Source organism: Syngnathoides biaculeatus, chromosome 7 (assembly GCF_019802595.1).
Source record: "Syngnathoides biaculeatus isolate LvHL_M chromosome 7, ASM1980259v1, whole genome shotgun sequence".
Lineage (NCBI taxonomy): Eukaryota > Metazoa > Chordata > Actinopteri > Syngnathiformes > Syngnathidae > Syngnathoides > Syngnathoides biaculeatus.
Window position 1 is genome coordinate 6929781 of NC_084646.1, and position 1100408 is coordinate 8030188.

Here is a 1100408-nt window from a genome sequence, read left to right on the forward strand (position 1 = left end):
ATTAAACTGAAATAAAGGAAGAAATAATCCTGCAAATATTTACTGTGGTCCCTTGACATACGAGTGACAGCACTCACTATTTTTTCAATATAAGAGTCATAGTTCGGCCGGTTATTTGCTTTGCAGGACGTTGATGCTTTGAGATAAGTTTTAATTCGTACCATGACCATGATTGTAACTCAAAACGATTGGATCTCAAATAACATTTTCCCATTGAAATGAAGGGGAATGCCATTAATCCGTTCCACCACCCCCAAATGTGTAAATGTGTTTTTTTTTAATGACAAAATAGCGCTATTTTACTTCATAAGAACATAAAGTGATTGGTAGTAATAAAATAGAATTAAAGAGAATTGAATAATTTTTGTGACTTTTTTATCATTCAATTCAATGCACATGGCCGCACGGTGGATCAGCTGTTAAAGCGTTGGCCTCACAGTTCCGAGGACCCGGGTTCGATCTCGCCCCAGCCCGTGTGGAGTTTGCATGTTCTCACCGTCCCTGTGTGGGGTTTCTCCGAGCACTCCGGTTTCCTCCCACATCCCAAAAACATGCAACATTAATTGGACACTCTAAATTGCCCGTAGGTTTGATTGTGAGTGCGATTGGTTGTCTCCATGTGCCCTGCCATTGGCTGGCAACCAGTTCCAGGTGTACCCTGCCTCCTGCCCATTGACAGGTGGGATCGGCTCCAGCACTTCCCGTGACCCTCGTGAGGATAAGCGGCAAAGAAAATGGATGGATAAATTGCCCCTAGGTGTGATTGTGAATGCGACTGTTTGTGTCTATGTGCTCTGCTGTTGCCTGGCAACCAGTCCAGGGTATACCCTGCCTCCTGCCCGTTGACAGCTGGGATAGGCTCCAGCACTTCCCGCGACCCTCGTGAGGATAAGGGGCAAAGACAATGGATGGATGGATGAATAATTTTTGTGACTTTTTTTTTTTTACCATTCAATGCAATGCACATGGTGGTGCTCGTTCTGGTGTGCACAGCTTGGCCACCTGGGGGCAGTATGAGATACTTTGCAGGTGGAAATCGTATAAACCTCTCAATTATGACGTTCTTTACGAGAGGATAAAGAATATATGCCTGTGAGGATTGTTGTATACAGAGGTGGAAATTGGTTACCCCCTTCTCCATTGGGAAGATCTGCCACAAGCTTCTGTTGGATCAGATTGGAACTTTTATATATATTTCACTTTTATACATCCCATTGCGATATATATATATATATATATATATATATATATATATATATATATCCGTAGTATATATAATGATTAGGGAGTAGAGAACACACAGCCGGCAGCACTGTAACATGGATGACATTATCACACTCTGTATTCACCAAATCAATAGTATCCGGACAAAAGTCACGAGACACAGACACCAATCAATCCCGCGATCGATCAGAGCCATTAGTTGTCTTATCTTAATTCGAGACAATTGTGTGTTTCCAACTTGAACGGGGATACATTGGGGAGGGTCCAGCTCACAAGGGCAGGCCCATAAAAAGCTAAACTCGGATGAATTTGGGACAGAAGAAAAACTTCGGGGGGGGGCGAGCGAAGACGGTGGCCGACAACGCGGTAAGTGCAATTTCAAAGTGTCAAATACTTAAAAAGATTTTTAGAATATTATATAGAATTGAATTATCAAATAAAACATACATAGTGCTTGCAATATCAACAATTGTGCATATGTAAAAAGTTTAGTTTCAGCTACATATTGTAAAAAGTAATAAATTTTTAAATAAATAATACTGTCCTCTGATACATTCTTTACATACATTTATTTGTATCTTGAAATTCAACTTAACAATGGTTGGGTTTTTTTGCACTGTGGTAATATCTCAAGAAATAACAACAAAATGCTATCAGGATATTTATTTTACTTTCTATTATGTCATTTTCCACTAGCTATTTATATTTTTCAGTGAATTACAAATAAAGTAAATTGTTAATTTAAAAATAAAGTAAATAGTATATGAACAATAATTTTCAAGGACATTCAGGCATATGCAGGATTCACATTTAATAACAACAAATGCAATGTTATTTATATTGTAGAAATAATATATTAATTGAACTGTTTACCATTCTTTATTGTTATTATTAATATTACCCTTTTTCTGCCTTATGGAGGGGGTCAACTATTGATTTCTGCACAATGTCAAGTCAGCAGTCTTCCCCGTGATTCTGAAGCCTCAGCAAGACTGAGCCTACGATTCTAATTTTGTGAAATACTGGATTTTTTTTGTCATGACATGATCAATGAAGCAAATAGACTTGAAATATTCCACAAATATAAAATTTTCAGTTTTTGAAATAAATTATTGAAATAAATGAATTTGCCACAATTTTTTGGGGACAGAGCTGTATTTAGAGCTATTTTCTTTTCTTTTTATGCGAACTAAAAAGTTTTTTTTCATGAGTAAAACATTTCAATGGCGAAAAAATGTATGCAGGTACAGCAGCGGTATTTATTCTCACAAAGCAATTACAATGCCCTTGCACAGGGGGGCGCTGCTCGCTACCGATCCCATATATTCGCCTCTTGACTCGCGTTCAGGTTTTTGGAGTGTCGACAACTCGAATTAAATGAATTATTGAATTCACTGCAGATTTGTAAACATGACGAAAAGAGTAATTAAATAAACCCATAAACTATTGGGTGAAAACTCTCAACATTTGTCGTGAAACCTGTTGCATGTCACTGCGAACTTTAACCTAGTTTAAAACGTTACCGGGAGGAAAGATTTATTATTATTGACACGTTCCCGGTAATTTGCACGAGTCAAACTATAGGGGGAAAAAGCCTTTTTACAGAAATGAGGGACATTATTTGGATGCAGTTTAATCCCTGCTGGCCATCGCGGCTAATTTGAGTCGAGAGAGGGAGGGGATCAAAAATGTGGCTAGAGATCCAGACGCCACATTTCAACCAATCATGGCCCCGGATAGTGCGCCGCAGCCAATCACAAAGCGGCTTCGCGTGCACACTTACTTGGAAGACAGGCCTGGGGCCATGGACGGGACGGGTTGTGCCTTCGTTCGGATCTCAATTTTTTAGCTGTTTACTTTCGACACCGGCCCATACGGTAAGTGTCCTTTTCCTAAAAAAAAAAAACAACAAACAAATCTCATTTCTTCGTGTGTTGCCCTACGTTTACGTCACCGTTGTTAATCGCAAAGTTAGCTAAAAACTCGCAGTGTTCGAACCAAAAAAACAAAAAAAAAAAAACCCAACGCCACGTTAAACTGTTTTTTTTCTTGTTCGAATATGACATTTAACTCGTTTATATCAAAATGACCATCGTTAAGTGCAACGCAATGGGATGATTTCAGAATTCAACATTTGTGTATTTGTAACCTTCAGGTAGACAGTCATCTTTTAATTTTTTCCCCCACATTTTTTAAACTTAAAAATAGGCAACATTTAGAAAATGCTGTCCTGCGAGTTGTGTTGGGCTATTTAAACTCACCTATTTCATGCTTGTAAACGTTTAAAAGGCATGTAATTTACAACTAACTGAAAGATTGATGACATACATACAGGGAGCAACAGAGGCTGCATACTAATCATTTTAAAACACTGAGAAAACCTTCACTTTTCTTGGGGGGTTTCAAGTCCTAGCTTTAACATCTATAAAAATAATTATAGTGATGTTTGGCTAATTAATAGTTAAAACCCCAAATATATCCCAAACTATGAACACAAATGACTCAAAATACTAATTTGAAACTTATTTTACAACATTACTGTTAAAAATATGATGTAATATGAAGGAAAAAATACACCGGAGTGAAGGACACTGTTGTGTATGTTTGTGACCTATACAAGTACCTAGAACTACTTTCCTGTTAGTCCTTTTATTTCATTTTCGACTGTGATCCATACATACACTTTTCTGCCAACTGTAAAAAGCAAATCGATAAAAACTTGACATTGCTGACATTTTAACAACCAACCGTGTTTCCATAACTGTAGTGCCAAACAGCTCACTTATATGTAGGCTGTAACACAAGACATTTCAGTTATTTTGGTGTCTATCGGAACACTAGGGGGCCCTATGTAAAAGGACTGCAAAAATAAAAGACAAAGAAGAATGTACAGTCAGGAAGGATATAAAGATGTAGGAATATGGATGATATGCTGCAGGACAACCAAGGCCATTGCCTCATTCTCTTGAAGTGCTGTGCTACAGATTTCTGATGGAAATGCGGCACAAAGACGCTGGGCAGCCAAATCCATCGCAGCCTGAGCGGTGCATAATTTGCTGTTGGCTGTTTTCTTTTTTCTTTCCCAGTTTAGACTTTGGTGTCTCCCTTGGAATATTCTTAAAAACAACAGTTGTCAATATAAGTATTCAGTGCGGTACTACATAGTTGTCAGTCTGTGTACATTTTCAGACATAGAAAATGTGGCTAGACACAAAAGAATTCACTTTGTAGGGTCTTTGATCAATAAACATTTGAGATCCATTAACATTTAATGAACCGTCTCTTGGTCTTGGTCTTGGTCTGTCAAAGTCTCTTATGTGGACTTGTTTCCCTTCTTTTCTTCAAGGAGCTGCTCGCTCGGGCGCAGTCATGGGGGAAGTCGAGGGATCCTACCGAGTCCTGCAGACCCCGGGCACGAGACTGGGCGCCCAGTTCAATGCGGGCATCAGCACATTGGAGCCGGGCCAGAGCCTCAGCACCAACGTGGTGGTGGTCGGCAGCGGCGGTGGCGGCGTCCCTGGCCCCAAGGGTCCTGGTCGGGGGCTGCAGGTCCGCGTGCAGGGTCTGGATGAGTCCCAGGAGTTCTTCGATTTAGACGTGAGTGTTTGTTTTTGCCTTCCGCGCGCACTGGGATAAGTCTGCTGTTAGCCGTGCACAGCAGGTCCACGTTTGACCCGGTTTTGGCGTCGGCGACAGCTGCATCGTGGCTACGGTGCGGAAATCCCTTCCCCTCTGTCTTATGCCGTCTTATTTACCAAGTTCACGCTGCTGAGGTTGGAGGGAATGTCCTTTCAGTTTGATGTTTTTTCAACGTCTTGACTGAGGACATCAGCTTTTTTGATTGTGAAATAATTAGGAGCAGCCTTTGTTCCCTGAATCTGATGGTGATTAAAGCAGTATCTGTAGGACGAAATGGATTTTTGCCGTGTAGTGATTAGCTCTAACGTAATCAATGCTGAGTCATGTTTTTACCGCAATGGCCGATCACCTTTGAGACGCGTGTAGCTAGGTCTGGAGGATATGACCTTAAAATAAAATCAATGTTGTTGTTTTTTGTTTTTCACAAAAAAATCCTCTCTCCAATTTGTATTGATTCCCCCCCCCCCCCACTCCCCGGTCCCCCTTTTCACTGATTAAAAAGAGTAACCACCTCCCCAAAAGTAATGACATTGACGTTATTTAAATGGAATTTCAATTCCTCCTAATACGGTGTGAGCGTTTTCTAGGTCTTGCCTCAATTTCGTTACACTTAATGTGGTAGAAAATACTTTTGGGCCTTTTTAGGGGGGGGTCAAAGCATGAATGTAAACATGATCCTTTGGTAAATAAATGTTCACCCATGAATTGTCATAATGGACAATCCACATTTGTAAGAAACTGAAGTGTTCAAATGCAAAAGGAGCCAATCGTATTTTCATGAATTGAGTGGAAGAGCAAGAGGAAGACCAAAGAAAATGTTGATGGATGTTGTGAGGGAGGACATGAGGACAGTCGGTGTTAGAGAGGAGGATGCACGATATAGGCTTGACACGCTGTGGCGACCCTAACGGGACATGCTCAGTGATTATATTAAGCAAATTACACTGAAAATGGTTAATTGTTGTGCTTTTGAAATAAATATGTGCGTCTACTAATGCAATTGTTATGATATGCTGTATGGCAGAGGTGTCAAACTCAAGGCCCGGGGGCCAGATCCGGCCTGCCACATGGTTTTATATGTTCCCCACGAAGGCAAAGCATGTGTGTCAACTCCCATGATTCTTGTTAAAATATGTACAAAAAATTTTGACTTGTCATATCATAAATTACAAGATGGAGATATTGCAAGCATTTTTGTCTGACCAAACATTGACAACAGTTGAAAAACGCATTACCCTTGATTTCTGATTCCAAAACTAGTTAATAAATTTCAAGTCTAAATATGATGAGGTGATTAAAGGTTTTTATGGTTTCGGTCATAAACGGGAGGCCCTGTAGCTCAGTGGTTAGAGCACTGGTTTGGTAAACCAGGGGTTGTGGGTTTGTATCTTGAAAAATGAGTTTGACACTCTTGCTTTATGGGCTCCAGATTGGCTTTGGAACTGACGGTAGCTGCATCTAAATGCTGATGAAACTTGGGTGTTTCCGCACTTCAAACTTTATTTTCAACCAGTTTTATGAGCTTTTGTTTGTTTTTTCCAGGGTTAGCAAACGCACAATGAAGCGATGCTGTGATAGGCTGTCTGCTAGTAGGTGTGGCCCTATTTTTGCCTGAATGCTGCTTGCTAGTTCATTTGTTTCTTTTAGGGGCGCGGTGGTACCGTGAACTACCATGAACACTTTTCATTATTAAGTCACGCCCAGTTGTTGTTCATGTTTTTGTTGATTCCCAAGGAATATTGTTTGCAAGAGCTGAGAGGGGGAGGGGTTGGGCGGTGAGAAACCCGCTTTGATGCAAGCCCTGCAAGCGGCTGTTGTCATTTAATTAGTAATTCAATTGCGACTGTGATTGCTGCGATGCCGTGTTAAACTTCTCACCCTGTTCCCGGTTTGCTGGTATCCCCATTCACGTGACCTCATTTATGGCTCTGATAGTACCTCAGATTTTACCTTTGCGACTCCCACCACCGTTCTCTGTCCAACCCTTTCATACAGGCCAGCAACATGCGGGATGAGCCTGTTTTGGCAGGCAGCATGAAAGAAAAAAATATATATATATTGGCTATCCCAATGACATATTTTTGCGCCCAAAGTCATTTAATCTAGCTGAGCTGATACCTCCGCAATGCATTAAGATGAATGTGTATTTCATTTCTTAAGTTGGTGGGGAAGTGCGTGATTTCGCTCATATACGAGCAACACTATGGACTGCCTCCTCAAATGTGACCAAAAATCACACTTGTGAGACTTCTATACGAAGGCAAGCCGTGTCAATGAATCACATTTGTTAATCTGTTGCTCTTTGAACTCTGCCCATGCGGCCCAGCCCGTTGAGCTCTTTGGCTGTACGGTTCTGTTCCGCGGTTGTGCGGATTTCTTTGAGATTGTGGCGCCTTTTCATCTCGCCCTAAGCGTCGGCCATATAAGCAAATGTTTGCACATCCCACCCCGTGTGTCATTTTCCGTAACGAGCTGCGAAAAACACAAGCTTTGGGTACAAAGCTGCTGCCGGAAGACAAGGAGAGGCGTGTATCTGGTAAACAATTAACGTTCGTTCCATCATGTCGGAAGCTGTGAGAATGTTGCTCTTCAACACAATAGTTATGTGACTGCCGGACGCTCACAATGTCCCTTTGCTGCGTTCCGTATGAACGACAAAAGTGGACAAATGCTGGGTTAGTTTAGTATGACTCTAAAATGGAGATTTTGCAAGATCTTTGTGTGAAAGACGTTATTTATTCTGTTCAGAGTGACTGTACACCATTACTAGATACATTCAATTAACACAAGTTACTCCAAAGACAAAATTGGAAGTTCGTTCCTCTTTTTTGATGAAAATCACTTGAGAAGGAAGTCGCCAATGATGCGCTTTCCTGTCGGCCCGCTGTCAGACTGCCAACTTGCCGCGGGAGTCATTCACATAGGAAGCAATAAGGAAGCCAATGGAAATGAGGCTCTTTCCTGTCTTTGTAAGTCGGCCTGGTGTTAAATCGCTGGCGTGAAAGAAGCATTCAAGACTCGCTGATGACGTTGGGTAATTAAATACTGCGCCCTAATAAATCCTCACAGAGACTCTGCAGTCAGGATTCTGCGGTGCACTGCTGAGACGGGACATTTTATAATCTAAGGCGCCATATGTTGTCTCAAACCCCTTCACTAATGCAGTCAACTTTAATTTGTATGTAAGCGAGTCCATGCAGAGTTGAAAGGGGAAATAAAGGTAAGACATGATTGATTTAGAAGTGACTCCAGCTTGACCCGCAGGTTCTGCTCGTATTTTTACAAATATATATTTTCCCCTATTCCCTGGTGAGAAAACATCTGTTCATACGCAAAGAAACATTTGCCGTCAGGAGCGTGTTTCGGCCAATCACAAGGCTGCAAAAGTGACAGCTGACTTGGACAAAAGCTCTGTGAAGAAGTCTATAATGTTCAACAAATGCACAAGATTACATGTTGAACATGTTTCACAGACAAAGCCTCTTTTAAAGTGTCTTCCCGGCCAACTCGCTAATCAGAGGCGTAACGGTAGAGCCGGCGTTTATTTCCCCGTGCCTTCCATGCAGTGGTATGTTTCCACAGCTGTTGTGGCTTTAGGCATTTTCATGAGTAGATGCGCAGGGATGTCGGCAACAAGTACGTTCCACACGAAATGGGGCTGTAGGCAGAGGCGGGTGTTAAACTTCATATTTTGGTGCCTTGCTATTCTATTCGGCACCGTAAACAGACTCAGGCTGTTTTTGTCCTTTTTTTTTCCCCGCCCCTCCCAGCCCAACAAAGGATTTAAAATGTCAGACTATTTTACAAGATTTTCCTGTAAAATTATCCTTGAGGGTTCAAGGTACGCATTTGTTGTGATTTTATAGGTTCCGAAAGAGGTCAGTGACAACATTCTTAAATTTTGAATCGATTTGATATTTCCGACCAAAAATCTTTATGCGCAGGGAATGGGTGGGTTGCACGTGTCGTCACGCTTGTTCATTCGGGTACTTGACCGCCATTGTTGCAGACAAGCAGTCAGCTATTCACGGTCATCATGCCAGATTTTTGTTGCCTCTACAGATGTGGAAATGCTGGAGACATTGGGAAGCGATTTTTCCATGTTCCAAAGATTAGATTGCATGAAGGAGAAGATACAGTGGAGTTACTAAAAAAAAAAAAAAAAAAACGGCAACAAATGTGGCTTGCAAATATACAACGTGCAGATCTGAACGAAACTCGAGTACACGCTGCAAATGGTAATTTGAAAGTCTGTTCTGATCATTTTGTAAGCGGTAAGCATGTGGATTTCGAGTGTGCGGATATTCTATTCTTCTGGGCTAAAGTAAATATTTTAAGCAAAAAATAAATATATTTCTTAAATGATTTAATTTTATAAAGTATTTAAAGGATACATGTATTACTACTATGCAGTTTATTATCAGGAAGAGCTAAAAATATCGCGTAAAATTTTTTTGTTTTTTAGGGTTGGAACGCATGATTTCACTTTCCATTCAGTGTAATGGGAAAATGTGCTTTGGTTTTCGAACATTTTGGTTTTCAACCACCCTTCTGGAACGGATTGTTTTCGAGAACCAAGGCACCACTGTACATCATTGTGGAGAGTATACTGATCGATATCTTCACAGAGTTTGATCTTCTGTACATATCCAGCTTTGGCAACATCATCGAGTGAATTAAAGTAGGCAGAAAACATCCGTCGCTCGCCGCTTACACGTGGGTGTGTGGACGTTGCCATGGTGATGTCGTCTGCAACGCCTAGCTTGTCTGTAGAAATGGGGGCGATTATCACGTGATTGCAACCCAAGAATACTGACGTCTCCCAGAGTCATGACGCTGTGATTTGTGACATGGAACAGAAGGTAGCCAATCAGGAAGTCCCCTGGCTCGGAAACTCGGAAATGAATGGAAATCAGAACAAACAAGTCTTTCCCAATGTGTTTTTTTTTTTTTTTTGGACAAAAGAGAGTTTGTTCAGATGGTTAGAAGTATTTTCCAAAGGAATTCTTTATATATATATATCTATATATATATATATATACACACACACACACACACACATATATACAATTATTTTTAAATTGTCCTATTCCAAAGATTTGTCTTTGGTTTTGGGTGATCATCTGTGATCACTCGAGATTTCTGCTTTGGAAAACATGTTTTGAAATTGGTGGGGCTCCAGAAACATAACAGTGTTGAGCTTTTAAATTATTGCAACGCGCCACACACAACACCACCAAAACTGTTGAATGGCTAATTGCTTTTATTTTTTGAAATCTTTTTGTGGCATCTGTCATAGATTAAAAAAAAATAATAATTCAGATTTAAAAAATAATAATAATAACAATAAAACGTGTGTGCATACTGGTGGCGTTCCACTGCTAATACTAATTGGAAAGCCAGCAAGTTCTCAGTGTTACCAGAACCCCCACATCAGTACAGGGAGCCCTCGGTCGACGACTGAGATCTGTTCCTCCAGTTGCGACTTAACTCAAATTTCGACTTAAGTCGGATTCCACCATTAAAGCCAGATTTTACGTCAAAATACTTTGAACAAAAAAACAAGTACATTGAAATAAACAAGATGATGTACTTAGCTTTACTGCTAAGAGGTGGATGGAGAAGAAGAAGGGGAGGCTGTGGTTAGCTATTGCGAAGGAAGCCGGTCCTCAATGCTCTTCTTATCGACAAGACTCAAAGAACCTTGTTTTGAAATCGTCGTATCTGACATAGGACCAGAACCCTTCACTTGCGCTAAAATACGGGCTTTGTCTGTAAGAATTGTCACCACGGTCGAGCGACTGAAGCCTTGGCGGTGTTGGTGTCTCTCCTTTCTCCAATCTTTTTATGATCTTGAGCATCGTTTCCATGGTAATGGATTTTCTTTTGGCTGCAGAAGCATTGCTAAAAGACACAGCTTTCTTCTTTGGGCCGATAATGTCTAAAAAGGAGGGCGAGAAATGCGAAGATAATCCCGACGCACAAACACGGACAAGCATTAGCCAGACAAAATGGCTTTGTAAAGTGGAAATGTCTTCAGTCAAGACCGTCTTAACCGGAGGACTCCCTGTATTCTAAGCGCCGGAGAGCGAGCTGGAGAAAAACTTTGGTTTCGGTAGTAAAGAGAGCAGAGAAGTGGTAGTAAAACAGGCCAAACTGACCCAATTGTGAAAGCGCAAAGACTGCGGCATGTCCGTTGGGGTTCTGAAATTTCAGAGTTACTGGACATGTTTATATTCTCTCCTCTGGTACGCTTTAGCATAGTCCAGTAGAAGTAGCACCAGCTGCAGTTCTGCTCTTTCCAGTGAGATGACAGTCACTGGAAAATCTCGTCACATAAAATTGAGTTGGACGAGTTGCAATATGAAATTGTTCCAGCTCACATTGGCCAGTGTGTGAACAAATTGGCTATAATATTCTGTCTTCGCCTTTTCACACTACCTTTGTGACAAATCGTAACGATAAGCCACACATTTATTCACCCGTGCCTTTTAGCCAGCACTCAATAAAAAGTCACATCGCCGTGTCCATATTGTGGTTTCACGCACATGTTGGACAGCAGCAATTGCTTTCGACGCAAAGTGGCGCGGGCTGTGTCACACACTGCTTATGGCTTCCCGCTAACCCCTTACACACTGATACCGTACACATAGCAAACAGGGGAAAGGCCCGGGAAGTAGAATGCGGGCCTGTGACTCTGTCCAGCCGGCTGTGATCTGCCAAGAAAAAAGATGGCTTCGAAGTGCTTCTCTTCATTCAGTCTGTAGTGTTGTGGGCTTGTTTTGTCTTTTATTTTTGTACAGAAGCACTTTGGTCGATGTTTCTATGTTTGTTTGACTTCTACCAAAAGTTGTTCCAAATGTTAATTTCTTGATTCGAGGACAGCTGCAGTCCCCCCCCCCCTTTTTTTTTTTTAAGAATGTTTATTCCAAGTTTGTGCCCCTTTCTTGCACACTGTGTACCAGAATAGACAGCAAATTGCAGTGGTGAATGTTTGAAATGGTTGTGGCCTTTCAAGCGACCGCCCTCCCTCGCACGTTTCGTCGCACTCTGGCTCGCAGTCCGTGCAAACCGATGTGCTTGCCGCATTTGAAGCAGTGCAGACTTGCTTGCTGTGCGAATGCCGACAGTCGAACAATTGCCGTTATCGGGTCACTTTTCAAAAAACTGTGAAGTGGGAAATTTCAGACCTTAGACCGGGGGATAAAATTACTAATTTTTAGCTATTCGAAAAGGAATCATATCTGCCGAATATTCGGTTGGATGTTGTTGTTGTAGCCAAGTACAACAGTCGTTACTCCGTATCGGTGTCCAGAAAGTGAGCCACATCATCCGGAATGCTCCACAGGTGTTCCACCCTCAACGTGGTCGGTTTTTGAGTACAGTTGTGGGGAGCGACGTCACACAATGGGCATTTATCGACGATGTTGTTGTCGAGTCGATAATGATAGTTGTTGAGCTTGTGACACCATCCCGAACGGAGTTGCGATAGCGTTGATTTCTCACGGGCCGCGGGAGTTGTCTTTCAGATTCGGCTAATGGAGGCGGGTAGCAGCCCAACTCGATATTGTGTTTGTAGCTGGCGATCCCGTCTGCTACGGCGGTTCGATGGATCGCCGAGAGGCCGCCCCTGTTGACCTCTGCATCGACCGACGACCGAATGTTTCTCCAATCCAAAACAAAACATTCGGTTGGATCCCAGTTATTACTGTTTTCATTCATTCAGTCCCTATTACACCTACTTAGAATTTAGACCCCCAAGTTAACCTACTATGTATGTTTTTGGGATGTGGGAGGAAGCTGGAATAACTAGAGAAAACCCACACAGGCACGGGGAGAACATGCAAACTCCACACAGGAGAGGCCGGATTTGAACCCAGCTCTTCACAACTGTGAGGCAGATGTGCAAACCAGTTTCCCTTCATGCCACTATTGTTTTCATACCGTATTTTCCGCGCTATAAGCCGCACCGCATTATAAGGTGCACCTTGGCCTATTTTAAACCCTTTTTTCAGATATAAGGCGCACCGCATTATAAGGCGCATAGAATAGAGGCTGGGGTTATGTTACGCATCCATTAGATGGAGCTGCACTAAAGGCTCAATATTGATCCATATATAAGGCGCACTGTATTATAAGGCGCACCGTTGGCTTTTGAGAAAATTAAAAGTTTATAGGTGCCCTTTGTAGTGTAGAAAATACAGTAATTTCCAATATTTTAGTGCTATTTTTCTGATTAAAAGAAGTTTTTTTTCCAGAATGCATTCATTGCATTTCCATTCATTTGAAGGTGAATAAATAAAATTACAGTGAACTCGTATCTGAATCTGAAGGCACCACTGTTAGTTGGTTTATTTAAAAAAAAAATACTAATGATAATAATAATAGCTTAACCTACTGTATCGTTATGAACCATTTGAATGTTTAATTAAGTGGTTCTTTCACTTGAGGAAGGGTGTTGGGAATAAGAATCACTCTCATCAGCCGTAGTTCTTTTATCATTTACTTTTTTTTTTAAGAAGACATTTTCTCGTTTGGTGGTTCTTGCCCCGATGCCCCTCCCGCCGGCGGAGCTAGGAGAAAGCCGGGCCTTGTGGTCAGCGAAAACACAAGCTCCTTTGATGCGACGCATCGCCTTGCCCCTCCGCCGGGGCCTTTGCTCTCATGCGGAGCCTCGCCGCGTACAGACGGCGCTGCATTCATTAGATGTGGACGGGCTCAGCTTTTAGGCAAACACTCACATAAATAGCAAGGTTGACAACCGCGAGGGGTGCCACAAGGAAGAGCAGGAGGGAGTGAGCGCAAGGTTTGAGCTGGTCGGCGGCGGGGGAGGGCGGCGGAAGCAATGTTGGGGTCAGGCGTTTTAACCAGAGGGAGAGAGCGCCTTCCGGCTACGTTGTGGATGATGCAACTGGTTTAAGGTTAAAATAATAAGAAGAAGAATAATATATGCAACTGCTGGTTTGAAAGAGCTCATATCCGATTTGATGTCTCTCTTGGTTGAGTTTTTGTGCTGTTGCTTGCACACAAGTTGAAGTTTTTTTTGGAGTTTTTTCCTTCTTTTTTTTTCCCCTAAGGTATTTTTGTCAAATGTATCTATTTTTCTTTAAATCTTTTTTGTCCATTGCTTTATATTCTACCACTTTATATTTTTTTCCCAGATGTAAGTGCATTTCTGAAACAGTGGTTCTTTGAGATAGGGGTGACCTGAGTTTTTCAAGGTATGAACTCTCGTTTATACGGATTTTCATTGATTTGGAGGAGGAATGATTTGAAATATGCGTTTCATTTACGAGTGGGGTCGTGGAACAAATAAAACTCATATTCTTGCGATTATTTTGCAAATGTTTTTCATAGATGTACTCTTGCATTTTTTTTCTAGTTTATTTTTGTCATTTACAAAAATGTTTTATCAATACTTTGTTTTTACAAACAATTGTAGCTACCTTGTAATATTTTCCATTTTAATCTTAATCCATCGTAGACACTTCGACAACTGTGTTTTAGGCTTTGGAAAATGAATCAACCGGGCCCCTTATAACCTAGCAGAATATCTTTCATCAGAATTGCACCTACCCCAAGCGCATCTGAGGACCATTTACTTCGCAACGTTAATTTTTCCAAGCACACGCTACTGACAACCAGTATTGCTTGTGGGACAACATGGCGGCAGGGTCGCGTCCAGCCAGGGGTTAAGAAAATGCGGCTATCTTATTGGTTATTGTACGAGTGATTGACAGGTCGGAAAGGTCCATTGGAACACGGAAGAGGGAGCAAATGACTCTTACTTTGCCTTCCCTCCACTGGCAGCATTTGCACATTTTCTGACTTGAGACAGTGATTTGTTTTCAAATCAAAATCCAATTGAAGGTGCACCTGCGGCTGTCTATACTTACCCAGCTGATACAAAAAAATCCACGGTGCAAAATTAGATGTGTTCACGTTAAATGCGAAAACGGAACTGTACCTTTCACACGGGACAGCAACCCGGGAATAAACTGCTTTGGCGGGCATTGTGAAAGGGGCTAACTGTATTTAAACATCCAACTTTATCCCTCATGTCATGGAAAGGCAGAATCCGTTTACACATGGGCAGCGCCTGGAAATTCTTGGCTCTGCTTTGTACACATATTCTTTGTCACTACTTTACACACAGTGTTATACATCTTTGTTTTCATGAGAGAACAGGTCAGACATTGGTGTATTTCGTGACGTTGTCTCTCCGTGAAGTTTGCAGAATATTGTAACGAGAAAACTCCTCCAAACGTTCCTCCGGTTTACAGCACGTCTGGATTGTGAGTTGAGTTGTCAAAGGCGATCCGTGGAAAAGATTTGATAGATTTTTATTCGCCGCTTCGGGACCAACTAAAAGGAGACACGGAGGACTCACGGGAAATGAATTTTACAACACTCAACTGTTGTCAGATGTAATCATTTGCAGGGTTTTTTTTTTTTTTTTTTTTCCTTCAATGGGCGAGCTGCGATACTTCTTGCTTCCTCGCGCTTACGTGTGCTACTTTTACCATTGTGGCCCAGTTCTTTTTAAAAACCCTTCAAAAAATACTATCTTACATTACAACCAGATGTCTAAGGCTATAATTTTGCTTGCTGCATCTCCAAACCTCAAGTGACGTGCGCGCCGAGTACGTAGTAATTACTTAGGTGGCCCAGTGAAAATAAACCTCTGAAAAAGCCAGCCAGGAGCCACACTTGGGCACATTTCCTGCTCGCATTGATGGGAACCTGTGGTCGTTTGTCGTTGTTTACTTGCTTGTTGAAGTCAAGGAAAATAAAATGATGGGAACGGATGCATGGAACATTGAAAAATGCAGATGGCATGTATTTTCTTCTCTGGATATATTATGGAAAATTGACTGTTTTAATAGCTGCTGTACTTACAGTTGGGTCTCTGTCATGCCTGCCACCCATCATGTGTGAAATTACACAACCAAGTAAATATCCAAAAAGTCAGCGAGTGAGTCATTCAAGATTTTGATTATGACATCCATCCATCAATTTTCTGAGCTGCTTATCCTCACAAGGGCCGCAGGAGTGCTGGAGCCTATCCCAGCTATCATCGGGCAGGAGGTGGGGTTACACCCTGAACTGGTTGCCAGCCAATCGCAGGGCACAAAGACAGACAGCAGTGGCGCTCACAATCACACCTAGGAAAAATTTGGAGTGCATGTTTTTGGTATGTGGGATGAAACCGGACTGCCCGGGAAAAAAACCCATGGAGGCACGGCGAGAACATGCAAGCTCTATACAGGCGGGACTGGGATTTGAACCCCGGTCTTCAGAAACTGAGAGACCAACGCTCTAACCAGTTCCATTACTGTCCTGTGCTTGATATTTCACACAATCTTGATACCACACAGTTTCTGTGGTCATGACTTGGAAGATGGGTCAGGGGAAGATCCAGAGCCACTTTCAACGTCACACAAGAGGTCAGACCTCTGCTAAGGCCTGGCAGGAAATTATACACCCGGTGACAATCTTATGTGTATTCTCAGTCTACATTGACTTCATCACAGACGTGTTTGAGATTATGAGGGCTATTTTCTGCCCCCCACCCAACACACACACACACACTCCAAATCACCCGACACACTCAAATGGGTTTAGGCTCTATTTAGGCCATTCAGAAACACCGGATGTGCGCTCCTTACTCCAACAAACTTTCATCTATAGATCAGACATCTTGACGGTTTCTTTGTGCTGATGACAAAGGGATGAGATTATCCATCCATCCATTTTCTTTGCTGCTTATCCTCACGAGGGTCACGGGGAGTGCTGGAGTCTATCCCACCTGTCAACAGGCAGGAGGCGGGGTTACATCCCGAACTGGTTGCCAGCCAATCGCAGGGCACATCGAGACAAACAGCCACACTCACAATCACACCTAGGGGCAATTTAGAGTGTCCAATAAATGTTGCATGTTTTTGGAATGTGGGAAAACCCACGCAGGCACGGGGAGAACATGCAAACGCCACACAGGCGGGTCCGGGATTGAACCGGGGAACTCAGAACTGTGAAGCCAACACTTGACCAGCTGATCCGCTGGGATGTGATGAATAATAATACATTTTTTTTCTTTTTATGTGCTGCTTTCAGCCAAGATCTCTCGGGCAGGATCTCCTCTCTGAGGTGTTTCTGCGAGGGAACCTCATCGAGAACGATTACTTCGGGCTGGAGTTTCAGAACATGCAGATGAATTGGGTGTGTAGCTCTCTCAACACACGCGCGCCCACACACACTGTGAACAAACTGTCAAAGGCAAACGACATCTCCAAGGCTGAGAAGTTGACAGTTTGGTGACGACGAAAAGTCATGTGAAGCATTTCTGCTTCTAAAGTCTTTTTGGGATCTGTCCCAATACTTTTGCTTGAATAATTTTGTAACTCAGGCTGGTGGCCACCTAAAAAGTCATCTTTCTGTTTGTGTCAACTCAGCTTTGGCTGGAGCCCACTAAACTTATCGTGAAGCAAGTCAGAAGTAAGTTTGAATAACATTTAATATAGGTTTAATAACAGCAGAGAGAGAAAAAAAGTGAGTGTAATCTAATGTTTTGTTTTTGTTTTGTTTTTTCAGGACCAGCAAATTCTCTGTTTAGGTTGGCTGTGAAGTTCTTCCCCCCAGACCCTGGTCAACTGCAAGAGGAGTTCACCAGGTCCTACATCACAAACTCACAAATCACAACAATGAACAAGCCAAAATTTGACTTGACTTTGTATCGTACACACAATCTAATGCTGCTTGTTATGACACTAAACATGTGTTTTATTATTGCTTGGTGTGTATATATTTATTTTTTTTTGGGGGGGGGTAGGTACTTGTTCTCCTTGCAGATGAAAAGGGATCTGATGGAGGGACGCTTGATCTGCACAGAAAACACCGGAGCGCTCCTCGCCTCGCACCTCGTCCAGTGTATGCATTGAACACTTTTGGTTATTGTTAATGTAGTCATGAATATGTAATATAGTTAAAGAATGTCATGTCATGTCATTAACCAAGCTGCTTATCCTCAGAAGAGTTGCGGGGAAACCTGGAACCTAACCCACCTAGCTTCGGGTGAAAGGTGGACTACACCCTGAATTGGTCACCAGTCAGTCGCAGGGCAGATTTCTACACCATCACTGAGCGGGAATCGATCCCACGCCGCCTGCACCAAAGGCAGGCGTGTGTACCACTACACCATTAGTGACTTAGTTAAAGAGTGTTATTTCTGAAACAATATCGATGCCCTCAAGATGAACTGCAACGCTGTGAAATTGAATCGTTGGAAGAATTGAGACTTCAACTTGTAACGGTTTGAATGGCTTACAAAATGTGGAGGGAGGAGATAAATGTACAAGAAAAATCTTTAATCCAGGACATATTTTTGTAAAAATGTTAGAATTTTGGGAATGTGATAAATAGTTCTCTATACAAGTATGAGCTACATAAACAATTTTAAATTGGATTTGAATGGGTCAAGATTCAAGGAATGTGGGAGGAGGTGGTAAATGTGGAGAATTTATGCATTTTAGGCGACTGGTTAGAGCGTCTGCCTTACAGTTCTGAGGTCCAAGGTTCAAATCCCAGCCACGGCTGTGTAGAGTTTGCATGTTTTTCCCTTGCCTGTGTGGGTTTTCTCCGGGAACTCTGGTTTCCTGCCACATCCAAAAAATTATGCATGATAGGTTAATTGAAGACTCTAAATTATCCGTTGGTGTGAATGCAGGTGCAAATGTTTGATTATATGTGCCCTGCGAGTGGCTAGCGACCAGTTCAGGGTGTACCCCGTCTCCTGGCCGAAGATAGCTGGGATAAGCAGCTCAGAAAATGGATGGATGGACAAGTCACGGTGTGAACACCAATAAATGGAATAATATCATCTTTGGTCCCCAGCTGAGATCGGCGACTACGACGCAGCTGCTGATCGAGACTTCCTGATGAACAACAAGCTGCTGCCCTATCAAGAGAAAGTGCTGGAGGTCATCATGGACTTCCACCGCAGACACCTGTAAGTGTTTCACATCCCATTGTAAGCACACGTGGCAATGTTGAGGTTTTTGGCCGTATTGGTTTAAGCTTTGTGTTACTTTGCTGTGAAAGCCTGAATGTTGATGTTAGCGTTGCTCCTTGCCTTTTTTACGTTTTGTCTCTATTAATATTTTTAGAATATGCTATATAATATTTATGTAGTACATTAACCCATTCGTGCGCAGCGTCCCATTTTTGGGACATCATGATTTTCAGGCATTATATCCTTCAGGATATCAAAATATTTCAGTGTTTTTAAACTAAAGCCATAATTTGGTATCAGGAGAGGATAACTCATCTGTCAAAATTAGCACGGAGTTATTTCCCTTTTCTTCCAACATGGCTGCCTCAAGTTATCATATAACTTAACTATAAACAAAAAATAAGTTATTTCCTTGATTATGGCCTGTTAGGAGACTTTTTATCTCAATAAGGCAAAAAGTTGCCACCCTGCCCATAGGTTAAACATGCATTTTTATTTGTATTTCATTTTATAGATGATTAAATTGCATACTTTGTTTTTATTTGAATTTTCTTTTATTTGTTTTTCAAAGAGTGTATTTTCATAAATGTTGTGTCCGATATACTATATCATGTTAAGCAATTGAAAAAGTTATTTTTAATTTAAATAACTGTTGCACTTCGTTTTTATTTTTACATATTTGGATGTTTTTGATCATGTTTGGGATTTTTTGTGATATCAAAATTTTATTCGCGCTTCATAATAGATATTTTGTCTGTCATTTATTTTGTTTTTGGTTTGAATGACCATTTTTAACATTTTTAAACACTGCATAAGGTTAGTAAATTTATAATATATTTCAGAACACACAGTGTTTGTGTGCTTTAAAAAAAATATTGTTACTTTGAGTGACCATATTTGCTATCGTTGAAGAGTGGATTTAGCCGTTTTTCTGCTGCCATTCTTCTCAAACGGTGTCTTTTCAACGCTGTGTACTAGTTTGCTAATCTCTTCCCTCGCTTGCTAGAGTGGAATCACAAGCAACCTAATCCCCTTCCTCCTCCATCTCTCCCTCTGTCCTCGCTCTATTAGCCTTAAAGGCCACTGGGGCACCAGGGGAGGGCCTTAAGGAGATTTCAACGCTTAACAGATCAACCAAATTAGAATGTGTTTAGGACTGGAAGGATATGTCCTCCTGATATGCTATTTCCTTGCAGTCGCTTCTTTTTCACAAATTTTATGCCGCTCAACTCTTTGAAATTCAGATGTTCTTAGTTGATCAAAATTTGGTTGACAAGTAGGTCATGCAAGAAAAAAATCTCAATGACCCATATCCTATTTTAAGCGGGAAATCACCCAATTTGGTGTCACTGTCTATTATGGGTGGAGAATGGCTTCGTATTTGGATAAATTTGAGGATTCCTTGTGAAAGAAGTGGATGAAAGGCCATCTTGAGGAAAAAAAAAAAAAAAAAACCCCGACCCCTCTTTCGCTGATCACCACAAAGTTGGGTGGACGCATCTTTCATAACATAATGCACAAAAGTCTCAAGCACCCACACCTGAAATTCAACAGGAAGTTGGACATTTGGTTTAAAGTGTGAGCACGGTGTCACTGACATTGACTCAAAGTCTGAGCCTCGTGGCGCTCCATTTGTTATTGTGGATAAAGTCTTTGTTTGTTGATCCTTTTAGTGGGCAGACCCCCGCCGAATCAGACTTCCAAATCTTAGAGATTGCCCGCAAGCTGGAGATGTACGGCGTGCGCTTCCACCCGGCGGCCGACCGGGAGGGCACCAAGATAAACCTGGCCGTCGCTCACATGGGCCTTCAGGTCTTTCAGGTGCTCTTCCGCTCACTTTCTCTCTCACGTGTTGTCCGTTTGCATCTGTCTCAATGCGCCCAGGTTTGTTTTTCAGGGCCAAACCAAAATAAACACATTCAACTGGTCCAAGATTCGCAAGCTGAGCTTCAAGAGGAAACGCTTCCTGATCAAACTCCACCCGGAAGTCCATGTATGTATGGAAGCTCATAGGTTGACTGATCTCAGGTCAGATGTACTGGACGTGTTCGTTCATGTGGTTCCAGGGCCCCCATCAGGATACGCTTGAGTTCATGATGGGAAGCAGGGACCAGTGCAAGGTCTTCTGGAAGATCTGCGTGGAGTATCACTCCTTTTTCCGTCTCTTCGACCAACCTCAGCCAAAACCCAAGACCTTACTTTTCACCAGAGGTTCATCTTTCCGATACAGGTTTGCTTCGATTAGGATTTGAATGCTATCTTTTGCTAAGACCCGTTGAAGCTCAACCAGATAAATGTAGCGTAATTCCCGGCCTACAGAGCGCACCTGGTTATCAGCCTCACCCTGCACATTTTGTAAAGGAAATACTATTTGGTACGTACATACGCCGCAGCTGTGTAAAAGCCACAAGTGCCCACATTGAAACGAGATATTTACAAAGAAAGACAGTACGCAGAGAGTTTAACGCTAGCGCTGCTTTTAACGCTAATTCTAGCACCGCGCTAACTCTTAACACTAGTGCTGCGCTAAGAGGGCTGGTTAAAAAAAAACATACCGGTAAAAATCACTGACATACAGCAGTAACACGCTAGCACAGCGCTAACAGGGCCGGACCGGTAAAAGTCACATCCTCGGCGCTTACCTTTTTCACTCGAGTGCCCCCTTGTGGCCATCAGAAAAAAAAATGCACAAATTAGCCGCAGGGTTCAAAGCGTGTAAAGAAAGTCGCGACTTATAAGCCGGAAATGATGGTACTATAGGTCGACGTTAAAGCTATGTGGTCGTCCGCCATCCATCCCGTTTCTTCTTATGAACAAAATAACTAACATTATGCTAAAAGTGTAAGGTCTCATTACTGTCTGCATCACCTAGAACGCCACATGTAGCTAAGTAGCCTAACTACATGCTCTAGGGCGGTTGGAGGGAATTTGTTTTATTTTAATAGATTTCCAGATCGCAAACTAAACCAAGTAAATGCAAGTTCAAAGCAATGTTGAAATGCACGTAAATGATATGCTGTCAATGCATGAATTAACCAAAACACTGTGCTACCAACGTGAGCCCTTGCTACAATCTGTGGAGCTAACAAAGTTAGCAACATGCTCAAAAGAGGTTGGAGAGAAGTGTTTTTCGTTTTTCCCTTTCTTAAATTATTCCCGGTTAGAAGCACACCCTTGGTAAAGATACATGATTGGCCACATACTTAAAATTGGATTAGCCTTATAAGCGATTTAAGATAGCTACCTGGTCCAGAGGTTGGAGGGAAATGCTTCTTTTAATCAGTTTCTAAAACTCAAAACAAACGCAGATAAATGCAGGCTCCAGATAAAGCTGCGGTCGTCTGCGTAGTCCTACAAGGCACCGCTGTCGACGGTAGGTTACATAGCCAAGCTTCGCTCAACCAGGAAAACTAACAAGATTAGCTACATACTCCAGAGATGTTGGAGAGAATTCAATTTTTTTCCACCCATATAAGTGCAGGGTATGGCCAAAGCGTTGCGGTCATCCACATCGTCATTCGACTACTTTTAAAAAAAAGCTAGGAAATGCATTTGTAATATCTGTCAAATCATGCCATTATGTTGTTCTCTTGTGAACGAAAATGCAGACATTATGCTAACAACGTGAGTGTCTGTATCAAAATAATTTTGTCGCCCGTATATTTGAATGTTCGAAGTGAAAGGTCACATAAAACAATATTTTCACGTTATAAATCGCAGTTTGTTCCTTTCAGTGGGCGGACACAGAAGCAGCTCGTTGAGTACGTGAGGGAAAATGGAGCAAAGAGAACGCCATACCAGAGGTGCGTGTTTATTTGCAATTCATAAGTTGACTTTCCGGTCGGTTATCAAACGATGTCATTGACTTGACAACGCCGCTGACATTTTTCAGGAGGAACAGTAAAATTCAAACGTCCTCTCGCTCCCTCTCGATGGATGTGCCAAAACAGGTCAGTGACGCTTTGGTTCACATTTCAAACGACAAGATTTTTATAAAGGAATATTTAGCTGGAACATTCGGTACACCTACTCTTATGAAATGCATGACATTATCTGAAGTAAGATAATAAATTGATTAAATCAATTTGTGTATAGTGAAATTTTTTTCCAAGAACGTTTAGTTCTTGATACATACTATAAAATCGCTTTATTTGTTTACATTTTTTGCATTGCGGTGTCCATCGACATTCCAGCATTTATGGAAGAGTTATTGTTTTGAGATTTGTTATTAAGACTCCGAAATTGTCCGTGGGTGTGACTCTACTTGTGAATAGTTGTCTGTTTATATGTGCCCTACGACCCTTGTGTGGATGAGGGCTACAGAGAAGAGATGTTTTTGAGGTACTGAAAATGATTACCGTATTTTTCACACTATTAGGCGCACCGCACTATGAGGCGCACCTTCAATGAATGGCCTATTTTAAGACTTTTTTTCATATATATATATGGCGCACCACATTGTAATGCGCATAGAATAGATGGTACAGTAGAGGCTGGGGTTACATAATGCATCCGTTAAATGGCGCTGCACTAAAGGCTTAATATTGATCCATATAGATAAGGCGCACCGGATTATAAGGCACACCGTTTGCTTTTGAGAGAATTAAAGGCTTTTAGGTGCGCCTTATAGTGCAGAAAATACGGTAATTTAATGTCAATTCATTTCAATGGGTTTGATAATCACGGTAAATTGGCTTACAAGCTTGATCGCAGCACAAATTAAATTCACAAGTCTAAGTACCACCTTGTCGTCTACATTTATTTCTTGAGTAATTTCTCACTGCTGAAAGTAGACCTTGCAAAAGAGGGCGGTAGTACTTTTAAGAGCTCCATTATGTCAGCATTAGCTTAACACCCACCCACTCCCCTCATGTCCACCCTCTAAAGATTCATCAACCTCTTCTTTTGTCTTCCTCTCGTTCTTTTGCCTGGCAGCTCCTTCCTCAGCACCCTTCTACCAACATACTCACTCTCTCGCCTCTGAAAATGTCCAAACCATCTAAGACTGCTTTCTCAAACCTTGTCTCCAAAACATCCAACGTTGTCTGTCCCTCTAATCAGCTCATTTCTAACCCTATCCAACCTTTTCACTCCGAGCGAGAACCTCAACGTCTTCATTTCTGCTACCTTCAGTTCTGCTTCCTGTTGTCTCTTCAGTGCCACCATCTCTAATCCGTACATCATGGTCGGCCTCACCACCTTTTTATTAACTTTGCCCTTCTTCCTAGCGAAGACTCTTCTGTCACATAAAACGCCAGACACCTTCCGCCAACTGTTCCGTCTCGCTTGGACCCGTTTCTTCACTTCCTTACCACAATCTGCGTTGCTCTGCATTCTTGACCCCAAGTATTTGAAGTCGTCCACCCTCGCTACCTCTTCTCCCTTGAGCTCGAACACGAAGTTGAAAATTGGCTAAATTTAATACCTCTGAAAACTTAGCTTCATTAGCTTAAAGATAAAGGCAGACTTTTGCATTGGAAGAAATGCGATCGTGACCCTGCTGTATATATTTTTGTCGTCACGTTCTTGTGTTGTGGTTGCAGAGCTTGTCGTTCAACGAGCATCTCCGGACGCCGTGCTCCCCTCCGTCGTCCTCCGTGTCCTTCCACTCGCCGCACATCTCCATTGTCAGCCCACGAAAAGACCACCCGGCTCACAATCAGCAGCGGCCACCTTCACCCGGCGTGTCGCCCTCGCCGGCGTCCCCCCACCACCACCACCACCAGCAGCAGCCTCGTATCCCCCCGAAGGAAGAAGCCATGAACGGCACCAATCCCCCGTCTCACTACGCTTTCCCAGGTGCTCCCGCGACCGCTCGCTTCACCCCCGCGCTTGTGTGTGTAGAATGTTGCAACCCGCAGTTGCAGGTCCCCAAAAGTGAGGACACTAAGCGTGTTGGTAGACGGGTGGGCATGAAGGGGGTTCTCACACCTGAGGCTTTTGAGGCCGAGCTTTTGCGTACCAAACAAATGTTTTCGCCACTGCGCATCACCGAGGAGTTTATCGATGACGATCCCACGCAAATGTCCTTCTATGGGGGTGGGGTGGAGGCATACCCTTACGGGCGCAGCGACACTGTAGACCAGTTTGATTACGAACACGAGTCTGCCAAGAACGGGCTCTTCAGTGTGGGAATCGAAGACCTGAACGCCAGCGTCAACCCTTTCCCTGACAGCGTGGTGGGCCATTCCGAGACCAGCTCCTTGCTCAACAATCGCTCTGAGTGCAGCTCCCTGGACAACCTGGGGCTCAGTTCAGCAGGCGAGTCGATGTCTGCCGCCCCAGACTCGACTTCCTCGCTGCGTCTGCCGGGGTCAGACATCCAATCTGAGGCCAGCTCCATGGTCAACTTCCCAGCCTGCTCCGTGCGCTCTGAGAGCAGCTCGGCTGTGCAGTTCAGTGACCTGGTAGAACAGCTGGAGCAGCTCAGCTACCCTCCCACCGCCACCGAAGGCTCCGGCAACGGCAGCTCCGACTCCGACTCGGACTGGGGCTTAGACAGCGTCCTCCCGCCCGAGCAAAAGCTGTTTTACAGCAACCCACTCACCGGGAACGCTGGGATTGAGGGCTTCCTCCTTCAGTGCCATGACCTGCAATCCCTGGCTTTTCCAGATTCCCCTGGACCTGCACAAATTTAGTTGAAATCCTAACAAATCCATGTCGCTTTGACACAAAAACAGTTTTGGCGTATGCAAATATGTCTGAAAAGCCAGAAATTTCAAGAACTTTTAGTTCTTGGAACAATTGTAAACTAGTTTTGTTCAATCCAGCGCTTCAGAATTCCCACTTAGGTTCCTGGACTCCATGTAGAATGATCTTCTTTTGGGCACTGAAGTGAATTCAGACAAATTAGATTCCCAAAATGGTGTTGCTTTGTCCGTTAGTTTATACATAAATGCTGTTTTGGATCCTGAGAAATATAAAAATAGTTGTTCTAACGAATGTGCACTTGTATAATAGTTTCTGGAACTAAATTCAATCAATAGTTCTCCTTCCAATGGACCTTCTAAGGTTCCTGGATTCAGGGTAAAGTTGGACGAGGCACTCTCAGACCTGTCTGGACTTACACATAATTAGGGCCTCTTAGTTGAGAGACTAACAAAGACGGTGTCACTGGGGTTGGTGGTTTTCGCAGTGAAACACGGTTTTGGGACCTCAACTGTGTTTCCACCTAAAGTCCAAGACACTTGTATGGTAGTTCCTGGAACCTAAAAAGCTCTGTCAGCACACCCCAACCCCAAAGGTTCCCGAACTTCTGGAAAGTACTGGCCCACCTAGCAGGGGCTTCTTTCGGCCCTAGAACTAAAATCTCTTTGGTGTTGACACACAGTGGTTCTTCTAAAGTTCTTGATCCTCAGGTAGAGATCCTGCCGGCCCTGGGCCTTACTGAGCATGCCTGGGTGTGCTAATTTTATGCCCCCTTAGATGAAAACATGCTTGTTAAGTGTTGACCTTCCTGGGGGAGGATTTGTGACACTCCCATCTGTTGGCCTTTCATGCATATCAGGATATGATACAATGATGGTGTCTGTATGGAAAACTTTTTTTTTTTTTTTTAACTGCAGTAACATTTACATTGATACGCAAGAGCAGCACTTCCCTCCTTTTACTACCACGACATCCATGTACATAGCATCCTCTTATCGTTGCTGTTTGATGGACACTATCCATTACCAAAATCGCTACTTTTCAGGAAATTAGGTAAAAGCCATCTTGCTCAAGTTACCAAACACCTCATTGTTCATATGAGTATCATAACTTATATTGCTATCACCGTAATTCCCGGCCTACAGAGCACACCTGTTTACAAGCCTCACAGAGTACATTTGTAAAGGAAATACCGTTTGGTACATACGTACGCCGCAGCTGTGTAAAAGCCGCAAGTGCCCACATTGAAACACGAGATATTTACAAAGAAAGACGGTACAAGAAAGAGTTTAATGCTAGAGCTAGCGCCGTGCTAGTGTTAATGCTAACAGGGCTGGTTAAAATAAAAGTTACTGGTAAATATCACTGACACACGCCAGTAACACAGCAGCAACACGCTAGCACAGCGCTAACACTGGTGCAGCACTAAGAAGGCCAGTAAAAGTCACTTCCTCGGCACATATATTCCACGTCTCATTCCTACCTTTTCCGCTCGAGTGCCACCTTGCGACTGTTTAAAAAAAAAAAAAAAAAATCCACAAATCCCGGTTAAAATAAAACTTACCGGTAAATATCACTGAGACACAGCAGCAACACGTTAGCACAGCGCTAACGCTAGTTCAGCACTAACAGGGCTGGTAAAAGTCACTTCCTCTGCACATATAGTCCACCGGTCTCATTCTTACCTTTCCCGCTCGATTGCCCCCTTGCAGCCGTTAGAAAAAAATGCACAAATTAGCCGCGTCACCGCATAAACCGCAGGGTTGAAAGCGTGTGGGGGGGGGGGGGGAGTCTTGTGGGCCGTGAAATTACAGTATATCATTACACACTAATATAAACAATGATATTTGATAAGCCCCAAAAAGTCTTCGATTGGGACAAGCCATCAACATCAAAGTCTACAGTCACGCTGATTCCCCCGGCCGGACAGAATATTTGACAAAAGCAACCAAGTATCCATCCCATACGCTTTCTCAAAAGTTTTAGAGCCATGAGTGGTTCAATAAACAAAATGATGGGCTAAAGTAATCGGAGTAATGGGTGGAAATGAAACTGTCCATAACTTTGTGGTGGACAGCTTCCTTCTGCATCAAAATATTACACCAATCCATTTTTAACCAATTAGGCTTGTATAAATATATGTAACCAATCAAATCAGACAGTTGAAGCATTCAAGTGTTAGTAACTAATTTGTTTGGAAGTAATTTTCAACAATTTAAATTGGGTGCGTTAAAAGATGACACAAGGCGTAGAGACAGATTCATAGTTTCGATTTCTGAAAACTAAATAATGTGAGCGTGACTGTCTGTGCATACAGCGTTTCCGCCTGATAGCAATGAAATAGCCGTGGCAGCATAGGAATTGTACAGTTGCAAAGTAGTTGAAATTGAAGCTCTGAAGGAAAAATGTGGATTCCGTCCATATTTCAACACACGCAGGAAAAACACATTGGTTTTAAAAACACACTGGTAAATATTAGTACTTGTATTATTCTACTTCCGGTCTGTAAATCTAGGTCATAATTGATGGACTATGGCGTGTTGGTTGTCTTTGGCGCTGCTCCTTCCTGTTTGATTGTCAAGTGTTGGGTGTCGGTTGGAAGGAATTGCAGCGATCCTTCGCTGACACCTGCTGGCTAAAGAGTTTGCAATTGGAGTTCTGTTACAGTTGAAGCTGTACCACAGTTCGTTTCGGTGCCTTGAAGAATGTCTGCTGCCAGTGAACCGCTTTGTCCCCGGTGAATGTATCCACGTCGAAGGCTCATTGTCGACTTGCGGGTGTCCTTCATGTATACCGCTAGTGCGCCACAAGATGTGGACTTTAGGGCCGTTTGATGGTGTTTGCGTCTGTGTCTTCAAATAGCGGCTCATGATGGGCATCCCTCAAGAATTTCTTCTTGCTTAGTGAAATGTCTTTGGGGGGGCGAAATTTCCAAATTGTAGCATTTGTAGAGTTTAGGGATTTTATGGGGAATCGTCCAATTTCTTTGTTTGTCAATGAAGGACCAGTGAAAATCATCAAATGACCCGACAACGGGTGCAACGGATTTCTTTTTTTTTTTGCAATGACTTGTTGCGACCTCTTTGTGGTGCTTAATTTTTATTTTTATTTTTTTATTTTTTTTATTTTTCACAGAAAATACCTTGAATTTTGTTGAAAAAGAAACCACTACAGTTGTGCCTTGAGATATGTGTTTCATTTGTTCTCCGGACACGGTTGCAACTTAAATTTAATATAATTATCCATCCATTTTCTTAGCTGCTTATCCTCACAAGGGTCGCAGGAGTGCTGTCAACGGGCAGGAGGCAGGGTACACCCTGAACTGGTTGCCAGCCAATCACAGGACACGAATACAATTATACAATTGTAATTTATACAAACATATTAGAATAACATAATTATAAAATTATGTATTGAATTAAACAGTATGTGCATCATTGCTTAATGCTTCATTTCAATTAATTGTGCTGCTCCTGATGTACCTGCCCAGGACACTGGGGTGGCAGTATAAGAAAAGTCACACTCTGTGATTCAATAAACTGTGGCCCTATTAATAGTTTTTCACAGAGATTAAATTAAAAAAAAATGCCTACGAGTATTGTGGTATTCCCTATGTTGCCCCAGCATTTGTATTCAAATATTTGTCTCTTGAAGGTATTTTTTATTTTATTTTTTACATTGCATTTGGATGAAGTTAGCGATGGAATTTCTAAGACGAAGTTGCTTGGTTGAACTCCAAAACTTGCAGTTGTTTGTTGCTAAATTTAGGCGAGGAGTAAAAGATTGAAGCCTTTTTTTTTTTTTTTTTGAAGGACACTACCTGCATATCTGTTGCTTATTTTGAAGTGTTTAGTAGGTTTGCTGCCACCTTTAAGCACTCGCGTCTGAAATTTGCACTTGCAAGGCCAAGTAAATAAAAATCGGCCGAACAATGACTCATTTCTTGAAAAACTCAAGCAGGGTCACTTGTATCTCAAGGCGCTACTGTACAGTACAGTACACATCACTCTTCTTAATTAATGTGTAATGTGCAAATATGCCTCTCAAACTCTTAAAGAGCCTCTGTCACATAAGGAACACCAACCAGTGCTTGCAACCACTATTTGAGGAAAATGTTGACATCCTCTTTTGAGTAGATTTTCTTTGACCCAATGGTCAATTTACCTACCGGTATTTTTTTTTTTGTGTGTGTGTGCATGCGCAGCTCTTGTGTTTGTGTGCCTTTAAAGCACTTCTTGAGCTCAGGTGTACTTTTTTTGTTTTGTTTGTTTTTTTTGGGGGGCACTTTGTAGGGTGTTTACAGCTATAACGCGACTGTGACACAAACGTTATTTCTACTTGTAACACTAGGAGGGCGTACGCCTGTTTGTGTTCCGTCGGTGCATTGTTTTAAAGTTTTTATTCCGCTTGGTTCCCCTTTGCGCACATTGTTGAGTTGAAAGCTAAACCCTGGTAAAGTGAAGTACATCAGTGCGTCAACTTTTTCAGATTTTTAATGGCTCCACAAAAATTATAACCTGTATAAGGAAATTGAAAAAGAACTAAATGGATAAAGGGGGATTTTTAAGAAAGCATTGATTCACAAAAAAATTATTAGTGGGTTTCATTTTTTCCCCCTGCTACCTAAAATTTGTTTTAATTAAATAGATTTGCCTTTTTTTAATTGTATTATTTTTTTTTGCAGCTTCCTAAAATGCCTTTTTATATTAGTAGTGATTAATTAATAACCAGTGACTCACCGTTTCTTTACTATATTTTCTGCTACCCCCCTAAAAAAAATAAAAATAAAAGGATGAGAGTCACTGACAGTGTAGCGCTACATACGCCTAACTTTGGTGCGGGCAGTGTGGGTTCATTTCTCACTCCGTGATGGTGTTGATATTCACCCTGCGGCTGACTGGCAACCAGTTCAGGGTGTAGTCTGCCGTTTGCCCAAAGTTAGCCGGGAGCTCGGATCACTCCCGTGAAACTTATGAGGATAAGCGACTTGGAAATCGTATGGATTTTTTTCATTTTCTTTTTTTCCCCCCTACCTAAATTAGGTCATTCCTAATTTACAGTCTTATTTGAAAAATGTATCTTTAATAGTTGCCCGAAAGATAAATATTTTTGCTATTTTCTGCTAAATAAAATAGGTTAAAACATTTAAAGTTAAGATTTTACCTTTTGTGACTGAATTGTACTGGTTATAATTCACTTTTTTTTTGTTATTACTGTATTATTATTATTTTACAAATAATACCTTTATTGATTTTTATTGCACTCATTTGTTCGAAAACTTGACCGTTTAAGATCACTTTCCACACCCACTGGTATCTTCTCCGCGACGGGGGGACGACAGTCACGCACTTACTTCGACGTCCATTTATCAGCGCAACTGCCGACTAATCTCAAACTTGTATATTTTAAGTCCAAGTGTACCGTACTTTCAATGTTTTTGTATGTTTCTCTTCTCAAGAAGAATAAAGTCAAGTACCACACATGTCAGACTTAAATATTCTTTCTGGAGATGGAAAGCCGCTTTTTTGCACCACGAAAGGCTCTTTCCACCTTTTTGAAAATCCATTTTTGGGGGGATGGGGGGTAAATGGCTAAAAAAAACAGGCAGTTAACAAACAGGATGGACAAGATTGTAGTTTTGTAAGTGTACGTGAGTGTGTGCGTGGGCTAGCTGTAGTCATTCCAAAGAAAAGTTGCCCCTCCCTCGCATGTGGTGCAGGCCCGCTGAAGATAAACTATAAACAACTCCACGCCCTCCAGAAGGACCGCATTCCTGATTAGTTGCGAGCAATTGTTTCCGGGTCACGGAGAGACTTTTTTTTCTTTCTCTTCCCTTTCTCCTTCCTAGACTTCCACCCCCTTTTCAGTTTTTTTTTTTTTTTTTTTTTTATGTGTGTGTCGTATTAGACAAGTGGAAGAGCAGCTGTGTGGTGACCTAAGGAGGAGACAGGAGGACTTTTATGAGTGTTCCGATGTTGCTGTTTGATTTTGATTTGAGGTTTTCACTTGGCTAGCTGAAGCCTGCTCAAACAATAGCGTGGGGAGGGAATGTGGGAAACATTAGACGCTTTTCCACTGACCGCAGGAACTTAACCAGAAACTTTTGGAAGACCGTTTGCACCGCAGAAACAATTGTATACCCACGTGATCTGTGCTGCCCTCAGGCGCTTTTAAGATTAAATCCGGTGTTCTTGGCTCATGTCGGTGCCCTGATAACCGCCACCTTGCACAATCGAGATGAGCGAAACGACGATAAATAATCTACAGTCACGTCATGCACAAGCATGGGCAATTGTTGCATTTTATGTCTGATGTAATTGGTTCCTCGTGCTAACTGGCACTTTACACAATAGAAACAAACAAGAATGAGAAATAATCTGCTCCACATGCACAAGACGACGACAAGCAGCACTGGAGCACCTCTTGCGCAATAGAAATAAATGACTGCAAATTATCCACCGAGTCCATGATGCGCTTATTCGGGCACGGGGACAACCGACATGTTATACAATTACTGTAATGCGATCGCGCCTCACAGCAATTATTCAAGTATGACAGGCGCTTTGCACAATAGAAATAAGGTAGACAGTCTGAGAGAGGTCCGTGGCACGAGTTTAGCTGTCCACGGCATGTTTCTCAAAACAGGATCTGTTCTTTGGCAGACCACAAAGCAGAAGGGCTGCTACTACCGCCGCTGAGGAAAACGGCAAACTCCTAAAGCAGGCGTTGGCACTAAGCCAGGGAAAGTCTATCCGCGGGGGCGAAATTGGAGTCTAGCGTCAGAGAAAGTCCGATTCAGCAGATTCTTCGGAGAGTGGTCAAGCTTTAAATGTGCCCACTTCCAGCTGTTGACCATCATCATCTTCCACTTGAAGTATATGAGCTGTCAAATGCTGATGTTCTCACATCAGTTCGAATGATACCAAAAACAAAAGAAAAAATGAAGTCAATAGTATCATGTGCCCTTGATTCACCAGAATTAGTATTTGAACAATGTTCAAATTTTGACATCATGAGACTAAAGTGACAAACCATTGATTGTCCTTTGAGGCTTCAGACAGGAAGGGGCGACTGAGCTGAACGTAGGTCGACTAGAAGAGTGACAGAATGGTAGAGAAATGGATGTTGTTGCAAATTTTCATGGCAAAATGATCACTTATGGATATAAAGCAAAGAAATGTGCTGTGACTTTTATCTGAAAGTTTTTTTTTTTTTTTTAAATGCATTCCTCAATCACTCCATCTTTTCTCATGATCATGACGAACTCGTTCTCCGACCTACCACGGCACATGGTTTATACCATACATAGGTATTGGGGTAAATATTCCTTTAATCGAGTCAAGATTCACTGTGTGATCTTTCTCTTCGACTCAAAACCGGTTCTTAAATCCAAATCGATCCGCTGCTGCCATCTGCTCGGTTGTTTTACTCCTTATTGTGGTTTACAAAGCTGAATTTCACAGACAAGCTGGGCGAGGCCCTCTTCCACGCCTCCCGGTTGGGGAAAAACCCACTTGACGAATATTTCCGTTGGTGGCACTAAACGGTTGGATTCCACTTGAGCAATTTAAACGTCCACAGCTGTGACGTATAACACATTTTCCACCCAAAGAAATAGAACAAATGCATTTAACGAGAAATTGGATTTGGTTTTGAGACCGGTGTCCTTATCGCCAGTGTTCTTTGTGTGCAGATGTGGCACCGGACAGCCCCCAGCGGTCCCCCTTTGACGCCGCTGGCCCCTTCTGCCTGTCGCCCTCCTTCCAGATGTCCACGCTCAGTCTGCCGGGCCAGGCCGCCGCCGCCGCCGCCGCCTCGCCCCTGCAAAGCCCCGTCCTGAGCGAGGTGGGCAGCAATGCCAGACTGGAGGAGGAGGAGGAGGGCAGGAGGAAGGTACACGCTCCCTAACCCCCGACAAACCTCCCGCACCCCAATTTCTACCGTCTAAAGAAGGAGTAGACTAACTATGGGCTACTCTCCGTTCTTTAATGCAGCTCGCTGAGCATTTACTTCAAGAGTGCTGTAAAATGTAGTGCCTTTTTTTTCGTTCATGATTTTTTTTTCAATTTTTTCCATTGATTTATGTACATAAATTGGTTATTTTAGTCGTTGTAGATCATATAGAAATGTTGGTCAATTGGTCTAATTTTCTTGTCCTGTACAGTGGTGCCTTGAAATACAAGTGACCCAACTTTGACATTTTTTGAGTTGCGTTCAGCAGATTTATTGCATTGATTTGGGAGCAAAAAAATGAAAATTGAGCGCTGTCTGGTGGTAGTGAAATCGTCGCCACGACAAGCAACAGTTTGGCAGATCGTGAACAATTCTTCAAAAGAGAGGCTTTAAGTTGTTTGCCACTCCCAGTTGAGGTTTACTGTAAAACTAAAAATAGTTCAGAGAGAATTACACGTCTTAAAATCCACCACGCAGCTTTTAGGCCTTGGGACAGTTTGGTTAGCTTAATGCTAACAAACGATGCAAATGGCCTTAGATGATAGCTGACACACGGTATCACTCTCACAACAGTGTGAAATTGAAGAAACATATATAGCATATTCTTTATCCTTTGCCAAAAAAATGATATTATTGCAGCAAAGTTGTGACCAGCTCACTGTTGATAACCATGTCTGTACTATGCTGCCTCCAGGTGGGCACACCAGGAGCCACACAATCACAATGAATTCCAGTTGCATGAACTGATTCTTTATATTCTATTTGATTTATTAACGTTTTTTTTTTTAGCCATTCATTTTCCAAGCCACTTAACCACACAAGTTTGGTGCGAGTGATGCAGAACAAATTAAACTCTTATCTCAAGGCACTGTTGTACAAATATACATTTTTGGGTTAATGTGTTCATTGTTTGAAACGATGACCTGAACTTTGAACTAGTTGACGCGGGAATTGACCCCTCCGTACAGGGCACTTAACCACGCCTCCTGAAGTGACGTCACGCCACGTGCGCTCACGTAAGACAAACAGTAAAATTGGCAAATACAATACAATACATTCTGAACTGAGACAGACTCCATGCTTCTCATTTCATTCAAATCAACGATATATCATAGATTCTAAATACAATACATTCTTAACTGAGAGAGACGCCATGCTTCTGATTTCATTCAATCATTCACACGTAGCAATGTTATGCTAGCGGAGAACGTCTCATTCATTTATACGAGACGTGTATTAAAAATCAAATTTAGGGCATATCTTCGTGCAAACACAGTCTGGTTAAGCTTCGGCCGCGAGCCGGCAAGAAATCGATACATTTGTGCAGTCCGATCGTCGCTAAATATCGCTCAACACAGATCAAGTGTGGCAATCGTTCACACGCAGCAGTGTTATGCTAGCGGAGAACGTCTCATTTATTTATACGAGACATGTATTGAAAATCAAATATAGGGCATACCTTCGTGCAAACATATCTGTTCCGGTTGATATTAGATGGATTTAGTTGATGATGCGGTCTTCCACAAAGTTTGATCCATCGAAGGCATTTTTCGTACTGGGTCTTCGGTTTTGGAAAGGGTACGAATCGAGCTCCAAAAACTAGCCTTTCAGGATACCTGTCGTCACGATTACAAAGTCCGCGACTACACCTCTTAACCATATTTTTTGTTATATAACCCAAATACGCGATAAAACGCTAACAAAACCTAGACTGGACCATTCAATGTTGTCAGAGAAAATGGCGGGAGCAAAAACGGGCTTTGGTTTATGCAGATCTCTGGCCTCTGATTGGTCAGTGACGCGGACTGCGCAATATCCACGGAGGGGTCAATTGAACTTCCCCAACACTGCAGAAGTGTTGGGAATCGTCCTGTGATGTCTGAAACGTTGGATTCTTTGCCCCTCCCCCAGAGGTATCCCGCTGACAAGGCCTACTTCATTGCCAAAGAGATTTTGACCACCGAGAGAACCTACCTGAAGGACTTGGAAGTCATCACTGTGGTGAGTGGGTACAACATCATCCATCTGTCCATCCATCCGTTTTCTTAACCGCTTATCCTCACAAGGGTCGCGGGGAGTGCTGGAGCCTATCCCAGCTGTCAACGGGCGGGAGGCGGGGTACACCCAGCCAATCGCAGGGCACATAGAGACAAACAGCCGCACTCACAATCACACCTTGGGGCAATTTAGAGTGTCCAAATTAATGTTGCATGATTTTGGGATGTGAGAGGAAACCGGAGAGCCCGGAGAAAAGCCACGCAGGCACGGGGAGAACATGTAAACTCCACACATGCGGGTCCGGTATTGAACCCTGAACGTCAGAACTGTGAGGCCAACGCTTTACCAGCTGATCCACCGTGGGGCCTTACAACAACTTACGTTAGTTATAATAAAGACTACGATATTTTTCACAAAAATCAGTTTTTGTCTGTTTTTTCACAATTTTATTTTCAATTTTTTCCCTTTTTGTGAAAAGGTAAAACACAAAGGATGAAATGTCGCTCCCTGCTATTATTTCTAATTTTTTCTAAATTTTAAGTTTTTATTCCATTGTGCCCAAATGGAAAACGCTGAGATGACTTTACAGTACAAAATAGAAAAATGTGTACCGTAATTGATGTGCCTTGGCTCAGTAAAGGGTTGGAACCTTCATTGGTGTCGTCACGCTGTCCCCCCCCCCGCAGTGGTTCCGGAGTGCAGTGATCAAGGAGAACGCCATGCCTGACGGTCTGATGACGCTGCTCTTCTCCAACATTGACCCGATCTACGAGTTCCACCGCGGATTCCTCAAGGAGCTGGACCAGCGACTGGCTCTCTGGTGGGTGGGACACGCATAGATAGCCTCAAGTAGTCAACATTTTTTGCTCTCGTTTAATGGACATTGTGCTGCTCCTCCTTAGTAGTAGTATAATACAAACACAAATATACAGCAATCCATTTCTGTCTGGCGGTCCGCCGATTGGTGAATTCAGTGCACCGGTAATTTAAAAAGTTTTTTCTAATCATATCTCTGATAATTCGCCATATCACGGGCTAGTTTTGAGGAAATACAATAATTAATTGTCAGTAGCGCGTGTAGCTAGCATCGTAATTGTGGCTGCCTAAACTCATAAGCACCATAGAGAGCAGCACGTTGGTAGCATATTAAAATTTTAACTATGCGGATGACAAAATATTCTCTTACACAACCTGTATTTATCTGGGCGGTTATGGAATTTTTAAAAGCAGCAGTAGCATTGAGGAAATGGGACGTTTAATTCAGTGATTCCCAACCAATTGAACATGACACATTTGTTTACTGCGCAAAATGATCCAAATTCACTCAGTTTGAAGTTTATTTTTCATCACAATTAATCTCTTTCTGTTGGTCAGCTTTCTGTAGAACTAAAAAAAAAAAAAAAACACGTCACACTCGATTAAATAATAATCAGTATTTCATTATACACTCATTCCTTGTAGATTATATGGGCCAAGCCCGGCAGCAAACGGCTAAATTCTACGCCTTTTCCTAAAAAAAAAAAAAAAAAAAGTTTACACTGTACTTTCAAGTACAGTACCGAAAGAGGGCACATGTCGCTGGTAAATATCTACATTCATCTAAACGAAGCTCCTCAACTAACTGTGACTTTTGGGACTGTGGCTTAGTGAATTAAAGACTAAAGTGTTGTTTTTTTTTTCTTGCAGGGAGGGCCGCTCCAACGCTCACGCCAAAGGCGACTACCAAATGATCGGCGATGTGATGCTGAAAAATATGTCTGCTCTCAAGGTGAGAGTCCACCTTTTTAGTTCTCCCGGATTTCACAACCTGCACAGGGCCGATTTTAGCCAATAAAGAACATGGAGGCTTCTCTCCCTCAAAAAATGGATGATTAGAGATATCTTTTAAAGAGTGAAAGTACACATTGTATAAATAACTTTATTTTGCAAAGGTTTCTGAATGATTAAAAACAAAAGATCCCCAAATCTCGATGTCATAAAAAAATAATAATTCCAAAAACAAAAATGCCACTCTGATACAGTACAGTACAGTCTCGGTTCTCGAGCGTCCCCGTTCGCGCACAAATCGGTTTTCAAACGAATATTTCGAGATTTTTTTTGCCTCTGTTTTCGAACGAAAATCGGTACTCGAACGCCCCCAATAAAAATAAAAAATGGAAATAACGGAATACGCGTGCCCAGACCAGCTGACCCAGACGCAATTTGTTGTAAATTCCTACGCCGCCGAAAAAAACCTGGAAATATAACGCGCGCGACTCGACCAGCTGACCCACCCACGACGCGCTTTGTTATTGTGAATTCGAACGAACCCCTGAAAAAAACCCAGAAATAACATAACCCTCGCGGCGGTTGATTCAGTTTTCGAACAAATCGGTTCTCGAACCGCCTTCTGGAACAGATTGTGTTCGAGAACCGAGGTTGTACTTTACCATAGAAAAAGATACAGTCATGGAATAATGAAATACATTTATAAGAACAAAATCATTTTTACCAACTACCGACAGGGGCAGGATAATTTTGTGTGCGTGTGTATGTGCACACTATGGCCACTTTTCATAAGCCACAGTAGTAGTCATTGTTCTTCGCAGGGGATAAAGACTACACCCCAGTTACGTTAAATGTCTACATGTGTTGCTCCACAGTTCATCTATGCGTTGGGTATACCCGTGTCATTGATTTTATTCGTTAGCCTGTGTATGGCATTTTGCATTATTTAACAGTAAGCTAAATGGATTTTTACTAGGTCAAAGCTACGGCGTTTGTATACTGCAGTCACTCACATTTGACAAATGTACGGGTGTGGTCAGTCATGCCCGCAGATATAGTTACGGGTGTGGTCCACCTGTCATGCCCACAGATATATGGTTGCGGGAGTGTTCTGAGTCATGAGTGTACCCCTTTAAGAGCGGTGGGGGGCGGTGTCAGGTAAACTAGGAAGTAAGAGTAGGCTGACCAACCAGATCAACAGGGAAAAAAAAGATGTCAGGCTGTGGTTCACTGCGCTGGATCGGTTTTCATGTGCGCTGAGTGCGCGCGACAAGTGCGCAATTGCGCGGTGGCGCAGCTTTGAGGGAACATTGGTCAAGACTACACAAAATAACCGACGTCTTTCAATATCTATGCATTTCTACTTGCAACAAATTTTACTCGTGTGATTTTTCGTGCTCGACTTTTCAGATTTGCGAGTGCACTAGCGGGCGGGGCGCATACCTGCCTGTGAAATCACAGTGACTGATACTGTATCAAACTTTTGGCTGTCCAAACAACAGTTCACATTTTGAAATACTCCCAAGTCTTGTCGCTCGTATCACGAGGCATCACTAAAGCCAGAGTTTAAATTTTGAAAGTGTACATAATGTTTCCGTGTCTCACAACTGTAATAAATATACTTTGTATCATTTTTGATTGGGACTCAAGCCTAGTACAGTACAATATTTCATTGTTCATAATGCTGGCATTTAGAGAGGGAAGATTATTTTAAGTGGTACTTGGTGTGAAAGGTTTTGCGGGACCTTGACTGCCCCCCCCCCCTCCCTCTCCAGGGCTTCACCGGCTACCTCCAGAAGCACGACGAGGTCTTGACGGAGCTGGAGAAGGCCAGTAAGCGCCTGAAGAAGCTGGAGACGGTCTACAAGGAGTTTGAGTTGCAGAAGGTGTGCTACCTGCCGCTCAACACCTTCCTGCTCAAGCCCATCCAGCGCCTCATGCACTACAAGCTCATCCTGGAGCGCCTGTGCAAGCACTACGGGCCTGCCCACCGCCACCACACCGACTGCAAAGGTGACGAGTTTTATCGTTGCTCTACATGTTTTGCTACCACGTTTGAGTTCAGATAGCCGTTTGATTAAAGCGTAAAAGCACGGCCACAAATCTTAGTGCTCATGTTTGTGTCTTGAAGACTGTTGTGCCTCTACTGACGAAATTAATATGTTCCGGAAGGCTTTTCATAAGTCAAAGTGCTTATTACATGTAAATAGCCTAATCCGTTCCACCCTAAGTGTGCTGTGTGTTTATAATCCCGCGTGTCTGCGCATGTGCAGAGGCTCTCAAGGAGGTGGCGGAGATCGCGGCGCAGCTTCAGAGCAGCCTCATCCGACTGGAAAACTTCCAGAAGCTCACCGAGCTGCAGCGAGACCTCATCGGGATCGACAACTTGACGGCGCCGGGCAGGGTGAGTTGGGATTTTAAAACGGGGTTTTTCGTTAAGTTCGGGGTTTCAAGCTTTGGTTAAGGGTATTAAAGATGGGGCTTTAAAGCTCCACTGTCATGCCTATAAACATTCTAAAATATACATTGTAATGAAAAATACATGTAACTTTTTCACTTTGTCTATATGAAAAATAAATATGAGCAGAGAGCGTGTCATCCATGGGCAAAGTTGCTTAAGTCTCATTCGACATCGAAGTAGTCGCCCTATTGCCTGCGACGTCATCAGTAGATGTTACATCGGGACATTCGCCATTGAAAACACGTAGTGGCAACTTCCTATGGATCACGGAAGCTCTTTTCGAAGAAGAGAACATCTCACAGTCAAGTGAAATGACCTGGGCAATATTACCCTATCGTTTCGAGCCATATTTTGATGATACGCGGATCACTTCTAACTAACAACAGACTTCCCGACAGTATGTAGCGTCCTCAGGGGGAACCCATACCGGGTGTGGGGGTGGGCTCCTTTCTCCTCTCCCACGCGCCCAAATCACCTCTGCGTCGGGGCTAACGCGGAAGCCGTCACCGGCGAGCGAGCCGACGCGAAAGTGGGGTGCCCAGACACCGGTCGCCAGTGGGAAGACCCTAACCCAGCCAAACCACCTCCCCGCACGATTCACCTCAGTGTCGGGGCTAACGGCGTGGCTTTGTTGACAAGGCCGGCGGCGATCCACAAGGACTGTGGAGGCCGTCCGATGCGCACATCGACACATTTAGTACCCCCGACTTATGTACGCGGATCTTTTGTTACATTCTGAGAGGATTACGTCCCCCCCAATCTCCCCAAACTATTACTTTTTTTTAGTAGCTTTTATACACACCTACCTGTCATTTGTAACCCACAAAGCCCTCATCCCTTGCACCTGTGCAATCCATTTTTGACGACGAACCGGGTCTTTTGGAAAAGTACGAAGAGTAAATCCATCCTCACGAGTGTTTGGACAATATCCAGCAACACAACGAGACAGCATTTTGGCGAACACGAAGGGACAAAGAGCAGGTAAAACTAGTAGAAACAGACGAGACCGCTTAAGTGCGCTACTGCCCTCTACGTCACTTCCTCCTTCTTGTCAAAAACAAATCCCCTGAGATGATTTTCATGGCGGGAGTTACAAAAATCCATATACGTCAAAATCATGTTTTGTAGTGAAAAAACGGATGGGTCCATTCCGGCTGCCGTTTTTCCATTAATAACATACTAAAAATCATGCATTTCATGACAGTGGACCTTTTTAAATTAGCGTTTTACATTTCGGGGCTTCAAGTCAGTGTTAAGAGAGTACGTTGTCTCAAGGTGACAGCTCGAGAGCGCCAAGCAACGTCTTGTCATTTGTCTCCCTCCCCTTCTAAGGAGTTCATACGGGAGGGCTGCCTGTACAAGCTGACCAAGAAGGGGCTGCAGCAAAGAATGTTCTTCCTGGTGAGGAGAATCGTCAATAATCAACTCAACAAAAGTCTTAATAAGTGTTTGTTTCTGGAACCTGTCAGTTTTCAGACATGCTCCTGTACACCAGCAAAGGCGTCACGGCGACCAATCAGTTCAAAGTGCACGGACAGCTGCCTCTCCACGGCATGATCGTGAGTGTAATGTGCATGGGGGGGGTTCCACGGAAGAGCTGAAGGGCGGCCTCGCGCTAACTTTTCCATGTTTCTGCTTTTACTTGCTGGCCGCAGCTCATAATTCTGGACGCGCCGGTAAGTTCGATGAAATGTGGACGTGCTCACTTGGACACCCGATAGACCTCCTCTTCATTTTCTTCTTCGTTTTTCTCGTCGTCCTCTTATTTTTCATCGCTTAATAGCGGAGAGCGGACGCTCCTGACAATACAAATAAAGTCTCCTAAAAGTGTGTTATGGTTTCAAACGGCCTTGTTTTCAGAGTGAACCTTAAGATTTAAAATCAGGGTTTTCAGTCTGGGTCGTGGTTTGCGTGTGATTTTTATTGTTGTGTACGCCAACAGGTGGAGGAGAGCGAGCAGGAATGGGCGGTGCCTCACTGCTTCACCATCTACTCTGCACACAGGACCATCGTGGTGGCGGCCAGGTCAGTGACATCACTTCCTGTGTGTGTCTGTGACATCACTTCCCGTTTCTATATGCACGCGTCTGGTGTTTGTGTGGACGCAGCTCCAAAGTGGAGATGAGCAAGTGGATCGAGGATCTCAACGCGGCCGTCGACTTGGCCAAGAAGTCCCAGGAGAAGTCCGGCGTCTTCCTGGATGGGGGCCTCGCCGAGGACTCCAATCGTAAGAGACGGACCCAGTCATGTGACCTTGAAATGGGACACTTGATTAGGAACGCTGTTAGGACTTGCAAGGAGTACATCAAGACATTTGGGGGTTAAATGTGGGTTAGTGTTTCAAATCAGGGTTTGAAACTGTGGTTAAGTATTTGACATGGTTTTAAGAATTGGTTATGGTTAAAATGAGGGTTTTGTGTCAGGGTCACGGTTTGTTGGGGTTTCAAACCAAGGTTAGGGTTTTAAGACAAGACTCCATTTTTAAAGGGAAATTCCATTGGTTTGGATTAACAATGTATTCAATAGGCCATGTCATATCTACTGTATATTGAAAATATGATGTTAATCCTGTCTCATTTAACGGTGTTTTGAGAAGATTTTTATCGGCAATTACGAATTTCCATGGGCGCCGCCATTTTGCCGAGTCACATGACCGAACGCGGATGTGACATAATGGGCGTGCAAACCAAGGCTCGGTTACGATGGGACACAATTATGGCCAGCGCTGATTTCTCGGATTCATCCTCGTCTGATGAAGAAATAGCAGTATCAGTTTATCGGGAAGACGGAGGAGTACTTCCTTACAGATTTGAACCTCTGGCTGTAAATAATGTAGAATTTTCGGATGGTTCTCCGGACGAACAAAGGCACCCGGAGCTAGCTTGTCTCACTCTGCGTCATTCCCGTCCGAAGAACCATCCAAATATTCAACATCAACCGATACTGCTATTTCTTCGTCAGATAAATAAATCTGAGAAATCAGCATTGGCCATAATTGTCTCCAATCATGATCGAGCCTTTGTTTGCCCGCCTATGACGTCACATCCGCGCAAGTAGATCATGTGACTCGCCAAAATGCCTGTGAAAATTCGTACTTGCCGATAAAAATCTTCTCAAAACACCGTTAAATGAGAGAGGATTACCATCACATTTTCCAGATAGAGTACATATGACATGATCTATTGGATACATCGTTAATCCAAACCACTGGAATTCCAGCAAGGCTCGGTGTTTCAAGTTAGGAGTTAGGTTTTCAAATCACAGGTTCAAGCCAGGGTTTAGAGACATGAAGCCACATTTAAGGTTTTAGGACAGGGTTAGGTTTTCAAATTTAGGCTTTGATCCTGTCTTAGCGTTTCTAATAGGGGTAGATTTTGAAATTAGCATTATGATTTGAAGTCAGGATCAGGGTTAGGGTTTCAGTTTAAGGCTTCAAAACAAGGTTCAGGTTTCAAAATTGGGTATCAAGCCAGGATGGGGGTTTTAAATGACTGCTGCGCAAGAGTTGTACCTGATGAAGTGTCCGGCTAGCGCGTCAGTTTCCTTTCTTGCCTCACCCACCGCCTCGCTCCCCTCCTCCCTTCCGTCCTCGTTTCCTCATCTCTCACCCGGCATCCTAACACCCCCCCCCCCCCCCCCCCCCCAAGGCTCTTCAGATGAGGTTTCTCTGGAGCAGGAGTCCGAGGACGACATGAACTCGTCGCGCACTTCCCTGGACAAACAGACGCACCACCGCGCCAACACCACCATACACGTGTGCTGGCACCGCAACACCAGCGTGTCCATGTCAGACCACAGCCTGGCTGTGGAGGTACTAGCCGCCGGACCCCTACCGCCTCACGTCGGAGTCGCGCGCCCACCCACGCGTGGCGTTAATGCAGCGGGAAGTTATTTTATATCGCTTACAAGACAGGTCAATGTTCTGATCTCTTTTGATACCGTGTAACACAATTAATATTCCTCTCCAGTGGATCATAACGCTTCCTCTTCCTCGACCTACACGTGGAACACAAACTTTCATGTATAATACTCTTAACTCTTCAGCGTAACATTTTTAGGGATCATTTTCAAGTTGAACACGCTAACTCGAGTGGAACACGCAAACTTTCGTGTATATATGCCGACTCTGTAGTTTAACATGCTACCTTTCAAGAGAACATTTCCCAGTTTACATGCTAACTGTAGTGCAACACGCAAACATCCATGTATAATACGCTCACTCTCTAGTATAACCTGCTACTTTTCAAGTTTAACGTGCTAACTAGTGGAAGGCAGAAACTTTCGTGAAGTGTTATACACGAGCGCGTTTGTTAAGTTAGCGGACTTTCAAGTACAACGCGCTGACACTTCCTCCTCTCCAGGTTAGCCTGTCAATTCTCGACTATGACGTGTCCCCTCTTCCTGTCCAATGTGGAAGAAGGCTAACACTTTCTCTCCAGTGTAAAGTGCTTGAGCTTCCTCTCCTTTTCCTGCATAATCCACACTTCCTCTTCCTGTCCCATGTAACCAACAACCCCCCCCCCCCCCAAACTGTCCCTCCGTCTCTCCTGTGTAACACGCTAGCTGTGTTCTTCTCGGTTTTAACACACTGAACTCTTCCTCTCCTGTCTTCCTTCCCTTCTCCTGTCTCTTTCTCCGACCGTTACCGTTCAGTTTCTCCCGCCGGGTCCCCCGAGTTGCCTCCTCGCTACCTTCTGGGTCAGGGCCAGAGACCGAACACCATCACACACGTTTGCTGGTACCGCAACCAGAACCTCTCGCTCACTGATTACCTGCGCATGAACCAGGTACCTACACGGGATAAGACAGCGTTGTTGGTTATGTTGCGTGTCCAGCAGTGGCTACACAAAAACACGGTGCCCAAAATGGGTCGCGCTTGGCGTGTGGGCCTTTGTTCTATCGGACTGTAAGAATTTTAAACAGGTAAAATGTCACCACAGAGATGATAATATTAATTTAAGCTTCATGCACGTTTCCATTTATCGTTTCTTATTTGTATCAAAAAATGATATACAAGCTACCAAGCATGGAGAAAACACTTTTGCAGTTTGGGCTTCAAACCATCATGCCATCAACCCATAGTTGCGCTCGTTCGTGCAGCATACACAAAAAGTCGTGCCACTGTTTTTCGGATTTGGTTATGTGAAGTTCCGCGTGTAGCGGATTCACTACTACATAGTTCTTTGTCCTGTCATGTTTTGGACAGTTATCCTCAATCACGTATAGGTGCAACTTAATGAATTAAAAAAAATAATAATTACATTTAAAAAGTGAACCGGCAGCATGGTGGAACAGCTGGAAAGCGGTGGCCTCACAGTTCTGAGGTCCCGGGGTTCAATCGCGGCCCCGCCTGTGTGGAGTTTCCAAGTTCTCCGTGTGCCTGCGTGGGTTTCCTCCGGGCACTCCGGTTTCCTCCCGCATTCCAAAAACGTGCAACATCAATTGAACGCTTTAAATTGCCCATTGGTGTGATTGTGAGTGCAGCTGTTTGCCTCTATGTGCCCTGCGATTGACTGGCAACCAGTTCAGGGTGTACCCCGCCTCCTGCCCATTGACAGCTGGCGACCCTTGTGAGGATAAGCGGCTAAGAAAATGGATGAATGGCTGGATGGATAAAAAGTGAACCTGAGATATATTACACACACAGTGAAAATTTTAAATTTTGTTTTTTTGTTTTGGGGGGGTATGTATTTTACCATCTCTACAAACTAAATATTATTTCATAAATGATTTTTAATATAGAAACTTAGTAGCAACTTTCCCCCTGAAAAGTATTTTACTGTTTAATGACGCTACATAATGTATGCGTACTGAAATGGATGACCCTCTCTTGCATATTCTAATTAATTAACTGAATTAATGTACCTGTATATTTCATTTTGAAAAAAAAAATCTACATTAATTTTACAGGATCTTGCAGTAATAATTAGCTTTCAATTACAATAGATTTGTAGAGGTACAAATATGTAACTCACAAGTGGGCAATATATTTTTATGCGATCATGATAGTCGTTTGCTTCTATCAGCGCAGCGTTAAATTTCAAATTGTTGGCAATGTTCAAGTGGCGCCGTTTTGTGGTTGTGCAGAACCAGCTGTCGGGCTACCTCCTGAGGAAGTTCAAGAACAGCAACGGGTGGCAAAAACTTTGGGTGGTTTTCACCAACTTCTGCTTGTTCTTCTACAAAACGCACCAGGTACATAAATGCGCACACACGGTCACTATAAAAAATAGTTGAATGCTTTTTGCAAAAAAACTTGTATGCTACCTTTGACATTAGTTGTATTTCTCTTCAGGATTTTTCCATTGTAGACAATCTATATTTCCAGTCATCCTTGTATGATTGTAGCGTTTTTGTTGTATTTATTTAGCAGCTTTATTTTTATTTATTTATTTATTTATTTATTGGGGGGGGGGGTGCACGCACAGGACGACTTCCCGCTGGCGAGCCTGCCGCTTCTGGGCTACACGGTGAGCACGCCGGAGGAGGCGGACGCCATCCATAAGGATTACGTCTTCAAGCTGCAGTTCAAGTCGCATGTCTACTTTTTCCGGGCCGAGAGCGAGTACACGTTTGAGAGGTCAGCAGTCGTCTTTTTATTTTGTTTTTTTTTTTTTTTAAGTAAATGTGTGATGGATTGTTTTCCATTTACTTTGTCATTTCACCTAATTATTGTTTTTGGGGGGAAGAGTGTGATGTTTTTCATCATTTTTTTGTACAGTATTTTTGTAATTTCCAATGTTATTATTTGATATTTTGGGGTATTACCTAATTTGTTTAATGTTAATCTAATATTTCGTAAACAAAAAACAAAAAAGACTAAGTGAAGAAAACTAGTGGGACGTATTGGGACAATTTTAACATTTACATGATTTTATTTATTCTTTTTAGCTAATAAAACTATTTTTCATCTAATGTTTCTCATCAGTATAATTGTTTTATTTATTATATATTGGGTATTTTTAATCTTGGTTTTTGTAATTTAATTATATTAAATATATAATTTTGTATTCATTATATTTCAATGTAAAAAATATATTTTGCATCATTAGTTTCTACATTTAGAATGTTTTATCTTATTCTTTTTATTACAAATGTGATTTTGTATGGGTTTTACATCTAATTGTTAAAAAATATTTCTATATAATTTTTGTGGTTCCCTAGTTTTGTCATTTTAACTATTGAAGTTCTTTTTGCATCAAATATTTCACATCTCAAAAATTTGCGTCAAGACAAAATTACATGTTTGAACATTTTTGTACATTTTCTTCTACCTTATTCCAACCACATGATAGCTTTCATCTTTTTAGTGGTACTAATACTGTTATTTTGTTTGTGTTTTTGTTAATTTATTATAATTTGTTTTTGTATTTTCAAATATTTTACAAGTCTCATTTAAAACTAAATGTTAACATTAAGTTAAAAAAAGGCGCAATATATTGTCACATCATTTTGTACTTTTTTTTTTTTTCACCAATAATTTTATATCCTCTAGGAGTCCAAATTTGCGCCCTGCCCCCCGCCCTTTTTTTTTCCCCCTCCTCTGCCCTGTAATGCCAACTCTGTGTCGCTCTCTCAGGTGGATGGAGGTGATCAAGAGCGCGGCCAGCGCCACGGGCCGCGTGAGCCTGCTGGTGCCCGCCAAAGGAGGAGAGGGAGGCGGCCCCCTCCCCGAGATGAACGGACGCTGACACGTACGGGTCGGCTTCCGCGCGCCTCCCTCCATTAACCACATTAACTTTGATTTCTGCGCGGAGGCTCTTTCAAGTTCGACTGGACCAACGTAGCAAGAAAGGCGAAGCAGGTTCTTGCGTTGAAGGAGCAGAGACGTGACGAAGACGACGAATTACGAAGGTTCCGGAAAGTGCAAACGAGAGACTCGAGTGCGTCGGTGCTGCTGTTTGTGCTGGCCTGGAATCGGTACCCGGTATTTGTCATTAACCAAGGCTGGTCCCTACGAAGGTGGTTGCTCTTGAAGAAATCAGGTCTCGTAACAAGAAGCGAGGCCGTCTTTTCCATCGTTCTAGTCGTCTATTTATTGTGTGGCGCGTGCGTGCGTGCATGCGTGCGGTCTTCCCGTTGATTTCTTTTGAAATGCAGCCAAATAATAAAAAGATCATTGCAGACTACATGTTGGGCCTGCGTAACTCCTTTCACACAAACTTTGTGGCCATTTTTTATTTGAAAATAGTTAACAATATTTGAAATAATGTTTTAAAATTCAACGCTAAAATGAGAAGTATTCCATGATTTTATCTTTGAAAATGTCTTTTTTTTATTTTTTGGGGGGGAGGGGCACATTTCAGTGGCTTGATGACTTGGAAGGTTCCCTATGCCAGCAAGAATAATAAAACTAAAACCTTTTTAGCAATGGAAGTTCACCATGTAATACCACCTAAAAAAAAAAAAAATTGTAAAAACTCGTAGTACCACTACTTTGACCATTTATTAAAATACAAAAGCTAATATGTATTCTTCCAGAATGGGTTTTATTCACAAAAAGTACATTTTAGGCCGTTGTGATGTTCTGTTTTGAACATTTCCACAATAAAGGAAAGTCAAAGATTAAATTTCTGGTTTACTTTCTCTTTCTTAACCAAGTTCCAAAATAAAACTGCAACTTGAGTGGCTAAGTAAAATAGTTTTAAAAAATTAAATATCACTTTTGAACAATTTAAAATTCATTATGATGTAAAATGCCCTTTAAAAATTAAATGATTTTCAAATATTTGGTTGCAGACTTATAAAGATTTATTTTGAAAGTGTATTGTTTTTCCAGGCATTTAAAAATAAAATTAATGACATTTTTAATTAAAAAAAAGTATTTAAAAAAAAGGATTCCACTTTATTAAATTCTATCATTTTTTTTCAACCTTAAGTAGGATTTCGTCTGAGTTGTAGCGTATGCGCATGCGCAGGCGCCAAGAGGCGTGGCTACGTGCTCGAATAAAAAGTGTCCTTAGAAGGAAACTTTTATCAAATGCGCAAGTTTTTCCTTTTTTTTTCCCCATGACATAAATTAACATGAGAAGTCGAAAAGGCAGAATGACAATTTTGCACTTTTCTTAACACATGAACGCACATTTTTCCACCAAAGTTTTCCTCCAGGAGCCAGCGGAGGGAGAGCGGGGTGCGCGCACCGCCGTGGCCGCCCGACAGGCTCGCGAAGGCGGCTCGCCGAGCGGCGCGCTCCGGGACGTCGCCTAGGGAAAGGGGACATGGAGATGTTACGCCGCTCGTCCGTGTTCGCCGCCGAGGTGTTCGACCGCTCGCCCACCGACAAGGAGCTGGTGTCCCAGGCCAAAGCGCTGTGTCGGGACTACATCCAATCCAGGCTGAGCCGCGCCGGCGTCGGGTGGTCCAAGCCCGAGCACGTCGCCTCTTCGTGGGGGACCCACGGCGACGTATCGGCGGTGCTGTTGTGGTTAGGTGAGCGGCTGCAGAGGTTGGGGGGGGGGGGGGGGGGGCAATTGCCCCTCGGGGGGTTTCGGTTGGCTATTTGTCACAGTGAGTATTTTCACATGCTTGACTAGTAAACTCGTCTAAAACTATTTTACTAGTCAATCCAATCCATCGTTACGATGCGCTGCCGTCGATGACATAATTACGTTGTAATGACATTGTACTTACACATTCCAAATTCTTTTAATGGGACAAAAACGGCTCTGATTCGGTTTCATTTGTGGTTTTGTGTGTGTTCGAGGCGACGAGCTGGAGTATTTGCGTCCCAGCGTCTATCGCAACGTGGCCCGGCAGCTCAACATCACGGTGGCGTCGGAGAGCGCGGTGACGGACGCCTTCTTGGCGGTGGCGGCCGACATCTTCTCCACGGGTGAGTCCGCGCTCAGGGTCGCCGCAGCAGCGGTTCGCATGTCAGCGGCACGGCTCCGAGGTTCCGGGTTTGAACCCCGCCCCCACGTTCCAAAAACTTGTCTGTTTTTAGATGAGCGGGGTAAACAGTTTGATAAGTAAAGTTGCTTTGTCCATGTATGTTGTTGGATTTTTGCACGCAAGTTTCTCGTCAAAAATGTGATATGCACAATTTGACAGTTGCTGTTTCATCTCGGTTTATTTTGGCATTCCGAAAAACATTGCGGCTTTAGAGAACTGAATGTGACTATGAATGTATTTCTTTCAACGTGGGCCCCGTCACTCCAAAAAAGTCTGCCGCTATCTTGCTTACATTTTCCTAATCCTGATAATTGCCCGTCGAATATGGATGTCGCTTGACACTTTCTCAAGACTGAAAGATGGTTTTAGGGAAGTGGAGGTGACATTAAGAGGAACAACTCAGTCATAACTCATAAGGCGAATGACATCATCAATTTTTATCCTCCACGGTGGATGAAGCGTGAGAAACGTCGTTAACTCCACATTTTGTCGACGTATATTTACTCGAGATACGCCAAAGTCCATTAGAGGAGTCCGAAAAAACAAACAACAAATAAAAATAAAAACAATAAAACCTTTCTGACAAAACAAATACTCATACAGTTGTTTTTTTAAATTGCACAATTTATCAATTTGTGGGACTGCCACAAATGTTCTTGGTGATTCCGCACCATGCACACTCGAGGCAGATATCGTTCAAATCGGTCCCAGTATCAGTTCCGATCTTGAGATTTATCCTACGAATATCGCTACCAACATCATAGCAGCACTGACACACAAATTAATATCCACAATGATTGATATTAGTACCAATAGCAACTCACACCAATATTGCTGCAGATATCAACATTAATCGTGATATCATTACTGATACCGCTTGACAGCATAACTAATATTGATGCCATGATTAACACAGATATTGACATGATGCAGGTATCAATAACAACAATAATGACCGATATTGATACACATAGTGGTACAGCTATCAGGGCTAATACTAGATTGACACGACCACAATCCGTTCCAGAAAATGGTCCGAGGAGTGATTTGTTCGAAAACCAAATCGATGTTTCCTATTATAATGAATGGAAAAGAATTAATGTGTTCCAAGCCTAAAAAAATTGGGTTTATAAAGCTTTTTTTTTTTTTAGCTTTTTCTTGATAATAAACTGCATAGTAGAAATACATGTATAGTTCAAATACTTTATGTAAAAAATAATTTCAGAAACATATTTATTTTTTGCTTGAAATATATGCTTTAGTAGTTGAGTACGCTAGGCTGGGAGCGCATTACCATATCTGTAGCGACTCGGCCCCCAGGCTTGTAAACTTTTTTATGAACAAAAGTGCAGAATAACTTTAAACAAGCAACTTGCCTTCTTTGGAGCCATGATTTGGGGTTACTACGGTAGTCCTCGTTAAGAAGAAAAACAACAGTCCGGGTATTTTTTTCGGAGGGGGCGGGGGTTCAAATTGACAATAACAAACCGTGTCGTGGGTGGGTCAACTGCTTGCGCCGCCCGCAATATGTTATTTCCGGGTTTTTCGGCGGCGTGGGTATTCACAACAAAGCGAGTCGTGGGTCAGCTGGTCTAGACGCACGCAATATGTAATTTCCGGGTTTTGTCGGGGGCGTTCGAGTACCGACTTTCGTTCGAAAACAGAAGCAAAAAAATATCGAAATTTTCATCCGAAAACCGATTTGTTCGAAAACGGGGACCTTTGAGAACCGAGGCTCCACTGTATTGGTAATCAATACACATTGATATTGATAGACATCGACATTAAAATTGATATTGGTATTGTTATAGATGTCAATATTGACACCAACATTGATACAGATGTTAAAACCAAATAGTAGATGGGCAACACCATAATTTTCCCGATTGATACTGTGTCATGTAAAAATGGATTGGTATCACAGATATCGATAACAATATTGACCCATTTATTGATACCGAAATCAGCACTGATATTGGTACAAATATCAACATTAACATTGATTGTATCACTGCCAAGTACAGTTCAGTTGTATTTCACCTTTTCATACAATAGATTTGCATTTTGTATTGTAAAACTATTGTATTTTTTTTTTATTCTTAATATACCTATACTTAAAGGTCCACTGTCATGAAATGCATGATTTTTAGTATGTCATTAATGAAAAAAAGGGAGCCGGAATGGATGTAAGTAGCAGACGCCCACTCAAGCGGTCTCGTAAGTTTCTACTAGTTTTACCTGCTGGAAGGTAGCTCGTTGTTCCTTCATGCTAGCCAAAAGGCCTGCTCGTGAGGATGGATTCATTCTTCATACTTTTCAAAAAGACCCGGTTCGTCGTGAAAAATGGATTGCACGAGTACAATGGACGAGAGTTTTGTGGGTTCCAAATGACAGGTGGGTGTGTATAGAGAAACTAAAAAAAAAAAATAGTTTGGGGAGATTGGGGGTGGGTAATCCTCCCAGAATGTAACAAATGATCCACGCACGTAAGTCACGGGTGCTAAATGTGTCGATGTACCCGGCTCCGGACGAGGGGCACGGCTTCGGCCGGGCTGGCTCTTACATACTGTCTGGGAGTCTGTTGTTAGTTAGAAGTGATCCGCATATCATCTAAATATGGCTCGAAACGAAAGGGTACGTGGTACGGCATCTTTTCAATGGCGAATGTCTCGGCGTGATGTAATGAACAGACGATGCAGGGAATATGGCTACCACTTGGATGTCGAATGAGACTTCTGCAACTCTGCGCATGGATGACGCGCGCTCCGCTCATATTTATTTTTTCGTACCGACATTGAAGTGAATAATGTCATATGTATTTTTCATTACAATATCGATTTTAGAATGTTTATAGGCATGACACTTGACTTTTAAGCACCGTGTTTATGTTCAAAGTCTGCATAATGTTACAGTGGCGTACAAAATACTTTTTAGGGGTAAAACCTGTCTTGTTTTTAATGAGCACTCAGGCATACTAGAGACAGTATTTCAATAATTGTCATAATGGTGGTACTTCAAAAGCTAAGATTTTTTTGGTACTTGGTGTAGAAATAAACTGAAATATCTAAATGAGGTTATGAGGAATTAATTGTATGTCCGTGCTGGTGATAAAAAGCAAATTAAATGCAGTACTTTTATTTGGACTTCCCCCCTTTTAAAGGATTTGTTTCCATCTTAAAAAGCTGTCGGCAGAAAAGCAGGAAAGCGGCGTTGTCCTGCACTTTATCCTCACAGAGTCAAACGTGTTTACGGGAAGCGGCGAGCGACGGCAGGCCGACGTTGGGACGTCCAAGCGCTGCAAATATGCGCCGCAGAAGTTCGTGTCTCTGCTCTCGTTCTCAACGGGAGATTTTTTTAGCGCCGCTCATCCAGAAGCATTTTTTTTTTTTTCCGCGGTAGAAGAATCTCCTCCGCTGCCAACTCCGGCGTCGGAAGAGCGGAGGACCACTGCCAAGGCCCGGCTGCGGACAAAGACAAAACACCGTCGTCTTTGTGTTGGGAGAGGCGACTGACGGCCATTCGAGGGAGGACAAGGGCTAACAGTTCTGTTGTGACTCAAATGAGGGAAAAACAGAAAGCCGGCCGTGTTCTTTGCTGTGCGCTCGGATGCCGTTTAGCAGGCTTTTCCCCGCTTGACTGAAAATGACGTAAATCGCAGAATGGACCATTTTTTAATTCAGAGGGCAGAGGAGAACAGAACGGAACGAGAAAATATGATTTCACAAAAAGGAAGTGGGAGAAAATTTGTCTAGTGGCATATTTTTGATTGCATTTTCGTTTGTTTTTTCAAGCTAGCAGGCTACTTCCTGGTTCGTCGAGGTTGACGTAAGAAGAACAGGACTGAATCATTCTTTATTTGAGAACGGGGAACAATTACTTTCGGAATCACAAGGCAAATCAAAAAAACTTGTAGCCTGATTGTGTTTGTCTACAATTTAGATGCTATGCTAAGCTAGCTGGCTACTTCCTGGTTCGTCGAGGTTGACGTAAGAAGAACAGGACTGAATCATTCTTTATTTGAGAACGGGGAACAATTACTTTCGGAATCACAAGGCAAATCAAAAAAACTTGTAGCCTGATTGTGTTTGTCTACAATTTAGATGCTATGCTAAGCTAGCTGGCTACTTCCTGGTTGATTTAGACTGACATTTGACACCAGGATCGCATCCTTATTGACTCTGAAACAGGGGTAACGGGTTCCATTGTGACTAAAATCGAAAGTGAAAACAAAACGTCTCAAATACAAGAAGAAAAAAAAGGCGGAGTGATTTTCCAGTTAGCCAGCAGCTTAATTAGCGGAGACTCGCGAAAGGGTACTGCACCATTTTTTGAGTTCTAGAGCAGGGGGAATGGTTTCTAGGGTGACTGAAACGAAAAAAAAAAAAACCCCCAAAAAACAAATGAAATCAAGATGCGATTGCGTGTATGTGCAGGTGTGACATGGGGTAAGGTGGTGTCTCTGTACGCGGTGGCCGGCTCTCTCGCCGTGGACTGCGTCCGCCACGGCCACCCTGCCATGGTCCACACCATCGTGGACTGCGTGGGGGAGTTCGTCCGCAAGAGCCTGTCCGCGTGGCTGAAGCGCAAAGGAGGATGGGTGAGCGCACCTGCACGGCGTCCCACTTGGACTTTGACTTTCATAATTTTGACTTTGCTTTATTTGAAAGTAGGCTTTCAAAATAGCGATAAAAGTTTAGGTGAGGCCTTCCGAGTTTGGGGGGCTCGGGTTTCAAGATATTGTTTCAAGACTAGTCTAGACTGAGTTAACCAGGGCGAAGATTTCAAAATATTGTTACGTATTATGCCGTCATGGTTTTCTTGTTCTTTAGGCGGACCTGACTAAATGCGTGGTGAGCACCGAGGTCGGTTTGCATTCCCACTGGTTGGTGTTGTCGCTGCGCACCTTCGGACACTACATCCAGGCTGTGGTGCTTTACCTCCTCAGAGACAAGTGACGGACCCCCCCGGCTCATGAGGACACCCCCAACTCCCCCACACACACCCTCACTATCAGGATTACACACACAAAAAAAAAAAAAAAAAACTATTTCGGGTTAGACACGTTGCACAAGAGTTTGAAACGCCTTACAGAAATATACTTTACAATATAACTTGCACTTTCATTTCAATGTTGCTGGTTTGTTTTATTTCTTTTTAGTAAAAGAAAAAAAATTATGAGAGGTGATCAACTTGCCTCACGATTCGTTGAGAAGAATGACATAATGTACGTAGTTGTTTTTCAATCTCATGCAATTATGCAGCCGTCTGCTTTTAAAACGCCACCCGCCGTTATAAATATTTTATCTTGATTTCAGGTGCGACGCTGTTCCTTCCATTCCTTCATTTTAAGTTTTGTTGCTGGCTGGAGTTAAATAAGCTGCCCCCCCCCCCAAAAAAAAAAAAAAAAACTCCAGTAGTCTCCATTTTGCACATGGCTGCTGTGTCTTCCTGCAAAACTCGTGAGCATGAGGTGCCTGTGAGCAAAACGGTCATGCTGCCTGTATCTACAGCCACTTATTGGCTAATTGTCCTTGCATCGAGCCACATATATAGTGAATCAGCACCTTTAGACGGGGCCAGAGAGAGATTTTGTTTTTCAAAGATAATTTTATGATATCCTGCTGTCAGGTCATAGCTGTCAGCTTCAATATGCATGACGGTGTGTGTTTTTTTGTTTGTCTGTCTGTCTGTTTGTTTGTTTTTTTACTGCCAAATTTAAGCTTTCAGGACACCGGGCATCACTGTTTCTAGGATTTGGCGCATTTACCAACGCAGATGTCAAAGTTGTTAATTGGAATAATATCAAACAAACATTATTACATATATTATCTGTTGCTATTTTATTTTTCAAGGAAACAAACAATGGAGAAAATTTTGACGACAGGTGACCCGCTACAGTTTCTCCTTCCACACCATAAGCATTGGTTCTCTGTCATCACTTACTTTGTGATCATATACATTTTTTTTTGTGTGTGAAAAGAGACACTCAACAATCAAGCACGTTCTGTATTATGGAAATGAAAATAAAATATCTCAAGCAATACATTCTGCAGCAACTTAATTTTTTTTAATGTCAGACTTACTTAAAAGTAAGCGTAGAATTTAAATTTGATGAATAATTTAATTATAAAATTCACGTAATTGTAATTTTTTACATTACTGAGGGGGGAAATATGTAACGGAGTTACAGTTGCGTTTGGAAATTCAAATTGGATTCAAAATTGAGTTACATTACTTTGATAAAGTAATGAAATATTTATACTACTATTAATTTTTTAACAGGCCATTCTAAATTATTATTGTTACCAACTAAATTTTCGAAGTAATGTTCTCAACACTATTAATATAATATTTTCACAGCCACTACCATCTCTTGTTTACGTCTTCTGCGTTGCCCTGACCAATATGGCGGCGCCCCACTCCAAAAAAAAAAAAAATCACGGCACTTGTATTTGCAACGTCAATAGCTTACATTATTTCTATAGTAAACTATGATAAAACAGTGATGGAGATAAAAAAAAAAAACACGGCGTACAGAAATAAAAGATATTTTTTTACATTTAGCAGTTGGAACTAAGTCACGCTGTGATTCGTACGTCGCCCGTGTACGCGGAGTGACAGCGCCATCCTGCGTTTTACGGCAAAATCGGGACTCCACGTCGCCAGTTTTGGATTGGTCAGCACTGGCCGAATATCGATTTCTATTGGCTATACATGCCATCGTCGGCACTTCCGCACCAGTACTCTCTTACTATTGGTCGAGCCACGGCTAGCGAGGCTCGAGAACAACAAACAAGTCCAGCGCAGCTCGTCGGGATGGACGCAGGTAAGGCGAGATTTGGAAGTCAAAATAACGCAATAACTGTAACTGTTGTCAAAACAACACAAGACAACAACACGTACACAACAAATGCTCACTCCCGAAGACGATAGGCCTGGGGTTGCCATCTTAAGACGGAAGCGACATTCCTTTGGAGCTTCGTTGGCGTTAGCCTCGCTAAAGTGATAACCAAAGCTAACTGCTAATTTACGCTAGTCTGATTTTGATTTTTTTTTTTTTTTTTTTTTTTACCCCCAAAAATTCTGAAGGTAAAATCTTGATATCACTCGATGCCATGTGTAGTTTGTATACAAGAAGTCGTGATAAGTCCTTGGATTTTTTTTATGCTAATATTTTAGCGTTTGCCCAGTCATCATTACCAAAAGATGATTGACAACTCTGACATTGTATAAAAGTTGGCTGCTGAATCGCTTTCTTTATGGCGGGGGACTTGATAAATGACAGCCTATTGTGAATCATAAGGCATTAAATGTTAAGTCAGTGGGACAAAAGCTTAAAATAGGATCATTCCAAAAGTGTCTTTGGGGAGAGGGGTGTTCATCCATCCAGTTTTTTTCCATCCTTCCGTTCAGTTTTACGTACCAAATGGTATGGTCTTGTCAGGTATCATTAGTCAATTTGAAAGTAGTTCACTAGCTAAAATACAAACCATTAAAAATGTGTCTTAGGCAAGGGACGCTGAGTTTGTAGATCTCAATAGTCCAACTAGGTTCATAACCATTAGTATTTCTTTAATGTATTCACGACTCAAACCATTTTATAATTTATTGACCTATAGCTGACCCGTAGCCTGTGTAGAGATCTCTGCTCTCAACTCGAGCTGCAGCTTTTTAATGCGCTTCTGCGGGGTGTCTGAGTCCATTACAACAGTCGAGCTTGCTTGAGATAAAAGCATGGATTTGCTTCTCGTGATCTGCTCAAGACGCGGAACCCTTTGCTCGAGATATAATCTTCAGACGGTGGAAGGCTCTTTTCGTGATTAATATGGTGCGACTGCTTAAAGTCAGATCAGATTGTATCAGTACACCAAAGGGTGTGGATTTGGGATCTCTTTTTAAAGACAACGACATCAGGGATTTATGAATAGCAATCAATAATTAGCTGTTTTTTTTTGTGGTTTAACTGAAGCAAGTGTTGGTTATTTTGTTTTAAAAGGACACATAACAAAAGGTTAGCCTATCTTGAGTTTAACAGAAAGGGTCTAAGAATTGAACCTTGAGGAACCTCATATAGTTATTTGATGAGATTCAAAACTTCCAATGGTCACAAAATGACTCCTTTCTTTCAAGGACCTGAACCATCGAAGGAATGTTGCATATTGGATTTATTACATATACTATATATCACTTTTTTTGTTGTTGTAGCCAGGCAATCGCATTGTTCAGTGGACTTCTAGTTCCAGGAAGGCAGCCACTTCCTTCGGGCGTTTCCACAGGTCCATTACGGTCAGCGTAGGCTTATTCGTCGAACACGGTGTCGGTGGGGATGTCTTCGTCGATGTCTTGACTGTATTTATACATGCCGTGGCGAAGTAAGCGCGCTTGAGGTCGTTCGAGACCTGATGGTACTGGTGCGCGGGTAGCCGGCAGCGTGGCAGATTCTGCCGGGCGAGTATTTCGTTGTGTTGCTTTACCGGTAGAATTTTGGTCTCACGATGCACTTTTTTTTTTTTTTGTTAGTAAGTATAAGTGTCTTGTAAAATGGATGGATGAATTTATTTAGGACAAATACATGAGTCCTACAGACTTGAGAAAGTATTCCCCCCCCCAAAACTGCCTGATTTCAACTGGCCTGTTTTCTTAGGGTGAAAAGTGTGCTGTAATTCTTGATCTTTGGGTTGTTTTATTCTATTAAAACACCAGAGAACTGTATTAAATTCTGGTCCCAAAAATATTTGCTTTACTCGACAGCGACGCTGACGTACGACACACTTCGCTTCGGTGAGTTTGAAGATTTCCCCGAGACTTCGGACCCCGTTTGGATCTTAGGGAGGGAATACGATGCGCTCACAGGTAAGCGCCGTTTATTTTTTTGTCGGGATTTACACTGTAGCCCGCAGAGCTCAGTTGGAATGAATACAACCAATGGAAATAATCAAAACAGTCAAAAATGGAAAGTCCAAGGGAAGGGACACTTGGTCACATGCTTGCCAGATATTGATAACCACCCACCTTTCGCAACAGAAATCAACACGATGACGAGAAATAAGCCATGCGGTGGTGGCTTGAGATACGAAAAACTGGACTTTTGTCGTGGAATTATGCAGGGATGAGAATGAACAATGTCTTAACAGTTGTCAATTATATCATATTTGACAAATTTACGGCTAACTTACCTTTGTGTTTCCTGGTTTGGATATGTCCTAGATATTTTTTGCTCCTATCGGAACACAGAGTGCACAGCACTTTGCCGGGAACGTCCAATTTTTGTACATGTTCGGTTAGACACGTTGATACCGTTTTCGTTCCTATCTGCACGGTTACACTTTTTTCAATCTGAAACAGTTTTTTTACCCCGTGGGTTTTTATCAATTTCCCCGGCACGATCTTCATCTTTTCGCTCCAAGACTTTCGCCACACCGGCAAACACACCGACCGCTCGATAACGTATGCGTACGTATGTCTATAAGTTATATCTATGCTGTAGTAAACAAAATGTTTCTCTAAGAAATGCTAACATCGGAGTGAAAATACCGCCAAAATGCTGCCGGAAATTGGAATGTTGTCGTTATTATAAACACCAAATTTAATTTAAGCGGTAGCAATTGCGTTTTCCGCAATCACGGCTGGGAATAATTTCACGACGAGCGTTGCCAATAGATGGTGGCGGCCGGTCTTGATCGCAGCCTCGCCCCGCGTCAAGCCGCACCCAAAAAAATTTCTCAACGAATCTACACGTTTTCAGCTGAAAAAAGTCGTTAATTCCGCGACTCCGCAGAAAATTCTCATCCCCGATTATGCGATCACTCCTCTCAGCAGTGATTGCTAATAACCCCCCTCCGCGCGCCTTGAAATTAGCATCATGACTTGCTGTTTTTCAATTGTGTCGTTTCACAATAGAAAAAGATGACATTCTATCAGATGTCACCTCGAGACTTTGGTTCACGTACAGAAAAAACTTCCCACCCATAGGTGAGTGCCGTGGGCGGCGGGGTGTCCTTTGATTCATCTATTTATTTTTGTTGAATAAAATCCTGAGCATGAATTTACGTTTTCAGGCGGCACGGGGCCCACGTCGGACACGGGCTGGGGCTGCATGCTGCGGTGCGGGCAGATGATCCTGGGCGAGGCGCTGATGTGCCGGCACTTGGGCAGAGGTACCGTACTTCGCCGTAAGGCACGTGACCGGCGATTGGACGCGACCCGGTCGCTCGTCATCGTGTCCCCGCCTGCAGACTGGCGATGGTCGTCCGGGCACAAGCAGAGGCAAGAATACGTCAGCATCCTCAACGCCTTCATCGACAAGAAGGACAGCTACTATTCCATACATCAGATCGGTGAGTGGCTGCCGGCTGGTGGCGCGGCCGTCCCCGCTTCCTGCCGCTCGGCTTATTCTTTGGCTTTGCGGAATGTATCCGGCAGCCCAGATGGGAGTTGGCGAGGGCAAGCCCATAGGACAGTGGTACGGACCAAACACAGTTGCACAAGTTCTCAAGTGAGTCTCTTGTTTTTAGATAAACAAGTGAGTTCACCCCCGACAAGGTCTGTCGACTAGTCCGCTGTTTGTCGTCGTGCAGGAAGTTAGCGGTTTTCGACATGTGGAGCAGGCTGGTGGTGCACGTGGCCATGGACAACACGGTGGTCATCGAGGAGATCAGTGAGTTGCCGGCGATCGCTCGCGCGGAGACGGCAGAAGCCACGCCGACCGGTCGCGGTGTTTGCCGCAGAGCGCCTGTGCATGCCTTGGCTGGACGCGTGCGGCGATTCGGCGGCGACGAGCGAACTCAACGGCTGCGCGGAGGGCGCCTGCGCACTGGCCGGGGAGGATGTGGACTTTTGGAGGCCGCTCGTGCTGCTCATACCGCTCAGGCTGGGACTCAGCGATATCAACGACGCCTACATACAAACACTCAAGGTGATGGTCTCCTCTATGCTGCGATAGTCTATGACAAAGCTATGCATTGGTAGATGAACTACAGCGACCGCTGATCCCCCCCCCCCAAAAAAAAAAAAAAAAAAGACTAAAAGATTAGTTGCTCATTGGCCACCAAAACTGAAGTCGCTATCCGCCATCTTGGTACTCCCAAAACAAGCATGCCGACTTGCGTAAATCGCCAGTTTTGTGGCTGTGAGAAAACATTCCACAGCTAAGTTAGAAAGATTTACTTTGACACTGTTAAAGTTTGTTTGTAAAGGTTTTTTCTTTTGTATTTTCTGATGAGCTCAATTCACTTGAACAAAGTTTTGTTTACGGTTGTCGTTATTGACACACTTCTTCACCTTTATAGCCGGCAGTTTTTCGCGAAAAAGCGATATTAATATTTTCCAAAACTTCATTGGTGGATAAGCAAGAAAACACATTTTCTGTGAAATTTTTGGTGAATTTCATAATACACAACTCTGCAAATTGAATTATATTTTCAAATGCGAGGTAACAAGTTTCAATTTTCTGTGTGAAATAGGACGTGCATGCGTTTAGCATGTATTTTCCCATTGCGAGTCCTTATTTCCAAAAATATAGCGAACTGATTGACTTGAAATGTAATGTTTTTATGACAAAAATTGCTTTGTTTTTTTGCTATGTTATGATGATAGTGCTTCACAGCATATTTTGGGAAAAGTTAACACGTCACAGAAATCAGGCTGTAGGTAATATGCAAGGTTTCTTGGTAGTCCTGGTGTTCTATGTCTTTCCTTTGCAGTTTTTTGGCTCACCAAGTCGAATTAAAAATCCTTCATGTTACCGGAACTGAAAAATTGTCGAGCTCACACGACCAATTTTAAATCTACATGCAAAACTTTAAGGACACCCCCCCCCCCTTACCATAATCCAACCTGTAAACAATGTCTTCCACACGTTTTGGGAGTACCAAGATGGCGCCCGACCAATTGACACTACTCTCAGTGACGGCGACGCTAAACTAGGAAGGTCAAAGTCGGCAGCGCTTTCCATGCGCATCCACAGCAGGAAAAGCAAAACACCAAGTGTACACAGGTGTACTGCGTACGTTTGATTTTAAATTGTTGTATGTATCAACTGTGAATTTTCATTTTACGTGTACAAAATGTATCCCTTTGCATTGTCACGTTAGCATCCAATCAGCCGTTTACTTTTTTTCCCGCTTGCCTTCAAAATGTCAGCCCAACAGGCAGTGTTAAAGTACGATGATTATGAAGATTATTGCAATTTTGGCAAACAATAAGGTAGAATTTGGATAAAAGTTGTGGGACATCTACAGTAAACTGCAAGATGTGGGCAAAAGAATTAGGACGCTCAGGCAGGAAGTTGGAAAAAGTTTAGGATGCTGCCAGTAAATTGAAAAAAAATGTATCCTGATACTTGAGCCTGCATATTTTCAACATGGTGCGTGTTTCCAGAAACTTGAATCTTTGTAATGTAAGGTTAATAAACTGATAATAATAGCCAAAATGTTGTCGCGCCATCACAGCAATGCTTCATGCTGCCCCAGTCCCTGGGCGTCATCGGCGGCAAACCAAACAGCGCTCACTACTTCATCGGTTACGTCGGTACGTCTCTCCTCGTTTTGCTCCCCCCGTCGGGCGTCCGCCATCTTGTCAGCCTCTGGTTTGCTTTTCCGGCGCGTCAGGCGAGGAGCTGATCTACTTGGACCCGCACACCACGCAGCCCGCCGTGGAGCCCTGCGACGACGGCCGGGTGCCCGACGACACGTACCACTGCCAGCACCCGCCCTGCCGCATGCACATCTGCGAACTGGACCCGTCCATCGCCGCCGTAATGAGCCTCCCCAACCCGCCGGCGGCCGTTTTGCGCCGCGTCACCTTGCTAACAGAAGCCGTGTTCTCGTGTCCTCCAGGGTTTCTTCTGCAGAACGGAGGACGACTTCGACGACTGGTGCGTGCGCATAAGGAGGGTACGTACGCAATGCAGTCAAAATAATGGAGGCGAAATATTATTCTCTGTTTATTATAAACCTACAGGAAGTGAAAAGTTTGGACTAACTGGTATTCGTAACAGTTGGCAGCAGTGTGGGGAAACCGTAAGGAAGTGCAATGATTTGACCAAACATACCCACAGGAAGTTGAAATGCTTAGACAAAAGTATTGGGACACGTACAGGAAGTTGAAAAGCTAATACAAAAGTAATGGGACACCCAAAGTTACAGTAAAGCCTCGGTTCTCGGAACGTCCCCCTTTTGGAACAAATCGAGTGAAAATTTTTAGATTTTTTTATTAAATTTTTTTTTTTGCTTCTGTTTTCGAATGAAAATCGGTAGTTGGACGGCCCCCGAAACAACCCGGAAATAATATAATCCGCGAGGCTCAAGCAGCTGACACCCCCCCCCCCCCCACGACGCGTTTTGTTATTGTCTTTTTGAACACCCCCCCCCCAAAAAAAAAAAAAACAAAAAAACAAAAACGGAAATGAGATAACGCACGCTTTTATTATTCTGTATAACTCGGCCTCTGCACACCGACGTGTCCCGGTAGTGACCGTTGTTTTACTTCTTATCGAGGACGACTGTATTAAGCCGCAATCATGGCTACAAAGAAGCCAAATTGCTTGTTTAAAGTTATTCTTTTGTTAATAAAAAAAGTTTACAAGGCTGCCGCCGAAAAACCCGGAAATAACATATTGCGGGCGGCGCAAGCAGTTGACCCACCCACGATACGGTTTGTTATTGTCAATATGAACGCCCCGCCCCCTCCGAAAAAAATACCCGGACTGTTGTTTTTCTTCTTAACGAGGACTACCGTAGTAACTCCAAATCATGGCTCCAAAGAAGGCAAGTTGCTTGTTTAAAGTTATTCTGCACTTTTGTTCATAAAAAAGTTTACAAGGCTGGGGGCCGAGTCGCTACAGATAGGCCAATGGGCTCCCAGCCTAGCCTACTCTACTACTAAAGCATACATTTTAAGCAAAAAATAAATATATTTCTGAAATTGTTTTATTATATAAAGTATTTAAATTATACATGTATTTCTATTATGCAGTTTATTATCAGGAAAGGATAAAAAAAAAAAAGGCATTAACCAGGCACATTTTTTTTAGGCTTGGAGCGCATTATTTCTTTTTCCATTCATTGTAATGGAAATCATCAATTTGGTTTTCGAACAAATCACTTCCCTAACCGTTATCTGGAATGGATTGCGGTCGAGAACCGAGGCATCACCGTATTTGATAGCGTGAACAGAAGTATTGGGAAGAAGTCGAATGCGCAGAGGTTGGACGAATCCACAACTTTTGTGTCCGCATCACGAATCTCCCGTGTGTGTAGTTGTCGTGTAGCAGAGGAGGCTTGCCGATGTTTGAGCTGGTGGACAGTCAGCCGTCGCACATGGTCAGCGTGGACGCGCTCAACCTCACTCCCGGTAAAAACACTTCAAGAGTTACCTTTTCATTTTTTTGGAGAGAAGAATAAAATGTATATGTAATGTACTATTCATCTTGTATTATTATTGATGCCAATTGTTTACGTAATTAAATTCAATGAAGAAAATGCAAAAGGTTGTACTTTCAAGCTCCAGTTTTCCCCAAAGTTTTGTTATTTTAGGTTGTAATTAGGCGGTACGGTGGATCAGCTGGTAATGCGTCGGCCTCACAGTTCTGAGGTCCCGGGTTCGATCCCCCTGTGTGGAGTTTGCATGTTCTCCCCGTGCCTGCGTTGGTTTTTCTCCGGGCACTCCGGTGTCCTCCCACATCCCAAAAACACGCAACATTAATTGGACACTCTAAATTGCCCCAAGGTGTGATTGTGAGTGTGATTGGTTGTCTGTCTCCCATGTGCCTTGCGATTGGCTGGCAACCAGTTCCGAGTGTGCCCCGCCTCCTGCCCGTTGAGAGCTGGGATAGGCTCAAGCACTCCTGCGACCCTCGTGAGGATAAGCGGCTAAGAAAATGGATGAATGGCGGTTGTAATTAAGAAAAAAACTCATACGCTCGTGGCAATCAAGTATTGTGAGGAGAAAAGTTGGAATGTTTGTCAGTTATGAAGAAAAACGAAACATTTTTTTCACTAATTTTCTTACTTTTTCCCCTCTTACAACTTTATTCTCTTATAAAAAAAATCAATCTTTCCTCCAAATATTTTTCCCGTTTTGCAGATTTCTCGGACTCGGACCGGCTGGAGCGTTTCTTCGACTCCGAGGACGAAGAGTTTGAGATCCTTTCCTTGTGAGGGCGACGCCGGCGGCGGTCCCGACGCGCTCTGAGGCCTCAACAAACCGACAAAAGAAAAAAAAAGAAGATTCGCTCATCTTTCCCCGCACTGTGAGGGGGGGAAAAGCCGAGGTCGGGGTCGGGAACGTCCACCCCCCGCCCTGAAATGCAGGATGGGACTTCGTATGCGCATCCTCACCTCCAAATGTTTTTCCATGGGAGTCTTAACCGCATCACTGACTAATGTTAGTAAGGAGATCGGAACGGTGCCTTGCCCCCCCCCCCCCCGCCTAACGCTGCCCCCCACCCCCACTTGCTTCAGCTAATGCTATACATGACCACTCATTGCAAAAAGTATCCTTGCCCATCAGACATCAGATTATTTATTTACTCACCATCATACACTACTCTCAAAAGTTACATCTTTTGGAAGTAGAATATGTAAATATACACACACACACACACACAGATAAGAAGGAAGTGATAAATAAACTCGACTAAGATTTCATACGACGTCTCAAATCACTTTCAAATTTATGAGTAGCAATCCGAAGAAGAAAAAAAAAGAGTTCACGAGGAGTTCATTCAAACAGGAAGCCAGATATCACCAGAAAAGATGGAGAAAAAAAATTGGAAATGGACTGGTCGCAATCTTATTAGGAGAGGAAAAAGAAGGGAAAAGTCTAATTCAGTCAAAAACTAACTTGATAAAAAAACATCCTGCAAGGAAAATATTTGAGAAATTACCTATGATGTCATATCATTAGCAAAGCTGCTTATCCTCACAAGGATCAGGGGAAAGCTGGAGCCTATCCCAGCTAGCTTCAGGCAAAATGCAGACTACATCGTGAACTGGTCGCCGGTCATATATTGACACCAGTAGAGAGTGGGAATCGAACCCACGCTGCCCGCACCAAAGGTAGGCGTCTGTACCGCTACACCATCAAGGACTCTTCAAAGTAAAGTTGTTTTTTTTTGACAAGATAAGTGACAACTTTATTCATGTAAAACGCAAACTTTTTCCACTGGTGCCTTGACTTGAAGGTGCAAAGCATTTTTATTTTTGGACTTGAGATAAGAGTGAAAAGTTGAACCCCACGTGCGTCTTGGATCCCGAGATGCGAGATGGCGCCAGTCAACTTCAAAATATCAGGCCACCATCAATTCACATTGGTTTCCTTGGAGTGGAAAGACAGTATCACTTGGGGGGCGCTAATGAGCTACTTTGACAGTCACAAAGGACAATATATTTGCAACAGTTGTGAGCATGGGTTTTTGGTGGTGTGCGAATGTATCACTTTGTCTATAGAGTACAATACTCAAGTCCTTATGGAAAAATATTGAACATACATTTTTTTTAGATTGGGGAAAGTTTTTGACATTTTTCAAGTAAAATTGAGTTTTCAAATGATATTTTATTCATAAAATTACAGTAACACTTTTTTCCCCCCCTGATATAACTGTTCAAGTAAAATGGTGGGGTAATTCCTCATGATATTACGACTATTTTGAGTAAAATTGTCACTTCAATCATGGTGGGTTTTTTTCTGAAAAAAAAAAAAAAATTGCCTAAAAATGTGACATTTTTGCCATACGTTTACAACTATTGGGGTAAATTAACTTCTTTTTTTAAAACATTAAAACCATTTAGTAATATTAGATATTACAACCCTCTCCTACACTTGCCACTAAGTTGTCACGGGATAAAGATTTTTCCGTATTTTGCCATAATTTCCGGCCTACAGAGCGCACCTGGATCCAAGCCTCACCGAGTACATTTGTAAAGGAAATACCGTTTGGTACATACGTACGCCGCCGCCGTGTAAAAGCCACATGTGCCCACATGGAAACACGAGATATTTACAAAGAAAGAGGGTACACAGAAAGAGTTTAATGCTAGCGTGGCGCCAGGGTTGCACTAATACTAGCTAATGCTAGCACCGCGCTAAAGCTAACGCTAACAGGGCCTGTTAAAATAAAACGTACTGGTAAATATCACTGACACACGGCAGTAACATAGCAGCAACACGCTAGCACAGCGCTAACAAGCCCGGTAAAAGTCACTTCCTCGGGAAATATATTCCACCGGTCTCACTGTTACCTTTTCCGCCTGGGGGCCCCCTTGCGGCCGTTAGAAAAAATGCACAAATTAGCAGCAACGCCGCATAAACCGCAGGCTTGAAATCGTGTGAAAAAAATCGCGGCTTATAGGCCGGACATTACGGTACACTTAAACATTTTTCCTGATATAACTGTTCAAGTAAAATGGGGGGGGGGGTTCCTCATGAAATTACGACAATTTTGAGTAAAATTGTCACTTCAATCATGGTGTGCTTTTTAGTTGGAAAAAAAAATGGCTAAAAATGTGACATTTTGACCAAATGTTTTCAACTATTGGAGTAAATTAACTTTTTTTTTTTCCTACCTATGACAAGCCACCCCTACACTCGCCACACTAAGTTCTCATGGGATAAAGATTTTTCACATTACAAAGTTTTTCAAATTTCTCACAGTACAGTACTGTTAAAAGTACATTTTCTGATGAAGAATTTATTTAAGGGCGCTGGAACGAATGAATGGTGTTTCTATTCATTTCAGTGGGCAAAGATGTTTTGAGACGCACATAACGGACCTTGATACCATCAGAAAATGACAACTTTGCAGTGGTACCTCTACTTACAAAATTCATTCACTCCAGAAGTTATTCCACAATGTGAATTTTTCGTAAGTAGAAGCCCTTTTTACATGTAAATAACCTAATCCGTTCCAAGCCTCCTGTCCAATGGGATGCCAGGAAGACGCTCCGGGCCTGGCCAATGGGAGAGCAGCTCTTTCGCGCCACTTTCATACAAAGATGCGACACGTTTATGTTCGGTGGAATTTGGAGGCTGCCAATCCAGGCTAGTTTTTTTCTTTTCGTATCCTGAATTTTCCTTTGTAACTGGAGACGATATTTTTAACTACAACTAGAATTTTTCATTACTGGAGACGTTTGTGAGTCGAGGTACCACGCTATAATAATTTTCACTTTTGCGACACAGTCGTTTGAAATGACAAATTTTGAAATTTTTTTATTAAAGAAAGCGAAGTGAGCAGTAGTTCACTTCCAGAGTTCTCCGAGAGGTTGCGTCTGCGCCGCGCGGACGGCGTCCAGGCTTTTCTGGACGATGTCGCCGTGAACGTCGTCCACGCCGCCGGACGCGTCCACCACCTGCGCGGAACGGCGAGGCCACGTGAGGAAAGGAGACGACCGAGCGCCGAGAGAGCGAGGCCGGCCTGACGGCGTTCTCACCTTCCAGTTGACGGACGGGTCGTCCATGAGCTGCAAGAAGCGCTCGAGCACGGCGCCCTGGAAGGCGACGTCCTCGTAGCGCTCCTCGCCGTAGCGACCTCGCGAAGCCGCCTCGGCCGCGCTCAAGCGCAGGAACAGGACCATGTCCGGCTTGGGCAGACCCACGTCCGGCCTGGTGCACCAGTCCAGACTGAAACCCTAAATTGAAGACAAATTTCTCTCATAATCTTATAACTATCCATCCATCCATTTTCTTTGCCGCTTAACCTCATGAGGGTCGCGGGGAGTGGTGGAGCCAATCCCAGCTGTCAACGCGCAGGAGGCGGGGTACACCCGACTGGTCGCCAACAAATCGCAGGGCACATTGAGACAAACTAGAGGCAATTTAGAGTGTCCAATTAATAGTTCAGACTATTAATGCAAATTTGGGAGGTAGGTTACACCCTGGATTGGTCACCAGCCAATCACAGGGCACATTGAGACAAACTAGAGGCAATTTAAAGTGTCCAATTAATGGTTCAATTCAACGTTCAGACTATTGGTGTAAATTTGGGAGGTAGGTTACACCCTTGACTGGTCGCCAGCCAATCGCAGGGCACATGGAGACAAACTAAAGGGAATTTAGAGTGTCCAATTAATAGTTCAGACTATTAATGCAAATTTGGGAGGTAGGTTACACCCTGGATTGGTCGCCAGCCAATCACAGGGCACATTGAGACAAACTAGAGGCAATTTAAAGTGTCCAATTAATGGTTCAATTCAACGTTCAGACTATTGGTGTAAATTTGGGAGGTAGGTTACACCCTTGACTGGTCGCCAGCCAATCGCAGGGCACATGGAGACAAACTAGAGGCAATTTAGAGTGTCCAATTAATAGTTCAGACTATTAATGTAAATTTGGGAGGTAGGTTACACCCTGGATTGGTCGCCAGCCAATCGCAGGGCACATTGAGACAAACTAGAGGCAATTTAAAGTGTCCAATTAATGGTTCAATTCAACGTTCAGACTATTGGTGTAAATTTGGGAGGTAGGTTACACCCTTGACTGGTCGCCAGCCAATCGCAGGGCACATGGAGACAAACTAGAGGCAATTTAAAGTGTCCAATTAATGGTTCAATTCAACGTTCAGACTATTGATGTACATTTGGAAGGTAGGTTACACCCTGGACTGGTCGCCAGCCAATCGCAGGGCACATGGAGACATAACAGTCGCACTCACAATCAATCACACCTAGGGGCAATTTAGAGTGTCCAGTTAATGTTTCATGTTTTCGGGATGTGGGAGGAAACCGGAGTGCCCACCCGGAGAAAACCCACGCAGGCACGGGGAGAACATGCAAACTCCCCACAGGCGGGGCCAGGATTTGAACCTCGGTCCTCAGAACTGTGAGGCAGACGCTCTAACCAGTTCCCCCACTATTCCGCCAACTTTATCCTTGCAAAAAGTGAACCCTCGTTTTCATATCGCATTGCAACATTTGCGTTATTTCCGGGGTGTTCCACTGACTGAGTCGAGATCACCTTACCGGTTTTGCGCTGGTGAAGGCAGCCCCGGAGAAAGCGTATCGGTCCACCACGAGCGTGGTGCCTCGTTCCAGCTTTCTCTTCATCTCAGGCCTCGGGAGGGGGAAATATATACGAGAACCGAAGTAAACGACCACAGACGCAAACGGTGTGATTCCCGGCACCGCAAAGATCTTACACCAATTCCCAGCGGTTGGCGGAGAAGAGGAGGTGCACCGTGTGGTCCTCCAGCTCGCTCTTCTTCTCCAGGTAAGCGCTGATCAGCTTTCCGATTGTCGTGCTTCTGTCTGCCAACGAGCAAAAACAATTTCTCCAAAAAAAAAAAAAAATAGCTTAAAAAAAAAAAACGTAGGTCCCTGCCGAACTTTAAAATACATTTTAAGCCTCGCAACTGTAAATATTGTCATATTTCTGAAGTCCTCCACGAAAGCAGACTGATTGTCTTTGTGTTTAATCAAAATAAGACATGTGCAAACATCTGGTTGCTCGGTTGTTGGAGGGCAACGAAAGGAATAAAGAAAGTGAACGGTTGACATTTATCAAAAGTTGATCGACGTGTTCGACAAGGACTGTTGAAAGTTCAACTGGAATGCGGCGTCGTTGGAGCGGACTCCTCAAATGGCGCCGTAACGCGGTGGAGTTAGCCGCTACCACAGGGGCTAAGTGCATGCGTGGGACTTGGCTCGGGCGCTAGCAACCAGCTAACGCTAGCTCGCCAGGCCTGTGTACCGGACCACGAAGGAGAGGACAAGGGGCGCTAGCGTCGAGCCAACGCGGCTCGCGAGGCTGTGTTTGGACTTCAAGGAAGAAAAAGGGACGAGGACCGTGAGGACGCCGGACAGAGGAAAAGCCACCTTCACCTTTCTTCACTCCTGCCTTGGGAAGCACCGCAGTGACATCGGGGTTTGAATTTTGTTTGCTTGCCGGCTGTATTCATATTTCTTTGGGCCCCTCTTATTTGACTGTTGTGTATACATGTTGGATTTGTCCACCTTTTATTTTGTTATCAAATGTTCACACTTTTTGTTACATAACCAGCGTTATTATTTGCCTATCTGCAAGACAGTTAAAATAGTGGTGAGTTTACTTGGTCGCTTGATTATTTAAATGAGGATAATATTAAGTCATAAGGGGAAATATTATTTCAGAGACTGCTTGATAGAGAACTAAATACACAGGTAAAGAGTAAAATTGTAATAGACATTTAAAGGAATTAATGTCGAGTGAATTTATTAGTTTCGTACTTACCTCGTCGAAGTATTTTATACTCGAGAGGCGCTACATAAATTGGAGGCACCGCTGGGATTCTAGTGAAATTTATTTTGTGTAAATTTTGATAGCTTTCGTTGTAAAAATGTATACACAGACGGAAAACATTTGCAGCAGAACTCGGGTGGGTACCTCGTCCAAGTACTTTACACGAGAGAGGCGCGACACAAGTACCAAGAAACCGCTCTCGGGTCACTTCCGGACTCCTCCATCCCGTTTCTGAGGATGTCGAGTCGTGTTGTTGTCATGCAATCTACCACATGTGTGTTACAACGACGGGTCAGGGGAGAATGTCGACAAAGTTAAAAAGCGCAAATCTCGTGCGTGGGGAAGTTGGAAATGTGCTCACGGCCGAGCTCGGAAGAATCTCGGGAACTGTTTGCCACATTTTCACAAATTCCTCGTCAGTGGAAACGAGGCACGCGGAGGGGAGCCGAAGCCAGTGTGGACGGACCCTCACCGGGAAACCTCATCATCTCCGCCGGGTGTCCGCTCTGCTGCAGCGCCTCCACCAGTTTCTTGCACTGGGTGGTCTTGCCCGCTTTGTCCACCCCTTCCAGCACAATGAGGGCGCCTCGCTTAGCCGCCATATTGGTCGGCCGGAAGGGAGGGGCAGCTCTCGCCCGCTTGGATCACGTGCATCGCTGTAAACCAATGGCAGCGGTTATTTCATCTCGCCCGGAAGGGCGCTCAAAAATTGTCCATTTTCGATTAATTATAAACGAAAACGTTGTCCTCGCTCGGGGCTGCGACTAACCGGACGACACCTTCCCCCAGGGCTCTTAGCTTCCCGAAAGTTCAAATTGTATAGCGCGCGCGCGCGCTGAGGGTGAGTTTTCCGAGCATACCCAAAGTGCACGCAGCAACCGGAAACCGTCATATGTAAGCAGCCAAGAAGAAGGCGACGATGCACTTTACGCAGACGTCGAAAGAGAAGCAGTTGCGGTTGTCGCTCGTCGTGTTCGACAGACAGCGACAGCAGACAAGAATCATGAATCGATACGCGTCGCGACAAGTTTATATATCGTACTGACGAGTCAACTAGGCACGTGGCTCGTTGGTCTAGGGGTATGATTCTCGCTTCGGGTGCGAGAGGTCCCGGGTTCAAATCCCGGACGAGCCCAAACTTTTGAATTCTTCCCCGCGAGACGAGCTCATTCCCGATTGGTTGCCGTCGCGAATATTTCGTTCAACCGGCGGATTCGCTTCCCGCTTTCACACACAAATTTATGGCATTATCTTAAAAGGAATAAAAAGTCACTATTACAGGTCTTTGTATTTAATTTATATTATTTATATATTATATATCACATACAACCCTATATAAACTTTTTTTACTTAATCAAAAAGGAACCGAACCGCACACAGCATATATCAACTCTAATTTATAAAACAATGCGGATAACATCCTGTCAGATGGCTCGTTGGTCTAGGGGTATGATTCTCGCTTTGGGTGCGAGAGGTCCCGGGTTCAAATCCCGGACGAGCCCGCTTTTTTTTTGGGGGGGGGGGTAAAAATTACATCCACGAATATTGATTTCAAAATGTGGTCGGTAATCCCAACAACCCCCGCCCGACGTTCAAATCGACACAGTTAGCCACAGTTGCGTTGGGGGGGAGGCGGGGGGGGGGTTGGGACCAGCGACCCGCCCACACAATACACACGCACACACACACGCGCTAACAAAGAAAAGCTGTGCTGCTTTCTTTCATAAACTAAAACATATCTCAGCGCCAGGCACCCTCTCTCACGGATGATTATATTGAATTGAATTCTTCTCCACAAGCCTGCTGTGAGTATTTTATTTTATTATTTTTTTCCCAGTTTGAAATCAAGATAAAAGCAACTTTCCGTTGCCTTTGTAAAAACATCCATCACAAAGATAATCCTTTGCCTCCATCCATTTTTTTTTGGTTCCACGAGACCTTAATATTTAAAAAAAAAACACTTTAAATAATTGTAAACTTGTTCATAATTTGGAATAATTTTTAACATGTAAAAATCATTTACAAATATCATTATTAAAGTGTGTATACATTTTTATAGACACCCTATATATATAAATATATATAAAATGTTAACCACTGGATAGTTTTATCCAATGGTTCATGTCATGGTTCAAACTTTCCCCCCCACATATTTAACCTAAAATTATAAAAATGTACTTTATTTACATATTTTACACATTTTTTTTATTTGATAGATGCAATGAAGTTAGTTTGCATATTTTTATCATATACATTAGAAAAATAAAGTTAAATGAGTGTTTCAGACATCATTTACAGCAAGGGTGTCAAATTCATTTTTCTCGCGGACCACATCATGGTTTCGGTTTCCCTCACCGGGCCGTTATGACTGTCCAACAATACAAATATTTAATCGTCTCATCGTGTTTACAGCATCAATTTATGATCTACTTTTGGAATCAGAAATCAAGGGTCATGTATTTTTCAACTATTCGTGTTTGGTAACACAAAAATGCTTGTAATATCTCAACTTTTTATCATTTTTTTGAATTTTTTGGTACAAATTTTTACAAGATTAATTGAAATTGACACTCACAAAAATGCTTGTAATATTTCAACTTTATCATTTTTGATGAATGACAATTTGAAAATTTTCTACAAATTTTTACAATTGAAATTGACACTCAGACAAAAATGCTTGAAATATCTCAACTTGATCATTTATAATGCATGACAATTTAAAACTTTTATACAAATTTTTACAAGAATAATTGAAATTGACAAAAATGCTTGTAATATCTCAACTTGATCATTTATGACGCATGACAATTTGAAATTTTTGTTCAATTTTTTACAATTGACACAAAAATGCTTGTAAGATCTCAATTTTATAATTTATGATGCATGACAATTTGAACATTTTCTACCAATTTTTACAATAATTAAAATTGACTCACAAAAATGCTTGTAATATCTCAACTTTATCATTTTTGATGCATGACAATTCGAAATTTTCTACACATTTTTACAAGAATAATTCAAATTGACACTCACACAAAAATGCTTTAATATCTCCACTTTATTATTTATGATGCATGACAATTTCAAATTTTTGAACACATTTTTACAAGGACAACTGAAATTGACACTCTAGATTTGGCATCGCGGGTCACCGAGAATCATCATGTGGGGGGCCAGATCTGGACCCCGGGCCTTGAGTTTGACACCTGTGATTTACAGTATTAGGGAGTGCTCGTGGACTTAATGCCAACATCCTCCCTGGTCATAAAAGTGTCAAAATATGTAAATGACTGTACGAGTAAACAATAAAGAAGAAAATTAGACAGAGCACTTTGAAAGTATGAGAAATAAAAGATGAACTCGCACCCCAGGCAGAGGCGTGTCCAGGAGGGGGCCGGGGGTCCTCTCCATGGTGCTGTGCGGCGAGGGCGACTGCGGCGTTTGCCTGCTGGCCTTCTCCCGGACCGAGCGCGTCCCTCGGCTGCTGCACTGCCGCCACACCTTCTGCCAGGCCTGCCTGGAGTCCATGGCGGCGCCTCTGTCGGCCGGGGGCGTCGGGTCACCGCTGAGCGTGCGCTGCCCGCTGTGTCGCCGCGTCACGTGCCTGGGGCGGGGGCTCGGCCCGCGGGAGGCGCTGCGGGTGGACGGCGAGCGCTGGGAGCGCATCCCGAGCGACCGGGAAGATCAAGACCGAGTGGAGGCCTCGCCTCGAGCGGAACGGTACCGATTGGATGACCTCTTTGTAAAACGATGCATTGAATGCTGACAGATGATTTCGCAATGTTTGGAAAAAATTGGCGGTGGGAGGATGCTTCCACGTGATTGGCTACGTCGAACCTGAACTGAAAACCAGAAGCAAAACTAGTTTGGGGGGGGGGGGTGGCAGTTGCTTTTTTTTTTAATTTAAGGCGCAGGGTGTTGCTTTCAGTTGGAAAATTTTTACCGACAAGTCCAGTCACATCCTATTTATTTTGTTAGGGGAGTACCGTACTTGGCAGTCCGGCCCCATTAGTGCTGCGCTACCGTGTTACTGCCGTGTCTCAAGTGATTTTTACCGGTATGTTTATTTTTTGAACTGGCCCTGTTAGCGGCATTAGCACTAGCATGTCACTAGTGTTAGCGCGATGTTTAACGGGCGTGGTCACAAAACGCTCCAAAACAACCCTGAACACCTCTTGTGGTCTCTCAGCAATTCCTCCAGGAACAAGCTCAAGTTCCGCTCCTTCTTCCGCAAGTTTACGCTGACCAAGAGACCCCGAGAGAGGATCGTGACCACCAGCAACGTGTAAGTCGGAACCCGCCCGGACAAAATGGTTGGAAAGGAAAATACTGGATACATTTGAACTCTTTCGCATTTTAAGGGAGATGAAATCCTGGCGCAGGCTCTCCAGCCAAGAGACGTTATGAACCCCCACCGACGACATTTCTTCTGAGCTTGTTTCTCCCAGCTGCTGCTCGGGGATTTAGTCCGACTGGGACTAATAATACACACCGGGACCACCTCCAGAACAGATGGCCTCCCCCATTGTTGAAGGAACACTAAATAAACATCTTTTTCCATTAATGACGCCAAAGTAGCAGTAGAGAGTATTTACTTTTGTTCGATCTGTTCTGGTAGAATTAAACGCAGCGTTACAGGACAGGAACTGCGTTTAAGACATCAGACCTCCGTCGATCTGTGAATTCCCTGAACACTAAATAAATGATCCTTTTTGCTGCGAAAGCCACAAACGCCCCGTTTATGACGACCAAGGGAGTTTTGACAGTACTGAATCGTGCGTTTTGCCCGTACCATACGATGACGCGTTTGAGGAATGTCGCCGCTTCACGGCAAAGTGCCGACGTCACACGACAGAAGCGTGCGACAAAAGACCCGCTGAAGCATGAAAGGGGATTATGACGAGCTTTCATCCAGCAGCTGGCGACGAGTCGGCCTCGGGAGGATATGAAAATACCAGATTGTCACTTTCTTTAAAATGCAGACAAACAAGCACGAGATTAAAAAGACTGCCTGGAGAATCAAGTCTCGGTTTTTTGGGTCACAGTTGACGATGCAAATTTGGGCCACGCGAGTTTCCCGGCGGGGACAGCGCGAGAAATCCGTTTATTGGCAATCCGGTTTGGCGTGGACTTGTTGGAACAAGTCGGACCGTCAGCCTGCGAAATTCACACTGAGTAACTGTGACAGTTTGGCTTAAAAGGTTTTTTGTGTCAACTGACGCTAACGAATTTGGTTTCGACTACGATCGGCGCCAAAGTCAGGGCCAAGATTTGGATTCTGGACAGAGGGTTGGACTCTGGACAAAGACGTGGTTAGAAGTCGAGACCAAGAAAAAAAACTCGACTCCAGACCAAAGTCAGGGACAAATGATCTAGATAAAATCTGTTCCCAAGCGTGGACAAGTCTGGTTGAATATCTAGAATAAAGTCGGGACCGGGATCGGGACCAAAGTTCTAGTTCAGGTCTGCCTGAATGAGCACAGAGTCGTGTGATGTTTGGCAATAAGACATGTTTAATAGAGACATGCTCTGTACAGTTAGTGCGAGGAGAGCCGTGGTCCCGCCCCCTCGGTCGGTGCGCAAGCAGCACTACAATGCACACAAACGTTGACATATGGACACCGGGGTTCCGAGTCACCAGCAATAAATACAAAGAACCATCTGCAGAATCAAACAATTATAATAAATGAAAGTGCTCATCCAACAGTAAGGCTGTGTTGTGTCTTACATTCCTGTTGTAAAAGAAGGAATATGAAATGATAAGCAGCAAAGTGTCCGAAGGGTCCAGTGTCGAGGGGTCGCCCCCTGTCTTTCAAGTTTTAAATTGATAAAAACCTTTTAAAATAAAATTCAAACATTCCATTTTAAAACATTTTGCTCCCCCCCACCACAAAAAACAACAAAAAATATACAGCGGAACATCTAAGATAGTAAATTCTGGACCCTAAGACTGGACAAAAGTCTGAATAGGATCCGCTTAAGAGTCTGAACCGAGAATTGGAGCAATGTCAAGATCTGGACCAAAGGTTCGACCAAGGTGTGGACAAAAGTCTTGCAAAATGTCTGAATCAAGATCTGCTTAAAGGTCTGGACCGAGATATTGCTCAAAAGGTTCTACCTAGATCAGGACCATAACATGGAGCAACATCTGAAGTGATGCTCAGACAGAAATCTGGACCAAACTGGATAAGATCTGGCTCAGGGTCTGGAGCATTGCCTTGACACAAGTCTAGACCAAGATCTGGAGACAAAGGTCAAGATCTGGGTAAAAATCTGGACCGAGATTTTAAACAACTTGATCAAGATCATGTCTGGACATTGGTCGGATTTCAGGTTTTGTTTGGCAATAGTCTGGATCGGGATCTATACACAAGTCTGGATCCAGATCTGAAAAAAAAAAAAAAAATTAAAATGGAAAAAGATCTGAACTAAAGTCTGGACCAAACCCTAGATAAGATCTGGCTCAAGGTCTGGAGCATCGCCTTGACACAAGTCCAGACCAAGATCTGGAGACAAATGTCAAGATCTGGGTAAAAATCTGGACCGAGATTTTAAACAACTCAACCAAGATCTGAGATCATGTCTGGAAAAAGATCTGAACCAAAGTCTGGGCAAATGTCGGGTCCAAAGTTTGGCGCCAGCGGGCGCTAATTATTTTCTGCGTCACAAAAACACCAAAAGAACAGACAACCCCACGTTAATCATTTGCTACTCGCTCATCCGAGCCCCGTTGGAGTCTATTACAAGAGTTAGAATTCCAAAACCGCTTTGCCGTCAGCCTGTTAACGAGCATTTGGACCACATCCCTAATTGGACTCAAGAGGTTTCCCCACTGTAGACGCTTCCTTGCTGCGGTCCAAACACTTTACGAGGCGCATCTTGGCCTTCGCGTCGACACTCCTATTTACGCGCGTCCCAGAACGCATCAGTGACAACGCCCGAATGCCGCGTGGACACAAAGCACAAAGTGATACACACACGAGTTACGCATAAGAACAACGGCAAGTCCAACAATTGTGTGTGTGTGTGTGTGATGTTACCTGACGCATGCATTGACAGTCCGTAAGACGTTAAAAGGCTCTTAACGGGGACGTCTGTCTTAAAGTTAGGGGCTCCAAACATGGAGAGAGAGAGAGAGAGAGAGAGAGACAATTGTCCCCGAATATAAAAAAAAATACAAAAACAAAAGCATGGAGAGGACTTGATCATCGGGACAAAAAAAAAAAAAAAAAAAGCTCGTTTGTAAACTTGTGTTTTTTTTTGTTTTTTTTTTTTGGCAGCTTCAGTGTTGACATATTGCTCTCGGGAAGCACTGACCAGCAGCCGGGATGTTAACCGATAGGAAGCCACAACAATAATAAGCGTGTCGGAGGGTGGGGTCGGGGGTCAGGGCATGGGAGGTCAGAGGGGGGTGAGGGGGGCACGATGGCCGCCAGCTACTAATGCTAGCGGCTAACAGGAGCAGCCAGCCTCGCTCGTCTGCTGCTCCGGAGCTTTGTCCAGCTTGATGTCGATCACTGGAGGCCGTCGTCAAGGAAACTGAACTTTCATCATGGGGCAAACATCGTCAGTTCGATAATTATACCATCCATTTTCTTTGCCGCTTATCCTCACGAGGGACGTCGGGAGTTCTGGAGCCTATCCCAGCTGTTTACAGGCAGACGCCCTGCAATTGGCTGCCCGGCATAACGAGACAAGCAGCCGCACACACAATCACACCTTGGGGCAATTTAGAGCGTCCAATTAATGTTGCGTGTTTTTGGGATGTGGGAGGAAACCGGAAAACCCACGCAGACACGGGGAGAACATGCTAATTCCACACATGCCGGGCCGCGATCGAACCCGGGTCCTCAGAACTATGAGGCCAACACTTTTACCACCAGATCCACTGTGCCGCCATAACAATACCGGTTAAAAAAAAAAGAAAAAGTGGATTTATGCCAAGACAGGTTATCTGGTCAAATTAAGCTTTCACAAGTCAAGAAATGAGGGTTTCAATTTTGGGTTTCGAAACTGGATCTGGTTTGATTGAAATGAGGATCGCAACATATGGTCAGGGTCTCAAATTAGGCATTAGGATTATAAACCATGGTTTCAAATTCAAATTTATAATCACTGTTTCAAACATCATAGTATTTCCAAAGAGGTTTACGGATTTAAAGAAGGGTTGGGGCCTCAAATTAGGGTTAAGATTCAAGGGAGGCTGTGACATTAGGGTTTCAAAGTACCGTAATTCCCGGCCTACAGAGTGCACCTGGTTCTAAGAATCAAAGACGGTACACAGAGAGCTTAAGGCTAGCGCCGGTGTGCTAATGCTAATACTAACGCCGCGCTAACAGGAAAAAAAAACACTGGTAAAAATCGCTAAGACACGGCGGCAATGCGCCAGCAGGCCCGGGCCGGTAAAAGTCACTTCCTCGGCACATATATTCCACCGGTTTCACTCTTACCTTTTCAGCTTGAGTGCCCCCTTACAGCCATTAGGAAAAAAAAAAATGCACAAATTTGCCGCATCACCGCATAAACCGCAGGGTTGAAAGCGTGTGGAAAAAAAGTCACGGGTTATAGGCCCGAAAATACGGTACATTTTATAGTTTGCAAGTCAGGGTTTCAAGGTCATGGTTAGGGTTTTAAAGTTGGGGCCTCAAACAAGAAAAAAAAAAAAAAAAAAAAAAAAAAAAAAGGATACTGCCTTGTTTGCCGGGCTCCTGCGCGCTCTCGATGCCGGGGAGGGAGGAAGCCACGCGGCGGAACAGCTGCAAGAAAAAGCAGGCGTTCAAAACATTCGGTGTGATTCACCCAAATGATGAAAAACAACACTTTTTGCAATCAAGGACGCTTGAAATTCATTCAGATGCTTCGAATAAGACAGGTAATAGCACAGTACTGTGCTGTAGAAAAATACGCAGTAAAACATAGCCAGGTAAGTAGTAGACATCATAATAATAATAATAATCATCGTCTATAAACATTGAATTACGGCAACTTCTTAAGTCAGCACCTTTAACAACAAAAAACCCCAATTCATGCCGTTTAGAATTCCATCCACTCATTTTCTTTTGTCACTTATCCTCACAAGGGTCGCGGGGAGTGGTGGAGCCTATCCCAACTGTCAACGCACAAGAGGAGGCGGTGTACACCCTGAACTGGTCGCCAGTCAATTGCAGGGCACAGAGTGACAACCAGCCACAGTCACAAGCACAAGCACACCTAGGGGCAATTTAGAGTGTCCAATTAATGGATGTGGGTGCCCGGAGAAAACCCACGCACGCACGGGGAGAACATGCAAAGTCCACACAGGCAGGGCCCGGGATTGAACCCGGGACCTCAGGACTGCGAGGCAAACTCTTTACGTGCCGCCCTGTTTAGAATTGCACTGGAATTATTATTATTTTTGTTTAAATTTACATTGCACTGGGCTGGTATATTTCCCTGAACCCGGTTTTGGGATTGCTCCCGACAAGAGACAAAAATAAAAAAAAAAAAAAAAAAAAAAAGGGAATGTCTGCACGAGTGTATTATACTGCCTCCGGTGGCCAAGGCGAGCACAGTTTCCATTTTTCTTCCGACGACGAGGTCGCGTTTCACCTGTTTGACGTTGTGGCCGGTCTTGGCGCTGGTCTCGATGAACATGACGCTGAGCTCTTTAGCCCGCTGCTCGCCTTCCTCGATGCTGATTTGCCTGCGGGGTGGACACAGGAAGTGACAAAGTCCAAAGCGGGAACCGGGAAGAGACTCCGGTGTCAGGGCACAGCGCAACACTCTGATTCGCAACTGTGTCAAGATCCACTTTTTTATGTTTGACAAGTTTTCACGTCTTAAAAAGAATTTGAAAAATGATCTTCTTTGTAACACTTTCAAAAGTAGGGTTTTAAAACTATTTCAAATCAAGGCTTCGACCCAAGGTTGGGGTTTCAGGACAGGTTTGTGGTTTCTAATTAGCCTTCCAAAACAGGGTTAGGGTTCCAAGATAGGATTTCATCCGGGTCTTGGGATTTAGATCGGGATTTAAAAACTGGGTTGGGGTTTCAAAAGTATGGCAGTAAATGAGGGCTGGAAATGATGAGCGTGGGTTTCAAGCTTTGCTTCGGTCAAGGGTTAGGATTTCAAAATAAGGTTCGGTTTCAAGTTTGGATTCATGGTTTCCAGTTCGGGTTTTAAGGACTGCTTACGGTTTCAAATAAGCATTGCGAATGAGGTCTGCAAAGCGGGGTTCGGGTTTTAAGTTTTTAAATAAATAACAGCTGTGACAACGATGTCTTATTTCCTCTGGGAAACAACGATGAAATTCATATCTTTATGTAACGGCGGCACCTGAGCGTCGCGGCTTCAGCGTGCGGGCGCCGCAACTGAAGCGACGACAAGGCTCGCTCGTCGTCGCCGTCGTCGTCACAGATGAGATTGCGTAACACCGGTCCAAAAATACACGAGGTCCGTTTCCCCTCCCGGTCGGCAGCACGCACCTCTTGTCCGCCAGGTCCGTTTTGTTGCCCACCAGCATGATGATGACGTCGCTCCCCCTCTCCGTCCGCACGTCGTCGATCCATTTGGACGTCTGCTGGAAGGAATTCACGTCTGTCGAGAGAAGGCCACGCGTTAAGATCATACTTCATGTACGTACATAAATAGACAAACAAACCAAATTAAAAAAATAAAAAAAAAAAAAACATTCTGGAGTCGTTTTACTCCTCCCACAAACAATTTTTTTATGGGCCAGTCAGAATTTAGTCACGTTGCACCTCTTTAGTTTAGTACCGTGTTGTGCCACAACATGCCCCACTGACACGAAATGTAGGATTTTTCGTATGTTTTTAATTTTTAAAAAAGGCAGATGGAATGGACCCATCTGTTTTTTTTTTTTAACCACAAAACATGATTTTGACCTATATGGCTTTTTGTAACTCCCGCCGTGAAAATCCTCTCGAGGGATTTGTTTTCGAGAAGAACCAGGAAGTGACGTACAGGGCGGGAGTGCACTCAGGCGGCCGCGTCTGTTTCTATCAGTTTTACCTGCGGGAAGGTAGCTCCTTGTTCCTTCGTGTTAGCCAAAATGCCGGCTTGTTGCATTGCTGGATATTGCTCGAACACTTGTGAGGATGGATTCACCCTTCATAAGTTTCCAAGAGACCGGCTTCGTCGTGAAAAATGGATTGCACGGGTGCAAAGGACGAGAACTTCGTGGGTTCCAAATGACGGGTATAGCAGGTGTGTATAGACCTACCTAAAAAAAAAAATAATAGTTTGTGGTGGACCACGTAATCTTCCTCCGCGAGCGACCGTACGTGGCTGAGTACGCTACAAACTGTCATCCAAACTGTCGGGGACTCGGTTGTTAGTTAGAAGTGATCCGCATATCATCTAAATATGGCTCGAAACAACAGGGTAATATTGCTCCGGCACGACGCGGGTTGTTATTGTGAATTCGAACGGACCTCGAAAAAACCCGGAAATAACGAGTGCGGCCCGACCAGCTGATTCACGACGCCCGTTGTTATCGTTTATAACGCAGCCTCTGTACGCAGATGTGTCCTGATAGCTACATTTGTAATGGGAAATACTGATTCGGTTTTCGAACAAATCCCTTCTCTAACCACCTGCTGGAAAGGATTGTGGTCCAGAACCGAGGTTGTACCGTACAATGTTTAATAATCTTTTGTTCCATGTCAGTTTTAGAGTCAATTTCAGCTGGGAGTGAGAACTTCTTGAAGCAAGCACTCTTTTCCTCTATTTGGAAAACTGCAGGCGAGGGTCTTTTCATTTCCTAAATGATTGTTAAACAATACAATCAAATTATTTGACAGCGAAAGTGTCAACCAGTGCTCAAAAATACTTTAAGAAGTTTGTTTCCATAAGTTTAAGTGTGTGCCTGTAACCCATGTAGTCCCATTTTTACAACCCACAATGCTGTGCGTGTCCATATTTATATGTGAGGAAGTTACTTGTGATGTCGTAGACGACCACGGCCACCGTGGAGTCGCGTATGTAGCTCGGGATGAGGCTCCTGAAGCGCTCTTGGCCCGCGGTGTCCCACAGCTGCAGCCGCACCTGAAGGTTCGGGCGCCAACAAGACGTCCACGCCGAGCGGGTTTAATGCCACACAACGTCACAAAATGGGGACTTCGTGTCACCGACTTACCGTTCGGTCCTCCAGGTACATGGTTTTCGACAGGAAGTCAATTCCGATTGTTGCCTTGTTTAAAGGAGAGCAGAAAATCAGTATGAGAGCTCATTAGAAGGGTTACAAAATTTCAGTAATGTTCAAAATACAGTAAATTATGGAAATTCGTTGTGAATTTTTGAACGAGTTGGGTCACGGGAAGAAGTGATATTAAATATTTGTTTCCGATAAAAATGCATTTTTCAAACAAAATTTTAAAACTTGATAAAAAAGTTTCACTTTCGCTGTTAAATTATTATGCTTTTAAATTGAATTACCAGAATTCGCGGCCTACAGAGCGCACCAGGTTATAAGCCTCACCCAGTACATTTGTAAAGGAAATACCATTGGGTACATACAGAGGCCGCAGCCGTGTAAAAGCCGCAAGTGCCCACATTGAAACAGGAGACATTTACAAAGAAAGACGGTACACAGAGAGTTTAAGGCTAGTGCCGCTGCGCTAATGGTAACGCTAGCGACGCTGCGCTAATAGGGCCGGTTTAAAAAACAAACAAAAAAAAAAACCATACAGGTAAAAATCTCTGAGACACGGCAGTAACACGCTAGCGCAGCACTAACAGGACCGGACTGGTAAAAGTCACTTCCTCGGCACATATATTCCGCCGATCTCACTCTTACCTTTTCCGTAATTTCCGGCCTATGAGCCGCGACTTTTTTCACACGCTTTCAACACGGCCGCAAGGGGGCACTCAAGCGGGAAAGGTAAGTGTGAGACCGGTGGAATATATGTGCCGGGGAAGTGACTTTTACCGGTTCGGCCCTGTTACTGTTGTGTCTCAGTGATTTTTCCAGTATGTTTTATTTTATTTTTTTTTTTAAACCGGCCCTGTTAGCGCGGCGCTAGCGTTTAAACTCCCTGTGTACCATCTTTCTTGGTAAATATCTCGTGTTTCAATGTCGGTTTCAATGCGGGCACTTGCGGCTTTTACATGGCCGCGGCGCATGTATGTACCAAATGGTATTTTCTTTACAAATGTACTTGGTGAGGCTTATAACCAGGTACACTCTGTAGACCGGGAATTACGGTATACCCGCAAAAAAAGAAAAGACACAGGAAGTCATCCATTCTGGCCCGAAGTGGTCATTTTGGGCTCATGTTGGCCATTTCCAGGGCTCCTTCAAACACTAACTCGTCATAGTTTCAGTTTATGATTATTTTTTCGTGCAGTATCATTCTGCAGGAGCGCACTGTTCTGCGACGAGGCAGATGGCTTTGTGTTCCTTGTTGGCGGCGTGTTCACAGCGCGTTGCCAAGCGCGCGGCTTCCCCCTGCTATGATGTCCTCAGGTGATCTTGCCCAAAATAAAATGCCCATATTTACATTTTCAAATGAGAGTACTTAAAATCTGCTCAGCCTCAAACTGTCGCCAACATAACAGCTTTGTCACCCGTACAGGCCACTTTTTAATAAATTGCATTTTTGAAATTCTTTACTGTTAAAAAGGCAAGTATAAATGTAAGTGTAAATGCTGTATCTATTTGTGAATTTGAGTGCGTATGGCACAGGTGTCAAACTCAAGGCCCGGGGGCCAGGTCCGGCCCGCCGCATGATTTTATGTGGCCCGCGAAGGCAAATCATGTGTGTCAACTTCCATTATTTTTGTTCAAATCTGTAATCCTGTATTTCAAAGTGTCATATCAGAAATAACGTCGAGACACCCCTGGTTGCATGGCTTTCACCTGGACTGAGGATTGAAGTGGAAGTCAGCGAATGACTGTTGCGCTAGCTGTCGTGAGCTCAGGTTTGCGGGCTAATTCAGGGGTCGGGAACCTTTCGACAGAGAGCCATAAATGCCAAATATTTTAAAATGTAATTTCAAAAGAGCCATGCAATATTTTGAAAACTAAATACAGTTGTATTTGCGTATTTATGTAAGACCCACACTTTGAGTACAATAAAAAAGTGTCTGAATTCTTTTAAATCACATTGTTACGCAGTTGCTAACCAATAATGACAAAAGCTCTTCGTACCATCAATGCGACTTCCGATGCTTCATACGTCGTTAGTTTAAGCTTCACGCAGGCGTTGAGACTTCCATCCATTAATCGTGAACGTAATTCAAATTGATTTGCACAGTGGCGAATAGTTCTTGCCGACAAAGGCGTGTCTTTTATTCGTTTGATTATCTTGTCTTTATGCGAAGTTGTTGAAATGTTGACTGGCAACATCGAGTACGAATGCGTCGGCGTACTCCCCATCTGTGAATTTCGACACGCAGCAAAACAGACTCTCCATTCTTGTTCAAACCTTCACTGGTACTCGTATTTTTTTCTTTGAGCGACCTTTGTCAAATAAAAAACGTTTCCAAAATGAGTTGCTAACTGTTACTCGGCCTGGGCCTCGCTTGTGGAAAAATGTGTGTGAATGATTATTAGGTGTTTCTTTTGCTTGCATTTATTCAATAAAACGATTAAAAGTACACCGCCGGTGGTCTGCTATATTAAAATAGCTCACAATGATTCTGCTTCCTTGTGTTGGCGATCGTAGACGCCATGTCCCGTGAGTCAGTTCAGTTTTGCAGAAGACGCACTGCAATTTTTTTTGTTTTGTTTTTACATGTCAGAAATAGAAAGATGCACCTAAAATTCGGTGTGTAAAAAACAAAGATTTGAGGCAGAGATTTTGCTTTGTCTTTTTTTTGTAATAAAATTATTTGATTAAACGTTAGAGCCCTATTTTAAGGCTTTTTTTATTTTTCTTAAATTAAATTATTTGAATAAATGTTGGAGCCGTTTTAAGACTTAAAAAAAATTAAATTAAATAATTTGATTAAATGTTAGAGCCCTATTTTAAGTCTTTTTTTTTTTTTTTTTTAATTACTGCCATAGTTTGAAGGTGTGAAATATCAAGACGTCCAGTGAAGTAAATTGACATTTACTGAAATAACTTTTTTGGGCGCTCGGCTTCCAAAATTCGTTTGTTGCTGAAGGTTTTTGGGATGTTGTGTTGGTGGGTCTGCGGCGGTGCAGGCGGGCGCCCATTTGCAAAATCAGCAGCGCCGTCACGCGCTCGTTTCCTTGGCGATGCCGGCGACCGGCGCGGGCCGAACCGGGCGGGCCGGCCCGGTGACAAAAAGTCATTTGTACTCGGTTTTAATTTGCACAAATGGTTATTTCGATGCCGCGGGGGCCACTAAAATCGCCGCACGACAACGTAAATCACGTTTACACGAAAAGGAGCCATTTGACGGGAATATTTTGAGTCAAAGGGTTTTGGGTTCCTTTTGGCCCAGATGTTAAAAATAGAAATCACCACACAGACGGCTACATGAACACATTAGATGCTTGTAAATTTTTAACGATGCCTTTTTAAATGATTAACGAGGACGTGTCGTCAGGCAGGCTGGCTCCAGGCCCGTGGACAAAAGAACCACGCGCAGATTTCAACTATTGTTCCTCCATTTTGTCATTGAATTTGTAGATTTTACCTTGACGAGCGTTTGGAAAATCATTTTGTGCAAGTTAAGTCCGAATAATGCTCATAACATGAAAAGAGAGAATGTTGAGAATCACTTTGAAGGAAAAAAAATGTTTAAAGCGTAGCACTGCTTTATTTGTGATTAAGCAGGCAAAAATGTACCCCTCCCCCCAAGTAGACAGTGTATGCCAAAGCCATATCTAATCTTTGGTGCCATCTTGTGGCATCTTGGCAAAGGTACTTCCAAGGAATACCTTGTGCCGTATCGACCTCGTGCACGTGTCGTCACAATTTTCACGGCGCCATATTGCCGGTCAACCAGAGCTGCTTGACATTGAACCGGAGGAGAATATTTACAATACCCGAGAGCTGTTGTGCTGTTGGTTATCACGACAGACGAAACAGATATTCAAAGACGTCATTCACCTGAAAAGACCAGAAAATATCGATGGATTTCGGCAATTAAAACGTGATGGATGGCGCCCAACCAAAATACGCACAAGCCTGTGTAGGAATTATTCCTCTAAATCTCAAATTACCAAAAAGTATTTATAATGCCAAGTTGGCTCATTTGAGAACAATGCGTTTAAAAAAAACTGTTGCAGAGGTTTACGGAGGTTAATGTGTGGCCGCAATACGCTTCTGTGTACGGAGGGGACGACTCCCTGGCCTAAATTTTTTTCCCCCAATCATAGTTAATCAACGCGAGTTTGTGTAAAACCAGGGGTGCTTTTTTTTAAAATATTGGTATTTGTATTGAATACTAGCTGAATAGATCGATGGATTCCAGCAAAGGTTAACGTGTCGCCGAACAAACTTCTGCGTTTAGGTGTCGTCAAAACCGTCACTATGTGGGATTTATTCCCGACGAGAACAGATCCACCAACAAAGTATTTGTAAGCATTCAGACTTTTATACGCTTTCAAACTTTTCTGTGTAAATCTCAACGACTTACTCGCCGGATCCATGTGTCGATCCAGTTGTCCAAGACAAGCGGGAGCGAATTAATAGTCCAATTTCTTATCGGCGAAAACATTGATTTCGGCATTAAATACGGGTCCTCTATGTTGAGTTTGTTTAATTTTTTCTCGTTTATTTTCACCTTCTAAATGTCTGACGGTATCGGACAAGACTGTGGGCGTCGTGCTATAAGACATATTTGTGAGTCGTCTCCAACCGACTTGGCATTGAGCAATGCTTAGCTTGACCGGCAATATGGCGACGTAAACAAAAGTCACGTGATTTTATGACGTAGGTGCACGAGCGCTATACTTGACAAATGAGCGACAAAATGATAAATATTTAGCGTTTTCAATTACTGCATTTGAGCAGAACGTGGATTCCAACGTTGATGACTCGTTGTGACAATGTAACATTTATGAAAGCAGAGTTATCACTTTTTGGTCACTACTACTATTGGGAGTCAAGGTCCACATAAAGTCCCCAAAGCAGGTTTTGGACATTTCCAAAGGCCCTTCAAAAAAATGAATCTGACCTTGACATTTTGTCCCGATTCCTACCTCCTTTCCATCCACGTAAACAAGACAGAACGACTCAAACTTGCAAAACATTTGCGATAGCGTGCGGGCGCACTTGGGCAGCAAAATGACGACGGCCCCGCCTGAGTGCTGAGCTGCCGCAGTGCCTCGCTTCCTCCCCGCTGAGACTTTTTAGTTACAGAAGACGCCCGCCCGTGCCTCCGTTTTTCTCGGACTCGCCAAAGTCGAGTCCAGCAGCCCAGTGTGTCACGACTCATCTTTCTTCGATGCCTGGCCTCCAAATCTACCGCCGCTTTCCCTTTTAAGGAATCAAAGTGAAGCCTTCGCTAATCCTCCGACCGAGGACACATTTAGAACTGTTTTTATCAAAACTCCAAGGTCCTCAAATGTTTTGATGTCTGCTATTAAATTCATCACCTGCTGGTCTGCCGTTCAAGACCTTGTCCGAATAAAAACATGATGAAATACAGTAGAACCATTACAATAATTGTAATACTGACTGGAAATTTAATGGAAGCGAAAGAGGAATAAAGGCAAATTCAGATTCACATCCATGCATCCCCAAAATAGCTGCTGTACTTGTAGGGACTGTTGGGGATAATTCACCGGAGGAGTTTGGAGCCCACTTTATATTCCTTTAAAATTTGAATTATAAACAGGGGGATATCGGCGGCTCGCTTCACGAGTGTGCGGTGCAGCAGGCGCCATTACTCCTGCTTTCTGGCCATCTGGCACATGTGCAGAATGTATGAAATGGGAAATAAATAAAAATGTTCACTGAAGCTGAAGTGGGGCAAAAAAAGGACAAAAGTTTGTTCTATTTTAACGCTCTGAGTTTTTTTTCAAATGTCTAACAAAGTCCGGTAATTTCTAGCCTATAAACCGCGACTTTTTACACATGCTTTCATCCCTGCGGCTTATGCTGTGATGCGGCTAATTTGTGCATTTTTTTTTTAATGGCCGCTAGGGGGCACTCGAGGGGAAAAGGTAAAAATGAGTGAGAATTAATGCGGCGAGGAAGTGACTTTTACCGGTATGTTTTTTTTTTTTTTTTTTTAAGCCGACCCTGTTACCGCCTCGCTAGCGTTAGCACCGTGCTAGCATGTTGCTGCTGTGTTACTGCCGTGTCTCAGTGATTTAAATATGGTTTTTTTTAACCGGCCCTGTTAGTGCTGCGCTAGTGTTAGCGCTGTGCTAGCGTGTTGCTGCTGCGTTAGTGCCGTGTCTCCGGAATTTTTACCGGTATGTTTTTTTTTTTTTTTTTTTAACCGGCCCCGTTAGCGCCCCGCTAGCGTCTTGCTGCTGTTTAGCTGACATGCAGTTTTTTTTTTTTTTTAATATATAACCAGGTGTGCTCTGGAGGCCGGAAATTATGGAAATGTGAAAAATCTTTATCCCTTGAGAACTTAGTGGCAAGTGTAGGAGAAGGTTGTAATATCTAATATTACTAAATGGTTTTAATATGTGTAAAAAAAAAACAAAACGTTAATTTACTCCAATAGTTGTTAAACATATAGCAAAAATGTCACATTTTTAGCCATTTTTTTTTGTCCCCCAGAAAAAAAACACCATGATAATACTTTGGTTAAAAACATTCCCCTAAAAAAAATTTCTGGGGGGTCTTGAACAGATTAACTGCTATTTAATAGATAAAGTTGACCGAAGGAATGACTGATTAAATTCCTAATACCAGCTAACACAATACATGGAAATATAACATAAAAAAACAACATTTTTTAAAAAGTCATGAAGGTGTAAACTGACACTTTGATACTACACTGTGCCAAGTGTGACAGCATTCTATTTTGACCTTAATCCCAATTTGGTGCACCACAATAGTGACATTATTAAACAGAACGCTCTATGATGTGAAATTATTAAAACAGCAGATGCAATCGAGCCAGCATCCACTTGTCCTGCCCACCTAAAAGCACAAAAAGTGAGCAGGGTGAGGAATGAACTCCGTGACTTCACCATTTGCGGCATCACTTTCCCTTCACAATGACCGGTGACTCCATTATTTATCCAAAAGCATTCAGGTCAGCCGCAGACCAGAGGCTAACGTGCTCGTTCAGATGAAAGTCATGATTCCTAACATTTGAAAATATGTCCCGAAAACTGCACAATTGTCATGGAATGAAATCCTGTTGCTTCGTAATAGCCTGCATACGCCACGTGAACAACAAAACGAGGCTTTGTGAGGTTTATTTTTAACGCATTTTGAGGTGCGTAGAAGGTGTGAGTGGAAGTGAAGGTGGTTTTAAGTTTTTTTTTTTTTACCTGGTACGTGCTGTCAAAGCTGTCGTACATGAAGCGCGTGATCAGCGACGTCTTTCCCACTGCAAGAGAAGAAGTCATTAATAGCGAAGACTGTAAAGTTCTCATGTGAAAAATGTAAAACAGTTCTCAGGTGTCTTAACACCACACATTTCACCCGCTTTTTCTATCCTGGCTTTTTTTTTTTTTTTTTTTTTGGGGGGGGGTCCTCATTTGTCTCACACAAATGAGCCACTATAGATCCCGCACACTCTACCCCACAGGGAAATATGCGGCTGCACGGTTCGATGGCTAAAGATTCAGGAATCGTTATGTAGCTAATAATTAAAAAAAAGACACCGGAGCTCATTTAACGTCTGCTCGACGGCGCTTTGATCATCAAATAGCGGGCGGACCACAATCAACGGTTGCTTATGCATCCGTTTCCTTTCGCTTACCAGAGGACGGGTTGCAGGGGCAAAACTGAAAGGTCAAGTGTCATGCCTATAAACATTCTAAAATAGATATTGTAATGAAAAATACATATAACATTATTCACTTCAATGTCCATACGAAAAAATAAATATGAGCGGAGAGCGCGTCATCCATGCGCAAAGTTGCAGAAGTCTCATTTGACAACATCCAAGTGGTCGCCATATTTGCTGCATCTTCTGTCTGTGATGTCACACAGGGACATTTGCCATTGAAAACACGCTGTGCCACCTACTATGGCAGACGAACAACAGAGATATTCGGATTTTTCCCGACACCCCTTCAGACACGGAAGCTCTTTTCGAAGAAGAGAACATCTCACAACCGAGTGAAGTGACCGGGGCAATATTACTCTATCGTTTCGAGCCATATTTAGATGATATGCGGATGTCGGCCAAACCACCTCCTTGCCCGATCCACCTCCACGGCGGCAATGAACAGCTGCGCCCGCGGCTGCCAGCGATAACGCCGGCCGCGAGACCGCAGCCAAACAACCTCCCTGTCCAATCTACTTCCACGGCGGTGATAAACAATGCCGCCCGCGGCCGCGAGCGACGACGACACCCTGGCCAAAACGCCTCCCCATCCAATTCACCTCCGCGGCGGAGATGACCCTACACGACAACAATCCACCCCAACGGCGCGATTCCGCCGATCACAGCTTTGGCCGGGGTGCCAGATCAATACATTTACCACCCCTAATTTACAGATTACGTGATCCCCCCCTCCGACTATTACTTTTTTTTTTTTTTTTTAGTAGCTATATATACACACACCAACGTGTCATTTGGAACCCACGAAGCTCTCGTCCTTTGCAACCGTAAAATCAACTTTTCACGACGAACCGGCTATTTTGGAAAAGTATGAAGAGCGAATTCATCCTCCCGAGTGTTCGAGCAATATCCGGCAATGCAACGAGCCGGCATTTTGGCTAACACGAAGGAACAAAGAGCTACCTTCCCGCGGGTAAAACTAATAGAAACATACGAGCCTGCCGAGCGCGCTACTGCCCTGTACGTCACTTGCTGCTTCTTCTCAATAACTTAGCATTTCATGACAGTGGACCTTTCAGCAGAGAAGGAAAGTTTTGCTCTCCTTAGCCACTTCATGCAACTCCTGCAGAGCGGATAACTGCTTGGTCATTGTTAAATGGTCTGTATTCATGAGCAAATTCAGTATTCACTATGCATTCATGGCGCTATCATAAACTACCAGTTGCCATCATCTAATCCCCTGACACAAACGCTGCCCAAAGGGATCGCGTTTGCTCGACTTGCAAAGTCTTTTTAGGACTCATCACCACCATCATCATCAACCTCTAATGAGCTCCGTTGTGTACGCAAAGACTTTTAATCAAGGAGTCTAATTACGCCGCCGGCTGTGCATGTCTGCCAGGCGCAATGTGATTACATAGATAATGATCATTCTAATGATGCCGCGCTAATTTTTTTTTTCTTTTACATCAACGCCTCATCTGAGTTGACTTTAGATAACGCAGCAGCCAATCTGGCATGATTGCTTTCAGCGTTAGTAAGCAATGAAGCTCTGCCTAATGTTAGATTCGACTAGAAATTACGTACAGTATAAAAATACTAGACTTGCCCACACCATGGCAACTAAACCCTAACCTAACCTTAAAATGTAGCTAATATAGATGAGATTATCGGGTAATTTAGGAGCTTACTAAAGAACTATTGACAACATTACCCAGATAAACTAACTGAACACGTGAGAATCTCAGCTTCGGACTTCTGAGCTATCTGAAAACGGGAACGAGCAAGAAAATTAGCGAGCGAACTCGTAAAGGTTAACTTTCCAAATAAGTGACAAAAATAGTTGCGGAATTTCTGAGCTAAATTAGCAAATGACAAACGAGTCAGCTAACATCTGAGCGAAAAAAAAACAACTATTGACAACTGTGAGTCAAACAAAATTTTGTGACAAACTTGCCAGCAAACTGAACAAGTGAAAAACTACCATAATTTCCGGCCTACAAGCCGCGACTTTTTTCACATGCTGCGGTTTATGTGCCGATGCTAATTTGTGCATTTTTTCTGACGGCCGCAAGGGAGCACTCAAGTGGAAAAGGTAAGAATGAGATTGGTGGAATATATGTGCAGAGGAAGTGACTCTTACCAGCCCTTTTAGCGCTAGCGTTAGCGCTGTACTGGCGTGTTGCTGCTGTCTTAAGGGCGTGTCTCAGTGATATTTACTGGTAAATTTTATTTTTTGAACTGCCCCTGTTAGCATTAGCGTTAGGGCTAGCATTAGCGTGGCGCTAGCGCTTTGGAAATATCTTGTGTTTCAATGTGGGCACTTGCGGCTTTTACACAGCTGCAGCGTATGTATGTACCAAATGGTGTTTCCTTTACAAACACAAAAACAAATACACGGTGAGGCTTGTAACCAGGTGCGCTCTGTAGGCCGGGAATTACAGTACTCAGCTAACTGAAAGATTTACTAGTGAGTCAACTGAACACATGGGAAAATATCTCACCTTTGAGGTAACTGAACAATTGACTCGTGACATAATAGCCAGCTAACCTGTGAGATAACCAGCAACTAGTAAAAACGCAAGCTAGCTAACTGAAAAAGTATTGGGCCTCTGATGTTGCTACTATTTTACAGGATCTCTGTGTTGAGGAGTCTTGCTTGTGTGTCGCCATCCACAAGGAGTGAGTGAGGACAAAGTCATCCCGGTTATATAAAGCAGCCGCATCGCCGAAAGTCTTAAAGCAGACGTTTTCCCATTTATTCCACACGCCGGCAAACAAATGGCACCGTTTTCTCGCGCAAAATGGCCCTGAGGTCACGTCCACCGATGCACACCGGCCTCCCATAAGCGTTGACGTATGTTACAGATCTTAATAGGCGAGGATACCCGGGCAGCGAGCGCTCCGAGCTAATGAGGCGTCGGTGCGGCACAACCGGAGGGCCAATTAGCGGGGAAAAATCAAACACCTGCTGATACTGCTCCATGGGCTGCAATCTTAGCAGCAGCGGAACACCAACCGGGAAGATCGATTTTACGCAACGCATTTATGCAACACACGCAGGCTGTGGGATCATTTCCCCATTCCCGACTGCCTTATTGTTTTACTCAATAGAGATTCTTACAGATACAATAGATTTCATACACAAGTCAAATGGGAATTTATGTTTTAACCACTCCCCAGCTGTCACATATTTACATAGTACTGTTAACGTCAGCTGATTTACCTCAAATATTGAACAAATACATATTTTAACACCACTGCTTGAAGTATATTTTTACAAAATGAAATCTTTGTGCTATCTATACTTCACGTACAAGCTAGCCAGCTAGCCTGTGAGCTAACGTGCCAACGACCGAGGGACAAAATTCGCTGCCTAACCAGACTGTGAGCAAACCGAAAAAGTGACAAACAGACCAGCTAACTTTGGAGCTACTTGAAGGAGTAACTAGCAACAAAACTAGCCAGCAAAGTTCTGAGCTCACTGAATGAATGATGAACTACAAAACTGGAAAAAGTAGCCAGTGATAAAACTAATGGGCGGGCAAATTGGAAGCTAACTTGACAACTTTTGACAAATCTACCAGCTAACCTTTGAGCTAACTAAAAAAAAGTAAAATACCCAGCTAACTTGTAAAATAAGTACACTTCTACAAAATTAAATCTTTGTGCTATCTATACCACTCATGCGAATCCTACACATACAAACTAGCCAGCTAGCCAGTGAGCTAACGTGCCAACGACCATGGGATAAAACTTGCTGCCTAACAAGACTGTGAGCAAACCAAAAAAAGTGACAAACAGACCAGCTAACTTCTGAGCTACTTGAAGGAATTACAAGCAACAAAACTCGCCAGTGAACTTCTGAGCTCACTGAATGAATGATAAACTACCAAACTGGATAAAGTGGCCAGTGGTAAAACTAGTAAATTGGAAGCTAATTTGACCACTTTTGACAAACCTACCAGCTAACTTTTGAGCTCACTGGAAAAGTAACAAAATACCCAGCTAACATTTAATTGGTGACAAAAGTAGCTCGTTATCTTCTCAGCAAACTCATGGAGTGAGAACACCCCCCGCTGAGTTGTGTGCCAACTTGACAAGTAACTAGTGACAAACCCGATACCAGTGACAAAACAAGCCAGCTAAATAGCCAGCCAAAGCGAGACAAAAACTTGTCAGCTAACTGAGCAAGTGACAAACTTGCCAGACACCCTGAACAAGTAACTGGTTACAAAACTAGCCAGCTAACTAGGGGGAACGTCACTCGGCTAGCACATGCTCACAACAACACCTGTTCAAGGCAAACATTGACAAATTTACCAGTAGCTTCTGAATAATGGACTAACATGTTCCACTAAGGCAAACAAATCCATTTCAACTCCTTTGTGGGCTAATGGAGATTTGTAACTGTAGGCCAAAGATGAAAGAAACACAGAAACACACACACACACACGTGTGTGTACATATTGAGGTCACAATAACAAATGCAGCTAGGTGTGACCCCGTGCTAGCCTCATTGTGTTTGCCTCAGGAAAGCAGACAGGAGGTCGTTATGACAAAACACACTTTTTGTTATTATACAGACAATTAGATTCATCCTCCAGACAGACCGTAAGCACAAAATGTCTCCAAAAACCCATGCCTGGAAAAAAAATGAATTGAATGGCCAATGGTAGAAACATACATGGCGCATGAAGAGGAGCACAGCGTCCGGGCACCATCTTAGGTTGTTTCATAAAGAGCACAGAAAAACTGGAAACTAGCTAGCTAAATTGAGGTAACTGAACAATTAACTGGGAACTAAACCAGCACTTTAGCCTGTGAGCTAACTGAACTAGTGACTAAACTCGCCTGCTAACTTGTGAGCTATCTTAAGTCAGAAACTATGCAGCGAAATCCGAACAGTTGGGAGTTTTTCTTCTTCTGCTTTTTTAGGTATGTTCTACAGAATTTCGTGGGGGTAAGTGAGTTAGCGAATGGGTGGGCGACAGGGATAGCGAATTACCAAAAAAAAAAAAAAAAAAAGTTACTAATTGCCGAGAGATGTCACCAAAATGGTGACAAAGGCCATTTTATTATATGTACGGACTAAATGAAACATGGTGAGCAACAAGCTGACACAAGATGGCGCCAAATCAACACATTCAAATTAGACATGGCTTTGGCCCGAGCTGTCACATAATCCATCCGCCTCGCCTTGTTTTGAAAATCGTGCTGAATCACTGAAGCAATATGCAGCACTGCAAGGTCCGCTGGCTGCTCTCAGGCATCAATCAAAGAGTGTGCGTGCGTGCAGGAAGTGTGCCCTACTAACATTTCCTCACCGCACAAAACGATAACGCTAGGCTACGTGTTTAATAAGCATATTGAAAGCAGTTTGGGCATGTATTCCATATCTGTTATCCAATCTAAAAAAAAAAAATAAATAAAATCAACGTTACAGTACTCTCTTTGTCCCTAAAAGTTTTAAGTATTCAGCACAGTGGACAAAATTTCATGATTTCTAAGTGGGAGAACTTGCAATATAGCAGGGTGTTCAAATACTTGTTTTTGTCACTGTACATGAGCTCGTCGCTGGAGCGCCGTTAACCTTTCGCCCGGCATCAGGTCCTGATTTCCTAAGTGAGGAAGGCAGGGAGCGGAATATCTCGCCCACCCGTTGTGGTGATTCCGTTTAAAACTTAATGACCGGGCAAATCTCCTTTGACCTTTTAACTGATGGAGGCTGCTCCCCGGACACTTGCGACGTGATGAAAATTCCCAAATTATAAAATGCTAAAAAAATTAATCCTTTCCAAGTACTGGAGCATAGAAAAACTACAGACTACAAAAAATATACTTACAACATGCATGTGCAGAAGACAAACCACATTGAGTCAGCCAAGCAGTACTAGAGTAAGCTAGCAACAGTCAATCAGTTCATTTTCCGAGCCGCTTATTCTCACAAGTGTCGTGAGAGTGCTGGAGTCTATCCGTATGTTCGCAAACTTACCTTCAACGTGGCAAAAATTTAACGTGAAACCAGTGAGTGAAATTTGACGCTGGCCCCGTTGGCGCACTAGTTTAAATCCTGACCAGATGCAAATCATGCATGTAAAAACATTTAACTACATATTTAATCGAGATCCATCCATATATTTGGACATTTGATTTTTTTTTTTTCCATGCCTTTGTTGGGTGGTTGTCTTTTTAATACTTTTTCTTTAAATAGAGGACATCGAGGCGGCACGGTGGCTCAGCTGGAAAGCGTTGGCCTCCCAGTTCTGAGGTCTCAGCTTCAATCCCAGACCCACCTGTGTAGAGTTAGCATGTTCTCCCCATGCCTACGTGAGTTTCCTCCCATATCCCAAAAACATGTAACATTATTTGGACACTTTCAATTGCCCCTAGTTGTCTGCCTCGATGTGCCCTGCAATTGGCTGGCGACCAGTTCAGGGTGTACCCTGCCCCCTGCCCGTTGACAGCTGGGATAGGCTCCAGCTTTCCACACGACCCTTGTGAGGATAAGCAGCTAAGAAAATGGATGGATGGATAGAGGACATTTCGTAGCCTCGACTAATTCCCCCACGTTCCGGTCCGCCGGAGTGTTGGGATAAAATGATCCAGTCGGAAATGCCGGGATTCACCGGCTGCAATTTCAGCTCGCAAGCGCGTCAAGCTGGCGGCTGCCACACTTCAGCTTGGACAAATGGAGTCCGGTCAACCGCGTGGAAAAACACTTCAAATGTGCCTCGAGAGAAGTCCGGCTCAAACTAGTTCGCTACATTCATGAGTCACTAAGAAAAGTTAACATTTTATGACAAATTGTCAGAAATCAGAGCAATTTAAAGGGTTTGAGAGGTCCAAAAAATGGGGCTCATTTCAAATTATTCGATTAATCATCCATCCATCCATTTTCTTTGCTGCTTATCCTCACAAGGGTCTCAGAGACTGCTGGAGCCTATCCCAGCTCTCAACTGGCAGGAGACGGTGCACACCCTGAACTGGTTGCCAGCCAATCGCATGGCATATAGAGACAAACAGTCGCATTCACAATCACACCTCGGGGCAATTTAGAGTGTCCAATTAATGTTGCGTGTTTTTGGGACGTGGGAGGAAACCGGAGTCCCCGGAGAAAACCCACACAGGCACGGGGGAGAACATGCAAACTCCACACAGGCGGGGCCGGGATTGAACTGGGGACCTCAGAACTGTGAGGCCAAGTCTTTACCAACTGACTCAACGTGCCGCCACCTTAATATATATTTTACGATAATACAGCGGTAGTGCGTCGTCAGTAGATCCAAATCACAGTTCTGACGTTGCGGGCTTCGAAGTCGCGTGCCACATTAATAGAGCGCTGTCTCACACATCCCAGATACATCTTTAATAATTAATAGTTTTGTTTTTATAAACAATCTAGATTCCATCGGTGTGAATCTGAACATTTGGTGGTCGACCAGTCCAACCAGTACCAGTAAACTTGGTACTCATTGATAATTAGTATTTCCAATATTTGAAAAAATTAAAACGTTTGGGGGGGTGACCCGAGTCATCTTTAACAACCCCCCCCGTCCAAGTTTGTAACAAATAGTTTTTGGCTAGTGTAAATACTTTTGGGTGACGAGATGACGTCAGAGTGGGAAAGTTGGGAGGACGAAACAAGGACCTGAAGGAAGGAAGCTGCGTAACAGAGGGTCCATTTTGGATCCTGGCAAACAACCCCCATTTTTGTATGTAAACCCTTTTATTCGGGCGAACGTGACTTCTTCAACGCCGAACCAAAAACACCCCCGCCCCTCAAATTCTCCCACGGTGCGTCAGACAACTTCAGTCCGTCCACCGCGTCACACTTGACCTCCATTTTGGCTCGCCGACGAGTGAATGACAACTCTTGAAATGGTTCGTTTGCCTCAAAGAGTCGCCTTTAGTGTGTACTAAAGCAAAAAAATTAAAAATGGAAAAAAAAAAAATCACTGCATTTAAAGACTCGTTAACGACAACACACGCTTGAATTTCGATGTTAGCTTCGAAGAGACGAAATAGTAACTTGGTGACCGGGCAGGTACATCGGCATCACATGACACCCTCCCCCGCCCCCCCTTTCCAAAAAAATAAAAAAATAAATCCCGAACTTTCCCCACAAAACGCCAAAAAAAAAACGTTACATCTTACCGCTCTGCTCCCCGAGAAAGACGAGTTTGAATTTCCTTAAAGGGTTCCCGAAGTCGCCGGTCACGGACATGTTTGACGGCGGCCGGTGGACGCCGGAGGAAGGATTCTTCTCGGCGCTGCCGGACGCTGATGAAGATGCTTGAGGGAGGGGGGGGGGCAGCCCAAAAAAAAAAAAACCAAAACGAAAAAAAAAAAACCAAAGGCGGAGGTTGTCGCACAGACTCGCCACTTCCTCACTAACCTCTCGCTTTGGTTCTTTATGTCTCTCTTGCGCGCTCTCTTCGCTGACTTTGTGACGGGGACAAGTCGCCGCAAACTCGCCCCGGAACGAATGCTTGCCGGGTGCTGATGTTTGGTGGGATTGGGTGGGTGAGATTTGTGCGCATGCGCAGTCTCCGAAGTTTCCCGAAGGAGCTCAGAGCCGAAGGGGGGCGGAATGACGTCATAGCGAGTGGCGTCAATGTTACCAGTTGAGGTTTAAAAATCGATGATTCGGGACAACTGTATTTCATTTTAATACATTGTTAATCATGGCTTTATCTGATGTGCAAATTCTAGATACATTATATATAAACTCAAATGTTTCCTAGTACAAATCTTAAAATGTTTTGGTTTTTTTTTTTTATCCCAGATATATTGGGAAAGTTCCATTTCTAGGCAAACCAGGTCAAAGTTGAGTTTACAAATGTATTAAAAAAAATACCTCGGTTTATAGTTAAATTAAACTTTGAAAATTCTGTTCACCTAAACTTCATTTTCAACTTAATATGTTGCTATGGACAATTTCCCTCAGTCTGAAAAGAATAATGAAGGACTTATTGCTTGAATGGTCTTTGTTTTTAAACGAGAAATTAAAAAAAATACAGGAATATAATGTGCAAAAAAAACTGCTGAAAAGGATAAATCCATCAATTTCCTTTGCCGCTTATCCTCACGAGGGTCGCAGGATTTCTGGAGGCTATCCCAACTGTCAACAGGCAGGAGGCTGGGTACACCCTGAACTGGTCGCCAACCAATCGCAGGGCACACGTAGACAGACAACACACAATCTCACCTAGGGGCAATTTAGAGTGTCCAATTAATGTTGCATGTTTTTGGGATGTGGGAGTAAACCGGAGTGCCCGGAGGAAACCCACGCAGGCACGGGGGAGAACGTGGAAACTCCACACAGACGGGTCCGGGATTGAACCCGGGACCTCAGAACTGTGAGGCAAACGCTTTACCAGCAGATCCACCGCGCTGCCAAGAATAAATCCATAAACCTTCATTTATGTTGCACCGAGGGCTACTTCACAGACTGCAATACACACACAAAAAAAATCTTTGCACATGGTCATCTACAGCATGATTTATTAAAAAGCAGGCATAACGTGCGGTACGTAGCACCGAAAAATGTGTGACGAATACAACGAGTAAATAGAAATCAAAACGGAACAGCGTGCCGTTACACAGTATACAAAAATCACTTAAATATTAAGCTATACAATGACTGGGCTGTGCATAAGGTCCTACCTGACGGGCAGTCGTGAACATGTTATTTATACAAGTCCTGCGGAAGCTGTGAGGTATTATCACTGTTTGGTCTTTTTGAGCGCTCCCACCTTCAAAATGGGAAAAAAGGGAGGTGGCGGGTTCTATAGCAGGCCGTTGGGCCGCTTCTCCAGGCTGTACTCTTGCGTTCGGAGCACTTTCCAGCCCAGGATGGCCAGCAGCGCCACGCCCATCACCTTGTAGCCCACCAGCAAGCCCAGATACCTGCAAAAAAAAAAAAAAAAAAAAAAAAAAAAAAAAGGTGGGATTAATAACAGATTTTGAGTAGAAAATAAAGATTGGGCCTTTAGTTCAGGTCAAAGTCAAGCCAAGTCTCCTACAATGCCATATGGGGTCCCTCAAGGGTCACTTCTTCGACCCCTCCTGTTCAGCCTGTATGCTACTCTTGGATCACATTTTTTAGAAATTTAATTTTGAATAACGTAGCTATGCATATGACACACACACAAATATTTAAGAGTGTCTCCAGACGATTAAAGTTCAATTGTGGTGGTGGTCTCATTATGTAAAGCAGATAATTACAGTGATGCCTCTGTTCTCGACCACAATCCGTTCCAGAAAACGGTTCGAGAAGTGATTTGTTCGAAAACCGTATCGATGTTTCCCATTAAAATGAATAGAAAAAGAAATAATGCGTTCTAGGCCTAAAAAAATTTGGCTTTTTAAAGCATTTTTTTTTTAGCTTTTCCTGCTAATAAACTGCATAGTAGAAATACATGTATAGTCTAAATACTTTATATACTAAAATAATTTAAGAAATATATATTTATTTTTTTGCTTAAAATGTATGCTTTAGTAGTGGAGTAGGTTAGGCTGGGAGTTCATTGGGGGTCACTACCGGGACACATCTGTGTGCAGAGGCTGCGTGACACAGAATAACAAAAGTGCGCTGGTTGCGTCGCGTGCGTTATGTTATTTCAGTTTTTTTTTTTTCCGGGGGGCGTTCGAATTGACAATAACAAAACGCGTCGTGGGTGGGTCAACTTCTTGCGCATCACGTTATTGCCGTTTTTTTTCGGCGATGTGGGAATTCACAACGAAGTGCGTCGTGGGTCAGCCGGTCTGGCAGACCGCAATATGTTATTTCCGGGTTTTGTCGGGGGCCGTTCGTGTACCAATTTTCGCTTGAAAACAGAAGCAGAAAAAAATAACTTGAAATTTTGTTTCGAAAACCGATTTGTTCGAAAACAGGGACGTTCGAGAACCGAGGCTTTACTGAAATTGTTCTGAACAGAACATCCATCCATCCATTTTTCCAAGCCGCTTATCCTCACAAGGGTCGCAGAAGAGCCAAAGCCTACCCCAGCTAACATCAGGCGAAAGGCGGACTGCACCCTGAACTGGTCACCAGTCAGTCGCAGTGCACATATCGACACCCGACCCGAGCGGGAATTGATCCCACGCTGCCGGCACCAAAGTCAGGCGTGTGTACTAGTACAACATCAGTGACCGATTTCAGAGACTAGAACTCCAATTCTAACGTCTTTACACTGCCTTCCAGTCAGCTTTAGAAGAGATTTGAAAGGTCTCCCACTGGTCGAAAAATCACTAAATGGTTTGGGTCCTGAAAGTCAAATAGTGGAGCGCAGAGTCCAAAGCAAACGTGCCGAAGCGGCATTTTTTTTTTTTTTTTAGCCACAAACATGGCAACTTAAGTCCGACTGGAGTCAAGTCATATGCCTCGAGCATTTTCCTCTGGTCGGGCGGCGCTCACCTGCTTCTGAAGACGTCGTTGTCGTAGTAGCCGCAGCTGAACTTCTTGCCGCACACTCGCTTCCACCAGACGCACGACGTGTCGATGGCCACGCCGAACAGCGCCGGAGCCGGAAGCCACGCTGAGGCGGAGGGAGAATCGCAAAAAAAAAAAAAATATCACAATTGAACCGGGCCTAGCGCTATTGCGATACAGCATATTCTATTCCCCGACTTACCCAAAAGCCTCAAGAGGAGAAACTGAACCCCGATAGCAAAGGACTTCTCCTCCGACGGTACGCTCCTAAAGACGTCAACAAAAGGCCACGGGCGAGTCGGTCAGTCAGGAGCGAGCGCGCGCTGGAGACCGGGATTAGTTTTGGTGCGGAAGAACAGCAACCGCCACCGCCGCTGGACTGACCTGAGCAGCATCATGTACATGGGGTTGTGGGTGAGGCAGGCGAGGAGCGCCCCCGCCGACAGCACCAGGATGAAGGGCAGCAGGAAGTGGGGGCAGCGGTTGGCGCAGGGCGACGGCCGCGCGTGGCTCTGGCTGCCCGGGATGCATCTGCAGTTGGTGTACAGCTAAAAAGACACATACAGTGGGGAAAATAAGTATTTGAACACCCAGCTCCCACTGAGAAATCACAGAGGGGTGTGAAATTTTCATCGCAGGTGCCCGCATAAAGACACCTGTCCGCCCCGTACAATCAGTAAGACTCAAACTTGTAACATTGCCAAGACCAAAGAGCAGTCCAGAAGACACCAGAGACAAAATTGTTTAAACCAGCACATGTCAAGGCCCGTCTTAAGTTTGCCATTGACCATTTGGATGATACAGAGGAGTCATGGGAGAAGGTTTTGTGGTCCGATGAGACCAAAATGGAACTTTTTGGTCATAATTCCACTAACAGTGTTTGGAGGAAGTTGAATGAGGAGTTCCATGCCGAGAACACCGTCCCTACTGTGAAGCATGGGGGTGGTAGCGTCATGCTTTGGGGGTGTTTTTCTACACACGGGACAGGACGACTGGACTGTGTTAAAAAGAGGATGACCACGGCCGTGTATTGTGACCTCTTTGCCTCGGTCAGAGGATTGAAGATGGGTCGTCGCAGGGTCTTTCAACATGACAGTGACCGGAACCACACAGCCAGGAAAACCAAGGAGTGGCGCCGTAAGAAGCATATCAAGACCAAAACCCAATAGAAAATCTTTGGAGGGAGCTGAAACTTCGTGTTTCTCAGCGACAGCCCAGAAACCTGTTTGATCTAGAGAAGATCTGAGTGGAGGAGTGGGCCAAAATCCCTCCTGCAGTGTGCGCAAACCTGGTGAACAACTACAGGAAACGTTTGACCTCTGTGATTGCAAATAAAGGCTACTGTACCAAATATTAACATTGGTTTTTCTCAGGTGTTCAAAAACTTATTTGCAGCTATATCACACAAATAAATCGTTAAAAAAAAAATCATAGACTGTGATTTCCGGATTTTTCTCATGAGATGATCTCTCTCGCAGTGGACGTGCACCTACGATGAAAATTTCAGACCCCTCTGTGAACTTGCAATATAGCAGGGTGTTCAAATACTTATTTTCTTCACTGTATTTCATTTTCATAAATTTCGGTTTCAGTCGTTTTCTATTCTACACAAGGCTTATTACTGCTTGTTTGGGAAACACACAGAGGAGTAAGAAATGTGTCCTTGTGCTAATGCTAACGTATCGGGAGCACGACCACCCCGTACTCCCCCCCAAAAAAATGACATTTTCCATAACGTGGGGTCGAATGAGCGTGAGCTGTTAGTGCAACCTGAGGGCCTGCAAGACGGAGGAGAGATCGTTTCATTGGCATTGCAGTCACAGCCACGCGGGAAGACGGACGGCCGCCCTGCGTTTCTGCCTTGCAGACTGCAATCTTGTGTGCGTCCAAGTTTTGGTTTCCCAGTTTTTGGACCGTCACCAATTATGTGTTGCGCCCGTGTTGATGTCAGTCAACGTTGTGCGGGTGCATCCCCCCCCCCCCCCTAATTTTGTGATCGTCCAGGAATTGTTGCGCACGTACGTGTTGCGTATTTTAAGACTTACCTGGACGGCGTGCCCGTTGTCTGGGCTTCTGGTGAAATTGATGCAGCCGGCGTGACACGGCGAGATGTACTCGACGCCGTCGGAGCCGCACACCGGGTTGAAGGTGCCCGCAGGGCAAGAGCAGTTGGCGTAGCACGGGGACAGAGACCTGCAAAAAAAAACAAAGGCTTGACTAGAGACAAAGTTGCCTTTGATGTTTACAAAATATAAATACCGTAATTTCCGGCTTATAAGACGCAACGTTTTTCCACACGCTTTCACCCCTGCGGCTTATGCGGTGATGCGACTAATTCGTGCATTTTTTCTAACAGCCGCAAGGGGGCGCTCGAGCGGAAAAGCTAAGCGTGAGCCAGGTGGTATATATGTGCCGAGGAAGTGACTTTTACCGGTCCGCCCCGATTATGTGAATTTTTTTCTAACGGCCGCAAGGGGGCGCTCAAGCAGAAAAGGTAAGCGTGAGACCGGTGGAATATATGTGCCGAGCAAGTGACTTTTACCAGTCGGGCCCTGTTACCGCTGAGCTAGCGTGTTACTGGCGTGCTCAGTGATTTTTACCGCCATGTTTTTTTTTTTTTTTTTTTTTAGCTCTTTGCGTGGTGCTAGCGTCTTTGTAAATATCTCGTGTTTCAATGTGGGCACTTGCGGCTTTTACACAGCTACGGCGTATGAATGTACCAAATGGTATTTCCTTTACAAATGTACTGGGTTGAGGCTTGTAAGCAGGTGCGCTCTGTACGCCAGGAATCACGGTACATGTTAAGGGCAAGGTCCGTTTTTGAAGTGTGCAAAAAGATTTCATTTGGTACAAGTAGATTAATGATTAGAAGCTGTCTTTGATGTTTATTGAAAAAAAAAAAAAATGTATGTCCGGTTGAAAAAGGCTCAATTCTGTCTTTGATGATTACAGAAGACGCACGTTTGGTTAAACGAGTCGAATCGTCTCTGATGTTGAACCCGTCTTTGATGTTTAAACAAACATACGTGTCATAATTGGCTTTGTAGTTTCCAAAAAACGCATTGTTTTTGATTATTCACAAAAAAAACGCACGTTCGTTTAATCCGTCACCAATTGTCTTTGATGTTTAAAACGCACGTCTAGCTCGACAACATTCAAGACGTTTGCCAAACCGACAAGTTCACAAACATCAAATTCGCCTTTGACGTTGGAAAACGCGGACAAATTGGAAAATGTCTTAAGATGTTGAAAAAAAAATGAGTACGCCGGTTCAAAATTCTCTTGATGGTCACAAAAACACACAGACACGATGAGAGGAGCCTATCCATCCATCCATTTTCTTTGCCGCTTATCCTCACAAGGGTCACAGGGAGTGCTGGAGCCTATCGCAGCTGTCAACGGGCAGGAGGCGGGGCACACGCTGAACTGGTCGCCAGCCAGTCGCAGGGCACATGGAGACAAACACTCACAATCACACCTACGGGCAATTGAGTGTCCAATTATAATGTCGCATGTTTTTGGGATGTGGGAGGAAACAAAAGCAGGCACGGGGAAAACATGCAAACTCCACACAGGCGGGGGCGGGGATCGAACCCGGGTCCTCAGAACTGTGAGCCCAACGCTGAGAGAGGAGTCGAAAGGGGTGCAAGACAAGGACCGGACGGTGGCGAGCTCACCCGCGCTGTCCGATCTGGTAGTGATTGACCTGCGCCACCTTGTGCGTGGAGCAGCCCATGAAGAAGAGCGGCGCGCACATCAGCGTGGAGACGCTCAGCATGAGCACGGAGAAGCGAGGGATGTTCTTCAGGGACATTCCCGTCCGCTTCATGATGACGCCGCCCACCAGCATGCCCACCGCCACGGCCGGAAGATTCACCGCTCCTGCCGGTGGGAAAGGCGGCGAGGCGCAAACCGATTAGGGCGAGGATCCACGGTCGGAATGCAGCTATGCCGCTAATTTTTATGCGTAATGGAGAAGACGAGAAACCTTTTTTTTTTTTTTTTTTTTTTTTAAGTCACATGTTTTGCCTTTTAAGGGTGTTCATATAAATAAATGTGGATCAAACTGGGATTCGGCAACTTTCGTAAGATTGAAAGTACCGTAATTTACGGCCTACAAGCACGTTTTCAATGCTGCGGTTTATGCGGCTAATTTGTGCATTTTTTTTTTTTTTCTAACGGGGCACCCGAGTGGAAAAGGTAAGAATGGGACCTGTGGAATATATGGGCCGAGGAAGTGACTTTTACCAGCCCTGTTAGCGCTGTGCTAGCGTGTTGCTGCTGTGTTCCTCGCGTATCTCAGTGATATTTACGATTTATATGTTAGCATTAGCGCAGCACTAGTGTTAGCGCTAGCTTTAGCGTAGACCTAGCGTTAGCACTAACGGGTAACGGGGCGGTAGCATTAGCGCCACCCTAGCGTTAAACTCTTTCCGAAGACGGTACTTTGTGCGCTCTGTAGGCCGGGAATTACGGTAGTTTAACTGTGGAGCTTTCGTACGATTGATGGTTTTACCTGTGCGATTTTTGGTGAGGTAGTTTTATTTCACCTTTTGGGTTCTTTATAACAGTTTATAAAATATGTAAAATTATCATTTTAACCTGAAAAAAAAAGTGTTTTAGAAGCATTTAGCATTTTGGAAGGGATTTACAGTTGTTGCTTTTCTATTCAGGCAGTTTTAGTTACTTTCATTTTTTTAGTTTCACTTCAACCAGGTCTTTTTATTTTATTTTTTTTAAGAATAGTATTATTTTAACTGGCAAAGTACCCCCCCGGCCCCATGCCAGGCTTCAGAGGCAACACCCACCGACCAGCATGGTGCTATAGGCGGCCGAGGCGCTGTACTGGCGCTCCAGGAACTTGTTGAGGAAGGTGGAGAGGCCGGCGATCACCGAGGAGAAGCAGCATTGGGCCAGGATCAGGACCAGGAAGAGCGGACTCAGCAGCAGGTGAAAGAACCTCCTGGGGAACACTTGAGCACATAGACAAAAACGTCATACAGAGTCAACCCCGCACGCGTTCAGCGTTATTTAAGTTGTGCCGCGACATGTCGGAATGCGCTGAGCTCTACCGGATGCTGATGTGGCGTAATTGAGAGAAAAAACAGGAACATCCATGCTCATTTCTCTTAGCCCGTCTATGGCATTTCACATTATATGTTTGCATTAGGCTTGTGGACTTTCATCAAATGAATTTAGTTCCACTATACAGTGAACCCTGGCGTATTTGCAAATTCAGAAATTGGTGGATTTAATTTTGGACACTAGCCTCCGTTAGGCACTGAAAAACAAAAGAAAAGACACGTTTGTCGTTTTTGTACTCAAGGGAAAGAAATTTAAGTATTGCGCCATCTCGGTGCCAAGGAACTACGTCAATCGGGGGTGTTTGCACTTTTGCGTGATGCCTCCCGATGTTCCGTTTTGCCTCGTATTTGCAGAACTTTGCTAACGAGTTATCTCAAAGTCAAGCGTGTGAGAACAAGCACTACGGACGACTTTGAAAGTAGAAGGAAATTTTTTTTGTTTTGACGCGGTCTCGCTATATCGTAGATGTCCAACCTATTGGGTGTGAGTCTGGGACGCATCCCGATAAAACCAAAAGAGTTTCGGAATGAGGACTAAAATGAATAAAATAACATACTTTTTAAGAAGCCAGACAAAGAGACGCGAGGTTTCTTGAAGTCCACACAGGGTTCCCTTCCAATCATCTGGAAACACACATCCCAAAAACATGCAACATTAATTGGACACTCGAAATTGCCCCGAGGTGTGATTGTGAGTGCGCCTGTTTGTCTCTATGTGCTCTGCCCGAAGTTAGCTGGGATAGGCTGCTGCAGTCCCGCGACCCTTGTGAGGATAAGCGGCTCGGAAAATGTATAGAAGGCTGATATTGTATTTGACGAGGCAAGGTAATGCCACTCCCTCGGGGTGCAGTGAGGCGCTTCAGCCAGCAGATGGCGGCACACCCCGCCGGATGGACTCACCAGGCCCTCTGACGGCAGAGTGCGAGGGAAGAAGAAGTACGGCAGGGATGTGAGGGCCAGGCACGCCGACGTGAGGAGGAGGCCCATCCACCAGGCGCCGACCCAGCGAGGGTCGCCCGGACTCAGCGCTTGGTCCCAACTGATGTCTGCGGGCAAACGGACAAAAAAATGTAAACAAAATAAGCATCAAAATGAAATAATGTGCCAACAAAGGATCGGGAGGAGCGGCGGCGGTGAACCCGAACCGAGTTTGTCCACGTCCACGTAGATGCGGAGCATCACGGAGCACAACAGGAAGCCGAAGGCGGGCCCGAACACGGAAACGGCGAACAAGATGGCTGCGAAGGAAAAGGGGGGGGAAAAAAAACGTACGTGAGCTTTGTCGACGCGCAAAGAAAAATGCGTACATCAGCGTAAACGAGACCCCGGCGGGACAATTTTTTTTTAATGGTGGGGGTGGGGGTTGACACTAAATAAAATAAGCAAAGAATAAATAAATAAGAAGAAGAATTAAATATTAAATCATACATAAATAAGTAATGACACTAAATTGTACAGAGCACCGGAAGCACGGGTGTCAAACTCAAGCCCCGGGGGCCAGATCTGGCCCGCCACATGATTTTATGTGGCCCGCAAAGCCACATCGAGTGTCAATTTCCATGATTCTTGTAAAAATCTGTAACAAAATTGTCATATAAGTGATAAAGTTGAGATATTACGAGCATTTTTGTGTTATCAAAGTTGCAAAACACGTGACCCTTGATTTCTGATTCCAAAATTAGTTCATAAATTGATGATGTAAATATGATGAGATGATTAAATATCTTTGTTCCACGGTCATAACGGCCCTCTGAGGGAAACCGGAACAACGACGTGGCCCGCGGGAAAAACGAGTTTGATACCCCTGCCCTATAGGGGCAAGGGGGGGGGGGGGACACACACACAGAAAACTTGTTTCTCTTTGTAACGTGAAAGTATCAATCCATTTCATACTCAATTATCTTTTTAAAGCGAGCAAAACGCGAATGAATAACGCCAAGACGGAGCCCGGCCGCGGGGGGGCCGCTCACCTATGTAGAGCGGGGAGTTGCCCGGCGCCGCGAAGTCGTCGATGTAGGAGATGCCGAAGGGCTGCATTGGCACCGAGCCGACGCCGAACAGCAGCTGGGCGGCGGCCATCAGCGTCCACAGGGTGCGCGTGTCCGCCAGTCGCCTGCTGTCGTCGCGGCCGCACCACTCGGAGGCGCTGGAGTTCCTCTGCGCGTCGCAGATTTCCTGACGGTCTGGGAAAAAAAAAAAAAAAAAAATCAAAAAGTTCATTTCTGAGCGGGTTCTATTCTGTGACTCCGTTTTACTGGCGCTGGAAGAGTGACAGAAACGCACACAAGTGGATGCCCTTGGAAAGTTTCTCGGATCAAATAACTGTTGCCATTTTTTTTCCCCGTTCCGCTGTGCAAAAAAGTTGGGCGAGTGCGCTCCGAAGTGGACAAAAAGGTCAAATTGAGTTCGCGTTAAAAAATTGTCGTGCGTTTTAAATTCATCAGGAGATTTCACCCCGAAGTGAAAAGTGTCGTTTTCATTTCCTGAAGACCGGACGCTGACTTTCATGCTCGATGCAAAAACTTGAGTTGTGCCATTTTAGCTAGCGGTCCACCAAGATGACTCACACGGCATCGGGCGCCGTGTTTTTGCGCCGCTTCCAGCGTGGAGACTTTTATTAGATTACTGTTCATTTTTTAATTATGTCTGAAGGAAATGAGTTCCTGAACTCTTCCCCGGGTCCCCATTTGCAAGACTCAAACGGTCTCCAGCGTTTTGGGTTCAGTTCGTTTCACATTCGGGGCCTCCTTTGACCTGTTGAGCTTTTTGGCGGAACATTTTTGTTCATTTGATGTTTGCAAAAATGCCGACGTTAAAATCGTTCGGGCTCCAAACGCTCTTTGATATTTATTTAAAAAAAAAAAAAAAAAAGTGCTCGGTACAGGGCGGCACGGTGGATCAGCTGGAAAAGCGTTGGCCTCGTAGTTCTGAGGTCCAAGGTTAAATTCCGCACCCGCCTGTGTGGAGTTAGCATGTCTTCCCCGTGCCTGCGTGGGTTCTCTCCGGGCACTCCGGTTTCCTACCACATCCCAAAAACATCCATCCATCCATTTCTTGGCCGCTCATCCTCACAAGGGTCGCGGGGAGTGCCGGAGCCTGTCCCAGCTGTCAACGGGCAGGAGGCGGGGCACACCCTTGAACTGGTCACCAGCTAAACGCGGGGCACATGGAGACACTCGCAATTAATGTTGTATGTTTTTGGGATGTGGGCAGAAACCCACGCAGGCACGGGGAGAACATGCAAACTCCACACAGGCGGGTCCGGGATTGAACCCGAGACCTCAGAACTGTGAGGGGAATGCTTTATGAGCTGCGACCCTTGTGAGGATAAGCGGCTAAGAAAATGGATGGATGGATGAACTCTCTAGCCTCATCGAAAACTTCAAGTTGTCTACGTCATGTCATTATCCGAGCTGCTCATCCTCACAAGGGTTGCGGGAAAGCTGGAGCCTATCCCAGCTAGCTTCGGGCGAAAGACGGACTACACCCTAAACTGGTCGCCCTCAGTCACAGATATCGACACCATCACTCAGAGGAAATCGATCCCACCCTGCCCGCACCAAAGGCACCACCACACCGACAATAACTGGACACTCTAAATTGCCCATGGGTGTGATTGTGAGTGGGGCCGTTTGTCTCCATGTGCCCTGCCATTGGCTGGCGACCAGTTCAGGCTGTACCTCGCCTCCTGCCCGTTGACAGCTGGGATAGGCTCCAGCACTCCCCGCAACCCTGGTGAGGATAAGCAGCTAAGAAAATGGATGGATGGTCACTGTAGGTGTAAACTCTTGTTTTACGGAAACACGATTTGACGTGCGAGCTCGCGTTCCGGTTCTTACTCAGTAGAACCGAGTCGTACTCGTACGGCTGTGACAGGAAGTGCGGCAGGGCGAGCATCATGGCGCTGATGGACATCAGCAGCCCGCCGACGCCGATGACGCGGGGGCGGTGCACGCGATTCCCAAAGTAGCTCAAGAACACGATCAGCACGCAGTTGCTCACCTGGAAGGACAGACAAAAACCGAGTCAATTTATATCCTGGCACTGTCAAACCCGATTAACGTGGCTCACGTCGAAGTTATCCTTTCCATCAGAGGGCCGTTATGACTGTGAAATCATATACCGTCATTTCTTTCATTCTTGCCATATTCCAATATTATCTGGCCCTATGATCTACATCTATCAACCAGTTGACCGTCACATGCTGCTCACGCTATCAAGCAATTAATCAGCAGTATCTACCGTAATTTCCGGCCTACAAGCCGCAACTTTTTTCACACGCTTTCAACCCTGCGGTTTATGCGGTGATGCGGCTAATTTGTGCATTTTTTTTTTTTTCTAACGGCCAACCGCAAAAGGTAAGAGTGAGACCGGTGGAATATATGTGGCAAGGAAGTGAATTTTACCGGTATGTTTTTTATTTTTATACCAGCTGTTAGTGCTGCGCTAGCATTTCTGCTGTGCTAGCTTGTTGCTGCTGTTACTGCCGTGTCACGGTGATTTTTACCGGTATGTTTTTTTTTTAACCAGCCCTTTTAGCGTCGCGCTAGCGTAAGCGCTGTGCTAGCGTGTTTCTGCTGTGTTACTACAGCTTTTCAGTGTTTTTTTTTTTTTTAACTGTCTCTGTTAGTGCTATGCTAGCATGTAGCTGCCGCGGCTGTTTTTATTTGTTATTTTTTTTTACCAGCCCTGTTTGTGCTACTGTGTTTTTGCAATGTTAAGCTAAGCTAAGGTATTAAAACTGAAAACTCTTTCTGTGTACCGTCTTTCTTTGTCAATATCTCGTATTTCAACGTGGGCACTTGCAGCTTACACTATATACAGGTGCGGCTTGTGTATGTACCAAATGGTATTTCCTTTACAAATGTACTGGGTGAGGTTAATAATCCGGTGCGTTCCGTAGGCCGCAAATTACGGTATCTTTATCTCAGCGGTGCATTCGGATCCCAGTTGGGTGTGGGAATCCTGCCGCCTGACAGCAGACACACAATTAAAGAGTCAAGAATCCGCTTCAGCGGCCGAGAAATGCAACCCGGACCCCGCCGCTTGTGTGGCGTTTCCCCTTTTGTCACGAGCGCGTCCTTGAACGCGGGCCAGCGCTGTCGCCGCCGAGGTTCTCTCGTACCTCGTGCAGGGAGGACAGGGTTCCCGCCGAGTAGCTGCTGAGGCCGTAGCGCCGCTCCACGGTGCTCAGGGTGCTCTTGAAGTACGAGCTGTACAGCAGCTGGGAGAACTGCAGCAAACCGTGGCAGAGCACAAACGCCTAAAAAAAAAAGCCGGGAGGAGGGAAAATCAGGTCAAAATGCAGAAAAAAAAAAAAATGAACAATTCAAGGCTAAAAAAACAAAACAAAACAAAACATAAGAGAAAATCCAAGTACAGGGCTAGCTTGATCACAGGTGTCCAACTCAAGGCCCGGGGGCCAAATACGGCCCACCACGTGATTTTATGTGGCCCGCAACGTGTCAACCTCCATGATTTTTTTTTTTTTTTTTTTTTTAAATCTGTGCCAAAATTTCTAATTGTCATATGAATGATGACGTTGGGACATGGTTGTGTTACTAAACATCAACAATAGTTGAAAAACCCGTTCGGTTTGATTTCTGATTCCAAAACTGGTTGATATATTGATTGTGTCAATTAAATCTTTTTATGGTTTCACAGTCATAATGCCCCCCTGACAGAAACCGTTATTACAATGTGGCCCGTGATCAAAATGAGTTTGACACCCGTGGTTTAAGCGGTTAGCGGCACATTGGAAATATTTAGGGTCACATTTAGGGTAAATTAACAACCACAAATGACGACTTCGGGTTCCCGTCGTAAAAAACGGGGGCCCTCTTGTGTACACAAGTGCTCTATTGTTACCGACGTAGATTCAATCGGTTGCCGCGCTGACGGCGGGCCTAATTTTCCATTGGGATGATGCAGCCAGGCGGCAAAGCACTACTTGCCAGTAAACAAAAAGCACAAAAACAGACATTCGGCTCACTGGAGACTGGAAATTCTCTTTATTGTTTACAAAACACGACTCAGAATTGTCTACGATGTCTATGTTTTATGTTTTAGAACTTTTTTGATGTTCATGAAAGCATGTACGGGCGGCACGGTGGTCCTGCTGGAAAAGCGTTGGCCTCACAGTTCAGAGGACCCGGGTTCAATCCCCACCCTGCCGGTGTGGAATTTGCATTCTTCCCGTGCCTGCGTGGGTTTTCTCCAGGCTCTCCGGTTTCCTCCCGCATCCCCAAAACACTCAACATCAAAACGGACACTCTAAATTGCCCCTCGGTGTGACTGTGAGTGGGACTGTTTGTCTCCATGTGCCCGGCGATCAGGTGGCGACCAGTTCAGGGTGTACCCAGCCTCCGAGCTGGGATAGGCTCCAGCACTCCCGTGACCCTTGTGAGGATAAGCGGCTAAGAAAATGGATGGATGGAAGTTAAACTGTTTTTGTCACACTTTTTGCCTCAATTTATGGACATTGTGCTGCTCCTTCTGGTGTTTTGTCTGTTTTGACAGTACACGGAGAACAACAAGTTTCAAGGTTTCAAGGTTCAACAAGTCTCAAAAGTATAAAAATATGCATACTGGGCCAAAGGAGACAAATGATACTTGTAAAAACGCGTATGCTCGGTTCAACGAGGTTCCAAAGTGTCCGAAAACCATTCAACGAACGACAGTCAAGCGGCAAAGCACCGTTACGTCATTCTCCCGACCCGTTTTGTTGATTCTTTAAGCGTTATGACGAGCGGCGCGCGCGTCGTCTTTGTTCCGACATGCCGGCCGTCTTTCAAACCCGCTGCGACGGAAAGAATTGAGGGAAGTCTGCTCAAACGCTCTGGTTCCGAGCCCCGACGTCCGTCCGCGTTGTCCGCCTGGTCCGTCTTGTGATTATTTTTTTGTTTTGTCCTTTTCCTCTTTTAAGCTGACCTGTCGGGTCCAATGAAACGGAACCAAGGAAATCCACCAGAAATTCCCAAGGTAGATCACGGAATCAACTCCCCTCATTGTGAGGGCAACATGAAAGCGTTGCGCTACACAATACCTCCGACAGAAATCGTCGGGTGCCGTTCGTCTCACGCAAGTGGAAACGGACCGCTTGGCTTGCCGTCCAAAACCGTTACGCACGTCCTCCTCCGAGGTTCATCTGTTCCCCGTGAAATCCATTTATGCAATTAAATATTCACTCACTGATGGTGTAGTGGTGCACCCGCCCACCTTTGATGCGGGCAACGCGGGATCGATTCCCGCTAAGCGATGCTGTCGATATATCTGCCCTGCGACTGACTGGTGAACAGTTCAGGGCGTAGTTCGCCTGAAGCTAGCTGGGATAGGCAGAAGCTTTCCTGCAACCCTTGTGAGGATAAGCAGCTTGGATAATGACACGACAATTAAATATTCATCAAAAAGATGTTTGCCTGAATGATCCCGGTTGTCGAGACTGGAAAATGTTCTTGACGTTGACGAAAAGGAAACGTTCGCTGACGCTAAACTGTCTCCGATGCTTACGACTACTTTTGAGGTTCAGCAACTCAAAACCATTTTTGATTGTTTCGCAACATGTTTGTCTTATTACGGTCTTGAAAATGTTCTTTGTCTACAAAAAACAGTTTTCGACAGTCCTGGCACTTTTCTTTGACGTTTACAACAACAGTTTTCCACTGGACTCGAAAGGTGTCTTGTCGATCATGAAATAAAAACGAAGTTCACCGAGGGCTCGAGACTGCCTTTGATGCTTATGAAAATATGCAATTATGGACAAACCTGAAAATATTTTTATGGGGGGGGGGCTGTTTCTTGAAGAGGGAGCATGTACGGCACCCTCCATCCATCCATTTCACACATTATTCTTTACTGCAAAAATGCACTTTATTATTATCCATCCATTTTCTTAGCCGCTTAGCCTCACAAGGGTCGCAGGGAGTGCCGGAGCCTGTCCCAGCTGTCAACGGGCAGGAGGCGGGGTACACCCTGAACTGGTCGCCAGCCAATCGCAGGGCACATGGAGACAAAACGACCAATCGCACACCCAATCACACCTAGGGGCAATTTGGTATGCCATTAATGTTGCGTGTTTTTGGGATGTGGGAGGAAACCGGAGTGCCCGGAGGAAACCCACGCAGGCACGGGGAAAACATGCAAACTCCACACAGGCGGGGCCGGGATCGAACCCGGGTCCTCAGAACTGTGAGGCCGAACGCTTTAGCAGCCCACGTACGGCACCTCGGAATGGAAATCATTAAATGTTTGTACCTCATGTAGTATCTGCTGAGTGTATCGATATGAATCTGTCACTCCCTTTTGTATCCTACAATGGCGATGACGGAAATATCCTTGAAAGAATTTATGTTGCAATCCTACGCGCCGGTGTGTGCACGCACACGCGTTTGTGTGTGCGCGCAACCCGACGGAATTGAGCGAATAAAGGGTGCCGAATGAACGTTGTGTTCTTGAGCCAAGAAAAAAAAAAAATGGATTTATTATGAAGTGAAGGAGATTTAAAAAAAAAAAAAAAAAAAAAGAAGTGAGCAGAAGGCAACTCCCATTATCTAAACAACGGATCCTCGCTGCGTATGTGCAACCACATCGGGGAGGTCGTTGAGCACTGATTGTCAGACTTTTTTTTTTTTTTTGGACACAAAGTAGCCTTTCCCAAAACATTCTGAGCTCACCGAGTAGCAAAGTTAAAATACACGAACCGGCGGCCTTCGTCAAAAGCAGACGTTCCTGCAACGGTGACAACATTGTGAATGTAAATTCAATTAAGCATTGCCTATTAAAGTGGATTCAAAATGCTCCGACGTCAATGTTGGCAAAGATAGTTTTACGACGGTCATCGTGTACGTAATTATACTGCTGTAATCGATTTGTTACATCATGCAAAGTTTGAACGTGTAACTCGGCGACCGCACTTCTGAGAATCATTGAGCGGTCGCTTTTCGGGCATGTCGGGGAGATTAGAAATATGAAGCAACAATGGAATCATGTGATATTAATACATATATATATATATATATATATATTCACTGGTGCTTTGACATACGAGTGACTCATCTCGAGTTTTATGAGAAACAATCTTTTTTCACGTGCTCATGGGGGCAAGACAGACAAGACACCACAAGGAGCAGCACAATGTGTTATGAATTGAGGCAAAAAGTGTGACAAAAACAGTTCAATTAACTTCCATTTATCTATTTTCTTAGTTGCTTATCCTCACGACGGTCGCAGGGATTGCTGGAGCCTATCCCAGCTGTCAACGGGCAGGAGGCGGGGTAGACCCCGAATTGGTCGCCAGCCAATCGGAGGGCAGATGGAGACAAACAGCCGCACTCACAATCGCACCTACGGGCAATTTTAGAGTGTCCGATTAATGTTGCATGTTTTGGGGATGTGGGAGGAAACCGAAGCGCCTGGAGAGAACCTACGCAGGCACACTGGGAGAACATGCAAACTCCGCACAGGCGGGGCCGGGATCGAACCCGGGAACTCATTACTGAGGCCAACGCTTTACAAGCTGAATCCACCGTACCGCCGTTCAATTAAATTTTGTAATGCTATTTAATTATGCAACTCTTGCGTTTGTTCTCACATACAATATTATAGAGTGCTGTTTTTTCCCCATTTGAAAACTTTTGGGTTGTTTTTGTAGGAGGCTGGAACACATTAATATCATTTCCATTCATGTCCGGGGGGAAAGATTGGAGATATGTTTTAAATTAAAGAGTGAAAATTAATCTCATGTCATCTGTATAACGTAATGTGACAGGTATTCCATTCACAGTGCCACAATAGTTACCTTGTTGATTACCACAATAATGATTCTCACTATTTTACCACTAGTACATGAAGGAATGTCTTAGAACATCGATAAATTCATTTTCCAAGCCGCTTATCCTCACAAGGGAAGTGGGAGTATTGGAGCCTAACCCAGTCAAGTTTGGGCAAAAGGGTATTAGTATTGCACACCCTCAACTGGTCGCCAGTTCATTTGCATTTAATAGTGAAGAACTGTTTATAAACAACTTTTATTTATGTGCAATACATTTAAATTGAATAATTATCCTTCCTTATTTTTCTATATGTAAAAAGTTTCTTTCGGCTTGTCCCTTTCAGCGTGTCATCTCAGCACAAGCGTTAATGTTGCAGCGGCATATAATTCTATTGAACAGCTGGATACATATTTTTTTTTTTAAAAAAACAAAACCTTTTAATAAACACTCAGGAATACTAGCTACTGCGTTCTAATGGTTTTTGAGCGGCAAATATTGTTTAAAAGGTGATACTTATGTCGGTGGATGTCAAAAGTTACTTGTACTCCTGCACTATTAGCAAAATCATATTATTTTTTAAAACCTGGGAATCTTTTTATTCTTTATAATACTTATGATACACATTTACGGGAGCACGTAGCAAAGGGTAAAACATCGAAATTACTTTGATTCAAACCAGACTCGGTTGAAGAAATGTTTGACATTAGCATAGTTGGGAACTCGTTCACCTGTACACTCAATTACATCCTTCAAAAATTAGCAGGCATGTTCAAATGCGACGAACCATGTTGTTATTATTATTATTATTTTCAAAAACAAAACAGTTGGTAGTTCCTACCTTAATGCTGCGGAACTTCATTGTCCCCTTGTGAGTCTCTTCACGTCTTTGCTGGAATGAAGTCAAGTGAGCAGTGTTGTGTGCGCGTCTTGCTAGTGCGCATGCGCGTCTCTTTTTTTTTTCCCTTCCCTCCATGTGACGTCACGGTATCTCGTGCCTGCCCATTGGCTGAAACACACGTTTCAGGACCTGCCCACCGTACCGAGTTGCGATCGTTGCATTTCACTCCCCGCAGGTGGACCAGCACAAAGACCACTGAATTGAATCAAAAAAGGGGCAAAAAGCTTATTTACCAACTATTAAATTGTCATTACTTTTAGTTTTAATAAAGTAAACTTTTAAAGAGGGTTCATTTTCTTTTTAAAACTATTTAAAAAAAAAATCTGGGGTGGGGTAGGCTAGAACAGATTGTCATCCATTTCGTTGGCGAAAGATGATTAGAGATGTGTTTTGAGTTACAAACACATATTATGGAATTATTAAAACTTGTATCTCGAGGCCCCCACAGGTAGAGCATGTCTGTTACCACGCGGTTCTCCAAAAAGAGGTCACATGTGCTTGCTTCAAGTCATTCACAGTAGCCTGCTAGATTAACACGAACAGTGCGAAACAAACAGATGAAATCTACGTATATGGTAATTATAAACCTAAACATAAATGCTGTGTAACACAAGGAGGAGCATGACATAAAGGAGAAGTACCAAAACGTGTGAAATGAGGGAAGATATTTCATTTAGTCAGGCCATTGCTTGGTCTGAAGGAAAGGGGAAAAAAAAGTTTTGGAGCCAAATTATGACATGTCTAGTGAAGACTATATTAGTTTTATTGCACTTTCATTATTTGCTTAAATATGACCTTATACATTTAATCAACGGATAAAGTGTTGCCCATTTGCTAATCAGACAAGGATGTGTTGTGGAGCCGGTGGTTGTCCTTGATCTTTGGACGCAGAAAACCGGCTGGCGCCATCCTCCACTCGTGCGTTGCCGCTGTGTTACTGACGTGGCTCAGTGATTTAGGGATGTTTTGTTTTTTGCTGGCCCTTTTAGTGCTGTGCTACCGTGTAGCTGCCGCAGTTGTTGTTTTTTTTTTCTCTACCAGTATGTTTTTGTAACCGCCCCTGTTAGCGCTACTCTGTTGTTGCTATGTTACGCTAAGCTATTCATACTTGTGTCTTTCTTTGTAAATATCTTTTTTTCAACGTGGGCGCTTGCAGCTTTTACACACCTGCGGCTTATGTATGTATCAAACAGTATTTCCTTTACAAATGTACTGGGTGAGGCTTATAATCAGGTGCGCTCTGTAGGCCGGAAATTCCGGTGCAAACCTTTTCGGTTGGCGTCCGGTAAAAAAAAGAAAAAGATTTCCGCTATTCACGGCAGAGCTCATCAACTTCCGCGATTAGCGGTGCTCGTTGCGTTCACAAAAGCGTGCTAGCTTGATGCTACCATATGATGCAAATAGCCGTACATTGGCTAAAAAAAAAAAAATTGAGCATTGCGTTCACACCAATTGTAACCGCTATTTTAAACTATGTGAAGCAACAAGACACAAACAAATCCTACCACAATACTCACAGGGAGATATTCCATTCAAAGCATGTTCAATCATTCATAAAGAATAATTAATAACTAAACCTTGTGTATGTGTTTATATGTATATATAAAGTGAAAAGCGATGGTTTTACTGTATTACAAGAATTGCGATTATAAACTCGTCAATTATTAACATGTTCCCGCACACTAAGAGGACAAAAAAAAGCATAATTAGTGAAGTATTTGCTCATTAAGTTGTCACTTTGGTGACAGGCTAATTGGTGCTAATGACGGGAAGGCGCGCTCTACTGCAGTGAAGCTAGTGCTAATAAATACAGCTGGGAAGGAAGGGGGGGGGGGGGAGCCTGATTTCTAGGTTATTGTAATTTGCTAAGTCAGCAAAAGTCCTCACATTCTGTACTTTAAACCTTACACGATTTGGTTTTAGTGACACATTACAGAAACACTTTGAAATTTGATTACCTTTCCTGCTAAAAATGTGTCAACAGAGGCTGTTCAGGGGTCACATTTGTTCAGTTCCTAGAATGTTTTTTTTTTTTTTTTAAGATTTACCAGGGTGTGTTCAGTTCCGAAACTGTAAAGGAGTAAAACAGCACAAGAACGATCAGCCGTGAGCACATTAAACGAAGGAACAGAACTCGTAGGGGTGCGTTGACACAGGCGCGTACGGGACATGCATGTAAAAATATTTTCTTTTCACGGAAACAGCAGCTAACGATGAATCATCCATCTATTAATGTCGATAATGTACTTTGTATAGTAGCTTAAAAAAATAACTAGCTTAACTAGCTAGCCAATATAAAGATGGCTTACTGTGATTGATATGGATTTAGATTTAAATACTCAATAGCTAGTAACAGCTAACCAAGTAACTTGGATAATCAATGGCTTTGATCGTCAACTAATTATACTGCCAAATGTTGTAAATGTAAAAGTTATCTTGCTGGTTAAACCGAGACATAACTAGCCAGCCAAAGTAATGCTAACTTAGTTCGAAGCAAAGATGACAAGCTCGCTGGATGAACGCCATCTCGGAGAGGCAGATGACATTTGCTACATTTATTTCACCCTCGAAAAAGGAGAAAGCTAACATTAATTTGTGTAATTAATTGTGGCAGAGTTGAACTTCCATAACCAGCTGACAAACTGGCCAATTGCAAATTTCTTGAAATGGCGAATGAATCAAATTAGGCGTCAAAAAAACAGTGACACGTCCAAATGAGTCAACTTGTAGCCTGGGCGCTAACAGAAGGTTTTACTCCACTGAGGGACGTTGAAAAATTGCACTTTTTATCTCTTACGTGGCTCGTGTTTCTCTGGTGTTCCAAATACTCATGCGAAAGCCAGACAAACGTTTTAGGGCGGATTGGAAGTTCCTGACCGCTTCGTGACCTGCAAAATGGATTTTCACTTACGGCTCCTCGACTTCGACGGGGTTTTTCCTGAGTCAAATGGAGAAAGACGTGGTACTGACGATCTCGACCTTGGTTACATCATCGTTCCAAAGTCTTGTTCAAAAGTCAAAGAGACAAAAATTCACAAGGACAGGTCGGTCTTTGAAGAGAGCCTGAAAACTTAAACTAAAATGTCTCCGGTCTGCAGCAGTTCTTTCGCTCCGTCCACACACGCTGTGCATTTTGTTTGTCTTGAGGCAAAAGGAAGATAAAGATATTTAAAGATATTCCAAAGTAGTAATATTTAATAGTGAATGAATGCTCAGTCAGCCGGGTTAGACTCCAGCGTACCTGCAAGGATAAGGATAGGTGGTAAAGAATGGATGGACGCCACATCATTCAACGTGCGCTGAGCGGGAAAAACACCAAACCCCGTCCAAGCATGTTGACCGTTTACAGCAATGCCAATAAAAACAAATATTAATACATCCTGTGATGGGTGCTGTTAAATGGCGGTGGCTGGAAACCTGGAATATTGTAAATGTGCTGGTACACTTGACAGAGATGATGGAATTTCAAACATCTTTCACACAAAGATAATGACCCAAAAAAAAAAAAAAAAAAAAAAAAAAGTACACAGAACTTATCAAATTAATGCCGTCACATCCGCTGTGGCTCTGACTACTACCCCCGAAGGCGGAATATTGCTTGGTCAACCGTCACGGAACTGCGACATGGGGGAAAAAAATCCTAGCTTTTACCGGCAACGACCTCTTCCATGGAGACGTCCTGCCTAGTAACCCGCATCAGAGCCGTAACGGGAAATCCGGAATTTTTCTGCACGTTTTCACACAGAACCCTGCAAACTAAATGCACACAAACACACATTATTGTCCCACCATTGAGTAAAACCGTAATCTGTCTGTGAGGGCTCCGCTACTACCTCTGAAGGTGTACAATTATTTCGTCCCAGTGATTTTTTTTTTTCTTAAACAGTCAATGGGTTACATCCGAGGTGTCAAACTCAAGGCCCGGGGGGCGAGATCCGGCCCGCCGCATGATTTTATGTGGCCCGCGGGGGCAAATCACGTGTATCAACTTCCCAGATTTTTTTTTTTTTTTTGTTCAAGCCTGGACCAAAATCTCTAATTGTCCTATCATAAATGATAACGTTGAGATATTACAAACATTTTTTGTGTTACCAAACAATAGTTGGAAAAACCCGTTACCCTTGATTACTGATTCCAAAACTAGTTCATAAATTTCGTGTGTAAATATGATTGGGCGGTTAAAGATTTTTATCGTTTCACAGCCATAACGGCCCATTGAGGAAAACCGCAAGTACAATGCGGTGCACGACAAAACGAGTTTGACACCCCTGTGTTATATAAAACGCAGATTCTGGTAAAAAGTTTCAAGGTGTGTCCCAATATTTTTTAGAGAACCCAACAAACTAGTCGTGCAAATTTACGGCATCCCGTCCGTCACTGATGCAATCTCCAGAAAAGTGAAAATTCAGGTGACTCTTGTTGTCCCCATTCGATGTCAGAAAAACATTTTACATTTCAACGGCCTTCGTTTGACACTGCAGAAGGATCTTTTACACGGTTGGCGTCCCGCCTCTGTCACTACCTCCCGACACGGAAAAAGTCGAAATAATGCCGACTTTTATGTGGCTTTTTTTTTGGAACGGTCTTTCACAAAACTGCGGAATAACCGTGCAAACAGACGGTGCCTCGACACTAAACCCTGAGGGTCGCCGTGTTGAATTTGTCCCCGCCCCGAGTCCCCAGTGCGGCAGTCAGATGTTGAATGTTGATGACGGAAGCAGAAGAAAATTCGGCAAAGGTTTCTCGCTGTCGTACCGGCCTAGTTGCATCTTAACGGCGTTACAGTACTGTACATACACAAGTGAAGCTAACGCTGAAGTGCCTTTAAAACACGACACGTCAATGTCAGTGGAAAAAATTCCCCAACGGGAGAGTCCTCAAGTGGAAAAAAAAAAAAAAAACATTCTATGGAAAAATACTTGCTATGATGTAAAAAGCTAATAACTGTACAAAAATGAAAAAAAAAAAAGTCACAAGCCTCCGTTTGGTTTTCTTTGGTAAGGCACGAGTCGGATCGGCGAGGCTTTCACACGTAAGCCCCCAAGGCGGCGTGAAACTCGGTGAGGCACTGGACCAGCTGCTGGAACTTCGGTCTCTCCTCGGGGTCCAGAGCCCAGCAGCACGCCATGACGGCGAACCTGCAACACAAACACGGCGGAGGAGGGAAGACGGCAATTTGGGGGCGCGCGCAAAAGGAAGTGACGGCGGCGCGTTTCAGTCAGTGGTCTGGAATATTTTGGAACAGTCGCTTCATCACCTTTTGTACTTCGCAGGGGAAAAAACGCACCGCTTTCGTTTTAGTCAAAACACGCGAGCAGTGTCGGGATAAAGCGGAAAGCCCACCAAAAAAACATTTCCTGGAGAAAAATACCTGAAAAGGCAAAAAAAAAAAAAAAAAAATGGAGCCCTAGCAACGTTTTTGCCTTATAAGTAGAAATAAATAAATACATAAATAAACAATATATATATAAAACCAACATTGCAGAAAAAGATGCCTCAAAGTCTAAAAGTGAGAAGTTCAACACTTTCTGGTAAATCAAAAAGGGTGTAAAACAATTACTGTCATTTCCGGCCGATAAGCCGCGACTTTTTTCACGTGCTTGCGGCTAAAGTGGTGATGCGGCTAAGTTGTGCATTTTTTTTCTAACGGCTGCAACAGGGCACTCGAGTGAAATTGGTGGACTATAGAGGAAGTGACTTTTACCGCTTTTTTTTTTTTTTAATTAAACCGGCCCTGTTAGCACCGCGCTAGCGTGTTGCTGCTGTGTTACTACCGTGGCTCAGTGATTTTTACCAGTATGTTTTTTTTAACCGGCCCTGTTAGGGCTGCGCTACCGCGTTGCTACTTGGTAGCTGCCGTGGCTGTTCCCCCCCCCCCCACCAGTATGTTTTTTTTTTTCACCAGCCCTGTTAGCGCTGTGCTAACGTTAGCGCTGTGTTATTGCCGTGTCTCAGTGATTTTTACCAGTATGTTTTTTTTTTTTAACCGGCCCTGTTAGTGCTGCGCTACCGTGTTGCTACTTGGTAGCTGAAGCTAAATTTTTCTTAGTGTTGGATCATTTTACCAGGATCTTTTTTCTTTTTTTTTTTTTTACTGGTTTTTTTTTTGGTGTGTTTTTAACCAGCCCTGTTTGTGCTACCGTGTTGTTGCTATGTCAAGCTAAGCTAAGGCATTAAAACTTTGAAAACTTTCTGTGTACTGTCTTTGTAAATATCTCGTGTTTCACTGTGGGCACTTGCGGCTTATACACAGGTGTGGGTTAGGGTCAATTGGTATTTCCTTTACAAATGTACCGGGTGAGGCTTATAATCAGGCCGGAAATGACGGTATGTTGCCGTTGTTAAACATATTCGTATAACATACCTTAAAAGTAAAATAAATATATATATATATATATATATATATATATAATATATATATATATATTATATATATATATATTTTTTTTTAAATATATATATATATATATATATATATATCCTGGTAAAATTATCCAACACTAAGAAAAATTTAAAAAACTCCATTAACATTTTTTTGCCTGAGATTCCAGGGGGGGAAAAAAAAGTTCCCACGATTAGAGTTCAACACAAATTCCTGGCAACATTTTCAGGCAAAATACGAGTCAAGTAGAAAAGTAAATGGCGGTGACTATCCACATGTTCAAGTGAAAAAAAATGAAAGGCAGATTTCTTAAAAATGTTGAGAAAAGACCTCCCCTGGTGGCGTTTGTGTATTATCGGTACGTACAGTTCGTCGGGACAGTTGATCGGCTGCGCTATCCTGTATCCGTCCTTCAGGTAGGCCGACATCTCGAAGGGGTCGATGTCCACGTACGGCGTCTGGCCCAGAGTCATCAGCTCCCACAGCGTCACGCCGAAAGCCCACTGTGTGGAAAATATCGAAAGCATTTGTGGACATCTCAAATCAGACAGACTCAAACAAAAGAAAAAATACAAATTACATTTAAAAAAAGTTTTGTTATGTATAATGATTTTTATTAATATTTTTCTAATAGTCACGCCCCCTGCGCCTGTAAATGCTGACAAGTGGTCACAACATACATACAATGTTTTGAGCGTCTATTTCCATCTTCCGCGTAGCGACGCAACTTACCTGTTCCGTCCAGTCTGCCTAAATTCTTGCCGTATTGCTTCATTTTTCCAAAATAGCGCCTTGTGGGACTATTAATGGGATTAATATTTCTTCGTTCACAGTAGACTAACGTCGCTGCTCAACAATGTGAGCGTCCATGTTTTTGTTGTCTGAAGCTAGGAAACCTCTCGTTATTTCAACGGCACTGATTTATTTTCCTAGTCGTAGTTTCCATGCAGCCGTTGAACAACGTCGTATGCGAGCTCGTTTGTATTATGGGGGGTAAAATAATTTGTCTTGCCCAGCCTGCCTCATTTCATGTTGGTTTTTCTCCATGACAGGCAATTTCTCTTTTAAGAGACTGATGTGCGGTCGCTCCACAATGTGTGCAAATACTGTGCGTCCGTGTTAACTTTCTGAGTTACACCACGTACTTTGCCCCACCCAGTTGGTCTTGTTTCTTGATGTGGATTAACATTCCTCCATAAAAGCTAATTTTCCCCAAGAGAATCTGATGTGGGGTCACTCCACAACATTGTGTGCATCCATCTTTATGTTCCACAGAGCTATGCTTCGTCAAATTAGCTTTACGTCCTTCCGTTTTGGTGCATTTCTCCACGATGGTAATTTTTTTCCACAATTGACAAACATGTGGTCACTCCACAATGTTGTGTACGCTGGTACATTTCCAACCGGCGATGCCAAACACCTGTTAGTGAACTTTGGGTAACAGCCGGCGTGTAATTGGTATTATGAAACCGAGAGAGGCGAAGCGTGTGAGGACAAGCTGATGTGTGATTCACTGCCACCAGTGCGCACGATGACGCGGAATACATTTGGGCCCGTGAGCGAAACTACCTTTAGGAAACGTACAATCGCTGGTGAGTATTTGGATAGTCTCGCATCCTCTTGGCCCGTTCTAAGACGTCAATGAGGATTTAGGACAGGGATGATGCAAAGGAGCAACATGTTCATTAAAGGAAGGAAAGACCGGTGTGTTCCAGCACGAAATGACAAACAAATCAGGGTATGGAAAACATAAACGCGTCATGCCGTGTGCGTGTAATTTGGAGCGTCTCCTCGACTGGAGCTCAGCTGTTGGCTAAATAGCAGGCCTTGGCAGATGCCTGTTTTGAGCTTCCAGCAGGCGGCCTGACCATAAGAGGAATGTGTGGGGGTGGGTTTGGATTGACTTGAGCCGAAGGCGTGACTGCGGATTCCTGCACCTTGACCCAACATGACCTGAATTCACAGAACCTTCAAGGTGGAACGCGGGAAATAAACAAAGAATATTTCTAACATCGAAATGTTCAACTCAACCCAATCATTTGTCCTGAAAGTTTAACTAGCTTAGCGCTAACGTACAATGTAACGTGAAATGCCAGAGACGGGCTAATGTAAATCAGCAAAGATGTTCTGGTATTTCTCACACACACGCGGAGCAGCAACATATACAAACGGAATATACAAGATTATTTAAAGGCATCCTGAATATTCTCTCTGATCCATTAGTCCAGTTTTGGGCGCGTCTCTGCCGCTTCTTTTTGCTCTTAATCATGCTGCTTCTCTTTTTGTAGACCTCACAGCAGCACAGCATGTTTGTGGCACAACGTGGTACGGCGCGGAAGGCACGCAACTCAAAATTCAGATTAAAGTACACAGGGCGGGTTTGGCCCCGGTTAGTACTTGGATGGGAGACCACCCGGGAATACCAGGTGATGTAAGCTGCTCTCCCCAGCTAAAATGCAGAAGGGGTTGCGTCAGGAAGGGCATCCGGCGTAAAACTGTGCCAAACAAATGTGCCTTCATCTGACATGACACGCTGTGGCGACCCCTAACGGGACAAGCCGAAAGGAAAAGAAGAAGGTGATCGCTTTAAAATCAGCGACACAGGAATTTAACAGTACACAGTCAACTCCAAAGATAGAGTTGTGTGCCTTCGGCGCAGAACCACGCCGTGGGGCAACATCCCGAGCATCATCGAGGTCTTCTCGAAGAGATACTGTGTGATTAAGATAATACAGAATATACATTCGAGTATTGTCATACACTGTTAGCATGTGTTCCTGATCTTATTTGGAGATCTGTGTGAGAGAGACAGTGGCAGCAGGAGAGGTGTCACAAGTTTAAACGTGTGGAACGGCGTAAAAACTGTGCCAAACAAATACGAGCGTTCATCTGAGATGACACGCTGTGGCGACCCCCAACGGGACAAGCCGAAAGAAAGTTAAGTTTCTATATTGCAAATTGAAACTTATCGCAGGTGTGTTTGGTATGCAGCTCCTGTGAAAAATTGGGATTCATTTTTCGCAACAAAAACGCTAAATTAGCTGCTGTCACTATTTGCAGCCGTGCTGTTAGTGAAAGCAGTGCAGGTCAGTGGGGAAATCCGTGAGCACAAAAATGTTCTTACCACATCGCTGGCACTAGAAAAGTCGTTGTCGAGCAAGCTCTCCAGGGCCATCCAGCGCACGGGCCGGTTCTCGTTGTCCCCCAGGCAGTGGTAGTCCATGGGGAACAGATCGCGGGCCAGGGCGTTGTCCGTGATCTTCACCTGCATGTTGTCGTCGATGCTGTCGGCAGGCCCGAGCCGGGTTCAGGGGAAATCATTTACGGGAAGGTCGGTTTAGGGTGCGGCGGCGGCGGACACTTACACGCAGTTCCTGGCAGCGAGGTCTTTGTGGATGACCTCGCGGCGGGCCAGGTAGCTCATTCCGCACGCGATCTGGATGGCCATGTAGACCAGGTCTTGCTGTGAGATAGCCTGGCAGGAAGGGAAGGGCGGGTGCAGGACAACGCTTGAGAGCAGGAAACACACGGTAGCCGCTGACTGTGACTTTTGATGTCAGGTTGCCCTCGTTTCCTTTTTGGGTCAAAAATGGGAATGCATATTGCGGAACAGGGTCATCCGAGTGACTCCATTTTCAGCTGCCCGGCATTGTACTGCCGTGGTACCTTGACTTAAAAAAGATTGCCCCGATGTTCTCCTTTTTGAAGGTACGAGCCGTTGCTTTCTGTGTTCTGAGCCAAAATTTGTCTTACAAGTGAGCTTCCGACACAGAGTGCTCGAGTGACGGGAGAAAAATCAAAATCCACATTCGCTGATGCGCTTCCCCCAGTGTATTGAACGCAACAAGTTACCCAAAACACAAATGCAAAATGAAAACACTTGCAAGGAGCACGGGACGGACGTTAGCTGCGTGGAAAATAGCCAACTGGAACTTGAGTTCCAGCTCCTGACATCCCTCACTAAATCACACCGTCTTAAAAGAACACACCTACATACAGAGACATCACCGTACCCATGCGTGCGTACCATAATTATTGGCCTACAGAGCGCACCTGGTTACAAGCCTCACAGAGTACACTTGCAAAGGAAATACCCTTTGGTACATACACACGCCGCAGCTGTGTAAAAACCGGAAGTGCCCACATTGAAACACGAGATATTTACAAAAAAACACGGTGGAAAGAAAGAGTTTAACGCTAACGGTGCGCTAAAGCTAGCGCTAACGCTAACAGGGGCGGTTAAGATCAAACTTACCGGTAATTATCTCTGAGACACACAGCAGCAACATGCTAGCACAGCGCTAACGCTAGCGCTAACAGGGCCGGTAAAATTCACTTCCTTGGCACATATATTCTACCAGACCCGCATTGCAACGCAAGATATTTACAAAGAAAGAGAAAAAAAAAAGTACACAGAGAGTTTAACGCTAACGCTCGTGCTGTGCTAACAGGGCCAGACCGGTAAAAGTCACTTCCTCGACACATATATTCCGCCGCTCTCATTCTTACCTTTTCCGCTCGAGTGCCCCCCTTGGAAAAAATGCACAAATTGGCCACATACGGTACGGTCTATATATTAGTTGTGTGTTTTAGGTCTACTTTGACAGCAAACTTAAACTGGGGAGTTGCGTTTGCAGCCACCATGCACTTCTATCTCAAAGCTGAGTATTCTGCTGAACAACAGCTCATATTTAAAAAGAAAAAATCTCTAACCTCATCACTTTGTATCTTAAGGAACCACTATCCTGTAAATTTGACAACAAAAAACATTAATTTAATTTAATTAATTTATGTTGCTGTATTTGCTAAATCATTTCCACTGTGCTGATGTCTTGTGTGACAGCAGTTTGAACTACGGCATGTAAATCTATTGACACCCCCCCCCCCTGCCCCCACCCAACCGTTGCTTTGGGAAGAATTACTCATTTGTTTTTGTCCAAAACAGCTTCGCAATCTTACATGACGATCGAGCTCGACTCGGCGTGATGAAAAGCACTTATTAAAGGTTCGCAATAAATCTTGCACGCCGCGAGATCAGGTGCGAATCCGGCCGAAGAAGGCCCACCGTGTGTTCTGCGGTTCACGTTGCTTCGACTGTAGATGTGTGGCAGCTGATCAGGCGGCGTGGAGACAATCGGCCTTTTGTACGCGTTTCAACCCTGGCGGGCGGGGTTCCGTCAAACAGCTCCGTAGATGTCGTATTTGCAAGATGGAGCTTGCCGTCCTTATCAAAACTCTTTCGGGGCCGCTGAGATAAACAAGCTCGTTTGAAGGAGCTTCATTATTTTGAGCCTTTTGGCAGCGGTGGGAGAAACGGCGTCGCTGTTGCAATAAATGCTGCAGCTGAAAATCAGGCGGCAGCGCTGTTGGAGCTTTTTTTTTTTTTTTCATTTTTCAATATCCCTAATATCTAGCTTCATCTCAATGTACTAGTACGCTCTTTGTCCCCACTACTAGAAAACTCAGCACACTAGTCTTTCAAGTAATGTTTTTTTTTTTTCCACTGTCAGTGCCACTTTTGGCTGACAGTATGCAATCAAACCTTACGAATAAGCGACTGTGCTGCACTAGTAACACAGCTAGGCCCAACTAGTCGCCACGTGTTATGCACGTGTCATGCACGTGTCACCTCCTCATCTTTCCATAAAGCTGTTGGAGCATTTATCCGATGTCAAGCTTATGAACAATGTACTAATACACTCGTTACGCCCACGAGTAAACATATCACCGTGATGTCAGTGGTGATACTGTAGATCTTTATTCTACGATACTACCGTAATTTGCAGCCTATAAAGCGCGACTTTTTCCACACGCTTTCAACCCTGTGGCTTATGCGGTGATGCGGGTAATTTGTGCATTTTTTTCTAACAGCCCCATGGGGACACTCGAGCAGAAAAGGTAAGAATGAGACCGGTGGAATATATGTGCCGAGGGAGTGTCTTTTACCGGTATGTTTTTTTTTTTTTAACCGGCCCTCTTAGCGCGTGCTAGTATGTTGCTGCTGTGTTACTGCCACATCTCTTGATTTTTACCGGTATGTTTTTTTTTTCTAAACTGGCCCTGTTAGCGCTGTGCTAGCGTGTTGCTGCTGTGTTACTGCCGCATCTCAGTGACTTTTACCGTTATGGGTTTTTTTTTAACTGGCCCTGCTAGTTCTGTGCTAGCGTGTTGCTGCTGTGTTACTGCCGCATCGCAGTGATTTTTACTGGTATGTTTTTTTTTTTTTAAACTGGCCCTGTTAGCGCTGTGCTAGGGTGTTGGTGCTGTGTTATTGCCACGTCACAGGCACTGTTTGGAAAGAACAGTTAAGGTATATTATTAAAACTTTCAAAACTCTTTCTGTGTACTGTCTTTCTTTGTAAATATCTCATGTTTGAATGTGTGCAGATGCAGCTTTTAATCAGGTGCGGCTTGTGTATGTACAAAATGCTTTTTCCTTTAAAAATGTACTGCGTGAGGCTCATAATCTGGTTCGCTCTATAGTCCGGATATTACGGTATGTCCGCAGATACTAGCACGTCATAAACATCCCACAATATTATTTTCTTCCTGAGAGTGCGGTGTGCAGTTTTGGAGACAGGAAATATTTTTTCAAAAAGAGTCAACGTGTGCTTTCTATAGTCCAGGTGGCCTCACCTGCGGGTTGTTCGCCTCGGCGAGCTTGCACTGGCGCAGGAACAGCTTCAAGTTGCCCCAGGCCATGAAGGGCAGCAGCACCATCGGTTTCTCGCCCTCTTCCGTGCACACGTGGCTGATGGGTAGCAGGTTTCTGCGAGGAGAAGGGAAACACGTGTCACAACTACACGGTCGTTGGCCAATTCTTTAGGTAGAAGTTATGTTGGCAAGATTTGTTGCAAAACATCGTTAAACGGAGGGAAGGGGAAGAGGAAACCTCGGCATCATGTGGAGGAAAAGGTGCCGGCCAAAATGTGTCCAGTTACAGTTAACTCCTCCGGATAGTTTGAAGTAATATAAGCGAAATTCAAAATAGGTGTCTGGCACTACGGGAAGAGATCCCGGACATACCCCCACCTAGTAAACGTCTCTGTGGACTTGTTTCATGAGCTTTTAAAGCAGGAAAAATTTTTGTATTCTATTTATTTTTTTAAAGCACAACTCCAATACCAGGAATGACATTTTTCACTTTGCGCAACATGAACTCACTTCAATCTTATTTATATAGAGCCAAATACTTCAAATAGTGACCCTGGCAGCCCTCCAATCTGCCCTAAAACGAGCGACTTCTTGTTCACCTTCTGTCATGGGTCCGCAAAATCAGCTCACCTGTGATGGAGGCCACGAAGCTTGCAGCTTTCGGTCAACATCATGGTCACCTGGACCTCTGATGAGTGATCTGCAAACATGGCAGAACACGACACACTTCAATCGCTCACTTATTTAAAATAATGCTTGTTATGCATTTTTCATAGTTCCCACGTGTCTGAACTCAAAATGTCACCCTTCTTCTGTTGGCCTTTGACGATGTTATGCGCATCCATGTTTCATCCTGAACTTTTTCTAAGGAGTGCAGGTATTTTTTGCGACATTTTTTCCCGTGGCGTGTCTTGCGATTTTTTAATAGGAAATAACTGGTTTGGCTCAATAAATGTTGGGAAACATCGACTTATGTAACCTGTTTAGCATTTGCAGGCGTGGGTACCTTTCACAGTCTTCACAAAGACCGGCTTTTCCTTGGCGGGGTCCTTTTCGTCCAGCAGCACGCCGTGGAAGATGCGGCCAAAGGTCCCTGTCCCCCACAAAACAAAAAATCAGTGGCTTTAAGTTTAAATGTCACACCGGGCTAATTGCCGTGTCACGCCACTGATTAAAAACATTTTGTCGCCTTGGCCGCAGATCCTGCCAGAGCGCAAAAAGACATTTCAGCGTCTCGCACGGCGGGAGGAGATCCCGAGCGAGCGCATTCATCATTGCTGTCGTCTAAACTGTCAAGAGGAGCGCTCGAGGCAAGAACTCCAACGAGCTGGGAAACAGAGTGCAGACGTAAAGTTTAGAAAAACATCGAAGCCCTGAGGCCGGCCAGGCCCAACAACGGGGTTAGTGTTCAACCGCCTCCCCTCCCACCTGGAACGTGCGCGCTGGGCTTGTCCGCACCCGTTCGCAGCCCGCTAAGATTTCAAATTTCGACGCAATGTTAGTCTTCTTTTTGTTCGCGTGTTGTCATGCAAACCGGCAAAAAGTACACTATTATTTTGATTGCCAGCCATATAATTAGTCTTTGCACTGCAAGGCTCAGCTTTATTGCACAATTTCTGATTAAAAATCATTTCACTATTCACAGGGAATATGGACCAGGCCCAAGCACAAATAGAGAAAAATCTGCAGAAAATTTAATGTCTATTATGATTGCATTGAAAAAAAAAAAAAAAGCCGGCACAGCTGGTCAAGCGTTGGCCTCACATCCTGCCTGTGTGGAGTTTGCATGTTCTCCCCGTGCCTACGTGGGTTTTCTCCGAGCACTGCGTTTTCTTCCGACATCCCAAAAAACATGCAACATTAATTGGACACTCTAAATTGCCCCAAGGTGTGATTGTGAGTGCGGCTGTTTGTCTCCAAGTGAACTGCGATTGGCTGGCAACCAGTTCAGGGTGTACCCCGCCTCCTGCCCGTTGACAGCTGGGATAGGCTTCAGCATTCCCCGCGACCCTTGTGAGGACAAGCGGCTATGAAAATGGATGGATGAATGAAAAAAAAAAAAATAAGTGTGGAAATATCAAAAACAAGGATAAGCGGGTTTGGTTCCCTCTGACCAAAATAGGGGGAAAAAAATAGAAACGAAAAAAAAGTGTTAGTTTTATTTTGAAAATACACACATTTTCTGAACCGATCATCCTCACAAAGTGGTGAATCTACATGTGTTGAACCATGAATATTCAAGTCAATTTTGCAGGTAAGAATGGAAGAGGGTCTCAAAGCTTTTTGATCACATCCACAATAGGTAACTTTTTGTTTCATGCTTGGATTCCCCCCCCCCCCCAAAAAAAAAAAAAAAAAACAAAAACCTAAATTCAAGTGTACAAAAACTTTGGAATCTGGATGACCAGTAAGTCGATGTACCATCGTACTTGGAAATAAGTTCACATTTACAAATTACAACTAAAGGAGGGACTATGAAACTTCCAGGCAGTCGTCGCATCCACCACTTTGTGCACGCAGAGTTACGAGCTAACCTCCGTGTCCAGATACAGTGAGTTCATTCGGGATGACGCCAAAAAGTCAAGCGGGATTTACTAACGGCGCTTATCAAAAAACAGTAACATTAAAAATATTTACGTTGGGTTCGTGCGTTTCCAGACACAAGCTGCTGTGTTAGCATTCGGGAATCGCAAGAACACTAAATCCACCGAAGCGGGCCAAACTCCAGCAGACTGAAGTACAGTCTTGTTCGCTCCATGACAAAACTCAGCAGCCTCCAAAGCAGCCGGCCGGGACAACGGAGACGAAATGGAGGCAACGCAAAAGGTTGGCACAGTTGCAACGACAGGAGATCAACGCATTTCATCAATGAATGGAGAAAAGAGCAGAGAAAATTGCCATGAATTCTATGTCATTTTAAGATATTACACAGGAATATGGAATATAGTTCATAATGATAATCGATTTCATTCCCTCACCCAGTGAGAATCAATAAGCTATTGTCAGGAATTGTATTGCGAAACAGTTTCGATAAAGGAGTTGTATTCGTTTAATTCGTATTCAAGTCCCATCTCTAGTCATGTTGCCGTCTGAAGAGGGAAAAGTAAAAAAAAAAATAATAATAATAATAATAATAACAATAAAATCATGAAATACCTTCATGCAGGACATCCCGGAGTGTGACCCTCTCCCGCGAGATGGCGATGTCTTTGACTTTGGCCTTGGCCTCCATGAGGGTCACGCTCCTCAGGTCATTCTTCTCGATGCGTAGCGATGGGAAGCCTGAAAGGAAAAGAGGGAGGGGGGCGGGGGTGGAATCTATGTTTAAGGCTTGGGCTATTTACTGGAGGACCTTCCGCTGAGCGGGCTTTATTATGTAAGGTATGGTGTCACTACATATGTATTTTATCCTTTCTACCTGTTATTGCTATAGCTAGCTATCAAAGATGGCCGACCTGTTTCGCACGGGCGCCTCAGACAGTGTCAATCATTTGCAAATTTTTGCAAAACGTGACAGCGGTTTGTCCCCAATGACCGTGAATACCAGTCAAAAAATATAGATTTTTTTATGGGGGAGTTTTTTTTTTTTTTTTTTTTTAAACAATCAGTACCAACAAACTTGAATTTAAAGGGTTTAAAAATAAATATGAATAAAAAAAAACTGGAAATTCTTAAACATGACAGACTAGGTCTGGGTGTTGAAAAAATAGCCAAATTAAACAAATGTTACTTAAATCAAATAAGGCTTGAGGGCTAAAACATAAAAGAATGACCTCCGCAGTGTCTACACCAAATAATACACGTACTGTAACAAGGTAAACATGACCAAGTCGTAACCGTTCACAGGCACGCACCTGGAGTACACTTTGAGATACGGGCGCATAGAAAAAAAACAAACACAACATTGGGGGGCAATCCCGGTCAGCTGGATGTTTTCATCTTCTAATGTGTTATGAGATAAGATAAAGGAAGCCGTGGATGCATGCAGGTCGGGCAAGACGAGAGAGGCCTTGTGGGTCAATGCCGCCCCCTGGAGGCGAACCGTGCAGCGAAGTGGCGCACGAGAGGCTGGCAAGGGGACAAGGTCACTTACTTTTGGTTTCGTGAGGGGGGGCGCCGGTGTTTTGGAAGGAGGAGGTGGCGAGCTGGAGAATGGGTGCGGAACCGGGGTGGTTGTCTGATAGGAGGAGAAGGGAAGGATTCAATGGAGCGCTCGGACAAATGGGGAACACATTCACGAGCCACTTCATTAGGAACACCCCAACGATCCAATGGTTAGCATTTCTGTCACTCCTTGAAATAGAACCAATATACTATAATGAGCAATTCACATCAGAAATACGAGCTATTATTTACCTATGTCTAGCTATAAGGGCTAGACTGGGTACAAGTTTGTAATGTTTACTGAATTCAAGCTACTGGGATGCCGTCTGGTGTAAAAATAACCTCATTCTTTAAAGTGCGATAACGTGGGGGTGCGTATTATGTATGCACAGTATATTCAATAGTTTGGTGCTGGGACTTTTCAAGGTGGAGGTTTTCATGTTTGAAGATGAAGTGACACCTCTTGGGGTCAACACTGCAGTGCGTCGCCAGCCCACCCATTATGTTCAGCGATTCAACTGCTTTTATTTTAACAGTGACTGTGTGAACTCTCGTCCTGACAATTGACCTTTACGACCTGTCAATCACTCGTACAATAATAGCCAATCAGATAGCCGCATTGTCTTAATCCCTGGCTTGACACGCCCCTGGGGCCATGTTGTCCCACAAGCAACACTGGTTGTCAGTAGCGTGCGCTTGGAAAAGTTAACGTTACTAAGAAAATGGTCATCAGATGCGCTTGGGGAAGGTGCAATTCTGATGAAAAATATCCTGCGAGGTTACAGAGGGCCCGGTTGATTCATATTCCAAAGCCTAAAACACAGTTGACGAAGTGTCTACAACAGATTAAGGCTTGTGGAAGAGCGCACGTACAACTAAATGTGAACAATATCAACAAACACAAGGCTGTATGTTCGAAGGTAAGTGAGGCAGAAGTATCTTCTTTGAGTTTGATTGAATTCACTGTCAGTGAAGGACGACAACTTTCACTTTGTTAGGGTATCAGTGACCTGCTGAATGAAGTGCGTCATGTTTTATACCAAAGATTTGGGTTAGTCATAAGTAAATGCGCCAAGTCATGCAAGAGAAATGTCTATTTGCCTATTTGTATCACATGGGAATTTTAAGGCGAAGAGCTCGGTTCGATTACGAGCCAAGTCAAATGAATACACCCGCTCACTACAATGATGTTATGTGTGATCTTTCCAAGTAAAAAGTACTCACCCTGCTTTACATGCGCCGTACGATTCCACTATTTTACCCCGTTGGATTTTGTGAGGCATCAAACTTTTTAGCATCGATCGCCAACGTTTCGGTGTAACTCTGACATTGCGTCCTGCTCCGTCCAAAATCTCAATTCCGTGGACATATCCTTGCGTGAAATAGTTGAGACCTCTCCGTAGAACTCTCTTGGACAAGTCTGACGCATTTGGCAAAAAACATACCCCAATATTATCTGGAATACGTGACGGAGAATCGACTTCATACATGCTCTGGTCATTCGCCATTTTGGAAGCCTGTGGGAGATGGCTAAGGGGGCGGAGCTTAAGATCGTCATCGGAAAGGTCCATTTCAACATCACAACGACAACAGTCGTAAAAGGCGAAACCCTAACCCTACTCGGCTGCGTCCGATCCCCAATTTCGTTTTATTTGCGCCACAAAATGACAATAAAGATGCTCAATTCATGTTCGATCATTATGTACACCACTTTATGATAGCTGCAGATGTTTTCATAAGTGTTCTTCCACAGCTTTGAATTGAGAGTTGAGTGTGTCGAAGATTAAGTTGTGAAAGAGTAAGTACACATGCGTATCTGCGCATGCATATTGTATTATGAAACTGCAAACGGCTCATTAAATCATATAAGAGTCCTTTGATTGTTTTGCTGCCACTTGGCCCCCGTAGGAATTATAAAAATTAATCATTCGCTAACTTTACCTAATCGCAGACATACCCAATAAAGAGGATGGCAAGTGTTCAATAGATGTTTGTCGTCAGCTCATACACACAAAAAGTCAAGCATAAATGGGAGCACGTGTCTGGAAAATGGTGCAGCGGAGGATGAGAGTTACATCCACAAGAGGGCGATGATGACTTGGAAGATTCCCCCCCCCCCCCCCATGTCACCGTGTGGTTGGAAACATTTTGTAAGTGATCAAGCCTGAAAGACGGATTTCATGCAATAGCCCTGCAATTTGTCAAAATTATGTATATATAAAGAAAGTATAAAACATGTCAGCAAAATAACTTCATAGGTGCCGAATCCCGTAAGTGGACATTCAAAACTAAAAACAAACAAACAAATGTTTACACTGCAAGCCAATTGAAAGAAGCAAACCTAAACAAGTGGTGACACATCGTAGCTGCCCCGTGACAAGAGCGCAGCTAGTGACAGCATTCCCGCTCCCTAATTGCGTTTAGGCAAGGCTGCAAAATGGATGTGTCTTCATTTGCTGCTATGTTAGCACACCCACTGTTAGCATTTTTTTAAGCAATTCTCACTAGAAATACTCATGGAATCCAATCCATCCGCTGTCGTACTTTCTTTCTTCAGGTTGGAGTCTGAGCACATATAACAATTTGAGCAAATTTCCATTTGAAATCTCTTTGCTATTCCATCATCCGACATCCTAACTTTTTTGCAATTCTCACTTAAAGTAAGTTTCTTTCGGCTTGTCCCTTTCGGGGTCGCCACAGCGTGTCATCGCAGATGAACGCACATATGTTTGGCACAATTTTTACGCCGGATGCCCTTCCTGACGCAAGCCTTCTCAGGGAGTGGAGGCCCCAGTGGGATACGAACCCACAACCCCTGGTTTATCAAACCAGTGCTCTAACCACTGAGCTACAGGGCCTCCCATTTGCAATTCTCACTTAAATTACCATAATTTCTGTACTATAAGCTGCTACTTTTGTCACATGTTCAGTTGTTTTTCTGAAAGGTAGAATTGTTTTGGCTTTTGTTGATTTGTTTTCTGAAATGTGTTTCACAATTTTTATATTGTTTTGCACTTCCAGGTCTTCGCCTCCCTGGACAACAGTTACTGTAATTAATCAGTTAGTGTATAATAGTGAACTGGAAAAGTGTAAGTGTTCAAATTTAAGTACAAAATTGAAGTTACCGTAATTTCCGTCCTACAAGCCGCTACTTTTGTCACACGCTTTCAACCCTGCGGCTTATGAAATGATGCCAGGGGGTGCTTGAGCAGAAAAGGTAAGAGTCAGACAGGTAGAATTGTTTTGGCTTTTGTTGATTTGTTTTCTGAAATGTGTTTCACAATTTTTATATTGTTTTGCACTTCCAGGTCTTCGCCTCCCTGGACAACAGTTACTGTAATTAATCAGTTAGTGTATAATAGTGAACTGGAAAAGTGTAAGTGTTCAAATTTAAGTACAAAATTGAAGTTACCGTAATTTCCGTCCTACAAGCCGCTACTTTTGTCACACGCTTTCAACCCTGCGGCTTATGAAATGATGCCAGGGGGTGCTTGAGCAGAAAAGGTAAGAGTCAGACAGGTGGACTATACGTGTCGAGGAAGACGCAAGTTTAATGTAACTTTGGATGAATGTGAATCAGCATGAACAGAACAAGAAGAAATGCACATGACGCAGCTTTCACGTTAAAAGCAATCGAGCTGGCCGACAAAGAAGGAAACAAGAGCTGCTGCATGTAAACTTTGCATAAATGAATCGATGGTGTGACGCTCGAAACGGCAGCGGGAAGAACTGGAGCAATGTAAAAAGATGAAAAAAAGCTTTCAGAGGTAGTAAAAGCAGGTGGCCTGAACCGCGTTGCTACTACGTCTCAGTAAATTTTGGGTTTAAATTTGTTTTTTTTTTTTTTTTTAAACCAGCCCTGTAAGTGCTGTGTTACTCCCTCCCGTGTTGTGTTACTGCCGCGTCACAGGCACCGTTTGGAAATAAAAAGCTATAGTATATTATTAAAACTCTTTCTGTGTACAGTCTTTGTAAATATCTCATGTTTCAATGTGGGCACGTGCGGCTTATGTATGTACAAAATATTTTTTCCTTTAAAAATGTACTGGGTGAGGCTTATAATCAGGTGCGCCTTATAGTCCAGAAACTACGGCAGTAGCCTCATACAAAGCAAGGCGTAACATCCACATCCGTCTGCCTTAGCGCTTTCTCATTTCAGCAATTCCCATGACAAACAGTACCAGAGCGAGTACTGAATTGAATCCTTAATCTCCTTTAGCACTTCCAGTAGTTCCGTTGCCATCTTGCCATGGCAACTATTAGCCTTTTTCAATTTTCATTTCCAATTGTACCAGACTGAAAAGCCTTATTATGCGGAAAAAAAGCAGAGCACATTCAGTGCAAGGTATGTCGACATTCTATCAGTTTGGAAGAACAGATTAATTGAATTTCCAATATGTCACTGTATATCGATTGTGCAACATCTTGGGAAGTATCAATGAAGTTCTGCGTTATGCGTTGTCTATGTCAAACTTACTGGACACGGGGGCCACGTTGTTCGGTGTGTCAGCCCGAAGGTACTGCGTGGTCTGCGTGGAAGGCTGAGAAAGCCCCTGCGAGCTTCCACTGTCGCTCACGCTGGAAGAACAAAGGGCGGAAATAAACGCTAATAATCGACGGTATTCAAAGACGAAAGATGGATGAGACGTGATCCAAAGACCCCGACCTGTCCTCCACCTCCAATCTCTTCATGCTGTGCAGGTGCAGGATGGCCAGAATGATGGCCACCAGGAAGATGACGATGCAGCAGACGCTCACGCTGATGTAGAACACTTGGGTGGAGGTGGTGGGCGCAGTCACGCCGTCCACTGATGGACGCGCACAAAAAGCCGCATTGTTCGAATGAATTTCCATCAACTTGTCACCCGTCAGTACCATTATTGACCGCTGTCATTTTGTTTCCGCCATCACAAGCTCACCAAATTTTCAGCGGTACCGTTCGAAACGGTTTGCATTTTCCTACACTTGCTTTATAAAGTGATTATGGTTGTTTCGAGTAATTGGAGTTGACAGCTTGGTGGAAAAGTGGCAAAAATAGCCCGTGCGTCATGTAACCATCTCTCTTTTTGGGAGCCGTCCAAAGTGGAGCAAAGCAATACAGTTTGAGACCGTCAACATTTTTCGGGGGTTTTCCCATTGTAAAGTGCTGAGACTTTAACTTACTATGATGGAAGCTTAAGAATGCCTCAGGTTGTTCTGGCCTGCTGGAGCAGAAGTAACGCAACCCTCTAATGGTACTGCTAATGGTACTGAGGGGCGGTGTGCTCACAAAGGAGCCCAAACACTGCGTAAGATGCGTATCTGGACTATTGAGAGTAAAAAACATTCATGTTCATAGACATGGACTGTTCATAAACATCTGTGGACTATTATAGCATAACTGCTAGGTGGACTCTTTATACTGTATTGCTATCATACACCATTGGGCACAAAATATCAACACCGTCAATCAGTAAATTCCATCCATCCATTTTCTTTGCCGCTTATCCTCACAAGGAGTACTGGAGCCTATCCCAGCTGTCAACGGGCAGGAGGCAGGGGACATCCTGAACTGGTCGCCAGCCAATCGCCGGGCACATAGAGACAAACAACAGTCCCACTCCAAATCACACCTCGGGGCAATTTAGAGTGTCCAATTAATGTTGCATGTTTTTGGGATGTGGGAGGAAACCGGAGTGCTTGGAGAAAACCCACGCAGGCACGGGGACAACATGCAAACTCCACACAGGCAGGGCCGGGATCGAACCCGGGTCCTCAGAACTGTGAGGCCAAACGCTTTATTAGTTGATCCACTGTTCCGCCCAATCAGTAAATTAATACACAATACTATTACTAATTAATTACTATTCTGTTGTCGCCAGGGCCAGACATCCACTTAAAAGTCTGACAAAAATGTCTTCACAAAAGGAAGCGATTGAGGTTAAATTATCTTCCCAAAATTAAAATAAATCAATAAATAAATAATATTAGCCCTACAGAGCATGCAAGAAAGTATGTAAGTAAATATTTGCCACCAGGATTTGAATTTGAAATGGCTACAATTCGCTGTCTAAAATTCACAGTCTGTGCCACCAGGCTTAATCACGTGACGTCACATAGTAAGAAAGCGTAACTGCGATTGGCTGGCTGTTCGGTTCTGACCTGAAGTAACACTGCATGGTAGCACAGACGGTGAATTTCAGACAGCGAATTGTAGAGAGTTGAATTGTTAACATTGAAAAGTTACACTGAAATACAACTATTGAAAATGTGATCGCTTTACATTTCAAATTTAAATCAGTAGAATCAATCAATCAATCGAAAGCAAAAGGATGAGGAACTTGGCTTTGTGGCTCAATAGTACCTTCTGCAGAATTACTGTTACCCATTTTTAACAAAGCAGTCTTACTCAAAGGAATCCAAACAAACTATTTGCTCATTATAGTCTGGGAAAAAAAAAAAGAACAAAAATCTCACTCTAAATCTTGAGGCGACGCAACAGCAAAATGAAGAGGCGGAGTTTGATCACGATTGTCAGTCTTACAGCCAAAAACAAGGACAACAAAAAAGGGTAATGTCTATGAACGCATCAATGAAACAGCGTTAATTAATGGTATTTTTTTTTTGTCTATGTGAAAACCAATCAAGACGATGGAGCTGAAAGAGTCAGTCAATGCCAGTCTAGAAGCTCTGGAAGGAGCAAGAACCCAAAGATCACAAGGAGATACTCACAGTCGGGCTGCTGAGCCGTGTGGAGGGTGTGGTTGTTGAAAGGAAATGGAATGTTTGGGTCGGAATCTATTCCTGCCCAACAGAAAAAGGGCAAAGAGAATAACGTTAGAGGTTAAGCCAAAACATGTTCACGTAATGGCGCAAATTGATTTGGACAATATTTGCAAATAAACCTTTCGACTTTCCCCTACACAATCCCCCCCAAAGGTTTGACGAAGGCCTTTGTTTACTTTTGTAGCACATTTTCCTCCTCTTGAAGTTCAGCACTGTGTAGTTGTTGCCGTGCAAGGTCAAATTGAGCTGCACCGTCACGACGGCCTCGCCGTCCACCTTGCCCGAACAGAAAAGGTCCACTCGAAAAACTGTTGGCAACGCACAAAAAGAAAAAAAAAGTCAGTCAGTCACACCCTTATCCTCATAAGGGTCGGGGGGGGGGGGTGCTGGAGCCTATACCAGCTGTCAACGGGCATGAGGCGGGGCACAACCCTGAACTGGTTGCCAGCCAATCGCGGGGCACACAGAGACAAACAATCGCACTCCAAATCTCACCTAGGGGCAATTTAGAGTCTTCAATTAATGCAGATTTTTGGGATGTGGGAGGAAAACGGAGTGCCCGGAGGAAACCCACACAGGCACGGGGAGAACATGCAAACTCCACACAGGCGGGTCCGGGATCGAACCCGTGAACCCAGAACTGTGAGGCCAATGCTTCCCAGCTGCGCCACCGTGCCTTGAAATAAACAACAAAATGTAATTGATTTTTTTGGGCTGTGGGGGGGGGGGGCTGGGGAGGAGATATCTAGCAAATGAAAAATATGGAAAATGTATCTCTGGTGTTTGAAATTTATTTTTCATAATTTTGATCTCAAAAGTGGAAAAATAAAACACGCGACTGACACCCCCCCCCCCAAGTAGCCCATTTCACAAGATAAATTCAAATCCGTTTTGGTTTGTGACTGACAAACTTCACAATTATATCCATCCATTTTCTTTGCCGCTTATCCTCACGAGGGTCGCGGGGAGTGCCAGAGCCTATCCCGGCTGTCAACAGGCAGGAGGCGGGGTACACCCTGAACCGGTTGCCAGCCAATCGCAGGGGACATGGACACAGACAACCAGTCGCACTCACAATCACACCTAGGGGCAATTTAGAGTGTCCAATTAATGTTATTGTTATGTATTAACTATTAAAAAAAATTTGTAGTTAATGGATCCAAAAGGTATATTTAAAAAAAAAAAAAATTCAACAAACCGGAGGGAACGCGGGGAAGCTCGCCCTGGCTGGAGATGTTGCTCCGCGGTGTGTTCATGGCAGGAGGGTTCTCCACGTGGAACCCCAAGCGGTAGTCCACCTGGGAATCGAGAACAACGTGTCGTGACGATGACGTGGCGTCGAAAGCGATGTTGGCGTTTACCTTGGACTTGGAGTGCCAGGTGAAGTGGAGGCTGTTGGTTTCGCTGGGCACGGGCATGGTGAAGGACATGGCGTTGTGGTTCACCACGTCGTCACGGACGTAATAAAGCTCTGCGTCCAGACCTGTACGGAGAGAACGCATCGAGTCGGACCTTAAAGCCCAAGTGTCATCATTCTAAAATAGATATTGAAATGAAAAATACATATAACATTATTCACTTTAATGCCTATACGAAAAAATAAATATGAGCGGAGAGCGCATCATCCATGCGCAAAGTTGCGTTAGTATCATTCGACATTCAAGTGGTCGCCATATTGGCTGCATCCCCTGCCCGTGATGTCACCCAGGACATTCGCCATTGAAAACACGCCGTGGCCCCTACTATGGGACACGCCCCTTCTGACACCGAAGCTCTTTTCAAAGAAGAGAACATCTTACAACCAAGTGAAGTGTCTGGGCTATATTACCCTATTGTTTCGAGCCAAATTTAGACGATATGCGGATCACTTCTAACTAACAACAGACTCCCAGACGGTATGTATGAGCCAGCCCGGCCAAAGCTGTGCTCGTTTGCGAGGCACGGCTTGGCCGACGGCTCGTCCGCCCACCTACTATGGGACACGGAAGCTCGGCCGAAGCCATGATCGGTAGACACGGCACCGACGGGCACATCGACACATTTAGCGCCTCTGACTTACGGACGTGGATGTTTTGTTATGTTCTGTTTTTTTAGTCGCTCTATACACACCTACCGGTCATTTGGAACCCACGAAGGTCTCGTCCTTTGCACCCGTGCAATCCATTTTTCACGAAGAACCGGGTCTCTTGGAAACGTATTAGGCGTAAATCCATCCTCCCGAGTGTTCGAGCAATATCCAGCAATGCAACGAGCCGGCATTTTGGCTAACGCGAAGGAACACAGAGCTACCTTCCCGAAGGTAAAACTAATAGAAACCAACGAGTCCGCTTGAGTGCGCTACTGCCCTGCGTGTCACTTCCTGCTTCTTGTCGAAAACAAATTCCCTGAGATGATTTTCATGGCGGGAGTTACAAAAAGCCACATATGTCAAAATCATGTTTTGTGGTGACAAAACGGATGGGTCCATACCGGCTGCCGTTTTTTCATTAGTATACTAAAAATGGTCCATTTCTTGACAGTGGACCTTTAAGTAGGTATATGTGAAAAATGTATGGAAAATGAGCAAAAGTGGAAAGTTGACACTGATGGGAAATATGGGAAAATGAGCAAGGCAGTATTGATACTGACATTTTTTGTTTGGTCCTATGCCGTGAAATTCTGTGAGATAGAAAACAGGTGCTTTTGCTCAATCAAGCTTGAGAAACAAACAGAGCTTCTCACTTGGTCAAGCCCCCCTCCCAAAATGCCAGTTTGTCATGAACAGACAGCCAGAAAATATCCCCCTCGCCCCCGCCTAGATGAGAGGGATGGCCCGAGCACATCTGTTTGCACTTGCAACCTCGCAGCGCCCAAAGTGAAGAACTTCAAAACATTGAAGTGTGGATGAGCTGCGAAATGAGCGCAATTTTACCAAAGGGGTTAAGAGGATGCTTGACAGAGGCCACAATGTCAGACACACACACTAACATAAGATACAGCCCTACTGTGTTTATTTTGATAATGACACACACACACACACACACACCCAAAAAACAGCCTGGGGGTGAGCGGGTGCGGGTTCGACTCTCTGTCCTGACTTCGAGGATCTCGTTTAAAGGCAAGAATGTGCGCAGCGGCCTCGGGCTCTAACCACTTTCTCACATTGACTCAATTAAAAACACCTCCAGCATTTGGTGCCAGCTAGGGGAGGAGATGGGCGACATCTTAAAGGGGCAGCTACAAAGGCGCCGTGTGGGCGTTAACACTCAAACCTGCGGGGCTGATTTTCCCCGCAACTTATGAGCTCACATCAAAGCACGACACATGTGCTGCTATTACTACCATCAGTCGCAATGACTCTTTAAAGGAAGGAAAAGTGAGCGCATGACACACATAAACTTGTTATAACACTTTTTTTAAGCCGTCAAGAAATGTGAGATCATCGCATAACATCTTTTTTTTCCGGCTTGTCCCATTAGGGGTCGCCACAGTGGAGGTATGGAAGCAATTTGGTGAGGTGGCTGTAGAGTTTTTGACCAACTTATTCAATAGGATACTAGCGGGCGAGAAGATGCCAGAAGAATGGAGGAAAAGTGTGCTAGTTCTCATTTTTAAGAACAAAGGGGATGTCCAGAGTTGTAGAAACGATAGAGGAATAAAGTTAATGAGCCACGTGATGAAGTTGTGGGAAAGAGTAGTGGAGGCTAGACTCAGGACAGAAGTTAAGTATTTGCGAGCAACAGTATTGTTTTAAGCCTAGAAAGAGTACCACAGATGCATTATTTGTCTTGAGGATGCTCGTGGAAAAGTAGAGAAGGTCAGAACAAGCTACATTGTGTCTTTGTGGATCTGGAGAAAGCCTATGACAGAGTACCAAGGGAGGAACTGTGGTACTGCGTGTGCAAGTCTGGTGTGCCAGAGAAATATGACAGAAGAATTTAAGGTGGAGGTGGGACTGCATCAGGGATCCACTCTGAGCCCCTTCCCGTTTGCTGTAGTAATGGATAGGCTGAGAGACGAGGTTAGACTGGAATCCCCTTGGACCATGATGTTCGCGGGTGATATTTTGATCTGCAGTGAAAGCGAAGTAAAACAGAATATATGTGCATGAATGACAGGGGCGGAGGGGGAAGATTGATGATCCAGGGAGAAGCGATGGCGAGGGTGGATGACTTCAAATACTCGAATCAAAACAATACAGAGCAACGGTGAGTGTGGTAAGGAAGTGAAGAAACGGGTCCAAGCGGGGCGGAACAGTTGGCGGAGGGTGTCTGGTGTTCTATGTGACAGAAGAGTCTGCGCTAGGATGAAGGGCAAAGGTCACAAAACAGTTGTGAGGCCGGCCTTGATGTACGGATTGGAGACGGTGGCTCTGAAGAAACAACAGGAAGCAGAACTGGAGGTGGCAGAAATGAAGATGTTGAGGTTCTCGCAGGTTGGACAGGATTAGGGCTTAGATGGAAAAAGACCCCTAACGGGACAAGCCGAAAGGAAAAGAAGAAGAGTCAAAACAGTGGAACGTGCAGTCTGCCGGTCCAGTTTGTCAGCGTTGCGCGATGTGAGGTGGGCGTTACGCTTGTTTGCTGTTTTGGGAAAACACGTGAATACACCTTTTGAACAGAAACAGGTCGAAAATGGATGCGATTACGTGCCGTTCGGGGCTGTCGACGGCGAAAAGTGCAGCGTCGCAACAGTTTGCGCTTTGTCGCAGGACTGAGGACGTGTTGTGCCGGTGGCGGAGGATTAATAAACAGCTGGAACTGAACACACAACGAGCGGCCTAATGAGCCTCCCGCGAGAAAACGGCCGCGCCGCTGTGATAATTGCCTTTCTCTGGCTTGAACTCTGTGTGCCTCCCTTTTCTCGACGTGAGGCCGCGTTGCGCTTTGATAGCAATTAAAGCGGCGCAACCAGGCGTGGAAAAGAGTGACCAGACTGATTTGCTACATTTTGCAACCCGATTCCAGTAGCTCGCAAACCAAAGAATGCAAAATGTACCACGGTACCCGTTCTAATGATCGCCTGCGTAAAATACGACAAAAGCTCAGGCGGGCATGAAACATGAACGTCGTGGATCGCGTTACGCATCGAAAGGGAGGGGACAAAAAAGGCGGCGGCGAGCAGGTGCCGAGGTCCGGGTGGCATCTGACAAAGACCCTCCTGTGGGCCCACATTTGCGCCTTTATACCTCCTCCAAGCCACAACAAGACAGCGAGACAATTGGGAAAATGGACGGCCCGTGCGGGACAAGCTAATTACCGTAATTTCTGGCCTAGAAGCCGCGACTTCCCCCCCCCCCCCCACGCGCTTTCAACCCTGAGCTTTATGCGGTGATGCGGCTAATCTGTGCATTTTTTTCTAACGAAAAAGTTAAGAGTGACACCGGTGGCATATATGTGCCGAGGAAGTGACTTTTACCGGTATGTTGTTTTTGTTTTTTTAAACCGACCGTGTTAGCGCTGCCCTCGTCTGTTGCTGCTGTTTTATTGCCCTGTCTCAGTGATTTTTACCAGTATGTTTTTTTTAAACTGGCCCCGTTAGCACTGTGCTAGCGTTAGCGCTGTGCTAGCGAGTTGCTGCTGTGTTACTGCTGCGTCTCAGTGATTTAGCTTTTTTTTTTTTTTTTTTTTTTTAACCAGCCCAGTTCGTGCTACCGTGTTGTTGCTATGTTAAGCTAAGGTATTAAAACTTTGAAAAGTCTTTGTGTGTACCGTCTTTCTTTGGGCACGTGCGGCTTTTCCACAGGTGCGGCTTAGGTATGTACCAAATGGTATTTCCTTGACAAATGTGCTAGGTGAGGCTTATAATCAGGTGCGCTCCGTAGGCCAGAAATTACGGTAATTATACAGCGGAGAAAAGTGACGGTCATTTTTTATCTCATTCATCGCTTAATCGAAAACAATCATCAACGGATTCACCGATTACTATAATAATTAGTAATTAGTTGCAGCCGTACTTTGGACATTCTGCCTTTCATTGACTCGTTCCTCCTTTCTTGCCGACATCACGACAACGTATTTCAAAACGGAGGATTCCGTGCAACGTGCAGTTTTCTTTCACTTCAACAGGACCGTACATCAGCCGCTTGCTTTTATTCAAGCGATGGCCTCGAGGGTGCGTGGGGGTCCGGGGGGTGGTCTTCCCCCTTCATCCGGAATAATCATCACCTCGCTGCTGCTTGTTCGGGAGAAGGTGGGGATTGTTTGCGCCACAAATAAACAAACATCTGGTGGTCTGCTGAAGAAACGATGAAGTTGGGGGAAATATTTGGAGGTCTATTTTTAGACGTTAGGGAAGCCTCGCGACGCCGACTGCACCGGGACAAATATTTTGGGATGCTTAATTTAGCTAAACAAATTCTCCAGGAGGTTAACACGCTCGCGTCCGCAAAGCACGGAAAAAGGGTTAACATGCCGCTCGACGGACGCTCACGAGAACAAAAACTATATATATTTTTAAAAAAATAAAAGAAAACAAAAAGACGAAGGCTATAGTTTTGCAGATTTTTTTTCAATGAATACGTTTGTTTTACTGAAAAAAATTAGAAAAATGTCAAAATCGAATCCTCCCGCTCCCGTCACAGGGATATACGCACAAGCGCACCAACATGGCTGCCGCTAAGAGGGAAAGTTTTGTTCAAAAGAAAGGAACCGTATCGTCAGGGGTTTGGATCTGGTTTGGGTTTGCGGCAGGGTGGGGGGGACAAGTGACAGCCTGCTGCAAAGTTTGTCTAAAGCCCATTTGAACAAAACACATCGGCGGGAAAAAACAAACCTATTCCAGCATTTAAAACGGAGGCGGCCATTTCGGCGGGTGGGCGCAAGGCCAATGTTTACAAGGCGAACAAAACCGCTACAACCAACAAACTGCGGCTAAACAGTAATTCTTTATAGTTTTCCCATTTTTTTTATTTTTTTCATGCACATTTTTGTACTTTTCACCCATTTATTTTTGCCTGTTTGTATTCTTTTTTTTTAATTTACATTTTTATTTCTTTATTTTCCAAATATTTCTGCACTTATAATTTTTTTGTACTTTTTTTAAAAATTCATTTTTATATATTTTCCTTTACAGTTCCCTCATGGAACTTATATTTTGGTAATTTTATCTGTGAAAAATGTATTAACTGTTTAAATTTTTTTTCAAAAGAGTTATGGTGTTGTTGATTTTTTGTTTTGTTTTTTTGTATGAATATTACGTGTATTTTGTTTTTTTTAATTTTATTTATTTTTCTTAAAAATTCTACATTCATCTTATCAATTTCAAACATATTTCTATCGAACATTTTCCCCAATATTTACTTATTCATCCATTTTAGCAGCTTGATGTTTTATCGATTGTTTTTTTTACCTATGACGTTCTTCAATTTTTATTTTATTTTATTGCACCTTGCGGAGAAGCTCTCATCATTTCGTTGTATGCACAGCATATAATGACATTAAAGGCTTTTGATTGATTTTTGAATATTGTTGTACTTTTACCTTTTTTGCCTGATTATTGGTATTGTTCAATAACAATTTTTTTTTTAGATTTTTGTCCGCCGCTCCTGGAGTCCCCCCCCGCCCCCCACCCCCAAATAAATCTACATTTTTATCCCTTATTTTTCCAGTGTTGTCTATTTTCCCATCTAATATTTGGAGAAATATTTCTAGCAATGTGTACCTGATGTTTTGACTTTGCCACTGTCCGTCAGCCAATCGCTGATGCGGGATAAGTGCGTCATATATTATTTATGAAAGGCTGCATGGGATTGTAACCACAAAATACAGTAAATGGTCGTAGAGGACCACAAGTTATCCCACTGGACATGGTTTGCATTCCAATGCCTTTTTTTTTTTTTTGGGGGGGGGGGGGGGGGGGTTTGGGGGGAGACAACATATTCACATGCGAAAGCGATCTGGGACGACGGCCGCTCTTGGACCGCTGAGCGAGACGCGATGCGCACATCTGAGTCGGGCCCGAAGGGTTCGCTTGACGTCTGCGAGAGAAAATGGCTCATTTGGTAAAGTTATCAGCAACATTTCCATCTGTTGACCCAGCGAGACTTCACATGAGAGATGCTGCGCCGAGTAGACGCGGCGCAAAGAAAAGGAAATTGATGTAGTTCTTCAGCAGGTCACAGGAAATTGGGAACTTTCTTTTGACGCTTATCCTCACAAGGGTCGCGGGGAATGCCGGAGCCTATCCCAGCTGTCAACGGGCAAGAGGCGGGGTACACCCTGAACTGGTCGCCAGCCAATCGCAGGGCACATTTAGATAAACAGCTGCACTCACAATCACACCTACGGGCAATTTAGAGTGTCCAATTAATGTTGCATGTTTTTGGCAAGTGGGAGGAAACCGGAGTGCCCGGAGAAAAGCCACGCAGGCACGGGGAGAACATGCAAACTCCACACAGGCAGGTCCGGAATCGAACCCGGGACCTCAGAACTGCGAGGCCAACACTTTACCAGCTGCTCCACCGTGCCGCTTCAATTAGGATCTTACTCTTGAAAAAAAAATAATCATAATAATGATACAATTCCCACGAGATTACAACTTTGTTTTCCCTCAAATAAACGTGACCGTTCGCTAAACAAAATATGACTTAAAAAAAAAAAAGATACAAATTAATCCGTTTAAATTGCTTAAATTTCCCGGGAAAAACAAAAACAAAATGACTTAATTCCTGAAAAGTTAACTGGCTTTGGGGGAAGAAAATAATTATCTGGAAAAATAAAGTGAAAAAATAAAATGCCATTCTTTCAGAAAAACTTTTTTTTTAAATTCCCCTTCCATTTAAAAAAAAAAAAAATCTATTACGACTGAAAAACCGCAACCGTTTCTATAAAAAACGCAAGTCTGAATTTAGAATTGCGTGCCTTCAGTGTGGTACCACGCGGCACTGAGAACTATATGATGAGCTACATGCAGCATAAGAGCAAGAAAAATGGTCAGGGAAGGTCCCCTACTAAATAGTAGTAAGTTGTGGTTATAACAGTGTTATAAACCCTATTTGTATGGGTTGCTGCTCTGGGTGTGTTATAATCCCTGGAACATCACTGCTAATTTCTAAAACGACACAGTTGGGGAAAACATTTTGACCTTAAACTATACAATGTTCAATTGTTTTTGTTTTAGGTGTTAGTATTGCAGTAGACAACCATTATGAGTGACAAAGAGCCAGAAGCGAGCATGCACGACCTCTAATTCGGAGAACTGTGCAAGTTTATATTTCTTTGTCGACATTATACACGATAATCTTCCACTTCTCGTGAGAGAAAGCGAGCAGTCGGCGAAGCGTGGCTGTTAAATCTATGTTTTATATATATATATTTAATCGCGGATAATAATCTGTGCAGGTTGCTCTAAAGGCCAAAATTTAAGAGATTAAAATCTCATAGCAAAGCAAAATGTGGCACTGCGTGTGGTATGTTTGGCACCTGCGATGATATTGTGGGGATCACATTAGCCACAGTAACTACAAATCCATATTTGAACGTTTAGATCTTCCATCTGTTTCCGAATTACTTAGTATAACGTTTCTAAAATACTCATTTTTTTCTTTTTATTACTTACTAAAACGTTTCGAAAATACTTTTTATTTTATTTTCGTGTTTGTATTTTCAACTTTTTATTTTCCCCCCAAATATTCAGAAATATCATTTGTATCGTTTACTTTCAAGTGAGTTTATAAAAGACGGAGGAGTCCAAGTGATGGGTAACAATACCATTCAGCCCTTTTGCAATCCGATAAAACAAATTTCCTCACCCAGCAGCCTGTTGAGCTCGTCCACGCTCATGTATATGTTGACGCTGCGGTTGTTGCCGCCGCTGTCGCCGTCGAGCCCCGAAACGGCGAGGTCGAGGGCCGCTTCCAGCAGCAGCAGCAGCCTGAGGAAGGCGCTCCCGAGCGCCCGCCGCCGCGGCGGCACCGCCGAGCTCAGGCACCCCCGGTGCTCGGACGGGCCGCCGGAGCCGAGCAGCGGCAGCCACCCCAACATGGCAGCGGTCCCCTGGCTCGCAAGTAGTCGTCCGCGTTCCCGGGTCTCCTTCTTCTCATCCGTAGGTGAACTTCCGAATCCCGGGGCGCGACATTCCTCCTCACTCTCGGCCGCCTCGCTCGTTCCCCCCGGCGGGCCTGTTTTTGTCCTCGACGGGCTAATTTAGCCGACGCGAGCTAATTTGGCTAACTTTTCAGCCAGTCTGCGGGCTCCAACTTGGGATATTTCCGACTTTCCCACCCGCCGCGCATCACAGCAAACCTCTAGAACGGGCACATTTCGCCTTCCGCGGCCGGCGAAAGTCAATAAAAGTGTTCCGAATTGGGGCCGAGATGGTCCGTTTTCTCCCTCCACGGTCGTACCAACTCCCTCCCCGCCTCCGGTCCGCCACTAGCTCACTTTTCTCAGGCAGAGCGCGCAGGGAGCCGCGGGGGCGCGCACTGCTTTGGCTGTCCAAATGCCGTCTTCAGGGGCTGTGGTAAATCAGGAAACTTAACTAAAGAATCCTTGCGAAAACCTCCCTTTAAATTATTGACCCATACAGGTAAATATGTAAATTTTAACTGTGGTTTCAGTGCCAAATACTGTGTTCTATAAGGTGCCCGAGCCACACAATAGTCGTCTAAGCAGACATAACAGTAAAAATGTAACTATCACCAGAAATTACGATATTCGCGAAGGCCGCGTATTGTACTCGATCTAAATGCGGCTTTACGGGTTATGGTAAAAATTACTTGTCAACCCCCCCCCCCCCCCCCCAAAAAAAAAAAAAAAAAAAAAACGAGACTTCTCATGTAAAATTGCAACTTTTATTCCGTGTACATTATTTGTGGTTAAAAAAAAAAAAAAAAAAGCAACTGACGGTGGAACTTTGTTGAATGCATCATTTCAACCAGGGGTGTCAAACTAATTTTTGTCGCGGGCCACATTTTACTTACGGTTCGTTATGACTGTGAAACCACAAAAATCTTTAACCCCCTCATCAAATTTACATATGAAATTCATGAACTTGTTTTGGAATCAGAAATCGAGAGTAATGGGTTTTTCAACTATTGTTTGGAAACGCAAAAATGCTTGTAATATCTCAACTTTATCATTTATGATATGACAATTTGAAATTTTGGTACAGATTTGAACAAAAATCATGAAAGTCGATACATAGGATTTGCCTTCGTGGGCCGGATCTGGCCCCCGGGCCTTGAGTTTGACACCTATGATTTAAACGATCATCAACATGCCAAACAAGTGTAATAAAGCAAAAATATATTTTTTAAAAAATGTCTTTTGGCATTTATTTCTTAATTTTCAGACCATATATATATATATATATATTTGGTGTTATTGCATGAATAAAGAGCTCAAACGAAAAAGATGTCCCTATTTTTAACAAATTAATTTAGTAAAATTAGTTATTCCAATTTCTTATTTCACGTTGAAGTTTTTATTTAGAATAACTCCAAGATTTGCAAATAACTATGAAATGACAGTGATATGGTATAATAATTTGTGAGAAAAAAAATCAAATACCAGGTGAGTTAACTCGAATTTTATCCATACATAATGAGCATGCCGATTGGTATATTATCTTTTATGCGCGTTATTCTGTCAATCGAAGCATTTTGCAAACACGTTTCTAAAAAGTGCGACAAATTATTGCATGAAGAAAAGGCACAAAGCCACGGGACTTTTTTCACATTTTTATTATTAAAATATTCACCTACAAAAATGGCCTATGGACACTATTTACAGCATAACGAGCAGTGATGCCTGCTAATACATAACAATAATAATAATAATAAAAAATAAAACAAAGATATTTTACAAAGAAAACACTGCGCCATCATCAGAGAGGGAGGGAGAAATGACTTCCTGCGACTCGCGATGGGATTGTCGGACGTCCTGGAGCTTGAAATGTTCCAGTGTGTCCTGACGGGTTAGCGCAGCGTCAACGACGCCGGCGTAACCTCGCCTTGTCTTATCTTATCTTGTCTTATCTCATCTTACAACCGTGGTACTTCAAGTACATCGTAAACACCAACGTGGATGTTTCCCCTGCGCCGGCCTCAGAGTGCTCTGAAATATTAAAAACAGTACATGTTGAATAACATTTTGTGATTTCATGCTTCGATCCCCATTGACACTGTCCCGCAGTGTTGTACTTTCAAAATAAATACACGGAAAACGACGGTCTCTTCTCAGTAAAATTAGTAATATTTCGCAGAGGATAAAGAATATATGCCTGTAGGTATTCTTATATTGTCTGTCTACATGTGTTGCAGCACTTTATGTTCAAATGTTTTATTTTCTTAAAGTTAAATGCTATCTTTGTTAGCCAGTCCGGGCATTCAAGCGAGATGACTTTTTAAAGACAAAGTAATGTGTTATGATGCATAATTCGTTGCTCTATGTTTATTTTTCCAGTAAACATCAACTGGGAGTGGCAATAAACAAGTTACCTGTAAATTCACAATTTGTTGTGAAGTTTGCTGCTACCATCTTGTGGTGGAGTGCCTGAAGTTCATGTCTATGTCAAATATTTGCTCGCAAGGAGGCAAAGCAAAAATAATTGGGCACGTGGTACAACTTTATTCTTGCAAAATTTCCAATAGCCCCCCCAACTCGCCCCATTCCACCCCAAAAAACTTTTTTTTTGGGTGGGGTGGGGTGAGGGGGGGGGCAAGAGTACATAAAGATTGGATTACAGTGGAAGATCGGTGTTCGAACAACTCGAGGGTCGTCCAAATCGGACTAAATTAGACCCCCCCCCCCCCAAAAAAAAAGATCCTTATAAAAACTGCCTCTGGGTTCGCTTCTTACGATTTAAAAAAATAATAAATAATAATCTTTGCCATAGGCCCAATGAAAGACGGCGGTACCACCAGCAGCAAAGGGAAAAAAGAAAAGTGGAGCAAACCACAGTGGATTTACAGAAGGAGATAATCACTGAGTAGCAAACTGGAGTGCGTGCTTGTTCCGGCTCTTGCTACCTAGCGTCGTTTGGCTAAGTCGACTATTTCGACTACCCCAAAGAATAAAAACGTAATAATCAAAGCCTTACAAATCAAAGGCCACAGATAATAGAAGAAAAGTAGAAGCTACCGGAGAATTACGCAGCCAAATCATGGAGGGTGACTTCCACGTAATTCACATGTTTGAACTCCGAGGTTCCACTCGACTTTGTTTTTACGATTATTTTTGTCAGCAAGCCACTACGTGGTTAGCTTTATTTTAGCAGTTGACTTTACAGTGGACGCCGGCTGTTTTATCGAGCGTCATTCCCGGGCTACAGAGCGCACCTGGTTATAAGCCTCACCCAGAACATATGTAATGGAAATACCATTTGGTACATACATACATACGCTGCAGCTGTGTAAAAGCCGCAAGTGCCCACATTGAAACACGAGATATTTACAAAGAAAAACGGTACACAGAGAGTTTCACGCTAACGCTAACCCTAGCGCCGCGCTAAGAGGATCCGTTTAAGATAAAACTTACTGGTAAAAATCACTGAGACGCGGCAGTAACACGTTAGCGGAGTGCTAAAAGAACCAGACCGGTAAAAGTCACTTCCTCGGCACATATATTCCACCTCACTCTTACCTTTTCCGCTAGAGTGCCCCCTTGCGGCCGTTACAAAAAAAATGCACAAATTCGCCACATCACCGCATAAACCGCAGGGTTGAAAGCGTGTGAAAAAAGTCGCGGCTTATACACCGGAACTTACGCTACTTTCTTGTTTGAGCGTTTATTTTTCCATGAAAAGTTTTGTCAGTTTCCTCAATATTATATGATACTTTTTACCCATTCTGATTTGCGGATCATCGACAACATAATGCGACTAAATCAAACAAACCTTCACTGTTGTCTGGTTGTTCTTCTGACTGTTACTGGAGGCGTTAATAAGAAGGGGGGAAAAAAAGAGAAAAATGAGTAAATGGTTTTATTTTATGATTATTTTGACATCTGCTTGGAACTCACCTTGACTTTGCCTTGGAAGCGTCGAGTCGCAGACTTCTCGGTAGCAAACATCTTGCTGCACTTTATACATTCTTTTGTACCTGCAAGAACAAAAAAGAACAAAGAATTTGGAAAAAAATGTTAAGTATGAGATTAAAGTTGAAATCCAACAATATATTTTTTTTTTTTCACAAAAATGTTTTCTCTTTTAAAATGACTACATTTCCCAAAACCAAACAAACAAACAAAAGAAACTTTATCCTTGCATGATTACTGCTTCAGTTATGAAAGATTTTTTAACCCATTTAAAAATTGATTTTTCAAAAAAGTCTATCCTTGTAAGATTAGATCAGATAAGATTTTTTAATGAAAAAAATGTACTTTCATCACGTTTTAAAAAAATATTAATTTTGAAATGCATTTAGACTTTTTCCTCAAAACTCATTTGTATAAAAATGAGTTTATATCTGTAAGATACGGACTCATTTTTTAAAGGAAACAATTAAATAATAATAAAATATTAAATAAAAATATAATAACAATAATAATAAAAACCAAGTCAATCTCAAGAAGTGAGAAAAAAAATAAAAGTATACAACAATGCTTAAAACTTTTTTTTTCATGGCATAATGTACTACTTTAGGAAAAATGTTACTTTTTTTGACATTTAGTTTTTGCCACTACAATATATAAGATTGTTTTTTTAAGATTATGTACAGTAATTACTATGCATATTGAATCATAAAATATTTATATTACTCCTTACATTTCAACCTTTCTATTCGTACTCACTGTTCAAATATGCCTTTCAATGTATCATACTATCCATACTTTTTACTGAAGCATAATTAGTCTATTCAGTAACGGATTCCAACATACAACATTTTTATCCTTTAGGTTAGATTAAAATTTAATTTAATTGCTTTTCGAATGTTACGCTTGTATCAAATTTTCCTTTGTTGGTTGCTTTTATGCTATTGATAAGCAGGACAATTTAATCTAGCTACCAAAAAAAAATGTTTTTCAAAGAAAGATCGCCACTTTCTCCTGGTGGCATCTTTATTTTAGTAGAAGTCCTTTTTAAAAAGCTCTTCGAGTTTCTGAACAGAACAGAACTTTGTTCAGGGGCCAGCGACTTACACGTAATGGCAGACGTCGCCCTCCCACACGGGCACGCTCTTTGTCTCGGAGTAGAGGCGGGTGCACGGGTGAGGCACTCGCTGGCACGCTGTAACATACAATCGCACGAAATGTTCCCATCGTCAACGCTCTACGACTACAAACGGGCGCTCAGTGCGGTAAAACCAAACGGATCCGCGCGCGCGTCGGTAAACGTACACATTTGACACTGCGCGCCTTTGAAGCCCGCGGCGCAGTGGCAGACGCGCGAGTCGTTGCAAGTGCCGCCGTTGAGGCAGGGCGCGCTCAGGCAGTCCTGGGACGACTCTGGGGGGAAAAAAAAAAAAAAAAAAAAAACGCGTGATGAAGATAGGAGGGGAAAAAAAAAAGATCCGCAAGTTTCCAAGATAAGCAACTTCATTTTACAACAAATCGGCATAAAGGATTTTGTATCCTGCACAAACTGACGGCACTGCTGTGTGCTGGATGTAGCAAAGCAGCCCCAGGAAATAACCGAAGTTTCTCTGTGGGGGGGTGTTCATTCCATATCCTTCATATCAAGTTTGAGCTCCATGTCATAGTTATGCGCTTTGTCCTCACTAATGGGAGAACGTTGGCATACTAGTAGCACAGCTGCATCATGGAACTAGTGAGGCAAAGTTGACAAATTTCAGGAGAAGCTCTAGATCAGGGGTGTCAAACTCTTTTTTTTCTCGCGGGCCACAGTGTTGTTCCGGTTTCCCTCAGAGGGCCGTTATGACTGTGGAACAAAAATATTTAATTATGTCATCAAATTTAAATGGTCAATTTATGAACTAGTTTTGGAATCAGAAATCAACGGTAATGTGTTTTTCAACTATTCACATTTGGTAACACAAAAATGCTTGTAATATCTCAACGTTATCATTTGCGATATATGACAATTTGAAATTTTGGTACATACTTTTAGAAATAGAAATTGACACTCTAGATTTGGCTTCACGGGCCACATAAAATCATATGGTGGGCCAGATCTGGCCCCTGCGGGTTGAGTTTGACACCTGTGCTCTAGATCAGAGGTGTCGGACTCATTTTTGGTGCCGGTCACATTGCAGTTCCAGTTTCCTTCAGAGGGCCGTTATGACTGTGAAACCATAAACCATCTGTAATCGCCTCAAACTTACGCACAAAATTTCTGAAATAGTTTTGCAATCAGACTGCTAATGCTAATGTGTTTTTCAACCATTGTTCATGTCTGGTTACATAAAAATGTTAATAACATCTGAATGTAATCATTTACGATATGTGACTAAGTAATTTAGAACAGATTGTAACAAAAAATCATGGAAGATGATTGGCCTTCGTGGGCCACATAAAATTATGTCGCGGGGCAGATCTGGCCCCCAGGCCTTGAGTTTGACACCTGTGTTCTAGATGTTAACTCGTAAAATTTTATAATCTCACTAGTAGCATGTCAATGTCCACTAGCCACTTTATTTTTCAGAACGATCTTCCACTACTGAATGAGATTTTTGCACGGTAGTAGGACAATGTTGGCATGCTAGTAGGACAACAACATGTTATTAATGAAGAAAAACTTGCACTATTTGACATCTGCATGCCACGAGTGTAGACAGCCATTTGAAGATTTATTTGATAGTCTTGTTCGCCAGCTGAAGGCCCGGGTACTAGTCTGCCCTTTGTCCCCACTAGTAGTACAATTTAGTGCACTCGTAGACACTGACCAGCTTTTGCCCTGGACGCAGTCCCCTCTTGAATCTCCAGCGCCAGGCTGATTTTGTTTGTGGTCTCCTCCATCCTCTCCAGTCGAAGCGGCAATTGGGGTTCTGCCGGGTGAAAACGTACAGATTTTATAGCTAGTATACTACTACCCAAGATGGAAAATTCACACAGGTGTCAAATAACAATATGACAATAACAGAGTGCTATCTTTCTTATTTGGAACAAATTAACGGCATTTCCATTCATTTCAATACAGAAAGATGATTTGAGATTTTAAAAATATATTTATTCTTAAAAAAAAAGCAGACAATATTTATACTTTCCCATGAGAAGTACAACTTAAAAAAAAGAAAAATACAGCTTTCTGCGAGAAAATTGACCACTGCCGCTTGGAAAAAAAAAAATATATATATATATAATATATATATATATATATATAATATATATATATATATATATATATAATATATATATATATATACACTTTTTTTAAAGAAAATAATGTATTACTCTAGAAAAATTAACTTATGAGATTACCCCCCCCCCAAAAAAACATAAGATGAACATAAGTAAAATTTGTACAGTAACTTTGAACGTCTGAGCCACTGTTGAGCCGATGATGTCATCCGCAGCACGATTCAATTACCAAAGCAAAACAACAAATCTTAACATGTCAAAAGACAACAAAAACAACGCAAGAGATCCTTTTTGCCTAATCTAGGCACACATGGAACGACTTAAGCCAGAGATTTTTTAAGGCCTCCTCAACGTAAACAAATGTCACACAAATACGCAGATGTAGAAAAACTAGAGCCGGGGAACAAAAACCTGAAATGCGACTACCATATATAGCCCAAACTATATAAAAATGTAAATACTACCGAGGTAAAAGTAGCAAAATGCTGGCTTTTACACGCTGCGTACAAAAAAAAAAAAAGGGCTTGTGAAACTACATCTGAAGGCAGAAAATTGCCAGATCTATTTTGTCATGGGATTTCAGGTCAGTATTGAAAAAGAGAGAAAATCTTGCTTTCTAAAAACGACATCATTACATAGAATTAAAAACAATGAAACAGTTTTTGTCACACTTTGCACCAGCTGAACGGCCATCGCGCCACTGCTCATCTTGGCCACCGGAGGGTAGTATAACCCAGACCGACGGACACACTGTACTGTACTGTACATGAACGTGTGTACATTGTGGCCATCTCGCCGCTTCTCAGCTCTATGTAGAGGATAAAGAATATATAGCTGTGGATAAAGGATATGTGGCTGTGAGTAATGCTTTATTGAATTTCTAATTTTGTGTTGCTGCACTGTGTGTGTTCAAATATCAATTACTTGAAGCGTCCCTGTACATACTGTAGACCGGCGTATTTAGTATTGTCGTGTTTTTGCTTACTTGTCCGATGCCGGATGACTTTTCTCGGCAGGTTTGTGAACTTGGCTGTGATCTTTCCCCTCCTGTCGATCAGTTCAGTGTAGCTGCAGAGAACGTCCACATTAGTCCAAATATTTTTGATCATTGTGTTAAGGCTAAGGAGTGTTTCATATTTATTGTTCACTTTGATCTGATCATGTCGTACCTCTGTTCAGCACCCCCGCCCTGATCCTGAGGCTGAGACGGCCTTCGTCCTCCTTTGGTTGGTCGTTCTCTTCTTCCGGACCTGGCCTCCATTGGCACTGAGCCCAAGGAAACATAAATCGTAAGTGGGGTTTTTTTTTAGGGTGGGGTGGGGGTGTTAAGAGATCACATAAAGGGTGATTCCAAATTGGAGAGAAGGGATTTTTTTTTTATTGTCCATGAAAATTTTCATTAACTAGACCCAAAAAAAAAAAAAAAAAAAAAAAAAAAAAAAAAAGATTCAGAGACATAATAGAAGATCTAACTCTCTGCCTAGGACTTACATACATACTGAATACATAGAACACATCAAAGTTGGATATTTTATAGTTAGTATGAAACGAGTTTTGGATACTACCGCCACTGACGGAAGATTTATTGGGTGCCCCTATTACATATTTGTGATGTACAAAAGAAAGTCAGAAAATTTACAGGTGGCGTGAAAGGGGCTTCTGATACTACTGGAGAAACTGAAGCAGCAGCACTCACAAATATTGTGAATGAGGCTTTTAAAACTACCTCTGAAAATGGAAAAATTGCACGTCGACTTTGCCCCACCACTTCATGTTGTTGCTTTCTATCCAGAATACATGAGAATGTTCAATGTTCTACCACTGACGATGGAAAAATCCTGCGTTAACTTTGTCCCCCTATTCTATCAGTGCTGCTTGTACAACATAAAGTCCAAAAATTTCAGCATGCACAGGTAGTTGTAAAAGGGGCTTTTGAACATGTCAGCGTTTACAGGAAGTGTGAAATGGAGTTCAGGGACGATCTACGGAACCGCAAAATTCCCGGGTTGACTCCACGTTGGTGCAATTTATACAAAACGGCGAGACAGAAATACCAGCATTTTAAGCAAGTGTGAAAACGGCTTCGGCTACTACCACAGAAGGCAGAAAATTGTTTAGTATTTACAGGAAGTGTGAAATGGATTTCAGGGACTACCTACAATGCTGCAAAATTCCAGGTTTGACTCCATGTTGGTGCCATTTATACAAAACAGCGAGACAGAAATACCAGCATTTAAAGCAAGTGTGAAAAGGGCTTCTTCTACTACCACAGAAGGCGGAAAATTGTTTAGTATTTACAGGATGTGTGAAATGGATTTCAGGGACTACCTACAACAGCACAAAATTCCGGGTTGACTCCACTTTGGTGCTGTTTATACAAAACAGCAAGACAGAAATACCAGCTACTACCACAGACGGTGGAAAATTTTGGGGATGACTCGTGATACTCACAGGTGGTGAAGTCCAGATACTGAGGGTGGCTGTGGACCTGCTCCTGTCCCACTTTCTTGACGGAAGTGAGGGCAAGGCGGTAGAGCTGAGCAGGCGTCAGCTCCCGGAGGGTGTACGAGCCCAGCAGGCCGTTGGGCAGGAAGCGGCTCCTGGTGGTCAGCCCCCGCGTCACGTTCACCACGAAGCCGTCGGGTACGAGCCCGGGGTGGCGGGACCAGGTGATGGCGGCGGTGTTGGCGCTGACGCGGGCCAGGGAGAGGTTCTGCGGTGGGAGGGGCCCTGAAGGCAACGCAATAAAAGTCAAACTTGGATTTCGAAAATTATTCTGTTTCTCAAAAAATACACCTGCTTATCCGGATAAAATAAAATCAACATAAATTTTGAAAATCGTTGAGAAAAACAACTTTCTTGGAGTAAAAAACACTTTTTGTTCCTGAAGAAATACATCTTAATTCAAGATTAGCACATTTTCTCTTCAGTCGAGAACGTAACGTACTTGTCCAAAATTGCAAGGGTCCGGCAGAGTGGCTTGTGGAAGGGAAGTCATCGGGTTTGAGTCCACTTTGTGTCAACACGTCTACTGTATACATGTGGGCAGGAAGTAGAGAACTGAAAAGAAAATTACAGTAGATGTTACATTACGACATGGAGAGTTGTGAAACAGCCCTCCCTAGTGGTGAGAAAATGCACATGCTGGCCAAACAGAGCCTCTCGATACAAGGAACTCGACAGTACTGCATCAAAAATAGCAATAACTCCAGAGAAATACAATTTTAAAAGCTAATTTAGCTAGCTAGCGAAACTGTATTTAGCTAGTTTCTGTACCAAATGAAGGGTTCTGTGAATACTCTGTCTGACCTGAAGGTGTGCTCGCTAGTGCTGGCGTTGAGCAGGGCCGTCCGCGTGTCTCCGCCGTCTTCGGACGTCAGCGTGACTCGCACCCCGCTGACGGGCGCGTGGCGAGCCGTCTTGACGTTGAAGCTCCAGCTCAGCCGCACCTCAGACGACGACACGTTCGACACTTGGAGACGTTCCACGCGCCGAGGCCCTTGGTGGTGAACGCAAACAATTCAGTCGACGTGGGAACAATCGTTGGAGTGTTTCAAGAGGCCGTCAGGGACGTCATTCGCGCACACGCTTCAAAAATGCTCTCGCGCGAACAACTGAAGGGCTCTCACGGGGACAACTGAAGCTCTGACGCACACACAACTAAAACACAATACATGAGAGCGCAGGTAAAATGTCTGACAGGATTACCGTACACCACGAGAGCGCATTCCAATTGAAACTTTGAGTGCATTTAAAACATTCAACAAAAACTATTTTCAGTAGTGGGCTTGAGAGCATTTTAAAAGTGAATGTGAATTAAAAAGAATGTAGTAGTGCATCTCAATAGAGTATTTCAATTGTCAATAGAGAGTACAGTACTTCAATAGTATGAGAGCATTTCAGGAGCCACTGTGAGAAAAACGCGGAGTGTGTCTGTCACTGACTGGTGCGTATGAGGGCGGTGGCTGGCATGCTAACGTGGTCGCTGTTGGCGTTGCGCTTGATGGAGTAGGTCGAGATGTTGTAGAGGAGGCCGGGCACCAGGCCTCGCAGGACGTGCCGGCGCCTCTGGCGGTCCAGGAAGTCTACCTTGAGGGCGCCCCCGCGGCCGTGCGGCGCGTACGTCACCACGAAGCCGCTCAGCCAGGCCGCCGTCGACGCCTCCGGCTGGTCCCAGCGCAGCTCCATCTCGCTCTCCTCCACTCGCTGCACGTGCAGGCCGGAGGGGGGCAGCAGATCTGGTAACAGTTGCCAAGAACATGACGAGCAGCAAGGGTAACCGTTGAAACATTCACAATGTTTAGGAAGTTTCTGACATCCACACACGTAAAAAAAAAAATGATTAGCCACCCTTGTTTCTTCAGTGTTATGTAATCAGCTGTGTTTTGTCATGCTTATTGTATTCTTCAGGTAATACACTGGACTCTTAGTGCTAATACTATTTTCCACGACTCTTTATTTTTTTTTTCAGGTAATTAGTAAGTAAGTTCGTTAGTGAGTTAGCTAGTTAGGTAGGTACTAGAGCTAGGCAGGTAGGGAGTAAGGTAGTTTGCTAACTCATTTTCCAGGTTGGTAGCTAGCGTAATTTCTCAAAAATAATGCGCAAATTTTTCCCAAAATATTTTCAAAAAAGTTAATAGAGTGCATTATATTTAGGTATGGATGAAAAAAAAATGCAATCACATTGTATAGTTGTATACAGGAACATAGAGTGGTTAAAAAAAGGTATATATATACACATTTCGATATGATATTCGATGTCTTATGTTACACATTTATATTTATTATGGTAATGTGCGCCCCCAACCTCAACTCTATGACCTCCTCGGGGAGCTTGCATTTTACGATCGTTAGCGTAGCATGTTTGTTGCTGCTGCACCAAAGATCAGAAACGACGGCCCGTGAGTTTGTTTAAAAAAACGAACACAAAAAAAATGTCGACTAGTTGCGCAGCTGCTTTTAAAAGAAATGTGTCATCACTCGTGTGGATGACGCCGCCGTCCGAAACAATGATAGCTCGCCTCAATGGCTTCAGGTGGGTATAAAAACGTGAGGTCAAATTACGTAATATGAGCGTCATGGTGATGCTATTTGAAAAAGAATACAAGTAAAAATCTAACAAAATATAAATACAGATAATTCCCAATATTTTGAGCATATGGGTAGCAACAAATTGGTGGTGCGCATTGTACATTGGTTGAAGGGTTTTCCTGATGTTTTGGGTCAACTTTAGGGGTCCGCATTATACTTGAGAAATTACGGTAATTTATAAGTGGCTAAGAAGGTAATGTGATAAATAGCAGTTAGTTAGTTTAGGTAAATTGAATCTCCACATTGGTAGCTAAACTGAAGGAACGTAGGTCAGTGGTTAAGGGAGGGAGGCAGGTACAGTATGTGGTGATATGGACATAGGTCGTTATGTAGTTTAGTAACTTGGCGTAGGTTAATAATTTGGCAAGTAGCTAAAGAGCCTGCTAGGTACTGTAAGTATCTAGGGAGCTGGGTAGGTAGCAATAAAGATAGGTAAGCAACTACAGCATGTAGTTACTGTTGGGAGCCAGTTCAGTAGTTTGGTGGGTAAGGCAGCAAGGTAAGTAGGTAGGGAAGGAGGTAGCGAAAATGAAATTAGACATATTGTCTGAACAACATAACACAGCACAAGTACAGTATATTAATACAACGGAAACAAGAACATAAAGATCCATCCATCTATTTCCTTAGCCGCTTATCCTCACAAGGGTCACGGGGAGTGCTGGAGCCTATCCCTGCTGTCAACGGGCAGGAGGCAGGGTACACCCTCAACTGGTCGCCAGCCAATCGCAGGGCACATAGAGACGAACAGCCACACTCACAATCACACCTAGCGGCAATTTAGAGTGTCCAATTAATGTTGCATGTTTTTTTTTTTGGGGGGGGGGTAGTGGGAGGAAACCGGAGTGCCCTGAGAAAACCCACGCGGGCTGCGAGGCCAACGCTTTCCAGCTGAGCCACCGTGCCGCAGGACATGAACAAACAAAATAAAATAAGACAATAAAAGAAAAGACCAGATAAAACAAGATGTCAGACCTTTCTCACAGTCTTTCCCGGTGTGTCCGGCTTTGCACACGCAGTTGTAATTTCCTCTCCTGTCGCTCCTGCACTCGCCCCTGCTCCCGCACGGTTGTAGTATGCAGGGATCCTCCACTGGGGGGCGACACATGCAAACGCTTGCAAAAAGGCTGCTCCATAAAAGTATGAACTGGCTGAACTTGACTGAAGAGGAGGAGGAAGAGGAGAGATGGGGGGAGGGGGGGGAAGGCCACTTACACATCTGGCACTGGTCGCCGAAGAAGCCGTCTTTGCACACGCACGCGTACGTCGTCTTGTACCCGCGACACACGCCCCCGTTCAGACACGGGTTGGACTCGCAGCTGTCCTGCTCTGCGCACGCCCGCGCACACAACACACAACACACACACAATGTGATGATGACAACGTTTGAGGCCCGTGTTTTGTGACATTAACAACAGTCAACATGAGCACAACCACTCGAAAGAGTTCGATGCTATCAGGAACATCAATAAAGATGACGTCTCACACACAGTAATAAAATGCTTCCGCACAAATATTGGCAAACCTCTCTCACACACTACTGAAAATCACACACACTCACACGACTAAAACACATATTTCCTTATACATTTTACATAATACAGCTGTGCACATGCATGAAAGTATCCATCCATCCATTCTTCCATTATCTGAGCCACTTATCCTCATTAATCTATGTGTGAGAGGCTGCACGTTTATTTATGAGTGTATTGTGTGAGAGATTTTTCGTTTGTTAAATGAGAACATTTCATCATAATGTATGAGAGCTTTTCTATAGTTACATTGTTATACATTATAATTACAAATTTATTATATCACGGGAAAATTTCTGTATAATTTGGTGTGTGGCAGGTTTTGAGTGTAAAAAGTCTTTGTTCTGTTACTTTTTTGTGAGCGTGTTAGCTGTAGTGTATGTGAGTTTATGTGCATTTGTGGGGTTTTTGTTGCTTGTGAAATGTTTTTGAATGTGTGACAGTTTTTGGCGAGTGTGTGAGTTCTTTGGCAATTTTGCAAAGTAAGGTTCTGGTAAGTTAAAGTATCTTATTTTGCATGTGAGGGATTGTTGTTTTTTGGTGTTGGGTGAGGTTTTTCTCAAGTGTGAGAGGTAAGCTATTTTTAACAGTTTTTGTGGTGGACATCTTTTTTTACATACCGTAATTTCCGGCCTATAAGCCACGATTGTTTTCACGCGCTTTCAATTCTGCGGTTTATGCGGTGATGCAGCTAATTTGTGCATTTTTCTCACAGCCGCGAGGGGGCACCCGAGAGGAAAAGGTACGAATGAGACCGGTGGAATATATGTGCCGAGGAAGTGACTTTTACTGGCCCTGTTAGCACTGCGTTAGCGATAGCACTGTGCGCGCGTGTTGCTGCTGTGTTACTGGCGTGTCTCAGTGATATTTACTGGTAAGTTTTATTTTAACTGGCCCTGTTAGTGTTAGCACTAGCGCAGAGCGCGCGTCGGCACTAGCATTAGCACCGCGCTAGCGTTAAACTCTTTGTGTACCGTCTTTCTTTGTAGATATCTGGTGTTTGAATGTGGGTTTCAATGTGGGCACTTGCGGCTTTTACACATCTGCAGCGTACGTATGTACCAAATAGTATTTCCTTTACAAATGTACCAGGTGCGTAGGCCGGGAATTACGGTTATTTTGAATGCCAGCGAATCGCGTTGAAGGTGTACCTGTTTGGCAGTGTCGGCCTTTGAGGCCGGGTGGGCAGCGACACAAGTACGATCCCGGCTGGTTCTCGCAGGTTCCGCCGTTCTTGCACGGCTCCAACAAGCACTCGTTAACGTCTGACACAGTCCAGAGTAGAAATAAAATATAGTATAAGCAAGGTCAGCACAACACACTTGCTTATGTATGACGTAAAGGTGACTCCGGAAAGTATTCACAAGCTTTTATTTTTTGTACATTTATTTTTACCTGTTGTGTTTCACCTTTCCCACATTTTACGTTACAGCCTTTCTCTAAAATTGAATACATAATTCAATAATACAAAAATATTTGGATTTTTCCACTGTTATTAAAGTCCCTGTAAAGTGAACATATTCACAAACAAAAAAATGAAGCCATTGTCTCTGCTCTCAAATGCTGACCAGAGCTCTAATGACAAAAGGATGTCACTCTATCTAGCACCTCTTTTATCTCAACACAACCCCAACATTTTGGCCACAAAAATGCAAAAATGCGCACGACTAGCATGAACACTTTTTTATTATAAAGTTACACCCAGCATGTGCATTTAATTTTACTACCGAGCACACAAGCCCAAAACAGTCACTGAAATGACGTTAAATGAAATAATGAAAGGTGTTTAATTTGAGGTGAAAAACAAAAGTGTAGATTTTTGTTGATTCTTGGTGGCTTAATAAACTTGTCATTGTAATTTTTCAACTGTAAAAATGACCACCGATTATTGTGACCGAAGCCAATGAGTATTTATAGAAAAATTGTGTGTATGTACAGCCATGCTAATGCTATATCTCCCCTGCATAAATTTCCAGTCTTCATTTTCAGCAATGCTCTTTAAACAACACCTACGATGTATTTAGAAAACAACCTTTGGAAATACTTTGCATCCCTATTAAAAACAAAACCAAAAACTAAGCACTCACCTGTCTGACACTGTTTCCCACTGAAGCCGTGTTGACAGTTGCAGAGGTAAGAACCCCCGTGGCTGTGGCACTTCCCGCCGTTCACGCACGGCTCAGACGAGCATTCGTTGAGTTCTGGACAAACACGCATAGGACAAACTACAGTGATGCCTCGGTTCTCGACCACAATCCGTTCCAGAAAATGGTTCGAGAAGTGATTTGTTCGAAAACCGAATCGATGTTTCCCATTACAATGAATGGAAAAAGAAATAATGCGTTCCAAGCCTAAAAAATTTGGCTTTTTAAAGCATTTTTTTTAGCTTAAAATCATGTATAGTTTAAATACTTTATATAGTAAATAATTCAAGAAATATATTCATTTTTTTGCTTAAAAAGAATGCTTTAGTAGTAGAGTACGCTAGGTTGGGAGTGCATTGCTGTATCTGTCGCGACTCGGCCCCCAGGCTTGTAAACTTTTTTTATTAACAAAAGTGCAGAATAATTTTAAACAACCAACTTGCCTTTTTTGGAGCCATGATTGGGGATTAATATGGTAGTCCTCGATAGGAAGAAAAACAACAGTCACTACCAGGACACGTCTGTGTACAGAGGCTGCGTTATGCAGAATAACAAAAGTGCGATGGTTGCGCCGCGCGGGTTATGTCGTTTACGTTTTTTTTTTTTCGGGGGGCGTTCTAATAGACAATAACAAAAACGTGTCGTGGGGGGTCAGATGCTTGCGCCACGCGGATTATGTTGTTTCTGCGTTTTTTTGGGCGGTGTGGGAAATCACAACAAAGCATGTCGTGGGTCAGCTGTTCTGGCCGCGTGCAGTATGTTATTTCCGGGTCTTGTCGGGGGCGTTTGAGTAGCGATTTTAGTTTGAAAACAGAAGCAAAAGAATCTCGAAATTTTCGTGAAAACCGATTTGTTCGAAAACAGGAATCTCGAAATTTTCGTGAAAACCGATTTGTTCGAAAACAGGGACATTCGAGAACTGAGGCTTTACTGTTTCGACCATTTTTTTCCCATATCCTTGATATCCAGTTTAAGGTGCATGTACTAGTACACTGAGTGAACCATGGGAACATGACAGAGTGCAGTGAATAGCAAACAAAACAAAAAAAAAATACACTAGTACTTATAGCATCTGCCCAAAAGGTTTGAAATTGTCTACAGGTGCCATAAGATGGCAGTAGAGCAGTACTTCTGTCTAAATTAAACCCTTCAACTCACTTCAACATAGTAATATTACGCCTGAGTATAGTTTCTCAGCAGATAACATAGGATAGGTCCAACAAAAAAAAATGAAAAATCTGCCATTGTACTAGTAAATAGATATAAGCGGAATATGAAGGATATGGAATGAAAGCACAAATGACTTTCCATATTTGAGCGTTGTCGTGACGCACCTTCGCAAACGGGGGGCTGGCTCCAGTCGCCCTGGACGCCGCAGACGCTCTGCGTGGCTCTGGGCACTGCCACGTATCCCGCCTGGCACAGGTAGACGGCGACCGATCCCGCCAAGGTGGACGAGAACTGGACCTCGGCGTGCTTCACCTGCGGGGGTTGCCCGCAGTCCAAAACTGGAATGTCGACAGTGACGTGGCGTTTGTTAGCATGGACTCATCACAAAAATGTCACCCTAAAGAAACTTTTCACCTATATATTTATTTGACAAAAGTCACAATAATTAGGAGAATAATTTATAATAATAATAATAAAATAAGTCTTAATCTCACAAGAATAATGTACTTTCAATCATCTTACAACGTCATATTTTTTTTAAAAATAAATTACTTAAAAAACAGACCGCTTTATGATTAAAAAAAATCCTAGATTTATTTTTTCGACAAAGTTTTCACTAAAAATGACTTGTTTGAAAAATGTTATATTTTGCCCCAAAAAATATTTTGGAGTAAGTGTGGCAATATTACAAGAATATATTGTTGAACTTGATTGCAGAAAAAAATAAATCATAATATTGTCTTCCAAGAACAATAATGTAGTTATTCAAGAAAAAAATAATTACAAAAATAATGGAGGAATTTTTCAAGAAAAAAATCTATTCTTATGAAGATAATGTTATATTTTATATATTTTCCTATAATCTTGACATTGTTTTTCAATAATTAGCTTTTTGAAAATATTTTTTTTAGTAAACATTTTATTGTCCTGGGGTTGTAGGCCTTTTTCTTCTGGACTCAAACTGGAAAAAATAAAAGAAAACAGAAACTATTCGCCACAGAAAGTATGCAAAAAATTTAAAATGTCACTTGTTGACAGGCAGAATTCATGGGGCGGGATACCAACACCTCCATGGGCCAATAGATTTTCATTTTGTTCATTTATGTATTTTTATTTATTCAGCCCAACTGGGCTATTCGAATGACAGACCGCAGTCAGATTATTTTTTTCCCCACATGATTTAGCAATTAAATCACTGCTATTAAATATGAAAAAAAAAATGAGAGTATATTGTGAGATCGGGCCACCAGGACATCGTAATGGCAACAGAGACACAGGGAGGCTAAAGTGAGCTCCGGGTCAGCGCTCATGTGTCCTGGGTTCCCACTTGAAATAGCTTTGACGCGCTTCTATATCGGACCGCACTGCTGCGGGGCAGCAACCAATGCTAAGATTAGCTGGACATGAACACAGCCGGCCGGGCTCATCGGACCGCCTTCCCCGCGGAGTGTGATGGATTCAAAGTGGAATATTAACAGAATATTGCGCTATTTTGGGGCTGAGGGGGATGTAACACTACAAGACTTATGTCAAAATTTAGTGAGGATAAAACAAAAACATTTTTTTAAAAAGGAGCTGCTCCAATTTTGGTGTATTTTCTGAGAATTTTCTTTAATATTATGAAAATAATTATGTATTTGTAGGTAATAAATCAACATGTTTTTCTGGGAGTAATGTAGTTTTCTGAAATTAATTCTGTATTTCTTAAAAGAAGAAATAGTAATTTTCAACAAAAAAAGTTATACTTTTGAGGGAACAAAAGACATAATATTATGGAAATAATGTTTTGTTTTGTTTTTTTTAACCACAAAAAACTTTTTTTTAAACCTAATTTACCGATGAAAAAAACCCAAAAGGTATTATGAGAATCTTGTATTTTCTGAAATCTTGAAAAAAAAATCTTTATAATGCAAGAATAACTGAAATAAAAATGTGGAAAACAGGTGTTTTGTGTCAAGATGAAAAAAAAAATTAAAGGAAAAAAGTCAGAATATTATAGGTCATAACATGACAAGCAAATGTATTTTTTTTTAAGAAAAAAAAGGCAATATTGGAACAATAACGCCATATTATATGACAAAAATTCGACCATTCCATCTACTTTAATTTGGGAATTTCGGAAAAATGCTATGTACTTCTCTGAACAGATTAATATATTTGAATACAAATAATTGTGTTTTTTGGAGTCTTGCTGACCTTCGTGATGACTGGCAGTGGCCGTGCTGACCTCGCAGTGTCTTCCAGTGAACGAGTCCGTACACTCACACTTGTACTTCCCGATGTAGTGGAAGCATGTTCCTCCGTTCACGCACGGACTGGATGCGCACGGATCGGGCTTCCCTAAATGACAAATGACATGTTTTATTTTGTGTGCACTGATGCAAAATAAAATAAATGTACAAACAACATGAAGCGCTGTAAATAACATTTTCAGGAGTTTACTTTCTCCACATTGTGTTGTTACATCCTTATTCCAAAAAGCATTGAAAACACTTGCCCCTTCCCAACAGCCCATAACGACCAAAAAATGGTGAGATTTTTGTAATAAAAATAAAATAAAAAAAGTGTGCGAGGCCCCACTCACCCACTTCACAGTGTTTCCCGGTGAACCTGTACGGACACACACATCTGTAGTTGCCCGCTTCCTCCTTGCACGAGCCTCCGTTGCGACACGGACCGGACGCGCAGGTGTTGAGTCGCACTGCAAGCATACACGTGGAAAGCCATTGGGAAATCGGCAAGAGTTTAGCTTAGCGTAGCGTTGACGGCGTGTGAAAGCAAGTCTTTTAACGAGGGTCTTACGTCATCTGGACTAAGCCTCTGAGACGTTTCTTGCATCAAAACCAGATATCAGGAAAACGTTAGCTTAGCTTAGGTTAGCTCTCTTTTGCATGCAACAACAAGTCGTGTGTCTTTGTTTGGGGAAGGAATACTTTCGATGTTCAGTTGTCCACACTATTTTCATTCCTTCGTTATCCAAGCTGCTTATCCTCACAAGGGTCACAGCAGAGCTGGAGCCTAACCCGGCTAGCATGGGGCGAAAGGCGGACTACACCCTGAACTGGTCGCCAGTCAGTTGCAGGGGAGATATCGACACCATCACTGAGGGGGAATCGATCCCACTCTGCCCGCACCAAAGCCAGGCATGTGTAGCACGACACCATCAAGTTGTCCGCTGTATAGTACTAAATATTAGGACGTGCTTAGCTTAGCATAGGAACAGTGTTTTTGAAAAATACTTCTCTTAAGAGGATTTCGTCACTATCCTCCATATGCATCTTAAGGTCTATGTATTAGTATGATACGCTATTTGCTGTCAAAAGTGTCAAGAATGCTATCGGCTGCTCCTCGTGAGTGTTTTCATTTTGTCCTCGCGAGTTTGGATGCTTGTTCATCAGGATCTCTGGCGCTAGTTACCTTTCTCGCAATGCTTGCCCCAGTGTCCGTGGGAGCACTGGCACGTGTATCCGCCGTCGCGCTCGTAGCAGTAGCCGCCGTTGAGACACGGGGTGGAGTCGCAGACCGATCGGGGCTGTACTGGAAAACACAAAGCGACACTTGACTGTGTTCTTTCCGTCACGTTTCGTTTACATAGAATTTAACAGCAGCGTACGTAAAAAGAAATTGCTATAACATTAACCTTTTTCTTTCTGGAAAAATAGAACTTTATTTCAAAACATAGAACATCCATCCATTTTTAGAGCCACTTAACCACATAAGGGTCGTGGGAGTGCTAGAGACTATCATCGGGCAGGAGGCGGGGTGCACCCTGAACTGGATGCCGGCCAAACACATAGAACATTATTCTAAAAATATTAATCTTGAAAATACTCGCTCTCTTTAAAAAGCGAACACCAAGTCCGAAACCTTGATGTTCAGATGGATTCTGATCTGAACTTCAACAGTCGGATCAAATCAATCACTAAAACTACCTTTTAACATCTTAAGAACATATTTAGAGTGAAGGCTTACATGTATCAAGCAGACCAGAAGAAGCCCATCCATGCTTTTATCTCAAATAGACTTGACTATTGTAATGGTCTTCTGACTGGGCTCCCCCAAAAGAGCATTAAAAAGCTGCGGCTCGGGTTGTGATCAGAACAAAGCGTTCAGAGCGTATAACTAATCCTTACACTGGCGTCCAATCAGTTTTAGAATATAATATAAGAATATTCTGTATAACATATTAAACCCCGGCAACACGGTGGATCAACTGGTAAAGCGTTGGCCTCACAGTTCTGAGAACCCAGGTTCAATTCCGGCCCCACCTGTGTGGAGTTTGCATGTTCACTCCGTGCCTACGTGGGTTTTTTCCGGGCACTCCCGCATCCCAAAAACATGCAACATTAATTGGACACTCTAAATTGCCCCTCGGTGGGATTGTGAGCGCGGCATTTTGTCTCAATGTACCCTACGATTGGCTGGCAACCAGTTCAGGGTCTACCCTGCCGCCTGTTCACTGACAGCTGGGATTGGGTCCAGCACTCCCCGTGACCCTCGTGAGGATAAGCGGCAAAGAAAATGGACGGATGGATGAATATTAAACCCCGCATCTTAGTAGAAGTACATTTTTAAATGTCTTTGTGGCCACGGTTAAGCTCTTACCATAAGGGTAAATGTCCCTCTGGTCCAGTTCTCCGAGGCTGGTCTGACACGTGCACAGGTAGGCGCCCCTGTACTCCAAACACGGACCCCCGTCGGGACACGGACGATTGTTGCTGCACGGCATCTGCGTCACCTCTGAACACAAACCACAAGTAAACACGAGGATGGTACACTTTTGGCTTTCCAGATGTTGCGTCTTCATTGTAGTACCGAGCTGTGCCACAGAACACGCCAGCAAGCGCTGAGCTCTACTGGAAAAGTTGCAGTGAAGTACGTGATCCTGCTCTTTGTGATAATCTAGCAGTTTTTTGAAGGTTTATAATTACGGTAACATCCCCGCCAATTTCCGTATAGTCCGTCTTTGGTGTTTTATATTGCACGTTAGCGTTAAGATGCAGAACTTTGTTTGATGAAATGGTTCGGTTGAACATTTTGGTGTTTGAATACACAACATTTTTACTGTATTCTCTTTGCTTTCATGACTTCATGGCCTTATGAATGATAAATAGGCGTTTAAAAAAAAAGCTCCAGACTTACCAAACTGGCAGTAGAGTCCCGTATAGGAGGCGGGACATTGGCAGGTCCCGTTGCCGTCCACGCAGACGCCGCCATTTTGGCACAGGCATTCCTCTGCGCTCACGCACACACACACACACACACACACACACACGCACGGACGGCAAAAGTCAGCGAGTTGCTTTTTGGGTGCCGATCCAAATGTAAACAAAAGGCAGGCCGCAGGACCGGAATGGAGAATGAATGGCGACCATGTGTAGCGGATACCGAGCGCCTTTCATCTTGTTATTGATTAGCCGTCATGTGACCTATTATTCTGCGAACGCTGAAGAGCATTCACACACGTGTTAGTCTGCACCCCCCCCAAAAAAAACCCACTTATTATTTTGGCCATTTTCTTTTTACATTCTAGTGGTTGCATACTTTTCAAGTACATCAAACCATTCCAACTTCCCACTTTGGGACGTCCAGAAAAATTCTCCATTTTGCCATCCAAAGAATCCCATTGAAACGAACGGAGACGCGTTCCAAATCCAAGTCATCCTTCCACATTTGACAACGTGGTCAAGTGATTCCAAAACAGCACATCCTGGACTTCTTGTGAACTATTTTATCATTCTCCCCAATCCCACAGTTTCCATTTCCCATGACAGCATTCCTAACTTCATCCAGACTTTTGCCATAATAACCTCCTCCTCCCACATTTCTTCAATCATTCAAGCAGTTTGGTTTATTTGGGACATTAATTCTCCAAATTCCCACATTTTTACAATAAAATTCCCAAATTGAGAGATATTTTACACGTCTTTCTCCTTCTTCCGCAAACCGGCTCAAATTCAAAACGTTCAACTCATTCAAGACATCTTGAAAACTATTTATGACACCTCTAAATTTTTACTGTAAAACTCCCAAATGAAAACATTTTACTGTACATAGTTACTTCTTTCCACATCCATGCATCCATTTTCTTAGCCACCTATCCTCACAAAGGTCACGAGGAGTGCTGGAGCTATCAAAACAGGCAGGGGGTGGGGCACACCCTGAACTGGTCGCCAGCCAATCGCAGGGCACATCGAGACAAGCAGCCGCACTCACAATCACACCTAGGGGCAATTTAGAGTGTCCAATTAATGTTTCATGTTTTTGGGATCCATCCATCCATCTATCCATTGTCTGTGCCGCTTATCCTCACAAGGGTCGTGGCAAGTGCCAGAGCCTATCCCAGCTGTCAACAGGCAGGAGGCAGGGCACACCCTGAACTGGTTGCCAGCCAATCACAGGGCACATCGAGACATAACAGTCACACTCACTATCACACCTAGGGGCAATTTAGTGTTAAATTGAGTTTTTGGGATGTGGGAGGAAACCGGAGTGCCTGGAGAAAACCCACGCAGGCACGGGGAGAACATGCAAACTCCACACAGGCGGGTCCGGGATTGAACCCGGGACCTCAGAACTGTGAGGCCAACGCATTTCCACATTTCGTGACAAATTGTCATAGTTCCACTCAATCTTATCCGATTTCCCAAATTCCCACATTTTCCAATATTGCACATGATCTATTAAAACATTCCCAAATGAATCGAGAAATATGATACCTGTATATTGAACTCCTCCTTGCACATTTCGTGACCGATTCCAAGCATTCCCAGCATCAAACTGTCCAGCTCCTGATCGCGTTCCCCTCAATTCCCAGTAAAATTCCCAAACGAAGCCATATTTTGACACAACGACCTCTTCCTTCCACAATTCTCGACCGCCTACGACCATTCCGAGTCCGAGTCCCGTTTCTTACATTTCAACAACCGAGTGAATCCCGCCGCATTTCAGCGCCGGCTCGGCATTCACACGCAATTTCTCCATTCTGGAGTTATTACTACCAGTCACCCCAGGGCCAAAAGATGTTGTTTACCCTGCGCGTCCTAATTTGAGCGTCGAGGCGGAGGAAGCGGCCATATCACGCAAAAGAAAAATGCCTGGGCCTTTGAAGTGGAATTCCTCTCGTGATACGGAGCCGATGTGGCGAGGACCCTGGGGCCCATTAGCGGATGCTTCATTAGCACGACGTGCTCTTTCATTGGCTACCTTTGAAGCCATCAGGCACTCCCCGGTGTCCCGCTTGCTATTTTTTTTTTTTCCACTCGTCGTTCCAAGCAAAGCTTTGGGAAATATTTAGGAGACGCTTAGTTGAACTCGGGGGTGACTAGCTGCATGCTGTTTTGCTGGAGCTCCGACACTATAAAGAGCTTTCAAGAAATGAAATGCTGCTGCGTTTCCATTATTTTTTTTTCACCGCCACAAATCAACTCAGAAACACTTGATATTCATGTTTTTAACTAAAAGGTCAAAGGTCAAGGTTAGAGTAGAAATTTAAGTTCAGAGCACGGTCGAACGCACGCAATTACCACCCAATTTTCTTCAAAGTGGGTGAACTCATCGCTGATGTTTTATTTTCATTTTTCTGTTGGCAATTGACTTCGACCTGAAAGAGATTGCTCAAGGTCAAACTAAACCTGTATCAAGGTGGAAAAAAATATAATATTTTCATCAAACCACATTCAGGCATAGCTCAAATTAAAGAGATAAAACAAGAGCTTTACAGATCACGACTTTTGTCAATATGCAATTACATGATAGCACAATAGCCAAAAGACTACCTAAAGAGCAAAAATTTTAACCTGCGATTGGCTGGCAACAAGTTCAGGGTGTACCCCGCCTCCTGCCCCTTGACAGCTGGGATAGGCTCCGGCACTCCCCATGATAGACGTGAGGATAAGCAGCAAAGAAAATGGATGGATGGATGGATGGATGGAAATTTGGATTCAAACCACATGTGGCAAAACATATTTCATCATTTTGTCACCTAAATTTGCTTTGGAACCCGTGTTAACATTCCGCCACAGTATAAAACAGCCATCCATCCATTTTCTCTGCCGCTTATCCTCACGAGGGTCATAGGGAGTGTTGGAGCCTATCCCAGCTGTCAACGGGCCGGAGGCGGGGTACACCCTGAACTGGTCGCCAGCCAATCGCAGAGCACATCGAGACAAACAGCCGCAATCACAATCACACCTATGGGCAATTTAGTGTCCAATTAATGTTGCATGTTTTTGGGATGTGGGAGGAAACCGGGGTGGCCAGAGAAAACCCATGCAGGCACAGGGAGAACATGCAAACTCCCCACAGGTGGGGCGGGATCGAACCCACTTAGGATAAGGGTCAATGGGTCATATATAACTTCATAAACTAGAACTATGCTAACAAGTTTTTTTAAATACCATGTCATCTAAAAATATACAATGAATAACTTGAGACTCTTTAAAAAAAAATAAATAAATAAATAAATAAAATCATACTTAATTCTAGTCGTTGCTCTCATAACATGACGTCTTATGTCTAACAACGTTATTAAGTATTTGTTTTTCTGTTGACCAAAAAAAAAAAAATGCAACTTTGGTGCTGAGCGTGTCGTCCTGGCCGCGTTTCAGAGGATTAAGTAAGTAGCCGCATATTTCTGCGGTAGGAAGCAACGAGCTGAATACTTGCGTGCGGCATCTCCTCATAAAGAAACATTTGAGCGTCTAGACAAAGCGCTTCCTCTTTTGTTGGTAAACTCGTAAAAAATGCTCCATAAAACAAAATATTTACAGGACCTGAAATTCCCCCCCGGTTAGAATGAATGAAGAATAAACGTGAAGAGTAATATTTTCTTGTAGAATGATGCTTTGGAAAAACTGTTGTCTGACAAAAATCCCCCTTTATTGTTGTAATATTATGCCATTTTAGGATAAAAATATGACTTGATCCACCCCCAAAAAATCTGTTATATTAATATTTTTCTCAGCAATCTAACTTCATTTTTGAAAAAGTTGGCAATTTTCCTGAAATATAATTCACCACAATTTAACTAGTTCATTCATGAAAACTTTATTCTGTAAAATGAGATTATTTTTATGAATTTATTTGATAAATATACTAAATTTTATTCTTAAAAAATGCAAATCAAGTCTTAAAAAAATAAGACTTTATTGCTGTAGCCATTCAAATGTATTGTTTTTTCCCCCCTAAAAACAAATAAATACATAAAGATTTAATCTCTAAAAATATTTCCCTTTCATGAAAGAGGCCTTTTTTGATGTCATACATAATGGTTGTTTAGCCACACAAATTCCAGAAAAACGATATTGCTATTGTCTGGACACTGCATTTTTTTTGACTCCACATGACGAATACTGTACTACAAAATAGCTTTATTCTCATCATAGAAATTTTTTCTCGAAAAATGTAACTTTATTCTAGAAAAAAAACCCTACATCTTTATTCGCATAATGTGCCATATTTTTTTCTCTCCCCAAAAATTACTTTATTTTGGAAAAATATCTTTATTTTCATCATGCTAATCTTTTTTTTCCCAAAAAAAGAAAAAAAATATTCTCGAAAAAAATTTCATTTCATTATTCTCATGAAAAAATTTTTTCCCCTGATAACATTTTTTTTCATATCACTTTATCCCCATACTAATACACCCTTATGCTGTAAAAACTGTTGTTTTGGTGCAAATCATGTTGTCCTGGCTGTGTTCCAGAGGAACAAGTCGCTACATATTTCCACGGTATGCCCTCATAAAAAACATTTGGGTGTCAAGACAAAGCACTTCCTCTTTTGTTGGTAAACTCATAAAAGAGCGCTCCATAAAAAAAATATTTACAGGAACATCAAGCAGCCCCGCTAATCCCCAGGTTGGACTAAAACGTGTCTGCTTTGATAATTCCAATAATACATCAACACTCGAGCTCCTTCCAGGCAGGGATCCAAATTCCTGGGGCGGGAGCTACCGGTCCGGATGCAGACACACTTACCTTGGCACGTGTCGCCGTAGTAACCGGGCGCGCATGAGCAGCGGCGCGTTCCGGTCTCGGCGTCCGGTTGGCAGGTTCTGTTTTTGTCGCAGTCGCCGTGTTGGCACGGGCCTGCCGACGAAAAACAAAACACAGAAGTGACGACTAAAACAAAACACAAAACAAACGCGGCGGCTAAGCCTCGCACCTGTTTGGTTTTCCGACTGAGTGGAATTGAGCTGGAGCTCCATTAGCTCTGTGAGGAGGGAAGGAAAAAAAAATTATTATTCTATTGCAGTACAGACATCCATCCATTTTCCAGTTCTGTTTATTTTCACTAGAGTATTCACACATTATTCTTTACTGCAAAAAATGCACTTCATTATTATTATTATTATGCCCATTTTCCCATATTTCTCAACCAAGTCTAACCATTTTTCAACATTTTTCACAAATGAACATTCTACACCCAAACAGAATCTGACCAAGGGCAGGAACGTCTCTTGCTACCCAGGTAGGTTCAGTTCCAGTTCCGGAATATTTTTAAAGCAAAAACCTTCCTTTTGGCATTGATTTTTACTGATTTAAAAGTTATCAATTTGCAAAAACTGAGATTTGATTTGGGAAAGTTAGCATTTTTTAAAGAAAATGTTTATTTTAGTTAAAACATAAAATTTTGGGCATAAAGTTATCAAGTAAATATATTTTTTCATAAGAAAAACAATATTTTGCAGAAAAAATATGTTTTCCAGAAAATAGTAAAAAAAATGTAAAATTTTCACAATACTACAAAATTTAAATATTTTTGTGTCCAACCAAAAACAAAATAATTTTTATAAAGGATAATGTCCAATTTTTTATTTTTTTAAGAATAAAAAAAGAAAAGTGGCTAATTTCTTCCAAGAAAAAAAATTGAATAAAAACGTTTTTCAATTAAAAATAAACTAAACAATTGTAAAAAAATTCTGATCAGTTTTTTTCAAAGATAAAGTTCCTATTTTTTTTTGTGAGGATTTATTTTTCATTTTTCCCATTGCATTATTTTGTTTATTTTTAAATCGTAACTACAATGTGGCCCGCGACAAAAATGAGTTTGACACCCCGGCTGGAGGCATTTACTTTACCATTATGAGAACCGGCATGATGCTGCGTTACGCAAGGCTCGAAATAGGAAGATCAAAATACACTCAAGAGCAAAACTTGGAATAACCGATTGAGCGGCAAGTGGGGGACCTCCGGGAGAAATCTGCCAACTCCCCGGCGCCGAGGTCGACCGCGGGCCGACTCGCTTTAGCTCAGGAGGGGAGGTCCGAGCCCAAGGGGACGTGTGACACATTACTGGATCTAATAACTGCTGTTATTTGATTTCAAGCTTTCAATGTCTTGCTGCTTAGCCGTGCGGGCATGGCAAGTTCATCCCCGCACGGTGAGGGGAAACAAACTACCAACCTTCCTACCTACATATTCAGCTACCAACCAACATCTCTATCAACGACCTACCTGGTTTTTTTTTTCAAATAAAAATATTTCTTCACTGCAAAATACAATTTTCTTTTCCAAACAAGGCTCTTATTCTTATTATATTTAGCTTATATGTAAAAAAATGCATTTATACTTAAACAGTTTTACTCTCAAATTTTACTTTTTCTTGTAAAAAAAACCCTCACTATTTAAAAAAAAAAAAAAACACTTTCATGCTTTTGAGATGACTTCTGTTCTAAAAAAAAACCCGCAGCTTTACTCCTGTGATGTTTTACTCCCCCCACCCAAAAAAAACCTCTATTATTCTACAAAAATACAACTTTCTTCTTGTATTTTATGGCTTTTTCTTCTTTTGCTTGAATATTTGACCTGAATTTCACCTGACTCGCAGACGACTCCCGTGAACGGAGCGGGGCAAAGGCAGGTGAAGTTGCCGCCGTGACTGACGCACCGGCCTCCATTCAAGCAGGGCTGCGACTCGCACTTGTCCACGTCTGCAGCGTCACAACACAACACAAGCGCACACTTATTATGGAAATCAAAAATCCAGATAACACTGTTTGGATGTCCAGTGAGCTGTTCACCTGAAAACAATGCCATTCTCCAATTAGCCTATCTTATGGCGTTTAACAATAGATGATGTCACGAAGCTAATGGACTTTTGTTGGAAAATATATAAGGAATTAGATTGTTTGGTTGGACATTTTGGTGTTTAAATATCCAATGTTTCATTATTTTTTGTTGCTTGCCTTGTTTTTATATATGAATATATAAAAATATGTATATATATATATATATATTTTTTTTTTTTTTAAGGTTTATAATTACAGTAGGATTAATGGTAATTTTCTTTAGCCTGCCAAAGGCATTCCAGAGTTTGTTTTAGGTAGCTGACATTTTTTGACGAAATGATATGGTTTGGTGTTGGAATATAAAATATTTTTTGGTTTATGTATCAATTTTACAGTGAACCTCAATGGAAATTGACAAATTTTCCTCTTATATGGGAAACTGAAAGCTTCTCATTTCCTTCAAGTTATCGTCTCATTAGTTGAGTCAGAGTGAAAACAGATACTAAAGAGACCGTCTTAAAAACTATTTGTATAAGTTTAAGCAAGTTTTAGTACGTTTGAATGTGTTGAAGCTTAAAGCTACCCAAATTGTGGTATTTCTTTTTACTTATCAAAGGTGGTTCTGGAACATATCCTGAGCGACAAACAGGACACTCTACATCGGTAACTTGATTTACAGTTAACTTTTTCGGATATTGCCTTTTAATTTATTCTTTAAATTTTTTTTTTGAAACTTTTATTCTATAAAGAGGATAAAGCACGAGAGAGCCGTGTCCCACCTGTCTGGCACAGCTCGCCGGTGTAGCCTGGCGGGCACACACAGGTGAAATTGTCGGCGGTCTGCACGCACAGCGCGCCGTTGAGGCACAACCCGTCCCTGCACTCGTCCACATCTGCAACGGAATGTTACATCCATATTTCAATATTTACTCAGCCGATTGATATATCCGCCACACGGCTCCCCTCGTGCTGCAAGTATGCGCCGCTGGCCGTCAAAGTATCGCAAGAGGTCGGATACGTCTTCGCAGCATCCAGTTGTGGGAATGTTCACGAAAACACCATTGAATGTACTCTCTCGCTCTATCTGTCTACCTTTTGGATTTTTTTCTTTTTTATACATCCATCCAATCATTATCTGAGCCGCTTATCCCCACAAGGGTTGTGGGATTCTCTTATACAGCATTGGGGAAAAAAATTAAAGACCACCGCAAAGTTATTTATTTTTTCCTGATTTTGATTTTTAGAGTTCTATGTTTTGATACAGTTATCATTTTATAATAATATAATTTATAATGTAAAATATTCTGATTTGTCATTCATATTTTGTCCATAAGTGATGCCGGTACCTGTTTCACACAGAGATCCAGTGTATCCAGGCGGACACAGACAACGGAAACTGTTGATGTGGTCTTGGCACGTTCCTCCGTTTTGGCAGGGAAACGAAGCACACTCATCCACATCTGCAGAGAAAAGTAGGAGGCTTTTACACACAGCGTGAAAAGGGCGAATATAGGTGCACAAATTCAATGTCTATATGTGAAAGGTACAGATAAGGAATGGGCTGATTCGCCAAATTGCTGCAATGTCAAAGAAAACATCACTTAACAGGTGGAAAATATGTCAGACAGTGTGAGAGTTGCACAATCTGGGCCAGATCCAAATTCAGTGTTTTGTGTGTGAAAGGTAGCAAATCAGAATCAGCCAACTTGCTTATTTACTGACAATCCGTGTCAATGTCGTTGACACAGAATAGGACGCCAAAGAAGGCAGAAATATACCAGCTTTTACTGAAGAAGAAATCCAATTTCGGGGGGGGCTTCAAATTTGGCGTACTGTTTGAAAAGTACTTGTTCAAAATGAGAAGTTGAAGTGTGCTGGGAAAGTGTCTTTTTAGGTAAATTGCTCTGTAGGTAGGTCGCAAGTAAGGAAGTAACAGTCACTCACATTTGAAAAATGTACGGGTGTGGTCAGTCATGCCCGCAGATATAAAGTTACGGGTTTGAGTTCTGTTTGTAAATATGAGTGTATCCCATTAAGAGCAGAGGGGGGCGGTGTCAGGTAAACTAGGTAAAGAAGAAGTAGGCTGAGCAGCAAGTTGTTAGAGACCTTGTCCTTCAGTGTTAAAAAAAAAGACGTCAGGCTGTGGTTCACTGTGCTGGATCGGTTTTCATGTGCGCTGAGAGTGTGCGACAAGAGCACAATTGCGCAGTGGCGCAGCTTAGAGGGAACATTGGTCAAGACTACACAAAATAAGCGACGTCTTTCATTACCTATGTATTTCTACTTGTAACAAATTTTACGTACGTGATTTTTTGTGCTTGACTGTGCAGATTTGCGGTGGCGCGTGGGCGCCCGTCAAATCACAGTGTGTGAAGTAAGATGAGTTGCTAGGCTAGTTATGTAGGTGGGAATGTATAGGTAAGAAACTTGGAACATGTGGAAAATAGGAAGGCACAAAGGTAGGATGGTAAATTGAGTCCCAACTGACTGATGTGGCAGCGTCGTCCGGTGAAGCCTGACAAGCAAGAGCAGGTGAACGAAGGATTTCCAGTGATACAGTCGTCGATGCAGCGTCCTCCGTTAAGGCACGGTCTCAGGTGCGGGCACACCGACGCTAGGGGAACAAGTCACCGTTAAAGGAGTCCTAGGAAGGTGGGGGAAAGCGGGCGCTCTTACCTGAATTGTTGCAGCCGCCCACCTCGACGTTCGCGTGGTCGATGCGGAAGACCCAGCGTCCCGGGAAGCCTACGTTGGTGGTGGCTTCCACATTGGATACATCTTGGGTCCGTGAGCCAGGAATGTTGAAGTATCGTATCCCGTCGCCGGCGTTAAAGCCTGCCTGTGGGGAGGTGGGACCGGGGGAGCCAGTTAGAGCCTGCTAACTAGTTTGCTTGCAAATCAGAATGTAGCATGATTAAGAACACCCTGTGAAACCCGTCAGGCAATACCTGCCAGATTAATGTTATATAGCTACCTAGCTAGCGAGCAAGCACTAAACCTTCAATATACAAAGTTTATGCAACAAACATTTTATCTTATTCAGCACTAAGTCTGGCCTCGTTGCGCTAAACCCTAGCCTGCAAACTTTAAAAAAAAAAAAAAAACAGCATAAAATATGAACGGAGTGTTGTGTCGTAGTGGAGACGTAACTGAAGAAATATATTTTTTTTAATGAATTTGTACAACTGTTAAGAATGACCAAGAACAAGTGTTTTTTTTGTGTTGCATTCTGTGAAATCAGCTGTTATATTATATTAAGCTATTCAAATTGCACGATTTATTGAAAATACTGTACACAGATACAAGCTGGACATTTTCCTGGCACCAAATTTGCAACATGGGTTCCATGATTCTGATTGCAAGTGAGGCAACACGGTGGGGCAACTGGTTAGCGTGAAGCTATTTGGCTTCACAGTTTTGAGGACCAGGGGTTCAAATCTCAGCCTCACCTGTGTAGTTTGCATGTTCTCCCCATGCCTGTGTGGGTTTCCTCTGGGAACTGCGGTTTCCTCCCACATCCCAAAAACATCCATTCATTGGAGAATCTAAATTGCCCATAGGTGTGATTGTGAGTGTTGGTTGGCAACCAGTTCAGGGTGTACCCGCCTCCTACCCGATGACAGCTGCGATTGGCTCTAAGAGAGTTCTGAGGTAATTCTTTTGCAATAGAATGTTTGTTTTTCTTGTTTTGTTTTATACATTTAGTAGCGTTGTTAATGGTCAATGTTCTTGTAAATGCATTTCAATACTCGCCGTAATTGCTTGAAATGCCAAAACAAACATTCACAGAATTTAGAAAAATATCCACAGCATCAAGTTGAGGCTCTAAATTAAATCAATTAAAGGCAAAGACTTTCCAAGCAAATGTTTAGTCAACTCATCTAAGTCGGGTTAAGTGTGTACCTACTGACCTACACAGACTACATATTGTATTTACCAACCACCTAACCTTCTACTCATCAACCTATCCTTACATGGACCTTTCTGCCTCGTCATTCCTCTCCCTCCTTCCCTACCTACTTTGCTTACCTGTGCTGCGATGCCCCCCAGGCCGTTTGCATCCCCTCCGCTGCTGGCATGCCTCCCGGTCGTCCAAGTGATGTTATTGTACTGGAAGATGGTGAACGAGAGCTCCTCGTCCGTAATAAGCACCACTTGGAATGTATTCACCTGCATAAAAACAAGTCAGCACACTTGTTTCTATTGTTTTTTTTTTTTTAATGGGGTTTCAGTGAACGAGGCAGAAGTCCATACTGCCGTGGTAGAGCTGCCGCCATAGAAGGTGACTTGGTGCCAGGTGGAGATGAGCACCCAGGTGGCGTTAAAGTCGGGGAAGTCCGAGAAGTACATTTTGACGTCTCCCTCCGCCCGGCGTAGGATGTCCGGCTCACGACTCTGTCGGTAGAAGACGCGTCCCGCCCGCCGGTTGTCGACGTCGGCCCAGAAAGGCGCTACTACCCGGCGGTCCCCGGCGATGGGGAACGCCACCGGGGTGAACTGGGAAACCTCCCTGAGGAAGGACACCAGGCCGTTGTTGTTCACCTTTTGGAAGACAGAAGTAAATCATCGGTGACTCAGAGTCAGCCTAGTAGATGTTTGCACTTCATGAGTGGCAAACATGTGTTAGTTTTATTTATTCCAAGGAAGCACAGACAACAGCTGAGCAAACCAACAGATTCCGAAGTGGAAAGTCATTCAGACGAATGGACACATGGGAAAGTTGACACATTTGCAGCTTAGAAATCCAAACCCGTCACCATAAAGTATGAAAACCTACCTACCAGCCTGTCCAACTACATATATCACTACCTAGCTACAGACTGACTGTACCATGTGTAAGTAAGTTGGTAGATAGTTGATAGTTATCTTGGTAGGTAGATAGTATGTAGTTGGGTTGGTAGGTTAGTACCTAGGCAGAAAGGTTCATAGGTAGGAAAAGAAGGTAGATTTATAGGAACTTGGCAGGGTAGGTCGGTAGATAGCTGGTAGTCATTTTGGTAGGTAGGTAGATTTCAGTTAGTTTGGTAGATGGCAATGTATGGACAGTTAATTTGGAACACTAGGTAGGTAAGTTGGTTGGTATGTAAGTAGGTAGTTGGGTACATGGGAAGGAAGGAAGGAAGGAAGGAAGGAAGGTTGCAGAAGTAGCTAGATAAGTGGGAGGGTAGGTAAACAGTTGGTAGAGAGGTGAATGGGTCGATAGGAAGGTGGGTATGGTAGTTGGCTAGGGTAAATAGATAGGTAGTTGATAGTTATGTTGGCAGATACATAGGTACACAGGTTGGTAGGTGGGAAGGAGGTTGCGCTGCCAGGAAGGTGTATAGGTGGGTAGGTAGAAAGTTGGTACTAGTCATGTCGGTAAGTATATAGGTAGTTGAGTAAGTAGGCAATTAACTAGAAAGGATTGTGGGTTGCTTGGAAGGTGACGAGGTAACATATAGCCAGTGGCTCGGTAGACAGGTGGCAGTCACGTTAGTAGGTAGGTAGCCAGGTAGGAAAGAAGGTAGATTTACAGGAACTTGATTGGGTAGGTCGGTAGATAGTTGATTGTCATTTTGGTTAGGTAGGTAGATTGTAGTTTGGTAGATGGGAATGTATAGATTGGTAACATGAACACTAGGTTGGTAGGTAATTTGGTTGGTTGGTATGTAAGTAGGTAGTTGGGTACATGGGAACGAAGGAACGTTGCAGAAGTAGCTAGGTAAGTGGAATGGTAGGTAAACAGTTGGTAGTTGGGTTGGTAGATTGGTAGATAGGTCGATAGGAAGGTGGGTAAGGTAGGTAGTTGATAGTTATGTTGGCAGATAGATAGGTACACAGGTTGGTAGGTAGGAAGCAGGTTGCGCTGCCAGGAAGGTGGCTAGGTAGACAGTTGATACTAGTTATGTCGGTAAGTATGTAGGTAGTTGAGTAAGTAAGTAATTAACTAGATAGGTGGGTAGGTCGCTAGGAAGGTGACTAGGTAGTTAGTGGCTCGGTAGATAGGTGATTATGTTGGTGGTTAGGTAGGTAGAAAGGGAGGCAGGTAAATAAGTAGGGAGGTAGCAAGGTTTGTAGTTAGTTTCCCCTCAACGTGCAGGGATGAACTTTGCCTCCGTGCCCCCATGGCCAAGCAGCATGTGACAAAACAACAACACGAAGGGAGACTCGGTGGAAGGCTCCCGGCCAGCTTTGGCTTGGCGCCCCCAAAACATCATTTGGTGTAAAAACAGCCCAGGAAGTTTTGTTTGGCTACGAGGACGGAAGCTCAGTTAATGATCCCCACCGCAGCTTTCTTCCCCTTCGCATCAGCGGGACGCGGTGAAAACACGGACTCCTGTGTGTGTGTGTGCGTGTGTGTGTAGGTCAGCCCATCCGATAGCGGGAGTCGGTCATGATGAAAAGGACGCACGCTCGGGAGTTGCGAAGCTCACACACCCGCAGACTGATGCGTTAATAATATGTATGTGTGCAAAATGGCCTTCACATGACATTAGCTAAACTGTACATGAACACAGAGATACTATAAACACACATAAATGGATGCAGTGAGCATGCACGAAGCTAATACTCAAGCAATAACAAGTCGATCTATGCGCAATTAAGAGTGAAACAACAGCAGCGGATCGACAAGCATACATGAATCTGTGTACAGTATATTCGGAAGTGAATATGTACAGTGGGGAAAATAGTCCGCAGCTGCGAAAATAGTCAGCACCGTTGGTGGTACCAAACAGTAATAAATAGTTCATATATAAGCAGTTGCGGAGGAACCAGAGCAGTGGATTGACAACAATGCATGAATAAAGAGCTACAGATGTCAATGCTAACAGCTAACAGCAAGAATAGTCGGGAGCGTTGTATGTTGCAAATAGCAGTTGGAAAAAAATGCTATTGGGCATAGAGCAGGGATGTCAAAGTCATTTTTGTGGCGGGCCACATTGTCGTGAGGGTTTCCCCTCAGAGGGCCGTTTTGCCTGTGAAAGCATCAAAATCTTATGCCTAATCATCATATTAATGTATGAAATAGTTTTGGAATCTGAAACCAAAGGTAATAGGGTTTTTCAACTATTGCTGATGTTTGGTAGCACAAAAATGCTTGCAATATCTCAACATTATCGTATGGCAATTTGAAATTTTGGTACGGATTTGAAAGAAAGTCATGGAAGCTGTTACACATGATTTGCCTCCGCGGGCCACATAAAATCATACGGTGGGCCGGATCTGTCCCCCTGGGCCTTGAGTTTTCCACCCGTGGGATAGAGTAACAATGATGCATGCGTACATAACGATGAATCGAAAACAATGCGATACTACGTGCAGATTATGTTTTCGGAGTGAAGGTAGACAAAACCAGAAAGCATAGTCAGCAGCAATGCATGAAGCAACAAAGTACTGCCAACGAACCAAGAGAATGAATAAATAATATGGTACATAAAAATACTAAAAGTACTATACTGAGTGTGCTAACTAAGGGTGTGCAAACGGGTAAAAAAAAAAAAAAAGAGACAGACAACAGTCGCACTCACAATCACACCTACGGGCAATTTAGAGTCTCCAATGAATGAATGCCTTTGGGATCTGGGAGGAAACCCACGCAGGCACGGGGAGAACATGCAAACTCCACACAGGCGGGACCGGGGTTCAAATCCCGGCCCTCAAATTGCACATGCAGCAAAAAACTACAAGTGAAATTAGTTGTACATGAAACGGAATACTCTACTACAATGGGCATATTAAATTTGTGAATATGAATAAAAGCAAAAAGAGTCATCAGCAGCATTTTAAGTGGCGTCATTGATGGTGTAGTGGTACACACGCCTGCCTTTCTGCAGGCACCGTGGGATCGATTCCCGCTCAGCGATGGTGTCGACATCTGCCCTGCGACTGACTGGCGACCAGTTCAGAGTGTCGTCTACCTTTCGCCTGAAGCTAGCTGGGATAGGCTCCAGCCTTCCCGCCACCCTTGTGAGGATAAGCGCCTTGGATAATGACATAACATTATAAGTAGCAAAAACCTCTGAGCATAAGAGTGGCATTAACTAGACGAATACATAATTCATAAACATAATAGTATGCTATCATAAGCTTGCTGTATAATTGAATGTCAACACATGCAGCAAGAATAGTCGGCGATATTGTGTGCGACTGAATTTAAGAGCATTTTTTCTGAACTGAGAGCTTTTTGTTTGCTTCCCGAGTAAAAAAAAAAACAAAAAAAATGAGTTTGAGCAAGCGGCGGATGGTCTCAGCCTTCACACTTATGTGAGAGAGTGAACGAGTTCAAGTCCTGCCCGGCGTTGTGTCGAAACTGCGCCAAGGTCAGATTCACAGGAGAAACATCTCTGTGTCCATATTTCTTTTTTTTTTAAAACAAAAACATAAAAAATTAAGGAGGGCTGGGGGTTGGAGTGGCGGACATATCCAGGATTTAGCTTGGGTGCGTTTCTGCCGGCATCGGCGCTTTCATGGAGCACAACAAACTTTGATGTGGTTTTCGCCGGGCCAAAGCAAACCTGCCGGACAGAGAAGAAGGTGCCCGGGCGTCAACAGGAGGGGAAACACTGCTTCTTTCTTGTCAAAAGACGGACGTTTCCGCTACTCCAAAGGCTTTTCGGCTCATAAATCCGCTGCGGAACAACTTTATTACGCCGGCGACTCTGCGGGTAATTGCAAGTCTCCTTGTTTAATCAAGGAAACTAGTCAGTCTATGTCATGACAAATCTTGCCCGGTTCCAGCCAAACATAACAACGCACGCCGGGTGAGAACATCTCGCATCTCATTAAAAGGTCTTGTAAAAAAAAAAAATATATATATATATATTAGTTTTTTTCAGTACTTGTCATTAGAAAAATATATGTACTCATTCCTATTTTTTTTATAACTTTCAGTTCGAGTATTTTAAGCACTTTACGTAGGCTTCAAAACAACCACAGCAAATTCAGTTTATATATTCTCAGTAGGCGGCACGGTGGATCACCTGGAAAGGCGTTGGCCCTCACAGTTCTGAGGTCTCGGGTTCGATCCCGGACCTGCCTGTGCGGAGTTTGCATGTTCTACCCATGCCTGCGTGGGTCCCACATCCCAAAAACATGTAACATTAATTGGACACACTAAATTGCCCCTAGGTGTGATTTTTTTATTTGTCTCGATGTGCCCTGCGATTGGCTGGCAACCAGTCCAGGGTGTACCCTGCCTCCTGCCCGTTGAAAGCCGGGATAGGCTCAAGCACTCCCGGGACCCTCGTGAGGATAAGCGGCAAAGGAAATGGATGGATAGATATTCTCAGTAGAGTGGCGCCTTGAGATACGAGTCAGTAGCTCGAGTTTCTCGAGATATGAGGCGTCACTCTGCAGATTTTTTTTTTTTGTTGCCAGAACTTGTGAGCGCAGACATGAGATGCTACTGCTGTAAACTCAATTTACAATATTCAGCACAAATAGTGAACAGTTCGTCAAAAACAGATGTTTCAAACAATCCATTGTCACTCCCGTGTTATTGACCAACAAAACGGAACAACAACGCTGGAGCAACACATGGACACATACAGTAAAACTACACAGTAATTTCATCGATCCCCTTGGAAAATGGCTAATGTTAGTGGTCTACTGGTAAGCTCGCAGGAGTTCGAAAATCTCAGTGAACAGTGTCTGCCTGTCTTGTACTGCCGCTGGAGAAACCAGGAAGAGCAGGACTTTTAATTTTCCCTTCGGCTTGTCAATTAAACTCGTAACCCGAGGCCCAACTGTATTCTGTATTCAGAGAGCCCTGCTGCAAACAGGAAAATTATACAAGTAATTGATGCCCCAACACACACACACACACACACAAAATGCGTTTGAAATCTCCTATAGTTGATGTAAGATGGCAGCAAAGAACTACTTGTGTCCAAATTAAGGTCCTCAGATGATTAAATTCATCCATCCATTTTTGAGCCGCTTATCCTCACATGATATCGGGGAGGAGGCGGGGTACACCCTGAACTGGTTGCATGCCAATCGCAGGGCACATGGAAACAGACACTCACCATCACACCTTGGGGCAATTTAGAGTCTCCAATGTATACATGTATTTAGGATGTGGGAGGAAACTGGAGTGCCTGGCGAAAACCCACGCAGGGACGTGGAGAACATGCAAACTCCACACAGGGGGGGTCAGGATTTGAACCCAAGTCCTTGGAATTGTGAGGCCAACATTCTACAGAGACTCCACCGTGACGCCAACTCATTAATTTGTTTTGCAAAATGAGGCTTTGAGTTTTCTAGCAAATAAAGGAGCGTAGCACCCTCCACCCCCAAAAAAAAACAAAATCACAAGTTTCATTTTTCTACTCGCTTGCTATGTTAAATTACAGTAATTTTAGCAGGCTGCCATTTTAGCTCCCAGTCGCTATGCTATGCTAAGTGATCCACAGCCACCATGCTGCACGTTTTAGCTCCCAGTGGCTAAGCTAAGCTCAAACAAGCTAAAATAAGCCGAGGTAAACGTTACATAATCAAGTGACGAGTTTCGTCATCACGTTACAGAAGACAAAGGCTCCGCCGTGACTTTTGCGCTGTCTCTTTTAGCTCCGAATGGCAAATTTATTACTGGATGTGGGGCCTGCTCAGATGCTGAACGACGACAGACACAAAAAGGTACGGAACAGAACACAGGAAAAAAAAAATTAAAAAAAGCATCTTTGCAGATGAGCACTTGCAGATGTTGGCCAGATCTTCTGTAAACTTCTACGCATGCATCGTGTGCTTCACTCCCAGCAACGTCGTCTTCTTCTTCTCCTTCTCTCTACTACCCCCCCTCCCACTGTAATAAAACGCGGCGGATCGTAACTATCTCCCGCTCACATCTTCTTCCAAACATGTGCTGTCCTCCCTGACCTTCACGCTCCCGAACCCCCTGCGTTAAAAAGTACGGCGAAAAAAGAAACGGAAAAAAAGAAAAAAGAAAACGCGTTGGGGGGCTGGGCGGGCATTCGGATTTTTGGGAGCCGCGGCGCACAGGACCGACATCTGGGTTGCGTTAAGCTTTGATTGGTCATTTCTAAGATAAAGCAGCTGGACAGTTCCGTGGGGAAGACCCCTGCCATGTTTTCTGAGGTGTGGGGGTTGCAGTAGAGGGTTGGTGGGGTATTATGAGGTGGGTGGGGGGGGATCCCACGGCAACATGTGAAAACTCCCACACACAAAGCGCGACAACACGGTGACGAGCCTGCCTGGTAACTGAGGGGCCGAATTGTCAATCGCAGCCAAACAAAATACAGTAAAAGCGAGTACTCCCACTGCAAAAATGTACAAATACCTGATCTATCTATCAGGTACCTACCTAAAAGCTAGATATAAAAAAAAAATATTGAATACATGCTCAAACGACTTTCCACAGGCATAGGAGATTCAAATCAAAGTTGTTTAAATACACGGTTGCTATGCTAATGTTGGCTAAAAGCTCCAATAAGCTAGTCCGCAAACTTGCTACAACGCAGTGGACAACAGGTCACAAAATGCTTCTCGAGAATTATGATACTGATATTCTTCTGTGGCCGTTTGGATATATGCTTTGAAAATTGTTAAAAATGGTCAATAATTTGACAGAATATCGCGACTTGCCGCTTGTGTATTAATACTGTACCACAGAACGACACCGAGTGATATTGTCATGAGCAAGACTTGGCCACTGAGGGACAGTAATTAGACAGGTATTTAAGTTGGAGTTTTTGTCACTGGCATTTGCCAGTTCGTTGCCTTGAGTTAGTGAGTTGCGCCCACCAGCAGGAATCCCCACCACCGAGAGAAAGTGTAGTGTGAGGTATCCTCGTCACAACAATTCTTTAGTCCCGTGGCAGTTCGTGTTTCCAAGTTTGCCTCACTTGTCATCACACCTCGGTTCATGTATTGTATAGCATTGTATGACCTCAGCTTTGAATAAAACTACGCCTAACATCATGCCCTCGTCTCGGAGTCCTGCATTTGGGTTCACCCCCCCCGTACCGGAGGTTCGGGACAGATATTTAGAATTTTCATTGGAGGATAGTGTAGCCTAAAATAAAAGCATATATCCCATTGTCCAAATGTTTAATATATTCTAACATTATTTTGTCCCACACTTTCCAAATTCTTACTGTTGCACTTATCTAAATCGTTCATGTCCTAAAAAGAAAAACTGATGTTGTGCTTTCCGAAAGAAAATATTTAACCTTTTTATTTTAGCTTGTCTCATATTATGACATTTCATTTATATTGCTTACATTGTTGTTTATTTAATGATTTTCTTTATACAGTATATGTGTTTATTTTTAATTGAGTTTTTTTAAATATAAGATTTCTTTTTTCTGTATGTGGCCCTCATTGGAAAACTATTGGAGACCCCCTGGTTAGGATAATGTGAATATCCAACCGAAAGAGTAAACGATGTTTATTTTTTTGTTGTTGTTTACGTGTGAGCAATTAACTGCGATATTTCCCAGCGCACTTAAATGCACCAAAGGTGACTTCACTGCCTTTTGCCCATTGTTGCCATGGTTCCTCAGCCTCCCCTGGTGGCCATTTGTAGAGTGAGGAGGAAGAGGAGGAGGGGATGCGTAAGCGCACAACAGGTGGTGCTGATTTAAGGAACATCAAAGTGTGTGTGCGTGAAAAGCCGGCAAAAAAAGTTCACTTGAGTCGCGCGGGACGGTGAAAAAGTAGAACGGTGTCTACAGGGTGCATGCACACAGGTGATTTTTTTCAAGAATAAAGATCATTTTCTTTCATGAAAAAAAAGGGATTCCCCCCCCCCCATTAAGTTGCATCTGTCTGAGAATTTTCTTTTTGGCTAATATTTTTTTTAAGAACAAGAATATTTTTAAAGCAAAACTCTTCTCTGTGGCATTGATTTTACTGATTTAAAAGTCAACGATTTGCAAAAACTGAGATTTGATTTGGAAAATATAGCTTTTTTTTTCAAGAAAATGTCTATTTTAGATGAAACCATAAAATTTTGAGTCTAAAGTTATCAAGTAGATACATCATATTCTTTCATGAGGAAAACAATACTTATATAATATAATAAATATATATATATAATATAATAACTAATATATATATTTTCCAGGAATAAAGTAAAAAAAATAAAATTTTATTTTCGCGTCCAACAAAAACAAAATTCTTTTTTTAAGGATAATGTCCAATTTTTCCTTTTTTAAAGAATAAAAAAGTAAACGGGTTTCAAATTAGCTTCAGAACAAAAGTGACTAATTTCTTCCAAGAAAAAAAAAATTGAATGAAAAAGTTTTTGAATTAAAAGTAAACAAAACAATTGTGAAAATTCAGATTTGCTTAGGAAAAATTTTCAAGGCAAATTCTTATGACAATTTTCTTTCCCCAAGGATAAAGTTCCTATTTTTTTGTGAGGATTTACACAATACACATGCAGTGTAGCGCTATGTCGCAAGCCCCCCACCCCCACCGTGGCCCCATCTCATCCCCGTGGAGTCATGTCAAACTCTGTCACGCCAAGTTGACAACACAGAAGCGCGCACACAAAAAGAGATAAACGCACTTACATAGAGCCCTGTGTGCTTGTCTCCGAAGAAGGGGAACGCCACCGAGATCTCCAGCAGCCCCGAGCCCCCGTCGTCCTGGGCCACCGTCTGCGCGTCCCCCCACTCCGGGCCGAAGGGGTAGAAGTCCTCCAGGGGCACGGCCGCCTCCGCCCCTCCGGGCAGGAGCAGCAGTAGCAGGGCGCAGAGCAAGGAGGCCGGCAGCGTCGGCGGCATGGCCTCAGCCGCCCGAGTGGGGGAGCAGATGGAGGAGGCCCTGACTCGAACCCACCTCGGGGGTGGGAGGGGGCTGGGGGGACAAGTTGTCTCGGAGAGTCTCATGCCGGTTTTGCACCTCCGCAGCGTATGAGGAATATTGGGGATTCCTCACATTTTGCTCTGGGAATGAACACAGCAGCAGCCGAAGCCTTTTCTTTTTCTTTTTTTTGGGGGGGGGTAGGGGTGAGGGGGAGGGAGCAACGGGGTGTAAACAATCCTGCAATTTTTTTTTCTTTTTTCTTTAAGGGTCCCTGATGGCTGAGCTTGTGAGATATCCTCAATAAAAGCGCTCTATTCTAAGCCTGCTAAAGGACTTCTTTCACTGTTTGGACACGCCTACGCCCCCCCCCCCCACGTCGAGCGGGCACAGACTACCTTGCATAATTAGGCGGTGGCGGCCAATGGCAACGCGCGAGGGCGGGGATCTGGAGCGTGGCCGGGGAGTGGTGGGGGGGCTATGGTCATCAAAAGGGCCGCTTGAAGCCCTGCCCAGCCGCAAAGGGGGGGAGGGGGGAACGAGTGTGTGCGCACAAGGAGGTGCACACATGAAAAAGTGTGTGTGCGTGCATGTGTGTGTGTGTGCTGAAACACTACATGCACCCACACGCAAACATAGCAGATGAAGGAAAGCCATTTGAGCAATCATTTGATATCCTTGATATGCAGTTTAAGGTCACTGTACTAGTGCACTCTGTCATTGCTATTTAGACAATTCAGCTCACGGGTAGAACAACTAGTGGACTGACTGGTACTAGTACTAGTAATGTTCCATCCACTATTATTGTCACTTATGGGCGTCACGAGTAAACCGATTTTGGCACACTTGTTGGACAACTGCATGTTACTGGAGAGGCAAAACTTTATAAATTGATACCTGTGACATAAAATTATACTAGTGAACACCCCAGCACTACGCTGCTACTACTACTTAGGTTCTAAAATAGTGCCTGGGTGGCTACTCGTGTGTGACACATGCCTACTCATTACAACTACGTGGATTACAGCGCAGTTCAGTAGTTTACCACTAAAGTTTGTTTGCGTACCAGTTGCACAAAAGTGGTGTTTGCATTTCGAAACATTACTAATAAAATGGCTGTTTTGCTAGTACGGCTTCTGTGTTACTTGTGAGGATAAAGAGTGTACTAGTATACGGACCTTAGGTTGAATCGTAAGGATATAGAATAAGTGCTCAAACGGCTTCACACGAGCACTTTTGTGGTTTGTCAGCAGTTGATCGTGTCGCAGCCCCCGCAACACTTAATCCCATCCTTTTTTTTTTAATGAGTCAGCGTGTTGTGAAAGATTCTTCTGTCCCACTTGGAATCCCATCCCCATACATCCCCCCCCAAACCAAAAAAAAAAAAATAACTCCCCAAACCCCCACAAAGAACAATAAATGTGGTTGATGAGTCAGTAAAAATTGATTTAAAACAAAAAGGATGAAAATAAACACAAATTCCCTTTAATGTCCATTTGAAAGTTTGTCCAACCTGAGTGCAGAAAATGATTCGTGATGACTGATGATGATAATGTACAGTATAATATTCAATAATTAATAATCAATGTAATGGTGCAGGAGATAGGAGTTTGATTTGTTCCGTGACCACGCTTGTAACATCTCAAATTATCTTTCCCCCTTGAAACGCATAGAAAAGCCATGAATCTGTTCCAGCCTTCCCCCCCAAAAGTAACAATTTTGTAGTGTTTTTTTAAAGAAGAAAAAAACAATAATAATATTGTACTTTATAAAAAGCAGTTTTGCTTCAAATCAATGGACATTGTGCTGCTCCTTCTGCTGTGTGCACCATGGCCACCTGGGGGCAATGTAATACAAACATACAGCGATATGGAGACAGTCATACTTCCTCAGTAAGCTCCAGTAATATTAGTGGTTCTTTGCAGAGGATAGGTAATATTTACCAGTGCGTATTGATATATTATTTGTTGACTGCACGTGTTGCTCATCCGTTTGTGTTCCAATGGCTATCACTTAAAGCTCACCGAGAGGTCCTTCCTGGGTACTGGTTAAAACTAAGTGGTAATAATTTGGAATGTGCTCAAACTACCACAAATTATGTTACTAATATTAACTATTATTGACATCTAATGCGACCCTTGTGAGGATAAGCGGCAAAGAAAATGGATGGTTGGATGGATGGATGATATTCATTTACGGAGACATTAAGTCTAGGATTTGTCACAATAATTCAAAACAGATAAATATCCATTCAACCATCCATCCATCCATCCATCCATTTTCTTTGCCATTTATCCTCACGAGGGTCGCGGGGAATGCTGAAGCCTATCCCAGCTGTCAACAGCCAGGAGGCGGTGCACAACCTGAACTGGTCGCCAGCCAATCGCAGGGCACATAGAGACAAACAGCCACATTCACAATCACACCTATGGGCAATTTAGAGTGTCCGATTAACGTTGCATGTTTTTGGAATGTGGGAGGAAACCGGAGTGCCCGGAAAAAACCCACGCAGGCACAGGGTGAACATACAAACTCCACACAGGCAGCTCCGGGATTTAACCCTGGACCTCAGAACTGTGAGGCCAACGCTTTACCACCTGATCCACCGTGCCGGCCCAGATAAATATCAATATGCAAAATTGTATTTCTATAACTCTCTGCCAGTGTTTACATTTTCAAATGGTCACCGGACACCAGCTCAGTGACCCCTGCCTGAAAAGGTTTATAAAACCGCAACACTAACACTATTCATTTGCCCGTCTATGGCATTTTGCTGGATCACTCATACCTCAAAGCACTACCGTACGCAAAATTATATCATCAAACGTCTTTGGGTCCAAAAATGGGATTTCACAACATTTTTCACAGGGGAAACCATAGAAATTGGAAAAATGATCCATTCCGGAGTCCAGTCAGTCTAATGTCGTACGCAAAAGCTTATTTGTTGTAGTCCAGCATGTTGCAGGCGCTACATACTTGAGGGCACGCCCGGACGGAGCATCTTGCGGACGGAAGCCTCTCGCCTTCGCGTCTCCTCGTCTAGCTGCTGCTTGAGCGTGGACACCTGCGCACCAGGTATACCTTCAGTGAATGTGGTCTGCAGTCCACCCCCACTCATTCGCGCTTTCTTTCAAATTCCCTCTAAATATCAGTCAATACAACTGTCACCATTTCAAAGGCCTCCGATTAAAGTCCAAATCCATTTCAGATGTTCAAGTAACAATTTGATGACTCCGCCTTGTTTAAGGCTGCATCAACACACACCTGCCACCGTTTAAAATGTCTCTGATTAGTCCAAAATAAAATTCAGCTGTTTTAATGGGCTTTTCCTGACAATTGACTTACAGCACAGTCCTGAAGTTTTGGTGCTGACTGCTATTTGGAACAGTTCGTAATTCCTTTCAACTTAACAAAGGCCCGTGTTCCAGCTGAAGAAAAAGAAAAAAAAAAACAAAACAGGCGCAAAGCACGATCGGGCTTCACTGTTGGGATGGTGTTGATTCTTTTGGTGATGAGCAATGTTGTGTATACGCCTTATATTTTGGGAATAGGGCCACAAAGTTTGTTTATCCTATTGGACCATAACACATTTTCCCACATGTGTTTGGGAAATTCTGTTATGGTCCAAAGTAACCAAGGTTAAACTAACACAGCTGATAGCAAAATAATACCAAAAGAACCACGGAGAAGCATGGTAGCATCACTCATGCTTGGGGGGGGCTGGTTTTCTTCAGATTGAACCGGGTGGTCCGAGGAAAAAAAGGAGGTAATTATGAACAGTTCAAAATAGCTGAGAATGTTTGCACAAAATGTTCAGGGTTCAGCTAGAAGAGGCAAAAATGTCAGGAAAAGACTACAAGAACATCAAAATTATATTTGGGGACTCATATGTTAGCATTAAACTAGGAGAAATTTATCCTTGCAAATTTATTAGATGACATGACATTTTGGGAAAATATTTACAAAATTAAATGGACATTGGTTGCGGGAAAACTGGAATCTATCCCCAGCCAGCTTCGGGCGAAAGGCGGACTACACCCTGAACTGGTCGATAGTCAGTCGCAGGGCAGATATCGACACCATTGCTGAGCGGGAATCGATCCCACGCTGCCCGCGCCTAAGGCAGGCGTGTGTACCACTACAGCATCGGTGACTCAAATGTACAAAGAATTTTCTTTTTTTTCTTCTTTTTTCTTAAATGTATCAGTTTTACAACAAACTAACGCCAAATACGGTTTGATGTAATCACACTGCGATCCGGGGGTTTACTGCATTGATATAATCAATTTTATACAATCTTGGGGGGACCTCAATTAATCTAGCTTGACGGTACCTGATCCTCCAGACACTTGACCCGCTGGCGGTGGGCCTTCTCCCGGCTCTCCAGGGCCTGCTGGGCCTGCAGCTGTGCATCACGCAGCCGCTGCGTGGCGGCTTCCAGCTCTTGGTGGTGCCGTGTCGCCGCCTCCAGGAGGCGCTTTGCCTGTGCTTGCTCCAGCTGGCTCACGTGCGCCTGAACACGTTAGACAGGCGTGCACAAAAATACACACCAAATAATGTAAGTGCATGATGCAAAGCATCTTGTGTGCAACATCCACCGATCCATCATACGTCGATGTAAAGGGAAAAGCTCATGATGCCAAGCATGTCCATAATCCCAAGTAAAAGTAGTCCTGACCTGCAGTCCTGTCACCTGGTACTGCCTCTCCGCCAGCTGCCGCTCGAGGCAGAGCAGCATCTGATGCGTTTCCGTGGCGACCGCTTCCTTCGTCCTCAGCCTCTCCATCTCTGCCTGACCGCACATCAACGCACACGTAAAGGAAGAATACACACAATAATCCCACCGACAAAGCAAACGAGAACAATCAGTAAGATAAGAATGCATGCTGCGTGCTTACAATGCAGCTGACTTGTCCTGCTGCCCTTCCTCTTATCTCACCTTCTCCAGCGACTTCCTGAGAGCGCTTTTGTCCTTTCCGAGTCGCGCCATGGCTTTCTCCATGTCGGCCTTTTCTCGCTGTAGCTGCTCTAGCGTCACCTGTAGGCTTGTCACCTTACTTTCCAGATTTGTCACCTTGTCCTCCAGCAGCTCAGCGTTCTTCTGTGTCACCTCTTGCGCTGCTTGTTGCCGCTCCAGACTCTGTGGGCGTGGGGGCAAAAGCAATAACAATTCTACAGGTACGAGTTGCAACCTTAGGTACCCATAAGAAATATTTTGCCTTTACAAAACGTAAGGAAACAGAAAAGAATTGAACAAGGTTATTTAGTTAGTTGGCAACAATGGTGTCTTGTGCGTCCATGATTCTGACTAAAAAGACTTGGACCTCAAATCCTCTTTCCCCATTGAAATGAATGGAAATCCCATTAATCCGTTCCAGCCTCCCTCAAAAATGGTAATATATTTTTGAAATTTTAAATGAAAAAATCACCACTCAACAGTCTTGTACTTTATAAAAACAAACACTAATGACAAAATATATATTTATGATATATAATATATACATATATCTAAAGTTTTAAGGTTTGTAACCGTCTCCGTGAGATTTATACGAGTTTTGTTCGTCCATCTATGGCGTTTACCGTCATGTGTCAGCATAAGGATAGAATACTTGTGTAAGTTAGGTGCTTTCGTAAAGGTACCATTGTACCAAATAAAATGGCTCCTGCACTAACCTGCTGCAGGCTCTTGTTGTGTTTGTCCAGCTCACAGTTCTTCAGCTCAGAGTCCTTCCGGTCCCTCTGAAGGGTCTGAATGCGCTGCGTCAGAGAGTGGTTCAGCTTCTTGCTCTCGGCCAGGGCGTCTCTGGTTTCGTCCAGACGATCCTGAGATGTCAGTTTTTGGGACATCAGAGTCAAAGCTTGATTAGGATATGTTTGTTTTCGATTTTGGGTAAGGCATTACATTTCAGGTTAGAATTAAAAGTAATCTGTAGTTTTATTGGACAAAAACAATCAACCCAAGTGTAAAATGGTAAATGGAGGCAAGAGGGGACCTGCAGGAGTCGTCGTTCCGTCTCGCTGTCAGTCATGGCTCTCTGCAGTTGCTTCAGGTTCTCCTGCAGCGCCCCCTCGCTGCTGCGCTGTTCACTGAGCGCGCCGGTCAGCGCTCGCACCTGCTCTCCCAGCTGGCCCTGGCGGTGCTCGGCCCGAGCCAGCGCCACGCTCTGTCGCTCCTCGCTGGCCATCAGCGCCGCTTGACTCTCGGACAGTTTCCTCGCCACCTCGGCCGACCTCTGCCGCAACGTCGCCGCCTCCGCTTCCAGTTCGGATGCAGTTCGGCGGGCGAGCTGCAGCTCGTCCTCCAGTGAGTGGCGACTGAGCTCCAGGCGGACCGAGCAACTTTGGGCCTCCTCTAGAGCCTCCTTTAGTCTTGTAAGCTCCGCGTGTGCATCGGCCTGGGAACTCTCCAGCCTATCCTAAAGGATCATTTCAATTTTCAATCTAGAATGTTCACGTTCATAACTATGTATGATATTTATTGATCCACATGTAGTCTCTACATACAATGCTTACTGCCTTTTGCTTTCACATCTACATATCCAGTGCTTCACAAAAGGGAAATATTTGATTATATCTATTCACGGGACAACATAGAATAAATAATGCTTCATTACAATGTACACTAGTCAGTGTACAGTGAGTATAACCGTGTATATGGAGTATAGCTTCCTATAACTCAACACACAACCATTGATGTCAAAACCACTAGCAACAATTGTGAGTAAACACATGCAAACATATATAAATAGTGACCTAAGTGTTTTTCATATTTCCTGTCACCATTTTAAAAAATGTGAGCAGTGTACTAACTGCTGGGAGGTCCTGCACGCACCTACAAACCGATTAATCCTGCTGCCTGTTTTATGAATACATACCCTCAGCGACTTCGACTCAGCCTGGAAAGCGAGCAGACCAGACCGGAGCTGAGCCGCCTCCTCCTCCAGGTCCATCTTGTCTCGCTCGGCTGCCTCCTGGTGCCGGAAAAGCGAGGTCTGGTATTCGTGCAGTCGCTCTTCGATTTCCCGATTTCCTGTAAATAAGTATTACGTTGAATTTTTTCAGTCGTTCATGTTAATATGCATCCGCTGCCTACCTTCTTTGAACTGCTTCAGAGACATGTGCAGTTTGGTCACCTCAGTGGTCGACTTGTCCTGGAGTGCTGAGACCTGCTCGCGTAGAATCACTACCTGAGCCTTGGACTCATCCTTAAAAAAAATAAAAATAAAAAATAGAAATTTTCCTAGCCTAGGTACAGTTTCGCTGTATTTATTTAACTTGGAAGTTCAATACATTTGCATTTAAGACTTATTTTTTTCAACAGTGACAAAGGTGCTAGGGTTTATTTAACGTTTGTGTAAAATACTTTTGAATTGAATCATTATTTAAGTAGTTTCTTTTATCTTCCTTATAAACGCAGTGTCAGTGCTGTAAAATGGTAGACTCATAAAATGCAATGGAAATAAAATTGGAAATGAAATCTCTGTGTTTGTTTTTTGATGACACATGGTTTACAGCCGGGATTAGCGTTTAGGATAAGAGGAACTGGTAAGGAGTGAAGACATACTCTCTCTCTCTCTGTGTCCCTGAGCTCTCTCAGGAGTTCCTGCAGGCTGGCCTGGATGGAGTCCAAGTCCAGTTCTTCATCGTCAGCACAGGAAGTGGAGATGCCGGTCACGCCGCCTCCCGCCGAGTCTGCGGAGAACGCGTGTAAACCTCCTGACAGCCGCATGTAAACTAACAAGCAACAAGACAAACCTTGAAGAGGAAGTTTCCTCCTGGGAGACGTCAGGCGGAGACGGCGCAGGGTAGAACCCACTGCGGATATTTTACGGTCCAGCTCGCGCTGTCGGGCCTCGCTCGCCCCCAGCCGACGCTCCAAGTCCAAGCCGGCGGCCTCGGCGTGACCCACCCGGGCCCTCAGAGCTCCTGTCTGGAGACCGGCGTCCTCCAGGGCCCGCTGCAGCCGGGCGGCCTCGTCACGAAGCTTCTGGGCGGTCAGTTGCTGCTGCGCTTGTCGGACCCTCATGAGCTCTGAGCTCTGACGCTCGGCCTCCTCCAGCTCCAACACGCGCCTCTGGAGGGACGACACCTGATAGAGAATAACAGAGCTGCCGTTACACTTGCCGGTGAAGCGCAGTGATTCTCTAAGTGCCGTGCCCGTAAGAATCACAGCCTAAGGACAGTTCAGTTGCACTTAACTTTTAAATTCAATGGATTGGAATGGATTATCGAAAGAAAATATTTTATAACATTTAATGTATTTTTTAACCTTATCGATAAATGACCAAGCCCATCCTTCAGTTTCAAAAAACAAATGTAGCGCTTGACCACACGAGTTTCAAAGGTGGGCATTACCCGATTGTTGGCAGCCTCGCATTCCAACACTCTCTGCTTGAGGCCGAAGGCCAGCTGTCGCGCTTCCTCGTGTTGTTGCTCCTGCTGACAGAGTTGCGCCTGCAGCTGCTTCAGCTCCTGCTCCTGATGCTGCTTCTCACCCTCCATGACCTTTACCTGCGACAAACAAAAATAGTTTTACGGATTTTTCTCCTGCCACCTCCACCTTATCAACCTCTGTAATCGTCACTGTGATTCTCGCTTAGGATGTGAGAGTCAAAATTTCTGATCGTTTCTTGGATTTTCAGAGTAAACATCATTTCAGGATAAGGGAGACAAAGTGAATGTATTTACCGTAATTTTCTGGCCTGTAAGATGTGACTTTTTTTTCACACGCTTTCAACCCTGTGGTTTATGCGGTGATATGACTAATTTTAACGGCTGCAAAGGGGCACTGAAGCGGAAAAGGAAAGAGTGAGACCAGTGGAATATATGTGCCGAGGAAGTGACTTTTACCGGTACGGCACTGTTAGCGCTGCGCTAGCGTGTTACTGCTGTGTCTCTGTGATTTTTACAAGTATGTTTTTTTTTTTTTTTATCGGCCCTGTTAGTGCGTTAGCGTGGCGGTGCAGTCATTAGCATTAGCATTAGGGGCGCTAGTGTTAGCATTAGCGTTAGCACAACAGCGCTAGCATTAAACTCTGTGTACTGTCTTTCTTTACAAATATCTCATGTTTCAATGTCAGTTTCAATGTGGGCACTTGCGCCTTTTACACAGGTGTGGCGTATGTATGTACCAAATGGTATTTCCTTTACAAATGTACCGGGTGAGGCTTATAACCAGGTGCGTTCTGTAGGCCGGGAATTACGGTACTCAAGAAGGCATCGTTGGACTCAAAGATTTTAAGAACCTTAATGCGGAATAAAAAGATGACCTCATAAAATCATGAGCTAAAGGTCAGAATGTTGTCAAAATAAAGTTGTATTGATGAAATTTACTTCTGGATATGAATTTCCCCCGTAAAACTGAATGTATGATGTGACTTTATCCTGGAAAACTGTAACGTTTTAGTGTGTAACTGTGTGAATACTGCTGCTTTGACAGTTCAATGTCCCCCAAGGGATGAATAGAGTATCTGTTGAGATATCTGTTATGACTGATCTATTAACGTTGCACTGAGGCACTTTATTCATATTCCATTTCACGTTTCGCTTTCCGACCTGTCTGCGCTGCTCCTGGCTTCGTCGGCGCGCCTGCAGCCGTGACTTCTCAATTTCCCGCATGCTGCTCCTCAGCGCGGACGCCTCCCGCTGCATGGAGGCACTCCGCTCCTCCAAGACGGACACCTGCTGCTCACGCTCCTCCACTGCTTGCCGCAAACTGATGCCGGAAGTAGGAAAGAAGAGAAAATGTGAGTAATAAGTCCCCCCCCAACCTCTTTCTCCATAAGAAATAGTCTCTATTTCTTTGGTCAAGGGGGAAGATTCTATCAAGATGGGAGGGATGCTGATATTTACGCCCCCGTCAGTTTCTGTCTATTTTCACATATGTTACAAAAATTAGAGACTTTATGGCAGGTTGGTCAAGGGGTATGATTCTAACGAAGGGTGTGAGAGGTCGCAGGTTCAAATCCTGGATGAGATCAAATCTTAAACCCCTCCCCCATTGGTGTAGAGGTATGATTCTCGCGCTCACGTTAAAATTCCGGACGAGCTCCTATGTTAAGGCATTTTCTGGCAATTGTCGCATGGTTGCCAACAAATAGTGGTCTGTTCGTCTTGTGGCATGATTCTCAAAAAAAGATGTCAAAGAATTTCTGTGGCATGGTGGGCTATATGACAAAAAGAGATCAAGTGGCACAGTTGATTTTTTGCTTAGGGTGCAAGAGGTCCGGGGTTCAAATCCCAGATGAGCCTTGATGTTTTGGGACTATATTTCACCTTTTCTGGATATTGTCACCGTGGTGGGCCATGTGACAAAAAGGCCTCCACAAACAAACTGTGACTAATGGCATGATTCTCACTTTGGGTGTGATAAGTCCTGGGTTTAAATCCCGGATGAGCCTTTAATTTAGGGTGTTTTTCGGGCATTTGTCACATGGTAGCCCATGTCACTGGGTCAAAATCTTGACATTCCATTTTTAGGTCCTCCCCTCCATTTCTGCAGTTTCATTCCTCTTGATGTAGGGGTCTGCCTCTCACTGGGTGTGACAGGTTCTGGGATCATACCATAGATGAGTTCTTCCTTTAAACATCTATGGTTGTGATTGGACAATGGTTTGAAGATGGTGGCCCATGTGACAAGCGATTGGGATTGACCTCATTCAATGTTTTTTTTCCCAGATTCATATAAATTAAATATCAGAAAGAATGACATTCTCCACCTGCTGATGTCGCACTCCAATTGGTTGACGGAAGCTCTGAGCTCCTGATTGGAGGCCTGGATGGCCTCCTTTTCCTTCATCTTGTCCTCCAGTAGCTGTCGCAGGTTGAGGGCTTCCTCGCGCTGCTTCTCCAACTCCTGAACGCTGTCCTGAAGGGAGCGCCGGGCCTCAGCTAGCTCCCTCTTAGCTTCGGCCAGTCGCTCCTCCGTGTCCTGCAGCTGATCTTGAAGAACTTCCACCTTAAAGATGATGGACACATTACGAACAGCAGAAAGAAGACATACTCACAAATAACACTACTCACCATATTACAGTAATGTGAGTAATTGTTGTATGCTCTGTTTGTATGTTGCTGTTACTCTGTTTTTTTAAGTAAGAGTTGTTTGAACATTTATAGTTACGGTGACAGGTATTTTAATTTCTGTTAGCCAGTGTGAAGGTCTGAGCGGTCCCGGTGCTGAAATGTCTCCTTGTGATTAATGCCCATGCGCGTATATTAATTATTTTGTAAACTTCCGGCCAGTCTGGAACATCCCCATTCATGCTTCAACATGTGCCATTCGACAACTTGTCGCCGAGTGTTCATGTTCGCCATGGACGTCTCGGAAAGACAAACACAGCGAAGGTACACGTGCACATCTTTTTATCAACTTTTGTTTTAAGGTTAGGTCAGGGTTAGGTTATAACGTATGTTAGCTCCCTCTATGTAGAAGAAGGGGAACTATAAGACTGGGGGATTTTCCAGTAAGCGTTTACTACGTACCCAGAGTTCCCCTGTTAGTAACGGATGCGCATTAATCGCAAGGAGACTTTACAGCACTGGGGAGCGCTCAGACCGTCACACCAGTCTATTGAATTTGGCTGGTGTTAGAATGGAAGATGCAGGAGATAGGCTTGAATGTAAAAAGATGACACGATGTGGCAACCCCTCACGGTACAAGCCGAAAGGAAAAAAAGGTCAATTGTGTTTGGCTTCACATGTTAGCATTAAGCTAGCAGAGTTTCATTGGACATAAACATATGGCTACACTTGTATGGCACTTGAAAATGTTAGCGTGCCAGAAAACTGAATTGAATTTAATAATGAAAATAATGAGGTTCCACCGCTAAGATTCGTTTATTATTTGATTCAGTGAAATGACTCCCAAAATGTTAAAGCAGCCACTTAGGAGAGAGATGAGATTGGTGATGAAAAGTAAAAGAAAGAAGGAGATGAGTTCAAGTCCAAATGGGTGAATAACCTCTTGTAAACAAAGTAGATGACCTTTAGTAGTCTCTTTTTTTAATATTTATATTTGGCTCGGGGGAGGACGGGGCTTATCAGGGCCGCGGCTAAGAACCGTTTGGGCACAGAGCCAGCTTGTGTCTCCTCGCTGAGCTCACAGTGTCAAGAATCCACAGAGCAACGTGATAAACAGCAGCACACCCACCGAACCCCCCGAATGTGTGGGGGAGGCCGACAAGGCCTCACAGGACGATTCCTGCTGATAAAGTCGACAAATTGGACTTTGTTGGGGACACTGGAAAGCTCAGCTCCTGAAGCCAGTTTCGCTTGTCTACCATGGGACGACTTGCAAACGGTTGGAATTTTTGTCATGATGGCGACGCTTGGCACCAGAGTTGTAGGACTCATCATAAACCAAAAGAAACTTTAAAAAAAAAAGCCATAATTAAAAAAAAAAAATCTGCCTCTAAAGACACTTTCAATTACTAACATGAAATTTGATAGAAGTCTCTACTGTAGTAGATCCATAATAAAATCTCGAAAAGTCACGCCTGAAAACACAAAAAAAGTCAGGACATTTTTGTTGAAAGCAGCAATTTTGGGGTCATTCTGAGCATCTCCAGGGGTCCTTCAGAAAGAATTTGTCCTAGATATTTTGTTGGATTGCCACCAAACTCCACTTACTAGGACACTGACCGTAAATTGCGCAACATTTGAGTTTTCTTTATTGCGTGTATGGAGAGCTTGCAGGCAACCTGGATGACTCGCCACAAATCAGGAATCTCCACAAACGCCTCGTGTGTGATGAGGTTCCAACCCTGAAGAGAATTGTCGGCACTTTCAAGTGGCAGGAATGTATCCCACACCCATGAGACGTGAAGATGTGAGCGTCCGTTCATTGCTGCTTGCAGCCTCAGTTTTATATGACCCCCCTTGCCCCCCCCTCCCATCTTTCGGATGAGATGGTGCAGTGTTGTGTTATATGGACGAGAGAGGAGGCGAGAGGTGGGAGTGGAGTTGAGGGTCCCGGTGGAGCCAGCCTTTTGCTGTTACAGGGGGGGAGAAAATAAACATCCACCCGCCCCCCTTTTCTCCCGGCTTATTTACTCAAGGGGTTAACACAAACTTTGATTTCATAATACGGTACCAGGGATCCCCGATCCCACCGCTGTCCCAGCAGCCCTCCTCATACTGATGCTGTCCAGCTTCTCCTGCTCTACCACGTACACAAATGAGATCGAATACAATGGATGAAGGGCCTCTGTTTGGTTCATACTGAGTGTTTTTCTGGGGTGGATTTCATAATCAAATCATCAAAAAGACAAATGCATTTTTGGGTCATTACGTCACCATGTGAGCGCATATTGCCACAGCCGCTAGCGTCCAGCTTTCATCAAGGCTTTTCATTTGAGCTTTGACTCAACATAAAGTGAAAACAATGACGACGTTGACCAACAGAACCTATCAGGCATCCAACATTGTGGAGCAACCAGAAGTCAAAAGTCCACTGGGTAAAAAAGACGATTGAGCTCAACACAAACAACAAGACATGAGGCAGACCAGGTTGGAAAATAAGTCCCATAGCTTCCTGGAACCTAACATGGATGCACATGACAGTGTGGAGCGGTCACATATCAGGAATGAAAAGACTCTCTCGGAGAAATGAAACAAAATGTGGCACAACGGGAAGAACAATTAAGTGGCTTCGGTCAACAGAATCTAAACCTGGATCCACCCAAGACAGTAGAGGGACCACACGTCCAGAACCAGAAATGCCAAGAGTCACTGAAGAAGGTGTCCCCACAGAGCGTAAGATCACCTTTAAGACCGTGCATTAAGCATTTGTGGGAACAACTTCCAATGGTGTGGGTGTCCTATGTGTGTGTGGGGTTCTTCACTCACTTACTACAATTTGACAGCGTGAGGACAAAATACTCCCCACCCCTGAAAGCCAAATGTTGCCCGAAGATAAACATCTCCTGATTTTCCCGGGAGATTGTGCCTCTAAATCATGACACAGTGAGCCTTGTTTTGGCTTTATGAGGTGACAGTGAGCTCGCTGCTTTGCTAAATGGACCCGGCGACTTGTCGGCCCTCATACGTTTGTCCGCTGTGAGGAAGAATGAGGCGGCGAGAGCTCAGAGAGGGCGCAACATCCCCGCTTATTTGTTTTGGCGGTACAGAAATGTTGTGTTGTTCATAAAAGCTTTTAGAATGATCACACACATCTACAATAATTTAAAAAAACTGTCATCTGCATGCCAACAAGCAGTTGGTGATGGCAATTAAAAAATTAGCTTAGTAATTAGTCGTTGAGTTAGTCACTTAGTCAGTCAGTCAGTGGGCTAATCATTTAATCAGTCAGTTAGTCCATCAGTGATTTAGTCACTGAGTTAGCTGTCAGCTAGTGTCAATTTGTTTTCCAGTCAGTTTGTCTGAAGTCCTTCACTGGGTCACTGAAAAACTCAGTTGGTTAGTCAGTCAGTTCGCTAGTTGGTAGGTTGGTAAGTCAGTCTGTCAGTTAGTTGTTTCGTAAATCATTTGGTTGTTCATTGAGTAAGTTCATTTCTCAGTCACAGACTTAGTTTTCTGGTTACTCAGGATGTCAGTTAATCAGTTAGTCAGTTATTTTGTTTATTGGTCAGTTTGACTGTAAATCTGTTAGCACATGAGCTAGCCAGTTAGTCAGGTACTATGTTAGTCAGGCTGTTGGGCTGTCTGTTAGCCAGTCGATCAGTTACTCAGTTAGTTTATAGATGACTCAATCAGTCTGTCAGTTATTTGGTAAGAGAACGTTAACACTGTATGTGCTGTATAATCAAAGTTTGGTATAACCATCCGTTTCCAACCCACTGCCGACAGAATTTTCTGACCTGGTGCTGGGCGGCCAGCTGCTGCCGGCTCAGCTCACGCAGCTTCTCGCGTCCGCTCTGCTCAGCTGCCTCGTGCGAACTGATTGAGGCCTCAAAGTCGGCTCGCAGCTGCTGCGTCTCACGCCGCAGGACCATCACTTCATTCTGGAAAGCGACAATAATGTCATGACTGCATGGCAAATGAAACAAAAGAAGCTTCCAGGATTTAAGGCTGGTGATTGTGACCTTGTCCAGCTCCTGTGTGGCAAGCGCTTCCCTCCGAGCAATTTCCAGCTCACTGGTTACAGAGTTAAGATCCTTCTGGAGGCCAGCAAGCTTCTCCAAAAGGGACACCTTCTCTGCTTCCTTCTGGGACAAAGCCTGATGACCACAGATGTAACATCAGAACTGAGAAGTGCTTTTGTGGCTCATTGGTCTAGATTTATGATTCTTTTTTTTTTTTTAGGTGAAAGAGTTCCTGTGCGGGCCCTGATAATTGTCACAGGGTGGTCCATGTGAGTAAAAAGGAGGTCATTGAAATGGTATGAGACTCGCTTAGGGCGCAAAAAGTCCCACGGTAAAATCCCAGACAGGTTCTCCGTTAAAACATCTCTGGTGAAGAAGCCGTAGATACGGTAGATACAAACTTATCAAACTACGTTACTTCCTAGCTAGCTACCTGCTGTATCTCATTGTGGGCCTGCAGGATGCTTCTCTCACACTGCTGCTGAGCACTGAGCATCTCCTTCTTTGCCTTTAGCACCTCTTTCGTGCTACGCTCCGCCAACTCCTGGTTGAGTGAGCGCAGCTTCTCCTGCTGCCCCCTCATCTCTTCAAGCTGCTGCTCCTGTAGACCACCGCCAACACCTGATCTGAATCATCATCTTAATGTAGCGTCAACATCAACATCACTTTTATCACGGTCAAACCTTCTGTCTGCGTTCGTCCTCCATCTGCTCTCGGTGGAGCTCATCCTTGTTCTTCAGGCTCTGCAGGGCCTTCCTCTCTGCCTGGACCAAGTTCTCCTCTAGGGTGCTGCGCTCCTGGCTGAACTGAGTATCTTGACGCTCCGCATCAAGACGCACCAGAGTGACCTCGCCTGTGCAAAATTGTGACAAAATTCTAATTTTCACCTGAGAGAAATTGAGTTTTTAGGACTGAATTCAATTGAATTAACCCCTAGCAGAATCTTATTTTGGCCTTATTAAACACACAATGATCCACTAGAAATTATTAATTCTGAGGTAAAGGTTCCTGAACTTTTGAGTGTCTTGAATTGGGGCAAAAATAATATTTTTTTTAACTCCGGCGGCATGGTGATTCAGCTGGTAGAGCGTTGGCCTCACAGTTCTGAGGACCCAGGTTCAATCCCGGCCCCGCCTGTGTGGAGTTTGCATGTTCTCCCCGTGCCTGCGTGGGTTTTCTCCGGGTACTCCGGTTTCCTCCCACATCCCAAAAACATGCACCATTAATTGGACTCTCTAAATTGCCCCGAGGTGTGATTGTGAGTGTGGATGTTTGTCTCTATGTGCCCTGCGTTTAGCTAGCAACCAGTTCAGGGTGGACCCCGCCTCCTGACCGTTGACAGCTGGGATAGACACCTCGCGACCCTCTTGAGGATAAGTGGCAAAGAAAATGGATGGATGGATGGATGAATTAAGACCTTGCGGGGTCTTCTTTTGGCATAGCTAAATTCCCCAAGCACCAAATTTAGAGTCCGCACTCCAAACACAATCATCCTCAAAAAATGTATTGTTCCAGAGCAAAGTTCTGAATGTTCCTAGCCCTTTCGAGACTGTTGAATTGTCACCCTGGTACAAGTTCAGCTTTTTTTCTAAAATTAAATAAACCCCTTAGGAGGGTAAACGTTTGGGCTGTGTAAATTCCTCCAGAAGCAAATTTGGGGGCTGAAATCCAAACGGTTTCCTCCCAAGCAGGGTTTTCTTTCTGCTAAAATAAATAGCCCCAGAAGTAAATGAAGACCCTGCAGTCCAACCAAACAATAGTTCTTTAAATAACTGCGGTGGCATTAGAAATTAGAGCTTAGATCCAGCACGTGCAAGGTTCCTTTTGCACTGAATGGTCATGTTTTTGACATGATGAGATGGGATTGACGTGCTGGGAAAGTCATCCCCACACACGTGCAGCTGTTGAGGAGCTCATCTATAAAATATGGTGCTCTGGTGCGACTTTTAGAAAGGATCCACAGACAGAGTTGGTTGGCACATGGGTGAGGGTAGGTCAGGGGGTACGGTAGCGTCTGCTCACGCGTCAAGGCCTCGTTAGCCGACAGCATGCTGCGCCTCTCGGCCTCCAAGCGGCTGCACTCGGCCTCCAGGGACGAGGCCATCTCCTGGCTCTGGAACACGCTGGTCTCCAGGCACTGCTTCTCGGCTCTGGAAGTAAAAATGCAGTAAGAAGCCACAGCCTGACTTAGGGCTGGGTGACCTGGCCTTGAATTTTTTTTCCCCCATGATAAAAGTAAAAGCAAATGAGAATGGCCTTATGCAGAACATTTTAATTCAATGGTATTTGTATTTGCTGGAACTCAAAAGGTTCCAGTCAGACGTACAGTATTCAACACTTTATCGTCCTGAACCTTGCGATAGTACTAGCCCCCAAGCAGGGTTTTCTTTTCACTTTACCCTGGAACTAAATTTAGACAAATTACACTTGATACTTGCTTTTGTCAACACACACCTGAGCGCCAGCAGCTCCTGCGCAAGGTCGCAAGTCTTGCGTTCAGCCAAGCAGAGTCGGACCTCCAGGGCGGCTCTGTCCTTGGCAAGGTCATCCCTGTCTGCAGTGGCTCTCTTCAGGGCCGCCTCCTGCTCCTCCAGCCGCCTCCTGCTTTCATGGAGCTCCTCCGATGCGCTCTGCACCTGTCTACTCACCTGCATATGAGTACACACACAGAGGTACAGTACATACCTGCATATCTATCTGCCTACGTACCGTATTTTCCGCACTATAAGGCGCACCTAAAAGCCTTTAATTTTCTCAAAAGTCGACGGTGCGCCTTATAATCAGGTACACCTTATACATGGATCAATAGTGAGCCTTTAGTGCAACTCCATCGAATGGATACATAACATAACCCGGCCTCTACTGTAGCATCTATCCTATGAATCTTATAATGCAGTGCGCCTTATACATGGAAAATGTCTTAAAATAGGCCAATTATCGAAGGTGCGCGATATAATGCGGTAAATACGGTACTTATCTACCTATTTTACTGCCGTTCTACCTCCCCACCTGGGTACCTACAGTACCTTTTTATCTACTTACCTATCACCTGACTAACCCTTTCCAACCAACCAGTACCTGTGTATTTGAACTACAGAAAGAAAATGTGCAGTTCCTACTGTAGTTACTGATGGTGTAGTGGTTCACATGTCTGACTGTGGTGCAGGCAGTGTGGGATCGAATCCTGCTCAGTGATGGTGTCGATATGTTCCCTGTGACTGACTGTAGTCTCCCTTTTGGCCGACGTTAGCTGGGACAGGCTTCCGCAACCCTTGTGAGGCTAAGCAGCTCGGAAAACGGATGGATGGATAGTTCCAAGGACAAAAGATTATGAGGTTTTCCAGAAACCTTTGGCGGTGGGGTCTTCTCAAAAATTGAACATACAGTACTTAATTAGAAGAACTATTGCACAAGACCCAAGAACAAAAAAAAAATTTCAGGATCTTTCGGTGGAAATCGCACTTTTGCATTCTTCTTCTTTTCTTTTGCTGCAGGAACTTTACTTGGAGCTAAGAAAAGTTTTTACAAGGCTATTGTGAATTTGGACTCCAGGAACTACTATCCCAAATTAGTTCCAGGGCTGAAAAAAGGCTCATATAGTTGGAGTAGTACTTTCCAGAGGTCCATGAACCTCTGGGGTGAGATGTATGTATAAATCCATGAGAAAAAGGAGGCAGAATAAGTGCGCTTCCTTGGCGCCATAACGCAATAGCCGAGTTTATAACAGACCTCAGCACCCTTTCGTGTTTATTATACTTTTTTTCCAGTGGGGCGGAAGGTTTAAAAAAGCAACAATCAGCGTAATTTGATTTCCATCCAGGCTAAATTGAAGTCAAACTAAATATTAGCGCACCACGTCTCCTGACTCAGGCTGGATGACACCCAAGCTTTTTCACATTTATTTTCACAGCTCGCTTATCTCTAAGTGTTTGGATGGAATTTGTACATTCGTTTGATTTGTTAAAAACTACCTGAGCTCAAAGTCGGAGGTCCCATTTGAGTGATAATAAAGAAGGAGAGGATTCTTGTCATTCTTCAACGGGCAAAGAATGAGAAGACTTTGGCGGTGCAAATTTACGAGTCTCTCAACTTAGAAAAGTGAGCTGATGCTCCATTTATCTTTCTCGTATTTGTGCACTATTCTCTCTCCCCGCTGACTCATAAAATAATATTAATAGTGGTTCAGACTTAAGAAAATATCAATTTTAAGGAGACAGTAATGATACTGAAAGTTATTTACTGGCTTTGGTCTCTGCAGTAGCTTAAGTTGTTGGGCCAGAAATGCAAACCTTCACCTTCTTTTTAAGAGGCTTCACAAAAATATGACATTCAGGAATGACAAACATTTTTAGCATCTTCCATCTGTCAAGTATACATGGTTCAAATTTGTTTGCGAGTGCCCAAAATCAAGAAGTTTTTCTTGGAGATGGCCGAAATGAGCCCAAATTATCAGTTTCAAAGCGAGACAGCTGAATTTGCATCTTTTCTGGCAAGGCTTCTTGAGGCTTTTTTGTGGGTCGACACATCACAAACATGTCTACCAAATTTCATGTCATGAAAAATGAGGCTAGAAAAATTTTCAAAATTGTGGGGTTACTCCATGACTTATCGGTTTTCATGGCAAGTCATCAAAATTTGGGCAGCACGGTGGATCAGCTGGAAAGCATTGGCCTCACAGTTCTGAGGTCCCAGGTTCAATCCAGGACTTGCTTGTGTGGAGTTTGCATGTTCTCCGCGTGCCTGCGTGGGTTTTCTCTGGGTGGCCACTCCAGTTTCCCCCCACATCCCAAAAACACGTCTCTGTGTGTGCCCTGCAATTGGCTGGCAACCAGTTCTGGGTGTACCCCGTCTACTGCCCGTTGACAGCTAGGATCGGTTCCAGCACTCTCGCGACCTTTGTGAGGATGAGCGGCTAAGAAAATGGAGGGATGGATGAATGGGTTATCAAAATTTGCTGCCATGCTCCAACCTCGCTCAATGACAAAAACTCAAAACTTTGGGAATGTATCGTCACTCGTGTGTCTCGTAATAATCAGGGAAAAAATGACCCCATAAAAAATGGCTGCTCCAAACCAACATGGCAGACTTGCTCTCTCCTTTCAGGCATGGATTTTTGAGACGTTTTTGTGGGTCTGTTCATGGTGGACGTCGACCAAATTTCATGTTGCCATGTAACAGTGGCATCAGGAGCTGAATTTTGCTAAGTGTGGCGTTATTTGAGCTTTCTGTTTGGAGAGTCATCAAAATTTGTTACTGGAAAAAAAATGACAAAAACTAAAAATTTTCATAATATAGTGTCATCCACCATTAAAGTATTAAACATTTACATTTGGTAGAAAACTACATTTCCAGCACGAGTTTGGCTTTGAAAACACTGGAAATGCTTTAAACCAAGGGTCTCAAACTGCCGGCCCTCGGGCCATTTGCGGCCCCTAAGATGATATTTTGTGGCCCAAACCTGAAAATATCAAAATTTAATGTTACTGCGGCCCTGAACGTTTATATGAATGGAGCTTTTACAGTGTTGTGTGCAGAGCTGATGAACTTACCAATCACGGTGAGGTATATGGCTTTTGGGGGGGGGGGGGGGGGGTGACATCGACCAGGCTTGATCCAAGCAGAGAAACATTATTCATTGAGTGAAAGTTACAGCAGCGTTGCCACGGACAGTCTTATTAGTAGTTTTGCACACAATTTGTTTACACCTGCGTCCTCGTTTATCTTTTTCAAAAAATAAAGATGTTTCAGAAGATTGTATTTTTAAAAATTTGTAATTTAAATGGCGTCCCCTCAGCCGGACTCTGCCTTCAGTGGCCTCAAGGTAAATTGAGTTTTAGACCCCTGGATAAAATCAAATTCGGGGACTTCCTGTCTTTTCAGGTATGATTTCTGGAAACCTTTTGGTGGGTCTACTCATGATAGAGCCAATTTCCTATTGCTGGGTTGGAGCTGAATTTCCTGACTCCGGAATAAAACTACAGCCCTTACCTGCAAGTGCTGCTCCAGGTTGCGTGCATTCTCCTTCTGCAGGAGATCCAGGTCCTCCTCCAGCTTGAGCTGCATGTCCTGCAGGTGGCGCTGCGAGCTCTCCAGGGTTTCCTTCTCCGCTTCAGCCTTCGCCTTCTGCCACTGAAGCTGGGCCACCTCCTCCCGGGCCGCCGCCTGCACCGCTTTGGCTTCCCTACGGCGGTCGGCCAGTTCTGCCTTCTCCGCTTCGGACTGAAACCGGGACATGCGAGATGACACATTGAGCGTTAGATAATACGTTGGTCTCGGACAAAAAAAGGTCTCACAAGTGACAAAAAAATGTGGGTTTTTATATTAGTAAGGGTTTTTTTCCCCCCTGAAAGATGTTTTATGGGGTTTTGGGGTTTGAATGAGAGTTTCTAAAAGCGTGTAAAAGGTTTTTGTCTTGTGTGGGAGTTTTTTTTTTTTTTTGGTATGTGTTAGAGGTTTTGAAGTGACCTGGTGAGTTTTTGGGGGGAGAGTTTGGGTATTAATTAGGGTTCGTGGGAGGCAAATTGGAGTAATTTGGTTTGACAATTAGTTTGATTTTATGATGAATTTTTTGGTGTGAATGAGCATTTTATGAAGTGGTGCATTTCTTGGTCTGTGTTTTTTGGTACGTTTGAGTTTTTTTTTTTTTTTTTTTTTTAATGTAAAAGGTTTTGTTAGTTTGAATTGTTTTTGTGCCAGTCAGATGGGCATTCTGTTGTTTGCTTGTGTGTGTGTATGTGTGAATTTGCTTGGTGCAAATGAAACTATGTCGTTTTTGAGGGTTTTATTGGCATTTTTTTTTACTGTAAATGACTGTTTTTTGGTGTGTGTGTGTGTGTGTGGTGTGTGTGTGTGTGTGTAAGAGTTTGTCGTTTTTTGAGAAAGTCTTTTGGATGTAAATGAATTTTCTTGGCGGGTGTGTGTTTTATTGTCGCTTGAGAGTTTTTTGTGGGCATGATGTATGAGAGTTATTGTGATGTGAGTTTTCTGTGAGTTTACGGCATAAAGTTTTTTTTTGTTTTTTTTTTTAGGTGTGAGTGTTAGTTTTTGGGAACGTGAGAGAAGATTTTTGTCTCTTGACTGTGTTTGCGGTCAATAAAACTTGAATGTATTAAAGTTTTACTATCGTTTAAGACATCCAAGCCATTTTTTGTTTGGATGAATGAGTTTTTTGTGCGTGTGAGGGGAAAATGACAATTTGTTTATATGTCAACTCATAATGAACTGGTTACCCATCAATGCCAGTAATTTGAGTAACTTTCAGTCTAATTTTACTGTAATTAATATGGTTTTTCATTCTGTTTGAAGGGATGACTCCTCACCTGCAGCAGAAGGCGGTTGAGCTCCACCTTATCCTTGGCAAGGCCCTCGCTCAGGGCGACCATCTTGGCCAGGGAGTCCTTTAACCCCGCCTCCTGGTGGTGCAGCTTGGCCACAAGCGCTTCCTGCGCCACCCCACGGCACTCAGCCTACGGTGAGGTAGGGTATAGAACTGTCATTGTGTGTCAGATAGCGGACACAAATTCAGTTGTGGTGGTCTAACTTTGGTGAGAGCCAAAGCCAGGCTGGCCTTGTCCTCCTCCAGAACTTCCTTCTCCAGGCCTGACCGGCTCAGCTCCTCCCTCGCCGCAGCCAATTCCTGCCGGAGGTCCGAGTGCTTCCCCTCTAGCTCCTCCAGGGTCTGCTTGCTGGAACGCAAAGCATTCTCTCACACTGTTGTGTTATCGCGTGCAACAAAAAAAAAAAGCCCCCAAGCAACAATCCATCTGGCCTTGGAAAGTTGGAGAACCAAAGGCCACAAACACATGGGGGACCGAGTTGGATTGGATCCCCTTCTAGGATCCCGACAGCATTTTCATTTTGCTTTGCTTACAATATAAATTTAACATTTCGCGTCTTGAGTTGTAGTACCATGTTGTGCCACAACAGCGCTGCAATAATGGAAGAGATGCAACACGATCAAGAGAAAGAAATTATATATATATATATATATATATATATATATATATATATATATATATATAAATATATATCCCCAACAGTAGACAAAATTTGCATGAGTATTCTCATATACTGTTTTAACAGTGTGTTGCAGTTACTAAAAAGTATACAGTATATTTACTAAACCATTTACGCACATTTGTGTTAGTCCATCTATGGCACTTTGCATTACACAGTAGCCTCAAGCTAGAGGATTTAAGGATATGCTTTGGCTGAACATTTTGATATTTTGTCGTGTAAATCCATCATTAGATAATGGATACTCAGCGGTCGTTACACGACAATAAAAGAACCATCCATGTAAGAAGAACCAAGTAAATAGTGTGGTTGTCACCCTTGCTGGGTCTCAGAGCGCAGCCGTGCCAGCTGCAGCCTGGCGTCTTGGTACTTCTGCCTCAAGGCCTCCAGCTCGCTACCCTTGGAGTCGAGCTCCTGCCGCAGTCCTGCTAAAAGCTGCTCCATACCAGACTTCTCGCTGGGAACAGACATGACATCAAGAAGAGGACAATGAGAAATGGGTTTTCATCAGTCTGTGGCTCTTTGGTTTATGGGTATGATTCTCTTTTTGGGTTTGAGAAGTTCTTGACGAGTCCTCCTTTTAAATGCCCGCTTGGCTTTACGGTGGCCGATGTGACAAGTAATGCTGTTAACTGTGGTTCATGTGGCTAGTGGGTCCAGATGTAGGATACTTGCTTGAGCAAGCCCATCTAATAAAACATCTGCTGTGGATGAGTATCCTGCAAAGTTAAAATGTTGTCCTTTTATTTTTGGAGTCCATGTAACAAGTAAAGAGGACATTGAACATTCCTGTTTTGGTTGATGGGTATGATTCTTGATTCTGGTGCCAGCTAAATGATCAAGTGTATTTTAAGATCTGTGGTTTAGTGTTTCATTTAAAATATCCTCGTTATATGGTTGCTCGTGTGACGAGTTATGAAGTCATCTGCTCTAGCGCGGGTTGTTGGTGAGAGCCAAAGCCAGGCTGGCCTTGTCCTCCTCCAGAACTTCCTTCTCCAGGCCTGACCTGGCCTAGGGGTATAGTTTTCACGAAGAGCTAGACTGCAAGAGGTCCCGGGGTTGAAATTCCAGAAAATCTCTCTTTTGAAAGCTCAATGGCCAGGCCAGGAATCCTTCGCATTTGAACCTGTCACATAGTGGCCAGTGCGACAACGAATGGTATTTTTCATTTCTGTGTACCTTGTTGTTCTTGCGGTATGCTTCTCGATTAGCTGTGGGTGCTTCAAATTTCCAGAATCTCAGAGTGAACGAGGCTGATACAATTGTAAAACGCGAACCTGGACCTCTTTTCGCACTAGAACTGAGGCTATTCTAAAATGAGAAATTCTAGGTACTGTAAAACTTTTTGGGTAATCTGCCCGACTCACTTCTAACTGGTTTTATAGGGTTTGTTTTACTTTCTGAGCAAATGGGTACTGGGTCTGTGCCAGTGGTGTATGTGGTTTCTCGCGTTGGTCTAGGCAGAGGTATGATGGGTAAAATGGAATCTGGAATACTTTTTGGACCCACACATCTCTGAGTCTACTTTCCAAATCCCACAGGAGCTCTTTGTTTGAAGTCAACTCAACAAAATGTAGTACTGTATGGAGTGCTTCTCTACTCCACAAAACTCTTATGTTACTACTTGTCTTTGTAGTGAAGATGAACTTGGTACCTAGAAATGATGTCGAGCAAGGAGCAGTATCTGTCTTTTTCCTGGACAGTTTCCTCCAAAGCCTTTTTGGCCTCCTGACTTTCCTTCGTCAGTTCCCGGCTCCTCGCCTCCAGTTCCGTTCTGGACAACTCGCTCTGCTGCAGCCGAGTATGCAACGTGTCTGCTTGCTTCACGGAAGCCTCCAAGCGGGCACAAAAGTCCTGGAAGACTGAGTGTCATTTTGACCACAAAGTGGAACAATTTGTGATATCATGGGGGAAAGGAGGGCAGACCTGAATTTGTTCCCGGTGCTTGGTGAGGGCACTCTGCACAGCCATAAGGGTGGTGTGTCTCCATGGAGAAGAACCAAGAAGACCTTCAGACGTGCTGTTCTCGCTTTCGCTAGACACCAGCTGGAGATTCATTGTGGACATTGTCAGACTGCGGATATTTGTACACACTGAACACTTTATGTTCTGACCCGATGGACTTCGCTGAGCACTTTCTGAAGGGCTTCATTCTCAGCCTGAAGGATTTCCATCTGTCCTTTGTCCTTGCTCCTGCTCGTCTCCTGAGCAGGAGAAAATGCAGGGTTGAAAAAATAAACGGCATACTTCAGCCTGACAGATTCCAGACGACACCTGCTCAACACCAGCGTGTTGACCAAAGCTTTGAGACCAGACTTCAATTAAATTAACCCCCCCCCTTACCACCACCACCAAAGTCTCACCATCCTGTTCAGGTTAGCATCCTTCTCGCTGTTTTGGCTCCGGAGTTGCTTCACTGCATCCGTCAGCTCAATGATCCTGAATCAGATATTAATAAAAAATCCTAGGCAGAGGTGCTGGAGGACCTTTTCCTTTGTTAATGATAAACAGCCCTCGTGGCTTTACCTGGAGTTGAGTTCCACTTTTTCTGCATCCCAGCGCCCCTGAAACTGCATGGCCTCCTGTAGCTTGTCTTTCAGCTCCTGCTCCACCACCGACACCTCCTTGTCACCCAAAGTGTTCTCCTGTGTGGTTCGGACCTCCAGCTGGCGACAGGCCGCGCGAAATATCTGGTCTGCGGCGGCGCACTCGCCTCGCATGTCAGACAGTGTTCTGGAAGGCCACAACACAGGCATTAATGGTAGACGTAGTATTAATTCTATTCTTCTATGTGCTAATTTTTGGGAAACTCTATGAAAGGGAATAGCCACTATTGATGGTTTTTGTTAGCCTGTCCATGGGAGTTTGCATTGAGTGCTAGCAATGAAGTAGCATAAGCAAAGTTGTATCATTGTTTTCAATATACAAAGTGTAATCATCTTAATTTTGTTTAGTTTGAAAGTAAATTTTAACTGGGAGTGGCATTAATAGCTTGAAGCCTCATTTTTTGATGATTTGTTTACTATTTGCCAAAACTGATTCTTATTGTGGAGAGAATTGAGTTGAGTTCATCGCCACCATACAGAGCTCAGATCTCAAATTTGAACTCACAAGTCAAAGCTAAATAATTGGTCTAACGATGACTTGCATCTTAAAAAGCTTTCACACAGAGCACCAACAACTGAAAAAAAAAATCCTCCGTGTGATATGGATTTGTGAGGGGTTCTGGGTACTGTTTTTGTTTTACTGCGCACTCACCTGTCAGCGAAGTTCCTGAGTTGCGTGAAGGCGTTCCTCAGGGAAGCGGCCTGGCGCCACAAGCTTCTGACGCGAGCCTGCTCCCGAGTCAGGCGGGACGACGACGTCTGCGAAAGAGTGACCAGATGCGCATGTGTGCGTATGAAAGGGGTGGATAGATGTTAGTGAGAGATGGCACCTCTCATGTTATTGTGATTCCAAACAGACGCTGTCCTGGAAGTGCGCTGGCACACACACAAGTCATTGGATTTCCCTGAATAAACACACCTCCGACGTTTACGGCAACAAAGAGGGCCTCTTTCTCCCGCCCCTCGCCACTTGGAATGTTTTCACAGGAAAAAACATCGGGGGAGAAATAAAGCGAAAGTGAACGGTGGCTTGAGAAGTCCAAGGGACGTGTTGTAGTTTGTCCTATACTGAATTTCAAGTTTTGATTTTTACATTTATCACCCAGAAGGGTTACTTGTTTCCAATTCAAAGCATGCTGCAAAATTACTTCCCCCCCCCCCACTGTTTATTTTGCAAGAACTGCTATTGGTCCTCCTTCTTTAAAGTACACACTCTGCCCCGTGTTGTAAACTAATTCAATAATAAATTGTTCAAATGGTGAGGATGAGCAGGTTGGAAAATGGATGGATGGAAATTCACTTCTGTACTTTTTAAAAAATAAAATAAAATATGCAACTACAGCATGTAAACGTAATGGCCATTAAAGGATTACAGTTATATATATATATATATATATATATATATATACCCTGCGACTGACTGGCGACCAGTTCAGGGTGTAGTCCGCCTTTCGCCCGAAGTTAGCCGAGTTGGGCTCCGGTTCTCCCGTGACTATTGTGAGCATAAGCGCCTTGGATAATGACATGATATGATCCACTTTGCCGCTTATCCTCACGAGGGTCGCGGGGCGTGCTGGAGCCTATCCCAGCTGTCAACACGCAGGAGGCGAGGTACACCCTTTTTTTCCGGCTATTTTCAATAATATCCTGCTCACCTCTTGCTCGTGGCGCAGGCGCGTATCGCACAGCTCGGCGTCACGGCGCGCCTTCCGCAGGCTCTCTACCAGGCCCTGGTTGAGGGCGTCGGCATGCGCCAGCTGTTCGCGCAGCACACTGTTGACTTGGCCCAGGCTGCCGCATCTGGAAGTACGACAACACCGAATTAGAACATCTGCATCTGTTTAGCTTGAGTCACACTCATACAAACACAGACACACACGCGCGCACGCACACTGTAACATGCGCTGATGCTATCTGCGTGCGTACATGCTGGATATTACCTAAAGATATTTTTAGCCCCGCTCACCTCCTCTGTTCCTCGTCCAGCTGGGCAGCTTTGCTCCTGATGCATGTGTTGAGATCTTCCTCCTGACGCTGGGCCGAGTCCTTGTGGGCCTGCAGCTACAAACACGATTTTGGTTTTATGTGTACGCAAAACAAACACGTTGGGACATACCAACAGTCGCATGTTCTCCAAGTCGGAGGTCTTGTCCAGGACTTGGCCTTCCAGCTGCCCACACCTGCTCTTGTACTGGAGGACCTTGAAGGAGAAACCAAGTTCAGACTGAGGGGGATGTGGAAAAGCCGTGAAAGCATTTATTCCATATCCTCTCTATTTATTTTTCAATCCGCATCTATTTACACATGAAAACAAATTGCGTACCGGTGCATGGACCTTAATCTGGATATGAAGGATATAAACTCAAAGGGCTTTCCGTAAGAGACTTCTCAGCTCACCTTGTTCTGCAGCCTCTGGACCAGCTGGGCCTGCTTCTGTTGGGCCTCCTGGAAGAGCAGCAGCCTCCGCCTGTACGCTCGCTCCTGTTGCCATGGCGACACGGCGTCCCGGTCCGAGTCCGCCGGCGACGGCGTGGTCAGCCTCTGATCCAGCTGGACAGCGAGAGACTTTTGAGTTTCAATGATCCAACAAGTGGTTTTCCATTGGTCCATGGTCATTGGGGTGAGGGGATTAGGCTTCGATAGAGTTTTTACATATCATATTTTTATACTTATATTTAATATTTCATGTCAGTAGAGTGATTTCAGAAACAGCTGATATTGGCCACATTGTTGACACGTTGGTTTGAGAGCATTTCGTATGACCAGATTTAAAGGTCAAGATCAATATTCGACGCCCCAGCTAAATCAAACATGTTATACACAAGAAATGCTATTTACCTGCAATGTACGATCGTTTACAAACTCGCTGTGCAAGTGATACCTTGATTTAAAAGTTCTCTAGATTACTGTAAATTTTTCGAGTTGAGTGGCATCGCTTGGTTGTCTTTGCTTTGTTACGAGAAAAAGAATGGGCACATCAATGCACAAATGGACTACGATGTCTGTGATGTTTGGCTTAATTATACTTCATAAGGACCATCTTATGTCTTAACAATCTCTTTGAGGATGGTTGATTACTTTTTAATTTCTGTCAGAGAACAAACATTACATTCTTGCTGGCTCGCCTCAGGTCAAAATTCACCCGAAACAAACAAAAAAAAAACGTGTTTACATCAAACTCCATACATTTATATAGTCATCCATAAATTCATTTTCCGAGGTTGCGTGAGTGCTGGAGCCAATCCCAGTTGTCTTCGGCAGGAGGCGGGAACTGGGTGCCAACCAATCACAGGGGACATAGAGATAAAAAAACAGTCGCACTCACAATCACACCTAAGGGCAATTTAGAGTTTCCGATTAATATTGCATGTTTTGGGGATGTGGGAGGAAACCGGAGTACCCGGAGGGAAACCCACACAGGCACGGGGAGACCATACAAACTCCACACAGGCAAGTCTGGGATTGAACCCGGGACCTTAGAACTGTGAGGCCAATGCTTTCCAGCTGATCCACCGTTCCACCCAATAATTAATCAATCATTAGTCTTTTTTATTTATTTATTTTTAAACTATTTTTGTGCTGTGATTACTTCTTCTTGGAGAAAATATGGCTAACCCTAAAAATATTCAAACATTTTCTTTTTTTGTAATTTTAAGACTTAAAAAACATTTCATATAATGTATTTAATATTAATCAATATTTAATATTTCATCAATTAAACCTTTTTTCCTCTAAAATTTTTGGGGACATCTATCTTTTTTCCTTGATGACAATCTTTTTTTTTCCCTTAAAACAAAAGGTGTGTTTGTTACAACAATAAGTCAATAAATAACATTTCTCTCCCAAAAAAAAATAAAACTTTATAATTTTAATGATAACATGAATATTTTTTATTAGATAGAGCTTTCTGTTGAAAATATAACCATTCTCGCAAATGTCCTTCTTTTTCTCTCCCCGAGATACAACCTTATTCTTGTAATTTTATCTTTATTATTAAAAAAAATGTCCACGTTAAAGTTCACGTCTTCAAAGAATATGATAATATTTAAAATGTTCCAAGTTTTCTTGTTCAGGCAACCTTGAACTTGAGTTTGATTGTAAATATTAAACAGCAGGGTGTGGAACAAGCCGTTGGCATGTGTCAGTGTTGCTGCTGGTCCAGCAAACAAACCTCGATGAGATTTCGGGACTCCATCTGGTTGCCATGGTTGCCTTTGAAGCCCGCACCCTGGGCGTACGTCCGTGTTTCCACCGCCGTCTTCCCCTTCAGAAATGTGCTTTGAATTCTTTTTATTTTTTTTCTTGATACGTATGATTTGTGCCCCTCCTCGCTTTTGTCTCCTCAGATAAATAGTCGGAGCCTCTTTGATGCGGCTGCCAGCGAGCAAGTGGAGGCTCGCTTCGGAGGCCCCCGCGTTGCCTTTGGTGTCGGCGCCAAACCAAGATGGCCGAGGCTGCGTTTTCGTGACGCTTCTTGCGAGCAGCTGATCGAATCTCTCGGGCCGCATCTGCCACATCTGGCGGTCCGGCCCCGGCCCTGCCCGGCCGGCGTGCGATCGTTTAGCCCAGCTGTCGCCATTTTTTTTCCCCCGAGCCAAGGGGCTTAATAAAGGGAATTAATGGAGCGTGCTATCTGGAAGATTCCTAAACACAGCTGTGGCGGAAGTCCACGCTGGATTCACGCTGAGAGCCGGGACTAGGAAAGCTGGGAACAGTTTTCGGGTTGTTTCATCCAAGAGGAGACTGAGGGCGGGGAGTCACTGATGGTGTCGTGCAAAGGTTTCAAACTCATTTTTGTCACGGGCCACATTGTAGTTACGGTTTCCCTCAGAGGGCCGTTATGACTGAAATCATAAAAATCTCTGACTGTCTAATCACATTTACATGTGTATTTTATGAAGTAGTTTTGAAATCATAAATCAAGATAAGGGTTTTCACCGATTGTTGATATTTGGCAACACAAAAATTCTTGTAGTATCTCATTATTATCATTCAGGTTATGACATTGGAAATTTTGGTGCAGATTTTTGCAAAAACCGTGGAAGTTGTTACACATGATTCGCCTCGGCGGGCCACACAGAATCATGTGGCGGGCCAGATCTGGCCCCCAGACCTTGAATTTGACACCAGTAGTGTACTGGTACACACGCCTGACTTTGGTGCGGGCAGCGGAGGATCGATTCCCGCTCATTGATGGTGTCGGTATCTGTCCTGCAACTGACTGCGACCAGCTCAGGGTGTAGTCCGGCGTTCGCCCGAAGCTAGCTGGGTTAGGCTAAGGCTCTCTCATGACTCTTGTGAGGATAATGGATGGATGGAGATTGAGGGCACCCTCGCTAAAGTAGAGTGCAGAGTCTGTTCATGTACGACATGAGCAGCATATGGATTCACCTGATTGGCTGGGACTGGGTGATCAGTAAGTGCTTTGCTGAGACATCTATTATTTTGGTCGTCATTCCTGGATTTAGCCCAGACAGCCTGCGTTTGACTCCTGGTGTGGGAACATTCCCTGAATGCTTCCATTTTGGCCTGATCTTCTGACGAAAGATTCAAATATTTTGGACTTGAAAATACAGAACTTTGAAAAGACTAATTTGAGGCAAACCAGCTTGACCATGTGTTCCATGTGGTCTAGCTAGTCAAGGTAGCTGGTTTCCACTGGTCTACTATACTCCCAGTACGTATCCTGAATTACAGTACTTTGTTTTGCCCTGATCGTCATCGTGCTTGAAAGAAAGTACACAACACCCAGTCACACGATTACCGCATGGATCTGCAGCCGGGTCCGACCTAAGATCGCACTTGCTTGAGGAAACAGTTGACATTTTGGAAAGAAAAATCAAAAGGACTGTCCCACATGCGGTCAGGACTTGTTATTTTCACACAGCTGTCCTGGGTTTGACTCCTGGTATTGGGAATGTCCCCTGAATTCCAACATTTGGCCTTTGATCATCATGCAAAGAAAATTCCAATATTTTGCACTTGGAAAAAAAAATTCATACAGAATTTTGGAAAGAATAAGTGGTAGACACACAGCAACACGTGTCCTGTTTTCACTGGTCTCCAACTGTGTGGAATGTAACCAGAATTCTTTTGTTTTGGATTGATTGTCTTGTGAAAAACTTTGGGCTTGGAAGAATAAAAAAATAATAATAATAACAAAAATAACCTGAAGGCACATTATCACAAGTCTCACCTGGTATCTCACCTCACCTCACCTCACCTCGGCTGGTATGGCAACGTTAGCTGAGCTAGCAGTATTACGGCAGGGCACATCACCCAATAAGCCAGGTCAGAATTTTTTACCCAACATTTTAACAATTTGGCTTTAACATTCATACAGAAAACGTCCAGTCGAGCTTGGGGAAATGTTCAATATTTTGGGAGAAAGACAACGCAAAGGTGTTTTCCACATAAATAAGCGGTTAGGACTCCTGTTTTTCACCTATGAAGCCTGGTCTTGACTCCGGTCGGGTATGGGATCGTTCCCTATGTTCCACCATTTGGGCTCTCATCTTCATGCAGAAAATTTCCATTAGGCTTGAAAAAAAAAAACAACTGAATTTCAGAAAGAATAAGTTGCGCAGACACCAACATGTGTCCAATATCATCTGGAGGTCAGGATTCCTTTTGACTCCTGCGATGGGAATGTTCCTGGAATTTCACAATTTGGGGTTTGATTTTCATGCAGAATATATTTAGAGCTTGAAAAAAATATAGAATTTCCGAAGGAATAAATGGAAGAGAAATAGTCATGTGTACCACATGGTCTAGAGGTCAGAATTCCTTGTTTTCTCTGCGGGGACCTGCGTTCGACTGCCCAAATTTACTGGAATCTGACTACAGTATTTGGACTTTTGGAAAAAATAATATCAGGACAAGCCGAAAGGAAAAGAAGATTCTGATATGAACTACAACTTCAGAAAGAATAATTGGTTCAGACAAGAACACGTTTCTCGTGGTCAGGTCGTCATGATTACTGGTTTTCACTGGTCTTCAACTTCCGGTATGGGAATGCAATCCAATGTAAATTCTTTTGTTATGCCCTGATGGTCTTCCAAAAAAATTCAAATACTTTGGGCTTGAAAGAAAGTACAGAATTTTACTATTTCAGAAAGAATAATGGGAAGAGACAGAATGGAATTGTCCAATACAGTGAAGTGGTCAAGACTCCTCATTTTTCACCAAGGGTACCTGAGTTTGTCTCCCGGTGTCTTGGTATCAGATCTTTCCCTGAATTCTAACATTCAGACCATGTAGGGAAAAAAAAAAGTAAGGCGTGACAACCAAAGAAAAATGTCTGGTTGCTCATTGGGACTTAAACGTATTGCCCCCCAGAAGTAAACGTAAACACAAGTTTCAAGCCAATGAAGTGACTTTTATGGTACGGTCCGAGCAGACAGAATGAGCGCTGTGTTGTCGCAAATGGCGGCTTTGTGTGGCAGGTTAAAAAAAAAAAAGAAGCTTTTTTTTTTCTTCACCGTGACGACGTTAAGGGAGGGGGGACACGAAGGAGACGGCGGTCCTTACCAGTGTAGAGATCACAAGGGGTCCCTTCATGGACCACCACTTCTGGCACACCTCTATTTGCATTTGCACTCACAAATTGTGCCGGCGAGCTAGTTGTCAGCAAGATAACCGACACAGCAAACAACATGTGGCAGAAGGTCTCGGCTCATTCACGTGCGAGAAACCTCCTGCATATTCACGACAATCGGCCTATAGGTTGGGGGGGAACTCTTTCAAGTCTCAAAAGTACACTAAACCTTCAACACACTTGAGATGTTACAGTTACTGACTTTAAATTACAGATCATTACACCCAAATGCAATTTTATTAAAATCGGTCTTAACATTTTTGGGAAGGGAAAAAATACTACTTTATTCTTTAGGAGTTTTTTTTTCCTCTTGTAATTCTTGCAATGTTACGACTAACATCAAATTTAAATTTTTGTACTTTTTTTTATGTAACTTTTTCTTGTCTCTTTAGGGCTTTTTTTCTTTTAATAAAATATTATTCTTCAGAAATTCTGACTTAAAATAAAGATTTTTTTTTACCTTTAATCTGTAGGAATTTTCTTACAATTCAGGCTATTTGCCATCTTATTTTTGTACAAGCCATGATTTTTGTAATTATCAGAGGTTTTTCGAAAATACAAATGCTGGTCTTTTCGTGATAAAAATGATTTTGTTATAAGATTGCCATTTTTCCAATGTTTGTGTGTCCTAAGAGTTAAGTTTGAGTGAAAAAGTGCTGTTGACCACTGGTTACCTTCTCTGTGAAGCCGCAATTTTCGACTTGCTCCTTCTGGCCTGTCTGAGTCATAGAACCCGCTTCATTGACATTCTCCTCCATTTTGGTCACCTCCCCTGACAGAAAAACAGAAAGCCAATCACAAAAATTCACTTTTTTTTTTTTTTAAATTGGTGTTGAATTCTCTGGTTTGCCCACCATTGGGTGTCTCGGCCAGATTCCGGGTGATGATGCGGCGGATGCTGCTTGATACCGGTGCAGGGAGAACTCCAGAGTCCGGTTCATGGTCCTCAAAATCAAACAGAGACTCTTCCAGCTTCTTCAGGGCATTGATAACAAAAATATACATTTTAAAATGTATTTTTCATAATATAGCTAAGTTTGTTTTTGTTCAATGAACATAGCAGCTAACGTAGCAAGCATTACCATGGAGCAACCCTAGTACTGAAATTTGAGTCATACTAAAGTTAAATTAGTATTTAAAAGAAAATGTTACTTTCTTTCATTGTAAAGGAATTGTTTGGTATTTTTAAACTTATATTTTTCATGTCCGTAAGTATAAGTAACAAATTTGCGGAAAAACTACAAAGAGTTTTTGAGAACAATATAATAAATGGACAGTTTTTAAAAAATGGTGGTCCCTAAATTGTCCTCCAAATCAACGATATATAGTAAGACAAAAAGACAACGCTATTGTATGAAAAACACACAAAATTGACTTATATTGAACGAAAAAAAAAAATTCAATTACTGATTGACTTGATTCTTGCCGCCGTTCGAAAACCCGGAAGTGAAACTGGAACTCGTCGGACATATTTCCGCTGTCATCACACGCTCGAAAACTATTTTAAAACTGATCGAGTAAATCAATATTAAGGGGATTGTTTTTAATGAGTACTTCAAAAGTTGTTTCACTAAATATAAGACAAAAGACAATATTCAATTAGCGTTTTACATGCGCAAACATGATAGATAATAAATAGATAGACGAGCGGCAAAACATAGTAAATTTATAGACTCGGTCCACGATTATATTCAAATTTAAAACATTTCATCCCAACCACTCAACATTTAAAACAAAGTGAAACAATCTTACAGTAAAAAAAATGTTTACAAACCTGAATGACAAGGTCCAATGTAGGTGAAGGTGTGCCGTCCTCCTCCTGCGAGGAATTCATTCCAAATTAAACTCCCCAAAAAGTTGATTAAGAAATATTGTCAACAATAATTAAGTCGTGTGAAAAAATTGCTCTTCAAACTTTCCAGTCGGCAGCAGTGATTTTGGTCGTTCTCACGACCACTGGTCAGGCCAAGCAGTTGCCTTGGCGACCACACACAAGCCTTGGGTTGGGATCGTTGCCAGGGAAACCGAGTGTTGGTGAACTATGGCCGTGGCAGCCTCTGCAAGAAGTGGATTCCTCAAGGGTTAATGATCGCTGTGACTCGTGATCCCATTTTGTTTTATTCTCCAATCCAAAAAAACCCACCAAATTTTAAAAAGCATAAAAACTAACAAAGATGATGAGGAACACTGAGAATAAATCTCTAATTTACAACAGGAATAAACTAATTGTATAAGAATGAACGGGGTTGATCAAAAGTGTATTTATTTTTACAATTCATATGTAAGAAAAAAAGTCTTTTTGAAAGAGTAAAACTCATTTTTACAAGTACTAATTTTTTGTTTTGTTTTTAAGTCTTATTAATAATTACATTTCAAGGTTTTTCTCCAACCAAAATACACGACAATTATCTCATCTACCTTGCAATTTGCAACTTTTTTGCTGGAAAAAAAAACAACCACTCTGAAAACACACACACACACACACACACACACACACACACACACACACACAAAGAAAATAAATATTGTGACAAGATTTTTCTCCAAAACACGAAATTATGTCCAAAACAAAAAAAAGCACCATTGTTTGCCAAACATTCAGCTCCCACCTTAAAAAATATTTCATTCTTGTATGCTGACGACTTCATTCTCGTAGTATGATTTGTGCACCTCCCTCATAGACCTTGGCAAAACGGCACCAAAGATTCCTAACATCTTGAAAGTAAGGTACGGTGGTAATTTGTTCCATTACCAAGCTCGTAACTACCTTGACTAGCGCGTCAAATCGGTATTCCCTATTGAAATCAATTGAAATGCCACTAATCCGTTCCAGCGCTGCATTTCTCGGTGGGTTTTGCGTCATTAAGAAAGAAAGAAAAGAACAATATTGTATAAAAACATAAAGCAACATCAAAGAGAATATACAGAAATGAACTGGTTTAATAAAGTTTATCTACTGTACATTCAGAAAGTCGAAAGTCGCCACAAGTGTGTGTCACCCTCTAAAGGGCGTGGCCTAGCGAGTGACCTCAGACACTTTGCCGGTTCATCTTACTGTGAGCGCAGTTCCTTGCCAGGGTTCTCATTTTGTATTTGTGTGTATCGGCTAAACGGCTAAAAGTCCATCGGCCCCCCTCTTGTCCACACGCGAGTGGGGCGTCTAATCCCAAATTTGCATTTTTCCTCGCGACACAAAGCCAAAAAATGGACCCAGCAACGGCTTTTAACTCCTACGTTGCGGCACTTGGAAGTCCAGGCAATAAATAAACAGCCGCAAAGCTCTCGTCCCGCCGGCGATGACGCGACATCACCTATGTGGCGTCGGCGGGGAACAGGCGAGGCCAATTGGCGGGGTCGAGAAAGATTGTGGACACGCCGCTGTAGAACCAGAGTCTGGGCAGGTAGCCCTCCACCTCCCAGGTGTCGGAGGCCCGGTTGTACACCTCCACCTCCACGCCGTAGTCGCCCTCCATGCCCTTCCAGTGGCCGCCCGTAACGTAGAGTTTCCCGTCCAGGGACACCAGGCCGCCGTTCTCGTGTAGCATATGCAGCAGTTGGATCTAGCGAGGAAGAAGAAAAGCTGCTTGAGATTCTTATCCTCACGGAAGTCCACCTTCCAGTAAAAATGTTTATCGCAGGGATATGTTCTAGAGCCACCGACGATAGGTAAAAACCTCTGATGTAGACCATATTTTTTTAATTTTATAGCTCCCGCATGCTTGAAGCACCTTTAAATGTATTGAAACCTTCTTGAAGTCACTTTTTAAAGTATTCGTTGGTGCCTGTTCTGAGTCTCTGTGTTGTCTAACATCACTTAAGATATGTAAAGAAGACTCATTTGCACACAAAAAAGATGCAAGGCGTGCTTGCATCATATCATTTTCTCAAACATGTTCGGTAGCTTCATGCTAATAGCAGCAACAGGCTAACAGTAATTAGCATATATGTTAACATATGGAGAGGCAACGCATAGAAACAGAGCATATAACAACAAATAATGTAATATATTTTAATCACCAAAATGTTCAACCAAACCATGTAACTCTAATGAGAACGTGCTAGCTTAATGCTAACATGTAAAATGCCATAGATGGGCTAAGAAATATTTGCATAATATTATGGTAATTACAGTCACTGCGATTTGCCATCGCACTCGCAAATCTGCAGTCGAGCACGAAAAATCACGCGCATAAAATTTGTTACGAGTAGAAATACATAGCTGCGCAATTGCACACTTGTCGCACACTCTCAGCACACACGAAAACCGATCCAGCGCCGTGAACCACACCCTGAAGTCTTTTCTTTTTTTTTTAACATGGAAACACACGTTCTCTCACAACGACCTGCTCCTCAGTCTATTTCTACTTCCGAGTTTACCTGACACCGCCCCCCTCCGCTCTTAAAGGGGTACACTCGTAATTACAAACAGATCGCACAATATATCTGCGGGCTTGACTGACCACACCCGTACGTTTTTCTAAATGTGAGGTACTGTAATTATTAACCTTCCAAAAATGGCAACGTACAAACACAGCACACAACGTTTTTTCAAAGCGACGCATTATCTCTGTGGCAATCTTCGATAACGGCCATTACTGCAGTTCACAGTAGCAGGTGACCTTATTTAGCTCTCCTTCTGCGTGGCATCGTTTCCAGTCGAGCTCAGCGAATCGCGACATTTCGCAGCACAACGCGGTACTAAAGTGAAACGAAATTTTGACCTGCATGTCCGGTGAACTACCGATATTCATGGATGGTGGATAGATTTGCCAAACGCGGACCCGTGAATATGCAGGAGGTTTCTCGCACGTGAATGAGCCGAGACCTTCTGCCACATGTTGGCGTCGGGGTCGTAGGAGTAGACTTTCTTGGTGTTGTCGGCCAGCAGGTAGATGTTGCCGTCCATGCACACGGAGCGAGGAGACGACAGATATTTGGGGATGAACGGCGAGCAGATGCTCATCCAGCTGTCTGGGACAAAAATAAACGACAAAGACGACAACAACGAGCAAACAAACATCAACCACAAGTTGGGGGACAGAGGAAGTCAAGAAAATGAGCCGATTGCTAAGATTCAAACTTTTTCACCTGAGATCATCTGATTTTTGTTGACGAAAATCATTTAGATCAAGACAGAAGTCAAAATAAAATGAGAACGCAGTCAGAAAACATGCAAAGAAAAGGGTGATCATTTTGATTCTTGATAAAATATCACCTAACTTCGTTCTTGGAACATTACAACTTTCTTATCACAAGCAAAAAATACTACTTTATTCTCATAAGGTTCACCTTTTTTCTAAATACTACTTCGCAGATCACCTATGGCGGATTCAACGCATCTAATCCCCCCCCCCCCCCCACCACCACCACCACCCAAAAAAAATCCAGATCGCTACGTACTAATGCGCCATCCCTGGCATGACGACACGGACCAATAAAGGAAAATTATTAATTAATTAATTGATTACATTATTTTTTTTAAATGCCATTCACTCCTACTTTGCGGTTTTTCATTTTTCGCAGGTGGGTCTGGTACCAATTAACCGTGAAAAATGAGGGATTACCATAATATAACTTTTGTCTCCCTAAGGGAGATTTTTTTGTGTGAAACTTTTTTTTCCCTCAACAAAATCAAACTATTATTGTAATTTCACTTTTTTTTTATTTAAAGATGCCACACTCTTAAATTATTTTTTTAAGATTGCAACAAATTACTTTTCTCACATGGGGAGATATTTTGTCTTGAAATCGAAATATAATAATGTTTTGATAGTTACTTTTTTTTTGCTAAAAAATACTATTTTCTACTACTTCCTTATCCCCAAAAATGCACTTCCGAAAAAGAAAGTTTGTCATTACAATGAGTAACTTTCTCATTACAATGAGAAAGTTTGTCATTACAATGAGAAAAAAGTTTTTTTCTCTCCCAAATGTCCCTTTAGGGGCTCTGTAACTTTCCTTAAGATTGTAACTTTTTTTTCCTGAAAAAAAAGCATTCTTGTAAAATGTTTTAGGTTTCTTCGAATAAATACTTAAAAACAAGCCCAAATTATGACAATTGAAGAGCCTCAAATAAGAGAAAGCAGTATCGGTAAATCATGCAAAGCAGCCACACAGGACAGAAAGTACCCTGGACAAATCACTGACAGTATCTTAAATTGATGGGAAGTAGCCTGAAATGATGAAAAGTCCATTCATCCATACAATTTCTTAGCCGCTTATCCTCACGAGGGACGCAGGAGTGCTGGAGCCTATCCCAGCTGTCCACAGGCAGGAAGCGGGGTACACCCTGAAATGGTTGCCAGCCAATCACAGGGCCCATCGAGACTCACAATCACACCTATGGGCAATTTAGTGTCCAATTAATGTTGCATGTTTTTGGGATGTGGGAGGAAACCGGAGTGCCCGGAGAAAATCCGCGCAGGCACGGGGAGAACATGCAAACTCCACACAGGCGGGGCCGGGATTGAACCCGAGTCCTCAGAACTGTGAGGCCAACGCTTCAGCAGCTGAGCCACCGTGGCGCAAAGCGTCCGCGGATGACAGAAAGCGCCGCGCATCCTCACCTATGACGGGGTTGTAACACTGCATGGTCAACGCGTTGTACTTGACGGCGCAGGAGCCGACGACGTAGAGCTTTCCCTGGCACGCCGTGCAAGTGAAGTTGGTCACGTACTTGACGGCGGGACAGGCGGAGGTCCAGGTGTCGTGGTACGGGTCGTAACGCTCCACCTCCACGCGGGCCAACGTGGTACCTGAACACGAACGCGGGAAAAGCTCACCGTGGCCAGAAAAGTGCGTTGTTGCTTTGAATCGCTTACCGCCAATGACGTAAATCTCGCCGTTGAGCGTGGCGGACGAGTGGTTGGTGCGAGGTCGGAGCATGGGCGCCACCGTGACCCACCGGCCCTCCTTGGTGATGTACTTCCAGGTCTCCGTGGTGGACCAGGTGTTGGTGTTGGAGCCCCGCGAGCCTCCTGGTCGGGGCGGACATTCCCTCGGAGCGTTAAAATGTCCGACAGGCCGACGGAGGGACAGACGGACGCTCACCCGTGACATAGACGTCGTTATTCAGCGACACCATGGAGAAGCCCCACTTGTTTGGGTTGGGGAACTTTGGGAGCTCATGCCACTGCTCTACAAAACAAAAACAAAAACTTGGGTGAACGTAATTGGACACATAAAGAAGAAGAAGAAGAAGAAAAAAGTGAGCGTTTGTACTTGTCTTGGTGTTGTAGAAAGCGCAGTTTCCGGGCTGAGCTCGGCGCTCTCTCGCCCTCGCCCGCTCGCCGTAGCCGTCGTCGTCCGAATCGTCGTCCGAGTCGTCGTCCAGGGAGCGACCCCCCATGACAAAGAGCACCTCCTGCAAGTTGGGCTGCGGACTCGGCATCTCCACGGTGTCGGCGCATTTCGGGTCCGAGTGCAATTTCTGACCCCCCCAAAAAATATATGTCATTATAATAATTCAAAACCATGTACGTAAAGCATGCAGACAACATTGTAGCCACCAGACTTTGAATAATTTTGATTTCCAAAAAGGGAGTGCAAGAAAAAAAAAAGTTTGGGAATTACTGAATTGAAAGGTGTTAGCAACATTAGCATTAGCATTGTGGGTATAGCAACATTAGCACTAGCATTGTGGCTACAGATTGCGGAAAAAATTGTCAAAATGTGCTGAATGTTCCTGTGAAAATATATGAAGTGCTGAAATGGAGCTTACTAAAAACATAAATTGTTGAAAATTACAGTTAAAATGTTAACATTAAACATTTACGTTTAATAAAAAGGTGTGACGTTAGCAATGACACTAGCCACGTAGCATCTTGACCATAAAATGTGAACATTTTCTGTTAAATGTACATTGTTAGAAATGCTGATATGTTGCAAGTGGGACCTAACACCATGACAAAAGAAACTGTTTGCAAAACTAATATGTAAAAAAAAAATACATCAAAACATGAACAATTTCATTTTGTATTGTTGGCAAACGATATGTGAAAATGGTCCAATTTTGTGGTCATGGTGCTAGCCAACTAGCAGCAAATATGTCCAAACCTCCATGTGGACCTTCTCCACGGCCTCCCTGCAGCCGTCCGACGCCTGCACCAGAGGATCCTGCATCAGCGTGCCCCTCAGGTAGTCCGGGTCGAGCAGCTCCAGGCGGCAGAGGCCCAGCAGCTCCGGCATGTGGTCCAAGCGGGTCTCCCGCCGGTGGCCCACCCACCTGAGGACGGCCTCCACGCGGGCGCGCTCGCATCGGATCTGCAAGCCCTCGTGGCTCAGGCAGGAGACCAGGCGATCCCTCTCCTGGAGCAGGAACTCCTCGCTCAGCTGGACTGCCTCAAAGTTCTCCAAGAGGAAGGCCCGCGCCTTGGCCACCACCTCGGGGCACCCGTGGATCTCGCCAAACTCCAGGATGCCCAGGCAGTTGGTGGCGTCAATCTGGTGCTGGAGGTAGCGCGTGCACACGGCGCGCACCGTCTGGAACTGCAGCCGGCTGGAAGTGCGGATCAGACCTTCCACATTGCTCTGGTTAATGGTCAGCTTCCCCGTGTAGGCGAAGTCCAGCAGGCAGCTCAGAATATCCGGATCCACCTCCTGGAGCTCCACGCGGGCCGCGATGCTCTCGGCGAAGTCACCCGAGAACATGCAGCCGAAGTAGGCGCTGCAGAGGGCCAGGACCCCGCGGTGGCACGGGAAGTCGCGACCCCCGGCGCTCAGGGTCACGTCCACCATCTTGGGCTGAGAGCACAGAGAGCGCAGGCCCTCAAGGATGGTCTGCGAGTGCGACGGCAGGCAGAAGTCGAGGTCGTCCACGTTGCGCACCATCCTCGACGCCGTGTCAAGAAACAAAGAAGAAGAAGCTCTCGGCAAGAAAAAGTCATTCACCTGAAAGGGAAAATGAAATGAAAAACGGTGCAAAGAAAGTATTTATCTTACCAATCATACCTTTACGGTCATGTCCATTAGCGCTCTACGGCATTTCGCATCACAGGGAGTCCTCGGTCTACGACTGGGATCAGTTCCTACAGTCGCGACTTAACTCGGATTTCGACATAAGTTGGATTCCACCATTCAAGTCGGAATTTACATCAAAATACAGAAGAAGGGGAGGCAGTGCTTAGCTATTGCTAAGGAACCTGGTCCTCAATCCTCTCCATCTGGACAAGTATCAAAGAACCTTGTTTTGTGATCATTGTACCCGACATAGGAACAACGGAACTCTTCACTTGCGCTAAAATACGGGCTTTGTCTTTAAGAATTGTCACCACTGTCGACCGACTGAAGCCTTGGTGGTGTTGGTTTCTCTCCTTCCTCCGATCTTTTTATGATCTTGAGCTCTGTTTCCATGGTTATGGATTTTCTTTTGGTTGCAGAAGCATTGCTAAAAGACACAGGGTTAGCTTAGCCAGACAAAATGGCGGACGGGCGTTGTAAAGTCGAAACGTCTTAGGTCGAGACAGTCTTAACCTGAGGACTCCACGTATGTTTGCGTTAAGCTAGCAAACGTTTGTTCAAGTCAATGACGCGGTTTGGTTGAGCATTTTTGTTTAGATGAACAATTTTCCTCTTATTTGGAAAACTGTTTGAGCGAGAGAGTCTTTTTGGTTTCCTCTAAGTCAGTGGGGTCCACGGACCCCCAGGGGGTGGAAAAACGTCTTTCCAGGGGGTCCGTGACGTGAAGACGAAAAAACCAAAATCGTCTGGAAGCTAATCATGATGTGACAATTGCCCTTTCCAGTGTTGAACCAGGTTTTGATTTATTGTGCAAAAATAAAAGGCAAGAGCACGTCAGCCACTAAAATTGAGGATTTCTTTGTACCAGAATGGCATAGCTGCGTCCAGCACGACGTTATTGAGGTTGGGGGTCCGGGAGCTTTTTGAACGACTCACTGGGGGTCCGGGCCCAGGTTGACTTTGGGAACCACTGCTCTAAGTAAATGTCATTTCTTATGAAGGAGAGAGTGATAACGGGGGCAAAGGAATACTTCCAAAAAAGTCTTTTAATAAGATTGAGACGTGTTTGGAACGCGTGGGCGGGGGTAAAACTAAAAAGAAGCCATTACAGATTTTCACCTGTCACAAGTGGGTGTGAAACGTATCCCTGCGATAATCGGCTTCACGGTTAATGTCTCAACTGAACCCATTAGCGAGAGTTAGCGACACCGCTACCACAAGTCCCCAGGCCCCAAAGCCTGCTAAAAAATAAAAAATAAAACCAAGCTTTCCATCGTGAAATAGTAAACAGACTCACCGGGGCGACGCATCCTGCGACAGAACCGGCCTTTTTTTTTTTTTTTGTTTGGGGAATCGGCGAGAAAGGGGAACTTTTGTGCCCGGTAGCTGGGACGCTGGCAGCCTCGCGTAGTCTTGCCTTTGGTTTATTTTGGGCTGCCACTGACAAGTGACGCTCGGGGGCTGATGTCAGATTCCAAACAATGTGCAGCTGCTGCCACACACACACGGACACGTCGCGGGGCAGCTCGGATGACCGAAAAGGCGAACGACGCCACGGCTCGCACGTGGACATTTGTTGATTTATTGTCTCTCTGCATGAAAAACAAGCGGCTAAAATTAAGCGGAAGAACACTCGCTTCTAGATCAAGCGCAATAATAAAACCGCCCAATCTACACTTTACAAACCGAAAATCTTCAGCAAAGTATTACGGTGAACCCCCGTGTATTCGCAGGTCAACATTGGCAAATTTATTCTTCAGGCCAAAGCCGTGTTGAATATAAAAATGCTGCTTTGGCGCCGCCTGGTGGCAACTTGGTACCAAGAAACTATGTTGGACTGAGGGGAGGAGTCAAGTTTGTAGGTAGAGAAAAAAAGTATATTGCTGCCATCGTGTGGCATCAATAAGCAATTACTATCTTTGTTGGGATGGGAATGAATTAGCGTAATTCCCGGCCTACAGAGCGCACCGGGTTATAAGCCTCACCCAGTATATTTGTAAAGGAAATACCATTTGGTACATACCTAGGCCCCAGCCGAGTAAAAGCCGCAAGTGCCCACATGGAAACACGAGATATTTAAAAAGAAAGACAGTACACAGAGTTTAAAGCTCGCGCCGCAGCGCTAACACTAGCGGCCCCACGCTAATACTAATGGCGCCGCGCTAACACTAACGCTAGCACCGCCGTGCTAATGCTAACACTGCCCGGCTAACGGTAGCAGGGCCGGCTAAAGAAAACATACTAGTAAAAATCACTGAGACACGCCAGTAACACGATAGCGCAGCGCTAACAGGGCCAGACCGGTAAAAGTCACTTCCTCGGCACATATATTCCACCGGTCTCACTCTTACCTTTTCCGCTCGAGTGCCCCCTTGCGGCCGTTAGAGAAAAAACGCAGAAATTAACCCCAGGATTGAAAGCGCGTGAAAAAAGTCGCGGCTTATAGGACAGAAATTACGGTATTCGCAGCAGGGATTTTTTTCAAAGCTCAAATCTCTCCACCAACAAAACAAAACGAAAGCATCATTTTTGATGACATTTTTGTTTGGCGGCGTGTTTTGAGAAAAAACGCGAAAGTCGGCTCCTCAATCAACACCGAGAACGGTAAACAAACCCTCAGCACGACAAGACGAACGGCGTCCTCGTCGAGCTGCGCCGCCGTCTGTACTCGAGCCTGTGATGACCGCGGGAGTCGTAGCGCCGGCATTCGTGTGAGCGCCGGTGTTGATTCTGGATGGTTCCACATCAGATTAGCTCTCATGTTAATGACGATAGCATATTGTCCAGCGTTCGCATATTTACCAAAAATGTAATCACGATCTGCAGTCTGATTAGAGCTAAATCTCAGTTCCCTGATCCAAAAAGACAAATTGGCCAACTTTCTTATTTTTTTAATTGCTTTTTTTAATGTTCTTTTTGTTAAAAGCCAATTCCAGATATTCCCGTGGTCCGGTGTGAGGTCGGTTTGTAAGTGTTGCTGCTCTGTGTTAGGCCGTCGATTGCGTTTGCCGTCATATGTTAGCATGAAAAGAGGTGCTGAGGAATACTTTAAAAGTTGCCTGTGACAGAGTACCAAGAGAGGAACTGTAGTACTGCATGCGCAAGTCTGGTGTGGCGGAGAAATATGTTAGAATAGTACAGGACATGTATGACGGCAGCAGAACAGCGGTGAGGTGTGCCGTTGGTGTGTCTGACGAATTTAAGGTGGAGGTGGGACTGCATCGGGGATCCGCGCCGGGCCCCTTCCTGTTTGCGGCAGTAATGGATAAGGCTGACAGACGAGGTGAGACTGGAATCCCCTTGGACTATGATGTTCGCCGAGGACATGAGGGCAGCGGGTGTTAGAGAGGAGGACGCACGAGATAGGCTTACATGTAAAAAGGTGACACGCTGTGGCGACCCCTGACGGGACAAGCCGAAAGGAAAAGAAGAAGAAGTGTGATTTAAGAAGTTGAAATTTGTTTGAGAGGTAAAAGTTTGTCTCTGTGCATTGCGTAAAGCCCACGATAAACGGGGGTTCACTGTAATGTCAGTTTAGACGCGTTGTACGGTGTCCTCAAGTGGCCATAAAGGTGCACACAGCCTGGATAAACTACTCAAAATCAAAGATTTCCGCCTCTTTCTCTTTCCAAAAAGCAAAACTGCGGTCGATGTATTGGCAGATCTCCTCGTTGCTGAAACTGGAGATGTCGGTCCCGGCGTAGTCCGAGCCCTCGTCCGGCGTGGGCGTCTGCACGATGACTTTCGGCAGCGGTCGACTCCCCGGAAGCCGGCGCGCCTCCGCCTCCGGCTCGCCCTCCTCGGACGCGGCGGCCGCCCGGCTGAAGAACTTGAGCTTGAGGTCATCGAAGCCGTCCTTCCACTCGCGGTCGCCGGCCTCGATGTCGCGGACGACGGCCTTGTGGAAGTCGCGCACCAGCTCCCAGGGGAAACCGCCCACGCGGTCGAAGACTTCGAAGCACAGCAGGTGCCTCATCTTGCGCTCGTCCACCGGCAGGTCCTGCTCCAGGATGTGGAAGTAGCCCAGCATGAAGAGGTCCAGCGTCAGCTTGTCGTACTCCAGCGGCGCTCCGTCCACGCGGGGGAGGAACTGCTCCGGGGAGTAGAGGACTTGCTGCCTGTGGAGCCTAAAATGACGGAAAAATATGCAAACACGGTCACGGGGCAAGAAAAGGTCACCAATGGCGATACTTTTTGTTTTTTGACAATTGTGCTGATGAGGCCAAATCCGCAGTTACTCATCTTGTGAGGATAAGCGGTATACAAGATGGATGACTTGGTTACATACTGTCACAAAATGTATTAAATTAGGGTATGAGATTGAAAATAAAGAAAAAAATTGAGAAAAATTGTTTAAAGGGTGGGCGGCACGGTGGATCAGCTGGTAAAGTGTTGGCCTCACAGTTCTGACGACCTGGGTTCAATCCCGGGCCAACCGGTTTTTCCCCGGGTGGGCACTCCGGTTTCCTCCCACATCCCCAAAAACATGCGACATTCATTGGACACTCTCGGTGTGATTGCGAGTGCGGTTGTTTGTCTTTGCCCTGCGATTGGCCGGCGACTAGTTCAGGGTGTACCCTGCCTCTTGCCCGTTGACAGCTGGGACAAGCTCCAGTGCTCCCCGTGACCCTTGTGAGGATAAGTGGCAAACGAAAATGGATGGATGGACGGATATTTAAAGGGTGGACATCACTCGATCATTTTTTCACGTGATGACTTCATTTAAAAAAAAAAAACAGGAAATTAAGGGATGGATCATCACATTAATTTTTTCAAATGGAGAAAAGTCATCTTAGATGACAGACATGAACAGATTACTTTTGTAAAATAAATGATATGTAAAAATATGAAATTCTTGTAGATGGACCATCAGATGTTAAAAATTGTAAAAATTCCCCGGCAGAAGCATTCTTGTCTTGACTTGTCAAAAATCAAGAAACAAGAGAAAAAAAAAAAGAAATGCTGTCTCGGAGGACAGAAATGATCCCACTTGTGAGCATAAATTTCGCAAGCCTACCGTCGTATCTGTCGCGAAGGCACGCTGGAGATCATCCGCCTCCAGTTGCCCAGCATCTTGTTGACGGCGCTCCTCTGCTTGAAGAAGTGGCCCAGGGAGCCGCTCATCATCTCGGCCCGGCTCTTCTTCCTCTCGGCGGCGTCCTTGCTCTTGAGCGCGACGGCGTAGGCCGACTTCTTCCAGTGTCCCAGGAAGAGCACCACAATGCGCTCCTTCCGGAGGCTGGCGCCCGCCACCGTCTTCCCCTCCTCGGGTTCCGGAGCTGGAGTCGAGGCAGACGAGGATCCGTCTGCGTCCTCCGGCTCGTTTTGCGTCTCGAAATTGGACTTGAGCGTCCTCACCGACACGCCGAAGCGCCGGATCTCCTCTTCGATCCTCTGGCGGCGGCCCCGCGCGGAGGCCCGCCGCTCGGGCGCCTGCGAGAAGACGCCGGCCAGCTGCCCGTCGGCCATCTTGCAGTGCGCCTGCTCGGCCACGTCGCTCGTGAGCAGCGACATGCTCTTGACGATGCCCGAGATGCGGCCGCACCAGCCGGGCAGCAGCGGCGGGCGTCCGGCCGGGTCGGCGAAGCGGGCGCGGGCGCTGATGTTGACGATGGGCGCCGGCAGGATCTGGCGCAGCTCGTCGGCCAGCCGCGCCAGCTCCGCTTCGTAGCCCTCGCCGGCGTGGCGGCGCAGGGACACGCTGGCGATCTGCTCCTCCAGGTAGAGCAGGTCGTGCTCGGTCAGGAGCTCGCCCGACGGGCCCAGGATGGCGTTGTGGGCCTGCGAGTAGCGCCAGTTGACTTTGGACGGGCGCTGGCCGTTCTCCTGCAACGGACGGGGCAGAGTTGAGGAGGAAAAATGCACGTTGGGTCCAAACGTTCGAACCCGCGTATCAAACCGTTCAATGTTTCAGCACTTTTAGCACGACTTATTGTTCTGTAACAAGGTGCTGAATTGCAGAACTGTTTCTGTGACTCTTCCGATCTCTGTGCTGCCACCTTCTGGTGACACATGCAAGCTAGCTTCTTCTTCTTTTTCTTTCGGCTTGTCCCATTAGGGGTTGTCACAGTGTGTCCTCTTTTTCCATCTAAGCCTATCTCATGCATTTTCCTCTCTAACACCCACTTGTCTTCGTGTCCTCCCTCACAACATCCATCAACCTTTTCTTCGGTCTTCCTCTCGCTCTCTTCCCTGGTAGCTCCATCCTTACCATCCCTCCTACCAATTTCCTCACTCTCTCGCCTCTGGACATGTCCAAACCATCGAAGTCTGCTCTCTCTCGGACCTTGTCTCCAAAACATCCAACTTTGGCTGAGCTCATTTCTAATCCTATCCAACCTGCGAGAACCTCAACATCTTCATTACTGCTACCTCCAGTTCTGCTTCCTGTTGTCTCTTCAGAACCACCGTCTCTAATCTGTCCATCACGGCCGGCCTCACCACTGTTTTATAAATTTTTCCCTTCATCCTAGCGGAGACTCTTCTGTCACATAGAACACCAGACACCTTCCGCCAGCTGTTCCACCCCGCTTGGACCCGTTTCTTCACTTCCTTACCACACTCACCTCTTCTTCTTCTTCTTTTCCTTTCCGCTTGTCCCGTTAGGGGTCGCCACAGCGTGTCATCTTTTGCCATCTTAGCCTATCTCCTGCATCTTCCTCTCTAACCCCAACTGCCCTCATATCTTCCCTCACCACATCCATAAACCTTCTCTTTGGTCTTTTGCCAGGCAGCTCCAACCTCAGCATCCTTCTACCAATATACTCACTCTCTCGCCTCTGAACATGTCCAAATCATCGAAGTCTGCTCTCTCGAATCTTGTCTCCAAAACATCCAGCTTTGGCCGTCCCTCGAATGAGCTCATTTCTAATCCTAGCCAACCTGGTCACTCCGAGCGAGAACCTCAACATCTTCATTTCTGCCACCTCCAGTTCAGCTTCCAGTTGTTTCTTCAGTGCCACCGTCTCTAATCCGTACATCATGGCCGGCCTCACCACTGTTTTGTAAACTTTGCCCTTCATCCTAGCAGACACTCTTCTGTCACATAACACACCAGACACCTTTCGCCAGCTGTTCCAACCTGCTTGGACCCGTTTCTTCACTTCCTGACCACACTCTCCATTGCTCTGTATTGTTGACCCCAAGTATTTGAAGTCGTCGACCCTCGCTATCTCTTCTCCCTGTAGCCTCACTCTTCCCCCTCCACTTTTCTCATTCACGCACATATATTCTGTTTTACTTCGGCTAATCTTCATTCCTCTCCTTTCCAGTGCATGTCTCCATCTTTCCAATTGTTCCTCTGCATGCTCCCTGCTTTCACTGCATATGACAATATCATCTGCGAACATCATGGTCCAAGGGGATTCCAGTCTAACCTCATCTGTCAGCCTATCCATTACCACTGCAAACAGGAAGGGGCTCAGAGCTGATCCCTGATGCAGTCCCACCTCCACCTTAAATTCCTCTGTCACACCTAAGGCACACCTCACCATTGTTCTGCTGCCATCATACATGTCCTGTACTATTTTAACATACTTCTCTGCCACACCAGACTTACGCATGCAGTACCACAGTTCCTCTCTTGGTACTCTGTCATAGGCTTTCTCTAGATCCACAAAGACACAATGTAGCTCCTTCTGACCTTCTCTGTACTTTTCCACGAGCATCCTCAAGGCAAATAATGCATCTGTGGTACTCTTTCTAGGCATGAAACCATCCTGTTGCTCGCAGATACTTACTTCTGCCCTGAGTGTAGCCTCCACTACTCGTTCCCAAAACTTCATTTGTGTGGCTCATCATCTTTATTCCTCTGTAGTTTCCACAGCTCTGAACATCCCCTTTGTTCTTAAAAATGGGAACTAGAACACTTTTCCTCCATTCTTCAGGCATCTTTTCGCCCGCTAGTATTCTGTTGAATAAGTTGGTCAAAAACTCCACAGCCATCTCTCCAAATTGCTTCCATACCTCTACCGGTATGTCATCAGGACCAACTGCCTTTCCAGTTTTCATCCTTTGTAGTGCCTTTCTGACTTCCCCCTTAGTAATCATTTCCACTTCCTGGTCCTTCACTCTTGCCTCTTCAACTCTTCCTTCTCTCTCATTTTCTTCATTCATCAACTTCTCAAAGTATTCTTTCCATCTATTTAGTACACTACCGGCACCAGTCAACACATTTCCATCTCTATCCTTAATCACCCTTACCTGCTGCACATCCTTCCCATCTCTATCCCTCTGTCTGGCCAACCTGTAGAGATCCTTTTCTCCTTCTTTCGTGTCCAACCTGGTGTACATGTCTTCATATGCCTCTTGTTTAGCCTTTGCCACCTCTACCTTTGCCCTACGTCGCATCTCGATGTACTCCTTTCGCCTCTCCTCAGTCCTCTCAGTATCCCACTTCTTCTTTGCTAATCTCTTTCCTTGTATGACTCCTTGTATTTTGGGGTTCCACCACCAAGTCTCCTTCTCCCCTTTCCTAGCAAAAGACACTAAGTACTCTCCTGCCTGTCTCTCTGATTAGCTTGGCTGTCGTCGTCCAGTCTTCCGGGAGCTTCGGTTGTCCATCGAGAGCCTGTCTCACCTCTTTCCGGAAAGCCGCACGACATTCTTCCTTTCTCAGCTTCCACCACATGGTTCTCTGCTCTACCTTTGTCTTCTTAATCTTCCTACCCACCACCAGAATCATCCTACATACTACCATCCTATGCTGTCGAGCTACACTCTCCCCTACCACTACTTTACAGTCAGTAACCTCCTTCAGATTACATCGTCTGCACAAAATATAATCTACCTGCGTGGTTCTACCTCCGCTCTTGTAGGTCACTATATGCTCCTCCCTCTTCTGGAAATAAGTGTTCACTACAGCCATCTCCATCCTTTTTGCAAAGTCCACCACCATCTGCCCTTCAAAGTTCCTTTCCTGGATGCCGTACTTACCCATCACTTCTTCATCGCCCCTGTTTCCTTTACCAATATGTCCATTACAATCTGCACCAATCACAACTCTCTCGCTGTCTGGGATGCTCAGAACTACTTCATCTAGTTCCTTCCAGAATTTCTCTTTCAACTCTAGGTCACATCCTACCTGTGGTGCATAGCCGCTAACCACATTGTACATAACACCCTCAATTTCAAATTTTAGTCTCATCACTCGATCTGATACTCTTTTCACCTCCAAGACATTCTTAGCCAGCTCTTCCTTTAAAATAACCCCTACTCCATTTCTCTCCCATCTACTCGGTGGTAGAATAATTTAAACCCTGCTCCCAAACTTCTAGCCTTACTACCTTTCCACCTGCTCTCTTGGATGCACAGAATATCAACCTTTCTCCTAATCATCATGTCAACCAACTCCTGAGCTTTTCCTGTCATAGTCCCAACATTCAAAGTCCCTACACTCAGTTGTAGGCTCTGTGCATTCCTCTTTTTCTTCTGACGCTGGATCCGGTTTCCTCCTCTTCTTTGTCTTCAACCCACAGTAGCTGAATTTCCACCGACGCCCTGCAGGTTAGCAGTGCCGGGGGCGGGCGTTGTTAACCCGGGCCACGACCGATCCGGTATGGGATTCTTTAGATGAACGCTCATATTTGTTTGGCACAGTTTTTACGCCGGATGCCCTTCCTGACGCAACCCTCTGCATTTATCCGGGCTTGGGACCGGCCTACAGATTGCGCTGGTTTGTGCCCCCCATAGGGCTGCATTCCTTACCACACTCACCACTGCTCTTTATTGTCGACCCCAAGTGTTTGAAGTCATCCACCCTCACCATCTCTTCTCCCTGGAACTTCACTCTTCCCCCCTCCGCCTCGCTCATTCACTCTGTTTTACTTCGGCTGATCTTCATTCCTCCGCTTTCCAGTGCGTGCTTACTGTTCCTCCACCTGCTCCCTGCTTCACTGCAGATCACAACATCATCTGCGAACGTCATGGTCCAAGGGGATTCCAGTCTAACCTCGTCTGTCAGCCTACCCATCACTACCGCAAACAGGAGGGGGCTCAGCGCGGATCCCTGATGCACTCCCACCTCCACCTTTAATTCTTCTGTCACACCACTGTACTGCTACCCTCATACATGTCCTGTACTATTCTAACATATTTCTCCGCCACACCAGACTCGCACATGCAGTACCACAGTTCCTCTCTTGGTACACTCTTGGTCGTAGACTTTCTCTAGGTCTACAAAGCTAGCTACCGTCGGAAAACACAAAACAAACACGGTAATAGGTGGATTTGTGCAGTGTTTTGGCTCTGATCCGGCAATGAGGTAAAGTTGCCGACGTTACCCTCCACCTCTGGTCCTCCTCGTCCAGCAGTCGGGCCTGCAGCTGCCTCACCATCACCTGCCGCTTCCACTCGGCGATGGGCCGACCCTTCTCGTCGTGGCTGGGCACCAGATAGTCCATGTCCACCAGGTTGGCCTCCTCGCTGGGCAGCACCACAATTTTGCTCTGTGACGGGAAGTAAATATGGTGTTAATAAACAGTATTTCAAGTGAAATTATGACATAATTCTGAGCTTACGGCTTGTCCAGTGAAGACAATCGAAAGGGAGGACTGCTTCAGCGAGGCGATGGGCTTCATGTCCCCGAGGAGCTTCCTGTCGGCGAGGAGGTTGTTGGCGTCGGGCGGCGTCCTCTTTGGCGGTTGTAAACTTTTAATCACTAAACACGCAAAAAAAACCCATCAATGCCGTCTTGCGTCTTCATCCTCCAGTTCTGCAAACCTTCGGTAAACTCACCAGAAGCGGCGGTTTGGACTTTCTCGACGTGCGGGATGAGACTCTTGGGAGGTTGAGGGTACATGGCCGCCACCGCCGCTGCCGCCGTCTCCTCGCTCTCGGGTTGCTGATTGGGGAAGAAGAGGAGGAGGAGATGTTTGAAGTTGTTTTCGCGGGTTTCTCGGATGTCTGCCGATGACACGCACCTTTGGGGTGTCCATGACGTCGACGGTCCTCTTCTTGCCGTCTTTCTGCACTGATCCAATGGCGGCCATAAAAAAAAAAAGCAAAACATCCATCCGTCTATTTCTTGTACAGCTTTCTCAAATCACCACGTCAAGATGGCAAAATGAAGCACATTGACTAACTTCGACATAGTTCCTCGGCAACGAGATGCGACAAAACACTACTTCTGTCGAAGCGAAGCGCCACAAATCACTTCAACATAGTTTCTTACCATCAATATGCCATAAGATGGCAGCAAAGCACTCCATCCATCCATTTTCTTCACCGCTTATCCTCACCAGGGTCGCAGGGAGTGCTGGAGCCTATCCCAGCTGTCAACGGGTTGCCAGCCAATCGCAGGGCACATCGAGACAAACAGCCCAACTCACAATCACACCAAGGGGCACTTTAGAGTGTCCAATTAATGTTGCATGTTTTTGAGGCACGGGGAGAACATGCAAACTCCACACAGGCGGGGGCGGGATGGAACCCGGGTCCTCAGAACGGTGAGGCCAACGCTTAACCAGCTGATCCACCGTGCCGCAGCAGAGCACTCAATTTTCTCAAAATGAAGCGCCTCAACTCACGTCGACAGTGTCAAGTGAGTTTTTACAGAAAATAATGGAGGATAGTTGGCCTAACCCAAAAAAATCTGCAAATGAGTGAATCCGTGACAATGAATTCTGTTTCAAATTGATTCCAGTCAGAAAACTTCACGGACACTCTGCATTATGTAAAATTGACGTTTTGTTTGTATACAAATAGTTGGGTTCCTGGATCGCCCGCATCAAGATCCAGAAGAGGAGACTTTTCCTTTTGCCTGACCCGCTTTTTTTAATCTGGACCGGAAGGCTTTTTCCACTCATGGAACCAATCGTTTGATTCTTCTTCCCTGGCAACTTCCTGTTGCTTGTAAACCAGGACACGCAACACACGAAAACGCACGACGTCCGCGCCGGCCTCAAGTCGCCTTCGGGCTTTAACGCAGGTAGCGGCAAACTGCGCTCAAAACATACTGCGGTCCTCTAAAAATTCCTAATTCTTGTGGTCGAAATAAAAAAATGCGCTGCAGACAAAAGTTCCTGGACCTCTGAAAAGTACCAAGTCTTATTTCCCTCCCGGATAAATTTTATTTCATATTATTTTCACACATTTAGCACAAACAAAACCATTTATATGATGAATGAATGGAGAAAAAAAACCCCAGATGACAAACTAAAAAGGAGGCGGTACGGTGGAGCAGGTGGAAAGCGTTAGCCTCACAGTTCTGAGGTCCCTGGTTCGATCCCGGACCCGCCTATGTGGAGTTTGCATGTTCTCCCCCCGTGCCTGTGTGGGTCTTCTCCTCGGCACTCCGGTTTCCTCCCACATCCCAAAAACATGCAACATTAATTGGACACTCTAAATTGCCCCAAGGTGTGATTGTGAGTGTGGCTGTTTGTCTCTATGTGCCCTGCGATTGGCTGGCGACCAGTTCAGGTTGTGCACCGCCTCCTGCCCGTTGACAGCTGGGATAGGCTCCAGCACTCCCCGTGACCCTTGTGAGGATAAGCGGCTGAGAAAATGGATGGATGAAAAAATTGCCCCTAGATGTGATTGCGAGTGCGGTTGTTTGTCTCTGGCCTGCAATTGGCTGACGACCAGTTCAGGGTGTACCCTGCCTCCTGGCCGTTGACTGCTGGCATAGGCTCCAGCACTCCCCGCGACCCTCGTGAGGATAGGTGGCAAAGAAAATGGATGGATGGATAAATTGCCCCTAGGTGTGATTGGGAGTGCGGTTGTTTGTCTTTGCCCTGCGATCAGCTGACGACCAGTTCAGGGTGTACCCCGCCTCCTGCCTGTTGACAGCTGGGATAGGCTCCAACGCTCCCCGTGACCCTCGTGAGGATAAGCGGCTAAGAAAATGGACGGATAATTACAAATCTTTCGACAAAGCGACGCTCTCCTCATGCGCTTTGCAGACAACACGCCGTGTCGCATTCGGCCTCGTGAGCGCATCGCGAGTTCGCGTCAAAGTCCTCCAAAATCGTTGGGGTGGGGTGGGGGGGGCAGGTCTTCGCGTCGTCCTCTCACACGGCCTTACAGCTTCCCCGAAGTTGCGCAATCCCCAACAGATAAACAAGAAGAAAGAGAAAGAAGAAGAAGAAGAAGGGAGGAGAAGGAGGATGTACGAGTAGTTGCTTCCTGGGTGACCCTGATCGCAACAGTTCACCGTCCCTGTGCGTGCCTTTAATTGGACCCAGTGGCAGCCGCCAGCATTTGGTTTTCATCAACGCCACCTCTCAGCTGCCACACACACAAAATCAAAAGACCCCCGATCAAAACACATCAAGAGTTCGCGACCTCTTACTACACTCCAATTCGCTCCTGTCAGCGTTTGCAACAAACTTGGAATATTTCCATAACACCCCCCCCCCCCCCAGCTCCAGAGAGACGTGGGGGATGTACAAACACACACTGTACACGCACGCACACGAGGTTGCGGCGTAAGTACACATCCTCGCGCAAGTTCACACTCCCGGGCGTTTCCGGGCGCTTCATTTCCCTCAATGGATCCGCGATCGACCCCGCAGGGGCATTGAGTGCAAACACCACCTAGCTAAAAAAAAAAAACAAAACAACAACTCGGAAGTCGGGTCACTAGCATTCAAATGACGACAAAGCTCAAAGATGGAAGACGGTAAAAATGGACCGACCTGGTTCTCAGTGGTTCAGCATGGCTGCGCGTTGAGGACGTCGCCGGCGGACGAACAAAAACCCGACGCAGGGCGGCGTGAATAATTGAAGGGGAAAAGGATAGGTTGTTTGCTAGCGCGGCTAACGCCGACGGCGCGCTTGGCACGGGGGCAGGTATCGGCGGGAGCCTACGAAAAAAGATATCCCGTCGCATTCTACTGACTCCCCCCCCCCCCCCCCACGTTGAACGGAACGGACGCTCGCCAGGAGAGGACTCGTGAAAGGCGGGAGTGGAAAGACAAATGTGACACCGTCACGTCTGAGCAACGTTTCAACAACAACAGCGAGCCAACTTGTGGATTAAATTTTCACGTTGAGCCGGCAACGTCGTCGGGCCTGAAGCCATTGTGGCTTCTCGTGGTTGCTAACAATCTAGTTTGTCTCAATTGCGTCACGTCACGCGCTCGCTAGAGCAGCTAGCCGTTGCGGCAACAAACTCGTAGGCTCTGAAGCAAATGTGGCGTTTAGTGGTTGCTAGCAATCTATTTTGTCTCAATCGCGTCACGTCACGTACTCGCTACATCAGCTACCCGTTGAGGCAAGGAACTCGTCCGGCCTGAAGCAATTGGGGCTTCTACTGGTTGCTAGCAATCTATTTTGTCTCAATCGCATCACGTCACGTACTCGCTACATCAGCTACCCGTTGAGGCAAGGAACTCGTCGGCCTGAAGCAATTGTGGCTCCAACTAGTTGCTAACAATCTATTTTGTCTCAATCGCATCACTTCACGTACTCGCTACAGCAGCTACCCGCTGCGGCAAGAAACTCGTCGGGCCTGAAGCAATTGTGGCTTCAACTACTTGCTAACAATCTATTTTGTCTCAATCGCGTCACGTCACGTACTCGCTATAGCAGCTACCTGTTGAGGGAAGAAACTCGTCAGGCCTGAAGCAATTGTGGCTTCTCGTGGTTGCTTCGATCTATTTTGTCTCAATCGCGTCACATCACGTACTCGCTACAGCAGCTACTCGTAGAGGCAAGAAACTCGTTAGGCCTGAAAGAATCGTAGGTTTTACTCGTTCCTGCCAATCTATCAAACCTCCTTCAACTAGCTTGAACTTCCTGTTTTTACAGCTACCCGTTAAGGCACAAAGTCGCTACGTGACCGCCATTGTAGGTTACCGTGGCAGATTTTTGTTGCATCTACGGGTGTGGAAATTGCCCATGCCCCCTTTCACGCGGGGGAAATGCCCCGAATTCAACCTTCGCATCTGAAGACACCAGAAGAGATGTAATTAAAGCTCAGCTGATCTCCAGTAATCGGAAGATCCAGCTCAAGAGTCGTCCTTGAATCTTGCGCCTTAGTAGGCTTAAGTTGCCAGTTCCAGGCACGGGGACGGTGAAAACTGTGAAACTCGAGCCGGCGGATCTCGTTCCAGACCTCGGGCTCTTCCACCTGAGAGCCGAGGGGAAACCCGATAGGGGCTATCGGCCGGCGGGGGCTGCCAAGAGTCTGGGCCGATCATCCCGCCATTGTTCTTCGGGCGGCGAGGCGCGGATCACCAAAGCGCTCCGTGTGCGAACAAGCGCAGCTGCTCTTCTTCTTCCTGACTTATTGCCGGCTCCCGTTGGCCCGGTCGCCGGCGCGGGTGGTCCGCCGAGACACCTGGGAGGCTTTAAGGTCTGCCGGTGGACAGCATTCCCTGATTACCGCGCCGCCCTTTGATCGCGTGTTTGGGGTCGTAAATCAAGAAGACGCGGCGCAACCTGGACGAGCGTCTACATTTTTGAACATCTCATTAGAATTTTTGTGCTCTTTTATTTGTTTATTCAGTCAAGAACCTTCTAAAAAAGTCCATCAGAACCCCTGCAATCCCCGATTTGTCGTCACGGGATTACATATCTGTGGGTGGCGGTAGTAGACTAGTAGACAATTGTGAATTCATAACATTCCCCTAGCTCCTAAATTTGAACAATCGTGCCTAGAGATAAGACTTTCATTCGTTCTCTGACCAGACTAATCAAAATCATAACTCATAATTCAAATCATCTTTACCCATTGAAATGAATGGAAACGACATGAATCTGTGCAGCCGCCCCCACCCATCCCCAAAAAAGTCATCGGTTTTTGATAAGAAAAATAGCTCCCTATGATAACGTACTTAATCCATCCATCCATTTTCTTTTGCCGCTTATCCTCAAGAGGGTCGCGGGAGTGTTGGAGCCTATCCCACCTGTCAACGGGCAGGAGGCGGGGGGACACGCTGAACTGGTTGCCACCTAATCACAGGGCATCAGCCAATCACACTCTCAATCACACCTAGGGGCAATTTAGAGTGTCCAATTGATGATGCCTGTTTTTGGGATGTGGGAGGAAACCGGAGTGCCCGGAGAAAACTCCACACAGGTGGGTCCGGGTTTATACCCGGGACCTCGGAACTGTGAGGTCAACGCCTTACCAGCTGATCCACTGTGCCGCCATGTGCTTAATCATGCAGTGCAAACATAATTCAAGAGTATGCAAACAAATGAAACATTCTTTGCTTCAATTCAGTGGGCATTGTGCTGCGCCTTCTGACACGTACGTGGACCTGGAGGGAGTAAAATACAGACACAGAAACAGTGTATATGCCACTGGGATCTTATTAGTCCATACGCCTATGAGAAAGGTCTACATATGTTGCTCCACCACTTGTGTTCATACATGCGTCGTAACACGGCGACACCGGTGCTCTTCGTACGGCGGTTTCCATTGTTTGTTAGCATCAAGCTAATCAGACTTTGCTAAGGCAAAGATTTGCGGTTCTTTCGAATACACAATGTGTCGTTTTCTTTCATTTGATGTTTACTTTGACGGTAAACTTCAACCGGGGTGTGAGTCAACAATTTGAAGCCTCTTTTTTGGGAGAATGTGAGAAAAATTAATTCCTGTTGTGAAGTGAGTTGAGTTGAGGTCACTGGCAACATATCAAGCGCTCCTGTCTCAAAGTTTTGCTCCCAAGTCAAAGCACAAAGAACCCAAATGACTTGGAACTCGACAGAACTCCTAAGTCGGGTCACTCATATTTCAAGGCACCACCGTACATACATGTACTTATTATTTCCCAGGAGGAAACTCTCGCACAGCCAAAACGATGAAACCCAAAAGAGCTTTTCGCCGAAAAACAAAAGTTCCCTCGGTGCAAGTTCGAGGCACACCAGCGCTTTCATTTCCGAGCCAACAAAGCCGAGTGACCTCAGTGTCACAAATGGAGAAAATAATTGCGCGAGATGCTTCCAGATGTTTTGCTTTTACCCCCGGACCCCCCCCACCCACCCACCCACATCCACCACCTCCTCCGACCACGCCGAGAAGCAGATGGTCAGAGGCGCTCGCACGCTCGAGGACGCCAGCTCACATTGTTGTGCCGGGCTCGCAGGTATCTGGCGCACCGGCGGTGTCCGTTGTAGTGGGCCAGGTGGGCGGGGGTGAACCCGTCAGAGGGATCAGCCCGGCCGGCCAGCAGCCGTTCGCAGCACTGAAACATGCACATATGATTCACAGCTCCACTTATTGACTATTTTCATACTTCTTTTTTTTTTTTTTTAATGATAAACTCTTCTGCCCTTCTCAGGCATTTTTTGAGATTTTTTTTTTTTTTGGGAGGGGTGCGGGGATTATTTTGGCCGTGTTAAAAATCCATTGTGTTTTATTCAAAAATGTATTTTGCACTTTTTTCATCCATTTCGGAGTGAGAAACCTTCGTGATCAAAATTGTTCACACACTATTAAATCATTGTACATCCGTTTTTTATTTTTATTTTTTTCATAAATCACTCCAACACCTTCAGACTTGATTTTATAAATGTTAGATAACAGCTATGATAACTAAGTTTTCATTCCTTCCATGACCAAACTTGTACAGTAACTCAAAACATTATTAAAAAAAAAATAGTATGTAAGTTTCTTTCGGCTTGTCCCGTTAGGGGTCGCCACGGCGTGACATCTCAGATGAACGCACATATTTTTTTGCCATAGTTTTTACGCCGGATGCCCTTCCTGACGCAACCCCTCTCGGGGAGAACTCAAAACATTATCATAACTCATATTTCCCTATTGAAATTAATGTTAACGCATTCCAGTCCCTGCCAAAAGAAAGTCGTTTTAAAACTACTTTCTAAAATGACAGAGTAGTGACAATTAAAAACAATATAGACGTGGCTACACTATAAAACTGGCATTTACGGGGTTAAAAATGATAAAAGGTTCAATTACCGAGTCTGAAGTTGTTTAAATGATTCATGCAGTAAAAATAATGATGATGTATGATGATTTTATAGCAATTTTGGTTTGCTCATTTTGCTAGTAAACGTAAGGATGAAGATTTAAGAAGGCGACCTCCATCTCGAGCAGCCGCTCCAAGACACCGCAGTGCCCCCTGCTGGCGGCGAAATGCAGCGGCGTGGCACCGGCCCGGTCTCGGCAGGAGGGGTCCACGTCGCTGTGGGTCATCTGTCGGGAAAGATCGAGGGCAGAATGTCAGTCCTGGAGAATTTCTGTGGGAATGGCGAAGAGATGAATCTGAGGAATTATCGAAATGTCATGTCATGTCATTATCCAAGCCGCTTATCCTCACAAGGGTCGCAGGAGCTAATCCCTGCTGTCAACGAGCAGGAGGCGGGGTACACCCTGAACATCTGCCAATTCACGCACCTGAAATCGAGGTCCCAGTGAGGTTTTTGTTCTTGTTTCCAAGGTTGAGTCCTCTAAAATGGCCTTATTCAAAAAATGTGTTAAATTCATTTTAATCCCCTTAAAATTTAACACTAGACAATTACTGTAAAATAGATTTTTTTATAAAAATGTTTTAATGAATTAATTTTAAAAATGTTCCAAACTTGATTATATTTGATCAGTAATCACATTTCACTTTTTGATTATTATTTTTTTATCTTTAATGAATCTGGAAATTAAAATATATATATATATGTTATATTAGCGAGTGTTGTGTGCAGAATTTGGAAGAGAAATAAATGTGTTCAATTTTAGACTTATTTTATAGCAGAACAAAATGTGTAAAAAAACAGTTTTGGATTTGCTATATGGTCAATTTTTGGTGTTCTTTTAAAAAGTTGAAAATATTTTAAACTGTGATTAAGGGGTTTCATATATAAAATACCGAAAAGCAAAAAAAAATAATGGAGTCAATTTTGGAATAGGGCAATGCAACCAGATACAACGTAGGACCCCCCCCCCCAAAAAAAAAAAAAAAATCAGCATTGATTTTCTTTATTTTCAATAAATTTCCAAATACACTTTCTTTGCAGTGTTCTCCATAGAATTTATATTATTTTTTTAAATTAAATTAAAAAAACTTTCAATGCTATCCATAAGCGATCTATGTTGAATTTTACTTTAATTTTTTTTTTTAATTATGAATTTTCAGAAATAAGTCTGCACTAAGAAAAAATAAAATAAAATAAAATGTGGCATAAGTCCACCACTGTGAAGACTTTGCAAAACTGACTGCGGGCCGTGGCCGAGAAGCAGCTCCGCGCAAGCGAGGTCTCCGTTGAAGGCGGCGTAGTGAGCCGGTTTTGACTTGGTCCAACGCCGAGCCCCCGAAGGACAGCAGCCAGCGGACCGCCTCCACGCAACCGGAGCGAGCGGCGTCCCGGTCCTGCGCGCATGCACGAACGACACTCGCGTCGGACCTGACCTGAAGTGTTTTCATCAGGACAACTGCAGGTCTCATTGAACTTGAAGTTCGTTTGTTTTTTTAAAAGAACAACAAAGAAAATTTTCTCCATCCATTCAACTAAATACAGGCGTTTTCAAAAACAAATTTTAACTTTTCCAATTAATCACCGCCAGCCTTCTGAGTGAACGCAGATATTTGACTTCTCAAGCCGTCAATGGCAGCGAACGTGCTAACTTAATGAAATGTCATTTCACAAAAACAATGGAAGTCCTTTTCTGATCATCAAAGTCAATTATGACACTTCAAACGCCCTTCAACTTTTAAAACACATTTCGAGACTTGCTTGGCCTGGTCTCACTTACTCTGGCAGTCCGAAAAAAATCCGGAACGATCATAACGTCACTTTGGAGAAACAAAAACAAAGCTCGCGCGCACATTTCAGAGAGTCAAAGCGTGTTCGCTTCATGCAGCTTCTTTGTCACTCCCGGCTGCTGTTTACTGTAAAACTGACATCCATCCATCCATTTACTTCACCGCTTATCCTCACAAGGGTCACGGGGAGCGCTGGAGCCAAGGAAGCGGGCGGTATACACCCTGAACTGGTCGCTAGCCAATCGCAGGGCACATCGTGACAAACAGCCGCACTTCCAATCACACCTCGGGGCAATTGACCCCTCCGTACAGGGCACTTAACCACGCCTCCTGAAGTGACGTCACGCCACGTGCGCTCACGTAAGACAAACAGTAAAATGGCAAATACAATGCAATACATTCTCAACTGAGACAGACTGCTTCTGATTTCATTCAAATCAACGATATATTCTAGATTCTAAATACAATACATTCTTAACTGAGAGAGACGCCATGCTTCTGATTTCATTCAATCATTCACACGTAGCAACGTTATGCTAGCGGAGAACGTCTCATTCATTTATACGAGACGTGTATTAAAAATCAAATTTAGGGCATATCTTCGTGCAAACACAGTCTGGTTAAGCTTCGGCCGCGAGCCGGCAAGAAATCGATACATTTGTGCAGTCCGATCGTCGCTAAATATCGCTCAACACAGATCAAGTGTGGCAATCGTTCACACGCAGCAGTGTTATGCTAGCGGAGAACGTCTCATTTATTTATACGAGACATGTATTGAAAATCAAATATAGGGCATACCTTCGTGCAAACATATGTGTTCCGGTTGATATTAGATGGACTTAGTTGATGATGCGGTCTTCCACAAAGTTTGATCCATCGAAGGCATTTTTCGTACTGGGTCTTCGGTTTTGGAAAGGGTACGAATGGAACTCCACCAACTAGCCTTTCGGGATACCTGTCGTCACGATTACAAAGTCTGCGACTACACCTCTTAACCATATTTTTTGTTAAATAACCCAAATACGCGATAAAACGCTAACAAAACCTAGACTGGACCATTCAATGTTGTCAGAGAAAATGGCGGGAGCAAAAAGGGGCGTGGTTTATGCAGATCTCTGGCCTCTGATTGGTCAGTGACGCGGATTGCGCAATATCCACGGAGGGGTCAATTTAGATAGTCCAATGTTTTTGGAAGGTGGGAGTAAACTGGAGTACCCAGAGAAAACCCACACAGGTACGGGGAGAACATGCAAACTCCACATAAGCGGGACTCGGATTTGAACCCCGGTCCTGACATAAATATAATTAAACACTGTACTGTTAAACACCAAAATGTATAATAGCAAGTCTGCTAGCTTAATGCTAACACACAACAGCACAGACGTGACACAAACTAGCATAAACGGTGCGGTAATTTCAAACCGTAATAAACTCATACTTTAATACACAGTGCAGCAACATATAGGATAAAATTAAAGATGGTATTTAAAAAAAGAGCCCTTAAAAATCAGCTAAATATGAACCACAAAATAGCGGGCGGGGTTACTGCGCCTCGTCCAGCAGCCACCGAAGCTCCCTCAGGTGCCCCGTTGGCGGCCCGGGCGCTCACCGGGAAGGGGAGGCGGGCGGCGTGGTGCGCGGGTCCCGCGTCTTGAGCGTCCACGGCGGGTGAGAGGAGGCCGGAAGACGCCAGCTCCCGCAGGGCGCGGAGGTCGCCCGGATGGCCCGGTGGAGGACAATTATTATGGGAAGGGCCGGAGCTGTTCCGATGGGTAAACGTGTCGCCGTCTCCTCCTACCGTGCCGGGAAAGTGACACCTGAGAGGCCGCGGAGGAGGTGAGGAGGATCGGACACAGGCGGTCGCGGAGGTCACGAAGGCCTCCTCAGCAGCTTTTGTGCCCCGCTGACCCCACGTTGACCCGGCGCGTGGTGCCACTATGAATTTCATTTCTTCTCAAACGTAACTTCCCCATTGAAATGAATGGAAACCTTATCATTCCATTAAAAAAAATGAACGTAATTTCCCTCCTATAAGCTGCGACTTTTTTTTTTTTTTTTTTTTACACCCTTTCAACCCTGCGGCTTATGCGGTGATGCGGCCAATTTGTGCATTTATCATCAAAATATCATCATAAGGGCCGCAAAAGGCCCGCGGCCCGCCAGTTTGAGACCCCTGATCTAGAACAATTTTTACCTGGGTTGACTTTCTCTCCCGGATTTTCCTCCCTCGCATAATTTCTCAGACATCGAAAAAAATTGCAGGATCTTCTTGTTCCAGATGTGTTCATTTTCATTCCGGCAACAACAACAACAACAACAAAAAAATAGACTCCTGTAAACATCAAAGAAATTAAAAGTCTTGCTGAGCGTAACACGACAAAAGTACAACTTTTCAAAAACAAAGACGACTTATTGGCCCTTTTTGTTTCGTGCGGTATTTATTAAATAATTTTGCTTATCTCACTTCATTATGCACCGTCATAATTTTGTTGCTGTCGAACTGAGTCATCAGTAGTCCTAATTTTTCAGTCACGTTATGCAGTATAAAAGTGAAAAACAATATAAACAATATTCAGCAATAGAAAGCAAAAGAAATGTAAATTTGGTCCATCCAGATATTTTTTTTAAAAATGCAAAAAAAAAAAAAAAAAAAAAAACCAATTGTAAAATATTATAATATTTGAATTTTTGGCCTGCCTGCCTTTAGCGGCCTTGCTCCAGGAGCTTGACGGCCTCCTGGAGGTCTTCCACGGCCGCGTCCACGTCCGCTCTGCTGGTCTTGCGGCCCACGCTCAGCCTCAGGGCGTTGGACGCCACCTCGGGGGTCACCCCGCAGCTCAGCAGGATGGGGGAAGGCCTGACGGATGACAAAAGGACAACTATCCGTCCGTTCATTTTCTTTGCCGCTTATCCTCACGAGGGTCATGCTGGGAGCGCTGGAGCCTTTCCCAGCTGTCAACGGGCAGGAGGCGGGGTTACACCCTGAACTGGTCGCCAGCCAATCGCAGCGCACATAGAAACAAACAACCGCGCTCACAATCACACCTCGGGGCAATTTAGAGTGTCCAATTCATGTTGCGTGTTTCGGGCATGTGGGAGGAAACCGGAGTGTGCCAGGGACAACTATTGTTTTGTAATTGGAGTCAATCATATAATAATTGGAGTCAATTGTATGGCATATTAAACGGAGTATGTCATGTATTGAAATTGCCGTGAAAAGTATTGTGATGGGAGTCGTGTCATGTCGCTATCGTTGTAGGCGTGAACAATATCGCACGCTAACTGGCGTGAATCCTACAGTATTGTAATTGAACCTAACCTTATGGCATCATAATTGCAGTGATATTGTATCATAATTTGAGGTCTGTCGCCTCATAATTGGGAGTAATTTGTATTGTTTTAAAGTTGGAGTACTAGCATTGCTGTGAAATGTATCGTAGTTTGAGAGAAAAATAGCATAACTGGCAGATATTAATTTTGGTGGCTCGCGTTGTAATTGGAGTGTAACGAACATTTAACGTAGCACAGGTGTCAAAACACATGGCCCGGGGCCCAGATATGGCCCGACACATGATTTTATGAGGTCCGCGAGGGCAAATCATCTGTATCAATTTCCATTTTTGTCCAAATCCGTACCAAAATTTCAAATCATACATGATAACATTGAGATATTGCAAGAATTTTTTTTCTTTTTTTTTTTTTTTTAAATCAAACTCCAATAGTTGAAAAACGCATTACCCTTTATTCTGATTCCAAAACTAGTTCATAAATTTCCTGTGTAAATATCCACCCATCCATTTCCTTAGCCACTTATCCTCACGAGGGTCGCGGGGATTGCTGGAGCCTATCCCAGCTGTCAACGGGCAGGAGGCGGGCGGGGTACACCCTGAACTGGTCGCCAGCCAATCGCAGCGCACATTTAGATAAACAGCTGCACTCACAATCACACCTACGGGCAATTTAGGGTTAGAGTCTCCAATGAATGTTGCATGTCTTTGGGATGTGGGAGGAAACCTAAGTGCCCACCCGGAGAAAAGCCACGCAGGCACGGGGAGAACATGCAAACTCCACACAGGCGGGGCCGGGCTTGAACCCGGGACCTTAGAACTGTGAGGCCAACGGCTTTAGCAGCTGATCCACCGTGATGCCGCTGTGTAAATATGATGAGGCAATTTAAGAAGGGAAACCGTAATGACAATGTTGCCAAAAATGAGTTTGACACCCTTTGCCACGGTCTAAATTTCTTTCTGGAAATTTTTCCCAACTGGTCGACAGCGCATGCAGCCCCCCCCGACGCTCCGTCACCTGTCGCCGCGGTCCGAGTGGCAGGCGGCGCCCACGCTGGCCAGCAGCTTTTTGCAGCGGGACAAAACCCGCCACCCTGAGGCAAAAAGAATGAAACCCATCAACCGAATGATCCAAAAGCAGTACCGTGCGGGTCCGGAGGCTGTCGAGAGGGCACCTTGTAACCCTTGACCCAGGATGGACACGTTACAAGTGTTGGGCAGGCGATCGGAGCCCTGGAAATGGTTGTTAAAATGCAGCTTGTCTCCGAAGGCGGCCTGCAAGGGGAGCAAATAAAAATATCGCCCGTCGCTCTATTGACGCAAATCAATCGAGTTACTGCACCTACGTCACCGAAGTCACGTGACTGGCCGGAAGTGCCGGTCAAGCAAAGCATTGCTCGATGCTAAGTCGCTCGGAGACTTCTAGCACGTCGCCCAGAGTTTTGTCCGATACCGTCAGACATTTAGAAGGTGATAATAAATGAAGGTACGTGGAAAAATGAGAGACACTCGGCACAGGGGACCCATATTTAACGCCGAAGTCCATGTTTTCGCCGAGAAGAAATTGGACCGTTAATTCGCTTCTACACATGGATCTGGTGAGTAAGTCGTCAAGATTCACGCGGAAGAGTTTGAAAGTGTAGAAAAGTTTGGATGCACACAAATACTTCGTTGCTGGATCTGACGGCTTGTGAACGCAGAAGCGTACCCGGCTACACATTAACCTTTGCCGAAATCCATCAATCTTTTTCTTGTATTCAATACAAATACCAATATTTATATATATATATGACCCCTGGTTTTACTCAAACTCGCATTCATTAACTATGATTGAAAAAAAAAAAAAAAGAGTACAGGGAGTCGGCTCCTCCGTACACGGAAGCGTATTGCAGCCACACGCGCGCGCACACCTCTAAACCACTCTGCGAGAGACTGTTTTTGTTGTTTTTTTTTAAATACACATTGTTCTCAAATGAGTCAAATTGGCATTATAAATTCTTCATAATTTGATATTGAGAAGAATAATTCCTACCTGAAGTGATCGCTACACAAGCCTGTGCGTGTATTTTGATTAGGCACCATCAATCACGTTCAATCGCCGAAATCCATCGATATTTTCCGGTCTTGATATTTGTGAAAATGCAAAGATTAGCTTTGACGAGACAACGAAAATGTCTTTAATGTACTTTTAGTTGCGCAGGACTCAAAATGTTTTGAACCGCAAATAAAAATGCGACCTACAATGACCTTCAAGCGCCCACATTTTGTCAGCTCGTGACAAAAAGTACTGCTATCTGCTGTTTTGTGCTGACTTTTTTCCCCACTCAATTTTTGATGCCATATTTTTTTATTATTTATAATTATTATATTATTTTTATTTATTTATTATTATATAATTATTTTGCCATACTTCATTTTACAAACATTACATCCAAGAAAATGAATGCAAAGCAGTACGGGCGTGGAACTTTTACAATACTGAAGCGAGAGGAGTCGATAAAGGTTAAATGCATGAAATATATATATATATAAAATAAAAAGCAAAATTCCAGAAAGAAATAAAAGCGAAACATGCTAATGTCATCGTTATCTGCTTCTTCGATAAGTAATTCAAATCAGAAAGGGAATTCTGCTTCCTGAAGGGGGAAAAAAAAATATTAAATCTGAGATTTTATTTTGAAGCCTTATTCAAACAAACCTTGAGGCGTTCCTCCAGGTAGTCTCTTACGTCCAACATGTGACTCTCGTAGTCGGACAGGTGAGCCGTCACCAGTTCCGCGGCCTGGTAGATAGACACAAAAAAGTAATATCATAAAATCGTACGACACAATATATATATATATATAATATATATATATAAAAAAAAAAAAAAAAAAAAACGGGGGGGGGGGGGGCATTTAAGATGGAAGTCATCCGAACACGACTTCATTTTCGTGAAGATCGCAAGTGTGACGTCAGCAAAAATATAATAATCAACTATTTCTAATGCTCTATACATCAAACATTCAAATAAATAATGCCATGAATAAAATATAAAAACAAAGGTCTTTTGTTGGTGACGGTTTGGCAATCAGCTATTTAAAAGAAAGACCTAAACTGCCCAAAAATATATAAAAATTTCTTGAATAAAAAATAAAACACATGTCAGCATTGCGGGTAAAGGCACCTATGCAACTTCAATATTTTTTAATGATATAATTAATATTGATCTGGTGAATTCTGAGCCTAAAGTGTGGACACAGAGTTCATTTCAAACCATTTACAGCGGCTAAATTTGCTTGATTTACTTTTATTTTTTAAAGAAATTGCATTTTTTTTAAAGTGACATTGCTGAGCAGTATTTGAATTTTCATCTCTGTTTTACATTTGTCTATTTCACATTCAGAGAAAAAAAAAAATCCATTACAGTTTGTATGAGTTCTTTTTTTCATTATTTGGAGCACAACTTGGAAGTATGACTTGATTCCTATAATGTGTTTATATTCCGAGAGTAAAAGTAATATTGTTGTGAAGTAACAACTCTTGAATACTATCCCCCCCCCCCCCCCCCCCCCCCCCCCCAACGGAGCTGTAACTTTTTGGCTACTCATATAAACTCTCATGAGTGAATATTAGTGCAGTGAAATGTCCTTTATGGAATGCCTAAAGTGTCATCTATGAATTGCAAATATTATTATGATTACTCTTATTATGATCATACCTTTCCCAGTCCAGCAATCATCGGTGTGTTTTCTGTACTGCAATGTTAAAAACAAAGAGGAAAATGTTCGTTTATTCCTCGGTTGAGAAAGCGATGCCTTAAGAATGGAACAAATCAATCATCCATCCATCCATTTTCTTAGCCGCTTATCCTCACAAGGGTTGCAGGGATTGCTGGAGTCTATCCCAGCTGTCAACGGGCGGAGGCGGGCGGGGTACACGTCGCCAGCCAATCGCAGTGCACATTTAGATAAACAGCTGCACTCACAATCACACCTATGGACAATTTAGAGCGTCCAATTAATGTTGCATGTTTTTTGGGATGTGGGTGGAAACCGGAGTGCCCGGAGGAAACCAACGCAGGCACGGGGAGAACACGCAAACTCCACACAGGCGGAGCCGGGATTGAACCCCGGGTCCTCAGAACTGTGAGGCCAACACTTTCCAGCTGATCCACCGTGCCGCCTTCCACAGTTTTATTCATATAAAATATGTAAAGCTACAGCACGTTACCCGGGGCGATAGTTCTTCTCCTGCCCGCCGCCGATCAGCAGAGGATAGAGCGGCGTCTTCACGCCGGGGCCGTTCACGTACAGCGCGCTGATGCGTGGCCCGTAAAACTAAAAAAAGAAAATAAAAGACCGTGTCTGACACCGACGGCATTTCCAAACGTGCCTCGATTGTGGCTTGTCCAAAAAAAAAACACACACTGACGCCGCCCACCTTGTGGCCCACGATGGTGAGGTAATCCACAGCCAGCCGCTTGACGTCCACCGGGATCTTCCCCAGCGCCTGAGCGGCGTCCGTGTGGACGAGGACGCGGGCGCGCTCGTCCCGTTGCTTCAGTGACCGGACGCGCTCGGAGATCTCACGGATGGGCTGCCGGACGGAGCGAGGGATGGTTTCGAGAAACTTGGACAGACGACTAAAAAGGTGACATTTTTTACCAAAACGACATTACAGTAAAGCCTGGGTTCTCGGCCACGATCCGTTCCAGAAAACAGTTCGATAAGTGATTTGTTCGAAAACCAAAGCGATGTTTCCTATTACAATGAATGGAAAAAGAAATAATGCGTTCCGAGCCTAAATAATTAGGCTTTTAAACCATTTTTTTTAGCTTTTCCTGATAATAAACTGCATAGTAAAAATACATGTATACTTTCAATACTTTATATAATAAAATAATTATATATATTGTTGCTTAAAATGTATGCTTTAGTAGTAGAGTAGTTATTAAAAATCTTCAACCAATTTATTGCAAAAGTCGACATTTCCGGTGATAAGAAATTGGACAGTTAATTCGCTTCTGTCTCAAGGGTGTTGCGGCCCCACGTCAATCTTTGTTAAACCTGACCCTGACAGACGTTTTTTTTTTTTTTTTTAATATGCATTGTTCTCAAATGAGTCCAATGCGCATTTTAAAAAAAAAAAAATACACCGTCGGTCACACAGAGATTTACGTAGGTTAACGTGTGGCCGGAACACGCTTCCATGTACGGGGGCTGAAGTCTATCCCAGCGGTTTATTTTCATTTTTTAAATGTGTTGGACTCATTTGAGAACAATGCATATTTAAAAAAAAAAAAAAAAACAAAAACATCTGTCATGGAGAAGTTTACCGAAGATTAAAGTGTGGCCGCAACACGCTTCCGTGTACGGACGGAGGAGTCGACTCGCTGTCTTTGTTTTGTTTTTCCCCAATCATCGTTAATGAATGCGAGTTTGTGTAAAAGCAGGGGTCATTTATTGAAATATTCTCATTTGTATTGAAAAAATCTGAGTGGCTCCATCGCTATGTGGGATTTATTCAGATCCAGCAACAAAGTATTTGTATGCGTCCAGACTTTGCGACACTTTCAAACTCTTGCGTGTAAATCTCGACGACTACTCACCAGATCCATGTGGAGATCTAGTTGTGCAAGACAAGCGGAAGCGGGTTGATAGTCCAATTTTTTCATTGGCGAAAACATCGACTTCGGCATTAAATGTGGGCCCTCATTTTTCCACGTACCTTCGTTTATTATCACTTTCTAAATGTTTAACGGTATCGCACATAACTCGGGGAGACGTATTTTCGCGTCGTCTCCAACCGACTTTGTTTGAGCGACACTCGCGTCGGTGCACGATCTCGATTACCATGATGACGCCCGTCTCGTTGTTGGCCAGCATTATGGACACCAGGCAGGTCGTCGGGCGCACGGCGGCGATCACGTCGTCCGCCTCGACGCGGCCCGTCACTTTGGAAACAGCCACGAAGGTAAAATCTGCAAAAAAAAAAAAAAAAAAAAAAAAAAAACGTTCTCTGAATTGTCGCGAGGCAAGTGGACTCTTCTCGGTCGCGGTGAATCCAACTGGCCGCGGTTCGGTTTTACACTTCACCAAAGACAATTATAGTTCACCGCGGCCCGTCTCGTACCGGCTCTGCCGTCCTCCTTGAGGTGCTCGGCCACCTTCTTAACCGAGTCGTGCTCCACGTCGCAGGAGATGATGTGCGGGAGGCTGCCGTCGTCGGGGTGCTGCCGCCTGAAATGTTCGATGGCGCTGTGGAGCACCATGTTGTTGGACTACAAAAAGTCATGTTTTTTAAAAAATGATTCCCTTTTTTTAACGTGGTGGTTGGGTTAAAGTGACGACATTACCTCGGTTCCGCCCGAGGTGAAGAAGACGTCCTCGGGGTTGCCGCCGACCATTCTCGCCAAGCTCTCTCTCGACCGAGTGATGAGCGCCTTTGCTTTCGTGCCTTAAAAGAGCAAATTACAACACGAGATTGCAATATTCCCGAGCTGCTTATCCTCACGAGTCTTGCGGGAGCTCTGAAGCCACTGTCGGCTATCGTCGGGCAGGAGGCGGGGGGACGCCCCGGCCAATCGCAGGGCACATCGGAACACACGCGTGTGCGTAGAAATTTAAAAATACGGATTTATAGTACTGATATAACGAGAACTGCTAAAACCAGTGCAGTCAATGAGGATTTTATATTTTTTTTTTCGACATTATTTATGTACATATGTCAACATGTGTACAGTATATGGAGTAACCTCATGATGGAAACCAAATGAACTGAAGAATATGAAATCGGAGCGGCTTTATTCGGACATGCTCAGCAACAGTGAGCTCACCTTCAACGTAACTGCTACTCGGGTTTCCCCAGGCGTCCCGCAAGGCCTCGTAGGTGGCTTGGATCACTTCCGGCGCCACCGGCGTTGTGGCATTGTAGTCCATATAGATCCTACAAATTAAATCCGAACGGTTATTGGCGATTAGCGTTAGCCGTCGGGTCGGGACAGGAAGCGGTTTTGAACGGTCCCACCTGTCGCGGCTGTTTTCGGCGTGAAGGAACTCGTTTCCGTGTCCGGGGAATCCCTCGGCGTCGCGCGGATTGGCCATTTCCTGGTGAGAAAGGGATTTTGACTAGCAAATGCAATTCCTGTAGGGAGTGCGTATAAATGATGAAAACCTGTGGAGTAAATATTGTTGCGGAGAAATATGTAAGAATAGTACAGGACATGTATGAGGGCAGCAGGACAGCGATGAGATGTGGCGTAGGACTGACAGAAGAATTTAAGGTGGCGGTGGGACTGCACCAGGGATCTGCTCTGAGCCCCTTCCTGTTTGCTATAGTAATGGATAGGCTGACGGTTGAGGTTAGACTGGAATCCCATTGGACCGTGACGTTCGCAGATGATGTTGTGATCTGCAGTGAAAGCGGGGAGCAGGCGGAGGAACAATTGGAAAGATGGAGGCACGCACTGGAAAGGAGAGGAATGAAGATTAGCCGAAGTAAAATAGAATATGTGTGTGTGAATGAGAGGACGTGGAGGGGGTCGAGTGAGGCTACAGGGAGAAGAGATGGCGAGGGTGGATGACTTCAAACACCTGGGGTCGACAATAAAGAACAGTGGTGAGTGTGGTAAGGAAGTGATGAAACGGGTCCAAGCGGGTTGGAACACTTGGCGGAAGGTGTCTGGTGTTCTATGTGACAGAAGAGAAGAGAAAGAAGAGAGAGAGAGAAACCAGTGGCGAGGCCGGCCGCGATGGACGGATTAGAGACGGCGGCACTGAAGAAACAACAGGAAGCAGAACTGGAGGTGGCAGAAATGAAGATGTTGAGGTTCTCGCAGGTTGGATAGGGTTAGAAATGAGCTCAGCCAAAGTTGGATGTTTTGGAGACAGGGTTCGAGAGAGCAGACTCGGATGGTTTGGACGTGTCCAGAGGCGAGAGAGTCAGTATATCGGTAGAAGGATGCTGAGGAAGGAGCTGCCAGGAAAAAGAGATGCTTGATGGATGTTGTGAGGGAGGACGTGAGGACAGCGGCTGTTAGAGAGGAAGACGCATGAGACAGGCTTCGATGGAAAAAGATGACCCGCTGGGAACGTCGACCTCTCCAACATGGCGGTCCATTTGCACGTCTGCAAAGCGGACTGCTACAATAACTCTTAAAACTCGTGCTCCAATCCGCCTGCAGTAGAAGTGAGAACCAAATTGTGAAGTCGTCCGAGAGCGCCAGGTTCAATTTAAATTCACACTTCATCACTGATGCTTCAAACTATAAAGCAGCGTAAAACCTACGATTTTGACCTCACATTAAAAACGCTTTCATAACATAAATAAAACACTGTTTTGACATGTCCAAAGTGTTAATGATGACACATTGTGAAACTGAAAGTGAATTGAATGAAGACGACAAGCCCTCGGTTTGATTTAAAAGCGGCACGACTACTTAGTTCCTTGTGTTAATAAACGTCAGGCTCAAATGAGATGATTTAAACGAGTTTTACCGGTCGCTGAAGTTGCCTCCCAGTTGAACCTGCTAGCAAAATTACCACCGTTCAACAGTCACAAAATCATGTGTTCCACGTAGAAGCTCCAGCACACTTTGCCGTGTCCATCGTCGTCACTGACCTTGTCGAGAGATGTAAAGTCGTCCCGGAGAGTTTAGTTTTCCTGCGTGTCGTCAGGCTTTCGTCTTCCAGAGATTTGCTAGCAAAGCGAAAGCACACCAGATGATGTTCGACTCGGGTTGCCAGGTTTGACGCGTTCAGTCACGCACCACGTTCTGCTTTTGTCGCCACACGCCGATTATTTCGTTCTTCTTCTCTTTTTTTTTTTTTTTTAAAAATCTTTTTGGAGTATTAGTTTGAATACTATTCGAAATATACTCAGGCGCAGGATAACCTAATAATGGTAAAACACGGCTTCTCCTGATAACGATTTACAATCTGCAACCCGTCTCCTTTAAATATCCTGTTTATGTTGCAAAATCTGATGCATACAAATGGGCAAATAGTATTCGTTATATAAATGTGCACATGGTAGTTGGAAGAAGTTTTACCACCCCATTTAATTTAAATATTCTGTATGTTCTTTTTGAGTGGGGAAAAAAAACTCCGCTATTATTGTTTGGATTTGGCAACCCGTCTGCCTCCAACCGGGGTTGCCAGCTTGGATGGGACAAAATTGCTTTCGTTTTGAGCAGATTGCAATTTTGCTTCGACTACACTGATAAAAATAAATAAATAAATAATAAGAATAATAATAAAGGCTGGATAGCGCATACACACCGATTGGTTGAAACCAGGTGGCCGCCATCATGGTACTCCAAAAACGTGTGGCGAATATGGTTTACACAGGTCGGATTATGGCGAGGTTTTTCCTCAAAGTTTGGCATGTAGAATTAAAACTGGTCGTGTGAGTTTGACATTTTCCCAGTTTTGGTAACATGAAGGATTTTTAATTCAAGTTGGTGAGCCAAAAAAAAAAAAAAAGGCTAAGTGCAAAGGAAAGACATAGAACACAGTGACTACCGAGAAACCTTGCATATTACCTCCAGCCCCATTTCCATAATGTTAATTTTTCCCAAAATACCCTGTGAAGCGCTATCATCATGACATAGCAAAAAAAAAAAAAAAAAAAAACCTAAGCATTTTTTGTCATCAAAACATTAAATTTTAAGTCAATCACTTAGCTATATTTTGGGAAATAAGAGCTCGCAACGGGAAACAACATGCTGAACGCAATGTTCATTTGTTGTCTCTGCGACGTCCCATTTCAGACAGAAAATTTAAACTTGTTTCCTGGCAATTCAATTTGCAGAGTTCTGTAATGTGAAATTCATCAAAAATTTCACAGAAAATGTGTTTTCTTGCTTATCCACTGAGGAAGTTTGGCAAAATCTTGACATCGCTTTTTTGCGAAAAACCGTCGAGTGAACAACAACAACCGGAAACAAAACTTTGTTCAAGTGAATTAAGCTCATCAGAAAATAAAAAAAAAGTGTCAAAGTAAATCTTTCTAATTTACCTGTGGAATGTCTTCTCACAGCCACAAAATTAACGATTAACGCAGTCGGCATGCTTTTTTTGGGAGTACCAAGATGGCGGATGGCGACTTCAGTTTTGGTGGCCAATGAGCCATCCAGACTTTTTTTTTTTTTTTAGATCAGTGTTCAAATAGCAATTACTGTAACAATATGAACTCTGGAAATTACATGCCTATTGAAAACATAATTTGCCTCAAAGTCCCCTATCTTAATGCTAACAATTAAAAAAATAACATAGCTAGCCTAGCATCCATATAGCAGTTATATTTGAACACAAAGGGTAGAGCAACACATGTAGACAGATAATATAACAATACTCGTACTTCTCTTCTATGATAAATGACTAACATTACTGTATTGTACAAACGCACCTGTAGTAGCAGCACAAATTGGATCGGTAGCATCAAATCAGGACGCAAAAAGTGTTTAATTCTTTCATGAATCACGCTGAGTTTGTGTTGCATCACTGTAATTTTATTCCGATTCCATATATGACAATGTGTTTCAGTGCAAACACACACGCACAAATATCTGGACGCTTAACTCCGACACTCGAAAAAAGACACGGAACTCTACAGCCCAATTTACAGTCGGATCTCAGCCGTCGGATGATATGATACACAACCGTTCACAGCAAATCGTGTTTATTATATACAATGCAAGGTCGGGTTTCTTTTTTTTTTTTCCCCCCAGAGAAAGACAAAAAGTTGGAAGCACAAAAATTGCAATTTTTCATCCAAAGCAGAGGGCGATAGAAAATGGATGACAGCCAATGTGCGCGTATTGTAACAAACAACGGTGGTGCCGCACACACATTAACGCACGAATACATGTGAGGTCACGGGGGGGGGGGCACGCACACACACACACACAGAAGCACTTCAGTAGTTATAGTATATTAAAAATGTCGTTTGTACATTCAGTGTTTGGTGACTGCAACAACTTTGGTCGGATCCAATGCGACGCACAAGGTCGGGTGAAAACGGAACCGGATTGGTTGCAGCTGTGTTGACGAGGAACATGCAAAGTTGGCAAAATGTCATCACTTTCCAGATGAATTGCAAAATGGGGGCCAGGGGGGGCGAAGTGATTCTCAAAATGTGCTACGCATTCATTGACAAAGAGTGGAGTGGAGTGCATCTCCCCCCCCCCCAAAAAAAAAAAAAAAAAAACTTTTTGTTGTCTTTAACCGAAGTACGGTTTTAAAAAAGATTTGTAAAATTTTATCATTTGATGGGGAAGGCATTTAAATGTAGTCCTTATCGAAGTACATTTTCTGTATTTCATTTACAGTTGTACAAATGTTTAATTTTTAAGCACAGAATTCATATTCAAATAATGTTACAGTGTCTGAAACATTTTTTTTAATCCAGTACAGCATAATTTTTGATATTCATGATTTTTTTTTTTCAACTTTTCATGCATTGTAGTACTTTTTTTTGGTACAGTTCAGTTGTATTGAACTTTATACACAATACATTTGAAGCAAATCATAATTTATGTACCATTATTTAATTTTCCCATATTTAGGCGGGGGGTTAACTTTCAATTGATGCAATATTACATGTTCTTACATTTTTGTATTTTTTTTTTTTTTTTACAGTGGACCCCGCATACTTGGATTTTGGCACCCAGGAATTCACACATGTGCTGATTTTCATTTTATTTTTTTGTTTTTTTTCATAGGGAAGTAACCCCAAAAATGCTTCTTGTTAAGTTATCCGCAGTTATTCAAGATTTTTTTTTTTTTTGGTATTATAATGGGCATCAAATATGTGTCAATTTTTCCACCGGTCACAAAGTGGGGTGGGGGCGCGTGTACTTTTTTTTTTTTTTTTTAATCAAGTACAGCGCAGTTGTACCTAACGTTTACATGCATGATGCAAGAGGTGATCTATGTATCATTAAGAACAGTTTTGAATTTTTTTTTTTATATTTTCATACAGATTTAAATTGTTCATGATACATTAACTTCTTCCTTTTGTATTGAAGTTTATGACTCTTTAAGGACATTTTTGAAAATATTTTCCTATATTGAGGCACAGTTTATGTTTAAACTGCATATTGTTGCAGTAGATTTCCAATAATATTACAGATACTTTTTAGGAGTAAAACCTCTTCCTTGTTTTTTATGTTTTGATAAATTGTTTATTTTCGATGGTACTTGCTATAAAAAGTTTGAGAAGCAATGAGCTGGAATGTAATTTTTTTTTTTTTTATGTGTTATGCCGTCATGTTGGCTGACCTGAGGCATGCTCACATCATCTAAGAAATTGAAAAATTGATTAAATGTAAACTAATAATATTAATAATTAGAAAATAAAACAAAAATCTTATGTTCCATCCATCTATTTCCTGTCCCGCTCATCCTCACTGGGGCCGTGGGGGGCTTGGCTATCTCAGTTTAAATTTTGGGGGTGGGCTCAGTCGAGTACAGAAGAACCTCCGAAGTCCATTAAAAATGGAAATGTTCAGGGGGAAAAAAATCTGCTTTAAAATGTGCAGAAAAATTATTTTAATTTAGACTTTGCTTCAATGACCATCTCGGGTGCAGAATTAGCACATGTGTCATTTACATATTTGTCATTTCATTTTAAATATGTACCACCAATGAGGAGGATGCGAAATGCGGAAAGAATTGGAATTTGAGGAAAAATATTTGCTCCCAAAAATTGCACGAGAAAATTGTCTTGACATTTCAAATCTGATTCTCATTAAAATGTTTTTGAAATGTTGAATACAAAACATTTCATTTAATTTCAAAAATTCTCATTAGATCTCTACTTAAATGAAATGTTTGTAATAAAACACCTAATTACATTTTTTTTAATATAATTTAATTCAAATATACTCGTCGTACTTGCTTTTATTTATTTTTATTTAAATTGTAATGTATTTTTTTATTCATCCGTGCATTTTCTATACAGCCGATCCTGCTTTTACTTATTCATTTAATTTTAATTCTCGTGTTTTTTTTTTTTTTAATTAATCCGTGCATTTTTCCATACCGCCGATCCCGTTTCGGGATTTCCGACAAAAGGCGAAGTACAACCGGGGTAAAATGTTCTCAAATAAGTACATGAAATCATGGCATAAAATAAAAATGAAACTGAAGCGAGCCACTCGCTGTACGGTTGAATCTTTGAATCAATCTCCTGCTTTGAGGACGTACTTTCCTACAAATTAGTCAATCCAAAATTGTCAGATTGAGATTTTACTGATACTAAAAGTTTGTGTACATGATGACGACGACGACGATGATGATGGTGTAGGGATGAAAAGCACGATTCATAGCAGCGTGAAGGTTGTCCAATCGAAAGCAACCGTGAGGCACTACATGTCATCCATATGCACATTAATACATATACAGTACTCTATACTGTAGATATATATATATATATATATATATATGTATATACTTTTATACTACGTTCTACTGGCCTGACAACTTAAAGGGGTGGAAGGGATTCGTTCAAGTAAAAGTGTGGTTGTGTTATTATTATTTGAAAAAAGAATTAAAAAAAAAAAAAAAAACATGGGAGGGAGCGCCTTCCAAAGTGCCGCGTGCAGAAATTGCACCACTTTACAAATATAATGTAAACGTTTTTTTTTTCCCCCCTCAATAAATAAACGCGTGCAGACGGAAATAAATACATAAATAAAAAGTGATAGGTGATGAGGAGCGTGGCGTCGCTGTCGTATTCGTGCGAGTGCACGTGCGCCAACGTGGAGGCAGCGTGTGAGAACGTTTGTCGGCTAAATTAAAACAACTAAACGCATTTTTACCGTACGCATATGGAGAGACAAAAGTATTAGGACACACCTGTCAATGAAATCATAAATCGCGAATTCAAAGAAGGTCCTTCCTTTTCCAGCCAAGTCCAAAAAGGTCAACTGAAATAAATAAATAAATAAATACAGTAAATCCCAATCCGAGTGTCCCAATATATTTGCCCAAATTTGACATTTTCTTCAATTTTTCCATTCCCTATTAGTGTCCCGATACTATTGTCCAAACCGCCGAGTTTTTGAACTTCCTGGAAGTGTCCCAATACTTTTGTGCAGACTCCATATTTCAATACTTTTATCCAAATTCCAACTTTTTTACTTCTGAGTGTCCCAATTCTTTTGCAAACATTACTTTTTTTTTTTTTTTTGTGGTCATTTAAGACAGCCGTCCTCATTCCAATTTTGTTACTTCCTGTTTGTCCCATTACAAGTCCACACGCACACGCACACGCACGCGCACACACGCGTTATGTATTTTATGTATAAGGCCGAAAGCGCCACTGACACGACTACATGACATCACCACACACGGAATGGCGTCGGACTACGGGACTGATTAGAAAAGTCCGGACACGAGATGGCGTCCAGGAACGCGAGCGTGTGCAAGAAGGAAGATGGCGGCGGCGGCGGCGGCGGCGGTGGTGGTCTATGTACATGTGGAGTCTTTTTCCTCACATCCTCATCTGTCCCACCCGTCTTCTAGACAACTTGGATCTGTGGGGAAAAAAAAAAAATAACAGGCTAATATTGGAACTACAATATTAGTACCATAATTTCCGGCCTATAAGCCGCGACTTTTTCCACACGCTTTCAACCCTGCGCTTTATGCGTTGACGCGGTTAATTTGTGCATTTTTTTTTTTTTAATGGCTGCAAGGGGGCACTCGAGCGGAAAAGGTAAGAGTGACACCGGTGGAATATATGTGCCGAGGAAGTGACTTTTACCGGGATGTTTTTTGTTTTTTTTACCCAGCTCTGTTACCGCTGCGCTAGCGTGTTACTGAGTCTCAGTGATTTTTACCGGTATGTCCCCCCCCCCCCCCCAACTCTTAGCATATTCTACACGCGGGTGTCAAACTCAAGGCCGGGGGGCCAGATTTGGCCCATCACTTGATTTTACGTGGCCCGCAAAAGCAAATCTAGAGTGTCAATTTCCATGATTCTTGGAAAAATCTGTACCAAAATTTGTCATGTACATGATATATATTGTCGTATATCCATCCATCTGTCCATTTCCTTTGCCACTTATCCTCACGAGGGTCGCGGGGAGTGCTGGACCCTATCCCAGCTGTCAACGGGCAGGAGGTACATCCTGAACTGGTTGCCAGCCAATCGTAGGGCACAGGGAGACAGACAACAGGTGCACTCACAATCACACCTTGGGGCAATTTAGAGTGTCCAATTAATGTTGCATGTTTATGGGATGCGGAAGGAAACCGGAGTGAAACTCACGCAGGCACAGGGAGAACATGCCAACTCCACACAGGCAGGTCCGGGATCGAACCCGGGTCCTCAGAACTGTGAGGCCGACGCTTTACCAGCTTCTTCACCATGCCGCTTTATCATATATCATAAATGATAAAGTTGATATTTTACAAGCATTTTTGTGTTACCACACGTGAACAGTTGCAAAACACATTACCCTTGATTTCCGATTCCAAAACAAGTTCATAAATTGATGATGTGAATACTTTTGTTCCACAGTCATAACAGACCTCTGAGGGAAACCGGAACAACGCCGTGGCCCACTGGAAAAATGAGTTTTTCACACCCCCGTTCGAGCATATTAGCATTCCATAAATCCTCATTTGCAATCGACTCGACTACAGGCCGGGACGTCCAACCCTTATCAAGTCTTTGCACTTTGGTTACTCAGGTTACTATCTTGTACGCATGTTAGCATGTAAGCATTTTATCGCGCATATTAGCATTTCATCAATACTCAACTACAGGGCAGGGAGCAATGGCAACATCCTTTTTAATAGCCTTAGCGCATGCGCTACTCTTGTTCCTATCATGTTATATGTTAAGGATGTATCTCAAATGTTAGCATTTTATACATCCTCATTTTTAATAGTACTCAACTACAGAGAGTGACGATGTAAGATCTTTATTAATTTGTCTCCTCAGGTTGCTACATGCCAACTATGAGCAATTTCTCCAGAATGTTAGCATAGTAATAATCTTCAGTTGTAACAGTCGTACCCAACCACAGAGGGGGATGTCCGAAACCAGATGGATCCGGCTTAGCCCTTTTACTATCAGGTCTATTTTTTGCTGTATGACAGCATGCTAACTGTTAGCACATTAGCACTTGAAGCTAAAAGGTTAGCATCTGATTAATTGTCATTTGTTACAGTATTCAAGGAAAGACGTGGGATGTACGATCATTACTGATGTGCCTCCGTGCTTGCAACTTAGGTCACGCTTTTGCTCTCTGTTAGCAACACGCCAAATGTTAGCATGCTAGCATTTGACACATTACCTGATAGTCCCTGCCAGGAGAGGATTGAAGGCGTACAGCCAGTCGTGCATGTCTTTGTCACTCATGGCTTGAAGCAATATTCCGCGGTGTTCCGTACACACGGCAAACGTGTTTGGGGTCTGACGGAGATAAAAATAAAATAAAATATTGAAGTGATTGGAAGGCAGCTACGTGTCAATCGCTAGTTAATAGCGGATGACTAGCTCTACCTTGAGCATGGCCTGCTGGTCCTCGCTGTACTCCACCTGCGCCGAGGACAGGTTGAGGATGGCGCGCTCCACGGCGTCGCGCTCCGTGTTGTAGATGTAGACGTACGGCCGGCGGACCACCACGTAGCGCTTCACCCAGCCGTTGGTGTGCGGCTCCAGGAAGTGCAGGTAACCCTTCTTGGACACAATGGGACTGCGCGGGGGAGGAACAACCTCATTAACTCCTCAAGAGTGTGTCCGGACAAGATCATTTGGTTTGTTTTGTGATTTCGACACGCAAAAAGTTGCACATCTGTCGCTTGAGTTAAGCCTCAGTAACTACAGTGGAGCGCTATTCAAAAGCCATTTTCTTCTACACGCGTTAAATTGGAGTTTTTGTCAACCCGCCTTAGCCTAGCGTTTCTGTACCTCTGCCTTATCGAACTGCCACACCGTGTATGACCCAGTTTCCGGAATAAACCACATTGAACATTATGCCTCTGCCTCCAAGTCCTGCATTTGGGTCCGGCCCTGTACCAGAGGTTCTTGACACTTTCTCCTAGAGTATACTCATGATGTAAGCAGCGCACACATCCGCCTCACCTGACTCGGATCTCCTGGATGTCGGGGACAAATCTACGTATGCGAGGTTTCACTTCCGAGGCTGCGCCCGCGCACTTCTTGGCGTCGGCGTCGGGCTGCACTTCGGGAGTCGGGCTGACTGCTCGGGAGCGAGGAGCGGGAGGTCTGCAAAAACAGTGCCCAAATTTACATCATATTTATTGGATCCACTTTCAATGGACTATATTTATCCATCTATCCATTTTCTTAACCGCATATCCTCACGAGGGTTGCGGGAGTGCTGGAGCCTATCCCAGCTGTCAACGGGCAGGAGGCGGGCGGGGTACAACTTGAACTGGTTGCCAGCCAATCGCAGGGCACATGGAGACAAACAGCCGCACTCACAATCACACCTAGGGGCAATTTAGAGTGTCCAATTAACGTTGCATGTTTTTAGAATGTGCCTGGAGAAAACCCACGCAAGCACGGGGAGAACATGCAAACTCCACACAGGTAGGGCTGGGGTTTGACCCCATGACCTCAGAACTGTGAGGCCAACGCTTTCCAGTTGAGCCACCCTGCCGCCGTACTATATTTATATCATGTTTAACATCTATACACCTGTAATGTAGCATATTTACAATACACGACATTTATTGTCCCACCTGAGATCGGCGTTGCCATAGCGACCCTCCACCAGAGAAGGGCAGGTGGACGAGGGCGTGATGGTGTTGAGGGCTGAAATGGAGGCCGAGTCTCTCGGCGTGGTGACGGACATCTCCGAGATCTGCGACGCGCGCACACGCAGATTTGTGGGATGTGGTTTTGTCAACGTTACGGGAAGTGGTTGCGTTCGAAACAGGAAGTACCTTGCTCTCACTGGCGCTGACGCACACGTGAGTGTACTCTCTGTCGAAGGAGTGAGTGAGTAGCCGCAGACACTGTGTGCACAAAAATGATTTATGATACAGTCAAAGTCAACCTTTGCTCAATCATCTACTTTTTATCCAATCAAGAAAACCAAAACTATTTGCTGCAGGAGGGGGAAAAAAACACCTACTTGTAGATGCCCAAAAATATTTATTTTTGAATAATTTTCTCTACTTTCATTTTCTTATTCTAAATCTTGTTTTGTCAACTTTTTTTGTCTATTAATTTATTTTTGTTTAGCAATAATTGTTTAAGTGTTTTTCTATATTATGTTGTTAGCTTTTTTTAATTAGCATTTTGTATGTATTCAGTCTTTTGTTTTTTATTCTTCACATTATTATTAATTATATTATTTCTATTATTATTATATAGCTTATATTATATAATATTATATAGCTAATGTATAATATTCTATGTACATTTTGCAGTTTGAATTTATTTTTCAATTGTTTTTTTAGTCTGAGAACTAGCATTTAAGAAATATTTTTTTTGCATGTCAATTTGTTACCAGTTGCTTATTTTCCATTTTATATATTTATTCTTATTTTTACTTTTTTCTTATTTTTTGTTATATCTTGATCTTATTTTTTGTATTATTATTATTATTATAGTTTGTAATGTATTTTCAGTGTAATTTGTGTATGTATTGTGTGGAGTATATATATATATATATATATATATATATTATATATATATATATATATATTATACACACACACACAAATAAGAGGGACATTCGCAAAACTGCTTGTATGATATGTCGATATAGAATTGGAAAAAGTCAGTAAAGTCAGGATTTTTTTTTTTTTTTTTTTTTAAATAACAGAAACAGCGGTGCGACCTTGATGGCGAGCTCTCGCTGCCTCTCGGCGGTGAGGTCAGCGACGCCCGCCGAGGGGTCCTCGGGCTCGTCCTCCGCCCGGTGCTGAGCCCCCCGACCCGCCAGCAGCAGGGTAGACCCCAGCTTCTCCCGCAGCAGCAAGAAATGTTTGGTCTTCTCCACCTGATCGACAAAATCAAACAGAAAGTTGAATTTTCATACATTTGACATTTTCGCATTCGGTTCCACTTCACGTTCCCTTCCGTGCAGGCGTAACACAAAAACGACGTGAAGAAGAAATCCAAATAAATAGCAAAACAAAATCCTAAGAAAGAAAGAGCAAAAGCGCCTCACTTCCTGGAGCAGGCTGAGCTTGTCGAGCTCCCACTGGTGCTCCAAGATGAGGCTGTCGCTGCGAGGCCTCCACCCGGCCAGGTTCTCCTCGCCGCGGACGTACGCCACCGACGTGTCCAACACTCTCCGCCGGCGCCGCTGCATGCCCGGGCTCCCCGCGTCGGCCAGGTTGCACAGGCTCATCTCGTACACACCTGTCACGCGGTTTCTTACGGCGGAGGAAGAACAATTTGAAGATATGACATATACATCAAAAAATGTGTACGAAAAACTGCATTTTTGCTTTCACACACACGATTTCTGATTTTCACAATAACGCACTAAGGCCTCAGTTTGACAAAACTGGATGAATTTTAAGTGACTGGGTTATTGGCTGCATGTGACATGTTTTTTTTTTTGTGTGTGTGTGAAGGAGAGAGTGACAGAGCGAGAGAGAGAGAGAGGAGAGAGAGAGAGAGAGAGAGAGAGAGTTTTAAGTTAATGTGTTGAGTCCGAGGTTTTGTTGAGTGGGTTTTCTCCGGGCGCTACGGTTTTCTCCCACATCCCAAAAACAGGCAACATTAATCAGTCACTCTAATTTGCCCATAGGTGTGATTGTGAGAGCGACTGTTTGTCTTGATGTGCCCTGTGATTGGCTGGCAACCAGTTCAGGGTGTAACCCCGCCTCCTGCCCGTTGACAGCTGGGATAGGACCCAGCACTCCCCACGACCCTCGTGAGGATAAGCGGCGAAGAAAATGGATGGATGGATGGTATGCGTATGTGTGTGTGAGAGAAAAATATGAATGTGATTTTTTGGGGTTAGTTTTTGGGGGGGATTCTGAAATGGTTGTGTTGAGCGTGAATTTTTTTGGGGCGACTGAGTATTTTGTGAATGGGAGAAGTTTACTTTGTGCATGTGAGTTTTTGTGGGTGGGTGTGAGAATTTTCACAAACACACCTGGTTATAAGCCTCACCCAGTACATTTGTAAAGGAAATACCATTTGGTACATACATACGCTGCAGCTGTGTAAAAGCCGCAAGTGCCCACATTGAAACATGAGATATTTACAAAGAAAGATGGTACATAGAAAGAGTTAAACGCTAGCGCCGCCGTGCTAACGGTACCGCCGCCACCGGTAACACTACCGCCATGCTAACGCTGACGCCACGCTAACGCTACCGCTAGCCCTGCACTAACAGGGCCGGTTAAAAAAAAGAAAAACATACCAGTAAAAATCACTGAAACACGACAGTAACACGCTAGCGCAGCGCTAACAGGGCCGGACCGGTAAAAGTCACTTCCTCTGCACATATATTCCACCGGTCTCACTCTTACCTGTTCCGCTCGAGTGCCCCCTTGTGGCCGTTCGAAAAAAATGCGCAATTTAGCTCCATCACCTCTTAAGCCGCAGGGTTGAAAGCGTGTGAAAAAAGTCGCGGCTTATAGGCCGGAATTTACGGTAGTTGTTTGAAGTATGAGAAAGTTTTTGGTGTGCTTGAGTTTTTTGGTCAAGGTGCAAAGTTTTACAGTGTGTGTGAGTTTTGACATGGTTTTGGTCAGTGTTAGGTAGGGGCTTTTATGTTATGTGTGGTGTCACCTTTTTTTGTGAGAGTTTTTATAATCTGTGTGTGGGTGTGAGGGCAAGGCCCACGTTTACATAAAACTCACCCATCCGCCGCTCTGAGGCTCCCCGTGCCGAAAAGGTTGCGTATGGAACGCGGGGCGGACAGCTTGGTGTCGCGAGAGTAGAAGACCATGCAGACGTCTTTGGTCACCACTGCCGGCTGCGTGCATTTCTCCAGCTGAAACGCAAACGTCATCGCTACATTCACTGACTGCTTTTTCTTCCTATTGAGGACTATTAACACCCAATCATGGGTCCAAAGAAATGACACTACATACTGTAAATAACTTCAAGCGGGTGAGCCGCCCCCCCACCGAAGAGATGTGATCAGTTTGCATTTTTCTTGTGAACTTTAATAATGCTCTGTCCCATTAGTATTTCTGCATGTTTTGTTTGAAAGATTTCTTTAACTCGAGTTATGAGTTAATGTTTTTGTATGTTACTTTTTGTAAAAATATTTTTTTTGCTTTTTTTTTTTCCATCATTATTGCTTTTTTAAAGTCATTCTGCACTTTTGTTGATATCAAAAAAAAAAAAGTGTACAAGCCTGGGGGCCGAGTCGCTACAAATACAGCAATACACTCCCAGCCTGGCCTACTCTACTACTAAAGCATACATTTTATGCAAAAAATAAATACATTTCTTAAATTATTTCATTATATACAGTCTCTAAAGTATACATGTATTTCTACGATGCAGTTTATTCTCAAGAAAAGCTAAAAAAAAATTTCTTTAAAAAGCCAATTTTTTTTAAGGCTTGGAACGCATTATTTCTTGTTCCAATCATTGTAACGGGAAATATCGATTTGGACTTCTCGAAACGCCTTCCGGAACGGATTGTGTTCGATAACCGAGGTTGTACTGTATTGTTATTTTGGACGACGCACATTTGTCAGTAGCATTAACAATTGACGCGACGTGACGTCAAACTCCATCCACATGCGCGCGACGTCAACGTTACCTCCAAGTAGGCCGAGAGCGTCATGTAGATCTTCTCGCCGCAGGGCGTGACTCGGTTGAGGAGCAAGGAGTTGTGCATGGAGCTGTCCCACGCCGCCTCCAAGCGGTAGAACGTCCTGCGGGCGGTCAGTAGCGCTCAATCAATACAATTGACACGTACAGACAGCAAACGGTGACGTCTTCATGCTGATTGGCTGAGATAAAGCACAAATGAGGAAGATGAAGGGGACGGAAAGCAGCTTGAGCATTAAGTCCATATCCACCTAAAGGTCCACGTACTAGTAGACTGTTTGTTGTCAATTGTAAGGCAACTTTTGCATACCAGGAAGACAACTGCACAGTAAAAATGGTGCACGAGTTGACATCCGCGCGCTAGAAATACAAGTGAAGCACTCCATATTAACTAGTAAAATTTTAAGAAAAGGCACTAGTAGCACTATTAGAATGCAGTTGCCGAAAGCAGTAGTGCACAGTTTCGCCCTACGAATGTAGACGATATGAGATAAATGCTCGAACAGCTTTCTGAAAAGCCATTTGAACATTGATTCCACAAAATTAAGGTCCATGTACTAGTTCGCCATTTGTCTTCACCAGTATAATTATTAGTAACGTTGTCTCTAGTGACACTTTCTCTCTATTCGTACGCAATGAAAGCTCACTAGTAAACTACAGTGCTGCTCTAGTAACACTAGCAGGCCCAGCGAGTAGCCATGTGTTACGCACTAGTAGCCTCGTTATCAAACGGATTCTTATCAAAATTAAATTTTGATTTGATAAAATGCGATTCATTCCCATGATATCCAGTTTAAGGTCCATATACTAGCACACCACCGCAATTGGCAAAGGACAGTTGGCGGCCATTGCAGTTGCATTTTAACTCCGCTTATTCTGATTCGGGTCACAGGGCGCTGGAGCCTCTCCAATCAGATCATCCATCCATTTCCTTTGCCGCTTATCCTCACAAGGGTCACGGGAGCGCTGGAGCCTAGGAAGCGGGCGGTATACACCCTGAACTGGTCGCTAGCCAATCGCAGGGCACAAGGAGAGAAACAGGCGCACTCACAGTCACACCTACGGGCAATTTAGAGTGTCCAATTAACGTTGCATGTTTTTGGGATGTGGGAGGAAACCGGAGTGCCCGGAGAAAAGCCACGCAGGCACGGGGAGAACATGCAAACTCCACACTGTTGGGTCTTGGGATTGAACCCGGGACCCCAGAACTGTGAGGCTAATGCTTTCCAGCTGATCCACCGTGCCGCCTAGTCATCAAGCAGTGCAACGTTTTTACCCCACAAATAACATGCAGCGGTCCTACTACGAGTACGCCAAAGCTGCCGTACTCGTGAGGACAAAGAGGATACTCGTACAAGGAAGCTGGCGATTTTTTTTTATGGACTGGAGTAAATGCTCCAAGGGGCTTTTCTTCCTCGGGTGAGTGAGTGTGAAGCAGAGGATCAATACCTAGGATCAAGTCCCCGACGGGAGATGCTGTGAGGAAGGAGACACGACAGAGGAAGAAGAAGAGTGAGAGAGCAAGAGTGACAGAGGCAGGAAGTGTGCAGCGTCCACTTGTGGAGCCAAGAGTGATCGTCGGCTTTGCGCAAAAAAACAATATTCACGCTCTGGATCAATATCTTAATAACGTCAAATCGCTTTGATGGATTACTTTTTAACTCAATGCATGATTCCCCCCCCCCCCCTCAAAATATTACAACTTGTTTACAAAATCTTGTTGGTTTTTTTTTTTTCCTTCAAAATATTAAAGTCTTTCCCCACAAAATTGGGATTTTCATTGCAATGTTTTTGGCAAAATAGTCTCTATTTTAGTGAGTACTGTGATTTTGAACATAAAAAAAAAATCTTGACTGAGTACAACTCCTCCCTCACTATCAAACAACTTTCCTATTCATTTTTTATTTTTTTTGTCTACAAATATTAAGAGAAAATCTCAAAATATTACACCATTTATATATATATATATATATATATATATTATTTTTTTAAAGGAAAAATGTAACTTTTTCTCATAATGTGTGATTACTAAGATTTTTTTCTTTAAATATTTTTTTTCTGGAAATATAATGATTTATTAAATATTAAGTGTTAAATATTTATTCCTTGGAAAATTATGATTATTTTTAAAAAATCTTAAAAAACTTGTTAAAAATCTCTGATTAAAATGCATTTTTCCCTCCTAAATTGACTTCTAGTGGGAAAAATATTGTCGATTTTTCTTCATAAATGTTTTTGTAATCTTAAAATTTTAGGGAATTTTTCTTAAACATACATTTTTCTACATTTTTTCATGAAATAGAAAACAAATCTCAAAATATCACATTTTTAAAAATCGGGAAATACTACAACTTTTGTCTCATTTGTTGGTTTTCCTTTGAATATTATGTTTTCCTCTCAACACAACAAAATCTAGAAATAGTCCCAGTATGACTTTTCCACAAAATGTGAATTTTTCTCACCATAAACATTTCCACTTTTTTCTTGACATAGTTTGTCTTTTATCATTTTTGTGTGCTTCTAATATAGAAACTTTTCAAACCAAAAATGACGTCTTGGGATTTTAAGAATATATTCTCATAACCGAACATGTATTTAAAAAAAAAGGAAAAAAGTCAAAATGTTTTTTTCCCATCAAAATAATAAAACTTTTTTTTTCTCTTAGAATAATAGCATTTTTTTCTCGTAATATTACAATGGTATTCTTGTAACCGCACATCTTTTCCTCATAAAATAAGAATTCTTCAATCTTTTCGTAACGTTAGCATTTTCTCATAAAACTGCAAACATTCTATTATTGTTGAAAAATTCAAATTGTCAATAAAACAAACAAGACTTTTTGTCTAAATATTGTGATTATTATTATTATTTATTTTATTTTTTTTTACATAACTTTACTCTCATACACAATGCAAAAAAGAAACGAGAAAAATCAGTGTGGGCCTAAACCTGTCTGTCAATGTGTTCATGAGCTAAGAGCAACAAAAGCGACCCCCAACCGCGACCCCCTTGGCAAAGCCGGCCATGCAGACACACGTCAGGTATGAAGATGAAGAGCGGCAACAAACGGCGACAGTGTGACGGTGGAGCTGATGAAGAAATGACCATGAGGGCACGTCTGAAACGATGAGGCGGAAAATAAAATACAGTGAACCCCCGTTATTTCCTCGTTCATCTTTTGTGCCGCCGCTATATTGAAATTCTTCAATCATGTCAACCGACATCTGCCTCAACATCAATGCTAATTTCCGCTAACTCGTCAATGGGGTTTTGCGTTTTATGTTATTATACAACTCTGAGGGGAAACAAAAACAAAAAACAAATGCTAGAACTTCAGTATATTTATTTCTTTTTGCAGTACTTTGATCATTTTTCATATTCCGCAAGTAAATGCAGAAAATGACAATACCAATTATTATTGCAATTGGTTATAGAATAACACCAAAATCTTCCTTTTACTGAAACGTATGCTTATGAACAAGTAAATCAGAGAACCAGATATATATTTCTTAAATTATTTTATTATATAAAGTATTGAAACTATTCATGTATTCCTAGTATGCAGTTGAATATCAGGAAAAGCTAAAAAAAATATGACAATTTTTTTAGGCTTGGAACGCATTATTTCCTTTTCCGTTCTTTGTAATGGGAAATATCAATTTGGTTTACGAACAAATCACTGCTCGAACCGCCTTCTGGCACGGATTGTGGTCGAGAACCGAGGAGTTACTGTACTTTTAAAATACTGCAAAAAATTTCCGTATGGCTGTCAGTGGCGTTTCGCATCGTGTGTTAGCATTAAGCTAGCAGACTTTCCTTAAATGAAAATGTCCAGTTTGGTTGGATTTTTTTGGGGTGTGTGTAAATATGCAATGTTTATTTGTCTTTTGTTTTCTGTGTAAATTTTACTGTAAACCTCAATTGGGAGTGACAAATAACGGCTTGTCAAACTTTTGGCCTTATTTTGAAGAGAACTCCTGGGATAAACGAGGGTTCACTGCATATAAATATGTAATCAAATATACCTAGGCATGTCCGAATCAAGAAACTGTCTGCAAAAAGCAAATCAACCCCCCCCCACCAAAAAAAACAAAAACAAAAACATTGCATTAGTGGACTGGAGGGAGAGAAACGTTAGCAGCCATTCAAATATTTCATGTTAGTTCTTCAATGCACAGCAACGCAAAAGGACCAAATTCAGCAAAACGACGCAATCGGCCTAAAGGAACAAAAAATAAATAAATCATACATCGAAATGAGCTCGTATTCCTTAATGTGTACATGTCGTACTTGGATATGCTCTACCACAGATGTCAAAGGTGAAACATTCGCTTAATAGTTATTTTGGGGGGGTTAATGCTAAAGTTAGCATCCTAAGACCGTAATAAAAATCGGAATTATGCAAGATGGTAAATATGAACGTGCTGAATGTTGTGCTGCTTCCGGGCATTAAACTACTTGAAAAGTTATGTTAGTGTGATTTTTTTTTCCAATAATAATAGTAATAATATGGTGATAAAATGTGCTTTTTGATGCATGCTGCTTGAAATGTAAAAAAATAAACATGCACATGCCTAATAAAATGGTAATATATATCATAATTTTCTTAACTTTTTACGAACTATTTCTTTGCTTAGGATACTACGACTTTTTGTTTGCAATCTGACCACATTATTTTCATAATACTACAGCTATTTTGCTGAAAATTGCAATTTATTTCCAGAACAATTTTAAAATGTTACTGTTTTATTTTAATATTATGGCTTTCTGGCATAAAATATTAAGAATTCACTCTTTTAACTAACTTTTGTTTTTTTTCTTCCTCTAACTTCATAAATCAAAAAGTTATCAAAAATAACTTCTTTATCCCCCCAAATGTTTTTTCTATCGAACATAAATATTAGAACTGTTGACTACTTAAAAAAATACTTCCATTGTAAAAAAAAAAAAAAAAAAATTACATCTGAAATATAACTTTTCCCCCAAAATGTTAGATCTGCATTTTTTTAAAAAATGACAACTTTCTCTCAAATGAAAAAAAAAATAAAGTTTTTTAAAATCTTGGAATTTTTGGCCTTTTCCTTATTTATTTTCTCATGCTAATGCCAATTTTTGGGTGTATAAATAAATAAATAGACAAATGAAAAATAAATTGCAGATTTTTTTTTTTTCCAACCAATATTATGGTTCTATGCTCTTAACATTATGGATATTTCTCCAACTATTCCCTCCCACCCCACTTCATAAAATGATGTCATACAGCAAAGTAAGTATGAAGCAAATGAAGTGGGAAAAAAAAAAATTAAAAAGAATAATTGGATGTCCTTCCCAGTGTGCGGCCAGCAGGATGATTTTGCTTTTGATCTTGCGTGACGATGAACATGATGACGGACGACGGGCGAGACGACAGATGTGAAAGCAAAACGTCGGAAGCTCGCACAGCTCAGCTAGCGTCGCGTCGCGTCAATTCACGCTGACCGTTTCGCGCAGCGCCTGCTGTGAATTCAACGTGCACAGTGAAGCTGAAGCTAAAGCGGCTTGAGCTTGAATTCCATATCATCGCTATCCATATACTAGTATGCCCTATACAGCACGAGTAGAACGACTGCGACATCTGCGCGCTACTAGTATTACTAGTCAAGCGCTAAATAATAATGTAAAATTTTATAATGTGACTAAGAGTACTAGTATTGTTTCTAGTTCTACTAGTGAAGTGCTAAATAATAACCAATACAACTCTTATGTCACTAGTAGTACTCATAGCACACCATTAGTGAAGTGTTAGTACAAAACTAGTATAATTTTTACTTATATTATATATATATATATTTTTTTTTTCTTTAGTGCCCTCCGATTGGCTGGCAAACAGTTCAGGGTGTACCCTGGCCGCCTCATGCCCGTTGACAGCTTGGATAGGCTCCAGCATTCCCCGAGACCCTTGTGAGGACAAGCGGCTAAGAAAATGGATGGATGGGTATATTATTTTTAGTACTACTAGTATTTTTTTGGGGGGTACACACACCCTGAACTGCTCTCCAGCCAATCGCAGGGCCAATTTTTATAATGTCCTTTACAGTACTACCAGTGCTAATAACATTACTAGATAATAGCAAGTACAATTGGGTCATTGTCAATGTCATTACTAGTACCAGTAGCAGTACAAGTGCTACAAGTGCAATACTAGTACTGCTTCTGAAGCAAATAACTAGTAGAATATTAAAATGGCATTAGAATTACTCGTAGCATGGATTTGTACACTAATGCACAGTTTTGCCTCACTAGTGACATGTACTTGTCTTCCTAGTGCTGAGAAATCTCAAAATAGTCAAAACCAAGTTACTGTAATTTCCGGCCTGTAAGCCACGACTTTTTTTCCACACGCTTTCAACCCTGCGGTTTATGCGGAGATGCGGCTAATTTGTGCATTTTTTTCTAACGGCCGCAAGGGGACACGAGCGGAAAAGGTAAGCGTGAGACCGGTGGAATGTATGTGGCGAGGAAGTAACTTTTACTAATATGTTTTTGTTTTTTGTTTTTTTACCAGCCCTGTTAGCGCTACGCGAGTGTTGGCGTGCTGCTGCTGTGTTACTGCCGTGTCTCAGTGACTTTTACCGGAATGTTTTTTTTTTTTTTTAAATTACGGTACTAGTAAGGCAGTCGTTCTACGAGTGCTATGAATTTTCTTAATGGGGAACACAAAGAGAGTACAAACATGTGGATATCAAGGACATTTCTCAGTAGGTTGTGATTGTTATTTTAGGACGTGACGCGTGGGCGCGGACGCCAACCATGCAAACGTACCTGTCGTCGTGTAAGGGCCTGACGTAGCCTGCCGACAAGATGTTGAGGGACAGAATGTTGGGGTCCAGGATGCTCTCGTCAGATTCGGGCGTGTTGCGAAGTCGTCCTGATTTGACAGAACAAGCTCACCGATAAGAACCTAAAATGTACAGTAACCCCTTCGCCCCCCACCCTTTGTTATATTCCTTATCCAAAAATGTTTTTAAGGGATTCCTCCCCTTGGACCAAACGTTGCTAGAACTTCCGAACGCAAGAATGAACGTACCCACAACGAGCTCTCGCACGTCTCTCCACTCGACGTCGCCGCCGGACTCGTGCACGATGGTGACGGTGATTCTCCGCTGGAGGCCCTGAACAGACAAAACCAAATATTGCCATTTTTTTCTGTCATAAAATTAACAGAAAAAAATATCACAAATATCTTCTGGAAAAAAAAAATAACAATAATCTAAATAATATGACTTCTTATAACGTGACTTTTTTGGGTAATTCCACTTTTAGTGAAAATGCACTTTTTCTTGAAACACTTCCATGATTTTCTGTATCATCATATTTGGAAAATATTTGTAACATGTCAAGAAAAATTCTTATTTGTCATGTTTTTCCCAGTAAAAAAAAAACACCTGTATGATTATAAAAAAAAGAGAGCATGTTGAAGTGAGAATGAATGTTTGGCCATCTTGGTGGAGGCAACAAAAGCGACTGACCTGGTGCAGGAGAAACGTGCCGTGGCAAGGCATTCCTCCTCTGTGGTCCACCACAGCAGGGAGGTAGCTGAAAAACAAACAAACAAAGAAAAAACACATTTTTTACTTTCAGAATCACAATAAGTATCATAAAACAAACAAAGAACTCAAATTTGACAACAACAGAGAGTCATAAAGGTACGACGTACTCTCCGTTGGCCTCCAACTCGCAGATCTCGAAGAAAACCATCAGGTCGTACTTGCAGTGGCGGGGACCCACCTGCGGGCGCGCCACCGCCGTCAGCTTGGTGGCGGGCACTAGACAGGAAGTAGAGAATGTTAGATGGAAATAAAGCAGGCTAGACAGGAAGTACTGGGAGCTAAGCATGTGGGAACGAGAGGGGAAAAGAAGACAGGAAAGCTGTCACCGACAGATGAAGAGAAAAGTATATTCACACTTTATTCTCATAACTCTTAAATTTATGCTTACAATAGTTGTAAAAAAAATTCTTCAATTCTGACTTTCCGGGATGAATTACTATTTAAAAAAAAATCATGACAATGATGTTCTGAAATACATTTTACTGTTCTACAATATTATCACATAAAATAATTCATACATTGCTAAAATATTCTGCATATTTTTGTCATTAATTTAATTATATAATGATACAATAACTAATCAGATTTCATGAAACAGATTTTTTTTTCCTGAAATAAAAAGTTTTTTTTTTTTTTTTTCATGGGGGGACCTTGGAAAAGGAGAGAAATTTGACTTTTTCTAAAAGTATTATAACTTCCAAAATACTACTTTTTTCTTCTTATTCTTTTTTTATATTGCAGAAAAAAATACTTCTTTCAGACATCATCAAACTGTTACTTTTTCAAGAAAAAAGATATTTAAAAAAATATTTTGTCCTATAAATTTTGCTATTTTTAATTGAAACATAAAAGCATTTAGGTGAAAAAAAAATCTGGAGCCACTCAGTTCATTTCCACCGCTAAACAATTTCTTTAAAAAAAAAAGAAAACCCGAAACCTTTCAGGAAATGTGACAGCTGACAAACCACAAAAGAGAAAAATTTGGTTCACCTGCACGATCATTTGTGGCAGGGTGAGAAATGCATAAAAAGACAATATGTGATTGTTGAAGATTGTATTTTAGGAAGAGCAACGGGAGAGAAAACACACGTGACACCAAACCAGCCAAAATCCAACTGACCAATCCTGACACATCAAAAAAAATCCAAAAACCTCTTTTCATGTCACTTCACTTTTTTTGTTTCTTCAAACTGAAACCGGAAGCAGATATTCCGATCTTTTTTCCTCTAATTCGACGTGAGAGCATTCGTACCGGTCAATAAAGCGAGTGACGTTGAAAAAAGTCTCGTGTCAGGATCGTCCGGGACGATCGTGAACCAACCGGGCGTCTGCGCTTTAACGACAGAACAAATGGAGGCGGGCTCGTTCGCTTCCGTCAGGAAGGAAGCGGCTAGGCCCGCAGCGGAGAGGGCGTGGCACGACAGAGAGTCCACCAGCGGCCCGTTGAGCGCGTCGGGCACCAGGTAGCGGATCAGCTCCAGGGCTTTCTCCTGGTTCTGCTCCGAGTCCGCTGCCCGCAGCCGACGACACCGACGTGACTGACAGGCGGGCGACGGCGCGCCATCGCGACATCGTTGTAACGGAAGTGTTGCGTTTGTTTGGTTTTTTTACCTGGTTTGGACAGCGGCATCACTCGGGGGAACTGCCTCCTGCAGGGCCGAAGTGGACTGCGGAGAGGGACGACGGTGTTAAAGTTGCAGCTGTTCGAAGGTTTATAATAATTAATCTATGCTAATGTCCAATAGCCCATCTGGGTATGTTAGCATTAAGTTATCTGACCTTTGTGCGACAAAATAATTCCATTTCCTTGACATTTGCTCCAGAGAATATATTTTGTCTGTGAGTATTGCTGTTATAATCTAATTCCACCCCCCCAAAATTGTACACAATATCCCTCATCAACCCCCAAAGGTTAGTACGAAAATTCCCCCAATAAGTTCTTGACAGCCGGCACGGTGGAGCAGGTGGAAAGCGTTGGCCTCACAATTCTGAGGTCCTGGGTTCAATCCCGGACACACCTGTGTGGAGTTTGCATGTTCTCCCCGTGCCTGGGTGGGTTTCCTCCGGGCACTCCGGTTTCCTCCCACATCCCAAAAACATGGAACGTTAATCGGACACTCTAAATTGCCACTAGGTGGGGTTGCGATTGGCTGGCGACCAGTTCAGGCTGTACCCTGCCTCCTGCTCGTTGACCGCTGGGATAAGGTCCAGCACTCCCCGCGACCCTCGTGAGGATAAGCGGCTAAGAAAATGGATGGATGGAAGTTGTTGACGATGCCATAATGCTATATTATGCATAGAATTTTCGTGGACTTACTAAAGGAAAACCAATTTTTTTTTTTTTATCAGGGTAGAGAGCAAAAATTGTTACCTGATGACGTCTTTACATAGAGGAAGAAATGCTTGCTTCTGGTAGTGTCCAAACACCTCAAAGACGATCGGCTGAGTGCTGATGTAGTCCACGAACGATTTGGTCACTTCAACGGCGACCTGCAAAGAAACGCGGGCCACAGTGTGAGTTCGTGATGAGCCGGAGTAAGTTCCGACACTTCATTATCATCATCATGTTGTTACATTCTGCACGTGGTAAAAGCCCAGCGGGGGTCCGCGGCCCGTGTTCTTCAGGGGTTCTGTGGAGAAGGCCTCGTCGTGCCGGTGGATGAAACTGCGCACAGGATAAGACGACACGCTCAAGGTAACACATTCACACCTTTCAAGGTGCAGATAATAACACGCAAAAATGTGGTTCAGGAAAAAAAACATATTTGTCTCCAAATGCCTTTTCTCTGAACTTTTTTTTTTCCCATAAAAATTTCTTCATTTTTTTAAAATATATTTTCTAGATTTTTTCAGTTTGTCTTAGAACCCTGTTAATGAATTCCATTTTCAGCTGCATCTTTTATGTAAAAAAAATACTTTTTTCCGCAGAAAAATACAACTTTTTACTCATAACATTGACTTTTTTTAATCAAAACTTTTTTTTCCTGTAAATCAAAGCATATTTTAATAGGAATATAATAACACCAAAGAAATTGTGGCGTTCAAGGTGCATGGGCGAGGGATCTCTTACTTGAACTGGCAGAAGATGTCGGCGTACTCTGCAGAGATGCTGGACGCTTGCAGCACGGTCACCCGGAAGGTGAAAACGTTCCCGATCTTTAGATGCTCGGCCGTCACGTCCACTTGGTCGTCCACTCCCGACTTCTCTGCCGCGTCGTCTTCATTACCGCCGGCTGCCACACACATGAAACATAAGCCGACAACCTTGATTCTTTATTACGCCGGAGTCCCTCAGAGTTCAATCCTTGAGCCAATTCTATTTGAATTTTATGTTTATTCTGGGATGAGTTGTTCAGCTGCTTTCAATGCTCTTCAACTGAACGATGAAAAATCTGAAGTTCTTTTAAATGGTCCTGAAATCTTTGCCATTGTTGCTGCTCAGTTTAGTTGGCTCAATTCACCAGAACATAAAGTCCACTGCTAAGAGTCTCAGTACATGACATGTCACGAGACACTCCTGCTTTCTGTAGTTAAAGAATCTTTTATTCTCATTGCATCACTTTTCCACTCTCTTTGCATCCCCTCCTGTACCTTAAACCATCCTCACCGCATCTTCTGTTTTATGCTATTTATGCCCCTACATTTTCCTCCCCTCAACAGTATAATAACCCTCACATGTGTTATTGTTGACTTCGTCCGCCGAGGGTCCCATCTCAACGCTCTGCCCCTCGCCCTCAACAATGCGAAGCTCCTCCTGGGAGACTCCGGTACGGGACAGGCCTGCCGGACAAGACTCTGACTGGAACTACAACAAAATGAGAAAAACAAAGTATTAATGCTTGGACCTTTGCGCAAATGAGCTCTCATGAGGTCTGACATTGATTTTCCTGCACATAGAATTGGGACGCAGCCATGTCAAAATTTCTAAACTGTGGTAAGGTAAGCGTTTGGGAGCCAAAGATTTCATGCATTATTTGCTAAGAACTTCACCATCTACCGCTAGAGCAGGGGTGCGCAATGCGTTGATTGCGATGGACTAGTCGATTGCGAGGCAATTTGGGTCGATCGCGACGAGGTGCCCAAAAAAAAAAAAACCACATTAAAAAGGACAGCCGTATTTGCAAACAAAGACGGTGCAGGAAAACATGCTAGTCAGCGAGTTCCCCCCTAGTTTAAGCCCTCGCTTAAGAAATCTTACCAAACATGAGTATGGATGCTGGCGTAAAGAAGAAAACAAAAACATATCACTTTCATACAGAATGGGAGGCGGACTTATTTTTCACGATATCATTTTCGAAGTGCGTTTGCCTCATCTGCCAGTGGAATGAAATGTGTAGCGGCATTTTCGAAAGGTTAATGGAAAATACGATGCCGACATTCCACCCAAAAAGCAAACGAAAAAAGTGAACGAAGTTAAAATCTCGATTGGCCGAACAGGAGTCACTTTTCACACAATATAGTTCAACAGCGAAAGCCGCCACCGAAGGATCGTTCCGGGTTCATCACATCATCGGTAATAAGAAGTCTTTCCAAGACAGAGAGATGGTAAAAGAGGCCTAGCTAACTCATCAACGTGAACTCAGATAGTTACAAAAAATGTTTATGTTGTGTTGTGCAATATCGGCTCATGCGGGTATGCAAGGCCCACAAACTTCAGTCGATCGCAAGAGGCTGGCTGCTTGAAAAGTAGATCTTGGGGTAAAAAAAAGTCTCGGCACCCCTGCACTAGAGCAGTGATTCCCCAACAGTGTGCTGGGGTACATTAGTGTGCCGTAGGAAGTTATCCAATTTTATTTAATTGCTAAAAAAAAAAAAAAAAAACTACATTTATTTCTAAGAAATAATGTATCTTTATCATCTATTTATGCCAGCGAGGCACAATGACAGACAGAACAAAAAAATCCTCTTCTATTCGATGGCAGAAAGTACATACAGTAATTAATCGATCCATTTTTGGTGACATTTACTTTTGTTTGTTGTTTTGTGGGATTTTTCAATTGTAAAATATGTGCCTTGGCTCTACAAAGGTTGGAAATCACTGCACTAGAGGATGTCCACGTACCCAAGCAGCAAAGCCGTAGTGCGCTGTTTTACATACCTTTTCATACTGTTGATCCTCAAAGGAGATTTTGGCAGTGCCGGACTGCCGCACCCCCGAGCCATAGTCGGGCGCTTCCTCGTCGGCTGGAGGGGCGAAACAATGGCCTTTATTAGCCAATCGCGTGGTGCCCCGGCGCGCTGCCCCGCCCCTTCGCCGAGCCTCACCCGATATGGCCTGCACCGCCACGCGCAGGAAGCCCTTGACGTCGCCCTTTTCGCCCACGATGGCCACGCGGTGCACCAGGGGAACGGGGTACAGCAGGTTGCTCAGGTACACAAACGATCTGCATGGGGAAACGGAAACAGAGGAAGGACAAAATGGTGGAGTCGAGCGGGACACACGGCGGCAGGTTACAATACAAAGAACACTGAGCTGCGAAGCAACTAAAGACAAGCTGGGACTGCTCTTGAGCGATGGCCATGGCTGCCCTTTACTCTTGCTTTCATAGTTCATATCTAAGATTTTTTTTTTTTTTTTTTTTTTAATTTGGGTCGTGTTAGGTCAGGGATTACCCAAATGTGGTGCATCCAGTGGGTGTGCTAAACGCTTGATATAAAGCACGTCTGGAAGAATAATTACACAGATTCGTTCTTTTTCAAAATGAAAGCAGTTTACATTTGATCAAAAACCCGCCTGGAGGTTGCGGCAGATTAAAAGTGTAATTGTGATCTGCTATAAAAGCAACAGTTATAGTTCTCTCTTTCATAAAGGTTGTGCCAAAATTAAATCAATATAAAGTTATTTGAATAGCCAATTAACACCTAAATGGCTCATTTTCCATTACATGCATGGTTGCATGTATAAAATATAGCACCTAAAATTGAAGTTTTTACATTTAAGGGGAATAGAAAACACACAAAACAGGAATTGTAATTAAATACATTCGTATCCCTTATGGCACAGGTGTCAAACTCGGGGCACGGGGGCCAGATCCGGCCCGCCACAAGATTTTATGTGGCCTGCGAAGCCAAATCTAGAGTGTCAACTTCCATGATTTTTGTTCAAATCTGTACCAAAACTTCAAATTGTCATATATCATAAATGATAAAGTTGGGATATTACAAGCAGTTTTGTGTTACCAAATGTGAATAGTTGAAAAACGCATGATCCTTGATTTATGATTCCAAAAGTAGTTCATAAATTGATTATTATATTATGAGATGATTAAATATTTTTGTTCCGTAGTCATAACGGCCCTCTGAGGGAAACGAGAACAACAATGTGGCCCGCGAGAAAAATTACTTTGATAACCCTGCCTTATGGTCACTGTATAATTTAAGATTATATAAAAATATAATCAAATAATTTAAGAAAATTGTAATACATTTTCTTTGTAATTAATTCATATACTAACTAAAAACATTTATACAAGCATTGTATATGGGATGGATAAAATCATTTATTATTGAAAATGATTATTTTTGCACAAAAAATAATTAAAAACCCATTAAAAATGAAAAACTGTTATCAATAGGTTCAATATCAATATGTGAGAAATATGATATTTCACAATTGACATACCGAATGAGCATTCTATGACATACCGAATGAGCATTCTAACACATAATTTAATTTTTAATAAATGAATTATTATTTTAAACGTAATTGTCTTCATATCAATTTCATTTTGGCACCCGTTGCATCTTTCGAAGATGTGACTTGCTTCGATTTGTGCGGCTCAAACATCGTCCTCATAATTCAAGGAGCCTCTGTCGTATGTTTTCATAAATAGTGTGTAATAAAAAATAGCCTAACGTTTATATTACTGTATATGAATGTGAAACGTTGCAATGTCACACATATTTGGACTGCACCACAATCTTCATGTGCCAATTTAAGGGGGTAGACATTTAAGGGTGTTAAAAAAGGAGAATGGCGGGGGGGGGGGGGGGGGGGGGGGGCAGGCTTATGACAAGATTGGTGAGGTGTTAAGAAAGGCATGCTCAGGACAAAAAAAAAAAAATAATAAATTAAATCATGCTTTTCTTTTGACGTTCAAATGACAGAAATCCCCATCGTCAGACGGGGGGGGGACGACACACACGGCTCAGCCACACAGCCGACCAATCAAATTAAAGGACACCTGGCGGAGGCCAACGGGTAGGTCATGAAAAACAAAAAAATGCATAAAATTAAATGAATCCAAATGAAAGGACTTGTGCTCTGGCATGCCTAAAAGAGACGGCTGAGGTAGAAACCAGCTCTTTCAACTTGAGATTGCAACTTCCTGTGTGTCATTTTTGCGTGATTAGACATGTCAGATGTGACACACACGCGCGCGCGCACACAAGCACTACAAGCAGGTCTTTGAGCGTCGACATTGCTTGGTATGACCCCATCCCGGCCCTCTTACATAACATGAGCGTTAGTGTGTTACAATTGCTGGCGATGAAAATGGGGATTGAGGAGAGGAAGTACTCACAAAAATAAAAGCCCAGAAATGTCTACTCCCGCAAAATACTTTTCCATAGGAAATACAGTACAGTGGTGCCTCGGTTCTCGAACACAATCCATTGAAAACTGAAACGTTCGAAAACCAAAGTGCGTTTTCCCATTACAATGAATGGAAAATTAAATAATGCGTTCCAAACCTACAAAAATAGTTTTTTTTAAGCTTTTCCTGATAATAAACTACATAGTAGGAATACATGTATAGTTTAAATACTGTATATAATGAAATCATTTAAGAAATATATTTTTTTGCTTAAAATGTATGCTTTAGTATTAGAGTATGCTAGGCTGGGAGTGCATCGCCATATCTGTAGCGACTCGGCCCTCAGCCTAGTAAACCTTTTTTTTATTAACAAAAGTGCAGAATAACTTTAAACAAGCAATAATGAGGGGGAAAAAAACAGACAAATTGTTATTTGCACAGAAAGTATGTAACGTACAATTTTTTTAAAAAACAATGCAAAACAATAGTTTCAAATGTCTTCGGAGGGGGTGACTCGCGCCTTTTTAACAAAGAAAGAATCTAATGTCGACTTTTTCTGCTGTCTTTTGAGCACCTTCCTGAAGTGGCTCATAACAACGTCATTGAAATTTTGCAGTGTTCTGCAACATTCTGCTTAGATAGGGCGATGGAAAAATGATGGATGTCGTTCCAGGTAGCTTTTAGATCAGCACTTGATACATCCTCCCTATCTCACCAACACTATCCCCAGCTAACTGCCGCTCGTTCACGAAAATAAGAAGCAACTTTTCGACTCCCTCCAAGATCTGTATCCTCTGCTTTGTCAACACGGTTGTTCCTTTAGCAACATCACTTGCTTTGAGGGCATCCTCGTGTTTCAGTATGGTGCTGATTGTCGATTTCTACACGCCATACTTGTTCGGTAGCTCAGAAACACGCACTCCAGACTCGCATTCGGCTATCAAATCCTTCTTGAAGTCGACAGTTTTACGCGCCACTTTCTTTTTGTCGGCACCAGCAGTTCCACTTGCCTTCTTTGGAGCTATGATCGGGGGGTGAAGAAAACAAGTCACTACCGGGACGCGTCTGCTTGCAGAGGAGTGTGTGGGTCAACTACCTGCGTCGCGCGCGTTATGTCTCTTCCGTTTTTTTCGCCGGTGCGTTCGAAGGCACAATAACAAAATCGTCGAGGGTGACCGGTCGGGGCGTTCGAATACCGATTTTCGTTCGAAAACCAAAGCCGAGAAAAATCTCGAAAATTTTTGTTCGAAAACCGATTTGTACGAAAACAGAGACGTTCGAAAACCGAGGTACCACTGTATTTGAGGACGTTCTATCATTTGGGGAGGTTCACTGTACACATGTGAATTTGTTGTTTTTCATTTACAAAAAAAACTTTGCCAAACTTCCTGTTTTAAAAACACAAAAGTTTGCAGGTGTCTTGACGTAGATGCGTGCGAAAAACACACGCACACACAGTTTACCGCCCGTTATCCGTTTCAAGGGGTCCCTGCGTCTCAGCATGAAAGAGCTAGTTCCACCCGTCAGCGCACGCTCTCTCCCCGTAAACCTCACCAACCTTCCCACTACACTGAATAATGGCGAGCGGTCGTAAAAGGGATCCTGGCCTTCGCTGGAGCCTCGGCACAGTTCGCGCTCCTCATCCTCATCCTCCTCATCCTCCTCCTCTCCCGCCAGCTCCACACAGGGCTCATCCAAAAAGATATCGTCGTCCAGCTCCTCAGAGTCGTCGTCCTCGCCCCCGCCGCGAGCCTCCTGCTCCTGAGGGGAGTCGGTGGTCTCGGAGGCGGAGAGGGTGGGGGACGGGGTGGGGTCGCTCACGCGCTCGCTCATGCACGTGTTGAAAAGAGGATTTCTGGGGGAAGCGGGTTAGTGGAGAGAAAGCACACACTGAACATGGATCCACCCCCCGCCCGTTAGTAGACGCGCACCAGGACGGGACGCGACAACGACCGGGTGGGAAAATGTCTTTCGCCACGTTCGTCAAGATGATGCGCTTTGGCATCCACGTCGGGGGGAAAAAAAAGACCTTTTTAGGAATGGGACAATGAGGCTTTTTTTTTTTTTTTTTTCTAACTGCACGGTGAAAGCCTACCTGCCAACCAGACGGAACCACGGGAAGCGGTCGTAAAACGGGTCGCCGCCCGTCATGGCGCCTTCGCCGTCGTCTGCGGTGGAATTCAGACCCGTCGTCGCAGCAACGGCGGCGGTAGGGGGAACCTCGGCGGCGCGGTCGTACATCTCCCTCATGAGGTCCAGTCTCTGCCTGCGGCGATAAATAAACGTATTGTGCCGTAACTGGAGTGAATTATATTGTGTATTGAAAACATATTTGTCAAAAAATGGTTACTTTAACAACTTTGACCAACACAATTGGCCTGTCCCCTTGCCATCTTTTATTTTTTTTTAATTATTAATTATTTGAAAGGGCTGAGAGAAGCTTCAATACAAATCATTTCTCTTTTTCAAAGGCTCAACTGTCTGAAAAATGTAATTCCTTCAATTTGCAGGAGCTGTGCACGATTGTGTCACCTCGAGATTAAATGTATGCCTGCGTGTAGGGTTCCAAAAAATAATCCACAAGTGAATCATATTGTAATACACTGTAGTATCATAATTGTAGTCAATTTATTATTTAATTAATAATATTACATTTTAATTTGATGATCATGCAACTTGAGTGAACTCCATCACGTAAAAATTGGAGGCAATTGTGTCATAATTTGAGTGACTCGTATAGCATTGTAATTGTGGGGAATCATATTGTACCAGATTTGTATGGGATTGTAATTTCAGCAAATCATATCACGCTGTAGTCGGTATGAATCATAACTTACTTGGAGGGACCCAAATAGAATTATAAAGAGATTGAATCGTGATTTACTTTAATGGACTCGTATAGCATTATAATTACCGTCATTTCTGGCCTATAAACTGCGACTTTTTTCACACGCTTTCAACCCTGCGGTTTATGCGCTGATGCATTTCTAGCAAGGGGGCACTCGAGCGGAAAAGGTAAGAGTGAGACCGGTGGAATATATGTGCCGAGGATGTGACTTTTACCGGTCCGGCCCCATCAGCGCGGCGCTAAAGTGTTACTGCCGCGTCTTAGTGATTTTTACCAGTATGTTTTTTTTTTTTTTTTTAACCGGCCTTGTTTGCGCGGCGCTAGCATTAGCATTAGCGTGGCGGTGCTAGCGTTAAACTCTCTGTGTACTGTCATTCTTTGTAAACATCTCGTGCTTCAATGCGGGTTTCAACGTGGGCACTTGCGGCTTTTACACAGCTGCGGCGTATGCATGTGCCAAATGGTATTTCCTTTACAAATGTACTGGGAGAAGCCTATAACAAGGTGCGCTCTGTAGGCCGGGAATTACGGTATGGCAATTGCAGAGAGTCGAAAAACTGAAATTCCCTATTGATAGTCAAGCTTTGATTTTAAAAATTGCTCATTTTTGCCAAGTATCCCAATAGAAAATAACTAACTTCAAAAATGTTGCTACTGTATGAATACCTGAGTTTTTCCAGCGTCCAGTAGTGAGTGGCTCCATTCTTCTGGTCCTGCACCTCCACAGCCACGATGGTTTGCGGAAAAATTCGCCTCTCGCACTCCTTGCTGGCCTCGGGCGGCAACAGGTCGGGTGGGAGAGGCGAGTAAAGGGTGTCTGTCAACAGCACGAACTGGAACTGAACCTGCGGGGCGCGTGCAGAACTGACTCATTAACGTCACGGCGACTAACGGGATGGACGTTGTGGCTACACGGCGGGTTTTCACCTTCTTCTTGAGCTCCACGCTGATGGCGTTGGCCTCCTTGAGGAAGATGGCGTTGCCCCACAGGAGGTCCCGCAGGGAGGTGAACTGGTAGCACCTCCACCTGCGAAAGCTCCACTCCGCCAGCTCTCGTTCCCGCTCGCTCCACTGAGCTGTGAGACAGGCGGCGTTCGGCTTTTACCCGCACAACCCGCAAGCGTCCGTTCGCTTCGTGTGCTACCTTCCTCTTCGGGCTCCTCCTCTTCCTCGGGAGGTTCTGGGTAATAACGATCCACCTGCTTCTGAAGGGCCTCCAGCTTGCTCTCGTAATCCTGGAAAACATCACACGCGTCATTCACGAGATTTTTACATTTGCAATAGTGCACAACTCTACAATCATCCCAGAAAGGAATGTAATGTTTACCATATTTGGCGTCAAACTATCAGAAATGCCTTTCGGTCTGGACTACTTAGTCAGTTGGTTGGGTGGCCAGACATACAATATCTTACGTGAAACATTTGCTTGATTTATTCATTATTATTAATTCTTTTAATCATGCACCAGCGTCAGAAATCATTTCGTCCGCTAATCTGGCCGTTTGAGTCCCTTGGGACTGGACTGACTGCTGTTCTGTTCTGTTCTCGGGAAAGGAGAATCAAGTACCAGTCTTTGCTGCTCTAGCAGGTTGTTGGCCTCCTCTCTCTCTTTGCGATATTGATCCTCCAGCTCCTGGAGCCTGAACAAAAACACTGCGGGTTTCAGCCTTCATTAGTCCTCCCACGCACAATCTACTTTCTTCGCTTACCTCTGCTCCATCTCCTGCTTCATGTCAATGCCTTGCTTTTCCAGCAGCTCCCTTTGCGCAAAGGCCCAGTCCACGGGCTCCGCGGGGGTCTCGGCGCACGGGGTCCTCTCCCTTTCGGCCCGCGCCTGCACGGGGTGGTTGAAGCGGAACACGTGGCTCTTGCCCAGGATGATGCGGTTTCCTGATCACAGCGGCAGTTCGTTATTTACTTGATTGCTCGGTTAGTTAAGTCAGTTCACTGGTTAGACCAGGGGTGCCCAAACTTTTTTACCCCAAGATCTACTTTTCAAGCAGCCAGCCTCTCGCGAGCTACCGACGCCATCTCATCCTGCCCTTTCTACTTCGGGCTCAGACCAGACCTTTCCCACTCGGAAAAGAGAAAATCTTGTCGAGTTTAACCACTTTTTCTTTTTTTTATCACATACTCCTGACAGCCATTGCATTTATTTTTTAAACTTTCCCCATTAATATCGAAAGTAAACATTAGCAGCATGTCTAGCTCGTCTTTGCTCTACGTTGCCCAGACTGTGTTGCTAACTCAAGCAGCGGTGGTGGACCCTGTCATTATAAAACACATTGATCGGCTGGCTAAGTACTGTAACTTTTGTAATTATGAGTGTACGTCCTTAAGGGGAGAGGGGTGTAAGGTAAACTAGGGAAAGTTCCGTGTTCTGAAGGTGACAGTAAGGGATTACATTTTCCCGACCTGATTTAAGGACTGTGGCCTCCGTCACCCTCTTGCCGTTGACGTAGGTCTCTGCTTCTTCGCAGGGCTCCAGGACGACGGCTACTGGGAAAAAGACGACGAGGGCGTGAGACAACGACAACGAGGCCCGTCCGATATTGGTGAAGACCACTCACTTTCTCCCTGGGGTCCTGTGGCGCTGGTGAAAGTGCAGTGCTCGTCCTTGATGAAGTGGCCGCTGAGGACGATGTCCTGGCGGCTCGCGGCATCCACCCGTCCCACCCTGGAAAACATCATCTTGGTTAGTTATCTAGTTTGTAGGATTACGCAAGTAGACATGTGGAATGGAGAACACAAAGACAAACATGGCCGAATATAAATTTGGAACAATTTCAATTATAGCGACGTAATACAAAAACACAAACAATACGCTATTGTTGAGCTATGTGCAAAAAAGAGGTTGGTTGATCCCTTGATTATTCAGTCAACGGGTTAACCAGTGAGTTAGTCAGTCAGCTAGTTAGTCTGTCTAACAGTTGATCAGTTTTTGGGTTGATGTGATAGTATGTTACTTGGTTAGTTGGTAGTCACATTAGTTAGTTGCCTTACCTAGTTACATAGTCAGCCAGGTACTTCGATGGTTTGTCATTAGGTTAGTCAGTCAAACACTTAATCAGTTGGTCTGTCAGTAGATGGGTTGGTGGCTCTGTCACCTGGTTAGTTAGTTAGTTGGTAACTCCTTGCTTGGTGACTTGATCCGAGTTACCAAATGAACTTTTGCAATGGAAAAAGCTGCTAAATAGGATATGATAACTGGTGATTTAATGTCTTTCGACATTGTGACTCATTATTAATAAGCCCGGTAGCATCTGACCTGGTTATTCCATCCTTGATGTAGTAGAGCAAGCACTCGGACATGAGAGGGTCCTCGTTCAGGTTCACCAGATGAGGCGTCTGAGCAGGAGCGTAAAACAATAAGATGAGTCGTCTGTGCAAGTCAATTTCTGTATCTTTACGATCCCTTGATGAATTATGAACATTATGCAAACACTGCATATCACAGCGCCCACACAAAGCAATCTCGGGCAGAAAAAAAAAAACCCATGCAGACAGCAAGCTCTGGCTTGTCTTCAAACCCGTCGGGCCGCTTCGGCAGCTCCTGAGATAAAACTTAATGAAGGTCAGAGAGTCAAAAAGCACCCGCACACTTCCTAGCTCCAAACCTCATTAGGGGAAAACAGCCCGACAGTGTCAATAAACACAGCCTGGGGCTTTCTGCAGCTGTCTGACAGCTGAGGGGGCGGATAAAGAGGCGGTTTAGTCTTCAAATGCTTCAAACTGCTTTGAGCAGTTTGACTCGTTGCAGGTCTGATTACCTTCTTGGGGGAGAAGACGCCGACCGTGCCGCCATCCTCGCGCATGGCCACGCCCATTTCTGCCAGCAGGGCCTCTCTGTGGATAAAAGGGCCCACTCCAGTTAGTGAGTGGCAAAATGCTAATCGCTACATATCAAGACACTGATATGACGAGTGAGTCTTGGGCAGGGGCGCGAAGTTGAAGCCCACCTTTCCATTCGTATGGCTTCAGTCCGGCGAAGTTTCTCTTCCCACGTCTCGTTGAGCTCTGCAATTATTTTCTCCGTTTCCTGACATTTACAGAAAAAAAATGCAGACTTATTGCATTACTACATTACAGTAGTCATTTTTCTTTGACACCCCCTGGAAATGACCCTAAAATGGCCACTCCACAGCAAAATGGCTTGCGTCTTTTGGCTTCTTAAGACTTTTTATGGGTGTAGTTATGATAGATTGACCAAACATATTTCATGTTGCTAAAGGAAAGGCATTTGATAATGAACAATTTACCATATTTTCAAGCCTACAAGCCGCGACTTTTTTCCACACACTTTCAACCCTGCGGTTTATGCGGTGATGCGGCTCATTTGTGCATTTTTTCTAGTGGCCGCAAGGGGGCACTCGAGTGGAAATGGTAAATGAGACCGGTGAAATATATGTGCCGAGGAAGTGACTTTTACCGGACCTGTTAGCGCTGTGCTAGCATGTTGCTGCTGTGTTATTAGCGTGACTCAGTGATATTTACCGGTAAGTTATATTTTAACCGGCGCTGTTAGCGCAAGCGTGGGGCTAGCGTTAGCTCTAGCTTTAGTGGAAACACGAGGATTAAGCTCTTTTTGTGTACCATCTTTCTTTGTAAATATCTCATGTTTCAATGTGGGCACTTGCGGCTTTTACACAGCTCCGGCTTATGTATGTACCAAATGGTATTTCGTTTACAAATGTACTCCGGGAGGCTTGTAATCAGGTGCGGGTTAGGGTTAGGCCGGGAATTACGCTATTCACAATTTAGAGTCATCCGTCCATTTGTCTACAAAATATGTATCAAATTTGGCAATCAGACAAAATCTCAAGGCCAAGTTTGTCATTGAGAACGCATGGAAATGACCCTAAAGTGGCCACTTCATACCAAAAAGGAAGAGTTGCTTTGGCATTTCAAGCATGGCTTCTCGGAACTATTTTGTGGGTCAACTTGGGATAGACAAGGGCTGCATTTTCACAAATGAGGATTTATTGGAGTTTGGAGTTTTGGGCAAATCATCAAACTCACCATTCTCCGTCAAGACACAATGTCAAAAACTCGAGATCTTTGTCATATAATATTCCCAGTTTGTCTAGTCTGCAAAGTTTCAAATTTGGTAGGTAACCCTGGAAATTACCTAAAAATGGCTGCTTTAAACCCAAATGTCAACATTTCTTGTGTCAATTTTCACAATTGCGGAGGTCGCGTGTCTTTTCAAGCACGGGTTCTTGAAACGTTTTTGTGGGTCAATTCATGATGCCTCCCAAGGTTCATAATTGTAAGGGAAACTTGCTTCAGAGGCTGACTTTCCAATTCAGGGTTCGCTGTTTTCAATTTCACCATCACCCTCACCTTCAGGCGCTCGATGGCCTCCTCGTTGGCCGGGCTGAACATGATGCGGTCATGCAGGCTGGCGATGGAGCCGGCGCGGCTGGACAAGGCTGACAGCGACGGGGAAGGACTCATGCCCGTCATGGCGTTGGTCACTGGGGCGTGAGAGGCGGAGAGAAAAAGAGCACATCTCTCATTGACATTGTTGTCGTTATTGCTCTCGCCGTGCGACAAGCAAGCCAATAAGCGACGAGGAAAAAAAAAAAAGATGGAACAATGCTGCCATCAAGCTAAAAATAAACAAGCTGCAGGATGCGATTTGCGCACAGGCCTACGCTGTTCCAGATAAGCGAGGATTACGCTCGACGCAAATGAAATACAGCAGCGAGGTCATTTGGGCGGCTAATTAACACTGCAGTGAACTCGTAAACGTCCCATTTCAATGCTGACGAGCTGCAGTTTTTGCTGTAATTGTTATCGTTTGCTTAAGTCAGCATTTCTAGCTGTGCTGTTGGCGGTGGACACCTTAGAAATGTATTTATTATAATACTAATAATATAATGAAAATTACCTATGTAGAATTTAAAAAAAAAAAAAACTTGAATTGGGGGGTTAGGGTCTTCGAATCACATTGATAAAAGCTAAAAACAGTTTACAATGGGGAAAAAATGAATTTAACAATGGAAAAAAATGAAAAAAATGGAAAAAAAAATCTCAATAATATTATAAAGGCTAAAAATGTGGAAATACAACAAAATTGTGTTGAAATAAAAATAAAACCAAAAAAATTGATTTGATAAAAACAATTTAAAAAATTTACCAACTACAACCCGTAAAAGCTGATTTGATAGGTTTTTGCTGTATTTGTGATTATTTTCCTTGACTTGTTCGAGTAATTAAAGACCCCGAATCTCACTAGATGTGTTGAAAAGCTCAGTTTAATTATTAACAAGTGTAAATTGCCACACTAAAAATAATATCAATAAATTGAAAAATACATTTTTGGTCGTATAGAGTGGTGGATTGAGATGTTTAATTTGTTTAAATGACCACGTTCCAAATGGGAATCAAATCATTTTTCTCCAGTGTAATGAATCAAAATCTTTCATCTTCTGCCAAAAAAAGCTTTTTGTGTTTATTATTTACAAAAATAGAGCTTTAATAATGTTCTACAAATATACTGGACAGTGATTACATAATTAATTTGACAGTAAATTTCAACTGGATGTGGCAATGAGCAGCTTGAAGGCTTTTTTTTTTTAAAGAGATGAGAAAAAAACCCACCTCATATCTTGAAAAAAAAAAAAAAAATCCTAAATTTGGTCACATGAACGTCAAATCACAACTCACTGTACAGTACTTTCTTTTGTCCGAAGCACAGAAAGGTCTCACAGCCGCAAGATCATACGCATTGTCCTCTGCTCCACTATGATATCATACACAAAGTGTGTGCGCGCGTGTCATCGGACGTTGCGGAAAGCACAAATAAAGATGACGTTCGGATGCGATGCAAAGCTGGCAGAAGCGCAAGAAAACCGACAACAACACACATTTCAAACCCTCGATCTCGGCAGCAGAGCCTCGAAATGCTTGAAGAGAGACACAGAGGGAGACGGAATAAGAGAAGGGATTCAAAACACCATGAAAGTCTTCTCCAGCTAAATCAACACCACCATTGTTTTATTCCCACTAGCATCGTTCTGCAGTACATTAAACCACTACTAGGTAATGGTTCATCAACAATAATGATTTTCTATATGGAGTGCAATACGCTGGAATGCCCTTCCCGCAGATATTAGAGCTCCTAAAATCTCTAGAAATGTAATAATCTCGACTGCAGACATATTTGAACACTTTGGTATTTAGCTAAAGTACACATCGGGCTGTTTTATTGTCGCCACTCCCGACTTTCCTGCTTCGGGAGTGGACCAGGTGGCTATGACCAAATCAGAGGGGGTTGCTGTATGGATCCTGCACAGAATAAACCGGGGACAAAATCTGAGGTAGAACACTTCCCCTGAGGCATTGCTGTGGAGGACTCTGCTTCGACCGACCGGGCCAGGTCCTGACGCAGATCCACTTTCCCGAAGGCCTCAACGTGGGCCACTACATCTCTTTACATCTTGTGCTGTCTTAATTCACATTGTCAGGCACCATATTTGGTGCTAAAAATTGCCAACTTCTGGTTCCTGCTCTGGATCTTCTTTTTCTGATTATTTTATTTAAAAAAAAAAATACTCCCTTACATCCACTTAATTACCATTGTTAGCGATGCTTGTTACTAATGTTAACATTTTAGCAATCTTCGTTTTACTTCAAATGCACTTTTAAGCTGTAAACCTACGTTTTTGTTGTGTTTTTTTTTAAGCCCCAAAAAGTGTGTGCTTACTCTCGATGATGTCCCCCAGGCCCTGAGCGAAGAGCAGGTCTTTGAGACGCGACACCTCCTCCTTCAGCTCGCGCACCAGCCGGTTGTTGGGGTCCTCGTTGATGACGGCGTTGCAGCGGATCTGCTTCGCGCGGTCAGCGTACCTGTCGCCGTGAACACACGTTAGCACAAGTTGTTTACGTGAGAATGGAATTTTCATTGTCTCTTTTTGTGAATTTCATTTTACAAAGAATTACCCAAGTGTTATGTTCTAGGGCAGGTGTGGGGGAAAACTACAGCCAGTGGGCCACATCCGCCCCATTGACAAATACAACCTGGACCGCCCAATGATTGGTACAGAATTGCCCAAATCATATCAAAATTATGACTGCGTTCATTGGAGGTTGTCTGTAATGCAGACTGCTTCCACCAGGTTGTGCTGTAATGGCCACTGGTTCCACCACTTGGCAGGTCCAGTGGTACATTGAGTTGATTTTGGTGTCACTGTTTTTAATCTAGGCGGTGCGGTGGGTAAGCGATGGCCTCACAGTTCTGAGGTCCCGGGTTCAATCCCAGACCCGCCTGTGTGAAGTTTGCACGTTCTCTTCATGTTCTTTCCGGGCATTCCGGTTTCCTCCCACATCCCAACAACATGCATTAAACGGAGACTCTGAATTGCCCCTAGGTGTGATTATGAAAGACGTCCGCTTTTACCTGAGCGTGCTGAGGGTCTCGTCGTAGTTGATGTCAGCCGGGCTGAGCGCAGCCACCATGGCAGTGCGAGAGTTGCCGCCTGATGCGAAGCGGAAAGGCACAGCATAAGCAGACTTTTAACGAGATGGGATGTTCGCGAGGAGTAAGCCGATCCCCTACCGAGATTTTCTCGGAGCAGCCAAGTCAGCACTGAATCTCGATAAGGAATGAAACTTTCCACTTTCTTCTTCTTTTTGTTCTGCACGTTAGTCAAGGCTCGGTTATTAACTCCACCATGCAGCTTATACGATTTTGAACATCATCAGAACATCATGTTGTAGGCATACCTTGTTTGGTCCAGAGTCCTAAAATCAAGAACAGCATAAATATGAACAAGTTTAATACACGTCAATAAAAGTTAATTGTTCCAGTTCTGCTTCTGGTTCTTATCTTGTCCAATTTTTTAGCTCAAGGTCTAATTTTGGTCCTAGGTGTTATTCTGGTTCTACTTCTTGTTCCAGTTTTGTTATCATGCTGGTACTGGTTCTAGTTCTTTTTAGAATTTTTGGTAATAGCTGTGGTTCTTGTTGAAGTGTTGTTTCCACTTTCTGAACCGCTTATCCTCTCCTGGGTTCAGGAGCGTATGCCAGCTGTCTTCGGACCAAAGATGGTGTACACCCTGAACCGGTTTGAAGTGTTGTTCTAGTTCTTGTAATGATTCTTGTTTTGGTTTTAATTCTACACTTCGTACTAGTTCCAGCTGTGGTTCTTAATCTCGTTCTGTTACGAGGGTGTTCCTGGTTATGATTCTTATATTCCTGTTATAATTATACTAGTACTGCTTTGAGTAATTTTTTTTGGTTTTGATTCTTGTAGTTCTGGTTCTTGTTCTTTTTCTAGTTTTGTTATAATCTTGGTTCTGAATCTAGTTCCTTTTTTTTTTTTTGGGGGGGGGGGCTCTGGTGATAGTTTTGGTTCGTTTTTTCACATGGTATTGGTCTGTTTTCTGTTTCTTCTCATTCTGCGTTTTCTTCGTTGTTCTTAATTCTAGTTCTTGTTGTGTTCCTGGAATGGAACTGCTCCTCCAGGTACTTGTAGTTATTATTCATTGTCTGGGTCAGGTTTTCTGTTGGTTCAGGGTCTAATTCTCCTTATGGTTCCAATTTTGATTTAAATTGTAACTCATACTTTTTCAGTTCTGCTTCTTGTACTGGTTCAGAAACTATTTCTGGATCTAGTTCTAGTCCTGCTTCTTGTTGTAGTCCTTGTGATAATTCTTGTTGTGGTTCTGCTTCTTGTCCTGGTTGTGTTGTGGTTGTGGTCCTCGATCTAGTTCTCTTTCTTGCTATAATTCTGACTATTGCACTGCTTATTGGTTCTTGTACTAGTTTTGGTTCTGGTTGTATTTGTACATTGAGAAGGCTTCTGGAATAATTCTCACCACTTCTGCCAAAGCGGAGATGACTTTTCCCAGCGTGGTTAGAGATTTGTTGATGTTGGCTCCTTCCTGTAGCCCAACACCAAGAAGGTTAGGGTTAGGGTTAGGGTTAGTGGTGGTTCCCTTTGAGATCTGAAACTGGAGGGGGAAAAAAAAACTGTCCTACCTTCAGTCTGGTCCCTTTGGCTCCGGTGGAATCGGCTCTCTCGCTGCCCGCCAAATCCACCAAACTGATTTTACTCACCTGAAACCGCACCCGGGTAAACTCCAGTCCATAAAATATGAACACGTTTTTTTTTTTTTTTTTTTTTTATATTATCACATTGATTGTGAGGTGATCACTCCACAGTATTGTGTGTCTATGTTGATGTGCCAGGGAACTAAATGGATGTATTTGCTCCGCCCGGTCTGCCATCTTTCTTAATGATAGGTGGAAATTGTGTTCTCTCTATCAGTGGACTGAGCAACATGAAACGATTTTTTTTTTTTTTTTTTTAAACCAGCTCATTCTCAAATTAATAATTGCATAGTGCTAACGTTCACCGCTCCAATCTCACACAGGTCGCTGAGTCGTAATTCCTCATATATGATGTCGCTATCTGGGAGTCTTTGCGCTGCTTTTAAAGGGTGTTCAATAACCCGCTTTTGATGTTACGTAGTGACACACAAACAAGCGCATGACGAGGAGTTTTTTAAATGTGCGACGGGTACACCGATCCAGTAAAGTACCAATACCGTGTTTAGCCCGCGGACATCAGATGTATTTAATTCATAAATACATGAACAGCGGACATCAAACCTTCAGAATCATTTTTTTTTCTTAATCATCCTACTAGGCATCACACAGCTACTGCATGTCGTAACGAGTAGTAATTGAATAACGCCCACTATCGTCCCAGCATAATCTGGTGTGTGTGATGCACTCCACAATGGTGTGTCTGTGTGTGTGTGTTACCTTCTCAGAGGTATTGTCTGTGTCAGCGTCGTGGCGTTTCTGCGTAAAGATGATGTTGAAAACGGCGTGTGAGCGACTGCTGGTCTCGTTCATGTTGGTAGCAGCCACCGTCCTGCCGGGAGAAAGACAGTTCACTTGAGTTCTGTGGCAAAATGCGATACCTTGACATATAAATTTAATCTCTGCCGTGACTAAACTATATTTACATCTACGTACATCAAATCAATCAAATCAATATTCCCCATTGAAATCGAAATGCTAAAATGATAGTTACATGAATAGAATAATGGGAATGTATTGCACAAAAAGACAATCAAGCACAATTCCAGAAAATGTAAATAAATAAACGGGTTAATTAAATGTACCGTAACTTCTAGGCTATAAGACGCAACTTTTTTTCACACGCTTTAAACCCTGCGGTTTATGCAGTGATGCGGCTAATTTGTGCATTTTTTTCTAATGGCCGTAATGGGGCACTCGAGCGGAATATATGTGCCCAGGAAGTAATTTTTACCGGTATGTTTTTGGTTTTTTTTTACCGGCCCTCTTAGCGCTACGCTAGCGAGTTACTGCCGTGTTTCAGTGATTTTTACCAGTGTGGGTTTTTTTTTTTTTTTTAACCGGCCCTGTTAGCGGGGCGCTAGCGTTAGCGCAGCGGTGCTAGAGTAAAACTCGCAGTGTACCGTCTGTCTTTGTTAATATTTTGTGTTGCAATGTGGGCACTAGCGGCTTTTACACAACTGCGGCATGTGTATGTACCAAATGGTATTTCCTTTACAAATGTACTGGGTGAGGCTTATAACTAAGTGCGCTCTGTAGGCCGGGAATTACGGTAATTAATATCCATTGGGACAATCTGAGTCACATTGACAGCAACTCTAATGTTGTATGTGTGCCTTTAATGGGTGTGACATGTTCAGGGACATCCGGTAAAGCGGCGTGGCCTACTACTTGAAATCAAGAAATGACCTGTTAGCCTTTTTGTCATCTTTTAGCCATGAGTTTTGACAACGGTTTTCATTTTGCTTGTAACACAAAGCAAAAGAAAAAATGAAATTGATGCCTCGTAACTCAAAAAACTCATAAGTTGGAGCACTCTTAAATCAAGCTAGGAGTGTAGTTGAGGTGTGGGTGGGGGAAGGGGGGTGGGCTGCATCACCTGGCCTTGTTCCCAGAGTCCATCAGGTCCTGTATGTCGTTGTAGGAGGTGACCGCCAACTTAGACAGGTCCTCCACGTAGGGACCCATCAGAGGATGTTCGCGCACCCGCAGGTTGCCTTTGTTCTTGGGGTTGAGGAGGTCGCGCACGCGCTCGCAGTAGATCTCCATGTAGCTCACCTGCCAAGAGGCGGCAAGTCACTCGTGACGCACAAAGCCCGCCAGCAGACAGACGAGTGATTGTCACGAGGTAACGCTAAGCCGAGTTGGAGGGGGGGAAAAGGGGCAAAATGTGGCGTCTTACCTCCACAGAGTAAGACATGCTGTTGTCTGTGTTGTCATTGATTTTGGTGAAGAGGTCCTCACATAGCTGCAAGCACAAAAACGACATTCATTTGGATTTTGTTCCAATCATATTCGTGGGTTACGGGTTTCTTCCAGATGCCAGAAAGCTTATTGATCTGTATAAGGCACATATGGCATTTATAAGTTCTTAAAAACAGAGCTCAGAATTCACTTTACAGCGTCTTTAACTACAGTACTGTATTTCTGAATCTTCCTCATATCTGTGTTGATTTAACTTAACCTCTCCTTTCCACACGCTTTATATCACAGGTGTCAAACAAGAGGCCCGGGGGCCAGATCTGGCCCGCCACATGATTTTGTGTGGCCCGCAAAGACACATCTAGAGTGTCAATTTCCACGATTCTTGTAAAAATCTTTACCAAAATTTAAAATGGTCATACATCATAAATGATGAAGTTTAGATATTGCAAGCATTATTGTGTTACCAAACGTGAAGAGTTGAAAAACACATTACCCTTGATTTCTGATTCCAAAACTAGTTCACAAATTCATGATGTAAATATGATGAGATGACGAAAATATTTTTGTTCCACAGTCATAACGGCCCTCTGAGGTAAACCGGAACAACAATGTGGCCCGTGTGAAAAATGAGTTTGACACCCCTGCTTTATATCATAGAACGTCATCTTTTCGACGAACACGCCACAAATTCAAATAACAGCCGCAGTGAAGAAGGCTAAACAAAATCATCCAACCATCCATTTTCTTTGCTGCTTATCCTCACGAGGGCCACGGGGAGTGCTGGAGCCTATCCCAGCTGTCAACGGGTAGGAGGCTTGGTACACCCTGGACTGGTTGCCAGCCAATCGCAGGGCACATCAAGACAAACAGCCACAATCACACTTAGGGACAATTTAGAGTGTCCAATTAATGTTGGATGTTTTTGAGACGTGGGAGGAAACCGGAGTGCCCGGAGAAAAGCCACGCAGGCACGGGGAGAAAAAGCAAACTCCACACAGGCGGGTCCGAGATTGAACCGAGGATCTCACAACTGTGAGGCAGCTGCTCCACCGTGCCGCCCAACAAAAATCATCATTCAAGCCATTTATGCTTTTTGCTCAAATGACATGGAAGCATTTTTTTTCCTACTCAAGCTTTAGTGCACAGGTGTCAAACTCAAGGCCCGTGGGCCAAATGCGGCCTCTCACATGATTTTATGTGGCCCCCGAAGGCAAATCACATGTATCAACTTCCATGATTTTTGTTCAAATCTGGACCAAAATTTCAAATTATCATATCATAAATGATGACAATGAGATATTGCAAGCATTTTTGAAAAATAGTTGAAAAACCCGTTACCCTTGATTTGTGATTCCAAAACTAGTCGCTAAATTTAATGTGTAAATATGAAGGGGTCGATTAAGGATTTTCATGGTTTCAGTCATAACGGCCCTCTGACGGAAACCGTAACTACAATTTGACATGGTGAAAAGGTCCGTGGATGAGTCATCACCATACGTCCGTACCAGCGGGATGATGCCCTGCTGGTCTTTGACATCCTGCTTGCCCATCATGGTGTAGGACTTCCCGGCGCCCGTCTGTCCGTACGCAAAGATGCAGACGTTGTAACCCTCGAAGGCGTGCAGCAGCATTTCCTCGCCGATGTCCTTGTAGACGAGCATCTGAGACGCGTAGTTCACGTCCGCCGGCTGTTGGTGGCGACAAAAGCGAGCGTGCGAATATGAACGCCGCGCAGCGGCACCAAGGCGTGTGCACGTGTGTGTGGTTTTTACCGAGGTGTGCGACCAGTAAGAGTAATCAAAGTTGAAACTCTTGTTGTCTTTAGCCTGCTTGGGGTTGATGATGGCTGGAAGACAGAAGGACAGCAACAGGATTGGGCTCAATAAAAATCCATTTTATATAAAGCCATCCCATTCCAGCTGACTTTGGGCGAGACAACCAATAACTCAAACCTATGGACAATTTAGAGTTACCCATAAAGTTGACGTGCTCTGGGGAATGTGGGAGCAAGACGCAGTAAAAAGAGAAAAGCCCACGCAAGCTGGAGCAGAACCAGCAAGTCGTGCTGCCGAGAAAAATTATGAAATCCCATAGAGAAAAGCAAAAAAAAAAAACAGGAATAAACCTATTGTAAAATTATGATGTTAATCCATACAACCATTTTCTGACATGTTTATCCTCACGAGGGTGGCGGGAGTGCTGGAGCCAATCCCGGCTGTCAACGGGCAGGAAGCGGGGTACACCCTGAACGGGTCGCCAGCCAATCGCAGGGCAAACGGAGACAGACGACAGTCGCACTCACAATCACACCTTGGGACAATTCAGAGTCTTCAATGAATCCATGTTTTTGGGATGTGGGGGGGAAACCGGAGTGCCCGGACAAAACCCACGCGGGGACGGGGAGGACATGCAAACTCCACAAAGGCGGGACCGGGATTTGAACCCCGGTTCTTCAGAATTGCGAGGCCAAGGCTCTACAGCTGATCCACTGTGCCGCCCTAACTTAATACAGTGATGCCTCGGTTCTCGAACACAATCCCTTCTAGGAAACGGTTCGACAAGTGATTTGTTCGAAAAACAAAATCGATGTTTCCCATTATAGTGAATGGAAAAAGAAATAATGCGTTCCAAGACTAAAAAAAAAAATGGGCTTTTTAAAGCTTTTTTTTTTAGCTTTTCCTGATGATAAACTGTATCGTAGAAATACATGTATAGTTTAAATACTTTATATAATAAAAAAAAATTAGAAATATATTTATTTTTTGCTTACAATGTATGCTTTAGTAGTAGAGTACGCTCAGCTGGGAGCGCATTGCCGTATCTGTAGCGACTCGGCCCCAGCCTTGTGAACTTTTTTTTTTTATTAACAAAAGCGCAGAATAATTTTGAAAAAGCAACTTGCCTTCTTTGGATTGGGGGTTAATACGGCAGTCCTCGATGATAATAAAAACAATAGTCACTACCGGGACACGGAGAGAGGCTGGCTCGGTTGGTCTAGCCGCGCGCAATACGGGGGCCGTTTGAGTACCAATTTTCGTTTGAAAACAGAAGCAAAAGAAAAAAAAAAATCTCAAAATTTTTGTCGGAAAACCGATTCGTTCGAAAACGGGGACGTTGGAGAACCGAGGCTTTACTGTACTGTACGTACATTTCTTGGCCATTGTATCAGTGGGTCTTGAAAAAGGACACGTGGAAAGCATCCCGTAAAACCGACGACGCGCCTCTCACTTTTGATGATGAGCATCTGGTCGATCGGGCAGAAAGAGGAAAAGCTCATCAACCGTTCAGGACACGACCCGGTGCAGCGGATGTTCAAATGAGTTCACGGGCCGACGTCAGCGCCCCTCGCTCTGCTCTGCCGGTGACGCCACTCTAAGCGGCGCTATTAGCACGCTGAGCACGTCCCTCCGTGTACCACGCGCATTTCTTTTCATCAAGGGAGTGCCGACGTGGCAGCAGCCGCGCGAGGCTCGCTCGCAAGCCGCGACATTAAGTTTAAAAAAAAAAAAAAAAAAGTAATAATCGGGACATTCAATGCAAGATGTACTGTAAAGGCTCTGCGTTGATAAACCTAATGACACTCAATTTTTGAAATTCAACCCTTGGAGCCACTTTCACTTGGCAATATGAAATTTCATCAACACCTCCATCATGAATAGACCCACAAAAAAAGCCTCATGATGCCGTGCCCGAAGATAAAACAGGAAGTCTGCCATTTTGGTTCAATGTTCAACGTACTTGTCCTATCGATCTTTTCCATTAGTCACCAAAGCTGAATTATGTAAACTAGACAGATTGGTGACGCTGAATAAAATCTTTGAGTTTTCAATATTGAATATGGGCAAGCCTTGGCGGCAACATTTGAGAGTTCCTAATAAAACGGTGAACTCGGACGACTACACCATTTTGAAAGGTCTTTCCCCAAAACCAAGTTGGACTTCGCAGCCTGAAATCTGGTACAGATCTCAATTAGACCCACAAAAACAAGTCTCAAGAGGCCACACCCAAAATGACAGGAAGTCTGCCATTTTGGTGTCAATTTGGCATTTGGGCCATTTCCAGGGGTCCTTCATAAACATTCTTGTCCTGCAAATTTTGTTCAAAAGATACCAAATTTTTATCCATCCACCCATTTTCTTAGCCGCTTATCCTCACAAGGGCCGCGGGGAGCGCTGGACCCATTCCCAGCTGTCAACGGGCAGGAGGCGGGCGGGGTACACCCCGAACTGGTTGCCAGGCAATCGCAGGGCACATAGAGACAAACAGCCGCATTCACAATCACACCTACGGGCAATTTAGTGTCCAATGAATGTTGCATGTTTTTGGGATGTGCGAGGAAACCGGTGTGGCCGGAGAAAACCCACGCAGGCACGGGGAGAACACGCAAACTCTACACAGGTGGGTCCGGGATTGACCCGGGACCTCAGAACTGTGAGGCCAACACTTTACCAGCTGCTCCACCATGCAGCCACACACAATTTTATCGGCGTAAAATTGACGGACAGGCAATGCTAAATTGTGAATCATTTGCACTTAATTATTGTGTGTGGCAATGTTTGATATTTTGCCAAGAAATTCCAATTGAATCAGAATCTTCCCAAGCAGGAAACTCCAATGGCTCCATAATTTTGGAAACGGGGCCCGAGCAAACCATTTTCACTTAGCAACATGAAATTTGGTAGAAACCTTTAGTAGACACTCCCTAACCCCCCCAAAAAAATATTTAAAAAAATAGATCCAGAAGCCATGCCTGAAAAGACACAGGAAGTCTGCCATTTTGCTTTCAGCGGTGTTGAATTTGGGAATGCTTGCTTTCAGCTAAGTCTTGGCAAATCCGAGGGCTCTCCAACAACAGGCTCAGTGTGCCTTGCATCTTAATTCATATTAGCGTGGGAGAAAGTGAAGAAGGAAAGTCATCACACCCCCACAATCCTACCCTTATTAAAAAAAAAAAAAAAAAAAAGATGTCTGCCATTCTCCCTCCATGTGGGAAGCAGCCTGTCAACAACCGGCATGGAAACAAAGACGACAAGAAGACAAGGAGACGTTTATTTGCCCCCGCCGCCGCCGTCACTCGTCCACACAGCAGAAAGAATGAACTCGCTCACATCCTCACGCCACAGACGCACACACAAAAACACGACACTTCCACTTGACACTGTCTGAGTGGGCAACGAGCTGCATTGCAACGTAATGTAATAATATTAGGTATTAAGTATGAGGTGAAACTCGGCTTTAAAACCAGACCGTGTCGAACACAAATTGTGGAAGTAACTGCGATGGATGCGTTTTGAGAAAATGAAAGAGACAGTCTAGGGGTATTTAATAAGTCATGTAGCGCCGCTAAAACTTAAAACGTAGATGCACACAACACAGACAAGTTGGAATAAAAAGGACCATGATGGAGAAATACAGAGAAACGATACAGACAAGGCGGGGAAAATAACAGATGTACGTTAACATAAAAATGGTTGCACACAAGATTGTGGACTGATGACAATGGGGGGGGGGGGAAAGGACTTCTACAAGAGAACAATCTCAGGAATCACCCCCAAAAAAATTAGACTGGAAAGAATACCGGAATTTCCGCCCCATAAGCCGCAACTTTTTTTCACACGCTTTCGACCCTGCGGTTTAGGCGGTGATGCGGCTAATTTGTGCTTTTTTTTTTTTTCCTAACGTCCGCGAGGGGGCACTCGAGCGGAAAAGGTAAGAGTGAGACCGGTGGAATATATGTGCCGAGGAAGTGACTTTTATCGGTCCGGCCCTGCTAGCGCTGCGCTACCGTATTACTCACTGACTGGATGGCTCATTGGCCACCAAAATTAAAGTCGCCATCCGCCATCTTGATACTCCCAAAACAACCGTTAATCGCCAGTTTCATGGCTGTGAGAAAACATTCCACAGCTAAGTTAGAAAGATTTACTTTGACACTGTTAAAGTTTGTTTGTAAAGGTTTTTTTTTTATTTTATTTTTTATTTTCAGAAGAGCTTAATTCGCTTGAACAAAGTTTTGTTTACGGTTGTTGTTGTTCACTGTTCAATCTCTGCTTCACTGGTATAGGCCGACGATTTTTAGCGAAAAAGCAACATTTTACCAGACTTCATCAGTGGATAACAAAGAAAACACATTCTCTGTGAAATATTTGATGAATTTCATAATACAGAACCCTGCAAATTGAATTTGAATTTCAAATGCCAGGAAACAAGTTTAAATTTTAAATTTTCTGTCTGAAATTGGACGTCGCAGAGACAACAAATGAGCAATGCGTTTCGCATGTATTTTCCCATTGCGAGTCCATATTGCCAAAAATATAGCTAACTGATTGACTTCAAATTTCATGTTTTTATGACAAAAAATGCTTAGTTTTTTGCTGTGTTATGACGATAGTGCTTCACAGCGTATTTTGGGAAAAGTTAACATGTCGCGGAAATCGGGCCCTAGGTAATATGCAAGGTTTCTTGGTGTTCTATGTCTTTCCTTTGAACTTGGACTTTTTGGGCTTCCCAAGTCCAATTAAAAATCCTTCATGTTACCAGAACTGGAAAAATGTCAAACTCGCACGACCAGTTTTAATTCTACATGGCAAACTTTCAGAAAAACCCCACCATAATCCAACCTGTGAACCGTATCCTCCACATGTTTTGGGAGTACCAATATGGCGGCCAACTGGCTTCAACCAATCGACATACCGCTCGACGTGTACACTCTCTCGTGTTTCAATCTGGGCACTTGCGGCTTTTACACGGCCGTGGCCAATGTATGTACCAAATGGTATTTCCTTTACAAATGTACGCAATCTCAATACAGACGGACACAACATGGTGGAGTGTGCAGCTCCCCACGACACAAACATGGACGCACAGAACTATGTCATCATCAAAAAGCCACAGAACCGAGAAGCTGCGTTGTCGTCTCGTCAGTCATGACATGACAAAGGAAGGGGAGGGCGGAGGTTTAAATTAGGCCGAACGTTAAATATTTCACGAGGCTTCATCTATTATTGACGTGTGGCTTTGACTCGGCGAGCAGAGCACATATCCAGTGTCTCCTCCGAAGGCAAAGCTAAAAAGACGCGCTCACATTTTTCACGTTACATTGTCAAATGCAGGCTTAATCTGGGAGCAGATTAAGTCACCTGCAGCGCGTGACGCGAAAGGGATTTTAGAATATGAGCGACATTTTAGTGTGTGCCGTTTGAGTAGTTAACCGGTCTTAGGTTCGGGGTTCGAATCTCGAGATTTTTAGCCAGAACTTTGGGAGCATGTTGAGGTGTTCAGAAACCTCACAAAAAAACAGCAAATAGGCAAGTTTTGTCACTGTCAGGAAGATGTTAAAATAAAATCTGCAAACTTGTAAATTCACAAATTGCTACTTGGCATGAGGATCACTGACTGGAACTCAGATCAGCAAGGGGAGAACATGCAAGCAATATTATTATTTATTAATTGGATTACAGTTGATTTATATACATTTACTAATTTAATTGGTAGTTCAAGTAAGTTTAATATAATTTTCAGGGTTTCTTATTTTATTTTGAATGACAATTTACTTGGTAATATTAATTGCAAAAAACAAGAATATTATGTATTACTGTAGTTTTAATAGTTGAACCTCGTCACTGAATTGTTTCATATCTTTTATATAATGTATCATATTATTATTTATTTAGATTAGCATTATTTCAGTTACTTTTATAATTGAATATAGTATTGTAAGAATTTTTTATGATTTCTTTTCATTATTTTGAATAGTATTTTTAATTATATCACATTATTGTTTATGAAAAATATTAAAGGACAAATAAATATTTATTACTTCATTAATCAAATTGAATACATTTATTATTTGTCTTGGTGTTTTTACATGATTTCAAATTTCATTTTTAACTACATACACCTGTTAATATTTGCAAAAAAAAAAAAGCAAAAGCAAGCAATTTTATTATGGCTATTTTCATTACCTGAATTAAGTCCTAATTGAAATGCTTTACATTTGTTTTGCTCATGTAATATATTGTTGTTAATGCAATATTTCTAGTTTTAATTATAAATTATATACTTTTTGAATGAATTGAATTTAGTGATTTTGTGAATTTAATTTGTAGTATTTTATTGTATTTGTACCTGACTATATTATCTACTGTATCGCAGTTATTAGTAGTAGTAGTATTAATAATAATAGTAATGATGTTGAATACACCTGCGCATTATGACATTTCTCGGCAGAGGAAAAAGAAAACAACACGAAATGAAACCAAGGAAGTGTCATCGCGTCGAGCCTCGAATTTGAGTAACCGCTGCTGTGATTTACCGCCATGCAAATACATTTTACATAACTATAAATCAGCTGTCAAATAGAGCGCTGACCTCTGCCTAGGCCACTTCATTATACTTCCTTGTTTACGAAAGATGACAAAAGACATTATGGAAGCCTTCACAATACAACAACTCACGAGTAATGTACGGTTGTACTGTACATCTTTTTGCGTACTGTATATCCTCATACACGGACGTTGTTCCGTGCACGCCCCGGAATTGAAATATGGATTTGCTTTCAACTCACTCGTTGTGTTTCCTGACATCTGAATGATGCATTTGCTCTCTTTGCTCATCTCCCTGGAGTTGAAAGGGCGGACTCGGACCGCCACCTTCACAGAGGCCCCCGCCATGGTGCGCTGCCTTGCTTAGCACCTCGGGGTGCCCGCTCTTCGCTTGCCGGCTCGACTGGACCACCGCAGCTCTGTGGAGGGAATCGAACAGGGACACCGGGTTAGTTTTATGTCACAAAAAAAGGAAAGAGAGGACCCTCCTGTCGATGGGAGTTGGACACTCACTGAATCACCTTGGTTTATGTTTCGATTTTTTGTACTGACAAAGAAATATCCATCCATCCATTTTCTTTTGGCGCTTATCCTCACGAGGGTCGCGGGGAGTGCTGGAGCCTATCCCAGCTGTCAACGGGCAGGAGGCGGGTTACACCCTGAACTGGCTGCCAGTCAATTGCAGGGCACATAGAGACAAACAGTTGCACTCACAATCTCACCTAGGGGCAATTTAGAGTGTCCAATTCGTGTTGCATGTTTTTGGGATGTGGAAGGAAACCGGAGCGCTGGGGCTGGGATCGAACCCGGGACCTCAGAACTATGATGCCCACGCTTTAGCACCTTCTCCACCGTGCCACCACAAAGAAATATGATGATTGTGGTGATGCGGCTAATTTGTGCATTTTTTTGTGCATTCAACGGCCGCAAGGGGGGCACTCGAGCAGAAAAGGTATGAGTGAGACCAGTGGAATATATGTGCCAAGGAAGTGACTTTTACCAGTCTGGCCCTGTTAGCACTGCGCTAGCATGTTACTGCTGTGTCTCAGTGATTTTTACTAGTATGTTTTTTTTTTTTTTTTAGCGGCCCTGTTAGCGTGGCGCTAGCGTTAGCGCGGCGCTAGCACATCGCTAGCGTTAGCGTTAAACTCTCCGTGTGCCGTCTTCCTTTGTATCTATCTATCTATCTATCTTATATCTCGTGTTTCAATGAAGGCACTTGCGGCTTTTACACAGCTGCAGCGTATGAATGTACCAAATGGTATTTCCTTTACAAATGTACCGGGTGAGGCTTATAACAAGGTGCGAATTATGGCAAGTCAGTTGAATTGTTTTACTGACGGGGATAAGCGGAATTGTTGTAAACACAGCAAACTCCAGTTTGGGGACTCAGGGAAAACACGGCAGATTCAGATGAGTCATGTCATGTCATGTCATGTCATTATCCAAGCCGCTTATCCTCACAAGGGTTGCGGGAAATCTGGAGCCTATCCCAGCTAGCTTCGGGCGAAAGGCAGACTACACCCTGAACTGGTCACCAGTCAGTTGCAGGGCAGATATCGACAGCATCACTGAGCGGGAATCGATCCCACGCTTTCAGATGAGTCAGCTTTATCAATTCACTGACTTAGGTTAGGGGACTCGCTATAAACACTGCAGACTCAAATAATTTGGTTATGTCAGTTCATGGATTTAAGTCAGTCGACTCAGTGGACTCTAATGAGTCATTCAAAAGTGTCCATCGCGTCGGTTGACTGACTTGATTCCGAGCACTTGCCGTAATCACCGCGGACTCGGATGATCCGGTTCGGCGACTCCAGTCAGCAGACCCGCTCGAAATTAACCCGAGTGACACGAGTGAACCGGACGTCATTATTGAGTGGACTCGGAGTTCGGCAGCGCCGCCGAAGCTGGTCCTGCCGTTCCAGATGGAACACAACCCCTTGGGCGGATGTTTGAGACAATGGCGGCGCCACGGCGATGCGCGATAACGTGAGCGGCGACAAAAGAAGTGCGGGCGCTGCTAAAACGTGCTTCCCGGGATTAGAGCGCCGCATTCCCGGATGGCCCGGAACTTGAAAGCCGCAACGCTGTGCGTCGGGGAAAAAGCGTGACTCATTTGTGCCGATCGAATTAATGACGATGGTCATCAATGGCAGGCGGAGGGCATGCGGGATGACGCAACTCATGTGAAAGCACGGGAAAAATTTAGGCACATTGATTTATTGTTCACATTATTCGATTTATTATTATTATTATGACGACCAATACAGCCTGTAGCCCGCCTTTCGCCTGGAGTTAGCTGGCATAGACTCCAGCACTCCTGGGACTGTTGTGAGGATAAGCAGCGTGGAAAATGTACTTATTATTTTGAACTATGTCAGTGATAAATCTGCAATTGGCTGGCAACCAGTTCAGCGTGTACCCCGCCCCCTGCCTGTTGACAGCTGGGATAGGCTCCAGCACTCCCTGCGACTCTTGTGAGGATAAGCAGCGTGGAAAATGTACTTATTATTTTGAACGATGACAGTGGTAAATTTGGGATTGGCTGGCAATCAGTTCAGGGTGTACCCCGCTTCCTGCCCGTTGACAGCTGGGATAGGCTCCAGCACTCCCTGCGACCCTTGTGAGGATAAGCAGCTAAGAAAAAAGATGGATGGATGGACAGTGATAAATGCTAAAAAATACTAGTTTGAATCCCAACACCTAGCTCCAGTAGAGAAACCCCAAAGGGTGATGAATAAGGATCTTACATCTTGTCCCGTATCGGGGTACCACAAAATTTAAAAAAATGAGATTTGACAAAATGCTAACATGCTAGCAGTTGTATGCTAGCATATAGCTATATCAGGGGATGGGCAACATCAAACCCACACTTGGAGTGACCACTACATTCATTTTAGAGGGGAAAAAAAATACATAGGAGAAAAAAGAAAAAAAAAAATCAATTCATTCATTTGTTTTCCTTGCCGCTTATCCTCATGAGGATTACAAGTCCGCTGGAGCTGATCCCAGCTGTCTGTGGGCATGAATTGGTCACCAGCCAATCACAGAAAGAAGAAATGGCTTTGATAAACTGTTAAGATAAATGAATTACCGTGGGTAACATAAACGCACTCAAATGATAATAAAAAAATCTGAATTGAATGGTGCAATGCATGCTGGGAACCGAAATGAATACGAGAATGCTTATTTTTTGATTTGAGAGCTTGCCAAGCAACAGCGATTATTTTACTTCACACAAATCAACTGTTGTCAGTGCGTGAGCTACCAAAATGTTTTATCTACCGAAAACGTGGACATATTTAATAATATTGGTGTATATATATATATATATATATATATATATATATAATATATATATATATATATATTAGTATATTTAATGGTGTAACGCGTAAGGTAGCTCGGACGAGCGGCAGGACAGGAAAGACGCGTCGACGCTCCTTCAACAAAGCAAAGTAAACTGCCCCGTATGGCAAACTTTGCCACATCATTTGGCAATTATGAATAACACGCAGGAAAAAAAAATATATAATAGTATAAAATCTTAGATTGGGCTGTTTTTCCACTCGTTGAATGGGAGAGAAGAACACTTTTTCTTTGCGTCAAACTCTTCTTGTTATTTTATACATGCAGTTCAGCACAAAATCCTGAATATTAAGACACAACGGTGTACATTGGTAGAGTAAAAAAATAGACATGCACATATTTTGCCAAGCAGGACGGTGGAGCAGCCGGTAAAGCGCCGGCCTCACAGTTCTGAGGTCCCGGGTTCGATCCCGGACCCCGCCTTTGTGGAGTTTGCATGTTCTCCCCGTGCCTGCGTGGCTTTTCTCCGGCCACTCCGGTTTCCTCCCACATCCCAAAACAACAATAACAGCAACAATAATTGGACACTCTAAATTGCTCGTAGGTGTGATTGTGGCTGTTTGTCTCGATGTGCCCTGCGATTGGCTGGAGACCGGTTCAGGGTCTACCCCACCTCCTGCCCATTGAGATCTGGGATAGGCTGCGGCACTCGCCGCGACCCTCGTGAGGATAAACGGCAAAGAAAATGGATGGATGGATGTTATAATGCAACGGATATTTGAAAAAAACGGTGCAGCAACTCATGTGGACATACAATATAACTGTGAAAAGTCTTCTTCCTAGCTGTCGGCATGACTATTATACTGCCTTCAAGTGGCAAATTCGTACATACAAGAAAGAGCCACAAAAAATGAATCACGATGCACCAATAAATATTTTACATTCATTTATCACGATGGTACAATATACCAATGTGCTCTGTTCCTTATTAAAGTGCGACTGTTAGTCCTCTATGTGCCCTGCGATTGGCGAACGACCAGTTCAGGATGTGCCCCTCCTCCTGCCCGATGACAGCTGGGATAGGCTCCGGCACTCCCCGCGACTCTTGTGAGGATAAGCAGCTATGAAAATGCATAAGGAAAAGAAGAAGATCTGGTAAGGAACGGCCACTCCTATGTGGGCCCCCTGGTCGTGCTAATGAAAAATTCTTTGAGTAGTCCAACCCCAAGATAGAGTCCAAAGTAGATCAATTGGGATTTTGTTTCTTGATCGCAGTTACTAAAAAGACAGTTGCTAAAATGCTAACATTCTGTCATTTGCTAAGCTAACATAGAGCGCAATAGCAACCTGAGTATCGAAAACACAAAGGCAGAGGTGGGCGGGGTGGGGGGTGTTGGTGACTGGATCCCCACCCTAACCCAAAGGTGGATGCCCAGGGCAACCCCCAAACCCGACTTTGCTGACATAAGTAGGAGAAGAGCTACGAGCGAGGTTGCTAAGTAGATAAGTGATCATCATGCTAACAACATAGACAAGTAAGTTAAAAGTAAGGGCGTAAGTCATTTGCTGGCAACACAGATATGTCACGTACATCCGGTACGGGCATGGACCCAAATGCAGGAGTACGAGGCAGAGGCATAATGTTCGATGTAGTTAATTCCGGAAACTGGGTCTTACGTGGTGTAGCAGTCCGACAAGGCAGAGGTACGCTCCAAAAGACATGCAGCAAGGTCCGATGATTATGGGACAAACTAACAACTCAACAGGACAGGATCAAATAAAAGGGCACAGAATCGCTGTGACTAGGGTTACTCTAACTTATGCATAGAAGCGGAAAGTCCCATAGGCAGTGAATGCAACTTACTAACGCAAGGCAACGAACTGGCAAATGCCAGTGATTACAGTCCCAATGTAAAACAGCTGTGAGCGGTGACAGGTGTCACCACCCGGAGCAGTGGCGTGGCCACGCCCCTCTCAGCAGTGCCCAAGTCTCGCTCATGACAAGTTACAGTGGACATAAAAAGTCTACACACCCCTCTTCAAATGCCTTTTTTTTGGTAACATAAATCAAAACAAGACCATGATAAATCATTTCAAAACTTGTTCTCACCATTAACAGACCCCTGTACAACTCACTAGAAAAAAAAAACTGCGCTTTGGAGAGAACGCAAAAATAAAAAATGTAAATAATGTGGTTGCCTAAGTGTGCACACCCTCATGTCAGTGGGGATGTGGCCATGTTCAGAGCTACCCAGTCGCATTTAAAACCCGAGCTAAACGGGAGTCAGCGCACCGTTGAAAGTGCCTCTGATGAACCCGAAACGAAGTCCAAGTGTTGTAGTAGTTTAGCCGTAGTTTGTATCGATGATGCTAGCTGAAGCCACCCACTTATTTCCCGTTAACCTCTGCCGTGCTTTATTTTTCCAGAAAAGTGTCGTCGAAAAGGGCGCGCGGCCGGGGGGTTACGCCCTTGATGCCGGCGTGAAGTCACGCTGGCGTTTCTTTTGCCGAGTCATCACCGTCGCCCGCCTCCACTAAGTGGCACCTGAACGGACATCATGTGCCACCCATAAAGGCTCTTAAGAGTGCCATGTTGTTTATGTCGGCCACTTAGCATTTAGCATACGCACACATGCGTAGACACAAACACACCAAAATACACACACACGCACATAGGACAATGATTGAACGTATATTTCTATACACAAAAATGACATTAAATGGGATATCTGTGTACATTTTTTTTTGCCCCGGGAATGACAATGCAGGACAGCCAGGGCGGTCACCGTATTGGTGGTGGACAAAAGGCTACAACCTCATAACACTCCCAAAATGTCAAATTTGAGACATTAAAACGCAAATTATAACAATATCTTTTTTTTTTTTTTTTTTTAAATAGGCAGTCATCAGCATGAAATATAAATTGTAGATGTCGAACAATATTCGTTCTTAAGGAGCTCACGAAATCTAATTAAAAGCCCTCTATATTGTGTTAATATGACATAAATGAATATTTTTGTAATGATTCGACTATGACAAGTGTTTCGATGGAGGCACTGGCAAGCCTCCTCAATGGCCGCACCCTGAGCTCACGTCCTCCGGTGGGGATTTAAAACACGCGCAAAAAAAAACAAAAAACAAAAAAAAACAACACTAAAACGTACAACCGTGTGTGGAATATAAAAAGAATATGAATTAAAATAGTACATACGTGATGTTAGCAGTGTGTCGTGTGGCGCTCCGTCGCCTTTTTAATCAGAGCCTTCCCGCCTCCATCAAGACAGAAGGACTCGGTGTCCTCTATCGACCCGGGTAAGGCGGTGGCCGTGTGGGGCCGCTGACGGGCGGCTTGGGGCTGGGTCTGGACGGCGGAGTCCAAAATGGTCGCGTTCGGAGGAGGATGCTGTACCCGAACCAGCGGGCGGTGTCGTCACCGCCGAGGGAGGTAACGGCATCGATGCGGCGCGAGGAGAGGGAGGGAGACACGTCAGAGGGAAGAGCGAGGAGGGAGCAGGAAGTGCACCTTATCGAACGGCTGACGTCATGTAAAAATGACGTACTTTTTGTTGTCGTTTTTGTTTTTAATATTTTGCCGAGTTGATGGCAACAGAATACCAAATCGTTTCACTCAATACTCGTTCAAAAATTGTCATTGTTCATTTTCTAGTGGAATTTTGAGGAAAATATGCAGGCCTACCGGAAATTAGGAATAATATTAAATAAGTAATCAGAGATCTTTTTTCTGTTGCTGCTCGCACTCATAAGTGAAGTCATTATCTTGGCAGGTCAGAATAATTGCAGATAATTTTTTAATAATTTGCCGAGTGGACGATAGCAGAATACAAAATCGTTTCACTCCATACTCGTTTAAAAAATGGTAATTGTTCACTTTCTAGAGGAATGTTGAGAAAATAAGTAATATTAAATAATTAATCCAAAGAGATCTTTTCTGCTGCTGCTCACACTCATAAGTGAATTCATTATCGTGGCAAGTCAATCATTTTTCACCCATTTGGCCCTCTTTGGGGATACATATTTCTCTGATCATCATTCATTTGACCAACTGTGTTAATCTGGTCAATGTGGTGAATATGCGAGTCCTTTTGCACTTCCATCCATCCATTTTTTTGCCGCTTATCCTCACAAGGGTCGCAGGGAGTGCTGGAGCCTATCCCAGCTGTCAACGGGCAGGAGGCGAGGCACACCCTGAACTGGTCGCCAGCCTATCGCAGGGCACACGGAGACAAACAGTCGCACTCGCAATCACACCTATGGTCAATTTAGAGTGTCCAATGAATGTTGCATGTTTTTGGGATGTGGGAGGAAACCGGAGTGCCCGGAGAAGACCCACGCAGGCACGGGGAGAACATGCAAACTCCGCACAGGCGGGGCCGGGATCAAACCCGGGTCTTCAGAATTGTGAGGCCAACGCTTTACCAGCTTCTCAACCCTGCCGCCCCTTTTGCACATGAATAATTATTATTACTGTTAGGAAGGGTAAAAAAAAAAAAAACTTGTATCGTTCAAAAATGGCCTTTGAATGTTTTTCTTTTTTTAAAAAAATAACTGCTAATGTTTATGTTTAAAGTGACTTTCAGTGCATCTTATTAATAATTCGGGAATGAGCATAATTGAATGCAGGGAAAATGTTCATTTTGGCACTGATCTCTTATTTTTTAATTCAGTGCATTTTCTGAGGCAGAAGTGTAAGGCTGGCATCATATTTCTGTGTTGCGAGCAGTGTGAACAACGACTATGACGTCACTCAGGTGGTCCCTTGACAAGGCCCCGCCGCGAATCCGTCAAATGGACTGCTTAAGAGCGCCCCCTGCAGGTGCGTTAATCTCCATGACGCCACGTCAAAAATGCAGAGGCCCTGCCGGCTTGAATTATTTAGTCAGCTGGTGCCCTCCGCTCAAGTGTGACAGTCAGCTTTTGTTTTTGTTTGGATGGCATTGTGTCGGTCCGACGGGGTGGGACACTTTTGAAATGTGCTTTTTTTTTTTTTGTTTGTTTTTTTAAGGAAGGGAGGATGGAGAGAAGAAGTGAGGGGGAGGAAGGAAGGAGCGGAATGTGAATGGAATGAAAGATACAAGCAAAGGACAGAAGTAAGGAGGGAAAGAATGAGGAGGGGAAGAAACAAGGATGTGTGAAAGGAATCGTGGGAGAAAGAAGGTAAGGAAGAAAGGGATTGACCAGACAAGGAATGGAGGTAAGGAAGGAATAGAATTAGGGAAAGAAAGGCAGCACAGATTGAAGGTAACAAGGAAGGATGGATGAATGGAAGAATACAAGGATGATACATAAAGAAGGGGGAAGGGAGGATGGATGGATCGATTGATTGATTATAGAAGGGAACAAGGACGTGTGGAAATGGACAAAGCAAGGGAGGGAGGATAGATGAGAGGGTAGGAAGGTAACAAGGATTGTGCGAAAGGAAGGCTGGAAGGAGAGGGAAGGGAGGGATGAAAGGAAAGAAAGAGGGATGTCTGAGATAAAAAAAAAAAAAATTTGCTGCCGCAGATAGTAGCTCGATTGTTAATTGCACCCCCAAGAAAAGTCGGTTCGCTCCGGAGGCTTGCAGAGCCACGAAAAAAAACAGAGAAGTAGTTGTCGGGATTGAGTGGGAGGAGTTTATTGTCGAATTTTGTGACATTTGAACTCAAACGTAGATCGGAACGTTACCGGACAGACGAAACACTCGCACGTCTCCACGTTCTTCACACGGCAAAAGAGGTGAGGAAAAAAAAAACAAATAAATTAATAACACCATTTTCTTACGTTAGCCTCACTAAAATGTCTTTTTTTTTTTTTTTTTAAATTGAAGTTGAATTAAAACTATACGCACAACAGTTCAGAATGACACTTAGGACAGCATGTAGATCGAATATTATTTCCCAGCACCTTTCAATTCGGATTCGCTTGATTTGGACACACGGTACGTTGAGGACCAAAGAGTCACTTTCACGCACCTGCTGTGCCATGCATAGAGCAGACACAATTAAAATAATGTTCGAGACTCAAAAACGTAGGGCCGGAACAAAAATGTCCAGTCTGAGGTCTCCATTAAACCAAATCCAATGAATCCTCCGATGGTTGCATCGGACTCAGGTTATTCGGTTACATTAATTGACTGACTCCATTTAGCGGACTTGGATGATTCATTCGTATCGATTCACGGACTCAAGTAATCAGACTCACCGGAAACAGCGTGCCCTCGAGTGATTCAGTTAGAGTTGCTCGAATCGGGTTATCTGACTCAAATTACTGGTCTGACCGGGAAACACTGCGACCTCAGCTAGCTAGCTAGCTGGTTAGTTTGTGTTGAAATGATGACTGATTCCCCCCCGCCCCAAAGACAGTCTTGGCTAGGTGCGGAGCCCTACGGAACCTGTAAAGGGACATTGGAAAAAAAAAAAAAATAACTTGTTTCTCATTGTAATGAGAAACTTACTCATTGTAATGAATAGGTTTCTCATTGCAATGACTAACTAGTCCATTGCATGTGTGCATGTATAAAAGACCCTTATTCATTCCAGTTTGCATTTCTTCACAACGATGACAATGCAGGAGTTAGTTCGGTTCTATTTCCATCTTATTTACTATATACTGCTATATTCTAGTGATAAAAGTTCACAGTTATACTCACCTTATCGTCTTTGAGTTGATCGATAACACTGTGGGGTATATTTCTTGTTTTGAGGAAAGAGACCAAGTCCTCTTCTGTTGCCTTTCTCTCAGATAACACGTGCAAGGTAAGTTGTAGTTTACAGCTACGTGAAGGCAAGAAGCTATGGAGCAGGAAGCTACTGCTAGCTAACAGGTAAATAAGCTACGACCCATAGGAAGACATTTCTCTACACTTACTCATTACAATGAGAAACTTACTCATTACAATGAGTAACTTACTCATTACAATGAGAAACCTACGCATTACAATGATTAACTTACTCATTACAATGAGAAACAAGGGTTTGTTTTTTTTTAGTGTCCCTTTAGGGGCTCTGTAGGAAGCTACCGGTAGCTAGCGGGTAAATAAGCTACGACCCATAGGTAGACATTTCTCTACACCTACTCATTACAATGAGAAACGTACTCATTACAATGAGAAACGTACTCATTACAATGAAAAACTTACTCAATACAATGAGAAACAAGTTGTTGTTTTTTTTAAATGTCCTCTGTAGCTCGGCCACAAACAGGTATTTAAAAAGACAAAAGAAAACCTTTTTCGATACATTTTGGCCTTCGTCCACAGAATGGCGTGTAGTCATCAGAAAATGGCGGTACTGGAAAAGCTGACTCGTATTTTAAAGAACACAGAGAAAGACGTTGTTAAAACTGTTTTAAAAAGACATTACAAGTAGACATTTTGCTGCAAATGGCACAAATCTGTGTATGTGTTGACTTAAATTTTCTGCATTAGTCAGCTTACGTCTTGTTGTACAACGTCGGTGTAAGTGATCAGCTAATGCTAATTTTACATTTGGTGAATGCGTTTACACTCACAAAAATATTAAAACTTTTTTTTTTTAAACTGTTGTGTGTGTGACAAAAAACTCACTTAAAATCCCATTTTAATGCGAATGGGACAAATATTTTGTGATTTTCTAAACCATACTTCGGGTGAACTTTTTTTTTTTTTTTTTTTTTTTTTTTTTTTTTTACACAGACAAAAATCCTGTCAAAACGTGGCACCGTTTGTGGCAAGTGGGTCAAATATCCGCTTTCGCATAAACTTCATTTTCCTGCATCCGGTACCCGACACCTTAACACTGTACACTACATAAACGAGTGTATTTTTTTGTTTCCAGAGTCGTTTACATCACGTCTGCAGGCTCCCCTTTAGAGTCGCGGTCAGCGGGTTAACGAGATTATGTAAAAACGCGCCCCCCTCCGGAGTCACTGAGGTACTAGTTCCTTGAGCGAGGCCAACGCCGAATGGATGCGCACGTGAAGCCTGTTCTCAAAGTCGTAGCCCGTGAAATCCTCCTGGAAACATAAATTCAGATATTAAATAACGATCGTGCTAGCCTGTAATGAGTGCAAGCTAACTAAGTGCATTAAAATGTTACAGATTTGCAGAACAGATTTTGACGCTGATTTTTACCTTTGCTTGAAGTAGGAACGATCTCCCCTTACCAACTGTCTGATTGGTGCAAAAACACAAGTAACGTTAGAACAGAGCACACATTCAAAAGCTAGTTAAAGAATTATTAGTATAACTTTTATCTGAAATGTTTTTGGGTTTCAGATAACAATGAGAAAGAAAATACCTCCACACAATCTATTGCAAGATAATGTTACGAGATTAAAATTGTATTATTCTGAGAATAAGCCTACAAAATAGTGACATTTTCTTGAGAAAAAAATTGATAAGTATACAATTTTTTTTTTTTTTAACATGGACGTATTATTAAATGTGTCAATTTCTTTTGATGTTGTATTTTTTATTATCCAAATAACAATTTGGTGTGTGTTTCAACAAACAAACAAAATACGTATAGTCCTAAACATACTGTAATTCCCGGCCTACAGAGCGCACCTGGTTATAAGCCTCACCCAGTACATTTGTAAAGGAAATACCATTTGGTACATACACCGCAGCCATGTAAAAGCTGAAAGTGCCCACATTGAAACCCAAATTGAAACACGAGATATTTACAAAGAAAGATGGTACACAGAGAGTTTAACGCTAGCACCGTCGCATTCATGCTAGCGTTGAGCTAAAGCTACCAGCACCGCGCTTAAAAAAAAAAAAAAAAAACATACCAGTAAAAATCACTAAGACACGGCAGTAACATGCTAGCGCAGCACTAACAGGGCCGGATTGGTAAAAGTCACTTCCTCGGCACATATATTCCACCGGTCTTACTGTTAGCTTTTCCACTCAAATGCCCCCTTGTGGCCGTTAGAAAAAAATGCACAAATTAGCCGCACTACCGCATAAACCACAGGGTTGAAAGCGTGTCGAAAAAAGTCGCGGCTTCTAGGCCAGAAATTACGGTTTGTGATTCTAATGCGATTTTACTGAATCCTCGTACTTGTGTCACTGGACAGATTCAACCTAATTGTCAGCATCTGCATTGTTTCCAGTGAGTCGCTAACGAGAGTCACCGAAATGAATTTTCTTGGGAAAATTGGTGAAGTCAGTAAAACCAATCATCATATTTCTTTGTGAGTACAAAAAAATCGAAACATAAACCCAAGCGATTAAGTGAGTGTCCAGCTCACATCAACAGGAGGGTGAAAACGCTAATGCTAACGCCAACACCGCGCTAACAGAGGCGCTTAAAAAAAAACATACTGGTAAAAATCACTGAGACACGGCAGTAACACACTAGCGGAGTGCTAACAGGGCCGGACCGGTAAAAGTCACTTCCTCGGCACATAAATTCCACTAGTCTCTTATCTTTTCCGCTCGAGTGGCCCCTTGCGGCCGTTAGAAAGAAATGCACAAATTAGCCGCGTCACCGCATAAACCGCAGGGTTGAAAGCGTGTGGAAAAAAGTCGCAGCTTATAGGCCGGAAATGACGATAAGTCTGAATGAATACATCCATAAATCATCATTATACCATAACAATCCCATCATTATCAACTCTTGGATTGTCGTAAATAAAGAGGAGTGGACGTACCTCGGGTTTGGCGAGCAGCACGCAGCCCAGCTCGTAGACGGCGTACGGCTGAACGTACGAATTGGTCTGACGCCCGTACTCGTCTCTGGCCGCCATCTGGAAGGACTGCATTGGAAAAAAAAAAAAAAAAAAAAAAGGGCTCTTGATGAACACCTTGTAAAGTCCTCGCTTGACGCCGTTAAACTACCTGAACGGCATCTCTGGTGTTGCCGTGACACTTGTGGACGGCGCCCAGCAGGAGATGTTTCAAGCCGCGGCAGGACGCCTCGTCGAGACGCTGCAAAACTGAAACAGCAGAACGGGAAAGGCAATCTCGAACAAGCGATCCACGGCCTTTTTTGGACGTTATCCCCGTGTCATCACTTTCGTACCTTGGTTCATGACCTGCAGCTTGGACGAGGAGCAGTTGGGAAGTGCTTTCCACAGGTACAGCACCTCAATGACGCCCAAAATGCAAAGCTCTCTGCTGGGAGAGATCTTCCGCAGACGCTCGGCCTGCGCACCCACGTTAAAGAGCGAAAACAAAGACCGAACCAGATTCACGTAAATCACAAGCACATGCAAAGTCACAAAATACACGCCTCACGTATCATCCACATCCCAGACACGCCACAAATACATCACAGGTGCACACGCATCACAAAAGGACATCGAAGACACGCGGTGTAGAACACATCACGGACACATGTAACATATCATAGATAAACAGAAAATTTGCACATTTATGATACAACAACCAGCAGACCAAAGACCCACACCACGTACCGTAATTTCTCGAAAATAATGCGCAAATTTTTCCAAAAATCTTTTCAAAAAGTTAAATCGAGTGCGTTATTTTAGGTATTGATGAAAACTAAAAAATACAATCACATTGTATAGTCGTATACAGGTACATAGCGTGGTTAAAAAAAAAAAAATGCATACATATACATTTCGATATGATATTCGATGTCTTATGTTACACATTTATATATATTACGGTAATGTGCGCCCCCCCCCCCCCCCCCAACCTGAGCTCTCAGATTTCCTCGGCGGAGCTTCAGATTTTACGATTATTAGCGTAGCATGTTTGTTGCTACTGCACCAAAGATCAGTTACGACTGCCCAGGAGTTTGTTTAAACTTAAACGAAGACAAAAAAAATGTCAACTGGAAGAGCTAGTTGTAAAATGCGTCATCACTTGTGCCGACGATGCCGGCAACCCGGAAGTTGCGCCACAGTCCGAAAACTGCACAATGCACCAACGTTTTATGCAGAAATATTGAATGCAGTGTTTAATAAACAATGTTAAAGAGTTCATATTTTTAAGACTGAAATATGTGTTAACAGTATTAATAAAATGTTGTGCCATCATTGAGCATTTATTTTAGTTGGTTGAGGGATTCTGTTCTGACAATTTCAGGGACCAGGTGTGTCCTGTGGCCTGTCCCGAGATTATAATACCATTACATCAGCACATGTGCATTATTATTAATGATTGTTGAACTGAAAACAATACAAGTACAAACCTAACAAAATATAAATACAGATCATTCCTAATATTCTGAGCATACGAGTAGTGGCAAATTGAGGGTGCGCATTGTACATTGGTGGAAGGTTTTCCTTATTTTGGGGATCAACTTTGGGGGTGCGCATTATTCTCGAGAAATTACGGTACATGTAAAAAAAAAAAAAAAAAAAGGCAGAAGAACCTAATCCAAGACACGCCACAAAGACACATCAGACACTCATCCAAGACGCATCATTGACACAACAACATCTCAAATTTTTTAGAAATTATACCCGTTTGACAGCAAACTGCTCGATCTGGTTGTTCTTCCTTTTGAACAGCTTCTGCACATCTTTGAAGACCCCGCAGGCGCCCTCCAAGTCACCCGAGGCTCCCTGACACACTGAAGAAGAAGAAGAACACCCAGCTGAAAACTAGCTGAGGGTGCTAGGATGCTAATGCTAACACTAAGAGGCAGCATCCCACCTCCAGTCAAGTACGCGTAATAGCACTGAGACCATCTCGACTCGTTCTTCAGCCTCTCAAAGGACTGGTGAGCATCTTCGAAGTTCATTTCGATCATGCTGCACCAGCCTAACAGGACAGACAGAAGCAAGGCGTCACGGCAAAGGCCTGATGAGTTGTGCGAGACCCGGCGAGGTGCAAACGTACCGATCTCGTACAGACACACGTGCTGGATCTCTCTTTGGTCGGAGGCCAGTTCCAGTGCGTCGTTGAAGCAGGCCAGAGCGCTGTTGATGTGACACTTTGGACAACAAAATACACCCACAAAAACTTAGGATCCTGAATGCATCACTGAAGCCTTTCTACTCACTGCATCAAGCAAGCAAGCTAACTACAGAAGCCTTCTGCTGGCTGGCTAACTCATCATCATCTCAAAAACTAGCTTGGCCAAAGTACCCATCTTCATAATTTATCTCGCTACTTAGCTACCCCAACATGCTCGCAGCCTTGCTCGCTACCTACAGAACTATCTATTTAGCTAACTACCCTCTTACTATCCTCCAACAAGCTTTTCAAATATCTGTTCCTCCAACAAACTAGATTGTCAGGATATATATGGATGTTTGTAGCTAGCTACCTACAGACCTGTCCATCGAGCAAACCGGTAAAGGCTCCAACTAGCTGAAAATACTATATAATATACTATCTATTCAACAGCTTAGCTTGTTGGATGGTCTAGCTAGATACACACCCACCAAGCAGTTTCAACGATCTTAACAGAAATCCACCTAGCAACCTTATGTGTCTAGCCACTAACTACTGTACATATCTAGTAATCTTGGTTCCTACTTGTTTTTTTTCCTTTACGTTTTAATCCTTCTACCAATTATCTAGTGCCACAATGATGAAATAAGATAGCATTAAAATAATTTCCACAACCTAGCCTAACAATGGCCAAAAATCAATCTATCTATCTATCTATCTATCTATCTATCTATCTATCTATCTATCTATCTATCTATCTATCGTTAACGAGTTTTACAATTGGCTTTACTACATGGTCAACTTGCAGTACAAAATTACACAGCACTTCCTGGAGGATTATTTACTTATTTATGATTCTTTACCAATCTACAGAACGAGTCCAGGCAGTCCTACCTCCAGCCGGTGTATGCGCCCCTTGAAGAAGATAAAGAGGGAGGAGTTTGGGTAAACAAGCGACTTCCTGTGCAGGATCTCTTTGGCCTCCGTCAGGCCGGCGTGAGAGTCACACCCATCTAGTGCGAAGAATGGCAGCACTACTGTGTGATACCACAGGAGAGCCAACCTGCAAGATCACACACAAACAATAAAATTAGATCACAAACTAGCTCCTTAGCTACCTAGCTAACAAAATGAATACCTGACAAGTTCGTTGGTGACCAATGTAACAAACTAGTACTACACATATAAATGGCATCACTAAGTGGGAACTGAACCCAGGCTGCCTGCATCAAAGTCAGGCAAGTGTCCCGTCGCACCATCAGTGAACCTGTAACTAGTTAAATAACCAACTAAAAGCCAGATTGCGAGCTAACTCGCTGAATGAATAACCGGTGTGTTGACCACTCCAACAAAACAACTACCGTAATTCCCGGCCTCCAGAGCGCACCTGGTTATAAGCCTCAGTACACAGCGTTTAACACTAGCGCCGCAGCGCTAACACTAGCGCCACGCTAGAGTTAAACTCCTTCTTTCTGTGTACCGAGGCTTATAACCAAGTGCGCTAACGTCAGCGCCGCATCACCCCATAAACCGCAGGGTTGAAAGCGTGTGAAAAAAGTCGCGGCTTATAGGCTGGAAATTACGGTGGTTAGCTAAGTATCTTTCTAGCTAGCTGGTTCATAATATGGTAAATCTAGCCCCCAAAGAGACAGCGAGGTACATTGAGAGAGCTAAAAAAGCCAAAAAATAATCTAGCCAACTAAATGGCTAACAAACTATCTGGCTAACAAATGTAACTGCAGTGGACTCCCATCTATTTTCAGTTCGGCATTTTAAGATTCACCTATTAGGGATTAATTTTAATTTTTTACCCGACTCCACACTTGTATTATTATTTTTTTTTTTCACAGAAATTATACGGGAGCGTCAACTACTCGAAAATTTCCACCTTATGCAGCTAGCCTCAGTCCCTATCCTGCGCAAATTAGCGGGGGTCCACTGTAGTAGTTCACAAACTGTGAGGTACATTGAGGGAGCAAATAAACAACAGTTAATGTTGGTCATAGTTGCGGTACTTAAGGCTCAATATTTATGATGTGATAACCGGTGTATAAAGTTCAAGACATTGAAATGATCCGGCCAATTAACAGCAATGTGGATTAGCTATATGGTGTACTCACGTGGCTAGCGGTGCCTTCATGTCCTTGCTCTCGCTGGCGTAGGCGAGGGCGGCAAGGCCTTGGAGCCGGTCTCCGGGGAAGCCCAGGAGGTTGATGATTTTGAGGAGGTGCGGGGGCACCATGGAGATGCAGAGGTGGAACAGGCCGTAGCCGAAGCTCACCGAGCCCTTCAGGCGGTCCAAGGCCTCGGACGTCACGCCGCTCTCCGCCTCGTTGTGGTTGGCGTTGTCGGGAGGGTTGGTCTCTGCGGCGGTCTGCTGGCAGGCGGCCTGCAGCTGGCTAATGTCGCTGTGACATTTGTTGTACATCTTCCATGCCTTGCGGAGGATCCAACCACCTTTGATGTACGCTGTCATGCCACAATGTAAGACATGCATTACATTCCATGGAGGGAAACTAACAAACAACAACAACCGGCTCGCTAGCAAACAAGCTGACTGGCTAAGTCACTGCCTCGATGATAAACTAAATTCCGAGCTAGATGGCTACATAATGAACTACAATACAAGCAAACTACCGTAATTCCCAGCCCACAGAGCCCACCTGGTTATAAACCTCACGCGGTACATTTGTAGAGGAAATACCATTTGGTACATACATACGCCCCAGCTGTGTAAAAAGCCGCAAGTGCCCAAATTGAAACACGGGATATTTACAAAGAAAGACGGGACACGGAGAGTTTAACGCTAGCACCGTGCTAACAGGGCTGGTTATAAAAAACATACCGGTAAAAATCCCTGAGACACGGCAGTAACACGCTAGCGCAGCGCTAACAGGGCCGGACCGATAAAAGTCACTTCCTCGGCACATACATTCCACCGGTCGCACTCTTACCTTTTCCGCTCGACTGCCCCCCTTGCGTCCGTCGGGAAAAAAATCGCACAAATTAGCAGCATCAACGCATAAACCGCAGGGTTGAAAGCGTGTGAAAAAAGTCACGCCTTATAGGCCGGAATTTACGGTAGTTAAAACACTAACTCACTAAATGCTAAATTGACGAAGAAACTACTATCCAACCAAAATAAACACCTACATTGCAAAAAAACTTCCAACTGCCTTACTAATTAATGAACTACAGCAGAAGCAAAGTACCGTAATTCCCAGCCTACAGAGCGCACCTGGTTATAAGCCTCATCCAGTACATTTGTAAAGGAAATACCATTTGGTACACACATACGACGCGGCTGTGTAAAAGCTCCCAGTGCCCACATTGAAACACGAGATATTTATAAACACGGTCCACAGATAGTTTAACGCTAGCGCCGCAGCGCTAACGCTAATGCCACGCTAACAGGGGCGCTTAAAAAAAAAAACATACCGGTAAAAATCACTGAGACACGGCAGTAACACGCTAGCGCAGCGCTAAAAGGGCCGGACCGGTAAAAGTCACTTCCTCGGCACATACATTCCACCGGTCTCACTCTCACCTTTTCCGCTCGAGTGCCCCCCTTGTGTCCGTCGGAAAAAATGCACAAATTAGTCGCATCACCGCATAAACCGCAGGGTTGAAAGCAAGTGAAAAAAGTCACGGCGGAAATTACGGTAGTTAAAACACTGACTCACTAAATGCTAAATTGACGAAGAAACTAGTATCCAACCAAAATAAACATCTACATTGCAAAAAAACTTACAACTACCTTACTAATTAATGAACTAGCTACTTGCTTCCGAGCTAAACTAAATTACTATTTAGCAGGCTCGTAAACTATAACAACGATCTTTCTTACTCTTTTAACAAACTCTCCAACTAATTCCTCAACTAGCGCCGAGTCAGCATGAAGTTGTGGGGGGGGGGGGGGGAAACTGACCTGAGAGTTCCTGCTTAACGAAGGAGAGCACGGCCAAGTAAACCTGACAGTCGGCCACAATGATCTGTCTCTGCAGGCGGTCCACCACCACCACGCCAGACCTCTGGGAGTCCATCTGCAAACACACGGAACATTCAAGAACACGACCGTCTTCATTTCTACAGTACGAGTTGCCGCCGCGTGTTTTAAAACGGTATTACGCCCCAGTGTGCCGAAGGTGTTCAGAAAGGGAGAAAAGTTACAAGGTATATTTAAAAAAAAAAAAAAAAAAAGGTTTATATGGCACCAGTGTCAAACTCAAGGCCCGGGGGCCAGATCTGGCCCGCCACATGATTTTATGCGGCCCGCGACGCCAAATCTAGAGTGTCAATTTCCACGATTCTTGGAAAAATCTGTACCAAAATTTCAAATGGTCATATATCGTAAATGATAAACTTGAGATGTTACAAGCATTTGTGTGATACCAAACGTGAATAGGTGAAAAACACATTACCCTTGATTTCTGATTCCAAAACGAGTTCATAAATTCATGATGTAAATATGATGAGATGACTAAAATATTTTTGTTCCACAGTCATAACGGCCCCCTGAGGGAAACGGGAACAAAAATGTGGCCCGTGAGAAAAATGAATTTGACACCCTGACACTGTTGTATGGTTTCTATCTCAAACTTTGGTGGGCAAGTCTAGAACAGGTGTTCACTGTGTGCACACTGACGCTCTTCTTGATCTTGTTCCTGATGGTCTCCAGCACACCGACGCTGTCGCTCTCGCACAGCTTCTCGGTGGTCTTCAGGTCGTCGCACGCCGTCTGCATCTTCTCCTCCTCGAATGTCATCATGGCGTTCTGGGAGCACAACCCGACACGCCTCGATGGACCTTTTTTACCGTGACATCACAAACAACTTTCGGGTGTCGAAAGCCAGAGCCTTCTCCGATGGTCACTGAAGCTAAAATGGATAGCGCGCTGTCGTCTACTCAGCAAGAAATTCACTCGTGATAAACTTGTCATGGTGGTAAAACCAAGACTTGAAAATATGTAAATGTTTTTTTTCTACTCCACTACTAGGCAGTCTTGCTATTGTTTCTGTAGAATTGACACGACAGTTACTCGATTTATCCTTATCACACACGAGCTAATCTGGATTAATTGTGATTTATTTTTTTTAAGTAAAAAATTTAAAAAAAAATAACCCAACAACTAAACCTTGTAGGGTGTGTCTGGTAGTGTTTTTTGCTCATGAATTAACTAGAAAAATTGCAATTTATTGAGCAAAATGTGAACAAAAATTAAACAAGTTCCTTACCTAACCAAATAACTGAAAACGCAACTAGCTAGCCTGATGATCTAATAAATGAAATGGCTAACAAACTAAATACTACAAAACTAGCTATCTCGCTAACAAATTAAAATGTTAGCTAACAAACAAAAAACTAACTTGCTCAAGAATAAACTATTTAGCCAACAACTTCACAATAACAAACTAACAACTTCAAATTCTAACTTTCTAACTAACTAGCCAGCAAAAATAATTACTAGGTGACCAATAACTGTTACCTAACTAAATAAAGTAGCTAGGCTAACTAAATAAAGTAGCTAGGGAAGTTTACAAACTAACAAGCTAACTATCTATATGACTAAAACAAAATCAACTACTCTCTAATTTACTGCTTACCTACCTGGCTGTCAAGGTACTCACTAACTAAAAAACTAGCATGCTAAATACTGGCTCAGTAGTATCATAACTAACAAACAAATTAAATAAATAGCAATTTAGCTGAATGAACTAATTGGCTTGATAACTAAGTAGCTTTCTACTACTAGCTAGCTAAGTACTAGCTTACAAACTACATACTTGCTAACTAGCTATAGTTGACAGTTGACTGTCTGGAAGGTAGCTAGCCGTTAGTTAGCTGTTTGCTAGTTTTTTTATATATAGCTAGTTAGCAAGTATGTAGTTTGTAAGCTAGTACTTAGCTAGCTAGTAGTAGAGAAAGATACTCACATCTGAACAGACACTTTTCCGTTATGTTTCTCCTTTAAAGGTTGCCAAACTCACCAGGAAGCTAACAAAACTCGCCCCGAAGCTCATCAGTGGACTCTGACTCCTACAAGAGAGAACACATTGGCATCTATAAAGCTCAAGTTTCCAAAAAAAAAAAAACAAGGGCACCATACTGCATATTACAGAAGACATCTTTACCAGAGCAGTCCAAAACGTGGCATCTGTAAAGTTGAACTTTAGAACTATTTACACCACCAAGTGTTGCAGAAGAAGTGCTTACCACAGACGTGGTATTTATAAACTTGAAGTTTAAATACTAGTATGTGTTGCCTGGCTTAAGACGTCTGACAAGTGTGGCATCTGTAAAGCTGAAGTCTACAACTAGCACGTGGCCCCACAGCCTTACAACAGACAGTAGTAGTTGAAAGTTAGTATCCCCGCCGCGAGCATGTGTCACAGCTGACATCTTTACAACAGAAGTGGCATCTGTAAAGCTTACATTTACTACTAGCATGCGGGGCATGAAAACATTCTTATGGTATCTGTAAAGCTGACACTTAATTTGCAAGATCTTTTTCTCTTCTGTTTGATTACAGACACAATATTTAATTGGAAAAATGCCCCCCCCCCCCAAAAAAAAAAAGCCTCACCCACCCACTAAAAAAATATCAAAAATCTAAATGTAGATCTAAAAAAAATAAAGACTGGATAGTGCATACAGATCAAGCAGGCTGTCGATTGGTTGAAGCCAGTTGGCCGCCATATTGGTACTCCCCAAACATGTGGCGGACACGGTTCACAGGTTGGATTATGGCGGGGTTTTTCTGAAAGTTTGCCATGTAGAATGAAAACTGGTCGTGTGATCTTGACATTTTTCCAGTTCTGGTAACATGAAAGATTTTTAATTCGACTTGGTAAGCCAAAAAAGGCGAAGTGCAAAGGAAAGACATAGGACACCGTGACGACCTAGAAACCTTGCATATTAGCTAGGACCCGATTTCCGTGACATGTTAACTTTTCCCAAAATACGCTGTGAAGCACTATCATCATAACATAGCAAAAAAACTTGGCATTTTTTGTCATTAAAAACATTAAATTTGAAGTCAATCAGTTCGATATATTTTTGGAAATAATGACCCGCAATGGGAAAATACATGCTAAACGCATTGTTCATTTGTTGTCTCTGAGACGTCCTATTTCAAACTTAAAACTTCAAATTCAATTTGGAGAGTTCTGTATTATCAAAAAGCTCACGGACAATGTGTTCCCCTGATATTAAAAAAATACAAATATTTACATCGCTTTTTTTTTTCGCGAAAAATCGTCGGCCTATACAGGTGAAGGCAGAGAGTGAACAGCGAACAACGACAACCGTAAACAAACCTTTGTTCACATGAATTAAGCTCATCAGAAAACAAAAACTTTACAAACAAACTTTAATTGTGTCAAAGTCAATCTTTCTAACTAACCTGTGGAATGTTTTCTCACAGCCACAAAACTGGCGATTAACGCCGCACAGGTCGGCACGGTTGTTTTGGGAGTATCAAGATGGCGGACGGCAACTCCAGTTTTGGTAGTCATTTTTTTTTTTTTAGATCGGTGCAACTTGTCCCGAGCGATCATCCGACTTCCGGGCGTGACGTGACGCCGCCGGAGTCACGGTCGTACTTCACCGCATAGATTTGCTCGCGCATGCCCGCGCACGCTTACCTGTATCTCCGAAAGAGCTCGTCGCTCTCCTTGAAGCCGTTGTTGAGCAGCATGTTGATGCCTTGCAGCGCCATCTCGGCGTCATCGATGTTCTCGGCCTTCTCCTCCTCCACCTGCTGCTGATGCTGCTTCTGCTGCTCCGGGCCGGCCATTGCTGCTGGGATGACGAATACGAGTTTGATCGCGGCCGAGCGTCAAAAAGCAACCCGCCTCGCACTCTCGCTTCATTCATGCGTTCCCCTGTTCTTTTGTTTCTATCGAGCCATCCGCCCATCCGTCGCTTTCCCCCCTACCTCGTCCGCCCCGGTCGTGCGGCATCCGGTGCATTACGTAATCAAAACATCCACGTGACGCGCCGAGCCTTGCGTCGTGACGTCACGGGGGAAAAGAGACGCTCATTATTTGTTGTTATTGCTTCCTCCCCCTTTTACTATATAAATTATGAAAATTATATAAAAGAAAATCATATCATATGAGTACATGGCTATGCTTCTTGCTAATACAATAGTCATATAAAATTAATTAATGGCGTTTGGTACGGTGCTTTTTGCATATCAACATGCTAAAAAAATGAAATGCGTGCAATTCAGCGAGAGCTGTTACAATAAAGAGTTAGCGTCATGTTACAATGAGAAAAGTCACTTTATCCGCCTGTTTTTGCCTTCCCCTAACAGTGCGAGTACAACTTCTGGTGCAATCATCCATCCATCCATTTTCTTTGCCGCGCATCCTCACGAGGGTCGCGGTGAGTGTCTGGAGCCTATCCCAGCTGTCAAAGGGCAGGAGGTGGGGTACACCCTGAACTGGTTGCCAGCCAATCACAGGGCACATAGAGACAAACATTCGCACCCACAATCACATTTAGAGGCAATTTTTCATCCACCCATCCATTTTCTTTGCCGCTCATCCTCACGAGGGTCACGGGAAGTGCTGGAGCCTATCCCAGCTGTCAACGGGCAGGAGGCAGGGTACACCCTGAACTGGTTGCCAGCCTATTGCAGGGCACATGGAGACAAACATTCGCACCCACAATCACACCTAGAGGTAATTTTTTAGTGTCCGATTAATGTTTCATGTTTTTGGGATGTGGGAGGAAACCCACACAGGCACGGGGAGAACATGCAAAATCTACACAGGCGGGATCGAACCCGGGACCTCAAAACTGTGAGGCCAACCCTTTACCAGCAGGCCCACCACGCCACCCCAGAATATTTATCAATACACAAAAATATAATCAAAATTTTAAATGTAAAAAGAAAAATCCAGAAATCGGAGAACTTGCAATATAGCAGGGTGTTGAAATACTTATTTTCTTCACTGTATAATCATATATTTATTTGTATATAATTGGTCTTTTAGACTATTAAAAGAACAAATATAGTGATATGTAAAATAAGAATCGATCAAGAGTTGGTGTTGATCATCATGTACGACTAAACCTGATTAGTTAAAACTTGACTATTATTATTATGCATTGACGCTAAAAAAAAAAAAAAAAAGGTGCAGAGTCATCCATGAATGATTAACTTAGGCGGGCGAGCTCAGGTAAACATTGAGACTCGCACAAAGACAAACACAAAATCGGGAAAGCGAGCACTTCGCAGGCCGGGCGGTTTTCCCACGGCTCACGGCATGTCTTCACTGGCGGTTCCACCGCCGAAACGTCTGCGGACCCCCCTGACGGTCCCTCGGCGTCACATGTTTGGACCCGGACCCTCCAACGTCCCGATACGCGTCTTGCAGGCCGGAGCCAATCCCGTTATTGGACACATGCATCCCGAGACTTTTGAGGTAAACTGAACTGGGGGGGGGGGGGGGGGGGGAAGCATACAATTCTGGTCCCAAGCTAGTCTATATGAAACACTGACTCGGTCATCTTGAGTCCTCGGTTCTAGACTAAATGCAATGCATACTTTCATCTTTTGGCCTGATTGGTCACGGTCCAGGATTCAGGCTGACTGGAAAATTTACTTTGGGTTCTAAGTTCAGACGGGATTTGGAAACACCAGAACTGGGTGTTAGGTTGCGTGGCAGGTTTTGGGGAATTGGGTAAATGGTGGTTGGTCTGAAAGCCCGGGTTGAGGTTTTCGAAGCATAGTACTCAGTCCTAAATTGGGTAGAAGTCAAAGGGTTATTGGGATGGCTCTGTCCCCATTCTAGATAGACTGGATTGACAAGTCTTGGGTTGTCTGAAAGCCTAGGATCAGGTTTTCAGAAAGATTTAGAAGACTTGTACAGTGCTTGGTTAGAGGTTTGGTAGAAGGGTGACTGGAAATACTAGTACTCGGTGCAACTAACTTGGATCTGAAAGGTTTTAGAAGAATTTTGAAGCCTAGTGTGAATCTAAAAGCGTTTAGAAGATTTTTGTTAGTCTAGTAATTTATACTAGGTTCATTGGCGGTCAGGAGTCCTAACTTGGTCTGGAAACGTAGGTTTTGTTTTTAGGTACTGCTGTATTTTTTTGATTTTCTTTTTGTTTTCTGGTCTAGAATCCTTGGGTCAGATTATAGGTGGATTGCGATTAAGAAGTAGAGGTTGTAAATCAAATGGAATAACTAATTTCGGGTTTGGGTTGGTCCACAAATTGCGATTCCATTTTTAGATGTTAAAACCGATTACTCTGTAAAAAGTTTGGCAGAAGTTAAGGAGTGATGCCTGGGACCGGGCGCTAGGTTGACTGGAAAGAGTAGTACTGGGATAGCTGGCATGGTAAAATCCGAAATCCTGGGCTCAGGTTTTCAAAAGCATACCCACACTAATAGGGTCATGGTAATAGTTCATCTTGGTTTCTACAACAAAACCTAGGTTTAGGCCAAGGCTGTAGTTTGATAAAGTATATAAATCCTGGTATTAGGTTGAATGAATACCCTAGCTGGAGGTCTTGGGCTTACTGTGATACCTCCCTTGGGAGATGTTACAGGGTGACTACAATGCCTAAATCCTGGTATTACGTTGAATGATACACATGTAGCGATTTTAGTTTGACTTGGATGACAAGGCCAAGGTACTCAGTTAGTCTTGCTTAGTCCAGGTGAATGTGAGGGCTAAGCCTTGGGGCTAGGTTAAAAAATGAGATCTCCAAGTCCTGGGTCTACGTTCACCAGAATAGCTACAGTATGTTGTCGTTTTGCAGATAATGGCCGACATCCGGAGCGGAATCCAGTACATGTTCCAGACTCGGAACCCGGTGACTCTGGCGGTGAGCGGCACGGGCCATGCCGCCATGGAGTGTGCCATCTTTAACGCTGTGGAGGCCGCTGACGGCGTGCTGGCGGCAGTCAATGGCGTCTGGGGGGAGCGGGTGGCCGACATGGCGGAGAGGATAGGTAACGGCGTTAGCTTGCAAGAGACTTCCTTGATGAGTATCACCCGACATATAGATGATGGGAAATTGGTAAAGGTGTCTGGTGGCATCATGTTTTTGTTCATATTCAATTTTTTTCCTTTAAGTTTTAATCGTTCTACCAATAATCTATAAATAGGATAATGTTAGCTAGTTAGCATTAAAAACATTTCTACGACATAGTCTAACAGCGACCAAATCTATCTATCTATCTGTCCGTCCGTCCGTCCGTCCGTTCATCTATCTATCTATCTATCTATCTATCTATCTATCTATCTATCTATCTATCTATCTATCTATCTATCTATCTATCTATCTATCTATCTATCTATCTATCTCAAGCCAAAAACAACTCATTACTCAAAAAAACTAAATTGAGGTACTGAAAAATCAAGTTTGCACTGTACTTGCACGATATCCAGTTGTTTTGGTCAGGATTTTCAGAAAAAATACATATTTCCCCTAACCCTATTGTAGGTCCCTATTAAGGACCACCCTTCAATTTTGATAATTCCTGGTTAATTCCCATAAATTCTCCAGAAAGTCTCCAGAATTTTGCATCCCAATAAGCAACCCACTGCTACTGTTCTTCGACCCAACAGGCGCCCGGGTAAACACCATCGTTGCGCCCCCTGGGGGATTCTTCACCAACACAGAAATCGAGAAGGTAAAAAGATAAACTAAAAGCTAAAAAAAACAAAACAAAACTGCAAGGCAATGAGGTCAAATGACTCACATGTTGCGGTAGGCGTTATCCAAACACAGGCCTGCGGTGTTTTTTCTGGCCCACGGAGAGTCATCCACCGGCGTCCTGCACCCGCTGGATGGCATCGGGCAACTCTGTCACAAGTAAGAATAATAAGAATTAAAGTGGCAGCATAGAAGGAAGATGACAATTACAGTAAATTTGCGCCTCTCCAGGTACGATTGTTTGTTCCTGGTGGACTCTGTGGCATCCATGGGTGGAGCGCCGGTGTACATGGACCTGCAAGGTGCGGCGTGAAATCCCAAACAATAATTCATTTTCACTTTGCGCTGTTTTTGTCACGCTTTTAAATACTCTATTGTAATAACAACTCCCAATAGAATATTTCTCCATACTACTAATACATACTACGAGACAGTGATTGTGTGAATCTAGATCGGCAGACGGATCGGTGCAGCGTCTGGAGTGATGTGGACCTTGCATCGGTCCATTGTGGTAAAGAGGGAGCTAATTCGAAAGGCGATGCTCTCAGTTTACGAGTCGATCTAGGTTCCTACCCTCACATCTGGGGATGAGCTGTGGGTCGTGACCGAAAAAACAAGATCCCGTATACAAGCGGCCCAAATGAGTTTCCTCCGGAGGGTTTCCGGGCTCTCCCTTAGAGATAGCGTGAGAAGCTCGGTCATCCGGGAGGGGCTCAGTGTCGAGCCGTTGCTCCTCCGCATTGAGAGGAGCCAGATGAGGTGGCTGGGGCAGCTGATCCGGATGCCTCCCGGACGCCTCCCTGGTGAGGTGTTCCGGGCACGTCCCACCGGAAAGAGACCCCGGGGACGACCCAGGACATGCTGGAGAGACTACGTCTCTCGGAAGAACTGCAAGAAGTGGCTGGGGAAAGGGAAGACTGGGTATCCCTGCTGAAGCTACTTCCCCCGCGACCCGAACCGGAGGAGTGGTGGAGAATGGATGGATGGATGTCCGATTACCTTCATTTTTCAGGCACAAAACAAGAGCTAGCTTTAGATTTTGTTGTAGTTTTTTCACAGTGCTTATGTACTTTGTGTTTTTTTTTTACATCGTTACATGAATTTAAGTAATACAGTTTTTTTCATTGGTTAAGTGAACAGCAAATCGTACTATAGCAATAGTTTTGATACTTGCACAAAATGTAAAAAAAATACATTGTGATATCGATGTTCTTAATTGTTGCGTTGGTGTAAAATTTTGCTTCTCGCTATCGGCCACGTCTAGAGATCGACATACTGTACTCGGGTTCTCAGAAGGTTCTGAACGCCCCACCAGGAACGGCACCCATCTCCTTCAGTGAGCGAGCATGGTGAGACCACAGAAGCAAGCCTCCATTTTGAAGCATCTTACAATATAATTGTGGAAAATGACACGCAATATTGTGTAGTGACTGAAGAAATGTGGATTTGCTTCACGTTATGGATCAACATTTGTCACTTGCAATTCTGTTTTATGACCGATTTTTCCCACAGTCGTAAAATATTCAACCGCAGCACAAAGCCGGTGTCGTTCTTCTTGGACCTGAAGTGGCTGTCAAACTACTGGGGATGCAACGGAGAAGCCACCAGAGTGTAAGAATGCCCTTAAAAATATATTTAAAAAAAAAATGAATCAGTTCAGGCGGCATAGTGCGGATGGGTTAGAGCAGCTGCCTCACGGTTCTGACAACCGGGGTTCAAATCCTGGCCCCGTCTGTGCGGAGTTTGGAGGTTCTCCCTCGTACCTGCGTGGGGTTTCTCCGGGTCATCCGGTTTCCCCAGACGTCCCAAGATAGCTGGGATAGCCCTCCTGAGGATAAGCGGCTCAGATACTGTATGGATGGGTGGTTGAAATATTTTGATGGACAAAATCCTATCATCCTTCTTCTCCAATGCACAGGTACCACCACACGGGCCCCGTCTCCGCTTTCTACTCCCTCAGGGAGAGCCTGGCCATCTTGGTGGAGGAGGTGAGGTGACCGGTCAACATTTCAGTGGCTGAAAAGACAGAATGTAATAAATGTTTAATAATGAGGGAACAGTCTATCTAATTTTCTGCCGCTTGGTAGGGTCTAGAACATTCCTGGGAAAGACACAGGAAAGTGGCTGACTACTTCCACACCGGTCTACAACGAATGGGACTCAAACTCTTCGTGGAGGACAAGGTGAAACGTTAAGAGTTATTTTCAATTTCAAAAACTGCTCTCATGATGTTTGTAATAGTTTACAACGATGTTTGTTTGGTTTCTCCAAGGCATTGAGGTTGCCGACGGTGACGACAATCGTGGCGCCACGTGGATATGACTGGAAGGATATCACAGCCTACATCATGAAGAAGCACAACCTGGAGATCTCCGGGGGGCTTGGACCTTCCGCTGGCATGGTGGTGCAACCTACCCCTCTACCTAGCCAGTACCAAGCTAGTTTCCTACCTATCAAGCTAGAAATGTTGCTAATTGGCTCCTAACTGCGTTGTCCAGCAACTTAGCCTGCTACCGACCTACTCGACTATACCGGGAACAAACAACGGCTACCAAAGTACCTGCTACCCACTTACCCATCTGTCTAGAAACCTAGCATGTCACTTACCTATCTAGGTAGCATTTCACACACTACACATCTATCTAATGTAGCTCGCAACCTACCATCCTTGAAGCATAATCCTACCCACCAAATTAGCATGTGATCTAGGTTAGAAACTATATTTGGTACCCACTTTTATCTAGAAAACTAGCCAACTACTTTACCTACACTATCACTCATCCGTCTAGTTACTAGCTAGGTACCCACCTGCGTATCTAGCTAGCTCGTCTTTTACCTACAGTATCTTGCAACTGACCAGGCCAGCTACCTGCCTACTAAACTATCTAGCACGATAACAACCTACGTGGCGAACTAGAATGTCAGCTACCTATCTAAAAACTAGATTGGTACCAACCTACCCGTCTATTTAGCTTGTCAGCTCTGATCTAACAAACTAATAGAACAGAACGATGTGACTTACCCACTTCATTGGCAACCTATATGCTGTAGGTACGCTTCTAGCACCGAGCAACTTAACGTGTGTCGGTCTTTGCAGGTGCTTCGCGTTGGTCTGATGGGATGCAACAGCAGCGTTTCGGGTGCGGACATGGTGCTGGCAGCTCTGAGGGACGCGTTGATGCACTGTCACAAGAGCAAAGTCTGACTCTTAAGATTTGGACAATAACAGTTTGACACTGTCACTGACTGGCATTTCTGCTCCTTTTCAAGCATGAAAGGTGATTTATAGATAAAGGTTTGATTGATATCACTTATAGTTCTCCAACTAAGAGGTGAACAGTGCTCGCTTCAAGCTGTTTGTCACTTGCCGGTGAACTTTACAGGTGCATTCAAAACCTCTTAATTTTTGAGAATTAAGTCGTACGACACGAGAACAGGGTTCACACTCACTCTGACCCCAAACCTAGGGGCCGACAGGAAAAATTTAGGGCCACCAAGGAAAAAAGACTCAACCAATGGTGCCATCCACCATTATTGGTTCATCAAAGGTTCCAGTACCTCCCAGTGATCACCTGTCGCCCCCTTGTGGTCGTTCTCACTGATATGACAGTGGTAGTTTTTAGCAACGTCACTGTCTGGAAACATGACTGCAAACACTTTTGAATTATTTTCACAAGATTTGTAACTGTAATGGCTGCAGATCACTTTTAAAGTCCGCACGATCTCTGTCTTGAACGAGTTCGTTTTCGTGTATTGAACTACGGTCACAGAGCCTGACTTCTGGCTGGTTGAAGTCGATGACTGGACAACTGTAAGTGGGCAGGCACTGCCAGTACTGGCGCTTGGTTGATCCCTACGAGTGCCTGAAGTTGATGCTTCACTATCTTGATATTTTGACAGAAACAGATTCAGACAAATAGAAGATGAGACAGTCTTCGCCAAATCAGGGTTAGGGTGAAATGCCTACTCACAAAAACAAACAATGGAATATCAACGACAAGATGGCGACTATAAGAAAACATTTGTGAAACACAAATTGGCAATTTCCGGCTGTTTTGGATGCCAGACAGATCTCTATTTTTTTTAAAATAAAAGATGATTTTTTTTTTTTTAGGGAGAATTTGCCGTTTAGAGGTCCTCCCTTTTGATTTTTTTTTAATTTAAGGCCTTTTTAGGGGCTTGACCGATTTTCGGTGAATTTTAAGGACTTTTAAGGGCCCCTAAATGGACCCTCAGAAATATAGTTTTTTTTCCTAGGGACTTTTAGGGCCACGTATGAACCCTGGAGAACCATATGAAAACAACAACAAAAAGTTGTAACTGTGGTGCCATCCCCACAGTCCTTAGACCAAATCGGATAAATTAAGAACAGAAAAAAACTTCAAGCGTCACCTCTCACCTCTCTTCTCTGACCTCCATGACACACAAGATGGCGTAATTGGAAACCGATCCATATCCCCCTGCATGGCTCCTTTCTAAAAATATGTCATAATTACTATATAGTCTGTGTTCCATTTTTTAATGTGAATTGATTATTTTTCAATAAACTAACTTTTTTTAAAACGGTCGACGTGATGACAGATGCTGGTGGCTATCTGTGACCAGTGTTTTTTTTTTTTTTTTTTTTTTTTAAATTGTACTACCAGGTTAATCTGGGTAAATATTTTACTCAGGTTCAACGAGCTGGCTGAGATTCACGACGCTTTCCCCTAAGTCAACTGCGTTGTTTCCATGGTCACTTCTTTACGTTAACTTCGAAGGACGATGGCGGCTCCGTCCCCCCCACCCCCAACCACCAACTTTAGTCATTTGGGTGTAGCATAATTTATTTTTACAGTATAAAACAACCACAATTCAGCTTCAGGTACTAGAAAACAAAAGTAAAGAAGTGAAATAAAAGTTGGCATCCACACTCGCAAGTTACGCAGCACCGGATGACGATGACCAAAGGGGCGGGGTTAGCGTCTGAAGAGGGAGTACAGTGTAGTTTTTTTTTTTTTTTTAATTATTTTTGTTTGTTTTTTTAAAAGTTGAACATCTTAAATATTGTTCATACGTTGGATGAGCTATCAGCTAACAGTTATCCTTTGGGCAGCTAAACTATTAAGCGTGGCGTCACGTCACTTTGAACGTTTCGGTGGCGCCACAGAGGTCGGTTAGCTTGGTGCTTGCTAGCCCACCGCTTCGCCAAATGCGTGCATTTTTGTGCACTTTATTCACCGAACCAGATGGTCCGTCGGCCTCTATAGCGAACATTAAATCCTTGCAAGACATTGACGAGCTCAAATGGAGGCGTGCTTGGGCTCCCTGCTGAATTCGGATCTCAGGTTTGCGTGACGCTTCTTGTTTTATTGACTTGTGGTGCGTTAGAGGACTAACCCTGGTACTCGGAAAGAATTCGAAGAAATCATTCGGACATATGTTTTGATGCGATGTCATTTTCATTTGAAAGCTTGTATTTTTAAGTGACTTTGGTGTTCAATACAGAAAATGTGCAATAACTTTTTTCCACATGTATCTCTCCTTCACTAATCTTTTCCTATGTCAGATGTGCTGAACACACCCAACTCAAACAATTAGCAGTTATTTTCAACACATTTTACTTCATCCATCCTTCCATCCATTTTCGTTGCTGCTTATCCTCATGAGGGTGAGTGCTGGAGCCCATCCCAGCTGTCAACTGGCAGGAGGTGGGGTACACCCAGAATTGGTCGCCAGCCAATCGCAGGGCACACAGTTGCACTCACAATCACACCTCGGGGCAATTTAGAGTGTCCAATTAATCTTGCATTTTTCTGGATGCGGGAGGAAACCGGAGTTCCCGGAGAAAACCCACGCAGGCACGGGGAGAACATGCAAACTCCACACAGGCGCTTCACCAGCTGAGCCCACCGTGCCGCCACATTTTTATCCATCCGTCTATTTTTCACGCGGCTTATTCTCACAAGGGTCGCATAAGTATTGGAGCCGATCACTGACTACACCTTGAACTTATTTGTTAGCTTATTTGTTGGTTTCAAAAATGTGTTTTTACGTTTCTCAAAAAGGTTAAAATATGTTTTTTTTTTAAATGAAGTGGAATTTTTTTTTTTTTTTTTTTAAACTCGTTTGTGCACGTTTGAGGCCCATTTATCCGTCCACCCTCGCGAAGTTGGCTATTCCGCTTGTTTATTTGCTTACTTGTTCCGTGTGTTCTCTTCTTCAGCTCTGTGCTGTCGGCGTGCGAGCCGGAGCTCCAGGAGCTGATGCGGCAGATCGACATCATGATGAGCCAGCAGAGGAGCGAGTGGGAGGCGCAGATGCGCGACGTCCGGCTGCGGCTGAAGGGCAGCCAGGAGGAGATGTCGGCTTCCAGGGTGCTCCTCCATCGCAAGGACCTGGAGGTTAGCGCGTACTTGGACGTGGGGGGGGGGACGACTCGTGAGACCATCTTACAATAAGTTTGAAAGTTTAAATGTGTGTGTGAATGTGAGACTGTGGGACTGTGTGTACCAGTTCGATGCTGACACTTTAGTTTTTTTGGCGTCCCCGTTGCAGATCGGGGTTCTCCGCAAGCAGCTGCAGGACCTCCAGACCGGACGGCAGGACCTGGCGACCAAGTACGAGAAGCAGCTGGGGAAAGTCAGCGAGGAGGTGAGGCACGCTCGAGCGCGGGTGTCAAACTCAAGGCCCGGGGGCCAGATCCGGCCCGCCGCGTGATTTTTGTGTGGCCCGCGAAGACAAATTATGAATATGAACTTCCGTGATTTTTTGGTTTCAAATCTGTATCTATTTGTAATATCGTAATGATGACAATGTTGAAATATTGCGAGCATTATTGTGTGCCCAAACATCATCAATAATTTAAAACACATTAAACTCGATTTCTAATTCCAAAAGTCGCTCATAAATTTTCACGCGTAAATATGATGAGGCAAAAGAGTTTCATGGTTTCACAGTCATAACGTGCTTCTGAGGATAACTGTAACTACAATGTTTAACACCCCTGCACTAGAGAGATGGCAATATTTTCTTTTCTTTTATTCAATCCATAAAGGAAACCAAGCTTATACGTAGTCACATACAGTAATTGTAGTGGATCTAAAAAAATATCCATACACATGTTAAAATGCTGGATTTTTGTGAATTAAATAAAATAATACCAAGTTAAATAATTTCATAAATTTGAGACTTTTTTTTTGCTGCTTTTTAACTATTTTCTATTAAATGCATTGGAATTTATTTTTTATCCTTCCCCTGACTGATACCTTTGAACATGCATCCATCCAGTTTCATTGCCGCTCATCCTCACGAGGGTCGGGGGGGAGTGCTGGAGCCTATCCCAGCTGTCAATGGGGATGAGGCGGGGCACACCCTGAACTGGTCGCCAGTCAATCTTAGGGCACATGGAGACAAACAGCCGCAGTCACAATCAATCACACCTCGGGGCAATTTAGAGTGTCCGATTAATGTTGCGGGTTTTTGGGATGTGGGAGGAAACCGGAGTCCCCGGAAAAAACCCACACAGGGACGAGGAGATCATGCAGTCTCCACAAAGGCGGGTCCGGGATTGAACCCGAGACCTCAGAACTGTGAGGCCAACGCTTTACCAGCTTAGCCACCGTGCCGCCCTACCTTTGAACAATTAGGGGAAAAAAAGTCAGGGAAAGGCTAATAGAACTTCGGAACTTTATTTGGGCTTAATCAGGGGCATTTTAATTAGTGCCAGGTGAGTGCTGACTCCCATTTAACATGATTTTTAATGTGATTGCTTATGAATCCGCACACGTTTCCGAGACAGTGTGTAGACTTGTGCAACCACATTACCACAGATAAGCGGCAAAAGAAAATGGATGGGTGGATGTTTGAATTTATTGATGTCAATTTTCTTTTCCCCCTCAGTTGGACAAGTTAAAGCGGAGTTATCACAAGCTTGAACGCAGACGTGTGAGGAAGTCCAACAGTGAGGAATCCAAATCCAAAGACGGGGACGAGTCTGAAGTCAGGATGCTCAATGAAAAGCTCGAGGTGTTGTTTACACCCTTTTCACACATACGTTCTCCGATGGCAATATTAGTCAAAAACCCTTCAATGTTTTTTGACCAAAGAATGTAATTTATGTATCAACAGATTAGTGAGATAACATCGGGTGAAAATGCCCAGAATGTCCTTTTTTAAAAAAACAAAAACAGATATTCTAGTTGGTGTTTTTCATCTGGCAGTTGAGATAGCCAGATTTGTCATGAATATGCTCCATGGAAATGATTTTTGCTGTGATTGGATCGCCCATCATCTCAGTTTATATATGGAAGAAAAAAAAAAAAGCTTTACTCTTATTGGTCGTTGGCGGTGTCCAGGCGTTCGTAAACTCGAAGGAGGCCAGTCGTAGACAGTCGCTTTTTGCCGTCTAGATGAATGCCCCGTCATTGTTTACAAACTTAACATTCTGAAATGAAGTAAAAAAATATGGCACTTACTTTCTGTGAATGTCCCTTTGCTGCCACCTGCTGGCGACGTGACTGACTGCATCCCGGGCCTGTCGTGCTGCAGGAGTACAGTCAGAGTTTGGTGGGCTACCAGAAGCGGCTGGCAGACTTGGAGGCCCAGAAGAAGAGTCTGAATGATGAGCTCGCACATGTCAACGTAAGCACACCTCAGTACTTTATTTATGGAATGAAATGATTATTTGATATTTTTTTTCTCATTTTTTGGTTTTGTTTTGTAGCATAAAATACACATCTATTTTTAATTTTTGTAAACCCTGTAATTGTTGTTATAATCAACCAAAGAGGCTGCTATAATTGAATCTTTTTTTATTTAAATATTTAGAAATTGTACAATATGTACTTGCTTGTTTGTCATTTGTTTATAGTGTGTTATGGCTTTATTTATTTTATTTTTTACTTTTTTCACATTTTAAAATGAATTCACATTGTCATTTTAGTATTTTAATTAATTGTCTGCAATTTACCATGCATTATTATAATTATTTTCACTACTGATTTTATGTATAAAGATGTAATGGTTAAGATGGCTTCTGGAATTAAATTATTGTAATAAATGTACATAATCATTTGTTTTCAATTATAGTAGAATTTTTGATATTTTACATTTTATTGTATCATAATTTTTGCAATGAAATGCCTCTGTTGTAGTTTGTATATTTTACACATTATTTAGTAACTCTTAAATTTGTAATAATTCAATTTATGCAACGACCCCATTCAGATCAAAGTGTCTAGATATTGGTTTCATAGATTTTTAAAAAATGTAATTTTTGAAATTGGTTTATAAATTTCTACATATTTTTTGTGCCATTATTTAAAAGCAACCATTGAATTCATGTAAAAAAAATTTTTTTTAATGATTTTTGGTCATGTGCAGGTGCAGCGTGCGTCCGAGCGCCAGCACCCCACCTGCTGCTCCGACGTTCAGCGTATGCGAGCCCAGCTGGAAAAAGTTCACCACGAGCTGCACACGCAAGAACTGGAACTGGAGCGGCTCCGAGCACTGGAGAACTCGCGCTCGGCACGCGACCGCAGGGAGCAGCAGGTAATGGACGACGAACTCTGCGACAAAACGTTTGGGGTGACTGCTCAACTCGTGCGCGACTGACAGGACAAAGCGGAGGAGGTTGCGAGGCTTCACAATGACGTCAGCGCGCTCAAACGCGTGCTGGACGACAAAGAGGAAGTCATACGGTGGGTAGTTTACTATCCCCGCCTGTGTTTACATCGTAATGCGTTTTCATAAATGTGTGTATTGATTTGTTTATGATGTATTGACACGCGAATGTGTTTCAGTTCACTGGAGGAGCGCGTGGCGTCTCACGACTTTGCCGGCGCCGAGAAGCTTTGCGAGGATCTGGAGAGGACGTCGGTCGAGCTCGACCGCTCTCGCGCGTGTGAGGCTCACCTCGACAGCCAGGTGGCGCAACTCAAACTTCGGTAGCTGACGACCGCCTCCATCTTGTTTGCTTCGTGTTGGTGGTGGTGGTGTTATTTGAAAGGGGTGTGCGCTCGTTCAGACTGGAGGAGATGCGCATCCAGCACGTGAAGTTGCAGCAAGAAGCCAAAATCCTAAAAGATGCCTTTGACGCCTCAGTGGCAGAAGTCAAAAAGGTCAGATATCCCACCAACACACACATGCACACACTAATGACGCACCATACAAGAATCAGACATCAAGCAGAACGTAAACAAAGGTCCACTGTCGTGAAATGGATGATTTTTAGTATGTTATTAATGAAAAAAAAACGCCAGCCGGTATGGACCCATCTGTTTTTTCACAGATTTTGACGTACATGGCTTTTTGTCACTTCCGCCATGAAAATCCTCTTGAGGGATTTGTTTTCGACAGAAGGAGGAAGTGATGTTAAGGGCAGTAGCGCAGTCGAGCGTTCTCGTATGTTTTACTAGTTTTACCTGCTCGAAGGTAACTCGTTGTTCCTTCGTGTTAGCCAAAATGCCAGCTCGTTGCATCGCTAGATATTGTTCGAACACTCGGGAGGATGGATTTACCCTTCATAAGTTTCCAAGAGACCCGGTTCGTCGTGAAAAATGGATTGCACGGGTTCCAAATGACAGGTAGGTGTGTATACAACTATTAATAAGACAATAGTTGGCTGGCCGGCTTCGGCCGGGCTAGCTAGTCTGTTGTTAGTTAGAAGTGATCCGCATATCATCTAAATAGGGCTCGAAACAATAGGGTAATATTGCCCCGGACATGTCACTCGATTTTGAGATGTTCTCTTCTTTGAAAAGAGCTTCCGTGTCTGAAGGGGCGTGTCCCATAGTAGGTGGCACGGCGCGTTTTCAATGGCGAATGTCCGGGGTGACGTCACTGGCAGTAGATGTAGCCAATATGGCCACCACTTGGATGTCGAATGACACTAACGCAACTTTGCGCATGGATGACCTGCTCTTTACCTAATATCTATTTTTTCGTATAGACGTTGAAGTGAATGATGTTATATGGATTTTTCATTTCAATATCTATTTTAGAATGTTTAAAGGGATGACACTTGGGCTTTAAGGTTCCTTATGATTTGCCCTAATTCCTGGCCTACAGAGCGCACCTGGTTATAAGCCTCACCGAGTACATTTGTAAAGGAAATACCATTTGGTACATACATATGCCCCGCAAGTCCCCACATTGAAACTCAGATTCAAACATGAGATATTTATAAAGAAATTTGGTACAGCGCTAGCACTAATGCTAACAGGGGCAGTTAAAATCAAACTTACTGGTAAATATCACTATCACACCGCTGCGCTAAAGCTAGTGCTAACACTAGCGCCGCACTATTGCTAACACTAACAGGGCCAGTTAAAATCAACCTTACTGGTAAATATCACTGAGAAAATGCCATAACACAGCAGCAACACGCTAGCACAGCGCTAACAGGGCCGGCAAAAGTCACTTCCTCGGGACACGTATTCCACCGGTCTCATTCTTACATTTTCCACGCGAGTGTCCCCTTGCGGCCGTTAGAAAGACTCCACAATTTAGCCGCATCACCGCATAAACCGCAGGGTTGAAAGCCTGTGGGGAAAAAAAGTCGCGGTTTGTAGGCCGGAAATTCCGGTTGTCGTTTCCGTCGCCATTAGCAGGAAGTCAAAAATGTTCCCACGTGCTTGACAGAACTTATTTTGCTGACACAAAGAATGCCGCGTCTCACTTAAGGTAGAGCAACTTATTCTGAAATTAATTTACAAATATCAACCTTACCCTGACAAATAGCTAATCTGCACACTCGTCTGATCATCGTAAGGATGATGAGGAAACGATGGTGACAAATGTAGTAGTAACAAAAATAAAGGGAATACCTGCGCCCCGCTTTAAAGTTCATATTTCATGCGCGTTCTCAGCTGCGAGAGGAGCTGTCGAGGGCGGAGCAGCGGCACAGCGGCGAAGTGGACGTCCTGAGGAAGCAGGTGGGTTGTCGCCTGCGCTAACTGTCGCCTGGCGGCAGTCTAATTTCTTGTTCTGTGGTCATCATCGCGCGTCCTCTCTGCGGTGACCTCTCACCCGCACAAAAAGACTAAGAAAAAGCAAATCCGGCTTGCGGAGTTAGTCCTGGAGATGCTGGCTGTGCTCAAGTCTCGCGAGGTCCTGTGTTCTTGCAGGCCGAGGCGTCGCCTGGAGCGTCGCTGGCCTCCCTCGGGGAAAGCTGCGTGACGGAGCAGGACCCCCCGCAGCTGAGGCCGGAAGTCGCGCGGACGCCCCGGCGGCCCGCGGGCGGCGACAGGCCGGCGCCGCACGGACACGCCGGCGGTGACGACGCCGAGGCCCCTGTGGAAAGGTATTCCGTTCCCACAATTAACCTAAAATAGAAAAGAAAGAAAATCCATTAATTCAACCGGACAACAACACCAAGTTTCCACCAGATGGCGCTCAAGAAATAAGTTTACTGCTTTGGCCTTAGCTAAAAAAACAAAACAAAAAAAAAAAAACAGTAACATTCCCCCAAAAATAAAAATAAAAACATAAAGACCGGAACCAGTGCACCAGTAAAAAGCTCAGATATTGTTATGAAAATCTGCCATTCTTGTATGGAAAAAAACATATTAATTAAAAATATTTTTTTGCAAGATTATGATTTTTTTTTCTTTAAAAAAAAAAAAAAAGGCTCAATTTCTTTCCCTTGGCATTTCTGGGTACACGTGATACACATTTCATCATTGTCAGGATTATGAGTGGGGGCTTTGAAAACCCCCAAAAAGTTTTGAGAACTTGTTAATGGTGACTAAGAGCACTTAACCCTCCATTTCAGCAGCGACGTCGGCGACATCCAGAATCTGCTCACCCGGCTTCGCTCGTTGGGCTCTCGGAGGCCGCCCGGCGAGAGCTCTGCCCCGAGCGACCACGCTCCCGAGGGATGCGCCTCCGCCTCGCCTCCGCCGCCGGTGAGCAGTTGCAAAAGTACAGCAAGCCCCGGCGGCTTACAGGTACATCCCAATAAAATTAAAAATAGTGTCAAATGCTTAATTTAGTCATGTTTTTCTATTTAAAAAGTGAAAGTCATAAGAGAGGGACGCACGTCAAATACACGGAAACGCACAATTCACTCTCATTCTCTTGAAAGTACAATATGACGGATATTAGTACTGGAATGAATGGTACCATATTCCATTTTTTATTAGTATTCACTTATCATACACTTGAATTCTCCTTTACACATGGAGAAAATCCTGTGAGCCAATCAATGTAATTGGCGAAGTCATTTTTAAACATTTTTGGGAAGACAAGAAAAACACAACTAAAGCAAACGCTTTGTCGTTAGTAACGCAAGTCGGAATTGAAAGATAAACGAGGTAGATGGGCAGTTATGTGTCGAAGTAATGTTGTATTTTCTGTGATTTTGTTTTTTTTTTTTTTGTGTAATTTTCCCCTCTGGAGAGGATTTCAAGTGCCGTCAAAATTGTCAAGTCAGTTAAGCAAATGGACACTTCCTTACACTGACGTAGTGCAATGAAACCACATTTGAAATTTTGGGCCGTTAATTCAAAATTCAAAAAAAAAACTTCAGGTGTTCCCGAGAACAACAAACAAATGTCAGGGAAAGCCTACTAGAACAGGTGGAGGGAATTCTGATCCAAATAGCAATCAGTCTTAACTCGACACCTTCAGCAAGAAAGCAAAATATGGAAAGGAAAAGCCTACTCGAACACGTGAACTTTATTTGGAGTTAACGCCCATTAAACATGGCTTTGAATGCGTACTTCTGAAAAGAGCCGAATCCTCAGTGAGACGAGGGTGTGCACACTTATGCCACCACATTATCTCATTGTTTAATCCATCCATCCATTTTCTGAGCCGCTTATCCTCACAAGCGTCGCGGGGAGTGCCGGAGCTTATCCCGGCTGTCGACGGGCAGGAGGGGGGGACAACCTGAACTGGTCGCCAGCCAATCGCAGGGCACACAGAGACAAACAGCCGCACTCACGATCACACCTCGGGGCAATTTAGAGCATCCAGTTCATGATGCATGCTTTCTGTTGTCCGGGGCTGGGATCAAACCGTGGACCTCAGAACTGTGAGGCCAACACTTTATCGCTGCTGCACCGTGCCACCCTCATTGTTTGTTTTTACTTTTTTTTTCCACAGTTGACTTGTTCAGGTTATTGGCCACATTTAAGTAAGGAAATTATTTATTTTGGGTTTTTTTTTTTTTTTTTTAATATAAATAAAACTTGGCAGCAACTGGAAAGCGTTGGCCTCGCAGTTCTGAGGTCCCGGGTTCGATCCCAGCCCCGCCTGTGTGGAGTTTGCATGTTCTCCCCGTGCCTGCGTGGGTTTTCTCCGGGCGGGCACTCCGGTTTCCTCCCACGCCCCAAAAACACGCAACATTAATTGGACACTCTAAATTGTACATAGGTGTAATTGTGAGTGCGGCTGTTTGTCTCAGTGTGCCCTGCGATTGGCTGGCGACCAGTTCAGGGTGTACCTCGGCTCCTGCCCGTTGACAGCTGGGATGGGCTCCAGCACTCGCGACCCGTGTGAGGATAAGCGGCTAAGAAAATGCATGGATGGATAAACAAAACCTGTTATTTGAACAAGGATGTTTCAGCCTTTTTGTGCTTCCCGATGTAGGTGGCTAAGAAACACTCGAATCGGTCGTCACTTACTGCACAGCGTTGTCGGTGAGGCTCCTCAGGCGTCCCTAACTTGATTTTTTTTTTTTTTTTTTTTGGCACGGCCTCAGGACGTCGGGCCGGCGTCCCCTCCGCTGGACGCCACCGTGTCTCGCTTCCTGGACGAGGAGAGGCTTCACTCCAAGGAGCTTCTGCACAAGCTGGACACGCACATCCTCGGCATGGGGGACAGCATCGCCGCCAGCATCGCCAAACGCCTCAACGCCAACTCCTCGTGAAGGTGGAAAAAAAAAAACAAAAAAACCCCCAAAACATTTTTACAGGGTAACTATTTTTACTTTTTTTTGTAAATCACTTTGCGCATTCAACATGTCTCAAAAGTGACAAGAGTTTTGTGACATCTCGTTGTTTGAAATCGGGCGTGGTACGAGTGTGCGTTCACTGCAGTGAAAACAGTTTTAAATAAAAAGTTTGCAAAAACATACGAGAATTGTGTCAGGCGTCATGATTTACACGGCAAAAATGTTTCATCAATCAAATTTGATCTTGTGGGGCAACTAACGATTAATATGTCATACTTAGTCATTTCTACTGTTCGGGGTATTTTTGTGTCATTTGATATGTTGAAATTACATTTTTAAAAAGTACATTCATCCATCCATTTTATTAGCTGCTCATCATGAGGGTCGCTGTCAACGGGCAGGAGCCGGCTGGGGTACACCCGGAACTGGTCGCCGGCCAATCGCGGGGCACAACGAGACAAACAGGCGCGCTCGCAATCCCACCTCGGGGTAATTTCGAGTGTCCAATTAATGTTGCGTATTTTTGGGATGTGGGAGGAAACCCACACGAGGCAGGGGGGAGAACATGCAAATTCCACACTGGCGGGTCCGGGATCGAACCCGAGACCTCAGAACTGAGAGGCCAACGCTTTACCAGCTGATTCACCATCCCGCCTTAAAAAGTACATCTTAAATGAAAAAGATGTGAATATATGAGAAAACTATGTATTTTTCTCCCATTTGAAAGTTGCATAGTTTTTAAGAGGGAAAATGTAAAATTCCATCAAAAAAATGTTTTTGAAGGTTATTTGATCACCGTTGCTCTAGTCTCGTCGTCTTTTTTATTTTTTCCCCCCATGGACTTGCATCTCGTTTGTGTTTTTGAGAGCGACATTCCTCGGCCTCCCACAGCATCCGTGCGCCGCTCCCTGTTTTTATTCCCGACGGGATGGGAACGCCTCATTGTTCTGGAGGCCCGGCACGCTCCGGATGTGACGTTTGAGACTCATTTTTTTGTATTAATAAAAAGACAAATGTGAAAAACGCGGTAAAGCTTATCCGCATATTTTTCAGATCGTAACGGACTTTGAGAATCGCTGCTTGAGATGCGACGACCTCAGATTCGCCTCCGTGGTCCGGTGACGTCGTCCGACCCGAGTGCGTCGGCGCCGTCATCCCACCGCCGAGCAGCTGCGCTCGCTAAAAGTGAAAGCGTGTGCGTGAGAAGATGTGGAAAGTGGCAAAGATTTAAGGTCTTTGCAGCTGTGTGGTCGCTTCACAATCAAAAAGTTGTTTTCATACCAAAAAAAAATTAAAAATCACCATATTGGGATAAAACTGATTGAAATATTATGAGAAAGTCTTCCATTTGGTGCTCAAAAATAATTTTACAAGGAAAATGTTTTCTCCAGAGGAAATAAGTATTAAATAGGAAAAAAAATACATCATATTATTTGCCAAGAAATGTTTTTTCTAAATAAATTTAATAAAAAAGAAAACTTCCAAAATTACAAGAAAAAAAAAAACGGATTTCCCACTGTTACCTTTTGGCAAAAATGTTTTTTTTTCTTGTAACATTTTGGACTTTTGTTTTGTAACTTTACATTTTTGCTTCAGTTTGCAAAAACAAAAACTTAAAAAAAATCAATCAACAAAATTAAGACACCCAAAAACTTTTTTTTCATTGGAAAAAGAAATGACATGACAAAAAAAATCTATTAACAGGAAAAATGAGAATAAATTAGGTGAATAAAGTTGTAATTGACATAAATGTTGAAATATTCTGGCAGTATAGTTGCCGTCCTGATTTAACAAAAAAAAAAACTCATCTTTTTCCAAACAAATTGTAATATTCCGAAAAAGTTTTGAACATTAGTAATCAGAATGAAAATATTTCTTAATTTTGTACCGAGAAAAACGGTGAGAAAAATTAGTGAAGTCCGCCTAGCGACAAAAGTCAAGCGAACCAACGAGCAATCGGGAGCGTTTCTGTTACCCTGCCAACTGTCGCCGCGCGGACGTTTCTTTGTGTATTTTGAGGAAAACATTTTGCGTGCATCAGGTTGAACCGTGGAAGCTCAGCCACCTGCTCTCCGCTCTGCTGACGTTCATCTTGTCGCCTGAGGGAGGTCAACGTTATCTGCCCTTTACAGGCCATCTGGGAGGGGCGGGGCTTATTACAGGGGCAAAAAAAAAAAAAAAAAACAACCCCCAGACTTTCTTTGTTTCGCTTTTTCACACCGTTGCATCCTTTTGTGAGGGTGCAAAAAAGGCAGAATTTTTTTGTACCAGAAGTAAATATTGTATTACAGAAAGTTTCCACAAAAAAAAAAAAAACATCAGAATTTAGTTAGGGATAAAAATGTAATAATATCATTAGAAATGAAAAACCTTCAATAAGTCGTAATTGTGTCAGGACAAAATTTGATTTTCCCAACGCTATAAAATTTGAACTATTATAATAATTCATTTAAAACCAAAACCATAAAATGTTTAAATGTTACAAGAAATAATACTGAAATTGTGCAAACTGGGACAAAATTTTATGAGAGCAGCTGTTAGCTTGCAATGCAAAAAATTGTACTTTTTGGGAAAACAAAAGTCATAATGTGTGAGCGTTTATGGATATAATTTTTTTTAAACACGCTTTTCCTACTTTATTGCCGTTCAACGCATTATGTTATTTATTATTATCCCGAGTGGTTCAAATGAGCGCGAAAGGTTTGTCTTTGTTTGCAACTCACTTGGGCGTACGATGCAGTATTTGTGTCGAGCTGCGTTGCGTATGCTGCGAGTGTGTACTTGTCTGTACTTGTGTGTGTGTGTGTGTGTGTGTGACAGGTGCACGTGGAAGCTGGACGCGTTCTTTTGTGTACCGAAAACATCTGCCGTTGCTCTTAAAAGGCTTCACATGAATCTTTCCACATGGACTCATCCAGTTTAGGGTCCACGTACTAGTATGTTCTTTGTCCTCGCTAATTCGACCATTATGTGCACGAGTAGAGCAACTAGTAAACCCCAGTGGCATTACCACTTTTGGCCTACTCGTAAACATTTGAGCGGCATTTGTTATGGGTGAAATAGTGTGATGGATCCTTTGTCGAAACATTTTTGCAAACACGTGATGTGAATATTGCTGTAATTGTCCTTTGAAGATGCACACACACGTTTAATCCGAACATTTTTATGTTCACATGATTAAAAGTCAGACCTGGACCAAATCCTAATACAGTGAGAGCCTCAATTGAAGAGTAACCCATCGTCCATCCTTCCATCTTCTTTGCCGCTTATCCTCACGAGGGTCGCGGCGAGTGCCGGAGCCTATCCCAGCTGCACGAGGCGGCGTACGCCCTGAACTGGTTGCCAGCCAATCGCAGGGCACATAGAGACAAACATCCGCACTCAAAAAACACACCTACGGGCAATTTGAGAGTCTTCAATTAACCTAACGCTGCATGTTTTTGGGATGTGGGAGGAAAACGGAGTGCCCGGGGGAAACCCACGCAGGCACGTGGAGAACATGAAAACTCCACACAGGTGGGTGCGGGGTCGAACCCAGGTGCTCAGAACTGTGAGGCCAACGCTTTACCGGCTGCTCCACCGTACCACCTAACCCATATTAACGTTTTTTTTTTAAATACAAGGTGTCACTTTTTTTAAATGTTTTGTTTGTCTTGATTTGCGAGCAAACATTAAAATTACGAGCATCAGACTTCGAACATCGATCAACAAGCAGCGATGACAGCGAACAATTTAAAATTGTTTATTGGAATAATTACACATCGTGTATTTCACCCAACTGCAAAACTTTGCAATCCGAGCCCATTTTACGCTTACTGTGCAGCGGCCAATCATATCGCAACATCGTTTGTCTTGCCGAGAAATCGAATTTCAGCCATATAATTGTTCTTCACAAAAAATGAAAACATAGAAGACTGAATACTTACATTGTGGCGGCACGGTTCTGAGGACCCGGGTTCGATCCCGGGCCCGGCTGTGTGGAATTTTCATGTCCTCCCCTGTGCCTGCGTGGGTTTTCTCCGGGCACTCCGGTTCCCTCCCACATCCTAAAAACACGCAACATTAATTGGACACTCTAAATTGACCCAAGGTGCGATTGTGAGTGTGGCTGTTTGTCTCCATCTGCCCTGCGATTGGCTGGCAACCGGTTCAGGGTGTACCTAACCTCCTGCCTGTTGACAGCTGGGATAGGCTCCAGCACTTCACGCAACCCTCATGAGGATAAGCAGCGAAGAAAACGGATGGATGGATGGATACTTACATTGTCTATCTACAGATGCTATATTTGCTGCACCTTTTGTGTTCAAATATCTGTTGCCTAAAGAGTCATCCGCAAAGATGCTAATCATTTCCTGTGGTAGCTAGTTAGATCGCAAGCTAGCGGACTAAAGGCTAAGCTAATTGGTTGTTTCAAGTGTGTGTGTCTTTGTTTAGCAATTCAACAGGAAACGTTGACTGATAGTGGCAAAAAAAAACAGCTTGAAGCCCAATTTATTTTAAAGAGTATTTGCTAATTGTGACACAAATACCTCATTCCTCACATCGGCACTTGCAATTCATGCCCCCAAAATTTTTTAAAAATGACGCGAATGTTGGCTCACTCATATCTCAAGGCACCAGTCGATGTTTGTATCGTATTGCTTTGCGTTGGACAAAGTTTACGAAGCAATTTTATTCACATCCTTCTACTGGGGGAAAAGGTAGTGGACGTGAATTCGGGCGACCGTGTGGGGCAACACCCCCCCCAACCCATCCCTCCCAGCAGCAGACCGCAGGCTCGCTCAGACGCCATGGTCATGGTAATTTGAGGAATGCGTCCATTTCCTCCTCTCAAAACAAAAGACGCTTCTCCCACCTCGGCCCGCATCACAATCGCCACACAGCGGGGTCAGCCCATCGGGCGCGGACGCAACGCAGCCACCTCAGCAGCACCTGCAAAAAAAAAAAAAAAAAAAAAAGTTTATTTATATGACAACAGCGTAAAAACGTTTGGAAAACTGGTTTCTCCCCTGTGTTTTTGTGTAAACGCAGCAGGTATAAACACAGAAGAGATGTGTATAGTGTACACACGCGCTACTACTTCCAAACCAAAACAACAAGACAAAAATGTGGCTAATCGGTGACGCAGCTCCCTTGAAGAGGGAAATCTGGGTGCACGCAGCATTGTGGAGTGACTGCGTGCTACGTTGGTAAATTTCCACGTGATTATACAGGGAGTCCTCGGTCTCCGACTGAGATCTGTTCCTACTCGGATTTTGACTTAAGTCGGATTCCGCCATTAAAGTCAGAATTAACATCAAAATACTTTGTATAAAAAAATAAATACATTGAAATAAACAAGATGACGTACTTAGCATTACTGCTGAGAGGTGGATGGAGAAGAAGAAGGGGAGGCGGTGCTTAGCTGTTACAAAGGAACCTGGTCCACAATCCTCTCCATCTGGACCAGTACCAAAGAACTTTGTTTTGTGATCATTGTAGCCGACATAGGACCGGAACCCTTCACATGGACGGGGGAAGGGCGTTGTAAAGACGAAAGGTCTTAGGTCCAGACCGTCTTAAACCGAGGACTTCCTGTATTTGAACCTTTACACATCAAACAAAAAAAAAAAAACAGTCCCACTTCCAAAATCAAAGCAGAAAGCATAAAATATCACGTTACATCATCGCGTACGGTGGAGAAACGGTTCCGAACAGGCCAAAGCGGCTGCAGCGACCACGTCAGAATCCCTCCCTAACTTTTTAATTTTTTTTAATTTGAGTTTTATTATTTGTTACTGCGTTCCACTCATATGGGGCGAAAACTGGAAAGGGGGATCATTAAAAAAAGAAGTGTCAAGTTTGGGAATTAAGAGCTTGATAAATGGGATGGAGAGTGTGGGTGGTGGTATGCATGGTGAGCAGAAGGGGGGAAAAAATAGAACAGAGAGAAATGTGGAAATATTCCAAAATGGCAACTTTCCCTTTGAATGATGGGATAGTTTAATCCACCGGTGTCAAACTCAAGGCCCGTGGGGCCAGATCTGGCCCGCCACATGATTTTTTTTTTTTTTTTTTGTGGATGCGAATCATGTATTACAACTTCCACGGTTTTTGCTAAAATCTGCACCAAAACCTCCTAATATGATATCTGAAATGATAATATTGAGATACTACCAGCATTTTTGTGTTGCCAAACATCAACAATAAGTGAAATTCCCTTCCCTTGGGATTTATGATTCCAAAACTACTTCATAAATTCCACGTGTGAAATAGGATTAGGCAGTCAAGAGATTTTTATGATTTCAGTCGTAACGGCCCACTGAGGGAAACCGGAACTACAATGAGTTTGACACCCCTGGTTTCATGGAAAAATATCATATTCAAGCATCGATATGAACATTTTCCTTCATCATGGGTCAAAATGAGGACGCCGACCGAGTTTTATGCTGACACGTTGAAACTGTCTTTCGGGACGTCGCTGAGGGAATCTGGCTTTGGGGGCTGAATTTTATTTTGAAAAATGCCGCCCTTTCTGGAAGTAAAGGAGCGGAAAAACCATTTAAAGCCGATTGTGGACTAAATTCTGTGGAAGTGCTTTTGACTTCTTGGACTCCGCGTTGTCCCCGTTGACACAAAGACGACATTGTGGTGACCAATCCGCCAGTTCTTGTCAAGCGTGAGTATTTTAACGCCGCCGATTGTTTTCTGTGTATGTATTTTGCATAACGGCTCGTCTTATCTGGAGACCGGTCTGGTGTCCGCTTAACTGACATGCAAATGAGCAGGTGGACGTTTGCAAACCTGCGGCGGTCTCGGGGGGGGCGAGCGCAAACAAGCGCCGTTTTGTTTGCAAGCTGCCGACGTACGAGCGAACCCCCGCCCCGCCCCGCCGTGGATGATGGCCAGCTGATCCCAAAGAAACGTATCGTCGGGGGTGGGGTCGGCGGGCTCAGCAGATGGCAGGTCTGCCCCCCGTCATGTCTGCTTTTTTGGGCGGAGAACAATGGATCTTTCACAGCTTCTGCTAAAAGGGGGGGTTGAGTTTGCGGACAGATGGCAGGCAGTGTGCCTGGACGACCCCCCCCCCCCCTCCCCTCCCCTTCGTCAGCCCCACCCGCGGCACACCAGGACCCTCGCGCCGCAATTACCCGGCACGAGCCTGGGATTAAACATTTGCCCGCCGTCCGCAAACACGCGACGCAATACTTGGCCCGACTGGGGTCGTTTGTTCCGTTGCGACTCAGGTGAGCTGGACGTCGCCGCACTCCTGCCCCGAAACGGTGCGCGAGCTCAACGAGTTCAGGTGTTCTAGTAGGCTTTTCCTGACATTTTGGGAGCCACATCCCGCACACGCACAGATGATAGTTTATGATGACACTAAAATTCCCGACAGTCACTTTTGGAAACAACGATAAGTAGATGAAGAGATGGTGAGCTCCACAGCCCCTCATCGTCATCATCATCTGCCCCCGCCCCATTGGCCCGTATCCTCCCCCCTCCTTCCCTTTCCTCCGGGTGCGTTTGATCCCCGGGGGACTGTGGAGCCTCAGCATTCCTCTCATTCCTCCCTCGCAACAATCAGCCTGTGAGCCTTTATGAGGCGCTCTCGCTCGGTCTGCTCACTCACATGCGCGTGGACTGGATTTGTGCACTCCAGGAGCAACCCGGCCGGGGGCATTTTTTTGGCGCCGGACTTTGTGTGATGAGACCGAGATTCGGTGAGTTTGTAATGTTTTATTGAGATTTTATGTCATAGTTTTGTGGGTAGAGACGTTCTTTACGGGACCTGGTGCATAACGGCTTAATAACATCAACTTAAGTGTATATGGAGCGGAATTGAAGCCGGTTTGAAGTCGAATAATTGCGCTAAAATGGGTCGTAATATGAATTCATAGCTATTTCAATATCCTTTTTGGAATTTTGTAGTTGACCCCACAGATTAAGGGGAAGGGGGGGGGGATTTTAAATTCGTCAGTAGGGTAATTTGATAAAGTACATTCCTTGTTTTTTTTTTTATTAGAACTAAAACTTTTTGCCGTGACCCCCGTGAGGATAAGCGGTGAAGAAAATGGATGGATAAAACTTTTTGTTCACACATTCATAGTAAAAGTTGACCCTAAATTTTTTATCTTGGTCAGTTTTGCACATTTTTACAGGACACGTTTTTTCATTTGTAGATTTTTTTGGAAGAAAAAAATGCAAAATTATATTTTCATTTTCTCAAATGTTTGAAAATATTTTAATTTTCACTTTTACTTCACACTATTGTAATGTGCTCAAAAGAGCCAACGTGTTGTTTTTTTTTTGTTCAATGCAAAAATTTGTAAAATGAGGTCTGAAAAAGGTAAAAAATGTATTTTTTTATACTTTCAACACCAATTATGAAATGAGTCTTTGTTTGCATCTTACAATCCTTTTCTTAACTGTAATTTTAATATAATACAGGTATTTGGTATATCTTGGTATATTTGTTGGGTAGTGATTTTATTGAACGGATTTATGATGCTTGTTGATGTGTTTTAACCACAGTTGAATGGGCGCTGAATAATAATCCAGTAATAATATATATAAAATCAATGGATCTTTGGAAATGGCAAATTGAAGCCGAAAGGGCCGTTTCAAACCAAAATGGCAGACCATCTGCGTCTTTTTTCAGAATGGCTTCTTGAGATTTTGTTTGTGGGTGTAACCCATAATAAACGTGTCTACCAAATATCGTTTTATCAGCCAAATTTTAGAAAAAGAACAATCTACCCTCGAGACGGTTTAACTGGAGTGACTGACCTTCCGAACCAAGATTTTCCTGAGAAAAGATCAAGGGATTGTATACGCCGTTGGAATTTGGTGTAGCATTGGGACCAAATTTCGAGAAACTTGATTGTAAAATGGCCACAATAATAATAATAATAATAATAATAATAAAGTACAGGATTGATTACCTGACAAGATGTTTTTTTTTCCCCTTCAGATTCCTTGTGATCTGTGCCGTTCCTCAAGTCCCCCCGATCCAGGCCGCCGCCGCGCCTTCTCGGACATGAGAACCGCCGAAGCAACCCCTGGGACGGTCCTGCACCGCCTCATCCGGGAGCAGCTCCGCTTCGGCAACCTGACCGACACCCGCGCCCTGCTGGCCATCCAGCAACAGGCCCTGCGCGGCAGCGGCGGCAGTAGCGGGAGTCCTCGCTCTTCCCTGGAGAGCCTGACCCAGGACGAGTGCCAGCAGCCCCACATGTCCGCCCGGCAGGACCCCCAAGGGCAGGAATACCACGGAGGCTGCGTTCATCTGGAAAACCCCTCGGGGATTCCCTACCACAAGGAGGAGCTTCCCACCTACGAGGAGGCCAGGGTGCACTCGCAGTACCTGAAAGGGGAGATGGACTCTGGCGTGGACGTGCACTGGGATGCCAAGAGGGAGCACGCCCGCTCCCTCAGCGAGCGCCTCATGCGGCTCTCCCTGGAAAGGAGCCCGCCGCCCGCAAACGTCCCAGCCATGAGCTCCTCGCAGAGTTTTCCGCAGCTGTACAATGCAGCCGGCCCGCCTCGAGGGGACCCCCTGGGGCCGCCGCCCGTGTACCCGGCCCAGGAGCCGGGGGTGTACTTCCTAGAACCTACCGGCCCGACGCCCTTCTACTCTCAGCACAGGTAGCTGGCTGACCGCCTGCAGTCCCCTGCCGGATATTCCCTGCTAGCTTGACTCGGTTTTGCCTATCAGGAATGCCGGCGTTCCTGCGAGGGGTGCGTCCGGGGATGAGGGTGACGCCCTGAGGCAGGAAAACCGCAGACTACGGCAGCAAGTGGACATCTACGCAGAGAAGGCCGCACGCCTGCAGAAGGTGAACGATGAGAAATCTTTTGAAGCTTCTTTTTTGTTGTTGTCTTCGCCTCCTTCCCTTCCCCATTCCTTCCTTCCTTCCTTCCTTCTACTGTTCTTTTGCTTTTGTTTTACTGCTTCCTCTGCATTTCTTTCTTTTTGCGCCGTCACTCACGCTCTTCCTCCCGGCTTTCCTCTTTGATGCCTTTGATTCATCTGTGTTCCTCTTTCCTTTCTTTCCTTCCCCCATCTTTCATGTTTTCCTTGTTCCCGCCTTGGAGTGCACAGCATGTTTTCTTCTTCCATCCTTTGTTCTATCTTTCCCTATTTTCTTCACCCTTACCTCCCTCGCTTTTGTTCTCCCTTGCACTATTTCACTTTGTTTCCTGCTCATATTTTTCTCTTTCACTCCAGATTTTTGTCCTTCCATTCCTGCACACCAGTATTTGCTTTCTTTTTTCACTCTTCCATTCCCTTTAATTCCCATCTTTCATTTCCTTCCTCAAGTCCTCCTCACCTTCGTTGTCTCATTTACGTTTGAATGTGTTCGCCGACATCTCCCGCCAGCTGGAGGATGAGATAGCGAGGATCTCGGAGGCGTACGAGACGCTGATGAAGGGCTCGGCCAAGCGCGAAGCTCTGGAGAAGACCATGAGGACCAAGCTGGAGGCCCAGATGAAGAGGATGCAGGAATTCAACCGGGACCTCAGAGGTACAACGCGGCTCCGGACCCTAACTCGGTACCCGAACCTGCACCCGTAACGATGATGATTTCCGCGGGTTGTTTTCTAGAACAAGTGTGCGCGGCCGCCAAGCAGCGAGCAGACAAGGAAGCAGAATCCTCAGAACACAAGCAACACGTATTCCTCAAGCTGCTCGAACAAAGTGAGTTCATCGGGAGAACTAAGGCCTAATTCCAGACCTTAACCGAGGCCTGGAACCTAGTTTTGAAACCCTAACCCTGACTTTCGTGTTTTGAAAATATTGCCCTGACTTGAAACCATGATTTCTAGCCCCGGCTTGAAACCTTAATTTGAAACCTAAACCGTATCTTGCAACCCTAATCTGAAACCTCAACGCTGACTCGAAAACCTGCACATTGTTTGAAGCCCTAAGCCCTTTTGAAACCCTAACCCTGACCTGAAATTCTCCCTCCTCCTTAATTGACTGTAACCCAAACAAATCCATCACAGTCGCTTTGTGGATGTGTGTCGTATGATTGCCTCCGGGCGACGCGCACCAGACTGCGGTCGCGCTTGTTTGTGGAGCGGACGCAGCTCGAACAATAGTCGGGCGTTGACTTCGTCGTCTCTCTGGCGCGCTCTCTCGTCGTTTGGATTTTCAGTTTGTTGTTTACTCGGCGTTCCGTGGAGGCATTCCACAGCTTTTGGCAGTACAAAGCTGCGCCTTGTGTATCTGCGTGCATGTGCGCAAGTGGATCAGAGGGGGTCCGCATTCCCCTTGCAGGCATGCGCTCATAGCACAGGGGTGGGGGAGGTGGGGTGTAATCGAGCTCCTTTCAAAGTGACACATCAGTTTCTTTTTCATTGAGAAGCTTACGGCAAACAAGTGACACTATGCATGCCAGGACAGTAGTCGGCGATGTCACTTGACGTTTGAAACCCTAACCGAGGCTTGAAAGTGTCTGTCTTCAGTATCTAGTTTCTGTCAAGTTTCTTTAACCCCGTGTCAACGTGCGTCCAGATGAGGAGCAGCAGCGCTCGCGCGAGCGCCTGGAGAGGTCCGTCCAAAACCTGCGGCTGTCGGCGGAGGAGAGCCAGCGCGGTCGCGAGCTCCTGGAGAAGGCGCTGCTCTCGGCACACGCCCGCAACCGCCATCTGGAGGACGAGCTGCGCAGGAAACGCGCCTACGTGGAGAAGGTGGAGCGTCTCCAGAGCTCGCTGGGCCATCTGCAGGCAGCCTGCGAGAAGCGGGAAGAGCTGGAGATGCGGCTGCGCACGCGCCTGGAGCAAGAACTCAAAAGTATGCGGGCGCAACAGGTGAGGAACGTTTTTTGTTCTTTGTCTGACACCCAAAGTCTGAATTCGTACACTTCCTTACAACGTACCAGGAGATCTAGAAGTGAAACTCATCCCTTTACAATTTTCAGTTCTTTCAAAACCTTAACCAAAACCAAAAACACCCAGAATCGTGATCTGAGTACTTCCTGACACCATAGGATTATGTGTGATATCAGTGTAAAACTTAACCCTTAAAGTCTTGGGGTAGTTGGTAAATAGATCCGTGTATAACTTTCTGTTTAACAGTAATCAGATGTTAAGTACCCATGGACCACAGAAACACCCTAAAACTCAATTTGGGTACTTCCTGATGTAATAGAATCATAGAATATCCAGGGTGGATCATAGAATGTCAAGGGTGGTACCGTTGGAAAGTCAAATCCAAGAAGAGTGGGGCTAGAATTTAAAATTATCCCTGCATGATTTTACGTTTTATCAAGCGTTAATTTGCTGACCACAAAACTACCCAAAATCCCGGGTCAGGAAGATTCATCTCAATTGAAACGGAACCCTAAAGTGTTCTGGTCAACGTAAATTCATCTACGTATGACCTTGCGTTTTTCTAACGAGAACGATCTGAAACTATCGACATACCGAAGAACTCGAACCTCAGGACTCTTGCATACTTCACGAGAAATTAATTCATCCCTTTAAAGCAACACAAAATCATTATTCAGACTCTTCCTGATATCGTCGAAGGGGGTATACCACTGGAGGGCGTGTTGTGTAGTTTTTGTTCTTTCACAATACTTAAAAAAAAAAAAAATAATTCCATTGAACATTTCAAGCAGGTAACGCTAATGACGCCCGTCTTGCTTTTAGAATCAGACCTTGGGCCCTGTAGCTTCGGAGCTGAGCTCCTCCCGTTCACTACAGCAGCTGCGGGAGCGCGAGGAGCGTATCCTGGCCTTGGAGGCCGACATCACCAAGTGGGAACAGAAATACCTGGAGGAGAGCACCATGAGACATTTTGCCATGGACGCCGCCGCCACGGCTGCAGCGCAGAGGTACAAAAAGGGTGGCGAGGTGGTCGGAAACGTCACGGTCAGCCATTGAGTGACTTCAAGGGTGGGTTTTTTTTTTCCCTTGTAGGGATACCACCATCATCAACAACTCCCCTGGACATTCGCCCGACAGCAGTTTTAACGAGGACCTGCCTCTGACCAATCACAGACATCAGGAGATGGAAAGCAGGTACACAATTCTTGCCACCTTGAGGGAATCGTTTTCCCGTTTATGATCAGATAGCTTGAGGTGACATAGACATGCAAAAGTTACCTCGAGGTCTGTTTTACTCGATATCAGGTCAGATCCAGGACTTTTCATTTGTCGAGGACCAAGAGAATGCCCCAGAAATGGACTTTCCATGATACCAAATACTCTGTTTCCGGCTGATATGGAAGAATCTGAATGTTTTATGTAGCGCGTAATTGATCTGATATGATCATTGTGTGACAAGAAGACAAGACTGCCTTTGTGTTTTTAAAATAACGCCTCTAACAAGTCCACAAATACTGCCCACGTGTGTCGGTCTAGGATCCGAGCTCTTCATGCCCAGCTCCTGGAGAAGGACGCCATGATCAAGGTCCTTCAGCAGCGCTCCAAGTGGGAGCACAGCAAGCTGGAGAAACAAAGTCTCCGGCTGGCCACCTCCGTCCCGTCCGTCGCCGTGGCGGCCGGCAGTACCGAGACTAAAGGTGAGTTCTCCCCCACCCCGCCCTGTTTTAACACACCACTGCGACTAACTTGCAAGGGTATCAAGCGACAACTGGCCGCCATACAGAAAGTAGGACGTCATTAAAAAAAAAAATAAGACGGAGACGGCCCCTCAAATAGACGAGGCGGTTTTTTTAAGATGGAATGCGTGTCATCGACCGCCTCCGGCATAGCCCTGATCCAGAATAGTCACGGGAAGAATGAAGCGTGTAAGTGTGGATGTAAGCGGGAGGGGAAATTAAGCCACTTCTTTCTTTGTCCGCATCTCCAGGAAAAAGCCTCTCGGATGACAAGACAGGTGGTCCCGTACTGCGATGTGAGCGGATCAGCCGGGACTCCAGCACCCAATGTGACCCGCTACAGCCATCCGGAACCTTGGCGGTTTGCGCCTCTGGTGGGCTTACTAGGTTAAGCATTTGACAACCGTTAACTATCTGCCCCTTTTTTTTTTTAACCGTTTGATAGAATTTGAGCAGTGATTTGCAAAGACAAAAGTTTGGGGCTTAGGTCTCGGGGAGGAGGTAAGGACTAGGTGAAGGGAAGGGGATACAGTTTAGGGATTAGGATCGAGTTGATCGTTTAGGGTTATGTTTTGGGTTTCGGATTTAATTCATGGATAGGTTAAATGGTTAGGGTTTTAGTATTTGGGTTTATGGGTTAGGATTAAGGATGACAGATTTGGGGCTAGCTTTAGCTTTAGCATTTGAGAGTGTCAGTTTATTGGTAAGAATAAGGTTTTGGGGCTAGTTTTACTGTTTGAATTTCAGAGTTTGTGTTTATGGCTAAGGGTTAACGTCTGGGTCGTAGCGTTTTAGGTTTATGGGTTAGAGCAAGAGTCTCCAACCATCGGACTGTGGACAAGTCCAGCGCACTGGCCATTTAGTACCAGGTCACACTGTCCGACTATTTTTTTTATGGGGTTATTTTTTATTGATCCTCAGAGTCTGAAAGAAGTTTCATTTTGAAAATCAACTACATCCACATTTCTGTGTCAAAACATTTTCCAGGTCATGCGATATGAAAAAAAAAAAAGCTACAAGCTAGTAAAAAAGAGTAAATAAACAAATGGATTTAGATAGCATCTTTGACAAATGGAACAGGCTAAATATTGAGACAAAAGAAAAGCCTGAAACTTTCCACAAACTGTTTGAGACAACTTTGCTAGGTCCACATAACGTTTGGGTTTATTGCTAGTTGACTCGCATGCACCAAAACCACTCTGTTTAATATATTGTGGCAGACAAAGAAGACTTTAGTTTTCCGATTTTACACATTTAGTTTTTGGGTTAAGTTCCGAGGTTAGTTGAGGTCTTGTGTGATAAATTCCACAGTCAGGCAACACGAGGTCAGGGTCAGTTAGCTTGACTTGAGTGTACCAAAGCCGCTACCGTTGTAACGACGACGTCTGTTTATCTGGTGTCCCGTGCAGATACTTCGGAGGAAACCGAGCTGAGAGGAGTCAAGGCCTCGGAGATCGCCAAGAACAAGATTGACTCAGAGATGGTGGAGATCCTCATTTGAAGGATTTCCAGACATGTCGCTGTAGCTTATTTATTTCCAAAGTGTCATTGCTGCTCTTTTGTATTGTACCGCCCGTTTAAGCTAATTGATTTTTTTTTTTTTTTTTTTTTTGGGGGGGGGGGCTTTTAATTTAAAACAATGTGAGCGATTGTCGATGTCCTCGGTGGCGGCACCCGGTGTGTTTGAGGGTTGTTCTGCGTGACAGGACGGCGTCTATTTAACTTTATTTATCTTTGAGGATGGCGAGTTTACAAACCTCTGAAAGCGGAGCGGCTTCAGTAGATCCGAACCGAGCGAAAGGATACGGTGCTCGAGTTTACCGCCGTCTTCCCTTCGCTCTGGTGGTCTGCGTTGCATTTCCGAACGTATCGAGACACTTCCAATGTTTTGTCTATATCAATGTTGGGCGACAAGGAGAGAAGATGGCGACCGTGCAGAAACGTCGTAATTGATATTTCTGACATTTTAGGAGATATCTGTCTTGTGCAGAATTAGATAAACTGTAGGGGTCAGGTTTAGAATTTTTTGGTTTAGGTTATGTTCTGGGGTAGGATTTAGGTTTGTAGAGCTATGGTAAGGCTTAGTGATCAGGTCTTGATTGGGTTTAGGTTCAGAGTTTCGGCTTCACATGGCTCAGACCTCGTAGCTCTGATGCTAATATTTGCGCTCTTGAATTGCAAACTCCCCCCTGGCCTCGCCTCGCCCCTGCCCTGGAAGCTAATCTTCTCACATTCCTAGCCGAGGGAGTGAGGGGAGGGTGGGGGGGGGGAGTCTATCTAAAGCGGGTAATGTGAAGTCCCTTCACCCTCGTTAAAACGTTGCACATTCTCCTCTTCAGATAGACTTCGGTTTCCAGCATCGGCCAAAACTCCCAAGTTTGCCTGGAATGTGTTTTCTATTAAACTGGAATGCCCATTCGGGAAGGGGGTGGGGGGGGGGTGGGGGTAAATACCGTCACCCGTACGCTAATCCAGTTTGGACTTGTCGCTGTTTGTGTCAGCGGCTTATTATCCCCACGTAAATTCTGACATTTAATGGACCCGCCGTTACGCTTCCCGCTTTTCCGTCACGCGCACGATATGAAGGCTTGCATTTGCTGGTCAATGCAGTGGAACGGATTGACTGAAATGTCCCGTTGGCTTCCCTCGGAATGTTTACATGGAAGTGAAAACTTAATATATATTTGTTTCATTTTTTTTCCCTCCATTCATAAGCTTGTGTTTGTTTTCTGGTGCCAAAGATGTACTCAGATTTTGTGTCTTTTTATTCATGTTATAACCGGTGACGCAGACACACAAAAGGTTCTGATCCCATTTGGACGTTACTGTGAACTTTTTGTAAAGTATGTATTTCATCCACCGAGAGATTAAAGATATTAATATATATGTCCGAAAAAAAAGTCTCTTTTGTTTTTTATGCTGGTCATTGGTTTGATCTCACGTCAATGGAAAAAAAATCCATCCATCCATTTTCTTTGTTGCTTATCCTCACAAGGAGTCACGGGGAGCGCTGGAGCCTATCCCCGCTGTCAACGGGCAGGAGGCGGGGTACACCCTGAACCGGTCGCCAGAGACAAACAGCCGCACTCACAATCACACCTAGGGGCAATTTAGAGTGTCCAATTAATGTTGCATGTTTTTGGGATGTGGGAGGAAGCCGGAGTGCCTGGAGAAAACTTACGCAGGCACGGGGAGAACATGTAAACTCCACACAGACGGGTCCGGGATTGAACCCAGGACCGCAGAACTTTGAGCCCAACGTTTTCCAGCTGAGCCACCGTGCCGCCCAATGAAAAAAATGGATCTGACAAAAGAAGTTCTGATTGGGTTAAGGGTTTAGGGCTTACAGATGGGTTAAGGTTAGCTTCAGCATCAGCATTTTATGGTTTAGGGTTCATGGGATGGGGTTTAGGATTTGGGTTTCAGAGATCAGGTTTTATGTCTTCAGGTCAGGATTGGAGAGTTTAGGTTCATTTGTTAGAATTCAGTTTAGGGACTAGGTTAGTTTCAGACTTGGGGTTTTAGAATTTAGGTTTATGGGTAAGGTTGAGGGCGTTAAGTTAGGATTTACTGTTAATGTGGATAGGTGGTGGTTAGTCTAAATCTTGGATCAAAGGTTCTGATCAGGGTTAGATTTCGGGGGAAGAGGACTGGTACTGTGGGAACGCTCACCCTTTTTTGAGACTTGAAAACTGTATTTCTGGGATCCAAAATGTTAAAACAGCTGAAAAATTCCAAATCAGTTTTCAGTTAAAAGCAGTTTCGTGTTAACGGATGGTGAACGTGTCCACCTTCCACCGGTGAGATCTGCCGTTTCAGACATCTCGACGTCGGGGTATGGAGCTGTGCCACGTTTAAAAAAAAAAAAAATAAAAAATTTGCAAGCGTCGACTTTTAATGTCAATATTTATGCCTTCCTCCCCCTCAACGGTAAGTAGGCGATGGCATTCCGCAGATGCCAAGCATTCTCTTTACTTCCTGAATTAAAGCGGCGGAGAGTCTCTTTCCAAACTGGGCAGGTGGTTGTGGGATCTACCGTCCCCCATTTCTGGCCCGTTTCTTGCTAGCATATTTCGCATTTCTTATTAATTCCTGCAAGCGTCACCCTCCCCTCGTTTGCCGATGAACTGCGAGGAATGTTCCGAGTCGGAGCGCCGAATGATGGAACGTTGTTCCCGGGAAGGCCTCGTGTCGTTCCATCCCCGCGCGCACATGTGGATTCCTTCTGCGATCGCTGTGACCCGGTCTGCGACCAAATCTAGGTGCATCGGTTTTCTACCTTTCGCGTCTTGAAATCCGCTTAGGAAGGCTGCTTCAAATTAAAAGTGGTAAACTTCCTGTTCAATTTCAAAAAATTTTTGGAATCTATTCACCAAACCATGTCGATCGGTGAAAGTGGTGAAGCAAAATGTCCGACTTGCTATTTCACAGACATGTCCATCTGGCTTAGGGTGAGTCGATCAGATAAACGAGTTCAGGGGCTAGATTTGTCCAGCTTTAAAACTCTGGATCTAGCCCCATAATAGAAGCTTCACGAACCTCCGGTACGGGGGGGAATGCTGGACTTCGAGGCAGAGGCATAATGTTCAGTGTTGTTTATTCCGAAAACTGGGTCATACGCCGTATAGCAGTCCGACAAGGCAGATGCACAGAAACGCTAAGCTAGGCGGGATCCAACCAAAAGACATACAGCAAGGTCCGATGACAAACTCAACAGGACAGAATCGCTGTGACTAGGGTTATCTTATGCGTAGAAGCGGAGAATCCCACAGCCAGTGAATGCAACTCACTAACACAAGGCAACGAACTGGCAAATTTCAGTGACAAAAACTCCAACTTAAATGCCTGCCTAATTACAGTCCGAATGTGACCGGTTTACAGCTGTGACCAGAGCAGCGGCCTGGCCACGCCCCTCTTGGCAGTGGCCGAACCTTGATCCTGACATCAACTCAAATTGTCTGACTTCCTGTTCAATTTGGGCCATTGGTGCTTGAGAGCTTTTCGCGTAATCTATTCTCATAATGTTTGCCCAATTTCATGCAAATTCAGAAAAGTACGGTAGTGTGTTTTGAACTGAGGAATACACCCCAAAATGCCTTCATTGAACAAAAATGGCTGACTTCCTCCTCAATTTTGGACACGAGTCCTTGAGACTTTTTGGTGCATCTTGTCTTGGAAGACATGTCCATCCACCCAATTTTGTGTTAATTGTTTCAACTGGTGACAGGGTCTAATATTTCATCCATCTATCCATCCATCCATCCATTCATTTTCTTAGCCGCTTATCCTCACCAGGGTCGCGGGAGTGCTGGAGCCTATGCCAGCTAACTTCAGGCAGGAGGCGGGGTATACCCACAGCTGGTCAGTCTTGATTGACACCTACGCACATTTCCATAAGCAGAGACAATTTGAAGTCTTCGATGAGGCTAGAAAGTCCATCTATCTATCAATTTTCTAACCTGCTTATCCTCACAAGGGTCGCGAAAGTGCTGGAGCCTATGCCAGCTAACTTCAGGCAGGAGGCGGGGTAAACCCTGAACTGGTCAGTCTGGATTGACACCTACGCAAATTTCCAAAAGCAGAAACAATTTGAAGTCTTCGATGAGGCTAGAAAGTCCATCAATCCATCCATCCATTTTCTTAGCTGCTTATCCTCACTAGGGTCCCAGCTGTCAATGGGCAGGAGGCGGCTGGGGTACACCCTGAACTGGTCGCCAGCCAATCGCAGGGCACATTCAGACAAACACCCGCACTCACAATCACACCTAGGGGCAATTTAGAGGGTCCAAATAATGCTGCATGTTTTTGGGATGTGGGAGGAAACCGGAGCGGCCGGAGAAAACGCACGCAGGCACGGGGAGAACAAGCAAAATCCACACAGGGCGGGGCCGGAATTGAACCCGGGACCTCAAAACTGCGAGGCCAACGCTTTCCGCCTTCATATTTCGATCCTGGGAATTTGACCCCAAAATGGCTGCTCAATTCCTTTTGAAATTCTGGCATGGGTCCTACGAACCTTTTTGTACGTCCCCTCAATTCCGTCTGGGTGGCTGAAATCGCTAGTGGGGGGGATCATTTTTTTTAGCTTTCCAGGGGCCGCTACTGAAGAAATATTATCTTCATAAAATAGCTGTCGTTGTCGTTAAAAAATACTCAGGGGGGAAAAAATGCAATGCAGCTCTGTGCTTTGCTCTGATTTCCATGGAAATTCCACAACTTCCTGTCTCCAGATTCCACGGAATGTCAACCCCCCGCCCCGCCAGCCCACCTCGTTGACTTTTCCACGAATCTTCAGATTTTTCAAATGCTTCTTCTATGAATGAATGCCTGACAAATCTTTTTTTTTTTTTTTTTTTTGCAAGCCCATTAAAACTTTAAAACACAGACCTGCAAAATTCCCTAAGTTGCCCCTTCTGGAGAGTTTGAAAGAATTATCCTCCACCACATTTTTTTTTGGGGGGGGTAATGTTTATTATAAGACTTGCGTATCCATGCCTGAAAATAAAGATGAAATCATTCAATTTGTCCAAAGCTGCCATTTTGCCTTTCACCCCTGTTTCGCTGTTTGTCGCGCCATTTTTTTGGACCCCCCCCCCCCCCCGTCACAAGACCACCGACCCGGGCAGGAAATAAGCATTTTTTTTTTTTTTAATTCAAACCACTTTTCTCTGGACTGTTGTATCCTAGAGTTAAGCTTCAGGCAACTCCAGCTCCATATTTATTTATACCCTATTATTTATGCCACTCAAAATGCATTTCATAAATAGTCGCTTGTTGTGCGTGTATTTTATTTCTGGCAGAATTACACACAAGTGTATCATCAATTTTCCTTTGTGGGAGGGCGAAGGAAGCGGTCATTCAATTTTAGTGCTCCTTTATTTTTTTTTCACGAAATGTAAATTCTTAGTCGGGGCGGCACGGCGATCCAGCCGGTAAAGCGTTGGCTTCACAGTTTTGCGGTCCCGGGTTCAATCCCGGACCCGCCTGTGTTGAGTTTGCATGTTCTCCCAAGTCCCTGCGTGGCTTTTCCCGGGGCGCTCTGGTTTCCTCCCACATCACAAAAACATGCAAAATTAATTGGACACTCTAAATTGCCCCTCGGTGTGAGTGTGGCTGTTATTTGTCTCCATGGCAACCAGTTCAGGGTGTACCCCGCCTCTTGCCTGTTGACAGCTGGGATAGGTTCCAGCACTCCCTGCGACCCTCGTGAGGATAACCGTTATGACATCATCTCACTATATTTAAATCACCAATTTATGAACTAGTTTTGGAATCAGACATCAAGGGTCAGGGTTTTCCAACTATTCGCGTTCGGTAACACATAAGCGCTTGTCCGTAAATGTCTTACGGTATCGGACAAGACTCTGGGAATCATGCTATAAGACATATTTTCGTGTCGTCTCCGACCTACTTGGCATCGAACAATGCTTTGCTCGACCGGCAATACGGCGATGTAAACAAAAGTCACGTGATTACGTAAGTGCACGAGCTCTATAGACGACTCCATCATTTTGCTGCGCATCTTCAGATTTGATTCAGGGAGACGAAACAAACAAATAAAGGAGTGGCAGCTGCTGTCCATGAATTCTAAAATGCTGCTGCCAACGAAAGGAGAAGTCGTATGCCTTAAAACATTCGGAAAACTGGAGTACCAATCGAAACAGTATCCGATGAACAAAAAAGTCAAAATGTTTTAAAAAGGAGTTACAGTCAAACGTCACCATAACAAACCTCCCCGTTTTTATTTTAACATTCCGTGTTGTTGCTATAAACTGACATCTTTATCATATGTGGGTGACAGATGCAGGGAATAAAATGAAACTTTTGAAAAATGATTGCATGCTTTGCACCTGTGGCTGTCTCGTTCATACAAAGCTGCTGTCTACAACCATGACAGGATGGCTCCACTTGGTGTACATCGGCGGTATTGCAGTTAAGAGTCGGGAGTCCGAGTCTGATTCTAAGTTCGGTCAGTTTGAGAGGCGTGAGTCACAAGGAACTACTCCTGCTAAAGACCTGAACTGACTACATTGTTGTCGTGGTCATTTAACAGAAGCGGAAATACAGTTCTCACACTTTAATTGGGGTGTACGAAGTTTAAAACATTAAACAAATTGAGCAATAGTAAACAATCTAACCGTGATATGTTTCTAGGTCCGAGGTGACCACGCCATATCAGTTTCCCCTCACTGAGTACAGTGGGCGTGGTCGACGCATTTCTCGCGCTCATTGGTCGTTACCTCAGTTTTCTCTTCGGCGATTTGTTGAAAGAAGCCGAGGGGGACGGCTCACAGTTGAAGGTTTAGGCTGGTCGACGCCTTTCTCGAGCTTCCGTTGGTCACGACCTCGGCTTTCTCTATGCTCATTGGTCGAAAAAAGTTGAGGAGGCCAGCTCGCCGTTGATGTTTGCAGTTGGTCGACACATTTACTGCGCTTCCAGTGGACAGCGCAATGGAATTCTCTTCACCGATTGGTCAAAGGAGGGATAGGGGGCCGGTCCTCAGTCAAGCGTTCTTCCGCCTTACATGTTGTTGCGAACGGGAAAAAAAGGAAAAGGAAAGACGAATGGAAAAATTGTAATCCCGAAAAGGAGCGTTGCCTAGGAACTCAGCGATACGGTGAGCACCTGTACGTGCCCTGAAACGCGTCCGCTTGTTCGGGGGGACCGGCTTTTGGTCTGCGTTTTCCTTAAAAGTTGAGCATTTGGACGTGAGTGAAAAACAGGCGGCACCTTGCGAGTCTCACATTAGCTTGTTGCTAGCTAGCGCGCTAGGCTAGGAGGGTATCCCCATTTTACTGTGTGTGGTTACCCAAGTATAAAGGACGAAGGTTTCGCGTTAAAGTCGTATGGCGCTAACATCGCGTTGGAGTTGTCTTCTCAAAGCGATCAAAGAACGATTGTCGGCACACTTGATAAACTTGAGATTTGGACCAACAATCGCAACCGCAAAATACTCCCCAATGTGATCGTATTGATTCGCTAATGTTAGCTCGGTGTCTTCAAATGTCGGCGATTCACCCTAATGGTAATTACCCCCAGTTTTTGTGTCCTTGCTGGGCACGCCAAGGGTTAATTTCGGAGCCTTTCATTGTTGCGGTGCTTGGACTTTTGCTGTTTGGGTCGCGGATGCGTACACTGTTTCTTCACAGCCCCTTTTAAACGGATGTTTACTGACTGGCTTTTCTTTTTGCAGGTCGTCGAGTGAAATCAAAAGTACATCCGAATGAGCTCCCAGCAATTCCCACGACACGGGCTACCGGCCTCGAGCTCCGGGGGGGCTCCCTTGATGCCCACCGGTGGAAATCTGGTGTCCATCAGTCAGCCGACAAACCCGCCAGGTGAGCGGCGAGCATCCCTTCGGCCGCTCGGGCGGTTTACACAGAGAGCATGTCCACAAAGCATCTTCCTTGGGTAGGGCGAATTGGCTTTATAAATACTGGATGGACGAGTATCAATACAAGGTATTAGGATGGGCTGATACCAGCTTCATTACACATCAGGTACTGCTGAAGACCGCTTATACCAGCCACCAATATTCAACCAGAAGAATCTGACATAAAGTCCTGCTAACCGGTAGTTAGCCTACACTGATTCTAGCGGTTTGACGAATTAGCAATTCACGTGCGTCAGAAAAATCCACACAGGTAACAAGGATCTGTCGTTGTGATAATTGATGTTTAATTCATCATACGCAGTGTGCGCCGAAGCCGCGGACGGCGACCAGCAGGAGCACCCGCCGACGGGGGGCGGCGGCGCGGGCACCGTGGTGTTCCGGGACGACAAGCAAGAGACCATGGTGGTCCGGCCCTACCCGCAGGTGCAGACCCACGGGCAGCCGCAGCCCGCCCCGCAGGCGATTCCTATCCAGCCCGGCGGCCCGGCCGTGGCCGTGCCTGCGCCGCCGGTGCACCTACCTCAGGGCCAGCCTGCGGTCCTCACTGACGGACAGATGAAGGTGAATCAACAGCTAATGTTAACAAATCAAGACAATTGTACCTCGTCTAAGAGTGGAATTCGCTCACTCTGGAGAGATACGGTACATACGCAGTGTGCGTGTTTCCAGGCGGTCCTGAAGTCCCCCATGCCGAGCCGCCTGATAGCCCCCGCGCCCGCTTCCAACCAGGGCCACATCCCCATCCCTCCCAAAGTCCCGGGCCACATGACGACCACCCCGGAAAGCAGTAACGCCAGCACGCTTTCCATTCCTGTGGCCACCATCAGCGGTCAACAGGTGAGCATGTGACATCATACGTACACCTACGTAGGACTTGTTTTTATGTCAAGGCCCGTATCGCCAAGCCATGGCGTGTTCGTAATGACGCTGGTCGCCTTTGCCAGGGTCACTCCAGCAACTTGCACCACCTGATGCCGGCCAACATCCAGATAATCCGAGGGAGTGCCCCCACGTTACAGATCGGGACCCCCGCCGTCCCTCCGCAGACCTTCACGTCACATCTACCGCGAGGTACTTGACTTTCTATTTTGACAGCGACTGTTGCTTTTGACACAATACAGTGGGAGAAATTAGTCTTGAATTTAACACAACGTTGACAAAAGGCAAAAATTTGCTGGGTAAACCATTGTACAGGGTGCACCTAAAAATGCGCCACATTGAAACAGGAGATATATACAAAGAAAGACGGGACACAAAAAGAGATTTTAACGCTAGCTTTTCCGCTCGAGTGCCCCCTTGCGCCCTTTAGAAAAAAAAAATGCAGAAATTAGCCGCATCGCCGCATAAACCGCAGGGTTGAAAGCATGTGAAAAAAGTCACGGCTTGTAGGCCGGAAAATGCGCATTTTTCCTGTACAGTTGATGGGCCCGGAACATTCCCAGTGATGGACTTCGGTTCATTGTATATGTTTTCCCCACAGGCGCAGCCGCAGCCGCGGTCATGTCCAGCTCCAAAACGGTTCTCCGACCGGCCACCGGAGCAGGCGCCGGCCCGGGCCAGCCCATTGTGCAGCACATCATCCACCAGACTATTCAGGTACACGCGTGCTGTGCACCCACACCAACATCCTTTTCTTTCTTTTTGGTGTAAAACATGTTGAACTTTGCCTCCGCAGTCCCGTCCTGCCGTGACGACGTCCACGGCCGTGCTCCCCACCGTGGTGGCCCCGATTTCAGCGACAAGAACCCAGTCCCCAATCATCAGTCCCACCGCCACACACTCCGGAGAGGTTGCTCACGGGTAAGATCGGCTAATATTGGAGATTCTTAGTTGTAACCTTCAAGTATGCGGCGCGATCAATTCCGGCCGCTTCTGAGAAGTGGAGTGCTTTGTGCTTTTTCAAGGCGTCCCGGCCTAACCATTCATTCGCCGCCGGCCAGCGTCAGCATCCAGAGACCTCAGACGGCGCGCGACACGGCCACGCGGATCACTCTGCCGTCGCACCCGGCCATCGGCGCTCAGAAACCTCAGGCGCCGCACACCATGACGCAGGTTACCCACCTTGATGACAAATGAAAGCTTTGTTCCCACCGAGACTGAAAAGGTTGAGGTCTTAATGTCACTTCCCAGAAGCCCATCTTCAGTCCCGTCACGCCGGTCGCCGCAGCCACAGTGGCGCCCATCGTAGCCACCAACACTGTGTCCTCGACCACCTCTCTCGGTACATGCTCAAAGTCGGAAATGCACAATGCACAAAAATATTAACCGACTCAATTTCAACGTAAATGTTGCGTTCAGGTACAGTCCCCCACACTCAAATGAGCAGCAACACTATTGTCACCATGACAATGGCCTCCCACTCATCCCACGCCACTGCAGTCACAACCTCGACCATCCCCGTTGGTGAGTTGGGTCTCGATTTTTCCGACTTGTCCCAGGCCGTACGAGTTTCCTCGCTTTCATCTCATCTCGGTGTCGCTCGCAGCCAAAGTGGTACCGCAGCCCATCGCCCACTCTTCGTCCCGCGTGCAGCCCGACTACCCAGGAGAGAGGGCAAACCTCATCCCCATCCAGGGCCATCGCTCATCGCCCAACCCCGTTACCATGGAGCCGAGAAGCGACAACAGGTGACCCTAAACGTCAGACTTATTGATGATGTGCGGAATCATGGCAAATATAGCTTGGTGGTTGCATTCAGCCCCATAGCGGTTTTTTTTTTTTTTGTCTCAAAAAATTGTTTAATTATCTGATTCCCTGCCATTGGCGTTAATATTTGTCAACTGGAAACCAACTGTTAACTGTTATTGACATATAAAGGTGTGACTACATCATATTTGTCTGTAAGTTTGTTGAACCAAGGCACTTTTTTTTTTATAGAAAAAGCTCACTGAAGAGCACCAAACAAATGTAACAAATTATATCGAGCTCGTGCAGCTTCGTCATAAAATCACGTGACTTTTGTTTACCTCGCCATATTGCCGGTCAAACAAAGCATTGTTGCAAGTAAATTCTGTTGAGATCGGACGACATCCAGGGTTTGTCTGATACCATTAAACATTTAGAAGTAGATAATAAACGAAGGTACATGGAAAAAGGAGAGACACTTATTTGGCATAGAGGATACATATTTAATGCCGATAAGAAATTAGACTGTTAATTCGCTTCCGCTTGTCTTTGAAAACTGGATCTACGCATGGATCTGGTGAGTAAGTCGTCAAACTTTACACGGAAAAGTTTGAAAGCGTATAAAAGTCTAGACGCTTACAAGTACTTCGTTGCTGGATCTGTTCTCAATCAAGAATAAATCCCAAATAGTGATGGACCCACTCAAGATTTTTTTCAATACAAATACCAATATTTAAATAAATGACACCTGGTTTTACACAAACTCGCATTCATTAACTGTGATTGGAAAAAAGGACTGGGAGTCGGCTCCTCCGTACACGGAAGCGTATTGCAGCCGCACGCGCACACACACCTCTATACCTCTCTGTGTCAGATGTGTTTTATTTTTTTAAAGGCGCGTTGTTCTCAAATGAGTCAACTTTGCATTATAAATACTTCGTAATTGGAGATTAATAATAATTCCTACCTGAAGTGAAGTGATCACTCCACAGGCGTGTGTGTATTTTGGTTGGGCACCATCCATCATGCCTAATTGCCGAAGTCCAGCGATATTTTCTGGTCTTTTCAGCTGGTGTTCCATAGAATGACCGCTTTGAATATCTGTCTCGTCTTTTGTGACAACCAACAGCACGGTAGGTCTCGGGTATTGTGAATATTCTCCTCAGGTTCCATGTCTGCCGTGAAAATGGTGACGTCACGTGCACGAGCTCTATATGCTGATCCATTTACCTGAAAGGGAGAGGAGGGGCAGAAAAATGTAGACCTTTAAAGGCTTTGTACAGGCTAACTTTTTTTCTAAACACCCGTTTTCCGATTTTCAAGGCCCCCTGTTCCGGTCCAGTTCCAGTATTACCTGCCATACTCGTCATCCTACCCCCTGACACACACCTACACCCCCATCAGCAGCTCTGTGTCCACCATCCGTCAGTATCCAGGTAGGAAGCGCTGTATACGTGTAAAGGCTTAAAAGAAGCCACAAATATCAGTCTCTGTCTGTTGGCTGCGCTAGTAAACAACAAATTCTGGAACTAACGGATTTTACCCACTACACGGAGACTTTTTGAGCTCGAAGCGGACAGTGTTTTCTCTCTTTTAAAGCCAATGTTCGTTGGTTCCTGGTGTTAGCCTCCAATGAAAATTCATGTTTTAAGTTTTTTTGTCCATTTATTTAACCCTCTCAACACCTTAACATCACATCACGGCCCAGACAACCACACAGCACACACGCTCATGACATCAGCACTCTTGTAAACCATTAATGATTGTCGTAAACAGCAGAATAAAGTCACTAACAAATATAACCACTTCCTCGACACATATATTCCACCTGTCTAGCGGCCGTGAGAATAAATGCATAGATTAGCCGTATCATTCTATAAGACGCAGGGTTGAAAGCGTGTGACAAAAGTCGCGGCTTATGGTCCGGAATTTACGGTAAATCATGGCACAGTTATGCACCAGTCTCATATTTTATTTTTTTTACCGGACCAGTTGAAAGTCTATGAAAAGCAAATTCTCTCGTTAGTGCCATCTAGTCTCACTTATTTAATTATTGACTGAAAAGCTTCTCCTCCCATCCAAGTGACTCCACAAGCTCCGAGTTCAGCGCTACCCGCCCAGGCCGGCGTGGGCGTGGCCACGACCGTGCACCTCAACCACATGCAGCTGATGGCGATGGACCGCATCGGCCTCCCATCGGCGCAGATCAGCACGCAGGGCATCCAGCCGGCGCCCATCGTCACGCAGGGCATCCAGCCGGCGCCCATTGGCGTGCAGGGCCTCCACCCGGGGGCGGCGTCCATTGGCGCGCCGGGCCTCCAGCAGGGCGCTGGCGCGGTTCAGCAGCAGCAAGCGCCCACCGAAGCAAAATCTGGTTAGTGTTTTTTTTCTCTTCCCTGTGGAACGTCACCTCAGAGATTGGCTGGGAAACGCACCTTTTCTTGGCTTTTTTGTGCTCTTTCTGAAACACCCTAATATATGCGAGAAAAGTCGTACAATAATTGCCTGTCGGCATTCCAAGACACACAACAAGTGTAATAAAAAAAAATAAATAAAAGACTGTCGCATCTTTTGAGTATTTTAAGCCTTTTTTTTTTTTTTTAAACCCTCCAGGTGTGGTCTTGGCTGAAGGCTTTGTAGCGAACCCAATCAGCAGCACCACCCAGCCAGTCGGCACCATGGTGCAGGCCCACGGCCAGGGAGGGGCGCCCACCCTGGTGTCCTCGCCGAGACCCAGCATCCTACGCAAGAAGCCCACCACTGAAAGGTGAAATATTCTAGACCTCAAGTCTACCACAAATAATAATAATAATGCACATAACTACTGTTAATTTGATGTTCTATACACCTAATGGACCGCATTTGCATTACTGTATAATACATAATCATCTACAATAACGTACCTCCAATGTACATATTGGATGAACATTATTGAACATTTAATGTTCTTAACACAGGCAGAATATATGATTTTTTTTTGTTTTATAGACTAGTAATATTTCATTTTAAAATTATATTCAATCTATATACACCTCTACTGTATGTTTCCATCATATTTACTTTACTTTTACTTTGTAACCTCTAATGTACGTCTCTGGAAAAAACAGACGAGAAAAAAAATGCACCGTTCTTTGTGTTAATGCATTTTTTTTTTCTGCAAATGTGCTGAATAACAGTATTTAGATTTATAATGTTTGCTGTCAATACTAAAATGAAAAACAAATAAAGCCAAAATGTTGATTTTACACAGACATAGCTATAAATCGCAAGAACAGAGAAACTGATTATTTTGCATGATAATTGTCAATGTGCTGTATTTCATATCATCATAGCTTATATGTGTGTATCACCTCCCATGTACATATTTCTGAGGCTGTTCTTGTTTCATTTCAGTTGCGTTCGCAAGACCCTCATTCCCGCTCAGCCCAGTGAAACGAGCAGCATCAGAATGGAGAGCGGCGTGAGAGGGGCTGGCTCCCCCCGGCCCGCAGGGTGAGTCTCGCAAATGGATCGTTTCCCACTGACGGAACTCGCTTAAAGCTAACGTTAAGGGTTCATGTAAAATAGAGATGTGGTACGATTATGTTAGCTGCCAATATCTAAGCATGTGGGTGAAGTACTGGGGGGGAGGCGGGGGGGCTGCGGTTTTGCTAATTGGCTAATGCTGATTTTGTAAGAGGTGCCCTGTGGTTGTGCTAGCTTGCTGTAATGTGGTCATGTTAGCTTGCCAATGCTAACGCTACCTGTATATGTAAAATATAGTTGTGATGCGTTCATGCTAATAGGCTAAAGCTTACATTCTACGTGTAAAATAGAGGTGCGTTGAGGTCATGTTAATGGAACACAAGCACTTTGACCTCTCTCCTCTCAGAGTCAAACCCAAAGCCGAGGTGCACATGACGGTGGCCCCGCCCGTCATGGCCGCCGTGGATGCACTGCCGCAGGGCGGCGAGCAACAAGCGATGGCGGCGTCGGGCGCAGCGCACCTTGCCCAGGCCCTGCCCGCCATGCTGGCCACGCCGGGTCCCGCGCCGCCCTCACAACCCTCCGCCGTCCTCTCGGCCCTGCCCGCTGCCATGGCGGTGACTCCGCCCACCCCCGCTTCCATGGCCAACACGGTAGCATCGCCCACGCAGCCGGCCCCCAGCAGCACAGCCGCCTGCGTCGCCACCTGCCCGGACGTCAAGCTCAGGCCGGAAGTGGACACAATCAACACCTCGCAGCCAGGTAAGAAGGTGTCACTCGTACCCCTTTTATGCTAAGTTGATGCACAAGTGCTGTCTAAAATAGACGTGCAATGTGTTGTTTTTTTTTTTTTTTTAATATCCCTTACAGAAGCCAATTCCAACGCTGGCCTGAACGCCCAGGCCTCCGCCCTCAACGTGCCCCCCACGGGAGACCTGATCCCCGGGGCATCCCCGAGGAAGAAGCCTCGCAAGCAGCAGCACGTCATCTCCACCGAGGAGAGCGAAATGATGGAGACCAACAGCACCGATGACGAGAAGACGCCCGGGAGGCCCGTCACCGGCAGGGCCGAGCGCAGGGAGTCTCCCCCGAGGGAATACGTCGGTACGTACGCGGCGTTCACACGAGGGACTGATCTCAAGCAGTCTTGTATTCCTTGCTCAAATTGTGTGCTCAATCAAACTCTTTCTGTAAAGTAATTACCGTTATTTCTCAAGTATAATGTGCCCAATGTATAATGCGGACCACCAATTTGCCGCTACCCGTATGCTCAAAATATTAGCAATGACCTGTGTTTATATTTTGTTAGGTTTGTACTTGTATTGGTTTTCAAAAAACTCTCCGAACAACAATCATTAATAATAATGCGCATGTGCTGTTGCGGCGGTAATATAATCTCGGGACAGGCCACGGGACGCGCTGTAATTGTCAGAACAGAATCCCTCAACCAACTTAAATAAATGCTCAGTGATGGCACAACATTTTATTAATACTGTTAACACATATTTCAGTCTTAAAAATATGAACTCTTTAACATTGTTTATTAAACACTGCATTAAATATTTGCACATAAAACGTTTATGCATAGTGCTAGCCGTTGTAGACATTTTTTTTTGTCTTAGCTTAAGTTTAAACAAACTCATGGGCAGTTGTTTCTGATCTTTGGTGCAGTAGCAACAAATATGCTACGCTAGCAATCAGAAAATGCAAGCTCCTGAGTTGGGGGCGCACATTACCGTAATATATATCTAAATGTGTAACATAAGACATCGAATATCATGTGGAAATGTATATGTATACGTTTTTTTTTTTTTTTTTTACTACGCTATGTACCTGTGTATGACTATAGAATGTGATTGTATTTTTTATTTTTCATCCAAACCTAAATATAATGTGCTCTATTAACTTCTTGAAAATATATTTGGAAAAATTTACGCATTATTTTCGAGAAATTACGGTACATAAATTTCATTATTTTCTTTTACAAATGTCGCTAACTTTAAAAACAAAAAAACATTTCCCTTTTAGACGAAGAAGGGGTGCGCTACGTGCCCGTTAGGCCTCGACCGCCCGTCACCCTCCTGCGACACTACCGTAACCCCTGGAAAGCTGCCTACCACCACTTTCAAAGATACAGCGACATCCGCGTCAAAGGTTAGTTTATTTAAAACGGACACAAAATGGTGCTCGATTATCAATGAAATGTAATTGTTTTTGGGGGGGCTCAGAAGAGAAGAAGGGCACCTTACAGGACATGGCCAACCAGAGAGGGGTGGCGTGCCGAGCGCAAGGCTGGAAAATTCACTTGTGTGCCGCACAGCTCAGGCAGCTGGTGAGTGATGCCCAACATTAGATAAAGCAAAGGCATGTTTGACATTTGCAGAATCTCACGGCACACAACCCGAAAGAGTACAACAAAATATTGAATACTCGCTACTGACTTTATGATCAACGCGACACAATTTACTCAGTGTGAAATTTGAGCTTGTTGAACATAAAGCTATTACCGTAATTCCCGGCTTACAGAGCGCGCCTGGTTGTAAGCCTCACCCAGTACATTTGTAAAGGAAATACAATGTGGGAAGTACATGGGCTGCAGCTGTGTAAAAGCCGCAAGTGCCCACGTTGAAACTGACATTGAAACACGAGATATTTACAAAGACGGGACACAGAGAGTTTAACGCTAGCGCCACGCTAACAGGGCTGGTTGGGGGAAAAAAACATACTGGTAAAAATCACACACACAGCAGTAACACGCTAGCGCATTGCTAACAGGGCCGGACCGGTAAAAGTCACTTCATCGATACATTTATTCGGTCTCACTCTTACTTTTTGGGCTCGAGTGCCCCCTTGCGGCAGTTAGGAAAAAAAAAAAAAAAAAAAAGCACAAATTAGCCGCATCACCGCATAAACCACAGGGTTGAAAGCATGTGGAAAAAAGTTGCGGGTTATAGGTCGGAAATTTCGGTACAGCGTGTGACTAAACAAGTTTATTAATTGAACTTTTTGCCATTTATTGGAAGAATATTTAATTTTTCCTTTGAATACATTTATATCATTTACACCGGCATATCGCATCCCCCACCCTTTAGCATACAGTCAGTGTTAGTCAGCTAGTAGGAACACAGAACCCCACTATGTCACAAAGCTATTAATCCATAAAAGTGAGAAGTCGGCTCTAACTAGCTAGCGCCACCACAGCACACAAACCCGTCACACACAGCTGTAGCATTAGCCAGTTAGCATGACCACACCCAAAGGCTATTTTCACTACTCTGTTAATCGTGACAGCTGGCTCCGCAACTATGGTGCAACCTATAGTTTTGAGCATCTGATAGCGTTAGCTTGAGTGCACTAGTATGACTACACCACAGCTCTATTTTACTTCTACACCTAGCTTTAGCCAAGGTAGCATGACTGCACAACTCCTCGATTTTACCTGCACAGTTAGCATTGCCTTGAGACAGCTATTGCAACTCCAGTGTCCCTCTATTTTACATTGCTAGCTAGTATGACTATAAAACGTCTCTATTCTACAGGTGGTTGGCAGTGGCTTAGATCAGGTCCATAACAATCTAAAAAAGAGTGATCAGGGATTGGGGAATGAGTGAATGATTCCAAATCCAGTCAGTCTTCCTCAACAAGTGGAAGATGGGCGATTTTGCCTTCCCTTTCACTTCTTGTAATGTGCGATGATCACACGAAAGATACTTAAGTGCACGTAGTTGACTGGGCTTTGTGCTCTTTTTGTGTTTTCAGTCTAGTTTGGAGCACGACGTGTACAGCCGTCTGTCCTCCCTGCAGGAGGGCCTCATCCCCAAGAAGAGAGCCAGCGCGGATGACGACTTGCACCGCATCAACGAACTTATACAGGTGCAAATTAAGTCACGTGTAAAAAGCGTTTAACGTCAAGATTTATTCCACGAAAACGCTACCTTGACGCAAGAGTGCCTTTTGTTTTTTAAGGTAGTGGCTATCAATTTTTGCTTTTGCAAGCCAACATTTGTGTCATTGTGTATTTTTTTTTTTTTTTTTTTAATACAGAAAGTGAAATTGTCGGTTTTACATTTACTTTGACGCTGAACTTCAACTGATAGATAATTGGCCACGATCTGTCAAAATCAAATTCATCCATCCATCCGTTTTCTTAGTCGCTTATCCTTACAAGGGTTGCAGGGAGTACTGGAGCCTATCCCAGCTGTCAATGGGCAGGAACCGGTCGCCAGCCAATCGCTGGGTACATCGAAACTAACAGCCACATTCACAATCACGCCTAGGGGCAATTTAGAGTGTCCAATTAATGTTGCATGGTTTTGGAAGGAAACCGAAGTGCCCTGAGAAAACCCACGCAGGCACGGAGAGAACAACCATACAGGCTGGGATTGAACCTGGGATCTTAGAACTGTGAGGCCAACGCTTTCCAGCTGAACCAATTATTTCCAAATTGTATTTGCTTATTTGAAGCTAAAAATCGGCCAAATTAAAAGTCTTGCACCTCGAACAAATCGGCGTCTATGCTCTAAGGCTACAGTTGTGTCAAAATGAAACTCCTAAACGAACTTCAACGTAGTCGCTTAGCACCAACACCACACCAGATGAGGCCAAAGTACGGTAATTCCCAGCCTACAGACCGCTCCTGGTTATAAGCTTCACCCAGTACATTTGTAAAGGAAATACCATTTGGTACATACATACGCCGCAGCTGTGTAAAAGCCGCAAGTGCCCGCATTAAAACCCGAGATATTTACAAAGAAAGACGGTACACAGAAAGAGTTTCACGCTAACGCTAGCGCCGCGCTAACAGGGCCGGTTTAAAAAAAAAAAAAAACATGGCGGTAAAAATCACTGAGACACGGCAGTAACACACTAGCGCAGCGCTGACAGGGCCGGACCGCTAAAAGTCACTTCCTCGGCACATAATAATAATAGTAATAATTCTTTCTCTTCAGGGCAACATGCAGCGCTGCAAGCTGGTAATGGACCAGGTGACAGAGGCGCGGGACACCATGATGAAAGTCCTGGACCACAAAGACAAAGTCCTGAAGCTGCTCAACAAGAACAGTGCCGTCAAGAAGTCGTCCAAGCTCAAGCGCAAAGAACGGGCGTGAAGCCCAACCTGAACCCCTTTTCCCCACGCTCAGAATCTGGTGCTACGATCTGCTTCACACAATCACAAGCACCCGACGGGGCTGGCGGGGGGCCTTTTTCGGACGAGGTTCTCAGTCATTTCTTCTGTTCATTTCCCAAAAAACCTCAAAGACGATGCTCGCTGACCCGCAGCAACACGGCGGCGCTGAAGAAGCAAAGAGTTGAAATGGTAACGTGAAGACCAACCTCAAATGTGCTCTTTTTTTTTTTTTTTTTGGTTTGATCTGTGCCTTTGTTGTATTTTATGGATTATTTACCGACGGCCATTTTGAGGAAAAGTGTCATCCTTTTGTCACTTTTCCCCTCTGTTTTGTAGTACCTTTGAAAATAAATTAGCTCAACTTTCTTCTTGATTATTATAGGAGTTTACAATTAATCTTTTGGTCATATTTGTCAAAATGATCTTTATGACTTGACTGAAATACACGATCAGTAGGATTCATGAAAGAAAAAAAAATTCTCTGGGCCCATTTTGTTTGCTATACAAAAAAAAAAAACAAAAAAAAACACCACACATGAACGTAACAACCAATCAGAGTAATTTATGGGGTGTCAATCATTCCTCACACTTGTGGGCACACCCCTGCACCCTGGCGGTGACCTCTGACCTTGGTACCCCATGAAAACACATTGTTCGTGATGGAGTGTTACTATAACACAGTAATGGCGTTTTTTTAAGTTGTGGTGGTGTTTTGTACAATAAACGAGGTTAAATTGGTCCATGACCATGCTTATCTCAAATCATCTTTCCCCATTGAAATGAATGGAAGGCAATTCATCGGTTCCAGCCCTTTTTAAAACAAAATGCCGCAGGAAAATTTGTATACAATGGTACAATATTGTATAAAAACAAACTAATAATTACTTTGCACATAACACGCAAATGAAAAATGGGGGCCACTGGCAAAACAGTGTCATGATTCGTTAGTGCCGGCAACAAATATTGTCCCTTCACTGCAAGGGAACTATTGTGGCCAAATGTAATAACGTTTTCTGCCAGTTAGGGTATCTGAAGTGCACTTATAGCTTTTAATATTTACTCTTCGCTCAAGACAAACATTTTTTTAAATAAAAATCAGACAGCCTCCGGATTGCAAGGCACCTTTGTATATTAAATTAAAAGGACAAGATTGGGCTAGAGGTGGCAGATTCTTTCCTCCACTGATATTGAACTGTCAAGTCATAATGACTCATCAAATATGATTGTACGTGTGTGTATATGCATATATGCACACACACACACACATAGGTACAATTGTAAACTCTTTAAAAGAATCTGGTCATAACATTAAAGCCTCCAAAATGGAAAGTTCCTCAAAAAAGATGGATGATATGCATTTCTGCGAATAGCAAAAGTCTAAAGTAATTGACACAAAAAAAAAGGTTTTGTTGTTCAGTGTTACAAGAGGGCAACATAGCAATGTTTGTGTATTAGACGTGGGTTACCCAGAGAACGCAAATTATGATTAATGGAGGATTGTTTCCCTTGCCCCCACCCAAAAAATATGAAAAAATTGACACATTTGCAAAGGACAAATTTATGAATATGCGGTGTTTCGATGGAATTTACAATTTAATTCAAATTTTGCCCCAAAAAGTCAAAATTTGGAATTCCAACATTGAGTACATTTTTGTGACACTTCGGTTGATCGAGGAGCTAAGGGTTGATTGTGACTGATGCAAATACTGATTTTTTTTCCACACCTTTCTATGCCAAGCAGCTAAGTTGAAGTGAGAAGAGGAGTTTCATTTTGTCACACGATAGCCTTGTCTAATAGAAAAATATTGCTCGGTGTTGTCTTGTGGCAGCAATAGGAAATTACAAACATCCTGTGGGTGGGTGTCAAATGAACACAGATTTTCACTATTAATATTGCAGAGGTTCACTATAAATGGAAGATGTGTAACTTGGTCGGAATCATTCATATTTTTTGTTTTTTTTATTTGCAAAGGCGGAGAAAGAAGTGTAACGGAGCGTCCTCGTGTTCACAAAGCTGTACATCACTGTTTAAATGTGCTCGTCTTTTGTACTCCCCCGAAAATGGAGACGTTTTGTGCTGTGCGAAGAGTTAAAAAAAACAAAACAAAACAAAACGACTGATTTCACACAGAGAGAATTGTAGTGAGTTGGGATCATTCAGCCCAGACGTTGTACATTGTTTTTGTCTGTACGTATATAGTAAAGATGCTTCAACAACATCCGCTTCTTTGCCAATATTCTTTATATTCAAATAACCTATATAGTATCTTGTTGTCGTCTGGTTAGAGCCCTCACGGTTCTGATTTCCATAAACTTGCCAAATTAATGGATAAATAAAAAAAAAGTGAAACTACCATTTCAAAAAAATCTCATGTTCACCCCCCCATTTAAAGTAATTACGCAACATTTCAGTTCAGCTCAGGTTTTCAGAAGCGTGGTAATGGGGCTCCCTCTAGTGGTAAGCAAAAACAATTACTGAATTAAAATTAAATAAAATGAACAGAATGTCAGTCTGACTTTTTTTTTTTTTTTTTTTAAACATCCACAATACAGAATACCTTTAAGTACAATTCAGCTGTATGTAACTTTGAAGACCAAAATATTTATTAATTTTTCTATAAATATATAAAAAAAAACCTATACATTTTAATTGAATCATTAATTAGCCACAATTTTATTCAATTTTACATTTAACCGCAGTGTTTTTTTTTTAATACTGTGGTTCATGTTAGTGTGCCATGTTTCCTTAGCTGCTTATCCTCACGAGGGTTACGGGGAGTGCTGGAGCCTATCCCAGCTATCTTCGGGCAGGAGGCGGGGCACACCCCAAACTGGTTGCCACCCAATGTGTATTTAAGTCCATCCATCCATTTTCTTTGCAGCTTATCCTCACAAGGGTCGCGGGGAGTGCTGGAGCCTATCCCAGCTGTCAACGGGCAGGAGGCTGGGTACACCCTGAACTGGTTGCCAGCCAATCACAGGGCACATCGAGATAAACAGCCGCACTCACAATTACACCTATGGGCAATTTAGAGTGTCCAATTCATGTTGCATGTTTTTGGGATGTGGGAGTTAAACCGGAGTGCCCGGCACGGGGAGAACATGCAAGCTCCAAACAGGCGGGGCCGGGATTGAACCCAAAACCTCAGAACTGTGAGGCCAACGCTTTACTAGCTGATCCACCGTGCTGCATTAATATAGTAATAATAATCATGATAAAATATGTTTTAGGTATAAAACAGCAGCTCGGTCTTCCATGAACAATTATCTCATGGTTTACTGTATTTTAATGTTGGAATGGAGGGACGAATATTTTTTGAGTTGGAAAAAAAAACTGAAATCTCTCATAAAATGAACCTCTAGTCAAAAAAAAAAAAAAATGCAAAAGAACGACTTCTGTAGCTATTTCCTTGTTATCCGTGTGTTGTGTCATGATTCTATCATGTACTTTGTCGTCACTGGGTGGTTCTGCAGGAGCAAAGTCAAAGCCGTGTATATATTAAAAAAAAAAAAAAAAAAAAAAAAAAAGACTTCCTTCTTTAGTGTTGTCGAGGGAGCAGCGTCGAGGAGGACTCACTCGAAAGAACAAAACCTCAGGTAAGACCGGACGCGCACATTAACGACACAAAACTATTGTAAGTATTTTCAAATGCTAATTTAGGCAATATTAAGTAAGAATGATAGCTATCGTATCTGGTAACGTCAATTCCAAACCAAGAAATTAATACAGTACAATGAAAATCTTACAACTGGTATGGCATGTTTAGGAAGTGACGGAAAGATGCTGGTGTCCTTCCCAAAACTAAACCAAATGAAATAAATCATGGGTGGGCAACACAAAAGTCACAAAAGTGAATTTGACGTGGCGCTTTACGCGATAACAAATAAAACCTAACAGGAAGTGTGATGATATTCCTCAGGTGACTTCCTAGAAGGGGCCCTGATAGGAGGAGGGGAAAAAAAAATCTGACTCTGGAAGTAATCCGACAACTGTGATTATTCTATTTTTTTCCCAGATTTCCATGGCGATGCATCTGTCCAAGGTAAATGCTCAAATATTGACGCAACGCATGCAGACAGAATATATATCATTACTCATAGGCATATATTCTTTATTCTCTGCAAAGAACGAAAAACATTTTTGTGGTTTTAATTTGCAATTACTTTGCAACTGCAGCCTCAAATTGGCAGAATACTGAAGTAGATGTGATTTAGTTTTTCCGGCGTGTAAACGTAGCAATAATCTAAAAAAAACATTTCCAAATTGTTGTTTTGTAGTTTTGCGTGTAGTTTTTGTGTGTCTAATCATTTGGAATAAGGCTGTAAAATGGGAAAAAGTGGAGCAAAGTCAATACAGTTCTGTACAAGCTGTTTTTATTTACTAGGGGGATTTCGTGTGGGTGGACACCGGGGCGGGGGTGCCCATCGGAGCCCAGGTGAAGGTGACCGACACGGGTCAGCTTCAGCTCATCGACGACGAAGGAAAGGTTGAAAAAAATTGTACATTATTTTATATTTTAATGATATATGTGTGTGTTTGTGATTCCAGGATTGGAGTACAATTTAGGATTCAACTATTTTGGGGAGGGAGTTTTTGCTCGAGACTACATGATGTTGTGTTAGGTGCTATACTAACCGGTTGGGGAATAATCTAATCTATAAGATTAACAAAAATGGATATGATTAACACCGGTTTGAGGGAAAACACTGAAAAACAGATGAAAAATAAGATGAAATATGAAAAATAGACTTACCTTCGGCCTACATGTTGTCAGAGCAATAAGCTTGATGATGACTCATACTGCGCACGTTTTCTTTTTTTTTTTCTCTCTCTCTGTAGATGAGTAAAAAAGTCCTCCCAATTCTGGAATGACAAAAATCAGTGATGTCGCGATAATGTATTTATGTTCGATTTGCATAACACCAAGACAGAATATGCATGTGAGGTGAAGATGTTCATTTTGTCCACATGGCGTCGCCATACCTTCACAAGCCACTGTAGTATCTGTGGCTTTGAAAGGCGGGGACTGGACTGTCGAGTGACGTCGGATTCGCTGAAAGAGAGTGTAGAGTTCACTGGTTGCTAACTGGCTAACGCGTTCAACAGTTTATTATCGCTTTTTACATATATATTTTTTGTTACCGTCTGTTCACTAAAGTGGAGGCATTACAATTTGTTCTAACTCAAAGAGGTTGGTAGGGTTCATCCGGGAGGGGCTCGGTGTCGAGCCGCTGCTCCTCCGCATTGAGAGGAGCCAGATGAGGAGGCTAGGGCATCTGATTCGGACGCCTCCCTGGTGAGGTGTTCTGGGCATGTCTCCCAGAAAGAGACCCCGAAGACGCCCCAGGACACGATGGAGAGACTATGTCTCTCGGCTGGCTTGGGAATGCGGAAGAGCTGGAAGAAGAGGCAAGGGAAGGGAAAGAGAAGTCTGGGTATCGCTGCCGAAGCTACTTCCCCCGCGATCCGACCCAGGAAAGCGTAAGATAATGGATGGATGGATGGATCAAAGAGGTTGGCGATGTGAAAATGTAGAAATGAACGCTTACTTTATCGTACATGTGCAGTTGTGTACTGGTTTCGAGTAAATGATCCCAAACTTTGGACGTCTGTCTTTAAAAAAAAAAAAAAACAAGTATTCAGAACGTGAAAAGTGGACCACGATATGACGAGGGACGACAATATATTTACTGAATTAATTCAAATATGAATATGTTGACTTCTAGATGAATTGTGCTGACAAAACCATTTTCCAGGAACATAAGATCACCAAGCGTACCGAGGGCGGGCTCCGGCCCATGCACCCCACCTCGGTGCACGGCGTCGACGACATGATCCGGCTCGGGGACCTGAATGAGGCCGGTCTCCTCAGGAACCTCCTGATGCGACACAAAGACGGCGTCATCTACGTGAGTCCGTCCCGCCCAGCTTTTACGGTGGGCCATAATCGCCCTGCTGGATGTTCTTTCTTCTCCGCTCTGGACTTTGCTCCCCCCTCCGTCTTGGTGTTTTTATGACTCGTCTCCATGTCGACCGATCGACCTCTCCTGTGAAAAGCAAACCGGAGTGAGATAGGGAAACGTTTTGTCACGTGTAGTTGAAAAGGCTGTAACTGTCAGGTTGGGCTGGACGGTTTCCAGTTCCAAGGGTGGGGGGTGGGGGGGGGCATTACCACAACGGGCACCACTCCCTCTCCTCCTAATTTAAATTGCCGGTTTACCTGTCTGTCGTAGGCCACAGAGGTAATCCCCCCTAAATTATTTTATTATTTCAATTAAAAACCAACTTATGTATTTTATTTTTCTGATGTTCTGTCCCTTACGCATCTCAGAGCCCGGTTCGCCGAGGAAATTATCCCTCAAAGCCGAACAATTTCCCCTCAAGGACTGACATTCGCTTTATGCTAAGATCTGAATGGTTAAATGGGTCGAATCAACTCAGCCTACTCACGCAGTACGGTGGCCCTGAAGGCTCAAAGCGACATCGCGTGTGCTTTCAGACGTACACGGGCTCCATCCTGGTGGCGGTGAACCCCTACCAGCTGCTTCCGCTCTACACGGCCGATCACGTGCACCAGTACACCGACCGGCGGCTGGGCGAGCTACCGCCGCACGTCTTCGCCATCGCCGACAGCTGCTTTTTCAAAATGCGCCGCAACCGCAGGAGCCAGTGCTGTGTCATCAGGTTTGGGGACTTTTGGGGATCTTTCTGTGAAAAAGGGGACACACGTAGTTTCTTAAAAACCGCCTCTTTATCTGTTTTAATAGGGGGACTGGAACAGATTGACAGTATTTCAGTTCATTTCTATAGGAAAAGTTGATTTGAGATTTGAGTTACAAATATGGTCACGGAACCAAATAAACTTGTAAGTAAAGGTACCACTGTAATAATATTGCAATGACTGCTTGGCTTGTAGTTTGTTCTTCTTCTCAGTACTCAACATGAATGTCATAGCAGGGCGGTGCCGACTGCCGGGGACAAATTCCTTGTGTGTTGTTACATACTTGGCCATTAAATCTGATTCAAATTCTTTACAGAAAAGCTTTCTAGTTTGCCTTCTTAGGCTTAGGAAATGTGTACTATAAAAATATTTGCTATCCTGAAACGAGAGGGAGGAGCTTCAATTAGTCTAGTCATAGCCTCAACTAATTCAAAAAATACTTTGCCACCATCTTGTGATATGTATACGTAGACAATTACAAACTGTTTCGGTCGGTGTCAATTATTCGCAGATATTTAGTTATTTGTAATACACAGAATACCAGGGGTTGGCTGTATACTATTTGTGACTATTTTAACCATGGGTAGTACTTTGCGAGTCCTTTGCTACATGAATAAAATGTACTTCATTTCGGTTTCGTGTGTTGTGCCACCACAGTGGTGAATCAGGGGCCGGCAAAACGGAGAGCACCAAACTTATGCTGCAGTTTCTCGCGGCGGTGAGCGGCCAGCACTCCTGGATCGAGCAGCAGATTCTAGAGGCCAATCCGATCTTGGAAGGTAAGGCACAGCAGGGCTTTTCCTGGTTTAATTCAAGGTAAAGGTACCGGGTTCCATGATTTCGAAGCTTTTAGAACCAGAGGTGGTTTAGTTGCTAGCTAAGCCGGTTCGGAGTTCTCAGGTTGGAGGTTTGGGCTAAAGCCTGTAAATGTGAGTATTTACTGTTGCTTGTCTATATGCATCCAGCAACTCTAGTAAGGATAAGTGGTATAAAAAAAATGGATGAATGGAAAAACCCTGCATTCTCACTTCCTCTAACGATACCTCGCAGCTTTCGGGAACGCAAAAACCATCCGCAACGACAACTCCAGTCGGTTCGGAAAGTACATCGACATCAACTTCACCAAAGGGGGCGCCATCGAGGGCGCTCGCATCGAGCAGTACCTGCTGGAGAAGTCCAGGGTGTGTCGCCAGGTGGGCACGCGGAACCGCTAGGAAAGAAAATCAGCCGAGCTCTCCTGAAGTTGAGGAAGAGCGTTTGCTTTCTAGGCACCCGAGGAAAGGAACTACCATGTTTTCTACTACATGCTGATGGGAATGCCGGCCGAGCAGAAAAAGATCCTTTCGCTGGGGAACGCCGCCCAGTACAACTACCTGACCATGGTACTGAACCCCCTTAAAGAGGGATTGCTGGTCCATGGACAGATGTGGCAACACAACTCGCATTCTGTACCTAACTAGAAGTAGAGATATTGGTCTTTTAATACTTTGCTTGCACTTGTAGAAAGTAAAAATACAAAGCCATCTGAAAGATAAATACCTGAAAAAGTTACTAAAGTACAGTCAGGAAGAATTCATACGTGGTTACGCGGCACCACTGTCCATGGCATAACGGGCGCTTTTGTACTGTATAACCAGGGGAAGTGCACCAGCTGCGAGGGTCGTGACGACATTAAAGAATACGCTCATTTTCGCTCGGCTCTGAAGATCCTCATGTTCAGCGAGAATGACACCTGGGAAATCTGCAAGCTGCTCGCTGCCATCCTGCACATCGGGAATGTCAACTTCGAAGGTGAGCGAGGTGAAAGCTGCCATGTTCATAGGTTTGGAAATCTTTTGCTTTGAATTGGTCTTGGTTCCCCCCAAAGCCTTCTTCTTCACTTGGTCTTGGCACCTCAAAGTCTTGGCATTTCACATGGTCTCGACCTGTCAAATTTCGAGCAATGACTTGATCTCACCACTCCTAGCTGTGGTTTTGACTTGGTCTGGATTCTTTAAAGTCTTAACCTTGTTCTCACCTCTCAAATATCTGGTCTATATGTCGTCACAACTCCTCAACGTATTCGTCCTAGGCTTCTTAAAATGTTGACCTTGACTTGGTTTCAGCACCATAAAGTATTGGTCTTGACTTGGTGTCAACCCCTCAAAGTCTTGATCATGACCTTGGCTGTCAATGTTAGCTTTTGACTTGGATGCTGTGCCTTAAAGTTTTGGATTTGAATTGCTGTCAACCCATCAAATTCTTAGTTTTGGCTTTTAAAATTTTGGTCTCGACTTGTTTTGAGCTTCTCATTTTCTTGGGCTTCCCAAAATGTACTGCCTCTCATTTCAGGAATCATCCTTAATAACTTGGAAGGCTGTGAAATTTTGGAGTCATTGCATTTTAACATGACCAGCCAACTTTTGGAGGTGAGTAAAAATACGTTATTGAGTAAAAAATACTTGCGGTGGTAGTAGTGTGCAGCTAACAAGACTTCTTGTGATTGCCCTTGTCCTTCAGGTGGACCCAAAAGTTCTGGAGAAAAGCCTGATTCAGCGTTCCTTCATGACCATCAGGGAGAGCGTGAGCAAAGTTCTAACCTCGACACAGGCCCTGGACGGCAGGGATGCTTTTGTCAAGGTAACAGGAAGTTGAAAATGTTTGATATTGATCGAGAATTTAATTGATTAATGTGATTCAAAATAACCAACCTGGTCATGTATGCAACCCAAAACGTTGTGAAGTATTGATGCCAACATTTTGGAGATTTCTACAAATATTATTACATCAGATTTTATTATCATCTAAGTCCTTGCTTGGTCTCAGCTTTTAATGTCTTGATGTCTTGGTTCCTCAAAATCTTGGCTTTGACTTGATTTCCTCAGTCTTGGTTTTGACTTGGCCTCAACTTCTTAAAGTCTTGATTAGATCCCGACTCCTCAAAGTCTTGAGGACTCTCAGCAGGTTTCGAAAGTGAGGGGAAAAAAAATGCACCATCTATCCATTTTCTTAGCCGCTTACCCTCACAAGGGTTGCGGGAGTGGTGGAGCCTACTCCAGCTCTCAACGGCCAGGAGACGGGGTACACCTTGAACTGGTTGCCAGCCAATCACAGGGCACACATATAATCACTCATATTTAAAATATCAGTTTAGTAAGCATGCCGGGGAACAACATAAAAAGTCTAATAAGTGCATATTTTGTTCTGTTGATGTTGATAATCTACTGAATGTGACTATAAACGCATCACGAGAGTGTGCATGTGTGTGTGGACCTCTTGTGCTTCGGTGGAGACACTTTTTGACAGAAATTATTCTCTTTATGGTCGAGCAGGCTATTTATGGCCGTCTTTTCATTTGGGTGGTGGACAAAATCAATGCGGCCATTCACAAGCCGTCAGGCGAGTCCGACGAGGATAGGCAGTCTATTGGCCTCCTCGACATCTTTGGCTTCGAGAACTTCAGCACAAACAGGTCAGTGTTCTCCTTGAGGGTCCGAGTCTTCTGGCGTGATCTATGATCTGAGCTATGTGCCTTTCACAACAACATAGAGATGGCAGAAGTACTCGCACTCTGTACTCAAGTAGAAGTATAGATATTGTACTTGTGAAAAAAAAAAAAAACACGTCATCACTGCCAGTTTTATGAGGTCCCAACATCTCAAATCATTCCGGAGATTTTTTTTCTTCATGCATCCATCTGCATTTATTGAAAAATGTATCAAGCTTATTTTGATAAAAGGGTAAAAAAGTACAGATACCTGCAAGCAAATGTATGAACTAAAGTAAAAAGTCAACAGAAAAATGAATGCTGGGGTTGAATGGTATTGTGATGATTATAGCATACAGCAAACAAAACCCCCAAATCCACCATCTCTAGAAACTAGAATACAGTAAAGTAAGTTTCTTTCGGCTTGTCCCTTTCGGGGTCGCCACAACGTGTCATCTCAGATGAACGCACATATGTTTGGCACAATTTTTACGCCGGATGCCCTTCCTGACGCAACCCTTCTCAGGGAGTGTTTAAAATAGAGAAACAATAAAAATGATTTTAAATGTAGAAATTAGGCAGGAAGTTGGGTCCCGAAAATTATGAATCTATATAATACATGAGTACTGAAAAAAAAAACCTTTCTACATCGACTCAACCGTGTACAGTCCAGTATTTGTAATCGATGACTTCCCACCACTGCAGCTTCGAGCAGCTGTGCATCAACTACGCCAATGAGCAACTGCAGCAGTTTTTCGTCAAGCACGTCTTCAAACTAGAACAGGAGGAGTACGCCCGGGAACGCATCGTGTGGGAGCGCATCGACTACAAGGACAACCAAGAAACCTTGGACGTGCTCGCCAACAAGCCCCTCAACATACTGGCCCTCGTAGACGAGGAAAGCAGCTTCCCCAAGGTTTTAATTCACCCATTGTTTTTTTTTAGGTCCTAGCATTCTTTTTTCATGATCAGATCCAAAGTTTTTGTTGTTGTCTTGTTTTTTTGGGTGTAACTCTTCAAGGGTACAGATACCACCATGCTCCACAAAATGAATCAGGTCCATGGGAAGGGAAGCATCTACATTTCCCCCAAGAACAACTACGAGACTCAGTTTGGAATTCATCATTTCGCAGGAATCGTTTCCTACGACTCCAAAGGTAACGCTAAAAACCCAGCGCACAATTTGAAAGATGACAAAACAACCAACCCGAGAACTCTGGCTCGTTATGGTTTTAAAACAGGGTTAGAGATTCTAAACAGGTGTTTCCAAGTGAGGCTGTAGATTTAAGGGCAAGGTTTCAAAACGGGTTTTGTGTTTCAGGTGTAAAATTAGGATTTCAGGAGTGGGCTAAGGGTTTCAAAAAGTTCATTTTAAGTTGGGCTTTTAGGATAGGGTTATAGTTTCCAATTATGCGATCAAGCCGGCATTGGGCTTTCAAGTCAGGGTTAGTTTTTAAGGAAAGTCTTGTAGTTTAAAAAGGTTTTTTCAGGCCTGAATTAATATAGCAAAGAGTTGGCGTTTTGAATTAGGGTTTGAAGCCAAGGTTGGAGATTCAGGACAGGGTATTGGCTTCAAATTAGGGTTTCAAAGAATTTTACATTTTAAATTCATGTTTTAGGACAAGGTTAAGGTCATCAATGCTTTTCTTTTTAAAGGTTTCCTGGAGAAAAACCGTGACGCCCTGAGCCCAGATTTCATCCAGCTGGTGGAGAAGTCCAGCAACAAACTGCTCAAGATGGTCTTCCACAATGAGATCTCCTCCAACAACACCAGCGTCAAGAACACAACCAACCCCAGGATGGTCATCAATACACCCAAGAACACACTAAGGGTCAGTTGGCATTAGCAACATGGCTTCAACTACCTAACCAGCGTGGACTGGATTGATCCCTTATTTTAAAGTTTAAGTCTCTAACCCTTTGGGACCCTATTAACCATTGCCTCAAAACTTAATGTGAAATTCTAACCCTTGTCTAAAACACTAATGTAGGTCTGAAACTCCAATATGAAACCCTAAACCATTTTTGAAAACCCAACACAGGACTGAAACCCTGATTTGAAACCATAACCTTGTCCTGAAACTCATACCGGATTTATTGGAAGTACTGTAATAGTAACAATGTCCTATTCTTCTGTGTGACAGCAAGCCAATGATGGCAAGAAGCAGGTTCCCACGCTCACTGGCCAATTCCGTCAATCCCTTGACTCCCTGATGAAAACTCTGACGGCGTGTCAGCCATATTTCATCCGCTGCATCAAACCCAACGACTACAAGAAGCCCATGGTCAGCACAACCTAACACAATATAACACACAACAACACCGCAAGAATACTCTCGTATTTGATTTGTGTGTGTATTTTTTATTTTTGTATATTCAGCTGTTTGACAGAGAGCTGTGCCTACGTCAGCTGCGTTACTCAGGCATGATGGAGACCATCAGAATACGCAAAGCCGGCTATCCTGTACGCTACACATTTAGTGAGTTCCTGGACCGCTACAGGGTTCTTCTCAAGACCTACATCTGTGACCCAAAAAAGGTTTGTGGACTTTTTGGGTACTCAAAATTTTCTAAATCCTATTTCTGACTATTTCACCTCTTGAATTATTGGTCTTAACTCTTCAAGGTCTTTATTTAGTTTTGCTTCCTCAGTCTTGACTCATCAAGTTATTGCTCATGGCCCTTCAGAATTGTTGGTATTTGCTTGGTCTTGGGAACTCAAAGTCTTGGTCTTGGCTAATTATTAACCCCCCTGGTCTTTTTCTTAACCCGCTTTGGGCCCCTCAAATTCGTGGTCTTGACTTGGGTCCCAACCCTCAAATTCTTGGTTAGACTTGGTTTCTACCTTCAAATTCTTTGCCTTGGTCTTGACTATAGGTCTTGGTTGTCAACAATTCAACATCTTGGTGAGGATCCTCAAGGTCTTGGTCTTGCTTTGGTCTCAAGATTCTAAAAATATTAATCTTGGTCAATCAATCAAGCCTCCAAGTCTAGGTATTGACTTCTTTTCTTTTCCTTAACATCATGATGTGGCTCCGAAAAGTCTAGGTCTTTACTGGCTTCTCAATGTCATTGGTTTACCTCAGCCTAAAACCTTTAATTTCTTAGTCATTGCTCCTCAAAGTCTTGGTCTTGACTTAGTTGAGTCCTAAAAATCTTTGTTTGGCTTCATATAGTCTTAGTCTTGACTCAGTCAACCCATCATATTCTTTTTCTGAATGTGGTTTGGCTCCTTAAAGTATTCTTTGACTGCATGTGAACAGGAAAGCAAAGAGAAATGCTGCGAAAGTATCTGTGAGACCGTGCTTGCTGGAGAGGGCGAATGGAAAACAGGAAAGACAAAGATATTCCTGAAGGTGAACTAACATTTTTATATACTGCGATTTTTAAAAAAAAATGAGAAACAAAATCCATTTAAAATCATAACAAATGGCCCTCAGGACTTCCATGACACCATGCTGGAGGTGGAACGGGTGAAGGAACTGAACGCCAAGGCACTTTTGGTCCAGAAGATTTTACGAGGCTACAAATACAGGTATAAAAGGATGAGAAATACTTTACATGAATTCTGATCATTATTTATGAGTAATTTTTATTCTATGTCTCCTTGCAGGAAACAATTCCTGAAGAAAAAAAATGCAGCTCTTGTCATTCAGAAGCACTGGCGAGGACACAAAGGGAGAAAACTGTACCGGGTTGTAAGTCAAAGGAACTTTAGATTATTATGCATTACTACATCAATGTTTGGGATTTTGAGCTTTTAGATGAAATTTCATAAGAAAACTAAAATGCACTATAACTGTTGAATTTGTGAAGATCCAGTTGTTTAGTTTGAGGACGTTTTGCGCAATGGTCTGTTCTTCCACAAGGAGCTGAATGGCAAAATTCACAATAGGGATTTTGACCAATCTAAAATTCTAAAAACGACATCCACTTTTGTGACTTTCTGTGCCTCTTCGAGTCTCTCAGTATTGCTTTTGCTACCCGCTGAGGACAAAGTGACACTTCAAAACTCAGCGGCCACGTTCCCTTGACACACCCCGTTTGAAGCCTCACCACTAATCGCATAATATTATTAAGAGGTTGCAATAGAAATAGAGAGAGTGCGAGAGTTACAAAAAGGCCTACAAGTAGACATCTCTGGAAGTGTATTGATGAATTCACAGATCAAACAGTTTGCAGTTCTGCTCCTTGTTAGAGAACACACTGAACAGTTGGAGAGCTGCATTCAAGTTTCAAACGGAACGGTAAAATTAAGTTCCCCCTTTAAAGGTTATAGAGCATTTTTGATTCATCCTTTAGCCAAATATTTGTTTTCCACTCCCGATAAAATAATCCTCTCACTCTTCACGTGGTATATTTTAGGTCCAGAAGGGCTTTGCCAGGCTGCAGGCGCAGGTTAGGTCCCGCCACCTCCACCAACAGTACAAGAAGAAGCGGCAGGCGGCCATCTTGCTACAGGCGCAGGCGAGGGGCTACGTGGCCCGCAAGGACTGGAAGCGTAAAAGGGACGCAGTGGTCCTCCTGCAAGCCCACACCAGAGGCCTGCTGGCCAGGAGAGCTCTCAAGACCATGAAGAGAAATGTATGACCCTTGTCAACGCCTGTCTTCTGACACATTTTAAAAGTATTTAAAGGTCATTATAGTACAGATGTCCACATTTGAAAGGTTTTTCCAACTGAAGATCAGGAAAAAAAAAAACATTTCATGTCAGGGTTTCAGTACTGTGTTCGGGTTTGAAATTAGCGTTACAATCCTAGCATAGGGGGTTTCAAATCAGCGTTTTCAAACAAGGTTTACAATTACAAATTAGGTCTTCAAGACAGAGCTAGGGGATCACTAAGTATGCCAGAGGTAGGGTTTCAAAATGGGGTTCAATTCACCTAAATACCATTCAAATTTATCTAGAAAGCACCAAATAACAACAGAAATTGTGCCAGAGCACATTAGAAATGAAGCAAGTCTAAGACCACAATCAGTAGGTTTTCAAAATAGGATTAGGAGTTTTAAAACATGTTTTCCAGATTTAATCCAGCATTTCAAGTCAGGGTTAGGGTTTCATTCTTGGATAAGGGTTTCAAACCAAATGTTTAGGATTTTAAAGGATGGTTTCAACCTAGGGAAAGGATTTGAAACTAGGGTTTTAAGACACGGTTAACGTTTGAAAGTTTGGCTTCAAACCAGAATAAAAAATTTAAATGGGATAATGTTTCAAAACTGGATCAGAAGTTGAAACAGAGGTTTGAGGTTCAAATTAGTGTTTCATGGCTTGGTTCTGGTCTAAAATTAGGATTTCAAGACAGGATTTCTTTCAAACGAAAAGAGGCCCCGGAGCTCAGTGGTTAGAGCATTGGTTTGGTAAACTACGGGTCGTGAGCTCGTATCTCACTGTAGCCTCTACTCCCCAAGAGGGGTTGCGTCTCGTAAGGCATCGAGCGTAAAAACTATGCCAAACAAATATGAGCATTCCTCTGAGATGGTACGCCGTGGCGACCCGTAATGGGACAAGTCGAAAGAAACTGCTATTTCTGTCAAATGAAAAAAATGGGTTAGGAATTCCAATTAGGCTTTCAAGCCAGGATGAGTGTTACCTGTTTTAGTTTCAAACAATTGGTTAAGGTTTCAAATTAGGGTTTCAAGCCACAGTTCAGTTTTCACAGGGGTTGGGGTTTCAAATTAAAACTTCTCAGGTAATAATTTAACAGATAATGAGTAAGGCATTAATATCTACATTTTTATATGTATCTATCTATATCTTTGTGTAGATGTATCTATCCGCCAAAGAGAAGGAAGCCGAGCATAAGGCTGCCCTGGAGCGCCAGAAGCATCTTGAGGACGTGCTAAGGCAGAAAAAGGAGATGGAGGCCCGAGCCCAGTCAGAGTCCATAATGGACCAGCAGGTGGACGACATCTTTGGCTTCCTGCCTGTCATGGTGGGAGGGCAAGAGGGGCAGGCTCCTGAAGGGTTCGAGGTGAGGACCCAAAAAAAATTCCTCTAGTCCTGCTTTGATGTCAACCCTTCATTTATGGATGCTTTCAAGACTTTCGAGAACAAGCGGGTTCTCCTGGAGGAGATCGACATTGACAGTATCTCCAATGAGGATGAAGACCTGCACGAAGAGGAGCACGATGACCTGGACGAGTACCCTTTCTCCAAGTTGGCGTCTATGTACTTCCAGGGCGGTGCGTCGCCTTCGCACATCCGCCAGAGACTGAGACGGCCGTTGCTCTACCACGAGGACGAGGGAGACGTCTTGGTGCTTCCCCCGTCGCTAACGGCGCATTCCAGATTGGCTGGGAAGTCAGTAGTTTCCCGCTTGGAAGCTAACAAGCTGCCAGATTGTGCAAGGAGCTAACACAGAAGTCCTTATCTTCCTACTGATGCAAAATTACATTATGACATACAAAATTTTTTTTAAAGTAGCCCAACTAGTTGTCAACTACCGAGAGGCTAGCGTGACAAGCTAGTGAGCACTTTACATCTTCTAACTTCCGTAAAACACACAGAAACACATTTTGATCGTGTGACAAGCAATTAGCTAGCTCTCAATCGACATGGGAGTAAAACAGGAAGTGGTTACTGTGCTAGCTAGCGCCTAGAATAAGAATCAAACATAGGAGTTGGCGACCAGATGTTTCCGTGTTAGGTTGTGCTAGAAGCTAATGAAGCAGTTTAAATCCTTACACTAGTGTAATGTAAAATGTTACCAACTATCATGCACATTAAACACTCCATTTTGATCACGATGACGACCATACATCCAACCAGTCAGCGGCAAGCTAACAACAAGCTAGCACATAGCTCATTTGCAACTTTTCAGTTATCTGGAATGTAGCCCCAATTATCTCACCAGGTTAGCTGGTTCCCTCATGATGTCATCATTTGGATGTTCCTGTTTCTGTGTGGTTACCAGGCTTCTTTGACAGTCTGGTGGATCATCCTGAGGTTTATGGGGGATCTTCCCGAACCCAAAAACCAGTTCCAGGTTCAGGGAAGTTCCTCGCAGGAACGCTTACTCACCCAGGATGTCATCAACAGAAAGGACAGGCGTCTGAGCCACATGGTCGGTCTGGATCAGGTACAAGACCCTTGGAATGCTGTACATCATAGATGGTGTAGTTTTAACATGGCTGGAATAGATTCCACTGCTGAACCAGTTTACTCCCAATTTTTTCCAAAGAGAACAGCACCAATCTATGGCTACAGAGTGACTTACTCCTGGCACTGTTTTTAGCACCGGAACCACTCCGGTGAAATGCTGTCTTACTATTACAATGCATGCGGACCCTCATGTTGACTAGATACCAGTCAGGGTCTTGGACTTCAGCATACCTATGACACTGAATAGGATGAGCGTTGCTGGACTGATAGTGTTTTTTACATTACATTGTCTTTTTGACATGTACCTAAACTGTGTAAAAGGGGCCGACACGGAATTAGGTTGAAGTCGACCGGCAAATGTCTCGGCTTCAGAGGCAGTACCACAGCATTAAAATTTTGGGTTGGTTTAAATTTTAAAAGTTATAATTTCAAGCCAGGGATCACAAAGTTTGGGTTTTAAACCCATGGTTAGCGTTATAAGATAGCATTAGGTTTTCAAGCCAGGATTGGGGTTTCAAGGTTAGGGTGTCAATAAGGGTTGGGGGTTCAAAGTACAGCACAAAGTCGGAGATAGGGTTTCAAGTTAGGTATTCAGGCCCGGGTGAGCTATGAAATTAGGGTTTCAAGACAGGGTCAGAGTTTCAAAGTAAGGTCATGACGTCCACACCTGTGATGTACCAATTTTTCCAAAACTGCATTGAAAGGGGCCTTTGTACATATCGCTTTGTGTTTTAGCGTGTACTCCGGAAGAAAAAGGGGACAGAGCCGTCTCCTGCCCAGGAGGAGTCCACTCCCAACAGAAAGGTCTCCATCTTCACAGACCTTCGGTATAGAAACAAGAAAGCCGCTCCGGGCGAAGCAGCCCCAAATTCCAAGAGCTACACCGTCCCTGAAGGGACCCCTCGGACTAGGAAGGGCTCCACCTTCACAGACCTGTTGTCCCGGAGTCGGAAAAACTCCAGCATTCAGGAAAATGGAATCCCTAAGTCCTCATCCAGCTTCCGAAAACCCTCCATTATCATGGAAGAGGTGAGACCGAGACCAAGACCTATAAATTGTGCTTGAACTTTTTTGTTTGAGTTTCCTGTTAATTGACTATTTCACCATGTTGTTACATGTACCTCCGAGTAACGGTTGAATCGGTGACACCGCTTGTAAACAAAAACTTCTAAGTTATGTAACTAAAGCCGAGCAATTACCAATACAGTATAAATAGCTTGAATGAGGATTTTAGTCTTCTTCCATATCGCTGTAGTTTGAAGATAAGACATGTCAGTTGATTAGTAGCTGCTATGTGAGGTAAATATCTTAGAGGGATGAAACAATGGCTATAATTTACATTTTAAGGTACGATTAATGACCCAGACATGCTTGTTTGACTCGGAAATAGATGGCATGCTGGAGAGCAGATGTGACCTTGCGGGCTAGGCATTTTATTTTGCTAACTGACTCAGAGAAAACCGAACCAAACGTTTTATACATACTGTATCTGTAACAAAATGTATTTCACAAACCTAATGATTTGGGTTGAGTTCTCCATCTGTCCCTTGAGAAGTGGCTAGTCCACCAATGAATCTTTCTTCACATGGAACTACCCTGGCTTCATTGTTTACAAACATGAAAAGGTCTATATTCACTTTAGTCTGAGGATCAGCCGGAGGTGTCCAAGGCTCCCAACCTAGAAACAGTGAAGGAAGACAGTACCGACGTCCTGATCGGTGAGGGTCCCACCCTGGACCGGCCCTTGACGTCTCTGGAGAAGCTGCACATCATCGTGGGCTACGGCATAGTCCGACCCGACCTCAGGGACGAAATCTACTGCCAGATTTGCAAGCAGCTGCAGGACAACAACAACCGCAATAGCTACTTCCGAGGTTGGATCCTGCTCTCGCTCTGTCTGGGTGTCTTTTCGCCGAGTGAACAGATTCTAAGGGTGAGGAAGCCATTTTCATACTTTGATCGGCTATTTTGACACTGAAACGTCTTTTTAACAGGCTGAAATTTTACATCAGAGAAGAAGAAGAAATCCTCAATTTTAATATTATTGCATGGAAAGACCAGACGTACATTACAATGTTAAGAGTACCAGGGACACCCCAACTGGGAATGCCCTGGTCTGTGAATCTCTGCTTTCCAAGTCCACTGTTGCTAATTTCCCCTCTTGCTCTTACATTGGGACAGTACATCCAAAGTTTCATCCGCTCTGCTCCGAGTGGCTACGCATCGTATTGTGCAGAGAGGTTGCGTCGCACGCTCACTAATGGTGTGCGAAGGGAGCCCCCTGCCTGGCTCGAGCTCCAGGTAATGGGACCGATACGATTTGGTGCTTAGCTTCAAAGAAGAAATTTACAAATTTCTTTGGATGTGACAGGCAACCAAGACAAAGAAGCCAATGGTGGTGTCTGTCACGCTCATGGACGGACGCTCGGTCAACGTTCCTCTGGATTCGGCATCCACATCCAAGGAGATCTGCCTCCACCTTGCGAACAAAGTCAAACTGAAAGACACCTTTGGGTTTTCTCTCTACGTTGCTCTGTATGAAAAGGTGAATATCGGTTAGAGGTAGGAGTCAGTCACGTCGGTATGTACAACTTATAAGAAAGTCTTAAGTCTTAACCTTCAAGTTTCAAAAGTCCCATATTAAGGTTGAAAAAACCCCCCCAAACAAGTCTCCACTAAATCTCAAGCAAATTAAATCATCAATATTACCGAGTCATAAATGAAGTTGTATAGGGTTCCTCAATCACACCACATACATAACTGCATATAACCCACTTTGCACTCAGTATCTGTCCTCAGGTTAAATAATTGAACTAACAAATTAGCAATCATTTACTGTTGTTTTTTTTAATGGTTCCAAACAACTTGCCGTATTATCTATTGTGTTGCTAATATTGTACATCATCTTTTTTCCCCAATTTGATCAGAAACATAATCCTTGAATTCAAGTAATCTTTGTCTCTCTCTCTCTCTCTCTCTCTCTCTTTCTCTCTCTCTCTCTCTTCTCTCTCTCTCTCTCTCTCTCTCTCTCCTTGATACTTGTTTCGCTCTGCACCAAAGTTTAATGGTGGGTTGCCAGGTGTATTCATATATCCATTTTCCAAGCCGCTTATCCTCACAAGGGTTGCGGGAGCACTGGAGCCTATCCCAGACAACTTCAGGCGAAAGGCAGACGACACCTTGGACTGGTCTCCAGTCAGTCAGAGGGCACATTACATCAGTGATGGTGTGCCAATAGATCTCATGCTGCCCACACCAAAGTCAGGCGTGTGGAGCACTACACCATAAGCGACCCACCAGTCAGGTTTACTCAAACAGCAAGAAAACCTTGTTAAAAAAAACTAAACTAACGGCATATTGTTGTGTTGTCAAGTCATGTGGTTTAAGTCAATGTCTTTCATACAGTATATTTTAGCCAAGCAAGTTCCAAGTCCAAATACTGGCGACTTGACTCATGTCAAGTCAGAACTCTACCCTCCAACCTTTGCTTTCAGTGACACCTTATTAAGTCCAGGTAACACGGACATAATTTGTGGACTCTTGTTACCAAGGTGTGGGCCCTGGGTGGAGGCCGTGAGCACGTGATGGATGCCATCTCCCAGTGCGAGCAGGAGGTGAAACGACGCGGCGGGCAGGAGCAGCATGCGCCCTGGCGCCTATTCTTCCGCAAGGAGATATTCACGCCTTGGCATGACTGCTCCGAGGACAAAACTAGCACAGAGCTCATCTACAAGCAGGTCCTCCATGGCCTGAAATTTGGCGAGTACCAAGCGGAGAAGGTGAAGTTGGACCACCCTGTATGATGCTGATGATCCATCAGCAGTCTTTTTACATTAGATGTTCCCTTCAAATTCCTCATAGGAAGATGATGTTGTCCACCTTGCTGCCAAGCATCTCTATATCCAGCACGGCTCAGATAACAGCAGCGAGGCGGTGAAGAAGGCCGTCCAGGACTGCATCAGCAACGCCCTGTTGGAGTCCAAGTCTGAAGCCAAATGGGTGCAAATGGTCAGCACAGCCCATGCTCAGGTCAGTCGCATTCCTCTGATGTTCCCACAAGCCCACAATATCTGATGTTGGGCTTCTTTCGTGCCAGGGATCCTACCTAAGTTCACAGCAAAAAGTGGATTCGGTGAAAGCGGAGCTTGTAGACTACGCCCGTGAAAAGTGGCCCATCTTCTTCTCCAGGTTCTTTGAGCTGGTGAAGGTGTCAGGTAGAGTCTTGAAAGTTGAATCAAAGCAAATGGACTCTTCTTTACTGTCAAAGATGTTTCATCTTTAATGCACAAGGCTTCTTGAGTCAACATAAAATTTTCGCACTAAAGTCTTTTGGCATATTTCTAGGTCCTCCACTACCAAAGAACAAGTTCATTGTGGCTGTAAACTGGACTGGCCTCACTTTCCTGGATGAGCGAGAAAGGAGGCTGCTTGAGCTCTCTTTCCCAGAAGTCACTGGTGTTAACTGCACAAGGTGTAGACTAGAAAACAAGAAGGGATTTGACTCCGTAGCTAAACACTAATGGCATCTTGACTTATCCAGAAATCCTAAAGGGCCAACAGTGTCTTTGGTGACGCTGAAGGGAGACTTCATGCTGAGCGGATCCATGGCCGAGGACATGGCCGAGCTCGTCACCATGTTCCTCAGTGGACTGACGGAGCGCTCACAGTATGCTGTGACCCTGAAGGAGATGGACAAGCAAGGTTTGTCACAGCATGACTGGCGTTGTTCGTTGAAAACCCCTAACAATGTCTGCACTTCTGATAGATGACCCAACATTCCTGAGTTTCAAGAAGGGCGAACTCATCATCATACTCCAAGACAATGAGTTTTCGCAGCAGCGTGGTTGGATAAAAGGGCAAAATGACCGTACAGGAAAAACGGGGGCTGTTCCCATGGAGGCCATCTTAATCCTCCCGACACTCAGCAAACCCACAAACGAAGTCTTGGTAATGAGATAGTCAGGATCATGCAGTACATCTTATCTGAGCTGGTTTTGTATTGTTTTAATTTGGGTTTTCTATTTCTATGTCAGAGCCTGGTCAATCTGTCCCCCAACCAACGGAAGACCATCTTGGCCAACCAAAAAGACACTGGAACAGTGGAAAGAATAGCACCAGTTACCCTGAGGGAGTTCTCTCTTGAGTACTTCAGGTATTGTGACCGTTGTTCTTGACAACCTTGCTCCTACCCCAAGAGGATCCAGGAAAGATTTTGTGTCCATGATTCTATAGGCAAGCCACAAAAGATTTGAACCGGCAGGTGATGGCACGAAATGCTGCCCCTGAGAGGCTGTGGTTGAACTCACGTGAGCCCATCAGACAGCCTCTCCTTAAGAAGCTGGTGGGCAACTCGGACCTGAGCCATAAAGCTTGTCTGTCCTTCACCGATATCCTCTTGATGACGCCATTTCCCATCTCCACAAGTTTAAATATTGCATCAAAAAAAAAATCCAAATTTCCTTTTTGTTTCCTTGACTCTGTGTGCACCCATCCTAAAGTACATGGGTGATTACCCCACCAAGCAGATGCAGAGTCCCCTCGAACTCACCGACCAAATTTTTGGGCCTGCCACGGAAAATGAGAGCCTAAGAGATGAGATCTACTGCCAGATTATGAAGCAGATGAGCAGCAATAACAACCGGTAAGGTGCAGGGATGTTTTTTTTTGTGGTTTTATGTACTTTTCCACTTCTTGTGTTACAATTAACGACTGTTAGTAATGCATTTGCAGGTTCAGCTTGGAGCAAGGGTGGCAGCTGCTGTGGTTGTGCTGTGGCCTCTTCCCCCCGAGTCAGTCACTTCTGAAGCATGCACAGCGGTTCCTGGAGTCACGACGGAGAGAGCCACTGGCCTCTGACTGCCTGCAACGACTACAGAGCTCTTTGAGGTCAGGAAAAGGCCCGGGTCGTTCTCATGACAGGTTATTGCGGTTTAGTAGCACCCAAGAACTGTGGAGGTACAAAATATGCATGGCTATAAACAAAGCCGGTGAACATAAACTTGGGTGCATGCAACAGAGCATAATTTAAATATTTATGTCCACAAATGGTTATCATTGGATAACACAAACATGAACACTCACAACATTGTGGAACATAAATATTGACATATACAATATTGCGTCTATGTTTATGTTCATCAACAAAAGCCTCTGCTGGGTCTAGTTTCAGGTTCCAGCCCCTCAGAACCAACCATAAAACTTCATTTTTTTTTTTTTTGCATGCATGTGATTGACTTCTGATGTCAAACGTCTCTGCTCCTGCCCAGGATGGAGCCGAGGAAGCTTCCACCACACCAGGTGGAAGTGGATGCTATCCAGCAGAACAGCACACAGATCTTTCACAAAGTCCACTTCCCCAATGACACGGGAGAGGTATGAAAAACTCCTGTCGCATGCTTGACACTGCAGAAGAACCTCACTGTATGCGCCCTATGTATAGATATTTGAGGTGGCGACCAGCACCAAGATCAGGGATCTCATCAGGAACATTTCCAACAAGCTGCAACTGACTGCGGCTGATGGCTTCAGCATTTTCATTAAGACGCATGACAAGGTCCTTTGATGCATTTCTTTTAACGCTATGCTGAAGACTTTCCAGTGGCCTTAAAGAGTCGTTTTTCATTGTAGGTCCTCAGTCTGAATGACAGTGACTACTTCTTTGACAGTCTGAGGCAAATCACAGACTGGTCCAGAAAGACCAAACGCATTAAGGATGGTAATTCTTGCACGCTCTTGATGACTTTCTACACGGACTACAGTTTATGAGCATGTTTGTGGGTTCTCAGGTGGTCAAACCAGCATGCCCTACTTGGTCTTCTTCATGAGAAAGCTCTGGTTCAATGTGATCCCTGGCAGAGACCTGGAGGCAGACCTAATCTTCCACTACCCACAGGTGAAAAGCAAAGTCACTAAAGTCCCAGAACCAGATTGCACAGCTGGTGTGTCTCAAAAAATCTCTGGAAACCATGTCTGAAAAGAAAAAGGGCGTATGTGGTTTTGGGTCAAAGCGGCCATTTGAGGTGATTTCCGGGGTCCCTCAAAAACAAACTCATCCTAGAGATTTTGTCTGAATGCTGTGCTGTCAAATTCTTTGAACCAGAGTACGCGGTTGGTGTTTGTGAAATTTGGCAGATGTTTATCGTCGGAAGCCATCCCTGAAAAGACGTGTTTTGATGTGACCATATTAGTTTTTTTCTGGAGATTTTGTCTGACTGCTACCAAATTTCTAGAACCAAACTCCATGTTTCAGGTGTGTGAGATTTAACAGACGTCTATCATGAGTCTTCTTCTTTTCCTTTCGGCTTGTCCCGTTAGGGGCTGCCACAGCACGTCATATTTTTCCATGTAAGCCTATCTCCTGCATCTTCCTCTTTAACACCAACAACCGTCATGTCTTCCCTCACAACATCCATCAACCTTCTCTTTGGTCTTCCTCTCACTCTTTTGCCTGGCAACTCCATCCTGACCTCCCTTCTACTAATATATTCTCTCTCTCCTCTGGATGTGTCCAAACCATCAAAGTCTGCTCACTCTAACTTTGTCTCCAAAACATCTAACTTGGGCTGTCCTTCTGTCCTCCTATCCAATCTGGTCACTTCTAGAGAGAAGCTAAACATCTTTATCTTCCACCTCCCCCAGCACCTGTCTCTTCAGTGCCACAGTCTCTAATCCATATGCCCTGACTGACCTCACCACTGTTTTATAAACTTTTCCCTTTATCTTAGCAGAGACTCTTCTGTTACATAGAACACCTGACACCTTCCACCCAATCTCTTCTCCCTGTAGCCTCACCATTCCTCCGCCACCTCTCTCATTCATGCACCTATATTAAAAATTAACATCAGGTAATCGTCATCCCTCTCCTTTCCAGTGCATGCGTCCATTCTTTGAACTTTTCCTCCACCTATTCCTTGCTTTCACTGCAATACCATCTGCACATATCATGGTCTAAGGGGATTCCAGTCTATCCTCATCTGTCACCCTATTCTTTACAACTGCAAACAGCACGGCACCCTGAGCTGATCCCTGATAGAGTCCCACCTCCATCTTAAAGAGAAATATATATTTTTTTGTCTTTCAGGAAGTCCCGAAGTACCTCAGAGGCTACCATGTGTGCACCAAGGACGACATGGTCCAAATCGCCTCCCTGCTCTTCCGCATCAAAGTTGGTAACGATAAGAGTCAATTTGTAACCATCCCCAAGATACTGAAGGAATTGATACCCGCTGACCAGATCAAGACCATGTCTGAAAATGAGTGGAAAAAGGTACGACTGTATGTCTAAGTTTTTTCTAACCACAACAGCAGCACATAAAGACTCTGCGACAAGGTACATCTTGTAAATGAGTTCCTTGTGAAGAATTAATATTTAACTTGATGCATCTTTCATTACGATTAGTATTCCAGTTGACGTGATTGGTCGACGACATTCTGTACATCTGTGTTTAAGTTCCACAATGCTAATTGAATCTGTGGTTATGTTCCACAATGTTGTGGACATCTGTGTTTGCCTTACATTGCTCACATTTGCCTTATTTATGTTTCAGGGAACTACGTGACTAATTGTTTTTGTTTTGCTGAAATCAGAGCATCGTGGCGTCTTTCAACAAACAAGCGGGAATGACCGTGGAGGAAGCAAAGGTGGCTTTCCTGAAGGTGGTTTGTCGCTGGCAAACATTTGGCTGTGCCTTCTTTGAAGTGAAGGTGATCGCCTCTCATCCCTCTCATTTCTCCATCGTTGCTTCAGAAAGTGACAACCATAAAGATGTGTTTTCATCATTTCAGCAAACATCCGAGCAAACTTTTCCAGACATTGTGCGGATTGCCATCAGCAAGCAAGGACTCACCATCATACACCCCAAAACCAAGGTCAGACCGATGCTTAAATGGAATGATGATGAATGTCCTCCATGTATTTAATATATTTGTTCCCCCATGTAGGAAGTATTGGCGAACCACCCATTTAATCGCATTGCTAGCTGGTGCAGTGGGAGTACATATTTCCACATGACCATTGGCAGCTTGGTGAAGGGGAGCAAATTCCTGTGCGAAACATCATTGGTAGGAGTTTTTTTTAATCACCCTTTTGGTAGTGTATGTAGTAAGCAACCTTGTGACTTCCAAATAAAGACTAGTGAAATTTTAGGGTAATTTTGGCCATCTCCAGTGGTCCTTCGAAAACAAACTTACCTGAGAGATTTTGTCCAGTTGTTACCAAAGTTTAATCATTTGAGGATAGTGGCAATGTTTTATCACTCGTCATGCAACACAAAACTATAATCACAATACATTTTGGGAAATTTAGCACCAAAATCCATGGGGAATTTCAAAGAAAAAAATATTCCTGGAGATTTTGTTTGATTGCTACCAAAATTAATGGATTACCAACAGTACACTGAAGAATTTTAATGTTTGACAATGCGTGTGGGTAGAGCAAGGAGTTTTATGACTCACCAAAAAACAGTCTAAACTATTTGGAATTTTCAGTCCGCAAAGCCAGTTTACCTGAACAATATGAAATTTGGTTGAGATGACTATCATCTGGACACACATGAGAAGGTGTCTGCAAATACCACAAGAAGTTTGCCATTTTTGTTTGAAGAGGCCATTGCAGTGTGGTTTTGGGCATTTCCAGTGGCTGAACTTGCCCCGGAATATGATTTTAATAAATTGAGCCACGTACCATATATTAGACACAAGGACAATAATTCTGACTCACAAATCAATCTGACTTAGCAACATGACATTTGATATTTGTAGACGATGGATTGCGACAACAGTGTGCAAAGATTTTTAAATTTCACCATTACGTGTGGAGCATGTCGGCAAGGCTTGACGAGTCACCATAAAACAGGAAGTGTGGACTGGTTCTATAATTGAGAAGATTCAACTCCCAAAGCCAGTTTCTCTTGGTGACACGAAACTTAGTCGTGTTCATTCAAGTCCCAATAACCCATGGCTTATAAGACACTTATAAAAGCTCCCATTTTGGTTTAAATCAGCTTATTTAGTTTAATTTGAGCTATTTCTTTGTTAGCCAGGATGCTTCAAGAACAAACTACTGATTTTGTCTGATGGAAACCCAATTGTAACCACATTCGCACAAAAGACAACTGTAAACTGTGAATCATTTCATCTTTGGTCATTGCATGAGTTGAAAAATGGCAGTCAAGTTTAATGCCTTGCCATAAAACCAGCTCCAAACAAGGGGGAATGCTCAAAATTGAGAGGACAGACGAAAAAGTAATACTTACTGCATTGTACGAGTCCATCTCATCTGATTCACGTGCTGTGTGGTCTATTTCCAAAAGGGCTACAAGATGGATGACCTCATCACCTCCTACGTCAACATGTACATGCAAGAGAGGAGGCCAGTGCAGAGCAGGAACCAGCGCTTCAAATGATCCTTGCACGTCCAGCTAGACTTGACTCAACACTGCGAATGGAGAAAAATTATTCTCAAAAATAAATACGTACTTTACCTAGTGGCTATTGGATGTGTACAAAGGCATCACAAGCTAATGCTATAAATAACTGAAATATGATGTGATAGTCTGTGAAACCTTCGCAATTGTACTGCAGGAAGTGATAGAATGCATATTATTTATTCAAGTCCCTTGTACCGTAATTTCTGGCCTATAGAGCGCACCTGATTATAAGCCTCACCCACTACATTTGTAAAGGGAATACCATTTGGTACATACATAAGCCGCACCTGTGTAAAAGCCCCAATTGCCCACATTGAAACCCACATGAAAACACCAGATATTTACAAAGAAAGATGGTACACAGAAAGAGTTTTCAAAGTTTTAACGCCTTAGCTTAGCTTAACATAGCAACAACACAGTAACACGAACAGGGCTAGTAAAAAAAAAAAAACTGCCGCGGAAGCTACACGGTAGCACAACACTAACAGGGCCGGGTAAAAAAACATACCTAAATCACTGAGACGCAGCGCTAATGCTAGCACAGCGCTAACAGGACCAGTTAAAAAAAAAAAAAAAAAACATACCGGTAAAAGTCACTTCCTCCGCACATATACAGAATTCCACCGGTCTTACTCTTACCGTTTCCGCTCGAGAACCCCCTTGCGGCCGTTCGAAAAAATGCAAAAATTAGTGCATAAATCGGAGGGTTGAAAGCGTGTGAAAAAAGTCGCGGCTTATAGGCCGGAAATTATGGTAATCATATTTACGTTTTCAGTATTACTTTGCTTAATCCGATTCAATTCCTCAAAAATAAATGTTCATTTCACGGAAAAAGGTTATGTGTTTTCCTCCGTCTACTTTTTCCAGAAGTTTTTGAGTTCTGCATTTGGCTCATTTTCAGTGCAAAATTATTTTTAATTCAAAGCAAAGTAGAAGAGCGACAGGGGAAGTGAGTGTTAGGTTTTAAAGAGTTACAACCCAGTCCCGTCCCAAACCCTAACCCCTCAAACAATTGCCAGTGCCGTTTATAAAGAACAGTGACGGGGACAAAAGATACACAACAGACTGACTTTTACAGGTAATAACATCTTTTTATATAGAGCCATAACATAAAACCTGCCATTTTCCAGCATGTACCTTTTTACAGAGAAACCAGTTAAGTCTGATATTGACACAGCAGAGTCATTCTGCATATTTTACGAGTGATGAAAGGCAAGAGACGTTTTTTTTCTAAACTGGGTTGGGACCCATTATAGGTGCACCGTGGACAGGAAGAAAATCGTCTCCGGTTTACGATGGTACAGACGTAGGATTTTGAGGTTACAACAGCGCACAAGGAACTATCGGGGTAGTTTGAACAGCGGTGATAACTCTGATAACTGTGGCAATATTGATGTAGGATGAGTGTGCTCTTCCACTATTCGAGCATCTAATTAATCTTGCAATAGAATAGAATGTCTGAGATTGACTGGCAACCAGTTCTGGGTCCACCCTACCTCCTGCCCAATGATAGCTGGAATAGACTCTGGCACTCCCGCGATCCTTGTGAGGATAAGTGACTCGGAAAATGGATGGATGGATAGAATGGAGAAACTGCCAGGAAAACAAAGGGGGTCTTTGGTTTACGACTTGATTGACACATGAATGAAATTTGGAAGAACGATACACAAGAAAATGCTGCAGTGTAAGAATACGTGGCACAAGCAGGTACTCTCAGTTGTACGCCGTACTTAGTTCTTAGTATCAAGACAATTATTGACTCGCAGATTGTTACTAGAGTGGTATCTGATCCCACAAACTAAAAATAAATAATAACATAACAATAAAGTCTTGGATGTTTTGGAGACAAGGTTCGAGAGAGTAGACTGATGGTTTGGTAGAAAGGTGCTGAGGATGGAGCTGCCAGGCAAAAGAGCGAGAGGAAGACCAAAGAAAAGGCTGATGGAAGCCGTGAGGGAGCACATGAGGACGGTGGGTGTTAGAGAAGAAGATGGACGAGAAAGGCTTAGATGGAAAAATATGACACGCTGTGACGACCCCTAACGGGACAAGCCGAAAGGAAAAGAAGAAGAACATAACATAACAAAGTCTGACAAATCGCATAAAAACCCTAACAAAATCCAACAAAACAGACTAATATATTACAACAAGACCTAACAGTTAGAAATCAACCACAGCCGCTGTAGGAATGGTACTCTGTCGTAAACCGAGGACCTCCTCTCCATTATTATTTATTTCATATTAATAGAAGGCAACAAACTCCCTGCCTCTAGTGGGGCATGCAATTTCACAAGGCGACGTTTCTCTTTTCAGACGGTAGAAAGGGTACGGCAGGGGTGGGGTGGGGGGTAACACACACGGCAGACAGAGCGTCTCAGCCAACAAAGCCTTTAGTTAAGAGGGCGGCGGGGTGTTCTTTGTCCTAATTAGCAGTCGATTAACAGGGTAGCGATGTCAAGAAACAGATAGTGGCCTCATTGATAGCGTCCATTTGCATGTGGACGGGGACAAAGAGCAGAAAGCCATGATGTGTGTGTGGACAGACAGCTGTGCTATGAAAGAAATATCTCTCTCCTCTCCACATCTGTGCCGCCGGCTATGTGACTGATTATTTTTGGGGCGTTGTGAGTCGGCATGCCCCCGGGAGGCGGGAGACCAACAAGGGCCTCTGTCTCTTGAGTGTCCACCCCACCCTCGTCTAGCCTTTCTTCCCACCAGCAGTACTCTTGTTTTGCTCTCGTGCATGGGCCCCTGTTGAACCCAAACAGAGCATCTCCGAGCCATCAACTCTGAGGCTTCACTCATAAACGTGCCAATTGAAAACTTTCTCCCGACGGGGGGACCGTGGGCCCTCATGGTTTCCATGGAGCCGCGGCCTGACAAGTGGCTCCCCGGCCGGGCGAAACATACCATTCTTCTCCACTTACTCGGGGGGTATTGTGGAGCACAACAAGTGGCTCTCTGAGGAACAAGAAAGGGGAGGGTGCAGGGTTCAAACCTCAGCCTCCCGTCAGGACTCTTTCTCTCTGTAGCCGAATTTGTACAGGCACAAAAAGAGCCGCCGCCTCACTAGCGAGAACATCTTGAGGGAGGAGAAGCAAGAGGGAAGGACCAAGATCTGTTTATCTTGTGAGGGTCCCCCGCCCAGACATCTTCATCCTCTTCGCCGATCAAACTGTCACTGGTTTCCCACAAAGCTTTCTCTGAATATCAGGTCAGTCTTTTTAATTTCACTTTTTCCTGTCAAAAGTAATGTTCACACGTTGATCCAGGATGGTCCACATTCCATCCTTGAGCACAAACAGAACAGAAAATGAATGGATAGCAGAGTTCCTAACCCCTGGTTCACTCATTTAACCCTGTATAGACTCCGATGCCACATATCCACACAGTCAATTTTTTTGCAAATATGTTATGTTGTTGCTGAACTCACTTTTTGGTGCAGGAGTGCCAGGGAATCAACCCACAAACACACCAGGGGAACCAAACCATATTCAAAAATCGCAGAAAATAGCTGGTTTCCAAGGGCAGTTCATTTCCTGCCATTTTGACAGGCCCACAGTAGTTACAAAATGTTACATTTTTTCAGTGTTTTACCAAATTTACCAAATTTGCTGCCAAATTTGTCAAATTTCTTCTAAATTCACATAAATAAATTGCAGAAATGGCAGTATAGAACATTTTACTGCAAGGTCAATTTTCTGCTATTTTGACAGGTTCTCAGCTGGTGTAAATTCGCACATTTCTTCTTGCCAACTCCACGCAGATCCTGAGGAATGCTGGGAAACATAAATAGATAAAAATGCTATGGGGGTACACTTATCCCAGATTGGAAAGCCCTGGTGTTGAAAAGTGTACCCCACACTTTTCTACACCAAGGCTTCCCTATCCAAGTGTAGCTGTTCACATGGCATGGGATGAGTTCCCGCTTGATGCGTTCTTCAGTCTAAGGTACTGGATGATGGGATTCCCAACCTCTAGGCTGTGGACTGAGCGTGGCCACAAGTGGGTGTGAACTGGGCCGCAAAAGCATGATCGTTTTGTTCTAACGTTTGGGTAGTGGTTTCCATGAAAGACACGGCTCACTACCAAAGACCCTGGATCGGATAGCTGTGATGCTGATCCTGATTTAGATTCAGACTAATTTATTGATCCCGGGAGAAGCAATTCGTTTGGAGCTTCCAGACAAGTATAGAAAACAAGGCAATCAAACACAAATAGGGAAAGATTATGGACGGGTGTCAAGAAAAACAAGAACAATGACATAAGCACAAGAAAGTACAATAAAACCTTGTGAAATATGAAAAGAAAAATAATTTATTTAAATGCCCTGCGATGTGGCATGGGAGGCGGTTAGAGCATCAGCCTCACAGTTCTGAGGTCCAGGTCCGAATTCCGGCCTCCCCTGTGTGGAGTTTGCATGGTCTCCCTGTGCCTGCGTGGGTTTTCTCCAGGGACTCCAGTCTCCTTCCACCCCCCCCAAAAAAAAATCATGAATTGGATACTCTAAATTGCCCCTAGGTGTGATTGTGACATCTGTCTCTATGTGCCCTGTGATTGGCTGGTAACCAGTATCGTGCCTCCTGCGCAATGACAGCTGGGCTTGGCTCCAGCACTCCCGTGACCCTAGAGAGGATAAGCGGCTCAGAAAATGTTTGAATGGATGGATGGCATATAGAGTGAAAGACTTTTGAGTATCACTGAGGGCATCAGGAACATTTTTGTGGCAGGAATATATTAATTTTTCAATTATCTTGGAGTATACATAAACAATGCCATTAAGGGCATTTTTATCTTAAATTGACCATCCATTGAGCCAACAGAGGAATCTTTGATTATAAAACTGATCTCGATTACAGTCCAGTCATGTTTTCATTGAGGGAAAAGGAATTGAGTTTCGCAATAAAAGTATCCTTTCTTGACCTCTCTTTCTGACCGCATCTGTGTTGAAATCAAATTTGAACTTTCAGTCGGACACAGTGCCAAGATATTTGTACGATTCGACAAGCACAACTCCTTCGTGATCAATAAAGTTTGCTTTGAATGTCTCTACGTGAACAACAACACTACCGACGCTTTCATGTCCAGATCCCGCTGATGTTGTTGTTGGATCACCGACATGCTAATTTCCCCTCTGCCAGCTGCCTCTAATTAGTTTTCATTATTTGAGCCTCTGAATGCTGGCAGCCCGATGCCTCTCTCATTGTATGCCGACACACTCAAATGCACGCGCTACAATGTCTGACTGAATCCGAATGCACCAAAAGTCAGGACAGCTGCAACCGAGACTGATTTCTTTGGCTTCTTCCACGAGCCGCCGCTCCTTTCAACATTTGCGAGCTTGTGACAGCCCCCGAAAAAATGTGTTACTTTTTTTGTCTTTCTTGCCTAACCGGCGGGATGAAAAGGAACATCGTAACGAGACTGTAATAATAAGGCGGGGGCGATGCAGTCTGTCGGGGGGCTCCCGGCGGACCGGATTTGAGGCTGATTAAGTGTGAGGTGTGTCTGAAAGATAACACGCAATCCCGGGTGGAATGTAGGAATGCGTTCATCAAACTTTACTCCATTTTAGATAAATGCAAATGGGGAACATCTACCCAGGTTACTTCAAGGTTACCTGATGTTCGATGATGACAACAGGCATTTGTTGGTTGTACGAGACACCTTGCGCATTTCTCCATAGTTTAAAAGAGTTGCGAGGTGTCTATATAATATGTTTGTGATATTGATCTATTCATTCTTTTATACAGCTTATCCTCATTAGGGTCGTGTCCGGAGGGTGCACCCTGGACTGGTTGCCGGCCAATCATAGTGCACAAATGGGTAAAAACTATGCAGACTTGTATTGGACTCAATATGGGACAATTTCAATTCAAACTCAAGGCTTGTGGGACAAATACAAAACATTTTTTGACACCCCGCCGACCCAAAAAATATATTTCCATGATTTCTTTCCAAACCAGCCACAAAACTGATGATGAATTCTTCAAATGGAAACGAAGCAATGAAAAATGTTATTGCCAGTCTTTCACATCTTAATCATTCAGACCGTTGCACTTACAAACTGAAGGCCGGAGATGAGATCGAATCCTGAATCTAACAACTGTGAGGTCGGCCCGTTAACGTCCGGTGCACCGTCCTGCCCACAGTGTGAAATCATAATCGATAATCTCTTCACCATCTCTCGGCTTTCAGCAGGAAAGCGGCAGGAAACGACATTCAGCGGGGGGGTGTTTGTCACACAGGCCGGTCCCCGCTGCCCAACAATAGACGCTAGTGTCGTGACTGTCAAAAAAAAAACCTGATAGTGACTTCAGTTTGACTCAAAGGTCTTCCTCTGCCCGAAGCAAGAGTCCAAAATGTTGTCCAGTTTTTTGTTGGAATTTTTTTTCATCCTTGCCGATCCAACTTTAATGACAAATGTAGCTTCTTAGGTTCTAAAACTACATTTTTTCCCCTTTAAACATGGTGGATGAGTAGTTAGGATTGGTTCAAATCTGGGTGGTTTTGTATTTTTTCCTCTTGTTACTCCGGCTTGCTCCCGCATTCCAAAAACCACACAGGCTCACGTTGTTGAAGACTCAGAAATTATCAAACCTTTTTCATCTCAGATATTTTTGGTTGATCTTAATGAACAGTTTTTTTCTGGGCATATAAATATACAATTGCTAAGAGGTGTAATTGCATGCCAAATGTTCAGTATGTTCTTTCATTTTAAGGTCATGGTTTGGGTCCCATTGGGTAAAGTGACTGGGGGGACAAAACAAACTGCCTGTCGTTTTTTTGTAAACAGAAACTGATTTAATGAATTCAATATGAAACACTAAATTGTCAAAAAGTATGAATGCTTGTTTGTGTTCATGTGCCCTGTGATTGCCGAGCAACTAGTCCAGGGTGACACCCACCTCTCTGGTTTAAAGTTATATTGGGTTGTTTTACAATTCTAAATTGTCTGTAGGTATGGATCTGAGAGTGAAAACTTGTTTTTTACGAGATCTGACCTTTGATTGAATTAAAACCCATCCAAAGTGTACCTCCTCCCCTTTCTCCCAGAGTCAGCTGTGGTAGGCTCCAGCTCACGTGCCAGCATAATGACGATAAACATTGTAGAAGATGGATGCATGAATGGATTTAATGCCGTTACCATTTTTCAAAATGTCGTTTCACAGACGACAAGATGGAATTGGCCGCGACGGAGTTGCCGTCGTCCCTGTCGTCCAATCAGACATCACAAAGCTGCGCCGTCGAGTCAGGAATGGAGAACGTCCTATTTGGGACCTTGTACATCCTGGTCTTCCTTGTAGCACTGAATGGCAACAGCCTGGCACTCTGGATCTTCTCCCACCAGCGCGGGACGTCCTCCCCCGCCAACATCTTTCTGACCCACCTAGCCGTGGCTGACCTGTCCTACGTGATCATCCTTCCCCTGAGGGCCACATACCACCTCACCGGGGGCCACTGGCCCTTTGGTGAAGTGCCATGCCGGTTGGCTGGCTTCCTGTTTTACGTCAACATGTACGCCAGCTTGTACTTCCTGGCGTGTGTCGCGGGAGACCGCTACCTGGCAGTCGTCCACGCAGTCCGGTCGCTGAAGATGCGGCGTACTCGCTATGCCCACATCATCAGTTTCAGTTTGTGGGTGCTGGTCACAGTCTCCATGGCACCCTTACTGGTGACCCACCAGACACGGGAGGTGGACGGCACAACAGTGTGCTTGCAGCTCTACCGAGAGAAAGCGTCTTACAAGGCGCTGATTTCTCTCGCCGTCGCATTTACGCCGCCCTTCATGGCCACGCTGGCATTTTACCTGCTTATCATCCGTAGCTTGCACCGGGGGTCCCGGCTGGAGCCCACCCTCAAATTGAGGGCCCTGCGCACCATCGGCCTTGTCATGCTTATCTACGTGGTGTGCTTCCTACCTTACCACGCCAGTCGGGCCACCTTCATCCTGGGCCACGGCCATCCAGATGCGTCGTGTCAGACGCGCCGAGGCCTGAGCCTGGCCAACCGCCTCACATCGCTCCTGACGTGCCTCAACGGCGCCATGGACCCGCTCATCTATCTCTTCGGTGCAGAAAAGTTCCGTAGCACTTTGATGCGACTGCTGTGCAAAGACAAGGCGGCGGGAGGATCTGCGGCTACTAGTGGGGAATTGAAAGGGACCCACGAGAGTTCTGTGAGCGCCAAGTCGGAGTTTTGAACTGGATGTCAATCTGCTAAAAGAATCCAAAACATTCTTCGCCTAATCTTGCGGCCATTTTATATATGTGACTTCCATGAGGTAAAACTCCCCCAAAATAAAGTGAAAAGATGTTTTACACAGAGATTCTGAAGAGAAAATATTGTCAGAAAGCTCTTCAACAATGCCCATCATCTTTTTTCTGTGTTAAAAGGTCAACATAGAATGTCGTAAATGTATATTTTGTCGTGTTTCTTGTTGAACTACCTACCCGAGACAAATTCCTTGTGTGTTTTACTATATTTGGTCAATTAAAAGGGTTCTGAGAGCTTTTCAAATACTGTACAATATAACAAAACATGAACAATAATCAAAGCAGGCTACAACCATTTTAGCATCTAGCTCAAAGTTTGGTTGAGTCCCAGTACAAAAAGACTAAAAAAGGAAAAAAACAACAAAAAACACCTCCTAATTGAGCATTTTCACATATCAATATACAATATTTCATCACAGTTTGATACCAATACCATGTTTATTTGTGGTTGACAAATCATCATTGTAAATATGATTATTTTCTACTGTTAACCCAATTTGTATAGATTGTCAGTATTGGTGGGGGAAATGTTTTGGGGCTTTTTGTGCCAGTTCCACTGAGATTTTGTTTAGCTTTTTGACCTGTCATTGCGCCACACAGCAGCAAACACAGACTGGCCAATCAGAGTGTCGGGCAGAACAAATGCCACTGAATTCAAAATGGGTACAAAACTGGGATGCATTTTCCTTAAAATACTATATGAAACAATTTTCTTCTTAAAATATACAAATTATTTGCTGGAATTATGCTACTTTTTTGTTGAAAATACAAAAAGATTCCATTGAAACGATACAGCTTTTTTTCTTTAAAATATACAAAACGTGTGATATTTTTTTCCCTCAAAAATCGTTTTTTCTTAAAATGTTATTTTTTTTCTTGAAAAGACAAAATAGAAAAATGTTGCATCATCTTTCTCCAAGGTACAAGGATTTTTGTTTTACTTAAAAACATACTTTTTTCTTCAAATATACAACTGAAAGATAAACAAATATCCCTCAAAAATACATGATTTTTTTCCTTTACACAATGTATTCTAAAAACTTTTATCCTCCTAGGATTACACATGTATTTTTGTAACAATACATCTTTTCCATGAAAAATATCTAACTTTTCTCTCAACTGTACCACATTTATCTCAAATACACGTACCTAACCCTCCAAAAAATGTCTTATCTCTCCAAATTATGGCATTTTCTCATCTAAAATAAACTACATGTTTTTCTCTCATATATTTTTTTGGTAAAAAATATACAATTTCCCTAACATTCCAACATTAATCCCTTAGTGACATTTTTTTCTCATCAACATGGCCCCACTTGTATTATTTGTAAAATAACCATACGCTATTTTGAATATATTAAGCCAACTGCTATGGCTAAGGCCAGCTGTGCTAACAGAATGACATTTTTGTAGTCTTATTGCTTTTGTGCTTTCAAATGATCCTAAAGAAAGTACTCGGAATATTGTGAGCCTTTTGTGACTTTACATTGTCAACAATAAATGTATTATGTCAAAACTGTGTAGTTAATCCCTTGAACTATGACATTATTATGAATATATTTAGAGAGAGAGAGAGAGAGAGAGAGAGAGAGAGAGAGAGAGAGAGAGAGAGAGAGAGAGAGAGCGATAGATAGATAGATTTTTTTCTCACCATCACAGTTAAGTGTGAAAGTGGCAAAAGCTATTTAAAGCTGAGGCGGGGCTTGTCATTCGCACATGTACTTTTTGGAGTCATGTGACCCATGTTGTGGTTTTCTTTAGCCGTCTATTTTCCTCCAATTTGTGCAATGCTTCCTGTCCATTGCATGAACATGACAAGCCATTCTAAACTGGTGCTTCCTGAATATTGTGAACACACCACCATTCATTTGAATGCATGCTAGCTGATCATCAGAGCAGAGCAACTTTGGAGTAGCGCATCAGTTTGATTTGTTTCATGAGTAGCAGATTCCCACATGTAGTTACATTAGAAAGAATGTTTTATGTTTTGTAAGAGAGCATGTTGTACTCCTTCCTTTTTTGTGACTTCCTGTTTTTTTTTTGGTAACAGCTGAAAACCAAAAAAAAAAAAAAAAAAAATCACAACAAAGAAAAATTACAAGAGCGAGGTAATAAGATCGTAGAAATTTGATTTTGTGCACATGTACTGCATTTATGAACGTGTGATACTGTATATCCGGCATATGGGGCGTGCGCATGGGGGTGTGGGTGCCTGCTTCAGATGAGGAAGTGAGAATGAAAGAGCGCAGTTGTGAAAGATGAAGCTCCCCCCCACCAAAAAAAAAAACAAAAAACAAACAAAAAAAAAAAAGCTGCATTATAGTGTGACTAGTTAAGAAGCAGGACAGACAGGACTAGTCAAGATGCACAGCTACCAGGCCTGGTGTCATGGGAATATCACCCGGTCCAAGACGGAGGATCTGCTCTCCAAGGCAGCCATAGACGGAAGCTTCCTCATTCGGGATAGCGAGTCCATACAAGGGGCATTTGCTTTGTGTGTTTTGTAAGTACACAATGTTCTCTTGTTCATGTTAAATATCTATGCAAAAAGTGACATTGATGCACTTTTTATGATGCTAACCTCAGATTTCAGAACCAGGTGTACACGTACAGAATCCTTCCCAATGAGGACAAGAAGCTGTCGGTCCAGGTGGGTCACAATCAGCTCAAGGTTTCCAAACGTACTTTCCAACTGTTCTATGAGGCTAAAAAGACTTCAAGCCAAATGTAGTAAAAAGTAAATCAATGTAAAATAAACGAAAACTACTTGTCGTATGAAGGTGGATGGGGAACAGGAAGATATTTGCAGAGTGAAACTGTCAGAGTGGCAGATGAAGGGCTGAAATAAATAGATGTGTCGCATACAAGACACAGTTGGGGAGAAGTCGGTAAAGATAAGTACGAAGCTGGCTGAGACAAAAGGAGCGGCGTGATTTATCGGGAGCTCGCTGGTGGCGGTGCTGGAACAGGACATAAAAAGACCTAAGTGGTAACACAGGCGGAACAGGACAAACAGGGCAGAGATGTGACTGGTGGTCACAGACCAAAAAAAATGGGGGGGAAGCTTATTGATCGACAAACGAAGAACAGGATCGGCAAGGAGCTGATCGGGAGATGCAAGGGGAAACGGGAAAACAACAAGTTGATTGGCTGAAACAGGACAGAGCTGAATGGGTAACCGTTGCGGAATAGGTCAAATTAAAGCCAGAAATCAAAGACAATCATTGAGGGAAAAAAAAGAACCAGATTTAGAAAACATTATGACTACAATAGAATAAAGTCAGCCTTCAACCCATTTGCCATTGGGGAGATATACTTTAGGATTTATGTTTTTTTTTTTTTTTAAGTTAAATGAAAAGGTAAAGGATCTTCAAAAATGTTGCAGGGAAAAATGCAGGACATAAGTTCTCCACGGCAGGCGTGATGGTCCCTCTAAAGTTCTAGTAAGCATCTTGTGCTTGTTGTATCTACCCTACAGGCATCAGAAGGAGTTCCCATCAGATTCTTCTCCGTGCTTAAAGAGCTGGTGGAGGCCTACCACAACCCCAACATGGGGCTCATCACGCATCTCCAGTATGGCGTCCAAAGGGAGGAAGAGGTCGAGGAGGAACCAGGTTAGGACACATTTAACTAAATGTTCAAGTGTGATAAAAGATCCTAAAAGCTCTCATCTGTTCTTCAGAATTCAACAATCCTCCACCACAGCTTCCACCGAGGAACTACACAGCCAGTGACGTGAAAGACGGTGATGCCAAGTCCTCCGAGCAGAGCAGCAAATGCCTGTCAGACACCTTCCTCATGAGTCTTCAGCAGATGGACATGTCCATGTATGCTCGTTTTTATGCAAACTTCATGCAAATGTCCTGCTAGTTACCTTGTTGAGGGGCTGAGGGGTTATCATGTGTATTTACAGGATACCGGAGGAGCAGCAAGCCCTCATTTTAGACTATTTCAGAACCTCCATCTGTCTGGATGCTGAACAAGTCCAGAATGGGAACCCCAGCCTTCCTGGTCTCAAGAAGCTCACAGTGGCACTCTGCAAGAATCTAAACAGGTACCCTGATTGATAATCCTTGATCAATTTTCTATAGTGTAGATATACTGTTCAGAGTCACGAGTGAGCTGGAGTCTACCCCTGTACACCCAAATATGGACCAACAAACATTCACAAGAAGGTCCTAGGGGATAGCTGAAATTTGAACCTAAAACCTCTCTCTGTGTTAACCACATGCTTCTCCTTAATGCCCCCTGACTGATCGATAGCAGAAAACTGAGGCGCAAGTATTGCCAAATAATAAGACCTTTTTTTGGGGGGGGGGGGCGGGGGTGAGGCAGTGAAATTTCCCGCATTCTACCAGCTCTGGAGGTTTGCCACAGAGCGTTGGACCAGCAGCTCTCGCCGGGCATTGGACAGCTTCCAAAACAAGTGGGTGGCATGCTTGATCCTTTTGTATCCTGCTTAAATGAACAATGACAAAAACTTGTTACTGGGCTTTTTTTCCCCCTCAGTTTCCTGCAGATTCAGGACATTCTGTAACCTGGAGGCTGGAGCAACTGACAAAACTGCTCTACTCCATCGAAGATAAAGTACATTCCAATATTAATTCTGATATGAACTATGAGTTATGCTGTTTGGTTAAAACATTCCTCTCTCTATTTAGGGTATAAACGCTGTGTTTCACTCCGTCGGCTATGATGGACGCCACAGAAAGTCCCTTATACCGCCAGTTATCTTTGAGGTGCCGTGGCTCATTTTGGGGGAATACATGGTTTGTTATTTATTTGATCATCGTCTCTCACCTGAAAGGTTAAGCAAGAATCTCTGGGAATTCCCACCAAGATGTTCATGAAAGTGGACGTGGAAGGTGGGAAGCTCCACATCAAGAAGGCAAAGGACGGGCCTGAAGACAAGTACTTTGTGCACAACAAAAGTAAGGAGAAGGATTTTTTTTTTTTTTAACCACACTGGAGGTGACTCTTGGTTACCACTTTCCACATTAAACCTTGTATTCTAACCGTTAACCAGTCAGACAGCTGGTGAAGTCATTGAAGATGCATACCAAACTAGTCATCGTGGTGGAGACAGAGAAAGAGAAGATTTTACGCAAGGAGTTTGGATTTGAGAACACCAAGGTCAGACACACTTTTCAGTAAAGTGGACTACACAAGTACCAGATGTTAACATCATTAAAAAGGGAGCGCTCACACACATGATGAGGAAAAAAATGCTATGGCTTGACTGAATTTTGTTAATCACGCATATAAGGATTTATCATTGTAAATAAGCAGGCTTTACCTAATTCTACACCACAACATAGGCTCAGGAAAAATTTTCAAATACGTCTCGATTATTGGTACATGTGTACTCCGGTTATGTGAAGATTTCTTTCAAGGTTTAGAAGGATGACATTTTCCTTCCCACATCAGAAAAGAGAAGGCTTCTGTCAGCTTCTTCAACAAATGAAGAACAAACATTCGGAAAAGCCAGAACCGGACATGATCAACGTGTTTGTTGGGACCTGGAATATGGGTAAGAATCTTGAATTGTAACCACATCGTGTAGGTCAGAAATTCTGGAAAACAAATTCCCATAATAGAAGTGCAACCTGGGCTGCCTGGGTTAAAACCAGAAATATTACGTGTTAGCTCAAACGTGGCTTTTTTCCCCTGAAAACCCGCAGGAAACGCAAGTCCACCGCACAACATGAACTCCTGGTTTCAGTGTAAAGGCCAAGGGAAGACACAGGATGACACGGCCGACCACATACCACATGACTTTTACGTGATCGGGACACAAGAGGATCCTCTGGGCGAAAGGGAGTGGGCTGACATGGTGAAAGGCATCTTGAGGGATATCACAAATATCAGCTTCAAACAGGTGAGTCGGTCAGGAATCGGCAGTGGGCGCGGTGTCAAGCCTAAACAAACTTCCAACTTCGCAGGTAGCAATTCAAACACTGTGGAACATTCGGATTATGGTCCTTGCCAAGCCGGAGCATACAAACAGGATCTCGCATGTTTTCTCTGACAGTGTCAAAACAGGAATCGCTAACACTTTGGGTATGCAAGCCAGAAAAGTAACAGACCAAATCTTCTTGTGCAAGTATCCACTGTAAAATTTAATTTTCCCAGGAAACAAAGGAGCAGTAGGAGTGTCTTTCATGTTCAATGGAACTTCCTTCGGTTTTGTCAACAGCCACTTGACATCAGGAAGTGAGAAAAAGCTCAGGTGGGAAGGACTTGTCGGTTCTCAAATCCTCTGGTTTTGCTCAAAGAGCGTCTTTAAAATTTAAACATAATCTACATTTGGCTGTCTCTGCAGGCGTAACCAAAACTACTTAAACATTTTGCGATTCCTCAATCTGGGAGATAAGAAGCTCAATCCGTTTGACATCACCCATCAGTTCACACATCTCTTCTGGCTCGGCGATCTCAACTATAGGGTGGACTTACCAAATACGGTGACGAAAATATTCCACACGCATTAGTTTAGGTGTCGTTGTAACTCTGGACAAGTGTGTGGCTAAACAAATGACAGTGAAAGTTGGTCCAAGTGTTTTAGGGTAACATTTCGCACCTTTCTAGGAAGCAGATTATGTGTTATCAAAGATCAAGCAGCAGCAGTACCAGGAACTCCTGTGCAGAGACCAGCTTAACATGGAGATCAACGAGGACAGGGTCTTCTTGCATTTTGGTACGTCCTGATTAATCAAACTCATACTTTAAACTTTTCTAAGTGCTGAGGCTTTTTCTTTTCTCTCTCTCTTTTGAATCATAGCTGAGGAGGAGATCACATTTCCGCCCACCTATCGCTTTGAGCGCTACACGCGCGACAAGTACGCCTACACAAAGGCCAAAACCACAGGGGTAGGCTTGTGTTTTGCCAGATGTTTTACCCCTTTCCACTGCTGAATCCCCCAACCTGTCCACACATACAATGCCTTTCTCGAGAACAAATGGGATCCTTGCTCCCCCAACTGGGCTGGGAATTGCAAGTAGCTCTGAATATAATCGGGATATTTTACACATAACGATAGCATCACGATGCAGCTATTGTGTGTATTCATACAGTTAGTTGCACCCGGGGTTTTCTGAGGGACCACTAGTGATCCGCAAATCAAACTTTGCGAAACACTGAGTTTATCACACACAAAACAAATGCTTTAGTATAATCCAGTGTTTACACTGAAATTTCACAGACCAAGTATAATTTGCCGTCATGGTGCGATCGTGTCCTGCGGAAGTCGTACCCCCTGGTCCACGTGGTCTGCCAAGCTTATGGTGAGTCATTTTAAGTTTGTTGCGCTCAGCCTAAAAATATTTGCTTACATTAACTGTAAAATAAACCTAACTTGAAGGCTTTTAATACAAGTGTATGTTCTCACTTGGGCAGGCTGCACAAACGATATTATGACCAGTGACCACTCACCAGTATTCGCCTCCTTTGAAGTGGGCGTGGCCTCGCAGTTTGTCTCCAAGGGAGGTTTGTTCACACCACTCCCCACATGTCCACTCCAAAAACACAGAAATTTATGTTTTCCTTTTCTTTTCTCCAGATCCAGACAGCACACCCCAGGGCGGCATCCAGATCATGAACTGCATGGCCACCCTGTTGACAAAGTCAAAGACAAAGTTCTTTATTGAGTACCACTCCAGCTGCTTGGAGAGTAAGCTAATGGACTTTTTGTCCACCTCTATGGTTGAAACCCATCATGCTTATTTATACTGTGATATATTAATCGCTGTTAATATTACTGGATTAAAAATATTCAACATTTAACATTAGTGGGAAGATATAATAAAGAGGTAATTGAAAGCCGAGATTCATTCAAGGATGCAACTCCTGGAAAATGTTTTATAATGTTTCTTTTTGGCGTGCAAGTATAAAAACCCATTTTATTTTTTAATATAAAACAGTTAACCTTGGCATTGAAGGAAAGTGACACCTAACCAGTGATAACGGAGTCTACCGACTTGTTTTCAGCTATCTGAGGTGATTTTGCATGACATCCTTGACAAGAGTCTGTCCTTTCGAATTTGTCACAATGAACAGTTTTTATTTTAAATTAATTTCCTAACTATAACAACATGTAAGATGGCTACACAAGTACCAGCCTATTAAAAACATACGTCATGTGGCCCTGACAACTTTTTCAGTTTCACGCATACTGCATTTGAAAAATGAATTGCCCACGAATGACTTACAGTAAGGGACTGCGCAATCTGTTGATTTGGGGCAGTTCTCTAGTGTAACAGTTACCTATCTTTTTAACACAAAGGACCAGTTTCACAAAAAGACATTTTTTACAGACGGTTGTAGCTGCTGTGAAAAAAGACTTAGATGCACACGAAGCCTACCACCTTGTCGGCGGCCCCTTTGCCACTGTCACCACCTCGCCAGTGTTGCCGTTTGCGGGGTACATGTTCGCGGCTGAGCTCAACTGAACTGAACTGAGTTATTCACGAATAACACATTACTTTACCACCTTTCTGCTCCTGACCCCTCAAAAGAATGTAAATGCATAATGACACACTTGAATCTGGTATGTTTTTCATATTTCTAAAGCGCATAGTGACCTGCCCGACAGGGGTGCACTTATATGTGGTTTGAATTCCGATGTCTTACGTGACTTTACAGGCAAACCAACTCTGATTTGTACAACCTCAGCTTCACCAGTTACAGCATACCTTAATCACAGCAGCCTCAAAGTCAGAAGATCCCTAAAAACTGAAACATTTCACTGAATTCCTCCAGAAACTGTCAGGACCTGCGAAGGTGACAACACGGAGCATTTGGACGGGTCCATCAAAGTTTGGTTCGGCAACCAAGTTGAGGCATGTGAAGGACTCTCCATTGAAGAATGTGGATCTGTTTCAGGGTCGAGTGAATCTTGTGTTTCCATATTCAGCTTACACCGATCATTTTGGATGCTGAGTACCTTCTGGACCAACATATCCTCATCTGCGTCAAGTCCACCGACTCGGACGAGTCTTATGGTAAAAGCGGTGGAAAAAGACAGCGAAAATGACATGAACTGGAAGGTTTGTTTGCATTTGTTCATAGGTGAGGGGTGCGTGGCCCTACGCGCTGCCCAGTTCTGCTACACAGAGTTTCAGGTGGCGCTCACACACCATGGTGAGAAATCCGGCATTTTGACTGGCGGTATACAACTACATACCTCCGAAGGGAAAACCACAGAGAAGTTATATGGTGCGTCTTATCACATCATTTAGTTGTCAACATTGCCTTCATTATTTTTTTTTGGGGTGGGGTGGCTCCTAAGACTTTGTCAAAGTGGAAAGAGATGACTCTAAAGGGAAAAGTGGCGACAGGATTCCGGCCAGTCATATGGCACATGACATATCCAACCCGAGCTACATGGAGGTGTCCTACAGGAGCGGCAAAGTGATTGACAAGGGCTGGAGTTACACCATGCCGCCCAAGGGCCTGCCCATCGGCGCCCAAGTCGGAGTAGACTCCAAGAAGAGTCCCACAGGAAAACCTTTAAAGCCACCGTAAGTGCCTGGTTTCACAGATGACAACAGTGTAAAAGCCCCTTTTTGATGAAGCAGCACAGTTCAGTGCAGCTTGCCGTAGTATGTTTTTGATTGCTAAATCCCGATATGTTTTTCTCACTGTGTGACATTGTGGAGACAGCGTGTAACTAAACAATATCTACTCTTCAAAGTGTGCTTTTTTTCATTTTCCTATTCAAATCCCTTTTACAATGACAACAGAGCAAAGTACATTAACTCAACCGTACTGCTTTGTGGAAATGTGAATTTTGTCTCTTAGGGGTGTGGAGGCGTCGGAGATGTTCGACAATCCACTCTATGGATCCTTGGGAACATCACAAAGTCAATCCAAGGACCACGATACCCTCCAGAAGAACCATCTTCTGCAACCAGATCCCGTTTTAGGACCTAATCCACCAGACGGAGAAGTCGAACGCCCCCCGGTGCCTACCCCTCGCTGTCGTTCCTTCACCTGCTCCGAGTCTAAGCCTCCCCTTCCAGCTGCCGTTGCACACCACAAGAAGCCAGTGGTTCCGTCACGCTCGCAGGGCTGTGTGGTCAACAGCCGACCGCCGTTGCCCAAAAAGACCCCCATACCTAATGACTATAGGGACAACTCTGAACTCCCCATCAAGCAGAGACCTCCAACGAGAGCTGTTCAGATGCAAAAAGACGGTAAGAATGGTGTTTCTACACCTACAATTGACACCAGAGTCAACAGTTTGGTCTGTTTTCTCCACGGTTCTGTTCCAAAGAAAAGCAAAAATTGTAAAAGACGTCTTCGGCAAGACAGTGGGCTCATCTGGTTACTATCTGGGGTTGCAGCGCTATTCTGTTGTTGGTCAAACCTGAATGGTTTGGATATGTTTGATGTTGGATCGCTTTTCACCGCAATGGAACCCACTAAGGTTCTTTGCTTTGGTTCTTCTTGAAAATTGTCAATTCATCACACTTTAGTCACGTGCAACCGATGTTCATGTTCAGATTCACTAAAACACTTTTTTTTCACTGTGGAACCGGATGATTTGTTTGACAGCTGAGGTCAGATCTTTTTGTCACAGCAAAACTGTGCCAGAGTTCATCTGGAAATGCAACAAAGGCTCTCAATGTGGAAAATTTGGTCCATACCTGAGGTTGTATTGGTTTATCACCAGAACAGAGCTGCGGCAAAATTCTTTTAGAACCACCCTGAGGCTCTCATATCAGTAGAGTTGCTCTGCATCTGGAGTTGCATTGCACCAGATTTTGTTTAGAACTGCCCCCGGGCTCTCGAACTAGTTGATTTGGGCCACAAAGGGTTGTGACATTATTTTTCTCACCACAACGACACCACAACAGTGCTACATTTTTTGACAAGTCACAGTTGGGCCGTACCTGCTTTCTCATTACAACAGAAATGAGTCGGATTTCATTTGGAACTATCCCAGGTTTCAATTTTTTCCGCACTCAAGATTAAAATCCGTTCTCACCACAACAGAAGCATGCAAGAGTTTGTTTAAACCTTCCCCAAGGTTCTTTAACTAGTTGACGCTTTCTCAACCTGACTGAACCATACCAGAGGTCATTTGGAATAACACTGAGAACTCAAACCTGTCATTTTGCTCCGTATCTGAGCTCAGTTTGCAGTCTCATTGTACTGAAAACCACAATGCAGGAATTGGAACGTTCACAAAAGTTCTCAAACTGCTTGATTTACTTTACACGCGGCGTTTGTTTAACACCAGATGAATGAACCACACTCAAGGGGGAAAACGGACTGAGGGGTGACCTTATCATTGTGTCGCAAATGTCCACTCCGCTATGTCTTGTGATGGTATTTCTTTCTTTTCAGCACCTCCCAACGTTCCCAAAACAGGCCATTCCGTGAAGTGAGATTAGGTCACAGCTGAGGACACCGCTTTCCCTCTGCGCAAAGATTCCTCCGTTTTTTGTGCCTCATTTCTGCTGCGCTGAATCCTACTAATATATTTTTTACACCCACGCAGCCACTGAATGTTTACAGTTGGAGCTTGGACATATTGTACGTTTGATGCTACTAAGATTTATGATCATTGCTCCAATAAATTTAACTACAAAATCTGGAATTGCAGTACAGTTCTTGTGTGTTTTAGCACACTAAATAGAATCATAGTTGAGTAATAATAAATTGCTGACGCAAGCTGTCATCTACTGACACTACCTACATACACAGAGCGACCACAATACAATTTAACCTGATCTAAAGATGAATCACTTTTTGAATGACTACAGAAATCATGATGATTAAATGAAACTGTATTTTGTTATTTAAAAAAGAAAACGCTTCAGACATGCTGTATAAATGAAAAATGTAAAAGTGAATGGCTACCAAGTACGTGCTCAAAGCTACTTTAGTGGTGTGCAGTCAGACATACCCAAATGATTTATTTCTTTATTTTTTTAATTTAAAAAAAATCCGCTGTGGGTGAAGATAGATCAAGTGGATGTTATAAAAAAAAGTTTCATACATAGATTTCTGATTACGTCCCCACAGTCCCAGGATTCCCTTGTCTGCCATCTTTGAGTCACTACCAGTAATTGTAAACCTATCTATGGGGACGAGCGCAAGACTGCTTTAAAGCAAAACAGAGAATTTAAAAAGGAACTGACTGGAAGCCAAACTCCATTATCTGATTAGTTGAAAACATTTTCTCACTTGTTCGCTTTAGTTGTTTTTCAGTAATTTACTAAAACACAACAGCTCGCCTGTTGCCTAATGTCACCTGTACAGCGCGTTACCTATTTTAGTGAAAACTCCGTCTTTGACATTGATATGAGCAACTGAAAAGTCAAGAAATTAGCCAGTCCCCCTTTGTCTGAATTTTCACCATGTCCTTCTTTAAATTAACTTACCTTTTGCAACGCTAACACCGCCGGTGTTCCATCTTCCTTTTCCGCACGTGACGTCTTCTTTTCGAATGACATTTCACGTATTCAAACTACGGCGGCAGAAAAGACAAAATTCTCTTTTGAGCCATGTACTAATAAAATGCGTGCATAGAACTAACTCACAAAACTATGACACGTACATTTATTCATTAATACTATTCTATTTTCATATTTTTATGACTATAAAACAGTTTTCTTATTAGAATGGCCATACTTACGACAGGTCTTAGCATGTTCGTGTTGATGAAGCACCTAAAGATGAACTTTTTTTAGTTCAAAACTAACATTTAGTCATAAATATTCACATTAGGTATTTTAAAATTTGGTTAAGGATTATGAACGTGATTGTGTAATGGTGTTTTTTTTTTTAATTGGTACTTACTCCACGGACAAAATGTCGCCACCCGGTGGCTTTCGGATCCAACCGCCTTCATCACCACAGCGTCCCTTCGCCGTCGCACGGTTATGACATCATCACACGCCATTTACGTCAGCCGAAACGCCGCAAAAATCAAAACGGCGCAGCTATGGTGAGAAAACCGACTCGAATGAATGATTTACTCTTGATTTTTTAACCCTATGTCGATTTGAAATGAAAATTTCAGTCGCGGTCGGGGTAACGTGTGCCTTGTTGTACGCGAACTCCGTCGTCTCCACTGTAAGATCGCGGCTAGGCTAACGTAGCTGTGTCGTTTTGTGCTCTTGTTTTCGTGTTCAGCTTTTCTATTCGTTTTTCAAATCGCTGGTGGGTAAAGACGTGGTTGTGGAGCTAAAAAACGACCTGAGGTGAGTGAAATTGTTATATGCATTAATTTTTACCAACAACAATGTGTGAATTCATCCAAAATGATTGTAGCTGGCGACCATCCACGGTTGTGTTATTAATAACATCCCCCCCCTTGTTTTTTTAAAGCATATGTGGAACACTTCATTCAGTTGACCAGGTATGAATATATATAATTTCTTCTTTTTTTTAAAAAAAGAGAGATATTGTGAAAGCCTCAAAAGTGCAAAAACCTAAAAAATAAAGGAATGTAAATCTATGTGAAAATTTGAACAGGAAGTTTTTAGGCAATGCTCATAACGAGTCATAAATTCTTACTATCCATTGTTCTTAATAAGATGTTATATAAAAAAAATTAAGGAAAGAAATATTTGAAAAACAAAAAAATGTATTTGCAGTCAACAAACATATTTATTTGCCTTTTTTTCAGATATGTAGTATTGGTTAGATTTTAATATTTGCCCTGTTGTACTTTGTCAAAATGGCTGTCATTAAAAATAAACAACAACAAAAAGTGAGGATTGCCCCAAGACCTTTGACCGCGATTTGACCTGTTTTGGCTCGTGTCGTTTTCCTGTTTGCAGTACCTCAACATCAAGCTGACAGACATCAGCGTCACCGATCCAGAAAAATACCCGCACATGGTAAGCAACGTGACTCTGTTGCTCACCAAAACGGCAGCATTTTGCAAGGCCCGTTGATAAATGTCTGGCTGTTAAACTCCCACTGTAATCCCTATATATATTGTTGAGAAAATTACATATCTTATTATTCACTTAAATGTCTATACGGAAAAATAAGTATGAGCGGAGAGCGTGTCATTCACGCGCAAAGTTGCGGAAGTCTCACTCGACATCCCGGTGGCGGCCATATTGCCTGCTACGTCGTTTACAGCTGTCACACTGGTACAGTCGCCATTGAGAAGACGACAACAGAGATTTTCGGATTTTCCGGACGTCCCTTCTGACATGGAAGCTCTTTTCGAAGAAGTGACCGGGGCAATATTACCCTATCGTTTCGAGCCATGTTTAGATGATATGCGGATCGCTTCTAACTAACAACAGACTCCCCGACAGTATGTAGCGTACTCAGGAGGACCCATGCGTGGTCAAACCACCTCTCCGCCCGATCCGCCTCCGGTGGATGAATAACGCCGCCGCTGTCGGCCCCCCAACTATTATTATTTTTTTTTTTGTAGCTCTATACGCACCTACCTCTCATTTGGAACCCACAAAGCTCTCGTCCTTTGTTACACCCGGACATTCGCCATTGAAAACACGTCGTGGCACGCCTGCTATGGTACACGGAAGCTCTTTTCGAAGAGTGAAGTGACCGGGGCGATACTACTGTTCCGTTTCGAGCCACGTTTAGATGATATGCGGATCACTTCTAACTAACAACAGACTCCCCGACAGTATGTATGAGCCACCCGGGCGGTGCTGCGATGAGCCGCCCCGGCCGAAGCCGCGCTTTGTACCCGTGCAATCCATTTTTCACCACGAACCGGGTCTTTTGGAAAAGTATGAAGAGTAAATCCATCCTCCCGAGTGTTCGAACAATATCCAGCAATACAACGAGCCAGCATTTTGGCTAACACGAAGGAACAGTGAGCTAGCTTCCCGCGGGTAAAACTGGTATAAACGCACGAGGCCACCTGTTAGTCCGTCCAACTGTCCACTTGTTGTCGGTCGCTCAGCAATGTCGTGCGCACTTCCCTGACGCAAACTCTTGCGCTGGTTGCTTTCAGTTGTCGGTGAAAAACTGCTTCATCCGCGGCTCGGTGGTGCGCTACGTGCAGCTGCCCGCCGACGAGGTGGACACGCAGCTGCTTCAAGACGCCGCGCGGAAAGAAGCCATGCAGCAGAAGCAGTGATCGCAATTGTGGGGGGTGGGGGGTTGTTACAATGAAGATTTGAGTTATTTTACGTACAATTAAAAAAGACGTCAGGTACGGGTTCATTTTTGTTAGCCCGCGCTCAACTCCACGTTTGACATTAAGAAAATGTCTTGAAAGTTGAATCATGATTATTACAGTAATTTATCCTAGGAGGGTTTGGTTGTTTTTAATTTCAAGTGAAAGAAACTTTTGAGTCAACAGACCCCAGCCGATTTCATACCTTATTGAGTTTGATTGTTTAGGGGGGAAAAGGCAGAATTTTGTATGAATGTGTATTTTTTTTTAGTCATGTTTTTTCATTTATATTCGTTTTTTTTTTTTTTTTTTTTTTTTACTGTGACTTTATTTGTGGGCTAAAAAAAAGCAACAGTCGCTTTGTAAATGACAGCTTTTCTGGGAAATAAAAATGCAGAATCTCATCTCCGTGGTGTGTTTTAAGAAAAAAAAAATTCTAAAATGTCTTACATACAACAGCTAATTTTAACCTTTTTTTAAAAAAAAATATGAAGGACTACTACACTGTTCAAGAAAAAAAAGTGGATATTTCAAGAATAAAATCATTGTCTGACATAAGCAATATTTATTTTGGGGATAAAATGTAAACCCTTTTTTTTTTAAATTGTATATTTTGATGTAGTGGCAGGGTGTAGAAGCTGGTAAAGCGTTGGCCTCACAGTTCTGAGGTTCTGGGTTCAATCCGGACCCGCCTGTGTGGAGTTTGCATGTTCTCCCCGTGCCTGCGTGGCTTTTCTCCGGGTGGGCACTCCGGTTTCCTCCGACATCCCAAAAACATGCAACATTAATTGGACACTCTAAATTGCCCGTAGGTGTGATTGGGAGTGAAGGTCGCAACAAGTTCAGGGTGTACCCCGCCTCCTACCCATTTACAGCTGAGAGAGGCTCCAGCAAACCCCACGACCTTTGTGAGGATAAGCAGCAAAAAAAAATGGATTTGAGGATGGATACTTTGATGTAATGTCCAATTTTGAATTTGGTGGTGGGAAAATATTTAATCTTTAACCAGATAAAGTTGCAAATTTTCAAGGTAAAGTTTTTAGGTGATTTCAGGAAACAAAATATTTAATGACAGTTATAAGTAAAAAAAAAAATCCACTTTTTTTAAAGTAAAAATTAGTAAGCATTAAAATTTTTTTCCTCTCATATTATAACGTGTAATTTTACTTTTCTATCATGATAGTTTATAAATTTTTCTAGGGAAGAAAAAAAAAACATGTCCGCTCATTCATACATAGAAATCCAATACCTTTATTTTACATTCATACATCAAAGGACATTGTACAAGTTTTGTCAATTGCATTAGAAAATCCCAATCCAAAAAGATTTACAATGATACATTTTGCATGTTTTTGAAGGTTGCTGACTAAGCATTTGAAAAACATACACGCACATTCATACAAACATACACACACGGAGGGGTGGGGGGGGGGTTGTACCTTAAATCGAGCTGAATTGCGTTGCCGTGGAGAAAAGGCACATTGAATCCACAGTGTATATGTACAAAGTGACAACTACACAACTGTACGTCGGGAGCGATAACAATGACCAAAAACTGTAAACCTTCACTTATGAAAAACAAAAAAAAAAAACAACAACGACAAGCTGAAAAAAAGAAAGTAAACACCTATACAAATACGTTGAAATTGAATTAAACATCAAAGACGATTGGCTCCGCCCGCAGAGGACAATCCCACAAATATGTATAAATACGCAATAATTATGTCACAATATATTTATAATCGTACCCCTCAAGTGAGTGGCTCATGCATAAGCGGTTGTCGGACAAAATTTTCAATTTTTGTACTTTTTTTTTTTCAACTCATTTCACAACAGTGCTTAAAAATGTAGACAATTCCCCTTTTATTTTTAAAATATACTCAACCACTTGTCAGTCAATGTTTCCAGAAAATTAATTTCTCTGATATAAAATACTGTATTTTTTTTAATCTGCTCCTGAAAAATCACTTTTTTTTTACATTCCATCCTTTGACAAAATAAAGCTTTTTCACGCGTACTTTCAAAGTTTAGAAACACGTACGTACATACACATAGTTATTATATAGATTTGTACGTATTATATAAACCATAAAGTGACTGTACGTTCACATGTAGTGGAAACCCGTTTTTTTTTCTCTCCTCTTTTATTTTACCCCCCGGCTTGTAAGCGTAACAGCGCCATTTTGATTTGTCCGAACACAGTTGCGGCGCTAGCGTCTCGAATGATTGTACGCGTCAAAAAGTTGGCGGGGAGCAAGATGGCCGCTGCCCGTACATTTTTTTTTTTTTTTTTTTGGTCCACATGGACATCTTGAGTACAGCTGATGGCATACAAAACTTGAACATCATCCAAATATCGCTGTAAAGCTGTATTCCTTTTTTTTTTTTTTTTTTAAATGGATGTCGCATTGACGTGCAAGAACGTTGTCATTTTTTTGGCTTGTGTCGCGATCTAGTGTACCGCTGCTACTGTTTGAAATTTTAACGTTTGGAATAAAAAATGACCTATATTCTGCGTAAAAACAAAATGGAAACAAGCATTTTTGTTTGTTCAGTGAACACAGTGTCTTTTAAATGTCACTGACTCGACAACTATGGAGTAACTTCAAACTTAAAGAAAACTGTATGATTTTTAGCTAGCAGCATGCTAGCAGAGATCACAAGTCTAGCTAGTCGCTTGTCAAATTTGTGATGTGAACTGAATAAAACTGTGACCAGTGTTAACTGCACAGCAATGTTTTTTTTTTTGAAACGTCAGATGACATTTTTACATGTCCGAAAAGCAGCGTGAAGAATTTCAAATGACTTCACCCAAACCATTGGTGCCAAACTCAAGGCCCGGGGGCAAGATCTGCCCCGCCACATGATTTTATGTGGCCCGTGGTGGCAAATCAACTTCTATGATTTTTGTGACAATCTGTTCTAAATATCTGTCGTACATCATAAATGATTTCATTTAGATGCTATTAGCATTTTTGTGTCACCAAACATAAACAATGGGTGAAAAACACAGTTTTCGGATTCCAAAACTATTCCAGAAATTTTGTCAGTAAGTTTGAGGGAGACGATTAAAGATTTTTATGGTTTCTGAGGGAAATTGGAACTACAATGTGGCCCGCGCCAAAAATGAGTTTGACACCTTTGACCTCAAGTGAAAAAAGTGAAAGCATTTTAGTCTTATTTTGAGATTGAGTACTGCTACTAACTTGTGAAATTTTAACACAAAGGGGTTAAACGTTTTTGGAATGGTCCACATTGTTTCCCTTAGAGGCCCGTTATGACTGAAATCATAAAAACCTTTAATCACGTCATCGTATTTACTCCCGAAATTGATGAACTGGTTTTGGAAGAAGAAATCAAGGGTAATGGGTTTTTCCACTACCGGAAGTCAAAAATGCTTGCAATATCTCAATGTACATTTTTGTTCAGATTTGAACAAGAATCACGGAAGTCGACGCATATGATTTGCCTTTGCACATAAAATCATGCGGCCGGCCGGATCTGGCCCCCTGGCCTTGAGTTTGACACCCGTGGGTTAACATGATCGGAATAAGACGAATAACTTTGGATGGCGGGGTGACACAAAAGAAGAAAAGGCGTCCATCTTGAGTACCGTCATTTCCGGCCTAAGAAGGTAAGGTAAGAGTGAAACCGGTGGAATATATGTGCCGAGGAAGTGACTTTTACCGGTATGTTTTTTTTTTTTTTTAACCGGCCCTGTTAGCGCTGCGCTAGCCTGTTGCTGCTGTGTTACTGCTGTGTCTCAGTGATTTTTACCAGTATGTTTTTTTTTAACTGGCCCTGTTAGCGCCATGCTAGCATTAGCGGCACGTCTCAGTGATTTCGCTACATTTTTTTTTTTTTTTTACCAGCCCGGTTCATGCTACCGTGTTGTTGCTATGTTAAGCCAAGATAAGGTATTAAAAGTATGAAAACTCTGTGTACTTTTTTTGTAAATATCTCGTGTTTCAATGTGGGCACTAGCGGCTTATACACAGGTACGGCTTATGTATGTACCAAATGGTATTTCCTTTCCAAATGTACTGGGTGAGGCTTATAATCAGGTGCGCTCTGTAGGCCAGAAATTACGGTACTAGGGTAAAAGAAATGAAAGCAATTGGAAAAATATTGCGGAAACCGTCGTTTTGATTCACGGGCCACCGTCAACAGTATTTTTGGCTCTCCAGAATTGCTACTGATGTGTAAAATGACAAAGTGGTCTAAATAAGACTGCTACCTGTGTTCGGTGCACAAAAAAAGGAAATTTGGCCTTACTTCATCAACATTAATGTTATCACATTTTTGGCCTGTGTAGCGACGGATGGAGATCTACAGTACTGCTACTAAAGTGCAAAATTTGAACACGATATCGGACGACATTTTGAGTTTTGACTCTTTCGAATGACATTAACTCACTGTGGAATTTGACGTAACTTCATCAGAACTGAAGAAATGGGTACCCCTTCCGGCCCACGCGGGAGATCTTAAGTACAGTAGAGCCTCGGTTCTCGGCCACAATCCGTTCCAGAAGGCGGTTCGAAAACCGATTTGTTCGAAAACCGAATCAACCGCCGCGCGATTTATGTTATTTCCGGGTTTTTTTTCGGGGGGGTTCGTTCGAATTGACAATAACAAAGCGCGTCGTGGGTGGGTCACCCGGTCGGGCCGCACGTGTTCTGTTATTTCCGGGTTTTGTTGGGGGCGTTCGAGTACCGATTTTCGTACAAAAACAGAAGCAAAAAAAAAAAAGATCTCAAAATTTTCCGTTTGAAAACCGAGGCTGTACTGTACTTGCTACCAATCCATTCAATTTTAATGTGTTCCAAATTTAGCCAAGATGTGTTTGGCGGAAACGGAAAACGGCCAGCACTAGCGTTTCTGGATGATTGTACACGAGCTTTGTGGGGGATTGGGGGAGTGGCGGGGGCGAAGCTGTCCATTGCGGCGTTTTGTCCATTTCAACAGGCCTTGGTCAGGTCCGTTGGGATGGCGTCGGTGGAAACGCGGTACTGGATTTTGGTGTTGGTGATGGCGCCGTGCTTCTGCCGCAGGTGCAGACGCAGCTGACTCTTGTGGCGGAAGTGCAAGTTGCATTTCTCACACTGCGGCCCGGTTGGGAGAAAAAGTATTATCGCAAATTTAGCATCTCCGAGAAAAATGATCGTATAGTCGACTGGCTTCTCACAAAAAAAACGTTTGGACCTGAATGGCGACTTACGTGGTAGGGCTTCTCGCCGGTGTGTATGCGCAGGTGGCTCTTAAGGGTCTGCAGGTGGCGGAAGCGCGTCCCGCAGATCTCGCAGGGGTACGGCTTCTCGCCCGTGTGGATCAGCACGTGGGCTCGCAGGTGGGCCACCTGCCGGGATTACAAATGAATTGCGAGTTCGCCACCAAGAAAACCGCAGACGGACGACGGATGCTCGCTTTTAACTTCCGGAACGGGTTCTTGAGATTTTTTTGCGCTTCCTGCTACGATGGGTGCGTCCACCAAATTTTGTTTTGATTGCTAAAACTGCTTTCAAGGAAATCATCATTTCTTACTTTTCAGGGGACGCTACGGAGTAAGCTCTGCCGCCAAGACGGCTAGCTAGTAAGTTTCTTCCGGCTTGCCTCGGCGTATCATCTCCGTTTGGCGCAGTTTTTAAACGTCGGATGCCCTTCCTGACGCAACCCCCCTTGGGGAGTAGAAGCCCCAGTGAGATAGAAACTCTCGTCCCCTGGTTTACCAAACCAATGTTCTAACCGCTAAGCTACGGGGCCGCTAAGACAGCTAGCCGAGGTCCTAAGATCCAATGGAACCCCTGAGGTATGTTCAGATTCGCTGTAGGGATTCAAGAATGTTTTACAATTGGGTCTTCGAGCTGCAGTTGGGCTTTCAAGTCAGTGTTAGTGTCTCAGAAGAAGATTTCAAGGCAAATCAAGGCTAAAGTTTAAAATGAGGAGGGATTAGCTTTGAAATTACCATTTGAAGACATTGCCGGTGTTCCAAATTAAAGAGTTAATGACGACACCGCATATTTAAGAGTCGATGAGAGAAAAATGTCCCCGGTATTCATATTCTTGCAATGGCAAAGTCTTCATCAAAGTACTTGAGCGAGGGACGCATAAGAAATCTGACCTGCACGAAGCGAGCGCCGCACGTCTCACATTTGTATGGCTTCTCTCCTGAGTGGATGCGAGTGTGAGTCTTGAGGTTGGCTGGTCGGTTGAACTGAGCGCCGCAGATGTTGCAGCGGTACGGCTTCTCGCCTGGGGAAACGACGACAAACCGCTTTGGAAGTTTGAAAACCACGACAAAAAAGACACCTGCGCCTTTGCCCATAATTCCCCTCTCCATATTTTTGCATTATACTGTATATATATTTTTTTTCATAGGAGTGAAGCAATTAATTCATCCGCCAACAACAATTTTTGATGATCAATCTATCAGAGATCTTGTTTAACTCAAATTTTTTCAATCCTAAAATAGCCTCTCAACAGTAACTTCATTTTAAATATTTATAATAAAACAAAATTATTATCAACATTTTTGCATTCTGTTTGACAGCACGCACCAAACCGAGAACTGAATCTTAATGCGGTAGTTTGTGAATTTTCTGCACTGTCAATTTGAAATAAGATCCGATTTTTAAAAAACAAAAAAAATGATAAACATTAAAAAACTATTTTTAATCTAATATCAAATAACAAAAAAAAAAAACACCCAGATAAATCACTTATTAAAATAAACATTACTTGAATTTTTTTTTTTTTTTTTTTTTTTTAAATCGGGAAAAATGTATAATTGCATTTTCCGGACCGCTTATCCTCACTAGAGTCGGGAAAACTTTATAATACATCCGTGCATTTTCCCAATTGCTTATCCTCACGAGGGTCGCTGGCGCCTTTCCCAGGTGATTCTGGGCGAAAGTGGGGATCCACCCAGAACTGGTCTCCATCCAATTGCAAGGCACATATAAACAAAATAACTAGTTGCACTCATATTCACACCTATGGGCAATTTAGCGTCTTTGATTAACCGACCATATGCGAGGGAAACTGGAGTGACTGGAGAGAACGTGCAAATTCCACATAGGCGAGGCCAGATTTGAGACCGGATCCTCAGAACTGTGAGGAAGTCGCTGTTAAAAGTTTAGATTTTGGTACAGAGCCATGTTTAGTGTACAAATAATGCTTTGGCGCCACCCAGTGGCACCAATACATCATTACAAACGGATTTTGGCTGTTCAGTGCAGGCCACTGTCTCGGGGCTTCGAGATATAAAGTGGATGGGGGGGGGTGAAGAATTGAGCGTCGGCGCACCCGTGTGGACGGTCTTGTGGCTGGCGAGGTTGCCCTTGTAGCGGAAGGCAGCCTGGCATCGGTCGCACTTGTAGGGCTTGTCGCTGTGGACTTGCAGGGCGTGCTGCTTCAGCGCTTCCTCCTCGGCGAACTTGGAGTCGCACTCGTTGCAGAAGAAGGTGCCGTTTTCTGTTCGGGAGGAGAAACCGAACGTTAGGATTGGAACAGAGTTCCCCCCTTAGCTGACATTTGCGCAGTGATATGTGGCAGGGCTCGAATAGCGGAGCGTTCCAGAATCCACCCCCCGTAACCCCCCCCCAAAAAAAATCATCCTGAACAATAAACCCGAACTAACCACAACTGGAGTCGGAGTACTCCGAGTGCATCTCGACCATGTCCTCGCCCAGCCGCGATCGGGAGGGGCAGACCTCGGAGTGCTGCGGGGACTGGGCGCCGCACGACGAGCAGTTGAGCCGGTTCAGGTACCGCGACGGGTGCTGGGCCTCGGCGTTCCTCAGGGACCCGTCCAGTGCACTTCAGGGGAAACGCGCACATCAGTCAAGTGGTCTCATTTCTTCAGGAGTGGACGGAACCTTTCCAGGCCACTGGGAATCTTTTCCAGTTTTCCCCAATCTTCCCTACTTCTTAAAAATGTCCGAAAAAAACTACTTTTAAATTTGATAATTCATATTCATAATTCATCATCTAAGTAAATAATTGCGGTCAGTGTACTAATGGAGAAAGTTGACAAGATCTGATTGATTAAAACCAAGTAGCCATTGCTGATCTGGGCTGAAACGGTGTCAAAAAAAATCCAAAAAGGTTTCTTTTGTAAAATAAAATAAAATAAAAAAATAAAATAAAATCGAGTCTGTGGCGGAGGACTAAAAATCAGGCGGGTGGATGTTGTAAATAGTTGTACAGAGAAGATGGCGGCGGAGTACGTAGTCGTTTTTACGGGGACGGATAAACTCATCATAAGCAAGACGTTTCCATGTAAGGGTATATAAAAGGCTCGGCTTGTAATTTAGCAAAACCAAAAAAAAATGGCGAGCAAACGTCGGGAAATACAGCGCAGGATCCGTTGCGGGGTCAAAAGAGCATCTAATCAGGGTGACCAAAAACAAAAAAAGTCACTTGCTCGCTGTCTGAATTTCCAGCGTGTCTTTTCTTTTTTAATCAACTCATCGGTTAGAATTTCAGTTAAGGCCAAATTAAGGTTTTTGCATCTTTTCAACATTCGGAGCGGTCGAGACGAAGGCAAAACTAATCAAGCGACTCATTTCCCCTGTTTTGCGACCGCTCTCTCTTGGGCATCCATCCATCCATCTTCTGAGCTGCTTATCCTTACGAGCTTCGCGGGAGCTTATCCCAGCTGTCATCGGGCAGGAGGCGGGCCACACCCCGAACTGGTCGCCAGCCAATCGCAGGGCACATCCAGACGCTCACAATCACACCTTGGGGCAATTTAGAGTCTCCAATTAACGTTGTACGTTTTCGGGATGTGGGAAGGAAACCGGAGTGCCCGGAGAAAACCCACGCAGGAACGGGGAGAACATGCACACTCCACACATGTGGAGCCGGGATTTGAACCCCGTGAGGCCAACTGCTTCACCGTGACTTCCTGTCTTGGGCAAATAATATAAAATAGTTTGTTTACTGGTAAAAGTGTGTATTGCCGCCCCGGAACGGGTGGAAGGGTCCTGTTCAGACGCCAGATGGCTATTCGGCGATTGGAAAATTACAACCTGGACTTGTTGGTCACCGGCCAATCGCAGGTCTCATGTAGGGACCGATAACCGATCACACTGTTGCTAAGTGGGAGCGGGATACGAGCTGCTTGGTTGAAGTACAAACGAAAGAATTTGGATCGTCAGGAATAACGTCCAGAAATTCCTCAAAGTCCAACTAAGAGTCCCGTTACCTCGGTTTACCGTGACCTTGATCACCGAGAACCAGGTGTTTTCCCGCAATCACGCACCAAAAAGTGTGCAGTCGCCTTGATTTAGATTTTTTTTTTTAAACGGTCTCAAACTTCCACATTTTCCTACTTTTTAGACCCTAATTTTATGACAAATCAAAGGTCGTCAGTATTAGAAGGCGGTTAAAAAAAAAAAAAAGACTCCAAGAACATCACGAGATCTGGAGGTTTCCCTCACCTGCTGATGATGTTGTTCAGTCGGCTGGTCTGCGGCACGGGATGATCCTCGACGCCCTTCCTTGTGTTTTGCGCCTCCGGGTTGTCCGAGTCCCCCGGGTGGAGGTACGGCTGCAGGCCCAAGCGCTGAGGCGAGCACAGGCCCGGGTCCCGCAGGCCGGCCTCGTCCTCCCTGGCGCTCTGGTTGAGCACGATGAATTTGTACTTCTTCCAGTTACGGGCTTTGGGGTCCTGCGTGCCCGCCGCCGCCTGCTGCGCCCCGGAGGCGGCCTGCGAGAGTCCGGCGTTCTTGCTACTGCTGGACTCGGTTGGGGAGTTGGGCTGGCAGTCCGACTTGAGGGGGCTCTGCGGGCTGCTCATGAGGCTCTTGCGGCCGGCCGAGGAGATCCCGAGCGGGTAGTGGTGGTGGATCAAGTCCTCCTCGGCCGGCGGGACGTGCTCTTTGTCTTTGTGGTGGTCCAAGGTCAACATGGGGTACACCCGTTTCCTTCCACCGAGGCCCAGTGGTAGCCCGAGCCCCTCGTGGCTTTCCTTTTTCACCTCGTCCTCCCGCCCCAACTCCCTGGGGGCGAAGTTTGCGGCGTGCAGGACTCCGGAGGATCCCACCGCTCGGGCGTACTCGGCCCTGCTGATCGCGGCGGCGTCGTGCGGGTGCTTGTGGTGGATCGCGCTCCGCGACAGGTCGCCGAACGCGGTCTTGGCATCTGTCAGCTTGCAGAGAGGGAAGGGGAACCCCGGCATGGGGAACTGCCCGTAGAGATGGTAGTTGCCAGGTGTGCTGACGCCATTCAGCATGCCGGAGGTGTACGTCGGCCGCACGTCTCTGAAGGGTGCCACGCGGCTGTGCAACGCGTCCACAACATCGTGGGGCCGGTACGCGTGAACGTCCTGGGGCAGAACTAGCGGACTCACCAGGAACTCGTCTCTGGGGAGCTTACCAGTCGGATCACTGCGGGAGAAGAAACGGCATGTACGTCCAAAACGGTGAAAGTGCGGTAATCTCGCGGCTGCTTTTGTAAACCTTCTGAAATCCCCCAAGACGCCAGAAGATGGTGCCATCTCATTGACTGGAAGATGACCTGTTTTTCAACTGCGGGTGATTGGCAAAAACCGATCAAACCAAGCTGGAAAGTGCCCAGAAAGTCAGGTGCTAAGAATTTCATTATCATCACAAAGCCCTTGCCCCTTCCCTTGCAGACTTTGTATTTGTTGTGGGGACACAATCCAGATCTTGTCCTGGGCCCTGGTCAGTGACTGACTAGAAATCATAGCGCCCCTCCCCACCACCCCCGCAGGAAACCCAAGAACCGGAAGAATACCCATCACGGAACGTATCAGTTTGACACGAAAAAAAGCCCCTAAAGTCAGGTGCTTAGCGTGGACTTTTTCCGGAACCGAACCAGAAACCTCCACTGCGGGAACAATTTGACCAACCTGGACTTGATGAAGCGGTGGCAGGTGTCCACCACATGGTCCATCTGCAGATAGACGGCGGTGTTCATGATGGCCACGATCAGACTCTCCCTGAGCGCCAGCCTGGATGTGTACATGAACTCCAGCAGGATGGCGAAGCCCTCCGGGTCCACTTTGGGGTCCAGGCTGATGGCGTTGAGGTTGCACTTGTGCGAGTCGGTGAAGATGGTATAGAAGAGCCCGCTGCGTAGATGCAAAGACAAGACAAGATCAGATAAGAACTGTCCTTTTTTTTCAAGACAGCACACATTCTGTTCACTTGGAGTTTCAGTTTTTGCCTTCTGGTTCCAGGTACTGAATCCCTTCTAGGTGCTCTGTTTTTTTTTTTTTTTTTTTTTCCAAACTAAGTCAAGGAGATGAGTCATTATTTATTAAATGCACACATTTTCAAGGTTTTTTTTTTTTTTTTTTTTTTAAATCTCTTATTAGACTTCAGAGATATTTGTGGAGTTTTCCCTGGATCCGATTTCCATTTTTGTGTTCAGGGTGCCTTCCTCCGTCACCCTGATGTCCATTCGCAATGACATACAGCAGAATTACTCCTCCAAGGCGATGTGTCTCATAGAATTGGGCCGAGAGGGTCCCGGGAAGGAAACTCGTGCTCGCCGAGACTTCGCAAAGAAGAGCTTCGGGAGACAATGAACGCATTTGCATAACGGACACACTTAAATTGCCGAACGTCAAGACGCACAAAACCAAAGCTCGGGAAAGCAGAAACAGAGTTGAAGTCTTGAATCTGATTAGCTCCCTTTGGCAGTTGAGTTCATTTGTTCCGGTCTTGGAATTTTTATTGTGTTTGGGGTTTTTTTTTTTTTTTTTTTTCACTGCGTTAGATGACTGGACGCGAAGTGGAAACGTTTCATTGAGCTGAGGGACAGCGACACACTTTCCTGATTTTACTGTACCAACCGTCCCCCGGGGACTCGCGAATGCGTACCTGCAAGCCATGAGGACGGTCTTGTGCGCCCGGAACTGCTGCCGGCTGACCAGGATGGTCACGTCGGTGAGGATGTCCCGGCTGCGGAGGCGGTTCAGGTTGAGCAGGACGTCGCTGGCGTGGCGCGTGAACTGGATGCAGCTGTCGGCCAAGCAAGACATCCTGCCCACTTCTGGGGAAATACATGCAAAAAAAAACACAAAATATATATATTTTTTAAATTGCTCAGTTGCGTACAGTTCTTGATGAAATTAAATTTTAGGCGCTCTCTGCGCAGTTCACTTTAAGCGGCACAAGAGGGCGCCATTTAGCCGACTACGAAGCCGGTTTGGGACATTTAAATTTTGACACACGCACACCCCCCCCCCACCTTCCGTTCCGAACCGCATTTTTGAGGGAAACGCGGTTTGACAAGAAGAGGACAACAAATTATTTAAATGAATTACAATAAAAAAAAGGGGGGGGGGGGCACAGCCGAGAACGACCGGACTCCGCACACCGAAAAAAATAAAAAAAAGTGTGATAGAATTATGCAATAAATAACTTTTTTTTAATTTCATAAATTGTTTAAAAAGACAGGAATTGGATTTTCTTTCCGGACCATGATATTTTTTAAACACCCACATTTATAAAACTACCATAATTTGCCTTCGATTTTTTTTCACATAACTTTTAAAAATACATTTTACACTTTTAACCAAGCACAGGAGCCTATTTTTGAGTCATTTTCTAACGCGAATAACAATTTTTGCAATTTTTAAAATAAGAGGCATGCTCAAGAGGAGGTTTTGTCACGGGGTTAAAAATTTTAAAACCATAAATTTCGTTCGTGCACTTTTGCACACTTTATTGACTTAGCGTTTAGATTTACTGGACTTTCTGCACTATATATTTTTTTCCACCATGCATGCAGAGCTGAAGATATTAAAGTAAGCTATATAATTAATAACAAAAGGAGGGGGAAAAACGCCTGCACCGCGCGCACACCAAGCTCACTTTGCGCAAATGCAAGGAGACAAGTTGACAACTCCACCTCGGAAACGCACGCACGACACAACTCCCATTATGCACATTTACGCGATGGCACGACAATTGCTCGCATCTCAACATTGCATCAAAGGTTTTAAAATAATAACAATAACAACAAGAAGAACAACAAAAAACATCCCGGGTCAAAGTTGGTGCTGTGTGACGACCGGGAGCACCGGGAGGGGAGCCGCCTCTGGCCCTCGCTGCAGCCGCCCAACGCGCGGCTCATCTCGGCTACAGACGCCGCGGAGGGAGGACCGCGCGGGGTTGGTGGTTGGAAGGTTAGGACAAAGCGAGAAGCTTTTTGCGGGGATGGGAAGGAGCATGGGTGGGGGAGGTGGGATGCGGGGAACGACGGGTCCGGCTTCTCGGTTGTCTTGACAGCCGGAGAGCCGCCGCCGCCGCCGCGGCCGCCGCACAAGTACGCACATTACACGCACACAAATTAACATCTCAAAAACGGTGACATTACAGACACAACAAGTTGCTCGCCAAATAATAACAAGTAAAAGATGAGAGGAGGAAGGGGAGGGATAACAATTTTTTTTTTTAAATGAAATTTTTCAAAAAAAAAAAAAATCACCTGGTAGCGCTTTCCTAGAAACTTCTTGCATCACCACTTCTAAGAAGCCCAGTTCTAAGAATCAGACCAGCTCAATTCTCGGAATTTGAGTCCGGGACCGTACCAACGTCTCCGGTCGGGGGGGGGGAACGAGCCGCTCATCGCGCGGCGGCTCCCACACCCCCCCCCCCCTCTGTTCTCAAACTCTTCCGTATTACGTTCCCGCTATGAATCCGTTCCGACATCCGCATAAAACGCAAATTCGGCGTGCAAACTAGTTTAAATCGACTATTTTGGGGGGGGGAACACTCAACGCCAGTGCAGCCGGTTAGCGCGGACTCCCCTCCCCCTGCGAGTTTGGTGGCGCCCGAAGTTTGTGACGTCACGTGCATCTGAGCTCCGCCCCCTCCGCGGAGCTTCTGAGAAGTGGTTCGGCGTCGTCACGAAAAGGAGCGACAGAGTCCACTTAAGGAGGCTCAACGTCGGCATCGGCGGCGGGGGGGGGGGGGGTTTGTGGACGGCACACATTCAGCTTTTTATTCTACTTTTGTTCCATATTACACGGTCGGGAAAGTGGCGGGAGTGTTTGGGTTCAAGCTCCATGCATGTTTTGGCCCTCGACTCGAGATGTGCGAAAGTGGCGTACTTGTTGCATGTCCGTGAACGCGTCATTGTTGGCAAAAACCATGGCAGCAAAGCGGGATCTCCAACGTTGAGACGCGTTCAACAATCTGGGAAAATGTAGCAGTATGTGTCTGTGTTTGTTTTTTGTTTTTTTTTCTTAGTAATCCTAAATTTGACTTAAAACATGCACAAAAGTGATTAAAATAGTAACAATACAATAAAATGTTTAATTACTAATAACAGAGTTTAATATGAAGTATGACTTATTTTATTTCTGTATTTACAACGATTTATATTGATACTCATATTCAATATCTTTCCTAACTTTAATGATCTCTTCCTATGGCTTATTATTCTTATCACAATTTTTTAAATGTATCGTAGTATCGTTTATCAATATTTGTATTATTTCTATCATATTTGTGTACTATATGCGTTTAATAATTTAACCGATAGCTGATGACTATTTTTTCCATTTATAATTGTCATTATTTTGCATTGTATAAGGGCTACAGAAAAAAAGGATAGATGAATGCTTCTTTCCTTTCTTTGATTCTGTTCGTATATTTTTGCAGATTTAAAATCAGAATTTTAAAATTTAATTCGGTATCTAAGATTTCTGCCATTATATTTTGCATATGATATATATTTTCTCATTTGTTGCTTTTAATTTTTAAGTCTTTTATATTTCTACGTTTCATGTTCAAGTTTTTATCGTATTGGGATTTTTTTTAAAAATACATTCATATTTTTGTATGTATTATTTGTATTTAGTAGTTTTTATCATTTCAGTTGCTTTCCTTGTATTTTGTTCAACAATGTATATAGCCTTCTCGTCTATAATTATAAGTGTATATACAATTCCAAGTTTTATTATCATCATTAGTTTTATTATTTTCAGTTTTGAAGTACTTTATTTCATTTTTACATTTAATTTAATTTTTTATTCCCCTCAAAAATCTGCCATTTACGTTGTTAATTACATTTAAATGTATACTTTATACAGTCGTGCATTTTATAATAAAATGGTCTTAACATAATTTTGAATGTCATTATTTATTGTTTTATAGAATTTATTTTATTCTTAAAAACAAACATTTTTTATTAAGTCTAATTTCATTTGTACCAATTTTTTTCTTTATTATTATTTTTTTTTACTTTTTTTTGGTGGGGGGGGGGCTGTAAAATGAACCACAATGAATATTCTTGTCGCCGGCCAAAATGGTTCTAATGGAGAACACACGTCGCGCCGTTCCTCACACAATAAATGCATTTTTTTTTGGGGGGGGGGGGGAGAAAAACAAAAACCATTCAAACTTGTTTGTAGTTGAAAATTAGAAGGCGAGTACGCGCCACATGTTGAGTGACAGTCGTGTGGCCTCTGACTCACTGACGCGGTGGAAAGCCCCCCCGCGGCGATTCCAAAGCAGGGATTCCGCGTCCCCCTGCCCCCCCCCCCCCTCGTCGGCTCCCTGGCACACAAGTGAAACTTTCTGCCGCAAAAACACCACGACGCGATGTTGCTTTGATTTTTTTACAAAAAAAAAACAACAACTTTTGTGCTGTAATGCAGAACAACAAGCGGTTTTAGATTTGAGCCGCTCGGAGTGGATTTTGGATCGGAATACAATCTGGGTACGTACAGTATATGTTGGTGGTTGATACAGCAATGGTTACTTCTTTTGCATACTTTGTTTTTACATAAATATTGTTTTTCCTCTGCCATTTTATTCATATGCGGCGCGGTGGCGTCACAGTACTGAGGTCCCGGGTTCGATCCTGGACCTGCCTGTGTGGAGTTTGCATGTTCTCCCCGTGCCTGGGTGGGTTTCCTCCGGACACTCCCACATGCCAAAAACTTGCGACATTAATTGGACAAACTTAAATTGCCCCAAGGTGTGATTGTGAGTGCAACTGTTTTTTGTCTCCATGTGCCCTGCAATTGGCCGGCGACCAGTTCAGGGTGTAGCCCGCCCGCCTCCTGCCCGTCGACAGCTGGGACAGGCTCCAGCACGCCCCGCGACCCTTGTGAGGATAAGCGGCAAAGAAAATGAATGGATACAATTTGATTGTTCGCATCATATCGTTTGAATCCCAGTCAGTGTCATGTCGATTGAGTGGGAGAAAAGAAACCAAACAGTCCAAATGTGGGTCAAATCTAACAATATTTCATGGAAGATGACAAATAACGTTCACGTCTGGGAGGCGAAGCCTGCTGTCACGGCCTCGGCCATCTTGGAATCGGGAGCTGGCCCGGTCGAGTCGGGTCGAGCGCGATCGGTTGCGGTAACGTAGTGGGGCGCACCCTCCTCGATGTCGGAATCGAACGCGAGAGTTCTGTGCTTCCAAAGCGTCGTACTTGTCAGTGGCTCCTTTCATCTCGGGAAGAAAAACTAATGGCAGGGGCGGGCGAGTTCAAATATCCTTGGAATAAAGTACATTTCAGTTCTTAAAAACACTTATGGTAGGTTCCTAACACACACACACACACTTAAAATATCAATTAAAACAGAAGATTTTGGAATATTTTGACCACATGAGATCATTAAAATACTCCAAATATTATATATCATATATCATGTGCCCTGCGATTGGGTGGCAACCAGTTCAGGGTGTACCCCCCCCTCCCCCGCCCGTTGACAGCTGGGATGGGCTCCACCGCTGCCTGCGACCCTCGTGAGGATAAGCGGGTCAGAAAATGGATGGCTAAATTTATGGTGGAGGATTGCTTGTATTTATATATGATAAGAAAACAACAAGAATAAAAAATGTACGTAAAGCCCCATTGTGGAGATACTTTTTTTTTATTTTGACAGGGAAAATAAATAAAGTATTTTTGATAATGTTCTTGAAACGTTTCATATTTTGGAGTCCCTACAAAATGTTGCATTCCATGGAGTGACTCCACGTTTTTGTTTTTGTTTTGTATCGCCCACTCTGCCTTGTTTCTTAACGTTTGAAGCATTTATGACTTTAGTTACTATTTATTATAATTTATATTCAGATTAAAATTGTAAGATTTCATTATTTCTGGCCTCTCCTCACTTTTTTCCTTGAATTTCTTAATATTGTATTTTGGGGGATTTTTTTGTATTTGTATATTTTATTTTTTACATTCATGATTTTCTTATATACATATATATTTTTAAAGCAATATATATTTTTTATTTCCATTTTCTTTTCAGTTGAAATCGAATTTATGTGCATTTTAAAAATATTTATTATTGTTATTTTTAAAACATTTATACACTGATTTTTTTCTCATCTTCGTATTTTTAAGATACAATGTTTATATTTTCATATTTTATGTTGATTACCCATACTCTGTGTTGTTATTAAAACACATTTGCTCATTGATATTTTTAAGATATAATGCTTGTATTTTGATATTTTATGCTGGTTTTCCATGCTCTGTGTTGTCATTAAAACATATTTGCTTATTGATATTTTTAAGATATAATGCTTATATTTTGATATTTTATGTTTGTTACCCATACTCTGTGTTATGAAAACATATTCGCTCATCTTTGTATTTTTAAGATATAATGTTAATATTTTGCTATTTTATGCTGGTTACACATACTCGGTGTTGTTATATCACATATTTGTTCACTGATATTTTTCCACACGTATTTTAAAAATATTATATATGGATATTTACATTTGTTATTATAGTTATAGTTTTTATTTTAAAATCTACAGTAACTGAAGACTTTGAGTTTGACATTCATATTGCCCTCATATTGATGATTTTAAAAATAGGACACTTTTGTGTGTGTGCGGTGCAAGCATTATTATCATTTTTTTATTCAGTCCAAAACATTTCTTGATGACATTTTTTGACCCAATGAAAACGTCGACCCAAACGGACGCCGCCTGCAGTTCCCCTTTGTGTTTAACCCCTTTTGTGCTGCAATGACTCTGACATTGCCCCCCCCCCCCCCCCTTGAGGAACGCCGTAGCATCCGTTCATCTGCAAAAAAAAAAAAAAAAAAAAAAGACTGCAGGTGTAAACAAACCATGAAGGAGTCGGGTAAAAAGAAGTAACAAAAAAAAAAAAAAAATACAATAATTAAGAGCGCAAACAAAGAGCAGAGTCAACTTTCTTTCCATCCACTCGGGGGACGTTGGCGGCGCTGCTGATCCATAATGCACCCCCACTGCCGCCCCCCCCCCCATGACCCCCCCCTACACGCAGGATGGGATGGCGCCTTCGTCTGCACCGCTTACACGCCAAAATTCATTTTTAAATAATAAAAAAAAAAAAAGACTTTCAAGGGGCGGCACGGTGGAGCAGCCGTAGAGCCTCACAACGCTGAGGACCGAGGTTCAAGTCCCGGCCTCGTCTGCGCGGAGTTTGCGTGTTCTCCCCCCGTGCCTGCGTGGGTTCTCTCCGGGTGGGCGCTCCGGTTTCCTCCCAAATCCCAAAAATACGCAACATTAATTGGACACTCTAAATTGCCCCTAGGTGTGATTGTGAGTGCGGCTGATTGTCTCCATGTGCCCTGCGATTGCCTGGCGACCAGTTCAGGGCGTAGCTTGCCCGCCTCCTGCCCGTTGACAGCTGGGATAGGCTCCAGCACTCCCGCGACCCTCGTGAGGATAAGCGGCTAAGAAAATGGATGGATAGATGTGCCCTGCAATTGGATGGCGACCAGTTCAGGGTGGATCCAGAATCACCTGGGAAAGGCGCCAGCGACTCAAGTGAGGATAAGTGGTCCGGAAAATGCAATGATACATTTTTCCCGATTTAAAAGCAAACTGCAAGTCATGTTTATGTTCATAAATCTGGGTGTGATTGGCTGATGGCCATGTGATTGGACAGCAACCAGTCCAGGGTGTACCCCATCTCCTGCCCGCTGATAGCTGGGATTGGCTAGAGCACTCTCGCCACCCTCGTGAGGATAAGCAGCTCAGAAAATGGATGGATGGATGTGCCCTGCAATTGGATGGCGACCAGTTGAGGGCGGATCCCCACTCTCGCCCTGAATCACCCGGGTAAGGCGCCAGCGCGCCTGCGACTCTAGTGAGGATAAGTGGTCCGGAAAACGCAATTATACATTTTTCCCGACTTAAAAGCTAACTGCAAGTAACGTTTATATTAATAAGCGATTAATCTGGGTGTTTTGATTGGGAGTGTGATTGCCTGACGGCCACGTGATCGGATGGCAATCAGTTCAGGGTGTACCCTCACATCTGGGATTGGCTCCAGCACTCCCGCCAGCCTCGTGAGGATAAGCGGCTCAGAAAATGGACGGTTGGACGACTTTCAAAAAGTTCACAACCGCGGACAAAAATAGAAGAAATCAGAAAAGAGGAAATACAGTATGTGGAAACGGAAAACAAAACGAGTTTTGTTTTTGTTTCGGCTCAAAAAGGGGGTGAAAAAAAATCGGGTACCGGTGTTGTTGTTTGCCGTCTTCTTCTTCCCGTGAGCTGCTTCCTCAAAAACGCTTTCAAGGGACGTTTAGCGTCGCGAGTTTTAAGCGGAAAACGCTTCAAAACGATGAAACAAATTCAGATTCAGTTTCAGAAAATATATGAACAGTTTTGGTACCGCTTGGTCGTCAAGCTACGTAAAAATACTTTCGAGGTTTGCCGCCAAAGTTCTTCGCTAGCGTTGGATACAAGCGAAGAAACGAATTACATCAAAAGGCGGGAACGCGTAAAAAACAAAATTACGTTGACTGCCACAGTTTTTAGATTGGAAATGTATTAAAAACAACGAAACAAGCTAACCTAAAAGAGGGCACGGGGACATAAAAAAACGTTTTGCTAGCATTTTGGCTAGCAAGAAACATAAATTGTGTTGATGTTTGCAGTGGTTCCCTGGACCACTTCCTCGCCATGATGCGTAAAAAGCCGGTTTAATGGATGTTTACCGCCACAGTTGTTACCTGCAAACTGTTAAAAACAATCAAATAAAGGATCTGGCAAAATTGGTTCATCAGAGCAGGAACAGAAGAATTTTTCAAAGAATCAATAGTTAAGTACCGTAATTTCCGGCCTATAAGCCACAAATTTTTCCACACACGTTCCACCCTGCGGTTTACGCGGTGATGCGGCTAATTTGTGCGTTTTTTTCTAACGGCCGCAAGGGGGCACTCGAGCGGAAAAGGTACGCGTGAGACTGGTGGAATATATGTGCCGAGGAAGAACACTTTTACCGGTCCGCCGTGTCTCAGTGATTTTTACCATGATGTTTTTTTTTAACCGGCCCTGTTAGCGCAGCAGCGCTAGTGTTAGGGTTAGCGCGGCGGCTCTAGCGTTAGCATTAGCACGGCAGCGCTAGCATTAAAATCTCTGTGCGCCGTCTACTGTTTCAATGTCGGTTTCAAAGTGGGCACTTGCGACTTTTACACAGCTGCGGCCTACGTATGTCCCAAATGGTATTTCTTTCCTTTACAAATGTACCGGGTGAGGCTTATAACCAGGTAGGCCGGAAATTGCGGTACTTTTTTTCTTCCAATACTGATTCTGATCATTCGATGATCTGAGTGTCTGGGGTCAAAAATAAAAATAGTGTGTCCCAAAAGTACACCTGCAGTTTTTCCGTCACACTGCTCCGACGGACAAGTCTCTCGAAACAAGATTCTGTTCCGAGCTAGCGCCACTGCCGAAAACGCAGAGCTTGTAGCGCAAGCCGGGGACGGCGGGTGACGCTCTCCCGTTGACGAGCATCGTTATCGTGTTTGAACAATCTCGAAGTCAGTACGGCTCAAAGCGTTGTCGCTAGTCGTAGCCTAGGATGGACATGTCACATCCAGTTTTCGAGAAACTTGCCGTGGTTAGCATCAAGTACGCGTCCGAGCACTGCGACGACCATAAAACGTGTCGCTGTTAGGGGATCGACATTGCACAATCAGACAATTCCATGTAAATGCTGGTCGCATCTGGTGTGAACGTAGAGTATAATAGTTGTGGAGACAACGGGACTTCCTGGTTACGCTGCCGACCTGATCGCTAGCGTCTGACGTAGCACGTACCGTATGATAGTTGTCAGACGGTGACAAGTGATTTCCACGCAACAGGGCGGGATGAGCGTTCCGGGTCCGGCCTCCGACGCTAACCCTCCGGAAGGCCGCGTGGGCTCGGTCCGCTCATTCGGCGTCGCGGCGGGAAAAAGTCCCGCGCCACTCCTTTTTTTTTTTTTTGGGGGGGGGGGGTCGCGGACGGCGGGTGACAAAAGCCCGAGGCCCGGACGTTGCCTCACTTGCAAAGTGCTTCACTTTTGTCTGAGGTTTTCGCAGCAAAATTGTGCCGACTTGAGTGTTCATTGTCAGCAAAGAGTTTTTTTTTTTTTTTTTGTTCTGTGTGGCATGATGCAACATGGCTGCAACACCCAAACACACGCATCGATGTTAGCGTCGCGAGCACCGCAGAGACTCCTCCTCCTCCTTCTCCTCCTTTTCTTCTCAAACTCTTCTCTATTGTTAACTTTCACTGAAAAAAAAAAAAAAAAAAAAAAAGCCCTGGCAGGCCACCACGGACGTCCGCACTCATAACTGAACATCGCTTGAACTGCCACCTTATAATTTCATATGGAGTTATGATCTGTTTTTCCCTGATTTTGCTATGCGGAGGTGCATGTTTGTATAAATTTGACTGCCGGCAGGACTCCCATATTCCAAATTCCAATGCGGTCATTAAGGGCGGAATTAAATATGGTATCATTCCACGGCGCAAGTGTAATTGTAACTACAAAATTGAAAAATAATAATAATAATAATGAAAGTAGAGATACATGCGGACGTCATGTTATTTTTATGTTGTTTGAAGCATTTTACATAGTTGATGCTAGTATTTTACATTGTACAATGTGGATGTATACATTAAAAAAATACAATAATAATACAAAATAAAATGTACTGCACATGCTTTTGAGTGGAGATTGTTTTAGGCAGTATGTACATTTTTTACAGTTGTAAATTAATGAAAAAATATGGAGATACATGGCGCATGTAGTGAATGTTTTATATATATATTTGTGTATATATGTGTGTGTGTGTATATATATATATATATATACAATAATACAAAATAAAATGTACTGTACATCCTTTTGAGTGGAGATTATTTTATGCAGTATATGTATTTTTTTTACAGTTGTAAATTAATGAAAAAATATGGAGATCCATGACATTAAGTGTGTGTATATATATATATATATATATATATAAAATAAAATGTACTGTACATGCTTTTGAAGGAAGACTATTTTATGCAATATATATATTTTTTTACAGTTGTAAATTAATGAAAAAATATGGAGATACATGGCGCATGTAGTGAATGTTTTATATATATATTTGTGTATATATGTGTGTGTGTGTATATATATATATATATATATACAATAATACAAAATAAAATGTACTGTACATGCTTTTGAAGGGAGACTATTTTATGCAATATATATATTTTTTTACAGTTGTAAATTAATGAAAAAATATGGAGATACATGGCATGTGATGAATGTTTTATATATATCATTACTTGTTTTATTTTTAATTCATTATATATTATATAGTATATTATAATATGTAGATAAATACATACAGTACAATAAAATAAAATCTGTTTATATTTTACTGTCTAATGTATTACTTTACAGTGTCGCGTGATTGTTTATTAGTTTTTCTTGTAATACAGTTGGGATATCACAATCGCGTCAGATTGCGCAGGTGTCCCTCATATTTTGGTGCACCGCGCACTCGACTGCACGTCGCCCGTCATCGTACTTTCACCATTACTCATGACAGTTGAATGAGGATTAATTGCCAGAGAAAAAGATATCGGAATATTTTTTTTGTCAGTTTACCCACACAGAAATTCCCCGATGCCACATGAAAGCTTTCCCGCGCGCCCGCAGGCAGCCCACGGTTTTTGTTTTGTTTTTTTTTTTGTTTTGTTTTTACTCCGAAGTAGCGTACGTGCAGGTTTGACTCTAAATCATTTCACACGTTCATCTCAATCCATTTTGGAAATTTCTCTTTCTATTGAAGAGCCAAGGTTACAAAAGTTGAAGTAAGGGTATTTATTTGTTTTGTTTTGTTTTTTTTCTTTCTTTGTACTGGCACTGCTTCGGCCCAATTCCACCGATCCAAAAGCGTGTGGAATTAAGACTTTTTTTGTTTTTGTTTGTTTTTCGGCCTGACAGGAATGCAAAACTGCAAAATTGGAATTTTCCACACGGCGACCCCCCCACCCCTCCCTCGCTCCGTTGGAACGGCACCTTTGGAATTCCGAAGGTGAACAAAGCACCTCTTCTTTCTTAACTAGTGGGAATCAAACCACGCCCACTTTAACCAACCTTCCTCACATCATGGTTCAACTATGCGTTTGTGCATGCTAGGCCAAAAAAAAACAAAACAAAAAAAAAGCATGCAAAACCCCAATCAATTTTTTTTTTCCACAGAGAAAACAAATAGAAAACAAACTCCCCGTGTGCTCACGTGGATGAAGTATTTTAACGTTCCGAAACGTGATATTAGCCATGTTCAAACGGAACAACCTAAGAAAAGGCAAAAAAAAAAACCCCAAAATCGAACTTCCGGTTAATTACTAATTTCCGGCCTATAAAACGCAACTTTTTTTCACACGCTAATTTGTGCATTTTTTTCTAACAGCCACAAGGGGGCACTCGAGCGGAAAAGGTAAGAGTGAGACCGGTGGAATGTATGTGCCGAAAAAGTGACTTTTACCTGTATGTTTTTTTTTTTTTAGCGCATGTTAGCGCTGCGCTAGCATGTTGCTGCTGTGTTGCTGCCATTTCTCAGTGATTTTTACCAGTATGTGTTTTTTAACTGGCCCTGTTAGTGCCACGCTAGCGTTAGTGCCACGTCTCAGTGATTTAGCTATGTTTTTGTTTTTTTGTTTTTTAACAGCCCTGTTCGTGGCACCATGTTGTTGCTATGTTAAGCTAAGCTAAGGTATTAAAACTTTGAAAAGTCTTTCTGTGTACTGTCTTTCTTTGTAAATATCTCGTGTTTCAATGTGGGCACTCGCGGCTTATACACAGGTGCGGCTTATGTATGTACCAAATGGTATTTCCTTTACAAATGTGCTGAGTGAAGCTTATAATCAGGTGCGCTCTGTAGGCCGGAAATTACGGTAACTAACTAACCAACCAACCAACTAACTAACTACTAACTAACTAACTAACTAACTAACTAACTAACTAACTAACTAACTAACTAACTGTCAATGGTAACGCAATGTGTGGGAGAAGGGACCGGGCCTGAACGCAAAACACAAAAACCGTGGCTAATTGACGTCCGTATATACTACTTGGCTCATATCTGCGACTAGCTCCTTGCTAGTGTATTCATTTCGTCTTTTGCGTTTTACTTCTTACCCCGATCTGAAAACGTCTGAAAGTTCTGGAAGTAAATAAGTGCCATCGGGATTTGAATTTGAAATGTAAAGTGGTCACATTTTTAAATAGTTGCTACAATTCGCTGTGTCAAATTCAGCGTCTGTGCCACCAGGCAGGGTTACTTGAGGTCAGAACTAAACAGCCACCCAATCCAGTTACGCTTCCTTGGTATGTGACGTCACATGACTAAGGAAGCGTAACTGCGATTGGCTGCCTGTTCGGTTCTGACAGGAAGTAACCCTGCCTGGTGGCACAGACGCTGAATTTGACACAGCGAATTGTAGCCGATTGAATTGTTAAACATTGAAAAGTTACACAGAAATACAACTATTGAAAATGTGATAACTTTACATTTCAAATTCAAATCCTGGTGGCACATATTTACCTCCATCGAAAGTTCTTCAGTGAGTACGGCTCTCTTTTAATTATTATTATTTCTTTAACTTCACTCAATCACACATGCGAAGCGCACTCGTGCTGTAAATCAAATTTTATCTCGCTAGCAAAAACAACAACAAAACCGTGACGGTTTATCACTCCCAAAATTGGTTGAACGGGGCACTCGTAAGATGAGGTCGCGGCGCAATACCGCAACGGCTCGTGTGCGTTCGTGCGTGTACCTTCATTAGCGTAACGGCGTATCGCCCCGCCACCCCCCCCTCCGCAATCGGCATTATAGTGCAGTACATTCCTGCATTTTCAATCCCACGCAAGCACACCGTGGGGATTGACCGGGATCAACTCAATCCCTAAACCGCTCTCTGCAGACATGGAGAGGATGCGTGCATATGCTCAGTTTGACATATTGAATTATCTAATGCGGTCGTTCTCAAAACCGGCCTACGCGGACCGCTAGTGCTCACTCTAGTGGCGCTAGACGTTTTTTTTATTCTCCACATTTAAATTCTGCACAATGACAGTGTGAGTTAAAGTTCTGGTTTTGATCCTTTTTACGATGTTTTGCAACATTTCAAAATACAAAATTGTTTTAAAAGGCGTATTTAGGTACAATTTTTCACTTTTATGTGCAATACTTTTGAATCATTACTTAAATTCAAGTGAAATCCTCCAATATATTTAAGCACAGTTTTAATATCAAAACTGGGCACAATGATACTGCACTAGTACACTGCCGTGTTTTGATTGTGGTGGTTCTCGTAGGGATAAGTAATGTTTTTTTCGGTAGTACGTATTTGGTGTAAGAAGTTTGAGACGCAGTGACATAAGTGAGTCTTGCTATTTTTATTTTTTATTTCAGATGAGTTACTGCTTGAAATCATTTTCCTATCATATGTCATTCGCAGATGCTTTACATGAGCCTTCAAGTTGACATATGGCCCTTTCATGTTTTATTTCACCGGATGATACATCGCTTTTATGACCGTGATTTTGCCTGTTAAAATTTCTATTGGTTGGGGCGGGGTGTTTATAAATATCCTCGGTCCAGATAATAAGTTAGGATGGCATTCCATATTTATTTGATCCACCCCATCCGAACTATTTAACACCGCAATAGTTTGAAGTCAGACTAAACTCCATTGAGGCCACATTAGCTTCGTGAGAAGATTTGGTGCAAATATTCAACAATTAATTATAAATACAAGGAGTTAGTTAAATATTCATCCATTTTCTTTTCCGCTTATCCTCACGAGGGTCGCGGGCGTGCCGGGGCCTATTCCAGCTGTCGACGGGCAGGAGGTGGGCAGGGTACACCATTGAACTGGTCGCCAGCTAATCGCAGGGCACATTGAGACAGACAACAGTTGCACTCACAATCACACCTATGGGCAATTTAGAGTTTCCAACCAATGCATGTTTTTGGAATGTGGGAGGAAACCGGAGTGCCCGGAAGAAACCCAGGCAGGCACGGGGAGAACATGCAAACTCCACACAGGTGGGCTGGGATTTGAACCCCAGTCCTTAGAATTGTGAGGCCAATCCTTTACCAGTTGCTCCACCGCGCCGCCCACAAAGAAACCACTTGGTTAAAAAATTATAAATAACAACAACAACCATATTAAAAAAATTGACCAAATTACTTACAAGCAAGCTTAGTTGTTTAAGTAGTTGGTAAATCGTTCAGTCGACCAGTTTATTCATTTGTTTACTCGCGATTTGGGTTACTTGATTTGTCAGTTACTGAGAATTATTTCCAAAAAAATAACGACAGTATTACCTATGAAACAAATCAGACAATCAACTAAGCTAACGAAACAACTAAAAGAACAAACAAACCGACTCACTAACAAGCAATCTGACAGACTAATAGTTGCTCGCTTGGTCAGTCTGACACCCGGAGCGTTAGTTAGTTAGTTAGTTAGTTAGTTAGTTAGTTAGTTAACAAATCACTTAAGCAGACAACCAATGGCCATGCCGAATGACTTAGTGAGTTAAAAAGAACTAACAAATGAACGAACCAAACAACAAATCACCCCAAAAAAAAAAAAAACACCAGTTAACCAATTAAATAGACTGCTTGACCGACTGAATGACCAACTAACAAATGGAAAAAGGTTGGCGGGTTAGCGGATCAGTTTATCTGGTCGTGAGGAAAACAGAGCAACAGACTGGCGGAGTTAGTTCGGTAGTCCGTCCATCCATCCATCCATTTTCTTTGCCGCGTATCCTCACGAGGGTCGCAGGGAGCGCCGGACCCTATCCCGGCTGTCAACGGGCAGGAGGCGGCGTACAACCTGAACTGGTCGCCAGCCAATCGCAGGGCACATGGAGACAAACACTCACAATCACACCTTGGGGCAATTTAGAGTGTCCAATTAACGTTGCGTGTTTTTGGAATGTGGGAGGAAACCGCAGTGCCTGGAGAAAACCCACGCAGGCACGGGGGAGAACGTGAAAACTCCACATAGGCGGGGATTGAACCTGGAACCTCAGAACGCTTTACCTGCCGCCTTAGTTAGGTAGTTAGTTGCCTAAATCAAACAGCAATATTGGTGGACAGACCCACCAATGAGCAAACTAAGTCATCAGTTGTTCTCCAGTCTCGTTACTTTGTTTGGCTGATCGGTAGGAATGGAACCGACCATCTCCCCAAGCAAACATTTCCCTGTAGAACCCGAAGTCTCACCTTTTTTCCCCTGCAGAGGGTGAGGCATGCTGGGAAATGTAGTCTTCAATCTTGTACAACCCCACCTGTTGACGGAAAGAACCTTTACTCGTCTTCTCTCGAGACCAAAGCGGGACAAAGCGGTCTTGAAGTTCTCCAGAGGAACGACGGAACGCGAGAATCCCGCAGAAAAGTCAGACCTAGCGACCGGTAGCGCTCGCTCGCTCGGATTTCCCCGCGAACGTTACAAGCGCTGATTTTTTTTGTGGGAGGGGGAGGGGCAAAAAAGAGATTAAAATAATCCCACTTGTTCTACATATAATTCATTGGAAAGAAGAAGTCTGCAATCCCATTAGGGCGCACACAGACTAGCTGTGCCTTTAGCATGGCGGGCGAGCGGGCGGGCGTCCGGAGATGATGAGCCATCTGCCATCGAGACACATTGTTTGATAAACACGGCCTTTATACAACAAACATTTGAGTGCATTAATCTCGCTAAACTCAGTTCAAGCTGGGGAAGCAGATATTGCTCTTTATAACTTGTCGGGACGGAGGGGGTATCGCGTTGTTACATCACGCCAGATGTCTCTTCCTCAACCTGGAAAGGTCTCGCCCACAAAACGCAAATCAAATTTGGCGGCTAATGTCGCGATACGAAGAAACGTCTTGAAGAGTCGCCCGATTGTTTGTTTATTTGGTCAGTCCATCGGTCTGTCCGTCAATCCAGTCTGTACTTTGCTTGTCCGTCAGTCTGTTTGTTAATTAGCAAGCTGACCAAGATATTCGTGAATTATTGGGCGAGTGATCAACCTAAAAACAGTTGGACTAACGTTCAGTTGGTTGGTTAGTGAGTTGAGTCATTGCTAACCATCCATCCATCCATCCCTTTCTGATCTGATTATCCTCAAGAGGGTCACGGGGGACAGGAAAACTGGAGCCTATCCCAGCTAGCTTCAGGTGAAAGGTAGCCTACAATCTGAACTGGTCGCCAGTCCGTTGGAGGGCAGATACCGACACCATCACTGAGCGGGAATCGATCCCACGCTATCCCCAACAATGTCAGGCGTGTGTAGCACCACGCCATCAGTGACAAGTCATTCCTACCCATCCATCCATCCATTTTCTGAACTGATTATCCTCAAGAGTTTCATGGGGTACAAGAAAACTGGAGCCTATCTCAGCTAGCTTCGTGCGAAAGGTAGACTCCACCCTGAGCTGGTCGCCACTCCGTTGGAGGGCAGATATCGACACCATCACTGATTGGGAATCGATCCCACGCTATCCCCACCAAAGTCAGGCGTGTGTACCACCACACCATCAGTGACAAGTCATTGCTAACCATCCATCCATCCATTTTCTGATTTGATTATCCTCAAAAGTTTCACGGGGTACAAGAAAACTGGAGCCTATCTCAGCTAGCGTCGTGCAAAAGGTAGACTCCACCCTGAACTGTTCGGCAGTCTGTTGGAGGGCAGATATCGACACCATCACTGATCGGGAATCGATCCAACGCTATCCCCACCAATGTCAGGGGTGTATACCACCACACCATCAGTGACAAGTCATTGCTTACCATCCATCCATCCATTTTCTGATCTGATCATCCTCAAGACGGTCACGGGGTACAGGAGAGCTGGAGCCTATCCCAGCTAGTTTCGGACGAACGGTAGACTACACCCTGAACTGGTCACCAGTTTCATGATCCTGCCGGTCCTAGCCTTGGCTGTGAAGGTCCCCCGACACACCGGTAGTCGTCAGGAGGCGCACACCTGCGCCTCATCCCCAGTAATTACCTACAGTACTTATAGGACAGTCTGGCTTTGCCAGATCGTTGCCAGTGATGCCTCGTTCCCGCACTTCCTCGACTCTTATCTCGACTCCCGGCGTACCGACCCCTTCCTATCTCCTGACCTGCCCCCTAAGCCTGTCCTCATTATCACTTCTGCTCTTGCGGACTGCCCGTCTGGTTACCGACTCCGAACCGAATAAAGATATTTCCCGAACCGCCTCCACGTTTCCCGAGTCGTGCATTTGGGTCGAACTCCGCGTTCTGCCTCAGTCGCAGGGCAGATATCGACGCCATCCCTGAGCGGGACTCAGTCCCACGCTGCCCACACCACACACCGTGACTAAAAACTCATTGCTAACCATCTATCCCTTCCATCCATTTTCTTAGCTGCTCATCCTCGCAACGGTCACAATCATTGCATGATTAATAGGTGGTTCTTGTCACTTTTGACTTTAGCGTTCCTAGTCCATACGATGTGGTCTTGTCGAACTGACGCCGCTGCCTGTACGGATAATCTCGCTCAAAGAGAAGTCGTGGACATTAGAGGGAACGCCACCATCCAGCGTGGGATAATCCGACGGATGAGTGGACTAATATGTGGCCAATCCCGATTTAAGCCAAATTAGTCCAACACATTTCCATCACGGCGGTGGGCCTGACCAAGCTGAGGCCTCGGGGGATGCTGGCGGGAAAAAATACTCACCGTCAGATCCCTGGTCATCCCGGGATAAACATGGCGGATTAAAACCTTTTTTTCCACGGTTGGAACACATTCGTGAACGCCAACGACAGGTCAGGAAGACCTGGTTTTCCTACCTACAGTTCTTACAGTACTAAATTGTCTTGTCTTTGATATTTATAGGGAACAAGTTTCTTACTAAAAATTCTGCTGCTCCGATATCTACAATTTTCTCCCAGTGATGTTCATCCAGAACAAGAATATGGAGGAGGGGGGGTATGATGGGCGAAAGGTACATTTCCAAAGACCAGCGCTCAGAACAACGGGAATTCCGAGGAACTCAGTAAACACCTAAAGTTGTTTTTTCCTCCCATCTGGAGGCTCAGAAAGACCTTCCGAAGAGGACACCGCGACAAAAACGACGCATCACTAACCCCCTTTTACGCCGTTTGAGGCTTACATGAATGACCTTAATCATCAGGCGGGATATTTGGCTTTTTATTGGCCCACTGCCGCAACGCCACTGGCAGGCATGAAAAAAAGCGGCAGGGCAAGGTCGGTCGTCCCGGCGTAATCCATATCATCGCGTTACCCCCCCCCCCGCCTCTCTAGCTCTAGCGAGCCCACCACATGATTTGATGTTGATAATGACGGCGGGATTACGCCGTCCGTCGTCTGATGCCGTGTACGGGGTCACGCGTTTATTGACGCCCTCGTGTGGAAGAGTAGCAGCGTTTTGTCGAATTTCAAAATCCTTCAGAAGTTCACAAAATTTGGGGGAGGATATCGGATTATGCGGTCAAATTTTCAAATCTAGTTGGGATAATATCAAACTTTCACACACACAAAAAAATCGCATTTCCGTTTGAAATTTCACATCATACCCGAGCCACTTATCCTCACTGGGGTTGCGGGAAAGCTGGAGCCTACGCCAGCTAGCTTGGGCCGAAAGGCGGACTGCGGCTTGAACTGGTCGCCAGTCAGTCGCGGGGCAGATACCGACACCATCACTGAGCGGGAATCGAACTCACGCTGGCCGCGCCAAAGGCAGGCATGTGTACCACTACACCATCAAATGTTTTGGTCAAATTTTTGGGATATCCAATGCAAATCTTCAGCATTACGGCATTTTTTTTTTCACGTAAATGTTGCAAAAAATCCCCCGCTCTGCAATTTGCAAAAGTTTCAGCTTTCCGTATGCGTCTGGATGGTTTTTTTTTTTTTTTCATTTTTTTTTTTTTTTCTCACCGCACGTCGACGCGACCGCTTTCACGGCAACAACGACAAAACCGCCGAGCGCTTTGAAGGGTTTGTAGCATGACACTCCCACAAACACGTTTTAACTCATGCGTTAGCTCCGGGTGAGGATTGTCTGATTTACACGCTCAAACACAAGAATTAGAATTCATTAGCGCAATCTGGGGTCCCCATCAAGACGCCGACTTGTTTGATGAGTGGCTTTGGGACGTTGTTGTCTTTTTTTTTTTTTTTTTTTTGTGTGTGTGTCATCACTCTGCCTGCCTGCTGCCTACTTTTGTTGGCTCCTTATTTGGCGTGACTCGCCCCGCTAACGTGGCTGCTGTGCTCGCAGACTAATCTGCGCTATCTACGCTCTTAATTAAGGCAGCGTATGTGCTTGTTGTTCCTGCCTGCTATAAAAGGCTTGTTTTTCTCAGCTCGCCGCTGTTCACAGCAAATCAACACTCTAGAATCCATCCATTATCCGAGCCACTTATCCTCACAAGGGTCGCGGGGAGCGCCGGAGCCGATCCCGGCAAGCTTCGGGCGGGAGGCCGGGTCCGCCCTGAACTGGTCGGCCCAATCGCGGGGCAAAGAATCAACTTTCCGGATTACAGGAATTCTGTCACGACCGGAACACGGGCTTGGACCCAAATGCACGACTCGGTGTCGTAACCAGAATGCTAGGGCGGACCCAAATCCACGACTCGGTAGACAGGGAGGCAGTTAAAGGAAGATCTTTATTCGTTCCAAGGTCGCAAACCGGAGAGTCAGTCACAGTGAGCAGGAGTATCAAGACCGTCAAGCTTACGGGGTTGGTGGGAGGACAGGCGGAAGTCCGGTACACAGGGGTTCAGGATCAAGATCAGGAACGAGGAAGTGCGGGAACGAAGCTTGGATGGCAACGATCTGGCAAAGCCAGACTGGCCGCTGGGTCCTATGTATACTGGAGTTAATAATCCCGGATGAGGCGCAGGTGTGCAGGTGACCTGCACCGCCAGGGATGGGACCGCCAGGACCATGACACTCGGGAGATGTAGAGGCGGTTTGGGAAACGCTTTTATTCAGTCCAGCGGGCGGTCCATGGGAGCGGCAGGAACGAGGTCGTCAGGCGTGTGAGGCAGGTGAGGGGGCAGGTACAGTCGGTACATGGGAGATCTAGAACTGAATCAAGAGAGCGCAGGAACGAGGCATGAGGCGACGATCTGCCAAAGGCCAGACCGTACGAGGAGTATCCATCGTGATCACTGGGAACGAGGTGTAAGTGTGCGGTTCACTGATTGCTGCCGTTGTGTGCCGTGTCGGGGACCGGCACAGCCAGGACAAGGACCGGCAGACCATGATAGGAGTCACAACTGACCTTTGGGTTGGCCACGCCCCCTGAAACACTGACTGGCCAATCAGGGCGCAGAAATCTGATACTTACCTAGGGGACGTTACAATTTTTACATTAGCTATATCCATATATATCGTGGGGAGTGCTGGAGCCTATCCCAGCTGTCACCGGGCAGGATGTGGGGTACACCCTGAACCGGTTGCTAGTCAATCGCAGGACACGTCGGGACAAACAGCCACACCCACAATCACACCTCGGAACAATTTAGAGTGTCCAACGGCAATGCTGCATGTTTTTGGGAAGAAACCAGAGTGCCCGGAGGAAACCTCACGCAGGCACGGGGAGAACATGCAAACTCCACATAGGTGGGTCCGTGATTGAACCCGGGATCTCAGAACTGTGAGGCCAACGCATTCCAGCCGAGCCGCCGTGCCGCCACATTACATATATCTTTTTCCTCTAACAGTTGTTTTGTTTTGTTCACAAAAGCTAAAATTGACCCAGAAAAATAAGGCGGTCTGACTATGCGGCTAGATAAAGCTCTGCCTCTGCCTGCTCGGTCATTTGAATCTCTGAAAAACCATCAACAATCACATGTTTTCTTCTGCTCCAACCTAAGCAATATACAGCACTTGGTGTTATCCCCTACATAATGCTATGCTATTGTTAGCTCAAAATAGAAATGTTATGGTCGTTGCTATCCAGCTGCTTGAGCTAGCAACAATGTCTGGCTATGCAAGCGTCTGTATGGTCGGTTGAATCAGTCGTTAACGCTAACGTTACGCTACCAGTTAACTAGACTAGCTAAGTCTTCCTGGTCGCCAAGATGACTTGCGCGAGAGATTTGTCTCCAGTTCCTTACAGGGCACATACATTATATACCAAATTATTTTCATCTCCACACTTATTTATCAGCCAGATTTGAATCCCGGATCTTAAAATCGTAAAGAAATGCTTGCAAAAATTAACTTTTCTATTATAAAACGACGCCTATTTTCATGGCCCTGCCGGTCCCTGTCCAGGCCGTGGTGGTCCCCGTCGCGCCACGCGCCTGCAGTAATCATTGGAGGCGCACACCTGCCCCTCGTTTCACGTAATCACGGCCTTTACAAATAGGACCACACGTACGGTCTGGCCTTTGCCAGATCGTTACCTCATACCTAGTTCCCGCACTCTCCTGATCCTGATCTTGACCCTGATCCTGTTCCTGTTCTCACGTGTGCCGACTCCTGCCTACCTACTGATCTGCCTTTCATGCCTGTAGATTTCATTACTGCTCCTTCCGTAGACTGCCTGTTGGGTTCTCGACACCGGACTGAATAAAGACGTTTCCCAAGCCGCCTCCGCGCCTCCCGAGTCGTGCATTTGGGTCCAACCCCCGTGTTCTGGTCGTGACACATATTAGTCTCGGAAAGTCAAAGTCAAGTGTCATTAATACCAAGTCAATGTAACAACCAGTCTTTGGTTTCATGAAAGATTCTAAAATTGGGGACTTAACCCTACCATACGGTTTGGCCAAATTGGACCCATTTTGAAAAGTGACGTCCCCTATCCGAGGGCATGTGAAATTGTGAATGGAAGAGCCCACTGGTGATTCTTGTAAACTGTTGACTTGACAGAAGCAGGCGCGAGTTATGGTGCAGGGGGCTTGGAAATGCCAGGCGCTCACTCGTACGTTGAAAGAGGAAGTGAAGAGCGCAGCTGCTGTCTTCTGCGTTTGAGGTTTTTTTTTTCATCTCGAGGGGGAAGTGGTGTGTGTGCGGGCAGCGTTACAACCTGCAAGTCAAACAGGATATCCGACCTGGAACAAATTGAAATCTGAACTTATTCTCGGCGCCCACTAAAGTCAAATAAACGCTTCTTCCTCAAACAGGCCTGCTTAGCATGATGTGCCGCGTGCTTCCGGTCAAACAATCTCTGACGGCGCCGATAGTACACAAAACCTTTCCATCTTTAGAACGAGACAGACCAATTGAGGATACGGGGGAGATGGCTCGAATGATGGTATCGGCCTTGGTGCGAACGTGTTCAGCGCCGGTCCAAAAGATGTTATGTAAAGTAAAGTGCTTCCGAGGGAGAACCAACGGGCGACCACAATTTACCTATCGACGAGGAAGTTCATTCAAAAATAAACGCGGTGGAATTTTCAACACGGGTTTCATAATCATTGAGGAACTGCCGAATTAATTTACATTTCTGTTGCTGAGATTGTTGAGTAGAGATGACGTTAGCTACCAGGCTAGCCATTATGTTTTGCTAAATTACAACCCAAGAAAACATTTTATATAAATCTTTGAGCAAACCCAATTGACGGAGTTTTGAGTCCCAATCTGTCCCTTGAAAATTATCTTCCATGACACCAGCCGGTCTTGACAGAAGAGTCTCCGCTAGGATGAAGGGCAAAGTTTATAAAACGGTGGTGAGGCCGGCCGCGATGTACAGGTTAGAGACGGTGGCAGTGAAGAGACCACAGGAACCAGAACTGGAGGTGGCAGAAATGAAGATGTTGAGGTTCTCGGTCGAAGTGAGCAGATCGGATAGGACGAGAAACGAGTCCATTAGAGGGAGAGCCAAAGTTGGATGTTTTGCAGACAAGGTTAGAGAGAGCAGACTTCGATGGTTTGGACATGTCCAGAGGCGAGAGAGGGAGGAAATTGGTAGGAGCGATGGTAAGGATGGAGCTACCAGGGAAGAGAGCGAGAGGAAGACCGAAGAAAAGGTTGATGCATGTTGTGAGGGAGGACATGAGGACAGTTGGGTCTTAAAGAGGAAAATGCACGAGGTAAGCTTAGATGGAAAAAGATGACACGCTGTGGCGACCCCTAACGGGACAAGCCGAAAGGGAAAGAAGAAGAAGAAGACACCAGCCAGTCTTGCAATCTTCTCTGTCCAACTATTTAAGACATCCACTTGGAAACTTTGAATATTTCCGTTAGTAGATCCTATTGTTTACAAAGCTTGTACTGCTTACCCCGTTTGAACTATGTTGCCAAACAAAACAGCAGCCCCAATGCGATGTGGAGAAATATTTTTTTTTTTGCGACGATTAGCATTCCAGGAGACGCTGACAATGTGGTTGCTCCGCATTGTTGTGTGTCTCAAGTACATCCCGGGACGCTACGTGACTGTCGTTTTGCCCAGTCTGCCACGTTTCGTGACCTTTTCAGCGTGTAAATAGCATCATTTATTTCTTTCACTTAGTCTGCGTCCCTTTTTGTCTTTTCTCAGGATTTTGGATCTGATACAGGTGCGATATTTTTTTCCTCCCATCTGGCCTGCCTTGGTTCTTGCCCTTTAACTGCGTTTTCACCATAATCGTCATTTTTTTTTCTCCATCATTCCCAGTCTACTTCCTTTCATGGCGTTTCTCTACGATAGACCGTTTCCTCCAGTTCACGCTGCAATTTTTTTGTCGTTCCACAACATTGTCTACATTTGTGATCTGCGGCGCGACAAGTCTTAATTGCTCTGTCTGGTCTTCCTCAGTTCTTGCCGTTTCACAGCATTTCTCCGTAGTCGTCCCATTTTTCGAGGGGATCGTGACGTAGTGGCTCGGCCGTACCAATCTACTTGCTAAAAAAAAAAAAAATTATCTTGTTTTCTAAAAATGTTCAAATATGACTTCGGTAGCTGTGCAATTAGGCTAACGGGATATCAGATGCCAAAACAATTGAAGTTATTCTCTTCCGCTCGATGCGAAAATTGTGAAGTTGCGATAAAGCCTATCTGGAATGTGACTTATCTGCGGTGGTGGACCCTGCGAGCGCCCCCCCGCCCCTCTCCCAACCCTCGGTCGTGCGTGAAATTGAAACGCATCATATCCAAGGAAATACAAGACATCAAAGGTCTCAATGTCCTCAAACGCAGTATGCTAATTGCTCTTTGATTGCTAACTTGACTTCTTGTTGCGGGGTGTATGTTTGAAATCGGCTTTGCCGGTGCATCAACGGGGGTGCGGGTTGGGGGGGGCGTCACTGGCGGGCCCGTTAGGAAATTAGGAACTAAGACGTCACACGTTACAAATGAGATTAGCTTTAGCGACCTGCGGACGAGTCGGCTAAGTCGCTAAAATAGACCACATCCTTGGGCTTGTTATCGGAGTGCTGGATCTTTGTTAGTATGTTTATGCAGTAAAAAAAAAAAAAAAAAACAAAACAACAACGATGAGAATATTCAACCGCTCGCAGCGCATTGCGATCGGATCCAGTTGAGCGACAAGACGATTCCGCTCGATCCCGCGTTTAGCCTGTGACAGCGCAGCCATTCCCTTGGAAATGTTTGCCGCTGGTTTTCATAAAAAGATAGCATCAAAAGTGTATTTGCATGTTTTTAGGCACGCTACACAATGTTAGCATTGTAAGACGCTCAACTATCAAGATGAGCGGAGGGGGAAGCAGTTATCGTTTATTTGCATGAAATCATGAACAGGCAAACTGAGCCCATATACATATCTACGCTCACAAATGCTGAAAACAGAAGACACGCACTTATTAGTAGCGGGGGGGGGGTGTTTTGGATTGCATTTGGAGCCTGAGAACGCAGTTATACTTTATGCAAATGTTCAAAACAGCAAACATTGGCCCTAACGTTAATTTAGTAAGGTATTGTCAAAATATGAAATAAGACAGAATAGATTTTTTTTGTGTTTTTCTGTTTAAAAAAATATATATTTCCACAAGAATGTAGAATGTTTCTTTACAAAGAAAAAAATAACTCGTCTTTGTAATGTATTCAAATGAATATTTGTTGAAAAATGACCAGTATATTAGCGGATTGAATTTTTATGCATTGCAATTGGGGTTTGTAGTTTATTTTTGTTGATATTATCTTGCCACCTCGGTGTAAAGTTATCTACTGGTATCTTTTTTATTTATTTTGTATTTTTTGTGTGGTATTTTTGTTCCATGACTGATGAGGACACTCTTGTATGGAGATTTTTTTTTTTTGTCTTAATGAGGCTTTCTTTCAAACATAAATATGAATGAATAAATTAAAAAAAAAAATCTAATTTATTGTCATATTTGCTTGGTCTTAATAGCCAATTGAATTATAATGTTATGTATATATCATTTTCAAAAAAGAACTCGGTAGGGGTTACTGACGATAATGATCAGCAGTAGTGTGTCTTGTTCTCTGAGTGTGTTATTTTATTTTTTTTCCTGGAACGTAGCATTGACGCGTCGATTGCATTTTGAAAAATGTAACACAATCCCGAAGAGACGGCGACAACCAAAAATGGAGATTCTGTATAAATTCTCTGCAATAGCGCAAATCGGTGATTCTCAAAGTGTTGTAAGTGTAACGCTAGTGGGATGCTGGCGCCATCTACTGTGAAATGAAAGAATCACTGTATCAGACCAGCGAGGTTGGCTTCAACTTTATTATCTTCGCTGCTTATCCTCACGAGGGTCGCGGGGAGTGCCAGAGCCGATCCCAGCTGTCAACGGGCAGGAGGCGAACTGGTCGCCAGCCAATCGCAGGGCACATCGAGACAAACTGCCACACTCGCAATCGGACCTTGGGGCACGACCCCCACTGCACAAGTTGTCCTCCCCGTCTTGATTTAGGAACATAAAAAATACATATTTGTTTATTGGTTTTGTTTAAACTGCATGTTAAAAAGGGCTTACAATAATATTAAATATACTTAAAGGTCCACTGTCATGAAATGCATGATTTTTAGTATGTTATTCATGAAAAAAATGAATGGGACCATCCGGTTTTTCACCACAAAACATGATTTTGACGTATCTGGATTTTTGTAACTCCCGCCATGAAAATCATCTCAGGGAATTTGTTTTTGAGAAGAAGCAGGAAGTGACGTACAGGGCAGTAGCGCACTCAAGCGGTCTCGTCTGTTTATACTAGTTTTACCTGCTGGAAGCTAGCTCGTTGTTCCTTCGTGTTAGCCAAAATGCCGTCTCGTTGCATTGCTGGATATTGCTCGAACACTCGGGAGGACGGATTCACTCTTCATACTTTTCTAAAAGACCCGGTTCATCATGAAAAATGGATCGCACGGGTGCAAAGGATGAGAGCTTTGTGGGTTCCAAATGACAGGAAAGGTGTATATACAGCTATTGAAAAAAATAACAGTTGGGGGAGGACGTAATCCACGAGTCAGGGGTACTAAATGTGTCGATGTGCCAACCCGGCCGAAGCCGTGATTGGTGGGCGCGGCACGGCCGAAGTGGCTCGTCGTGGCGCCGGGCCGCGGAGGTGCATCGGACGGGGAGGCGGTTTGGCTACGGCATCGTCATCGTTGTTTTCATCACCGCCGCGCGGAGGCGGATCGAGCGAGAAGGTAGTTTGGCCGTGATCCGCGTATCATCTAAATATGGCTCGAAACAATAGGGTAATACTGTCCTGGTCACTTCACTCCGTTCTAAGATGTTCTCTTCGTCGAAAAGAGCTTCCGTGTCAGAAAGGGTGTCGGAAAAATCTGAATATTTCCGTTGTTCATCTCCCGTAGTAGGTGGCACAGCAATGGCGGATGGCCCGGTGTGACATCACGGACAGAAAATGCAGCCAATATGGCGACCACTTGGATGTCGAATGACACTTCCGCAACTGTGCGCATGGATGACCCTCTCTCTGCTCATATTTATTTTTTTGTATAGACATTGTAGTGAATGATGTTATATGTATTTTTCATTACGATATCTGTTTTAGAATGTTTATAGGGATGACACTTGACCTTTAAAAACAATACAACCTGTGTGGGTTTTTTTTTTTTTTTAATGAACACTTAGGCCTACTACCGTACTGTATTCAAATGTCAATCATGATGCTTGTAATTGGACGTCCGAGGGATTTTTTTTTTTTTTTTAATTTTCATTTATTTTTGGGATGGTTATGTAAAAGAGAAGTAATATTGTATATATTTGTTTCTTCGAGATAAACATGGTGTACTTCCACATTAGCAAAGAGGGCGTCGGCGCCACGCAAGCCGAGCGGCGATGCGCGGGGTGTCCCCGCTGGCCTGCTGCCTTACATGGGCAAACCTCGGCTTGGAATTTCGACGCGTGACGTCACTACCCACAAAACTCTCCCAGAATTGAGGATCAAGAAGTTTGGGCTGTCCCCCCCCCCTGCCCCCCCCTCCCTCCTCCGAGGATTCAGTCCTTCGCACAATTCTTGTGTGTGTACTTTTTTTTTTTTTTTTTTTTTTTAATTTCATAGAAAGCTCCAAATCAAAAGGTAAGCCGAAGCGAACCGTGCGCGTTCGCGTTGAGCCGCCGCCGGGGGGGTTCGGGGAAATGTTTGACGCGCTGTCGGCGACACTTGGCCGCTTCTTGTTAGGGGCTCCGCGGAGTGTTGACCGAGATTCGGACGTGGTTGGCGGAGGGAGGGCGTGAACACACCTTGGGGCCGACGCTCCGAGACTAGCTTAACTAGCCGACAGGACTAGCCGAGGCTAACTAGTCACTAGCTAAGGGAAGGTAGCCGAGCGAAGTTGGGGGAAAGTTTTTCACAACTTTGGGCGTCTCTTGCTCGGTTTTTTTTTAACCGAGTGGCGGGGCTGCTCGACAATGCGGAAGACGGAACGACGAGCCCCGGAGAGGAGAAAATGTCTAGAAAAATTGGGACTTCATTTCTTTGAAATATAAAAGTTTACAAGCGTTAGTTGGCGGTTTCAATTAAATCAAAACGCTAAGTTGTGTCTTGAAGAAACGGCCACAGGGGCTTCAAATGTGATAACTCCGAGTTATCAACGATTTTTATGATCATTTTAGTCTTTTTGTACTGGATTACATATGGTACACCAAGTATAACAAAAAAATCTCTCCTTTTATCACTGTCATGGTTAAAAATGACACCAAGGCTTTATGTATTTAAAAAAAGTACATTTCAAGTTATCAGCCAGTCTAACATTATGAAGTTTCAACATTAACATTAAGATTAAAACGGTATTTTTATGTAAATTTTAATGATTGTACATACAAGTTAATGATGGAACTGGAATAGAAGTACAAGACAAAGTTCTGAAAGCCCAAATGAATTGAAAATTTTGACACACGACATGGAAGAGTGTTGTGAGCAAGCCTGCCAAATTTGAAGGACTCAAAAATCGCCAAGGGTGTAAAATGAGGCTACGAAATTGTGAAAAACAGATATTCTTATAGTGTCAGACTCTGGAGGTCTAGTTGTATAGCATATTTATGCGTTACAGCTGAAAAAATATGAAATGTAATACAGTGGCGAGAATATATCCCACGGAGTAGTCATGGGGCTTTTCCATCCTGGGACTGCTCGTGGGATAGTGGCAGGGTTGTCCAAATCATCACCGCCTCGCTCCGTATGTTGTGCAAAGGTCTACAAAACAGAGTTGATTCTGGGAAATTGAAGCGTTTAATTAATACAGCGGTAAACGTGATTGAACCGATGGGTCACGCTTTACATTTTTGGGCACGTGCTTCTAGCTGGTTATAAACCCACAATGCTTTGCGTTTCGTCTTTTTACGGGAGCTTGAATATCAAGAAATAAATAGCACTTGGTAATTTAAATAATGACACTGAGTTGTTCCGTAAATTGTGGCATTTGGGTTTTGCCTTGCGCCTGTAGTAGGAGAAATGTTACAAGTTATTTTAAGTACTCTTAAGTAACTAGCACTTGCGCTGGATCGTTGCTGATTGAATGAAGGTGGTCATTAATTTTGTACTTTAGCCACGTCCCCAAATTATGGATGACTGAAATGGTAAAAAATTGTTTCATGCTTCCCGTCCAAGTCTTTGCACATTTCAGCAATTCTCTTCAAATGTATACAATATATTGAGGAACAAATCTCTGGATCCACCTTATATGATTTTTGAAGATTCACCTGGAATGTACTTAAACACAACGGAACTGTATTTCTATGATTTAGTCTGGATTTGTCGTGATTCTTGCACATTCCACTTGTCATACCAAACTTTGAGAATCACTGGATTAGATTGTTGTTTCCCAAACTATATTGAGTCGTGGCGCATACTTTGCTTTCGAAACACCAAACAAAAAGTAGTCCGTATGCGAGTTAACGACTTAGATCGGTTCCGACAAACCAGTCGTAAATCGGAGCGTATACAAAATATCCGAAATCTGTAAAAGACTGGGGGCATGCGCTTATATTTTGTCAACTTACGGCCTGTCTGAAACACCCCCTTACATGCTTCAACATGTGCCATTCGACAACTGGTCGCCGATCGTTCACGTTCGCTACGGACGTCTCAAAAAGACGAACTGAGCAAACGTACATTTATGTGTATATCTTTTTATCAAGTTTTGTTTTAAGGTTAGGTTAGGATATAACGTATGTTAGCTCGGTCTATGTAGAAGAAGGGGAACTATGAGAGTGGGGGATTCGACGTACCCAGAGTTCCCCTGTTAGTAACTCATGCGCATTCATCACAAGGAGACTTTTCAGCACGGGGGAGCGCTCAGACTGTCACACCGGCAAGTCTTTTGTGCGAAAGGACATCGTTTCTTACAAAGCACACTTTAAATTACAGACTGTCAGTTGCGGGGCGTAATATGGGAATCGACCTGATGTGAGAGAATTCAAGAGAATTTTTGTTTGTACAGTAATTGAATATAAAATTGTATTGAGTAAAGGGAGATGTTAATGTGACTGCACATAGTCACTGAGTGTAGTGGTAGAATTCTGCAGTGAGCGTGAGATGCGAGGATCCTGCGCTAGCATAACTGTCGTACGCGATGCAGGACTGCCACAACTATCTTAAGCACTGTATTGCCAGTAAAATCATAACTAATACGCATCTGCTGGCCGTGGTCGGAACACGGATACTGACTTTTTTGCTATAAGGCTTTCTGGACTACTCCTTGGGCAGCAGGGGTCCACGGTTTGCAGAATTGAGCTATGAAGGAGTACGTAGTAGTGGTCATCAGGCGGACAGTACAGGATTTTATTGCTCCGTGTTTGTTGTCATAAACTCCTATAACTATTTAGCAGATAATACAACGATGTTACCGCAAAATACAGCAGTGAGCCAAACCCCAGCTAGAGTTGAAAGTCAGGTTTATTATCTCACACGGGGCCGCTTCATGTGCTGCAGTGAACCCTTGCTCTTTACCTAGATAAGTGTTTCCCAACCTTTATTGTTTCGAGGCCGATATTGCTCATAAAAAAAAAAAAGGTTCGCCAAACAAACAATATTGTCGCATATACTGGTTGTATAGAGTGGATAGATGAACAAAGATGCATTATTTGTACAGCGTTTAGGCCAGTCGCAATAATCGCTGTATCGACTTATCGTTCGATAAATAAAACGGACACGTGGCTCATCAGGAAAGCGTCGACGTCACAGTTCTGAGGTCCCGGGTTGGATCCCGGCCCCGCCTGTGTGGAGTTTGCACGTTCTCACCGTGCCTGTGGGGGTTATTTTTCTGGCAATTCTGGTTTCCTCCCACATTTCAAAAACCTCCATGGCAGGTTAATGGAAGAATGTGAATTGCCCTTAGGTGTGAATGTGAACAATTTTTCTCTTGTATGTACTCTGCAATTGGCCGGTGACCAGTTCAGGGTGTGCCGTGCCTCTTGCGCAGAGTTCGCTGAGATAGGCTCCAGCGACCCTGGAGGTATGCAAAATGGATAGATGGTTTTATTCAGCGTAATTACTGCACGTACTCTCGTATCTGTGCGTTGGGCGTGTGCCTTTAAAGAACAAGGCCTCGTAAGTGACCTCAGGAGCTGGACTCTTGAGTGCCCGGTTACTCTGTGTGTGAGAATCTGGGCGGGAGTTGTGGCTTCTAGCAAGTTGTTTGGAATTTCCACGCATTTATTTGACAGATTGTCCTGTTCAGAAAATACAGAACGTCCCCGTTCTCGAAAAAATCCATTTTCGAACAAAGATTTTGAGATTTTTTTTTACTTCGCCCCCAACAAAACCCGAAAATAACAGAACGCGCGAGGCCAGACCAGCTGACCCACCCACGACTTGCTTGTCAATTAGAACAAAAACCCAGAAATAATATAACTCGTGCGGCGGTTGATTCAGTTTTCGAACCGCTTTCTAGAACGGATTGTGGTCGAGAACCGAGGCTCTAGTGTAGCTGAAAAAGCATGGGAGACTGTGCCTGTCCTTGTCTACGCGCGAGGGCCTTGCAGTACCTTGATTGCGCTTTGTTTATTTTTTCACTACACTCAAGCAGAGAATATTTAAAACTTAAATTTGGCGTCGGAACGCAATGTAAAAAAAAAAAAATCCACCAAGGTACAGCTCAAACGTTAAAGTAACTCCGGCGTGACTCCACTTTATTTTGAATTCAGTCGGGCAGTCAGTGAGTGGCTAGCTCGCTAGCGAGGCCATTTATGGGCGAAAGATCCATGCTGGTTGTACCTGTACAAGCTGAAACTTCCTCTCAAAGTTCTGAACACAGCGCCGTAGCTCTCAGACGGCTCACGCAGAGCAACCGTCGCACCGCCATTAAAATGTGCCTGAGCGACTGCAGAGAACCCACCAGGAGGGTCCGCAGCTCAAAGCGTCTTTCAACTTTAACATCATCAACACTGTCAAACGCGTCCTTTTTATTTTTTAAAAGCACGCCGCCGCGTTTAATGCAGTCAGAAATGGTTCTGAGCGACGCATATGTATGCGGTTTGATAGCGGCTGCTCTCAAGGGGCGCCGGGGCGGGGTGGGAGACGGGGGATCGGGTTGGTATTATTGATTTGAAATTCACACTATGCGCGAGTCTTCCTTTTAACAGCTACAGTCAGGCTCTTTTCCCTGTTCGTTTATTCCGACGCCGAGTCAAAGCACGTTGACTTCGCAGTGCTCTTTGCTTCTTAATTGAAGTCTTTATTAATGCGTCTCCATACTCAAAAATAGGGTAATACGAATGCTGTGCTATTAGTTTTCATATCACAATATGACAAGAGTGAAAGTTCATTTGCTACTGTTAGCTTCCAGCGGCTAGCCAGGTAACGAGTGCCGTCACGTCGAGCTTAATGAAGCAAGAGGGCGACCCACGGCGTAAAAGACCCATGTGGAGTCGCTGATTGAATGGGGCGAGCAGCGTGGGTTCAATTCCCGCTCAGTGGTGGCGTTGATATGTGTCCTGCGACTAACAGGCGACCAGTTTACGGTGTAGTCCGCCTTTCGCCCCGAGTTAGCTGGATAGGTTTAAGTGCTCCCATAATAATCCATAATATAATTTTCTTTCGACTGCGATTTTGTCAGCGGTCCAGTCGTTCTCACAGGAAAAATGGAATTTATTAACCAAGCAGTTTGCAAATGAACATTTTCTAAAATGTGTAAGTTCCGAGTTTACCGCAGCTAATCATAAAACCTAAAAGCCTTTTGCACAAGCTGTGTGAAATGCCTTTGAGTCAGCTGTCAATGTTTAAAATGCTGTTGGGGGTGGAAAAAAAAAAAGGGGCTTGTTACGTAGTTCTCAGGTTTTCAAAGATGCTTCGGAATGCTAACCAGAATCTTTTTTTTTTTTTTTTTTTTTTTTGTCTGTGTACGTGGACTGCTTTTGCGTTTGACGTGTAAGACAATGAAGCGTGACATTGCCACAACACAGTGACAATGCATCCCGTCTCTCTTCCGTGACGTCATCATCAGCGTGTTGCCCGACGGCGACAATTGCTTTCAACGCGACAAGCTATTTTTTTTTTTTGCTTCTCGTTTCGCCCGAAAATGACGGCTTCAAACCCAAATGTCTGACTTACTAGTTGTTTTTCAGCTTGGTGTCCTTGAGATGTTGATTGTGGAAACTGGTGTCAGGGACTAATTTTTTCCTCGTCGTCAAATCTTTTACACCTGACAATTGAGACAGCCAGATTTCTCATTAATATTCAATATCTAAATGAGATTTAATTTGATTGAAGTCGGGCTTCACTTTGATTGGTCTTTGGGTGTACGTTGGTATGTTGTGGCGCCCAACCGTTCATAGCGCGTCGTGTTTGGGTCCTTCTATGTGGGGTTTTACTATCTTTGTGAAGCAGAATTCATCAAGTTTTTTGGGCCCTTAGCCATAGATTATAAATTATGAATGTGTGTGTAAACAAAACATATCTGTACTCTATATAGTGTACAGTAGAGCCTCGGTTCTCGACCACAATCCGTTCTAGCAGGGGGTTCGAAAACCGATTTGTTAAAAAAAACACGACTAAACCGCCGCGCGAGTTGTTTTTTCGTTTTTTTTGGGGGGGGGGCGTTTGTTCAAATTGACAATAACAAAACGCGTCGTGGATGGGTCATCTGGTCGGGCCGCGCGCGTTCTTTTATTTCTGGGTTTTGATGTCGGCGTTCGAGTACCGATTTTCATTCGAAAACAGAAGCACAAAAATCGCGAAATTTTCGTTCTAAAACCGATTTGTTCAAGAACAGGGACGTTCGAGAACCGAGGCTGTACTGTATTTGTATCGTTTGGTGGCCTTGACACGCTCGCTTGAAGATTTCAAACTTAAAACAAGTCACAGACTCATTTTGAGCTTTGTTATGGATAAAAATGGAAAAACAAAAAATGGATTTTGATGGCATTTAACCTTTGGAGCCCTGCAATTCAATTTAAAATGGCATCTTCAAGCCAAAATGTCCGGCTTCCTGTTCACTTTGCAGCATGGCTTCTTCAGACATTTTCACGCGGCTTGTTAAGATCGACATTTCCACCCAATTTCACGATTAACTTTTTATGGTGCGTCACTCAGAGACTTTTGGCCTGTTGTGTTGAGGACCCTTAAAATGCATTCACGTCGCACACAATTTTTCAAAGATTGGTGGGTATTCAGGCTTGTTGAGGCTGGAAATGGTGATTTCATTTGTGAGAACAATGACAAACGGAAAATCCAGGAGCAGAGTTTGGTGATTCAGTAAAAAGGTGTCCCGGAGACTACTCGTCATCAATTGCTTATTGACAGAAAAGAAAAGAGCGCTTTTGTTAATCAAAGAAGCAGATTGTGAATGTAGAATAAAAAAAGAGAGTCCATTTACTCTGCAGATTACATTGTAGTGATTAAAAAGGTATAATTAAAGTCTGATGACTCCCCAGGAGTGCCGCGGGGGTCAGCGGCGATGAGGGTGATATTAACAGCAGCGCCTGAGAGACAGACAAGACAATTATTACGCAGGCAAGTCCTTTTGACTGGGCCGCAATTTTACGTGACAGACACGGAAATATTCAAGACGGAAAATTAGTTTAGTATATTTTTAATTTCTTATTAGCATCGTCCGTAAAAGTCCTGTATTTTGCCTCACCAACTTTTTATATTATTGGGAAAGTTATATTGGGTCTGTGGTGCCCCAGTAAACGTGAAATATGAATTAAAATCATCCACGCGTTCCTGAGTTCAACATTTTTGTTTTTTTTTTCTGAAAGGCCTGAAATCCGGTTATTTGAATTTCTCGATCTTATCTACCTCACGAGCGAAGAGCTCGGCTTTCCCTTTCCGCTTCTGAGCCACCGTTATTAATAACAAACGTGTGTTGTCACAAGCGGGTCTTGTACATGGAAAGGGGACGGTTTTAGCTAAATATTGACAAAGCGGAAACAAACATGGGTCAAATTCAAGAATCTTGTCAGAGTTGCCTTTTCTGGACACTTGTATGACAAAACCAAGCATATCATATCATATCAAAATGTTAAGTATAAACAATCGTTGTGTAAATGATTTATTATTAGCTGTGACAGACCCCATACAAAAAAATTACAAGAACGTTTTAGTCTTATGTCTGTTGTGTCCTCCGATAATGTGACTCCAGAGTACCGCACACATGAAGATTCAGTTCTACTAAGTGTTCTTGAAATATCGTGTAATTACATGCGATCTCACAAAACCAAAACAAATAAACAAACAAACAAAACCAAAGATACATTTCGGGATGTGTGCTGATCTGTGGTGAGTGTTCCTGCCTGAAGTTGCCGGACCCAGGAGCCTTGTAAAATCCTCGTTGTCCTCGAAAAAGAACTTGCTTTGGATAATACGTTTTGCCGTCTGGGAACCCCACATTTACACCCCCCAGACCCCCTCCCCCCCCCCCAAAAAAAAACAAAAAACAAACCAATAATATCGGTTAAGACGTGCTTGTTTTTATTTACGGTCTTTTGGTTATTTCCTTTCGTTGCATCGGTGTGCTTTTTTTGATTCTACTCCACGTCACAGTTCACGGCGTCACGATTTGGAAGAAGTCGACTCTCTGCCACACGCATGAAAACTTTTGTCCAAAGTATTGAACAAGTTATTGAAGATTGTCGGTTGGGACATGTTTCAGACCCTGAAATTGGGACGAATCCACTCTTCACTCAGGTCAGAACTGTGGACAATCTTATCGGATAATCTTCCAAGATTTCTCGATCGTCTGGTGTTTGACGTGGTTGGTCGGGATGTGTCAAATTTGTCACAAGAACAGTCCGATTGCAATTATCTGTGCCGTCGTTATTTCTCTGATCGTGACTCACTCTCATTATTGCACTGCTCGCCAGTTCTTTAGGCGGCATCATCAAGACTTAACCCTACGTCTGACCCCGATATGTAAAAACCGCTGACGATCAAGCTAATGTAATTGTGGCAGCCAAAATCCTGATTGATTAAAATTTGATAATTGTGCATTAATTAAAGTTATGTTTGTATCTGAAATGTATTTTCTTACAAATATATATATTTACATAACATTTAATATTCTATAGACCTCAGAAGTAGCATATTTGAATCATATATAATGTTTATACTTGCTTTATTTGATAATCCTATTCTGTTAAGTGGTTCTTTTGTCATCGTGTTTTTATGGGCGTGATGCGTTCATGTTTTTTAGCAAAGTGCTTGAGATATGGTGTCCTGAACCTAAGTTTGAGCGCGCTGGCTGTTCTGGTGGTGTTTGTTTGGGACGCTGACAATCCAAATGATGTTTCCCCTTGCCTCGATTAAACACCCACACGACGTGATATGTCGCAACACACCACGTACGCAAGTGAGGCAGGGTGCGCCAAACAATGCTGTCGCGGCGCGCCAACAATGCGCAAGTGTGCACTCGATGACCCTCGTGAGTTCTTCATTTCTCTCGGGCGATGTGAACAAGCTATAAATCACGATGTTAACAAGTCTTCGCCGCTTCAAAGTCGCCGTGTCAAACCTGGTAAGAGGGCGTAACGAGCCAGGGTTTTCCCACTAATGACTTCACAGTTGAACTTATGAATGATGTCATGGGATTGCCATACTTAACAATCGTTCATATTCCCTCCAATGGCATGAAAATAGCAAGGTCAGCTTTGTCAGAAAAGAACAGTGACACTGGGGGAGGTGGGGTGGCTTGGGTCAGGTGGAGAAAAGATTTTTGTTCATGTTAGAACATGGACACAATGAAATGTAAAACAAAGAAACCGAACTGCTAAAATGCGTCGTCAACTTAGCACCCTTCATTGTTCAAGAGTGAGGGAAAAATGGATACTTGAACAGGTGGTGTGAAAGTTTCTTCTGATCTCACCTGTAAAGGTCGAGAAACTGACAGGTCGACTTAATAACCCAAATTCCACAAACAGAACAGTGGCACAGAAAAAGTGTGGACAAATGCCAGTTTTTCCAGGCAGCGTGACACGCGTGTGAAGCCTTTGGCGGAGCTCGCTCCTGTTAGCGATATCTCGATCTGGTTTTGGATATTTTACGGAAACATGGACACATGGAATCTTACTGCTGATTCTGGTGTGATGGTCTGAGCACTTCCGGTGATGAAAAGTCTTCTTGCGCATGTATTTGGTAAACTTCCGGCTAGTCTGAAACATCCTTGTCCCGTTAGGGGTCGCCACAGCGTGTCATCTTCGATGAATGTGTATTTGTTTGGCACAGTTTTACGCCGGATGCCCTTCCTGGTGCAGCCCCTCTGCCTTTAGAGAGAAGGTTACAGCACCTGGTACTCGGGGGCGGTCTCCCATCCAAGTACTAACCCGGGCCAAACCCGCTTAGCTTCTGAGATCTGACGAGATCGGGCGTTCTCAGTCTAGCATGGCCGTAAGCCAAAAGTGTTTCGAAATCGAATGGGCATATATTTGATTCCCGAGAGACTTGTGACTCATGGGATTCTTGGGTTCCTCCTTCCAAAGGCGGATCTACTTTCCATTTCAATTCCATGTAGTACATTCAACTTGCTCCAAGTTTGTCCGACTTATTAAGCAAGTATATGAACATCCTGGTAATCGCCACGATACAAACCGGCTTTCTGGAGTGTCCGCAAGCGCCGATTTGCGCCGCATGTGGCAAACACGCGTTTGGCGAACACACGATGTATCCTGCAACGTTGAGCAATAAAAGCCACAAGTTCCTGTTATGCAAGAGCAGATTACAAGTTTCTTGGATATTAATTTTCTCTGTGAATAAGAGCCATGGGGAGGGGGGTTAGCGGAGGAGGCAGCGGCGGACAGGCGGAATGTGCTGTAATTATTGCAAGTCAATTCGTAAGTGGGATAAACACCCTGCGAAGACGCATTTTTCTAGGACGAGTCTTTCATTAAACATCAGTCGGAGTTACTAGGGGGACAAACGGCTGCCCTGTTGTGAAAACACTAGGAATCGCTTTGTTGTTCTACTGCCTGTCCGCTTCATTTGATGAACCCGTCTGACCATCGAACATTTTTTACAATCTGGATTTCGAAGAAACGTATGTTCGATAAATTAATTTTCAATTCTATTTCACTCGTCGCCACAAAACACGTCTATCTTAACAAAACGCACGAAAAAGTCTCAAGGACCCATACTCGGAATTGAACAAGAATTTGGTCATTTTGGTTTGAAGCAACCATTTTTGGGCAGTTCCAGGTTGGTTGCCCTCCTGATGAAGTTCGACAGGAAAAGTCGGGCAAAATTGCGATGCAACTCTTTGCATTCGGCATGGGAAAAAAAAGGGTGCGAGGGGCCTGTAATCGCTGCTTCCAGCAGCCTCAAATGTGATTCCAAAGGTATGCAGTGCAGTACTGCCTCTCTCTCGATTATTCCCAGTAAAAGCAAACCAACGGCGACATTGCCCCTCCATTGCTGACTTCATATTTTCTCCATATTTGGAAATGTTTACCTCCTCGTGATGATCGGCAGAGAAGGGATGTGAGTCACTTGGGCTGCACACAAGTTTGTCTGCCATTCGCTTTCCTGCTACGCGTGCCCGATCCAAAGAAACTGTGAGTATCTTCTTTTTGTATTGATTAATTGCGACTGAAACGGCAGTCGTCTGGCGTGTGTTAAGGCTTTAACGGTTGCCGAGAGACCACAGCAACAAACTCATTTCGGCAGTTTGATGATAGCGACTGTACCTTTAAGGGAGCCGACCGTCCTTCTTCCTTCCTCCCTTCTTTCCAGCTCCCACGTTCATCGGGTTGCCTGGTGGAGAACGTGGAAGGGGGAGTTTGAGGGTGTTAAGGCGCTAAATGACTTGGACTTGGCTGCGAGGGCCGAGAGATGTCCTTATCTTGTCCGTTTGGCACGAGGGGCTGACGCGTTATCGCTGAGACTCTGAAACAGATTAAGCCCCCGTGTACCTTGCAGCTAGCGTACCCGTCTAGCCGTGGCTCCAGGCCAACAATGTCGCATTCCGGAGGGTTTTGCTTTTCAACAGAAAACAGAACAAACCCATTGTTTTGGGCAATTGTTCACACGACAGTGACGGTTTTTCGAATTTTTTTTTTTTTTTTTTTTACAAAACAGTGGATTTTTCAATTTCAAGTCAGAAAACAACTGTCTGCAAATATTGCATTGACGCCTAACTCATAAGAGAAGTTAGTAAGAGAGCTTAACTATTTTTTTTTTAATGTTATTATTCGATCTCTACGGAGGTACTTTGTCACATTACCTAGAGCTAGTTTTTAAAGGAGTAGACATTTTTATTAAAGTTTAACTGCTATTTAGACTGGTGGTATCACACCCTTTTACCGTAATTTCTGGCCTACAAAACGGGACTTTTTTCACACGCTTTCAACCCTGCGGTTTATGCGGTGATGCGGCGCCAGCGACTTTTTTCACGCGCTTTCAACCCTGCGGTTTATGCGGTGACGCGGCGCTAGCGTTAGTGCGGGGCTAGTGTTAGCGCACCTGGTTGTAAGCCTCGGTACGCAGAAAGAGTTTAACGCTAACGCGAAACTGTATACCGAGGCTTATAACCAGGTGCGCTCTGGAGGCCAAATGGGTTTTTACCTGCCTTACGTGTATGGCTGGTTTCAAATGTTTAGAATTTTCCCTCCAGGGCAATAATTTTACATTCTGAAAGGCTTCTTTTTCCACTCAAAAGGATTTAAAAAAATGCTACATTTGTCTTTGTGTTTGGAAAGTGTAATCATAAATTGGTAAAACTGACATCACAACATCCTTTGCCTTCTGGGAATTGCTTTGGTAGGCTGCTATGTATTGCCTTCCATGTTTTTTTTCTTCCGGGGTGCGGCTAAATAACAGCATTCTCTTGAAATTGTCGCATGAATCTCAATTTTTAGCGGAGCTAAATGAGTTCTTTTGGACCGCTAGTTTAAAAAATGCGCCGACCGTCGCGGTACATCATGTGGACACCTAATCTGGCCTCACTCTACTTTTCCCCCGTCCTTAATTTCAAGATGCTGGCAAGTCGTCTTGAAAAGAAATCCCAACAAGTCAACAAATTAATACGTGATTAACGGGAGCAATTACACTACCGCCGATCCAGACCCAGCTCAAACGCAGATTATCTGTACATCGTTAATCACTTTAAGGGTTTTGATTACTTTCTGTCCCCCCCCCCCTTAAAGTCTTCGTTAAGCGACGGTAGCTCTTCCCAAACAGCTATTTACTGTTGACACTTTTAGGGAGCAGATTGGAGATTATATGCACATGTGCCATCGTGACGGCATATTTCCATTTATTCGTCTCGGGTTTTAAGAACTTTTGAAGGTTTTTTGGATTTATCCCCCCCCCACCCCACCCCTCGAGTTGGGTGGGTTGATTTAATAAGTGCTCGCTCTCTGGGGCCTCAACCTCGCGTTACCTGTGGACTCTGTTTTGATCCATTGTTTATTTATGTCGCAATTTCAATAAATAAGTTTGTCATTATTGGTTTCATTGATGTTATTTTTCAGGATTTTCTCACGTTAGAATTAACGTAAGTTGATTCAATTAGTTTTAATTAATTTTTGTCTATGTTTAAAGTAATTAGTTGATTGTAAAACCAGTTATAGTTGAGTCGACTACTGTTGGTGGTTATTGTTCTGTGTTTCAGTAATATCGCATCCCTTTCTAACATTCCGTGCTACAAAATATGTAATGCATTCATGATTATTGCTGATATCTGATCGGACTGATATCTGTATTTGCCTAAATTCCACCCTGTATCAGACCTGTAGTGAAAATGTTGGCTCAAGACATCCCTAGTATTTTATTTTTTTTCAAAGTCAAAAATTCTATTCTCATGAGAAATAAATCATATCGTTAGAACAAAATTGCTATCTTACAAGAATATAGTATTTTTTTGGTAAGTAAGTTTTTTTTTTTTTTTTTTACTCCAAAAACTTGTAACGTAAGAATGAATTGTTTGTGTGCCACTTTTGGTTTGTAGTCAAAATGAAAGATGATCATATCAGCCAAGTCCTGTGGCGCACATTTCCATTTCCTGTCAATGAACATTTTTTTTTTTTAACCAGTCAAGAAAATGCATCGTCATGAAGCTAACCGCCCCGGACAGCCCAGCTCGCGCGCTGCCAGAAATGACATTTCCTGCATCCTCCTCCTCCCCTCTCGTTGAGCATGGGATGCCACTAAGTGATTAAACTGAGATTAGGCAGCCGGACCGCTGCGGGCTAATGGGACACACTTTGCGCTGTGTGTGACTGATCCACTCTCAGATGCCAGCCTCTAAAGAGACTCGAATGATTGCGGCGGCCTGTTGCCAAAACACACCACCGTTTAGAATAACAACAAAAATACACAAATTCAAGGATGACATAAGCGGCAAGGGGAGTGAGCAACGTGGGGGAAAAATGATATCATCTGGTGTTATATCTGGAGAAAATGATGGCATTTAGGGTAAAAATTGAAATATTTTGACCAGAAAATTTGCAGAAAGGTATGTCCTCCAAAACTAACCAATCGGAAAAAAAAAAAAAAATATATATATATATATCCCTACCCATAACTGATAATCCATAACTATTACCCTTCTCTTAAAGTGTACGGAATGTGTAATTTGTAACGCAAATTATCTTATCTAGATGAAAATATATATTCAACTGTTCCATAAAATGAGGCGGCACGGTGGATCAGCTGGTAAAGCGTTGGCCTCACAGTTCTGAGGACCCAGGTTTAATCCCGGCCCCGCCTGTGTGGAGTTTGCATGTTCTCTCCGGGTACTCCGGTTTCCTCCCACATCCCAAAAACATGCAACATTAATTGGACACTCTAAATTGCCCATAGGTGTGACTGTGAGTGCGGCTGTTTGTCTCAATGTGCCCTGCGATTGGCTGACGACCAGTTCAGGGTGTACCTACCCTGCCTCCGGTCCGTTGACAGCTGGGATAGGCTCCAGCACTCCCCGCGACCTTCGTGGGGATAAGCGGCAAAGAAAATGGATGGATGTTTCATAAAATGCATAACCTGTTCGATGTTTTTACCAAAAAAATATAAGTTTTTATGACTTAAAGTCTGCGAACTTTGACCTAGTTTCTCTGACCATGACTCATTGTGTGGGTGGCGGAGCCTCGTACGTCACAAAATCTGGGATGGGCTGTTTTGGAACGACGATAAGATGGGAGTCTTTTGCGTTCCCGCCGAAGAAAAACCCATTCGTTTTGAGAATTCCTCAGGGATTGTAAACTAAAACCAATCTGTAAAAATGATTTTTTTTATTTTATTATTATTATTAAAACTGTGCTAAACAAATATGAGCGTTCATCTGAGATGACACGCTGTGGCGACCCTTAACCGGTCAAACCGAAAGAAAGCAGCATTTTATTATTATATTATTACTTATTTGTGAAAATATACCAATTTAGACTACGTTATCGGCTTCCGTGTGTTTTGGTGCAATAATAAGCATTTTGCACGCAAAGTAGTTGTCGCGTAGCAAATCACTAAATACACGGCGTTGGCGTAATTTCAAAACAAGACCGCAAACTTCGTATATACATTCAGAATATCGAAGTCTTTGCTATTTATCAGTTTATGACTAACTCAACCAAAAAAAGAACTTCACAAACGGTTACCAGTCGATATTTCCAACACGAGGCATATCGTCCACGATGGGTCTGACCGCTTTGTCGGCTTCTTCATCGCCAGCGACTTCGTCTGAATTCGATCGTGTGTGCTGTCTAACTGGCTCAAATTGATAACCTTTTAACGCCTTCATAAATCCTGTATTCTTCGTGGGACCCTTCAGAATAATGTTCATCCCTCGAATTATCGGAAAATTCATCGGCATTCTTAGTGTATTGCTACGGGATCCATGTTGTTGTCACATCGTCCTAGATCACGCCCCTGATCGGATGTTTCCGCTTCATTTCCGTCTTTTTCAGGCGAATCCACCAACGTGCAGTCATTTGTTGAAAATAATCGAAAATTAAAAATGTTTTCTTTGTAAGGGATTTAAGATTCGTATTCATCATAAAAACTATAATATTAGCAAAAAGGTGCATTGGGGTCCTTTCATTCCCTTTAATCCCTAAACCTAACACAAAAATACAATATCGCTACCTATAATTTATAATCCACAGCTACTACCCTTCTCCTAATCCGCAAATTTTATCCCTAACCATAGCCCTACTCTTTAATCCACCAGTTTTACCCGAATGTTTACGCAAAACTTTACCTTTTACCTGTCACCCTTCTCTTTAACTCTACTCCTAATCCACAAACCTAATCCCTAACCATAGCCCTACTCCTTAATCCATCAGTTTTACCCTGTTTACCCAAAACTTTGACCTGTAACCCTTCTCTTTAAAGATACTCCTAAACCCAAAACTTTAACCCCAACTCCAATTTATTAACATAAACCCTAACCTACCCCTATCCCGAATCACCATACGAGAGTTGAGGCTAGTACGATATTGAGCGAACTTTTATGATTTTCCACCAATATGAAACCGTTTTTTTCCCCCTTTTTTTCTGTCCCGCAACATTGCAATCTTATTGTTGACTTTATGCTGAGTCCAAATCCTTCAACACCCGTCACGGTGCTGACACGGTGGCAATCGGGAAGAGGGTCTGTATTTCAGATGGCTCGTCTTCCGCGGGATTAATTCCCCACGAGTCCCGCAGTGCAATTACCCACTGACCCAAATCATTTTCTTGGCTGCTTTTGTGTGCGTCTGTGCGTTGCGGCAATAAGACGGCGTCCAGACGTCATGCAGGTGCGCCGTTTCTGTCCCTGTGTTAGCCGGCATGTCCGATGTAAGGCAACTATTTATTACCGGGGAATGTTTCTTCAGCCAATTAATCGGTCAATAAATTAAACATTTTCCATCTTTAAAAAAAGTTTGAATATTGTGTATTTAAAGAAGTCAATCAAAATATGAGTTTGGAGTGAAACACCAGAATACGTCTCCAGACATCACTTCTGCATCAAACTGCTTTAGCTTGTTCTTTGGCTTTTTGCAACATTTTTTTGCTAAATTTATCCTGGTTTGGGTAATTGTGTTTGGTCTTAACTTTCTTTCTTTTGTTGTTGTTGTTTGCAAAGATTAATAGTTACCCAAATTTTACAATTGCAAACTTTTATTGTGAAAAGGTCAAACAACAAAGTTTGACAAAGTGTTGTTTTAAATCTCCCAAAACAATTACTGCTACTTCTGTTGGTCACCTTTATTTTTTTCCCACGATTATGTATTTTACAATTATTTCCTAAATTGCAAACAGACCAACTGTTAAATTGATTCAAAAGTAGACATGGTGGAAATTTAGACATAGATCATAGATTATCCATATAGAACTGTCTACAACATCTTGCAATTAATTCTCGTCACCCACAAATTTTACTAGATTTAGATTGTTAATAATTAAAAAAAAACCCTTTGGGGATCTATGTGGCCGTGCAACCCGAAACAAATGTTTTTAGTAATCACTTGCGTTCTTCCCATTCGGAAGTACACTGGCGCCAATTATTCACAAACATTTATGAAATGGTCTATCTATTGCAACATTTTAGAGTGATGGCATCCATTATGCAAGAATCGCTCGTCAATCTCGATTCGTTTCTTTCGTCTGCATTTGTAGCTTCATTCTGATTAACCCATATCGGATTCCACCGAGGCCCAAAACGAGGCAAAACAAACAAAGTCGCTGCTTTAACGCCGCGTTCTTAATGCTATTGCTAGTGTGCAGCGGGGGATCTTGGAGCTTTTTGCATGTCATGTCTAAACGGATCTTTTAGCGGTTTGCCCCAGAAAATATTTCACCAATGGATTAATCAATTGTATATTATATATTAGACCACGGGTCACCAACGCGATGCCCGCGGGCGAATGGTAGCCCGCGAGGACCATATAAGCCGCCGGCCACAAATTGTTCCTATTATTTGTGCTTTCAATTCTGAATCTGACTTGGTTACGTGACTTAAAATTTTAAAATACCTGTAATGTCATTTACTACAATAAATTAAAACAAAAATATTTTCTGTACGTGTAATGAACTGAGTCTGAAATTTGCCGCAAACAGGTCACGTAGCCCTTCATACGATCGGTGCTCACGAAGTAGCCCTCAGCCTCAAAAAGGTCGCTGAGCCCTGTTATAAACATTACACCGATTTCATCTGGTTGATCGAATCGGCCGATGATTCACATTTTTCCGTGATTGGCTGATCCGTTTTGATGTCATAATTCGCCGAGCGGATCGGTGACGTTATTGACGTTATTACTCCCCGTTGCTGTCGCGCAGAGTATATCTGAATCCAAAAGCCAGTTTATTTTCACATTGTAGTATTTGCAATGTTTTTTCGTGTCATTTCTCGTACAAAGATCCCATACATTGGATGTAAGCCCTCATCTGAAAAATCCCTTTGACCCCTTTCACGTACCTTTTCGGTTGTTACAGAGCAGGAAGACGCAAACAAAACACGCTGTCCGTTGTTGTTTTCTGTCGGGCATACACAGGCCCCAGCCGAATTCCATTTGGCTATATAAAGTACTGTACAAGAGAAAATATTTTCTCATCAAGTCTTTGTCGTCAGAGTTCTTGATAAATACAGTAGACCCACCGGATGTGTTTCGTGTTATCTTCGGGATTAGGTTAAGAATATACGCTAGGGGTAGGATTTGCTTCAGAAATTTGGTGGGAATTACCAGTTCGGGGTAAAATGAGGAAAAAGCACAATGGCTACGATCTTGGTCATGGTTAGGGTTGCAAATTCGTTGCGAAAGACATTTAAGTTTGGGTTATAGGTTAAATTTAGGGTTTAGATAAGGGTTAGCGATTTGTGTTACGAGTTGGGCTAGGTCCAAGAGGTTATTGTCATCACATCATCAGTCACTGTGGTTTGACGGGCGCGTATGCGCCCATGGGACATCGCACTCGTAAATCTGCACAGTTGAGCACGAAAAATCACGTGCGTAAAATTTGTTACGAGTAGAAATACATTGATATCGAAAGACGTCGCTTATTTTGTGTAGTCTTGACCAATGTTCCATCTAAGCTGCGCAATTGCGCAGTTCTCGCACACGCTCAGCGCACATGAAAACCGATCCAGCGCACTGAACCGCAGCCTCACGGGCAGCTGCTCAGCCTACTTCTAAAGTACTTCCTCGTTTACCTGACACCGCCCCCCTCCGCTCTTAAAGGGGTACACTCATAATTACATACAGAACATACACCCGCAACTTTATATCTGTGGGCATGACTGGTGGACCACACCTTTAACTTTATATCTGCGGGAATAACTGGTGGACCACACCCGTAACTTTATATGTGCGGGCATGACTGACCACATCCGTACGTTTTTCAAATGTGAGTGACTGCATCGTAATTGGAGTGAATCTTACTGTAATTTGTAGCGTGGGATACCTTATCACATTGTGAACGCAGTATCGAGAGTAGCTGTATACGCACTGTATAGACAGTTTTGCATAATAGCATGTATTATGTTGTAATTTAAATGACTCATATCATAACTCCACTGAATTTGATTGTATTGTATCAGTTGTATCATACCGTGACAATTGTATTGACTTCTTGTATCTCTAATTGTGTCTCCTGGTAAATTGAGGGAGTCGTATTATAATAGGAGTAATTGTTGTTGTTGTTGTAGCCTAGTATGATGGTCGTTATTCCGTATCAAGGTCCAGAAAGTGAGCCACATCGGCCCGGGCGCTCCACAGGTGTTCCACCGTCAGCGTGGTCTGTTTTTGAGCACAGTTGAAGAGATAATGCGTATTGTGGGGGGCGACGTCACACAATTGGCATTTATCGACGATGTTGTTGTCAAGTCGACGCTGATCGTCGTTGAGCTTGTGACACCAGCCCGAACGGACTTGCGACAGCGTCGATCTCACGTACCGCGGGAGTTGTCTTTCGGATTCGGCTACTGGCGGCGGGTAGCCGCCCAACCCGATGTACGAATGGTCAACCGTTATAATAGGAGTGAAACATTATACTGTATTGGGCGTGAATGGTATTACATCGTAATTTGGGTGAATAACATCCTATCGCATAGCAATGTGATTGGTTTTAGTAGTTCCGTATCTGGAGTAGTTATTAATCTATTACATCGGAATTGCAATGAATCGTATCGCCTTGTAATTTTGTTCTATAACATTCTAGAAACTACAGAAATATGTTAATCGTTTACTTTCCAAAGTAAAATCTTATCCCTGCAAATGGGCTAATTTGATGAAACACAAACATGTAGTGGTCTACTTTTACGGAGGACAACAGAAATCCGAGAATATTTACTGTTGAGAGACTGAAATCAGAGGATTTGGACAATTTTAAGGTAAACAATTGCTGTAAATCATTAACTGATGATCAAGATTATGTAACTGCTAATGGTTTTGTATCAAAAGTATCCTTATTTTTATCGTGAGCGTATCATATCACTGAAGCAAATCTGTATTACATCTGGCTCAATTGATGTAGATTCATATCCTTAGTAACTTGACAGAATAAAAAAAATCTATTGGCACAAAGTTGAAATTGGCCACGAAAAGTTTCATTTTTTTTGTTTTTTTTTTGTTTCTATTTTCGCTGTGCCCTTTGAAAAATAAACAACAAGCAAACACCACTGTTTTGTTCCCTAACACACGAACAAGCAAAAAAGTTGAGAAAAAGTCTCGCTTGTCAGAAAATTATACTTGCAAAAAAAAAAAAAAGCAAAGGAGCCGTCCTGGATCACATCCAAACTGGCACCCACCAGTAATTACGACGCGAGTACAAAGAAGACGAAGACGATGCGTGGCGTCCTAAAGGGAAAAAGGGTGTGGGGGGGGGGGAGTGTAGGTGTATCAATTCCTTTTCTTTCCTCGGCTGAGAAGTTCAGAAAAAAAAGAGACCCACCCTCCCTCTTTCTACCATTTTAAAGAAGAGAGGCGGAGAAAAAAAAAGCCCGCAACTGTCACGTTGAGTGACGCCCATCATGCGGCGCATCCGTGTTATATCCCACTGCCGCTACCGTTGTTCCCTATAGTATACACTGACACCGTCAATTTATGGGAACAAAAGGCTTCCTCGGCAAGAGCAATGCGCATCTTTTTGGGGGGCCCTGGAGAAAAAATAAAAAATAAATAAGAAATCACGCCGCCCCCACTTTTACCTGCATCCAAAGAGAATGTAGGACATTTCCCTACGCCAGAAATAGCAATTTCGCTCACAATTATCCTTTTCAATTTATCCCCCGCAGTCGAAAAGTTGCCGTTTAAACTTTGTTTGCGTTGCACTTTAGCGCTAACTCGGCTAGGAAAGCGCACCGAGTCGAGCCGGGGAGGCAAACTTTCGCCGCCTGAGATTGGACAACGTATTTTTTACACTTGTTGTGCTGCTCCCCAGCCAGTTTTATTGAGCGTGCATTGTGTCTTTTCTTTGTGTAACAGCTTCCGTTCCATTGTGAAAAGTTTTCACGAGTATTTTTTTCCCCTTTTTTTGAGAACAATCTCAATTAAAAAAAAATAAATAAAAATCTTAGTGAATCAGAGGGTAAAAAAGACCTCATTTGGGTATTGATGAAGATTAGTAATTTTGCGCGAATGAGCTCAAATTTTAGCGGGATGCGAAAAAGGTTTTTAAAGTTTAAAGGTGAGGCGTCGTTCACTCGCGCAATGGACCTTTCCGATGGCGACCTTAAGCTCCGCCCCCCTTAGCCGTGTCCCACAAGCTTTCAAAATGGCGATGGAACATAACATGTTTGAAGTCGATTCTCTATCGCGTATTGCAGATAATTTTGTGGTATGTTTTTTGTCCAAGAGAGTTCTACAGAGAGCTCTCAACTATTTCACACAAGATTTTGGACGGAGCAGGACGCAATGTCAGAGTTACAGCGAAATGTTGGCGATCGATGGGGAAAAAAAAAAAAAAAAAGTTTGACAACTCACAAACTTCATATCGAAATCCAACAGGATAAAATAGTGGAATTGTACTGCGTGTGTAAAACAGGTTGAGTACTTTTTACTTGGAAAGATCACGAGTAATATCATTGTAGTCTTTAGAAGTAAGTGGGTGTATTCATTTGGCTCGGCCCGTAATCCAACCCGATGTGATACAAATAGGCAAATAGACATTTCTCTTGCATGACATGGCGCATTTACGTATGCCTAACCTGACTCTTCGGCAAAAAACATTACACACTTCATTCGGCAGGTCAGTGATACACTTAACAAAGTGAAAGTTGTTCTTCTGCAATGTATAAAGCACTGATAATAATTCAGTCAAACTCAGAGAAGATACATACAGGCTTGTGTTTGTTGATATTGTCCACATTTAGTCGTACGTGCGCTCTCCCGCGAGCCTTAATCCATCGTAGATACTTCGTCAACTGTGTTTTAACCGGGCGGGCCCCTTGTAACCTAGCATGATATCTTTCATCAGAATTGCACGTTCTGAGGACCATTTTCTTCGTAACATGAACTTTTCCAAGCGCACGCTACTGACCACCAGCATTGCTTGTGGGACAATACGGCGAGAGGGGCGTGTCAAGACAGGGGTTAAGACAATGCGGCTATCTGATTGGCTATTAGTGTACGAGTGATTGACAGGTCGGAAAGGTCCATTTAACACCGTTCCCAACGTAACGATATACGTAACAAAATTTGGTTCCCACTATCATATGTGTAGCTATGCGACAAACACCTTTTTTGCCGCATCGCGTTCAAGGGTTAACGTAGCTAAATGAATTAGCTGAGCTCATCAGCTCAAAGCTCAATGACATCGATAAAGCGCGATCATCATATGTCGTTGCTAACGTTGTTAGCTTCGCTGACCGAGAATGCACATCATGTGTTTTCCTTTTGCTTTACTGTCGACATAGCTTCTGTTTGCTTTGTGAACATTCTTGTCAAAAAACTTCCTGGGACCGAGTAATTTATTGTCATATTTTCTTTGAACTAAAGACGCAGGGACGGCTGTAGAGCGTTGGCCTCACAGGTCCGAGGAGCAGGGTTCAAATCCCGGCCCCACCTGCGTGGAATTTGCATGTTCTCCCCGTGCCTGGGTGTATTTTCTCCGGGCATTCCGGTTTCCTCCTACATCCCAAAAACACGCATTCATCGTAGAGTCCAAATTGCTCCAAGGTGTGATTGTGAGTGCGACTGTTGTCTGTCTCCGTTTGGTTAGCGACCAGTTCAAAGTGTCCCCTGCCTCCTGCCCGATGACAGCCGGGATTGGCTCCAGGACTCCCGCGACCCTCGTGAAGATAAGCAGTTCAGAAAATGGATAGATGGATGAATAAAGACGCAGGCGCTGAGCTCAATTTGAGCACCGCCATTAGTCTTATCAGCACGCGACATCACAACGCAATACTCTGCAGTCCGTCGGCCTCGCAGAGATAAGAACTAAATCGATGTAGGATTAATTAATGTACCTATTGCCGCCTTAATATGCACTAATAGCTGCAACCAGTGTGATTTCTGTTTCAAGGACTCACCGAAGATAGCTGGGATAGGCTCCAGCACTCTTGCCAGTCTTGTGAGGATAAGCGTCTCAAAAAATGGATGGATTGTTTTTAGTTTGAATGAATGAACGTACGTGCTATTAATCTGTTCCAGGGCAAAAAAAGAAAACAAATATAGCAGATTTTTAAATGTCAAATCCTGTAGTGTTCTACTTAAAAACACGTAGAAATAAATAGAATGTGTAGAATCCGATATATGCTCAAACCCTTACCGGGACAGGTAAATGGAAGCATTAGCTACGCATACACAGAAAGTCTGCTAACACGTTATTATTTTTTTTTTTTTTGGTGTTTGATCACGTGACACTGCACATATAGCGGATTAGTTTGTGCATTACGATAAATCACTGGGCATTTTGCTGCTCGTTCCGGTGTCTGCGCGTCTTGGCCATCAAAGGGCATTATAACGCATACATAGCCACGGCTCGGATTAAGCGGCGAGGGGATCGGAAGGCCACCGTAGGGCCTGAAATGGCCAAAAAGCAGAATACTGTCACCACTACCATATTTGATACTCTGTTATAGAATATCAAAATGTAGAACATATACTTTTCGATGAACAGATGCTTCCAGATCGATTTTTTTTAGCCTTCTTGTAATAACTTACTAGTGGACTTTCTTTTACTGTATTGTACTACAACACAATATGAAAAAAAGGACACAACGTAATGATTCCGTTTCCCCTTTGTAACATATGTTTATACATGTCATGGGTGTAGTACAACGTGATGTATATTTTATGTCATATTTTGGAGGGTTTAGTGACATTTAAGGGGCATGATTTTTTTATTGTCATCCATTATTCAGAGCGTCTTTTCTCCCCCCCCCCCGGCCTTCACTAACTTTTCAACCTTTGCCGTGATAATTTTTTGCACTGTCTACAGGGGGGAAAAAAAACTCCCACAGGAAATCACAGAAATAGAATCAAACAGTTCCGTGGTCAGATAAAATGAAATATATTTATCTACTACTACTAGGTCATGAAAAAAATGAAAAGAGTCTGATATAATTAAGGAAAAATGTTTAAAAAAAATAACCTGTCAATGTCCGTGTTTCAGAAATATTTTTCCTATATAGGAAATAATAAAAATTGAAATCTGTTGTTGGGTTTATTTTTAAAACATCCGTATTACTATGCTAAAGAAATTATGACACTCCAATGACCTGTGTGAGGATAAGCGGCTCATAAAATGGATGGATGGAAAATATGAAATATAAGTTCTTTGTTTCACTTTTATAAAACCTTTTTTCCTATACAAAATAATGAGAATGGTAATTTATGTACTGTTTTTAATTTTTATACCGGTAAATGGTGCTCATTCGAAGGAGAAAAAGTATATTTCTGTACCATAAAAATTAGGATGATCAAAAATGTAAATATTGGGTCGAATGGTCATTTAATATTAGCATGGAAAATGTTTTTTTTTTTTAAAAATCCCCTGAAAAATGAAAACAATCTTTTCCATTTAAAGTTAAAATCTAATGTCCCCCCCTTTTTTTTTTTTTCCACAAGCTTTGATAACCATCATTGGTTCTACTTGAAAATACCGCTGCACCTCTTGTGATAAAAAAAAACTGAACAGAAAATGTGTGCAATTATGTCGTTAGGGCTAAACATAGTCGACTGTCATTGCATTCACTTCGCACTCGCTGACCCAGTCAAGTAAAAATGAAAAAAAAAAAAGATGTTGAGAAAAAAAAAGGGGTTATGCAAGTGGGTGCGAGTTACATACGACATCCACGGTAATAATGAGCTCCATTCTGAGCTTTAATGTGTTAAAAATATCCGGAGGAGCGTCTCCACATTCCTGCGGTGTGCTCCATCGGGGGAAAAAAAAAACAAACATGCTTGCGATGGATGTTTGTCGGTTTCTTCGCCTCCTTGCATTCCTGACGCTGAATCGGGGGCCAGATTTCTTCAAGCAGTCTTCCAAACCCCGGGATGAGTCTCCAGGCCGGCTGCCAGTGTGAATTTCAAGAACTCCGTTCGGGATATTTAAACGTTTCAGATTGACGGACGGGCGCGTTTGTCGGCTTGTGTTCTGAATGTAGCGCTTATGGAATTGTGCGATCGCTGCCGCCTTCGCTGGGTAGACGTCTTTTCATAGATATACTCTTAAGTCCCGCTTTCTTTCACGCTCATCCTCACGTTCTCTTTTTAATTTTCTCGTACCTGTGAATTTGCGCTTATGTTACCAGTCTGGAATCCTTATGAAGCGTCCAAAAATCCCACAAGATGTTTTCAAATCTCGGAACACCTATGAAAATATTGCAAAAGTCTAAATCCCAAGAGAGCTCTGCAAATACTGCGAGACTGCTGCAAAAATTTAGGAATTATCTGTAAATCTCGCAAGAGCTCTCCAAATCCAATGAAATTTTGATAAGTCTCCAGTGAGATGTCTTTAAATCTTGCAAGACATCTGCAATTCTCTCAAAATGTCTGTAAATCCGAACGGGACCTCCACCAGGCCTACTAGACTTGTGCAAATTCTCCTAAACATCTGTAGATACCTTGTGAAATCTTTACACACCATGTAACATATCTGTAAATTCCGCAAGACTTCTACAAATCCAGTGAAATTTTCCCGTCTTACGCATTGCTTTAAAAAATCATGCAAAGCATACGCAAATTTGACGAGATCCCGATCAAATTTTCTTGCAAATCTCTCTGCAAATATCGGAATTATCTGTAAATCTCGCAAGAGACTTGTGCAAATTCTCCTAAACATCTGTAGATACCTTGTAAAATCTTTGCAAACCATGCAACATATCCGTAAATTCCTTAGGACTTCTAGAAATCCAGTGAAATTTTCCCGTCTTACCCATTGCCTATAAATCTTGCAAAGCATACGCAAATTTGGAGAGACCCCTATTGAAATTTCCAAAATGTCAGCAAATCCTGCGAGACCTCTGCAAATATCTGAAACATCTGTAAATCTTGTGAAATGTCTGCAAATCCCCATTTCTCTGCAAATCCGGCAAAAGTTCTGCAAGTCCCACATATATCGACGCATTTGAGCTCAGTAATCATCGTTAAAGATTAACACCACAAGTTTACCTGAAACAACATAATAATAATAACAGGTAAGTAATAAGCAATGTAATGCGAAACCTCTACAAATCTTGTAAAACCTGTACAGATTCCCTGAGACTTTGGCAGACAGTATTTCGAGAGACTTCAACTCTGTGTGTAGCTAATTATCACTTGAATGACAGTTAAAAATGTTAAAATATGACGACAAACGAAGCCTGTGGCGACAGTCAGTTTAGATTCTATCCATCCATTTTCTGTTGGGCTTATCCTCATGAGGGTTTGCGGGTAAGCAGGAGCCTCTCAGAGCTGTTTGTGGGAGAGAGGCAGTGTTGTGAATGTCGTACCAGGACAGCACCGACCGCCGGAGAAAAATTCCTTGTGTGTTTTTACACACGAGGGCATTCTGATTCCAAAAGTGTGATCTGAAACCAAATGTGATTTGAAACCAGGGCCCCCTGAAACCCCAAAATAAATGAATAAAAAACATTTGTGATCAGCCGTGACTGTTAGCGTGTCTCCAATTGGTGAAATAAAAACCAGAAAACTTGCCGCCGAGCCAGATAACGCGGTTAGCTAGCATGGCTAAGATCAGCTCGTTTCTGCTCTCGCGTTACTTTACAAAGGAAAAATAAGCTTTGGCCTTTGGGTAATTCACCGTGGGATCAATTCCAGCTCAGTGATGGTGTCGGTATCTTCCCTGCGACTGGCTGGCGACCAGTTCGGGGTGTAGTCTGCATTTTGCCCGAAGTTAGCTGGGATAGGCTCCAGCTCTCTCTCCGGATAAATGCAAAGGGGTTGCGTCAGGAAGGGCATCCGGCGTAAAAAACTGTAACAAACAAATGTGAGCGTTCATCTGAGATGACGCACTGTGGCGACCCCTAACGGGACAAGCCGGAAGAAATTCATACATCATGGCTAGCTTGCTAGCTAAAGTCATCTCTACAGCATGCTATACATTGAAGCATCAAAAGAGGAATTCTCAACAATTTATTTAAGGAACAGAAAAATGAACAGAACAGTCATGCTAAGCTAGTCTGAATCTCCACCAAGTCTATTTTTGAATCAATTCACCTGTTGGTGTGAATAATAGTCGGTGTTGGATCTCACATCCAATATTCTTACCTCATGGAACATCTTTTTAACATTTCAGACATTAAAACTAAGGTTGTAGGCTAAAATGATCCTTCAAGCCATTGGAATAGTTTTCGCAATTGCTTTGGTTTGGTCAAACGACAGAAGTGTTTATTAGTTATCCGGTGTTTACGTCTTTTTGTACGCCTGACTTCATAGTGAAAAGGTGTATGGGAACAATTATTTGGCATTCCAAATGAATCCGGCATTGCGTCGGCACTTTAGAAATTCCGCTCTACAGCCAACTGTGACATCATCATTTGCATGTCACAGTTGTGGGGGGAAAAAAAGTCCACGATGAGACAAGAGGAGGTGGCACGAGGTGGTCCAGAGCGACCGTCGCTAATGAACGTGCCGCTATTTGCTCGCGACACGTCGCCTCCGGTGTTTTCACATTCGCCGGCGTCTGTTTAACAAAGCGTCCTGATTGCTCTGTTGCCGGCACCGTGTGGGATTTGGCACCTCATTAGCGATCATATTTGGCACATTTGGGATGAGCGAGGCTGGCGGTGTCGTACCGCACTGTCGCAGGGGTAATCGTCGTGTTTTCATGTTTACGCTTTAGATTTATTTGGATTATTCAGCAGACAGTCGTGTTCAAAATAATAGCAGTCCGATGTGACTAACCGGATGAATCCACGTTTGCATTATATTTTTTATTGCTACGTGTCAAACAAGTTACTAGTAGGGGCAATAGATTCTCAGAAAACCAGCAAGGCACAGCATTCATGATATAAACACTTGTAAGGCTGTGCGATTAGGGCAATTTGTTGAAAGCGGTGTGTTTAAAAAAAAAAAAAAAAAAAAATACCAGTATGGCGTTGAATCAGTGAGGTCATCAATTTTGTGGAAAAACAGGTGTAAATTATGTGGCCCTCATTTGAGGATGAAGCCAGCACCTCTTGAACACCCATTTCTCCTTGAAAGCCCGAGGAAAATGGGTCGTTCACCACATTGTTCAGAAGAACGGCGTACTTTGATTAGAAGGAAAACCTTATCAAGAGGTGGGGAAAAAATGGTCGGCTGTTCAAGCTAAAATGATCTCTAAATGCCTTTAAATGGAGAGCAAAACCAGAGACGCGTTGCCGAAAACGGAAGGCAACCATCAAAATGGATCGCAGAATAACCAGAATGGCAAAGGCTCAGCCAATGATCAGCTCCAGGATGAGCAAAGACTGTCTGGAGTTACCTGTAGGTACTGCGGCATTGAGAAGACGTCTGAGTGAAACTAATCTATTTACAGGAATCCCCCACAAATTTCTTCTTCTTCTTCTTCTTCTTCTTCTTGTTCTTCGTCCTCGTTGCCACAGCGTGTCATCTCTTTCCATCCAAGCCTATCTCGTGCGTCTTCCTCTCTAACACCCACTTGTCTTCGTGTCCTCCCTCACAAAATCTATCAACCTTTTCTTTGGTCTTCCTCTCGCTCTTTTTCCTGGCAGCTCCCTTCTACCAATATGCTCACTCTCTCGCCTCTGGACTTGTCCAAACCACGGAAGTCTGCTCTCTCTAACCTCGTCTCCAAAACATCCAATTTGGCTGTCCCTCTAATGAGCTCATTTCTGATCCTATCCGACCTGTTCACTCCGAGCGAGAACCTCAACATCCTCGTTTCTGCTTCCCGTTTTTTCTTCCGCGTCACCGTCTCTAATCCGGACATCATAGCCGGCCTCACCACGGTTTTATAAACTTTGCCCTTCATCCTAGTGGAGACTCTTCTCTCACATAGAACACCAGACACCTTCCTGCATACTGTTCCACCCTGCTTGGACCCGTTTCTTCTGTTATATCAAAATTCATGTTCGACTTTGCTCCTTCGCCTTGTCTACGTGACATGCAAGTACTCAGGGCAGACAATGGCCTGCCCGGAGCGGCCACCTCGAAGCCCTAATCCGTATGCTAGCTGTCAAGTCGTACTTATAAATAAAAAATTCCCTCCTCCTCGCTATCCACTTTGTCTTCGGTACACGGGCACACTCAGTGCCAACAACAAGGTGCTCTAAACTGGCCGCATCAGCGGACTATCCCAAGGAAAGATGTTTTTGCGACGTCGTAATTACGCCGTACGTCATCTGATACAAACGGAGGCACTCGTGTTGTTATACAAAGGTATTCATTCATCTGCATAGTCATTTTGAAACCCTTCTGAACATTTTTCAGGTCATTATTATATGATTTCTTCTCTCCCTGGTCGAAGATTAGCCACGTAGATGTATGTATAGACTTGTATTAGCGGTAAAATAACGCTATGCTCGCTAATTGAGCTATTAGCTCAAGTCACCAGATGTTTTGTTGTTTGGATAAAGCCTTCTTTTTTTTTTTTTTTTTTAATCTTAATTAGAAAAATGTTGCTACCCTGCGAGTCGTATGCTAGCGTAGCTTAGCATTTTGTTCTGCTTTGCACCATTTCCTTGTCGCTCAGATACATTGGATATGAACTTGAAGCGCAATGGTGTGTTTTTGCGCAGAGGATCAGGGGATGTTTTGAGCCGGGAGCGGAGCGGGGGATAAAGCCCGAGCCGAGCCGCTGTCATCCTCTTCGCCCTGCTCGCCGAGGAAAACGAGGAGGCGGGCAAATAGGGGTAAATAAGATGCACTTAAGGATGGACAGATGCGATTAAGATAGGCCGCGGTGATTAAGAGGCTGATATAGATACTACTTGGATAAACAGCCTGAGCTGGGAGTCAATTAAAGTCCAAAGCTACCCAAAAACAACCGGTTTTACTTTTCAATTAATCTCCTTTGGGGGGTCAAAATGCTGCGGAGTGAGCAGTGACGAGCCAAACAGCTGGACGCTCCCGACCAAAGTCCAAAACTCTGACTCCAACCTCCAGATGCTTTCAGGCAAACAAGATTTTAATAGCACTTTGTTGTTGTTTTTGTCTCCGAAACCCCTTTCACGCACAGATACTACACTAGTGCCGCATCAGAACAAGAAGTCACCTCCGAGTGTCACTGCAACAGTTGGCACTTTCACACAAACGTTATGCAAAATTGCTGCACAAAAGTGGTATACAAGGCGATTTTATGAATGGGGCAGCTGCTGCACCACAGAGACAAACATACGGGATGACAAACATATAATTGTTTCTTCTTCTTCTCAGCGCCCTCCTACCAAAATGCTCGCTCGCCAACCATCTCAGTCTGCTCTCTCTAACCTTGTCTCCAAAACATCCAGCTTTGGCTGTCCCTCTAATGAGCTCATTTCTAATCCTATCCAACCTGGTCACTCCGAGCGAGAACCTCAACATCTTCATTTCTGCCACCTCCAGTTCAGCTTCCTGTTGTTTCTTCAGTGCCACCGTCTCTAATCCGTACATCATGGCCGGCCTCACCGCTGTTTTGTAAACTTCGCCCTTCATCCTAGCGGAGACTCTTCTGTCACATAGAACACCAGACACCTTCCGCCAACTGTTCCACCCCGCTTGGACCGGTTTCTTCACTTCCTTACCACACTCACTGTTGCTCTGTATTGTTGACCCCAAGTATTTGGGGTCACCACAGCGGATCATCTTGTTCCATCTAAACCCATCTCGTGGCTCTTCCTTTTTAACACCCACAGTCCTCATGTCCTCCCTCTCAACGTCCATCCACCTTTTCTTTGGTCTTGCTCTCGCTCTCTCTTCCTCGGCAGCTCCATCCTCAGCACCCTTCTCCCAATATACTCACTCTCTGGCCTCTGGACATATCCAAACCATCTAGGTCTGCTCTCGCGAACCTCGTCTCTAAAACATCCAACTTTGGCTGTCCCTCTAATGATCTTATAACTAATCCTGTCCAACCTGTTCACTCCGAACGAGAACCTCAGCATCCTCATTTCTGCTACCTCCAGTTCTGCTTCCTGTTCTTCCTCCAGTGCCACCATCTCTAATCCGTACATCATGACCGGCCTCACCGTTGTTTTATAGACTTTGCCCTTCATCCTAGCGGAGACTCTTCTGTCACATAGAACACCAGACACCTTCCGCCAACTGTTCCGCTCCCCTTGGACCCGTTTCTTCACTTCCTGACCACGCTCACCAATGCCCTGTATTGTTGACCCCAAGTATTTGAAACATACAATTGTTTACTGTGCAGAATTTGATTTTTGCTTTAGGATACATTTTTTTTTTTTGTACACCAGACTTTAATATAACGAATTTTATTTAAATGTCGATCACGTATGATGACAAACAATTATAATACACCGTACAGACATTAGAATACCTTGCGTCTGTCACAAAACTTGGAAACACTTGGAAAACTGTGAGGTGGTTTTCGTCAGTGGGACTTGTACAAAATACGGAGCTCTCTTTCAACGACAATTCTTTACCGTAACTTGGAATTTGCATTGACCTCGGATATCGAACCACACGTTGCTTCACCATATTTCATACAACACCTACTGTATGTCAGCCCGTTCCATTAAAGGACGGCTGCAGACGGGGTTGGTTTGTCGCATTTTGGTTCAGCGACGCCGAGCGACATCGTATTGTTCGAGGGGCAGATTAATCCAGACTAAACCTTGCGTCGGGCCCGCAGCGATCGACATCTCGTCGAGCGCTCGCCTTCTGCGGATAAAAGTCCACATTTCAACATCCGTCACGGCAGGAGGGAAAAAAAAAAAAAAAAACAGCCTAGTAAGAAACCACAGACAGCTGGTGGTTCACGCAAAGGTTAGCTCAAGAATTCAGGTGGGTTTTGTAGTGATGCAACGTAATCTCTGCTACAATACAGTACACTGATGAAACAAATCTAATAACATGATTTTTTTTTTTTACTCCTTGGTTTGCCCTCCAAAAATCAGATGATTGTTCAGTTTAAAGTTAAAAAAAAAAAAAAAAAATCCCGAGTTTAGCTGCGTGGTATTGTCTGCAAAAGGCAGTATGAGGAAACTTTGGCGCACTGTGACATGATGGAAGTTATTTTTTTTTTTTTTTCTGGGGGCCTAGAGCTGCTCATTGTTATGTGTCGGTCGTATTACTCTTCTGTCTCCGAGCCGGGCTGGAGAAATCGGCCACGCGGCTGCCAACTTTCCCGAGAACAAGTTCAAGTATGCGGTACGGAGTCGAGACAAGTGGATAAATCAAACTGGGCCCGTTTTCAACAGGCAACTCTGCGATAACGTGGACGCTATTGCGATGCTATCGTTTGCCTGCTGCGATTTGTCCTCGCTTTATCGTTTGCATTTTGGTCTTCTTTCCCTGGTTGTCTTCTTCTGTTTTCTCTGTCACGGATCACGTTTTTTTTCCCGTTTTCTCCTTTTTACGTCCCCTCTCTCCATTCGCCTTTGCTGGTTTTACGTCTCCTTAATCCGGTCGGTTACATTTACGTGTTGCGGCGATATCTTTCGTCCGACGTGTTTCGTCTTCTTTCTCAGTTTGACTTCTGCGGTTCGTGCCATCTTCTTCCCTTGATTGTCTTCCATGGTCCACATTTCCTTGTTTTTCAGTTTTTTTGTGTCATGGCTCATGTCTTCTTTCGCTATTTATTTTTATGTGGTTTTTCTATTTTTTTGTCTTCTCTGATTGATGTCTTCTTCATTTGTCTTCCACTGTTTGTATGGTGGTTTTCTCCCTTTGTCTCTTGATTTTTCGATGGTTTTTGTTCGTGTCTTAGTCTGCTCTCGATGGCTTGTCATCCATCCATCCATCCATCAATCCTTCCTCTGGCGCTTATTCAAGGTCAGGTCGTGGAGGCAGTAGCTTTAGCAGGGATGCCCAGACATCTCTCTCCCCAGCCACTTCTGGAGGGATTCTGAGGTGTTCCCAGGCCAGTTGAGAGACTTAATCCCTCCAGCATGTCCTGGGTTGTCCCCAGGGTCTCCTCCTGATGTGATGTCAATGGAACACCTCTCCAGGGAGGTATCCAAATCAGTTGCCCCAGATACCTCTTATGGCTCCTCTCAATGTGGAGGAGCAGGGGCTCTACCCTAAGTCCTCACCCTTTCTCTTAGGGAGAACCCGGACACCCTGCGGAGGAAACTCATTTCGGCCAGTTTCTTTCTGTCACGACCCACAGTTTGTGACATAGGTGAGGGTAGGAACATACCTGCCTCAGGAATCCCACAAGCCAAATAGGCCCAGTAAGACTCCTTCAGCTTGACGGCGTCCCTCACTTTTGGCGTTCACTAACATTTTCGAGGATTGCCGCCACGACAGCACGGACCAGCTCGCGGCCTCAGCTCCGGTCAGCTCGGTCACCAATGGAGACGCTTACCATTGCTTGTCGTCTGATGGACAACCACGTTTTCTTTTACAGTTCCTCATCTTTCTCCACTTGGCTTCCACGTTTGGTTCAATCTTCTTTCTCCATTTGTTTACTTCTCGGGTCTGTTTCCTTTTTTCACTTTCTCATCTTCTATAGTTTACATTTTCTTCTTTGGTTCTCTTTTTCCGTTCGCTGTTTAGCGACGGTTTGTCTTCTTTTTCTGTTGTTTTTGCGTTCTATGCGTCGCATCATCTCCTAACACGAAGAAGGGGAGTATGAGGAAACCTTGGCGAGCCGTGGCGTGAAAAGTTAGTTTTTTCGCCGGGGCCAAGGCTGATTATTTCGAGCTGGCTGTATTCTTCTTCAGTCTTCTAGATGGGTCTGGAGAAATCAGCCGTGTGGCTGCCAACACTTCTGCCTGTTTCCCCGAGAACAAATTCAAGTATGTTCCGTTTCAAAGTCGTAATAAGTCAAGACCAATGGATAAATCAACCTCAGCCTTTCATCGGGTGCCATTGAGATAACATGGACACTGTTGCTATGTGGGAAAATAAAGAGGCTCTTAAAGTCACATAGACAAAGTGTTATTGACTAACGGCGGCTATGTAGCCTTGCCAGGGAGAAAGGGATTACACGGCTGAGCCAAAACTCGATACGAGTTTGAATAGGTTGCGTAGACACCGGAAATAATACCCAAGCCATTGTTATCGTGAAACGTCGGAGACATCAGGTCCCTAATTGCCGGTGATAATAGTTTGTGTTGTTAAGGAAACTGGAGTGGTTTTTAACTCCATATGGCTGAGAGGAAATCCGGACACGCACGCTAATCCGCCGGTCTTGTATAGCGCACTCACTGCGGGGATTTTACGTTTTCCACTTTCTCCACGTATACATCCTCGGCTTTCGCGTTGAGCCGAGCACCCTTTCAGTAAATGTTGTTGTTGAGCTGCGTGAAAGTTGTCGTATGTAGCATCTGGTCAGTGGGTGTAGTTGGGAAAAACTTGTTTTTGACTGCTGGTTTTTTTTTTTTGGGGGGGGGGGTGTTAAGCTCCTCCCTCGGACGAGATAAGCAGTGAAGGAGATTTTCGTGCAATATTTACAAATGTCAGGTGTGTAACGATTTGGTACAGGAAGGTAAACAGGAACAGATTTAATGAAATTGAGTCAGTAAGATATTAAGGAATATAAATTTCAAGCTGTAAAATTTCCTTGAACGAAATGATATAGACACTAAATGTATATATTTTTAAAAAAAGACAAAGTCTGATGGCTTGTATTCCTTGTGAAGTGAAAATAAATTTCTAAATTTGACATGTTTGGGAAAAAATTTGCCAAGTATATAAAACAAGGTTTGAAAAGCGTGAACAATGGAGCCGTTGTCTCCGCCTTGTCACGCTGCGGGCGCGTCGGCCGAATGCACGAAACCGCAAGCTGCTGAAAAATGGCCGCCACTTTGTCCAGCAACTTTCTTGTCAAACGTCCTCACTCGTCTGAAGCGCTAAATATATTTGCTTCAAGCCTGTGAAATCCCACCTCGTCGTTCCAGAGCTTTCCGCGCCGCGACGAGACGTGCTAGCTTACGAGACAACCGATTGCTGTTTTACGGCATGTTTTTGGGGAAGGAATTTTCTTTACCTTTAATGAAAGGAGGGAAGCAGACAATGAACGATTCTCCAATAAATGAAATAATTTGCACAGTTTTCATTTTTTTCCTTCCTGGTTTGTTGTTTTCTATGGTCGCACCTCTTTTTTTGGGGGGCTTTTTTTCCCCCCATTTCCTTTTCATTTGAAGTCATCCTGATGTTTACGTCTCATCTCTCCTTTCGTCTCCCTCAATAGTTCAAGTCGTCTTTTTCCTCTTGTTTTCTTTTATGGTTGGAGCTTTCTTTTCTCCATTGTCTTCTATGGTATGCGTCTTTTTTTTTCTACATTGCTCGTCTTTGGTTTGGGTGTTTTATTTTTTTTTGTATTTTTTTCCTTCTGTTCTGTTTTCTTTTTTTCGCGTCCCCTTTCTCCATCTTCTGCGATTCCCGTCACCTTCTCTCTGCGTACGTTCGCTACTGCTGAGAATCTGAAAGACAGCCGTCTGCTCTTAAACTCAAAAATATGCAAAGACTTTCAACTGTTACACAGTAAAACGCTTCATCCTTTTTTTTTTTTTTTTCATTGATAGTTTATCCCTACTGCATTTACTTTCCCGAAGCAGTACAATGCGCTTTGATCCACGTTTGTGTGTTCCACTTGTTTTGCTTGAAGGCCTCATTGGTTTGGTCTCCGCGTCCCAAAATGTCAGTCGGCTGTTTATTTTATTTTTTTTAATTTTCCCTTTTTTTTTTTTTTTTTTTGCCGCAAGAGGTCTGAAAATGACTGTTAATCCGGAGATGACAGCAGTGACAATGATGGGGCATTATTTAAACATTGCCGGTGGCTACGTGTCTTTGGGGGGGGTGTGGCAAATAAGCAAATCGGCGCTTTGCCGTCAGAAGAGGATTCTGGCAAAGTCAAAAAAAACTCAAAGCCTATCTGGAAGGGAGCAACATTGCCTTGAATCGATTAAACGTCACATCAAACCAGCGTTAATTGCTCTCGTTTGACAGGCATTGTGTTGTCCTGGAGCTCGGGATTAGCATTACCGTCTGACTTTTGTTTTTCTACCTACCTGGACGCTAACAAACTAAATTTATGCTTCTGATGTCGGTTTAGCTGAGCAATATTATATTTCTTCGACATGTCGGGATGAGGAGATACAGAATTATTATTATTTTTTTTTTAAAGGCATAACTAAAAAAAAAAATATTTGTTGCGTACATAAAAATACCAGATAAAATGTTTCTTGTGCTTGTGCAGATTGAGGTACTACACTGTAGTAAATACTTGGGCATACTGATTGATGACTCGATGAATTTTAAATCACATAAATCGCGTCTTGTGAAAAGATACAGGCAAGAACTGGGTTTTTATTTTACAAATGTTTTTTTAATTTTTTCAAGTAAAAAAAAAAAAAAAACAACTCGTGGCGCCAACATTTTTACCCTTTCGATTATGGTTTGTGGGGCAGCACGGTGGAGCAGCTGGGAAAGCGTTGGCCTCACAGTTCCGAGGACCCGGGTTCGATCCCGGCCCCGCCTGGGTGGAGTTTGCACGTTCTCCCCAGGCCTGCGTGGGCTTGTTCGTGAGTCGGTTATTTGGTTTGTTAGATTAGTTGATTGATTTGGTTCATAGTTAATACTGTCGTTGTTTTTGGTAAATAGTTCTCAGTAACTGACAAATCAAGTCACCCAAAAACGCGACCAAACGAACCAATAAACGGGTCGACTGACCAAGTTACCAACTACTTAACCAACTAAGCTTGTTTGTTAGTTATTTGGTCAATTTGTTATATGGTTGTTGTTATTATTACTATTTTTTTTTTTTTTAATCAAGTGGTTTCTTTGTGGGCGGCATGGTAAAGCGTTGGCCTCACAGTTCTGAGGACCCGGGTTCGATCCCGGCCCTACCTGTTTGCAGTTTGCGTGTTCTCCCCATGCCTGTGTCACTCCGGTTTCCTCCCACATCCCAAAAACATGAAACATTAATTGGACACTCTAAATTGCCCCTCGGTGTGATTGTAAGTGCGGCTGTTTGTCTCGATGTGCCCTGCGATTGGCTGACAACCACTTCAGGGTGTACCCTGACTCCTGCCCGTTGACAGCTGCGATAGGCTCCAGCGCTCCCCGTAACCCTTGTGAGGATAAGCGGCAAAGAAAATGATGGATGGATGGATTTTTACAAGAAAGATGGAAATTTGGCTTGGCGGGCCACATAAAATCATGTGGCGGACCGGATCTGGCCCCCCGGGCCTTGAGTTTGACACCTGTGATCTAAATCATATTTTTTAAAAATCGCCGCACCTGAAGAAAAACAACCTATAAGACAGAGGGCGTGACGGACGGATTTTTACAGGAAATATGGAAATGAAAGCTAAATTTGGCTTCGCGGGCCACATAAAATCATCCGGCGGACTGGATCTGGGCCCCCGGGCCTTGAGTTTGACACCTTTGATCAAATCATCGTGAGGATAAGCGGAAAGAAAATGGATGAATGGATAAATTCCCCCTTGGTGTGATTGTGAGTGCCGGACAATCAGTGCTGTCAACCAGTTCAGGGCGTACCCTGCCTCCTGCCCATTGACAGCCGGGATAGGCTCCAGCACTCCCAGTGACTCCTGTGAGGATAAGCGGCAAAAGAAAATGGATGGATGGATCAATTTTGGTTTGTACGGTATGCGTAGTATCCCCAATTGGTTGATCCTGTCTACCGTTCATCTTTGAGGTTTGTTCCAAATTGTAAAGCTCGTAAAAGTTGTAGTCTCGGGCTGGACAGCCTGGTTCTGGGATCCCTCGGCCCACGAAGGGGCGCACACCTTTATTCATATGGATATTCTCGGCCTGCTTCCCGCCCATGTTTTTTTTTATCAGACACAAAACTACCGGATATTATTTTTTTTTTTGTTCGCCTGCTCAGGACCTCTTTCCGCACTCTGTTCCGAAATCTCGAGCAGCCTGGAATGTGTTGCGGAATGACTTTCGAGATCAAGGAACTGGTGTCCTTCAGTGTTTTGAAATCCATGATGAAATAATTGGAAGCGGTTTCGATTGAACGGCAAGGTTTTAGCTCAGATGCCCAACCAATGAATTCCGAGGGATTACCCAACCATCCATCTTCTTAGCCGCTTATCCTCACAGGGGGCGCGGGAGTGCTAGACCCTGACCCAGCTGTCATCGGGCAGGAGGCGGGGTACACCCTGAACTGGTCGCCAACCGATCGCAGGGCACACAGAGACAGACAGCAGTCGCGTTCGCAATCACACCTTGGGGCAATTTCGGGTGTCCAATGAATGCAAATTGCATCTTTTTGGGATGTGGGAGGAAACCGGAGTTCCCGGAGAAAACCCACGCATGCACGGGGGGAGAACATGCAAACTCCACACAGGCGGGGCCGGGATCGAACCCGGGTCCTCAGAACCTTGAGGCCAACGCTTTACAGCTGCTCCACCGTGCCGCGGCTGTTACTCATAGATCTTTAAATCCAAAATGTTAGCTTAATTAGTACTGTGCCTTTCCTTTGTGTTTTTTTTTTTGTTTTCTGTTGCAGCCTGTTTTGACCCGGTCTCGTCTTTTTTTTTTTTTTTTTTTTTTTTTTTTTTATCTCAGTGCCATCACCGGGTTAAATGAAGGTTAAAATTGCGCGCTTGAACAGCTTTTGTTTTGTGTTTGTTTACTGTTCTCTTGTGTTTGCAAATGGTGAGAGGCCGAACTGGTTTTCGTTGTTCCCGCGACAGCAAAACAAAAGTTCACCTCGATTCGGTTGTGTTCGAGTTTGCTGACTCAAGCTGACACGTAAAATTTGGCAATTTTGACAACTCACTCCACTGTTGACATGTTAATTTGGCAACGTGAATTTTAGTTCGGGATGTCTTTCATGAGTACACCCACGATCAAAAAAAAATTCTCAAGAAACAATGTCAGAAAAGACACAAGAAGTCATCCATTTTGAAATGTTTTTTTTTTTTTTTTTTTTTTAAGTTTTGGCCTCGTCCATGGGTCCTGAAGTTTGCCGACTCATCATGAAATAGGAATCTGCAATAACGCCACCATTTTGAGAATTCAGCCCGTGGAACCGGTTTCATTTGGCAGCTTTAAATTTTCTCTGAATGTCAATCAGGAGTAAATTCACGAGAACGTCTCGAGAATTTGCACTGGAAAAGACACAGGAAGTAGACGTTTCCCGAAGACTTTGACCATTTTCTGAGAAAAAAACTGTCCTTGAGAGTTTGTCCGATTGCTAGCGGGTTTTTACCATCTATGCTCGACAGATGGGAAAAGCAAAACTTTTTTTTTTTTTTGCTGTTTTGTTTTTAATCATTGCATGTTCTTAGAGCCCGACCCGCCCGTGTGGCGTTTGCATGTTCTGTCCCCGCCTGCGTGGGTTTCCTCCCACATTCCAAAAACATGCGGCATTAATTGGACACTCTAAATTGCCCCTAGGTGTGATTTGTGTTTGTCTCGATGTGCCCTGCAATTGGCTGGCAACCAGTTCAGGGTGTAACCCCGCCTCCTGCCCCTTGACAGCCGGGATAAGCTCGTGAGGATAAGCGGCAAAGAAAATGATGGATGGATTTTTACAAGAAACATGGAAATTTGGCTTTGCGGGCCACATAAAATCATGTGGCCGACCGAATCTGGCCCTCGGGCCTTGAGTTTGACACCTGTGATCGAACTCATATTTTTTAAAAATGGCCGTGCCTGAAGAAAAACAACCTATAAGACAGAGGGCACGACGGACGGATTTTTACAAGAAATATGGAAATGAAAACTCTGAATTTGGCTTCGCGGGCCACATAAAATCATGTGGCGGACCGCATCTGGCCGCCAAGGGCCTTGAGTTTGACACCTGTGATCTAATAATCGTGAGGATGGGTGGAAAGAAAATGGATGAATTGCCCCTAGGTGTGATTTGTGTTTGTCTCGATGTGCCCTGCGATTGGCTGGCAACCAGTTGAGGGTGTAACCCCGCCTCCTGCCCGTTGACAGCCGGGATAGGCTCCGGCGCTCCCCGCGACCCTGGTGAGGATGAGCGGCAGAGGGAATGGATGGATGTAAGTTTGAAGTTCTCCATGAAACTCCAAACTCTTTAATAGCCAGAGGAGATTGTGCTCAAGGTTCATGGAAGTTTCTGAAAAGTCTCGGTTGAAAGCCAAATCGTGCATGTGGCGGTTTTCTGAATTTGTGCCATGAGAGGCGTGGCCTTCCCTCCGTTCGCACCTGAATGTTTGGCATGCTAATGAGGCGACTTATATTGATTTGCAGGCGCCGGGGTTTGTTTGTTGTCAGCGCGGCGCTCCCGCCTTTAAAAGAAGCGCGCAATCCTCGGCGGAGGCTCGCGGGTTTTGCGCCGTGATATATTTACAGCTGTCACTCAGCGACCTCCCGAGACGCGAGCGCGATCGACTCCCGAGACGCGGCGTCGCGTATCAAGGAGCCGAGCCGAGCCCCGTCCCGTTTTCCTTTTTTGATTCCTCCCCCGCCGACGCCGGCTGTCAGTCAGCGTTAAAGTCACGTTCGACGTATTTACAGGAGCGCGTTTTCGCTCCGCGCCGTCATTAGGGAGCAAAGGCCAACTTGAACTCGCGTCAACAAAATTGTGAGCATTTTGTCAACAAGTCACTGTTTTTGCCAGTGATGATCATTCGTTGCCGCGGAAGTACTTTAATTAATTACCAAAAAAAAAAAAAAAAACCACACAATGAAATTCTTTGTAATAATGAGGGAAATTTGGGGGGAATTAATTGAAGACTCTAAATTGCCCCTAGGTGTGATTGTGAGTGCGACTGTCTGTCTCCATGTGCCCCGCGACTGGCCGGCGACCAGTTCAGGGTGTGCCCCGCCTCCTGCCCGATGACAGCTGCGATTGGCTCCAGCACTCTCGCGACCCTCGTGAGGATTAGCGGCTCAGAAAATGGGTGGATGGATGAAATTGATGGATAAGGGTTGAATAATGTCAAATTCTGCATTTCTGTTAGAAAATAATCATAGGTATAATCATAAATAAGCCCCTTTCTGAACATTTATGGCTTTATAATTTTTTTTTACCAGACAAAAAAAATAATAGTAAAAGCATTTCTTTGACAGTGCTGAAAATATGAAATTGTTACTGTCCTATGAAAACCAATATTCTCAATAAATCTTGGATTGAATTTTAGCTGACAAAAATAAATAAAATAAAATAAAAAGGTGAAAACTAAAATATTGTGTATATACTGTATACATCAATGAAAACATTTGTTGTATATCAAATAAAACTCTATTGACATTTGTCAGAATTTGCCTTGTGATTTTCATATTTTTATTCAACAAACATTATGTTTTTGATTAAAAAAAAAAAACAGAGACCAATTATGTAGAAATTAAGAATTATTATTAATTAAACAGAAAAATAAATCTTTGGCAAACATTTTTGTTGCTTTCCGATTTTTATCAATTTTTATTTAAGGTTTAAAAAAACTGAAAAGAAATGGGGAAAAAAATAGGTGCTACACGTGCTTTTTATTGGACAGTGACAAAAATAAATATAAATAAATAAAATCAGAATTGTAATTGTATTTGTAAGATTATATTCCAATATATCTCCGCTTCCAGTAAAGTAAAAAATTCACAAATCAACATACATTGTAATATTAAAGACATGTGACAGTCAGTGAAGTATATGTACTGCATCTAATGAAATTATTGATGAATTTCAACAGAAAACGAGGGCTGTCATCACATGGTGTCTTTGTCGTATTCGCCGTTTGGAATCTGATTGCGAACGCTTATCACTCACAATAGCTAAACGGGGGCCAAACGTGTATTTGTGTCGATGCTGCGCTCACCCTCCTCGTTATCCCTTTTGTGTAATTAGCCTTATTATGCGGCCGGCTTTAGCGGGATAAACCTTATCGCGCTCCTTGTTCTCTCTCGCTGCTGGGCGCTCACCGCGTGAAATTAAATCACAAACTTGCTGGAATTACGTACCTTTCACACCAGTAAAAAAAAAAACAGCCTCTGGTGTCGAATATCAGCAAGATCCCGCCGTATAAAATACTTTGTTGCACATACGGGTTGAACCGACTCAATTCCAAAAGAGTCGATTTTTTTTTTTTTTTTCCCCCCAACGATGTGGAAAGAAGGAGTTGATCTCACTGATTCCGAAAAAAAAATCAAACTCATCCAGCTGTATGACTGTTTTTGTGATTTTGAACCTGTGCCTTTTTATACTGTACAGTATCGGTTCTCGAACGTCCCCGTTCTCGAAAATCGGTACCCGAACGCCGACGACAAAACCCGGAACTAACAGAACTCGCTCGGCCCGACCAGTTGACCCACCCACGACGCGCTTTGTTATTGTCAATTCCATCGATCCCCTGAAAAGAAAAATCAGGAAATAGCATAACTCGCGCGGCGGTTGATTCGGTTTTCAAACAAATCGGTTTCCGAACCGCCTTCTCGAACGGATTGTGGCCGAGAACCGAGGCTCTACTTCCTGTACTTTGAAATCGGTAAGGAACTCGCCCGATTTGACTGTGATCAGATGAATGAGTGCTTACGGTCTGAGGGAGATAACAACCGAAAAAAAATCCATCGATTCCTCACGTTGACCTCTTAGTGTTGATTATAAAAAAAATCGTACAAGCGCTAAACACGCCCAAAAAACTGTCACGTAAATTCGACGCACCAAGTTCGCCAGATAGCCATCGTTAACTTGCTAACCGCACGCTGGAGTGGTAACCTTGTTATGGATGCTAAGCAAAGCTAACTCACAACTGAGCAGCGTACCCAAATGAAGTGACGTCACTTGGTACTTCTATATTGGGGGAGGTAACACATACTAGAAAGTACCGTATTTTCCGCACTATAAGGCGCACAAAAGAGCCTTTGATTTTCTCAAAAGCTGACAATGTGCCTGATAATCAGGTGCGCCTTATATGTGGATCAATGTGGAGCCTTTACCGCAGTGCCATCTAGTGGATGCCTAACGCAACCGCAGTCTCTACTGTAGCGTCTATTCTATGCGCCTTATAATGCGGGGTGGCTTATATATGAAAAAAAGTTGTTAAAATAGGCCATTCATCGAAGGTGCACCTTATAACGCGGTGCGCCAAGCTAGCCATGTGACGTCACGGCCACCTGCCAACAAAATCGGGGAAATTGAAACGGTGAAGAAGATGCTTAAGCTAGCTCCCAACAATTCAGTTCTATATTGTCTTTGCATATGTTTTCAGCACTTCCAACATTTTTAATGTATTTAGAAACAAAACTTTGCGCCACTTGAAGTAGTTTAGTTGGTTTTCACAAAAACACATTAAAGGCGGTTAGCAGTTTCTACTTTTGGACTGAAGTACATTTCAGAATCTCTACCATGCAATGGTTGCATCAATACTTTTACCAGAAACAAATATCTGTATTTCTACAAAAATACGGGGTTTAGGGGGACTCAAAATGGTGGACAGACACAGTCGATTAGCATTAGCATATCGATTCAACCGTTTGCAAGTCTTTGAGTGTGGTTACCAGTGGAAAAAAGTAGTAGTCTCACAAGTTTTTCTTTGTTGTTGTTGTTTTTCACAGTTGCTTTGGACACTGTAAAAAGGTGACGGTAGCTGAAGGGCGTTTCTCACCGGCGTTGTCGCAGCCGCTTTGTGTTAGCCGTCCGCTAATTCGGCTCACACGGGTGACCGCGTGCAGGTGTCGCAGGTGAAGCGTGTCGCAAGTCGCCGGGCAGACTTCTCTCCTCGTCACAGCTTTCTCCCGCCCTCGGGAGGTGTTGGAAAGTTCGAGTCGCTGCATTCAATTAGACACCCGCGGTGTCAAGTGACATCCGTATGCTATCAACTAAACAAATATAAACAGTGACGTTCAAACCGATGCATACAAAAACATCGAACTTTTACAGATCCCTCACTGAGAAGACTTTAAGTGGCATGGTGGTAGAAGGTGGTAGCTAATTGCTAATTTTCCTTTGCTCTCCAATCGCGTATTTAACTCGATGTGTTAGCTTTAAGCTAGTAATTTTCATGAAGTGATACAAAATGAAACCAAGTCTGCGATGTACAGTATTTGAATGCACAATAGGAGTAATTCTTTTGTTTTACAGTGAATTTCAACAGGATTGTGTATAAACCATTTGAAGAAAACAATATTTACGCGTACCGCCCGCTACGGCGTTAGCACTTTGGCAACACGTTGCGATCACGTGACCTCCGCGTGCCGTCCGAGCGCTCTTTGGTAGTCGTGTCTTCCGTAAGAGCGTTCCATCGGAAATATTTGAACCCGTCTGTGCTGATACTCTTTTGAAGTAAAGTAATAAAGTACAATAGTAATGCTATAATAATAACATAATACAAACGGTTATTTGAATTAGATGCACTACTTACTTTCTGTATATAGATGATTTGTTCTACTTTAAGATTCATCCACTATTCAGTCCACACAAAAATGAAAAGTGCTTTAAAAAAATAAATTCAATTTTTAATTCTCCAATACGTTGTGAATTTTTTTTATGCTTCTGGCAGAATTATCGTGACCCCTGACTGTGCGCAGTCTTAACCACACGCTTTAATCTCCACCCTACATGTGTATAGGGATAATTTTTCATTTTTATTTTTTTATTTTTTAATAAGGAGTCAAGATGTCATTTCTTACTTTCTCACATTGACATATGCCGACATACAAATCCTATGTTTGTGTGGGAAGAATTTGATTTTTAGGTCAGACCGGATTAGTGACCTGCTCGAAATGCGCACATGAACTTCAATAGTGTGGCATGTATGAACTATAAAACTCGCGGCGTGCTTATCCATCCAAATATAATCCACACGGGCATCGATATATTGAGGTTGGGGGATACAGAGAGCTCAGAGGGAAGTGGCCACTGAATTTACTGTATGTATTTCTTCTATTCCTTATGTTCGTATTTGTGACTATTCATGTTTACATTTCCACTAGGTGCACATTTATTGCTAGTCCTGTACAGTTTCAATATTACCTGCATATGTTAGAAAAGTACAGGACATGTATGAGGGCAGCAGAACAGCGGTGAGATGTGCTGTTGGTGTGTCAGAAGAACTTAACTTGGAGGTGGGACTGCAGCAGGGATCCGCGCTGAGCCCCTTCCTGTTTGCGGTAGTAAACTGTTTGTCTCAAATTGCCCTACGATTGGCTTGCAACCAGGCTGTTTTTTTTTTGCTTTTTTGTCAAATTTCCAAACGGATCAAATTTGGCTTGGGACAGTATGTAAGCATTACAACGTAATGTTTTCAGTAGCTATATTTCAGAACATCGTGTTTGACTTTGCCGGTCGTCGAACGCTGTTGTTTCCTCGTCTCTATTAATCTTTTAACACCCGAAAGACGTCCCGAACGGCTCCCTCTGTTTTTATTAAAAAAAAAAAAAAAAAAAAAAAAAAAAAAAAAAGCGCCAACATGAATACGCGATGGAAGGCCCTCCTCAAAATCCTCCCGATCTGCGACGACCACTTGAACTCTCTGCTCCTCGCGGCTCCTTTTAAAGAGCCGCCGACTGGCACGTCGGCGAGAAATGCGGGAAAACCTCAACCCGTGCGCCGCCGTTTGTGTAATGTCGCGTTAACCCGCTCAGCTATTCGGGCGTATCCGAGGCGGCCGACGCTTGCGCCGTGGGCTCGCTCGCGAGGACGGGGAGCGTTAAATTTTTCAAAGCTTTTTCCGCTCGCCCTGGTTGAGCGGCCTCCGCGCTTGTTGCGTCACCGAGAGTAAGTGCTAATCCTGGTTAGCCCCCCCCCCCCCCCTCCACAACCCTCCCATCCCCAGCCGGTTGAGACAGTACGACGACAGTGTCTGTTTTAAGTGATGTTTTGATCGGTGCTAAGCCGACCGAGCTAACTTCGCTCCCGGGACAGAAACAGTTTTTTTTGGGGGGGTGGGGGGGTGGGTGTGGTATTTTCTTTGGGATGACAGCAGCCCGTCTCGGCGGCATCTTAGCAACATCCCGCGAAAGGAGTTTGGCTGGCAGTTTAACATCTCTCTCTCTCTCTCTCTCTCTCTTGAAGACTTGCTAGAAAGCGCGTCATGCCCAAAAGAAAAATGTCTGACAGCGTACCAGAGCGTCTCCGTTTGATGGCTTCCGTGGCGGTCATGAAAGATTAATGCGGCGAAGAAACACCTGCAGCGAGTTCCTCAACGACACGCGCGAGGGAAAAAAAAAATAATACAGCAAAGTACCCCCGGTTGAAACGCACCGTCGCGGCTAACCGGATTGCAAATGCGGTCCGTTAATCAATTCCCATCAGGAGGATGTTAATTGATTGTTAAGAAGTCAATCACTTGACTGCGGTACAAATGAAATTGATTGATTGGTGGTTGATGATGCCTGGGAGGAAAATGGCGTGCTGGTAAGAAGAAAAAGCCATATTTGATTTGTCGCGTCGATACGGTCGGGAGTAATAATTAGACGGGACGACTTGATGTAAAAGTCACCTAAAATGTGAAAGCCCCCCCCCCCCAACTGATGATTGTTTCCAGAGCCTGTTCGATCATTACTTTGTCATATCGACACAGTGTAGCAGTCTGGGCTATGTGTATGTAAGGGTAAACTGTCTACTATCCGAGTTCTGTCTTTTCGGTGTCGCGAGTGACTCGTTTTGGAAACTAGATCGGTCGGGTTAGTCATGGGTAGCGACGACTCGAAGTCTTCAACTAGACTACAAAGATGGTTTCAGTGTCACTTGGCAACACGTTAATAACAATAATGCATTCCACTTAAATCCAGGGATGAGAAATTTCCGCAGATTCGTGGAATTCCGAGTTTTTTCAGATGAAAATGTCATGTTTGTGAAACGTAAAACCATCCATCCTTCCATTATCTCCCGCTTTTCTGGGTCAGGTTGTGGGGGAAGTAGCTTCAGCAGGGAAACCCAGACTTCCCTTTCCCCAGCCACTTTGTCCAGTTCTTCCGGAGGGATCCCAAGGGTTTCCCAAGCCAGCCTAGAGAGACAGTCTCTCCGGCGTGTCCTGGGTCGTCCTCGGGGTCTCTTTCCGGTGGGACGTGCCCGGAACACCTCACCAGGGAGGCGTCCGGGAGGAATCTGCACGTTTGCCAGTATGGCGAATGTCTTGGAGTGAAAAGATGAAGATCGTACCAGGGAAATTGATAAAAACCACGGGGTAAAAAACTGTTTCAGATGAACATGGCTGGAAAAAAAGTGTAACCGTGCAGATAGGGAACGAAAACTGTACCAACATGTCTAACCGAACACATACAAAAAGTGGACGTTCCCGGCAAAGTGCTGCGCACTCTGTGTTCCGATATGATCAATTATGGAAGCCGAGGAGCAAAAAAATATCCAGGAGCATGTCCAAATCAGGAAACGCAAAGGGAAGTTGGATGTAAATTTCTCAAATATTATATAATTGACATCTGTTAACACGATTAGGCCTATCAGTAGCGCTGGCCCTGTAGATCACGCATTTTATCGCTTACTTTTATATTTTATGATCTCTCTCTCTCGCTCTCTCTCTTTCATGTAATATAATATACACGTATATATATCTACAAACAAATTACTTGTGTACTTATTTCCAAAGCATAACTTGTAAGTGCAGGAGCCTATTTGCTATAAATTTCACTCAGTCTTCATTTTTAGGTCTGAAGTTTGGCAAAATTATTTTGGTTGTCTGGACTCGTATTTAAAATTTTCAAAATGTTATGATTGCCCCGTAGCTACACTGTTAGAAGTAACCATTGTGTTTTATAAAAAAAAAAAAAAATTGCCCAAGGCAGACATTTTCAGTGTTTTTCCAAATTGGTCATTCTCATCCCCGTATATCGGGCTTGTGAAGGGACTCAAAGACACTTTATAATTGCATGAGTTTTTCATTCATTCCAGAGTCACACCCTAGTGGGGATAAGCCACAGCTGCCCTGGGGGGGGGGGGAGTCTGACAGAAGTGCGGCTGCCATTCTGCGCCTACAGCCCCTTCGAGTCTATTCACTCGTGGCCTGTAATGTGGGTTCAGGGTCTTGCCCAGCGACACGCCGACAACATCCGCTACGGCGGCGTTGCGAACCGGCGGCCATCTTGTTGCAGCGCTACGCAGAATTTACAAATAACGTCCGGTTGTCAAGCATCCACGTGCTAGCGTTTCATCTTTTAATCTTCCTCGGACATGTTGTCTAGTGCGCTTCCAGATAAGGCGACTATTAATGAGCCTGACCTCTGAAAATGTAACGTGACGTAGCATCGCGCTAACTAACAGGAATCACGCGCGAGACCGACATCCCTTCAGAGGAGCCGATTTAATGGGTCATGTCCCGGAAAACCGGTCGCGAAATCGGTAACCGTCACCAGTAAGAATCACGTACATAACCCGTAGCCTAATGTCAGCTCTGCGTATCCCAAGAACTTGACAAATATGGCAAAATCTTGCCAGGGAAGTTTTAAGTTGACATTGAGGGCTGTGGAAAATCCAGTATTTGGTCCATTATGTTTGGAAACTAGGTCTCGATGATATGGCCTCAAAATAAATGGAAAAATCTGATTCTCTATGATAATTTTCTTTCCCCTTTCACTAAAACGAGGCCCAAATGCCCAATAAATTACAAAAGTGATTAATTTTGATATTTTTTTGGCGGGGATTGCTGAACTATGTGGCAAAATGTCCAATTCATTACATTTTTTTCTTTGCCATTATATATATATAATGTACATATTTAATGCCTTTTTTGTTGTTTTTGTTTGTCTCTTTTTTTTTTTTTTTTTTTTTTTTTCCATGCTAAGCTGCTGCAACGTCCCCCAATAAGTCCCATTTCCCCTCCGACGGCCGCCAACTCCTCATTTGTTAGCTCTCTGGCACCGACAGATGTTTGGATCGCTAGCGTGCCCAATGCGCATGTTAGCACCCGGCGAGCACAAAAAAACCACGACACGCTGCGATTGTACACGGCGCCATCAAGGCACGGCGCCCGCGTATTGTATGTAGCGCGGCGCGTTGAATGTCTCGCATGCCTCAGATCCCGAGCTCGCTTTTTTTGTATGTGTGTGTGTGTGTGTGTGTGTGAAAGGCGTGAAAGGACAGGTGGGTGTGAGACGTCCCGCGTTAAAGATATCAAACGTGAGGAGCCGGGTTTTCAGCTGATATTAAAAGATGATTGTGCGTGGGCCCCAGCCAAAAGAAAGCAGCCCCCACCGCCCACCCCGCCGAATCAATCGCAGCCGGCATAGGAAAACAGCAACTGAAAACATGAAGGAAAGAAGAGGAGGAGGAGGAATGGGGGGAAATTGTGCCGTGTCAATAGCTGGAATAGTTGTGATTTGGGGTTCAAATGGGTTCTTGTCCTAGACATTTTTTCTTTTTTTTTTAAAAAAAGAAAAAAACCTCTTTCACAGTAAACACACTTTTTAAAATCTTTTTATTTATTTTTATTTATTTTTATTTTTACTAACCGTAACCACTCTTATCATCATCACCACCATAGTGGGTCAAGTCGAACAAGTGGATATGTGGGACATGTACAATGGATATAAAAAAGATGCACACACCTGTTCAAATTCCAGGTTTTTCTGACGTCAAAAAATGATCCCGACATGAATCATTTTCAAAAACATTCCCCCCATGACCATTGACCTACAACCAACTCAGTTGTACAGTTACTTTGATACAAACTCGAACGCGATGCTCTTTATAGCTCATTTATCCCAATACAAACGCTGTTTACGCTATTATCTGTGATAACTTTTTTTTCGTCCAAATTAGTCATGTCATCCATCTATCCATTTTCTTAGCCGCTTATCCTCATGAGGGTTGCAGGAGTCCTGGAGCCTATCCCAGCTCTCATCGGGCAGGAGGCGGGGTACACCCTGAACTGGTTGCCAGCCAATCGCAGGGCAAATCGAGACAAACAGCCGGGCGGACAATCACACCTATGGGCAATTTAGTGTCTAATTAATGTTGCATGTTTTTGGGATGTGTCGCTCAACAGAACTTTCATGAAGAGGACAACAAAATGATGCACAACGAGTAAGCAGAACACGCACGCAACCATTATGCTAACTATCTATTTATACATGTGGGGACCAGGCCCGACAGCAAAGAGCAAAAATATTCAGTGAATTGTTGATGATCATTATATCCATCCATCCATCCATCCATCCATTTTCTTAGCCGCTTATCCTCACAAGGGTCGTGGGGAGTGCTGGAGGCAGGGTACACCGTGAACTGGTTGTCAGCCAATCGCAGGGGACATGGAGGCAAACAGCCACAATCACACCTAGGGGCAATTTCGAGTGTCCAATTAATGTATGATTTTGGAATGTGGGAGGAAACCAGAGCGCCCGGAGGAAACCCACGCGGGCACGGGGAGAACATGCAAACGCCACGCAGGCGGTGCCGGGATCGAACCCGGGACCTCAGAACTGTGAGGCCAACGCTTTCCAGCTGAGCCCACCGTGCCGCTAGTCATGTCATATAAATCTTATTTTTCTTTTTTCAATGCTTCTTTGCATTTGTGGATAAGCGACGTCAATTTAGTTACAGGAGTTTAGCGAAAGTTCAATTAAGGATGAACAATAAACCTTTTTTTTTTTTTTTTTTTTCGAGAAGTCCGTCACAACGCAAAGCAACACCAGCGGTTACAGCAGCATTGCAGCATTTTTTTTCAGTGTGTTTTTATTTCATTATTTTTACTGTTGTTGTGATGTTGTGCGCGCTTTTGTCTCATTTGATATGTGGGGCTTTGTAGCAAAAAAAAAAAAATCACAAAAAGAGCAACAAAAGGTTCGGCACTTCAAAGCCATTGTGATAAGTTTTCTTGTTTTTCGGCTTTTGGACACATTAAAAGGTGTCAAGATCACAGGTTCGCATCGTACGACGATCCTCGTCTTCTCCACTGACTCAATAGTTGAAAAAGTTCACCGGGTCTTGTGTCGTCCTAATTACTTGGTGTGGGGGGGGACGTTGTTTATGGAAGATACGCTTCCGTTGGGATATAAACATCTATACAGTTGCAGTCATTCACTCGATAGAATTGTCGTCTCATTACGACTTTTTGCACTTGTACGAGCACTGCTGAAAAATACTTTTTCGGGGTATCACAACTTGATTTTTATGAAAATGTACTTTATTTTCACTTTTTTCCCCCTAAAATGTACAATTTCATCATAACAACATGGCTTTCCTGTCAAATATGCAACTATTTTTTTTCCCTCAAATCTACAAATATTCATGGTGACTAAAATGTAATTGTAAAAGTGGAATAGTATAAAATTGAAAGTATCCATAACTATTTTCATAAAAGTGACTTTTCTTTTGTGTCAAAATTGACTTTTTTTCTGTGATATCTTCTTGTAAGATTAAGGCTTTAGTCTCCTTGTACTTGAGCTTGGTTTAAAAAAATATTTGCCTTTTTTTCCCACAACAATATGATTTTTCCTCCCAAAAATACACCCCCCCACTCACGGGTATTCAAATTTATTGTTGAAAAATGAAATTATTATAACCATGATTTTTTTCCTAATAAATTGTCGTCGTCAAATATTAAAATTAAATCTACAAATATTCACGATGACAGTAACTATTTTAGAATTACTTCTAAAATGTAATTGTAAAAGTCAAATAGTATAAAATTGAAAGTATCCATAACTATTTTCATAAAAGTGACTTTTCTTTTGTGTCAAAAATGGACTTTTGTTCTGTAATATCTTATTCTCCTTGTACTTGAGCTTGTTTTAAAAAAATATTTGCCTTTTTTTCCACAACAATATGATTTTCTTCCCAAAAATAGACTCCCCTCCACCCGCAGTATTAAATTTTATTGTTGAAAAATGTAACTATTATATCAGGATTTTTTTCCCAATAAATTTTCTTGTCCTCAAATATTCAAATTAATTATTTTATCTTTTCTCCTAAGACTGATTTTTTTGTATTTAAAAAAATTTGCTTTTTCATTCACAAATAATGCTTAATTTTTTCCTACCTCTCAAAAATATATTTTATTTTCGTAAGGTTTCATCTTTGTTGTAAAATCAAGAAATCACTCAAAAATGAACAGCTTTTTTTGTTTTACGTTAGAACGACTTCTCAAAATATACCGCGTAAGGTTACAAATTAATTTTCATAAAAGTACAATTTTTCCAAACTGTACAATTTTTCTTTAATTCACTAAAATGACTTTTTTTTTTTTTTTTTTTTTTCCCAAAATGATCCAACTGTCGATTCCCTTTCGCGTTTGGCTCCCCAGAACCATGTGGAACGCGGCCAACAGCGACGAGAGCGGTCAGGTGGCCGCCAGGATGGAGACCACGCCGTCGCCCGGCAGCGCCAGCATCTCCGTGTCGCAGCAGCAGGCGCCCAAGAAGTTTGCCCCGGTGGTGGCGCCCAAGCCCAAGTTCAACCCGTACAAGCACGCCACCGATCCGGACCCTGCAGGTACTGTAAATGCGACGGACGGGAAATCGTGTGGTCATGTTTTTCATAACGGGGTGGGAAGGTCCGTGCAAATTACTCCCGATCCTGGGACCGGTACTTCGGGTATCGGGATTCCAGGAACGGGAGTTATCAGACTCCTATGTCGGCCTTTAAGGACTGTGCAAATTACTCCCGATCCTGGGACCGGTACTTCAGGTATTGAGATTCCAGGAGCGGGAGTACTCGGACACCTACGTCGGGGGGAAGGACTGTACAAATTACTCCCGATCCTGGGACCAGTACTTCGGGGATCGAGATTCCAGGAGCGGGAGTACTCGGTCTCCTACGTCGGTGGGAAGGACCGTGCAATTTACTCCCAATTCTGGGACTGGTACTTCGGGTATCGGGATTCCAGGAGAAGGGAATACTCTGACTCCAATGTCGGGGGGAAGAATCGTGCAAATTACAACCGATCCTGGGACCGGTACTTCAGGTATCTAGATTCCAGGAGAAGGGAGTACTCGGACTCCTACGTCGGGGGGAAGGACCGTGCAAATTACTCCCGATCCTGGGACCGGTACTTCGGGTATCGGGATTCCAGGAACGGGAGTTATCAGACTCCTATGTCGGCTGGAAGGACTGTGCAAATTACTCCCAATCCTGGGACCAGTACTTCAGGTATTGGGATTCCAGGAGCGGGAGTACTCGGACACCTACGTCGGGGGGAAGGACTGTGCTAATTACTCCCTATCCTGGGACCAGTACTTCGGGGATCGAGATTCCAGGAGCGGGAGTACTCGGACTCCTACGTCGGTGGGAAGGACCGTGCAAATTACTCCCGATCCTGGGACCGGTACTTCGGGTATCGGGATTCCAGGAGAAGGGAGTACTCGGACTCCTACGTCGGTGGGAAGGACCGTGCAAATTACTCCCGATCCTGTGACCGGTACTTCGGGTATCGGGATTCCAGGAGAAGGGAGTACTCTGACTCCTACGTCGGGGGGAAGGACCGTGCAAATTACTCCCGATCCTGGGACCGGTACTTCGGGTATCGGGATTCCAGGAGAAGGGAGTACTCGGACTCCTACGTCGGGGGGAAGGACCGTGCAAATTACTCCCGATCCTGGGACCGGTACTTCGGGTATCGGGATTCCAGGAGAAGGGAGTACTCAGACTCCTACTTCGGGGGGAAGGACCGTGCAAATTACTCCCGATCCTGGGACCGGTACTTCGGGTATTGGGATTCCAGGAACGGGAGTTATCAGACTCCTATGTCGGCTGGAAGGACTGTGCAAATTACTCCCAATCCTGGGACCGGTACTTCAGGTATTGGGATTCCAGGAGCGGGAGTACTCGGACACCTACGTCGGGGGGAAGGACTGTGCAAATTACTCCCTATCCTGGGACCAGTACTTCGGGGATCGAGATTCCAGGAGCGGGAGTACTCGGACTCCTACGTCGGTGGGAAGGACCGTGCAAATTACTCCCGATCCTGGGACCGGTACTTCGGGTATCGGGATTCCAGGAGAAGGGAGTACTCGGACTCCTACGTCAGGGGGAAGGACCGTGCAAATTACTCCCGATCCTGGGACCGGTACTTCGGGTATCGGGATTCCAGGAGAAGGGAGTACTCGGACTCCTACGTCGGGGGGAAGGACCGTGCAAATTACTCCCGATCCTGGGACCGGTACTTCGGGTCTAAGGATTCCAGGAGAAGGGAGTCCTCGGACTCCTTCGCCTAACCGAACCCATGGCTGAAATTCAGCAGGTTGTCGCTCGTTTTTCGGGTGAAACTTTGATGGTTCCTTATGAAAGAGAGAGCAACGAGTACTCATTGTTTTAATTTACTCATCTGGCACTCCACCTAAGTGTACTTGGATAACAAAAGAGCCTTTTCACCTGCGATCACATTTGGCGCTCATGCAAATGCGCGAGTCGCACGGTAGCGCAATCGGGTTAGCGAGGCTAATGTGAAAAACAGGGCTTAGTACAATATTAGTCCCGGTGACACAGGCGGATCCATAAAGGACACCCCGGATGGTGATAAGCAATTAGCAGCGCTCGCCGCTTAAAGCAGCCCATTAGGATTCCTTGTTGAGCGAGCAGCCTCTCGAAGCTAATTGCTCAATAAAGAGAGAGGAAGCGTCGCGATTAAGGAGCTCTTCCCCGTGCTTCGTCTCTCAATTAGCGCTCGCGGCTTCAAAGCCGGCTGACGTCAAAAATGGACGCCGCCGCGTGCGCGCCACAGAGAAGTCATGAACGCGTGACGTCTTGTTCCAGTGCGTCTCATTGATGTGCGACGCCGACACGTGAACGGCAGAAAAACACAAAAACTAAGAAAAGAAAAAAAAAAGTGTGGTTTTATAAATAAAAATAGAAAATTGGTGCGTGAAAATAGCATCCATCCGTACATTTTCTGAGCCGCTTATCCTCACAAGGGTCGCGAGAGTGCGGGAGCCAATCCCAGCTGTCAACGGTCAAGGAGGCGGGGCACCCCCTGAACGCTCTAACCACCGGTGTGTAAAAAAAAAAAAAAAAGTGCAAAAATATAAAATGCAGTAATAATAATTAAACTAAAATATAATAAACAGAAATCCAGTAGGGGATGTGAAATAAGTACAACAGACTAAATGAAAACTACAGCTTTTGATACATAAAATTTTAAGACTTATTTTTTGGGGAGGGGGAGAACAGTATCAATGTGAATATAATAAATATATGATGCGTTTATTAAATCAGTTTAAAAAGGGTAAAAAGTAATATTGCATATTTCAGAAAAAGAAAATGAATATGAAATTGGGTAAGACATGTTTTTTCTTATATAGCCACAATAAATCCGTCCATCCGTTTTTTTTTTTTTTTTTTCCCTGCCGCTTATCCTCACAAGGGTCACGAGAGTGCGGGAGCCGATCCCAGCTGTCAACGGGCAAGGAGGCGGGGCTGGTTTCCAGCCAATCTCAGGAGACATCCAGACAAACAAGCGTTCGTACTCTCAGTCACACCTACGGGCAATTTAGAGTCTCCAATGAATGTTGCATGTTTTTGGAATGTGTGGGGGGACCGCAGAGGCCGGAGAAAAGGCACGCGGGCACGGGGAGAACGTGCAAACTCCACACAGGCAGGGCCGGGATTCAAACCCCGGTCCTCAGAACCGTAAGTCCAACGCTCTAACCAGATGTTCCACCGTGCTGCCTGAAAATAACATAAAAATATAGAAAATGACTAATTAAAAATAGAAATTTCGAAATACATATTCATGGGTAGCCACGAGATGTGTAAAAAAGTGCAAAAATATAGAATACTGTCATAATAATAAAAGTAAAATGTAATAAATACAAATCCAGTAGGCCATGTAAAATAAGTAGAACTAACTGAAAGTGAAAACTACAGCTTTTGATACACAAAATAATTTTTTTGCGGGGGGGACAGTATCAATGTAAATCTAGTTTGATACGTTTATTAAATAAGTTTAAGAAAGGGTAAAAAAAAAAAAAAGTTACATATTGCAAAAAATAAATAAATATGAAACATGATTTTTCTTATATAGCCACAATAAATCCATCCATCCATTTTCTTTGCCGCTTATCCTCACAAGGGTCGCACGAGTGCTGGATCCAATCCCAGATGTCATCAGGCAGCAAAAAAAAAAAAAAAAATACGAAATTGGGGGAAAAATGTTTTTTCTTATATAGCCACAATAAATAATGAAAAAAAAAAGAATTCATCTCTCTCTGTATCATATAGTCGAAAACAAAATAAGTGAAAATGAAAAATACACATTTTGATACACCCAATATGGAGATAGATGCTTCTAATTGCACATCAAAAATTAGGCAGTGAGCCAATGTGCCGCATAATATAATTAATATTTAACATAATTATGTAGAATAGAATTATAATCTAATACCGGGTGTGTATTCATATCTCACATATGTCGTAGCAATCACCTTTGTGGCTCGGCAGCATAGACGAGCGCCGCAAACCCGCTTTCTCCCCGCCTTTTTCTATCCATATTTTCAACGTTTCCATAAAGCAGTCTTTATGCCGCGCACAGAAGAGCGCCTGACGTACACGGCATCAATCTGAAACGACAAGTTAAAACCCTCAAATCTGTTGTAAGTCATCTTGAGTCGTCGTCTGGCTCTCGCTTTCCCTTCCCGCTGGGAATGGGCACAACTTCTCTTCCCCCCCAAAAAAAAAAAAAAAAAAAAAAGATTTGGAGGCGGCGGACCCCGCTAATGGCCTCGCCGAAGACCCCTCCCTTAAGAAGCCATCCAGGCGAGACAAAAGCTGCGCCGAGGCGCGGCGCCAAATTGACTTGTCGATTAATTTCTATGCTAATCCTCATTTTAACATCAGACGATTGATAAAAAAAAATAATCAAAAAAATAAATAGGAGGGATTAATGCGCTCATAAAGACATCTTATCTTTTTGACAAGCGTCTGCAGACGCTGACACGTGCTGTCACTTTTCATCGCCGCGCCTGTGTGTTAGCGTTAATATGCTAGATAGGGAATCCTTAAAAACAGAGAAACGTATATTTACTCGTATCGTGGTGGAGATTTACTTAACCGCAGAAAGTACGTTTGACGGGCACACAGAAAAAAAAGAAGCGGCACATTGCGCAATGTGACAAAAATACTGGCAAAAGGAGGATGGAGGTAATGTGTGATCACAAAAGAAAAACTGAAAACAAGGCACAAGCGTTATTGTAGTTTATTACACAGGAACTTGAAAAATGTGTCCACAAAACAAAAACAAAAAATGTCAAAGAAGCAAAGAGTAAATGGCAAAGCGTGGAACTAAATATGTGCCAAAATTCACATTATTATTACAGTATTTCAAAGTGATCACATTAGTAAGTGACGTCACGTGACTAAGAAAGCGCAACTGGATTGGCTGGCTGTTAATTTTGACCTGAAGTAACCCCGCCTTCTTAACAATGAATTTAGACGCCGAATTGTAGCCAGTTGAATCTCAGGAGATTGAAAATATTGCGTTTGAATCTTCGTGGTTGAATTTTTTTATATAGCGAATTTGTTAACATTGAAGTAATGTGAATTTCACAACACAAACTTTTCAGTGGCGTTTTTAATCCTTGGGTTGCAATCACGTGATGAAAATGCGGCCTCCATCGAAGCGCCGCCATTTTTACAGACAAGCGAGGCGTTGCAGACGACATCACCATGGCAACGTCCACAGACCCACGTGTTTTCTGCGTACTTTAATTCACTCGATGAGGTCGCCAAAGCTAGATATGGACAGAAGATATCGATCCGTATACTCTCCACGACGCAGTACTTTTAAAGGATTTGAAAGACTCCCCTGAAGTAGAATATCGTGACAGTAGAAATACACGTTTACAGCTTACAAAATTACCATTTGCCTTGTGTACTCGAGCTTCGTTCGGATCCGCACGTCGTATATTTGCAAGCCGCTTTCGTTGCCGTTTTTTTCAATAACTCCACCGTATCCTGTAAACTTTGGCACACGGAAAAATGGCTTCCCGATGTCTCCGTTTCCGCGATTTCCACATCCGGAGACGCAAAAAAAAAAATCTGGCACGGTGACGACGGACAGCCGACTGCTTGGTCTGCAACGATGGCGGACAAGTACCCGGATGAACCAGCGCGACGTCACGTGCGACCCAGCCATTCAAATCCTGGTGCCACATATTTACTTCCGTACAAAGCGTGTCAGAAGTGTCCCATGCAAGAAAGCAAGAATGTTTACAAAAACCTGAAAAAAAAAAAAAAAAAAAAAACACGCAAAAGCATCGAAGGGAAAGAATCACGGAGCAAAAAGTACGACATGGCAGTTGATTTGCGCGTTTATCACAGGGGGGTGTTCGAGACTGCCACCACAGTGGAGTGATGGGTCTGTTTAATAGTTCAGCGCTAGCACTTTTGGAAGTTGGCGTTTCATTTACAGGTGGGCGGGATTAGCACGCTTGTCACGTTGCCGCGCTTTGTTTGCCTGGCGACTCGAGGTTAGCATGACGCCGTATCCGGAACGTGCGTCAGTTGTGCTGTTCAGGCTCGACCACAAGTTGTTCTAACTGCCGTAATTTCCGGCCTACAAGCCGCAACTTTTTTTCACATGCTTTCAACCCTGCGGTTTATGCGGTGATGTGGCTAATTTGTGCATTTTTTCTTACGGCCGCAAGGGGGCACCCGAGCGGAAAAGTTAAGAGTGAGGCCGGTGGAATATATGTGCCGAGGAAGTGACTTTTACCGGCGCTGCGGGAGCGTGTTACTGCCGTGTCTCAGTGATTTTTACCAGTATGTTTTTTTTTTTTTTAACCGGCCCTGTTAGCTCGGCGTTAGCGTTAAACCAGGGGTGCCCAGACTAGGCTAATTTGTGCATTTTTTTCTAACAGCCGCAAGGCGGCACTCGAGCGGAAAGGGTAAGAAAATGAGACCGGTGGAATATATGTGCCAAGGAAGTGAGGTTTACCGGCCCTGTTAGTGCTGCACTAGTGTTAGCGCTGTGCTAGCGTGTTCCTGCTATGTTACTGGCGTGTGTCAGTGATATTTACCGGTAAGTTTTATTTTAACCGGCCCTGTTAGTGTTAGCACTAGTGTGGTGCTAGCATTAGCACTTGCGTTAGTGCGGCGCTAGCGTTAGCACTAGTGTGGTGCTAGCATTAGCACTTGCGTTAGTGCGGCGCTAGCGTTAGCATTAAACTCTTTCTGTGTACCGTCTTTCTTTGTGAATATCTCGTGTTTCAATGTGGGATTCAATGTTTTACACAGCTGCGGCGTATTTATGGACCAAACGGTATTTCCTTTACAAATGTACTCGGCGAGGCTTGTAATTGAATTACGCTATGCTATATTAAATTAGCTAACCACGTTTCTTTCAGCGTAGACGTGGAGATTTGTTTGCTAGTGGCGCATTGCGCTTTTTGCTTCTTTTATTAAGTGTGAAATGATCCCAAACTTTGGACATCCTCCATGCACATGTTCCTCCTGGCTAGCGCTACTGCTAGCGCTTGTTGTTCTAGCACCAGCTGTCCGCGTGGGGAAAAATGATCGCCGCAAAAATCACACGATGATAATGATGAATAATCCGCTGTGCAAACACAATTCAAAGAAAATTGTGCAAAAATGGACCGGTGATGTAGCGAGGGACAATTGTGTATTGATATTTTAATGCGAGGGTTGTCGGGTTAACTCTGCTGCTCAAGAAAAATATGACAGGATACATTGCTTTATCGGCACATAAAATCAAGCTACAGATGCCCCTTAAAAAAAATGAATCTGTCAAAAGCGTTTATATTCAGCAATCCTCTAGAACGCTGGTGTCAAACTCAAGGCCCGGGGGACAGATCTGGCCCGCCACATGATTTTATGAGGCCAAATCTCGAGTGTCAATATCCATGATTCTTGTAAAAATCTGTATCAAAATTTCAAAATATCATACCATAAATGATCAAGTTGAGATATTGCAAGCATTTTTTGTGTTACCAAACACGAATAGTTGAAAAACACATTACCCTTCATTTATGATTCCAAAGCTCGTTCATAAGTTGATGTAAATATGACGAGATGACTAAATATTTTTGTTTCGCAGTCATATCGACCCTTGTGAGGGAAACCGGAACAATGACGTGGCCCCTGGAGTAATGCACGAGCCGGATCAAAAATCAGGACTTCATACTATTTTTTGAATTTATCAATATTTTTGGATAAACATTTTTACTCCAATTTTTCAGGAACTGAACTCATTGATCTGAGTGTGTTTTGATCTCCACAAAGCCCATTTATTTCAAATATTGTTTGCAAATTTGTCTGAATCCATGTTAGTGAGCAGCTCCGTTGTATAAAATACATATTTTTGTTTCGCAGTCGTAAGGGCCCTCGTGAGGGGAAACGGGAACAACGAGAAAAAATGATTTTGACACCCCTGCTCTTGAATAAGAAGGGAAAAAAAAAAAAGAATTTTACGGTAAAAGAGCAAATATTTTATTGTTTTCAAGCCCATAAGAAATGTTCCGGTCCGTGAGAATCAGCTGCCATCAGCTGCCACGTGTTTTTTTTATTTTTATTTTTTTAACTTCCATTTTTCAGAGCGCACATAATCATACTTAAGGGTTCCGTTTTATTCCTGAATTGTAAAAATCCCCCCCCCCCTCCAAAAAAATGGTCTTAATTAGCGAGATACGTACAAAAGCAGAAGCGCGATTTATGACATTTTAGTCCTTTCATAAGTCGACGAGGCGGGAGAATTTTTGGGGGGGGAGTTCTTTGGAGGATGTGAAAAAGCAAAAAAAAAAAACCAAAAAAACCCTGAAAGAAAAAGCGAATTCCCTTCGGCTGAGAAATGGAGACGGGGAACAATAAGCGGTTTATTTTATTGTAGCAGGTTGGAGGAGAAAAAAAAAGAGAGAAAGAAAGAAAGAAAGAAACGCTGGCAGCAAAGGTGAACGCTTTTCAAAGAGTCTTTATCGGAATATACGAGACAGGTTGAAACAAATGACGGCTGTGAAATGTGCGCTATGCGTGTCGGTTGCGTGTGTCACAACATGAAACAGACCGCAGCCAAATGAGATATTTAAAAATGTTACTCGGTTAAATGTTTACCAAATGAAAAGGGCTTTAATTGGGGCGCTATTAGAACGTCCCGTTGCGCATTCCAAGCCGTCACACTTCGCTTCACCGGCAATTATGAAATCCGACGTGTTGCGCAATTTTGTTCAATTTTTGAATATGGCAGCAGTCGGGCAAGTTGAAAAGTTGAAAAAAAAAATGGCTAAATTTACTCAACTATGGTCGCTTTAAAACAAAAATTGCATTTTTTTTCAGCAATGGCTTTTAAAATCTTTTTCATAGATATATTCTGATGAAATTTCATGTTTCCAAGTAAAACAGGCTTCGGGGGCTGGATTAACAAATTTGTGGTATGAGTTTAAAACATTTTTGTGGCCATTTCAACCCAAAAATGGCAAATTTGCTTTTTTTTTTTCTTTTTCAAGCATTATTTGAGACATTTTTGTAAAGCTGCTCATTAAAAACCATCCATCCATTTTCTTAGCCGCTTATCCTCACTGGACTTCGCAGTCTGCATCCGTCATTGGTTCCGCCGCGGTCAACAGGCTCTGACTTCTGGTCAGGGCAAAAAGTACGGTAGACATACACGCATTGTTATGGAAAATGATGCGATAAATATCCATACATCCATTTTCTTAGCCGCTTGTCCTCACGAGGGTCCCGGGGAGTGCCGGAGCACATCCTAGTTGTCAACGGGCAGGAGGTGGCTGGGGTACACCCTGAACTGGTCGCCAGCCAATCGCAGGGCACATCGAGACAAACAGCCGCACTCACAATCACACCTATGGGCAATTTGGAGTGTCCAATTAATGTTGCGTGTCTTTGGGATGTGGGAGGAAACCGGAGTGCCCGGAGAAAACCCACGCAGGCACGGGGAGAACATGCAAACTCCACACAGGCGGGGGCCGGAATTGAACACGGCCAACGCTTTACCAGTACTAAAGCATACATTTTTAGCCAAAAATAAATATATTTCTTAAATGATTTAATTATATAAAATATTTGAACTATACATGTCTTTCTACTATGCAGTTTATTATCAGGAAAAGCTAAAAAAAAAAAAAAAAAAGCTTTTAAAAAGCAATTTTTTTTAGCCTTGGAATGCAGGGGTCACCAACACGGTACGCGCGGGCGAATGGTAGCCCGCGAGGACCACTTAAGGGGCCCGCGAGATATGTTCTAAAAATACCATCGCCCAAAATTGTTACTAATATTTGTGATTTCAATTCTGAATCTGATTTGCTTATGTGAATTAAAATTTTAAAATACCTGTAATGTGATTTACTACAATAAATTACAACAAAAATATTTTATGTACGCGTAATGAAGTCTGAAATTTGCCGCAAACAGGTCACGTAGCCCTTCATACGATCGGTGCTCACGAAGTGGCCCACAGCCTCAAAAAGGTTGCTGAGACCCGGATTATTTCATATTCCATTCACTGTAATGGGAAAACGCGCTTCGGTATTTCGAACGTTCCACTTTTCCACCGGCCCTTCTGGAACGGATTGCGGTCGAGAACCGAGGAGCCTCCCCACCCGGCGGATTTCCTTTTCTTAAGATAAATTGGAAAATTTAATTTATACGCGGAGTGAAGAGAAAATGTGTTGTAGGGGGGGGGGGGTCCTAACTTTGCAAAGTTTTTCAGTTGTTCCAGTTTCGCAACAAGGCGAAGTTCCGAGGGAAACCTTCGTCCTGGTTTTTCGTACGGTTGCAAACGCCACTTTTTCCACTTAGTGCGAAGCGGCTGTCGTCAGACGGCATCTCTGGGCATAAAAAGTGCAGTAACAAGGCAAAGAAATATCAAGAGCTTGCAGTAACGCAAAAAGTACGCATTGATGTGTTCGCCGTCGGGCGAGAGCGAGCGGTCTCCACGGGGGGGCTGCCGGGACCGCTCGCTGGTGGACTTCCTGTCAGCCCTCCCGACGCGGCGCGCCGGGGACCGCGACCAAACAGTCCCTCGTCGACTTCGCCTCGGAGCCAGACGGAAAAGCGCTAAGCGAGTCGACAATTAGTAACTTTACTCGCAATTTTATCAAGTTTTTTATCAGGGGGAAAAAAAAAAAAAAAAAAAAGCATATCACATGTTTTTTTTTTTTTTCCCCGCTCAACTTTTTTTTTTTATCAACTTCTTATCAGCTCCGCGACATCATATGATGGCACGACCACTTCCTGTCAACAAATCCATTTAGCTTGGGGAGTTAGGGGGTGCACTAATTGTTCTGCACAAAAAAAAGAAATGATGACCTTGTGACGGGTCATATTCTTTGTCACATGGACGTTTGGGAACAACAATAATCTGTTTTGGGATTTGTGAAAGGCTTTTTTGTTAAATTCATTTTGGAAGGGAGAAAAAAATAATAATTGGGACTCAAAGGTGCCCGTTTTTTTTTTTTTTTTTTTTTTTTAGAAAAAGTGGCAATGTAAAACAAAATAAAAATATAAAAAAAAATACACGATAAATGTAATCTTGCGAGTGGATAGTCATATTTTATTCAAGAAAAGAAGTCATATTGTTTCCCCCCAAAATATGTATTTTGTCTGGATGAAAAGTCACCGTTAGGTGTCTGAGGAGAGGAAAAAAAAAAGATTTTTAAGGTGGAGAGGGCGTGGGGGTAATATTATATGACAAGAGAAGTCAAGATAAAAATCTTATTTCCAGGAAGGTGTATTTTTCCAAGCGGGGAGAAAAAAGTTATCTTTAAATAAAAAAAGATCAAAAACATATTTTGTTCGTGTAAAAAGTCCAATCGTGAAGAGAAATCCCGAAATAAACTTGTAAATTGAACAAGAACAAGGATGCAGCTTGTTAGGATAAAATCTTATTTTACGAGAACAAAGTGTTGTTTTTTTTTTTTTTTTTTTCAAGAAAAAAAAAATCATCTTTGCGAGAACAATTGTTTTGTCAAAGTAAAAAGTCATTACATTATGAGAATAAAAATCTATTTTTCCAAGATTAGGTTGTAATCTTAACGAGAACAAGAATGTATTTTATCTAAGGATAAAATGCTGTATTCTTACTCTTGTAATCTTTCTTTTTTTTTTCACCTTTACAAGAATTTGTAAGAATAAAATTAATGTATGTGCAATAATTGACAAAAGGCAAACTAAGTAACAAATGAAATGGTTTACGAAAAACTAAGTAACTAAAGAAAAAAAAAAAATTACGGAAACTTTTAAATCGTGAGAATGCCCAAAATTTGCGCTGAAAAATGTCCAAAAGACAAACGAGCGTCACACGCTTCTTACGTAAAAGGCCGAGGAGAGCGCCTCTGAATTCCCACGACGTCGTTAGCGCGCTTAGACGTCGGGAAATGTGTCCAATTAGAAGCGCGCCAAGTTATCGGGTCGGCTAAATTAATTTGCCGGCCCGCCTCGGATAAGCGACGATGACGACATCAAATTAAGACGTAATGAAATTGTCCAAATCTCCGAATTTGGCAGCGCTTCCCGTTCATGTCCGCCTCGCCGTCTTAAGTCGGGGGTTTAATTTGGCCGCGGAAGTCCTGATCCCGTCTGAAACATGTGGACCCCGCCGCTGCAATCCCCTTTGGATTAGCGCCGATTTCAGGAGCGCGAACCTGGCTCGTTTCCCCTCGGCCCGCAGAAACACATTTTATATTCCTAATCTAAATTAAAAACAAACAAACAAACAAACCGACCCTACTTCCAGATTATCGGACTTGCCTGCTAACTCTTTCAATCACTTGAAGAACATACGAGACTTACTGGAGGATCTTTTTTGAAAAATTATGTTTATTTTTTTATTGTCTGCCTCTGCTAAATTCAATGTTTTGACTTTTATTCTGCAAAGTGGTTGTCATGGTGAAATAGCGGCAAGATGAGCAATCGCAGCACGACACTTATATTTAGGCCAGCAGCTGTTTTGGAATCATTTATTCTACCGATTATTCCATCAATTGATCAAATAATTGGATTAAAAAATATATATATTTTTTGCATTGTTTATTGCGAGAGGGCACGGTGGCTTAGCCGGTAAGGCGTTGGCCTCATGGTTCTGAAGTCCCGGGTTCAATCCCGGCCCTGCCTGTGTGGAGTTTGCATGTTCTCACTTGTGCCTGCGTGGGTTTTCTCCGGGCGGGCACTCCGGTTTCCTCCCACATTCCAAAAACATGCAGCATTAATTGGACCTTCTAAATTGCCCCTAGGTGTGATTGTGAGTGTATCTATTTGTCTCTATGTGCCCTGCGATTGGCTGGCGACCAGTTCAGGGTGTGTCCCGCCTCCTGCCCGTTGACAGCTGGCATAGGATCATGTCCTCCCGTGACCCCTGTGAGGATAAGGGGCTAAAGAAAACAGATGGAAATTGTCCGTAGGTGTGATTGTGAGTGCGACTGTTTGTCTCTATGTGCCCTGCGATTGGCTGGCGACCAGTTCAGGGTGTGCCCCGCCTCCTGCCCGTTGACAGCTGGGATAGGCTCCTGTACTCCCCGTGACTGTTGTAAGGATAAGCGGCAAAGAAAATGGATAGATGGATGTTTATTGCAATATCAATCTTTTTCCAGATTTTTTTTGTTTTTTTAATTTTGTTAACCAGCAGGGTTGAAGCTCGGCATCAGCTGACGAGCCAAAACGGGTCAGTGGTGTGTCGCGTGTCTGCCATTTTGACACTCGTCACAATTTCATCCTTGTAATTAATTTTTTTTTTGGCGGGGGGGGGGGGGATCTCCAAATGCGACACAATGGGGGTCTTTGTCTCCCTCCGCGCAGTCTGTAAAATCGCAATCACAACGATGCAGCACTCACGTGGCGAACCATTTAAAAAAAAAAAAAATTCCCGTGCGTTATCTGCTTTATCGAGAGGTCGTCCTTTAACGGGGAACTTCAGGGAGATCATGCGGACTTTGGATGTTTTTGCAGGAGGATTTGAATCAATAATCGCCAAATTTTTTCATTTTTGTTACACATTTGTCAGAAATCTTTTCCCGTTGAGTCTCATCGTTGGTGGGACGGCGGCTGAGGGCGCTGCGGCCTGCGCCCTTTTTTTTGTTTTTTTTTTTTAGATCTTTGGGTTCAATTCCCAATCGAACCGACTGCATTATATTTGATACATTTTTGTCACAACTTTAGAGGCGTTTGTGTCCGCAAATTTGGTTGACTTTTGATGTTAGCTTTGGATTTTTGTTTTGATGCTTTGTATTGATTTGGTTTCTTTTGCTGCATATGTATTTGTTCATTTACTACACTGTGTATGTTTGTGTATTTTTTTTTCCCTCAAATTTCTAAATTTTGACTTGTACGACTGAGAAACTCGCTCAATTTACAGTGCATATAAAAAGCGTACACACCCCTGATCAAATACATTTTTTTTTTTTGTATTATAAAAATGAAACCAAAACTTTTTTCCCCATTGTGATTTATCATGTGTTTAACTGAATGTAAAGAATTCATTTTTTGGTCATTTTTCTTGCCTTGGTCTCCGGGGGCAGTGTAGACCCAAGTATGTATTTGTAGGACTTACCGACAATATGCTGTGATTTAATGACGAAACATGAATATTATAGAAAATACACTGCAGCAATATTGTTTTTGCAGCGCATGAAGAATGTATGCCCAGGAGTATTGTCCAATTGTCTGCCTGTATGTGTTGCCTCACCCTTTGTGGTCAAATATCAGTTGTCTAAATACCGCAATATCGATGTCAGTTTCTTTAGTCTGTCGCATTATGTGTTAGCATTAGCGGACATTTGTAAATCGAAGTTATGTGGTTTGGTTCGATACCCGACGTGTGATTGTCGTGGTTTCGGGTTTGATTAAACTGTAATCTTCAAATGGGACGGACAAATAAGTTTGATTTGAATTTTAAGTGTAAAGTGATCACATTTTCAATAGTTATATTTCAGTGTAACTTTTCAATATTAACAATTCAACTGGCTACAATTCGCTCTCTAAAATTCGCCGTCTGTGCCGCCAGGCAGGGTTACTTCAGGTCGGAACCGAACAGCCGGCCAATCCAGTTACACTTTCTTTGTATGTGACGTCACGTGACCAAGAAAGCTTCACTGCAATTGGCTGGCTGTTGGCTTCTGACCTGAAGTAACCCTGCCTGGTGCCACAGACGGTGAATTTTAGATACCGAATTGCAGCAACTAGTTTCAAACAATTCAAATTCTGTTTTCTGTTTCATTTCAAATTTATTACTATTATTACATATTTACTTCCATAGCTATCTGCCAAAGTAGACATGAAGGTCAAATTAAACATCAGCTGTTTCCTCTCAGCACTCAATTTTTGATACACATGAAAAAAAATCTTGCCTACGAAAAAAAGCAACTTAGCGATCGTACTTAATTTGAAAAATGTGTAAGTTGGGGGTCTTGTAAATCAAAATAACCTTGTACTTTTCCCCGAGTGATACATTTTCATTGGTAGATTTAATCCTTTGAAACCCGCTAAAGTCGTCTAACCATGCAAATTGTTCTTTCCCTTCGCTAGCCGACTACCCCCCTCCGCCGCCACCCGCCGCCGATCCGATCCGCACGTCGTCGTCCTCGGCCGCTTCCTTCCCGCCGCCTCCGCCCGCCAACTCGTACGAATATCAGGTGAGAGCGTCGCTCGCCACATTTCTTTTTTTCCCCCTTCTCTTCTCTCCTTTCCGTCCGAAGTGTCGGCGAAGAGCAGCGGAGCGCCGCGAGCGTGCCGCGATCCCGAGTTCACGCGCCGAGGCTGAGTTTCGTCCGCGCTGACTTGCAAGCAAGTGCCGATACTTTGCAGCTTGACTTCACGCCTGCAGCCATGAGAATGAACTTCAAGACCCCAACGAAAAAAAACGCACGCAAGCAAACAAACTTTCTCAGCTGCTAAGATTGAAGGCTGACACCTGTTGGTGAAACGTGGTCATATCTGCCTTGCTGGGGAAACATGTGGACAAACAACGAGGGCAAAAAAAAAAAAAAATTGACAAGACGAAACATGACATCTTTTGGGACATGAGAGGAAACAAGGAATAAAAAGAGTGGAAAAAGGAATAACAAAAGATGGCAGCAACATCTGTTGGTGACACAGGGGATAAACAAGGAAAAAAGGGAGCGTAAAAAGCAATAACAAGGAGACAAAAAAACCCCCCCAAAAAAACACCAGACTGAACCTTGGGACAAACACGGAGAAAAGGAGAACGTTAAAAGTAAGCACGGAAGACGACACTCAGAGATTCAAAAGGAAAAAAAGAGAATGCAAAAAGTGAAAAATGAAAGACAACAACTATTGGAACCCAGAGATGGAATGGGATTTTTAAAAAAAAAAAAAAACAACAACAACGGGAAAATCAATAACAAAAGACCACAGCAAGACAAACAAAAAGTAAAATTCAAGATTCGCAGGGAGGAAAGAGAATGAAGAGCAATAAAAAGAAGATGACAACAACTCCTGATGGAACCTGTTTGGCGGTAAACAAAGAGAGAGGAGCACAGAAAGGGGGGGAAAAAAAAAAAAAAAAACCACAAAAAGCAACACCTTCATGATAAACAAGGAGAAACAACAGCAAATTACAACAAACCGTAATTTCCGGCCCATAAGCCCCGACTTGTTTTTCCACACGCTTTCAACCCTGTGGATTATGCGGTGATGCGGCTAATTTGTGCATTTTTTTCCCCTAACGGCCGCAAGGGGGCACTCAAAAGTAAGAATGAGACCGGTGGAATATATGTGCCAAGGAAGTGACTTTTACCGGCCCTGTTAGCGCTATGCTAGCGTGTTACTGGTGCGTCTCAGTGACTTTTACCGATAAATTTTATTTTAACCGGCCCTGTTAGCGTTATTGCTAACGTTAGCGCCGCGCTAGCATTAAACTCTTTCTGTGTACCGTCTTTCTTTGTAAATATCTCGTGTTTCAATGTGGGCACTTGCGGCTTTTACACAGCTGCGGCGTATGTGTGTACCAAATGGTATTTCCTTTACAAATGTACTCGGTGAAGCTTATAACCAGGTGCACTCTGTATGCCGGAAATTACGGTAATCAGATGTCCCGCGATAAGAACTACCCTTTTGGAACCTGGTGATAAGAAAAAAAAATGAAACACAAAAACAAAAATGATTGCAGCACCTGTTGAGGAACACCTGAACATAAACAAAATGATCACAAAAATGCAAAACAGTAAAAAAAAAAACAACCACCACTGTTAAAGGCTAATAATGAACCCGGTGAAAAAGAAAAAAAAGAGTACAAAAAACATTAACTTAAGATAACCGCGACACCTTTTGTGGAAGTTTTTGATGTAAAAATGACAGGAAAAAAAGATTACTAAAAGCAAAACCAATAAATCAGATTTTTTTTTTAAAACATTTTTAAAAAAAGCTAAAGTTTTTGGAGCCTGGCTTGCGGAAACTGCGGGTAACATTTCCTTTTGGAACCTGACAAAAGAGAGCAATAAAAGATTAAAAAAAAAAAAAAAAAAAAAGGTAACATCGAATATAACCTGGTTGGGGAATCTCACCCTAACCCTGAAATGAGGTGAAAAGAACACAAAAAGCAAAAGAAACCGCCTGGAACAAGAAAAGAGTGCACAAATATTAGTAAAAACATGACAACATCTGTTGGTAAAACCTGGTGATAAACAAGGACAGAACCAAAATACAAAAGATCTCCAAAACATTTGTTTCAACCTTGTGGAAAAAAAAGAGAGCACAATAAAAAGAACGCTCGCTGCAGACCTCAACAAAGAGCTATGCTTGGCATTCCGTTGTGATGAGTAACGGTGAGCGCAAGATAATCCGCAATAATCGTTTTGATAATTGGATGTGTTGCCTCACAAAGCTTCAGTTGTCGGGCGGCTGTTACACAACGCAGCTCCTGTGGCGTTGCCTCAGCGTCCATCGTTTATTCAAGTCGGTGACAATGCTTTCTTGTAAATGTTGCCCAAGTCGTATTTGAACTTGTCCGGGAAACAAAGAAACCCTGAAAAATGTAAGCAGGCACATTTTTTATTATTAATTTGCTAACAGTAAGTTAAAGTGATGAGGCGGCCATTGTGCTATTATGCTAACGAAATGAACTTTTGACAAGATGACTCGCTGATAGCTGAACTTATTTCTCAAACTTCTCCATTATTCATCTGCTGAAAGATCGTGATGTGTCGGAACTGATGTATTTTTTTTTTAAGTTTTAAGTAATTCCGATTCATTTTTACGTCTTCCATTAAACAGGAAGTAGCCTGGCAGTTAGCAGTAACCCGGCACAATTTGACCATGTTGTGTTGTAGGTGGTTTTAGATTATATTTTTATATTCTATACTGTGTACCGTAATTTCCGGCCTACAGAGCGCACCTGATTATAAGCCTCACCCAGTACATTTGTAAAGGAAATACCATTTGGTACATACATAAGCCGCACCTGTGTAAAAGCCGCAAGTGCCCACATTGAAACACGAGATATTTACAAAGAAAGACGGTACGCAGAAAGAGTTTTCAAAGTTTTAATAGCTTAGCTTAACCAAGCAACAACACGGTAGCACGAACAGGGCTGCTTAAAAAAAAAAAAAAATAAAAAAAAAAACATACCGATAAAAAAAAAAACTCCCGCGGCACCTACACAGCAACACGGTAGCACAGCACTAACAGGGCCGGTTAAAAAAAAACCCCACGTAAATCACTGAGACGCCGCAGTAACACAGCAGCAACATGCTAGCACAGTGCTAACGCTACTGCAGCGCTAACAGGGCCGATTAAAAAAAAAAAACATACATAATCACTAAGATGTTGCAGCAACACAGCAGTAACACGCTAGTGCAGTGCTAACAGGAACGGTTAAAAAAAAAACATACCGGTAAAAGTCACTTAGATGTGGCAGTAGCAACATGCTACTGCAGCGCTAACGCTAGCACAGCACAGGGCGGTTAAAAAAAAAAAACATACCTAAATCACTGAGATGTGGCAGTAATGCGGCAGCAACACGCTAGTGCGGCGTTAAGAGGGACAGTTAAAAAAAAAAAAAACATACTGGTAAAACTCACCGAGACGTGGGACTAACACAGCAGCAATATGTTAGCACAGTGCTAACAGGGCCGGTTAAAAAAAAAAACATACCTAAATCGCTGAGACGTGGCAGTAACACAGCAGCAAAACGCGAGTGCGGCACTAGCAGGGAAGGTTAAAAAAAAAAACCTACCGGTAAAAATCACTGTGACGTGGCATTAACACTGTACCAACATGCTAGCTCAGCGCTAACAGGGACGGTTAAAGAAAAAACATACCGGTAAAATTCACTTCCTCGGCACATATATTCCGCTCGAGTGCCCCCTTCCGACCGTTAGAAAAAAGGCACAAATTAGCCGCATCACGGTGTACTCAATAAATTTTTTGAACCTCACATTTGCAAATTCATTCAATCCCTGATTCAAGCCATCCTCCATTATCATCTGAAAAAAATTGTACTAATTTGAGGCTCATTTTGCCGGAGCAATTTTCTTTTTCCGTCTATTTCTGTTCATAATCGCTCGCCAAAGCTTCGAAATACTTGAGTGCTGAGAGATGTGCTTTGCCAATTTTCTTTATCATCATTATTCTCTTTTTTTTTTTTTTTTTTTTTTTGCGAAATGAGCAATAAGCAAATATTTCCGGATTTTTGGACAAAAAAATCACTCATCAGTCTTTGTGCCGTTTTGCTTTTTCCTGGCTCGTCAGCGTCTCGGCGCGATGCAAGCCCGCCGGTTAGCACCGCGGCGCTCTGTTTACCGACGCTCTGCGTTTTTTTGAAAGCAGCGTAGTATCGCGGTGCCGGTAATTTTTGCCGACGGGTCGTCTAAACCCATAAAATAGAAACAAGAAGCGGTGAGTGATCCCGACAACCCCTCCCCAAAAAAATGCACGCCGGGAACGATGCGGGGAGGTTGAAATATGGTGCGAAAGAGATAATAAATGGAAAAATAATCAACCTATCCCTGTCTGAAGAAAAATAAGCAACTTTTGCTGATGTAATGTGAGACTTTTTCTCGGCTTGCGCATTGTTGACTTTTGCGTTGCATATTTTCATCTTGAGGGCCAGAGACGCCTGCGTGGGTTTTCTCCGGGTGGGCACTCCTCGAAATTGCCCCCGAGTGTGATTGTGAGCGCGACTGTTGTCTGTCGCCACGTGCCCCGCGATTGGCTGGCGACCGGTTCAGGGTGTGCCTTGCCTCCTGCCCGGTGACAGCTGGGGTAGTCTCCGGCGCTCCCGCGACCCTCGTGGGGATAAGCGGTGAAGAAAATAGGTGGATGTTAGATGAATTAGTTGTCTTTTGTCTCAAATTGTTCCCCACTGGCCAGAATCCAAAAACTCGATTCATGTTTTTTCCAAGATAATTTCTTACATAGTCTGCTAGCTGATAGACTAAAGTGTTCAACTTTATGCCATAAAAAAAAAAAAAAATCATTTCTGACATTTGAGACTAGAAAAGAAATATAGAAATGTTTTTGCGTTCTGTTGACTTAGACCCGAGGACCCGAAAAGACTCTGGAGGAGCGGCGCTCCAGCCTGGACGCCGAGATCGACTCCCTCACGAGCATCCTGGCCGACCTGGAGAGCAGTTCGCCGTACAAGCCGCGGAACACGCAGGTAACGCCGCCGCCTTGTTTTTGGCGTTCCTGACGCTTTTTCCAGCTATATTTCATTTTTTTCTCAAAAAGAAGCGGTTCAAGTTCGGAAGTTCAACAACGAAGGGAATATTTTGTGAGCTCCTTATTTCCTAAAATGTATCTGTGAGCGACTGGTTCATAATTTCGACAGAATGTGATGCCAAAGTGTGGTCGATTTATTGACATAATTACATTATTTACATAATAATTACATAATACTGTCACCAGAGTGAATTCTATCGAAACACAACATAAAGTACAAACTAAGGAGGCCAATTAATCCATTAATTTGACGATTTTTAAATTCAGATAAAATAAAAATTATATATATATATATATATATATATATATATATATATATATATGTTTATTTATTTCAAATTGCATTCAAATGAAAATACCAATAGTTTTCTAATCGAGCCCTATTCATTTTCCGTCATCAATTTCATTTCACAAAAAAAAATGACATTTAATAAAAAAAAAAATCATTATTTTACAATTATTATTCAAAAGAAGCATATTGTTATTTAAAAAAAAAATGGAAAATAACGCAGAATGGGATGATGTGTCTGCTGTATGGCCAGCAAGCAAAATTTCGGAAGTGCCGTCTACACCGTAGTGAAAATGCTTTTATCGTATTTACAGGGGGTATTTAATTTTTATTTTATATATATATTTTTTGACTTTCCAAGCCACTCCCCTCGTCGCATCATCGCCCTGCCCTGTTGTCACGGTAACAAAAGATGGACTTGTGAGGACGAGTGTGGGCCGGTTGGCATGACAGTGGACACCTCCCACAACAGGCTCAATTCAGCCAATTTTAGTTGTCTAAAGTTATCAAAAAAGATTTCCAGACACGCTTGGACAAATGGGAACCGTTTTGAATTATGACCAGAAATGCACAATCCGTCTCCTTTATACCAACTGAAACCCAAACGCGGCCCCGTTTTGTTTGGCAATAGCGACTAAATGTGCCTCGACCTACATAAACGAGTTGATTTTTAAGGATATTAAAGGAAAGTCAAAGCCTTGGGCACTAAACTAATAGTTTCAATCTATGTAGGACAGACACGTGATTTATATGTAAAAAAAAAAAAAAAGGTTGTAGATAACGTAGCCTATGCCGCATTTTGTGTTATTTTGTTGGTGTGCACATTTAGATTACATGCATACAACAAGGTTAACGTACGTGGACATAAATAATTGAGCGGCCGTTGGAGGCGTACGTGCGGCTAAATTTAAGCACACGAGTAGTTGCAAGGTTTCAGGAATAAAGACTTCTCTGTACTTGTGCATTATTCATCCTATTTTACATTAGCTCTATTTTTAATCATATGAGAGGTAAATATAGCAAATTGCGGGGAAATGTTTTTTTTTTTTAAACACAAAAAGGACAAATTAACATGCGCATCCTTAAAGCTTTTGACTTCATGAGGAAAGTTGCTTAAGGTCTATGAAATCGACCAAAACGATGAGATTGTTGTGATATTTCCAGAGTTGCAATAAATTGAGACGTTCACATAAGTTTTGATGACCATTGATGGCAGTTTTCTAGGAGCTATGTTGTGTCTTTGTAGACCAAGACAGAGTACCAAGAGAGGAACTGTGGTACTGCATGCGCAGGTCTGGCGTGGCGGAGAAATATGTTAGGATAGTACAGGACATTTAAGGTGGAGGTGGGACTGCATCAGGGATCCGCGCTGAGCCCCTTCCTGTTTGCGGCAGTAACGGATAGGCTGACAGATGAGGTTAGACTGGAATCCCCTTGGACTATGATGGTCGCAGATGATATTGTGATATGAAGGGAAAGGAGGGAGCAGGTGGAGGAACTATGAGAAAGATGGAGGCAAACGCTGGAAAGGGGAGGAATGAAGATTAGCCGAAGTAAAAAAAAAACAGAATGAATGAGAGAGGCGGAGGGGGAAGAGTCAAGCTCCAGGGAGAAGAGATGGCGAGGGTGGACGACTTCAAATACTTGGGGTCAACAATACAGCGCCATGGTGAGTGTGAAAGATGTGAAGAAACGGGTCCAAGCGGGGTGGAACAGCTGGCGGAAGGTGTCTGGTGTTCTATGTGACCGAAGAGTCTTCGCTAGGATGAAGGGCAAAGTTTAGAAAACAGTGATGAGGCCGGTCGTGATGGACGGTTTAGAGACGGTGGCACGGAAGAGACAACAGGAAGCAGAATTGGAGGTAGCGGGATTAGAATTAGGATTAGAAACGAGCTCATTAGAGGGACAGAAAAATTGGATGTTTTGGAGACAAGATTCGAGAGACCAGACTTCGATGATTTTGACATGTCGAGAGGCGAGAGAGGGACTATATTGGTTGCATCCGATATGTTTGTATAATTTTGGCTCAATCGGAACTGGATGTAAATTGGGTCCGGGGTAATAATTTGGATCCATCACTGCTGGCCTGATCCGGCTCCAAGCGTCGGTCGCGAAATGCCGCGTATGTTGGCAGCCTTCCGCCATTTCCGTCCCCGCGGGCAAAAAGTCGCGGAGACGACAGCAGCTCGACGTACACTCGGATGGCTTCGGTGACCATTTTACGTGTCGTCAGTTCCAACGTTCCACCATGAGGTTTTGCGTGCACGCGTGGTCAGAGCTGTGTGTAAATTCAAGCGCACCCTCACCCCCCCCCCCCCCACCGTGCAAAAGTCCAAGTTGAGGAATCCCGTAGTTTGTGTGGAAATGTTTGAATGTATGCGTTTTGTTGATAAATGAGGCCGCCAGGTCTTGGGACAACTCCAGACCACGTAGATAAACGAAGCTTCTTCCATTTGACATTTTCAACGCACCCAAGATTTAGAAAGCTACGAATGTTTCTTCAAGGGAAATTCCGGTAATTTGGATTAATAATGTATCCAAAAGGTCATGTAATATGTACTGTATCTTGAAAATATGGTGTTAATCCTCTCTCATTTAATGGTGTTTTGAGAGGATTTTTATTGACAATTACGAATTTTCAGTGGCGCCGCCATTTTTTAAAAAAATGTATCCTCATCAGAAATAGCAGTATCGGTTGATCGGGAAGACGGAGGAATACTTCCGTACAGATTTTAACCTGTAGCTGCAGATAATGTCCGCGTCATTCCCGTCCAAAAAACCATCCGGAAATTCGACGTTATTTACAATTATTTAAGTCCGAGAAATCAGCTCTGGCCACAACTGTGTCCCGTCGTAATCGAGCCTTTGGCGCGGCACGTTATACGTCGCATCCGCGCACGTAGGTCATGTGACTCGCCAAAATGGGGGCGCCCCTGAAAATTCATAATTCTCAAAAAAATCCTCTCAAAACATGAGAGAGGATTAACATCATATTTTCAAGATACAGTACATATGACATGAACTATTGGATACATTGTTAATCCAAACCGCCGGAGTTTCCCTTTAAACGACAAAAAAAAAAAAATTCAAAATAAATCTAAAAATTTACATTTATATGTAGAAATATAAAAAAATATTATATTTTGTTATTGGAACTATAAGAAAACTAAAATGAATACAAATGTAACAAAATATATAGAAAAAAAATATTTTGTTATTGGAACTATAAGAAAACTAAAATGAATACAAATGTAACAAAATATATAGAAAATCTAATTTAAAAAGTCATATTGTTTTATTGGTAATAAAATAATCTTGAAATTAATAAAAACATCCAAGTCCATTTTAAAAGTACATATTTCTATATGTTATAATGGAATAAGTGTCGCTGTGGTAAGGTGCTTTTTAAAAAAAACTAAGAAAAGGGAATCGCAAAGTGCTTGAAAAGCGTTTTTATTTGAACTTTTGAAAAAACTGTATGGAGCCAAAGCTTCATACTAGGCTCGGTGGACCCTGACAAGCCCCCCCCCCCTTCTTATATACAATTTATCTTTTTTTTGTTTTGTAAATAAAACATAGTATAAGTGCCGAGCTTACTCGAGAGAAAACGTGCTATACCGTATTAGCCGAGGGGACCTGAAAGCTTTTGTCAACAGTGTAAAAAATTGATGGTACCTGTCCAGGACCTCGCATGCGCTAACTAATGTATGGCCGACCTGCTGCTTTTTTACCTGACAAGGTAAAAATAAAAAAAAGAGAGAGAGAGAAATTTAATTTTTTTTTTGTCTATTTCTAACTGCGCGAGCAACCCTGCAAACATGGCACAACATGTTTTAGTCATGAAATGCTTCAGATGGGATGTTTTTGTTCTTTGTATGCGTGGGCGTACGCTACACGTGGACATTTACCTTTCAGTCTTAGTTTCTTATTTATGTGCAATGGGACGAAGAGAGACATTTTTGATATGCTGTAGCTCTATGTTTTTATTGTGATTGCAGTGCGTCCGCTACTTGCACGCCAGGCACGGATTTGTTACGGAAAGTGACGAGCGCATCAGGTGTTACTCATGAAGTGCTGCCTCCGCCACTGAAATCTATCTATCTATCTATCTATCTATCTATCTATCTATCTATCTATCTATCTATCTATCTATCTATCTATCTATCTATCTATATCTATCTATCTATCTATCTATCTATATCTATCTATCTATCTATCTATCTATCTATCTATCTATCTATCTATCTATCTATCTATCTATCTATCGAGATTTTTTTAAAAGCACTTTACCACAGCGACACATATCTCTCTCGCTCTATAGATAGATAGATGGTCTGTTTTTCCCCACAGAGTTGTGTTTTTTGTGACAATATAAGAAGGGAAGCAGTCCAAAAAGAAAAAGGCTTGTTTTTATCTTTTTCCCTTTTAATAATCGGCTGTAGAATATTGTTTGGTTTCGCCAGAAAAAAAAACACCCATTTCTGGGCAAACAGGAGGCCAAAATTAGGCAAAAGAACAGCGATTTTGACACTTTTTTTTGTTCCGAATGAACAAAACAAGACTTAAAAAAGTGGGTTTCAAGGCAAAATAAAGTATATTTAAAGATATACAACAAAGAAATGAGCTGCATTTGACGCTGAGTCACTCGCTACATGGCTCGATTGCATCAGTCGCCTTTTTCACCTGCCATTTGTTATTAACTGCATTATCTTTCCTCACAATGGCGACATGGTCAACTACTCACCACCACACAAACTCTCTTTTTACCACGCATATACCATAATTTACGGCCTATAGAGCGCACCAGATTATAAGCCTCGCCCAGTACATTTGTAAAGGAAATACCATTTGGTGCATACGTCCGCCGCAGCTGTGTAAAATCCGCAAGTGCCCACATTGAAACACAAGATATTTACAAAGCAAGACAATACACAGAAAGAGTTTTCAAAGTTTTAATACCTTAGCCTAGCTTAACGTAGCAACAAGGTAGCACAAACAGGGCTGGTGGGGGAGAAAAAAAAACTGCCGCAGCAGCTACACAGTACCGACACGGTAGCACAGCACTAACAGGGCCGGTTACACACTAAGACGTGGCAGTAACTAAGCAGAAACACGCTAGCGCTGTGCTAATGCTAGCACGGCGCTAACAGGGCCAGTTAGAAAAAAACACACCTGTAAAAATCACTGAGACACGGCAGTAACACAACAGCAACACGCAAGCACAGCGCTAACAGGGCCGGTTTAAGAAAAAAAAAATACCGGTAAAAATCACTGAGACACGGCAGTAACACAACAGCAACACGCTGGCACAATGCTAAGAGGGCCGGTTTAAAAAAAAATTGCCGGTAAAAATCACTGAGACACGACAGTAACCCAGCAGCAACATGCTGGCACAGAGCTAACGCTAGTGCAGCATTAACAGGGCCGGTTAAAAAAAACAAAAAAAAAACATACCAGTAAAAGTCACTTCCTCGGCACATATATTCCACCGGTCTCACGCTTACCTTTTCCGCTCGAGTGCCTCCTTGCGTCCGTTAGGAAAAAAATGCACAAATTAGCCGCAGGGTTGAAAGCGTGTGGAAAAAAGTCGCGGCCTATAATCCAGCAACTATGTTACATACTAGATGCCGAAAATTGTCTGACACGCAACGTGTTGGTATTTCTCTTTCCCTCATTAGCGACGGTATATGATGAGATCCCGCTCCCTTTTCAACTAAAAAAAACGGTGCCGATCCCACGCCGCCATTTTCGGCTGATCCGTTCGTCATTACCGTGACCTACAAGCCTGAATTTCATAGACAAGCTACACGAAAATATTAATCGGTGGCAGTAGACTGCTGGATTCTTGTTGACGAATATAAAAATCTAAAAATTTGACCTCTTCTTCTAAAACAATGTCGTGAATGAGTTACTTGATCCATTTTTTCCGACCCCCCCCCCCACCCGCCCCCCACAACAAAATGAACGAATTGACGGCTCGTAACTTGGAAAAACTTGGAAGTTGAGGCACTTGGAAGTCAAGGCAGTGCCCGAAATAGCGAAGATCTCGTCACACGCAGACAATGTTTTGTGATCGTGGCCGATGAACTCGGGGTTGAGTGTTTCGGCCTCTCAGGGGGCTTTTTCCCTTCCACGCCGTGATTCTCCCGCTCCGCCGTAACCGAAACAGAGTAACGAGCGACGGCCGGATGATTTACAGGCAATTACGGAGCGGGCTGCTCCAAATCGATAGGTCGACCCGCACGCACGCTCCGGCGGGAACGATCTCGCCCCGAGCGATAAAAGCTGGAAAAGTAGGGGGAAAAAGGCGCCTTGATGTAGCTATCAAGCAGGAGAGCGCCTGGATTAGGGTTTCAAGTTCGGGTTTCAAGCCTGGTTCAAGGTTTCAATTCAGGATTAGCGTGTGTAGAGGTTTCAGGTTAGTTTCAGGCTAGCCCCTAGTGTAGAATATTAAACGAGAATTAGCGGTTAAGCAGAGCAGTTAGGTTTTCAAACTGGTTTTAGGGTTTCAAGATGTGATTTCCAACTAAGGTCTTTCGTTCAGTGTTTCAAATTAGGGTTTTGAGATAGGGGGTAAGGTTTCAGATGAGAATTTCTCATAAGGTTATGTTGTCATTCCTGGGTTTAAGGTTTGATATTTAGGTTTTCCCGAAATTCATGTTAGGGTTTTAAATTACGGTTTCTCCATTTCACCGTTAGCGGTTCAAATTTGGGTTCCAAGACAGGGTTAGGCAGAGCTCAAGATCGCGACCCGATTTAAAAAAAAAAAAAAAAAAAAAAGATTCCTTTAAAGAATATTGTCTAGGAAAATAAATGATCATTACAGTGAAATGCAATAATTGCAGTCGTACTGATCTATCTATGTTCTGTTTTGGTCTATGATTTTAAATGGGTAAAGTGACTGAAAAAGTGCGACTGGTGCAAAAGTTTGTGTTGGTTAAGGTTTCCGATATGTGTTTCAAGAAATTTAATTTAGGGTTTGAAATTCATATTTCACAACTGGGGTCACATTTCAAAGTTGGGTTTTTGTTTCAACCCTGGGTTAAAATTAGCCGTCTAAGACGGCGGGTGTTTGATTTCGACGGGGTGTTTCAGTGTTTTCAAATTATGGTTTTGAAATTTGAAAGTTTGTCTTCAAACCCAATTATTGAATTTTTTTGCCCTCAAATATCTTCTGTGGTTAAGGTTTACCCATTTATTTGACTTTTTCACGACTGCCTCCTTTTTTTCGGTTCGTGTAGTGCCGCGATTAGCGAGCTAGTGTATCATGCGATGATGTCTACCTTCTCCTTTCGCTGTAGAAACCCAACAGCGTGGCTTTTTTTTTTTTTTCATTCCCTCTAAATGTTTCCCTCCGAGAGTTTTGCTGCTCGCTTGTCCGAGCTCATCATCTCTGTTTTGGTGAGTTAACAAGGAGGCGAGCACCAGTGTCAAAATAGAGTACTCGTCAACCGGCTGCGTTAGCACCGCCGCTACGCTACGCTACACTACACCGCACTACGCTGACCTCCTGCTCGCATCCTGCGCTGACCGCTGGTGATTTTTATTCATTTTTTTTTTTTTTCTCGAAATCAAAGACGCACTTGATGCCTCTTTTGTATGTTTACTGGAGGTCACTGTTAACCTCATTTTAGTAAAAACCGCAGGCTAGCTCTGACACGTGGGATTTAGCGCCCGGATGCAGCACACCGTAAAAGTTGTGAAGGATTTTAATCATCAAGTTGAGATCATCCGCGGCAGGTCAAATCAAAGCCCGGATACGATTGCAATTCGCATCGCAATCGAGACGGTCAGGCTTTGAAGATAAGGAAGTTAGTCAAAGTGACGCAGTGATCCGTAATCCAGATATAGCAAATCAAGATTTATCTAATTTCATTTGTGTCTTAATCCTCGACGCGGAGTAAGAAGAGCGGCGAAACTGACATTGGGTTGTTTTCACTGACGTCACATTTTTTGCTGAATTAGCCACCCACCGCGGCGCGGCGCCATTTAACCTCTCTAGCTAACGCGTACCCAGTGTGGAAGTCTACGGAATACTGTCGGTTGCTGTTTGTGTTTTTGTGTTTCACGGGCGGCTCGGGACTCAAGTACACAACAGAGGACTTGCTAACCATCAGAGAGCCTTCTTCTGACTTTTTTTTTCGACACCTCTCGGCAATTTGCTGAAGCTTTTTCCAGAGTTACAAGTCGGCGCGCTGTTCAAAGCCTCGCGATCCGGTACACAAGTCCGGCTGCGTAAGCGGGGACATCGTCTAACGCTTCCGACGAAAGATTTGAGAAGTTCTGGGGGCTCTGTACTTAACGGAGACTTGGCTTTGGGGACGAGTTCCCGATGCTGCTATCACGCTGCCCGGCTTGATCCTCAATCGTCGCGTCGCCGAGCTAAGATAACAAGCTTAATCGGTACTCTTTTCAGAAGGCCAACATTCCAATTAAAATCGTTTTGAAAGATTTGAGAATTTCATGAAATACTGGATTTGTTTATTCTTTTGTCTTTCTGCCATTGTCATCAAATTTTAAACAAATAATAAACATTTTGCTTCGCTTGAGGTGAACGAATATACAGGTTTTACTTTTTGATAAAAAAAAAAATGGAATAGATGGAGTTTGTCTCGATATTAAAAAAAATAATACAACTCCACCTTTCGTTTTCAGTGTTAGCATACAGGGAGGTGCTCCTCCTTCGAGATTTCTGTCACATAGAGTAAAATAGATCAAGGGCACAATACTGTGCCTCTGTTACGCAGTCCTGAGTCAGTCTGGGCTTGACGTGGTGTCGGTCGCGTCTTCAATAAACGCAGTTAGAAACATGACGTCGTCCACCTTGCCCACATTTGAGTAACTGAGCTCAGGGACCGAAAATGGCCGCCGTTCTAGGCAGCCCAACGGGTGACGTCGCTTGAAAACAACCCATTCTTGTAGAATCCCCAACAGTCGCGGGGACAGTCGCAGGGAAACGTAAGGCAGAAGTTTCACTGGGTCCTGTTGGAGCATTTTGCTCGTATCACAGTCAAACGCCAACAACAAGACCTTAAATATTGAGGTGTAGCCGACTCGGGCTAGTAGTACACGACTGACTGACAGATTAGCTGTCTGACGTGACAGACGGTGACAGAAGAAATGGCAGACGGTGACAAGCTCACTGTCTTCAGCGAAGACCAGAAGTGGGAGCTGTCGCCTGGTTTTTCGCTTTGATTCACCAGCTAAAATTTTAGCTACCAGTGAGCTTCAGCTACAACCGCGACTTGACTGAAACGAAAAAAAATTGAGCATTTAATATAGTGTAATAATATGTGCGAGAGCCACGGTGACCAATGCAATTTCAACCATTTATTCCAATTTAGAATTACCGTCTTTTCCGCACTATAAGGCGCACCTTCAATGATTGGCCTATTTTAAAACTTTTCTCATATATAAGGTGCACCGTATTTTTAGGCACGTAGAATAGACGCTACAGTAGAGGCTGGGGTTATGTTATGCATCCATTTGATGGGTGGCGCTAAAGGCTAAATATTGATCCATATATAAGGCGCACCTGATTATAAGGCGCATTGTAAGCTTTTGAGAAAATCAAAGGCTCTTTTGTGCGCCTTACAGTGCGGAAAATACGGTAATTTTCTTCTATTTGTTAAAAACAAACTTCAAAAGTACATTTGATCACAATACAATTAAAATACAAAAAAAGGTGCCCCATAAATTAAAGACAAACTGACTTTATTTTGGTTTTTCAAAAATAAATGAATTGAACAAAATATTATTGATGCGCTTTTATTTTTCAAAGGTCCAAATCGGAGTTTAAAAACGTCACTTGTTGCTTATCCTTAAATGACTCTGCACGGAACAAGACCACGTACAAAGGTGCAATCGGCCGGCGTCGTCATTAACCCTCACGCGACGCCGCTATGAAATCAAAGCGTTGTTCTTCTTCCCCCGCGTACAAAAGTGTCTCATCGAGTGGCCTAAATGTTTCATTAACGCACCCCCCAACCAGCCGCGTGTTCCTTCCGCCCGTTTAGCGGCGTTACAAGCTTGTCAAAATTACCATCGGCGCCGTTTGTTTTGGACTAAGTGCTCTCCCGTGTTTGCTCATATTTAAGTTTGAAAGCGGAGTTGAGCTGTTTGAGATACTAAGTTCTACCCCAAAGACCCGGAATACCAAGGTGCCTCTGAGGTGAGCGGATCGGATTCTGAGAAACTGCCGCTAGCGGGGATCTTCTTGACTCTGAATTGAGGCAGAGTCGAGTCTGGAATGAAACCCATTTGACCCAGGATAGGATACCGAGGATTCGATCCAGGAAGGGATTTAAAACTTGGTTTTTTATGGGTTTCGATTGCTCAAAAAGTTTCAAGACGGAGTTGAATTCGCTTCACTCAAGACAAAGTTAGAGTTTCAAGGTAGGATTCCAGGACAAGGGTCACAAATTCAGGTTTTAAGACAAAGGTTACGGTTTAAAATGAACATTTCACGACAGGGTTACAGTCTTAACTTGGGTTTTCGGACTGGGTTTGAAGCTAGGCTATAAAACTGGATTAGGATTTGAATCAAAAATTCGGATTTGGGTTTCAAGCCTGGGTTTGGGTTCCAGTTAGGGTGCCACGTTATCGAAGACAAGATTACAGTTTTAAGACAAAGGTTAGGGTTTAAAATGAACATTTCAGGACAGAGTTTTGGTTTCAACTTGGGTTTCCGGACTGGGTTTGAAGTTAGGCTATAAAACTGGATTACGAATTTTATTTAAAAGTTCCGATTTGGGTTGCAAGTTCGGGTTCCAGTTATGGTGGCACATTATCGAAGACAACATTACAGTTTCAAGTAATGGGTTTGGGTTTTAGCTTCACGCCTGAGTTAAGGTTTCAAACCCGGGTTACAGTTTGCAGTTTGTACAACATCAGAATTTCTTGCCTATTATTCTGCTGACCCCAGTTTCTAAGCACTCGGGAGTGAGTATGCAGAAGGTGGATCACGTTGCCGTGTTGTGACATCCCACGACGGAAGATGCTTTGACGGACGCGCTGTGACGCACAGCCGTGACCCATCCACCCCCCCACCCCCACCTCTCCCCCCCGGGGGCACCTCGCGGAAGCCATCCGGCGTCTCGGCGCCATTTCCAGTACTCGGCTTCTGTCGGCGTGTCACGCTCCTGACATGACATTAGCTCCGCATCGGGGTCGTCTGACCCCAAAGTATAAATATAGCGTGTAAGGTATCCGAGTGGATTGTGATAGTGATGCGGGAAGACAACTGGACTTCTTCTCTGTGCGCTCACTTTCACGTCAGTACGCCTGAGCGATTTCAATCAACCTCACAGCTTTGCTTTCTGTTAGCTTCATGCTAACACCGATGCAAAATGCCATAGCTAGGCTAGCATGTAGCATCGGTAGATAGAAATCAACTGTTAATATAGTTCAGTTTATGTACACTTACTCTGCGTACTGTCATATCCGTGGTTTGGTATTTGTAGATTTTGCTATTTTTTTTTGTTGTGTCGGGGAAGGGGGTGGGGGACTTCCGTTACATGCTGAAAAACTCAGTTTTTGGGCTCGGTAATAGATCGATTTGGCACCTTTTGGTGGCATCTTGGTGCCACGGAACTGTTGAAGTGAGTTGAGAAGCTTCATTTCGGTAATACTCCTTTGACCCATCTTCTGGGACCTATAAGTGATGTTAATTTACTCAGAGAACGGCCGATCTCGTCAGATCTCGGTAGCTAAGCGGGTTTGGCCCTGGTTAGTACTTTGGCTGGGAGACCGCCTGGGAATACCGGGTGCTGTAAGGCTTCTCTCCCGGGCTATAATGCGGGGAGGGCTTGCGTCAGGAAGGGAATCCGGCGTAAAACTGCGCCAAATAAATATGACAAGCTGTGGCGACCCCTAACGGGACAAGCCGAAAGGAAAAGAAGGATTTATTTGCAGGGAGAGCTCAGTCCAGATGCCATTCATGTGTTTGATGTGTGCCTTGAAGTGGGTTCGTCCCTCAGTCTTGCTTGTAAGTGTCTGGACATGAGTTGTGGCTTACAGCAGCAGCTTCTCATTTCATATTTGTGACTCTCCCGTTCATCAAATTGCATTGATAACTGTGGCTCTCTTTCCCCACATTCCAGGGGATTACAGTACAGTGTGATGCCCTTGTTCTAGACCACAATCCGTTCCAGGAAACGGTTCGAGAAGTGATTTGTTCTAAATCTAAATCGATGTTTCCCATTACAATGAATGGATAAAGAAACAATGCGTTCCAAGCCTTAAAAATTTGGCTTTTAAAGCATTTTTTTTTTAGCTTTTCCTGATGATAAACTGCATAGTGGAAATACATGTATAGTTTAAATAGATTATATAATCAAATAATTTAATAAATATATTCATTTTTTTGTTTAAAATGTTTGCTTTAGTGGTAGAGTACGCTCGGCTGTAGCGACTCGGACCAAAGGCCTTGTAAACTTCTTTTATTAACAAAAGTGCAGAATAAAACAAGCAAGTTGCCTTCTTTGGACCCATGATTGGGGGTTAATACGGTAGTCCTTGATACACAGTAGTCAGTACCGGGACACGTCTGTGTACCGAAGCTGCGTCATGCAGAATAACAAAAGTGCGCAGGTCGCACCGCGCGTGTTATGTCACTTCCGTTTTATTTTTTCGGGGTGCGTTCGAATAACAAAACGCGCCTTGGGTGGGTCAACTGTCTGCACCGCGCGTGGTTATTTACGGGTTTTGTCGGGGGCGTTCGAGTACCGATTTTCGCTCGAAAACGGGAGCAGTCTCAAAATTTTTGTTCGAAAACCGGGCCGCTTGAGAACCAAGGCCCCGCCCTCCCACTTCACCCGAGCGAGGTCCTATTTTGAAACTTGTGACACAAAACAAAACCTGGACCAGGTGACGCCTCGAAAACCTCGGTCGGTAAATTGAATTACTGCGTAGCTGCCAAGCGGGGATTTAGTGACATCTTGTACGAAGTAACAAAGTACAACATGGAATGTATTACTCACAGGGTCGCTGTCATCAAAGTGTGTTTGTGTGTGTCATAATTCGCAATGACAGCAGTTGACGTCCAGCCTGTTAGCGTTGTTTCTAGGACTCCCCCACCGCCTGTAAAGAGTCAGGTTAGCGGCAGCGACCCGCATTTGTCATTGGCCCGGCCCTGTTTATCAAAGACAAAAAGACGGTGACTAACAAACATTGACGGAACAACGCGTAGCCCATCTCCCGTCCCGCTCCTCCTCGTCCGTCACCTCCGGGCATCGCTACGCTGACCCCCCCCCCCCCCCCCCAAACACTCAACCCCCAAATCCCCCCAAAACCCCACCCCCACAGTCGGAGCTCCGAACCTGCTGCCGGATTGACCTTCCGGTTGACAGGCCGGCGGCGTGCAAACAATCAAAGGCAAAAGACAAAAATGTTACACCGGAGAGGACACGAGTGCAATTATTGTGCCGGGACCGCATCAGCGCACGGTCCACTTCATGCAACACGGCAGCACAGTCATGCCAGCGTTAAGTAGTCAAGTCCATTGTAATAACTCAGATATTAACTGTGGAAATTGAAAATATTTCACATCCTTTTGCATGATCAACTCTATGCAACACAGTAACTCTTTAATAAGAAGTCCGTTGTGGTAGCGATGAGCTGGAAAATGCGTCATATCTGTGTTGCAAGGCCATTTCGAGTAGCCAAGAAATCCTCATTTGAATAAAAATGAATCAAATCTATTGGAATGCAGGAAGTTCTCGGGTTAAGACGGTCCCCGCCTAAAACGTTTCGACTTTACGACGTCCCTTGTCTCGTCCGCCATAATGACCCCAGCACCGTCGTGTTTCTGCTTTGCTCATGCATATTGCTTATCTGTTTGTGCGCTGGGAGTGTATTTGCCCTTTTTGGCCATATTTTTACACATTAAAAGAATAAAGCTGGGTTTGGTCCAGCTGAAAGAAAAGCAATAACCAGCATCCCTTCCCTAATAATAGTAAGGACAGTATTTTTTCACTTTAAAGCCCAAGTGTCATCCCTATAAACATTCTAAAAATAGATATTGAAATGTAAAATACATATAACATTATTCACTTCAATGTCTGTACGAAAAAATAAATATGAGCGGAAAGCGCGTCATCCATGCGCAAAGTTGCGGAAGTGTCATTCGAGTGGTCGCCATATTGGCTGCGTCACCCCGGACATTCGCCATTGAAAACACGCCGTGGCCCTGACTGTGGGAGACGGACTCCGCCCCCTTCAGACACGGAAGCTTTTTTCGAAGGAGAGAACGTCTCACAAACGTGTGAAGTGACCGGGGCAATATTACACGATTGTCTCGAGGCATATCCAGATGGTATGCAAACACGGCCAAACCGCCTCCCTGTCCGATCCACTTCCCCGGCGCTGCAACGAGCCACCCCGGCTGACGAGGAACCCGTGCTCGTCTGCGAGCCACGACGCTGTGGCTTCTACTATAGGACACGTTTCGGGTCATATTTAGATGATATGCGGATCACTTCTAACTAACAACAGACTCCCAGACAATATGTATGAGCCAGCCCGGCTGAAGCCGTACTCGTCCGCGAGGCACCGCTTCGGCGGCGGCTCGTGGGACACGGAAGCTCAACGGACATGGCGCCGACGGGCACATTGACACATTTCGCACCTCTGACTTACGGACGCGGATCTTTCGTTACGTTCTGAAAGGATTACGTCCTCCCCTCCAGCTATTTTTTCTTTAGTAGCTCTATACACACCAACCTGTCATTTGGAACCCACGATGGTCTCGTCCTTTGCACCCGTGCAATCCATTTTTCACGAGAAACCGGGTCTTTTGGAAAAGTATGAAGGGTAAATCCATCCTCCCGAGTGTTCGAGCAATATCCAGCAATGCAACGAGCCGGCATTTTGGCTAACGCGAAGGAACACAGAGCTACCTTCCCGCAGGTAAAACTAATAGAAACCAACGAGTCCGCTTGAGTGCGCTACTGCCCTGCGTGTCACTTCCTGCTTCTTGTCGAAAACAAATCCCTCGAGAGGATTTTCACGGCGGGAGTTACAAAAAGCCGTATACGTCAAAATCATGTTTTGTGGTGGGAAAAAAAACGGATGGATCCATACCGGTGGCTGTTTTATCATTAATAACAAACTAAAAATCATCCATTTCCGAGCCGCTTATCCTCACGAGGGTCGGGAGAATGCTGAAGCCCCCCTCCCGGCTGTCATCGTGAATTTTGACTTTAATGGTGAAATCCGATTTAGGTCGAAATTCGCTACCGCGGGAACGGCTCTCAGTCGTAGAACGAGGGAGCCCTGTACCGCAAACTTTTACTCGTTGAACTAGAAAACCCTTCTGGTCTGTGTTGCGTGGTCGACTCCGTGGGATTTTATTAGTAATGAGGCAAGTCTACTGCTGAACAATTCTCAAACATTTCCTGTGTTCACTGGGAAATGCTTCCCAACCGCGTTGCACGGTGGAGCCTGTTGTAAACGCGCCCTAGGAGAGCCCAACCCCTCAGCCCGACTCTCTGAATTTGCAGCGACTTTTTCCGCCGCAATTTGAGCGTGAAATTTGTCAGAAAGTCTCCAGAAAGCCTTTTCGACACGTGAGGGGAAGATTAGGAGCGACTCCAGCAGCCTTTGGGGCGGTATTCGCTAAAAAACTGTTAACTTTGCATTTCAAATCACCAGGGTGGAGGATTCATCTTTTTCATTCTTTCTTCTTCTTTTTTTTTTTTTTTTTTTTTAAAGCTTTAGGAAAAGCCCCAGAGTCACGGAAGGAAGCTCGGGATTTTTTTTTTTTTTTTCTCAAAAGTTTCTTTTTTACTCACACAATGCACGGACGCGCTTCACTGTTGGCTCCAAATGTCCGTCGGAGCGTCAGCCGCCGGAGCCATGTCTAAACAGGGTGATGATGCCTGCGAGGCCGGTCTCTTCACTTAAAGGACAAACGCAGCCGATTTAGCGAGCGACAAGGCGGAAGTCAGAGTGAAAAGCAAAAGACACTGGACGCTGTTTATTTTTGCAAAAGAAAATTTGTTCAAATTCTGAATTGGAAGAATCTGACATGGTCGCCCCACAATGTTGTGCGCGACCATGTTTATGTTCCATGCAGCTACGTGACTTATTAGATACATACATTTAAGTCAGTAAAGTACGGTATTTTCCGCACCATAAGGCGCACCTAAAAGCCTTTAATTTTCTCTAAAGTCGACGGTGCGCCTTATAATCAGGTGCGCCTTATAATCAGGTGCGCCTTATACATGGGTCAATATTGAGCCTTGAGCGCAGCTCCATCTATTGGATGCATAACGTAACCCCAGCCTCTATTGTAGCGTCTATTTATGCACCTTATATATGAAAAAAGTGTTAAAATCGGCCATTAGTTGAAAATGCGCCTTATAGTGCAGAAAATATTGTAACCCAATTCTTCCGTTATTTTTTTTTTTTTTTTTAACCATTTATTATTATTGTTATTTTCCAATATTGTTACTACTACAGTATTTTTAGAGCCAGCAGGGGCAGTGTCCAATTATTTAACGATAATGTAATTCTTCTCTATGGTAAGCAAATGATATCGCCGCTCCTTTAAATCAAAATCGCATCATTCCTTTGGTCCATTGTAGTGCAAGAAGCCATGAAACATATTTGGAACCCAAGAATAGTACCGTATTATCTGCACCATAAGGCGCACCTTTACCGAAAGTCGCGTTATACTCCGGTGCGCCTTATATATGGATCAATATTGAGCCTTTAGTGCAGCGCCATCTAATGGATGCGTAACGTAACCCCGGCCTCTACTGTAGCGTCTATTCTATCTGCCTTATAATGCGGTGCGCCTTATGCACTGGTACCTCGGTTTTCGAATGTCTCTGTTTTCCTACAAATTGGTTTTCGAATGAAAATTTCGAGATTTTTTTTTTTTGCTTTGGTTTTCGAACGAAAATCGGTATTCGAACGCCCCGACCAGCTGACCCACGACGACTTGTTTTTGTGCTTTCGAAGGCACCCCCGCGACGCAACCAGTTGACCCGCACACTCCTCTGCACAAATAAAAAACAATTTGTCTGCCCCCCCCCCATTATTGCTTGTTTCAAGTTATTCTGCACTTTTGTTAATGAAAAAAAGGTTTACAAGGCTGGGGGGCCGAGTCGCTACAGACACGGCAATGCACCCCCAGCCTAGCACGCTCGTCTCGACGTTAGATTCTTTCTTTGTTAAAAAGGGGCGAGTCACCCCCACCGAAGACATTTGAAACTGTTGCATTGCTTTTTTTCTTTTGTTCCGTTAACGCTACCTCTAGTTGCAAGTAAAAAATTTTGTACGTTATGTACTTTTCTGTGGAAATAAAAAACAAAGTTTCATTATTATTATTATTCATTATTGCTTGTTTAAAGTTATTTTTAGTTTTGTTCATAAAAAAAACAAATAATAAAATAAATAAGAAATGAATAAAATAAATTTAAAAAAAGGTTTACAAGCCTGGGGGCCGAGTCGCCACAGATACGGGATGCACTCCCAGACTAGCGTACTCTACTGCTAAAGCATATATTTTAAGCAAAAAATAAATATATTTCTTGAGTGATTTAATTATATAAAGTATTTAAACTATGCATGTTTTTCTACTAATCATTTTAATATCAGGAAATGCTGAAAAAAACACGTTAAAGTATTGTTTAGGCTTGGAACGGATTATTTAATTATCCATTCACGGTAATGGTAAAACGCGCTTCGGTTGCCGAACGTTTCGGTTTTCAACCGGCCTTCTGGAACAGATTGTGTTTGAGAACTGAGGCACCACTGTATATGAAAAAAACCTTTAAAATAGGCCATCTAAGGTGCGCCTTATAGTGCGGAAAATACGGCACTTCATTGCTTTCTTGTATAAAAATGTCGCCACTTCAGAAGTTAATTCCGAGAACGAAGAACCTGTTGGAATGCCTGCTAGTTTTGCTTTGCATTGTTCGGTAGCGCCGACCTGAGGGAAGGAGCTAGAAGAGCTGGTGACCAGGACCTGGACGGTCCGAGAGGATTTTCCCTGGTCTTGTCTTAGTTTGGGTAGCGTGCGAGTCCTCGAGGATGGCGTAGGGCGGTGCCGACAATCCTTTCAGCAGTTTTGATCGTCCGTCGCAGTCGGAGGTTGTCCTTTTTCGTGGCGGCCCCAAACCAGACTGTGACGGAAGTCTCAAAAACACTCATGGCAGGATTTGGCAAATCTGTAGAAAATTGACAAATATTGAATTTCAAGTGTTGACTCAAGGAAGTAACGCATTTTTATGTAAATAGTGCGATTAAATGCTGTAATCAATAATGATTTTTTTTTTTTAATGTTTCATGGGGGTGGGGTTGGGGTTCAATTTCCCAAAAGTGGGCATAATGAAGACACTTGGTGTAATTTGAAACATTTAAAGAGCTGAAGTTCAAAATGACAAGATTTGGTTTCTCTTTTTTTGGGGGGGGGGGGGGCACGATTGTGCGATCTCCGTGTCAGAACGGCCACTCGGGCAGACGCGCTATCTGCGTGGGCGAATCCCCAAAAACCTCGCCCGCTCGCCAGACTGACTGATGGTGCGGCGCATTTGATTAGTTTCATCACATTCCGCCGGCATAATTGGTAGAAAATGCACCGTGGCGGCGTAATTATTTCAGAGGGGACTCCTCCATTTGCATTAGCTGTGGACGCGCTAACTTAAACGCTAGCTCTGGAGGCCCGAAGAGATGAATGAATAATCGGCACAATTTAAAAGCCATGAATCATTTAAATAAAGTAATGTCTCTTCCTAAAGGGCACAGTGGAGATTTCGCGCCATACATATTCAGAAAGACCCTTGATTTATTTATTTATTTTTTTTAAACAAGCATCAGCACTAATTAGCCAGACAAAAATCAGAGCGAAAGCATGTCATGTTTTTTTGGGGGGGTCGGGTGGTGTCTGTTAACCATTCCTCAGGCGCTGCCCCTCCAACGTGGATTAGATGGGATTCATACATACTTGCTGCATGTAGCTCTGACGCTAACAAACTGCTTTATGCTAAGGTTATCGCTAGCTTCCTCGTAGCACCTCAGGTGCTAATGGCGGTTAGCGTCTTTCTGCCCAAAAGTGGCAGACAGACGCCGTAATTATGAAACAGGGCCTAAGTGTAATCATCTCATAGTTTATCGTTAAAACGCAAACATTTTAAGAGTTTTCTGTTTTGTGTTTTTTTCCGTTTTGCTACATTTCTCCATCGTAATCACTTATTTTCCAGTAGCGTGATGTTTGATTATTCCAGTTTCAAGGGTCAATTACTGATAAAGTCAGAGGAACATCAAGAAATGAAGTACCGTAATTTTTCGAGTATAATGCGCACCCCCCAAAGATGACCTAAAAAAATGCGCATGGATGACCCGCTCTCTGCTCATATTTAGCTTTTCGTATAGACATTAAAGTGAATAATGTTATGTATATTTATCATTGCAATATCTATTTTAGAATGTTTACAGGGATGACACTTGACCTTTAAGTTGAAAGACGCTCCCGGGGGGGGGGTCGTTTCTGATGTTTGGTACGATAGCAACAAATATGCGACGCTAACAATCGTTAAGTGCAAAACTTCCCCCACCCCGCCCCCCCCGAAGAAGTCAGAGTTCAGGTTGGTGGGGCACGTTGGCATAATATATATAAATGTGTAATATAATATCATATTGACATGTAGACTGGGTGGAAATATGTCACCCCCACCTCCCCCGAACAGGTCAGAGTTCAGGTTGGTGTCGCACATTGCCGCAATATATATAAATGTGTAATATAATATATCGTAATGTATATGTATACCTTTTTTATATGACTACTCAATGTGATTGTATTTTTTTTATATTTCATCCATTCCTAAGTATAATGCATTCTATTGACATTTGGGAAATATTTTTGGAAAAAATTGCGCATTAATTTCAAGAAATTACGGTAGACTGGGTGGTAATATGTCACCCCCACCTCCGCCGAAGAGGTCAGAGTTCAGGTTGGTGTCGCACAATGCCGCAATATGTATGTGTAATGTAATATATCGTAATGTGTATATATATATATATATATATATATATATATATATATATATATATATATATATATATACCTTTTTTATATGACTACACAATGTGATTGTATTTTTTTTTATTTTTCATCCATACCTAAGTATAATGCGCTCTCTTGACTTTTGGAAAATATTTTTGGAAAAAATTGCGCATTATTTTTGAGAAATTGCGGTAGACTGGGTGGAAATATGTCACCTAAGCTCTGTGACTATGAAAATGGAGGCGCGGAACATTGCGGACTCAGAGCGAGAAGCGTTTTAGCCGAAATGGACTGCGGCGAGTCAACAGAGTAAATTCCGAAGCACCTTGACAGCGGCTACACATTGTCGAGCTAATAGCATTAGGCGGGGGAGGGCAAGGACAGAGTACGGGATAAATGGTTGCTCAGCCTGGAAACGCCACATTACACTTGTGCTGACTCGGGCGGGAAAAGACGCTAAATCACGGAGATTTGCGAGGCGCCGCGCGTTTCCTCGGAAGAGTCGCGGACACCGGCCGGCTCTCAAGGCCCCGAGAATAATAAGGTCTCAATCACGGGGCGTCGGGGCTAAAGTATGTGCGGCGTCGGTCTTAATTGTTTTCCGCCCCGACGTCACATATCGGTGTCAGACGCAGCTCGTCTAAAAAGGGTCTGTCATTAACCTTGGACGGCCTTATTAGGTTATCGCCTAAAGACACAAAAAAACTCAATTACTCAAAGTTACTGCGCGAGGGGAACAAAATGACAAGCGACGCATCAAGACCTTTGCGACTCCGCCAGACGTCTGCTGAACCAGGGCAACCGTTGCACTCGACAGGGAAATGTCAAACGTAAATACGGCGGCGCCTCGGTTCTCGACCACAATCCGTTCCGGAAGGCCGGTTGAAAAGTCAAACGTTCGAAAACCGAAGTGCGTTTCCCATTACAATGAATGGAAAATGAAATAATGCGTTCCAAGCCTAAAAAAATAGTGTTTTTTTTTTTTTTTTTTTTAGCTTTTCCTGATAATAAACTGCATAGTAGGAATACATGTATAGTTTAAATACTTTATATAATTAAATCACTTAAGAAATATATTTATTTTTTGCTTAAAATATATGCTTTAGCAGTAGAGTACGCTCGTCTGGGAGTGCATTTCCGTATCTGTAGCGACTCGGCCCCCAGCCTTGTAAATCTATTTCTTAATTAATTTAATTAATTTATTATTTTTATTTTTTATTAACAAAACTAAAAATTACTTTAAACAAGCAATAATGAATAAAAGTAATAATAATAATAATGAAACAAATTATTTTTTATTTCCACAGAAAAGTACATAACGTACAAAAAATTTAACTTGCAACTCGAGGTCGGATGGAACAAAAGAAAAAAGCAATGCAAAGCAACAGTTTCAAATGTCTTCGGTGGGGGTGACTCGCCCCTTTTTAACAAAGAATCTAGCGTCGACTGTTTCCGTCGTCTTTTGCGCGCCTTCCTGAAGTGGCTCACAACAACGTCGTTGAAATTTTGCAGTGCTCTGCAACATCCTGCTTCGTTCGGTTGATGGAGTTCTGCAAAATTATGGATGCCGTTCCACTTAGCGCAGAAAGAAAGAAGCAACTTTTCGACTCCCTCCAAGCTCTGCGGCCTGTGCTCGACACGGTTGCTCCTTTAGCAACATCACTTGCTTTTAGGGCATCCTTTTGTTGCAAAATGGTGGTGGTCGTTGATTTCGCCACGCTACACTTCTTCGATAGCTCAGAAACACGCACACCAGATTCGTATTCGGCTATCAAGTCGAGAGTTTTAAGCACCGCTTTCCTTTTTTCAGCACCAGCGGTTCCACTTGCCTTTTTTGGAGCCATGATCGGGGGTTAATATTACTCGATTGGAAGAGAAAAATGTCACTACCGGGACACGTCTGGGTGTAGAGGAGTGTGTGGGTCAACTGCTTGCGTCGTTTTTTTCGGGGGTGCGTTCGGAAATGCATTATTAAATAGTCGTGGGTCAGCCGGTGGGGCGTTCGAATACCGATTATTTTTTTTTTTGTTTGAAAACCAAAGCAAAAAAAATCTCTAAAACCGATTTGTACGAAAACAGAGACGTTCGAAAACCGAGGTACCACTGCACAAGGTTGTGGAGCGAGTCTCTCTCTATAAACGAAGACAAAAGTCACGGAACAAGCTAGTTTGGTGACATAACTCTATGGATCAGAAAGATGGACACACACAACATTGTGGAGTGAGCTATGGAGTATGTCAGACTAATTTTGGACTAGTAGTTTTGTAGTAGTCTCTTGTTTTTTCCCAGCTGACTCCCTCTCTCAACTGGTCACTCCACAATGTTGTTTACGTCCCGGTTTATGGTCTGTGAAGCTACGTGACGTACTAAATGTCGTTTTGCTGTTCGTGGTCGTCATTTTCTTCATGCAAGCTGTCATGGCCGCTCCACGATGTCGTATTCATGATCTGATGGAGCTCTGTAATAGTTTTCGGTCTGCCAGTTTCTTGCCATTTCTATTTTTCCAGGAGTCAAGGCTTGGATTTGTAATCGATCCACAATATGTCCGTATTCATTAACCGTTAAAGCAAAAATGGATTCCATTTCATTTTCTGTGTTCAGACCCTCGGGCCTTCGTCGGTGTCCACCCCAAGCGCCCCAGTGACGGGTTACAAGCGCATGGTCATCCCTAATCAGCCGCCGCTGACCGCCACCAAGAAGTCCACGCCCAAAGCCCAGGCCCCGGGCGGCGGGTCGTCGACCCTACCGGCGAAGCTCCAGCCTGTGGCGGCGTCCTACACCACCGCCTCCACGCCCAGCCAGCCCACGTTCAACGTCCAGGTACGGTCCGCCCAACCCAGCCCCCAGCACCCCACGACCGGCGGGCAGCACTTCAGTGGAGGCCAGCAGCCGGCCCGCAGCCCCACCCAGGTCCAGTACATGCCGGCCCAGCCTAAAGGGCCCGACTTTGCCTACGGGCCACCTCAGCCGGGGTTCTCTCCGGTCGGCCCGGGCGCTTACCAGGACCAGCAAGGCTACGGGAGAAACGAGCCTCAACTGTACCAGGCGGCGGGCCCCAAGAAGACCTACATCACTGACGTGCCGCAGAACATGGACCTCTACAGTTCTGGACCAACCATCCCACCAAAGGTAAGAACCATTCATTGGTTTACTCCGTTGCTAAAGCGGCATCCACCGAGGCGCGTAAACGGTCTGTAAGAATTCTTAAGAATTTGGAGTCTCACCTCATGTTGTACAAGAGTTCCCCGTGCAGTAGTAAAGATGAGGTTTTTGGTCGTGTTCCAGAAGACTTGACATGTAGTCACTCCACGATGTTGTGTGAATGGTCGAGTCAGCGACTTCATTTCTTTGCTCACATTAAAAATCAGGAAAGCAGGAGAACTATGCAAATCTTCCACATGAACGCGTCAAAAAATACAAAATCCGAGTGACAAGAAAAATTCAATAGATGTCATTTAATGTTCTGGAACTTTTTGCCGCATTTCTCGATGATCGTTTGGTGTTTTTCCAGTTGCCTGACGTGCGGTTGCCCGTCCACGTTTGTCTCCCATGGAAACTGTTACTTATTCATATTAGTTCCGCCCAGTCTTCCTAATTTTTTTGCAGCTTTGTAGCACATTCTTTCCGTCCAGTCTGACTCAGTTCTTAACATTTGCCTGCATTATTGTCTGGTTATTTATTGTATTTATGACTGTATATTGACGTGGGGTGTCCTCGATGTTGTGTGCGTCCATGTTTAGCTTCCTGTCGGTCTTATTTCTTGCAATAATTTCCCTTCATTCCTCCATTATTGTCCTTCTTCCTACCCGGCAGACTAACATGTCCACTCCACAATGTTATGCGCATCCTTCTTTGTTTATGTAGTATCTACGTTTATGTAATATGCAACTTAGTAGTTTTGTTTAGACTGCATCACATTTCACCATAATGCATCTTGTTCCATATTTTCCCAATAGACGCTGACATGCTGTCACTCCACAATGTTGTGTGCCTGTATGCGTGTGTGTGTGTGTGTGTGTGTGTGTGTGTGTGTGTGTCTCAACCTGGTATTCACACACTTAATGTGTATGTGTTTGCATATACAATATTTTCTTGGACGGTAAGGCGGGAGGTATGGAGCCCCTCAAGGGACATAAAAAAAAAACTTGAACTTGTTTCTCATTGTAATGAGAAACTTTCACATTACAATGAGAATTTTTTTCTCATTGTAATGGGAAACTTTCCCATTACAATGAGAATTTTTTTCTCATTGTAATGAGAAACAACTCCACGGCATGTGTGCGTGTATAAAATCCCCTCATTCACTTCAGTTTGCATTTCTAGGCAACAATGACAATTCACGATAACACTGTTGGGTATATTCCTTGATTTGAGGAAAAAGACCAGGTCCTCTTCTGTTGGCTTTCCCCTCAGCTGATATGCTCGTTTACGGCAAACTGAATGCAGGAAGCTACTGCGAGCTAGCAGATAAAAAAAAAAAAACATTTCTCTACACTCACTCATTACAATTGGAAACTTACTCATTGCAATGAGAAAAAAGTTTCGTTTTTTTTCCCCAATGTCCCTTTAGGGGCTCCGTAGGGAGAGAACATGCTTGCGGTTTTGATTGCGATGCATAGAATAAACTGTTGTTTTAACCTTTATGAATTTTTTAAAGATGGCGTCCATTGGGGCTCGGCGCCACGTGAATCTATTTGTCTCGCAAGCAAAAAAAAAAAAAAAAAAAAAAATTACCAGCCGTGTCGTTTTCTTCATCCCTGCCTCCCGTGTTTGGTTGTAGCGTTCGTGCAGAGATGACAAGGTTTACACTTAATTTGATCTCAGGTGGAAATTTGTTTGTTTTTGGAGTTTCAGCACATCAAAATGGAAAATCTTTCTTGAGCTTTGAAACTCAATTTGTGAGTAATAAACTGCAAAATGTGCTGCAGTCAACAAGACGTTTTACGCCGGTGAAGGGGAAGGATGGCGTTTATTTTGTAATGCGCACTTTCGTGTTTGAAACAAAGTCAATACTTTTTACTACGTTTCATTTAATTTCATTTTTTTTTCCTTTGTAGCTTTATTAGATTAAACCAGTGTGTCTCTTAGGCTAGCCGGCGACATAAATATGTATTCATTATAGTGGACTAACGCTATTTGATTATAATTATTCAAAAGCAAATAATAAAGAAAATAACTTTTTTTGTTGGTTAATCATTTTGTAATTGTATTTGCCATGGAGCAATAAAGCCTTCTTGCGAGTAATCTGGAAATTAATATTATTATTATTGACAATCGTGCAAAGGATGCAGAGTCCTCTATTTGGTAATAAATTGACCAAAATTAATCAGACAAAGTTGTTTCTCCCCTCTAATAATTACATTGTTACATTAGTGTTACATTTTTTTAAAAGGGTTTAAAAAGATTTATGCATATCATAGACATGATTCTTTAGTCCAAGTACGGCATTTCACATTGTTAGCATTTAAGATCGCATACTTTGACGCAATTATGAACCATAATTTCCCGACCTATAATCCACGACTTTTTTTTTTTTTTTTACACGCTTTCAACCCTGCCGCTTATATGGTGGTGCGGCTAATTTGGGCATTTCTTTACTAGCGCCCGCAAGGGGGCACTCGAGCGGAAAAGTTAAGCGTGAGACCGGTGGAATATATGTGCCGAGGAAGTGACTTTTACCGGCGCTGCGTGTCTTCAGTGATTTTTACCAGTATGTTTTTTTTTTTAACCGGCCCTGTTAGTTCAGGCTAGCGTTAAAGCAGGGGTGCCCAAACCTTTTTACCCCAAGATCTACTTTTCAAGCAGCCAGTCTGTCGCGAGCTACCGGGGGTGTGTGGGGGTGCTAGTTGATGATGATGCTCGCAAACCGTTTTAAGGTTAATGTTATGTCGCCTCCTATATTTAAAAATACAGAATTAGCTTTTTGTACACTGTATTGTCTGCGCTTTCATCCCGGATCAGGCTGTGCCAAGGTTGAATTTAAAAATGACACACCATTTCATCCTGCACGTTCGACTTTGCCTTGAGACCTGACCTCTCCCACTCGGAAAAGACAAAATCTCAGTTTAACCGCTTTTTCTTCGATTATTCACATACTCCAACAGTCCATGCATCTTAAAACAACAGCATTTCTTTTTTTTAACTTTCTCCATTAATATCGAATACAAACACAAGCAGCATGTCTAGCCTGTCTTTGCTCTACGTTGCCCAGACTGTGGACGCCGTCATTATGAAACACATTGGTGGGCTGCGTTTTTTGGCACGCCATCCCGCGATCGACCAAGACTTCCTCGCAATTGACCGGTCGATCGCGATCGACACATCGAGCACCCCTGCGTTTAACTCTTTCTGTGTGCCGTCTTTCTTTGTAAATATCTCGTGTTTCAATGTGTGCACTTGCGGCTTTTACACAACTGCGGCGTGTGTGTGTGTACCAAATGGTATTTCCTTTACAAAAGTACTGGGTGAGGCTTATAACCAGGTGTAGGCCGGGAATTGCGGTACTTTTCAAATACGCAAAATGTAATTCATAGTTTAGTCTCTATTTGTGTCAACCTGCTGCTAATTGTGAAGTGAGTTGAGTTGATTTCACTGCCACCGTACAGCGTTCGTACCATTTTTTATTTTTTTTTTTGCTCTTGAAATGAACAAATAAATGGCCAAACGATAAAAAAGAGACAAAAACAATTTCCCAACTGAAACAGTTGCAACGCATCAAAAAAAAAGAAAGCATTCTCACTGAGTTGCAAATGTTAGATATTTTTAAAGAAATCCCAAATCAGTTTTGTTTTTTTGTTTTTTTCCAATTATTATTATTATTATTTTTTTTTTATTTCATTAAAAAGCAACTTGTCTGCAGCCCGGCTTTTAATAGCACAGCGAATCCGTGCGACCAGAATTGTAAAGTGGAGCCGGATGCCGAGGAGACAAAAACTTGTTGTAATGTGAACGAGAGCTGTGGAAAAGTGGAAAGGCGCCCCGGAGTTCTCCTTCAATTCAAGGATTCTCGTTCACGTACGAGCGCCTCCGCCGTCCCGCGGGAGGCGTTCATCAAGGACCGTACGTGTTTTACTAAACACAAATTAGACGCGCGAGCCTAATTATATTTGTTCAAAAACAAGAAAATCTACATTTTTTACTTGAAAGCTCGCTCGCCCCGACGTCCCAGTTTGGCGCCAAAATGCAAAAAAAAGGTGACGTTTAGTGCCTTCCTTTGCCTTTGATGCCACATAAAAGAAAAAGAAAGAATTAATTAAATGTAATAAAAGCAAATGAGCGTCTTGTATATATTTAGACTTCACTCTCTGAGGTCTTTCCTGCTTTGTATTCGTTACCTCAGCCAAGGAAGCGAGGTTACGCCGTTTTATTGTTGCTCCGTTAGGGGAAAAAAATGGAAATAGAAATCATCCGTACGACACGATCGGTTGTGAAAACAAGATCCATAATGTAAATTTAATGGCGAAAGCCAAACCTTCTAGAAATCTTACAATTCAAAATGATTCCACAAAAGATACACAAATATTAGCTACCATTTCCAAAACAAACTAAAGCAATCACAGCAAAATATAATGACAACAAAATATAAAATATAAAACAACAAAAACTAAAAAAAAAAAATAAAATGTTGGCTCAAAAACACACCGTTTCAAAATACCCACATATTAGCTCAAAACTATAAATGTACACAGAAATGCAACAAACAAATTTCCACCAAAAATAAATGTTATACAATATTTTGAAAAATGTAATAGCTACCACATTACAAAATATTACCCAAAAAAATAATAATTATAATAATAAATGTAATAATTTGCAGATGAAAAATACACTGTACAAAATTGACACCAAATAATACTTAGAACTATTAAAAAAATAATAATGATGCTACACGGAAGTAAAAGGGTAAAAATGTGTGTGAAAAGACTACCTATTAGAGCCAAAAATTCCGACAAAAATATTAGAAACCAATTTCTGACAACATAATACACAATTTCAAAATACGGCACAATATTTTGCTGATGATTCAAAAATCCACACTACAAAATACCAGGGAAATATCCATTATAATAATAAAACTAGACAAAAATATTGGATTACAATTTCACAAATATTAGTCATAAACCTTAGCAAAACAAATACAAAAATAAGATGACAAAATGCTAAAATGCAATAATTTCAACATTTGGCTTTCCATAATAACTTCAAATTTGTCTATTCACGTAATTTTCAGTGACATACTTTATTCAATAAAAAATAATTAGATAAAACAGCAAACATTTTTTAGTACACAAAATATTTTAAAATAATACCTGAAAATATTAGATGAGGAAAATCAAAAAATTCGAGCCAAAAATATTAGCCTGAAGAAAAATTTTTTTTTTCTTAAAAAAAAAAACACATAATGGATGGGTGAAAAATATTCAAACCAAATCAGCAAAAAGAAAAAAAATAATTGTAAATTATTACACAAAATAAAATAACTGACAAAATATGTGCAAATAATGGAATTTTTTTTTTTTACACTTCCTCATCTGTGCACTTCAAAATCTGGTAGTTCCGATAATTTAAATTGGAAACTTTACAAAAGCCTTTCCTCCTTAATCGTGTCGTCCCTTTTCGGCAACCTTGGCGAATGCCGGTCGGTATGAATTGAACGCTGCTGTCGCTTTCAACGGCGTTTTAGATGAAAGCAACACTAAAGAAGTGCGTCCATTAACTTGATTGGTTGACAGGATGTGGCGAGGCCCGTTGATGGATGTCTTCATTAAAGGATCACGATGCGAGTATTCAGAGAAGGTCATGACGAGTTCATTGCCGACTCGTGTGACCCAAATCTTAGTATTTTATTTATTTATTTATTTATTTATTTTACTTTTTTTTTTTCACGAGCACGTCAAAAACTAAATGACCAATTTCTACGAATCCCGCCCGGAACGGGAACGCAAAGGCTAAGCGGGCCGACGGCTCGTGTTATCGCCGGCTGAGCTTGAGCGACGGCGGTTTTGACTGCGGCGGATTATTGTTATTATTATTATTTCACAATCCCGACCGGCGGCTAACGTCTGCCGGGAGGCCGCCCGTGTCGCCCGGCGGCTGGCGGAACTCGACTTGCCGAGGGGTTGGAAAATTTCCGGAAGGTTTGGGGTAAATTTTCTACAAAAAAAAAGCTAAGGTGGGGAATTTTGGAAACAGCAAGTGTAAATATTCATCCAAAATGATAGAATTCAAAAGCCGGAAATTTTGAACATTTATACGATTGAACAATCTACTGCGTTACTGAGAACAAAAATGCTAAAAAGCGGTAACTACGTTTTTTTTGTCATGTTGCATTATCAGAGTGATTTTGAAATATGATTTCTTCAGTGAAATCTGAGGTTTATGTGGCATTCGCAGTACTAATACAAATTTTTACAAGTTTTTTTGACAAAATGATATTGGATATAGATCATATTTTTATCCACAGCCGAAGTAACTTCATCTCCAATTTCGTTAATTAGATCATGGTCAGTCTAAATAAATTGGCTAAAAGTTAAAAAATAAAACTACGTTGAGAACAAAGTACGGTACAATAGTGGTCTAAGTCCCAAAAGGCGTCAAATGAATTATTATAATAGTCCTTGGAAGATGAGAAATATCGTTCAGTTATGCTAGCATGAAGGCGCACTGACACCAACCAAGCTAAAGCACTATTTACTTTCTGAGCTTTCAGTCGGTTTCTAAACGCGACGTTCTATTCGCTAGGTGGTCACTCCACAATGTTGTGTGTCCATGTTTATGTTCCAGGGTGCTGCGGGATTTACTAGGTCTTCCCAGTCTTCCTCTGTTCTTGCCATTTTCCCACAACTCTTCACAGTCTTTCTTTTTTTCTCTCCAGTAGACTCCGATTTGTGATCGCTCCACAATGTTGTGTGCGTCCATATGTACTAAAGGAAGTCATGCAACTTCGTCTCGTTTCCCTCGTTTCTTGCCTTTTTGTGGCTTTCTTGCAGCGAACTTAGACATGGTCGCTCCACAATGTTGTGTATGTCCAGGTTTATGTTCTGGGGATCTACGCAATTTATTAGTTCTACCCCAGTCTTCTTTTAATTCTTCCACTTGTAACTTTTTTCCTTAGTAGTCCTTTATTTTAGTAGCCTCTGACATGTGGTCGCTCCACAGTGTTGTGTCTGTCCATCTGTACTAAAGGAAGTCATGCAAGTTTTTCTAGTCTTCGTCTAGTCTACCTCGTTTCTTGCCTTTTTGTGGCTTTGTTGCGGCACACTCAGACGTGGTTGCTCCAGAGTGTTGTGTATGTCCAGGTTTATGTTCTGGGGATCTACGCAATTTATTAGTTCTACCCCAGTCTTCTTTTAATTCTTCCACTTGTAACTTTTTTCCTTAGTAGTCGTTTATTTCAGTAGCCTCTGACATGTGGCCGCTCCACAATGTTGTGTGCGCCCATCTGTACTAAAGGAAGTCATGCAAGTTTTTCTAGTCTTCGTCTAGTCTACCTCGTTTCTTGCCTTTTTGTGCCTTTCTTGCAGCGAACTTAGACGCGGTCGCTCCACAGTGTTGTGGGCGTCCATCTCTTTCCCAGGGAGTCATGTAGCTTGTTAGTTCTGTGCAGTCTACCTACTTTTCCTGCCTTTTCTTGGAAACAGTCTGTTGCAGTTTGTTGCTGTAGGCTCAAACATGATCGCTCCACAATGTTGTGTTTGTCAACGTTGATGGTCCAAGTTATCCAACCTATGCGGATGACAGCTTGCACCCAATCCCGCTCGTTTCTTTGTTCACGTTCTGTCTTTCTCTACGCTATGTCCTTCCCCCTGCCCCGCAATTTTCTGACATGTCGCTCCGCAATGTTGTGTGCATCTATTTGTCAATAATAGTCATTTTGTATTTTTTTTTTCTTTCCTCCCCAGACTCATTCATTCTGGGTTCATTTGAGCTCTAGACGGCCTCGGTGTGAAGTAAAGCGCCGCGTTGGGTCGGCCGGCGTTGCTCGGTTTATCACGCGCGCTCGTAAATAAGCGACCGCTCGCTCGCAGACAACCGGCGCAGCCGCTAAATAATGACCTCAATCGATAGCTTCCGCCGGAAAGGCAGCTGGATGGAAAATGTTTTCCGCTCTCTTCAGCAAGGCACATACACTCTAACCCTACAGTGTTACTATCGCATACTATATACGTATACGTACTTATACATATCGTACTGTGTATGTTACTGTTCTGACTGGTCAGTTAGGAGTAGATGTGGGTAGTCATGCGCTACATTTACTCAAATAACATTTTGGATAAATTGTACTTCTCTCAATAGTTTTAATACTGCCTACTTTTTACTCTTGAGTATTTGTGAAGCAGAACCTTTTACTCTGTTATGAGAATGACGTAAATGCCCCTCTCTACTTTTATTGATCAATTATTGCTCATTTATTTTATGCGTAACCCATCTGTTAAGCCCACGACTTGGACGGTGTTAGCTAACTTAAGCACCAGTGATGTTTATGTCTAGGTCACCAATCAAACGAGACAATGAAGTCACATGACTGCACAGGTTTTCTACTGCTGGACGTCCCGGGCTAAAGTACCGAAAACCGCCAGATAAGCCAGCCCGGCCAATTGAGGTGCCAACGTGGCAACCATGTTGGGAAGGTCGTTGTGGCCGTCTGGCAACCATTTTGGGAAGGTTGTTCCCCGTTGGAGGAAACGGCGTGTGACTCGTTTATTTTGAGACAAAATTAAACAACAGCCTTCATGAATTGTCATATTTGTATGGCGCTGGATATTTCAGCCCACATCGAGGTTTAGAAAAAAGCCTCGCAGTAAATTGAAAGTGTTCTGTTGTTGTACAAAAGCAGAGTTTTATCATGGGTAACTGTAAAAATGCATATCTTGGCATACATGCGAATGTCACACACCCCTCTGCGCACACACGCACAATATAAGAATTTGCACATTCACATTTTATTTTAACGCTCTCTGGACCAAATAAAATTGTGCAGAGAGAAAGATTTGATAGTTTCAGAAAATTATACTTTTCGATTATATTAAACGTATTGCAGGCGGCTCCCAGCTGGGAGAGCGTTGGTCCCGGGTTCAATCCCGGACCCGCCTGTGTGGAATTTGCATGTTCTCCAAGTGCCTGCGTGGCTTCAGAATTAATTGGAGTCTCTAAAAATTGCCCGTAGGTGTGATTGTGAGTGCGGCTGTTTGTCTCAATGTGCCCTGCGATTGGTTGGCAACCAGTTCGGGGTGTAACCCCGCCTCCTGCCCGTTGACAGCTGGGATAGGCTCCAGCACTGCCCGCGACGCTCGTGAGGATAAGCAGCAAAAGAAAATGGATGGATGGATAAACCTATTGCAAACCTCTAACCTGTGATCGGCGTCACGTTATTGTCAAATAACATCACTCTGACTGGAATCCAATATTTCGGTACCCGACTCGCTTCTGGTTAGGAGCTCATTTGGGGCAGTCGCGGCCACATTTGACAGCAGAAACAGCGGCCCCTGCTGGCTCGTTTCAAGTCAAGCGTAAAGAAATGGACAAGCGGCGAAGGCCTCGCGATGACTAAATGTCACAACGCAGTACTGATGGGAATATTTGGATCGCATGACGTGACTTCATATTATTAGAAAGCGAGTGGTAAGCAGTAAAGGTGATCAAAGGTGAACAAAACCGCATTGAGCAAGTAATTCAAAAGAATTTTTAATAATCTACTTTAATTCATGGTTGACACAGCTGGTGTATTACTCCCTTCACCAATTTTTGAGATTATTCTAGAAATATACCTGAAATATATTTAGTTTCATAAATATATAAAGTTTAAACGTTTTGTTTTCATATTGCTAATGTAACTTAATCAGTTTATGTTCTAGAAAACATGGGGTGAGTCATAGTCTTACAAATATTAATACATTAAAAATTGTATTAAATCAATATTTTAGAACTAAAAAATACAATTGGCCATCATTATTTCAATTACATTTAAAAATTCTTAATATTGCAACCAATTTTTTTTTTTTTTTTTTTGAAATAATGTCTACATTTTTGTTTGAACACTCATTCATCAAGTATGATTATTATATGTCATAACATAATATAATATTTCATCATGCTTTCTAAGTAGCATCACAGCATGCCACACCTGAGAATCTTGGCAAAGGAGCTGCTCACTAACACAGATTCAGACATGTTTGCAAACAATATTTGATATAAATACGCCTTTTGTGGAGATCTTTGAGTTCCGCTCCTGAAAAATTGGAGCACAAAAAAAGTGTTTATCCAAAAATATTGATAAATTCAAAAATAGTATAAAGTCCTGATTTTTGATCCACCTTATGCGTGACTCCAGGGGTGTCAAACTTATTTTTCTCGCGGGCCACTGTGTTGTTCCGACCATTTATGACTGTGAAACAAAAATATTTTGTCATCTCATCATATTCGCATCATCAATTTATGAACTAGTTTTGTAATCAGAAATCAAGGGGAATGCGTTTTTCAACTATTCACGTTTGGTAACACAAAAATGCTTGTAATATCTCAACTTTATCATTCATGATATATGAGAATTTGAAATTTTGGCACAGATTTTTACTAGAATCAGGGAAAATGACACGCTAGATTTAGCTTCGCGGGCCACGTAAAATCATGTGGCGGGCCAGATCTGGCCCCCGAGCCTCGAGTTTGACACCTGTGCATTACACGAAAAGTGCCATAATCTCTAGTTTGGTATGTCAATTTAAAAACAAAACTGAGTGGATATTTAAAAAAAAAAAAAAAAGTATATCTAAAAAGTCATTAACTCTTCACACTAAAGATGCGTCAACAAAGTTCACCTCCGTCCCGATGAGCAAGCCGTCAGTTGTTGTTATGTTTGCCTTTTTTTTTTTTTTTTTGTGTTAATTTTTTTTTTTTTTTCCCGCCCCCCCTCCAGATTGCTGGTGGCGGCCCCTCTCTGCACTCGACAGATTTTCAAATATCTGTTTGCAGGCGCATGTGTCACTTCCAAACACATGACCTACTTTTGTACTCACGCACAATCTTACAAACGTAAAAAGAAAGCCGCTCGCTCGCTGGCTGGCTGGCTGGAGCCGCATACAGTACATCGCGCGTCGTCTCTTTGCGGGAATCCCGTCTGCACGGGAACACGCGGCCGTTATGGCTCCAACCTTAATTTTTAATTATGGCACACAGCTGCTCTAGAGTTGTATTTCTATATTCCCCCCCCCCACACACACACGCACTCACTCCACCCCTCAGCATTTAATTGGAGCTGAAAGAGAATGACCTATTTTGTTTGGAGAACATTTAGACTAATGTGATCCTCCTCACGAGGCAGAAGGTGGCCTTGGGCTTGCGAGGCTTCCGCTGGAAGAAAAAAAAAAAAAATTAATAAAATGATCACAATAATACATCGTATTGGTGATTAGCATTTGCATCGACCTGGATTCTGTAAACGTTAGCAGGGACCAAAATAAAGGTTTAACATGCGGTCGTCGGGGGAGCGTGACGAAGGAAATTCCCCTCAAAACATAAACATGGATGAGCGATAGATACATCGCGGGGGAAACACATGTACCGTAATTTTCGGACTATAACCCGCGACTTTTTTCCACACGCTTTCAACCCCGCGGCTTATGCGGTGATGCGGCTAATTTGTGCGTTTTTTTCTAACGGGCGCAAGGAGACACTCGAGCGGGAAAAAGTAAGAGTGAGACTGGTGGAATATGTGTGCCGAGGAAGTGAATTTTACCAGTACGGTTTTTTTTAACCAGCTTTTTTAGCGCTGGGCAAGCGTTAGCGCCGTGCTAGCATGTTGCCGCTGTGTTTCTGCCGTGTCTCAGTGATTTTTACCGGTATGTTTTCTTTTTTTTTTAATGGTTATGTTAGCGCTGCGCTAATGCTGACGTATTGGTGATTAGCATTGCGTCGACCTGGATTTTGTAAATGTTAGTGAGGAATTGACTTTTACCAGTATGTTTTTTTTTTTTTTTTTTTTTTCCGGCCTTGTTAGTGCTGCGTTAGCGTTAGAGCTGTGCTAGCGTGTTGCTGCGGTGTTTCTGCTGTTTCTGCTGTGTCTCAGTGATTTTTACCGGTATGTTTTCTTTTTCTAACCAGCCCTGTTAGCGCCACGCTAGCGTTAGAGCCACGTCAGCGCTGCACTAGCATCAGTGCCGCGCTAGCGTTACCACCGAGCTAGCATGTTGCTGCTGTGTTACTGCCTCGTCTCAGTGATTTATGCATGTTTTTTTTTTAACCGGCCCTGTTAGTGCTGTGCTACTGTGTTGCTACTCTGTCGCTGCCGCACCGTTGTTGCTATGTTAAGCTAAGCTAAGGTATTAAAACTTTGAAAACACTTTTCGGTGTACCGTCTTTCTTTGTAAATATCTCGTGTTTCAATGCGGGCACTTGCGGCTTTTACACAGCTGCGGCGTATGTCTGTACCGAATGCTATTTCCTTTACAAATGTACTGAGTGAGGCTTATATGGGACGCAATCATGTCTAATAGATTCCGAAGCAGATTGTGTGGCGCGAAGGAGTAGCGTAACTGCCCGAGTTGTGAAGAAAATGGACGGCCACGGCACTCTACATTGACTACAAGTCATTTAGAATAAAACATAGACTGTCACGGTGGTGAAATATCAAAACAGACTGGATAGAACTAATTAGTCATGTACCTCTGTGAGAAACATAAGAGAACACTGTGGAGCGACCGCGGACAAACATCATACAAGATGGCGTCACGCGTCGCTGCACAATGCCGAGAAACGGAGCAGATTGTGGAGTGCTCACTTATCAGTCTACTGAAAAATAAGGCAGGGAAAAGTCAGGAACCGAGGCGGACTAACTGGTTGTGGAACTTCCTAAATAAACATGGACGGACACAACATTGTGGAGCAACCGCATATCAAACTTTACCAAAACTCAAATGCGATTTCCTCATCAGAATCATCTTTATTTTGGCATTGCGTCAAAAACACAAAAAGAATTCGTCTCCGGTAGTTGGAGCTGGTCCGGTACGACAACAGACAGTTGCGTCCCTCTCCAGAACACAAACCAAAATGGACGTACACAACACCGTGGAGCGGCAAGATCGTCGCGTGCGTCCAGACAATTTTGACCTACTGCCTCATCTGCCGTGCACTCAACGTCCACTGTGGCGCCGGCACCATGTCAGGAACAATTAGGTGACGGGGTGAAAGGCGGGCGATTCGCCGGATCCTGCCACCTGATGCCCAGCAAAACACAAAGCTGACGTCCCGTCGCTCTCGTTTGCCTTCAGTCAACCGTTTTTAATTTGCATTTTAGGGCTCATTTGGGCCGAATACAGACGGTCATCCTGGAGATTTTGTACGAATGCTACCGAATTTGAATTATGTGTCCTAGATGTAGAAAATTCAGGCCCTGAAACCAGTTCAATTAAGAAACATGAAATTTGGTAGATGTCATTTTATGGCGGATTTGACTATTTTCTGGAATCCCTCAACAGCATACTTAACTGCTTCAGAATTTGAGCCATAAACTGTAAACTAGACCAAAAAAATAAACAAAACAATGCTAAATTGGGAAGACCTTGAGCTTGCGAGCAAAGTTGAATGACTTGCCATGAAATGGCAACCTTTAATAACAATTATGAAAATTTTGCCAGTTTCACTTAACGACATGACATTCATTTAGCACGTCTAGCATCAGTCGGCCCGCGAAAGAAGTCACGAGAAGAAATTCCTGAAAACACAGCAAGTCTGCCATTTTGGTACGAACCAAACAGCCCAAGTCCCGCCGTTGCGGAATAACCTCTACATAGTGCAAGCGGGTTGGAACGGCTGGCGGAAGGTGTCTGGTGTTCTATGTGACAGAAGAGTCTCCGCCAGGATGAAGGGCAAAGTTTATAAAACAGCGGTGAGGTCGGCCATGGTGTACGGATTAGAGACGGTGGCACTGAAGAGACAACAGGAAGCAGAACTGAAGGTGGCAGAAACGAAGATGTTGAGGTTCTCGCTCGGAGCGAGCAGGTCGGATAGGATCAGAAATGAGCTGATTAGAGGGACAGCCAAAGTTGGATGTTTTGGAGACGAGGTTCGCGAGAGCAGACTGAAATGGTTTGGACGTATCCAGAGTAAATTGGTAGGAGAATGGTAAGGATGGAGCTGCCAAGGAAGAGAGAGCGAGAGGAAGACCAAAGAAAAGGTTGATAGATTTTGTGAGGGAGGACACGAAGACAAGTGGGCGTTAGAGAGGAAGACGCACGAGATAGGCTTGGATGGAAAGAGATGACACGCTGTGGCGACCCCATAACGGGACAAGCCGAAAGGAAAAGAAGAAATGTAAGCATTCCCCCCCCCCCCCCTGCGTACCCCTAAACCCCCTTAGGGCTCTCTACGCTACTCCCTCAAACTCCCTCTCAGAAATATGCCCCAAAATTGACCCTTCAGAGCCCTAACAGCGAACCTGTAATTTTTCCAGCTTTGATTTTTTTCGACTTCAAAATCAGTGCACGATACCCTTTCACACTCGACATCCCGGAAATTAGACAATGAGATGACATCAGCGCTGCCATTCGGTGTGACATTGATAATTTCCACGTGGCGTGAAAGGGGCTTTGGTACTAAGAAGCAAGGCCGCAGTTCTGATGATTTACCTTGATGATGTTATTTCTGCTGCGGCACGGAGCTCACTTATTTTCCTTCTTTTTCTAGATGGTAAAAATGATTTTAGTATTGAGTATATAGTATAGTATTTTCAGGTGCGTATATGTTGAAAGAGGCAATTTTTAAGTAGTATTTAGTATTTACCGTCCCGACAGCGACTGGTACATTTTCTTACAAAAAGAGGATGTTTCTGTATTTCTGCGTGGATATTTTTGAGATTTCATGCGGGGCGGAGGACAGAAAACGTCCACCAATTCCGGAACGACCCCCTCATCTCAAGCCGTTATGAATTCCAATCGTTGGGAGCTACGGAAGCGCCGCGATGGCGGTCGGGGACGCGGGTAGGTCGTGTCACGCTCCCGTCAGCGGCGTTTCGTGCCACTTGACAGACGTCGTCAGTCGCCGGCTGACATTTCAGAGCCGTCGTCTTGGATGTCAGTCAAGCTGCGGCTTGCAAAAGGCACGAGTTTGTCGCCCCGAACGAAAACAAAGCAAACGTCTCGTGGCGGAGATCACAAAGACACACACAAACACACGCACTCTTGCAGCTGCGTTTCTTTCTTCCGGTTTCACTGCAACCTGCCTGGCTAATAATTTTGGTTTGATTTGATCACTTTCTTGTGTGCTTGTTTTTGGAGATTTTGTCCAATTGCTTTTCAACATGAAACACCTTGACGGGAAAAATTGGCTTTTAATTGAGAAATATTTTCCTTTTTTTTTTTTTTTTTTATTGACTTCACCTTCTTCTTCTTTTCCTTTCGGCTTGTCCCAATTAGGGGTCGCCACAGTGTCTCATCTTTTTCCATCTAAGCCCATCCTCCTCTCTAACACTCTTCATTTCTGCCACCTCCAGTTCTGCTTCCTGTTGTTTCTCCGGTGCCACCGTCTCTAATCCTCACAACATGGCCGGCCTCGCCGCTGTTTTATAAACTTTGCCCTTCATCCTAGTGGAGACTCTTCTGTTACATAGAACACCAGACACCTTCCGCCAACTGTTCCACCCCACTTGGACCCGTTTCTTCAAGTATTTGAAGTCGTCCACCCTCGCTATCTCTTATCTACCTATATCTACCGCTATATTTACTGCAAAGAGGAAGGGGCCTAATCCGTGATGCAGTCCCACCTCTACCTTAAATTCTTCTGACACACCTACAGCACATCTCACCACTGTTTTATAAACTTTGCCCCGTCATCCTAGCGGAGACTCTTCTGTCACATAGACCACCAGACACCTTCCACCAACTGTTCCACCCCGCTTGGACCCGTTTCTTCGCTTCCTTACCACACTCTCCACTGCTCTGTATTGTTGACCCCAAGTATTTGAAGTCGTCCACCCTCGCCATCTCTTCTCCCAGGAGCTTCACCGTTCCCCCACCGCCCCTCTCATTCTTGGCACATATACTCTGTTTTACTTCAGCTAATCTTCATTCCATTTTTTTTTTGTGACTATTTTGAAATTTTAGCCCTTGGAGCCAGTTTGAGTTGACATGAAATTTGATCGGAATTTAGTAGCCCCACAAAAAAACTCAAGAAGCCGTCGTGGCTGAAGAGACACAGGAAGTCTACCATGTAGTGTTTTTATGTTATCCATAGGACTGATGGCTTATTTGCGAATATTTGAATTTTTGTCCATTTGCGTTAACAATGTGACACTTTGGTAGACATGTCACATGAGTACCGACATGACTGCCTCGTATAACGCATGCGCGTATAATGTAATATAAGGAGCTATTTTTTTTTTTCCCCACACGAGGCCGACAATGGAATTATCTGAAACGGCAGCGGAGAGGATTATTTTTAGTGTTGCGGCAATAAGAAGGAAAAAAAAAAGGGGAAAAACAAGAGCTAGGGCAGATGAACTGTTGCGTTTTTTTGGGGATTCATGTGGGGAGTGAATGTTTTATTGGATTGGAGAGACTTTACAAAAATAATAGTCAATTGTTGTGGTGTGGCAGTGCTAAACGAGCGATTACCGCGGCTCAGGCGACTCGCTTTCAAGCCCGGAAAAATGAAAGGATTGCTGGGATCAAGTCGCACTATCCTTTCGCCCGCTTTCTGTGTGTGCAGCATCCATCAATCCATTATCGACCACTTTTACAGGTCAGGTCGCGGGGGGAAGTAGCTTCAGCAGACTTCCCTTTCCCCAGCCACTTCTTCCAGCTCTTCCGGAGGGATCCCGAGACGTTCCCAAGCCAGCAGAGAGACATAGTCTCTCCAGTAATTCTGGGTCGTCCCCGGGGTCTCTTTATGGTGGGACATGCCTGGAACACCTCACCAGGGAGGAGTCTGGGAGGCATCGGAATCAGATGCCCTAACCACCTCAAATGATTTGAATTTTCCTTTTTTGTACGGTGTTGTGGCTCTGACCTCGGTTAAAAAATTGAGGTGTGACACCACGCGACCTGACACGCTAGCCTCGGCGTCCGGGAGGCATTGGAATCAGATGCCCGAGCCACCTCGTCTGGCCCCTCTCAATGCGGAGGAGCAGCGGCTCGACACTGAGCCCTTCCCGGATGACCGAGGTTCTCACCCTATCTCTGAGGGAGAGCCCGGACACCCTGCGGAGGAAACTCATTTCGGCCGCTTCTATCCGGCATCTTGTTCTTTCGGTCATGACCCACAGGTCGTGCCCACAGGTAAGGGTAGCAACGTGACGCAGGATTGCTGTGAAATTTGATGATCGGTCATAACACGGGAAAAGCTTGAAACCCCGACGTTTTCCGACAATTCATAACCCCCCATGATTGAAAAGGTCTGAAACGGGCAATTTAGTAATAATAATAATAATTTTGGTTGTGTTAAAAAGGTGAAATCGTCCTCAAGATTTTGCTCAATGCGTCAATCGATGTTCCCTCTAAACTGCGCCCTTGTGCACCGCTGATGCAGTCTCTTCGCAGATATTCTGCGTTGGGGGCAAAAAAATAATAATAATCCAATGCTAATTGAAAGAATAACATACAGCTATTCAGTTTGTGGAATTTTGCAATTTGATTCAATGTGTGAGGGATGACTGCTTGCTAATGATAAGAAGAAGCCACTGGTTTCTTTTAGGCAGCACACAGAACTTTCTCTAACAGCGACCGCTGCTCCGCCACACCCTCTTTTTCCTACTTTACGTTACACCCCCCCCCCCAACCCCTCAGCTCTTAAAGATGTACACTCACAATTTAAATCGCAGTACTTACGCAGCCCATCAATGTGTTTTATATGACAGCGTCCGCCACCGCTGCTTTCGTTAGCAACACAGTCTGGGCAACATAGAGCAAAGATGAGCTAGACATGCTGCTTATGTTTACTTTCGATATTAATGGAGAAAGTTAATAAAAAGAAATGCTGTTATTTTAAGATGCATGGACTGTCGGAGTAAGTGAATATTCGAAGAAAAAGCGGTTAAACTGGATGAGATTTTCTCCTTTCCTCGTGGGAAAGGTCTGGTCTGAAGCCAAAGTAGAAAGTGCCGGATGAGATGGTGTAAAATTTTAAAATTCCACCTTGGCACACCCTGATTCAGGATGAAAGCACAGACAATACATTGCACAAAAAGCTAATTCTGCATTTGAAAACGGTTTGGAACCATCAAAACCACCACCACACACATACACACACCAGTCGTCAATAGCTCGTAATAGGCTGGCTGCTTGAAAAGTAGATCTTGGGGTGAAAAAGTCTAGGTACTCCTCTGACGTAGCCACAAAATAAAAAAAAATGTTTTAAGTTTCGGCGTTTGCGTACGTGCGACGCACGCCGGCAAAGTTGCGGTATGCGGGCGCGTGGCAGCCGTTGTGTTGCATTGTGCACACAAGACGGGGAAAAAAAAGCATAAATCTAAATGAAAGTGAGAGTCCCGAGGGGGCGAGCCAAACAAATGATTGCATTGAGACGGATGGAAGTCAAAGAAAAAAAAAAAAAAATGAGCGTCGATTATTTCTATTGCCATCAGTAGAGGGGGGGGGGGGAGGAAAAAAAACGCTCGTCGGGAAGTGCGGTGGCATCACAAAAGTATGCGGCGGCAAAGCAATTTCTTTCTTATTGAAGTGAAAAAGTCTGGGGTGCTGTCACAAAAGAGAAGCCTAACAAGGCGCTTTAAACTCTGCCACCGCATCGCTGCGGGCTGTCAAAAGAGCAGATCAGGTGTATAAACCCAGCTTCAAGTCAAAAAGTCTGTTTGGCGTAATCGCTGCGTTTCTCCGCCGCATGTTTGATGCGCAACTGAGATTAGCGGCATCAGATCTCGCTCTGCCTTTAAAAAGCCGAGACCAAAGGCCTTAATGGGCGCCGGCGTTCACTCCTTTTCAGGTTAAGTCAAGCTTCTCCTTTTAACCTGCCTTCAACTTTGTCTATTATTGATGAATTGCTACACTTTCCTTCCCTCAAATGCGATTTCTTGACTTGACTTACTGTCGGCCTACAAGACTCAATCGGAAATATCCAAATTGAACTCTGCGCGATTCTTGGTTTGCATTGCCCGGACGCGGGTCATCAGGGCCCCCCTATGGAGCCAGGCCTCGAAGCCCAGCGCCTGGTGGCCGGGCCTGCACCCATGGGGCTCGAAGGAGTAACGTGGGTCCCCCTTCCCATGGCCTCACCACCTGTGAGAGGGACCATAGGCGTTGGGTACAATGTGAACTGGGCGGTCGCCAAAGGCAGGGCGGACTTTGTATCAGTCAGTTGTGGTAAAGAGCGAGCTAAGTCGAATGGCGAAGCTCTCAATTTACCAGTTGATCTATGTTCCTACCCCCAACTATGGGCACGAGCTGTGAGTCTTGACCGAAAGAACAAGATCCCGGATGCAGGGTGTCTCGGCTCTCCCTGAGAGATAGGGCGAGAGGTCCGGTCATCCGGGAAGGGCTCAGTGTCAAGCCGCTACTCCTCCGCGTTGAGAGGAGCCAGATGAGGTGGCAGGGGCATCTGATCTGGATGACTCCCGGGCGCCTTCCTGGTGAGGTCTTCTGGGCACGTCCCACCGGAAAGAGACCCTGGGGACGACCCAGGACACGCTGGAGAGACTATGTCTCTCGGCTAGCTTGGGAACGCCTCGGGATCCCTCCGGAAGAGCTGGAAGAAGTGGCTGGGGAATGGGAAGTCTGGGTATCCCTGCTGAAGCTACTTCCCCCTATGTTCCTCCCCTCACCTATGGGCACGAGCTGTGGGTCTTGACAGAAAGAACAAGATCCTGGATACAAGCGGTCAAAATGAGTTTCCTCCACAGGGTGTCTGGGCTCTCCCTGAGCGATAGGGCGAGAAGCTCGGTCATCCGGGAGGGGCTCAGTGTCGAGCCGCTACTCCTCTGGATTGAGAGGTGGCTGAGGCATCTGATCTGGATGCCTCCTGGACGCCTCCCTGGTGAGGTGTTCCGGGCACGTCCCACCGGAAAGAGACCCAGGGGGCGACCCAGGACACGCTGGAGAGACTATGTCTCTCGGCTAGCTTGGGAACGCCTCGGGATCCCTCCGGAAGAGCTGGAAGAAGTGGCTGGGGAATGGGAAGTCTGGGTATCCCTGCTGAAGCTACTTCCCCCTACGTTCCTCCCCTCACCTATGGGCACGAGCTGTGGGTCTTGACAGAAAGAACAAGATCCTGGATACAAGCGGTCAAAATGAGTTTCCTCCACAGGGTGTCTGGGCTCTCCCTGAGCGATAGGGCGAGAAGCTCGGTCATCCGGGAGGGGCTCAGTGTCGAGCCGCTACTCCTCTGGATTGAGAGGTGGCTGAGGCATCTGATCTGGATGCCTCCTGGACGCCTCCCTGGTGAGGTGTTCCGGGCACGTCCCACCGGAAAGAGACCCAGGGGGCGACCCAGGACACGCTGGAGAGACTGTCTCTCGGGTAGTTTGGGAACGCCTCGGGATCCCTCCGGAAGAGCTGGAAGAAGTGGCTGGGGAAAGGGAAGTCTGGGTATCTCTGCTGTAGCTACTTCCCGACCCGGGAAAGCGGTCGATAATGGATGGATGGAACTCTGCACTAATGTTCAGTATCAAGTGACGATAAAATAGCTGTAATTGTGAGTATGGCGTGTGAATGTTGTTGTTCTGTTGTTCTCCGTGTGCCCTGCGTTTGGCCGGCAACCAGTTCAGGGTTTACCCCACCTCCTGCCCGATGACAGCCGGGATAGACTCGAGCACTTCCGCGGCCCTCCATGAAATAATGTTCTGCTGTTGTTCAAATGCTAGCAATCACGCTTTCTAGTGGCGGTTGCTATCTGTGGCGCTCGCTCAAAGATCAACAATCCAAGACTTCGACATGCAAACAGGGGAGCGGAAAGCACGTCTCTGTCGTTACAACCGCAAAAGACTTCCCGCTCGATCCGCATCGACCGCTTTGATTTGCGGGATTGAAAGGAGTCGCAACCTTCGCGCCGCTCCCAAACGTCTTAATTAGGAGAAGCGACTCCAAAGGTCAGGATGAGCGTCAACCCGAGGTGCATTATTGAAAATCAAAGCCGGCGTCAAGATCTGCGCGGCGAAGGTCAGAAATGGGGGGGGTGATTTTTTTTTTTTTTTAATAAAGTCCAGTTTAGAACGCCTCACGGAGGACACCTACGAGAAGGAAGGGTGGGATAATTTGGTGGAAATGTCAAAACGAAATCGGGGCTTTTTTTTTTTTTTTTCAAACGTGGATTATTTCTACTTTGTCTATCACGCGATATGGCAGTTGTCATGGATACGGTGAAACCTCGGTTTTCGTAGGGCATAATTTTCTCATGGTTTGGTTTTTGGATCGCCACTGAGTTGTTGTAAAAATTAACAACGCATGACTGGGCAACTCACTTTCTGGAATCGATGCACGTTCATCTGAAGGGTTCCGTAAATTGTACATAAAATGTTCAACAGACGGCAAAGTGCTAGCTTTTTATTAAAAAACTCAAGGCTATAATACCCTTCCACAACTGCGCGGCAACAAATGTATTATAATATTTCATTTCAGCACTTTCTTTGGCGACACTGTCGCTTATGACTGAAGCGGTCGCACTCGATAAACGAGAGCAAGACGGTTTGTATACGACCGGTAAATAAGCTACAATGCAGCTGAAGAAAGTACGTGGAAACTGTTACTATACTGCCGCGCTTTTGCTTTAAAGAGCTGATTTTTATAAGCCGACAGAAAGTTCTGAATGTCAGCTGTGTGACAAAGAAAAGGAAAAACGCGAAGGAATTTTGAGAGATTGCAGAAAATGGCCAGAATGGAACGGCCTCATTGCCATCTTCCATTAGCCAATGAGTCATTTCTCATGTAAAATGTACATTTATCTACATCAGTACTCGTTTATTTTTATTGCAAACTATGTTCTATATGTAAAACTATACACTATTTTTACTTGAATGTATTTTTCTATGAATATTTGTGTGTGTCTGGGACAGAATAAATGGATTCACAGTATTGCCAATGGGAACCGTGGCTTTGGTTTTCGTAGGATTCGGTTTTAGTGAAACTCTCCGGAACAGATTAATCGTGAAAACGGCGAGTCATCTGTGAATGGCAAGAGACAAACTTATTACAGTAATTGTATGATACTGTATATAGATTGTTTTTGACTGTAGGATATTTGTCGTTATTTTTTATTTCTTGCGCAAGGTTGGGAGTACGTGCAAGCCTCGAGCAGCGCATAGATTGCCTTGTATGAGTACATCCATAAATACATATATATATATATATATATATGTATGTGTGTGTGTGTGTGTGTGTGTGTGTGTGTATATACTGTATATATGTATACATATGTATAGGTTTGTGTGTTTGTGTGTGTATATATGTGTATGTATATATATATATATATATATATTATATATATATATATATATATATATATATATATGGCTTCCGGGGGGTGATACGCGCCAACACCGGCACGCATGCAGAATGCGCTCGCCGACTTTGACCTTCAGGCGACGCTTGGTTAACGTTGCGTTGCGTGCGTGATTCTGTGAATTGAAGCCTTTGGAAGCATCTGCTGGTTGGTGATGCTCAGCAGCAGCCAGGTGGAAACAGAAAGCACGTCCAGAACTCTTGTGCTGATTTCATGACCCAGCACCGCCCCCCCCCCCCCTTTTTTTTTTTTTTTTTTAATTTCTTTTTGTTTTTCAACTTTCCATTTCTTTGCGTTTCCTTTAGAGCGGTGCCGGCCCCCCCGCGGCCCACCCGGAGGACGAGCTGGAGCGCCTGACCAAAAAGATGCTCTTCGACATGGACCACCCGCCGTCTGACGAATACTTTGGTAAGCGTTTAGTTGTCTTTCTTGGATTATTATTTTATCATTTATCTATCATTTATTCCTGTTGTACAAGATTGAGATGTCACATTTTAATGATTACATGACACAAAGGCCATGCGGACTTTTTTTTTTTTTTTTTTTTTTACCTTGAGAATTTTCATTTTGCCCATTTCGATTGTGCAAAGTGGCAGTTATCATAAATAACAGGCATCGTACAATAGCATTATCCTAATCATATGACACCGACGTGTCATGCACATTTTTTTTTTTTTGACTTTGTGGATTACTTCTATTGTGCAAGGTGGCTGTAATCATTACGAACTGGCAAGAAACGGTCGTAGTACAGTAGTTATGAGCAAGCAAGCAAATTTATTTGTGTATAGCGCATTTCATACACGAGGTAACTCAATGTGCTTTACGTGATTAAAAGCAGTTGAAAACAAAGAGGTAAAACATTTAAAACGGGATAAAAACAATAAAAATGAGCAAAAAAAGGCAATTAAAACCGCATACAGTGCAAGAAATATGAACAAAAAGTTGATATAATAGTTTTCAACCTGGATTTAAAAACATTCACATTTGGGGCTGACTTCACCTTTGTTGGCGACTTCTTCCACTTGTGTGCGGCGTATTAGCTAAATGCTACTTCGCCATGTTTGCTCTGCACTCCGCGCTCCACTATTTGAACTGATTCGCTCGATCTCAGAGCTCGACTGGGTTTGTGTTCCGTGAGCATTTCTTTCATGTATTCAGGACTTTCAAATCTATTCTAAAATTGACCGTAAACCAGTGCAAGGACTTTAGGATTGGCGTTATATCAGGGGTCACCAACGCGGTGCCCGTGGGCCAATGGTAGCCGGCGAGGACCATATAAGGCGCCACAGGCAGGCCACAAATTCTTATTTGTGCTTTAAATTCTGAATCTGACTTGCTTACGTGAATTAAAATTTTAAAATAGCTGTAATGTCATTTACGACAATAAATTAAAACGAAAATATTTCATGTACGTGGAATGAACGGAGTCTGAAATTTGCCGCAAACAGGTCACGGTGCCCTTCGTAAAAGGTTGCTGAGCCCTGAGTTCTTTGCTCTGACCGCTTTGTTTTGGTCAGAACGCTGCAGCTGTTTAATCCTCTTTGTTTGGGAGTCCAGTCAGAAGACCATTACAATAGTCAAGTCCACTTGAGATCAAAGCATGGATGAGCTTTTTCCTGGTCTGCTTGACTCTAGATATGTTTTTCAGATGGCAGAAGGCGGTTTTTGTGACTGATTTGATATGATTGTTTGAAAGTCAGGTCGGAATCAGTCGGGAACGCCAAGGTTTCGGACTTGGTCTTTGGTTTTTCAAGATAGAGAGTCCAGGTGTTTGCTAACAGCAATTCTCTTTTCTTTATTGCCAAAACAATTCTCTGTTTTGTTGCGATTTAGTTGAAGAAAATTTTGTCTCCTCTGATTTAAACAGTGGGACAATTGAACTGTGTGTCGTGCGCATAGCTACAGTAGTCAAAATTAAAATTTTGAAGAATTTTGACCCAAGAGTAGCATATACAGGCTATAAAACACAAGTACATGGCAGGGAATGATTGTAATACAATTATTTTGAGGTACATGCACAGGATGCAGCATGTTGTCTGTGCATTATTTCCAGTCAAAAGCTGCTCATTTTTAATGTTCAAGCTAGTGAAATAATTTTCTGTCGATTTCTAGTCATTCGGTTCATTTCAATTGTGCAAGATCGTGAATGTATTGACAACAATGATCTGCAATTATATGTTTGACATTAGCTCATTTGCCCATGCATGTCATGGACTTTCTCTTTTAATTTGGGGAATATTTCTAGTTATTTTATTTTCTTTTGAGCACGCTATCTTTTTTTTTTTTTTTTGTGGATGTGGTGGTTTTATTTTTATTAAATTTTTTTTTTACATTTTCCTCTGAGGTGTTTGATAATTAATTTAGCTCTCGCTTGCATAAATAAAAATATAACTGCCAGGATTAAACGTTAATACTCTTTCGGGGATTGAATGAGGATTCTGCGCATTTATACGTGGCTCATATTTTCCCGCCCTCTCTTCCCCTCTAGAGCCTTTAATCCCCTTTTGGGGGGGGGTTGCGGCGCGGGTAGGCCGGCGTCGCCTCACGTGCCCATTAGATGGCTGGCTGCGGCGGTGGCGTGTAGGTGTATTATGATATTAACGCTGCCGGGGACATGTATTTAAACTGCTTCTGCTTAGAGAGGCCATGATGATGAAGACCTTAATTGCCTGCCTAACTTAAGCACCGCAGAGAAATGACCCTCAAAGCCTCGCTGCCCTCATTTTTTTCATTTTTTTTGGGTGGGGGAGTGATATGCGGACATGTGAGATGATGGATATGACGTAGAATTAAAAAATTGGACTGCGCACTCTGCATCGAACATTGGTTGCGCCGCGGTCAACGGTCTCTGACTTCTGGTCAGGGCAACAGAAAAAAAAAAAGGACGGTAAACATACGCACATTGTTAGGGAAAATGATGCGATAAATATACAGCCATCCATTTAATTTGCCGCTTATCCTCACGAGGGTCGCGGGGGAGTGCCGGAGCCTATCTCGGCTGTCAGTGGGCCGGAGGCGGCCGGGGTAAACCCTGAACTGGTTGCCGGGTAATCGCAGGGCACATAGAGACAAAGTCAAACTCACAGTCACACCTAGGGGCAATTTAGAGTGTACAATTAATGTTGCATGTTTTTGGGATGTGGGAGGAAACCGGAGTGCCCGGAGGAAACCCACGCCGGCGCAGGGGAGAACGTGCAAACTCCACACAGGCGGGGCCGGGATTAAACCCGGGACCTCAGAACTGTGAGGACAACGCTTTTCCACCGTGCTGCCCAGTTTTAAACATAAAAACATAGAAACTAATGGCACAATTATGAAAATCCAGCCCCTGAAGACAGTTCAAAGCCCCCCAAAAAGTGTGCAGAATCCATACCTATAAAGACGCAAGGGAGTCTGCCACTTTGGTTTGAAGCGGTCATTGTAGGCTGAAATAGGAAACTATTACCCCACAATTTTGAAAATTTAGCCCCCACAGCCAGTTACTTTCATTTTGCAACATGAAATCTGGTAACCATGATGATGATAAGAACTGCAGTCATGTCAGCGAAGACTCATTTCCAAGAATAAGTGACAATTTGTAAATCCACAAGTTTGGAAATTCAGCCACAAAGCCCGTGTTGTCCCTGAGCACCGTGAAATTTGGTAGCTAGACCACGAGGAGCCACAATAAAAGTAACAAAAAGCTTTAGGCAGGAAGTCTGCTGTTTTGATTTGACTCGACCATTTTGCACTCAAATCCTACAGTCTCAAGAAAACTTTGAACTAAAACATTTTGAAAAGTTTAGCTCCTGAAAACTGTTTCTCTGAGCAACAAAATTTCGTTGCCATCTCATCTTGTTTTGAGGAGACTCCCCCAAAATCCTCGAGAAGCCATGCCCCCCCCCCCAACCCTGAGCAGACAGGAAGTTAGATTTTTTTCTGTTTGAGGTGTAAATTTTTGGCTCATTTTGACCAATTCCAGGGGTCCTTCTTCTTCATCTCGACGTTTTCGTCGATTGATCCCAGATTCCAACCTCGCACGAGGAACAATTGTTGACGCTAAATCCCGAAGAATGCGTTTTTGTGATTGGTCGCGGTGAAGTTTGACAACTCGCCACCACCGCTCCATCTCGTGCTTAACGAAGCCCGGCGAACCGGGGTCGCGAAAAGATTAAGGCCCGGCTGAGGTGAGCGCGAGAACTCATTAGCGGCGTCCGCGGAGAGCCCCCCCCCCTCCGCTAACAACCCTCCAGACCCTCTTCCCTTCACACGCACACGATCACCACGGCAACCTCAAGATCCATCACTTGCGTCCACCATGTTTTCCCGAGCCGGTCCCAGAGCACGAGACTTTTGTTAATTCCAAAGAATGTAATGGCGCGTAAGCCTCTGCGCACTTTTTCTTAAGGAGTGGGAAGACAGGGTGGGGGTGGGGGGGGCAGTTTCTGAAGAGGGGGCTCGCGGTCGCAGAGACCCCGGGGCGAGTAATTAACGAGATTAATCAAAGTGGGGGCCGTGATCTGTACCGAATCGTCGGCTTTCCTGAGCAAAGTTCCTCGGCTGTGGCCGGCGTCTTTGATGAAGTTGAAACGGCGCCATCTCATTGGTCCACCGGGGCTTCATTGAATTGAATTAATGTTACAGGCCTTCTGTGAGACTTCCGCAAGTCAGAGTTAAAAGGGACGCTCAATATACTCCGTAAAAAAAATAAAATAAAATAAAAAAAAAAAACGATGCACGAGTTTCATCCGGGAGGAAGGAGCTCGGCTGGTTAGCTTAGCCTACTACCCACTATTATTATTTTACAGATAATCCAGTACAAATACATTGGCGGTGGTATCAAAAATCTGCGATGCGAGCGCCCGGTGAGGACTGAATTGAACTCACTTTTACAACAAGTAGTCGTGAAAGTCTTCCCGACTGTATTGTGGCACCTCGGATTGCCGAGTCATCCACACGAGATATGATTCACTGAACTGTTTCAAATTCTTATATTCAATTGACCGTAGTTTCCGCACTACAAGGCGCACCTAAAAGCCGACGGTGGGCCTTATAATCGGGTGCGTCTTATATATGGATCAATATTGAGCATTTAGTGTAGCTCCATCCAATGGATGCATATCGTAACCCCAGCCTCAACTGTAGCGTCTATTCCATGCACCTTATAATGCGGTGCGCCTTATATGTGGAAAAAAAGTCTTTAAATAGGCCGCTCATTGAAGGTGCGCGTTATAATGGAGTGCGCCTTATAATGCGGTGTGCCTTATATATGGAAAAAGTCTTAAAATAGGCAATTTATTGAAGGTGCGTCTTATATGTGGGGAAAAAAGTCATAAAATAGAACATTCATTGAAGGTCCGCATTATAATGCGGTGCGCCTTATGTATGAAAAAAAGTATTAATATAGAACATTCACTGAAGGTGCGCCTTATAGTGCGAATAATACGGTAATTATGACTCCGTTTTTATAAAGTACAGTATTATAGAGCGCTATTTTACCGCTTCAAAAGAAGATGTTAGTTGTTTTGGGGCAGGGAGGCTGAAACGGATTCGAGGGATTCAAATCCAGCGCTTTAGCGTTCCGAGCTAGCATCTGGACAATTTACGGCACGATAAATAAATAGATGACTACGACTGATGGTTACCGGGAAATTGTTGGACCTCTGCCCCGTGCTGCGCTGTGATTGGCCCGTCTCAGTTACATTAACGTGGTCAATTACTCATCTTGAGTTGGGCAAAAAAAAAAAAAATACAAAACTGAAAATGAAAGCAGATGGGGAAAAATGAACGTTAGCGTCTTTGATTTAGCGTCTTAGATTAGATTGGCGTAATCTGAAGGAGCCTCTTGTACAAATGTCATCATCCGTCATGTTTAATCCATTTAGGTGACGCGTAGGTGTACGTTGTGTGTATGTGCGGCAGTACAAATTCTCTGGCATTTGTACGTAATTTTGTCGTCGCTACGCGGCTGTCAAGCAAAAACCAGGACATAAAGCTGAATAATTGAAAAGGATGAGGGCCTCTGCATTATTTACAATTAGTGATGAGGACGTTTTTTTTTTTTTTTTTGTTGCTTTTGCTTTTAACGTGGAAATGACAAGTCCTTTGTCGTCTTTTTACAGTACGGAATACCGCCACCACTGAAAGTTTAATCGCACGCTGTGTGCCGGGACAGAGTTGCTCGTTAGGGAGTTAGTTTCTCGAGTAGTTTAATTGGCCGGATTGATATTTCTTCGTTGGTTGGATATTTAAGTAGTTGGGTGACTTGTTGTGTAGTTTATTTATTTTTTATTGGGTGTTTGGTTATCCGGAATCACTGATGGTGTAGTGGTACACACGGCCGAATTTGGTGTAAGCAGTGTGGGATTGATTCCCGCTAAGTGATGGTGTCGCTATGTGCCCTGCGACTGACTGGCGACCAGTTCAGGATGTAGTTCGCTTTTCACCCGAAGCTAGCTGGGATGTGCTCCGGCTCTCCCGTGAACCTTGTGAGGATAAGCGGCTTGGGTATTGGATGGATGGTTATTCAGTCTCTTTTTTTTTTTTTTTTTTGCCAGGGTTGTTGGTTAATTTCATAGTAGTTGGCTTGGTGGTGCTAGTGGAATACAGTACAACCTCGGTTCTCGACCACAATCCATTCCAGAAGGTGGTTCGAGAAGCGATTTGTTCGAAAACCGGATCGATATAACGGTAAAAAAAAAAAAAAAAAACTTACCTAAATCACTGGGATGCGGCAGTAACACAGCAGAAACACGCTAGTGCGGCGCTAACAGGGCCGGTTAAGAGAAAACATACCGGTAAAAATCACTGAGACGCAGCAGTAATACAACAGCAACATGCTAGCACAGCGCTAACAGGGCCGGTTTAAAAAAAAAAAAAAAAAAAAAACATACCGGTAAAAATCACAGACACGGCAGTAACACAGCAGCAACATGCTAGTACAGTGCTAACAGGCCCGGTTAAAAAAAAACAAACAAAAAAAAAACGGTAAAAGTCACTTCCTCAGCACATATATTCCACTGGTATCACTCTTACCTTTTCCACAAATTAGCCGCTTCACCGCATAAACCGCAGGGTTGAAAGCGTGTGGAAAAAAGTCGCGATTTATAGGCCGGAAAATACGATAATTGTGTAATTTTTTCATTTTTGCGATTGTGTTGTTTTAATGTGGATGTAAAAAGTATTTCCTATTCTAACTGCCCACTTCTTACTGCATGTAATTTAATGCAATTTTAATAATCCCCAATCAGCATCTATACAAAGTGAATCTCCGTTGAGGTTCACGTGCTATCGTGTGACATTTTTCATTTTTTTTGTCGATGTTGTTGTTTAGTTACTGGCGTAGAAAACAAGCACGGAAAAAGCGTTGAACCTTTTTACGTTTTTTTTTTTCCCCGGGAAAATGTCAGGCGGAAGAGGTGTCATAATTCATGAGACACCTCTCATGAAACGTTGATGAGGAATCTTGGAAGACTCCGGACGGAGGATCAGCTGAGGTAATTGGGTCAGGCGCAAGTTTTGCTTTTTTTTTTTTTTTTTTTTTTTCTCTCCATCTTTGGCGAAGGTATTAATAGACGCCGTCTTTAGACAGCAGCTCGTTTGACGCAGGTCGCCCTTAGCAACCTCTCGGGAGTTTTCTTTCAGGTGGTGCCGAGCCTGTCAGAACAAGGAGATCGGATGTCAGAGGGAGCTTAAAAGCGATAACCTGCGCGCCGTCGCGGCACCCTCGACTTTAAAGACGCGCATTTAATTGCGTTAGTTTATAAATTTGCTTGACTTTGTCATTGCTAAGTCACCTAAATCACAATTTTGAGGAATTGCCGCGACTCAAACTGTTAAAAATATGCGTGATGGCATCCCTGGAGTTTTTTTCCGATTTTTTTTTTTTTTTTTTTTTTTTTTGGGGAGGAGATTTCAATCCCCCAAGGCAGATGAACTGAGCAACGTAATATATGGTGTGGCTTCTATTACGAGTAGAACCAAACAAAACCGCCAAGAACCCATTCCCCAAAGGTCACACCAAGTCTGCTATCTTGGTCCAAACGGGCTGTTGCTGGTTTTGGCCGTCTGGAGGGGTCCTTCCTCGGTGAACTTGTAATCGAGATTTTGTGATTGCGACCAAATTTGATCCACATATACGGTATAGTCGCACTAAAATCTCGAGTTTTTGCCTTGCGGTCCGGGGTGAAGTGCGACGAATCGCTGTAAAAATTACCCGCTAATTTCAAAAATTCTGCACCCAAAGCCAGTTTTCTCTTACCAACGTGAAATTTGGTTGCCATGTCAATCTTAAGTAAAGTTTGTGAAGCAGCGGTGAGGCCGGCCATGGTGTACGGATTAGAGACGGTGGCACTGAAGAGACGACAGGAACCGGAACTGGAGGTGGCTGAAATGAAGATGTTGAGGTTCTCGTTGGATCGGATTAGAAATGAGCTGATTAGAGGGACAGCCAAAGTTGGATGTTTTGCAGACAAGGTTCGAGAGAGCAGACTTCGATGGTTTGGACGTATCCAGTGGCGAGAGAGTGAGGAAATTGGTAGGAGGGATGGTCAGGATGGAGCTACCAGGGAAGAGAGAGCGAGAGGAAGAACCAAAGAAAAGGTTGAAGGATTTTGTGAGGGAGGACTTGAGGACAGTTGGGGTCAGAGAGGAAGATGGAGGAGACAGGCTGAGATGGAAAATGATGACACGCTGTGGGGACCCCTAACAGGACAAGCCGAAAGGAAAATAATAGGAAGAAGAACCAAATTTGATCCACATATACGGTATAGTAGCGCTAAAATCTCGAGTTTTTGCCTTGCGGTCCGCGGTGAAGTGCGCCGAATCGCTGTAAAAATTACCCGCTAATTTCAAAAATTCAGCACCCAAAGCCACTTTTCTCTTACCAACGTGAAATTTGGTTGCCATGTCAATCTCAATCCTCCGCCAAAGCTCGGCTAACGGCCTCCCCGGACGTCGAGTCTCGGCTCGCCTTCAGCCTAGCTTCGGCGTCCAGGGCTAACGGCCTCCGCCGCCTGGAACCTCGGCTCGCGGCCCGCCGCCGGAGCTCGCTCGTCAGACTCCGCGTCATTCCCGCCCGAACAACCATGCGAATATTCAACATTAATTACAACCACAGGTTCAAATCCGTCTTCCCGATCAACCGATACTGCTATTTCCTCATCAGACGAGGATAAATCCGAGAAATCGGCGCCAGGCATAAATGGCGTCCCGTGTAATCGAGCCTTTGTTGCGGCACGGTACACGTCACATCCGCCCACGTAGGTCAAGTGACTCGTGAAAATTCGTAATTGGCGAAAAAAATCTTCTCAAAACACGATTAAATGAGAGAGGATTTAACATCACATTTTCAAAATAAAGTACAGATTACATGACCTATTGGATTCCACTGGATGTCCCCTTTAAGTAAACCCACAAAAATGTCTCAAAACGCCGAGCCCGAAAAGAAAAAGCTGGTATTTGATGTCATTTTGAGGGGCACTTCAAAGAGGTTGAGATTTTCTCCGATTATTTCCAAATTTGATTTCACGTTTTTGACATTTTAGTAATCCCCAATCATCTCATACACATTTTACTTTGGGTAGCAATCAGGCGTGGCTTGTTTTTTTTTTTTTTTTTTGTGGGTCAACTCACCCCGATGCCCTAACCACGTCTACCCAATATTATGTTAAGTGAAACTGGCATTAAGGAGTGAATTATCAAAATTGTGAACGTATTACTTTGCTGTTTTTTTTTTTAACTAAGATCCCCTGTGCCTAATAATTATTTTAATATAATTATTTTTTCACAGTTTAGTGTTATCTGACCGATGCTTTAATTTTTGGTCCCAATCAGTCCAAATCCCGAGGACGAGTCCAACTTTGAAGGACCGCTTGAGCCACAATTGGCGGCCATCTTCTGTCTTTTCTCGAGGCTTTTTTTTTTTTTTTTTTTGACAGACGTGGCTACCAAACCTCATATTCATATGTGAAACTGGCTTCGGGGGCTGAATTTAAAATAATAATAATAATTAAAAAAAAAATATGATCCCTAATCCTACTTTGACCAGCATGAACACACTTCCAAAAGCCGAGTAGAGTAGCCCAAAATACAGATATGTATTCAGACATGAAAACAGATAATAAATCATAAGTTGCTGTCAAATGTAGTGGCTTCATTTTTATTTTTTTCCTCCGCTCCATGAGATCATTTTTATCTTTTTTGCCTCCAAATCCCCCCCGCCCCCTTATAATCTGCTTACAGGCCCTTTAGTTGTTTCCTCTTTTACTCGTATTTAAGGATTTCCTCAAATCACAGCGTTGCGTCTTTGTCATGCTGTGCGTGCGTGCGTGCGTGTATGATATATGATATTCGAGTGCGTGTGCGCATTATTATGATGGGGCTGGAAGGAGGTCACCCAGCAGCACCCGGGGGGGGGTGGGCATCAGTCTGGTGACATGGCAGCTCTCCTCTTCGAACCCGCCATCAACCCGGCGTCCTACCACCTACACTGGATTAGCACACAATGTGTGTGTGTGTGTGTGTGTGTGTGACTGTAAAAAAAAAAAAAAAAAAAAAAAACTACTTGTTCGTACATTTACATAGTTTATGAAGGCTGGAAAGCGTTGGCCTCACAGTTCTGAGGTCCCGGGTTCAATCCCGTACCCGCCTGTGCGGAGTTTGCACGTCTTCCCCGTGCCCGCGTGGCTTTCCTCCGGGTGGCCGCTCTGGTCTCTTCCCACACCCCAAAAACATGCGGCATTAATTGGACACTCTAAATTGCCTCAAGGTGTGATTGTGAGTGCGACTGTTGTCTGTCTCTTGTGTCTCCTCTGACAGGGCTGCGGTTCTTCTGGTCATCATGGTGACCAGATTTCATGTTGCAAAATGAAATTAACTGGCTGTGGGGGCTAAATTTTCAAAATTGTGGGGTAAGACTTTCCTATTTTAGCCTACAATGACCGCCTCAAACCAAAGTGACGGACTCCCTTGCGTCTTTATAGATGTGGCTTCTGCACACTTTTGGGGGGCCGAGGTACTGTCTTCAGGGGCTGGATTTTAAAAATTATGTCATTAGTTTCCATGTTTTTATGTTTAAAACTGGGCGGCACGGTGGAAAAAGCGTTGACCTCACAGTTCTGAGGTCCCGGGTTTAATCCCGTCCCCGCCTCCGCTTTCCTCCCACATCCCAAAAACATGCGACATTAATTGGACACTCTAAATTAGCCCCGAGGTGTGATTTGGAATGTGATTGGTTGTCTGTTTCCATGTGCCCTGCGATTGGCTGGCAACCAGTTCGGGGCCTACGCCGCCTCCTGCCCGTTGACAGCTGGGATAGGCTCCAGCGCTACCCGCGACCCTTGTGAGGATAAGCGACAAAGAAAATGGCTGGACGGACATAGTTTATGAGTGAGCTCGTTAGTTTTGCCTTCACTTTGCCAGACAAGCCGTCATCCAAAAAAAAAAAAATACTAAAATGTTTGTTTTTTTTCTACTTTCTGTTAATTGAAAAATGTTATTTTGTGTGTTTTGATATTGGTTCATGCGCCCGTCCACTTCGCGGCTCCCCCCGGCCCCGACGACGTACTCCGCGGTATCAGCGCTGCTTTCTAGTTTCTCCGCCGCCGTGTGCCAGCGCTTCTCTTCTCTTCTGTTGGCGACCGACACAAGCCTGCGCTTCTCTCCCCCCCCCCCACCACCACATTCTCTCTCTTTCTCTTTCTCTTTCTCTCTGGCAGCGGTTCACACGAGGTGACCGCCCCCCACTCGCCCCCCCCCCCATTCCCCCCCCCCCCCTCGGGCCGGGGCGCTCGCCGGCGCTCCTGCCTCGTTGAGACAGCTCCAGCCAGGCTTGCAAGATCAGCTGGCGTGCGAGCGCACGCCAGGCTGCCGGGCGCTCACGTTGTTGCTAGATTTCATTTGTGAGCGAGTGTTTGACCTCGGGAGTGTGCAGACATCTGCATGCTCACGCACGCAAGCGCACGCACACTCACAGAGGCAAAACAGCCGCTCGACGCACACCCACAAAGTCACCTGTTCCCCGCCTCGACTCCGCGCCGACCTGCTTCTCAAACGTGTAAGCTACGCTCGCCGCCCGACCGCGAGCTAATGTCGGACGGGTCGGGTCGGGTCGGGTCGGGCTGCTGTTTGCTGACATTGGGAATGAGACTAAAGGCGGGGTTGCGGAGAGCGCGCGGGGGCGCCGCTGTAGGGCCACGACGTGGACTCCGAACGGGAAATGGAAGCTTGAGTATTGTCGTGAATGTGTTAGTTGTCGTTGATTCCCAAACAGTGTGCCGGGGTGCATCTGCGTGCCGTGAGCGCTCTTCGAGTGTGCCGATTGCCCAAAAAAAAAAAACAAAAAAAATGTATTTCCCAGAAATAATGTATCTTTATTCATGTATTTATGCCAGTGAGGAACAATGACAGACAGAACAAAAAAAAATCCTCTTCTATTAGATGGCAGGAAGTACATACAGTCATTTATTAATCCATTTTTGGTGACATTTACTTTTGTTGGCGTGCCGTGGGATTTAAAATATGTGCCTCAGCTCTATAAAGGTTGGAAATCACTGGTTTAATGGACCTTCCCGACCTGTCGATCACTCGTACGAGAATAGCCAATCGGATAGCCGCATTGTCTTAACCCCACAAGCGATGTTGGTGGTCAGTAGCGTGCGCTTGGAAAATTTCACGTTATGTAGAAAACGGTCCTCAGTACGATTCCACTATTTTATCCTGTTGGATTTCAATGTGAAGTTGGTGAGGCGTCAAACTTTTCTGACATTGCATCCCGCTCCGTCCAAAATCTTAATTCCGTGTACATATCCTGGCGTGAAATAGTTGAGACGTCTCTGTAGAACTCTCTTGGACAATGCCTGACGCATTTGGCAAAAAAAAACATACCCCAATACTATCTGGAATACGCGATAGAGAATCGACTTCAAACGTGTCTTGTGCATTCGCCATTTTGGAAGCTTGTGGGACATGGCTAAGGGGGCGGAGCTTCAGATTGCTATCGGAAAGGTCGATCGGGTGGCTAGTTAGGTATTTGTTTTGGTGGTTTGTTACCTTGGCATCTGGTATGTCGCTAGCTACGTTATTAGTTGCTATGTTTGGATGTTGGTTTGGTGGTTAGAAGAAGTAAAATACTTGGTTTGGTTTTTGCCTTGTTTAGGGGTAAGTTTGGTGTTTTAGGGTTAGCGGTTTATTAGTTGGTTGATTAAGGGATAGGTTGTTGGTTTGGCGGTGGTTAGCATAGGTAGCCAGTTTGCTTTATTGTTAGCAGAGAGATCCTCTGTTTGCAAATTTTGGTTGAGTAGTTTGTTGTTTAATTGGTTACGTGGCTGTTTGGTTAGCTAGGTAGTTGTTTCAGTGGTTGGTTACCAAATTAGTTATGTTGTTAGTTATGTGATTGGTTGGTTTGACAGTTGCTCAATTGGTTAGTTAGATTGTTGCTTGGGTGTTTGGTTAGCAAGCTGTTGGTTACTTGGTTTGGTCATTTGTGGTTCAGTGATGTCATTGGTTATGTGGTTAGAGTCGTCGGTAGTTTGGTTTTTGTCGTTTACGTTTTGGTTCCAGACACCCACCCCGGATGGGACGACCTTTTCGGAAAAAAGGTGGTTTTTTTTTTTGTTTTTAATGAAATAAACGTACCAGTCCGAGCCCAACTAGTCGCCCGACGCCGGGGCCCGTCCCTCAGTCTGGCTGCTGACGTCGTCGCGGCCTCGCGGGGGGGTGGGGGGGTGGGGGGGCTCGCAACGGTTGCGCCAGCGAGAACGCCGTTCTTCATGTTCACACGAGCGGCGGCGAAGTAAAGTTTTTGCTCTCCCACAAGAAAAAGTTGCGTGCGTGCAAGTTCCCCCCCCCCCTTACACGCCGCGTCTTTGATTTGCAAGGATGTAAGATCAAATTGAGGCGCGAGTGTGCGCTCCCTTGATATCATCGTGTGTGTGTGTGTGCACGCGGTGTGTAAAACACACACCCAAAAAAATAATAAAAAAAAAAAAAACAAAAGAAGGCTTTCCTGCCACTCAACAGCAACCACCCCCCCCCCCCCCCGCACGTCCCCAAACAACGCCGCCGTCTCCCTGTCATCGACGATACATTAGAAATCAATTATTAATGGCCCAGAGTCAGGGGCTCTTTAATCTTTGCCTTTTATCCAATTAAATTGTCTAAGCATCGCCAGGCGGCTCGCGGGAGGGGAAAAAAAAAAGAGAAAAAGAAAAGGTTTTCTCTGCTTCTTCTTCTTCTTTTTTTTTTTGACTCGGGCGCAGAAGAGACACTTCAGAGGCGGCGGGAATGAAAGCGAAAGCAAGCGAGTCAAGTGTAAATGAAGCGCCCGCCCTCCCCGTCGCACTTGGGAAGCATTTGAAGCGGAGGCATCGAAGGCGGAGAGTCCGGCGATTCCTTCGCGGGTCCCGCCGACGGCGGTCCTCGACCCGCCGTCCGGGGGTAAAATCGTCGCGTCGCTAGGGCGTTACTCGGCCAGAACGTTCACGTCGCGTCGCGTGGCTTCAAATTATCGATGGGAAGGATAAGATTTGGTTTTTCGGATCACGCGGAGCCAGGAGAGAGACAAAAGTCTTCATCGAGCCGGGAAAAACGGCGCAATGGTGGAGGCAAAATGCTGGCGATGTCCCAATTTGAAGAATCGAGTGTAAAATTCTTTATTTACTATGAAGGCATCAAAACAAAGGAGTTTGAAAAAATGTATAACATTTGTCACTCGAAACCGGTGGAATTTTGCCACGAGTGAGGTTGAGAAATCTGGAATTCTTGTTGCTTATTGTTAATAATTAAATTAAAATTAAAAAACGATGTGAATTTATCTTGTAAAATGTGGCGCTTCAAAAAAAAAAAAAAAGTCAGTGACGTGTTTTTATTTTTCCATTTTTGAGGACAAAAATCTAAAAAAATAATTTTCAAACACCAGAGGTACATTTTCCATATTTTTCATCTGCCAGATATCTTCCCCCAAATCCATTAAATTTTGTTGTTTATTTCGGCGGCACGGTGACGTAGCTGGAGAGCATTGGGCTCACAATTCTGGGGTCCCGGGTTCAAATCCCGGCCCTGCCCCTGTGGCATTTGCACGTCCTCCCTGAGCCTGTGTGGGTTTCCTCCCACGTCCCAAAACACGCAACATTAATTGGACACTCTAAATTGTCCCAAGGTGTGTCTCCATGTGCCCTGCGATTGGCTGGCAACCAGTTCGGGGTGTACCCTGCCCGTTGACAGCTGGGATAGGGTTTGGACTCCCTTGTGAGGATAAGATGCAAAGAAAATGGATGGCTATAACTATGAAGTTTGTCAGTCACAAACCGAAAAGGATGTGACGTTATCTTGTGCAATGTGCCACTTTGGGTCAGTTGCATTGTTCTTATGTTTCCACTTTTGAAGACAAAAATCTGAAAAATAATTTTCAAACACCGGAGATAGATTTTCCAAATTTTTCATCTGCCAGATGTCGCCCACCCCCCAAATCAATTCAATTTTGTTGTTTATTAAGGTGGCACAGTGGATCAGCTGGAAAGCATTGGCTTCAAAATTCTGGGGTCCCGGGTTCGATCCCGGCCCCGGGTCCTTGTCTGGAGTTTGCATGTCCTCCCCGTGCCTGCGTGGCTTTTCTCCGGGTGGGCACTCCGGTTTCCTCCCAAATCCCAAAAAACATGCGACATTGATTGGACACTCTAAATTGCCCCAAGGTGGGGTTGGGAGTGCAACTGTTGTCTGTCTCCATGTGCCATGTGAGTTGGCTGGCGACCAGTTCGGGGTGTGCCCCGCCCCCTGCCTGATGACCACTGGGATAGGCTCCAGCACTCCCCGCGACCCTCGTGTGGATAAGCAACTAAGAAAATGGATGGATGTTTATTTCAAAATCAAGGTTCCTCAAACATGTGTAAATAAACACATTCTAGCTACAAAAACAACTATAACAACTTTTGGATGCTCGTGAGAAAAAAATCTTGAAAAAAAAAAAAAAAGTTTTACAGCTTTTGTTCAAAAGATGACATTGCCCAAAAATATTGCCTCAAAAAAGTCAATTTCTCCAGAAGCCGTCGTCCGACAATTTCGGTTTGAGCAATTTTGCCAAATTGTCATTTTTGTCAGATCTTGTCTCGTCGCTCCTTGGCGCGAAGGAAGACGCCATTTAGCCTCCGCTGTTTGGCATCTCGCTAAATCAGGCGCTAAGCGTCTGTTGACGCGCGCTCGTCGTCCCGAGGGACCGAGACGGGGAGGGCGGGGGCTGAACCGGGACGATTTCCACGAGGTTTCCTCTGCTGCGTGTTTAAAAGTGAAACCCCCCCCCCCCCCCCGCCGCGGGACCCGTTGGGCAATCCCATCCGCTCGCCGGAGACGGCCTGCGATCCCCGGCCGCTACTAGCTTGCGTCTCCGCAAACACAAGCGCCGCGTCAAGTGATTAGCCCTCTCGCGACTCCGCCGACGCCCGCGACCCCCCCCCCCCCCGAGACGAGCCTTTCCCCCTCCTTTGTTTAACGCGCATCCCGTTCGGTACGATCGGTAGCGCTGGGATAATTGAGGCGCGGGGGGATTCGCGTCGTGCTGGGAATAATTCCGCAATATGTCAATCAATTTGAAAAAGTTTTCCTTGATCAGATGGCGCCCGGGATCATCTGCGAGATCCCGTTTGAAAGACGAAGGTGCAGAGATGACAAAACAAAAATAAAAAAAAAAAAAGAATTTGATGGGATCTTTGCTGCTCACGCTGAATAAAATTGTCACATGGGAAGCGAAGCTTTGGGAGGAGTCATTTCATCCGGTGAAGCATTAAGTCCGCAATATTGCTACGTGTGGAACAAAACATCTTGAAAGAAATATTTGGGAGCTTTGTGGGACTTTTCACCTGGAAAATTGAAGTATTGTTTCTCAATTTGGCGGCACGGTGGAGCAGCTGGTAAAGCGTCGGCCGCACAGTTTTGAGGACCCGGGTTCGATCCCGGCCCCGCCTGTGTGGAGTTTGCATGTTCTCCCCGTGGCTGCGTGGCTTTTCTCCGGGCGGGCACTCCGGTTTCCTCCCACATCCCAAAAACATGCAACATTAATTGCCCGTAGGTGTGATTGGGAGTTTGACTGTTGTCTGTCTCCGTGCGCCCTGCAATTGGCTGGCGACCAGTTCAGGGTGTACCCCGCCTCCTGCCCTTTGACAGCTGGGATAGGCTCTAGCACTCTCCGCGACCCTCGTGAGGATAAGCGGCTAATAAAATGGATGGTTGGATGTTTGTCAACTGGGAAATTTGGAAGTGAAAAAGGAAACTTGGAAAGAAAAAAAAAAAACAGAAGGTAACTGCCACTTACCAACCAGAAAAAAATTGGAAAAGTTAAAAAAAAAAAAAAAAAAACTCAATTGTCATTTGGTTTTAGGGGGAAAATAAATCATTTAAAAAAATTTTTTTTAAATTGAGATTTCTCCCAACGAGCAATTTTCCCCCTTATCTTTGATTGTGATGTCCCCCCAGAATGTTTTGGATTTTATTGCAACTGTTCCACCAGACAACAAAACTGATCGCTCCCATTGGATGAAAACAATACATAATAGTAATAATAAAACGAGTCGCTACTTTTCTGCTACTCTCTGCTTTAAGTAACGTCAAAGCTAGTAAACTAGTCATCACGCTAGTTAGCAGGTAATCTGCCTGAGTCGCGATTCTCGAGTATTTCTTCTACCAACTCTTGTAGCTGGTTGCAAACGTTTACAGTGATCCCTGGGTTCTCTAGCACAATCCATTCCAGAATATGGTTGGAGAAGTAATTTGTTCGAGAACCGAATCGATATTTCCCATTACAAAGAATGGAAAAAGAAACAATCCGTTCCAAGCCTAAAAAAAATTGGCTTTTAAACCATTTTTTTAAGCTTTTCCTGATAATAAACTGCAATGTGGAAATACATGTACAGTTTAAATACTTTATCTAATAAAATAATTTCAGAAATATATTTATTTTTTGCTTAAAATGTATGCTTTAGTAGTAGAGTACGCTAGGCTGGGAGCGCATTGTCGTACAGAGGCTGTTATGAAGAATAACAAAAGTGCGCTGATTGCGCAGCGCGCGTTATGTCATTTCTTGTTTTTTTCGGCGGCGTGGGAATTCACAACAAAGCGCGTTGTGGGTCGGCTGGTCTGGTCGAGCGCAATATGTTATTTCCGGGTTTTGTCGGGGGCGTTCGAGTACAAGATTTTCATTCAAAAACAGAAGCAAAAACATCTCCGAATGTTCGTTCTAAAACGGAGACGTTCAAGAACTGAGGCTTTACTAGATTTCAGAATAGCGTTGATTTTCAAAATCAATGTCAACCTGACAATGCAAGTGATTTTTCTCGTAAATTATGCGATATTGTATCCATATAGTGTCGGAGTAACCAAATACCGGGGGGTAACTTTTTCAACGAGGTTTAAAAACACAATGGAACAGAAAAAAGGAAAAAGAGCGCGCTTTGACGCAGTTAAGCTACCCACGCGTAAGCCGCTGTCACGGCGAACGTGGTCATTCGGCAAAGTTTTCGTTTTCGTTGGCTCGCTTTGGTGATCCGATCAACGAGAGCGCATAAGCGTCGCGTCGCCACCTGCAAAAAAAAAACATCAGCTCGCGCCGCAAACGCTGAAGCGCTCGCGGGCTGCCAATCGTCCGCCAAATCGTCCCGAAATTGAAACGGAAGCGCAATTAATGAAATGTGCAGACGGAGATGGCATCGCGCGTCAGATGTGTGGAAAAAGAAGCCGTTCTCTGATATCTCTTTCAAGGCTGTTATTGTCAGATAGCGCTAATGAAATTGACAGTGGCATTAATTGGGCGCGCAGATAAGTCGCATTGAGTGGAGGACATCTTAAACCCAATTAAAGATATCGCCGGCGCAATTCAAGATATCCAAATGCCACACCAGCGAGCAGTCGGGCTCTTTCCCCGCCAATCGTATCACGCGTGACCCCCTTTACAAAGTTTGTTTTATCGCGCCGGGACTTTATCCGCTTTTGTTGCTTCTCTTTGTGGGATTATGCGGAAGCCGCGCGCACGCACGACGCCGACTGAAGGGAAGTGAAGTAAAGTGGTGGTCTTCAAAGTAGTCGTTGTTGGGCCGTGCGTCTTTTACCATTTCAAAGTAATTTGAATTCTTTTTGGGAAGTACAAACAAGCTGCACAAGCTTAATAGTTTTTTTTTTTTTTTTTTTTGGTGGTCTCTATAACGTATGATTTTTATTGTAAGATTCTTTTTTTCTTCAAACATATCCAACAGCTTCAATAAAATATACAGTAGTTTCCTAAGAGAATTATTATTTTTTCCCCCCATAAGATTCCGTTTTTTAATTTTATTTTTTTAATCCTGGAAATATATGACCCTTTAAAAATACACAATTATTTTGAGTAAAATTTAGATATTTTTATGGAGAATATTTTTTCTTGAAAATGCATGACCTTTTTTGCAAGATGTTTTGTTGTATAACAATCTTTTTTCTCAGTGCTATACTTTTGAAATGTATTTGTTTAAAAAAAAAAAAGTATACCATAGATTTTTTTTGCATGAAAATATTTCCCTTGCATGTGTGCAACTTTTTCACAATTATTTTCAGTAAAATTTAGATAATATATTTGTGTAAAATATTTTTCTTGAAAATGCGTGATCTTTTTCGCAAGTTGTTTTGTTGCATAACTATATTTTTTCTCAGTGCTATGCTTTCGAAATGTTTTTGTTTAAAACAAAAAGAAGTATACCATGGAATTTTTTTTTTTGCATGAAAATATTTTTCCTTGGATGTGTTCAACTTTTTCAAATATTCAAGTAATTTTGAAACATTTTATAGAATCACAAACTTTTTGTAGATTTAATCGTGCAATTTTCCATTATTTTTTATTTGCAAAATATTACTTTTTTTTTTTACATAAAAACATGTTTTTGAAAGGTGCACTATGTTTTACAAAATTGTTGAAAAGTATTTTGGGAAAATAGACATTTGGTCTCCAAAAAAAAAAAAAAAAAAACAAATATTAACCCCTCCCCGCCCCAACTCATCCTACCTTTGGGCGAACCCTTCCCGCTTTTCGCTTTCAGCACAAAAGATTTGGAAAATCCCGAAAAGTTCTGGCTCGCCTTTCCGCCGACTTGCGCGTGACCCTCACCCTCCCTCTTCCGGCCTCCCCCAGGGCGCTGCGCCAGCTGCGGCGAGAACGTGGTGGGCGAGGGCACCGGCTGCACGGCCATGGACCAGGTCTTCCACGTGGACTGCTTCGTGTGCATGACCTGCAGCGGCAAGCTGCGCGGGAAGCCCTTCTACGCCGTGGACAAGAAGGCCTACTGCGAGCCCTGCTACGTGGTGAGTAGCGACTTTCACCTGAGCCAAAATGTCGCCAAAAGTGTCAGTTGTACTTTTTCAACATTCTGACCTGCGACAAAACGGTTGGGAAGATAAAATCTTTTCAAGATGATGAAGAAAAATAAACAACTGCGATCATGTGCTTGTGAACCCGAACACCCTCTCAAAAACTGGGCGTCACGTTCACATTCGTGTCAGATTCACACAGCTGCCACCATTCAATTCAAATTGAATTGAAATTTCATTAAAATGGAAATGTATTAATTACATTAAATATATCACAAAAAAGGGGATTTAGACAGTTGAAACTTTGTCTTAAAATGTGTTCAATTATATATATATATTTTTTCGAAACAAAAATGTTTTGCCTCAATATATATGTTTGTGACCATATACAACTTTCGTAAAAAGTTTATTATTTTTTTAATTTTTGGAGAAACCTTTTCCCTCAAAATGTTTTTTTAATATATGCTTTTTTTTCCCCCAAAATATATACAAAGATATAATGAAAATATTTCTCAAAATTGTACTTTTTAAAAAAATGTTACTCTAAATATGTACTTCTTCAATAAAAACAAATAATACAATAAAATAATAAATTAATTTTAAAAACTTCCCCAAAACTTCTTTTCTTGAAAATAAACGAGCTGGGAGCTGCTGTAGACCACAACTCACACCAGATGCTCACATGCTGTGTGAGCCAACCAACCTGACACCAGCTTCTGACATCGCCTGACTCGGCCACGCCCCTTAATAGCACATTTATAATGCAGATACTACAGAACATGTTTTAGTCAGGGTATTCTGCCGCAATTGTTAATTAGTAATATTAAATGATTTTTAAGCTCGTTTCATACGCCCTCGTCTTTCCACAAGATAAAACCAAAGTTGCAAAAACTTGACTAATGAGCCGAGTTTCGATTTCTTTTTTTTTTTTTTTTCTCCTTCTTGTTCATGTTTTGAGTGATCCGATGCTATCTGCAGCCGATGCGCCGATAAGCCCGTTTTCTGCCGCTCTTTTGTGTATTTAATAAATGTCAAAAGCACGTCGGGATGTTTTTTTTTTTTTTTTAAATTAGCTTTGCCGAGCTGATAAAAAAGAAGAAGAATGGAACTTTGAATTCTTCTGATGGCTTCCAGGGTGGAAATGTTTGATTTGGATTGTGCCATCTTTTGCATCAACGCTGATGCGATATAATATTATAAGCACCGATATGACGTGACGCTAATTGCTAGAATAAGAAGTCGCTTTTTTTAAAACACTCAGCCGAACGCAGACCTCGGCTAAGGCCAAGGGGAGGCTCCAGTAGCCAAATCTCGTTACTTTAGAGCAGGGGTCGGGAACCTTTTCGATAATGGCCAAATATTTTCAAATGTAATTTCAAAAGAGCCGTACAGTATTTTAAAAACTAAGTACAGGTGTGTTTTGCACATTTTTGTCAGACCAACACTTTTAGAGTACAATAAGTATAATGAAAATAAATCTATTTAATAAAATGGTGTTTTTTTTATTAATTTAAAAAATATATATATTTTCTTTTATTATTATTATTATAATTTTTTTTTTATAACATTGTTACGCTGTCGCTCAACAGTGATGACAAAAGTACCGTAATTCCCAGCCTGCAGAGCGTTAGCGCACCTGGTTATAAGCCTCGGTACACAGAGGTTAATGCTAGCGCCGCGCTAACGCTAGCGCCGCGCTACAGCTCTTTCGGCCAAGAATTACGGTACTTCTTACCATTAATGCCACAGTTTTGCTGATGGCTTTGGCGTTCATACATCGTCAGATGAAGCTTTACGCTGGCGTTGAGACTTCCATCCGTTCATCTTGAATGGATTGAAATTTGATTTTCCATCTTGCTGGTACGATGGTGAACAATTCTTGCCGACTTTTATTCGTTTGATTATTTTGTCTCTATGCGAAGTTGGCAAAATGTTGTTTGGCAACGTGGAGTACGAATGCTTTGGCGTATTCCCCATCTGTGAATTTAAACCTCCCTCTCCACAAAGGCTACCCATTCTTGTTCCATTCTTCGGTACTCCTCATATTTTTTTTTTCCATAATTCCCGTAATTTCCAGCCTATAAACTGCGACTTTTTTCAAGCGCTTTCAACCCTGTGGCTTATGCGGTGATGCGCCTAGTTTGCGCATTTTTTTTTTCTAACAGCCGGAACGGGGCACTCGAGCGGAAAAGGTAAGAGTGAGACCGGTGGAATATATGTGCCGAGGAAGTGACTTTTACCGGTACGGCCCTGTTAGCGCTGCGCTAGCGTGTTGCTGCCGTGTCTCAGTGATTTTTACCAGCACTGTTAGCGCAAGCATTAGCATTTGCGCGGTAACACTAGTGTTAAACTTTCTGTGTACCATCTTTCTTTGTAAATATCTGGAGTTTCAATGTGGGCGTATGTATGTACCAAATGGTATTTCCTTTACAAATGTACTGGGTGAGGCTTATGACCAGGTGCGCTCTGTTGGCCGGGAATTAGGGTAGTCGTTCCGACACAATCAAAGTGAGACCCTCGCACTTGTGGACATCGACTACCACGCAAAAACTACGGCAACCCCACTCGGGCAAATTGTCTCTGCGGCATTTGCGTTGCCTCCCGCACCAAACTACGGCAACCCCAATTGGACAATCACATTTGCAGTATGTGGTTATGAGGGCTCCGCGGGGGGCCATATGCAACCACCAAAAGAGCCAGGTATGGCCCGCGAGCCGTAGGTTTCCGACCCGTGTTTTAGAATACGACTCAAGTATCGGAGGTCCTGAGCGACGTAACGGACGACGTAAATCGAACGTCAATTTGAGAGAAAGCAAAAGTTACAATGAGTTTATGTTTCTTGGGGGCGTGACGGTGAAGCGACGGCGAACGGGCACCAAACGGAGGAAAGCGGGAGAGGGCGGCGCCCGGCCATCTCTCTTCAATCTCGCCCCTTTGCCAGCCACTCACCGCGATTGCGCCCGTCTCGTCTGGAGCTTCTCCAGGCGGGATCGTCGAACGGCTTGATTTATGAATTTCATCAGCATAAATGTTCTTCTGGCGCGGGATCAATAATTGGAATTTCGTCTCGTGGCCGCGATCCGCTTCGAGACCTGGAAAATTCCTTGTCGGTGATGGACGTGTTTTTTTTTTTTTTTTTAAACTGATTTTTTTGTAATATATATATATATTAAATTCAAATTGATAAATTTGGCAGGGAAAAGGTACAAACAAAATATGTAAACAAATGTACATAACTGTAAACTAAACATCTGAAGCTGTAACACAATGTAGAAAAAAATATCTACATTAACAAAATCTAATAAGAATAAGTAATATACAAATATTTGTAAAACAAAAATGTAGAAACTGGTACAGTAGCTTTACAGCCACATAAAAAAAATTAAAATATTTCCATGTAAAACATTGAAAGATTCAAACTTAAAAAAATATACCAATGGAAAGAAAACTACTAAAATAACAGTGAAAAATATAAAATGGAACAATCCACAACAAATATAAAATAAAAAAATACATGAAACACGTAAAGCTGTCAAATTATATATATATAAAATATGGATTTAAAATGTCAAATATATAACATTGAAAAACAAATTTCACTATCAAACAAATTTCACTTTTAAATAATAGATACCAATAAACATAAAAAAAACCTAAAGTGTATTGCATACAGATATTAGTTTGAAAAGTGTTTGAAATTAGAACATAAGCACACAAAATATAGGAGAAAATAATTCAACAATCTGTACAAACTGTAAAAATAAAATGGTAACTTTTGTGGAAAAATACAGAAAAAATAAAATACAAAATATGAACACTGAAAAGATTAGAAAAATAAAAACATTTACAAAATATTTGTATTTATAACATTCCTTTTCTTCTTCTTCAATTTTTTTTTTTGCCAAGGTTGTTTGACTTGAAGTCTTCTTTATAAACAACAAGAGCAAAAAAAACTTTTTCTTTTTTTTTTTTTTGCTTTGAACAAAGAAACACCATTGCTGTTTAGAATTACTTTTATTTTGCTTTGGACTTAAAAAACAGACCCGTGCGGGACGCTCAGCCGGGTTTCCTTCCCGGTCTTCCTTCCTTCCTCCTTTCCGGTCGGCGGCAACCGCGGCCGTTCGTCCCTTTGGCGCCCGCGAAGGCGAACGTACTTCTTAATGTGCGGCGAGTAACAAGGTCACACTGAAACAAGCATTATTTCCAGAAAAGAAAACCTAATCTTTCCGCCGCCTCTTTTTGCCAGGATTTTTACATTTTTTTTTATTTTTTTGCCGAGCATCTCAGAGGTCACGGACACCGAGTGGGCCGAATGTAATTACCGCGATTATCTGGCGGCGTACAAAAGCGAGCTTATTGCAAAGAAATGACGGCGGTCGTATCGCCGCCTCGACCCGTCAGTCAAAAAGCGGATGACGAATGAAGGCTCCCCCGTGCGGCACTTTTTTTTTTTTTTTTTTTTAAATCTTCGTCCCGTCCCCCCCCCCCTCCGGGGCCGCTGATTCCAAATGGCAGCAACTGCGTTTGAAATGATTCGCTCCTTCCCTAATCACGATATTGCAACTTTTTTATTGAGGACCTGGCGGTGGAGAATCACGTTCAAACTCGAGTCGGCACACGCTCGCCAGCATTTAAAGTGATTCTGATCACATTATTTTTTTTTAAATCTTTATTTTATCACCAAAACCTCACATTTAAACAAGGGTGTGTAGACTTTTTATATCCACTGTATAGAATGGACTCTGTGGTTCACTAAAAATCCTTTTTTGTGAGTGAGTTCTTTTGTGGTTAAGCGCTATAGCTACTGTCAAGATTTTATTTTTCATAGTTTTTAGCATTTAAAAATGTTTTTATGAACTTAAAGTACAGGTGGTAAAATTAACATCTTCAAACAAAAACTAATTAATATTTTAAAAATAGAAATTGAATGTAAAATAACAAATGTAAATAGGGATTTTTTTTTTTTTTTAAATAAGAAAAGTTCCTGTGACAAAAGTATAATAAAAATGAGTCCTTCAACACATGCAGACAAAAATAAATAAATAAATAAATAAAAATATTTAATAATGTTAATATTTAAACTTTTTATTATTTGGGGGGGGAGTCACATTTCATGGGGACAAAAATGTTCAAATATATCTTTTTGAATGAATCTACTTTAATTTTTTGAATCCATGAAATTATCCAGACAATACAGTCAAAAAAATACATAAAAATATAAAATTAATCCTCAAAATATTCGTATTTACATGGTTTAAGTAACATTTAATAGTTGAAAATGTGAATTTTTTTTTTTGTTGAAATAATTGCTCAAATGTGCACGAGGCAATCCAGATAATAAATAAAAAACATTGTAAATAAACAAATAAAGTAAAGTAATTAAAGTAAACAAATAAAAACCAACATTAAGAATTCAATCCTTAAAAAAAAATTACTGAAAATACTCATATTTAAATGTTTTTATGGGGGAGAAACACACCAAGAAACCAAAATTAAACATTTAAAAATGACGCTAAAAATACCCGAATCTCTTCACAAATTCGCTCGGCAATCCGGACGACATCCAAATTGATAGGTCGCCGTTTTCCGCCACCGTGCTCGACTGGATGTCTTTAATATTTTTTAGCGTTTTTCGACTGCGGGCGGCCAAAGGCACACCTGTGCGATAATCTTGCCGTCTAAGCGGCGTCTTGATCTGCCACAATTGTGAGGATTATCTCGGCAGAGGAGAAGCGCTCACTAACTCAGACGGATACATTTTTCTGAGCAATATTTGAGAGAACGAAGCCTTTTTTCTTTTTTGCAAAAGAAGTCTTCAGCCTTTGAGTTCAGCTCATGAAAAATGAGAGCAAAAACAAGTGCTGCGTTCATATTTTGCAGCATTTCTAAGAAAACCACGCTATTACAGCTGTACTAAAATATTATTATGCAGTATTTACGTGACAAATGACCTTCCGAGTGCAGTGTAGTAGTCGTGTGTGTGTGTGTGTGTTTCGTAGTAATCCTGTCATCTTGTTGTAGTGCACTTAATCAAGTAGTGACAACACATTGAGCTGCTTAAAGGGCCGGCGAGCTCGTGTCGCGCTCCTCAAATGGAGGCGCAATCCGCATTAGCCCCAATCCCGCAGATTAACACCGTTTAAACTTGATGCCTCCATTATTCAACGGTGAGACCTTTTATCCCGTACTGTCACACTTTTAGCCGTCCTCCCCCCACCTTCTTTTTTTTTTTTTTGAAACATTGCAATCAAAAATCCATTTTTGCTTTTTAATACCGTTGCACACTTGTGGTGGCGTCGCACCTCTTACTACCGTCAAGGTTGGGAAATTGCAGTCGACCGCTCCCTCGTTCTATGTTATACGCACGTTTTTGAAAAGATTTATAAACTTAAAATGAGAAATATTATAAAAATACATCATTATAAATATGTATAGTAATATATAAATTTTCCAAATACATTAGAAAACAGAATTTAAAGCCACATGAATATTGATACATTTAATATTTAAAAAATGCATCAGAAATAATACCAATATTTCAGTAGAAATTAAAAATACACAAGTAAAAAAATATATAATATAAAAATAGCTATATTTGTAAAAGCGCAGCTCTAAAACGTCATTCATTCATTTTCCAGACGCTTATCCAGACGGTGTACACCCTGAACTGGTCGCCAGCTAATCGCTGGGCTCCTACAAACGGACAACCGTTCGCACTCACAATCACACCTACGGGCAATTTAGAGTCTCCAATGAATGTTGCATGTTTTTGGGATGTGGGAGGAAATCGGGAGCGCCTGAAGAGAACCCACGCAGCCACAGAGAGAAAAGGCTAAATCCGTCCAGTCGGGGCCAGGATTTGAACCCCGATCCTCAGAACTGTGAGGCAGACAGACGTGCTAATTAAATTAAAACCCAGCACGGCCCACTCTGTGCCGCATAGAATACATTGAAAAAAATAAAAATGCCGCCCTGAAAATACTGTAGCTTTTCATTGCAAAGTATTCAAAAAAAAAAAAAATCATTATACCACTTAAAATAAAAAGATTAATACTAGTTTAAAATTACAGATACGTTTACAAATAAACCTAAAAACAACAAATAAATCTTCAATACAAACATAGACAAGTAAAATGGAAAATATCCACAAATATTTATGCACGTGAAAAACATTTGTAATAGTAAAAATAAAATGTTCAAAGTCAAGGTAAATATTACAAATATAAACATTGACACAAGTACAAATGAGAAAACAAAAATCAAAATAGAAAAATTATGCTGGAAAAGTAGAAAAAAAATTTAAGATGTAAAAATGTATATATATGACAAAATAAAAAAAAATCTAAAAATATTCTTGCATTGCTGTAAATAAATATGTAAATAATAAATCTAATAATAAATATTTATAAAAGGCTGGAAAAAAAAGAGCAAAAAAGGGGTTAGTGACACTAGAAAACAAATTACCCAACTTAATGGCAATTTTCATCCCATCACTCTATTGCGATCTTGTCAAAATACCGCACAAATATCGCATCTATCGGCGGAAGGGTCCAAAACCGGCGTGTCGCGTTGTGACACAAGCGCGCTAATTGTCTCGGCAAGTACGCCGACGCGCCGCCCGTGTGCGATCCCGTTCATGCCGACGCTGTCTAATTGCTGGGCTCCTTTGAGGAATTAGCGGCGACTTAATCACGTGTGAAAATACACGTCAATTACCAAACAGGAGCGCGCGCGTGAATATTTGATGACTCAACACAACGCGCTTTGGGAGGAGTGTGTGTTGAGGTGGAGGTGGGGGGGGGGGGGGTTTAACAGTCTCTGACAGAGGCCCCCCGAACGCATCGCCACGCCTGCATGTGACGACCCGCATATCCGTCACGGGGCGTCGTGACAGGTGTGTGGGCGGGAAGAAGTCTGCTCCAATTAAATTCACATCCCCGACAACAAGACGCCGCTACGATCCACGTCGTCCCGTCTGCCGTTTACGAGAGGTTAGCATTTGTCCCGGAACGCGGAAGACCCGCTATCCGTCGCCGTTTTATATTTTTTACGCAAATGAACCGAGAAATGAGGAGCGATACGCAAACCTCACTGGCGAAAGCGCTGAGGCAGATGGTCATGTGATCAGGTGCTAACATGCTAATAGCTGGAATTAACGTAGAGCAAGATAGCAATGTAACGTGACATGAAAATCATACAGCGTTGCCCAGTCAAGTCGCGTTCTGCCCGGGCTCTCTCTGGCTGTCGAGGTAACGCAAGCGCGTCATGCGAATATCATCACGGCATCGCGATCCGACAGGCTCCGGCGCCCGCCCCGGGCATCCTCTCGGCGCCGCGCCTCTGAGCTACGCAAACCAAATCGCGAAGATGGCGTCTCCTTTGCCAATTGACTTGAGGTGTGCGGAGGTGCGAGCGCATCACCCGGACGGGGAGTGATCCTCTTAATGGGGAGCTCGCTCTCGGCCTCGACGTCCTTGACCGGGAAAATTCCGAGGGAACGTTTGTGACATCCTCAGTCCGAATGTTTGTGATACTCCTTGAAGTGCAATCGCCACTCAGTTGACCTGGCCTCGCCTCTTGGAGTGGAGGTGCGAGCTGCCCCTGGAGTACATTTACATGCCGGCACGCAAGACTAGCAGGTCCGGGAACGGGACGGCACCGGGCCAGAGTCTCCCACCCTTTTTACAAGACCTTGGCACCGTGCTTCAGTTCAGTTAGTTTACCAGACAAGTTTTGACCACCTGAACCTACCCAGAAATAAAGTTTATTGTGAAGGCCTGGTTTAAGGTGTTGGCAGTTCGTTGGACCAGAACTGCCTCACCGTCTTAAATGTCACTCGGTCCGTGTCGTGACCGGCCACACAGAGGCCGGGATCCGGCAGAAGCGCTGCCTCAAATCCCGTTCGGTAAGAGAGATGGAACCTGGTCTCGCAGACTTGCACTTTGCGTCAACGTGACGGGGCCACCTATCAGGTCTTCCTCCAAAAGAAGCAGCAAAAGGTTTTGGAGGACAAAAGGTGCGATCATGGACTGACCCAAACAATGTGGGCCTGCCTCTACAGCTAAAAGTGAGCCCCCTGTATGATTGGCGGTCTTAGAACCCTCCACTGGTTTCTTGTTATAGTTTTCTTGTCCTTGGTATTACATCATCACACTTAACCCGACAACTTTTGACAACACCGGCTTGAGGAGACCAACTTTTGGTTGAGGTGGCAGCAGTTGCATCGGGTTCACAATCCCAGTCCAGACCACAGTCTCCCAAAGTGTCTTTCGTGCACTTTTCTCCTGAACACAGTACTTTCCATCCCGAGGTTAGGAAAACGTTGACACGGTCTGGCCCGTTCGTGGACCTGAAAGATTTGCCAAACTACACTGAGTTTAGTTTAGCGTGACCGGCCATGTCAGGGTCCATGTTGCACAAGCCGGTCCGGAGATCGCACCACCACCGCCGCCGCCGTCTTTTATTCTGTGCAGTGAAGCGTGATTCTGGTTTGAAGAATGGCCGCTCATACTCAAGGAAACTCTGTAGTTTGGCTAAATTTGCGGACCCTTCCCCTCTACCCTTTCTTTTGTGGCTTTTCCTGACCTTGGCACTTTGCGCTACCTCACTACGGCTACTTACCAGACAAATTTTGACAGACCTGTCCGGACCACGCGGAGGTTAGTTGAACGCGACGGGCCACGCGTCAAGCCTTTCTGCGTCGAATAAAAGGTGTCAGGGGTACTGTGATCTCAGTCCAACTCGGACATCGTAGCCCGCCACCGCCGCCTTAAACCGTGCTCAGGAGCTGAAATTTAACCCCGTCTCACCGACTTGGACTTTCCTTCAACGTGACGGGCCTCACTTCAGGCCTCCCTGCGCGGAACAAAAGGTGGCAGCGGCGGCGCCGGAGGTCCCGCTCTGGCCCGGCACTGCCTCTCCGCCTTAAATTTTGCCGTGCGGCAGAAAGTGACCCCTCTGGACTTTAGGCAACAACTCCTCCCGCGCTCGCCGAGAGAAAGTGACAAAGAGCCCGGCGGTACTTGGCCGATGTCATGAGTCGGAGTGACATTGCGGCGGGTCAGCAGTGGGTCGCCGATATTTTCCTTCCCGCTCACTTCCCCCCCGGGCGAAGAAATGTGCTTAGACAAAAAACATGAGGGGACTCCCGCAACTCTTGTCCAAACAATGGAGACGGATAGCAACACCTTTTGGGCCGTGGGTGCAGGACGAAATATCGTATCAGTATCTCTCACGGTACGTGATGCGTACGGACAGTCGTAATTGCGGGAGATGTGAGTGTGTTAAGCATCCCGTCACTTATTTATTACGTTTTACGTCTGGTGTGGTCTCGTTAGTGTCTCTCATCATCATTGGATCTAAACAAGCTAGTGACGTGAAATTTAGCGCGTCTAATGCGTCTAATCAATGAGTTTTCTTACTTTTTTTTTCCACAAATACGCTACAGTTGATGCTATTTTCACTTTTTTTATGTCTCATCTTTCCTCTGTAAGGTAATTGCGCTAATTTTTGGATGTCCAATGTGTTCCCACCGTCTTCGAAGAAACGTGATGTGGTTTTTGATGTTTTTTTTTTTTTTTTTTTAATGGTCGCCTAGCATCTCTCTTCTCTTTGTGAGTCATTGTCGTTGGTTCTTTTGGTGAGGTTTTATTTTTTTTGCCGGGCTAGCGTGTCGCCTCTCTTTTTTTTTCAGGAATTGTCTTTTGAGCAAAATATCGTAATTTCCAGTCCATAAACCGCAACTTTTTTCACACGCTTTCAACCCTGCGGCTTATGCGGTGATGCGGCTAATTTTTCTAACGGCCGCAAGGGGGCACTCGATCGAAAAAGGTGAGAGTGAGACCGGTGGAATATATGTGCCGAGGAAGTGACTTTTACCGGTCCCCGGCCCTGTTAGCGCCGAGCTAGCGTGTTACCCTGCTAAAAAAATTTCTATAGAAATTCTGTAGATATCTATAGAATTCTATAAAATTTGTACAAAACGACTTGTTCTATGGAACTTTGGCTCTGATTTTCTGTATATTTCTACAGAACAATAGAATTTCTATAGAAATTCTATAGGATTTGGGTCCTAAAGTTCTTTAGAAATTCTTTAAAAATGTTCTTTAGAAAATTTTTAGCAGGGTACTGATATGTTTTTTTTGTTTGTTTTTTTTTACCGGTCCTTTTAGTGCGGCGTTAGCGGGCCGTTAGCATTAGCATGGCGCTAGCATTAGCGTTAAACTCTCTGTGTGCCGTCTTCCTTTGTAAATATCTCGTGTTTCAATGTGGGCACTTGCGGCTTTTACACGGCTGCGGCGTACGCTTGTACCAAATGGTATTTCCTTTCCAAACGTCCTGGGTGAGGCTTATGACCAGGTGCGCTCTGTAGGCCGGGAATTACGGTAAGTTAATAGCGCCAAGTCGAGCTTGTCCCTCCCGCGGCCGCCGCCCTGTTTGAAGCAACCTTTGTAGTTTCCGTTGAACCATTTTTCATCTCACCGCTCTGTTCTTCATCTCTCATGTGGCCCGCCGAGCTAATAACGCTAACTTTAGCATGTCCGAGCCACGGCGGCCATGTTCGAAGAAACCTTTGATGTTATTTTGGTTGAAGCGCATTTCTTTTTTCTTCCCCCTCTCTTTCTCTCTCGTCTCTTTGTGAGTCATCATCATCGTCCGCTCTTCTTGATTTCATCTCCTCCAAATTCCTCCTCACAAACGCCACAAGAGGCTCGTTTGTCAGGCTTCGTTAAGTCACCTTCCCCCCCCCCTCCCCTTTTAATTTTATTTTGATTTGCTTTTTTTTTTTTATTTTTTTTTTCCCGCAGAGGTGACTCATCCATCCGGCATTTCGTCCCATCCTTTCCTCCGGTCGCTTATTCGCCGGTCCCACAGCAGTAACGCACGCCGGGCACCGAGCAGACGCGGCACTGAATCAGCTCGGCGGTAAATTTAGCGACGGCGAGTTCATCCTGCCGGGTCATAAATCGCGTGCAAAAGCGCAGCCTGCCTCCCGTCAGCCCCGTTCGACCTCACGGAAAACACGACAAGGGAGAGTTTTTTAAAAAAACGAATATTAGGTGTAAAATGTGTGTCAAAAGCGCCGAGATGAAGTTGTTCCCCCGGTTTGGAACGCTGCGGTGTTGTTTTATGCGGGAAATCGGTGATGCAATCGTGAGCGGTTTTCACATCACGGGGGGGGGGGGGGTAAAAAGAAGAAGACAAAAAAAGGCTGGAGATGCAGATGTCAGGATGTTTGAATCGAGGCGAACGAGCAGATGGAGACTGCCGGGGTCGCTTCAGTCGGAGCTGCAGTTTGAAGCGCTCTCATTGGACGCCTTCGCGTGTCCATCATTAATGTCGCGCCGCTGGTCAAACCAGAAAAAGAAAAAAGTAATTTCATAAGTAAGATCCCCGCGACAACTCGTGAGGATAAGCGCCAAAGAAAATGGATGGATGGATAAGTAAGGCCTGAAGATTTAAAAAAAAAATCTTAATCCATGTTTAAATATGATTTTATTAAATTGAAATTTATGTAATTTCTAAAATTATATATCGATCAAAATTCATTTTTAAATAATAGAATCCTAATTCAAATAAAGTCGATTCCTTTTGCAAAAAATTTCACAAAAGCATGCACTTTTTTTGTTGTAATTAGAATTTTGATCTTTTGAAAACAATGTATGTAATAAAATTAATACAAAAATATAGCCATATACTTTTGTGTACAACTTCAAAATCAAAACTAAAACTGGAATAAAAAAAATACTTTAAATTGAATAAACTTGAATGCTGCGTAAAACCTGAATGTAAATGAGTTTCACTTTTTTTAGTTTGTATTTTTTTTATATATATATCATGATAAAGCCACATCTGTAGTGTAAAAATAAATCATCAGGCCTAAAAAATAAACTTCTTGGATTTGAATGACTATAATTTAATATTTTTGACATAATTTAAAGTAAAAAAAAAGTTGAATACATTTGCTATAAAGCCAACAAAGATTTGTTTAATTTAACATTTTATCTTTTTTTTAATTCAATGCATATAATTTAATGTGATTTTCTTGACATTAATATTTGTTCATTATATATATATATATAATATAATATATATAATTTATATATATTTTTTATATAAAAGTGTGGAAAAATACATTAAAAAAATTGAGTTAATTAATTACAGTTAACAAAATATGTTTTAATAAAGTTAAATACTACTAGAGATAAGGCCTGAAAGGTTTTAATGAAAAATTGTATTAATAGTTTTTGATTGACGAAACACTTGTTTGAAATCATTTTTCAAGATTTATGAATCTTAGTGAAGAAGAATTACACGTTTGACGCGACTTTAGTTTAAGAAAACGTCAGATACATGAATTAAATTAGTCATTTTTCAACATTGCAGCCACTGCTCATTGGACGCCTCTACCTGTCAATCATAACAATAACCCCCCGTGCATTACAAGTGCGTCAAAACGCAAATACCGGCCTCTTCTTCTCGTGTTTTTAATGTGAAGTATTTTACTGCGGGAAATTGGTGATGCAAGTTTTAACGCGTTATGCAATCGCCAGCGGTTTTAACATCACAGCGGCAGCGAGGGGGGGAGAGAGAGAGAGAGAGAGAGAGAAAAGAAAAAGAGGACAAGAGAGAGAGAGAGAGAGAGAGAGCTTGAATGTCGAGATGTATGAATCACGGAGGAGTCGAGCAATAATTCCAAACATTTGGCGGGCGGGTGCAGCGCACGGCACAACATTGAATTGGTTTTGATTTTCGTAACAGTGTGAGACAGCCTCATTAAGCCGTCGCCGTTGTGTCCAACTGCATTTATTTTGAGGCCTCTTCTAACGAAGTCCGCAAGAGAACCACGTAGAAATGACGGCGCAGAAACGGGGCCCCCGATTTGGGGCAAAAGAGCATCGGATGTATGAAGATTATTTCTAGCCGCGTTGTGCTGTAATTTTGCGCTCGCCGCGACAGTAACGACTTTTTCTGAACGGGAGCCGCCGCTCGGGCGATTTTCGGCCGCAGCGAAATCACGTCGCGGCGAGCAGTTCTTCAAAACGGGCTTCGAGCTTTTTATCGCCGCTCCCGCGTGAGGTTTGCTGTCAAAACAAAATTATGAATTTGAAGCAACCGCAACGCTGTCAGCTTAATGCTAACGCACGATGCAAAATGCCCGACGCAGGCTAACAAGTAGCATTTACGTAGCACCGGATAAAGAAACAACCGCTCCAAATACAAATGTGGATGGGATAGAAGTACTCATTTCTGCAACTTACCGAGAGACGTTGCAAAACTTTTTCTTTTGTTTCTATATCCGTATTGTATCGCCCCCTGCTGGCCAACGCATTCACACGTACACCAGAAGGAGCAGGAAAATGCAAAATAAAGCTAAAAAAAACATTGAATTACTTCAATTTTCTTTAATTTTGTCATTCCTATGCATGCTGAAAAAATAAGAGTGAGAACGGCGGAATATATGTGCCGAGGAAGTGACTTTTACCGGTCCGGCTCTGTTAGCGCTGCGCTAGCTTGTTACTGCCGCAGTGATTTTTACCAGTGTGTTTTCTTTTTAACTGGCCCTGTTAGCGCGGTGCTAGCAGTAGAGTTAGCACAGCGTCGCTACCCTGCTAGAAATTTTCTATAGAAATCTATCAAATTGTATCGAATTTGTTCTGAACAACTTGTTTTTTAGAAATTTGGCTGTGATTTTATATAGAATTTTGCTGTGATGCGGCCCTGTTAGCGCGGTGCTAGCATTAGCATGGCGGCACGACCCTGCTAAAAATTTTCTATAGGAATGTATAGAATTTGTACAGAACAATACAATTTCTATAGGACTTGGGTCCTAAAGTTCTATAGTTCATGCTGTGATGCGGCTAATTTGTGCATTTTTTGTAACGGCCACAAGGGAGCACTTGAGCGGAAAAGGTAAGCGTGAGAACGGTGGAACATATGTGCCGAGGAAGTGACTTTTACAGATCCGGCCCTGTTAGTGTTAGCGCTGCGCTAGCGTGTTACTGCCGAAGTGATTTTCTTTTTAACTGGCCCTGTTAGCGCGGTGCTAGCATTAGCGTTAGCACGGCGGCGCTACCCTGCTAAAAAAATTTCTTTAACTTGTTCTATAGAACTTTGGCTGTGATTTTCTATGGAATTTCTAATAGAATTTCTATAGGACTTGGGTCCTAAAGTTCTGTAGTCCTTTAGAAATGTTCTATAGACAATATTTAGCATGGTAGCGTTAGCGTGGCGGCGTAAGCGTTAGCATGTCGGCATTAGCGTTAGCGCGGCTGAGCTAGCGTTAAACTCTCTGTATACTCTGTCTTGCGGCTTTTACACAGGTGCGGCGTACGAATCTACCAAATGGTATTTCCTTTACAAACGTACTGGACGAGGCCTATAACGCGGTGCGCTCCGTAGGCCGGGAATTACGCCGCTCACTTGTGCAGTCTTGCGTGAATAGCAGTCCCCGCATCATTCCCAAACTGTCCCGACTTGACCCGAAATGTGCGTGGGCCCGCTCGGGCCCGAGTGTCACCAGAACAATGTTTATGCCATTTCTTTTTCTCTCTCTCTCTCTCTCTCTTTTTTTTTTTTTTAACTCGCCGCTACAAGCTTTTGCTTCGCAAACACGACACTTCGCGTCGGCCAAAAGCTGTCAAACGTCGTTTAGCATCCGGACCGAGTCGCGGTGGACACTGCGAGCTTTGTAGGGAGCGTGTGTCTGTGTGTGTTGAGGCAGGGGGGGGGGGGGCCAGGGGGGGCTCTACATACAATTGACTTAAAGTGTGCGTCTGCGCCTGTGTGACCTACATTCACTTTCCTGCCGAGACGTTTGTTTAGCCTCGTGGGCAAACGCGTGTGAGAGAGGAAACGCATACAGTCAAGTCAGTATGCTTCGATGCGTCCGCCGCCGCACCGGTGCACGCGCGGCGCCCTCTAGCGGAGGAGGGCAGACGCGCCCGGCGGCCGACGGCGAGGGGACGGCCACGGGCTCGAAAAGGGATGGGGAGCGGGTTGAGGACAGCAAAATATTTGGGAAGTTTTGTTTTGAAGTCCACAGTTTCCTGCAGCTGGTAAAGCGTTGGTCTCACAGTTCTGAGGACTCGGTTCGATCCCAGCCCCACCTGTGTGGCATTTGCATGTTCTCCCCGTGCCTGCGTGGCTTTTCTCCGGGCGGGCACTCCGGTTTCCTCCCACATCCCAAAAAACACGCAACATTAATAGGACACTCTAAATTGCCCATAGGTGAGATTGTGAGCACGGCCATTTCGGGGTGTGCCCGCCTCTTGCCCGTTGACAGCTGGAGTAGGCTCCAGCACTCCCCGCAACACTCGTGTGGATAAGCGGCAAAGAAAATGGATGGATGGATGGAGTGTCCTGTGCCAGCATTTCAAAATGAAAGCACCAAGAAAATTCCTTTATTTTGAAAGGCGAGCGTCTGAAACTTTTTTGAAAATTCACTATTGCCAGTGAAAATTGTTTTCTGAAGCTGATGATGTTGAGAGTTTTATTTATTAAGAAGAGATTTTATTTTGAAAGGTGTGTACCATCCATCCTCTCATTCATTTTCTTAGCCGATCATGCCCCCGTTTCAAAATGAACAAAACCAAAAATAACTATGAATGATTTTAAGCTTGACTATCTTTTTTGTATGATTTTTATGTATTTAACTCATGGTCATACTCAGATTTTTTTTTTGCTCATGTTACAATGTTGAAACTTATCAATATCATTTTAAATATTTAGTTGTAAACAAAGTTTTTTTCCCCCTTATTTATTCCTATATGCATCCATCCATTTTCTTTGCCGCTTATCCTCACAAGGGTCACGGGGAGTGCTAGAGCTTATCTTAGCCGCTTATCCTCACGTATCAAAATGAACAAAACCCAAAAATAACTATGAATGATTTTAAGCTTTACTGTCTATTTTTGCATGATTTTAAAAGTTATGTATTTAACTTATATATACTATTATAGTCAGATTTTTTTTTTCATGTTACAATGTTGAAACTTATCAATATCATTTTAAATATTTATTTACCAAAACAATGTAGGTTTAGTTGTATACACCGTTTTTTTTTACCCCCCTATTCATTCTTATATCCATCCATTTTCTTTGCCACTTATCCTCACAAGGGCTGGAGTGGAGTGGTGGAGTCAGTTCTGCTTTGACATGTTTTGTCCCCCCCCCCCCCCACACACTTTCTCTTCTTCTTCATCAGAAATCGGCATTTTTGGCGAAAGCGACCCGCGTTCTCCCGCTGAAGACTAAAGACCAGAAAAAGCTGGAAACTTTTTTTCGTCTCCGCTTTGTTTTGGTCGGCTTATGCTGTCACGGAAGACAATAAAATAAATTCTGCGGGTATTCTTGAAAGAATGCTGCAAAACGACTGGCAATAAGGGGAAGCGGGTGAGCGGAGGTCGGCGCGTTAGCGTCAGATTTGGTTTTCAGGTCTTGCGAGGAACTGAAATCACGTGCTCCAGTTAAGTTAAACAAGGGCAAGGTATTCCCACAAGAAGCCAGGGAAGGATTGCGGATCAACTACCATTCTCACGTTGCAAATGTATTTGACGCGCCCCCCCCACCCCACCCCCACCCCCAACTCCATCAAACCGCTTTTGGTGCCTGCGAGGTAAATAAAGCCGGCGGGCTCGCAGCATCCACCTCATTAAAAAGGTTTTTTTTTTTTTTTTAATCCATTTCCAGCCGGCACGCGGCGAGACCGCGGCGTGGACATTGTTTGCGCGCAAACGGCGCCACGGGAGTCGTGCGGATTTCCACGAGCGCCTTCGCTTTTCATGATTTCCTCAAGCCGCTCCGGGAGCGCGCGAGCGACGCGGCCGCAAAACGCCGGCAGTCGGAAAACATGAAAGTCTCCGCCCGGGCCCAAAGGTGGCGTGACCACCCGGCCCAATTCGACTCTGAAAATAGCGTCCGGCCCGCAGGTGCACGATTGCCAAGTGTGAAATTCAAATCTTGATTCAGCAATGAAATACATGTTGTTGTTTTTTTCCACTCATAAAGTGTAACTTTTAGCAAAAAATAAACAAAGTTTGTTCCCAGCCTCTCAAAGCATCTTTCCCTATTAAATATATGGGAATGCCATTAATCTGTTCCAGTCTTCCCCCAAAACATACAACAAATATTTTTGTGTATTTTAACGTGTGAAAATAGCTCTCTAATATTATGCCTTATAAAATCATCCAACAATGATAATTTAACAACTCAACTCTTTTTTGTCACATTTTTTTTGCTTCAATTCAATGGACATTGTGCTGCACTCTCTGGTACTTTGGCCACCTGGGGGCACTTCTCCTCACTTGGGCCGCGTTTTTTTCAAAGCCTAACCCAGCTGACTTCAGGAGGAGGTTTTCACAATTAATCCATCCATCCATCCATCCATCCATTCATATTCTACCGCTTTTCAGGGTCGGGTCGCGGGGGAAGTAGCTTCAGCAGGGATACCCAGACTTCCCTTTCCCCAGCCACTTCTTCCGGAGGGATCCCGAGGCGTTCCCAAGCCAGCCGAGAGACATACTCTCTCCAGCGTGTCCTCGGTTGTCCCCGTGATCTCTTTCTGGTGGGACGTGCCCAGAACACCTCACCGGGGAGGCGTCCGGGAGGCATGCGGATCAGATGCCCCAGCCACCTCAAATGATTTGAATTTCCCTTTTTTGTACGGTGTTGTTTTGACGTGGAAGTCTATGATATATTCAAGTTAAAAGAAATGTTCTGTCCTCAAAAGTGGCTCTGACCTCGGTAAAAAAAAATGGAGGTGTGACACCACGCGACCTGACACGCTAGCCTCGGCCCGCGTGCGGGCTACGCTAGGGCGGTCATTAGCACGCAGACGCGGAACGTCAGCACACACGCCGACAACGGCTCCGCGCCATTTGCATCGGCCCGGCGTTCAGGGCCCGGGGGCGTGTGACTCTGCGCCGTGTTGGCCACACACCCACGACTGTGTTTGGAAACACTGAGGCGGCGGGATGGGGGCCGGCGGGATTTGGGAGGCCGCTGAAGCGTGTGCGTTTTAGCCCAGCCGAGCGTGCAAAACAGCCGCGGTGGAGAACAGATCCAGGAAATAAACCTGGCCGGTGGTACCTTGACTTTTGTGGATAATTTATGTGACCGTGGTTGTTACTCAAAACACTTTGCATCTCAAATCATCTTTTCCCTTTGAAAGGATACGGAAGGTCATTAGTCCTTTCCAGCTACCATCCATCCATCCATCCATTCTCTACCGCTTTTCCGGGTCAGGTCGCGGAGGAAGTAGTTTCAGCAGAGATACCCAGACTTCCCTTTCCCCAGCCACTTGTTTCAGCTCTTCCGGAGGGATCCCGAGGCGTTCCCGGGCCAGCCGAGAGACACAGTCTCTCCGGCGTGTCCTGGGTCGTCCTCGGGGTCTCTTTGCGGTGGGACGTGCCCGGAACGCCTCACCGGGGAGGGGTCCGGATCAGATGCCCCAGCCACCTCAATCCTCCCGGGTGACCGAACTTCTCACCCTATCTCTCGGGGAGAGTCCGGACACCCTGCGGAGGAAACCCATTTCGGCAGCTTGTATCAGGGACCTTGTTCTTTCGGTCACGACCCACAGCTCGAGGGTGGGAGGATTCGTACTTGGTCTGGTCCCTGGACCTAGTACCTTTTTCCCATGGGTGACTACCAGCCCCAGACAACTTAGCTCCTCGGATCATCGGGACACATTGGATAAGGTGACAGCTCAAGGAGGGTAATTTTGGAAGTCATTTTAATTTGAAAGGCTGCCACCCTACTGCAGTTGTCGTTGATCGACAGTGATTCAAATATCAACTGGACCGGGAAAAATTATTCTTATTTATTACTTATTTTGAAAGGGGCACCCAGTCCAATTTTTGGTCTTGCACAACATGTGGAAAATCCCTTTTAAAAAGTGACTTATTTTGAAAATGACTGTTTAGTAACTGTCCTGCATACGTTCATTTATCGATGCCCCTCCTCGTTGATGGAAAAGCAGTTTTTGACGCCCGAGAATTAGCAAAGCCCGAGCTAACGTGCGCGTGTGTCGATGTGCGTCTGCAGAACACGCTGGAGACGTGCAGCATGTGCAGCAAGCCCATCATGGAGCGCATCCTGAGGGCCACGGGCAAGGCCTACCACCCTCACTGCTTCACCTGCGTGGTCTGCAAACGCAGCCTGGACGGCGTGCCCTTCACCGTCGACGCCTCCAACCACATCCACTGCATACACGACTTCCACAAGTGAGGACGACGCTCACAAAACCGATACCGAACAGTGCAGTGATGTTTGTGTTGTCGCTCAACAGAAAGTTTGCCCCACGCTGCTGCGTGTGTTCTGAACCCATCATGCCGGCTCCCGGTCAGGAGGAGACGGTTCGCATCGTGGCTCTGGACAGAGATTTCCACGTCCAGTGTTACCGCTGTGAGGTACAGACGGTCGCTACGTGCACATCATACTCGCATCAGTCGAATGTTAGCCTGGCTTACCAAAAAAGACTGGCAACTGCGAGAAAGTTGACTTTTGAGTGCGGAGTGCACAACACGCTAGCTAAATTCATAAAACCTGCTGCGTGATAGCTTCAGTTTAACAGAAATGTACTTTAAAAAGGCAGAAATGTATCTCAGATGCTACAGTTAGCCTAGCTGTATGCCAAGATGGGATAATTATCGCACTTAGCTGTCTTTAGCTTAAATTAAGCTGTCGCTAGGCTAACACTCTCTGGAACATTTTAGTTCATTTGAGTTTCTCTAGTCTAAAAAAAAAAAAAAAAATCACCTTAGATTCTAAACTTTAGAACAAGTTTTAGCTAGGTTAGCGTAAAGCCTGAGCTATGGGTGAGTTAGCACGCTAACATTGCAGATGACCGTTTTGTGCGCAGGATTGCGGCTGTCTGCTGTCTGAGGGTGACAACCAGGGCTGCTACCCTCTGGATGGACACGTCCTGTGCAAGAACTGTAACACAGGACGCATCCAGGCGCTCTCTGCCAAGGCCACCACTGACCTCTGAATGAGCGACCAATCGTTTCACGCTCTTTTCGTGCTTGCTTAGCTCTCCTTCTTCTGTAGCACAGACACTTTTCCTTGCGCGCTTTGATAAACATTTATACTAATCATGTTGTTGTACGATTAGCATCACAGGATACTGTGGTTAGCCTAGCTTTGCATAAAGATTGCAGACTGTGAAATAAATTAAACGGTTCTCACCAAGCTAGCTTGCCAGTCGCTAGCTGTGAATATTTTCATCGTAGAAACTGAAATTATAATACTACCCTAAATATACCTGTGAGCATGTTACCGTAGTAACAGTTAGCCTAGCTTAGCATGGAGACCGCTAACTCCTATAATGTTGTGACTCCCAGGTGTATGACAACCCAAGATCGTAGAGAGAGCTAAATTTTGATTCCCCAAAACATCTAGCAGATTTTTAGCCTTTATCGCCTTATGCTACGTTGGCTAATCCATGATTAGCTGTGGGGATTTTCAGAAACGAGGATCGAAAGTATCATTATTCAAGCTTAGCATTGCAATAACCTCACTGGGAACAAAGTTCTCGTTGTTAATCCAAACTTAACTCTGTATGACCAAGCTAGGCTAATCAAAAATGGATCTTAGATATAATTATGTTCAAAGCTACAGTTAGACTGTCTTAACATAATAACGGCTAACTGGGAGCAAGATGTGGTTTGACTCCCAGGTGTACTACACCTTAGCGAAATGCTAAGAATTTCTCACCTTTGTAGTAAGTTAGGCTAAGCAGAAATGTACCTTAGCAATGTCTGGCGCTACAGTTAGCCTAAATTCACAAACACAGACAAATTGCTCACTGGGAGCGTGTTAGATGATGTACAACATGCTAGGAAATCACCATTCCCCATCTTTATGCTAAACTAGGCTAATCAGCCATTAGCCATCCACATTTTGGTCATTTATGAACATTCGAACATTTTCATTATAGCTTTTACCGCAAACATAGGCTATCGTTGTAGCATTAGCGCCTCTTTAGGAACTATTATATATATATAAAAAATGCAACGTTCTCTTTATGTATTTTCAGAAACTGAGCCATTAGCGTGGCTCGTGTCAAACGCATGGACACTTTATCAAAATTTCTCTGGGTTAAGGATTTCTTTTCCCTGTACAGAATCGAGCGTCCTCGTCACAATCTTTGCGTCAGGCTAATGCCGTCGGTACGCCACCTCCTTATGCGACCAACCGGATGTGCTTTTATGTACATCTGCAATTTACCCAACCTATCGCTATCCCTGATGCTAGGCTAACCTAATCAGAGGGCAATTTCTTAGATTGTGATAGGAGCTATAAGTAGCCTAAGCATGAAAATAGCTTCCCGAGTGATGGTTGACGTTTGATTCCAAAGTGTACGACACGCTTTCAGATTTTTAGCCCCATTATGCTAAACTAGGCTAATGTGCAAATAGATGCGGGCACATTTGCAGAATGTCATTGAAAGCTGCAGTTAATAAAAACAGCCACCTGAGAGAGTTCCCAAGTGTACGACACGCTAACATTTTCTTATCGTTTCTCGCCATTTTGCTTAGCAAGGCATTTCAGCACCTTACAGTGGACATTTTCGTGATTGTAATAGATGCTAAAGTTAGGCTAACTTAGAGTAAAAGAGTTCTAATTTTGGGGGAAAAAATAATTTTTGATTCTCAAGTGTACGACACGCTCGCAGATTCTTATCATTTACCGCCATTTTGCTTAGCTTCTCCAAACATACGACGCGAGCGCTAAATGGCTAGCAAATAATAAACGACGTAAAGCCATTTTATTTTTGAAAAATTAACTTTTTTTTTCATGGTGTTGTTTAGCTTGCTGTCTTTTTGTTTATAATATGTGCCTTTGCCTTTGGTGATCTGCGTAAACAAACAAGATAACTGCCTGACACGCAAGCATAATGTTTTTGATTTTTTTTTTTCCCCTTTCTTTAATAAAAACAAAATTGCAACTGCATCAACTCTTTTGTTGTTGTTGATCATCGGCACCTGGTGTCAACTTTCCCAAACCACATCATAGTTGCCACGTTAGCTTTTCTCGTGTCGTGTTAACATTTCCAATTTAGTCATTGTTAGCATGTGAGAACTTCAGGTTGCTTTCTGCAATCCAGAAATTTTCCATCCATCTTCTGAACTGCTTGTCCTCACGAGGGTTGTGGAACTTATTAGGCGAGAGGCGGCGGAGTACACCCTGAGCTAATCCCCGGTCAATCGGAGGGCAACCGTTTACGCTCACATTCACACCTACGGGGGATTTAGAGTCTTTGGATAACCTACCGTGCATGTTTTCGGGATGTGGGAGGAAACCGGAGTACCCAGATTTGAACCCGAGTCCTTAGAAGTGTGAGGCAGATGTGCTAACCAGCCTCCAGCCGTGCTGCCATTGTTAAGGTGAGTGTTGATAAATTTCTCGTGAGCAAGTTAGCTTCTTTTCTGTTTGCCTTTTCAAGCAGATCTTTAGACCATGTTAGCATGTCATCCCTTTAAAATCTTAACATGTTAGCTGTTTTATTAGCATGATAGAATTTTCACTTAAAACGATTTCTTATATTTTTCAGTTATGTCTCTGGTAAGATTTTCTTTTTGCTAGCATGTTAACTTTTCTCCTTGACCTGTGCTATCATGATAAACTGGACTCGAGCTAGCTTGTCTTGTGTTAGCCTTTTCAGTTATAGCTTAGTTCGCATGTTAGCTTGGCTTCTGTTCGTGTGTTAGGTGTTCCGCTGATCATACCTTATCATTAGCCTTACCATTTATTAGCATGTTAGCTTATTTTTATAAGCTAAAAATCCTCACTGAGTTTATCGTGTGCATGTTAGCTTTTTAACAGAGGTTATAGTTGCTATATTAGCTTGTCACTTTAGCTTCGTCCTCTTCTATTGGGTAATATTGTGTTATCCGTGTACGTGTTTTAGTAGCTGTTCCCGTGCCAGCATTACGGGAGATTTCCTGGTCATTTTTCGTTTCCTCCCGTTCCCCCCCCCCCCCCTTGTTCCTTGGCTCAGCAGGCTGGAGGCCAAAAAGCGCTGAGCTCGTTGTGCATGCGTTCGCGTGCAGCACTAAAGTCGCCGGCGGCCCGCCGCTCGCTTTAGTGCGCATAAATCTGTTGTTTACAAACAAATTGATGAGTGATGCGCCCCCCCCGGCCAACATGGCGCGCACCCCCCCCCCCCCCACTTACCCTCACCCCACCATACAGTCCCCCTCCTCTGTATAAATATCCTGCCCTGACTCCACTTTCTCGTGTCCTATACTAACAAGCAGCTCAGAAAACGGGTGGATCGAAAGGGAAACGAAAGAGCAAAATGGGGTCTTATGAAGAGAGAAAGTTGGGGCACAAGAGGTTTGAAGGGGTGCCACGAGGGACACGAAGGGGGACAGCAAAAGTGTTGCGGGGGCACAAAGGGATTAAAGCAGGGGTGTCAAACTGATTTTTGTCGCGGGCCACATTCCCTCAGAGGGCCGTTATGGCTGTGAAACGATAATAAAAATTCAACCGCCCTCATCATATTTACAGATTAAATTTATGAGCTCGTTTTGGAATCAGAAATCAAGGGTAATGGGTTTTTCCAACTATTGTCGTTTGGTCACACAGAAATGCTTGTAATGGCTCAATGTTATCATTTATGATATGACAATTAGAAATTTTTTGGAACAGATTTGAACAAAAAAAAAATCATGGAAGTTCATACACATGATTTGCCTCCGCGGGCCACGTAAAATCATGCGGCGGGCCAGACCTGGCCCCACGGGCCTTGAGTTTGACACCTGTGGATTAAAGGGTGCGAACGTGCGTGTTCAGGGGTTAAATGGGGTTTAAGGATGTAAGGAAGTGAAATTGGGGTGTGAGAGGCCAATGGGGGAGGTGTTTGGGAGGTTGCTAGGAGGGCGAAAAAGGGGGTGAAAGTGGGGTCAAAAGGCACCCGAGGGGCGGAACAATGTCCGCGAGGGGGTTGAAAGGCGGGTCGCAACTGGTGGAGAGCAAAGGGGTGAAAAGGGGGCCCACAAGGAGGTGAAAGGCTGGCAGCAAGTGGGTGGCGATGGGGGACAAGAGGCGGGTTCGCCTGTGTAAGGATGCAAAATGGGGGTGTCAGAAAGGTTGAAAAAGGGCGACAGGGTCCGTGTACGGTGTGGAAGGGTGATCTCAACAGGTGGGGCAGAAGTGGGCAAAAGCAGGGCCAAAATGAGCCCAAAAGAGAATGAAAGGTGGGACGGAAGTGGGTGAAAGCAGGGACGGCAACGTTTTTCATATGCAGAATTGTCCAGTGGTGCTGTGTGGTGGCAGCAACCTGCTAAGCACCCAGTCAAGCACAATTAACGTCACGCAAACACATTTTCACCCCAAGTTGTCCTCTCGCTTTATGTTCCATCGCGGGCACAAACACATCATGTTAGCTTGATCTAGCTTTTTCAGCTAGATCACGGTAAGCACTTTAGCTTGCGCTGTTGGTGAGTTTTTTTTTCCAATGTGATCTTAGTTAGCATTAAAGCTTGTCTTCTATTTGCATGTTAGCCTTTTTTTTTGGGTTGAATCTCAGTTTTATCATTAGCTTATTAGCTGTAAGCATGTTGTACATCTCAATAAATTAGAATGAATAATTTGGTGCAATGTAACTATGTGAGCACTTCAACTGCATGCTAGCTACGCTTCCGTTAGCACCTTTTTACTGTTAATGACAGAATATTAGCTGCTTCGTAAGCTACTATACAGCAATTTTATTAGCAGTAGCCGAAGCGTTTGATCTTGTTTGAAATGCTAGTTTTTCGCTTGTGTCCATGGCTATAATTTTGTCAAATGTAGTAGCTAAGTATAGTGTAAATTCTGACTAGTTGTCGTGGAAACGATCATGCTACTTCATTGCGAGAATGCCGTGATTTTCTTCGTCTCCTCTATCGTGTTACATTGCTAATTTCCTCTGTTCTGTTACTAGACTGCATGTTAGCTCCTGTGTTAGCAATTATTTTAGTCAAGTGTGACTATCAAGGAAACCAACTTGCTGTTTTTTTAAATTCCATTCATTCGAGTTTCTTCTTTAACAATTCCGCGCGAGAATAAAAAGGTTGAAAAGTGAAACCCTTTTTTTTTTTCTTAGCCCCAAGGTCGCAAGGTGTCGTCTCAAAAGAGCTCCTTAAATCATGAGAACCGCGTTACCTTTCCGTAGCGCTCCCGCCCGTAAGTCGCTAAAGTCGGAGGACTTATCCCGGATCCTCACGACGCTCCCGCCGTGAATATCAAGCAGACGCCGCTCGCGCTGGGGTAGCGCTACGAAGCTTACGCTCAACAAGAGCGTGCGGCAGGCCAGACGAAGGTCAGCTAGACACTGTAGCTTGTACTTATTCCAAAAAATATAGAGTTAGAAGTACTTTATCCAATCGGTACAGTATTTTGGACAGTCTCAGGGACTGTTTTAGCGACTCTAACGCTTTTATTAGCCAGTCACAACATTATTATCCCACAATTTAGCGACTATTAACCCTTACATGGCCACACTATTATCTCCTATATTAGCCTCAAGACTATTTGTCTCTATGTGTCCAGTGTGCACCCCGCCTCCTGCCCGTTGACAGCTCGGATAGGCTCCAGCACCTCCCTGCAACCGTTGTGAGGATAAGCGGCAAAGAAAATGAATGGATGGATGGATGGATTAGCCACAAGATGAATGCTGAGCAGTTTGGAAGGTATGCGCCGTGTTACATAAATGGCATACATTTCATACCGACTGTCAATTATGGTGCTGCTAGTGTAACGGGTCTTGGTATGCTTTGCTCCTTCAGGACCTGGACAACCTGTTGCGATTGATGGAACCGTGAAATCTGCTCCTTAACACAAAAAATCTTGAAGGAGAAACTTCAGCCATCATTTGTGGCCTCAAGGTGACTTAAGTTAACTTCAGTTCCGCGGCCTGACAACGATCCGAAACATACGCACGAGTCAACTTTTGAATGGCTTAAAAGGACAAAATTAACTCATTCACTCAAGTCCAGACTTGAATCTCATTGAAATGTTCTTAAAAATCATCCTCGAAAATCCTTTTTTTTTTTTTTTTTGCTGAATTCAAACAATTTCACATCGATTTGAAAGATGCCTCACTTCAGTTGTTACTGCTGAGGATCACTATTTCCGCCACCGTATCAACCTCTATTTTATTCACGGCTAGCGGCTAAACTAGCCCTTGTTTTAGTCATTGGATTATCTATATTCATTAGCAAAACATTAGCCACTCGATGCTATTTTTACTTTCGACATTAGCCTGTCTTCCAGAGGCGAGGCTTGGTCGAGTACCGTAATTTCCGGCCTACAAGCCGCAACTTTTTCACACGCTTTTAACCCTGCGGTTTATGTGGTGATGCGGCGCTGGCGTTAGCGCTCCTGGTTATCAGCCTCGGTGCACAGAACGAGTTTAACGCTAGCGTGACACTAACGCTAACTCTTTCTGTGTGCCGAGGCTGATAACCAGGTGCGCTCTGTAGTTCGGGAATTACGGTACTCTGGGTGGGCTAAATTTGGAAAACTACCTTCTCAAATCTGATTAAAAATACTTTTTAGACAGGTCACTGATGGTGTTGTGGTACAAACACCTGACTCTGGTGCGGGCAGCGTCAGATCGATTCCTGCTCAGTGATTGTGTTGATATGTGCCTTGCAACTGATTGGTGACCAATTTAGGGTGTAGTCTGTGTTTTTATTTTTTTTTAAGCGAGGATAGGCTCCGACACCCCCCCCGACCCTTGTGAGGATAAGCGGCTTGGAACATGGACATGGGCTTTTTAGACCTTGGAAAGACCATTTGGTTGGAAACTGAAAATAGGGCTTGCCTTGCCACTAATAGATAATAATCATTATTATTATTTTATTTACTTATTGTTAATAATAATAGTAGTTATTATTATTATATGAATTCATTCATTATAAATTTGATTTATTGCCAGAAGAGAGCAAACCTTTTGTAACAGTATGCATTGGAGTGTTTTGCCTCAGAGGAGAGCAATATTACAAATATTCAGACAATGTATTATTTTTAGTCTGACTTCTTGTAAAATAAAAATAAATAAATGTATTAATAAATAAAATAATAGCAAATATGCAGTTATTGAAAAGCAAACATTTAAATTCGAAAAAGCAAACATTGAAACCGTCATAAGGTGCTCATCTCTCAACTGATTTTCTTGAGGTTGACTTTTGATTTTTTTTTGATTGTGCCAAATCATGTGCCATCACCCCAGAACATAAAATAATAATAATAATATTAATAATAATAATACTTAATTTGTGGACAAATTCATTGGTTGGGGTTCGGCAAGTTGCTATTTTAGCCATTTTTCGAACCACTTCCATTGACAGAGTGTTGGCGTGAACTTAATTTTGCGAGCGTGTCCGTGATGAATATAATTTTCTCCACGTGACAATAAGTCGCGTTGAAAAGTGTTTTGAAAAGTCTCCCGATTTGCATTCAAATGCGCGATTATCAGCCGCGCTCGCGCTAATTGGGCCCCACCGTTCGATCTGTTAAATGTAAATATGTGCGCACTCACATCAATGAGCCCATTAGCGCCGCGTATGTATTAATAACGAATCCCGGCGTGAATCGCAATTTTGGTCACGCGGCGTTTAATTGACCGCCGGCTTCCTTTATGCGGCTCGCCAATTTCACGGGGGGGGGGGGGGGAGCAAAGTCGTTCAATTTTAGACGTCTTTCTTTCTTGATATTACCAAAAAAAAAAAAAAAAAAAAAAAACAGATGTGTTCATTTATTTAGTTTTTTTTTTTTTTATTATTATTCCCCGTACGGACAATTATTTGATCACGATTGGAGCTCCAACTCTTTTTTTTTTTTTTTTTTTTTTTTATTTAAAAAAAATAGTGAATCCTTTGGACAGACAACAAAGACCAGTGATGAATTATTCACAGCAAGCGTCCCTCGTCACTCTTTTGCTAACAAACTCGTCCAAGCCGAAAAACCCCAAAACGCACACGACTTTTGTTAGTTCTGTGCCACACGAGGAAGGATTCTGCTCTTGTATATCCATCCATTTTCTTAGCTGCTTATCCTCACAAGGGTCGCGGGGAGCACCGGAGCCTATCCTAGCTGTCAACAGGCAGGAGGCGGGGTACACCCTGAACTGGTCGCCAGCCAACCGCAAGGCACATGGAGACAGACAACAGTCGCACTCACAGTCACACCTTGGGGCAATTCAGAGTGTCCAATCAATGTTGCATGTTTTTGGGATGTGGGAGGAAACCGGAGTGCCCACCCGGAGAAAACCCACCAAGGCTCGGGGAGAACATGCAAACTCCACACAGGCTGGGCCAGGATTTGAACCCCGGTCCTCAGAACTTTGAGGCAAACGCTTTCCACCTGAGCCACCGGGCTCCTGCCACTTTATTTATTTTTATTTCCTCACGAGGGTCGCAGGGATCCCCAAAAGATGCAACAATAAGTGGAGACTCTAAATTGCCCCTAGGTGTAATTGCGAGTGCGGCTGTTTTGTCTCAATGTGCTCTGCAATTGGCTGGCGACCAGTTTAGGGTACGCCTCCTGCCCGTTGACAGCTGCGATAGGCTTCAGCACTCCCTGCGACCCTTGTGAGGATAAGCGGCTAAGAAAATGGCTGAATGGCTATATTACAATGAGATTTCAGTGGGTGCCCTGCGATTGGTTGGCAACCAGTTCAGGGTGTACCCCACCCGCCTCCTGCCCGTTGACAGCTGCGATAGGCTCCAGCACTCCCTGCGACCCTTGTGAGGATAAGCGGCTAAGAAAATGGGTGGATGGCTATATTATAATGAGATTTCAGTGGGTGCCCTGCGATTGGCTGGCGACCAGTTTAGGGTACGCCTCCTGCCCGTTGACAGCTGCGATAGGCTCCAGCACTCCCTGCGACCCTTGTGAGGATAAGCGGCTAAGAAAATGGGTGGATGGCTATATTATAATGAGATTTCAGTGGGTGCCCTGCGATTGGTTGGCAACCAGTTCAGGGTGTACCCCACCCGCCTCCTGCCCGTTGACAGCTGGGATAGGCTCCAGAACTCCCCGCGACCCTCGTGAGGATAAGCGGCAAAGTGGCCAAAAAATGGATGGATGGATAATTGTACCACTGCAGGTTTAGCAACATTATTTTTCCATTCACATTTTCAGGTAATAAAGAGCCAAATGTCATTCGATGTATTTCTTAAAAAAAAAAAAAAAAAATTCATAATAATAATCTAATAAATGGCGTTCCCCCCGCTCCTCATCTGGTCTCACCCTGGCTGAGGTCTCGTTTTATCCACGGCTGATTTATGCGGGCTGTTTTTTTGTCGGGGATCAAGCGGCTGTGATTAAGGGGATTTGGGAGGGGAGGGAGTGTGTGCTTGTGTGTGTGTGTGTGTGTTTTGGGAGGGGGGGGGGATTTGCTGGATTAGCGTTGCAAGGTTTGTGTGTGTGTGGTGTGTGTGTGTGTGTGTGTGTGTGTAAAAACAGCTGAATGTCACAGGTTGTGTGTACTATCATTGACTTTAGTCTGTGCACTGGATTAAAGCAACATCAGCTACCGTCACATCGAGAACAAATGTTTTATCATCAACGTGTCGCACAAGTGGGGAAATAAGCGACGCGCGTTTTGTTTGGGGAAACAAATCACACGCCTGATAAAAAAATTCAATTTGCGCTCATTGTTCAAATACGACTAGAATGGGACAGAATGCGTCCACGATTACCGTGTTTTACGTTTTGTTATCGTTTCTTTCAAGTTTCAACGTGGAATGCAAATGAATGATTACCGTGATTCCCGGCCGACAGAGCGCACCTGGTTAGAAGCCTCACCCGGTGCATTTGTAAAGGAAATACCGTTTGGTACATACAGATGACGCAGCCGTGTAAAAGCCGCAAGTGCCCACATTGAAACCCGCATTGGAAACGAGATATTTACAAAGAATTAGTTTAGCGCTAGCGCGGCGCTGACAGGGCCGGTTAAAAAAGCCGTTACAAATAAATGCACAAATTAGCCATAGACACATTGAAACCCATATTGAAACACGAGATATTTACAAATAAAGAGTTCTTCGCTCGCGCAGTGCTAACGCTGGCGCAACGCTAACACTAGCACGCCGCTGACAGGGCCGGTTAAAAAAAACAAAACTGGAAAAATCACCGAGACACACCAGCAACACAGCAGCAACACGCTAGTACAGTGCTAACGCTAGTGCACTACTAACGTGGCCGGTAAAAGTCACTTCCTCGGCACATATATTCCGGTCTCACTCTTACCTTTTCCACTCGACCGCCCCCTTGCGGCCGTTAGAAAAAAAATGCACAAATTAGCCGTATCGACGCATTGAACACATTGAAACCCATATTGAAACACGAGATATTTACAAAGAAAGAGTTCAACTCTCGCGCGGTGCTAACGCTGGAGCAGCACTAACACTAGCACGCCGCTGACAGGGCTGGTTAAAAAAAAAAAAAAAACGGTAAAAATCACCGAGACACACCAGTAACACAGCAGCAACACGCTAGCACAGTGCTAACGCTAGCGCACCACTAACATGACTTCCTCGGCACGTATATTCTGGTCTTTTCCACTTGAGCGCCCCCTTGCGGCCGTTAGAAAAAAAATGCACAAATTAGCCGCATCACCGCAGGGTTGAAAGCGTGCGAAAAAAGTCACGGCTCATAGACCGGAAATTACGCTATGCATTGTTATTATGCACAGGCTGTGCATATTGGGCGAATTATAAATAATTATATCATTACGTATCAGTCTGTATAACGGTATGTCACACTAAATGTATTACTGTGGCCTAGACGATCCATCCATCCATCCATCCATCCATCCATCCATCCATCCATCCACTGTTGTCTTGGAAACCGAAACAAAGTGATCGACTCAAGTGTAATCAGTGTCTACATACACTGGCAGGGTACTTTCATCGGAAAAAGCAACTTTTTTCTGTCTCTCGCAGCAGTTTTTTTTTTTTTTAACTCTAATATGGCGCCCCCCGCTGTGTGATGAAAGTCCACCACCAGACGTCAGGAAGCGCTCCGGAGCCACGTGAGGGAGCAACACAAGGCAGCGGCTCCGGACTCAACCGAAGCCGGCAGCAACCGCTTTCGAATTATACGGCGACGCACCGACGAATGCGCTGTGGGAGAATGAAATTGACAGGAAGTGTTACGGAGCGACGCAAAGGCGTCGAGGAAGGGGCCGGGCTGAGTGCAGCGCGGCGTGGGGCAAATTGCCTCGGAGTGGGGCGGAAAGCAGACGTGAAGTGCGCAAATGCAACGGGAAGTCCATGGTGAAGGTGATATAACGTAGACAAGGCGGAAAATAGACGCAAAGTAGCATAGAAACGACGGGAGTGCTCCGGAGCGACGTAAAACCTAGAAATCCACATTTAAAGCAACATACGTTTACAGACTGCCTGAAGACGCTCGCGTGTTTCACAATAGGGAAAACATTTTATATTTCTATTATATATATATATATATATATAGTACAATAGGCTGCAGCACTCCCGTGACCCCCTGTGAAGAAATGGATGGATGGATATATAATACCATAATTTCCGGTCTATAAACCCCGACTTTTTTCACACGCTTTCAACCCTGCGGCTTATGCGGTGATGCGGCTAATTGGTGCATTTTTTTCTAACGCCCGCAAGGTGTCACTCAAGCCGAAAAGTTAAGAGTGAGACCGGTGGAATATATGTGCCGAGGAAGTGACTTTTATCCGTCCGGCCGTGTTAGCTTTGCGCTAGCGTGTTTTTGCTGTGTCTCGGTGATTTTTACCAGTATGTTTTTTTTTTTTTTTTTAAAACCAGCCCTGTTAGCGCGGAAGTGCTAATACTAATGCTAGCGCCGCCGCTAGCAACCCTTGTGAGGATAAGCAACTTGGATAATAGACATGGACGCATCTAAAGACTAATGGCATTAAATCTGGATATCCACATGTGGCAGTTTCGGCCAAACGTAAGCCCTTGTTCGGCATCTATTTGATCTGAAAAAAGTGGTACTGACGCATCCCTACTTCAAATTGTACCATCACAAATGATAGCGTTGAGATATTGGAATCATTTTTGTGTTACCAAACATGAAAAATGCCGTAATTACCGGCCTATAAGGCACAACATTTTCGGCTCATGCGGTGATGTGGCTAATTTGTGCATTTCTTTACTAGCGCCCGCAAGGGGGCACTCGAGCGGAAAAGGTAAGAGTGAGACCGGTGGAATATATGTGCCGAGGAAGTGACTTTTATCTGTCCGGCCGTGTTAGCTTTGCGCTAGCGTGTTACTGCCATGTCTCAGTGACTTTTACCAGTATCTTTTTTTTGTTAACTGACCGTGTTAGTGCAGTGGCACTAGCATTAGCGGCAGCGCTAGCGTTAAACTCTCTGTGTACCGTTTTTCTTTGGAAATAGCTCATGTTTCAATATAGATTTTAATGTGGGCATTTGCAGCTTTTACACGGCTGCGTCCCATCTATGTACCAAATGGTATTTCCTTGACAAATGTACTGGGTGAGGCTCATAACCAGGTCCGCTCTGGAGGCCGGGAATTACGGTACAAAGCAAACATTCACCAAGAATAGTCGTACGCACCAGAAGCAATGTGAGCATAAACATTTGCCTGAAAAAAAAATCAATATAGGAAGTATCTGTAAAATCAAATTATTATCAAATACAGAAACATGCGAGGGATAAAACTTGGTGCGATAGGGGGAAAAAAAAAACGCAAGCTCGAGACTCGCGCTTTCAATATTTTCCATCGCTCGATGATGTCGGTAAGAAAAAGTGGAGTCGAATCCAACAGGAAGCACTTTTTGCTGTTTCCTTGACCTTAGGCTAAGCGTCACGACAAACGTAAAGTAGCTCAAGTCCTTAAAAGCATCGGAAAGTACACAGGAAGTGCTTGGGGAAACCTACCAGGTGAGATTTAGCGTCATTTGAAGCAAACAGGAAGTGTGTCGAACCTACGTGAAACGGACAGGAAGTGATATCGCCACTACCTTTGCGTTCGACTCGTTATCCTTTATTAAACGGATCCCCTCTTAAAGTTTAATCAGCCCTTTTGAGGTACACCGCACGGGCCGTGTTTTTAGCATTAGCCTGCTCATCGCTCGCCAGCCGCGCGTTTTTTTTTTTTCCCCTTCCGTGCCGCTCGTCAATGATTCACGACGTACACGCTGGAAGTCGTTCTGGAGATGGCGTCTGCGGTTCGCCTTTTTTTTTTTTTTTTTTTTGCCCGGCACGCTCGCGATCGCACAACACGTGCGCGTCTACGCACGTACGCGAGCGTGGCGCCGGCGGGAGCTTACGTCACGGGTTAGCCTCGGATTTACATCTCGGGATGTCGCACCTGAGGCGGTAAACGTGTGAGTGATACCCGCTCGCATTTGAAGAAATCATCAAGAATTATGAGCGGAAAGGACGACTACGACTCCGGCACGGAAAGAAGGAAGGGCGGCCCGAGACGGGTCACGTGTTGTAGCGTGTCGCTGTCACTTTTTCTTATGTGGAAGACTTTGACTTGACACGGGAGCATGAGGGAAGCAGGAAAGGAAGTATTAGCGGAAGGATTAGCGTGAACATGACAGGAAGTGTTTGCGGGGTCGCGTGAAGCAAACAGGAAGCTATTAGGAGCGACCTGAAACTGGCGTAAAAAAGACGGGAAGTGCTCGAGGGCGACGTGAGGCAGGCAGGAAGTGTTTAGAAGTCACGTGACGTCGACAGGAAGCCGCTAGGAGACAGGTGAAGATGCTGGAAAGTGATCTAAAAATAAAAAAACTGGATAGCGCATACACATTGAGAAGTATGTTAATTGGTGGAAGCCAGTTGGCCGCCATCTTGGTACTCCCAAAACGTGTGGAGAACACAGTTTACAGGTTGGATTATGGCGCGGTTTTTCCTCAAAGTTTGCCATGTAGAATTTAAACTGGTCATGTGAGCGTGACATTTTTTCATTTCTGGTAACATGAAGGATTTTTAATCCGACTTGGTAAGTAAAAAAAAAAAAAACAAACGTAAAGGAAAGACATAGAAGACCGTGACTAGCAAGAAATCTTGCATATTACCTCAGGCCCGATTTCTGTGACGTTAACTTTTCCCAAAATACGCTGTGAAACACTTTCATCATAATATAGCAAAAAACTAAGCATTTTTTGTCATAAAAAGTTTCAATTTTAAGAATTTTTTTGTTATCAGTTAGATACATTTTTGGAAATAAGGACTCATAATGGGGAAATACATGCTAAATGCTTCATTTGTTGTCTCTGCGACGTCCTATTTCAACTTTTCAACTTGTTTCCTCGCACTTGAAAATCAAATTCAATTTGCAGAGTTCTGTATGATGAAATCCATCAAAAAAAAAATCACAGAAAATGTGTTTTCTTGCTTACCCGCTGATGAAGTTTGGGAAAATATTGACATTGTTTTTTCGCAAAAAACCGTCAGCCTATAAAGGTCAAGCAGAGAGTGGGCAGTGAACAACAACCGTCAACAAAACTTTGTTCAAGTGAATTAAGCTTATCAGAAAATAAAAAAAAAACAATTACAAACAAACTTTAACAGCGTCAAAGTAAATCTTTCTAACTTAGCTGTGGAATGTTTTATCACGGGCACGAAACCGGCGATTAACGCGCAGGTCGGCATGCTTTTTTTGGGAGTATCAAGATGGCGGATGGCGACTTCAGTTTTGGTGGCCAATGAGCCATCCGGCCTTTTTTTTCAATCAGTGTGAAGATGCCGTAAATTGCTTAGGGGCGGTGTAAATAACACAGGAAGTGCTTTGGGAGCGACGTTAAACTGACAGGAAGTGTTTAAGGAGCAATGCACGCAAGAATCTGAGGAACGGGACCACGTTTGGAGAGACAAGCGGACTTTTAGAGTGCATTAAACCCTCGTTTATCACTGGGAGGGTTAGCTTCTGGACCGCCCTCCGCATGTGAAATTCACACAGTAGTACGGTAGTAGTAACATATTTTACAGATTTCATGTTTATCCTTCCATCCATTTTCTATGCCGCTTATCCTCACAAGGGTCACGGGGAGTGTTGGAGCCTATCCCAACTGTCAACGGGCAGGAGGCGGGTGGGGTACACCCTGAACTGGTCGCCAGCCAATTGCAAGGAACGTGGAGACAGACAACAGTCGCACTCACAGTCACACCTTGGGGCAATTCAGAGTGTCCAATTAATGTTGCATGTTTTTGGGATGTGAGAGGAAACCGGAGTGGCCACCCGGAGAAAACCCACGCAGGCACGGGGAGAACACGCAAACTCCACAGAGGCGAGTCCAGGATTGAACCCGGGACCTCAGAACTGTGAGGCAAACGCTTTCCACCTGAGCCACCGGGCTCCTGCCACTTTATTTCTTTATTTTTATTTAAAAATAAAATTTACGGATGAGCAACGCCGTCCATCGGCCTTTGGTTTAAGGGGTAAGCGTCAATCAGCGCACGAATACGAAGTGAAGTCTCCAACTTTTTTTTTTTTTTCCCTGGCCTTTTGCACGTGCGCGAGTAACCTGCAAATTGACTTCCTGTCTTTGACTGCTCACTTCCTTTCAGCCTTTGTAACGGGCCGCTCTTCACAAAAGGTCAACGACGCGCGCCGAGTGGAGTGTCCTGGTCTTATCTGCCTTCATTCGCAAGAGTTCATTTAGCCGACAATGTTATCACGCCCTCGTCTGTCTGCTCATAATTGGCTTTTTCCGACGCTTTTCACGCACACCCACCCAAAAGAAGAGAAAATTGATGGGTAAAAAAAAAATAAATGACACTTCCCTGTGGACTTTTTCCTTTCGTTTTTTTTTTTTTTTTTTTTTTTTTGGTGGGGGGTACAGCCCTCCCAAAAGATGCAGACGCGCCATTATTGTTCTGCTGTTTATTTCTATTTACGGCGCTTAATAAAATGATTCTCAGGCACGACCTATTTAAGCGCAGCCTTTGGCAGTCAGCTACAAAGTTAGCGCGTGCGCCGCGCGCGCACGTGGAGGTTCAGAGGCCGCTTGTTTGTCTTCATTTAAGCGACGTTCCGTTGCCATAGATGCTTTCCCATCGATGCTTTCTTTCTCTCTCTTTGTAGGCCTCAATTCGCAGCACCTGCCGTTGATTAGAAGGTTTCAAGGCAGCCTGCGAGGTTGTACGAGTTTTGGCGCGTGGTGGCGGTTAGCGTAAATAACTGGTAAGGAACGGCGGCGTTACAGCAATCGTATGACCGAGTTTTGAGATATGAGATTCATCCATTCCCTGACTGCGCTCGTGACTCAAGACACTTATCTAAAATCATCTTTCCACATTGAAATGAATGAAAACGACACCAATCCGTTCCAGCCTCCCCTCCCAAAAAATAATAGATGTGTTTCTACTGTTTTTAATGACAAAAATATATATCGTATCATTAACGAAATAGAATGTAAAGATTTTCAAAAGTTTTTGCTTCAATTCAATGGACAGTGTGGAGCTTTTTCTAGTTTCCGGCCACCTGGGGGCAGTATAATACTGACGTGAATATATTTTGCAGAGACGATTTCAGGTCTAGGCGGCACGTTCGCCTCACAGGTCTGAGGACCCGGGTTCAATCGCAGCCCCGCATGTGTGGAGTTTGCATGTTCTCCCTGTGCGTGCGTGGGTTTTCTCCGGGCACTCCGGTTTCCTCCCACATCCCAAAACATGCAACTTTAATTGGACATTCTAAATTGCCCATAGGTGTTTAGGGAGTGCGGCTGTTTGTCTCTATGTGCCCTGCGATCGGCTGGCGACCAGTTCAGGGTGTACCCCGCCTCCTGCTCGTTGACAGCTGGGATAGGGCCCAGCACTCCCCGCGACCTTTGTGAGGATAAGCGGCATAGAAATGGCTTGATGGATAAAGAAAAAAAACAATCATTAACTGAATAGAATGTAAAGATTTTCAAAAGTTTTTGCTTCAATTTAATGGGACAGTGTGGAGCTTTTTATCGTTTCTGGCCACCCGGGGCGGTATAATATTGACGTGAATATATTTTTCAGAGACGGTATGGTAATATTAATCATGAGTACAAAAGACTCTCCGTGCAAGTTTTGTTGTCTGTCTACATGTTGCACAAGCGTTTGCAGTCATTCTTTAGCCCATCTATGGCAGATCCCATTATGTGTTAGCATTAAGCTAGAGCACGTAAAGGCAATGTCGTTGTTTCAAATACATAACGTGTAAATTAATTTTTCTTTTATGTTTACTTTGACAAGAAACTCCAACATCAACAACTTGAAGCCTGATTCACTATCTGTCAAACTCCACATCTCTCAAATTCTTGCTCTGAAGTCAAAGCAAATATAAATAATGAAATTTTAAAAATGGTTCAACGACAGCTGATATACTAAATACTTAAGTCAGGTGACTCACACCTTAAGGCGCTAATGCACAATCGGTCACAAAGGCGTGCGACGCACGAGCCTGTCGCGCAGTTATGCTAACGTGATCGTTCCTCGCAGGTTCTTCACGAGCTCTGCCGCCTCGCACAATAGAAATAGAAAGAAACGACTCGAAATAATCTGGAGTCAACAAAGTCTACGTGCACGCTCTGCTGTGATCTCTCCTTTTTGCACAATAACACTCAGCCCAATTCAGAAAGTGGGTCAGCCGAGCTATTCTTAGTAGCCACCGAACATCCTGCTTCCCCCCACCCCACCCTAAACAAGCTACGCTAACGCTAGCAAAACAACACGCAGGTGAAATTAGCTTGTTTTTAGATATGTAAATATATCTGGATGCTCACTTCGCTTCGGGAAGGAAGGAAAGCACATGTGTGGGTTTTTTTTTTTTTTTTTGTGCTTTTTGGACATTTTCCTGTGGGCCTTGACTCATTCCCTCACCTCGCTACCTCAAATTAACTTTCATTCGCGCAAAAGAGACGAGTTGGTGGGGGGGGGGGGACGCTTGGAAGTGACACTGTGGGCGTATCAGAGGCATCACCATCCTCGCACGCACGAACCTTGCGTTCACGCGCAAAAAAAGTTTGTCGAGGCAACCTAAAAGAAGAAGTAATGATTATGATGCGTCGGTACCGTGAGGATTTTTTGTTTATTTCTATTGTGCTCTGCGTTGGTTGTGCGTGAACTAGCCAGTGGTGTGATCGCATTAACTACAGCACAGATGTCAAACTCAAGGCCCCGGGGGCCAGATCCGGCCCGCCACGTGATTTTATGTGGCCCGCGAAAGGCAAATCCTGTGTGTCAACTTCCGTGATTTTTGTTCAAATCTCACGACAAATTCAAAATTGTCACATCAGAAATGATAGCGTTGAGATATTGGAATCATTTTCGTGTTACCAAACATGAAAAATACCGTAATTTCCGGCCTACAAGCCACGAGTTTTTTCAACCCTGCGTTTTATGCGGTGATGCGGTGAAATTGTGAATTTTTTCGAACAGCCGCAAGGGGGCGCTTGAGCTGAAAAGGTAAGAGTGAGACCGCAATATATGTGCCGAGGAAGTGACTTTTACCGGCCAAGTTAGTGGTGCGTTAGTGTTAGCACTGTGCTAGGGTGTTGCTGCTGTGTTACTGCCGTGTCTCAGTGATATTTACCAATAAGTTTTATTTTAACCGGCCCTGTTTAGCGCGGCGCTACCGTTTGTCAGTAGATTTGTCAGCGCTGCGCTGGCGTTAGCGTAAAACTCTTTCTGTGTAGCGTCTTCCTAAGTAAATATGTCGCATTTCAATGTGGATTTCAACGTGGGCACTCGCGGCTTTTACACAGCTGGGGCGTGTGCATGTACCGAGTGGTATTTCCTGTATGGGGCGAGGCTTATAACCAGGTGCGCTCCGTCGGCCGGGAATTACGGTAGTTGAAAAACACATTAACCTTGATTTCTGATTCCAAAACTAGCTCACAAATTTCATGTGCAATAATACTTCATAATTATTATTATTATTATTATGAATTATTATAATAAATAATTAAAGATTGTTAACAATGATAACGGCCCACCGAGGAAATCCATGACTACAATATGACCCGTGACGAAAATGAATGACACCCTTGAACCATTGTTACAGTAAATGACCACCAACATTGTCCAAACATGACAATCTTTTTTTATTATTCTGGATTATTTCTCATTGTTTTGTCGATTTCTATTGTGCAAAAATTTTCTTGGATCACTTGTTAATAGTAATATACTGAGCATAATGTGAACTTTTTTGACCACTCTTTTGGATTATTTCCGTTGTGCAAGGTGTTGATTTTTAAGATGAACTGGTGAAGTATGATGACCCAAGCGTGCCGAAATATATGTCAGAGCCACCAAGAGTCAGGAAATAATCAATGAAAGATATGTGCGCGCAATGTACATAAGAATAAATACAAAATCGAATAATTCCTCTTTTTGCTTGTCATTCGTGATAATCAGCAGCTTGAACAATAGAAATAAAACAGGGAGACAAAAAATAACCCACAGAGTGGAGTCGAGTAAAATTCCTCGGCACACTTGGTCGCACGCAGACACCTGCCCGTGTTCAACGTTTGTGTCATGATCGCGCTTTTGCCGGTTAACGATGACACCTCCCTTAGACAATGGAAATCGACAGAACGACTTCAAACACTCCCCAGAGTCAAACAGAATTCAGCAGGCACACGTGGGTGTGTTGAGTAATTAATACGGGCACAACGCTCAACAGCTGTTCGTGAGAAACCGCCACCTTTTACATTAGAAATTACCGTATTTTCCGCACTATACGGCGCCGACGGTGCGCCTTATAATCAGGTGCGCCTTATACATGGGTCAATATTGAACCTTTAGTGTTGCTCCATCTAATGGCTGCATAACGTAACCCCAGCTTCTACTGTCGCGTCTATTCTATGCGACCAATAATGCGGTGCGCCTTATATATAAAAAAATTATTTAAAATAAGCCATTCATTGAAGGTCCGCCTTATCGTGCGGAAAATATAGCAAACAAAATGACAAAAATAAGGTGTAAATTGTCCAACTGTATCGTTGTGTATAATATATGAGATAAATCCAATTGTCCAATGTCCATAGCATGCACATTGTGTCTCATATTAATGATTTGTCTTTTTTTTCTGTTATTCAAGTTCACCTCTACCAACAGAAATAAACAGAGCTGCTCTAAAATAAACCACAGGGTAAAAAAAAAATTAGAAAAATGTCAACACGTACAATACACTGATGCCTCCAGATACGAGTGACCTGACTTACGAGCCGTCGTTGCGTTGATTTATTTATGACTCGTGAGAAAATAAAATGAGATACGAGCGCTGTATACAGGTGCAGCGAACTCAACTATTTTTCTCAATATTAAATAATTTCAATTTCGAGTCACAAACTTGTGAGCAGAACGAACGAAGCTTGTATCTCGACGCTCCCATTGGCAATTTTTAATGATAATCGCCAACCTGTCCAATCAGCAAAGTCTTATAATCAGGTGCGCCTTATACATGGATCAATGTTGAACCTTTAGTGTTGCTCCATCTAATGGCTGCATAACGTAACCCCAGCTTCTATTGTCACGTCTATTCTATGCGACCTATAATGCGGTGCGCCTTATATATAAAAAAAATTATTTAAAATAAGCCATTCATTGAAGGTGCGCCTTATCGTGCGGAAAATATAGCAAACAAAATGACAAAAATAAGGTGTAAATGTCCAACTGTATCGTTGTGTATAATATATGAGATAAATCCAATTGTCCAATGTCCATAGCATGCACATTGTGTCTCATATTAATGATTTGTTTTTTTTTCCTGTTATTCAAGTTCACCTCTACCAACAGAATAAACAGAGCTGCTCTAAAATAAACCACAGGGTAAAAAAAAATTAGAAAAATGTCAACACGTACAATACACTGATGCCTCCAGATACGAGTGACCTGACTTACGAGCCGTCTTTGCGTTGATTTATTTATTATGACTCGTGAGATAGTAAAATATGAGATACGAGCGCGATATACAGAGGCAGCGAACTCAACTATTTTTCTTAATATTAAATAATTTCAATTTCGAGTCACAAACTTGTGAGCAGAACGAACGAAGCTTGTATCTCGAGGCTCCGATTGGCAATTTTTAATGATAATCGCCAACCTGTCCAATAAGCAAAGTCAAAACAAAAACGCAAGTCCACACACGGGAGGAGGAATTTTTTTGTTTTTTGTTTTTAAACACGGTTAATTATGACGGTGGAGCAATCATGCCGGATACATCAGAAACACACGCGCGAGGCTGCGCGCGCCGGCTCGGCAGAGCAGAAAGCGATTCGGAGGCCGAGCAGAAAATGCACTGCCTCCCCGCAGGGGTTGCATGACAAATCTGTGAACCGGCGCACTCGTCCTCTTCCTCCCCGTCGTCCACGTTGTTGTTTGTTTGTTTGTTTGTGCGCTGGCTCGTTTGGACGGATGACTACCTGAACGCTCGCTTCACCCCTGGCCCCGGCGTCCTAAATTACAGTTTCCGTCCCCCCCGCCCCCTTTTCCGTAGCCTCGGCTCAACCCTGACGCTTTATTCGAGGTGAACTGCGGCCGAGGCTTCCGCGTCAGGTGCTGGGGAGGATTTCCAGGAATATTCCATTCGTAATTGTCACCTGCAGCGAGCGAGGCTTAACTGATGTTGCGACCGGCTTATTACAGGGAAAAACACGTTTTTGTTGCCGTACAATCATACAAAGTCGCATTGAGAAGCTACTGATACAGGGAAGAAAATAAGTATTTGAACACCCTGCTATATTGCAAGTTCTCCCACTTCGAAATCAGGGAGGGGTCTGAAATTTTCATCGTAGGTGCTGTGAGAGAAATAATCTAAAAAAAAAAAAAAAAAAATCCACGAATCACAATGTATGATTTTTTTTTTTTATGATTTATTTGTGTGATACAGCTGCAAATAAGTATTTGAACACCTGAGAAAACCAGTGTTAATATTTGGTACAGTAGCCTTTGTTTGCAATTGCAGAGGTCAAACGTTTCCTGTAGTTGTTCACCAGGTTTGCGCACACTGCAGGAGGGATTTTGGCCCACTCCACCATTCTGATCGTCTATAGATCAGACCAGTTTCTGGGCTGTCGCTGAGAAACAAAGAGTTTCAGCTCCCTCCAAAGATTTTCCAATGGGTTTAAGTCTGGAGACTGGCTAGACCACGCCAGAACCTTGGTATGCTTCTTACGGAGCCACTCCTTGGTTTTCCCGGCTGTGTAGTTAGGATCTTTGTCATGTTGAAAGACTCGGCCACGACCCATCTTCAGTGCCCGAGGAAAAGAGGTTGCTACCCTAAATCTCACAATACACGGCCACGATCATTCTCTCCTTAATACAGTGGAGTCGTCCTGTCCCATGTGCAGAAAAACACCCCCAAAGCATGACGAGGGATGGTGTTCTTGGGATGGAACTCCTCATTCGTCTTCCTCCAAACACGGTTAGTGGAATCTCATCTGACCACAAAACCTTCTCCCCGTGACTCCTCTGTATCGTCCAAATGGTCATTTGCAAATTTAAGACGGGCCTTGACATGTGCTGGTTTAAGCAGGGGAACCTTCAGTGCCAGGCGTGATTCCATACCATGACGTCTTCGTGTATTAGCAACAGTCACCTTGGAAACGGTGATCTTAGCTCTTTTCAGGTCATTGACCAAATCCTGTCATGTAGTCCTGGGCTGATTCCTGACCTTTCTAAGGATAATTGAGAGCCCACGAGGTGATATCTTGAATCATACTTTGGGATTTCTGGATTTTTCTGTTTGGATGATCTCTCTCACAGCGGACATGCACCCACGATGAACATTTCAGACCCCTCCATGATTTTGAAGTGGGAGAACTTGCAATATAGCAGAGTGTTCAAATACTTATTTTCTTCGCTGTACATCTGTAATCATCAAGATGTTTGATTTGAGGTGTCACTCAATATGGGTTGTCACACATTTATTTATGATCCCGCAGGGTCAAAAGTGCATGTTTCTTTCTGATTACCTTCGTATATCAATTGATATTGGTTTTAAAAATTACAAATATGACATCCCGTCGTCAAGGTCTTTAATTTGAGATATGACTTGATGTGGTTTATTGCCAGTTGATTTACGAGCACGTTATTAGTTATTTATTACATCATTTCTTTTAATGGGGGGTACCTCATCATAGGAGGACATATTGGAATCACATTGAAATGCAAATAATGACACACATAACCAAAACTTTTCATTGGATCCATGACTTCATGTGGTTTGATGCAAGTTGATTTTGGACCATGTTACGAGTTAAATATGATTACACGATTTCAGTTTGTGTGCGTGTGTTTCATCATCGATCCGGGGCATATTGAAATTGATCAAATAATGAAAAAATAAATGAATAAAAGGCCTCACCAAGAGCTTTAATTTGAGGTATGACTCTATGTGGTTTGTTAAAAAATTGATGTGTGGCTTTGTGAGTCGTCAAATTTGATTTATAACCTTGTTATGAGTCAAATTTGTGCTGGGATGTCATGGTTTTTTGTGTTATTAGTTCATCATATTCAGACATATCTTGAAAGCCCCTGTAAAGACATCTCATTTGAGCAAATTAATGTTAGTTGAGTTTCATTTATGACTATTATTATTCATCAAACGTGCATTAATTTAATAATTATGTCATTATCGGATGTCATATTGACAACATAGTTAAATATCGGAAAAACCTTCATCAGTAACTTTAATATGAGGGATTATTCTTGGTACTCTGTTGAAAAATGATTTTATGACCCTGTTACTGGTCAAATTGGCATTTTTTTCTAGTTGTTTAATATTTCAGCATATAAGTAGTCTATGAACTGTTCAGAACTCTTATGGACAGAAGTTCTAGGCACAGCCGAGGTGTGGAGCGGGTCCAGTGTGGTGTGGCTTCACGACTGCATCTCTGTTTTTTGCAGATGACGTGGTTCTGTTGGCTTCATAAAGCCTTGATCTCCAACTCTCATTGGAGCAGTTTGCAACTGAGTGTGAGGCGACTGGGAAGAGAATCAGAACCTCCAAATCTGAGATCACGGTCCTCAGGTGGAAAAGGGTGGCGGGCCCTCTCCGGGTCAGGAATGAGATCCTGGCTCAACTGGAGGAGTTCAAGTATCTTGGGGGTCTTGTTAGAGAGTGAGGGATGAATGGAGCGGGAGATTGGTGCAGGGTCTGCCGTGATTTGGACTTTGTATCGGTCCGTTGTGGTAAAGAGGGAGCTAAGCTCTCAATTTACTAGTTGAGCTTACGTTCCTACACTCACGAGCTGCGGGTCGTGACCTAAAGAACAAGATCCCGGATACAAGTGGCCGAAAGGACTTTCCTCCGCAGGGTGTCCGGGCCTTCCCTTAAAGAACCAGAATCAGCTTTATTGGCCAAGTGTGTAAAAACACACAAGGAATTTTTTTCTCCGGCAGTCCCTGGTACGAGAGACAGAACTAGAACAACAAAGTCGGAGATAGGATAAAATAGGATGAGAAGGTCAGTCATCGAGGAGGGGCTCAGAGTAGAACCGCTGCTCCTCCGCATTGAGAGGAGCCAGATGAGGTGGCTCGGGCATCTGATTCGGATACGTCCCGGACGCCGTCCCGGTGAGGTGTTCTGGGCACGTCCCACCGGAAGGAGACCCATTGGGACTACCAAGGACACGCTGGAGAGATTAGGTCTCTCGACTTCCCTCGGGATATCTCCGGAAAAGATGGATGAAGTGACTGGGGAAAGGGAAGTCTACTGACAATGCAACCCGACATCGGATAAGCGGTAGAAGATGGATGGATGGATGGATGGATGAGAAGTAGACTACACATTGACAACTACGTAACATATCTAGAAATCACTCATTTAGACCTTCAGTGTGAGTACGACTCATGGTACTTTGTCCTAAACTGATTTATGACCCCGTTAGGAGTCTAATACCCATATTTAAAAAGAAAATACTGTTCATGTGAGGGCGAACCGACATTTTGTCGAGTGCGCAAAGTTGCGGCACCATCCCACCTTCCTTGGGTTTTGTGTAAACGTGAAACACATGCTTTGATTACGTCTCCGATGTGACACGTTTGCGTAATCACTCTTTGTGAAAGAGGCTCTTGGTTGCTTTCTGGCCTCTTGTGTCGCCGTGGATACGCAGCTGGAAGCGCGCACGCACACACACGCACACGGCTCGCCGTGAACTGAGATGTCGTTGGTTGCGCTGCAGCAGCCTTGAGCACACAGCGACTTTGGCATGGAAAAGTAGCCTGGAAATTACTGCTTTTGATTTGCGATGCCTAAAAGCCTGAGCGGGGAGGATAAATTAATGTGCTAAGTGACATAGGTTTATTTATTACCCTTTTTTTTTTTTTTCTTTTTCAAAAAGTCTTGATGAAGACTTTCCAAGACTCAACCCACCCTGTCAATACGCTCCCATATTTTGACTTAGAAAATCGAAAAACATGCAGCCCTGGGAGCCAAATTGAACTAGTCCTGGGGTCATTAATCCAATTTGAAACGTTCCACGCGGAGTGATACCTCAGATTAAACATCTCGATGCAGGCTTTACAGATATGGAACGATGAAACACCCGATTTGATGATTTAATCACCCAAAATAAAGTTTTGATGCCAATTTGGCCGGGATCTCTTGGGGAATCTTCAATGTTGCGTTTGAATTGTAACAAGGTCATAAATCAGTAGCAACAAATTGAAAAATTAAAAGTCTTCATGAGAACTCGTCAGTATCTTGTCAATAACAAAAAATACCTCAGATTTATAACTTGTCTAGGAACATAAATCTATTGTCATGTATGTCATGTAGTTATTCTTGATTGTCTTGATGAAGGCATTCCAGAGATATCATCATGTTGTCAAAATACCCTCATTTGATGACATCCATCAAGCCATCCATCCAACCATTTTCTTTGCCGCTTATCCTCATGAGGTTCGGGGGGAGTGCTGGACGCTATCCCAGCTGTCAACGAGCAGGATCTGGGGTACAGCCTGAACTGGTTGCCAGCAAATCGCAGGGCACATAGAGACAAACAGCCGCACTCACAATCACACCTCGGGGCAATTTAGAGTGTCCAATTAATCTTGCATGTTTTTGGAATGTGGGAGGAAACCGGAGTGCCCGGAGAAAACCCACGCAGGCGCGGGGAGAACATGCAAACTCCGCACAGGAGGGTCCGGGATTGAACCCGGGACCTCAGAACTGTGAGGCCAACGCTTTGCCAGCTGAGCCACCGTGCCACCCAGTTTAAAAACATAGAAACTAATGGCACAATTTTGAAAATCCGGCCTCTGAAGACAGTACAAAGGCCCCCAAAAAAGTGTGACGAAGCCACACCGATAAAGACGTAAGGGAGTCTGGCACTTTGGTTTGAAGGGGTCATTGTAGGCGAAAATAGGGAACTCTTACCCCACAGTTTTGAAAATTTAGCCCCTAAAGCCAGTTAGTTTCATTTTCCAACATGAAATCTAGTAGCCATGATGACACAACCTATAAAATATTTTTGGCGACAACCGACGGCAAACATCTGACCCTTACTCGGGTCGTAAATTAATAAAACAGAAACCAGATGAAATTTTAGATTAGAGATCTAAGAGAAATTAAATCAGGTGGAAGAAAACAAAATAAAACACAGCTCCAGGTTAAATTTGAGTAATCACAATATCATTATGCGCCAAAGTACCGACAGACAGGTCTCAAATTAAATGTCCTTTCAGATATGTAACTATTTGGTCAATATGGCCTCATTTGACACGCGTCTCGCATTACACAAGAAGCATTTTGTAATATCACATGTATTTACTCTCTTCCAAATGTGAGGCCAATCTTAGGTGCTGGGCGAGTGTTCGCCATGACTGGAATAACACTGCCACTTAGTGGTTGCATCATCTCCTCCGCGTGGAACCAAACAGCCCAAACCTTTTTTTTTTAAAGAAATAAATAAAAATAAAAAACACCACGGGGAATATAACGATTGCACGGGGGGGAAAAAGTGGGGGGCAAAGGCTGGTCTTGAACTGCACGTCGCAGCCCCCGCAACGCCATCTATTATTACGCAAGTGCTTACTTTTTAAAAGGCAGCTTTTTTTCCGCCTGGGGGACGGCATCAACATTTAAATAAAGACTTTTGTGCTCTGATTTTTTTTTTCTTCTTTTCTTTTTGCGTTATTGTCTGTTATGTGACAAAGTTGTGACGTGTGAAAGGACCCGAAAGCCACGCGGTGAACTCGCTACGCTACCAGGTCAGCCATTGTGCGGTAACCTCTGCTTCAAAATAGACACCGCGGAAGGTAGAACCGTGGGATGCCTCGCAGCCAATAAGCAAAAGACTGGTAAAAACCATAATTCCCCACCCGCAAAAAATATCCCAAATTGTTGGGGAAAAAATTAGGCTTTTAAAGTCACAGTAAACATCCCAGTTGCATTGCCGTCCACTTATCTGTTCCTTTCTTCTCTAGGTGCTGCTCTTTTGGTTCCGAATCAGATGCCCCAACCACCTCATCTGGCTCCTCTCAATGCGGAGGAGTAGCGGCTCGACGCCGAGCCCCTCGTTATTATTATTATCTATATCTGATGTAAATCCATCCATCCATTCTCTACCGCTTCCCCAGGTCAGGTCGCGGGGGATGTAGCTTCAGCTGGGATACCCAGACTTCCCTTTCCCCAGCCACTTCTTCCAGCTCCTCCGGAGGGATCCCGAGGCGTTCCCAAGCCAGCCGAAAGAGTCTCTCCAGCGTGTCCTGACAAGCTCGGAACACCTCATCAGGGAGGCGACCAGGAGGCATCCGGATCAGATGCCCAAGCCACCTCATCTGGCTCCTCTCAATTTAGAGGAGCAGCGGCTCGACAATGAGCCCCTCCCAGATGACCGAGCTTCTCACCCTATCTCTAAGGGAGAGCCCGGACACCCTACGCAGGAAACTCATTTCGGCCGCTTGTATCCGGTATTTTGTTCTTTCGGTATACCATAAGTGAGGGTCGGAACGTAGATCGACTGGTAAATTGAGAGCTTCACCTTTCGACTTCGCTCCCTCTTTACCACAACGGACCGATACAAAGTCCGCATCACCGCAGGCGCTGCACCGATCCGTCTGTCGATCTCCCGCTCCATTCTTCCCTCACTCGTGAACAAGACCCCGAGATACTTGAACTCCTCCGCTTGGAGCAGGATCTCATTCCCCGACCCAGAGAGGGCAGGCCACCCTTTTCCGGCTGAGGACCATCGTTTCGGATTTGGAGTTAAGTATTAGTCGTTAGATAATGTGCTATTTTTACAGTTCTTGATATAGCTATGTGGCGTGGCGGTAGAATTAGCTAAATCCACCAAAAAATGATGTGAACTAAATCTTTAATCTTGGACAAGTAAGCTGGCACTTTAATTAATTTGTGCCGCTATTTACCTGCCTGCAATTGGTTGGCAACTAGTTCAGGGTGTACCTCGGCTGTTGCCCGAAGTTAGCTGGGATAGTCTCCAGCACTCCCGCGACCCTTCTGAGGATAAACGGCTCATAAAATGGATGGATGGACTATTGACCTAGCTCAGTAGGTGCTGCTGTTTTAGTTAGCAACAACAAAATAAGACAATGCGAAACAAACGCATTTCAGTCTAGTGGAATGTTAATCACTATTAATACAATACATACTGTGAGATTTTTTTTTTATTTTGCAGGTAAGTTGGCACTTCATTTGAGATACTGTTTATGTGCTTTGGGGTGGGCTGCTGTTTTTGTTAGCAACAGAGTAACAAAAGTGAAAGATCTCCTGATACATCGCGTGAGTCCTCTGCAGAGAGCTTTTGTGTGTGTGTTTTAATGTTTTGGGTTTTTTTTTTCCAGCTCAACAAGCTTCCACAGAGCTAATGAAGCCTCACCACCGCCCCCACGCAACCCCGCCGCCACTCCTATCCCCGCATTATTTCCGCGACCAAAAAAAAAAAAAAGATGCCGCGTCCGCCCATGCCTCAGCGAGCCGCGGATGGCGAGCGCGGAACTTCTGGGCCGAGGGTCAAAAAGGGTCTACGCAAAACATCTGCTGATCCCACCCCCGTGTCGTGCCGCTCGCTCGCCACCGCACCGCCATGCGGGTAAACAAACATGGCGGAGACCTAATTGAATTACTTCCGTCAGCCAACAAGCATGCGGATCGGTGGCTCGGGCATGTTTGCGACCGCAGTGGAGGCAAAAGTCGGCATGCCGCGTAGAGACCTCACGTCACAGCGCATCGTAAGATGAACTCCACACGATCGTTTGGGGTCTTTTGGGGGACACACATTTTTTTTTTTTTTACATTGACCGTTACGAATCTTTGGAAAGAATGAAGATAACTTATTTTTACACTTACATGACTGTGATAGTTGCTTAGTTTTTTTTATGTATTGAAGTAACAATGTTACAAGTTACACTGTAGGAGCGCTTGTATTAGTTTTACATTTGAGTGTTTCAAATAACATGATCAGCAGTTGTTACGTTATTTTTACACTTAAAGGCCCAAGAAAAGTATTCTTTTTGTAATTGATTTATTTTTACAATATTTTTTCAAGTCCACTTTTTTACACAACTATTGAGCTTTTCGTTGCTTTATTTTTTTATTAACGATTTCACCTTATTTTTTTTTTATTTTTAATTTTAGATCGTCAATGTGTGAGAATTAAGAGGATTATTAACATAATTAAATAATTAAGGGAAATTAAAATAGTAATAAGATCAAAGTCATAATTCAAATAAAATAAAAAAAAATTAAAATGAAAAATAAATTAACTTCTTTTTCCGTGACTATTTGCGTCTACTTATATATATATATATATATATATATATATATATATATATATACACATATATATACACACACACACCTTTATGATTATTAAGATTGTAATCAACAACTGGTGACTTTTTTCACTTGCTTGATCATTCAGAATTTTACTAAACAAATAAATAAATCCACTCATTTTTTACAATCTTTTAAAATGTTATTAACAGTGGCAACTTATTTTTAAACTTGTGTGACTGTTGAGAATATTTTTTGCAGGCTTTGACTTATTTTTACACATCCATCACTATGTCAATGTTACTATCAGTAATTAATTTATATTTAAATCTACCTGACAGTTAAGAGTGTTCAAATATCCCCTGCCATGTTAAAATGTTTTGCAATGGCTAGTTTCTTCAATATACATTTTTATTATTTCTTATTGGGGGGGAAAGCATTCAGATTGAATCGGAATTTTATTTGTAGTAGAAAAAGAAGAAGAAACCAAAAGTGATGCACGATAATAAGTTACAGGCAAGCATTAAGCACACAACAATGGCAAACACACGCTCGCAACCCATTAAAAGGAAGCTCGTGTATTATTCACAGAGTTATTAATTCATGACGGAGCCCATCAGCGATAAACACGTACGGTGAATGTCGAAGACGTAAACGTGAGGAGATAGAGCAACATCTCCACATTTTACGCCGTGTTGATTGCTTGGCCTAGATACAACATTATGGATTATTCTTATCCTCGCCTCCTGAGCTGCGGCGATGCATCGTGGGGGCAAAGGCTTTCTAAGTTCACTTGTTTATGTTAAAAATAATAATAATAATTATTATAATAGCGTATTGTGTAGCAGCAGAAAACCACGAGTCATGCTGAGCTATTTTTTTATTGGGGACTCTGCAATAATCCCAACACGATGCGTTCTGGGAGGCAAATTGACTTCATGTTCGCTAGGAAATAGTGGAAATAAAAATATCACATTTTAGCAAGTCTAAACTTTTATTTTACGTGTTCAATACTGGAAGAAGTCTACGGACTTTATTAACGACGTTAGCCTTTTGAGCTAACAATAGCATACTCTTCTTCAACAATGATTACGAAAGTGTGGTGAATTGGCGGCCTCTAGTGTTAAGTGAAAGCATCACTGCCTCAGAATAATATATTTGCATTTAGACTAAGAAATGTTTATTTTTCAACATTTAGCTAGAGTTATCTATTTACACGAGCGATACATTTGTACAGTTTTTGTTAATGTATCGTAATTCCCCGCCTACAGAGCGTACCTGGTTATAAGCCTCAGTACAGAGAGAGTTTAATGCTAGCGCCGCGCCAACACTAGCGCCGCGTCACCACATAAACCGCAGGGTAGAAAGCTTGTGGAAAAAAGTTGGGCTTGTAGGCCAGATATTATGGTAACTGTGCATAATGTTACAGTGGCTTACAGTGACATTAAATATGCTTTTTAGGAAGGAGGTCTGTCTCATTTTTGGTAAATGCTTAGTGCTACTATGGTTCAATGTTTTGTAGTTGCTCATTTTGGTAGTACGCGGAGAGTAAATTAATCATTAAGGTTAACATTTTAAAAATTAAATGTAAATATTGGAGCGCTGGTTGATTTTTGAAGGATTCCACGGACTAACGGCCACACACTTTAATCCAAAGTGACCTTTGACACATCGAACATACTATTTCGACAGCCACATATCTTTATCTAGAGTGTTAGCATTGTTAGCTAAAAACAGCATCACATTATGTAACAGCCAATACAAGTACATTGCTTTCGAATGACAGACTATTTGGACAACCACATAGATTTATCTATTATTTAATGGACAACTTGAGTACATTGCTTACCTCAACGTAAACAAAGGTGTGCCAGTTGATTTTTGATGGATTCGACAGACTATGTAGATGGCTACACAGCTTTATCCCAAAAGTTAGCATTGTAAGCTAACAACAGCAAAGCATTACTGCTTCCCTCGGAGCAAAAAGCCATTTTTTCGGCGATTTAACTAATTGTACCTCCACGCCACATAGCTATATCAAGAACTGTAGAAATAGCACATTATCTAACGACTAATACTTACCTGCAAAATCCGAGACTATGGTCCTCAGCCGGAAAAGGGTGGCCTGCCCTCTCCGGGTCGGGGAATGAGATCCTGCTCCAAGCGGAGGAGTTCAAGTATCTCGGGGTCTTGTTCACGAGGGAGGGAAGAATGGAGCGGGAGATCAACAGACGGATCGGTGCAGCGTCTGCGGCGATGCGGAATTTGTATCTGTCCGTTGTGGTGAGGAGGGAGCTAAGTCGAAAGGCGAAGCTCTCAATTTACCAGTCCATCTACGTTCCTACCTTCCCCTATGGGCACGAGCTTTGGGTCGGGACCGAAAGAACAAGAACCCGGATACAAGCGGCTGAAATTAGTTTCCTCCGTATGGTGTCCAGGCTCTCCATTAGAGGTTTGGTGAGAAGCTCGGCCATCCAGGAGGGGCTCGGTGTCGAGCCGCTAGTCCTCCATTGAGAGGAGCCAGATGAGGTGGCTGGGGCATCTGATCCGGATACCTCCTGGTCGCCTCCCTGGTGAGGTGTTCCGGGCATGTCAGGACACGCTGGAGAGAGTATGTCTCTCGGCTGGCTTAGGAACGCCTCGGGATCCCTCCGGAAGAGCTGGAAGAAGTGGCTGGGGAAAGGGAAGTCTGGGTAACCCTGCTGAAGCTACTTCCCCCGCGACCCGATCCGGAAAAGTGGTAGATAACGGATGGATGGCTAATACTTACCAGTTGATTTTGGGGGATTCCAAGGACTTTCCAGATGGCCAATGTATCACCAAATTCAATGGAAATCCACTAGAAAGGAAAACATTGATTATTTGATCTGTTATATGATTATGTTATATGGTCAGTCTGCATTTCGGGGGTGTGGCTTAACAAATTCTATGTGCGGTTGAAAGTGAACACAGAAAAACACTTACACAGCAAAAGACAACGACAAGTCAAATGTTTACACAATTTATAACATAATTTGCATATGTTTTGTGTGTTATTTCTGTCTAGGAAGTGTTGACAGAGGAAGGAATACGTTTAAGACGTCTCCCTGCTAGATGTGCAGAAAGATTGTCTTCCAAACAACAGAGGACTTATCCAAAAGGATGTTTTTAAAAAAAAAAAAAATCACAGCAGAATTATTTATGACAGCTTTATTGAACATCGAGATGACTTGACAGCTCTCAGATGTGAACAGTAAACAACGTTGACAGTGTTGATGAAGGATTTTCAATGCGTCTTCCTAAAAATATAACTGAATGGCGGTTAAAGACGCCGCCGGACAATGAAACCGACGGGCGATTTGTCGGACAATGAGATCTTCACACCCACAAAATCCTGGAAAAATAGCCGCGGCCATTGAGGCGTCAATCAGCGCCGAAGCTAACGTTTCGCGACGCGGGGCCACCCGCTCGCTCCTTCTCGGTCGTTATGGATCTCAAAACGCCTCGTCGGACCTGGGAATCCCATGCAGCTGTCAATAAAATAAATGTTTGTGACAGTTTTGCATTGCGCACAGCTGCTTAGCGACTCCCACAAAACTCCCACTGGCTTTTCTTCTTGGCCTCTTTAGCGTCGGCGTCATGGCGGCGTGAATAGGCGTCAAGACTTGAAAGCTGACGCCGCAAAAACTTATTTTTGCCGCGGAGATCTTTGAAATCTCTCCAGAATTAGACTTGGAAAGAGTACGAGTCTTTTCGATTTAACGTCAAATGTGTTATTCTACAATTGGAGGACAATTTCATCCCTGTCTGTCGTGAAATTTCCAATAATCCTTGCGCAATATACAGAAACCTGCACTTGCCTATTTACAGTTGTCCTGCGATAAAATATAACTGTAGCTGTCATTAAAAAAAGTGATTCCTAAGTATTATTCAAAGTCCCAGTAATGTGAAAAAAAGTGTCTCGGAAAGTTGACTTGGCACAGACAAGAAGGTTACCTGACAAATTTATCAAGTTTCTAAAGTGAGCCTTCAAATTGTCAACACATCGTCCACAGTTGTTTGCTCCAAAATTTAGAAATGTGTAATATCATACTCTGTTGTTAGCTAAAAGTGCAATGTTATGCTACTAGCATGAGGCATAGTTAGTATCGGGTTTTGTTTAGTTTCGTCATTGCAAAATTAAACGTTCAGATTAAATTTCGGACCCCGAGATGTAGCAATACTGACCGATTAAATATACCTGTTACACAGCCATATATTATTACACATTTAAAGAAAAGAGTTTATTTTTACGTGAGATAACGTCCCAGCACCTTGAAACAAACAGACGCTGGAAACTCATGCGCACTTTTCCAATTAAATCCTAAAATCATAAAGTCCAATAAAAAAAAAAACTTTTTGTGATGCTTGTTAACTTCCACGTTGTTGTAATTTGACATAACTGTATGATAACACTCATAACACATAAATGACTTACCCTTTTTAAGTTGATGCTACACTTTTCGTCTTAGCCATAACAAAATTACACGAACAGTGTATGGCTTTTTTTTTATCAGTTACTTGTATATTTATTGTTTCCTTGAGTTTATAACTCAGTAACTTTCCCCATTTATGTAAAAATATTACTATTAGTAGTCGTACATATTTTCATGAATAATCATGAAAGTTCTTTGTTAGAAGACTAGTTTGGGTCACGCGGCAAGAGCCACACCCGGAAGCAGGAAGTTATCGCTGCACCTGCGCCGACCTTCCTCTTTTCTGTCAATAAAAAAAAAAAAAATCAGTTTCGATACCGAGGAAGGAGACTTAACTTTCACAGTGGTTGCTTTCTGTCGTCAATGGAGGTGAGTTAATGCTCTGTGGTTGTCATGCGGAGCTTTTAATCGCCATTTTAACGCTTTTCTCGACTTCAAGACTTCCGTGGAGAAGGCGCCCGAGGCGGCTCGGGTGGACGAGGCGGCCGGCGGCGAGGCCGAGGAGCCGGCGGTGAAATGCGGAGCCGTCGGCTGTCAGTTCGGAGACCCGTCCGGAGAGCCACCGCTGTCTCTGAATCAGTTTAAAGTCAAGAAGTTCTTCGTTCTCAGGGTAAATTGTGATTAAATTAATAATACACGACATGTTTGTGTGTATGTATACAGTACATGTGTTAGAAACGTCACGTTATGGTTTGAAATAAACCTAAAACACCCAAACTAACATTTGACTTCGTCATTACCTCCGCCAAGAAGTTTCATTACACTTTAGCAGTTTTTTTGTGTGCCTATTTTCCCCGCAGAGGAATTAACATAATATTAAAGCAACAATTTTCTCAAGTTCCAACTTTAAAAAGCAAACAACAATGTTTTGTTCAACAAGTAATTGTCTCATACAGGTGGAAAAATAAGTTAACCACTGTTGAAAGAAAAAAGTCAAAATGATAAAACAGTCTTGCTTGAGTGTGGAATATCAAAATGCTGATTAGACAGTAAAACACTCAAGGCAAATTACAATGACTTTGTATTCTTGATGGTTTTTATTAGTTCTGTAAAAATGGTTTCCCATATTTCCTTTTCTCCTAATTATCCCCAACCATTAGTTAATAAAATTGTCGCAATCTTTGATGTCCCGCTGTCGCTTTTGCATGATAATTTTGTTTGGAAATGCCCAGAATGACCTTTTTCAAGCTATTCTAGTTGGTGTTGTCCACCCTGTATTTGAGAACGCAGGATTTCTCAATTATAACGTGAATTTTAAACAAGCTTTGCTCTGATCCGCACTCGATGCAACATTCACATTCATGTCACTCACGCCAATTTGTTTGACCTATGTTTTGGATGAAATAGTAGGGGGAAAATTATTTATGATGGAGGAGATCTGTAATAATAATGTAATAAGCCATATTGAGGCTCAGGAAAACAGCATAACAGAGGATCCAGTGGCTCCATGTGTTGAGTTTGACGCTGTGACAATTGGTTATTTTGCATGCGCCCCACCCACTTGCTGTCGCACATGCCGGGTGTCATTGGCAACCGTTTAGCTGCAGTAGTGACCCTCCTCCCTTTTGCGATTGTGTTTGATTTTCCTTGCAGCCCGGCACGCTGCACCAAGCTGTCAAAGACATTCAAGTTCTAGTGGATCCGGAAATCGACGGCAACATTCACGGCATCTGGCTTATGGCAGAGTGAGTTCATTACACACACGTATATACACACACACTACCCATCTAACGAGCCCTGATAACTTTCCAAAGTCTTTTTAGCCATCATGCGTCACTTTTAACAGTCGCACCAACGTTTGTGTAACTCCGGTCTGTATGGAAAAGCAATAGCGTGAACGGCGCGTCAGTAGGGTGAACCCATCCAACATGGCCGCGTGTCCCGGATGTAGTCACGTGGCCGAAAACAGTCTATTACGTTGGAAGATAACAGAGAACTGGATGGCAGAAAGCAAATATGACAGTGCTTCCACAAACTATTCAGTCATTTTTTTCCCTACATTTTGTTATGTAAAAGCCTAATTTAAAATGCAATAGAAACATAGACACATTTGTTAGCAAAAATGTATTTTTTTTTTTGTTAACAAAATCATACACAAAACACCCCATTAATCCCCTTTCATCAGTACGTTCCAGAGCCACCTGCAATTGGTGAAAATCTGTGATGTAGAAAACAAAACATTGTTTTTACAAATAGTTTTATCAAAAAACATACTTATCGTATCCCTGTAATCCGTTTTCTCACTTAGATTGTTCTCCAAATGAGAGGCAAACTTTGCTTTCTTCATGCCGTTTGTCACTCACGGTTGAAGTTTACCGTGAAGCTGACATATAAAACTAAATAATTAAACACCAGAATCTTTCATCAAACTATATAATTTCATTTACAAAAGTGGGTCTTTAATTGGTTCAGCGATTGTTGATTTTTACTGTAGATGACGAAATTGCGGTGAAATGCCCTACCTGACGTCCTCGAATACGACGTTAAAAAAGTGAGCGCCGTGGCGTAAGTTAGCATCGTGAGGGCTCGTGCTCCGAGCTTTCAGGAAACGTTTGAAAGGCCCAGCGACCGAGCAAGCGGGATTGAATTATAGATAATACAGTTTTTCCCCGTTTAGGTTTGTCCTACATTCCGCAGATTTTCACAGCTGCTGGATTCCTGCAGAGCTTGTTAGTCATGTCATCAGCATCTTCGAACCCATGTTTGCATTTTAAATGATGCAGGCAATCCTACCGTACAGTATTAGCAGCTCACCTTTTACGCGGTCACTCCGTAGCGTTGTGTGCAGCAGCTAAGTTTGTTTTCTTTGTTGGTCCTTCCACGCCGCCTTCTTCATAATGTGTGCGGACAGCGTTTTTAATTACATTCAGCATTCCGGTAGGCTGACATAAGCTCATACACTGTTTGGGTGTTTTTGTAGCAGGGAGTTGGATGGCTTGTTTTTGATGCATTGAGTTTCCCTTACTTCTTGATTTAAAAAAAATATATATATATTTTATGGAGAAACAGGCAACTTAAATGATGATTCATATTCCTTTAGACTCTTAAAGTGTGTCTGTGTGTGTGTGTGCACAAGTTTATGCACATTTGTGAGCGTGTGTGTGAGTTGTTTTGTCCAGTCTGCCCTGTTTCTTGATTATGTGGAGACGGCGTCTTTGCCAAGGATTCAAATTCCAGACATTTCACTTGAGGTCGCCCCACAACGTTGTGCGCATCCTACGTTTCCCTCAATTTATTCCAAAACAATCGTCAGTTTTAAAGTTAAATCTTAACTTACACCTGACATCGGTAGTTTTACAATCAGGGTGAATAGATGTATAGATAATAATATGGATAATAGATGCCTTTCCTTGTCTGTAGTTGTGCTCACTTTTTGAAAGCGTACCGTGAATATATATTATATTTTTTTTGTACTTGAAAAGCGGAAATGTGACAAAATGGAGGTGCCAAGCGGAGATTCTAGAAAGTCACTTTCGCTTTGACCAAACCGGTTGTTGGCTGGAATTTACTTAGCGTGCATTCAACAAGTCCTTTAAAATGTGTGACACACTTTGATGCGCTGAGCTTTAGAAATGCAGTGACGTGGATGTATTTTTTTTCTTTGGGTAGCTTCTAGACAATGTCTGGCTTCCTGTCTGCACAGGATTGTATTTTCAAGGGGAATCTCGGTGGTTTGGATTAACAATGTATCCAATAACTCATGGCATATGTACTGTATCTTGAAAATATGATGTTAATCCTCTCTTATTTAATGGTGTTCTGAGAAGATTTTTAGGGGCAAATACAAATTTCAACGGGCGCTGCCATTTTGGTGAGTCACATGACCTACGTGCACAGATGTGACGTAATAGGCGCGCAAACAAAGGCTCGATTACGATGTAACACGATTATGGCCAGCGCTGATTTCTCGGATTTATACTTATCTGATGAAGAAATAGCAGCATCGGTTGACCGGGAAGACGGAGGAATATTTCCTTACAGATTTGAACCTGTGGCTGTGAATAATGTTGAATATTCGGATGGTTCTTCGGACGGGAATGATGCGGTGTCTGACGAGCGAGTTCTGGGGGCTGCGAGCGAGCGAGCTCCGGCGGCGGCGAGGCCGCGAGCGAGCTCATCAGACACTGAGTCATTGCCGTCCGAAGACCGGCCATGAGCGAGCTCTGGCAGTGCTCCGCGAGCGAGCTCCGGTGGCGGGCCGCTCTAGCGGCTGGCGACCTGCCATGAGCGAACACCAGCGGCGGGCCGCGAGCTAGCTCCATGGGCCTTTGTTCGTCCAAAGAACCATCCGAAAATTCTACATTATACAGGTTGAAATCTGTATGGAAGTATTCCTCTGTCTTCCCGATCAACCGATACTGCTATTTCTTCATCAGATAAGGATAAATCTGAGAAATCAGCGCTGGCCACAATTGTGTCCCATCGTAATCGAGCCTTTGTATGCGCGCCTATTACGTCACATCCGCACACGTAGGTCATGTGACTCGCCAAAATGGCGGCGCCTGTGAAAATTCGTAATTGCCGATAAAAATCTTCCCAAAACACCATTAACTGCGAGAGGATTAACATCACATTTTTAAGATACAGTACATATGACGTGACCTATTGGATACGTTATTCATCCAAACCACCAGAATTCCCCTTCAGGGGGAAAGTCAGACCTAAGTCCATCAGAAGTTGGACTAGTGACCAAAGTTGACAACAAGACATGAAAGGACGGGCATTTCAATTAAAGCTCATTCTACTCAGATTGCTGCTTTTTTCCTGTAAAAATCAAAGTTTTTTTTTTTATTTAAAAAACAAAAAAGAAAGGTATTTTCATGACATTGACACTTGTTTTATGAGATAAATACAACTTGTTTCTCAAATATACAACTCATGTATGGAGGGGGTCTAAGTGGAAAAAATACTTTTTTTTTTATTGCCCTAAGAGTGAAGAAAGTTCAAAGTAAAAATGTCATAGAGTGAGGAAACTTCAAAGTAAAACTGTCGAACACGGTAAATGATGACGGAAATGTGGGCGTATGTCCGTGGGCCACTTCCATATTTTTTGAGAGTGTCCTCAGATTTCCCCCCTCCCGAACGAATGTGATTTAAAAGCGTTCAGCAGATTATGAAATTACATCAGACAGACAGCTTCATTGTATTCTATATGGGCAACATGTTACAAATAAAACAGGTGGCAAGTAAGACAATTGACACAAAAATGGTTAAAGGAGGAACCAGCAAGTGTTTCACAATAGACTGACAGAAAACACGAGTTTTATGTGATGGTCTGACAAGCTTTATCCTTCAGGCTTCCCTCCGTATAAAATTTGGACAGTATTGGATAGAATTGACACGCTTTCTTGATACAAATCAACACCTTGAGGTGTGAGGAACTGGTTGGACTTTTTAAATTCAGAAAACCTGAGAGATGCATTTATTTTTTTCATTTTTAACTGACGACTTTTTTTTCCAGACATATTTGTCAGTGTCGATTTTGTTATAGCTGACTGCTCTTTTCTTAAAAAAAAAAAAAAAAAAAAAAAGGGGGAAATGGTCAATAAAAGTTTTAAAAAAAATATGCATTTATATAACTTTAGTTTTGTCTCGCCTTCTTAAAAAATATTGTAAAATAAAATCCTTTAAAAAAATGTTTTTATCAGAAAATTTAACTATTTTCTTAAAACTCTTACTTTTCTCAATTAGTGAAGAACTTTTGTTAATTAGAACTTTTTTCCCATGTAAAAATAAAAAATTGTTTTTGTAATAATTTAATTTTTGTCCTCAAAATTTGACTGTTCGTATTCCCTTTTTTTATTAAAAAAGGGACATCTGGCAAAATATTTATCATACATTTTCATAATATCAATGAATAAGCCTTTCTTGAAAAAGTACTGCTTTATCTTATTTTATTTCATTTTACTAGCCCCATTTTCCTTGTAAAATTCCCACGTGTCCCAGCGCTTTTGTCCTTTTTGAGGCGCACTCTAAAGTCAAAGCTTGTCACGCTCACTTTTTTTTTCTTCCTTTATAGTATTTCCCGAGGAGGCTATTGGCCTCAATGATGTGAAACCCTCCTAATTTTGAACAGTTTTTTCTTTTGTGTGTGTGTGTGTGTGTGTGTGGTGTGTTTATTAAAATGCTTGCCAGCAAAAAGAAGCAAGCGCTTATTAATTTTGAAAGGTGAGTTGCCTAATTTCCTTGTCTTTATTTGCCTGGTTAAAAACAGACCGAAAGCCTTAGAAACACTTGGCATGCATACTTTATGATTTTTTTTTATTTATTTATTTTTTTTTTGCCGTAGGCGTTTTTGTGAATTTTTCGAGCTTTTATAGTACATAATTGAGCAACCCTCCAATACATGTTTTTTGTATTAACCTGAAGCCACCTCCTGCACAAAACACTCATAGTACGGTCTACTTCAAACCTTCCACAAAACACAAATAGTCATTTTCCTATTTTTAAAAGGTTAAAATACAGACGAGATCAGACAAAACAACATCAGTCATACCGTCAGCGCTTGTAAGTCTGAGCCATTAACGAAATAGTCAGAAGTGGGGGTGGGGTGGGGGGGGGCATCAGTTTTCCCATTCACCAAATGGTTGTTGCCGGTAATTGATGCATTTCGTGCCTGCTTTTCCACTTTGCAATTTATTTAGTAAAAATGAAGTTCAAAAATACGCTTCAGCAGTCAACATCATGCCTGCAACTGTCTGTTCCCAAAGAGAAATAAAGCTATATTAATATTTAGATTTACTTTAACATTTTTCCCTTTATAAATCTTGATGCAATTTAATAATAAAACTGTTGTTTTGATTTGTAATATATTCTTCAGTTATCTATGTCAAATAAAACAAGCACTCTTTATCTATGTAATTCATTTTTTTGTGAACGATCTTATGTTCCACTAAATATTGACTTCACTGTGAACATAGTAAGCTTCTTTTACGGCCCGCAGCCAGACGCCTAGTGACTCTGCTGATTTGGCGACAGGTTTTCGGCCACTGATTTTGGGATCATTTAACAATTTTAATCGCCGGTAAACGACATCACAATGGAGCAGATGTCATGACCGAGCGATCAGCAATGCCGTGACGTATCACGTGACCTTTTGCAACTAAAATGCACGTTTTCAGGCGTAAGCGAGATTCAGCTGGCCGCCGCCATTACCAGGCGATACCAATTGTGCAATAATACTTGAGAATATTTATCATTTCGTATCTACCGGTGAATAAAAATGCAAATTGTGGAGAATATCTGTCGCGGAAATGCTCTGAGACAGTCAATGAATGGAACCACAAGCTTCTGAAATAGCCACACTTTTATTTCTCACACTTTGTGTGAGCAGCCACAGTAAATTGCTTCTTCCTCAACAAGCACGACGTGTTGTTTGTTGCTCAATGAAAAGAATGAGTGTGCACATTGTATGTCAAGCCTCGAAATGTTTTTTGTAAGAGCGACAGGCCTTGTAGTTTTTCTATAGTAGCAAAGTGGCGTGCGTATATGTGCAAGGGTCAATCGCCCATTGTTGGTCAAATTATTGGCCGCAGTGGGTTTTATTTTTCTTTTTTTTTCTCCCCGGTTGTGTGGCTTTTGGCTATGTCTCACAGCGGGCCCAAGGACCTGACTTTATTTTATTTTTTTAACCAATTAAGTGATGACTATGTAAGAATAATAATATTGTCACTTAATTTCCATTTTATAACTTTTTAAAAGCAACAATTTGATGGTTTTTTTATAAATTATTAAAAAATTAATTATATAAAATTATTATTGGAAAAAAAAAAGAATTCCTTGAGATGAAATGCAACTTTATTTTGCATGAAAAAAAAATCGCACACACAAAAAAAACTTTTATCCCAAAATGCAACTTTCCTGTAATGTTTATCCTGTTGCTGATTAAAAAAAAAAAAAAAAAAAAAGTTCCAAAATGATTACAAAAAAATTATTTCCACAAGATTAAAACATTTGACCAAAAAAATGAAGAATATACCCCTTTTCTGTAAATTCTTAAAATTCTTTCTCTAAAGATTCTGGCATTATTATTAAAATATTTTCTAATATTTATTAATATTGAGAGAGACAATTCTCTGAAAAATAAACTGTTTCATATTTTGACTCTTTCTTGGGGAACCAGTCTTATATGATTATATGAAAGGTACAAAGCGGATGTGACACGTTGGCTAATCCGCAAACAAATTCTAGAATGGAAACTTCCATGACCCGGATTCAAACCGGGGTTCCTGCTGCCAAAACGCAGAATACTAACAAAGTTTACGAGGTCCACATTTCTCATGTGGTCTTTTTATGGACCTGTCCGAAGTAAACAATGCGTTTGCCCAGGGTGGATCACTGGAACAACGAAAAGGAGCGGCTGAGTGTCATCACCGACAACTTCCTGCTCATCTGCAAGTACGACTTCGTCATGTTCCAGTGCGAGCAAATCCAGAAGGTCCCCCTCAACATGGTGGATCGCATCTGCTACGGAAGCTTCAGCTTCCCGCCCAAATCCGTCCTTCAGTAAGTGAACACGACGACGGAGGCTCAGCCGCCCCGTCTCGGTTCGGTTGAGGCCATCTCTGTGCTCATCGGGCTCCATTGTTACGAGCTTAGCGCGCCCACTTCAACACTTCAGCTCTTTGTTGGGGTTTGGGAGCTAATTAAAAATGTAAAAAAAAATAAAAAATTAAAAACAGGCCTCTGATAGCCTACAGTAGCAATGTAAGGGTTCGAGAATTTATGAGGTTATTGTTCTGTTTTACTAAAATATGCTCACTTCTAAAATAAAAAAATATATATTTCCTTCCCCGGAAAAAAAAAATGTGGCGGCACAGCGGACCAACTGGTTAGGGCGTTGGCCTCACAGTTCTGAGCTCCAGGGTTCAATCCTGGCCCTGCCTGTGTGAAGTTCGCATGTTCGCTTTTCTCCGGGCACTCCGGTTTCCTCCCACATCCCAAAAACATGCACTAATTGGTGATTCTAAATTGCCCCAAGGTGTGATTGTGCATGTGCCCTGCAATTGGATTGCAACCAGTTCAGGGTGTCCCCCGCCTCCTGCTCGATGACAGCTGGGATAGGCACCAGCACTCCCGCGACCCTAGTGAGGATAAGCGGCTCAGAAAATGGATAGATGGATGAAATTCTCTTGTCAAAATACTAATTCATGATCCATTTTGCAGTTCACCTTCCATTTTTAGAGCATAATTTGCAGTCAATTTCAAATGTTGCCGTCAGTGTTTACCTTAAGTACCTCCGCGCACCCAACATGGCGCCCGCTCGGAAGGTATATGTGAAGCGATATCGGTGTAGTATCGAACCGTTTTTACAATTACCGGTCTGAGTCGGATGTACAGTATTCTTAGTAAAAAAATGCTGAATAAATAATGAAAAAAATCCCGGTTTTCTCGGGGGAAAAAAAAAGGCCACGTAATTTTTTAAATGACTTTTTATTTTTTATTTTTTCAAGAAATACTGTTTTTCCTTGAAAAAAAAAATAAAAAAAAATATATATATATATAATATAAAAAGATTGGTCTATTTTCTGAGCCACTTGCACTACATTACAACAGACATATTTCTAGGGCAAATTCAATTTTATTCCCGTCAAGAATTCACTTTTTTTGTCTTAAATTTCTAAATACAACTTTAGTATTATACAATTTAATTTTTTTAAAGTGGTAATTTTTATCTCGAATAATTACAACTTTATCATGATAAAATTACAACCGTTTTCTCGGATGAGGACGTTTCCTTTTTTTTTTTTTGAGTGTGAGCCTTCATCGGGTCACGCAAGATGCTTTGAAATTTCGTCAATTGTAAACGCGGCGCGAGGCGCCCGACGTCTACGGATTTTTCGTATTTTTTTTTTCTTCCCCCTTTCTTTCTGGAACAGCAGGAAGTGCAGAGCTGTCACTTGGAGCTGTCACTTAGCTGATTAGCGGCTAAAATGAACGCGGCCCTTTTGATGTGAACCTTTTTCAAGGCGGCTCGGGGGATCGCCGAGCGACGCGGGCTAATTTGATGAATAAAACGTAATGTGCTGTGAAGAGCTTAGAGAGCGTTGTCTTTATTCCAGGCTTTATCTCGCACACATTCCCTTAAATTATACATAAAAGAGTCGGCGGAAGACGCACGGGACAGTCGAGGGGAGAGAGACAGATCCAAGCCAGGGCGACGTTCTTGCTTTTCTTTTCTTTCGTCCCACTGGAAGTCTCTTCATTTTGCGACGAGGTCACTCTGTCACCGTCTCCGATTCGGTGGGAAAGTGATCCGCAGGAAAAGTTTTGACTTTTGTTACCCCCCCAAAAAATTACTTTCTTTTTCTTCACTCATATATGTCTTTGCAATTGTAAAAATAATATAGAATTTGTATCTTTTTTTTGTTGTTTATTAAAAAATTAAATTAAGAAATGTCCAAAATTGAATTTTCATCATATTTTTTTAGTTAAAAAAAATATATTCTATAAGAGGCGGCACGGTGGATCAGATGGTAAAGCGTTGGCCTCACAGTTCTGAGGTCTCAGGTTCAATCCCGGACCCTCCTGTGTGGAGTTTGCATGTTCTCCCCGTGCCTGCATGGGTTTCCTCCGGGCACTCCGGTTTCCTCCCACATCCCAAAAACATGCAAAATTTATTGGATACTCTAAATTGCCCATAGGTGTGATTGCGAGTAGGGCTGTTTTGTCTCCATGTGCCCTGCGATTGGCTGGCAACCAGTTCAGGGTGTACCCCCCACTCCTGCCTGTTGACAGCTGGGATAGGCTCCAGGGCTCCCCACACCCTCATGAGGATAAGCGGCAGAGAAAATGGATGGATGGAAGTCTCTGTTCAGGTTTTAAAAAAAAGAGGGTCTTGAGCCGGGGTTATAATTTCAAATAATGGAATTTTTTTTCAAATTTGAGTTTCAAGACAGGGCGAGGGTTTTCAAATTAGGATTTCAATTTTGGTTAGTGTTTTAAACAATAATAAGCCTCTTGAAAAAATGTTAGGGTGTCCAAATTTGGGTTTGAAAACAGATCTCAAGCTTGGGTTCCGTTTGCAAATTTGAGTTTGAAGTTGCTTTCAGAGTACAGTTTCAACACAAGGTCAAAGATAAAGTAGATCAGTTAATACACGCTTCACTGATACCGTTTCATAAACTATTTTTTTTTCTCTTGTACAGTTCTCATCTTGAGTAAAAGAAATGCGCCGTCGTGAGCGTTTGACTGCTGCGTTCCCAGGCTAGTCATCACATCGCGCCAAAGACTTCTCAAACTTTGTTTGCGCTCATTTTTTTCCCATCCTCGCATCCTGGACGACTCCAGTGCAAATTGCTGGGGGGGGGGGGGGGTATTTTTAGTCATCACCATTTTGGTTTTATGCACACATTTGCAGGTGGTGCTCAAAGATGATTTTAAATTCTGTCTAGACTCGCTCATTACCCGGCACGTCATTCCCCTCATTGTAAAAAAAGCTTAAAGAAGAGCCTTCTTTAATACAACGTTGGACCAAAGGGAATTAAACTCTTATTTTGTACTGTTGATTCCTTCTGTTAATTCAGTACAAATATCAGTGTTGATTGTCATTATTAAAAGAATAGAAGTGTCAAATGTGAGCGCAGTGCACTGCCTCTTGGTTTAGGGTTAGGGTTAGGCTTCGCAGGTCATGCGTTCAGTCATCAGAGGCCTGTAAGAGCTTAGTAGGATAATGAGCCTTGATATCAGCAATCAATCACTTCTGATTCTGATTCTGATCGTCTATTAGGGTTTTAAAGAAGGGTTTAAATAAAGCCAGGCTTAGGGGCAAAGTTTATATAAAACGGTGGTGAGGCCGCCCATGATGTACGGATTAGAGACGGTGGCACTGACGAAACAACAGGAAGCAGAACTGGAGGTGGCAGAAATGAGGATGTTGAGGTTCTCGCTCGGAGTGAGCAGGTCGCATAGGATTAGAAATGAGCTCATGAGAGGGACAGACAAAGTTGGATGTTTTGGAGACAAGGTTCGAGAGAGCAGACTTAGATGGTGTGGATATGTTTAGAGGCGAGAGAGTGAGTATATTGGTGGAAGGGTGCTGAGGATGGAGCTGCCAGGGAAAAGAGTGAGAGAGAGGAAGACCAAGGAAATGTTGTGAGGGAGGACAAGTGGGTGTTAGAGAGGAAGATGCACGAGATGGGCTTGGATGGAAAAAGATGACACGCCCCTAACAGGACAAGCTGAAAGGAAAAGGAGAAGAAGAAGTTTAAAGTCAGGGTTAGGGTTTCAAACCAGAGTTCATATTCCAAAGTAGGGGTTCTGATCAGGGTTAGCTTGTAAAATTTGTGTTTCAAGTCTGGGTTAGAGTTTCAGTTTTAAAGTTTCTGGCCAGGGTTTTTACGCTTCAAATTAACATTTCAGAATTAGGGTTTTGAGCGTCAGTTTGGGTTTTTAAGACAGGATCAGGGTTTGACAAATGCGTTCAAGGGACAATTTGGTGTTTTCACCTGAGAAAATGTCACCAGGTTTACAAAATAAACCTCACGAGTAGTGTTATCTTATTCAAGTTTTGTTATATACTGTTGTCTTTACCCTTCAAGGGCTTTTATGCATGAGAAAAATGTTTCCATATATTTTATTACCTGCTTGAGCCAGCAGAGGCCACTGGTGTGTTACAAAACTTCGTTTGTGTATCTTGGCAAAAAGTGCACCGGTGTGGAAAAAGCCTAATTGTTACACATACATCAAGGGTGCCTCCACCCTTTTTTTTTTTCATGCTGCATGATCACGATCCATATTCCTCTTTACTGACACCATACCTGCTTTGACCTCATTTTGATAGGTGCAATATTAAATAAAATATGATGACATATTAGAGCAACAGTTCAAGTCCAAAAGCAAGCAAGCAACATTAAACATTTACATTACTTAAAAACACAAAGTGCACACGACTTTAACTTCTGAATCTTCAGGAGAGTATAAATTAAGCAAGAGCAATAAATATGCAATGTTGTCGGTGTACCAATCTAAATTCATTCACCTTGAGAGCAGTTCAGGACCCTAACACATAACCGCTAAACCACGTATCCCCATATACTCAATTCTAACCCCGGAACGTAACCCCATAAACAAAGCCTGGATCCTGGCACATTTCTAAACTGAATCCCTACCCCAGAAACCCATCCCTAATCCCAACACATAACCTCTGAATTGAGCACCCAAACCTTCAGCCTGACCCCTATCATATAGCTGTAATCCTCATACTATCCATAACTCCTGAACGTTGTCTTAATCCCAACACTTAAACCCTAAACCTCACGCTACATCTAGGATCTAACCCTAAATACTGAACCCTGCCATCTAGCCCAAATCCTCGCTACATCGAGGATCTAAACCTAAACACTTAACGGTACCACCTAGCCTAAATCCTAGCACTTATCCCTAACCCGCACCCCAACCCTAAATAAAGACCAGCAAATTGCAAAGTTCTTGGATACTAATAAATGCAAAGGGTTACCTGTATGATACACAATTCTGAAATAACAAATTGCTCAATTTAACATACAATTTATGTCCTAATTATTAATATTCATCGACTCTCCCAGTCAAAGGTTTGGACACAGTCTCTCATTCTACAGCACTAGAAAGAGGGTCCAAATTTTTGACTTGTAGTTTACGTGGAGACACTGATCATGTTAATGATTTTTAACCATAACTCTCAATATTTTAACAAGGTAGAAACATAAAAAAGTCAATATGAATTATTTAATAAATCTGTTTGAATTTTCTAATGAATGCTTCTACAACATTCCAAGGAAATCACAATGTCACGTCAGTGGTTAGCTATTTTTGGAACAGGCCAGTGGGCTACTCATCTGGTCCTTGGAGGCTACCTAGTGCCCAGGGGTGTCATTGTCGTGACCCCTGCCCTAAACCTGGTATATAACCCCTGAACTGACCCTAACCCTTACCCCCAACCTTAACACCTAAACCTGACTAGAACAACCAACCCCTAAACCACTTACTACTCACCCTTAAACCTCTGCCTATATCAAGCATCTATCTCCTGAACTCAACCCCAATCCCTAAACATATACCTCACACATAACCCCTAATTCTCATCCCGACCTTCCTAATCTTGCCACCTAACCCCCTTTAAATTCAGCCCCGACTCCTAATCCTAACCCTTACCCATAATCACAGGTTGTATTCTTCGCCTGTGTTGTTTCTGGCCACCGCTCCACACCCTCGGTTGGATGTATGGCACCTACGGGCGTTTGACAAAGCTTCAGGCGCTGTTGAGCAATCAGCGCACATTTGTTTGTTCGCCCCGAAACAATGTGGGACACTTGCCATGACAGCTGGAGCTGCACTCTATTTATCTTGCGTGTTGACTTACCCGTCCAAAGTGCTTGAAAGCCCACAGGAGGAATTTTTTTTCCATCACTCGCCCCCCCCCCCCAACTCCGAATACAGTGTTTCACATGGTGTATGTGCACACTGTGGATTAACTGGAGCGCTACAGGGGAGGTCACTTAAGGGTGGATTTCCTTACATGCTTCACCTTCCTACCTTCAGGTGTTGGATGAAATATGACATCATGAAGTCGTGGAGTCGAAAGTCAAATAGATGGAGGGGAAAAAAATAACATAGCCCCCGAAGACAGGTTAACTTGGCAACATGAAATTTTGTATCCGTATCTGTCATGAGTAGACCCGCAAAAATTCACAAGAACCCCAAGCCCGAAAATACGCACGAAGCAGACATTTTAGATTCCGTTTGGGACATTTTAATGGTTTCTTTCCACACAAATGTCCAAGAGAATTTGTCCGATTGCTAGCAAATTTGAACCCTGTAGTAAGATAAAGTTCGGTTGGCATGTTTACAAGGAGTCGACCCACAATCAAGTCTCAAGAAGCCAGGCCTGTAAAAAAAAATCAAGTCTGCCTTTTTGGTTTGACGTGGCGTCAAATCAGCCATTTCCAAGGGTACTTCAAAAGCCAAGACCTCTCCCAATTGTGAACCATTTTAGGTTTGTGGCAAGAATATCTGATCTCTTGCTGTAAGAAGCAAAACTATAATTGCACAATTCTGAATTTTCTGCCTCGGGTACCAGTTTTACTTAGCAACCCAAGATTTGGTATGGACCTACTATAAATAGACCCACCCAAAAAGTCTCAGGAAGTCATCCGCAAAAGTTGACTCAAGACAATCGGACTGGTCTTGTTTTACCAAACAAGATGAGTCCATTTGCCTCAACTGCACTGTTCTTGTTTGTTTTAACAAACGAGTAGTTTCTTTGATGCAGCCTTCACGAACTAACACAAACTGAATGTCCGAGAATCAACACAGACTCAAGAAGTTATGGCAGAAAATGCATCGTCTGACATTTTGATTTGAAGTGTCAATTTTAAATTTATGGGGATCCTTCAAAGATCAACAGATTTTATCCAGTTGGTACCAAGCTTGCACTACATATGCTTGACAAATGCTTCACACTAAATTACGAAGAATTTGAGTTTGTCATTACATTTGGACGGAACGATGAAAATTAGCCACAAGACAGGAAACTTCTAAAAATAAATTCACATATTTAGCACCTGAAGGCAGTTTCATTTTGCAACATAATAATTTGGTAAGCATGAGTAGACTGTCTTTAGAAGCCATGCCGGAAAAACCACAGCAAGTCTACCATTTTGATTTGAAGAACCCATTTGGGCGGCTTCTGGCCTAGATAGTAGACCAGTGACTGAACGGTCAAACTGTTTGAATCCTGGCTCAGACTGTCCACTGTCGAAGTGTCCTTGGGTTAGGCAAGTTTCTTTCGGCTTGTCCCGTTAAGAGTCGCCACAGCGTGTCATCTCAGATGAACGCTCATATTTGTTTGGCACAGTTTTTAGGCCGGATGCCCTTCCTGACGCAACCCCACTTGGGGAGCCGAGGCCCCAGTGAGATACAAACTCACGACCCCCGGTTTACCAAACCAGTGCTCTAACCACTGAGGTCGAAGTGTCCTTGGGCAAGACTCTAAAACCTAAATTGCTCCCAGTGTGCCTGCCAGTGCCTTGCATGGCTTCAGCTGTCCACCGTTATATGAACGTGGTGAATCTGAGGCTATGTAAACCTCTGTGGGCAGTGTGATGGTATTGGTAAAGTGTTTACATAAGTTTACATTTTATGCTCATTTTGTGCATTTCCAGATGAACTTTTAATGACTTGCCATAAGATATCAAACTGAAGGTGCCATGTGCCTGCAGAAACGTTTAAAAAGAGGAAAGAAAAATAGAAGATGATTAAAAATCAGCTCTGCGTTCAGAGCTACAGTCCATCCAAGATGACTTGGGGTGACAAGTTGGATGGACCCTGCCGTGGTTGAGCCTTAGACTTGAGATCCTAGACTACTTTTGTGTAGTACATCAACGTGTTATGAATCCACATTTTAGATTCATCATATCATTGTTTCTAATTTGCACAGAGCGCCAGAGGCAAAGGCTGTCTCTTCAGTCACAGTGAAAGTCCAAAACCCCGGCACCCTCCCGCATAGAGCCGGTGAAGACGTCCAAGGCCTCTGGCAGGAAAAAAAGCCCCGCCCTGCTCTCTGCCTGTTTGGGCTGGTCTGGCTCACCGTTGATAGCTTACCTGTGGAATTCACAAAGCTCTTTTTTTTTTTTTGTTGTTTTTTTTTTTTTAATATACATCCCCATTTACACGACGGCCATAGCTCAGTATGCTCACAAAGGCCTATGTGTACCCACCTAACCCCCCGTCCTCACTCGTCTCTGAGGAAATATAATCAGTCTTTTGAGCGCAGGCTTTGCTTTTGTGCCACCTTTTTCTTTCCTCCCCCTTGCACAAAATGTTCCTGTGCGGCATTGTCATTGCTAAAAGCTCTTCTGTAAACACAACTTGGATAGCTTGCGCGATGACGTGGCCCCTCCCTCGCCCGACGTGACATACACTTGCGAGTTAGCATCGCGATTGTTTAGCCTCAGGGGTCTTTTGATTTGAGCTTGTGAAAGGTTCCGCGGTAAAATGATCACATAACCCAATGACAGATCATTATACATATCCGGACTCTTGGGAAATCGCCCCCTGCTTGTGTTTTCATTGGTAATTTATGCAACTGTACCAGTTCGCACTCCTGCGGTTTTTAAGGGGATGACTCGCCAAGGGAGTGATGTGAAACCTCAATTTCTAGTCTTATGATGTTTAGGTGCTAGGATTAGAGTTAGGGTTAGCGTGTACGTGTTGGGTTTAGATGTTACGGTTAGGTGCTGAGGTTAGTGTGGGGGTTAAGTTTTGGGGCTAGGATTCTGTTCTTGAGTTAGGGATAGGTTTAGGCAAAGGTTTTGGGATTGCGTAAGGTTAGGATTAAGTTTGAGTTTTAGATGTCAGGTTAACAGCAGGATTTATAGATGTTAGGATTACGTGTAGGCTTCAGTGTCAGCGTATAGAGTTCTCGAGCCAGACCAAGTTTTGGCATTTGTTAGACTGGGGTGTAATTTAGAGAGTTAGGGTTAAGTTTAGGGTTTAGATGTTTGGTCTAGGCCCAAGTTTAAGCACTATAGTTTTTATTTTTATGTGTAGGCTTCAAGGTTATGGTTGGTTACGGTTTAGGGTTAGTTAGGGTTAGGGTTTATGGTTAGGCTTCATTTTGGGCGCTATATTTAGGGGTTATGTATGGGTGTCAAATGGGGATTTTAGGTGTTTGTAACTTTAAAGGTTAGGTGGTAGAGAGGTCAGGCTTGAAGTAGAGACGACTTTGTTTCAGGTTTGTCTTTAAGGGTTACGGTTAGGTGTTCGGTTGAGGGTTAGGGCTAGGTTTGGCGATTAAATTGATAAACTTTTCTCTTTAAGATTTGCGTGACACAATGCTTCATTGGGCGTAAACAGTTTTGTTTTTACATTTTGTTCCGTTTTTGAAGGGAAGAGCGGGTGCGCCAAAACTGATCTAACCGATTAATCAAGTTGTATTTATATGAGTGTTGCATAACTTCCATTCACCAATGCTAGCTGCGGGCTTTTAGTCATCTTTTGAAGTAAATTTGTTCCAAACACAACCTTAAAGCTGTCCTAAATATTGCAGCATTGCTCTTGATTTTTGAACTTACTGTGAACCTGTAACAAAGGTAGCGTATTCCTCTGATAGCATCCCGATTAGGCGTCAGACCTAGATTACAATTGACGGACAAACATCACGCAAAGTTGCGAAGAACGTTTCAAAGGCTCGAGACTGCGTGCGTTCATTCATCGAACGCTTCACCTAGCCTAGAAAAGAAGTCGCCCCGGGGCTTTTTCATTAAAACCGGCGGTATTTTACCCTTAAAAAATGAGCGCACAGACAGAAGACAGAATATGACGAACGCGCTGTTGATGAGCTTTTTTAGTCTATGATCATGCTCACATGATGAACGTGCCCCGGAGGGCGCTGTTGCCATTGACTACCCACAGATCTGCTTGTCCCCCGTAGGGAAACCATGAGAAGTGATGACTTAAAAAATACAGACTGCACATCAGAGAACTGCTCCAGTATATATTTTGTATATACTATGTATTTTTTTTTTTTTTTTTTACTAAAACACGAAGAGAATTTGCTTTTCTTGCTACTTAATGTAGAACTATAATCCACAACTATTTTTTGTTTAAAAAATAATTTTCACCAAAGCCACGATCAGCTTTTCACACATGGTATGTTTTTCAATATTTACTGTTTTTGTTTGGTAACTGTCTTATACATTGCCTCGCTAGATCATCCATCTATCCATCCATCCATCCATCCATCCATCCATTTTATTTGCTGCTTATCCTCACGAGGGTCGCGGGGAGTGCTGGAGCCTTTCCCAGGTGTCAACGGGCAGGAGGAAGGGTACACCCTGAACTGGTTGCCAGCAAATCGCAGGGGACATTGAGACAAACAGCCACACTCACAATCACACCTACGGGCAATTTAGAGTGTCCAATTAATGTTGCATGTTTTTGGGATGTTCGAGGAAACCGGAGTGCCCGGAGAAAATCCACGTAGGCACGGAGAGAACATGCAAACTCCACAGAGGCGGGTTCGGGTTTCAACCCGGGTCCTCAGAACTGTGAGGCCAACACTGTACCATCTGATCCACCGTGCCGCCATCGGTGGATCACTCACACAAAAACTCAAATATTGTAAAGTAATAGAGAAATATTCAACTAAAATACAGTAAGAAAATAGTGTGATGCTTTATTTACGCCATGCTTTCTGGCACCAGAAATCTATACTAACAATAATCCCATTTTAATACCATAGTGGTAAACATATTATCAAGGTTTATTGGGGGGAAAAACTGTTTCATCCTATGTTGCGGTAGCCTGATATTTTGGCAGCATAAGCAAAATATTCCAATAATATCATATTTTTGCACAATGTTTCACAATCATATGTCATATTTTATAATCAGCCGAGATGGAGAAGGCCTCCGCGTCTTCTGGGACCGCCTGAGGGAGCCGTCCTTCGTCTCCTGGTGGAACCCCTTTGCCACCGACCTGCCGTACGTCACCTTCACGGAGCATCCCGTGAAGAAGCTCAGCGACGCCTTTGCTACCATCTGCAACGTAAGTCCTGATCGACGACAACGTGCGCGTGAAATTACAGCAGCTAACTCCAAACGCCACGTGGCTGTAATTTGGAATATGATTGAAATATATTTTGGGGAGGGGGAGGGGATCCAATTTTAATTGCCTTTTTTGGAATCTCCCATCCCTCATTTGACACTATTTACGTTTTTTTCTGTGTTGGCCGACTGTTTTTTTGCGCTTATAGAATGATTAGAAACATTAACCAAATCACCTTTCAATAATTTTGCTGTCTCCAAAGTCCTGTTTAGTACAGTTGAACTGTTTTATTAACACAAGAATGTTCAAAAGTGAGCAGCGCGATTGCTGTTGCTCACCCTTAATACAGCTGTTAACATCTTTTTACACATATGTGATACGAAGAGACGTTTAAAGCAAGGTATGATTGTGAGTACGATTCCAACCAGTTCAGGGTGTATCCCGCCTCCTGCCCCAAGATTGCTGGGACAAGCTTCAGCACTCCCGCAGCCCTTGTTAGGATAAGCAGCTCAGAAAATGGGTAAATGCTACTTGTGCATGTTACTTTTGCACAATTAACAGTGGTTCACATATGTTTGGAGTTCTATGACTGAATAACGTTATAATTTTACATAAAACCTAACCTGTGCAGATTTTAGGATCAGAATGCAAGCAGTTTAATTTATGATAAATCCCATTAGGAAATTTTTCTGTTCCGTAAGATGAACGAGTCACCATCCACCTTAGTTTTTTTTTTTTTTTTTTACATTGCAGTCTTCTTTTTATGCTTCAGTTCGAAAGGCGTGTACCAGGTAGTCAACTATTCGTTTGGGTCATAAAAAAGAAAATAACAGTGCGATGAGATGTTTTTACGTGGGCTAATGATTCATGTCTGATAAAACACAAACATTCTGGAATTCTCCATGAGTCATTTAACCAACAAAGGACATTCGAGTTTGAATAATGATGATACATAACGAAGTCAAATTTGGAACACGGCTACCGTATAATACACGTCTTCATGGATACGCACTTCTTTTAGTCTTTAAAACAGTCCACTTTGAAATGGAGAAATATGACAAGAAATTGAAAAACCAAAACGGTGATGCATGACAAAGTTATGCGGCGGTCTCATAACGGCCAAAGTGAGGAATTGTGCTCCTTCGCATGAAGAGGAGAAAAGAATTGAGCAATCACAGCCGTTGCACTTGAGCCGTGTCACAACATTTCAGCTCCGGGAGGAAAAGGAGAACGATTATTTGTTTGGCCGAGTCATTGGAGACATTTTCACCATGAAGTGGCTTTCACTGCTGTCAACTAACTCTTTTCAAAAGAAAGCCAAACACCATTCTTTGTATGCAAGACGGCGCTAGTCAAAACGCGGTACTCCGACGAATACCGTGTTCATGCAATAAAAATTGAATGGAATAATTCATCAGCACACACGAAATGCAATTTTGGGGCGAGACGTCATCAGCAGACCCAAAGCGCCGTCGCCTGCTTATGCAGCGCATGTGAGTAAAGCAGGTTTGTTAAAAATGGATCGGCGGGAATCGCAACTGAGGAAGGCTCTCAGCATCAAAGGTTGGTTTGCAGATTAATTTTTCTCCATTCAACTGCATTTTCAAAAGTAGTGTGCCAGCTGGTGCAAGCCAACCTGGCACTCGGAGCTACTAGGGCCTAGCTACTAACGCCGACGGCTGGTGCTGTATTTTCTAATTGAATCAATGACACCCCAAATAATTAGCTATTCTTTTAGCGTATTAAATTTTGCGGCCGACCTGAACCCTGACGAACAATAACCACAGCTGTTCACTTCTCGGCGCGACCGTCGCTAGTTGGCTAGCTAAGTGGATCTGACTGACTGTGTTGCTTGTCCTGGTTGAATATTTACCAACTTTTTCTGGTTTTGGAGTAAGGACACATTACCACACATCACATTTTCCCAAAGGCTGACTCCATAGGCAATGTTTTAAACATCCCTCCATCTATTTTCCCAGCCGCTTAGCCTCACAGGGATCAGAGGAGAGCTGGAGCCGATCCCAGCTAACTTCGGTTAAAAGGCAGGCTACACCCTGAACTGGTCTCCAGTCAGTCACGGGGCACATACCGACACCATCACTGAGCGGTAATGGATCCCACACCGCCCACGGGCATGTGTGCCACTACACTATCAGTAACTCCATGTTTTAAACATTTTTTAAAAATAAATGTCTCATTTCTTTTAGTGGCGGCGCAGTGACTCGGCTGGTAAAGTGTCGGCCTCACAGTTCTGAGGTCCCGGGTTCAATCCCGGCCCCCCCTGTGTGGAGTTTGCGTGTTCTCCCCGTGCCTGCGTGGGTTTTCTCCGGGCACTTCGGTTTCCTCCCACATCCCAAAAACATGCAACATTAATTGGACACTCGAAATTGCCCCAAGGTGTGATTGTGAGTGCGGCTGTTTATCACGATGTGCCCTGCGATTGACTGGCGACCAGTTCAGTGGGTACCCCGCCTCCTGACTGTTGACAGCTGGGATAGGCTCCAACATTCCCCGCGACCCTTGTGAGGATAAGCAGAGAAGAAAATGGATTTATTTTAGTAAATGACATAAGATGAACAAATGCACATTTAAAGTATAACAGAAACTTTTGACATCTTGGGTTTAGTTCCCCTTCCATACTGTTGTGAGCTCATCAACTAAAACTGCTCACATCATGCAAGGATTGCCAGGCCCAGTTATTATCCACGGTTAGCTAGCTAGGCTAACAAGGTCTGCTACATGTTGCAAAAAGCGTGGAGGAATTTTTTTCGTTTGTTTGTTTTTTTGTCCTGTTTTCGAAAGCGCGAGCAAACCCGGATGAATGCAGGCTCGGTCATCCAAAATGCTAATGCGATGCCGTCATGACGAGGCCTTCTTTCTATCAACAGTGAACCTACGAAGATAGCAACTTGTTCCCGGTTGAAACATTTATACAAGCCTATTGTGTTAAATTTTGGGTTATTAATATAGAGGTGCCTAACAGGAAGTAGTTGACCTAGCAGTTTAGCGACATTAGCATCGCATCTCTTGATTTCCTTGTGTTCAGTCTTCTCTCGTATCTGACACTGCAACCGTTTTGTTTTGCAGATGGAGGACTTCCGCGATCAGCTCAAAGAGGCGGCACAGATGGCCCACAAGGCCAGGCCGGTGCCCGGGAAGGCCAACGGCGTCCTGCTGCTGAATCAGAGCATTTGTATCAAGGCCTACATGGGCTTCATGTCCTTCCTGGGCAACACCAACAAGCTGGGCTACAGCGTGGCTCGGGGGAACATCGGCTTTTAGGGCTGGCTTTCATGGTACTTTAGTTAGGTGTGGACTAGGGACTCCAACAAGGATGCGGACCAAGAAAACTGGTCAGTTCCAACTCAACAATTTTGGCATGGTTTAGTTTAGAAATAATACAAAACAAATATAATTTACAGTAAACCCTCACTATTCCCGGACGATACCAGGGCAAGAAACTTGCCCTCAATAGCGAAAACCCAATAAGTATTTTGACCACCCTGTAAAAAAAAAAAAAAGTATGACAATTGCCTGCTGATGGCGATGATGCGCTATATGAAGCTCCTCAACTCACTCGATAAATCCTCAGCAAGAAGATCCCACAAGAAAGCAGTACTCCTGTTATTAAGCAAAGCCATACTTGTATTTTTGGGCTTTGGACAGAGCATGAAAAACATGAATAGGTGAGTTTTATTAATTTTTTAATTTTTTTTTATGAAAAACAAGTTGGTTTCCCGAAATAAAATAAAATAAATAAATAGCTAATTCCAAACTGTGACTATGCAGGGATGCACTGTAAAGCAAAACTACTCATCAAAATAAAAAAAATGTATAGTACTCACCAAACAATACTTTATTGATGATAAAGCTGATATAAATTAAAACTAATCACTCCAGGGAAGCGGAGACCGGTCCCCTTTTACTTTAGTTATGTTGCGAGTGAAATTGAACCGTTTTGAAGTAGAAATCTAGGAGGAGAAAAACATATATATATATATACATAAAATTTTAATGATAACATTTCTTCTGCCAATTTCATATATATATATATATATATATATATTTTTTTTTTTTTTTTTTTTAAACTGACCAACAGAATCCCAACTACAACGCACCTTCGACACTTTTGTTGGGCTTTTGGTTTCACGCCGACTTTGGGTGACGACTCTCCCGCCGCCGCTTCTGTCGAGCTTTCTTCTTCTACTGTTGACTCGGCACTGATATGCAAATTTTCGTCTGTCTCGCAACGGGCCTCCTTTTTTCCCTCCCTGGGTGCCTCGGTTTAAAAAGTTCTCAGCACAACGTTCGCAACCTCCTCGGAGATTCACACGAAGCACGGAGGAAGGTGCGGCTGTCACTTTCGTTGTGTTAACACGCAATTGTTTGTGTATTTTTACACCAAACTTACGTCGTCGCGAGGTGACGCCGTGTTTGTGTCTGCCGACGATCAAGGAGGCCGCCGCCCCCGTTGTACCAAACAATAAGCTTTTCTCATTTGTGATCACAAATATACTTCTTGTTCGACGTGTATTTTTACACAGAACTTGTGTTTGGCGAGATAAAGAAATAGATTCGTATTCATCCACAAGGGAATGTCACAAATTCACCAGTTTTTCCTACGATAATCTTTTTCTACGTGCAGTTTACTGCTGCTACTTTAACGTTAACCATAAGCACACCGTTGTGTATTTTTACACGCTACTGCGTCAGGAAGGGCATCCGGCGTAAAAATTGTGCCAAACATATGTGCGTTCATCTGAGATGACACGCTGTGGCGACCCCGAAAGGGACAAGCCGAAAGAAACAAACAAACGTAAGATTTGACTATGTGACACTTTATTTGTACGTGCAGTATACAAGTTCATCCAGTTGACGGGGTAGCTGCTTAATGAGGCGCCCTTGTGATGACAAACCATACAATTGTCCTTTTGTGTATTTTTTCTACGTGTTTTTACGAGCTGATTCTCCAATTTGTCTTCTGGTTTTCACAGCAGCCGCTGTCCTACTTTTATATTTGAGCCATCGCATGATCTTGAGCTTTTTTTCTTTTCTTTTTTTTTTTTTACATCCTTTTGTCTTTTTGTTGAACGACCTCACTGACTTATATTTACTTATCTGCTTTTTGTGTTTGTTTAAATTCGAGTTTTCATATAATGTCAAATGTACTACTGAGAGATTCGATTTGTTGGTGATATGAAGTCTTGTACTTTGCATTCCATATTAATAGGGGGCCGTCAAACAATTATTATTAGGCTTAATATGACGCAATACGTCATAAACCTACTTTGGTTTCATTTGATTTTGGGGAAACGACAAAGTGAATATTTTGTTACAACCAAGCAAAGGTTCTGTGTATTTTTAGACTACTTGGTGGGGGGGAAAAAAAGAATAAAGACATTTTTCTTTATCTTTGCCCTATGGTTTAAATGTTATTTCACTTTTGCTAACTTATAAAATAATATATTGAATTTATGTAGTGTCAAAACTAAACGTACAAAAACAGAATTGTTTTTTTGCAAAATTTCACACGGAATGACGTTTTTACTCGTTGATGCTCTGTGTCGCAGTGACAACATTGACTGGCACACTGATTACAGACATAAATTGTTTGTTGTGCCCCCCGCCCTCCAAAACATACACAGAAACTGCTTGATTTTACAAGATGATGTTCTTTGTGTGTCTTCTGACGAACACGATAGCCTCTGTTTCCAAGACAGTGGATTTTCCTCCTTGACCCAACATTTGTGATAACAAACAAACAATTGTTTGTTGTTTACGAGGTGACACTCTGTATCTGACAAACACTGACATGTAACATTGAGGTTGCCTTATGATCGCAAATGTAGAATTCTGTATTTTATATTTATCTTGTCCGTCTTGGACCTTTTTCTTTCGGCTTGTCCCGTTAGGGGTCGCCACAGCGTGTCATCTTTTTCAATCTAAGCCCATCGCGTGCATCTTCCTCTAGTCTTCATGTCCTCCCTCACAACATCCATCAACCTTTTCTTTGGTCTCCCTCTCGCTCTCTCTTCCTTGGTAGCTCCATCCTCAGCACGCTTCTACCAACATACTCAGTCACTCGCCTCTGGATACGTCCAAACCATCTAGGTCTGCTCTCGCGAACCTCGTCTCCAAAACATCCAACTTTGGCTGTCCCTCTAATCAGCTCATTTCTAATCCTATCCGACCTGCTCACTCCGAGCGAGAACCTCAACATCTTCATTTCTGCCACGTCCAGTTCTACTTCCTGTTGATTCTCCAGTGCCACCGTCTCTAATCCCAACATCATGGCCGGCCTCGCCGCTGTTTTATAGACTTTGCCCTTCGTCCCAGCGGAGACTCTTCTGTCACATAGAACACCAGACACCGTTGGACCCGTTTCTTCACTCCCTTACCACACTCACCACTGCTCTGTATTGTTGACCCCAAGTATTTGAAGTCGTCCACCCTCGGTATCTCTTATCTACCTATATCTACCGCTATATTTAGTGCAAACAGGAAGGTGCTTAGCGCAAATCCCTGATCCAGTCCCACCTCTACCTTAAATTCTTCTGACACACCTACTGCACATCTCACCACTGTTTTCTAAACTTTGCCCTTCATCCTAGCGGAGAAGACTCTTCTGTTACATAGAACACCGGACACCTTCCGCCAACTGTTCCAACCCACTTAGACCCGTTTCTTCACTTCCTTACCACACTCACCATTGCTCTGTGTTGTTGACCCCAAGTATTTGAAGTCGTCCACCCTCGCCATCTCTTCTCCCTGGAGCTTCACTCTTCCCCCTCCGCCCCTCTCATTCACACACATACATTCTCTTTCACTTCAGCTAATCTTCTATCCTCTCCTTTCCAGAGCATCTTGTCCATCTTGGACAATTACTCTTATTGCACTAGAGATTATTGTTATTATTGAGAAAGAGAAGGTTGAAGAATGTTGTGAGGGAAGGCATGCGGGCAATTGGTGTTCGAGAGAAAGATGTAGGAAGTAGACTTAGAGGGAAAAAGGTGACCCCTCATGGGACAAGCTGAAAGAAGAAGAAGACTTCTAACCTTCTAATACTAAATGATCCGCCGCAAGATCCCAAACGTACAACGGTTTGTTGTGTGTATTTTGACTGTTAGTCTCTGTGTTTCTGATGAGTGACACTCTTGTTTCTGTTATCTGACTAACACGGACTCTGGTGTCCCACTTATGCTTAACCATCCAGCCTGTTTTTACCGAGTTCCGCGCCCGCAGTACTTCTGTGACTGACAAATTCAATTGAATGTGGACAAAGTCGGGCCTCGGCGTTAAATCTTACTCCGGGCGCTCTCTCGGCAGGAAACGAGGTTAAGTATGCTCACGAGTGTGTCGTCCAGCTGTAGCTCCACCAGGCAACGTTAGCAGGTAGAGTTCAGCACCCTGGGTATCAAGTGTCAGCACCCGAGGGGGCCGCAAGAGGGGCTTTGACCCGTTTCCTCCCCAAGTTAGGCTGTGTCTGACATGGAATCAAACTCTTCGCTGCTTTGCTCTCGCCCAGAGAATAACACCTTCTCCATACGTCTTGTATGCGTCTCCTCTTCGGAGTTGTAAAAGATGTTCAACGCACCGACGTTGAGTGCATCCATAAAAGCCCTCAAGAAATTCTTCATTCTTATGTAAAATGAACGCTACAAAAGTGGAACGTTAGCATCAAAGTTCACTTTTAACGGCCTCGAGTCGTTAAAAAATAAAAGCTTTTGACCATTGTTGTCTCTTCTACTAAAAGGATATTACCTGGTTCCCAGTGATTTTGGTTACTAGCAAGAAGAAAACCATGGAAAATGACTAGCTGCCAGCTCTTATTTAAATTCTAATGAGGTATTATTGTGATCTGTGTACCGGCTTCTTAAGCACCTCTTCTTCCTTTTTTTTCCAACTGCTGCCAAGTCCTAAACGCCTTGTTTTCACACCCGTTTAGAAATTTCTCGGACTGTTTTCCTGCTCTGCTACCAACTCTCATCATTCTGTTTTCTTTCCCCTTCAGAAACTCTGCTGCCACTGCAGCTGCTTCGCTAGCGACACTTCTGCCAGGGAGTTTTTCGTGATCCAGCAAAAACTTTTCTACCTCTGTGTTATATGTCCAGTGATGATCTGCGCTGCTTATCCTCACAAGGGTCACGGGAGTGCTGGAGTCTATCGCAGCTATCTTTGGGCACTAGGTGGGGTACACCCTGGACTGGTTGCCAGGCAATTGCAGGGCAGTTTAGAGTCTCCATGTTTTGGGGACGTGGGGGGAAACGGGATGCCCGGAGAAAGCCCACGCAGGCCCGGGATTTGGACCGTGGTACTCAGAAGCGCGAGGCTGACGCTTTAACCAGTTGTTCCACTGCACCGCCTTATTATATATGTAGGTTGTGCAGATGTGAACTTACTTGCACTTCAACCTTTGTAAGTTAAATTGTGTTGCGCATGTGTACATACGTGCGTTATGAGTGAGTGTGGGTGTGTTGTGTGGCCTCGCTTGCTCTTTTTGTAGGAATTACACATCATTATGTGCTCCAGGACTACGGAATTACAAAACACCTTTCCTTCTGATTTATAAGTCATACAGCACGTCTCAAGTTATGGCCGCAGAACACGTTATAATAACGCATAACCCCAAATGAAACTGATTTTAGTTTTTTTGTTTTTAATTCGATGCAAACGTTACAGGTTGTCATTTTTCCTCATTTGTCATTTCCCTGCTAGTTAGCTGAGGCTACGCCCTCTTAGCAGCTACTACGTGCCCAAACCTGCCCGTCATATTTTAATCACTTAAGACTTGAAGTCGGAACGCTATGAGACGTTGCAGCGCTTAATGCGCACTGTACCAGATAAGCAACCGAAAATGGAGATGAGTGTTGGTGCAACAGTTTCTCCGCTAAAGAGACGAGAGTTAAAAGTTGCTAGCGGAGATGAAAACCCACAGGCGGAAAAGTTGCTTCAAGGGGAAAGAAAACACAAAGTTTCCAAAGGGGCAGGAAGACCCGGAGGCAGAAAGGTTGCTTGCAGAATGGAAAGAGAGATTCAGAAGAGTCGCCAGTAAAGCAGGAAAACATGGAGGTGGAAGAGTTGTTAGCGGAGTGGAAATCATGGGAGCACATTTCAGCTAATATTGTAAAAGTAATTGTTGGATCTGGCGAGAACTCGCTGTCCTCAAATGTTCTTTTACATTTTATTGGTTATGTTGTTATTTTGTCAAAAGCACATCAAAAGTGACTTTCCCAGCCAATGATTGCATTCCAATGCGTCAAAGTAATTTGTTACCTGCGGCTACATCATCATCATCATCATCGCCGTCACTGTGTGCCTCGCACCTCCCTCCAATTATTTTCCAGCAGTACACTCTTTATCAGGTGGCGGTTTGAGGCGGCGGACTGACAAAAACAACAAAAACATTTGGCTGGCGTGCCGAGAGAGTCTGTTGGCGCTTTGTGGCGGGAACAGAAAGAGAGCCAAACAAACGAAATGTCAATAGTAACTTCAAGAACATGTTATGTAGGTCATTCAATGCTAGTAATTTTCCGTTTTACTGCATTTTAACACATTTTTCACGACCCACAGAACACATTGTCCTCCGGGACGATGTAAAAAAAAACAAAGCTTCCAAGAGAACGCATAGACTTCTTTCATTGGATAAAGCCCGTGTCCACCTCTTTTTCCGTTCCATCGTAACCAGGAAAGGTACGAGGCCAAGGTCGCGTCGGCGTCCCGAAAGAATTGCTGACTAAGGGCGGCCAAGGCCGGGCCGTCGCGACGTGAAATGCCGCTCGGTGTTTATCGGACGTCCTCGTGTGAGCTTTTGTGTTTGCGGTTAGCGGGAATTCAGGGTGTGTACCGGCCGGCCTACATAGTCGGGAGGCTCCGGGGATTTGACGCTTCTCCGAGTGGCCGCGTTCACCTAAAACGCCTCCAGACACAACAGTGACAGCTGGGTGTTTATGTGCATGCGTGAGATTGCGAAAACGAGTGTTTGAGTGTGCGTGTACGGTATGTGTGAGAGCGTGTGCAGATGTGTACGTGAGTGTCCGTGTATGCGGATTTGTGTATGTATCTAGGTGCGCTTATGTGTCTGCGGCTGTGTGTTTGTGATAAATAAAGCTGGCGTGTATCGCATACTGTGTCCTCGCGGACGTCGACTCGTTCGCACTTACTGCAGTGGATCACAAATGCGACATCGCCGACCACAATGGTGGCGCCGCTAGCCTGTTAGCAACTGGCGCTAACCACCGGACAGCTGGAACGTGTTTACCAAACAAACAAGCAAAATGGGCTCCCGCGAAAAGGGCTTTACACGTATTTGCGACCGGCACAATGTCTCTTATGCGACGTATGCGCCTCCAGCATCCCAGCGTGGGCGTCTGGCCCAGGCCGTTCCGGGTCGCCTCTCGCTTTCCTCGTTGCATTCCCCCGTCTCACATTCCCGACAAATTCCGTGACCAGTGGAACCTTGACCTCCCCTAGAACCCCGGCAACCACATCCCCGATGGCCAGACGGTGGCCATTTATTATTTTTTCTGCATTTCTCTATTTTGCAGTGTGACCCACTGTACAAATAACCTATTTTTTTAATCTTATAAGATTAAGAGTTCTTAGTCCTACCAGGGCAGGGGGGAAAATGACAGTTTAGTTGTTTGGAGAGCAAAAAACAAGGTAGAGAAGTTGCCAACAGGGCAGGAAAATGCTAAGGCAGAACAAATTCGCTGTTAGCAAAAGAAGAGTTCCCAGAATAGCAATTTAAAAAAATAAAAATAAAAGTATAAAATTTGAGTTGCTCCCGTTGGAATAACGTCTTGTAGCGCAGGACGACATACTCTGGTAGAAAAGTTGCTAGCAGTGCAGTCAGGTATGTAGAAGAGTTGCTAGTGGTGTCGGGAAACAAGACAGATGAGCATCAAAAAATTGTGCTACTGGTGTTGAAAACTTGGAAGCAGAGCAATTAAAAAAAACACGAGTTGCTCTCTACGTAAATAGGCTGGAGAGCTGCCAGTGGAGTTAGAAAACAGGCAAAAGTTGTTTGGACTTGGCGGGGAAAACATGGACGCAGAACAGTTTGGCGGTTCAACAAAGAATGGTTGCTAGCATAGGTTTAAAAGAAGTTTGTAGAAATGTTGCTAGAGAAGTAGGAAAATATGAATGCAGAAGAGTTCAAATGAAGAAAATGAAGGATTGCTAGCGTAGCTGTAAAAAGAAGAGTTGCCATTAGAGGTAAAAAAAATAAAAAAAAAAAGCAGAACATTTGCTAGCAGAGGGAGAGAGAAAACATGGAGGTGGAAGTGTTCACCGATTGTTTCAAAAACAGTTGCTAGCAGCACAGGCGCTAAGGAGCTTTACACACACATGCAGATATTCTGCTGATAATCATTGTAACTGTACATCCTGACAACGTCGTGATGTTATTCACTTTCAGGCCAGGAGGTGGACTCGAGTTTCATTGCTGCTGCGCCACATGCGGTTCAATGAACGGAATTCAACTCCATTTCATCAAGAAATCTTAATTTTGGCCCAGAAGAAACACCCCCCTGTAATCATGAACTAAAAAGCCATTAAATAAAGTTATTACATTTTGAATAGAAGAAAATTCTATTACAAAAAAAATTGATTTTAAATTCTAAATTAGATTGATTAAAGTAAAATTGTAATAAAAATATTTGAGGATCATTTTTCGAGACAGAATGGGAGGGGGGGGGAACCACCAGTAGTCAAAAACTTCTGTCCGTGCGGACCGCAGGATGTCCAGTCCGTGCAGCGGGAGGAGATGGACATCTGGTGAAACCTGAGCAGCACAGCTGTCACCCGTCTCGCCCTCAAATGTTCCCTCTGCCAATGTACAACATGCCAGCCATGTCCAGAGTGTATTTGTCAACTCGGAGTAGGAGGGGGGGAGGGGGGGGGTTGCTGCTGCTGGGTAAAGGGAGAGAAAGAGCGAGCCCACCGCCACCGTGCCCCGGTGGCCATAGGTCAGCATGCTGGGGGCAGGGGGCCGCTCAATCAGGAGCGTGACATCTTAACCTTGTAAAACTCTTTTCTTCTTCTAAACTGGCCCTGCGAGAACCTGAAACTTCAATAGTCACAACACCGAACATGTTAATAATGTCACTTCCGTCCATCTTCTACCGCCATCTTCCCTTTCCCCAGCCACTTCATCCAGTTCTTCAGGCGGGATCTCGAGGCATTTCCAGGCCAGCCGAGACATAGTCTCTCCAGCGTGTCCTGGGTCGACCCCGAGGTCTCTTCCCGGTGGGACGTTCCCGGAACACCTCACCAGGCAGGCATCAGAATCGGATGCCCCGGCCACCTCATCGGGCTCCTCTCAATGCAATGGCTCGACGCTGAGCCCCTCCCAGTTGACTGAGCTTCTCACCCTATTTCTAAGGGAGAGCCCGGACACCCTGCCGCTTGTATCCACGATTTGTTCTTTCGGTCACGACCCACAGCTCGTGAGGTTATCATCGTAGATCGTCTGGTAAATCGAGAGCTTTGCCTTTCAACTGCGCTCCCTCTTTACCGCAACAGATCGATACAAAGTCCGCATCACTGCAGACGCTGCACCGTCCCGCCCTGTTTTTTCCCTCAATTGTGAACCCAAGACCCCAAGATACTTGAACTCCTACACTTGGAGCAGGATCTCATCCCCGACCGGAGAAGGCAGGCCACCTTTTTCCGACCGAGGACCATGGTCTCAGATTTGCAGTTGCTGATTCCGCTGTCTTTTTTTTTTTTTTTTATTTCCCCTTCTCCTGCTGTGCCACTTCTCCTCATGTGCAACGTGATTTAAAGCAGCCTCTCTACCAGGCCCTTTCGGACTCATGTTACATTCGGATGGCTGCAATCTATTCAGCGGCTTCTTCTCACGTTGTTTTGATAACAGTGACGGCGCGTTGTTTTGAAAAGGCCTCACTCGATGAGAGATCGCTTTCTTTTCTTTACCCGATGACTCCGCGTGTGTACGAGGTATTCCTCACACAACGCGGAGTGCGGCATAACTGAGAGCAAAAAAAAAAAAACCCAAAATCCGCTCAGGTCACGTGTCGGTCGCAGCACGTTGTTTCAACTCGGTGTGTTCTTCAGGAGGAAGACGTTGCGTTGTACTTGTGGGTTTATGGTTGTGTTGGCGTGTTGCCACCTAGCACGGAAGCCTAAGCCCGTTTTAAATGGTCTGTGTGGTCCTGTGTGAAGGGGGGGGGGGGGAGAACCTATTACAAATGCATTCCAGACTTGGAGAATAGCTGGAGGGGAGGTGTTTAGAGGTGAAGGCTAAAGAGTAGGGCTAAGGTTAAGGGTAAGAACGTTTAGGATTTTGTTTTAGGGGTAAGCTCAAAGGGTAGATGAAATTTACAGCGTAAGGTTCAGGGAGAGGAGTAAGTTAAAGGGTTAGGAGTTTGGTTTGCAGCTGAGTTCTAGGCGTAGTAGAACTGTTTAGGCATTGGGGATAGAATTAAGTTGGAGGGGTAAGGTTCAGAGGTAGAAGCACAGTTGATGGGTCAGATGAAGAGTAAAGAAGTCAGTTGAGAGGTATGTTTTGTGGGTTTCAACTTGGGACCAAGGTTCAGGGCTGAAAGTACGAAGGGTTTTGGGGTAGGGTTCAGTTTGAGAGTAAAGGGGTACAAGTAGAGTTCAGGATGAGGGGTCGATTTAACACAGTCTTTGTATTCGGGGACATCATTAAACCTTAAATCTTGGACTTTCAGGGATAGAGGTACTGTAAATTTGAGGGGTTCATGGTCAGCCCATTTAGGAGTAGAACTATGATTCGTGAGCCAGGTCAAGGTTCAGTTGGAAGTTTTTATTAGAGATCAGCTTTGGACTTTGGAGTAGGGTTCAGTAGTGAAAGTACGTTAAAGGGTTAATGGGTAGGAGTTTGGTTTAGAGGTGAATGAGGTTCAGGAATAGAAATTTAAGAGTCAGGATTGTTCCTGTGAACGTTGTCATTCATGAAGATCATTTCATTCTCAGGGGATTGGTGCGATCACATGTGGAATGTCCTGGTTGTCGTAGAAGATTTTTTGCCTCTCATCTGAGCAGGCTTCATCAGTTCATGCACACAAGCGAGGAAGGACAGCGCGAGCCTCGGGCTAGGAAGGCAATCAAAACAGACCAAGTGTGAAATAAAGATGTAACTCCACCTGGTTAAGAGTTTCATGAAAGAGTGAGGATGGTTAGGGTTCAGGGTTAGTGCTACGCTTAAGGGGTTTGGGGCACGGTTTTTACCCTCGGGCGTAAATGATTCATGCATCGAAGTATTTTCAGATGTTTATGGTGAGGCGTTTGGTTTCAGGGAAAAAAGTGTTCCCTAATAGAAGTGGAAAATGATAAGGTAAGGACTGAGGATGGTTAGAAATCAGTTTTAAGGGTCCGAGTTTAGCATTAGGGGGTGAAGTTCACAATAAGCAAAGTCGGAAAAAAGATGATTGGCAAGGGTGTATTTTTCCCCTCTGTCTGGCATGTGTTGCAACACTTTCTGGGTGACAGAGAAGCGAAGACGGGGCCGATCCCAAAAGCAGCAATTTCGCATATCTGCAACTTCCACGGAAAAACCGAGTGATGACACGCTCATCACCTTTTCCGCCCTTCACACACGTTCGCGAAACAGGAAAAAAAAAATGAAAACTAGGTAGAAATAATGAGCTCGACTAAGTGGTCATTATGCGGCGCTGGATCTTTTTGATTGGTGGCCTCCTGCAGTGAGTGAAAGTTCAGGAGTTTGTCATCGGGTCGGTCCCGAGATCATTTGGGATGACTTGTTGTATGCGAGTGTCTGTCAAGAGGACGCATAGTTGACGTGATTGGTGAGTCTCCGCTATGGAGAGCAGGATCTTCAGGGACCCCCCCCCCCCCCCCCCCCCGGAGGCTCCACAAACCAGTCCTGCAAGCCTCTTGGTTGACTTGGAAATTTACACCCCCCCCCCCTGCCACACACACACCTCCCTCCCTCCCCCCCCCTCCCCTCCCTCCCTGCCTACTTCTTTAATAACTACGTCTGGAGTTACCAAAGTAAAAAAACTACACGGCATTTGTCCCCGGGGGGCGTCCTTAATTCTTAATTACCCACACAAACACGAATCAGTCGTGTTAATGAAGTTTAGGTACAAATGTGGCTCCTGCTTATCGGTAGGATGCAATCTGGAATAAAAATGGAAAAGGTTGTTCGCGTATCGAGCATACTTTAATTTTTACCATTTTTCCACTTACTGCAAATAAGGACACAGCGGGGCGTATTACTTATGTTATGCTTGTAGTAGTGAATTGTATCATAATGTGGAATTTATTTTCAAGTAAGTGCCGTTAATCTTATTATAACTGGGGCGAATCATATTGTAAATTAATGTATTGTTTCGGAACAAATATGGATTGCGTCCTCCTCGGAGAGAACTGCATTGTCGTTGTAGTGAACCTTGTTGACATTTGAATCATAATTGGAGTAAATTGTATTGAATCATAATTGGATTGTAATAGATCGGAATTGAGATTAGCATTGGCATAGGACGCAGTTCTTCTTCTTTTCCTATCGGCTTGTCCCGTTGGAGGTCGCCACAGCGTGTCATGGGGTCAAGAATACAGAGTCATTGAGTGCGGTGAGGAAGTGAAGAAACGGGTCCAAGCGGGGTGGAACAGTTGGCGGAAGGCGTCTGGTGTTCTATGTGACAGAAGAGTCTTCTCCGCTAGATGAAGGGCAAAGTTTAGGAAGCAGAACCGGAGGTGGCAGAAATGAAGATGTTGAGGTTCTCGCAGGTTGGACAGGATTAGAAACGAGCTCATTAGAGGGACAGCCAAAGTTGGATGTTTTGGAGACGAGGTTAGAGAGAGCAGACTTCGATGGTTTGGACATGTTCAGAGGCGAGAGAGTGAGTATGTTGGTAGAAGGGTGCTGAGGATCGAGCTGCCAGACAAAAGAGCGAGAGGAAGACCAAAGAAAAGGTTGATGGATGTTGTGAGGGAGGACATGAAGACTGTGGGTGTGGGAGAGGAAGATGCACGAGATAGGCTTAGATCATCTTTATTCCTCTTTAGTTTCCATAGCTCTGAACATCCCCTTTGTTCTTAAAAAATGGGGCACTAGCACACTTTTCCTCCATTCTTTTGGCATCTCCTCCCCCCCCCCCCCCGCTAGTATTCTATTGAATATATTGGTCAAAAACTCCACAGCCACCTCACCAAATTGCTTCCATCCCTCCATTGGTATGTCATCAGGACCAACTGTCTTTCCATTTTCCCGCTTGCCTCTTCTACTCTTCCTTCTCTCCCATTTTCTTCATTCATTAACTTCTCAAAGTACTTTTCCCATCTACTGAGCACACTACTGGCACCAGTCAGCATATTTCCATCGCTTTCATTAATGAATCATACTGTAATTAGTATTTGTATCAGTTCCCACTCAGCGACTGCATACATGTACATTATATATGCGCCCTGCGACTGACTGGTAACCAATCACGGTGTAAGGTGGGGTCGGCTCCAATGCCCCCGCGACCCCAACCAGGTTAAGCGGTGTTGAAAATCCGTCCATCCATTTTCTTTGCCGCTTATCCTCACGAGGGTTGCGGGTTGTGCTGGAGCCTATCCCAGCAGTCAACGGGGAGGAGGCGGGGTACACCCCGAACTGGTCGCCAGCCAATCGCAGGGCACGTGGAGACAAACAGCCGCACTCACAATTTCACCTATGGACAATTTAGAGTGTCCAATTAATGTTGCATCTTTTTGGGATGTGGGACGAAACCGGAGTGCCCGGAGGAAAGCCACGCAGACACGGGCAGGTCATGCAAACTCCACACAGCCGGCCGGGTCCAGGATTGAACCCGGGACCTCAGAACTGTGAGGCCGACGCTTTACCAGCTGAGTCACCATGCGGTGGTGTTGAAAATGAAATCAGATCATATGTCAATTACAGTTTGTCAGAATTTTCGCAGTAGAGTAAGTCGCTAAACTATCATTGCAGCAGCGAATCCTGTTGTGATTGGACTGAATCAGATAAGAACTGAACCGTACTCCGTAGTAATCAGAGTGAATCGTATTGGAATGAGCGTGACTCACATTGGATTCCAATTGAAGTGGATCATAACATAACATAATTGAAGAGAAGCGTGTTGAAATGGGTGCGCATCATATCGCATTGCAATTGCAAGTCAATACTCTTGTAATTGAAATGAATCGTTTGGAGATTCAAGGGTATCGTATTATCATTGGACTCAATTGTATTGAAATTGGAGGAAATGCTTTTCACTACAAATTGGAACGAATCTAATCGTTATTGCGATGACGTTACATCATTTTTGAGGCCTCACCACGGGGAGGAACCGTTGATCGATTGCCGGGCGTCGTCTCGGTCTTACGTTTTATCAAAATGTGACGAGGATAACGAACAGGACTATTTTAAACGCCGCTACTACTTGATGATGCCGAGGGCGCGGCAGCCGTTCCCCGGCGTCCTCCGTCCCGCCTCGCCCGGCAGCGTACGGCGACGCGACCGCGCAGCTCCTGGTAAGACGAGGAGAGTGGAAACGGCACCGGCGGTGCTGTCGTCCAACCCCCCCGGCGAGCGAACAGATGCGCCGATCCCCGAAGCTTGTCGCTGACAGATTGACGTGTGACGTTACGCCGCAGGAAGCTGGCCGTACCTGACACGGCGGACATTCCGCAGCGGGATCGGCTTTCGCGTACGCTCATAGCAATGTCAATTCTCTAAAGCCTGCCAATTAGCGGGCTGACATCACCCGACGGGCATGACAAGGCCTGGCCGGAGCGCAACTAAACACCCGGGAAATATAAACAAGAGTCAAGGTCATCGCAAAATGGCCACCAGAAGTCAACGTGGACTGGCCGTTCAGAGAATAGAAGCGTGACATTTGAGTTCAATTTTGACTTTTGTCACATTTTGGATTTTAAATGGTGATCGTGACTTGGCGGCGACATCCACGCGTATTTTTGTTCATCTTCTTTTTGTGCGTCATTTTGAATCGAATACCGTTGAATTTGACCGATGATTAGCCAATTGTAACTGTTTTCTTGCGTCATGATTTGAATCAATCTTGCTAGGTTGGAGTTAGACTGAATCGCATTGCACTGAAATTCTTTTGACTCGTACGATAAGGTTATTGGGGTCAAATGTGTCATTTCATATTTAGACTGATCGTTATTGTACTGGAACGGACCATCGGAGTGAATCGTTTTGAAATTCCAGTGAATTGTATCATTTTGTAACTGGGTGGATCACAATTGAATTTTAGCATCATTGCAGTGAATCACTTCATAATTGGAGTGAATCGTATTATGATTGGAGCGAACTGTGTCATAATTGGAATGAATTGTGTTCGATTTGGAGTGAATGCCATCGTAACTGCAGTGACTTATATCACAATCTGAATCGTAATATAATTACAGTGAACCATATTGTAATTGGATTGAATCTCACCATAATTGGAGTGAATTTTACTGGAAAGGAAGTGAACTGATTCACATCGTATTGTATTTGGACCGAGTGCCGCATCGACATAATCGAAATCAATCGTATCGCTTTGATTATCGGGGAAAAAAAGTGTATGCTATTGTAATTTGAGTGAACCACATCACATTATTATTGTAGTAAATCGCATGGTATCATAATTGCAGTTAATCATACTGTAATGAGAGTGAACTGCATCATAAATAGATGAATTGCGTTGTGTAACTGTTGGACTGAATCATTTTGAATCATCATGGTATGGTATCATGTTTACATATTAAGTAAGCAGTTTTACTTCATTCTGCTTTTATTATATATATTCTGATACTTACAGTTGAACACAGAAGTTTACATACACTGAGCAAAAACAAACATTTCTCGTGTGGTCTCACCGAAGTCAAATCAGACTAAAGCGCTCCTGTTTCAGGTCAGTCAGGATCACCAAAATTATTAAATTATGTTAAAGTTCACAATAATGACAATTTCTTACATAATTTTAAATTATTTTCTTAGAGGTCAAAGTTTACATCCACAAAAAGTACAATATCTTTAAAGCGCATAAAGAAGCCGAGATGATGATGTCGTGGCTTTGGAAGCTCCTGATAGGCTAACTGACAACGTGCAAGTTAATTGACGGCACAGCTGGGGATGTATTTAAGGCCGCACCGCAAACATTCTGCATACTTGTTTGAAATCATGGGAAAATCAAAAGAATCTGGCCAGAAAAACCAAAGACAGTATCATGGAACGCAACAAGTCTGGCTCATCCTTGGGTGCAATTTCCAGATGCTTGAAGGTGCCACGATCATCTGTTCAAACAACTAATAGTATAAACATCATGTGAATGTCCATCCATCACACCGCCCAGGAAGGAGACTGGTTCTGTGTCCCAGAGATGAACACGTTTTGGGCCGAAATGTGCGAATCAACCCCAGAACAAAAGCTAAGGACCTCGTGAAGACACATCGAAACAAGTCCTGCACCAACGTAGGCTGAAGGGCAAGAAACAAAGAAAGTCAGATTACAATTTGCAAAAACACACCGAGACAAAGAACTTCTGGAGACATGTCCGGTGGTCTGATTGAAACTAAACTGGAGCTGTTTGGGCATAATGACCAAAGTTACATTCTAGAGGAGAAACGGGGAAGCTTGTCGACCTGAGAACACCGTCCCCACTGTGAAACGTGGAGGCGATCATTTTGTTTGGAGCTCTTCTTAAAATCGACGAAGAACGAACGTTTCATGGAGATACTGAGGAGACATCTCGAGAAATCAACCAGGAAGCCAAAACTTGGGTGCAAACGGGTCTTGCAAATGGACCCGAAGCATCCTGCCAAAATGGTTTGAGGATAACAAAGTCCTCACAAAGTCCCGATCTCAATCCCGACAAAAATCTGTGGGCAGATCTGAAAAGGCACGCGCGAGCCTGAGGAACGGGGCAGTACTGTCAGAACCATGTGGAAGGTGACCCAAAACGTTTGACCCGGGTCACGCAGATCAAGACAAATTCCCTGCTCTTGTAAATGTGAATATCGACTAGATTTATTTTTATTAGCGTCCTTTAATGTCTCCATCTCCGCCACCTTCCTTAGTTTTGGTTGTATTTCCGTCTTTGTACCCGCGCATCCGTCTTCTCATCGGCGACCCTGCGGAATGCTTCTCTTTCTTCCCGAGCGTCCCGCAACATGGACAGCATGTTTTATTTTTAAAATATGGATCCGGTGACAAAGGACACTTGAACTTCCCCTCTCTTGGATTACACGCGGCCCAGTGTAAGCTCACGGCTAACGTGTCTGCTTCGCGTCGTTGCACCCTCGGCGAGAAATGCTTTTTAATAGGCCCGGGGGGTGGGGGGGGGGGTTGACGGGTGCGCCAATGGCACCCGTCGCCCCGGGGGCTGTTGCCGGGATACTGCCGGCCGCCGTTGTGCCAAACACCGCTCCGCGACTTTTGCGTCATGCGCTATCTTTCTGAGAGTTTCGAGCGCGGAACGATCGGGTTACCGCGCAGAAATGCTGAAGCAGGTCGCGGCGGCCAGCTGCTCGCGCCGTGTCAAGCATCATCGCCCGTGTCCGAATTCTGGGCCGTCCCCCCCCACACCCGCCGCCTATAGCGACGTCGGATTAGGGATTAGCGGCCAGGGAGGATTTGAACCGGGTTAGCGTTAGCTTCAATTCTAAATTCCAGCATAACATGGCAAAAAAATTTTTTTTACATTTTTAGCTTTAAAATGTGTCTTTTTTTAAATATACAGGATGTAGATCTGCCGAGATTTTATCTTACAACATGAAGTGAATTTATCTAAAATTAAAACAAAAATTTGACAAACTGCAGAGAGCAAAATTGAAACGAAAAAATAAAAAATATACGAAGCTTCAAATAAGGCAGAGGAATTTTCAATTGTCCATCAAATAATACAGTACAACCTCGGTTCTCGTCCACAATCCGTTCCAGAAGGCGGTTCGAGAACCGATTTGTTCGGAAACCGAATCGATATTTCCCACGTCTGCGTACAGAGGTTGCTTTATTTACGGGTTTTGTCGCAGGGGTTCGAGTACTGTTTTTCGTTTGAAAACAGAAGCAAAGAAATCTCAAAATTTTTGGTATACAACCGATCTGTTCGAGAACGTAGAGGTTCTAGAACAGAGTATTTACTGTAGTTCGAGGACCAGGTAAAATTGATGCGCCTATAGCGACGTTGGATTAGGGATTAGCGGCCAGGGAGGATTTGAACCGGGTTAGCATTTTCTTCAATTCTAAATTCTAGCATAACATGGCAAAAAAAATGTTTTTACATTTTTAGCTTTTAAATGTGTTTTTTTTAATATACTGGATGTAGATCTGCCAAGATTTTATCTCACAATATGAAGTGAATTTATCTCAAATTTAAAAAAAAAAAAAAAAATCTGACAAACTGCAGAGAACAAAATTGGAATAAAAAATTTAAAAATATACAAAGCTTCAAATAAGGCAGAAGAATGTTCAATTGTGTATCAAATAATACAGTACGACCTCGGTTCTCGACCGCAATCCATTCCAGAAGGCGGTTCGAGAACCGATTTGTTCGGAAACCGAATCGATATTTCCCACGTCTGCGTACAGAGGTTGCGTTATTTCCGGGTTTTGTCGCAGGCGTTCGAGTACCGATTTTCGTTTGAAAACAAAAGCAAGAAAATCTCAAAATTTTCGTTCGAAAACCGATCTGTTCGAGAACGGAGACTTTCGAGAACCGAGTATTCACTGTAGTTCTGGGACCAGGTAAAATTGATGCTCCTTCATCTAGCATCTTTCTTATCCGTGGACGCACGTAAAAACCTCCAGTTGCTGGAATTGATCTCACCGTGTCCTTGTGGGGCTTTTCCACGCCGCAACAACCAGGCGCTCGAACGCGGCGGTGCCATCTTGAATCCCTGGCCCACGAGGCTTCTGTCAGTTTTTAGTAAAAATGACAATAATTGATGTGCAGCAAACGTAGCCATGACCGTCGTAAATCGGTATCCTGTCGGCTGATCCGAAGTGGACGTCTTCGACCACGCGTTTCTATTTTGACTGTTTTTGTTGTTTTTGTGGGGGAGGGGGAAACCCCTAAACTGTTGGTCATGTTCCGAGTCATTAAGACCGCGCCAAGCGTCGACTGCGACGGAAAAAAGACGGCGGCTTAAAACAGGTTCAGTGACAGATTTCAACGGTTTGACTCGTGATCCTTACTTTTGGCAGCGGGTGGAGGAAATTGTGGATTGCGTTTACCAAGACAAAATAAAAAATAAAAAAAAAAGCGTCTTCGGGAAGAGAAAGGAGGGGGGGGGGGACAAATCCAGTTTTACTTGTTTGCAGAGGCGCAAGTTTACAGTTTGATGTTTTTGTTTCATTGGCACGATTTGACGCCTGGCTGGAAAGTGACCGAGTGGTTAGCACAAGGGTGGGCAAACTACGGCCTGCGGGCCACATCCGGCCCGTTGACCATTTCACTTCTGCCCGCGAAAGACTGGTAGAGAATTGCCCGAATCACACCAAAGTCGTCTATATTTATTGAACCTTTTCTGAAATGCCAATTGGTTCCACCAGGTTGTGCTGCAATGCAAAAGAGTAAAGTGATGCATTACCCTAACAGAATAACTGAACTGCTTCTTGTTCTTCCTCTTTTGGTTTGTCCCGTTAGGGGTCGCCACTGCGTGTCATCTTTTTCCATCCAAGCCCATCTCGTGCATCTTCCTCTCTAACACCCGCAGTCCTCATGTCCTCCCTCACCACATCCATCAACCTTTTCTTTGATCTTCCTCTCCCTCGTTTGCCTGGCAGACTCCTCTGTCACATAGAACACCAGACACCTTCCGCCAGCTGTTCCACCCCGCTTGGACCCGTTTCTTCACTTCCTTACCACACTCACCGTTGCTCTGTATTGTTGCCCCCAAGTATTTGAAGTCATCCACCCTCGCTATCGCTTCTCCTTGGAACTTCACTCTTCCCCCCTCCGCCTCTCTCATTCACTCTGTTTTACTTCGACTGATCTTCATTCCTCCCCTTTCCAGCGCGTACCTCCGTTTTTCTAATAGTTCCTCTGCCTGCTCCCCGCGTTCACTGCATCTCACAATATCATCTGCGAACATCACGGTCCAAGGGGATTCCCGTCTAACCTCGTCTGTCAGCCTATCCACCACTACCGCAAACAGGAAGGGGCTCAGCGCAGATCCCTGCTGCAGTCCCACCTCCACCTTAAATTCTTCTGACACACCTACGGCACATCTCACCCCTGTTCTTCTGCCACCATACATGTCCTGTACTATTCAAATATATTTCTTCGCCACACCAGACTTTGGCATGCAGTACCACAGTTCCTCTCTCGGTACTCTGTCCTCGGCTTTCTCTCGGTCTACAAAGACACAAAGTCGCTACTTCTGACCTTCTCTGTACTTTCCCACGAGCATAGGAATTTGTTACACTTCACAGCACACCAATGATGCAAAAGTAATCGTTGATGTAACTGTAACTTGCATGGCTTTGTTACCAAATTATGGTTACAGTTAAATTAATGTTTTTGGCGTTTTTTTTTTTGGGGGGGGGGGGTGGATAAGTGACATTCCTCCCACTTTGCTGTTCTGAGAATTGTCACAACAAAACTAACATCAGAATTTGATGCACTGGCCAAAAAAGTGACCAAAACAACACAGTTCCCTTTTAAGTAAATTCAAATATTAAACTACAATGCCTTATTTAAATGTATTTTTCATATGTAGGCATCTGACAAACAACAATGAGCCAAAGAATAGAATCGAAAATAATTGGATTTAATGTTATCACCATTTGTAGCGTTTATGTTTAGCCGTAAATCAAAGTACCGGTATTTAATCGTGACTTATCTAGTATACCGCGTACTTGGGTCTATGGCAAATGGTTACTCAGAAGCTTTCACATACACAAACACAAAAAACCAAAAAAATGTTTTCTATGAAGTATACGCCTCCTCTTTTGAATGAGCGGACTCTGACTCATCGCTTTCTTTCCCGCCGCAGGCAACGTTCATTTTCCCAAACGCGACGGCAACATAATATCACGTGACGGAGTCGCCCGTGTGACAGAAGTAAATAAACCTCCATGGCACCGTGGGAATTGGTAACGTGGAAAACAAAACCAACGCCACTGGTTATAAGAAGTGTGTCACACGTCACTTGACATTCAAACATCATTTCAAAAAAATGAAAACGTTCTTTTCTTGTCAGTTGGCGGTTATTAGAAATGCGCCAATGATATGTCTTTCAGTGTCACTCGAGGGAATCACGGCGTAATTGGAGGGAATCGAATCGCGTCAGAATTTTCATGAATTGAGTCGCGTTCGATTTGGATTCATTCAGATTAAGAGTCAGTGAATCGCAGCGTGCTTTGAGTCAATCGGATCGCGATTGGTGTGAATCATAACATATTGTAGTTCAAACGAAAAGAACCACATCATTATTAAGAGTGAACACGTTAATCATTGTTGGAGTGATTCTTAGAATTGGTACGAATTGTATTTGCAATGAATCATATCGCATCACCATTGGAATGAGTCGTATGCCTTCATATTTGGAGTGAAATATATCACGTCATAGCTAGAATAAATATTCCGTGCCACTGACTGGCGACCAGTTCCGGTTATAATCCGGGTTTCACCAAAAAATAGCTAGGATAGGCTCCAGCACTCCTGTGAGCCTTGTGAGGATAAGCGGCTTGGAAAAGGGATAGATTATCACGTTGTTCATAATGGACCTCTCCGATGGCGATCTTAAGCTCCGCCCCCTTAGCCACGTCCCACAAGTTCTCAAAATGGCGACTGAACAGAACATGTTTGAAGTCGATTCTCTATCGCGTATTCCAGATAACATTGGGGTATGTTTTTTTTTGTCAAATGCGTCAGGCTTGTCCAAGAGAGTTCTTCAGAGACGTCACAACTATTTCACGCCAGGATATGTACACGGAATTAAGATTTTGGACAGAGCAGGACGCAATGTCAGAGTTACAGCGAAACGTTGGCGATCGTTGCGAAAAAAGTTTGACGCCTCACAAATTTCCTATTGAAATGCAACAGGATAAAATAGTGGAATCGTAATCTTCCGCGGGCCTTAATCCATCGTAGACACTTCGTCAACCGTGTTTTAGGGCTTTGGAAAATGAATCAAGCGGGCCCCTTGTAACCTAGCAGGATATCTTTCATCAGAATTGCACCTTCCCCAAGCGCATCTGAGGGCCATTTCCTTCGTAACATGAACTTTTCCAAGCGCCCGCTACTGACAATTAGCATTGCTTGTGGGACAATACGGCGAGATGGGCGTGTCAAGCCAGGAGTTAAGACAACGCGGCTATCTGATTGGCTATTATTGTACGAGTGATTGACAAGTCGGAAAGCTCCATTGGAATGAATCCTAATCACTTCATAATTACAGTAAATCCTACAACATAACGCTGATGTTTTAAAAATATTTTGTCGCAGAAATAATCAGGATGAGATTTTTCCAGAAATTTCTTGTAGACTAGATTTTGTCGTGGGAATAACATTGTTGGGATTTTAACGACGGCAAACTGTCATTCAACCGATATAGTGCTAAGATTTTGTGGGGCATTGTTACATACATAAATGATGCCGCAAATTTTGCGGTATAAACAAAAGCGTTAAGATTTTAAAAGGATTTTGTTGTCAAAATAACAGCGTTGAGATTTTCATGCATTTTTATCATTTTGTCATGTGAATGATAATGCGGGATTTAATCTTGCTTTTTTGTTGCAGGAAGAACCCGACATGCCGAGTGTTCCGCCGGGGAGTTAAATCGGCAAACTTTTAAGGGGACGGACCGAAATACTCGCAAAACGAACGCGCGGAAATGCCAGCGCCGCGCACCTCGCATATTTTCGTTACGAGCTCATTAGGCGGCCAAATAGTCGCCGTTGTTGCGCTCGGCGTTGCTTTTAGCGTATTCCCAGCGAGAATATCGCATTGGGCGGGTATGGGGGGGACAATGCGGGGTGGAGGGTTGGGGGGGGGGGGGTTGCCAGGCAGTTTTAGCGTATAGGCCATAAATTATCGGGCGCTGCATCGGACACTGGGGCTTTTGACTCATGTGGATTTCCCCTGCATTAGTCACCCGGTGGAATATACACACACACACACGCACTCAAGTATGTCCATATAATGCGCCCCCCCCCCCCCCCCAAACGCACACATACACAGCGTGAGAGTGACGTTCCGCGATGACTGACAGCCGTCGCTTAGCTTCCGTCAGCTGCCGGCCCAACTGCGTTGGACCCGTGCGAACGGGTTCTATCACGGCGGCGGCACAATTAGACAACGCGGATTAAGCCGTTTACGCCCCATTTAAAGTTTATTTTGTCAGGGTACGGCAAAGGGGGGGGGGGGGGGAGGCCGCGCGGCCGACGACCCACCCGCGATGCTCGATGACAGCATGACGTAGCCGCCAAGTCGTAAACGCACGCACATGCATGTCAAATGAAGTAATCGAGGCCCGGTGACGAGCTGCCGCTGTCCGGGGCCTTCGCGTAATTAATGATGTAAGCGTGTCAAGTGTCGGCCCTCGTAAAAATATCTCATTTAATGGCAGGTCGCGTCGTCCTCCCGCATTAACGGGATTTTGCTGTGTAAATAACGTTAATATCGGGATATTAGCTGGGTTTTACTGGGGTTTAGCCCTATCGGTAACAACGCTAGCATATTAACAGGGTTGTGGATTGCAAATACCGCGTTTTACGGCCTGCAAGCCGCGACTTTTTTCACAGGCTAAAACCCTGCGGTTTATGCGGTGATGCGGCTAATTTGTGCATCTTTTCTAACGGCCGTAAGGGGCCACTCGAACGAGCGTGTCTCAGTGATTTTTTTCCCTGCAAGTTTCTTTTTAACTGGCCCTGTCAGCGGCGTGCTAGCCTCAGCGCCGCGCTAGCGCTAGCGTTAGCGTTAGGACCTCGCTTGTGTTAGTGCCAGGCTAGCGTTAAACTCTTTCTGTGTACCGTCATTCTTTGTAAATATCTCGTGTTTCAATGTGGGCACTTGCGGCTTTTACATGGCCGCGGCGCATGTATGTACCAAATGGTATTTCCTTTACAAATGTAGTGGGTGAGGCTTATAACCAGGCGCGCTCCGTAGGCCGGGAATCACGGCAATATGTTGAGTTTGTTGTATAAGTGACATTAAGATGGGATTTTAGTATATATGTGGCATATTTTGGAGATGTTAACACTATTTTAATGTGATTTTGACATCAATAACATAGTGCTGACATTTTTATCGGATTTTGTAAAATTACTAACGTATTGTTGTGAGTGGAAAAGGGTTTTGTTTTATGAATAATGCTGAGAATTTAATGGGATTTTGTCAAATGATGTTGAAATTTTAACAATTTGCTCACATGAATAACGTTAACGGTGAGATTTTAGGAGGATTTTTACCCATAGAGCATACATTACGTTTTCTAGTTATCAATCTTACAAGGCTCACGTTTGATATATTTTAGATAACGTGACAATTTTAATATTTTAACTGACATTTTGTTGTACAAATATGATGGATCACAAAATGTTAATGACGTATTATCAGGATTTCAGTGGGATTTAGTTTTTCTCTTTATAACTGACAATGGGCAGCACGGTGGCACAGCTGCAGAGCGTTGGCCTCGCGGTTCTGAGGAGCGGGGTTCAAATCCTGGCCTCCCTGTGCGGAGTTTGCATGTTCTCCCCGTGCCTGCGTTGGTTTTCTTCTAGCACCCAAGTTTCCTCCCACATTCCAAAAAAACATGCAACATTGATTGGACACTCTAAATTGCCCATAGGTGTGATTGTGAGTGCGACTGTTATCTGTCTCGATGTGCCCTGCGATTGGCTGGCAACCGGTTCAGGGTGTACCCCGCCTGCTGCCCGTTGACAGCCGGGATAGGCTCCAGGACTCCCGCGACCCTTGTGAGGATAAGCAGCTCAGAAAATGAATGGATGGATGTAAGGAGATATATATGTGTGTTGGTATAATAATGAGATTTGAATGAGATTCTATCATATAAATCAAAAACAACAGAGATTGTTACTAGATTTTGCTGCATGAATCACATCATTCTGTGATTTAAAAAAAAAAAATGTTTTTACATGATTTTGTTGCCGCCCGAAAATGCTAAATAGATTTTGTTATCCGAATAACAATACAAAAAGGTTGATGAAAGTTGAACATCAAATTTATCCTTATTACATATTTACAGTTTTCTCCACTTTGACTGAATGAAAATGTCAGGTCAAGGTGAATATTTACATTCAAATTAGCTTATCAAAAATATTTAGGGCAGATTTAAGTCACAACGATTGATTTTAGTCTTGATTCTGATGGCAAATAAAAAAAAAAAAAAAAAACAAACAGGGCGACAAGTAGACTGGAATATTGATACGTTGTCGCAGGCCTTCTCGAAATGAACACAACTCCCTCGGTGAAAGTATGAAATATTTTTGATCCCAGATCAATGTACTACGCGGTACGTAGTGGTAGTTGCACAAGACGGAGGAGAAGGAAGCATCCCAGAGGTCGCGGTCGCCCGGATACTCGGCATCTATTTATTTGCCGTTCCCCCACCCGCGACCCCGGCCTGCCGTTTTTATTTTAGCCCTCTGATTCACCTGCTGCCCATCTCGGCGGCACCTCTTGGTTTACACTCTCATGCCCGAGACGTCGGGAGAGGCCGCTCGATAATGCGGCGGAAAAACTACGCTCGCTGCGCGGACTCAAAAGTTACATACCGGCCCCTTCTCGAGGCCCGACGCGGAGCGGGTTCAAGAGCGAAGGTTGGCGGCTCGTAACCAGCCGGAGAGGCCCCACCCCCCATCCCCCGTCCGGTCTCTGTCGGGATGGTCGTAATCGTCCGTTTCGCTTCTGGGAGTATAAATTGCGCTAAATAAAAATGCTAGCAATTTTGCTCTTTATCATATTCAAATTTGACTGCTTTTATGGGTCAGTTCGGGAAAAAGTGGGTGCGCTACATCCGTCGGAATGATCAAAACCAGTCCTCTGAAATCAGTGTCTAGATTGTTTTAATAAAAAGAAAATTTGTGTTTTTAAGGGTTTGTACGGGGGGAGGGGGGTTCGAAAGTCAACTTTTATTTAGTTGATGCATTTTTGTCAAATGTTTGAACATTGAATTTGCAACTTTTTTTAAGGGTATGTCAGGGAAAGAGGGGGTGTTTGTCGTAATGCTAAAAATATGTAAAAATACAAAAGAATCTAAAAATTAATTAATTAAATACAATTGATATAAAATATCCAAACTATTTATCCTTTTTTATGACTGTAAGTTTGTTGGCAAAAAAGGCAAAAATGTGCCATCTCTGGATGTTGAAAATCAACAAATTAGCTTTTTTTGGTCACTTCTTCTTGTTGTTGGTTTCCATCATTAAAGAGCCTTTAAATTGGCTTTTGTTCCTTTATGTATTTATTTTTGTGGTGTGGACGCATTAATCAGAATCAGCTTTATTGTGTAAATATATATATATATATATATATATGTGTATATATATATAAATATATATATATGTATATATATATATATATACATATATATATATATCCGGCAGTCGGTGCTGCCTGAAGGCGATGCGCCATCGCTTTTGGGAAATCGGTGGCTCAGCGAAGTGTGCCTAGCTTGCGGTAGCTTTTGTTTTTGGTTATTTTCTTTTTTTAATTTTCTTTGTTTTGCATAATTGAACATGGCACTTTTAATTGAGCTTTTTAAAAAAAAAATAAAATATGGTGTGCGTCGAGGAAAGGAGGTGCGCCGTCTCTTGTCAGGGAAAAGCGATTTAGTTACGTGTGCTTACCCGCTGGCTAGCTTATGGCGTCTTTTGGACACATTTTGTTGTTTATTATTAGTTTTCAGAACGCCGATTTGTCATCACCTTCTTGAAGATAATGCGCAGGGTTGAAAAATTTCAAGAAATTCATCTGCAGGCTTCTTCTTTTGTATTTTCTGGCAGCGTGCGGCACACCGCTGCCTCTCGCAGGTCACTCTTTGTACTACACCGGGTTCAGTTTGCCCTCCACGCGCTTAAAATACATTGAGAGCAAGCGATAACGTATTTATTGTCTCATATTTAAATAAGCATTATACGCTTAAGGCAAACAAACAAAGACGACAAACACGCACTGACAGGGCTATCGTGTGTGCGTGTGCATGTATGTGTGTGTGTGTGTGTTGGGGCAACAGGGTCAACTTGGCACGACACGTATATCCTAGCAACTGCGTGTTTTGCGAGTAATATGCGGCACACACCAGCGTAGCCGCCGATTGGTCGTGGTGCCCAATCGAGCCCCTCCCCCTCATGAAGCCAAAATACCTAAATTCAAAACCCATCTCACAACACTCGGCACTCTGCACTGTACCCCGAGGCACTTTAAACGCTGATGATTTTCTATTTATAGCCGTCTTTTTCTCCACGCCGTTCTCGCACTTTGGTGGGTCTCGATGCGGTGCGAGTAGAACCTTTTCATACTTTTGTCCGTCTGGCATGACAGCATGAATTCGCCCTACGCGGCCGTGCAGTACTACCCCGATTTTCCCTTTCACCGGTAAGTCAGGCCCGCGGGGGATGCTAACGCGGCTAACGTAGCGCACGGTAATTGACTGTTGCAATTGAGCGTTTTGAATAGAAAAGATGTCGAATTGAACGTTAAAAATATTGAAGATGGCCGGGAATTCCCCCCCCCCCCCCCCCCCTGCAAAAGGCCACCCGGCAACAGTTGCGTCCGCCTGCTCCGGCAGCTGCCGCCACCGCCGCCGCGCTCGGGATTATTTTTAAGCGTGGACCGCGACGGCCGGACAAGCGGAAGTGCACGTGTTAGGCGGCGTCAAGCGGCTGTCGTAGCCACGTGGACCCATTTTTAACATTAAACATGATACAATTGCCGTTCACAGGAAAGAAAATTTCAAATTAATGTACTTATTTTAGTTTTTTTATTGTTATAAATTTCATTTAATTTAAAAGTTATGCTTTTAGAGGGTTTGTGCATGTCAGTTTTGCCATGCTAGTGACTTTTTTTTTGTCAGTGCCTCAGCACTCTGTCAGTGTTGAAATTCTTTCTTTAATGAATGCAAAAAAAAATTGTAAATGTGTACCACTATTTTATGAAAAATGTTAGCTGTTAAAATTGTAGCATAAATTCAACATATATTGGAAGCAAAACCAAAAAAAAAAAAAAAAGGATGCTTAAATGTCAGTGTTGCCGTGCGGAAGACTTTTAGCGAGTATACTGCACAATGTCAAATCTGTTTAAATTCTGCTGATAAAAAAATTTAATTACATATTTCTGAAAATGTGTTGAGGGAAAAAAAGCGATTGTTATGCTTTTAGAGAATTTGTAAGTGCATGTGGATGTCGTCCACACGCAGAGCATTTTTTTACCAATGCCTGACGACGCTGTCAAATGTCCGTCCATCCATCCGTTTTCATAGCCGCTTATCCTCGCGGGCAGTGCTGGAGCCTATCCCAGCTGCCAACGGGCAGGAGGCGGGGAACACCCAGAACTGGTTGCCAGCCACTCGCAGGGCAACGCTGTCAAATGTTAGCTGATAAATACTTGCACATAAACAACGCAGTTGCAAAAAAATAAAATATGACTCATCTAGAGGCTTTTTGTGACAGGGTTTCCATGCAGTATTATCTGTTATTGTAGCAGAAATGAAAAAGCAAAAAAGAAAAAAAAAAACAATTGCACGATAGAAGATGGACGCACGAACGTTCCGGAAGGCTCTTCTGTTCAAATTGTCGCTTGTAAATTATCACTTGTTCTTGCTTTCACGAGGAAAGTTTGCGTTTTGTCCATTTTTGAGAAAAGTGATATTATGAGTGCTATTTTTCATTATTACAGTATGAGCGTTGGGGAGGGCAGGGGCGGTAGGAGTCAGAGGAACAAAAATTACTTTTAAAAAGTCATTCTTCATAAAAGAAACGTTAGTATTGTGTGATGGAATAAAAGAACGACACAGGCAGGAAAAACGGGGGAAAAAATCACGAGAATAAAGATGGAACTTTTATTCTTGCAAATCTGCAGTTAGTTTGTGTGAGTCGTCGCAAAGACTTTTATAAGATCTGACTGTGATTTGTGATTGGATGGGTGAGTCTGCAGGGGGCGGGGCAAGTGGAAGGAGGAAGAAGAGCTCAAAAAGGAGGTTCTTTTCTTTTTTTCCAAGATGTCTGAAGTCGTTGACAGCTGACATGAAGCGTTTAATCCGTTTGTCAGCTAGCGTTAGCCGAAAGCTAACGTAGGCCGTTCGTCGGCCATCTGTTTTTGTATATTGGAGGATAGACGTGCTCATTTTTTTCGTTAAATATATCCCCACGTTTGAAGCGCTCCTAGTTTTGAAAGGTCCGTGTTGTTAATGCCAAAACACCCGACTGGCAATTAATCAGCTTCGAGCTACAATCGCCGTTGCGCGGTGGTTCTGGTGCTGCTAGCGGTTCGTCTTTGCATTCCACACCTGAAGCGAGGATTTGACTCTAGACTGTTTCACTTGTGCGGCAGGAGTCAGCGGATAAGTGCGGGAGAAACTCTGCGGCTTTCTTTTGTTTGGCCGTCGTGTTGTCCTTTTTGAGGGTGGCTTTGGGGTGGGGTAAGTTTTTGGGCTGACATCTTTGAACAAGTGATTAATAAGGACACTGGAGAAGCCGGCAGAACTCTGTTTGTTGTGATTGCATTTTCATCGCAGACAATGGCCCGACCCTGTTTTTAGAGTTGACCTCTGAACCCCCCCCCCCCCCAACCGTCCCCCGTCTGGGGGTCTTTAAGTGGAGGCCGGACAGCCTCCGCCTCGGGCCGGCTGGGGAAACGGGACACCCGCACCCAGACAAACAAAAGACAGCCGTCACTTGACTCCCTCTACCTGTTTCAAACACCCGAAAATCACCCTAATTCTGGTCATTAGGGGGAGACTTTGCTCCCAAATTTGGCTTTGGGATTTTTTGGGAAAACTCGGACCCCGTAGCCATTTTTACTCGGCAACATGAAATTTGGTAGGAATGTTTATCATAAGTTGACCCCCCCAAAAAAGTCGCAAAAAGTAATGCCCGAAAGGTTTTGTGAAATCTGCCATTTTAGTTTGAATTGGTCATTTTCGAAACCATTTGCTCACGACGACCCGTAGAACCATATACCCTAAAATAAGTAAAATATATTCATTCAGGTTCGAGGCCAATTTTACTTAGCGACAAGGAATGAGGTAGGCACATTTATCATGAGTAAAACGTAGATTAAAGTTTCAAGAAGTTGTATCCAAAAAGAAACGGACACTATCCTGGATTGCGCTTGGTGAAACTATGCCAGGAGATTGGTTCGGCCTAAACTTGGTTATTTTGTGAGGGACGTCTGCGCTGGTGTGGGCGACTTCACAGCCGACTTCAATCCTGTCCAATCAAAGCAGCTCATCTCATTCCCTTTAAATGCACCAAGCTAGTGGCGCACAGATAGTTTTTTGACATGGCGGAAGAAAAAACATTTACAGTTTTTTGATCGGTTTTAGTGGTTCGTCAAAGACAGACTCCTCCGAGAGAGATCGGTACACAATTTGTGCCAAATCTACTTAATTGCACATGAATTAATCATATTTTTAACTGGTCAATCCAGATCCAAAAGAGAGACGGTTAAGATTTTTCTAGATATCCCTTGGGCGAATTGTACGCGATGGACTTTGACCTGGCAAAGGTCAGCAGGTTCAACCACACCGAAAAGACTCCCAGTCGTCCCCCTCGGACTCCACCTCACCGTCCTCCATCATTGCTTCACTTTTGTTTTGTTGCCCGAGTTTTGCGTCATAGTTTTTGGGCTTGATTAGCACAAAGTGCATTCATCTCATTTTTTTTTTTTTTTTTTTTTTAAATTTAATTCTTAAAGTGATCCCAGTTTCCACTCCGGTCTTTTTACTAATGCTCCAGCTCCCTGCCATATGGATGGGTTAAAAGGCTTTAAAAATTATGTATTTTTTAAAAATCTGTTTTTAAGTTCCGTTTTCTTAACTGTTTTTACATACCAGTAGTTTGTATTTATTTTAGTTTTAATCATATTTACAATTTATTTTTGGCAATTTACATTTATTTACCTACATACATTAAATTTGACAAATTTACAATTCATATTTACATACTCCATCCCCAAATGCATCATATATTAAATGTTCCATATTTAATTCTTTGTTTTTTGAACTTTTATTTTTGTATTGTGACTTTGCTGTAGTTTCCCTTTTTAATCATCTTATTTCCTCATTTTTATGTGCATTGGATAATAATATTTTATGCTTTTATTTGATCAATATATTGTTTTTATTTTTATTACATTTATTTTTTTTAACATTGCTGTCTTTTTCCTTTTTATTACATTCATTTCATTATTTTAAGTTATGATGTAATGGTATTTCATTGCTAGTTTTATTAAATTAGCAATTGATTTGTAGATTTTCTTCATTTTCCTAGACATTTTTAATTCATATTTTTTACAAAATGCATTTGTAATTTAATTGAATCTTTTATTTGTTTTTTTTTAAATTAGAAATTATGTTTTTAAATATTTGGGGGGGGAATTGTATTTAAAAATATGTATTTTGGTGGGGCACCGGTCAAATCAAAATCCAAGAGATCCACGTCACACTTTTTTTTTTGTTTGTTTTTTTAAATAATGTTTTTATTTTTTACTCTGCACACGGCATAATATCTATTTGGCGTTATCTGCATGTGTTTTGTTGACACCGGCAGGGGAAATTCCAGCGGCCCTTGAAATAGTTTACGCTCGGCTTTGCCCGTCCATCTGTACTCATAGCGCGAGTCAGAGCGGTGGGGGTGGCGGTGCTGTTTGGTGTCTGGTGTTTGTCGCTGGAGGTGGCGGTGGCGGTGGCGGTGGGGGGAATTCCGCACGTCTCTGGGGAGGGATGCGAGCGCGCGCCACTTGAGCGTCGACAATGGCGGCGTGAGCCGTGAAGCGGGTGTCGCCTTTCAGCCCCCCGAGATCCCCTTTACGCGCGCGGCAAATATTCACAATGGCCGAGCGGCCGCCCGGGTGGCATCCCGGAAGTGTCCTTTTATTTTGAAATCCGACACGTCTGACTGCAGGTGATTTTTTTTTTTTTTTTTTTTTTGCTTGATGGTTGCGTCTGGTATTCCAACAGGCTCAGGGAGCGCAGGGAAGGCCCCTTTCTCGCCGCCTCCTCCCACGGCCCGACAGCGCCCACCGCCGAGATCTTCAGCCAGGACGTCTTCAACCAGCTCTTTGACATGTTGGACCAGTGAGTGCAACCGACCTCTAATTACGGTTTTATTACAACCTGTATCAAAATTTCACACGGTGGACACTGCAAACCAACTGCATACCTCGCATATTCGTGGTTCACGATTCATAATTTCACTAATTCGTGCTGTTTGTGCTCTATCTCAAGATGGCCCCAAACCTAGTTCAGTCATTGGTCTCAAGGAAGTGATACATCTCGACTCAGAGACAAGCTTCGTATGTCATGCGGGAGTCAAATTTAGCCTGGGTTGTTAGTGGAAATTACAGAATGTCTTGACTACGTAGTGGATCCATGTAAACACAATTAAAAAAATATATATATCAAATTATCCGGCAAATTTATTGGTGTTGTAAGTTGTCTTTGAAAAAAATGTTTACAACTTGTGGGATCATACTTGGTGGTCTATTTATGGCTTCAATTATTCATATTGATTTTTAGTGGGGCATGTGCTTTAGTAGTAAAAGATGGTGACTACTCTAAAAGGTACTTTTATTTTTTTACTACTACTGCAGCCAGGACTCAAACAATTAATTTTCCTATTTTTATCTCACTTGTCCACATTTTAATTATTTCAAAATGATTTTTTTAATTTAGAATTTATACATGAAAAGAGTATTATTAAAATAAAAGAGTAATATTCTTGTAATTTTGTTTTCCACATTTTATTTTATTCTTTAGTCATTTTATTTACTGATTATTTTAATTACATTTTATTTCAAAGAAATGTTGCCCTTTTATATTTCTAGTTTGTATTTCATTTTTATTTAATTGTATTTTTTGTATTATTTCATTGTTTAATTTTGCTATTCATTTTATTTTTATTCTAGTTCAGTCTTTCTTATTTTTTTGAGTAGCAATAGTCTGTGAAAATTCAAAACCAGGGGCGGAGCTAAGTGGCGCCCCCTCCTAACCCCGTCAAAGAAAATTTTTGACCACCCCACCGAAGAATTTCTGGCTGCGGTCCTGTTCTGAAGAAACGTTGAAAAGCAGCCACTTGTAGGACTTTGCTAGCTTACGGTCAATTCCATTTCCTGTTCGATGGTCTTCGTCACACACTCCCTTCTTGACATCGATCGTACTCTTTTATGGCAAAATCTTACCAAAAAAAAAAAAAAAAAAAAAAAAAAAGTCATCATTTAAACTTTTACATCTATAAATCTGGACACTTTACAAATAAATTTAGCAATTCAGCAATTTGTTGTTCCCACGTACCGCAGTACCGAAAGATGGAACGCTTTGTCATTTCATTCTCTGTCTCCTGCTTCCTCCCCCTCCTCTTCTTCTTCTTCTTCTTCTTCTTCTTCTGCACGCCAGCTCGTCCATACATTCAGTGTTCGGCGAGGGTCCCCCTGACGTCCCGGCGGGGAACACAATCCAGATCAGCATGGACTGCATTACCATGCACGAACCCGACGACGCCTACGCCGTGAGTAAATCTCGCTTTGTCGTCACGGATTTAAAAAAAAAAAAACAAATCCACAATCTTGCGTTTGATCTCATTGCCTAAAAAAAATGTATTCATATTTTTTTGCCCCAGCGAGTCAGAATCTTGCTAGCGTCCCCTCGTTTGTCATCCAAGGTTAAAATTCGGTTGCAGTTAGGACGGAAGTTTGAAAGGCAATTTTTCGAAAGACGCCCAGAAATGGTGAAATATGACCACTTTTCAGACCAAAATGGCCGACTCCTTGTTCGTCCTCAGGTTTTGCTTCTTCGGGTTTTTGTTTTTTATTTTTACGACGTCAAATGAATTTCATGCTGATAGGCGAAATCGGCCGTCGGGCCAGAATTTTCGGCGGTTATTCGTTTCCGCCTCATTGCGAGAAAATCCCGTCCGTGGGCAATGAGGGAAATATCGGTGTCCAAAATGCGGCTCCCGAGCGCTTCGCTCGCCTCGAGTCAATCTAGTTTGTTCGTTTCTTAAATGGATGTTTGTTATTTTTTTGCGGTGAAGAGCTACAAGAACTCTTACTGGGATGTGGAACTGCGACATAAACATTTGAGGACGGCGGGTTTTCCTGAGTCAGCAGCTATGTAAAACCTTGCTATTTCCGACAACGAGTTTCGAGATTGCTGTGCGTGAAATGAAATGACCCACAGGTGACTTTCGCTTTAAGTGGACGGGACTTCCGGGGCTGGCGCTCGTCAAGTCGTACGACGCTCTCCCCGCGACTTTGGAATTTCCCCGGGACGCCGCCTTTGATGCGGAGCGGCTTCGCGAGTCGCGTTATCTGCAGATGTTTTTGTCTGCGGGGGCGAGCTGATGGGTATCTCCGAGGTGCACTTTGACCCCTGCGGACTCCCCGAGGGTGCTAGCGCTGATAGCAGGGTCGGGGCCATCTTTTACGTTGCCGTTGATGCGCTTTGAAAACGTTCCTTTCCCTTTTCAAACACACAACGGTCGAGATGCTTTTAGCGTCATCGGACTGCAGCGCCATGCGCCGCCCACACGCAGTGGCAAATGTTTCACAAATAAGAGTCCACAATTCAAAGTAAGAGGCGGTTCCAATTTGATTCCAACGGAACTTTCCGATGGCGATCTTAAGCTCCGCCCCCTTCGCCATGTCCCACCAGCTCCCAAAATGGCGATCGAACAGAACATGTTTGAAGTTCATTCTCTACCGCGTATTCCAGATAATATTGCGGTATGTTTTTTTTTGCCAAATGCGTCAGACTTCTCCAAGAGAGTTCCACAGAGAGGTCGCAACTATTTCACCCAAGGATACGTACGCGGGATTAAGATTTTGGACGGCGCAGGACGCAATGTCAGAGTTACGGCCAAACGTTGGCGATCGATGCAAAAAAAGTTTGACGCCTCACAAACTTCTTATTGAAATCCAATAGGATGAAATAGTGGAATCGTACTGCGCGTGTAAAGCAGGGTGAGTACTTTTTACTTGGAAAGATCACGAGTAATATCACCGTAGTCTTGAGAAGTGAGTTAGGTTCAATTTTCTACAAGTGCATTTAAAAGATGGTGATTAACTCAGTCTGTACCGTCGTCACCAGATGAAAAAAATTGAACTAATTTTTCTGGAGATATAAAGTGTGAAAGAAAAATTGACTATCATCGGAACTACAAATTTCCACAAGCCTTAATCCATCGTAGACACGTCGTCAAATGGCTTTGGAAAACAAATCAAGCGTGTCCCTTATATCTTTCATCAGAATTGCACCTTCCACAAGCGCACCCGACGACCATTTTCTTCGGAACGTTAACTTTTCCAAGCGCCCGCTACTGACAACCAGCATTGCTCGTGGGACAATACGGCGAGATGGGCGTGTCAAGCCAGGAGTTAAGACAACGCGGCTATCTGATTGGCTGTTATTGTACGAGTGACTGACCATTGCACAAATCCATCTAAGGAGACCCGGAGATGGTCCAATTGTCCCTAAAATGGTTGGTTCGGGCCAAGATGGCAGACTTCCTGTGTCTTTTCCGACATGGGTCCTTGAGACTTTTTCTCGGCGTCTACCAAGTTTCACACAGTTTAGAGAAACTGACTTTGAGGGCTGAATTTTCCAAATTGTGGAGTTCGTTTTTCACGTTTAATGACGAGTCGGCAAACTTTGTTGTCATTCTCTGCCCGAATTGTTTAAATGAAACCCGAAACCGGTCAAATTGATCCTAAAATGGCCGCTTCGAACCCTGTACATTTTCAGCTGTGGCTCATTGAGACTTTTTGTAAGTTTATTCGTGATAAATTTGGCTCCCGAATTGCACGTTGCCAAATAAAACAAACGTTGACGGTGGAATTTCCAAACTTGTGTCGCGATCAGAGTTAATTGAGTCATCAAACTCGAGAGATGCGATCCGTCACAATTTCTGTCATCTTTGAAGCACCCCGAGACGTGGCCAATTTGATTTTTTGGGTGATACATTTTTTTTTTTTTTTCTTCTTCCTTTTGTTTAAGCTATTCGGCTTTTCTGGCCACGACACTCAGGAAATCCCAAAAGTTGACCCCTCGTTTTGGGACGCCCGCAGGCCGGGAAACGTCGCAAATATAAATTTGGTTTGCGGAGCTGAGTGACGTTGCCTCCCTCAAGGTGGGGGTGGGGGGTTGGGAGGCGGGGGTTGTGGTCTCCGGATGATTGATTGCCCTGACCTGACAACCCCCGCCCCCGTTCCACCCCATCCCCCTTCCACCGCCACCACTTCCAAACCATATTTTGTCATATGAAAGCAATAAGATGAATTGAAATTATTACTCAACATTTGCATTACTTTTGAATCGCTTTCGTCTTTAAAAAAAAAAAAAATCCCAGACTACTAAAATATAATTGGAGATATGTTTTTTTTAACAAGAAAAACATCACACTAATAGCAAATGTTATAAAAGCATCAAGTAATTACATTATTATATAGGTTTTTCTTCAATGGAAATTGTGCTCGTCCTTCTGTGTGTGGATTTTGGCCACCCGGGCGCAGTAATGTACCGACGTGTACATGATCGCTACACATGAAGCCGGTCAAACCTCCTGAGTAATACTAGTTCTTCGCAGAGGATAAAGAATATATGCTTGTGAGAATTGTTACATTTTCTGTCCACATACATTTTGTTGTTCAATGGCAATTTAATTTTTTTTGTTAGCATTAAGCTAAACCAAATTTAGGCAAAGCTACATTGAATTGCTACATTGTTTAAAATATGTGACATGCGACTACAGTAAAGGTTCGGTTCTTGAACATCCCCGTTTTCAAACAAATCGGTTTTCGAATGAAACATTTTGAGAATTTTTCTGCGTCTGTTTTCGAACGAAAATCGGTACTCGAACGCCCCCGACAAAACCCGGAAATGATATTGCGCGCGACCAGACCAGCTGATCCACAACGCGCTTTGTTGTGAATTCCCACGCCGCCGAAAAAACCTGGAAATTACATAATGCGCGCGGCGCAAGCAGCTGACCCACCCACGATGCGTTTTGTTGTCTATTCGAACGCACCCCCCCCCCAAAAAAAAAAAACGGAAATGACATAATGTGCGCGGCACAACCAGCACACTTTTGTTATTCTGTATAACGCAGCCTCTGTACACAGCCGTGTCCTGGTAGTGACTGTTGTTTTCCTTATTATCTTAACTTATCTTATCTTAACCCCCCAATCATGGCTCCAAAGAAAGCAAGTTGCTTATTTGAAGTGATTCTGCACTTTTGTTAATAAAAAAGGTTTACAAGGCCGGGGGCCGAGTCGCTACAGGTACGCCAATGCGCTCCCAGCCTAGCGTATTACTAAAGCATACATTTTAAGCAAAAAAAAATGTATATTTCTTCAATTATTTTATTATATAAAGTATTTAAACTATACATGTATTTCAACTGTGCAGTTTATTATCAGGAAAAGCTAAAAAAAAAAATGCTTTAGAAAGCCCCATTTTTTAGGCTTACAACGCATTATTTCTTCTTCCATTCATTGTAATGGGAAACATAGATTCGGTTTTCGAACAAATCACTTCTCGAACCGTTTTCTGGAACGGATTGTGGTCGAGAACCGAGGCATCGCTGTATCTTTCTTTTGTTTGTTTTTTTTTTTTTTTTTTTTGATAGTAAACTTTGCTCTGAAGCTCTTTGAAGCTTCTTTTTTTAAAAAAATATTTTAATATTTGCCGAACTCCGCTGCTTGTTTTGAAGTCAGGTCGAGTCACTCTCGAATCTCAAAGCGTGACTGTCCAAATAATCCATAAAGAAATGAAATGGCGAAAAGCCATTGTAATGATGACGGTGGCCCCCCCGCCGCCCCCCTGTGCCCCAGCACCAAACGCCCACTTCCCCCCCTCCCCCCCCCAAACCTCCTTGAGGTGTGCCTCCGTCGAGTCATTAAATGTCAACTCAGTGTTTAGTGCCCCCGAGGAGCTTATTTGTATGGTGGAGGGTTTTATGTTTAATCTGAAATTCCTCTCCCCCCCCCCTGGCCCCCCCCCAACACACACACACTTGTACCTGCAGGGCGACAATTTAACACAAGCGCTCCCGTCTCTCATCGATCTGTGTGGGTGTCTCCCCAACCACCCACACTCCCCCACCCCCCACCCCCCTTCACCTCCCACCCGCGTAAGAGTGTAGTGATGTTGTGCTGGTGGGGGGGGGGGGGGCAACCAGAGAGTAGAATAACACGCAGGAATGTAGCGGTCGCAGAAACGTTATATCCTGCCTCTCAAACAGCTGATTTTACGCACTGAGAACGCGCGGATCAGCTGTGTGTTGAATCGCCGGGCTATCGGGGGCGAAAAAGGGGGCGCGGAGTGGGGGGTGGGGGGGGGGTCACCCCGTCACCTGTTTACGTTGGCGCTTCCTGTCTGTTCCCCGGGTAAAAGTCGGTCCGTAAACAAGCACGCGGTCGCGCGTTCCAATTTTGCCTCTCATAATCAACGCGAGCGTTTCTCTCGCTAGTTCTTCGCGATAAACGGAACCTCGCACAATAAGGGGGAGGGGGGGGGGGAACAATTTCAAAATAATTCACCGGTGGAGGTGCTGCTGTTTTGCTCAGCGACTGGGCTCAACAAATGGTTTCAGCACATTTGTGCGTTCACGACAGAACTGAGAAGATTTCACATTCTTTCTGCAAGAAAGATGTCTTCAAAGCAGGTGGGGGGCGGCATGTGTGTGCAGGGGGGGGGGGGGGGGGACACCTGATACTAGACTAATGTGGCTGACTTAAGCGACGGGTCACTTTAAGGAGGTTTTAAAAAAAGCCTCTTTTCGGTCTCATCCTTCTGTTTGGCGCTCAGTCGTCAGCCGGCTCGCCTGCCGCGTTTTCGCTTTTTGTATCGTGTACCGTATGTCGTTACATATTTAAACCACGATGACGTACGTCCCGCCGTTGTCCAATGCGAAGCATGAAAGTAAGTTGTAGATTTAGCCATCCGTCCATTTTCTTAGCTGCTTATCCTCACGAGGGGCCGCGGGGGAGTGCTGGAGCCTATCCCGGCAGGAGGCGGAGGCGGGGGGGGTACACCCTGAACTGGTCGCCAGATATTGAGACAAACAGCCACACTCACAATCACACCTAGGGGCAATTTAGAGCGACCGATTAATGTTGCATGTTTTTGGGATGCGGGTTGGAAACCGAAGTGCCCACCCGGAGAAAAGCCACGCAGGCACGGGGAGAACATGCAAACTCCACACAGGCGGGGCTGGGATTGAACCCGCGACCGTGAGAACTGTGAGGCCAACGCTTTGCCAGCTGATCCACCGTGCCGCCTTGTAGATTTAGTTATTACCAAAGTTAGTTATGTAGTTTGTTACTCCTAAAATATAGTAATTTTTTTTCTTCTTCTTCTGGTCGGGTTGTGGTTTTCATGTGGGGGGGGGGGGATAACGCTTCTCATATTTTTTTTAATCACAAATATTAGAAATGGCGGGATTTCGTTGAACAGCAATGATGCTGCATTCGAGAGCGACAGAAAGTAGGAGATGTCCAAACTCTGACTTACATATGTTCTCATTGAAAGGTTGTATGGCTGACTTAAAAAAACATGTATAATGGTAATATTACCGTTTATTAATAAAATTTGAAAATGTATATGGAATTATACAGATAAATAAATATACAATTTAAATGTCAATATCCTTGACTCTCTTACAAAGTATCTTTAAAATAATAATAAGCCGAATAATATTGATATTAAGATGAAGATGATGTTTATTAAAGCATTTTGTCCTTATAGTAATACGATAAACACGTACAAATGTAGAGCAAAAAAGATACATTACATTAAATAAATATTCCTCATTCATTAGATACAAAAATGATATATATTTTTAAAAAAATTAAAAATATGATTGGGTCCTTTGTAAGTTGCAATATTTGAAGAATAAAAGCAATTATATGTATATATATATATATATTTCTTTGAATAAAAGGACATTATTTGGATGCTTTGAAAGTTATGATCATTAAATAAATCAAACAGATAGCAAAACAGTCCGAGTAACATAACCAACATATTTAAAATAAAATAAAGAATCCATCCTTGGTCCCTGGAATCATAGGATAGTAGTACATACACAAATACAAATAAAAATATACAAATGTCCTTGGTTATTAATATAAGTTAAATAAAAACATGTGTGTGTCTTTGGGGAAAAGTTTAAATATAGTTAATATTCTACATTTAATAAAAATACCCCCCAAACATTTTGTGTAATTACACACTATAAAATATGAGGGAGGAAAATATAAGTATCCTCAGGTCCCTTGGGAAAAAAAAAAGGATGATTATAAAAAAAAAAAAAAAAAATCGAATACATATACTTCTAACATCGCAGTGGGATATTCCATGTGACCTTTCTGGGGAGGGGTGACCCGCTGCGTCTCCAATGGGCCGCCCCGCCCTGCGTTGCACGGCCCGAGGTGAGGTGGGGGGCCGCCCCCCCCCCAGCGGATCAACACTTTCAAGTGTCCTGCGGTCTCGCGAAACGGGGGGATCACGAGCCCACCTAAACAAACTTCTAATTACGTTACAACAACACTCGGCGCACTGGCCACAAGCCTCAAACTTTGTTGGGATGAAATATTTGAACGTTAAAATTAGCGGAAGTGGAAATTTTTGGAAGTCAACAACGTTGCTACGTTGGCAGGTGGTTGCGAAATTGATAAGCATGCAGAGTTTTGTCTTGTGGATTGGGAACAAAAATCGGTTTATCGAGATACAATTCAGGAAAGGGATGAAAATTGCAAAACAAATATTCAGATTTAGACGAAAAATAAGTACATTTTAAAATAATACCATAAAATACCGTATTATTATGGAATCCATCAGAAGTGAATTCTATCGTGATCATAAATAGCTTTGGAACTGATTTGTATTTGATTGCAATAAAAGTGAATCATATCAAATCACAAAGTGAATCATTTTGAAGTTACGATAAATTTGGACTGAATCCTCTTATAATTAGTTCAAATCATATCATCATTAGTCCGAACGGTGTCATAACTGGAGTGGATCATTGTCGGGAATCATATTTGGCGGAGCTCATAAAGTAAATCATTGATTCTTTTTGCAGTATGAATCCCATAATCGTTGGAGTGAGTTTTTTCCTAATTTCCGAAATCATCTCAGAATTGGAGAAAAATATATCATAATTGGCATGAATTAAATCATAATTGGAGCGACTAGTTTTGCAAGTCCACTGAATCTTACGATCTGATCATATCTGATGATCCCATCGTTAAATGGAATCATTTACATCGCAATCATCTTTAATTATATTGTATCGTAAATAGAGTGAATCGTATCATAAATGGCGGAAATTTTATCGTAACCAGAATGCTTTGTATTGTTGTCGAATCGCTTTTGTGCCGTCTAACGAGCTCGTAATATCGCCGAGCCGCTGCTTGCTTGTTCCCAAAACAAATCAACAGCGGTCGTTAGTGATGATACAATACAGTACGAGGCTTTTGGCGCTGGGGGGCGGGGAGGGAGGGAGGGGGGGGGCGTTCTCGTCCTTCTCGTGTTGCTTCGGGGGGGCGGGGGGGGGGGGTCATTTGTAAGCTAACAAAGCCGGCGGCCGCAGTTCCGAACCAGTCAAGACCCTCAATTGCCCTTATTTTGCGATTGATCGGAACGCGCTTGGTTTTGCTGGATTACGTTTTGAGAACATTCTGTTGAAATGTGAGCAGTTTGTTTTACTGGTTTAGTATTTCGTCAACTTTTTTCGATAACATTTTCTAAAATCTAAAATAGTCCGGGTGGGTATTCAGGTTTGTCTTGGCTTGATTCCTGGGACTCCCTCACCCATACACAGAGATGCAGCTTTATGGTAGTCGGGCACCAGCGAGATGGGGACGAGGTCCACCCCCCCCCCCCCCTCATCCCCCTGTGGGTCCTTCGCCTCTGGTGGTGCCTGTTCCTGCTCACGAGAGGCACTTATCGTGGGCTCCATTTTGGCGGACTTTGGCCTTTTTCAAGTGCCAGCTGACTGATGAGTTGGGCCCCGTTAGCGGGTGAGGCCCCCATGCTCTTCAGGGGTGGTGGAGATGGTGGTACCAATTGGATGGGGGCCACACCCCTCTCTTTAGGACCAGTCGGGGTGCTTCAGTTGGGCTCGGGGATTGCCTTGGATCCTTGGCAGTGAGTGGTATCCCCCTGCTGGGTCCCCCTGCGATACAGGCTCGCTGACTTTCCTTGACTTGCGGGTGGAGGGGGGCTGGGGGCCACTCCCCTCTCTTCGGTGTGGTTGGGTGCTTCGGTTGGGCTCGGAGACTGGCCCGGATCCTTGGCAGTGGGTGGTATCCCCCTGGCTAGGTCCCGCACGAAACAGGCTCGCCTACTTCGGGTGGAGGGGGTTGGGGGCCACGCCCCTCACTTCGGACTGGTTGGGGTGCTTCGGTTGGGCTCGGAGACTGCCCCGGATCCTTGGCAGTGGGTGGTATCCCCCTGGCTGGGTCCCCCTGCGATACAGGCTCGCTGACTTTCCCTTGACTTGCGGGTGGAGGGGGGCTGGGGGCCACTCCCCTCTCTTCGGTGTGGTTGGGGTGCTTCGGTTGGGCTCGGAGACTGCCCCGGATCCTTGGCAGTGGGTGGTATCCCCCTGGCTAGGTCCCGCACGAAACAGGCTCGCCTACTTCGGGTGGAGGGGGTTGGGGGCCACGCCCCTCACTTCGGACTGGTTGGGGTGCTTCGGTTGGGCTCGGAGACTGCCCCGGATCCTTGGCAGTGGGTGGTATCCCCCTGCTGGGTCCCCCTGCGATACAGGCTCGCTGACTTTCCCTGACTTGCGGGTGGAGGGGGCTGGGGGCCACTCCCCTCTCTTCGGTGTGGTTGGGGTGCTTCGGTTGGGCTCGGAGACTGCCCCGGATCCTTGGCAGTGGGTGGTATCCCCCTGGCTAGGTCCCGCACGAAACAGGCTCGCCTACTTCGGGTGGAGGGGGTTGGGGGCCACGCCCCTCACTTCGGACTGGTTGGGGTGCTTCGGTTGGGCTCGGAGACTGCCCCGGATCCTTGGCAGTGGGTGGTATCCCCCTGGCTGGCTCCCCCTGCGATACAGGCTCGCTGACTTTCCCTTGACTTGCGGGTGGAGGGGGGCTGGGGGCCACTCCCCTCTCTTCGGTGTGGTTGGGGTGCTTCGGTTGGGCTCGGAGACTGCCCCGGATCCTTGGCAGTGGGTGTATCCCCCTGGCTAGGTCCCGCACGAAACAGGCTCGCCTACTTCGGGTGGAGGGGGTTGGGGGCCACGCCCCTCACTTCGGACTGGTTGGGGTGCTTCGGTTGGGCTCGGAGACTGCCCCGGATCCTTGGCAGTGGGTGGTATCCCCCTGGCTGGCTCCCCCTGCGATACAGGCTCGCTGACTTTCCCTTGACTTGCGGGTGGAGGGGGGCTGGGGGCCACTCCCCTCTCTTCGGTGTGGTTGGGGTGCTTCGGTTGGGCTCGGAGACTGCCCCGGATCCTTGGCAGTGGGTGGTATCCCCCTGGCTGGGTCCCGCACTAAACAGGCTCGCCTACTTCGGGTGGAGGGGGTCGGGGGCCTTGCCCTTCTCTTTGGGACTGCTCGTTGTGCATTGGTCGGGTTCGGGGACTCCCCTGGGTCCTTGGCAGCGGGTGGTATCCCCCTGCCTGGGTCCCCCATGAAACAGGCTCGCTGACTTAATGCGAGTGGAGGGGGCTGGGTGCTGGGGGCTCGCCCCACCTTTCCTCACTGTGCCAGCTCAGCAACTTCGTGTACCAGTTGACAAACATACGTCATCTGGTGTCCATTCTGAGCTTTGGGTTTTTCTTGCAGCTCCTTGAGAGTGCGTTCATTCTGTTTGTCCCATTCCGCAAGTCACATCAGCGACTGCGCCTCCCTTTTCCCACATGTGAGGGCATGACACCACCTTGATTTCTCCATTTTTTTTTTTTTTAAATTTTTTTCTGCTTCAATCAAGCAGCGGTGACCCTGAAAGCTCGCTCGTAACTGCAGCGCTCTTGAATTGGAGTCGAAGTACTCCTACCTGTAAACTCTGATGTGAAAACTTCAAATTCAGTTTTCCGTCTCTTCCATTGGGACAAAAATACTGGAGGAGATCCTGAAGAAGTAAGTCGCTGCCTCTTCTTCCCGCGGTGGGCGGGGACTCAGGTAGCTCGCAGGTAGACTTTACACCCCCTCCCTCCTTGAACCCCCGCACCCCCACCACCGCCGCCACCTTCAAGGTATATAAGATCCCTCCCATGGATTCCGTAGGAGCTTCTTCTTCTTCTTCTTGTTCTTCGCCTTCCTCCTGTCGCCCGCCAACGTGGCTAACTAAGCATCCCCTCCGCCCCGCCCCCCCTCCTCCAACCACCGCAACCGATCCCGCGTCCTTTGCGCCCCGCTTCGAGGAGAGATTTTTCAGGGGGGAATCCTGGAGCCGGTGGAGCAAACAGCAGCCGCCCTGCTCAATCTCAGCGCCAACATGTTGTACCTGGAGACGGGCACCAGTACGCCCTACAGCGAGGTAGGCTTTCATTTAAATGGGGGGTTGGGGGGGCAAAATTTTGGATTTATCGGGATTGAAGTGTTGTTGTTTTTTTTTTGTTTTTTGTTTTGTTTGTGTAATTGTCGTTGGATTTCCTGGATAAAAATTGTAAAGGAATCAAGAGCGTTAGCATCTGTGGAATGTAAACAGCTGGATGTGCGGGCAAACTGCCGCGTGTTGAAATTTCAAGTCTTTTTAGGATGTTTTTGGTGGAATATTGGATGAAATATTAAGGGGAAAATATTGTTGATCACGTGCATGATGCTTTTGGTTCTGGAGGAACAATATTTTGGATGAAAAAATTGTGGGAAGACGTCAAAGCGATTGCTGATCGTTTACAACATGTGTTTAAAAACTACTTTTAAAAGTTTTTAATAGGGGAAAAAACACTTTTTAATTCATCTTCACTTGGATAATAATGTCCTAATTTTACATTCATTTTTTTAATCATCATTAAGACTTTTTTTTGGGGGGGAAATTCAAAATATTTACGGAATCTTTTTTTTTTTCTCCTGTCGGAATCCGCGAGATTCAACCCTGCAGTTAAGCTCTTGTGTGATTTCAATGCCATTTCGATTTCTTTGGGCGACACAAACTAATTTTTACAAAAGAAAAATCTGGGAAAAATGTTTGAAAAATTTATTATAATTTTGCTAAGGTGTCAAATTTGATCTTAATAGCTTCTGTTGGACTCTACGTGGCTGTCATTTTTCTTTCTTTTCTTTGTATTTATTCAGACAATTTTTTTACTTAATTTTGATTTCTTTGGGCAGGTGAACCACACCTTAAAAAACACAACTTGGTTATTTTTCCGACAAGTTTACCTTTCGAGGTTTTCTTTTTAATTTGTTTTTTTGTGGGAGGGAACCTGTTTAAAAAAATAATAATAAGATATTTATAGTTATTGCAAAGCTATTATTTTGCTGTATTTTTGCTCAAACTTGATCCGTATATGTAATTTTGATTTCTTTGGGCATCATGAGCCAAACTGAAAAACAACTTTGGGGATTTATTTCAACAAATTTGCCATCTGAGGATCTTAAAAAGTGCCGAAAAGTTATGTTTATTTTAATGTTATTTTTTTTTACCTTTGTAGCCTAGCTACTAAGCCTAGCTTAGCTCGTGAATGTTGCATACAAGATAAACTTGAATGTCATTTTAAATTTTATTTGACCAAATAAATTTAACATTAACCAAATCTTGAAAACAAAAACAACTTTTGGTGTTTATTTGTACGTTAGCAGCTTCCGTTTTACTCTGCTTTTCTTTCAAATCTGTCATTTCAAAAGTCATTTCTGGCGTTTTGATTTCTTTGAGCAACACGCTGATAAACCAACCAAAAAAAATGCAGTTTCATTCTCCCCCCCCCCCCCCCCCGACGATGTTTTCCGTTTATTTTCACATAAGTCGCTTCTGTTGGACTCTCAATCTGAGTTTGTGTTTGTCATCTGCATTTTGTATGTAATTTGATTACTTTTGCGGGTTTTTTTTTTTTTTTTTTTTTTTTTTTGTGTGTCAACATTTTATTGAGGGTGTTTTTCGATGTTCTTTGCTGTTTTCCGGAGCTTCCTGTGCGGGGAAGGTTGTAATTTTCCTCGGCGTGCAGCACGCCTGCTTGCGCGCTTTTAGTGGTCCAAAAGTGAAACTGGGCCAGACTTGCTGACTGTGGAAAGCCGACCGGTGTCGGTTGGCGCCGCAAGTGAAGCGCTGTGATTCTTGTCTGTTGTGATTTTGACAGTCGCTTGAGTTGCTTTGAAGGCGTTTCCTCCGTTTTTGTTTTTTTTTTTTAAAGCGCAATGGTTTGTCCCGCATCAGCCGGTCCTTTTGTTCCAAGCGAGAGGCCCGGTCGGGTTGCCCGGGTTCGGATGATGACAGGGTCGGGCGGCATTCTACATTTTTGCACTTTTTCTGCAGTTGGAAGGGGAAAATGTCCAACTTGATAGTTTTTCACAAGGTTCTCAATGCAACCGGCTAATTGTGGATGTTTATTCATCCATCCGTTTTCTTTGCCGCTTATCCTCACGAGGGTCATAAGGAGTGCTGGAGCCTATCCCAGCTGTCACAATCCACAACAATTTTTTTGTTTAAAAAAATAATTTTCACCAGAGCCACAATCAGCTTTTCACACATCATGGTATATTTTTAAATATTTACTATTTTTATGTTTAGTGACTGTCCTATACATTCCTTTGCTGGATCATCCACCCACCCATCATTTTTTTTCTTTGCTGCTTATCCTCACGAGGGTCGCAGGGAGCGCTGGAGCCTATCCCAACTGTCAACGGGCAGGAGGCGGGTGGGGTACACCCTGAACCGGTCGCCAGCCAATCGCAGGGCACACGGAGACAAACAACAGCCGCACTCACAATCACACCTACGGGCAATTTAGAGTGTCCAATTAATGTCGCATGTTTTTTTGGGATGGGGGAGGAAACCGGAGTGCCCACCTGGAGAAAAGCCACGCAGGCACGGGGAGAACATGCAAACTCCGCACAGGTGGGACCGGGATCGAACCCAAGTACTCACAACTGTGAGGCCAATGCTTTATCAGCTTATCCACTATGCCGCCTATTTGTTAATAAATCTTGAAAATTATTACATTTGGTAATTTTAGAATATTATTCATTGTGTTATGTTCATTTTATTTTTTTTAATTCATTGTATTATGAAAAATAATGGCTCCAGCTAACTCAATAATTTAATATAATCTGTTGTATGGGAGGGCAGCACGGTGGAGCAGCTGTAACGCGTTGGCCTCACAGTTCTGAGGTCCCAGGTTCAATCCCGGCCTGTGTGGAGTGCATGTTCTCCCTGCGCCTGCGTGGCTTTTCTCCGGGTGGGCACTCCGGTTTCCTCCCACATCCCAAAAACATGCGACATTAATTGGACACTCTAAATTGCCCGTAGGTGTGATTATGACTGCGACTGTTGTCTGTCTCTGTGTGCCCTACGATTGCCTGGCAACCAGTTCAGGGTGTACGCTGCCTTCTACCCGTTGACAGCTGGGATAGGATCCTGTCCTCCCGTGACCCCTGTGAGGATAAGCGGCTAAGAAAATGGATGGATGGATTACATTATTGATGTTTTCGTCATATTATCAAGCAGGATTTGGTACTTTGGTCCTGCAGCGTGTGGCGACCCTCTCGGATCGCAGGTAGCATTTAGGAGGTGTGGGGGGGGGTTGGGCGGGGGGGGGGGGGGGGTCACTGTCTTTCAACCTGTTGTTCACCAAGTCGGGCGGGTGTCGGCGGGGGTTTGCTATTTTTAAGTGGTGTCCGACTCAATCCGACCGCAGCGTGGAGGGGATCATGTTTCAACCCCATCAACCCCCCCAACCCCGCCCACCCCCCCACACCACCCACGACCGCATCCACACACCCTCGCGAGACAATGCGTCCGTCCGGGCCCGATAATTCCTTTGAATGGTGCGTTGATGTTGATACAATCAGCTGCCGCCAAAGGTGGCGGACGGACCACCGCCTCGACACCGCCCACCCCGACTCCCGCACCCGCCTCTGCTCGGGCCAAGTCCGCTCGGACTCCCTGACCGTGGAAGTGCGTGATTTTGTTTTTATTTTCTTCCCACGACGATGCAGCATTCAGCGAATCATTGACGCCCACCAAAAAGGGTTTAAAATTGTATTATCCATGCCACAAGATGGCGGCATTTCACTTTTTTTTTTGCATTAGACAAAGCTATGTCCTGATAAAATGAAACTCCGCCCCCTCCGCACCAAAATGGCACAAAAGTGGTATTTACACATTAGGTACTAGATCGTTAATATTTATTAATATGCCGCGTAGCAGTAAACGCGTGTATTGCTACTCCGAGTAACTATTTAGTGTTAGTAATTGCGTATTTGTGGCGATAATTCGCAGAACGGAAAACGATTGTATATTTGCGGTGTTGCGCTGAGTGAGTGGAAAGAAGTTTGCGCGGGTGGCGATGCGGCGCGCGGGTGGCGATGCGGCGCGCGACTGTCGACAGTTGTTTTTGTTTGCGTTAGCGCACCGTCTTCCTGGAAAATAATCGGGTGTTTGACAAGTTGCTGCCGTGCTGCCCCGGACAGCCTTCCTTCCTGCTTTCCGTTTTCTCGATGCAATTTCTCCTCCCCCGTTGGCCTCGAACGGGTTTGAGTGGACTTGATGACCTTTTTTTCGGGGGGGAGGGGAGCTGGCGTGGGTGTTAAGGATGTTGATAGATGTTCCCCAAAGTCTTCGGAATGTTGCGAAGGCGCTTATTAAATGCCCATTATGGTGGAATCACATCAAGGAGATTTTTTCTTTGTTTTGGGGGTATTTTTTTGAAGGGGGGGGGGTGTAATCAAAGGCATTATCCTGACTTCCAGTCAATTAAACAGCAAATCCTTGATGACCCCCCATTTATTCCCGAGCGGCTGGAATTCTGCCGCCTATTCTTCCCGGTGATATTTGATCATTATCGCCTGTCGCTTTCGCGTCATCGCCGCGCAGCCGCCCCCGCCTTCCGCCCCCGCCGTCCGACGAGGCGGTGATGTCATTCATTCGGGGAATAAACGGAATTGTGTAAGAGTGGTTCCTGACTTTCGCGTGTACCTTATAAGCAAGCAATTCGACACCTTTGGTGGTAGTGTCCAAATTCCCATTACACTGCCATTTCAACTCTTTTCCTCAAGTTGGGATTTTCCCATCTTTTTTTTTTCCTTCCATGTCTACGGTATACAAACAACACCCTTAAAAGATTGGGAAGTGCCATTAATGCTATCTTATGAACTGCTATAGAAAACTGATTGGGGAACTCAGACAACGCAAGAACCCAACAGACCCAAACGAGACCAGGAGAAAACCAAATGGTTAAAAATCAAATCCATCAATGTACTCTATCAAATTTAAAGAAAGGATTAAAGCAACAGGATCTGAAATGAACGGTTTTGCGTGGCTTAAATGTGGGCGCTCTGATCCAGAATGCTCGATCACCTTTAGTTTTAAGTCTGGACTTTGGAAGGAACAGATGACCCACACTCGAGGAGCTCGGGGCTGCCGGCAGCAACGTGAGAAGTTGAAAGTTCAGTTGTAGCTTGGAGAAAGTCTCTCTGTGCTTTAAAAAGTAATCAGTACAATCTTAAAATCATCCATCCATCCACCATCTACCGGTTTTCCGGGTCAGGTCGCGGGGGAAGTAGCTTCAGGAGAGATACCCAGACTTCCCCTTCCCCAGCCACTTCTTCCAGGTCTTCCGGAGGGATCCCGAGGCGTTCCCAAGCCAGCCTAGAGACACAGTCTCTCCGGCATGATCTTGGGTCGTCCCCGGGGTCTCTTTCCGGCGGGACATGCCCGGAACACCTCACCAGGGAGGCTTCCAGGAGGCATCCGGATCAGATGCCCCAGCCACCTCTCAATCCGTAGGAGTCGCGGCTTGACACTGAGTCCCTCCCGGATTTCGGTCACGACCCACAGCTCGTGCCCATAAGAGAGGGTAGGAACCTAGATCGACTGGTAGATTGAGAGCTTTACCTTTGGACTTCAGTCCCTCTTCACCACAACAGACCGATAGAAAGTCCGCATCACTGCAGACGGACACGGCACCGATCCGTCTGTCGATCTCGTGCTCCATTCTTCCCTCACTCGGGAACAAGACCCCAAGAAACTCTTGGGGATAAGATAGAACTCCTCCACTTGGGGAAGGATCTCATCCCCGACCTGGAGAGGGCACCCCACCGTATCAAATCATCTAAAATCGTGCTTTTGCGCTAAATCTGGTGTCGTCTGCTTGAATCGGTGACAAGCCCGGCTTCAGATTTAAGAGTGAATTTTAATTGATACCAGAGTGGAGTAATTTGGAGTCATCAAAACTGGAGAAAATAAAGAGCACGGATCAGTCTTTTCCCGTCTGCTTTAATCATTTTGTTCTGCCTCTGATGCGTACGGGAAAAGAAGCATGACATTTGCGTCATCTCCACTTCACCGACATTAGTCACTTTAAATTGCGCTAATTGGCTTGAGGACTCAGCATCGTTTGCGCAATGCCGTGTCATCAGCATGACTCGCTATACTTATTTTCTATATGACCTAAAAGTAGATTTTGTCATAGGGGGTGTCGGCTGCCATAAGAGAGTGGCCCCACCTAGCGTAACGTCTTAATATTTTTGCGGTATCCAGCAGTTTATGTGAAAACTTCATTTTTCAAACATCAGCTAGACTTCTACAGTTCCTCGGTCTTGTTGGAAGGTGTACAGTGCTGTGTGTCATCTGTATAGCAGTGAAAAGAGACATCATGACAATTGACCCCTCCGTACAGGGCACTTAACCACGCCCCCTGAAGTGACGTCACGCCACGTGCGCCGACGTAAGACAAACAGGAAAAATGGCAAATACAATACAATACAATCTGAACTGAGAGAGACTCCATGCTTCTCATTTCATTCAAATCAACGATATATTATAGATTCGAAATACAATACATTCTTAACTGAGAGAGACGCCATGCTTCTGATTTCATTCAATCATTCACACGTAGCAACGTTATGCTAGCGGAGAACGTCTCATTCATTTATACGAGACGTGTATTAAAAATCAAATTTAGGGCATATCTTCGTGCAAACACAGTCTGGTTGAGCTTCGGCCGCGAGCCGGCAAGAAATCAACACGTTTGTACAGTCCGATCGTCGCTAAATATCGCTCACCAAAGAATAAGTGTGTCAATCGTTCACACGTAGCGGTGTTATGCTAGCGGCGAACATCTCATTCATTTATACGAGACGTATATTAAAAATCTAATTTAGGGGATATCTTCGTGCAAACACAGTCTGGTTAAGCTTCGGCCGCGAGCCAGCAAGAAATCAACACGTTTGTGCAGTCCGATCGTCGAAATATCGCTCAACACAGATCAAGTGTGTCAATCGTTCACACGTAGCTATGTTATGCAAGCGAAGAACTGCTAATTCATTTATACGAGAGATGTATTGAAAATCAAATATAGGGCTTACCTTCGCGCAAACATATCTGTTCCGGTTGATATTAGATGGACTTAGTTGATGATGCGGTCTTCCACAAAGTTTTATCCATCGAAGGCATTTTTCGTACTGGGTCTTCGGTTTTGGAAAGGGTACGAATGGAACTCCACCAACTCGCCTTTCGGGATACCTGTCGTCACTATTACAAAGTCCGTGACTACACCTCTTAACCATATTTTTCGTTAAATAACCCAAATACGCGATAAAAACGCTAACTAACCCTATACTGGAACATTCAATGTTGTCTGAGAAAATGGCGGGAGCAAAAACGGGCTTTGGTTTATGCAGATCTCTGGCCTCTGATTGGTCAGTGACGCGGATTGCGCAATATCCACGCCATTGCGTCCCCGAGGCCCTTTCAAAGCGGCGCCGTTTCCGGAGCTTAGCGGGGCCTCGTCGGGTTTTCGACCCGCATCCCGCCCGCACTCAGGTGACCCCCCCCCCCCCCCCCCCGGCCGTTGCGGTAGTGGCGGTGTGTGCGTCCCCCCCCCCCCTGTGTTTTTGTGTGCGCGTGTCAAAGCAGTGTTTAACAAGGGTCCTGCTAACACCTGGCCAGCCTTGGGGGGGGGCGACTGGGAGGGGGGGACAGCTGTGGTCATTCCGGGAGGGGCTGGAAATAAACCTGTGACAGATTGATGGCTGCCCTGGAATGTGCCGCTTATAAACGGAACGGAATGGCTGCGTTTGAAGATGGATATGTTTTGGATCTTTTATCTCCTGGAAAGCGAGGATGTTTTTTTTTTTTTTAGCCGAGTTCGCCATTAGCGCTTTAGAGTGTTTAGCGCTGTTTAGCTTTGATCTTTCACAGTACGCGTCGTTGGGGTGTCAGGACCAGACTTTGGGGTGGCGCACGGGTCGGCGATAATCCCGCATTACGCTGCATTAAATGGAAAATGCGGTGAAATTTATGAGATGGATTTTGAGCTTCTTTGAGGCTCGCTCGACAAAGAGGTCAAATGCGTTTTTAAGATAGTGAGGATAAGCAGTTCGGAAAATGAATGGACGGATGAATGGATGTGGGTTTAAGGCTAAATCTGTCATTAGCCTAGCGGCACAAAGGCCAAAGTCATTCATAACATCAATATTTTTTTTAATGTCTATGTAGATTATTAGCTATCCGAGTCACGGTAGTCCGCAACGGTTGAACCGAGCGAACCGGACAGTTTTTTGTTCGTTAATTTGTCTTTTCTTGTTTTACGGAAAATGTACAAAAAATGACTTCAATATTTATGCTACTATGCAAAGATTGGAAAAAAAAATCTGGAAAATAGCTTAGTAGCCCTTACTGTAAATTTTAGCAGCCGGTGTGAATTACAAACATTAATTTCAAAGAAGTTGGTACATTGTGTGAAACATACATTAAAACAATAATTCGGTTGAATACACCACAAAGATGATATTTTTTTATTATTAACTCATATCGGGTTTCATTCTTCCAACTTATTCCAAAAAAACTGGCACTGTGCATCCATGCTAATGCTTTTGCTAATGCTAGTTTAACACATTCACTGCCATTGACGGATTTAGACGTCAAATATTCATGTTAACTGGGAAGGACTGCCGTGATTACCGAAGTGACTAACATGACTAAAAGTCCTGAAATTGAGGACCGGAATTTATTTACGATAAGTTTCTGCTGTGCGCGATGAGCTCAGCTCACAGTTCTGAGGTCCCGGGTTAAATCCCGGTCTCGCCTGTGTGGAGTTCGCATGTTCTCCCACATCCCAAAAACATGCAACATTAATTGGACACTCTAAATTGACCCATTGGTGTGATTGTTTGCGTGCGACTGTTTGTCTCGATGTGCCCTGCGATTGGCTGGCGACCGGTTCGGGGTGTGCCCCGCCTCTTGCCCGTTAACAGCTGGGATAGGTTCCGGCACTCTTGCGACCCTTGTGAGGATAAGCGGCTACGAAAATGGATGGATGGATGGAAGTTTCAGCTGTCGCATCACGACTTTCAAAGATACCAACCTAAAATTAATTTCATGCAGCACAGAAGAAAATAATAGGCACGGTTTATTCTGAGAAATGTATTTTTATCACCCGACATGTCCCCCCCCCTCCCTTCTCGCCCCCCCCCCAGTCTCAGTACACCAACCTGGGCTTGCTGAACAGCATGGAGCAGAACATCCAGAACGGAGGCTCCACGTCGACCAGCCCGTACAACACGGAGCACGCCCAGAACGGCGTGACGGCGCCGTCGCCCTACGCCCAGCCCAGCTCCACCTTTGACGCCCTGTCGCCCTCGCCCGCCATCCCGTCCAACACCGACTACGCCGGCCCGCACACCTTCGACGTGTCTTTCCAGCAGTCCAGCACGGCCAAGTCCGCAACCTGGACGGTAAGACCGCTGATTTCACGGATACCCGGTTGCTGTTTTCATTGTGTAGCCTGTTTCACGCAGAGAACCAGTTCGTTTTCAGACAATTACAGGACATCTGCGCTAATCTTACAAATGCTTTCAACGCAACAGGGCGAGAGAAGTCGCATTTTAATTTTTTAACCTCATTCATGCAGAAACCCAATCAACGATCAAAAACTGTAATTCGATAATGTCAGGACTTGTCTGCCAAATTGCTTTCCACACAAGGCACGAGAAGAGGGTGGCAGGAATATGCAGGCTATTTTCCCACCTCCCATTTTCATCGTGTAGCCCGTTTGCGCCGACAGCCGATTTGTCACCAGATAATTAAATGACGTCTGGCCGCTTTCTAGAAATTACTTTCAACGAAACGCCAGGTGCAGTATTTGCAGACTGTATCAACGTCTGCCATTTTCATTGTGTAGCCTTTTACACAGAGAACCAATCATAAATCAGAAACTAGAATTCAGCACTGGTCTCACAAACGGTTTTAACACAACAGGGTGGTAAAAGGGAGTGACAGTAACTTTATACGCAGACGGCACTCTGAATATGTTGTCATTGTTTGGCCTCTTTCACGCGACAACACTGCATTCCGCGATCGCACAATTTGGCGACATGGGTGTTTGTCAGAAAGTTGCTTTCAACACAACAGGGCTCGGGAAGTGACTGTCAAGTGGGCATAGGCGCCGCTCCGTATGCTTGCCAGCCGTTTTCATTGTGTACCCTCTTTCACACGAGAACACTTTCACGCAGAAATCCTTTAATTAGATAACAACCGGGTGGAAGACGAGGGAGGCGGCGGCATATAGACGCTGCTTTGTGTACCTGTCGGCTGTTTTCGTCGTGTAGCGCCTTTCGCGCGGTAGCCGCGTTCTAACACTTTCATGCGGCAACACCGCATCGCGAAATTTCCTCACGGTTATGCGTTGTGGAAAATAGGAGAGACTTCTTCACTCTGTCCCCTCTGAACATGTCCAAACCATGGAAGTCTGCTCTCTCTCACCTTGTCTCTAATCCCTACATCATCACCACTGTTTTACAGTGAAGACAATAGACAATAAGTATTTGAACACCCTGCTATATTGCAAGTTCTCCCACTGAAATTTTCATCGTAGGTGCATGTCCACTGTGAGAGAGATCATCTAAAAAGAAAAATCCAGAAATCACAATTTTTTTTTTTTAAATGATAATGATTGTGTGATACAGCTGCAAATAAGTATTTGAACACCTGAGAAAACCAATGTTAATATTTGGTACAGTAGCCTTTGTTTGCAATTAAAGAGGTAAAATGTTTCCTGTAGTTGTTCACCAGGGTTGCACACACTGCAGGAGGGATTTTGGCCCACTCCACCATTCTGATCGTCTCTAGATCAGACCGGTTTCTGGGCTGTCGCTGAGAAACACGGAGTTTCAGCTCCCTCCAAAGATTTTGCATTGGGTTTGGGTCTGGAGACTGGCTAGGCCACACCAGAACCTTGAAATCCCTCTTACGGAGTCACTCCTTGGTTTTCCTGGCTGGGTGCTTCGGGTCACTGTCATGTACATGGCCGCGGTCATCCTCTCCTTAATACAGTGCAGGCGTCCAGTCCCATGTGCAGAAAAACACCCCCAAAGCATGTTCTTGGGATGGAACTCATCATTCGTCTTCCTCCAAAGGAATTATGACCAAAAAGTTCCATTTTGGTCTCATCCGACCACAAAACTTTCTCCCCGTGACTCCTCTGTATCATCCAAATGGTCATTTGCAAACTTAAGACGGGCCTTGACGTGCGCTGGCTTTAAGCAGAGGAACCTTCCGTGCCGAGCGTGATTTCAAACCATGACGTCTTTGTGTATTACCAACCGGTCCCAGAACTTTTCAGGTCATTGTCCTGTCGTGTAATGACTGAGCGGTCGCCTCACCTGGTCAGGTGGCCGCACCAGGACGACCTCTGACCTCTGTCATCACACCGCTGTCAGCCTTTGGAACGGCTTCAGTTGTTATTCGCGCCCCAAAGGTTGTGTTTCTCTTTACTGTTGTTATACCGCAGTCGTAACACAAGCTGAAAATTTAACGCCTGACATTTACTCCTCCAACCCTTTTGCGTCAAAAACAAATTCCCGGCAAAAGCAGATGATTGCGGATTTTGATGCTGCATCGTTGACACGATCCCCCACTAAGTCAAGCCGACGCAAATGACTTTGCACAAAGTCAAGTCCCGACTTGTAAACAGCCGGACCGGCGTGGAGGTCACGTGGCAGCCGTGACGACATACAAAATGGCAGTCGGGTATTGCGCAACGTGTCCCGAAAAGCGCCGGGAAAGGGTGCGATTGTGAAACCCGCCCGCAATTCCCACACGGAAATTTGGCTGCGAACGCCGCACCTCGTACAACCAAACCGGGACATTGCAATCACAAGGATTACAAAATCATATAAATACAGTAAAACAAGAATTGAATGTTACAGTACACTTCATATGGTGCAATCAAAGTAGCTTTTTTTTCAACTACAGAGGGTGCAAGGCATTTATTAAAGGGGTAACGTATTTATTTTTGGAGAATTTTTTTTTTAATAAAAAATCCATAAATAAACAAAATTGTATAATGTACAAATATTACATTATTTTAAATGAAAAAAATGATACAATTATTTTGGGGGGTATTGATAATAATGTAGAAAATAAAAATAAGAAAAAGAAAAACAAAACTCGATTCAGTAATATTTAAAAAAAATTGAAAAATGAAATATAAAGTCAAATAAATAACTTCTAAAATATTATTGCGTGGCAACACAAGTATTACAAAATCATATATACCGTAAAACAATAGTTGAATGTCACAGTACACTTCATATGTTGCAATAAAAGTAGCGTTGCTCAACTACAGAAGGTGCAAGGCATTTATTAAAGGTAACATATTTATTTTTAGAGGAAGACATTTTTGTATTAAAAAAATCCATAAATAAATTAAATTATATCATGGACATTTACAAATATTTTTTGCTATTGATAATAATGTATAAAATAGAAAAATAAGTTAACGTGAAAGGAAAAAGAAAAAAATTCCCAAAACGCTATTCAGTAATATTTGAAAAAAATTTGAAATATAAAGTAAAATAATAATATTCTGATCTTTTTAAAATCTTAAAAAAATATACTACAAACAAAATTTTGACAGAAATACATTTTCTTATATTAAAAAAATTCATAAATAAATAACATTGTATAATGTATATTTACAAATATTTTTGGGTATTGATAATAATGTATAAAATAGAAAAATAAGATAACATGAAAGAAAAAGAAAAAACGTTTTTAAATATTAAAAAAAAAATAATTACAAACAAATTTTAGACCATATATACTGTAATTATAGGCATTTATTTTACTAGTAGAAAAGAAACAACCTCCTCCAAATACTATTTTTTAATAGACTGAAAAAAATATTTAAAATGTATATATTTAGTTTTTCAATTATATGTAAAATTCTAATGATTATGATGAGGAATCATTTATAGTACTATTCTATATATGCATCACATACATTTTCTGAGCTCTTCTGTGATTTGTTCATTTTCTCCCCTGAGACATTTTTTAAATTGAAAAAAAAAAAAAAAAAAAAAGATGGGATATGCATTATTAAAGAATAAATTCTTCATGTCGATGGTAACTCAGACTCAGCAAAAACCGCGGCAGCGTTTAAATCACATAAAAGCTTGGCTGGTTTTGAAGCAGCCTCGCGCTGGGGTGGGGGGCATCGGATCATCGCCGATGACTTTCCGACGACTCCTCTCGCGGGGGCACACCTAATCCCCACCCCGTCGCTTCAGCTCTTCCTGTCTGGGGAGACGAGGGTGACACACGACACCTCCAAGTCCGGCTTTTCTCCGAAACACCTCACCCCCCCACACCACCCTGGGCTGATCTCCGAGCTCCGCATTAATGGCGCGTCGCCAAAGCTTATCCCCCCCCCCCCACCCACCCACCCCCATCCCATTGTGCGTTGAGAAGATTGCCGGTGTTTGCCCAGTGTCTTGGGGGGTCGGGGTGGGGGGGGGGTGTCGCCGGGATTACAGTAATGGATGGAGGGCCCTACCGCGGATAATATGTGTCAATACTCCCATTTTTGAGTCAATTTGCGCCGCAGGAGGAGGAGGAGGAGGATGAAGATGAAGGGTTTGCGTCAAAGAGAAGTTTTTGCAGCGAAAGGCGGCAAGACGCGACTTGTCCCGGGAACATCTGCGGGCCCGTCCCACGCCTCACGAGATGGGGCCGAGACTTGTTTGTGTCGGGGAGCGTGTCGACGCTTGCCCCTGGAAGTAGAACGACGAGGAGGTGGAGGAAGGTTTTTTTTTTTTTTATTATTTTGATGGTTGGGGCTGGTGTTGTGGAAAAGTTCGCGCACACCTTTGCTGGAGGACGGATAATCAGGCTTTGCGGCGCAATTAGGGAGTGGCCGCGCGCGTCAGAAATCGCCGATTCGAATGTGAGATGGCGCCGATCGCCGCGGTTCGAAAGATAGCTAGAAAAACGGAAATTTGGTGAAGGTGGAGTCCGCGAGGCTCCAGAAGTGGACCTGAGGGAGGACTGCGCAGTGACGCTCGTCGATTGAAGCGGATCGATCGACCATTCCCGTGTTTTGGCATTAGCAACGCGGACCATCAATCCGGCGGTGTCCCCGCGCCACAAGCTAGCACCGGCGCCGAAAGCGCGCGGAAATATTTGAATAAAAATGAGATCGGTAGCAGGTTCACTTGGAAAATATGAAAGTTTATTCTGAAATATAGCAAAACGCACAGGCATCTGTCTGTAAAGGCGCCCGCTAACGCTAGCTGACGAGCGATCTTAGCCGTTAGCGAGTGGACTTTTTGACAAATTTCCACCAAGTTTCCGAACTCATCACAGTGCAGAATCTGCTTTTATCCAAGTGCTAAATGATGTGAGATTGAAGAGTCAATTTCGGTCTTGTTGGATCTCAGTCCAGCTTTTGAGACGGTAGATCGCAGTAGACTGCTAAACACGCTGGAAACGTGGGTTGGACGAAATGGAACAGTGCTTAAAAGGAGATACTTTGGAACCATTGGAAGTGCTCCAGGTCAACAAATGGCAATGAGCTGTGGGGTCCCTCAAGGCTCAGTTCTTGAACCCCTCCCATTCAGCCTGTATATGCTACCCTTGGCTCAAATTTTCCGGAACTTATATGTAGCAGTGTCTCCAGATGAGTGCAGTTCAAGTGACATGTTGTGGCACTGTCGAAAACCAGATAAATATCGAGATGAGCCAAAGTTTTCTTCAACTGAGCCACAACAAAACTGAGAATTGTTTGTGGAAAATGAAGGAAAAAGGATTGCTGTTGGCAAAGACCTGGACTCACTGTCTTTAAAAACCAAAGATCAAGTCCGAAACCTTGGTGTTCTGATAGATTCCGACCTGACTTTCAACGATCATATCAAATCAATCACAAAAACTGCCTTCTACCATCCGAAGAACATATCTAGAGTGAAGTCAAGCAGACCAGGAAAAGCTCACCCGTGCTTTTATCTCAAGTAGACTTGACTATCGTAACGGTCTTCTGACTGGGCTTCCCAAAAGGAGCCTTAAACAGCTGCAGCTCGTTCAGAATGCTGCAGCTGGGGTCGGAGGTCAGAGCATATAACCCCAATCCTAAAGTCTTTGCACTTGCTTCCAGTCATCTTGAGAATGGATTATAAAGTTCTTCCTCTGGTTCATAAATCACGAAATGGTTGAGGTCGTTTGACAGTACTTCCACGTTTCTTTCTTTCTCTCCTGATATTTCTTGCACTCAAAGCTGTTTTGTACTTTTTCTGGGGTTCGGGTCTTCGTCTTCTGTCCCCGTTTGCCTCCTTCCGTGGTTCACATCTTCTTGACTCGTCTTCTCCGGTCATCCGTCGTCTTCCTCCGTTTGGTGATTTTCTTCGGTTGCAGTCGTCGTTCTGTCTTGTACGGTTTTCATCTTTCTCTGCTTATTTTCTACGATTTGCGTCTTCCTCTTCTGTTTGTCGTCTTTCGTGGTTCGCATGTTCTTCTTTGTCTTCCGCTCTGGTTTTTGTCCACTTTTTGCTCCATTTATCTTCTTCTATGGTTTGACTCTTCTCTGTATTTTTCTTCTCTTTCTTCCTTTTTATGTCTTTAGTGTTTTGCATCATCTTTCTCCAATCGTCTCTTCTTTCTCTGTTTGTCCTCTTCAACACGTTCCGTCTTCTTCTCTTTGATCCATCTTTTTTTGTTTGGCTTCTTCTAAGGTTTTTGTCATCTTCTGCTTTCTATGTTTTAATATGGAAGTAAATTAGTGCCACCAAAATTTGAATTTGAATTTAAAATGATCATATTTTCAATAGTTGCTACAATTCGTTGTCTAAAATTCGCCGGCTGTGCCACCAGGCAAGGTTACTTCAGGTCAGAACCAGCCAATCGCAGTGACGCTTTCTTAGGATGTGACGTCACGTGACTAAGAAAGCGTAACTGCGATTGGCCGGCTGTTGGGTTCTGACCTGAAGTAGCCCTGCCTGGTGGCACAGACGGCGAATTTTAGACAGCGAATTGTAGCCGGTTGAATTGTTAACATTGAAAAGTGACACTGAAATATAATTATTGAAAATGTGATCACGTTACATTTCAAATTCAAATCCTGTTTTCTGTGGCATTTCAAATTCAAATCCTGGTGGCACTAATTTACATCCATAATTTATCTTCTTCTTTGGTTTGCGTCTGTTTTTCTGTTTGTCGTCTTCCAGTTTTTGGACCTTCTCTCTCCATTTCCTGAGGGTTTTGCATCCATTTCTCTCTTTCATCCTCACCCACGGTTTCCATCTTGTTCTCCGTCAGTCGCTTTTTCGCCGATGGTGTAGCAGCGTCGGATCAGTTCCCGCGCAGTGGTGGCGTGAATGTTTGTCTGTCCCCCTCAGCGCCCTGTGACCGACGGGCTAAACCAGTCCCGGGCGTACATAGTCCGCCTTTTCCCCGGTCACTTTGTGGGTCGACATTTTTTCTGGTCTTCTACCTTTTATGGATCCTGACGGCACCCAAAAAGAAGTGGAACTGGAAAACTGAAAATGAAACAAAACAAAATCCTATCTGATTTTACACCGTAGACAAGGAACACACGCCGACTGGTGCTCGATTTAAGTACATTTCGGGTACTGCCAGTTATTTTTCGTTACGAATTTTAATTTAATGCCCTTCCTTGACGGACCCCCCCTCTGCATTTTAGCCCGGGGAGAGAAGCTCACAGCGCCCGGTGTTCCCAGGCGGTCTCCCGTCCGAGTACTAACCGGGGCCCCAAGCCCGCTTAAGCTTCCGAGATCGGGCGTTCTCGGGGGTAGCGTGGCCCTAAGCGGTTTCTCTTCTTGCTGATGAAGTTTCTGACGGTTTCAAGTCAGAAATTTGTCAAACATTTTTGTGGGCCTAAACTTTAGCCTGCCCGAAATAACATCGGTCCACTAGCTTGCATGCAACAGATCAAAACCTTGAACCACATGCTGCGCCACCTAAACCAACTTCCGTGACTTTTAGTGATTTCTCCCTGAAAAATAAATTTCCGATGTTTCTCGCCAGTCTTAAATGCGGGCGTTTGCCGTGAAAGGCGGGTTTAAAAAAAAAAAAAAAGAAAGGAAAGGAAAAAGTATGAGTCCCGCGCGTTATTGACGCCGCAGGCAAGACGCGACATGTCAGGTATGAAGCAGACAAGACCAGAGGCGCCACGTCGTGCTTGTTTTGTCAGGACTTGACTGGGGTGCCTGCGCCCGCAGCGCCTGTCAGCGCCGCTGGAACGCCGCAGCTGGCGGGCCTGCCGGGACCTGCCTCTGCACGGGAACTCGCCGGGCCGCCCTGCGCAATGACGGGACGGACTGCGCACCGCCGCTCGCCAATCGCGCGCCGTACGTTTGACGCGAACTCTTATGAACTTGAAATTGAAATTGAAATCTTTGACCTGGTCGTCCGTATCGAGTGGCCGTCGGAGTTCCAAAATAGGGTTTCAAGGCAAATGTTGGAGTTTCAAGACAGCGATGCAGTTTTTTAAGTAAGGTTTCAAGGCACGGTCCGGCTTTTGAAGCAAGCGTTTGGGTTTAATGGAAGTTTTGCGGCTTGGGACTGAGGTTTGAAGACGGGGTTAGGGTTTTGAAATCACGTTTTACGCCGGTGTTACGGTTTTTAAAGGGGGGTTCGAAATGGGGTCTTGAGTCAGGGTTAAGGTTTTAAATTTCAGACCATGGTTTGGGTTTCAAAGTTGGATCTGTGACACTGATTCGTTTTTAGAGTTTTGAAGACGTGCAAACACATTTTTCTTCAAACGGAATACCCGGTACTTTATTTTGCATGCCCTTATTTTGAATATTAATTGCAGGTTTCTGTACCAGGTTTAACGTTCGGAGTGAAGGTTTCGAGTGATTGGTTCAAGCGAGGAAGGTTTAGGGTTTCAAATTAAGGTTTCACGTCAGGGTTAGGGTGTCAAAGTGGTCTTTAAAAATATGATTGCTAGCCAAGGTTAAGGTTTGAAGTCAGCGTGTCCCTAGCGGGGATTCCATTTTTGGACGTGGGTTCACCTTCCAAATGAGATTTTCACGTCTGGGTGGGCTTTAGTGTGTGTGTTGACCTGATGGGGAACTGAAAGTGGTTCCTTCCTTCCTTCCTTCGCCATTTTCATTACTCGATCCTTTCATCCTTCTCTTCCCACCTTCCATCATTCTTTCATCCTCCCTTCTTTCTATCCTTCCCCTCTTCTTCCTTCCTTCCTTCCTTCCTTCTTTCTTTCCTTCCTTCCTTCCTTCCTTCGCTTATCATTCTTCAATCCTTTCATCGTTCTTTTCCCACCTTCCATCATTCTTTCATTCTCCCTTCTTTCTATCCTTCCCCTCTTCATCCTCCCTTCCTTCCTTCCTTCGCCATTTTCATTACTCGATCCTTTCATCCTTTTCTTCCCACCTTCCATCATTCTTTCATCCTCCCTTCTTTCTATCCTTCCCCTCTTCATCCTTCCTTCCTTCGCCATTTTCATTACTCGATCCTTTCATCCTTCTCTTCCCACCTTCCATCATTCTTTCATTCTCCCTTCTTTCTATCCGTCCCCTCTTCTTCCTTCCTTCCTTCCTTCCTTCCTTCTTTCATTCCTTCCGTCCTTCCTTCCTTACTTCGCTTATCATTCTTCAATCCTTTCATCGTTCTTTTCCCACCTTCCATCATTCTTTCTATCGTTCCCTTCTTCTTCCTTCCTTCCTTCCGTCCTTCCTTCCTTCGCTTATCATTCTTCATTCCTTTCATCGTTCTTTCATCCTCCCTTCTTTCTATCCTTCCCCATTCTTCCTTCCTTCCTTCCTTCCTTCCTTCCTTCCGTCCTTCCTCCCATCTAACTTCACTCAACATTCATCAATCCTTTCATCCTTCTTTGTATCCTTCCTTCCTTCCTTCCTTCCTTCCTCTCATCTAACTTCACCCTTCATTCCTCGATCCTTTCATCGTTCTTTTCCCACCTTCCATCATTCTTTTATCCTCCCTTCTTTCTATCCTTCCCCTCTTCTTCCATGCTTCGTTACATCCATCCTTCCCTCCCCGCTTTTCACTTTCCACCCTTCTTTCCTCCCTTTGTTTCATCCTTTCATTCCTTCCTTCCTCCTTCCTTCCCTCCCTCCCTCCTTTTCTAAAAGTGTCTCCAAACGTGTCTTCTGTTTCTTTCGTTGCCCCGGATGGAGTCGCGTTGTTTGCGTTGCGCGCGCTCGATTCCCGTTTCGGGCCCACGGACGGCTCGGCCCCACGACGCAGGCCGTCGGCGCGCTGCTCGATTCCGTCACTCGGCCGGTTATCGTTGGCTGTTAGCGCTGAGCAAAGGAGCGCATATTTGAGCTGAAGAGTTTGTCGCCGCGGGGCAGGGATCGGTTGTGTTGTGTTTGTGTTCCCCTCGCGCTTGTCCTGGGTGGGTGCGAGCCTGGGATGGTTCGATATCATCTAAACAAACTTTTAGGAAGATTAGATCTTTGCTCCTCGACCCGCGCGTGCGTTTGCGTCTTTTGTTTTTAGCCTGCAGCTACGCAAAAAGCTGCAGCCTGTAATTATTCTAAACATCATAAAGAAGAAGACCATCCATGCCAAACAGTTTTTAAAATGGCATATTCGGTCCCTTAACTAATGTGTACTTAAAATAAATAAAAAAAATACATTGTGGGTAAAAAAAATCATCCATTTCTTAAAAGGTGAAGGCACAACATTGAGTTTTAACCATGAAAACATGACGTGAGAATCAAAACGATTCCAACGCGCACGTTTGGAGAGCAACGATTTAAATAAACAAATGTGGCGTCAGACAAATACGAGCACAAATATTGAAAAATGGCACCTTTTGCCTTTGAAAGTGACTTTTGATACCACCTCCAATATCAGCTCAGTCTGCTGAGATTTTTCCTGCCTTTTTCCCTCCCCCCAAAAAATGAAAAAGGTTCAAAAAATTTAGGCAGAAAATTGTGAGGTCGACTCGATCCCCCGATTCCACGTTGGTGGCGTAGTACAGAAAGACGGCACTGCAGGGAAAAATGTGGCCCAAAATCTGCGCAATTTGGTTTGAAAGTGGCTTCTAATACTACCCCTAAGGCTGGAAAATTGGGAGGTCAACTTGATCACCCGGCGACACGGTGGAGCAGCTGGTAAAGCTGGTTCCGCCTGTGTGGAGTTTGCATGTTCTCACTTGTGCCTGCGTGGCTTTTCTCCGGGTGGGCACTCCGGTTTCCTCCCACATCCCAAAAACATGCAACATTAATTGGACACTCTAAATTGCCCGTAGGTGTGATTGATTGTGAGTGGGACTGTTATGTCTCCATGTGCCCTGCGATTGGCTGGCGACCAGTTCAGGGTGTACCCCGCCCTCCTCCTGCCCGTTGACAGCTGGGATAGGCTCCGGCGCTCCCCGTGACCCCTGTGAGGATAAGCGACTATGAAAACGGATGGATGGACACCTTTAACCTTTGAAAGTGACTTTTGATACCACCTCCAATATCAGCTCAGGCCGTTGAAATTTTTCCTGCCTTTTTTCCCCCAAAAAATTCCAGATTGTGTCTCCGAAGGCAGAAAATTGTGAGGTCGACTCGATCCCTCGATTCCACGTTACAGAACGGCGGCAATACACGGAAAAATACAGGAAAAATCTGGCAGAAAATTTGTGTAATTCGGGATGAAAGTGGTTTCTAATGCTACCCCTAAAACTGGAAAATTAGTCGGTCAACTTGATCACTCAAATCGATATTGTTTCAGTTCATATACAAAAATGTCACTGGGGAAAAAAGTGGAGAAAAAGATACAAAGTTGCATCTTCCAATAGCAGTATATGTTACTACCTCCAAAGGTATCAAGTATTTTGCCGGTGCCGTTCATACGGGACTCAAACTGAACTGAAAAGCAATGTCAAATCTGGTCTTTTAAAAGCAGCGTTAAAGGTCTCGAGATGCTAATTATGGGAGGATCAAAACTGCCGGGTAGACCTCACACCCCCGATTCCGTGTTGGAGGCGTCTAGCAGCGCACAACAAGAACAGCGTGCGGTGCGAGAGGCTCGCGATGCTACCTAGGAGGGCGGAAAATTGCCGACAATTGGACACCCGTGAGCAGTTTCTTTGTCCCGTCCCATTCAGGTCGAATCTGAGGCTTTTCCGCCTCATTTAAGAGAGTGACGGCGACGTGCGGGGGTGTGCAGTGTCGGGTTCGAGTGCGCTCATCCGTCTTTGCCGCTGCCTCTCGTTTTCGCTACACTTTCGGCACCATCGGTCATCAGTCGACGCGAGGAAAGAAGCACTGACAAAGGAATGCAGGCGAGGGCCAAAAGTAGCTCTCCGTGCTAAAGTTACTGAAAAGGAAAGAAGGGAAGTGTGGAAGAAAGGAACCGGGGATGGTAGAAAAGGAAGTAAAGAGGGATGAAAGAAGCACTCCACGACCAGTACAAACAAATGAACTCCGTTTGACTTCCTCCATTAGTTCGGTACGCCTTGCGCCAGTGACGGCGCATTTGTTGCGGCAACTAGCATAGCCTGGCTAAGCTAAGTCAACCCCCCCCCCCGCCACACACACACACACACACACACACCCGCCTTCGCCCCCACCTGCCCTTAAAAAGATGAAAGTCAGGCCTGCTTTAATTGCGGCTGCGGGGTTTGTTTTTATGGAGCCGCTCGGAAGTACCACAGGCTTTCCATCAGACGTCTTGCCCAAAATGTCTGCGTTGTGTTCAAGTGGTTGCTAATCACAGTCCTGGCTTTAACCTCCCTTTTGCCGGAGGGCAGAACGAGGCAGGGTTGGGTCCAGTCAACAGCTGGTTCTGCCCGCCCGGTTGTCTTTTCATCACAACTTGTTGTTGTTCTTGTTGTTTGTAGGCCTCGCTTGGAAATAATCATCATACTTATAAGTTTTTTTTGAACAGAACAGCATCACAGGCGGTGTGAAAAGGGGCTTCTACTGCATTCTAACCCGGAAGGCGGAAAATTACCGGATTGACTTTGTCCACCCCGGCCGGGTTCACTGTTTTGTTTAAACGGTTACGTGGACAAAAAGTAGAAAAAGGTTTCTTTTACAAGGGGTTTCTCATACTGCCGCCAAAAGCCGGAAAGTTTATCAAGAACAGCAAGACGGAAATTAGTAGAAAATTTTGCGTTTCACAGAAAAGAACTTCAAATATGACCTCGGAAGGTAGAAAATCTCCAGGTTCAGTTTCCCCCTTAAAACCGTGTCAGTGATTTTAATAACGGAGAGTGCACAAGAATGTGAAAGAAGTTTCCGCAAAAAGTTCTCAAGACGGAACATTTCCAGGTCGACGCAGTTCTCAGTTCCAGATCCGTGCTGAGAAATTAGAAAATACAGACCTACAGGAAGTGCGACCTACCTCTGATACTACCTCAGAACGTGGAAAAAAACATTTCGGCTTCATGTATTCTCTTTCTTGGTCTCAGTACTCCACAGAACTGAAGAAGCTTTACTGCCAGATCGCCAAGACGTGTCCCATCCAGATCAAGGTCCTCACAACCCCCCCGCAGGGCGCCGTCATCCGCGCCATGCCCGTCTACAAGAAGGCGGAGCACGTCACGGAGGTGGTGAAGCGCTGCCCCAACCACGAGCTCAGCCGCGAGTTCAACGACGGTCGGTTGATTGATTGATTGATTTGGATCGACTGATTGATTTCTGTATTGACCACCGCGAATCCCGCACCAGGTCAGATCGCACCTCCGAGTCACCTGATCCGCGTGGAGGGCAACAGCCACGCCCAGTACGTGGAGGATTCCATCACCGGGCGGCAGAGCGTCCTGGTGCCCTACGAGCCCCCTCAGGTGAGGATGGAGAACTCGCTATTGTGAAAGGGGCTTCTGTTAGTACCTCGGAAAAAAGGAAAATCACCGGATCTCATTTGTTACACCATTCAGTCTGCGTGCTAGTTACATAGACTTCTAAAAAAAGATGAGGTTTGCCTACACAAGCGGTGGAGAATGTAGTATCTACGTAAGTAGGTTGACTTAGTCCCGCCTCTTCCGTAAAAAATGTAAACATGTCGTCAAAACGGGCTTCTGCTACTACCTCTGAAGACGGGAAATTTCCGGGTTCACTTTGTCCAGTCTTAGTCCTGTTCATAAAAACAGACAAAATGTATAAAAGTGTCGACTTTTACCGGCGGCGTTAAAGGGGTTTCTGATACTGCCTTCAAAGACGGACAATTTCAGACTCAACTTTGATCCTGGGACCCTCTGAACTGTGAGGCAGATCTGCTAACCAGTTCTTCACCATTCTGCCGCAATTTTTAACAGAAACAAAAATGGTATAAAGGGGTTACTATTACTACCACCAAAGGCGGAAATTGTCAGGCGACTGGGAAAGAATGAGCTCACTTCCTGTTGTCAACTCGCTTCCTGTGTCCCATCAGGTGGGGACGGAGTTCACCACCATCTTGTACAACTTCATGTGCAACTCCAGCTGCGTGGGCGGCATGAACCGGCGACCCATCCTTATCATCGTCACCCTGGAGACCAGAGAGTAAGCGGCACGCTCCCGAAAAAACTCGCCCTAAAAAAATAGTCCTCAGACGGGGAATAAACGACTTCATGAAGCGAGATAATGTGCTGTCGGAGAGGAAAATTGGACAGGGAGACGTCGTTAGCTTCAGAACCCCCATGATCCAAAGAACTTCAAAGAAAAAAAACTGGGCTAATCAACATATTTTGTCTTGATTTGAAATGTTTTTCTACGTTTGTCCGTAGCGGTCAGGTTCTGGGCCGCCGCTGTTTCGAGGCCCGCATCTGCGCCTGTCCGGGTCGCGACCGCAAGGCGGACGAGGACAGCATCCGCAAGCAGCACATCACGGACGCCACAAAGAGCAGTGAGGGTACGAAGCGCCGTAAGTAGAAGCTTTGGGGGGGGGGGCCTCGGTGGCGGGCTCTGCGGTTTTGGGTCGCATGCCGCAAAATGCGGGGGAACGAAATCCGCACGGCGGGGTCGGAAAAAGTTGCCGTTTTTTATTTACAGATAAACAGCTGAGAAACTGATGAATCTTTTATCAAACGCTCTATGACCTACCACGGCACATATTTCGTTTACAATTCCGCATTCTTCACTCGTCTGCGATCGACGGGCAAAGCAAAGATCCACACCCTAATCTTGACCTTCGGTGCAAAAGCTGCGCCGATCTCAAACTCCAAGCGATGCGAGCCCGTCAGTCGTGACAGCGGTTCACACGCCTGAATGTCACAGACGAGCCCCGGGGGCGCCTCCCCAATTCAAAACGGACTTGACGGACATTTGCGTCAATGGCAGTCAACGTTTGGATTCCGGTTGTCGAATGTCAACGTCCACAGCAGTGAATGAGCTAAGAGGTAGTGGGGGGTACTTGGGGGGGGGGGGCATCATACTCTTAAGTTGAAAACCGGCTCTGGTGACGCCAGCCTATCCGACTTTTCACCTGCCTTGCGGCGCCCTTTATTTCCCGCTCTGCCGTAGTAGCCCTGAAACCTCAGCGCCCGTCGCCCTGACTTCACCGCCTTGTGGTCTTCCCTCTTTTCCAGCCTTCCGCCAAGTGTCTCACGGCATCCAGATGTCGGCCATCAAGAAGAGGCGATCCACAGACGAGGAGGTCTTCTGTTTGCCCGTGAGTATCCCCCCCATGCCCCCCCCCCACGGACACATCCTCCCCCCTCCCTCCCCATCACTTGACCGTCTTCCCCTTTCAGATCAAAGGCCGCGAGATCTACGAGATCCTGGTCAAGATCAAAGAGTCTCTGGAGCTGATGCAGTTCTTGCCGCAGCACACGATCGAGTCGTACCGGCAGCAGCAGCAGAACCTCCTGCAGAAACAGTGAGTACGGCCACAGATGCTTTTTTTTTGAGCCTTCGGGGCCGCCGTAGCGCTCGGCAAGTAGGACGTGAGCGCATTAGTGCGAAACGGGCGATTTTTCGAGCGGAACCGCTGCAGTTGGCGCTGGCGTCAGTTGATGCAACGAGACTTTTACACAAGCTGAAGTGGGAAACTGAGCAAATGAGAACATTTTTGGGGATTGGCAAGTGCGGCAACATAGCTGTCGCTATGTCCATTTTTTTTTTGTTGTTTTTTTGCATCACAAGTCAATATTTGACGAATGAAACTCGAACATTGACATTTGGTTTGGGGGGCAGAAAACGTTTTCTTTTCAATTTTTCCAACAACAAAAGTTGCATTTTTCTAATGATTTTTTTTCCTGATAAAACACAAACTGTTCTATTTTTCTGTGACAAAGCTTATTTTATTATTTATCTCGAAGCACTTTTTCTGGAGAGAAAAAAAAAATATATATATATATCCATCCATTTTCTTCGCCGCTTATCCTCACGAGGGTGGCGGAGAGTGCTGGAGCCTATCCCAGCTGTCAATTCATTTTGCATGTTTTTGGGACGTGGGCGGAAAGCGGAATGCACACCGGGAGAAAACCCACACGACACGGACACGGGGAGAACATGCAAACTCCACACGGGCGGATCCGGGATCGAACCCGGGTCCTCAGAACTGTGAGGCCAACACTTTACCAGCTGAACCACCGTGCCGCCATATATATGTATATATTTTGTATTCTAATTATATTTTTACTCCAAGATATCTTTTTATTTTTACAGGAATTTTTTTGGGGGGGATTTTCTTAGATTCAATATGATATTGTAAAACTGTACGATGGCGGCACGGTCGTTGACTTATTAGAGCATCTACCTCACAGTTCTCAGAACCGAGGTTCAAATCCCGGGCCTCCCTGAATAGAGTTTGCGCCTTCTCCCCCCCCCCGTGCCTACGTGGCTTTTCTCCGGGTGGGCACTCCGGTTTCCTCCCACATCCCAAAAATATGCAACATTAATTTGACACTCTAAATTGCCCATAGGTGTGATTGTCCGTGCGGGTGTTTGTCTCCATGTGCTCTCCGATTGGCCGGCGACCGGTTCAGGGTGCACCCCGTCGACAGCCGGGAGAGGCTCCGGCACTCCCCGCGACCCTCGTGAGCATAAGCGGCGAGAAAATTGGATGGACGTAAAACTGTACGGTATGAATGTGGACAATAAAATTGGAAGCGCAATTTTTTGGACACGTGGCTGCTCCTTGTGTGTGATTTCCTCCCAACTTTATGTGACCTTTTTGCCCTTCCTGGTCTTTTTTTTTTTTTTTTTTGCTTTCCACTTCCACTTTTGACTTTGCGTGTGCGCGTGTGTGGTTCCTCGTTGCAGTGCGATCAAAACACGTCTCGGCAGTCATCTGCTGGATCCCGCCGGGGACGCCAGGTGGCGCTGCACCTCCTCCTGAGCCTTCCTCATTCCTCCTCCTCCTCCTCCTCCTTCCTCCTCTTTCACTCCTTTTTTTTTCTTCCCGGACTTTTCCTGCCTTCCACGGGACTCTTTTGAAACGTCTGCATGTGTTTTGCGTGGATGTGTCGCTTTGTCGCCAGAGCTGGACTCGTTCGTGTTATGATGTGGGTCGCTTGGCCCGCTGGGACTTCTTCTCTTTATGATTATTTGTTATGAAAAAAAAAAAAAATGCTGGTCATGTTTTGTAAAGTCACTGCAGGACAGTTTTCTTCTTCTTCTGTTTGAAACAGATTCTCTCTTGTGGCTAATGCTAATAAAAATGGCTTTTTTGTTGTTGTTGTTTGGATTATTATCACGTTATTCTTTTTTAGTTATTTGTTGTTACTTTTAAAAAAAAAAAAAAACATTCTGTCTAATAGTGTCATTTCAAAAGACATGCTGTACACATTGAAATATGAAAAACAGTCTTAAGATTTAAATTTATGGTTTAATGTGTAAAAAAAAACAGAAGTACTGTATTAACAAAATGACGTTACTTTTTTATTAAATGTGAATATATATTAAAAATTACTTAAAGGACAACCAATATAGCATGAAAGATTGAAAATAAATTACAGGGAAAATTCTGGAAAAAAAGTACGATTGCATACTTGCAGTATGGCACCTTTGAATTCTCCTGTTTTTTTGCGTGGAAATAAACCAATCAATACTTTTTTAAAAAATTTCTGTATTAAGTTGTGAATTTATATACATTTGAAAATACGAGGATTTCTTATGAATTCCCAAAACAAGAAGCAAAATGTCATTATTTTACCTTGTTGAATTTAATGCAGGTTCATGTATTTTTTAAAGTTTTATTAAAATAAAAATGTATAAAAATAAGGAAAAAAATTTATTCAAAAAAGAGAACAAATGTTTTTTTTACATTATCACATTTAATTTTTTTGAAAGGTTAAAAAAAGTAAAAAAAGAATGAACGTTTCCCTATCAAATATGAAACCCAAAACAATTTTTACTTAAATTTGTTTTAGTGTATATTTGAAAGTAACAAGTTATTTAAAAAAGGGTAAAAATATTCATTGCAAAACACAACCCAAATGTAATTTTTTTAAATTAAAATAAATAACATAAATTAAAAATAAACTTATTTAAAAAAAACACAAAACTTGAATGTCATATTACATTTTCTGTATTTAAAAGTAACGTTTAAGAAAAAAAAACCATTTGTAATAGTTTGGATCGATTTTTAAAAAGGACAAACAGAACGTTTTTTTTTTTTTTTTTACATGTAAAAATAGAATAATCAAATGTGTCTGTGGATGGTGAAATTCCGATTTCATTTGGATTTGAAATATTAAAAGTTGATACCGATAAGGGGGGAAATGATGTTTTTCGCCCGCCGCTCGTACGTGAGTGATGACGCCCCCCCCCCAACCCCCACCCCCGTGGCCTTTTTTTTTCTGCCCCGCAGGACGTCGATGGCGCCTCAGCCGGCGTACGGCTCCAACTCTCCCCCTCACGGCAAAGTCAACAAGCTCCCGTCGGTCAGTCAGCTGATCAACCCGCAGCAGCGCAACACGCTCACCCCGTCCGGGATGTCCGCCGGCCTCACCGACAGTAAGCGCCGCTCGCTTCCACTTCCTGTCCCGCCTTCAAACTCTTCCCTCTATCAGAGGCCTTCGTTTAGTTTTCATTTTCCCACAAAAAAAAAATCCAAAATCAATTTCCCGCTTCGATGAAAACTACATTCATTATTCAATTTGGGTTTCGCCTTTTGTGTGTTCCTCTATCGTGGATTTGCTTTAGTTCTCCTGCAACCAAAAGTTATCTTTCAACTTGTATGAGGGAAAAAAAATAGAAATATTATTTCCTATACAGTGGTGCCTTGAGATACAAATTTAATTCATTCCGTGACTACACTCGGAATTCAAAACACTCAAATCATCTCTCCCTGTCGAAATTAAGTCAATGCCATTCAATGCGTTCTAGCGCCCCAAAAACTGCGAACAAAAAAAAAATATTATATACGATTTTGTGCTTTAATAATATGGCTTTGCCGCCAAGGGGCAGTCAAATACAAAGAATAATATAATACACGTAGGAGCACTGATCGAAAAAAAAAAAAAAGACTTGATACCGCATAAATATCTAGCAGTGTCGATTGGTTGAAGCTAGTTGGACGCCATCTTGGTACTCCCAAAACATGTGGAGGACATGATTTACAGGTTGGATTATGGTGTTTTTTTTCCCCTCAAAGTTTGGCATGTCGAATTAAAACTGGTCGTGTGAGTTTGACATTTTTCCATTTCTGGTAAAATGAAGGATTTTTAATTCGACTTGGTATGCCAAAAAAGGCGAAGTGCAAAGGAAAGACATAGAACACCGTGACTAGCAAGAGATCTTGCTTTTTACCTCGGGCCCGATTTCCGTGACATGTTAACTTTTCCCAAAATACTCTGTGAAGCACTATTATCATAACATAGCAAAAAAACTAAGCATTTTTTGTCATAAAAACATGAAATTTTAAGTCAATCAGTTCGACATATTTTTGGAAACAAGGACTCGCAATGGGAAAATACACGTTTTCATTGTTCATTTGTTGTCTCTGCAACGTCCACTTGAAAATCAAATTCAATTTCTGTATTAAGAAATTCATCCAAAAATTTGACAGAAAATGTTTTTTCTTCCTTATCCACGGATGAAGTTTGGGAAAATATTGACATCGCTTTTTCGCGAAAAACCGTCGAGAGTGAACAGTGAACAACAACAACCGTAAACAAAACTTTGTTCAAGTGAATTAATCTCATCAGAAAATTAAAAAAAAAACACTTTGCAAACAAACTTTCACAGTGTTTAAATAAATCTTTCTAACTTACCTGTGGAATATTTTCTCACAGCCACAAAACTGGCGATTAACACAGTTAACAGGTCGGCATAGTTGTTTTGGGAGTATCAAGATGGCGGATGGCGACTTCAGTTTTGGTGGCCAATGAGCCATCCATTTTTTTTAATTTTTTTTTTACATCAGTGCGTAGGAGTCCAGTGGTGTAACATTAAGACCGTTGCAACTATACTGCAGTAATCCACAATGCGATAGTTATTATCTTGTTGATATAATTTGCCTGTATCGCCTAACATTTGTTGTGCGTAAATTCCAAAATGCCAGTCCAACGATGTGTACAGTGCAGTATTTCTCTTCCTGTACGTGAAAACACGTCAGTTTTTGCTAGCATGCTATGTAGGCTGGTATGCTAGCTAGCTAGCAAGCTAGCCAATACCATCGGTGAGACTTGCATGATGTTGACACTTTCTCCTCCTCCTCCTCTATTTTAATTGCTTTGCCAACACCTTCTGGCATCGTAATGTAATTACAAACTTCTTCGTCCCTGTCCTTGATAAATACAGCGATGCCTCGGTTCTCGACCACAATACGTTCCAGAAAACGGTTCAAGAAGTGATTTGTTTGAAAACCGAATCCATGTTTCCCATTACAATGAATGGAAAAAGAAATAATGCGTTCCAAGCCTAAAAAAATTAGGCTTTTTAAAGCATTTTTAAGCTTTTCCTGATAATAAACTGCATAGTAGAAATACACGTATAGTTCAAATACTTTATATAATAAAATGAGTTAAGATGTTTATTTTTTTTGCTTAAGTAGTAGAGTATGCTAGGCTGGGTGTGCATAGCTCGATCTGTAGCGACTCGGTCTCTGTCCTTGATAAATACAGTGATGCCTCGGTTCTCGACCACAATCCATTCCAGAAAATGGTTCAAGAAGTGATTTGTTCTAAAACCGAATCCATGTTTCCCATTACAATGAATGGAAAAAGAAATAATGCGTTGTAAGCCTAAAAAAAATAGGGTTTTTAAAGGTTTTTTTTTTTTTTTTAGCTTTTCCTGATAATAAACTGCATAGTAGAAATACATGTATAGTTCAATTACTTTATATAATAAAATGAGTTAAGATATTTATTTTTTTTGCTTAAAGTGTATGCTTTAGTAGTAGAGTACCCTTGGCTAGGTGTGCATAGCTCTTTCTGTAGCGACTCGGTCTCTGTCCTTGATAAATACAGTGATGCCTCGGTTCCAGAAAACGGTTCGAGAAGTGATTTGTTCGAAAACCAAATCCATGTTTCCCATTAAAATGAATGGAAAAAGAAATAATGCGTTCCAAGCCTAAAAAAAATAAAGCATTTTTTTAAGCTTTTCCTGATAATAAACTGCATAGTAGAAATACATATATTGTTCAAATACTTTATATAATAAAATGAGTTATTTATTTTTTTGCTTAAAATGTATGCTTTAGTTGTAGAGTACGCTAGGCTGGGTGTGCATAGCCGTATCTGTAGCGACTCGGTCTCTGTCCTTGATAAATACAGTGATGTCTCGGTTCTCGACCACAATACGTTCCAGAAAACGGTTCAAGAAGTGATTTGTTGGAAAACCAAATCGATGTTTCCCATTACAATAAATGGAAAAAGAAATAATGTGTTCCAAGCATAAAAAAAAAAAAAAAAAATTGCCCTAACTTGCAGAATAACTTTAAACAAGCAACTTGCCTTCTTTGGGGCCATGATTGGGGTTTAATAGGGTAGTCCGCAATAAGAAGGAAAAACAAAAGTCACTACCAGCACACGTCTGTGTACAGAGGCTGCGTTATACAGAAGAACAAAAGTGCGCTGGTCTGGCCGCACGCAATATGTTATCTGCGGGTTTTGTCGGGGGCGTTTGAGGTCCGATTTTTGTTCAATAACAGAAGCAAAAAAACAAAATTTTTTCCGTTCGAGAACCGATTTGGGGACGTTCGAGAACCGAGGCTTTGCTGTAGTCGGGATTCACTTATCGAGTCCCCCCCCCCACCCCAGCCCAACTTCTTCCCAATTCGAATCGTAAAGTGACGATGGAAAACGTTAAGCGAGCTTTGGTCTCAAATCTTCGGGCTGATTTTGTCTCTGCAGTGACTCCCATGATGGGCACTCACATCCCCATGAGCGCTGACATGAGTTCACTGAGCCCCACTCACGCCCTGCAGCCCCAGCTGCCCCTGGTGCCCTCCTCGCACTGTACGCCCCCTCCTCCGTACCCCATGGACAGCAGCATCTCCAGGTACCCCGCAAAAAAATAATCATCATAAATCCAGAGCTTTCATCCCGGAGGAAATTAAAACCAAGCTAGTTTTGATGTCCGGTAAATACTGTCCAGGCCAACCTTGACGGTCTTCAGGCACCACTGTATCTTCGTAATAGTCTAGCACGCAAAAGGTTATTTGCTGAAAACTTGGAAAACTCACCTAAATGTACAACTTTTATTTTTATTCCAAAATATTTTGTCCAACTTTCCCTGAAGAAAAGCAAAAAAAAAAAAAAAATCCCGAAACAAAACGTGCAATTTTACCTTTTCCTCAAAAGTAATACTCTACTTTTCTCTTGAAAAGCATACAATTTATCTGTGTAATATTACAACTTTTTCATATGATATTGAAAGATAAGACTTTTCCCCTGATGCAATAAAGACGTTCTTGTCGTTGCCATTTCCCGATGAATGAAATTCATAATTTTTTTTTTTTTAAATACCGCAACTTTCTTAAAGGTCACTTTGTCAATCCACCTTTTTCTAGTCCACGGGATGTTATGTTGGCTCTCTGATGCCTCAGTAAATATGTGAAATATGAATTCAAATCAAGTTCTGAGGACCCGGGTTCGATCCCGGCCCCGCCTGTGTGGAGTCTGCATGTTATCCCCGTGTGCCTGTGTGGGTTTCCTCCGGGAACTCCGGTTTCCCCCCAGCATCCCAAAAAACATGCAACATTAATTGGACAATAAATTGCCCCAAGGTGTGATTGTGAGTGCGGCCGTTTGTCTCCATGTGCCCTGTGATTGGCTGGCGACCAGTTCAGGGCGTACCCCGCCACCTGCCCGTTGACAGCTGGGATAGGCTCCAGCACTCCCCGTGACCCTCGTGAGGATAGGCGGCAAAAAAAATGGATGGATGGATGAATTCAAATAATCCGCGTATTCTTAACTTTCGCACGTTTTTTTTTTTCGTCGAAAGGCCTGCAACAGGGTCATTCGAATTCATGTAACTTCTCAACAATCGCGAATATCGCCGCCAACCTCCACCGCTGTCAGCATAAACACGGGCACACTCACAAGCGGGTGTTCGAAAGGGTGGCAGCCAATCGGTGGAAAGGGCGTGGTCTTAGCCAAATATGGACAAAATGGATGCAAAACTGGGTCAAACACAAGTAACTGTCAGAGGGTTTTTTTTTTTTTTTTTAAATACTAAATCCATATAAGAGAGTCAGTCCATTGAGATTTAAGCAGCAAAAACACGGGACCTCTTCAAAAAAAAAAAAAAAACATTCAAAACTACATTTTTGGGAAAAATGTTTCAATTCAAAAATAATAACATTTTTACACCAACAAAAAAATATATATAAAAACAAAGACATTTACTTGTAGTATTATTTACTGTTATTCGCAGCCTACAGTGCACAACTAGTTATAAGCCTCTCTGTCGTCTTCTTTTCCTTTCTGCTTGTCCCGTTAGGGGTCGTCACAGCGTGTCATCTTTGATGAACGCACATTTGTTTGGTACAGTTTTTACACCAGATGCCCTTCCTGATGCAACCGGGGAGAGAAGCTTACAGCACCTGGTCTTCCCAGGCGGTCTCCCATCCAAGTACTAACCAGAGCTGAACCCGCTTAGCTTCCGAGATCGGGCGTTGGCGGGGTCGCGTGGCCGTAAGCCGCTAAACTCTGCGTACCGAGGCTTATAACCAAGTGCGCTAACGCTAGCGCCGCATAAACCCAAGGGTTGAAAGCGTGTGGAAATTACGGTACTTGTAGGTTACAATGTATTTTTTTTTTCTGGTTCTGGTAGTTTTGCTCAAAATTCATCTATTGCACCCCGTTCTTGCAGCTTCCTCATTCGTCTGGGCTGCGCAGGCTGCTTGGATTACTTCACAGCACAGGGTTTAAGCAACATCTACCAGATTGAGAACTATAACATGGAGGTGAGCCCTCAGGCGTCAATGGCGGCAGCCGAGCCGACGTCGGCGCCCACTAACGCTCCCATGTGTCACGACCACTAACTAGGACCTGTCGCGGCTCAAGATCCCCGCCGAGTACCAGCACGCCATCTGGAAGGGCATCCTGGAGCACCGGCAGGCCATGGACTTCTCCACCCCGCCCCACATCGTGCGCACCACCAGCGGGGCGTCCGCCGTCAGCTCGTCCGAGGCGCGCGGCGAGCGCGTCATCGACGCGGTGCGCTTCACCCTGCGCCAGACCATCTCCTTCCCCCAGCGCGACGACTGGTCCGACTTCCCCTTCGACCTGGATTCGCGCCGCAACAAGCAGCAGCAGCGCATCAAGGAAGAGGGAGAGTAGGACTGGATAAATTACCGGAAAAAAAAAAAATTATCAAAAATAATGCCCAGAACATCCCCCCGCCCCCCCCCCCTTTTTTTTTTTTTTTTAAAGAGACGTGCACTTATTCTTTTTCCGCACGGTTCAGATTTCTTGAGAGCACTTAAGAAATGTTAAAAGTGTTTTTGAAAAAATGCATTTCCAAGTCCTGATTGTACATTTCAAGTACGTAGCCTTATCCCAAATATATTTAGCATCATTTCAATTTCAGTTGTTGCTTAGCCACGCTTACGTTGTATTTGGTTGAGGATTATTATTACGTGAAATTACTCTATGTACATGTTGTATAGTTGTGTTTTTTTGTCATCAAGAAATAAAAGAACGTTAAAAGTCAGAAATCGAGAGAAAGAAAACATTTTTGTACAATTTTTTTTACTGTAAATATGTCGAGGCTATTTTGATATAATTCCAAAATAAATATCCACCCTTCTTGACTACTCCAGTGTCTTATTTTGAAATACTTTGTTTTAATTCAAAATAAATATCTATGAATATGCCAGTGTTTCTCATTTTTACAGTCTTATATTTGATTTTATCTTCATTTTCATTTGTAACTGTATGATGGAGCACATTTTTTTTTCCTAGTTGGAAAATACAACTTTTTACATATATGACAGTTTTACATTAATACAGGTATGGTAGGGCCAGTATCTTAGTTGTATGATACGTTCATTTATATGAACTTAACTTTTATTATACTTTAGAATTGTACAAATGGATGAATAGTTTCACTTTTGTTATTTTACATATTTCTACAATTATATGACTGATTAGAGTGATAAGTTTTAATTTTAATTTTTTTTTTTAGTCCCACTGTACCTGTGTATTTTTTTATGAATTTGTGGTTGTGGTAAGTAGTTTTACTTTGATAATGTTTACGTTTACAATTTCCATCCATCCATTTTCTTTGCCGCGTATCCTCACCAGGGTCGCGGGGACTCTTACAATTTATATTATATATTTATATTTACTCTTATAATTTACAATCTTACCGTATATGAAAAGCTGAGCATTTATTTTAGTTTATTTTTTTACAAATATTGACAGGTTAAGCAGTTTTACGTTTACGACAAGGTAAAGTATTTTGTTTACCTTTTACAATTGTGTGACAGGTTGGGTCATTTTGCTGTTTTACTGGACCTTTTTTTTTTTTTTAACTTATTTGACAGAGTTAAGTTTGATTTTTTTCATTGTACTGAATTTTACAACAATGCTAAGTTTTATTTTACTTAACTATTACACAATGGATAACCATCCGTCAATTTCCGTTCCACTTTTCTTCACTCGGGTCACGACCCCAACGATCTTCGGGCGAGAGGCTGGGTCCGCCCTGAAATTGCTGAGCACATAGAAACCTACAACCGTTTGTACTCACATTCACACCTTTGGGCAATTTAAAGTCTTCAATTCACCTACTGCGCGTTTTTGGAACGTGGGAAGAAAGACACACGCAGGCACGGGGAGAACACGCACATGCCGCAAAGCCAAGATGGGATTTTGTGCGCGGTGTGAAGGTCTGAGCGCTCCCCCGTGCTGAAAAGTCTCCTTGTGATTAACGCCCATGCTCGTATATTTTGTAAACATCCCCATTCATGCTTCAACACGTGCCATTTGACAACTTGTCGCCGAGTGTTCACGTTCACATTTCAGAAAAACGAACACAGCGAACATACATATATGTCATGTCATTATCCAAGCCGCTTATCCTTACAAGGGTTGCGGGAAAGCTGGAGCCTATCCCAGCTTGCTTCGGGCGAATGGCGGAATACACCCTGAACTGGTCGCCAGCCAGTCGCAGGGCAGATATCGACACCGTCACTGAGCAGGAATCGATCCCGCGCTGCCTGCACAAAACGCAGGCGTGTGTACCACTACACCATCAGTGATGGCATACATACATGTGTATATCTTTTTATCAACTTTTGCTTTAAGGTTAGGTTATAATGTATGTTAGCTCCGTCGATGTAGAAGAAGGGGAACTATGAGACCGGGGGATTTCCCTGGAAGCGTCGACTGCGTACCCAGAGTTCCCCTGTTAGTAACGCATGCGCATTCACCACAAGGAGACTTTTCAGCACGGGGGAGCGCTCAGGCCGTCACATCGGAACTGTGAGGGGCGTGTGCCACTCAGTGGTAAACTAAATGAAGTGAACATTCGCACAATTGTTGTCCAGGAAATTAATCGGGTCACAGAGTTGCAGAGAAAAAACTAAATTGGATGGGAGAAAATTAAAAAAAAAAAAAAAAAAGGACATGATTGCAGTGTTGTTTATTTATTATAAGATAAGTGTGTGTGTTGGGGGGTGAGCAGAAAGGACCCAAAAGCCGTCCTTCCTCCATTTTGTCACAGCTATTTACACAGTTAAAGTAGAAAGAGCGACGCAGGCTTCATAAAAGAATAAGTCCGGGCCCGCGATACAAATATGTCTACTCTACCTCGGCCACCTCCACCTCCATGGTCTGAATGGCGTCGGGCGCCTCGTCCAGCTTGACGCCGGTCATGGCCTGCTGGGACAGCACGTAGTTGACCACCTGCATGATGCCCTGGTCGGACAGCGTGGCCACCGAGCCGTCGACCGACTCCGCCGCCTGCACCGCCTCCACCGTCTCCTCGGTGATCAGCACCGTCTCGATCTCTTCGACGGCGGAGCCGGCGTCCGCCGCCTGCCGCAGCTCGGGCGGCAGGTCGGCCGTCAGGATGCTGACGGCGTGCTCCACCTGCGTGCCCTGGTTGTGGAACTGCAGCGTGTCCTTCTCCAGCATGATCTTGCCCGGCAGGCTGTCGGCGTGGTACTTGGACATGTGCTTGCGGAGGGTGCGCGCGTCGATGTGGGCCTCCTGGCAGTTGGGGCACACGTAGGGGCGCTCGCCCGTGTGCGTGCGCACGTGGCGCTTGAGGGAGCGGGCGTCGGCCCACGCCACGCCGCACGTCACGCACTCGAACGGCTTCACGCCTGAAAAAAAAAAAAAAAAAAAGAGGACGGAGAACAAAACGCAAATGTTTCTTCATCGCTGTCAAAGTGCTGCCAAAGGGTTGCCAGTTTTACATCATTTTGCTTTTATATATATATATATATATATATATATATATATATATATATATATTCTTATACTTAACACAGTCACTCACATGAGAAAAATGGGCGGGTGTGCTCAGTCATGCCCGCAGATATAAAGTTGCGGCTGAGTGTTCTGTTTGTAATTTTGAGTGTACCCCTTTAAGAGCGGAGGGGGGCGGTGTCAGGTACACAAGGAAGTAGAAGTAGGCTGAGACCGTGTGTGTTGAGAGTGTGCGACAAGTGCGCAGTTGCGCAGTGGCGCAGCTTAGAGGGAACACTGGTCAAGACTACACAAAATAAGCAACGTCTTTCAGTATCTATGTATTTCTACTCGTAACAAATTTTACGCGTGTGATTTTTCGTGCTCGACTATGCAGATTTGCGAGTGCCATGGCGTGTCAAATCACACTGAATTTCACATCTTTTTGTCTCACTGTCTGAAGCCAAATCATACCTCAAACTTCTCGTTTCAGGTCAGTCAGGATCACCAAAATTATTTCATTTGTGTTAAAACTTTCCAATTTACTCACCTTGGTGGTTGTTGATGTGCCTCCGGTACTCTCGGAGCTGCGTGAACTTCCTGCCGCAGTGCTCGCACTCTCTCTCCAGGTTCTGCTTGACGCGACCCTTCTTGCCGTGCGTCGCCTTCTTCACGTGCCGCCGGAACAGGGCCTTCTCGAAGAACTCCTTGCCGCATACGTTACACCTGAACGGGGAGCGAGGGGACGCTACAGGTTGCGGGATTTGTTTATGCGGGCACGATTTCGGGGAACTCCAGTTTCCTCCCACATTCCAAAAACATACAAACATTAATTGGACACTGTAAATTGCCCATAGGTGTGATTGTGAGTGCGACTATTTGTCTCTATGTGTCCTGCGATTGGCTAGCAACCAGTTCAGGTTGTCAGGTACCATGCATCCTGCCCGTTGATAGCTGGGAACATTGCGTGTGGAAAAAAAAAAAAAAAGGGGGACGAGTCATCTCTAACATACACGAAAGTGCGTTGCAGCCACACGTTAAACTTTGGTAAACTTCTCCCTGACAGACTTTTTTTTTTTTTTTTTTAAATATGCATTGTTCTCCAAAGAGGCCAATGCGCATTTAAAAAAAGAAAATAAACCGTCGGTCACAAAGAGGGTATGTTAACCTGTGGCCGCAACACGCTTCCGTGTACGAGGGCTGAAGCCTATCCCAGCGGTTTATGTTTATTTTTTTTTTTTTTAAATACGCATCAACCTCATTTGAGAACAATGCGTATTTAAAAAAAAACACCTGTCACGGAGAAGTTTACCGAAGTTTAACGTGCACGGAGCCGACTCTGTCTTTTTTTTAAAAAATTCATAGTTCAAAGTTAATGAATGCGAGTTTGTGTAAATCCAGGGGTCATTTATTTAAATATTGGTATTTGTATTGAATACTACCTGAAAAGATCAATGGATTTCGGCAAAGGTTACCATGTAGCAGAGTACGCTTCCGCGTTCACGAGTCATGTCCCCGTTGAGAACAGAACCAGGAATGCAGCCTTTGTATGCGTCCAGACTTTTATACGCTTTCAAACTTTTCCGTGTAATTCTCGACGACTTACTCCCCAGATCCATTTGTAGATCTGGTTGTCCAAGACAAGCGGAAGCGAATTAACAGCCCAATTTCTTATCGGCGAAAACATCGACTTCGGCATTAAATACGGGTCCTCTATGCCGAGTTTATCTACGTACTTTCGTTTGTTTCCACCTTCTAAATGTCTCACGATGTCGAACAAGACTGTGGGCGTCATGCTATAAGACATTTTCGTGTCGTCTCCAAGTGACTTAGCATTGAACAATGCTTTGTTAGACCGGCGAGGTAAACAAAAGTCACGAGATTTTATGACGATATTTAAAGGTCCTGGCGAGTCACAAAGCCTGCGAAAACCTAAGGCAAAAAAAAAATAAAAATGCTATTGAGTAAGACCACCTTGCCAGTAGCTGGCCCTACAGAGAAACAAGTTAGGATTAAATTATGGAAAGTTTAGGTTTGAAATTACAATTTGAAGCCAGGGTTAAAACTTAAAGCAAATGGTGAGACTTCAAATTAGAGTTTTAAACAAGCGTCAAGGTTTCAAGCCAGGGTTTTTGCTTCCGGTTTTCCTGAATTTCGTCTTTCGTGCTTAGCTCGGGGTGAAAATGAGGGTTTCCCCGTGTGGCTTCAAGCCAGGGGGCAGGATTTGGTGCATCGGTGCGCGTCTCACTTGAAAGGTTCGGCCACGGTGTGCGACTTGACGTGCGAGTACCAGTCCTTCTTCCAGCTGTAGCACTTGCCGCACACCTGGCACTGGAAGGGTTTGAGGCCCATGTGCTTGTTCATGTGCTGCTGCAGGTCTCTGGCCTCGTAGAAGCTCTTGTCGCAGCTGCGGGGACGGCACACGCGGAATCTTGACGCCGGAAGGGACGGCGGATACAAAAAAGACGCGACGGCGGCGTTACTCACTGCGAGCACGCGTACGCGCGCACGTCGGGCTTGGGTTTGTGCTTCTTCAGGTGTTTGCTCAAGGCTGACGCTCGGTGGAACGTCGCCCCGCAAGTGTTGCACAGATATTTGGATTCGCCTGCAAGACATTGAATACGACGTCATACTTGAAAATGGTTAAAGGGGAAAGCCACTGGTTTGCATTAACAATGTATCCAATAGGTCACATCATATGTACTCTATTTTGAAAATGTGATGTTAAATCCTCTCTCATTTAATACTGTTTTGAGAAGATTTTTAAATCGACAAACACGAACTTTCAGGGGCGGTGCCATTATCGCGAGTCACATGGGTGTGGATGTGACGTGTACCGTGCCGCAACAAAGGCTCGATTACACGGGACGCCATTAACGCCCAGCGGCGATTTCTCGGATTTATCCTCGTCTGATGAAGAAATTGCAGTATCGGTTGATCGGGAAGACGGGGGAATAATTCCATACATAGCCATGAGCGGTGCCGCTCACATCTGTACTGGAGCCAACAAGCCGGCTTGGAGGTGTCTGTCCCCCGCATAACACGCGTCACTGATGCATTTTGCCTCTGCGTAGTGGAGAAAGAGCAGACGTCGAAGGATCAAAAAGTGACGTCGATATGAACGTTTGGCCGCCACAAACCAGTCATCCCCGTGGTAACTTTTCCGACACGCGTGACCTCCGTCCAGCTCAATCGGGCAGCACGCCGTCCGGCAGCCGCCGCCGTGCCGGGTCCCGATTAATTCTGATAACGGACGAGACTCCGGCAAGCCAACTAATTAAGCGGCCTGCGGCAGCTCATGGCTGTGTATGGAAATATTCCTCCGTCTTCTCGATCAACTGCCATTTCTTTATCAGACGAGGATAAATCAGAGAAATCGGCGCCGGGCATAAACGGTGTCCCGTGTAATCGAGCCTTTGTTGCAGCACGGAACACGTCACATCTGCGCGCGGAGGTCATGTGACTCGCGAAAATGGCGGCGCACCTAAAAATCCGTAATTGTCGATAAAAATCTTCTCAAAACACAATTGAATGAGAGAGGATTTCACATCACATTGTCAAAATAGAGTACAGATTACATGACCTTGTTAATGTAAACCACCGGATTTGCCCTTTAATGCGGTTGCACATGTCGACGTGTGATGCTGACCGGTGTGCAGGCTGGTGTGCTCTTCCATGCTGCGCTTGCTCACGAAGGACTTGTGACAGTACTGGCAGTGGAACTGCTTGGTGACGTCGTGGAGCGCCCGATGCATCTTCAGGCCGTGCTTGTGGGCGAACGTCTTGCCGCAGACCTTGCACGCGTGCGGCCGCACGCCCGTGTGGTGCAGCATGTGGATGCGCAGCGAGTACAGCTTGGGGAGCATCTTGCCGCAGATGTCGCAAACGAACTCGCGCTTGGCGGGGGGCCACGCCGGCTTGCCGTCCTCGCCGAGGGCGGTGGACGCCGATTTGGGGGCGGCCGCCCGCTGGCCAGTCTGCTGCTTGTGGCGGGCCATGTGGGCGCGCAGCGAGGCGGCGTACTGGAAGTCTTTGCTGCAGAGCTACAACACAACAACATGTTGACTTGTAACTTTTTGTTGGTGAGGAGATCAATGGTTAATCAGGGTTTCAAGACAGGATGTGGGTTTGGAGTTAAGTTTTCAACCTTCTGCTAGGATTTTAAATTAGAGTCTCAAGCCAGAGTGAGGGTTTCGAGTCTGATATTGAAAGTTGGATTAGGGTTTGAAATTGGGATCCAGCGATAGGGATTCAAGTTAAGCTTTCAACCTTCGGTTGGTTAGAGATTCAAGCCAAGGTTAGGGTTTCAATCTTCGGACAGGGTTCGAAATCAGAGATTTCAAAGCCAGGTTAAGGTTTCAAGTGAAGGCTTAGGGTCTTCAAAAGGAGTTTCACAACAGGGTTGAAGTGTGCAGGTAAGGTCTTAATCTTGAAGTTTGGTTTCACATGAGGGTTTCCAGCAATGTTCCCTCTAAGCTGCGCAACTGCGCATTTGCGCACTTGTCACGCACTCTCAGTGGAGATGAAAAGACATCCAGATCAGTGAACTACAGTCTGACATACACTGCCTCTCACAACGAACTGCTGCCCGGCCACACCGGGCCACACACTCTACTTCCTGGTTTACCTGACTCCGCCCCCTCTGCTCTTAAAGGGGTAATTACAATTGGTGTGTAATGTTAAAATTCCACCTTGGCGCAGCCTGCTCGAGGATGAAAGCACAGACTATACAGTGCCCAAAAACCTAATTCTGAATTTTAAATAGAGGAGGCAACATAACATTAACCCTAAAACTGTTTAGGAACATCATTCAGCTTTCAATATGCATTGTTAAAGATATTATGCAAGCAATAATTCAGTTTGACACCAAGAAAAACAGACGGGGATATCATTGTGGGTTAAAAAAAAAAAAAAGAAACAAAGGTAGGAAGCAAGAGAGAGTAGGCTTACGCTGCACTTGTATCCGCGACTTTTGTCGTGCTTCATGGCGTGCATGATGAGAGCGTAGCGGCGGGGGAAGGACAAGCCGCACTCTGAGCACGTGTGCTCGCCCTCCGAGCCGGCCTCGGACGGGACCTCGGCGTCCCGGTCGGCCGCCTGAGGTGCGGCGACGCCGTCTGCCGAGGACGTGTCCCCGGCCGGAGCGTCCCGGGTCCCGTCCGGTTCCCGGTCTTCCGCCGACCCGGGTTGTCCTCCCACCGGATTTTCCTCCAGGTTCTTGAGAGGCCGTCCCCTTTTCCCAGGTCTGGAACCAACCTATTAAAAAAAAAGGCTTGTGTTAATTTGATCATGTAATAACTCATAGAAAAGATAAGATGGAAACTGCTGCTTACCAAACCAGCAGCATCCACCAAGCAAAGTAAACAGTTTTACAGATTCATTTAAATATGGAAACACGAGTAATTAATGTTACCACGTCTGGCGTTTTTGAGTTGCATACCTTCGGGGTGGGGGCACCACGCGGGGCTGCGGCAGCAGTCTTCCCCTCATCGTTGTCGTCCAGGCCCATGTGGAGGCGAGCGTACCCGCCCTCACCAATGGAGCGCTGCCGAAGTCGTCGTTGATTGGAGTCGCCGCCCGCTTCCTGCCTGTCGTCCTCGGCGGACGGCTCCCCCTCTTCCTCCTCGTCTTCCGGTGGCGGCGCCGGTGACGCAAACACCTGCGCCGGTTCTTTCTTCACCTTGGCCGGGCGCCCCCGTTTCCGTTTCAGGGGCGGCGGGGCGAGGGGTTTGGGCTCTGTCTCTGACGTATCGGTTGCCACCTGGGTCGGAAGCTCGACCGCAGACACCAAATTAACTTGTGCGGGCTTCTCTTCTCTGGCCTCCATGTTTAAAAGAAACGCCTCCGCCTCATCTGGCTCCCCGATGGCCAGGCAGGCCGACACCACCGCTAGGGACTCGGTGGCGCCCGCTTGCCCGCTGTGGGTGACCACCGTCATGGTTTCCCCCTCGGCGGCCACGAGAGCCGCCTGGTGCGTGATCAGCGTGAGGGTCTCGGCGCCCTCCACCGCTTCGGCTGTAACTGCCACCGGCTGCTCGGTGCCCGCGGGTGCCATGATGGCGAAAGACTCCCCCGCCACTGCCAGCCCGGCATGGGTGAGGCCCGCGTGAGTGACCACCGCGCTGCCGTCGCTTTGTATCGTGACCGTGTAAGAGCCCGCCTCGTCGGAGGGGGCTTCCGCCGCCTGTCCGGCCGCCGCGGTGTGGCTGCCCCCCTGCTGATAGACCACCAGCTTCTGCTCCTCCACCTGCTTGTGCACGGACTCGCAGATCTGCAGCACCTCGGGCATCAGCAAGTGGCGCGCCAGGTTGGCGATCTCTGCCATGACACTGAAGTTGAAGGTCAGCATGGACGTGTAAGCAAAGTCCAACAGAGGCAGGAAGCTGTCCTTGGTGAAACCTGGATGGAAAGATCAGGAGTCATGGCCGCGAATGAAAAGCCCCCCGAGAGAAGAGAAATGGTTGGTCACAACAAAAAATGAGGACTTTGATACCATACCTGGACATTCAAAACAATACTAGGCTTTGGGACAGCTTCCTTAGTCTCAAACTCACCGGAGAGGTCCACCACAGCCTCGTGCGTGGACGCGGCGCCCTTCTCGAAGAAGAGCTCGTTGAAGTACTCGCTGCACGCCGCCAGCAGCGCCTTGTGCGCCCGGTACTCCTCGCCCTCGATCAGCAGCGTGATGTCGCAGAACTGATTGTTGAGGCGCTGGTAGTTGAGTTTGTCTAGCACGGTCTGACCGTGCTTGGACAGGAACTGGTTTACCTCACCCTTGCTGTTCACCTGGGGGTTATAAAACAAAATAATAATAATAATAATAATAATAACAGTGATGCCTCAGTTCTCGACCACAATCCGTTCCAGAAAACGGTTTGAGAAGTGATTTGTTTGAAAACCAAATCAATGTTTCCCTTTACAATGAATGAAAAAAGAAATAATGCGTTCCAAGCCAAAAAAATGAGCTTTTTAAAGCATTTTTTTTAGCTTTTTCCTGATAATAAACTGCGTAGCAGAAATACGTGTATAGTTTAAATACTTTATATAATAAAATAATTGAAGAAATATATTTATTTTTTGCTTAAAATGTATGCTTTAGTAATAGAGTACGCTAGGCCGGGAGCGCATTGCCATATCTGTAGCGACTCGCCCCCCAGCCTTGTGAACTTTTTTTATTAACAAAAGTGCAGAATAACTTTAAACAAGCAACTAGCCTTCTTTGGATTGGGGGGGTTAATACGGTAGTCCTTGATAAGAAGCAAAACAACAGTCTCTACCTACAGAGGCTGCGTTATAGAGAATAAGTAAAGTGCGCTGGTTGTTATGTCATTTCCGGGTTTTTTCCACGGCGTGGGAATTCACAGCAAAGCGCGTCGTGGGTCAGCTGGTCTAGCCGCGAGCAATTTAGTTATTTCAGTTCAGTTATTTCCGGGTTTTGTCATGGGCGTCCGAGTACCGATTTTCGTTCGATAACAGAAGCATCTCGAAATTTTCATTCGAAAACCGATTGGTTCGAAAACGGGGATCTTCGAGAACCGAGGCTTTAGGCTTTCTGCACTGAAGCAGCTCAGTGTGAAAGGGGTAACTAAAAAGAACCGAGTCAAAGAACACTCGATCCTTAAAGGTACTGATACAAAAACTACAGTTTTGTTTATTTTCTTTTCAGCGAAATATTGAAATACATTTGTAAGACAAATATACAGTGCAACCCTAAACAAAACACAAAAACTGCTCAGTATCTGGACATCTTCCAGGAGGGCGACATAAATATCCGATTTTAATTCCTGGGGTGGACTACGCCATTCAATGTGCAACGCAGGGGTGACGACGCAGCAGGCTATCAATACTCACGTAGACCAACTCGTGCTTCTCTCCTGTCTTTGCCACCTTGGATCTGTTCCGGCTCGACGGGTCTGTGAAGAAGATGCTGTCGCCTGCCTCCTCTCCCTCCTCTCCCTCGTCGTCGTCCTCATCTTCATCGTCGTCGTCGTCATCTCTGGACAGCGCCTTGCGTCTCCTCGGCCGGCCGTACGGGCGCCCGCCTTCTCCGGAGCCGTCGTCGGCGCCCCGTCGGCTGGCGCAGGTGCTGCACTCGCGGACGTGATCCTTCACGTGCTTCAGGATACCTTAAGACGGACGACAAATAAATCAATTCAACAATTCACTACGTTATGATTATTGTGATAGCATATAATCTTTCAATAAGTGTGCAAAAGAAAACATTTATCGCCACAAATGCACAAAACCTCTTGCCGAGGACCCTTTAGCAGCCCAACAAGGTGCCTGATTCAAACTGACGAAGCAGTTAAATGCAGATAAAATGAAACAATAACAATGTTCTGATGTGAATGAAACCCATACAGCTTACAAAGGACCCCTTAGCTGGCCAACAAGGAGCCTGCCATAAAATGAAACTATGTTCAGCAACATCTGAACAAAGCCTGCACAAAATGCAGCAATAATTGTGAATTTAAAAAAAAATTGCCTCTTATGAAGAATGAATCTTTTCAGTCACATGCTGAAAAAAAAAGTAGACTGTTGCTGAATCCTCAGAGACAAAGGAACAACTATGTCATATCATAAAAAAAGGCTTATTTTGTAAAATTGGATTTGGAGGGGTTTTGGTTGGAAAGTCATTTAATTATCAAACTTAAAAGAAAAAGATGTGTTGGCGTATTCTTATGGCCAAAGGCAAGGAACAACTGGTAAATTTATGAATAAAAAAAAACTCTGAATAAACAAGGATTACGCATATAATAGTAGAGGTTAAATACATGACCAAAGTTGTATCCCTATTTACTTTCATTTCAATACACTTTCTCCCAATTGAAATGAATCAAAGTGGTATAATCCAGTCGAGGAACCCATCCATCCATCCATCCATTTTCTTTGCCGCTTATCCCCACGAAGGTCGCGGGGAGTGCTGGAGCCTATCCCAGCTGTCAACGGGCAGGAGGCGGGGTACACCCTGCACTGGTTGCCAGCCGATCGCAGGTCACATGGAGTCAAACGACCAATTGCACTCATAATCACACCTAGGGGCAATTTAGAGTGTTCAATTAATGTTGCATTTTTTTTAGGATGTGGCAGGAAACCGGAGTGCCCGGAGAAAACCCACGCAGGCTCGGGGAGGACGTGCAAATGCCACATAGGCGGGTCCGGGATTGAACCCAGGACCTCAGAACTCTGAGGCCAACGCGTTACCAGCTGCTCCACCGCGCCGCCATTCTAGCAAGCCCTCTTAAAAAAAAAAAAAAAATCTACATGCTTTTGTTGTTTAGACCAAAGATCTGTATTGGAGAGAGAAAAATTATCGAAACTTGCACTGTACATTTGGACACCCTGCTCCACAACAACAGCTGTTGTTGTATGTGTGTCTTTAAGGGGTGTGGCCTGTTCATCGCTCGTCATTCATGACTGGCAAGCGCTACAATAAAGCATGTAGTCACCATTAAAATTATTTCTAAAAAAACATTTACATTATTAACCCATTCGTGGGCAGCGTCCCATTTTTGGGACATCACGATTTTCACGCATTATATCCTTCTGTATACCAAAATATTGAAGTGTTTTAATCTGAAGCCATAATTTGGTATCAGGAGAGGATAACTCAAGGGTCAAAGTTAGCACGGAGTTATTTCCCTTTCCTTCCTGTCCCAACATGGCTGCCTGACATGGAGCGTTTTTCCGAGAGAAGAAAGGTTAGTGTGCAACCAAGTTTGCCTTCAAAATGCTAATCCATCACTATTATTAATGCGCAAGTGTCGTTCTAGAATAAGAATTAATGAATAAACATATCTCTAGTATGTACCACTGCACAGAACTGTTAACATACCCGTCCCAGTGTTGGGACGCTGCCCGCAAGAGGGCAAAAAATTGCCACCCTGCCAATGAATGGGTTAAAACATTTACAATATTAATGCATACTTTTATGCAATACCAGGCTGTTGACTGCTATGTTTCTATTTAAAAACGACTTGACATATTCCGGGAGCATTAATCGGACATTCTAAATTGCCCCTAGGTGTAATTGACAGCCGGCCAATGAATGCGTAAAAACATTTACAATATTAATGCATACTTTTATGCAATACCAGGCTGTTGACTGCTATGTTTCTTTTTAAAAACGACTTGACATATTCCGGGAGCATTAATCGGACATTCTAAATTGCCCCTAGGTGTAATTGACAGCCGGCCAATGAATGCGTTAAAACATTTACAATATTAATGCATACTTTTATGCAATACCAGGCTGTTGACTGCTATGTTTCTGTTTAAAAACGACTTGACATATTCCGGGAGCATTAATCGGACACTCTAAATTGCCCCTAGGTGTAATTGACAGCCGGCCAATGAATGCGTTAAAACATTTACAATAGTAATGCATACTTTTATGCAATACCAGGCTGTTGACTGCTATGTTTCTATTTAAAAACGACTTGACATATTCCGGGAGCATTAATCGGACATTCTAAAATTGCCCCTAGGTGTAATTGACAGCCGGCCAATGAATGCGTAAAAACATTTACAATATTAATGCATACTTTTTTGCAATACCAGGCTGTTGACTGCTATGTTTCTGTTTAAAAACGACTTGACATATTCCGGGAGCATTAATCAGACATTCTAAATTGCCCCTAGATGTAATTGACAGCCGGCCAATGAATGCGTAAAAACATTTACAATATTAATGCATACTTTTATGCAATACCAGGCTGTTGACTGCTATGTTTCTGTTTAAAAACGACTTGACATATTCCGGGAGCATTAATCGGACACTCTAAAATTGCCCCTAGGTGTAATTGACAGCCGGCCAATGAATGCGTAAAAACATTTACAATATTAATGCATACTTTTTTGCAATACCAGGCTGTTGACTGCTATGTTTCTGTTTAAAAACGACTTGACATATTCCGGGAGCATTAATCAGACATTCTAAATTGCCCCTAGATGTAATTGACAGCCGGCCAATGAATGCGTAAAAACATTTACAATATTAATGCATACTTTTATGCAATACCAGGCTGTTGACTGCTATGTTTCTTTTTAAAAACGACTTGACATATTCCGGGAGCATTAATCGGACATTCTAAATTGCCCCTAGGTGTAATTGACAGCCGGCCAATGAATGCGTTAAAACATTTACAATATTAATGCATACTTTTATGCAATACCAGGCTGTTGACTGCTATGTTTCTGTTTAAAAACGACTTGACATATTCCGGGAGCATTAATCGGACATTCTAAATTGCCCCTAGGTGTAATTGACAGCCGGCCAATGAATGCGTTAAAACATTTACAATATTAATGCATACTTTTATGCAATACCAGGCTGTTGACTGCTATGTTTCTATTTAAAAACGACTTGACATATTCCGGGAGCATTAATCGGACATTCTAAATTGCCCCTAGGTGTAATTGACAGCCGGCCAATGAATGCGTAAAAACATTTACAATATTAATGCATACTTTTTTGCAATACCAGGCTGTTGACTGCTATGTTTCTTTTTAAAAACGACTTGACATATTCCGGGAGCATTAATCGGACATTCTAAATTGCCCCTAGGTGTAATTGACAGCCGGCCAATGAATGCGTAAAAACATTTACAATATTAATGCATACTTTTATGCAATACCAGGCTGTTGACTGCTATGTTTCTATTTAAAAACGACTTGACATATTCCGGGAGCATTAATCGGACACTCTAAATTGCCCCTAGGTGTAATTGACAGCCGGCCAATGAATGCGTTAAAACATTTACAATAGTAATGCATACTTATATGCAATACCAGGCTGTTGACTGCTACGTTTCGTTTTAAAAATGCCGAGACATTTTCCGGGAGCATTAATTGGACACTCTAAATTGCCCGTAGGTGTGATTGTGAGTGCGGCTGTTTGTCTATATGTGCCCTGCGATTGGCTGGCAACCAGTTCAGGGTGTACCCCACCTCCTACCCCGTTGACAGCTGGGATAGGCGCCAGCACTCCCCGCGACCCTTGCGAGGATAAGCGGCAAAAGAAAATGGACGGGATGAACGAGGATTTCCCTCATTTGAATGGGGCGAGTGGACTGTAGTCTGACCACACGATGGCAGCAGAGACAACGTGTACGTAACAGTGACCGAGGGAAACTTTTGACGCGAGACGCTCAGCACTTCCTCGCCGATTCAACCCCACAATAAAGCTTCGTCGTGCGGTTGGCCGAATCTCATCATGTCCCCGGCACCACCGCGTGTTCGTTACCTCTCCACCAGTACTTCTGCGAGATGCTCTCCCAGGTGAGCTGCTGGTTCAAGTGCTCCCCTCCTTCGGATACGTGCGTCTGGTCGATCAGTTCCTTCCTGCGTTCTTCCCGCAGCACCACCTCCAGCTCTGTGAAGACGTCCTGACCCTTGAGCCGCCGCTGGTAGTACAGGGTGCCGCCGCGGACCACGTAGCAGGCGGCCGCTTTGCGGATCTTCCGCTTGGTGTTGCCCGGCGTGCCCGGGGCGTACGGCTCGAGCTCGTCCGTCAGATAGCGAATGATGGCCAAGTAGCTCTCCTCGCACGACATTCTGTTCGGCCCGTTTTCGCGTTTTTTACTCGAGGCGTTTCGTAGCGAAAAGTCGGCCCCTCTTCGGACGCAATTTAGGGACGTTCATATATTTTTACGCGCGATCTGAAAGTTGAAATAAAGGCATAGTGAGTAGATTCGAGTGTTTTTAGTCAAGGTGGAACGGCAGTTTATCGAACGTCGGGGTTGACGTGCCCGAACAGATAAAATGGCTGCTGCACAACCGGATGTTGCGTAGGCTCCGGCGGAAGTGCGATGCGCCAGTAGAGAGCGCCGTGGTAACACTTTTCGCCAAAGCAGCTTTTCTAGCTTAAAAGTTAAATTCATATTGAATATTATCCAACAACAAAATACAACGACACTTTAAAATAAAAAAAAAGTACCATTATATTTGTTTTTGTGTGTTTTTATAATGAATGTATTATATACAATAGCCTTTGTTTTTACGTCAAGACTTTGTAATGAAAAAAAGGGAATTCTAATAAAAATATGTTATGGAGATGAAACGTACATGTAACTATTTCCTCATTAACAATTCTAATTACATTATTTTGTAGTTGTATTTATTGTTACTTAAAAAGGGGGAATTCACTTCACATTGATCGAATGACAAAAATATATTTATAAAAATAATTATTTTTAGCTGCATTACATATTTTTAACCGTCGTGGTGTTTGTTTTTATTTTATACATTTTATTTTATTTTTTATATTATTTGTATCATTTTATTGATAAACCTGTTGCCTAATTTATTTCCCAATCAAATAATTATATCACAAAATATTCAATATTTTGGTTTTTGTGAATTAATAATTGTTTTACCACAATGCTAAGTAATTAAGCCACATGACTAATTTTACCACTTGTGCTTTTTCCTTAAAATTGTGACTATAATGATTAAAAAAATGAATGATAGTTTTTGAATTTCTGAAGATTATTACCACCCTAAAAAAAAAACTATATTTTTGATTAAAATTTCAAAAATAATATGACAACTACATTTTTTGTTGTGTATTTTTACTGTAAATGGATCATGTAATTAATAAATTTGGGTGATTTGCTGACATTAAGACGTACGTTCGGTCCATCACAGACCAAATTTGTCCATGATTTTTACAAAGATATTTGTTTTTGACATAGACTAAATTGTCTACAATTTTTTGCGAACAGTTATGGAATAGTTTCTTATCTTGTGTTTACACAAACACGTTATGTTCTAAAAAGACTAAATTGTCTACATTCTTTACAAAAAAAAGAGGTCATAATAACTCAGCTGTACAAAAACATGACTACATAAATTGGCTTTGATGGTAACTAAAAAACATCCTTTGACTTTTGTCTTTGAAAACGCATGTAATCATATTAATAATCTTTTAAGATTTAAACAAATGTATGATTACTTTTTTTTTATGTAGGTCCACTTTGAACTCGAGACTAACTTAATGGCTCGCACATATGTGACGTCCTCCCACCTCTGGCAGACTAGATCTTTTTTTTTTTCTTTTGCTATGTCGTATCCAATCATCAATAATAACGTAATTCTCGGCCTACAGAGCGCACCTGGTTATAAGCCTCACCCAATACATTTGTAAAGGAAATACCATTTAGTGCATACATACGGCGCAGTTGTGTAAAAGCTGCAAGTGCCCACATTGAAACACGAGATATTTACAAAGAAAGACGGTGCACAGAGCGTTTAACGCTAGCGCCGCCGTGCTAACGCTAGCGCTGCGCTAACAGGGGCTGGTTAAAATAAAGAAAACATACTGGTAAAAATCCCTGAGATATGGCAGTAACACGTTAGTGCAGCGCTAACAAGGCCGGACCGGTAAAAGTCACTTCCTCGGCACATATATTCCACCGGTCTCACTCTTACCATTTCCGCTCGAGTGCCCCCATGCGGCCGTTAGAAAAAAACGCACAAATTAGCCGCATCACCGCATAAACCGCAGGGTTGAAAGCGCGTGAAAAAAGTCGCGGCTTATAGGCCGGAAATTACGGTATCTGTTTTGTCACCATTTTAAGCAGTTTCTTGTCCTGCTCATTATCATTTCCTCTCAGTTATTCCTTTCCCTCTATCGATTTTAGCATGTGATTCTGAAGACGTTAGACTTTGAAAACAAGAAGCGCTTGTTTGTCTTTCACAGTCTTGACAGCTCAAATCAGGATTATGTAACTGCTGCTAAGGCCTATACGGTATTTACTATATTTGTGTCTTGTCACTTTGTTTTCCTGTCACAAATGAATGAGCACATAGGAATGGACATAATAGATTCATTGTGAAAATGAAAAAGATCTGCTGTATTTTCAGAACATTTCCATTTCAAAGTTATCATTTTCCTCATAAGTATTGTACTGTACTCCAAAGAAACACCGACCCTTCTCAGACTGTGCAAATCCTTCATTTCCTTGATGGGACTTGGAATTTACGAGCTACATTTTACAGTACATCGAGATGCTGTCGTTTGCAAAGGGAAATATTATACTGGCACAATGTGTCAGTGACAGGTGTCCCACAAGGCTCCGCTTTAGGCCTGCTGCTATTTACTTTATTTAAATGGTGAGGTTTAGTCAAGGTTGAGGCAAGGTCCTCGTGGCTAAGCTACAATATGAGTGGGGGGGGGGAATTATTTTCCAGGTGCACGCCAAGGATGGGAATCCCGGTTAAGATAACTGTGTATCATCTACTCAAAATGTTGTTTTCAATATCTGTGCTTGTTTGTGTAACGATCCAGCAGGATTTTTTTTTACCTTCAAACTTTTTAACAAAGTTTTTTTTTTATTTGCATCGTGAGCTAACTCACCAAGTCGAGCCTAACCAAGTTACACACAAACTTTGTTAAATAAAGCTTGTTTTTTTTTGTTTGCGTGACAGACTGACGAGCTCCCGAACCAAATTGGTGTCATCAGTTCTTGACTAGTGATGAACTCCAAGTTTGGTGTGACTTTTGAGGCCAATTTTTTCCCCCTGAATTTTTTTTTTTTAGTTTTTGTTTGTGTGAAAATATAATGGATATAACAATTCAAAGGATATGTGGATGAAAGGGATTAGGTAAAGTTGTTAGTGCGCTAGGCTAAACTCGGGCCGAGCGGCTTCAACGCGAACGATACGGCTCGTATTTGGGTACTAACGTAAGACTTGTTCAATTTCCGATAAGTCCTCACGTCCCTCGTTGTACCCGTTGTTTAGGTCGTACACGTTATGAAGTTAAACACGTTCGATACTTCTTCAACAGCACTGTTTGATCGCAAACGCTAATCGTTGTTAGCCAGCTAAGCTAAGGCGGACTATAGGCATGTTTCAAATTGGTATAAGTAAGTACTCACGGTCCTCGTTGTAAACGAAACGTAGATTTTGCAGGTCGTACTCACTCTTGAATGTTTACCTTGTGATTTGTGTACCTTATGTACTGAATGTGTTTATTTGATAGATTTATCGGACTTAAACTTTAACATAGACTAAGTAGTGTGTAAATTGTGTATCTTCTGTGCTGATTTTGTTGGTTTGATTGCTTGTTTTTGTCTATCCGGAAGCCGGTTGGGCAGCACATTACCGTGCTACCTGTCGGCGAGTCCCAAGCCCAGATAAATGCAGAGGGTTGCGGCAAGAAGGTGCATCCGGCGTAAAACTGTTCCAAATGAGGACGGCGGGTGTTAAAAGAAGAAGATGCACGAGATGGAAAAACATGACACGCTGTGGCGACCCCTCACGGGACAAGCCGAAAGGAAAAGAAGAAGAAGTTTTGATTGGACTCCAAACGGTCGCACTTTAGGTAGACGTTCCTCTGCGTCAGCGTTTTTGTTTAGAGCTGTTTTCACGACCGTCGGCTTGCAACAGGCGCCGGCCCATCCTTGAGCCGCCTCATCAATCTCTTCCTCTCATGGCTTTCGGCTGCATCTGGAAGGCGCTGACGAATATCTGTCCGACGACCCCGCCTCACGGTCCGGATAAAACCGTCTGACAGAAGCCGCTCGGGTTATCTTTTTTTTAATTTACCGTGCGAATGGGTTTACACGGGCGGCCAAGGGCGTCTGATATAAGGCCGGCGACGGCCCTCCCCGGCGCTGCCGCAGTACTTTTCCATGACACGCTGCTGGTGGCGGCACCGAGAGAGAAAGAGAGAGGGAGACTGTGCGGACGGACGTGAGAAACAGACTCTGTGGTGTTGATCTTGTCTCATGTGCCGGGATTGCAGCAAGGAGGGGAAAGCAAAGCGACGCGTTTTCACCGCTCGGGCTGCGAAAGACATCTTTCTGTGCGCAGAAACGCGCGGCGTCGCCGCTGCGTTCGGCGCGGAACGATTCCCACCAAACTTGGCGCCGCGGGGTTAAGAAGGTTTCAGGAAAAGTTAGCCGGGATCAAATGGGAATGTTGTACTGTACTCCGATTTCAAACCAAGCGGCTAACTTAATCATTTCTGGATCTGAGTTTCTGAGTTACATTCATAGTAGAGATCACAGGTGTCAAACTCAAGGCCCAGGGGCCAGGTCCGGCCCGTCACATGATTTTAGGTGGCCCGCGAAGCCACACCTGGAGTGATTCTTGTAAAAATCTGTACCAAAATTTCAAATGGTCGTATATCATAAATGATCAAGTTGAGATATTACGAGCAGTTTTATGTTCCCAAACATGAATAGTTGGAAAAACACGTTACCCTTGATTTCTGATTAAACATTTTTATTGTTTCACAGTCAAAACGGGGCGGCAGCTGGTAAAATGTTGGCCTCACAGTTCTGAGGATCCTGGCCCCGCCTGTGTGGAGATTGCATGTTCTCCCCGTGCCTGCGTGGGTTTTCTCTGGGCACTCCGGTTTCCTCGCACATCCCAAAAACACGCAACATTAATCGAACACTCTAAATTGCCCCTAGGTGAGATTGTGAGCGCGGCTGTTTGTCTCTATGTGCCCTGCGATTGGCTGGCGACCAGTTTAGGGTGTGCCCTGCCTCCTGCCCGTTGACCGCTGGGATAGGCTCCAGCGCTCCCTGCGACCCTCGTGAGGATAAGCGGGAAAGAGAATGGACTGGACACTCTAAACGCCCCTCCGAGGGAAATCCGAACTACAACGTGGCCTGCGGGAAAAATGAGTTTGACACCTCTAGTAGAGATGGTAAATACGGTACATTCGATGTCTATAGACCTTAAGTATGTTGTTAGTATAGTACATTATGTGGATAGGGTATTAATTATGAGATATTAAATATGTAAATCAGTGATACTAAATGTGTGCAGACTTAAAATAAGGAAAAGCATTGGGTAGGCACGGTCCCGTTTTCCTCGCCGTGTCATTTTGGGAGGAAAAACACAAGCGAGATGGGAATGTCCGCTCTTCTGGGAAATCTCAGGAGGGGAGCTCCGCGCCGGTGTTTACACACCGCACTCGTGATGTCGAACTTGGGGTGTCGGGTAATAACGCGGCGGAGGAGATTTAGGGTTAAGAAGAATAATAATAATAACGAAAGCATCCTCGGGGCTGGGGCCACAGTGCATTGTGGGAACGAGGACGGCGTAAGGTGAGCCGGACGCTCCTCCGGTTCCCAGCGTTCCCGTCCGGGCCACAAAAGCCTCATTGTTGCTCGTCTGACATGTCGCAGGGCCAATGGCTTGGAAGTTCCAAGTGCTGGTTCGCTCCGCGTCCTCAGTAGTAAGAAAATTCCGCACATTTGTAAAACGGCGAGCACGTACTGGCTTATTACCGTAATTTCCGGCCTATAAGCCGCGACTTTTTTCACACGCTTTCAACCCTGCTGTTTATGTGGTGATGCGGCTAATCTGTGCATTTTTTTTCTAACGGCCACAAGGGGGCACTCGAGCAGAAAAGGTAAGAGTGAGACCGTGGAATATATGTGCCAAGGAAGTGACTTTTACCGGTCTGGCCCTGTTAGCGGTGCGCTAGCATGTAACTGCCGTGTCTCAGTGATTTTTACTGGTATGTTTTTTTTAACCGGCCCTGTTAGCGCGGCGCTGGCGTTAGCGCGGGAGTGCTAGCGTTAGCCTTACCCTCTCTCTTTGTAAATATCTCGTGTTTCAACGTGGGCACTTGCGGCTTTTACACAGCTCCGGCGTATGCATGTACCAAATGGTATTTTCTTTACAAATGTACTGGGTGAGGCTTATAACCAGGTGTGCTTTGTAGGCCGGGAATTTAGTGCTATTAATTGGGCCAGCTAGTGTTACTGGTGCACCACTGTCATCCACTAGTAGGTTTAATTGTGTCCTAGCAGGTCAAAAGTAGCACGAGCAGTCGCAAATATATTACAAGAGTTATTGTACTAATGTGCTCTAGTCAAGACTAGTGCAGTGAATTTTCTTATAACTAAAGACAAAGCCAGAATACTTGGACAACTAGATATTACGAGTGTGGGAACACTGTGTACTAGTTGAAGAACAGTGTGCAACCTGTGACATGGTCAAATTCTACGAGATAACATCTAATATTTCACTGGTAGTAGTAGTAGTAGTTGTAACATGCCTCATTAGTAACATGTAGTAGTCCTACTTTAAAGTCCCAAGACACTGTACTAGCTTACCGATGAGGTCAAAAGGTGTACTAGTACTTACACAGATTTCAAAGTGAATATGAAAGCTATGGAATAAATAGCTTTCCACGGGCGTCGGCGCGTACGGCGGGAAAAGCGGCGGCGAAGGGGTGAAAGGTGAAGGCAGCCGGCGTGAAAGCGATGCGCTGCCGTTAATCTGAGAGCTTTGACACTATTGTGTGCACACAAAACAAAAGCTCTTCTCGCACCGTCAAGCATGTGCTCCTGTCTGAAGCCCAACTGCTGATGTGCTACCCGCGCTACTACCTCCATCAGACACCAAGAACCAACTGGCTTGCCCGCTTCTTGTCGTTCCCGTCAGTGTGATCAGCGATGTTCCCTTGGAAAATTTTACGACGCCACCAGGACTAGTGGAATTCAGTTTTTAAGATACTCTTGCCCCACTAGTCGTTCACAGAATCCATGAAATGAACAACGCTTTCATGATGTTGGAAGGCTGCCAGCCTCCCACGTGCAGAGACAAGTCGCGCAGCAGGAACATGCTGCAACGTTATGGATGATCACAATGGAGTGCGTGGGATATATGGGAGGAACAGGAACAGGAACGTGTGCCAACCTGTGTGTGTTGGCGCAGAGGAAGTTAACATAGGTGCGGTGTGTCCTCATCACATCGTTTGCAGTCTAGCGCTAAGTCCAATTCGCTCCTCAAGCGTCAGTTCGGCACGTACCAAGTCACACCGGCCGACTTTATGGGCGCTGGTGATTGCGTGTCTTACACGACTTCAAGGGCGGAGGTGTGGGTACGCCCGTCCCTCACGAGCAGGGGGAGTGGCGCGCTCGTCCTTGAACTGGTCGTCAGACGATCGCACGGCACATGTAAACAAACAACCGTTCACGCTCACGCCTAAGGACAATTTTGTTTTCGGTGAACTCAACGTGGCTACATCCACGCATATTTCTGTTTGATCCAGCTAAAGAAGATTTATATTTTTTTGCATGATCCTGAACGCTAACGAATTGACTGAAACAAATAACTTCTTCCTCTAGAAAGTGCTTCTTTGCGCTAATCCTGCAATCAACCTATTCACTGACTAACTGACGGCGAGTCCAGGTAGATAGTTATCTAACCAAAAAAATAACAAAGTAATTAGCTAGCTAGCTCGCTAACTAACATTTGTAAACTACCGCTTTCTCTCGAAAACAATTATTTGTGGTTAGCATAATCTTGCTATTGACTAGCTAGTCAGCTACTGTCGCTAATTTATATTCAACAAAACCGCAAAATGTATTTCTGTGTAATCCAGTCCAGCCAATTATGGGCTAAGTAACTAAAAGTCGAATGAAGTAGCTAATTAGTTGGTTAACTTACAGATACTAAAACCTGGCGGTCCATAAATTATTTCCATGTTTCCTTGAGCGACGCACTGGTTGTTGTTACTTTTACAAGCCAAGTAATTGTGGCTAACCGTGAGGGCTACCCCGCTGCGACTGAAGCAGCTGTTTTCGCCGTGGCCGGAGGATCCCTAAAATAAACAGGCAGGCACCGGGGGCAGTGGGGGTCTGTGTGTGTTGGTGGTGGGGGGGTGTCAAGCAGCATGGTGCTGACCCACTTGGGCTCATTCAAACAACCCTCCCCTCGCACCCTTATTCACGCCATGAGAACTAAATGTTTGCCGGGCAAGGAGCAGAAAGACATAGATTGATGTCTCGAAAGAACAAGAACAGTTCTCACTGGGCCAAGTGACTTTGGGTCTCGAGGGGGTGGGGGGACTCAGCAGGCGTGTGGCTCCAGTACGGAGGTGCAAGGGACAGCCCAGTGCGGCGGTGTTTGGCCCTCAGCCCCGAGACGGCAGCTGCCGTAAACAAACAGTGCTGAAAAGCAGCTGGCCCAGACCCCGGCACTCTCCTCAAGAGGCCCCGCTCGGTGCGCTCAGCTCATTGTATCCTCCAAATGACTTTGTAAACTGCACTAAGGGGCTGGACCAGTCCGGTCAAGAAAGCTGCAAGTCCAATCTGGGACAAGTGAGATAAATGAGAAAGCTAACAAAGTGTCGACTTGACTTCCTGACTTCTTCCTCCTGGGCTAACCCTGTTCAGACTGCTGTCATCCAACTAAAAAAATCCTCTTGTTCAGGACCCCAAATGAGTTTTTTTATTGGAATGGGCTATTTATCTGGTCACTAATTCCTTCCTTTCTTCCTCGGTCCCTGTATTTTCCTACCTAAGACACAATTGGCCTGGGTATGGCCTAAATGTCCACTGAAAGGAACTCAAGAAGCGGGCCAGAGACAGAAAAGTCTTGGGTACCCTGTTCAAATAAATGCTACCTCCACCTCAGACAACTTCGGGACCCCAAACGGGTTTTTATTGAATTGCTAATTCCATCCCAATCCGAGGACACACTTGAGGGTCTATGTCTCGAAGCTGGCCAGGGAACGCCTTTGTGACCTCTTGCTAGAACTTGGTGACTCAGGTAAATTCAAGTTGAAGACACCAAATGTCCTTTTGAATTAGTCACCAAGTTCTTTTCTTGGGCTGTTAACTTGTAGACCTGGGATACACCATAGGGTCCATGTCTTGCAGCTGGCACAAGAGTCGCCTCGTGGTTTTCCTCCCTGTGGAACTAGATGTTATTGGAGTGAGAAGTCAGGGCTACCCTGCTCAGACTGCTACCCCTGTGAGCCAGACAATCCCAGGTTTGGGAAACTTAATTGGGTTTTAATGCGTCCCAGAGGCCTTCCTTCATTGGTCTAGCCCGTGACTCCCGTATCTTGGGACACAGCTGCCATGTGAACGGAATAAATGTCGGCGGGACAGAGATTCTCCCACCACCAGTCCAAACCACTAGTCCAGTCTATCTCTTGAAGTTATGTGCCAAAACCTGGGTCATCCGCAGGATATTTGGGATTATCTAAAATGATTTGGTGAGTAACTCGGCTATTTGGGAGAGACCCGAGAGAGTAGAGCAGTTAGAAGCCAGTCAAAGTGGTTTCGAGGAAGCAATCTCAGACTTTGGGACAGGACTCCACCTAAATCATGTCAACCATTTGATTTGGTCCAATTTAGTTTGGCTTCTGGAGTTTACACTTGAGCAAGCACCAAAAGGGGGCCAGTTTGAAACCTTCCTTGTGTTTTATACGGTTGGACTTTTTGGATGACATGGTGGGAGAAAATAAATCCACATACCACTGGATGACAAAATCTTTCGGTTATTGAAAAATATTTGTACAGTTGTCAAACATACAATGAATGTGACTTCCTGTAACTAACCACAACTAAATGACATTTGATGTTTTAATGTTTTTAGATTTTTATGTGCATGCTAGTAAATGTGGATTATACGGGCCTGTGGTTGGCCCATAAAAAGTAACTGCGGGGACCACATGGTTGTCATTATTTAACAGGTAAACAAGACGTGTTACTTGGACATGTCTATAAATTCTCAAATTCGCAGTCGAAGTCGGTCATCCTGCACAGGATGTACTTCCACTGGCGATCCCTGCGGGCGAATAACAAGAAGATGACGCTTAATTCGGCGAAGACAAAACCGAGAAGTTCAGACGGGCCGCCGGAGGCAGACCTGAGCACTCCGCTAAAGGTGGTCTGGGCTCCTCGGATGAAGTAGCCGTAGCTGGGAACAACCAGCTCGCCCTCTTCGTGGTGTTGTTCCGGAATGTCGTTGGTCCTCCTGTCACGAAAACCACACACATGCGAGCTTAGTATCCCATAAATAAGGTATTTAGGCATCTTTTTTCGACAAAAAGTACATCCGAATATCCTCCCCCAAATATGTGGATACATACATGCAGGAGTATGGACATCTGCGTTCGTAGTAGCAGCAGTAGAACTGCCATTCCCGGTCCAGGACGCTCTCAAAATACTTGCTTTGTACGCCCGCTACAAGGCCGTTACGGGTACACTTGGAAGTCCTGCAAAGACGAATGTGGAAACAATTTATTGGGCAGTATTACCTTCAAATATTGTCATTCATTTAAATTATTTTTTTTTCTTCATGAATTCTTTGAATATAATTATCATACAATAAAAACATTGAATTTGAAACCATAGTTTTCTTGTCAGTCACATTTTTTCTCTTTGTGTGCGGAGACAGAAAAAAAAATATGGAAAAATCTGGAGAAGAAGGTCGCACACAAATGGAGCTTGTAATCATGAATCTCGCCTTCATTCAAACAGCAAACTTGGGTTATGTTCGTGTGCAGCAAATGTGGTGCTTAATGGGGTGTTAGCCTTGGAGTCAAATTAACTGGGACGCAATAAATCTCAAGCTCAATTTGACGGTGCCAAAAAAAAAAAAAAAACCTTCAATTGTGGCCCTAAAAAAGAGGTTTATTCATTACGGAAGCGTACACACACACAAAAAAAAAAAAAGGTCGCTATCACGTTAGAACGTGATATGTTTCACATTATAACATAAAACGTTTCACGTTATAACGTAATTCATTTCATGTTATAGTGTGAAACTTTAATGCTATAACATGATATGCTCTACATTATAACGTGATTCGTTTCATGTTATAACTTAGATTCGTTTCACGTTATGTGTGTTTCAGCCCTCTTCACCCCGCCCCCCAAACGGTGATTACTTCCGGTTCTACTACATTACTACATGTTCTTGCTCCATGGGTAAGAGGCAATCTTTGGGTACACCACGACTCGGTAAAAAACTCACCCAATCCACGTTTTGTGCAACACTCAATGAGAGTCCACTTCTCGCTCTGTCTTTCTGTATGCCACCTCGGAAGGATGTGAGTGAGTTGCCGCCAACTTTTCAGGTTATAACGTAGAACTTAATAGGTTTCACCGCGATATGTTTCATGTTATGACGTGATAAATTACATGTTATAACGCTGTTCATTTCACGTGAAAACATGGAATGTTTCATGTTATAATGTGAAATGAATTATGTTACAACATGAAATGATTCACATTACGCGTAATTAACCACATTATAACGTGAAACATATGTTATATAACGTGATAGCGAAATTTTTTGTGTGTGGCAGCAATACGCTTCTGTAATACATTGATTGTTGCACAACCATTGATATTTCACATAAGTTAAATGATGACTTTTTAAAAATCTTTTATTGAAACTGTACATTCCAGCACCATAAACCACTAATTCCCAAGAACGGAAAGTATCTAAAGCACTAATGACTTTTATTGTACTCAAGTATGTTTCTCAGGTATCTGTACTTTACTTTGGTGTTTAAAAAAAAAAAGATGTAAATAGAAAAACAGGTTAAAAAAAAAAGTCAACCCTGGTCGAGATCTTCATTGACATCTTGGGATCTTTTAGGCGGAAAAAAAAACTGCACTAATAAAAAATATGTCCCTTGGTTCAGTATAAGTAAAAAAACACGATCGCAGACTGTTGTGTTCTCACAATCTACGATGTGCCATGTGGCTAATAAAATCTTAAAAATGCGGCCTCTGGAGGGCCAGCAAAACTCGCTTCATACTTTCCCACAAATAAATGACACGTGTGTAATTTGATGAGATGAATTTGGAAATTTGCGAGAAAAAAAAGGGCAACGTCAGACTTTAGAAGAATTAAGTTATATCAGAGATATTGATGACGGAAAAATAATTTTCATTTTGCGAGAAAAATAGTTGACAGAATATTTGCTATTTTACAAGTAAAAAGTCAAATATCTAAAACATTTCTTATTTAATACCAGAATAAATTTGTAATATCAACAACCCCAAAAATTACTGGAATTTTATGAAAAAGAATTCTCATGATCAAAAACTGACAAAATTTAACATTGCACCAGTTAAAATAAAAATGGAATGAGAATTTCAGAATAACAACCGGGATAATTGTAATTTTACCAGAAAATATACATAAGGAAAATATTATAATGATAAATAAATGACATTGGCAAAAAGGTGACAGCAATAAAGACATTTGACTCAAGGAAAAACAAAATAACTTCCCTCGTCTGCAGTTGAGTACAGAACCAGCCATTTGCAGAACTGTGGGCCGTTCCAGGAATAGAACGTTTGTTTAACGGACGTCGTGCTGCACCGTGAACGTCACCTACCACTCCAAGCCGGCACGATTGATGTCGTCCCACCAGCAGTCGGTGGGGTGGCCCAGTCCCTCGGGCGTGGGCTGGCACTCGAAGGACCAGAGGCGGTCGGAACCGTCGGCGGCGCTGAAGTAGCTCCTGATGGACACCAGGGCCTCGCCGTGGGGGCACTGGAAGTTGAAACCTTGCCGGAAGCCGTTCACCCATCCCATGTCGTGGTGGTCGTGCGACGGCGACTGGGCCCGCGCCGAGACCACCAGGGACCAGGCCAGCGTCACCAGAACTGGATTCATGTCGGCGGGTGAGGACTTGTGCTGCTCTCGCCGGCAAACGCCTGCTTATAAACCTCCAGATGTTTGGCATCCGGCGCCGATGTAAATGAGCCGCTGAGAGCCACGATCCAAGAGTCATCGGCCCTCGTTAGACCTTTTAAGGTGGACTCGGGGAAAAGACCGCAGGAATTCCCGTCAGCTCGTCCGAGGACACCTTAAAAGACGAAATTTTTCATTTATCACGCGCATTTCAAATATTGACGTCATGCTTTGCTAGCCTCTAGCGTGCAGCCACTCACGTGTTGGCAATCGTAGCCATGTGTCCCGCTTGAATATAAACACCAAGAACGAGTGTTTTGGGGAAGGAGCACACGTGAAAGGAATGATGCAGGACAACTGGACCTTGGAACCATCGAACATGAAATTTCAATGTCGCACCAATTAGGACAGTTAAGAGGTCGTGGGTTCGAATTTGGGCGAAGGCCACAACTGCAGTGTGGCGTTTGTACGTTCTCGCTACACGTCAGGCCCTGGTTGGTTGGTTGGTTGGTTGGTACTGTATTGAGGTTGGTTGTTACATTGGCACAGACATAGTTAAATATACGTATTGTATAGGTAAGTATATAATGTAGCGTAATTTCCGGCCTATAAGCCGTGACATTTTTCACACTCTTTCGACCCTGCGGTTTACGCGGCAATGCGACTCATTTGTGCATTGTTTTCCTAACGCCCGCAAGGGGCACCTGAGCGGAAACGGTAAGAGTGAGACCGGTGGAATACATGTACCGAGGAAGTGACTGGGTGAGGCTTATAACCAGGTGCGCTCTGTAGGCCGGGAATTACGGTAGTAAGTAGTTGCGTTAGTACATAGTTTGTTGTAATTGGTTGGTTGCTAAGTTGTTAGGTCAGTAGATTGGGTTGGTAAGGATCTAGTTAGTTTGATAGGCAGCTAAGTAACTTGGTCGCTAGGTAGGGGGGTTGTGAGGATGGTTGGGAAATTAAGGCAAAACAGTCTTGAAAGAAAAGGTACCGTAATCCCCGGCCTACAGGGCGTACCTGGTTATAAGCCTCACCCAGTACATTTGTAAAGGAAATACCATTCGGTACATATATACGCCGCAGCTGTGGAAAACCCACAAGTGCCCACTTTGAAACACGAGATATTTACAAAGACGGTAGCGCCACCCCACTAACGCTAACGAAACTGCTGCGCTAAAGCTAACGCTAGCGCCGTCCTAACGCTAGCGCCGCACTAACAGGGCCGGTTAAAAAAACAAAAAACCGAACCAGTAAAAATCACTGAGACACGGCAGTAACACGCTGGCGCAGCGGTACCAGGGCCGCAGCGGTACCAGAGCCGGACCAGTAAAAGTCACTTCCCCAGCACATATATTCCACCGGTCTCAGTCTTACCTTTTCCGCTCGAGTGCCCCCTTGCGGCCGTTAGAAAAAATGCACAAATTAGCCGCATCACCGCATAAACCGCAGGGTTGAAAGCGTGTGAAAAAAATATATTTATTATTATTATTTATAATATTATAGGCCGGACATTACAGTACAAACCTTATGTTTTGTTTGTTTAGCATTTATTTATACACCGTGATTTGTCACAACTAACAAATAAACTCTGATATACATCACGTCTGCTTCAAAAGCTTATCGAATATGAAACACGACACACTTGAAGATTACGTACCGCCGTGCGTCGGAAAGCCATTAGCGTGTCAGCACAGTACCTCGATTTTCATTAAGCTAATTGGCTAATACCGGCTAAAAGGCCATTTGCTGGAAGTGTCCATTTTACACACCCACACGCGCAAACCGCTAAGTGCTCTGTCACCGAACATCAGCGTCGTCTGTTTTCTGAAAAAAGATGAATTAGCAAAGGATTTTATTCGCCAAATGTCGTATTCCCGATCATTCGCACCCCAGGCTGCATGCACTCACGCTTATATAATCGACACGTAACATTAGGCTTCAATTTGCTTTTCGACATTTGTGGTGTTAAGTGGAGGATATTTAAAGTGACGCACTGTTTTGGTATTAAGACTTTCACTGAAAAGACCTCCAAAATAGTTATATGAATTATAAATTATAAGCGCAATTCAATTCATTGAGAGAAAAAAAAAAAAAAAAAATCGACAGATGAATCGATAATCACGCTAATCGTTATTCGCAGCCCTACTTGCGACCGCCTTTCCAAACAGGACGTGACCGTCAGCCGTCGACACGTTGTTTCCCTGCGTCCCGCGGTCGCCGCGGCAACCCGCCGAGCATCTATCGTCGGCCCGATTAGTGAGGGGTCGGCGTCCATTTGCCTTTTGAGGGCCTCGCTTTTCCATACCCCCGACGCGATTATCTTCAAAGCGTCCCAAAATAAAACGCTGGCGGTTCGTGTTCCAAAATAAGAGTCCTGAACGGGAGCACAACCGGCGGGTATTTATAGACGCCGCCGTCTATTTTCGGGGGCCGTCTATTGAGAGCGGCGCTTGTTGAATGTAGGACTTGGCTCACCTACGGCGGGGCCTCGACTCGCGTGTGAACATCAAAAATCATAACCAAAGGAAACGTGAAGAAATGAGACGCGGTTGGCGCATCTGCTTCACAGTTCTGAGATTTGGGGTTTTGAATCTGGCCTCGTGAGAGTCTGTACTCATCCGCGTCTCCACAAGACCAATGTACGTCATTAATCCTCATCAAAATTACCAAGAATTAAAAATAATAATAAAATTATTATAATTAGAAATTATTATTATAAATTACTAAAAGTTATATTATTGTTATTATTATAACATACAAAGAACCACAAGGGATACAAATAAAGAGAATCAAAGGCAAAGCCACTGTTTGACTCACTCTACTTACAGTACGATTCATCCATTCATTTTGCATACCGCTTATCCTCACTATGGCGCAGTCAGGAGAACATGCAAACCCCACACCCCCGAGGACGGGTTTTGATCCTGGTCCTCAGAACTGAGAGAGATGTGCTAACTAGTGCCGCCTAGTATGATTCATTCCAATTATTTTATGATTCACTGCACTTGTGATTCATTATTCATTATGACACGAGTTAATTCAATCCACTTATGATTGAAGAAGCCCCCCCCTCCATTTATAATATGATTCACTTCAATGATTCTACAATTCTCCATCTGTACAATACAATAACATTCACTCTAGTTAATATGATTCTCTCCGATTATGATTCACTGCGATTTTGATACAACCGATTCATGACGTTTATGATATAATATTTACTGCACTTACAACATGATTCACTCAGTACAATAAAATTTGATATAATAAAATTTCCAAACAAAACCATTCACTTCAGTGACAATTTGATTGATATGTTTTGGAGGGACAGAACGACAAACTGATTTCAGACGGTCCTTGAAGGCAACCTGGCTTTGCAAATATAGCTCTGATATGTATTTTATTCATGAGCCTCAATTTCAGCTTGTACTATCCATTATTGTAAAATAAATTGTTTATAGATGTTGTTAGGTGTAATGTTTAGCTACTTTCATTTTTTTATTAGTCAGTAAACTGCGACAATTACAATGATAAGCCTGACTTGTTATGACAATAAAACACAGCCGTAAATGTTATCACGTTTTTGGGCCCCGGTGCATGATGGGAAATCTCCTGTTTAACGTTCATACCGTATACTTTTCATTTTCCGTGTATATACATCGGTTGTATAGCCTGGGCAAAAAAATACCCCCATAATAATTATCTATGTCAAATGACGTACGACGGCGGTTTCCAAAATGTTTGACATTAAATACACGGATGATTAATCTTTAATCCCTGTTTCAGAGGAAAAAATAAAGTCTATTTTTTTTCAAGGTTCTAAAAATGAAATATGACAATGAAGTATGACAAGTGTTTACATGACGCGGATCTGGTTTCCATTGGAACTCGGCAAAGGAGGACATTTTTCCACAAAGAAGGGACTCACCATGCTGGATCACAATGGCCGCCGTGCCTCGTGAAAGTCCTTCAAGGGGAAAAAATTATGAATGAAAAAGAATGCAACACTCAAACAAATTATTATTATTATTATCCTCACGCGAGTGCTTGTCGAAATATTGATGCACCACTTGTGTGAGAAATGATTACAGAATATCCGTGAAGGCAACACCGACAACGCCGACTGCACTTTTTGTTTACATTCCCATCTCCGCATTATTTTTTCTTGCGGTGTTTGTTTCATTCCCAAATTATGAAATGTGTTTTTGATCCACGTGCAATTTTGCAACACACAACGCCCCCATAAAGTACACAGTACATCTGCACATCATATGTGCCATTTATTTATCCGTGTACAGTTGCCAAATCTCCAATTCATGTGCAACTCCCACTGACAAAGTCAAAGGACGGCGTTCGCTGCTACAATTATGAATGCAGACATACTTGAACGATAAAAATGAAGACAATCCGCGGTATGCGGTGTTGCGCTACCGTGTCGAAAGTTCCCCCAGCGTGGTTCCAGTCCTCCCGTCCGACGCTTCCGGCTTAATTTGGCTTCACTGATTAAATTAATAGCCTGACCAAAAGGCCGACACAATAACCTCGATAAATCACGGTGTGCCGGGCGGCCATTTTAGGAGGGAAAAAATGAATAATAATGTCAGCGGTTGCTTGGAAGAAAGATGGATGTTTCAGATAAGACAAAAAGGCCACACTGGAAAAAAAAAATAAGCGTCACTCTGTCTACTTTGTGCGTGTTTATTTGCCCGCAGTTTGCTAGCTTGTTAGCATGGGTGTCAGGTTTAGCGGCGCTAGCAATGTGAAAAACGCAAACTGGGACTCTAAATGACGGTACACAGTACAGCAAGTCAGGAAAATGTTAAGGATTGTTTAATAAGTTAGGTGTATATTAAAGGTCCAGTGTCATGAAATTCGTGATTTTTAGTATGTTATTAATGGAAAAAAGGCAGCTGGAATGGAACCATCCGTTTTTTCACCACACAACATGATTTTGACGTAAATGGCTTTTTGTCACTCCCGCCATGAAAATCCTCTCGCTTTGGGGAAGGAGCACACGTGAAAATCTTTCTTAGTAATTGACAAGCTTTCTTAGTAATGACTAAGAAAGCGTAACTGCAATTGGCTGGCTGTTCGGTTCTGACCTGAAGTAACCCTGCCTGGTGGCACAGGCAATGAATTTCAGACAGCAAATTGTAGCCGGTTGAATTGTTAATATTGAAAAGTTACACTGAAATACCATAATTCCCGGCATACAGAGCGCACCTGGTTATAAGCCTCACCGAGGACATTTGTAAAGGAAATACCATTTGGTACACACATACGTATCTGTGTAAAAGCCGCACGTGCCCACATTGAAACATGAGATATTTACAAAGACGGTAGCGCCACCCCACTAACGCTAACGAAACTGCTGCGCTAAAGCTAACGCTGGTGCCGTCCTAACGCTTACAAAGAAAGACGGTACACAGAGAGTTTAACACTAGCGGCGCCATGCTACTGCTAATGCTAGCAAAAAAAAAAAACAAAAAAAAAACATATTGGTAAAAATCACTGAGACACGGCAGTAACACGCTAGCGCTACGCTAACAGGACCGGACCGGTAAAAGTCACTTCACACAAAGAAAAGAATCTACACAAAGAGTTTAACACTAGCGGCGCCATGCTAACGCTAACGCTAGCGAAAAAAAAACCCCCAACATATTGGTAAAAATCACTGAGACACTGCAGTAACACGCTAGCGCTACGCTAACAGGACCGGACCGGTAAAAGTCACTTCACACAAAGAAAAGACGGTACACAGAGTTTAACACTACCGCCGCTGCGCTAATGCCAACAAAAAAATGCTGCGCTAATGCTAATGCTAACAAAAAATGCTGCGCTAAAGCTAATGTTAGCGCTTTGCTAACGCTAACACTGTGCTAACAGGACTGGTTTAAAAAAAAAAAAACATACCGGTAAAAATCACAGAGACATGGCAGGAACACTCGAGCGCGGCACTAATATGGCCGTACCAGTAAAAGTCACTTCCACGGCACATATATTCCACCGGTCTCATTCTTACCATTTCCGCTCGAGTGCCCCCTTGCAGCCGTTAGAAAAAATGCACAAATTAGCCGCATCACCGCATAAACCACAGGGTTGAAAGCGAAGCGTGTGGAAAAAAGTTGCGGTTTATAGGCTGGAAATTACAGTACAACTATTGAAAATGTGATCACGTTACATTTCAAATTCAAATCCCGGTGACACATATTTACTTTCATATCCATCTCCACTCCAATTCATCGCGACCTCTATCGTGTTGAGGTCAGACGATTCAAGTTTAGCCGCACCTAGCGCTCTCATTCATGCCGTTATAAAATGAAGTATGCTAGGGTACACAAGACAAGTTACGACACGAAGGGTCCAGCCTGGAACCGTTTACAAATATTTGCTAGCATGGAGTTGTCCAAAATGGCGGCCCCTCAGTTCCAGTGGAAGGAACTCGACAGGCTTCAGCGTATCAAGATTCAGACGGCACCAAAAATAAGCAAGCGAAGGCCTCACGCTGCGCGAGGTCACAGCAGAAGCTACAGTTTACACTTTGAGCGGGGCGCAGCCATCTTGGAGGAATGGCTTCGACTTGCCTCGGGTGTCCTCGGTGTTTACCAAGCGGATGGCGACGCAAATTCACTTAACAGGTTTTACAACTAAAACGCGCGCGGCGGCAATTGCGCAGAGGTGATTTGTGTGACTTTCACCTACATAAACTATCTCCCGCAACAAAAATGACAACAACACGGTGCCGTGCGTGACAGAATTTGACAAACGGGTTTAGCGGTTTACCTTGTTTTGATTCAACTTCATAACTGTGTAAACTTCAAAAATAGAGTACCTGTTTTGTGACCATGCTTGTAATGTGTTTTTTTTAAATAAGGGAAACGGTATTCTTAGAAATTGTTCTTTATGAAAACATAGAATCATAACTAGGTGTAAATAATTAAATAGTTTGCCCATAATGGTTAATTCATTGCGTTTCCTTGTGGGGTGTGTGAAATGGTCACCAGGGGGTGGTATTGTGGTCATTCAGATAAAAACCAAGATTTTCAAAACTATTATTTCGTAAACTGACAATTTTTTGTTAGGTTTATTATTAGTTGTTTTTCCACAGAGGATACAGATATGCCTGAGTATTGCTATATTGTCTGTCTATGTGTATTGTTGCACCGGTTGTGTTCAACGTCAGCCTTAAAGTAGTTCCAGGTCTGTGAGCGCCACAAATCTCCGTTGTTTGTAGGAGACCAAATCCTTATTGTCCATCATAATTAGCTCATAAATGATTTTTGGGCAGCTGGTAAAGCGTTGGCCTCACAGTTCTGATGACCCGAGTTTGATTCTGGCCCCGGCTGTGTGGAGTTTGCATGTTCTCCCCGTGCCCGCGTGGGTTTTCTCTCTCGGTTTTTCACTCCGGTTTCCTCCCACGTCCCAAAAACATACAACATTAATCGGACACTAGGTGTGATTGTGAGTGCGATTGGTTGTCTCGATGCGCCCCGCGATTGGCTGGCGACCAGTTCAAGGTGTACCCCGCCGCCTGCCCGTTAACAGCTGGGATAGGCTCCTGCACTCCCCGCGACCCTCGTGAAGATAAGCGGCAAAGAAGATTTTTTTAATCAAATAATGTAATTTTGTGGATGTTTTTTGTCTCAATTAAGTGAGGTACACCAATGATGAAAATTACAGGCCTCGCTCATCTTTGGAAAACGGAAGAACTTGCACAATTGTTGGCTGACTAAATACTTCTTTGCCCCACTGTATATGTTCTGTACTGTATTTTCATTGTATTATTCTGAGGTTAAGTTTTATTTTTTACAATTGAATGACATTTCAGAATGTAAAAATGTTACATGAAGTAAAGCTTTTACAATGGCAACAGATGATTTTCCTTTAAATTATTTCCTATGGGAAATTGAATTTGATTTTCAAATGCGAGGGAACAAGTTTGAAATAGGACGTCGAAGAGACAACAAATGAACAATGCGTTTAGCATGTATTTTCCCATTGCGAGTCCTTGTTTCCAAAAATATATCGAACTGATTGACTTAAAATTTCATGTTTTTATGACAAAAAATGCTTAGGTTTTTTTGCTATGTTATGATGAAAGTGCTTCACAGTGTATTCTGGGAAAAGTTAACAAGTCACGGAAATCGGCCCTAGGTAATATGCAAGGTTTCTAGGTCGTCACGGTGTTCTATGTCTTTCTTTTGCGCTGGGCCTTTTTTTTGGCTTACCTAGTCGAATTAAAAATTCCTTCACGTTACCAGAACTGAAAAAAATGTCAAGATCACGCGACCAATTTTAATTCTACACGGCAGATTTTGAGGAAAAAAACCCCGCCATAATCCAACCTGTAAACCAGGGGTGTCCAAACTTTTTGCAAAGAGGGCCAGATTTGGTAAGGTGAAAATGTGTGGGGGCCGACTATTTAGCCTGACATTCTTTGAACCATTAACATTAAATACAAATTAACTTTTTGGGATTTTTTTTTAATTTAATTACAAATGGCATACTTTTACTTTTACATTTTTTTTTACATTTAGGTTTTTACCGAAATCACAAACCACAAAAAATTAAGAAAACTATAAAGGATATCTAAGTTCATGTGAAACATTACATATTATTCACTATTATATGCTCACTGTAGGAAAAGTGCTGAAAACAAAACAATGATCACTGCATATTCAAACTGTGATTTTGACCATCACAAAAAAATTAATTAACTGAGATTTAAGAATGTATTCAACTCAGAGGACTTAACAAAGGTCTTGCCTGCACTAATGTGAAGGGTGATACTGGGATCTTGACTGCAGTATGTAATGTAGTCCATGTCTGGCTCAAGAGCAGTGGTTTTGATGCGCAAGACGTCACGCAGGTGAGAGTCACTCAGTCTCGTCCTCATGCGGCTCTTGTTAATGTTCATAACGGAGAATGTCTTCTCGCACATGTATGTGGAGCCAAACAAGCTCAGCATTTTCTTAGCAAATGTCCGAATTGCTTGGAACCTGCCTTCATCCAGCTGGCGGTAGAAGTTGACAAGAGGGAGCTGTTGGTGCCGACTGCGATGCTCGGCGTCACACTGCAGCTCAATGAGCTCCAGTTGCAGGTGGTCTGGAGCGTCATCAGGGTCCACCACGGAGAAAGGAGAGGAAAAAAGCGTGATCTCCTTTTCAAAAGCTGCAAAGTCCCGAAAGCGCTGCTGAAACTCCTCAACCAGAGATGAGATTCTCTGCTGCATACTTTGTCATTTGCGCACTGATATTGATCTGTGGGAAACTGGTCACAATTTCCTGCAGCGACGGGAAATGTGCGGTATTGGGCTGCGCCTGTGACAGGTGTCTTTGGAAAAGTAGCAGCTTGGTCCGAAAGGCTTTGATGTGTGAATGCAGTTGGCTTACCACTGCATTTTGCCCTTGAAGGCTTGTGTTCAGCGCATTCAGATGTCGCGTTATGTCAACTACAAATCCCAAATCAGCCAGCCAAACAGGATCATTTAATTGTGGCATGGGTTGTCCCTTTTTAGTCAAGAATTGTCCAATTTCCTCCCTGAGAGAGAAGAAACGCTGCAGCGCAGACCCCCGACTGAGCCACCTTACGTCGGTGTGATACAAAACATCTCCGTATTCAGCCTGGACGTCGAGAAGAAACTGTTGAAACTGGCGGTGGCACAGCGCTTTGGAGCGAATATAATTAATAGTCTTTATCACCGGTTTCATAACATTATCATATTTCATATATTTGGCACAGAGAACTTCTTGATGAATAATACAGTGGAGTTTAATAGCGCTGCCTCCTTCTTCGCTGACTTTGTTACAGACAAGGCTTGATAATGGCAGGTGCGCCGTCCGTAATAATCTTTATTCCACTGTAGTTTCATGTCATCTACGGTGGAACAAACAGAAACAAATAAATCCGTTCCTCTTGCTTGGCCCTTCAGACTCTGGAGGTCCAGAAGCTCTTCACTCACGTTCATGTCATTGTCCACTCCTCTTAAAAAGATCAGTAACTGAGCGGTGTCGGACGCATCCGTGCTTTCATCGCACGCTAACGAGAAAAAGTCAAACTCAGTTCCTTTTGCCTCTAACTGTCTCTTAACATCTAATGAAACGTCTTCGATTCTCCGTACCACAGTATTACGAGCCAGGCAAATATTGGCAAACTCTTGCTTCTTCGCGGGACAAATTTTCTCAACCATTTTCATTACACAGTCTTTAATGAATTCACCCTCAGTGAAAGGTTTGCAGTGCTTTGCAATCAGCGTTGCCACTTCGTAGCTTGCCTTTGTGGCATTTTCATTTGACTCACGGACTCTTGTGAAAAAGCTTTGCTGTGCCGTTAAAACAGCTTCCAGTTGCTTCACTTTTTCACCGCGTTTGTTCCCAGTTAGCTTGTCGTAGCTAGCATGTTTCGTCTGGTAGTGCCTCTTGATGTTGAATTCCTTGAAAACAGCCACAGTCTCTTGGCAAATTAGGCAGACACAGTTGTTTCGTATTTCAGTGAAAAAATACTCAAATTTCCACTTGTCCTGGAAGCGGCGGCCCTCGCGGTCAACTTTCCTTTTTTTGTTTACAGACGCCATGTTAGAAATGGGCTTGGCTGAAACGATCACGCAAGGTCAAGGGTCACGGCGGCCAGAGTGCGGCCACAGGGCTACTGCCATCTTCTGGTGAAATGAAAAATATGAAAAATAGCTTTTTGTACACATGTATTTTATACTGTGGTCAACAGTGCTGGCGGGCCGCATATTATTGATTTCATGATAGAGGCCGCGGGCCGGTAAAAATTTGTCCACGGGCCGCAATTGGCCCGTGGGCCGGACTTTGGACATGGCTGCTGTAAACCGTGTCCTCCACATGTTTTGGGAGTACCAAGATGGCGGCCAACTGGCTTCAACCAACAGATGTGTATGTGCAGTCTTTATATATATATATAATTTTTTTCCCCAGATCAGTTAGTACAGCTAATCATGCCACAAATTAGACGCCCACTGTGCTCCCGCCGTCTCTGCGCTCAGGACAAATCTGATTTGAAGAGCTTGGGAGCGCGAGTTGCAATTGTTCGGTAGCCAAATCCTGCCTCAGTACAGACACACACGCGCACGTCTGAGGTGGAAACTTACTGCCTGGCAGGCACAAAGGCCGCGTGTGAGCGGAATTTGTCGTGAGCCGGAGGTTTAACTGTTAAAATGAAAAAAAAAAAAAAAAAAAGACTTTGCTAATTCCGCCATAAAGACTCGCTCGGAGAGGTCAAACAAAAGTGAAAATAAATACCCCCGCGCACACCTTTATTCAGATCTGTAACAAAAATCCAAAGTTGTTTATTATTGTTTTTGTTTTCTTTTTTGGGGGGCATATGCCGCCAAAACGATTGTAGAATTAGGTTAAGTAGTTTTCATGTAATCCTGTACACAAAGAGGGAAAAACACAAATGTGGTGCGAAAGAAAACCAGCAGAAAAACAACCACAGGAAAATGAACATATTATGTCGGAAAATATAAATACTGTATTTGTTCTAACTACACAATGATTAGTTTTCCACCCCAGGTCTGCAGGTGGCGGTAATGAGCATTACAAGGCGGGCCTGTCGTTTTCCGTGCCGCAACAACGAGGCACTCTAAACAGGCCATGGTGGCGCAGAGCCCCTGATGGGCTTCTATCCCCCCGCCCCCCCTGTCCCCCGTCCCTTCTCATTATTCCATCTTGCTTTACCTGACCTGAGTGAGTGAGGACTCTCACAGCTGACAACGAGGCACTCTTTTGTAGGGTTGCCACAATGACTGTCAAGTTTGGCAAAAGACAAAACAAAACAAATCTTGTTGTGTACACATACGACTGACAATGAGTGTACTTCTGCTAAAATTACATGTCACTTGAAAGTAACTTATAATACAGCAAACTAAGTCACCTTTAAACTTAAAAAAAGACGAAAGTATCTAAGCATCTAATACACACACACACACACACACACACACACACACACACACACACACACACATATACATAGTGATGCCTCGGTTCTCCACCACAATCCGTTCCAGAAAACGGTTCGAGAAGTGATTTGTTCGAAAACCAAATCGATGTTTCCCATTACAATGAATGGAAAAACAAATAATGCGTTCCAAGCCTAAAAAAGTAGGCTTTTTAAAGCATTTTTTAAGCTTTTCCTGAAAATAAACTGCATCATAGAAATACATGCATAGTTTAAATATACACCAAGCGCGATTTTATTTCCGTTTTTTTTCCAGTGGTGTTCGCGTACCGATTTTTGTTCGGAAACCAAATTGATGTTTTCCATTACAATGAATGGAAAAAGAAATAACGCGTTCCAAGCCTAAAAAATTAGGCTTTTTAAAGCTTTTTAAATAATAAACTGCATAGTAGAAATACATGTACAGTTTAAACATTTTATATGATAAAATAATTGAAGAAATATATATTTTTTTGCTTAAAATGTATGCTTTAGTAGTAGAGTAGGCTAGGCTGGGAGCGCATTGCCGTATCTGTAACGAAATCGGCCCACAGCCTTGTAAACCTTTTTTTTTTTAATAACAAAAGTGCAGAATAACTTTAAATAAGCAACTTGCCTTCTTTGGAGTCATGATTGAGGGTTAAGTAAAGATAAGATACGATAAGAAGAAAAACAACAGTCACTACTGGGACACGTCTGTGTACAGAGGCTGTATTATACACAATAACAAAAGTGCGCTGGTTGCGCCAACAACCGGTACGTCATTTCTGGGGTTTATTTTTGGGGTGGGGGGGCGGCGTTTGAACTTATAATAACAAAACGCGTCGTGGGTGGGTCAACTGCTTGCGCCACGCGCATTATGTTATTCCCGTGTTTTTTCTGGGAGGGGGGGGTGGGAATTGACAACAAAGCGCGTCTTGGGTCAGCTGGTCTGGTCGAGTGCAATACGATATTTCCGGGTTTTGTCGGGGGCGTTCGAGTACCGATTTTTGTTAGAAAACAGAAGCAAAAAAATCTAGAAATTTTCATTCGAAAAACGATTTGTTCGAAAACGGGGATGTTCGAGAAGCGAGGGCTGTAAATATGTATATGAATATATATAAATTCATTCCAATTTACGACGACGTTATACCTAAATTTATAGGGTCAAAGGGAGTTCTTGGGTTCAAAGGGAGTGGTTGGCTGGTGTAAAAACATGTATCGTGAGTCATGTTTTTAATTTCTGCAATTATTACAAAATAAATATATTCTAATTTATTGTGGTGTACCTGTATGTGATATTACTCTTGTTTTTCCCCATGAATTCATCATGATTCAGTTGTTGGTTTGAACCGTACCATCTCACATAACATGCAAAAATATTTTCCATTGTTTTCCAAAGTAACAGCAGATGTTTGAAAATGTCTGATTTTGATTAAAACCAAAGATTAAAAAGTCTGCTTTTCATTGAGGAGCCATTTTCAGAAAACATATTTGACCATGTCGGCGTATGTTTTTAGAAACAATTATTTTATTTTTTTAAAGTTACCCAACAAACCATTATCTTTGAGTTCTCATTTTAAAAGTAGTTATCCATCAATTTGTTGCTTATGTAATAATATGATGAGGACTAAAGATATGGCTCCACAACCATAACTGCAAGGACTTTCGTGAGCCACCATTTTGTCTTCATGTACCCCAACTCCAGTGATATTGAACCCCCCCCCCCCATTTGTCGTCAAAAGAGCACCCACGTTTTACTTCAATCAAAGTAGTGGCGTCAAAAAACCTCGTTAGAAAGGGAGAGGGCGTGGGTGCAAAGGGGGCACGGTTGCTATGGCACCTGGCCCATTTTTTTTGTCTTACCGCTCTTGGCTACCGTGCGACATTTTTCTTCACCCCCCCCCCCGCCCATTTGAAGCCCCACCCTCTCTCCCTCGGGCCCCACCCTTCATGGTGACGTCACAAAGCACCGCGACCTTCCGATTGGCTCATTCGTTCCCACTCGCTGTGGAAGTTAGCGGAGAGAAAGAGAGAGAAGAAGAAGAAAAAGAGAGAGTGAGGGGAGAGAGAGCTTCAAGCGGTTGTGAGAGCTCACAAAGTGTCCTTTTTGCGTTTCCGGTGAGGGGCGGCAGAAGTCTCCTCCGCTAAACATTTTCCAGTTGTCGTTAGATTGCCTCCCCTTCTCCCCTCTTCCTCCCCCCCCCTAAAATATACATATAAATATATAAGAAGAAAAAGTTGGAGCTTACCGGCGTGCTCGTGTAACATGTCGGGGAATAAGGACACCGACGGCGGCTGGAGGGGCTTTCTGTGGAATTCCGAGAGGAAGGAGTTTCTGGGGAGAACCGGCGGCAGTTGGTGTAAGTCTTCCATTTTTTTTTTCATTAGTGTTGAATGTCACGAGACTGAGGGGTTGCTGTCGTCGTTTTTGTTTTTTTTTTTTAATCTGTCGACGAGAGGGCGGTTTTGGTTGGGGAGGCAGGCTGGCAGCACCTGTTCGAGTTCTCCGCCGTTGACAAGGCTGCGTCGTGACTTGTCGGCGGGTTTTGCGCCCCCCTCCTCCTACTCCCTTTTCCACCATCGCCTCCTCCTCTTTCTTCCACCACTTAGAAGTTGCGTCGTCGTTTTGATTTTGGGGAAATCGACGACGACGGAGGAAAAAGGATAAAAGTCAACTTTAAAGTTAAAAATGAGAGGACCAAAATCGACATTTTCAGCTAAAAATCCGTTCATTTTAACGACAGATAGTTGTTACAAATGGACGACCGTTATTAACTGAGGGATGGCGAACTGATTTAGGCGTAGTCGGTCGTGCTGGTGTTAAGGGGGTTCTTATTTTTTTTGAGGGGGGGGTATAAAAAAAAAGGTCACCCCTGAAGGACACCCCTTGTGCAGGGAGGGGGGCAAGACTCACCCGGTGGTGAAAGTTGTGTTTCGTGGGCGAGCCCATTATCACTTCTCCTGCAACGACAAACTTGATTTACTTGTTTAGTTTAAGTGTATTTTTTAAAAAAGGAGGTAGGGGTGTTCTTTTTTTAATGAATAAAAAAAACAAAAACACTTTCTTCACCCTGAGTAGCTAACATTCCGGGTAGTGTTCGCCTCATCAAGCTTGACGCGGTTGGCTAATAAACACGTGATGTGGGACCCTCCCCCCCCCCACACACACACCCCACGAATTGCATGTTAATCACATCTGAGTGCGTCGATTCCGGTACTGTCGAACTGATCACGACTCACATGTCTCCCCCACCCCCCTCCTTCCTTCATCCGCCGTCGAACACAAACATGCGTCCATTTTCCGAAAAAGAGGAACCTTGACTTCATAAAAAAAAAAATAACTCGAGTTCTCTTTCGTCGCACGTCTCACAGATAACGCCAACGGTGCGTGGCTGTCACCGAAAGGCGTCACTTTGTCCCCAAAATGTGCTAAAGCAACAAGTTTGTCCTTGAACGCAACACGGAAAGCGCTCAAAGGGGACCGGCGGGGATAACCGAATTAACACGAGTGCAGTTGGATGTTGATGAAAAAGATTGGACCCCAAAGTGGCCACAGTGTCCATGAACGCAACACAGCGAGGGCAAGGCTGTGAAAAAAAAAGAGGGGGGGGGGCAACACCAGTGTGAATGTGGCAATGGTTTGTTGACCACAAGCTCCTGCTGCAGTGTGTTGGGGGATGGGGGCTCTTTCCATTGACTTGTTCCAGGTTGTCGTGCCTGTTCTTGCACTGCTAGGTAAACACTGATCCTTCCCCAGCCACATGCATTGTGTGTGTAAAAATCAAGTATTCGGTTCCGATTTCGATAAGTTCCACATCGTACCGACAAAAGTTATTTTACACGACGCTCCCCACCAACCACACAAAAATGAACCGCCACCAACCCAATTATTTGCACGCAAATGTTTCATCAAAGGCATATTTTAAAACTTGGGTTGAATATTTGTTTTATCGTGAGTTGTGGGAGTGTCTGCGGTAGTCCCAGCAAGGAGTCTCATTATCTTCTCATTATCTTGAAGAGCACACTGCGCAACAGGCCGCCGTGCGCCGTTCATAATTTGCAAAGGCGCATTGTCCGTTTCAGAAAAGATGATTTTTCAAAAGTTTGTGATTACTACACACTTCATTTCAGGGATGAGAATGACCAATTTGGAAAAACACAGTAAATGTCTGCCTTTGAAAATTTTTCAGAAAATACAGTTAAATGGTGACCTCTGGATACTTAAAACAGTGTCAATACAGGGCAATAATAAGATTTTGAAAACTTAAAATATGAGTCCAAAAAAACAAAATAATTTTGCCAAACCTGACATAAAAATGTAGACAGTGAAATTTATATCAAATAGGCTACTGCACTTACAAGTTATACTTCAGAAATAAGTACACAAGTAATTTGTATTTTTAACAATAATAAGATTTTGAAAACTTAAAATATGAGTCCAAAAAAACAAAATAATTTTGCCAAACCTGACATAAAAATGTAGACAGTGAAATTTATATCAAATAGGCTACTGCACTTACAAGTTATACTTCAGAAATAAGTACACAAGTAATTTGTATTTTTAATATATACATATATATTATGAGAGAGAGATCATAAAATATAAAAGTGAGCGATAAAATGCGTGATCTCCAGGGCCAGCGCTACACATAGGCCTATTCGTATTAACAGTTGTCAATTATATAATATTTGAGAAATTTACGCGCAACTTACCTTTGCGTTTCCTGGTTTGGATATGCTCCTGGATATTTTTTGTTCCTCCGTTTCCATAATTGATCATATCGGAACACAGAGCTCACAGGACTTTGCCGGCAACGTCCACTTTTTGTATGCGTTTGGTTAGACATGTCTTTGCAGTTTTCGTTCCTATCTGCACGGTTACACTTTTTTCAAGCCATCCCCGTCTGAAACAGTATCAATTTCCCTGGTACGATCTTCATCATTTTGCTCCAAGACTTTCGCCATACTTGCAAACGTGAAGACCGCTCGATAACATATGCGCATTTATGTCTATAAATTATAACTAAGCCATCGTTAACAGAATGTATCTCTATGAAATGTTAACAGTGAAAATAAGATGAAATACCGGCAAAATGCTGCCGGAAATCGTAATGTTGTTATTATAAACACCAAATTTAGTGCAAACAGATAGCAATGCCGTTTTCCGCTATCACAGCTGTGACTGATTTTACAAGGAGCGTATAGATAGCCGATAGATGCTGGCGGCCGGTTTTGATCACACCCTAGCCCCGCGTCCCCCCCCTACCCCCTCCAATTTTCGGAATGGATTTACACGTTCCACAAAAATGACATTTTCAGGTTAAAAAAACCTAAAAATTCCGTGAATCTGCGGAAAATTCTCATCCCTGTAATTTGAAAATGGTCCAATATGGTCCAACCTGGGATTAATTGGGTACTCAACAATATTGGATAGGTCATACATCATTCTTTGGAGGAAACTAACAGCATTTTAGAGCCTAAAATCACAAATGACAGTAAAATAGTTTTTGAATTGGTAGCGTGACTAGCATGTAAAATCGGGGGCTTGTAACAAGGGTCTTAACAACAATGACCGTTGTAATTGTTGTGTTTAAAATGCAACCAAAATAAACACTTACTACAGTGGTCTTAGACGTGTCACATTACTCCCGCATGTCATATTAATAAACTTGGATACACACGGATCTATACTATTTAAAAAAAAAAGAAAATGCAGATCATGGTACTGGCCTTATTTTCATCCCACCCACCCCATACAAGTTACTGCTGATCAGCGTCTTGTTTCATACAACCTTTCAAAAATGCTAAGAAACAACAATTTTACTGTGTTTCTGTGGCATAAATCAACATAAGAACCGAGATCCTTAACTCATATGTAATACCATGTAATTAATACTGAATAACTTTTCAAACCAAAATTTCAAAGTTTTTGAATATATTGATTCCATACAACTACTGTAATTTCAGGCCTATAAGCCACGACTTTTTTCACACGCTTTCAACCCTGCGGTTTATGCGGTGATGCGGCTAATTTGTGCATTTTTTCCCAACGGCTGCAAGGGGACACTCGAGCGGAAATGGTAAGAATGAGACCGGTGGAATATATGTGCCGAGGAAGTGACTTTTATAGGTCCTGCCCTGTTAGCGCTGCACTAGCGTGTTACTGCCGTGTCTCAGTGATTTTTACCGATAGGTTTTATTTTTTAACCAGCCCTGTTAGCGCGGCGGCGCTAGCGTTAAACTCTCTGTGTACCATTTTTCTTTGTAAATATCTCGTGTTTCAATGTGGACGCTTGCGGCTTTTACATGGCTGCAGCCTAAGAATGCACCAAATAGTATTTCCTTTACACATGTACTAGGTGAAACTTATAACCAGGTGCGGTCTATAGGCTACACTATTACGGTACACTGGGGCTGCAGCTATTGACTATTATTAGAATAATTTATTCAACCTATTATCCCATTAATGAATCAATCAATTGCATAACAGTTGAGTTGGCATCATTCAATAACAAAATATGCATGTGAGGTGCAGGGATATTTATTTTCCACTTGGAATATTGATACACTACGTATTAATATCTGACAGAGTGTGTGTGGGCCCTGGACTGGTAAATTATGTGGGAGTAGAACGATCACAGAGGTGTTGGTTGTTTTCAGGTCGGATCAGTGACATCACAGCAGCCCACTATTACACGGAGTGTTGCACGGAATTGCAGTACAACTATTTGATGGGAAAAGTGGTGGTGGTGGTGGTGGGGGGGGTGTCAACACAAAGGCAGAGAGTTTGCTTTAACTTTTTATATTAGAGTTATTCAATTGTTTCAGCTCTATAAACTACCCAGTAACACCGAATACAAACCGTGACTGTCAATCTGCTAACTGGACCCAACCTCGAGGACATGAACTTAGCAAAGGACTTGTCGTTGCTATTCGGGGCACAGCTCAATTGCACCTGTGAGTGTGAGGAAAACTCTCATTTGCTTCACAAATGACCAAGCACTCACTTATAAACGTGCATACAAACAGGTGCTGAGATTCTTGCTAAGGCTACGGAAGTGTTGTAAAAACACAAAAGTATACATTGGCTGGAGCTTCTAGTGGTGCATGTGGGCACAACTTCAAACGAACGGTGGACGTGGAAGGCAGAACCGTGGTCAAAGTCGCTTCCGAATCATCACACCAACACGTTACAATTACTTGAAACTTCTCAGTCAATATTGGGCCCACTAAGGGTGGGTAGGTCGTAGGGGGTGGGGGGAGGCTGACGTCGCTTTGAGGCTGTCTGTCTCTGTCCGCCAGACTGGTTCCTCCGAGGTCTCACTTTGTAGCTGGCAATGGAGAGACACCTCGGGAATGCTGCCATGACAACGGGAAACCTCAGCGCGGATACATCAGTGCGTCAAAAACACGTGTCACTGCTCTCGTTTGGCGCTGAACTTGATGGATGGCGTTACTGATAGCCGGTGACTTACTGAAGAAGGTCTCAAGAACAGAAGTGAAAATTGGGGGACAATCGACAAGGCTGATTTCAATTGTTTTTATTGCGGGTAAACAAAGGGTCTTTCATGACTTGTTTATTCAAAACTAATAACCTGTTTGTTGTTTATTTTAGATAACCCACACCTTGAACCACCTGAGGGGGGCAAATGCTTAATACCGTCAATATTAAAATAGGTTTGTAGTGAACCTCAACCTGAATACAACACAGCAATAAAAGTGGTTAATGGGGTCCAAAGAAACTCAAAAAAAGCCTTTTTGGCAAACATTTTTGTAGAAAATCTGGTCAACAAAGCACCTTCAAATTAAGAATAAAACTGAATTCGCTTTTGTTTTGTCGGCTACTCAAGGAACCCCATCTTTTGATTGGCTGACAAGTTCCAGTTAATATCCACCAATAAGCTTGCAAGAGACGAAAAAGGATTCCCAAATAGAAGAGAAAAAAAATTACCATGTCCTTTAAAATGGCGTCACTTGAACCCAAAAATTCGACTTAACCCAACCATGGGCAAGGTGGCAATTTTTTGCCTATTTGAGATAAAAGTCTCCTAACAGGCCACAATCAAGGAAATAACACTTCTTTGTCGTTTATGGTTAAGTTATATGATAACTTTGCTCATTTCTAATCTCGTCCCAAAAATGGGACGCTGCCCACGAGAGTGTACTTGGGTTTTCTTAGATTGTCCCAAAAATACGACCCTGCTTATAAAAGGATATATGTTTCAAGGAAAAAAAAATTGAGGATATAATGCCTGAAAATCATGATGTCCCAAAAGTGGGACGCTGCACTAAAATAGGTGATATTCTTTTGTAATCATTTGTTTTATTATCGATTAAATTCCACAAAGATGGCGGCCGCTTGTCAAATCACTCGTTTGAATTTTTTATTTTGTTTATAAAACCCCCGCCCCGTCGTTGCAGTTGACCAAGCCATTTAGCTCCTTAGCTTGCTAGCTAGTCAGCTCCCTTACGCATAGGCTAGCTAACGTAATAAACAGTTAACGTCAAGTATCTCTGTTGTATGGACCTACGTGCCACGCATGGAACAAGGATAGATGAAACTGCTGCCACGAGTGGCTAATCCGAATTTCCTGGTACCAGTTTGACTAGAATGACCACTTAAAACCTAAAATCACTTGCTGCTCCTGTTAAAATGTGGGTCTCGTTCCTGGAGATTTTTTTTTTTTTACGTTAGGATTGAGATTTCCGTTCAATTTTGTGTTGAATGGTGAAAGTGGCGTCTGGTTGGTATTAATTTTGTGGTTTGGGAGGTTTGTGACACCTACAATAAATTTGTTCATCCTTGACTTCACCCGAAACGACCACTTCAAACCAAAATGGATGACTTTTTAATTTCATGCGTGGGTCCGTGGGACTTTTTTCGTGCGCTCTTTTATGCAGGACGTGCACCTAATTTTGCGTCGATGAATGAAACAACAATTGAGTTGTGTTTCCCTGCTGAACCTGTTGCGGTGGTAGGGGAGGGGGCAGGGGGGGTTTTATCTGGAATGACTGGTGACTTAAACTGTACAGTACTTCCCTAAATGGCCCCACTCTCTCGTAACCGGAGAACAGTGGAAGAGGCGGCGCTCTCACAATAGTTCCCTCACAAAGCTTCCGCCAGGAGACTAGAAAGGGTCCCTTTGTGGTTGTAGTTCATCATGGGGCTGACTATTGCGTGCAATGACTGGAAGCCGCCTTCCACAATGCTCCTTTCGTGTTCAAATTGTGTCCTTGCATTAAAATGGGTTGTTCCTTCGGGAACTGTTCTTCACGGAGCCATTCAAGTGAACATTAGCTACATCGCACTTGAGCCATCATGGTGTTGCTATCCAATAAATCATCCGAGCTCCACATTTTTAACATAATATTATTGGTGGTGGTTACCAGCATTTACTGTTGAAAAAAGTGTGCCGTTCATCCACTAATGAAATATGAAGTGATTGTTGTTCCTGCTGTTGTTTTAATAAAGTCGTCAGCAGCCTCGGATTTTATCGGAATGTTGTGATAAGCGGTGCAGAAAATGGATGCATGGATGTTTTGACAAGTATCAAACATGCTTCCTTTTCAGACATATTTCGATGAGCCGGCAAAACAAATTGGCTCCTTTTACTTTGCCTTAAACCAATTGCGGACAACCTTAGATTATGAATTGTATTTATTTATTTTTAGTTTAGAATGTTTATGTAAGGAGTATCTCTCCATCACTCGCTAAACTTCCTTGTTTAGGTCACACCTCCATACTGTGTTTTGAAGACAAGCAAAGATTCCTAAAACAATTCAAGGCAAGAACAATGGCTGTCCCCACAAAATATGGATTATATACTGTGTTTTGTGTATTAAGTATCATTGGCTAGTAGTCTTGCATCTTCTTTAATCCATACCTCCCCCCATTTTGTTTAGAAGACGATCTAGACGAGAACTGATTTAATAACAACGGCAACCTCGGATTATGTTTTCGAGCGTCGCGCTTTTATGACCATCTCTACTGGTTGTCAAGACACCCGCCTCAACCTTGGAACAAGAATTTAGTGCATGTTTTTAACCAGTTTTCATAGTTGTCAACCCTGATTATAGAACACCTCGGAACCTAGACAATCCAGACAATAACAGATCAGTTTGTTTTTTTCTTGTAAACGTCCAAAACCTTTGATTTTTAACAACTCTTCATACAAATTCTTTCAAGACACCTCCCCCGTTCCCATTGTTGCAAAAAACAAAGATAATCAAGCAGTTAACTTTGCTTTAATAAACCAGGTCATGACAATGTCTCATTCTGAATGTCATGTTTTAAAACATCGTGTTCTTTAAAGGCTGCCAAATGCGAACTTCCTCCGAACACCACTCCCACGTTGTCACGTGGACAAGAACCAAGCAAGACAGATCGCATTTGCAGTTGCTTTGTACAAGCAACAAAACAATCCCACCAAGTGCCTTGGCAACAACTTTGGATTCTGAACATAATATTGTGGAAGGTCGTGTTTTTGGTCTGCTAAGAGCTTCTCGCCTTTTAATGAAGACGATCAGGACAGGAAGCGGTTGTTGTTTCTGTGTTTTAACGACACGTAGTGAATACGATTGACTATGAATGTAATGTTTCAGAACGTTTATTTCGCCACTGGTCGCTGAAAGTGTACTTCCTGTTTTGACCAAACCACCCTGATTATTTTGTGTCTTCAAGTAGCAAAGATTACAACTTATCATTGTAAGAATGAAGGGTGAAGATTTTCTTATGTAGCAGGAGAGGAGCTAAATTGCGTGTTACCTCGACTAGTTTGCACATCTGCCTCACAGTTCGGAGGACCTGGGTTCAAATCCGGCCTCGCCTGAGTTTGCATCCTCTCCCCGTTGCCTGTGTGGGTTTTCTTCCAGCATTCCGGTTTCCTCCCACGTCCCAAAAACACTCACGATCGGTTAATTGAAGACTGAATTCCCTGTAAGTGTGAATGTAAGTGCAAAATGATTCTTTGTTTATATGTGCCCAATGGTTGGCAAGTGACTAGTGCAGTCTGGACCCCATCTTTGCCCAAAGATACCTGATTTAAGCTTCAGCACTCCATCAAGCCTCATGAGGATAAGCGGTGTGGAGAATAAATTAATGAATCATGAACACAGTTTTTTGTAAGTGTCTGAGCGCTATTAACGAGTGATTGTAGACTTTTTACAATCAGATTTGAGCTATAACAACCACAAGGAACATTTTCATCTTTCTCAAAACTAATAATATTAATGAAAACTCACATTGTGCAGGCCAAATGTCATCCTGACTTCAAATTGATCCCGCGGATGCCGGACAAAATTGCGACCCAGGAGCTCGACGTGCGCCTTAAAAACCCCTCGTGACCGTCAGCCATTAGATCGTTCGGAACCTCCCAAATTCATTTATGAGCTGACGATGTATCTTCCATTTTTATAAATGTTTACACAAGCAGAAAGGTTCCTCCGGGCACATCATATTTTTTCTGCGATATGCTGGCGCTGCTCTGCACCTGGCCTTTTGATGTGATATTTAATGTGGCACTAAGCGGGCCCAAAAAATTGCATTTAATACGACACACCACAGAAAAGAGTGACATTCACGAGCCTGGCAAGTTTTGAATGAAGCAAATCACTAAGTATATAAAATCAACTTCCAAAACTTGCATGATAAGGGCCACCGGTGGGCGTATGAGATGGATGCGGCAAAGGATATCAAAAATACTGAAGGGGGTGATAGTTTTCGAAATGGAATCGTTATTGTGGACTGTAATCAGAAAAATAAGCACACAAGTCAAGATGCCCTCATTTTGGGTGACGTCACAGCTGAACACAGTACTTGAAGACAGGAGGACGGCGGAAGCCCGGGGGGGGGGGGGGTGTTGTATAAGGGCGTAATGCGTGACATAAAAATGTTGCTACCCTTATAAAAAACAAAACTTAATTTGAACAAAATTGGCATTCCTCCTGTGTCCTCTAATTAAATCAATGAGTCAGGGTTTGTTCATTATTTAGAGGCCCTGACTCTGGGCAGTTAACGGTTGTCATTAGATTAAAGGTTCTGTTTCATATATTGTGGTCTCAATTTTAAGAACATTGTCCGGATAGATTTGTCACAGAGCCGACTCAACAGATGGCATTTTGATGGTGACATTCGCATGGGGCTGCTCGCAATTTGTACTTTACTGTACTTACCCGTCCTGGACCATTGTCATTTTTAAAAAATAAATCACTAATAATAATACAAAGTGATTCAATACAGCGGACCAACACTATAACACACGTGGCATCTTCGAGGTCTTTTGTCATGACCACTAAAGTCGCTGCGACATTTTTCAAGACTAGCAACATAGCTTCACTTCTGCATTAAGCGGTTATTCATTATCATCATTTAGCTGCTACTTTCTGCTCAAGCGTGCATAAGCGAGAGATAAAGACTTTCCCATGCTTACATGAACTGAAACAAAAGGTTTCAGCAATTATCATAAAGCGTCACACCCCTCCTTATATTACTGAGCATTACTCAAACTGCATTTATATTTTCACCATCCTGAACCAGTGTATGAAACAATGTTTGACGAAAGTAACTCATTAGCTTACCTTTCTTGGGTTTTGGAGTTTTGTAGTGACGGATGACGTTAGATGATGTCGTCGTCGTCGAGTCTTTGATGCACGAGTTGCAACACTTGGTTTGCCGTCCTCTTTTTTTTTTTTTTCCCACACTTCATTGATAATGTAACCCTTGAATTAAAATTGTGTTATTTTTGGAGCTCCTTCCATCCATCGTGCATCACACTGGGAAGTGCACAGCAACCAATTACGCCAATAACCGCCTAAATGTTGACCAAAAAAAATGACAGTCTCAATTAAAATGCATATTCCCCACTTGAACTGAAATAAATGACTTGTCAAGTAATATGGTTCAAATCAGTCAATTCAAGTCTTTTAAGTATCAAATAAAGTCAAGTCTTTCAAAGTACTGTATTTTCCGCAGTATGAGGCGCACCCGCGAGCCTTTAATTTTGTCAAAAGCCGACTGTGTCGTAAGCCAGCGGAACGGGGCCGGACCCAAATGTAGGACTCCCGGGCAAAGGCATGATGTTCAGTGGGCTTTATTATAAACTTAACTTTTTGCACGGGATCCAAAAAACAAGAAACAAAGTCCGATAACTATGAGACAACTAAAGAGCATAACAAAAGCGTGACTGGGCTATAGTGGCGCAATGGCGGAGTAACCCAGGATGCGGTAAAGCATATCCAACAAACTGGCAAATGCCAGTGACAAAACTCCAACTTAAATCCATGGTCCAATCACAGTGCCTCATGTGAAAACAGCTGTGACCGGCCACAGGTGTCATAGATGAAACGTCTTGGCCGTGGTCCAGCCTTGCACATGACAGACAGTGCGCCTTATATATGGATCAATAGTCCAGATCAACAGGTCTGGCAACTACGGTAAGCAGCCGCCGACTCCATTTTCCCCTATAGAAGAAGTAGCGCGTGCTGCACGCTGGGATAGATGACTGCGCGAAGCGTGTCTTCCATTTCCATTTTTGCGTTTGTGTAAAGACCCCAAAATGGCTCCTATTAAGAGAAACACTTACGACAGAGTTTAAACTCAAGGCGATCAGTCACGCAGTAGAACTCGGGAATAGAGCAGCAGCGAGAGAATTTAACACTTAAGGAGTCAATGGTGTGGAAGTGGAGGAAGCAACAAGATGATCTGCGCCATGTCAAGAGGGAACTAAGCAAGATGGCTACCCCAGCCTCTAGTGTAGCGTCTATTGTGTGCGCCTTATATTATATACGGTGCGCCATTATATATGAAAAAAAAAAAGTTTTAAAATAGGCTCTTCATTGAAGGTGCGCCTGATAATGCGGAAAATATGGTATTTGGCAAGTCGCAAGTCATAAAACAGCAGCTTGAGTCAAGTTATTTGACTTGAACCCCCCCCCCTCCACACACACACACACACACACACACTCTATGCAAAATGGCAGAAATATAAATAAGCATGAAGAGAAAATAATACACAGCTATGAGGACTCGGAAATGGATTTGTACACCAACACATGCGGGAGGATAGGGGGCCATAAATATAACAGTATCGCGATATAAATAATACTCTGAACCAATATTAGTCCCACGATGGGGAAGTTTACGTCATTACGGAGCAATGAAATTCAAAAATAGCATGTGAGAAGTGCACTGCAAAAAATTCAAAACCTGGACTACGACCCACTCATTAATTTTCCAGTCCAAACTATCAGCGGTATGATTTTGTTTGCAAAATGCTGACAGGACTTCAGACTTGAGACTTTTTGGACTCAAACCACGGCAGCTCCTAGCAAAAAATATTTCGAGGCGCAAGCAGATTTTGGAGCACGTGCAATATTACATCAAAACAACATTTGATCTTATTTTCGCTGTATTACTGAGAAGTACTTGTTTACCTTGTTGCAACATCTGTGCTTATCTATGATTTCACGTTCCTTTTGTTGCAACATCATAATTGCCAGAAAGGTTGTTCATCTTCACTTTCAGCGTATCTGCAACGATGCCGCAAAACTCCACGGGTTATGCGCCGTTCTTCCTTTGCATATTTTTAAATTTCATAAATGGCAGATCTTTGAGAATGAACCAGGCCTTGTAAAACTTTGATCACAGTCGGCCTTCCTCGGAAGACTGCTTCGCGGCCTTTTTGTAATAAAGGCAATTGGGGTGGAGTTTCACTTTGATAATGCAGGTCACGGCACCTTTTCCGTTTGTGTTGAAGGTGTGTAGCGCCGGTATTAACTGTAAATTTTGTGTTCTCCGCATGCTGTGGGTATCAACAGCATAATATGCAGTTCGTGACATTTGTTACCTTCAAACTCCTCAGCCCGGTAAACTCATACATCCATTAATCCCAGAGACTTTTTTTTTGCCTTGTTCCGCCATGACAGTTTCCTCACAAAAAAAAACTAAACCAGATGTACTGGATAAGCCGGGACTCCCCCCCCCCCCCCACACACACACACACGCTTTGAACCCCGCGGTTTATGCGGTGAGGCGGCTAATTTTTGCATTTTTTTTCTAACGGTCGCAAGGGGGCACTCGAGCGGAAAAGTGAGACCGGTGGAATATATTTGCCGAGGCAGTGACTTTTACCGGTCCGCCCCTATTAGCACCACGTTAGCGTGTTACTGCCGTGTCTCAGTAATTTTTACCCGTATGTTTGTTTTTTTAACCAGCCCCGTTAGCGCGGCGCTAGCGTTAAACTCTCTGTGTGGCGTCTTTCTTTGTAAATATCTCGTAACCAGGTGCGCTCTGTAGGCTGGGAATTACGGTACTCATCACGGTTTTCATGTGTATACTTCGATTGGAGACAGAGTACACTTTTTTTTTTTTGACCTCTTCACCATCGTTGATTATTCGCAAGAGTTCTGTAAAGCCTCCTCACACGAGCCAGCTTCTTCTGTCGGTTGTGCGGTTGGGAAACGCCAAAGAGTCTACATCAAAACAAGAACTAATGACTTTTTTTTGAAACATCAAATATCCGTTGTGTTGTCGCCTTCACCTTTGGTCAGCAAAGATTTCAGACTTTAGTTATGACTTTGGAGGGTTTGGATGGGGGGGGGGGCATGTCGTCAAATCTTTGGCAGCTTTTTTTGAGAGGGACACAAATGAACTCAACTTTGACGTTAGCAAAGCATCAAGACCAGATCGCCATTGCTATGTTTTGAAAGCTTGACGCAATGTGATGTTTTCAACCGCCATTTTGTGGTCGTACAGGCACAAATTGTGAAATTAAACGTGTGACAGGACAAACTCCCAAAATTGCCTTCTTTTGTCCACAGTGAAAATCTTTTTGTTCTACGTCATCTTCTACGGATGCTTGGCGGCCTTCTTCGCCGGGACCATTCAGGTGATGTTGCTCACCTTGAGCAACTACAAGCCCACCTACCAGGACCGGGTGGCACCGCCAGGTATGAACGACTTAAAATGCTGGCGAGGGCATTTCTGCGACCTCAGATAGCTTCGGCCATTTTGTCCTTCGCTCACGTTGAAACCCGTCAATGGCGGCTGCCGCAACAGGTGACAGGAAGCGCCGGCGGCTTACGTCCGCGCACCGGGGGCGCGGCGCGGCGAGGCTTGCTGCTGTGGCACCGCGGCGCGAGGCCTCCCTACTAAGCTTGTTGATTAGCGGGACAAAATGCTCTCTGTAATGCGTAAGCTTTCATTTAGAAACAGCAGCAGCAGCACATGTTTGGGCGATATTTTTAGACGCCATTGTGACGCTCTTCGCGATTTCAGTTTCCTGCCCGTGACTGCCGAGCTGCCGACTTTGCTTTCCGGCAGTGGAACTGTTAAAGGAAGCAGATGGGAGGTTTTTTTTTTTTTTTTTTTCTCTTTCTCTCACACGCTCTCTCTTTTTTCACACTGGGGTAAAAAGTTTCCACTGCGAAGGAAGGACTCAGGGGCGGGGCGGGGAGGGGCGGGGGGCGCTCACTAGCCACACGTGTGTCAAATCTGCACAGCCTCTACTACTCGTGTTTCCGTCTGATAACAAAGATGGCAGGAAGCGAGCGTACCCGGAGAGAACACTTAAAAGACAAACGTTAGGCTCTTTTTTTTTTTTGGTCACAATTTAAAACAGTCTCAGTAAAATATTTGGAACATGCTTGGCTCAAAATAGCCCCGGGTGAAGAATTCTGGCACGCTTTTTGTCGTTTCTTAACAGCTCTCTTGAAATTCCAGTTTTTAATTTTTTTTTTTTTTTTTTGGGGGGGGGGGGATTGTGGGTGTATATTTCCCCAAGTAGGGTTCTCAAAAAAAATGTATTTCACACTGCCTACTTAGTATTTTCCCGGTTTTGTACTGGCTCGGATGCAGGATAGTAAACTTAACTTGAGAATTTGGTAGTCATACGCAAGCTAGTTTAGTACTTTACTGGTTTAGTACCCCAGAGTTAGTGTGTTGTTTCTATCTAATTGTGTTATCTATGTTAATAGGGGAAACCCGTATCAGCTGGGTCACCTGAGACCCAAGGATCACAGTTCCCGCCCTTCTAATTGTAGAAATATGTAAACGGGGCCACCCGCATCGTGTGTGTGTGACGGCAACACTTATTGTGTAATCATGCCATCACCGTTTCACCAAATGACGTAGAATTAAAACTGGACCGCGCACACTGCATCCATCAACAGGATCTGACTTCTGGTCAGGGCAAAAAGGACGGTCAACATACACACATTGTTATGGAAAATGATGCGATAAATATATAATAAGTATGAAGGTGAAGCTGAAAAACACACTGACCTGTGAAAAGTTACTTCCCGATGCGACCGCCTGCACGGTTCTGACAGCCAACAGCGCAACGAAAAAAGCTAAACCCAACGTATTCCAATTAAATCCGATGTTATGTTTCGCAATGTACAATTGGAAGGATGTCAAAGGACGTCAACTTTCACGTGAAGGAGTACCCAAAGTTGGAATTTGACCACGTGAAAGGGGCCTGTGCGCAGTCCACTTTTTATTCTACGTCATTGGTTTCGCCTCCGACGTGCCATTTTCCTGGGAACGTGAGCGGTTGTATTACCGTCGTTTTTGCCCGACAAGTCGCGACTTTTTTCACACGCTTTCAACCCTGCGGTTTATGCGGTGATGCGGCGCTAGCGTTAGCGCACCTGGTTATAAACCTCGGTACACAGAGTTTAACGGTAGCTCCGCGCTAACACTGCGCTAGCGTTAAACTCTGTGTACCGAGACTTATAACCAGGTGCGCTTTGTAGGCCGAGAATTACGGTATGTAAATTCATCTAGATTGAAAAATTAACGTGGTTGTCTAATTTCACACTGAATGGTTATCGAGAGCACCAGCTACTCGTTACAGCCAATGAAAAAGTCAATATTCTGTAGTGTGTCCCCCTTTTAATGTTATTATTTTTTGCAGGTCTGTCGCATACGCCGCGCTCCGAGAAGTCCGAGATTTCATTCAAGATCAGCGACCCGACGACGTACGATCAGTACGTGGGGAGCATTAAAAAGTTCCTGACGCTCTACGACGACGACCGCCAAACCGACATGTATAAATACGAAAACTGCGGAGGCAAGTTCCTGGTTCATTTGTTTTAATTAACCTTAATTTGCGCATCGTCATTCCATCGTGATGTTATTAGCAGAATATCGCAATGAAATTGGATCGCAAGTTGTTCTGCGATGCTCAGCTCGAATCGCAACTCAGTCAGGAATGGAGATGGTTGTAACGTTATGTTAATAAACTGAATTATGCTACGTTAATTTCAAGACCGTGTCACCTTGAATTTGTGGCCGCGGGATGGTTGCATTCCCATCCCTCAGCGCATTTGGAACGCTTCATCAGTTTTGAGACCGGGACTTATTACTTAAAAACCGCAGTGTTCTCCGAAACCCGTGAGCCGTCCCATCCCTTAACGCCGCGTTTGTCGGAAACCTCGCGGCACGAAAGCGTCATTAACGCGTTAACCTGTCGCCACGCAGACGAACCCGAGCCGTACCGCGAGCGCGGCCCCTTGGAGAGCAGCCAGGGCCAGCGCAAGTCCTGCAGCTACAGAAGGTCCTGGTTGCAGGACTGCTCGGGGACCCCCGACAGCAGCTACGGATTCCGGGAAGGGGCGCCGTGCATCATCGTCAAACTCAACAGGATCGTCAACTTCAGGCCCAAGGTGGGTGAGGGGCGGGGTCATTATTATCGAGACACTTTTGCACCAATAAGTGGAAGATCTGGTATTGGCATGTTGCCAAGACTTCATTTTAACGCCAATTGTGGCAAAAAAAAAAAAAGTCTTCAAATACTAATAACACGACCAACATTTCAATCCAGTATCTTAGTCCTAAAAAATACTTTTAGCAGTAGTAGTGTAAGATTTTGTTTTGTACGCCTCCAGGCCCCCGCCAGTGACGCCGTGTTGCCCCCGCCTCTCGTCGGCCGAGTAAAGCCCAACTCGCTGCCCGTTTTCTGTAAGAACAAGGTGAGTCCCAGTGTTTACTGCTGGGGGGGGGGGGGGGGGGGCATCTGTCGGTACTGGTCGAAAAAACGAAAAAAATACTTGGGTTTCCAAGTACCGGACCATATTCAAATATAGTAGACCCACGCGTTTAATAAAAAGGAGGCAGAGGTATTATTACAAAAAAAAAAGCATCGTTTGTATTATTGACCCCACGCTTAAATTGGGAGGGGGGTGCAGTCTGCATAGCGCTCGTGCACGTGACGTCATCAAATCACGTGACTTTTGCTTACCTCGCCATATCGCCGGTCAAGCTAAGCATCGTTCAATGCTAAGTCGGTTGGAGACGACACAGAAATATGTCTTGCGGCGCGACGCCCGGAGTCTTGTCCGATACCGTCAGACATTTAGAAGGTGAAAATAAACGACGGTACGTGGAAAAATGAGATAAACTCGGCACAGAGGACCCGAATTTAATGCCCAAGTCGATGTTTTCGCCGAGAAGAAATTGGACTGTTAATTCGCTTCCGCTTGTCTTGGGCAACTGGATCTACACGTGGATCTGGCGAGTAAGTCGTCGAGATTTACACGGAAAAGTTTGAAAGCGTAGAAAATTCCGGACGCGTACGAATACTTTGTTGCTGAATCTGTTCTCAACGGGAATATATCCCACACAGCGACGGTTTTGACGGCTCGTGAACGCGGAAGCGGGTTCGGCCACACGTTAACCTTTGCCCGACTCCGTCGAGTTTTTCAGCTGGTATTCACTCTAAATACCAATATTTCAATGAATGACCCCTGGTTTTACACAAACTCGCATTCATTAACTATGATTGGGACCAGTCCGCTTTTCGCCCGAAGCTTGCTCGGGTTAGGCTCCGGCTTTCCCTGTCCCTTGTGAGGATAAGCGGCTTGGATGATGACACGACAAATTTGTCACTGTAAAACTGACACACACACACACAAGGGAGCCTTGCTTGTGCGAAATGAAAATGTCAACCAAAACCATCCAATTCATAAATCTTCTCTAAACTTCAAGCTCATTTTTACTTGAAATAAGTCGACAAAATATTCTCGGTGAGATTTTCAGCTTTTGCTCTGCGCTCGACTCTAAACGCGGTCGCGAAAGCCGAAATGAGGAGTTGGGAATGACGCCGTCTTTACGCGTGTTTTTCAGCGCGAGCAGGACGCGGACAAGCTGGGCGAGATCAAGTACTTTGGCTTCGGCGGGAGCTTCCCGCTGCAGTACTACCCGTACTACGGCCGTCTGCTGCAGCCCAACTACCTCCAGCCGCTGGTGGCCATCCAGTTCACCAACATCACGCTGGACGAGGAGGTCCGCGTCGAGTGCAAGGTTTACGGCGCCAACATCGACTACAGCGACAAGGATCGCTACATGGGACGATTCGAGGTCAAGTTCAACATCAAATCGTGACCTCCTCCGGCGGTCGGTCGGCGCGCACCCGTCACCCCACCCCACGCCTGCGTCACCTCCTCTCCTCTCCTCTCCTCTCCTCTCCTCTCTCTTTTCTTTCGACAAGCAACTCTTCCCAAAACAATAGTGTTGCCAATTGAGATGATAAAAGATAAATAAGGAAACAAAAAAATGAAAACCTGAACCACGATGGAGGTCAGATCGGAAAGTTTTCAGGAGACGAGACCACTCGGGCGCGGTTATGCCATCGGGCAAATGTTATCTTTCTTCACACAAAATAAATAAATAAAATAAAATCTCCTCGGCACACGAGCTAACAAAAACGCCACAAAGTTGGAATCGCATTTTTTTTTTTTTTTTTTTTTTTTTGTTCTGCCTGTCACTAAACTTGACCTGGGATGTATGTTGAAGAATTCATTTTTCTGGAAAATAAGAGACTCGTCATCACATTACAGGCTTCTTGATACTCTTGACTTTATTTCTGCAAATAATTTCATCGTCGACAACCTTTTCTTTCAAATGTATTCTCATCGGATGTTGAGTTTTCTCTGTAGTCTTTTATTTTCTTAAAAATAATAACTTTATTCTCATGTTGGTACCGTAGTCAGCCCACGACCCCCCTGAATTAAAAAAAAATTAAATCAGAATAAAGTTGTATTTCTTTAAGGGGAAAGGCATAATTGTACGTTGAATTAAAATGGAAATATGACAATTCTGAGGATAACTTTTTTTTCTATAAAAGATATAACTTTATTAAAAATATTAACTTTTAGTTGAAAGGGTTTGATTCTTTTTTTGTTTAACGTCAGGCGTCCTTGATGTCCTTAAAATATTTCACCCATAAAATTCTGATTTACTCTTGAAATCTTGACTTTTAATGGAAAAAAAAAAAAAAACCTTCTCAAAAATGGGCTTTAACATTATGAGAAGTCCTCTATTTTTTTCCTCAAATCTGGACTTTTTTTTATGTAAATATGAGTTTCATTTTCAAATTTTTTCACCTCAAACCCAAACCCTTTAAATGTTTTTTTTGTTGTAAAATTGGCATGCATCTTAAAAAGAAAAAAAGACCCCCCCAATTTTTTTTTGTAAAATTGGCATGTATCTTAAAAAGAAAAAAAAGCACCCCCCCAAAAAAAAAAAAAATATATATATATATATATAATATATGACATACAATAAATCTCCCCCCCCCCAAAAAAAAAATCTGGACATATGGTTAAAGTATTGACCTATTTTTCCTCAAAAATGACTCAGAATTTTGGTCCTCAAAAAGTATATAGAATTATATGTAGAATTATATATATATATTGTTTACCGTCACAGCTGTGATTTTTCACCCTCTGTCCACAACCCACTTTTACGGTGCTGCCCCCCCCCCCCAATATTTTTGGGTCACTGCCGTCTCCAGAACCTCATTTCACCCCCCCCACCCCCAAAAAAAGTGCGCTTCATCCCCACTCGGGCTTCTCTAGTGTCTGTCCAGGGTTTTAGGACGTGGCGTAGCAATAGCAAAGCAAATGAAATCATATTTATTCTGCTGTACATGATAATAACTATGATAAATATTAGTCGCATCCATACAGTCTATTAAAAAGAAAAAAAAAAGTCTCTCTCTTAATTCCACTACTATTACTACTACTTAACTACTACTGACGTGTTTGTGTCGTAAAATCTCGTCTGGTCCGCTTTTGTGCGCCTGCGCGTGTGTTTATGTGTGTGTGCGACTAATTGAAATACTAGCGCGGTACTGGACAACAGCGACAAAGGATCCATCATTTGTTAGCGTTTCATTAACCCCCCCCCCACCGCCCCCCTTCTGTCGTTTATATAGTTTTTTTTTTTTTTTTTAGTTTCTAGCAGAGTCCTATACTGTTGAATGTTTTAGCCATGTTCATGGTGGAAGAATTTTATATTTATGCAGTTGTACATTTTATTTCTCTCTCTCTGTTTCTCTCAAAAGTGTCATGTTTTGAATCCGATACCAAAGTAGTCGCTGGTTGAAAATAACAACAAACAAAAAAAAAAAAAAGAAAGTATCAATGCAGTATCCCATTACATGTTGACAACAACAACAAAAAATATGAATAAGAAAAATAATCAAAACACTTTGTCAAGAGTCTTCTGGTCACTTTATTTAATCTGGCTGAAACAATAAACGACGTCAAAAAGTTGTGATATTTGTGTGGGTTTGTTTGTTTTTGCTCTTTTTATGGAAGTAGTTTGAGGAATCATTAAAAAAAAATACCCCCAAAAATAAAATACATTGGGAAATATGTAAATCAAAACTGAAAAATATGATCTGATATCAAAACAACGTATGCTAAAATTGAATCTCAAATCACAATCGATACTTTTAATAATTTAGTCATTTGACAATGTAAATTACAGTATCGGATGGAAATTGACCCAATTTTTTTTTTTTTTATTCCAACGTACATAGGATACATGAAAATATTGCTTCACATTTCGTTACCTCCACTGATGGACTGGTTTATTGTTATAAATGGAAAGATACATACTTTCAAAAGAGAGCTTTCTTAGCATGAGTGTTCAAAAATAATAATTAAAAAAAAACCTTACTGAGCTGAGCAATAACTGATTGGCGAATCTGCTGCAAACTGACAAAAAATAGAATTTGGCAACCCAGTCCCCAATGCGGGTACAGTATGAACTCAAAAAAACCCCTTTTTTTAATTTTATTTTTGACTACCTTTTCGGTCAATGTTGTAGCGTGTCCCCTGCGATCGCTTAGTTGGTATATAAAAACATTCAAATTTTGATCGCCGCCATTGAACTTGCGCTCGCTTCCTCAGTGTTGGGGAGTTCAGCGAACTTGTTTCACTCACCGATTATGACGTCGCTGTACTGAGGCACGTCGTTCTTTCTACCCATCTCTCGACCTCCTTTGCGCAATATAATCATATTTCAAATGTTGCAACGGCAACTCGTCATTTATTTTTTTAACTTGACTTTGAAAATGCCTCTGCGCATTTCTTCGCTGGTTTTTCAGCACTTCCTTTGCAGTTTTTCTTCGTTTTTTTTTTAAGCACTTAATTAGCTTTCGCCACTTCTTCGTTGGTTTTGGGCGCATTCTTCTTCGGGTTGGCGGGCCGTAATTACGGGAAACCGGAAGAGGAATTTAAAAAGATGCCGACGATTTTGCGAGAATTTAAACGTTAGTCCCGATTCCAAAAGATTATCGGCCAAACCCTAAACTCTACTTTCCTACTAAATTGATGTCGTTCGGTCTGTATGGACACAAATTACAGTACATAACTTTGCTTTACGTGATTTTATTACATCTGAAAATGATTAATGGTGTTTCAATTCAGGAAAAGTGACTTGATAAACAGTAAAAAGGTTATAATAGTTTGCTATTACATGTTAACAAACATAATAATCCAAGCACTTGTCAGTAGTCTTCTGGTTACTTCATTAAATCTGGTTCAAGCAAGAAAACAAAACAGTCTCCATGTGCCTTTTTTTTAATCCTTATTAAACTTTATTTATTTATTATTATATAAATCAGTGATCATCCGTCCAAGATCTTGAAGAAGTACTGCACCTGAGGATCACAAAATGGCCGCTCGGTCAGGTTCAAGGACAAATGGTTAACAAGGAGGCATTATGTTGCCCCCCCCCCGTGAAACAAAAGCTTTTGTTTCAAATCCCGCTGTCGTTTTTGTTCCCGTCACACCGTGAGAGATCTGAGGCGGGACCGGGGCCCACGCTGCGGTCATGAGACCGAAGGGAGGGGGCGGGGTGGGGGTCGAGGGTTGAACGTTGCTCCTCACACGAAAACCTTTTTGAGGATTGTCGTGTATTCATTTAATCAACGGTGAATTGGAGTCAGGGGTGGGGGTCGTGCCAAAGCCAGTCTTTGTTTTCACTCTGCCACACAACTTAAAAAAGATAAAATAAAATTCCTCTAATAATTTCAGATTAAATGGGACTTTTGCTTATATGTATTATATTGTCACAAAATATTTGACTTTATCAGGAAAATATAATTTCAAAAATCAATAAAATGTAACATTTCTTCTTGAAACGAGAACTTTGATAAAGTACCGTAATTTCCAGACTACAGAGCGCACCCGATTATAAGCCTCACGCAGTACATGTAAATTTGGTGCACACATAAGCCGCACCCGTGTAAAAGCCGCAAGTGCCCACATTGAAACACGAGATACTTACAAAGAAAGACGGTGCACAGAAAGAGTTTTCAGTTTTAATACCTTAGCTTAGCTTAAAATAGCAACAGCATCGTAGCATGAACAGGGCTAGCAAAAAAAAAACAAAAAAAAAACACAGCCGCGCAAGCTACACAGTAGCAACACAGTAGCACAGCACTAACGGCCGCTTAAAAAAAAAAAAAAAACATACCTAAATCACTTGAGACGTGGTAGTAGCGCAGCAGAAACATGCTAGCGCGGCGCTAACGGGGGACGGTTAAAAAAAAAAATCACTGAGACACGGCAGTAACTTGGCAGTAACACGCTAGCATAGTGCTAACGCTAGCGCAGCACTAACACGGGCAGTAAAAAAAAAAAAAAAAGAAAAACATACTGGTAAAAGTCACTTCCTCGGCACTTATATACCACGGGTCTCACTCTAACCTTTTCTGCTCGAGTGTCCCCTTGCGCCCATTAGAAAAAATGCACAATTTAGCCGCATCACCGCATAAACCGCAGGGTTAAAAGCGTGTGAAAAAAGTCACGGCTTATCAACCGGAAATTTCGGTACATCCATCCTTCCATTTTTCTTTCTGTTTCTGTCTATCGATTCATTTTTTTCCTGCTTATTTTCCCCCCCCCCCCGGTATATACAAATTCACCCTCAAAATGTTGAATTTTTATCCTTCAAAATTAGACTTTATTCTATAACGATTAAGTTTTTCTGGAGAATTTTGATAGTTTTGGTCAAATATGACTTTTTTAACCAAAAAAATATTCACGACGACGTTTGACTTTACTTCAAAATGTTCTTTTTTTCCCTGGCTCAAAAATTTTAATGATAAACTATGACTGTATGACACATTACCTTGGAAATATTTGAATTATCAGGAAAAATCCTCACTTGTTCCAACAATACAAACCCTTTTTTTTTTTTTTTTTTTTTGGGTCAGCACCCACTTGTTGGCCCTTCAGTTTTTTATTTTTTTATTAAGTATTTTGCCGCTTCCATTTGGCAAAGAAGCTCTAAGTAATCACCCACCTCGAGGATGGCGTCTTCCGGAAGGTCTGTGCAGTGGACGGCGTTCTTGACTTTGTCGGCGCCGTAGATGGCGCGCAGCGTGGACGGCCGGAGGTGGCGCGCGATGTCCTGCGAAAAAAGGGGGAAATCGAGACTCGCGTCCTGAGGCGGGGAAAGCGGACGCCTGGAAAATGAGTTACACGCATCGCGGAAAGTCCAACGCTACTGTCGTCAAAATGGCGGTCGAGGTGCGTCGCCTGCAGGAAACGAAAGGCACAAAGACGATTGTTAACGGCGCAGGGAGGAAGCTGGCAAAGAAAGGCGGACGTGCAAACGGCAGGAAGTCGCCGCGGGTGCGCGATTCCCGACGTCGTTCGCTGTCCTCGGGCCTTTGATGTCCACCGTTTCATTTTCACCCTGGCCATAAACTTCAGGTCAAATTTGAGATTTGATAGCGATGCAAATAAAGACACTTTTTAAACGGGACAATGGCCGCATTTGCTCAAGGGCTGAGCTGGAAAGCGTCCCGAGAACAATCGATCGATGTTTCCGCCACATTTGCGGAGGCGCTTGCGGCAAAAACGTGGACCAGATGCTAAAAAAAAAAAAAAAAGTAAAATGGCACAAGAAGGATCCCAGGGGATTTCCAAATTAGTAAAAACTGATGAATGTTTGTATTGGAATATCCATCCATCCATTTTCGTAGCAGCTCATCCTCACAAGGGTCATGGGAGTGCTGGAGCCTATCCCAGCTCTCAACATGCAGGCGGCGGGGTACACCCCGAACTGGTCACCAGCCAATCGTAGGGAAGACTGAGACAGACAAGAGTCGCACTCACAATCACACCTACGGGCAATTTAGAGTGTCCGATTAATGTTGCGAGTTTTGGGGACGTGGGAGGAAACCGGAGTGCCCACCCGGAGAAAAGCCACGCAGGCAGGTCCGAGATCGAACCCGGGGACCTCAAAACTGTGAGGCCAACACTTTACAGCTACACCACCGTGCCGCCCTGTAGCCAATTATATAAACATCAAAAATACTAATAAAATGTGCATTAAAAATAATTATGATTATAATTATGCTGATGTAACGCTTTCACATTCATTCGGTCTTGAGATTAATTGCGCGCTAATTTGCCTTTCAAACCGCACGTTCGATTCCCCAAGACGGGCGTGCCGCACGCTGTGACGCTCAGTCGCCGCGATTAATTGCGGTCGAGGAGGAAGCTTGCTCGCCGGGGAGCCACGCAAACGTCTCCCGTCACGGAACGTGACGCAGTTAGCGCTCCCGAGGCCGCTCGGATGGCGCGCGCCAATATATATATACTCATAATATTTCTCAAATTATGAAGGGAATTGTTTGTGTTTCACGCCATTACTAGTCCAGCTGTACACTGTTGGCCTCACAGTTCTGAGGACCTGGGTTCGATCCCAGCTATGCCTGTGTGGAGTTTGCATGTTCTCCCCGTGCCTGTGTGGCTTTTCTCCGGGTGGGCACTCCGGTTTCCTCCCACGTCCCCAAAACATGAAATATTAATTGGACACTCTAAATTGCATCTCCGTGTGCCCGGCGATTGGCTGGCAACAATATCAGGGTGTAGTCCGCCTGCCTCCTGCCCGTTGACAGCTGGGATAGGCTCCGGCACTCCCCGCGACCCTCGTGAGGATAAGCGGCAAAAGAAAATGGATGGATGTAGCTAACGGTCGCGTTTCCTTTTCTTCATCAAAAATACTCACATTAAAACTACTACAACAAATAATACAAGTACCCTCCATCCCTCCCTACCTCCATCCATCCATTTTCTTAGCTGCTTATCCTCACAAGGGTCGCGGAAGTGCCATTAATTGAAAAAGTAACTTGACTAAATGTAAATGCGATTTATTCCGAGCCACCATTTTGGTTCACGCCATTTTAATTATTTCAGGACTATTTTGGATCGTCTTTATTGATTATATCATTTTCATGCAAGCGTATTACTGAGCCAAATCGAGAGCAACGAGAGTAAAATCAAGTATGTATTTGTCGTCTGGGATCTTTTTATTGGTCATAAATCCACAGCTGACGCGCCCTCGGGGGGAGTCGGCTCATGCATTTATTTTCCTTTTTTTTTAATGGCTCGGGTGGGGGTGGGGGTGGGGGGGGGGGGGGGGGTGAAATCAATATCCCAAATGTTGCCGCTCCGGTTGGGAGGTCATGTGGTCAGTCGGACATATTAGGTCATTCGTCACGCCGGCCGAGAATGCGAGACATGTCGCAGTCACTCGCTATTATATATGCAGCAATATATTGAAGAAGTCATCGGGATGTGTAGTGGTGATGTTAAAAAAAAAAAAAAAATAAATACATTTTTATGGTGCTCTTTGGCTTTAGGGTAAGTGGATTTTTATTATTATTTTAACTATGCAAATATTGAATCTGTACAAAGAAATGGGACATCCAGTTGGTTCAATACTTTTCACATTTAAATGAAAAAAAAAAGATGAGCTTTGGATGAATCAAAATGAGTAACATAACTTTTCTGGCAATACGCAAGGAATTTACGACAAAAAAAAATATTTGGGGGAATCATATTTCAGCAAAATCATCAATGACTACATTTCATGCAAGTATGGCGGTACACTCACTTGCAAGTACCTCAATTTATGTTTTCGTTTCAACAATAAAACTGTTCTTGCACGTTCACTCGACGACGTTCTTCAAATTACGAGCTGTCGCGCGTGCTTGATATTCGGCTTTGTGCCGCGACCCAAAATTTGAGTTACGAGCGCCGCTCGAGTGAAATACAAACTTGCTTTTTTTTAGTTCTTATGACGGATAATTTGGCTAATTAGCATGCCTAACGCTAGCTCGGTTCCGCTTTTGACGTTAACGTCACAAAATGGAAGAGACCAAAGACGTAGCCACTCATTATATGACAAATAAACAATTTAACTCCGTTAATACGCTTTGATTTTCCATCCATCTATCCATTTTCCTTGCCGCTTATCCTCACGGGGAGTGCTGGAGCCTCTCCCAGCTGTCAACGGGCAGGTGGCGGGGCACACCCCGAACTGGTTGCCAACCAATCGCAGGGCACATCGAGACAAACAACCGCACTCACAATCACACCTGTGTGCAATTTAAAGTGTCCAAAAATATTTCATGTTTTTGGGATGCGGGAGGAAACCGGAGTGCCTACCCAGAGAAAAGCCACACAGGCACGGGGAGAACATGCAAACTCCACACAGGTATAGCTGGGATCGAACCCAGGTCCTCAGAACTGTGAGGCCAACGCTTTACCAGCTGAGCCACCGTGCCGCCCCACTTTCATTTTATCTCTGAAAATTACTCATGCCTATTTTCGCATTTTACTCGCAGTTTGTTAAGATCTCAAAGTGTACTCAAACATTTTAGTTGTCACTGCAATCGCGTGACAGCGATTTTTTTTTTGGTCTTTTTTGGGCTCACGTGTTCAGAATCAAATAATATTGACCTCGCTTCAACCTCATTAACTGTGAGATCGAACCCGCGTGACCGCCAGCCGGCAGCAGCGCCGCCGTCGACGTCATCCCAAGAGCGGGACGCCAAATTCTGCGCGGAAGCCGGAAATAAATTCACGTCATCGGATACGGTGAAAATGTTGAGATGATGTCGGCTAATAATCCTTAAGAAGGATTTCAAGGACTCGGGAAATATGAGAATTTGATCCAAGTTGATCAAAAACATCCATCCATTTTCTTTCCCGCTTATCCTCACGAGGGTCACAGGAGCGCTGGAGCTTATCCCAGCTGTCATCAGGCAGGAGGCGGGGCACATCCTGAACTGGTCACCAGCCAATCACAATCACACCTATAGGCAATTTAGCGTGTCCAATTAATATTTCATGTTTTTGGGATGCGGGTTGGAAACCGAAGTGCCCACCCGGAGAAAACCCACCAAGGCTCGGGGAGAACATGCAAACTCCACACAGGCTGGGCCGGGATTTGAACCCCGGTCCTCAGAACTGCGAGGCTTTCCAGCTGTTCCACCGTACCGCCAGATAACAAACATTAGTATTCAAAGTCTTTGCGGTTACACGGGCGTGGCGGGCGTCAGGACGCGGTTTGCATCGGGGCCCCAAAATTCCAAAAACCGTGCGTGCACTTGCTCCAAGTCAAATTCTTCCTCCAAACAAACAAGCGGACGTCGAAACAGATGTTTGCGTTTGATATTAATCACATTTCTCGTCTGCATGTGCGTTTAGTTAAGGGGCTGCGAGTGCGTGACGTGAAAGCTAATGGTTGCGACGTTAGCTGTTGTTGCCATGGCGATGAGGGCCGACAAGCACATTACCGAGAACGTGACTCAGCGCTATTTTATGATTGATTAAAAAAAAAAAAAAAAAAGTTTACTCCGCTCAGCTTACATACAAAAAGAAATGATAAAAAAAAAAAAAATTTATTTGCTGTTTCTTTACTGCTAGTTTATGCATTTCTCACCACCTTCATCAATAAGGAGTTACTGATTTAAAAAAAAAAATACATTTAATATAAACAGACAAATTAATGGTTAAAATAAATGAAAAATACTTGATAAATAAATAAGCCAAAAAAGTAAATATTAAATCAACAAAATATTCCTGATTATTATTGTTGCTTCTTCGGACATACTTAAAAACAAGACTCATTCATGAATAAACGTATACATTACTAATTTGAAAATGTAAGTAAATAAATAATAATTTGATAGAGGCACGGTGGATCAGATGGTAAAGCGTTGGCCTCACAGTTCTGAGGTCTCGGGTTCAATCCCGGACCCGCCTGTGTGGAGTTTGCATGTCCTCCCCATGCCTGCGTGCCTTTTCTCTGGGCGCTCCGGTTTCCTCCCACATCCCCAAAACATGCAACATTATTTGGACACGCTAAATTGCCCGTAGGTGAGCTTCTGAGTGCAACTGTCTCGATGTGCCCTGCGATTGGCTGGCGACCGGTTCAGGGTGTACCCCGGCTCCTGCCCGATGACAACTGGGATGGGCTCCTGCACTACCGCGACCCTTGTGAGGATAAGCGGCAAAAGAAAATGGATGGATAAACAGTAATAATTTGATACGGGCATGGTGTGGCTCTGCTGCACAGATTGGCCTCACAGTTCTAAGGTCCCGGGTTCGATCCCGCCTCTCCCTGTGTGGAGTTAGCATGTTCTCCCCGAGCCGGGCACTCCGGTTTCCTCCCACATCCCAAAAACCCGCAACATTAATCGGACACTCTAAATTGCCCATAGGTGTGATTGTGATGTCTGTCTCTATGTGCCCTGCGATTGGCTGCCGACCAATTCAGGGTGTGCCCCGCCTCCTGCCCGATGATTCCCGCGCGACCCTTGTGAGGATAAGCGGCTCGGAAAATGCACGGATGGATAATTTTGACACGTAATATATTGAAATTCTGAAAAATGAGTGAAAGACAATATTTTGTAGCAATTCCATGATTTATTCATATCCGGCCCATTTTCTTCACCTTAGTTAACATGCAGAGCAGAGCGCAGCAAACGAAGGTTAATTAATCGACTCAATGACTCGCAGGCAGGTCGCAGGAGCGAGCGCACATCCTGCCGCTCCGCGTTTGCCAAAATATTGACAACCATTTATTGTCTCGCTTTTTTTTTTTGGGGTGGGGGGCACCACTCTGATTGATTGAAACGAGCCTCTGACCGCGGTCCGGAGGTCACAGCGACGGAACGGACTATCGACTCATGGATCGGCGACACGTGACCGCGCAACTGTCAGCGCTAACAAAACAAAAGACAGCCCTCGTCTTTTTATCGATCGGACGCGACGCATTCGGCGTGCGCGCGAGTCCGTCGTCAGCCGCCTGGGCCGTTACGCAACGGCGCGAGGGGAAGCGACACAATAGCCGCGCTGTTCCGCGCAAAGGCGAGCGCGTCATCCGCGAGCTGCGTCGCCGAAAACATCTGCGGCGAAAAACGCAAACCGCGCGTTGCCGCGCTGGGAGTGTGCCAGGCAGATGTGCGGACGCCATCGCGAATTCAATCGACGTTAATCATAATGATAGAGCAGTAGGCTGATGGAAAATAACAGAAATAAATAAAGAGGAAGAAACTCCCCCAAAAAATCATTCACACAATGAATGATGATGAATGATTCATATCATTCATCATTCACAGCCACACACGCGCGCAAAAAATGCATTAAAACATCCTGTTGGGCGTATCAGGAGTTCAAATATGGAACGTTATGAGCTCAAAAATGCACATGATGGTCATGTGATGACACGCCTGGTCACATCATCGCAGGAATGTGTCACCGACACGTATTAGGGAGAAGTTTCCCAATTTTTTCAACCGTGGACTTCCTCCCTTTACTCAACTGCAGACGGTTAAAGCAACGTATGGGGCGATGCCGCCGCTTCGGTCGGCGACGCGACGCACTCACCGGATCGGCGGGCCCGCAGAAGTCACGGAAGGTCTTGGCTACGTCGGCGCCGTGGAGCTCCAGGACCATGCAGGGTCCCAAAGACAGCTCCGTCACCATGTCCTGTGCGGAACGGGGAAAAAGGAAGCTTGCTAATTACCGTGATTCCGGCATACATTTGTAAAGGAAATACCATTTGGTACATACATACGCCGCAGCTGTGTAAAAGCCACAAGTGCCCACATTGAAATCCACATTGAAACATGAGATATTTACAAAGAAAGACAGTCCACAGAGAGCTTAACGCTAGCGCCGCGCTAATGCTAGCACCCTGCCAACAGGGCCGGTTAAAAAAAAAAAAAAAAACAACAACATACCAGTAAAAATTACTGAGACACGGCAGTAACACGCTAGCAGGGCCATACCGGTAAAACTCACTTCTTCGGCACATAGACGGTACAGAGTTAAATGCTAGTGCCACTGCGCAAATGCTAACGCTAGTGCCACACTCACCCCACTAATGCTTGCGTCGAGCTCACAGGGCCAGTTAAATAAAACAAAAACATACTGGTAAAAATCACTGAGACATGGCAGTAACACGCTAGCGCATTGCTAACAAGTAAAAGTCAGTTCCTCGGCACATTGACGGTACAGAGAGAGTTTAACACTAGTGCCACCGCGCTAACGCTAGCACCGCACAAACACTAATGCTGCGCTAACAGGCCGGTTTAAAAAAACATTTTTTTACACAAAAAACACAGCAAAAAGCAGTAACAATAGCAACATGCTAGCACAGCGCTAACACTAGCACGACGCTATTAGGGTTGGTTAAAAAAACAAACAAAAAAACATACCGGTAAAAGTCACTTCCTCTGCACAATATTCCACCAGTTTCACTCACACCTGTTCTGCTCGAGTGCCCCCTTGAGGCCGGTAGATAAAGGCACAAAATTAGCAGCATCACCGCGTAAACCGCAGGGTTGAAAGCGTGTGAAAAAAGTGACGGCTTATAGGCCGGAAATTACGGTATGTCACGACATGCTCAGGAATGTTTGCCTTCCTGACCCGTGACACACCGGCGAGGTACTCACCAAGTATTCCGTCACGACGCCTTTGTAAACTTCGTAGAACTCCTCGGCGTTGGCTCGGTCCACGTTGAACTGTGCCAAAGGGTCGAAGTAGCAGGAGCGGCGGCAGAACAGGTTTGCGGTGGGCACAGTAGAAAAAAAGTCAATGTTGTAGTTATGTTTATATCAGTAGTCATTGCAGTAGAAGTTGTAGAAAAACAACTATTACTACTACTACTCCTTGAGAACAATTACAATTGCCTATAAGCCGCGAATTTCTTCACATGCTTTCAACACTGCGGGCTTATGCGGTGGTCCGGCTAATTTGTGCATTTTTTCCTGACGGCTGCAAGGGGGCACTCGACCGGATAAGGTGAGACTGGTGGAATATATGTGCCGAGGAAGTGACTTTTACCGGCATTTTTTTTTTTTACCGGCCCTGTTAGCGCCACCCTAGCGTGTTGCTGCTGTGTTAATGCCCCATCTCAGCGATTTAGGTGTTTTTTTTATAACCGGCACTGTTAGCACTGCGCTAGCTTTGTGCTAACGTGTTGCTGTTGTGTTACACCCGTGTCTCAGTGATTTTTACTGGTAAGTTTTTTTTTAACCGGCCCTGTTAGCACTGTGCTACCGTGTTGCTACTGTGGAGCTGCCGTGGCTGTTTTTTTTTTACCGGTATGTTGTTTTTCTTTTTTTTTTTACCATTCCCGTTCGTGTTACTGTGTTGTTGCTATGTTAAGCTAAGCTAAGGTATTAAAACTTTAAAAACTCTTTCTGTGTGTCGTCTTTCTTTGTAAATATCTCGTGTTTCAATGTGGGCACTTGCGGCTTATACACAGGTGCGGCTTATAGAGGCCGGAAATTACAGTATTACTATCCGTAGTAGAGGAAGTCGAGATTGTGGTAGTAGAACTACTCCATGGAAAGGTAGTCATAGTAGCTGAAGAACTAGTAGAAGAAGTAGAAGCGCGTTTACCATTTGCAGAGCCGAGATGTGAAATCCGGCGGCGGCGATGGAGTTGATGATCTTCCCGGCCAGGCCTGCCGACAGATCAACATCTTCAAATTGGTTCTCATGAGGCCGCGTGACCCTGAACGCACCACCGTGCTTCTTAGTGGTTATATCAGCTTTTGTGTTTAGGAACCGAGATGTTCTCGTGGGAGTGGGAGGTGTGGGTGGGGGGCAGACTGGAAAAGGTGACACGTAACGAGAGAAAGACAGCCAAGGTCACATGGGATGATGAGAAGATGTTTGCCATTCTGTTTTGCTCGTGTGCGCCCCCCCCCTCCCCGGAAGAAAAAAAAAAAAAACAGCTGCTCTTGTTGCTAGGCGACCCGCCACGACTTGCGGGTGCCTGGCAACAGAAGCTTCTTCTATTCCAGTCATGTCTGCACGGCGCGTTTGCGAGAGGGCGACCGCCGCGACGGTGCGGACTCGTCTGGACTCCGACCGAGCGGCCGTCGTGGGGTCTCTGACAAGATGGACGCCGGCCTTGTCGATCAAAAACGGTGCCTTTCCACGACAGTCCGGTGCCATTTCATCAGGTACAATGCAAGAGCTTTATATCTGTCCATTTGCCGAGCCACTTATCCTCACAATGGTCGCGGGAGTCCTGGAGCCTACCTCGGCCGACTTTGGCAAAAGGGCGACTACGCCCTGAATTGGTCGCCAGTCAGTCACAGCACATAATACAAAAGCGGCCGATGAAAAATGCTTTTCTAGCGAGTCTGAGTGATTCGGTTGGCTAAATGGAGTCAATGAACTAATACAACCGTATCTGAGTCAGCATACGTGAATCGGGGAATCGATACAACTGAATCGGCAGTGAATCCACTGAGTCCAGTCAGTCAGTTGACTACTAAGTGAATCCAAAAAGTGAATCAGTGATTAAGAGGAATCATCTGACTTTGGAGTGTTTCTCGTGAATCCACTAAATCAATTCAGTAAAACCACGCAAACGAATCATCAGACTCAGCTATTTTGCGTCACTGAATCAACAAAACCGTATTGTCCGACTCCCCCCGTGTTCTAGGTGAGTCCACTATTTCGAGTCTGTGAACTGATCCAAGTGTATCGACCGAGCTTGTACGTGCGCTAACTTGGACCCGCAGGCTCCAGTTCCGAGCCGACTCTGCTCCCAGCGAGTCAAGTCAATTCACCAATACGAGCATGTCGACCTGAAAATAAATATAATACTTGTATCGACTCTTATTCGAGTGACATGAATGTCGCATTTTTGCCATTTTTTGGGGAAATGAACTTAAGAGATGAACTCTTCTGAATGACGTTGCTGCCGATTGAGGGTTTGCCGCCCGTTGCGCAACCGTCGCAGGCAGCCAAACACAAACATTACGGTCCGAAGCGTTGGCTTGTACAAACCAAACATCCCGACGCGTCACGACAGGAGACGCAAACTCCTTTGACAACCGTCATCGCCCTGGCGCGGCCCCAGGAAGGTGCGGTCGTCGTGATCCCGACGTGTCTTAATAAGTAAAGATGTATTTATTATCGGGGGCGGGGGAGCGAACGGGAGCAGTCACTTATTCTGTCACTTAGGATTGGGCGGATTTGAAAGTTTAAAAGCTTTAAAAAAAACCCCCCCCCAAAAAAATCACAGATCCCTGTGAAAGGATTTAGGCGTGCTATGCGCAAATAGACCGAGCCCTGGCTGACTATTTGACGCCCCCCTTTTTCCAATACAATTCCCGACATCATCGTTTTTCTCGCGGCCCACATTGTAGTTACGATTACCATCACTGTGCCGTTATGGTGAAACCATACAAAACCTGAATCGCCTCATTTATGAACCAGTTTTGGAATCAGAAATCAAGCCGAATGGGTTTTTCAACCATTTTGCATGTTTGCTAACACAAAAATGCTGATAATATTGCAACATTATCCAGCCATCCATTTTCTTTGCCGCTTATCCTCACGAGGGTCGCGAGGAGTGTTGGAGCCTATCCCAGCTGTCAACGGGCAGGAGGCAGGCAGGGTACACCCTGAACTAGTTGGCAGCCAATCACAGGGCGCATGGAGACAGACAACAGTTGCACTCACAATCACACCTATGGGCAATTTAGAGTGTCCAATGAATGCAAATTGCATGTTTTTGGGAGGTGGGAGGAAACCAGAGTGCCCGGAGAAAAGCCACGCAGGCACGGGGAGAACATGCAAACTCGATCGAACCTGGGTCCTCAGAACTGTGAGGCCAACACTTCACCAGCTGATCCACCATGCCCCCTTCTCAACATTATCATTTATGATATATGACAATTGGAAATGTTGGGACATATTTTCACAAGAATCACGGATTTCGACACCAGTGATTTGCCTTCGCGGGCCACATAAAATCATGTGGCGGGACAGATTTGGCCCCCCCTACATTAACGGTTTACATGGAAAACATAACCCAAGTATGATCCTTTCAACACTTGAATATCATATCAAAATCATCGGAAAACATTGAAAATAAATATCTTAAAGATGATTTGATTTTGGAAAAAAAATATCACCGGAATTGACCGTAGCTGTGACTTGCCCTAGCTTTTAAATGATTTATCCATTTTTTCCTCATTCTAAATTAAATGCATAACTGACGTACAAGTTTAGTCAGCTCGCTAAATTGCAAAGTTAGCGTGGCTAAAAAGTATTTGGACGTATTATAGCGACAGATGACATAAGACCAGAGGTGTCAAATAATTTTTGTCGCGGGCCACATTGTAGTTCCGGTTTCCCTCAGAGGGCCGTTACGACTGTGAAACCGTAAAAATCGTTTATCGCCTCATCATATAGTAGTAACGTGAAATTTATGAATTACTTTTGGAATCAGAAATCAAGGGGAATGGGTTTCTCAAATATAGTTGATGTTTGGTAACGTAAAAACGCTTGCAATACCTCAACATTGTGATTTCTGATATAACAATTTGAAACTTTGGTACAGATTTGAACAAGAATCACGGAAGCTGACATACATGATTTGCCTTCGCGGGCCACATGAGATGACGCGGCGGGCCAGATCTGGCCCCCCAGGCCTTGAGTTTGACACCCGTGCACTAGACGCTCGTAGGTAATGTTTGTCTTATCTTTGTGTTGCCGTTGTCAGTATCAAAAATCAAATCGCGAAGGTGTTCGCCGGTACCTTGGGACACGGCGTGAGGTTTGATGATGCAACAGGTGGACTGCGAGTAGAGGGCCGTGTTGACGGGGCCGTGGCAGATGGTGGTCGGGAAGAAGAACTCCAGCTCCTGCGCGGCGACAAACACGCGACGCACGTTACGACACGGCGCCCCGCTTGGCACAACACTAACAAAGACGGACGAGACGGCGCGTGAAGGTCACGGAAGTGCGATCGTGCAGATTTACGAGGGATGACGAAAGACTTGACAGTGTGACGGGGGGGCACTGAGGCTTGCGGGGGCATAAAAGGCGATGGCGGGAAGGAGGGAGGGAGGACATTGCAACTTGGAAAGACATTAAAACCAGATTGGACACCAAGAAGACGGAGGACGTTAAAACTTGGAAGGACGTGAAGGTGAATGCGGACATTGGCACGAAATGACAAATCGCATGAGTGAGGTTATTAAGGCTGGATTTACACTGCAAGACATACAGTGAAGACGATAAGTATTTGAACGCCCTGCTAGATTGAAAGTTCTCCCACTTATAAAATCGTGGAGGGGTGTGAAATTTTCATCGCAGGTGCAAGTCCACTGCAAGAGAGAATCTCAAAAGAAAAATCCAAAAATCACAGAAAGTAATTTGTGTGATACAGCTGCAAACAAGTATTTGAACACCTGAGAAAACCAATGTTAATATTTGGTACGGTAGCCTTTGTTTGCAATTACAGAGGTCAAACGTTTCCAGTAGTTGTTCACCAGGTTTGCACACACTGCAGGAGGGATTTTGGCCCACTCCTTCACACAGATCTTCTCTAGATCAGGCGGGTTCCTGGGCTGTCGCTGAGAAACACGGAGTGTCAGCTCCCTCCAAAGATTTTCTATTGGGTTCAGGTCTGGAGACGGGCTAGGCCCCACCAGAACCTTGATATGCTTCTTACGGAGCCACTCCTTGGTTTTCCCGGTTGTGCGCTTCGGGTCATTGTCATGCTGAAAGACCCAAACATGACCCATCTTCAATGCTCTGACTGAAGGAAAGAGGTTCTTCCCCAAAATCTCATCCTCTCCTTAATACAGTGCAGGCGTCCTGTCCCGTGTGCAGAAAAACACCCCCAAAGCATGATGCTACCACCCCCGTGCTTCACAGTAGGGATGGTGTTCTTGGGATGGAACTCATCATTCGTCTTCCTCCAAATGCGGTTAGTGGAATTATCACCAAAAAGTTCCATTTTGGTCTCATCTGACCACAAAACTTTCTCCCATGACTCCTATGTATCATCCAAATGGTCATTGGCAAAGTTGACGCAGGCCTTGACACGTGCTGGTTTAAGCAGGGGAACCTTCTGTGCCAAGCGTGATTTCAAACCATGACGTCTTCGTGTATTACCAACAGTCACCTCGGAAACTGTGGTCCCAGCTCTTTTCAGGTCATTGACTAAGTCCTGTCCTGTAGTCCTGGGCTGATTCCTCATCTTTTTAAGGATCATAGAGACCCCATGAGGTCTTGCATGGGGCTCCACGCCGATTGAGATATACCGTCATGTTTAGTGGGAGAACTTGCAATATTGCAAGGTGTTCAAATACTTACTTTCTTCACTGCATTTCTTCTTTAACTTCTGCTGTCAGTACTACGAATACGACGACGAAGGCGACTGCTACTACTGCTAAACATCGAAGTCGTATTAGAAGTAGCAATGGAAGAAGTAGAAGTCGTACGAGTCTGTGACTGCGTGTGGCCATAAAGTTGGGTTTATCTCCAAAAATTATACTAGGACCAGACACGACAAATATTACCCGAGCCGCGGCGCTGAGTGAGTCGGAGCAGTGCGCCAGGTCGCTTCCCAGCTGCCCCCTGGCGCTCTGCGGCGCCTCCTTGTGTGCCGCCGCCCCCGCCGCGTCCGAAAGTCCCAGGAGGTTCCTCAGGACGGACACGGCCTCGTCGCCCACCAGCTCCAAGGCCACCACGGGACCAGACGACACCTGCTGCACCAGGGAACTGACAAGAACAGTCCAAAAGACGTCACTGTATATATCTGCTGTGTGTATTTTATATTTCATACAGAGAACAGTGATTTCAATTGCAGTACAATGTACAACATACAATTTGAAGTCATTTTCTTGGTGTGTTTGACTTCCTGTTCCTCTCTGCTCTCTTTTCATTGGACTGTTGGGCAGTTGCGATTCAACCCCATCTACTCTGCTTAGCAACAACACCCTGCTCTATTTTCATTGGCCCACTGTGAATTTGTGACTCAGTCCTATTTATTCTGCCTAGCAACAACAGCATGATCTGTTTTCATTGGCCATTTGTAATTGAAAGTTTCAGCATTCCACCTGGCAACAACCGCATTCTCTATTTTCATTGGCCTATTTGGAGATTGTGACTCCGCCTAGCAACCAATGTCTGCTCTTGTCATTGGTCATTGGCCTTAATTTATAAATGCTTGTTCTCTTCTCAGTGTTCAATTCCATTGTAGTGACTAACCCTTATCTACGCCACTACTGAATCTGCCCGGCAACAACAGTCTGTTTATTTTTATTGGCCTATTAGGAATCAGAGCAATGCTATTGATCTATTTTCCCACTTCTGCCGTGCAGGTCGAGATTTTACGTCTGCTGCGAGGCGCTTTCATGACTCACGTCACCTGCTGTCAACGTTTGCACTCACTTGAAGAAGGGCTTTGACTGATGCTCCACATAAAAATCCGCCGCTTGGCTCCTGGAAAGAAAACGCACTGTAATTGTCTTATAAAATGAACAAAATGCTGCATCGCTGCGAAACAACTCTATGCAAGTTTGTCGGAAAAAACAATTAGAGGAGTTGCGTGTTAGCGGCAAACAGGCTCGCGTATCAGTCGCAAAGGAATCGGACTGTCTTCATTATTTGGTTTAGAGACATTTGGATAAACTTAAAGCACAAAACAAATAAAATGCGTATCATAAGTCTCCTTTATGTGTCAAGACTTTCACGGGCGAATGTCAGATGACCCTACCAATCAAAATCAATAACCTCCCGATCCCAACTGTCAACCGCCCAAAAATCCTGGCCGTTGGACTGGACACCATGCTCACCTTCGGTCCTCACGCTGAGTAAACGGCCAAACGTGTCAACCAACATACCGGGGCCCGAGTGCCGAGACATTCACCGTTACGTACAAAGCCATCGGAAGGGTCCGTACTCGACTACGGCGCTCCAGTGCGCTAACCCTGTGGTCTAACCCTGCCCTTCCTGACGCGACCCCTCTGCATTTTAGCCGGGGAGATTAGTTTACAGCACCTGGTATTCCCCGGCGGTCTCCCATCCGAGTACTAACCAGGTTCCAAACCCGCTTAGCTTCCGAGATCCGACGAGATCGGGCGTTCTCGGGGTAGCACGGTCGTAAGCCCATTGCTTACTTCGCAATGACGTCTGCAAATACCGTCAAGACATCGACGAAGACATCCCCACCGACACAGTGTTCGTCGAACAAGCCTACCGAGACGGGCTACGTAGACTCCATCGAACGCCGGTTGAAGACGTGGCGGCCGGCTACAAACCGGTAGTCATCCTCGGGGGACAAAACCGAAATCGATCTTCCGCGGGCCGCGAGATCCAAACCATCGCAACTCCGCTCCGGACGAAGTCGGATGCTCAACGGCTTGGTGGCTCGTGTCGACAATACTATCATCAACCTCTGCCCGAAATGCGGACAGGGCCCTCACGACACGCAGCACATCTTGCTCCGCTGACCGTAATGGACCTGTGCAAACGCCCGAAGGAAGCGGCTGACTTCCTGGAACTACAAGTCGACTGAACAATGCGATTGGCTGACTCCAACAACAACAACAACAACAACAACCATTTGTCGGACACTTTGAGACTCACTGATGACAAGAATGACAAGAATGAGTTACCATGTCAAGTGCGTCATCTTGGCGTTGGTGACCATCAGGTTGGCCTGGTTGGCCATTTCCAGGACGTCACCCACCTTGCTGACGCCGTCCGGTTTGAGCAGCGCGAGGGTCCTGGACGACAATCACAGCTTTTTATTACGAGCACCGGGGGCTCTCGCGTGACTTTTGAAGATTGACAAGTATGCGGTAAACGTCAAACCGGATGAGATTTGCTTCGAAAATAACACCGGAGAAAAAAAAGTTAAATAATCACTGGAGTCAGAATTTGACCTCGTCTAGCGTGATTATTCTGATCCGACGCCGCACTCGCTTCCGTCCTTCCGCTTAAGAAGCGTCTAAAAATAATCTCGCTTGACGAGGCGAGGCCCCGTTACCGTTCTTTTTTGCTGCCCAGCTTGGCGGCCGTGTATTTGTCGGCGTAGTCGACGATGTTGAGCTGTCGCGAGAAGATGTTGACTCGGCTGCCCACGAACAGGTCGCCGGGGCGCAGGTCGCCGTATTTGGTCCGCCGCAGGAAAATGCGCTGGTTCTTGACGTCGAACTGCCGCGAAAACAACGAAAGTCCCGTCAACGCGGGCTCGTGGGAGATAAGCGGCTCCGCCGTTTGGAGCGCGTACAAAGACGTCATGAAATCAAGCCTGCACGCCCGTCAGCATAGCGATAAATAATAAAACAGAATTTAATTTATTCTCAAACAGTGGCAAGATCTATTTATGTACTTTGAATTTATGATGGATTATGTTTCATTAACCTTTGTCATGTTTTGCAGATATGTATGGAGGGATTTTTTTTCTCTCCCAAATATAAAGAAACATTATAAGGTAAATTAAATTTAAGTGGTTAAATGTTAAATAAGATATTAAATTCAAAATCCCCATTAATCATGTTAAATTCAATGTGAATTGGTATTTTAATTTCAGTTTATTTATTTAATCACTATTTAATAAATTCAACCCTGCATTAATATCATGAATTATACTTATTCAAATATTTAATTAACTCATAATTAATCCAATGACAATGTATATTTCAGTATCGTTGTCATTCTTTTTATGATATATTTATTACACTTTTACATCCTCTTTTCAATGCCCTTCTGTATTAATTTGATGACCTTTAGATTCATTTATTTAATGACTGATTAATTTATTTCAAGGAAATCATTCTTATTTCTTGACAAAATGTTTATTTTGTGATTGAATGTCTTCACTTTTTTTACAGCTGGTTTATTTGTTTTAGGATTGATTTATATATAGCTACTTTTTATTTTTAATAACCTTTCTATTCAATTGATGATGCTTTTTTTTTTTTCTGTGTCCAATCTATATTTTTTTTTTACTTTTTTTCGAATGAATGAAATGAAAAATTTTACCTACAAAAACTGTTGTTTAATAACCAGCTGCTTTATTTCAGGGCTTTTTTATGATCATTTTTTAACTTAATATAGGTATTTATTTTACTCAATGTTATATTGCTTCCTGAATAATTACTTCCAATAACTTTTATCCATGAAATAACGCATTTCCTTGTGTATGTATTTGTTCAACGCCCAATTTTTCCCCCCTTATTATTATTTTGACTAATACCCTATTGGTAATAATTGTTTTTTTTAAATTTACTAACCAATTCATTTATCTACTGTTTTTTTAACTTCATGTTAGATTCATTCACGCTTTTATTTCATTGCCATTTTTAAAAAATTGAAAACAGATTTTATTTCATGACTGCTTAAGCAATGGCACGTGGGCAAGAGGAAGGATCTGACTGATCACATTGGAATATGGCGTATTTTGCAGGACCTACAGTATATCAGATTTTGAAAAATACTTTGAAAGAAACCCCCGGCTCTGTACCATCTCCACGGAGCAGTCATGGGGGTAGTAAAAGAGCTGGTAGCGCCGCAGGAGCGCCGCCGTCGGGTCGTACCAGTCGGCCAGGAAGGCAAAGCGCTCCTTCTCCTCCTGGAGACCGATATGAATATTATTAATATTACGTGCACCAGCAATGTTTTCATTCAGATTTAGAAATGAATTGCTCTTGCACTAGATGGCACAAGATGCAAATGACCTACTTGGTGCCGTTATTATGACAGAAACAAGTCAATAAAATGAGTAAATGGAGAGGAAGTGAGCATAATTTCAATATTTGAACATTTTGTGATATTTTTGTGTTCGGTGATTTTTTTTTTTTTTTTGGAAGATGTGCCTAGTCTCAATTCAATAAAGTTTGGAAAAAGCTTGTGAAACTGAACACCAAAACCCAAATGTAGCATGACAACGCTACCTATTGGCAAAATTGACACATTACATATTTAGCAACCACGTTACACACACACACACACACACACAATTAATTTATGAAATTGCCATTTTGTAAAAGTGTAGCTAATGCTGCTACGGTTTTTATCGAACCAATAATCTACATAGCAACGAAAAATGACCACGAATGTACACATAAGCTACTCAAATGTACTTGCTAATGTGCTAAACCGCGAACGCAAAGTACAATTGACGGCTTTCAGAGATTTATATCCATATTTTTTTCTAACCAAAGGGGAAAGTAAAGGTAACAGTCTGTCCGCGTTGTGTTCTATATATATATATAAAGACAAATTCGACCCAACTTACCATTTTTCTACGCGTTAACAGTTATCATATCCCAAATGTTGAGCTCGGCAAGCGTTAGCAAGTTAGCCCAGGCTGTGGTCGTGGTGCGTTGAAGTTCCAGTTTACAGTCCGATTTTCACAGAAACACCTTGAGATTTTCAACGCGTTAACTTCACAAAGTTCCTGAATGGATTTTATGAATAATTATTTTTAATTTGAATTATGTTTGGAGCATTATGAAACATTATTTGAAATCACTTGAGACGTTAATGTCTTTATAACGCGTGGGCTGACACGTAGTTGAAGCTGAAGTAAAAATCAACGAGGATTTTTGAATGCCTCATTGGTTCCTATAGTAACTGAACTACATGTAGAGATGCATTTAGGGAACAAACGTATCAATGTTTATTCAATACTTAAACAATTTATAGCCCGTATAAGAATTGTAAAACAATGAGTTGGCAAATACATTAATTTGAAATAATTAAACATAAGATATTATGGATAAATAAAAGAGTCAGTGAATTAGTTTTATTGTTAGATTTGTAAGAATACGGACAGTGAGAGGGGTTGGAATGAAAACAAGAATAAGAATTAATTTCTGTTCACAACTCAAAAAAAAAAAACCAAAACCATTGAAACAGAGTTTTAGCATTCCGTTGTAAGTGAATGTCTTAATTGAAATTTAACAGAGATTCAGCGATGGTGAGGAAGTCGTACAATTGTAGTTCTTAAAAATTCGAGTAAACTCAACGCAACAGTTGAACCCGCTCTTGAACCCAGAAAAACAACATCGACGCAAAGCAGCATGGCGGTGAATGGTTATGTTTACTTAATAAAACAAGCGACAATGGCACTTTATCGATTTTAGTCCGCTTTCCTGTTGTTTATCATGAGTTTACGCGCTCGGTTGAGGAACATCACGAGCGACGAGGGAGTTCTGATCTTGGACGGCGGATTAGCAACCGAATTGGAAGCTCAAGGTGCACAACTGCAGGTAAATATGACACCAAAAAAAAAAATAAATAAAATTTCACGTTATTTATGACTACAATCCACAACTAAAGAATCAATATTTACAAAAAATTACTTGACACGTGTTTTTATATCTCTATCGTAAAATAAACCCATTTTCTTTAATATCGTGTTTGAAAATGGATAATCACGTAAAGATAATTATGTAAGTATATTTATTTGGATAAGGATTTATCAATCATTTAGTTAATTAATATTTTTAAGTGGTGATTGTGACAAAGACAAAAGCATAAAACAGAACGGATATGCTAAATGATAACGCAAATATTAATATATCAATTCAGTCATTTATTGATCAATTGATTAGATAATTAATTAATCAATAAATGACAGATTAATTAATTAATTAGGTGATCTTGTGAGCAAATACTTGACTTTTGCGTGAGCTTCAGCCACTCCGGCACGAGATGGCGTCGGCGAACTTCACACTGATTTGAGTCACGTGCAACAACAAACGGAACAAATGCTACAAATTCCACTTTGGTACCGTATATGCGCAGGGAGATCCACTTTGGAGCGCCGGGCTGTTGCACAGCAACCCTCAAGCGATCAAAGCTGCTCATCAGAGGTACTGCGTGTCCAGAGGGTTAATAAAAATGTTACCGTCGGTTCCAATTACCTGACATGTCACCAGCTTCCTTCAGAACGGCGCTGACGTCATCACCAGCGCCACCTACCAGGCCACCGTCCGAGGCTTCGTCCAACACTTGGGCGTCACTTGCGACGCCGCCAGGGATTTGCTGGCGTCCGGGTTTCGCCTGGCGGAAGAGTCCGCGAGGGCGTTTGGTTCTCGCCGGCCGCCGCTGGTGGCGGCGTCGGTGGGGCCCTACGGAGCCTTTCTGCATGACGGCTCGGAGTACCACGGCGGGTACGCTGAGAAAATGGACATAGAGGTGAGATGCCACCGAGTCGCACCTCGAAAGAAACGTCGTAACGAGGGCTTTCCAGATCTACGATAGAATCGTTGGATAACATGACATCCTCAAAATACCTTAACTACTTTAATCATCGTAGTTTACCTTGCCTCTTACTTTCACTGGATTCAACTTGAGTTGTGCGTCCCAAGGAGTTGAAAGCTTGGCATCGGCCTCAACTGGAGTGTTTGGCGGCGTCAGGGGCGGACGTCTTCGCCTTGGAGACCGTCCCCAGCGTCAAGGAGGCAGCAGCGCTGGCAGAGCTGCTGCGGGAATTCCCAAACTGCGACGCCTGGATCTCCTTCTCTTGCAAGGTGACGGCAGACCGACCACCGCGAATCGTCCCGAGTGAATTAATCCGACGTCCCGCCGCCAGGACGGGACGCGTCTGTCGGACGGGACGCCGTTCCGGGACGCCGTCCGTGCGGCGGGCGGGTCCGCGCAGGTGCTGGCGGTCGGCGTCAACTGTTGCCCTCCGGAGTGGGTGGAGCCTCTGCTGAATTCGGTTGCGGGCCTGAGGAGCCCCGAGAGGAGGTGGGTGGTGTACCCCAACAGCGGAGAGGAGTGGGACAGCCGACGGGGGTGAGTAAAGAGATCAAAAAAAAAAAAAGTATGTATGTATAGTTAGAATGTTTCCCAAAACAAGCCCCAGATCAAATTTCATTTCACAAATTTGTTAACGAGGGCTCGATAATGATGTAATCCGGCATAATCGTGAAAATTTTAAATCAAATTAATTTGCAAACAACCGTATTGAGCCAGAATATCGTCTGTTATTTTGTTAATATTTTATTACACACAGGATGACAAAATATCCCAAATACAAGCAACGGGAATTTATTTTGTATAAACCAAGTACTATTGAATCCAAACTAAAAATACATCTCAAAATATTGCAGGAAAATTCTAATTATTTTCAACCTTGCTTTGTAGTTTAAGGTAGTTGTGTTTTAGAATTTGAATCAAGTTTTTCGTCATGTACATTTTGTTGAAGATGGCAAACATCAGAGAAAATGGTGATACCGGCTCTAAGTGGCAAGTGGATCAAGCAAGGGGCAGCTTTAATCGGTGAGATTACTTTTTATTTTTAATTGTGCCATAAAGCTTTACATCTGAACAAATGACATGAAATCCTACCACAAATTGAAGGTCTTTGTGAGGGCTTTCCAGGTATGTCATCCTTTCACCAATATGCGCATATGAATATGTCATCGGGGGGGCACGGTGGCGCAGCTGCAGAGCGTTGGCCTCACCGTTCTGAGGACCCGGGTTCGATCCCAGCCCCACCTGTGTGGAGTTTGCGTGTTCTTCCGGTCCCTGTGTGGGTTTTCTCCGGGCACTCCGGTTTCCTCCCACATCCCAAAAAATGGAACATTACCGTAATTCCCGGCCTACAGAGCGCACGAGGTTATAAGCCTCACCCAGTACATTTGTAAAGGAAATACCAATTGACCCTAACCCACACCTGTGTATAAGCCGCAAGTGCCCACATTGAAACACGAGATATTTACAAAGAAAGATGGTACACAGAGAGTTTAACCCTAGCGCTAGTACCACGCTAACCGGGCAGGTTAAAAAAAAACACCGGTAAAAATCATTGAGACACAGCAGTAACATGCCAGTGCAAAAAAAAACAAAAAAAAAAAACGGTAAAAGTCACTTCCTTGGCAGATATATTCCAACGGTCTCTTACCATTTTCCGCTTAAGTGCCCCCTTGCAGCCGTTAGAAAAATGCAAAAACTAGCCTCATCACTGCATAGACCGCAGGGTAGAAAGCGGGTGAAAAATGTTGCGGCTTATAGGCCGGAAATTCCGGTAATTGGACACTCTAAATTGCCCATAGGTGTGATTGTGAGTGCAGCGGTTTGTCTCTATGTGCCCTGCGATTGGCTGGCGACCAGTTCGGGGTGTACCCCGCCTCCTGCCCGTTGACAGCTGGGATAGGCTCCAGCACTCCGCGTGACCCTTGTGAGGATAAGTGGCTAAGAAAAAGCATGGATAGATAGATGAATGTCATCAGAAAAATGACAAAATAATGCAGGTTATGGGCAATTTGACTCGCAGCAGAACCACACGAAGTCATACAGCAAAAAGATATTTCTTGATGAGAACTTACCAGATATTGTAATTTTATGTTTTCAATAAATGCATACATATGAAAAATCACAGTTTTAGGTCATATTTCACAAAGGACAGGGTTATTAATCTTAACCATAAATCGACTCGCAAGAAATATATATATATATATATATATATATATATATATAAAAAATGACTCAAATTATGGCTATTGTTTTTGTTTTTAATTCCCACATGATATAATCATAATTTCCAAACTGGTAATGAGTTTGCAACAAATGTACTGAGACTTCAAAATAAGAGGCCATGATGATGACTTTTGAAATATGGAAGGAAAGACGATGGACAAAGAGAACATTGTACAAGAGTTGAAGTTTATTTACACACTCAATTCATGAAGTCATTACGTAAGAAAGTTTTTTTTTTTGTTTTTTTTTTCCCCCCTCACCACAGCACCAGGATGAAATTTGAAAATGCAAAACTTGAAAGCATTTCTCATCGTTCAGGGGGTTGCTGCCGCGTTCGTCCGGAACAAATCGGCGAGCTAAGACGACGCTTAAAGGGACGCCACCCGACGGAAGAAGCAGACTTGAAGACGGAACGCTAAACATGAAGCTTCCCCCAAAATCTTCTATTATTTTTTTTGAAATCGTGAATATCAATGAGAACTGAACATGGATGTGAATCTCAAATGTAATACGCTACGGAATCAAAAGATGAAAAATGGTAAAGCCATGTTTTGGAGAATAAACGTCACAACAGCGGTATGTGTAATAATATGAAGTTCCTGCATGTGTATTAATCCGCCAGTGGAAATAGTCCCCACGCGTCGCACGGGCGTCGTCCCGCAATCATTTCCTTCACTCTCGTGTCGTTTGGTACCGTGTTCAGTCGGAGTCGTCCTCGTCGATGTCACTGGCGTGCGAGCTCTTCTGTCGTTTGTCTGCGGTGTTGGGCAGGTGCCTCCAGGGGGCGTCCTTCTGGCTGCCCGTGCTGTGCGAGCGTTCCAGCTGGGCGAGGCGCTCGGTCTCCTCCGCCTCGCTGCCGGCGTGGCGCAGGTTCTCCAGGTTGAGGGCCCAGGGGCCCAGTTTTTGCCAGTTGACCCGCTGAAAGGCCATGATGCAGTGCAGGTTGCCGCCCACCTGAGGACACGCGACAGGGTCTTAAATCTGTTTCCGGTAAACCATAATTTCCGGCCTACAGAGCGCACCTGATTATAAGCCTCACCCAGTACAGTAAAGTAAAGGAAATACCATTTGGTACATACATACGCCGTACCTGTGTATAAGCCGCAAGTGCCCACATTGAAACCCGAGATATTTACAAAGAAAGACGGTACACAGAAATAGTTTTCAAAGTTTTAATACTTTAGCTTAGCTTAAGATAGCAACAACACTTGTAGAAAGAACAGGGCTGGTTTAAAAAAATAAATAAAAATACAGCGGCAACTACACACTAGCAACACTGTAGCACAGCACTAACAGGGCCGGTTAAAAAACATACCTAAATCACTTGAGACGCAGCAGTAACACAGCAGCAACACGCTAGCACGGCGCTAACACCCGCGCAGTGCAAATGTTGCGCTAACGCTAGCGTGGCGCAAACAGGGCCGGTTAAACAAAAAAGTACAGGTAAAAATCAGAGAGACGCAGCAGTAACACGCTAGCGCATCGCTAACAGGGCCGTTTAAAATAAAACATACCGGTAAAAGTCACTTCCTCGGCACATATATTCCACTGGTCTCACTCTTACCTTTTCCGCTCGAGTGGCCCCTTGCGGCCGGTAGAAAAAATGCACAAATTACCTGCATCGCCGCATAAGCCGCAGGGTTGAAAGCGTGTGGAAAAAAAAGTCGCGGCTTACAGGCCGGAAATTACGGTAGGCGAAATTAATGGTCTCATCGTGAGCGTGACCAATTTGTAACTATTTCATCTATATATAGCCTGATGTGATAATTTACTTTAAAAAAAAAAAACAACAAAAAACAAGCCGCTGCCTATTAAATTTAATGTACGGGGGTCATGTATTTATTTCCAACAACGCACCAAAATACCTCAAATTATAGGTCTTCAATCACACTCCAGGTGTGTAATTATTTAGTCAATATTCCCTCAAATGATTACATATATATATAAAAATAAGCATCCATGCATCAACTTTGACAGCTAATGGGGGTCATAAATAAAAAAGTGAATCATTGCAGAGTCAAAAATAAATTTGCAACAAAGTAGTACGTGTCATACCTCAATTTAGGTCTTGATGAAGAGTTGCCAAACATGTAAATATCTTCTCATTAAACCTTCGCATGACGTCACTGTTTCAAATTTCGAACGGTAACCGCGGGTCATCAATCATTTTGCAACTAGGTAGTTTGAGTCATACCTCAAATTAAAGTTCTTGAGAAGTGCATCACGAATACGCCGAGGTATGATGATGTAATTACACCCCCCACAAAAAACAAAGCGTGGTTGTAACAAAGTACTAATAATTGTATTTGAAATGAAACGGCCTTGGTTCGTGATATGTTGTCACTATCTCCCTATATGGTGACCTAATAATAATAATAATAATAATAATTATGTGAGGAGTAAGAGGAAAGGATGTACCTTTTTCGTGGTGCGCCTCTGGATGCCCTTCTCCGTGTGACGGATGTCCAGGTACTCCGGATTCTGAGTGTTGAGGTCGGTGACGATGTCCACCCACCTGCGCGACAGCGGCCGGCCTCAGACGAGAGCCAAACGGAAGCGGGGAGTGGGCGCGGCGCTTACTTTTTACAGTGGATGGCCGCGTGCTTCCTGCTGGGTTCTCCGATCAGGATCCAGTGTTCCGTCTCGTTGGTGGGCAGAGGGCCCCTGGAAAGTACATCGTCGGGGGCCATTTTTAAACGTGCAATTTTGTGACGTCCTTTTTCCAAAGGCAGGCATCAGATTTCTACTTTGTGTCGCCTGTAAAGTACTTCAAAATGTGCCTTTCGCAGGAGTAGTGAAACAATCATGTTACACAAGTCTGACACATCAAAACAAATAAATCATGAAAGCAATTATATACCGTAATTTCCGGCCTACACAGCGCACCGGATTATAAGGCTCACCCAGGACATTTAGTACATACATAAGCCGCACCTGTGTATAAGTCGCAAGTGCCCACTTTGAAACAAGAGATATTTACAAAGACGGTACACAGAAAGAGTTTTCAAAGTTTTCATACCTTAGCTTAACATAGCAACAACACGATAGCATGAACAGAACATGGGGGGGGGGGGGGGGGGGGGGATCACTGAAATCCGGCAGTAACACAGCAGCAACATGCTAGCGCTAACAGGGGCGGTAAAGAAAAAAAAAAAACACCTAAATCAATGAGAAGGCTGCAGTAACACAGCAGAAACACGCTAGCACAGCACTAACAGGGCCTGTTAAAAAACAAAAACGTACCTCAAATCACTGAGACGCCGCAGTAACACAGCAGCAACATGCTAGCACAGCACTAACGCAGTGCTAACAGGGCCGGTAAAAAAAAAAACAAAACAAAAAAAAACATACCGGTAGAGATCCCTGAGATGCGGCAGTTACACAGCAGCACCACATTAGCACAGCGCTAACAGCCGGTAAAAAAAAAAAAAAAAAAAAAGATACCTGTAAAAATTACTTAAGACACAGCATTAACACAGCAGCAAAACGCTAGCAGAGCACTAACACTAGCGCAGCGCTAACAGGGCCAGTAAAAAAAAAAAAAAACATACCGGTAAAAGTCACTTCCTCTGCACATATATTCCGCCGGTCTCACTCTTACCTTTTCCGCTCGAGGGCCCCCTTGCGGCCGTTAGAAAAAATGCACAAATTAGCCGCATCACCGCATAAGCCCCAGGGTTGAAAGCGTGTGAAAAAAGTCGTAGTTTATAAGCCGGAAATCACGGTAGATAAAAATTGGATGGATAGATTGATAGAATGGAGCTTAATGTAACAAAGCAAATGTAGCATTCCTTCTTTAAAAAAAAATACTAAAAAAGTATGATGCATTAAAAGTACTCTCACAAGCACACTTGACAAAATGTAACAGTGTAAATGTAGCGTGTTACTTCATGACCTGTAGGCCTTGGCTGCTTTGAAGGGCGTGGCCTCGAAACCGAGGGGGCAGCAGTAGTGGTTCTGGCAGTGGTACACGTAGGCCATGGAGTCGTCCCTCAGGCCTAGCGTCAGCTTGGCCAAGGCGCCCTCCGCCGTCTCTCCCGCCGTCTTGTGTTTCCCGTGCGGCTTGTACAAGATGTACGAGCAGCCTCGCACGCGGAAGTGGTCGTTGATTTGCCGGAACCATCTCGGGAGAGGGCAAGGGAGACCGGAACTATAAACACAACTAGATGCAAACGGACTCACTGGGACTAGCTGTAGCTACGTTTCTTTGTCGGCGGAGAATACAAAGCCGCACGAACAGTACTACCGTAATTCCCGGCCTACAGAGCGCATCTGGTTGTAAGCCTCGGTACACAGAAAGAGTTTTATGCTAGCCCGCAGTAAACTCTTGCTGTGTACTGAGTCTTATAACCAAGAGTGCTAACGCTAGCGCCGCATCACCGCATAAACCGCAGGGTTGAAAGCGTGTAAAAAAATAAAAAAATCGCGGCTTGTAGGCCGGAAATTACGGTAGTACTTTTTGTAGGTGCTAACATCAAAATACTAGCAGCCATATATTGTTTATCCTTTGCAAAGAATCAGTACTCTTACATAAGAGTAACTATTGAATTGGAGTACAAGACCAGTTCAGGGTGTGGTGTGCCTTTCACCCAATGTTTGCCGGGATAGGTGTCGGCCATGCGGCGACCCTTGTGAGGATAAGCGGCATGGACATGGTATTTTGAGTTATGAACGTGGTCACAGAGAGTTAAACTCGCATCTCAAGGCGGCGCTGCCATTTGATGGCGCACCTACGCTAAATTGAGGCGAGGAGCTTTAGCTTTAGCTAAAGCCAAACCGTAGCTTTGTCCAAATAGAAAAAAATGTTTTGCTGCCATCTTGTGGCCAAGACAGGCAATTAGAAATCTTTCAATCGGATTTTGACACCCTAAGTTTTTCCTCAAGTAGCCTTATTTTTAAAAATGTCTCACCGCATGAGCGTCGCGTTACCCGTGAAGGGCCCGAACTTGATGTCGTCGAAGGGCGGCTGGTAGCCCAGGACGTGCAGCGCCTCCTCCTGGGAGATGGGGGGCAGACTGGCCAGAAAAGGCAACAGTTAGCGTGTGACCGCGGCGACAGCGGCGCCGCCGCCGACGACGGCGTTCACCTTCCTGCGCCCAGAGTGCTGTACAGGAAGTTCCAGCAGGACACCAGCGACGAGATTCCGCACGACGTCTTGTACTGCGGCCGGCTGATGCAGTACCTGGCAACGGACCGCAAAAAGACTTTTCAATGCGATTCATATTAAACTGCGAGGCCTTCGAGAATCACATTAAACAATTATTAGAATTATTACGCAAAACATAGCAACAAAGAAATAGACATGAATACAAATGCATACACTGGACAATAAATACCGTAATTTCCGGTCAATAAGCCACAACTTTTCTCCACATGTTTTCAACCCTGCGGCTTATGCGGCTAATTTGTGCATTTTTTCTAACGGCCGCAAGGGGGCACTCGAGCGGAAAAGGTAATAGTGAGACTGGTGGAATATATGTGCCGAGGAAGTGACTTTTACCGATATTTTTTTTAAAACTAGCCCTGTTAGTGCTGTGCTAGCGTGTTGTTGCTGTGTTACTGCCGTGTCTCAGTGACTTTTACCGGTATGTTTTATTTTATTTTTTTTTTCAAACCAGCCCTGTTAGCACTGTGCTAGCGTGTTGCTGCTGTGTTACTGCCACTTCTCAGTGATTTTTACCGGTATGATTTTTTTTTTTTTTTTAAACCGGTCCTGTTAGCGCCGCACTAGCTAGCGTGTTTCTGCTGTGTTACTGCCATGACTCGGTTTAAGAGTGAGACCGGTGGAATGTATGTGCCGAGTAAGTGACTTTCACCGGTATGTTTTTTTTTTTTTTTAACTGGCCCTGTTAGTGCTGTGCTAGCGTGTTGCTACTGTGTAGCTATCGCGGCTGTTTTTTTTTTTTTTAAACCAGTCCTGTTCGTGCTACCTGTTGTTGCTATGTTAAGATAAGCAAAGGTATTAGAACTTCGAAAACTCTGTGTTACTGCCATGACTCAGTGATTTCGGTTTAAGAGTGAGACCGGTGGAATGTACGTGCCGAGTAAGTGACTTTCACCGGTATGTTTTTTTTTTTTTTTTAACTGGCCCTGTTAGTGCTGTGCTAGCGTGTTGCTACTGTGTAGCTATCGCGGCTGTTTTTTTTTTTTTTTTTTTTAAACCAGTCCTGTTCGTGCTACCTGTTGTTGCTATGTTAAGATAAGCAAAGGTATTAGAACTTCGAAAACTCTTTCTGTGCTAGCATGTTAATGCATTGTCTCAGTGATTTTTACCGGTATGTTTTTAATTTTACAAGCCCTGTTAAGCGCGGAGCTAACGTTAGTGCGGGACTAGCATTAGTTTTAGCGCAGCATTTTCGTTAGCATTAGCAATAGCGCAGCGGCTCTAGCGTTATACTCTCTGTGTACCATCTTTCTTTGTAACTATCTCGTGTTTCAACGTGGATACTTGTGGCTTTTACACAGGTGTGGCTTATGTGTGTACCAAATGGTATTTCCTTTACAAATGTACTGGGTGAGGTTTATAATCCGGTGCGCTCTGTAGGTCGGGAATTACAGTACTTGAAGAAGAAGATTTACCATCGTCGGAGGTCGAGGACTTTCCTCTGTTTGACGTCCTCCAGCGAAGGGCGAAGCGGGACGTCCTGAAGGTTCCTGCTGGCTCGGTCCGGCTTCATCTTCTTGCTGGTGCACTTCTTCACGCTGCCTTAAGGGGGCAAAAAAAGAAATCTTTGTTCATGAGCTCAGATTTTGAATGAACCTTTTTATAAGAAACGATGGCGGCACTGCAAAACCTTTATCAAGTGTAGACAGCCATCATAAATGATTGTTAAAATGGAATAGACGGGCCCTGTCAGATGTAAAGGAGATTTAAAAAAAATAAAATCAAAATTGTTTTGGTTTGTTTTTTTTCTTCTGGTTTATGTCAATCAATTCAATCAATAAAATGATTAAAATGTATTGAGTGTGCAGCCTAATTTTTTAGGCTTGGAACGCATTATTTCTTTTTCCACTCCACACAAATATTTATTCGGTTTTCGAACAAATCACTTCCCGAACCGCCTTCTGGAACATATTGTGGCCTAGAACCGAGGCTGTACTGTAATTATTTCAACCTTTACTAATATTTTGTATTTCCTGACTAAAATAAATTAAGAAATTCTATAAATATAGGCAATAAAGCTATATTAAAAAAAAAAAAAAAAAAGGATTCTTTCATGAAAAAAAAATTTGCAGCTTTTCAATAACCGTCTTTTTAAACGCTAAAGAACGGTCATACGCTTCCTCTTTTTTTTTAAGAAAAAAAAGTCATAAGCTGAAGAAAATGAAGTTCAATTTTTGAGGGAAATTGCAAAATAGTGTAATTTTTAAGGGAGGAATCAAAAATTTCATGAACGTTATTATAATCATCCAAAAATATTTAAATGTTTCAAGAAAAAAAATTGTTTCAGAAGACGGTGAAGATTTAAAAAAAATCTTACATAGAAAACATTTAAGAGGAAAATGTCATGAAAAGGTAATGAGTGAATACTTAGCAATTTTATTTTAGTTTAAGTAAAAACAAAATTACTCAAAAAATTTTGTATTCTATCAAGAAAAAAAGTCATATATTGATTTTTTTTGTAGGACCTAATCTTAAAAACAAAATCAATTTTTGAGGGGGAAAATTCCAAATGTTCATGAAAAATAATTTTTAATTTAATTAGAAAAAAAGTTAGAATTTTTCATCCATCCATTATCTGAGCCGCTTATCCTCACGAAGGTCGCGGGAATGGTGGAGCCAAGAGTTGTAGGGGGAAGCTCAGACTCCCCTTTTTCAAAAAAAAAGCAAAAACTAAAAATGATTTATCGAACAAATCTGATTCTTGGAGAGGAATAACATCCATATTTCTTCAGAAATCTTTGGGCAAGGCGGCAGCAATTTTTCCCGTCATCTTACCCGTCCTAATTTTGCGAGTGAGCACTGCCTTGAAATCGGCGGTGTCGATTTCCCAGGCCAGGGTGGTCTTGCCGTCCCCGCCGACCGTCAGGTCCTCCATATCGCAGTCGGCGTCGGAAACCAGGCGGGCTCCCGCCGACCGACCCGGCCGGAAGTCTCGGGCGGAACCGTCGCCGTCGTCCTGCTTCCTCACCGCCCGGTTGAGCAGCGCGAAATCGGAGCAGACGGTGTAAAACTTCTCCCGGGAGTGCGTGACGGGGAAGGCGCGGGGCAGCTGGAGCTCGCCGCTGGACGCTCGCCGGGTCGCGGCGTCGTGGGCCAGCGAGCCCATCAGACGGCGCTCCTCTGCCTCCATGCCGACGGTCTGCCGTTGCGTACTTGACGCTTCTGGCGGACCGACGGGTCCTTCTGACGTGTTGAGCATGGACGAATCACTGAACCTGAGAAAATCTCAAAATGTGAAAAGACAGAAATGGATGCCTATCGACACAAATAAATATTATTATTCATGTTGTTGCCATATTGTACTGAGCGGCAAGGGCATTTCATTTTTTGCCTGTTATTTTTTAAAAAACATTTAAAACTCTCTCAAGTGTATCAAATTTAAAGTACTGCAGTAGTACTAGTGGGATGCAAAAGAATGGATAGGTTTCCAGTGACGTCACTACCACCCTGAGACCAATCGGATGAATTAAAAATAGAAAAAAAAAATTGACACTTCACCTATCACCTGTGTCTTCCGACCTCTATGACACACAAGATGGCGTAATTGGAAACTTATCCATTACTGCCCAGGTACAGTTCTACTTAAGTTTGAAGCCCCCCAAAAATTGCAATTAATCTTCAACAAGTGTATTTCTTAAAATAACTTTTTTTTTTTTTATAGTTCGGGACTTTCACATCCAACACATTTTAATATAATAAATATTCAAAGTTGCGCTCTCCTTCCATAAGCGTGATGCTAAGAGAAGCAACACAATGTACTGTACAGTATAACCTTTCACCAAATCATATTCATATGAACAATAGTTTCATTGTTTAAATAAATGAGGGAAAAAATACATATTTTACCTTTAGTATTGGAGACGGCTCCAGGCTACACATCAGCTCTGGGGGGGAAAAAAAAAGGCAGGCGTAAGTGTTCCACTGTTTTCGTTATAAAACGGACTCGTATAAAATTATGATTATTCAGTGGGGAAAAAAAAGAGATAAAATAAGAGAGATAGTGATAATACATTAGCAACATTAGCTTTTGTCGGACAATTATCGATAGAAGCCGACACTTCCGGATTAGCAGGACCGGACTGACCCATTCTCAAGCGTAGGAGTCACTTAAAATGCTAACTACACAAATAAGGAATTGAATACCAATATAATCACGTGGACATTAAATGTGACGATTTATAAATTTATATTAACTTGTTTGAACTAAAACACTATATTCGCGATCATTTAACATCTTCAGGTATGCTCTCGCTTCTGGAATGATTCCGCCCACTGGATCCAATCAAACCATCCCGCCTCCACCGAGAAGAGCGATTCAAAGTCCCCTCGTACCATCGGAAAAGTGACAACTCATTTTCCTGCGCTTTCGCACCGACTGCAAAAGGATAGGAAAGATGTCCGAGAAACTGCTCATCATCGACACCGACTGCGGCATCGACGACGCCCAGGCCATCCTGATGGCCCTGGCGGCCCCACACGTCCGCGTCCTGGCCGTCACCTGCGTGTTCGGGAACTCGTCGGTGGACAACGTGTGCCAGAACGTTTTGAAAGTGCTTGCAGTCGGGGAGCGAGGACAAGTTGGGTGCACTCACTCATTTTACATCTGCATTTCATTTTTTCCCCCACAGGTATTTAAAAAAAAAATGGATAAAAATCCCTATACATTTTAGGGAAAAAATTACATTTCTTTGCAAGGATTTATCTTTTTATTTATTTCCTTTTGATACATTTTTTTTCATTCATTCCTTTAAGAAGACAGAAAACTCACAAAATTGCTCAACTTAGTATTTCTTTAAATTAATTTTCCTCCAAGAAAACACATTTTCCAAACTTTTTTGGTGGGTTGACAAAATGCATTTTTTAAAAGTCAGTTATATATGGATTTATTGTCATTTAAATAGATTTTTTTAAAAAAAACTTTTTTTTTTTTTCAGAAAAAGTGTCCACATTTTTTCAAGTAAAATTTCAAGTGAGGTGTCAAAAAATAGACCACTGTTTATCATTTTTTCATGTTTTATTTTAAGCCAAAATAAGTCCAACTTAATTTTTATGACAATGAAGTTGCCTTTTATTCAAGAACAAAAATTACAATTTGGGGTTAAAATGTTGATTTTTTTTTTTTTTTTTAGAAAAAGTATCTAAATTTTCTAAAGTAAAATTTCCAGTTAGGTCTCGAAAATAGACCACTATGTGTAATTTTTTTATGTTTTATTTCAAGACCAAATAAGTCTCCAACTTAATTTTAGGACAATCAAGTTACCTTTTATTCAAGAACAAAAATCACATTTTGGGGTTTTCTGAAAAAAATAAACATTTTTATCTTTACTTTAAATTTCTAGTGAGGTGTCAAAACTAGAGCACTATTTATCCTTTTTTGTTTTATTTCAAGCCCAAATAAATCTCCAAATCAATGTTACGACAATTAAATTACCTTTTATTCAAGAACAAAAATTACACTTTGGGGTTAAGATCTAGGTTTTTATTTTTTAGAAAAAATGTCAACATTTTTTAGAGTAAAATTTCCAGTAAGGTGTCAAAAATAGACCACAATTATATATATATATATATATATATATATATATATATATATATAATTTTTTTACGTTTTATTTCAAGCCCAAATAAGTCTGTAACTTAATTTTACAACAATGAAGTTACCTTTTATTCAAGAACAAAAATCACATTTTGGGGTAATTTTTTTTTTTTTTTTTTTACAAAAAGTCAACATTTTTGAAAGTAAAATTTCTATTGAGGGGTCAAAAATAGACCACAATTTATCCTTTTTTGTTTTATTTCAACCACAAATAAGTCTCCAACTTAATTTTATGACAATAAAGTTACCTTTTATTCAAGAACAAAAATCACATTTTGGGGTTAAAAATTGTATTTTTTTTTTTTTTTTAGAAAAAAAACTTCCAAATTTTTTTAAAGTAAAATTTCTAATTAGGTGTCAAAAAAAGACCACATTTTATATATATATATATAGAAATATATATATATATATATATATATATATAGGTTTTATTTCAAGCCCAGATAAGCCTCCAACTTAATTTTACGACAAAGTTATCTTGTATTCAGGAACAAAAATTTGATTTTGGGGTAACATTTTTTTTTTTTAAAGGAATGATGTCTTTACCTCACAAGCTCTTATTGCGGTTCTCCTCTCGGCAGATCCCGGTATTCCGAGGTTCCACGGGGCCTCTTGTCGGGACCACCGCCGACGTCCTCTGCGACCATTTTGGCACGGACGGCCTCGGGGATGTTTTGGAGGAAAGGTACCCCCGGTGGGAGGAGAAAATCCCGACGGAACACGCGGTGAACGCCATGCTACGCCTGGTGGCGGAGAACCCGAAGCAGGTAAGCATGGGGTGGGGGTGGGGGGTGGGTGTGGGACTTAAGGGTCATTAAAATCATGGCTTTGATGGGCTCAGGTGACACTGGTGGCCCTGGGGCCCCTCACCAACCTGGCGGTGGCTGTCAAGATGGACCCGACCTTCCCCGGAAAGCTGAAAGAACTTTACATCATGGGGGGGAACATGGAAGGTAACCAAACACCCAACTGAGCTGTTTTTGCGTGACGTGGATCTGGTCCCATAGGTCCAACTGGGTTGGAAATGGACTTTGGCCCAGTTTTACAAATTAGGAAAAATGTCGAGAACTAAATATCGATTTCAACCAGTACTCATTTTGATATGCCCTTTCTTTTTCACTTAACCATGACGAAAGGGCTTTTTTTCCCCGCCTTTCATGACAATCTGATACACATTTCTGATCTTTGCATTTTGTCTTTGTAATTTTGTGCCCAAGCATTGCGTTCGTTCTCGTGACTTCACGCTTATGCTGGTTTTTAGCCATTTTTGGGCACGGTTTAAGTTTGTGTGTTTCCCGTTTGTGTTGTCTGTATTGTCTTTGTGTTTGCATGTCGCATTTTTGTGCAGATTGTTTTTTGCGCATTTTTCCTCGTGTTTTGCGTTCCTGTGCCAACTTTTACTGTTTTGTATCGAGCTCGTGCAGCTAAGTCACCAAATCACGCGACTGGCCGGAAGTGCCGGTCAAACAAAGCATTCTTCAACGCTAAGTCGATTGGAGACGACACGAAAATACGTCTCACAGAGTTTTGTCCGATACCGTTAATCATTTAGAAGGTGGTGATAAACGAAGGTACGTGGACAAATGAGAAAAACTCGGCATAGAGGACCCATATTTAATGCCGAAGTCGATGTTTTTGCTGATAAGAAATTGGACATTTAACCCGCTTCCGCTTGTTTTGGACGACTGGATCTACACATGGATCTGGAGAGTAATTTACACGGAAGAGTTTGAAAGCGTAGAGAAGTCTGGTCGCATACAAATACTTCGTGGCTGGATCTGTTCTCAATCAAGAATGAATCCCACATAGCCATTGAGCCACTCAGATTTTTTTCAATACAAATACCAATATTTAAATAAATGACCGCTGGTTTTACACAAAGACAGCGAGTCGGCTCCCTGTACACGGAAGCGAGTTGCGGCCACACGGACTTTGGTAAACTTCTCTGTGACAGACGTTTTTTTTTTCTTTTTTTAATATAAACATGCATTGTTCTCTAATGAGTCCAATGAGCATTTAAAAAAAAGAAAATAACCGCTGGGATAGGCTTCAGCCCCCCATACACGGAAGCGTGTTGCGGCCACACGTTAACCTACGTAAACCTCTGTGTGACCAACAGTTTTTCCTTTTTTAAATATGCATTGGACTCATTTGAGAACAATGCATATAAAAAAAAAAAAAAAAAAAAGTCTGTCGGGGAGAGGTTTACCGAAGTTTAATGTGTGGCCGCAACACACTTCCGTGTACGTTGGAGATGACTCCCTGTCATTTTTTGTTGTTGTTAAAATGCAGTTCTCAAATGAGCCAATTTGGCATTATAAATACTTCGTAATTTGAGATTAAGAATAATTCCTACCTGAAATGAAGTGATCGCTACACAGTCGTGTGTATTTGGATGGGCACCATCCATTACGTTTAATTGCAGAAATCAATCGATATTTTCTGGTCTTTTCAGCTGGTATTCCATAGAATGACCTCTTTGAATATTTGTCTCGTCTGTTGTGACAAATCAACGGCACAACAGGCCTCGGGCGTTGTGAATATTCTCCTCCGGTTCGATGTCCGCCACACTGTCTAGCAGCTCTTTTTGACCGGCAATATGGCGCCGTGAAAATGGTGACGTCGCGTGCACGAGCTCCATAGATGTTGCGTGTGTCTGTACACGTTTTTGTCATCGGTTTGTATCATTCCAGGGATCGGAAACTTGACTCCGTGCGCAGAGTTCAACTTCGGTATGGATCCTGAGGCCGCCTACATTGTTCTGGAGGAATTCTTGTGCCCGACTTACTTGGCGTCGTGGGAATACGCCTGCAAAAACGCGCTGTCGTGGGTAAGCACGTGACAGAACCTACGCAACGAATTCCCCTGTCAACTCTGACGAGCCTTTGAGCCATTTATGCACTTTTTAAAAGCAGCACTGGTCTTGTTTGCGGGTGCGCATTTTCCATGAAAATAAGACAATCTTAACAGCACAGCGATCAAAAGGTAAATATAAATTCATTTTGCTGCTGGAACGGATTAAATGATATTTCCATTTGTTTCAATGGGAAGTATTTCCTTGGTTTGCGAGTGTTCACTTCGAGAACGGGGTTGCCGAACAAATTCAAATCCTAATTCGAAACTGCACTTTCTGCGTTTAGGAATTCTTCGAGGAGCTGACTAGCCAAGACACGGCGCCGTCCCGCTTCATAAAGACCATCACATCCCGCTGCTGGGACTACTCCCGGGAGGTCCTGAGCAAGGAGCGCGACGTTTACTTCGGGCCGGGCTTCGTCTCGTTCGACTCGTACGCGGTCTCGGCCTGCGTGGATGCCGGCGTGGTGGCCGAGAGCGTGCGCTGCCCCGTGCGCGTGGAGCTGCAGGGCCCCATGTGCCGGGGCATGATGGTCCTGGACCGCGTGGGCCGCCTGAACAAGAAGCACAGCGTGACCGTGTTCACCAAGTGTCACAAGGAGAAGTTAGCGCGTCTGCTTTTCCAGTCGATACGCCGCTACGAGGCCGGTGCCGGAAAATGTATACCCTGAAATCAATTGACACTAGTTTCCACATTTATCGCAATAAGCTACCGCAATTTTGCAATTGGCTGGCATGTTTATTCGGGGTGAGGCCTCCATTTTGAAAATAAAACTGAGCCACTGAGAATTAGAGTGGGCTAACTCCTTTCCTGAAGCGCACAAATGAATAGAGGAATAGTTGTCAGATGTTTAGCTCGTATACCTGGACATTTACGAGACTTTTATGAATTAATTACCGGGAGAAATGACTGGCTTAGACAGACGGGGATCACACTCCTCCGTCTCCCTGGTAAGGTCTATTCAGGGTCCATCGGGAAGTCGAATCTCAGATCCAGGTGGGAGTGATGTGGTTTTCGTCGTGGCCGCGGAACAGCGGACCAGCTCTACACCGTAGGATCTTCGAGGGTGCACGGGAGTCCGCCCCAACCAGCCTACATGTGTTTTCTAGACTTGGAGAAGGCGTTCGACCGTGCCCCTCAGGGACTCCTGGGGGGTTCTTCGGGAGTATGGCGTACAGAGCCCCGATACTGGCTGGTCGGTCCCTGTACAACCACTGTCAGAGTTTGGTCCGCATTCCCGGCAATAAGTCAGACTCATTTCCGGTGAGAGTTGGACTCCGCCAAGGCTGCCCGTTGTCACTGATTTTCTTCACAACTTTTATGGACAGAATTTCTAGGCGCAGCCGAGGCGTAGAGGGTGTCCGGTTTGGTGGCCTCAGCATCAGATCTCTGCTTTTTGCAGATGATGTGGTTCCGTTGGCTTAATCGAGCCGCGATCTCCAACGCCCACTGGAGCGCTTCACAGCTGAGTGTGAAGAGCTATGGTCCTTAGTCGGAAAAGGGTGGCGTGCCCTCTCCAGATCGGGGATGAGATCCTCCCCCAAGTGGAGGAGTTCAAGTATCTTGGGGTCTTGTTCACGAGTGAAGGATGAATGGAGCGGGAGATCGACGGATCGGTGCAGTGTCTGCAGTGATGCGGACTTTGTATCAGTCCGTTGTGTTGGAGAGAGAGCTAAGTCGAAAGGCGAAGCTCTCAATTTGCCAGTCGATCTACGTTCCCACCCTCACCTATGGGCATGAGCTGTGGGTCATGACCGAAAGACCAAGATCCCGGATACAAGCGGCCGAAATGAGTTTCCTCCGCAGGGTGTCCCGGCTCTCCCTTAGAGAACGGGTGAGAAGCTCGGTCACCCGGGAGGGGCTCAGTGTCGAGCTGCTGCTCCTGAGCATTGAGAGGAGCCAGATTAGGTGGCTGGGGCATCTGATTTGGATGCCTCCTGGACCCGTCCCTGGTGGGGAGTTCCGGGCATGTCCAACCGGAAGGAGACCTCGGGGACGACCCAGGACACGCTGGAGAGACTATGTCTCTAGCTTGGCTTGGGAATGCCTCGGGATCCCTCCGGAAGAGCTGGAAGAAGTCGCCGGGGAAAGGCAAGTCTGGGTATCCCCTGCTGAAGGTACTTCCCCCGCGACCCGACCCGGAGAAGCGGTAGTAAATGGAGTCAATTAGTAAATACCAAGACCCAGGAGCTGCTGTGCTGAAATCCTTTAATGTAATTTGCTGACAAATCGAGGTCCGGTACAATACAAACCTCCAACTTAAGTACTTTTGGGACTTTTAAAACGGGGAGCCTTTTCATTAGATGTCAAATCACAGCCGAGGTTGCTGTTCCAATCAAAAGCTGCTGCGCAACTGGCCAAATGTCCAATAAACCAGTCGTTGCGATAAAACTATGAAAAATGTTTTTCTTTTTACTTTTTAATACTGAACTGAGATTCTGCGTGGCGAACCAAACTTCCAGCCTAACCAGCCGTAACGTCTCATTTCGGAGGGGCAAAGGGCGAGCACCTCTGTTAAAACAAATAAAAGTATCGGCCCCCCGTGAATAAAAAGCGTCGGGGAAAAACTAAACGCAAAGAGGTTGGCGAGCGATCGAAACTCTTCTCGTCGCGCTCGAGAAAAATACCGCGTCGGGACGCCGCCTCAAAGTGCCGTTTCAACTGGCGTCCTCCGAGGAACTGGGCCAGGGCTCCGAGCTCCGCCGGCTCAGCGTGGGCCGCCACACGCTCCACGGGTTGTACGTGCGGCTCATGTCGGGCGAGTGGGCGACGCCGGACATCAGGTGGTCCGTCAGAGTGGACGCGTTGGCGGCGGGGGAGTAAGGGCGCAGGGACGACTCGGTACTCGTCGACCAAATGGAGTTGCCGAAGGTGGCGCTGGCGGACCACGGGTTGTGGCTGCTCCCCAGGAGTGACTGCGACGCAAAATGGGGGAAAAAAAAAAAAAACTTGATTTACTGGCGAGGTGGGGGGCAAAGGGGCAGAGTGGACAGGAAGCATCTTACTGAGGTGGGCGCGGTGGGCGAGCTGGAGCTGCTGGGCCAGGAGTGCAGGGTGTCCGTGATGGGGATGTCCCAAATGGACGACGACGGCACCGCGGTGAAGTCGGGCCAGCTCGGCTGAGGCTCCGACGGCTTCGCGAGGCCCATTCCGCTGAACACTAATCAACGAGCGGTTTCAAGAATAAAGACTTTTAAAATAGGGAAACACAACTTTGCCTGCTGTCGGAAAATGTAGTCCCCGTGCAGGGCAGAGATGAAAGCGTCGCCGGGAATAGTTTTCTAAATTCAAGTGGCTCGAATTGACCGGCTCAAATTATTTTCTCCCAATGGTGGATTGAAGAAAAAAAAAAAATGTTCTGACACGCGGAAAATCATCGCCGGCGCCGATGTTGGCTGACTTCGTGATGGCTGATCACAAGTTTCACATGCAGATGCACATGCAATAACAATGATGCTTTTCACACGCTTTCAACCCTGCGGTTTATGTGGTGATGCGGCTGATTTGTCCATTTTTCTAACGGCCGCAAGGGGGCACTCGAGCGGAAAAGGTAAGAGCGAGACCAGTGGAATATATGTGCCAAGGACATGATTTTTACCGGCCCTGTTAGTGCTGCGCCAGCGTTAGCGCTGTGCTAGGATGTTACTGCTGTGTTACTGGCGTCTCAGTTTTATTTGGCGGTAAATTTTATTTTAACTGGACCTGTTACCGCTAGCGCTAGCGAATTACAGTAACTTTGGAGTTTTTGGAGAATAGTACTTTGGAAGAGGGGGGAGGGTCGTGATTCAAAAAATGTCATAATCCTACATGAAATGTAATATTAGTTTGTAAAAAAAAATTCCCTGTTTTCAGTCATACATTTTATGAGATTTTTTTCCCCTCATTAAAAAAAAAAAGTCATAGTGAAGTGGTATTCCCTTTTGCAAAAAATCAGATTCTTTTGAGGCTGTAGTTGTATTTCTACACAACAAAAGATTGTGAATCTTGCAGGATTCAATCCACCAAAATAGTTCCAAGAGCAAAGTTGTATTTTGGATGCACCCCCCTCCCACTCCCTCCAAGGAAATAAAAACAACAAGGTGTGTTTGGACCGCACGCATGAATTTGTTTGTCGACCTGCGCGAGGCTTTACCTCCTGTCAAGTTGAAGGAGTTGCTGGGCCCAAAAGCGGAGAAGGAGTTGGCCGAGTGGAAGCCCGGATTGCTGACCGCGTCGACGGAACTCCAAAACCCTGAGCTGCGACCCGAACAAACACACGTTGGGATTTCTGTCTGCCTGCCGTGATGCTTCTCATTGTCCTCACATTACCCGTCTGAGCTGTCGCTCTCCACTGACGTCTTGTGTATCAGACTCCTGGATTGGCCCTCGATCCTGCCCGGTCCAGAGCCCCCTGGTGGAGACAAATATTTTGACATTTACACTATTTAACCCCCCAAAAAAAACATGACTAAATGAATGGAGGGACAGTCAACATGAAACAAAAAAAAATCCGGTTTTTGCTCCTGTCCCGATACACTATCAGATACAGCTGTGGCTCATGTAGTCTGTGCTATTATAATCTGCCTGGATTATAATTATTATACATATAAAGTCTTGTGAACATTTCCATGTGTGATGTACCGTATTTACCGGACGACAGCGCCCACCAGATAATAAGCCGTGCCCACTCTACGCTACGCAGTGTTGGCGCGGTTTGCTTCTTTGTTGTCAATTCTTCACAGTTTTCCACTTTTTGTCTCAGGGTTAAGGGCCCCCGTCCCCTAATCTGGTTTGAAGACCGTTACTTAATAAAAATTAAAGCACATCAGCGTCCCTCGGCTCTTCGAGTCTCACCTGGACTCTTGTCGTAACCGGCAGCCACAGCGGCAAAGGTGGGGTTTCCGTTTTTGCCGGGAAGCGGCGTGGAGCAGCACGCTTTGCTTCCCGGAGCTTTATTGTGGTTCGAGTCGCTGGAACAAAACCAGAGTTTAAATTGCGGACCGCAGAGAGATGAGCTGTCGTGCGTGGGCGGAGCTCACCTGGTGCTGTTGAGGACGCTGCTGTAGCTGCCGCGCGGCAGGAGGTTGGGGGAGGTGGGCGGCGGAGAGCAAGCGCCCGCCGTGGACGATCGCTTCAGGAAGGGGTCTGCGTTTAACGTCTGGAGGGAGAGCTGCTGGAGACTGTCTGCTTCTAAGCATTAAAAAAAAAAAAAAAAAAAAAAGACATAGCACTACATTTTTACATTACATTTAAATAATTTCCAGAATAGCCCTAAGATCAGCCTGTTATTGGGAGGGCTGTCTGGTCTTATGCAAACAAACAACCTCGACCACCGCCTGATGCAGAGTGTTACAATGCTAGCGTGGATCCTAAGATAAAGATAGCGGCAAACTGACACCGAGGTGGAAAGTTTGCCCTTGAGTCTTTTAACATGTTTGCCAAACAGTTACTGGGCAACATTATTACTTCGGCAGCAGACATTTTTATTTTACATTTCTAAGAATGCACAGGGAGCTCCCGGGCTGAGCACAAAGTCCTATAAAGTAAAAGTAAAATCATTACTCACGTTTTCCCAGTTTTAAATTGATCTACTATTGGCCATCGGAATAATTAAAAAAAAAAAAAAAAGCCATATTCCCAATATACGCATGTCAAAATGCAAAATACCGGTGCCAATAATCAACCCAAATTAAAGTGTTTTTGGATGGATAAATTCTCCAAGTGTTATTATAACACCACCCTCAATCAAATTTGTCCGTCCATGATTCAGTAGCTACCTGAGGAGAGTATTGCCGTTTTATTTTCTGCCCAGTGACAAGCGGACTACATGAAACCACTTTCATATCAAGTCACCACCCTCATCAGGTACAGACTGTTTTCGACCACGTGACTACATCCGGGGCACCCGGCCATGTTGGATGGGTTCACTCGACTGACGCGCCGTTCACTCTTGTACTTTTACATACAGACCGGGGTTACACAAATGTTTGTACGACTGTTAAAAGTGACGCATGATGGCTAAAAAGACTTTGGAAAGTTATCGGGTCTCATTCGATGTCGTTTCAAGAAACCGTTACGATAAGAAGTGTGCTTTGATTGACAATATCAACCCGTAAGCCTTGAAGAAACACAAAAGGAGCAAGAATTTTGAACTGTGGGCGTCTGTAACCTATCCAGACATCGCCCACTATCTCCTCTTCTCGACGAGCGCTTATGCCGTGGACCAACTAAAGAATTGCAAAGGTCTTTAGGCCTAGAACCAATTCATCCATGGCTGCGTGGCAATTTGAATATGTACCGCGTGATTACAGTCAGCGGTGTTAAATTGTGTAAATTATTATTTTCGTTTTTGTTACAAAGAGTGCGAGAGAGAGGTTCGACCGGGACGAGTCCCAAGTGGAGCCCGCACCTCTTTCTCCACTTCCACATTTTTAACTTGACTCACAAAACAGCTAGCATTGCGGTAACTCGTTTTTGCAAGCTTATTATAATAAAACAGAAAATACAGATTGGAGACATGCGTTGCATTCAGACGCGAGTATTGTGCTTGGCTGCTAGATCGGCTCTGCTAATACGAGACAGCCAGTTGTCGCCGTTTGGTTGCAAACTGCTCCGTTTCCTCGCACTGGTTCCTGAGAACAGCTGGCAGTCGAAAGAAAGACGCTTTACAACGGCCACTTTCACTTGAGCAACCGACAACATAGCAGTGTGCCTCCATTCATACGGCTTTCTGAAATGATTCCTGCTAAGTTACGGTTTACGTGAATTCACCAAACCAAAATGGGGACCGCGTTCTCAACCTGAAGGTGTTTGACGTCAGTCGAAGGCAGTCTATCGCCTGAAATTTTGAAGGAGTACTTACGGACGGCATTTTTGCAAATGGGGATGTCCCACTCGGGAGTGGCGAACTCCTTCTCGCCCTCCGAGCTGCTGCTGTGACCGAACTCCTGTGCGGAGCTGCTGGACAGCAGTTTGGCCAGCAGAGTGGAACGACCCTCTTCCAGCTTCCCTTCGACTGAGGGGGAGCATGACGCTAACGTGTCAAAAGAAAAAATAACATATGAGGAGGGTCATGCAGTCCAGGTGGGGGTCAGGGGCCGGGAGGTGGGTAACTCACGTCTGGGTTTCTGCAGCGGTTTCGTCTTGGGGACGCTGGCGACGGGTTGGGGGGATTTGGATGTGAGGCTCTTGCGCTGTTTGTTCTCGTATGGCGTCACATATGGCAACTCCAGGGAACTGACAATACAGACCATAGGTCATGGAAACAAAAAGGCGCCAGGGATACACTTGGGTGGCCCAAAAAAAAAAAGTGACCTAAACTAAAAACAATTCAAAATTAAAAAGCATACTTGGGTGTGGGCTGCTCTAAATCTCCCAGAATGTTTACAGTAATTTACTGTGTACAAATTGCATTTTTACCCGTAAAAATTCAATCAAGCCTATTCAATACAAGTAAAAATTTCTCCCATACCTTATAAATATATACTAGTAGCGAAGGTGTGTGTATAAGATGTACCTTCATTTCAAATTGATGTGAATTGTTAATGCTACAAACGTGTATTACTATAAATTTTCCATCGCTCGCCCCAGAATCAAAGAGTCTGAAGCAATAATCAGAGCAAGAGAAAACTGAATTATCCAGTTCGTCCATGATTATATTAAATGTCTTAATTATGTTGTGTGTTAATTTCTACTACGTTGAAATTACAGTTGGCGTGCGTCAGTTTCCAGGCAAAAGACCTCATGTAACATCTTTATGGCAAAATCAAACTATGGAGGTAGAGAAGGCTGAAATCATCATTGCAGCATTTCCCGTTTTCATGGTTAAATGATGTAGTAAAGTTTCGTTATTAACGGGGCCCATCTTGTTTTTGCCAGCATGAAAGTGAAAACGTCCACAATGATCACAGCACTGAAACACGACAGCGACGATTCTGATAAGCAGACAGACCTGGGTTTTTCAACTTGGACCTCCTTTTTAGGGGGTCCTTGTTTCTTGGGTTTTTGTTTCGAGAGAAAATGTGTTTCCTCTTTTTCTTCTTTCGCCGGGAGTACTGTCCTTCCTTTCTTTTTGATCGTTTCCTGGCAAGAAAGGAGAATTAAAATGACAATTTACCACCGCAGAACATGAGGGAAAACCGTATCCAACAAGCTTTTTTTTTTTTTAAGGTCTCTGCGGTATGTTCAAGCAATTGCAATTATCGTTTTCATCTTTAACACTAATGATGTTACTAAATTAGCTTGACTGACAATATTCGACAATACCTCTTTAACGCTGGTCTCCACATCCGGATTAGACGTCTCCGTGGTGGTGGAGGAGCTGTCGTCGTTGTCGGCCAAGTTGTCTTTGAGCTCGTCGCCTGGCGTCTTGATCGTGGATTTCTTTACCTTCTCTTCCTTCTTCTTTTGTGCTTTTGTTTTGCCTCGCACCTTCCCTTTGGATTCTAACACTGGGTGAACAAAACATTTTCAACATTCATCCTTCCATCAATCCATTTTCCAAGCCGCTTATCTTCACAATGCGACCCTTGTGAGGATAAGCAGCTCAGGAAATGGATGGATGGAATGCATATTTTTTGAGAATGTAATTTTTTTTTTTTTTTTAGAAAATAAAGCTCTTTTCTAAAAAAAATTATAATTTATTTTTATGAAAATCATGAGTCCTTGGAAAAATGTTTTTTTTTTTTTTTTTTTGCTCAGCAAAGCATCGCTGGTTATTGTAAAGATTTGACATTTCCATAATATTAAAAAAACTCAATAACATTTAGCCTTTTTCCAAAAAGCAAGCAAACAAAACAAAAAAAATGCGAATGTTGTAACTTGACATTTTTCGTCAAAATAGGCAACTTTTTAACCCAGGGGCGTCAAACTCAAATTCACATTGGGCCAAAATTTTAAATTGGACAAAGCCGAGGGCAAAAGTTGAACAAATGAAGCTTTTAATATGGAACCAAACAAGTGTGTAATACTTGTAATAGCGGCGGTCCAGCTCTAATATTATTTTGAAATTGCCAAATATAATTTGGTCTGCGGGCCACAGTTTGACACCTATGTTTTAACACCTATCATGTTTACGGGTACACGTTACAGTTGTTTAGCTGGCAATAGGATTATGAGATCTATAGAAAAAAATGTCTAGGAATTTATATCTGATTAGAAATATGTTAAAAAGCACCTTTGTTGTGAAGTGACTGGGAGTTCTGGTCCTGTAACGTTTCTCGAAGCGAGTCTGGACGGTGGCGGTCTGTGTCCATGACGTTGACCAGGTGGGTGTATTCCGTGTCGTCCGCGCCCCCCCTTTGCGGCGGCGACGGTGACACGGCTAAACTTTGACCGTGGAGATCTGCTTTGGTGCTGCGAGCTTTGCGATGGGTCAGATGGCAGTCGGCGGGCTGGGTGCCCCCTTCCTGGCCCGAGCCGCCGCTTCCGCCTCTGCCGAGCTGGGCGGAGGCGGCCGGTTGCATAGACGTAGACGTAGACGGGCGGCCGATGCCCATCCTGGAACGCTTATCCTGGACGTCGGAATCGGACAGGGTCCGGCTGTTGCTGTGTCGCCCTGCGCGTGCCGCTCCATTGCTGGAGGATGCGTACAAGCTCCTGGAGGTCTGCGATGAGTCACTGGAATGTGGTGGTCGTCACACGTTAGAGACAATTTGACCTCTTTTTAGCCAGTTGTTGTTAGGAATGCTGAAAGCTGTGGAGTCCTCGTCACAGGTGAACAAAGTACGTGCCCACGGGCACAAATACAAACTGCTCTACTGTTTAATGCCGAGCTCAGACTACACAAATGTAGCCCGTTTGGACCAGACAACTCGTACTTCTATTTTTTGTTTTACCTCATCGCTAGAGGATCTGACCGATCCGAACTCTGCGTCGAGATGAGCTGTGGTCAAGCTAGCTAGCTAAAGCTAATGCGGTCATGAGGAAGGCGGCCCGTTTTGCGTGCCTTTGTTCACTCACGTTGAGTCACTGTGTAGTTGCACAATGTCCCTGAGGTTAAATGGCCTCCCCGTCTCCAAGGTGCAGTTGGGCTCAACGGACTGACGCCTCTTGAAGGACTCCCAGATGCTGTGCGCCTCCAGGTAGGCGGTGCCGATCGCCAAGAGGAACATAGAACTGCAGAAGAGACATACAGTGAATACTCGGTTTCCGATTCCCTCCGATCTCGAACAAATTGTTTTTGGGACGAAAATTGATTTTTTTTTTTTTTTTGCTTCTGTTTTCGAACACAAATCGGTACTCGAACGCCTGCGACAAGAGCCGGAAATAACGCGTGCAGCCCGACCAGCTGACCGATGATGCGCGATATTATTGTGAATTCGAATGCGCCGCAAAAAAACCCGGAAAAATAACATAACGCGTGCGGGACGACCAGCTGAATCACAACACGCATTGTTATTGCGTATAACGCAGCCTCTGTTTGCAGACGTAGGAAATATCGATTCGGTTTTCGAACAAATCGGTTCTCGAACCGCCTCCTGCAACGGATTGTGGTCGAGAACCGAGGTTGTACTGTATAGTGTCGGTGTTGTGTGGGGATTTGGACCCATTGTGTACCGGCATCCAGGCCTCACCTCATGATGACGGACACGATGAAGCAGACTTGCATCTCCCAGGGGGGCCGGGGCAGGGTCTCTGCGCACACCGCCAGCATGTGGTAGGGCAGAGAGGCGTTCATCACGAAGACGAACTCGGACCCGCCGTACGTCATGAGCTTGAGCTCACGGATCACTCGAGATGTGGTGAAGTCTGGCGTAAACCTGCGAGGAGCGGAGGAAGTGGTCATTTTAGAAAAGATATTTTGCAACGTCGCAGTCCGGAGTCACTCACAGTATGGCGATGTCTTTCGATGCATTGGGTTGGAGCAAAAACTCTTGACAGTTGAGAACCTTGAATCCAAATCCTTCGCACGGTTGTCCGTTGATCTCCGCCGACCGAACGGTGATGGGGAGCAGGCCTGTGTTCTCGACGCGGAACGTTCTCTTAAGCGCGAGGGTGAGCTCCTTGATTCTTTTCTCTGAAATCAAATCGAGTTCAGCGGTGATTCAAGAAGATGTAGTTTCAGTTATGGGCATCTAGGTGAGCTGGACGAGCAGTGAGCATATCGGCCTCAGCCTGCGTGGGTTTCCTCCCACATCCCCAAAACATGCAACATTAATTGGACACCTCTAAATTGCCCGTAGGTGTGATTGTGAGTGTGAGTGTGGCTGATTTGTCACGATGTGCCCTGCGATTGGCTGGCGACCAGTCCAGGATGTACCCCGCCTCCTGCCCGTCAACAGCTGCGATAGGATCAAGCATTCCCCGCGACCCTCGTGAGGATAAGCGGCAAAGAAAATGGTTGGATGGAAGGATGGATGGATATATATATAAATCAATGACAGTGTTATAAGTTAGCATTTTTATGGTGTCTTGAATTAGCGATTGAACATGATTTTGGCGTGGTACTGTATTGGGTGTTCAAAGCTATGCTAGTAATATAAATTTTAATAACTGACAATTATTTTCCCTGCAGAATAGTCATTCTGGAGATGCGATAATTCCCCTTGACAGCAGCGATATGCAAAATCACACGGGCTTGGCGCTGCTACTCACTGTCTGTGCATTCTCTCAGCAGCGCTTCGGTCATCTTGAACCTCAGTGAGCTGTCACAGCCCGGAGACTTCCCGGCAACTTTTAGGCTCTCTGTGGCTCCGCGGCCGTGGAGGACGATGGTGTCGATCACCGTCAGATTGTTCCTGAAAAGCCAGACCGGAGACTTTAGACATACACACTAAAGTAAGGAGAATTGCATTTACAAAATTGAGACCTTTACCGGACTATCAGCAGTGAGGAGACACTGTGGTTGCGGACTGGGGTGAAGCTCACATTAAACGACTTTACCTCCCCCGGCATCAGGACTATGTTGAGCACGAAGGGCCGGCTCGATCCCTCCACAAACCCAATGCCGCTCTTTACGCCAGCCGTCTGCCGAGCAGACAGAAAAGTCCGTTGAGAAACGAAGGAGGTCCCCGTATGAGCTCAAGTGGGATCTTTATGACCACTCACCTGGTTTCTGTTCACTTGGAACTCCAGGGTGTTTGTGTCAATGTTGATGTTGGACAGATTTCCTGGTTGCCACCTGGAGAACAGAGAGACGGGGTCTGAGAAAATCACGCTGATAAGTTAGGATGACGAGGGTTTTCTATAGAGCTTGTGCACCTATGTCATCGAAGTCACGTGACTGGGCAAACTGCCGGTCAAGCAAAGCATTCTTCAATTGCTAAGTCGATTGGAGAAGACACGAAAATACGTCTCCCAGAGTTTTGTCCGATACCGTTAAAGGTTTAGAAGGTGATAATAAATGAAGGTACGTTGAAAAATGAGAGACACTTGGCATAGAGGACCCATATTTAATGCCGAATCCGATGTTTTCGCCGATTAGAAAGTGGACTGTTAACCTGCTTCCGCTCGTCTTGGACAACTGGATCTACACACGGATCCGGTGAGTAAGTCGCCGAGATTTACATGGAAGAGTTTGAAAGCATAGAAAAGTCTGGACGCATACATATACTTCGTTGTTGGATCTGTTCTCAATCAAAAATAAATTCCAGATAGCGATGGAGCCACTCAGATTTTTTCAATACAAATACCAATATTTAAAGAAATGACCCCTGCCTTTACACAAACTCGCATTCATTAACTATGATGGCGGGGGTGGGGGGGGGGAGAAGACAGCGAGTCGGCTCCTCCGACACGAACCGTGTTGCGGCCACGTTAAACCTCTCCGTGACAGACGTTTTTTTTTCTTAAATATGCATTGTTCTCAAATGAGTCCAATGCGTATTTAAAAAAAGAAAAGAAACCGCCGGGATAGGCTTCAGCCACCGTACACGGAAGTGTGTCGCACCCACAAGTTACCCTATGTAAACCTCTGTGTGACCGACGGTTTATTTTCTTTTTTGAAATACACAGACTCATTTGAGAACAATACATATTTAAAAAAAAAAAAACGTCTGTCAGGGAGAGGCTTACCAAAGCTTAACGAGTGGCTGCAACATGCTTCCGTGTACGTTGGAGACAACTCCCTATCGTTTTTTTTCCCTTTTTTAATCACATCTCAAAATGAGCCAATTTGCCATTATAAATACATCTTGGGAATTTGAGATTGAGAAGAATAATTCCTACCTGAAATGAAGTGATCACTACACAGTCGTGTGTATTTGGTTGGGCACCATCCATTACGTTTAATTGCAGAAATCAAATCGATATTTTCTGGTCTTTTCAGCTGGTATTCTATGGAATGACCTCTTTGAATATCTGTCACGTCGTCTTTTGTGACAACCAAAAGGACAACAGGTCTCAGGTATTGTAACTATTCTCCTTTGGTTCAATATTGCCGCCGAGGAGCTCATTTTGACTGGCAATATGGCGCCGTGAAAATGGTGACGTCACGTGCACGAGCTCTGTACAAAGTCAGATTTTCGTTGATAGGAGACAGGAATTCCAGAAAAAAAAAACTACAGTTAACTTAAGATCCCCACGCCCATTCCTGTGCCATCAGCACATGAGCAACACAATACAAGAACAATGTCAGCTTTTGCAAGCAGTGTGAAAGGTTCCATGACTCAACCAGCGACCTGCCTAAATGGCACACATAAACACACCGAGAAGACTCAACAGGTTTCGGTTGAACTCCCACCTGTCTGCTAACTTTCCGGAAAACACCGAGGGATTGGGCAAGAGACCCAGCGGGAGAACCTGGACGTAGACGGGAACGTCAGCGGGATTCTGCAGCGTTACCTCTCTTTCCTAAAGACGGATGTTGAGCGAGACCGAGAGGGAAAGAGACTTAACAACACCTCAACACATTCCCGCTGGCGTTTGTGGGTACACAAGAGGCGCGTTGTGAGGGCGCTTACAGAGGAGCTGTTTGTGTTGGTCAGCGGGAACGTGATGCGTTGCGTGGAGTTGACCAGAGAGGGCCAGGTCAGCTCGGCTGTAATTTTAGCCTGTACGTTCTTCTGGAGATCCGTGTTGACTTCGAACATAGCTTCCACCCTTCAGCACGGGAGAGAAACACAGGGGGAGGAAAAAAAAAGTGTTCTGTAAATAGTTCTGTCCATATGTGAAGCTGCTAATTTGAGAGGGGGTTAAAAAAAAATTAAAAAAGTAAAAATTGCTTACATATGGCCTGAGCGCTCTTTCAACTCCTTCCATCGCCTTAGAAGTTTCTGGTGGAGATCCACATCAGTGTCCCAAATGTCCTCCTGGAGTGCCATCCCGTGAGACTTGGACTCAGCTGCGAATTGAGAGTTTGATGGTTTAAAAAAAAAAAAAAAAAAAAAAAATTCTGGTGCGACCGGTTGGGGGAAGCGACGACGCTTACATTTGAGGACGAAAGGCAACCCCACGTAGCAATGATCTCCACACTGCAAGCTGGCGTCAAAATAAATATTCGCAATCTGCGGAGAGGGATGGGAGATGATAGGTGGGACAAAACTATTTCAGAGATGGAAGAAGTGATGAACAAGCCCTTGCACCCTTCTTTTTGAAGGCAAATTATGTAAATGATCAGATTCTAACAGTGTACGATGTCCACGTTAAATGATATAGGCAAAAAAGCTTGGATACTTTCTTCCTCATTGTGGTTTACTTGGGCCCAGAGTAAGTGAAAGTCGGCGCCCTACAATTTGTTTGTGGCGAAACCTCGTAAAACTTTAATGCCATGCTCGGTCCAAATTCATATTACACATTAAGCCCTGTAATTTGCCCCAAAATCACATCTTGGAGCCAAAACAGTTCCCTTCCTGTTCACTTTCAAGCTTCGGCCTTTTACTTTTTCATGCGTTCTGCTTATGATCGACATGTGCCATGAAAGTAATACATGTCAATCACTGAAGCTGGTGTTGGGAGAAAAAACAACAACAACAACGTTTGATTCCCAAAATAGCTGCTTCAACCCACAAGGGACAGATCCTACATTTTTCACGCGCCCAAATGAAGACACGATTTCTTGTCCTTCACTGAAACTGGGGCTGAGGGCTAATTGTTAAAGATTTGAGTCTTGGAATTCAACCCAAATTAGCTGCTTCAAACCAAAACTGACAACTTCGTGTTCGATTTCAGGCATGCCCGTCTCTTCTTTATGAGTCCTGTTAAGATACACGTATAGACAATTTTGCGTTGATCAGTGAGGCTGCTGTCAGGGGCCAATATTTTTTCTAGCATTCGGAGTTTTTGGGCATGTTGAGACCAGCAAAAAGGAGATTAATTTGTTGGTAGAGTAATGAAAATGATTGCAGGAGCGGTGCCTACCTTGGATTTGCGTCTGGGCTCGAGCTCGTCTTTGTTGTTACGCAGACGCTTGTAGTAAAAACGGATGTCTTCGGTGAGCGAGCGGATTTGTTCCAGCCTCACTTTCTGCGTGAATGAACTCCGGATGCTGAAAATTTGGTGCACAACTTTTCCCTACAAGCAGGACGCACATACACACACACACAAAAAATAAAAATCACAAAGTCCCAGGCTACACCAAAATATAGCAGAATGCACTTCAAAAGCATAGCTTGAGCATTTGTTTCCTTTAGCTTCTATGGCTGCCAAGAGCCGAGGGAAAAAAAAAACAATCATCCCTGACCTCAAGCCTATTGAGATGATGACTTTCTAACATTCTGACTTCATCAGTAGAGAATTTTTTTTCTGTTATGAGTTTTTTTTTTTTATATATAAAACCAATCTACCACCATTTATGTATAACAGGCATAAAAAAAATCAAGTCAATTGAGTGGATTACACAAAGGTATAAGGAAAATGTAAAAACTTTCACATTGTATAAATATAGACCAATAACTACTGGTTGTGAAAAGTGTACCGTTTTTAATGTGTAATGTTCAAAGTTACAAATGTGCTTAGATTACTGTAAATATTAACCACTTACACGAATTATGACCGCCTCGTGGCCACATTCATATCTAATTAAAAAAAAAAAAAATCATCGATTTTGCTCTAATACAGTATTCAGGAGGGGAAGTAGGCTTAGACCCGAGATGTCCAAATAAATTTTGGTGACGTATGGTTGCAGTTTTGTCACCACCTTAAGCACCCGACCCAAAACAAAAAATACGTTTGTTCTTTTTCAGTGGCGAGACAGTGCACCCCCTACCCCGATGATATGTGTCCAATTGGGACACTCCCCCAAAACATACTGTTAGCTTTGTGGCAGTTTTATTTTGTAAAATCCCAACCTGAGACGCTAATAATATAATGTGATGATGAAACAATATTCATTGTGAACTGCACTGATTATGCAGGAAAATGATTAAAAAAAGCACTAGTGTAATAGTTTGAAACACTATAAGTATAAACAATAATCATGAGGTGTTCGTCTGACAGCGGTTTTACTTACTGGGAATGATTGAGGCAGGACTAGGTGACTGGGGGAGCTCGTTAACGTACCCACTGCGATGAGCGCTTTCACCGGGATGGTTAATATCTGAGGGGGACAACCGCGAGATAAGAGTGAATTGGCGAGTGAAGTCGGGGTGCGGGTCCAAACGGTGAAACAGCCACTCACCTCGTAGTCTGTGGTGATGTGTATGGCCCCGTCGTACGTGCCTTCCAGCGCCTTGGCCACTAGTGTCACGCGGAAGGCGGCGTAAAAGCCGGGCCCGATAACCACCTTGAGACAAAATAGTTTGATGTTCACAAGAAAATTTGTATAAAGGTAAAAAAAAAAAAAAAATATATATATATATATATATATCTCTCTCTCTCTCAACACGTGAAACACACGAGGCTGTCAAGTGTATCCCAAAACCACAAGGTGGGGCTGTAATCACTAACAATTTAGCTCGTCTGCATAAAAAGCATAAAAGCAAAAAGTGTGTGTTTGTGTGGGGGGGAGCCATTCAACACAATGTACGTACTCATTGAAATATAACGGCCACAGACAGAAATGTAAATATATTTTAGTCCAGATGAATAAAAAGGGTTTTTTGGGTAAAATATTGTAGTTAAAATACAAAGTCAAAATTTGAATTTAAATTAAAAGTAGACTCACAAGACTCACAAACACAAAAATAAATCAAATCTTAATTGTCATCCTAGCAACCTAGCCAGAGGTGGTAGTATTTAATTTATTTATTTTTAATAATGCCTAGTGGTATGGTTCAGTTTGCCCACATAATAGCTTGATCTGACTAATGCAATTATGTGCTGTGAGTAAACCATTTGATTTCATAATAAACCACTGAACCAGCCAGCAATAATTTCAACAATACATACAACTTGGTTTTCATGTTTTTATAGCTATCGTAGACACGCCTTGTAGTAAACCACTACATTGTGGTTTTTTTTATGGTGCAATCATTCACTCGAATAACTGAAGAAACTTCGCTGACTGCAGTGTGTTGCGTTCTTATGGTTTCAAAATTAATTCTACGAATCATCATAGTAAAAAGAAATATACACTTGAGGGTTGCTGTTTGTACTGGTTGAAGATTTAAAAACCTTTGTATCCTCATCTTTAGCAGTTTACAGTTATTTCGCATTAGCCTTACAAACTTTTGTTGTTAAGAGTTTGGTTTGTGTGTCAGTTTCAACAGTAGACTGACTAGGAGTGACTAAAGGCTTGAAGAAACCATATATTGACTCTTATTTGTTGCATTGTTCGCTACATGGCAAACTGCACAGAGCCACTTAAAAATACTTGTAATAAAAAGACTTATTGTAATATTTTTTTTTAACCTGAGGTATCATACTTTTTTCACTGTGCAAGTGAGGACTCCGGCAACAGTGGTACTCTCACCGATTTATGATTGGACGCCGTCACATTCTGCAGCTCTCGTAGACGATTGGACACGGTCGTCGCGTTCCCCCTCTCCGCCTTCAGCAGGTCCATGGAGAGGCTGTCACCCGTCACCTGCCAGGACTTTACCTCCAGCTGAGGGAGTTCAAAAATCCCTTTGTTAGTTTGACACGTGACTAGCATTGAGCATCTCGTAACTGTCAGCGTGAATACATCCGACACAAATATATATATATATCCCCATCCATTTTCTTAGCCGCTTATCCTCACGAGGGTTGCGGGAGTGCTGGAGCCTATCTCAGCTGTGTACCTGCCTACTGCCCGTTTACAGCTGGGATAGGCTCCAGCACTCCCGCGACCCTCGTGAGGATAAGCGGCTGGAGATGTGTGTTTGTGTGTGAGTGTAATATATAAAATTATGCTGCAAAACGATCGAGGAGGAAGCAGCACAGGTGATATGTGTGAATACGTCATCACACCATGTGACTAAAACAGGCCAATCACGAGAGATTAGGTCCACGGCTTTCACCACACAGCGACTTTTTTTGACACGTGTGCGGTAAGCTACAAGCAGAGTTGTAGGCGGGGCAATTCACGTGTCACGGAATGCAACGCGGGCGTTGACGACCGTGTGAGTGTAAAGTGGCCTTTAAATGCAACGGCTCTCACCTCTATGGGGTTACTGTTGAGCACCACGAATATGATGCTGCTGGTCTCTGTGGCACTGCGGATGCCAAAGTCTAGCATGTTGTCCTTCAGGCTTGGTGGGAGCACGTGGGGCTGATGGGGAACATTAAAAAAAAAAAAAAAAAACAAATGTCACCATTTCATCAGTGAATCAGGTGTTCTTAACCGGACTCTATATGGCCCACTTTTCCACACGACATTAACAACTTGACTTCAGTATCAGAACAGTAATCCTAAAATAATACAGAATACAATAAAAATATGACTGTCAAATAACAATTTAACACAATATTTGTTCAAGAATGGATAAATGGCAAACGGGAGGTTAATGTGCAGTGGAATAAGGGGCATTCGTGACATTATGTACCTCCAGGAAGCCCGTGTACGCCCTGACAGGCAAGTGAAACTTTGACGCATTGGTAATGAGCAGGATGTTGCTGTCGACGTGGATGGACGGCCGGACCGGCTGGAACAGGAGCGAGAAAACGTAGCACGACTTGTGTGCGGGGACCAGGACAGGCGCACTGAAGTTTTGCACCTGCGAACGACACGGTGATGTTCCTTGAGAGAATGTTGAGAACATGGTTCGTGTTGTGGCACAACTGGCAAAGTTGGAGGGGGGGGAACAAAAAATAAAAATAAAAAAACCTAAATGCAGTGACTCAAATTGATCCATTTTAAAGAACATTTGAAAGTAGTACATGTGGCGGATTACTAACCATAAATTATGTATTTTGATTGAAACAGTGAGGAGTTTAATAGCGCGATGAAAACAATTTGGGGGCAGCACAGAGGCACAGCTGTAGAGCATTTTCTTCAAGTTCTGAGAACTGGGGTTCAAATCCCGGCCCCGCCTGTGTGGAGTTTTTCATGTTTTCACTAGGTTGTCACTCTGGTTTCCTCGAACATCCCAAAAACATGCACTAATTGGAGACTCTAAATTGTCCGTAGGTGTGACTGTGACGGTTTTCTGTCTCTATGTGCCCTGCGATTGGCTGGCAACCAGTTCAGGGTGTGCCCCGCCTCTTGCCGGATGACAGCTGGGATTGGCTGCGGCACTTGCCCGACCCTTGTGAGGATAAGCAGTTCAGAAAAAAAATGATGAGTCACACTGAATCCAAATAAATAAATAACCGTATCGTTCTGTTCCAGGTCACATTGACCCAATGCAAAATTAAAAATAAAATAAAAAACAAACAGTAAGTGCAGTTACTGAGCTATTTTTCAGTTCTCACACTTTCACATAAGTCAATTTGACCCCTAAAATTAAAAGAAAATTGAAACTTACTGAAATGTTGCAAGTCAAACTGCTGAAAAGAAAAATGTTCTTAGAACACTTAATGTAATGGACTATTTATCGTTTCTGACACTTGGAAAATACAACCAGACCCATGTCAAATTGACCCAGGAACCTAATTGTCATTCCTGAAAAACGAGAATAAGAAGTTTGTTGAGACTCACTGTGAACATGGTTTTGGCCTCTTCGGGAAGAGATACATTGTGTATTCGGATGGCAAAGCCAAAGACATTTGTGAGCATTATGGGCCGCTCCATCGGCTCCACCGGGCTGTCACGAATGTGGAACAACGTCGCCGTGTGGTCAAAGCCCAGGTAGCTGGACGGAGGAAATAAACAGACTTTGACGCCACCCGCAGCAAATCAAATACATCTTTTTCCAGGCAAGTATGACTTACCCTTCTAAAACCTCTGCCTGGTAAGGGATTTCGAGCTTGGAGTAGCTCTTTTCTTTCGCTTTTACTGTGATTTTACCAAAGAACTGATATGACCTTCTGGCCTTGGAGGCTGCAGTAAACGATGAGTCCAAGACGAAGTTGTTCAAGTCAGCAAACGGTTACAAAAAAAAAAAATCTAAATTAAATATCCAAAGCGGTAGCAGAATGGCTAACACAGCAGAATAAAACGTGAAATGACTCATTTTAAAACCTTTAAAAGTTTAAGAAACAGTCTAGCTCATGTGTCTCATGCTAATTATCCAGAGATCATCCCACCACATCTACTGCAGGGGCCAATGCCACATCCAGACACATTGCCAAACAAGCTCAACTCTTTGAGCCACGCCCAAAAATGAAAGAAAATTAAAGAAAGTTGACCACTTTGGTTTGCGTCCACCAACCGTCACTTAGAAACAGTCCGAGAAAATCAAGGGGAAAAATTAGCCCGTACTTTTTCCATTTTTGGATGATGGAATGAACAGGGCCTTCTTGATATTTTATAACCTAATGGGATTTTTTTTTTTTTTTTAACCTAACTCCACTTTAAACTTCTCCACAACTTTAAAGGGAGTCCTCGGTCTCTGACTGAGATCCGTTCCTACAGTAGCGAATTTCGATTTAAGTCGGATTCCGCCATTAAAGTCAGAATTTACATCAAAATACAGTACTTTGTATAAAAACAAATACATTGAAATAGACAAGATGATGTACTGAGGATTACTGTTGAGAGGTGGATGGCGAAGAAGGGGAGGCTGTGCTTAGCTACTGCGAAGGAACATGGTCCTCAATCCTCTCCATCTGGACCAGTACCAAAGAACCTTGTTTTGTGATCAGTGGATCCTACGTAGGAACGAAACCCTTCGCATGCGCTAAAATACGGGCGTCGTCTTTAATAATGGTCAACACGGGACGACCGACTAAAGCCTTGGTGGTGTTTGTGTCTCTCCTTTCTCCAATCTTTTTATGATCTTGAGCTTCGCTTCCATGGTTATGGACTTTCTTTTGGCTACAGAAGCATTGCTAAAAGACAGAGCTTTCTTCTTTGGGGCGATCATGCCGAGAAAGGAGGGTGAAAAACACGGACAGGCGTTAGCCAAACAAAATGGCGGACAGGGGACGGGCGTTGTAAAGTCGAAACGTCTTAGATTGAGACCGTTTTAACCCGAGGACTTCCTGCAATCTTGATCTTTCTGGTAGCTCTGTGTTTGCCTATCACATAAAAACTCTAAATATATTACATGGTTGTGAACACTTTTTCAAGGCACTCAACAGGAACATATATGTAGATGTCTTACCGTCAAAGCTAATAGTAGCTACTTTTCTGTATCTGCTCTCTCCTGCTCTGAGCGTGATAGCTTTAAAGTCTATCGTGATGGCCTCATTGGACGGCGTTGTACGAACACTCTGTCCAAGACGGAAATATGATAACATGAAGCACAATTTCATGTATAAATCCATTTTAAAGGAGAGATAGATAAGGCAACCTACTGTGATGGGAACATCTTTTGTTCCTGAATTCAACAGGTACAGAGCCATCAGTTTCGGCCGATCTGAAAAACAAAACAAAAAAGAAAAAGGGAAAAAAAAAAGAGGTGGGGTGAGTGCACGGGGGGAAAGAAAATGCGTAGCTCACATTCCGAATGTGTACCTTGCGAGCGCAGTGTGCCAAAGTCGAGCATCTCCGTGGAGGAATAAATACCAGGGGCTGCAGACAAGGTCGAATAAACGTGAAACACGACAGCTCGCAAGATAGGCTGGGATAAAATAATAAAAAAAAAGATTTTACAACACACCTGATGTGACCTCCACCTCGACTGGCAAAATAATAAACTTATTTTCGTTGGGCGCGTTGGTTTTGATTCGGATGAAAGCCGTGTGGTTGTCCACGTCTCTGGATGAGAAACTGGCTCTCATCACGCCCTTGGTTTCGAAGGGCGGGATCTCCTATAAGGATAAAAGCACAACGCCTCCGGTTGGAAAAAAACAAAAACTGCACAATTTCACCAGGACGTGATATTATACTTTAAACTCAGCATTATTTGAATAAACGTTCAAGTGAAAAGTTGCTTTACAAGTGACATGGCCTTATTGAGGCGGCACGGTGGTTCAGCTAGTAAAACGTTGGCCTCACAGTTCTGAGGAGCCGGGTTCGATCCCGGCCTCGCCTGTGTGGAGTTTGCATGTTCTCCCCGTGTCTGCGTGGATTTTCTCCGGGGACTCCAATTTCCTCCCACATTACAAAAAAACATGCAACATTAATTGGACACTGTAAATTGCCCCTAGGTGTGATTGTGAGTGCGGCCGTTTGTCTCCATGTGCCCTGGAATTGGCTGGCAACCAGTTTAGGGTGTACCCCGCTTACTGCCCGTTGACAGCTGGGATAGGCTCCACTCTCTTGAGGATAAGCGGCAAAGAAAATGGATAGATGGATTATTGGCGCACACTATGGATTCTAGTGTTTCTTTTTCACTCTGACAAATCGCAAAAAGCATGAGTTTTAATAAAACAAAGTGTTGACAACCACACACAATTGAAATCGAAATTTCTAATAATTTCGGTGGCTAGATTAGCCTTTGAAATGCTTATTTCAGCATCTGAATTCTTTATGGAATTCCCTTGTTATGCATTGCTACAAGCACAAAAATATGAACATTTCTGGTACGAAATGAGCAAAATCTGACGAAATCACTTACCCATAATTTCCCAGTGCCGCCCTGCTGCCCCGTAGGAAGCTCTAAATGTAGATCTCCTCCACTGGAATACATCTCAACCACCTTCACCAGCCACACACAAACGCGAAGACATTTTAATCAAAGTAGTATAATAATTTATCAGTTTGCTGGCAGTGCTCGGTTACCTGCAGCGGTTCACTGTAGGGGTTATGGATGCTTATCAGCGGCGAGAAGCTGCTGTTTACTGGGACTCGGGCCCCGACGAAGGGACGGAGCCTGTAAGGGTTTGGGATACCCACCCCGAAAACCTTGAGTGGATGAGTGGAGGGGGTGGGGGCAGAAAATTTGCAAAGTCAAGACAATTCTGATTTAAAGTAGCGAGCCGTCTCGTGAGCATGTTACCTGGTAGGTAAATACTCCGTGATGTGTTGTGTTAATAAATAAAGTGTTTTCTACATTCCCGACGACTCGCGCGAGAAACACGACATCAAATGACGTGTTTCCTCCAGGTGGGATTATCTGCCGAGGACACAGAAAGAGAATGCTAGTGGTGGCAACTACATCATCTTTGGGTATGTTCAGTGAGTGCTCAATACTGCTGGAAATGATCTGCATGTATTAGATTAACATATAAACGCATGACTGAGCACAAAACTCATATTCATCCAATTTTGCTCCCCATTTTTTTCATATTTTTAAAACTGTAAAATCAATTTTTTATCCCTTGCTGTTAAACACAGCATGAGACTTAAGACATCAGTTTTTATTTGCTCTTATTTGCTTGTACTGTTTTAAACTTTTGCTTTATTGTTTTTAAATTACCGTAATTTCCGACCTACAAGCCGCGACTTTTTTCACACGCTTTCAACCCTGCGGTTTATGCGGTGATGCGGCTAATTTGTGCATTTTTTTAACAGCTGCAAAGTAGCACTTTGTCAGAAAAGGCAAGAGTGAGATCGGTGGAATATACGTGCCGAGGAAGTGACTTTTACCGGTCCGGCCTTGTTAGTACTGGGCTAGCGTGTTACCGCTGTATCTTAGTGATTTATACCGGTATGTCTTTTTTAACTGGCCCTATTAGCCCGGCACTAGCATTAGCGTTACTGTTAGCGCAGAGCTAGCGTTAGCATTACCGCGGCATAGTGGGTGAGGCTTCTGACCAGGTACGCTCTGTAGGCCGGGAATTACGGTATGTTCAATTGTCTTTGTATGTTTGATGTTATTTACCCATTTATCAAGTGTATCAGGTGTGGCTGTTTACAAAGTCCTCTATTAATAAAGCTGAGTTGAATTTTAAGAAAATAAAACACACAAGATAGATGTTATGTTAAAGTGAGAGGTTGCAAGCCCAAATAAATGATAAATAAAAATAAAACATCTCTCTACAATGAGGAAGAGCATTATATGTAAACTACACACCTGTCTCAGTTTTGCAGAAATACTCTTACACAGGTTTCGTCCTGCCTTGAGCTGTGATTGGACCTCCTAAAGTTAAATATCTAAATCGTTTGACCTCCAACATTTATAGGGTGATGCCCACACTACATTATTTGAAACAACGTGATTAAATTTTTAATTACAAGAGGAATCCCACAAATTATATAATCAGCTGTGATGTGGTAAATCACCAAAGAGAAAAGTAATGGATGCACTCACCCTGTTCTGGAAAAAAGAGGCGTGAAAATGCGCCGTCATCGCTGATATTGATATCAAACTAATTTCTTCTGAACTAGGATTATGTAAATAAACTTTCTCCATTTTTGGCATCCCAACTGGCCTGTCAATGAAAAAAAAAAACAACGCAGTTAGTTGATAATGAGTAAATCAGGCATGCATTTTTGTCTTCCGCAATAAAACTCCAAACAGTTCCAAAATTATTTTGTATCCCAAAAAGTAATTAGAAATGAACAAAGTGTTTAAAAAAACGTGACAAAAAATATAGATATGTGCAGTGAGTTATCCATAACAAATCTAAAAACAAATTAAAAAAAAAAATCAAACTGCTTCATACATTTAAAAAAAACTAAGAAAAAAAACATCAGTAAATTATTATTATTTTTTTTTTAAACAAACAAACCTTATACCTCCACTGTTAGATATTGACGACATAGTGGTCCAAACAGCAGTATACTAATTTCCTAGCAAGTTTTCTCTCTCATCTGTTTTGCTCTAACATTATAATACCGGACAGTTAAGAAACAGGTTTGTCATGCAGTTCATTAATGGTGAGTAATTATTTAGCCGTTGGTAAGAGCTCCTTTCAATGACTTCACATTCGAACGCTGCACTTCGGGAAAGTCACATGTCGGAGTTGCCCTCCGATAAGGTCGACGCAAACTTTTGAACCTTTTTTGTGGAGTTCAGCTTGTATTAAAAGTTGATTTACTCAACGCGCAAATCCAAGGGCCACCATGATTTGTTAAGCGTGATAAGGGAGTTTTCTCAAGGTTACAGCTGATAAGTGCCATGTTTGTTGCCGTTGTCGTAGGGCAGGGTGAGGATAGCTTGTGACAGCTGGGAACGCCCCCCCCCCGACTCCCTTTACTTGGCCTGCGGGATAAATTGTAGTTGCATGGGGTACGGATTGAACCAACTAGTATTAACCACACCGTTTGGTTCATCCCACAGCACCAGTCCAAATGAATCCTTGTTGTAGTAACAGTTACCAAAAAAAAAAAAAAAAAAAAAAAAAAAAAAAAAAAAAAAAATAATTAAATAAATATTAGTTAATAGTTTAACTACAAAGCTATATAAGAGTTTGTTTTGGTGGAATACTTTTGTTTACATAACATCATAAAATCCCAAATGATGCATTTTTATTTATGGTAAATGAACAGGAAGTAAATGTATTCATTTACAGGGCTGGTGACCCTTTTCCTTATATATTTAAAAATATTGTACTTCTCCCTTTAGGAGAAAGAATTTGTTATCCCATAAATTTTAGGTACTATGATTAGGGAAAAATTAATGTTTTAACAATTATGCATCAGTGACAAATGGAGTACAAAAAATAAAGATTACGGAGATGGTAAACTGGCGGCACGATGGGGCAGCTGGGAAAGCGTCGGCCTCACAGTTCTGAGATTCCAGGTTCAATCCCGGACCCACCTGTGTGGAGTTTGCATGTTCTCCCCGTGCCTGCGTGGGTTTTTTCCGGGTGAGCACTCTGGTTTCCTCCCAAATTCCAAAATCATGCAACATTAATCGGACACTCTAAATTGACACCTCCGTGGATATTGCGCAATCTGCGTCACTGACCAATCAGAGGCCAGAGATCTGCATAAACCAAAGGCTGTTTTTGCTCCCGCCATTTTCTCAGACAACATTGAGTGGTCCAGTATAGGTTTAGTTCGCGTTTTATCGCGTATTTGGGTTATTTAACAAAAAAATATGGTTAAGAGGTGTAGTCACGGACTTTGTAATAGTGACGACAGGTATCCCGAAAGGCTAGTTGGTGGAGTTCCATTCGTACCCTTTCCAAAACCGAAGACCCAGTACGAAAAATGCCTTCGATGGATAAAACTTTGTGGAAGACCGCATCATCAACTAAATCCATCTAATATCACCTGGAACACATGTTTGCACGAAGGTATGCCCTATATTTGATTTTCAGTACATGTCTCGTATAAATGAATTCGAAGTTCTTCGCTACCATTACACTGCTGCGTGTGAACGATTGACACACTTATTCTTTGTTGAGCGATATTTAGTGATGATCGGACTGCACAAACGTATTGATTTCTTGCTGGCTCGCGGCCGAAGCTTAACCAGACTGTGTTTGCACGAAGATATGCCCTAAATTTGATTTTTAATACACGTCTTGTATAAATGAATGAGACGTTCTCCGCTAGCATAACACCGCTACGTGTGAACGATTGACACACTTATTCTTTGTTGAGCAATATTTAGCGATGATCGGACTGCACAAACGTATTGATTTCTTGCCGGCTCGCGGCCGAAAGTTAACCAGACTGTGTTTGCACGAAGATATGCCCTAAATTTGATTTTTAATCCACGTCTCGTATAAATGAATGAGACGTTCTCCGCTAGCATAACATTGCTACGTGTGAATGATTGAATGAAATCAGAAGCATGGCGTCTCTCTCAGTTAAGAATGTATTGTATTTAGAATCTAGAATATATCGTTGATTTGAATGAAATGAGAAGCATGGAGTCTGTCTCAGTTGAGAATGTATTGTATTGTATTTGCCATTTTTACTGTTTGTCTTACGTCAGCGTACGTGGCGTGACGTCACTTCAGGAGGCGTGGTTAAGTGCCCTGTACGGAGGGGTCAATTGCCCCGAGGTGTGATTGCGAGTGCGGCTGTTGTCTGTCTTTACACGCCACGCGATTGGCTGGCAACCAGTTCGGGGTGTACCCCCCCTCTTGCCCGTTGACAGCTGGGTTAGATCCAGCACTCCCCCGTGACCCTCGTGAGGATAAGCGCCAAAGAAAATGGATGGATGGATAGATGGTAAACTAAAGCAAACTGAAACCAAAGCTGTTCTCAAAGTTCTGTAAAATCCATCTACCCATTTTCTGGAGCGCGCATCTTTTTATCAACATTATTAGTATAGACTTTACTAATGTACTTGTACTGCTTCACATTACACCCATGGGAAAACACCTAACCAACTTGATATCAAATTAGTCTTTATGTGGACGTTAAACTCCAAAGTATGTATGTATGTATGTATGTACGTACTCTGCTGGGCACTACAATACATGGGCGTGTGCCTGCCATCAAGAGCAGAACGTCTGCCAATATGTCAGGCTAAGGTGGAACCAGCCAAACTGCACAGCGAGGTGGTGCACATTCCAAAGGTTTGTAACAACAATTACTAAGCTAGCAATGGTGACAAGTGTGTAAATGTGATTTCGGGTCAGGAACTCACTGTTTGCTGAAGTCCAACATCGGAGGCTCGAAGCGTATGGGTCTGCAGTTCCCACGGTGCGGGGCCGAGCTGCAGAAAACACACAGATGTGACAGCACCAGGAAAAGGTGAGGGAGAACGACATCCGTGTAGGTCTTCATTTCCAACGGGTCCAAAACACAGGAGCGAGAACGGGGAGTAGTAAAACGAGAACGATCCCTAACGAAGCCTGTCATTTCTGTCCGTAAGGCTCACTCGGCCGCATACTGTAATCACAAGCCACGCGACTCACTTCCACGCCTATTAGCGGTGAAGCTCACCTCCTATCGAGGACGCGGTCACAATAACTTGTCAGGCCTGTTCGGCGGCAGGTGACTCTTAAATAGACCAGGTGCTTCTCCGTGCGATAAGCAGAATGTGCAATATTAAAAGTCAATATTAAATCGATCGGGCACGCACCTCATCACAGAATCTTATGTATATTTCATACCAGGGTCAATACATGCTAACCCTAACCCAAACAGGTGGCTCTATAACCCTAAACCTACCTTCACTTTGCAGAGTCGAAAAGACGTTAAGCTACACAGTTTCGTGGCAACTGTGCAGTTCAACGCTGCAGGAACATGGTAAGCTAACGCTAGCATTTGTGTATATTTTTTTCCTCAACTCGAGCCACACAATGTTTGAGGTCATGCTACTGTGTAGACTCGGCACACTTGGGACGCGACGTGACCCGGTACTGGAAAAATGACCCGCTTTTGCCAATGGAAATGAGCCCGTACGGTTCTGCAGGAAACCCCAACCCATTAGAACGTGGGACGAGGCAAGCTAATAAACAGCAACCACGAAGAACGACGTGTACGCTACGGTATAAGGACACAAATTTTTATCGCAGAGGAGACTGAGGTCATTAAGAAAGAGGAGCCCTGCAAAAATGAGGTTTCTTTGAAGCGAGCGAGACGAGGAATTTTCTAAGAAGCGCTTTTAAATTTTTGCGGCAAACAATTCCGGCGGCCTAGGTCTGAAGTCAGGAAGCCAGGTTTTGCGGCTGCACCTCTGAGGTTTCCCAGTAGACGTTACCAAGACAAGTAGGAAGAAATTTGGTATCTTTGGGCTCATCATAGCTTAAACAAACTCAAAAGTACCTTAATTTAATTGCCAAGGGAGGAAAATCAGTCACACAAATCAACTATTATGTGGCCTATTTCATTTTTCATTATATGAATCTTGCTGTTTCAATTCAAATGTGGCATTTTAGAATTATTCACTGCCAGCCTTCCCATTTAACATAGATACTTGCATTCTAAAGCAGTCAATGGCAGTGAATGTTTAACAATGCCATAATATGAAGATAACCAAACAAAGAGTCTCTTGTATCTCCACCTATAGTTCTGACCCACCCAAAGGGCATCCCATAATTCACCACTCTACAACTACAGCGGCATCACGCTGCTGTCTGACAATCGAGCAGAAATCAGTTTCATCCGTTTACTAAATGCAGACAAAGGGCCACGGCAGTGTGCCCCGATGACGGGAATCCCGAAAGCCACGGATAGATTTCCATCTGCTGCGGCGAGCACGGACATGCACGCCGGGATCCACAACGTGCGAAGACTGGCTCGAGAATGTGTGTGTGTGATCTCCGACCAGTCCTTATGTCCCTCATTCCGGTTTTGAAGAATCAAAACGGGTCTTGGTTCTGAATGGCATGGGCCGGTGTTGACCTTGGGGCTTTGGAGCTAATGTGCTAAATGCCGGCGAATAACTGGAGACGCCAGAGGCCGGAGGAAGAAGGGGTGGCGGCGGTGGTGGTTGGTGTGGGGGCATTTTAAAAGGGACTATGTTCTGGAGCAGAGGCCTCTGCCCAAGCCAAAGTGTCTACCCTTGCCATCCTGAACCAGGTCTTCATGACTTTCACAGGAAACAAGTTGACTGGAGACAGAAGCTGAGTGAAACCTTTGATAAACCAGACTGTGATATGACGGATATCGGATAAAACAGACCGCAGGAACTGAACGACATGTCCAAAAATTGTTTCCAGTTGTCACTTAAACTTCCGTCGACAAAGTATCAAGTTTCAGAATTGGCTACTGATGTTGGCAGGAAGAGAATTGGACTGACATGACTGTTGCGTCACAGATATAAGGTTGGGAAAAAAAAAAAACAATGCATACAGAGGTGTACATGATGAGTTTGTGGCAATGACGTGGCGGTGCGTCCCTACGTGACAGCCATGTTGAATGCGGGGAATTTATAGTGCAAGAGAACAAGAGAGAGTGAGTGATAGAAAGAGAGAGAGAGAGAGAGCAAATGCGAGTGAGCGAGACTGGGGGGAGAGAGAGCGAAAGGGAGCAGTGTTAACAGAATTATAAAACATGTTTGAAAATCTGCCGCATGCTATTTTGGATACAGTAAGTATTTTGGCATGCCGTTTGCCTTAGACAACAGATTTGGAACTAGGAAGCACACAAATTTCTCCCGGCTCATGAAAGAGACTTGCCCATAACGAGTACTGTACATCAACAATGTCACCATGACCAAGCAAACCACTACAGATAGTGTGACAGGTTTGTGAGGAAAATATGGAACTTTCAAACATTTTCTTTTTACATTTACATTTCATAACTTTGCACTGTACAGGGCATTTTAGACAATGAAAAAAAAGCGCAGTAGTTTTGTACCGTACGGTGCACAATGCCTAAAAACACAAAAAAAGCTTCAATGTAACAAAAAATTGCCCAAATCGAATGACCGTCCGCCCCTATAAATCTGTTTTATCAAGGTTCCACTCTATTGGTAATAAACTCAAAATGAGGTTTTAGGGTCTGACAGAAAAGCCCTTTTGAGTGGTGGCCCCATGAGCCAATGGGTATCAGAACCGGTACCAGCCCAATAAAATCTCCTGATGTACAAAACCCACATTTATGTCCTTGTAGGCAACCAAACGGCCACCAAAACCCACAATTCAAAGTCGTTATAAAACCCTATAGGAAATAGCGGAAAAGACAGAAGAACTGGGGTGTGAAGTTTAACCGTCGTCGTCCTTTGCGGCGCTAATCTCGCTGCAGTAACTCACATTGTCTGCACTGGAATGTTGCGCTCTGTAGGATTCTGTGAGAACGGCACATATAGAATATCTGCCTGCTCGACTGCTCTTTTGTCTGATTCTCTGCGTGAAAGGGCCGAATGTGTCCTCCAAACTCTACAATAGAAAAAGTTGCCAAGAATGGAGTTACCAAGCTAACAGAATTTCCTGGCATTGGAGCGAGTATCAGGTTATGACGCCAACTAAATGAAAAGAAACATCAAAAAGGAGATAAAAAGGTATCACTTTTTATACAACTGTTGCTGTCGTTTCACTATCTCACTGCGGGAAAGCTACATAAGTGACGTCGTAATATCTCACTTGGTTGGGTTCTGTGTCAAGGCTCGAGTAAATAAACACCAACGCTGATGTTTACGTGTTGTGACTCTTACCAAAACAGAATTGACAGTTGCCAAAACTACTTAACAGAATGAAAACAAATGCAATAGTCCATCCAAAGAGGGACAAAGATAAGGGGCCGCTCGATGGGGCCGTGAAGTAGCAACCATTTATTACATTGTTGTAATCTATAATCATTCGTGCATAACTCCAATTCAAAATATGCATGTGAGGTGCAGATATTTTTGCCCACTCAGGGTCATCCCTCTCACAATTTATACTGTCCTATCTGTGATTTTGAACGTATAATTTTCAAAAGGTGGGGCCCTGGCCTGTTGACTGATGTCAAGGGTCAGCAAATGAGTGTAAAGAATTAGCCGTGTTGCATCAGAACAGTGCTAGCTGTCAAGTGGCTAACTCTTAGCCGTCTGCTTGTTGAATCAATCAGGATATGTTGTGGGCACGGGCCATTAAATAAATGTGCTAATAACTGTTTTAAAATATGTTGTACAGTGAAACTCTTCTACATAAATACTGGAATTACCAGCCTTCAAGTCACAACTTTTTTTCCACACGCTTTCAACACTGCTGTTTATGCGGTGATGCGGCTAATTTGCCCATTTTTTCTGACGGGCGCAAGGGGCACTCGAGTGGAAAAGGTAAGAATGAGACCGGTGGAATATGTGTGCCGAGGAAGTGACTTTTACCGGCCCTGTTAGAGCTACACTAGGGTTAGCACTTTGCTAGCATGTTGCTGCTGTGTTACTGCCGTGTTTCAGTGATATTTACCGGTAAGTTTTATTTTAACCGGCCCTGTTAGCATTAGCGCTAGACTCTTTCTGTGTACCGTCTTTCTTTGTAAATATCTCATGTTTTAATGTGGGTGCTTGCGGTTTTTACACAACTGCGGCGTATGTATGTACCAAATGGTATTTCCTTTACAAATGTACTCGTCGGAGGCTTATAACCAGGTGCGCTCTGTAGGCCGGGAATTACGGTACATTGATTAATTCGGTTGAAATAATACAAACGTCAAAATCTAAAAATAAAATGTATATCGCTGCAGGGAACGTCTGAATAGTAAACGACGGCGCTCAACTGTTTTGTTGCTTTTCTGTGTCAAAGTTGAAAAAGTCACAGCAGAAATGACGTGCAGAAGAGGACAAGTTGGGGTAAAAAAGGATTTTATGTCACACTAGATGCCGGCTTAGACACCAATGCGCGTCTAATTATGTGATTGTGGGAAGCCATGTGAAGTTTCTGTGGAAAAGGCACTTTTCTACTGCAACTTCACTTTTTTTTTCCCCCCAAAATTGTAGGCATAATAATATTTTCTACGAAAATAGAAACACACTTCCATCCATGTAAGTTCACAGCTTGCATAGCTTCTAGTTTTATACTTGCGTATCTCAATTATGAAAAAATAAAGTAAAAAGGCCACAATCTTTGGATTACACCTTCATACCGTTCTACTTACTCGCATTCGCTCCATGAGGTAGTAATTGCATACCGTTTTGCAGTCATGGTCTTAGAAGGAGCGTTTTCAAGGACAAAACAGTCCTTCAAAAGATATTTTGTCCAAATATGTATTGTTAATTTTGTAACAAATTGCAACATCCGTTTTGTGGCTTTAGTTGACAACCTTCTTCTGACCCCAGGGCACAACCGCAGAGGCAGGAGGTAATGATTAACAGCACCACCGTGAGGGAGTCTTTTCTTTTGCTTCTAGGAGACAACAAAAAAAGGAAAATACCTTCTCCCTCTCCCACAATGAGGGGAAGCGGTCACAAGATAAAACTTTCATGGATTGGAACGTGCCGTGCAAACAGTCAAGGCTCTTCGCTCGCAGGCCGGAGACAAAACACAGCGAGCGTTGAGATGGACGCTTCGGCGCAAATATCGTTTTCGTCAATGTTCTGAAAATGTGTAATCTAGGTTTTCTAGATTTTTGGGGCCGATCACAACGGATTACAAGATGTAGCAATGAACCTATTCAAGTGACCTTTTCATTTATTGTGTATACTTGTGTACTCAATTGTTCAAAAAACATATTTACAATAGATAGTGTATCTTTGTTCATCTATCTATAAAAGTGACGCACAGCAACAGATTACAAGTCTTCTACAAGATGGGAGTTATTACATACAGCAAATAATCCATCTACTTCTTGTGAAATTTGTTCATTGGTGTTCTGTGAGATTTTCAAACTGTAAAGTATTCCAATTTCCGCCCTATAAATCACAACTTTTTTCACACGCCTTCAACCCTGGGGCTTATGCGGTGATGCGGCTAATTTGTGCATTTTTTCCTAACGGCCGCAAGGTGGCACTCGAGTGGAAAAGGTAAGAGTGAGACCGGTGAAATATATGTGTGAGGAAGTGACTTTTACCGGTATGTTTTTGTTTTTTGCTTTTTTACCAGCCCTGTTAGCGCTGCGCTAGCGTTAGCACTGTGCTAGCGTGTTTCTGCTGTGCTACTGCCATGTGTCAGTGATTTTTACCAATATGCTTTTTTTAACCGACCCTGTTAGTGCCGCGCTAGCATTAGCTGCTGTTTTACTGCTGCGTGTCAGTGATTTAGGTAGTTTTTTTTTTTCCCCACCGGCCCTATTAGTGCTGTACTACCGTGTTGCTACTGTGTAGCTGCCGCGGCTGTTTTTTTTTGTTTTACCGGTATGTTTTTTGTTTTTTTTTTTGCTTTTAACACCCCTGTTCATGCTACCGTGTTGTTGCTATGTTAAGCTAAGCTAAGGCATTAAAACTTTGCAAACTCTTTCTGTGTACCGTCTTTCTTTGTAAATATCTCATGTTTCAATGTGGGCACTTGCGGCTTTTACACAGGTGCGGCTTATGTGTGTACCAAATGGTATTTCCTTTCCAAATGTACCGGGTGAGGCTTATAATCAGGTGCGCTCTGTAGGCCGGAAATTACGGTAGACGCTTTGGCTCCAAAAAGGTTGCAATTCACTGTTCTGGTCAGATCATCTTTTCAACAGAACAGCATCATGTTTACACAAAACCACGAGCGGTAGCACTAGCTTGCTAGGCTACGCAACGTTTTGTTGCCTGCTAATGAAGAGTGTTTATTGATTTCGTATTAAAGGGACGTGAAAATGCCTCAAGCAAGCCTTGCAGGAAGTTTTCTCCTGTCCTGAGCACCAGTGACCACCAACACGTTTTCCTCCATTTTCTAATCCAGTCGGCACAATCCACTCATGTTGCTACCCCAACGGTACCGAGTGTATTCGTTCGCATATGAGTTGACAAGATAAAGCCCAACGGTTGTTAAAAAAAAACAACAAAAAAAAAAAAACAGGATGTGGTGGTATCGAAATGCAAGATTTTATTGGAGTAGCCTTGACAATGCAATCGTAAAAGAGCAACTTTGTCTTGTAGTCTGATCCGCGCTAGACTAAATGTCTTTCTCGGAGATGATCATTGCCAATTATGAAATGCCAATTTTTGACCGATCAGGTCGATCAAAATGGAGAAAAGTCTAGTGTGAATCTTTCCAGATGGAAATGTATTTGATCAGCTGATGGATGCAAACAGCTCAAATTTGGCTGGAAAATCACTTCTTCTTCTCAATCAATGAGTGAATCCACTTCACCTAGGAAAACTGTACAGGTCCTGAGTTTTTGCCTGTCCCAGCTAACTTCAGGAGCGAGGCGGGGTACACCCTGAGCTGTTCACCAAATAATAGGAGTGACACAGATAGCCTAACAATCATTTACACTCACATTCACACCTTTTCTCTTTTTGGAATTTTGGAGGAAACGAGAATGATGGGAGAAAACCCAAAAAAGAGGAAGGCGGAAAAATCCAAACTCCACAAACACAGACACAGACGACCTCTGAACTGTGAGGCGGATGTGCTAACAAGTCATCCACTGAGCTGCCGTTTTATATTCTATTATATTTAATCTGATGATTATCACAGACGTTTGCAAAAACTTGGTTCAAATCCGCTACTGTAAGAGTGACATTGACAATGCTACAAAAAAAAAAAAAAAAAAATCCTTTGGTGAATAGTAACACCCTTGGAAAGGGTAATACAAGAACACAACCAACACAATAAACCACTTCTTGGAGAGAAAATATAACCTCAATGGCGGGGGTGATAAAAAACAGGAGGGGCTACGATAGAAGTTATTAGGTCACTGCCAAGGTTGGGTCCTGTGCTAAACACGTGCGTACCAGGATCAGAGTACAGTAAGTATGGAAGTCAATTAGTGCCACCAGGATTTGAATTTGAAATGCCACAGGAAACAGGATTTGAATTTGATATGTAAAGTGATCACATTTTCAATAGTTGCTACAATTCGCTGTCTGAAATTCACTGTCTGTGCCACCAGGCAGGGTGACTTCAGGTCACAATTAAACACCCAGCCAATCACAGTTATGCTTTCTTAGTCACGTGACGTCACTAAGAACTAAGAAAGCGTAACTGGATTGGCTGGCTGTTCGGTTCTGACCTGAAGTAACCCTGCCTGGTGCCACAGACGGTGAATTTCAGACAGCGAATTGTAGCCAGTTGGATTTCAGACAACGAATTGTAGCAAGTATTGAAAATCAGATCACTTTACATTTCAAATTCAAATCCCGTTTTCTGTAGCACTTCAAATTCAAATCCTGGTGTCACTAATTTACTTCCATAATAAGCGTCCACAACATTAGGTAAAATGAAAATGACAAATGAAACTTATTCATACCTTTGTTGATATAAACCAAAATTGATGTCGGAGTCAGCCTGCAAAAAAAACAAGTGGATGGCAGTCAGTTACGCGTAGCCAATGAAATGAGACTTGTACAGTCCAACCTCGGTTCTCGACCACAATCCGTTCTAGAATTGATTTGTTCGTAAAACCGAATCAAGCCCCGCACGCGTTATGTTATTTCCGGGTTTTTTTTCCCCGGGGGTTCGTTCAAATTCACAATAACAAAGCGCGTCGTGGGTCAGCTGGTCTTGCCACGCGCGTTCTGTTATCTCCGTTTTTTTTTTTTTTTTGGGGGGGGGGGGGGGCGTTCGAGTACCGATTTTCGTTCCAAAACAGAAACAAAAAAAATCTCAAAAGTTTCGTTCGAAAATGGATTTGTTCAAGAATGGGCACTCTCGAGAACCGAGGCTGTATTCTATATTGTGATTTTATCTTTGTCATTACATGGAACAAATGGAAGGTGCATCACTGTAACCTAGTGGTTAGCACACCTGCCTCAGGATCTAGGTTCGAATCTGTGTTATTTACTCTAGTAAATGTGCATAATGTGACATCTTACCGGTATAACGCCTCCATCACCAAAATGTAGCACTTCTAATATTGTGTCACATTGAATGAATGCTGTGAAAGACAAAAAAAAAAAAAAATTACATAAAGCAAATCAGCATCAGATGGAAAGGACACATTTTTGTAACCGTTCCAAAAAACGAGACAAAATCATGTAATTTAGCTTTGATTTCGAACAAAAAGCAATTAGATTCGGACCACCAAATTGCTCCGCACTGCCAAATATTTCAAAAGGTACTTCCTGCTGGCTGCTCCCACCCAAACATTGTGCCCCGCTCTGCATCAAAGGAACGGTGACGAGCAAAGGTGAAAGCTCGACCGGACGAGCGGGTCCTTCCCCACAAATGCCGCTTAATTGGTTTTAATCTATTTCGGTTTTCCGTGCCAGCCTGGTTTTATTTATTTGGTCCGTTGAGAACGACAATGATGCATGACTATCTCTTACTGGAAATGCTCCATGAAAGCGTGTTTGAGACTGCTGACAAAGAAATGAATCAGGGTTCCCCGACAACAGGAAGGCATTAACTGGCTTACAGACAAACCATTTAGAGGGATTTTTCTTATTATGCATTTTTATATTTTCTTTTTACCATGTTCTCTAAACTACCGTGTAGATTAAAATGTTCTAGTCGAGGACATAAGCCAACGACCGTCTAGCAAAAGCACTTCAAGCGTTTGCCTATATGGGCGTTGGAATCCAAAAACAATACACGCTGGTATTTTCAGATCAGCGTTCTGTGTAATTACTTTGACGGACGGCACCAGCGTTTGACTCCGGCGTCGTTCCTCAGTGACGCGCAGAGAAACGGGGAAGCCCGCTCGGGATTTGCGAGGATTTTCGCCCGCATCACCCGACACCGGCGAAATCTGATCACGCGTCGCCGTTTGCGTCCAACGACAGCGCGAGCGACGCGGTTATTACCGTCGGAGGCAAACGCTAAACGCAGCACGGATACATTCAATCAACTTGCGAAAGCGAGAGTGCAAACGGTCAATTTAAGCGGCTTAACGCAGCCGAAAATAATCCCCCTGTGCGAACGTATCACAGCTCTACGTATTAGCTTAAGAGAAACAGATACCTCATGCTTATTGGCACTTGCGTGGCAGCGAATGTCTTAGAGCATATTTTGACTAACGCAAAGATTTTTTGTTGTTGTTGTTGAATGTGGTTTGGTTGCTCATTGTCACTTTGAAACAGTTCAGTACTTTCCAAGCTAGTTGAGTCAAACTGATTGAACCAAAAGAAGTTATCTACCGGCAGTTGATCATTTTCTTAACGACATAAAAGTTGTATAATCATGAAATAAATTCTTGACGATCTAAAACTAAGCTAACTTTTGCAAACTTGAACCAAAAGTCAAAACTTTGAGGAACTTCTGAAGCTGAATGACACTTTCGTAGCGCGAAACCTGAGGAGGTAAGAATGTGTAAAGTCACGCAAAACTTGAGAGTTGGTGACATTAGTGAGGCTAATTCTTGCTAACAGTCACACAAAACGTACATTTTTGGATGTTAACAAGGCTACTTCTTTTTTAACAACGTCAGATATTAAATACGGAGGAATTTAGGATTCCCACTGAGGTTTAAACAAGCAGAAATTTGGTGTCCTATCAGAGTTTAAGAACAAAACGATAACCAATGACTGACCAGATCGCAAGATGGAACAATATTGCTCAATACTGTATTTCCTTGTATACGCTATTTTCGAGTATTCTCTAATCAGGTCAAAACAAAATTACAACATGACAGAAATAATAGGTCCTAACTTATTGTAATTACTTCACACTGACCAAAACGTCAGAAGATGATTCGACAGAATGCCAGCATGGCTATGTACAACCGTTAGTGCTAGCGCTTGCTTGCTAGGCTAAAGAACATCGTGCGCCGTATCGTATTAAATGTACATGAATCTACCTCGAGCAAATACGTCCTCTCGAGAGCACCGGTGGCCCCCACAACCAGACATTTCCGCGGAGTATTTTATTCTGTTTTCACCAACACAAAACACACCAGTCACTGTGATTTGACAGTCGCGCACGCGCCCGCACACCATCGCACTCAAAAATCTACAGTCGAAAAAATTTGTTACAAGTAGAAATACATGGATATTGAAAGACGTCGCTTATCTTTTGTAGTCTTGACCAATGTTCCCTCTAAACTGCGCCACTGCACAATTGTCGCACACGATCTCTTAACAACGAGCTGCTGCTCAGCCTACTTCGACTTCCTAGTTTACCTGACACCGCCCCACTGCGCTCTTAAAGGTGTACACTCGTAATTACAAACAGAACACACAACCACAACTTAATATCTGCGGACGTGACTGGTGGACCAACTCGTAACTTCATATCTGCGGACATGACTGACCACGCCCGTACATTTTTCAAATGTGAGTGACAGATACACACGCAATCCATTGTTGTCGTCAACACAGTAACATCATTGGAAAAAGATAAAGCCCGCCGAACGTTAAAGATGGGATGGAGTGGTATAAAAAAATACAAGATTTTATTGTAATAGTCTGACATAGTGCAATGGTGAAAAAATAAATATGTAGTCTGATCAGGGTAATATGTCGGCAAGGTTTTTTCTTTTAAATAACTTTATTGGCGGTCAGATATTTCCAATACTAGATCACAAAGATATAACAAGGCTAGTAACAAAGCTAGCTTTTGGATTCAAATACATCGTACACAACGGCACCACAGTATAAATGTCTTTAGCGGAGCCAATCAATGATGTCACTGTTCGGATATGACCAGCGGAAAAAAATGCTAATTATCGGCTGATAACGATCAAACTCATCAGATCGGTGTAGTCTAATTTTCACTCTTTGAATAAAATACGTCAATATTGTTTGTGGTGGATGCGTTGCTAGTGCCGTTGATTACAATGAAAAACAGTTTCGGAAGTCCAACGAAACAGTTTTACACGCATCCTGAAACAGATTGACTATGACCTTAGCGATTTCGACAGAAATGGAAGACAAGAGGTTTCTTTCTTCGACTTGTGATTATCGTTTCACGATATTCATGCATGACATTTATGGACATGGTGTTTGTTGTGATTTCGGAAGGAATTGTCTTGACATTAAGTGAGTAGAAGGACGACTAAAGTGAAGCCATAAGGTAATCGGTCGATCGGTGGCAACCATATCGGTTCAGAAAATTCCATGTTGACCGTTAGAGATTGACCAGCATCGCGAGACAAACTGTTAGTGTGGTTCTTCAAATGTGTCTACGGAAAAATATGTTGCAACTATGTAAACTTTGCCTCGACTGTATGACTTCGACATTGATTCTGCAGCCAAACAAATCAGGAGGGTGAATATATTCAAGAAAATTGTGTTCGGTCTTAGCGTTTCTTTCAATCTGCAAATCAACACTTGCAAATGTTTATTTGAAGACAACAAATTGTATCCAAAGCAACGCAAATGGGAGGTTGACCAGCACCCCGAAACCGATCACGTTTGACTTCAGTGGCTTCTTTGGACGTATTAAGACAAAATGCATTAGATGTTGATTTGCAACGGTTGGGGACTTTGGTCCTTTAATGACAAACTATTTCCAAAACTGAAGCGTCTCCAAGTAACTTGTGTGTGACTAGCAGTCCCTTTAAACCTGAAGTAACACACTTTGCAAATGTTGATTTGTGGATGTCTTGATTTCTCCAGTTTTACAATTACTTTTTTTCCTAACACCAAACAAATTAAACCTCGACAAGCGTAACAAAACGACTTGTGTTCCCACTTCCATTTTGTCTCTGGTATCTCCGATCATGTCAATTTGTACACGTCATTTTGGGATTTAACTGTATGGTAAGGGTAAATTTGCACTTCACAGACTAGAGCAACCACATAAATGCTGGAGAAAAACCCGTGAGATCCAAATACAGTTAAGACACTTTATTTGACTGTGCACGTGCACTCCTATCAAAAAACAACTTGAAAAAAAAAAAAAACACTACGTCACTCAGTCCTCCTGTTTTAGGCTTTGCTTTCCTAGTAACCAAATATTCCAGGAAAGCCGCGAGGGGTCGGTTGGTCGCTCCCTTAATCTGACACCCGAGCCGGGCGTAGAAAAATGTCATCGCCTGCTATCTGTCATTCACGCCCTCCGTCGTAAACCGAGCCGGGGCCGGGACACGTTTGCAAACTTGAACCCGGGCCACTTGACTTCCCCGAGATTTGATTACAGGGCGAAAGGCGACCTGGCAAAACGTCAGCGCCGTTCTCAGGCGGGCGACTTAACCCCCACGTCGTTACCGTCAAGAGAAACTGGGAAAGGTACGACGTCCAAACGTTAAGCGGGTCCGACTCATCTGATAGCAACGCACACGGAAGTTACGCTAGCGCACTTGACTGTCGCTAGCCCGCTTCCATTCTCCTCCTCCTCCCCGATACAAACCTTCTTTATTCGCCGTCGCCGTGTGGCTAAAAGCAATAAATAATATCCTCAAGAGTCCGAGGCACGACGGCGTTCCCCGGAGCGAAAAATGGCGAGAACAAGTCCCCCGGGCTCGCTCCTGGCCCGCGGCCATGCCCCCGCCGAGAACGGCTCTTGTCCTCCGCGCGTCCGCTTCACTCCAGGTGGGACCACCGGGCGAGGGTGAGCTCCGGCCTGGGGTGGGTTCCTCGGACTCGGTCAACCATTGCCGCCGCGGTGCGAGCTGCTGACAAGTAAGTGGACGAACATTAGCCTCTCTCCTCTCTGGCTACAGGGCTTTCTACTTCTATTGCTCGGGTGACGTCTCAAAGACGTTGACGGTGACATAGAGGGCCGAGTGGTTCCCCCTGCAGGGCTGGAGAGGGACCTCAAGGGGCGTGCGTGTGCAAACGTTTAAATCCGTTGCAGTATGGCAACGTTGCATTAAAATTCTCACATGCATTTTCATTCCTTAATGTGCCCAACGGGACTTGAGTAGGGCTCGAACACAAGGCGCTTTAACGTAACATCATTTAGAAGCAATTCAACTATCACAAAGTTTATAAAGCAAATCGAATGAGTAAAAATAAGGCAGGCTCTCAAATTGCGTTATAAGCCATGTAATTAATGTCATAAAAATGTTAAACAGTTGATATTAGTCTCTTTATTTAATTTTACATTTTGAAGATCATTTGTAGTGAAATTATTATTGCATAAAATATTTGTTAACATTGTATTTGTTAACATAGAAATAAGAATTATTATTATATATCTCTTTTTTTTTTACTATTTCATTTTAGTGGTTATTGCATCGGTATTGCAGTTCTGAGGTCGGTATTTTGAAACCGGGACCGTCCTGTGTCACATTTTTGTGTGCTAATTCCAATGATTTATAAGCTTTAACGCTTATGTATTTACTATGTAGTGATACAAAAAAAATGTATTCCAAGAATAACAGGAAAAAAAATTGTGATGAAAAATCCACTGAATACTGAATTATTAAATGAATTTAACTCTCTCTGGAATAAATAAAATTTTGCAGAGAGAAAAATCTGATACTTTCAGAAAAATGATACTCCGGACTTAAAAATTTTCAATGATATTAATTAATTAATCACCTGTTGCAAATTTGCAACCCCTGCTCGGAAAGGGTTAAAATTTCATTTTAAAATACATTAAAAAAAACTTTTGTGCCTCAAAGAATGATCAGATCGTTCATCTTTGCATTCCAAATATTTGTCATAATAAATGTTTTTCCTAGTGTACATCCAGGCAAAAATAAATGTGCATATAATAAAATAAAGACAGTCATTTACACCATTTATTATTCTCCTATAATTTTTAAGGCATTGAAATAATGATTTTCTTGTGTGTCATTTGACAGTGCAGGTGTACCTAATGGAATGTCCAAGAAAAGTACCAATAAAGGAACTATTTTTAATGTGTCGTCGCTTGTTTTTTCCTTCTTTTTTTTGCTTTTTAGATACGTCAATACGCAGTCATGATATAAGTGCCGGTTTCACGTTGCACTGTTTTGCCATGCAATATCTATAGCAACAAAAAAAAAAACCCTCCAAAACCGCCAGATGGACCTATAATGAGCGTCTGGACATGAGAACGTGCTCTAAAAATGTCCCAGACAAGTGAACGAAATATGTATTTTGCTCCAGAGGGGCGGCGGTGTGTTAAACCGGCTTTCAAAACGGCACGTCAGCGAAGGACGGCGGTCGCTGACCCGAACGATAAAAAGAAAATGAAACTGCAGTCGTGGTTAAACATTTGTAGCGAAATGATATCACGTGTCTTATCAGATAAGAAACGTATTGCAGGAAACATCTTCATGCAGCCATCTACTTCATTCTTCTTTGTAATGAGGGATTATTTGCCCTGAATGGAATCAATTATGAAATAATAACCAATAATAAATCACATCAGTTCCCCCCCCCAAAAAAAAAGCACAGTAAAGATAAAACATCATTAATTATTATCTATTTGATAAGCGGACGCAAAGGTTATTTTGCCACAACTGAATCAAAGAGTCAAGGTCAGTTTGAGTCACCAGGAAAAAAAAAAATGCTTTTTTTTTTTTTTTTTGCTGGCTGCTCTAAATATATATTTTGAATTGTGTATTTTCATTGGTCTTTGATTTCGGATGATGCAATTTACCAAACACAAGCGCAACCAAATATCCTGCAGCACAGTTTCAACTGCCTTCTGGAAAAAAAAAAAATAAAAAATTAAAAAATAATAAAAAAAAAACACAATACCGCTAGTGGTGTCATTAACAACATCAGAGTTTTTATTATTATTATCATTTTTGGAAAGGGTGCAGGTACCCCACAATGAAAGAATGGAGGGCACTTTCAGGGACACAACATGAACAATGTCTAATATCAATAATTAGGAAAATAGAATGTACATAATCGAAATTACTCACCTTATTAATTAACCTCTTGTGGATGATGAAACAGTTAAAAAATAGAATAAGAAAATAAATTATTAAATGAAAAAAAAATTCAGCTCAAATAAAGGTGATAGAGAAGACTATTGAATCATATTGCTTGTAAATGTTACACGTGGGAGTATGAAAATATAAATATATCTTATTTACATTCGTGTAGCAAGTTGGGGTCGTCATCGTGTCCAATTGAAAGCAGCTCTCAAAGTGTCCTCTAGAGGGCAGAGTGGGGATACAATCGCCGGTGAGGAATTCCAAAAATCAATATTCCAGAGTGTGTAATATAGCGGGAGGAAAAAAAATACATGTACTCGTTTGTGTGCCAAAGGAAGTGGGGACGATGCCTTGCTCAAGGGCGCCGCGACATTAGCCAGCAAGGAGAATAACATCTCTTCAACAAAGATATAAAGCCCAATTATAACTGCACATTATATATAACAGAATCATCCAAATATTACTAATCAGCTCTAATAGGAATATTAATAATAATCCAAATTATTGGGAAATCATTTAAAATAAAAACGGAAGTTTATGTTGTGAACTCCAAATGTAAATAAGTTTTCTGCTAAAGATTGCGTCAGCATCTTTTCTACATCTTCGATCTTGATCATACGCAAACGGAAAACTACGGCTGAATCACGGAATATTTCAAGCATTATCAATACCTCTGAAGATTTTTTTTTAATGTGCAGTAAATAACATTATTCATTAAATATTGTAAATGGAATATTTACTACCTTGTAGTATTATTCCAATGAGAAATTTCAAAACAGGGCCTGGCTGTTTGTTTGGATTTTCCTCAATTGACGGCGGTGAAATGGTATAATTCAGCCTCCTTGGTAGAGAAATCCATCAATTTTATTTGCCGCTTATCCTCACGAGGGTCACAAGGAGTGCTGGAGCCTATCCCAGCTCTCAACAGGCAGGAGGCGACACCCTGAACTGGTCGCCAGCCAATCGCAGGGTACATCAAGACAAACAGCCGCACTCACAATCACACCTACGGACAATTTGGAGTGTACGATTAATGTTGCATGTTTTTGGGATGTGGGAGTACCTGGAGAAAACCCATAAAGGCACGATCAGAACATGCAAACTCCACACATGCGGGGCCGGGATCGAACCCGCGACCTGTGACGGAACCGTGCTTCTCCACCGTGCTGACCCGGGAGAGAAATATGAATTTGAAAACTGCATTCATGTAGAGTATTAAGTGTGGGTTTTTTTTCATACTGAAGCTCTGTGGTCCTGAAGAAAACATAACGCTCTCGAGGGGTTGCCATAGAAACCATTTGTTTGCATTCTGCGTGGTGTGTATTATGCGTGAAATCTTCTGCAGGTCACCGCGGACAAACATCTCCGTCCGTGACACCCCCCCCCCCCTCCCTCCAGATTTGAACAGCGCTACAAAACGGAAAATGCACCACATGGGCAACTTTATAGTACCACGTAACATAACACGTGGAATTCATATTTGGCATCGGTTTTCGATGGTCAGGATTTGTCGCCTTTGTCTCACTGTCCTCTGGCCTCCCCCACACTTTCATTTCCATCCTCAAGTAGCCTGATTACACATCCTTGACTGACCCCTAAACAGTGATTGGAATGATTCACGGTCATTATCAGGACTTGACTGAATCCATATTGGGCGGGCCTTCTGCCAATCAGCAGTCCCCCCCCCATGTATGACATCATACGCGCTGGATATCGCAGGGGTCTCAAACCTGCGGTCCGCGGGCCATTTTGCGGCCCGCGAGACGCTATTTTGCAGCCCCGCCTTAAAGGAAAATTCCGGTGGTTTTGGAGTAACAATATATCCAACAGGTCGTGTAATATGTACTCTGTCTAGATAATGTGATGGTAAATCCTCTCTCGTTTAATTGTGTTTTGAGAAGGTTTTTATCGACAATTGTGAATTTTCAGGGGCGCCGCCATTTTCGCAGGTAACATGACCTGCGTGCGCGGACGTGATGTGTTACGTGCCCTTCCAAACGCAGAAAAGCGCTAGATAACGGATGGATGTTTGAGAAGATAGGAGTGTTTTCAATTCCTAATTTAAATTCCACATACGTCCATGTGTGCCGAGGCCGCGGCCAAGACTCCGCCTCCGGCGGCCCCCCAAGGTAAATCGAGTTTGGCGTATCGTGTCACAATGTTCACTTTTGGGTGATCGAAAATTGAGTGGGCACCGCTGAGCTGAACTAAAACAATTGAAAAACGTGTCTAACCACAAAGTTATGCCCCCCCCCCCCCCCGAAGACAATCCAAATAAATCCAGTGCAACTTGTGAGCGAGGAGGATAAATCAGTAGATATTGTACCATAAAAAGTACAGAGAAGACCGCAAGAGGTTTTGAGGTCATCGCGTCACTTCGTCATATTTTTGTCATATTTTAGCCACAAGTAAAGCGTTATCTGTACTGTGGAGTCCTCGGTCTACGACTGAGATCCGTTCCTACGGTAGCGACTTAACTCGGATTTCGACTCAAGTCGGATTCCGCCATTAAAGTCAGAATTTATATCAAAATATCTTGTATAAAAAACAAATACATTGAAATAAACAAGATGATGTACTTGGGATTACTGCTGAGAGGTGGATGGAGGAGAAGAAGAAGGGGAGGCTGTGCTTAGCTATCGCCAAGGAACCTGGTCCTCAATCCTCTCCATCTGGACCAGAACCAAAGAACCTTGTGATCATTGGATCCGACATAGGAACGGAACACTTCATCACATGCGATAAAATACGGGCGTCGCCACGGTCGACCGACTGAAGCCTCGGTGCTGTTGGCGTCTCTCCTTCCTCCGATCTTTTTATGATCTTTAGCTCCGTTTCCATGGCAATGGACTTTCTTTCGGCTGCGGAAGCATCGCTAAAAGACACGACTTTCTTCTTTGGGGCGATGACGTCGAAAAAGGAGGGCGAAAAATGCGAAGGTACTCCCAGGCGCACAAACACGGACAAGTACCGTGCACATTAGCTAGACAAAATGGCGGACGGGAGACGGGGGGACGTCTTAGGTCGAGACCGGCTTAACCCGAGGACTCCTTGTATTAGCTAGTAGATTAGTCCTAGCTCACTTATCAGTACTCAATATTGATAACTTGTTGTCGTTGTTGCGCTATTACGGGAGCACTCCAAGGGCCTGGTAATAAGAAGTCTCCATTACAAACTGATTAAGTGTTTTTGTTGGGACAGCTGACGGCCCAAACAAAAGGGACGTAGACTTGGAAATGTGCCTGGCTGAAGGGGATTGGCGGCGGCGGGGGGGGGGGGGGGGGTGCGTCGTAGCACATCGAGAACGCAGTAACGAGCACGTGGTACGACGGGGAAAGAGGCTTTGAATGGATCTGTACGCACCTGGATGCTGGCCTAAAACTGATGAGGTTTGGAGAGGAGCGGGGGGATGGGGGAGGCGGGGGCAATTGGTCAGTGCGACAGTCGGAATAAGATTAGCCCCGCGGCTTCATCGATATAATGCGCCCTCCAGGTTGAACCATTTTTTTGGTCTGTGATTGGTCGTAATAACGATGACGCCGGGAGCAAAGTCGGGTTTCCATTTCCTTTGCTTGGCGGTTGGATGATTTTATGTGGCCCGCGAAGGCAAATCATGTGGATCAACTTCCGTGATTTTTGTAAAATCCGGACCAACATTTCAAATTGTCACATCATGAATGATGACGTTGAAATATTGCAAGCATTTTTGTGTTAGCAAACATCAACAATAGTTGAACCCTTGATTTCTGATTCCAAAACTATCCATCCATCCATTTTCTTTGCCGCTTACCCTCACGAGGGCGTGCTGGAGCCTATCCCCAGCTGTCAACGGGCAGGAGGCGGGGTAACTGGTCGCCAGTTTATCGCAGGGCACATGGAGACAAACAGCCGCACTCGCAATCACACCTAGGGACAATTTAGAGTGTCCGATTAATGTTTTTTGGGATGTGGGAGGAAAACCGGAGTGCCTGGAGAAAAGCCACACTTGCAGGCACGGGGAGAACACGCAAACTCCACACAGGCAGGGCCGGGATCGAACCCGGGTCCTCAGAACTGTGAGGCCAACGCTTCACCAGCTGAGCTCACCGTGCCGTCATTCCAAAATTAGTTGATGAATTTGAATATGTTTAATGTGATGGCAGCACTTCCTGCTTGTTTCTGGGTCATCCTGCCTTCGTTTTTGTATTCGGTCAGTGAATAGCATTCTCGATTGGGTTCCAAAAATCAAACGTTCTTTTATCGTCAAATCAATGGCCTGATCGCAACCCAATAGAGTATGCTTCTGACTTTCTGAAGACAAAGTGAACAGGGTAACAAGGCGCGCAAAGAAGCAGCGAGTCATGACTTTTTAAAGGGAAAGATTGCCCCAACCCGATCTCAAGTCCATAGAGTATGACTTTCACAAAACCGAAGATACAATTACCGTAATTCCCGGCCAACAGAGCGCACCTGGTTATAATTTTCGGTACATAGAAAGAGTTTAACGCTAGTCCGGCGCTAGCGTTAGCGCGGGGCTGGCGTTAGTGCGGCGCTAGCCTTATCGTTAAGATGACACTTTATTGTTTTAAATTATTCAACTAGCGTCTGTGTTCGGAAAATAAGTAGCTTCTGTGTTTGTGTGCACGTTGTTTCTAATAATAATAAAAGATAATTAATACAAGATGATGGTTTTATGACAGCGGGTGTATGTCCCTCAAATTTGAGCTGACCATGATAGGGTGGAAAAAGAATTGTGTATGAACTAAAAAAAAAAAAAACATTCAAAAATAAATGACAAGAATATGAATAAGAAGGTCCTTATTGAACATTAAATTACAACCGCAATAATACGTTGTTATTAAATAGTTGGACAATATGTTGCCCCCCCCCAACCCCTGGAAAAAAAAAGGTGAAAACGTTGAACAAAAAGTGGCAAGAGAGGGCATTAGGCGGCTAAAAAAGGTTCCCCACACTAAACCGGGATTAGAGGGGCAGCGCCATTTCTTGCCAAGGGATTTCCTTTTTTTATCCCCCAGGGCGGCGACGCGGGCGCCGGGCGGGGCCAAAATATGCTAACGAGCCGCACGTGACGATTGGGCGACTGGGACGGACGGGATGACCACAGCTGCCTTACCAAAATGAAACCAAGAAACAGAAAATCGTAAGTGGAAAGCGTGTGATCGTACGAGAAGTTGTTACTTGGTGACGAAAAAGATGGAAGTGGGCAATCAAAAATATGACAAAAATACAACCAAAATTAAAAACTAAATGGTGACAAAAAGATGGAACTTGTCAATCAAAAATCTGAAAAAATACCCAAAAAATTAAAAATAAAATGGTGACATAAAAATGGAATTTGGCAATCAAAAAATTGAAAAAAATACCAAAATAAATTTACAAAATTGTGAAAAATAGATGGAGCTTGACTATAAAAAAAGTACCAAAAATATACAAAAAAATAAAAGGTGACAAAAAGATGGATTATGACAATTAAAAATACTAAAAAAATACAAAAATAAATTTAAAATGGTGACAAAAAGATGGAACTTGACAATCAAAAATACAAAAAAATAAAAAAAGGTAATAAAAAGATGGACCTTGATCATCAAAAATATGAAAAAATACAAAAATAAATAAAAAAATTGTGACAAAAGATGGAACTGGACAATCAAACATGAAAAAAAATACAAAAAAGAAAAACTTTAACGGCAGGTGGTCAGTGCAAAAGTGGTCTAAGTCCAAACATTTGTCAAATTTCGCTGTATTTCCTGCAAAATGAAAAATAAAGCTAAAGCACCATACTTACATTTATTTTTTTTGAGGGGGGGGGGGGGGGGGGGCTCTTCTTTCACTTTGTGAACCTCACTTTCCGCTCCGCGATGTTTTTTTTTTGCTGCTGAATCTTGGCGATTGGAGTTTTGGTCACAGTGTCGCGCTGACCAATCAGAAAAAAAAAAGTATTAAATTGGATTCAAAAAAAGGACTGCCTACTAGGAGTCGAAATTGGAAGTATTTTTATTTTAAAAAAATTTTTAAAGCATTTTAAGGGTTTAAGCATTCAAGACAAGCCTTTCGTCAATATTCATTCGGGCAGTTATTGTTAAATAAGGAAAATGGATTTACCTCACTCTAGTTGTCAGTCGCTGGAACAAAAACATGACAAGAAAAAAAGAATTTAAAAAATGGGAAAATTCATTGGCGAAAAACAGCAAATAATCACACAATTCAGTTCAACATAGTTCTCCGCCGTCTTTGCCTGTGTTCAGTGCAAAATCTTCAGACATGATGTTGAATTGTTTTGTTTGTTTTTTCTTCAGCGTGGTTCATCTGGACATCTCGTACACCGGATGGAGGACTCCTCCCCTCTCTTCGCCTGTTCTGGGATCCGCAGGCTGAGCCGCTCCTCTTCATCCTCCGCCTCCTCCTCTTCCTGCCCGTCAGTCCGTCGTCCGTGTCCAGACGGCGCGGACGCTCGTGGTCGCAGGAGCCAGCCATGGGGGAATATTGGTCGGGCTAATTCATATTTGCCGTGCGCGTGAGAGGTGACGACGGCGCTTCGAGGAAGGACGATGGACCCGCGCGGCGGTGGCCCCCGAGACGTCGCTTGTTGCGCGGTGGGCTTGTGCGCGTGACCAGGTTGGTGCCGCATATTGCATTTATTTTCCTGCAAAATAAACTGCGGTGCAAACAATTTTTATTTTTTTTTTTTGCAGAGGATGTTTTTAACTAGAGTGGACATCAGTAAATAAAATTTAAAAAACAAAAGCAAAAATATTTGCATTTTACAAAATTTTACCTATTGCCGACTGGTCTAGTCTGTCAAAAATATTGTCCAAGCAACTCTTTAAATTGGTTGATTAGAAACATTAAATCTAACTCCAATGAATTATTAAAATGGCATATTATTTTCTTTTTACAAATTATATAGGTTAACAATATTACCCAAGGTACTCTTTTGAATTAAAATAAATTAACATCTAATTATATAAAAAAAATAACTCACATTTGAGAAAGATTAGATTTGTATTCATTTTATTTCCAAACATTAGTACAGGCACTCTTTAAATATTGCGCCCATGAGTCCATAATTAAAAAGAAACATTGTGAAAGACATTAAACCTTTTTATATTTTGTGTATTTTTTGTACTTTTTTTTTTAAAGTGGTTGAATTCATTGTACAATAATAGCCAAATGTACTTAATGCACAAATGTTAATCTGTGCACTAAAAGCAACACAAAAATGATGAACAAAATACACAACTCCTTCAGCATCCAAACAAAAATCGTGAAGTTGATTTTTAAATAAAGAAACACTCTAAAAACAAAATACATAAAATGTGATATATGTACAGGCTTTTGAGGCTACTTATTTGTATGTATTTTTATGGCACTGGTTCAGCGATTCATTAAGTACTGTTCATGTCCATCCATTAAAAAAAACTATTAAGAAATATCGTGTAAAATTTAAATGTTTCTTCATTTTGAGCAAAATTTCTTTGTGTGTTAGCAACGCTACCACGCAAGTAACATTGAGTCTTTACAATCGAGTATTTCAATTTTACACAACATATTGAATTTGAATCATTTCTGTATACAATAACATTGAAGTTCTCTCTGGCAAATGCACGACATGGCAAAATTTGATGAGTCTCGGCTTTATATTTCGTACTACGAATCGGCGCCTTATACGTAGTTCTGGTTGTGTGCAGTTTTTCAAGGATCATTTCCCATCATCGCGTCGTCCTGTTCCTGGCCGAGTTACCGCTGCCGTCTGCCGCTAAACAGAAGGCCTCAAGCCTCTTAGAGGGTCTTTACGCCGCACTGCTGCTAATCTCCCGCAAACAAAATAAGAGCCTTATTATATTAATAGATCATTCTGTCAACCATCATGCCGATGGTACTCGGTGAGGCTTGTAACCAGGTGCGCTCTGTAGGCCGGGAATTGCGGTATATTAAAAGGAGCTACCCCGAAAGGCTGAGTTGCTGATAGGGATGGAGATGTCAAGGTTCACCGCTTTGTGAACAAGTGCGTGTGCAAATAGTTTTTAAGAGTTTAAAAGTAATGTTTGCTGATGTACACTTGCAAGGAATTAGTGCCCGTGTCATGGGTGACTTGTACATATGCGAAGGCACCACACAAGCTGAGAGGTACATCCAGGTTTTGGAGCAAAATGTGCTGCCATCCAAGCGAGGTTTTTATCAGGGACAGACACATTCTGCTCTCGTTACGACAGCGTGAGTTCGAAGTACAAATGTGCAAATACCAGACTGGGCTCGTCGCGCTCCATACCTCTTTTCAATCGAAGATGCGCGTGACAACACACGGCGACAGAGATCCCGGACCGTTGAGCAACTGAACTGTGCAAAAGAATTCCACGTACAAAACTTGAACTACTCGTGTCCTCATTTCATAACACATGTGTAAACATGGCTTTGTCACAGCTTTTTGTGTTGCAGGTATCAAATTCATAAAGAGGAATTGTCTGCAAAAACAACCCTAAAGTTTATCCGTTTGAACATTATTTTGTCTTGTTATTGAAATATAATTTGAAAAGGTTTTGCAAATCACTGTTTTTTGTTTTTATTTACCCTTTTCACAACGTCCCAACGTCATTGGAACTGGGCTTCGTATATCAACAACAACCTGGTATTTGCATCTACTATCTGTGAAAGGCTTTAAATAAACAGTTCCAATGTTAACTTTTTAATCCGATTACATTTTTTACCGGGGAAAAATACAGGTAGCGAGTCAAAATATAACGATCGTATCGTCGCGTTCTCGCAAGCGTTTGTTGACACGGGCGATGATGTAACGCTTTGCATTTTCCCTGTCGGCGTCCTGGCTGAAGGGAAACCTCTTGCCAGTGTCGTTTAATGCGCTGGGGGTGCACAGGGCCGGTTAACTCCCTAGCATTAGCGCTAATCTATGCGGTCCTGCACGTGTTACAACCACAGACATGTGGGAGTGAAAAGCAAAGACGACAATTCTCTCCCGCCCACCTCTTTGTTGCTTATCCTCACAAGAGTCACGGGGAGTGCTGGAGCATATCCCCAGATGTCAACGGGCAGGAGGCGGGCGGGGTACACCCTGAACTGGTTGCCAGCTAATCGCAGGGCAGATACAGACGAAAAACCATTCGCACTCACCATCACACCAAGGGGCAATTTAGAGTGTCCGATTAATGTTGCACGTTTTTGGGATGTGGGAGGAAACCGGAGTGCCCGGAGAAAACCCACGTAGGCATTGGCGGAACATGCAAACTCCACACAGGCCGGTCCGGTAGTTAACCCGGGACTTTAGAACTGTGAGGCCAACGATTTCCAGCTGAGCCAACGTGCTGCAGAATATCCATCCATCCATCCATCCATCCATCCGTTTTCTTAGCCACTTATCCTCACGAGGGTCGCGGGAATGCTGGAGCCTATCCCAGCTGTCAACGGACAGGAGGCGGGCGGGGTACACCCTGAACTGGTTGCCAGCCAATCACAGTGCACATCGAGACAGTCACAATCACACCTAGGGGCAATTTAGAGTGTCCAATTAATGTCTGCAGAATATAAAATATTTTTAAAGGTTCTACTTTTAAGTTTTCATTAGAAATGCGGGTTGTTTTTTTTTTTTTTTAGGTGATGCATCCTTCGGTTTACATGAACCCACTGAAAGGTTATTTTACTACAAGGACTTCACATTGTGTACATAATTTTACAAGTGGAAAAGTCACGATGGGAAATTGATAATTGGTAATCGGGACATTCCAAGAAATCGTCATTTTACAAGAATGGCGTCACCAAAACTATAACAATCAGCAACAACGGCCATTTATTTACGCTGCGGTAACTAGCAACCCGACTTCCTGATTTCTGGGTTTGGGCGTGTTACGTTTGCGGGGTAAGCGCGAGGCAAGTTGTGACGTTATTTTCCGTCGACAGCAGAGGGTGATAATCATCCAATATGGCTGCCCCCTGAGATGAGGGAATTTATTATATTTTCATTCCACAAACGCAATATTAATGAAAATAGTTCCAATGTTAACTTTTGAATCCGATTACATTTACAGAATATATTGCCAACATTTTTACCGTGTAAAAATACAGGTACAAAGTCAACAAAATAATGAATAGCATATATTATGAATATAATATATAAAATAAAAATAAAAAATAAAATATAATGATATAATTAAGACGAGTGGGGGCACATACAACATATTCTGGCTCCAAAAGTGTTTCTTTCTCCTTTCCCTTTAAGCAACAGATAAGTGAACATGCACTGTGGAGCAAAACATGTAGACAGACAAAACAGTTCATGGTTTTATTTCTTCAGGGAAAAAAAAAAAAAAAAAAGGTAAATTGTGAAAGGAACAACAAAACCAGCGGCACGGTGGATCAGCTGGTAAATTTTTGGCCTCACAGTTCTGAGGTCCTGGGTTCAATCCCCGCCTGTAGGGAGTTTGCATGCTCTCCATTAATTGGAGACTCTAAATTGCCCCTAGTTGTGATTGTGAGTGCGACTGTTGTCTCTCTCTATGTGCCCTGCGATTGGCTGATGACCAGTTCAGGGTGTACCCCGCCTGCCTCCTGCCCGTTGACAGCTGGGATAGGCTCCAGCATGCCCTGCAACCCTTGTGAGGATAAGCGGCAAAGAAAATGGGCGGATGGATAGACAACGAAACCATCCCCCGACGCCAGTTTCACTAATCAATATGTCCATCATTAAGGTGGACCCATTCCTGAAATTTTAGTCTGGCATTTTGGTACCCAAGGATTGCTACGATATGCCGCTATGCGTTGTAGTACTTCACCGGTTTCTTTCTGCAATTCCGCGGGTTGTCGAGCAATTTACCGCAACGGTCGCAATTCGTAATTAACGAGGCTTTTTCGAAAGAAACGGTACGGACTGTGCCTCCTCCGAAGTGAAGAACCCTTAACTATGCGCTCCCAAAAAAAGTCTCCCTAATGGACTTAGGGCCGCACTATATCCACACAGCCATGCCGCCCAGCGTGGCCAGCGCAGACCTGTTAGCGGCGCTTATTTGAAAAGCCGGGCTGACCGTTCACACACACACACACACACACACACACACAGAACACCCTGATCCTGTTTAAGGTAAGGACATAAGGAGGGTGTATTTTTAGCCGCTGTATAGTTACTCAGTCACACGGTGGAAAAAGTGTCTGTCGGGTCCGTACATTTTGGAGACGAGCGCAATTCCAATTCTCCGAAAGTCACAAGAACGTGTAAAAGATGAGTTGTATCGAGTGACCCAAAATTTGGGGGACATGTTTATAACGGGACACACAAAGTTGAGCACGAAAAAGTCACACGCTTAGTATTTGTTACGAGTAGAAAGACATAGTTACTGAAAGACGTCGGTAATTTTGTGTACTCTTGACCAGTGTTCCCTCTTAAGATGCGCAACTGCGCAATTGCGCACTTGTTGCACGCTCTCAGCGCACTTGAAAACCGATCCAGCGCAGTGAACCACAGCGTGACATCTTTCTTTTTTTTTAACACATAAGCACACGGTCTCAAACAACAAGCTGCTACTCAGCCTACTTCTACTTCCTAGTTTACCTGACACCGGCCCCCTCCGCTCTTAAAGGGGAACTCTCATAATTACGAACAGAACACACACCCGCAACTTTATATCTGCGGGCATGATTGGTGGACCACACCCGTAACTTTATTGCTGCGGGCATGATTGACAGCACTCATACATTTTTCAAAAAGTCTCAAGGACCGATGCCTGAAATTAAACAGGAAGTTGGCCGGTTTGGTTTCAGTCAGCAAAAAATGAACGAAATTTGACTAGTTTGGGTTGAAGCAGCCCTGTTCAGCAAAGTCATTAGCCACTATTTTGACACACCCTACTGAGGAATTTGCCAAACGAGCCTAAATAGTAAGCAGTACCCTTGACAGATTAGAAAGCTGGCTTTTGCTTAGGGCAAGTCGTGCAGTTGTTGCATGGCCGCAATCGTGGGTGGCTCTCGGAACGCTAGAAAACGATTCCTCCTCGATACCAGTTTCATGTCCGTCGTAAGACGACAAACAAAAATATCTCAAGGAACCATGTGTGCAACAGGTCAGCCATTTTGGTTGAATCAGTCCCTTCTCACTCTGTATCGTACATGGAAAATTATACAAAAATTTGCAATTGACAATTTACTCTTGACACCGATTTCACTATCTCGAGCGAGCAATTGGGTGAATCTACTTTTACCAAATTCTTTTGTTCAAACGGGTATCTGTACTTTGACTCACTCAGCGTGTGTACTTTTGCCACCTCTTGAGAGCGTTAAGGATCCACACCCTAAACTGAACACTGAGTTGGTCTTTTTGATTTGAAACAGCAATTTTGTCCTCGGATTTTGGTGAATCCAACTCGGGAATCTGCCTGAATGAGCGGGTATCCTAGACAAATGGTCAACTCTAAATTTACGACATGTAAATCTGTATTCTTACACCTCCTAATGTGGCGTGACGACAGAATATTTGTGCGTCTAAAGAAGTGCTCAAGAGTCTTGAGTGCAAAAATGACAACTTGGCAGCGTGGCCGTCTTACATTCGCTCTCTTCCTTCTCAAGGTGCAGGGCCCGACACAACACCATGGCGAAGGTCAACAGCGAAATCTCCTACTTGACCAGATGCCGCCTGTCCAGTCGCCCGTCCGACGAGGAGCTGGCTGTCATCGAAAATGCAGACAGCAGGTTTGTTTGAAGGGTTACGGTTCCTAACGGTAGTCTGCCGTGTCGCCATTGAGCAGTGCTGTCGTTCAGACTATCATTCGTCTTTCAAATGTGGTGGTCTTTCCTGTTGATGGGAGATTCCGTACCAGATGTAGACTTTCAGCTTGTGCGGCCGGTTTTATTGGTAGTTTCTGGCTCAAGTTCTTCGGGACGGTGTCTTGCAGTCACGATTCCGAGAGGGCGCTGTCTTCCAAGTCCAGCAGAACTCTTTTCACGGGTCCAGGAATAATGGCCAGGTAAACATCCATATGAGTGACTTTCCCTTGTGATTTGACCACTGCCTATACCACTAGCCTAGACGGGTGTCATGTCGTTGTCACCGCTCTCTCTGACCATGTCTAGGCTCTCTTACTTCTTCTACATGCTGCGCAACTGGGCCTTCAACAGGATGAACCCCGAGGTAGCGGTGAGGCACGACTCCTTCCTGGAGCGCTTCCGGGGCCCAGAGCTCAAGGAGGTCTGCAGACGTGAGAGCGACGGCCAGTCCACGGGCCGCAACAGCGGACTCCGTAGAAAAAAGTGAGTAATAGTGGTACTCCCTTGTCTGGCATGAAGCAAGGGCCTTGACTACACTACTCTATGTTGTTTACTTCCAAAGTCTTGGAAGTAAGTGGCCACTCGCTACCTACAACATGAATAACTGCAACAACACAGACGAGTAAGTGTGTCTGTAGACTTGCTAGTGAACTGGGTAGTACTCTAGAGTGAGAGCTTAGCTGGTAGTCCTTTCTGTTCTCAATTTAGTCTTGGTGGTTTGTTGTTCCATCCAAACAAAGCTAGTTTCAAGAAGAAGCTCTTCACTGCACGGGTTTAGTTTGAATTTGGAATGGATTTGTTGGAGGGTCATGATCGGCACCAATCCTACCAAGATAGTTGCAGACCTCCACTAGATCTTCCCCTCTTGATATAGTCTGGAATTCGTCTTGTAAGATCTCATAGCTGTACTATAGACGGTCCCTTTGGCGTAGAGTACCAGAGTGCGTGGGCTGAGCTCGTCCAGACCTTCCCCTTTTGTTGTTCTCTGGTATACGTCTGGTTGTCCCTCGTAGGCCTGGACACCCCTTTTCCCCCAATTAAGAGAATTTAAAGCTCGAGTCTGTGATCCTTAGCAAAAAGGAAGATGAGATTAAAAAGACAAAGGATGAGAAGGACGAAAAAAAGGATGAGAAGAAAGACGTGAAGGATGAGAAAAAGGATGAGAAGAAGGATGACAAAAAGGATGAAAAGAAAGATGAGAAAAAGAAAGAGGAGCCCCCGTAAGTACTCTCCCAAAGACTTCTGACTGATATCATCAGTGATATCGGGAACATTTATCTGATTCGTAGATTTTCCGCCGAGACCCCAATGAATGTTTTTTGTGTCGTTTTTTTTAAATCCAGAAAGGAGGTTTGGATCATGGACCCGGCTGTAGACATGTACTACAGGTGGCTCACGGTCATCGCTGGTCCGGTGTTTTACAATCTGATCATGATTGTCACCAGGTATTCTTTTGCTTTTTTTTTTTTGGGGACGGGGGGTAATATTTGAAGTGAAACTGAAGTCCTCGAACCTTTACACCTCGTCTACCAGGGCCTGCTTCAATGAACTTCAGGACCGCTTCACTAAACTTTGGATCTTCTTGGACTACACCTCGGACCTCATCTACTACACAGACACGTTTGTCAGGTCGAGAACAGGTCAGTCCACCTTGCGGCCCCCGTTGACCTTTTAACCTTTAAAGGAGTAAATTATTCCTTTGTGCCCATCAGACACAATTCCATGGTAGTCTGTGCATTCGCTCAGGTCTTGTCAAGTCTTCTCACATAGTATTTGAGTCTACACTTTAAAACTTAATCCAGTACACACTGGCCATTCAAAGTCATCTTTGTACCGGCTCGCTGTGCTGTGTAAAAGGTCCCGGTGTGGGAATTTGCAGGACATAGGAGTCGAGGCATAATGAACGGAAGTGACCACAAGGTGAAGTTGAACCAGTTTCTTTTCTGTCCACGTTCATTGTTCATGATTAAGAACATTTTTGGGGGAGAACTGAATTATATTAATGGCATTCCACTCGATTTCAGAGGAAAATTGATTTGGTGCGCATGCAAACAATGTACACTTCAAAGAGAATCATTGGGTAAAAGCGCTGATGCCGATCCCCACTTCTTGGATGAGTACGAGACTCTCAACTTCATTTATTACGTCCGTATGTAAAAAAACAAAACATAAAACATGCGATAAACAGAATAATAATCCAATCATAAATAACCATATAAAATCTGGTACCACAACATAGACATCAACAGTTAAAAAGGATGACTGAACATCGAGGCAAGTCAAAACGATACACGCTGAGATTCAATAAATGTGGAGTTTCCTCGCTCCTTTTTTGGGGGATTGAACTTCACCTACTTTGCAGGGATGGCAGGATACTGCAGATCCATCCATTGTGCCGCTTATCCTAACGAGGGCTGCGGGTTTGCTTGATTGTGTTAAAGCCTCCCTGCGGTCGCGGCTCCGCTCACTGTTCTGTTGAGGCCGAGAATTCAAATCCATTGGTCTGACGGATGCGACCATGTATTTAAAAACATAAAAACCTTGTCTACGCATGCTGCACTTGTGGACTACTTTTGTTTCAATGAAGCTACACAACTCACTTCTAATTGTTTCCTTGGCACCAATATACCCCCACATCGTAAAAAAGCAATTCAGTTATTGTGCTGCCTTGCTTTAAGAGCTCCGTCACAAAACGAAGGTACCACTGCATGTCGACAACGGACTTTAACCTTCTGTCTGCTCTCCAGGGTACCTGGAGCAAGGCCTGCTGGTGAAGGACGCTAAGAAGCTGAGAGCTAAATACAGGACCACGTCGCAGTTCAAATATGACATAATTTCCATGATCCCCACTGATCTGCTCTTCCTGAAATATGGATTCAACAATCCCGAGTTCCGCTTCAACCGCCTCTGCAAGATCTCCAGGCTGTTCGAGTTCTTCGAGAGGACCGAGACCAGGACCAGCTTCCCCAACATGTTTCGCATCAGCAATCTGGTTCTCTACATCCTGGTCATCATCCACTGGAACGCCTGCATGTTCTTCGCCATTTCCAAGACCATCGGTTTCGGCTCAGACACTTGGGTATACCCAAATATCAGCCACCCGGAGCATGGACGCTTGGCCAGGAAGTACATCTACTCCCTCTACTGGTCCACGCTAACCCTCACCACCATCGGAGAGACGCCTCCGCCGGTGAAAGATGTGGAGTACCTTTTTGTCATCGCCGATTTCCTCACCGGCGTGCTCATCTTCGCTAGTATCGTCGGTAATGTCGGCGCCATGATCTCCAACATGAATGCTTCCCGTGCCGAATTCCAGGCCAAGATCGACTCCATTAAGCAGTACATGCAGTTCCGTAAAGTCACCAAAGACCTGGAGGCCCGGGTGATCAAATGGTTCGACTACCTGTGGACAGAGAAGAAGACCTGCGATGAGAAGGAGGTTCTGAAGAACCTGCCGGACAAGCTCAAGGCCGAGATCGCCATCAACGTCCATCTTGACACGCTGAAGAAAGTCCGCATCTTCCAGGATTGCGAGGCGGGACTGCTTATCGAGCTCGTGCTCAAGCTGGAGCCTCAAGTCTTCAGTCCCGGGGACTACATCTGCAAGAAAGGCGACATCGGCCGGGAGATGTACATCATCAAGGAGGGGAAGCTGGCGGTGGTGGCCGACGACGGCGTCACTCAGTTCGTGGTCCTCAGCGACGGTGCATACTTTGGAGAAATTAGCATCCTCGGTATCAAGGGCAGCAAGGCTGGGAACCGAAGAACTGCCAACATACGAAGCGTGGGCTACTCAGACCTCTTCGCCCTCTCCAAGGACGACCTGATGGAGGCCCTCACAGAGTACCCCGAAGCGAAGAAGGCTCTAGAGGAGAAGGGCAAGGCCATCCTGATGAAGGACAACCTAATCGACGAGGCGGTGGCTAACGCCGGAGCTGACCCCAAGGACCTGGAGGAGAAGCTGACCAGGCTGCAGGACAATTTGGATGCCATGCAGACCAAGTTCGCCAAGCTCCTGGCCGAGTTCACCTCCAGCCAGACGCGCATGAAGCAACGCGTCAGCCAAATGGAGGCCCAGGTGAAGGCCGTCAAACCCGAGGACCTTTCAGAAGTGGTGGCCGACAAGGACAAGAAGGTTCAGTGAAGAAAGATTTTACTGGGACGGAAGAACTTTCTCACTTCAAAGTTTAAACCTCGTTTTTATCTATTTATACATCTGTCAGGTTCTGTACGGAGAATCTGTGTGAATGCCATGACCAGCAAAACTTGGCACGCTCACAAAAAAGGTTTGGAATTGCCTTGACAACTTTTTAGGTAGTCATCCAGGTCATGGTATTCCCAGTACGCACATCCGGTTTAAAGATCATCCGGACCATTTTTTTGGTCTTCCTCATCTTTTTTTTTTTTTTTATTATTTTCCGGTGTGAATGTCCCGTGACCTCTCGCAGGTCAATACGGATACGACGTCTTTCGTTACGTGTAAAAGATAAACAAAAACAAACAAACACTGTCCCGTCGTCAGCCACTGGAGGTCTAACGAGTCAAAACAACCCCGGCAATGCCGCTGCAGTGAGTCACACGTCTGATACTGTGCATATGAATATATCCGATATTTATGCATGTTACACTCATGTCTCGGTATATGTCTGCATGGTCATTTTGTAGATAAAAATAAAACATTACGTTACTTTGGACATACATATATCTTTTGCCAGTTTCTCTTGGCAATGTGCAGTTTTGGAGGCTCTTCAGTTGTACTGTAAAGACAGATGCTGCAGGCTACGTACCCGGAGATGTGTCCTCAGGTTCGACATTGACTGTTCCGTCGTCGACAGCACCTGTGACTACTTGGAAACTCTTTGCATTTTACTAAAAATATTTGACAAATGTTTTTGTGTGTGTATTTGCAACCCAGGAACATGTTACGCGCCTCCGACACTGTTGCTTCTGACTGCAGCACCATTAACGTCGATGGGGTCTAGCATAAGAATCGCGCGTGACCAGAGAGCCAATCATAAGCTTTAGAAGTGGAATGCTGATCTGAAACCAATGTTTGAAAATTCCAAGCTTTTTTTGCTGGGATTCTTCAAACGTAAATGCGATTTTAATCATGGATTAAAAATTGTACATTGCATTTTCTCCATGTGATGCAATTACAATTACCGTATTTTCCGCACTATAAGGCGCATAGAATAGATGCTACAGTAGAGGCTGGGGGTAGCCATCTTGCTGTGGTCCCTCAGAAACTCTGTTTAGTCCTCTTTACTTCCTCCACGTTTGCACCACTGATACGTTAATGTGAAATTCTCTCGCTGCTGCTCTATTCCCGTGTTCTACTGCGTGACTGATTGCCTTAAATTTAAACTCAGTGCCGTAAGCGTGTCTCTTAATAGGAGCCATTTTGTTGGTCTTTATACAAAAACACAAATGGAAATGAAACGGCACACTTCGCTCAGTCATATATCCCAGCATGCACCGCGCGCTACTTCTTCTATAGGGGAAAATGGAGTCAGAGGCTGCTTACCGTAGCTGCCAGGTCAATATTGATCCATCCACCGGATTATAAGGCGCACTGTCGGCTTTTGAGAAAATTAAAATCTCTTAGGTGCGCCTTATTGTGCGGAAAATACGGTATGTCAATTTTGGGATTAAATTACAGAACATTGTTACATGTAATCCATCAATACACAACGCCGATTGCGTCGTACTTTGATGCGTAAAGTTCTCTTTAGCACCCTGTTGTTGTCAACGTTATAAGACAAATGTTCTTGGCGCAATCGCATTCGTTCTTCATCGCCGGTCCTGAGGTACTGTTGGTATGAATCTTTTAAGAGGAGGTGAAAGTGCAGGGAAGCAAGGATGCAAAGAACGAATCCAGGAATCTCAAAACATATGGAATTTGAAAAAACACGAGGGGTGAGGGAAAATGTGAGAAGGGCGACACAGCTAATAAAACCACAAAACCAGGAAACAAAACCTACCCAAGCAAAAAGGAGATCATGATAAGCGGCTATTCGAATAGTCAAAGCTAGTGTGGTATTCTGATCTGGTGTAAAACCAGGAAGAAGGTGGAGGAACAATTAGAAAAATGGAGGCATGCACTGGAAAGGGGAGGAAGGAAGATTAGCTGAAGTAAAACAGAATATATGTGCGTGAATGAGAGGGGTGGAGGGGGAAAAGTGAGGCTACAGGGAGAACAGATGGCGAGGGTGGAGGACTTCAAATACTTGGGGTCAACAATACAGAGCAATGGAGAGAGTGGTAAGGAAGTGAAGAAACGGGTCCAAGCAGGTTGGAACAGCTGGCGAAAGGTGTCTGGTGTTCTATGTGACAGAAGAGTCTCCTCAAGGATGAAGGGCAAAGTCTGTAAAACAGTGGCGAGGCCGGCCATGACGTCCGGATTAGAGATGGTTGCACTGAAGAGACAGGAAGCGGAACTGGAGGTGGCAGAAATGAAGATGTTGAGGTTCTCGCAGGTTGGATCGGATTAGAAATGAGCTCATTAGAGGGACAAGCAAAGTTGGATGTTGTGGAGACTTGGTGAGAGAGAGCAGACTTCGATGGCTTGGACATGTCCAGAGAGAGGTGAGGTAAGGACGGAGCTACCAGGGAAAAGCGCGAGAGGCTCTTTTCCCTGGTAGCTGCATCCTTACCGTCCTCCTACCAATATACTCACTCTCTCGCTTCCGATGAAGACCAAAAAAAAGGTTGATGGATGTTGTGAGGGAGGACATGAAGACTGTGGGTTTTAGAGAGGAAGATGCAGGACAAGTTGGAAGGGAAAGGAGAAGATGTCGGGCTGGCTTTTGTACTCTGATACTATCTTAGATGTTTGAAGACCGCGTCACCTCGTTGGCAGAACGTCTCGCTCGTCCGCACAGCGTTAAGGAGTTCGGCGTCCAGCGGATGGGCGAATGGAAAGTGCTCTGTGACTTCACCGAATGGAAGACGAGATGCCAAAAAGACTCGACTGAGAGTCGACAAAGATTTTAACGGTGATACAAAAAAATACCGGCGTTGAATCGTCAACTAATTGCTCGCCCTTGTAGTGTGATCAGCAGTTCTCAAAGAGGCCACCGCAGTCGAATCGGACGGCGTCCAGTGTCAAATTCCCGACGATTTGCGTTCCCAGGGGCTCAGTGAACAAGCTGCGATCCGGCGTTAGCATCTCTTCGTCCTCACCCTCTTCGTCCGGGTCTTCCTCCTCGCTGGCCAGACGTCGCCCCTGGCATCCAGTTGAGAGGTAGTTCGCGTTTATAGTACTCGAGTCCAACGAGGCCTGATTCTCCTCCGAGTCGTGGGAGTCGCTCTTCATGTACGTGGTGTGATTGGACAGCTCCTCCACGTCCGTGATGATGCTGATGATTGGCTCCTCCTCCTCCTCGATCGGGACGGCCTCGCTCATCCGATGTTGCAGGTTCATTTCACCCTAAAAGTGACAAAAAAAAAAAGGGGGGGGGGAATTACACATATATTGTGTGTAATACAAAAATAATAATAATATACGGTAGTCATTGTGTAATTAATATGATTGTGATTAGTAGTATGAGGATAAGCAGTATGGAAAATTGACAGATTATTAATATAATATAATTTTGCACGTTTGTAATTCAAGTTCCATACCTCTTTTTTCTCCTTTTTTTAAAGAAAAAAAGCAAAACAAAAACATTTTTTTTCACTATTAAAGACTAAATGATTCTCAAGAAAGACAGTACTGTGACTTATTTTCCATCCAATGTGGCCAAAATGTGTGAATTACATTTTTAAAAAATTCCTCACTGGAAATAAAATAATAGTAATCCTAATAATTTCAATATTTTTCTTACATTTCCAAGATTTTTTTTTCTAATAAAGATATTTTCACATGTGGTATATGAAGGTAATACAATAATGTTTCAGAAAGCAGTTTGTAAAAGTAGTCTTTGGGACCTTCTCCAAAGAAAATGAAATATGAGAAATGTAGTAGTTATTTAAAATAAATCATTTCTCATTTTTATATCATTTGAATGTTTTAATTTCTTTTTTTTTTTCCAAAGACAAGCGTTACAGAACACGGATGACTGTAACATCACAGCAATAACTTATTATTCATTTTACCGACTTTCAGAAATTGAAGTGATATTTATAAATGGGACCTTCACCTGGGTGGATTCTTTCGCCCATTTGCTGTTGGCGGGATCCGGAACCACTTGGAGCATGAAGCGGCGGAAAAGCAGCCACACCCTACACAAAGGAGGACGCGCGCCGGTTCCGGTTAAACGAGGCAAGCGAACGACGCGCCCGATCGCCGCCGCGCCACGTCACGAACCTCTTCTTCACGGCCGCAATTTGGCACACGCAGAGCAGCAGCGGCGCCGCTACCGAGAGCAGCGAGCAGAAGACCAGAAGCGACACCGGGATGCCCTCAGCGGCTGCGAATCACAACAAGTGCAACATTTTATTCATCATGGCGGCCTTCAGTAAGCAATATAAACAAGGGGATGTGGAATAATACTGCATCATTACGAAATGGATTTTGAAGTTTTTTATCATTGGGTTTAACCCATTCATGGGCAGGGTGGCAATATTTTTTACCTTATTGAGATAAAAGTCTCCTAACAGGCCACAATCAAGGAAATAACACTTCTTTTTCGTTTATGGTTAAGTTATACGATAACTTTACTAATTTATAATCTCGTCCCAAAAATCAGAATCAGATTAAAACACTTAAATATTTTGATATACTGAAGGATATAATGCGTGAATGGGTTAATGTTAATATAGTGGAATAAAAAAAAACTGTCTGGATGAGGTTTTTTCACACAGTACCTCATAATAAACTACAGCGGTGCCTTGGTTATTTTACCATGCTCTTATCTCAAATCATCTTTTCCCTTTGAAATGAACTGAAATGCCATTATACCGTAATTCCCGGCCTACGGCGCGCACCTGGCTACAAGCCTGAACGAGTACATTTGTAAAGGAAATACTATTTGGTACATACATACGCCACAGCTGTGTAAAAAAAAAAGCCGCGAGTGCCCACTTTGAAACCCACATTCAAACACGAGATATTTACAAAGAAAGACAGTACATGGAGAGTTTAACGCTAGCACCACGCTAACACTAGCGCCGCGCTAACAGGGCCGGTTAAAAAAAAAAAAAAACAACATACTGGTAAAAATCACTGAGACACGGCAATAACAAGCTCGCGCAGCACTAACAGGGCCGGACTGGTAAAAGTCACTTCCTCGGCACATATATTCCACCGGTCTCACTCTTACCTGTACCACTCAAGTGCCCCCTTGCAGCTGTTAGAAAAAAAATCCACAAATTAGCCGCATCATCGCATCAACTGCAGGGTTGAAAGCGTGTGAAAAAAGCCGCGCTTTATAGGTTGGAAATTACGGTCATCCAAAAAACAGATCTTGAAAAACTCTGCAGTCGCGTCACATGTATCTCAAGGCACTAGTGTATATAAATGTCTTGGAAGCCTTTTACTTCATTAATTTCACCCCCGGAAAAATCTAATTTAGCTTAGTTTTTCATCTTATCATCTTAATTTTGAAGGGAAACATGGGCTCCAAGCATTCCCTCGAACATTGTGAGGATAAGCGGCTCAGGAAATGGATGGTTTCTTCTCAACGTTATACACACAATACCCCATGATCATGAATTTATAATGACGGTATTCTGGTGACCCGAATTCTATTGATAATGTCACACGGTGGCCATGACGTGCAGACCTTGGATGAAGATCTTGACTTTTTGAGCGGGTGGACTTTCTCCCTGAGAAGTCCAAGCGGTCATCCACAGGCTGTGCACACCTGGAGCCAGGTGCTCCAAGAAAAACATCCGCTTGGTCGCTTGCACCGAGTCTGTGAATCAAAGACACAACCATGGAAATGAGATCGGATCAACTTAGTTCGAGATATTTACAGGATTTTACATTGCTGCACAATTCCTCTGGCGTCTTCCAGGTAGATGGTGTACTTAGTGATGCATCCACCACGCTGAGCCCTGGGAAGATCCCTCCATGTCACGACTACTCTGTCGGAGTCCACTTCCTGTTGAATCGACGGACCGACTTTGGGGACTGCAAAAGAGCCAATGGAAATCAAAGCTCTGGACTGAAAGAAAAGGAGTGATGAATTTCTGTTCAGTTTAGTTCAAACCCAGATCTTGTTGACTGCGAGTCAGATATCCTGACCACAAACTAGCGCAATATTTCTGCCCTCAAAGGTGTATTCATCTTGAATGGTCACATCCCGTTACCTGATTTGCTGGTGTTGAGGAGTCGAAAGCTTCTGGTGGTCATCGAGTCGTCGCTGTGGAGAACGTGAACTGCGATTTCGTAGCACTCGGACGCGTTCAAACCTGTGCATGGGAAAAAAGATGTCAGGAAAAATCTTACGATCCGGAACTCATGAAGAGAATGATCTGGTACACATGAAGAAAAGCAGGTGAACTAGAACACAAAGACAATGATCTGGAACACATGAAGAGAACGATCCGGAAGATGTGCGTAGGATGATCCGGAGGACATGAACAAGATGATCTGGAAAATATAAAGAGGACGGTCGGAAATACATCAGAACACAAGAAGAGGATGATCCAGAACATGAAGAGGATGATCTGGAACACGTGAAAATAATGAGAAGGGAATGCATGAATAGAATCTTCTGGAACTCATAAATTGGCCGATCTGGAACACGTGAAGTGAATGATCCGGAACTCAAAAGGGGCACCATCTGGAAAACACGAAGAGAATGATCTGGAACACGTGAAGAGGACGATCCGGATGACATGAGCAGAGTGATCAGGAAAATATGAAGAGAGTGAGCTGAAATACATCAGAAGACAAGAAGAGGATGATCCAGAACATGAGATTAGTCCAGAACATGTGAAGAGGACCACCTGGAACACATGAAGATCATGATCACGATCACATGAAGAAAAGTCGATGATCAAGAACAACCGGGAACACAAAGAATAGCGGATGAACTGGAACATGTGACGAAGAATGATCTGGAAGAACAGAAGACACCACAATTACAATCAGGCACACAAGAATGAAATGATCTGTAACACATCAAGACAGAGTAGATAATCCAGAATACAGGAAAAGAACGATCCGGGACACATGAAGAGAACGATCCGGAAGAAGTGCAGAAGATGATCCGCAGGACATGAACAGGGTGATCTAGAAAATATGAAGAGGACGGTCTAAAATACCTCAAAACACAAGAAGAGGACGATCCAGAACATGAAGAGAATAAGACAGAACGTGAAGAGGATGATCTGGAACAAGTGAAAATAAAGAGAAGGGAACCCATGAATAGAATAATCTGGAACTCATAAATTGGTCGATCTGGAACACATGAAGTGAATGATCTGGAACTCATCAGGGGTACCATCTAGAAAACACAAAAAAGAATGATCTGCAACACGTGAAGACGACGATCTGGATGGCATGAACAGAGTGATAAGGAAAATATGAAGAAGGAAAATATGAAGAGAGTGATCTGAAATACATCAGAAGAAGAGAAGAGGATGATCCAGAACATGAAAATAATCCAGAACACGTGAAGAGGACCATCTGGAACATTTGAAGAACATGATCAAGATCACTTGAAGAAAAATTAATGATCAAGAGGACAATCTGGAACAAGAAAAATAGCGGATGAACTGGAACATGTGATGACAATGATCTGGAACAACAGAACACACCACGATTACAATCAGGCACACAAGAATAAAATGATCTGTAACACATCAAGACAGAGTAGATGATCCAGAATACAGGAAAAGAACAGTCCGGGACACAGGAAGAGAACGACTCCAAAAACACGACGAGAATGATTTGAAATTTGAAAGTGGACCGAAATTTCAGACCTTGGATGACAGCTTGACGAGCTTCTCCGTTCAGTCTGAGCCAGTGCAGCTCCTGCAGCTTGAGCCCCTCCGGGTACCACTCCACGATGTGGGCCGTGGGGGGCGCCGCCCTTTCCGCTCGTCCCCACCAGAGGGCGACGCCGTTTTCATCTGCCTTCATGTGTACAGGCAGCTGGGCCAACGCTAAAAGAAAAGAAGCAGCCTGCGTACGGGAATTTTCTCGCACAAAAAAAGGGCATTTCTCTACAAATTAAAGCTTGGTAAAAATTTGCAACAAGGCTGTAACAAAATGTGCAAAACCGAAGCGCTGTGAATACTTTCCAGATGCGCAGTACATGTTCGTTTACCTTTGGTGTGATAGGGGTTAATGTTGGCCGCCGGGGAAATTCCTTTGGAGTTGAGCGCGCTCACAGTCGCGCGACACCTGGCGCAAAACCCAACGGAAGCGCCGGTGGCATTTGCGCTGACGTTGGCCGCGTGTACCAGTCGAGACTCGGCGCTGTGCACCGCAACCAAGTACCGCACAATTTTACCCCTGGCATGGGCGACGTTCATCGGCTGGGAAATACACAGGGAAATACTTTGTGTTTAAATGTAGCCTGCCAGGCAATTCTGAAAACATCTGAATAAGATTCTTTCGGAATATTGATTATTTAGAAGTTTAGGATGATTTACTCTTCAGAAATTGTGATTTTTAAGGAGAATCGGTTCATCCGTTTTTTCCATGAATTTGAGGGGTTTTTTTTTTTCATTTAAAAAATCTTTTTTAATTCATTTTTAGGGCAGCACGGTGGAGCAGCTGGAAAGCGTTGGCCTCACAGTTCTGAGGACCCGGGTTCAATCCTGGATGCATGTTTTGCCCGTGCCTGCGTGGGTTTTTCTCCGGGTGGGGACTCCAACATCCCAAAAATATGCAACATTAATCGGATGCTCGAAATTGCCCGTAGGTGTGATTGCGAGTGCGGCTGTTTGTCTCCATGTGCCCTGCGATTGGCTGGCGACCAGTTCAGGGTGTACCCCGCCTGCTGCCCGTTGACAGCTGCGATAGGCTCCAGCACTCCCCCCAACCCTCGTGGGGATAAGCGGCTAAGAAAATGGATGGATGGAATTAATTTTTAAAATGTGGTGAGAAAAAAATAAGTTGTGAGAATTGAAAATGGAATTCTTGAAAAAAATTGGGGTTTATGGAATTCCAAAGATCCCAAAGTTGCTTTGAATCTGTTAAAAATTTTATTTATTATATTTATATCAATTTATTTGAACGGCGCTTGTGTGTGCAAATGTTGCGTTTGAGAACAATATAGCTACATTTCTCCATTCATTTGGAAACGTTTTCTGAAAAATGTGTGATTTTTGTAAATTTGTCAAATACCGCTGTAGTTTTTTTTTTTTTGTCTTGTGCAACGGGTCAAACTGTGACACCCCCCCCCCAAAAAAAAAAAAAAATCATAATTAGATGAGACCGACTCAACCTCTTTGGCCTATGATCAGGTATTCATGGCAGATTTTGTCTCTCGAAAAAATTCAGCATGTTTTCCCTCGATGGTTTCTCTTGAACTCGTATTTTTTCTAGTAAAGTGAAACCAGTCGCTTTCCTCTACATTTTCATATGACAATAACTTGCAACGTGGGCGTGTGTGGTTACAAGTGACGACGTGCGACACCTAAACTGTGGTCAAACATTGACCTTTCGGCGGCAGGCTGAAACAGAAAGTGCCGCTCTGAAGACAATACGGCGACAAACGCGCAAAGCACACTCATCTTCCGTGTTTACCTTCCAGTACAGCCTGATGGACTTGAAGTCGGAGGAAGGCGGCGTGTACCACACGTCGAGTTCTTTGTCCGGTGCTGCCGGACGACAAAACACAAACGTTTGCTTCGAGGGAGGCGGCGGAAATGGCCGCCTCAGAGCAAAGTAGCGGACTTCGTGTTTTCAAATATGGCTTCCTGGAGACTTTTTTTGGTGGGTGGACTCACGAGACAATCCCACCACATTGGAAGTCGACTGATTGATGGCGACTTGCGACCGACATGGCCGACTTCCTGCGTCTTTTTGGGCAAGGCTCCTTGAGACTCTGATGCCTGCCGATCTGCAACGGGTCGGCCGTCTTTGATAGCTCGCTGCGGCGACAACACTTGGGCAATATACAGTGAAGAAAATAAGTATTTGAACACCCTGCTATATTGCACGTTCTCCCACTTAGAAACCAGGGAGGGGTCTGAAGTTTTCATCCTAGGTGCATGTCCACTGTTAGACAGATAATCTAAAAAGAAAAATCCAATTTTTAACAATTTATTTGAGTGATACAGCTGCAAATAAGTATTTGAGAAAACCAATGTTAATATTTGGTACAGTAGCCTTTGTTTGAAATTACAGAGGTCAAATGTTTCCTGTAGTTGTTCACCAGGGTTGCAAACACTGCAGGAGGGATTTTGGCCCACTCCTCCACACAGATCTTCTCTAGATCAGAGAGGTTTCTGGGCTGTCGCTGAGAAACACCGAGTTTCAGCTCCCTCCAAAGATTAGGCCACGCCAGAACCTTGATATACTTCTTACGTAGCCACTCCTTGGTTTTCCTGGCTGTGCGGTTCGGGTCATTGTCATGTTGAAAGACCAGCCACGACCCATCTTCAGTTCTCTGACTAAGGGAAAGAGGTTGTTCCCCAAAATCTCACAGTGGCCGTGGTCCTCCGCTCCTTAATACAGTGCAGTCGTCCAGTCCCATGCGCAGAAAAACACCCCCAAAGCATGATGCTACCACCCGCTTGCTTCACAAACACTTATTTTCTTCACTGTATAAGGTTTGGTCAGATCTAGACATGTCCGCAAAATTTCATGTTGCAAAGTGAACCCGCCTTTGAGGGCTGAATTTTGTGAGTGTGGCAAAGCCCTCGAGAAAGGTCTCCGGTTTCCTCCCGCTTTCCAAAAACACGCATCATTAATTGGAAACTCTAAATTGCCCCAAGGTGTGATTGTGAGTGCGGCTGTTTGTCTCCGTGCGCCCTGCGATCGGCTGGCAACCAGTGCAGGGTGTACCCCGCCTCCTGTCCGAAAACAGCTTTGATAGGCTCCAGCACTCCCCGCGACCCTTGTGAGGATAAGCGGCGATGAAAGTGGATGGAAATATGTATAAAATCTGAATAAATAAGATTAGCTGTGCAGCGAGGAAACTGCCTGCACAAATCCGTTATCTTGACCCCATGACTTTTCCACAAGCAGTTCCCCTAAATGAGTCAACATCCACAACATTCATTATGTTCTGTAACTATTAGATTGAAAGTCTAAAACCGTACAGGATCTGAGAACCCCCCCCCCCCCCCAAAAAAAAAATAACGTACGATTAAAATCCTCACCTTCCTCCTGGGTCCAACCGCTGGTGACGTCGCTCCAGTCGCTCCACAGGCCTGTGCTGAATTTGGACCTGGCTCTGAAGTGGTAGAACCGGTAAGGCTCCAGAGGCCAGATGGACAGCAATTGGTCCAAAGCCACTGGCACGTCCTGGTGGAGCAGCGGCTAGCATGTTAGAATAAGTTGAATATTTATTGGTGGTAATAACGGCCGACATTGATGTACCTAAGTGCCCTAAGTACTCAGTTTGATACCCGGGCGTATGTTAGCATTTCATCAGCCTTTGCAAATAGCATCTAATGACATTATTAAATATGTCATCAAGTTGTTGTTACTTACATGTCCCATACCAACTGTGAGCATGTTAGCATTTCATCAAAATATCACGAGATGTTCTGAAATTATCATATGGGTCCGTAACTCCGTGTTTTGCTGTGATAGCTGTTAGCATTTTAAGAATTAGCATTCATAGCCAAAGTTTTACAGATTAGGCCTTTACGATAACAATGTCGGTTCTCTGACTCCAAAACATTTTCATCATGGGAGTTTGGTATTCTTACTGAGTCTGGATAGGTGGTCCAGAGTCCCGGTTCTGTAGTGTACTGGATCTCCAGGTGTTGCGTCCTCACTGGTTGTTGAACCCTGATGGCACACCCCCTGGAGGAGCACTGGGCCCCCCCGAGGACCGGAGCGGAGGGAATCACTGTTCACATCGAAATAACGTCACTTGAATGCACACCGCAACAATCACACAAAGAGAAGAACGCAAAAGGTACCGATGCTACTGAGCGTGTAGTTAGCGGGTGGCGACGTAGCCGACCCCAGTGCATTGTGGGTGCAGACCCGCACCGAGATGAAGTGGACTTCGGCGGGCATGTGAAACAGGGCCGATGGGGGATCAGCTCCTCTGATAGGGATCTTGAATGGGGGCCACGGGTCGGGGAGATCTCCTGATACCTTGGTGACCCTGCAACACGCACACAAATTATGTTTTCTATATTCTACGGGAAAAACTATTGCGTGTGCGGGTACCGGATTAAATGTCATGCACTAACGAGACGAGCACGCACATACCAGAACTCTGTAGTGTCCTTCAGGTGTGTTTTCCGGCCTCTTTCCCAGGAACAAAGCACCTCACCAGCCCGGTCGGTTTCCACCTTGTAATGGCACCGAATGTTCCGTGGCCTCTCTGGTGGGTCTGGAGACATTAAAAATAAAATCAAATGGACTTTGCAATACGGTTTTTTTATCAGCCCCAGGCGGTCCACACTCACATCCAGCCCAGATGTCGAGTCCGCACGGGTCCAGGGACAGGGCGCGGCATCGGCACTGGCAGCTGAAGGTCCGGTTCTTGGTGATGTTCCCCACGCGGATGTACGTGGTGCTAGAGTTGACCGCCGTGTGGTCCTGCAGGGCAGGCGGGTGGTCGCTGTACATGGAGCGCTCGCATTTACAGTTAAAGGTGCAGTAAACCTCAAAGCTGGAGCCGAGCTGCACCACGGGCCCTGCGGTGGACCAGCTCACGCAAGCCGGGGTCTTACCTGAGGAGAAAAATGAAAAAAAAAAAAAAATGTCGGGTGCAGACCTCCACACGGGCCTAAACTGATTGGTAAAAGCCATACTTGCTAGTTAGCATGCTACTTCCTGGTTTCTCGGCAAGTGTCGGTGGATATGGATGATTTTGATAAGGTCTTAAAATAATGTTTAGGGTTTCAATTAAGCCACAAAAGGTTGAATCTCTTCTTGTCTGAATGAAGACATTTCCTATTTAATCCAAAAGCTTCATTAACTCGAAATGTTCTTACAGCACTGCACTGTAGTAAAGAAAGGACATTCCTTTGATGACAACTACGTCCAAATTCCGGATAGAGACGTTTGAAAGCGGCGTGAACCCATTCATTTCTGTCAGAGAGGAAGATGCTTGCAACAATGTCCTGACATCATCTTCTTTTCCTTTCGGCTTGTCCCGTTAGGGGTCGCCACAACGTGTCATCTTTTTCCATCTAAGCCTATCTCGTGCGTCCTCTTCTCTAACATTCACAGTCTTCATGTCCTCCCTCACAACATCCATCAACCTTCTCTTTGGTCTTCCTCTCGGTCTCTCTTCCCTGGTAGCTCCATCCTGACCATCCTTCTACCAATATGCTCACTCTCTCGCCTCTGAACATGTCCAAACCATCCAAGTCTGCTCTCTCTAACCTTGTCTCCAAAACATCCAACTTTGGCTCTCCCTCTAATGAGCTCATTTCTAATCCTATCCGACCTACTCACTCGGAACGAGAACCTCAACGTCTTCCTTTCTGCCACCTCCACTTCTGCTTCCTGTTGTTTCTTCACTGCCGCCGTCTCTAACCCGTACATCGCGGCCGGCCTCACCACTGGTTTCCAAACTTTGCCCTTCATCGTAGCAGAGACTCTTCTGTCACATGAAAACCAGACACCGTTGGACCCGTTTCTTCACTCCCTTACCACACTCTCCATTGCTCTGTATTGTTGATGCCAAGTATTTGAAGTCGTCCACCCTCGCTATCGCTTCACTCTTCCCCCTCCGCCCCTCTCATTCACGCACATATATTCTTTTTTTACTTCTGATAATCTTCATTCCTCTCCTTTCCAGTGCATGTCTCCATCTTTCCAATTGTTCCTCTGCATGCTCCCTGCTTTCACTGCATATGACAATATCATCTGCGAACATCATGGTCCAAGGGGATTCCAGTCTAACCTCATCTGTCAGCCTATCCATTACCACTGCAAATAGGAAGGGGCTCAGAGCTGATCCCTGATGCAGTCCCACCTCCACCTTAAATTCCTCCGTCACACCTAAGGCACACCTCACCATTGTTCTGCTACCATCATACATGTCCTGTACTATTTTAACATACTTCTCTGCCACACCAGACTTACGCATGCAGTACCACAGTTCCTCTCTTGGTACTCTGTCATAGGCTTTCTCTAGATCCACAAAGACACAATGTAGCTCCTTCTGACCTTCTCTGTACTTTTCCACGAGCATCCTCAAGGCAAATAATGCATCTGTGTTACTCTTTCTAGGCATGAAGCCATGTGTTGCTCGCAGCTACTCACTTCTGTCCTGAGTCTAGCCTCCACTACTCTTTCCCAAAACTGTGGCTCATCATCTTTATTCCTCTGTAGTTTCTACAGCTCTGAACATCCCCTTTGTTCTTGAAAATGAGGACAAGCACACCTGACATCTCAGCCTCAAATATGATCACATTCCGCAGGGAAAGTGGCTGCTTGCGAGTCGTGTGGCTTTCTGCTACCAGGCAGGTGGACGACCGGCTGGCGTGCCGGCCATGCCCGGGGGCAACAGCAACCCTATTGTGAACACCCCTCGGACACACCCTCAGAGACATAAATAGGGAGAACCCACACTTCAAAGTTAGTTAACTGTGAAGACAAATTCTGTGCTTTAAAAAACTTTTTTCCCCATAAAGTTAATAAATTTGTGGCTAACCTGTGCAGCGTTGCACCAGCAGCATCAGCGTCGAGACACAGAACAAAGACCATTTTTGGGGAATTGCCGCCATGTGTCATCCGTCGGCTGCCCTTCACAAGAGACAAAAAGCATTTGAAATTTGCGGCAAAATCCAAACAGAGACAAAACAAAACAAACACAAAACGTACTCACCGAAAGTCAAAATCATTGGTCCTCCAGCATGAGGGTGGACTTTACGCTCACGGTCCCGTCCTTACCATCCTTCGGACGATCTGCGTGTCGGAACGGTGAACGAGACAACGCGACAGGTGCCATCCGCTTTTCTTTTTTTTTTATTCTTCTGAGAGAGTGAGTCAAGTCGCACTCGAATTGGAGGAAGTTCTGTAAGCTGACGTGCCGCAGGAGGGAACCGCAACAATAGCTGCGCAACCGTCAACCCTCCGTGAGTGCAGTTGAATTCTCTGCTTCACATCTTATCGTACTGTGTCGTATTAAATAAGACTTTGTTTTGGTTTTGTCGTGTGTTTTGGTGCATTTTGTTGTGCTTTGCTGTATTGTGTTATGGGACGTTGCGCTAATTCAGAGTGGTTTTCAAACTGCGGGGTGTGGGGCTTCCGTGGACACTTCATTATGAAGTTACACCCAGCTGTTGTTCCTGTTTTTGTTGATTTCCAAACAATAATGTTTGCAAATATTGGTGTGTGTGTGGGGGGGATAATTTGTAAGCAGAGTAGGCTGAACATTTCATCAAAAATTTTAAGGAAGCACCGCGCTAATTGCATTACGTTCAGTACAACCTCAGTTCTCGACCATAATCCGTTCGAGAAGCGATTTGTTCGAAAACCGAATTGATATTTCCCATTGCAAATGTAGCTACCGGGACACGTCTGCGTACAGAGGCTGCGTTATGCACAATAACAACCCGCGTCATGGGTCAGCTGGTCGGCCCGCGCGCGTTGTGTTATTTCCGGGTTTTGTCCGGGGAGTTTGAGTATCGATTTTTATTTGAAAACAGAAGCAAAAAAAAAAGTCTAAATTTTCATTCAAAAACAGATTTGTTCGAGAACGAAGACGTTTGCGAACCGAGTATTCACTGTACTGTAATTGAGGTTTTGTGCTATGTTACTATCTATCCATCCATTTTCTTAGCCGCTTATCCTCACAAGGATCGCGGGGAGTGTTGGAGCCTATCCCAGCTGTCAACGGGCAGGAGGCGGGGTAAACCCTGAACTGGTCGCCAGCCAATCGCAGGGCACATAAGAGACAAACGGCCGCACTCACAATCACACCTTGGGGCAATTTAGAGTGTCAAATCAATGTTGCATGTTTTTGGGACGTGGGAGGAAACCGGAGTGCCCACCCGGAGAAAAGCCACGCAGGCACAAGGAGAACATGCAAACTCCACACAGGCCGGTCCGGGATTGAACCCGGGACCTCAGAACTGTGAGGCCAACGCGTTTCCATCTGCTCCACCATGCCGCCCCTGTTACAATCTACTCTACTACATTGTTACTCTATGTTTTTTAATACTACTAATATTATGTAATGTCACATTAAGACAGGCAAAATGTTGGTTAATATATTTTCAGTCACACTATGTTCTACATGCCAAACTAATTTTTATATTACTGTATGTTACATTACGCCGTGGTATGTTGCACTACACTACATTAAGTCAAGCTGCATTATGGCAAGTTATTTTTATGTTATCGCCTCATATCATCTGAGCTCCCCTGCACCATTTCTCATTTTCAGTTCCTTGACTTGAAACACGCACTTGACCTCATCTCCAGTATTTCATTTCTGCTTCCAGGCAGTCAAAACGATCCCCCAAACATGACTTATCTCGCAATTCCGCTTATCAAAGCGACCGCACAAGAAATATTTTTCCCACGAGTCTCCTCATCACAATTTCCGCGCGTCTCAGAACTCGTTCGAGCATCACGACCCGTGACGGGACGGACCGCGGGACTTTCCCCCCCTTCTGCCGCACTGGATCTCCGCAGACCGAACAAAAGAAACCAGGTATCGTCTTAAGAGTTTTCGGCGGTTAATGTTTTACGATGGGAAGTTTGGGGGTTAGTGGGGTGAGGAAGTGAGACAACTGTCAGGAAGTTGCAAAAAAAAAAAAAAAAAAAGTGTCAATTTGAAGTTGAGTCACATATAAACATGTCACATATAAAAAAAAAAAAATTAAAAATGCTACGTTAACCCTCCTTGCTGCTTGTACACGTGACCTAATCGCTGTGCTAATTGTTTTTGCTCGTGAGTTGCAATCTTTGTGCATTTTGTCATGCTGCTGTCTTGCTGGTGGTTTAAAATCCCGCGAAATAAATGGAATATGTCCTCAGAAAAATTGATTAGGATAACCGCAGAAAAGACAATACAAAATAATTCACGTGGAATTAGTCCTCCAGAACTGTACAAAATAAATGCGGCCATGAAAATGTTCATTTAAAGTGTGTGTCATTGTACATGCGTCCCTCCATTTTCTTTTGCCGCTTAGCCTCACGATGGTCGCGGGGAGTGCCGGAGCCTATCCCAGCTGTCAACGGGCAGGAGGCGGGCGGGGTACACCCTGAACTGGTCGCCAGCGAATCGCTGGGCACATAGAGACACACAGGTACACTCACAATCACACCTACGGGCAATTTAGAGCGTCCAATGAATGTTGCATGTTTTTTGGGGATGTGGGAGGAAACCGGAGTGCCCACCCGGAGAAAACCCACACAGGCACGGGGGAGAACGTGCAAACTCCACACAGGCGGGGCCGGGATCGAACTGTGAGTCCAACGCTTTACCAGCTGAGCCCACTGCGCCGCCCGGACATTGTACAAAAAGTACAAAATAATGCACAGTAATTAACCGTAGAAGAAAACTGATGCGATGTGAGCGTTCGCTTTCCGCCGCTGACTTTAAAGTTTTAAAATGAGAAAGCATATTTCATTCATCAATCATTTTAATAGCTATTGTAAAAAGTAGCACCAAATCTAAAAAAATAGAACCCGTCCCACACTCCGGCGGTCTCATAGTGACTTCAATCCAGGGACCTTGTTTGCATGGGAATTTATCTGGGATGCGCTACAAAATTTTGTTGTTTGATATTTTATTTAGTTTTATATATTTTTACGAACGCAGGAATTTAATTGAATGCTGGACAAAATATTGCAGAGGAATTCAGAGAAACTTTGCAGAAGGATATACCAGGGAACGCTATTTAGTTGGATATTGTACAAAATATTGTATTGTAATTAAGAGCTTACTAACTGTTATGAGGGAAACCTTGCTTCAGTCTTGGTGAAGGTAACTTCAAAAAATCAAAATAGAGAAAAATCACAAAACGGGCTCTAGTTTGACGTTCCCACATCATAATTCAATCCTGTCCAGTCGATACGGCTTCTTTTGAAGCAGCGCAAAATATCTCATAAAGACATAAAAGGACTCAGCGGGTACCCTTATGAAATCCAGAACGAGCCGGTAAAAAATAAAAAACGCCGGCGACTTAAACGTGTCCGCTGACCTCGTGGATCTCGAATTCCCTCAAATGATTGCTTCCGACCTCCCGAGTCCTCGAGCCGCTTGCTCGCCAGTTCGTGGGACGTTCGGACCGACTTTCAGACCCCGAATGCGTCGGGCTAACGTCGAAGGACGCACGTCTTTGCGCGGACAGGTCTGACAAATTGGCAAACACGCAAATATTATATATCCGCCGCCGTTTGCACTTCTGCGCACATCGTAGAGTCTACGAAACGGGAAGAAGGAACACCGGTTGTGTCGGTTATTCTGCTTCCTGCCCGCTGCTGGGAATGCAGATTTGTGGGACGTAGCCCGTCACCGCCGAAACCGCCACAAGAGTTTCACCTTTTTGTAAATCCACCAAGTGGGCGTGGTCTTCGGTGCCCCACCAGTCGCTTCTGTTCAGGTCTAATTCCAGGTTCTGGAGCCACGTGGAGGGTTCCAATTCCACGCTGAACAGCAAGTTCCCCAAGGGCGGTCCAAACCTGCCGGAAGCCAAGTCCTCCTCCGTGGGGTACGTCTGGTCCTGGTTCGGCTCTTCCGCTCGCGGGACCGCGGTCAGCTGAGGTTTGTAGCCGTGGTCCGGTGTCTCCGTGACGACGGCGTCGGTGGGATTCTGCACGGACAGGAGGGGGGGTTGCGAGTCTTCTTCGGAGGCAAAACTGATGGGGGACAGCGGTGGGTCGCTGTCGGTGTCCGTGTGCGACAAGGACGGCTCGCTCCAGGCGTCCATCTGAAGTGCGAGATTATTATCAATATTCATTCGCCTCGTCAGTATTTATTCATCCTGCATAAATTCAACAGACAATTCATTAGGGCCACCTGCACAATGAATGTGAAATTGTTTTATTGTATTATTTTTTTTAATTACCATTAATCATTAAAAATATAATGTATGAACTAAAGCATGTTAAATCAATCATTTACTAAGATGATAATCACTTACTTGCCCACCGATTTCTGTGATATTAATAAATGATGCATACAATTTTAGGTCAAATGCTTTATTACCACCATTATTATTGATCACACGCCGAAGTAAAAGAATCAGAATCGTCTTTATTTTGCCAAGTATGTCAAAAAACAAACGAGGAATTTATCTCCGGTAGTTCGAGGCGCTCTTGTACGACAACAGCAGTCAATAGACAGAATTCATCCATCCATTTTCCTCACCGCTTATCCTCACGAGGGTCGCGGGGAGTGCTGGACCCTATCCCAGCTGTCAACGGGGCAGGAGGCGGGGTACGCCCTGAACTGGTCGCCGGCCAATCGCAGGGCACTTGGCGACAAACAGCCGCACTCACAATCACACCTAGGGGCAATTTAGAGTGTCCAATTAATGTTGCATGTTTTTTGGGATGTGGGAGGAAACCGGAGCCCCCACCTTGGAGGAAACTCACGCAGGCACGGGGAGAACATGCAAACTCCACGTAGGCGGGTCCGGGATCGAACCCGGGACTTCGCAACTGTGAGGCCAACGCTTAACCAGCTGATCCACCGTGCCGCCCGATAGACCGAATAAAAATTTTGAATTTTTTTTTTTTTTTTTTGGACAATCCTGCAAAAAGATGGAGTCCTCTAGCAATTAGAGCAGTTTGAATGACAAATCCGAAAAGCGTTCGTTGCGATGCCCGTTGCGCAAAGTTCAAGAAATGTATGCAGTTTAAAGCAAGCAGTGGTGCCATGATACGATATTACGACACGCGACATGATCTGTTATATGAATGTCTCGTATTGGACGTTGCAGGTGTACCTAACGACGTGTACCGTGAGTGCGAGCACCTCCAACAATTTGATGGCTTGGCTATTTCCTGGTTTCGGGAGCTTCTTCACCAACCAATCAGGACCCCACGATACGCACTGCTCTTTGATCCTTCTCGTCACATGCAGAAACACACGCAGACGGGTGCTGCTGTTTTGGTTTCCAATAACGTCCAAATTGGCACTTTTATTGTAATAAGTTAAACATATTTTTTCAGTACCGTCTCCTTATAGGCGTGCAGCAAGCCACCAGCACCGTAAAGCCCGCCACGCCGATTACGGAGAGCACCAGCACGGCCGGTCCGGCTACGAGAACGCGGATGCGTCAACGGCATCTCCTTTATCAAGCGTTGTATTATTATGTCATAACACACCTGCAGGCTGCTTGGGCCGAGAGGAGATCAGGTTCCCGCGCCGTCCTTCCCCGGCGGAGGTGGAGGCGGACATCTGGATGGCGACGGTGCCCTCGGGACACTCCAGCCACGCCTGGCGGCGACCCCTCGCGGGGACCACCACTAAAGGTCACGGGATTGTCAGCAGTCTCGCTAATGGAGCTGCTTTAACTTCTTTTTACACTTGTATGACCGTTAAGAATGCGCAAGTGCGACATGGTCCAATCAAGGGTGAGGTGAAAGGTAGGAACAGGAAGGAAAGTTTAAAATTCTGTTGTTTAAGGAAGGGAATAGTTTCCTATTGATTGAAAGTTTATTGTTCTCCGTTATTGTTTGTTTGTTTGTGCTTTTTCTCGGTACTCAACGTGAATGTCATACCAGGGCGGCACCGACTGCCAAGGGACAAAAATTCCTTGTGCGTCGTTACGTACTTGGCCATGAAATCTGATTCAGATTCGGAAAAGAGGAATTAAATGTGAAAGGAGGGAGGAAGAACAGAAAGGCTGAAAGAAAGAAAAACGGGGAGGAAGTGTATATCATTCACTCACATTTGAAAAATGTACAGGTTTGGTCTGTCATGCCCGCGGATATATAGTTACGGGTGCCTGTTCTGTTTGTAATTATGAGTGTACCCCTTTAAGAGCGGAGGGTTGCGGTGTCAGGTAAACTAGGAAGTAGAAGTAGGCTGAGCAGCGGCTCGTTGTTAGAGACCGTGTGCTTCCAATGGATCGGTTTTCATGTACACTGAGTGCGCCACAAGTGCGCAATTGCGCAGCTTCGAGGGAACATCGGTCAAGACTACACAAAATAAGCGGCGTCTTTCAATATCTACGTATTTCTACTCGTAACAAATTTTACGCGCTCGACTGTGCAGATTTGCGAGTGCGATGGCACATACCTGCCCGTCACATTGACTGGTTACATGCCAAGAACCTCAAAACGACGCATGTTTTAACATAACAGTTGGAGTACAACTCTTAGGAATGACTAAATATTTTACAAAATGCAAAATTGGGAGTGGGTAGCTTGTTTAAAGTGAAAATGTGTGAAAATAAACAATTGCTCGAAAGTAGTTTACACGTGTAGTACTTCAACTGTCCGAAATCAGACCCCTGACGTGTTCCCGAGCCCTCTCGCAGTATTTCCTGCGGACTGTTTGTAGTTTTTCCAGCTGTGTTGCTTTCGTTCACCTGCGATTTCTTGGCTGTGCACGTGGAGGGTCCAAAGATAGATGGTGTAGTTGGTGATGAAGCCCCCCTGCTGCTCCACCGCGGGGTCCTCCCACTGGACCAGGAGGCGCGTGGCCCTGTGTGCCAGCACCGACACGTTGGGACCGGCGGCCGGTTCTGAAACACCGTATGATATCGCATCACATCCCTGATTAAAGTTACATACGGTGTATCCGCAAAGTATTCACATCGCTTCAGTTTTTCCAGATCCCGCTATTTTACAGCCCTATCCAAAATGGGTTAAATTCATTTTTTCCCCTCAAAATTCAAAACACAACAACCCATAATAATTGCAGGATTTTTTTTTCCAATAGAAAAATTGATTAACATTGAAAATCTAGTCAGAGTTAAACCTGACTTTTTCCATTTTTATAGATGTTACAGCAAAAAATATTTTCCCTCAAAATTCTACACTTAAACCTACATTTACTATTTTTTAAAGTCAATTTGCATAATAATAATAATAATAATAATAATAATATAATAATAATAATAATAATAATAATATAACATTGTATGATGTGTTTGGGAAAAAAATATTTAAAAAATAGAATTAAAAGTTTGTTTTTTTTTTTTTTTTTTAAACAAATAAATGACGGCACGATAGTTCAGCTGGTAAAGCGTTAGCCTCACAGTTGTGAGATCCTCGGTTCAATCCCGGACCCGCCTGTGTGGAGTTTGCACGTTCTCCCCGTGCCTGCAAGTGTGGCTTTTCTCCGGGCATCCCGGTTTCCTCCCACATTCCAAAAACATGCAACATTAATTGGACACCCTAAATTGCCCCTAGGTGTGATTGTAAGTGCGACTGTTTGTCTCTATGTGCCCTGCGGATGGCTGCCGACCAGTTCACGGTGTACCCTGCCTCCTGCCCGTTGACAGCTGGGATATGCTCCAGCACTCCCCCGCCACCCTAGTGAGGATAAGCGGCAAAAAAAAAAATGGATGGATAAATGACCAAAATGTGAGACTGTGTCAATTACTGAGCTGTCCAGAGTAGGCCAAGATGGAGGACGGCGTGCTGACTCCTCTCCCGTTCACGCAGTACACAGAGATGTTGTACCTCACTCCCACCGACATGCCTTAACACAGGAAACGTGGGTGTAATGCCCTCGCTGTCCACTGGGTGTCAGTGCTGCATTGAAAAGGAGCCTCGCGCGTTCCTTTGCGTTTGTGTTTTCTCTACCTGTGATTCTTGCCTCGTTTTGATCTATGGGAACTTTCATCCACCCCAGCTGGCTTTTCCCCACAGGCACACTGATCCAATCCAGTACGTAGTACCACTCGTCACTTCCTGGCGCTTGAGGTCTGCTCCACTCCCAGGAAACCAGCAAAGCTCTGCCGTTAGCTTCAGGAACCGTCAGCCGGAGAGCAGGCCCGGGGTCACCTGAAACAACAACACGCTACATCAGCCTTTTTGCGACGACATATTTGACCAGATGGGGGCTTGCCAAATGGTTTATTAAGATGTAATACATTGATAAAAATCAAAAGATAAGGTGAAAGTGTAGCAGCAGCAGCTTCTCAACAAAAACTGATGAAATATGTTTGCATGACAATTAAAACTAGATATCAAAACAAAGATATCCCAATCACACATAAAATGGTTTAAATTAAGGGGGGGGAAAAAAAAAATCAGAGCCACTTGTACCTGTAAAAAAATGAATCGCCCTCCTTGTTTAATCATGAATTAACTGTGTCTGATCATATTATCTTGAAAACTTGATGATGACGACCATAAAGGTGTGCGCTTACAAGTGGATCTTCGATATGGAGGCAACCAATCATAGGGCAGGTACAAAACACAAATAATTGTCAGAGAGCACCGTTCTGGACAATAACAGGGATGAGAATGACCAATTTGGGGAAAAACACTAAAAAATGTCGGCCTCTTTGGGCACGGAAATCTTTTATAAAACAAACTCTTAAATGGTGACCTCTGGTTATGTCTAACTGTAAATACAGGGCAATCATAATATTTTGAAAACTTAAAATATGAGTCAATACAATGAAAGTAATTTTGCCAAACTCCAGGTATAAAAATGTAGACTGAGTGAAATTTATGTCAAATAGGCTACTGCACTTCCAAGTTATACTTTAGAAATAAGTACACAAGTAATATTTATTTTTTTTTTGGACAATTGTGCAAAAAGATGTATATATATATATATATATATATATATATAAAAGAGAGAGAGATCATGAAATATAAAAGTGAGCAATAAAATGCCTAATCGTATTAACGTTCGTTGTCAATCATATAATATTTGAGAAATTTACGTCCAACTTACCTTTGCGTTTCCTGGCTTGGATATGCTCCTGGATATTTTCCATAATTGATCATATCGGAAGACAGAGCGCACAGCACTTTGCCGGGAACGTCCACTTTTTGTATGTGTTCTTTCGGTTAGGCATGTTGATACATTTTCGTTCATATCTGCACGCTGACATTTTTTTTCAAGCCATCCCCGTCTGAAACAGTATTTTTTACCCCGTGGTTTTTATCAGTTTCCCTGGCACGATCTCCATCTTTTCGCTCCAAGACTTACGCCATACTGGCAAACGCGCAGAGCGCTCGATAACATATGCGTACGTATGTCTCTAAGTTGTAACTATGCCGTAGTAAACACAATGAAATGTTAACATCAGAGTGAAAATACCGACGAAATGCTGCCGGAAATCGTGACGTTGTGGTTATTATAAACACCAAATTTAATGCAATGCCATAAACAGATAGCAATGCCGTTTTCCGCTTTCACAGCTGTGACTAAATTCACGACGAGCGTTGCCGATAGATGCTGGCGGCCGGTCTTGCTCACACCCTCGCCCAGCGTCGAGCCGCACCCCCCTGAACAAAAATTTTCAACGGATTTACACACTTCACAAAAATGACAATTTCAGCTGAAAAAACTTGGAATTCCACGAACCCGTGGAAAATTCTCATCCCTGACATAAATATGACAAAAATGATTTTTTTTTTTTTTTTTTTTAATTAAATTACAAGCGCACAATACCACAGACAGAGAACACAAGAGGGCTAACTAACGACTTCAACACCTTCTAGAGCAGATTTCTTCCACGCCCTACCCAGGCGGACCACCGGCCAACGCGGCACCTCTGATGTCAGCGTTGACCCTCCGCGAACATCACGAGATGCGTCTTCAAACTACACAAAGATCAACAAGGCGCCAGGCCCAAACCTGGTGTCCCCATCCGGCTCAAAGTCTGCACGGAGCAACTTCACATTGGACTTCAAAAGTTCTCTGGTACTGCGCCAAGGACCACCCTGTTTCAACCGCCTCCGCCATCATCCCAGTCCCCAAGAAAACTGCAATTTTGGATCTGAATGACTACAGCCGTCACAGGACACCTCCTGGACCCGAGCAAACAGGTCTACGGATGATCCAGTCCCCACACGCGACTGCACTTCATCCTAGAACGCCTACGAGAGGATCCATTTCGTAGACTCCAGCCCTGACACCACCATCCCCAAAACCTTCTCTTCCGAGCTTGTCCAGCTCAGCGTTGGGCGTGTACCTGAGAGCCCGAGTGGCACGACGGCTGGCGGCGACCTCCCATACGAAGTCACCACGGTGACGGCAAGCGGCGGGAGATCGGCCGGCACCAGAAGGGAAACCCGCTTCAGGGACGGGCCGTACATCTCTTCCCGCGCTGTCGCTCCCTGGCCCAAGACCACAATGTAGCCCTCCACCTGGCCGCTGTAAGACTCTGGATGAGGGGCCTGAAGATTGCGACATATCAATTTAGCTCTTTTGTCTAATACCCCCCAACATAGAGAATCATTTAGCAACTTGGCGGCCACCACGAGTGAAAATACAATTGAATCTGAAAGATGAATAACTGGGACGGCACGATGGCCTAGCGGGTAAAGGCTCACAGTTCTGAGGTCCCGGGTTCAATCCTGGAGTTTGCGTGTTCTCCCCAGCTCCAGCACTCCCCGCGACCCTCATGAGGATAAGTGGCGAAGAAAATGGATTGATGGAGGTAAATAACAGCCCTAGCACCGCGTTATCCTTGTCATGACTTGGGAAGCTAGGCTGGGTGAAGATCCACCATTGGGGTAGTTTTACTTCCATCCATTCATCCATTTTCTTAGCCGCTTATCCTCACAAGGGTCGCGCGAGTGCCAGCGCCTATGACAGCTGTCAACGGGCAGGAGGCGGGGTACACCCTGAACTGGTTGCCAGCCAAACGCAGGGCACATCGAGACTAACAACAATCGCACTCACGATCACACCTTGGGGCAATTGAGAGTGTTCGATTTACCCATTCGTGGGCAGCGTCCCACTTTTGGGACATCATGATTTTCACGCATTATATCCTTGGGTATATCACAATATTTAAGTGTTTTAATATGATTCTGATTCTAGTTTTTGGGACGATCTACTAAGAAAACCCAAGTACCCTCTCGCGGGCAGCGTCCCATTTTTTAGTTATCATATAACCATAAATGAAAAAAGAAGTATTTCCTTGATTGTGGCCTGTTAGGAGACTTTTATCTCAATAAGGCGAAAAATTGCCAACGTGCCCATGAATGGGTTAATGTCGCATGTTTTCGGGTATGTGGGAGTGCCTGGAGAAAAGCCACGCAGGCACGGGGAAAACGTGCAAACTCGACACAGGGAGGGCTGGGATCGAACCCGGGTCCTCAGAACTGTGAGGCCAACGCTTCCCAGCTGTTCCAATCGTGCCGACACTTATGTAAAAAAAATATGACGCACCGTCTTCTTGAAAAATCACGTTACCTTCCACAAAACTGTGACATTCTGCAGTAAGCTGGTCTCGCGATTGCTCAACATCCGCCACACACGCGGCGGCTGAGACGGCCCTGAAGATAAACGCACAGGAAACGCATTTAGTAGTTTCCGACTCCGCAGTGTCCACTTCGCTGCGGCGGCCCATTCGGTTGCCGCCTGAAAAAAAAAAAAAAAAACGCGTTTCGGTGCACTTAAATCTACTTCTGTTTAATGTCAAGACGATTGTGGCGAACGAGGACTCCGATGAGAAGATGGATGAACTGATTGCAGATGAACTGTCTGCGCACGCAATTTTGTTACATTTAATATCCGAGAAGGATTCTGTATTTCGCGTAGTACTATATTCTACTGAGCGAAAAACAAAGAATAATAAAATGTATGAAATACTTCAACCCCCGCCCCCTCCAAATATCTAATAATTTGTGTGTTGACCTTTTCCTGGAGTTCTCCTCATCACCGCCGGACTCCATTTGCTGCATTTTCCGGCCCCCGTCACACACATCTTGATCCGGAAGTGGTAGTCCACCAGGGGCTCCAGGCCGTCCACCCGTACTTCATCCCGGCCGAGCCGTGTCACCTCTCTTGCATCCTAAGCGACAAGAGTTGAGAGGAGGGGGGCGACGTGGGGGAGGGGAGGGGAGGGGGTTGGGGTCGTCGCAGGAAGCCAACGCTGCCGGTTTTTTTTTTGTTTTTTTTTCTCACCCAGGAGGAGGAGCCGTCTGGCCGGAGTCCGACGGCGGCGGTGAGGTTTGACGAATCTTCGGGGGTCTCCCACCGCAACACGGCCGCCGGCGTGGAAGAGTTCTCGAAGTAGACATGAGTGATGCGGGGGCTTTCGGGTACGACTGCAGGAGAGGGGAGACCCCCTTGTTTCACACTAATCTTGTTTTATTCCTTAATACTCCTCTTCAATTCTTTGATCTAAACGTTGATGTTCTGTATTTTAGTCACCAATGTGGGTTGCATTGCCTGGCAAAATTCCCATTTATAATGTTGGCTGAAGGAATAATAATAATAACAATTCAACAAATAGGAGTCTGGTTGCCACGACTCAATTGATTTTGCAGATTATTACCATAATCTGGACAATTGAAAATCTACAGAGAGGAAGACTTTTTTTTTTAAAACAAGAACATTGGCAATTGTATTTATTCGTATCATAAAAGTATGCAACAATTACATGGGAAATGTGGCTATTACACTATGATCTAAAAAATAAAATATAAAAAAACTTTCACCATTTTTCATGTAATATTTAATTTGGTCTGTAATTTGTTTATTACGTTCAGTAATAATTAACTTTTATTACTTTTTCTAATGGCAGAATTCTTAATTTAGCTCCATTTTTATTGTTTCTTTAATTACTTCATTTGATTCTCATGTCTATTTTTGTATTATACTTTTTAGGGAAGATTGTTTTAATTTTAATTTCATTTTATTTAACACCAACTTCTGTTTTTGCAACATTTTTTTTTTTTTTACATTTTGTCTTCTTTTTTACTTTTGTTATTCATATTAACTCCGAGGCCCCGTAGCTCAGTGGTTAGAGCACTGGTATGGTAAACCAGGGGTTGTGGGTTCGTATCCCACTGGGGCCTCCACTCCCTGAGAAGGCTTGCGTCAGGAAGGGCATCCGGCGTAAAAATTGAGCCAAACGTATATATGCGTTCATCTGAAATGACACGCTGTGGCGACCCCGAAAGGGACAAGCTGAAAGAAACACACAATTCATATTAACTCCCTGTTAACTTGCTATTAAAGTATGATGTAAAAAAAAAAAAAAAAATCACTTTTTCACATTAATTATAATGTGATAAGATTTAATTTGATCTGTAATTTGTTTACTGCATTAAAAAATAATTAACTTTTATTACTTTTTCCTAATGGCAGAATTCTTAATTTAGCTCTATTTTTATTGTTTCTTTAATTACTTGTATTTTATTTGATTTCCAAGTCTATTTTTTGTATGATGAGTTATACTTTTTAGGGAAGTTTGTTTTAATTTTAATTTAATTTAATTTAATTTAGCACCAATGTCTGTTTTTTCAACATTTTTGTTTCTACATTTTGTGCAATTTTGTCTTTTTTTTTTTTTTTTTTACTTTTGTTATCCATATTAACTCAAAAAAAGGCAGGAATGAATTTAACGCACATTTGAATAAGTGCATTTAAATTGTTACTTTATTCCCTAATGTTTCCTGACTTCCTTTAGCTTTTTAAAATGTATTTATGATTTACAACTTTTGAATTCAGAACATTTTTTGCTGGCTAAGAGAAGCTCACGTATGTCTTTGTGCACCAGGGTAAACGGATCCGACTGCGAGCGTCCAAATTGGTTGCGAGCGCTGACCACCAGCTGGTACTGCTCGTTCACATCCAGCACGGCTCCAGGTAAGACCAGCTCCTCCCCCTCCGAGGTCCAGTACCAAGTCCTGTCCCCACTGAAGTTGACGTAAGCACACAAACGTGTTTCGCGAGTCGACCCGGGCCGTCGTTGACTTATCGACATCTGACCTGGTGAGTGACACGTTGTAGGAAGTGGGCACGTGGGTGTCGAACCCGCGCCGCCACCGGCACTCCGCCCAGTGGGATCGGGAGGTGGTCGCGCAGGTGATGTTCTTCGGCTTATCCGGGGGACCTTTGGAGATGGAAAACGCTTGTCGTGAGCCGTAACGTGGATTACAATTTCAACAGTCAGTCTACAGGTGCTGCCCCACCATTTGTTTAAATCTGTGATAACACCATGACAGTATATTATGACTTATACATTTATTTTTCTTCATGTTATCTTACTATATGTTCCTTTGTGAAAAATGTCATTTTCCTGCTTTGTGGTTAACACGCTACTTAACAAACATTTCCTGGCCTGTGACACTTTTCCCCTCTTGGCCGTCACTAGTAGACTTTTGCACTTGCCGTGAGGAGTGAAACGTTTAGCAATTCTCACGACATACGGCCACCGCGGAGGTCCAGCCCTCCGACGACGTAAGTGAGTCCGGCCTCGCGCAGCTTGCAGTGCAGTGTGGATCTGGGCCGCTGGACGTCGGTCAGCTTGAACACGACCGGGCTGCACTGGTCCCTCCTCCAAAGGGCCACGGGCTCTTTGTCCCACACCAATGATACTTGGGACCTGCAAGATGAATACAAAACGGCGCCGTCATTTTCAATTTTATTTGTACTTTTTTGGTCATCTTCTTCTTTTGGTTTTTTTTTTACATTTTGGTTATTATTTTTATTAATTCATTGCTTTAATTTTTTTTACTGAAATTTTTTATTTTTTTTGTTCTTCTTGTTTCAATTACAATTTTTACTTTTAAATTATTTCAGTTTTGATGTTTTTTATTTCATCATGGTTTTTTGAATTGCACACTTTGGTTATTTTTATTACTTTTATTTTTTATTCATTAATTTATAATTTGTGTCATATTGTTACTTTTTAAATCTTTTACCCTGTTAGGATTTCTATCATCAACTTTAAATGCAACACCAACTGTTTGTTGTTGATTTACAATTTGATTAAATACACTTCGTATTGTCGAATGGGCTTAGTATAGAAATACATTTTTTGCTTTTGTAGTTTCAGTATTTTTGGTGAGGACAGGACTTAAATGCTATTTTTATGATATTTCATATTTTTTAGTTTTTTTTTCACTGCAGATCTATTGATACTATAACTATTTTAGTGTTTTACTCCAACTAAATTGAATCATTTTGTAGTTTTTGCTTTGTATTATTACATTTATTACTTAAATATGAGTGCAGCGTTATTGTAATTGTACCTTTTAATTACTTTAATACTTACAACTAATTATCACTTAATTTCTGTTACTATTTTTTCACATTTACTTTTACTTTTTATACACTTTTATGCTTTATTACAGATTTTTTAACTAACTCTGTACTTGTATTTTTTTTTAGAAATTGATTAATAATTACTATTGTCAGTTTTACTTTTTGTTTTTATTACTTTTTTAATTTTGTAAGGGCAGATTTTTTTAATGCTTCTTTATTGGATTGCCATTTGATTTTGCATTACCAATACTTTTATCATTTTGACTTAACTTTATTTTATTACTTTTGTTCTCCATTACTTTTTGCACACTCTTCATGCAGCTCTGTCGATACGATTGTATTTTTAACTTTTTCTCTCTGACATTGAATGCTTACTTAACATTTTTTTAATTTTTATTTCTCTAACATTTCATATGGGTAGAATTCATAATGCAGCTCTATTTTCATTTTAACAGTTTCTGTTATTGTTACGTTGATTAGAAAATGACCACTTTTGACTTTTACTTTCAGGGTTTCTATTGCTTCCGTTTTCATTTCATTTCTATTGGTCATTTTTGTTTTTTTAGTACTTTTGTTAACTGTACAATGTCAGTGCAGGTACTGAAGGTTCATTTATTTATCTTACTGCGGATTAAAATATGTTTCACGGATCACTTCCTGTAAGGGCAACTCTTTTGAAAGAACAAAGACTTGCAAGTTAACTGGAATTTAATAATTCTACTGTTATAAGAGAAAAAGACTATTTTGGAAGTTTGGTTGCAGTTCTTGTATGAGAGCTGACGCGTAGGCGCGCCTACGGTTTTGCCCCGGGGATTCTTACCTCCGTTCACAGGCCGCGATGTGGCAGTACACCACGAGGTCTGAGCCCAGCAAAAAGGGCGAGGGCGGTTCCGCGCTCAGGTTCCCCCGGCTGGCGTCAAACACCTGAGTGCCGCCGAAGAGCGCGACACTTCCTGCAGAAAAGGCCAGCCGGAGACAGCGGACAAGGGTGAGGAAAAAAAACAAAAAAAAAATCAAAGAAATGCTTACCGCTGAGGAGAAGCGTGATGAAGCATCTCCAGAGGGTCATCTCAGCTCAGCCCGAAAGTGTGGAAACATGCTCCACTTCCTGGCGCGAAGCGACTGCTTTTGAATTTATTAATTTTTTTTCAAAGTATCCATCTGATAAGAAGGAAACAGCAGCAGATAAATGTCATCATGGCGCTCAGCGCTTTTGCTTGTGCTTACACGTGGGAAACTTGACTCATGAGCCAGAAAGGAGGCCAGTGACACCCTTTGGCGGTGTGGAGGAGTTATTCACTTGAGTCTTTGCGTCGACCGGTGTCCTACTTCCCTCACCGCAAGATTACGCTCGCACGCAACTGTTTCCACTTTGAACGCGTAACCTGGCAGAGGGTGACGCGAGCGAACCGTCGCCCGGATGATTCCTCGCTTTGACTTGTGAGCGCAGACTCGAGATACGATCGCGGCGCGGTGGCGGATAACACACGAAATTTCACGTCACGATGAGCCGCAAGGGAACGAGCGATAGATATTTCATTGCAAAAAAGCGCTTTTACGATGACCGCACTCGAATCCGATCGTAAATATGCGAAAAGAATTGAAATTCAAGATCTGTGAAAGAAACCCAGGGAAGCGTCGAGATTGGGAAAATGGGTCAAAATGACACCAGAGCACGTGACTATTTTCTCACTGCGGGTGTTCTGAAGCGTTCATTGCAGACTTTTTTGTAAAAATAAATAAAACCAGTTGGCATGATCGATACTTTTTCACTGTCATTTCAATTTCTGAGCTGTCACTGTCTTTGCACGTATGGATTACTTGGGATTGTTCCCAACATCTTTTCAGTGTTGAATACGTATTTCAGCCGCTGTATGTATGTGTATTTTTTTTTTTTTTTTAAAGAAAAGTTTTCAGAGAAGCGAGGTGCATAAAAGAGGTCAATGGCACCCAAAGTTGTCGTTGACACATTTACATTCAGGTATTGTGCAACGCTGAGCTTCTGCCTGGCCTATTTCTGTGCTTTCTTTTACACCACTTGTAGGTAGCGGGGAAAAAAATGCTTGTAAATATCTCAATTTCTACCAGTCTTGGTTAAATATTTTAAAAGATGCCAATTAAAACATTCTTATGAGACTTTGGAATCTGGAGAACTCAAATGCATCACGGCTAGTTTTAGCACAGTAGCGACCTCCTGTGGACAGTCTTTGGATTACTATTGGGCTGGGACAGTGTAAATCAGGGGTCACCAACGCGGTGCCCGTGGGCGAATTGTAGCCCGCGAGGACCATATGAGACGCCCGCGAGGTATGTTGTAAAAATACCCTAGGCCACAAATTGTTACTATTATTTGTGCTTTAAATTCTGATTATTATTTGTGCTTTAAATTCTGAATGACTTGCTTACGTGAATTCACATTTTAAAATAACTATGTCATTTACTACCATAAATTAAAACACAAATATTTTATGTATGTGAAATGAACTGAGTCTGAAATTTGCCCCAAACAGGTCATGTAGCCCTTTCATACGATCGGTGCTTGAAAAAGGTTGCTGAGCCCTGGTGTAAATATATAAAACATCCATCCATCCATTTTCCTAGCCGCTTATACACACAAGGGTCACATCTCTACTTTCCTTGATAATGTGTTATCCCAAATCATCTTTCCCCATTGAAATGAAGGCATATGCCATTAATCTGTTCCAGCCTGTCCAAAAAAAAAACCCCACAAAAATTCCCGTTTTTTTTAATAAGAAAAATCGCACTATGTGATATTGCTCCATTTAAAACCATATAGTAACGAGAAAATTATCAATCCATCCATTTTCCTAGCCGCTTATACTCACAAGGGTCACATCTCTACTTTCCTTGATAATGTGTTATCCCAAATCATCTTTCCCCATTGGAATGAAGGCATATGCCATTAATCTGTTCCAGCCTGTCCAAAAAAACCCCACACAAATTCCCGTTTTTTTTTTAATAAGAAAAATCACACTATGTGATAAAACCATATAGTAATGAGAAAATTATCAATCCATCCATTTTCTTAGCCGCTCATCCTCACGAGGGTTGCGGGGAGTGCTGGAGCCTATCCCAGCTGTCAACGGACAGGAGGCGGGGTACACCCTGAACTGGTCGCCAGCCAATCGCAGGGCACATAGAGACAAACGGCTGCACTCACAATCACACCTAGGGGCAATTTAGCGTGTCCGATTAATGTCGCATGTTTTTTTGGGATGCGGGATGAAACCGGAGTGCCTACCCAGAGAAAAGCCACACAGGCACGGGGAGAACATGCAAACTCCACACAGGCGGGGCCGGGATCGAACCCGGGTCTTCAGAACTGTGAGGCCAACGCTTTACCAGCTGCTCCACCAAGAAATAAAATAAAATAAAATAAACTCCTCTTCACTCCTGAAACAAGAGAGCAAAGTTAGTGCTGGAAATGAATTGTGGCCAAAACTGGACATTTTCACTTAGGAGTGTACTCACTTTTGTTGCCAGCAATTTAGAAATTCGTAGCTGTTATTTGTGATATTTTAGAAATGAAGCAAACTTCTTAAATTTTGACAGTAAACACAAACTGCACCCGCAATAATAAACGATTGTGATGGAAGAATCTTAATCCATCCTTTGTCCCTCCGCAGTGCGATTAATTTCAAAAGTGGCATCATTGTGACTAGGGAGACAGAAAGTGTCTTTTGACAATTAAATTATGTATTTCATTCGACGTAGGGCACATCCCTTCGTGATTAAGCGAGCCTTGACGCATACTTCGAAGGGGTGCGGCGCGTCTGCCGCTCCTACGAATTCTTATCGTCGGATTTGTGACTTATTACTTTTAATTGTATTACAGTTTAAATCTTCATGACATTGACACGATATTTGGAGTAACTCCCAAGATCATATTGCTGACCAAACGGAGTGAAATACATTTTGTAACAGTTTTATAACTTGCATTATTTTGCATCGCTTTTAACCGTAAAGTGACCACTGACTGCCAGTCCAGGTAAATCATTGCTGGAATGCTTTTGTGGTTTAAAAAAAAAAAAAAAAAAAAAAATCAATAAAGGGAAAGCGTTTAAAAAGATAACAACACGCAACCCCTCCATAACGTCACTATCAGCAGCCAGCTGTTAAATCGCTTAACCTCTGCTCTCTTTTTTTCCCCCGCGCATGAGGACACATTACATAACTTTTTCTTCTCCTCTCCACTTTTCCCCTCGAAAACAAAAACGCCAGCCCGAGCAGCAAAAACCTCCCCGCAAAATCATGATTTTTCACGCACTTTTCCAGTGTCTGGACGTGAGCGGCTGGCTCCTGCTGAGCCTGGCGGCGCTGCTGCTGACGGACGTGGTGCGAAATTGGAGGCCCGCCACCTTCCCGCCGGGACCCTCGGCCCTGCCCGTTCTCGGGAACCTCTTCACCGGAGTGGACTACAAGGCCATGGACAACGTGAGATTTCAAAACTGTACTGACACTTGAGCAGAGGTGGGACTTGGGAACTTATAAAAGACTCAAGTCTAAATTTCTACCTTCGTGAATCATCAGTCCATTTAGCAATAATGCGGATCACGTTAATCGACATTTTCAACATAGTCTGCGATTTAGCGCCTCCTAGACTTACGAGTGCCCCTACGTAAGTGCAAGTTCTTCAAATTACATGCGTACTTAACAAAACCACAGACATTTCCCGGCCACCGGGCCAGTAAACTATCATGAAGACAGATTTTCCCAACTACATTATATGACTCGCTAAACAAATTGCAGTCATATTACTTGTTTTTTGCAAAGCATAAAGAAAATAACATTGTCTCTCTACATGTGTTGATGCCCCATTTATGTTCAAATATTCACGACTTAAAGCTTTATAACACTACCGCTATTCGTTAGCCCGTCTATGGCGTTTTGCATTGTGCGTTAGCATCAAGCTACCAGAAGGAAGTTGTGCGGTTTTAAACACCGACAGTGTCACTCACTTTATGTTTAGTTTGACAAACTTCAACTGGGAGTGCTAATAAAAATCTTGAAGCCTTGTTTTTGTTCATTATTTGGCAAATTGTTGCTTGTTGTAAAGTGAGTCGAGTTGAATTCCCTGTTCATAAAGTGCTCGTATCTCAAATCGTTGCTTGCAAGTCAAAGCAAAAAAAAAATCGTCCGTATCGTACGTCGGTCACGCGTATTCGAATGGATCTTTTCACGACTTGTGCTGTGTCGATCGTAAATCAACCAAGTAACTGAGAATGACGAGTGGAACGGGGAAGGCGGGGGTGAAAAGTACACACATAGAGAATCCCCCCCACCACCCAAAAAAAAAAAAAAAAAAAAAAAACATCAGGCTACTTCATTAAAACAAAAAGAGGAAAGTGCACCGTTTGGACTCCTTAATTATCCACCCATCGATATATTTTCGTTGCCGCTTATCCTCACAAGGGTCGCGGGGAGTGCTGGAGCCTATCCCAGCTGTCACCGCGCAGGAGGCGGGGTACACCTTGCTTACGTGAATTCACATTTTAAAATACCTGCTGTGTCACTTACTACAATCAATTAAAACACAAATATTTTATGTACGTGTAATGAACTGAGTCTGAAATTTGACGCAAACAGGTCATGTAGCCCTTTCTTACGATCGGTGCTTAAAAAGGTTGCTGAGCCCTGGTGTAAATATATAAAACATCCATCCATCCATTTTCCTCGCCGCTTATACTCACAAGGGTCACGGGGAGTGCCTATCCCAGCTCTCAACGGGCAGGAGGCGGGGTACACCCTGAATTGGTTGCCAGCCAATCGCAGGGCACATCGAGACAAACAGACGCACTCGCAATCATACCTCGGGGGAATTTAGGGTGCAAAATTAATGTTGCATGTTTTTTGGGATGTGGGAAAACCCACGCAGGCACTTGGAGGGCCGAGATCTAACCCAGGACCTCAGAGCTGTGAGGTCAACCCCTTTACAACTGCTCCACCGTGCCGCCCCTACGAATTATAATTATGTTATTGATGTAGCATTTTTTTTTTTTTAATTCAGCTCGCAAAGGAGTACGGCCCCGTGTTCAGCTTGAGGCGAGGCAGCGAGAGGATGGTGTTTATCTCGGGTTACCGCATGGTCAAAGAGGCGCTGGTCAACCAGCTGGACAGCTTCGTGGACCGGCCCGTCGTCCCGCTCTTCGATGGGATCTTCAAGGGGATTGGTGAGTCACCTGAAATTAGAAGCACTGTACTAATTTTTCAACACCATTAAAAACACATCTTGAGTGTCTTCATAAATATTATCTGATAATCTTGGGGGCTGCACAGTCGGGGACACTGAGTAAGTACTTGACCGGAAACCAGTCCAGGATGTAACCCGCTTCTCTCACCTGAGGTCAGTTATTGGTTGACACAAGGAACGTCGCTGAAGAGAACAGGGCGAAATGACAAGACATATTGTAACATGAAATCAAATCAAAACACGACCACAATTCCTAGCCACCGCCATCAAGATGAAGCCACGAAGGATCTCCCCAGTAATGGATGAAGGTGTGGCAGAGTAGGCTGGGAAAGTGGTTTTTGAAAATATATATGTTATGGTATGGTATGTAATTTCTGGCCTATAAGCCGTCACTTTTTTCACACGCTTTCAAACCTGCGATTTATGCGGTGATGCGGCTAATTTGTGCATTTTTTTAGAATGGCCGCAAGGGGGAACTTGAGCGGAAAAGATGGGTGTGAGATCGGTGGAATATATCTGCCGAGGAAGTGACTTTAACCGGTTCGGCCCTGTTAGCGCTGCGCTAGCCTGTCACTGGCTTCTTTCAGTGATTTTTACCGGTATGTTTTTTGGTTTTAACTGCCCCTAGTGTTAGAGTTAGCACGGCGGCGCTAGCGTTAAACTCTCTGTGTACCGAATTTCTTTGTGGGTTTCACAGCTATGGCGTATGTATATTTACCAAATGGTATTTCCTTTAAATATATGTGAAAGAGGAAGTGACTTTTACCGGTCAGGCCCTGTTAGTGCCGCGCTAGCGTGTTACTGCCGTGTCTCGGTGATTTTTACCAGCATGTTTTGTTTTAACCGGCCCTGTTAGCGCAGAGCTAGCATTAGCACGGCACTAGCATTAGCACGGCGGCGCTAGGGTTAAACTCTCTGTGTACCATCTTTCTTTGTAAATATCGCGGGTTTCAATGTGGGCACTTGCGGCTTTTGCACAGCTGCGGCGTATGCATGAACCAAATGTTATTTCCTTTGCAAATTTACTGGGTGAGGCTTATAATCAGGTGCGCTCTGTAGGCTGAAAATTATGGTACATTAAAGGTAAAAACCGGTAGCTGGATTTGAACTATAAATGTTTGTGACACCAGTCCTGAAAGCTGACACAAAATCAGACCCGGGCACTTTGTCTTTGTGTTCACATTGTTGCAGGTGTGGTGTTGAGCAACGGTTACCCGTGGAAGAAGCACAGAAAGTTTACGGTCACCCACCTGCGCTACTTTGGAGAGGGCCAGCGGTCTCTGGAGAACTACATCAAAGTGGAATGCAGTTTCCTGTGCGAGGCCTTAAAAGAAGAGCAAGGTAAGTGCCGCATGAAATGCCGCCCCCGTGCCATACGGTACTACGTATTTCCCAAACGCTAGTTGCCAGAGCCCCGTTGCTTCATGAGCAATAGCTTGGCGCTCAGGCAAATAATTATTTCAGAAAGTATACGCCAAACTACTTGTAGGACAAGACACGATTTTGATAAAGAGGCTCTTATTATACATTTGGGAAAATTAAAAGATCTGATATGATTGTGATATATAATCACATTAATATGAAATCACTGCATGAATATTTTATTAGTTTTATTTTTTTACAACAAAAGGCGAGTTATTACACAATTAAAGTAATATTTTGGGGACACCAACGTTCTGCTATTTCCGGGTTTTTTCGGCGGGGCATTCGAGTACCGATTTTCGTTCGAAAACAGAAACCGATTTGTTCGAGAACGGGGATGTTCGAGGACCGAGGCTGTACTGTAGTTTGGGCGAAGAATAGGATTTCTCCGCTAGACCGCAAAATTTTGGGAATCCCTGCTATTTTTTTATTTATTTTTTTAAGCATGTAATGATTCCATGAAACTTTGAATTCCGACTAGGGAAGCCCTTCAACCCTCACTACACCCTAACCAACGCAGTGGGGAACATCATCTCCTCGGTGCTGTTTGGACACCGCTTCGAGTACAGCGACGGAAATTTCCGCAAGTTTCTCGAAATGGACAACGAGGTTATCCTGCTCTCCGGGTCTCCGCTCACGCAGGTCCAAGACTGGCCGTCGGTGTTGCAGAACCACCCCCCTTTTTCCATCAACCAAGCCCAAAAAGTTCTTTTTTTTTCTTCCCTCAACAGCTTTACAATGCCTTCCCCTCGCTATTCAACTACCTGCCGGGCCCCCACCAGACGGTCCTGGCCAACTACAAGCTGATTGAGCTCTTCCTGCAGAAGGAAGTGGAGAAGCACCAGGCAGAGTGGAACCCAGATCAACCTCGGGACTTCATTGACACGTACCTCGCGGAGATGGACAAGGTGGGCTGCTGAGCTGGGCTAGAATTTGTCACGACCCAAATGCAGGACTCCGGAGACGCAGAGGCAGTTTGGGAAAAGTGTTTATTTGGTCCAAAGTCGGGGATCAGGCAGACAGTCAAGTGGAGCAGCGGCAGTCAGGACGTCGGGCGTAGAGAGCAGGTCCGCGGGCGGGCAGAGGTCGGTACACGGGAGATTAACATCCACGTAGACAAAGCACGTGTACACTTCCACGTACCCTTGGAAATCCTCCAAAGGGCACAGGGCTGTTCCACTGCCCCACGACAAGGACGAAAACCAGACGGCTTCCCCTAAATCTGCATCTGGTGTGACTTCAGGATGTAGCCTCCTCTCCAGAATCCCTCAACAGACTTTACCAAGGAGTGGGATGCCCCTGTAGTTGGAACACACCCTCCAGTCTAGGGTCTTGAGAGGGGTTCGGTTTAGTTGCCGCAGTATTATCTCTGCCTTTTGCATGTGATATCATTTTGTTGACTTCATCAAGATGAGAGCTTCATCAATCACTTCAGTTTTGCGTCATTAGGGATCAGACACAAAACTTTCAAAATCTAAGACCATGGTCCTGGGTCAGAAAAGGGTGGAGTGGGAATCAGATTCTCCCCCATGTGAAGGAATTCAAATATATTACCGGCTTGTTCACGAGTGAGGGAAGAATCGACAGGCAGATTGGTGCAACTCTTTGTCTTGGTAAGGAACGATGGATGACCTCAATCTGAGTTCCCACCCTAAGGTATGTCGAGGACACCCATGATTTGGGGGACAAATGGGCTCAGACGATAACTCTTTAAAAATGGTTTCTTCTGGTCAATTAGACTTTAAATGAGAGTATCTTCTGTAGATGAAGGACGACCCGCAAGCTGGCTTCAACACTGAATCCTTAGCGGTTACCACACTGGACCTCATGGAGGCGGGCACAGAGACAACAGCCACCACCATGCGGTGGGCTCTGGTGTACATGATGCACTATCCGGAGATCCAAAGTGAGTCGGTCCGTACCGGTTAAAACCTGAACAGACAACAATCCGCCGCTTCTGATTTGTCTGGTTCCCCCCAGAGAAAGTCCAGGCGGAAATCGACAACGTGATCGGACAATCGCGCCAGCCCGCCATGTCTGACAGACCGGCTATGCCGTACACTGAAGCCGTCGTCTGTGAGATTCAGAGGCTGGGCAACATTATGCCCTTGGGATTCCCCAAGATGGCCAGCAAGGAGGCGACACTGGGAGGATACATCATCCCAAAGGTAAAAACGAAAACTGGTATGGGGGGGGTGTTTGCTTTCAATGACTTTCTCTGTGGGCCAGAAAATAAACAAACAGTGACTCCAAGAGCGAGCGTCAAGAGTCCGAACTGCTATGGAAATATGAAACTATGACTATGGCGCCCCCCCCCCCCCCCACCGCCCCTTTCTCTGATTGCTTTCCAGGGCACAGCCATCATCATCGACCTGGCATCGGTGCTTTTGGACAAGAACGAGTGGGAAACCCCCAACACCTTCAACCCGCAACACTTTCTGGATTCAGAGGGCCACTTCCGCAGACGAGACGCCTTTCTGCCATTTTCTGCAGGTCTGGCTCAAAAACACACTCCCGCGACACTCGTGAGGATAAGCGGCTAAGAAAATGGATGGATGGGTATTGTATTACAATTATTGAAGTTATGATTGACCAATTAAGCACGCAGTATGTACAATTGTTCAGCTTTTTAGCTAGACAATTTACAAATAAAATAAAATAGAGCGAGCGGAGGAAAAAAAAGCGTGAGATCGGTGGAATATATGTGCCGAGGAAGTGACCTTTACCGGTCCGGCCCTGTTAGCGCTGCGCTAGCGTGTTTCTGCCGTGTCTCGGTGATTTTTACCGGTATGTTTTGTTTTAACCGGCCCTAGCGTTAGGCGCTAGCGTTAGCACGGCGTTGCTAGCGTTAAAATCGTTTTATATTTTTTAATAATTAGATTTACTGGATTTGTCATCATGAAAAATAAATGTACTGTTTTAATTTTATCATTTAAATTAAACGAACTAAATATGTAAACTTGTACAGTAATGTGAACATTTGTCAGTTTTTCTTTGATTTACAAAGAACAAATTAAGCATTTATATTTAGGAATCATTACAAAAAGTACTTGATCACCCATTATTTAATTTTGCTGAATTCATTTCTACACAAATATTGAGCTCATTTTAAAAGAAAAAAAATGCCAAATGAATGGAACAAATATAAGAGGACGTTACCCAGTGCTGGTTTAAAAGCGGGCGAACCGCTCGTACGGTCCTCCCAGGTAAGCGAGCGTGTTTGGGTGAGCAGCTGGCCCGCATGGAACTCTTCCTCTTCTTCACGGCGCTGCTGCAACGCTTCACCTTCGTCGCCGTCCCCGACGAGATGCCCAGCCTGGAGGGCGTCCAAGGTTTCACGCAGAGTCCCGAAGAGTTCCGGACCATCGCTGTACCTCGCTGATGGCCTCCCTGCCCGGAACGCAACAGCGTTTGGAGTCGTTATCTTATCTTCGATTACACATTACAGCAATGGATTTGAAATAAAACGGGATTTAACTGTGTTGACTTTCAGTTTCCATTTGTTTTTTTTTTTGAAAATATATATGGTACACACCCAGATATACAGACGTAATTTCCGGCCTATAAGCCGTCACTTTTTTCACACGCTTTCAACCCTGCGGCTTGTGCAGTGATGCGGCTAAATTGTGTTTTTTTTTTTTCTAACGGCCGCAAGGGGGCACTCGAGCGGAAAAGGTAAGAGTGAGACCGGTGGAATATATGTGCCGAGAAAGTGACTTTTACCGATATGTTTTTTTTTTAATGGGCCCGGTTTGCGCTGTGCTAGCGTATTACTGCCGTGTCTCAGTGACATTTACCAGTATAATTTTTTAAGCGGTCTTGTTAGCGCAGTGCTAGCGTTAGCGTGTTGCTGCTGTGTTGCTGCTGCATCTCAGTTTTTTTTTTTTAAACCGGCCATGTTAGTGCTGTGCTACCGTATTGCTAACGTGTAGCTGCCGCGGCTGTTTTTTTATTACCGGTATGTCATTTTTTTTCCGTACTACCGTGTTGTTGCTATGTCAACCTAAGCTAAGGTATTAAAACTTTGAAAACTCTTTCTGTGTACCGTCTTCCTTTGTAAATATCTCGTGTTTCAATGTGGGCACTTGCGGCCTTTACACAGGTGCGTCTTATGTATGTACCAAATGGTATTTCCTTTACAAATGTACGGGGTGACGCTTATAATCAGGTGTGCTCTGTAGACCGGAAATTACGGTATTTATATACACACACATACACATATATTTGAAAAAAAAAATCATCATTGATCCTCAAAAAAAAAATCACGATCATTTGGTTGCACAAGTGTGCACACCCTGGGATGTATCCAGAAGGAACCAATCACATTTAAAATGTTAAATTAGAGAAATTTCCTTCAACTAACCTAAATAAACTTTGGATGTTTGTGTAGGCTTTACTTGACATTTCTTCACTTGAGTTACTTAATGCAAGTTACATATTCCTTTCACTGGTTGAAATGAAAATTGTGTGCAAGTGTCTATCTAACAGGAAACATGAACAAAAAAAATCGAACGGATTAGGACAACAAATTGAACAAGTCAGAAAAATAACATGAAATTGAGTGGTTATGTTACTCATTACATGACGGAAAAAAGTCTCACGGACAAATGTGTGGTTTTGCAGAGGAAATTTTAATTTCTATCAGCCCATTCATATCATTAATGACTCCCAGAAATTTAAAGCGGAGTGGGAAGTAATTTCTCAATGCTAATTTCATCAATAAACGTAAAATTTGGTGGCTACATCTATCATCCAAAAAAAAGTATAAATGAAAATTGAAGAGGAAGTCAGCCGTTTTGGTTTTGAGCAAATTCCAGGGTTTGTACGAACTTCTGCTGAGGAATTCACTTTTTTTTTTTTCCTGCAGATTTAAATCAAGATACCTATAAAACACATTAAAATATAATGTTGAATAATTTTTATTAGAACACGGCTCCTAAACAGGAATAGGTGGATCTGTTTCAGATGCAGCAAAATTGTCTGCAAATGTGAGAGCTTCTTTTAAAATGCGCAAAACGGCGCATGACAGCGACTGTCGCACAATTTTCCCATTTTGCAAGAATGTGTTTGTTTTGGTGACTCTCAAGTATGCTGCTGCACTTTTAATTTAATCACAGGAAGTATTTGCAAACGATTGGCGTCACTCCAGGGGCGTACGAGCGCCGCGCCGGGCCAAGCGGCACTAACGCGACAACCGAGCGGGACAGGATGTGGGTGTGCGGCGTGTACCTGGGCCTCAACGTCTGGGGGGTGCTGCTTTTAGGTCTGGCTCTCGTCCTGCTGGCGTGCAACGCGGGCGGAAAGGAGCCGGCCGGGTTTCCGCGGGGGCCTCTCGCCGTTCCCCTTCTCGGGAACGTCTTCAATATCGCCGTCAAGCAGCCTCACACGTACCTGACGCAGGTAAGAGTTGACGCGTTACATTTTGTGATTACTCCGCTTGGAATCACCTTTTCGGGGGCCTCAACAAACAAAAATGACTGATTTTTTTAGGTGAACCCTCTGGAAATGTATCAAAAAAATAACCTCAGACAACTTTGTTTGACATGAAATTGGGTGGACAAGAAAGTCCAACGGAGCCATTCCCAAAACCGAACCATTTTCTGTGAAGCAGCTGTTCTAAGGTTAATTCCAAAGGTTGTAAAAATAAAAATAGCCCGCAACACCTGTTCATCGTCATGATATGGACCTTTCCGACCTGTCAATCACTCGTACAATGATAGCCAATCAGATAGCCGCATCGTCTTAACCCCTGGCTTGTCACGCCCCTGCCGCCATGTTGTCCCACAGGCAATACTGGTGGTCAATAGCATGCGCTTGGAAAAGTTAATGTTATGAAGAAAATGGTTCTCAGATGCCCTTGAGGAACGTGCAATTCTGATGAAAGATATCGCGCTAGGTTACAAGGGGCCTGCTTGATTCATTTTCCAAAGCATAAAACACAGTTGAAGTGTCTACGTTGGATTAAGGGTCATAATTTCGGGTACATATCCTTGCGCGAAATAGTTGAGACCTCTCTGTAGAACTCTCTCTGGCAAGTCTGACGCATTTGGCAAAAAAAAAAAAAAAACATTCCGCAATATTATCTGGAACACGCGATAGAGAATCGACTTCAAACCTTTTCTGTTCAGTCGCCATTTTTGGAAGTTTATGGGACGTGGCAACTGTAGCTAAGGGGGCGGAGCTTAAGATCGCCAGTCGGAAAGGTCCATTGGGTGATTTGTCATGAAAAGGCACATGAAAACATCGCAAAAACCTCATTTAAACAGAAAGTCAGTCACATTGATTCAAGGCAGCATTTTGGGGTAAATTCAGGGCTTGAAACTTGAGAGAGAACAAAAACTGTCTCCAGCACCTGTTTTCGGATCAACATCAAATTGGGTGGGTGGACGGTGTCTATCGTAACCTCACACCCAAGAAGTAATGAGGAACCATATCTGAAACTGTACAGGACACAGGAGTATTTTGTAGTATATTCGTCCGAAGACAACACTGATTCTCTTGACATTTGAAAAATACCTGCAAAAACTAAGAAATGATTGAAATTGAGCAGTTTTTAATACAATCCAACATCCCACGCCAGACCGGAATCTTCTCCCGCGAGTCTGTCTACTCAGGGATGGGAAATGCTAATTGCTTTTATTGACGAGCGCCCAAATTGTGAGCCGCCATTGTGCAGCTAACCAAACGCGTCACACTGGGGAATATTGTGCTGGAATAATTACGCACCTCAGCTGACCGCAGAGCGCCCGTGGGTCCTGTGCGCCCGCAGTTGGCCGACACTTACGGGAATGTGTTCTGCGTCCGAGTGGGACAAGAGAAGACGCTGTTTGTCTGCGGGTGGAAGATGGTGAAGGAAGTGCTCGTGACGCAGGCCGACGCCTTTGCGGACAGGCCGCACCAGGCCTTGTATTCCAGACTCTACAATCGACACACAGGTGATACCCCCGGAGAACACAAACACACACATGCGCGAGCAAACTGACGGGCTCGAACTGTTCTGCATTTGCTTCTCTAGGGGGTCTTTTGTGCAGCAACGGGAAGACGTGGAGGAGGCAGCGTCACTTCGCCATGGGCACGCTGCGCACCTTCGGCCTGGCCAACGGCGCCACGGAGACGAGCATCTGCCAGGAGAGCCAACACCTGCACCGGGCCATCCGCAAACACAAAGGTCACGACAGAACTTAGCGAATGGGATGGAAGTGGCATCGGGTGACTTCATGTCGGGGTTCTGGGGTTCAGGTGAAGCCTTTGAGCCTGCAGCCTACTTGAACAGCGCGGTGGCGAACATCATCTGCCAGGTCGTGTTCGGGAGAAGGTTCGATTACAGCGATCCCGACCTGCAGCGGCTGCACGCCACCATGACCGAGATGATCTATCTGGAAGGTTCCGTGTGGGCCCTGGTGAGGGGAGCTAGATGCTAATGGTGATCACGGCAACAACATCCATCCCTACAACGCCGTCCCGGGAGAACTGATGACTGACGTGGTCAGAACTCAGCTGGGCCCATCAGACAGGAAACTCGGACGCTAACTCGGTTCCTACCTCCGATCCTAATTGTCAACATTGCGCAGCATTTCCGTGAGCGACGTGGGCAGAACCCGTTCACATTGGACAGGAAATTTTAATGCCAACTGTGACAACTGCAAAGCACTTTTGTCCAAGTCTTTTTTCCCTCGCTGTAGCTCTCTATCTTTTCCGGACCCTAGTGAATGACGTGGGCGGAACGTGCTAGTATCAGATTGGGAATCCAATGCTAACTAAGATGCTAACTCATAGACTAATTCAGATGCTAGCTGTGACAACAGAAAAGCACTTTCCTTCGATAAAAGGTTGCCTTGGTGTATCTCTACGATGCCTTCCTGCAATGCCCGGTAAAGGACGAGCGTAGAACTGACTCTTATCTGATAGAAATCTTGGATTCTTACTCACTGAATTGCTAATTCCGATCATTGTAACACAATAGCGTTTTATGTAGTTCTAAAATAGCTTCCGAGGGCCCTGGTGGGCAACACGGGTCTGGAGCCCGCTCGCAGTGGACAAGAAATCGGATCCTAATGCAGATGCCAATCATGAGAGAGAGAAACACACCCTTGTCCGACTGTGTTCTATGGGTGCAGCTCTACGATGCCTTCCCGGCTCTGATGCAACTTCTGCCAGGGCCGCACAACAGAATCTTCACCAACTTCCAAGCTTTGCGAGACTTCATGTCCGCCCAGATAACGAGCCACAAATCGGATTTTGACCCCAGCAACCCACGAGATTACATCGACGCGTTCCTGGCGGAGAGCAAAGTAAGATAAGGAAAAACAGAAGCTACCCAAAAAAAAAAAAAAAAGATCAGCGTTGACTTTGTGGTTTTTGGGTTCTACTCTCAGGACAAGGCAAATGGTGAACTGGGCTTCACTGAAGAAAATCTGGTTCTGTGCTGTCTGGATCTGTTCATCGCCGGGACGGAGACTTCCGCTAAGACACTCCAGTGGGGCCTCATTTTCCTCATCCAGAACCCTCAAATCCAAGGTGGGGGTTTTTTTTGTGTTTTTTTCCTTCTCTCAAGTACGCACGCCCTGGGTTGAATATGAATTGGGCAATTTTGGTTTAAAATCATTTCCGACCAAGTGAAATCCGTCATCCCCTTTGACAACTACTTCTCCAATCACGGCAAATTTCTGTCCTGTCAAAACAGAAAACCCAAAATGCGCCTGAAATGGATCAGGGAGCCTGTCATTTAAGTTTGAGTCAGCCATTTTTTTTCCCTCAGTAGTCCCGAAAAGACAAATGCATCCCTTGACTCCCAAATTTGGGTAGACATTGTCATGGATGGATGACTGAAATAAAACTGAAAGTCTTCCATTTCTGTTGAAACCAGCCCTCGCTTTCCCAGCACTTCCTGGATATTTATGAAAAAAAAAAAAAAATGAACTAAAATCCTTGACACCGGTTTTAGTGGACACATTTGCATGATCTTAATACAACAATTAAACAGTTTTCGCTAATAAATGAAAAAACTCAAATTTGATGACTCCTCACAGCTAATTATTCCATGTTATCGATATTTTCCTTTGTGCTCAAAGACAAAGTCCAGGCGGAGATCAAGCGAGTGATTGGGTCGAGCCGCTTCCCCGAAATGGCCGACAGGGCCCGCATGCCCTACACGAACGCCGTCATCCACGAGATCCAGAGGATGGCCAACGTCATTCCGCTCAACGGAACCAGAATGGCCGCCAAAGACACACGAGTGGGCGACTACGTCATACCAAAGGTGCCCACGAATGTGAAGTCACATTCTGGATTTGCTGACCGTAGTTTCAGTGATTGACATGTCAGTCAAAACAGGGATTCACGAAAAAGTCTCAAAACGTCCCTGAAACTGAACAGGAAGTTGGCTTTTGAGATTTGAATCGGCGATTTCGGGGTCTCAAGCGCTCTCGCCGTTGCCGTCATCGTAATCATCAGGTTTTATTTTTGCAGGGCAGCACCGTGTTGCCAATCTTGACCTCGGTGCTCTTTGACAAGAACGAATGGGAAACTCCACATACCTTCAACCCTGGACACTTCCTTGACGCCGATGGCAAGTTTGTGAAGAGGAATGCATTTTTACCTTTCTCTGCAGGTTAATAATAATAAATGAAAAAAAAATAATAATAAATCCCTGTGACTTTCCAAGGACGTGATGATTTTAGTTTTCTTTGCGGCAGGCAAACGTGCGTGTCTGGGCGAGGGCCTGGCCCGAATGGAGCTGTTCTTGTTCCTGGTGGGCATGCTGCAGAAGTTCACCTTCTCCGCCGCGGGAGGAGCCCAGCTGAGCTCCGAGGGGACCGTGGGAATGACGCGCTCGCCGTACCCTTTCGAGATCCGTGCCGAGGCCCAATGAGGCTCGTGCGCCCGCGTTTACATTTCTTTGCGAAATTGAAGTTGATGCGACTGAACGCAAGCGGGGAAAGCCACTTTTATGATCTTAAAACAATGCCTCGTGTTCTCCGATTATGGTTTATCCTTCCGTCTGAACAACCCTGCAAGGGATGATTCACATTATTTGGTGATGTACCTTTCAACGAAGTATAAATTGCAGCGTTATACTTCGTCGTGTGCTGCAGCGTTGATGTAACGTTAGCCTACTAGATTATCCTTTTCATTGTTACAATTAAACAGACTTCCTTTTGGGATCCTTTTTTTTTGGTTTGCGCTTTTTTTAGATTTAAATGTATTAAAAGTGCATATGGATACTGATTTACTAGTTCTTGTATTTATTCTAGTTATAGTAAAACCTGTTGCCATTCGTTAGGTTCATGTAATTTTTGTAAGCTTTGTTTAGCTCATTTTTGTTTAGCTTGGAAATGTTGTCACGTTACTTATCAATATTTTTTTCCTAATATTTCATTATTCTAGAGTATCAAGTCAAAAATTACTCTCTCCATGTTAACAGCGTAGTAAATTTCTTTTGGTTTGTCCCGTTAGGGGTCGCCACAGCGTGTCATCTCAGATGAACGCTCATATTTGTTTGGCACACTTTTTACGCCGGATCCAGTTCCTGACGCAACCCCTCTTGGGGAGTGGAGGCCCCAGTGAGATTCGAACGCACAATAATATTATCAACCAGTGTGCAGTGTGAAGATTAAGTAGCGGCTACGCAACACATCTTGTACTATACACACTGCAAAAAAATGGTTTTAAAGTCAATTTGCTCACAAATGTAGTTCGCGGGCGGCACGGTGACTCAGCTGGTAAAGAGTTGACCTCACAGTACTGAGGTTCGATCCCGGACCCGCCTGCGTGGAGTTTGCATGTTCTTTTCTCCGGGCACTCCGGTTTCCTCCCACATTCCAGAAAAAACATGCGGCATTAATTGGGCACTCTAAATTGCCCCTTGGTGTGATTGTGACTGTTTGTCTCCATGTGACCCGCGATTGGCTGGCAACTAGTTCAGGGTGTAACCCCGCCTCCTGCCTGTTGACAGCTGGGATAGGCTCCAGTACTCCCCGTGACCCTCGTGAGGATAAGCTGCTAAGAAAATGGATGGATGGATGGACGGATTGATTTAGTTAGTGTGAACCTGGACCAGTTTAGCTGAACGCAAAACTATTATTCTATTGTATGAATGGCAACAGGTGGATGATATAGAGGTCAATCGGACTTCTATGTCGCTAGAATTTTTGGGGAAAAAAAAACGATTTGGAGTCAACTTTCACACAAATGAAGTCAAATTGTATAATTTTCCCCACTCTCTTTGATTAACATTGGTTGCGAATCATTGACCATAATGTCTAAAATGCCAGCAACCAGTTCCAGGGGGTTAGTTTGAGACACAAGAAAAACACAGCTTACATTTATCTTCCCAAAAAAAAAACAAAAAAACGAGTGTGTAAACTACAATGTATCAGTTCAACACTTACAATAAAATACGTGGCACTCACCGCAGATGCTAATGGAGTCACAGCAAACCTTCTCCTTTGGTTATTTTTCTCTTGGCTAGCCGTGTAAGCTAATGCTACTAAGCTAGCTCATACGTGCTGCTCTGAGAGTGCCCCAAAATCCCTTTCTGGGTAGAAGAAAAAAACAGCACTTATTTTGGTGGACGTAGACCCACTGAGTCGATTTATTTTATTATTATTATTTTTTTTTCAAATCAAATTTCAAATCATGTCCAAAATAATCGTCTTTGGTAAGGCAGCTCTTTCATCTTCATCAGCTTCAACTAAACAGCGAGCAGCAAAAAAATATGGTGGTAAATCTACAAATCTGATTGGTTAGACCAGTGGTTTACAAATGTCATGGAATTCAACACTTTAGTTCACTCATATTTGTATTTGGATGACAGTTCTTAAGAATGTGGGTCTATTTTAATATTAGTTCAAATTAACTGCAAAGAGGAATATTAAAATTACCACTGTTAGCATCTTTTTTAAACTTATACGAGTTAGCTGTCTGCTTAGGTGTAATACAATGACGATCCACAAGAGGTCACTACTGTATTTGAAAAGACTCGGAGTTTTTGCGTACTGGAAACTGTTTTCGTAGTGTTTTACTTTTTATCTTATCTTATTATATGATCTCTATTAATCATGTCAGCAAGAATGATGATGGGTACCACTGATGTCTTTTATGTGCCTCCCTCACTTGCTGTCCCACATGCGGTGAACTGAGATTCTTTTGGTCCGCCACAGTGGAACAACAAGCAGGCACAAGAACTTCAAATGTGTGTATTTGGAAAGTATTTAAAAGGACCATCACAAAAACACATTTCTGAAATTAATACTTTTCCAGTATTTTTTTCTCTTTCTTTTCCGGAAAATAATCCATTTAAAAAATTTCCTTTTTTTTTTTAATTATTGTAAAAGAAAAAAAAATTCCTTTAAAAAAAAAAGGACCAAATTTTTTTTATGATCTTGATTTTGCTTTGTTGGTAAAATACAATTTTTTAAAAATAATCTTTTTTCCTCTGCCTAAATGCTGCAATCTTAATATGAATCCAGATTTTTCAGACATTCTCCCCTTGAATAAAAAAATTTAAAAAACAAATTTTTCTTGGAATATAATTGTGAAAATTTAACATTTTCTTTGATTACTTTTTCTTGAGAAATATTTTTAGACCACTTTTTTTTTTACCTTCCAAATGTGAATTTCCTCTTACAAAATGAATTATTCTTGAAAAATAAAAAATACAACTTGGAAAAAGAAATTAAACAAAAAAATAAATGTTTGTGAAATTAGACATTTATTTTCATAAAGGACACTGGACATACACAAAAATAAATTACATTTGCGGGGCTTCAGATGCATGATGGGTGCGCTTGTTTTGAGGTGGGCTGCGCTAAACATCCAGTGATGCTACGCAATATGAAAGAAAAGAAAACATTATGAGGCAGGTTACATCTATCATATTTTCATACGTTTTTCACAAATTGCCGCATGATAACAGGAGAAAAAAAAGCTGCAATCATTGTTTTTTTTTTTTTTGGGGGGGGGGGTGCACCCTGCCCCCCCCCCCCGGAGGTCAATCAAACCTAAAACAGCCCACCACTAGGGGACACACTTTGAGACTCACCGCCGTGGGTCTGAGACCCGAAACGCTGACTCGGCAGAAAAAAACGTGCTGGGGCCCCCGTCACTCGTACAGCAGCTCGTAAAACGCTTGGTGCTCGCTGTCGATGAAGGAGTGCAGCGTCGACAGGACGGAGGCTTCCGGGCCCCCGTAGGCCGTGTACTGCAGCTCCTCGGGGGTGGGCGTGGGCGGGGCCAGGCGGGCGGGCTGCAGAGAGGTCAGGGGGGCGCTGGACGTGTGGTTGGGGCTCACGTGCTTCTTGTGGCGGGCGCGGCAGTTCTGGAACCACACCTGCGACATTACAAGCGGCACCAGGTCGTCATAAGAAGAAGAAGAAGAATTGCCAAGAATTGGCTGTTGTTGTTGTGATTTTTTTTTTTTGGAACCCTGTCCGACCTGTATGACCCTTCGACTGAGGCCCGTCTGCTCCGCCAGTTTCTGCAGCGTCTGAGCATCCGGGTTGTTGTCCTGTGCAAACTGCGCCTGCATCACCTGCATGTGTTCAAAGAGAAGAAAATTGCATATTTATATTAAATACCTCTTTCTAGAACATTGCAAAATGTGTTTGTAATCATCCCTCTGAGGTCACATTATATATGATATAAAAACAGTATTGACTATACAGATTAAATCATATATAAAACATATATTGTGACTAAAGAGAATATATAGTCATATATGATCTATTTTGAAAAGTGATGTTTATTTCAAATTCTAGACATAAAATTATAAATACAAAGAAAATTATTATTTGTGAATATGAATACATTGCATTTTTTAAATATTCAACATATTATATAATTCTGTGCTTATTTTATTCAAAACAAATGTAAAATTCTAACAAAAATAAAATCACATGCTACATGCAAGATGAAAAAAATATATGCATACATATATTATTACATATATTATATATATGGTATATTTCCAATTTTATTTGATACACTAATATATTATTACATATATTAGTGTATCAAATAACAATGGAAATATACCTGAAAATTGAATTCGGGTAGTAATATGGTGTAAACAAATTAAAATGTTTTTCATCATCCTTCAAAGGAGATCAGATGTGGTGTAAAGGAAATATTATAATTACAAACAAATTCATACTTCAATATAAAAAAAAGTAAATTTTCTACAATTCAATATTTATTTCTATCTCATAAACACTTATTTGAAAAAATAAACTATCATTGTATTACATTAATTCCATCACTGTTTTTTTATTAAAATGTAAAATTAGACTCACAGACATATACACACGCTCAGACATTAACAGATTGATATTCATAACACATTCGACAATTTCCATACTTTATCAGTCGTATGTTAATTTAGAATCTCACCTCGGTGTACTGCTTGTCAAATTAATTGTGCGACATCAGCATCACTATTTTATTCTCTCTCGCTCTTTCTCTCTCTCCACATATATATATATACACATTTTTTTGTTTTCTTTTATCATACAGTGTTACAGCTTCTCAGCAGAATATTAAGTAAAACTTTGCAATATTCACATTGTAACGTCAGTACTTTTGTCCCAATACGTTTGCGCCACTTTCTTGCGTTACACTGAAAACGTCTCTTTTCTATTGTTGTAACATCATTATGAATAAATCCGAGCATAGTTAGCAATTTTTTTTTTTTTTTTTTTTTTTTTTTCCACCTGCAACTGGTCGGCGGTGAAGCTGGTCCTGGCTCTCTTGGACGGTTTGGGCTGGTTCATTTCCTGTTCGGTGGGCACGGCGCCGTCCATGTTCACATTGCTGCCTGCAATCACCACAACAACGATGATTTGTACAGGAAAAATCACAAAGGTCCAAAATCACATTATGATACATATTTCAGGCAAAAATATGACATTAACTTGGAAAGGTCAGTTCGGCGGAAGACGTTTCCTTCACCTTTGTCGGCGGCGCGCTTGAGCTTGTCCAGCACGCAGTCGTAGTGGACCCGGCAGAGCACCTTGTCGTCCACCAGGGCGAACTCCTCGCCCGTGGACAGCTGCCGTTTGCACGAGAAGCAGGCGAAGCAGGCCAGGTGGTAGACGTTGCCCTTGGCGCGCCGCACCCAGTCGGTGGCGTGGACGTGGCGCCCGCAGCAGGCGCACCACGCGCCGAACCTTCTGCGCCGCACGCGAAGCCGTCGCCGATCGAGAAAAAAAAAAAAAAAAAAAAAAAAAAAAAGGGGGATGTTTTATGAACAACTGGGGGTGCAGAACATTTGCATTTGAGGAGCCATCATGAAATTATGATAATTAAATTAAATACAAACAAACGACGCTGTTACCTTACTGTGCTTGTAAAAAGTCTACACACCCCAGTTCAAGTGGCACCTTTTTGTGCTTTTCACAAAAATGAGCACAACATTTCATTGTTTTGCACAATTAATGTCATCTATGACCTTTACAACTCACTCATTTTTTTTCTTTGTTAACATTTTATTTCAAAAGTGAAAATAAACAAACGCACACCCTTATATATTTGGGGAAGCGGCCGGATTCCGAACGAACCAATCACATTCAAACGGCTGCCATCGTTTCAAGTGCCTCTCGTTAACTTCAAATCAAATTCAGACGTTCTAGTATCCCGGTTACTGTATAAGGGGGTGTGCACACTTATGTCAACGCATTGCTTCAGTGAGTGATTTTTACATCATTGGAAAATATATTTTAAAAAATGGTTGGTTGACAGGGTATTGGTCATATTATTGGTGGATTTTTTTTTTTTTTTTTGGGGGGGGGATCATTCAAATAATTTTCGTTTTATTACATCACAAATACACGGCAGCGTGAAACGGGTGTGTAGACTTTTTCTATCCAGTCATTTTTCTCATTACAGACTGTCACCTCTTGCATAATTATTGAGGTTTTTTTTCTGCACTAAAATCCTTCATTTTGTTTGCAGTGGAACTCTGTATATTTGTCGTTGGAGTGGTGGGGGGGGGACACATTGCAGGGAACCGCCACTTATCTGCCGTACCCCTTCCCGATCCCTCGCTTCTTTGCTTTTATTTTCTTTTTATTAAAAAAAAAATCACTTGTGTAAAAAAAAAATAATAATAATAAATAATCAAGTCAATTATAATGAGCATGACAGCACGGTGAGGCAGCTGTAAAGCGTTGGCCTTACAGTTCTGAGGTCCCGGGTTCGATCCCCGACCCGCCTGTGTGGAGTTTGTGTGTTCTCCCCGTGCCTGCGTGGGTTTTCCCCGGGTGGGCACTCCGGTTTCCTCCCACATCCCAAAAAACATGCAACATTAACTGGACACTCTAAATTGCCCGTAGGTGCGATTGCAAGTGCGTCTGTTTGTCTCTACGCGTGCCCTGCGATTGGCTGGCAACCAATTCGGGGTGTTCCCCGCCTCCTGCCCGTTGACAGCTGGGATAGGCTCCAACGCTCCCTGCGACCCTCGTGAGGATAAGCGGCAAAGAAAACGAATGGATGGAAATAACGCGCATCAACAATTCACCGAATATTTTTGCTCTTTGCTGTCCGGCCCGGTCCCCACAAGTATGCATATACGGTTAGCGTGTGTTCTGCTTACTCATTGCGCATCATTTTGTTGCCCTCGTCACGAAATTTCCGTTTAGCGACTCGCCCGTGCACGTCGCGCATGCCACTGATAACGAGCCCCGGTAATAATAATAATGAGTTTTTCTAAAAAACAAAACCAACAACAAACACCTACCTGAAGTAATCCATCTTGCAGAAGACCTCCTTGTCCTTAATGTAGCAGCTGGTGTGGCCGCCGAGCGCCGCCTGGCACACGCTGCAGCAGAGGCAGCGCACATGCCAGGACAGGTCGCTCACCTGCGGCGCACCCGCGCGCACCCCACACAAACACAAACACAAACGCACGCACAATGAAGACGATTGTTTAGTTCTTCTCGGGGCATGTGAGGCATAAATACCTGCGCGTAATGCAAAACACAATTAGCCGAAAGATGCAATAAAAGCAAGAATGGAAGAAAAATATGTACCTGAATGAATATTTTATACACACGCATACCGACAGGCACTTGTGTGCACACTTACACGCACACCAATCCGAAAGCTGCAATGATAACGGCACGGTAATAATAATAATTTTCCAAAAATATGGATACCTTCAATAAATATTTATCCACAATTTCTTCGTTGCAACTGGCACACACGCTGGTGGCGAGAAGGGGCTCGGAGGACATCGTCTGCAGGCTGGACCCGATGTCTTCGTCCGCGACCTCCGACCCCGTGTGCGTGGGAAAACAAAAAAACAAAAACAAACAAACACAACGTGAGCACATTTCAAGCAAACCCCGTGACGCAAAAAAAAATCTCATTTTCTGTAATAAAATTGGATAGAATTTGCTTTTTCAAGATTGTTCTCTTTTGATGTGTATCCATTTTTTTAATAGCGCGTAGCAACTTTTATTTTGTGTTACTTATACATATTAGTCGCTCGGTCACAAAGGTTAAACAAAAGACAAAAGTAAACTGTAAACTACACATTTTTTACATTTGTGGTAAAACAACTAAAAAGTTTTGATTGCAATTTTCATACAGAGCAAAATAAAGTAAAATTGACTTAAAATGTTAGAACAGTGAATATCATTGATGGGCAAGATTTACTTTATATTTTGCAGAAGAGTTATTTTCTCGTGGGAAAGTCAGAAATTAAATGATGACAGGTACGGTTACGGGTAACTAAATATGTACACCAATTTTATTACATTTTCAGTTGCAAATGATTTAGATGTGATAAACTCAGCGAATGTCATTTTTTTTCAACTAATTTACGTTTTCAAACTAAGCAAATTTAAATTTACTTTTTTTGTTCAAAATACATTTTTATCCATCTAATTTAGTCAAAAATGACCATTTCTGATATTTAATGGGGGGGCTGTCCTAAAAATATGACCTCTAAATGTTTGAATCAAATGTCTCCTAACTTTACCTTCAAACGGTAGAACATCAAAGCAAAATTTACTGCAAAAAAAAATAAAAATAAATGAAATGTCATTTTGGTGTGATATAGTAAAACAAACAAAAAAAAAAACGAAAAAAGAAAAAATGGGAAAAATGCCAATGCCGAAACGCTACAGTTTCAAAACAAACATATTTGCTCTAAAAGTGCCATTTGTGAATATAAATGTATTTTTATATTGTTATTAAAACCTCCTCATCCCACTCACGCGTGTCCAGAAGTTTGCCCTCGGGGTCCTTTTCTCTGCCCCCCAGGCAAAATTCAAAAGCATCGTGTAAGAAACGTGATGCATTATTGTCCAAAGAAAAGTCATATTCTGGGAATATTTGTGAACTCGTGTCCCGTGATGACAAAATCAGAGCGCTTTGGTGCAAAGTAATAGCGCATTTATAACAATTGTTGTCCAATTTTCCAGAAAATTCAGGCGCGAACTTGTTGAAGACGCTTTGACCGTCAAAGCGACCGCAAATCAAAACAATTTAAAATGTGATTAAAGTCCCGATGCGCATACGTTGCTTTGGTTTTCCGAATACTAAACAGTTAAAAAATAATCATATTACCTTTAAAAGTACTGAACATTTATCATTTAATATGGACATAAATGTTTTTCATCCTTTCCTGTAGTCCCACATGTGTCAATATACATAAAAGTCTTTTGGAGTGAGTTGAAAAAGTACTTGCCTTGTTTAAGTCCTAGTTTATTAAATATGAATTACATTTGTCAAAAATTTCAGCAAAGTATGAGTGGGGAGAGAGAAAAATCCATATTTAAAGTATTTGTGTGCAATTTCTTACTAGATAGTGCTGCCGAGAACCTTTTAAGCAATCTAAAATAGTTGGAAATTACATTTTTCAGTTTTATTTTGGAGAGTTTTACAAAACCATTTGTCCTGAAAAAAAAGACTCAAATTTATCTTCAAAATGATATAAAATCAAAGCAACTTTGCTGCAAAACAGGACAACTTTTAGTTTCACGTGCACTAAATTGTATTTATGTAAAAAAGAAGAAGGCATAAGTAATTACAAAAGTACATTTGCGGTATTCTGAAATCATTCTCATCCCCTACCAGGTGGTCGGCTCCCGTGCTGCCTTTGGAGTCCTCGCACGCGGCGCACATCTCCCCCCGATTTTTGTCCTCCCCGCTTTGGCGGCGGAGGGCCGTCTGCGCGCTCGCCATAAATATCATCGGCTCGCCATGACAACGGCGATGGCAAATTGAAGAGCGACCCCGGCGAGTCATTACTTGGACAAACGGGCGGCACTTGAGCCGGCGACGCTTATCTTTTTCTTTTCTTTAAAAAAATAAAAATAAATAGGGCGTTGATTTATTTAATTGCGGCGATTTAAAAAGTCAAGGGAAAAAAAAAAGGTGAAGAGGTCACATTAACTGCTTGAGTTTTAACAACGAGGGAAGGAGAAGTCCTGCTCGCGGTTAATTGGAGAGAGCAATTAGTCCCAATATTGAGCCAGGCTGGACCCCCAGAAGCTGCGACCCCCGCACACTCCCCCCATTACTACCCCCCCCCCCCCATCCCCATCCCCAGCCTCGCACTCACCTCCTCGCCGGAGCCGGCAGCCAGGATGCCGCGTTGAACTTTCCCCTCGCTTTTCCAGCGCATGTCTGTTGCGTCGTCGTCGTCTTCTTCTTCTTCTTCTTCTTCTTCTGCGTCTCCGGAAAAGTGATCCTTGCCGAGGGAGGATCGCAAATTCAGATTTCATATTTCATGTCACCTTGGGCCGCGCCCGCCCACCCGGTAATTATCTGCCTGTGTGGCTTCCTTGCAAGAGTCCAAAGGAGGGAAAAGTACAATATGTAATCATAAGGGAGGTATTAAGAGGTGCTGGAAAGGTTAAAATATGGAGAGGTTTTTTTTTGTTTGTTTTCTTACGTGAGAGGTTCGGCGATGATTGTGAGAGTTTTGTTTTTCTTGAGTGAGAGGGTTTATTTCTTTGTAAACAGAATTCCCCCCCCCCCAGTAGCTGCTAAAGCTTTTCTCAGGATTTGAGTTTTTTGTTGCGTTGAGTATTTTTTGAATGTGAGATTTTTTTAGTTGTTGTTGAGAGTTTCTTGAGTTATGTGTGAGTTTTTTGTGTGTGTGTTAGAGTGAAAATTGGCTTAGGTGAAAATTACATTGTGATTCTGAATAATGTTGACATTAAATATACCTTTTAAGAACATCTTTCTTGTATTTGATAACTACTTAGGCCTACTAGGTTACATTTTTTATGTCATTATGGTAGCACTTGGAGAGCAAAGTATTTTTCTAGGAGCTGCTTAGTGTATAAAAAAACACTGCAATATAGTTGAAAAAAAAAAGCATTTTTGTGGTATTGATAGCATTATTCTAATTCAACCAAATCATCACAATAGCTTCAAAATCAGACCGATTTGGTTGGACAAATAAATGAGGGCTGTAACGATCAAATCTTTTTAGAATTGATTCTCCTGGTTATTATTGACATACTATTATTATTCTTATAACATATACAGAAAATATTTTTACTACTAACAAGCATTCTATCCTCACGAATGAGACACAAGTCAGTAAAATGCTAAACGATTAGCAATGGCGATTAGCATTAGCTCGCTAGCGCGTAGAATTCTAACTAAAAAGTAAGCAATAACCATCATTTAACTCATATTTATCATGTTACATTTAAATTGCACATTTAACAATGTCATAAAAATCACTTACAGACGCTCCTGTGTCGCTTATGTCAAAGTTTATAAGAGGCCAAACACGGTGTCCGTCTGCAATAAATGTCCGTGTGAAACAGGAGGCGAAAGGAAAAGAAGATTGAGAAATGCGGTCCCGAATTTCAATGTGAATTCTCCCTCCGGTACTTTGAAGACAAATAGCAGATACCGCACTGCAAAACATGAGAAGTCCTTAAAAGATAAAATGTCGTGACTTGTTTTTATGTCTCCCTTGCCTTGCTGGAGGTCTCCCTTATGCCTCGCCCGCATTGGCACGACACTCCACCAGCGTCCGCATCGCATCATCTCAGGAGGGCTTTTGAGATTAGCACTGCTAGCGTGCCTCCATGGAAGATGTGTCCTGTTCCAGCCGATGCCAATGAATGCTTTCAAAAATAAAAATAAAACAAATCAGATAACGCATTTCTAACTCGGCGCACGCTCCCCCGCTAAACCCTCCGTCGGACGTAGAGGTCAAAAAGTGACAAAATCAAGTGTTTTATCATCAAAAGAGCAGATGTAAAGACGTGGATACGACCCACATGTTGGCCAGATCCCAATCGTCGGCGTGTAGCGTTTTTTTGCGGGATATGGAGCAGACGAAAACAATGTCGACAAAACTGCTCCGACTGCCTCATGACATCACGTCTGGATGTTGCTCGCCGTTACGATATCAATACTCCTTCAGCCACGAAAGGAAGAAAAGTGTAAATAAAATGACATGTACCATATTCATAATTGTTGTGATCGCATGAGGGTATGTGGCGTCAGAGCTGAATTTGTTTCCGTTATACCAGCGGAACGCTAACCGCGTTAACTGGCTGCATTCCGCTAGCTAATGCTGTGGACGAGCCTCGTGTGAAGGTAGCTTGTTCGTGATTAATAATTTTACGACCGAGTACTCCAGTCGTCTATGTAACATGGGCTAGTTGATTGTGTACATGTAAGCATCCTCCTTGTACAGTAATTTAGCATTTGCTATAAGGGTTAGTACTAGGTAAGATCAGTGCTTCTTCTCTTCCTTTCGGCTTGTCCCGTTAGGGGTCGCCACAGCGTGTCGTCTTTTCCCATCTTAGCCTATCTCGTGCATCTTCCTCTCGAACCCCAACTGCTCTCATGTCTTCCCTCACCACATCCATCAACCTTCTCTTTGGTCTTCCTCTCGCTCTCGCCAACCATCGAAGTCTGGTCTCTCGAATCTTGTCTCCAAAACATCCAACTTTGGCTGTCCGTCTAATGAGCTCATTTCTAATCCTATGCGACCTGCTCACTCCGAGCGAGAACCTCAACATCTTCATTTCTGCCACCTCCAGTTCTGCTTCCTGTTGTTTCTTCAGTCCCACCGTCTCTAATCCGGACATCACCTCTGTTTTATAAACTGTTCCCTTCATCCTAGCAGAGACTCTTCTGTGACATAGAACACCAGACACCTTCCGCCAACTGCTCCGCCCCGCTTGGACCCGTTTCTTCACTGCCTTACCGCACTCACCATTGCTCTGTATTGTCGACCCCAAGTATTTGAAGTCATCCACCCTCGCCATCTCTTCTCCGTGGAGCTTCACTCTTCCCCCTCCGCCCCTCTCATTCACGCACATATATTCTGTTTTACTTTGGCTAATCTTCATTCCTCCATACCTGTCAACTTTTCGGCCCGCCAACCTGTATAAACTACCAAAAAATCATTATAGAGAGCAAAAAATCCTTATAGAGGTAACACAACTCAAGGTGTCCCTCTAACGTACCCAAACTCCCAGTGACACTGCGGGGAGGAAAAATGTGTCGTCGGCTATTTTGAGGAAGCACTTTGGAGGAGGAGGAGGAACGTGAACCCTGCCGACGTGCGAGCCTGAACACCAGCAATTCGACCGCCAACGCTCCGCAGGTGAGCTCGACCGACCGGGCCGAAAAACTGTTGCGAAACCACAAGAACTGTTTGGGGAGAATGGAATTTGGTCTGCGGTTTCAGAATCCATATGATTTGTGATATACAGCCGTACATGTAAGATTCACCACAAAATCCGTGTGAACTACGGATAAACCGTACGAGTTGACAGGTATGTTCCTCTCCTTTCCGATGCGTGCCTCCATCTTTCTAATTGTTCCTCCGCCTGCTCCCTGCTTTCAGTCCATATCACAATATCATCTGCGAACATTATGGTCCAAGGGGAATCTAGTCTAACCTCGTCTGCCAGCCTATCCATTATTACCGCAAACAGGAAGGGGCTCAGCGCGGAACCCTGATGCAGTCCCACCTCCACCTTAAATTCTTCTGACACACCTACGGCACATCTCACCGTTGTTCTGCTACCCTCATAGATGTCCTGTACTATTCTAACATATTTCTCCGCCACACTAGACTTGCGCATGCAGGACCACAGTTCCTCTCTCGGTACTCTGTCATAGGCTTTCTCTCGGTCTACAAAGACACAATGTAGCTCCTTCTGACCTTCTCTGTAGTTTTCCACGAGCATCCTCAAGGCAAATATCAAACATCTCTGGTACTCTTTCTAGGCATGAAACCATAATGTTGCTCGCAGATACTGTACTTCCAGTCTAACCTCATTTGTCAGCCTAACCATTACCACAGGAAACAGGAAGGGGCTCAGAGCTGATCCCTGATGCAGTCCCACCTCCAGTTATCACACTATGGGGACTGTTACATTACAAAAAGTGCAAATTTACTGAAGTTTAGCACGGGGCCTTCTCTGCCTCGTCTTCTTGTTCTTAATTTTGAAACAAGTCTTTCAAGGTGGGACTGCAAGTCTAGTTTCTGACTTGGCGGTATACTGTAAAAACTCACAAAAACAACAATCGCTTCAAAAAAATAACAACGCATGTGAAAGAACATTTGACCTCTGACGCTATCTCATTTATTTTTATTGAAATCCGCTTGCCTCGGGTTAATTCACAATCGGCACAGGCGGATCGGCATGACCTTTTCTCCTTGCCGTAAATGGCTACTCTTGAATCTGAAGGGGGAGGAGTGTGTGGCGGCGGCGGCGGTGGTGTGTGCGTCTGGGGGTCGGGGGGTGGGGGGCAGGGGGTCGTCTGAGTAGGGGGCTTTGGGTGGTGGCGGTGGGGCGGGGGGCACGTGTGGAAATCACAGCAGTGAAAATGGCAGCGGGCTGAGAAAGGATCCTGATTGCGTCGGGACGGCACGCTGGCGGGAAGCAGCGTGCTCAGCCCCAATCAGGGCGGCATGGGGGGGGGGGCGGAGTGCTCTTATCAACAAGTAATGGCCCACTTGACAATCAAACAGCCACAAAACCGCTCTATTTAACGCTGATTGCAAAAACTATACCCCCTCGCTTCCATCACCAAAACCGCAGGACCCCCAGAGATCCCTCCTCACTCCCCCGCCGACAGCCGTGAATCTTTTTTCCTTCCCCTGAACGGAATTTATAATCAGTCATCTTTTTTTTCTTTTTTTGGGGGGGGCGGCTAATTGTTATTTTAAGGCTTGCTGACTTGATTACGGTGTTTAGCGGGACCGTTCAACACGTATCCCTCTCGGTTTCTACCAGCCTCCACTGCTGCTTGCCCGAAGATTAAATAGACTTTTGGACCTTCTTCATAGCCAGGAACTACGCTAGGTTGTACTCAGCGTTCGGAAGTATTTGGTAAACTGTATTCTATTAGATTTTTTGTTATTTCTACTTTCCTTGATACTGTGTCATCCCAAATCATCTTTCCCCATTGAAATGAAGGCAAATGCCATTAATCTGTTCCAGCCTGTCCAAAGAACACAGAGAAAAATTATTATTTTTTTAAATAATCAAAAAAGTTGCACTATAAGATATTGCTGCCTTTAAAGCCATATAGTAATGAGAAACCTATACGGAATGTAAAGGAATAAACCATTTTTTGCCACATTTTTTGCTTCACTTCAACGGACATTGTGCTCTGCCTTGTTGTGTCCACGTGTTGACCACCTGAGGGCACTATGACGCAGACAAACGGCTATACAGTGGACTCACAGTATTCGTAAGAGATAGAATTCAAGCCTGACTGCGAATTGTGAAAATCTGACGCTGAAATTACGGGCGCTCCTTATAGTAAACAATAAAATATATTTTTAAAAACAATCAAATAAGCAGGAGAAAAAAAAACTGAACAAGTGTGATTTTCCACAAATACTATCTGTGAAGTGTGTTCACAAATGCAGCAATGCAAATATGAGCGGGTCCACTTTGCATGGATATGGTCACAAATCCTACGTAAATTGTAGCAGTATCAGTTGTTTTGCGCAGAGGATAAAGAATATATGTCTGTGTATCATATGATCTGATCTGCTTATATTCTGATTCAAATATCTGTTTCTTAAAGGGTTGCAAAGCCACAACAGCGATGCTATTCATTAGCCCACCAACGGCCTTGCCGCGTTCGTTAGCATGAAGCTAACTTTCCCAAGGCAAAGCTACACAGTTGTTCTTAAATCATGATTAATACCGAGCTATAATCCCCCTCTTGAGGGAATCCATAACAACAACAACAAAACATTTGACACATCTGTCTTCTAGTCCTATATTAAATATTAAGCCTACTTTTAATGAATTTTTTACATGTTGGTTTAACCATTTTTGGAGGCTGCTTTGTAATTGACCCCTCCGTGGATATTGCGCAATCTGCGTCACTGACCAATCAGAGGCCAGAGATCTGCATAAACCAAAGGCCGTTTTTGCTCCCGCCATTTTCTCAGACAACATTGCGTGGTCCAGTATAGGTTTAGTTCGCGTTTTATCGCGTATTTGGGTTATTTAACGAAAAATATGGTTAAGAGGTGTAGTCACGGACTTTGTAATAGTGACGACAGGTATCCCGAAAGGCGAGTTGGTGGAGTTCCATTCGTACCCTTTCCAAAACCGAAGACCCAGTACGAAAAATGCCTTCGATGGATCAAACTTTGTGTGCATCATCAACTAAATCCATCTAATATCAACCGGAACACATATGTTTTCACCAAGGTATGCCCTATATTTGATTTTCAATACATGTCTCGTATAAATGAATTAGCAGTTCTTCGCTTGCATAACATAGCTACGTGTGAACGATTGACACACTTGATCTGTGTTGAGCGATATTTCGATGATCGGACTGCACAAACGTATTGATTTCTTGCTGGCTCGCGGCCGAAGCTTAACCAGACTGTGTTTGCATGAAGATATCCCCTAAATTAGATTTTTAATACACGTCTCGTATAAATGAATGAGATGTTCGCCGCTAGCATAACACCGCTACGTGTGAACGATTGACACACTTATTCTTTGGTGAGCGATATTTAGCAATGATCGGACTGCACAAACTGACGTTCTCCGCTAGCATAACATTGCTACGTGTGAATGATTGAATGAAATCAGAAGCATGGCGTCTCTCTCAGTTAAGAATGTATTGTATTTAGAATCTATAATATATCGTTGATTTGAATGAAATGAGAAGCATGGAGTCTGTCTCAGTTGAGATTGTATTGTATTGTATTTGCCATTTTTACTGTTTGTCTTACGTCAGCGCACGTGGCGTGACGTCACTTCAGGAGGCGTGGTTAAGTGCCCTGTACGGAGGGGTCAATTCACTGCCACAATGAAGGATTTGTAATTTTTCCTATGTCCAGCAGAGGGCCTTAAAGGACCTTCCATCTTCTTTCATGTATAGCCACAATGAAGTGGGAAAAAGTTTTTGGTACTTTCCATCCATACATTCTTTTTTTACGCTTATCCTCACGAGGGTCGCGGGGATTGCTGGAGCCTATCCCAGCTGTCAACGGGCAGGAGGCGGGGTACACCCTGAACTGGTCGCCAGCCGATCGCAGGGCACATCGAGACAAACAGCCGCACTCACAATCACACCAAGGGGCAATTTAGAGTGTCCAATTAATGTTGCATGTTTTTGGGAAACCGGAGTGCTCACCCGCAGAAAAGCCACGCAGGCACGGGGAGAACATGCAAACTCCACACAGGCTGGGTCGGGATTGAACCCTGGTCCTCAGAACTGTGAGGCCAACGCTTTCCGCTTGTTTTTTTTTTTTTGTACTAGTTTTAGTATTATAGTATTTTGAAAATATAGGTTGGAAAAACATCTTGTATTTTTAAACGAGCGCTGGGTGAGTGTCCTAGTTTTTCTTTATCTTCTTAATTTTGCGCAAACTGACATTTTATTGTGTTATTACCCTTTAATACTAGTACTAGGAATAAAGTTATTATTATATAGATGTTAGTTATACACGAAATATATTAGTCAAAATACTAAAAGTATATGAAATTTAATATTTTACAGTTGGTTAAAATTTTGGTTCAAATACTAAAAGTGTATTCTATTTTACAATTACAGAAATTACATTTACATAATTGTAATTGTAATAATTCAGCCATTTTGTTCTTCGTATCGAGCCATAGAAGCAAGCCAAATGGACCATATGCAACATGAAAGACAGAACCATGTGATCAACAAAAAAAGATGATGATCATAATGAAAGAGAGCGAGTTCATCAAATAAAATGACAGCAACACAAATATGACTAAATATGTCATACACATACCAGAGATGCTGATTTTCATTTTCATCGCGGGCTGGTGCGTCGGCCCTGTGAGGAGGAATTTGAAATCTGATTGGTTAAAGAAATTACGAAAGTATCTTCAATTATTAATATCTGCCAGCAATAGTGAGGCTGGGTCATAGATTTGATCGAGATAATAAAAAATTCAGGCTCAACTTTGATTGGGCAAAAAAAAAAAAAAAAGTACTTGAAGCACTACGGCCAAGAGAAATGCTACAAAATGAAAACTTTTGGAAATTAATTCACATATTTTCATGGAAAAAAATATTGCCGTTTAGGTTGTAATTATGGGTTAAAGTGTCCGTGTGTCAGCGGAAAACCAGCCCGGTCGGCAGCGTAGTCACGTGGTCTCCCATGGCAACCGTCTTGTGTCACCGCTCGCACTCCGGTAGAACTGAGCCAGGCGCTCCGCTCGGGATCAGATGAGGATTTTGCGCGCCGTGGCGACTCCGGCGGGGTTGATCCGCCTTCACGCTGCCGTGGGAGCGCCGAGCGCGGCCTGCCGGGCCCGCGAGCCGGACGATTTGAGGGATTTGAAACGGACGGCGAGCCAACGAGCGCCATGAGTCACTTCAACACCGGGTATGTGCCGCTTGATTTGCTGAGTCACTCTCAGTCCTTGAAGTCGGGACCGCACTTGCACTTTTTTGTTTACCGTCACGCGAGTCGCTTGTCAAGGTGACAAAAGTACTTGAAGTACAAAGAAAAGTAGGAGAGCTGATTCTAAAGTATATGACTCCAGATTCCAAGTATGCAAAAGAAATCCCAATTCTTTCTTCACATTTTTATCAACGAATCTCTCGCGAGATTCATTTTTCACTTCATCAGGTTGAAAAATTGGATTTTGTGAGGACGACGTTTATTTGTAAGGCGCTGAATGACAAAAGACTCTGGAAGGGCTTAACAGGCCACACAGTTGACCAAGATCGAGAAAACCTGAACGCACCCCAACATGGTGAGGAAAAACTCAAGAGAAAATCGCCAGAAGGGACGATCAGAGTGCACACGGTCGGATATTGTACTCCGCATTCTCCACTTGGCCGCGGTGCTCCGTTTTCTCTCGCGTTCGGATAGGCTCAGGTGGCTCGTTGCAAATTGTCATGTCATTATCCAAGCCGCTTATCCCCACAAGGGTTGCGGGAAAGCTCCCGCACCCTGAACTGGTCGCCAGGGCAGATGTCGACAGCGTCACTGAGCGGGAATCGATCCCACGCTGCCCGCACCAAAAGCAAGCGCGTGTGTAGCGCTACAACATCATCGTTGCAAATTCTTCCCAAAAAGTCCAAAATGAATTGAATAGTTGAATGATGGAATACTTTGAGATGGTTGAATAAGTTGTACAATACGGAAAGAGGCACAATTTTGGGACGTCTCCGTTCATCCATTTTCTTCGCCACTTATCCTCACGAGGGTCACGGGGTGTGCTGGAGCCTATCCCGGCTGTCAACGGGCAGAAGGCGGGGTACACCCCGAACTGGTTGCCAGCCAATCGCAGAGACAAACAGCCGCACTCACAATCACACCTTGGGGCAATTGAGAGTGTCCAATTACGATTGCATGTTTTTGGGATGTGGGAGGAAACCCGCGTGCCCGTTGGAAATCCACGCAGGTGGGTCCGGGATTGAACCCGGGACCTCGGAACTGTGAGGCCGAGGCTTTACCAGCCGAGCCACCGTGCCGCCCCGTCTCCGTTCATTTCAGTACAAATTATTTTTCTGGAAAATGAGGATTTTTTTTTTTTTTTTGGGGGGGGGGGGAGTGGGAATTTGGAGAATATGGAACATCGTTGCCAGTATGTCCTGAATGAAACGATTGTTGGTGAAATGGTGGGGAAAAGTGGAAGGACTACGACCGCCAAAACTGGTTGAACAATAACAAAAAGAAAAAGTATTTTTGGTGCCAAATTAACCGAGAGTCAAGCCGACAATGGACCCGAATTGTCAGATCGCTTCTGTGGCATCCGGCCATCGAGAGCCATCGAGAGCCGGCGAGAGCGACGCGGTGGCACCAAAAAGACAATCCAGGTGCACAATGGAGGGGCCGGCGGGGGGTCAAGTGTGCCGGCTCCTCAAATGCAATCCGACGCCTGTAACAAACACCACAACGGCCGCCAGCATTAAAGCAAAGGAAAAAAAAATTTTGTAAACGATGAGATGCTTAAATTCAATCAATAATCCCGATTATAATTATTTTGGCATGTTTCAAAGCAGCCTCACAATATGTGAAATCCGCAAAGTAGCGACCAAATACTTTTGTGATTATTTATACATACACAATTTTAGTAATGTTTATATTTTAGTAGTGTTCCCCTCACTCCCATCAACCTCTGGCATAATCTCATAAACACTATTCATATTCTTAAACGCCTTTTAAAGTCTTAAATATGCAGTAATGCACAGTAGTATGGTACTACTACCACAGTACAGTATGTACTAGTTTATTCCTTGTTATAATTGTTTTTCTTTTTTACATTTTCAAAGTTTTAAGCTAGGAAGGATTTATTTTACCACCCCGAAAAAGGAAAAAATTACAGCAAACACTCAAAATCGCACGATATGACAAATTATACGAGACAAGAATAAAACTAAAATATCTGCAATGTACTGAAGCCACAATAGATAAACGGGATTACACGGTAATAAAGTAACACATTTCACATATATATGGAAAAAAATCTGATGCAAAATGTGTTTTGCAGGCTTGTTTAGCATTTCCTTTTTTTGGGGGGTTATTTCTCTCCCGCAGGCTCATTTCAGCCTACAATAGCCTGACGGACAAACACCTGACTGGCTACTTCAGCAGCGTGCGCATCAGGAAACACCTGCAGAGAGCCGGATTGGTACGTCACGGGAAGGTTAAAGGATTACAAGATGGTCTTCGTATTCTAGTCATTTGGTCCACTTGCATACAAAGGATGCTTTGTTTACTAGAATTCTGATTTGACGTCACTACGACTATTTTACGACGACGATTTGACGACTTTTACACAACTACATAAAGTGGAACGTGGCATAATGTAGCTACGTGTAAGGTCGTCTTTTTTTTTTAAAACCAAACTTAATTAAAGGTGTTGCATTGAAATGATTCAGACAAGTACATTAATATCCTTTTTCTATGATTTAAATTTATTGAAATTGTAACCAAAATGACACAATTTTAAAAAAAGAAAATTTTCCCACAGAGGGCCGTTATGACCGTTATATGATAAATTTTCTTAATCGCCTCGTCATATTTACACGTCAAATTTATGGACTACTTTTGGAATCAGAAATCAAGGTTAATGTGTTATTCAAGTATTATTGATTTTTGGTAAGACAAAAACGCATGCAATATCTTAAAGTTATGCTTTGTTGTATGACGATTTTAAATTTTGGTATAGATTTGAACAAAAATCATGGCAGTGACACATGTGATTTTCCTTAAGCGGGACACCTAAAATAATGTGGTGGACCGAATGTGGCCCCCGGGCCTTGAGTTTGACACCGATATTACACCTGGTATCATATTATTAATAATATTTTTTTTTCACATCATCATCCACGGAATTTGAAAAAAAGTGACAAGATTATTGTGACAAAGTAGAGCGTCGGAAGTACGGACATCTGTCCTCAAACGAAGCATCGCGTCTATCGACTTTTCTGAGTTTGAATTCAGCCGCGGAGCCTTGCGAGCGTTGTCGCCCTCAGATCACCCCGAGCGGGCGTATCGTTCCGGACAAGGAGTACAAACGCAAGCTGCTCCAGACGGCCCACCAGAGACATGTCAGAGAGGGCCTGGCCCAGGCGATCTTCCTCAAGGTGCTGGAGATGGAGGTGGGTGGGCCGGAACCCCACGTCCCAGACGCGAAAAACAATTAGTCAGCGTCGCGCGGCATAACGAGCGCCGCGGTAATTTTTGCGCACTTGGCTCGCAGCGTCGCCATCAGACGGAGATGAAAAGAAAACTGGAGGAGTTCGCCAGGAGGGAGCGAGTGCACAAGATGAAGGTGAGTCATTTGCACGTCAATAGCAATGACGTCTCCGCGTTGCCCGTTAGCCGCGGCAGATCAGGTACGGAATTTATCTATTATTATTATTTTACCACGTCCACATTTTTAACACATGCTTAAACAGAGAAAACCGAATGAAGTGGACCATTGTGAAAAAAATGAGCTCGCAACTCATCGGCGCACACCAAGCGAGTGATTGACACCAGACAGAAACTTGCCACCCCGCGTGAGGTTTACAGGCTCCACTTTCAATAAACTGTTTCGTATTACTTTAAATTGAACCATAAAAACACGGTGCGAGTGTCAGGGGTAGAAGTGGATATTTCGAGAGGATGTTTGAGACGATCGCTCACCTCATTTACAGACGGGGACTCTCAACGTTTTACTTTGTAGGCACAACTGCATATGAAATTATAAACATACCGTAATTTCTGGGCTTGAAGCTACGACGTTTTTCACACGCTTTCAACCCTGCGGTTTATGCAGTGATGCGGCGCTAGCGTCAGCACAGTGCAATCGTCAGAGTGGCGCTAGCATCAGCGCAGTGCTAGCATCAGCGCAGCGCGAGCCACGCTACACAGAAAGAGTTTAAAGAGTTTAACGCTAGCATCGCTCTAACGCTAGCGGCGCGCTAATGCTGCGCTGGCATCAGCGCAGTGCTAGCATCAACGCAGCGCGAGGCACGCTACACAGAAAGAGTTTGAAGAGTTTCACGCTAGCACCGCTCTAACACTGCGCTAATGCTAGCGGCGCGCTAATGCTGTGCTAGCATTAAACTGTTTCTGTATACAGAGGCTTATAACCAGGTACGCTCTGTAAACCGGGAATCCCGGTAATTATTTTAAGTATTAAGTTTTATTCTATGGACACCATATTGTATCATTATTAACCACAGTATTATATTACTGTGTATTTGAACACAAAGACACTTACTTACTATATATGAATTAAGATCTGTTGCTGTAAACAATTGGCCGTCAAGCTGTGGGCCAATCAGAGTGAAGCTGTTTTCCATATTTAAACTGTGATCATTGGGAATTCAATCAGAGCTAATTTACATCTGGAATATTCATGACAAATCCTGTAGTTTGAATTGCCAGCATAAAAACACAAACCTGAAGAGCTTGAAAATGGACATTCTGGCCATTTTCAGGCCGAATTTTCCTTGTTGACACGATAAAAGGACAGCGACGATGAATTGAATAAAAAGCGGCATGGGAACTTTCCAAATCTGCGATAAGCTAGGGGTGTGAACAATTATATGTGACATTTCTGTGGTGGACAATATGATATTTTAAGTATTGTGTCTGCGATAAACGATTGTATAAAAATGACATACCGAAACACTGCTGCGGGTTTTGAAGGTGGGGCGCACAAAGCGGTTTGAAGAAGACGCCGGACTGACGTCGCCACGGCCACCCGTGGGTGGGGGCGCGGGGGCTCACTGCGCATCCTCAGAGTGTGTGAGTCCAAAACAGCTGGCAAATGTAGTCACTGTTAAGTACATGTACAGGGATTTGTGTAAAAACAACAACAAAAAAATTATATGTACATTGAAATATTGTAATATTGATTTCAATTGAATCCTTTAGTAATTTTTTTTTTCGTACAGGTACTTTAATGTGCTTAACTACAATGTAACGTGGTTTTGATAGCATTTAACAAGGTGTGGAACATAAATGATAGTAAAAATGTATTTTTGCAGCCCATTTCAGAGTTTGTACTTTGTGACTTATGGAATCAAACCAGCAGCGTTCCTCTGGATATTTGCTACTCGTTCCGTTGTTGTGCGCAGCCGTGTTCGTCTCGACCCAACACGGCTCCGGGAAAGATGCAGCGGCCCGCGCGCTTGAAGCCCATCCGCAGCGCCAACGATAAGCGCGGCTCGCCTCGGAGGGTCCGCGAGGCGCTCGCTGACGACCGCCCGCCGTTCAACTGCACCGTGAGACTGACTCAAGCACACGCACTTGACTGCTTTTGTGCAACAATCCCGAGGAGAGGAGAGGAGAGGAGAGGTAGGAGTAGGAGTAGTGGTAGGAGTAGAGTAGAGATAGGAGTAGAGGTAGAAGTAGCGTAGAGTAGAGTCGCGTAGAGTAGAGTAGAGCAGGAGAGGATAGGAGAGGAGAGGAGTATAATAGAGTAGAGTAGAGGTAGGAGTAGAGGTAGGAGTAGAGTGGAGAGAGATAGGAGTAGAGGTAGGAGTAGCGTAGAGTAGTAGAGTAGAGTAGGCGTAGGAGTAGAAGTGAATAGAGCAGAGGCAGGAGTAGAAGTAGAGTAGAGTAGAGTAGAGTAGAGGTAGGAGTAGAGTAGAGGTAGGAGTAGGAGTAGAGTAGAGTAGAGGTAGGAGTAGAGTAGAGGTAGGAGTAGGAGTAGAGTAGAGTAGAGTAGAGGTAGGAGTAGAGTAGAGGTAGGAGTAGAGTGGAGTAGAGATAGGAGTAGAGGTAGAAGTAGCGTAGAGTAGAGTAGAGTCGCGTAGAGTAGAGTAGAGCAGGAGAGGATAGGAGAGGAGAGGAGTATAATAGAGTAGAGTAGAGGTAGGAGTAGAGGTAGGAGTAGAGTGGAGTAGAGATAGGAGTAGAGGTAGAAGTAGCGTAGAGTAGAGTAGAGTCGTGTAGAGTAGAGTAGAGCAGGAGAGGATAGGAGAGGAGAGGAGTATAATAGAGTAGAGTAGAGGTAGGAGTAGAGGTAGGAGTAGAGTGGAGTAGAGATAGGAGTAGAGGTAGAAGTAGCGTAGAGTAGAGTAGAGTCGTGTAGAGTAGAGTAGAGCAGGAGAGGATAGGAGAGGAGAGGAGTATAATAGAGTAGAGTAGGGTAGGAGTAGAGGTAGGAGTAGAGTGGAGTAGAGATAGGAGTAGAGGTAGAATAGAGTAGAGTAGCGTAGAGGAGTGAGTAGAGTCGTGTAGAGTAGAGTAGAGCAGGAGAGGATAGGAGAGGAGAGGAGTATAATAGAGTAGAGTAGAGGTAGGAGTAAAGGTAGGAGTAGAGTGGAGTAGAGATAGGAGTAGAGGTAGGAGTAGCGTAGAGTAGAGTAGGCGTAGGAGTAGAAGTAGAGTAGAGCAGAGGCAGGAGTAGAAGTAGAGTAGAGTAGAGTAGAGTAGAGGTAGGAGTAGAGTAGAGGTAGGAGTAGGAGTAGAGTAGAGTAGAGGTAGGAGTAGAATAGAGGTAGGAGTAGGAGTAGAGTAGAGTAGAGTAGAGGTAGGAGTAGAGTAGAGGTAGGAGTAGAGTGGAGTAGAGATAGGAGTAGAGGTAGGAGTCGTAGAGCAGAGTAGCGTAGGAGTAGTAGAAGTAGAGTAGAGCAGAGGTAGGAGTGAAGTAGAGTAGAGGTAGGAGTAGAGTAGAGGTAGGAGTAGGAGTAGAGTAGAGTAGAGTAGAGTAGAGTAGAGGTAGGAGTAGAGTAGGAGTAGAGGTAGGAGTAGAAGTAGAGTAGAGGTAGGAGTAGAGTGGAGTAGAGATAGGAGTAGAGGTAGGAGTAGCGTAGAGTAGAGTAGGCGTAGGAGTAGAAGTAGAGTAGAGGAAGGAGTAGAAGTAGAGCAGAGCAGAGTAGAGGTAGGAGTAGAAGTAGAGTAGAGTAGAGTAGAGTAGAGGTAGGAGTAGGAGTAGAAGTAGAGTAGAGTAAAGCAGAGCAGAGCAGAGCAGAGAAGCGTAGAGTAGAGTAGAGTTGGCGTAGGAGAAGAAGTAGAGTAGAGGTAGGAGTAGAGTAGCTGACCTCATGGGAGGACGAATTGGAAATCTGATCACTCATTCGGGCCAGCAGTACTGATTCTGAAGGCAGATTAGATTGACGCAGCAACACTTAAATAGGATGAACTCTGATTGGACAAAAAAAAAAAAAAAAAAAAATCAAACATCCACGTACCGGAAGCAGTCTACCCAGGAGAAACGCTCCAAAGCAAAGACAATAGACAGTTGGGAAAAAAATAATATAATTTCATACTAAAAAAAAAGAATTGAATTTTGGTTACAAATGCAGACTTCCACAGTGCTGTAAATATGCAACATAACCTCCCCCCAATCCCCCCTTCCAGACGGAGAGGCAGTCGAGGAAACACGAGACAACCGGGTGGGATCCCCCGTTGGGCGTCTCGCCTTACTGTCTTCCGGTCATCACCAACTTTGCTACGCCGCTGCCTCCCGCCACCAAGAGGAAAGCCAGGGGACCCGGCTGCGTTCCCAGCGGCACCCCTAATCTCAGGGGCCGTCGACTGCTGCGCACCGCCGCCGCCTTCGGCGGAGTCGACACCAGTGAGGTCAGGTTAACGAGTTGTCTTCGTTGCCTTCCGGCAAGAAAACGTAACTACTGCGCTATAAAAGCATGAGAAATATCAAAAAATGATAAATACTTTTTCACGGCAGTGTACGGTTTGGTCTAAGATAAGAAAGTGTCAACAAAGCGTGTTGTGCGAGTACAGGAGCAGCCCCCCCTGAGGACTTCGGTGGCCCAGAGCAGAGTATGTATCACCATGGTGTATTTCGGGAAATCGGTGCGTCTCTCCCGCGACTCGGAGGACCGGAGGGACGAGGTCAAAGTGTTTCAGCAACACTGCGGAGGCGAAAACCTCTGCGTGTACAAGGGCAAGCTCCAAGAGGGAGGTCAGTACAAATACTTTGTGAGGCAAGGCTTATGTACTTTACTCGAGTATAGTAGTCTGACAACCAGATGAAAATCCGATCAGATCATTACCATCTCGCGCGTCAGTTCTCCCGTAACCCCGTCGCTGTCACCTCAGAGACCTTCCGGTTTGTGTCGAGGCGACATCGAGGTTTCCCCTTCAGCTTGACCTTCTACCTGAACGGCCTGCAAGTGGAGCGCCTCAGCTCGTGCTGCGAGTTCAAGCACAGGCGAGGCCCCAGACTGGGCGGCAGGCACGGGCACTTTGGCTTCGGCGCCGTAGAGCGGGCCTCGCCCTGCTACAAGTGAGGGCGCGTTTCATCCACAGCAATCACCCCGCCCCGGAAAGCAACATAACTACGACGTGGCCCCCACGATGAACGAGTTTGACACCCTTGACTTGTTTCAGGTGCATAATTGCAATGGGACTGGACAAAATGCCCACTCCTCCGCCCAAGAGGGTTAAAGATGCCGAGGAAAGCGCCACGGAGCACGGGCGCGGGTCCCACTCGGGGCGCGCGAGAACCTCTCCGCCACGAGAGGACAAACGCCGAGACGGTACGATGAAGGCAAAAGCGCGACACGAATCAGAAGGAACGACAGCTCTTGCATCTCGTGCAGATTATGAAGAGGATTTCGAAGGAGACGACGCCGCGGCCGTCGATGAATCCAGTGGACAGAAAGCGTCTCCGACCAGCGTGACGGAAGCGCTGACAAAAGATGAAACTTCATCCGACTCCGAAAATGACGACAGGGACGGTGCGTTGAGTCTTGAGTTTATCTGAGGAAAAATAAAAACGTGAATAAACGGGGAGATCACCCCATACGGGATGTTTATGCGGTAACTTGATTAGGGCGGTTAAAGTGAAATCCTGTACACACCACTGTGAGCCATAAATATTGTTTATATAAAATACAGTCCAGCCTCGGTTCTCGAACGTCCCCGTTTTCAAACAAATCGGTTTTCGGATGAAAATTTCGAGAGCTTTTTGATTCTGTTATCGAATGAAAATCCGTACTCGAACGCCCTCGATAAAACGGAAATGACATAACGCGCACGGCGCAACCAGCGGACTTTTGTGATTCTGTATGATGTAGCCTCTTGTACACAGACGTGTCCCGGTAGTGACTGTTGTTTTTCGTTTACCGTATCAACCCCCAATCATGGCTCCAAAGAAGGGAAGTTGCTTGTTTAAAGTTATTCTGCACTTTTGTTATTAAAAAAAGTTTACAAGGCTGGGGGCCGATTCACTACAGATACGGCAATGCGCTCCCAGCCTACTCTACTACTAAAGCATAGATTTTAAGCAAAAAATAAATATATTTCTTAAATTATTTCATTATATAAAGTATTTAAACTATACATGTATTTCTGCTATGCAATTTATTATCAGGAAAAGCTTAAAAAATGCTTTTAAAAGCCTAATTTGTTTAGGCTTGGAACGCATTATTTCTTTTTCCATTCATTGTAATGGGAAAATTCAATTTGGTTTTCGAACAAATCACTTCTCGAAGCGTTTTCTGGAACGGATTGTGGTCGGGAACCGAGGCATCGCTGTAATGAATGCTTCAACTAAGAAGTACTTGAACTCTCCCACACAGACGAACACGACACCCGAAGTCCTTCAAGTTCCAGCCCCGTCGAGGAGAGCCACGTCGATGCCGGCAAAGACTCCAGAGAGCCCAACGAAGTAGAAGAAAGCGACGACGAGCTCCAGGATGAAACGGCGGATGACAAAGACCAAGGGCGACCAGAAGAAGCCGCAACTATCGAGTCGGAAGAGGAAGTCGACGTTTCTGACACCGGCGACAAAGAACCCAGCCTGGGGGAAGATGGGACCGGGTCGGAAGAATCGGAGAGGGGTGAGTAAATGCGAGTGGACACAGTCAATCCCCGCGCATTGCGGGGATACGTTCCAGAACCGACCACCATAGGCGAAAATCTGTGTATGTTCGCGACCATATTAAAAAAAATAAAATAAAATAACACTCAAATATTACTGAATTTATTTCTCCAACTGTATGCAGATTTATTCAAGGTATTATTTTAATTTAATTAGATTTTCAGTAGTTTTAGTTCATATTGTATATTAACATTTTCATAGTAAATAATTCTGTATATTTTCTTATATCTTTCTTTGCATTTTTTGTGTTACAAGAAATGTGTATGAGATTTTTAAAATAGGTTTTATTCCAAGTTACTTAACACATTGACTTTAAATGTATCCTGTTTCCAAATCTTTTTTTGAACTGAACTTTTTCTTTTTTTTTTGCATCTTTAATCATTTTCTTGATTATCAAAATGGAAATCTCTTACCTATGTGTGGTGGATGTCAACATTTTACTTTTTTCTAGTTTTCTTTCATGCCTTTTTTTAGTAAATGTTTTTTTTTAATGTGCTGATTCATATTTTCATGTGTTTCTGCATCCTTTTGCATTCTTTGTTACTCTCACTCTGTTTGCACTGTGGCCAATTAAAGATCTGACGTGGGTTGTGTGGCTTCCTGTTTCCTTCCTGGGTCTTTTTCTTTACAAACCTTCCTAAATATCCCGTAAATGTCAGTCATCAAAGCATTTTCTGTGTATCTTTCCTTTCCCCAAGCCAAATCTGTACAGGAGAAGCTAGCCGAGGCCATTCTGAAGGATTCGCGGTCAAGATCTGAGCCAGAGTTGAGTGACATAAGTACCGAAGAGGAGGTGGTGGGATCCACAGATCGAGACCAGAAGGGTAACAGATTAAATTCCTCTTCAAACCATTGCATTGAGATGCCTGTTGAAGACAAAGATAACAAATGACATCTTCGTGTGCGTTTTGCAGAAGCGCTTCTGGCGGACTCTAAACTTGAGGAAGCATCTGAGCCAAAAGAGGGTCAAGAAGAACCTCATGAGAACTCTGAAAACTCCAAATTTGAGATGGGGGAGCAGGAGGAGGTGAAGGAAGCAGAGGATCGAGGTGATTCTGAAGAAACAAAGCAAGGCGAGCCTCAAGACAACGCTTCGGCTATCCCCACTGATAAGACGACCGCGGATCCTGATGCAGAAGCAAAGTTGACCGGCAACACAACCGAAACGAATCCAGAAGAGACAGCTGGAGGATCAGGATTAGAAATAAAACCAGAGGAATTTAGTGTTTTGTCGGAGGAAAAGGTTTCTCAAGAATACAACGGAAAGGAGGAGCGCAATGCCGTCAAAGAGGTGGATGATGCATCAGTAGATATCGAGGCTATTGGTGAAGGACGGGACGAGGTCAAGGCAAAAAGTGAGGAACACGGTAAAGGGCTGGAGGAAAAAATTAACTGGAATGAGAAACCGGGTAACGCTAACGAGGGAAGTGAAAAGGACGAAAGTCAGACCGAGGAAAGCCTCAAGGCTGAAGAAAACACAGCAGAGATCGCGAGGGTTGAAACGCAAAGCAGCAACGGAGACGCAGCGGCAACCCTCGGTGAAGAAGATGAGGCTGGTGAATTGGGAAAATCCGAGACAGACAAAGGTCAGCCTCTCCGTGTAAAAAACAGAGAAGGTGAAGAAGTACACGTAGAAAAGGCCGATAAAGTCAAGGAAACAAACGTAGACAATGGAGGAAAAACGGAAGCGCTAAACCAAGACGAGAAGGAAGCCGAAGAAAGTAAAGATGTGACGGACATTACTGCAAGAAAAGTCAAAAACGAAGGTGAAGAAAGGAAAGATGTGATGGATAAGGGCGAAGAAGAGAAAATCATTACCGCTGAGGCAGGGGAAAGCGAAGAACTAAACGAAAAAACTACAGATATTAAGGAAGAAAGTAATGGGACTGAAAAAGATGAGAATGAAACTGAAGAAAATGAAGATGTGACAGATAAGAAGAAAGAAGAGAACATCATTTTGTCTGAAGTCAACGAAGGAGAAGAACCAGACAAAGCAATCATTGACAATAAGGAAGAAACTGAAGCAATAGAAGACGACGAAAACAAAGCTGAAGGAGATAAAGATGAGACGGACAAAGACGAAGAAGAGAAAACAGCTGATCCTCACAACAAGGGAGATGAAGACATCAGCAAAGCAAACGCCGATCGCGCGACGGAAAGTGAAGCCAACGGGAATGCTAAGGAAGGTGAACAACGTCAAGATGTCACGGACAAAAACGAGGAAATCGTTCCTGGTCATAGCGAAGGCAGTGACATCGACGAGGAAAGTGAAGCAAGGCACAAAGATGACAACGAAGCTGAAGGAAGTAAAGATGTAGTGAGCAAAGATGACAACGAGGAAATTATTATCGTCGAGACCAAAGAAAGTGAGCCAAAAAAACGAGCCACCCCTGACCAAACGCAGGAACCTGAACACACACATGAGAGCAAAGCTGAAAAAAGCAAAAATATGACTGACGAAGCTGAGGAGGAAATTGTCACCGTTGACACAGAGGAAAGACAAGAACCGTCCAAAATTCCTGAGGGACTGGAAAAAACAGGTGACGATTCGCAAAATGACGAGGAAACCATTTTTGTGACGCGGAATGAAATGAACTCGACAAAGACGCCAGCAGACAAAGCTCAGACGATGGAAAATGGAAAAAGGAGTGAAATTGACGCTGAAAACGGGGAGATGTCCACTCAAGTACCAACTGTTGCTAACGGGGACAATTGTGATGGTGAGACATCGGTGCAGATTGAAGAAGGAAAACCTGAAGAACAGTCTGAAGAACACAAAGGTTTGGAGGTAAAGGTGGAAATATCTGGAGATGTCCACATGGTAGACGGTGGTGCCGAGGTTGGGTATCATAAAAACAACTTGGAAACTCTAATATCTGGAGTTGACGTCATAGAGGACTTGGAGTCCGATCCTCCAAACAAAACCAAACAAGACCACAGGGTTGTGAAAACCAAAGAAAGCAAGGCCAAAGTTGTCGATGATGGTGAAAAATCATTCGAAGAGGAAAAGTCTTCCGATCTCCCAAGCAAAAACAAAAAGAGGGCTAAAGCTAGCTCCTTGGCAGAAGGAGCGAGTGTGCTTCTCCAACCAAAACCGCAGTCAAATACTCAATCCATTGATCAGCTCGCACATGGAGAAAGTCCAGAGGTGTTGGCCAGAACGAGCAGTTCGGAGCTAGTCACCAGCTGGCTAACGGTGCATCAAGCGTCCAACTTCTTTGAGACCTTCGTTGAACCTCTGGAGGACATGAGGGAGTCCGACGTGGGTGCCAGCACCGAGGTCAGACAGTCTCCAGAGTTTCCAAAAAGAGTTGACCTGTCCGATGCACCAAAACATGTGGGAGACGGTAACCCCAAAGGCTAAGCTGATTCCCATCCTGAAAACCTTTTTCGTTAAAGAAGACTGGGAGAAGGTCTCCAATGAACACCTGAAACAGGTGCTACCAAAAACTGAAAATGAACCAGAGCTTGGACAGAAAGATGAAAGTAAAGAATCTCTCGTTAGACAAGGCTGAATCAAGACATGGGTGGAGAGCGGCAAACCCGTCAGGAACCAAACCTGAGACTGTCCCAGAAATCACCGAGAATGGGCTGCACTTGGATGTCATCCCCCCATCAACTGAAGACCTGAACAGCTCTCCGCAAAACCGTAATCATCCCGCCGATGAGAAAGTCAAAATGCGGACATCTCCGCGGGGAAAGATGCACGAAGAAGGTCAAGAAGTAACTGAGGTTAGCCGTTTTACAACTAGGTCAGACGTCGGAATCCACCTGGACATTGACGATAAACCGTCCGTCAATAAGAGCACGCAGCTAACGGACGACGTCGGCAGTCAGGAGCGTTAATGGACCAACAGCCATTTGGTCCAAGGTCTTACTCTTTGCTGGCCTCAGCCGGGACTGAGAGCGGAAATTAGACAACGTGCTTGTCTATGGTCTTTGGATGACAAACAGTCCCCGGTAGTCACTACTTTGCGCTAGCTCGTATTTTCTGAAGGGACTGACTGACACATGGGCACGAACATTAGCGTAACGCCAAAAGTCTTCCGGGAATCGGTGTCGATGTCGCTGTTTCTCAGACCCCTGGGGGATATTTAGGGTGAAACGCTCAACAGGTAATTCTCGTTCACACATAACTTGGGTTTTTTTTGGGGGGGGGGGCGGCAATCGAAAACACTTCTCCCTTGGACCCAAAAACTGCGACAAACCTCGGTTTGTATTTTTCTGGTGCGGCCTCAACATGCCTGAAAACTCACCAAACTGGTAAAATGAATACACAATACTTTATCTAGTATCAGGTATCTAGTAATTTTCTTTTGAAGCAACTCTTTTGGGCAAATTTCAGGTGTCAGTGAAATTCCTTTGAGTGAACCTTAATCGGAAGCAAGGAATACCAGAAAAATACCAATGAAAATTGAGAAAATAATTGCGTTGATTATGCCGCTTATGCTGATGTGGTGTCAAACCCAAAACCAGTTGGTAAGAATCTTTCGCTACATCATTTTGGGGAACCTCTTACACAAATAAACTTGCTCTATCTACTTCATGTTCACTGCTAAATGGATTTGTCCTTCTCATTTTGGCAGAAAATCTGAATATGACAAATATGACGATGCGGACCCCAGTGACGAAAATGAGTTAGACCCCCGATCACGGTGTTTGACAATCGGTGCGAGGATTAGCAACGCAAGGAACCTGTAGCGATGGTATTGGTTCTTACAGTCTACCCCAACATTGACTGATGTTCAGGTCCCGAGAAACCCAATCGCTGTCACGCATCAGTCGCTAACGAGAAGCTTGGTAATGAGTTGCGAGTACGACGCTCAATGTTTACCACAGCAGATCTCGAAAGTGGCCTGCTCAGCGGGAGGTATTGAGCGCTATCGCCGCTTACCTGCAAGCAGATCCTCCCCCACGCACAAACGCTTGAATAATTCACAGCGACCGGTCTCCCTGGACTTAGCTTAGCCGCGATGGACCCGCGCTTTTAACATCGAGTGCTTTTTCCCGCCCTGGTATAAATTTCGCCGCGACGAGCGCTCACGTTTCATCATAAGCTAAATATTTTGTGACAACATGAACTTCCTGAAAAGATGATTCATTTATTGCAGTTATCAGCGGTTGGGCCGTTGAAGAATTAAAGATGGTGACGAACAAAGATGTTTGACTTCATTTTGAACCCCATCCCGAATAATTAAAACACATTTTAACCTTTTAACGACATTACTAGACTTATTAAAACTGCGTTTGTAAAGCATACCTCAGCCTACAACAACACTCTCATCCATTCACAGTATTCTCATTGCGAACAATGACTAATAATACTTCATTAATACTCGACCGACTGTGCCTCTTCTTCTTGCTCTTCATTACGTTACATCACTTCCAATAGAGCTCAGTGCTGCCCGGCAGGTAGTGGCGAAACGTGGTACTACACTGAAGGTACACGGGGAAAAAAAACCATTAAAAAGGGATTGACGAAGGTCGGTACAGTGCGGATTCACTGTGAATACGAAGGGTTCCGGTCCTATGTCGGATACAGCGATCACAAAACAAGGTTCTTTGGTACTGGTCCAGATGGAGAGGACCGTGGACCAGCTTCCTCGGCGATAGCTAAGCACAGCCTCCCCTTCTTCTTCTTCTCCATCCACCAATGCTAAGTACGTCATCTTGCCTATTTCAATGTATTTGTTTTTTATACAAAGTATTTTGTTGTAAATTCTGACTTTAATGGCGAAATTTTACATAAGTCGAAATTCGAGTTCAGGATCTCAGTCATAAACCGATCGCTCCCTGTATATACAAACTCGATACATAAAATAAATATCGTCATCACAATTTTTATTAATTCATTGATTTTAAGATTTAAAAAAAAAAAAAAAACATAGTCAATGATGGACTAAAATGTCATAATACTAAATAAAAAAAATGAACCATGAGTCCAATCTAGTAAAGAAAAACCACACAGAAAATTATATACAGCTTTCAACAAAAAAGGGCAAAATGTGTTAGTTATTGTTAGTTACCGTATGATATTGTTAGTTACTGTCCTCGAAGCTGCCATTGCTGCTGAAGGAAGAGCAGAATCGCATGGTGCTCATGGGATCGGACACGTAACCTGAAAATATAGATCATCAGATAAATGAAATCAATAAAATACAATGTGACAGCTAACTTATATTGGTATGTACCAGACTGGTACTCATTCGCTGCCATTCACGTTTTTCAAAGTCAAATATCCATTTTAACTGCGAGGGCTTGCAAATAGAGTTGCAAAAATCAATCAAATATTTCGAATACCAAATGAGGTTGAAGTAAAATCTCCGCCTTGGCGCTCCACATAGATAACTTTTCTACATGGGCCAGTCGCGCGCCTCAATCAGTGTAGAAATAGAAGAGCCCGCAAAAGACAGCCAATGTACCAAATTTGGGATCATTTTACACTTTTACACCGAAAGATAAAGTACAACGTGTATCACAACAGCACGACTACGATCGAGAAACGTGTTAGCTAGTTTAATATAGCCAAGCGACGCTAGTCAGAACGCACAGTATTGGAGTACCCATCGCAAGAGTTCAAGAACGGACCGTCGCCAGCGCCATTTTACCGTAATTCCCGGCCTACAGAGCGCACCTAGTTATAAGCCTGATCTGGTACATTTGTAAAGGAAATACCATTTGGTACATACATACACCGCAGCCGTGCAAAAGCCGCAAATGCCCACACTGAAACCGTTATTGAAACACGAGATATTTACAAAGAAAGACGCTACACGTAGAGTTTAACGCTAGCGCCGCCACGCTAATGCTAATGCTAGGGCCGCCGTGCTAATGCTAACGCTGGCGCCACCGCGCTAACTGGGCCGGTTAAAAAAAAAAAAAAAAACACACATACTGGTAAAAATCACTGAGACACGGCAGTAACACGCTAGCGCAGCGCTAACAGGGACGGACCGGTACAAGTCACTACCTCGGGACATATACTCCACCGGTCTCACTCTTACCTTTTCCGCTAAAGTGCCCCCTTGCGGGCGTTAGAAAAATTGCACAAAATAGACGAATCACCGCATAAACCGCAGGGTTGAAACCGTGTGAAAAAAGTCGCGGCATATAGGCCGGAAATTACGGTATTGGTTTCATTGAACAAACAGTCAGAAAATAAAGTTATTGGGTTTAATCAGGAAAAATCAATTATTATCTGACTAATCCAAGGGACGATCGCTAGAATACTCTAGTCTAGAAATATTTGATGTTACTTTTACCCGCAGCCCAGATTAAAAATTTCCTTACCATGGGAAAAGTATTTAAAAACATATATACATTGACGGTAATTGTTTAGTTTGATTGAATATGTAAGAATATACCAATTTTTCACAAAAAAAGGGAAATTGAAAAAAAAAAAGTGTAGAAAATAATTTGTAAATAAGTGAATTAGTAGGTGCTGGATTACAAGTATGAGACGGGTCCGCTGTATACGCGTACAGCACATCCTGTAAAACTAAATAACATCAAATTGTGATGTGAAAAAATGAATATTGAATGGCTGCGATAATAATATGGGAGCGGACAAACCGTTGCGATCGATGGGCGAAAACTGCACGCTCCTTCGTATTTCCTCCAACGAGAGACCTCCAGACGCACGTCTCCGCTCGCTGAAAGTCGAAAATCCAAAATATTTACTGTAAGGGTCGCACGCCTGCCTCGCTGTCAAAATTAATTCAAAATATGAACAGATTATTTTGACAGGATTATGATTTTGGTTTGTAAGCAGTACATTAAGATGGCCTTCAAAAATAGTGCTTGATGACTTGGAATATTGTTGAAATAAAACCCAATTGAATCTTTTACACTCCCTCAAGGATGGACAATCAATAATCAATATTAGTGACAGAAACAAAATTGACATTTTGCCGCTCCGCTTGAATGCAACCTTAAGCGACGTGCGATTGTCCGAATGCACTTGCTGGCCTTTTGTTGTCTGTTCCGTATCCTAGCAACTCCACGTGCCGGCGTTGGCGTATTTGTGTTCCTGCCGTGGCGATCGCTAAACAAGAGCGTCTTCGTCTGCAGCTTGTACAAATAAGAGCGACAAAGATGCCCGACCAGGTTGCGGGAACAACTAAACGTTACAGGTGGCATACGCCTGCAAGTTCTTTTGAAATCAATTATCCATCCATCCATTTTGGGTTTTTTTGCCGCTTATCCTCACGAGGAGTGCTCGAGCCTATCCCAGCTGTCAACGGGCAGGAGGCGGGGTTACACCCTGAACTGGTTGCCAGCCAATCGCAGGGCACATGGAGACAAAGAACCGCACTCACAATCACACCTAGGGGCAATTTAGAGGGTCCAATTAACCTTGCATGTTTTCATATTTATATCTTTCATGTTTAGTTAACTATATGTTATTAGATTTTTAGTTATCTCTACTTTCCTTGATAATGTGTTATCCCAAATCATCTTTTCCCATTGAAATGAAGGCATATGCCATTAATCTGTTCCACCCTGTCCAAAAAAAGTCAATTTTTTTTAATGGTAAAAATTGCACTGTGATATTGCTCCATTTAAAACCACATAGTAATGAGAAAATTATCCATCCATCCATCCATCCATCCATTTTCTTTGCCGCTTATCCTCACAAGGGACGCGGGGAGTGCTGGAGGCTATCCCAGCTTTCAACGGGCAGCAGGCGGGGGTACACCCTGAACTGGTCGCCGGCCAATCGCAGAGCACATAGAGACAAACGGTCGCACTCACAATCATACCTTGGGGCAATTTAGAGGGTCCAATTAACGTTGCATGTTTTCATATTTATATATTTCGTATTTGGTTAACTGTACGTTATTAGATTTGTAGTTATCTCTACTTTCCTTGATACTGTTATCCCAAATCATCTTCCCCCATTGAAATGAAGGCATATGCCATTAATCTGTTCCAGCTCGTCCCCCCAAAAAAATTCCAGTTTTTTTTTAATAATAAAAATCACACTATGTGATATTACTCCATTTAAAACCATACAGTAATGAGAAAATTATCCATCCATCCATTTTCTTAGCTGCTTATCCTCACAAAGGTTGCAAGGAGTGCTGGAGCCTATCCCGGCTGTCATTGGGCAGGAGGCGGGGTCCACCCCGAACCGGTCGCCAGCCAATCGCAGGGCATATAGAGACAGTCGCACTCACAATCCCACCTAGGGGCAATTTAGAGTGTCCGAATAATGTTGCATATTTTCGGAATGTGGGAGGAAACCAGAGTGCCCGGAGAAAACCCACGCAGGCACGGGGAGAACGTGCAAACTCCACACAGGCGGGCCCGGGATCGAACCCGGGACCTCAGAACTGTGAGGCCAACGCTTTACCAGCTTTTTTTACGCTCGTTAGCCTAGCATACACCGGAAGTCAGCTAACCCGTCTTCCACTCCGGTTTTTACGGTTTCGTTCCCACCTCTGGCTCCAGAAGGCGTAGGCTCGAGTGTTGAGCGCGTACTCCAGCTCGAACCTGGACCGCAGCGCAGCCACGTGACCCCTGCTGGGTCCGGCTCGGGCCAGGAGGCAGTCCGAGGACGAGGAGGGCGACAGGGAACCGCTGCTGTTGCTGGAGGCCGGCGACATCAGCTTTTTGGACGCGCGCAAATGCAAAGACGTTAAAACGGGCTGAGCGGATGACGCAGTCATAATAATTATTAAAAAATATGTATTTTTAAAAAAACATACAGTACAAGGAAACCTATTGTTGAGATGAAAAATTTGATCGTCTACCTCAACATTGCATAAGCACTCCTCCAGGTTGGTGACCACTTCAGAAAACTCTGGACGGTCCTGCAATAATCCACAATATGAAACTTCAATTCTGATATTTTTTTTCCTGTAAAATTGTATTAAATTTATTCCCGACGGTGTTTTTCTTCCATTGCGCTTTTTCTTGGCTGCACTGCTGTCAACGTATGTAAATTGGACTTCTGTTGTCCAATCAGATTTCAGCCTCTATGTGTTGCTATGTCAATCTAATCTTCCGGCCAACTTCGATTGCATCGTTGAAAAATTAAGATTTGTCCATATTTTTGTCAAATCGTACTAAATTCTTATGCTAACATTTCATCCATAAATTTCATTCACATTAATAAGCAGCGCTTGTAAACATAAGATAATATTTTCCCTCATGTGGAAGAGAACCTTGCCGTGCTCAGGTTAAAAAAAAAAAAGTAGCACTCTCACCATAAATGAGTTATGATATGCTATTTATTCATATAAAAGCTCAAGAGCGACGTGCCAACCTCCTCGGGTGTTTGTAAGTTTGCGTGGGTATGCAGCATAAAGGCCGCATCACACAGTTTTGCACACCCGAGCAACGATGTATGATGTGGAAATATGAACGTGGCACTCATTAGCGGCGAATGATTTATGGCTGACTCAGCGTCCTTCGCCCCGACGGGATTGAGGAGCGAAGCGTGTTGATGTTGTCATCAGTGCTCGTTCATCTCAATCTTTTCCATTGATTTTCATTTTTTTTTTAAGTCTGTTATGTTTTTCTTCTACAGTCGTCATTAAGTTTCATTTTGCAGAATGGCTCAAACGCCACTGCATAGAAGCTCCTGAACACAACTGATGCCTTCAATGGTAAATGATCGTTATGAAGGGTCACCTCCGGACACGCGTTCCATCCCCTCATCAGAAGCGCAGAGATGGGTTTCGGGATCGAGTACCCGACGGGAGGCCGGATGTGGTGGTAGGCCATGTCTGCCGCCGCCGCGGCTGAAGACGGAAAGGCAAAATATTCTCGTTAATCCGCCTCGTTTGATAATCGCAGCTCATAGTTTGCACCACATGAAGCAGGTTCATAATTACAGTGATGTATGCTCAATTCCTGTAGCCCATCTATGGCGTCGTGCATTATATATATATATACATATTTTTTTTAGCATTAAGCTCGCAAAAAATTATACGATTTGGTTTCACGTTTTAATGTTTAAATATGTGTCAGTATTACAGTCAACTTTACCCGGGAGTGAAAAATAGACACGTTAGAGCAGGGGTCTCGAACTCAATTTAACCTTGGGGGCCGCCTCCCACATCCCCAGAAAATACGCAACTGGGCACTCGAAATTGCCCCTAGGTGTGATTGCGAGTGCGGGTGTTTGTCTCGATGTGCCCCGCGACTGGCTGGCGACCAGTTCAGGGTGTGACCTCGCCCGCCTCCTGCCCGTTGACAGCCGGGAGAGGCTCCGGAACTCCCCCGCGACGCTTGTGAGGATAAGCGGCGAAGACAATGGATGGATGAAGATGAAGAAGGATGCTGGTGTTTGCAACTTGTGTGCAAAACACCAAACGGAAAAAAAAACTGCTCCAAGGTAACGTTCCTTCATAAAGCGTTCGCTAGCATAAAGCCCGGTCGACGTCACGCCCCCGATAGCCATCTACCACGCCGTGGTTGGTCGGCTCATCAGCTCCGCACACATCACTGTAAAAGTGCCATCCGTATAAAACTCGACGGCCGCGCTGCCGTTATACTTTCATGTTAAGGTGCGGGCCACAAAATCTGGCCTCGCGGGCCGCCAAATGGCCCCCGGGCCGCCAGTTTGAGACCCATGCTTTCGAGAAATCTTGGCGAGAAATCTTTTCGCTTCCTCGAATTGATGGAATTGATAGGACAGGATTACATTTTTTGGCAGTGAGAGAATACAGGCTTTGAAAAGTCTTTCAAGTGTGTTTTATTGAGATTAAATGAAGTTTGCGCATGTGTGAGGGGTAAAAAAATAAAAATAAAAATTCAAAAGCATTTTTATGTGGTCTGTCTGTATCACGGAGCGACAAGAACAGTGTGTACCCAGTCTCACGCTTAAAGTCAGCTGGGATAGGCTCCAGGTCAACCCCCGACCTACCGCAATTTCCGGCCTATAAGCCGTGACTTTTTTTTCCACACGCTTTCAACCCTGCGGTTTTTGCGGTGATGCGGCTAATTCGTGCATTTTTTTCTAACGGCTGCAAGGAGGCACGCGAGCAGAAAAGGTAAGAGGGAGACCGAGGAAGTGACTTTTACAGGTCCGGCCCTCTTAGCGCTGTGCTAGCGTGTTACTGCCGTGTCTCAGTGATTTTTACCGGTATGTTTATTTTTGAACCAGCCCTATTAGCACAGCGCTGGCATTAGTACAGCCCTAGCATTAGCGCGGTGACGCTAGCATTAGTGCGGCGCTAGTGTTAGCGCAGCGGCGCTTGCGTTAAACTCTCTGTGTAGCGTCTGTCGTGGTTCTGCCGGTCCAGCCCGGGCTGTGCCGGTTCCTGCACAGTTGCACTGATTAGGAGGCGCACACCTGCGCCTCATGCTGGCTGGTTGACTCCGGTATAAATAGGACTCAGGGGACGACTAGTCTTCGCCAGATCGTTGCAACTCGTGTCCCGTTACTGCACTCGCGTATCACTGATCTTAAACCCTTGTGTACCGACCTCCGCCTGTTCTCCGACCGACCCCGTAAGCCTGACGCCTTTGACACTCCTGCTATCTTTGATCGATCTCCCGTGTACCGACTCCTGCCTGCCCACGGAGCTGCTCTCTACTGACTAACGCTGCTGCACTTGACCGTCTGCCTGATCCCCGACTTTTCCCGAACTACCTTTGCGTCTCCGGAGTCCTGCATTTGGGTCCTCCCTCCATACCGATGGGTCGTGACACCGTCTTTCTTTGTAAATATCTTGTTTTTCAATGTGGATTTCAATGTGGGCACTTGCGACTTTTACACAGCTGCGGCATATGTATGTACCAAATGGTATTTCCTTTACAAATGTACTGTCTGAGGCTTATAAACAGGTGCGCTCTGTAGGCCGGGAATTGCGGTAAATCGCGAGAATGAAATGGATGCAAGTGGAAGTACCGCAGACGCCTCTAAAACCGGATTTCACTGTACACTAAATCTCAGACGACATTTTCTGCATTCATTCGTCCGACGAATCCATTTGGGCCCCGCGAGCGCCCGCTATCCGCCCGATTTAATCCGAATCGCATTCAATGCCACGTGAGGGGAAAATTACCGGGCTTCAAGTGTGCAAAGGGAATCTCTCCGGTCAGCAGCTCCCACAGACAGAGTGCGTAGCTGAACATGTCTGCCTTGACCGAGTAGCGAGTACACTGGGTGAAGACCTCGGGGGCCATCCATCGCAGGTTCTTCACACAAGCAAGAACAGAAGAAAAAAACATGCTCAGTGAAAAACAAACGGAGGTGCAAAAACACACGAGCGCAACAAATCCAGTTTCTCAAAACAGGCGCCTCTCAAGAGATGGGACACACTTAGCAACCAAACTGCTCGCTGAGCATCCGGCGTTGTGATGATTCATCACGCCGAGGCAAAATCTCTACGACGGCAGTTTTGGAGGGCTGCTGGGTAATTGATTCCAGGTCCAGGGAGGCCCCCCCGGAAGCTGCACGTGCAACCAAAGTAAACTCAAGCTAGCGAGTCCGGCGTTCTCTACCCGAGGCTTCAGTGGCGACATCATGGCGCAAACAAACACACCGTCGATACTTTACAATAACACCGTAGCAAAACTCTGCCGAAAATAGCATCTGGAGCGGTTCAGGGTTCGTATTTCTTCTTTTCCTTTCGGCTTGTCCCGATTAGGGGTCGCCGCAGGGTTCATATTTATTTACCGTAATTTCCGGCCTACAACCGTGACTTTTTTTCACACGCTTTGCGGTGATGCGGCGCTACCGTTAGCGCATCTTGTTATAAGCCTCGGTAGCCGCTAGCGTTAGCATTGAAATGCCATAAATTTAGTCTAAAAATAAACCATTCAACATCCATTTTCTTTTAAAAATGAAAAATAACACTATATTTAAAAAAAATCTAATCAACAATTTAGAGAAATAACGTGCTTCTATAAAGTAGAGTCACTTTAAATACTGTCGAATATAAATGTTGGATGTTTGGCTTTAAGGGGTGTGGCCTAATGAGCGACATCGGGAGCTGGTGTCGGGTCGGCCCACTGATCTAAAAAAAAAAAAAAAAACGTACGGAGCCCTTAAAGGGACATTGAAAAAAAAACCCAGTTTCTCATTGTAACGAGTAACTTTCTCATTGTAATGCGAAACCTTGTCATTACGATAACATTGAAAAAGAAAAAAAAATTGTTTCTCATTGTACTGAGAAACTTTCACATTGCAATGTGAAACGTACTCATTGTAATGTGAAACTTAGTCAATACAATAAGTAAGTTAGTCATTACAATGAGAAAAACAAGTTTGTTTGTTTTTTCCCAATCTTTTTTATTATATTATATATTTTTTAAAACCCCCGCCATAATCCAACCTGTAAACCATGACCTCCACGCGTTTTGGGAGTACCAAAATGGCGGCCAACTGGCTTCAACCAATCGACATACCGCTCGAAGCGCATGCGCTATCAAGTCTTTTTTTTTTTTTTTTAGATCAGCGGGTCGGCCGCTCTGCGTGTGAGTATCTGGGCGTGAGTTGTGGTCTACAGCGGGGTTCTGATCGTGCATTTGTGTGGAACTGAAGATTTGAGTTTTTCAGATTCTGCAGTCCATGGCCAGATTCCACTGATATGGCAACACGTCGAATCTTAAACTCTGACTGTCAACAAAACAAACAAACCCAAAGACGTGGTGACTTACCCCCGGCTGTTTGGTCATGTTGTCCTCGTCCACAGACTGGAGGAATCTGGACTCTGCAGACACAAATTCTGTTCAGCAACGGCGGTTCTCAACGCTCATTCACAGTCGACAGAAAAAGTTTGGACCGTTCGACGAATCTTACCCCCGAAATCGGCCACCACCGCATGCCCGTCCTCGTACAGAAGGATATTGTGACTGCAGAAAAGCGCCCGTGTCACTGAAAGCAACAAGTTCCCGCGCCGGGTGCGTGTTACTAGCGCGACACCTGCCTGTTGAGGTCTCTGTGGATGATGGGCTGGGTGAGGTTGTGCAGGTACTCCATCCCTTTGGCCACGTCCATGGCGATGATGAGCTTGGACTGCAGGTCAATAAGCCTGTCCATTGACACGTCATTAAAGCGGCGGCGACGTAGCGCCCGATCGATGCCTCACCCCCTCGCCAATCGCGCGCGGCTCTTAAGGTCCGTCGGTCGATACGGCCGGAGTGCACCCGGGCAAACGGTTAGCGGCGCGCTTGATCCCGATCGATGACGATCGCGACTAATGCGGAGGGATTGCTTCCAGGAGAGGGGGGGGGAGATAATGAGACCTGAAGCCGACTGCTCTGTTGCGAAAAGATGTTTCCCGATGTTTAGCGAGCCGAGACGGTGGGGCCTTGAGATACTAGTGCTTCAGTTTTTGTTAGCTAAATAAAGATGGGGATAGCGCTACACCAGAGCTGATGGGTTGGTGCTTTAGCACCATCAGAAATCCTTGTAGCACCCGTTAAGCCCCTTGAGCATTTTATTTTACAGTCATCTAAATCAGGGGTCTCAAACTGGCGGCCCGGGGGCCATTTTGCGGCCCGCGAGACGGCATTTCCTGGCCCCCCACCTTAAAATGAAAGCAGCCCTTGAATTTTATACGGATGGCACTTTTACAGTGTTGTGTAAAGAGCTGACGACCAATCACCGTGGGGGGATGCCTATCGTGTGACATTGACCAGGCTTGATGCAAGCGGAGAAAGAATTTTCAATGAGGAAGTTTCAGCGGTTTTTACCCTATCATTTCGAGCCATATTTAGATGATATGCGGATCACTTCTGACTAAAAACAGACTCCGAGGCAGTATGTACGATCCGGCATCGCGGACGAGCACGGCTTGGACGGCAGCTCGTCCGCGCAACTACTATGAGACACTGAACATCTCGCAATCAAGTGAAGTGACCAGGGCAATAAAACCCTATTGTTTTGACCCATATTTAGATGATATGCGGATCACTTCTAACTAACAACAGACTCCCAGACAGTATGTACGAGCCAGCTCGGCCGAAGCCGTGCTCGTCCGCGAGGCACGGCTTGGGCGTGGGCTCGTCCGCCCACCAACTATGAGACACGGAAGCTCTTTTCGAAGAAGAGGACATCTCGCAATGGAGTGAAGTGACCGGGGCAATATTACCCTATTGTTTCAAGCCATAATTAGATGATATGCGGATCACTTCTAACTATAAAAAGACTCCCAGACAGTATGTACGAGCCAGCCCGGCCAAAGCCGTGCTCGTCCGCACCCTTGCAATCCATTTTTCACAACGAACCGGGTCTTGTTGAAAAGTATGAAGAGTGAATCCATCCTCCCGAGCGTTCGAACAATGTCCAGCAATACAACGAGCCGGCGTTTTAGCTAACACGAAGGAACAACGAGCTAGCTTCCAGCAGGTAAAACCAGTAGAAACATACGAGACAGCTTGAGCGGGCGTCTGCTACTAACATCACTTCCTGCTGCATCTCGAAAACAAATACCTCGAGAGGATTTTCACGGCGGGAGTGACAAACAGCCATATCCGTCAAAATCATGTCGCGTGTGAAAAAACGGATGGGTCCATTCCGGCTGCCTTTTTTTCCATTAATAACATACTAAAAATCGTGTATTTCATGACAGTGGCACTTTAATTTCTAATTGAAATGGCACATATGCCAGACTCCGCCTCCAGCGGCCCCAAAGTAAATTGAGTTTGAGACCCCCGATCGAAATAGATCACAAGTGACCCACAATGGTTTATGTTTGATGGGCGCAGGCACCCCCGACTCACCTCTTCTGCTCGTGCAAGAGCGCGAAGAGAGACCCCCCCGAGATGTACTGGGTGACGATGGCGAACTGGCTGGGGTCATCCAGACAGGCGCCCACGAACTGGATGATGCAGGGGTGGTTGAGGCGGCACAGGATGGACACTTCGCGGCAGAACATGTCCACGTCCGACTTGGAGCAGTACGTGTTGGCCCGGTAGCTGCCGGCGGCGGCAAAAAAGATGAGGGAAGTTGAGGGCGGGGGGCATGGGGGGGGGGGGCACGCACGACGCGGATGGTTACCGTTTAATCGCGACTATTTTGTTGCGACATTTGCCTTTGTAAACCCTGCCGAAGGAGCCTGTGGGCGAAAAAAAGAGCTGCATTCGTTAATAATACTGAACGATTGGATGGGGGGTGGGGGGGGGGGATATTAATAAAAATAGAGTCAGAGTCACCGGAGCCGATGATTTCGTTGAATTCCAGTTCGGAGAGTTGAAGATGGAAATGAGAGGGTAGGCTGGCCCTGAGGAGAAGAACTTCTGCTTTCTCTAGAAAAAAAAAACAAACAAATGAAACAAATCGTCTCGAGGGATGAGCATGATTTTTACTGTCAATTCATTAATTACATTTTTTTTTTAATAACAAACACATTTGTGTTCAACACGCTATTTTCACCAATCACCCATTTTTTGTTTTTGTGGTCTTTCTGAAAAGTTCTATGACACAAGGTGACACTAGATATCCATCCATCCATTTTCTTAGCCGCTTATCCTCACAAGGGTCGCAGGGAGTGCTGTACCCTATCCCAGCTGTCAACGGGCAGCAGGCGGGGTTACACCCTGAACTGGTCGCCGGCCAATCGCAGGGCACATTGAGACAAACAGTGGCACTCACAATCACACCTTGGGGCAATTTAGAGGGTCCAATTAATGTTGCATTTTTTCACATTTATATATTTCAGATTTGGTTAACTGTATGTTCTTAGATTTGTAGTTATCTCTACTTTCCTTGATAATGTTTTATCCCAAATCATCTTTCCCCATTGAAATTAAGGCATATGCCATTAATCTGTTCCACCCTGTCCAAAAAAAAAATCCATTTTTTTAATGGTAAAAATTGCATTGTGATATTGCTCCATTTAAAACCACATAGTTATGAGAAAATTATCCATCCATCCATCCATTTTCTTAGCCGATTATCCTCACGAGGGTTGCAGGGAGTGCTGGAACCTATCCCAGCAGCCAACAGGCAGGAGGCGGGGTACACCTTGAACTGGTCGCCAGCCAATCGCAGGGCACATCGAGTCAACCAATCCCACTCACAAACACACCTTGGGGCAATTTAGAGCGTCCAATTAATGTTGCATGTTTTTGGGATGTGGGAGGAAACCGGCGTGCACTTTGAACTTTTGTGCAAATTTGGTATCCAGTTTAAGGTCAAGCTACGAGTACAAATGCGAGAAAATCCGCTCCGCCCGGTTACCTTTCGTCATGCTCTTGATCTTCCCCAGAGGCGACGGCACAGACACGTACGAGCCATCTGCAAGCCGGCGTCGGCGCATTGAGTCCAGCGTTCACGTGGAACTGTGCGCGGTTCTTTTGGTTTTGAACTCACCCCCTCCTGGCTGCGAGTACTCATTGCAGGGAGAGTCGTCCGGGCGCTTGTAGTGTTTCAGCAAAGTGACGATCGCGTCGTGACCTGCCGTGGAAATGGGCAAGGAAAAAAATGTTTTAAAATCCCATGCATATATTCTTTATCCTCTGCGTTAAAAATGACAACTATTACTGGAGCTTGCTGAGGAGATGTGACTTTTTGAGGGGGGAGGGGGGAAGCTCCTGCAACCCAATCTAAATTTCACGACCCCCCCCCCCCCCCCCCGCCCCCTCGGTAGACCGTCACCTTTCTCGTAAGCCCACATGAGGCAGGTCTGCTCATCTTTTTCCCCGCTGGACCGGCTCGGATCGCACGCCACCAGGTTCATGTCGGCCCCGTTGTCCAGCAGGAACTGCACCAGGCGGATGTGACCGTGGAAACAAGCGCTGTGAAGAGCTGAAGGACAAAATGGTGGATACGAAAGCCACAGAGCAGTGACTATACAGTGAACTCCCCCCCACCACCGCTATATTGCGATTCTGCACACACCCCCACCCTGCCTTCACTGTATCACAGATTTTTACACTTTTCAACTTGATGGCGCGATCTACAATTCTGAATTACGACAAAATAACAGAGCCGCCACATTCATATGAATTATGTGCAATTACGCAACATTTTTGTTCTGTTTTGAAGGACGTGTGTCATTTCCAGGCCGTCGTCTGCGGTCTGCCACCAACCGGGCCAGAGTGGAAATGAAGCGGGCATTCGCGAAAGATGAAAAATAACATCCTGACAAATATAACAAGATCGTAGAGAAGCTGAATGGCATAATCAATATTGCATTATCTCCTCTCGTCGTGGCTTGGGAGAAAATGTGGATCATAGCTGAAGCGATTGGATGATGATGCTTTATTAATGTTTTTGTTTTTTTTTTTAAAGGGAGGATTTCACTGGATATGTTAATGTGTCCTTTTTAAATTAAACTTTGTTTAATTAAAATTAAATTGAATGTCATGTAACATGAAAAAATTTAAATGTTAATGTTATTATATTACAATATTATTTTATTATTATTTATTATTTTTGACGTTATTATTTTCTAACATATGCTTTAAAATGTGTATTTTAATCATGTTAAATGTGTTTCAAGCGTGTAGGAGGGGTAAAACATTTTTTTAAATTAAAATATGTACAATCCAGCTATATTGCAAGAGTTGAACACATCCCCCCCACCCCCCAATAAACTGGGGTGTTACTGTAAAATAAAATATGCCAGATTATTTTGAAAAATGATTTGGAATTAGGGGGCACGGTGGGTCAGATGGAACTACGAACTAGTTTCGGAATCAGAAATCAAGGGTAGTGTGTTTTTCAACAAAAACGCTTGAAATATGTCAACTTTATCATTTATGTAATTTTGGTACAATTTTTTTTTTTTAATAAGAATCATGGAAATGGACACTCTAGATTTGGCTTTGCGGGCCACATAAAATCACGTGGCGGGCCAGATCTGGCCCCCGGTCCTTGAGTTTGACACCTGTGCTCTAAATTGTCCCGAGGCGTGATTGCGAGCGCGGCTGTTTGTCCCCACGCGCCCCGCGATTGTCTGGCGACCAGTTCAGGGCGGAGCCCGCCTCCCGCCCGTTGACGGCTGGGATTGGCTCGTGAGGATAAGCGTCTAAGAAAAGGGATGTGTGGAACTTGAAACCAAATTCACCCGTGTGTCCATCTCTGCCCTGGTGGTTGATGCTCATGGCGTTCTGGCTCAGCAAAAACTTGACCGTCTCCAGGTCTTTACCGTAGGTGCATGCGCTAGGACGGAAGACAGAGAAGAAGAAGAGAAGCTCGTCAGGACCTCGAGGGGATGAAGGACGACGCGACGGCCCGCAGGAAAGCAAATACTGGACCTGTGCAGTGACGTCTCGCTGAATATGTTCTCCTTGGTGAGACTCTCCGTGCCAGAGAGTTGGATGATCTCCTTGACGACGTCAGACTTGCCGTTGTAGCAGGCCCTGGGTGCGAGGACAGCACGTCGGTCAGTCTGCCGCCAAGCGACACGGCCACGCCGAAGAAGCCCCGCCCCCCACCCCCACCCCACCCTTTTTTTTTTTTTTACAAGTGCAACGGCGTATCGCCGTAGATGTTGGTGGCGTGGGCCTGCGCGTCAAAGTTGCCCTGGAGGAGGAAGCGCACCACCTCGTGGTGGCCGAAGCGGGCGCAGAAGTGGAGGGGGACGTGGTCCTCGTTGTCCTGAGCGTTCACTGCCGACAGTTTTACACACGCAAACACAAACAAACAAGCATAAGTTTGAACTTTTGACTCATTAGGGCAGGTCTCTAGCACATAAATAAATCTTAAAAAGGGAAAAAAATTGCACGTTGTATTTTTTAACCGGTAAACGTGCAGACCAAAAAAGAATGTCAAAATGCCAAAAAATGTATCAATTATTTCCATCCATTTTTTACCACATTAAAAAAAAAAAACACTAAAACTTGCATTCCAACAATACAAATACTTTTTAAAACTTTGACTTATTTTTTAAACAAATAATATAGTGAGATTTTTGTTGCAAAAAATATTAAAAAAAAAAAAAATCTTTAACCATTAAATTAGGTGCTTCCTGTTCACAAACGTGTTTGTGGAAATAGTGAACATCAGAGAAGAGAAACAGAATCTGGTTTAGCTCTTGAATGTTTGGGTTCAAATATGAAATAAATCAATAAATAATTGCCATGGCGATCAAGAGTTCACATGCAAGTTCGAATTAATGGGTGGAGGAATTATGGGGATTCCTTGGAAAAATGACTTTTAATTTATTAATCCCAGAACTAAAGTAATGCCCTTCCTGTTCCATCCATCCATCCATTTTCTTACCGCTTATCCTAACAGGGGTCGCGGGGAGTTTTGGAGTCCATCCCAGCCAACTTCGGTATTGCGGTTTCTAAATCCAACGCTTGTGATTGGTTCGAAACTAATCTGGTCCACTCAGCATTTACATTAAGAGCCCTTTAGTGCGTCCATCCTTTCGGGCATTTTCTTCGCCGCTTATCCTCACAAGGGTCACGGGGAGTGCTAGAGCCTATCCCAGCAAATAGCCGCAGTCACAATCACACCTACGGACAATTTAGAGTGTTCAGTTAATGGGGAATGTTTTTGGGATGTGGGAGGAAACCGGAGAAAACCCACGCGAGCATGGGTCGAACATGCAAACTCCACGCAGGCGGGTCTGGGATCGAACCCAGGACCTCAGACTGTGAGGCCAATGCTTTCCGACCTGTTCCTTTTTTTGTAGTTGAGTTGACAAAGGGCCGAAAGTCTCACCGTTAGCTTTCCCCCCTTCCCCGACCAGAAGCGCGATGATGTCCAGGAAACCCTTGGCCGCGGCCAGATGCAGCGGGCGGTCCCCGACCTCGCCACTGGCGTTCACGTCCGCGCCAAACTTCAGCAGCAGTTTGGAGAGCTGGTCCAAGAAAAATGACGGCACAAAAGAGAAAAACTCTCATCAGTTATCTGAAAAGCGGCGGGCGTCATACCTGCTCATTGCCGTTGTAGGCGGCGATATGCAGCGGCGTGAAAAACACGGCATCCTGGACGTTGACGGACGCCCCGTGCTGGAGGAGGATATCGGTCGCCTGTACGGAGAACACCCGTCGGGTAACCCGGCCAAAAGGGGGCGTCGATTCGAGTCCTCTCGCCCTGGCGCCCTCTCACCTCCATGTGTCCGGCCAAGGTGGCGACGTGCAGGGCGGTGAGGGCGCCGTAGCCCAGCTGCTGGACGTCCGATCCCCCGTGAAGGAGCGCGGTCACCAGCTCGCCGTTGTCCTGGAGCGACACGTTCGTGCTTGTCTCCCATTGACGGATATGGACGTCAATTTCCTGAATCTGCTCACCTTGTACGCTGCCAAGTGGAGCGCCGTGAACCCGTTCTTGGTCAGTCGAGACGGGCGGAGACCTTTGGCCATTAAAGAGCTGATATGTCCCTTGTTACCTGGGCACACCCAGTTACGGTGGATATAAAAAGTCTACACACCCCTGTTCAAATGCAAGGTTTTTGTGATCTCAAAAAAAACAACAAAAAATAACAAACATAATTCGCTTGGAAAATTTCACCACAGTTAATGCGATTATCCAACCATCCCTTTTCTTAGCCGCATATCCTCACAAGGGTTGCGGGAGTGTCAACGGGCAGGAGGTGAACTGGTCGCTAGCCAATCGCAGGGCACGTAGAGACAAACAGCCACACTCACAATCACACCTTGGGGCAATTTAGAGTGTCTGATTAATGTTGCATGTTTTTGGGATGTGGGAGGAAACCGGAGCGCCCGGAGGAAACCCACGCAGGCACGGGGAGATCATGCAAACTCCACACAGGCGGGTCCGGGATTCAACCCGGGACCTCAGAACTGTGAGGCCAACGCTTTACCAGCTGACCCACCATCCCTTAATGCAATTACTACTTTCCTATTAGTTAGGGCGCCATCTGGTGGCATCTCAGCGTGTTACAGAAAGTATATAAAAAAAATACAGCTGACCATAGAGCCAACAGGGTAAAACGCCGTTTTACAGCCATCTAGCGCTTTCCCAGCCGCCTCATCCGGCTCCTCTCCATGCGGAGGAGCAGCAGCTCGACATTGAGCCCCTCCCTGATGACCGAGCTCCTCAGCCGTTCTCTAAGGGAGAACCTGGACACCCCGCGGAGGAAACTCATTTCTGCCGCTTGTATCCGTTTTACAGCTGAATTTGCAAATCGGCTTCTAGTAGCGTTTACTGTACTGTAACTCCAAAAGGTTCCCTTCAACAACAAAAAAGTCGCGAATCATCTGTCCTTCCACTCCAACATAGCGTTTTGTTGACAAGTTATTAATAGCGCGTGGCGGTCACGCATACCTTGGCACACGCAGCAGAGATGCAGCAGGGACAAGCCTTTCTCTGTCCGGTAGTTCAAGTTCACCTTCTGAAACGCCTCGTCGCAGCTGCGCCATGGAAGACGAAAAAATAAAATAAAAATAACATCAAATCGTGAGGGAGCCCGAAAAAGCAAGCGAAAGCAGACACGGGTTGTACCTGAAAGCAAGTTGGAGGTCCACCAGCTCGCTGTCTTTGAGCTGGAGGTCGTCTTCCAGCTTCTCCAGGATCAGCGAGTACGACTCGCTCACCTTCTTCTTCCACTCGTCTGAAGCGGCAGACAAAATTTCCTTTTCGCTTATCCTCATCAGAGCTATTGTAATGTAATGTAACTCCAGCCGATGCATTGAGTCCTTTTATTTGTTCCATTTAGTTTTTTTCATCAGGCGGCACGGTGGATCAGCTGGTATAGCGTTGACCTCACAGTTCTGAGGTCACGGGTTCGATCCCGACCCCGCCTGTGTGGAGTTTGCATGTTCTCCCCGTGCCTGCGTGGGTTTTCTCCGGGCGCTCCGGTTTATTCCCACATATCAAAAACATGCAACATTGATCAGACACTCTAAATTGCCTCAAGTTGTGATTGTGTGGCTGTTTGTCTCTACGTGCCCTGCGATTGGCTGGTGAACAGTTCAGGGTGTACCCCGCCTCCTTCCCGGTGACACTACCCGCGACCCTTGTGAGGATATGCGGCTAAGAAAAGGGATGGATGGATGGATAATTGCATTAACTGTGGTGAAATTTTCCAAGCGAATTATGTATGTGTTTTTTTTGCGATCACAAAAACCTTGCATTTGAACAGGGGTGTGTAGACTTTTTATATCCACCGTAACTGGGTGTATCCAGGTAACAAGGAACGTATCAGCACTTTAATGGTCAAAGGTCTTTGCCCGTCGAGACTGACCAAGAACGGGTTCACGGCGCTTGACTTGGCTGCGTACAAGGTGAGCAGATTCAGTAAATTGACGTCCATATCCGTCAATGGGAGACAAGCACGAACGTATCGCTACACTAAATTGCCCCTAGGTGATCTTGTGAGTGTGACTGTTTGTCTCGATGTGCCCTGCGATTGGCTGGCGACCAGTTCAGGGTGTACCCCGCCTCCTGCCCATTGACAGCTGGGATAGGCAACAGCACTCCCTGCGACCCTCGTGAGGATAAGCGGCGAACAAAATGGATGGATGGATGGAACAGGAAGTTTTCCAATGAATCCTCATAATTCCTACACCCATTAATTAGAACTTGCATGTCAACACTTGTTCGCCATGGCAATTATTTGTTGATTTGTTTATTTTAATATTTCAACACAATGGATAGTTTTTCATCAAACCGGTAAATGAAAACATATTGCTTTACTTTTTACTTTGCACATGGTAAATTGGTGAATTTTCAATTGGAATTCAAAGGAATTTACAAAACTGAACGATAGTTCCTAATCGTGAATGTGTAGAATTATTTTTTATAGATGTATTGAATTATTTTAAAAAAACGTGATGCCTTCCAATCCTCCTTCAAACTTCTCCAGTTGCTTCAAAATGCCGAAGGTCGACATTTAACGGGAACGTGTCGAGAGGGAGCATCTTAGCCCTATTCTGGATTTTAGATTGCCAGATTCTGCTGTTTGTCTTCAAACTTCGAAACGGTCTTACGCCGCTTTTCCACTTTGTTTACCGTCTCATTTACACAACTACCGCCGCTTATCCTCACGAGGGTCGCGGGGAGTGCTGGAGTCCATCCCAGCTGTCAACGGGCAGGAGGCGGGGCACACCCTGAACTGGTTGTCAGCCAATCGCAGGGCACATATAGAGACAAACAGCCGCACTCACAGTCACACCTACGGGCAATTTAGAGTGTCCAATTAATGTCGCATGTTTTTGGGATGTGAGAGGAAACCGGAGTACCCGGAGGAAACCGCCGCAGGCACGGGGAGAGCATGCAAACTCCACACAGGAAGACCGGAGCCCTGATTCAAACCCCAATCCTCACAACGACGAGCTGAACGCTTTCCCTCCCACGTCGAACCAACGCCATTCAAAAGCAACGACGCGTCACCCCCCCCGCAACGGTCCAGTACCTGTACACGTCTGCGACGGTCTGGACTTGTAGTTCCCCATGGATCAAGTCTCGCGTCCCCCGTCCCGACGAAAAGGCCCGTCAGGTCGCACAATCGCTCCGTCTGCTGCAATCGCGAGTCCCGATAAAGGGGGGATCATGGCGGCGGCAGGCTAAAAATAATAACAACCAAACAAACGGCGACAACTGATCTCCCCTTCGTCGCCGTGACACGTGAGTGCGTGTGCATGTGTGTGACATAAGTAATCCTTTTGTTCAAAAGTTCATAGAAAGCGGGGGGGGGGGGGGGGGGCTTCATCTGGTCCCGTTGTGCAGCCACTAAAACTGATAAAAACTTTCAAGAGATTGAAAATGGAACTTTTTTCCTCTCTTTTTAAAAAAAAAAAAAAAATTCTCTAAGCGTGGATGAAATTTAAGTTTGAAAATCAGGTGCATCCGCCTGTTCCGCCGCCAAAATGTCTCTTGTCTCGGTAATGAAAAAAAAATTATAATTAAGGCCACAAAAGAGCAAGAATGAATTAAAAAAAAAAAAAAAAAAAGAACAAAACAAAAACAAAAAAAACCAAGGATAAATAATGAGGGAAGAAGCTTCCCCCCCAAAAAAACCAAACAAACCAAAAAACGGTGTTTTTTTTTTTTCCTAGTTGACTAGAACACGTACACCACACGGCAGAATTTAATGCGACAAACTCGCAAAGGAGGAATCAAAACTGGTTTCGGGACATGGACTTGCGTTTAAAAAAAAAAAAAAGAAAAAAAATCATAAAAGACGACCCCAAGATGTCAAATGTTCATTAAAGAGAAACAACTGGAGCGCTGTCACTAATTACAAAATCTAGTACAGGGGTACCAACACTTTTTTTTTTTTTTTTTACCCCAAGATCTACTTTTCAAGCAGCCAGCCTCAGCCAGGAATGATGACGCTCACGACCTGTTTTAAGATTAATGTTATGTTTCCTCCTATATTTAAAATACAGAACTAGCTTTTTGTGCACTGCATTGCGTGTGTTTTCATCCCGGATCATGCTAACGTGGCAAGGTGGAATTTTTAAAAAAATGACACACCATCTCATCCTGCACTTTCTACTTTGGCTTCAGACCAGACTTTTCCCACTCAGTAAAGAGAAAATCTCATCTAGTCTAACCACTTTTTCTTCGATTATTCACATATTCAGACTGCCAGTGCATCTTAAAACAACAAGCATTTCTTTTTTAAGATCGAAAGTAAACATCAGCAGCATGTCTAGCTCATCTTTGCTCTTCGTTGCCCAGACTGTGTTGCTCACTAAAGCGGCGGTGGTGGACGCTGTCATTATAAAACACATTGATGAGCTGCGTAAGTACTACAACATTCGTTATCACGAGTGTATGTCTTTAAGAAAGGGGGGGCGGGGGGTGTAAGGTAAACTAGGAAAAAGGGAGTGGACGTTGTTAGAGAAAGTTCCGCGTGTTGCCTAAAAGAAACCAGTGGCTTCTTCTTTTCATTTTTTCCCTGTCATCCGTCAGTCATTGAATCACATTGCAAAATGCCACAAACTGAATAGCTGGATGTCATACTTTCAATTTGCATTGGATTATTTTTATTTTTTGGCACGCAACGCAGAATATCTGCGCAGTTTAGAGCGAACACTGGCTGACGTCTTTTTATTGTTTTTGGCATGCCTCGATCGCGATCGACCCATTGCCCAGCCCTGATCTAGTACATGCGCCATTATCGGGATTTTTAACGGTTGACGGTATTCTTTGTTTCTACAACCGTCCCTTCAAAAATGTGTCTTTACATGAAATTGTCCTGTGGCAAAAAAAAAAAAAAAAAAAAATGAGGACCGCTGCGCTAGATGATTGACAAATTGGGAGTTGTCTTTAGTTTGTACAATATTTTTAAAAAAAATACTCAAAGATTTACCAAAAAATAGCTAAATAAGAAAAACTGAAATTTTTGCAGAGGTCTCGTATTTATATCGTCTGTCAATCGTTACAAGGGATGATTTTACCGACCATTCTGATTTCATTTGTTAGGCGATCCATTTTTAGTGGCTTTTGTAGTTCAAATCGCATCCGCGATGATGTGCACCGCTTACACTAACAGCATAATCCCACCCCAGCTGGATGACGATAATGCATGCACTTTAATTTGGAGGTCAGACGGTCTTCCCTGAAAGCGTGTCCAGTTAGTCCAGTCCTTCTTAACTGGTCCGTGATCCCCGTGCGATGTCGTGATAGAGATCCTTCCGGAAGTCCAGCATCTCCTGCAGATTCTTACACCGCAGGGCTTCGTGCATGGATATCAGCTCGGTGTCTTTGGGTAAACCGAAGACGTACCGGCCCAGGACGGCCCGGAGCATGTTTAGCGACAAGGAGAACGACTCCCGTCGGTCCTCGCAAAACGGAAACAAACGCGCGGTCCACAAACTGCAGCCGGACGCGTCACCGGAAAACCTCAGGTGACTGCAGTCCAGTCCCCAAAGGGACACGCAAGTGTCCAGAGTCGCCCCGAAAAGAGTCAACGCTTCCATAGACGCGGAAGCTTTCACGCGGCGTTTCAAGTCGTCGTTAATTCCAAAGACGACCGTTACGAAGCCGGTTCTCTCCCGTCGGGTCACGCACAGCGAGTGCACGAAGACCCCGTCGGGCACCGAGGTGTCGGGACCGACCCGGCAGCCGCTGACCACTGACCCCCTGCCTACGGACACCCCCTGTCCCAGTCTGGAGTATTCCACCACGGATCCGGCTCCCACGGAGCAGGTCGCCTCCAGGACGCTGTGCATCACGCAGGATGCCGCGTCCTCCTTTCCGTTTGGGTCGACGCTGAACGCCGACGGCACGAGACCCAACTCGCGCCTCAGGGCGCCGTCCTCCGCGAGGTGGAAGATGTACTCCGTCGTGGTCCCGATGTGATAAAACTTGGAGTTATTGAGGAGGATCACGTTCAGCGGCGTTCCTCTGAGAAGGCGGAAAATCTTCCGACGGATTTCCACCAGGCCCTCGTCCCGTCTGCCGACGTTGGCAGTGTTGCCGGCGTATTCTATGGAGGCCCGCGGGCCCAACGCTTGGAGGAAATCGCCGTAGGCGTCGATCTCGCACTCCAACGGTCCGACCTCTCCGAGCACGCCGAGGAGACGCTGCGACGTGGCAAAGTCTACGTAGTAGGTACTGTCCGTGTAGACAAACTCGGCATCAGATAGAGGAAAAGAAGCGCTCGTCCTTCGACAAACGGCACCCGTGTCCCGCATTGCGTCCACGCTAGGTTTGTGGAGAAACCGCAAGCAGGTCCCGGTCTCCATTTCCGAGCTCGCGCTCTCCTCCCGCGGCTCCAGGACAAAGACGCCGTGGGCGGCGCCGACGGACAGCGGCGACGGGTGGGCCAGGGCCGTGAAGCCCGGCTTGTCGAAGGCGACGCGCTGGTCCCCGGCAACGCTGTACAGCTCGATGTCGTCCGCGCAGGTCACCAGCACGCCGGGCTTCATGTGGGCGGGGAAATCCACGTAAATGGCCAGTTTGAGCTCCAGCATCTGGTAGAGGGGTCGGCCCAGCGGCACGGCGGCGAAGATCTTGCCCAGTGCGCTGGCACTGGGCAGCCGCTGGCTCCAGCCACCTGCGGGGGATGTCGAAAAGCAGTTGACTTCCTTGTAGCCAATGAGTCGTTAGTGATGACTCATCAATTCTGCCCCACAATGCATGACACGATTCCAAAATGTGCCCCAAAATGCCGACGTCATTGAGGGCCGGCACACCGGCCTTGAGATGCTGAATTGGGAATCTGATTGGTAAAACCGACAGTCCCGTTGTTAATATAAATATGTGATGTATATTGGCGGGACGGTGGTAAAGCGTTGGGCTCACAGCTCTGAGGACCCGGGTTCGATCCCGGCCCCGCCTGTGTGGAGTTTGCATGTTCTCCCCGTGCCTGCGTGGATTTTCTCCGGGTGCGCACTCCGGTTTCCTCCCACGTCCCAAAAACATGCAACATTAATTGGACACTCTAAATTGCCCGTAGGTGTGATCGTCAGTGCGACTGTTTGTCTCCATGTCCCCTGCGATTGGCTGGCGACCGGTTCAGGGTTATCCCGCCTCCTGCCCATTAACAGCAGGGATAGGCTCCAGCACGCTCCGCGACCCTCATGAGGATAAGCGGCAAAGAAAATGGATGGCTGGAATATATATATTTCCAGCCTACAAGCCGGGACTTTCTTCACACGCTTTCAACCCTGTGGTTTATGCGGTGATGCGGCTAATTTGTGCATTTTTTGAAAAAGGTAAAAAAAAAGGTAAGAATGAGACCGGTGGAATACATGTGCCGAGGAAGTGACTTTTACGGGCCCTGTTAGCGCTCCGCTAGCGTTGGGCTACTGTGCTGCTGCTATGTTACTGGCGTGTCTCAGTGATATTTACCGGTAAGTTTTACTTTAAGCAGCCCTGTTAGCGCTATTACGGCATTAGCGTTAGCACGAGGGTTAGTGCGGAGCTAGCGTTACCGCTAGCATTAAAATCTTTCTGTGTACCGTGTTTTTTTGTAAATATCTCGTGTTTCAATGTGGGCACTTGCGGTTTTGACTTGGCTGCGGCGTATTTCCTTTCCAAATGTACTCGGTGAGGCTTGTAACCAGGTGCGCTCGGTGGGCCGGGAATTACGGTAGTACAATTATGATTCTGAACGTCTCGGGCAACACAAAGAGGCTGATATCTGACAGAAAGGGCCCATACGACAGCCCACCACCGGAATTGTACCCGACCTGCGTGAATCAGGATGACTCTCAACTTGGCAAGAGTCGTGCCGTAGATGTCACTGAGCTGCTGCAGAGCGTGAAGGGTGGAGCCGCCGTTGCCTGGGGAACACAAGTAGTTCTACATTTCATATTTTTCAGTTCATGCAAAAAAAAAAAAAAACAACAAAAAAAAACCCCACTAACAAATCAAAGCAATCCATTCAGATTGAAATGCCTTTTCAACATTTTTTTTTTTTAAAATCCTCTCTTGTTTTCCTTTTTCCAAGCCGCTTATTCTCACAAGGGTCGCAGGACCACTCACCTATTTTACAACCAAGTGGATCCGAGAAGACTTTGTAGGGGATTCCAAGCGGGAGTTCTTTCCTCTCCATTTTTGCCTGGATCTGAAGCTCGTAGGCGTCTTTCTGCCAGTCGTCCGCGGCGGTCACCACCACCACGTCCCAGAACTCGCCGCCCGCCACCTCCCGGCCTTCGGGTCGACCACAAGGACGCACGTTATTGCTTCAAAGCTCCATTTACAGCAATCCACGTCATTTTATCTGCTTGCCACAATAATTCCAAAACTAGCCATCAAAAATGACCAAAATGCAGGGGGCATATATGTAATTTGATGAGACCTGCAACCATAATTAACTTCCGCAACTTATTCGCCGACGCCCACGGCCTGGCCGTTTTAAAGTCATACACGTTCAAAGTCATAGCTACTCCAATAAAACGTGAAGGTGTCGATCCCAAGAGGACAAAAGTTCCACAAAGATAATAAGGAAATCTTGTGTTTTATTAAAAATAACTTATTAAAATAAAATACACTTTCATCAATATTGCAGGAAATAATGGTATTTTTAAAACATATTTGCACGTATCGGGATATAGTTTCAGTACTTCCTGTACCCCAATAAAGTGGATGCCCAATTAATTGTTTCACTCTTAAATTATGAGAGAAAACAATAACAGCGATGTGGGCCACGATGAAAACAATTAGGACACCCAAATTCTAAATCCAATGAAGGATTTTTAAAGCGTTTTGAGGTTGGCTGTCAATCAATGACACATTGTGGAAAACTCACCGCGCAAACAGTTGAATTTTCTTAATTTTTCACTAGTTGCTGTTTCCAACTTTCGGACCCAGTCCTCGTTCACTTCTTTACCTCGTGAATTCATCCCTTATGTGTAAAATATGCATATATACATAAAAATCCTGAAATGAAGTTGGTTTTTTTTTTTAGCCAAAGCGCCGTCATTCGATCTCGGGGACAACTTCCCTTTCACTTCCGCGTTTGGTCACGTGAGCCTGTGACGAAATGTAAGCGACCGCCACAATTATTTTTTTGAATAATGATATATTTTAGAAGTAACTAAACCAAAATTAATTATTATTAACATATTATTAAAATAGACAGTAAAAACTATTTTTTATTTACTATATTACTCTTTGAAGTGTTGTGACGAATGCAAGCCAGACGTAATTAATTTTTCCAAAATAAATTCCTTTGTTTTCTTTAATACAAAAAGAAGTACAACAACAGAGAATCCTGTTAATGAGGGCATGCTTCAAACTTAACAAAAAACGCATTTTAAAACACATAAACGTGTAATCACAAATTAGTGAGAGCATAAATTTTCAGAAAATATTGTGCCGATTGTAATACTGTATATGTAGGAAACATGCATGTGCCTTTAAGAGGAGCCTGGTGGGGTGCCGTGTGACGTTGTTGAGTGTCTGGATGTGCGCTGTGGCTTACAGCAGCTTCTATGTCACCATGTTCAATTGTGTTTATCGCTAGCCTGAAAGCATTTTTGATAAATGAAGTTTACATATTTCATCCATTTTAAACTATGTAAAATATATTCTAATAAATAGCTTGTCAACTAATTCTAATTTGTCATATTATAATTCATTATAAATAGATGAATAATTTATTTATTCATTAAATTGAAAGCACAGACGTTTAAGCCACTTAATTTTACTTGTCAATTGCAGTTCAATTTTTTATAGATTTTTAAAACGAACCTCCTCACTAAAATACTTTTTCAACTTTAAAATTGTGCAAAAAAATTCATTCAGCAAACATTTTTTTAAATATTCTTTATTTTTTAACAAATTAGATGAAATTATTTCACAAACACTAATATTTTCCCCAGTACTATTATTCACCTTTTTTTATTCAAAAAAATTATCAATTAAAACCAAATTCATTATAAATGCAAAAAATTAGAATCCTTTCATCATTGCAATAAACTTTATATAAACAAAATATAAAGTTTTTTTTTTGCTTTATTTCATTGTCAATCATTATTTCATTAAAAAAAAAAAATCAAATGTGGAAATTGAGCAGAAAAGTCAAAACGTTTGATAGGCTACCTTCCCCCACAGAACAAAAATCTAAAAAATGGCAGCGATCAAGACAGCAATCCTGCTATAAAATGTTTATTATTGTGTTATTAACACGTGTAAATGAGTGGGCCATTGCAGTTTAAAATATAAAGCCAAATTACGCTTAAACACAAACAATCACAAGCAATAATTACAGCAATTCCCCAAATAAAACGTAATAGGAAAATAAAAATCTAATGGATTATTCATTATTGCACGATTTTATTTTTCCTGACTTCCAGTCAATTTTCCTAAAAACCACGAGAGGCTTCACAATAATTGTGCTTCCTCCTCCTAAAACACGCCGGGCTCGACTACACATCCCACGCAATGCGTTTCCTTGTCCGTTTTCCCCGCAAATTTGAGGTGAAAACATTCAAAACTGCATTTGAAGCGCAGGTGTCGAAACTCAAGGCCCGGGGGCCGGATCCGGCCCGCCACATGATTTTATGTGGCCCGCAAAGGCAAATCATGCGTATCGACGTCAAATCTGTACCAAAATGTCAAATGATTGATTTCTGATTCCAAAACTAGTCCAGAAATTTCATGTGCGAACATGACGAAGCGGTTAAAGATTTTTATGCTTTCACGGTCATAACGGCCCTCTGGGGGTAACCCCGACTACAATGTGGCCCGACACAAAAATGAGTTTGACACCCTTGATTTAAAGACTAAGCGCCACTGTGCTATCTAAGAACACAACATGAGTGTGAAAGACAGACTACAGTCCTATGGTTCCTTTTGCAGAGAGGTCGCATTGTCTGCGTTTTCGGTCAAATTCTTCTTATTGGCCTCCAGGAAGTCACTGCAGGCAGAAAAAGCGCTGGAAAACGACGAGGAGAGTCCCACAATGTCCGTAGAGATGTAGGGAAGAACTCCTGGTGTGGCCTGATTGTAGTAGGTGACCTAAAAAACAAACAAAAAAACAAAACAAACGGATTACATTCATCAGCGGTGAGATGTAACAAAGTACCGTAATTTCCGGCCTACAAGTTGCGACTTTTTTTTTTTTAAACACGCTTTCAACCCTGCAGTTTATGCGGTGATGCGGTTAATTTGTGCATTTTTATTTCTAAGAGTGAGACCGGTGGAATGTATGTGCCGAGGAAGTGACTTTTACCGGTCCCGGCCCTGTTAGCGCTGCGCTACCGTGTTACTGACGTGTCTCAGTGATTTTTACCAGCATGTTTTTTTTTTTAACCGGCCCTGTTAGCGAGGCGCTGGCGTTAGCGCGCGCGGTGGCGCTAGCGTTAAACTCTCCGTGTACCGTCTTTCTTTGTAAATATCTCGTGTTTCAATGTGGGCACTTGCGTCTTATACACAGGTGCACCTTATGTATGTACCAAATGGTATTTCCTTTACAAATGTACTGGGTACTGTACTCTGTAGGCCGGGAATTACAGTACAAATATTTATTTATTAGATTTAAGTAGATTATTATTTTTTTTTTGTATACTTTATGTACAATATTAGGTGGCACAGTGGTCCAACTGGAAAGTGTTGGCCTCACAGTTCTGAGGTCCCGGGTTCAATCCCGGACCCGCCCGTGTGGAGTTTGCATGTTCTCCCCGTGCCTGCGTGGGTTTCCCTTGGGCACTCCGGTTTCCTCCCACATCCCCAAAAACATGCAACATTGATTGGACACTCTAAATTGCCCCGAGGTGTGATTACGAGTGCGGCTGTTCGTCTCGATGTGCCCTGCGATTGGCTGGCGACCAGTTCAGGGTGTACCCCGCCCACCTCCTGCTCGTTGACAGCTGAGATAGGCTCCAGTACTTTCGCGACCCTCATGAGGATAAGCGGCTAGTAAAATGGATTGATGTACTTTACTTGAAAAGAAAAACAACTGCAGAACCTTGGTGACCGCGACGGACTCTTCCAAGATCGTGAAGCCGGCGCAGAGCACCTCCCCCCTGTCGTAGTCTGCAGTCGGGGGGTGAGTGGGCAGCGTGACTGAGCGGAGAGCGATCAGATACGGGTCCCTGCGAGGGACAAAAAAAGAAGACGGTGGCACTGTTCAAAGATAAGGGTGGAGGGAAAAAAAGAAAAACCAACAGCTCATAACTTGAAAAACTGGTAAGTTGGCTCCCTCGCCCGTCAAGACGCCACGAAGGCGAAGTATTTCCAACAGGAAGTGATTATTTTCATTACATGGTGAGTTAATGTCTTCTGTTAATTAGAATATATCATTCTAATTCTATAATTGTTGTAGTACATGTATGACAAAGTACATCTGGTTCCTGTCTTTATCATCACTTTGCAGTTAAAGTTGATTGAACAAAAATTGCGACAGGAAATAAAAAAAAAACTGTGGGGAACAACAAAAAGGGCTTTTGATTTTTGAAAATGTATATATATTTTTTGGGGTGGAGTAATAAAGCAAATCCCATAAGAGGGGGAGAAAATAAAACATTTTGAATAATTTGTCATTTGCTTTTTTTTTTTTTTTTTTATAAGGGAAGGGGCAAGACTAAAATTGTAAATGGGATTTCTGCAGATTTTTTTTAAATTTTGAAGCAATATCCAAAATATGTTACTTGGTTGCATTCCATAGCGAGGTGCGTTTTTTTTTATGACCCGACATGTGCGTAAACACACCTGACGTCGCACGGTTTCCGACAAGATGCCAGCAAGATAAAGTCCTGGCCTTTGCCCCCTTTCCGGACGGAGGGCGTCTTGACGCGGTAAATGGTGTCGTCCTCGTCCGCCTGCATGATCACCTCGCACGCCCTGCGGGACGCCGCGAACATGGCACAGATATCGTTGGCAGCGGTGGTAGGAGGCAACAGGTAATTCATTACAGTACAACGGTGTACATACATGGAAAAATGAAGTACCTGCACTATACATGGGTATATGTGAATTTTTTTTTCTAGGGTTTGAACAAACCAATTACCGTAATTTCCAGCCTCTAATCTGCAACTTTTTTCACACGCTTTCAACCGTGCGGTTTATGCGGTGATGCGGCTAATATCTGCATTTTTGTCTAACGGCCACAAAGGGGCACTCGAGCGGAAAAGGTAAGAGTGAGAACGGTGGAATATATGTGCCGAAGAAGTGACTTTTAACGGCCCGGCCCTGTTAGCGCTGCGCTAGTGTGTTACTTCCGTGTCTCGTTGATTTTTACCGGTATGTTTTTTTCTACCGGCCCTGTTGGCGCGGCACTTAGCGTCAGAACGGTGGCGCTAGTATCAGCGCAGCAGCGGTAGCGTTAGCACGGCGGCGCTAGCGTTAAACTCTCTGTGTACTGTCTTTGTTTGTAAATATCTGGTGTTTCAATGTGGGCACTTGAGGCTTTTACACAGGTGCAGCTTATCTATGTACCAAATGGTATTTCCTTTACAAATGTACTGGGTGAGGCTTGTAACCAGGTGGGCTCTGTAGGCCGGGAATTACGGTAGTCACCTTGACTGGTCCACTTTTGATGCTTAAAGCTTGATGTTGCATAATGGCTAAATAAATATTTTTGTTTTTCGGTGGGTAAAATTTACAGCAAACGCGAAAAACGTAACAGCGCAGAAACGCACGACGTGACTGACTGATAATGCCGGTCCCACTCTTTCCTCCTCCGGAGGTCGGACAGCAGGTGGAACGTCTGTTGGGCCGAGACGCTCACGTTCATCTCCACTTTGAAGCACAGCATCTGGTTCTCCTCCAGCGTGTACAGCCTGACCTGCGAGTACATTTCGGCACGTCACGTTCAGCGCGGAAAATGAGGCCAACCTGCGCGCGTGGAATTAAAACGAAGTGAGTCGGCTCGGCTTTGACGACTCACCGTGACTGTGTGCGCTTTGTCCAAGATAATAAACATGTTCCGTTTAACCCCTTTGTTGCCATTTGTGTCCACCTAACTTTCATTTTTCGCGGCCTTAACGTGACTGTCACAAAACAAGCCCTGACGGGTGAAAGGATCACCAACAATACTCACGTTGTTTTTCTCCGAGGTCAACACCCAGTTGTTTACGGTGTCCATTAGCTTCAGCGCAGAGACGTTATTGTAGCTCAGGTACATCTGGAAAAGCAACGGAGCCGATAAACACGCAGGATTGTGAAAATCATTTTACCGTCATTTCCGGCTTATAAGTCGTGACTTTTTTCCCCACACGGCTTCAACCCCTGCGGCTGATTTGAGCATTTTTTTTTTCCCCTAACGGCCGCAAGGGAGCACTCGAGCTGAAAAGGTAAGAGTGAGACCGGTGGAATATATGTGCCAAGGAAGTGACTTTTACCGGCCCTGTTAGCGCTGCACTAGCATTAGCGCTGTGTTACCGTGTTGCTGCTGTGTTACTGCCTTGTCTCAGTGACTTTTACCGGTATGTTTTTTTTCCCACCAGCCCTGTTAGCACCACACTAGCATTAGCGTCATGCTAGCATTAGCCAGTTGCTGTGTTAACTACTGCATATCAGTGATTTTGGTATGTGTTTTTTTTCTGAAACTGGCCAAGTTAGTGCTGTGCTACCGTGTTGCTACTGTGTAGCTGCCACGGCAGGTTTTTTTTTTTTTTTTTTAAACCAGCCCTGTTTGCGCTACCGTGTTGTTGCTACGTTAAGCTAAGCTATTAAAACTTTGAAAAGTCTTTCTGTGTACAGTCTTTGTAAATATCTCGTGTTTCAATGTGGGCACTTGCGGCTTATACACAGGTGCGGCTTATGTATGTACCAAATGGTATTTCCTTTACAAATGTACAGAATGAGGCTTATAATCAGGTGCGGTCTGTAGGCAGTAAATTACGGTAAATGCAGCCCATATTTAGTTACGCTTTAGTTACATTTTCGTTATGACCAAAACTTCTAACGTGTATAATCACCTCATCATGTTGCTACGCATACATAATCGACCCTGCATGTATTAATTTTAACAGCATTCACCCATATTTGTGAAACATGTTGAAAGTGATTGCAGTTTTAAAACAGATTTTCTGTCAAAAAAAATATAATAATAAGCAGTAACAGGCTACAAACAAAAAACTATGTGGTGGGTTGGCCTTGGCCCCCAGGCCTTGAGTTTGCCACCTGCTATCAAGTCAAGCTTATACAGTACTCGGATACAGGAAATCCGCAATCCTTTTCACAAACCCCCTTTTTGAGCACCTGGTTACTCGGATCCCAGGGTACCGACAGGGGAGCTTCGGTTTGCTTGCACGAGATGATGTATTTCCTGCAAAACACAAACGGGCGTTTAGTACATTCCGCCGGGTAACACAGTACAAATATTATAAGATACTTCAGCTTTACTGACTTGTAACTTTCACTCACTTTCTGCTCTTCGCGTTGTCAAAATAAGCTTGTTACTTTTTCAAATTGCCGCAGATATTTTTTTTTTTTTTTTTCCATTGTGCCAAGTTATCAAAGTGGTTGTAGAGCTCGTGCGCCTACGTCATCAAATCACGTGACTGGCCGGAAGCGCCGGTCAAACAAAGCATTTTTCAACGCTCAGTCGGTTGGAGACGACGCGAAAATACATCTTAAAGCACGACGCTTACAGTTTTGTCCGATATCATTAAACATTTAGAAGGTGATACTAAACGAAGGTACGTGGAAAAACGAGAGACACTCGGCATAGAGGACCCGTATTTAATGCCGAATCCGATGTTTTCGCCGATTCGAAAGTGGACCGTTAACCCGGTTCTGCTTGTGTTGGACAACTGGATCTACACGTGGACCTGGTGAGGAAGTCGTCGAGATTTACACGGAAGAGTTTGAAAGTGTAGAAAAGTCCGGACGTGTACAAATACTGCGTCCTTGGATCTGTTCTCAACGGGGAGACGGCTCGTGAACGCGGAAGTGTGTTCGGCTACATGTTAACCTTTGCCGAAATCCATCGATTTTTTCAGCTAGTATTTAATTGAAATACCAATATTTAAATAAATGACCCCCGGTTTTACAGAAACTCGCATTCATTAATTATGATTGGAAAAAGACAAAAGACAACAAACCGGCTCCTCCATACACTGAAGCATGTTGCGGTCGCACGTTAAACCTCTCCGTGACAGACGTTTTTTTTTTTTTAAATATGCTCTCAAATGAGTCCAATGTGCATTTAAAAAAAAATAAAAATAAACCGCCGGCATAGGCTTCAGCCCCCGTACACGGAAGCGTGTTGCGGCCACACGTTAACCAACGAAAACCTCAGTGTGACCGACTGTTTATTTCCTTTTTTTAAATACGCATTGGACTTATTTTGAGAACAATGCATATTTAAAAAAAAAAAAAAAAAAGTCTGTCAGGAAGAGGTTTACCAAAGTTTATCGTTTTACGTTGGAGACAACCACGTCTTTTTTTTTTTTTTTTCCCAAATCATATTGTTCTCAAATGAGCCAACTTGGCATTTGAGACTGAGAAGAATAATTCCTACCTATCGTGTGCATTTGGTCGGACACCGTCCATCACGATTAATTGCCGAAATCCATCGACCTTTTCTGGTCTTTTCAGCTGGTATTCCATACAATAACTAATATTTGAATATCTGTCCCATCTTTTGTGACAACCAAAAGGACAACAGGTCTCGGGTATTGTAAATATTCTCCTCCGGTTCAATGTCACCGTCGAGCAGATCTTTTTGAGCGTCAATATGGCGCCGTGAAAATGATGACGTCACGTGCACGAGCTCTACTGTCTATAATTGACGGGGAAAATGTTTTACTCGTTTCCACAAATATCTCTACATCGACATACTTTGCAGTAGGTACGATGTGTGAATACTTTTGCTTCGTCTATGAATTTTTCCTTCCAGTGGAGTACAAAGCGTCGGGAGTACTTTTGCCACCTCCGCATTCCAGACACAAACGCGAGACCCGAGCGCCATCAACACATTCTTGCAGTGGTTCCGATATTTGGCTGAATAAAGATTATAACGACAGCGGAACAATGAGCGCATTATCCCTGGTGAGCTCCGCTCGGAGGTCATGTTCTGCTCTGACGGATCACACGCTCTTGTTATGTAGACCCCGAAAATAAGATTTGGCAGGTCACCGTTGAGCAATGGTGACACAGCATTTCTTCTCAACCGAAGCGCGACAGAATGTATGAATTATGTCCAATTCATAACATTGTCATCCCCGCATATTTGTGGTTAACTATTCACAGAGTCACCTTGTCACTTTTTTTTTGGACACGGTGGAGCAGCCGGTAAAGTGTTGACCTCACAGTTCTGAGGTCCCGGGTTCGATCCCGGCCCCGCCTGCGTGGAGTTATAATGTTCTCTCCGTGCCTGCGTGGGTTTTCTCCGGGCACTCCGGTTTCCTCCCACATCCCAAAAACACGCAACATTAATTGGACACTCTAAATTGCCCATAGGTGTGATTGTGAGTGCAACTGTTTGTCTCCATGTGCCCTGCGATTGTCTGGCGACCAGTTCAGGGTGTACCCCGCCTCCTGCCCGTTGACAGCTGGAATAGGCTCCAGCACTCCCTGCGACCCTCGTGAGGATAAGTGGCAAAAGAAAATGGATGGATTGACAGCTCAACCAAGGGACAAGAGCTCTAGGTTAGAGAGGCGTTAAGTTCTGCCTGGGTTGTTAGTGGAAGTTGCCACACATACACGTGCACATAATTTTTCCTACATTAAATATTCAAAATAAACTATTCATGCTGATATTAGATAGATGAATGGCATTTAAATTCATTTCAATTTCGGGAATGAATTAAACTTATAAGTTGAGGTACCACTGTACTGTTCATCCATCCATCCATCCATTTTGTTTGCCGCTTATCCTCACAAGGGTCGCAGAGAGTGCTGGAGCCTATCCCAGCTGTCAACGGGGAGGAGGCGGGGTACAACCTGAACTGGTCGCCAGCCAATCGCAGGGCACATTGAGAGAAACGCCCAATCACACTCACAATCACACCTAGGGGCAATTCAGAGTCTCCAATTATTGTCAAGTTTTTTTTTTGGGATGTGGGAGGAAACCGGAGTGCCCACCCGGAGAAAAGCCACACAGGCAAGGGGAGATCATGCAAACTCCGCACAGGCGGGTCCGGGATTGAACCCGGAACCTCAGAACCGTGAGGCCATTTCTTTCCCAGCTGACCCACCGTGCCGCCCACTGCACCTCTTCTTTTTTTGGACCAAATCTCGCTATATTCCTGTGAGATGGCGTCTGCCCAGGTGATTCTGACTCACCTGTCGAGGCGGATCTTCTTCCTGGCGATCGCTTCTTGATAACGCCGTTTCCCGTCCTGAAAAACATGCATCGCATAACCTCGCACCGATCGCATTTCGAATTTGTCGTCATGCCACTGGCGCTGGCACCATCGATGACGGTTGGTCAGTGCAATAGTGCTCAACTAGCAAACCAATTCTGTCGTGATATGAGTAGTAATGTGGGTAACAAACGGGGGGGGGGGATTAAGTTAGGTAGCGACCGCATCAAGAACAACTCACCACAGGCTCAGGCCGTATCCGTGGCAGCGTGCGTGGTTTCCGATCAGCGTCCAGGACCTCGAAGGTCATAAAGGCGCTATTTATATGACGCTGAGGCTCGTCACCCTGGTAGGCCTCAGCGCACACACCCACCTCCATGCTGCAACATAACAGACGTGAAGATAAGTTAAGAAAGAGGGGGGGGGGGTGAGAAGAGGGAGATCACGTTTTTTGCAAAAGTGTACACACCCTGTAATTAAGGATGTGTTCAGAATTAGCATTCTAACCCAAATCAAATGGGAGTCAGCACACAGCTGACATTATTTAAAGTGCCCCTGGTTAACCTCACAGCAAGTTCAGATGTTCTAGTAGGCTTTCCCTGATAGGCAACAGAATGACAACATTTTTCAAGCCATTTCCCCCGTTTTCTCTCTCTTGGTCAAAGTCGGATTTGTTTAGCGGGGCTTCCACGAGAGCTAATGTTACCCCCAGCGACTGTACGTGTGGCATCGCGGCGAAAATGACTGCTGTGATGTGTTTTGAAGGAGAAGACTGACCTGTGCCTGAAGGCATTGTTCACGATAGACTTCAGCACCAGCCGGTCGCCAATGTGGGACGGCCCACGGAAGTGGAACATGTCGATGCTCCTCAGGGTGGGATGGGCATTGCACAAGCGACTGGATCGATAAGGGAGGACGCACACACAAAATGTGATCATTTTTCAAATATAGCAAATTTAACATTTTTAATTCAGTGGTACCTTGACTTACAAGTGATGTGCCATTGCTTGGATAATTTTTTTTTTTTTTAATTTTAGGGTTTGTCTATATTGTGGCTTTTCAATTTGGAATGGTTGACCGGTGTGACGGTCTGAGCGCTCCCGGTGCTGAAAAGTCTTCTTGCGATTAATGAGCACGCGCGTATATTTTGTAACCCGGCCAGTCTGAAACATCGCCAGCCATGCTTCCGCGTTTGCCATTCGACAACTTGTCACCGAGTGTTCATGTTTCGCTATTGTTATGTGTGTGAAATGTTTCAAGGAGTGCCTGTGTAAGGACGGGAAAGACGGACAAGACCACCTCACCGGGAAATTACACCTTTGGTTTTTGGACCGGCTGGAACTTTGGCTAACTTGGAATACCCGCTGGGACGAACATTTGCTTCTTCGGGAAGACTCGTTCAACATTGGTGACTATTCGCCGTTGTGGCTTAACTACTCTGTTCTTAAACGCCCATTTTGTGTTCGCTATTTTATCGTGTTTGTGTTGTAATGCGTTTCTGACAATTTAATCTCACACACATCAACAGTAACGCGTGCGCATTAACCCAAAGGAGACTTTTCAGCACGGGGGAGCGCTCAGAACGTCACACCGGGCTTTTTGCTGCACCGCAGTCTGCTCGCACCTCGCCGAGATGGTGGCAACGTTCTCCATCCAAGCCATGATCTGGCCCCCGAAGGTGCTGACTTGGTGGTTGGCGTGGGGCGGCAGCACCAGCTCCACGCTCTCCACTCGGGTGCGCTCGGCGGGCACGGCGTCCTGGTACTCCTGGCATTCTCCTGTCACCGGAACAGGGGAGGAAATGGAAAAATAATCATTAAAAAAAAAAAAAACATTAGTGCACATAAAAGAGACTGGAAAGGCTTTATTGTTATGATATGACGTCCAAGTAAATGGCGGGTGTACCCAGCTGCGCCGTGCTGCTGCTCAGCAGGTCCGTGATGATCTCGGCGTGGATGAGCCTCATCCGCCTCCGCTCCGCCGCCAAGCTGTACTCCATCTGCTCCATTTGCGTGTGCGGCGTCAGCGGCTTCAGCTGCACCTGCGGGCGCACAGCCGCCATCACGGGCTGAACTGAACTCACGGCGACCCGCTCGGACTTGGTTGAAAGAATCGGGACACCCTGGCCGTGACTCGGCCGGGGTCGTTGAACTTTTTTTGCGATCCACTTGCAGAACAACGTCATTGCAGGGTGTCTACACTTTTGCAAAAACACATATCATTTTTACATCTATAGCTTTCTGTGACTGTTCCGGTCTCTCAAATCTAATTTGTTCTGGGGGCTTCCACTTTCCCTATTATAATGAATGGAAATGCCAGTAATCAGTTCCAAAATCCAACAAAATTTTTTTTATGATAATAGTACTCTAAAGTATAGTACTAGAAAAAGATAGTCATGACATAATTAAATAAAATGCAAATAATGAAGTCGTTGATGCCACATTTTTTTTTTGCTTCAATTCATCAGATATTGTGCTGCTCACCCTTAGTCGTAGATGCCAAACCAAAATGTATCAAAAAATAAATAAATAAGCAAGAAAAAAATATATATATATATGATTATTATTATATTTTACGTGTCAATATTTGTATCCATATCTTACTTTTCAACGTCTCTTACCTTTCCCGTTTCCGTCCTCCTGGCCACGAAGGTGGCGAATGCTTGACAAACCCTCCAGTGAGTGTCAGTGTAGAGGTCCTCGCATGTCACCATAATGCCAACCTAAAGTCCAGAAATCCATTTTTTTTTTTTTTTCTTTCGTGTAAGATCAATTTTTTTAACTGTAAAATCCGTGACAAGAACCAACCTCCATACTGGATGTGAAGGCTCTGTTGACCTTGGCTATGATGGTGACGACGTTTCCCACCCTGCAACACGTACACGTTTGTTTTCAAAATAAACACGGGATCTCATCATATCTTATCTCTGGAGCATGTGGCGAGCGTATGAAAAATAGCTTTCAAGCGGCCGGTTCCGGTTCTTACCCGATGGTGTGTTCAAAATGGATGTCGTCCACAGACGCGGTGACGCAGGAGCAGCCTGCATGTCGCTCGGCTGAAAATTAAAGGGGGGAACTTCAGCCAGCGGTCATCATACGCACGTTCTTGTACCGTACGCTACTACCTTTGACAGACGAGTTGAATTCACTCTCTGAATATAGCAATTTATTGTATAAAAATATAAATCACGCAAGGGCATTACACTACTTTAATTGCTCGATTTCTTTTTTGTTTGCTTCACTGGAGCGGCGGCATATCCAAACCTCGCGTAAAACTCTATATTTGACTGGCAACACAAGCAAAAAAAAAAAAAAAAAAAAAAAAAAAAAAACACGTTTTTAAAAAAATGAATAAATATAAAATGAACAAGTGGCTCATGACTAGAAAGTCTTCTCACGGAATGTTAAAAAGATACATATTCATGATTAAATACACACTACAATATTATCATTTGAAAGTCAATAAATGCAATGTACTGGTTAGTTTAAAATTATGGAATTTTAATAATGGCACATTAAAAACATGTCTTATTTCTGAATTAATTTCTCATTTCTATTCAGTTTTATTTTGAAAAAAAAAAGTATTTCTTTTGAATGTTATACATGAATATTCATGATTAAATACACAGAACAATATTATCATTTCAAAGTTAATAAATGCAATGTACTGGTTAGTTTAAAATTATGGAATTTTAATAATTGGACATTAAAAATGTGTTTTAGTTGTTAATTCATTTCTCATTTATATTCAGTTTTATTTTGAAAAAAATATTTCTTTTGAATGTTACACATCAATAAATTAAAAAATCTTTGAAATATTCTCTAAGAATATTTGCTCCGTCTTTGCATTTTTAGGTCTTTAGGTCAGCTGCGCTTTCTTAGTCACGTGACGTCACGTGACTAAGAAAGCGCAACTGCGATTGGCTGGCTGTTCAGTTCTGACCTGAAGTAACCCTGCCTGGGGGCACGGACAGTGAATTTCAGACAGCGAATCTCAGACCGCGAATTGTAGCAACTATTGAAAATGTGATCAATTTACATTTCAAATTCAAATCCTGGAGCCACATATTTACTTGCACACTAGTGCATCGCTTTCGCGGGCTGAATTTAGTTCGACCGCGATTCTGAGCGCCGGCGAAAATACGAGGAAGGAGGAGTACAAAGTGCAAAAAAACAGAAAGTAACAGGTTACATTTGGACATTGTCTTATCAGCTTCCTGCTTTTAAAACGTACGGATCCGTGTTTTACTTTGTTCATCCATGTTTTGTCCTCATTACGGTCTTGTAGTCAGCCAAAAATGACAAAAGAAGGATATATTCTCCAACTATTGAAATTCCACACACCCCTTTCGCAAGTGCGATGGGCCCACCTGACAGGCAGGCGGTGGAGTCCATCCACTTGAGCAGCTGGCCGGCGCTCAGCTCGCCGCAGTGATTGGAGTGGCAAGGCAGCACGATCTGACTCATCTTCACTTCCGTGGGGTTCCTGTACGCCTCGCCGATCTCCACCGCCACGCCGCCGCCGCCATCCCCCTCCTCCGACGTCATGACTCACCGCTGCGCAGACGCAGACGCGAGACGGCGGTGTGGAAATGTGCAGTCAAACTGGAAGTCGAAAGTTTACACACCCCTGTTCAAATGCAAAGATTTTGGCGTATCAGACAAAAAGGCCAAAAATAAATCATTCATTACATTTTTTTTTTTTATAACTCTAGGGACAAGAAATTGGAATGTGACCAACGTCATGGAACAAGTTTGCAGATTCCACGGTACTAATTTTAGGATGTGCATGTTCATGCAAGCAGCTTATATGTTACTTTGTCCTGCTCCTTTTTCATTCTATTTTTAACCAAACCTGTCACATTGTTTGATGAGAATTTGGAAATAAAATTCCATGGTGTCATTTTATCATTCGTTCCACTGTATTTTATTTAACAGGAGATTGTTCGCGCTTTTAATCCCATCCGTTAAATCCACCTTGTCGAGCATTTATCAACAGTAATTTTTGTTGCATTATTTTAGCCATTTTGCTGAAAATTGTTTTCATATTTTTTTTAAATTCATTTCTCACAAAAAACGGTTAAAGTACTGGAAATAATACAACAAAATTAAAATTAAGAATGTTCCATGAACATTTTACAAGAATGTATTTTTTATTATATAAGTGTTATAACAAAATATAAAAAACTACAAATAATGACAAAATAGATCCTGAACATTTATTTTATTGTTTAATTGAACCTTTTTATAAATCAGTGGTGGGTGCCAAGGACAGTTAGTCTGAACCAATGACCTGCAATCACAACTTCCATCCATTCATTTTCTTTGCTGCTTATCCTCACGAGGGCCGCAGGGAGTGCTGGAGCCTATCCTAGCTGTCAACGGGCAGGAGGTGGGGTACACCCTGAACTGGTTGCTGGCCAATCACAGGGCACATGGAGACAAACTGCTGACTCACAATCACACCTTGGGGCAATTTATAGTGTCCAATTAATGTTGCATGTTTTTGGAACGTGGGAGGAAACCGGAGTGCCCGGAGGAAACCCACGCAGGCACGGGGAGAACATGCAAACTCCACACAGGCGGGTCCGGGATTGAACCCGGGACTTCAGAACTGTGAGGCCAACGCTTTCCAGCTGAGCCACCACCGTGCCGCTCCATTTACAACTTAAATTAGAATATTTGTTCCATAAAATTGTAGTAATTGTTTCCCACCAGTCTCGCCGTCCCAATATGTGTTTTTTCCTTGGCTGCACATGTACGTGGACATGCAGATGATTATTAACATGAATCCAACCAGATTTCAGTCTCAATGTGTTGCTATGCCAATTAAATCTGAGCACTTCAATAATTAGCAGTACTGGGCCCATAAAACCAATTTCAGCATTTTATCGAGTCTTCCATCGACTGGTCAAAGCAAAACACACTTGAAGCAATTTGGACGCATTAACACATTTAATTATCAGCATCTTTGTCGTGTTATTAAATAAGAATTGTGTATTAACAGCTACAGGCGATACAATAGTTGTATTGTTATTTGTGATGTTTTTTTTTATAATTAAAATCAAGTAAACCCCTCTAAGGTCCTGAGTACCTAATTTACCGCCTGATAATATTCTCAATACATATTTTAACCTCATCTGCCAATGACCTGGCAGATCTACTACGCATTATTTAAAAACTCAAATGTGATCACTCAAGTTTGGAAGGAATTTTTCCTTCGTAATCTCCGAGTTGCAGGTTAGAACTTGCGCCGTGTCGTTTTTACATAATTGTATCAACCAGGCTTCTGTAAATGAAATAAAAAAAAAAGTTGCAACGGGGGCATTTGGTGTTATCCTTGCAGTGACCTTTCATCTATCTGAATGTGTAATTCTATGTCACTGCCGTCTTGAAGTTTTGTTTGCAAACACTCCCAGCTTGTGCGTCTCATGGGGGAAATGGGGCAAAAAAAAAAAAAAAAACACTTTAAAATGTATGTTTACAACTCGAGAGGATTAAAAAAATAAGTGACTTACCAGCAGTGAAAAAGGGGGATTCTGTTTTCGGAAGGTGAGTTGACAGTCCTTGAAAAGGCGGAAAACCGGCTAGGAAAGAGCAAACGGCAACCCGGAAGGAGGTTCCTTTTCATTTCCCCATTCTTAAAAAAAAAAAAACAACAACACGCACGCACACTTGCACAAAAAGTATTTCGCTCAGCACGCTCGCCAGTAAGGGGGGGAAACAGAAAACGGGGGAGGGAGACAAACCCACCCCTAAACTGGGGGCTGCACGAAGCAAGTTTTAAGGTGGAATTTTTCATACCGTTAAGGCCCGCGATTGGCTGGCGACCGGTTCAGCGGTGTGTGACGTCATCTTAAAGGGACAACCAAATGCCATTTCTAGAGGTGTTGATGAGGCAGTGCTGGAAAATGATGTTACTGACATTTGAGGCATAATTTAAACTTTGGACAGTTTCAGTGTACAGTACTCACTTGTGTTGCTAGTAGAAATGTCTGTGTGTTGTGTTACTTTCAGGCAGTTCTTGTTAAATACGTTTTTTGTTTTTTTTTTGTTTGGTCCACAATGTAGTTACGGTTTCCTCAGAGGGCTGTTACGCCTGTGGACCAATAAATTCAGTGTATGATCACCTAATATAGCATTTACGCAACAAAATGATGGATAACTTGTTTTGGAAATAAATGGATGTCAAATCATCTCAGCCATACACGACATCGACACTACAGAGATCGTGCACCGACGTCATCAAATCTCGTGACTTTTGTTTACCTCGCCACATTGCCGGTCAAGCTAAGCGTTGCTAAATGCTAAGTCGGTTGGAGACGACACTGAAATATGTCTTGCGGCGCGACGCCCAGAGTCTTGTCCGATGCTGTCAGACATTTAGGTGAAATAAACCACGGTACGTGGAAAAATTAGATAAACTCGGCAAAGAGGACCCATATTTAATGCTGATAAGAAATTGGGACTGTTAATTCGCTTCCGCTTGTCATGGACAACTGGATCTACACATGGATCTGGTGAATAAGTCGTCGAGATTTACGCGGAAAAGTTTGAAAGCGTAGAAAAGTCTAGACACATACGAATACTTAGTAACAAATCCCACATAGCGACGGTTTTGATGGCTCGTGAACGCGGGAGCATTCGACCACACGTTAACCTTTGCCGGAGTCCATCGGTCTTTTCAGATGGTATTCAAAACAAATACCAATATTTAAATAAATGACCCCTGGTTTTAGACAACCTCGAATTCATGAACTTCTTCTTTTCCTCTCGAGTCGTCTCCACGGAACGTACACGGAAGCCATTGCGATCACACTTGAACTCCGTAAACCTCTGTGACAGACATTTATTTTTTAAACACACATTGTTCTCAAATGAGGCAATTTGGCATTATAAATACTTTTTAGTAATTTAAGATTGAGAAGAATGAGAAAAATGGTGACGTCACGTGCACGAGCTCGATAGTGACACAATTTAGACATTTCCACTCTGAGGTGCGTTCACTTTTGTTGCTAGAGGTTTGGACACTAAAGTCAGTGTTGAGTTACTTTTGAGATGAAAAAAGTCAATTTACACGTCAACACTGAATCTCCATTTTAATCAATGTTCAATACAGTTGCGGTCGTTTTGTAAAATAATGGTGCCCACATATGGAAGTAAATTAGTACCACCAGGATTTGAATTTGAAATGCCACAGAAAACAGGATTCGAATTTGAAATGTAAAGTCATCACATTTTCAAGAGTTGCTACAATTCGGTGTCTGAAATTCGCTGTTTGGAATTCACTTTCGGTGCCACCAGCAAGGGTTACTTCAGGTCAGAACCAAACAACTAGCCAATCGCAGTTACGCTTTCTTAGTCACGTGACATCGCATGCTAAGAAAGCGTAACTGGATTGGCTGGCTGTTTGCTTCTGACCTGAAGTAACCCTTCCTGGTGGCACAGACGGTGAATTTTAGACGGCGAATTGTGGCATCTATTGAAAATGTGATTACTTTAAATATTACTTTCAGATTCAAATCCAGTTTTCTGTGGCATTTCATATTCAAATCCTGGTGGCACAAATTTACTTCAATAGATGTACTCACTTTCGTGAGACACTGCGCATTTTCAATAACGCCATTCATCTTTTCAGACGAAAAAGTAACGTTATGAAAGTAAAATTAAGAGAACTGTTGCATAACGACGCGTTTATTTAATTGACGCTCTAACGCGACTGTCAGGCAGACCTTAAAAAAATATTCCACGCGCCCATTGGCTAGGAAAGTCATCGATCAAATTACTGGCCCCGCCTCTTCGCCCCGCCCCTCCGCTTGGACCAAGCTCGGTTGAGGTATCGGGTGAGGAGGACCATTGTAGTGCGGTTGGCGTGCGAGAGGGTCGCGGCCGCGATGAACCGAGAGATGAAATAGAGCGGCTCCGAAAAAAAAAAACAAACAAAATAAACAAGAAAGCCGACTGCTCGACAAACGACTAAACAATGTTCCCGAAAGGCAAAGGAACCCCGGTGCCCTCGGACGGCCAAGCGCGAGAAAAGTAAGCCGAGAAACAGTGACGAATGTGCCTTGTCGTGTGTTTTTTTTTTTTTTTCCGCCTTTGCAACTTGCTTGTTGTTCGCTGGACGGGGGCTAGCAAAGAGCGAGAAGAGGGCGATTTCCTGCAACCGGGAAAAAAAAAAAAAAGCAATTGAATGAACCGCCTTGTCTACTCTCGCCATTGTCAATGCGTGTCGCCGTCTTTAAAAAATAAAAAATATGGATGTAAATGGCCACTCGCGAAAAAACGAGCGATAGTGTGACATTTTGTGTCGAATCGCGAGATTGAAAACAATAACATGATCGCCTAGCTGCACACAACACATTACATTGTTTCCCTCTTTGTAAGCGAGACGCGCTTATTTTTTTCTTTCTTTTCCTTTTTGAAAAATGATCATGATATCATTTGGGTTCTCATCAAGGCTGCGCGGAAGCTTCCAGGCGCACACGTTTGTGTATTTTCTGCACTAGATACTGTTGCGTCTTCGCCCCGCACTTTGTGTTCGGCCCCATGCAAATGTTGGTGCCACAGCCTGCTTGCTTGGCAGCCATTGTTCACAAGGCCTCCACTAGTATGCAAACACGTTTGAGCATTTATTCGCTATCTTTGTTCATCCGTGTACTAGTGCGCGCTTTGCCCTTACCACCACGACAATTCAGCGCACTAGTAGAACGACTAGGGTCTACTAGAATGTGTCTTTCTCGTAGCAACATTTTTTTTGTTTTTTTGGACAACTAGTGCCACTTTTTTGGCTCACTTGTACCGGTATGCTATTTAACATTGGTAGTGAACTACTGTCCTGGGTTAGTAGCACTACTAGGTCCAAATAGCAGGAACATGTCATGGTGGTAACCTTGTGGACCCAACTAGTAGCAACAAAGTGCTTTCCATAAAGACATTCGCACATAATATTTTGGATATCCATCTTGCGGTTAAGTCTTTTAGAATACTACTATAATTCAGCGCACTTGTAAAATCACTAGTGTACTAGTGTAGTGGTGAAGCAGAACGACCGGGTTGCACTTGTAGATCAAATGCGTTTTTACTCGCAACATTTTTTTCCACTGCTAGCGCCACTTTTGACTCACTCGTCCAGAATTAAACCATACTAGTGAACTGCTGTTCTGCACTAGTAATACTACGACTCGAAAGCATGTGTCACGCTAGTAGCTTCCTTATCAAGGGTGAAATACATGCACAAATTTCTTCCACAAAGCCGGTTCAAAATGGAGTACTAGTACGCTCTGTCCCCACGATTGAAACAGTTCATTTGTACAAGGGTGCACTAGGAACTAGTACTAACTAGGGTGCACGAGGAAGGTCTGCCCACTTTTGTCTTCAATACTAGTGCCATTTTTGACCTACTAATACACAAATTAAACCTCTTTTGTAAACTAAAGTGGTGCACTAATAACACTAGTCGACTGCATGTGTGACTAGTAGCCTCGTCGATATCCAGGCTTAGGCCCACGCTATAGTAAGTACTACTAAAATTTTTTTTTTTTTTTTTTGCACAACTAGTGCAACTTTTTTGGCTCCCTTGTACCAGTACGCTATTTAACATTGGTAGTGAACTACTGTGCTGGGTTAGTAGCACTGCTAGGTCCAAATAGCAGGAACGTGTCATGGTGGTAGCCTTGTTCACCCAAGTAGTAGCAACAAAGTGGTTTCCATAAAGACATTCGAACATAATATGTTGGATATCCATCTTGCGGTTAAGTCTTTTAGAATAGTACAATAATTCAGCGCACTTGTAAAATCACTAGTGTACTAGTGTAGTGGTGAAGCAGAACGACCGGGTTAACTTGTAGATCAAATGTGTTTTTAGCGGCACTTTTAGCTCACTCATCCAGAATTAGACCGTACTAGTGAACTGCTGTTCTGCACTCGTAATTCTACGAATCGAAAGCATGTGTCGCGCTAGTAGGTTCCTCATCAAGAACTGAATACATGCACAGATGTCTTTCCACAACGGCAGTTGAAAATTGAGTACTAGTACGCTCTGACCTCGCTATTGAAACGATTCATTAGTACAACAACTAGCGTGCACTAGTAAGGTCTGTCCACTTTTGTGTCTTCAATACTAGTGCCATTTTTAACCTACTAATACACAGTACATAGTAAACTAATGTGGTACACTAACAACTAGTTGAGAGCATGTGTAACTAGTAACCTCAATGATATCCAGCTTTAGGCCCACGTACTAGTATGTACTACTAAAATGTTTTTTTTTTTTTTGCACAACTAGTGCCACTTTTGGTTCACTCATCCAATATTAAGCAATACTACGTTCTGTCCTCATGATTGAAACCGTTCATTTGTACTAGGGTGCACTAGGAACTAGTACTAACTCGGGTGCACGAGGAAGGTCTGTCCACTTTTATGTCTTCAATACTAGTGCCATTTTTAACCTACTAGTACACAATTAAACCTCATTTGTAAACTAAAGTGGTGCACTAATAACACAACTAGTTGACTGCATGTGTGACTAGTAGCCTCATTGATATCCTGGTTTAGGCCCACACGGTAGTATGTACTAGTAAAACAAATTGGCTCACTAGTAGAACAATTAGGATGCTCTAGTTGAACAAATGTTTTACATTTTCCCCGCACTACTAGTCAGACTTTTGGCTTAGTACTACACGTTTTAACTTTACTTGTAAACTACTGTGCAGCACTACTAAAATTACTGAATGAATAGTAGTCATTCGTCACGCTAATAGTCTCTATCAAGTATATTGAACTAAGGCTTCGGTTTGAGCATTTATTTCATATTCTCGATGACCATCTTAAAGTCCATGAACTAGTACACACTTTGTACTGAATCAATAGTGAGACAATTCAGCGCACTAGTAGAATTACTTTGTCTTACTATTGATATTTTTTTCCAAATTTGGTTACCAGCAACAAGTTATCAGTGAGTTAAGACGAGTTACCCTTATTACACTACTATTAAGTCACTATATGTCAACTAGAAGAATTTTGTCGATAATTGTACTAGTAGCATGCAGGTGTCCACTAAAATGTTGTTCTCCTGCTAGCATACCAAAGTTTTCCGACTAGTTATGACAAAAACTGTACATATTATAAACAATGGCGCACATACTAGTAAGACATTTGTTTTACTAGTGCCTCCTAGTCGCTCTGCTAGACTACGAGTGAGGACAAAGAGCGTACTAGTACTGTGCATTGACGTTAAGCTGAATATGAAATGAACCTCCTTCTATACTGCACCCGCGACTACCTCCTCAGCCGTACCTGCTTTTCTGCATTCATTTAACAACTTGAAATTAAAGTGCAATACATTTTTTTTTATCCCCGTTCGCAGGTTGGCTCTTTACGTCTACGAGTATTTGCTCCACATAGGAGCACAGAAGTCTGCACAGACCTTTTTGTCAGAGGTACGTAGCGTTTTTGGATTTTTTTCTCACTTGTTCTCTGTAGGCCTTCAGAACCTTTCACTCATTCCCTGCTTGTGTTTTTTTTTTCTCCAAAAATATTATCGAGCTGAGGAACATTTTTTACATTAGTTTAAAAAAAAAAAAAAAAAAGGTGCAAGACCAGACAAATATATCCCAAAAAGTAGATACATGGGAAGTGGAAGAGAATTGAATTGTTTCGCCCGTCATTATGTGTTACGAGCATTTATAAAACAAACGTGCATTATTTGTATGGGGGGGGGGAAATAATAATACTAATAAAAAAAATTAACCCCCCCCCCCAAATCATAAATAAATTGATTAAAAAAATCCTGACCGCCAAAGGTGGCCATAGCTCAGCTGTTAGAGCAAGGCATTATTTGTATGAGGGGAAAAAAATAAAAAAATTAAATCAAATAATAATTCTTAAAAAAAATCACCCCCTCCCCTGAAATCAAATCAAATAATTAAATAGATTAAAAAAATATTGGCCACCTGATGAAAAAAAAATCCTGACCGCTAAAGGTGGCCATAGCTCAGCAGTTAGAGAATGGCATTATTTGTATGAGGGGGAAAAAAAATAAAAATGTAAAAAAATTAAATCAAATAATAATAAAAATCACCCCCCATCAAAGATATAAACAAATAAATAGATTTTAAAAATCCTGGCCACCTGATAAAAAAAAATCCTGACCGCTAAAGGTGGCCATACCACAGCGGTTAGAGCAAGCCATTATTTGTATGAGGGGAAAAAAAATAAAAATGTAAAAAAAATTAAATCAAATAATAATAAAAATCACCCCCCCAATCAAATAAATAAAATAGATTTAGAAAATGGCCTGATTTAAAAAAAAAAAAAAAATCCTGACCACTAAAGGTGATCATAATGCAGCGGTTAGAGCACTGGTTTGGCAAACGAGGGGTCGTGAGTTTGTTTCTCACTGTTGTGCTTCCACTCCCCGAGTGGGGTTGCGTCGGGAAGGACGTGGAAAAAAAAACAAACTGGCAGACAAATATGAGCGTGCAACCCCAAATGGGACAAGCCGAAAGAAGGAAAAAAAAGTGTATAAACTGAAGAAGAAAAAAAACGATAACGACAGCTGATTTCATAATGCAGTATTTTGTCCTATTTGACTTGCTTAATTGTATTCTTGGTGATTTTTGTTATGATCTAGAAAACAATGGACATTGGGCAAATATTAGCTCCTAAATGAAACTGAAACGACATGGGTGCAATGCATCATGGGATTTATTGCCTTTCTAGTACATAATTCCAACCATTCTCCCTAGATACGATGGGAGAAGAACATAACGCTCGGAGAACCCCCCGGATTCCTGCATTCCTGGTGGTGGTAAGTGACGGCGATCTCGTGTCCCCCAGCCCACCCCACCCCACCCCGTGGAAACGCGTCACGGGGCTTGTTTACGCGCCGGCGTTCGTCTCACGTCCCCGTCCCCGTCCCCCCAACTCCCCGCCCCGTCTGAACCCCCGCAGCGTATTCTGGGACTTGTACTGCGCTGCGCCCGAGAGGAGAGAGACATGTGACCACTCCAGTGAAGCCAAAGCCTTCCACGACTATGTGAGTAGTCCCTTCGGTTATTTATTATTATTAGTGATTTTTGTCAGAAATATATATATTTTAAAAAATATATCATAAATATGATAAAATACATATTTATTTATTTATTTTACTTCTCCCAAACATTATAGGTCATTGAAGCGCACTTAAACATATTAAGACACAATTTTTAAAGAATTCCTTAGCACTCGTTCTCACTCATAGTTCACAAAATAAGAGACAAAGCATGCTTGCTTAAAGCTATTTATTTATCACACCCAGTTGAAGTTGACTGTGACTTTAATTAAATATTGGATGTTTAAACATGGCGGCACGGCGGAGCAACTGGTTTGAGCGTTGGCGTCACAGTTTTGAGGACCCGAGTTCAATCCCGGCCCTCAGCGTGTGGAGTTTGCATGTTCTCCCCGTGGCTTCGTGGCTTTTCTCCGGGCACTCCAGTTTCCTCCCACATCCTCAAAAACATGCAACATGAATTGGACACTCTAAATTGCCCTTAGGTGTGATCGTGAGTGCGACTGTTGTCTGTCTCTGTGTGCATGTTCAGGGTGCACCCCGCCTCTTGCCCGATGATAGCTGGGATAGGCTCCAGCATTCCTGCGACACTTGTGAGGATAAGCAGCTCAGAAAATGGATGGATGTATGTCTAAACGCCAAAATGTTCAACCAAACCATACAATACGCTGTCTTAATGCTAAGATATAATGGTAAACGCCATAGATAGGCGAGTGCAAATGAACATCCATCCATTTTCTTTCGAGTTTCCAATCAATGTTGCATGTTTTTGGAATGGGCGAGGAAACCCACGCAGGCACGGGGAGAACATGCAAACTCCACACAGACGGGGCCGGGATCGAACCCGGCTCCTCAGAACTGTGAGGCTAACGCTTTACTAGCTTAGCCACCGTGCCGCCAGAAATGAGCACATTAGGGTAATTTTAAACCCTCAAGCAAGAGTTACTTTAACAAGCACAGAGCAGCAACACGTGCATAGTGTGAAACAATATCCGGAGGGATGTAATCTACCGCGTGATCTTGGGGTAAAATGATTATTTAAAAAAAAAAAAAAAGAAAGAAATTAACGGGATGAGTCTGTGAAAGCTGCGGACTCCGGTTTGGATCCCCCAAGGCGTTGCTCAATGTCCAACAGTTGACGTGCGTTAGATGGCAAACGAGTTTAGACCGGATCGACAGCTTTTGCCGGTCGCGGCCAAAGCGGCGAACTTCGTTTAACCTCACTGCTTTCATAATGGGATCAATTAAGTGTTGTTTGAATTTTATGCAATAATTACTATGCACATACCTTTGGTACTGTACACAAAAGAGTATTTCCCAACCCTTATTGAGGCAAGTTATATATATGTTTTACATGAGAGGGAAAAAAAAATCTTGGCATCACGACACCAAATAAAAATGTCACACAAAGTGCAGACGTGGATTAACTACTGCATGTACCTTTTAGGATCTAGCGGGAAAGTATTTGATTGCTCTGCCAGTCACAGTACGACAAAGTTTCCAGGACACCCTGGTTAGTGTACCCCCATACAATTGCGGTTCGGTATTTGGGAATGTACCTATTCCTGGATATTTTTGTGGGGAGGGGGCTATCTTCAGTTATTCACCCCTAAAAATCACCCTATCCCGCCTTTCAGTGGTGCTGGTGTGAGTTGACGAGCTTCATTTGGACAAAAGCGGTCCTCGACGCTATCTTTTGTCGTTTATAGGCAACTAAAGTAGAATCTTTTTGCAGAAGGGGGCGCCCATTTTGAGCAGGGGTACATGGGAATTTTTTTTTTTTTTTTTTTTTCATCCACTGCACAAATTTTCACTTTATGGAATGCTCTCACATTTCAATGTATCCATCCATCCATCCATCCATTTTCTTTGCCGCTTATCCTCACAAGGGTCACGGGGAGTGGGCTGGAGCCTATCCCAGCTGTCAACGGGCAGGAGGTTGCTAGCCAATCATAGGGCACATCGAGACAAACAGCCAAACTATAGTCTATCTATCTATCTATCTATCTATCTATCTATCTATCTATCTATCTATCTATCTATATCTATCTATCTATCTATCTATCTATCTATCTAATCTATCTATCTATCTATCTATCTATCTATCTATCTATTTTTTATTTAATTTTTCTCACAGGAAGCTTGGAAGAGTGTCTGGGCCAACTTTTTATGAAATCCATCTTGTAAATGATGGGAAACAGATCCGATCAGATAGGTGACGTTATTGCAACCGATTTTAGATCAGCACAGTTTTTGAGTTGAAGATCTCGGCTCGTCACGGCAAAAATGGCAACACGTTGGAAGTTGGACAAGGCGAGCGAGCTCACACGTGCTTTTTGGTCGGTAATCGGTGAATAGTACTTGAAAGATCGGTGAAAATGTTCTAAAACAGCCGGCAACATGGGGAGCTCTGCTTTGAAAAAATATGACTGTAAGATGTTTTTTTTTTTTTTTTTTTTTTTTTTTATACCATTTGTACTCTAAAGCTTTTTCGGTTATCTCGCCCTTTCGGTGACGCATCCGACGGAGGCACTTATTAGGTTTCTGGGAAGCCGTGCTGATGTCAGCGTGTCCCGAGTCAGACCCGTCGGTACACGTCGAAGCCCATTTAACCTGCGACAGAATAATCTCCGTTGATTGGTGGCGGAGAGAGGAGGCGGCTTTTTGGTCCACTCCGCACGAAGTGACCGACACCTTCGTGATTGCGTTACGTGCGTCCTGTTGATTATTACGCTGCGTTTTGTAAGATTTTATCTGCTGGGGTTCATATCTGCTCCGTGAGCAAGCGTCAATTAGAATAGTCGAAGGTTTAGCGGCGTCAGCAGAAAATGACGACCGCTCGCCAGCGCTCGGGGGGAGAGAGATGGGCTGCGGGGTTGGGGGGTTCCACTCGTCACACAGGAAGGGGTTGGTTAAAATGGCGACGTAGGTTCGTCTCTTGGCAGATAGTTGTCATGGTAACAACGGGTCTTCTGGTGACCTAGGAGCTCGGAGCGCGTCTGCAGAGGCGCGCTGCCCTTTAAATAACGACACGCCTTGTTGTTTTTTTTTTTTCCGATCGGAACCTTCGTTGTTGTTCAGATTCGTGTCCTCGGGTTTGAAGATGTGTTCTTGCTCCAGGACTTCAAATTCAAGCGTTAGAACACGTGGTCCAGCGCTCCAATTTGCATGTTTGTCGACTTGACTGATGACGGGTCAATTTGTATATATTTTTTTTTTTTCCTCCCTCTCTTTCTCTTTCTGTCCGTGACGAGACAAAATTTGATTTGAGAGTGAGTCTCTGAGGCACCGTCACTCTAGTGAAGTGGAGGAAAAAAAATGGAGCGACCAAACCTAAGACGTGAAAACTTCATATTCTTTAAGAGCATATCTTCTTTAACAGCAGCTATTGACTTAAATCTGTACAGTATTTATTCTTACAAAAGAGATTTAAAGCATTGCATTTAGAGGTGTTGACAAAAATTTTAAATTGTCCAAATTCTCAGATTTCAGCCTTTCAACAGCAAATATTTGGTTTCTAATGGTCTCCACAAACATAGAATGATTTGCATTAAATCAAACTGAAACGTAGAAAACAGCAAATAATAACATAGTTATAGTTTTTATCAAAGTTTTTATGGACCAAATCTGGGTTGTACACAATCCATTTTCTTTGTGCATTTTCTTTGCTATCAATTTAAAATAATGTCCCGTTTTTTAACAAAAGAATACTTTTTCTTTTTAATACAACTAAGCGTAAAAACACTATTGTTAATAATTGTTAATCCATTATTATAATAATCATTAGTTGCATCCATTATCACACAGGTGTCAAACTCAAGGCCTGGGGGCCAGATCGGGCCCGCCACATGATTTTATGTGGCCCGATAAGGCAAATCATGTGTATCGACGTCCATGATTTTTGTTCAAATCTGCACCCAAATTTCAAATGCTTGATTTCCGATTCCAAAACTAGTCTAGAAATGTGCCAATATGATGAGGCGCTTAAAGGTTTTTATGGTTTCACAGTCATAACGGCCCTCTGAGGGAAACCGCGACTACAATGTGGCCCGCGACAAAACTGAGTTTGACACCCTTGCCTGATCACGTCTACTCATTTCCAGGGGTTAAGTTGGTAAAGTCCTCAAAAAAAGCAAATAATAAAAACAAGACGGAATGAGGAAGTTCTCCAATTAATACGCCATATCAATAACTAGCTCAGAGGTGCTAGGTAGCAAAAGAAACGATGGCCATTTTAGAAAATGCACAAAGTTGTGGACACGTTGGCTGTAGGGAAAGTAGAAAATCCACTCACGGTTTGAGAAGTGACTACCAACGGTTTCAGTTACGTGAGACCACATTTGCAGTTCAAGATAACCCAGCTAGCGCAGCGCCGGTCAGATAATAACGTTTTTCGTCAGCTTTTAGAGGACTAGGTGGACTGAAATTTGGCAGAGGTGGCCACCACCAAGTTTTATTTGGAGAGAAAGTTCTGGTATCTTTAGGGGAGTGAGGTGACACATGTGGGTGGTTTTGGGGGGGGGGGCTAGCGTGTCTGTGTGGACAGTGCCAGTGCTTGTCGCCATTGTCTAGGTGTGGGGGAGGTGTGTTTGCGCACGTCGCTCCGCTGGCCGCCGACCGCTCGTAAAGCCCCGGTGCCGCCCGACGCCGTATGCTCCCCGAGGGGCCCCGTCGCCATGGCACCGCCGGCTGATTGATGGCTGTCACGGGAGGCGAGGGCCAGTTTGGGGGAAAGAAAAGGGGAGCGGCACCGTGGCATATGCCCAGCATCCACCAGGAGGAGGTGACACATTGCGGGGGAGGGGTTTTTGGCCGGACCGGACCTGGGGGGGAGGGGGGGTTGGCGGATAGTCGGGATCCAGGGGCTTTTACGATGTTGAGGAATGGTTAAACATTTACAAGCTAAACACAGGGCCTTGCTTCTTTGCACTGTTGATTCTAACGGAAGAAGAGGGACTCTTAAGATCTGGATTCAACAGTTCTTCTTCTTCTCATTTATTCTTTTAAATGGGCTGTGTTTAGAAATCAGTCCCGACCCACGATTATAAACGTAGCGTCCCAAAACGTGAGTTTGCCGTTTCGTAATGATGTCCAGATTTGGAGTGAGTACAGTGAAATCGCCGCTAATTTATGGGTGATAAAATGGCGAAAATCCTTGGGTAATTTAATCATGGGAGCCCGGGCGTCAATGACTTAAATAATTGAATTACACAAAAGAAAGCAAACTCTGGGCCTCGAAGCGTTGCGTGGATAATTTTTCCACATGGACTAACGTTACGCGTGTTATTGTGCAGTCACGTGTACCGCTACATGTAGAAATGAGTTGGGGGGGGGGGGGGGGGCGATGTCGGTGAGCCAGGAGGAAAGATATCGTCAAAGACGGAGAATCTCTGAAGTTTGGGATCATTTTCACACTCAAAAACGATGGTCAAGTGCAGTGCGTCTGCTGCAAACTCCAAATTTTGATGCAATCTGGCGTCACCAGGCAAGCAAAGGCGCAATAATCATCACCGCACGCCGGCTAACGGTTTAGCACGCACGCTACATTCTCGTTCTATGACGCCCGAGCCCCTTTTAAAGACGTACACATTTAAAGTCACAGATACTCCAGTAGAATGTAAGGCAGCCGACCTCAAGTGGGCAAAAAACGAGACTTGCGCATCACATGCATGTATTGTTTCATAATGCAAAATGTATTTATTTTTAAATCCAATTCATCAATGGGAAAATTGATTGAATGATCCCAATTGACTGACTGAAAATGTTTTGTGATGGCCTATAGAAGCCATAGGATGAGTGCATTAGATGTGTTTTTTGCCTCAACATTAAAACATTGAATAGGTGAGTTTTTAATTTTTAACAACACACAAGTTACTCTCCAAAGTAATTAAGAAATTTTGCGAATGCTCAACCCCAAATGCGATGGGTTTACTTTTTCGCTAATCCCTTGTGTAGTGGCCATAATGTATCCCAAAATGCATCTTCAAATGAAGTGAACAGTGGAAAATTAAGTCGAAAAGCAATATACCCTGCAAGCCGTCGCGCCAATACAGAAAAAATGGTTTTCCGTTTTGATTTTTGACATGACATAAATTAGCTAGCGTTGTGGCATGGAAATAGCTTTTAAGTAGATGAAAACATCACAACATGGACAAACAAAGGGCTTTCTTTGGGGTCATTTTGTAAAATACAATAAACTGTTATTAAAATGTGTATTTTTCAATATTTAGAAAGCAGCTCCAGTAGCAGACGTCGATCCCGTCTGACAAAATTTTTACGATGTTTGTCTAGTAAAGTGATTCCCAAACTGTGTGCCGGGAGCGCTCTTCAGGTGTGCTGTGGGAAGTTATCCAATTTTATGTCATTGCTAAAAAAAAAAAAAAAAACATTTATTTCCAAGAAATAATTATCTTTATTCATCTATTTATGCCTGTGAGGAACAATGACAGACAGAACAAAAAAATTCTCTTCTATTAGATGGCAGGAAGTACATCCAGTCACGAATCTATCCATTTTTGTTGATGTGCTGTGGAATTTTTCAATTTTAAAACATGTGCCTTGGCTCTATAGAGGTTGGAAATGACTGGTCTAGTGCTCCCAAAAATGTTTTTTGTAATTGACAGATGAGTGAACTGTATCGTCTACTATAGAAAATCCTCTTGCGGTTTTTGTCTTTGTTGTTGAATTTTGACCTTTTCCAGCCTCCTTCACTGATTCAAGGGTTCTGAGACGGTTTTGCCCAGCCGGCTGCTTGTGTGGTTTCTAAGTGCACATATGTACAGCCGAAATGACTCTAACCGGGGAGAAAGAGGCATGGGGGGGGGCGCTCTGTGTTTAAGAGGTCCCCTAGGAAGCTGTGAAGGAAGGCCTCGGACAAGAGCCCGTAGCCCGAGGCAGGGCTGAGCCCGAGACATCTGCCCCCCCAACCCCCTTTCCTCTTGCACAGCGTCTACGCCGAGACGAGGTTCGTTTAGGCTGAGAGCTCCATCGGGCTCTTTATATCAGCCCTCCAAGCACAGCTGTCGACTCGATTGGGAGAAATTGACTCGAGAGCCGGCGGCCTTTGTTCGGGTTGGGACTGGATTCTGTCGTTGGTATTTTTGTAATTATAATTTTTTTCCCCAATTGGCAGCGGATTGGTTGAATTTTAAAGGCTAATTGTTGGGATAAAAGACTGGCGGAAGAACCAGTAAATGAACTTTGCACACGTGTACTTACCTGGCATAATGTACAGGTATGAGAATGTGCGGAATAATGTAATAATTGCTTTCCAAGACAAAGGTGCAGTTGGCTGAAAACCTCATTTTTGTATATTTCTCTCATCGTGTAGTAAAGAAATTGAGTGATTTGATTAATCATTGCAGGCCAAGAGTCTTCGCTCATCGTCAAAACAAAGTGGGGGGGGGGGGTGCACAGTCTGAAATGCAAGTACAATTTGTGTTTTGAAGTACTCCGGAGATGCGTGTTTAAAAACGTGACATTCGGAGACACGTTTCCATTGTACATGCGGAAAAACACAAATGTGAAACTTGTCGTGGAGTGAACTTTTCACCTCGCTATTGAGTCATTCTGTAAATAGCTCACGTGTCGACAAAGATTTTTTACTTCCTGGAACTGCGAACTCTATTGAAGACTGCTAGTAACATAAAAGTCAAATGTGATGCTAATGCCTGAGGAACAGGAATTACATGGAGTAGCAAAAGGCCCAGTGACTACTGAGAAGTCTTGGACTTGGTTCCCCTCTGGACTTGACGCTGGGAAAAATTTTGATGCTATGAACAGTTGAAAAGCTAGCATCTCTCATACTTGCTGGTGTTTTCGTTACGTGTGAATTTAGACTAAAATCCTCTTTACTCAAAACCAGCAAAATGTGACAAAGCAGTTTAGGACAATTTAATCACGCACACAACAATACAAGACAAACACGATAAAACACAAAATAGGAGTTCGAAGACCTGATAGTCGAGGAAACGACGAATAGTCACCAACGTTGAACGAAACTTCCCAAACAGGCCAATGTTCTTTCCAGCGAGTATTCCAAGTAAACGAATGTTCCAGAAATGTCCAAACGACGAAAGACAGAAGGCGTCCGTGTATTTGTCCCAAGGTGCGGTGGTAAAATGCCGCGTTGACGGTCTTTCTCGTCCTTATATAGGCACTCCTTGGAACATTCCAGAATTACGATCACAAAAGATCCACATCATAATAAACTAAAAGCATGAAAGGTAAATAAAGAGAATAAAGATTTTCTCTTCTGGGAAGATTTTCTGGAAGATGTTGGCACGTGTTGTGGGATGAATTCTCGCCGGTTCATCCAGATTAAGCAGTTTGTGAGGACCGGAAAGAGGCCCCACAATCTCAGTTGTGCTTCAGACCAACTGTGTTTGGTATTGGCTTCTTCCGCACCAAACTCGCTCAAGCGGGTCTGTACAGATCTTCTAGAAGAGGTAGAAGGTTCTCACCAAATTGAAGGGATTTAGCAGCCAAAACGGTAAAAAGGTATTCAAAATTCTGTGAAAACGAAGGGATTTAGCGCCGTTCCCAACTCGGATGTAGATCAGATTCTCCACGCAATTTCTTAATCCATTCGAAAGTTTCTATTCTCTTCATCTCATTGGGTTTCGTTTTGCCCCCCTTCTTTCAGAACATGGACTGGATGCGGATCTTGATTTCAGCCTCTATGTTCTGCCATATCAATCAGTCCGTGTCCTCGAGATCACTTAAACTGTTAGCATCGGGACCGTTTCGGCCACCAATCAAATTTCAAATTCGTCCTCGCGGGGCCATCGCAGTTCCCCTCGATGACTTCAACCGTTTTCTATCCACTCAACTGCTTCAGATGTTGTACGCGGTATGCAGTATTTGCGTGCTGTCATATTGTGTTTTCGTAAAAATCAAGATAGTGACGCTATGGTGGATGTGGATCAAGTCTGGTAAGTCCCCACGGAAAGACCAGGTAGCAAATATAAAAAAAAAAAAAAAAAATGCGAAAAAGCCTACTCGGGTAAACTGCGTAAAGGCAGACCACTCCCTTGAAATATCATTTTTCGTCATTTTTGTCCACTTTTCCCCACCTCACTGTCCTGTAACACCAGCGTGTAAAGACTTAGAAAAGGCACGTCTATGTGCACGCGATTGTGGCGTCGGGGCCTCGAGTTCTCGTTCCGGCCTCACTTCTCTCCCGGCCGAGGCATTTCACAGTAGCCCCGCAGCGGCGGCCAACGTAGATATAATTAGGGGGAGGTGCAGTCGATACAGGGGAGTGTGTTGGCTATTGACCAGTAATGTCTTAGCCCCGGAGGGCTCCAGACAGCGTTTGCATATTTGAGCGGGGCCGCTCATACTTCCATCCTTCCAGCGTCGTCGTAATCGCTCCCATCTACACGACCGAAATGGAGTCGAAAAGGGGGCTAGCTCCTGTTCCGTCGCTCCTCTTCGGAAGCTAAACGACACCACCGCTCAGAAGACATTAGCACATCTCATGTTGCCTCCGCTACAAGGAAGAACAACCCAGGCAATTAGGAGTGTGTGTGTGTGTGTGTGTGTGACCAAAGCAAATGGCACATTAGCGAGTTAGGCCTGTGGTTGCGCAGGAAATCGGTCCGGTATGCGTTCGCCGTGTGGCAGCACTTTGGAGCCACTGACTCACTCGCTGAGTCCCTCCTGATTGATTCTTATCTCATTCGCTACATCATGGATCAGCAGGGCTTCAGCTTTTGCCTCGGGGAACAACGCATCAATGTTTTGAACCGTTCGTGTCAACGCCGAGTCCGGTCCATCCCCGTTTGTCGCGGGGGAAGATCGATAGACGGTCACCAAGCAGGGAACATATCATTTAAAATTAAACGGGGGGGAAAAAAGCTTTAAACAAATTGAAATGTATTACCCTAATTTTCGGCCACTAAGGCACCGACCCTTTTCACACGGTTTCAAACCTGTGGCTTATGCGGTGATGCGGTTAATTTGTGCATTTTTTCTAACGGCCGCAAGCGGGGACTCAAGCGGAAAACCGGTGGAATATATGTGCCGAGGAAGTGACTTTTACCCCTCTTAGCGCTGCGCCAGCATTAGCGATGTGCTAGCGTGTTGCTGCTGTGTTACTGCCACGTCTCAGTGATTTTTACCGGTATATTTTTTTTTTAAACCGCCCCTGTTAGCACCATGCTAGCGTGTTGCTGCTCTGTTACTGCTACGTCTCAGTGATTTAGTTTTTTTTTTTTTTTTTTTTTTTTTTTACCGGCCCTAATTGTGCTGTGCCATAGTGTTGCTACTGTGTAGCTGCCGTGGTTGTGTGTTTTTTTTTTTTTTTTTTTTTTTTTTTTTTTTTTTTTTACTGGTATGTTTTAATTTTATTTAACCGTGTTCTTGCTATGTTAAACTAAGCGAAGGTATTAAAACTGCAAAAACTCTTTCTGTGTACCGTTTTTAACTTTTACGTCTAAAGGGTAAGCGTGACCTAACCCGGAGGAATATATGTGCCAGGAAGTGACTTTTACCTGTCCGGCCCTGTTACTGGTGCGCTAGCGTGTTACTGCCGTGTCTCAATGATTTTTTTTTTTTTACCAGTATGTTTTTTTTTGTAACCGGTCCTGTTAGCGTGGCGCCAGCTTTAGCGTTAGTGCGACGGCGTTAGCATTAATCTCTCCGTGTACTGTCTTTCTTTGTAAATATCTCGTGTTTCCGTATGAGTTTCAATGTGGGCACTTGCGGCATTTACACAGGGTTATGTACGTACCAAATGGTATTTCCTTTACAAATGTACCGGGTGAAGCTTATAATCAGGAGCGCTCTGTAGGTCGGAAATTACGGTAACTCTCTTTAAGACATAAACAAACAAGCATGAATTAAATTGAAATTACAGAACGTATTGACGTTTCTGCGTACATGAACGGGCCTGGTGGGATCCCATCTTCGTGTGAACGTCTGAGCGACAGCCGTAGCCAACAGCAGCCTCCGTGTGAGTCTGCTCGTGGCGGTTTACTCTTTTTCTGCCGCTCAATATATGGCTGAAAAGCGCAAGATGTTGGCATTCCTTTCCCCACGAGAGCCCATTAAAGCGCAGTACGCGTAGATGACTAATGACGTGTGAGTGATCATGACTTGCTTTTTTTTTTTTTTGTCTTCTCTGTTCGTCAGAGTGCAGCAGCGGCCCCCAGCCCTGTCATGGGAGGGATGCCCCCTGGTGACGGCATGCCGGGAGGACCCATGCCGCCCGGATTTTTCCAGGTCAGTGAAAACCCCCCTCCGCACGGATCTCAGGCCTTTTAATGTACGCGAAGCCCAGAACGCTGCTCTTTTCTTCACCGCTTCAATGTTCAAGTCATCTCAAAGGCCGGGCGATTACATGATTTTATTCGTTTATATTTGTCACAAAGATTTTTGGTCATTTTTAGTAATTCCTTAGCGGCTTTTGTAGTTCAAAATGCGTCCCCGCTTGACTTGCGCTTCTTCCTCGAAGTCCACGAGTTTCGTTTCGGCTCAAAGAGAAGAAGAAGATCCCACTTTGTGACTCTTCCATTGGCTTCCGGCTTGTGTGCGCTCACATCGGTGTCAAAATGTTTTTGTTTTTTTTTTCTCGAGGAATTAGCATGAACACATAATGAGTCACCTTAAGCGCCGTCTCGTTTTCACAGAGTTTACAGCCAGCTTGGTACAGTAATTTAACCCCTCGCCGATCCTCGGGACGTTTTGTGCCATTTTGAGCTCTGATCAAAGTGGACAAGGGGATGAGGACGCCTTTTTGTACTTGTTGCCGTCCTTGACTCTGCCGAGTGAAATTGGAGTCAACGTTTGGGAGATGTTTAGTATGCGCAAGCCTGTCCGGTACTGTAAACAGGCAGGCGTGGCGCAGCCATTTTCCCTAATGGAGAAATGGACGTGCGCTGCACCTACTGTTAATCAATATCTCATGAAGCTCGACTCGTTGGACGAGTGAAACAAAGACGTGACATTCAGTCTGAAGAGATTCTTTAAATATGTTGCCTCATTTGTCCTTACAAAATAATCATCGTTCCAAAAAGAGTAAAAATATATTTTTCCCGTTTTAAACAAGGCTTTTAAACATGCTTGAGCTTGAATGATACGCGCAGTATCAAATATTCATTATATTCTGCAGATTTTATCTCTTTACTGAATTAAATATGCTTAAACTTGAATGATACGTACAGTATCAAATATTTATTACACTCTGCAGATTTTAACTCTTGACTGAATTAAATATGCTTAAGCTTGAATGATACGTACAGTATCAAATATTTATGATACTCTGCAGATTTTAACACTTTACTGAAATATATTATAATACACAGGAAAAACTTGAAAGATGCGCACACACACACAATCATTGTGTCTATGGAGCTTAATACTAAAACAATGCAAAGCACCATGGACGGGCTAACAAATAGCATCGGCGTTGCGGTGTTGTAATCCTTTAAGCGGCAGACATCAGTGCACAATTGGTGGGGCAACATATGTAGACATAATGTGGCAATACTCAGAATATATTGCCCTCTGCAAAGAGAAACAACAGTTATTGAGAAGCTGTGACTGTGTCAATGCATATCCATATGTCTGTATTATACTGCCCCCAGCTGGTCAGTGTGGGCACACCAAAAGAAGCTGCATCATTTCCATTGAATTGCAGCAAACAACTGACAAAAACTGTGAAATTCTGTCCGTTGTATTTAATTGTCATGACTGTATGTTTTTAAAAAAGTACAGTATGATTGAAATACCAAAGATTTTTTTGTCAGGGGTTAAATAAAACCCGGCTGCTAATGTAATGAACAAGACGTGAATCAGTTTGTGTTCGTATTAGTTCTGCGAACGAACATTTTGACACCGACGTGAGGACGCGCACGCTTGTACGCACGCCAGAATCCGATGGTACCGTCTCACAGTTCTCCTTCAGATCGTCAGCGTTAGCTACGTACGTACTGCGCGTGCGAAATGTCGCCGTACGGGTAATTGCACAGAGCCTAATGGATGCTATTATTTCGGGGGTGGGGGGTGGAAATTAGCGTCGATAACACGCCGCGTGCAGCGAGGCTTCTCTGTTTCTTGATTGACAGGCGAGAGAGGCCACTTCCTCTTCCCCCGTTCGAGTCCGCTCGCACGCTTGCGCCTCTCCGCTTAGCATCCTGTGCTGTGTTCGAAACGTGGTAGCGAGCTTATTCTGTTGTTGCATTGAAAAACTTTTTTTTGTTGGCCTCTTTCACTTTCCGACTGTCCTCTGCCCTGGAGTAACCCTGCTTCTCTCTTTCTGTCTGTCCCTTCGTCCCCCCCCCCCCCCCTCCCGTCCTCTATTTTGCCATCATTTTTGTGCAATGCCGCAGGGTCCTCCCGGTCCCCAGGGCTCTCCTCACCCTCAGCCTCCTCCCCCTAACAATATGATGGGACCCCACAGTCAGGTAACGCTCCCTTTCCCTCGCTTACCCCACCCCCGCCCACCCCCACCCCCTTGTTCTCCATTTTGCTGTCTGCAATCGGTTTTAGGGCACCGGCTGTCGGTGCTTCACGCTTGGCTCTTTTGTCTCAGCCTGACGCTCTAAGCCCGCCTCAGTGCCTGCACGGTGAAAAAGAAGGAAATGCAAGTTTTAACGGCGGTCTCTCTTGTTTGTGTCACAGTCCTTCATGTCGCCTCGCTTCGCCGGAGGGCCGAGAGGTCCCCCCATCAGGATGGCAAACCAGGTAGAAGGCAAAAACACTTACAGAAGCAGAGTTAACGAGTGCTTACAGTAATTTCTCGAGTATAATGCGTCCTGAGGTATAATGCGCATCCCCAAAGTTGACCTAAAAAAAATCAGGAAAACCCTTCTCCCATTGTACAATGCTCATCACCAATTTGATGCAAATTGCAAAAATCTGTAAAACCCTTCTACCAATGTACAATGCGCACCAACAATTTTCTGCGAAATGCAAAAATCAGGAAAACCCTTCTACCAATGTACAATGCGCACCAACAATTTTCTGCGAAATGCAAAAATCAGGAAAACCCTTCTACTAATGTACAATGCGCACCACCAATTTGCTGCGAAATGCAAAAATCAGGAAAACCCTTCTACCATTGTACAATGCGCATCACCAATTTGCTGCAAATTGCAAAAATCTGTAAAACCCTTCTACTAATGTACAATGCGCACCACCAATTTGCTGCGAAATGCAAAAATCAGGAAAACCCTTCTACCAATGTACAATGCGCACCAACAATTTGCTGCAAATTGCAAAAATCAGGAAAACCCTTTTACCATTCTACAATGCGCATCACCAATTTGCTGCAAATTGCAAAAATCTGTAAAACCCTTCTACTAATGTACAATGCGCACCACCAATTTGCTGCGAAATGCAAAAATCAGGAAAACCCTTCTACTAATGTACAATGCGCACCACCAATTTGCTGCGAAATGCAAAAATCAGGAAAACCCTTCTACCATTGTACAATGCGCATCACCAATTTGCTGCAAATTGCAAAAATCTGCAAAAACCTTCTACTAATGTACAATGCGCACCAACAATTTGCTGCAAATTGCAAAAATCAGGAAAACCCTTCTACCAATGTACAATGCGCACCAACAATTTGCTGCAAATTGCAAAAAATCAGGAAAACCCTTTTACCGTTGTACAATGCGCACCAACAATTTGCTGCAAATTGCAAAAATCAGGAAAACCCTTTTACCATTGTACAATGCGCATCACCAATTTGCTGAAAATTGCAAAAATCTGTAAAACCCTTTTACCATTGTACAATGCGCACCACCAATTTGCTGCGAAATGCAAAAATCAGGAAAACCCTTCTACCAATGTACAATGCGCACCAACAATTTGCTGCGAAATGCAAAAATCAGGAAAACCCTTCTACCAATGTACAATGCGCACCAACAATTTGCTGCAAATTGCAAAAATCTGAAAAAACCCTTCTACCAATGTACAATGCGCACCACCAATTTGCTGCAAATTTGCTGTCATAGAGTTCAGTTTGGGGGTGCACATTACCGTAATAAATATAAATGTGTAACATAAGACATAGAATATCATATTGAAATGTATATGTATACCTTATTTTTTTACCACTCTATCTACCTGGATACAACTATACAATGTGATTGTATTTTTTTGTTTTTCATCCATACCTAAATATATTGCGCTCTATTAACTTTTTAAAAATATTTTGGGGAAAAAATGTGCACATTATTTTTGAGAAATTATGGTAACTAAGAATTAAGCACTCGGTTAAGCCCAGGACAATTATCGTGGAACCCAGACCTACTGTATGCGTGCCTCAACTTACGGGTTTTTCACATCACGAGCCGAACAGCCGTTAGAACGTTCGCAGGGCCTCCAATCGACCCCAACTCCTGGCATCACTGTCTCAGCCACGCCTCCTAAAGGGACACATTTGACAGACTAGTACCGTAATTTCCGGCCTACAAGCCGCAAATTTTTTCACACGCTTTCAACCGTGCGGTGATGCGGCGCTAGCGTTAGCGCACCTGATCATAAGCCTCGGTACACAAAGAGTTTAACGCTATCGCCGCACTAATGCTAGCGCCCTGCTAACACTAGTGCCGCGTTAATGCTAGCGCCGCGCTAACGCTAGCCCCCTGCTAACACTAATGCCGCGTTAATGCTAGTGCCACGCCAACGTTAGCACGGCACTGGTGTTTAACTGTGTACCGAGACTTATAACCAGGTGCGCCCTGTAGGCCGGGAATTACGGTAATTAGTTTTAAAATTATTTTTATTCACGTGAAAGAGAAGAGGGGGAACTTATCGATGATGAATGTTTTTTTTTTTTTTTCGAAACAGTATCTCTTTAAAGTTGTGCCTTGCTTTATTTTGATTTCCAACTAAAGGTTAGCATTCATCAAATGACAATTTGACTGAAAGTTAGAAATTGATTTGCGTGAGAGTTACGTATGAATTTACGCGATGTATTTGTCCCGCACAGCCACCAGGCGGGGGACCCGGCCCGCATCCCATGTTGCCTAATATGGACCCCACACGACCGCAGGGTAAGCGTCCTTCCCGTTTCCTCTCGAAATTAAAAATAAAAAAATGAGCGATGCTTAAAGTGACGTTGCGGGCTGAAATGATTTTTAACTGTGCAAGGGGGGAAGTCGTTTACAACAGTCAGATGGCTTGGGGGCTGCTGTTTTGGTTAGCAACAGCGATGAGCAATATTTACGAACTGACCCGGTGTTGATCATAATCAAAGGGAAAGAACGGAGGGGGAATTAATTTTTACTGCCGGGAGGGAGGGAGGCGGCGTGTGCCGTCGAGCGGACGTTTGAGCAAATGCGGCACGTGCAGCGGTTTCCAGTGGTCACATCGCCTGTCTCCGTCCCGCCAGGTCATCCGAACCTGGGGCCCATGCAGAGAATGAGCGGCCCGCGGGGGATGGGGCCGATGGGGCCCGGCCCGCAGGTAGGCTCCCCTCACGCGTGACAAAACCGCGGTAACGTTTCGTTACGCGAGCAGCCACAAGTGATCGCATGGAACTGTTAGTTGTGGGTTTTTTTTTTTTTCTCCATTGACAAAATTACAATAATAAGTGCAATGAACCCATTTCTGCTACATATCAAGAAGACCATATGGGGGGAAAACCATTTTTCAAGATGTATAGCTAGTTCAGATGATGATTTATTTTATTAATATGTGGAAAAATTTGTTACAAGTGCAAAATGATGGAACCGAAGTATTTCTTAACACCTGTTCGGATTCTCCCGCTGTCAAGAAATGGGAGGCTTACTGTAATTTCCGGCCTATAAAAAAATGTGTGCATTTTCAAGCGGAAAAGGCAAGAGTGAGACCGGTAGAATATATGTGCCGAGGAAGTGACTTTTACCGGCCCATCCCTGTTAGCGCTGCGCTAGCGTGTTACTGCCGTGTCTCAGTTATTTTTATCAGTATGATTTTTTTTTTTTTTTTAAAGTAGCCCTGTTAGCGCGGCGGCGCTAGCGTTCAACTCTCTGTACCGTCTTTTTTTTTTTTGTAAATATCTGGTGTTTCAATGTCTGTTTCAACGTGCGCACTAGCGGCTTTTACACGGCTGTGGCCCATTTATGTACCAAATGGTATTTCCTTTGCAAATGCACTGGGTGAGGCTTATAACAAAGTGCGCTCCCTCGGCCGGGAATTACGGTAATTGTCTTACATCTCTTTGAGGAAAGTAAAAGAACACACCTTCGCTTGCACCGTACTCCGATTGAGAGGCAACGCTGCTTTCTTCAGGCTATTTGTCGCTCAATGTTGACGTTTACTACAAAACTGACTAAAAAAAAACCGAGCAAATTAAAGAATGGATATTAAAATACTCAAATGTTCAACCAAAACATAATTTCATTTCACACACAACGCCATAGACGCGGTAATGGAAATTAGCTGCAGCAGCGATGTTTGGCTTAAGATGCTAGCTTAACAGATTCCGAGTAGCATCACATACAAGCACGATAATTTCTTTTCAGAACTTCGGCGGCGGGATGAGGCCGCCGCACAACGCCATGGGCCCCGGCATGCCGGCAGTCAACATGTGAGCCGTCGCGTCAGCCGCGAGCCGCTTCGAGCACGAGCGCCAAAGTGCGGTTTTTAACGCTGCTTTTTGCCTTCCAGGGGTCCGGGGACCGGGCGACCGTGGCCCAATCCCAACAACGCTAATTCTGTAAGTAGAGACGGAGAAGCGGCGCCTCGAATTGCGCCGCCGGGCTCCCGTCTGGGATGCAATCGGCGTGTTGCGTGTCAACGGTTGCCACGGACACGGGAACCGACGGCAATAACGCGATTAGCATGATGCGCCGATAATTGACTTTTGAGTTCTTCCCGTCTTTGGTCGGTAATGGCCGCTCTTCTTGTTTACAGATGCCTTACTCGTCGCCGTCTCCCGGCGCGTACGGGGTGAGAGGACATCTTTTTTCTTGTAGTTTTTAAAAAAAGAAACACTTCCCGGAAATGTTTCGTTACTTTTGGTGTTTCCTGCAGGGCGCATCCGGAGGGGGACCGCCGGGGACTCCCATCATGCCCAGCCCCGCAGGTGACCCCCTTCCCTCCTCATTTACCCCCCGTGTGCGTTCCAGTCACATGACTGCTCATCTTATTTGATTTTTTTCTTTACAGACTCCAACAACTCTGGCGATAATTTGTACACCATGATTAACACTGGACCCGGCAATCGAAATAACGTACGTTTCTTCCGATCCGGGTTTTCTGTTTTACGCTGTGAAATTGAAACGGAGGCGGCGCGGAGGCCTCATGTCGCAGTCGACGGTTTGCCGGTTTCTACTCTCAACTTCCGCTGAGCCCTCTAAATGGACCTTTCTGATGGCAACCTTAAGCTCCGCCCCCCCATTGGCTACATTTGCCATGTCCCACAAGCTTCCAAAATGGCGACCGAACATAACAATTCGAATTCGATTCTCTATCGGGTATTCCAGATAAGATCGGGGTATGTTTTTTGCCAAATGCTTCAGACTTGTCCAAAAGAGTTCTACAGAGAGGTCTCAACTATTTCACGCAAGGATATGTACACGGAATTGAGATTTTGGACGAAGCAGGACGCGACGTCAGAGTTACAGGGAAACGTTGGCGATCGATGCAAAAAAAGTTTGACGTCTCACAAACTTTATATTGAAATCCAGCAGGATGAAATAGTGAAATGAATCAAGCGGGCCTCTTGTAACCGAGCCGGATATCTTTCATCAGCAATGAACGTTCCCCAAGCGCATCTGAGGACCATTTTCTTAGTAACATGAACTTTTCCAAGCGCACGCTAGTGACAACCAGCATTGCTTTCGGGGCAACACGGCGGCATTGTCGCTTTAAGACAATGCGGCTATCTGATTGGCTATGATTGTACGAGTGATTGACAGGTCGGAAAGGTCCGTTGTCTGTGGGTGGGAATGTTTGGTTGTCTCTATGGCAACCATTATTGGTACCGGTCAAGTGACCGCGACTTTGGAGGTTCCAGTGTAGCTACTTTAAAAAAATTGGGGCTTGTTTGCCGGAGACGAAAAACCCCGCACGTTGTTTCCGCTTCAGTTCCCGATGGGCCCCGGCTCCGACGGACCCCTGGGAGCCATGGCCGGGATGGAACCGCACCACATGAACGGCTCACTAGGTAAACACGCGTGCAGTGAAGTACACGTGCCTGAGAAATCCATTGAAGTGCAGTCGCAGTAGTATTTGTACTACCTGATCATGATTCATTTTTTATTTTTTTAAGGTTCTGGTGATCTGGACGGAATGAACAAGGTAAACCTCGCAACCGGCCATGTGACCAAGCAGTTTTGCACAAAAAAAAAAAAAAAAATAGATATATATGTATATGGATGTATATGTGTACACACACACACACACATGTACAAGCGGCAAAGAAAATGGATGGATGAGTTCAAGTTCCGTCCGAGCACCAATACTGGTATCGGTCCATCCCTTGTGAATAATCAAAAAATGAAAAATAAAAGCAAATAATCCTTTGCAAAATTTTGGCAAAACTATATTTTCTATTTTAAATATGAGCTCAAATAATGTACAAAGAATTACTACTGTAGTATCGTCTTACTGTATAAGATCAATTATTTGAATTTCTAATAAAAATATATACGCGGTAAAAATAATAGTTATAAAACATTTAAAAGATAAATTATTTGCACTGTGGTTTTATTGGACTGGACGGTGCATCAGCTGGTATAGCATTTGCCTCACAGTTCAGAGGACCCGGGTTTGATCCCGGCCCGCCTGCGTGGAGTTTGCATGTTCTCCCCGTGTCTGCGTGGGCTTCCTCCGGGTGGGCACTCCGCTTTCCTCCCACATCCCGAAAAAAACACGCAACATTAATTGGACACTCCAAATTGCCCGTAGGGGAGCTCGCGAGTGCAACTGTCTGGACGTGTCCTGCGATTGGCTGGCGACCGGTTCAGGGTGTACCCCTCCCGCCTCCTGACCGGCTCTCCCCGCGACCCTCGTGAGGATAAGCGGCAAGGAAAACGGATGGATACTCACATTGTTGTCGTTTGCAGAATTCTCCAAACAATTTAAGTGGCATTAGCAATCCCCCCGGGACCCCGAGGGACGATGGAGAGCTGAGCGGGAACTTCCTTCACTCCTTTCAGAGCGAGAACGTACGTCTCTCGCCGTATTTCCGGCCGCCGCGAAATCGGTTGTTGTTTAAATTATGTTCAAGGCTCGATTCGCCCTGCGTGTCTCAAGTCAGACAATTCAGATTTTTTTTTTTTTTGGGTTATCTTGCCATCAGAGGGCGGACGTCTTCCAAAACAAGTCCAACTTGCCGTCGGCGCTTTGAGTTGTTTTTTTTTTTTTTTCTTTTGTCGTTTTGGACTCGTTGGTGCAGACAATGTGACACCAGCGCTCCCGTTCTTGCTCCTGGACCACTTTTGGGATTTTCGGGTGGGGTTGGAGGGGGGGGGGGGGTTTTTTTTTTTTTTTTTTTCTTTCCTCAACCTTGATGAATGATTGGCACAACATACTTTTATGAAGCGTGGCTGCTCACGGAGGCAATACTTTAATTACAATTTTTGTCATTTATGAGCATATCTACATTTGAAATAAAGACGACAGAGCAACTAGTTCGTTCCCACGCCGACGTTTACTTCAGAAGTTTCAGGTGGTAAAGCGCTGGCCTCACAGTTCTGAGGACTCGGGTTCGATCCCGGCCCCGCTTGTGTGGAGTTTGCGTGTTCTCCCCGTGCCTGTGTGGCTTTTCTCCGGGCGGGCACTCCGGTTTCCTCCCACATCCATTAATTGGACACTCTAAATTGCCCATAGGTGTAATTGTGAGTGTGTCTGTTTGTCTCTGTGCGCTGCGATTGGCTGGCGACCAGTTCAGGGTGTACCCCGCCCGCCTCCTGCCCGTTGACAGCTGGGATAGGCTCCAGCACTCCCCGCGACCCTCGTGAGCATAAGCGGCAAAGTAAATGGATGGATGGATTTTCACAGCTGTTAGAGACAAATTTTGTTTTCTTTTCACATTCTTTAACGCACAAAATATTCTGCCGCGTTTTTGAAAATAGATTGCATGAAAAATGAAATGAAGCCAAACATTTGATGTGTGATCATTTTTCTTGTGGCCTTCGTCCGCAGTACTCTCCGACCATGACGATGAGCGTGTGACCCGACTCCCATCCTCCTCTCTCCCCGCCAGCCTTACCCCTCGTAATTTGCCATCATTCCAAGGATTCGACACCCCCCCCCCCCCCCAAATCATTCCTGTCGGGCACGGCCAAAGGCATCGGCAAAAGAATCAGGGATCCACACTCGACGCCAGAAATCCTGGAACACGGGGGAAAACAAACCGGCCCTCGCACGACAAGGCCCCGGCTACTGAAAAGATGGATCGATCCACGACGGCAACGTGCCCCCGCCCCCGCCCCCGCCCCGACACGCAGGGCCCCAACCACCCACCCGGCCGTGGTTTACCTCTTTTCTGAATGAATTTGCGCAGGAAGCGTCTCCCCTCCCCGGCTCGGGTCCACTTCAAACACTGGAGAGTCTACATACGTGTACATGTGCATCGTGAGCTTTTCCCAGTCCAGTCCAGCCCCCCCCCCAACCCCGTCCGCCTTCTTTTCTGTGTCGCCGCCGTGCAAACGGACAATTTCATGTATTATCATGTGTTTCCCCCGCATATTTGGGATTCGTTACTTACAAATTTGGAAATTTTAAAAAAAGAAAAATCCAAATTCTCTCCGGTTTGCAGACAAGCTTGCAGTGAAGAAAATAAGTATTCGAACACGCTGCTGTATTGCACATCATGGAGGGGTCTGGAATTTTCATCGTAGGTGCACGTCCACTGAGAGAGAGAGAGAGAGAGAGATCATCTCAAAAGAAAAATCCAGGTCAGGATTCAAGTACCGTAATTCCCGGCCTACAAGGCGCGACTTTTTTCACAGCCGTCGTGCTAGTTAGCGTTAGCCCCGCCACATTAACGTGGGCACCACCGTGCAAGCGTTATCACCGCTGCGTTAGCAATAGCACCGCCCTGCTAGCGTTAGCGCCGCCATGTTAAGGTTAACGCCGTCACATTACCGTTAGCGCCACCGTCTTAACGTTAGCACCGGCGCATTAGCCTTAGCGCCGCCACGCTAGCGTTAAACTCTTTCTATCACCAGGTGCGCTCTGTAGGCCAGGATATCACGATACTTATTTACAGCTATATTACAAATAAATCGTTAAAAAAATCCTCCATTGTGATTTCTGGATTTTTCTTTTTCGATGATCTCTTCTCACAGTGGACGTGCACCTCCAATGAAAATTTCAGACCCCTCCACACGGTTTCTAAGTGGGGGAACTTGCAATATAGCGCGGTGGTTAAATACTTATTTTCGTCACTGTACATTTGCCATATTTGTTTGTCGGTGGTGCCAAGGAACTATGTTGGAGTTAAGGGGGAGGAGCGTTTCACCTTGGACCCCCTTTGACTATAAAAGTAGTTCTCCGGCGCCGTCTTTTTATTAGATTGGCCAAATAGAAAAATATTACTTTGCTGCCATTTTGTGGCATTTATAGGCAATTATATATCAGAAAAGGGGGGGGGGGCAATTACTTTTAGATTTGGGGTATTTGTTATGTATAGTGGGGTTGGGGGGGGGGGCACAGTTCTTCAGTTTCACGTGTCCCAAGGATTTTTGTCTGCAAGCTGGTCAGAATTGATCATGAAAGCTGATGAGCCCTCAAATGGGTGGGGCGGGGTGGGGGGGACCCTGCCAAAAGTTGTTTTAGCCTTTTTTTTTTTTTTTAATTTAATTTTTTTTTTTTTTTTTTTTTTTTTACTGCTTTTAAGGTTTCCCATTAAGTCCGTCTGGCTAGCAGACGTGGGCCCAATAAATGAATGCCGACACTTATGCAAAGCAGCTTGAGCATTTTTATTCTCCACCCCCCCCCCCATCTCCAGCTTCAAGGCCGCGACACACTTCGACCTCACTAGTAAGACGATTCGGTGCACTAGTAGAACGGCTGGCCTACAAGTTCCATGTTTGTTTGTTTTTTTAATTACAGTGTGACATTTTTGCACACATTTTTACATTTTTTTTCAGCAAAATGATTGCAAGTTACTTCTTGGGTGCCGATGAATACAAAGGGCCTACCAGTTTTAAAAAATTAATATTCATCAATGTAAAGACATCACATTTATGATGTGACGATGTAAAAAGTTGGCACTAGTATTGTAAAAGCGTGTTCTCTGTGTGTGCTGCATTGTCTTACTAGTGAGGTCCAAGGTTGTACTAGTACACGAATTTGACCCATATGCTCAAAATGGCTTTCGTAGTGCTGCCCCCTAGTGGATTTATTTTATTTTTATTATTTCTCATGCGCTCACGTCGTTCTCGAACGGCATCACTTGTAATTGTTTTCCACCCCTCCACGCCCGCATATTTTTTGGGGAGTAATATTTTGATACAATCTTGGACCCGAGTTCGTCAAAGCCTCCCGAGCAGATTCTCACCGGCGCCGTTCAAAACTTAGCAGCGGCCGTTTAATCGTGACGTTGATGATTTTTATTCGCTTTTTTTTTTTTTTTCTCCCTTTTCCTGTGAACATTACAGACGTTTGTCCTGTTGTCTTTTATTTGCTTCTATTTTTTTATTTCAAAATTGAGGAAAGATTGCTTGTTAATATAATTTTACAATAACTTAACTTCTAGTGTCTGTTTTTATTTGTATTTGATTGTATTTTTAGAAATTTTTTTCTCTCCACTCACTGGGAACATATGGACGCTGCGGACACCGTTGCTATTTATTAGACAGTTAACAGACATTATCATTCAACTGAGGCATGGAATAAAAATGTGGCTTTAATATAAACTTTTTAGGTTGATCTGTCTCCAGTTTTCGGGAAGGTGCAAAGTTTTTGACGGACGGTTTCACGTTTCTCGACCGGGAACGTGTTGCGCACGCGCGTCGAATGGGGAAAAATTCCACAGCAGGCGTGAAACTTTCCGGGAAGGCCCGCCTGCGCCTTTCTGTGACTCCTCCGGTCTCCGTGGCAGTCTGGTGGAACAGCTGGTAAAGTGTTGGCCTCACAGTTCTGAGGACCCGGGTTCGATCCCGGCCCCGCCTGTGTGGAGTTTTCTTCGGGTGGGCACTCCTGTTTCCTCCCACATCCCCAAAAACGTTAATTGGACACTAAATTGCCCCTAGGTGTGATTGATTGTGACTGCGGCTGTTTGTCTCCATGTGCCCAGTGATTGGCTGGCGACCAGTTCAGGGTGTGCCCCGCCTCCTGCCCGTTGACTGCTGGGATAGGCTCCAGCACTCCCCGCGACCCTCGTGAGCAGGGGTGCCCAACACGGTGCCTGTGGCCCGCGAGGAAAGCTCTAAAAATACCATAGAGCACAAATTGTTACTATTATTTGTGTTTTAAATTCTGAATCTGACTTGCTTACGTGAATGGACATTTAAGAATACCTGTAATGTCATTCAATACAATAAAAAAAAAAATATTTGATGTACGCGTAATTGGACGGAGTCTGAAATTGGCCGCAAAGGGGTCACGTTGGCCTTCATACGATCGGTGCTCACGAAGTAGCCCTCGGCCTCAAAAAGGTTGCTGAGCCCTGCTCGTGAGGATAAGCGGTTAAGAAAACGGATGGATGGATTTATTTATTTATTTCACTTCAACGGGGAGAACGTGCAAACTCCACACAAGGAGGGGCGGGGCTTGAACCATGCACCTCAAAACCGTGAGGCCAACACTTTACTGCTGCGCCACCGGTTAAGGGTTCAAGTTTGGTTGGTTTCAAATTAGGGCTTTTTGAAACAAGATTTCAAATTCGGGTTGACAAAACTTTACAGGGAGTCACTGATGGTGGAGCGGTACACACGCCTGCCTTTGATTGCGGGCAGCGTGGGATCGATTCCCGCTCAGTGACGGTGTCGATATCTGCTCTGCGACTGACTGACTGGCCATCAGTTCAGGGTGTAGTCCACCTTTTGCCTGAAGCTAGCTGGCGACCCTTGTGAGGATAAGGCGCCTGGATACTGATGTGACATGACAAAATTTTGTGGTACGGGACTAGTTTTCCAAATTAGCGTTCACGCTGTTAGGGTTAACGTTTCAAAATAGGGTTTAAAATAGATTAGTAGGCTTTTAAAATTTGTATTTTCAGGCTTGTGTGTTGCCCAAGTTAAAAAGTACAATAATATATTTGTAAAGATTATTTATTAATTCCATTTTTAAAAAATGAAGTGGACCCAGGCGTAGTCATTCGGGGGCACCGCCAGAGGGCGCCCGCGTCGCATGTTTTTCCACAGAAGCCGTCGTCCGCGTTGCGTAAGACGACCAACTTGCTGGCTTCCGCGTTCGGGCTCGGTGCGAGTCCAACAAGCCCAACAATGGCGCAGAAGCGAGCCGATCGGGCGCAGGAAGTGACCTGGCTGGGTGGCAGCCAAACTTCCTGTGGAACAAGAGCCCGCCGGATGTATGCGCCGGCATCACAAACGGACCTCTGTTCCCGAGCTACCTCATCCTAATTATACGCCCCCCCCCCCCCCCCCCCCCCAGTAATAATAGTCGCCCTTGCCCCCGTTTTTTTGCGTCCTCGGCACAGAGCGTCCTTTGTGGGCGCCGCCATTGACTTGCACTCGTGTTGTGGCAAGTTGGCAAAATCGGGCGCTCGATTATTTGTGACGGCCGCAAAAAGGCCCGCAGTCACAACACGACGGCAGCGGAACACAAAAGGGGGGCACCGACGTGAAAACCGATCCCCGAGCTCATCCTCATTAGTTCCCCTTTCCTCCCATTTCGAGCAAAACGACCGCACACGGTGGCCTCGCCGTTCTGAGGACCCGAGTTCGACCCCAGACCCGCCTGCGTGGAGTTTGCGTGTCCTCCCCGTCTGTGCCTGCGTGGCTTTTCTCCGGGTGGGCACTCCGCTTTCCTCCCACACCCCCAAAACATGCAACATTAATTGGACACTCTAAATTGCCCGTAGGTGTGATTGGATGTTAACCAGTTCAGTGTGTAACCCCGCCCGCCTCCTGCCTGTTGACAGCTGGGATAGCCTCTAGCACGTCCCGCGACCATTGTAAGGATAAGCGGCAAAGAAAATGGATGGATATATTTTAATGGGATTTTAGTGGGTGGCAACCAGTTGAGGGTGTACCCTGCCCCCCTCCTGCCTGTCGAGAGCTGGGATAGGCTCCAGCACTTCTCGTGACCCTCGTGAGGATAAGTGGCAAAAAAAATGGATGGACGGAAATTGAAGTTGTGGTCTAGCTCACGAGGGTCACGCAGAGTGCTGGAGCCCATCCCAGCTGTCAACGGGCGGGGTACACCCTGAACTGGTTGCCATCCAATCACGGCGTGGGGCAATTTAGAGTGTCCAATTAATGTTGCATGTTTTGGGGGTGTGGGAGCCCACCCGGAGGAAACTCCACACAGGCGGTGCCAGCATCGAACCCGGGGACCTGAGAACTGTGAGGCCAACGCTTTCCCGGCTGACCCACCGTGCCGCGCCCAACTTCATTTTCCCCATTTCCAGAAAACAAACTTGCTCTTTTTTTTTTAAATGTACCCCTCGACATGAAAATGAATTCCCCTTTTAACCCCGACCAGAACATTCGGAGACGACGCACAGCCGACGCTTCTCGTGACGCAAGTCCGATTGCATCACATTCCTCCATCTGCGTGACCCAAACGGTACACAGATCAGATTGTTTCCAGACAGTAAACAAAGCCCGGAGAACATGACCGTGCTCGCTACTGTACTGTAAATATACCGAGCCCAGGGGGGGGGGGGGATTTTTTACTGTATTTTTCCACTGCGGCGCAACGCGATGACCGTACTGTTTATTTTCCGTGTTCAACTTTGACCAACGGCAAGAAGGTCGGCTACCCGATTACCCGGAGGCGGGCAGAAGCCCGAAGCCGAACTCGACGAACCCGTCGATCCGGAGAGGTCGCGCCACTTTTGGACTCGCCCTCCTTTTCTTCGCTGGCCGAAGCAAACCGTCGCCGTCGTGACTCGGGGAAGAACAACCCGATTGTCGCGGGCCGCCTCCTTCGGCGGAAGCCGAATGAGCTCAGGGACGAGCTTCACATTTCAAAGACTCGGATTTGAGAGTGCTACAAATCCGGTTTTGATGATTCCGAGGCTATGGAGCTCATTTACACAGACGTGCGAGTTTGAGCTTTGACCTTTGGATAAGTGGGAACAGTCGATCGAGTATCCACACTTTTATCTTCTCCTTCTTTTCCTTTCGGCTTGTCCCGTTAGTGTCGTCTTTTTCCATCTCGTGCATCTTCCTCTCTAACCCCCCCACTGTCTTCACGTCCTCCCTCACCACATCCATCAACCTTTTCTTTGGTCTTCCTCTCGGTCTCTCTTCCCTGGTAGCTCCATCCTTACCATCCCTCCTACCAATTTCCTCCCTCTCTCGCCTCTGGACTTGTCCAA

At 43.8% G+C, this 1100408-nt stretch overlaps 43 protein-coding genes, 5 long non-coding RNA genes, 2 other non-coding genes and 3 pseudogenes across 132 annotated transcripts; 27 read left to right on the forward strand and 26 right to left on the reverse strand.

The window, feature by feature from the left end:
• Window positions 1–2948: 2948 nt before the first annotated feature.
• farp2 (FERM, RhoGEF and pleckstrin domain protein 2) lies at window positions 2949–47785 on the forward strand. Of its 2 annotated transcripts, XM_061824560.1 has the most exons (28): window positions 2949–3101; window positions 4571–4821; window positions 16978–17082; window positions 17316–17358; window positions 17455–17533; window positions 17693–17790; window positions 18754–18868; window positions 20545–20692; window positions 20769–20864; window positions 20938–21101; window positions 22606–22674; window positions 22764–22821; window positions 24415–24670; window positions 33213–33412; window positions 35384–35473; window positions 36157–36290; window positions 37157–37238; window positions 39013–39250; window positions 39511–39641; window positions 41031–41099; window positions 41168–41257; window positions 41354–41374; window positions 41641–41723; window positions 41807–41925; window positions 43346–43509; window positions 45786–45893; window positions 46127–46278; window positions 47278–47785. In XM_061824560.1, the coding sequence occupies exons 2-28, from the start codon at window positions 4594–4596 to the stop codon at window positions 47387–47389; spliced, it is 3252 nt and encodes a 1083-aa protein (XP_061680544.1). In that variant the 5' UTR covers window positions 2949–3101; window positions 4571–4593; the 3' UTR covers window positions 47390–47785. The 2 variants fall into 2 exon arrangements, with proteins under 2 accessions (XP_061680544.1, XP_061680545.1); XM_061824561.1 differs by lacking the exon at window positions 41354–41374.
• Window positions 47786–48878: 1093 nt separating this feature from the next.
• Window positions 48879–55632, forward strand: boka (BCL2 family apoptosis regulator BOK a). The gene is made up of 4 exons (XM_061824562.1): window positions 48879–49127; window positions 49402–49530; window positions 54023–54186; window positions 54419–55632. The coding sequence occupies exons 1-4, from the start codon at window positions 48917–48919 to the stop codon at window positions 54542–54544; spliced, it is 630 nt and encodes a 209-aa protein (XP_061680546.1). The 5' UTR covers window positions 48879–48916; the 3' UTR covers window positions 54545–55632.
• A 701-nt stretch (window positions 55633–56333) lies between these two features.
• atg4b (autophagy related 4B, cysteine peptidase) lies at window positions 56334–65003 on the forward strand. The gene is made up of 13 exons (XM_061825282.1): window positions 56334–56415; window positions 58341–58442; window positions 59490–59561; window positions 59648–59746; window positions 59825–59926; window positions 60012–60084; window positions 60167–60246; window positions 60317–60504; window positions 62039–62117; window positions 62198–62343; window positions 62426–62482; window positions 63848–63941; window positions 64674–65003. The coding sequence occupies exons 1-13, from the start codon at window positions 56406–56408 to the stop codon at window positions 64745–64747; spliced, it is 1176 nt and encodes a 391-aa protein (XP_061681266.1). The 5' UTR covers window positions 56334–56405; the 3' UTR covers window positions 64748–65003.
• On the reverse strand, window positions 63833–71457 carry dtymk (deoxythymidylate kinase (thymidylate kinase)). 3 transcript variants are annotated; one of them, XM_061825285.1, is made up of 5 exons: window positions 71275–71456; window positions 69724–69832; window positions 69548–69638; window positions 68021–68218; window positions 63833–63963 (listed from the first exon to the last, which is right to left on the reverse strand). In XM_061825285.1, the coding sequence occupies exons 1-5, from the start codon at window positions 71402–71404 to the stop codon at window positions 63895–63897; spliced, it is 597 nt and encodes a 198-aa protein (XP_061681269.1). In that variant the 5' UTR covers window positions 71405–71456; the 3' UTR covers window positions 63833–63894. The 3 variants fall into 3 exon arrangements, with proteins under 3 accessions (XP_061681269.1, XP_061681268.1, XP_061681267.1); XM_061825284.1 differs by lacking the exon at window positions 63833–63963 and adding an exon at window positions 67773–67939 and having other exon boundaries at window positions 71275–71455; XM_061825283.1 differs by lacking the exon at window positions 63833–63963 and having other exon boundaries at window positions 67773–68218; window positions 71275–71457.
• Window positions 71458–71865: 408 nt separating this feature from the next.
• On the forward strand, window positions 71866–71937 carry trnap-cgg (transfer RNA proline (anticodon CGG)). The gene has a single exon. It is a non-coding gene; the product is annotated as a tRNA-Pro (tRNA).
• Window positions 71938–72232: 295 nt separating this feature from the next.
• On the forward strand, window positions 72233–72304 carry trnap-ugg (transfer RNA proline (anticodon UGG)). The gene has a single exon. It is a non-coding gene; the product is annotated as a tRNA-Pro (tRNA).
• A 163-nt stretch (window positions 72305–72467) lies between these two features.
• Window positions 72468–76984, forward strand: im:7152348 (uncharacterized protein LOC559250 homolog). Its single transcript, XM_061825335.1, has 4 exons — window positions 72468–72607; window positions 74174–74522; window positions 74992–75087; window positions 75164–76984. Exons 2-4 carry the CDS (start codon window positions 74212–74214, stop codon window positions 75207–75209), a joined length of 453 nt encoding a protein of 150 aa, XP_061681319.1. The 5' UTR covers window positions 72468–72607; window positions 74174–74211; the 3' UTR covers window positions 75210–76984.
• Window positions 76296–99166, reverse strand: rab6ba (RAB6B, member RAS oncogene family a). Its single transcript, XM_061825337.1, has 8 exons — window positions 98796–99166; window positions 90178–90236; window positions 82939–82992; window positions 82742–82847; window positions 81266–81377; window positions 80391–80484; window positions 79492–79558; window positions 76296–78319 (listed from the first exon to the last, which is right to left on the reverse strand). Exons 1-8 carry the CDS (start codon window positions 98863–98865, stop codon window positions 78255–78257), a joined length of 627 nt encoding a protein of 208 aa, XP_061681321.1. The 5' UTR covers window positions 98866–99166; the 3' UTR covers window positions 76296–78254.
• A 961-nt stretch (window positions 99167–100127) lies between these two features.
• Window positions 100128–117916, reverse strand: LOC133503229 (solute carrier organic anion transporter family member 2A1-like). Its single transcript, XM_061824604.1, has 14 exons — window positions 117768–117916; window positions 112285–112422; window positions 110999–111161; window positions 109130–109342; window positions 108305–108397; window positions 108060–108205; window positions 107717–107783; window positions 106884–107048; window positions 105753–105957; window positions 104121–104268; window positions 102460–102623; window positions 102278–102342; window positions 102061–102181; window positions 100128–100550 (listed from the first exon to the last, which is right to left on the reverse strand). The coding sequence occupies exons 1-14, from the start codon at window positions 117900–117902 to the stop codon at window positions 100430–100432; spliced, it is 1944 nt and encodes a 647-aa protein (XP_061680588.1). The 5' UTR covers window positions 117903–117916; the 3' UTR covers window positions 100128–100429.
• A 3433-nt stretch (window positions 117917–121349) lies between these two features.
• Window positions 121350–152127, reverse strand: ryk (receptor like tyrosine kinase). Its single transcript, XM_061824605.1, has 16 exons — window positions 151463–152127; window positions 143094–143215; window positions 142931–143030; window positions 141909–142040; window positions 141679–141750; window positions 139634–139775; window positions 139445–139545; window positions 134957–135040; window positions 134020–134145; window positions 131870–131956; window positions 131494–131563; window positions 130846–130978; window positions 127575–127684; window positions 127334–127493; window positions 124576–124712; window positions 121350–122965 (listed from the first exon to the last, which is right to left on the reverse strand). The coding sequence occupies exons 1-16, from the start codon at window positions 151692–151694 to the stop codon at window positions 122854–122856; spliced, it is 1920 nt and encodes a 639-aa protein (XP_061680589.1). The 5' UTR covers window positions 151695–152127; the 3' UTR covers window positions 121350–122853.
• Window positions 152128–153394: 1267 nt separating this feature from the next.
• sned1 (sushi, nidogen and EGF-like domains 1) lies at window positions 153395–229783 on the reverse strand. Of its 7 annotated transcripts, none has more exons than XM_061824980.1 (66): window positions 229643–229775; window positions 228723–228843; window positions 228543–228640; window positions 222669–222821; window positions 222388–222471; window positions 222238–222332; window positions 221927–222071; window positions 220924–221030; window positions 220192–220398; window positions 220029–220104; window positions 219780–219869; window positions 219592–219711; window positions 219320–219519; window positions 217982–218122; window positions 217190–217334; window positions 216969–217115; window positions 215638–215868; window positions 212104–212297; window positions 211672–211799; window positions 210333–210502; window positions 210083–210250; window positions 209650–209784; window positions 209425–209568; window positions 205327–205565; window positions 204164–204323; window positions 202964–203119; window positions 202364–202697; window positions 202173–202300; window positions 201702–201813; window positions 201484–201638; window positions 200602–201024; window positions 200282–200431; window positions 199548–199748; window positions 199287–199400; window positions 198942–199121; window positions 185114–185401; window positions 184889–185029; window positions 183536–183698; window positions 183348–183473; window positions 182206–182319; window positions 181639–181752; window positions 180668–180781; window positions 179014–179061; window positions 178827–178937; window positions 173989–174081; window positions 173452–173586; window positions 172264–172383; window positions 171431–171547; window positions 171043–171186; window positions 169011–169184; window positions 167620–167733; window positions 166684–166797; window positions 165216–165329; window positions 164976–165092; window positions 162854–163147; window positions 162219–162408; window positions 161857–161969; window positions 161361–161639; window positions 160079–160175; window positions 159895–159977; window positions 158495–158596; window positions 156990–157097; window positions 156792–156879; window positions 155673–155752; window positions 155548–155581; window positions 153395–153767 (listed from the first exon to the last, which is right to left on the reverse strand). In XM_061824980.1, the coding sequence occupies exons 1-65, from the start codon at window positions 229700–229702 to the stop codon at window positions 155550–155552; spliced, it is 9438 nt and encodes a 3145-aa protein (XP_061680964.1). In that variant the 5' UTR covers window positions 229703–229775; the 3' UTR covers window positions 153395–153767; window positions 155548–155549. The 7 variants fall into 7 exon arrangements, with proteins under 7 accessions (XP_061680964.1, XP_061680966.1, XP_061680967.1 ...); XM_061824982.1 differs by lacking the exon at window positions 229643–229775 and adding an exon at window positions 229276–229327; XM_061824983.1 differs by lacking the exon at window positions 229643–229775 and adding an exon at window positions 229276–229293 and having other exon boundaries at window positions 228723–228813.
• Window positions 229784–230232: 449 nt separating this feature from the next.
• On the reverse strand, window positions 230233–257569 carry LOC133503395 (kelch-like protein 30). 11 transcript variants are annotated; one of them, XR_009795731.1, is made up of 10 exons: window positions 257292–257569; window positions 254819–254932; window positions 253839–253958; window positions 247746–247790; window positions 247561–247666; window positions 247344–247483; window positions 247107–247271; window positions 241844–242652; window positions 238124–240953; window positions 236629–236757 (listed from the first exon to the last, which is right to left on the reverse strand). XR_009795731.1 is itself a non-coding variant. In XM_061824993.1 (9 exons), exons 1-9 carry the CDS (start codon window positions 256173–256175, stop codon window positions 240419–240421), a joined length of 2262 nt encoding a protein of 753 aa, XP_061680977.1. In that variant the 5' UTR covers window positions 256176–256392; the 3' UTR covers window positions 236840–240418. The 11 variants fall into 11 exon arrangements, 5 of the variants coding, with proteins under 5 accessions (XP_061680980.1, XP_061680979.1, XP_061680978.1 ...); XR_009795735.1 differs by having other exon boundaries at window positions 247746–247795; XR_009795732.1 differs by lacking the exon at window positions 257292–257569 and adding an exon at window positions 256484–256776.
• Window positions 257570–259127: 1558 nt separating this feature from the next.
• On the reverse strand, window positions 259128–269859 carry scly (selenocysteine lyase). 3 transcript variants are annotated; one of them, XM_061824998.1, is made up of 14 exons: window positions 269780–269859; window positions 268382–268459; window positions 266789–266868; window positions 266598–266707; window positions 266118–266218; window positions 265895–266042; window positions 265615–265742; window positions 264203–264358; window positions 263993–264099; window positions 263481–263517; window positions 262479–262562; window positions 260956–261055; window positions 260799–260874; window positions 259128–259350 (listed from the first exon to the last, which is right to left on the reverse strand). In XM_061824998.1, the coding sequence occupies exons 3-14, from the start codon at window positions 266863–266865 to the stop codon at window positions 259197–259199; spliced, it is 1278 nt and encodes a 425-aa protein (XP_061680982.1). In that variant the 5' UTR covers window positions 266866–266868; window positions 268382–268459; window positions 269780–269859; the 3' UTR covers window positions 259128–259196. The 3 variants fall into 3 exon arrangements, with proteins under 3 accessions (XP_061680982.1, XP_061680983.1, XP_061680985.1); XM_061824999.1 differs by lacking the exon at window positions 269780–269859 and adding an exon at window positions 269041–269057; XM_061825001.1 differs by lacking the exon at window positions 269780–269859 and having other exon boundaries at window positions 268258–268395.
• A 1732-nt stretch (window positions 269860–271591) lies between these two features.
• On the reverse strand, window positions 271592–326874 carry kif1aa (kinesin family member 1Aa). Of its 5 annotated transcripts, none has more exons than XM_061824618.1 (48): window positions 326584–326874; window positions 320303–320479; window positions 313509–313582; window positions 313242–313424; window positions 311714–311779; window positions 311411–311589; window positions 310252–310363; window positions 309463–309540; window positions 309300–309365; window positions 308206–308223; window positions 308039–308117; window positions 307880–307958; window positions 307187–307329; window positions 304819–304952; window positions 303435–303514; window positions 303246–303321; window positions 302744–302823; window positions 302046–302152; window positions 301891–301971; window positions 301185–301365; window positions 301043–301115; window positions 300620–300710; window positions 300403–300551; window positions 300142–300320; window positions 298723–298893; window positions 298186–298482; window positions 294358–294476; window positions 294191–294276; window positions 292768–292897; window positions 292163–292325; window positions 291667–291757; window positions 291464–291582; window positions 290704–290759; window positions 289200–289308; window positions 289012–289078; window positions 288570–288654; window positions 288305–288410; window positions 285529–285555; window positions 281493–281607; window positions 280576–280709; window positions 278925–279132; window positions 278592–278753; window positions 277690–277761; window positions 277486–277607; window positions 276863–277006; window positions 276281–276473; window positions 276072–276190; window positions 271592–274301 (listed from the first exon to the last, which is right to left on the reverse strand). In XM_061824618.1, exons 2-48 carry the CDS (start codon window positions 320406–320408, stop codon window positions 274259–274261), a joined length of 5352 nt encoding a protein of 1783 aa, XP_061680602.1. In that variant the 5' UTR covers window positions 320409–320479; window positions 326584–326874; the 3' UTR covers window positions 271592–274258. The 5 variants fall into 5 exon arrangements, with proteins under 5 accessions (XP_061680602.1, XP_061680601.1, XP_061680604.1 ...); XM_061824617.1 differs by having other exon boundaries at window positions 301891–301974; XM_061824620.1 differs by lacking the exon at window positions 298186–298482 and having other exon boundaries at window positions 301891–301974.
• Window positions 291491–292236, forward strand: LOC133503237 (uncharacterized). Its single transcript, XR_009795686.1, has 3 exons — window positions 291491–291627; window positions 291718–291787; window positions 292139–292236. It is a non-coding gene; the product is annotated as an uncharacterized LOC133503237 (long non-coding RNA).
• A 2114-nt stretch (window positions 326875–328988) lies between the features above and the next one.
• LOC133503321 (tetratricopeptide repeat protein 39C-like) lies at window positions 328989–358998 on the reverse strand. Of its 8 annotated transcripts, XR_009795706.1 has the most exons (23): window positions 358710–358998; window positions 358341–358425; window positions 356797–356980; window positions 355359–355425; window positions 355213–355288; window positions 353395–353490; window positions 353083–353296; window positions 346949–347052; window positions 342870–343026; window positions 341214–341262; window positions 339872–340000; window positions 339155–339269; window positions 337347–337695; window positions 336121–336289; window positions 335170–335263; window positions 334984–335091; window positions 334791–334900; window positions 333380–333503; window positions 333196–333293; window positions 333009–333113; window positions 331483–331521; window positions 330341–331364; window positions 328989–330298 (listed from the first exon to the last, which is right to left on the reverse strand). XR_009795706.1 is itself a non-coding variant. In XM_061824831.1 (22 exons), the coding sequence occupies exons 3-22, from the start codon at window positions 356847–356849 to the stop codon at window positions 331275–331277; spliced, it is 2343 nt and encodes a 780-aa protein (XP_061680815.1). In that variant the 5' UTR covers window positions 356850–356980; window positions 358341–358425; window positions 358710–358998; the 3' UTR covers window positions 328989–331274. The 8 variants fall into 8 exon arrangements, 7 of the variants coding, with proteins under 7 accessions (XP_061680815.1, XP_061680813.1, XP_061680814.1 ...); XM_061824831.1 differs by having other exon boundaries at window positions 328989–331364; window positions 342870–343023; XM_061824829.1 differs by having other exon boundaries at window positions 328989–331364.
• Window positions 347029–351461, forward strand: agxta (alanine--glyoxylate and serine--pyruvate aminotransferase a). 2 transcript variants are annotated; one of them, XM_061824840.1, is made up of 7 exons: window positions 347029–347914; window positions 348167–348251; window positions 348415–348513; window positions 348821–348890; window positions 348990–349085; window positions 349175–349303; window positions 350000–351460. In XM_061824840.1, the coding sequence occupies exons 1-7, from the start codon at window positions 347761–347763 to the stop codon at window positions 350105–350107; spliced, it is 741 nt and encodes a 246-aa protein (XP_061680824.1). In that variant the 5' UTR covers window positions 347029–347760; the 3' UTR covers window positions 350108–351460. The 2 variants fall into 2 exon arrangements, with proteins under 2 accessions (XP_061680824.1, XP_061680825.1); XM_061824841.1 differs by having other exon boundaries at window positions 347048–347204; window positions 350000–351461.
• A 2628-nt stretch (window positions 358999–361626) lies between the features above and the next one.
• LOC133503326 (uncharacterized) lies at window positions 361627–444814 on the reverse strand. Of its 8 annotated transcripts, none has more exons than XR_009795709.1 (15): window positions 444742–444811; window positions 444578–444611; window positions 444324–444409; window positions 439366–439545; window positions 423487–423668; window positions 402395–402652; window positions 401724–401991; window positions 401494–401557; window positions 401087–401341; window positions 400928–400997; window positions 400698–400807; window positions 388318–388580; window positions 366636–366712; window positions 365707–365826; window positions 361627–361746 (listed from the first exon to the last, which is right to left on the reverse strand). It is a non-coding gene; the product is annotated as an uncharacterized LOC133503326 (long non-coding RNA). The 8 variants fall into 8 exon arrangements; XR_009795708.1 differs by having other exon boundaries at window positions 361630–361749; XR_009795711.1 differs by lacking the exon at window positions 361627–361746 and adding an exon at window positions 362847–362959 and having other exon boundaries at window positions 401128–401341.
• On the forward strand, window positions 370707–376941 carry amotl2a (angiomotin like 2a). 2 transcript variants are annotated; one of them, XM_061824837.1, is made up of 10 exons: window positions 370707–371404; window positions 371475–371595; window positions 372141–372285; window positions 372366–372458; window positions 373278–373573; window positions 374417–374601; window positions 374687–374788; window positions 375131–375291; window positions 375582–375704; window positions 376740–376941. In XM_061824837.1, the coding sequence occupies exons 1-10, from the start codon at window positions 370710–370712 to the stop codon at window positions 376829–376831; spliced, it is 2013 nt and encodes a 670-aa protein (XP_061680821.1). In that variant the 5' UTR covers window positions 370707–370709; the 3' UTR covers window positions 376832–376941. The 2 variants fall into 2 exon arrangements, with proteins under 2 accessions (XP_061680821.1, XP_061680822.1); XM_061824838.1 differs by having other exon boundaries at window positions 375582–375717; window positions 376740–376907.
• Window positions 383824–398173, forward strand: sap130a (Sin3A-associated protein a). Of its 5 annotated transcripts, none has more exons than XM_061824825.1 (21): window positions 383824–383948; window positions 384525–384669; window positions 385027–385286; window positions 385395–385562; window positions 385670–385796; window positions 386206–386321; window positions 386401–386525; window positions 386630–386777; window positions 386856–386946; window positions 387024–387128; window positions 387211–387352; window positions 388674–388786; window positions 389434–389724; window positions 389964–390117; window positions 390744–390842; window positions 391222–391577; window positions 391686–391919; window positions 392844–392969; window positions 393044–393147; window positions 394575–394688; window positions 395765–398173. In XM_061824825.1, exons 2-21 carry the CDS (start codon window positions 384555–384557, stop codon window positions 395921–395923), a joined length of 3147 nt encoding a protein of 1048 aa, XP_061680809.1. In that variant the 5' UTR covers window positions 383824–383948; window positions 384525–384554; the 3' UTR covers window positions 395924–398173. The 5 variants fall into 5 exon arrangements, with proteins under 5 accessions (XP_061680809.1, XP_061680807.1, XP_061680812.1 ...); XM_061824823.1 differs by having other exon boundaries at window positions 383852–383958; XM_061824828.1 differs by having other exon boundaries at window positions 383852–383958; window positions 387030–387128.
• LOC133503318 (unconventional myosin-VIIb) lies at window positions 399375–423682 on the forward strand. The gene is given in 49 exon segments (XM_061824821.1): window positions 399375–399428; window positions 399431–399540; window positions 399960–399966; window positions 399969–399986; window positions 400329–400430; window positions 401701–401853; window positions 402444–402628; window positions 403323–403444; window positions 403716–403858; window positions 403934–404047; window positions 404303–404456; window positions 404997–405073; window positions 405165–405284; window positions 405977–406116; window positions 406837–407047; window positions 407153–407288; window positions 407788–407963; window positions 408276–408416; window positions 408512–408670; window positions 409395–409487; window positions 409572–409666; window positions 409745–409829; window positions 410497–410715; window positions 411897–412103; window positions 412173–412388; window positions 413046–413210; window positions 413969–414262; window positions 414876–415166; window positions 415415–415534; window positions 415605–415778; window positions 416785–417012; window positions 417095–417262; window positions 417330–417447; window positions 417578–417704; window positions 417774–417934; window positions 417999–418180; window positions 418267–418385; window positions 418466–418620; window positions 418721–418874; window positions 418964–419119; window positions 419500–419605; window positions 419673–419786; window positions 419861–419948; window positions 420019–420125; window positions 421314–421499; window positions 421820–421936; window positions 422018–422101; window positions 422174–422293; window positions 423544–423682. Coding segments are annotated over 49 exon segments (6864 nt in total). The 3' UTR covers window positions 423637–423682.
• gpr17 (G protein-coupled receptor 17) lies at window positions 426743–433398 on the forward strand. The gene is made up of 2 exons (XM_061824839.1): window positions 426743–426874; window positions 430833–433398. The coding sequence occupies exon 2, from the start codon at window positions 430841–430843 to the stop codon at window positions 431861–431863; it is 1023 nt and encodes a 340-aa protein (XP_061680823.1). The 5' UTR covers window positions 426743–426874; window positions 430833–430840; the 3' UTR covers window positions 431864–433398.
• inpp5d (inositol polyphosphate-5-phosphatase D) lies at window positions 434152–443529 on the forward strand. Its single transcript, XM_061824822.1, has 26 exons — window positions 434152–434439; window positions 434523–434586; window positions 435415–435550; window positions 435619–435763; window positions 435850–435990; window positions 436272–436362; window positions 436446–436523; window positions 436598–436675; window positions 436744–436867; window positions 436963–437069; window positions 437364–437466; window positions 437618–437814; window positions 437879–437996; window positions 438069–438165; window positions 438259–438397; window positions 438522–438630; window positions 438715–438803; window positions 439136–439217; window positions 439330–439419; window positions 439493–439603; window positions 440692–440771; window positions 440846–440933; window positions 441001–441147; window positions 441221–441452; window positions 441733–442127; window positions 443284–443529. Exons 1-26 carry the CDS (start codon window positions 434300–434302, stop codon window positions 443322–443324), a joined length of 3222 nt encoding a protein of 1073 aa, XP_061680806.1. The 5' UTR covers window positions 434152–434299; the 3' UTR covers window positions 443325–443529.
• smx5 lies at window positions 444731–447445 on the forward strand. The gene is made up of 5 exons (XM_061824842.1): window positions 444731–444889; window positions 445078–445145; window positions 445273–445303; window positions 445728–445787; window positions 446891–447445. Exons 1-5 carry the CDS (start codon window positions 444887–444889, stop codon window positions 447014–447016), a joined length of 288 nt encoding a protein of 95 aa, XP_061680826.1. The 5' UTR covers window positions 444731–444886; the 3' UTR covers window positions 447017–447445.
• Window positions 447446–448047: 602 nt separating this feature from the next.
• On the reverse strand, window positions 448048–460552 carry bcl6aa (BCL6A transcription repressor a). Its single transcript, XM_061825896.1, has 9 exons — window positions 460517–460552; window positions 458905–459076; window positions 457929–458150; window positions 456496–457443; window positions 454692–454870; window positions 454358–454525; window positions 453174–453304; window positions 452274–452411; window positions 448048–452157 (listed from the first exon to the last, which is right to left on the reverse strand). The coding sequence occupies exons 1-9, from the start codon at window positions 460545–460547 to the stop codon at window positions 452014–452016; spliced, it is 2133 nt and encodes a 710-aa protein (XP_061681880.1). The 5' UTR covers window positions 460548–460552; the 3' UTR covers window positions 448048–452013.
• An 11231-nt stretch (window positions 460553–471783) lies between these two features.
• On the forward strand, window positions 471784–648078 carry lpp (LIM domain containing preferred translocation partner in lipoma). 6 transcript variants are annotated; one of them, XM_061824486.1, is made up of 11 exons: window positions 497612–497708; window positions 538763–538950; window positions 553939–554045; window positions 558908–559030; window positions 581994–582212; window positions 582396–582521; window positions 605129–605231; window positions 624943–625112; window positions 645165–645343; window positions 645409–645529; window positions 645982–648078. In XM_061824486.1, exons 2-11 carry the CDS (start codon window positions 538767–538769, stop codon window positions 646108–646110), a joined length of 1461 nt encoding a protein of 486 aa, XP_061680470.1. In that variant the 5' UTR covers window positions 497612–497708; window positions 538763–538766; the 3' UTR covers window positions 646111–648078. The 6 variants fall into 6 exon arrangements, with proteins under 6 accessions (XP_061680468.1, XP_061680466.1, XP_061680471.1 ...); XM_061824484.1 differs by lacking the exon at window positions 497612–497708 and adding an exon at window positions 471784–471901 and having other exon boundaries at window positions 581994–582521; XM_061824482.1 differs by lacking the exon at window positions 497612–497708 and adding an exon at window positions 486682–486804 and having other exon boundaries at window positions 581994–582521.
• On the reverse strand, window positions 496436–496554 carry LOC133504171 (5S ribosomal RNA; annotated as a pseudogene).
• Window positions 648079–651112: 3034 nt separating the features above from the next.
• LOC133504146 (uncharacterized) lies at window positions 651113–675512 on the forward strand. The gene is made up of 5 exons (XR_009795912.1): window positions 651113–651426; window positions 651657–651796; window positions 651893–651991; window positions 662174–662272; window positions 673492–675512. It is a non-coding gene; the product is annotated as an uncharacterized LOC133504146 (long non-coding RNA).
• A 551-nt stretch (window positions 675513–676063) lies between these two features.
• LOC133504144 (uncharacterized) lies at window positions 676064–680384 on the reverse strand. Its single transcript, XR_009795911.1, has 3 exons — window positions 680256–680384; window positions 678570–678638; window positions 676064–678472 (listed from the first exon to the last, which is right to left on the reverse strand). It is a non-coding gene; the product is annotated as an uncharacterized LOC133504144 (long non-coding RNA).
• A 102-nt stretch (window positions 680385–680486) lies between these two features.
• tprg1 (tumor protein p63 regulated 1) lies at window positions 680487–705187 on the forward strand. Its single transcript, XM_061826371.1, has 6 exons — window positions 680487–680622; window positions 680693–680863; window positions 681847–681938; window positions 688582–688758; window positions 699624–699777; window positions 702865–705187. The coding sequence occupies exons 1-6, from the start codon at window positions 680617–680619 to the stop codon at window positions 703057–703059; spliced, it is 795 nt and encodes a 264-aa protein (XP_061682355.1). The 5' UTR covers window positions 680487–680616; the 3' UTR covers window positions 703060–705187.
• A 26751-nt stretch (window positions 705188–731938) lies between these two features.
• tp63 (tumor protein p63) lies at window positions 731939–782217 on the forward strand. 5 transcript variants are annotated; one of them, XM_061826366.1, is made up of 14 exons: window positions 731939–732095; window positions 734881–734997; window positions 736315–736426; window positions 756510–756767; window positions 769712–769898; window positions 769971–770086; window positions 770674–770783; window positions 771008–771144; window positions 771809–771891; window positions 771974–772098; window positions 775036–775181; window positions 778523–778670; window positions 780486–780579; window positions 780662–782217. In XM_061826366.1, the coding sequence occupies exons 2-14, from the start codon at window positions 734987–734989 to the stop codon at window positions 780953–780955; spliced, it is 1821 nt and encodes a 606-aa protein (XP_061682350.1). In that variant the 5' UTR covers window positions 731939–732095; window positions 734881–734986; the 3' UTR covers window positions 780956–782217. The 5 variants fall into 5 exon arrangements, with proteins under 5 accessions (XP_061682350.1, XP_061682353.1, XP_061682354.1 ...); XM_061826369.1 differs by lacking the exons at window positions 731939–732095; window positions 778523–778670 and having other exon boundaries at window positions 734873–734997; window positions 780662–780800; XM_061826367.1 differs by lacking the exons at window positions 731939–732095; window positions 734881–734997; window positions 736315–736426 and adding an exon at window positions 747283–747411.
• LOC133504194 (5S ribosomal RNA) lies at window positions 780205–780313 on the reverse strand (annotated as a pseudogene).
• Window positions 782218–783224: 1007 nt separating the features above from the next.
• On the reverse strand, window positions 783225–797240 carry zbtb11 (zinc finger and BTB domain containing 11). Its single transcript, XM_061826365.1, has 10 exons — window positions 796278–797240; window positions 791885–792159; window positions 790588–790819; window positions 789474–790432; window positions 788984–789289; window positions 787683–788076; window positions 786521–786638; window positions 786282–786440; window positions 784584–784759; window positions 783225–783948 (listed from the first exon to the last, which is right to left on the reverse strand). The coding sequence occupies exons 1-10, from the start codon at window positions 796585–796587 to the stop codon at window positions 783422–783424; spliced, it is 3456 nt and encodes a 1151-aa protein (XP_061682349.1). The 5' UTR covers window positions 796588–797240; the 3' UTR covers window positions 783225–783421.
• A 7478-nt stretch (window positions 797241–804718) lies between these two features.
• On the reverse strand, window positions 804719–809449 carry dpt (dermatopontin). Its single transcript, XM_061826177.1, has 4 exons — window positions 809154–809449; window positions 806889–807014; window positions 806666–806773; window positions 804719–806584 (listed from the first exon to the last, which is right to left on the reverse strand). Exons 1-4 carry the CDS (start codon window positions 809432–809434, stop codon window positions 806518–806520), a joined length of 582 nt encoding a protein of 193 aa, XP_061682161.1. The 5' UTR covers window positions 809435–809449; the 3' UTR covers window positions 804719–806517.
• Window positions 809450–823621: 14172 nt separating this feature from the next.
• Window positions 823622–843953, forward strand: atp1b1a (ATPase Na+/K+ transporting subunit beta 1a). Its single transcript, XM_061826176.1, has 6 exons — window positions 823622–823755; window positions 837212–837340; window positions 839308–839463; window positions 839874–840058; window positions 840281–840364; window positions 841518–843953. Exons 1-6 carry the CDS (start codon window positions 823662–823664, stop codon window positions 841773–841775), a joined length of 906 nt encoding a protein of 301 aa, XP_061682160.1. The 5' UTR covers window positions 823622–823661; the 3' UTR covers window positions 841776–843953.
• Window positions 843954–845206: 1253 nt separating this feature from the next.
• On the reverse strand, window positions 845207–865303 carry nme7 (NME/NM23 family member 7). Of its 2 annotated transcripts, none has more exons than XM_061826172.1 (12): window positions 865062–865296; window positions 864288–864395; window positions 862809–862975; window positions 862435–862545; window positions 861209–861259; window positions 860335–860536; window positions 858564–858669; window positions 855401–855465; window positions 854449–854517; window positions 853379–853480; window positions 846993–847100; window positions 845207–845343 (listed from the first exon to the last, which is right to left on the reverse strand). In XM_061826172.1, the coding sequence occupies exons 1-12, from the start codon at window positions 865062–865064 to the stop codon at window positions 845311–845313; spliced, it is 1125 nt and encodes a 374-aa protein (XP_061682156.1). In that variant the 5' UTR covers window positions 865065–865296; the 3' UTR covers window positions 845207–845310. The 2 variants fall into 2 exon arrangements, with proteins under 2 accessions (XP_061682156.1, XP_061682155.1); XM_061826171.1 differs by lacking the exon at window positions 845207–845343 and adding an exon at window positions 845368–845680 and having other exon boundaries at window positions 865062–865303.
• Window positions 861806–861925, reverse strand: LOC133504169 (5S ribosomal RNA; annotated as a pseudogene).
• Window positions 865304–865457: 154 nt separating the features above from the next.
• Window positions 865458–869712, forward strand: zgc:172121 (uncharacterized protein LOC337599 homolog). 2 transcript variants are annotated; one of them, XM_061826175.1, is made up of 7 exons: window positions 865458–866037; window positions 866576–866643; window positions 866710–866968; window positions 867142–867303; window positions 867366–867571; window positions 867984–868057; window positions 869523–869658. In XM_061826175.1, exons 1-7 carry the CDS (start codon window positions 865933–865935, stop codon window positions 869531–869533), a joined length of 885 nt encoding a protein of 294 aa, XP_061682159.1. In that variant the 5' UTR covers window positions 865458–865932; the 3' UTR covers window positions 869534–869658. The 2 variants fall into 2 exon arrangements, with proteins under 2 accessions (XP_061682159.1, XP_061682158.1); XM_061826174.1 differs by having other exon boundaries at window positions 865460–866037; window positions 869576–869712.
• Window positions 869425–878856, reverse strand: LOC133504036 (basic immunoglobulin-like variable motif-containing protein). Of its 6 annotated transcripts, none has more exons than XM_061826167.1 (10): window positions 878754–878856; window positions 878268–878305; window positions 877197–877636; window positions 875837–875963; window positions 874344–874439; window positions 874168–874272; window positions 873153–873380; window positions 871838–871921; window positions 871676–871772; window positions 869425–870211 (listed from the first exon to the last, which is right to left on the reverse strand). In XM_061826167.1, the coding sequence occupies exons 3-10, from the start codon at window positions 877618–877620 to the stop codon at window positions 869957–869959; spliced, it is 1416 nt and encodes a 471-aa protein (XP_061682151.1). In that variant the 5' UTR covers window positions 877621–877636; window positions 878268–878305; window positions 878754–878856; the 3' UTR covers window positions 869425–869956. The 6 variants fall into 6 exon arrangements, with proteins under 6 accessions (XP_061682151.1, XP_061682154.1, XP_061682149.1 ...); XM_061826170.1 differs by lacking the exon at window positions 878754–878856 and adding an exon at window positions 878565–878685 and having other exon boundaries at window positions 877197–877646; XM_061826165.1 differs by lacking the exon at window positions 878754–878856 and adding an exon at window positions 878565–878684.
• On the forward strand, window positions 878816–883661 carry si:ch211-201h21.5 (uncharacterized protein LOC555526 homolog). The gene is made up of 5 exons (XM_061826173.1): window positions 878816–878998; window positions 880596–880781; window positions 880856–880967; window positions 882708–882844; window positions 883155–883661. Exons 1-5 carry the CDS (start codon window positions 878816–878818, stop codon window positions 883536–883538), a joined length of 1002 nt encoding a protein of 333 aa, XP_061682157.1. The 3' UTR covers window positions 883539–883661.
• Window positions 883662–885059: 1398 nt separating this feature from the next.
• Window positions 885060–924083, reverse strand: tmem131 (transmembrane protein 131). 2 transcript variants are annotated; one of them, XM_061824792.1, is made up of 41 exons: window positions 923717–924083; window positions 919303–919364; window positions 918738–918775; window positions 910624–910692; window positions 907384–907504; window positions 906130–906246; window positions 905913–906035; window positions 905749–905829; window positions 904849–904999; window positions 904704–904760; window positions 904544–904605; window positions 904351–904459; window positions 903017–903125; window positions 902784–902937; window positions 901690–901860; window positions 901305–901415; window positions 900636–900770; window positions 899403–899507; window positions 899235–899321; window positions 898145–898297; window positions 897216–897291; window positions 897014–897128; window positions 896749–896887; window positions 896529–896638; window positions 894896–894968; window positions 894663–894814; window positions 894443–894585; window positions 893678–893864; window positions 893422–893607; window positions 892808–892963; window positions 892023–892465; window positions 891113–891297; window positions 890799–890929; window positions 889965–890083; window positions 889710–889880; window positions 887887–888037; window positions 887702–887817; window positions 887177–887258; window positions 887001–887104; window positions 885874–886028; window positions 885060–885783 (listed from the first exon to the last, which is right to left on the reverse strand). In XM_061824792.1, exons 1-41 carry the CDS (start codon window positions 923847–923849, stop codon window positions 885526–885528), a joined length of 5400 nt encoding a protein of 1799 aa, XP_061680776.1. In that variant the 5' UTR covers window positions 923850–924083; the 3' UTR covers window positions 885060–885525. The 2 variants fall into 2 exon arrangements, with proteins under 2 accessions (XP_061680776.1, XP_061680775.1); XM_061824791.1 differs by lacking the exon at window positions 923717–924083 and adding an exon at window positions 921225–921493.
• Window positions 924084–932552: 8469 nt separating this feature from the next.
• LOC133504106 (cyclic nucleotide-gated channel cone photoreceptor subunit alpha-like) lies at window positions 932553–943204 on the forward strand. Its single transcript, XM_061826304.1, has 8 exons — window positions 932553–932801; window positions 938751–938873; window positions 939077–939148; window positions 939255–939431; window positions 940022–940168; window positions 940292–940393; window positions 940482–940588; window positions 941696–943204. The coding sequence occupies exons 2-8, from the start codon at window positions 938773–938775 to the stop codon at window positions 943090–943092; spliced, it is 2103 nt and encodes a 700-aa protein (XP_061682288.1). The 5' UTR covers window positions 932553–932801; window positions 938751–938772; the 3' UTR covers window positions 943093–943204.
• A 303-nt stretch (window positions 943205–943507) lies between these two features.
• Window positions 943508–957958, reverse strand: il12rb2 (interleukin 12 receptor, beta 2a). 3 transcript variants are annotated; one of them, XM_061826303.1, is made up of 16 exons: window positions 957821–957958; window positions 957647–957733; window positions 955446–955712; window positions 955246–955369; window positions 954948–955138; window positions 954732–954874; window positions 954177–954321; window positions 952597–952670; window positions 951170–951380; window positions 950823–951005; window positions 949203–949304; window positions 948877–949023; window positions 948674–948805; window positions 947257–947359; window positions 947090–947171; window positions 943508–946377 (listed from the first exon to the last, which is right to left on the reverse strand). In XM_061826303.1, the coding sequence occupies exons 2-16, from the start codon at window positions 957717–957719 to the stop codon at window positions 946003–946005; spliced, it is 2352 nt and encodes a 783-aa protein (XP_061682287.1). In that variant the 5' UTR covers window positions 957720–957733; window positions 957821–957958; the 3' UTR covers window positions 943508–946002. The 3 variants fall into 3 exon arrangements, with proteins under 3 accessions (XP_061682287.1, XP_061682285.1, XP_061682286.1); XM_061826301.1 differs by having other exon boundaries at window positions 954177–954336; XM_061826302.1 differs by having other exon boundaries at window positions 954177–954336; window positions 957647–957738; window positions 957821–957952.
• LOC133504109 (uncharacterized) lies at window positions 957947–963415 on the forward strand. 4 transcript variants are annotated; one of them, XR_009795903.1, is made up of 6 exons: window positions 957947–958070; window positions 959556–959653; window positions 960135–960251; window positions 960326–960411; window positions 961551–961658; window positions 963286–963415. It is a non-coding gene; the product is annotated as an uncharacterized LOC133504109 (long non-coding RNA). The 4 variants fall into 4 exon arrangements; XR_009795901.1 differs by lacking the exon at window positions 963286–963415 and adding an exon at window positions 962892–963132; XR_009795902.1 differs by lacking the exon at window positions 963286–963415 and having other exon boundaries at window positions 961551–961678.
• On the reverse strand, window positions 960331–984023 carry il23r (interleukin 23 receptor). 3 transcript variants are annotated; one of them, XM_061826299.1, is made up of 20 exons: window positions 983886–984023; window positions 980555–980628; window positions 979453–979487; window positions 979194–979293; window positions 974123–974254; window positions 973914–974046; window positions 972256–972431; window positions 971816–971939; window positions 971585–971742; window positions 970004–970146; window positions 969734–969890; window positions 969290–969372; window positions 968061–968265; window positions 965710–965910; window positions 965507–965605; window positions 964488–964643; window positions 963280–963420; window positions 963127–963211; window positions 962927–963017; window positions 960333–961877 (listed from the first exon to the last, which is right to left on the reverse strand). In XM_061826299.1, exons 5-20 carry the CDS (start codon window positions 974160–974162, stop codon window positions 961407–961409), a joined length of 2463 nt encoding a protein of 820 aa, XP_061682283.1. In that variant the 5' UTR covers window positions 974163–974254; window positions 979194–979293; window positions 979453–979487; window positions 980555–980628; window positions 983886–984023; the 3' UTR covers window positions 960333–961406. The 3 variants fall into 3 exon arrangements, with proteins under 3 accessions (XP_061682284.1, XP_061682283.1, XP_061682282.1); XM_061826298.1 differs by lacking the exons at window positions 979194–979293; window positions 979453–979487; window positions 980555–980628; window positions 983886–984023 and adding an exon at window positions 976356–976459; XM_061826300.1 differs by lacking the exons at window positions 979194–979293; window positions 979453–979487; window positions 980555–980628; window positions 983886–984023 and having other exon boundaries at window positions 960331–961877; window positions 971585–971733; window positions 974123–974251.
• Window positions 976488–984678, forward strand: LOC133504107 (cytochrome P450 2J2-like). Its single transcript, XM_061826305.1, has 9 exons — window positions 976488–977548; window positions 979122–979284; window positions 980496–980645; window positions 981208–981368; window positions 981458–981634; window positions 982491–982632; window positions 982707–982894; window positions 983078–983219; window positions 983933–984678. Exons 1-9 carry the CDS (start codon window positions 977270–977272, stop codon window positions 984106–984108), a joined length of 1578 nt encoding a protein of 525 aa, XP_061682289.1. The 5' UTR covers window positions 976488–977269; the 3' UTR covers window positions 984109–984678.
• A 1256-nt stretch (window positions 984679–985934) lies between these two features.
• On the forward strand, window positions 985935–990867 carry LOC133504108 (cytochrome P450 2J6-like). 2 transcript variants are annotated; one of them, XM_061826307.1, is made up of 9 exons: window positions 985935–986126; window positions 987496–987661; window positions 987742–987894; window positions 987966–988126; window positions 988844–989017; window positions 989102–989243; window positions 989798–989985; window positions 990195–990336; window positions 990422–990867. In XM_061826307.1, the coding sequence occupies exons 1-9, from the start codon at window positions 985935–985937 to the stop codon at window positions 990595–990597; spliced, it is 1494 nt and encodes a 497-aa protein (XP_061682291.1). In that variant the 3' UTR covers window positions 990598–990867. The 2 variants fall into 2 exon arrangements, with proteins under 2 accessions (XP_061682291.1, XP_061682292.1); XM_061826308.1 differs by having other exon boundaries at window positions 986084–986126; window positions 987533–987661.
• Window positions 990868–993457: 2590 nt separating this feature from the next.
• Window positions 993458–1001636, reverse strand: LOC133503109 (LIM/homeobox protein Lhx8). 3 transcript variants are annotated; one of them, XR_009795635.1, is made up of 9 exons: window positions 1001431–1001631; window positions 1000291–1000419; window positions 997877–997990; window positions 997459–997580; window positions 995673–995893; window positions 995435–995538; window positions 994162–994257; window positions 993769–994056; window positions 993458–993551 (listed from the first exon to the last, which is right to left on the reverse strand). XR_009795635.1 is itself a non-coding variant. In XM_061824320.1 (8 exons), exons 1-8 carry the CDS (start codon window positions 1001614–1001616, stop codon window positions 993829–993831), a joined length of 1197 nt encoding a protein of 398 aa, XP_061680304.1. In that variant the 5' UTR covers window positions 1001617–1001636; the 3' UTR covers window positions 993458–993828. The 3 variants fall into 3 exon arrangements, 2 of the variants coding, with proteins under 2 accessions (XP_061680304.1, XP_061680303.1); XM_061824320.1 differs by having other exon boundaries at window positions 993458–994056; window positions 995673–995890; window positions 1001431–1001636; XM_061824319.1 differs by having other exon boundaries at window positions 993458–994056.
• A 33-nt stretch (window positions 1001637–1001669) lies between these two features.
• Window positions 1001670–1048531, reverse strand: tnni3k (TNNI3 interacting kinase). 7 transcript variants are annotated; one of them, XR_009795631.1, is made up of 28 exons: window positions 1043716–1045401; window positions 1041804–1041912; window positions 1041627–1041712; window positions 1040630–1040727; window positions 1040451–1040561; window positions 1040273–1040371; window positions 1040061–1040199; window positions 1038856–1039000; window positions 1038647–1038751; window positions 1038457–1038551; window positions 1037043–1037192; window positions 1036758–1036841; window positions 1036626–1036682; window positions 1035599–1035691; window positions 1035444–1035501; window positions 1035167–1035361; window positions 1033369–1033473; window positions 1033242–1033294; window positions 1033100–1033152; window positions 1031503–1031635; window positions 1029122–1029231; window positions 1028239–1028298; window positions 1027925–1028094; window positions 1026056–1026135; window positions 1024510–1024601; window positions 1013310–1013464; window positions 1007965–1008009; window positions 1001670–1001818 (listed from the first exon to the last, which is right to left on the reverse strand). XR_009795631.1 is itself a non-coding variant. In XM_061824316.1 (26 exons), exons 1-25 carry the CDS (start codon window positions 1043753–1043755, stop codon window positions 1024522–1024524), a joined length of 2508 nt encoding a protein of 835 aa, XP_061680300.1. In that variant the 5' UTR covers window positions 1043756–1045401; the 3' UTR covers window positions 1018282–1018402; window positions 1024510–1024521. The 7 variants fall into 7 exon arrangements, 3 of the variants coding, with proteins under 3 accessions (XP_061680300.1, XP_061680299.1, XP_061680301.1); XM_061824316.1 differs by lacking the exons at window positions 1001670–1001818; window positions 1007965–1008009; window positions 1013310–1013464 and adding an exon at window positions 1018282–1018402; XM_061824315.1 differs by lacking the exons at window positions 1001670–1001818; window positions 1007965–1008009; window positions 1013310–1013464 and adding an exon at window positions 1048448–1048531 and having other exon boundaries at window positions 1024375–1024601; window positions 1043716–1043866.
• erich3 (glutamate-rich 3) lies at window positions 1008301–1024144 on the forward strand. The gene is given in 17 exon segments (XM_061825139.1): window positions 1008301–1008564; window positions 1010728–1010821; window positions 1011669–1011794; window positions 1011896–1011967; window positions 1012018–1012031; window positions 1013621–1013912; window positions 1015996–1016217; window positions 1016380–1016560; window positions 1016698–1016884; window positions 1016989–1017137; window positions 1017201–1017338; window positions 1018182–1018442; window positions 1019182–1019307; window positions 1019398–1021868; window positions 1021870–1021985; window positions 1021987–1022324; window positions 1022327–1024144. Coding segments are annotated over 17 exon segments (4881 nt in total). The 5' UTR covers window positions 1008301–1008544; the 3' UTR covers window positions 1022401–1024144.
• fpgt (fucose-1-phosphate guanylyltransferase) lies at window positions 1045556–1049709 on the reverse strand. The gene is made up of 4 exons (XM_061824318.1): window positions 1049509–1049709; window positions 1048743–1048910; window positions 1048448–1048540; window positions 1045556–1047309 (listed from the first exon to the last, which is right to left on the reverse strand). The coding sequence occupies exons 1-4, from the start codon at window positions 1049600–1049602 to the stop codon at window positions 1045901–1045903; spliced, it is 1764 nt and encodes a 587-aa protein (XP_061680302.1). The 5' UTR covers window positions 1049603–1049709; the 3' UTR covers window positions 1045556–1045900.
• Window positions 1049710–1050853: 1144 nt separating this feature from the next.
• acot11b (acyl-CoA thioesterase 11b) lies at window positions 1050854–1065699 on the reverse strand. 4 transcript variants are annotated; one of them, XM_061826024.1, is made up of 16 exons: window positions 1065474–1065699; window positions 1063326–1063512; window positions 1061942–1062011; window positions 1061764–1061824; window positions 1061577–1061678; window positions 1060862–1060997; window positions 1060581–1060734; window positions 1059734–1059853; window positions 1059198–1059336; window positions 1058937–1058992; window positions 1055907–1055973; window positions 1054744–1054827; window positions 1054355–1054488; window positions 1053414–1053545; window positions 1052671–1052797; window positions 1050854–1051721 (listed from the first exon to the last, which is right to left on the reverse strand). In XM_061826024.1, exons 2-16 carry the CDS (start codon window positions 1063501–1063503, stop codon window positions 1051545–1051547), a joined length of 1737 nt encoding a protein of 578 aa, XP_061682008.1. In that variant the 5' UTR covers window positions 1063504–1063512; window positions 1065474–1065699; the 3' UTR covers window positions 1050854–1051544. The 4 variants fall into 4 exon arrangements, with proteins under 4 accessions (XP_061682008.1, XP_061682009.1, XP_061682007.1 ...); XM_061826025.1 differs by having other exon boundaries at window positions 1060862–1060991; window positions 1063326–1063585; XM_061826023.1 differs by having other exon boundaries at window positions 1063326–1063585.
• A 2059-nt stretch (window positions 1065700–1067758) lies between these two features.
• Window positions 1067759–1097390, forward strand: LOC133503426 (single-stranded DNA-binding protein 3-like). 2 transcript variants are annotated; one of them, XM_061825068.1, is made up of 18 exons: window positions 1067759–1067994; window positions 1071323–1071395; window positions 1072704–1072765; window positions 1072909–1072993; window positions 1084142–1084231; window positions 1086340–1086414; window positions 1086632–1086694; window positions 1088952–1089015; window positions 1089354–1089427; window positions 1090468–1090532; window positions 1090613–1090661; window positions 1090859–1090894; window positions 1090979–1091030; window positions 1091114–1091178; window positions 1092035–1092113; window positions 1092219–1092247; window positions 1093015–1093116; window positions 1094096–1097390. In XM_061825068.1, exons 1-18 carry the CDS (start codon window positions 1067939–1067941, stop codon window positions 1094123–1094125), a joined length of 1149 nt encoding a protein of 382 aa, XP_061681052.1. In that variant the 5' UTR covers window positions 1067759–1067938; the 3' UTR covers window positions 1094126–1097390. The 2 variants fall into 2 exon arrangements, with proteins under 2 accessions (XP_061681052.1, XP_061681053.1); XM_061825069.1 differs by lacking the exon at window positions 1086340–1086414 and having other exon boundaries at window positions 1067760–1067994.
• Window positions 1097391–1100408: the final 3018 nt, after the last annotated feature.

Excerpts from the sequence above, each read along its gene's own strand:
- farp2 (XM_061824560.1), top strand. The coding sequence starts at position 4,594 with ATGGGGGAAGTCGAGGGATCCTACCGAGTCCTGCAGACCCCGGGCACG. Across the intron at positions 20,693-20,768 it reads TGGGCCTTCAGGTCTTTCAG|GGCCAAACCAAAATAAACAC; the intron begins GTGCTCTTCCGC and ends TTTGTTTTTCAG. Across the intron at positions 22,675-22,763 it reads AAGAGAACGCCATACCAGAG|GAGGAACAGTAAAATTCAAA; the intron begins GTGCGTGTTTAT and ends GACATTTTTCAG.
- boka (XM_061824562.1), top strand. The coding sequence starts at position 48,917 with ATGGAGATGTTACGCCGCTCGTCCGTGTTCGCCGCCGAGGTGTTCGAC. Across the intron at positions 49,128-49,401 it reads GGCGGTGCTGTTGTGGTTAG|GCGACGAGCTGGAGTATTTG; the intron begins GTGAGCGGCTGC and ends TGTGTGTTCGAG. Across the intron at positions 49,531-54,022 it reads GGCCGACATCTTCTCCACGG|GTGTGACATGGGGTAAGGTG; the intron begins GTGAGTCCGCGC and ends GTGTATGTGCAG.
- atg4b (XM_061825282.1), top strand. Across the intron at positions 60,505-62,038 it reads CCTACATACAAACACTCAAG|CAATGCTTCATGCTGCCCCA; the intron begins GTGATGGTCTCC and ends GCGCCATCACAG. Across the intron at positions 63,942-64,673 it reads CGCGCTCAACCTCACTCCCG|ATTTCTCGGACTCGGACCGG; the intron begins GTAAAAACACTT and ends CCCGTTTTGCAG.
- dtymk (XM_061825283.1), bottom strand. The coding sequence starts at position 71,404 with ATGGCGGCTAAGCGAGGCGCCCTCATTGTGCTGGAAGGGGTGGACAAA. Across the intron at positions 69,833-71,274 it reads GGAGATGATGAGGTTTCCCG|ACAGAAGCACGACAATCGGA; the intron begins GTGAGGGTCCGT and ends GCTCGTTGGCAG. Across the intron at positions 68,219-69,547 it reads CCTTCACCAGCGCAAAACCG|GGTTTCAGTCTGGACTGGTG; the intron begins GTAAGGTGATCT and ends TCTTCAATTTAG.
- im:7152348 (XM_061825335.1), top strand. The coding sequence starts at position 74,212 with ATGGTGCTGTGCGGCGAGGGCGACTGCGGCGTTTGCCTGCTGGCCTTC. Across the intron at positions 74,523-74,991 it reads GCCTCGCCTCGAGCGGAACG|CAATTCCTCCAGGAACAAGC; the intron begins GTACCGATTGGA and ends GTGGTCTCTCAG. Across the intron at positions 75,088-75,163 it reads ATCGTGACCACCAGCAACGT|GGAGATGAAATCCTGGCGCA; the intron begins GTAAGTCGGAAC and ends TCGCATTTTAAG.
- rab6ba (XM_061825337.1), bottom strand. The coding sequence starts at position 98,865 with ATGTCCGTGACCGGCGACTTCGGGAACCCTTTAAGGAAATTCAAACTC. Across the intron at positions 81,378-82,741 it reads GGTCGTCTACGACATCACAA|ACGTGAATTCCTTCCAGCAG; the intron begins GTAACTTCCTCA and ends TTCTCTCGACAG. Across the intron at positions 78,320-79,491 it reads GGAGCCCGGCAAACAAGGCA|TGATCGACATCAAGCTGGAC; the intron begins GTATCCTTTTTT and ends GACGGCCTCCAG.
- LOC133503229 (XM_061824604.1), bottom strand. The coding sequence starts at position 117,902 with ATGGAGGGAAGGGAAAAAAAAAAGAGACGCGCATGCGCACTAGCAAGA. Across the intron at positions 109,343-110,998 it reads GTACGACTCGGTTCTACTGA|ACCGTCAGGAAATCTGCGAC; the intron begins GTAAGAACCGGA and ends TTTTTTTCCCAG. Across the intron at positions 102,624-104,120 it reads ACAACGGGCACGCCGTCCAG|CTGTACACCAACTGCAGATG; the intron begins GTAAGTCTTAAA and ends GTGTCTTTTTAG.
- ryk (XM_061824605.1), bottom strand. The coding sequence starts at position 151,694 with ATGTTGGGGTGGCTGCCGCTGCTCGGCTCCGGCGGCCCGTCCGAGCAC. Across the intron at positions 142,041-142,930 it reads GCTTCCCCGCGTTCCCTCCG|TTTTTCGAGTGGACCTTTTC; the intron begins GTTTGTTGAATT and ends CGTTGCCAACAG. Across the intron at positions 127,685-130,845 it reads CCGAGGCGAACAACCCGCAG|GCTATCTCACAGCAAGACCT; the intron begins GTGAGGCCACCT and ends CCTTCCTGCCAG.
- sned1 (XM_061824980.1), bottom strand. The coding sequence starts at position 229,702 with ATGAATTCCTCGCAGGAGGAGGACGGCACACCTTCACCTACATTGGAC. Across the intron at positions 217,116-217,189 it reads TGGCTTTGGCTCTCACCAAA|GCTGAGTGCCGTGGGGTGGC; the intron begins GTTAGACCACCA and ends ACCTCACCGTAG. Across the intron at positions 161,640-161,856 it reads ACCCTTGCAATTTTGGACAA|GGCCCCTCCCACCGCAGAAC; the intron begins GTACGTTACGTT and ends CGTTGCCTTCAG.
- LOC133503395 (XM_061824993.1), bottom strand. The coding sequence starts at position 256,175 with ATGAGACCTGCAGTTGTCCTGATGAAAACACTTCAGGTCAGGTCCGAC. Across the intron at positions 247,791-253,838 it reads TGCGAGCCCGGCACAACAAT|AAAGACGGCAAGAAGAGGAC; the intron begins GTGAGCTGGCGT and ends GGATCAGTGCAG. Across the intron at positions 247,667-247,745 it reads ACGTCATGGACACCCCAAAG|CAACCCGAGAGCGAGGAGAC; the intron begins GTGCGTGTCATC and ends TTCCCCAATCAG.
- scly (XM_061824998.1), bottom strand. The coding sequence starts at position 266,865 with ATGGCCAATCCGCGCGACGCCGAGGGATTCCCCGGACACGGAAACGAG. Across the intron at positions 265,743-265,894 it reads CAAGGAGGACGGCAGAGCCG|ATTTTACCTTCGTGGCTGTT; the intron begins GTACGAGACGGG and ends TTTTTTTTGCAG. Across the intron at positions 263,518-263,992 it reads GAGAAGAACTATCGCCCCGG|TACAGAAAACACACCGATGA; the intron begins GTAACGTGCTGT and ends TTAACATTGCAG.
- kif1aa (XM_061824617.1), bottom strand. The coding sequence starts at position 320,408 with ATGGCGGGGGCCTCTGTGAAGGTGGCGGTCCGAGTCCGCCCTTTCAAC. Across the intron at positions 294,477-298,185 it reads TTATTCAGTGTAGTGGGAAG|ATCGTTTGTGTACCTGAGCA; the intron begins GTTGGTGAGGTT and ends TTCCCCATGCAG. Across the intron at positions 291,758-292,162 it reads GACATCTTCTGCCAGTTCAA|TTTCATCCACCGGCACGACG; the intron begins GTAAGAGATCCC and ends TCCTGTGCGCAG.
- agxta (XM_061824840.1), top strand. The coding sequence starts at position 347,761 with ATGCTGGAGAGACTACGTCTCTCGGAAGAACTGCAAGAAGTGGCTGGG. Across the intron at positions 348,252-348,414 it reads TCCTTCAGTGAGCGAGCATG|TCGTAAAATATTCAACCGCA; the intron begins GTGAGACCACAG and ends TTTTTCCCACAG. Across the intron at positions 348,891-348,989 it reads TGGCCATCTTGGTGGAGGAG|GGTCTAGAACATTCCTGGGA; the intron begins GTGAGGTGACCG and ends GCCGCTTGGTAG.
- LOC133503321 (XM_061824830.1), bottom strand. The coding sequence starts at position 356,849 with ATGGAGGCGGTCGTCAGCTACCGAAGTTTGAGTTGCGCCACCTGGCTG. Across the intron at positions 353,297-353,394 it reads AAAGTGTCAGCATCGAACTG|TACGCGCTAACCTCCAGGTC; the intron begins GTACACACAGTC and ends CCCACGTCCAAG. Across the intron at positions 336,290-337,346 it reads ATGAAGGCACCGCTAGCCAC|GTTGGCTCTCCTGTGGTATC; the intron begins GTGAGTACACCA and ends GTGATCTTGCAG.
- amotl2a (XM_061824837.1), top strand. The coding sequence starts at position 370,710 with ATGTTTTTTTTTCCCCTTCAGATTCCTTGTGATCTGTGCCGTTCCTCA. Across the intron at positions 372,459-373,277 it reads CCTCAAGCTGCTCGAACAAA|ATGAGGAGCAGCAGCGCTCG; the intron begins GTGAGTTCATCG and ends ACGTGCGTCCAG. Across the intron at positions 375,705-376,739 it reads CTTGGCGGTTTGCGCCTCTG|ATACTTCGGAGGAAACCGAG; the intron begins GTGGGCTTACTA and ends TGTCCCGTGCAG.
- sap130a (XM_061824825.1), top strand. The coding sequence starts at position 384,555 with ATGAGCTCCCAGCAATTCCCACGACACGGGCTACCGGCCTCGAGCTCC. Across the intron at positions 393,148-394,574 it reads CCGCACAGCTCAGGCAGCTG|TCTAGTTTGGAGCACGACGT; the intron begins GTGAGTGATGCC and ends TTGTGTTTTCAG. Across the intron at positions 394,689-395,764 it reads GCATCAACGAACTTATACAG|GGCAACATGCAGCGCTGCAA; the intron begins GTGCAAATTAAG and ends CTTTCTCTTCAG.
- gpr17 (XM_061824839.1), top strand. The coding sequence starts at position 430,841 with ATGGAATTGGCCGCGACGGAGTTGCCGTCGTCCCTGTCGTCCAATCAG.
- inpp5d (XM_061824822.1), top strand. The coding sequence starts at position 434,300 with ATGCACAGCTACCAGGCCTGGTGTCATGGGAATATCACCCGGTCCAAG. Across the intron at positions 436,524-436,597 it reads TCTACTCCATCGAAGATAAA|GGTATAAACGCTGTGTTTCA; the intron begins GTACATTCCAAT and ends CTCTCTATTTAG. Across the intron at positions 438,398-438,521 it reads GGGTGGACTTACCAAATACG|GAAGCAGATTATGTGTTATC; the intron begins GTGACGAAAATA and ends GCACCTTTCTAG.
- smx5 (XM_061824842.1), top strand. Across the intron at positions 445,146-445,272 it reads GAGCTAAAAAACGACCTGAG|CATATGTGGAACACTTCATT; the intron begins GTGAGTGAAATT and ends GTTTTTTTAAAG. Across the intron at positions 445,788-446,890 it reads CAGAAAAATACCCGCACATG|TTGTCGGTGAAAAACTGCTT; the intron begins GTAAGCAACGTG and ends GGTTGCTTTCAG.
- bcl6aa (XM_061825896.1), bottom strand. The coding sequence starts at position 460,547 with ATGCAAGAAGTTTCTAGGAAAGCGCTACCAG. Across the intron at positions 454,871-456,495 it reads CTGAACAACATCATCAGCAG|TGCACTGGACGGGTCCCTGA; the intron begins GTGAGGGAAACC and ends TTTCCCCTGAAG. Across the intron at positions 452,158-452,273 it reads CCGGCGAGAAGCCCTACCAC|TGTGAGAAATGCAACTTGCA; the intron begins GTAAGTCGCCAT and ends ACCGGGCCGCAG.
- lpp (XM_061824484.1), top strand. The coding sequence starts at position 538,767 with ATGTGGAACGCGGCCAACAGCGACGAGAGCGGTCAGGTGGCCGCCAGG. Across the intron at positions 538,951-553,938 it reads CACCGATCCGGACCCTGCAG|CCGACTACCCCCCTCCGCCG; the intron begins GTACTGTAAATG and ends TCCCTTCGCTAG. Across the intron at positions 645,344-645,408 it reads TGCATACACGACTTCCACAA|AAAGTTTGCCCCACGCTGCT; the intron begins GTGAGGACGACG and ends GTCGCTCAACAG.
- tprg1 (XM_061826371.1), top strand. Across the intron at positions 680,864-681,846 it reads AGAAGTTCTTCGTTCTCAGG|CCCGGCACGCTGCACCAAGC; the intron begins GTAAATTGTGAT and ends TTTTCCTTGCAG. Across the intron at positions 688,759-699,623 it reads CCGCCCAAATCCGTCCTTCA|CCGAGATGGAGAAGGCCTCC; the intron begins GTAAGTGAACAC and ends TTTTATAATCAG.
- tp63 (XM_061826366.1), top strand. Across the intron at positions 771,145-771,808 it reads CAGTGAGGGTACGAAGCGCC|CCTTCCGCCAAGTGTCTCAC; the intron begins GTAAGTAGAAGC and ends CCTCTTTTCCAG. Across the intron at positions 772,099-775,035 it reads CAGAACCTCCTGCAGAAACA|GACGTCGATGGCGCCTCAGC; the intron begins GTGAGTACGGCC and ends TCTGCCCCGCAG.
- zbtb11 (XM_061826365.1), bottom strand. The coding sequence starts at position 796,587 with ATGTCGTGCGAGGAGAGCTACTTGGCCATCATTCGCTATCTGACGGAC. Across the intron at positions 786,639-787,682 it reads GCACACCAGCCTGCACACCG|GCGAATCCAAATATCTGTGC; the intron begins GTCAGCATCACA and ends AATGTCTTGCAG. Across the intron at positions 784,760-786,281 it reads ACCGTGGCCGAACCTTTCAA|GTGTAACGTATGCGGCAAGG; the intron begins GTGAGACGCGCA and ends CTCCCCGTTCAG.
- dpt (XM_061826177.1), bottom strand. The coding sequence starts at position 809,434 with ATGAATCCAGTTCTGGTGACGCTGGCCTGGTCCCTGGTGGTCTCGGCG. Across the intron at positions 807,015-809,153 it reads AATCGTGCCGGCTTGGAGTG|GACTTCCAAGTGTACCCGTA; the intron begins GTAGGTGACGTT and ends TCGTCTTTGCAG. Across the intron at positions 806,774-806,888 it reads AGATGTCCATACTCCTGCAT|GAGGACCAACGACATTCCGG; the intron begins GTATGTATCCAC and ends TTTTCGTGACAG.
- atp1b1a (XM_061826176.1), top strand. The coding sequence starts at position 823,662 with ATGTCGGGGAATAAGGACACCGACGGCGGCTGGAGGGGCTTTCTGTGG. Across the intron at positions 840,059-840,280 it reads TCGTCAACTTCAGGCCCAAG|GCCCCCGCCAGTGACGCCGT; the intron begins GTGGGTGAGGGG and ends GTACGCCTCCAG. Across the intron at positions 840,365-841,517 it reads CCGTTTTCTGTAAGAACAAG|CGCGAGCAGGACGCGGACAA; the intron begins GTGAGTCCCAGT and ends CGTGTTTTTCAG.
- nme7 (XM_061826171.1), bottom strand. Across the intron at positions 862,546-862,808 it reads CTGGGCAGCAAAAAAGAACG|GACCCTCGCGCTGCTCAAAC; the intron begins GTAACGGGGCCT and ends ATTGTCGTCCAG. Across the intron at positions 855,466-858,563 it reads ACCTCACGCCGTGTCCCAAG|GCCTGGCCGGGAAGATCATC; the intron begins GTACCGGCGAAC and ends ATCTGTCGGCAG.
- zgc:172121 (XM_061826174.1), top strand. The coding sequence starts at position 865,933 with ATGAGTTTACGCGCTCGGTTGAGGAACATCACGAGCGACGAGGGAGTT. Across the intron at positions 867,304-867,365 it reads GGATCTCCTTCTCTTGCAAG|GACGGGACGCGTCTGTCGGA; the intron begins GTGACGGCAGAC and ends TCCCGCCGCCAG. Across the intron at positions 867,572-867,983 it reads GAGTGGGACAGCCGACGGGG|ATGGCAAACATCAGAGAAAA; the intron begins GTGAGTAAAGAG and ends ATTTTGTTGAAG.
- LOC133504036 (XM_061826167.1), bottom strand. The coding sequence starts at position 877,620 with ATGCTCAACACGTCAGAAGGACCCGTCGGTCCGCCAGAAGCGTCAAGT. Across the intron at positions 874,440-875,836 it reads GTCCTCGACCTCCGACGATG|GTACTGCATCAGCCGGCCGC; the intron begins GTAAATCTTCTT and ends GTCCGTTGCCAG. Across the intron at positions 874,273-874,343 it reads AGCACTCTGGGCGCAGGAAG|TCTGCCCCCCATCTCCCAGG; the intron begins GTGAACGCCGTC and ends TTTTCTGGCCAG.
- si:ch211-201h21.5 (XM_061826173.1), top strand. The coding sequence starts at position 878,816 with ATGTCCGAGAAACTGCTCATCATCGACACCGACTGCGGCATCGACGAC. Across the intron at positions 878,999-880,595 it reads CAGTCGGGGAGCGAGGACAA|ATCCCGGTATTCCGAGGTTC; the intron begins GTTGGGTGCACT and ends TCCTCTCGGCAG. Across the intron at positions 880,968-882,707 it reads CATGGGGGGGAACATGGAAG|GGATCGGAAACTTGACTCCG; the intron begins GTAACCAAACAC and ends GTATCATTCCAG.
- tmem131 (XM_061824791.1), bottom strand. The coding sequence starts at position 921,363 with ATGGTGTGCGGGCGCGTGCGCGACTGTCAAATCACAGTGACTGGTGTG. Across the intron at positions 905,830-905,912 it reads CCTACAGTGAACCGCTGCAG|GTGGTTGAGATGTATTCCAG; the intron begins GTAACCGAGCAC and ends TGGCTGGTGAAG. Across the intron at positions 896,888-897,013 it reads AAAGAGCGCTCAGGCCATAT|GGTGGAAGCTATGTTCGAAG; the intron begins GTAAGCAATTTT and ends CCCGTGCTGAAG.
- LOC133504106 (XM_061826304.1), top strand. The coding sequence starts at position 938,773 with ATGGCGAAGGTCAACAGCGAAATCTCCTACTTGACCAGATGCCGCCTG. Across the intron at positions 939,432-940,021 it reads AGCGGACTCCGTAGAAAAAA|CAAAAAGGAAGATGAGATTA; the intron begins GTGAGTAATAGT and ends TGTGATCCTTAG. Across the intron at positions 940,394-940,481 it reads CTGATCATGATTGTCACCAG|GGCCTGCTTCAATGAACTTC; the intron begins GTATTCTTTTGC and ends CTCGTCTACCAG.
- il12rb2 (XM_061826301.1), bottom strand. The coding sequence starts at position 957,719 with ATGGCGGCAATTCCCCAAAAATGGTCTTTGTTCTGTGTCTCGACGCTG. Across the intron at positions 955,139-955,245 it reads AAGGACACTACAGAGTTCTG|GGTCACCAAGGTATCAGGAG; the intron begins GTATGTGCGTGC and ends TGCGTGTTGCAG. Across the intron at positions 954,337-954,731 it reads GGACCACCTATCCAGACTCA|CCGCTGCTCCACCAGGACGT; the intron begins GTAAGAATACCA and ends CTAACATGCTAG.
- il23r (XM_061826299.1), bottom strand. The coding sequence starts at position 974,162 with ATGACCCTCTGGAGATGCTTCATCACGCTTCTCCTCAGCG. Across the intron at positions 969,373-969,733 it reads GAGGAGAACTCCAGGAAAAG|GGCCGTCTCAGCCGCCGCGT; the intron begins GTCAACACACAA and ends GTTTATCTTCAG. Across the intron at positions 965,606-965,709 it reads AAACGAGGCAAGAATCACAG|GCATGTCGGTGGGAGTGAGG; the intron begins GTAGAGAAAACA and ends TCCTGTGTTAAG.
- LOC133504107 (XM_061826305.1), top strand. The coding sequence starts at position 977,270 with ATGAGGACACATTACATAACTTTTTCTTCTCCTCTCCACTTTTCCCCT. Across the intron at positions 981,369-981,457 it reads CCGGGTCTCCGCTCACGCAG|CTTTACAATGCCTTCCCCTC; the intron begins GTCCAAGACTGG and ends TTCCCTCAACAG. Across the intron at positions 983,220-983,932 it reads CTTTCTGCCATTTTCTGCAG|GTAAGCGAGCGTGTTTGGGT; the intron begins GTCTGGCTCAAA and ends CGGTCCTCCCAG.
- LOC133504108 (XM_061826307.1), top strand. The coding sequence starts at position 985,935 with ATGTGGGTGTGCGGCGTGTACCTGGGCCTCAACGTCTGGGGGGTGCTG. Across the intron at positions 987,662-987,741 it reads ACTCTACAATCGACACACAG|GGGGTCTTTTGTGCAGCAAC; the intron begins GTGATACCCCCG and ends TTGCTTCTCTAG. Across the intron at positions 989,244-989,797 it reads CCAGAACCCTCAAATCCAAG|ACAAAGTCCAGGCGGAGATC; the intron begins GTGGGGGTTTTT and ends TTGTGCTCAAAG.
- LOC133503109 (XM_061824319.1), bottom strand. The coding sequence starts at position 1,001,616 with ATGTTTTGCAGTGCGGTATCTGCTATTTGTCTTCAAAGTACCGGAGGG. Across the intron at positions 1,000,420-1,001,430 it reads TAAGCGACACAGGAGCGTCT|GATCACTTTTCCGGAGACGC; the intron begins GTAAGTGATTTT and ends TCCCTCGGCAAG. Across the intron at positions 995,894-997,458 it reads TGCAAGATGGATTACTTCAG|AAGGTTCGGCGCGTGGTGCG; the intron begins GTAGGTGTTTGT and ends CGTGCGGCGCAG.
- tnni3k (XM_061824316.1), bottom strand. The coding sequence starts at position 1,043,755 with ATGGGGAACTACAAGTCCAGACCGTCGCAGACGTGTACAG. Across the intron at positions 1,038,552-1,038,646 it reads AGCGAGACGTCACTGCACAG|CGCATGCACCTACGGTAAAG; the intron begins GTCCAGTATTTG and ends CTTCCGTCCTAG. Across the intron at positions 1,028,299-1,029,121 it reads GATGGAACGCGTGTCCGGAG|GACCGTCCAGAGTTTTCTGA; the intron begins GTGACCCTTCAT and ends GGATTATTGCAG.
- fpgt (XM_061824318.1), bottom strand. The coding sequence starts at position 1,049,602 with ATGAATTCACGAGGTAAAGAAGTGAACGAGGACTGGGTCCGAAAGTTG. Across the intron at positions 1,048,541-1,048,742 it reads TCCACTTGGTTGTAAAATAG|GCAACGGCGGCTCCACCCTT; the intron begins GTGAGTGGTCCT and ends TGTGTTCCCCAG. Across the intron at positions 1,047,310-1,048,447 it reads AGTCATCCTGATTCACGCAG|GTGGCTGGAGCCAGCGGCTG; the intron begins GTCGGGTACAAT and ends CATCCCCCGCAG.
- acot11b (XM_061826024.1), bottom strand. The coding sequence starts at position 1,063,503 with ATGACGTCGGAGGAGGGGGATGGCGGCGGCGGCGTGGCGGTGGAGATC. Across the intron at positions 1,060,998-1,061,576 it reads GGAGGACGGAAACGGGAAAG|GTGCAGCTGAAGCCGCTGAC; the intron begins GTAAGAGACGTT and ends GTGCGCCCGCAG. Across the intron at positions 1,059,854-1,060,580 it reads GTTGCCACCATCTCGGCGAG|TCGCTTGTGCAATGCCCATC; the intron begins GTGCGAGCAGAC and ends TTATCGATCCAG.
- LOC133503426 (XM_061825068.1), top strand. The coding sequence starts at position 1,067,939 with ATGTTCCCGAAAGGCAAAGGAACCCCGGTGCCCTCGGACGGCCAAGCG. Across the intron at positions 1,071,396-1,072,703 it reads CACAGACCTTTTTGTCAGAG|ATACGATGGGAGAAGAACAT; the intron begins GTACGTAGCGTT and ends CATTCTCCCTAG. Across the intron at positions 1,089,016-1,089,353 it reads GGACCCCACACGACCGCAGG|GTCATCCGAACCTGGGGCCC; the intron begins GTAAGCGTCCTT and ends CCGTCCCGCCAG.